At 40.0% G+C, this 995,781-nt stretch overlaps 2 protein-coding genes and 1 long non-coding RNA gene across 10 annotated transcripts in view; all 3 read left to right on the top strand.

Moving 5' to 3' along the window:
• The first annotated feature begins 135,788 nt into the window (after positions 1-135,788).
• GABRA5 (gamma-aminobutyric acid type A receptor subunit alpha5) lies at positions 135,789-224,915 on the top strand. 4 transcript variants are annotated; one of them, XM_073227108.1, is made up of 12 exons: positions 135,789-135,855; positions 136,061-136,495; positions 138,078-138,137; positions 138,509-138,667; positions 152,197-152,318; positions 154,148-154,215; positions 154,321-154,541; positions 187,708-187,790; positions 202,436-202,579; positions 205,080-205,232; positions 221,203-221,414; positions 223,643-224,915. In XM_073227108.1, exons 4-12 carry the CDS (start codon positions 138,582-138,584, stop codon positions 223,943-223,945), a joined length of 1,392 nt encoding a protein of 463 aa, XP_073083209.1. In that variant the 5' UTR covers positions 135,789-135,855; positions 136,061-136,495; positions 138,078-138,137; positions 138,509-138,581; the 3' UTR covers positions 223,946-224,915. The 4 variants fall into 4 exon arrangements, with proteins under 4 accessions (XP_073083209.1, XP_073083207.1, XP_073083208.1 ...); XM_073227107.1 differs by lacking the exons at positions 135,789-135,855; positions 136,061-136,495 and adding an exon at positions 136,533-136,793; XM_073227109.1 differs by lacking the exons at positions 135,789-135,855; positions 136,061-136,495 and adding an exon at positions 137,010-137,173.
• A 28,186-nt stretch (positions 224,916-253,101) lies between these two features.
• On the top strand, positions 253,102-855,977 carry GABRG3 (gamma-aminobutyric acid type A receptor subunit gamma3). Of its 3 annotated transcripts, none has more exons than XM_037016602.2 (10): positions 253,104-253,344; positions 258,392-258,540; positions 302,222-302,289; positions 602,637-602,857; positions 605,071-605,153; positions 807,564-807,701; positions 839,511-839,663; positions 843,024-843,220; positions 843,517-843,594; positions 848,063-855,977. In XM_037016602.2, exons 1-10 carry the CDS (start codon positions 253,292-253,294, stop codon positions 848,342-848,344), a joined length of 1,422 nt encoding a protein of 473 aa, XP_036872497.1. In that variant the 5' UTR covers positions 253,104-253,291; the 3' UTR covers positions 848,345-855,977. The 3 variants fall into 3 exon arrangements, with proteins under 3 accessions (XP_073083191.1, XP_036872497.1, XP_036872498.1); XM_037016603.2 differs by having other exon boundaries at positions 253,106-253,344; positions 843,517-843,576; XM_073227090.1 differs by lacking the exons at positions 839,511-839,663; positions 843,024-843,220; positions 843,517-843,594; positions 848,063-855,977 and adding an exon at positions 808,195-808,459 and having other exon boundaries at positions 253,102-253,344.
• A 136,456-nt stretch (positions 855,978-992,433) lies between these two features.
• LOC140847282 (uncharacterized) overlaps positions 992,434-995,781 on the top strand; it is a 13,353-nt gene continuing 10,005 nt past the window's right edge. The window contains exons 1-2 of one of the 3 annotated variants that reach the window (XR_012127123.1): positions 992,434-992,630; positions 994,085-994,175. This is a non-coding gene — a long non-coding RNA (uncharacterized lncRNA). Of the gene's footprint in view, positions 994,176-995,781 lie in introns of all 3 variants that reach the window. The other 2 variants (XR_012127122.1, XR_012127124.1) reach the window with 2 other exon arrangements.

The following is a 995,781-nucleotide window of genomic DNA, read 5'->3' on the forward strand; positions in this document are numbered from 1 at the left end:
GCCTCAGCGCCTTTTCCTCTTATACTTCTTTTTCATCGGTATTACGTACTCTAGTAAAGCAGTAGCACTTTAATTCTGCCTCGTAATATGTTTTCTGGGGAACCCAGGCTAAGTCATCAACTGGCAAATTAGTAAACATGTCACCTAGAATGTAGTCTTTTTATACATGAAGGCAAAATCAAAGAGAAACATTGTGGGTGAGTATACACTGGTGTAATCAAGATAAATGGGACGATAAAGCTCATCACTGTCGCTGCCTAGCTTGCACCTATATAAGCAAAGAAGACTGGACATGTGGAGCTGTCTCAGCTCCCCCAACACAGACAGCTATTGTGGAGAGTTGGATAAGCACTGAGCCCCAAGCACCCCTAGCCTTCCCCTCACTGTCTTGTCAGGATTCTTGAAACCAAGAATATTTACATACTTTACTAGATGGTACTAATGTAGTAGCTAGATCAGTAGGAAATTTACTGATTCAATTCTTACTCATATTTATTTTCTGCCGAAAGAGAAAAAGGCTCCAGGAATCCCACAGTGTGTAAATTTTCATGCCGGAAGTAAAAGGAGATGAATGCCACTTTGTTGATATTAAAGTGGTTGTAAACAGGCTAGAATAATATTTGGGAGCCCTTAAGGTAGGAAGAAAGAAGGGAAAAAGCTAGTGAAGAGCATCATGTGACCACCTTGCCTAGTCCGTGTTTGTGCCTTTTGGCTGGCCCAGATGCTTTTCACCAAGCTGCGTTTTGCTCGTCATAACTGATCAGACTTGTAGAGTATCAACTTGTCTTTTTAAACATTATGAAATTTCTGACAATATATTTTAAAACTGTTTAGAAAATAATCAATTTGAGGTACAACATATGAAGTGAAATGTATAGTTAGAAGAGTCTTGACAAATGTACAAACCATTGTACATTTCTATCACCCACCCAAATTCTCTCTCTACACTCTAACTTCCATGCCATTCCCGGTTAAAGATAAGGACTGACCTAAACTCTGTCATTACAGATTAGATTTGGGTTTTGTATTTTTTTTGCCTGTTCTAGTCTTCCATGTTAAGTGGAACTATGCAGTAGATGTTATTTTATGTCTGGCTTCTTTCCATCAGTATAATGTTTATGACACCTATCCAGGTTGTTGCAGACCCATCATTTGTTTCTTTTTACTGCTGAATGGTATTCCATTGTGTGGTTATTACACGATTTGTTTATCCATTCATCTGATGATGGACTTCTCTAGTTTGGGTTATTATAAATAAAAAGTCATGTATAGGTCTTTGTATAGACATATAGATTAACTTCTCTTGGGTAAATACCGAGGAGTGGAGTGGCTAAATCTTATGGTAAGTGTATGTTTAGCTTTATAAGGAACTTCAAAATATTTTCTAGAGTAATTGGAGGATTTTTACATTTCACCAGCAATGTATGAGAATTATAGCTGTTCATCCATTCTCTGTCCATCCTAATGGATGTATACTGGTATCTCACTGTGGTTTTAATTTGCATTTGCCTGACGATGTGTAAATATATAAGTATCTTTCATTTGCATATTGAACATTCATATCTTCATTCTAAATATATAAGGTTTTTACCATTTTTATATTACATTCTTAGTCTTTTTTATTGAACTGTAAGAGTTCTTTATATATTCCAGGTAAAAATCATTTGTCAGATATATGTAATGTGAATATTTCTACCAGTCTGTGCATTTGCTGTTACATTTCTTTGATAGTGTCCTTCAAATAAAGGAAAAATTGAAGTTCAATTTATTGCCTTTCTGTTTTATGGTTCAGACTTTAGTATTCTACCTAGGAAAGGTCTGCCTTAAAAAACTTAAGGTTTTCTCTGTATTTTCTTTAAGAAGTCAGCCTTGACATTTAGACTTGTGATACACATAGAGCTAATTTTTGTAGATGATATGAGTCAAGGGTTCTTTCTTCCATATGGATGTTCAATAGTGTGATGTGTTGAAAATACTAGCTTTTCTCTCACTGAGTTAAACTCACATTTTTGTTGAAAAGCAATTGATTGTATGTGTGTAAATGAATTTTTATACTCTATTTACTCTGTTTCATTGACCTATATGTGTGTCCTTTCACCAATTCCATGCTGTTTTGATTAATAGAGCTATAAAGTAAACATTGAAATCAGGTATCATACATAATTCATTCAACTTTGCTCTTCTTCTTCAAAATAGTTTTTGACTACTTGACATCTTTGTATTTTCATAGATATTTTAGAATGATCTTTTCAATTTCTATAAAGAAGGCTCAGGTGATTTTAATTTATACTACATAAAATATGTAGATGAATTTAGGGAAAATTGAGATCTTAACAAAGCTGAATCTTCCAATCTATGAAAACTCTATATATTATCTCTCCACTTATTTAGAACATCTTTAATTTTTTAAGAAATATTAGTAGTAGTAGCCCACATTTGAAATCAGAATCAAAGCATTGTGCAGCCATGTTCTGATGGAGGTTGGTATAAAGATGCCGTCAGGGCCTCAAAAGGTGAGGAGAGTGCCCAGGTATGGGGCTGCCCTGTGTGAGGGCCGAAGCCCCAGCAGGATAAGAAGGGCATCTGCAGAAAATGGGGCAGCCTGGGGTAGGGAGCTGGAGCCCAAGCACAGTATTAGGATGGTATCCCCACAGGTGGGCACACGCAAGGTGAGAAGAGAATGTGGGCATCCACATGCTTCCACCTGTCGCTGGAACTCAGAGCACGAGAAGAGTAAGGAAGTCTCCACATGTGGGACAGCACAAAATGGGGGTTCAGAACTGTGCGGGGAGAGTGTTGTGGCAGCAATGGGAGATGGGTTCCATAGCGAGGCATTGATAAAAGTAAATACATTAACAGTAATGGAAGCCAGGTATCTCTCTGTTTGCCATGTGAGTTACTGATACAAAAATAGGGGAATCTCTGTGGTGTGAGGTTGCACATGAAAGTATTAGCATAAACTAATTATTTGCAAAATATATAGATAAATACAAATACACACGTGTGTGTATATATCACAGTCATCAGCTTGACTTCTTATGTACAAATGGTTCATGGAAAAATTTATGAAGTACTTCAAACTTTTCTGTAAGTTTATGATGGCTTCAATTATTTTTTTGAACACTAAAGAGAAAAGTTGTCTATAGGTACCCCTATCAGATTAAGAAAATTGCTTTCCATTCCTATTTATGCAAAGTTTCACAGAGAATGGAGTAGAATTTTGTCAGAGGCTTTGTTGTTATTCTGTCTCGAGATAATCATACAGATTTTTCTCCTTCATTCTTTTAATGTGGTAAATCGCATTGATTTTCAAATGCTAAACAGTCTCTGCATTCCCAGGATAAGCATCACTTGGTCATGTTGCTTATATTTTTAACATATCAATGATGAATGTTTTAATATTTTTGTTAAGGAGTTCTGTGTCTATGTTCATGAGTGTTTCAGTTTATAATTGCTTTTTCTTGTCTGGTTTTAGTTTCAGTGCAAATGAGGCTACAACATGCTCCCTCTTCCTCCAAATTTTGAAAAATTTTTATAAGATTGCTATATTTTCTTTCTTAATAGTTTTCTAGAATGCATCAATGAAATCATATGCACTTGAAGGTTTCCTTAGTTTTTAAAAATGGATGTTATTTCTTTAACAGACATACAGCAATTTAGACTTCTATTTCTCCTGGTGACAGTTTTTCTAATTTATGTATTTTAAGAAATTTGTCCTTTTCACCTAAGTGGTCAGATTTATAACAAAATGCTTATAATATTCTATTATTATAATTTTCAAGTCCAGTAGTTGTAGTTATGCTTCCTCTTCCTTTCCTGATATTGGTGATTTGTGTCTTCTTGTTTCTCCTTGATGAGTCTCACTAGAGCTTTATTACTTTCAATCTTGTCAAATAATAGGCTTTGTGTTTCACTGATTTTTCTTTACCATTGGTCTGTCTTGTATTTTATTGATTTTTGCTTTTTCCCTAATCATTTCTTTCCTTTCTTTGGGTTTACTTTGCTCTTCTTTTTCTAGTTTCTGAAAATGAAAACTTAGATAATTGATTTTACATCTTCTTTTCTAATATGAGCTGTTAAAGCCATATATTTTTCAGCATAGTGGTGTTCCAAAAGTTTTAATGTTTTATTTTCATTTTTATTTCATGCATAGATTCTTTTCAATTTTCATTTGATTTTTTCTGTAACCATTGGGTGTTTACAGGTATGTTATTTAATTTACAAATATTGGGACTTTTCCAGATATCATCTGATTATTGATTTCTAATTTAATTCTCTTGTGATCAGAGAACATACTTTCTATGGTTTCTATGGTTTTGAAACATTCAGGATTGTTGTGTCTTTCTCATGAATTACCTTGCACAGTATTTGTACTGTCCCTCTTTAATACTGGTAACATTCCTCACCTGAAGTCGGCTTTGTTTTAGTTTAAAATAAGTACTCTAGCTTTGGAATGACTATTTCTCCTTTTATTTCGACCCACTTGTGTGCTTATAGCTAAAATTTGCTCCTTCTGGATTTCATTTACTCAGCCCATGCTTCTTTAGTAAATATGCCGCTCTCTGCCTTTTAACTGGATCATCTATATCAAAGTTATCCAATAAAATATAATGTAAGCCAAACAAAAAAGTGTTTTAATATCTAGTAATCAAATTAAAAAGTAAAAGGAAATAGGTGGAACTAATTTTGGTAATATTTTTTTTGTTTAATCCAGTACACTCAAAATATTGTATTTCAGCCAACAATCAATATAAAACAATTAATGAAATGTTTTTAAATACTAGGTATTTAAAATCTGGTGTTTTTGACACCTGAGAGCCCTTCATCCACCTAAGAGTATTTCAGGTGTTCTATAGCCACAAATGGCTGGTAGCTATCATTTTGGACAGTGTAAGTCTAAACTCTATAAAATGCGATTGTGAAACGGTTGAGTTCAAGTCTAATAGCGCTCTGTTTTCTATTTGCCCCATTTGTTCATTACCACTTTCCACCTTTCCTGCCTTTTAAAAACTCAATTATTTTTGAGCATTCAATTCTATCTTCACTGTAGGTTTATTAATTATACCTTTTTGTTTTCTTATTTAGAGTTTACAGCATTCATTTTCATGTAGCCAATCATCAAATGCTGTAATACCGGTGAATGTTTAATGCAAGAACCTTACCACGGTGCAATTCCACCACCCCCAAAGTGTGTGGTATTTTCCTATATTTTACTTTTCCAAACCTTATAGATATCACAACACATTGTTACTACTATAAATGTCTTTTAAGAGTTATTTTTAAAACAAAATAATTATTTTATATTTGCCTACATGTTTTGTTTCTAGCATTCTTTATTCCTTTGTTCAGATCTGCTTCCACATATCATTTTTCTTTTGCCTAAAGAACTTACTACATAACGCATTCTAGTGCATGCCTGCTAGTAACAAATTCTCTGAGCTTTTGTTTATCCGAACATCCTTAGTTTGTCTACGTTATCTTATCACTGAGATAAAAACGTTGTCTGCTTTCAGATCACTAGACCTTGTCTGAGAGTAATGATCATTTAATTTTTGGTTGGGACTACTTTGTTACCTACAAAATTCTAAATTCACAGTTTTGTTTTGTTTTGTTTTTAGCAGTTTAAAAATATACCATTGTTGTTTGGGCTTACATATTTCTTATGTACATAATATCTTTGTATACACCTTTTGATTGCTTTTAAGATGTTTTTCTTCTATCAATGTTATCAGAACTTTTGTTAGGTTCCTAGAGGTGTTATAATTTTGTTCATTCTTGGGACTCACTGAGCTTACAGATCTGTATATTTATAGCTTTCATCAAAGTTAGCTAATATTTAAAAAATATTTTTCCTCCTCTCCCTGTAACTCCAACTGCACATGTGCTTATCACTTTGGTATAGTCTCATAGATCACTGAAGCCCTTTATTTATTCAGTCTGTTTTGCCATTGTGCTTTAGTTTGGAAAACTTATATTGTTATTATATGTTTTATTTTTTATTTTATTTATAAATACTCTTCTTTTCTTCTGCAGTGTCTTTAATCTGCCTTTAGTCATGTCCAATGACACAATCATTTCAGAAATTTTATTTCAGCTTTCAGAGTTCTATTTGCTTCTGTTTTTATTATTCCATTTTTGTTGCTTTCATGTTCATTTTTCCTTTAAATGATCAAGCTAATTAGTAGTAATATTTTAACAATTTCTTATCTGCTTATTTAATCATCTCTTTCATTTCTAGGACTATTTTTAATAAGTTGTTCTTTTTTTCTAGTTATGTATCACATTTTCATGATTCTTAGGATATTAATATTTCTTGTTAGACACATTGTGAATTTTATGTTGCATTCTTGTTATCTTCTTTTAAAGAGTGCTGGGCGTTGTTCTGACAGTTAAGTTACCTGCTGATCATTTTGGCTTTCTCAAGAGTGGTTTAAAAGCTTTGTTCAAGGAAGTCTAAAATAGTCTTTAATCAAGGCTAGTTTGGGCATACTATTAAGGCATTACCTTTCTGGAATACCTGATAAATGTCCCAGGTATTCAACTATGACCTTTCATTCTGGCTGGTTATAACTTCAATAGTTCCCAGTCCTTGAAACCTTTGAAAATCATATAGATTATAGGTCTTTGCTAAGGTTTTATTTAGGCTTGTAGATTCTCAGCCTATGCATGTACAACTTGGCACTCTCTAACACATGTGAGAAGACCCAGAGGTCTGGAGCTCCTTCTTTGCATAGTGTGCTCCTTTCCCATTCTGTATCCTGCAAATATAAGTTGCTGCAGTGCTCAGAACTCCATTCTCTATCTTCTCAACCAGTGATCCTGCCATGCCCCGCTTGAGTTTCCTGTCACTACACTGTGTTCCCTAAAGGTCTCCAGGTGAAAAGCAAGGTCACTCAAAAGGATAAAAGTACTCTACTGCCTATTGTTTAATGTCTAAATTTAGTTGCTTCATATATTTTGGTCAGCTTTTCTAATTGTATATGGTGGGAGCTCAGACACATTTACTTCATTATTGCCAGAAGTCTTATGCTGATTTTGATTTTAGGAAAACAATAATTGGAAATAAAACCATCATTACTCTTAGGACAGGCCTAGTGGTCTGAAACAGCCAATGCTCTTATCTCAGTGATAAGAACACTTCACCCCATAACATTGTGTAGTTGGTTCAGTAAATACAAAATAAGTTTATTAGCAAAATAGGTTTATAAATCCTACCAGGTACATTTACACCTATGATAAAATCCCAATCAGAAATGCTATTTTAAAATTTTTGTTCCTGGAGCAGCAGCTCCTGAAGTGTCAATGGGAAGAGGGGGAAAAATGTGACAATACTGCAAAGGTAACCTGCTGTACTTTCTAATTAACTGAAAAAACAGAAAACAATATTTTCCCTGAAAAAAAACAAAATATATATTGCCAATGATAAAACAAACCATTTTTTAGCCAATAAACATTACAGTTTATCATTGCCCTCATTGACCTGGAACCTTTTACTACCTAGGATTACCAGAAGTATTCTACTTATACTAGAAATTCCAGGTGGAAAGATTATAAATTAGTGATGATATAATGTGCCTTTCTGAGATATTACTTTAGAGTATGACCTAACAATGGCCTTAAAACTTATCAAACATTTGTCTTTTTCAAAAGTACCATTAATGTCCTCATATGAATCACCTTCCTAACCTGGACTGTGTAACAAAGCTGACTGGATGTGGGACGGTGGCCACATATTCACTAGTATAAATTGGGTACATTGGGGATATAGGTAAAGTTAAGAACTGTTTTAATGTGTGAGACCAGAAAAAAAAACAGGAAATTGGTACAGTTTTAACTGTTCAGCATCAAAGCAGGATTCCATTTTGATTAAAAGTATAAACTAAAGCCACAGGTAAAAATATAAAAATATACAATGCATTATTTCAATACCTCTGGACTTTTGAGTAGTCCCTTTAGTTTCAAAGGAAAATCCTCTAGAATTTATTACCATATATATGTTAATATGTATTGTATATGTTATAATATATATTAAATATAAATACATACTGTGTTAATATATGTAAATTGTAAACATGATTTCAACATTGTTTACTATTATATAATAAAGATTAATAAATTGTGAAATTACAAAGAATATAGACTAAGTTATATTCTCAATATACATACATAAAATACATTTTATACAAAGAACATAAACTATGTTTTTCGGTTTCATAATTTATAACATTTTATTATATAATTGTATAGATGTTGAAATCCACAGATTATTTATAATTTAAACAAAATATGTATCTATATTCTCTAAATTTTTAATTAGGGGCAAGCCTGAGGGTGTTTTGTTTCAGACTTCTCTCTTCTCTTAACACTTAAGCATCCATTTAAGTGATTAATTTTTGAGAACTACCTTATCCTTGACATTCTTTCACCAAATATATCAAAGAATAATGTGAGCGGAAAACAGTTCTTGACTTGTAATATACAGGAATAACAAAGGCTGTGTAAGACCTCCAAGAGAGCATCTCCTTCCCTGAGATGAGAAGAGGAGACAGAAGCAGTGCAGGGTCAAACTGAGAAAGAGCTGGGGGCCCCTGTAGGGGAGCCTGAGCAATGGTACGCTACCAAGGGACACACAGGGAAGACTTACCCCATGGGCCCTGTACGAAGGACCTGGGAACTCCCAGACCTGTCCCGGAAGGCGGCCACTTATCTGCCTGGAAAAGTTACGGGCAGTGAGGGGGAAAGGAGGGATCTGCTTTCTTCAGCCGGATCAGCTGCATCTGACCTGCTGGGTACCAGGGTACCAAACATCACAGCCCTCCACACTTCTTCACTGTGTCCCTGACCATCAGTTGGATGAGATCACAAAGCCACAAAAATGCCCATGTTAAATAGTAGCCCCATTTGTCAGCTGAAGATTCAAGTACAATGCTCTGTGTAAATGATTAATAACATCAAGGAGAGAGACGTCAGTGGAGGACAGATCGTACTCCCCTTGCACAAAGGACTTCCACACTTGACATAGTAATGGGATGGGTATGGCCCCCAGATAACCAAATAGTTGTACATGTTATTAAATCTCATATTCTATGTAACTTGCTTTGATTCTTTAAGATTATATTTTTAGATTTACCACTTCTAAAAAATGTAGCCCCTGTGCATGTACATAAGCATGCACATATAATGTGTCATATCAAGGGCTATGTGCAACCTCACATTTACTAAATACTGACCAATTCCTTTCCAAATTGCTCTATCAATTTGCAACCACAATTACAGGGATCAGTTCTCTTTGATCTGTTTACTCACTAATTCACTGCTTTATGTGCTAAGAATGTCTACCTCTCTCCTTTCTTATGTTACAATTCACATTCCTTTTATTTTTCCTTATTCATAGGATTTTGCAACTAACACCACAAGCTTTTTTTAGAATATTTTATTCCAGTTAAAAACATGTACAGTATGGAGAATGGAATATTATTCAGCTATAATAAGAAAACAAATTCTACCATTTGCAACAACATGGATGGAGCTGGAGGGTATTATGCTCCGTGAAATAAGCCAGGAGGAGAAAGACAAGTATCAAATGATTTCACTCATATGTGGAGTATAAGAACAAAGCAAAACTGTAGGAGCAAACCAGCCGAGACTCACAGACTCCAAGAAGGGACAAGCAGTTACCAAAGGGAAGTGGGTGAGGAGAGGGGAAGGGAGGAAGGGAGAAGGGGATTGAGGGGCACTATGATTAACTCTCACAACATAGGTCTGTCTCTGGGAAGGCACAAAGACAATGAGCGACTCTATAGCATTTTACTACGCTGATGGACAGTGATTGCAGAGAGATGGGGGGGGACTTGATAATATGGGTGAATGTTGAAACCACAATGTTGCTCATGTGAAACCTTCATAAGATTGTGTATTAATGATACCTTAATTTAAAAAAAAATCCTGTACCCATTAGCAGTGAATCTCACCCCCATTACCCACTGGCTCCTCAAACCCCTCTCAGCCATGAGTTCACCCAGTATATTTTTTGAGTGACCATTGGAGGTTTATAGGAAAACCATTGACTATATACGAAACTTTGAAGTCCAGAACTTGGTGAATTTTTCTTTTAGTTCTAAACATTTTTACAATACTTTGATATTTTAAGCAAATATAACATCTGAAATGAGACATGTGCACTCTTTTTTCAATTGTTATATATCACATTCATTTAGCTCTGTTCATTGAATTGCCTTAAATTTTCAGAATAATGTTAAAGATCAGTAATAACTGTAGACTATTTCGTCAGCTCTCTTCATGGATTTCTTGGTAATTTGTTCACCACCAAATATAACACAGTAAATACATTAGTTCCTCATATTAAGACCAGATTTATATAATAAATGAAAGAATAGGTGTTATTTAACATACTAGGAAAGTGTTATTCAAATTTCACTATGGATTTTCCTTTTTTTATTAACTGTGGTGAATCTTGGATTTTATTTTTGATTATCACGTCATATAAAGATTATATGATTACCTTCACTGCCTTGTAAATTTACACATTTTTACATATTAAACCACAACACAATTTCATGTATCTGTGCCAGTTCATTGATTAAAAAATTAGATTATTGTCTTTACTTTTTACTTTTCTATCTTAAAATAGATACTGGACTGATATGTCATTTATATTCTTTGATTTCCAAATTAATTATTTATATTTTATTTTTATTAATTCTTTCTTGTATTCATGGCTTTCAGTATGCAACAGTATACTGTCACTGTCAATTTTATTTTATCTCTGACTAAAAATACTTTTCAAATTTCTGAGTGACATTTACTCTGCTTTCTGATTTAAATTTTTTAAAATTACAATATTATTATTATATACCATATTTTCTGCAGTGGAATCAGAAAATTTATTCAGTATTTTCCTGTTATTTCCAATTTACTAGTGGGTCACAATATATCAACAATTGTAATGTCTCAAAAGAGTTTAGAGAGGAGTTTGTAATGGTCATGAGTAGATTTATGTAACTGTTATCACAGTCAACACACACAAGAGATCCAGCACGAAGATCCAGTGGGTCACCCGTTTACAGCTACAGCCACTTCCTCCCCTCTCTGCAACCCCTAGAAACAATTCATCTGTTCCCATCTCTTTAATTTCAGGAGCATTATATAAATGGCATCAAACTGAGACAGGCTTTTTCTTCACTCAGCACAATGCATTGAGAGCAACCCAAATACATTCCTCTTCACTGCTGAGTAATATTTCAAGGTATGGATTACCACAGTTTTAATTATTTAATTACCACAGTTTTAATCATTTGCTTATTGAGGTGACATTTTGGTTTCTCCCAGTTTTTTGCTATGACAAATTAAGCTGCTGTGAGCATTCTTGAACAGATTTTATGTGGACATATGTTTTCATTTCTTAGTTATCAATGCCCAGGTGTGAAATTGCTAGATTGTAAGTATACGTTTAACTTTAAAAGAAACTGCCAAACTTCTTCTCAAAGTGGTGATACTTTGATATAGTTGGTCATATATTTTTTTAATCCACTCCACCCATCTCTTGTCTTTTAATTCATGTATTCAGATAATTGTATAGTTACTGTAATTATTGATCTGTTAGGGTTTACGTCTACCATTTATTTTTCTCTTATTCTGCCTGTTTTTGATTTCTCTGTTTTTCCTTTTCAAGTATTCTTGAGGGTTCTTGAACATTTTTTAGACTTCCATATTGATTTCTCTGTAATGTGTTTGGCATTATGCCTTTGCATAGCTTCCTTATTTGTTCTCTGGATATTACATTATGTATATCTAACTTATCAAAGATTACTGGTATTCAATTTATCAGTTCAAGTGAAATAGAGATAAGATTCACTTTTGTCCTTCAGTTTCTCTCGTTTATAATTATTTTCAGTTCTATGTATGTATCTCTTCATGCATTGCAGTGTAATTCTTGCCTCAACCACAAACACAATTTAGAAAACTCAGTTGGAGGAGGAACATCTGCCATATTTGCCTGCATTTTTGCTCTTTCCAATTTTTTTTTGTCACTTTCTAATGTCCATGGTTTCCTTTTTTAAAGAAAATTTCCTTTAGCCATTCTTTTAGAACAGATCTGCTGGTGACAAATTTTCTTAGTTTTCCTTCACCTGTGTTTGTCTTGATTTCCTCTTCATACCTTCAGGATATTTGCACCAGAAATAAAACTTAAAGTTGATAGCTCTTACAGCACTTGAAAAGTACTGCACCATTTAATTCTGGTGTTACCATTTTTAATGAGAAATCTGGGGTCATTTAAACTGTTTTTCTTCTGTGGTAATGTGCCATTTTTCTGAGTGCTATCAAATTTTTTATTTGTCTTTAGTTTTCAGTAGTCTATGATATATTTTTCCATGGATTTATTTGGGTTTATCCTATTTGGAATCTGAATTCATGAATCTATTGGTTAATGTGTATTACCAAATTTAGGGAAATTTCAGCCCTTATTTCTTTGAATATTTTTTAGCCCCACCACTTTCTCTCTCCTTCTAGGATTTTTGCTACCACGAATGCTATGTTTTTTGTTATCTTCCCACAGGTCCCTAAGGCAGTGTTCATTATTTTTTCTCTGTTTATTTTCTCTCTGTTGTTCAGATTGAGTCATTTCTATCTTCAGATGACTGCCTCTTTCCCCTTCTACCGCTGAGTCTTATTTTGGCCAATGCATTTTCAGTTCTAAAAGTTCCACTTAGTTTTTCTGTGTATCTTCTGTTTCTTTGCTGAGACTCTGTACTTTTCATACATTTCAAGTATGTTCATAATTTTTGCAAAGTGCTTTCATAATGACTGCTTTGAAATCTTTGTCAGATAATTCTACCAGCTCTGTCTTCTTAGTGCTGGCATTTACTTATTGTTCCTTGTTCTTGGTATGATGAGTTATTTTCTGTCAAGCCTGGACATTTTGTGTACAATGTTCCAGATGTCCGGATCTCATGGAACTCTTCGGTTCTCTCTGGCATCCTCCAATTCCACTCTGGGAGTGAGGGGGATGCTGCCTTGTTGCTGCAAGGCAGGGGAGGAAGTCCGCCCTATCCCTCCTATCACCACTGGCATCCAGGGCAGGAGGGACCCCCTCCTAGTGGAGGTAGGGTTCATGACTCCCAGGAGACCTGCACTGATTACACCTGAAAGGCAAGAGAAGGGTGACTCACTACCACTCCTCAAGTGGCTTCCAGTGACACTGCAGGGTGGTGGCCTTATTATCTGAGTCATGGTACAAGACCACCTCCACTAGGTCTCCTCTGGCACTGCTCTGTGGGGAGAGGAGATCGCCTCATCACTGCTGGGTGGAAGGGGGCACAAGCTCCCCACCTGGCCTCCAACGACACCAGAGAGGACAGGGAGCTTTTGTTACCATCTGGTAGGGGTGAAAGTCCTGCCTTCCCACTCAGCCTTCTCAGGCACCACCCTGTGGGAGCCCTGGGCCCCTCTCCCAGCCTGGACAAGGGTGCTGGTCCACATGCCTAGCCCTTAAGAGCAGGAGTGGATGGGGCCACAGTTTTCAGTGGTGCTTGACTGAAATAAAGACATTATTGTCTAAGTTTTCTGCCTTGTTATGCTACCCTTTGCTGGTCCTTTGGCTAGAAAGGGAAGATTTTTCTTGAAGTCCCTTTTGTTTTTTGTCTGTACTTGCTGGCATTTCCAGATAGCTGGGCTTTGCAGTGCTCAGTCTGAGGTACAGGAGACAAGAATAAGACCCAGTGACCCACTGCTGTGTCAGTCCTGAGTTCCCTAGACCATCTGCTTTTTACTATCTTTTAGTGTCTGACCCTTTGCTTTTAAAAATATGTAATATCTAGCATTTTGAGCAAAGGCAATATTTATTGAGAATTATTTCCATGTTCGTTTCTTTGTTGTATTTCTTGCATTCCTATTCTCCTTATTTAACTTTTCTCTTCTCAATTTCTTTCCTTTTTCATGAGATCCTATAAGTGGTAAGTTATTTCACTTCAAATTAATTGAAAGATTTTATTTTTTTCTTAATGTGGGGAATCATTATGCTAAATATATAATTTTAGGGTGCTAAAGATTTCAAAATTAAAATGAAGTTTTAGGCTCTGAAATATCAGAAATGAGACTGGTTTATAATGTTAAATATTAAATCTGACATTCCTTGTCTATTGTCTTACCAGCTAGTTTTTCTAATAGTAGTCTGATAATAGTAGCTCATTGTCTTCAGGCTTCATTTTTGTTTTTGTGAAAACTGATACCAATTTCATTGTTCTTTCTCTTTATGTCTTTCCATGACATTTTTTGAGGTTTTCCTATGTGGAATCTGCTCAGATTGAGAGAAATTGTGATGTTCTGCATATTCACCATGTAGAGTCTGGGCATGGATTTCTTTTCATCCTTACTTTTGTGAATATTCAATCTGAGAAGTTATGCATGCAAGAAGTTCTAGAAAACATAATCATTTATAATGTTCACCTTCTCACCCCACCCAACCCTCTTCTCTCTAAGATCTGTTTTGAATTCTTATGTTGGACATCAGGGTTCACATTAATAGTTTCTTAAAGTTAGCACTGTGAAACCCCCATGTTTTCCATCTCATTTTTCTCTCTGAGCTGAATTAGGAATAATTTTCTAGATCTAATATCTAGTTCATTAAATACTTGACTATAAAATTATATGTTTTACCTTTTGACCTGGTAGTCATTTAATAAGTAGTCACTGAACGAATCCATGTGTTGATAAGTTCCCATAGTTATCCATACATAGTCATCTCCCACTTTAGGTCAGTGACCTGTTCCTGATGTTTACATGTTTGGCTAGAACATCCTAACCTGGAGCCTCTTGTATTTTAAATGGGATGGATTATATTGTAGTACATATCCACCTCAAACTCCCTGTTCATTTCTTAACCATCTGTAACTGATAAACTCTCCTGTCAGGATGTAAAATGCTTATAACATTGCTTCCTTGCTCACCAAACAAGAATGGTTTTTAACTAAGAGCTGTTTTGCACTCACAACATGACTTCTCTCTCATGCCCACTCCTTTTTGATTTTTCAGAACATCTCCATGTGATTCTAGTATTCTGCCCCCTGTGATTGGAATGTCACTCAAGAATTTTACCACACATCTTGTTAAAAAACATACTGCATTTGGGAAATAAATATATATTTTCCCTATGTAAAAAGCAACCAAAAAGCATTCTTTTAAGAGATAAGCATGTTGACGCCTCTAGCTCCAGGCCAAAATCCCATGTGTGGACTTTCAGGCCACTACAAAGCTCTGCCTGAAAGGCCTCCCAAGAAAGCTGCCCAACCCATACCAGGCAGCGGGATGCCGTAACCAAGGACTCAGACCCCCTGGCCGACGTGCATTCCTGGACCAGGCACCTGTTTGAGGCCTCCCACTGGGGCCCTCAGTCCAGGCCTTTCCGAGGTACCTGCCCTTCTTACCAGGAGTGGGGGACCTTGAGGACGTTTTTCTGAACTCTGACTCAGAGCTCAGGACTTTTCCCTCCTAACCCTTCACCTCTCTCTCTTCCTGACCTCTGGGTACATAAAATGCTAGGAGCCTCTTGTTCAGGGCTCACTAGCGCTCACCCCCACGTTGGAGCTGGTCCACCTGGCCCCCGTCTGGCACTGCTATGAGAAAGACAGAGCCCGGGTAAGCTGACGTCTTCTCCAGGTCAGCTTCTTTCTCAGTCACTCACCCCAATCTGGGGGTCGAGGTTTGATGGTCACCTTCCCTGTGGCTTGTCTGGATCATCTACTCTAAAAACTACCAACCCAGCTCTCTCCAACTGTGCTTGGCTCCTGGCATACAGCCTATAAAGACAGGATACTGAAAACCAAGTGGCTTTTACTATGAAAATATTAGCTGTCAAGACATTAGACAAGGCATGCCATATTTAATATTCAATGTTATAAGTAAGTCTCGTTTCTGACATCTTGGGGACAACACCTTCTTTTCCATTTTGACACTTTCCTTCGGAAACATTTCAAGATTATTTAGTCACATGGTATGAACACTGTAAAAAAAAAAAGCTCTGTAAACACTGCCAATTATTTTTTCCCAAAGGTTTAACTGTTTCCTTCACATGAGCAGTGCATGACAGTGACCAGCACAGAACACCCACATAGATGTCAGTCTCACGCTCTAATCTGTGAGCATTTCATGGGTGAAAAATGGGAACTCAGGCTTTCTTTTTAATAAGAATTTTATTAAAGTAAAATGTTTTATAAATCTTGAGACATTTTAAATTTTTCTTAAATTATCTAGCTATGTTCTTCCCCTAGGAGAACACACACACACACACACACACACACACACACACACACACACACACACACTTTTTACTTTAAAACAGTTTTAGATTCACAGGAAAATTCTGTAAATTTCCATGTAAACCTGTACACAGTTTCCCTTATTATTAGCATCTTATAGTAAGTATATTTGTCACAATAAGTGAACCAATATCGGTACAGTGTATATATAAAGTCTATGCTTTACTCATATTTTCTTGGTTTTATCTAATGTCCTTTTATGACCAGAATCCCATTCAGAACACCACATTTTATTTAGTCATCATGTCTTCATGGACTGTTCTTGGTTTTAATGGTGGAGATTGTTATGCCTTGGAAAATCGACCTCTTTATCATCATGTAATCCCCCTCTTATCCTTGATAATTTCTCTTCTTCTAAAATCTACTTTGTCCAAAATTATTATAGCTGCTCTAGCTGATTTTGATGATTGTTACCACTTATACCAGTACCTAGTCCTGCTATAACAAATTACCACAAATTGGGTGTTTAAAACAACAGAAATCTATTCTCTCACAGTTCTGGAGGCCCCAGATCGGCAATTAAAGTGTTAGCCAAACCACGCTTACTCAGAAGTCTTGGGGGAAGAACCCTCCTGGCCTCTCCCCAGTGTCCCTTGATCTGTGGCTTCCTCGCTCCAATCTCTGCCCCCATCTTCACATGGCCTTCCTCTTGTGTGTCTCTGTGTCCTGTGTATTTGCATGTCTTTTTTTAGAAGGACACTAGTCTTAAGATTCAGGGCTCACCCTAATCTAGTATAGCCCCATCTTAAATACTTACATCAGCAAAGACTATATTTCCAAGCAGAAGCACATTCTGAGTTTCCATGGAGGCATGAGTTTGGGAGCACACCATTCAACACAGCACAGCATGTACATTTTCTCCTTTAACCTGTGACTCTATTTTTATAGTGGGTTTCTTATGGAAGCATATAGTTGAGTGTGGTTTTTTAAGTCCAGTCTGTTCATTTCTGTTGCTTAATTGGTATACAGGCACACATTGTTTTATTGTACTTCTCTTTATTACACTCCACAGATGCTGCATTTTTTCACAAATTGAAGCTTTGTGGGAACCATGCCTCAAGCAAATCTATTGGTGTCATTTTTCCAACAGCATTTGCTCACTTTGTGTTTCTATGTTACATTTTTGGGAATTCTCACAACATTTCTAAATTTTTCATTATCATATTTTTATGGTGATCTGTGGTCAGTGATCTTGATGTTACTATTATAATTGTTTTGGGGTGCCAAAAACCTCACACATGTTAGGCAGTGACCTTAATTGATAAATGTTGCACATGTTCTGACTGCTGTAGTAACCACCATTCCACTGTCTCTCCCTCTCTTCAGGGCTCCCTACTCCCTGAGACACAACACTATTGAAATCAGGCCAATGAGTAACCCTAAACTGGCCTCTAGGTGTTCAAGGAAAAAGAGCTGCATGTGTCTCACTTTAAACCATAAGTTAGAAATGATTCAGCTTCGTGAGGAAGGCACGTCAGCAGCCAAGATAAGCCAAAGGCGAGGTCTCTTGTGCCAAACAGTCAGCCAAGTTGTGAATGTAAAGGAAAAGTTCTTAGAGGAAATTAAAATTGTATACATCAACGATAAAAAAGCAAAACAGCCTTATTGCTGATATGGGAAAGTTTTAGTGGTCCGGAGAGAAGATCAACCCAGCCACAACATGCCCGCAAGCCAAAACCAGTCCAGAGCAAGGCCCCAAATCTCTTCAATTCTGTGAAAGCTGAGAGAGGCGCGGAAGCTGCAGGAGAAAAGTCCTGACACTCCCAGTAGTGGGTTCGTGAGGTTTAAGGAAAGAAGCCACCTCCATAATGTAAAAGTGCAAGGTGAGGCCGCAAGTGTTGGTTTGAAGCTACAGCAAGTTATCCAGAAGATCTAGCTAAGACCATTCATGTCTACACCGAACAACAGATTTTCAGTACATATGAAATGGCCTTCTGTTGGAAGAAAATGCCACCTAGGACTTGCACAGCTAAAGAGGTGAAGTCATTGTCTAGGTTCAATAGTTCAAAGCTTCAAGAGACATAATATTAACATATACTCCAAAATTAATATGCTTCAAAGTCATTATTGCTCCCTAAAGAGTGTTTATAAAAATCTATTTAACCAACTCTCTATGGTTAAATATACAATAATTTCTAATTTTCCCCTATAAATACAATTATGATATGTAGGGATATATCATATTCCTTGAAAATCATAGGTTTGAACTGTGCAGGCTAACTAATATATGAATATTTTAAGGTAAATGTATTGGAAAGTTTTTTGGAGATTTTCAACTATTTCAAAAAGCATGTTCTTTTCTCTAGTTTTCTTTATTATAAGAATACAGTGTATAGACTTCTGTCAAAAAAGATGTCAGAGTATCAAGGCAAGGCAGAAATCTCCTCCCGCATACACACCAGGGAAGTAACTGTAGCAAAAACGACTAATCCTGAAAACCACCTGAAGACAGCAGTACAGACCATCTATATCTGATGAAGAAAAGAAGACTGCACAGAGAAGGGTAATGTGGCAGAGACATGATTGGTTGATTGATTGGGACCCCAGTTCTTCCCACATCTCAGCCCGTAAGGGGGAGGGAGAGAAACAGAGCTGGGAGGGGATAAGCACTCAAGAACTCTGCACACCTGGCCCTGGAGATCTGCTCTGGGAACATGAGTCCATATTGCACTGGGCTTTGGTGATTAGTGGGGCCGCACACCAGGGAGAGTTGGAGCACCCTAAGAGGCTGAGACTCTTGCCACTTGTGAAGGACAGGCAAGCTCCTTCAGTCTCACTGGGAGCCAAAATAGAGGTGGCAGTTTGGAAGATTTAACAGAAGCAGGAAGGGTGCCAGAGAGAAAAGTGTTGGCTGGAGCACTCTCTGCAGGAGAAAGGGCAGGTGAATGAAGCTTCCCCAGACCTCCTTCAGCCCAAATGTTCAGGTGCATGGGGGAACCCCAAATGTTCCATCGTGAACACTGGCAGCTCAGCTTTGAAGTGTATCTTTGTGTACCAGCCTGCCTTGGCCCAGCAGTGGTCAGACTTTGCTGCCTGGCAGGTGGCGGGAGGCTTTCCCAGCTTCTCCAGCCCTCTCTGATCCCAAATGCAGAGGTACCTATGGGAGCCAGCTCCAAATGCTCCTTCCTCCTCACTGGCAGCCCAGCCACCTACCACAGTCCCTTGCATACTTATCCCACCCACCCTGTTGGCACAGCAGCATTGCTGTAGCTGCTGGGCAAGCAGGGTGGCCCCCACACAGTGATACCAGCAGAAGCACTGCTGCATGGCTCACAGAGGGCCTCTGCTGACAGAGATCAGCCACTGCCAGCAGACAAGAAGAAAGGCAGTCACACACAGAGCTCACCAACAACAACTGGATCTTCACAACAAAGTAGAGCCAGGCGATGGCGAGTAAAGAGAGTTCAGTTTCTGGGCTCCACAGGATGCCTTTCTCTTAAAGCCATTAATCTCTACATCAGGAAACACAGTGGATCTACTTGATACAAGGAAATAAACACAGAAACTGACTAAATGAGGAGGCGGACAAATATGTTTCAAAGAAAAGTACAGGATAAGACCAAAGAAAATTATAGGATAAACACCAGAAAGAGTGCTGAATTAAATGGATATCACCATTCTTTTTGATAAAGATTTCAAATTAATAGTCATAAATATGTTCATTAATCTATGGCAAAGTATAGACACTCTCAGGGAGGACTTCAACAAAGAGACAGAAGAGCTTAAGTAGAGGCACTCAGAGCTAAAGAATACAGTAACTGAAATGAAATCTACAAAGGAAGGAATGAATAATAGATGGCTGCAAATAAAGGAGACAATCATGAGATGGAAATTAGAGACAAGGAAAACAACAAAACCGAGGAACAAAGAGAAAAAGATCCCTATAAATGAAAAGATGCAGAGAGCTGTCTGAAATCTCCAAATGAAACAATATTTGTATGATAGGGGTAGCAGAAGGGTAAGAGAGAGACAAAGGAGGAGAAAGTCTCTTTGAAGAAAACTTCCCCAATCTAGGGAAGGAAAAAGACTTCCAGGTTCTGGAAGTGCAGAAAGCCCCTAATAAAATGAATCTAAGGAAGATAATACAAATACATAAAATAATTAAAATGACAAAGATTAAGGATAAGGAGAGGATACTGAAAGCTTTGAGAGACAAAAATTTCTCAAAAGGAAACTCCATCAGGCTATCATCAGATTTCTCAGCAGAAACTTTATAGGCCATAAGGGAGTGGCATGAAGTATTTAATGATTGAAACAGATGGACCTTCAACCAAGAATCCTCTATCTAGCAAGATTATCACTCAAGATTGAAGACGAGATTTAAAATTTCCTGGATAAAGGAAGCCTGAAGGAATTCACCACAACTAAACTGGCCTTACTGGATGTACTAAAAGGACCTCTGTAGACAGAAATATTCTTAAGCCTAAATATTTTTCATCAGTGAAAATAAACTCACAGCAAAGGCAGTACACTAATTACTAACTTAGCAAGTATGAAGTTGAAAAAAGAGAAGAGAAAAAAATCCCCCAAAGTAGTAAATCCAACCATATACAAAATCAGTCAAAGGATATACAAAAAATGCAGATTATGATATCTAATACATAAAGTGTGGAAGAAGAATAAGAATAAACAAGAAGTACTTTTAGACTGTGTTTGCAATAGAGTGAACATCAACTTAATATAGACTGTTATATGTTTAGGAAACCACAAGCTTAAAGCCTATAATACATACAAAAAACTTATTTTTAAAATCCAATGAAACATATAAGAAAGCCATCAAATCACAAAAGAAGAATGTAAAAGAAGAAGAAAGGATGAAAGAGGAACTACACAATCAGGAAATTGTTAATAAAATGGCAATTAGTACACACCTATCAACAACTACCTGATGCACTGATGAATATACATGTAGTAACAGGAGGATAAAGAGACAAGACTCATCTATGTGCTGCCTAAAAGAGACTCATTTCAGACCTAAAGACTTACATAGACTGAAAGTGAGGGGATAGAAAATGATATATCATGTAAACAATAGGAAGAAGAAACCAGTAGTGTCAGTACTTGTATCAGACAAAATAGACTTCAATACAAAGAAAAAAAAGAGACAAAGAAGGAAACCATATAATGATAAACAGGTCAGTCCAATAAGAGGATATTATAATCACAAATATCCATGTCTCCAACACAGGAGCACCTATGTAAAATGAATACTAACAGAACTGAAGGGAGAAACAGACAGAAACTCAATCATATTAGAAGACTTTAACACATCACTTTCATCAATGGACAGATCATCAGAGAGAAAATAAATAAGAAAACAGAGACACTTGAAAGCACACTAGATCACATGGACTTAATGGATCTATTCAGAACATTCCACCCAAAAGCAACAGGATACACATTTTTCTCAAAGGTATACAGAATGTTCTGCAGAAGAGATTATATGTTAGGTCACAAAGAGAGCCTCCATACTTAAAAAAGACTAAAAAAGCATCTTTTCAGATCACAATGATATGATATTAGAAATAAATTACACAAAAAAAAGAAAAAATCTCCAAAACACCTGGAGACTAAACAACATACTTCTAAATAATCAATGGATCAATGAACAAATCAAAGAATAAAGCAAACAATACATGGAGACAAATGAAAGCAAAAATGCAACAGTTGAAAATAGGTGGGATGCCACAAAAGAGGTTCTAAGAGGTATGGAAACATAAATACAGAAACAAAAAAAAGAAGAACAAATGAAACCAAAAGTTAATAGAAGGAAGCACATAATAAAGATCACAGCAGAAATACATAAAATAGAGAAGAATAAAACAATAGAAGAAAATCAATAAAACCAAGAGCTGCTTCTTTGAAAAGATAAATAAAATAGAAAAAGCCTCTAGCCAGACTTAATCAAGAAAAAAAGAGACAGGGCACAAATCAGCATAATAAGAAACAAAAGAAGAATAGTCACAACTGACAACACAGAAATGCAGAGAATTATTAGAGAGTACTATAAAAAGATATGCCAATAAATTGGACAACCTAGAATAAATCAACACATACTTAGAAAAGTTCAACCTTGCAAGACTAACCCAGGAAGAAGCAGAAAATATGAACAGACCAATTACCAGTAACAAGATTGAATAGGTAATCAAAAAACTTGCTAAAACAAAACTCCAGAACCATATGGCTTCACAACTGAATTCTACCAAATGTTTAAAAAAGAGTTAATATCCATCCTCCTTAAAGTATTCAAAAAAGTAGAAGAGGAGGGAACACTTCCACACTCATTCTATGAGGCCAGAATCACTCTAATACCAAAACCAGGCAAAGACACCACAAAAAAAGAAAATTATAAACCAATATCCTGATGAACATAAATGCAAAAATTCTCAACAAAATATTAGCAAACCAGATTAAAAAGTACATCAAAAAGATTATCCACCACTACCAGGTGGGATTTATTCTAGGGATGCAAGGATGGTACAACATTAGTAAATCAATCAATGGGATATACTACCTTAAGAACAACAAAAAGGATAAAAACATTACCATCTCAAGAGATGCTGAAAAAGCATTTGACAAAGTTCAACATCCATTCATAATAAAAGCTATCAACAAAATGGGTATAGAGGCAATGTATCCCAACATAATAAAGGTTGTATACAACAAACACACAGATATCATCATACTCAATGGCAAAAAGCTGAAATCTTTTCTGTAAGATCAGGAAAAAGACAAGGATGCCCACTCTCACCACTTTTATTCAACACTGTACTGGACGTCTTAGCCACGGCAATCAGACAGGATAAAGAGGTAAACTCATCCAAACTGGTAAAGGAGAGGAAAATTGTCACTGTTTGCAGATGACTTGATACTATATTTAGAAAATCATAAAGACTCCACCATAAAACGATTAGAACTAATAATTGGATTTGGCAAACTTTCAGGATACAAAATTAACACACATAAAACTGTTGTTTTCCTTATATACTAACAATGAACTAATGGAAAGAGAAATCAGGAAAACAATTGCATCAAAAAGAATAAAAAACCTAGACATAAACCTAACCAAGGAGGTGAAAGATCTGTACTCTGAAACTAACATACACTGATGAGGGAAATTAAAGAAGACACAAATAAATGGAAATCTATCCCATACTCATGGATAGGAAGAATTAATATTGTCAAAATGGCCATACTTCCCAAAGCAATTGGCAGTTTCGGTGCAATCCCTATCAAACTACCAATGGCATTTTTCAATGAACTACAGCAAATAATCACATAGAACCAAAAAAGGCCTCCAAAAGCCGAAGCAATCCTAAGATAGAAGAACAAAACTTGGGGGATATGATTTCAGGCTATACTACAAAGCTACAGTAATCAAACAATATGGTACTTGTACCAGGACAGACCCATCGATCCATGGAATAGAATAGAGAGTCCAGATATAAACCCACATATATATGGTCAATTAATAAATGACAAAGGAACCGTGAATATAAAATGGGTAATATCTCCTCAATAACTGATGCTGGGAAAACTGGATAGATGCATTCAAGAGAATAAAACTTGATTACTGTCCAACTCCATACAAAGTAAACTCAAAATGGATTAAATACCTAAATGTAAGACATGAAACCATAAAACTCTTAAAATATTGGCAAAAATATCTTAAACATAATCATGAGCAACATTTTTCTGGACACATATCCCTGGACAAGTGGGATTACATCAAACTAAAAAGTTTCTGTACAGCAAAGGACACCATCAACAGAACAAAAATGCAGCATACAGTATGGGAGAATAACCTGATAAGTGGTTAATATCCAAAACATATAAAGAGCTCATAGATCACAACACCAAAAAAAACATATAATCCAATTAAAATATGGGCAGAGGATCTGAATAGACATTTTTCCAATGAAGAAATACAGATGGCCAACAGACACATGAAAAGATTCTCCACATTTCTAATCATTAGGGTAATGCAAATCAAAGCAATGAAATACCACCTTACACCAGTCAGAATGGTCACTATCCAAAACACAAGAAATAAGAAGTGTTGGAAAGGATGTGGAGAATAGAGAATGTTCCTGTACCGTTGGTGGGACTGCAAATTGGTGCAGCTACCGTGGAAAGCAATACAGCGGTTCATCAAAAAACTAAGAATAGAAACACCATTCGACCCACTAATTCCACTTCTAAGAATTTACCCAAATAAAATAAAATCCTTGGTTTGAAAAGATATATGTATCCCTATGTTTAGCACCCCATCATTTACAATAGCCAAGATAAGGAAGCAGCCTAACTGTCCATCAATAGATGGATAAAGAAATAGTGGATAAAGAAAATGTGATACATATACACAATGGAAAATTATTCAGCCATAAAAAAGAAGAAAATCCTACCATTTGTGACAACATGGATGGACCTACAGGGTATTATGCTAAGTAAAATAAGCCAGGTGGAGAACGATAAATATAGTATGATTTCACTTATTTGTGGAGCCTATAAACAAAACAAAACAAAACAAAATGAACAAAAAACCAGTAGACTCATAGACAATGAGAAATGACTGGTGGTTACCATGGTGGAAGAGTTAGGGTGAGTGGATGGACATGGTGAAGGGGATAAAGGGGCACAAAAATTCTCAATCATAATATAAGTTGGGCATGGGGATGCTAGTAACAACATGAAGAATATAGTTATTGATCTGTAACATCTTCCTATGCTGACAGTAACTGAATTAGTCCAGGTGAGGATTTAATAATGTGGATAACTGTTGAATGACTGTGTTGTATACTTGAAACTAATGTAGATTGTATATCAACTATCCCTCAGTTTAAAAATATAATAAATAAAGAATACAGTGTATAATATATATAGCATACAAAATATGTGGTAATCCACTATTGACTTTATTGGTAAGGCTTCCAGTCAACAGTGAGATATTAGTAGTAAAGTTTTTGGGGAGTTAATAGCTACATGTGGATTTCCGACTGTGCAGCTGTCAGTGCCTCTAACCCCTGCATTGTTCAAAGGTCTTCTGTAGTTACTTCTAACACATCACTTTCCTCTCATCCTGAGGACAAAGTTTTAAAACTTGAATTGCCAGTCAAATGACATGCCTCTTGCTGAGGTTTCAAGAGAATACTGACTCTAAGCCCCAGAAAATAGCTAACTGTTTTTTTCTCTCTAGTGAGAAATGAATGCCTTTTGTTCATGTTTGATCCACAGCCATCACATTTTTTGTCAGTATATATATATTCCATAAATTGTTATAAGCAACATATGGACTTTAATCATAGGTTGATTCTTTATTTTTTTTTTTGCACTTTGAAAAATGCCATATTTATACTGTCTTGTGTACATTTTTTTAAATTTTTAATTTATTTATTTTTATTTCTTATTTTTTTGAAGAACATTATGTTTACTAGGCTCTCCCCTACCCCAAGTCCCCCATACAAACCCCATTACAGTCACTGACCATCAGCATAGTAAGATGTTGTAGAATCACTACTTGTCGCCTCTGTGCTGCAAAGCCCTCTCCTTTCCCCCACCACCCACATTATACATGCTAATCATAATATTCCCTTTCTTCTTCCCCTCTCTTATCCCTCCCTAACCTCCCATTCACCCCAGTCTCTTTCCCTTTGGTAACTGTTAGTCCATTCTTGGCTTCTGTGATTCTGCGGCTGTTTTGTTCCTTCAGTTTTTCTTTTGTTCTTATACCCAACAGATGAGTGAAATCATTTGGTATTTGTCTTTCTCTGCTTGGCTTATTTCACTGAACATAATAACCTCTAGCTCCATCCATGTTGTTGCAAATGGTAGGATTTCTTTTCTTCTTATGGCTGAATAATATTCCATTGTGTATATGTACACATCTTCTTTACCATTCATCTACTGATGGACACTTAGGTTGCTTCCATTTCTTGGCTATTTCAGATAGTGCTGCAATAAACATAGGGGTGCATCTGTCTTTTTCAAACTGGAGTGCTGCATCCTTAGGGTAAATTCCTAGAAGGAATCCTGGGTCAAATGGTAAGTCTATTTTGAGCATTTTGAGGAACCTCCATATTGCTTTCCACAATGGTTGAACTAATTTACATTCCCACCAGCAGTGTAGGAGGGTTCCCCTTTCTCCACAACCTCGCCAACCTTTGCTGTCATTTGTCTTTTGGATGGTGGCCATCCTTACTGGTGTGAGGTGATATGTCATTGAGGTTTTAATTTGCATTTCTCTGATAACTAGCGATGTGGAGCATCTTTTCATGTGTGTTTTGGCCATCTGAATTTCTTCTTTGGAGAACTGTCTGTTCAGCTCCTCTGCCCATTTTTTAATTGGATTATTTGCTTTTTGTTTGTTGAGGAGCACGAGCTCTTTATATATCTTGGATGTCAATTCTTTATTGGATCTGTCATTTATGAAAATATTCTCCCATACTATAGGGTACCTTTTTGTTCTGCTGATGGTGTTCTTTGCTGTACAGAAGCTTTTCAGCTTGATATAGTCCCACTTGTTCATTTTTGCTTTTGTTTTCCTTACCTGGGGAGATATATTCATGAAGAAGTCTCTAATGTTCACATCCAAGAGATTTTTGCCTATGTTTTTTTCTAAGAGTTTTATGGTTCAATTACTTACATTCAAGTCTTTGATCCATTTTGAATTTACTTTTGTGTATGGGGTTAGACAGTGAACCAGTTTCATTCTCTTACATGTAGCTGTCCAGTTCTGCCAGCACCATCTGTTGAAGAGACTGTCATTTCGCCATTGTATGTCCATGGCTCCTTTATTGAATATTAATTGACCATATATGTTTGGGTTAATGTCTGGAGTCTCTAATCTGTTCCAGTGGTTGGTGGCTCTGTTCTTGTGCCAGTACCAAATTGTCTTGATTACTATGGCATTGTAGTAGAGCTTGAAGTTGGGGAGTGAGATCCCCGCCACTTTATTCTTCTTTTTGAGGATTGCTTTGGCTATTCGGGGTCTTTGGTGTTTCCATATGAATTTTTGAACTATTTGTTCCAGTTCGTTGAAGAATGTTGTTGGTAATTTCATAGGGATTGCATCAAATCTGTATATTGCTTTGGGCAGGATGGCCATTTTGACTATATTAATTCTTCCTAGCCATGAGCATGGGATGAGTTTCCATTTGTTAGTGTCCTCTTAAACATCTCTTAAGAGTGTCTTATAGTTTTCAGGGTATAGGTCTTTCACTTCTTTGATTAGGTTTATTCCTAGGGATTTTATTCTTTTTGATGCAATTGTGAATGGAATTGTTTTCCTGATTTCTCTTTCTATTGGTTCATTGTTAGTGTATAGGAAAGCCACAGATTTCTGTGTGTTAATTTTGTATCCTGAAACTTTGCTCTATTCCAATATCAGTTGTGGTAGTTTTGGAGTGGATTCTTTAGGGTTTTTATGTACAATATCATGTCATCTGCAAATAATGACAGTTTAACTTCTTCTTTACCAATCTGGATTCCTTGTATTTCTTTGTTTTGTCTAATTGCTGTGGCTAGGACTTCCAGTACTATGTTAAATAACAGCGGGGAGAATGGGCATCCCTGTCTTGTTCCCGATCTCAGAGGAAAAGCTTTCAGCTTCTCGCTGTTAAGTATGATGTTGGCTGTGGGTTTATAGTATATGGCCTTTATTATGTTGAGATACGTGCCCTCTAAAACCATTTTGCTGAGAGTTTTTATCATGAATGGATGTTGAATTTTGTCAAATGCATTTTCAGCATCAATGGAGAAGATCATGGGGTTTTTGTCTTTCTTTTTGTTGATGTGGTGGTTGATGTAGATGGATTTTCGAATGTTGTACCATCCTTGCATCCCTGGGATGAATCCCACTTGGTCGTGGTGTATGATCCTTTTGATATATTTTTGAATTCAGTTTGCTAATATTTTATTGAGTATTTTTGCATCTACGTTCATCAGGGATATTGGTCTGTAATTTTCTTTATTGGTGGGGTCTTTGACTGGTTTTGGTATTAGGGTGATGTTGGCTTCATAGAATGAGCTTGGCAGTATTCCCTCCTCTTCTATTTTTTGGAAAACTTTAAGGAGAATGGGTATTATATCTTCTCCGTATGTCTGATAAAATTCCGAGGTAAATCCATCTGGCACGGGGGATTTTTTCCTGGGTAGTTTTTTTATTACCACTTCAATTTCTTTGCTGGTAATTGGTTTGTTTAGATTTTATGTGTCTTTCTTGGTCAGTCTTGGGAGGTTGTATTTTTCTAGGGAGTTGTCCGTTTCTTCTAGGTTTTCCAGCTTGTTAGCATATAGGTTTTCATATAGTCTCTAATAATTCTTTGTATTTCTGTTGGGTCCATCGTGATGTTTCCTTTCTCATTTCTGATTCTGTTGATGTGTGTTGATTCTCTTTTTCTCTTAATAAGTCTGATAAGATAAGGCTTATCTATTTTAGTTTTTTCTCAAAGAACCAGCTCTTGGTTTCATTGATTTTTTTCTATTGTTTTATTCTTCTCATTTTTATTTATTTCTTCTCTGATCTTTATTATGTCCCTCCTTCTGCTGACTTTAGGCCTCATTTGTTCTTCTTTTTCCAATTTTGATAAGTGTGACTTTAAACTATTCATTTGGGTTTGTTCTTCCTTCTTTAAATATTCCTGGATTGCTATATACTTTCCTCTTAAGACTGCTTTCGCTGCGTCCCACAGAAGTTGGGGCTTTTTGTTGTTGTTGTCATTTATTTCCATATATTGCTGGATCTCCATTTTAATTTGGTTGTTGATCCACTGACTATTTAGAAGCGTGTTGTTAAGTCTCCATGTGTTTGAGCCTTTTTGCTTTCTTGGTACAATTTATTTCTAGTTTTATACCTTTGTGGTCTGAAAAGTTGGTTGGTAGGATTTCAACCTTTTTGAATTTACTGAGGCTCTTTTTGTGGCCTAGTATGTGGTCTATTCTGGAGAATGTTCCATGTGCACTTGAGAAGAATCTGTATCCTGTTGCTTTTGGATGTAGAGTTCTGTAGATGTCTATTAGGTCCATCTGTTCTAGTGTGTTGTTCAGTGCCTCTGTGTCCTTACTTATTTTCTGTCTAGTGGATCTGTCCTTTGGAGTAAATGGTGTGTTTAAGTCTCCTAAAATGAATGCATTGCATTCTATTTCCTCCTTTAGTTCTGTTAGTATTTGTTTCACATATGCTGGTGCTCCTGTGTTGGGTGCATATATATTTATAATGGTTATATCCTCTTGCTGGACTGAGCCCTTTATCATTATGTAATGTCCTTCTTTATCTCTTGTTAGTTTCTTTGTTTTGAAGTCTATTTTGTCTGATACTAGTACTGCAACACCTGCTTTTTTCTCCCTATTGTTTGCATGAAATATCTTTTTCCATCCCTTGACTTTTAGTCTGTGCATGTCTTTGGGTTTGTGGTGAGTCTCTTGTAAGCAGCATAGAGATGGGTCTTGTTTTTTTATCCATTCAGTGACTCTATGTCTTTTGATTGGTGCATTCAGTCCATTTACATTTAGGGTGATTATTGATAGGTATGTACTTATTGCCATTTCAGGCTTTAGATTCGTGGTTATCAAAGGTTCCAGATTACTTTCCTTACTATCTAATAGTCTAACTTAACTCAGTATGCTGTTACAAACACAATCTGAAGGTTCTTTTCTATTTCTCCTCCTTTTTCTTCCTCCTTCATTCTTTATATATTAGGTATCAGATTCTATAGTTTTTCTCTATCCCTTGATTGGCTTTGGGGATTGTCAATTTAATTTTGCATTTGACTCCCAGTCAGCTGCTCCACCCTCCCTACCATGATTTTATTACCTCTGGTGACAGCTATCCAACCCTAGGAACACTTCCTCTATAGCAGTCCCTCCAAAATAGACTGCAGAGATGGTTTGTGGGAGGTAAACTCTCTCAGCTTTTGCTTATGTGGAAATTGTTTAATCCCTCCTTCAAATTTAAATGATAATCTCATCAGATAAAGTAATCTTGCTTCCAGGCCCTTCTGCTTCATGGCATTAAATACATCATGCCTCTCCCTTCTGGCCTGTAAGGTTTCTGTTGAGAAGTCTGATGTTAGCCTGATGGGCTTTCCTTTGTATGTGATCTTATTTCTGCCTCTGGCTGCTTTTAACAGTCCTCATCCTTGATCTTTCCCATTTTAATTACTATGTGTCTTGGTGTTGTCTTCCTTGGGTCCCTTGTGTAGGGGGATCTGTGGATCTCCATAGCCTGAGAGACTCTCTCCTTCCCCAGATTGGGGAAGTTTTCAGCAACCACCTCCTCAAAGATACTTTCTATTCCTTTTTCTCTCTTCTTCTTCTGGTATCCCTATAATGCGAATATTGTTCTGCTTGGATTGGTCACACAGTTCTCTCAGTATTCTTTCATTTTTAGATATCCTTTTTTCTCTCTGTGCCTCAGCTTCTTTGTATTCCTCTTCTCTAGTTTCTATTTCATTTATTGTCTCCTCCACCGTATCCAACCTGCTTTTAATACCCTCCATCGTGTTCTTTAACGATTGGATCTCTGACCTGAATTCTATCCTGAGTTCTTGGATGTCTTTCCGTACCTCCATTGGGATGTTGATGATTTTTATTTTGAACTCCCTTTCAGGAAGAGTCACGAGCTCCATATCATTTAAATCTTTCTCAGGAGTTGTATTAACAATTTTAGTCTGGACAAGGTTCCTTTGGCATTTCATGTTTGTATATGGCACCCTCTAGTGTCCAGAAGCTCTATCCTGGAGCTGCTCAGCCCCTGAAGCAATGTTGGGGGTGTCAGAGGAGCGGTACTGGGGGTAGGAAAGAGCTGTTCCCCACCTCCTGGCTGCTGTGCCTGTCTCCACTGCCTGAGCCAGTTGGCCCGGCACACAGGTATAAGTTTCTGTCCCAGAGCAGCCAGATATGGATCCCTGCTTTCCACAAACAGCCAGAATCCCAGTCTCCCCAGGAACTTTGCCTGTATTAACTTTCCAACCCAGTAGTCATGCGAGTCTCATGAAAGCACTATGAAATGTAGGTTTGTGCTGCCAGAGCAAATCTCTGGAGCTAGGTATTCAGCAGTCCCAAGCCTTCTACTCCCTCCCTGCTCCATTTGTCTTCCTCCCACTGGTGAGCTGGGGTGGGGGAGGGGCTCGGGTCCCGTGGAGCCACAGCTCTGCTACGTTACCCCATTTGCTGAGGTCTGCTCTTTTTTCCAGGTGTGTGCAGTCTGACCATCCTCTTTCCTGTTGCTCTCTCAGGATTAGTTGCACTAATTAAATTTTCTAATTGTATCCAGTTTTAGGAGGAAGCCTCTGTCTCTCCTCTCACGCCGCCACCTTTAATCTCAATATGTTGATTCTTTACTATTGCATTTATTATTTATTTTCTCTTTTGTTCATTTTTTATTGTTTATTATACACACATTTATGCATATGCTTATACTCTATTTATCCTTAATTTGTGAATTGCTATTCATTTGCTCATTTTTCTATTCATGTGCTTTTTATTAGCTGTAATAAATACATCTAATGTAATTTTTATTAGAATACAGCTGATATACAATATTATATTGGGTTTAGAATTACAACATACCGATTTCATAATTACATACATTACTAAATGCTTACTACAGTAAGTGTAGTTACTCCCTTCCATCATACCAAGCTATTACAATATTATTGGCTATATTCTCTATGCTGTAGTTCCATTCCTATGATTAATTTATTTTGTAACTTGAAGTTTGTACCTCTTTATCCCTTTCACATATTTCACTGATCCCCCTCACCCCTTCCCCTATGGTAACCAATAGTCCATTGTCAGTATTTGTGGGTCTATTTCTCTTTTTTGTTGTTGTTTTGTTTAGATTCCCCATATACATGAAATAATACAGTATTGTTAAGCATCTAGAATTGAATTGAATTTATGCATCATTTTGAGGACAAAAACCATTTTTATCTTGCCATCTATGAACATAACATGTTTCATGTTTATTTATTTGGGTCTGTCTTTATGCCTTTCAATAAAATTTAAATCATTTCTTCAAGATCTTCATATTTGCTTACTAAAAATATATTCATTTATACCTTTGTAAAAAGGTATTCCTGAGTACAAACCTGGTGGGGCTTTACGTTACTATAAATTATAGCTTTTCTTGAAAATAATAAATTGTTGCTGAGGAATTCTCTGCAACTAGGCTGTGTTTGATTACCTCTTTTGCTATTATTAATGTGTAGCTTTATATGTACCCAACAATTATGTATAAAAAATGAGTTTTAATTCTTTGTCTTATGTCTTTTAATCTTTCATTTTCTTCTACTATTTTAGTTCGCTGGCTAGGAACTCTAATATACTATTAAACACAAATGCTGAGAGCAGGTATTAATTTCTTAATGGGAATGTGTCTAATGATTCATTATTAATGGTAATGTTATTCGAGATGTATGATCCATTATCAAGTTTAGGAAGCTCTCCTATTACCAGATAGCTAATTTTTTTAATAAGCTAGTATTAAATTATACCAAATTTTATATCTGTTGAGGTAAAGATGTTACTTTTTTCATCAGTAAATTTTCATTGAGGTATAATTTACACAGTAAAATACCACATGGTGAATTTTACATTTTGAGTTCTAGCTTTCTTAGATTCTAGTAAAGAGTGGTATACTTTGTTCTGGCTAGTTTCAGTGGCTGTATTTGATGCTTTCAAGACTTGCTTCTAATGATGGGTCTAGGAGAGATTTTCTTCTAGGTCTTGTCTAGCCCTATTTCTAAGATGTTTTTCTGGGGTCTACTGAGTATTTCATGTATTTAAGGAGTTTCTCCACTTTGGATATTGGGAATTCGAATGATTCTTGGCTATGTGTGATCTCTGAGGACTGTTTGAGTAATCAGCCCTTTCTGCAAGTTTTTTTTTCTGACCATGAGGAGTTTTACTCTATGCGTGTGTAGAATGATGCTCAACAAGATACACATATCTCTGAAGCTCCTTCTCTGTGCGCCTGCCTTAGCTCTGAGACTCTTGTCTGCAAGTCACGGTAACCATAGCCTCTCAGAACTGACTCCCGCTCAACTCAGCAAGGCTGCCACGCTCTTCAGAGTACCCTTCCCTGCACCACATTTTGCAAATTACCTCCAACAGGAAACCTGGGAGATCATAGGGGTCATCACCTCATTTGCTTCACCTCTCTCAGGAATCTCAGCTGTGAACCCATCAAAGCCTCGATGTGGAATTTACAGACAAACTGCTCAGCTCAGCCGGGGCTACTGCTGTGTGGCAAATGCTTCCTCCGTTGTCCCCGTACACTCCTAGGTTGATACAGACCAGGCGATGTAGGCAGACTCTGACTGTTGGACTATGAAACACCCTACAGTTTTGTGACTAGTTTCCTAAAGCTCTTAAATATATGATCTAAGTAGAATTCTTATTTTCTGACCCTTTGGTGCAAAATTTACAGTTGGACAGGAAAAAAACAGATAAGAAGATTAGGATAACCATAAATATTTTTGCTTGAGCTCAACAACATATGTGTACAAACTTTCAAGTTAGGAGTAAGCAAACTCTCCTAGGATAAAATACACACCTCTAAGTTTGAGATCAGATATTCACTCAGTTCTTGCTATGGTTTGTCAGACACACCCAAGCCATGAATGGAGCTGAGGTTACTTCCTCAATGGCCCTGCACCCTGTTTAGGATAACTGCAAGTGTTCACATTCTAGGATCGTGGTGATGTCAGACTGGCAGAAGGATGGTATTAATAGATAAGGTGTGATCATAAATATATATCAGAATCTACCTGATGCTTTCCATTTTACTTAATGAGAAAAGCATCAGGTGACAGAGTACCTCGCTGTGCTCATCTTCATGGACAGTTACAAGGATCCTTGATAAACACAGGAGATCCTGCATTGTCTGCCTGGGGTCAAAAGGTGCACAAATTCTGGAAACACCTTCACAGTACTGGTGATGTCGTTGTTATTATTGCTGAACACAGATGATGCGAGAAGCACTGAACAGAAGCTTAAACAGAAACTTCCCTTGGAAATCTGAGCAAGTATTTTTAACCACCAACCACAGCTTTCATTTTCTAGCAATGTAATGTTAAATGCAAAAGCCAATATTAGATTTTGACTCATCTGATCCAAATAATATAACATCATATTAGACTTCATTTCTGCTTTCAGTAAAATTATATTGAATCGCATCTCAATGTATAGAAAATTCACCTTTATATTGTTTGATGTTGTACAACAGATACAAATATATTTGCAAAGCAAAAGATGAATTGCATTATATGTGAGGTTTTTGAAGGCAAACAAACTAACTTAGTACAAGCTCAGGATTTATTTAGATTTGCTCACTGGAAACTAAAACTAATTCTCTAAATATTCCACTTCAGTTCAAAGCTGCTCATTAACTATTCTGCTTACAGGGCTTAGTTAAGATCCTCTGAAGTTGGATTCCATCCTGGGGAAAGCTAGTTCAGTGATCACGTCCTATGAAACCTGGCACACCCTGGTTTCTCCACCTGTTGTTGCTTTTCACCCAGGGGCTGACCCTGGGCTGCTCTTACAATGACCCTCTTCTATTTGCAGTGCCTTTGGGTTTCCTGGCACTCTGATTTCTTCTTGTCTCTATTAATGGTTTCCAGAGTTGATTCTTCACTGCTGGAAGGGAATTAGAAAGTTTTTCTTTGTTACATCAAAAAAATATGTGCATTAATATATTTTATAAGTAACAATGTGTATATGGGCTCCACCGAATTACTTTTACTCTTAGTATGTGTGATTAAAACACTTGGTGACGCCTGGTCTACCGAACTCCATCCTGCACCCACATTCCCCGCACTTGCCATGACTGCTGCTCACCTACTGCACAGGCCCTCGATAGGCCACACAACCTTTTGGTTTTGATCACTATTGGCATCTTGTTGCTGGGCATGCTGTGTGTTGATAGCATTGTGCCAGGTGGTGAGCTGCCTTCTCAGGGAACAGGGAAGTCCCTGAGTGGTGAATTTCAGGGACAAATGAAGATGTGCATTGACACTTGTCACTCACTAGCAAAATTCAGCCAACACCATGGAAATGCCTTAGGGAGTGAGAACTGATACCAACGGCAGTGCCAGAAAGGGAAACATAGCTCTCAGCAAGTTAGAGGCCAGGATCCTTCAACAATCGGGCACTACTGTGGTCTGGAACTGCACCTAGAAATGTTAAAATTCTGCAAGCATAAACAATACAGATTAGGGAGAAAACTTCCTCTTACTTAGCATTTTCTGTTTTGTTTTCAAAGTAGTTCTATCAATGAATTGTACGGTAGGATGATATTGAAGAATGTTACTGTTTCTTTAATCTTTCACATATAATTATGTGTGAAAAAATAACAAGCAAACAGAAAAGACCATTTTTACTGAAAATAACATACATTCAATGTATCACACAAATAAGGAAATGGGTTACCACTGGATCCAAGCTTGTTGAAAATTGCTTGATTGTCTTTAAAATTACCTCAGTTTAACTGGTACAAATTGGGTGACTGTTATCCATCTTCCAAATCAATAAAAAGATATTTTAGCACCCAGACACATAAATCATTCAGTAAAATACTTTGTTTTGCCAGAAATATAATAACCTAGATTTCCACCATCAGCTTTGACTGACTAGCTTTCAGGAGACTAATCCTCCTATTTAGAACAAGCAGAAAAAAATGGATAAGCATAGAAATATATATGCTTATCCATGTCATATATACATTAGACAGCTATTAAGGTAGCCATCAATTAAGTGGCCAAAATTCTGGAATGAAAGCAAGTGCATTGAGGTGAATGTGATCTTCTATGTCATGTTTGTTCTGCTCCACCCATCAGCCTTTAAACATGCTTCAGCTGATTTCCAATTGCCACTGTGTGCATCTCAAAGCCTAATGAATTGTTTTATTCTGGAACCTCAAAATGCTGCTCTGAGCTGTGGCAGGTTATATACAGTGTAGGGAGGGTGTTATTGACACTGCCTCACTCCCAAAGCAGCCATTGGAGTTGGTATAAAAACACTCCAGATCTCTCAACTATTGGGTATGATAAATCTGAGAGATGTGTTTGTACATTCCATTTTCCAGACTTTCCTTGAAAGATTCAACCCCAACTGTCTAGTATGGTAACTGGCTTAATAACATTTATTAGTTGCTTTCTCTTCTCTGTATCACTTCCCCATGCCACTACCAGTGTCCCCTGCACCCCCTTATTCATTATTTTTTTCTAATATTTATTCCATGGCAGCCCAGCCTCTGTGCCTGATTCCATTAGAGTGATCTGCTCTTACTCTAACTGTTTGCAAGGAACTAACTAATTATCCTTTCTAGTGAAAGAAATGCCAAATAGAGCACTTGGAATATTAAATACACAATGTCAGGCAAGAAAACTTATCTATGGCACTATTATCTATTATGTTAGCCACAAGCCACATGTGTCTATTTACATTTAAATGTATTAAAAGTGAATAAAGTTAAAAATTACTTCCTCAGCCACAGTAGTCATATTTCAGGTGCTAAAAACAATATGTGGCTAGTATCTATAGTATCAGCATAGATACAAAGCATTTCCGTCTTCACAGGAAGTTCTGCTGGACAGTGCTGATCTAGAGTTTTGTATTTTAAAACACATGTCTGACAATCAAATTTAAAAGGTATATCAAGATCTAAACCGAATACAAAAGAAACAAAAATCTAACCGCAGTTATCCAGATATTGTTATTATCAGATGCAGACTTTTTTTATTAAGGTATTATTGATATACACTCTTATGAAGATTTCACATGAAAAACAATGTGCTTCCTACATTCACCCATATTACCCAATCCTCCCCCCATATCCCATTGCAGTCACTGTCCATCAGTGTAGTAAGATGTCACAGAGTCACTATTTGCCTTCTCTGTGGTACAGTCTTCCCCATGATCCCCCCCACACCACGTGTGCTAATCATAATACCCCTCAATCCCCTTCTCCCTCCCTCCCCACCCTTCCCCTTTGGTAACCGCTAGTCCCTTCTGCATCAGATGCAGACTTTTAACAAACCTTTTATTAATATGCTTAAGAAATAGATGACAGGATGGGGAAATACCTCAGACAATCAAAATCTATATAACAGAATAAAATGGAAAATTGTAGAACTAAAAAATATAATGACATATTAAAAATGGGTTCAAACAGCAAGTGAGATACAGCTGGAAAGAAGACTTGTTACCCGGAAGATATGACATTTGGAAATAACCAGTCTGAAGATGGAGAGGAAAAAGTAAGGGAAAAGCAGAAAAGAGAATAAAAGATATGTAACAACAATAAAAAAGGTGTAACATAATTATAATTGAAATCGTAGAAGAGGATAACAGATATACTGGTGTGGAAACAATATTTATAGAGAGAGTAGCTGTGACACTCTTAAAATAGGTTAAAAAAATTGACATTAAACCACAGATTCAAAAAAATTATGAAACCAAAGCAAGATAAATGAAAACACATGCACATCATAGTAAAACTTCTGAAAATCAGAAAGAAAAAAATGTTGAACACATGTCCAAAACTGTAAAAATTAATTCAAAAAAGCAACAATAAGACTGACAGAAGACTTTTCAATAGAAACAGGAAAACAAAGAAGACAATGAAATGTTATCTTTAAAGTGATGAAAGAAAATAGTTCCCTAAAAGGAATTCTATACTCATTAAAAACTTTCTTTACTTGTGAAGGAAAAATACAGATATATCAGACAAAAACATAGAGAAATTGTTACAGCACATTTGCACAAAGAGACATACTAAAAAGAGTGCTTCCAGCAGACAGATAGTTGCTGACAGGAACATTTATAGGAAGGAATGAAGAGCTGTATAAGTGATAAATACCTAAGAAAATATGAATTGACATTGAATGTATAAAATATACTACCTATATTAATAGTAACAGTAATTTGTGTTAAGAATATATGTAAAATTTAAACAAATGATAACAATAATTGTCTTGGAAATGAAAAATAATAATTCATGTTAGACACTAATAAAAGAGTACCTATTGTAATTTCTATGGTAATCAATGAAAGACTAGCATAGCTTAAAACCTATTAGATTACTATTTACATCAAAAATTTAGATTCTTAAGGATAAATGTAACAATATATACAAGATCAATATAAGGAAAACTATAAAAATACAACTCTGATGAAAGAAACCAAAGAAGATAAATGGGGAGAGATTCCATGTACATGAATAGAAAAAAACAATATAGCCAAGGGTCAGTTCTTCCCAACTGTATCTACAGTTTCAATGCAATCCCAATCAAAACTGCAGGACATTATTTTATATTTATTGAAATGACAGTTCTAAAGTTTATATAGAAAGGCAAAAAAACCTGAATAGTCACACAGTACAGAAGGAGAACAAAGAGAACTAATACTACCCAACTTCAAGACTTACTTTAAAGCTATAGGAGTCAACAAGGTGTGATATTGGCAAAAGAATGGGCAAACAGATCTATGCAGCAGAGTAGAGTGCAGAAATAGACTCACAGAAATCAACTGATCTTGGACAAAAGAGCAAAGGCAATTCAATGTAGAAAAGATAGGCTTTTCAACAAGTAATGCCAAAAACAACTGGGCAGTTACATGCAAAAAAAATACAAAGATTTTATACTCTTCGCAAAAATTCACACAAAATGGATCACAAAGTTAGTGTAAAATGCAAAACTTTAAAACTCCTAAGAGGTAAAATAGGACAAAATCTAGGCAACCTTGGGCTTAGTGTTTACTATTTAGCTATGATACAGAAAGCACAATCCATGAAAGAGAAAAGTTGTTGAATTGGACTGGATTCAAATTAAAAACTTGTTCCCTGAAAAATACACTACTAAGAAAATGAAAAGACAAGCCACAGACTGGTAAAACACATATCTGCTAAAGTACTGGTATCCAATTATACAAAGTACTCTTAAAATTCAACAATAAGAAAATGAGCAACCAGATTAAAAAATGAACAAAAGATCTGAACAGACAACTAACCAAAGAACATGTGCCATTGGCAAATAAGCATATGGAAAGATGCTCAACATCATATGCCATCAGAGAATTGATGACATTAATTAGCACAATGAGACACAACTAGATACCTATTAGAATGGCTAAAATACAAAACACTGACACCACCAAATGCTGACAAGGAAATGGATCAACAGGAATTCTCATTCACTGCTGGTTAGAATGCAGAATGGCATTCTAGGACATGTTGGGAGGCAGTTTGGTGGCTTCTTTCTAAACTAAACATCTACCAATCACTGTCCTTGCTATTTACTCAAATGAACTGAAGACTTAAATCCACATAAAAACCTGTACATGAATGTTTATAGTAGTTTTATCCATAATTGCCAAAACGTGAAAGCAGCCAGGATGTCCTTAAATAGGTGAATATATATACAGACTGTGATACATCAATACAATGGAAGATTATTCAGAGATAAAAAGGAAGATTTATAAAGCCACAAAAATACATGGAACAATCTTAAATATATATTAAGTGAAAGAAGCCAATCTGAAGAAGCCTGCATACTGTATGTTTCCAACTATATGACATTCTGGAAGACTGTGAAGGGGTATGTGGGGGGGACCTGGTGAAGAAGGGAGCCTAGTAAGCATAATGTTCTTCATGTAATTGTAGATTAATGATACCTAAATAAATAAATAAATAAATAAATAAAAATTTTTAAAAAAGGGGACAGAAGGTTAGAGGTTCCTGAAGGTTCAGGGGAGGGGAGGGATGAATAGGTGGAAAGCACGATTTTTACGGCAGTGAAACTCCTTTGTATGATACTGTTATGACAGATACATGTCATTGCCCATTTGTCAAAACTCATAGAATTTGTAACACCAAGAGTGAATTATAATGTAAACTATGGACTTTCGTTTATCATTAATAATGAAAATGGACCAGTATTGTGGGTCTACGTGTCATGGTTTCCAGGGTAAGAGGCCCTTTCACAAGTGGATATAGTAATAACTACATTAAACAGAGCTACGGTTGGTGCCTAGTCATTTTCATACTCTCATGCCTATAAATCAGCTGGCTAAAAATGGAGTTGTCACATTGGCTGGGGAATTGACCCATGTCATTATAAATAAGAGCACGAATAGGAATATGTCTCATTTCCAAATGATTCATCAGAGCATTTCTTTCTTATTTAAATTGAGGTATAACTGATATATAACATCAAATAATTCCACATGTACAGCATATATTTTTATACACTTTAAAATGATAACCACATAAGTCTGTTAAAAATCTATCACTATATATAGTTGCAAATTTTTTTCTTATAATGAGAACTTTTAAGATCTACTTTTTCAGCAACAGTCAAATATGCAATACAGTATTATTAACTATGCTGACCGGGCATTTTGTGTGCATTACATCTCCAGGACTTGTTTATTTCATAACTGGGAGTTTATACCTTTGACCTCTTTCACCCGTTTTGTCTACCGACCACACCCCTCTGGCAACCACTAATCTGTTCTCTGTATCTATGAGCTCTCTCTTTTTTAAACATTGCACATGTAAATGAGATCACACAGTATTTGTCTTTTTGTCTGACTTAATTCACTTAGCATCATTCCCCTTAGCATTATAAGCATTATATATACATATATATATATATATATATATATATATATATATATATATATATATATATAAAACCACATCTTTATCCATTCTGCTATTGATGAGCACTTAGGTTGTTTCCATATGTTGGCTTTGTAAACAATACTTCAATGAATGTAGAGATGCATGCGTCTTTTTAAATTTTCATTTTCTTTGGATAAATACCAAGAAATGGAATTAACACATCATATAGTAATTCTATTTTTAATTTCCTGAGGAAACTTCCCACTGTTTTCACAGTGCTGCATCAGTTTATTTCCCACCAAGAGTGCACAAGGGTACCCTCCTTTCCACATCCTCACCAACACTTGTTATTTCTTGTCTTTCTGATAATAGCCATTCTGACAGGTGTGAGGTGGTATCTCGTTGTGGTTTTGATTTGAATTTCCCTGATGATTAGTGATGTTGAGCACTTTTATGTAAGTTTTCACATACCTATGTGTCTTTCTTGGAAAAATGCCTATTTAGATCCTCTGTTCATTATTTTATTTGGAATGTTTGTTTGCTGTTGAGCTGTATGAATTCTTTACATATTTTGAGTATTAACCCCTTATCACCTATATGATTTGTAAATATTTTCTTCCATTCAGTAAACTGCCTTTTCATTTTGTTGATGATTTTCTTTGCTGTGCAAAAGCTTTATTTTGATATGGTCCCACTTGTTTTCTTTTGCCTTTATTGTCTTTGCCTTTGAAGTCACATCCAAAAAAATTATTGCCAAGACCAATGTCAAGGAACTTATTGCATTTGTTTTCTTCTAAGACTTTTATGGTGTCAGGTATTACATTCAGATCTTTAATCTACTTTGAATTAATTTATGTATACGTGTAAGATAGTATCCAGTTTCATTTGTTTACATGTGACTGTCCAGTTTCCCCAACACCATTTCTTGAAAAGATTGTCTTTCCCTAATGTATATTCTTGGCTGCTTTGTCATAAATTAAGTTAATTGACCATATATGCATGAGTTTATTTCTGGGCTCTCTGTTCTGTTCCATTCAATGGAACACATCTATTCTTAAGTCAATACCATACTGTTTTGATTACTTTAGCTTGATAATATAACTTGAAATCAGGAAGATTTGTTATTTCTCCAGCTTTGTTTTTTCTCAAGATTGATTTGGTTATTCAGTATCTTTTATGTTTCCATACACATTTTGGGATTGCTTTTTCTCTGTCTTTGAAAAACACCATTAGATTTTCAAATTGTCTTGGGTAGTATGGTTATTTTAACAATATTATTTCTTCTAATCAGCACTGAATATCTTTCCATTTACTTATGTTGTTTTCAATTTATATCATCAGTGTCTTATAATTTTCAGAGTATAGGTCTTTCACTACCTTGGTTACGCTCATTCCTAGGTATTTTATTATTTTTGATTCAATTGTAAATGGGATTGTTTTCTCAATTTCCCTTCCTGACAGATTTTTGTATATTGATATTGCATTCTGCAACTTAACTGAATTTATTTATTAGTTCTAACATTTTATTTTTTGGTGGAGACTTTAGGGTTTCCTATATATAATACCATTTTATCTGCAGATAGCGACAGTTTTACCCCTTCTTTTACAATTTGGGTGCCTGTTATTGATTTTTCTTTAGTTGCTCTGGCCAGGACTTCCAATACTATGTTGAATAAAGTTTGAGAGTGAGCATCCTTGTCTTATTCTTGAGGTAAAAGTTTCAGCTTTTCAGTTTGAACCATTTCTTGATACTCACATGTGCCAAATTTCAACTATCCACCAGGATCAGCATGAAACATGGCCAAAAAGCGTCATGAAAAATCAGGGTAATGATTTTTGATCAATAATAAGGGTCTTAGTCATCCCACCATTGTACCAGGGATGCAAGCCAGCTGGCCCAGAAGAGGTGGTAACTAAGGTCACCTAGACTGGTAAGACATGGCATGGAGGTGATGCATATCAATCATTGCTCTGGGAGTACTGCCTTGGTATGGGCTGTGGTTTGTGCCAGAAATCTCTTCTGGTAAGCTTCCCAAGAAATTACAAACTCAGAATCATCGAAATCAATCATGATTAGATAGCATGAACTTAATGTGAGAAGAAAATGGATCTTTGTGGTTTAAAGCATGCATTGGTTTTTTAAAGCATATACTGCTGGTACTAGACTTCCCTGTTTCTCAGATGCAGTGTTGGCTGCCAATTACTCAGACTTGCACCTTTTTTCCAGAACATGGCCCAGGTGCTGCCTCATACGGAAATTCCTGAGATGTCTCTCCCCCACAGGACAGTCCTCTGCTGAAGTCTTCCGATGCAGTTGTATAACTCTGCGGTTTCTAGACAGACAGCCGTTGTTTTATAATTGATTTACAGCGTGTTTATAGGATCAGATAGCAACTAGATGTCTCAAAAATGCTCTTTCTGTATTTTCTTTACCTCTCATATCCTACTTGTTAACCACTCTCACAAGTTTTTCCTGATGGAACTCCTTCAATAAGCCATTGGTGAAAAAATTCTTATCTTGGGAAGGATTTTGCTTCTGGGAACCCAACCAGAGGGAGATGGTGATAGAAATTATGACACTAATTACCTTTGGTGAAAGGAGAAGGCAGTGACTGGCACAGGGTGGAGTGAGTTTCTGAGATGGCTCTAATTTCTTTTTCCCAGTCTGAAGGGTGATTACATAGCTGTGTTTACTATGAATACTTACATTCTATAATTATAATTTATGCAAAAATCTATACAAACATATATAAATGTAAAAGGTTTCAAATGTGCATACCTTCTTACCTTACAATTCTGCTTTTAAGAATTTGTTATAAGGAAAGATTTAGATAAGTAAATAAAATTATATTTATACAATGAACAATAAAAGTGTTTATAGGTAAATCACTACTTCTACCAAGAATATTGACCAACTACTCTAGTTCAAGCTATAGTACTTAGAATCTGGATATATGGAAAGAAAAAAGGAAGGAAGAAATTGTTAGCTTTTTATATAGAAAAGCTTCAAGCATTAGCAAATAATGGGCCCAGAAGAAGATAGTCTTCACCTGGGATGTGGGTTGAGCTTGGAGGTTGGGGGTAGTTGGTAACTAGAGAAGTTTTAACTGTGAAGTTATGTTGTAACTGAATTTTTAAAGATAAACAAGAATTTATCAGATAATTAGTTTCCATTAAATATGTGTCTTCAAAAGTTTTGCTGAAAAATTTTGTTGTCAGAGCCTGCTTCTTTCTGAGAGGATGTCAGTAGAAAACTTTTAACCACACAAAATCATTAGAGATTTTATTTTTTCTCCAGGCAGTGTGCAGCAATCTAAAAGCATGATGATGAAAGTAATATATTTTATTATCCTAACTCTGTTACTGTATAGCTGTGTGATCTTGGGCAAGCCTAACCTTTCTGGGCTTCCTTTTCAAATACGTAAAGTGAGAATGTATGAAGTTCCTTCCAATTCTAAAACACTATTTTTAATATGCAGGCACTTAATCCTAGAATCAGACTCCCTATTAGAATTCAGTGAAAATTTTATTTAAAATTTTAGCAAAATAACATAAAATGTTTTAAGGTGATACAATTTATTATTGTTTTCTCATTTTCATTTATGCATTACAATAATTTGGGGAGATGTTTCAAATAGAACACATAAAGCAATGTAAGTCATAAGCTTATAATGACTACTAATACTTGTATTATTAGTGAGAAGTAGAAGTCTTTAATAGATAGATTGAAATGTCATGGACTCACCTCATTTCATAAACGGTGTAAAGTTTTCTGTGCTCCTTCACTGCATTCCTGAAAAAAAAGTAGGATAAAAAATAAGCTTCAAATTTATTGCTAAAATTTGAAATTCCTTCAAAAAGAAAATTCTTAAATTGTGTCTATCGGGGGAAATAAATCCACAAAATTTTTGGTGAAATTCAACAGATAATACTTTAAGAAATGTGTACACACTTAAAAAATACACATATTAGAATAAGCTTAGGCTCCAGCTCCTGCTCTGATAGTAGGTGGAATAGTTTCTGAACCATTGCTTAAATTTCAGTGAAGAAGGCAGATAACAAACAAGGAAAATATAGTTTCAAATTATAATATGTGCAGCAATAAAAATAAAACAAAGTAACACAATAGAAAAAGACTTAAAATAAGCCATATTAAATTGGATGGCAAGAAAAGCTTCTTTAAGGAAATGAATTTTTAATTGAAATCTAAATTATGGAAGGAGTTAACCATGAGATTTGTGGAAAATAGAAGCAATATTAAGTTCAAAGTTCCTAAAGTGAGAATGAGCCACATGTGTTTGGAAAAAAAGTCATCATCATACAATGGTAACAATAAGAAATCATAGTTACATATTGACTACTATGTACAAGGCACTGGATTTTACATGCTGAAAGAATTACTTAAAATGAAAATAACTGAAATAAACCAGTGGAAGTGAAATTCATAATTTAGAACAGTAAAACCATAACTGACAGTGAAAAACTATTTATCAGTGATGTGGAAGAAGGACAAAACCTGAGGCCTGGCCTTTAGTCTTTCTCCAATACCCATCACCAGCCTGCTTAGCTGGTCAGCAGAACAAGTTCATACACAAAGTTACTGGACATTTCAGAAGTATATACAGAATTAAGAAGAGAAAGCTAGTAGCATTTTCTACATGAAGTGAAAATATTTAAAAAGATGGAGAAGAAAAATAAAATAAGCAAAATAAATATCTCAAAGAGACAAATGGAGGGAAAAATGATAGAAATTACAAAATAAAACAGTAGTAAATGTTTCACTAAGTTTTAAAAGCTATGACAAAAATGTTATAAGCATACTTTGATTAAAAAATGAATTAAAATGATAACATTTTTGTGACCAACTTATGAAAAATAATGTTGCCAAGTATTCTTTTAAAAACACAAGTATTTTAACATATTCTAACAAATGCTATTAATTTTCATATGTCTACTTGAGCCTCAAGAAATTTCATGCACTTTAATCAAGTATTTACAAATGTAGGAATCTGTCCTTAGGAAATAACATATACTAATTTCTTCTTACAAAAATGGTTAGTTGCCAATTGCATTAGCTAAGTACTTTTGCAAGTAAAATACTGGAAACAGTATGAATGTCCAACAGTAAAGAAGTTATTAAATAAAATATGCTTAACAGCCTTAAAAAAAGAATATTAATCTGGCATAATATCTATTTGAATAATCTTTAATAACAGAAGAAAATGCTTATCCAAAAAAGACAAGTACCAAATTATTTCACTCATCTGTGGAGTATAAGAACAAATGAAAAACTAAAGGAACAAAACAGCAGCAGAATCACAGAACCCAAGAATGGACTAACAGTTACCAAAGGGAAAGGGACTGGGGAGGGTGGGTGGGAAGCGAGAGATAAGGGGGAAAAAAAAGGGACATTACTATTAGCAAACATAATGTAGGGGGGGGCACGGGGAGGGCTGTACAACACAGAGAAGACAAGTAGTGATTCTGTAGCATCTTACTATGCTGATGGACAGTGACTGTAATGGGGTATGTGGGGGGGACTTGGTGGTGGGGGGAGTCTAGTAAACATAATGTTCCTCATGTAATTGTAGATTAATGATACCAAAAAATAAATAAATAAAATAAAATAAAAATGCTTATAATATAATAGTGAATGACATAATACAAATCTTGCATTTGTGCATTTAGTACATAGATCAAAACTTAATGCACAACCCTGAGTGTTGGAATAATGAATTAATTTTTTATTTCCCTGTATTTGCATAAACCATATAACACATGCACACACCATTTCATAATAATGAAATTACTACAAATTATAAACTAAAAAAAGAATTTACTATGAGAAAATGTCTTTCAGAAATTTTTTAAACTCTCATGCCTTTTTGGCAAACAATTCAGAAAAATTAAAACACAAACATGTATGTTATACAATTATATCAAAAAATGAGTGTCAGATAATCAACAGTGATTAGGAAAAGAAAAAGCCTTGGTGACTGGTACAGAATTGCTCTTCAATAATGCAGTTTTTGATTCCTTGTCCAGCTTGATTTTACATTTTCTCCTGAGGCCCTGAAACTTTCTTAATCTTCTCTGTGATGAGAAACATTTTTTTTTCTTTTGCTAAGAAAAAATTCTTTAGAGTAAATGGATAGCAAATTGAATTTCTCTGCATATCGAAGCCCTTTTAATGCAATCGATTACAATGTTGTTGGAAGCTGCCATTGAAAGTTTAGCACAGCGAGTAATCCCTGCACTGCATGGAAAGCTACAGAATCAATCATGGTATGGAAATATTTGTTGCAAAATCAAACCAGACTTTATTGCCAGGGAAATTTCTATGACTGATCTGATGCCTATAAACTTTCTCACAACACATTTAATGGAAGCACGGTTGCTCTCCACCTTCACCTGTGAAAAGCAATCATCTCTCTATTTCCATCACCAGCTCTACTCCTTCTGCAGCCCCCTGCCTCTTTTAAAGTCTTTTTTATTTGTTATTTAAAAAATTAATTCACATCCAATACAGAAGTAGCTCATATGAATTTTTTTTTTGAGAGGGCATCTCTCATATTTATTGATCAAATGGTTCTTAACAACAATAAAATTCTGTATAGGGGAGTCAATGCTCAATGCACAATCATTAATCCATCTCAAGCCTAATTCTCATCAGTCTCCAATCTTCTGAAGCATAACAAACAAGTTCTTACATGCTGAACAAATTCTTACATAATGAACAAGTTCTTACATGGTGAACAGTACAAGGGCAGTCATCACAGAAACTTTCGGTTTTGATCACGCATTATGAACTATAAACAATCAGGTCAAATATGAATATTCGTTTGATTTTTATACTTGATTTATATGTGCATCCCACATTTCTCCCTTTATTATTATTATTATTTTTATTTTTAATAAAATGCTGAAGTGGTAGGTAGATGCAAGATTAAGGTAGAAAACATAGTTTAGTGTTGTAAGAGAACAATTGTAGATGATCAAGTGTGTGCCTGTAGACTATGTGTTAATCCAAGCTAGACAAGGGCATTAAAACATCCACGGATGCAGAAGATTTCTCTCAAAACAGGGGGGGTGAGGTTCTAAGCCTCACCACTTTTGATCCCCAATTTCTCACCTGATGGCCCCCCTGTGACTGTGCCTGTCTTAGGTTGTTCCTCCCTTGAGGAATCTTACCCATCTCTGGCTAACCAGTCATCTTCCAGGGCCATACAGGGAGATGTAAAGTTGGTAAGTGAGAGAAAAGCCATATTGTTTGAAAAGGTTAGCTTTTTACTTCTTTGCAGATTTATTCCCTGTGGCTTCTATGCCCAGCATTTGTCTTGAGGTATCTTTACCACTTGGAGGAATTATGATACTTGGTAAATTCGATATGAGGCATGAATTCTATTTAAGGGTTGTAATTAGAAAGGAAGAAGAAAAGCTATAGAGGTAGCAGATGGAAGAAAACATGGGAAGATTGATTATTTCTTTGACATATCTTCTTGTAGAGTAACTTAAGCATGTATAGGTTTAAAACTACTAACTAAATTGCACACACACATTAACATAAAAGGAATACAGTTACATAACCAAAGCAGATCTGTAATTACCAGCCATCTCCAGAGAAGCCAAGAAAACCATTTAGGCACCCTAGGCATTTGTGAAAATTTGTCTATGATATGATGGATATTGTCCAACTGTACATGAACAGTGTGAGAGAAACCAGACAAATTAAAGCAACCCATTCCTGGGAACTGTTCACATCCCATATGTTCTTTTAACTGTAGATAGTCTGTAGTCGTAAGATTTTGGAGTGCTATAACTTGCACTTCTCCTAATTCTTGGTTGAGTTCCAACAGTATAGATTCAGTCAAATTTGTTGTTTTACTGTATGCACAGGCCAGCTTAGATATCTCTTTCTTCATTCCAGTGGCAAGTCCAGGAACCGGTGGGATGGATACAGCTACAACTGCAGCATAGCATGGATCTTTGTTGAGGTTTTTTGATGATCATCTTCTGATATGAGTCTTCCAGAGAGTGCTGATGTTGGAAGTTCTTCTTCATATCATATCTTAGTTCATCTTCTGGGTAGCCAAATGAGGCTTTGATCCTCTGTATAAACACAAACAAACCCTTTGCCCACACTTTGATATGCCCTTTATACCATTGTGTAGAACTCATTGGAGGTCAGCACACAGGAACTGCTTTTTTTTTTAAGAGAAAGGATTATTATCAGAAAAGTGTACCTCCATAGCCAATCATCTGACACCCTTTAAATGATCAAAATTAAGGATATTTAAAACATGCATTAATCGTTGATTTACCATTAGTTTTATCCTATCAAGGAGTAATCCCCCTTTTCTTTTTTTTTTTAGTCTTTAATCTACACTTACATGAAGAATATTATGTTTACTAGGCTCTCCCCTATACCAGGTCCCCCCTATAAACCACTTTATAGTCACTGTCCATCAGCATAGCAAAATGTTGTAGAATCACTACTTGTCTTCTCTGTGTTGCACAGCCCTCCCCTTTCTCCCTTCCCACCCATGCATGCTAATCTTAATACCCGCTTTCTTCTTCCCCCCTTATCCCTCCCTACCCACCCATTCTCCCCAGTCCCTTTCCCTTTGGTACCTGTTAGTCCATTTTTGGGTTCTGTAATTCCGCTGCTGTTTTGTTCCTTCAGTTTTTCCTTTGTTCTTATACTCCTCAGATGAGTGAAATCATTTGGTATTTCTCTTTCTCCGCTTGGCTTATTTCACTGAGCATAATACCCTCCAGCTCCATCCATGTTGCTGCAAATGGTAGGATTTGCCCTCTTCTTATGGCTGAGTAGTATTCCATTGTGTATATGTACCACATCTTCTTTATCCATTCATCTACCGATGGACATTTAGGTTGCTTCCAATTCTTGGCTATTGTAAATAGTGCTGCAATAAACATAGGGGTGCATGTGTCTTTCTCAAACTTGATTGCTGCATTCTTAGGGTAAATTCCTAGGAGTGGAATTCCTGGGTCAAATGGTAAGTCTGTTTTGAGCATTTGATGTACCTCCATACTGCTTTCCACAATGGTTGATCTAATTTACATTCCCACCAGTAGCAGTATAGGAGGGTTCCCCTTTCTCCACAGCCTCGCCAACATTTGTTGTTGTTTGTCTTTTGGATGGCAGCCATCCTTACTGGTGTGAGGTGATATCTCACTGTAGTTTTAATTTGCATTTCTCTGATAATTAGCGATGTGGAGCATCTTTTCATGTGTCTGTTGGCCATCTGGATTTCTTTTTTGGAGAACTGTCTGTTCAGTTCCTCTGCCCATTTTTTAATTGGATTATTTGTTTTTTGTTTGTTGAGGCGTGTGAGCTCTTTATATAATTTGGATGTCAAGCCTTTATCAGATCTGTCATTTACAAATCTATTCTCCCATACTGTAGGGTTCCTTTTTGTTCTATTGATGGTGTCTGTTGCTGTACAGAAGCTTTTCAGCTTAATATAGTCCCACTTGTTCATTTTTGCTGTTGTTTTCCTTGCCCAGGGAGATATGTTCAAGAAGAGGTCACTAATGTTTATGTCTAAAGGTTTTTGCCTATGTTTTTTTCTAAGAGTTTTATGGTTTCATGACTTACATTCAGGTCTTTGATCCATTTTGAATTTACTTTTGTGTATGTGGTTAGACAAATTGTCCAGTTTCATTCTCCTACATGTAGCTGTCCAGTTTTGCCAGCACCATCTGTTGAAGAGACTGTCATTTCGCCATTGTATGTCCATGACTCCTTTATCAAATATTAATTGACCAATATGTTTGGGTTAATGTCTGGAGTCTCTAATCTGTTCCACTGGTCTGTGGCTCTGTTCTTGTGCCAGGACCAAATTGCCTTGATTACTATGGCTTTATTATAGAGCTTGAAGTTGGGGAGTGAGATCCCCCCTACTTTATTCTTCTATTTCAGGATTGCTTTGGCTATTTCGGGTCTTTGGTGTTTCCATATGAATTTTTGAATTATTTGCTCCAGTTAATTGAAGAATGTTGCTGGTAATTTGATAGGGATTGCATCAAATCTGTATATTGCTTTGGGCAGGATGGCCATTTTGACGATATTAATTCTTCCTAGCCATGAGCATGGGATGAGTTTCCATTTGTTAGTGTCCTCTTTAATTTCTCTTAAGAGTGACTTGTAGTTTTCAGGGTATAGGTCTTTCACTTCTTTGGTTAGGTTTATTCCCAGGTATTTTATTCTTCTTGATGCAATTGTGAATGGAATTGTTTTCCTGATTTCTCTTTCTATTGGTTCATTGTTAGTGTATAGGAAAGCTACAGATTTCTGTGTGTTAATTTTGTATCCTGAAACTTTGCTGTATTCCGATATCAGTTCTAGTAGTTTTGGAATGGAGTCTTTAGGGTTATCTATGTACAATATCATATCATCTGCAAATAGTGACAGTTTAACTTGTTCTTGTCCAATCTGGATTCCTTGTATTTCTTTGTTTTGTCTGATTGCCGTGGCTGGGACCTCTAGTACTATGTTAAATAACAGTGGGGAGAGTGGGCATCCCTGTCTAGTTCCCGATCTCAGAGGAAATGCTTTCAGCTTCTCGCTGTTCAGTATAATGTTGGCTGTGGGTTTATCTTACATGGCCTTTATTATGTTGAGGTACTTGCCCTCTATTCCCATTTTGCTGAGAGTTTTTATCATGAATGGATGTTGAATTTTGTCAAATGCTTTTTCAGCATCTATGGAGATGATCATGTGGTTTTTGTCTTTCTTTTTGTTGATGTGGTGGATGATGTTGATGGACTTTCAAATGTTGTACCATCCTTGCATCCATGGGATGAATCCCACTTGGTCATGGTGTATGATCCTTTTGATATGCTGTTGAATTCTGTTTGCTAATATTTTATTGAGTATTTTTGCATCTACATTCATCAGGGATATTGGTCTGTAATTTTCTTTTTTGGTGGGGTCTTTGCCTGGTTTTGGTATTAGGGTGATGTTGGCCTCATAGAATGAGTTTGGGAGTATTCCCTCCTCTTCTATTCTTTGGAAATCTTTAAGGAGAATGGGTATTATGTCTTCTCTGTGTGTCTGATAAAATTCCGAGGTAAATCCATCCCGTCCCGGGGTTTTGTTCTTGGGTAGTTTTTTGGTTACTGTTTCAATTTCTTTGCTCATAATTGGTTTGTTTAACTTTTTTGTTTCTTCCTTGGTCAGTCTTAGGAGGTTGCATTTTTCTAGGAAGTTGTCCTTTTCTTCTAGGTTTTCCAGCTTGTTGGCATATAGGTTTTCATAGTAGTCTTTAATAATTCTTTGTATTTCTGTGGAGTCTGTCATGATTTTTCCATTCTCATTTCTGATTCTGTTGATTTGTGTTGAATCTCTTTTTCTCTTAATAAGTAGGGCTAGAGGCTTATCTATTTTGTTTATTTTCTCAAAGAACCAGCTCTTGATTTTGTTGATTTTTGCTATTATTTTATTCTTCTCAATTTTGTTTATTTCTTCTCTAATCTTTATTATGTCCCTCCTTCTGCTGACCTTAGGCTTCATTTGTTCTTCTTTTTCCAACGTCGATAATTGTGATGTTAGACTATTCATTTGGGATTGGTCTTCCTTCTTTAAATATGCCTGGATTGCTATATACTTTCCTCTTCAAACTGCTTTTGCTGCATCTCAAGAAGTTGGGGCTTTGTGTTGTTGTTACTTGTTTCTATATATTCCTTGATCTCTATTTTGATTTGTTCATTGATCCATTGATTATTTAGAAGCATGTTGTTAAGCCTCTATGTGTTTGTGAGCCTTTTTGTTTTCTTTGTAGAATTTATTTCTAGTTTTATACCTTTTTGGTCTGAAAAATTGGTTGGTACAATTTCAAAATTTTGGAATTTACTGAGGCTCTTTTTGTGAGCTAGTATGTGGTCTATTCTGGAGAATGTTCCATGTGCACTTGAGAAGAATGTATATCCTGTTGCTTTTGGATGTAGAGTTCTATAGATGTCTATTAGGTCCATCTGTTCTATTATGTTGTTCAGTGCCTCTGTGTCCTTACTTATTTTCTGCCAGGTGGATCTGTCCTTTGGAGTAAATGGTGTGTTGAAGTCTCCTAAAATGAATGCATTGCAGTCTATTTCCCTCTTTAGTTCTGTTAGTATTTGTTTCACATATGCTGGTGCTCCTGCGTTGGGGGTATATATATATATTTAGAATGGTTATATCCTCTTGTTCGACTGAGCCCTTTATCATTATGTAGTGTCCTTCTTTATCTCTTGTTACTTTCTTTGTTTTGAAGTCTATTTTGTCTGACATTAGTACTGCAACCCCTGCTTTCTTCTCACTGTTGTTTGCCTGAAATGTGTTTTTCCATCCCTTGAATTTTAGTCTGTGCCTGTCTTTGGGCTTGAGGTGAGTTTCTTGTAAGCAGCATATAGATGAGTCCTGCTTTTTTATCCATTCTATTACTCTGTGTCTTTTGATTGGTGCATTAAGTCCATTTACATTTAGGGTGACTATTGAGAGATATGCACTTATTGCCATTGCAGGCTTTAGATTCATGGTTACCAAAGGTTCAAGGTTAGCCTCTTTAGTATCTTACTGCCTACCTTATCTCGCTTATTGAGCTGTTATATACACTGTCTGGAGATTCTTTTCTTCTTTCCCTTCTTATTCCTCCTCCTCCATTCTTCATATGTTGTGTGTTTTGTTCTGTGCTCTTTTTAGGAGTGCTCCCATCTAGAGCAGTTCCTGTAAGATGCCCTATAAAGGTGGTTTTTGGGAAGCAAATTCCCTCAGCTTTTGCTTGTCTGGGAATTGTTTAATCCTGCCATCATATTTAAATGTTAGTCGTGCTGGGTACAGTATCCTTGGTTCAAGGCCCTTCTGTTTCATTGCATTAAATATATCATGCCATTCTCTTCTGGCCTGTAGGGTTTCTGTTGAGAAGTCTGATGTTAGCCTGATGGGTTTTCCTTTATAGGTGACCTTTTTCTCTCTAGCTGCCTTTAAAATTCTTTCCTTGTCCTTGATCCTTGCCATTTTAATTATTATGTGTCTTGGTGTTTTCCTCCTTGGATCCTTTCTTTTGGGGGTTCTGTGTATTTCCGTGGTCTGTTCGATTATTTCCTCCCTCAGTTTGGGGATGTTTTCAGCAATTATTTCTTCAAAGAGACTTCTATCCCTTTTCCTCTCTCTTCTTCTTCTGGTACCCCTATAATACAGATATTGTTCCTTTTGGATTGGTCACATAGTTCTCTTAGTATTGTTTCATTCCTGGAGATCCTTTTATCTCTCTCTATGTCAGCTTCTATATGTTCTTGTTCTCTGGTTTCTATTCCTTCAATGGCCTCTTGCATCTTATCCATTCTGCTTATAAATCTTTCCAAGGTTTGTTTTATTTCTGTGATCTCCTTCCTGACATCTGTGATCTCCCTTCGGACTTCATCCCTTAGCTCTTGTATATTTCTCTGCATCTCCGTCAGCATGTTCATGATTTTTATTTTGAATTCTTTTTCAGGAAGACTGGTTGGGTCCGTCTCCTTCTCAGGTGTTGTCTCTGTGATCTTTGCCTGTAGTTTTGCCTTTTCATGGTTATGGAGATAGTTTGCAGAGCTGGTACTAGTAACAGCTGGAAGAGCTTTCCTTCTTGTTGGTTTGTGTGGCCTTCCTCTCCTGGGAGAATAGCGACCTCTAGTGGCTTGTGCTGGGCAGCTGTGCACAGACAGGGCTTCTGCTTCCTCCCAGGTTTGTTTGGAGTTTATTTCTGCTGTTGTTGTGGGCATGGCCTGGCTCGAGCCGCTGCTCCAAAATGGTGAAGCCCCGTTGGAGGGGGAGCGGCCGGGAGGCTATTTATCTCCGTAAGGGGCCTCTGTGCTCCCTGCTGCCCAGGGGGTTAGAGTGCCCAGAGATCCCCAGATTCCCTGCCTCTGGACTATGTGTCCTGTCCTGCCCCTTTAAGACTTCCAAAAAGCACTCTCCAAGCCAAAAGAACAACAGCAACAACAAAAGAAAAAAAAATTAAATAAATAATTTTTTTAAAAAAGAAAGAAAAACGCACGATTTTCTTTGTCCTCAGGCATCCACTCACCGGTCTTGCTTCCCTGTTTCCCTAGTTTTGGGGTCCTTGTCCCTTTAAGACTTCCAAAAAGCACTCAACAACAACAAAAAAATGGCTGCTCCCATTTCTTTGTTCTCCGGCGTCGGCCTCAGGCACCCGCTCACCAGTCCTGCCACCCTGTTTCCCTAGTATTCAGGACCCTACGCATGCACTGTGCCTGTGCTCTGGTCCGGATGGCTGGGGCTGGGTGTTCAGCAGTCCTGGGTTCTTTCTCCCTCCCTGCTGACTCCTCTCCACCCGCCGGGAGCTGGGGGGAGGGGCGCTCGGGTCCCACTGGGCTGGGGCTTGTATCTTACCCCCTTCACCAGGCACTGGGTTCTCGCAGGTGTGGATGTGGTCTGGATGTTGTCCTGTGTCCTCTGGTCTCTATTTTAGGAAGAGTTGTCTTTGTTATATTTTTGTAGATATATGTGGTTTTGGGAGGAGATTTCTGCTGCTCTACTCATGCCGCCATCTTGGCTCCAGCTCATATGAATTTTACAGTCAAAGAAAATTCTGGCATGCAAATGTGTGGCTTTACTTATTTAATTCAACTGAATTTCTCACCCCAAGCCCCAGCCGGCCAATAAGACTATTTGTATTGTCGATGTGATCCTCTCCGTCACTTCTACAGCTTTCTGTTCAGGATGTGATCACACTTGGTTCTGTGTAGGCTCCTTCCTTTCTCCCAGCTCCTGGGGTGGCCTGAGAGGGGCACAGGGGGTGGGGCGGGCAATGTACTGTCCCAGATCTGTGGGACACAGGACTCTGGGCCTGACACAGCAGTCTCCTTCCTTATGGGCTGGCGAAATGCTGCATCAAGAAGTGGTGGCTGGTGACAAAATGGCTCTTCCTCCACTTGCTTTCTTGATGACAGAAGCTGCGTATTCTGGGGTGTTCACATGTCCCTACCTCCAAAGGAGGTGGCCTTCTCTTTAGTGATCGGATCCTCTTGCCTTGCGGGTGGTTTAGGTCAAGGCTTATGACCAAGTTTCTGCTAATGTGACACATGGGAAGAACTTTTGCTGTCTTCTGCAAAACATTTGGCTCCAAATAAATACGACCCTTTCCTTATTCAGCTTTTTCTCTGAAACCCTGAAGTATAATATCTAATCCGTAAGACCATCCTACCTTCTGCAGATAGCTCCCAGTTGCTCCAGTCTAGACCGGTTATTTTCCATGCCTCTTGCAGAGCTGTGATCACAGCACCTCTGCCATTCCATTAGCAGGTTAGTTACAGTTACCTGAGTTTCAGGTTTCTTTTTCCTCGACTTACTCACCATTTTACAGAAGGACATGCTTGACTAAATTCCTCAAAATGGCATATGGAAGGTATGTCTGATAGGATAGTTTGGATTACCAGTGAAAAAATTTGTTTGAGGAAAAATTAGTTACTTCTAAAAAGTATGTAAATTGGGACCCCAGCACAGTCGCTCTGCAATCCTCTGTATTCCATCCAGCAAAGTACTATATGGAACCATAAATCACCCCCAGAATTTTCTTTTTCCAGCCCCTCCCTGCCACCAGCCCTAGGCAACCACTGATTGCCTCTTCCCAAATGTCATGTTAATTAAAACAAACCATATGGAGTCTTTTGGGTTTACTTTCTTTCATCTAGAAAAATTCACAAGAGATTCATCGGTTTTGTATGAATCAATACATTGTTCCTTTATATGGATGAGTAGCATTCCATTTTACAGGTTGCTTATCCATTCATCTGTTGAAGGACATCTGGGTTTTCTGCACCTTTGACAAGCACGAATAAAGCTGCTCTAAACATTCATATACAAGGTTTTGATATAATTTTTTGTTCCACTTGCATAAATACCCTTGGTTATATGGTAAATGTATTTAACTTTATGGTACCACCAAACTGCCTCCAAAGTGGCTGAATAACTCATCTTCCCAACCGTAATGTATGTATGAGAGATCCAGTTTCTCTGCATCCTCTCTAGGACTTGTTGTTTTCGGTTTTTATTCTTCAGTTTTAGCCAGTGTAGTAGGCATGTAGTATATCACATTGAAATTTAGTTTATATGTTCTAATAACTGATGATGTTGAGCATCTTTTCATGTGCTCATTGGCCATTCATATATTTTCTTTGATAAATTTTCTAATCAAATCATTTGCCCATTTTCAAAAATTGGGTTATCTGTTTTCGAATAACCCTTATATTATGGTTATATTCTGTATCTCATAAAGTCCTTTATCAAATACATGATGTAAAAATATTTGTTTTCAGTTTGTGGCTTGCCTTTATATTAATAGTGCTTTTCAAAGAATATAAATTTTTATTTTTGTTGAAGACCAATTTATTGTCCTTTTATGAATTGTTACCAGTTTTCCTTTCATGAATCATATGCTTAATGTCATGCCTAAAGTTTATTTTTCCAAGGCAGAACACAGATTCTCTCCTTCCTTCTTCTGGAAGTTTCATCATTTCATGTTTTACATTCAGATTCATGATCCATTTTGAATTAATTTTGTATAAGGTATGAAATATGTGTCAAGGTTCTTTTTTTGGCTATAGAGGTCCTATTGTTCAAGAACTATTTGTAGGAAATGCTATTCTTTCTCACTTCAATTGCTTTTGTACTTTGTTAAGTTAGTTGACCTGACTTGTATTGGTATATTTCTGGACTCTGTTCTTTGTCACTGTTGTGTGTTTAAACTTTCATGAGTTCCACACTCTTACACTGTGACTTTATTGTAAATCTTGAAATCAGGTAGTGTGAATAGTCCAAATTTGTTCTTTTTAAAAATTGTCTTGGCTATTCCACTTCCTTTGACTGTTCATACATTTTTTATTAGGCTTGTCAGTATCTACCAAAGCCCTGCTCAGATTGTGATTGGAACTACACTGCATCTGTAGATGAAATTAAGAATGACATTTTAGTAATATTGACTCTTCCAATCCACGAACATGATATATATCTCCATTTATTTAGGCATTCAAATATTTCTTTATTACTTCCATAAGTGTTTTCAATTTTGTGTACACAGATTCTCCACGTATTTTATTAGATATGTGCCTAAGTAATCTTTATGTATTGTAAATGGTACTTTTTATTTAAAAATCTAATTGTTATTTGCTACTGCATAGAAATAACACTGACTTTTGTGTATTGATTTAATTCTTGAGACCTTGATAAGCTCAGTTATTCCAGGAGGTTTTTTTCTTTTATTTTCTTGGTAGATTCTTCCAAGTTTTCTATACATTTCTAGACAATCAATATCACATGATTTATTTTTTTCATTTATAACATGTAAGCCTATTTTTTACTTATTGTACTGGTTAGGAGCTTCAGGACAATGTTGATTAGGAGTAGAGTGAAAGAATATTCATGCCATCTTTAAACTCTTCAGGGGTAGGCATTCATTCTTCCACCTCTAAGACTGATGTTAGTTGCAGGCCTTCTGTAGACATCCTTCATCACGTTAAGGAGCTGCCCTTCTATTCATAGAATTCGGATAGTTTTATATTTCTTTTTTGTTTGTTTAATTCGTATAAGATCTATATAACATAAAAGTCATCATTTCAACTACTTTAAAGTATACAATTCAATGGTTTTTAGCATTCTTACATTGTTGTATAACCGTCTCTCCTAGCTAATCCAGAATGCTCCCACATCCCCCAAATAAACCCACACTTCCTAGCTTGCTCCCCTCCCTCCCTGTGGCCACCATTCACCTATCTCCTATTTCTGTGGATTTGCCTATCCTGGACATTTCATATAAATGGAACCATATAGTATGTATTCTTTGAGTGTGTTTCCAGTTTCATTCACTCATTGTGCTATTTCCAAGATTCATCCTTATTGTAGTATGTATTAGGTCTTCATAGCTTTTTGTGGCTCAATAATATTCCATTTTAAAAATATGCTTACTTATTCATCAGTTGATGGGCATTTGGGCTGCTTCTACTCTTTGGCTATTATGAATAATTCTGCCACAAATATTCATATACATGTTTTTGAATGAACAAAAGTTTTCAGTTCTTTTGGATATATACCTGGGAGTGAAGTTGCTGGGTCATATGGTAACTATTTTTAACTTTTTGGGGTCTGCAAATATGAATACCTGTGGAGCAAAAAAAATGGTAATATTTGCAGGGGGTCCATGCTCCTGGGCTGGACATTGGTTTCTTCAGCAGTGAGGGCTGCCAGGGCCACCTGCAGAGTGGGTCACTGGGAACCATGGTCTCTTCATGCTGTGTGGCTGACATTTGCAGCCCCTGCCCTTATTCCTTATTCCCAGCTGTCTCTGTGCATCTCAGCTTTGCCAGTCTCTGGGTGGAGTGAAATTGAAGTGGGTCCTTCATGTAGTGCCCCAAAAGACTAGGAAAGGGGGTCGCTCACTCACTCTTCCTTCGTGGAAAGGGGAACTCTTTCTCGTGTGGGAGTCCCTCTCGGTGCTGAGCAACCCTGGCTGGGGGGTGGGATGATGCAGTAAAACAAAGCTCTTCCTCCTTTCTTCCCGGGTGGTTATTCCGTTTGTTGTTCCACTGCGTTACTGAAGTTTCTTAAGCAGACTCCAGGGATCTCCCAGAGCTGTTTCTGCTCATGCATAGCTAATTGTTGGTCTTTGGGAGAGGATGGAAGCTGAGGTCTCCTTGCTGCCATTTTGGTTTTGGTCAGTTGATTTTTGACAAAGATGCCAAGAGAATTTGTGAGGAAAGAGTCATCGGTTCACAAAATGGTGCTGGAACAAAGGGATACCACATGTAGAAGAATGAATTTGGACCACAACTGATACAGAAATTGACTCAAAATGAATTAAGCCTAAGTATAGGAGTTAAAAGTGTAAAACTCGTAGAAGGAAACATCGGTGTAAATATTTGAGACATTGGTTTAGACTAACGTTTCTTAAATCTCACACCAAAAGCAGCAGCTACTCAGCCCCCTGAGGCTTCCTCTCCTCACCCTGGCAGACCTGGGACCCCACAAGAGCAGCCAGTCCCAGCCTCTGCAGCTGTGTGAGTGCGGGACACCAGCCCAGCTCCAGCAGTGGGTCCCCATCAGTGTGGAGGCTGGCCCCTCCAACCGTGAACCTGCACAACTCTGGTGTGCCCATGGGGAGACAGCACAGCTGTAGGAGTACAACCAGCAGTCCCCCACCACAACTTTTGTTCCAGATCCAGCCCTCTCTTCTGTCGCTGACTGGTACCATGGGTGTCATCTGCAGTTAGTCCTTCCATCTGCATGTCCTCGGCCTGACTCTAGATGCTGGCCTCCAGTGCTGTGCACTCCTGGTGAGCCGCCGCAGCCACTGTGAATCACACCACAGCCAGGGGCTCCCAGAGCTGTCAGTGTGTGTGAGTCGACCCTGGCCTCTCCTGGCTGTCCTTGCCTTGCTGCTATGTATGTTTCTGCACCTGACCCTGGCCAGTACACAGGAAGCTGCAGTTGGCTCTACAGATGACTATGTGCAACCACTGGCACTGGCCACCACTGATGCCTTCCCTGGTCCCTAGACACTGGGTCTGGAGGTACTAAGGGGGACCGCAGTAGTTCTTGCAGCCACCGTGGACTCTTCAGAGCTGTAGGAAAACACCATACAGTTGTCAAGGCTGTGAACTTCAGAGGCCTGAGCCAAAAAGACATACAACTTTCCTGGACCTGGAATTGCCATGTGCCCCTGCACTTGGTGCCCTGCTCCGTCAGACACAGGGTCACAGCATGCTCCAGTGTACTCCCACTTGTAGGCGTAGGTCTTTCCTTACAAAAGTCAGCCCATAAGATCTAAAGCAGTGACTGCTTCTATGACAAATGCACAGGCACCTACACAAGGCTACAGGGAACATGATGAATCCGGGAAACATGACTCTGCCAAAGGAACACAGTTTATATCCATTAACTGACCCTGAAGAAATGGAGATCCAGGAATTGTCTGATAATGAGTTTAAAAGAATTGTTCTAAGATGCTCAGCTACAAGAGAATACAGAAAAACAATTTAATGATATCAGGAAAACAGTACAAGAACAAAATGAGAATTTCAACAAGAGACAGAAAACATGAAAAAAGAACTGAACAGATATTGGAGCTGAAGAATTCCATAGAAGGCTGTGCAAGCACACTTGACTAAGCAGAAGACAGAATCAATGAACTCAAAGGCATAGCAACTAAAATTATCCAGAAGAGCAAGAAGACAAAAACGAATGAAAAAGAATAAAGAAAGCCTTACAGGATTTATAGAACACCATTAAGGAAACAATGGATGCATCATTGGAGTCCAAGAAAGGGAACAGAGGGAAAAAGAGGTAGAAAGCTTATTTAAAGAGATAATGGCTGTGAACTTTCCAAACATGGGGGAGATTCGGACATCCAAGTTCATGAAACTGATAGGTCACCACCACATTTCAATCCAAAATGATCTTTTCAAAGACACATTGTACTAAAACTTACTAAAAACAAAGATAAAATCAGTAAGAGGGGAAAAAAAGGAATCTTTCATACAAGGGAAGTCCCATAAAGCTATTAGTGGATTTCTCAGTAGGGATCATGCAGGCCAGAGAGAATGGAATATGTGTTCTAAGTGCTAAAAGAAATTGCTAACCAAGAAACTTTATCCAGCAAAGTTCTCCTTCAGAAATGAAGGTGAGTTTAAAAACTTTCCCAAGCAACAAAAGCTGAGGGAATTCATCACCAGTAGACCTGCTTTACAGGAAATTCTGAAAGGATTTTTTTCAAGCTGAAGTGAAGATATACCAATTAATAACATGAAAACATATGAACACATACAACACACTGATAAAAGTAAATATATAGTCAGATTTAGAATTTTTTAATACTGTAATGTGGTGGGATGTTAACTTCATGCTAGCATAAAGCTTAATGGATGACAGTATTACAAATAGCTATAGGTGTGATCATCTGTTAATGGATACACAATACAAAACAGTAAGTTATGGCATCAAAAACATAAAATGTTGAAAGGGGATAGTAAAATAGTAGTTTGGTATACAATCAAAGTTAAGTTGTGACCAGCTTAAAATAGAATATTATATCTATCAAATGTTTCAAGTAAGACTCAGAATAACCACAAAACAAAAACATATAGTAAATACACTTGAGATAAAGACAAGAAAATCAAAGTAGATTTTCTACTACAATGGAAAATCATAAAGTCACAAAGAAGACAGCAAAAGAGGAAGAAAGGAACAAAGATACTATAAAACAGCCATAAAACAAGATGGCAACACTAACCTATCAATAATTACTTATTGTAAATTCTTCAGTGAAAAGAAGTAAAATGGCTGAATGGATAAAAAAAATGAGACCAAATTATATGCTATCTTGGAGAGACTCATTTCAGCTTCAAGGATACACATAGGCTCAGAAAGAAGGTACAGAAAAAGATAGTCCATGAAAATGGACACCAAAAGAGAACAGAGGTAGCCATCCTTATAAACACAAGACAGACTTTAACTCAAAAATGTCAACAGAAGACAAAGAAAGTAACCATTCAGCAATAAAGAGTTTAACTCATCAAGGAGATATAATAATCAGAAATGTATATGCACCCAGCCTTGGGGCACCTAAGCATATTAAATAAATACTAACATATCTGAAGAGAGAAATAGATAACAATATAATATTAGTAAGGGACTTCAATACTCCACTTTCAACAATAGATAGATTGGCCAGGCAGGAAATCAACAAGGAAATATTGGACTTGAACTATACTTTAGAACAAATAGACTTAACAAACGTAACAGCATTCTATCTAACAAGAGGAAAATACACATTTTTCTCAAGTACACACTGAACATTCTCCAGGGTCATATTATAGGTCATAAAACTAGTCTTAGCAAATCTAAAAACATTGAAATAACAGCAAGTATCTTTTCTGATACAGTGGTGTGAAACTGGAAGTCAACAATAGGAGGAAAACAGGAAAATTCACAAATATGTGGAAACTAAACAACACACTCCTGAATATCCAGTGGGTCAAAAATGAATATATTTCTAGAAACATACAATCTATCAAGTCTCAGTCATGAAGAACTAGAAATCTGAATAGACCAATAATGAGAAACGAGATTGAATCAGTAATCAAAAATCCCCTAACAAATTAAATTTCAGTACCAGATAGATTCATGGGTGAATTCTACCAAACATTTAAAGATTAATGCTTTTTTTCATAGTTGTGAGTAAAAACTAGTACATTTACTTTTTAATACTGAAATTATTAATTTTAAGAATCTGTCTGTCCATTATTTATTTGGCTTTTCTATGTGCACAACCACATTATTTCTTCCTCTGCATTGCTTATATATTTTCCCCTCCCACCTTATGCTAAGTCAGAACTTCCAATAGAGTGTTGAATAAACGTAGTGATAGTGTCTATCTTTGTCATATTCTCAAAGATGGATCATTTGGTAGGGGTATGCTTAATTCTATATGAAACTGGCATACTGTGTTATAAAGGCGATTATACAACTTTACATTCCTGACAGTAATATATGTGAGCTCCTCCACAATCTCCACTATACATGAAGTCCTCCACAATCTCACTGACACATGATACAGTCAGTGTTTTTAATATTAGCATTCTAATAGGTGTTCAGTGGTATCTCATTGTGTTTTTAATTTTTATTTCTTTAATAAGCTATAATGTTGAACATCTCTTCATGTGTTTATTTGTCAGCTGTATATCTTCTTTGGTGAAGTACTTGTTTAAATATTTTGCCCATTATTTTATTTAACTGTTTTCTTATTATTGAATTTTGGAAGATCTTTATATATTCTTGTTATAAGTCCTTTATAAGATATATACTTCAAAAAAATTTTTGCAATGTGTGGCTGCCTTTTAATTTTCTCAAAAGCATTTTTCAAAGAGAAACTTTTGGTTTTGATGAAATCCAATGTACCAAATATTTTTCTATTAGAGATCACACTTTTAGTGTCATATCTAAGACATCTTTGTTTGACCCAAAGTCACAATGAATTTTTTCTCCTTGTTTGCTTCTAGAAGTTTTATAGATTTAGGTTTCACATTTAGATCAGTGGTTCATTCTGAGTTAATTCTCATATACAACATGAAGTATGGATTCATGTTATTTGTTTTTGAATTTGGATATCCAATTGTTATGCAACATTTTTGAAAAGATAATCTTTCTGTACTGATTTGCCTTTGTGCTTTTAATAGGAATCATTTGTCCATATATGCATGTGTCTGTTTGTAGACTTTCTATCCTATTCCTTTGATGTATTTTTCTCTTGTTATACAAATAAAATATTGTCTTGCTTATGTGAGTTTATAATAAGTCTTGAACTCAAGTAATATTAGTCCTTTAACTTTTATCTTTTTCAGAATTACTGGCTTTGCATTCCACAGGAAATATAGTATTATTTTGTCAATTTCTACAATGGGCATGAAAATCTTTTTCATTGAGATGGCATTTAGCCTATAGACCAATTTTAGGAGTCTTCGCACCCATTTATTTAGTTCTTTTAGGATTTATTTAGTTTACAACAATATTTATAGTTTTCAGTATACCACTCATGTGTTTTGTCAGATTCATCCCTAATTTTATAGTTTTTGATACTATTTTAAAATTGAGTTTTATTTTATTAATTTCAATTAATTTAAATTTGTCATCATACAGAAATATAATTGATTATTGCACACTGATCATTCATCCTTCAACCTCACTAAACTCAATATGTTTAGTAGCTTTTTGTACATTCACATTGGTTTTCTACATAGATAATCCAATCCTGGTATCCATGTGATGATGGTTTCATTTCTTCCTTTCCAATCCTGATGCCTCACATTTCCTTTTTCATTCTCATTGAAACTTACTGGAACCTTCACTACAATATTGAACAGAAGTGGTAAGAGTGGATAACCTTGAATTTATCCTAATTTTAGGTAGCAAAATTCAACTTTCACCATAAAGTCTGATATGAACAGTAGCTTTTTGCTAGATGCCCCATTCCTAAAGGAGGCACTGCCCTTCAATGCTTTATTGTCTCGTTAAAATTTTTAGCATGACTGGATGTTGGATTTGTCTAACTACTTCTCCATTTATTGAGATAATCATATTGTTTTTCTCTTTGTATTTGTTAATGTGGTGATTTAAATTGATTGATTTAGAACACTAGTCAGCAAGCTATATCAGAAGGTCCAGCTGCCTGCTCTTTTAGGATGACAACCATAGCCATTCATTAATGTATCGTCCACAATTGCTTTCATGCTACAATGGAAAAGTTGAGTACTTTTGACAAAGTTTATATGGTCATAATCTAAAATATTTATTAGCTGGCCTTTTTTCTTTATTTTTTATTTTATTTTGTTATCATCAATCTACAATTACATGAAGAACATTACGTTTACTAGGGTCCCCCCTTCACCAAGTCCCCCAACAAACCCCATTGCAGTCACTGTCCATCAGCGTAGCAAGATGCTGTAAAATCACTACTTGTCTTCTCTGTGTTGCACAGTCCTCCCCGTGCCTCTCCCCCACATTATACATACTAATCGTAAGGCCCCCTTTTTTTTCTCTGCCTTTATCCCTCCCTTCCCTGCCATTCTCCTCACTCCCTTTCCCTTTGGTAACTGTTAGTCCATTCTTGGGTTCTGTTAATTCTGCTGCTGTTTCGTTCCTTCAGTTTTCCTTTGTTCTTATACTCCACATATGAGTGAAATCATTTGGTACTTGTCTTTCACCGCCTGGCTTATTTCACTGAGCATAATACCCTCTAGCTCCATCCATGTTGTCACAAATGCTAGGATTTGTTTTCTTCTAATGACTGAATAATATTCCATTGTGTATATGTACCACATCTTCCTTATTCATTCATCTACTGATGGACACTTAGGTTGCTTCCCTTTCTTGGCTATTGTAAACAGTGCTGTGATAAACATAGGGGTGCATATGTCTTTTTCAAACTGGGCTGCTGCATTCTTAGGATCAATTTCTAAAAGTGGAATTCCTGGGTCAAATGGTATTTTTATTTTGAGCTTTTTGAGGAACCTCCATACTGCTTTCCACAATGGTTGAACTAATTTACATTCCCACCAGCAGTGTAGGAGGGTTCCCCTTTCTCCACAACCTCGCCAACATTTGTTGTTGTTTGTCTTTTGGATGGTGGCGATCCTTACTGGTGTGAGGTGATATCTCATTGTGGTTTTAATTTGCATTTCTCTGATAACTAGCAATGTGGAGCATCTTTTCATGTTGGCCATCTAAATTTCTTCTTTAGAGAACTTTCTGTTCAGCTCCTCTGCCCATTTTTTAATTGGATTATTTGCTTTTTGTTTCTTGAGGTGCATGAGCACTTTATATATTTTGGATGTCAAGCCATTGTCAGATCTGTCATCTATGAATATATTCTCCCATACTGTAGGGTACATTTTTGTTCAATTGATGGTGTCCTTTGCTGTACAGAAGCTCTTCAGCTTGATGTAGTCCCACTTGTTCATTTTTGCTTTTCTTTCCCTTGCCCAGGGAGATATGTTCATGAAGAAGTCATTCATGTTTATGTCCAAGAGATTTTTGCCTATGTTTTATTCTAAGAGTTTTATGGTTCCATCACTTACATTCAGATCTATGATCCATTTTGAATTTACTTTTCTGTATGGAGTTAGACAGTGATCCATTTTCTTTCTCTTACATGTAGCTGTCCAGTTTTGCCAACACCATCTGTTGAAGAGGCTGTCATTTCCCCATTGTATGTCCCTGGCTCCTTTATCATTTATTAATTGACCATATATGTTTGGGTTAATGTCTGGGGTCTCTATTCTGTTCCACTGGTCTGTGGCTCTGTTCTTGTGCCAGTACCAAATTGTCTTGATTACTGTGGCTTTGTAGTAGAGCTTGAAGTTGGGGAGCAAGATCCCCACACACATACTTTATTCTTCCTTCTCAGGATTGCTTTGGCTATTCTGGGTCTTTGGTGGTTCCATATGAATTTTTGAATGATTTTTTTCCAGTTCATTGAAGAAGACTGTTGGTAATTTGATCGGAATTGCATCAAATCTGTATATTGCTTTGGGCAGGGTGGCCATTTTGACAATATTAATTCTTCTTAGCCAAGAGCATGGGATGAGTTGATGGATTTTCGAATGTTGTACCATTCTTGCATCCCTGGAATGAATCCCACTTGGTCATGGTGTACGATCCTTTTGATATATTTTTTAATTTGGTTTGCTATTATTTTGTTGAGTATTTTTGCATCTACGTTCATCAGGGATATTGGTCTGTAATTTTCTTTTTTGTTGGGGTCTTTGCCTGTTATAGTATTAGCGTGATGTTGGCTTCATAGAATGAGTTTGGGAGTATTCCCTCCTCTTCTATTTTTTGGAAAACTTTAAGGATAATGGGTATTCTGTCTTCTCTGTATGTATGATAAAATTCTGAGGTAAATCCATCTGGCCAGGGCGTTTTGTTCTTGGGTAGTTTTTTGATTACTGCTTCAATTTCTTTGCTCATAATTGGTTTGTTTAATTTTTGTATTTCTTCCTTGGTCAGTCTTGGAAGGTTGTATTTTTCTAGGAAGTTGTCCATTTCTTCTAGGTTTCCCAGCTTGTTAGCATATAGGTTTTCATAGTATTCTCTAATAATTCTTTATATTTCTGTGGGGTCCATCATGATATTTTCTTTCTCGTTTCTGATTCTGTTGATGTTTGTTGATTCTTTTTTTCTCTTAAAAAGTTTGGCTAGGGGTGTATCTATTTTGTTTATTTTCTCAAAGAACCAGCTCTTGGTTTCATTGATTTTTGTCTATTGTTTTATTCTTCTCAATTTTATTTATTTCTTCTCTGATCTTTGTTATGTCCCTCCTTCTGCTGACTTTAGGCCTCATTTGTTCTTCTTGTCCCAATTTCGATAATTGTGATGTTAGACTATTCATTTGGGATTCTTCTTCCTTCTTTAAGTATGCCTGGATTGCTATGTACTTTCCTCTTAAGACTGCTTTCACCTTGTCCCACAGAAGTTGGGGCTTTGTGTTGTTGTTGTCATTTGTTTCCATATATTGCTTGATCTCTACTTTAATTTGGTCATTGATCCATTGATTATTGAGGAGCATGTTGTTAAGCTTCCATCTGTTTGTGAGCCTTTTTGCTTTCTTTGTGCAATTTATTTCTAGTTTATGCCTTTGTGGTCTGAGAGGTTGGTTGGTAGAATTTCAATCTTTTTGAATTGACCAAGGTTCTTTTTGTGGCCTAGTATGTGGTCTATTTTGGAGAATGTTCCATGTGCACTTGAGAAGAATGTGCATCCTGTTGCTTTTGGATGTAGAGTTCTATAGATGTCTATTAGGTCCATCTGTTCTAGTGTGTTGTTCAGTGCCTCTGTGTCCTTACTTATTTTCTATGTGGTGAATCTGTCCTTTGGAGTGAGTGGTGTGTTGAAGTCTCCTAAAATAATTGCATTGCATTCAATTTCCTACTTTAATTTGGGTAGTATTTGTTTCACAATATGTTGGTGCTCCTGTGTTGGGTGCATATATATTTATAATGGTTATATCCTCTTTTGGGACTGACCCTTTTATCATTGTGTCATGCCCTTCCTTATCTCTTGTGAATTTCTTCGTTTTGAAGTCTATTTTGTCTGATACTAGTACTGCAACACCTGCTTTATTCTCCTTGTTGTTTTCATGAAATATCTTTTTCCATCCCTTGACTTTTAGTCTGTGCATGTCTTTGGATTTGAGGTGAGTCTCTTGTATACAGCATATAGATGGGTCTTGCTTTTTTATCCATTCTATTACTCTGTGTCTTTTGATTGGTGCATTCAGTCCATTTACATTTAGGGTGATTATCGATAGGTTTGTACTTATTGCCATTGCAGGCTTTAGATTTGTGGTTACCAAAGGTTCAAGGTTAGGTTCTTTATGATCTTACTAACTTAACTCACTTATTGAGCCATTATAAACACTCTCTGGTGATTCTTTATTTCTCTCCCTTCTTATTCCTCCTCCTCCATTCTTTATATCTTTGTTGTTTTATTCTGTGCTCTTTTGTGTTTCCTTTAACTGCTTTTGTGGGTTATTGATTTTATTTTTTGCCTTTAGTTAGTATTTGGTGGGTCTGCTTTCTTTGCTGTGTTTTTATTTTCTCCGGTGACATCTATTTAGTCTTAGGAGTGCTCCCATCTAGAGCAGTCCCTCTGAAATACCCTGTAGAGGTGGTTTGTGGGAGGCAAATTCCCTCAACTTTTGCTTGTCTGGGAATTGTTTAATCCCTCCTTCATATTTAAAAGATAATTGTGCTGGATACAGTATCCTTGGTTCAAGGCCCTTCTGTTTTATTGCATTAAATATATCATGCCATTCTCTTCTGGCCTGTAAGGTTTCTGTTGAGAAGTCTGATGATAGCCTGATGGGTTTTCCTTTGCAGGTGACCTTTTTTCTCTCTCTGGCTTCCTTTAATACTCTGTCCTTGTCCTTGATCTTTGCCATTTTAATAATTATATGTCTTGGTGTTGTCCTCTTTGGGTCCCTCTGTTGGGAGTTCTGTGTACTTCCATGGTCTGATTATTTCCTCCCCCAGTTTGGGGAAGTTTTCAACAATTATTTCTTCAAAGACACTTTCTACCCCTTTTTCTCTCTCTTCTTCTTCTGGTACCCCTGTAATACAGATATTGTTCCTTTTGGATTGGTCACACAGTTCTCTTAATATTGTTTCATTCATGGAGATCCTTTTATCTCTCTCTGCATCAGCCTCTCTGTGTTCCTGTTCTCTGATTTCTTTTCCATTAATGGCCTCTTGCACCTCATCCCATCTGCTCTTAAGTCCTTCTAGAGATCATTTCTTTTTTGTAATCTCCTTCTGGACTTCTTCCCTTAGCCCTTGCATATTTCTCTGAAGATCCATCAGCATGGTTATGACCTTTATTTTGAATTATTTTTCAGGAAGATTTGTTAGGTCAATCTCCTTCTTAGGGGTCATCTCTGTTATTTTGGTCTGGATCAAATTCTTCTGCCATTTCCTGGCGGTAGAGGTAGTTGTGGGGAGCTGGTGCATGTGTCAGCTGGGAACATCCCTTCTTGCTGGTTTGTGGGAGAACAGTGACCCCTAGCGGCTTGTGCTGGGCAGCTATGCGCAGATGGGGTGTCTGGTTCTTGCCCGACCTCTGTGGAAGAAGCTCTGCCTGGTTGCTGTGGGTGTGACCACTGCCGCTATGGCGGAATCCTGCTGGAGGGGGAATGGGCGGGAAGCTGTTCATCACCATGAGGGGCCTCCAAGCTGCACTGCCGCCCATGGGGGTGCCCGGAGTTGGAACCACATTTTTTTATTCCTAATTTTCTGTCTGACTTTTCTTTGTTTCAGTAGGAGCTTAAAGCCAGTCTCTGAGACCCTACCTTGACTAGAAGCAGCAGTTCCCTTATTGGATTACTGATCTCTAATCTTTCTTGCTTTTTAGTATATGCATTTCAATCATTCAATTTCTCTCCCAGTTACTGGGCTGATTGCGCTGCGGCACTTCCATCCAGCTGTGGAGTACCTGTTCCTTTAAATTTTTCAAAGGGCACTCCCTTTTCTTTTGTCCCAGGGGCGCCAACTGCATGGACTTGCTAGCAGATTTTGCTGTCCGGTTTCCCTAGTACCCAGCACTCCACGCACTGTGTGTCTGTGCTCCAGTGCAGATGACTAGGACTGGGTGTTCAGCAGTCCTGGGCTCCCTCTCCCTCCCCACTCTGACTCCTCTCCTCCCACTGGGAGCTGGGGTGGGGGGCACTCGGGTCTCGCCGGGCTGGGGCTTGTATCTTACCCCCTTCGCAAGGCACTGGGTTCTCACAGGTGTGGATGTAGCCTGCCTGTTGTCCTGTGTCTTCTGGTCTCTCTTTTAGGAATACTTGTATTTGTTGTGTTTTCACATATATATATAATTTTGGGAGAACATATTCACTGCTCTACTCGTGCCGCCATCTTTGCTCTTCCTATCATCTGGCCTTTTTAAGAAATAATTTCTTGATCTGTTATTTAGAATAATAGATCAACATTACATTTTGGGGACAAACTCTACTTTGTAATGATATATTATCCTCTTTATACATTGCTAAATATAATCTGCTGAAATTTAGTTCAGGGCACTTGCATCTTTATTAATGAGGGATATTGGTTTATAGTTTTCTTATAACATCCTTTCCTGGTTTTTGTATTATGATGAATCTGACCTTCATGAATAATTTGAGAAACATTCCCTGCACCTCAATTTCTGAAAGATTCTGTGGAAAATTTGTATTATTTCCTTCTTCAGTGGTTGATAAAACTCATCAGTGAACCCATCTGAACTTGGAATTTTCTTTTAGGGAATGTTTTTAACCACTAACCCTGTTTCTTTAGTAGATGTAGTGCCCTGCATATTATCCATCTCATCTTGAGTCAGCCTTATAAATGTACATATTTCAAAGGATTTAAAATGCCAAATTCTTTGGCATGAAGTTGTTCTTAGTAATATGTCCTTAACATCCTTTGATGCCCATAGGCTCTGCATTGTTAGTCCTTTGCCAGCTCCTCTTCAGATAGTTGTCTTGTCTTATCAACTCAGACAGCCTCCCGGCTCCTGCCTGGATCCCTTCTCTCCTGTGCCATAGCCTGCAAGCCCCGTGAGGGCACAGCCTGGGCAGTCACAGAGTTCATCTCCTTTGTTGCCTGTCCCTCATTCATTATCTGATTGCATTGTCTTAAAAGCCACCTTTTTTTATTCCTAATTTTCAGTCTGATTTTTCTTTGTTTCAGTTAGGAGGTTAAAGCCAGTTTCTGAGACCCTACCTTGACTAGAAGCAGAAGTTCCCTTATTAGATTACTGATCTTTAAACATTCTTGCTTTTTATTATATGCATTTCAGTGACTCAATTTCTCTATCAGCATAGCTTTAGCTACATATCACAAATTTGATACCTTTTATTTATATTATCATTTGGTCCATAATTTAAAGAATTCTGCTCATTTTTTATTTCCCCCATGTGTTGTTTAAAAGAATTGTCTTAATTCCCAACTGTGTAACTCTTTTGTAGTCCTTTGTGGGCAGAGGGAGGTGGGGACGGAGTGTTGCTATTTAATTTAATTCCAGTGTGGTTAAAAATATATATAAAAGGGGGGCGGAGCCAGGATGGCGGCATGAGTAGAGCAGTGGAAATCTCCTCCCAAAAACACATAGAGCTATGAAAATATAATAAAGAAAAATCTTCCTAAAATAGAGACCACAGGACACAGGACAACATCCAGACCACATCCACACCTGCAAGAACCCAGCGCCTTGCGAAGGGGGTAAGATACAAGCCCCGGCCCGGCGGGACCCGAGCGCCCCTCCCCCCGGCTCCCGGCGGGTGGAAAGAAACCGGAGCGGTTTTTTTTTTTGGCGAGCGCTTTTTGGAAGCCTTAAAGGGACGGGCCCCCGTTGCTAGGGAGACAGGGTGGCGGGACTGGTGAGCAGGTGCCTGGGACCGGCGCCTGAGTACAAAGAATATCCCACGTTTTTCCCTGCGGGACCGGTGGGCGGGTGACTGAGACCGGCACTTGAGGACAGAGGAAATCGCGCGTTTTTCCCCTTTTTTTTTCTCTTTTCTGCGAGTGCTTTTTGGAAGCCTAAAAGGGACAGGGACCCTGGTGCTAGGGAGGCAGGGCGGCGGGACTGGTGAGCGGGTGCCTGGGACCAGTGCCTGAGGACAAAGAATATCGAGCGTTCCTTCCCTGCGGGACCGGTGGGTGGGTGCTTTTTGGAAGCCTTGAAAGGACAGGGACCCTGGTGCTAGGGAGACAGGGCAGCAGGACCAGTGAGCGGGTGCCTGGGACCGGCACCTGAGGACAAAAAAAAGAAAAAAAAATCGCTTCTTTTTTCCTTTTTTTTTTTCCTTTTTCTTTCTTTCTGTTCCCTCTCTCATTGTTGCTGTTGTTGTTTTGGTTTGGAGAGTGCTTTTTGGAAGTCTTAAAGGGGCAGGACAGGTCACTTAGACCAGAGGCAGGGAATCTGGGGATCTCTGGGCACTCTAACCCCCTGGGCAGCAGGGAGCACAGAGACCCCTTATGGAGATAAATAGCCTCCTGGCCGTTCCCCCTCCAACAGGGCTCCACCATTTTGGAGGAACAGCCCCAGCCAGGCCAAGCCCACAGCAACAGCGGAGATAAACCCCAAAGCAACTGGGCAGGAAGCAGAAGCCCTGTTTGCGCACAGCTGCCCAGCACAAGCAACTAGAGGTCGCTATTCTCCCGGGAAAAGGCTACAAACCAACAAGAAGGGAAGCTCTTCCAGCAGTCACTTGTACCAGCTCTGCAAACTATCTCTATCACCATGAAAAGGCAAAACTACAGGCAGACAAAGATCACAGAGAAAACACCTGAGAAGGAGACAGACCTAACTAGTCCTCCTGAAAAAGAATTCAAAATAAAAATCATGAACATGCTGACAGAGATGCAGAGAAAAATGCAAGAGCAATGGGATGAGATGCAGAGAAAAATGCAAGGGCAGTGGGATGAGATGCAGAGAAAAATGCAAGAGCAATGGGATGAGATGCAGAGAAAAATGCAAGAGCAGTGGGGTGAAGTCCGGAAGGAGATCACAGATGTCAGGAAAGAGATCACAGAAGTGAAACAATCCCTGGAAGGACTTATAAGCAGAATGGATAAGATGCAAGAGGCCATTGAAGGAATAGAAGCCAGAGAACAGGAACGTATAGAAGCTGACATAGAGAGAGATAAAAGGATCTCCAGGAATGAAACAACACTAAGAGAAATATGTGACCAATACAAAAGGAATAACATTCGTATTATAGGGATACCAGAAGAGGAAGAAAGAGGAAAAGGGATAGAAAGTGTCTTTGAAGAAATAATTGCTGAAAACTTCCCCAAACTGGGGGAGGAAATAATCGAACAGACCATGGAATTACACAGAACCCCCAACAGAAAAGATCCAAGGAGGACAACACCAAGACACATAGTAATTAAAATGGCAAGGATCAAGGACAAGGAAAGAGTTTTAAAGGCAGCTAGAGAGAAAAAGGTCACCTATAAAGGAAAACCCATCAGGCTAACATCAGACTTCTCAACAGAAACCCTACAGGACAGAAGAGAATGGCATGATATACTTAATGCAATGAAACAGAAGGGCCTTGAACCAAGGATACTGTATCCAGCACGACTATCATTTAAATATGATGGTGGGATTAAACAATTCCCAGACAAGCAAAAGCTGAGGGAATTTGCTTCCCACAAACCACCTCTACAGGGCATCCTACAGGGACTGCTCTAGATGGGAGCACCCCTAAAAAGAGCACAGAACAAAACACACAACATATGAAGAATGGAGGAGGAGGAATAAGAAGGGAGAGAAGAAAAGAATCTCCAGACAGTGTATATAACAGCTCAATAAGCGAGCTAAGTTAGGCAGTAAAATACTAAAGAAGCTAACCTTGAACCTTTGGTAACCACGAATCTAAAGCCTGCAATGGCAATAAGTACATATCTCTCAATAGTCACCCTAAATGTAAATGGACTTTATGCACCAATCAAAAGACATAGAGTAATAGAATGGATAAAAAAGCAAGACCCATCTATATGCTGCTTACAAGAAACTCACCTTAAACCCAAAGATAAGCATAGACTAAAAGTCAAGGGATGGAAAAACATATTTCAGGCAAACAACAGTGAGAAGAAAGCAGGGGTTGCAGTACTAATATCAGACAAAATAGACTTCAAAACAAAGAAAGTAACAAGAGATAAAGAAGGCCACTACATAATGATAAAGGGCTCAGTCCAACAAGAGGATATAACCATTCTAAATATATATGCACCCAATACAGGAGCACCAGCATATGTGAAGCAAATACTAACAGAACTAAAGAGGGAAATAGACTGCAATGCATTCATTGTAGGAGACTTCAACACACCACTCACCCCAAAGGATAGATCCACCGGGCAGAAAATAAGTAAAGACACACAGGCACTGAACAACACACTACAAGAGATGGACCTAATAGACATCTATAGAACTCTACATCCAAAAGCAACAGGATATACATTCTTCTCAAGTGCACATGGAACATTCTCCAGAATAGACCACATACTAGCTCACAAAAAGAGCCTCAGTAAATTCCAAAATTTTGAAATTCTACCAACCAATTTTTCAGACCACAAAGGTATGAAAGTAGAAATAAATTCTACAAAGAAAACAAAAAGGCTCACAAACACATGGAGGCTTAACAACATGCTACTAAATAATCAATGGATCAATGAACAAATCAAAATAGAGATCAAGGAATATATAGAAACAAATGACAACAACAACACTAAGCCCCAACTTCTGTGGGATGCAGCGAAAGCAGTCTTAAGAGGAAAGTATATAGCAATCCAGGCACACTTGAAGAAGGAAGAACAATCCCAAATGAATAGTCTAACATCACAATTATTAAAACTGGAAAAAGAAGAACAAAGGAGGCCTAAAGTCAGCAGAAGGAGGGACATAATAAAGATCAGAGAAGAAATAAACAAAATTGAGAAGAATAAAACAATAGCAAAAATCAACGAAACCAAGAGCTGGTTCTTTGAGAAAATAAACAAAATAGATAAGCCTCTAGCCCAACTTATTAAGAGAAAAAGAGAGTCAACACAAATCAACATAATCAGAAATGAGAATGGAAAAATCACGACAGACTCCACAGAAATACAAAGAATTATTAAAGACTACTATGAAAACCTATATGCCAACAAGCTGGAAAACCTAGAAGAAATGGACAACTTCCTAGAAAAATACAACCTCCCAAGACTGACCAAGGAAGAAACACAAAAGTTAAACAAACCAATTACAAGCAAAGAAATTGAAACAGTAATCAAAAAACTACCCAAGAACAAAACACTGGGGCCGGACGGATTTACCTCGAAATTTTATCAGACACACAGAGAAGACATAATACCCATTCTCCTTAAAGTGTTCCACAAAATAGAAGAAGAGGGAATACCCCCAAACTCATTCTATGAGGCCAACATCACCCTAATACCAAAATCAGGCAAAGACCCCACCAAAAAAGAAAATTACAGACCAATATCCCTGATGAATGTAGATGCAAAAATACTCAATAAAATATTAGCAAACAGAATTCAACAGTATATCAAAAGGATCATACACCATGACCAAGTGGGGTTCATCCCAGGGATGCAAGGATGGTACAACATTCGAAAATACATCAACATCATCCACCACATCAACAAAAAGAAAGACAAAAACCACATGATCATCTCCATAGATGCTGAAAAAGCATTTGACAAAATTCAACATCCATTCATGATAAAAACTCTCAGCAAAATGGGAATAGAGGGCAAGTACCTCAACATAATAAAGGCCATATATGATAAACCCACAGCCAGCATTGTACTGAACAGCGAGAAGCTGAAAGCATTTCCACTGAGATCGGGAACCAGACAGGGATGCCCACTCTCCCCACTGTTATTTAACATAGTACTGGAGGTCCTAGCCACGGCAATCAGACAAAACAAAGAAATACAAGGAATCCAGATTGGTAAAGAAGAAGTTAAACTGTCACTATTTGCAGATGATATGATACTGTACATAAAAAACCCTAAAGACTCCACTCCAAAACTACTAGAACTGATATCGGAATACAGCAAAGTTGCAGGATACAAAATTAACACACAGAAATCTGTAGCTTTCCTATACACTAACAACGAATCAATAGAAAGAGAAATCAGGAAAACAATTCCATTCACCATTGCATCAAAAAGAATAAAATACCTAGGAATAAACCTAACCAAAGAAGTGAAAGACTTATACTCTGAAAACTACAAGTCACTCTTAAGAGAAATTAAAGGGGACACTAACAAATGGAAACTCATCCCCTGCTCATGGCTAGGAAGAATTAATATCGTCAAAATGGCCATCCTGCCCAAAGCAATATACAGATTTGATGCAATCCCTCTCAAATTACCAGCAACATTCTTCAATGAATTGGAACAAATAATTCAAAAATTCATATGGAAACACCAAAGACCCCGAATAGCCAAAGCAATCCTGAAAAAGAAGAATAAAGTAGGGGGGATCTCACTCCCCAACTTCAAGCTCTACTACAAAGCCATAGTAATCAAGACAATTTGGTACTGGCACAAGAACAGAGCCACAGACCAGTGGAACAGATTAGAGACCCCAGAAATTAACACAAACATATATGGTCAATTAATATTTGATAAAGGAGCCATGGACATACAATGGCAAAATGACAGTCTCTTCAACAGATGGTGCTGGCAAAACTGGACAGCTACATGTAGGAGAATGAAACTGGACCATTGTCTAACTCCATATACAAAGGTAAACTCAAAATGGATCAAAGACCTGAATGTAAGTCATGAAACCATTAAACTCTTGGAAAAAAACATAGGCAAAAACCTCTTAGACATAAACATGAGTGATCTCTTCTTGAACATATCTCCCCAGGCAAGGAAAACAACAGCAAAAATGAGCAAGTGGGACTACATTAAGCTGAAAAGCTTCTGTACAGCGAAAGACACCATCAATAGAACAAAAAGGAACCCTACAGTATGGGAGAATATATTTGAAAATGACAGATCCGATAAAGGCTTGACGTCCAGAATATATAAAGAGCTCACACGCCTCAACAAACAAAAAACAAATAACCCAATTAAAAAATGGGCAGAGGAACTGAACAGACAGTTCTCCAAAAAAGAAATACAGATGGCCAAGAGACACATGAAAAGATGCTCCACATTGCTAATTATCAGAGAAATGCAAATTAAAACTACAATGAGGTATCACCTCACACCAGTAAGGATAGCTGCCATCCAAAAGACAAACAACAACAAATGTTGGCGAGGCTGTGAAGAAAGGGGAACCCTCCTACACTGCTGGTGGGAATGTAAATTAGTTCAACCATTGTGGAAAGCAGTATGGAGGTGCATCAAAATGCTCAAAACAGACCTACCATTTGACCCAGGAATTCCACTCCTAGAAATTTACCCTAAGAACGCAGCAATCAAGTTTGAGAAAGACAGATGCACTCCTATGTTTATCGCAGCACTATTTACAATAGCCAAGAATTGGAAGCAACCTAAATGTCCATCGGTAGATGAATGGATAAAGAAAATGTGGTACATATACACAATGGAATACTACTCAGCCATAAGAAGTGGAAAAATCCAACCATTTGCAGCAACATGGATGGAGCTGGAGAGTATTATGCTCAGTGAAATAGCCAAGCGGAGAAAGAGAAATACCAAATGATTTCACTCATCTGAGGAGTATAGGAACAAAGGAAAAACTGAAGGAACAAAACAGCAGCAGAATTACAGAACCCAAAAATGGACTAACAGGTACCAAAGGGAAAGGAACTGGGGAGGATGGGTGGGCAGGGAGGGATAAGGGGGGGGAAGAAGAAGGGGGGTATTAAGATTAGCATGCATGGGGGGAGGGAGAAAGGGGAGGGTGGGCTGCACAACACAGAGAGGACAAGTAGTGACTCTACAACATTTTGCTAAGCTGATGGACAGTAACCGTAATGTGGTTGTTAGGGGGGACCTGATATAGGGGAGAGCATAGTAAACATAGTATTCTTCATGTAAGTGTAGATTAAAAATTAAAAAAAAAAAAAAAAGAAAGAAAGAAAGAAAAGGGGGATTACTCCTTGACAGGATAAAACTATTGGTAAATCAAAGATCAACGCATGCTTTAAATATCCTTAATGTTGATCACTTAAAGGGTGTCAGATGATCAGCTATGGAGGTACTTTTTTCTGATAATATTCCTTTCTCTTAATTAAAAAAAAAAAAAAAAGCAGTTACTGTGTGCTGACCTCCAATGAGTTCTGCACAGTGGTATAGAGGGCATGTCAAAGTGTGGGCAAAGGGTCTGTTTGTTTCTATGCAGAAGATCAAGGCCTAGCTTGGATACCCAGAAAATGAACTAAGATACGATATGAGGAGGAGCTTCCGGCATCAGCACTCTCTGGAGGACTTGTGCCGGGGAATGATCATCAAAAAGCCTCCACAGGGATCCGGACGATGCTGCGGTTGTGGCTGCATCCAGCCCACCGTCTCCTGGACTTGACATAGGAATGAGGAGGTAGATGTCTAGGCTGGCATGTGCATACAGTGAGACAACGAATTTGACCGGATCTGTACTGTTGGAACTCAACCAGGAGTTGGGAGGGGTGCAAGTTGTAGCACTCCAAAATCTCATGACTATAGACTATCTATGGTTAAAAGAACATATGGGATGTGAACAAATCCCAGAAATGGGCTGCTTTAATTTGTCTGATGGTTCAAGTACAGTTGGACAATATCCATCATATCATAGATAAATTTTCACAAATGCCTAGGGTGCCTAAATGGTTTTCTTGGCTTCACTGGAGATGGATGGTAATTATAGATTTGCTTTGTTTATGTCACCGTATTCCTATTATGTTAATATGTGTGTGCAAATTAGTTAGTAGTTTAAAACCTATACATACGTAAGGTACTATACAAGAAGATATGTCAAAGAAATAATCAATCCTCCCATGTTTCCTTCATATGCTACATCTATAGCTTTTCTTCTTCCTTCCTAATTACAACCCTTAAATAGAATTCGTGCCTCATATCGAATTTACCGAGTATCATAATTCCTCCAGGTGGTAAAGATACCTCGAGACAAGTGCTGGGCATAGAAGCCACAAGGCATAAATCTGCAAAGAAGTAAAAAGCTAACCTTTGCAAACAATATGGCTTCTCTCTCACTTACCAACTTTACATTTCCCTGTATGGCCCCGGAAGATGACTGGTTAGCCAGACGGGTAAGATTCCTCAAGGGAGGAACAACCTAAGACAGGCACAGTCGCAGGGGGGCCATCAGGTGAGAATTTGGGGATCAACAGAGGTGAGGCTCAGAACCTCACCCCCCCTGCTTTGAGAGAAATCTTCTGCATCCGTGGATGTCTTGCTGCCCTTGTCTAGCTTGAATTAATACTTAGTCCATAGGCACACACCTGATCATCTGATCATCTACATTTGCCTTCTTACAGCACTAAACTATGTTTTCTACCTTTATCTTGCATCTACCTACCACTTCAGCATTTTATTAAAAATAAAAATAATAATAATAATAGGAGAAATGTGGGATCAACATATAAATCAAGTACAAAAATCAAACGAATATTCATATTTGACCTGATTGTTTATAGGTCATATTGCATGATCAAAACCGAAAGTTTCTGTGATGAATGCCCTTGTACTGTTCACCATGTAAGAATTTATTCACTATGTAAGAATTCGTTCACCATGTAAGAACTTGTTCGTTATGCTTCAGAAGATTGGAGACTGACGAGAATTAGGCTTGAGGTGGATTAATGATTGTACATTGAGCATTGACCCCCCTATACTGAATTTTATTGTTGTTAACAACCATTTGATCAATAAATATGAGAGATGCCCTCTCAAAAAAAATATATATATATATATATATATATATATTAAATACATGGTGCCAATTCTTGAAGTGTATGAATGTTTTCCTATCTCTTTCTATATGGTCAATTTCAGTAAGTATCCTATGTGTATCCAAAGAGAATGTATATTCTACAGTTGTTACAGGCAGTGTTCTGTATATGCGAGTCTGCTCGTTCTTCTTCAAATCTGATATATTCTTCCTGACTTTTCAGACTGCTTCTTCTGTCCGTTACTGTGCATTATGATGCAGTATATGATCAGCTGTCAGAAGTGCTCATTCTTTCTTTCAACAGCTACTTATTAGGTGTCTATTTGCACCCATTTGCTCATTTTCTTCAGGAAAAGATCCTGCTTGTTTTTGCCTTTGTGAAAACATCTGGTTGTGGGGTCACTGTGCAAGGGGCACAGGAGGACTGAGCGCGGGGCTGACTCTTTCATACATAGGACTCAGAGGTCTCCCAACCCCTGGCCCTTTCTCACTTACACCTTTAGTTAGGTCTGCTTCCTGGGAGTTTGGAATTTCTCTGAGCATTCCCTTGCCACTGCCCTCTCCCTGCGCCATCCACACAGTTGTTTCTTCTACTGTTTCATTATTCACACGTCTACATCAGTTTTATTTTGTCCACATTTTTTCTTTTTGACGCATGCCCAACTGTCTCTGTTAAACTCTTTTGGCTTCTGGAATTTAATAGCATAACTAACTATTTCACATAACAAGAAGACTTGAGTGAGTGCTCCAGCGTTGATTCACTGATATTTCTTGCATCTTCCCATCTGCCCGGGAGAAAGAAATATCAGGAGCTCAATCTCAGTCATTTTAAGTTTGAAATGCCTATTAAATATAAATGTTGAGGCCTGGAGAAAAATCTGAGATGGAGATGCGTAGTTGGAAGTGTTCCCCACAGTGAGTGCTGTCTGTGGATACACAAGTCCTGGTAAGAAAAGGCAGCACAGCATCGGGTAATTGAAGACAGTTTCATGGAAGGCACCAGCCTGGTGCCATCAGCCTTTAGGTACAGTTATAGCAGAAAACTGTTGTAGGAATACAGGAAGAGCAGTAGCAATGCCAGTGCTTGGACCCAAATTTGCCCCCTACACCTGTATTCCTAACTACTATGCTTGATACTACTCTGTCTGGTTTTTGTGGAAGTGCCCAGGGAATTCCTTTTTCAGAGTCATTTTATTGTAGTCACGTTGCAGCAGCTCCATAGTGATTGACTGTGTATTGGAAGGCTTTTTTGCTTACTTCAGGAGAAATGATTATGTTTCTTTCTAACACTGTGGCCCTTTGCTGTTAATTAGTTCTATGCACTTAAGAAGTATTTTAATTTATGCTGACACTTGAATTACCACAGTGTTATTTCAAAAGGTGACAGTAATTCAGAATTTTGAAGCATGGAAAGAGTCCAATAAAAACAAAGGCAGAAGCTAACAGAAGTAATATTTCAGCAGGTGGTGGCTTTCATTTAAGAAAGGTGACATAGTCTACTGATACATACCAATCCATAGACACGTCTGCGTAATGACACGGTGGGAAGTCTAGCCATATTTAGATATAGCAAAGTAAGAAGACACTGTTCATGTGAAATATTTAAATAAAATTGAAAGAGTGTAGTGTGAGATCACATACCCTCAGTCATTTTATAGTTTTTTTGTAGTGTTCACCACAGTCTGATTTGTATCAGAATTTTTTTTTTTTGCTTTCTCTATTCCAACATACTTTAGATTCCTTAGGAATATGTATCAGGAAAAAAATACAGGCCAATATTCCTGATGAGCATAGTTGCATAGATAGAATGGCCATTACTAAAAAGACAAGAGGTAACAAGTGTTGGAAAGGATGTGGAGAAATGGAAACCCTTGTGCACTGTTTGTGAGAATGTAAATTGGTGCAGCCATTGCAGAAAAGAGTACGGTGGATCCTCAAAAAATAAAAATAGAACTGCCATATGATCCAGCAAGCCCACTTCTGGGTATCTACCCACAGAAAATGAAAACAGGATCTTGAAGAGGTATCTGAACTCCTGTGTTATTCACAATAGCCAGATATGGAAATAACCAGTGTCCATCAATGTTTGAATGGATAAAGAAGATGTGGTAAATAGACAACAAAGTATTATTCAGCCATGAGAAAGAAGGCAATCTTACCATTTGCAACTACAGGAATGGATCTTGAAGGCATATGCTAAGTGAAACAAGTCAAAGACAAATACTGTATGACCTCATCTCTCTGTGGAATCTAAAAAAGTCATATTTATAGAAATGGAGCAAAGTGGTGGTTACCAGAGGCTGGGGTTGAGAGAAATGTGGAGATACTGGTCAAAGAGTACACACTTCCAGTTATAAAATTAAAAGTTCTGGGGATCTAATGTACAGCATGGTAATTATAGTTAATAGTACTGTACTAGATAGTTGAAATGTGCTAAGAGAGTAGATCTTAAATGTTCTGACCACAAAAAAAGAAATGGCAATTATGTGACTTGATGCAGGTATTAATTAATGCTAAGCTAGTAATCATTTTGCTGTACGTAAGTGTACCAGGCCAACATTTACACACCTTAAATTTACACAGTGTTCTATGTCTCAATAAGGCTGGGGGAAAAAAAAGAGAAAATGTATCAGGTCTTTCTTTGATTGATAAAATAATTTTATTGTGTTTAATAAAAATATCACAAATAGGTCGTAGGTATCATTCACCATGTTGTTTGTATAGCTGCACAATTTTTGTATTTTAGTCATCAGCAGCTTGCTTTCTTACAGAAATAGATATGATTCCAAATCTTTTGATATTCCTTTTTTTTTAACTTGCATAGCCTGATAAATCAAGGCAGCTGAATTTGGTTTAAGCTCAAGGCCATTTCTTCCAGGAATTAACTCTCTTTATGTGTACTTGAAATATCAAGCAAGCAACACCTGACATCATCCAAACCATGGAGATACATTTCGTCCAAGAAATTGTGGATGTCAATGAGACAGACAGCTACTCTCCCAAGTAACAACCTAGTTGGAAAACTGAGTGCAGGCTGACTTCATCCTGCAAAGGAGGCCCTTCGGCACCCTTGATCATGGTCTGTGCATCACGACAGATAACAGTGAAAACAGTAACCAGTTTCTTTCTTTTTCTCTATCATTCATCAACCCAAAGCTGCTTGTTTTTCTTTCCAAGGAAACTGAGTTTCACATTGATGTGACTGAAATTCCTCTGCAGGATTCCTCTGGGGTCCTTCATAAAATCTGGACGTTCCTTCAGAATGAGGTTGACATTTTGTGAGATGCCAAATCTCTGGCTGCTGAAAATCGTTGTCACTTGGACAGCAGATGGTGCAGTGAGAGACAATCACACTGTTTTTTAACCACCCCTTCCTTGATTGCTTGTTCTGAGCTTATCAATCATGTGCTCCCAAAGCATGCTGAATTTTCACATCGGACATATTGTTTCTGTCCTTCCCACCCCTTTATCCATTTACCTATTTATTTATCTATGATAAACTATTTCTGGTGTGTGTGTGCCTAAGCTACCAGATGTGGCTATCTCCTTTCCTTATTGCCAAAGATCTAGTCATCTCTAGATGGACTTGCATTCCTGTTGTTTAATACAGGTTAAGATGGCTATCAAAGGGTAGAGTGTGTGTGTGGAGACAGCAAACAGTGTGAAGTGCTATATTTTGAGAGAAAAAATATCTTCTACTTGCCTTTTGGGAGGCAAACCATGTCTATATCATGATATGTAAGTTTCCAGGATTCTTTCTATATGTGAAATCAATAAATACAAATATGAAAACACACATACTTTAAAAAATAGTATCGTGCAAATTTTTTATATGAGAATATATATGTAATGAAAACAAATGGATTTATTTATCAATAAAAGAGTATCTCTTCTAGTTTGGATTTGCTTAAAAATAGTTCTAAGGGAGGAGAGAATAAGTGGGTGATTGCAGAGATGTCACAAGAATGGCCATGGGCTGACAGACATTGAAGCTGGGTGATATGTAGCTGACTTCACATGTTTTGTGCTATTACCAAGATTACCATATACATATCTCTGTCCATATATTTAGCTATTTCTTTTTTGCATTTTTAAAACATATTATTGTAAAGCATAAACATGGGAAAATGCAAAAGCAAATATTTGTTCAACAATTTATCATAAAGCAAACATCCATCAAGAAATCATGGTAACATTGCTCTCTTGTTCAATGTGGCTTTAGCAATTGATATTGATCTTTTCTCAGAAACAGCTTTTAAAAAATTTTTTCTGCTTCCCATATTTGTTTTCTATTTCATTTATTTTTGCCTTATATTCATTACTGTCTTCATACTTGCTTTGCAGATACTGTGTTTTGTTTTGTTTTGTTTTGTTTTGTTCTTGAAGTGAAATCTTGGGACACCAAATGTAGACCATTTTCTTATCAAATAGAAACATTTACAGTTATAAATTTTCCTTTCAAAACTGTTTTATCTTCATCCTACAATTTTTGGTTCATTGTACTTTTATTATCATTCAGTTTAAAATCCTTTCTAACTTTTCTTTGCTATTTCTTTTATGACCTGTGGATTATATAGAAATGTGTGTTAATTTCCAATATTTGGGGGATGGGTGTTTCAGAAAGCTTTCAGCCATTAATTTCTAACTAGATTTAATGTGATCAGAGTACAAACTCTGTATGATTCAATTGTGTTTAATTACTGAGACTTGTTTAAGGTCCTGCACATGCTCTATTTTGGTGAAAATACCAGTGCACCTGCTTCTTTAATTGTATACATTTTGGCATTTTATATCTTTTTATTGGAGTGTTTATTAGTTATTGATATAATTGGATAGGTCTGCCATTTACTGTATTTCCCTTTTTTTTTTTTTTTTTTTTTTTTTTTTTACTGCTTGTTTTGTTCCCTGTTCTTCCTTTCCTGTGTTTTTCTGGATTAAATATATTTTAGAATTCCATTTTCTTGTATCTGTTGGTTTTTCAGCAAAACCTCTCTGCATTTTTTTAGCAAGCACTTGGAAAATTCAAATATCATTCTTAATTTTTCATAGTCCTTTTAGATTCAATATTGTATGATTTCACATAAAATGTAGAATCATTACAACATATGTCCATTTGTCACCTCCCGCATTGTTTATGCTACAATTGTCATATGTACTATATTTATAGAAATAGACCACAAAAATATTATAATATTGCTTTTAAATGGTCATTTGCATTTCAAAGAATTTAGAAATAAACAATAATCCTTTGCACTTACCCGTACATCTATCATTTCTGGTACTTTTTCTTTCCTGAAGACCTGAGTTCTGATCTCCACCATTTCTCTTTAGTTGAAGAAATTCTTACAGTGCAAATTATAGTAATGCTAAATGGTGTTTTTTAAAATTTGAAAATAACTTTATTTCACTTCATGAAATATGCTTTTGTTGAATATAAGATTAAATATAACTTTATTTCACTTCATGAAATATGCTTTTGTTGAATATAAGATTCTTGGCTCCCAGTCTATTTTCCTTTCAACTCTTTAAAGACTGTTTTTCTTCTTTCAACTCTTCAAAGAAGTCCTACTATCTTGTGGCTTCCATTATTTCTATGGAGAAGTCATAGTATTTCAAACCATTGTTCTCTTATGTGCTATATGTCATTTCTGTCTGGCTACCTTACACATTTTTCATGTTTGGTTTTCAATAGTTTAACGATAATGCACCCATGTTTTGTGTTCTTTGTAATCTTACCATTCTGAATTTTCAGAGATTCTCAAATATGTAAATTTATGTTTTCCAATTAGAGAAAATTTCAGCCATTATTTCTGCCAATTTTTTTTCAAACCCTCCACTTTCTACTGTGGTACTTCGATTACATATGTTAAATGTTTTGATATTGATGTTCATTTGAAACAGGTCCTGAAAGTTTGTTCCCGTCTTTTTGTTTTTTCTGTGTATTATCCAGATTGGATAAGTTCTACTGATCTGCCATCAAGTTGGCCAACTCTTGTTCTTCATTTTCATCTACATTCTGGAGTTCAGTGAATTTTAATTTTTAAAATCATATATATATATGTACACACACATATATATAATTCCTTCAGTTATCCAATTTTCATTTCAGTCTTTTTTCAGATTTTCTATTAATTTGATGTTATTTTCCTAACTTTTTACTCACTGTGAGCACATTTTACTTCATGCCCTTCAACTTAGTTATCAAAGCTGCTTTGAAATCCCTGTTTGCTAATTTCAACATCTGAGTCATTTTGCCATCCATCACCATTTATTGCTTTTTCTGATTTGAGAATGAGGTAGACTTTTCCATTTCTTTGTTGAGTAATTACAGATTATATCCTGGACTTTGTGAATTATATAATGTTAAAGACTCTGGGTTCTTTTATGTTCTGTCAAAGATTGTTGCTTTTGTTTGAGTCTGTAACTAACCTGAATGAGACTCAAATTACAAACTCTATTTTCCCTGTGGTGGGTAGCAATTTAAGTTGCAGCTAAGTTCTTTTACTCTTGGTGGGGCTGCTTAGAATCTGGTCATACATACTTAGTTCAGGGATAAGCAAGAAATTTAGACAAGGATTATATACAGAATTTAGAATTAATTTCCTTTGACTCTCTTATTTCTGAGATACTCCCCTCAATTTCCAGTGGTTGTGGTTATCTTGAAGTCTTCTTTTGATTCTTCAGGCCAGTAATATGCTGCTTTAGAGTTTTAGCTGTTCTACACGGTGTAAACTGAGACTGTCATCACACTACAAGTAAAAGGAAAGCAGGATGAATTACCCAATTCTCTTCTCTTATTTTAAGTACTCGTGACTCTCTGGTATCTGCCTTCTTTATTTAATTCTACAATGGCTTTATTTCCTTTAGATTTTATGAAGAGTTTATAGTTATATATTCTGTGAGAGCTTTGGTATAATAGGAACTACCTGGCGGTTATAAGAATTGGAATTGTCCAAAACAGCTCATCTGAGCCCCTCTCCAGAAAGCCCTCCTACCCTTTCATAGTTAATACCATTATCCTTCTTTTTATTTTGTCTTGTACATACTTATTTAGGCATATGAGCAAGTAATCTTTCAGACTGCTAGAAATTGCTGAATAAAGGACATAAACATTCCAAATTTTGACAAATACTCCTAGATAAACTTCTAACAAATCTTCTCCAATTTTCATTTCTATTAAAATGCATGAGAATGCCAATTTCCTTATGTCCTTTTCAAACTTTGATGATACTCATCTTTTTTTAAATTAAGATATTGTTGATATACAATCTTATGAAGATTTCACATGAACAACTTTGTGGTTTCAACATTCACCCATATTATCAAGTCCCCTCCCACACACCATAACAGTCACTATCCATCAGCATAGTAAGATGCTATAGAATCATTCCTTGTCTTCTCCATGCTATATGGCTTCCTGGTGACCTACCTATACTATGTGTGCTTATAATGCTCCTTAATACACTTCTCCCGCCCTCCCCACCCACCCTTCCCAACCCCTCCCCTTTGGTAATCGCTAGTCCCTTCTTGGAGTCTGCGAGTCTGCTGCTGTTTTGTTCCTTCTGTTTTGCTTTGTTGTTATGCTCCACAAATGACTGAAATCATTTGGTACTTGTCTTTCTCCACCAGGCTTATTTCACTGAGCATAATACCCTCCAGCTCCATCCATGTTGTTGCAAACGTTAGGATTTTTTTTTCTTTTTATGGCTAAATAATATTCTATTGTGTATATGTACCACCTCTTCTTTATCCACTCATATACTGATGGACACTTGGGTTGCTTCCTTATCTTGGCTACTGTAAATAGTGCTGCAATAAACATAGGGGTGTATATGTCTTTTTGAATTAGTGATCCTGTTTTTTTTTTGATAAATTCTTAGGAGTGGAATTCCTGGGTCAAATGGTATTTCTATTTTTAGTTTTTTGAGGAACCTCCATGTTGCTTTCCCCAATGGCTGAACTAATTTACATTCCCACCAACAGGGTAGGAGGTTTGACCTTTAGGCAGAATGGCCATTTTGACAATATTAATTCTTCTTATCCACAAGCACAGGATGTATTTCCATTTACTGGTGTCCCCTTTAATTTCTCTCATGAGTATCTTGTAGTTTTCAGGGTATAGGTCTTTCATCTCCTAAGTATTTTAATCTTTTGATGCAATTGTAAATGGAATTGTTTTCCTGGTTTCTCTTTCTGCTAGTTCATCATTAGTATATTCGAATGTCACAGATTTCTGTGTATTAATTTTGTATCCTGCAACTTTGCTGAATTCAGTTATTAGTTCTAGAAGTTTTTGGAGAGTATTCTTTAGGGCTTTTTATGTACAATATCATGTCATCTGCAAACAGTGACACTTTAAATTCTTCATTACCAATCTGGATACCTTTTACTTCTTTGTGTTGTCTGATTGCTGTGGCTAGAACCTCCAGAACTATGTTGAATAAAAGCAGGGAGAATGGGCATCCTTGTCTTGTTCCCAATCTTTCAGCTTTTTGCTGTTTAAGTATGATGTTGGCTGTGGGTTTGTTGTATATGGCCTTTACTATGTTGAAATACTTGCCCTCTATACCCATTTTGTTGAGACTTTTATCATAAATGGATGTTGAGTTTTGTCAAGTGCTTTTGCAGCATCTGTAGAGGTGATCATGTGATTTTGTCCTTCTATTTGCTGATGTGATATATGATATTGATTGATTTTTTTAATAATGTACCATCCTGGCATTCCTTGAGTAAATCCCACTTGATCATCATGGATGATCTTTTTGATGTATTTCTGAATTTGATTCGCTAAGATATTTCATTGAGGATTTTTTCACCTAAGTCCATCCAGGATATTGGTCTGTAATTTTTTTTTTGTGGTGCCTTTTCTGGTTTTGGTATTAGAGTGATGCTGGCCTCATAAAATAAGTTTGGAAGTATTCCTTCCTCATTTACATTTTGGAAAACTTTAAGGAGGATGGGTATTAGGTCTTCACTAAATGTTTGATAAAATTCAGCGGTGAAGCCTTCTGGTCCAGGGATTTTGTTCTTGGGTAGTTTTTTGATTACCAATTCAATTTAGTTGCTGGTAAATAGTCTGTTCAGATTTTCTGTTTCTTTCTGGGTTAGTCTTGGAAGTTTGTATTTTTCTAAAAAGTTGTCCATTTCCTCTAGGTTATATAATTTGTTAACATATAATTTTTCATAGTATTCTCTAATAATTATTTGTATTTCAGTGGTATCCATTGTGATTTTTCCTTTTTCATTTCTGATTCTGTTTATGTGTATAAACTCTTTTTTTCTTGATAAGTCTGACTACAGGTTTATCTATTTTGTTTATTTTCTCAAAGAACCAGTTCCTGGTTTCATTGATTATTTCTATTGTTTCATACTTCTCAATTTTATTTATTTCTTCTCTGATCTTTATTATGTCCCTCCTTCTACTGACTATGGGCCTCATTTATTCTTTTCCTAGTTTCATTGATTGTAAGTTTAGACTGCTCATTTGGGATTGTTCTTCTTTCTTGAGATGAGCCTGTATTGCAATATACTTTCCCCTTAGAACTGCCTTTGCTGCATCCCAAAGGTTTTGGGGTGCTGAGTTGTTTTCATTTGTCTCCATATATTGCTTGATCTTTGTTTTTATTTGGTCATTGACCCACTGATTATTTAGAAGCATGTTATTAAGCCTCCATGTGTTTGTAGGCTCTTTTGTTTTCTTTGCATAATTTATTTCTAGTTTCATACCTTTGTGATCTGAGAAGCTCATTGGTACAATTTCAATACTTCTGAATTTACTGAGGCTCTTTATGTGACCTAGTATGTGATATATTCTTGAAAATGTTCCATGTGCACATGAGAAGAATGTGTATCTTGCTGCTTTGGGGTAGAGTGTTCTGTAGATGTCTGTTAGGTCCATCTGTTCTAATGTTTGTTCAGTGCCTCTGTCTCCTTACTTATTTTCTGTCTGGTTGATCTGTCCTTTGGAGTGATTGGTATGTTGAAGTCTCCTAAAATAAATGCATTGCAATGTATTTCCCCCTTTAATTCTGTTAATATTTGTTTCACATATTTAGGTGCTCCTGTATTGGGTGCATATGCGTTTATAATAGTTATATCCTCTTGTTGGACTGACCCCTTTATCATTATGTAATGTCTTTCTTTGTCTCTTCTTACTTTCTTTGTTTTGAAGTCTATTTTGTCTGATGTAAGTTCTGCTACTCCTGCTTTTTTCTCCCTATTATTTGCATGGAGTATCTTTTTCCATTCCTTCACTTTTAGTCTGTGTATGTCTTTTGGTCTGAAATGAGTTTCTTAGAGGAAGCGTATAGATGGTTCTTTTTTTTTTATCCGTTCAGTACCTCCATGTCTTTTGATTGATGCATTCAGACCATTTACATTTAGGGTGATTATCAATATATATGTACTTATTGCTATTGCAGGCTTTAGATTTGTGGTTACCAAAAGTTCAGTGGAAGCTTCCTTACTGTCTAATACTCTAACTTAACTCACTTATTATGCTATTTCAAATACAACCTAAAGGGTTTTTTTTCTCCCTTTTTCTTCTTCTTCCTCCTCCACTCTTTATATATGAGGTGTCAAATCCTGTACTCTTTGTGTATCCCTTGACTGACTTTGGTGGTAGTTGCTTTAATTTTGCATTTGTTTAGTTAAAAAATTGGTCTACTTCCTTTACTATGGCTTTATTTTCTCTGGTGACAGCTATTTAGCCTTAGAAGCATTTCTATCTAGAGCTGTCCCTTTAAAATACACTGTAGAGATGGTTAGTGGGATGCAAATTCCCTCAACTTTTACTTATGTGAAAGTTCTTGAATCCCTGCTTCAAATTTAAATCATAATCTTTCTGAGTAGAATATTCTTGGTTGAAGGCCTTTCTGTTTCATTGCATTAATTATACCATGCCACTCCCCTCTGGTTTGTAAGGTTTCTGCTGAGAAGTCTGATGACAGCCTGATGGGCTTTCCTTTACATGTGATCTTTTTTATATCTCTAGCTGCCTTTAGAACTCTGTCCTTGTCCTTGATCTTTGACATTTTAATTATTATATGTCTAAGTGTTGTCTTCCTAGGATCCCTTGTGTTGGGAGATCTGTGCACTTCCATGGCCTGACAGACTATTTCCTTCTCCAGATTGTGGACATTTTCAGCAATTATTTCCTCCAAAATATTTTCTTTTTCTTTCTCTTCTTCTTCTGGTACCCCTACAATGCAAATATTATTCCATTTGGATTGTTTGCACATTTCTCTTATTATTCTTTCATTCCTAGAGATCTGTTTTTTATCTCTTTGTCTCAGCTTCTTTGTTTTCCTGTTCTCTAAGTTCTATTCCATTTATTCTCTCCTCTAACTCATCTATTCTACTTTTAAATCCCTCCATTGTATTTTTCATTTCAGATACTCTATTTTTTGAAGTTTCTGTTTCTTTCTTGAAGTCCTCCCTGAGATCTTGAATATTTTTCTGTATCTCCATAAGCATGTTTATGACTTTTACTTTGAAATCCTTATCAAGAAGATTGGTGATTTCAGTTTCACTTAGCCCTCTTTCTGGTGTCTTCTGCCTTGTTTTTGTCTGTACAAAATTTTTTGCCATTTCATTTTTCTATTGATTCCTGTTGAATAATAACTTTGTGTACATGGTGTCCTCTAGTGCCCAGCAGTTCTACTCTCTGGAGCTGCCAAGCACCTGTAGCTCTGGCTGGGTTCACAGCTGAACAGAACTGAGACTGGTCTAGAAGACAAAGATCTTTCCTGTTTCCCGGCTGTAGTGCCTGCCTCCACTGCCAGGTCCAGTGGGTTATGCACTCAGGGAGAAGCCTCTGAATTATGCCCTTGTAACTGCCATAGGTGGGGCCACCCTCCAGATGACCTGGTGTGATGGTAGGGGTAGCAGGTTTGTGGAACTGGTACTTGAGGAAGAAATGGCAGGCTGCGTTTTGCTGTGGGGTGCCTTGGGGATGCACTGTCAACCAGGTGCCTGGAGCATCTGAAGCTCCTAAGAGTTCCCAACCTGCTGGTGTGAGTATGCCAGGCTCATTTTGTCCACTTGCCCTTTCTCCTGAGCAGTGAACTCTGTGTAATCTTTGCTCCTTTAGCACCTCTCTCATTGTTAGGAAATCTTTCAAAGTGCATGCCTTTCGTTTATCCTGGATGGGCCAGTTGTGCATACCTGTTCTCCACAAGTGGCTGGAATTTCAGTGTCTCTGAGTATTCTGCCTATCTTTGCTTTCCAACCCCACTAATCTTCAGAGCACATGTAATGTGGGTTCATGCTCCAATAGCAGATAGATCTCCAGGGCTGGGTGTTTAGCAGTCCTGGGCTTCTATTCCCTCCCATCTGGGAGGGAGGCTTGGGTTCCACCATTGGCAGCTTTACTACTTTAACCTTTTCTGTGGAGTCTCTTTTCCCCAGATGTAGGCAATCTGTTCTGCATTCTCAGGTATCTCTTTCAGGATTATTTGTATTTTCTATATTTTTGTGTTATATATGGTTTTGGGAGAAGGTTTCTGCCTCACTTCTCATGTTGCCATCTTTTTCCCTTCTACCTGTATCCTTCTTATCCCAGGATAATATATACCATACCATAATTATTATTATGATAATAATCTTTCTGGTTTTACAACTCTAAATAGTAGTTTTGCCTATATTTGATCTTTAATTGTTGCCTTGTATATTTTGTGTCTGGTTACTTTCACTCAGAATTAGTTTTGTATTTTATCACAATTGTTGCATATATACATATTTTTATAGGTATGTAATAGTCCAATTTACAAATATCCCACAAGTTTATGTGCATATTTCAGATGAACGAATATTATTTTTTCAGTTCTTGACTATTTCTAATAAAGTTGCCAAGAAGATCATTATACATTTCCTTGTACACATGTATATTTAATTTTGATGGGGTATATGTCTGGAACAAGTGTTTCTGAGTTACAGTGTATGCACAAGTTTAACTTTTGTAGATCATACCAACCACTTTTCCAAAGTGCCTATACTGATATTCACTTCCTTCAAAAATATATAAAAGGCTTTGTAGCCTTGCCAACAATGGGTATTATCAATATTTTTAATTTTAGCCATTGAGGTAGGTATGTAATGTTATTTTATTGTGGTTTCACTTTTCATTTACCTCTTAATGAGGTTGAGTATCTTTTTAAATGTTTGTTATTTGTTTGGATGTTTTCTTTTGTGAGGTGTCTCTTTAAATATATTTCTATTATTTTCTGTTAAATTATCATTTTTTCATTCAAAATCAAAATAAAAAGGAATTTTTTATGTTTTGGATGCAAGACTTCTGTTGGTTATGTTTTCAAATATTTTCCCCTACTCTGTGGTGTGCCTTTTCCTCTCTTACTGATACCTTTTAATAAACAGTTCCACTGAATATTTTGCAAATCAAATTTCCAGGCTTTTTCTTTGGATTTGAGGATTCTTTCTTTACCTAAAGTCTGAAGATATCCTTCTTTGTTATTTTATAGAACATTGCTTCTCAGTAGGACCAAATCTGTCTACCATTGTTGTTGGTATTGTTGATGGTCACAACTCGGAGCCTCCTTCTAGCTTCTGCTGGGTAGAGACTAGGCATGCTGTTGACTGCCCTAAAGTGTAAGAGTCACCCCCACAATAAGGAATGATCCAGTCCAAAGAGCTGAGGTTTACAAACCATGTTCCAGAGCTCTTCTTCAGCTTTCCATATTTAGATCTCCAATTCACCTGGAAATGATTTTCATATTGTATGATTTAATTTCATTTTTATATGGTTATACAATTATCCCACCACAAGTAATTTTTAAACTATCATCTTTTACAAAACGTTACTTTCTGTTAAAAATTGAGAGACTATACCTAAATGGGCCATTTATGGGGTGTTAACTTTATCCCATATGCTTATTTTTTATTCCTTGACTAAATACCACACTATCTTAATTTTCATAGCTTTATAATAATGTTTACTATCTGATAGAGTGAGTCCTATCTGAATCTTTTTTCTCACTATTAAAATTTGGTTTATTTATTTTAAGCCATTCTTTTTAACTTTTACATGAATCAGATTATAAACATACACAATGTTATTTTACCTTTCCCACTTAATACTTTAAGTTGAGATAGTCCATCAAGTAGATATACCTAATTTATTTAATCATATTCATGTAGTTAATATGTAGGTAGTATCTAAGGATTTTTTTACTATTATGAATAATGTTATAATGAATATATTTTTTTCCTTCCTGCATTTCTCCCAAATTTTAAACAGGGAACTATGTTTTATCTAGTTTTTCCAAAATATTTTATTGTTATAAAACACATAAAATAGAAAATGTATTATCTTAACCATTTTTAAGTGCACAATTCAGTGGTTTTAAGTATATTCATATTGTTGTGCAACCATCACCACCATTCATCTCCAGAAGTATTTTTATCTTGCAAAACTGTAATCCTCTACCAATTGAACAATAACTCCCCATTCCCCTCACTGCCTATCACCTGGCAACCACAATTCTCCTGCCTGCTTCTGTGATTTTGATTGCTCTAAGAATCTCATGTAAGTATAATCAACAGGACTCATCTTTTTGTGAAGAGCTTATTTCACTCAGAATACTGTCCTCAAGATTCATCCATGTTGTAGCAAATGTCAGGATTTACTTCCTTATTAAACTAAATATTATTTGGTTGGCTATAAAGATCACATTTTGCTTACCCATTTATCAGCTGATGGACACTTAAGTTGCTTCTCAGTTTTACTACTATGAATAATATTGTGATGTACATAGTTGTACAAATATCAGCAAAAGGATTGGTTAGGGTTATTTAGGTGGCCATTTCTAGAAATAGATATCTCTCCCACCATTCTTTACTCTCTTTCTCACTCCATTTAGGATTTCAGTTTCTTGACCCTAAGTTTATTCAAATATATCAATGCATAATAGAGGTCTCTTATGTGAGGTCATTTTCTATGGAAAATTCTTATTGTAAGAAAAATCTTGACCTTTACTAAAATTCTGAAAGATATTTAGTTAATTTACAATGACATTTATTCTAGAATATTTATATGAAAAGGATTTCCATTTCCAATATTTGCTTTAAAATTAGTCAAAATCCTATTAACACACTAAAATACTCAATATTTTTATTGTATTCCTTTTTTAATTTTCAATGAAGATGGTGTCTTTTAAAGTTGTGCCAAATAAAATTTAATTTAGTAAAAATTTAGTTTCATGGACTAACATGACCTTTGTGGGTTCCCAATATTAATAGCAGTATATTACACTTAGGCAAAACAATACTCTTCTTTCTTCTAAATCCAGTGGCTAAGCCTGGAAACTTGGCCACTGGAGCCAATAGCTCTACCACTCTTTATTCTTTGTAGTGATTATTTCTATGTCATTGTTAACTAAAGCAACTTAAAATGCCTATCCTGCCTCAATCCTTTTCTTTTTATCTCCTTTAGCTTTGCTGTTAATACTGTACTATTTGTACCTTTTTGTGTGCTATTTTATCCTGTGGTTATTTGACCCACCTTTTCATTAGTTAATTCAGCTATGCACAATAGCCTTTCATTTAACAATATGTTTGTATGTGTGAACAATGTCCATGTTTCTTCATGAAAATGGCAATATTGCTAATAGCTGCCAGTTGCTGAATGCTTTTATGGGTGTGCCATATTTTTTAGAACCTTACAAATACACCTGCTTAACTGAGAAAGAAAATATGTTTTGGAAATGTAAAATAATTTCTTTGTTTCTGAAACCTTTGTGAAAATTTTTATTTCAATAGAGGTAAGACTACACTGCACAACTTTTGGACAACACAATTTTAAACAGAAAAATCAGGCTGTGGATTAGGCTAAAATAATTTTTTTCTAAAATAGAATTAAAGCAAATATGAGGTCCAAAACTATTCCCAGGAAACAAAGATCGGCACTCTGCTTGAGATGGGACAGTGTTGGCCTTGGAAGGTTGGGCACCACCGGGATGGTGCTCTGTCACAGCAAACCCTCTGGCAACACGACGTGGGGAAAGGCCTTCCACGCTCCATTACCCCTTCCTGCATGACTTTTTGCTGCTCCCCTGACTTCCCCCTGAAAACTGAATCTGAGAAGGTAGATATTAGAATTGCAAAGACTCTCGGCTGAGAAATGCATCTTACTCACCTCACCAGCTTTACAACCTGAGGCCATGCAAGGACTCTTTCCAGAGTGTATCACTTCTATCTGACCATTCCTCAATAATAATTTGATAACAATTTAATTTTCACAGAAGTGTAATGCCTCGAAGGGCAGAAAAGAACCATTTTCAGCATGTGACTTTTGTACAGAATGAGGGCAACTAATTTTCTTGCTGTATTATATATTTTGTTCAAAAATAACAAGGTCTAGGTTTTTATCTTCAATTTACTGCTCATTGTGCATAAAAGAAGGAAATGTTTTCTTTTGCTGTGAGACGGACAATGATTTTGTTCATTTATGTTATACTTTTTCATCTACCAGGTCAGCAAATGCACATTAAAATTGACTATTACCAAAAGGCATGCATTTACAATTTTATGGAAGGCACTATACTTTTTAGCAGAGAACTCTGTGGCTTCTACACAATTATAGTTTCATATAATTCTTTCAATAATAAGTAAATGAGCGGCTAGTGTTTTGAGGAAACATCGAGGTGTAGCCTCTTGGAGGCAGGAGGAGCACTGAGTTGACAGGACTGCAACCACCTTGTCACATGACTCTGGTGCCTACCAAGCAACCAACCTCTGCCTACATATGGTTAGAGTTTAAAAAGTCAAGGGTTACCAATACTACAATTTTTAAAACACAGGTTCATATCAATGAGCTGATGTAGAATTTTGAGAGGGATTGGATTACACCTCTGGTCACAGACATTGAGATCCAGCACCAGCTTATTTCCATAAAGAGATATAATTAAATAGGGTGATCTATGAGAAATTTTAGAGACTCCTGCCCCATTAAGACCATTTAAAAGCACTTCCAGCCAGAAAACATAAAACTGCACAAACACACGTGTAGTTCTCAAATTTGGTGTTTCACAAAAAACTGTCCTTTACAGTCAAACTTACACTTCAAATCTTAAAAGAAAAAGCTAGACTTTATCTGATGTTTATACCTGCCATGAGTGCACTTAAATCCTCCCAAGTACCTAATGATGAATATAATTAATCCTATCTAACAAAGGGAATAAGACAATCTGAAGATGGTAGCCCCACCTGCCCCAGGGCACGTACCCATCACTGGCTTTCATGTTCTTCCCCTCTGTGCTACATCCTACTTCACCCCCTTGTCCCTATGGCAGGTCCAGGCTCTGAAACCTAAGTGTCCTAGGTTTTGATCACAAATTTGGGGCACTGGGAAAGTGATGGGATCTGAGAAGGAAACAGCAACCAGTCTGGTAGGGGTAGATGCTGATCATGAATCAGTTGGGTGCACAAACACAAGAACAGCCATTGTACGAGGATCATGATCTGCCCAGACTTCCTAAGCCAAAATTTTTAGCAAGTCTATTCTTCACTACTTTTTCTTTTGATGACTTCATAGTTACCTTAATTTTTAAATATAATTGCAAAAGCCACTAGAAAATTCAGTAGCAACGTTGACTTCCAATGCCAATTCCTGAACTGTGTTGGGTGTGTCCTGAAAAGAATTCAACTGGAGTAGGCCTGTATACACGTGTAAGAATACTCTTCAGAAGCACAAGTGTGGCAGTCTAATATTTTTAAATGTTCATATAGATGTATAATCACAAGAGAGAAAAGTGCACAGATCATAAGTGTACAGGATGATAACATCACAAAATGAAAATTGCCCTGTAACCACCATCCAGACAAAGAAATTAAGCACTGGCAGCATGCAGAGGTCCCCACAAGCCTCTCCCTCCTCCCCAGGGGAAACCACCACGGGGGCTTCTCAAACTGGATATTGCAATCGCCCATGTCTGAATTTTATATGAATGGGATAACACAATAAATACCGTTTTGTGTATGTTGTTACATGAAGCAATCATATATTGCATTGCTATATGGTATTTGATTGTATGAATATACCACAATTTATTTATTCAACCTGTTATGGGTGGATATTTGTTTTCAGATTTTATTTATTATGAATAATGCTTTTAGGAACATTCTTGTACCTATTTCTTGGTGTTCAGATGCGCTCATTTGTATTGAATATACATCTTGTATTGAAAGTATTAGGTCATAGAATATACGGATCTTCAATTTTGGTAGGTAAGGTCAAGCAGTTCTCCAAAGTAGTTACATTAGTTTTCATTCCAATTAGTATACGAGTTCCAACTGACGCACGTCCTTGTCAGTGCTTGGGATCGGCACTCTTTTTAACTTAAACCGTTCTCAGGCTATAGAAGGTTTTATTACTGAATTTCATGTGTATCCCCTAGTGACCAGTGACACAGGATCTTACCAGATCTTTACTGCCCATTTGTAGTCCATCTATGGTGAATTACCTGTTTAAGCTTGCTGATTTTTTCTGTTAAGTTTTAGAAATCCTTTTTGTATTTTCAGTATAAAGCCTTGAATCACTGAACTTATTGCAAATACTTTTTCCCACCTTTGGCTTTTGATAAATAAAGGTTTTCAATTTTGATGTAATTCAATTTATCTTTTCCTTTGTGCCTTTATTGAAGATTCACCTGGAATTAACTTTTGTACTCGATGTGAATTTCTTTCAATATGAGAGTCAAATTGAACCAGCACCACTTAAAATCTGAACCACAGTGTCCCTTCACTGTATACCAAGTGGCTGTGTATCTCTGTTCCCATTTGTCTGTTTTTCTGTCCTTGTGTCATACCATATTATTTAAATTACCATACCTTCAGGGGTTCTGGTTCAAGATGATAATGTAGGAAAGTCCTGAATCACCTCCTCCCAGAGACGCACCCAATCTACAGCTATATAAGGAACAATTTCCTGAAAAAAAAATCCGTAAACACAGCAGCCTCTTCCCATCAGGCAAGTGGGTGGGAACCCACAGTGACAGCTGGGGCATCCTGCCCACAGTCCTGAGGGAACTCGCCACCCAGAGCTTCTCCCAGAGGAGTGAAGGATTCATGTCCCACGTTGGGTACAACAGCTTTTAAGATCAGCATCTGAGAGACAAAATATCTGGCTCTGAAGACAAAAGAGGGCCATGCCCATGAGAGCCATGAGGCTGTGGTGAACTGAGCAACGGCCAGCAAAGGGCCCAAAGCACCCAGACTGCATGTGAAAAAGACTCATTTGCTAATTGAAAGCAGATGGTCTGGGAGCAGGAGTCTTCTGAGGTACTTTTCAGGGTGTGAAGCTGGTGTGCACCATCTTCCTGCATTCCCTTTGCCTTACTAAAGCTGGCCAATGCATCTCTATTTTTAATTCCCTTCACTTTTTTTTTTCATTTTCTGTTTCCTCTTTCCTTTTTTCCCTACCTTTGCACTCCCCGCCCCCACCCCACCTCCTTCCAGCCAGTGGGAGGCAGGCAATGCAGAGGCTCTCCCTCTACTGAGCTCCAGAGCACCGGGATCTCCCAAGCGGAGCTTCCACACCATCTGGTGCCCTGAGGTTTGTGTCTGGGGATCCAGATTTTGTGGCTGCCACCCAAAGCAGGCCCCTTGATCACCCGGTCTGGAGGCTGGAATGGTCTCTGGCTCTGGGTCCCAGGGGACTGCAACAATCAGGCACAGTTCTTCACAGACTCCCGACCCCAGGGCACTGCAGGAATAGCAGACTGAAGCGAATCCCGGTCATTCTGAGAAAGGGGCAGACTTCCAGTCTGGCACACTTAAAGGGGCCCCTGGAGGTCTGGTGGAAGCAGTCTTTCCTCTCTCCTTCTGCCTTGCCCCAGCTAACCAATGTCTTCCAGAAAGATGCTTATGCCCTCACCTGATGCCCTGACTGTTTTGGTTGCTGCCAGGAGGCGTCTTTACAGTGCCTGACTATGGTGACCAGTGGGGTTTATCCTCACAAGTCCCACAGGACTGTAATCAGTGGAGAAAGACTTCTTAAACACCCACCTCCCCCAGGGAACAGCAAGAGGCAACGCATCCAGGAGTTTAGTCTTTCTCTGAAAGAGGCCTATTAGCTAATCGCCCTGGCTGCTGCCTCAGGGGCAGGCTTCTAATTAGCCACGCATCTAAGGGCTGACTGTGACCTTCCCGAGACGTTGGAGAGCAGGCATTATCTTTGCCTGCTATGCTTCAGAAAGCCAGCATCTCTTGGAGAGGACCTCTTACACAGTCTGGTACCCCAGTGTTTGATTCTGGAGGCCCTTTTTTTGCAGCTGCCGTCTAGGAGATTCCCCTTACTGCCTGGTTTTAGTGGCCAGTGGGTTTGCATTGCTGGGTCCCGTGACGCTGTAACCATCAGAGGGAGAGTTCTTGGCAGGCTACCATCCCCAGGACGCTGCACAGACTACAGACTGAAACATACCCCTGGTCTTTTTGTGAAAGAAGTCTACTTGCCAGTCTTAGAACGTCGGCCTTAGGGGCAAACGTCAGGTTCAGCACACATCTAGAGACTATGAGGATGTGTGTCAGGGAAAATAGGCAGGGGGATGTCACATTTGCACTCTGCCTCACTACAGCTCAGTGACATGTCCAAGAAAACAGCTTATGCGCTCACAGGAAGCCCTGATTTTTGTGACTGCTGCTCAGGGCACCTGCAGATCACTTGGCTCTGCGGTCCACCGGGGCTTCACTTGTGCTCCACATGACCGCTGCGTACAATGTCATAAGAAATACATGTTTGGTCATTCAGATAATGAAATATATATTTCCCAGCTGTTCCTAAAGTTCCTAAAGACACTGTGGAGTCTTAAAGCTGAACTGGGTGTCTTGTCATGTTAATGAGAGACTTTTGGACCCCACCCAAGGGAAGAAGCTGGAGGTTGAACCAGCCAATAGCCAATAATTTAGTCAGTCATGACTGTGTAGTGAAGCCCTCACAAAACCCCTGAGAAGAGCTTGTTGCTCTCTGCTCTCTTGGAGCCTGCTTCACAGTCTGAGAGCTTCTATGCTTGGGAGCCAGAGCACTCCCATGTGCTATGGAGCCAGGCCCCAAGGTCCAGGAGGAGAGAAGCTCCTGTATTTGGGACCTTGCTCTGTGTCTCTCTTCATCTGACTGTTAACTTGTATCCTTTGTGGTATCTTTTATTAAACTGGTAAACATAAGTGTTCTCCTGAGTTCTGTGAGCTGTTCTACAAATTAATTGAACCCAAGGGGGGCTCATTGGAACCTCCTATTTGTAGCCAGTAGGTCAGAAGCACAGGTTAATTGCCCAAGGCTTGTGACTGGCATCTAGTGTGGGGGGTAGAGGGCAGTCTTGTAAGACAGAGCCCTTAACCTGGGGAATCTGGCATTATCTCCATGCAGATACCATCAGAATTGAGTTGATTTCTCCAACACCCTGCTGATGTTCAAGAATTGTTTGGTGTTATGTGTGGGAGGACCCTCTTCCACATACTCACACACATTGGAATTGGGTCCAGGAACTTGAACAGAGTTATACTACTATTACTGCTGTGCACAATACTATTGTTGTTTAATATATATATATATATAGTGTGTGTGTGTGTGTGTGTGTGTGTTTAAGAAAAGAACACATAGGAACTCTGTGTGTGTGTGTGTGTGCATTTTTTTAAAAAGGTACTGCCTGAGCATCCAATTTGCAATCAGTCTGAATTTAGGGACTGACTGAGATTCTGTCCTTTGGGATGCTAGCAGGTCTTGGTGCATCCTCAGCTACTGGGAACGACTAAAAATAAAAACAGGCTGCTGGGACAATCACAAAGGTTTGAGAGACAACCGAGAGCTAGGGCAAAGTTTACCAATAAGGTTCATCTCCCACATAAGACCAGCCCTTCGGAACTGGGAGAAGTGGACCTAATGCATATACAAATACTGAGATTCAAGCAAAATGAAGAAAAAAAGGAAAATGTAATAAAATGAAAGAACAAGATAAAATCCCAGAGGAAAAGTAACCTTAATGAAACAGTGATAAGTAATTTACCTAATAGAGTTCAAAGTTGGTCTAAAGTTGCTCACTAAACTAAGGGGAAGAATGGATGAACACAGTGAGGACCTAAACAAAGATGTATGAAACATAAACAAGTTCCGAACAGAAGTCACAGCACTCAAGAATACAATACCTGAACTGAAAAATACAGTCGAGGGGTTCAACATTAGACTACATGAGGCAGAAGAAAAGATAAGTGGTGGACACATAGCAGAGAAACTAACCCAAACAGACAAGAAAAAAACTTTAAAAATGTGAAGATAACTTAAAGGACTTATAATAAAATATCAAGCAAACTAACACACAATATAGAAGTTTCAGAAGGAGAATCCAGAGAAAGGAACATAAAACTAATTTGAAGGAATAATGGCTGAAAACTCCCCTAACCTGGGGAAATAAACATACATCATGAACTAGGAAACTCAGAGAGTCCCAGATAAGCTGAACCCAAAAAGACCCATGCCAAACCATAGTATAATTCGGATGTCCAAAGTTAAAGACAAGGAGAAGATTTTAAAAGCAGTAAAGAAAAAACAATGGACAGATACAAGGGAAACAAGAAAAATATTTTATATATGAGGGAAGTCCTATAATACTACCAGGAACCTTTTCAGCAGAAACTGCAGGCCATAGAGAATGGCATAATATAATCAAAGTGCTAAAAGAAAAAAGGAAAAACATTTCAACCAAGAATATACTACACAGAGGAGTTATCATTCAGAATTGAAGGAGAGGTTGAGAATTTTCCAGACAAGGAAAAGCTAAAGAAGTTAATCATCACTAAACCAGCCTTCCAAGAAATGTTAAAGGGGCTTCTTTAAGCTGAAAATAAAAGATAGCACAGGTAAGTTTATAGTAAAGGTAATGGTTTAATCAATTATAATACTAGTGTAAAGGTTAAAAGACAAATGTAGTAAAAATAACTGTAACTGCAATAATTACTTAAGGTATATGCAAGCTAGCAAGATGTAAAATGTGACAACAAAAACACTCAACATGGGGGGAGGGTCAAAATAGGATTTTAGAATGTGTTCAAACTTAAGTCAATATAAACTTAAAATAGACTGTTATAAATATAAGTTGTTATACGTAAGCTTCATGGTTACCACCAAGGAAAAATCTATAGTAGATGAACAAAAGATGAAGAGAGAGAAATCTAACATACCTCTAAAAACATTCATCAAACCACAAAGGAGGAAACAAGAGAGGAAGAAATGGAAAGAGGAACTATAAAACAGCCTGAAAACAATGAAAAAAATGACAGTAAGTACATATCTATCAACAATTACTTTGTATGTAAGTGGACTAAATTATCCAATCAGAGGACATAGAGTGTCTGAACAGATTTTAAAACAGGTATCCTCTATATGCTGCCTACAAGAGACTCACTTAAGATGAAAGGGCCTACACATATTGAAAATGAGGGGTTGGAAAAAGATATTCCATGCAAACAGAAACCAAGAGAACACTCAGATAGCTTTACTTATACAAGACAAAATAGACTTTAAAACCAAGAATATAACAAGACACACAGAAGAACATTACATAATGACAAAGGAATAAATCCTGCAAGAGATTATAACAATTGTAAATATATATGTAGTCAACACAGAAGCACTTAAATATATAAAGTAAATATTAAAAGATATAAAGAGAGAAATTGATAGTAACAGAATACTATTAGGGGATTTAACACCCCACTTACAACAATGGATAGATCATCCAAAAGATAATCATTAAAGAAATAGCAGCTTTGAAAGACACAAGCTTAACAGATATATACAGAACATTCCATCCAAAAGCAACAATATACATTATTTTCAAGTGCACACAGGACATTCTCCAGGATAGATTATATCTTAGGCTTAAAAAAAAGTCTTAATAAATTTAAGGAAACAAAAAATTGTATCAAACATCTTTTCTGACCACAGTGGTATAAAACGAGAAATTAGTTGCAGGAAAAATATAATAAATATGTGAAAAATAAACAACTTGCTACTGGAAGATCACTGGGTGGACAAAGAAATAAAAGGTGAAGCCCAAAATACATCAAGACACATGAAAATGGAAATAAAACATACCAAAATGTATGGAGTGCAGCAAAATCAATTCTAACTGGGAAATTAATAGTGATAATACCCACCTCAGGAAACAAGAAAAAAATATCAAATAACATAACTTTACACATCAAGAAATTAGAAAAAGAATACCAAAGGAAACACAAGTTAGTAGAAGGAAAGAAATAACAAAGATCAAAGTAGAAATCAATAAAATAGAGACTAAAATGACAGCATATGAGAGCAGAAATAAATGAAATAGAAACTAAAAAGACAACAGAAAAGTCAATGAAACCAGGAGTTGTAAATTTGAAAAGAAACAAAATGAACACTTAACAAGGCTGACCAAGAAAAAAAAAGAGACCTCAAATAAATAATATCAGAAATGAAAGAGGAAACTGATACAACAGAAATACAAAGGATCATAAGAGATTATTATGAACAATTGTATGCTAAGAAATTGGACAACCTAGAAGAAATAAATTCCTAGAAACATGCAGCCTCCCAAGACTGAATCATGAAGAAACAGAAAATCTGAATAGACCATTTATTAGTAAGGAGATTGAATCAATAATTTAAAAACTCTACAAACAAAATCCTAGGACTAAACAGCTTCATGGGTGAATTCTACTAAATATGGAAAAAGAAAAAAATTAATACCAATACTTCTCAAACCTTACCAAATAAAGAAAAAGAGGAAACTTCCAAACTTATTTTATGAGGCCAGCATTATCCTGATACTCTAATCAAACAAAGATACCACAAAAAAAGGAAAGTGACAGGCCAATATCCCTAATGAATATAGATCTAAAATTCCTCAACAAAATGTCAGCATAATGAATTCAACAATACCTTAAAAGGATCATAGACCATAATCAAATGTGATTTATTCCAGGAATTCCAGGATGGTTCAACATCCACAAATCAATGTGATAGAGCACATTAACAAAATGAAGGATAAAAATCATATTATCACTTCAATAGATGCAGAGAAAGTATTTGACAAAATTTAACATCCATTTATGACACAAAATTTCAACAATGGGGGTATAGAGGAAACCTTCCTCAACATAATAAGTTTCATATATGAGCCCACAACTCACATAATATTCAATGGTTTAAAGCTCTAAGATAAAGACAAGAAACAGATGCCACTCTTGCCATTTTTATTCAACATAATATTGGAAATCCTAGGCAGGGCAATTAGGCAGGAAAAAGAAATAAAGGGAATCCAAATTGTAAGGGAAAAAGTAAAACTATTACTATTTGGAGATGACAATATACTATATGAAGAAAATCCTAAGAACTCCATGAAATATCTGGTAGAGCTAATAAGTGAATTCAGAAAAGTTGCAGTATACAAAATAAATATGCAACTTCTGTACACTAATAATAAACTACCAGAAAGAGAAAAAAAGGAAATAATCACATTTACAGTCACATAAAAATGAATGAAATACCCAAGAATAAATTTAATGAAGGAGGTGAAAGACATGTACACTGAAAAGTATAAAACATTGATGAAAGTTTAATTGCAGACACAAAATAACTGGAAGGTTATTCCATGCTCATGAGTTGGAGAATTAATATTACTAAAATGTCCATACCACACAAAGCTATCTATAGATTCAATGCAATCCCTATCAAAATTACAATAGCATATTTCACAAAACTATAACAAACAATTCTAATATTTGTATGGAACCATAAGACTCCAAATAGCCAAAGCAATCTTGAGAAAGAAGAACAAAACTGGAGGCATCATGCCCCCTGGTTTCAAACTATATTGCAAAACTATAGTAATCAAAACAGAATGGTATTGTCGTAAAAAGAAAAAGCAGGTAACAGAACAGGGAGTCAAGAAATAAAACCACACATATGTGGTTAATTCATTTATAACAAAGCAACTAAGGGAAAGGATAGTCTTTTCAATAAATGGGGTTGGGAGACCTGGACAGTAACATGCAAAAGAATGAACCTGTAACACCACTTAGAGTATTCACAAAAATTAACTCAGATATATTAAAGCCCTAAATGTAAGACCTAAAAGCATGAAACTCCTAGAAGAAAACACGTGTTAACTCCTTAACATGAGTCTTGGGGATGATTTTTTTGGATTTTATGCCAAAAACAAAGGCAACGAAAGTAGAAATAAACAAGACTATATCAAACTTAAAAGAAAAGAAACCATCAACAAAATTAAAAGGCAACCTATAGAATGGAAGAAAACATTTGCAAATCATATATCTGGTAAGGGGCTAATATCCTTAAATATATATATATATTTTCTATTTATAACTATTTAATATATATATATAAACACATAACTCAATAAAATAACAAAAAAAAAGAACCTCAAACAATCACTTAAAAAATAAAAAGAGGATCTGAATAGATATTTTCCCAAAGAAGACATACAAATGTCCAACAGGTACATGAAGACATGTTCAACATCATTAATAATCAGAGAAATGCAAATCAAAACCCAATGAAATATCACCTCACACCTGTTAGAATAGGTATTATTGAACAGAATAGAGATAAGTCTTGCTGAGGATGTGAAGAAATGGGAACTCTTGTGCACCGTTGGTGGGAATGTAAGTTGGTGTAGCCAGTATGGAAAAGAGTATGGGGTTTCCTCAAATAATTAAAAATAGAACTACTGGGGCGGAGCCAGGATGGCGGCATGAGTAGAGCAGTGGAAATCTTCTCCCAAAAACACATAGAGCTATGAAAATATAACAAAGAAAAATCTTCCTAAAATAGAGACCACAGGACAACATCCAGACCACATCCACACCTGCAAGAACCCAGCGCCTTGCGAAGGGGGTAAGATACAAGCCGCGGACAGGCGGGACGCGAGCGCCCCTCCCCCCAGCTCCCGGCGGGTGGAAAGAAACTGGAGCGGTTTTTTTTTTGGTGAGTGCTTTTTGGAAGCCTAAAAGGGACAGGGACCCCGGTGCTGGGGAGGCAGGGCAGCGGGACTGGTGAGCGGGTGCCTGGGACCGGCACCTGAGGACAAAGAATATCCCGCGTTTTTCCCTGTGGGACCAGTGGGCGGGTGCCTGAGACCGGCACCTGAGGACAGAGGAAATCGCGTGTTTTTCCCTTTTTTCTCTCTTTTTGGCGAGTGCTTTTTGGAAGTCTTAAAGGGACAGGGACCCCAGTGCTAGGGAGGCAGGGCGGCGGGACTGGTGAGTGGGTGCCTGGGACCAGCGCCTGACGACAAAGAATATCGAGCGTTCTCTCCCTGTGGGACCAGTGGGTGGGTGCTTTTTGGAAGCCTTGAAAGGACAGACAGGGACCCTGGTGCTAGAGAGACAGGGCGGCAGGACCAGTGAGTGGGTGCCTGGGACCGGCACCTGAGGACAAAAAAAAAAAAAAAATCGCGTGTTTTTTCCTTTTTTTTTCTTTCTGTTCCCTCTCTCATTGTTGCTGTTGTTGTTTTGGTTTGGAGGGTGCTTTTTGGAAGTCTTAAAGGGGCAGGACAGGTCACTTAGACCAGAGGCAGGGAATCTGGGGATGTCTGGGCACTCTAACCCCCTGGGCAGCAGGGAGCACAGAGGCCCCTTACGGAGATAAATAGCCTCCCGGCCACTCCCCCTCCAGAGGGGCTCCACCATTTTGGAGGAACAGCCCCAGCCAGGCCAAGCCCACAGTAACAGCGGAGATAAACCCCATAGCAACTGGGCAGGAAGCAGAAGCCCTGTCTGTGCACAGCTGCCCAGCACAAGCCACTAGAGGTCGCTATTCTCCCAGGAGAAGGCCACAAAACAACAAGAAGGGAAGCTCTTCCAGCGGTCACTGTACCAGCTCTGCAAACTATCTCTATCACCATGAAAAGGCAAAACTACAGGCAGACAAAGATCACAGACACAACAACTGAGAGGGAGACAGACTTACCTAGTCCTCCTGAAAAAGAATTCAAAATAAAAAACATGAACATGCTGACAGAGATGCAGAGAAAAATGCAAGAGCAATGGGATGAGATGCAGAGAAAAATGCAAGAGCAGTGGGATGAGATGCAGAGAAAAATGCAAGAGCAGTGGGATGAAGTCCGGAAGGAGATCACAGATGTCAGGAAGGAGATCACAGAAGTGAAACAATCCCTGGAAGGATTTATAAGCAGAATGGATAACATGCAAGAGGCCAATGAAGGAATAGAAGCCAGAGAACAGGAATGTATAGAAGCTGACATAGAGAGAGATAAAAGGATCTCCAGGAATGAAACAATACTAAGAGAACTATGTGACCAAGCCAAAAGGAATAATATTCGTATTATAGGGATACCAGAAGAAGAAAAAAGAGGAAAAGGGATAGAAAGTCTCTTTGAAGAAACAATTGCTGAAAACTTCCCCAAAATGGGGGAGGGAATAATAGAACAGACCATGGAATTACACAGAACCCCCAACAGAAAGGATCCAAGGAGGACAACACCAAGACACATAGTAATTAAAATGGCAAGGATCAAGGACAAGGAAAGAGTTTTAAAGGCAGCTAGAGAGAAAAAGGTCACCTATAAAGGAAAACCCATCAGGCTAACATCAGACTTCTCAACAGAAACCCTACAGGACAGAAGAGAATGGCATGATATACTTAATGCAATGAAACAGAAGGGCCTTGAACCAAGGATACTGTATCCAGCACGACTATCATTTAAATATGATGGTGGGATTAAACAATTCCCAGACAAGCAAAAGCTGACGGAATTTGCTTCCCACAAACCACCTCTACAGGGCATCCTACGGGGACTGCTCTAGATGGGAGCACCCCTAAAAAGAGCACAGAACAAAACACACTACATATGAAGAATGGAGGAGGAGGAATAAGAAGGGAGAGAAGAAAAGAATCTCCAGACAGTGTATATAACAGCTCAATAAGCGAGCTAAGTTAGGAAGTAAGATACTAAAGAAGCTAACCTTGAACCTTTGGTAACCACGAATCTAAAGCCTGCAATGGCAATAAGTACATACCTCTCAATAGTCACCCTAAATGTAAATGGACTTAATGCACCAATCAAAAGACATAGAGTAATAGAATGGATAAAAAAGCAAGACCCATCTATATGCTGCTTACAAGAAACTCACCTTAAACCCAAAGATAAGCATAGACTAAAAGTCAAGGGATGGAAAAACATATTTCAGGCAAACAACAGTGAGAAGAAAGCAGGGGTTGCAGTACTAATATCAGACAAAATAGACTTCAAAACAAAGAAAGTAACAAGAGATAAAGAAGGATACTACATAATGATAAAGGGCTCAGTCCAACAAGAGGATATAACCATTATAAATATATATGCACCCAACACAGGAGCACCAGCATATGTGAAGCAAATACTAACAGAACTAAAGAGGGAAATAGACTGCAATGCATTCATTGTAGGAGACTTCAACACACCACTCACCCCAAAGGATAGATCTACCGGGCAGAAAATAAGTAAAGACACACAGGCACTGAACAACACACTAGAAGAGATGGACCTAATAGACATCTATAGAACTCTACATCCAAAAGCAACAGGATATACATTCTTCTCAAGTGCACATGGAACATTCTCCAGAATAGACCACATACTAGCTCACAAAAAGAGCCTCAGTAAATTCCAAAATATTGAAATTCTACCAACCAATTTTTAGAACCACAAAGGTATGAAAGTAGAAATAAATTCTACAAAGAAAACAAAAAGGCTCACAAACACATGGAGGCTTAACAACATGCTACTAAATAATCAATGGATCAATGAACAAATCAAAATAGAGATCAAGGAATATATAGAAACAAATGACAACAACAACACTAAGCCCCAACTTCTGTGGGATGCAGCGAAAGCAGTCTTAAGAGGAAAGTATATAGCAATCCAGGCACACTTGAAGAAGGAAGAACAATCCCAAATGAATAGTCTAACATCACAATTATTAAAACTGGAAAAAGAAGAACAAATGAGGCCTAAAGTCAGCAGAAGGAGGGACATAATAAAGATCAGAGAAGAAATAAACAAAATTGAGAAGAATAAAACAATAGCAAAAATCAACGAAACCAAGAGCTGGTTCTTCGAGAAAATAAACAAAATAGATAAGCCTCTAGCCCAACTTATTAAGAGAAAAAGAGAGTCAACACAAATCAACATAATCAGAAATGAGAATGGAAAAATCAAGTCTGACTCCACAGAAATACAAAGAATTATTAAAGACTACTATGAAAACCTATATGCCAACAAGCTGGAAAACCTAGAAGAAATGGACAACTTCCTAGAAAAATACAACCTTCCAAGACTGACCAAGGAAGAAACACAAAAGTTAAACAAACCAATTACGAGCAAAGAAATTGAAACAGTAATCAAAAAATTACCCAAGAACAAAACCCCGGGGCAGGATGGATTTACCTCAGAATTTTATCAGACACACAGAGAAGACATAATACCCATTCTCCTTAAAGTGTTCCACAAAATAGAAGAAAAGGGAATACTCCCAAACTCATTCTATGAGGCCAACATCACCCTACTACCAAAATCAGGCAAAGACCCCACCAAAAAAGAAAATTACAGACCAATATCCCTGATGAATGTAGATGCAAAAATACTCAATAAAATATTAGCAAACAGAGTTCAACAGTATATCAAAAGGATCATACACCATGACCAAGTGGGGTTCATCCCGGGGATGCAAGGATGGTACAACATTCAAAAATCCATCAACATCATCCACCACATCAACAAAAAGAAAGACAAAAACCACATGATCATCTCCATAGATCCTGAAAAAGCATTTGACAAAATTCAACATCAATTCATGATAAAAACTCTCAGCAAAATGGGAATAGAGGGCAAGTACCTCAACATAATAAAGGCCATATATGATAAACCCACAGCCAGCATTATACTGAACAGTGAGAAGCTGAAAGCATTTTCTCTGAGATCGGGAACCAGACAGGGATGCCCACTCTCCTCACTGTTATTTAACATAGTACTGGAGGTCCTAGCCATGGCAATCAGACAAAACAAAGAAATACAAGGAATCCAGATTGGTAAAGAAGAAGTTAAACTGTCACTATTTGCAGATGATATGATATTGTACATAGAAAACCCTAAAGACTCCACTCCAAAAATACTAGAACTGATATTGGAATACAGCAAAGTTGCAGGATACAAAATAACACACAGAAATCTGTGGCTTTCCTATACACTAACAATGAATCAATAGAAAGAGAAATCAGGAAAACAGTTCCATTCACCATTGCATCAAAAAGAATAAAATACCTAGGAATAAACCTAACCAAAGAAGTGAAAGACTTATACTCTGAAAACTACAAGTCACTCTTAAGAGAAATTAAAGGGGGCACTAATAAATGGAAACTCATCCCATGCTCATGGCTAGGAAGAATTAATATCGTCAAAATGGCCATCCTGCCCAAAGCAATATACAGATTTGATGCAATCCCTCTCAAATTACCAGCAACATTCTTCAATGAATTGGAACAAATAATTCAAAATTTCATATGGAAACACCAAAGACCCCGAATAGCCAAAGCAATCCTGAAAAAGAAGAATAAAGTAGGGGGGATCTCACTCCCCAACTTCAAGCTCTACTACAAAGCCATAGTAATCAAGACAATTTGGTACTGGCACAAGAACAGAGCCACAGACCAGTGGAACAGATTAGAGACCCCAGAAATTAACACAAACATATACGGTCAATTAATATTTGATAAAGGAGCCATGGACATACAATGGCAAAAACAGTCTCTTCAACAGATGGTGCTGGCAAAACTGGACAGCTACATGTAGGAGAATGAAACTGGACCATTGTCTACCCCCATATACAAAGGTAAACTCAAAATGGATCAAAGACCTGAATGTAAGTCATGAAACCATTAAACTCTTGGAAAAAAACATAGGCAAAAACCTCTTAGACATAAACATGAGTGACCTCTTCTTGAACGTATCTCCCCGGGCAAGGAAAACAACAGCAAAAATGAGCAAGTGGGACTACATTAAGCTGAAAAGCTTCTGTACAGCAAAAGACACCATCAATAGAACAAAAAGGAACCCTACAGTATGGGAGAATATATTTGAAAATGACAGATCCGATAAAGGCTTGACGTCCAGAATATATAAAGAGCTCACACGCCTCAACAAACAAAAAACAAATAACCCAATTAAAAAATGGGCAGAGGAACTGAACAGACAGTTCTCCAAAAAAGAAATACAGATGGCCAAGAGACACATGAAAAGATGCTCCACATCGCTAATTATCAGAGAAATGCAAATTAAAACTACAATGAGGTATCACCTCACACCAGTAAGGATAGCTGCCATCCAAAAGGCAAACAACAACAAATGTTGGCAAGGCTGTGGAGAAAGGGGAACCCTCCTACACTGCTGGTGGGAATGTAAATTAGTTCAACCATTGTGGAAAGCAGTATGGAGGTGCATCAAAATGCTCAAAACAGACCTACCATTTGACCCAGGAATTCCACTCCTAGGAATTTACCCTAAGAACGCAGCAATCAAGTTTGAGAAAGACAGATGCACCCCTATGTTTATCGCAGCACTATTTACAATAGCCAAGAATTGGAAGCAACCTAAATGTCCATCGGTAGATGAATGGATAAAGAAGATGTGGTACATATACACAATGGAATACTACTCAGCCATAAGAAGTGGAAAAATCCAACCATTTGCAGCAACATGGATGGAGCTGGAGAGTATTATGCTCAGTGAAATAAGCCAAGTGGAGAAAGAGAATTGCCAAATGATTTCACTCATCTGAGGAGTATAGGAACAAAGGAAAAACTGAAGGAACAAAACAGCAGCGGAATTACAGAACCCAAAAATGGACTAACAGGTACCAAAGGGAAAGGAACTGGGGAGGATGGGTGGGCAGGGAGGGATAGAGGGGGGAAGAAGAAGGGGGTATTAAGATTAGCATGCATGGGGGAGAGGGAGAAAGGGGAGGGTGGGCTGCACAACACAGAGAGGACAAGTAGTGACTCTACAACATTTTGCTAAGCTGATGGACAGTAACCGTAATGTGGTTGTTAGGGGGGACCTGATAAGGGGGAGAGCATAGTAAACATAGTATTCTTCATGTAAGTGTAGATTAAAAATTAAAAAAAAAAAAAGAAAGAAAGAAAGAAAAGGGGGATTACTCCTTGACAGGATAAAACTATTGGTAAATCAAAGATCAATGCATGCTTTAAATACCCTTAATGTTGATCACTTAAAGGGTGTCAGATGATCAGCTATGGAGGTACTTTTTTCTGATAATATTCCTTTCTCTTAATTAAAAAAAAAAAAAAAAAAGCAGTTATTGTGTGCTGACCTCCAATGAGTTCTGCACAGTGGTATAGAGGGCATGTCAAAGTGTGGGCAAACGGTCTGTTTGTTTCTATGCAGAAGATCAAGGCCTAGCTTGGATACCCAGAAAATGAACTAAGATACGATATGAGGAGGAGCTTCCGGCATCAGCACTCTCTGGGGGACTTGTGCCGGGGGATGATCATCAAAAAGCCTCCACAGGTATCCGGACGATGCTGCGGTTGTGGCTGCATCCAGCCCACCGTCTCCTGGACTTGCCACAGGAATGAGGAGGGAGATGTCTAGGCTGGCATGTGCATACAGTGAGACAACGAATTTGACCGGATCTGTACTGTTGGAACTCAACCAGGAGTTGGGAGGGGTGCAAGTTGTAGCACTCCAAAATCTCATGACTATAGACTATCTATGGTTAAAAGAACATATGGGATGTGAACAGATCCCAGAAATGGGCTGCTTTAATTTGTCTGATGGTTCAAGTACAGTTGGACAATATCCATCATATCATAGATAAATTTTCACAAATGCCTAGGGTGCCTAAATGGTTTTCTTGGCTTCACTGTAGATGGATGGTAATTATAGATTTGCTTTGTTTATGTCACCGTATTCCTATTATGTTAATATGTGTGTGCAAATTAGTTAGTAGTTTAAAACCTATACATACTTAAGGTACTCTACAAGATATGTCAAAGAAATAATCAATCCTCCCATGTTTCCTTCATATGCTACATCTATAGCTTTTCTCCTTCCTTCCTAATTACAACCCTTAAATAGAATTCGTGCCTCATATCGAATTTACCGAGTATCATAATTCCTCCAGGTGGTAAAGATACCTCGAGACAAGTGCTGGGCATAGAAGCCACAGGGCATAAATCTGCAAAGAAGTAAAAAGCTAACCTTTGCAAACAATATGGCTTCTCTCTCACTTACCAACTTTACATTTCCCTGTATGGCCCTGGAAGATGACTGGTTAGCCAGAGACGGGTAAGATTCCTCAAGGGAGGAACAACCTAAGACAGGCACAGTCGCAGGGGGGCCATCAGGTGAGAATTTGGGGATCAACAGAGGTGAGGCTCAGAAACTCACCCCCCCTGCTTTGAGAGAAATCCTCTGCATCCGTGGATGTCTTGCTGCCCTTGTCTAGCCTGGATTAATACTTGGTCCATAGGCACACACCTGATCATCTGATCATCTACATTTGCCCTCTTACAGCACTAAACTATGTTTTCTACCTTTATCTTGCATCTATCTACCACTTCAGCATTTTATTAAAAATAAAAATAATAATAATAATAGGAGAAATGTGGGATCAACATATAAATCAAGTACAAAAATCAAACGAATATTCATATTTGACCTGATTGTTTATAGGTCATAATGCATGATCAAAACCGAAAGTTTCTGTGATGAATGCCCTTGTACTGTTCACCATGTAAGAATTTATTCACTATGTAAGAATTCGTTCACCATGTAAGAACTTGTTCGTTATGCTTCAGAAGATTGGAGACTGACGAGAATTAGGCTTGAGATGGATTAATGATTGTACATTGAGCGTTGACCCCTCCTATACTGAATTTTATTGTTGTTAACAACCATTTGATCAATAAATATGAGAGATGCCCTCTCAAAAAAAAAATAAAATAAAATAAAATAAAATAATAAAATAAAAAAATAAAAATAAAAAAAATAAAAATAATAATAATAATAATAATAATAATAATAAAGGGAGAAATGTGGGATCCACATATAAATCAAGTATAAAATTCAAACGAATATTCATATTTGACCTGATTGTTTATAGTTCATAATGCGTGATCAAAACCGAAAGTTTCTGTAATGAATGCCCTTGTACTGTTCACCATGTAGGAACTTATTCACTATGTAAGAATTTGTTCACCATGTAAGAACTTGTTCGTTATGCTTCAGAAGATTGGAGACTGATGAGAATTAGGCTTGAGATGGATTAATGATTGTGCATTGAGCATTGACCGCCCTATACAGAATTTTATTGTTGTTAACAACCATTTGATCAATAAATATGAGAGATGCCCTCTCAAAAAAAAAAACAAAAAACCATAATGAGATACCATTCCACACTCACTAGGATAGCTCTTTAATAACAAGTGTTGATGAAGATATAGAGAGATTGAAGCCCTCATATACTGCTGGTGGATTGTAAAATGGTGCAGCCACTTTGGAAAACAGTCTGGCTGTTCCTCAGAAAGTTAAACATAAAGTGCCATATGACCCAGTAATTCCACTCTGAGGTAGGTAGTCAAAAGAAATGGAAACATATGTCCACACAAACCTTGTACACAAATGTTTACAGCAGCATTATTCATAATAGCCAAGTGGGGAAATAACCCAAATGTCCATCAACTGATGAATGGATAAATAAAATATGGCCTCTCTATACAATGGAATATTATTCAGTCATAAAAAGGAATGAAGTGTGGATATGTGCTACCACATGAACTTGGAAAAATTAGGCTAAGTAAAATAGTCCAGTCATCTTTTATCTCATATTGCTTGATTCCATTTATATGAAATGTCTAGAATAAGAAAATCTATGGAGACAGAGAGTAGACTAGAGGTCAGCTAGGACAACCCCTAGGTGGGATTTGGGAGTAAATGAGAAGCTGAAAGCTATGGAGCTTTTGTGGGGGGTGATGAAAATGTTCTAAATTCGATTGTGATGATGGTTTCACAGCTCTGTAAAGATACCAAAGACCATTGACTTGTACGCCTTAAATTAATGAATTGTGTGTGAATTATACCTTTAAAAAATAAGTTCTCTGAGCAGAGAAAATGCCTGTGTTTTTAGCAGGAAATTAATCAGGCAGAGAAGCAAGGCTTCTTTAATCTAAGTATTTTAAGAAGCTTCACCCAGTTAAGTCTCCATACCAGGAAAATATTCTCCAAGCAGCCTTTATGCCAAATGTGTTTCATTTCACACTTAGTAACTTTTCGTAAAGCACGTTTCTTTAATTTGAATTTATTTTCACAATAAATTTTAACAAAAACACACACACACACACACAAAAAGCAGTTACTGTGTGCTGACCTCCAATGAGTTCTGCACAGTGGTATACAGGGCAAGTCAAAGTGTGGGCAAAGGGTCTGTTTGTTTCTATGCAGAAGATCAAGGCCTAGCTTGGATACCCAGAAAATGAACTAAGATATGATATGAGGAGGAGCTTCCGGCATCAGCACTCTCTGGGGGACTTGTGCCGGGGGATGATCATCAAAAAGCCTCCACAGGTATCCGGACGATGCTGCGGTTGTGGCTGCATCCAGCCCACCGTCTCCTGGACTTGACATAGGAATGAGGAGGGAGATGTCTAGGCTGGCATGTGCATACAGTGAGACAACGAATTTGACCGGATCTGTACTGTTGGAACTCAACCAGGAGTTGGGAAGGGTGCAAGTTGTAGCACTCCAAAATCTCATGACTATAGACTATCTATGGTTAAAAGAACATATGGGATGTGAACAGATCCCAGAAATGGGCTGCTTTAATTTGTCTGATGGTTCAAGTACAGTTGGACAATATCCATCATATCATAGATAAATTTTCACAAATGCCTAGGGTGCCTAAATGGTTTTCTTGGCTTCACTGGAGATGGATGGTAATTATAGATTTGCTTTGTTTATGTCACCGTATTCCTATTATGTTAATATGTGTGTGCAAATTAGTTAGTAGTTTAAAACTTATACATACTTAAGGTACTCTACAAGAAGATATGTCAAAGAAATAATCAATCCTCCCATGTTTCCTTCATATGCTACATCTATAGCTTTTCTCCTTCCTTCCTAATTACAACCCTTAAATAGAATTCATGCCTCATATCGAATTTACCGAGTATCATAATTCCTCCAGGTGGTAAAGATACCTCGAGACAAGTGCTGGGCATAGAAGCCACAGGGCATAAATCTGCAAAGAAGTAAAAAGCTAACGTTTGCAAACAATATGGCTTCTCTCTCACTTACCAACTTTACATTTCCCTGTATGGCCCCGGAAGATGACTGGTTAGCCAGAGACGGGTAAGATTCCTCAAGGGAGGAACAACCTAAGACAGGCACAGTCGCAGGGGGGCCATCAGGTGAGAATTTGGGGATCAACAGAGGTGAGGCTCAGAACCTCACCCCCCCTGCTTTGAGAGAAATCCTCTGCATCCGTGGATGTCTTGCTGCCCTTGTCTAGCCTGGATTAATACTTGGTCCATAGGCAAACACCTGATCATCTGATCATCTACATTTGCCCTCTTACAGCACTAAACTATGTTTTCTACCTTTATCTTGCATCTATCTACCACTTCAGCATTTTATTAAAAATAAAAATAATAATAATAATAGGAGAAATGTGGGATCAACATATAAATCAAGTACAAAAATCAAACAAATATTCATATTTGACCTGATTGTTTATAGGTCATAATGCATGATCAAAACCGAAAGTTTCCGTGATGAATGCCCTTGTACTGTTCACCATGTAAGAATTTATTCACTATGTAAGAATTCGTTCACCATGTCAGAACTTGTTCGTTATGCTTCAGAAGATTGGAGACTGACGAGAATTAGGCTTTAGATGGATTAATGATTGTACATTGAGCGTTGACCCCTACTATACTGAATTTTATTGTTGTTAACAACCATTTGATCAATAAATATGAGAGATGCCCTCTCAAAAAAAAAATAGAACTACTATGATCCATCAATTCCATTTCTGGGTATTTATCCAAAGAAAATGAAAACACTAACTCCCTAGGATAGCTGCACCACTATATTCATTGCAAGGAATGTAGTTTTGTTCACCATTAACAACTAAAAGGAGAAAAATTACTGTAATCATCTCAATACATGAAGAAGAAAAATTTAACCCCATTAGTATATTACATATATAGTATATATCATGGTAAGGAAAATACAACCCAACAAATAGGCAAAATCTATGAGCAGACACTTCACACAAAAGGAAAAATGAATGGTGAAAAAAATATATGAAAATAGTCTAAACCCCATTATTAATTTGGGAAATGCAAAGCAAGACATTATACAACATCAGTTTGGGCTAATCATTTTGGCAAGGTTAAATTGTCAGACAAAATCAAGTATTGGTAAGGATATAGAGCAACAATGATTTTTAGTCAATATTGGTGGCAATGGAAGTATTCACAATCACTGTGGAAAATGACTGTACATTTGAACATGAAAATGAAATATAATTCAACCAATCTGCTTCTAGTACATGTTCATCTTCCCAAACTGTAGTCTGTGGGCCCTTGGAGTTCCCTGAGACACTTTAAAGGGGTCCAAGAAGTTAAAAATTTTTGTGTAATTGTAATAAAGCATTACTTTCCTCTCTTACAGTGTTGACATTTGCACTAATAGAACAAAAGCAGTGTTTGGCAAAATTTCTATTTCTTACAACTGTCCTCATAATTATTGTATTGTTCATCAGAACATTTTCATAGTTAAAAAAAGTAGTCTTACTTATGCATATCCTTGATGAAGCCACAAATGAAAATAAATTTACTAAATCTTAACCTCTTTAAATATTCTATGTGACAAATGGTGAAGGGCTCCCAGAACACTTCTAGTGCATACCAATAAAAGATGGGTGCTTTAAGAAAAGAAAATAACTTGTAAAATTATTTTATTTATAATCTGAACCAGCCACTTGGTTCATGGAATATCAGTTTTACTGAATAAACAACTGATGAACAAACAGTAGTTATTCAGAGTTGTGTATTTAATGGACATTCTCTTGAAAATGAGTAGAGGGAATTCCTGTGACTACAAGGAAAATAATTGAGGGTATTCATTACCAATGATAAAATTCAAGATTTTAAGTAATATTAGAACTTTGGAAGTAGTTACCACTGTGAGATTGATAGTTCCCAATTTGTAAAAGATATGTCTAATGAGATCGGTGGGGATATGAATGTGATTTTCTTCTTTGGCTATAGTATAATGAAGTGTTAACAAGGAAGATATGAATAAGCAAAAATCTAATAGTTTTCAAGTGACCAGTGTTACAAAATCATACATGGTTAAAAATCCATTCAAAGAGCCAGATAGATTCACAGATTTTTAAAAATCTTAAAGTAATTATACATTCTCAGTAAGTTGTAAAAGTAATACAGAGAGGTCCTATTTAGATTACCTTCAGCTTCAAAGGTACTCTGTAGCATAAATATAGTACAAATCAAAACCAGGAACTCTACAGACATTATTCAGATTTATCACATTTTACATGCACTTTTCTGTGTGTGTGTGTGTATGTAGTTCAGTGAAATTTCTTCACAAGTATGTACTTTCGTAATCACACAATAATCAAGATGCAGAGCCATTCTATCACCTCAAAGTAGGCCTTTATCCTACGATTTTATAGTTGTATTTATAGTTGTATTTCTTCATTCCTGCTTCCCCACCACATGAAAGTCCACTGACAAGAATCAATCTGTTCTTCGTTTGTCATTTTGAGCATTTTCTATAAATAAAAATGCTGGAGAGAGGAGCCAAAATGGTGGCATGAATAGGGCAGCAGAAATCTCTTCCCAAAACCATATATATATTTGAAAATGCAACAAATACAACTATTCCTAAAAGAGATACAAGAAGATACAGGACAACAGCCAGGTTACATCTACATCTGCGGAAACCCAGTGCCTCATGAAGGGGGTAAGACACAAGCCACGGCCCAGCAGGACCCGAGCATGCCCCCCACCACAGCTCCCTGGCAGGAAGACAGGAGTTGGAGTGGAGAGGGAGTGGGCACCCAGGACTGCTAAATACTCAGCCCTAGTCATCCATACTGGGAGTGCAGACACGCGGTGTGTGGTATGCAGCATATTAGAGAAACTGAACAGTAAAACCTGTGAGTGGTCCCTGTAGCCGGTGCCGCTGGGACAAAAGAAAAGTGAGTGCTTTTTGAAAGTGTTAAAGGGACAGGAGCCTCACAGCTGGACAGAAGTGTCCCAGCACACTCAACTCAGCAGCTGGGAATCCCGGGGAACTCTGGGTGCCCTAACTCCCTGTGCAGCAGAAGCTCTGAGGCTCCTCACAGTGATAAACAGCCTCCCACCTGTTCCCCCCCTGGTGCAGCCCCACCATAGCATAGCAGCAGCCTGAGATGGGCCATGCCCACAGCAGCCATGCAAGGACTCATCCGCAGCCAGCTGGGCTAGACTCAGAGGCCCCCTCAGCGTACAGCTGCCCAGCACAAGCCACAAGGCGTCGCCATTCTGTCAGGAGAGGAAGGCGACGAGCAAGCGGGAAGAGACATTGTTCACCCAGCTGATACACATGCCAACAGCCCACGACTACCTCTATCACCATGAAAAGGCAGAAGAATTTGATCCAGAGAAGAATCACACAGATATCCCCTGATATGGAACCTGGGGAGATAGATTTAACCAATCTTCTTGAAAAAGAATTCAAAATAAAGGTCATAACCATGCTGATGGAGCTGCAAAGAAAAATGCAAGAGCTAACGGATAAACTTGGGAAGGAGAATACAGAAATAAACAATCTCTGAAAGGACTTAAAAGAAGACTGGATGAGGTGCAAGAGGTCAATAATGGAATAGAAATCAGAGAACAGGAATGCAGAGAAACTGATGGAAAGAGAGATAAAAGGATCTCCAGGAATGAAAGAATATTAAGAGAACTATGTGACCAATCCAAATGGAACAATATCTGAATTATAGGGTTAAAAGAAGAAGAAGAGAGAGAGAAAAGGATAAAAAGTGTATTTGAAGAAATAATTGCTGAAAACTTCCCCAAACTGGGGAGGAAATAGTCACTCAGACCACGGAAGCACACAGAACTCCCAACAGAAGGGACCCAAGGAGGACAACACCAAGACACATAATAATTAAAATGCCAAAGATCAAGGACAAGGATAGAGTAATAAAGGCAGCCAGAGAGAGGAAAAAGGTCACTTGCAAAGGAAAACCCATCAGGCTATCATCAGACTTCTCAACAGAAACCTTACAGGCTAGAAGAGAATGGCATGATATATTTAATGCAATGAAACAGAAGGGCCTTGAATGAAAAATACTGTATCTGGCACGATTATCATTTAAATATGAAGGAGGGATTAAACAATTTCCAGGAAATCAAAAGTTGAGGGAATTTGCCTCCCACAAACCACCTCTACAGGGTATTTTAGAGGGACAAGTCTAGATGGAAGCACTCCTAAGGCTAAATAGATGTCACCAGAGAAAATAAAAGCACAGCAAAAAAGCAGACCCATCAAATACTAACTAAAGGCAAAAGATAAAATCAACTACCCACAAAAGCTGTCAAAGGAAACATAAAGGAACACAAAACAAAACATCTAACATATGAAGAATGGAGGAGGAGGAATAAGAAGGGAGAGAAATAAAGAATCTTCTGACTGTGTTTATAATACCTCAATAAGTGAGTTAAGTTAGACAGTAAGATAGTAAAGAAGCTAACCTTGAACCTTTGGTAACCGTGAACCTAAAGCCTGCAATGGCAATAAGTACATATCTTTCAATAATCACCCTAAAAGTAAATGGACCAATCAAAAGACACAGAGTAATAGAATGGATAAAAAATCAAGACCCATCTATATGCTGCTTACAAGAGACTCACCTCAAACCCAAAGACATGCACAGACTAAAAGTCAAGGGATGGAAAAAGATATTTCATGCAAACAAGAAGAAAAAAGCAGGTGTTGCAGTACTACTATCAGACAAAATAGACTTCGAAACGAAGAAATTCACAAGAGATAAAGAACATTATATAATGATACAGAGGTCAGTTCAACAAGAGGATATAACCATTATAAATATATATGCACCCAACACAGGAGCACCAACATATTGTGAAACAAATACTACCCAAATTAAAGTAGGAAATTGAATGCAATGCAATTATTTTAGGAGACTTCAACACACCACTCACTCCAAAGGACAGATCCACCAGACAGAAAATAAGTAAGGACACAGAGGCACTGAACAACACACTAGAACAGATGGACCTAATAGACATCTAGACATCTATAGAACTCTACATCCAAAAGCAACAGGATGCACATTCTTCTCAAGTGCACATGGAACATTCTCCAAAATAGACCACATACTAGGCCACAAAAAGAACTTCAGTAAATTCAAAAAGATTGAAATTCTACCAAACAACCTCTCAGACCACAAAGGCATAAACTAGAAATAAATTGCACAAAGAAAGCAAAAAGGCTCACAAACAGATGGAGGCTTAACAACATTCTCCTAAATAATCAATGGATCAATGACCAAATCAAAATAAAGATCAAGAAATATATGGAAACAAATGACAACCACAACACAAAGCCCCAACTTCTGTGGGATGCAGCAAAAGCAGTTTGAAGAGGAAAGTATATAGCAATCCAGGCATATTTAAAGAAGGAAGAACAATCCCAAATGAAAAGTCTAAAGACACAACTATTGAAATTGGAAAAAGAAGAACAAATGAGGCCAAAGTCAGCAGAAGGAAGCAAATAATAAAAATCAGAGAAGAAATAAATAAAATTGAGAAGAATAAAACAATAGAAAAAAATCAATGAAACCAAGAGCTGGTTCTTTGAGAAAATAAACAAAAAAGAAAAGCCTCTAGCCAAACTTGTTAAAGGAAAAAGAGAATCAACACACATCAACAGCATCAGAAATGAGAAAGAAAAAATCATGACAGACCCCACAGAAATACAAAGAATTATTAGAGATTACTATGAAAACCTATATGCTGGAAAACCTAGAAGAAATGGACAACTTTCTAGAAAAATACAACCTTCCAATACTGACCAAGGAAGAAACAGAAAATCTAAACAGAACAATTATTAGCAATGAAATTGAAGCAGTAATCAAAAAACAATCCAAGAGCAAAACGCCGGTCCAGATGGATTTACTGTGGAATTTTATCAGACATATAGAGAAGACATTATACCAAATCTCCCTAAAGTTTTCCAAAAAAATAAAATAGGAGGGAATACTCCCAAACTCATTTTATGAAGCCAATATCACCCTAATACCATAACAGGCAAAGACCCCAACAAAAAGAAAATTACAGACCAATATCCCTGATGAACATAGATGCAAAAATACTCAACAAAATATTAGCAAACCAAATCCAAAAATATATCAAAGGGATCATACACCATGACCAAGTGGGATTCATCCCAGGAATGCAAGGATGGTACAACATTCAAAAATCCATCAACATCATCCACCACATCAACAAAAAGGACAAAAACCACATGATCATCTCCATAGATGCTGAAAAAGCATTCGACATTGAAAAATTCAACATCCATTCATGATAAAAACTCTCAACAAAATGGGCAGAGAGGGCAAGTACCTCAACATAATAAAGGCCATATATGATAAACCTACAGCCAACATCATACTGAACAGTGAGAAGCTGAAAGCTTATCCTCTGCGATTGGGAAGAAGACAGGGATGCCCACTCTTCCCACTGTTATTCAACATAGTACTGGAGATCCTAGCCACGGCAATCAGACAAAACAAAGACGTTCAAGGAATCCAGATTCATAAAGAAGAAGTTAAACTGTCACTATTTGCAGATGACATGACATTGTATATAAAAAAAAACCCTAAAGACTGCACTCCAAAACTACATGAGCTAATATCGGAATTCAGCAAAGTTGCAGGATACAAAATCAATACACAGAAATCCCTGACTTTCCTATACACTAACAATGAATTAATAGAAAGAGAAATCAGGAAAACAATTCCATTCACAGTTGCATCAAAAAGAATAAAATACCTGGAAATAAACCTAACCAAGGAAGTGAAAGACCTATACCTTGAAAACTACAAGAAACTCTTAAGAGAAATTAAAGAGGACACTAACAAATGGAAACTCATCCCATGCTCTTGGCTAGGAAGAATTAATATCATCAAAATGGCCATCCTGCCCAAAGCAATATACAGATTTGATGCAATACCTATCAAATTACCAGCAACATTCTTCAACAAACTGGAACAAATAGTTCAAAAATTCATATGGAAGCACTAAAGACCCCGAATAGCCAAAGCAATCCTGAGAAGGAAGAGTAAAGTGTATGTGGGGGATCTCACTCCCCAACTTCAAGCTCTACTACAAAGCCACAGTAATCAAGACAATTGGTACTGGCACAAGAACAGAGCTACAGACCAGTGGAACAGAATAGAGACTCCAGACATTAACCCAAACATATATGGTCAATTAATATACGATAAAGGAGCCATGAACATACAATGGGGAAATAACAGCCTCTTCAACAGTTGGTGTTAAAAACTGGACAGCTACATGAAAGAGAATGAAACTGTATCATTGTCTAACCCCATACACAAAAGTAAATTCTAAATGAATCAAAGACCTGAATGTAAGTCATGAAACCATAAAACTCTTAGAAAAAAACATAGGCAACAATCTCTTGGACATAAACATGAGTGACTTCTTCATAAACATATCTCCCTGGGCAAGGGAAAGAAAAGCAAAAATGAACAAGTGGGACTACATCAAGCTGAAGAGCTTCTGAACAGCAAAGGACACCATCAATTGAACAAAAAAGGTACCCTACAGTATGGGAGAATATATTCATAGATGACAGATCTGACAAAGGCTTGACATCCAAAATATAGAGAGCTCATGTACCTCAACAAACAAAAAGCAAATAATCCAATTAAAATGGGCAGAGGAGCTGAAAAAACAGTTTACCAAAGAAGAAATTCAGATGGCCAACAGACACATGAAAAGATGCTCCACATCGCTTGTCATCAGAGAAATGCCAATTAAAACCACAATGAGATATCACCTCACACGAGTAAGGATCGCCACTATCCAAAAGACAAATAAAAACAAATGTTGGTGCAGTGGTGGAGAAAGGGGAACCCTCCTACACTGCTGGTGGGAATGTAAATTAGTTCAACTGTTGTGGAAAGCAGTATGGAGGTTCCTCAAAAAGCTCAAAATAGAAATACCATTTTACCCAAGAATTCCATTTCTAGTAATTTACCCTAAGAATGCAGCAGCCCAGTTTGAAAAAGACAGATGCACGCCTATGTTTATTGCAGCACTATATACAGTAGCCAAGAAATGGAAGCAACCAAAGTGTCCATCAGTAGATGAATGGATCAAGAAGATGTCATACATATCCTCAATGGAATATTATTCAACTATAAGAAGAAAACAAATCCTACCATTTGCAACAACATGGATGGAGCTAGAGGGTATTATGCTCAGTGAAATAAGCCAGGTGGAGAAAGACAAGTACCAAATGATTTCACTCATATGTGGAGTAGAAGAACAAAGAAAAAACTGAAGGAACAAAACAGCAGCAGAATCACAGAACCCAAGAATGAACTAACAGTTACCAAAGGGAAAGGAACTGGGGAGGATGGGTGGGAAGGGAGGGATAAGGTGAGGGGAAAGGAAGGGGGCATTATGATCAGCATGTATAATGTGGGAGGGGCACAGGGAGGGCTGTGCAACACAGAGAAGACAAGTAGTAATTCTACAGCATCTTACTATGCTGATTGACAGTGACTGTAATGCAGGTTGTGGGGGGCAATTGGTGAAGGGGGGAACCTAGTAAGCATAATGTTCCTCATGTAATTGTAGATTAATGATACCAAAAAAAATTTCTTTTAATGCTGGAAACCAATGATAGATAGAAAATATTCTAATCAGTTTCAGATACATTATGTACGGAAAAATAGAGAGAATTACCACAGACATCTTCCTAGGAACAATGAAAGCCAGAAGACAGTAGAATAAGAGATTTAAAGCAAATAGAAAAACAAATCAGTGAAAAATTGCATACCAAGCAAGAATATCTTTCAATAGTGAAAATGAAAGAAAATCCTTTTTTCAAATAAATGTTTGTAGAATTCATCACAGCTGACCCATGCTGTATGAAACATTAAAGGAATTTCTTCACACAAAATGAAAATGATACTCAAAGGAACATTTCTCTCATTCAAAAATGTATTTAAAAGATACGTGAGGGATCATGGTCGAGCAGCAAGTGCCAAGAATCTGTCTCTTCCAAGACAAGTATTTTATTTTTCACTGTTAGTAATGTCTACCCATTCTCCCATGGTAGACATGCAAGCTCACATTCCTGGAGTGAAGTACATGAGCCAAAGTGGACAATAGGGCCTGGTTTTCCTTAGTATTTGTTCTGATTTCTGATTGTTGCTTCTTGTCACAGAAATGCATACACAGAGGGGGCCACAATTGTTGGTACCACCAGTGGTTAAAGCAGTTTCCCAGGGATTTAAAAAGATATTCACTTTTTTTCCCTCATTTTTCCCTTTTTCCCCTTTTGGATCCAGATATTTAATAATTGGGGCATCCAAAGCAAGTATCTATACAGGGAGAATTAGAAAGCCACCATACATATCCAGAGAAATATATGAGACTTAAAAAGACCTGAGAAGAAGTCCTTCCTATATTTATCACTTAGATTGATTCCCACTGTTATTCCAACAGGGAAGGGTGTTCCTGGCCTGGGGAAAGTCCCTTATGAATCTGGTGAAATCACAGTAAGTCAAAGGAAATGGGAATGTTGGGAGAAAGGCTTTTATTTCTTCAAGTTGCTAGCCAGGCTTCCGTCCATCTCCTCCGGTCACAGTGGGTGCTACCCCTCCTCACCCCTTCCTGGAAGAACTCCATGGGCAGGTCCTTGGTGACTGGCAGACACCAGACCAATTAGTTACCAGGAACAGAGGGGAGAAGAAAATGGCCATTTTTACTCCAACTGTTGCCCTGGATCTACTGGGAGGCTCTGAAATATCCATTGGTATGTAAATGTACTAAGGCTAGGTGGGAGATTCTGGAAATTCTGCCATTTGCCCCACACCCAGCAATCTATAACATTAAAAAAACAAAAACCAGCGGAATGTGAAGAATTGGAATTCCAGAGTTACCACATTATAAGACTGAAATGTCTGGTTTTCAAAATAAAACTTGAAAGGCATACAAGGAAACAAGAAAGCAAAGGCTATTCAAACAAAAAAATAATAATAATTGACAGAAAATATCTCTGAGGAAGTCCACAGGACAGAAATACCAGAAAAACACTTTAAAATAACTGTCTTAAAATTGCTCAAAGAGCTAAAGAAAAACTTGGACAAAGTCAGGAGAACAGTGCAATGTATACCCAAAGTGGAAATACCAACACAGTGATAGAGAACATAGAAAGGAGCCACAGCGATGTTCTGGGGTGGAAAAATACAATATCTGATATGAAAAATTTAATAGAGAAATTAAAAGGCAGATTTAAGTAGAAAGACTAAAGAACTAGAAAATTTGAGGTAGGACAATTGAAATTATTGTGTCTAAGGAAAAAGGAAAAAGATTTAAGTAAGTGAATAAAGCCTAAGGGTCTTATGGGGCTCTTTTAAGTGGACCAACACAGGTATTGTGGGAGGTCTAGAAGAAGAGGCAGAAACAGAGGCAGAGAGATTATTGCAAGGAATAATTGCCAAAAACTCCCAAAATTTGATGTGGGATATGAATCTACAAACCCAAGAATCTCATCAACTCAAAGGAACATAAGCCCAAAAACACTCACCTCAAGAAAAATTACAATCACTGTAAGGCAAAGACAAAGCAGGAAGTTTGAAAGTATCAAGAGAGAAGCTGCTCATCATAGACAAGAGGTCCTCAATAATCTTATTATTATCAGCATATTTCTCCTCAGAAACCTTGGGGGCCAGAAGGCAGTAGGTTCATATATTCAAATTGCCTAAATAATTGTAAAGGAAGATTTTTTTCGGGGAAACCTGTTCAAAAATGAGGAGAAATGAAAACATTCCCAGATAAAATCTGAGGAAGTTTGATGTGAATAAACCAGCTCTGTAGGAGAGCTAAAAATTAATCTTTCAATTAAAATTAAATGATACAGGACAGTAATTCAAAGTCACAGGAAGAAATAAAGATCTCTATCCATTGAATGTAAATTTGTGGTTAATTACAAAAGAAAATAGCATTCTGATTTTGGCTTATAAGTCCATTTCTTATTTTCTACATGATTTTAAAGAAAAATAGGAAGGGTTTGGGGGCATACAATGTATAAAGATGTAATTTGTGACATCAAAAACTGAAAAAAGGTGAGAACTGTTCTGTATAAGAACAGAGCTTTTGTGTTCTATTAAAGTTAAGTTAAATTCAAATTAGTGTGTTTTACTTTTAGGATGTTAAATGTAATCACCATGGTAACCACAGAGAACATAGCTAGCTATAAAAGACACAAAAGGGAATGAGGACGGAATTACAATATTTCACTACAGAAGAATCAATAAAACACAAAGGAGACAATAATGCATCAAACAAAGGAGAAAATGCTATATGACATGTAGAAAACAAATATCAACATGACAGAAATAAATTTCTCTTTTGCAGTTATAACTTTTCCTATGTAAATTAATTAAACTCTCTAGTCAAAAGATACAGATTGGTAGAATGGATAAAAAACATAATCCAACTATATGCTGTCTATAAGAGACTCATTTTAGATTCAAAGACACAAATAGGTTGGAAAGGAAAGGATGTAAAAAATATTTCATAAAAATAGAAACAGAAAGAAGCTGGGTAGCTATATTAACATTAGAAAGAATAAACTCTAAAATGAAAAAAGTTATAAGTTATGGGGATATTATGTATTAATGAAAAGTTAAATACAAGAAGATATAACAATTATAAACATTTATGTAACTAAGACCAGACCCTCAAAATATATGAAGATAAAATGACAGCACTGCAGTGAGAAACAGGCAGTTTTTTAAATAACAACTGGAGATTTCAATACTCACTTTCAGTAACGAATAAAGCAACTAGAAAAAGATAAGCAAGGAAATAAATGACTTAAACAACACAATAAATCACAATATCTCTAAAAGTTATGGGATGCAATGCTAAGACGGGAATTGATAGCTTTAAACATTTATTTTAAAAAATAAGAAAAATCACAAATCAACAAACTAACTTTATAGATTAAGAGACTTGAAGAACAAACTACACAAAGCTAGCAGAAAAAAAAGGAAACAGTGAATATTAGAGCAGAGATAAATGAAATAGTGAATGGAAAAACCATAAAGAAAATCAACACAGCCAAAAGTTGGTTCTTCAGAAAGATCAACAAATTTGACAAACTTTTAGCTAGGTGGACTTGAAAAAAAGAAAGAGAAAGGCTCGAATTACTAAAATCAGAAATGAAATAGGAACATTACTACCAATTCTATGGAAATAAAAATGATTACAAGAGGGTACTATAAGCTAGTGTATGCCAGCAACTTAGACAATTTAAATGAAATGGACAAATTTCTAGAAACACAAAAGCTACCAAAATTGAAACATGAAGAAATAGAAAATTTGAATAGATCTATAACTAGTAAGGAGACTGAATCAGTAATCAAACACTTCTCAAAAGAAAAGCTCAAGATCAGACGACTACTCTGGGGAATTCTAACATACACTTAAAGAAGAGTTAACAACAGTCCTTTTCAAAATATTCCGAAGGATTGAAGAGGAAGGAAAACTTCCTAACTCATTCTATGGGGTCGATTTTACCTTAATATCAAAACCAGTTAAAATCTCTAAGAGAAAATAAACTATAGATCAATATCCCTTACGAACATTGAGGCAAAAATCCTCAACAACATATTAACAAACCAAATTCAGCTGCATATATTCCATAACCAAGTTGGTTTTATTTTTTCCTGGAATGTAAGGATGGTTCACCATATGAAAATCAATCAGTATAGTTCACCAAATTATCAGAATGAGTAAAACAAAACAAAAACAAAACCCTATTAACCACCTAAATTGATGTAGAAAAAATATTTGATAAAACCCAACACCTTTTCATGAAAAAAAAAAACACTCAACAAATTAGGAATAGAAGGAAACATCTCAAGTAATCATGGCCATATATGAAAAAACTATAGTTACCATCATATTTGATGAAAAACCAAAACTTTTCCTCTAAGATTAGAAACAAGACAACCATTTTGCCATTTTTGCTAACATAGTATTGGGTATTACAGCCAGAGAAATTAAAATAAATAAATAAATAAAAAGCAAAGAAATGAAAAGGAAGAAGTAAAATGATCTCTGTTCACAGATGATGTGATCTTATATGTAGATTCCAAAAAAATATGACTCACTAACAAATTCAGCAAAGTTTCAAGATATAAAAAACACATAAAAACCAGTTGCATTTCTATACACTAACAAAGGACTGCCTGAAAAGGAAATTAAAAATTTTTTAATTTACAATAGCAGCACAAATAATAAAATATTTCAGAATTAGTCAAGGCTGTGAAAAACTTGTACAATGACAACTAAAAATATTGCTGAAATAAAAAGAAGACTTAAACAAATAAAATAAACATTCCATGTTCAATGATTGGAAAACTTAATATTGCTAGGATATCAATCTTCCCAAAGGGATCTATAGATTTAATGCAATCCATATCAAAATCCCAATGACATTTTCTTGCAGAAATTTAAAAAACACTTCTCAAATTCACATGAATCGCAGAGAACCCTGAATATCTAAAATTGTCTTGAAAAACAACAGCATATTGGAGGACTCATACTTAATAGTTTGTAAACTTATTACAAAGCTACAGTGATCAAAATAATGTGGTACTGGCAAAAAGGCAGATTAAAAAGTCCAGAAATAAATCCTTACATATGTGGTTAAATGACTTACTAACGGGTGCTAAGACCATTCAATGAGGGAAAGAATGGTCTTTTTCAACAAATGGTACTAGGGAAACTGGACATTCACATGCAAAAGAATTAAGTGAACCCTTACCTAACATCGTATACAAAAATAAAGTCAACACAAGTCAAAGATATAACTGTAAGAGTTAAAAGTATAAAATTTTTAGAAGAAAACATAAGGGGGAGCTTCATGACATGAATTTGAATTTGGAAAAATTACTTGGATATGACACCAAAAGGACAGGTGACAAAAGAAAAACAGATAAATTGGACTTCATCAAAATAAAAAAATTTGTGCATCAAAGGACATAACAGAGTAGAATGGTGACCCACAAAATACTTTCAATCATATATCTGATAAGGAATTGATATCCAAAATACATAAAAACTCCTATAACTCCAAAACAGCATCCAAAAAAAAACAAAACGTATTTCAGGAAAAGCTCCTGAACAGACATTTCTTGAAAGAAGATATATAAATGGCTGATAAACACTTGATATGATGCTCAATATCACTGAACATTAGGGAAATGCAAATCAAAACAAAAAGAAGATATCACTTCAAACCCATTAGAGTGGCAATCATAAAATACAAGTACTGTTCAGGATGTGGAGGAGTTGGAATTCTTGCTGTTAGGAATGTAGCATGGTGTAGCCACTATGGAAAACAATGGGACAGTTTCCCAAAAAATTAAACATATAATTACCTATGATTCAGCAATTCTACTGCTGTATAAATACAAAGAAAAAAAATTGAAAGCAGGGGCTTGAACAGATATGTGTACACCAATGTTCACAGCAACATTATTCACAACAGTCAAAAAGTGGAAACAACTCTAGTGTCCATGGACACATGAATGGATAAACAAATTGTGGTATATCCATACAACAGAATATTATTCTGGCTTAAAAAAGGAATGAAGTACTAATATATGCTACAACATATATGAATCTCAAAAATATGCTAAGTAAAATAGGCAAGACACAAAGGGATAATTATTATGTGATTTCGCTCATATGAGGTACTTATATAACAATCAAATTCACAAGTAATAGAAAGTAGAGCAGTTGTTACAGAAGCTGGGAGTAGGGGGAAAAAGAATGGTGAGTATAATTATTAATAACTATAGAATTTTAGTTGCGGATAATGAAAAAGTTCTGGAAATGAATAGTGGCAATGGTTGCACAACAATGTGAATGAATTTAATGTCACTTAAACAGGGTTAAATGTAAATTTTATATTCTGTATATTTTGCCATAATTTAAAACAAATTGACTTTTAAAGTAAAAGATAATTGACTAATTAACCTGTGTAGAAGTAATATGTGTGACAACAGCAAATAGGAGAAGAAACAAAATAAAAGTATATTGTTGTAGGATTCATATACTATACGTGCAATGGTATGTTAAAGGTAGGCTATAATTTAAAGATGTCTATTTAAACCCAGAGCAATTAGTAAAAACAAAATGAATATAACAAGCCAATAATAGAAAATGGGATCAGATAAAAATCGTAAATCTTTTTAAAAACCTCAGATGCTTCTATTTTCCCGGTAACATAGGTGAAGGTGGGCAGGCTAAGTGTAAAGAAGGAATAGATTGTGTTCCTCTAAGGACTCCGTGCTCAGCATAAGCGCGGTGGGGGTGGGATGAGAAGCTGGGAATGTATGTCCACAATTGTTAAATCTGCTTTTTATTTTTTCTCTTTAGGTCAAAGCCAGAAATCTGGAGTGTTTATTCATTCATTTACTTACTTATCCATTTATTTATGTGAAATATTCTGGTTTTTAAATGTCTCTTTTTTAAAATAATGTTGGGTAATTAAAACATGTCTGTAGTCTACATGTACCTTTCAGATGACTAAATGAGAGCTCTTATTTAAATAAGGTAAAATAAAAAGAATGGTAGATTAAAATTATACAGTGTACTTTCTGTGAATGGAGCACTTGGTACTTAGTGTGCTCTGTACCCTTCTACTTTTGTTCCTGTTTTTTCTTTTGCCTTTTCTGTTATTTTCTGTCCAAGTTCTTTTTCAGAGTCCAAACAATTGCCATTTTTTCCTAGGAATTTTCCTTCTTCTCAAGCTTTCTGTTTCCATAACAACGAAGACCATCTTCCATCATGTTTCTTTCTGGGCAAAGGACTAAAATCTGCTTTGAATTCATGAGAATACCGAGTTTATCATTCCATTAATGAAGTAAATCAAGCATTTATTAAATTCCTATCATGGGCTAGCCCTGTGATGTTCTTACATGCTTTTTGCCTAGATTTGCATCTTCCAACACATTTTCTCTATATAGTTGCCAGGATGAATCTTTTTAGTCATGTTTTTCCCAGATCAGCATAACTATTCAATAGCTATTTCTCAATTGCAGGAGAAAGTTACCTCCTGAGCTCCACATTTTCTGACTTCTGCCTGGCCTCAGTGTACCTGTCTCAGCTTACCCCTTCCTGTCTTTACTTTGTACTTGATTCTTCATTAATACAAAAGTTCACAGAGTTCCATGAAAATGCCTTACTCTGCACAAGTGGGCTCTTAACTTAGAACATCCTCCATTCAGCTTCCTGCCCAAACTCTGCTTCCTCATGGCAATACTCATCTCAAAACTGAAAATTCATGGTTTCATCATCTCTACTACACCCATCGACCCACACAGAGCTCCCCAGTCTGCCTCTGTCCTGGGTGTTCTCCAGGCAAGGGCTCCACCCGTTGTCCAGCTTCTCCAAGTTCAGCTATTTTAGGCTTTCACACTGCAAAGTAAATTCTTATTGAGATTGGTCCAAAACTGAGGTTATATGGAACAGGGGTGCCCTCTACTGCTTTCCAAAACCATAACTACTTTGTTTTAAGTCATTCAATAAAAGAGAACAATGTTAATGGAACAAATAGGCATACAGCTGATAGACCATTGTTTCTCAGGGGAAACACTGAATTCCATATTAAAATAAACATTATTAAAATGATAATAAATATTCTCCTAAAATGTGAGTTTCTATAAGATTATGATATGTCTTACTATTTTATTATTCCCTCAGGGCCATCAGACCAAGTCTTTGTTATATGTTCATAAGTATTAAGAGAAGACTCTGGGTTACCATTTCATCATAGAGAAGAGGTAAATATTTAAGCCACATGCTTAAAAAAAATTTAAAAATTAGATCTTGCTTAAGATAATTTCCATATGTTTAATACTTTGCACTGAAACTGATAGGCAACTTACCAAAAACATGGAAACTTCAAAAATAATTCATCAAAAGGACATAAATTAACTTACAGTTGATATTTCATTCACTATTTGTCAATAATAAACACCTTGAAAAGGTATAATTGTTGAAAATTAATGTCCATGAATTTCACTAATCCAAAAGTAATCCCTAATTTATCTACACTGCTTTTTGCAAAGATTACTGAATGACTTTGATAATCTGTAGAGCTTTAAATTCACTAGTTATTTGAAATCTGATTTGCCTTATGCTGTTTAATCTTAAGAGAAGATTAGCTGTCACTGGTATCTTTAAACCTAGAATTCTCACACCTACTTGGTGAAAATTATATTAAGTTGATTATAAAATTATATTGATTCTAGTTATTTTCAATTTAATGATTTGACAGTTAATGAACCTCATCTTAGTGACTGAGAAATTGGAAAACAAAGAAATGCATGTGTTCAATTGATCCAATTTAGAACCAGAAAAGCCTTGTAAATGAGCATCTTATCTAATTATATTTCATACAGAACCTGTAGAATTTAACACTGTGGTTAAATGTATAATCAGAGTAACACTTCTTGTGCATATTTGCAATGTTTCTTTTTTTTTTATGTCCTGGTCCTGAAATACATTTACAATTTATTATTTTCAGAAAATTCCAGAATTTTGGAATGTGCAAAAGTATCAGAGGTAGCTTAGATTTGGAGTACATAACATTAGACCTAACTGAAGAATAGTGATGTCGCACTCTGAAAAAGTAGATTCTTCCTGGATGAAAGTTAGAAATTTGCCTTTTCTCAAAATTGTTCTATTAAAAGTAACTATAAACAATGCAGTGCCACAAAAGATTTGAAATAATAAAAATCTCATCATGTTCTTGGTTGGTGGCTTTACTTTAAATCTTGACCATTTCTCCCTGTGCATTTCTTCTGAGGAAAAAGAGCTGCAATCTTAAAATTAGGGCATGTGCTTGATTTTGCGTCCATCTTGCAGGCGCCGCTGGAAGGGGCCCTGTTTTTTCGTCCAGTCATTACCAGTGCCACACTCACCTCTCAGGTTCTGCTTCACGGAGACCGACACAATCCTGGTAACCACACCCCACGTGTGCATGGGTGCGGGAGGCAGGGAGTGCAATGCGCCGGTGTCCCGGTCCCCATTTGGTCCTTGAAAGATCAACACCGCGGTTTCTTGTCAAGAAATGGGGCTTCAGAAAACCTCCAAATGTATACCGCAATTAGGTAAGGCATAATTTTATTCTAGTCTTATCCTATTTTCTTCTTTTTCACCTGTAGCAATGAATTACAAATAAAAAGGAGCCACTCGAGATAGTTTTCTTTCTACAAAGAACAGGAGATGCGGATCTAGAGGTCTGTGTTGAGGACCGAAAAAGGACAGAGGCCAGGTTAGGAAGGTGGTCGGCGCTGGCCTTGGACGAGGAAAGCTCTGGGAGCGAGGCCTCTGGCCGTTGCCGGCAGGCCTTTCCTTTCCATTTCTGCTCTAAGGGAGAGGATCCGCGGTTGTTGCAGGAGGCACCGAATGCACTCTCCCTCCAGAAACTTCAGCAGGAACAAGACCCATCCCAAACCAGGCCAGGCCAGCCCTGCGCCCTCCCCCTCGGCTGAGCCGGCCCGAGGGCGCATCTGGTGAGAGTCTGGCGGCCTCTACCGGAGCGCCTCTGCAGAGGCACGTTCCTCCAGCCCAGGGACGGCATGTGGCGCTTCGGAGAGGTGAGAGCGAGCGCGCGAGTGCGCTGGGGGCGCGGGGCATCTGCAGCGGGGCAGCGCGCGGCCTCGGGGCGGCGCAGAGCGGAGCCGCGGGGAGGCGGCGGCACGCGGGCCCGGTGCGCTCGGCCCCGGCACACTGGGCAAGTTCGCGCCGGCAGCATGCGGCCGTAACGCCGCACCGGCCTCCGCGCCTGCCAGCCGGCGAGCGCAGGCGGTGGAGCAGGCGGCGGCGGCGGCGGTGGCGGAGGAGGAGGAGGATGTACCGTCGCCGACGGCTAGACGCCCCGGGCCAGCGCGCAGGGTGAGCCCCGGGGGCGCCCGGCCGGGCAGCGGGGCGAGGAGATGCGGGCTGGGGTGGGAAGACCGGCGGCCCCGCTCCGCCCGCACCCCTCCCCTCGGGGCGCCCCAGCCGCGTGCTGCATGGCCGGGAAGGCGAGGTGGCGAGCCGGCGGGCCGCCCCGGGCGGCGGCGGGCGTAAACTTTCCCCCGGCGCCTGCAGGGACACCGCCGCGAGGGAGGCGGGCGCGTCCGGAGCGGTGCAGCCCTGCCGGCCGGGGCCGAGCGCTCACGGCCCGCCGGCAGGAACTGGGGCGGCACGGCCACCGCAGGGCCGAGCTCGCCCACCTGGAGGGCCGGCCGGCCCCGGGCTCTGAGGCTCGCGGCGTCCCGGGCAGCGTGCAGGTGCGCGCGGGCTCCGCGGGGCTGGCGGAGGCCGGGGGACTCGGAGCCGCCGCGGCACCGCTCGACCCCCGCCGCGGAGGCAGGCGCTTCCCCGCGGGCCGCTCCGCTCGGACCCGAGGCAGGGGCTGGCGAGGGCTGGGGGCCGGGAACGAGCCGGGGGGCGAGGGGCGGGGGTCGCGGACGGAGGCGCGGGGCGCGCCGCTGCGGACCGGACGGGAGGCCGATCCTGCCCAGCAGCCGGAGCCCGGGCGGCAGAGGCTGCGGCGCCGCACCGCCGCCCCCGCGCCCACTTGCGACCGTGATACCCCGGTCGGGGGACCGTGGGAGGGTAGCCTGTCTCTGGGGGTCGTGGTTGGGGGCCGAGAGCAGCAAGAGGCGCCGCCGGGTTTTACGCATGCAGCGCCGCGTGCTCGCCGCCCCGACTCCGGCCCGGGTCAGGCGACAAACCCCAGGGCGCAGCCAGGCGACCACCGCATGGTACTCTGCCCATCTTGATACGAGGGCCCTGGCTTTCTGAGGTCGAAATGCCTGCTGTGTGTTTTCGTGATCCCGAAGTTTGCATGGGGTCTCCTTCGGAAAATGTTGCTTTTGAACACGCGGTGCTATTGAATCCTGTAGATCAATTTACGTTATGCGCATATTGAGAAATATGTCCCTTCACTAAGGTTAGTTGCAGAGCCCAGAGACTGTGCCTTCCTGGCTTCAAATGCATTAATTAGGGCACAGCCCAGAGCTGAGGGACTTCCCCAAATGCAGTGATTATGAAGTTATTTAGTATGGGGACTGGATGCCCAGAAAGCGGCAACCCTCACTTGTGAGCAGTTCTTACATGATCGTGCTCTTGTAGAAGACTTGTTTCTGAAATGTGCCTTTTTTTCTCCTCTTTCCACATACTTTCTCTTAGCACCTTGCAGAACAAGGAGTAGCTTGCTGGCTTTGAACGTGTGGCAGGTATTTCAGAAAGGTAAAATTCTTCCACTTGTGGATTTGATAGATGCAAAATAGTTACTCAGATAACTTTATTTATTCTAATAATAGGACTAATGGGTCATTTGATAATATGCTGAAAAGTAAAACAATACTTGAGACGTGGAAAAAATAAGTTAGGAGAATGATTCTGCACTCTGAGCAAAAGTGAAAATTAAGACATTGTAACTTCTTTGCCCCAACTTAATGCAGCGGATACAGATAATACAGAATGTAGAGCTGTGCCCAGGAAGGAGAGTGGGTTCCTTGCCTTATAAATCGTTCAGTTTAGCAGTGTGATTTGGCTCCAGGAACTGTGACAGAGAGACATTCCTATTTACATGCTTTTCCCCTTTGTGTGCCTTTCAGCTTCAAGATCAAGTTGGAGAAAAGAACAGTTATTTTTCCTTATTCGTCTGCTTCAATATTATTCTTATTGGGAATGGACAATGGAATGTTCTCTAGCTTTATCATGATCAAGCACCTCCTTTTCTTTTGTATTTCCATGAACTTAGCCAGTCACTTTGGGTAAGTTATCACCGATGCTTTTTTTTACACTGTTTGGGGCACAAGTGCCTTTTGGAATCTATGCTAAGCAGTACACCGGCAAGCCCTTGATGGTCACCTTTGCATCCCTCCCCACTTCAATTTGTTATCAATAAACAAAAGAATACTGGCCTACGCTTTCTTCCTGAGCAAGGCTGTTGCACTGCGGGGTCCCTGAAGTGAGTCGGAGAGAAGAAGCAGATTATGTGTTCAAAAAGGGAGGCAGAAGATAGTTTCAGAGTCAGCTGGGTTTCCTTTTACTCAGGGTAAAACAAGATTCAGAAGTTCACATGTATAAAGAACACTTATGGCTTGTTAGACAAGACGGCATTCAACATTTTGACTGCTCTCCTTGGTTCCGTTATGTGAAGGAATTTGTATTTAAAACCGAGCCTACACTATGTAGCTTTAACAAGCACTCGCGGTGGTCCTGGCCTGAGCCAAAGGCCGTGAACTGTAGGCATCTGAATGCAGACACCGGTACTTGAAACTACAGGAGGTTCAGCCAAACACCCCTGGGGGTCTGGTGTCTTCAATTCCTTCAAGCTCCTCCCACCTGGTCTTTAGTGTCAGTATACTGATTCTAATCATTCCTCATCCAACTCGTGATAACCAACATTCCTGATAAATGTTCTTAGGAGGTAGTGATGTTTCTCCTCTCCCCATGCCTTCCCGAAAGTGTTATGGCTAATCAAAGGGATTATAACTTGAAAGTGATGTAGAATAATTAAGAAATTAAATTTCAGGACAAAAGTTTGCCAAGTACCTGTTCTGCAAAAATTGACCCCAGAGGCTACACAGTACACTGTATGCTTGGGTGAATCATGGAGGGGCCTTGAGAATACATTGGTTCTAGGCAGCCGGGAGAGACCACTTCTGTCTGGCAACTACAGAGGATCCTCCCAGATTCACAACATCCTCTCTTTGTCCTCTGCACTTCTTCTGCTCTTTGACCTTCCCAGGTCTGTACAGTGGAGGAAACTGAGAAACAGAGAGACTTGTAACTGCCCTCAGGTGCTGTGGCTGGTCAGTAATGGCACTGGGACTGTGGTCCAGGTTGGTCAGGGGCAGGCCTATCCTCAGTACCCCGGGAGGAGCACCGTGTCCATGCAGCAGTCCTTTGAGCCATTCCGAGCATTCCTTAGGGACAGAGCTTTTGTCGTGGTACTGGCCCTACTCATCTTGCATGGACACCTCCCCTTCTATGCCTTCACTCATCTCCTTTCTAAGGTCTCCCCCAGCTGTTAAATCCTATAGACCATGATATTCCCAGTGTTTCTCTGAAAAATGTGTATATAAGTGAAATCATACACAATATTCAAATTCCCAAGTGAATGCGTTAGGTCGATAGTTTGTTTACTGATATCCTGCAAATATTTGGCAATATTTCAGAGGTGAGGAATATGCTAGGATTGGGAACATGTATTGTCTTTTTATGATTTGGTCAAATATATTATTGTGAATTTGCATTCTATAGGTATGAGATTATTACACTCCTGGTGGATGCAAAGAAATATGAAGTGATGCGGCATATGGAATTTAGCCAGTAGAAGAAGCTATATTTAATTCTCATTTAATTTGGTGGCTTTTTCAGAGCAATTTCAAAATAGAGAGATAATTGTTAGTTTCTAGGAACTAACACTGAACAAGTGGTAGAATACTCTTCAACCTCCCTAGAGAATTAGCTGTTGGAGAAATTTTTTTTGGATGTAAGGGCAATAGTCCATTCTAAAACAATGTTTATTAGTAAACTGTAGAAAATATGTGAGGCATAGAATAGTATGTACATAAAAAAAGGAAAATATCCTTGATCCCACCACAGAGAAAAAAATTGTATCTTGGTGGGTTTTCTTCCCCTTGCTTCCCTGCATATTTTTATGGTTGGGAATCATACTGCACCTTCAGTTTGTTCTGTTCTTTTCTCATGCCTAATACTTTGTTATTACAAATGCTTTAAAATGTATGATTTGAAAATCGATGAGTATTTTTACAGTGTATGAAAGCTTCATCATCAGCTCCTTCCCTAATTTGGCATGCTTACATTGTTTCTGATTGTGCTGTTACAAATTTTCCTGCATTGAGCATATTGGGCTTACAACTGTTTCAAGTATTTGAGATCATTCCTGTTGGAAGATATTCCTATAAGTGGAATTTTACATCGGGCACTCTGAGTGCTTTTAACTCTTGACCCTGCATGTCCAGTTGCTTTCAATGAAGCAGGGTCTCCACTGCAGTGAGAAGCCAGGTTTCACACACCCTGACTGGCAGGGTGTAGTTTTCAGCAAGCACAAAGGACACCTGGCCATCTGGGAGTACACGTCTCCATTGATTTCCCTTCTTATACAAGGCTTCTCTCCCTTGCTTATTACTCTAAACATGCTTAAGAATAATTTTGTTAAAATGTAAAGAAAGTGCCATAATACTTACTTGACTTAAAATTTTTGACAAAATAATAGCTATCACCTTATTAAGCACCCATTGTTATGTGTTTGAGCTAAGTCCTAGGAGGAACCCGTGGGCTACTGTCCTTAGCTTGTCTCACAGTCAGGAAAAGTGGGAGTGATGGAGAGCTGACAGTTCACCACGCCAGTAACAGAGTGCTGCCTCTTGGCTGTCCCTGGGCTCTCTCTTTAACCACACAGAGTTTGCTGGGCAGGTCTAAGTTGGACCAGTCTATAGAGGAAGGGGCAGGATTCTTTAATGCTTTGCATTGCGGTGGAGAAAGTTTTCTGCCCTAAGAGTAGGTGGTGAGCAGGAGAAACACCAGAGGCCTGAGTTTGTACGTTTGGAGACAAGGGAAATGCTGACAACTGCAAATGCATAAAAGAAGCCAGACCACTGGGGAAAGGGGAGGGAGGGCTACAGAAAACTGTTCAGCGAGCAGAAGAAAAAGCAAGTGCAAGCTTTTGTGGATGTGCAGTGCTATAGGCAGTGTTTGTGAAGAGCGCGGCTTCAGCAATCAGGACGTTTATAAATGTGATAAGTAAAATACTATTTGGTGAAAGTATAAGATAACTAATGTGAAATGACTTTGAAAATATATGAGTATTGTTTCTTCTCTTTCTCCCAATTTGATCAGAGTCATCAGCAGCTCATTTTCAATAGCTTTTGTAATTTTTCTATTAGGTTCAAGTTATATAACAGCATGAGTCAAGGGTATGACAGAATGAACAGAGGCCTTATTTGACAGTCAGCTTATTTGATGTCATGTTTGGAGAAGATATTGTATTATTTGAGGCATTATAGCTATTTTAGTGAGACCTGTAAACAAAAGTACGTGGTATAGAAAAAGTAGCACAGAAAAATATTTCAAATGATGGAATGTGAAAATACATAATATTACTTTTAAACTGGGATTAATTTACCATCATTTGAAAAAATATACTTTACCAAACTTGACTGACCAGTGATAATTAAAAATTTGAGTATTATGAACTCAATAATATGTTAAAATCTGATTCCACCCATTTACTTTTATTAAGTATATTTTAGAGGTTTATCTATTGGAAATGAAATGCATTCGTATTTTATTATATGGGAGCTACAATTCAAATAGACTTTGGGAAAGAATATTTTATAATCAGCAAAAAGCAGATTCTTTTTGGAATGTGAACAGATAAGGTTATTCTTTATCTGACTAAATGAGTGTGCTAACCTGGACCTTTGGTTTCTTGAAGAGCTTTTTCAGACATGTTCTCAAGGATGGTTCTCTTCTTTTAACCAGAGCAGAAAGTACATTCTCTCTGAATCATTCAAGTCCTCACAGTGTCTTTTTAAATGACAAGTTCTCTCTTGTGATTACCCAGATAAGACGTTCCTCTTGCGCTACAGCTGCAGGTTCATGAGGCCCCGGACAGACGGTCATTGTAACAATGATAAAAACACACGGCAGAGCCACAGAAGCAGTTAGGCACACACAGGCAGCGGGGCTTCTAAGTGGAGGCTGTAGAGGTGGCCAGAGATCAGAAAGGTAGCACTCACACAGAGCAAAAATTTTAGATGGCCAAGTCCTTGCTACAGAATAATGCCCGGCAATTATTTTTAAAGTAGCAAAAGAAAAAATACAAATTACACACTTTACAAAGGAAACTTTTAGCATATTCCCAATGCCAGTAGGCAGTGAGCTAAGCAAAGCTTAGGACAGTCAGACAGGGCTGACCCAGCCAACACAGTCGGGTGATCAGCTCCAACATGAGTCACCAGTTTGGTTCAAGGGGAGAAGGAGAATGTGAGCTTTTGGATTTTTAGAAAGGAACAATTGCATAACATGCATGTTTTAATTGATGGGAAATTTCAGAGGAAAATATTAGAGTCAAAAGTGAAAAGAAATCTTATACTCTGGTGGTAGCAATAGTAACGATCAGTGTTTATATGGGTGCATCTCCTTTGTTTCAGAAAGTATTTTCAAAATACATAGTTTTTAATTTCCCCCAAACCCGCTCTTGTAAGTGAAAAGATTTTAGGCTGTAGAGTAAGGAGAAATGTGCAGAACTTTAATGACTGCTAAGTGGCAGAATCCGAATCCGTCTCAGGGCTCAGGTCAGGACGAGCGCTCTCCCCTGCAGGACCATCTCCAGGATGTCCTCATATTTAAGATGCAGTGAAAATAAAAGAACCCGGGCAGGGTATATGCCCGGGACAAAAAGAATGCCCTCCTCTAGAACTCAACACCACTCTATTGACAGTGGGCCTACCACAGCCTGAAGAAAATCCAACACAATATGCATATTTTTTATTTATTTTTATTTAATGATTTAATTTAAAATCAAAAGACAACCCTAAAAATAAATGAAACCCAGGACCAGACCATTTTCAGTTTTAACACCAACAACAAAAACGGGGCCATCGCTGCCCATTCAGCTGGGTCCCTGACTCGGGACCCTGGTGACTGTCCCAGGAGGGCCTTGTTGTTGCTCCAGGGGGGCCTTGGCCCTGCGGGGCCTGTGTGGCTGCACACCTGCTGTGTGCCATCTGATTTCCTCACCTCAGAGCGGAGTTAACACTGGGTCCTATTTCACAGGGCTGATGTGAAGGCTAAATTGCCCCGTGTACATTAAATGCTAAAATAAGGCCAGGGAGGAAGGAGGTGCTAAGTACAGGCTGGCTGTCCTTCCGGTGCTGTGACCAGGAGACACCTGAGGTGGTTTACTAGACCTGTGCGGTGGGCACAGCCCAGTCCATAGTGATCCCTCTGGCCAAGTGTTCCTTGCCATGTAAGGTAGCCCGTTCTCAGGGTCAGGCTCTGCGGACCCTCCCTGAGGGCGTTGCCCTGCTGCTTCACCAGCATTTACTGGCTCCATACTGCGAGCCAGGAAGTGTCCTGGTGCTGAGATGCGCAGTAGGCAGAGCAGAGCCTGCCTCCAAGAGGGTGCGTTCTGCTGGGCAGAGAACACGCACGTCAGGTGGGTCACGTCGGTTATGAAGAATAATTCAGAACAGGAGGCCGTGAGTGTGCTGCTCATGCAGAATGTTCAACAGGCTAGAGGAGAAGCAGGGACAGGGTTTGCTTGCATATTAGGGACACCGAGGAGGCTAGGGTGAGGAAGAGGAGGACTGGTAGGAGGCACAATCCCAGAGGCAGTGGGGTGGGGAATGGGCACCTCATAGGCCATGCTCAGGAAGGGCAGCTGGCTGTTATTTTATAGGTCGAAGAGAGCCTTGGAGTGGTTCTAGGTAGGAGCAGTTAGGATCCAACTGAGATGTGACAGTAGTGTGACTTAAAATTGAAAGCCTACTTTGGCTACTGAGTGGAGAATAGAATCTATGTTGCGGGTTACATATAGGAAAGGGCAGTGAGGGCAGTTACAAGGTGAATGTAGTGACCCAGGAGAGGGACTGCTTTGTTCAGCAGGCTTTGTAGACGGGTTGATCTGGGCTTGGAAGAAGAGGGAGGCAAGGATGACCTCCCCTCCAACCCAGGCTCGACCTGAAAACATGGTGGGTTTAATTGCCTTTCAGTGAGTTGGAAAAGACACTAGGAGAAGTTGTGGAGAAAACCTGGAGTGCAGTTCTGGACATGTTAAGCCCTGCCTGTGAGATGCTTGTTAGGTATCCAAGTAGCCAGGCAGGCCATTGGACATACAGTTCCAGAGGTCAGGGAGAGATTGGGGCTGGGGGCGTGAACTTGAGAGTCCTCCATGGCTGGGAGATACTGAAAGCCATTGGACTGGATGAGGTCATTTAGATGTTGAATGTAGGCAAAAAGAGGTCCCTGGGCTGTGCCCGGTGTTTTTATTCACTGGAATAAAACATTCCAGTGTTTTAGGTCAGGAATGTAAGAGGGGGAATGAGTGAGACTGAGAAGAGGAGGCCAGTGAAGAGAAGAACAGAGGTGTCCTGGGGCCAGGTGGAGAAAGCACTGTCAGAGGGTAGCCACGGTCAGAGGAGGACTGAGACTTGGCGATCGGATAGCGCCAAGTGGAGTGGTTTCCAGAAAAGAGGTCTCATTTGGATGCAGGTGGTAAAATCACACCTGGAGTGGGTGCAAGAAAAGGAGGAGAGGCAGTAGAGGTTTCTAGTGCAGACGACTCTTCAGTGCATTGGCTAGAGGAGAGGCGAAACCCGGAACAATGACTAGTAGGGAATATAGGCTGAATGAAAGACTCTTTAAAGACCTGATGTGTTGCGGACAATGGGTCTGCTGATGGGAATGATAGGGATGGAGGGAAAACTACGTATGTCAGACTCCAGGATGCTTCACGTGCTGCATGATCACATACACAGGCACCCAGTGGTCTGGGGAGAGAGAAGGGGGCTGAGTCCAGGGAAGCAGGTAGAGTCAGATGATGGGAGGGGTGGCCAGTGAGATGGGCGATGGTTTTACTTTGTAGCTGGTAGGATTCTAAGTGACGAGAGTGAAGAGGCTACAGGAAAGGTAGTGAGCAGGAGTAGACCTGAGTACTATTTAGGGAGCTGACGAGTGGGGCTGGGAGCACTTACGATGTGAGGCCCAAGGGCGTGGGAGCAATCTAAGTAAGAGTTCTGCCATAATGTTTCATGGCCTTGAATTCATCCACCTAAATCACTTGTCAAGTCCATGTTTTCTACAATAAGACATGACAACTCTTATTTGGAAACTTGGGACTGGCTTTCAATGTCTAGCTAGTGTCTACCGTTTTTTGTCTTTTATATAGTTGTGTGTGTTTTTTTTTTAACATAGTTAGCTAAAGTGGTGTGCAATGGAAATTTGAGGAAAACCTCACAAAATGTTCCTTTTAGAGGTACTTACTTAGTAAGCCTAGAGTACCAAGCAAGGAAACTGAAGATACATTTCTGAGAAGTAATTAAATATTGGGGAAAAAGTCAGAATGAAATGCAATTTAGAAAGACAGATAAGCTGCCACTTAAAAGCAATCCAGTTCGGTTCCTAAAGTAAGCTCACATTACAGTATAGGTCTGCGCTCCATTATTGATCCCATTTTATGTAATGAAAAATGGTCGTCAACATAAACAGAGGCAACACCACAAAGCATTGTGTCCCACGTTGCCTGCAATGGCCCCATTTGTGGTACAATATTCAAAAATTTTTTCTTTCCTAGAAACAATGACATAATTATTGAGCTTATATCCTTTAAAATACTGAAAGAAGGAAATATCCAGGCATCACTTAGTAAAATGAAGCACCTTTAAAGATGAATCTACAGCATATTATTATTATTAGCAATTATTAGCATATCATATTAGCATATAATATTAATTGCTAACTATTGTTAGCAATTATAATACTGATAGGTAAGAAGATAAAGTTACGCTGGAGTAAAATTCTTTCTGGTTCCTCAAAAGAAAGATACATTTAAATTGGACTAATACTACAGCCCCTTGCCCACTCCCCTTTCAGAGTGATGTGTGGATCCCACAGCAGGGGGAATTGGCCCTCCTGTGCAGGCGGACTGATTTTGGAGAGAGCCTCCTTGGGTGACCCTTTACCCACCTCTGTCAGCACTGCCATTGCCTCTACCGTGTCCATCAACCACAAGGTGCCATGGGGCTTCAAGGAAGAAAAGCGCCCCTGCTTAAACACTCAGGCTCCTGCCCCCTTCAGGACAGATCCTAGGAATGCAGCATGGCACATGGAGTCCTGTGTGGTCCGATGTGTGCCATCTCTGCCCCTGAGCACGTTACTCTTCTCACCACCTGCACACATTTCCTTTCTCAGGGTCATGCCCACACACCCTTCCACACCCTTCTTTGGCTTGAGATGCTTGAAAGCTCAGGTTGGTTTTCCCCTCCCGTCTCTCTCCTTTGGGTCTCTGTAAGGTCTTGCATAGATTGCATAGATGCATAATTCCTGCTCCTACCATGTTCCTTGGAATCCTCTGTGAACATGGTTGATTATTCTAGAGTATAGTCATATTCTTCAGGTTGGGGATGCTGTCTGTCATCTTCATAGCTCCAGTAACTCACCACAAGACCAGGTAGATACATTTCTTGAACTGCACTGTTGAAATAAGCATTAAGCCCAATCATACGGCCTCTCCAAAAGCCTAGTAGAGGAAAGATGCTCTGAGTTCATTTAGAGTCACTCTGGCAGTTGGCTTATGGTGCAGTCTTTCTGTTTTCAAGCTAGACAGGCCCAGAGCAGTTATGCTCCACTGTGACTGCATGTGAGGTTCACTTGGGGACCTTATAAAGATACCTGTGCCTGTTCCCCCTGGATCAATTGAAAGCCAGGTCTAGGGCCCAGAATCTGAAAAAGGCTAATACCAGAATTCCAGAAGCAAGTGCCTTGAAGAGGCCTGAAGTAAGACAAGGACAGGTGGGAAATGTGCAATTGCAGTTTACCTTTTCTAAGAGACTATCTCCCCAGATTGGGGAAGTTTTCAGCAACTACCTCCTCAAAGACACTTTCTATCCCTTTCTGCTTCTCTTCTTCTTCTGGTATCCCTATAATGCAAATATTGTTCCGCTTGGATTGGTCACACAGTTCTCTCAATATTCTTTCATTCTTAGAGATCCTTTTTTCTCTCTGTGCCTCAGCTTCTTTGTGTTCCTCTTCTCTAGTTTCTATTTCATTTATTGTCTCCTCCACCATATCCAACCTGCTTTTAATACCCTCCATTGTGCTCTTCAACAATTGGATCTCCGACCTGAATTCATTCCTGAGTTCTTGGATGCCTTTCTGTACCTCCATTAGCATGTTGATGATTTTTATTTTGAACTCCCTTTCAGGAAGAGTTATGAGGTCCATATCATTTAAATCTTTCTCGGGAGTTGTATTAACAATTTTACTCTGGACGAGGTTCCTTTGGCTTTTCATATTTGTATATTGCGCCCTCTAGTGTCCAGAAGCTCTATTCTGGAGCTACTCAGCCCCTGAAGCAATGTCGGGGGTTGCAGGGGAGCAGTACTGGTGCCTGGGGGGAGGAAAGAGCTGTTTCCCACCTCCCGGCTGCTGTGCCTGTCTCCAGTGGGCTGAGCACACAGGTATAAGCTTTTGTCCCAGAGCAGCTGGATATGGATCCCTGCTTTCCACCAGGGGCCGGAATCCCAGTCTCACCAGGAACTCTGCCTGTATTAACTTTCCAACCCAGTAGTCATGCGAGTCTCATGAAAACACCATGAAATGTAGGTTTGTGCTCCCAGAGCAGATCTCTGGAGCTAGGTATTCAGCATCCCCAGGCCTTCCACTCCCTACCTGCTCCGTTTGTCTTCCTCCCGCTGGTGAGCTGGGGTGGGGGAGGGGCTCGGGTCCCGGGAGCCACAGCTCTGGTATGTTACCCTGTTAGCTGAGGTCTGCTCTTTTCTCCAGGTGTGTGCAGTCTGAGCCATCCTCTTTCCTGTTGCTCTCTCAGAATTAGTTGTGCCAACTATATGTTCTAATTGTATCCAGTTTTAGGAGGAAGCCTCTGTCTCTCCTCTCATGCTGGCATCTTTGATCCTTCACAGTTTACCTTTTCTAAAGACATTCATGTTTACTTTTCTTTAACACTGTGTGGCAAAAGAATCCTGTCAGTGGACCAAATTCCATGGACTGCTTGTTCTCCTCCAGCTCATCCAAAGTCTCTGAATGACCCGGAACTTCAAGTCTGGCAGAATATCATTTCATAGCTTCCTAAGAATCCCTTCTACCCTCTGAGCATTGCGGCTGTCCTGTTGTACCCGCCCATGTCTGTGCCCCTTTCACTACCATCACCTTTCTTTCTTATGCTGAAAATTGGGGTTCAGTGACCTCATTTCCTTACTTTTCAAGCTTAAAGTCATTGGGAAAGAGTTCAAGCTTGGAGATCAACTCCTTGTGCCTTTTGTATGGACCAATACTTGGCCAAAGAAATATGAAAAATGTTTTAACAAGGATGGTTGGGTCCACATTTCCTTTATGATCCCTTTTTTGAAATCTCAGTAATCTGAAAATGTTGGAACTGTTCACATGGACTAAATGTGACATGTTTTTTGTAGACAACTGGCATAAAATATGAGGAAACAGTTCATATTTTGAGAGAACCTAGTTAATTATTCCTCACTAATACTGAAAGGAAAGTCACCAAAATTTTCAAGTGTTTGTTATGTCTAAGACTATTGTCAGTAATAATAGATCTAGTCTCAGCTCACAAAAATCTGTCCCTCCAGAGTGGGGTGTTTAGCTTACGCTGGAAGCAGTCCTGCACTCACATTTGACCTGAGGATCAGCAGAGCTCCTTTGTTATACTCAATACAGTTAAGGAAAACTGAGATGGAATGTTGGTGCGCTTGAGCCTGCCTTCTGAACCTAAATGGAGGGATTGTTCAAGGGGAAGAAGGATCTCAAGTTTCCACTGGAGGCCTCCTATATGTAACTCTGTGCATTATATATCACATGGAAGGCACAGCCCAGCTCTTTCATATTATTTTGTTTTCCAGGTACTTTAAACTAACCAGAATGGAACAAATTTAGAAGCAGTCTTTATAGATTTTTGCACTTGAGAGAGACCCTAGTAAGTTCATCACACATCTGTGAAATTCTCCTGGATCAGGCATATTATTAGCTACCTATGATACGGGAAGGGCCTTCCTCCCCATGGCTGTGAAAATAGTGCATTTCATGACCACATGCTGCACATGAATCATTTTTTAGGATAATCTCAAATCATCAGTAAATACAGAGAAGAAAAAATCAGGGCAAGTCCACAGCCATGACTTCTATCATAAATAGGCCCACAAATAACTACAAGAAGCAGCTATGGAGAACAGAAAAGATAGTGAAATTCATCCAAAGACTATGTAATTTTGTGTAAGTGGGTATAGATATTTTTAAACACCCCCTCCCCACCTTTTAAAAAAAATGTTGGCCAAGAAATGGAAGATGAGCTTTGGAATTCTTGAGCATAGCATCCTATTGCATGGCTGTCAGAAATGATTTGGGTATTTGTGAAGTGGATTTCAGAGCCAAATAGAATATTTCTCTGAAACTGTGGTGGAATGGTGCTCAGAGTGCCAAGGGAAGCAGCACGTATGACTGGTCACGGTGAGGCATAGTGTTGGGGATGTCTCGGATGGTCGATGACGTAGTGTAGTCTTTGTGTTCTAGCAGCCAGGGCTGTTTGGATCACATGTAATGTAAGAATATTTTCACAACACATGGTGAAATAGCTGAGAAATATGTATTCAAAACATGAAGATATGTTTTTTCTTTTTTTCTGATTTACAGTGATGTTATTTTTTTTAATCTTTAGTTTTTTATTGAGATATCATGGATATAAATCATCCTTTGAGTTTAAGGCGTATAACATGTTAATTTGATACTTTTTATATGTTGCAATGTGATTACCACTGTAGCATAGCTAACACTTCCCTCATGATACATAATTATCATTTCTTTTTTGTGGTGAGAACATTTAAGAACTAGTCTCTTAGCAATTTGAAGCTTACTGTAATCATGCTGTACATTAGATGCCCAGAACTTATTTGTCTTATAACTGAAGTTTGTACCTTTTGACCAACATCTCCCTATTTCTCAAAACTTTAGTCACTGGTAACCACCATTCTATTCTCTGTTTCCACAAGGTTGTCTTTTTTATATTATACATATAAGTGATATGCATTTTCTACTAGTGTGTATGCTTTCCCATCTATTCTAAGTTAGAGCCAGCAAGGACCTTCCAAGAATTGGACCGTTGGATAACAGCCTAAAATGAAATATGGAAACATATTGATAGCAAACCTATTGATAATGTGAACACCGTAAGTGGACAGTGACGCCAGATTTAGTTTGACCAATTTACTCAACTGTGCAAGTGCAAAATATCACTGTTTCTTTCTCTCATAACCCCAGAGGGCAATGTTAAGGCCTTTCTTCCTGGAATACAGTCTGCAAGGTCAGGGGGGCATCATTCCAATGTGTGAAGTGACAATGCATGTCAGAGAAAGGGAATGTAGTATTTTAAATACTAAGTCACAGAGTAAAAAATTCTGTCTATGGGTTCTATAGGAATAGGACTGAATTTTAGCTTAAGAGTTTCAACTATATGCAGCTTAATGGTGATATGATAATTAGATCAAAAGAACTTTATACTCTTTCATTCAAAATAGCTTCAGGAATAGCTTTAGGCCAGTAAAGAATCGATTGTTTAGAGGCGGTCAATAAAAATGACCAACTTTCAAGAACTGGGTGGGGAAGGGAAACATCGATTCTGCCCTGAGCACCGTATGCTAATGGTTGGTCCCAGCTCTCACTTCAGCTGATTCATGGAAGAGAAAGTGGCTTGAGCAGAACAAGGGTCCCAAAGCCAGGCTCTGCAGGACATCCCAGGAATCACCCGTTGTACCAAGTGCCAAGGGTGCTGACTTCTCGGCACCAGCCTGGCTTTCAGCTGTGTAAGCTGTGTGAGTTCCCCATGGAGCCAAACCAAATATGTAGGTCAAGTTCTTGATTATTCCAAGCATCTTGCTATTTGCAACATCTGAAAACAGCTGTGGAAACCTGAGGCAGGCTCCATGCTCTCCTTATATGTGACTGTCTTCTAGACTGGTGACTTTCTTTCCCTCGCAAGTAACTCTTTGTCAGTTTGCCAGATCTGCTCAGGACAGTTTCTCATTGTCATCTGCTCTATCTCTATAAAGTTTTGGGACCTAACTTTACTTTTCAGCTTGCATAAATTTAAAATATCCCCTCCACACCAATCGTCCATTACAGACTTTTGAAAAATATGAAGACTCAGTTTTTCTGTGTTACCCAAACCTCTGAAATCCCCTCCAAGTGTATTAGGCTGTACTAGTCCATGCGCAGTAGCTAATTTGTTTTAAAAATGGCTACAATCTTGACATAAAAGGCTTTTCAAAATCAGGGAGGGATGGATTTTAAGCATCATGTTAAGCTGATGGACTGCCATCCCAGAGCCAGCACCCTTTCTGGACATTCCATAATTAAGATTTATTTACTTATCTATGCAAAACAAAAACCTAAGTAGTAGAGATCAGTCTCAGATGGCCCCCCTCCAAGACAAATTACCATATTATTCCTTGTTTTCTATGTTTTGAGAAGCATTTGTAGGCAATAACTAACACACATGTGAACTCTTTTGTTCTCTGTTAAAAAGCTTTTCACAGATGCCAACCAGTTCAGCAAAAGACGAGACCAATGACAACATCACGATATTTACCAGGATCTTGGATGGGCTCTTGGATGGCTATGACAACAGACTGAGGCCTGGGCTTGGAGGTGAGTGGGTTCCCCTTGGCCCCGTCCCACCAGGCCCCCAAAAAGCTGAAGCTCAGCCTAAAGTTCATGTCTTCTGTGACTGAGACAACTCAAAAAGCTTCCCTGCCAGGAGTTTGAACTTATCATTGTTGCCAAGGCTCCTGAATCCTTTTTTATCATTTTCCAGATGCCACAAGCTGGGAGAAATGGTCTCCTTGCAAAATCCTTTTTCTCCAGATAATCCTAATGTCCATTCTGGTTCACTTAAGAGGGAACCAATTCTTAGGTGACTGAAGTTGAGATTGCCCTGTGTTAAGGAATTATTTATGATCTTACTTGCTTATCTATGGAAGCCCTTTTCAGAAATCCATTGCTCAGTGCAATTGTTCTTTACACCTTTATATATGTTTAATTTCTTTCACTAGGGTCATAATTATAGTACATTCTTTGATCCTATGGAAGTCGATAAAAATAAGTGAATAGCAAAGTGTGCTTTCAGGGCACAATTGGCACAGCTTAATTTTGTGCTGAGATTTGTGTGCCTTTCCAGCATCTGTGATGCCCTTGGCTGTAGCTGATTGTGGTGCACTTGAGCTTGCTCCATTAGGTAAGTTAGAGACCCTCCAGCAACTACCTTCTCCCAGGAAAAAGCTAACTTCTCCATTATTTCCATGTTTAACAGGGTAATCCCCTTAAAGGATGAATTGCCATTCTCAGCAAGAGAAGCCCAAATAGGCCCCTTGACACCCTGTTACTCCACCTCTGAGTTAACGTCCTTGGGCTTCTGTGTCCAGCAGCCCCCCGCCCCTTTGAGCAAACCCACGGGAATCAAAGCCTGTTGCGCTCCAATGAGCTGTGGTCACGTGGCATCCTCATGCACCCCTCACGTGTTAGTCCTGTGGGGCGGGGCTCGAGAATCCCACAGAGAGACACCTGCTCGGGCTCATCTCAGTGGGGACACAGGCACTGAGAAGCCAGGCACCACACAGACCTGTGTCCGAGTACCGTGCTCACGTGTGCTTCCACACAGCGAGGTGCAGGGGAGACAAGCCTTGGGAGCTCTGACTCGTGAGGACACCCTCCGGAGGTGTGGGGTTACTTCTGGTGGCGGTAGCACACTCCGCATACGGTCCTCACACGCGACTCCAGGGGCTACAGGGTCCTGGTAGTGCCCAGGGAGCACACACATTTCACTCCAATATTGACTACTTTTATCACTTTATGTATTTTCCATTCTTTCACTGAAATAGTTGTCTTCCATAGTAAAAATTTCTAACATTTCAAAATGCCATATGAGGCAAAGTGGGTCTTCCTTCTCAACCTGTCCCTGCCACAGGCCACACTGTGGACATTTTGTATACATCCTTTCCCCAGGGACTGCCCAGGACTAATGTTTTCACTGCAGATGCTCCAAGTCTCACCCCCTCATCTGAATTGTCCAGCCCCTTTAAAAGCCGCTCTTTATAGGAGAGCAGAACTGTGCATGTGAGGCTGGAAACATTGTTCCAGCTTCACCCAGGAGGACACTGAAGCTCAGGTGTGTGTGAACAGCACCCCAAGTCCCACAGCCAGGACTCGGCGGCCCCTCTGCCCATGAGTGTTCCTCACAGCGGGGGAAGGACAGTGAGAACCAAGCGCCTTTCTTCCCACCGTGAGCGCTTGTTTCGTGCTGCCGCTGGGAGCGCCCCGGTGCATCTGGTGCCTGTTCAGTCCTCCACATTTCACAAACACATTTTAAAAGCCCTCTGCCTGCCAGGAGTGAAACTGCTTTCTAGAGTAAAGACCCAGATAGGCTGCAGGGGCGGCCGTCAGTGAGCGCTGTGCCCACCCGGGACCCCTGTGTGTTGCAGAGCGCATCACCCAGGTGAGGACGGACATCTATGTCACCAGCTTCGGCCCAGTGTCCGACACGGAAATGGTAGGTCCAGGCGCGGCCGGAGGCTCTGGGTGGGTATGCACCGCGAGGGCCCCGCCTCGGGCTTCCCCTACTGAGACGGGCCTTGGTTGCCTTCCTTTGCATTAGGAATACACCATAGATGTGTTTTTCCGGCAAAGCTGGAAAGATGAAAGGCTCCGCTTTAAAGGGCCCATGCAGCGCCTGCCTCTCAACAACCTGCTTGCCAGCAAAATCTGGACTCCGGACACATTCTTCCACAACGGGAAGAAATCCATTGCCCACAACATGACCACGCCCAACAAGCTGCTGAGGCTGGAGGACGACGGCACCCTGCTCTACACCATGCGGTGAGCGGGGCGCGGGGGTGCGCAGGGCCGGGGGCGGCGGTGGGGCCCGGGGCGCGGGGCCCCCGCGGACACGGCGCTGCCCCTGCAGCCTGATGGGCTTGCTGATTGCTCCGGGTATGTATTTTGTACCTTTAAACTTGCCCAGGCCGATATCCATGTGATTATTTTCCTAGGCTGCAGTTAGGTCCTAGTATTTGTTACCTATGCTCGTTTATTTGGTTCAAGGTCAAGAGCATCATTGGAATACCAACCCAGATAATATACGTGAGGGAGATTTATTTTTAAAAAATCTGAGGAGAACCCTTTTTGTGTGGCAATTGTGAAACCCCACTGAAGTTTTAAAAGCCATTTACTTCTCTATGGTTTGGTAATATTCCAATGCTGAGGTTAAATTTTAGTGTTTCAGAGTTAAAAGGATTATTAGTCATTTCTTCCTTCTGAATTATTCATTGCGTCTGAGTAAATCAATAAATTGACTGGCAAGAAAGGCTTCTTGGTAGCTTTTCAATTTCCATGCTGGGCCTAAATATTCTTCGAGAAAGATGTTTTTAAATGAAAGAAAAAGCACTGAAGCCGAGTTTTAAAAAAAAAGCACATGCCTTTGTGTAGGTGTTAGTGGAATTTCTCTATCATATAATTCTCTGTAATATATATATTTAAAAGTAATCATAGGAAAATAGCATCAATACTGCCATCTTCAGAGGCTGCAGGTCCTGACATGTGCCCAGAGGAACACTTGGACGCATTGGGTCCCAAACCTATTTGACCACAGGACTAGCTTTTCCTTTTTTTTTTACTTTTTTATTTTTTTATTTTTATTTTGGTATCATTAATCTACAATTACATTAAGGACATTATGTTTACTAGGCTCCCCCCTTCACCAAGTCCCCCCCACATCCCCATTCACAGTCACTGTCCATCAAAATAGTAAGATGCTGTAAAATCCCTACTTGTCACCAAGTTCACAGTCACTGTCCTTCAACATAGTAAGATGCTGTAAAATCACTACTTGTCCTCTCTGTGTTGCACAGCCCTCCCTGTGCCTCCCCCAACACTATACATGTTAATCATAATGCCCCCTTTCTTTTTTCCCGCCCTTATCCCTCCCTTCCCACCCGTCCTCCCCAGTCCCTTTCCCTTTGGTAACTGTTAGTCCATTCTTGGGGTCTGTGCTTCTGCTGCTGTTTTGTTCCTTCAGTTTTCTTTTGTTCTTATACTCCACATAAGAGTGAAATCATTTGGTACTTGTCTTTCTCCACCTGGCTTATTTCACTGAGCATAATACCCTGTAGCTCCATCCATGTTGTTGTGAATGGTAGGATTTGTTTTTTTCTTATGGCTGAATAATATTCCATTGTGTATATGTAGCACATCTTCTTTATCCATTCAGCTACTGATGGACATTTAAGTTGCTTCCATATCTTGGCTATTGTAAATAGTGCAGCGATAAACATAGGGGTGCATCTGTCTTTTTCAAACTTGAGTGCTGCATTCCTTTCTTTTCTTTTTTTTTTTTTTATTGAAGGGTAGTTGACACACAGTATTACATTAGTTTCAGGTGTACAACATGGTGATTCAACATTTATATACATGATAATTCTAGCTACCAGCTATCACCATACAAAGTTGTTAAATATTTTGACTATATTCCTTATGCTATACATTACATCCCGGTTACTTATTTATTTTACAATTGGAAGTCTGTACTTTTTTTTTTGAGAGGGCATCTCTTATATTTATTGATCAAATGGTTGTTGACAACAATAAAATTCTGTATAGGGGAGTCAATGCTCAATGCACAATCATTAGTCCACCCCAAGCCTAATTTTCATCAGTCTCCAATCTTCTAAAGCATAGCGAGCAAGTTCTTACATGGAGAACAAATTCTTACATAGTGAATAAGTTACATGGTCAACAGTACAAGGGCAGTCATCACAGAAACTTTCGGTTTTGCTCATGCATTATGAACTATAAACAATCAGTTCAAATATGAATATTTGTTTGATTTTTATACTTGATTTATATGTGGATACCACATTTCTCTCTTTATTATTATTATTTTTAATAAAATGCTGAAGTGGTAGGTAGATGCAAGATAAAGGTAGAAAACATAGTTTAGTGTTGTAAGAGAGCAAATGTAGATGATCAGGTGTGTGCCTGTAGACTATATGTTAAACCAAGCTAGACAAGGGCAATAAAACATCCACGGATGCAGAAGTTTTCTCTCAGAACAGGGGGGGTGAGGTTCTAAGCCTCACCTCTTTTGATCCCCAATTTCTCACCTGATGGCCCCCCTGCGACTGTGCCTGTCTTAGGTTGTTCCTCCCTTGAGGAATCTTACCCGTCTCTGGCTAACCAGTCATCTTCCGGAGCCATACAGGGAAATGTAAAGTTGGTGAGAGAGAAGCCTTATTGGTTGAAAAGGTTAGCTTTTTACTTCTTTGCATATTTATGCCCTGTGGCTTCTATGCCTAGCATTTGTCTTGAGGTATCTTTACCACTTGAAAGAATTATGATACTCGGTAAATTCTATATGAGGCATGAATTCTATTTAAGGGTTGTAATTAGGAAGGAAGAAGAAAAGCTATAGAAGTAGCAGGGGGAAGAAAACATGGGAAGATTGATTATTTCTTTGACGTATCTTCTTGTAGAGTAACTTCAGCATGTATAGGTTTTAAACTACTAATTAAATTGCACACACACATTAACATAATAGGAGTACAATTACATAACCAAAGCAGACCTATAATTACTGGCCATCTCCAGTGAAACCAAGAAAACCAGTTAGGCACCTTAGGCATTTGTGAAAACTTATCTATGATATGGTGGATATTGTCCAACTGAACTTGAACAGTCTGAGAGAAATCAGACAAATTAAAGCAACCCATTCCTGGGAACTGTTCACATCCCATATGTTCTTTTAACCATAGATAGTCTGTAGTCGTAAGATTTTGGAGCGCTACAATTTGCACTTCTCCTAATTCTTGGTTGAGTTCCAACAGTATAGATCCAGTCAAATTTGTTGTTTTACTGTATGCACAGGCCAGCTTAGATATCTCCTTCTTCATTCCCATGGCAAGTCCAGGAACCGGTGGGATGAGTGCATCTAAAGCTATAGCAGCGCGTGGATCTTTGTTGGGGTTTTTTGATGATCATCTTCTGGCATGAGTCTGCCAGAGAGTGCTGATGTTGGAAGTTCTTTTTCATATCATATCTTAGTTCATTTTCTGGGTTGCCAAATTAGGCTTTGATCCTCTGTATAAACACAAACAGACCCTTTGCCTACACTTTTATATGCCCTTTATACCATTGTGTAGAACTCATTGGAGGTCACCACACAGGAACTGCTTTTTTTTTTGTTATCATTAATCTACACTTATATGATGAATATTATTATGTTTACTAGGCTCTCCCCTATACCAGGTCCCCCCTATAAACCCCTTTACAGTCACTGTCCATCAGCATAGCAAAATGTTGTAGAATCACTACTTGTCTTCTCTGTGTTGTACAGCCCTCCCCTTTCTCCCATCCCCCCATGCATGCTAATCTTAATACCCCCTTCTTCTCCCCCTCCTTATCCCTCCCTACCCACCCATCCTCCCCAGTCCCTTTCCCTTTGGTACCTGTTAGTCCATTCTTGAGTTCTGTGATTCTGCTGCTGTTTTGTTCCTTCAGTTTTTCCTTTGTTCTTATACTCCACAGATGAGTGAAATCATTTGGTATTTCTCTTTCTTCGCTTGGCTTATTTCACTGAGCATAATACCCTCCAGCTCCATCCATGTTGCTGCAAATGGTAGGATTTGCCCTTTTCTTATCTCTGAGTAGTATTCCATTGTGTATATGTACCACATCTTCTTTATCCATTCATCTATCGATGGACATTTAGGTTGCTTCCAATTCTTGTTGCTTTTCCTTTTAACAGCCCAGCAAGGACTCTGATCAGTGAGCCTGTCGTCCCCCCCTGGCATCTTGATCCACTCCTGGCTCTTGCCTTTGCCCTGCATTGAACTTGAACATGTTTCACTCATAGACGGAGACATGAATTGTGAATATAAGATCAGTGCTCCAGGGCGGCTCCTTTTCCATACAGAAAAGTATCTTGAAAAGCGAAGACATAATCCCAAAGGTTGAAAATTAGTCCTTGGTCCTCATTCTGCAGAAAAGGAAGGCTGTGTAGTGAATCCAGGTGCATCTTGTGCAACCTTGAGAGCAGAGAGGAGGAGTGGGGACAAGTCCCAGGTCCTGGAAGGTGCTGGGGGGCCCCACGGGGTTGGGACGAATGACCGGGTGTCATTATTGTGGGGACACTGTGTGAGCCTGCTGTGCACCTGTGTGCTGTTCACAGAACAGAAATGCTCCCAGGCCACACAGGCGGTTGTCCTTGAGTCACATCTGGTTCCTCTCACCGAGGGACCGTAGTTAGACCCACTGCCTGAGTCAGTGAGATGCTTTAATTTGGGTGCATGATAACTTCAAAAAGATGGCGATGTAGGCCCCTTGTTTAGAAGGGGAAAAGAAGCAGCAGATGGGCCTCTTTCTGAGTGTCTGTGTTAGGCAACTTCACACACAAAATCCTTCAGTCCTCAGACAGCCCTGTCCACGAGGTCACACCGTTTCCATTAACCAACAAAGAGAGCAACTCTCAGAGATGTTTGATAATCAGTCCAAGGTCACAAACCTCATGAGAAGGGCAGCAGGAATTGGAATTCAGGTCTAAGGAATTTCCCTGTTTAATGTACCACATTTGAAAATTGGAGGCATGCAGTGTTATGAGACGTATGATGGCCTTCTTATCCACGTCAGTGTCGCGCCCAGAAGGAGGATGGTGAGACCCAGAGCTGCTTACCAGCAATAAGTTGTCCTTGCTTATGCCGAGGACATCTGCTCGTGAATTGCAAAGCTGATAATGAGTTTTCTTTTTTTCATTCATAAACAGTATTTGGAAAATGGAAATAGTTCCACTTGAAAGTGTTATGAATGTTCATATAGTAAGGCTGTGATTTGATAGCATTTTACCTGTTGATTTAGCAAGGGCAGAGAAGCGGCAGTAGGAATTACAGGTGGTAGGACTAATCACACAGCCAGTAGTGTCCTGGTGCCCTCTTGCCGTCCTTGAACATTCCAGTGGTGCCGCCTTTCTGTTTAGCAAGGGTTCCCTTCAGTCAAGCCTTGTAAAGCCAGTGATGTAGTTGATCCAGCCATCCCATGTGATGTCCATTCAAAAGAAATAACTAGGAATATGGACTGAGTTTTATGCACAAGTGTTTCCATGATCATGTTGCTTGTGATGCTGAACATCAAAAGCGATACAAACATTCTGTACATTTTTCAACTAAAATCATACTTCAAAATTTTTATTCAGACTTCAGACCTAATTAGAAAGATGGAACATGAAAGTGCACAACAAATTACGGTACATGTGATACACTTTTAATCTGACACAAATGTGTAGAATCTCTGGAAGAGTACTGTTACCAATTTCTTAAAAGTAACTCCATGGAGGTGATTGCACACAGAAAGGATTTATTATGTAACATCCCCATCGTGCTCCAGAGATCATTCAAAGGTACACATAGTTCAGAAAGATGGAATTCTTTAAATAGGGGACTCCAAAGAAGCCAGGAGCACATAACCCACCGATGGCATTTGCTTCCAAAATGTCTGCCGAACAGTTTTAGGTGATTGCCTGGAGGTAACCTACAGTTTTGGTTCTGAAGAACTGTCTACCACCGACGGTCATCTGATACAAAGATAAGAAGCACCAGCTGCTCAGGATAAGCCTGTGGACAGAAACAAACCTTCCCTGTTGGACCCTCAAGGGTGGGGCACTGAGAGAGTATTGAACACTTTCTCTGAGGACAGTCTTTCAGCAAATAGGATCACATATTTTACAGAACTGTTTCCACAGTTATGCTTCAGACATTAGGCAGGAGGCTTCCAACCATAGGCAGCTTCCCTCCAAGGAAACCTCATGGCAGCAGGTTCTCAGGCCTTCCTGTGAGGCTTGGCGTGAGAAGAGGAGCAGGCCCGGAGTCTGACGCTGGCCTGTCTGGGACCAAATGCATCATCCTTCTGGCCAACTTTGCTAGCTGTTTTCCTGGCTAGAATTTGTGGTTGTTGTCATGTAGCAGTGGGTCTTGAAGCTATTCCACCATAGGCCTTGGAGTACAGGTTGACCACCTCTCCTAGGGAGTATGCCAAGTCTGATGATAGATTTTCTTTTTTAATGATGATATGAGCTGGAACAATGAGCCCCTTTCATTTTCCTTTCTCCAAAACCCTCTCATACTCCAGCCCTTCTGGGAAGGAACAGTGAGGACCACCAAGGGGCATGTTCCCCCCAGTTGTTGGGCCCCTGGCAGAAAAGCAAATGCCCCTGAGTTTCTCATGCAGGAAACCACAACAGGCAAGACAGAACTTAGCAGAAGACAGTTCTGCCTGCCTCAGAACGGCTGCTGTTGGAGGAATGCTGTTGCACCCCGACCAACCGGCCTGCGCCTGTGTGGCGGAGAGACCGGCCGGCCTCTGTAGAGGGCTGATGATTGCTTCTTGTGGAAGTGGTGTGCTGCTCCCAGAGCCCAGGAGAGCCATGTATTGTATGTTTGTTACTGGGCATTCTCTTATACACGATTTGTGTTCCCCTGTGCTATTTTGGAGAAAGGCGTATTTTTTTACAACTTTTATAAATGTCTTTATTACACATTTTAAAACACTTCTCTAAATGCATTATGGAAGAGTTTTACAACCATTCCTTGAATTAACACTCTTGTCAAAGTACCAGGACCTTCATACAATCATCATTAATACATGTTTTTAAACACTAATCTTAAATGCATTTAAGGATGACAAACATGTCCCTTCTCTTAAAAAAACAAAACATGGTTCTTTTCCTACAGGTGGGTATAGATGTTTTAAATTTTGTTGTTACAGTTAGTTTTAAACACTGTACATGCATCATGGAAGACCCAGCAGACCCATTCCCAGAGGTAACACCCTTCTCAAAAGTTTCCTGCATGTACAGAACTCATAAGCACCGTTACTACACGTGTTTTTATCACTTCTTTTAAGGGAAAGGCATTTTTATGATTATTCAAATTCCATTTCGATTTTCATCATTAGTGGGAAGCATAGCTTTGAGTTGTGGGAATACGATGGAGTGAAGAAAGCATAGGCTCGATTCCTGATTATATCATTTAGTTGGCCCGAGTCCTTGCTTATTTTACTTTAGTCGCTTCGAGCCACTCTTTGTTATCATTGCTGTTTTTCATTTCTTTCCTTCCAATGCATAAATCTGCAGGCTCTGAGAATTGCTCACCTTGAAAATTCAGAGTATGTTCGGTTATTTCTTCAATGGCCACTGGGAGGCAGCACAGCCACACTTTTGCATGGTGATTGGGGGCCCCATTCCTTTAGTGTTAATAACTCACTTAAAGGAAATGATACGTATGTTAAACGTTTGATTTGTGGGTTAAATATTTGAAGGAAATTATACATATATAACTAGAAGTTTTTAAATAGGCACATATGTGTATGTGTGTATATACATATACAAACATCTACATCTATATTTGTATCTATACACACACAATAGTATCTAGTTAAAAATGTCTTTCATGACAGCTACAGACATTGACTAAATCTTGCAATATTTAAGGTTATTTTAATGACAGAATTAAAATATGATAAAAAGAATTTGTAAAACAAAGAAAATCACCAAGTATGGACTACAGTTTTGATAACACACAGACCAAAGAGAATCAATGTTGGTAAATTGGTATGAATCATGTACATGTGTCTGTGTGTGTAGACACACATGTGTATGTCTGTGTGTGCCCACACCTACTGTCCTGTCATTTTTGAGTGATCTTATTCTCTGAAAACTATCCTGTAAGTAGCTTTATAATTTAAAACATATTGAAAGTGTTTTCCCCTGTTATTAAATATTTTTCTGAAACTTCATGATCTGCCACATTCTATCATGTGGATATCCTGTCATTGTAAGTCTCTAAGAACAATTCATGACATTTCCACTTCTTCCCCTGTGATAAACAACATTCTCATGAAAGCACATACGATTATATCCTTTGGACAAATTCCAGGAATTCACTAAAACATAAGGCTTGGGATGCATATTTCCAAGTTCTCTAAAAAACTGTAGGAACAGTGGGAGAAGAGATCATTTGTATTCCTTCCTGTCTGACACCATATATGTGAAACTGAAGATGGAGTGCCAACCCATTTGCAACCTGAGATGTGATGAGCAAGCAGTGTTTAACAGTTTCTTATTCCAGGATTTCTAGTAACATCAGCTTTTCTTCTTTCTCTGTGGGTAATGAGTCTTACAGACCAATGTATGCACTGACCTGACTGCGAATGACCTTTGTTTGTAATCTGGGGCCACGGGAGGGCTTGCACACTGTCCCTCTTACCTCTGTCTCCCCGTCAGGTGCGCACCTCCACACCCCCTCAGCTCCCTCAATCACTGAAAACCGAAACCTCTCCGGGATGTCTTCCCAGGGTCCCCTGCTCCCCGTCAGCCTGCTGCCCCCTGACTCAGCTCCGGCTCCTCTGCTTTGCAGCACCCTGAGCAACCTTCGTCAGAGCATTTGCAATGCTGCATTTGATTTCCAGTTGAACTCTGGGGAAAAGGATCACGTGTAGAACATGCTTGACTCCGGGTAACTCTGTACATCCCGTGTAACCCCAGAGCCTGGCCCCTGGGCGGGCCCTTGAGAGAAACTGACTGCACATCTGCACAGGAAGGAGTCAATGACAGTGGCATGAAAGAGACTACCTTTCCTTAATCATGGCTATTTCACTTCTTAGACGTTAGTTTGAGGGACTGAGAAGGGAGACCTAGAGATTTCTCCTTCACAGACATTCGCGGTGCTTAGGTTTCTGCCAGTTTTATAAAGATTCATGTTTATGTTTGGCCAACAAATTGTACTTGTGCAGTACAAATTAGGACATTTTAATACATATTCCTTGCATATTTAGTTTAAAACATGACTGTAGTTATCCTGTATCAATTCAGTCTAGTCAGTCCATTTTGGACTAGCAGGCATGCATTTCATGAAGAACTACCTCATCCTTTTGAAATGGGTCCTCCTCAGCATGTTTCTGTCCCCTGAGGTCCTGGCCCCTCAAGGCTGTCAGACGCACTCTGTCCTAGTGAGAAAGAAGACAGGCTTCCCTTTTGAGGCATGGACCTTCTTGGAAATAAGCCACCTACAAGCGAAGGGCCACACCTCCTACAAGGTTTCCAGAATCTCTAAGGGCCTCTCCTCAGAGGGGTGGGTAGGAGGCCCTTGGTAGAAAGTTCCAGGTGATGGCTGACTAAGGTCTCAGCCCCAGGTGCCAAGTTCCAGCCTCACAGAGGTAGAGTCGAGGCTTCAGTAATGTCTGAATCAAAAGAACCACTTGAGCTGGTCTGCCAATTACTTCTCAAGTTGTAAATGGCCTTTACTCTGTGTCAGGTGCTTCAGGAATAAAAACTCATAACACCCTAAGAATTTGACATCAACATTATACCCATTCATAGATGACAAATTAGACTGTCACTAAAGCCCAAATGCCTAAACACACCTGCTTATACCTAATTTAATATAATGTCGAAAAAAACAGAATAGGGAACTATGAACTTTATTTGTCCACCTCCACCAGGTGGCGCCATGCCTGCTCAGGATAAAGAAAGTTCACGAGGTGTCTGATACTTTACAGGTCCTAGTAAAGCCCTGGTGTCACTCAAAGACTTGCGGGGAAAGTAAACTGCTGCATTTCTGGAACCTGTTTCCATGCTCAGAGTCAAGAAGTATGTCCTTAGCCCCACACCCTCCCCAGCATGCAACCAGCCTGCACCAACCACCAAGCTATTGGGTCACCAGAACACTGACTTAAACTCAAGGGGCTGCTAAAAATGTCCTCCCCTCCCTTCTCCTGGAAAAAAAATTAATAACCAGCTATCATAATATGAACTAAGGTTATGGTGCTTTGGCTTGTGAACTTGGTTGTCTCAGCTCATGCATACTGTCTCTATGCTTTGAGTCTGAGACGATCCATGAATAGCGGCCAAGTTCCTTAGGTAGTGAGCAATTCAGAGGGGCCAATGTCTTGGTGATGTGGCCCCTGCAGTGAGGATTTCTGTATTTACTCTGAGAATAATTAGGACTTTGCCTGATGCTTATGGAGAAAGAAAAAGTGACAGGGTCCTTGACACTTAAAATATCCTCCAAGTGGCCTGGCGTCACGAGTTTTTTATTTTCTATGTTATCTGTACTGCCCAGAACAGTAGCCACTAGATACATATGGCATGTTAAAAAGTGAAATAAAATAAAAATTCAACTCTTCAGTAATAGTAACCATATATCAAGAGGTCAATGGCTAGAAGTGAAGAATGACTTCAGTGTTGGACAGCACAGATACTGGACGAGTGTCATCCCGGAAAGGTCATTGGGAATCCTGCCTGATTTGACAGAAGCAGAAACATTCCTTAGGGGGTGTGTTTTCCCGTTGACCTTGATGAGAGCTGTGCACACGGTACATACGCCAGCAGTAGTCAGCTGCTTTCCCCTGCATCACATATGAAGGAGGGGTGACAGAGGGTGCCAGGAATCCTTGGACTTCAATAACATTTCTAAATAGTTTGAGGAAAGTGAAGATATTTATGCTACAAGCTTTTACTTATATATCTACTTTCCAGTTTTAATGACATAGAATTGATGTGTAAAGCTGTATAAGTTTTAAGGTATATAAGTGTGTTGATTTGATACATTTATATATTGCAAAATGGTTACCAACATAGCATTAGCTAACACCTCTATCATAGCACATAAATAATCATTTCTCTTTTTTGTGTGAAAATATTTAAAATCTATTCTCTTAGCTACTTTCAAGTATATAACAGTACCATTAACTCTAGTCACCATGTTGTACATTAGATTCCTAGCACTTACTCATCATATAACTAGAGGTTTGTAGCCTTTGACCAACATTTCCCTATTTCCCCCAACCCCAGCCCCTGGCACCCACCACTTTTCTCTGTATTTTATCAGTTTAGCTCTTGTAGATTCCACATTTAAGTGGTATCATATAGTATTTGTCCTTCTTTGTCTGATTTATTTCATTTAGCATAATATCCTTGAAGTTTATCTATGTAATCACAAATGGCAAGATGTCTTTCTTATGGCTAAATTATATGTGTGTGTGTGTATTTTTTACTTATTAATCACATCTTCATCCATTCGTCCATGTATTAGCCATGAACATGGGGGTGCAGATACCTCTCTGAGATCCTAGCTTCATTTCCTTTGGATATACACTGAGAAGTAGGATTGCTGGATCATACGGTAGCTCTATTTTAATTTTATTGAGGGATCTTCATACTGTTTTCCATGGTGGCTGAAACAATTTATATTCCTACCAACATTGCACATGGGTTCCTTTTTCTTCACATCCTTATCAATGCTTTTTATCTCTTGTCTTTTCTATGATAGTCATTCTAAGAGGTGTGAGGTGACAGCCCATTGTGGTTGTGATTTGCGTCTCCCTGATGATTAGTGATGTGGAGCACCTTTTCATGTGCCTCTTATCCATTTGCACGTCTTCTTTGGAAAAATGTCTTATATGTTCCTCTGCATATTTTAAAACTTGGATTGTCTAGTTTTTGCTGTTGAGTAGTGTGTGTTCTTAATATATTCTGGAAATTAACCTCCTACCACTTATATGAGTTACAAGTATTTTCTCCCATTCCATAGGTTGCCTTTTAGTATAGATTATTGTTTCTTTTGATGTGCAGAAGCTTTTAGGTGATACAGTCCTACCTGTTACTTTTGTTTTTATTGCTTGTGCTTTTGCTGTCATATCCAAAAATACAGTTGCCAAAGTCTGCTATCAAGGAACTGTTCACGTACGCTTTCTTCTACCAGCTTTTTGGGTTCAGGAGGTAGGTTTAAATCTTTAATCCATTACTAGTAAATTTTTGTGAGTGTTAGAAGATAGGGATCCAATTTCATTCTTCTGCATGTGGTTATCCAATTTTCTCAACACCACTGAAGAGATTTTCTGGGTAAGTATACTTGATTCTCCGGTCAAATATTAATTGATTATATATCCTAGAGTTTATTTCTGAACTCTTGATACTGTTTCATTGGTCTATATGTTTACTTTTGAGTCAATACCATAACTGCTTTGATTACTACAGCTTGATAGTATAGTTGAAATCTGGAGCTTTGTCTTTCTTGGGATTGTTTTGCCTACTTGGGGGTCTTTTGTCATTTCATATGAATTTTAGAAGTTTTTTTTCTATTTCTGTGAAAATGCCATTAGAATTCTAACTGGGATTGCACTGAATCTGTAGGTGGCTTTGGGTAATATGGACACCTGTAACAATATTGATTCTTCTAATCCATGAATGAGGGTTATTTTTCCATTTCTTTGCATTTTTTCATTCAATTTCCTTCATCAAAGTCATGTAATTTTCAGTGTATAGGTCTTTCACCTCCTTGCTTAAATCTGTTCCTATGTATTTTCTTGTTTTATGCTATTGTTAATGGGATTATTTTATTTTATTTTCAGGTGTTTCACTGTCAGTATATAGAAACACAACTGATTTCTGTATGTTGACACTGTATTCTGCAACTTTCCTGAATTTATTGATTCGTTTTAACAGTTTTTTTGTCTGAACGTTTAGGATTTTCCCCATATGAGATCATTTCATCTGCAAACAAAGATAATTTTACTTCTTTTTTCCTTATTTGGCTGACTTTAATTTCTTTTTCTTGACTGATTGCTCTGGCTAGTGCACCAGTGCTATGTTGGGTAGGAGTGGTGAGAGTGATCCCTGCTATCATGTTTCTGATCTTAGAGGAAAAGCTTATAAACATTGACCACTGAGTATGCTACCTTTGGGTTTGTCACATGGCCTTTATTATGTTATGTTCCTTCTATACCGAATTTGTTGAGTATTTTTATCATGAAAGGATGCTGTATTTTTTCAAATGCTTTTACTGCATCTATTGAGGTGATCATATGATTTTTATCTTTCATTTTATTAGTATGGTGCATCATATTATGGATTTATATATGTTATTATTTGTATCCCAGGAATAAATCCTGCTTGATCATGGTGTATTATCCTTTTAATATGCTCTTTAATTCCTTCTGCAAATATTTTGTTGTAAATTTTTGCATCTGTGTTCGAAAGAGATATTAGTCTGCAGTTTTCTTTTACTGTCATTATAAGCCTTCATAGGGTAATATTGGTCTTGTAAAATGATTTTGAGAGTTTTTCCTCTTTATTTTATTGGAAAAGTTTGAGAAAAAGTAGTGTTAATTCTTCTTTAAACCTTTGGTAGACTTCACCAGTGAAACCATCATGTCCTGAGATATTTTTTTGCAGGGTGGGGGACATTGATACTGATTCAGTCTCATTACTTCTTCTCAGATTTTTTATTTCTTCCTGATTCAGGCTTAGTAGATTGTATGTTCATAGGAATTTATCCATTTCTTTTAGGTTTCCAGTTTTTTGCCAGGTAATTATTTGCAGTATCTCTTACAATCCTTTGTATTTCTTTGGTAGCAGTTGTAATATCTCTTTCATTTGTTTTTATTTGAGTCCTCTGTTTATTAGTCTTAGCAAAGATTTGCTGATTTTATTTATCTTTTCAAAACCTGGCTGTTCATCTTTTTACCATTTTCTATTGTTTTTCAAGTCTGTCTCTCTTTTTTATTCTACTCTGATCTTTGTTTTTTCTGTCCTGCAAACTTTGGATTTAGTTCTTCTTTTCATACTTCCTTGAGTTGCAAAGCTAAGTTGTTTATTTGAGCTCTTTTTTTCTTAATGGTGGCATTTATATGTAAATTTTCTTCTTAGAACTACTTTTGCAGCATCCCATAGGTTTTGATGTGTTCTGTTTCTGTTTTCATTTGTCTCAAGGTGTTTTTTTATTTCCCTTTTGATTTTTTCTTTGACTCATTAGTTGTTCAGGCGTGTGTTGGTTCATTTCCACATATTTGTGCATTTTCCACTTTTATTCCTGCTAATGTTTCTAGTTTCATACCACTGGGGTCAGAAAAGGTAGCTGGTATGATTTCAATCTTCTTAAATTTGGTCAGACTTTTTTGTGACCTATCATATCTATCTGGAAGAATATACTGTGTGCACTTGAGAAGAATGTGTCTCCTTCTGGAGTGTTGTATACATGTCTGAAGGTCCACTTGGTCTGACATATGGCTCCAGTGCAATGTTTCCTCATTGGTTTTCTGGTTAGATGATCTAGCCATTGTGGAAAGTGGGGTATTGAAGTCCTGTACTTTTATGATATTGCCTATTTCTCCCTTCAGATCTGTTAATATTTTCTTAGTATATTTAGATGCTCCAATGTTGGGTACATTTATGTTTAAGATTGTTGTATCTTTTTGATGAATTAACTTCTTAATCATTAGATAATTACTTTCTTTGCCTCTTGTTGCAGTTTTTGGCTTAAAATCAATTTTGTCTGTTGTAAGTATAGCTATCCCTACTCTCTTTTGGTGTCCATTTGCATGGACTGTCCTCTTTCATCCCCTCACTTTGAGCCTGTGTGTGTCCTTACAGCTGATGTGAGTCTCTTGTAATAACTAGTAACATGAAAACATACAAAGTATATAACACACTAGGAAAAGTAAGCATAGTCAGACTCAGATTAATATAATATTGTACTGTGGTGGGTCAACCACATAACCAAGAATAAAGGTTAGAAGTCAAAGGTATTAAAAATAACTATACCTACAATAATTTCTTAATGGATACCCAACATAAAGGTAAATTGTATATGATTTCACTTATTTGTGAAATCTAAAAACAAAACAAAACAAATTTACAAAATAGCAGTAGACTTACAGACACTGAGACACTTCTCCATGGGGAAGGGGCTGGGGTGGGCAGGTGGGGAGAGTGTGAGGGATAAAGGGGTACAAAAGTTCTCAATCATAATATATTTTGGTCATGGGAATGGTAGTAGAGTGTGGAGAATATGGCCAATGAGTCTGTAACATCTTCCTATGTCGACAGTAATTGTACTAGTGGGGGTGAGGATTTAATAATACAGGTAACTTCTGAACCACTGTGTTGTATACTTGAAACCAATAGAAGATTGCATGTCAACTATACTTGAAGAATAAAAACAAATAAAAGGGAGAAAAAAAAGGTAGAATTTTCATATACAGTTGAGAGTAAATTACTTCCAGCATAAAATAGATTGTGATAGTTACACATATGTAAACCTCATGTGAATATCCTCAATTCCCAAAGAAAGGCAGGAAGAAAGGAACAAGGGAACTACAAAACAGCAAGAAAGCAGTTACTAAGGTGGCATTAGTAAGTCTATACCTGTCAATAATTACTCTAAATGCAAAAGGATTAAATTCTCCAATTAAAAGATACAGAGTGGCTGAATCTTTTTTCATTTTTCTTGTTTCAATTTGAAGAACTCCTTTTGGCATTTCTTGAAAGGCAGGGCTAGTTGTGATGAAGTTCCTCGGGTTTTGTTTGTTAGGAAAAGTCTATGTTCCCTACATTTCTGAAGGTCAACTTTGCCAACTTCTTCGTTGGCAGATTTTTTTCCCTCAGTACTTTAATATATCATCCATTCTCTCTTAGCCTGCAAGGACTTTGCTAAAAAATTCTGCTGATGGCCTCATTGAGGTTACCTTATATCAGAAAAGTTTTTTCTCTTGCTGCTTTTAAAATTCTCTCTTTGTCTTTGATATTAGAGAGTTTTGGAATAATTTATCTTAGAGAAGATCATTTTGGATTGAAGTTTGGGAATGGACTATTAGTTTCATGAACTTGGATGTCCAGATATCTCCCAAGCTCTGGGAAGTTCTCAGGCAGTAACTCTTCAAATAAGCTTTCTATGACCTTCTCCTTCTCTTTCCTTCTGGGACTCTGAGGATGGTACATTATTTTCTCTTGGTGGTATCCTAGGCATCCCCCTAGGCTGTCCACATTCCTTTTTACTCTTTCCTCTTTATGTTTCTCTGACTGGATACTTTCATTGGTCTGTCTTTGAGTTCGCTGATACTCTCTTCTGCTTGGTCAAGTCAGCTGTTGAAGCTCTCTATTGAATTCACCAGCACACTCATTGTACTCTTCAGCTCCAAAGTTTGTTTAGTTCTTTTTTTCCCTGTATCTTTGTTAATCTCATTATGATCTTGTACTGCTGATATTGTTAAATTATTTACCTGTGTTCTCTTGTAGCTCTCAGAACATCTTTAGAACAATTATTTTCAATTCTTTGTTGGGTGATTCCTGGATCTCCGTTTCTTTGGGGCCAGTTACTGGAGGTTTACTCTGCTGCTGATCCTATGGCCTTGAAGGGGTGCCTGCACATTTGAAGGATCAACCCTTACAGACATTGTGGAGGGCTTCTGGAAGGGAATTCTTTCATCTGGTGGTGGGAGCACACGGGACCATGGCATTACTCTGGGTCTGGTGGTGTAGGATGCCAAATGCAAGGGCATGTGGTGGCCCGGAGTCTGGGGGTCATGGTGTTTGTTCAGCTCAGCTCAGGGGTCCAAAACATCAGTAACTGTATGGTCCTTGGTAAGCACTTCTGGGGATCCACAGTGGCCCTCAGGAGTATCTCCAGGGTTTGTGGCTAGGAACCAAGGCAGGCAGTGGTGGTTGCCAGAGCTGGTGGTGTACACACAGTTGGCTGCAGGAGTCGGCTGCAAGAGTCAGCTGCAGTAGCCTGTGACGTGGCAGAGGCTGGTTGCAGACACACATAGTGGTGGGGGCCAAGGCCAGCAGCAAGGGCTGGGGCCACCTGTCTGTTTGCATACCCATGGTTACTGTGTTACACCATGTGTACACGGCAGTGGGGCTGGTGCACAGCTGGAGGGGCTAGCTGCAGGTGAATGCAGTGGTGCAGGCCAGTGACAGATGATCCCACAAGCAATCGTGGGACCATGGTCCTCTCGGGGCTCTCCTGTGGCTGCATGGTCCCCCCTGGGTGTTTTCACTACATTGGAGGCCAGTGATGGACATAAGGCTGGCAGTGTACAAGCACAGCTGGAAGGGCTAGCCTCAAATGCATGCACGGAGTTGTGGGTATCCAGGCTTGTACTCTTGCAGCCACAGAAACTGGCTATTGGTGCAGCTTCTGGATTCTGGCAGGGACAAAGGAGGGAGGGAGGGAGTGGGGAAGGACTCAGGAAGCTGTTGTTGGTGAATGTGAATAGCTGTGGGCATCAGTTGCTGAAATCTGCAGGAGTTCCACAGCGGCTGTGCTGGCCTTTGGTTTCTTCACTGGTAAAATCTGCTGGGTTTGTCTACAGAGCAGGTGGCTGCGCGTACTGCTGCTCCCACTGCATGGCTGCTACTGGAAGCCCTGTGTTTCTTCCTGGTTCCTAGTCATCTCTGTGCATCTCAGCTCTGCCAGCCTGGATGGGGGTGACTGAGCGGGAACCTTCCGGGAGGCTGGTCACTCACCCTGCCCTTCTTTTCCTTATAAGGGGCCCTTGGTCTATCTGAGGAGTTTCTTCCTGGCCCTGAGCAACGCCAGCTTGGGGGATGGCATTATGCAGGAAAATGAAGCTGTCTTTCTTCCTTTTTGTGTGTGTGATTATTCTCAGGGTTTTCCCACTGTGTTGCAAAGTTTTCTTAGGTGAACTCCAGATATCTAACAGAGATGTTTTAATTTGTGGTTAGCTTATTGTTGATCTTTATGGTGGGACAGAAGCTGGGTTCTCCTATGTTGCATTTTGGTGATGTCACTCCCCTACAATCTTTTAATCAGAGTGATTTTTTTAAAAAGCATTTAAAAAGTATGAATAAGCTATAAATATTTTAATATATACCCAATAAGAAAATAATAAACATTGCTAAACTAATTTTTGTTATTGAGCTTATTTTTTTCCAGTGGAATCTAATTTTTTCCCTAATGCTTCAGGCAATATTAATAAGGTCAATAAACACTCATTATAAACGTAGGAAAGGTTATTTTCCATTAGCTCTAAGATGCAGAGAAGGAAAAGACCATGGGAGAGAATAATAAGAGGGGCTGTTTAGGCTGAGGGTGGCCAGGAATGGCTTCTCTAAGTTGCTTTGTAACTGCGGCTGGAAGGGCGAGGCAGCATCAGCCTAGGTAGGAAAAGGGGTGTGAGTGGGTTCCCTGAGTTTAGCATTTTTAAGGAGACAAGCAAAGGCTGATGTAAGGAATGAAGTGCATCCAAATATGTTGGGGCCTCTATTGTGATTCAAGCTTAGGAATCTGCTGTCTTGTGAAAAAAAAATATGGGTTGAAGAAATGAGGCTTCCAAGTAGAATCAAATTGCAGCTTGGGGATTATTGGCGTATCCAGGCAGGAGATGAAGACAGCTCTGCCAGGGGCAGAAGCCACGGAAATGGAAAACAAGGACAAAGTAATTTTGGTGGTAGAACTGACAGAACTTGCTGATAGAATTGAAATAGAGTGATGGGTGAGAAGTGTCAAAAGTGATTCCCAGACCTGTCTTGCAAAAGTTGTGCTGTTCCCCAAGATAATGATTTGAAAGAATGAATGAACGGGAACACTGGAAGGGTGCCACGCTTTCCTGAGAGGGTCAGAGAAGGGTTGAATTCTGCTCTAAACCCTTGAGGTTGTGCAGTCTCTGAGACTGTAAATGAAGCTATCTAGTGCAGACAGAAATGCAGTCAAACTGGGTGTTTTATGTTTGCCTCTCAGCCAGTTACTGTACCCTTTCTCTGGGTGCTGAGCAGCACCGACCAGCCTCCAGGCGGCAGATGATGGGTGCCCTGGAGCTCGTGCTTGAGGGGACAGCAGGCCATGTGCGCCCTTCCTGGCTGGGCTCTGAGAGGCATACACCCTCCTGTGCTCACCTGCCTCCTATGTGCCCCCAGCCCCTGAGCACACAGCCTATGCTCTGCCTCACCTAGACAACTGAAAACTTCAGATGTTTCTGGAGGATGTATTCCTCTTCCCTCCGTGCTGTATTTCTCTGTGTGTGGCCTTGGGGAAGTACCCTTCCTGAGGATGTCAGTGCGGGAGTGTCAGGGCAGTGTACGAGCTGTGCGTGTGTGTGTGTGTGTGTGTGTGTGTGTGTGTGTGTGTGGAGGGTGACATGGAGGAAGGGATAGGTTCTGACCTCCTGACTGAAAGTGTGTCATCAAGTGGGGAGAGGGCTGTCCTGGCTGATCACTCTGCATGTTAATTTAAATGACTAAGCAGTGACCCTGGGGGCTGACCCATCTGCCAGTCTGACTGCCTCCCACCCTTCCTTGGCTCAGCCCTTCACTTAACCCTCATTTTCTCTTCACTTACTCCATCCCTTCATCAGTTTAGAGTTACTTGCAAACCGTGCATCAGACATCACCCATGGAAGCTGGATGTCATGAAGATAGAGGCCAGTGTATCTGGGAATACAACAGTGAATATGGGGCAGGGGTGGGGGCCTGGCTGTGTGGCTGGCATGGGGAGTAGGGTGGGTTCACAGAAGTGCCGTGTGAGCTCAGCCTTGGGGAGGTGCAGCAGTTAGCATTAGGGCTGCGAGGGTAGAAAGACCCAGATGTGTAAAATTGTGGAAGAGAAGTCAGAATGAAATAGTGTAAAAAGTACGTGCTGCAGCAGGAGATAAGACTTAAAGGTGGACAAGGACAGACTGAGAGCTAATTATTCCCTTTGGGCCCCTGGGAAATCTCCCAGCCAGGAACAGAATCTCTCCTGGCCACCCGCATGGGCCGCACCTCTCCTTTCCTCCTCATCTGTCCCTGGGGTGGTGGGACCCGCTGTTCCCTCTCACAGGGAGGAAGTCACCAGGTCACAGGCACGTCACAGCCACCAGGTGAGGAAGTCCTGCTGCACGCAGCGGAGCGGCAGAGGCCTGGGCCTGCGTCTCAGGGGTCCCCAGGCGCAGCAGCTACAGCATTCGCTTGGGAAAAATATCAGAATGAAAACCTTCTGGGAGGGATCTGTGTTTCCGCCTAACAGCTGCGGTCCTTTCTGTGTACATATGGACTGCTTGGGGAGAGCCTAGCCATGTGTCCGGAACATAAACCTTGTCCTTTACAGGCTGGGCGTGCTTCCGGCTCTGACACCTTACCAGGTGACACTACGTCAGTCTCTGTGCCCATCTGTGAGGTCAGAATATCAGGAGCCATCTCCTGGGGCAGAGGGAGCTGGTGCCCACGGGGCTTCTGGCACAGTGCTCTCTCTCAGGAAGCCCTCACCCGGGAGGCCCTCACACAGGGCCCACAGGAGGTGCTTTTACCTGCAGCCCAGTTTACACATGACAACATGTGGCTTCTCACAGCTTCAGGCTGTGGCACTTTCTTTGTTGCATGAATATAGAAGCTGGTCCATGGTGATGGAGGATGTTCTCCTAATCAAACATACTTCCCCTTCATTGTCCTTCACCTTAACCTCTGGCCTGGTCCCTGGGGCCTGGACCCTCTCTCTGAAAGTGTCCATCCTTCTTCAAGCCTGAGTTTTCCTGCGCTCTCCACTCACACAGCTGCTGCCTTTTCTCCCACGAGGAACAGTGTGACCCTGTCGTTTGTAGCCACTTGAGGTGTGTTGGGTATTTTCCCACAAGGAGGGAGGGCATAGATTCCGCCCTATTTTGTAGGTGCTTGAATTGAGATATGCTAACTTCTCAAAGCACATGGAATTAAAACCATAACCAGGGCCAGTAGGGCCGGTTCGTCAAGTGTTCTATCTTCTAGTAGTCTCACTTGGCCTCTTCTTCAAAAGCCCATCTGTTTCCATGGACAGTCAAGCCCTGACTGCATGCTCTGGGGCCCTGGCCCTGGGTTCCCAGTGGGCCACAGGATGCCTCCTCCTGCACAGCCTGCCGAGGTCTGAAATTCAGCCCAGAGTTCTCAAATAGTGGCTGGTTTTGTTATCCAGTTGGCTTCTTTCCTTGTCTACTGCACAGCACTGGCACTTCCTTTCCAACCCCCCAGCTACCGAGGGTCATCCATCACTCACATCCTGCCTGTACCCGCCACCCCACCTGACCTCTCGCCTGGAGGGCTGCCGTGGCCACACGGGGACCCCTTGCTCTCAATGCCTCTCTCCTGTTACTCGTTTCTGTACACAGAGGACAGCTTTAAAATGTTGTCCAAATTTCCCTTACGAGGGATGCATCACTCGTTAACTAATGCGCACGTTCCTGGTTTGAGGCAAACTTGTGTGCAGGTGCTTGGACCTTCTGCTCAGGTTGAATCCTAAGTCCCTCACTCATTGTGTGGCATGTCTCCTCCATACCTTTGTTTCTTCATTTGTAAAATGGATGTAAGATCAGTACCTGTGCGCTGTAACTGTTATAAATAGAAGTGAAAAGAAGCTTTCTACAGTCCATCCCAGGGAGGTGCCCCTTTAGCCAAGATCAGCAGGGCCGGTCAGGGCATCTGGGAAGCAGCAGCAGGCCTCCCTCAGGCCTCCATACCCAGGAAGGAGGGGCCCCTTCTTGTCTCCCTTTCATTGCACGTTTTTCCTCCCAGGTTGTCAGTTCACATTGTCCCCGCCCTTCAGGCGTTCCCTGGCCTTGAGTTGTTCTGCAACCCAGCACTCCTGACCTCTCCCCCACCCTGGATCACACAGGGCAGAAAGACTCTGGCATACACTTCCTTTTCATGGACTCCGAGGTGTCTCTGAGTATATGTTAACATGGCCCCGAGAGAACCAGAAATTTCTTGGAGCTTTGCAAAAGATCTCACAAAAGGCACATGAAATGAGACAGTATTTCTCATGAATTCATTAGTCTTCACCTCCTTTTAATGTCACTCTCCAGCGTACAACTCAACTAGTTCAGGGGGATGTCCTCCTTGTGTGCATTACTCTCTACACCGTCATTTGTCAGGTCAGAAGCATGGCGGGGGAGTTGCTTCAGGTAGGATGCTAATGGCCTGGATTTTGTTACCGGCTGAATTATGCCCCCAAATTTGTATGTCTAAGTCCAACTCCCAGTACCTCAGAATGTGACTGTATTTGGAGATAGGTCCTTTAGAGAAGTAATTCAGTTAAAAGGAGGCCCTTAGGGTGGGCCCCATTATGCCTGGGGTCCTTGTAAGAAGAGATCTGGACACGGGCAGAGCTGGAGGCAAGACCGTGTGAGGACACGGGAGAAGGCAGCTGACTCTGAGCCAAGGAGAGAGGCTCGGGAGACACCGACTCTGCCAGCACCCCGACCTCGGGCTTCTGGCCCCAGATCTGTCAGAAAATTCATTTCTGCTGTTTAAGCCACCCAGGCTATGGAACTTTGTTTTGGCAGGCGGAGTAACACAAATACCCTAAGAAAGAGTATAGTGCTGGGCAAGCAGCTCTAAGCGGCCACGGTGACTGTGTTGGCTCCGCATTCACAGTGCCTGTCTATTTCTCTACCAGCTTGACAGAAGTACAGTGGGTGCATTGATACAATTTTAAGTATCATAAATCATATGTCTTTTATGTCTCCTACTGGTAAGGAAAGTGGAACTTGGTTCCTCTTGTCACGTTCCCTGTTTATGCCCAATTCCTGTTCTACGAGCATCTGGTTCTTTGCTGCACGAACTTGCACAGTGCAGTCCCACTAACGCCACTTACAGGGCGCCCACTGCATCCTGGGAACATGGCCGACCCACAGAGGGGGTTGTGGTATGTGTTTTCTCATGCCGTTTTCTAGAGATGAAGCACCTTTTGTAAGTTGATGATCCTTGGGCACTGGTAGTCATTTTTTTGGAGGGGGCGTATCATTAATATAAAATCACATGAGCAATATTGTGGTTACTAGATTTCCCCCATTATCAAGTCCCCACCACATACCCCAGTACATTCACTGTCTGTCAGCATAGTAAGATGCTATAGTCGCTACTTGTCTTCTCTGGGGCACTGGTAGTCTTGATCGCGCTAATTTAAATGATACTGAGAAAAACCTGAAACCTCCTCTGATTTCACAGTACTGGCCTTCATTTTTACCTATATTGTTAAAATCTGGAACAAAAACTAAAAGTCAGAGCTCTCTCAGTCTCTGCAGATGAGCTCTGGTGTGTGCTGGGGTGCCCTTCAGTGCTTAGTCAGGTGACACAACTTTGCCAGAGCTTTCACTTCCTGCTGGTGCAGTACCTGTAGGTCAGCTGGAAATGAGACTTAGGGTCTTGGGTCTTTTCTGGGTATGCACCCATTCCTGGAAATGCACATGTCCTAGATTCTCTGCAATATGTGGGAGCTCATCATCCTTATTTACCTAAGGATGTCTTTCCCCTTACTGGGCTTTTCTGTCTGTCTGTTGCTTGCCCCAGATATGTATCTATTGTCCCTGTGACTGCAGTGAATACATTTATATTTAAATGTTTTCAAAAAAGGCTCCCTAGGAGGATACGTCAGCCCCAGAAACCTTTGAATTGGTTGCAACAAAGGCAAACCCTTGAAGCAATCCTGTATGGACCCACCGTACAGATCAAAACAAGCATCTAACATTCTGCTCCTGTTACCAGCCACCTGCACCAGGAATGTGGGCTGCCATTTAAAGGCCACTGCAGAGCTGGGTAGAGGGGCTGACAACAGAGTATGTTAAAATGCCACAGAACTTGCTTAGCAAAATTCAGATTTTTTTCCTTCATTAAGCATTCTCCTGGCTGTTGTAAGATTTTTTAGAATCTGGAGTTCTAAAAAACAGTTGATACTGACAGTTTTTGCCAGCTTATACATCGCTGTCATGGGTGTTCCCTGATCCACCACTTGTGCTGATGTCACCTTTACTTCTTCCCTAGCATTTTTAAAGCATCTACTGTGTATCAGGCATTGTACCGCATATTTATATTCAGAACTTAAGGATAAGCCTTACAATCCCCTTGAGAGACAGGTTTAGACTCAGGAATGTTGAGTAACAGCAAGTATGTGGAGCTGAAGCTGGATCGGTCTGGTTCCCCTGTCGCTTCCATTTGCTTTCTCCTGCACCATGGCATCGATTACCTCACACTTTATGGCTAAAGCTATGTTTGAATTTGATTTTGATAAGGGAACTTCTCTGCATATTTGTGATATTCCTTTTCTGCAGCGTGTTGTTGTGGTTCAGGCTTGTGTTTTTTTTCCTGCATTTGATCTATTAAGAAGGTTTATATTGGGGCATGTGGGTACACATTAAAAAATTAAACACAGTATTTTTATTCTCACGTCAAACATTACAATTCCTTCCTGAGAAACATGAGTATTAAGAAAAGGAACAACCTTGTAATGAAATAGATCAATAAAGTTCATGTGCCTTCTGATAAGAAATGCTAGCTTTACAAAATTAATACATATATGCTAGTTTTCCCAACATAAACAAGAATTGCTGACATCTTTTTTAATAGCTGAAAAGGAATCAGAATCCTAGTAAATAGTGAAAAGTTTAGAGAGAATTTTTATCCCAGTATAATTCTGATGGTTGACTTCATGTACATCCTTGTTATATAGTAGTGTACAAAATGAACCAATTAGTCTTAGACTGACTTATGATATATGTAACTCAAGCTTGAAGTATGTTGTAAAATTGGTTCCATTGTTAAAAAGAAGATATTCATTTTGTTATGGTTCTATTGTTAAAAAGAAGATATTCATTATGTTATGTCAATAACAGATTTTTTTTGAAAGCCCGGGACTCTGCAACTGTGTAAACTGAAACGTTAATCATTTTAGTATAGTCTTATCTGAACTTTCAGATAATGCCTAAGTTCTGCTTTTTACAAGGTATCCCTTCATTGAATTTATTGAAGCAGGTCATTGCACACTTTATTTTTCTAGTTCTCCATTGGTTATTCCCCATTCCTAAACCTCAGCAACCCCTGCTGGGCCTGGCATCTCTTCTTTATCACAGGCTAAACCCCCACTTTAGATGTGGGTAAAGCCAGGGCTAGTACTCAGATAAAGATCCCTTAGAGGTCAGCTAACCAAGATAACCACAATTTCCAGGTCCTGAAAGATACTAGGCCTGCAGTTCTGGTCTGGATCAAACACAGTTGTAGTAGATCTGCAATTACCACTGAAGAGACCAATGTGCACGTTACCTTTAGTGACAAGTAGGGGGATCGATGAGGCTGACAGTGACCTTTGGTTTCCAACAAACAGCATTCCCAATTTGACAATGTCTGGATTTTAAAATTTTTTATATAGTTGACTGAGCTTTAGAATATACTTTTCCTCAAAACATTACTATAAATTGTAGTTAGATTCCCAGGAAAATTGGCAGTGAGTGCCTAATTGACAGTGTGCGTGGTACATCATGCTAGTGATTATGAAAAGACAAAGTCATTCATGCACTCTTCTATTCCATGAACAAGTTTGTAGTCCTTTGTGAGTACAGGAAGAAAGCTTCAGTAAGGAAGGGTTTGACATTAGGCCAGGCTCACAGGGAAATTTCTAAAGGAGAAGCAGGGCTATCTGTATTCCTAACAATGGTAATTTGTATGTGTGTGTGTGTGTGTGTGTGTGTGTGTGTACTAAAAAAAAGGGCCAATTCTCTGTAAGTGAATACATAAATAAACCTATCTTCATTTGCCAGTCTAGAGGTGAGTCAAATATAGGAAAAATAGGCATATCATCATCAGAGCTGGGCTTTCTTTCAAAAATGCACTTACAGCACAAAAATATTCCTATGCATGGTGCCTAAGAATGTGACTCAACCATTGAGAAAGGAGAATTCTCCATCAGTATCACTACTGGAACATGGAAGGATCCCTTCAGAGCCCCATACAAGTGGGAATAAGCCAGAGGCAGCACAGTGAGGCCACAGTGCAATAAATATGTTCCCTACAGCAATGCCAGGTGAACAGCACCGGTTTTACTCCATCTGCAAACCCTGCAGCCTTTCAAATGGGCACAACAGTGGTAAGTAGGAAGTTATCTTCATTAAGCATTTGTTTGATCTTTATAAGGACTCATAGGACTAGAAAAGTATCACGACCAAATTAGGCCTTATTTCTTTCCCATAGCATCAATCATTAAATGCTATGTTAATATTAAGTTTCAGGAGTCCCCAAATAAATTTAACTTCAAGAGTTCCCAAAATAAACTCTCAGTCAAGCCACTGTAGTATCTTTACAGGGAGATTATGTTTCCACTGAATGAATCTTGCGAAAACATGGTGCACAGTGTAATAGCTGACCAAACCAGAATACTGCATGAGACATCTATTTCATTATCAAAATCTGAATTTTTACTGAAGTAGACACTTTGTGAACTACTTATAAATTGGATAATATTGCCAGTTTTCTTTACCTTTGTGAAAATGATTTCAAAATATGCATAAGGCTGTTATTCAGCACACTAACAAACAACTGACCATTTGATTAGTAATATTACTTTTTTTTTTTAAGGAAACCATTGTATTAGTTTCCTGTTGCTGCTGTAACAAATTACTACCGACTTGATGGCTTAAAACTACACAAATTTATTATCTCACTGCTCTGGAGAGCAGAAGTCTGATGAAACAGGTCTTACCAGGCTAAAATCAAGCTGTTGGCAGGATTGTGTCTCTTCCGGATTCTCTAGGAGAGATTCTGTTTCTTAGCTTTCTCCAGCTTTTGGGGTCTGACTCATTCCTTGGCTTATGGCCCTGAATCTGCCCTTCCCATCATCACTGCTTCCAACATCGCATCTCTGACTCTGACACTCCTGTCTCCTTCCCATATGTAGCCTTGTGATTACCATGGGTCCACCCAGATGATCCAGGTAATCTTTTCAGCCTAATCTTTTTAGCCTAATCTCATCTGAAAAGTTTCTTTTGCCTCATTAGTTAACACATAGATAGGAAGGTTTAGCATGTAAATAACTTTGAGGGGTCATTATTTTGCCTACCAAAACCTGTGTTCTAGTCCCCTTCAATTCAAGTCTGTCCCACATGCAAAATATATTAGCCCCATCCTAATATCTCCAAAAGTCTCAACTCATTACAGCATCAAATTTAAGTCTATAATCTCAACTTAATCTTATCAGCTCAAAAGCTCCAAATCTCATCAACTGAATTATTTAAATCAGCTATGCATGAGGATCTGGGTATGATCCACCCTGAGGCACAAGTCCTCTCCATTTGTGAATTTGTGGAACTCAGTGACAAGCCATCTGCTTCCCAAATACAATGGTGGAAGAGACATGTGAAATTGGTTATAGATGTTCCCATTTGAAAGGGGAGAAAACGGCAGGAAAAAAGGAAGCATTGTTCCTTCCCTCTGTCCCATTAAGTCAAAATTGTCAGGTTCTGCTGGTATAAAATTCGGAACAATCTTGTAGGTCTCCTATGTATGTCTCAATAATTCACACAACTAGACAAGAGGCTCCTCCATCAGTCTTTCACGGACAACCTAATGTCTGTCCTGGTTTTTGCTTCCATGACTGAGGGGACTCGAGTCACACACCTAACCTCCTCACATGTCATCTGTGTGGCTGAACACTCTGACCTTTTGACACTTTGGAGGAACTAGCAAAAGGTGTTCAGCTGCACCCTTGGCTTTCCCTTAAGAGCATGCTTTTCTGACAGTGAATTTCCTAATTATAGCATCTTTTGCAACCTGGGTAAATGGAGAATTTCCCAAAACATCAAGTGCTGGTCCCTTTTTTGATGGCAGTCCTTCCTCAATCTAGCTCTTTCTTCTTACATTTTATTATAAACAGGAAGAAAACAAGCTACAACTTCATCACTTTGCTTGGAAATCTCTTAGCATCTAAGTATCCAATGTCATTTATTCTGGCTGCTCTAACAAATTCACACAAACTTGATGGCTTAAAGCAACACTCATTTATTCTCTTACATTTTTGGAGGTCATGAGTCTGAAATCAGTGTCATTGGGGCAAAATCAAGGTATTGACAGGGCTGTCCTCTTTGTACAGGCTCTGTGGAGGAACCCTCTTACTCTCTCTTTCCTGTTGCCAGGTCTGCATGCCTTGCATTGTTTGACACAGGGCAACTTCCTACATCTTCAAAGGCAGCAGGATAGCATCTTCAAAGTTCTTTCAGTTTTCATCACATCAATCTTCATTCTCCTATGTGTGATCTCTGTTTGCCTCCCTCTTCTAAGGATCCTCATGAGTGCATTTAGTGCCCACTGGGACAATCTCCCCATCTCAAGACCCTTAACTTGATCATATCTGCAAAGACCCTTTTACCTGACAGGCAGAGTTTACAGCTTCCAGGCATTAGGACCTGATGACTTTGGGACCATTATTTAGCCTTCCACAATTGTTTACAAGTTCTGCTTTCCACATAATTGTAGATATAATTCAGCTAAGCTTTCTGTTGCTATATAACAAGGATCTCCTTTCCTCCAGTTTCTAATAACATATTCCTCATTTCCCTCTAAGCCCTCACCAGCAGAGCCTTTAATGTCCATATTTCTACCAATAGTATGTTTATGACTCTACAATGTATGTTTTCTCTACCGTCCTGCTCATTTCCTTGCAAGGACTCACTACAGAATCATTAACACCCTGTTAACATCCATTAACAGTCTGTTCAAGGCAGTCTAGGCTTTTTCTATTATGAATCTTAAAATTCTTCCAGCCTCTGCCCACTGCCCAATTCCAAAGTCATTTTCCCATCTTAGGGATTTGCTACAGTAACCCCCATGTCAAGTACCAAATTTTTAAAATTATTTTTTTACAGATGTTGTAACAAGTTATGGCAAATTTATTGGCTAAAACATAACCAGTTTACTGTCTGACAGTTCTGCAGGTCAGAAGTCCAAAAAAGGTATTACATGGCTAAAATCAGTCTGTGGGCAGGATTGCATTCCTTCATTCCTTCTGGATTCTCTCCGGGAGAAACCATTCCTTGCGTCTTCCAGCTTCCAGAGGCCACCGTCACCCCTGGGTTTAAGGCCACATTATTCTGACCTCTGCCTCTGACATCACATCGCCTTCTCTGACTGATATTCCTGCTTCCCTCTCAGGACTGTGATTAAACGGGGCCCACTGGGATAATCCAGGATAGCCTCCTCTATCTCAGGAACCTTAACTTAGTCATGTCTGCAAAGCCCTTGTGCTACTTCAGATAACATATTCAGGTTTGGGGGCTTGGGGAATTAGGACCTGGACATCTTTGCAAGAACATTTTTCTTCCTAACACCACCACACCTGCACTGTTTTTGCAGTGTTTCCATGTAAATCCAGGAGGCTCAGATCTGAAGAGAATATTGGGTAGAAATATTGAGACCAACCTTCCTTTCACACTTATCAACTATTTTTTTCAAAGAATAAAATCAACTGTTATTACCTCTCTTTTTCAAATGGAAAGACTGGACCAGAGAGGTTAGAAAATTCACACGGTTAGTTAATGGCAAAGTTGCTCTAGTATTTGGCTGTTTTAACCATCTTAAAGTGCTCTCTATGGTGAGTTGCCCCTGGTCAAGCAGAGAGCTGCCTGGTGAGTTTAGGATCCCAAGCCCTCAAGTTGAATGATATAAACCCAAATTGAAGCAAATAGTTCAATTCACAAAATGCCCTTTTCCTGAATCTAAAATTGAGATGTTAAAAAATGGGACATTATCTTCCAATAAGTTAATGCTTGAATGTTTTAATAGAAATTAGAAATAAAACAGATACTCTGCCTTGGGAAAAAAAATGGTGCATTCTTGGATCTGTCAGTAAATCAGTGTAGTTTTTTCATAGGCACATTCCTTAAACTTTTGGACTTCATTTTCTTTGTCTGAAAAGAGAGAGTTTCTAAAAGGTGACCTCCTTTGAACTAGGAAAACCCACCATTCCGCAAAGTGCTATGATCCCAATTCTGTGTGAAGAAGGTTGGTTCCACATCAAGGCTTTCTACATTTCAGAGGCTCCATGAATGGAAGCTTCCCTCTTATCTTAAGAGGTTTTTTTTTAGTATTATAAAAAGCATAGGCCACTTTTGACGTGTTCTCTTACTTAGGCTGAAACATATGCTATGGGGGGTCTTTTTGAATAATACATTCATTCCTTAGAAGAGAGACATTATCATTAGATGAAGTATGTTTCTTCAGTGCTTGGAATTCCAATTCTAAGGAGATCTATTAAAATGGGGAGAAATCTGTGAGGCTCTCATGATAGCATTTGTAGGTCTGGTAATTGTGGAATTACTTTATTTTGTGTTTTTTACTGGAATTATGTTTTCTTTAAAAGATTCTTTTGAGATCCAGCTAAATTCTGTCCTCCTGTCTCTGTGCACCCTCCCTAAATGTCCCCGTCCCCACTATATGATGAAAGAAGACTCCTTGGTGTACATTCTTCGGCATCTTTAAATGTCAGTAAAGTGGTTTTCAAAAGGTAACTAGTCCTCAGGGTCAAACAGACAGAATAGAGCAGGACATGAGATACTTTCTTTAATAAGAGCTGAGACCATCAGACAGAAAGAAAGGCTTCTCATCCTTATAAATACATGGTGTTGGCCAAGAAAGGAGGAAGACATGGGGAAAAGGAGAAAAAGACAGGAGTGGGCCGTGTGCCCAGCGTGGGAGATCCGGTTTCCATGAGTGGGTCTCTGACAAGTAGGGGCAAACAACAGAAATGCCAGGGGACAGAGCCTCCATTGGCCATGGGGCTTAAAACAAAGTACCAGCACAGAGTGAGGGGGAGGAGGGGCTGACCACCTTGTCAGGAGCTCAGCCAGTAGCTCTGGCTTCAAGACAGCCTCCAGAGCAGGTAAACAGGGAAGTGCTTCCTGGGGCAGCAGCCCAGTGACGTGAGCACCAGACACAGCAGTGTGCAGGGAGAAGAGCCCCCATGGAGGATCATCTCCATAGCACCCCAATGTTGGGTTGGAGCCGATAACGCTGTTGAAAGCTGGTGTGCTGGCTGACATGTGCAGTGCTTGTGGCTGAGCTAAGACAGCTAGGATCACCAAAGGCCCCTGCACCCCACCTTTTGCTGCTACCATAGATGGAGCCAGTGTTTTCCTTACATTTACCTCCCTAAACAGAGGCATGACCAGCACCGAGACTGATGCTTCCAACTGGACATGTTCTCCTCTAAGCTTCTATAGCACTCCTTTTTTATATGCTTATGTTCATAGTTATTGCTTTGGACCTGGCATTATAGCTTTATATACATTTCCTATTCCCCTACTAAAAATTCCTTTCTTCAGGAAATTCTAGACTTTCTGAGTTTGATGTGATTTTATTCTCTGGAACATATTTGACTTATTTAAGTTCTCTATCCCACTATTTCTTTACTTAAAAAAAGTCTTAAGTTTACTAACAGCCAGATAACATATTATTTTCCTTTGTGTTAGCTAAATGCCGTCCTCATGGGCTGTGTTTTTTAAACCTAATTTTCTTATTTCTAATAAGTAAATATTCATTTACCTTACCCATTTCATAATCTCTAATAATAGTCCTTTTACATAAATTATGGAGATCTATCTACACATCCCACATACATATACATAATACACATATATTATATATATATATACACACACACAAACATATACATACATACATAATATGCAGACATCTACATACTAGAACTAAATATTTCACCTTTCAGTGTAATAGTTATGTAGATTTTAATGTGGAAAATATCCCACTCTAATGTTAGGTATATATACAAGGCTGAATTTTATATACTAAGAACAAAAAGAAAATACAGGTACATGTAGGAAAATATCTTGACAAAATGTACCAAGTGAAATTATAAGTGAAATGAAATGTATTTGTGGTTTTCTCTTTTACAGTTTTCTGTATTTCCTAATATCCTTCTGTGAACATTTGTGGCATGTCATTTTAAATGTCATTGCCCTGCATGAGTGTGAGACTTCTGTGGTGTTCCCGTCTATGTGCTCTCACACTCTTTGAAAATCACTCCATCCTTGGGGAGAGGTCCCTCAAAGCAACAGGGCACAGGATTTCTTCCTTTGATGGGCACAGATCTTCCTGGCACTGATATATATTTTAGTTTCATTTAGAGAATATACACATCAGCTACTCCCATCTGCAATCATCAGGTGTGAATTATGTGCCAAATTTAACAGCAAAAGGTTAATCTATTTTAACAGAGGGAAATAGTAAAGGCAAAAATGAATGATTCTACATTTTGATCCTCACTGTGGCACATAAGCAAGATCCAGATTCAGTATTAACAGGAAAGGAACATAAGAGCTAATATCATGTTGAATTATTATTTGTCTAAAAGTAGAATGATAACATCTGCTTAGGTGAATGTTTTATATTTTGATTTCATTTTATGCATTTTCATTTTCTTTTAAATAATAGAATAAGAAACTAATAAACTGAAGATTAACTCATTAATGAAATTTAGATTCACTACCTAATTAGTAACTCCTGGAGAGAAATAAAAGCACCACAGTGTGGCGACTTTGGAAATGCACAGAAGCCATTATCACTTGACGTGTGGTGGGTGTGCCTGTCGGGAGCCACTGCAGTGAGAGGGGCCAGACGCCTGGGCTCAGATCACAGCTTCAGGACTCAGGAGCTCTGCTTTACTGTCCTGATCCTTTAATATCCAGGCATCACTTTCCTACCTTGTAAACTGGGATGTTAGTAGCAACAAATCTCACTGTGCTTTTCTGAGTAGATGTGGTAATGCAGGTAAAGGGCACTATGACAGTGCCTGGCATAGACATGGCAGCTATTATGACCATTGCTGTTGTAGTCATTGGTGGCAGTGGTAGTGGATGGTGGTATTATTTGGAAGACTAGGTTTGGATTAAAAACAATAATTAAGTTGTACCAGAAGATTTCTATTGTAATAGACTTCATCTATTCTGCTTTCATGACATCAGGCCAGTACACAACAACTATAGCCAGCTTCAGGTGAAAATTTGGTTTGGGCATTTATTCCACATTTATATTTTTTGAGCTTATAGACTGTTTTAGAAAATACATATATCTTCAGCTTTGTCAGGGCAAGGTTTTAGATTACTCTGGCTAAAGGATGGGAAACAAAGAATATGTTATTTTTAAGGGCATCTCGAATTGCTTTACAAATGGTAATGTATGTATGGACACACACAGCAAGCCACAGAACTCCTGAGTAGATTTGATTTAAGCCTTATTCTAAATGATATTCATCCTCAGTGCAAACCTATATAATTTTCTTGGAGAGTTTAGACAATTGCATCAAAGACAGTAATTAAAATAATGAGTGAAGTACTTAATATGCCTTTATGCAACATAATGGTTGCTCAATAAATAGCTAGAATGTAGTGAATCACTTAAAGGTCTTCATCTCTTATTTTCCAGCTTGACCATCTCTGCAGAGTGCCCAATGCAACTAGAGGACTTCCCGATGGACGCCCATGCATGCCCTCTGAAATTTGGCAGCTGTAAGTTATTTTCACAAGTAAGAACCAAGGACATACTTTCGGGGTTATTTCCACATTAATTCAGCAGGATTTAGGTTCTGTATAAGAATAAGCATGACAAGACTGGAGAATGCTGCGGGGTACATACACCCTTGTCCTTGCAGACTAGTTGCGAGTAGAGGCATGCACCATTTAGAATGTGCTCCTGGGGAAGTGTTCCCCCAGACCTTCACCTGGTAAGTCTTTCTTGTTCTCACTTCTCACACTGCAGTTCACCTGTCCCCCACAGGGACCTTGACGACCCAGTTCCCAGCACACAGCAGGTAGCTTTTCCATTGCATGGTAGGCATTGCTGTCTTAACTCATGTCTGCAATGTTCCACAAGAGCAATGATATTGTCATGCTCACTCTCACTGCTCACCCTTTACACAGATTAGGATATATGTGTTGCTTGGACAAATAAACTATTCATTAGGTGCACACTCTTCTAAGTCTAGTAGAAATTCCTGGATTCCAGCCATTCCAGACAGAGTAGAATGTTGACACTGGCCTGCAGCCTCATCCTTACTTTGAAATATTTGGAGTCAGAGTTGGGACCAATCAACTATTTCTTTCCTTCTTTATACTATCCATTTGTGCTCATGCATGTGAAGTTTACATTTTTGAAGCAGAAGAATGTGTTCTTGAGATTGAGTAGCAGAATATTCCATTGTCTGGTTGCTCCATAGTGTATCTATTCACCTACTAAAGGACACCTTGGTTGCTTCCAAGTTTTGGCAACTTGAATAAAGCTGCTATAAACATCTATGGGCAGGCTTTTGTGTGAACATAAGTTTTTGCCTTTTTTGGTTAAATATCAAGGAGCACACTGTTGAATCACATCGTATGAATATGTTTAGTTTTGTAAGAAATGGACAAACTATCTCCCAAAGCGGCTCTTCTGTGTTGCATTCCCACCAACAAAGAATGAGGGTCCCTGTTGCTCCACATCTTCACCAGCATTTGGTGTTATCAGTGTTCTGGAATTTAGCTATTCTGATAGTTATGTAGTGGTATCTTGTTTTAGTTTACAATACCCTTATGATATATGATGCTGCACATCTTCTCATATGGTTTTGATCTGTAAAACTTCTTTGGTGAAGTGTCTGTTCAGGGCTTTTGACCATTTTTAATTGGGTTGTTCATTTTATTATGATTTAGTTTAAGAGTTCTTTGTATATTTTTTCATACCAGTTCTTTATCAGATATGAGTGTGGCAAAGACTTTCTTCAAGTCTATAGGTTATCTTCTCATTCAGTTGGCAGTGTATTTCACAGAGCAGAAGTATTTAGTTTTAATGAAGTCTAGCTTATCAGTGATTTCTTTCATGGATCATGTTTCTGGTGTTGTATGTAAAATGTCATAGCCAAATCCCAAGGTTATCTAAATTTTCTCCTGTTATTTTCTAGGAGTTTTATAGTCTTGCTTTTAACATTTAGGTCTGTGATCCATTTGAGTTAATTTTTGTGAGGAGTGTAAGGTCTGTGTCTAGATTCATGTTTTTTCTCCATGTGGATACCTACTTGTTCCAGCACCATGTTTTGAAAAGACTATCTTTTATGCACTGTATTGCCTTTGCTTCTTTGTCAAAAGTCAGTTGACTTTATTTGTGTGGGTCTTTCTTGGACTCTCTGTTCTGTGCCACTGATCTGTCTTTGTATTGTTTTGCCTATATCTCACTGCCTTGAGTACTGTAGCTTGATAGTGTATCTTAAAGGTGGTCAGTGTAAGTTCTTTGACTTTGACTTTGTTTTTCTCCTTCAATATTGTCTTGTTATTCATGGTCTCTTGCCTTTCCACATAAACTTTAGAATTGGTTTGTCAATATCCACAAAATAACTTCCTGGAATTTTTATTGGTATTGCACTGAATCTATATATCAAGTAAGGAAAAACTGACATTTTGACAGCATTTAGTTTTCTTGTTCATGAACATGGAATAGCTCTCCATTTGTTTGGCTCTCCTTTGACTTTTGTCAGAGTTTTGTAGTTTTCCTTATATAGAACTTATACATATTTCATTAGATTTTTACCTAAGTACTTCATTTTGGGTGATTCTAATGTAAATTTTATTGTGTATTTTATTTCAAATTCTACCTGTTTACTACCGGTATTTAAAAAGTGATTGACATTTGTATATTAACCTTCTATCCTGCAGACTTGCTATAATTGCTTATTATTTCCAAGAGTTTTTTATTAATTCTTTTGAATTTTTTACATAGACAACCAATATAACTATTAATGCATTAGTGCTTAAATCTGGTATTTTATTTTATTATTCTGTTTTCTGTTCTCTGTGTTTCTCATTTCTCTCTTTTCTTTTACTGCCTCCCTGTGGGTTAGCCGGACAATAATTATGATTCCATCTTGATTTATTTATACTATTTTTTGTATATGGATTTTCCTCCCCTTGTGATAGGATTATGTCCTGATAAACACATCATAAACTGAAAATATTGTAAATTGAAAATACATTTAATACATCTAACTTACTAAACATCATAGACTAACCTAGCCTATCTTAAATGTGCTCAGGACACTTACATTACCCTTCAGTTGGGCAAAAACCTGTTGTAATAAAATGTTTAATATATCATGTAATTGATTGAATACTGTACTGAAAGTGAAAAACAGAATAGTTATGTGGGTACAGAATGATTTTTAAGTTTACTGATTCTTTCCTTTCTCCCCTGCTCCACCCCACCCTGTTTATGAACTTATACATTAAGATGTTTATTATGGTTATTGTATTTTTCAGTGCTCTGAAGGTAAATTGTGTGTATTGACTGGGTCATGGTGTGCCCAGATATTTCAACAAACATTATTTTGGGGGTGTCCGTGAGGTTGTTTTGGAATAAGATTTGCATCTAAATTAGAAGACTGGGTAAAGCAGATTGTCTTCTGTAATGTAGGTGGGCCTCATTCAGTCAGTTGAAGTTCTGAATAGAATAAAAAGGCTGACCTTCCCGTGAGTGAGAGGAAGCTCCTCTTGCCTGACTGTCTTGAGCAGGAACATTGGTCTTTTCCTGCCTTTGGATTCAAAATGAAATATCCCCTCCTCTTGGGCATTCAGGCAGCCAGTTCTCAGATTGGCACTACAGCTTCTCCTGCATCTTCAGCTTTCTCACTGAAGATCATGGGACTTCTCGGCCTTCTGCAGGAGCCAACTCCTTATTAATAAATTACATGTATTATATATATACATATATATGGTCTCCTATTGGTTCCATTTCTCTGGAAAACACTGACTAATATAGATATTGGTTCTGGGAACATTTTCTGTCTTGATAGGCTGACCTTTTGTTGATCCTTTGGCTAGAGAGAGCACAGGTTTCTGTTGTTGTCACTGTTTTTTTCCCATGCCCATTGGTAGTCCCAGACTGCTAGTTTTGTCTTCTCCAAGCCCGGGATTTAGAAAGCAAGAAGAAAGCCAGAGACCCCCACCCTGGGTCATCCCTGGGGCCCCAACATCCTACGGCCTGTTTCTGCCATCTTCATTCTACTTTTCAGACTCGTCCTATATTTATTTTGTATGTAATATCCAGGGTTTCTAGTTGAATTTAGTGGGAAGAATAAGGAAAACACATCTCCATTTTCCTGGAAGGAGAAGTCCTCCACATGTGTTCTTATTACTATTTGTGCTACATGGAGTTTGTTGGGCCTCTTGCATCTCTAACTTTATGCCTTTCACCAAATTTGGGGCATTTTGACCATTGTTCATTCTAACATTTTTCTGTTCTATCCTCTCTTCTCCATTTGGAGTTCTAATTATATGTATTGTAACTTCCAATATAATACTTTAGATCCTTAGAGGTCTATTTTTAAATGTGTTTTCCCTCCTTATTCTTTATATTGGATCATTTCTATTGCTCTGTCTTCAAATTCACTGACTCTCTGTCATTTCCAGTCAGTCATTAAGCTTGGACAGTAAAGCTTTTATTTAGTATATTTGTCCATTTTAGGATTTGTATTTGGTCCTTTTAAAGAGTTTCTTTTAAATAGGCTCTGCCAAGAATTTACTCTTAATTTTTTCAATTCAATAAATGTTCATTACAGAACATTACATTTTTTATTTTACACTCTTAAGTTTAGTCATAATTGCTGCTTTAAAGTCCTTGTGTACTAAATCCAGGGTATGAATCTTCTCAGGGTCACTCTGCATTGATTGTGTTTTCTCTTGACTGTGGGTAAGTTTTTCCTATTTCTTTTACTTTAGTAATTTTAAATTATTCCTTGGCTATTCAGTGTTATATTGCACAGACTCTGGATTATGTTAAATTTAGTGTTATTTATTTACTTTTAGTCAGATAACGTAACTAAAGGAAAACTGCAAATTCTATCTTTCCTGCAGTCCAGCAGCAACTGAAATGTCCTGTGTTTCTTTTCCCTTGGCTGGGCTGTAGGACTGTGATCCATGTTGTGTAATGTAGGGGTGAGTTAGATATCTGGATTTTTAACTAGAAAGCCATTCCCCTCCTCCAAGTACCACTCTTTACAGTTTCCACCTGTATTTGTTCACTCTCCAGGGCTTCAGGGAGTTTTTTTTATATCATGTCCAGAGTTAGTAGTTGTTTCCTAGTAACATTCCTGGAAGGGGAATTCTTTTGATCCCAGGGGTTTCCTTTCATTTTCCTTCTAATCATTCCAGCAAGAGTTTTGGAATTAGGAGATGTTAAGTATGTGTAATAAGCCAACAGTTAGGTTGGATGGACATAATTCATTTTTTTTTAGACTATGATCTTCAAATACCATGGAGAGATAAAACATTTATTTGGGGAAAGCACTATGAATGGAAAGGGACTTTGTCCAGGACTTTTTAAAATCATTTGCTGCCATGAGGGGCCTGTGCACATCAGTACATGCACAAAACCTTCAAAAGACCCCGAGGGCATCTCATTTGGGAATCACTGATTCATTTCCCTGATGGAAAATGAACTATTCATGTCCCCAAGAGGAAAATGAGTTGTATAACTTAAAATTATACCCCTCTTTGTATAGGAAAATTATGCTGTTGATTTGATCAAAGGCTAAACACTGGAAGTGAAATTGCTATTTTTTTATCATTTAAATAAGTTCAAGTTAATATGATATTCAGATTTAATCACAATGGTTTTCAGGGCAGGCAGCACAAAAGCAATTTTTGATAAAGGGATATAAGTGACTCTCTAATCCTTCTTCACTAAATTATCTCTTATTCAACAACCAACCCACTGCAGTTAAATCTTGTTCACATTCAGAGCTAAAATATGCATCTGATAGGATCTCATCACTTCTACATTCAATCAAATCAAATAAGATCAATTAATGTATGTACACATATATTTCTTAAACCCAGTAGAGAGCATAAACCAATATGAACATTTCTTGAACTCAGTAGAGATTTGAACTGTCATACCAAATTTCTTTTTATCTGCCTAATATTTTAAATATTGGTTTGATTTAGATGTTGATCATTTCTTTATATTTGCTGTTATTGTCCTTGCTATTATACACAAAACAATTAGAAGGATTTTCTTCATATATCATGTTTATATACAGTTGACCAACAGCTAGAAAACTGCACAAACATTGCCTTTCTTCAGCTTATATGGTTTCAGCTCAGGACATAATAATTCTAAGAGAAGAAATGTTATTCAATTAAGTGTTTTTCTTACTTGTCTTTCATCTTTTGGATTTACTAATAATAGCTGCTAAGCCAAGTAGTTCACTTATACAGCGGGCATCTGAGCACACAGAGGCTAGATGTGATAATATAATGAGTTTCAAATTATCCAATCCAACAGTACTCTGCTATTAGGAGACAAAGGAATGCAAATAGGTGTCATTATTCTAATGAGCCACATGGTTTGGCTTCTCTAATGCAGAACTGAATTAACAGACTGGTTCTGTTACTGCTATCTCTGCTCTCAAGAATTCAAACAAATGTTGAAATTAGCCCTAGTTTATAGACTGATGTTTCCTAGTCCATAAGGAAATTCCTGAAAGATAATGGCATGGTTTACATTTAGAAGCAAGTGCTTAAACAAATCAAGGCTATTTAGAAACGGAAAAAAGAACTTAATTTTTTTTGTTCATTTTATTTGTGGAGTGATGCATTAAATAGTAAGTTAAGTCATGACACAACATCTGGATCATGAAAGTGTAGACTAAATTAAGTATGGCTGCCTCTTTGGTAAACATCTAGTGGAGAGAATTTCAGAGAATCAGGGTGCTTCTCATTGTAGTGAGCTACTAGTTCATTCAATGACACAGGCTTATGTCTCTGCTCCTGCATTTGTCATGCCCAGCATGTCATGACTCAGCATGCGCGGGAGTGATCTAGAGCACAGGGCTCAGAGTGCCTCATGTGCGTCGGATGCAGTCTGTGAGGAATCACGAACACATTGAAGGTTTATGTGTTGTGTTTGAGCTTAGGTACATTATAACCTTGATATTACTTAGCAGATGCATGGGGAGTGTTCTGCATTCTGCTAGGTGCAGAGAGCGATGCAGAAGCATCAGTGGTGCTCTGCTCCCAAGGAGTTGATGGTGGACACATTAAATGATTGGGTTTGATACCCTTGTGTGGTGAAGCCACTTGAGATTCACAGATAGGGATGCTCATCTTGGGGGTGGTATTTTGAACCGAACCCGGAAGGGTCTGAAGAGAAGGGTAACGGAAATAAGGGCAAAGCCAACATGACTGGGGATCAGGTAGTGGAAGTGTTAAGCACCTCCTTTAGGGAAGTGACAAGATGGTATTACAACCCAAACAGGAAGGGCCTTAAGTATGAAAGTGTAAACCAGGCGGCAGGGCGGGCGATGTCAGTAGAACAAGGGGATGTGCCGACCTCACTGTGAAACGGAGGTGACATCGGGCTGGGGCCTGCACTGGGAGTGATGCGAGCTGTGAGCAGGGCTGTGGCCAGATGTGACAGCTGGGCATGTAGGATTGAAGAGCAACATGAGGGAAAGGTGGCATCATGATTTTAAGACTAGGTGACCTGAGAAATACTGCTTTCCATAAGGAGATTAGAGGTAATTGGAAGGAACTGCTGATCTGAAGGTAACAAAGCTGGAAGTTTTAGGAGGGGTGGGAGGCTGTGTCAAGGGATTTCCTCAGAACACTTCTGGTTTTTGCCCTGCTTCTTAGTCCTCTTCACAAAGGGAGGGTCCTTCCTGCTGGGTGGGGGGCAGCCCTGTGTCTTCCCTGATTCCGTCCCATTTAAGTCAATGCACACAGAGGGCGCCGGCTCAGACTCTGTCGGACCAGCCAGGGCAACGACCCCCACTGTGATTTTACAGACCTGACTGTGGGGAAGAGATGGACCATTTGACTAGCAAACCCCCACCTTGCAGTGCAGCTTTACTGGGAACAGGGCAGCAGGGTGACCTGTTCATCTCCGTTGCGGAGAGCTGCACTTACCTCTTAGTTGACACTGGGCAAGGAAGAAGGTGTGGTAAACCCCCCGTAGGTCTAGTGTTCACCTGCTGAATTGAAAGCAGGGATATTGCCCAATATCCCTGTATTACCCAATTACCCAGTAGGCCATTGCAGATCATAGATCTACATACATTTGCATTCTACAAAGTCTCTAATCTACATTATATAACTGATATGTCAGGTGCCGACTTGGCTTGCAGTTCAGGGGACTGAGGCTCAGGGAGGTTTTGAGTCCTGCAGAAGATCGCGCAGATGATGGGGGTGGTTGTCTGAGGCCCACCCTTCATTTTAGAGGAGACAGGGAGGCTGAGGACATGGGTGTCAGAGAACTCAGATCCTGCACGTTTTCAAATCACCCAAATTCTGATTACTGGTTACAACCTAATCTGTGTTTCTGCTAATGTCATAAGCAATGAAAGCACAAAGTAAAACAGATTTTCTGACTGGTTATTGGCAGTTCCTGGGTGTGCACACAGCCTGTCAGATAAGGCTAGCCAACAGGCCTCACACATTGGATTTATTTTTGACCAACAGTAGGAAAGTAATTTAAGTAGAAGGATCTTTTCCTAAGACTGAATTTGACACCAAGCAAAAATACTTCTCAACATATAGTTACCTTCCTTGTAGCTACTATTTATTAAGCACCTCTGTGTGGCAGGCATATACTAAATACTTGACACTGATGAATACACTTTGTCCTTACAGTGCCCCTAGGAGATGGGTGTTATTTCCCTTCTTTGATAGGTGAAGGAAAAAAAGGCTTAGATTGTGTGTATATCGTTGGCTCAAGGTCAGAGTCAGGCCACCATATTGCTCATAGTTAGGCAAAATCTCATTGCTTCTGCAAGGCCTTGTAAGTGAGGGGTTGATAGTGCCATCCCCACCTTCTGTTCATGATTTGCAATGCTAGCCAAGGACATACAGAAAGTGTCAACCCAAGGGAAGGAGCTGCTCAGAAAGAGGTGATGAATTTCCAAGTCAATTGTGAATGAAAACATTTCAAACCTTGCCTGGCTCCACTGATGTATGGTCAGCAGGAGCCGAGCATTATGTTTCTGGAGCTCTAAATCATGACAAATGATAGCACAACAAACCTGATTGCCTCCTTTACTGGTGTCCCTGGCCAAGAGATTAAATGCCACATAACTGACACAAAGAGAAGAATTTAATGTTGCTAAATGCCTGAGCTGAAACACATGAGCAGTCATTTATTACCACCCTTAGTTTGAGGAGGACTCAGCAATGTGAACTGACATGCTGGGAGGCCCTGCTGCCTCTTGGTGGTGTTGTTATGAATGTCATTAACATTATTAATACCAGTAGGTCATTTAATTCTTACAGTTTGAAAAGTAAGATCTGTTAATATTAGTATGCATTGTAGGTGACATTAATATGTCACTCTGTGATTTCAGGTAACTTTTATCTAGTTAAAAATAATTTTTTATTTGGTCCTTATTGTAAGTTAAGCATTATTACACACACACACACACACACACACACACAGACACACACACACACCAACAATAGAGGAGGAGGCTTGGAAGACTCATGTCCAGCAAGTGTCCCAGGGCAGAGACAGCCCCCTGCCATGCGGTGATCAGTGCAGCATGGACGCCCTGCACAGGCCCTTTGGCCTCAGAGCCCGAGGAGAGCCATCTGAGACTGGGCCGTTTTCTGTCCCACCATGGAAACTGGTGCCCAGCCCTGCTGCTGAGAGTGCAGGCAGGTTGGGGTCCATGCTTCCACAGGCCGGTCGCATCTCCACACCCTGGGTGCCTCCCTTTTGCATCCTCACCACCCCCTGCCTCCCCCTGTCTCCTCACCACCTCAGTCCTCCCCTGCACCCTCACCACCTCCTGCTTCCACTGCACCCTCACCACCCCCTGCCTCCCCCTGCACCCTCACCACCTCACTCCTCCCCCTGCACCCTCACCACCGCCTGCCTCTCCCTGTACCCTCACCACCTCAGTCCTCCCCCTGCGGCCTCCTCCCTCACCTGGCCTCCCTCTAGTCTATCAGAGGATGCATCTGCATCTACACTTCCCCGCCGCCTGCAGAGTGTTTCAGGTCCTGATGTCCTCCCTCCCCTGCATCTCTTCTGTCCCATATCCCCTCTTTCTTGAGCAGATTTGACACTGACAGGACAGCCCCATGGGGAGCAGTGTTTCCCATCCTCTGTTTAGACACATGCCTGTGTGCCCAGGTGGCCCTCACTCTCAGAACTGAGCTCCGTTGCTAAGACCTATTGCCCCGAAATTTGAGCTCCTTTATGAGCTTCAGGATTCATGTTCCCCAACCTACTTACATGTTCCAAGGGTTGCAGGGGGCCCTTTACCTTTCTTGGCCAAGGGTCAGACCCACAGCTCCCTGTGCATTAGTCAGTGGGATGGGGGTGTTCATGGGGTACCTGCAGCCCGCCTGACAGCAGAGGTGCCATTGGGGGGCTGCCTGTACAGTGCAGCAGTCCTCCCCACTGAGGCTGGGGGCTGGGGGCTGGGGGAAGGTGCAGCACGGTGCCAAGAACAGCAGCAGTGGAAGCTGCCTGAGCCAGTCTGGCGACAGCCCGGGGAGCCAGGGGCTGCTGCCTTATCACCACCTACTGTCTGCCCCACACTTGTAGCCCAGCCAGAACCCAGAAGGCTGCTCGGCTCAAGTCCGTGTCTAAGTGTCATGGCCCTTCAATGTTCCGGAGTCTTACAACATTTACATAATAGGAAGAAGATAGAAATCTCACTGACATTTATGTGGAACTCAGAGGACCATCAGCATCTCAGTGTATGCCCAGTGGTGCGTATGCACAGCATTTAGAAAGCAGCTCACCAAGGTGGAGGGCGTAATCAGTGCCCATGTCTTCATCGTCCCCGGGAAAGAAAGGAAATTACAGCAGAATGCATCATGTCAGGAGCACGCCATGCTGTCCATATGAAAAATACCCATCTGTGTTACCTAGGGCTTGGCAAGAATAACCACTCAACATCCACCTGCAACCTGAGTTCAGTGTGGCATCCATGGTGTCTCATCAGTTGCTGTAATCGGGTCTTACTGTATTACACCTATTTCATATCTTACTAATATGAAGATAACTATCAGAATCATATTACTAACTATCATAGTCCTACCCCACCTTCCCTTGAGCAACCTTCTGATAAGGGAGCTTCTCATATGGCCTTTGCTCAGGGACAGGGTGCTCTGGGCATTGGAAAAGAGTGCTGAGGGGGAGGACATCTAGCAAGAGATAGAAAATGATTCTGTATCGAAAGACAGTTCAGTGTAGAAGACTATTTTGTGTTACCCTCAGCCTGTCAATAGTGATGCTGTCAGCTAGGAATGCCTGGGGCACTATCCTGACCCTATCACCTGGCATAAATTACAATCAGAAAAGCCTGTAGTCAGACACCTACACTACAGCATCCTAAATACACAAAGGACATGTCATATCCGTGATTAAAAAGATACACTAACATAAGATATCATGTCTCCCCAATCTATGATCTGTAGATCTGATTCACTTCCAACATAAATCAGAGTATTTTTAAAGAAGCCTCATAAGCTGATTCTACCATGTATATGGAGGAGCAGAGGCCAAAGAACAGCCAGGGCCTCCTGAAGAAGAAAAGGGCAACCCTCACCCCTCTAGCTTCTAGTGTCTTCTAAAGTCTGTGCAGTTAAGATGGGGTAGGTCAAAACCCAGACAAAAAGCAGGAGCAGAGCAGGGAACCCTGCAGAGGGACAACGGGTGCTTGGAGGAGACTTCCCTTGGCAGAGCAGGCCCTACAAGTGCGTGGGCGAGAGGGGTGGCCTGGTGGTTTCACTGGGAACACAGAAGACCCATGAAGAAAGTGCGGTTGGATAGGTATATGCGAGAATATACACCGAAGTCAGCTCTCGGGCATCAGGGTCTTGCAGTCAAGGACGCACTTTCCGGCTTTGCTCTCGTACGGGCCGGGTACCAAGACCTCGGAACAGGGAGAGCCTTTTGAAGTAAGATGGGCAAAGGTGAAAAAGCTGATAAACTTGATTAATTAATGATAAGGTTGACTTATTATTGATAAAATTGACTGTTTGATTAAGGTTTATAAAAAAACTTATGAACATAGCAATAATCACAAACTTTAAGGTATTTGCCACACATAGAACAGAAAGTGTGTGTATGAGAATATATAAATAAAACATGAATCAAATGGGTAAAAACCATGACTAGATCTCACAAAGAGAAAGCAAGCCAAGCCACAAAAATACTTTGTTTAGTGACAGCTGCCCAGAAAGTAAAACCACAAAAGCCAATGGCGCAATGATTATCATAAAATTCAAGATGCCGCCTTGTGGGGAGAGGGTGAGCTTTTAGTGAGTCACGCACAGAGGTCCTTGGAGATTCCGGCGTTTTCCTCTGTGTGAAGCTCAGTGCTTGCTATGTACATGCTTGTTTTATTGTTTGCCAACTGTTATGGACACTTGCTCATAAAGCAAGAATAAGACAGTGATGTGCATTAGCCGAGAAACCTCTGCCCTTTTAGGAGCACTCCAGATCATTCAGAGACCGTTCCTCTGCCTTCTGCCTGTCAAGATCTCTGACCTAAGGCATAGGTTTGCTTGTAAGACCTACAGGAATGATGCTCATGGGCTCCTCTGCAGCACAGTGGGCCAGCTCGGCCTGGTGGGGGGAGAGCTCAGCTCTGCCAGCTTACTTAGGATGCCGTCCCTGCCAGCCACAGATGTGCGTAGTTCGTCCCCATCTTCTGAGACAGCTGCAGCTGTCTCAGTTCTGAGGCTGCAGGCTGCTGCTCAGTGTGGAGTTAGGGTCCTGCTCTGCTTATGTAGCTGGGAGCACAGCCTGTAGCCTGCTTGGGAGGTACTGGAAGGCTGCGTGTGGCATCTGTGTGGATTTCCCGACTAGACTGTAGGGCAGGCATGCCGGTTTCCCTTCAGGGGCCTCAAGAGACACCTGGGACAGATGTGCCCGTCGGTTCTCTAAAGCAGCTGTTCATATGGAACTGCTCTTGCTGGGGGCCAGATTGCACTAGTCCCGTGGCCCCTCAGGAGACACGGGCGGCAGCCTGTGACAGCGCATCCCCCGTACCCTCCCACCAGCGGCCAGTGCTGGGGTGGCTCTGCTGTTCCTTCCTTCCTTACCTTCCCAGACTCTGGACCCTGCAGCACCCTGGGGCCCTGGGGCGGCATGTCCACCCTTTTCCCTTTCCCACCTGCATGCACTGCACAGGTGACCTCACAGCCCACGCTTCACTTGACATCCGTACGCAGGCCACTCAAGAAGTAATGTCCCCATCCAGAGTCAGCCCCGTGAACCTCCCACTGGTATAACCAGCAGGCTGCTCACCTCCCACGGGGATCCCCTCCATAGGCCTCTCACCTCTGACACATCTGCACCCACACCGCTGCTCTTTAAGCAGAAGCCAGGGCCTTCTAGAATCTTCCCCATCCTAGTAAGTGCCAGTGACCATCTGGATGTTTGACCTGGCCTTCTCCTTCCTCTCATGGCTGACATCCAATTCCTTAGCTGATTAGATGACCCCCTGCTTTAAAATGAATCCCAGATTTCTCCTTTTTCTCCAACTACCATGTAGTCTCTCAGCTCAGCCAAACAGAACTTTTTACAACATACATTAGAATACGTCACTTTTTTTTTGCTTAAACCCCCCAGTGTGTTCCTGGCTAGGTCAGAGTAAAAGTCAAAGACCTTAAAATAATGTTAGGACCGTTTTATCTGGCATTTTATTATTAAGCTGCCTGCATGGCTTCCCTCAGGCATCGCAGGCAGGCTCATGCCTCAGGACCTTTGCACCTGCCACGACCTTTCCTGGGTGCTGTTCCTCTGGCAGCAGTGTGGCCAGCATCTGCACATCCCTGGAGTTGCCCCAGACTACCCCACTTAAAACTGTGCCTCTTCCTTCTCCATAGCTTGTGTTTCTCCACAACACCTACTACTCCCTCCCCATTTATATGTTTTATGTGTATTTGTCTCCCTCCTCTGAGAGTCCTCTTTCTGTTCTCCATCTTTTTGTTGCTGCTGTGACAAGTCATCGCAAGCTTCGCAGTTTTAAGCAGCACACTGATAATGACTCTTATTTTGGTAATCTTTTTACAATATGTACATATATCAAGTCATCATGTTGTAGCCTTAAACTTACACTATGTTACGTGTCAATTACATGCCAATAAAATGGAAAAAAATTAAAAATAAAACAGTGCCTTTACCTTACAGAGGTCAGAGTACAGTGGGTGTGTTGACTTCTCTGCTGTGGGTCTCACAAGGCCAGAGCCAGCGTTGGCAGGGCTGAATTCCTTTCTGGAGGCTCTAGGGGTGAACCCAGTTCCCGCTTCATTCCCGTTGCCGGCAGGATGCGGTGCTTTGTGGCCATAGGAAGGGTGGAGGGCTCTGTTCCCTGCCAGCTGTCCCCTGGGAGGGGCTGGTGGGCGGGGTGCCTCTGCCTTTCAGAGGCTGCCCACACACCTGGGCTCGCCTCCCTTCCCCACCTTCAAAGGAGTCCTTTCCTCCTGCCTCACATCTCCCTGATCTGTGTCTCTGACTGGCTCCAGCTGGAGAAAGGTCTCTGTTTTTAAGGGCTCAAGTGATTATACTGGGCCCACTGGGATAATACAGGATAATCTCCTGATTTTAAGGCCTGTAGCCTTAACTCCATGTGCACAGTGCCTTTTGCCATGTAAGGTGACATTCACAGGTGTGCCATCACCAGGGGGTGAAGGTCCTGCCTGTCATGTCACACTCCTACCAGGACAGTGTGGGACAACAGGACAATAAGTGCTGGTTGCAAAGTGGGAACTTAACTGTAGCTGATGTGATCAGACACGGCTCCTAGTACTGTGTGCATTATGTCGTTACGGAGCTCATGTCCTGGACAGCAGCCCTAAGAAGCAGGTGCTGTCGCCACCCCACTCCACAGCTGGAGGAACTGAGTGAGCATAGGGACTCAGTGCTCCATGATGAAAATACATTCTAGGAAGCCGCAGGCCTTGGTTTTCTGAGCACTTGACCTTTAGAAATGAGAAGGACCTGAACCGTGGTGCTGTCTGCCCTGGCCTGACCGCCCTATGCATTCTTCAGTTCACTGAGTGTTGACTTCCTAATTCTCTCACCTCTCTTGCTACTTTTATTAACATCTCTGGTTGTGCCAGGCTGCAAACAACTCAATGCTTACACCCCTTTTTGTCCCCCGCCCCCTGTGTAGATGCATACCCAAACTCTGAAGTTGTCTATGTCTGGACCAACGGTACCACCAAGTCAGTGGTGGTGGCAGAAGATGGCTCCAGGCTAAACCAGTACCACCTGATGGGACAGACAGTGGGCACCGAGAACATCAGCACCAGCACAGGTGAGACCCCGAGGGCAGAACACACTGGCCTGGGGGAGCCCCGTGCTCTGACTGCAAGCTGAGGGGAAGGCCACCTGAGCACACCCTGTCCCATCCACCTGAGTGCCCCTTGGCAATCTGGGGCCTGGCTGCTGTGCATACGGAGGCACCAGCTGCAGTGGCGGATGGCATTAAGGACCACGTGAGGCATTAATCTGAGGTGCATTTGCCCCAGTGATCTCTGGCCCTTCCCAGAGGCAGCGTGGACCTGTTTATATAATACAGATCCTGCCCTGAGCACTGAGACACTCAGGCACAGCCTGCGGGAAAGGTACATGGCCTCCAGCAAATACTCCCATTTGCTTGCTCCCCTACCTTCCGCTTTGAGGATTTCAGAGATTTCCCTGGGGTTGAATTTTGGAAAGCACAACCAAGCAGCCTGTAAATAGCTGAGACCTTACCAAGAAGAAAGCAGGTGCTCTCCCTCCCACTCGCTCAGCGCTGGTCTGAGCCCCATGGGGTGGTACGAGCCTGCCTTCCTCTGATACAAATTGGGTAGGGTGTCCAAAGGTACAGAATGATCTGCTTCCCGCACCTGTAAAGTGTGTGGTGAGATGGCCACTGGAGGTCCAGCTCTAGCAGTCACAGGCAGGAGGCCTGGCTGCGAGTGGGTGAGGGGCTCCCCTGGCCTCCAGAGGCCCCCTGTGGCAGAGGAGAAAAGCCTCATAGAGATACAGTGATCCCTCATTCCAGCATGAGTTCTAACCCCCAAAAGACACCCTGGTCAGCATCACCACCACCACGAAGGGCTGGCAAGAAGCACAGGGAGATTGAGTGCATACCTCCCCTGTGTACAGACGCCCATGCGGGCCCTCCGGCCAAGTGCTGGGCATCCTGGGGAGAGGGAGAGCCTGATAGCACTGGAGGCTGGCAGCTTCCCTGGGTGGTTATAATGTTCCAGGGAAAGGAGGGGGAAGCAGCCTGATTTCATGGAAGACATCTGGGATGAAGACTAGCAATGCTGTCGCAGGGGCTCCGTGTGGAATGGCTTCACACAGTTCCATCACAGTTTACAAGCAGGGCTTCTGCTCCTGTTTGCATTCCTAAAAGATGGTCTTTTTACAAATATTATCTGATATCCCTGCTCTCAACTCAAAAATTAAACAGAATGAAAAAGAGCAACAAAAGAATTATCAGTAGGAAACTAATTTCAGACCCTCCTGCAAAGAAATCGATGAAGTTTCCCCTCTTCTCAAGATCAAGGAGAGGCAAAGTCGGATCATGAGGTGCTACAGGCCTTGCCGCTAAGCATCCCTTGGCCTCTGTCCCTCTTTCCTCCTGCACTGTGGAAGCCTGCTCAGCCCCCTCACCTGCCCTCACCTGCCCTGGGACCATGCAGAGAGTGAAGCCTGCCACTGCCACTGTGTCTTTAGGCACAGTTGAGCGTTTTGGTCTCTTATCTGTAAGAGGGCAGATTTTGTCACATGATATCTTAATAGTTCCCTCAGTCTCTGACACATGGTGCGCTGTGAGAAGAGGCACGGAAGGACACAGCCACGGCCAGCCTTGCTGAGCTCTAGGCTTCTGTTCCAATAGCAAGCACCCCAGCTGTGTTACCAGCTTCCGACATCCCACTGCAGAGCACCCTCTGAACACAACCCGAGTTCGGCTTTCATGGAGGCCCCAACCCTGTCTCTCTGGTCACAGTTCCACCTGTCCTCCTGGCCACATCATCTACCACTTGCAGTTCAGCCAAAGAATTCTTGTCCTCAGATCAGCTCAATTCTGCACCTTCCCCACCTCCCCAGGGAGATTTCCATCACTCCGTGTGTAGCAGTGGAGACTCCCTGCAAACAGCCGTCCCGCGTCCTCCACCCACAGCTGTCCTCTCTCCTTACCAGTTCACCATCAAGGCAGCGTCATTCTGAGCAACGAATGGGAGGTCCCCGCCAGCCTCCCACACAGCCATGCAGATCCAGAGCAGCCACGGGGACATGGCTGAGGAGACGTCCCTGGTCTCCCTGGCAGGTAGCGGGAGGAGCTGCAGGGACCTGGCCCCCTGAGGCTGTGGTTCCTCAGCCGGTCCTGGCCATCAAGCCTGGCACCGCTGGGGGAGTGCTTCCCCGGGGCTCCTGCCAGCCTTCCCCGGCTCGGAAAGAGGAAGAAAATCTTCCACCCACAACAGCGCTTGGCAATGTCCTGAGTCTGTCTGGAGAGGCTAAATACTGAAATCCTGATGGAAGTAGCAGTGAGGGGCGAGTGGAGAGTGGCACAGATTGTGAATGGGGATTAGGAAAGCACACAAATCTGCTTTTGCCCAGGAAAAGCATCGGCTAGAGGCTGGGGCTCAAAAAGACTTTTGTATAAAATGACCATTCAGAAACCCACTCATCCTCACCCAAACAATACAAATAAATACTTGAACATGGGAAGGCAGAGATAAGGTGACTACAGGGACCCCTCTGATCCAGGGGCTTTAGGATTTTTGGCGGCTGCTCTGCATTAATATGCCTCTTTGCAGGTGAATACACAATCATGACGGCCCATTTCCATCTGAAGAGGAAGATCGGGTACTTCGTCATCCAGACCTACCTTCCTTGCATAATGACCGTGATCTTGTCGCAGGTGTCCTTTTGGCTGAACCGAGAGTCGGTCCCAGCCAGGACTGTGTTTGGTGAGTGTCCTCAAGCCAATCCCGCCCGCGTGCTGTTGTTCTGTGACTGCTTCTAGCCACCCTAGACAACAGCCTCTAACCTCCAGGGCTGCCAGTCTGTTCTGTGGCCTGGAAAACGAGTGGACCAATAGGGAAGATGCCGTGGTTAAGGAATAGGATTTTGGATTGCTCCCTGAACAACGGTTTAGAGGATGACGCATGGTCAGCTCGAACATAGCTTTCATTTTAAAAAGTCTTTTGCTGGTTAGCCTTCTTTTTGAGGTTTGAAATTGCCAGCAATCTGTCTTATGTGAGCTTGGGCTACAATTCATTTCTCCCAAAGTACCACTTTGTATGTTACCAAGGAGTTTTCTTCGAAATGTGCATGCCACTTTAAAAATGAACCTTCAAGTGGCAGTCAGGAATGATATGTGCTATGATAGTAACCAACTATATATATATATCACAGTGTGTATATGATACACACACATATATGATAAGAATTTAAAATAACATCATTTGTCATCCCCAGAACATAAATTAAGATTAGTGAGATCTAGTTCAGGAAGTACCTTGCACAGCAGACACAGTCGTGCATTTGACTTTTACCTGGAAGCTGTTTTCTCAAATTCCAGTAGTGATACTAAAGGAAGTTTTGCATGTCAGTTGTGGTAATGGATGCTCATGTCTTTCTGAAAAGTATGCTTCATGCCTCAGCTCTTACTACTGAACTTCCCTTGCAAAGAAAGAAACCATGACCTGCATTTTGTGATAACACTACTGTCGTCTCTAGGAAGCCCTGGGGAGGTGGAGGGATGGAGATTCCAAGTGAGTGGCCCTTAGGACCATCTCTCTACATCCAGCCACATGGATAGCCAGCTTCATGTAGTTTCAAGAGTGCTTCAGGGAAGTGTGGAGGTTGGCTCATGGCCAGGCAGTGCTACCCCAGCTCTTTGGGGTAGAAAACAATCTAGTTTGGAAAATGAAGCATATTATAGCTTTTTCCTCTTAGAGATTCCCAAGGCACATTAGGATGTTAACAGACATAAGGAGATGCAAAAGTCATGCCTAGCACACTTCCCCCCAGTACAATGAATAGCTGGATTTCTAAGAAAAATTTAAAATGCCTACCAATTTCTCATTAAGCATTAATTTCATTTGTCTCACTAGAGGGTCTCAGCTCTAGTCAAGTTCACTCTGGATTCAGTGAGACCAAACAATGACAACAGAACATTGTGGGTAAAAGGCCTTATACCCAGCTTTATTCTCATGATGACAGGTCGAGCACTAGAATCACATCCACATCTGGCAAGTTTGCAATCTGTCTCAGTCTCTTTCTCTGGGAAGAACACTGGGTGGAGCACTTTATATAGTAACACAATAATGTCTCATTTCCAGCATGTGTGTGAGCATGGGCCTATACAGTAGGTCGATTACATCATCAGGTAGGTCAGGGTCAGGTGAGCATTCTGGCCATAGGAACTTCCATTTTCCCTACACTCTGCTGCTCCAGGAGTCTCACCTTGCAGTCTACATGCCCTCAGTCTTCTGCAATGGTCTCTGTGCCAGAAAGCTGGAGGATTGTAACCAGATTCCACAAAAGCTACAACAACATACATATAACAACAAAAATTACAATAATAATAGTCATCCTCAAGCCTGAGGAAATTCATTGCCACCAAGTGTTCATTCCAGCTGTATTCAAACCAATTCTACTCAGAGGAGCTCATGACTCGTACTTTCCACAGGAAGCCAGCAGCGAAATTGGTAGGGAGCTACATGTACACCCAGTAAGCAGACATGCTGGCACTTCTTGGTAGGTTGTGTGCCCAATCCACAAAGACATTAGTGGAGATAAACCTCAAGGGTGATAAGACACATGTTTTAATGACACCATGTCAGGGTCCAGGGGTTGCCTTTGAGGTTTTGGGGCAACGCGAAGAACAAAGAAGGCAGCAGGAGTCACTGTGAAGGGTGCTCAAACAGGCCACTTTATTCTGCACAGAGCTGTACTTCTTATACTGCTGTACTGCTAATCATCGTTACAGAAGTGTTTTAAGATGGTGTGTGCATGTGGCCTTCATAGCCAGGCATCTGGCCTTCAAGGCCCTTATCTAGCTCCTTTCCCATGGGTACAACAGGTTTCTCAAGGCCAGACATATCTAGGGTGAAGCAGTGGGCAGCTGTTCTCATAGAACAGTAAGGGAAGTGGGGAGGGCTACCCTACATCCCACTCTTTTCTATAGCACAGCAGCCATCTACTTCTTTCTTGCACACAAAGCAGAGCCTTGTGCCTACAGTCTACAGAAATAATAGAAAGAAGAGCAACAGACAAGGAGGCCGCATGCCTGATGGCCTCTATAGCTAGGGACCACCGCCAAGTGGGACTAAGTTGTGACCACCAAGCAGACAGGGGGCCTTGGGATAAAACTTGTATTTGAGACACTTCATCATCCACTTCCTGGAGCAAAGCTTGTATTTGCTGCTGGTGGTCTGGGGTATAAACACAGCAGTCAACGTGCAGTGAAGCACAGGTGCCCCCTTGTGCAGCTGTGAGTATATCCAGAGCCATTCTGTTTGGTAAAGTCACCTTTTGCATTTGGGTGACTTCGTCTAGCAATAGGGCTAGCGAGGATCTTGTTACATTCAAGGCATGAACAACATGCTGTGCCAGGGCTTCTATTTGTAATTCTACATCTATAGGGCCGGCTCCTGGAAGGAAGATAGCCAGGGGGTAAAACCACCATGCCATTCATTTGGGATGATGCCAACGGGAATATGCAGCATTCTAATTATGTGTGGGACGCGGCAAGGTTTGCAATATCTGTCCTGATATGTAGGGGTGGCTCCACGTACAACAGCCTGTCTAATTTGCAGGGAGACAGGACTAGCCATATTCTCCACATATTTAAATGTTTTCTCCCGGCAGGGGGTCAGTTGGCACAATGCCCAGATGGGTGTGACTGTCCCACCAGCACTTAGGGGTGCGATTAATAATGACATTTGCACACAGTCCTCTGGGTAACCAGCCCACTATGCGACTGGGTATGGAAACCTGCTGTTCAATGCACAGTGGAGCTATAGTTTGCAAGGTTACATGTATATTAGACATCTGTCCTCCCTCAGTATACACGGTACCCTCCTCAGGCAGAGTGTGTGCTAATTGCCGGATCAACTGCTCAGTTGCGCGCCGTTCTGTATCACCGCGATTCTTTGCTTGTAGGCATTCCCACGCAGACAGGTTGGCTGGAGCAATTTTCTGAGGCAGTCCAGCAGTGATTTCTGTAGGCAGTTCCATACACATCCAGCAGTGGGAGGCATTATGTACCTGGGCAAAAGTATGGGCCCATGCCACCATACTATTGCTGTCTGTCAACCTGGGCAGAAAGACAGGGCAGACAAAGACACCATCAATGGCAAGTCCTGGTTCTCTGGGAGGATGCAGGCGACCTTGTCGTCTTATGACAAAACAGTGGCTGCCAGGAGTGGTTTCCCTGGTCTGTGATATCAGACCACAGCACCCAAGGACACTGGCAGAGCATCAGGTTCAGCCTTTAACCGAAATTGTGGTATTGGCCACACCCACTGAAGTTCCTGCCAGTATGACTGTTGCCCTCTCTGGCAAGGAGGCAGTCAGTTCAAAAGGCCACTTTCCTGTCCATGGGGTAACTTGTAACCCAAGGGTCAGCCTCTTCCTCCATACCTCACACAAGGCGACTTACAGACGTCCTTCAAACACTAAGGTCTACAGCCGTGTTCATTCTTTGGTACAGCCCGGTGACGTGGGGCAGGAAGGAGCAATGTTTTCTTTCTAGCAACTGTGGCTTCAACTCACTGGGGACTTGCATGTGGACGAGGTACCAACAATTTCTTTACGGAACTTTCCCTAGTTTTCCTTGCTCGCTCATTCAGCAAGCGTACTGCTACAGGTAAGTGCTTCACTCACTGTGTCCATTTTAAATGTTTCAGTCCCTCTGAAACATGGGTACCGACAACAAGGTGGGCAAAAGTGAGCACACTGAGAACATGCTTGCACCGCTTGTTCTGCGCCAGCAAACACCAGCGGAATGTGCCATTTCTGGGCAACTTTACACGTGGTTCTAGGGCCTCCATGCTCTAGTTTTTTATGCAACCATGGCCCCATGTTCATAGGGGGCTTTCTGGAGCACACAAGCCCTGGCCAGGGCATCAGTCACATCATTCCCAGGGCTTAATGCTGGGCGATGTCCTGACACGTGGTATATCAGGGCACCTTCTTTTAACCCATGGGTCCAGAGGTCCTTCCACATCATGTGTCCCAACTGTGTGCAATGGCAGATTTACTAGTCCTGTGCTGTCCACTGAGGCAGTGAGGCCCCGAAACACAGCCCAGCTGTCAGTGCAAACGGTTATTTGACCTGATCCTCTAGTTAAAACAAGCCACATGGCCTGTAATTCAGCCCATTGACTCGATTGCCCTACCCCCGACTCATACCAGAACTCTTCCTGTAAGGGCTGAATGGCAACGGCCACCCGTGTCGGTGGGTGGCCCTTTGCGGATACCAGGCCTCCGCTGGTGGTCTCTGTCCCCTCCTTATAGGGGCTTACTGTTGGCGCTTCCATGCTCGGTAAGGTGGGTGTGGGTTCAACCGCAAAAGTTAATGGTCTCAGGACTTGTAATTCCTGTGAGAGAGGGCTTTTGGAGAATCTAGCCCGTTGTTCTAAGTAGGCTCCCCATTTGGTCAGGGTGGGTGTCTGGGCAACCCCAGTCCAGGGAGCTGTAGTCCAGGCTCACACCCACCCCCTCAATTGGGAGGGCAGTAACCACCTGTACTGCTTGCATTCTGGTGATTCCTTCAGTAGCCAGTAAGGCAGCATACACTGCTGCCAGCTCTTTTTCCAACAGAGAATAGCGAGTCTCAGCTCTCTTCCATAACTGAGACCAAAATCCTGTTGGGACTTTGTGGGCACCATGTTTCTGGCATAATCACCACCCATACCCATCCGTGCTGGCAGACACCATCAGCAGGAACAGTATGGAGGGGTCAGTGACTCACCGTGTCTGGGCCTGAGCCACTGCTCTTTTTGTCTCAGTAAAAGCCTTTTTTATCTCTGGCATGCAGTCCCATGTTTCCCCTTGCTTTATAAGGCAGTGCAGTGGCTTGGCTAAGTGAGGGATAAACCTTCTCCAATATCCCAGCTGGCCTACGTATGTTTGTATCTGTTTAACAGTGTCTGGATGGGGGTATTGTTGTGTTCTATCAACCACTGCTTCAGGTAACACTTTTGTCTTACCCAACCAGACAACACCCAAGAACTTGACAGAATAACCAGGTCCCTGCACCTTGTTTTCATTGATGGCCTATCCCCCCCACCCCGGGAGGGCCTGGTGCAAACTGCGAGCCGCAGCTTCTAGATCTGGGAGAGAATCGGAAGTCAGCATTATATCATCTATATAATGGAACACTTGAACTGAGGGTGGATGGAACCAGGTAGCCAGGTCACTAGCCACCAAGATGTGACACAAAATAGGACTGTGCAAGTATCCTTGTGGGAGGACAGTGAATGTCTACTGCCAGCCTTCCCACATGTAGGCAAACTGATCCTGGCTTTCCGTTGCAATGTCAGTGGAAAAGAAGGCATTAGCCAGATCCAGCACACAGTGATAAGCCCCCAGAGTCACAGTCAGTTTAGCCCTCAGATCAGTAATGTTCGGTGCTGCAATGTGCAGTGGGGGAGTCACTTTATTTAGTTCTTGATAGTCTATTGTCATTCTCCAAGTGCCATCAGGCTTCCTCACAGGCCACACTGGTGAATTAAAAGGGCTGTGTGCTGGGAGGATGATGTGTGTTTCCTCCAACTGCAGAATGTTATGGCTGATTTCCTCCTGTCCACCAGGCAGCTGGTATTGTTTAATGTTCACTATGCGGGTGGCTTTGGCAACATTAAAGGTATGCGGTGGAGATAACCTCGCCGCACTGTTTTCACAACACACACAGGCAACCGAAAGTCTCCCAGAGTCGTTTGCATTGTTAGACTGTGCAGCACACCCACCCCTAGAATGTATTCTGCTATTGGAGATACATCAACCGCATACTGATGTGGGGGCAGGCGCCCAATTCTCACAGTCAGAGTCACTCGCCCCACCTGTACTGTGTGCCCACCATACCCCTGTATGACTGCAGACGGGTCCCGGAATCTATCCGGGTGGTGATGGAGGAGGGTGGAGGCAGCACCCATATCCACCAGCGCCAACACCCTGTTTATATTCTGTGGGGACCAGGGAACGGCAAGTTCAACAAATGGCCTCTGGTCTTACGGTGTCCCAGTATACTGGGTACCTCGGCCCCACCCCTAGTCTCGGAGGAAGCCGGTCAGTGCGTTCCGCGCGGGTTTCTGGTCTGCCACAGTGCTCACCCTCATCTGCTTCAGGGCAGTGGGCAATAGCGTTGGTCTGGACGCAACTGCTTCTATAGCCTCATCAAGACCTCTAAAGGCTATCCATCAAGCTTCTCACAAGCCACTCCAGCAACCAGAAGGTCAGTCCACACCTGTTTGCAGCTCACTTTCAGCGGTCCTACTGTGGCCGTCCCCGGTGCCGTTCTCACCGTGGCTGTTTTATGTTTTTTTTCTTTTGTGCTGCTTCACTGAGGTAGCTCTCGCTTTGGTCACTTGAGGTCGCTTTACTTCTACGTCTCCCAAGCGAGCTCATGCTGACACTTCACATTTTGGGCAGTCAGTGTATGGCGCTAGCAATGCAGCGACAGTTCCAAAGGTACCTGCGGGATTATTGGTTAGAACAAGATCTTTCATACAAGACATTACTAGTTCTTCATCTGGACTGCGATAGTGGGGAGCAAACATCGTCTACCTCGTATCCATTTCACGGAGCACGTGCACCAACTTCAGATACGTGTTCCACTTTGTTAACATGTTCCGGCATGTCTGCTGGGGTATCCCACACCCCCTTCGCTGAAGCCATCAACCAGTTAATCAGGGTTTTATTGCCAGCGTGTGGGTTTGTGCATCTAGTGCCCTGCAACACACGCCGTATAGAGGACACAGCTGTTATGCTGTTGAGTTTTAACACCGCAGAGGGTGAGAGCTCAGTATTCCCAGCGACCTCGTCCCATAGCCGCAACAGCCAGGCAGGCACAGATTCCCCCAAATGTCGCTTACACTGTTTGGCCAAATCCCGCAATTCCATGGCTGTATATGTCGTGTATGTCATTCGCTGGGTAGCTGTTCTGGGGGCCACTCCACTGCCCCCCACACCTGTGGATTCTTGCACCTCCACGTGCTGACACACAGCAGGGAGAGCATGCAAAACCACTAGTGCTGTGCTGCTCGTGGGGCTTTCTGCCTGCAATGACGGGCAGTACTCACCGATTCCCTTAACATATGGTGGGCAGCCACCAGCTGTTGCTCTAAATCCCCCTCATTCCATTGGAGACTCTGCACTTGCTGCTGCAAGTCTGCAGTTTCACGAGCAGCATGGTGGATGACCGTCAGGGACATCCATGCCACTCGCCCAGCTGACTTTAGTGGGCTTGAGGGACTAGGGACTCTAGCGTTTCCAGTGCTGTCCGTATAGCCTCTGGGGTCAGCTGTATGGACTCCCAGTCCTGTGGCACTGCCCATGACGTCAAGTACGCTGCTACCAGATACCAAATAGAGGCTGGGGACCACATCTCCTTCCACTCACCCCTCCATGCCCAGGGGAGCCGAAGGACTGTTGCTCTTGCGACCACCTACCTCATTCTGCCCACAGCACCAAGTGTTAGGGTCTGGGGGTTGCCTTTGAGGTTTTGGGGCAATGCGAGGAGCAAAGAAGACAGTGGGAGTCATGGAGGGTGCTCAAACAGGCCACTTTATTCTGCACACAGTTGTACTTCTACTGCTATATTGCTAATTCATGGTTACATAAGTGTTTTAAGATGTGCATGCGTGTGGCCTTCATGGCCAGGCATCTGGCCTTCAAGGCCCTTATCTAGCTCCTTTCCCATGGGTACAACAGGTTTCTCAAGGCCAGACATCTGGGGTGAAGCAGTGGGCAGTTGTCCTCATAGAACAGTAGGGGAAGGGGACTGGGCCTTCCCTACACACCAGCATGGGCAGATCTTGTCCATCAGGTAGGATGCATGCAAGAGAGTAATTCTATGATAGGACTGTGACAGAAAGGGCACCCCTTCTGGGTCTAGTATACCAAACGTCTACCCTGCTTCTTGTGGGGATTACCGAGGGATCTGTATTGTCTTGCCAATGGGTTTCTGCCCCAAACAAGTTCACTATGGACTCAGTGAGACTGAAAAAATGGCAGTGGAATATTCTTGGGGTAAAAGGATTTATACCCAACTTTATTTCCATGGTGGCAGGTCAATCACTAGAATCCCATCCACTCAGAGCAAGTCTGCATTCAGCAAGCCGGTCTCTGCCTTTGGGCCTCACTGCCCCTGCAGCCATCAGTCTCTGTCCTCGGTGCAGCCACCACTCCAGTCTCTGCTCTCCTGCAGCCTTGCAGCCCTGCAGCCATGCAACAGTCCAGACCACTGTACATAAAGTCAGTAACAACATATTGCCCACACGTGTAGTGAGCAAGCCAACCAGGGCCAGGTGAGAATCCTGGCCATAGGAGCCTTCAACTGTCTCTACACTTCACTGCTCCAGGATTCTTGCCTCTTAATCTATGTGCCCTCAGTCTTCTGCAATGGTCCCTGTGCGAGAAAGCTGGAACATTGTAACCAAATTCCACAATAACAACAGAGGCTGTGACAATATACAAATAACAAAAATTACAAGAAATTCTAATAACCCTCATGCCTGAGGAGATCCATTGCCACCAAGTGGTCATCGTGGGTGTAGTCAAACCAGCTCTACTCAAAGGAGTTAACCAGAAGGGCCATGGGTGGGCCTTACAATGCCCACCTTCTCCAGCCTCTCCAGCAGAAAGTCTGCCAGACACACAAGGTGAACCTGCTGCTTTGTCTCTTGCTTCTGCTTTGTCCTCAGTGGCCAGAACCATTGCTCTGGTCTCAGTTGTTGCCACAGCTCCAGTAAGATTCTGTTTGATTTTCCATCCAGTTTCTCTCTGTCTGCTCCTGCTTTTATCAAATCAGCCCACATTTGGGTCCTCATGACCTTTGCATGGCCCTTTAAATTCTTCCCTTGAGAAGCAGACCGTATTTAGTCTTGTGCTTTCATTGCTGGAGCCTGAGTATGGGAGTGGAGTATGGAGTGCTCCAGGACCAGGGGAGGGGTCTGCATCTCTCCAGGAGGAATGCATGGCTGCCAAGTCTTTATTTTCTTTCTGGCTTTCCACCAGCTTTCACCTGGGTGGGGTTTGGACCAAGGAGGGACTGATGCCTCCAGCACCTCCACCTGTTCATCAACCCTGGCTCCTCCCTCATTTCTGGGGCTGATGGCACCACTACATCCTTCACCTGCCCCACGGTACCTCACAGCCTGCACTTCCTTGCTGCCTTCCCTTAGGCTACCATGACATTCTTTACCATTTCCACAGCACCTTGCAGTAACGCCATTTCAGGCACCAAAAATTTTGTTTACCTCTTCTAAGGCACCTCACAGCCACGTTCTCATGCTGCCTCTTCTCATGCTTTCTGCAGGAGGACATCCCTCTTCCTTACAGCCTTTCTCAGTAGTGTGAGAGAACCCACAGTTCCTGCCACCTCACGGGCACTCACGTTTCTCTCAGGAATTCTCTATTTTGCTGAGGGCCAACTTAAGTGCCTCAGGTGTTGTCTCCACCTCCTCCCAGTCCTGGGGTGGAGCGCAGTCCTCTAGAAGGCAAGCCACGTCAGACCACATGTCGATCGGGGGACACTCGAAGTCTCCCCATCCATAGGGGCCGCCCGCTGAAGCACCCCTCCCGTGAGGGCAGCCTATTGCATTCTTCAGTCTACAATGAATTCTGATGTTGCCAATTGTCCTGCCAGTGGATTTCATCCCCAAACAAGTTCACTATGAATTCACTGGGCCTGAAAAAATGACAATGGAATGTTCTTGGGGTGAAAGCATTTCCAACTTTATTTCCATGATGGCAGGTCAATCACTAGAATCCCATCCACTCAGAGCAAGTCTGCATGCAGCAAGCCAGTATTTTCCTCTGGGCCTCTCTGCCCCCTCCATCCATCTTAGTCTCTGTCCTCAGCACTGCCGGCACTCCCATCTCTGCTCTCCTGCAGCTGTGCAACAGTCCAGAGCACTGGGCAGAGCTCTTTATATAGAGTCAGTAACAATGTATTGCCCACATATGTGTAGTGAGCAAGCCGACCAGGGCCAGGTGAGATCCTGGCCATAGAAACCTTCACTTTTTCCACATATGTATAATGCTACTGGAGGTGCATGCACTGGCCATAAAGATAAAATAAAACTCCCTGGTAAGATGCTTCTACCTTCTGGACGTTTGGGGTACACTACTGTGAGCTTTGGGGGCCATTCTGCTATTATTCCAGGAATATCCAGGAGGCCAGCTTCCAGTCCTTGCCCCCAAGGCACCAGAAGGGCCAGCCATTGTGGGTCCATGTGTCAAAACATCCAAGGCCATGTCCCCTGAATGGAGTCTCCAGGGTTTATTGCAGTTGGTGCTGGCAGCAAGATATTATTCTGGTGGCCAAATCCCAGCTTCAACAATTGCTCCTTGCTTTGTACTTGTAACTATACAGGAGAGGCAGCAGTGAGTGTTACCATGTCTACTGGCTCAGTGTCCCCTTCTGGGGATTCTCATTCAAATGCCTTAGCACTGTCCAAAGGAGACAGACGATCCCCATGGATTATTAGTGTCTGACTTCAGGCCAGACTTTAACAGCCTTTGTACCTCTCTATCATGTCTGCACCAGTAGGATTATATGGTACGTGAAACTTCCACTTTATCCTAACTGCTGCGTCTATTCTTGCAGTGCATGTCCAGTAAAATGGGTGCCTTGATAACTCTCAGTTACCTGTGGTCACCCATAGGCTTCAAAGAGATGCTTTAGGCCTCTTTTGGTCATTTGCTGCTCTGTACAACATGCAGGAAAAGGAAACAGAAGTCCAGTAGCTGTGTCCACATAAGTTATGACATACTGATACCCTTCTGATATGAGCAGACGCCCGATATAGTCTATCTGCCACATGACGAGGGGTATTGGCCCCTTGGCTGTCATCCCAGGTTGCTGTGGGACTCAGTGTAAGTCCCTTTTAGAGCACACAGTGCGCTGCTGCTGGGCTCTGTTGGCTTTTTCAAAGGTCAAAGGCAGGCCCCACTGATGGGCTACAGCCCATATTGTCTTCTGCCAGGCATGCAACAAACGTTGATGTAACCATTAGGCCACATCAGAACCAGGCTCTCCTTCTAGCCAGAGCACCTGGGCCAATTCATCTGCTTCATTTCTTGGGAATGCCAGTAGCAAATGGCCTCTGCTCTTTTCTAGTTGTGACCAAAGTCCAATAGATTGGTGAGTTCATCCAAACTGCTGCCAGGGCCCCCAGCCATAAACATCTTCGTTCACATGGACATCCAGCTCACGGGACCTTGATGGGTCTATCACACTCAAGCCCTGCAATGCCTTGACTGCCCATTTTGCAGTGACAAAACCAGATGCACATACTCCAGTCCCACCTGACACCCCTTCATATCAAAATGGTATAAGGGCTTCAGAATTTGTGTCAAGTGCAGGATAAACATTCTCCAGTAGAGTAAAAGATCCCAAAACTCTTGAAATGGTGTTACAGTTATCTATAAGAGAATCAGAAATAAGCATGCCATCATATACAGTATTAGATGCCTTATTCCCAACAGGATTTGAGCTTGTTTCATTCTGGCCCTTGTATCCATGTATAACAGTGGGGGACCCAGAAAACCACTCAGGTGTGCCATAAATCAGTAAGTACTTAGCTCCTGTATCTACCAGAGTCAAGACCCATTGTATGTTCACTGGGGGCCAATTTATTGATATTTTGTTAGGGTCCAGAAATTCGTGGATTTCTCAAGAGAACAAAGCACACAGGCACGGAGATGTAAGTACAAGCAAAGTCTTTATTCAGCCAGCTAGCTGGGGCCGACAGCACTTCCCCTGACACACAGGCCGGGTCAGAGCAGTCAACCCCTAGGCAACTTTAGGTATTGCTTATATAGGATTTTCACAGCCGTTACACCGAAGCCCGCACATTTCTACAACCAGTAATTTTAAAGCACATTCTATATTGTAACCAATGAGAAACACTGTAGCCTTTTTAGGGAACATGTCAGTTGCCTGACAGCTTCAATTGTTACCTCTTGCTTACCCAAGCATGTCTACTTGACTTATCACGGATCACACCCCCAGGCTGTTGCCCACTTCTAGTTATCTAACTTAAAGCAGGTGCATTTCTAAGCTTAGCCTCTGGTAGTTTATACAAAAACTGGGTGGCCCTGTTCTAGGCAGTCAGGTTAAGTGTTATTAGTCCTTTTTCCTGACTCTGGATGCTCTCTGCCCTCCTTTACAATTTCAACATGTGGCCTCTGTTCCCCACCTGGTCCCCCAAGGCAAGTACCTCAACCCTCCCCTCATTCAAACTATATTGCCCAATTGTTTTCCTGTGTGGATTCAGGTGAGGTCGGCTCACTCTCCAGTAGGAAGTTTTGCAGACACAGGCCAGACTTTTGGTTCTGTCTCCAGCCTCTGCTTTTTGGTCCTCAGTGGCTGAAATTGCTGTTCTAGCTTCAGTTGTTGCTGCAGCTCCAGTAACATTTTATTTGACTTCTCATCCAGATTCTTTATCTGCTCCTGCCCCTATCGAATCAACCCACATCTGGGTCTTCATGACCTTCACAGGGCCCTCTAAACCCTTCCTATCAGTAGTAGACTGCACTCCCTTCTATGCCTACATTGCTTCAGCCTCCCTCGGATCTGGCACAGTATGGGTAACCTCATTTATGGGTTGCCCTAAGCAAGGGGCAAGAATGACCACTAAGAGCCCAAAGAAGGATGAGGGATCCATTTGTAGCACCGTATCCCTCATCCCCACAGTAAACAGCTTCTCATACAGGCCATAATTTGATGGGTTGTAAATGGCATTTTTCATGCCCAACTCCCTGTTGAAGCTTGGCATATACCTGCCACCTAGCAGGGAAGATGCTAAGTCACCCTGCTTGGGCTATCTAGTGTAAAGTGCAGCCATTACCCACTCGAGAAGTGAATGATTTCCTGGGTCTGGTGTGCATTCTTCAGTCACTGCCACAAGGCAGGATGAGTTGTCAGGGAAGCCAATTTCCCATCTCTGATTCTGACAGGAGGATGCTCTCCACCCCTACATCCTAAAGGTGCAGAAGCCAGGTTGATATGGACTCCGAGCATTTCTGCTGAACAAGGACCCCAAATCCACCAGCTCTGCCTGTGTATAGGGGCAGAGCATAGAGTGCTCCATGACCAGGGGAGGGGGCTGCACCTCTCCTGGAGGAACCCACTGTTGTTGCGTCTTTATTTTCTTGAGTAAAACAGGCAGGATTTCAAGAGAAGAGGGGTCGTTGCCTCCGGCATCACCGGCACCTCCTCATTCTTCTCCAACATACCCCCACCACTTCTGGGGCCTATGGCAAGTTTCTTGCCACTCCACGGAGCATCTCCAGCCCTGTCCTTTCCCTCCTGCAGAGCACCTCACGGCTCACATTCTCGCGCTGCCTGTTGTGCTTCCTGCAATAGTACAGCCTTCTCCTTCATGGCCCTTACCTCTTCCATAGCACCTTGCAACATCTCCATCTCAATCTTCGACAAATATCATGCCTTGTCCACAGCACCTTGCAGCTGGCATTCTCGTGCTGCCTCCTCTCGTGTTTCTCACAAGAGCCTGTCTTTGTCTGCTCCTGCCTTCTCCACGGCACCTCACAGCTCACTTTCTCACACTGTCTCCTCTCGTACATCTCGCGGGAGCAGGCCTTCTCATCCATAGCTTCTTTTAACACTGTGAGAAGAAGCCAACTAATGGCTCCTGCTGTCACATGGGCACTTGTTCCTCCAAGGATCTCCTGATATCCTGGAGGGCATCTATCACTGCCTCAGGCGTCACCTCCACCTTCCCCCAGCCCCAGGGAGGGGCCCACTCCCCTAGGAAGAAAGCACCTCAGTCCATACACCCAACTGGGGGATACCTAGATGTCTATCTCCTCCTCCATAGGGTGTTCCTGCAGCATTTCCCAACGTTTAAGGGTAGGCCTCTGAAGAACCCCTCCCACGAGGACAGCTTACTCCATTTTTTTTCTGGTCTGTTGTGAACCCTGCTGTCTATGTTAACTGTCTTGCCGGAAGGTTTCAGCTCTAGGCAAGTTCGCTCTGGATTTGGTGAGATGGAATAGTGACAACAGCATGTTGCGAGTAAAAGGTCTTATACCAAGTTTTATTCTCATGATGGCAGGTTGAGCACTAGAATCATGTCCGCATCTGGAAAGTCTGCAATCTGTCTCTGTCTCTGCCTCTTGGCAAAGCACTGGGCTTTTCATATAGTAACACCCACAATAATGTCTCATTGCCACCACATGTGTAAGCACGCGCTTACACAGTAGGCCAATTGCATCATCAAGGAGATCCTGGCCTTGGGAACTTCCATTTTGCTACACCATTCATGACACCATGTTCCCTGAGTGCATATGAATACCTGTGAAGGATGACACTGGGGGAAAGCTGAGCTGCTATGACCACCCGTGCATTTTCTTTTGGTGCTGCTTTGGTTCGGGGCCTGATGTAACAAAGTACTGTGCACTGGGCGGCTTAAGCAACAGAAATGAATCACCCTTCTGGAGGATGCCAGTCAAAACTCAAGGTGCCTTCTGAGGCTGGGAGGTCAGGCTCTGTTCTGGGTCCCTCCCCTAGCTTCCAGCAGCTGCCTGGCTTGAGGAGGCATACCTCATCCCTACGTGGTGTTCTCCCTTTGTGCGTGTCTATGACACCATTCATAGTAGATCAGGGCCTGCCTAACAACCTTATTTTAATTTGGTTTTTCTGATAGAGACTGTATTTCCAAGTAAGGTCACAGGTTTGGACTTCAACATATCAGTTGGAGTGGGGGCAGAAATTCAGCCCATAACAGGTGCACCACACCCACACCCGTGCCCACAGGCACACCGAAAACTGTGGCAGGAAGGGGGCAGGGAGCCTGCAGCAGCTATGTGGGTTGTAAGGGTCCAGTGGAGCTGGCCTTGAGTATACATTCTTATTTGCCAGCTGTTGAATTTGGGCACATTGCTAACTATTTTTAAATCTTTAGGGTCCTCGCCTGCAAAATGGGGTTAATGACACTGGTCCAAAATGTAGCTTAGGTCAGAGCCTGGCGCTGAGTAGTGGCTCATGATCTGCAGGTCCTTGACTAATATTCCCCTCCAAGGACCCAGCCTTGCTGTACGGTCACTGTGGAGTAGCCCCAGAAACCAAGGCAGAGAGCCACAGGCACCTTGCACATGGGTCTTGATGAGACAGCAGTGCTTCCTGGAGGGAGTGAAGTGCCGCTACCTGGCTCAGAGAAGGTGCTTTGGAGCCCTGCGGCTCCTGGAAGTCTGTGATCTGGGTTACCCCTTGTGAAAGCAAGTCTGTCACACCAGTTTGCCTTGAGCCTGATACAAAGTGCACAGTGAATCTTTGTGAAGCATTTCACTAGATGCTCATGAATGTTCTTGCCCTTTCTCAGGTAGGTGTTGCCCCAGTACCACAGAGAAACACTCCTCACGTTAAGCCTCTTTGCTGAGCACCATCTGTTTGCTTGGCTTGGTTTGGGACTGTGGGGACACGGGGTATGTGTACGAGTCAGACCCAAGCACCTGCCCTTCTCAGTTTGTGTTCGGGAGGAAGGAGACCATCCACATGATGATAAACTAAGCAATGTTTTAAATGCTGTGAATGTGTCAGGTGCTATCCACAGACAGGGAGGCCTGGGCTGGGGGCACCATGACCACCAGTTCCCTTCCTGTCTTTGTCCGCCGTGTTCAGAGCATTGCGCTGACACCTGCTGTGTTCTCCACCCCCCTCCCCCTCCCTGCCGACCACAGGGGTGACCACGGTGCTGACCATGACAACCCTCAGCATCAGTGCCCGGAACTCTCTGCCCAAAGTGGCCTACGCCACAGCCATGGACTGGTTCATTGCCGTGTGCTACGCCTTCGTGTTCTCCGCGCTCATCGAGTTCGCCACGGTCAACTATTTCACAAAGAGAGGCTGGGCCTGGGATGGTAAGAAAGCCTCGGAAGCAGCCAAGGTCAAGGTATGGACTTCATTTTTCTTCTTCCCCAGAGAAAACATGCCTGGTTCTGTGTTCAATTATAAGACAAGTGTTTTTTCTCCTCCCCAACTCTCCCCTCAACCCCCCAAACATGGTCCCTGCCCTTACATTCACAGGCTTACTTATAACAGCTCCTGTTCCATGTTGAATAGCCAGCTTCATTCAGGCAAAAGTCTGATGTCCTCGGGAATGGCTCGGGCCTGTTTACACTCAGGCCTGTTATTTTGCTGCTTGTTCAGGCACTGCTTGTCCAGTTTTGAACTGTACAGGCCATTCTCCCATTTGCTGTTTTTGCCACTTTACCATGTAGTATATATTCTGCAAAGGGGCTTTAAGCATGTGACTTATTGGAGGCAGCAAAACGAACCCAAGTCCACTGATGAGGTGATCTGGCTCACTTAAATGATGCACGTGAGTTACTGTGGAAAGATTTACTCTGTTCAAAGCAATTAATTGTTGATTATTTAGAGGGTGACTGGTGTCCAACTCTAAGGAATATTTGAAAAGAAAAGGTTGCACAGAATTCCAAGCTGAACCACGTCCTTGGGGAGACGAGACTACCACACATGGGGGGAGACATAAAGCAGCATATGATAAACTGCTAATCACTCTGTGCCTGAAACAAATAAGCAAATCCTTTGCTCTGAGAGAAAAGTAGGGCAGAGTCATCAGGGTAACTTGAAAGTAAAACTTAGTCTGCGCTTTGGAAACCTGTCATGAGGGGAGTCCCAGGCGGTGTTGTGGGACGCTGGAATGATGCGTCCTGACTTCCCAGCCAGGGCCACAAACTTACAAGTATCAGCAGCCCAGGAGGTCAGCGTTGTCTCCTCGGTGGCCCCATGCTTGCTCTTCGCGCTTAACACTGCTGTTTCCTTTCCTGTGAGAAGCCAGACATTCTCCCTTGACCTGGCCCGTCAGTCTTCCCGCTTCTGAACTCCACAGCCCCTGCCCGTGCCCAGGTCCTCTCTCCATGTCCCCTCCATGGAAGACCCACTTTCAAGTCCAGCTCCCCTGGTCGGAGGAAGGCCTAGTTGGGCCCATTCTGGGCCCTCTCAGGGGAGAAGGGAGCAGAGGGGAGCATCTTCACAAGTAGGCGCCTTGGGAGTGGGTTTGTTTTGGGGGATGGGGCTAGGGGAACAGGTGTGTGCTGACCACAATGGACAATTGGTGGGGACCTGGGAAAATGTGCAGTGGCAGGGTGTCCTCAGACTGCGGCTTCTTAACTGAAGCATCTGGACTTGATCATGAAGACAGAAGGAGCCATGAAAGATGTCTGCAGGGGGAGGAATGTGAATGGACTCTGGGGAGAGGGGGCTTCCCAACACCCAGCGCTGTGTTGCTAGAAGGTAAATATTTGCTACGGGCCTTGTTCTTGGATGGGTGTGTGTGACAGTGGACTGGAAATAGGTAAGTCTAAAGTGGGAGAGCACATGGGAGCCTGCTGCAGGGACTGAGGCTGCCAGGCTCATTTCTGTGTGTCTGGAGGGAAGAGGAAGCCCAGAGGTGAACAGAGAGCCCTAGATATTGTGGGACAGGCACACCAGCATTGTCAGACACAAGGACGCATTCAGCCCCACTGTTGCTAACACTTGCCACAGATCTGGAGGGACACCTGGAAGAAGAGAAAGGGGTGAAGGTAACCGGGATTCTCTGACCCCAGATTATTGCTGATCTTCTAGAACAAGCAACATACTTCATTAGGCCATGTGGAACCCCAAGACTGTGTGTTATTCTCCAGAAGGCTGTGATGCTGGGCATGAATATCATAATCTAGAGTTCAATATTTATTTACTGCTTGATTCTTTTGGAGCACAATTTGTGAACTGCACAAATATTAAGGCATATTTGCTGGGTTTTGATAAATATGTCCACCTGCGTATCCCAAATCCTGATCAAGGCAGAAACATCACCAGCACTCCAGAAAGCTCACCATGCCACTTTCCATTCACTAAAGCCCCTTCCGGTCCCCACCTCAACAAAGGTAACCACAGTTCTGACTTTTTTCCACCATATATTATTTGTCTGATCTAGAATTTCATATATAAGACTGGCCATTTGGGGTCACAGGCTTAAAAGTCTGTGGAGGACTGCTCTCTACCAGAGCTAAGCTCGTGTTTATCTCTCTTTGAGAGAAAAATCTTGAAATTTTTAGAAGTGAACTGACCATGCCTGCAAATGGCATGCCCTTACATTCTTACTATATTTTTCAGAAAAAAGAGCGGGAACTTATACTAAATAAGTCAACAAATGCTTATACTACTGGGAAGATGACCCACACCCCCAACATCCCAAAGGAGCAGATTCCGGCGGGGACCTCAAATGCATCTTCAGTCTCGGTGAAACCTTCCGAAGAGAAGACTTCTGAAACCAAAAAGACTTATAACAGCATCAGCAAAATTGACAAAATGTCACGAATTGTATTCCCAGTCTTGTTTGGCACTTTTAACTTAGTTTACTGGGCAACATATTTGAATAGGGAGCCGGTGATTAAAGGGGCTGCCTCTCCAAAATAACCCGCCTGTTGCATTCCCAAACTCCCAGAGCCATACTTCCAACAGAATGGTATCCAGGAGAGGTTGATCTTGGAGGAACTTTCCATATTTGGGCACTATCTTTCAGGAAATTTTGCATGTTTAATAATGTGTACAATAATATTGCCTTGATGTTTCTATATATATAACGTCAGATGTTTCAAAGATGTCACATTGATAAATAAAGCAAACAACTTTTAGAAAAACAGGAGACAATGGCTCTGACACTCAGATGCTCAGTATCTTACATTGATAGTTTACAATCAAGATAAGTATATTTTTAACTGTTCCAAGTGTTACCTAACAATGTTTTTTATACTTCAAATGTCATTTCATACAAATTTTCCCAGCAAATAAATATTTTAGGAAATGCTCCATGATTATTACTTGACCAGCTCTCGCAAGAAACAAAGATCACAAGGAACACATTTTTCATTAAAAAGGAAACAGTGGGCATTTATGTACAAAACTAATTGCTTTTGATAATTCTTACTGTTCTGAAACTAGAAAGTACTGCATGATCTTACACTGAGCTAGAATAGGTAAATATTTATGCAGACAAATTTAATAACAGAAATATGTGGTAAGCTAGTCAAAATACTTCCCTAAGGAAAAATTTAACCACTTAAAAAACCTTTTTTTTGGTGGGGGGAGAAAGAAACTTTTATCTGTCCCTTTAACTCCTCCCTCTTAACTGCATAATGACCAAGATAAAGAAGGAAACATTAAAACCAACAGTGGTGTAATGAAGTCTCAGCATTTGGTCTGTGTGTTCATTGTCTGAAACATTGACCACTTCTCGCTGCAGTCAGCGTGTAGTGCTTCAGTGGTGAGAAATTGTAATTGACTTACTTTCCATTTTATTTCCTTGTATGTATGTCACGGTTGACTTATTGCTTTGTTAGCTTTTGTATATGAGCCTTAAATGTTCATTAAAAAATAAAAAAGATAATTGATCTTGTGGATAAATATCATTTCTTGAAAAAAATTGTATTTTGGTGGACTCATTTCCTAAAAATGACAGAAAGGAAATCCATCATGAAATTGCTTGCAGAAAAGCCTGTCTTGGTGACTCACCTCTGCTCCAATCTTCCTATAGTAGCACATAGAGAAGAAGCTGATTTCACCCACAGTGTAGGCACAGAGGTAAACCTAAAGATCTTTCCCATCACATACATCTCCTTGGTGCCGTGCCCCGTGGCTCTCTACTTGATGGAGATCCACCTCAGGGTATTCCCAAGGTGGGCGCGTGCTATGGACAAGGGGACTGCTCCTTCCTTGATCCATGTGTTCCTTTTGCTCTTTGTAAACAGTGATTCAAAATACTGCATTTGGACCAGCTACGTACTGCTGGAGGCAGTGTCCAGGAACATGTATGAAAACAACAGTTTTTGCTTTCTCTGTGGCTCTCTTGGACTTGTAAAAGGGGGGGCTCTGACAGTTAGCAAGTGGTACCAAAATTAAGCCTGCCTAAACTGACTACTTAATGATACAAAATTCTTTCAAACCCATACACCTCACTTGTATTTGATAGATACAGATGCAGCCAGGGCCATGGACGCACTTACAGGAAGATACTCAGCAGGTATCTTTCATCTTGAATAACCATGTAAATGCCCATAACATCCACTCACCTAAAACTCCAAGTATTTATCTTGAAAAAACTTTTCTTAGAATTCAAGGTCATCATCATATTTTATCAGAGTAGTATGAAAGAGTCACAGAACTACTACTACATGCTTCAAAAAGGTACCCATTTTTTGGCATCCCTGCTTATTAAATATGCAGATTCCATTGCCCCTTCTATGTCTAGTTTCAGGAACTCACAAATAAAAAAGTAAAGGTCAACAAAAAGGGTACTTTCTAGTCTTCACACAAGAAACATTTCTCTATTATAAAGGTGTTATATTTGTAAAATAATGTGTGCGCTTCCTATTACTCCACAGCATAAAAAGCTGCCAAAACTAACCCAAGGCTCAGTATGAAGCGTCTGTTACCATATACTGTTTGGCTACATTCACTGTTAGATAGTCTTTATAGTTTATCTTTGCATTGTACTGTGGAGAAAAATACACTCTAAGTTAGGTCTAAATGGTTACACAAACTAATACTCACTTTAATTAAGCATCTCGATCCTAACAAAATGATGTCTTCCATACCAAATTGCAATAATTTTCTTGGCAAGTTCTAGCCTTTATAACAGGGAACCCTCGGAGCTCTGCTGGATGAATTCCAGTTCAAAGACAGGCCTTCTCCATTTACATGCTGTTCAAGCTTAGATCTAATGAATATTTAGTGAAAAACATCACACTAGTTTTCTGCTCTCTGATTTTGTATTGTAGAATTTCAGTGTTTGTTATTTTTAATGAGGATATAATAGAGTATCACCTTGGAAAAATGTAATACAAGAAATTGATTTTTTTTCAAAATAATTATAAATTACAGTGCCCTACTTTTAATACAAGGGTATTTAAATGTATCTCTTGACATCACCATAAATAGAAAGATAGAATATTCTAAGAAGACCCTCAAGAATCTGTGGGTCTACCTAGGGCAGGCTTTGGCTAAAATTGACCTAAATTCTTGTATACAATAACTGGGTTCAAATGCTTCTAGAGTAACTACCAAAGTTAAAATGGTACAGAAAACACTCCCTTGTGCAAAATTGATAAAGAGGTTGTAAATCTTCCAAGCTATTTATTATGCTAATGATTAGAAATAGTGTTCTACATTTCCTGTGGGACAAACTATGGGAAATAGGTACAGAAAATGAGAAATCTCTATTTTACAAATAGGGATGTTGACACCCAAGGAGGCTAATCCATCGGCTGAATCATATCATGCATTAGGAGAAAATGTAGGCATTGATTTCAGTTCTCATAATTTTCAACTCTAGGTTCAAACACCATGCAATTACTTCCAGATGGTAGTTGATTTAGAGTAAAAATGTAACCTAAAATGTAAAATCTTGCTTCATGCCCTGGTTGAATGATGGTCTATTAAGAATGCCCTAGAGAATTCTTTCTCTCTTTTTTGCACTGAAAACATGATCTTTAAATCTGTTCTTTCTTTTATAAAAATTCTGTGCTCTGTGGTCTTAGAAACTCCTCTTGATAGAGTGGCTCTGTTAGGGTGGCACTCTGTGTCCCCCTAGGCTGCCTGAAAGAGAGAGACGGAGGGATGCAGGAAGGGCAGACGCAGAGGGGGGAATGCAGGGAGCAAGAATGCACAGAGGGAGGGGAGGGAAGAAGGAAGGGAAGAGACAGAAGCACTGACTGACGGGAGCCAAGTTTGTGGATATGATTGCTTCCCCCAGAACACCTAGGTACATGATTATGGTTACTGCACTGGGTGGAGCCTACCTCAAGGGGAAAGTGAAACCACAATGACATGGAATCATTAATCAACAATAGCCTCCATTGTAAAATCTAATTTCAAATAAAAAAGACCCTTTTTTAAAGAAAATTGGAAATACCCTAGTTCTCTTGGTGAAAACAGTATTTTAAATACTTACAAATTAGTCTTAATGTCTTTTTTACAATACTAGCACATCTGGGACAATCAATGCCATGAGGAAACATGGTGAGTATTTGAATATGAATTACCATGATCATTGCAATTACTTGCCAGGTTTGCACGATGTAAGGTAATGCTTTTGAAGTATGCAAAAAGGTTCATTTCGTCAAAGATTTGCATGATTATCTGTTTGTCACTATCATTTTCAATAGACTCTCTCAACCCTTCACTCAGATTCCCCGTCGCTTATTTTGAAATGATCCTGAGTTCTTTATGGAAACTCATAATTCAAAAATATTTACTATTTAATATTTCCCTCATATAAAAGTCTTAAGAAATCAGTTTCTTTACCTTTTCTGAGTTCAAATTGAAGGATAAATGAAACCAAATATCAGATACTATATTTTATAATGTATGACCTTAGAAAGGAAAATTGCAAATGAGCTCTAATTGATTTAATATATTAATTTAAGCCCAATTTATTCTATATTTTTCATGTCATTTCTACTGTTTCCTAGCAGCTGACACTATTCCAAGCCAGTGACATGTGCTCAATGAATGTGAACTGATGGGGAGAATGCATACTTGAAAGTGGGTAGACATGATGTCATGAAATCTTTTTGGGTAGGGGTAGTTGTAGCCCACACAAAGAAAATATTTCCTTAAGAGTTTTTAATATAAAAATTTCAAAGTTGTACAAACCTATCTGAATTTGACCTAATAACACTGGCAACACCCCCCCCCCCCCCACATGGTGACGACTAGCTTGGACTGAGTAAGGTTGCCCTTTAGGTAGAGGCAAACATATGACTTACTGTCTAGAGGTGGGACTTCCACATGTTGGAGTGGATACCTCAATAAATTCTCTCCCCCAAAATAGTAATGACAATATTGGCAAGATTATCAAAAGTAACCATTTCAGTACTCTGGACATTTAACCAAAGATACAAGAAAGTAATCATGTTTATTGAAGAAATGAACCTTAGAGCAGTGAGGCCTGTGACATTCTAACTTGGGGATTCTCCATCTCCCCACGGGCCCCTTGCCGGGATACCATGAAGATCGGCGTCCCTGCTGCCACTAGGGGGCGCTGGCTTGATCTGAAATGCCACAAAAAGCTCTGTTTCCGGGGCTTTGCTACTATTTGACCTGTCTCAGAGCTCCGTGGAAAAGCTTTATTGCCAGGATGTTGTTGATAACAATGGAAATCAGTAGCAGGGAAGGTAAACATTATAGTTTCCTTAAGACTGTAATATAAGCTGGGGTAAGAAGGAGCCCAGCCAGAAATTTAACAGGAAGAGCTGAGGAATCACATGTTAATGGTGCACTATAAAAAGGTCTGGTATGTTCCTGGGGATGTGGAAGGCCGTGTGCCTGTTCAGGGATGGGTGGACGGCCAAGAAGGAGCCAAGAGAGCTGTGCTGATCCAGAAATGGCACGTAGGAAACTGGGACTAAAAACTAAACAAGAATTACAACAGAGACGTCACATTACAGAGATTCAGACACTACAGAACTCACTGAGGAAAGTGACTGGACAAAAATCACATCTAATCCCCAATAACAGAAAGTACTGCAACGACAAATACTAGGGAGTGGGGAGAGGTGACCGAAAGGGCAAACCGGGACCGACTCTATTTTGTTCTGTGCCCTCCCTTGCTTTTGCACCGGACTCGGCTCCCTGGTAGTCTTTGGGGATCACAAATTCTGGGCATAACATTTGGGGCTCATCCGGGATCCCCAAGACCCCGAGGGACCCCGACCCGGAGAGCCTGACTGGCCTCAGTAGGGATCTGTTTGTTCCCTGCCTCTTTTGTGTGTCCGCTTCTGGTCCCGTTTTTTTTGTTGTTGTTTGTTTGTTTTTTTTTGAGTGAGCTCATTTCTGGAATTCTGGTAGTGCCCGGCGCAGTTTAAGTGGACACACTGGAAGACCGCGGGCCGGAGGATTCGGAAAACTTTCGGATCCTCCCTTCTGGAGGGACGTGGAGGCGGGTCGCGCCCTCCAGTCGGCGTGAGGCTGTCGTCTAGCTTTTGGTTTTGCTTCCACGGAATGGGAAGACTGTTTTCAGGGCCCTCTGTTTGTCCGTTTGTCTGTTTTATTTTGTGGACTAACTGGACGGACATTATGGGACAGGCTCAGACTGCCCCTCTAAGTATTATGATTGATCATTTTAAAGATGTCAGGGGAAGAGCCAACAACCTCAGTGTGGAAGTCCGGAAGGGTCGGTGGCAGATTTTTTGTTCTAGCGAGCTGGATGAACTGAGTGATTAGGGGAGTCGAGGTTTGAATCCCCTCCCTGAGCCCAGAGTAACGCTTAGAGTGGAGGGGACCCCTGTTGACTTCCTTGTCGACACAGGAGTGCAGCATTTGGTTCTCCACACCCCAAAAGGAAAACTAGCCAGCAAGAAGTCCTGGGTACAAGGGGCAACTGGTATGAGCCAGTATTCATGGACTACCGGAAGAAATGTAGATTTGGGACCGGGCCGGGTATCCCACTCCTTTATGGTGATACCAGAACGCCCCCACCCGCTGTTGGGACAGGACTTACTGACAAAGATTGGAGCTCAGATAACTTTCAGACAAGGGGGGCCTCAGGTCACTGATGGCAAGGGCCACCCTATCCAGGTCCTGACCATGAAACTAGAAGATGAATACTGCCTCCACCAGAAAGTGCTCCTGAGAGAGGATAACATAGACAGATGGCTAAAGAATTCCCCACAGTTTGGGCAGAGACAGAAGGGATAGGACTAGCCACTCACAGGACCCCGGTCCTGGTAGAGCTCAAGCCAGGAGAAGGTCTGGTAAGGATCAGGCAGTACCCCATGTCTCAGGAAGCCCGGAAAGGAATCCAGCCACACATCCAGAGACTACGAAGCCTAGGAGTACTAGTTCCCTGCCAGTGTGCCTGGAACACCCCCTACTACCAGTCAAAAAGCCTCACATGAATGACTATCCACCAGTACAGGACCTCCAGGAAGTAAACAAGAGAATCATGGACATACACCCAACTGTTCCCAACCCATATACTACCTTGAGCTCCTTGGCACCCTCCAGAGTTTGGTATACTGTACTAGATTTAAAGGACACCTTCAGTCTGCCGCTGGCACCCCTAAGCCAACCCTTGTTCGCCTGTGAGTGGCATGATCCGGAGGAGGGCTATAGTGGGCAGCTCACCTGGACACGGCTGCCTCAGGGGTACAAAAATTCACCCACCATCTTTGACGAAGCGCTACATGAGGACCTAGGTGAGTACAGAAGGGAGCACCCTGGCCTCACCTTCCTACAGTATGTAGATGATATCCTGATTGCTACCGACATGGCCAAAGACTGTGAGCGGGGGACCCAGGACCTGCTGACAACCCTGGGGGCCTTAGGGTACTGGGCATCCATGAAGAAAGCTCAGATATGCAGGGAGAGGGTAAGTTACCTGGGATACATCCTGGAGGGCAGACAGCAGCGGTTATGAGATGCCAGAAAACAAACTGTCCTGAAAATTCCTATTCCCACCTCCCAAAGGGAAGTAAGAGAATTCCTAGGATCAGCCGGCTACTGCCGCCTCTGGGTTCTGGGTTTTGCTGAGATCGCCAGACCCCTATATGAGGCTACCAAAGAGGGGAAAGCTTTTAAATGGACTGGAAAGGAAGAAACTGCCTTTAATCAGTTAAAAAGTGCCCTCCTAGATGCCCCAGCCCTGGGCCTGCCAGATATTATGAAGCCCTTCCACCTCTTTGTAGACTAACACAAGGGAACAGCGAAAGGGGTTCTAACTCAAACCCTAGGCCCCTGGAGCCACCCGAAAGTTTATTTGTCCAAGAAGCTGAACCCAGTGGCTGCTGGCTGGCCACCATCCCTGAAAATTATTGTGGCGACTGCACTCCTAATCAAGGATGCTGACAAACTGACCCTAGGGACAGGAGATCTGGATCACAACCCCACACGCCATTGACGGGGTCCTGAAACAGCCTCTTGATAGATGGATGAGCAACACACGTATGACTCATTACCAGAGCCTGCTACTCAACCTTCCACTAGTGCGGTTTCACTCCAGTGCAGCCCTCAATCCTGCGACCCTACTGCCCAACTCCAACCTAGGTGCTCCACTACATGACTGCAGGGATCCTGGAGCAAGTACACGGATTCTGGATGGACCAAACCGACCGGCCCCTCCCCCAATGCTGAAGCTACTTGGTTCACTGATGGCAGCACCTTGTGCAGGACGGACACAGGTATGAGGATGCAGTGGAGGTCACTGAAGCAGACACCGTGTGGATGGGGGCTCTACCCTTCACTAGGCTGCACTCAATCTCAGAGCAAGATATGGAGCACACAAAAACAATCCTTAAATCTCACACAGACCTATCAACAGAGGGCAGAAGACAACTGGCACAGGGGACTTAACTACAACCTCTGATCAAATGTTAACTGAACATTAAGTTACTGTAATGAATGAACAACTTATAGGAAGTTTATTATTGTAAAATACAACCTCTGCACCTCTGGCAATCTGGAAGACCACAAGTATGCCCAAGCCTGTGTCCTCTCAGAAGCAGAGCTCGTAGCCCTCACCAAGGCGCTGAGACTAGGAGCTGGAAAACGGCTCAACATCTACACAGATAGCCATTATGCGTTTGCCATGGCTCATGTTCATGGGGCAATCTACCAGGAGAGGGGGTTACTGACGGCAGAGGGACCGACTATGAAAAATAAGCAGGAGATACTTAACCTGCTCATGAACTTATGGCTTCCTGCCAAGTTGGTCATTATCCACTACCAAGTGCACCAGAAAGCTGATGACCCAGTAGCAAGAGGTAACAGAAAGGCTGACCAGGCAGCCAAAGCAGTAGCCATGACTTCAGTCCCCACCGTGGCCGTACAACTACCAGACCCGGGAGACCCAGTTTTACCAGCCCAGCCCAAATACTCCCAGGAGGAGTTGCAGTGGATCAAGAGACTCCCCATGGCCCAGGAGATAAAGGGATGGTGGTATACACCTGACAAAGAGCTCATGCTGCATGCTGCCAGACCGGCTCAGAGTCTCAGTATTAGAACACATGCACCGGTTTACCCACATGGGAGCCCAAAAATTAAAAGACTTAATCCGACATGCCGGAATTAAGGTTCACCAACAGGACACCAAAATAAAACAGGTTGTATCTGTCTGCAAGACCTCTCATCTCACAAACGCGAGAGATACATCCAATGAAAAAGGAACCAGGCTCAGGGGCACCAAACCGGGAGCCCAATGGGAAGTCAACTTCACTGAAGTTAAACCAGGAAAGTATGGTTATAAATATCTTTTAGTATTTATAGACACGTTCTCTGGCTGGGTCGAGGCATACCCAACCAAGTGCAAAATGGTTCAGACAGTGGCCAAGAAACTTCTAGAAGTCATCTTACCCAGGTATGGTTTTCCTGCCATGATAGGATCAGAGAATGGACCAGCTTTCATCTCACAGGTAACACAGGCAGTAGCCAAGGCTATTGGGGCAGGTTGGAAATTACATTTTGCTTATAGGCTCCAGAGCTCAGGACAGGTAGAAAGGATGAATAGAACCCTAAAAGAGACCCTTACCAAATTAACCATAGAGACTGGTGAGGACTGGGTAGCTCTCCTGCCATACGCCCTTTATTGGGTGAGAAACACTCCTTACACCCTGGGTTTTATTCCCTACAAGATCATGTTTGGCAGGCCACCCCCTATCATTCCCAACCTTAAAGCTGAACTTCTTGCTGAATTTGAAAACCAAGAACTGTTTTTTTCCTTGAGAGGGCTTCAGAAGGCTCACAAGGACATTTGGCCACGGCTCCGTGCCATCTACGAAGCTGGCATAACCCCAGCACCTCATCAGTACAGGCCAGGGGACTGCGTCTACATCAAAAGGCACCGCCAAGAGACCTTTGAGCCATGCGGAAGGGACCCTACATCGTGGTACTGACAACCCCCACCACTCTCAAAGTAGACAGCATCGCCACCTGGGTCCATCACACCCACGTTTGGCCAGCCAACCCTTCCACAATCCAGAAAAACTTTGTCACCCAATGGACCATCAATCGGGACCAAGGCAACCCGCTCAAGCTCAGGCTATGGCGCACTCAACCCACCTGATGTTAGTAACTGTTAGTTCTACTTGTCACTGCTCATGCTGCCAAGAGTTCCCACACCCCCTTGAACATTATGTGGCAAATCATAGACACCAGCTCTGGGATAATCCTTAGTCAGATTTCCCAGACCCACCCCAGAGATACCTGGTTTCCGGAACTCACATTTAACCTACTAAGACTCTTCCAACTTGAATGCCCAGGACCCTGCCTCAGACCTAAGCCCTTTAACCCCAAAATCCTCCCGCCACACTTTTACATCTGCTCTGAACCTTCTCGGACGTCAGGGGACCCCTGTGGATCAGCAGATTATTTCTGTGCCTCCTGGTCCTGTGTCTCAACTGGACACATCTGGTGGACACCCCCAAAATCCGGTAATCTAATCGCCGCCAGGCGGCCGCCTGCACTGCCTTACAGCTCGAGTCCCTGTTACCCCTTAAGTATCTCTTTCATAGACCAGGGGAAAAAAGGCAATGTCATGGGAAACTGGCAAGACTTGGGGAATTCATTTCTACGAAAAAGTTAGACTCAGAGCCCGAGACCCAGGTGGGCTTTTTACTATCCGAATGCAAGTAGACCCCTTATCCTACAGTCCTCCATGGGGGTAGAAGCCAACCAGGTGCTAGCTCCCTGGCCTACCCCTGCCCAGGCGAACCCACCCAGTAACACCCAGGTCCCTGCCTCATGGCCCCATGCATCCCCTGCCCCTACCGGAGCTACTGCCCCAGGCTGCGACTTACCAGCTGATACAGACCCCCTGTGGAGCATAGTTGTTGGAGCACACTGTGTTCTGAACACTTCCAGGCCTGAGCTGATCAAGTCCTGTTGGCTCTGTCTAGATGTCTGGCCACCATATTATGAATGTTTTGCCATCAAAGGCAATTATACAGCAGCCTCCAATCCCAGCTCCTGCAGGTGGCAGCAGGCTACTGCAAAGCTAACCCTCCAGGCAGTAAGTGGACAAGGCACTTGCATAGGCCACATGCCCCCTGGGCAGTCACACCTCGGTAATGAAACCCCAATGGTCCCCAGAGAGACAGTGTATCTGCTTCCCCCCAAAAATGCATGGTGGGCCTGTTCCAGTGGCCTCACTCCCTGCGTGCACACCCAAGTTCTTAACTCCCCAAAAGAAGGCTTGTGCATACTCGTGCAGTTGATCCCCAAACTAGCATACCATTCGGGAGAAGAAATACTTAACAGGTTAGACTCTGCTAACCCCCGAAGTAAAAGAGAGCCTATTGCAACCTTAACCCTAGCTGCACTCTTAGGACTGGGGTTAGTGGGGGCAGGGACCGGAATATCCTTACTCGTCATCTAGGAAAAAAAAACTATGGAATCCTAAGGGCAGCCATTGACCTAGACATAGAAAAAATTGAAAAATCAATTTCTCATTTACAGGAATCCCTTACTTCCTTGTCAGAAGTAGTGCTCCAAAAGAGAAGGGGGTTAGACTTATTATTCATGCAGCAAGGAGGACTATGTGCAGCCCTAGGGGAAGAATGTTGCTTCTATGTTGAACACTTGGGGGTCATAAAAGAATCTACAGCCCTCATAAGGGAAGGGCTGCAGAAACTAAAGTCAGAAAGAGAGCAATCTCTGTCCTGGTACGAGTTTCTGTTCAACTGGTCTCCCTGGTTGACTACCCTCATCTCGGCCCTAGCCGGACCCCTCTCCATCCTACTTCTGTTACTAACCCTCGGGCCCTGTATCATCAACAGGCTGGTCCAATTTGTCAGAGACCGCATGGGGGCCTTCCAACTAATGGTCCTCCGTGCTCACTACAAGCCCCTAGTAAGCCAAATAGCAACGCAGCCGGTCCCATGATTGGGCCCATAAGCAACATGAGAAGGGGGGATTCAAAGAGCAAACCGGGACCGACTCCATTTTGTTCTGTGCCCTCCCTTTTGAGAAAGTATGTCCCCGACCCAGGCCCCTTCCCTCTGGAACCACGCCTGGCAACCTGCGCAACAGGGCCCTGACCCTTCCCCAGCCAATCGGTTAAAGCCATGACCATCACCCGGCCAACTGCCCCTAGACCCCTATAAAACCTTTGTTCTTTTGAAACGCACTCTCTCTCCGGCATCTCGCTGCTGCGTCGGTGCGGATAGGAGAATGAGCTCGAGCTAGCTCCAATAAAGGCTCTTTGCTTTTGCACCGGAATCGGCTCCCTGGCAGTCCTTGGGGATCACGAATTCTGGGCATAACAGTGACCAGATTTCAAAGGTAATAGAATATGTGTCTAGTACATCCAGTTTCCATAAATACTAGCAGATACACCAAGAAACAGGAAAGTACAGCTTATATACAGCAAACAAAGCAATCAAAAGAAACTGCCCCTGAGGGTGCCCAGATTTCAGTTTAGTAGGTAGGCTTTACATCAAGTTTCATAAATATGTTCAAAGAACTAAAGGAAACCATGCTTAAAGAATTAAAGAAAAGTAGGACAACCATGCCTCACCAAGTGGATAATAGCAATAAAGTGAGAAATCATTGTTCAAAAGAACCAAATAGGAATTCTGTATTTAAAAATTACAGTAACTGAAATGAAAAATTCACTAAGGGGTCTCAACATCAGATTCGAGCAGGCAGAAGGAGGGAGCAGCAAACCTGAGAATAAGTCAACAGTCAACAGGGATTATTCTGGCCGAAGAACAGAAAGAACAGCATGAGGATAATAAACAGAGCCTGAACTACCTGTGGAACACCATCAGATGGACCGATGGATGCATGACAGGAATCCCAGAGATAAAGAAAAACAGTTGAAGAAAAGATGATCAAAACTTCCTAGAGTTTATTAAAACATTCATATACACATCAAAGAGTTCAACTAACTATAAGCATAGTACACTTAAAGAGATTCACACCTGGACACATTATAATCAAGCTGCTGAAAGCCAAAGACATGGAAAGCATCTTGAAAGAAATGAGAAAAGAGACTCTTCATATACAAGGGATCTTTAACAGGATTAACAGCTGACTTCTCAGCAGAAACCACAGAGGCCAGAAGGCAGGCAGTGGGAAGACATATTCCAAGTGCTGAAAGGAATGAGAAAAAAATACCACTCTATCAACCAAAATTCCTACATCAAGCAAAATTATCATTCAAAAAAGCAGGTGAAATAAAAGCACCCCCCCTAGTAATTAAAAATGGAGTGAATTAATCTAGAGCAGACCTACTCTACAAAAAATATCAAAGGTTATATTTTAGGTTGGAAATCAATGACATTAGGTGTTAACTTGAATCCACACAAAGAAAGGAAGGAGACCCCCTTTCCTTTGTGTAAAATAAATTACATAGATAAATATAATAGAAAATATAAATATACTTTAACTCTTTTCTTCTCAATTATTTAAAAATGTAATTACATGAAGTAATAATTATAAATTATACTGTGGAGTTTATAAGCAGTAATTTGTAGGATAGTAATATCACAATGAGGGGAGGACAGGGCACTATATTGGAACATTTCTATATACTATTGAAACTAAATTAAGAATAATCTGACCTATATTGTTTTAAGCAAGACACATATTTAATCTCCAGAGCAACCACTAAGAAAATAAGTAAAAGAAAAAATAGTTAATAATCCAAGAAAGGAATTAAAATGGTGCACTACAAAACAAACTCAAGAGAAGGCAGAAAAGGACTAACTCGGTGACAAAGAAGATATAAGAAAACAAATGGCAAAACAGGAGCTGTAAATTGAATCATATCAGTAATTACATTAAAAGTAAAGTATTTAATACTGCAGTAAAAAGACAGGCTGTCAGAATGGACTTTTTAAAAAAGGATCCAACTATATGCTGTTAATAAAAGACAGGTTTTAGGTTCAAAGACATAAATAGGTGGAAAGTAAAAGGATAGATATGATATTCAATGCATACATGCAGTAACCAAAAGACCACTGGAATGGTCATAGCAATATCAGAATAAAATAATAACTAATACAAAAAAATGTGACCAGAGACAAAGAGGGGCATTTTATAATGATAGTCAATTTATCAGGAATATATAATAATTAAAAAAAAAAATATATATATATATATACACACAACTAACAACAGAGTCCCACAATCTATGAAGCAAAAATTGGCAGAAATGAAGGGAGAAATAGTTCAGCAATAATATCTGAAAACATCCATGATCCACTCTTGATAACTGACAGAACAGCCAGACAGAAAAATAGCAAGAAAGACAATACAATGGAGGCATCTTCAGGTTAATAAAGGTTGAGATTTTTGATGCCAAATGATATCCACTCAAGAAAATTCTAGGAAATGGAAGAAGATCCTAGGAAGAAGTTCTGATGTGAAAAAAAAAAAAGTGAGCCAAAATGTAGTAAAGAGGTTGATAAATTTAACCTTGCACTGAACACACAAAACAATTTTTAAATTGCCTAATCTGTGAGAACAAAATAAAAGATAAGAATATAGTCTGGACAATTATGGCATGTCATGGAACAGGAAGAGGGTGCCTGATTAGAGTTTGAATATTCTATGTATTTACGTTATTTTTGATTAAGTTAAGATTTTATTATCTTTAATTCTGCCAAGCCTCAGGAAACCTTCATTAAAAGAACTGATGGTGAGCATTTAAGATATTTAATTCTGGATCTAAAAGGAAAAACATGGGAATAAGGATAGAAGAATAGTGCACAAATGTTAAAAACTGTAACAAAGCAGAAAATAAAACTAAAAAATGAGAGGAAGAAGGAGAGAGAAAGGGGAAAATAGAACTAGTTCATTGATATTGTAGAGATAATAGGTAAAAGTCAGAGTAGGGCATGCAATACAGCCAAACTGAAGAGTAAAAAGTTAAATTGAATTAAAAGCACTAGAATAAAAACAAGAAACTCCTTGCATTCCAAAAATGAAATCCAAAAACAGCAAAGGAGACACACAACATAGCGGGAGTTGACACCTGGTGCCAAAGCGGTCTGACTGTAAAGATGAAGGGCTTACCTCTCCTATCAAAAGGATAATATTTTCAAATAGGCTTATAAAGCAGAACTTAGAGGAAAAACATGCAAACCTAGGGATCCAAAAAGTCTATACATGAAAATATCAGGAAAGACATAGTACCAGGCAAATGAAAATAAGAAAGCAGGGTTTGAAATCCTGACATCAGGCAAGGTAGCATTCGGGCATAAAATGATTTAACATGATAATCCACAGTTAAAAGCAAAAATACAAGAGAATACCTAGGAATACACCAAAAAGTAATGCATCATTCATACAAAGCAGGAACTGTAGGAGATGAAAGGAGACAGAGATATAAATACATAAATATCAGAAACATTAACCACCCAATACTAGGACAAAGTAAGGAAACACAAAAAGTAAATAAAGATGAAAAAAACTAACCAGCATAATGAGGTAGGTCTTATGGATGTGTACTGAACATTAAATGTTCAAAAATGAGAATATGCTTTCTACTCCAAAACATATGGAGCAGCTGCAAAATAAATCACATATTACATTACTTACTGATATTAAAGAGTACCTGTACATTTATAAAGTAGAAAATGTCATAAATAACACTGTGATCATTAAAATAAATTTCTAAAACATCTCTTCCAACTGGAAATTTAACAATTATTTTATGAAATAATATAAGAATAAAAGGGAGATCCAAAAATTGACCAAATTTCTAAAACTTAAATGTAATTTAACTTTACACATAAAATCGATGGTATACATTTAAGACATATCAGAAGAAAATTCATATTGTTAAACAACTATTTCATTAAAAATGGAAGAACACAAAAAAATTAATTAAATTCCCACTCAAAAAGCTAGAAGTAGAACAATGAAATAAACCAAAAGAAAGTACAAGGTAAGTAAAATAAAGATAAGAACAGAATTTTATTATGTAGAGCATACAGAAACAGTAGATCTAACCAATGAATCAGAACTCCATGATGATAAGGAAAACAAAATGTACAAACCACTCAAGAAGAAAAGGAGAACAGACACAAAATAATAAATGATATTATTTATACAGAGAAAAACAAAAGTAATAAAAGACTACTTTGGACATCTTTATTCAAAAAAATGGAAATAGATGAAATGGACAATTTCTTTGGGGAAATAAAACTTACTGGACGACCCATTTTCCATGGAAGGAAAAAGACAACTGCATCAAAAGCTTCTACACACACACACACACACACACACACACACACACACACACACACACACACCAAATGTCTTCACAGGTGATTTTCCATTAAATTTTTAAAAAGCATATGACCGCAAGGCAAACAAATTGTTCTAAAACAGAAAATGAAGGAAAATTTCCAAGTCCATTTTCAGGGATGTAAAAATGGTGCAATATTAGGAAATCCAGTGGTGCAATTCACTGTATTAATCATCTATGGAGAAAAATCATTTTATTTTCTCCACGGAAGCTACAAAATGCTGAGCAATTTCAAAACAATTCCTGATGTTAAAAACAAACCCTCAAAAATAGTTCTTTATTGGTATCTCCTTTCTTCCCCTGTCTGTCTCTCTGTCTGTCTGTCTCTCTCCTATTAAAAGACCCTAGAGACTTTTCCACAGTGATTTGGAATAAGAAATTTCCTCCACTCTTTATCATCATACAAAAAGTATTAGCTACTGCCATCAGACAAACAGAAACTATTAGAGGCATAAAATCTGAGAACAATGATGTATTTCTATCTCTATATGCAGATAATGTGATGGAAAAACTGTAAAACACTGGAGAATCAATGTTAAAATTAACTCCAGTATTCTGAGAATTCAGGAAACAAGCAGGACATAAAAATAATACAAAGTAACAGAAATGTTGGTATGCAAGAATAATAACCAATTAGATCACTATGGTAGAGAAAATACCATTTATAATAGAAATTTTAAAAAACAAAATTTTTACAAATAAATTTAACAAGGAATATGAGACTCCTATATGAAGTACTCATGGACAAGAGGAAAAAAAATATCCCTTACTATTGTTTAGGACAGTTCAACATTCAGCATCATAAACATCATTCAATTCTCCCTAAGCTAATTTATCTATTTAATAGAATTCCCAATAGAACATGAAAAGATTGTTTTCTGGAGCCATGTAAATTGAGAATACACTTAATTTGAAAAAATAAATATGTGAGAATACATGAAAATTCTGAACAAGAAGAGTAAGAGGTAATGCTAGCTCAAACAGATGTTAAAACGTAGTACTGTAATTTCTTTGTATGGTGACAGATGGTAAGTGTCCTTATCATGGGGAGCATCTCTTAGTGTATATTGGTGAATCACGATGTTGTACATTTGAAAACTACATAATATTGTATAACAGCTATACTTCAATAAAAACTATGCTACAAAGTCTCTATAATTTAAATGGGGATGCTAGCACATTAGTAGTAAAAAGCCACTGGAATTGAATAAAAATTTCAAAACAGATACAGGTGCACATAGAAATTTTGTATATGATAATGGTGGTATTTCAAATCAGCGGGGCAAAGTTGAATTTTAGAGTAAGTAACGTGGAGATATCTGGATAGCTATTTAGGAAATACTAAAATTGCACCCAAACATCACATAGAATATACTGCACATGGGTCAGAGATAAAAATGAAAAAAAAATGAGATCATATAAGCACCAGAATAAATCATGTGTGAATTCTTTTATAACATAGGTGTAAGAGAAAAGTTACAAACTATATTCAAATAGAGATGCAATGAAATATTGACAAATTTGATGAGAAACATTTTTTTAATTTGCATGTTGAGGAAAATACAAGCAAAATCAAATGAAAAATGACAAGTGGGGAGAAATTATTTTCAACATATACTTCAGAAAAATAGCTGTACAGTATACAAATATAAATTCTTAAAATTTGAGGACAATATATGAAGAAATCTTACAGAAAAATGTGCAGAGGGTATGATGAGATAATTTCATAAAATACAAAATGGCCATAAATATTTTTTTTGGTATTAATCTACAATTACATGAAGAACATTATGTTTACTAGGCTCCCCACTTCACCAAGTCCCCCCGACAAACCCCTTCACAGTCACTATCCATCTGTGTAGTAAGATGCTATAAAATCACTACTTGTCTTGTCTGTGTTGCACAGCCCTCCCCGTGCCCCCCAGGTACTTTACATGCTAATAGTAATGCCCTCTTTCTTTTTCCCCACCCTTATCCCTCCCTTCCCTCCCGTCCTCCCCAGTCCCTTTCCCTTTGGTAACTATTAGTCCATTCTTGGGTTCTGTGATTCTGCTGCTGTTTTGTTCCTTCAGTTTTCCTTTGTTCTTATACTCCACATATGAGTGAAATCTTTTGGTACTCGTTTTTCTCCACCTGGCATATTTCACTGAGCATAATACCCTCTAGCTCCATCCATGTTGTTGTGAATGGTAGGATCTCTTTTTTTTCTTATGGCTGAGTAATATTCCATTGTGTATATGTACCACATCTTCTTTATCCATTCATCTACTGATGGACACTTAGGTTGCTTCAATTTCTTGGCTACTGTAAATAGTGCAGCGATAAACATAGGACTGCATCTGTCTTTTTCAAACTGGAGTGCTGCATTCTTAGGGTAAATTCCTAGAAGTGGAATTCCTGGGTCAAATGGTATTTCTGTTTTGAGCATTCTGAGGAACCTCCGTACTGCTTTCCACAATGGCTGAACCAATTTACATTCCCAGCAGCAGTGTAGGAGGGTTCCCCTTTCTCCACAACCTCGCCAACATTTGTTGTTGTTTGTCTTTTCGATGATGGCGATCCTTACTGGTGTGAGGTGATATCTCATTGTGGTTTTAATTTGCATTTCTCTGATGATTAGCGATGTGGAGCATCTTTTCATGTGCCTGTTGGCCATCTGGATTTCTTCTTTAGAGAACTGTCTAACTGTCTATTCAGTTCCTCTGCCCATTTTTTAATTGGATTATTTGTTTTTTGTTTGTTGAGGCATGTGAGCTCTTTACATATTTTGGATCTCAATCCTTTATCGAATCTGTCATTTATGAATGTGTTCTCCCATATTTTTCTCATACCTTTTTGTTCTATTGATGGTGTCCTTTGCTGTACAGAAGCTTTTTAGGTTGATATAGTCCCACTTGTTCATTTTTGCCTTTGTTTCCCTTGCCCGGGGAGATAGGTTCATGAAGAAGTCACTCATGTTTATGTCCATGAGATTTTTGCCTATGTTTTTTCTAAGAGTTTTATGGTTTCATGACTTACATTCAGGTCTTTGATCCATTTGGAGTTTACTTTTGTGTATGGGGTTAGACAGTGATCCAGTTTGATTCTCTTACATGTAGCTGTCCAGTTTTGCCAGCACCATCTGTTGAAGAGACTGTCATTTCCCCATTGTATGTCCATGGCTCCTTTATCATATATTAATTGGCCATATACGTTTGGGTTAATGTCTGGAGTCTATTCTGTTCCACTGTTCTGTGGCTCTGTTCTTGTGCCAGTACCAAATTGTCTTGATTACTGTGGCTTTGTAGTAGAGCTTGAAGTTGGTGAGCGAGATTCCCCCCCCACTTTATTCTTCCTTCTCAGGATTGCTTTGGCTATTCAGGGTCGTTGACGGTTCCATATGAATTTTTGAACTATTTGTTCCAGTTCATAGAAGAATGCTGTTGGTAATTTGATGGGGATTGCATTGAATCTGTATATTGCTTTGGGCAGGATGGCCATTTTGACGATATTAACTCTTCCTAGCCAGGAGCATGGGATGAGTTTCCATTTGTTAGTGACCTCTTCAATTTCTCTTAAGAGTGTCTTGTAGTTTTCAGGGTATAGGTCTTTCACTTCCTTGGTTAGTTTTATTCCTAGGTATTTTATTCTTTTTGATGCTATTGTGAATGGAATTGTCTTCCTGATTTCTCTTTCTATTAGTTCATTGTTAGTGTATAGAAAAGCTACAGATTTCTGTGTGTTAATTTTGTATCCTGCAACTTTGCTGAATTCCAATATTAGTTCTAGTAGTTTTGCAGTGGAGTCATTAGGGTTTTTTATGTACAATATCATGTCATCTGCAAATAGTGACAGTTTGAGTTCTTCTTTACCAATCTGGATTCCTTGTATTTCTTTCTTTTGTCTGATGGCCGTGGCTAGGATCTCAAGTACCACGTTGAATAACAGTGGGGAGAGTGGGCATCACTGTCTTATTCCCAATCTCAGAGGAAAAGGTTTCAGCCTCTCGCTATTCAGTATGATGTTAGCTGTGGGTTTATCATATATGTCCTTTATTATGTTGAGGTACTTGCCCTCTATGCCCATTTGTTGAGAGTTTCTATCATGAATGGATATTGAATTTTGTTGATGATTTTTCAGCATCTATGAGGATGATCATGTGGTTTTTGTCCTTCTTTTTGTTGATGTGGTGGATGATGTTGATGGATTTTCGAATGTTGTACCATCCTTGCATCCCTGGGATGAATCCCACTTGGTCATGGTGTACGATCCTTTTGATGTATTTTTGAGTTCAGTTTGCTAATATTTTGTTGAGTATTTTTGCATCTACGTTCATCAGTGATATTGGTCTGTAGGTTTCTTTTTTGGTGGGTTCTTTGCCTGGTTTTGATATTAGGGTAATGATGGCTTCATAGAATGAGTTTGGGAGTAATCCCTCCTCTTTTATTTTTTGGAAAACTTTGAGGAGAATGGGTGTTATGTCTTCTCTGTATGTCTCATAAAATTCCGAGATAAATCCATCTGGCCCAGGGGTTTTGTTCTTTGGTAGTTTTTTGATTACCTATTCAATTTTGTTGCTGGTAATTGGTTTGTTTAGATTTTCTGTTTCTTTCTGGGTCAGTCTTGGAAGGTTGTATTTGTCCCTGCAGTTGTCCATTTCTCCTAGGTTTTCCAGCTTGTTAGCATATAGGTTTTCATAGTAGTCTCTAATAATTCTTTGTATTTCTGTGTGGTCCGTCATGACTTTTCCTTACTCGTTTCAGATCCTGTTGATGTGTGCTGACTCTCTTTTTCTCTTAATAAGTCTGGCTGGAGGGTTATCTATTTTGTTTATTTTCTCGAAGAACCAACTCTTGGTTTCATTGATTTTTTCTATTGTTTTATTCTTCTCAATTTTATTTATTTCTTCTCTGATCTTTGTTATGTCCCTCCATCTGCTGACCTTAGTCCTCATTTTTTCTTCTTTTTCCAATTTCGATAATTGTGACATTAGACTATTCATTTGGGGTTGTTCTTCCTTCTTTAAATATGCCTGGTTTGCTATATATACTTTCCTCTTAAGACTGCTTTCGCTGCGCCCCACAGAAGTTGGAGCTTTGTGTTGTTGTTGTCTTTTGTTTCCATATATTGCTGGATCTCCATTTTAATTTGGTCATTGATCTATTGATTATTTAGGAGCGTGTTGTTAAGCCTCCATGTGTTTGTGAGCCTTTTTGCTTTCTTTGTACAATTTATTTCTAGTTTTATACCTTTGTGGTCTGAAAAGTTGGTTGGTAGGATTTCAATCTTTTGGAATTTACTGAGGTTCATTTTGTGGCCTAGTATATGGTCTATTCTGGAGAATGTTCCATGTGCACTTGAGAAGAATGTGTATCCTGTTGCTTTTAGATGTAGAGTTCTATAGGTGTCTATTAGGTCCATCTGTTCTAGTGCATTGTTCAATGCCTCTGTGTCCTTACTTATTTTCTGTCTGGTGGATCTGTCTTTTGGAGTGAGCGGTGTGTTAAAGTCTCCCAAAATGAATGCATTGCATTCTATTTCCTCCTTTAATTCTGTTAGTACTTGTTTCACATATATTGGTTCTCCTGTATTGGGTGCATATATGTTTATAATAGTTATATCCTCTTGTTGGACTTAGCCCTTTATCATTATGTAATGTCCTTCTTAATCTCTTGTTACTTTCTTTGTTTTGAAGTCTATTTTGTCTGATACTAGTGCTGCAACCCCTCCTTTCTTCTCTCTGTTGTTTGCATGAAATATCTTTTTCCATCCCTTGACTTTTAATCTGTGCATGTCTTTGGGTTTGAGGTGAGTCTCTTGTAAACAGCATATAGATGGGTCTTGCTTTTTATCCATTCTATTACTCTGTGTCTTCTGATTGGTGCATTCAATCCATTTACATTTAGGGTGATTATTGAAAGATATGTACTTATTGCCATTGTAGGCTTTAGATTTGTGGTTACCAAAGGTTCAAGGTTAGCTTGTTTACTACTTTACTGTCTGACCTCACTCGCTTATTGAGCTATTATAAACACAGTCTGATGATTATTTCTTTCCCTTCTTTTTCTTCCTCCTCCATTCTTCATATGTTGGTTATTTTGTTCTGTGCTCTTTTTAGGAGTGCTCCGATCTAGAGTAGTCCCTCTAAGATACCCTGTAGAGGTGGTTTGTGGGAGGCAAACTCCCTCAACTTTTGCTTGTCTGGGAATTGTTTAATCCCTCCATCATATTTAAATGATAATCATGTTGGATACAGTATCCTTGGTTCAAGGCCCTTCTGTTTCATCGCATTAAATATATCATGCCATTCTCTTCTGGCCTGTAAGGTTTCTGTTGAGAATTCTGATTATAGCCTGATGGGTTTTCCTTTGTAGGTGAGCTTTTTCCTCTCTCTGGCTGCCTTTAATACTCTGTCCTTTTCCTTGATCTTTGCTATTTTAATTATGTGTCTTGGTGTTGTCCTCTTTGGGTCCCATCTTTCGTAGTCTGAGCAACTATTTCCTCCCCCTGTTTGGGGAAGTTCTCAGTAATTATTTCTTCAAAGACACTTTCTATCCCTTTTTCTCTCTCTTCTTCCTCTGGTACCCCTATTATGTGGATATTGTTCCTTTTGGATTGGTCACACAGTTCTCTTAATATTGTTTCATTCCTGGATATCCTTTTATCTCTCTCTGCATCAGCTTCTATGTGTTCCTGTTCTCTGGTTTCTATTCCATCAATGGCCTCTTGCATCTTATCCATTCTGCTTATAAATCCTTCCAGAGTTTGTTTCATTTCTGTAATCTCCCTCTGGACGTCTGTAATCTCCCTCTGGACTTCATCCCTTAGCTCTTGCATATTTCTCTGCAACTCTGTCAGCATGTTTATGATTTTTATTTTGATTTCTTTTTCAGGGAGACTGGTTAGGTCTGCCTCTGCAGATCCTTTCTCAGGTGTTATTTGAACTATCTTGGACTGGACCAAGGTTTTTTGCCTTTTCATGGTGATTGCAGTGGCTGTAGGCAGGTTGTGGGTATGTCAGCTGGGAGAAAAAAGTCCTTTTCTGCTTGCTGGATGCCTTGCCCTTCTCTGCTGCCTGTGATGGTTACCCGCACTCCTGGAGCAGCCACCGGGTTACTCCCCTAAGCTGCTGTGGGCAGGGCGTTCATCAGAGCAGCGCGGAGCCCTGGGGGGAGTGGCAGGCATGCCAGGTGCGCTCCTCCATGCTAGCGGCGACCCTGCCGAGCAGCTCTGTGCCAGAAGTGGCCTTTGGGTCTGGCCCAGGTGGCTGTGCCTTGGGCTGGGATTCTGGTAGGGTGCTGGGAGCACGCCTGCCCCCTCTGGCTCCACTGCAGGTACGCACAGGCATCTACTGGGCTTCTCTGGCTCCATTCTCGCCGGTGTGCATGAGCCGCTCCCTCATGCTGCTGTGGGCTCGCACAAGCCTCTCCTGGTCTCCTCTGGTGCCGTTGTTGCACGGATCTGCTCTCGGTCCCTTCCAGTGCCGCCATCCCCGGCATGTGCTGCCACTCTCCAGCTACTGGGCCAGTGTGTCGGGGTCTGTGCCAGTTGGAGGAACGACTAGCAGGCTGCTTAGTGCCGTGAGGGGCTTCAGAGCTGCACTGCCTCACTGGGGTTAGGGTGCCTAAGTTTCCCCGGTATTCCCAGCTGCTGGGACAACTTCATCCATCTATGGGGTCCCTGTCACTTTAAGACTTGCAGAAAGCACTCTCTTTTCTTTTGTCTCAGGGGCACCAGTTGCGGGGACCTGCCCACAGGTTTTGCTTTTCCGTTTCTCTAATATCCAGCACCCCATGCACCTCGTGTCTGCGTCTGGGTGCTGATTTCTAGATCTCGTTGTTTAGCAGTCCTGAGCTTTTACTCCCTCTCCGTTCCTACTCCTTTCTTTCTGCCGGGTTTTGGGGTGGGGGAGAGTTCAGGTCCCGCCTGGCCGCGGCTTGTATCTTAACCCCTTTGTGTGATGCTGAGTTCTCGCAGATGTAGATGTATCCTGACTGTTGTACTGCATCCACTCGTGTCTCTTTTAGGAATAGTTGTATTTATTGTATTTTCATAAATATGTATGTTTTGGGGAGAAGATTTCCTCTGAACTACTCATGCTGCCATCTTCCTGTGATCCATAAACATTTTTAAATGTTCACTTTTACTGATAACAAGAAAATTGCAAAATAGAACTATGCTGAGATATCATTTCTCACCTCTTAGTTGAAGACATTTGAAAATGCACTCAATCGACAAAACTAAGGAGAAACATAGTTTTGATAGTTGGAATGAAAAAATGAAGGTAATTTCCCCAAGGGAAGGAGATGTGACCACTGACTAAACTACATGGGCACGATTTGATCTAAAATCTTACATTTAGGAATTACTCTGAAGACAAGTCTCCAAAAGTATGAAAATACATATGCTACAGGTATATGATCTACATTATACACAGTTGCAAAATGTTGGAAACCACTAAAACACCACCCAAAAAGTAGATTGTCTTAAAAATTACAGTATTTACATGCAGAGCAATATGTACCTATGTAAAAAGAATGAGTAAGAGTGGGTGTAGTGATTAATTGATATAGAGTGATTTCCAAGATACATTATTGAACTCACATAAGCAACATCCAAATGTTATATATTCCATGCAATATAAAAATATGAAGAAATGTATGTGAGGATATAGCTATTCATCTATTTATTTTTGTAAAATTAGACAAAGGTAGAGCAAAAATCCATGAAACGGGTCATACATGTGTGGTCAGGAGCAAGTAGGAGGGGCAGCGCAGAGTGGCACTTGTCTGCGTATTCTTTATTCCTTTCTGTATAGTTTTTAGCTTTTGAAATCATGTTAATACTTTACATATTAAAAATAAATTTAAATCTGCCAAGGATGGGAAAAACCCTAAAGATGAATACAAATGGAAGGAAATGAATTCAACTCCAGACTGAATTAATAGTATAACCATATTGGAGACAAAACCCTAAAACCAAATAGCTTTTGAATGCAATATTTTGACTATCTTATTGTATTCTTAATTTAGGAGAATAAAAAGGTCTGAAAAGAAATGCTGAACTCAACCTAGAACTCTGCTTTCATTGTAGTATGATTTTGGTAATTCAGTGTAACCATACCTTGCCTTCATTGTGGGGTTGAGCAAATTAATAAATACATTAATTTTATTGAGAATTGGGAGTCTTTCTTCTAAAGCTTTCAGAAGAAAACATAGTCAGTTACATTTATGATGTCTGGGTAGGCAATGATTTGTTAAACAGGGCACAAAGCAATAATGCTCATAAAACACTATTCTGACATTGTAAAGGCAAACTTCACTGAAAGAAGGTATTCATCACACACATTGAAGGGCTCATATTTAAAATAATTAATGAGCTTCTACAAACAAAAAGACGGCAGGATAGTTTTAAAATGGGCCAAAGAGTTGAATGACACTTCATAAAAGAAGATACTACAATGGCTAGTAGGAATTTGAACAGAGCTCAATGAAATTAAAATCAGAAGAAAATATCAGAATGACTACACATGAACGACACGGCAGCATTTCACTGAGGCCATGTAAGGAACTCACACATAGTCAATGAGTGGTAAGTACAACCACTTTCAAAATATTTATTAATATTTATTATTACTAAATATATGCCTTCCCTGTGGTCTAAAAAATTACATTTTTAGTCATAGAATCAAGATAAAATGAACATATATACCTAACAGACATGCACAAATATGTTCATGCCGGCAAATAATGTGTTGTATATTAGTATTTTGAATACCACAGTCACAACCATGTGCCACAATAAAAAATAAACAGCTCTGTGCAGCAACATCGATACATCTCACAAACATACTGAATATAAGCAACCAGGTGTTTTGAACATGCTACACGATTCTGAATTTCAAGAACAGGCAAAACCAGTGTAACTGTGAGAGAATACAGAGTGTGGTTACCTATCTTAGAAAAGGGCCCAGCAACTGGGAGGAAGCACCTGGAAAAGATTCTCTCTCTCCTAATCTGGGTGATAGACACGTGTGGTATGTACCATGGAGGCATACTTACAAGGGCAGTGTGTCGTATGTGCATGATTTCTGTATAATATTTAAGTTGACAGAAAGGTCTTTTTTTAAAAAGAACAACTGTGAAACACAAGATAGAAGTGTAATTTTGAGAGTCGGGTGAGCTGGTGCGGACTCAGCTCCACATCTCGCTCTGCTCCTCGCCGCCTGCAGGAGGTGAAGCGAGGCGGTTTAGGGAGGAGTCCTGAGGCAGTTCTCGGAGAAGCCGCAGGAGGATCCCTAGCCAAGGCTGCCGCCCCGGCCGCCGTCCTCGGGCTCCTGGCCGCCTCCTGCAGCGCAGCAGGTCGACTGCACGCCGCGCCGACAGGCCGTCTTCCTAGGCAGCCTTGAGTGTGGACTTGATACCACACAACAGGCCAACAGCCGCCTCGGAGGAGGATGTAACGTATTCACAGAAATGCATGTGCTTCGGTGGGGTGGATGGATCCCAACCCTTACCTGTCACGTTACGTTTTATTTCCCTTTCTTTCCCTGCGAACTTGGGGAATTGGAATGCAAATCTTGCGCGCCCAAGTGGAAAGCGGGGCTCGACACCGAAAAGGGGGTCGGAACGCAGGGCTAGCACTGCGCATGCTCTGCAAGGCTTCCCTCCCTCTCTCCCCTCTCTTTCGCTCTCTCTCCCCTTCCCTCTCTCTCTCTTTCGCTCTCCTCTCTCTCTCTCTCTCTCTCTCCCCTTCCCTCTCTCTTTCGCGCTCTCTCTCTCTCCCCTCCACCCTTTCCACTCTGCCCCTCCCCTTCCCTCCTCCCTCCCTCCTCCTCGAAGGTCAAACTGAGGTAAATCAAAGCATGATCGCCAGTCCCTTAAAGATTATAGATTCTTGATCTTGCATTTTGCTATCACACTTGGGCCAGAAAGATTGTTTTGACCTTTGGATTTCCCTTCCTATCAACTCATTTACCTTAAAAGAAAGAAAAGAGAAAAAGAAAGAGCGAAATAAGGAAAACAAGTGTTCTCAGACTGCACCATGGGAGGGGGGCTTTCCAAAGTAAAATGATCAGATCTTCTAACATGAGCCACCAAGTTTAATAAGTGGAGCAAAGCACTCCAAATGCCAGAAAATATCATGTTGCATTCATTCATAATAATAGCACACTGAACATATGCAAGAAAGAAAAAGAATAAACAACACAAGGATGTAAAAAGAACATCACATTTTCTTTCCCACTAGTTGAGTTGTAAAAACTTCATGGGATACTTCTCATTATACTGATAACTTACAAAAACATTCAAGTATGGGTCTACTTTTATTGTAAACAATTTGTAAGCACTTGTACTCGTGCTCAAATAATAATGAATGCAGCAGAGTGTAAAACTTTGCTCAAAGAAGCGAAGAAGTGTGTGCTGAGCTCCTCATCTTAGAGGCGGTATGGCATAGCTATTGAGACTGAGAGGTTGGAGCAGTTTTAATCTCTAGTTCTCAACCTCCTAGCCGGGTGATTTTAGGGAAATGCCTTAACTTCTCTGTGCTCTTTCTCCATCTTTGAAATAGAAATAATGTGAGAGTTGGAATGAGTTGATCTTATATAGAGCCTTCATTCACATCAGCCTTGGGCTCCTACTATGTTACTTAATGATGTCTGATGGTTATTATGTTACTTACCGATGTCTAATGGTTAATGTCTAAGTTCCTATTACTGTGTTAAAAATTCAGGCACAGAGGATTGTTTCTTTTTACTTGCAGTCTTCTCATAGCACACTAAAAATACTTTGTAGAAGTCTGACATATTTCTATAAGCAATTAACAAATGATAACTCATTAGCAAAGGAATTTTTAAGGTGCTCAATTGTGTGCTACAGAAAATTAGAGATTAGGGCTCATATTCCCCTGAAGCTTGAAGAAGTGTTAAAGGTGTTGGAGATGGCAGAATGCAGGAATCTTGGGAGTCTTAAGAGACAAGGCCTGAGTGGGGTCTGTGCCTTCAAGGAGAGCTATGGAAAGCAGAGGCAGATGCCTGCGGGAGCCCCGGGAGGCGGGAGCTCAACACCGGGAGGGGGTGAGCTCAAGGCCACACAGAGGCAGGAAGACCGCAGGGAAGCAACAGCTGCATTGTTGAAACACAATGCTATCATCACCAACTTCGCTCCACTCCACTTCATGACCCAGAAATAAGGGGGAGAGCACCAGACTGCTTTCAATTTACTCTTCTGTTTTATGAGCAAAGCTACTTGACAATATTAGAGTTAATCACACCCTTTCATAATTCTATGAATAGCAGTTCAAAATATAAAATACCGTCTGATAACTATTTATTTTGCAATATAAAAGCAAACTTTTTAGTGGATTTTGTCTAAGCTATGCTAACATTGTGTAATTCTTATCTGGGAAAAGACTAGCTTTCTGAGTGATTATTAGAGATGAAAACGGAAATGCAATTTCCAGTCTTGGAGTATGAAAACACATTGAATGAAGTGCTCTTCACGGTTCGGTCGAAAGGAACTTCCCGCAGTTTTTGATTTAGGGTCTTTCTCTTTCCTACCTTTGACATTCCTTTTCGCCATTGCTGACCACTGGTGTGTGCTAGGCTCTCTTTTCCATTGGAAAGACACACATCAGGGGTGCTTTCTTCCAAACATTCCCCAGTAAGCCGCTTTTCCACACGGAATCTCAGTAGTGCCCAGGAGGAGTTCGGGGGACTTGGAAGCACTTGCTGTCTCCGCACGGCGGGACTGCTGCAGGCAAACACCCCCCGGCTATGGCGCACTTAGGGGAGGGCGCGCGGAGCGGGGCCGGCGGCAGGAGTTCAGGCGGGGCCGGAGAACCACTGCGTCGTGGTGAAATGTCAGGGTGATCGCACCCCGTCGGAGCCGGGGCTCGCTCTCCACGACGAGGCGCCGGTCCCGGGCCCCTCCCGGGCTCCGCGCGGGGTCCCCCAGCCTCCCCGCCTCCGCCGGGCCCCGCCCTTCCCTGGCCTCAAACTCCGAGTCCATTCAAGCCTCGCTTCCTTCGCCTCGCGCGTTGTCAAGCGTGTAATTGGGGAAACTCCTCCCCGCCGGGACCGCATCGGAGGCGCCGCTGGAGGCACGGCCGCCTGGCTGCCCCCACCTCCGAGCGCGGCGGCCGCACCCCGCGCCGAGACCACCGCCCCGCACCGGCACCGGCACCGGCACCGGCACCGGCGCGCGGCTGCAGGCGGGGCGGGCTCGCCGCGCGGGGCGGGCTGCTGCGGGCCGGGGACCGCCACGCGGACCGGGGCCGGGCGGGGGCGGCGCGCCGCGGAGTGGGGTCCCGCGAGCGCTCCGAGCAGCGCGCGCACAACGCCGGCCGTCGGGGGCGCGGCCGGCCGCCCCAGCCCGCACCTGTCCGGCCCGGCGGCCCCGAGCCCGGCCCGCGCCGCAGTCCGCGGCATCGCAGGGCTCGCGGGGAGGAGAGCGAGACCGCCGAGGCGAGGCCGGCGCGCCGGGGAGCCTCACCTGGCCGGCCGGAGGCCGGACCCGCGCCCCGGGCTCCGCCGCACCATGGCCCGGAAGCTGCTGCTGCTCCTCTGCCTGTTCTCGGGCTTGCACGCGCGGTGAGTGGCGCGCGGGCCCGTAGCTCCGGCGGCTCCGAGCCGGGCGGGAGGGCGGCGGGGGCGCTGTCTGTGGCCGGAGTCCCCCGCGCCCCGCCGTCGGCTGGGCTGCGGCTCGGCCCGCCCGGGCGGCGGGAGGAGAAGGCCGGGCAGCCGGCCCTCACCTCACCTGTCCTGTCCTGGCTCCCCCTGCGCACGGCCATCCGCCAGGCTGGGCGGCGGCAGCCTTCCCTGCAGAAGGGAATGTGGGGACTCAGACTAATGGGCTCTTCTCCTGACGCTTTTAGGATCTGGTGGTTTTAGGGGGTTTTGAAACCAGTAACCTAAGGGACTGGTGGTGTCTCCCTCCTTATTACCCCTTACCCTGTCCCCAAGTATTCCAGGGGCTTTCACACACGCATGGACTAACATTATGCGTCATTACCATCTGTCTGAAATTTCCCCGGACCCAGGAGTCATGGTTTTCTAGCTGCCCAGTTGAGCTTAGAACATCCAGGTTGGAGGCAGGTGGAGGAAGACTGGGGCAAGATGGGCAACCGAGAGCCCTGCTTCTCAGGAAGGCTTCCCTTCCCAGGTCCTGCCAATACACACGAACACTACACACATGCACCTCTTCTAGTGAGCCACTTTTCACACACAGGAACACATGCACACCTACCCCCATAAAGCAAGCATGTTGAGATGGATAATAAGGCTTCTGCCTGGTACTTGGAAGAAATTATCATCCCATAAATATCTTTAACCTTCCTCCCACAACACCAACCAGTTCATGAGCTCTTGGAAATAGTCCAGGAAGGGATGACGATAACTCATAAGCATGGAAGGTCGGTGGGATCAGAAGGGTTAAACTCTGTTACTGTAAATGGAATGGGATATTCTGGGTTTGGTCTCTTTAATTCTGTCTCCCAGGCCAGACCTCTGGTCCTGAGCCTGCAGACTGCCCTGAGCTTTGGAAATTCGAGCAGCTTCCTCAACTCCCACCCCAAGAACTTTCGGGTACCTCTGTCCTACAAACACTCTTGTTTTTTGACACTTTTCTGTGGGGATCTGGGTAGAGAGAAAGAGACTGTTCCTCTAGGCTGTATGCCCTGCAGGTGTCAGCAGGTAGTGCTAGGAGGTCTTGCATTTTCATTTATACTTGTGAAGTGGGGAGGCACATTAACAAGTCCTACTAGTTGGAAGGGGCCCCCAGTTCTCATTTCCTTCCCATCGTTGATGGGGGTGTTTGGCCTGGAGGAAGGAAGCCCTGGTCCTCCCCTCCACACTACTTGTCTGTGTGGTGGAGTTGAGTGTGAGAGGTAGGTGGTGTGCCAGGGACAGCTGATTCCACTGGTGACTCACAGGCGCCTCTCTCAGCCAGGCACAGTCTCCTTCTGCCTTTCAACTTAAGTTTTTTTTTTTCCTGTCTAAGGAGAGAGCCGGGCTGGGAGGGGTTGGCAGGGCAAGCACTGCTTTCTGAGGTTGACTCTGCCTGCATGTATCTCTGCTCTCAGGCAGAGAGACCAGCAGACAGCACCATGTAGAGGTCTGAAGTCGTATTACCTAGCTCTGAAGTCACAAGTACATGACCTTTCTATTGTCACCAGCTGGATAAGGTGACCTGCCATTCAGGGTTAGACAATCAACTATTTATGTCTATAGATGTTTAACATGCTAGAAGGAATACAACCTATTTCCCTTGTTACTTTACATGCTTAACAGGAAGGTACCCGAGTATCTAACTTGAAGCAGTCAGATTTCTAGGGATTCCCACATACACATGCAGTTTCTTGAGAGTCTTCATTCTTCCATTTCACCACGGCAGATGTAAATGATTTTAATATGCTGTATCTGGGTTGGTTCCCTGGTCTTCAGAAAAGAGGTTGCACGTCAGCTGGAATAAATCCAAATTTTCAACTGATTTTATGGCCATATGGTTCTCTCTCCTTTGAAAGTGGCTTTGCTCTTTGAATGGGTTTTACAGACATGTAAAATAATGGTATGTCCAGAGTCATCTTTCAAAAGTGTTATCAATGCTGAGAGAGTTCTCATTTGCACTCTGGAGTACCTTCCTGGTGCTGAAGACCCTGGGAAAATGTCCTGACAGTTGTGCTCTGTGGTGGTGGCCTGGCAAGTCTGTGAAGAGAAAAGCACCCCACTCTGACACCCATAATGAGCTTAGTAAGCATTACAATGCACCAAGTTGCACCCAGACCCTGGCGATACCTTGCAGGTGCTTTACTGTTTTCTGAGGTTTAACAGCTCTTCTTAATGTTTAAAAATACTTCAGACTTTGTCTGTGTCCTTCTGGCTGAAGGGAGGGTATAAGACATGAAAATAACATCTGAGAGTTGAGCAGTTGTTTGCAGATGACAGTACATCGCTGATTTGTTTTTAAGGAACAGCTAATGGCAGTGATGGTGTTTAGGATCTAACAGTTCTGATAACAGAACAGTCATAAAGATGATATATAACCTGCTTACAATTTGGAAAAAAACAGAACATTTTTGTTTTAGTCACATTCTAGTGAATCCCCCGAGATGAGATTTGGTTTTCATCAAAGGAAGGATTTTCCTGCGGGGCGAGTGGTCTGGCACAACACTGTGAGCTTCTATTTCATTCTCTGGGGCCAAGAGCATCTGCCACGCTCTGCCCGCTGCCCAACTCAACCCAGCCGCGGAGCTGCAGTCCTGCTTTACCTCCAGAGGGAGTGGGAGAGAAAGCTGTTTCCTTTCCTTTCTCGTCTCTCCACCTCTCACCCACCCTGGCCCCCTAAGGAAGCTTATGCAATTTCAAGAAATCCCTCTCATGACCAGTAGAGGGAGAATTAGGCTCATTGGAATACCTGTTATTGAAGAAGCTCAAAGTATTTTTCAGAAACTAAGTCTGTGTACACAGAGAACTTATGAAGATTTAGGCGGTTAGGCATTGTGCTCTGCCTCTGTACCTGTGACCATTGGGGCAATAGAAAACAACAGAGTGTGGAGGGCATGGTCTGGTCTGTGCTGGCGAGCTGTCTTGGGGAGTGGGGAAGAAGGAAAGGGAAAAGGAGATGAGAGGGAAGGAAAGAAGACAGCAGAGGGAGCAGGAAAGCACTGTGGTCAAGTAGGAAAGTTCCTCGAATGTTGTATGTGATTCTGCTGCCGCCAAATGCTGTTGCTCTGGAATTAAATGCCAGGTCCTGTGGGCAATAGCTGGCTCCCAGCTGTCCATGTCCTGCAGAAACTAATTTTTTTTTGGTAACATGATAAAATTAATATCCATATAAGATAAAATATCCTATGGTGACATTTTAAATTACATAGTGTTATTTGTAAAAATTCAGTTTTACAAATAATGAAATGCAGCATACCACTTTGTGAATATGTGTCCCCAATTGTGTAAGTTCCTATTGACAGTGATTGTTCAGTGTGAATAAAAATCCATGGCAGTTTGTAGTTTCCATGGATGATTTATTTTAACCTCTAGCCATTACTTTAACCTTCTAGCCAAACCTTCTATTTCTTCTATTCAAGAAATAGAATTACAGTTTAGGAGCAGCCTAGGAAAACTTTATGGGAAGTCAATCTGTGAGACATATGCCTTATATTCATTATCAAAATTTCATATACATGTGTATATTCATCCAGACCTAGATTATCTCACATGTTCTAGTTTATGTTAAGACTAGTTAATACTCATAAAAAAATCATAAGTATAATAGATGATATATACATATAGTTATATATTATCTATTCTAAATATGTAATCATGTCATATTACGTATTACATATTATATATAATATGTACATGATTTAAACAAAGTAGAGATAATAAATTTTAAGAATTTTATTCTTTTCCTTTATTTCATGTTCATTACAGATAATTTAGACAATTCCAAAAATTAAAGAAATTTATGTCCTAAAGTATGGCTACCCTGAGATAGTGTTAAAATTGTGGCTTCTGTCTGGGAAGCTAAGCAAAAATGAGCTCATACCCAGTCAGGATAAGTAAACCTCAGTGCAGTTTTCTATTCTATATTTTGTTGTCTTCTGTGAAGAGAAAAGTCATTAAGGTATGCACCATGACCAGCTGTAAGAACATAAATTTGTGTGTGTTTGTATTACAAGTTTCTCACCCTGGTAAATGGCATCCCCTTGGAAATGCTGCTTTAAGGTAGGAGATGCTCCTCTTTTCAAGCCCAAGTGGCTGTTGTTCAGAGGGCCTCACTCAGCTAATAAAACTAGCCTGTCATTTTGAGGTCTCTTCCAAGTATTTTGAGGTCTCTTCCAAGTACTCCTGTCTGTGTGTATCACCCAGGAGAGGTGGCGGTCACGTTCATCCCGGTTCAGAGATGCGTAGGTGCTCATTTGGACCCATTTATTAAGGGGCCAAATGATGAAGACACATTAGAAGGATTTCAGTGTTTTGATGTGTCTGTATTAGCCAGCTCTGTAAAACATGAATCAGTTTGGGTTGTAGGAGTTCATGTAAAATGGCCAGAGGTTGTTCACCGACCAACATCGCTGCTCTTTGTCGCTCCACATGAGTGCTGGCCAAGCCGACTACCTCATAAAGTCCCCAGGTCTGTATAGACCAAAGATTCCAGGCTCCATGAGCAGCACAGAAATCAGACTCAACTCTTTCAGTGGGTGCCTTTCTGCAAGCTATTCTCACCTCCAACTAAAATGAGGTCTTGGCAGTGGGGGGTGGAAACAGCATGAGAAAGTCACCTTCTCAGAAACATCCGGAAGCTTTGTGCTCTGACCTTCGGAGATTCTCAAGGCCGAACAGAGGAAGGTTGACTGCCTGCTGATTGCTTTTCAGTGTCTAGTGAATGTGCATGTGAAATCCTCATGTGACATTTAATTAAAATATCCTCCTCTGTTAATAGGAGTGGCATTCTTCCTATTGAATTCTTACTAATTTTTCTACTTCGTGTTTTATTTTTTAATTTTAGAAGTAATCCACTGGTTGGGTCAAGGGTACTGGGTACTTCCTACCCATTTCAGTGGTGCTTGGGTGAGTCAAGCTTAAGACACTTGGAGCCATTGCTACTACTTACACTTCACACTTTGTGCCGTAATTACAGGTCCAGAAAGGTGGAAGAGGACGAATATGAAGATTCATCATCAAACCAGAAGTGGGTCTTGGCTCCTAAATCCCAAGATACTGATGTGACTTTGATTCTCAACAAGTTGTTAAGAGAATATGATAAAAAACTGAGGCCGGATATTGGAAGTGAGTGTTGACGTTTGTTATTTCAATAGAAAATACAGTGTGATGAAGTCTTTTTAAACTTTTTATTTTAAATAAGTACAAATTTGCAGAAAGTTGTATAGAAGTAGAATCACACAATTCATTATATATAGGATGATATCAAAACCAGAAAATTGGCATTAGTACAATGTGTGTTCCTGGTTCCATATCGCTCTATCACGTGTAGGTTTGTGCAATGCTTGCTGCAGTCAAGATACAAAACTGTTTCATAAAGGTTCCCTGCTTGCTACTCCTTTGTAGTCACACCCTCCTTTCTCCTCCAAAATTCTTAACCCCTGTCAACCACTAATTTGTTCCCCATTTCTGTATTATTGTCATTTTGAGAATGTCACATACATGTGGTCATTCATATGTGACCTTTTGAGATTGGCTTGTCTTCCCTTAGCAAATTATTTTGGGATCCATTCAAATTTTTGTGTGTATAAATAGTCTTTTCTAATCTAATTGCTGAGAAATCTAATGGATTGACCACAGTTTGTTTATCCATTCGCCTACTGAAGAACATTTTGTTTTTTTTTCTCTAGTTAATGCCTATTAAAGAAAAAGGACTATCTATGTTTGTATTCAGTTTTTTGCATGGTCTTAAGATTTTATTCTTTGGGATCGATACCCAGGCGTATGATTGCTAGGTCATATGATGAATGTTTGTTTTGGTTTTTTAAGAAACTGTCAAACTCATTTCTGAAGTTTCTGTAGCATTTTCCATTCCCCCTAGCAATTTATGAAAGGTGCAGTTTCTCTCTGCCTTTGCCAGGAATTGGTATTGTCACTATTTTTCATTTTAGCTGCTCTAATAGGTGTATATCAAATAGGTTGATATTTCTCTTTCCCTTTGTTCTTTGTGGCCTTTGTTTGCATTTCCCTAATTGTTAGTGATACTGAACATATTTTTATGTGCTTACTTGCCAAAAGTATATCTTTATTGAAATGTCTCTTCATATTAGTTGTACCTTTAAAAACTGGACTATTTTGTTTAATTTTATTTTTCTGTTGCTTTATTAAGAGTTCTCTATATATTCTAGATACAATTCCTTTGCCAGATTTAGTTCCTAAATTTTTTTCTTTCAATATGTAACTTGTCTTTTCATCCTCTTAAGATCTTCTGCAGAGGAAAAATTTTTAATATTGATGAAGTCCAATTTATTGGTTTTTAATCTTTTCTGGAACATGCTTTGGAGTAATGTATAAGAACTCTTCATGAAGCCCTAGTTCCTGAAGATTTTCTCCTTTTTTTCTAAAAGTTTTGTAATTTTATGTTTTGCAGTTAATTCATTATCTGTTTGGGGTTAATTTTCATATGAAATGAAGGTGTGAGGTCTAGAGCTCAGTTCTGTTTTTTTTTCCCCTATGGATATCCAGTTACTTTATCACCATTTCCTAAAGACTATTCTTCCTCTGCTCAACTGCATGTGCACATTTGTCAAAAATCAGTTGACTCGACTGGCATGGACTGTTTCTGGGTTCTCTGTTTTATCTATGTGTCTATCACTGTGTCAACACCTACAGTTGTGAACACTCTAGCTATATAATAAGCCTTGAAATTGGAGAATAATTCAATCTTTTTATTCCTCTTTTCCAAAATTATTCTAATTTGTAATCCATTTGTTTTCCAGATGATGTTTAGAATTATCTATATCTTTAAAAATTCTTGTGTTAAATTTTTATATCAATTTGGGAAGGATGACATCTTTACTATGTTGAATAGTCTATTTCATGAACCTGATGTGTCTTTCCCCTTATTTAGATCTTTAATTTTGTACATCCAGTGGTTTATAGCATGCAATTATTTTAGTATACAAGTCTGTATATGTTTTGTAATATTTACAGCTAAGTAGTTCATGTTTTTGGAGTTATTGTAAATGTAGTATATGTTAAAATTCCTTTTTCCCTTTGTTCATTACTAGTATATAGAAACACAGTTGCTTATTGTAAGTTGATGTGTCCTCTGACTTGCTGAACTCACTGATTTCAGGATGTTTTGTTAAGTTCTTTTTGTTTTTCCATGTGCATCATGTCATCTGTTAATCAGAGTTTTATTTCTTGCTTTTCAATCTTTATGTCTTTTACTAATCTTTTCTTGCCTTATTGAAATGGCTGGAACTTCCAACAGTACGTTGAAGAGCAATAGTACAAGTGAGCATCTTGCCTTGTTTCAAATCTTAGAGGAAAAACATTTAGTCTTTAACCATTAAGTGTAATCTTAACAATAGGTATTTTGTACGTATTCTTTACCAAGTTGAGAAAGTTCCCTTTATTTCTGGTTTCCTGAGAGAATGTTTTTCTTATCATTAATGGGTATTCAATTTTGCCAAATGCTTTTTCTGCATCAATTGATATGATGATTACATGATTTTTTTTAGCCAGCTAATATGGTAGATTAAGTTGATTGCTTTTCAAATATTAAACCAGACTTGCATCTCCAGAATAAACCCCACTCAGTAATCATGTGTGATATTCTATTTCAAAAACTTTTTTTTATATACTGCTGAATTCTACTTTCTAATTTTCATTAAGGATGTTTGCATTTATATTTGTGAGGGACAGTGGTCTATAATTGATTTTTTTTAAACAGTTTTCATTTTATTTTGGTATCACGTAATACTAGTTTCATAAAATGAGTTAGGAAGTGCTCCCTCATCTATTTTCTGGAGAAGAATTTGTAAGAATTTGTGTTAACTCTTTTTAAATATTTCATAGAATTCTTCAGTGATATGCTCAACTTAAAGAGATTTCTGTTTTTTTTAAAATAATTACAAATTCATTTCCTTAATAGTTATAAATGTCTTCAAATTTTCAATTTAATGTTAGGTGAGTTGTGAGAGCTTGTATTGTTCCAGAATTGGTCCTTTTATTTTAATTTATTAAATTTATGTGTGTAGAATTGCTCATGATATCCTTTTAGGATCTGTAGGACCTAAACTAATATCCTCTGCTTCATTCCGATACGGGTAGTTTATGTCATCTTTCTTTTTTCTTTGTCATCTTGCTAGAGTTTTGATGTATTGACCTTTTTGAGGAGCCAGCTTTTTGTTTCGTTGTTTTTCCCTAATGCTTTTTTGTTTCAATTTCACTAATGTGCTTTTTTCTTTTCTATTTATTTTCTTCTGCTTTCTTCTGGGTTGCCTTGGTTCTTCTTAGGTAGCACTTAAGTTCTTGAGTTGAGATGATTTTTTTCTTTTCTTATGTAAACATTTAGTGCCCTATATTGCCATCTCTTTACTACTTTAGTTTCATCTTACGGATTTTGATATGTTGTATTTTCATTTTCATTCTAGTCAATGTATTTTTTATTTCCCTTGAGATTTTTTTCCTTAAGTCATGGATTATTTAGATGTGTTTTAGTTTCTTAGTGTTTGGAATTTTTCCTTTTATCTGCTACTGATTTCTAGTTTGATTCCATTAAGATCAGAGATCAAACTCTGTATGAGTTCAGTTATTTTAAATTTGTCAATATTTGGTTTATAACTCAGGATATGGTCTATTTTGGTGAATGTTCATGGGTACTTGAGGAAGTACTTGAAAAGAATGTGTATTATGCTGCTGTTGGGCAGATTAGATTCTGTTGTTTGATGGCATGTTGAGAGCTTCTATATCTTTGCTGATTATCTATCTTGTTTTTCTATCAGTTATTTTGATACATTAACAATTGATAAATTAAAAAACAGATCCTGATCCAAGCCCAAACAAGAGCGGTATGTTTGGCCAGGGGAGAAATGCATGCAATTCCTGGTACAGGCCTGCACCATATTTACAGTAACAGGGAGAGAACCTAGGGATTGCAACAGACACATTTTTCATAGGAAATGGCTTGTTTCCTCTTCTTCATGGAGCTGACTTTCATTTAAGTCCAGCAGCATGACAAACCTTACAGTACCAGCCACCTTTCCCTCTACTTTTCTATGGGGCTCAAGTCTCCAAATGATCTGCCACAGGAAATAGAACTACACTGGTTCCAAAAGGCACAGAATTTCAAAATCCTCGTGAAGTAGCGAGCAGGAAGTTTGGAGATCAGTGCCTGTCCGGTGCAGTGTAGAAGCACGCGTCCTCGTTGTGTCCCACTTGCCTCTTCCATACAGTGAACGAGAGGAGCCAAAGTACTCTTGAACTTCCTGCCAGCTTAAGATATTTAGTCTGTAAGCAACACATCTAAATCAGTGTTACACAAAGTTCATAAATTCAGTTGTGACCAGTTTTCCCCTTATGATTATATAAAAAGTCTTTGCAATGTGAAGAACATGCAGCAATTCTGCATTTGTATAGAAGAGAAGATTGAGATCACTAATTTCCTCATTAATTGTCAGACACTGTGCTAGACCTTAGAGCAAAAATAAGTAAGACTCCACACATTCACCTCGTGAAGTAGAAGACTAGACATGCATTGAATGAGGGTGAGCACAGCTTTCAACCCAGTCCTCCCTGACTATAGCTAGATCGCTCAGCCATTGCACGATTTATAGAGAATGCAAGGTAAGCGTATGGCCAAGCAGGGCCCTCCTCTTCCATTTACACAGCACTGCACCACGGGGAAGGGGCTATACTAAGGCTTTGTCATGTGCATCAGGTAAGCAGAATTTACCATTCTAAAGATTTTATTTTTCCATTGTGCACATAAGGAATTGTGGATTTTCTAAGTAAAACAGCATAAGACACACTAAGAAAGAAATGCTTCTTTTTTAGAAGGCATCTCTTCTAAAACCTCATGTCATTTGGTTCTCAAAAGTTATACTATAATGGGGGATACTCCTCTTGATTTCCTGACTTGAAAAGTTCTCCATGGCCCTTGATGTGACAGAGCGACCGGATGAGAGTCCTTGGGGTTGGGGGGCCTCTCAGGGCTCCTCTTTCTGTCTCACTTACACACTAAATAATGTCCGAGTGGCAGAATCCAGCAGTTCACTGACATTCAGTCAGAGCAACTTCCCAGGAACAGCTCTCCTGGTAAAACATACTGGATTAGACACCATTTTCTCTCATGGTTTAGAAAGGCTCTGCTTTAAAGGATAATTTCTTACAAAAATCTGAATTTCTTTTTCTCACATAGACTATTTCATTATAATTATCGTGCTTCCTCATCAAGGCACTATCCAACTTATATTTATATAACATAGTGCTGTACATGGACTATCATTAGTTCATTGTAATTATCAGTTTATGTGCTCACCTCCCATATCATTACCTCCCTCCCCCACCAGCATGCTCACACATACCGAGCATTCACTCTGCACCAAGATCTGGGTATGGACAGGTGAGCAACAACAGGGGCACAGTCTGCGCTTGGGTTCTTCTGATGGAGAGGGGAAAGGGATCTCCAAATAGCAGTTAGGAATTCATATTGGTATTCCCACTTTGGAGTAAGCAAACTTGTTAAAGGCACTCCTTGCCTAAATTCCTTGAAAACTCTTTTCATGTAGGATGAAGTCTAAGCCCCTCAAAGTGACGTAAAGAGCTCAGTCACTCTGACCTTTGTCTACTTCTCTGTTTTCATTTCCTGACACTGCACATCATGTGTTATACCCTCGGGGACACCGATCCTCCTATTTTCCTCTTCTGGATCCTTGCTTTTGTGGTTCTCTCATTCTAGCTTGCAGTTTTCCTAACCCCTTTCACCCATGTCTGCACTGAGCTCATTCCAGCCCCAGCGTTACTCCCTACAAGAAGCCTTCTTCCATGACCTGCATCCCTCTCACCTCCCTTTCTAGGTGGATCAACTGCCCCTCCCCTGAATGTCTTCTAGCATCTGTTTCTCACCTTTGGAATGGTAATGGTACATTTTGAAGGACTGTATTGAAGATGACTTGATGTGGTGTCACCATGAAACAGTTTCTGCAATATATGTGTATACTTTCCACAGTTCTGTAGCTGAGAATTAAACTTTTTCCCACAGGACACAGTCCCCCAGTTCCTAACTATAGATGCTTCAGTTTATATTGGCATCTCCAAACATACATAGCCCAACCACATCCACGAAGATTCAACATCAGGAAATAAATTAAATGGCTCATCACTGTTTTTGTCAACAAAAAATAGATGGTAAAGAACAGATTCATTTATGTTGCATAGAAGTAACATAGCCACATAGAATCCTCTAATTAGTTTTTATAATACAAACTGTGATCATTATGTTTTAAAAATACTATTTCCTCAGCTGTTATTTCTCCTCAACTAACTTCTGAATTGTGGTTGTATCTGTTTTAGTTCTCCATCCTGTATTATCCATCATTTGAAGTAGTACTTCAGCTGTGTCCTTTACTAGTTCAGGGTTATGCAGGGTGTCATTTATCTCGGGAACAGATCTTGTCATGTGGGCTCAACAAGGCTGGAGGAGGATAAACCTTTTAATAAGAGAATTGTGAAAATAAAGGGAAATGTCCTGAGTGAATTTCTCTCCCTTTAGAGTTTCAAGAAACTTGATCCACTCTCCTGAAAATAAATTATTACAGAATAGAAATTCCCTGTCCATAATCTGGATGGTCTAGGCCAAATGTAATCTGTGGTGGGAAACATAGGTTATGTGTTGGCTTTTAAAGGTAAATGAACGTTGAGGGAATGTGCAATACATAGAAATGACCCATAGCTCATTTAATTTAGGCAGAACATCTGAATAATCTTCTCTTGGCTGTGACCATGGCTAGAGGAACTAATTTTCTATTCTTTTCCCTCTGGTATTTGCATATGTGGATTCTTTTACAGTCTTTTTTAAAGTTCATATTTCCAGTTTAGTTAAAACTTCTAAATGTGGAATGACAACCAGCCAGTATGAGAGGAAGCTGGTTGCATGGGTGAAGAGGTGAGCTGTAACTCCATGATAGATTCAGACACCCCAGCCTCTTCCACAGTGGTGGGTGCCCATGCGCCCCACCTGACTCAGAGCACTGGAGGAGAGGCCAGGCTTGCCAGAGCTGGACATGGCAGTAGTCAGGCACTGACTCAGAAGTGCTGAGTGACCGGACAGTTCCCCGCTGGATCTACACGAGGAACTGCTGCTCATTCCAGGGTAAGGCTCCTGGATGAAGAAGAGGAAAGAGAAAATGACTGGACAGTGGGACTGTGACCTCAAATAGGTCGGGAGTTAGTTTTGTTGCAGACAATATATATTAAAACCACTAAAAGAAATAATAAGTGGGCCTTAAAGTATAATGTGTAAAGCAAGGCTTATTATGCCTCTCTTTAACATCTTTCAATGAAAAAATTATAAGCATAATTACTCTTTCCATGAAGTAAAAAATGAATGCTGAAAGATGGTTGGTCATTTATGTGACATCTCTGAGAGGCCTGATCAGCCAGTGGAAAGTGGGAGAAAGCCCCCAAGTATTTCTGAGCCGGTTTCTGGTGTGTGTGAGTCGGGCAGCTTCTGCTATGCCCTGCCACAGGGTTTTGAGATTGGGTCACGGTATTTGAGAGAGTTTTGCAATGTGTGAAGGGCTGTACAAAGAATAGAATGTATCATTAAGATAAAATAGTTTATAATGGATATATACAGTTGTCCCTCATCCTGATGGTTTCAGTATTTTAAGAAAAAATAAGGGACAAAGTTTTAGTTCAAAGGACTGAAGTATGAATGATGAAGTGTAGGTGCTTGTATGTCAGAGGAAGAGGCAGTTGGAGGGGGAGGGTATGTGATATTTTGGAGACCCAAAAATGTAGCAAACTAGATGGATCACAATCTAACTGCTTTAGCTGGGCACTGAATTCCAGGCAACCCCTCTAACTCAAGTCAAGCCATCTTTTTCTTTCTTAATGCACTTCAGGTGACCATCTCAACTATAATTTAGATCAGCCTAAACACTGTAGCCTACTATACAGACAGGTGAATTGTCATTTCCCAGCAATTACTATATATCCAGAAAATAATTCAAATGTATTCATTCTACTCAGAACAGATGTAGGAGGAGAGGAAACAGACATTCTTAATTGCTGTGCTTGAAGTAAAAGCTCTTACTGTAGACCTAGTTAACAGATTCTCTCACAAAGTTAATTCAAATGCATAAGGGAGGTGGAGAACAAATTTTTCTGGAGAAATTATACGTGTCATTACTGTGAGAGACTACTTAGGCATTCAGAGGACACGGGGCTAAGACCATACTTTGGTTGAGCACGCAGTAGTAGGTGGCCCTTCCCCCCATCTCCCCCACCATTTTGGGCAGTGCTGCTTTCTGCACACATGCCTTTGCACTTGGGATTTCACTGTGGCACTTCTCACCTAAGGCAGAATTATGTGTAAGGCAAGGCTGTACTAGAGTCTATGCATGCAGTTCAGCTCATTTGACTTTTGACCAGGCTGGTTTTTCCTTGTGAGGAACACATAATGAAGTCTTGATGTATAAACATTTTATTTTTTTCCTGTATGTAATTTGATGAATCACTCAGCTTATATGTCCCAAGGAATAATCTAATGACTGGACTTGATTTGAATATTCAGTTTAGTTTGTAGAACAACAAATGGTTTGTTTCTTATGTTTATTCAGTTTACTCCTGCAGAAATTCAGCAAAATAGTTGCATGTGGATTAAAAAGTGTTTGAGTGATGAGAAAAGATCTGGTCTCTAATAATGGGTTTTCCTGCCAGATACCAGCAGATTCAGTGACAGAGAGAAACAATCTCAGTGACAAGAGGTTTCCATCTTTAGATGGAAAAAGTAAAACTATATCCAAAGCCTGTTATAAGAATTAGATTCTAACACCTGGCCTGTTGAGAGAGGACATAAAGTGTCAGGTTCCGTGGTGTTCCCAGACCCACATGCTGTCTTGGCTGCTGTTTCAGTTTGGCTTATGCATAGCAGAATAGAGCCCTCAGACAGCTCCACTTTCATAAAAGCTTTGTCTTATGCTGAGATTTCTATTCAGCTGTCGGCATTTCATCAGTCTGTAATTAGCATCCTGATCCAAAATATCTTACAGATCTTTTTATAAAGTGTGCCCATACTGATTAGCTTGTTATCCTCGTAATTCACATTTGAGGGACAAATGCAGATGTAAAAATCATACTTTTTTTAGAATATGATTTGAAGCGATTCTAAAGGAAACCCATTTAATAGTTCACAAACTTGGCTTAGCATCTGAATTGCCTGGACAACTCTTAAAAGTATAGAGATCAGGTCCAACCCCAAGACCTACAAAATCAGAAGATTAATTATTTTTGTTGTCTAATTCACTGATTTCCTCTTGGATCTGCATTATTACTATACTTCTGCTTAATTTGGGTTTAGTTTGCTCTATTTTTAGTTGCTTAAAATGGAAGGTTATGTCATTGATTTGAGACCTTATTTTCTAATTTTCAAATTTAGTGCTCTGAATTTCCTCTTAAGTATTACTATAGTGACAACCCACAGATTTCAGCATTTTTATTTCATTTATATTCAGTAAAAAATGCATACTAACTTCTTTTTGGTTTCTTTGACCTACGTGTAGTGTTCATTCAGATATGTGGTATTCATCTTCCAAATATTTGAAATTATTTCAGGTATCTCCTGTTAATGATTTCTAATTTAATTCCACTGTGGTCAATGGACATACTTTTTATAACTTGAGACCTTTTAAATATGTCGAGATTTTAACACCCAAAATACAATCTATATTGGTGTGCACTTGAAATAATTTGCATTCTACTATTGTTAGGTGGAGTGTTCTACAAATTAGATCAGTTGGGTGAAGTTGGTTCAAATTTTTGCAGAAGTCTATTTGCTGATTTTTTAAAACTAATTTTTATCAATTATTGAGAGTGGGTTATTGAGGTCTCTGACAATAACTGGATCTTTCCATTCTTTGTAGTTCTATCACTGTTGAATCATGGATTTTGAAATACTGTTTATTAGGTGTAAAATAATCTAGAATTTTTATGTCCTCTTGATTATTTGACTACTTTATCATTAGAAAAGGAGTATTTTTTTACCTGACAATGTTGTTTGCTGTGAAATCTACTTTGATATGAAATAGAAAACTCAGCTTTCTTTTGACTAGTGTTGGTATGGTATAGTTCTTTCACATACTTTTATTTTTAACATATTTTGTTAGTAGGTTTCAAGTGTGTTTCTTATAAGCACCATTTGGTCTTCTTTTTTTAAAACCAAGTCTAAAAATCTCTGTATTTTTACTGGAGTCATTAGATCATTTACATTTAATGTAGTTAATGATGTGCTTATATTTAAGTCTGTCATCTCTTTACTGGTGTCTATAGTTCTGTCTCTTTGTTGTTCCCTGTCCTTTCTTTTTATAATTCCATTTTATTTCTTTTATTTTCTTATTAGTCATAACCATTTATTTTGCTAATTTAGTGGTTTTGTTAGTACACATCTTTTAACTTAACACAGTCTACCTCCACATGATATTATACTACCTCACATGTAGCATAAAAACATTGCAATAGTATATTTCTATCTTCTTCTCAGACTTATGTTGAGTTGTGGTCATTCATTTCACTTAAACATGTTATCAACCCTATTATTTGTTATTTGTTGTATTTAAATAGACAATTTTATATATATATATATTTCACTAATTTCATTACCATACTTGGTGTTTTTCCCTCCTTTGTGTAGATCCGTATTTCCATTTTTTTGACATTTTCTTTCTACTTGCAAGACTTCCTGTAACTTTTCTTTTAGTTTAATCTGTCAGTGATGAGTTCCTTCAGCATTTGTATACCTGAAAATATTTTTAGTTTACTTTATTTTTTAAACATCCTTGTTGAGATATAACTCATACAAACAAAATGCATCCAGAGTGTACAATTTGGTGGTTTTTATATTTTCACAAAGTTGTGCAGCCATGATTTAAGTTTAGAATATTTCATCACCTTAAAAAAATAAGTATCTATTAGCAGTCACTTCCCGTTGTTCCTGCCTCCCCACTTTGAACCCCTACTTTGAGTCAGCCACTAATCATTTATATCTCTATAGATTTATCTATTTTGGAATTTGCATATAAATAGAATCATGGCATATTTGGACTTTTGTGACTGGCTTCTCTTACATAGCATAATGTGTTTTTATTTTATTATTTTTATTTTGGTATCATTAATCTACAATTACATGAGGAATATTATGTTTACTAGACTCCCCCCATCACCAACTCCCCACCACATGCCCCATTACAGTCTCTGTCCATCAGTGTAGTAGGATGCTATAGAGTCAATACTTGTCTTCTCTGTGTTGTACAGCCCTCCCCATGCCCCCCTCTCATTACATAGCATAGTTTTTAAAGTTCATTTATATGATAGTGTTATTACTATTGCATCTTTCAATTGCTGAATAATATTCTTTTGTATGGCTATATCATATGTTGTTCATCCCTTCATCAATTAATAATAACAATACTCAATAAGGCCTTTTGATTGTTTTTTACTTTTGGCTGGTGTGAGTAATGCTGCTGTGAACATGTGTGTATTTTATGTGGACATATATTTTTCATTTCTCTTAGACACAAAGAAATGGAATTGCTGGGTGATTAGTTTTTTGACCAATTGTTAATGTAGAAGTGTGTTATTTTCCACATACTTGTAAATTTACCAAATTTATTTCTATTATTGGTTTCTAATATAATTTCATTATGGTTGGAGAACATACATTGTATGATTTCAGGTCTTTTACATTTATCTTGTTCTTTGGTATACCAAGTGCTGTGTGCTCTAGAATGTTCTATGTGCACTTAAGAAAAATGTGTATTCTCCTGTTTTGGGGAAGAGAGTTCTACAGAAGTCTGTTAAGTTGTGTCATTTTATAGTGTTCTATAAATAGAGAACTAAAGTTTTCAACAATGTTATATTGAATTATCTTTAACTTCTTTCAATAATGTCAGTGTTTTTCTTTATGTAACTTTCAGCTGTATCAATACTGTGTTTGCCAGCATATTGACTTTTTATCATTACAAATATTCCTATTTATTATACTAGCATTTTAAAATTTAAAGTGCATTTTGTCTAATATTACTACAGCTATTTCAATATATTTTTAAAATTTTTTATTAAGGTATGATTGACATACACTCTTATGAAGGTTTCACATGAAAAAACAATGTGGTTACTACATTTATCATATTTTCAATTCCCCACCCATACCCCAATGCAGTCACTGTCCATTAGTGCAGAAAGATGCCACAGATCCACTATGTCCCTTCTCTGTGCTACACTGTTCTCCCCATGATCCCCCACACCACATGTACTAAACATAATACTCCTCAATCCCCTTCTCCCTCCCTTCCCACCTGCCCTCTCACACCCCTCCCCTTTGGTAACCACTAGTTCATTCTTGGAGTCTCTGAGTCTGCTGCCATTTTGTTCCTTCAGTTTTGCTTCATTGTTATACTCCACAAATGAGGGAAATCATTTGGCATTTGTCTTTCTTCACCTGGCTTATTTCACTGAGCATGATGTCCTCCAGCTCCATCCATGTTTTTGCAAATGGTAGGATTTGTTTCTTTATTATGGCCGAATAGTATTCCACTGTGTATACGTACCACATTGTCTTTATCCATTCATATACTGATGGACACTTAGGTTGCTTCCATATCTTGGCTATTGTAAAAAGTGCTGTGATAAACATAGGGGTGCATCTGTCTTTTTGAATCTGAGAAGTTGTATTCTTTGGGTAAATTCCAAGGAGTGGGATTCCCAGGTCAAATGGTATTTCTATTTTGACTTTATTGAGGAACCTCCATATTGCTTTCCACAATGGCTGAACTAGTTTACATTCCCACCAGCAGTGTAGGACGGTTCCTCTTTCTCCACATCCTGATCAGCATTTGTTGTTCTTAGTCTTTTTGATGCTGGCCATCCTTACTGGTGTGAGGTGATATCTCATTGTGGTTTTAATTTGCATTTCCCTGATGATTAGTGATGTGGAGCATCTTTTCATGTATCTGTTGGCCATCTGAATTTCTTCTTTGGAGAACTGTCTCTTCATATCCTCTGCCTATTTGTTAATCGGATTATTTGCTTTTTGGGTGTTGAGGTGTGTAACTTCTTTATATATTTTGGATGTAAACCCCTTGTCAGATATGTCATTTACAAATATATTCTCCCATACTGTAGGATGCCTTTTTGTTCTGTTGATGGTGTCCTTTGCCATACAGAAACTTTTTAGTTTGATGTAGTCCCAGGAGTTCATTTTTGCTTTTGTTTCCCTTTCTCGAGGAGATGCATTCAGGAAGAAGTTGCTCATGCTTATATTCAGGAGATGTTTGCCTATGTTGTCTTCTAAGAGTTTTATGGTTTCATGACTTATATTCAAGTCTTTAATCCATTTTGAGTTTACTTCTGTGTATGGGGTTAAACAATAATCCAGTTTCATTTTCTTGCATGTAGCTGTCCAGTTTTGCCAACACCAGCTGTTGAAGAGGCTGTCATTTCCCCATTGTATATCCATGGGTCCTTTATTGTATATTAATTGACCATATATGGTTGGGTTTATATCAGGGCTCTCTATTCTGTTCCACATTGGTCTATGGGCCTGTTCTTGTGCCATTACCAAATTGTCTTAATTACTGTGGCTTTGTAGTAAAGCTTGAAGATGGGGAGCGCAATGCCCAAAGCTTTATTCTTCCTTCTCAGAATTGTTTTGGCTATTCGAGGTCTTTTGTGGTTCCATATGAATTTTAGAATGATTTTCTCTAGTTCATTGAAGAATGCTGTTGGTATTTTGATAGGAATTGCATTGAATCTATAGATTGTTTTAGGCAGGATGGCCATTTTGACAATATTTATTGTTCCTACCCATGAGCATGGGATGAGTTTCCATTTATTGGTATCTTCTTTAATTTATCTTAAGAGTGTCTTGTAGTTTTCAGGGTATAGGTCTTTCACTTCCTTGGTTAGGTTTATTCCTAGTGTTTTATTCTTTTTGATGCAACTGTGAATGGAATTGTTTTCCTGATTTCTCTCTTTGCTACTTCATTGTTAGTGTATAGAAATGCCACAGATTTCTGTGTATTAATTTTGTATCCTGCAACTTTGCTGAATTGAGATATTAGATCTAGTAGTTTTGGAGTGGATTCTTTAGGGTTTTTTATGTTCAGTATCATGTCATTTGCAAACAGCGACAGTTTAACTTCTTCCTTGCCAATCTGGATGCCTTTTATTTCTTTGTGTTGTCTAATTGCCATGGCTAGGACCTCCAGTACTGTGTTGAATAGAAGTGGAAAAAGTGGGCATCCTTGTCTTGTTCCTAATCTTAAAGGTAAAGCTTTCAGCTTCTTGCTGTTAACTATGATGTTGGCTGTGGGTTTGTCATATATGGCCTTTATTATGTTGAGGTACTTGCCCTCTATACCCATTTTGTTGAGAGTTTCTATCATGAATGGATATTCAATTTTGTCACATGCTTTTTCAGCCTCTATGGAGAAGATCATGTGGTTTTTGTCCTTTTTGTTGATGTGGTGGATGATGTTGATGGATTTTCAAATGTTGTACCATCCTTGCATGCCAGGAATAAATCCTATTTGATCATGATGGATGATCTTTTTGATGTATTTTTGAATTCGATTTGCTAATATTTTGTTGAGTATTTTTGCATGTACGTTCATCAGGGATATTGGTTTGTAATTTTCTTTTTTTGTGGTGTCCTTGCCTGGTTTTGGTATTAGAGTGATACTGGCCTCATAGAATGAGTTTGGAAGTACTCCCTCTTCTTCTACTCTTTGGAAAACTTTAAGGAGGATGGGTATTAGGTCTTCACTAAATGTTTGATAAAATTCAGTGGTGAAGCCATCTGGTCCAGGAGTTTGTTTTTACGTAGGTTTTTGATTACCAGTTTGATTTCATTGCTGGTAATTGGTCTGTTCAGATTTTCTGTTTCTTCCTTGGTCAGCCTTGGAAGGTTGTATTTTTCTAGAAAGTTGTCCATTTCTTCTAGGTTATCCAGTTAGAATATAATTTTTCATAGTATTCTCTAATAATTCTTTATATTTCTGTGGTGTCTGTAGTGATTTTACCTTTCTCATTTCTGATTCTGTTTATGTGTGTAGACTCTCTTTTTTTCTTGATAAGTCTAGCTAGGGGTTTATCTATTTCATTTTTTTCTTTGAAGAACCAGCTCTTGCTTTCATTGATTCTTTCTATTGTTTTATTCTTCTTGATTTTATTTATTTCTGCTCTAATCTTTATTATGTCCTTCCTTCTACTGAGTTTGGGCCTCATTTGTTCTTCTTTTTCTAGTTTCATTAATTGTGAGTTTAGACTGCTTATATGGGATTGTTCTTCTTTCCTGAGGTAGGCCTGTATTGCAGTATACTTTCCTCTTAGCACGGCCTTGGCTGCGTCCCACAGATTTTGCGGTGTTGAATTATTGTTGTCATTTGTCTCCATATATTGCTTGAACTCTGTTTTTATTTGGTCATTGATCCATTGGTTATTTAGGAGCATGTTGTGAAGACTCCTTTTGTTTATGGGCTTTTTCATTTTCTTTTGCATAATTTATTTCTAGTTTTGTACCTTTGTGGTTTGAGAAAATGGTTGGTACAATTTCAATCTTTTTGAATTTACTGAGGCTCTTTTTGTGGCCTTGTATATGATCTATTCTTTGAAACGTTCCATGTGCACTTGAGAAGAATGTGTATTCTGTTGCTTTTGGGTGCAGAGTTCTGTAGATGTCAGTTAGGTCCATCTGTTCTAATGTGTTGTTCAGTGCTTCTGTGTCCTTACTTATTTTCTTTCTGGTTGATCTGCGCTTCAGAGTGAGTGAAGTGTTGAAGTCTCCTAGAATGAATGCATTGCATTCTATTTCCCTCTTTAATTCTGTTAGTATTTGTTTCACATATGTGGGTGCTCCTGTGTTCGGAGCATAGATATTTATAATGGTTATATCTTCTACATGGATTGACCCCTTTATCATTATGTAATGTCCTTCTTTGTCTCTTATTACTTTCTTTGTTTTGAAGTCTATTTTGTCTGATACAAGTACTGCAACTCCTGCTTTTTTCTCTCTATTAGTTGCATGAAATATCTTTTTCCATCCCTTCACTTTTAGTCTGTGTATGTCTTTGGGTTTAAAGTGAGTCTCTTGTAGGCAGCATATAGATGGGTCTTGTTTTTTTATCCATTCAGTGGCTCTATGTCTTTTGATTGGTGCATTCAGTCCATTTACATTTAGGGTGATTATTGATAGGTATGTACTTATTCCCATTGCAGACTTTACATCTGTGCTTATCGAAGGTTCAGGGTTAACTTCCTTACTATCTAAGAGTCTAACTTGACTCACTTAATATGCTATTACAAACACAATCTAAGGGTTCTTTTTTCTTTTTCTCCTCCTTTTTCTTCCTCCTCCATTCTTTATATATTAGGTATCATATTCTGTACTCTTTGTCTATCCCTTGATTGACTTTGGGGATAGTTAATCTAATTTTGCATTTGCTTAGTACTTAGCTGTTCTACTTTCTTTACTGTGATTTTATTACCTCTGGTGACAACTATTAAACCTTAGAAACACTTCCATATATAACATTCCCTCCAAAATAGACTGTAGAGATGGTTTGTGGGAGGTAAATTCTCTCAGCTTTTGCTTATCTGGGTATTCTTTAATCCCTACATCAAATTTAAATGATAATCTTACCATATAAAGTAATCTTGGTTCCAGGCCTTTTGCTTCATTATGTTAAACACATCATGCCTCTCCCTTCTGACCTGTAAGGTTTCTACTAAGCAGTCTGATGTTAGCCTGATGTGCTTTCCTTTGTATGTGATCTTATTTCTTTCTCTGGCTACTTTTAACAGTCTGTCCTTATCCTTGATCTTTTCCATTTTAATTACTATGTGTCTTAGTGTTATATTCCTTGGGTCCCTTGTTTTGGGAGATCTGTGGATCTCCATGGCCTGAGAGACTCTCTCCTTCCCCAGATTGGGAAAGTTTTCAGCAATTACCTCCTCAAAGACACTTTCTATCCCTTTCTCTTTCTCTCTTCTTCTGGTACCCCTATAATGCGAATATTGTTCCATTTGGATTTGTCACAGAGTTCTCTCAATATTCTTTCATTCTTAGAGATCCTTTTATTCTCTCTGTGCCTCAGCTTCTTTGTATTCCTCTTCTCTAGTTTCTATTTCATTTATTCTCTCCTCCACCGTATCCCATCTGCTTTTCATACCCTCAATTGTCCTCTTCAAAGATTGAATCTCCGACTGGAATTCATTCCTGAGTCCTTGAACATCTTTTCATACCTCCATTAGCATGTTAATGATTTTTATTTTGAACTCCCTTTCAGGAATAGTTATGAGTTACATGTCATCTTTCTCAGGGGTTATATTAATTTTACTCTGTACCAGGTTCCTTTGGCATTTCATATTTGTGTATAGCGCCCTCTAGTGTCCAGAAGCTCTACTCTCTGGAGCTGCTCAGCCTCTGAAGCAATGTCAGGGGTCACATGGGAGTGGTATTGGTGCCTAAGGGGTGTGGGGAAAGAGCTGTTTCCTGCTTCCTGGCTGCTATTCCTGTCTCCACTGCCTGAACCAGTGGGCCAAGCACACAGGTATAAGCTTTTGTCCCAGAACAGCCAGATATGGATCCCTGCTTTCCACAAGTGCCTGGAATCTCAGTCTCTCCAGGAATTCTGCCTGTCGTAGCTTTCCAACCCTGTAATCACGAGAGTATCATGAAAGCACCATGAAATGTAGGTTTGTGCTCCCTGAGCAAATTCCCAGAGTTAGGTATTCAGCAGTCCCAGGCCTCCACTCCCTCCCTGCTCCGTTTCTCTTCCTCCCACAAGTGAGCTGGGTTGGGGGAAGGGCTTGGGTCCCGCCTGGCCGCAGCTTTGGTACGTTACCCTGTTCCATGAGGTCTGCTCTTTTCTTCAGGTGTGTGTAGTCTGGTACAGCCCTCTTCCCTGTTGCTCTGTCAGGATTAGTTGTATTAATTATATTTTCATATTATATGCAGTTTTAGGAGGAAGCCTCACCTCTCACACCACCATCTTTCAGCTATTTCAATCTTTTATGGTTATTTGCATCATGCATACTTTCACATATTTTTGATGTTCAACTATTTGTATTTTGAACCTAGAATATGTATTCTAAACACAACAGTGTTGAAACTTGTTTTTTATAACCATTTGGATTGTTTTCTTTAATCATTTTCCATTTAATTATATTATTAATATGATTAGATCTACATCTGACATTTAGATTTTTGCTTTCTATGTTGTAAGTCTTTTTTGGTTTCTCTGATCTTCTTTTACTACTTTTTTCTATTAAGCAGACTTATCCTGGTGTAACATTTTAGTTTCTTTAATTATTTTTTAAAAGTTTTTTTTTTAAAGAGTGCTTTTAGGTTTACAACAAAATTGAAGTAGGGTACAGAGATTTTTCTATATACTACTGTCCCTCTGCACATGCATAGCCTTGTCCATTATCAGCATCACCACAAGGTGGTACATTGTTCCAAAGATATACCTACATTGATGCGTCACCATCCCACAAAGTCCGTGGCTTGACTTAGGGTTCATTCTTGGCGCTGTACATTCTATGGGTTGGACAAATTTATAATGACATGTATTCATCTTATAATACCATATAGATATTTTCACCACCTTTAAGGTTCTCCATACTATGCTTATTCATCTCCCTCCCCAGCCTTGGCAACCAATAATCTCTTTACTGTCTCTATAGTTTTGCCTTTCCTAGAAAGTCACATAGTTGGAAATGTCAGTATGGAGCATTTTCAGATTGGCTTCTTAAACTTAGAAATATGCAATTTTGTTTCCTCCATGTCTATTCATGGCTTAATAGCTCATTGCTTTTTTATGCTGAATAATATTCAGTTGTCTGGATGTACTACAGTTTATCCATTAACCTACAGAAAGACATCTTGGTTGCCTTCAAGTTTTGGTAATTATTAATAAAGTGGCTATAAATATCTCTGTGCAGGTTTTTGTTTGGATAATGATTTTTAATTGTGTTTTTGTAATTTTCTTAGTATTTTGCATCTTTTTCAAAATTTTTGCTGTGCTTAACAATATGTACCTTAGATTATACTAACTTAATTTGAATTAAATACAGAGCTTTACTGGCTACATTCAGTCTCCTGTTTTTATGTTTTTATATGTATTATATCTATACATTATAAGTCCAATAATTTGTTCTTGTAATTATTATTTTATGTAATTATATGTATTTTAAATTATATTAACCATTTAAATGCTATACTTATCTGTCATTTCTGATTCTTATCATTTCTTCCTGTGGGTTAAAGTTGTTACTGGGGTTCAACACCAGCTGCGTTCTTACCATCCTTTTGGATTATATTGTTAAACATATTACTTGTCTTTTTGTTATTGTTAAATATGTTTTATTAAATATATTTGTCAACAAAGATAAAAATTGTTACATATATTTCGTTATTTTAAAATATATTGCTTGTTGTAGGCCTAACTGTACAATTAAATACATACTGTATTTTGCAATTTCTTCTTAAATTAGTTAAGGAAAAGAAGATGATATATGTAATTATGCTGCCTTTTATTATTGCTTACATGATTATCTTTATCTGGGTTCTTTGTATTTGAATTACTATCTGGGATCATTTGCTTTCTGCCTGAAGAACTTCCATAGTTTTTCTTATAATGCAAGTCTCTTACTAAGAAATTCTCTCAGTTTTTATCTGGGAATATCTTTATTTTGCCTTTATTTGGAAAGGTAGTTTTTTATATTTAGCACTTTGAATGTGTCATCCTATTGCTTTCTGTCCCCCGTTGTTTCTTATGAGGAGTCACTTTTTAATCTAATTTAGCTTCCCTTGATGTGATGAGTTATTTTTCTGTCTTCATTTTCAAGATGATAACAGATTATAACAAGATTATAACATAACAGTCCTACTGTCTTCATCTTCGGGTTTCAATATTTTGACTATGATGTGTAGATTTGGATTTCATGTTTTTCTTACTTGCAGTTAAATTTCTTAGATGTGTAGATTAATGTTTCTCATCTACTTTCAGAAAATTTTAGAAAGTTTATTTCTTCGAATATATTGTCTCCCTCTTTTTTTTCTTATCTTATTATTCCCACCATGCGTATACTGATATATTCAATGGTATCCATCATTTCTCTGAATCTGTTAATTAATTATCTTTCTTTTCTTTAGATTCCATTGTCTCTATTGATTTATCCTCAAGTTTGGTGATGCTTTATCTTCCCAGCTTAAATCTGCTGTTGAGTCTCTCCAGTGTATTTCTTATTTTGGTTATATTTTTCATTTTGGAATTTCCATTTGGTTCTTTGTTTTCATTTCTATCTCTTTATTGATATCCTCTATTCATGAGAGTTTGTTATCACACCTTCCTTTAATTCTTTAGATACAGTTTTCTTGAGTTCTTTGAACATATTTAATTTATAATAGACTTTTTGAAGTCTCTGTTAAGTCCAACACCTGAAACCTCCAATGAGCAGTTTGTTTTGCCCACTTTTTCCCTCCCTGTGTATTGGTCACAGTTTCCTGTTTATTTGTCTCATAATTTTTTTTTTGAAAAGTTGACACTTTAGATAATATATTGTAGCAACTCTGCATAACAGTCCCACATCATTCAGACCGTGGTATGTTTTTGTTGTGCCTCATCCTTTGTTTATGTGCTTAGTGACTTACCTGTACTCACTCTGAGAAGTCTGTTTCCCTAAGAGTAGGTGACTTCTGATGTCCCTGCTCAGATTTTTCCCCTTATTTTCATCTTTTAGCTTAGCTACCCAGTGATTGCTTCTTGGTTAGGTCAGCAGACTTACTTATTGGCCAATGGTTGTCTTTAAGTCCCCTTAGTCAGATTTTTTATCAACGGGTATCTGTGTGACTAGGAGGCTGCTATCATAGTTGAGGAATTGTACATATTACCCCATGTTCAGCTAGGGATTAGTAGCTTGTATTAACCCTCCTTCCCGGCCCCTCCAATCACTACTGAAATATTGCAGCCTATGTCTTAAGACAGTCTTCCAAACTTGCAGCTTATGCAAATGGTTTTATGTAAAGCCTGATTTTCTTGGGAATTGCCCCAGGTCAGAGCGGTTTCTTTTTCAGCCACTGTTTGGTCAGTGGTTGTGTTTAAGCCCTTGTGCTAGTGAGGCTTTGAGTCTTTATTGATGTATTGGTTTTTATGGCTTAAGAAATGTTTTCAGTATACTTCATATCTTGCTCTGATTGCTCCTGAGTGGATATAGTGTAGGGCATATGCACAGAATTTCTGAAAACTAGGGTTGACTGTGGTTCCAGGAATGCTCCTTGTAGATGTCTTTCTCTGGTTTTCTCTGTTAAACTCCTGCTTGCTCTGCTATTGTGCTTTTTGTTACCAGTGTCATAAAGCTAAGTGCACCCTCTTAATTACTCCCCACCATCTTCATTGTTTTCAACAATAGCCTTAGGTATGGAATTCTTCATACTGTGTGCCAAATAATCACCTTCCTAATGCAGATCTGCAGAGTACTTCATACTTAGGCCTTCTGGGAAGAGGCTCTGTGCCACTGAATAGTGTTGGACACTGGTAGAGCAGTCCATATGTTTCCCGAGTGACAGCTCAGCTGCACATGCGCTGTGGGGGTGGGTATTGTTAACACTGGTCTACTTGTCTTGTTCTTTTCGTAATGAGACCTCCACCTTGCAAATGAACAAGGCATAAAAACTTGGAGTAAGTTTCCTCCTCTGCAAGGAAGACCTCAATGGAGAAAGGGAACTTAAGCCCTCTAGACCATGCCTGCCTGAACTGGAACTTCTGAAAAATAAGGCTGGGAAGAGTGAGAAACACTGGTGAAATGCCCCTCCCAGGTTGAAACCATACCCTCAGACGCAGAGCCTGCAGGAGTGGAAACCTCTGCTTTCTTGGTCAAACTCACCCAGGGTAGAATAGAGGTTTTATAAAATGGATCTGTGGGTGGGGAACAGGGAGCATTTTGTGGCCAAATGCCATAAACTCTCACTATTCTCACTGATACATAATAGATTTTCTTAAAGAAGTGTTTCTTCATTTGCTGTATGCCTTTAGGACAATTTCCAGGGACTTTAAATTCTTTTCTTTTTTAGTTTTACTGAAATATAATTGACGAATAAAATTAGGATATTTAAAGTATCATGATGCTTTGGTGTATGTATACATTATGAAAGGATTCCTCCCATCTAGTTAAAATAAATCATCTTATGTATATGAGAATATACATATATAAGGACATTTAAGTTCTGTTGTCTTAGAAAATGTCAAATTTATAATACAGTGTTATCAACTGTAGTCACCATGTTATACATTAACATATTAAATGGCTGTTTTATTTCGGAGTGGGTTTATTGATCTCATTCTGCTACTCTGAAATTCCTCTCAGGTCTTCGTTTTTGATGTAGGATTCTGGGTTAACAGACATTTTTGTTTATTTGTTTATTCTCTTGCAGTACTTAAAAGGCACTGCTCCTGTGCCTTGACTTCTGAGAAGGAATGTTCTGATAAAGAATATGCTGTCATACTTCACTTGGTTCCTTTGTATTTCATGTTTTTTCCCCCTGTAGATTCTCTTTAGATTATCATCTGCCTGTGGCATGTTTCTTATGCTTGAGACCCCTTGAGCTTCTTGGATTTGAAGATTTTACTTTTCATTAAATTTGAACATTTTAGCTCTAATTTCTTCAAGAATGTGTTTTTTTCTGGTTCCCCCAACTTTTTTCTCTTCTTCAAGGACCCTAATTACACATATTTTAGGCTGCATGAAGTTGTTCCACAACTTAATGATGCTTTTTCCATTAAATTTTTCTTTTTCATAAGTTTAAGTTTGGGTAGTTTCTATTGCCGTACCTTCAAGTTCACTATTTATTTCTACCTCCATGTCTAATATGTACCATTAATCTTTTCCTGTGTTTTTGCCTCAGGTATCATAGTCTTCACCTCTTGAAGTTTGATTTGTCTCATTTATATTTTCTATGTCTACTTAACTTTTGAACATCTCTGCTTTTTTGAATACAGGTAATACCTGTTTTAATACCCTTGCTTCTAACTGTAACATTTATGTCAGTCTAGGTCAGTTTCTATTGTGTAGCCGTTAGATTGTGCTTTCCAGCTTCTTTACATGCCTGTTCATCTCTGTTACCACTTCAGAAATTGTGAATTTTACCTTGTTGACTGCTGGATATTTTTGTATTCCTATAAATATTCTTGAGTGTCATTCTGGGGTGAAGTTAAGTTACTGAGAAACAATTTGATCCTTTGAATCTTGCTTTCTTTTTCTGTTAGGCAGATTTGAAGTGCTCTGGCAGGTTCTAGGGCTAATTATTCTCCACTTTTGAGTCAAAACTTTGCTGAATGCTCTATCACATCTCCATGAGTTTATAAATTTTCCACTCCGGATTCTGAGCACAGGCAGTGGTTCCAGTCCCATGGGAGCACAGGGAACCATTCTCGGACCCTTATGGGTGCTCCTACGCTGGCCTCTGGTAGTTCCTTCACACACACAGACTGGTAAGTGCTCTGTGGGATACCAAAGGGGGGGGCCTCTGCAGAGCTTCACGAGTCTCTCTGCACAGTCTTCCCTCTTCTGAGCTGTGCTCTCTGAACTCGTTCCTGGGTCTCCTGAGACCCCCAGCTTCAGCTCCTTAAGTCAGGGAATCCACGGAGCCCCACTCAAGGGCGCCTTCCCACGGGCCTTAGCCTGGAGACCCAAGGGGGCAAGCAGGGCAGCCGAAAGCCTGGCACAGCCTGACTCCAGTCTCAGTGTCCGTGTCCCTCCTTCCTGAGGCCCAGGGTTTTGAACAGCATTGTTTCATATATTTTCTCTGATTTCTGTCTGTTTCAAATGAGAAAGTAAGTGCAGTTCCTCGTGCTCCATGTTGGGTAGAAGAAGTGTCCACCTTCCTGGCAGAGTTTAATGCTACAAGCCTATTACTTCTATTCTTTCTCTGCAGGTTAACATTTGTGGATCTCAGATTTCTTCTAGCACTTGATTTGAGGAGCTACTGCTTAATTTGGGAGTAACAAGAGGTTTTGTTTGCTTCTTTTGGCCACTTTCTTACTGGAATACCACTTATGAACACACATTTGTCACATGGCAGGGATGTGCAGTCGTTAACAGTTACACACGTACTGATTCTATATCCACCACACTGTATTCACAAGCTGGTCTCTAGGAGGCTGTGGGAAGAATGTAATATGCCCAAACCCCAGTGGGCTGTTTTCTCTGAGGCAGTCCCTGAATCTGGATAAATCAGTTGGCCCTACCTGGCTTAGAATAGCCGGAGAAAGGGCTTTATCTTGAAGGGAGGTGCCCATATCCAGCTTTTTAGACTCTGGTCAGTGCAAAGTGAACTCTGTAGGGAATGTTTGGGTGGCATCAGCTAGGGGCAAATATTGTATGATAATTATTGTGTGTGAGGGGGTTATTTTACTGTTTATATTAGAAGTCACTCATTTTTACCTGCATCAACCAAAACAATGAAAAAGCTTAAACTTGAAAAATATTCTACTAGTAAACCCAATATTCCTCTAATAATGAGTTTAAAAAAATAATCTGTATTTTACTCACATTTTGGAAACGTTCCTGCAACGACATCAACTTGAGCCATACCATAAATACAATTTGTTGAAGGCTGCCGCCTGAACTCACATCCTGAGGATGCACTATCATGTTTTCTGTGAGGGCTCCTTGGCCCACAGGGAGGTTTTCCAGTGTCGTCCCAGGGCAGAGTCTATGTAGTGTCTGAATCCATCTACATGTCCCTGGCTTTAGGTCAGTCATCACAGATAACTGCCTCTTTAAGCAGAGCATTCTGATTTCATAAACTTCTTTAGACATTTTCATAAGATTAAGGCAGTATTTATTTAAATTATTGAACATTTTCCCTCAGCATTTAAGTTATTAAATATCTTAATGAATTAATCATCTGTGTTGGGTGTAACATTTCATTTTTTCCTTTCATTATTATGTTTATTTTCAAGTCAAAAAGATATTGTATTATAAAAATTATGGGATGCATGAAATAGTATAAAAATAAAAAATAACAGCAACTTGTTACCCACCTATCCAGAAGTCATCATGTGAATATTTTGGCATACTTCTTTCAAACTTCTATTAAAATTTTAAATATAGTGAAATTACAGAACTAAATAGTCTCCCATTTCCCACATAACATTATATAATTGCTGTTTGAGTGTCATGAAATATTTTAAAACTATAATTTGATTGTTTTGTATTTCTAAGTTCATTATGATAAGCAACACTGATGCATCATTTTTATCCATAATTGACATTGCTATAAAATTAACCACACTGAGTTTTAGTGGCTTAAAACTGGTTATTGTGTAATTTGGCAATATGAGCTGGAGTCAGCTGGAATGGCCTTAGTGGAAGGGTAGGCTAGAGGCTGGTGGGTGCCCAGTGGCCTCACTGACCTGCCTCATTGATCAGATGTGTTGATTAGAACGGCTGGGATACTTGGGCCTCTCTCTCCATGTGGTCAGTCTCTCCACATGGCTTCTCTTCCTCAAGGTGCCTAGTCTGGGCTTGTTTACAAAGTATCAATTGGAGTTCAGATAGCATAGAATCTGGTCATGTACAGAAGTCCCAGGGCATCACTTCTGTGATGTTAGTCTGAGTAAGTCATAAAGCTAACTTGGATCGAGTGACTTTACTCTTGCTGGTAGAGTTTGGCCATTTTCAATCTCCTATGACACCTTTTGCCTAACTTTAATTTGTTAGAGAACTACTTGGCCAAAAGATACAAACTTTGCAGAAAAGGTGCCTTGATTTATATCTCCAGTAGCAGGGCATGGGATTGAGTGACCATCTCCAAAAACTTTTCATTGTTCCAGTCCTAGATCAGTTTTGAGCATCATTAGAAAGAAAGATGATAAGAAGAGATAACTTTAATTGGTGTCCTAAGTAGTCTTGACTCCTATCTGGACAAGTGCTTTGGGTTTTATTGATAGGTATATGTTTTCCAAAAGTAAAATCTTGGAAAAAGTTTTATCAATAAATCTTATTCACTGCCCATCTTATCTATCTGGAGAACAATATAAACTATCAATAAACATTTCACAGATACCACTATATATGACACAGGTAGTAAATTGAAATTAGCCTCAATGTTCCCAGGGTATGGGGCATTTAAAAGTATTTCAGCTAAATAATTATTTTATATGCATTAAGATGTAACAGAAAAAATTCATCTCAAGAGTCAGTGTTGAAAATGCATAAATATGTATTAACCTACTCAAATATATTAAAACATGGACCCAGAATATTTAGCGTTAGTGTATTTATTATCCTAGAAGGTTAACATGAACCTAAATGGTTAAAATGAGTGACTAACTCTAATTGTTTCAAATTGTGAATATTTGGTTTGCACTTTAGGTGAATGTGTATATGCCCTTAATTTTAATTCCAAAATTGTGATGAACAATTGTTCTTCCAAATATGGAAACTCTTGAGTGATAATCACTCAGGTTCGGTACAGAGTAGAATCTGGGGTACAGTGGCCTGGACTGTGCTCTGATGGGTGCTGACAGGCCTGCATTGCCTCCATAAATAGAATTACTTAATCTGGCTCTTGCGTTCAATTCGCAAATTCCTTACCAGAACATTGGCTGCTGTTGGCATCTTTAAAAAAAAATAATCTCCTTTCACCACTTTCTACCAACCCTTGAAAAGAGGCACACATATTTTTTTTTTATGTTGGAAGGAAAGGAAAGGGGATAAAATTAATGTGATAAATGGCACCAGCAGACAGCCTCTCGCTTACTTTCAGAGGTCACCAGGAGCTGACACTTCTACGTCTATGGTCTGTGGCTTGGGAGAAGCCCAGCTTGTGTGCCTTCTCAACAGCACCTGCCTGCAGGCTGAGTCAGAGGAAAATTCAGAATATTCTCCCATTTGTTAGTACAGCTGCAGCCTGGTGGAGTAGAGAACATTCCCCAAGTAAAAAGTCAGGAGAGGGTGCAGAGGAGGGGCAGGGTGGGAGAATGGAGCAAAGGGGAAGCCTCCCCTGAGCAGTACCGACTTGGCTTGGATTCTGCCCCTGGTTCTGTCTGGAGAGGGCTTTGTCAACAGCTTTCTCTCCAGCTGCCTTGGGCATCTGCAGAAGATCCTCAGATGCAGGTTGGGCCGACAGGGCCTCCTCTAGGTGGGCATAAAGAACCCCAGGTTTATAGAGCTTGAGTACTGATAGCAACCTCTGGAATGATCCATCAGTATCAGAATAGGGTGGATTGATCTTTGGAGTCTTTTTACTTTTCCTCTCAGTTTGTCCTGATTTCCCATTACCAAGCTGGTTATACAAGTTGGAAAGTGCTAATCCTACCAGCATATTTGTATTTTATCAGTGACACATGAAGACTGGAAAAAAGGTTAGCTTTTATAAATATATACATCCATACACACATATCTGCAAAGGTATAGGTAAGTAAGAAAACAAAAAAAAAGCTCTGACGAGGTAAGGAAGAACTTTGAGGAAGACGGGAATGTCACCAAATGTTCTTCAACCTTTAATATGTATTCACTTGCTTAGGGTTTACTTGGTGAGCTTACTGCCAGACCATAATTGTATTATAAATGCTCAATAAATGCCAGCTAGTATTGGTCTTACAGTTAAGAAAGTCCTCAATCTTAAGGCAGAGCCTTTTGAGGTCCAGTGTTCCAAACATAGCATCATCTATTCAAAGTTGGAGCTAGATTAGAATGGGCAGCCAGGAAGGGTTGGATATATTCCTGTAAACACATACATGCTCCAGCACAGAACTGACCATTTTTCCAAAGATGTAAAGCATTCCTAGGGTTGATGTCATATATTTCTCCAGCCAACATCTAACTCTGGAAGACTAACAATGCTTAATATGTTGCATGCTTAGGCTGATGCATTGCATACCTAAGCTGATGTATTACATGCCTAGGCTGATATGTTATATACCTAGGCTGATATGTTACATTCCTTGCCTGATATGTTGGATACATAGGCTAACATATTGCATACCTTGGCTGATACCTTATATACCTAGGCTGATATTGCATAGCTAGGCTGATATATTATATACCTTGGCTGATATACTGCTCAGCTAGAACCACCACATCCCGCACATACACACCTACCCAGGAACCTGTCCTCTCTCTAATGCCTTACTCTGAGAGCTTCTTCATCATGGAATGTCCAGACCACGAGGATAGAGAGGGCCCCACCTTCAGCAATTAGAGTAAGCAACTAGTTAAATATTCTAGAAACATTAACTTTACTTTTTCCTTTTACCTAGAACAGATGAGGCATCTTCACTGTGGTTAAAATAATATCTTCAGACATTCTTAAACTGAAAGGAGATCTAGGGTACCATCCGTTTAGATTTTGGGAAGTAGAAGACTTTTATTAAATTAGTTTGGTGAGCTCTAGCTCTAGAAGCATCTCCCTACCTCCTTCAGCCTTCTCTCCATGCCTTTGTATTCACATTGGCCCATTTCGTCCTCCTCTCTTTTCTTGCCTCTGTCCCCCTCTTTTTAACAACACAGCTATGCCCCGAACTCCTTGTCATGATCCAGGACCAACTCAATTTTAAAACATTTAATCTCCAATACATTTCCTAGTCTGCAATCCCAAACGTTGGTCCTGGATGTAACTCAAAGCTGCTTATACACTGAAGTTCCTATTCTTATTTTAAATTCTGACCATAATGTCTACAGTTTTCAATTCTCCTACTCTCTTAGGTCTTTGAAAAATGTTCTTTGTCTTTGCTGCATTCTGTAGAACTTTGACACTTGTGTCTCCGTTTGCCTCCATCGCATGCCTTCTCCTCCTGTCTACCCCCTTCTGGCATCTCCTCCTTCCCCACCACCCACTGCTGGCTCTTCAGTAAGTTATCTTTCATGCTCTTCTATTTTTTTATACAGTCATCTTTCATTAGATAGTAGCATCCACATTTGTGGCTTCAGCCACCTTCCCCATGTATTAATATATATTTCCCCAAATCTGCAACTTCAGTCTTGACCACTTTATTACTCAGATCTACATTTGTAATTTACTTCTGGATATTTGAGGTGCATGGCTATTCTGTCAGACTCTTCAAACTTCGCATATGCAGAAGCTTTAAAAATAAGTCCCAACTGGCGTGGCACTCACCCATCTTACTATTGCCATTTTACTGTTTTCTGTATATCTTGCAGCTTTTCTGTACCTCTTTTCTCTCGTTGCAATCTTTGATTTTCATTAATTTATTTTTTTGTTGTGACATTATGATTCCCTCTGTTTATATTCTACAAGGTATTTTCTTTGTGGTTGCCATTGCAATTATATGAACATCTTAAGTTTATAACTACCTATGTTAAATTGATAACAACTTAACCTCAATTACATATAAGAACTGTACTTTTTCGTGTCTCTGTGCCCCCTGAAACCTTTATGTTATTGATGACATAAATTACTTTTTTATATTGTATATCCATTAAATAAATTTAGTGTTACATTTTACTGTTTTTTAATCCTATATCATATATAAAAGTGATTTATGTACCTATAGTGCTGTAAGATTCTGTATTTGTCTGTGTATCTTTACTAGATAGTTGCATGTTTGTTATATTGTTTTTTGTTGCTATTTATTGTCCTTTCACTTCAACTTGAAGGACTCCCTTCAGCATTTCTTGCAGGATGGGTCTAGTGGTGATGAACTCCCTCAGCTTTTGTTTACCTGGGAAAGTCTTGATTTCTCCTTCATTTTTGAAGGGAAATTATGCCACATAGAGTATTCTTGGTTGGCAGTTTTTTTCTTTCAGCCCTTTGCGTATGTCATCCTATTGCTGTCTACCCTTCAAAGTTTCTGCTGATAAATCCAGTGATGATCTAGTAGGAGCCCCCATATATGTGATGAGTCACTTTTTCTAAGTTTTTAAGATTCTCTCTTTGTGATTTGTGACAGTGTGATTATGATGTGTCTGTGTAGATTGTTCAGATTTATCCTATTTGGAGTTTCTTGAGCTTCTTAAAATTGTTCATTTCTCTCCTCCAAGGGGGGGCATTTTGAGCCATGATTTCTTCAAATAGGCTCTCTGCCTTTTTCTCTCTTTCTTCCCTTTCTGGAACTCTTATATGCATCTGTTGTTTGCATTGATATTTATCATAAATTCCACTATGGATATAATGCTATCAAACAGTATCACATGCTACAGAAAAATCTCTCATTGAAAGGATTCATTAAGTGAGTCAGTGTGCTAAACTTGTCTTGTTTTAAGAAATTGCCACAGCCACCCCAACCTTTAGCAGCCATCACCCTGATCAGTCAGCAGCCATCAACCTCGAGGCAAGACCCTCCACCAACAGAAACAATAGGACTTACTGAAGCTCAGATGATGGTTGGCATACTTCAGCAATAAAGTATTTTTAAATTGTGGTGTGTACATTTTTTTAGACATAATGCTACTGCACATTTAATAGATTAGAGTTTAGTGTAAATATATTTTATATGCACTGAGTCATTTCACTTTCTTTATTGTAATACTTGCTTTATTGTGATGGTCTGGAGTGTGCCTTTAGTCCCCAGCCTGGTGTCTCCTTCCTTCCAGTGCTTTAATTCAGGCAAGACAGAAACCAGTCTCTTGGGTAGTCAGAATGTTGTCTGTATGCTCCACTCTTCTCTCTCCCTTCCCAGGGAGAAGTTGAGAACTAGTTTTCTCTCAGTGTCAGAGGCAGAGGTATGTGTGTACCATAAATTTTTCTACTGGGCTTCCATGTGGTTGGTTTCCAGCACACCTAGGATGCAGGAACCTCTTCACCGTTTTTCTGATTTCTCATGAAGTCAGTTGGTCCATGTAAGTTAGGTTCTCTGTAGGAGAAGGAGGAGCAGGGCCTTCCTATTATGTCATCCTTGTGATATCACCAATGTTAATGCATTTTAAAGTTCAATGAGAACTGTCGCATACTAGGCCTCCCATACCATTCTCAATCTTTTTATTGTTTAGGGGTGTAATGCAGTAAGCTTTTCAAATCTGCTATGGACTGAAAACTCTTGGCAAATGCAGTTTGATATTCCCAGTCAGACAGTAGAAAGGAGAAGATACTATCATAAAGGAAGCTTTTAAACATTATCTCTCTCATTATAGCTAATAGAGTTCATGGTTGGAGGAAAACTTACTTCAAACACTCACTTTATAGATGGAGAAAGTGAGCCCCAGGAAATTTGAATTACTTTCACAATGCCATATGGTTACTTCAGAGTCAAATTTGCAAGATGATGAGACTGCAGATGCCTTTCTCAATTCTCTTTCAAGAGATAGAAGTTTAGATGTGAGCTTCTAAGATTCTACCCATTGGAACTCTGAAGGATTTGTGGTTCTGAACTTTAATACTAGTGCTCTTTTCATTTTTTGTTTTGATACAGGCTCAATATTATTTTAGAATAAAGAGAATGTGACAGCAACAAATGCAGGCAGATACAATAGTGGGGTTTCTTTGTTTCTCTTCTTTTTTTTAGTGTATTTTTTAATTGAAGTCTAGTTGATATACCATGCTGTATTGGTTTCAAATATATAACACAGTAATTCAGTAGTTATAGACATTATTAAATCCTCACTCCAACTAGTGCATTTACCATTTGTTAACATAGAAAGGTTCCAGAACCATTGGCTGTATTCTCCGTGCTGCAGTTCCATCCCTGTGACCAACTTATATTATGATTGAGATTTTTGTGTCTACTTACCCCCTCACTCACCCCATTCACCAATCCCAAACCCTCCCCCATGGTAGCTACCTGTCACTTCTCAGTGTCTATGAGTCTACTGCTATTTTATCCATTTTATTTTGTTTTGTTTTTAAATTCCACATATAAGTGAAATCAAATGTATTTGTCTTTCTCCACCTGGCTTATTTCACTTAGCATAATACCCACTAGGCCCATTCATGTTGTTGCAAATGGTATGATTTCTTTCTTTTTTATGGCTGAATAACATTCCACAGTGTATATGCACTGGATCTTCTTTATCCATTCATCTATTGATGGACATTTTGGTTGCTTCCATATCTTGACTATTGTAAATAATTCAGCAATAAAGATAGGGGTGATATATCTTTTTGAATCAGAGATTTTGTTCTCTTCAGGTAAATTCCTAGAAGTGGAGTTAATAGTTCATATGGTATTTATATTTTTAGTTTTTTGAGGAGCCTACATACTGTTTTCCATAGTGGTTGGGCCAATTTATATTCCCACCAAGGTAGGATGGTTCCCTTTTTTCCACATCCTCAACAACACTTATTATTTCTTGTCTTTTGGATAGTGGCCATTCTAACTGCTGTGAGGTGATGTCTTACTGTGGTTTTGATTTGCATTTCTCTGATGTGTAGAATCTTTTCATGTACCTGTTTGCCATATGTATTTCTTCTTTGGGAAAATGTCTTTTTAGGTTCTCTGCCCATTTTTTAATCAGTTTATTTGTTTTTTTTATGTTGAGGCATATGAATTCTTTGTATATTTTGGATATCAATCCCTTATGGGATAAGTTACTTGTGAATATATTCTCCCATACTGTAGGCTGCCTTTTTGTTTTTTTGATGGTGTCCTTTGTTCTACAGAATCCTTTTAGTTTGATGTAACCCCACTTGTTTATTTTTGCTTTTGTTTCCCTTGCCCAGGGAGACATGTCCAGAAAAAAATTGCTCATGCTTATGTTCAAGAGATTTTTGCCTATGTTTTCTTCTAAGACTTTTATGGTTTTATGTCTAATATTTAGGTCTTTAATCCATTTTGAGTTTACTTTTGTGTATGGGTTAGACAGTAATCTAGTTTCATTCTCTTGCATGTAGTTGTCTAATTTACCCAAGTTTTTTTACTGACGAGGCTGTCTTTTCCCCATTGTATATTGGTGGCTCCTTTATCATATATTAATTGGCCATGTATGTGTGGGTTTATATATAGGCTCTTTATTCTTGTCCATTGATTTATGGGTCTATTTTTGTGCCAATACCATACTATTTTGATTACTGTAGCTGTGTCATATACCTTGAAGTCAGGGTGCATAATACTCCCAAGCTTTATTCTTCTTTCTCAAGATTGTTTTGTCTATTTGGGGCCTTCTGTGGTGCCATATAAATTTTAGGATTGTGTTTAGTTCATTGAAAAATGTGTTTGGTATTTTGATAGGGATTGCATTAAATCTATAAGTTACTTTAGTCAAGGTGGCCATTTTGACAATATTAATTCTTCCTATCTATGAGCATGGGATAATTTCCATTTATTTGTGTCTTCTTTAATTTCTCTCATGAGTGTCTTATACTTTTGAGAGTACAGGTCTTTCACCTCCTTGGTTAAGTTTATTCGTAGGTGTTTTATTGTGTTCGATATAATTGTAAATAGAATTATGTTCCTGAATTTCTCTTTCTACTAGTTCATTGTTAGTATAGGAATGCAACAGATTTCTGTATTATTGGTTTTGTATCTGCATCTTTGCTGAATCCAGTTATTAGTTCTAGTATTTTTTTTTGGTGTCGTCTTTAGGGTTTTCTGTTTTTATATTTTTTTTGTAATGTGAATTATCAAGCTGTCAGCTTTAGTAATGATTTTACTATAAGTATATATAAATACAGAATCTCATTGTTTACATTCTTCCATACTACTTCTCAGGTGTGGTACTGGTCTGAGGTGGTGACAACTTTATCTTGGTGTTTGTAAACTGTTGGCCCACTTACAAATACATACTTAAAAGATGATTGGGAAAGAAGTGAAGGTTTAGAGTTGACATCCATAGTGCTGGGATTGGTAGAGATGTGATTAGCTGTAAATTCTATAATTAGATGTCATAACCCAGTTAACTGGACAAATAGGAGTTGAAATGAGACTCAGTATATTTACTGCATCATCTCAATACTCTAATACTCAGCTATGTCAGACATTTTATCATGGACCTAGGTATTGGCAAAACTAATATTAACCAGGTTTGCCCATTCTCTGTACCTCTTACCCAAAACCCTGCAGCTACCCACTTCCCATAACCTAGTATTTTTCAAACTGGATTAAAGCATTTAAAAACATATCTCCATTGAGTTGATGTAGATGGACTTAATATAAACCTCAAAGACAGAGTATTTACATTTTAAGATGAGTCTGGAAAGATTATTTGCAATGATGATGATGATAAACTCTCACTAAAGTCATTGTTCCCTAGAATCCCTTTGAGACTCATTACCAAAGTTAAAACTGGTAAACTGAGGATGGAACCCTGGGATTTTGCTCCAGTGAGGCTGCAGAATCATGGATAAGGATCGTGAATTAGTTCTATTATCAGTTCATCTTACACTTAGCAGGACTGAGGTACAGAGATGTTAAGAAACTTTTCCGGATTATAGAACTGGTGAGTGGCAGAGCCAGTGTTTGCAGCCAGGCAGCATGTTCCATGGACTGTGTCGCCTCGTTTAGCACTTATGCTCAGTGTTCCCTGGGGTCTCCATACCTCATTCCTGTTGCTGCCGGCTGGGGGCAGCTCATTAGGGAGTGCCTTCTGTGGATGGCTGTCTTCACCTGGATCTTTCCTCACTCCTTTGTCTCTCTTCCTGTCACCACTCAAAGGCTCTATAGCCCAGGTATTCTAACCTGTGTTTTTGTCATTATCCATTTCTTGGCTTGTTTATGAATGAATATAAATAGTTTCATTTGTTCTCCCCATGCCATTTCCAGATTTTTCCTCTCCCACGAGTTAGTATAATTTCTGTTTGCAACAGATGCCTGTTTTCAGGAGTAACCTTGTGTTAAATGATCTCTTTATCAGCTCTTTACCCTTATGATTACTTGGGTCAGCCTGCAGTCATCATCTAGCTCCAGAAGACACTTAAATTTTTTCCTTATGGCCATTGCTGTTTGCAGTCTCATGTGAACATTGAACATGTAAAGTCCAAGTTAATATGGAACTTAAAACGACAATTTTCAGTAATCATTGTTGTGCAATATTTAGTGGTGCTCACTGTGTGCCAGAAACTGTGGCAGAAGCTGTGTGAAGGGATGAAGGTGAATCACATGTAGACCCTCCTCTCCAAGACTCTGTTCTTATTGGGGATGTTAAGGGATGCTTATGACCTAAATCTAGGAAGTGACCTAAAAATAGGGAGATTCAGAAAAAGCTATACATCATTTCTTCTTAGTTACTACATGTGAAATAAATTTACCTTAAACACCCCAAACACTTATTCAAAATTTGTATGAGACTATTTTTTGTAAGACATATCAATCAAATAACTCAAGAAAGACCAAATGACTATTAGCACTGGTCCTTGTGGCCTTTGAGACCGGCCACGTCAGTGTGCTGGGCGTTTTGTGTGTATCTACAGCCTCATCCCTGCCGGGATGGATTCCTGCTCTCCCATGTCCCCAGAGAAGTGACACAGGCCGACCCCCATGAATCTACATTGCACTAAGAATAGCCCCTTTGTTGTCTACTATATTTTTCTCTTACCTCCATTTTTTCTAAAGTGAACTATGCCATCATAATCTTATGGATTTAGAGAGAAACTTCTGGAGATTTTTCAGAGACCAGTTTGACACACTTTCCATTTCATTGGGAAAGTTAGGAGAAAATGTGGAGTTGGATCAGCCAATGACTTCCTTTTTATGAGAGAAGCTCAGACCCGACCCTAGTTTGAGGGTCATGACCCAGAGACAGAAAAGTAACCCTGAAACTTAGTCAGGCAGAAAAATTAAAAATGTTTGTTAAGATTTAAATGCCATCAGTAAACAGTAAACTGGTAGCAGATTACATAGAAATATTTTCATTACCTGTTTTATTCAAGGTTGGCATTTTAGATTCATGCTAGGAAATACCCATTTATGACGTCTAAATGGGATCCTCTAGCAGAGAACTCCTTGGACATTTTGGGGGAAAAAACTGGTTTATTTTTATTTTCACAAGAGGTGAAAGAGAAAAAAGTTTATTTAACAGGAAACTTATTCACATTTACATATGGTTTTGGATGACAAGTCTCAAAGAGATTGATATCAGGAATTTTATTTCACTAAGATATAATTTATTTACTTTTTACCATGACAGGATACTTGAACCTGCACACCTCCAGGCTCTAAGCATCTGGAGGTCAGATGTCAGCCACAGTCCCCTATTGCCATTAGCAGGCAGACCCTTTTCCTGTATGCTTGTTTTAGGGTGAGGCAGCCCATGGTAGGGTGGAGAGCAACAACCAAAAAGTTGTCTGCCTTGGTTTTGTGACAGAGGCAAGTAAAGGCGCAGTCTGTGTAATTCCCCTTTTGGCCACATAAATCTTTCAAGAGAATAAGTGTTATAGGTCCCTATCAGGGCTTACCCAGTCAGTGCATCTTTGCTGTGCTCACTTAACCTGCACAATTATGAGTTCATGATTCTTCTGGACATCCTGATTCTGAATTTTTAGGAAGTAATAGCATCCAAATAGGTAAGGTAGAATTCAAATGAAGAAGTGAAAAGGAATTCATATTTGGACTAAGTGTATAGGACCCAGTTCTAACAGTCTTAATTTATACTCTTTCAATACAATTTTCTCTCTTTGACTCAGAAAACTACCATCCCCTCTCTCTTCATTCCTGACTTTTCTACCTCTGTGTAACTCTTCATCCTCTTGCCAACAGAGATTAATCATCCATTTTGTTGTGATAAAATACATATACTATGAAATAGATTGCCATAACTACTTTTAAGTGTACAGTTCAGTGGCATAACCTATATTCACATTGTCTTACAACCATCACTACCATCCATATCCAGAACTCTTTTTTATCTTGCAGAATTGAAACAGCCACCCCCATTCACCCCTCCCCCAGCCCACTAATCTACTACTGTATGAATTTTACTAGTCTAGGTACCTCATGTCCTTGGAATAGTAAAGCATCTACCCCTTGTGACACACTTATTTCACTTAGTATAATATCCTCAGGTTCCATCCATGTTGATATGTGTCAGCGTATTATGGGTGTGTATAAATATGTGTATATTAAAATTACATGCATATATGTGTATGTATGATTGTAATTTCTGTATGTTGTGATGTTTCAATGTCTTAAAAACCCTTTCTGGCTAGGAAGACACCGCCCTTCCCAGGATTAGTCAGTTCTTAGAGGCAGCAAAGGGCCAGCCAAGAATACGCCTTTGCCATGCGAACTGACCTGTCCAGAGCCATGACTCCTCTGTCTGGCCCCAAGCCCCAGGAGGCAATATTCTTCTGTCTTAGCCATCCCAGGGCCGGGCACCAGGCCACTAGAGATCACCCCTGTAGCCCAAAGCCCACAGGAATTATTCAAACTAGCCAATCCTAGCTGTTTACCAGGCCTGCTGTGCCTCTTAAGAAACCCCAGTTAAGGTCACAGCCTAACTGCCCCCCCACCATCACCACCATCTTGCCCTGTCTTCTTCCTCCTGACCAGCCTGATGTCTTTTCCACGTGGTCCTGTATGGCATCCTTCCTGCATCTAGGACCTGTGAGTATAATAAACTTTGTTTTTCTGCACCTCTTCTCTTGTGGACACACCTGACTAACCATCAGATAAAAGAATGCAAAACGGTCAGAAACCCCTTCCTTTCTAAAACTGAACAATACTCCACTTGTATATACTACATTTGGTTTACCCACTTATCCCTTATCCCTTCCTGAGTATGAGGGTTGCTTCTGCCTTTTGTTTATTGTGAATGATGCTGCTATGAACATGGGTGTACAAATAAATGTTTGAGTCCTTGCTATTAATTCCTTTAGGTAAATTCCCAGGAGTGGGATTGCTGGGTTATATGGTAATTCTATATTTAACTTATTGATGAACCGCCATACTTTTCAATTCACCATAGAAGCTGCATCATTTTGCATTCCCACCAGCAGTGTGCAAGGGTTCCAATTTTCCATTCTTGCAACATTTTTAACTTTCTGCTTTGTTGTAGTAGTAGCCATTATAATGGGAGTGAAATAGTATTTCATTATAGTTTTATTTTCATTTCCCTGGGGACAAATGATGTTGAGCATCTTTTCATGTGCTTATTGGTTATTTGTTTATGTTTTTTGGAGAAATGTCTAAGTACTTTGGTCATTTTAAAATCAGATTGTTTGCTTATTTGTTGTTGAGTTGTAGGAGTTATTTTTTATATTTTGTATATTGTCCACTTATCAGACATATGATTTGCAAATGTTTTTTCAGATTCCATGGATTGCCTTTCCATTTTGTTGATTGTGTCTTTTGATGCAAAGAAATTTATAATTTTGGTATAGTCCAATTCATTGATTTTTTTCTTTTGTTGCCCATGCTTTTGGTGTTATATCCACGAAATTATTGCCGAATCAGATATCATGAAACTTTCCTCTTTGTTTTCTTCCAAGAATGTTGTAATTTCAGGTCTTAATTTTAAGTCTTTGACCCTTTTTGAGTTAATTGTATATCATGTAAGGTAAGGGTCCAATTCCATTCTTTTGCATGTGGATATCCTGTTTGCCCAGCATCCTTTGTTGAAAAGACTGTCCTTTTCCCCATTGAATGGTCTTGGCACCCTAGTGACATCATTTGTCAGGGCTTAATCTCGAATCATTGAATTATAAATTTGAGCTGCCTGTCTCCTATTTACTTCCTGAGCCACTTTCCTAAATTCTCCTTTTACTTTAGCATGATGCTGATTAAAAGAGAATTTGCTTAAAACAGTTAATTTTCCCCTAGGTTTTGTGTGCACATGCATGTGTGTATATGTTTATTCCAAACTCTTATCTCTTAACACCTTCACTGCAATTGTGCTCACCACTCATTTGGCGCTTCCCACTTCAGGTTGTTAAGGCTTTATGTCTGTAAGCCCTTTTCATTTAATGAGAGTAAAAGCTCTGGAGGCCTCAAGTCTAATAAATATGTGAAACAACCAGAAAAGTCTCTTGCAAACAGTAGGTCCTCAGTCGTCTAACTTGACAAGTGTTTGGAGACCGAACACTTGCTAAATCCAATTAAGTTGAAGAAAGATGCTACTTGCTATTCCTAGTAGTTAGCAAAGCTCAATCTTATTGAAGAATAATCCTTTTATAAATGTAAGCACTTTATGCATAGTACATAGAAATGTGTTGGTCTGTTTTTCAAAATGCCAAAAGCTCTTTGAAGTTCATGTGACTCGGTAGTACTGACAGATGTTACAGTAGATGCCTCAAATTCATGATCATTGTCTTCATTTTCATGGGGGTGTGGGAAACATAGCTTAGGCTGCAGACTGCTGGATGCACAAGATGACAAGACGCTGTGAGCTCAGGAGTGCCACTCACTCAGTTCCAAAAGTAGAGTGCAGAAGTCCATTTCTGAATGATTTAGGTATTTCGCCAAACTGAAAGAAGCTCACTGAGATAATTGCAGATACAAACACTCTTGTTTCCATAGAAACAACCCCTTTTATGTGTAATGATTCAGGCGTCTTGATCATGTTCCTCTTGGGCAGAAATGTTCTGAGATTGGTACTGTCCTCCTCTCATTGTTGCTGAGAGCTGCAGAAAGGGAGCCTCCTTTCTTTTAGTGGACGCAGGCCCCTGATTCGGGGGTCAGCTGTCTGAGCAACCTCATTACTGGTCTCTGCCAAGGAAAGAGAAACTGGTTTTCTTTAAGGCAAAATGAGCCAATTTGATGTCTGATGCACAATGTTAGATATTATAATTTCTCAGTATATACATTTTATGACCTTATAATTGAAACCATAATTCCTTCACTTACTAAAGTGCTATTCTTTTTTGAGTTGTAGAATTTTAATTTTGTGATATGTGTGTATATTTCCTTAAGTTATAACAACAATGTCTCTTTAAGTCTTAAAAATAACAATAAATCAATATTGCTTATTCTTTGGTGTACATGCTCTCCAGACATTTGCAAGGGTAGATAGGTGGCCAGGTTATGGATAAGTAATCTGCACTGTCCCTGAGCTACTCATCACTGGGCTTTGGCTTCATAGAAAACTTTGATATTAAGTAACTTAGGCAATGTCTTATATTTTATCTTTTTATATTTTCTTTACCATACGATTAGCTTAACAAATATTAGATTATCTTTATAGTCATCTATGATTTTCAACTTGCAGTATATAAATGTCCTGTTTTTCTAGACTTATTAAATGCATGTAAGAATTTCTCTTCCTTTGAGAATTTTTTTTTTATTAAGGTATCATTGATATGCAATCTTATGCTCAGGCTTCACATGAGCAACATTGTGGTTACTATATTCTCTCCTGTTATCAAGTCCCCACCACGCACCATTTCAGTCACTGTCCATCAGCATAGTAAGATGCTGTAGAGTCACTACTTGCCTTCCTTCCCTGTGTCTCCCTCTATTATGTGTGCTAATTATAATGCCCCTTAATCCCCTTCTCCCTCCCTTCCCCACCCACCCTCCCCAACCCCTTTCCCTTTGGTAACCACTAGTCTATTCTTGGTTTCTGTGAGTCTGCTATTGTTTTGTTCCTTCAGTATTTGCTTTGTTGTTATACTCTACAGATGAGTGAAATTATTTGGTACTTGTCCTTCTCCACCTGGCTTATTTCACCCATGTCGTTGCAAATGGTTGTTTCTTCTTATGGCTGAATAGTATTCCATTGTGTATATGTAACACATCTTTATCCTTTTGTCTACTGGAGGACACCTAGGTTGCTTCCATGTTTTGGCTATTGTAAATAGTGCTGCAATAAACATAGGGGTGCATATGTCTTTTTGAATCTGTGATCCTGTTTAGTTAGGATAAATTCCTAGGAGTGGAATTCCTGGGTCAAATGGTATTTCTCTTTTTAGTTTTTCGAGGAACCTCCATATTGCTTTCCACAATGGTTGAACTAATTTATATTCCTGCCAGCAGTGCAGGAGACTTCCCCTTTCTCCACATCCTCTCTGACATTTGTTGTTTCTTGTCTTTTGGATGTTGGCCATCCTAACTGGTTTGAGTTGATATTGCATTGTGGTTTTAATTTGCATTTCCCTAATGATTAGTGATATGGAGCATCCTTTCATGTGCTTGTTGGCCATCTGAATTTCTTCTTTGGAGAAGTGTCTGTCCAGATCCTCTGCCCATTTTTAATTGGGTTATTTGCTTTTTGGGTGTTGAGGCGTGAGAGTTTCTTTATATATTTTGGATATCAACCCCTTATGGGATATGTCATTTCTGAACATATTCTCCCATACTGTAGGATGCCTTTTTTATTTTATTTTTTTTCTGATGGTGTCTTTGCTGTACAGAAGCTTTTCAGTTTGATGTAGTACCACTTGTTCATTTTTGCTTTTGTTTCCCTTCCCAAGCAGATATGTTCATGAAAAAGTTGCTCATGTTTATTATATTCAAGAGATTTCTGCCTATGTTTTCTTCTAAGAGATTTATGGTTTCATGACTTACATTCAGGTCTTTGATCCATTTCGAGTTTACCTTTATGTATGGAGTTAGACAGTAATCCAGTTTCATTCTCTTACATGTAGCTGTCCAGTTTTGCCAACACCAGTTGTTGAAGAGGCTGTCCTTTCTCCATTGTATATCCATGGTTCCTTTATCATATATTAATTGGCCATATATGTGTGGGTTTATATCTGGGCTGTCTATTCTGTTCCATTGATCTATGGGTCTGTTCTTGCGCTAGTACCAAATTGTTTTCATTACTGTGGCTTTGTAGTAGAGTTAGAAGTTGGGGAGCATAATTCCCTTCACTTTATTCTTCCTTCTAAGGATTGTTTGGGATCTTTCATGATTCCATATGAACTTCAGAATTGTTTGTTCTAGTTCGTTGAAAAATGCTATCAGTATTTTGATAGTAATTGCATTGAATCTGTAGATTGCTTTAGGCAGGATGACCATTTTGACAATATTAATCTTCCTACCCAAGAGGAGGGGATGTATTTCCATTTACTAGTGTCCTCTTTAATTTCTCTCAAGAGTGTCTTGTAGTTTTCAGGGTATAGGTCTTTCACTTATTCCTAGGAATTTTATTCTTTTTGATGCAATTGTGAATGTAACTGTTTTCCTTATTTCTCTTTCTGGTAGTTCACCATTAGTATATAGGAAAGCAACAGATTTCTGTGTATTAATTTTGTATCCTACAACTTTGCTCAACTCAGATAGTAGTTCTAGTAGTTTTGGAGTAGATTCCTCAGGGTTTTTTATGTACAATATCATGTCATCTGCAAACGGTGACAGTTTAACTTCTTCTCTACCAATCTGGATGCCTTGTATTTCTTTGTTTTGTCTGATTGCCATGGCTAGGACCTCCAAGTACTATGTTGAGTAAAAGTGGGGAGAATGGATATCTCTGTCTTATTCCCGATCTTAGAGGAAAAGCTTTCAGCTTCTCGCTGTTAAGTATGATGTTGGCTGTGGGTTTATCATATATGGCCTTTATTATGTTGAGGTACTTGCCCTCTATACCCATTTTATTGAGAGTTTTTATCATGAATGGTTGTTGAATTTTGTCAAATGCCTTTTAAGCATTATGGAAATGATCATGTGGTTTTTGTCCTCCTTTTTGTTTATGTGGTGGATGATGTTGATGAACTTTAAAATGTTGTACCATCCTTGCATCCCTGGAATGAATCCCACTTGATCATGATGGATGATCTTTTTGATGTATTTTTTAATTCTTTTTGCTAATATTTTGTTGAGCCTTTTTGCGTCTATGTCCATCAGACTTATTGGTCTGTAATTTTCTTTTTTTGTGGTATCTTTTTTTGGTTTTGGTGTTAGAGTGATGCTGGCCTTATAGAATGAATTTGGAAGTATTCCCTCCTCTTCTGCTTTTTGGAAAACTTTAAGGAGGATTGGTGTTAGGTCTCTAAATGTTTGATAAAATTCAGCAGTGAAGTCATTTTGTCTGTGAGTTCTGTTCTTGGGTAGTTTTTTGATTACTGATACAATTTCATCGCTGATAATTGGTCTGCACTGATTTTCTGTTTCTTCCTTGGTCAGTCTTGGAAGGTTGTATTTTTCTAGAAAGTTGTCCATTTCTTCTAGGTTATCCAATTTTTTAACATATAATTTTTTGTAGTATTCTCTCATAATTCTTTGTATTTCTGTGATGTCTGTAGTGATTTTTCCTTTCTTATTTCTGATTGTGTTTATGTGTGTAGACTCTCTTTTTCTCTTGATAAGTATGGCTAGAGGCTTACTTTTTTGTTAATATTCTCAAAGAACCACCTCTTGGTTTTGTTAATTCTTTCTATTGTTTTATTCTTCTCAATTTTATTTATTTATTCTCTGATCTTTATTATGTCCCTCCTTGTACTGACTGTGCTTCATTTGTTCTTCTTTTTCCAGTTTTATTTATTGTGACTTTAGACTCTTCATTTGGGATTGTTCTTCCTTCTTAAAATAGGCCTGGATTGCTATGTACTTTCCTCTTAGAACTGCCTTCACTGCTTCCCACGGAAGTTGGGGCCTTGCGCTGTTGTTTTCACTTGTCTCTGTATATTGCTTGATCTCTGTTTTAATTTGGTCATTGATCCATTGACTATTTAGGAGCATGTTGTTAAGTCTCCATGTGTTTCTGAGCTTTTTGTTTGCTTTGTACAATTAATTTCTAGTTTCATACCTTTGTGATCTGAGAAGTTAGTTGGTACAGTTTCAATATTCCTTTGAGAATTTTAAAGAGAAAGATGAGCAAGGTTTGAGTCGAAGGTACAAAACAAGTCCCAAAGAAAACCCACAGCTTTCCAACAAATCCTTAAGATGTTAATGCATGAGTTAAAGGAAGTTGAATAGTCTTTCTGTTGGTCTTTCCTGAGCAAAATATTAACACACATGTATTTTTTTCTCCACAGTAAAACCAACTGTAATTGATGTTGACATCTATGTTAACAGCATTGGTCCCGTGTCATCAATAAACATGGTAAGAACCTATTTTCTTTTGTGATCTCTTGGTCTTTGCGTCAGTTTGTTGCAACATTATTGTTGTGGGTTTCTGGTTGAGATTTATCATGCAGATTTAAAATTCAGTATTGACTTATTAAATCTGTACCATTTATTGGTAGTTTAAATGTTGAAAAGTGGGGTAAAAACGAAGAAGTAGTACTTATGACATGAGCAGTGAGATGCTGCTGTATGATTAAAAGTATCTCATGCCCACCATCTCCACACATGTATTTACCATCTGGGAATTTTAAGGTGCGATTATTTGCAGTTATGTATTCATTCGTTCTATCTGAGCTCATTCATATTAAGGATGAATGTAAGTGACAGTTTTCTGACTTCTAGTTCATTTTTTTCAACAACTGAGAGACTTGCCTTTTGTTGCATCTCAGGAGAGGTTATAAAATTACCCAGCTTATACTTCTGTCTTCAGTTTGAACTTTGAGAGTAAATAAATTGCCCTTTTAATTTTTTTTAACAAGAATGTATAGGATCAAGTATTTTATTTCCCTGATTTGGGTATTTTCACAGACTTATAAGCATCAGAAACTCCAGAAGTAACTGTTTGCAATGTAAAGGAAGGCCTGCCCTGTATAAAGTGCTTAGCTGCTAGGAAAGTGTTGGAGTGTTAGAATATGTTAGTGTAAAAGTGCTATGTGTGCCTCCTCAAGGGAATGAGTAAAATTATTCCAAGATCAAACCCTTGCACGTGTAGACCCAGGACAGCAGGGACTCTTGTACGCTGGCAGACAGCTCTGTGCTTTATTGCTGCGCATTGGCCCCTGGATTTGGGGTAAGGTTGAGGGGTAGGGTGTGCATTGCCAAAATGCTGATTTAAATGCTCTCCTTTTGTTGCAGTGTCTGTGGATGGAAATAACCTTCCAGAATTAGTAGCAAAATTATTTCTTTTCATTGCCAGATATTAAAATTGTTCATCCTTTCTCTGATAAGATAAAGGTTCCATGTAGGGGTAAAATTATATTTATGGGTGACTCACTTTAAAAAATGCCCCACGCCTTCCATAGGCTGGAGGTGGAGACTAGCAAAGAGGTGAAGTGAATAAAAGTGAACCAGTGGGCTGCACATTGTGACAGGTAAATTGTGAAGGTAACATTCCCTTTCCCTGATAAACCACTATTCAGATGACTGCATAGAGTAATCGCTTCCTTGTTTATTTGTATCTTATTCTGGAGTTTTATTTTCTAACTCTAAAAAAGAAGTGCCTCCATAGATATATAGTTACAACACTCTTTTAGGAGCAGATGCTTGCATTTATGTATGGAGGGATTTTCATGAACTCCTATAACTTTGAGATCTTTGTGTCCACGATTGAGCTTTGCTATTGGAATTGATAGAAAGTCCTGACTAAAAATCACAGGCTGCAGAGGAGGAAGCTAAGAGACAGCCACCCACAGGGTGATAAGGACTTGCCGGTGGCAGGCATCCCCCCTACCCCCTTGTGAAAGCTAGCAGCAATTGAAATGGATTTCTCTGGTGAGGTCTTCTCAATCTGAAACGGGTTTGATCGGCAGGAGTCTGCCAGCGTGGGACAGCGTGGGAGGGTACATCGCAAAAGGCAGGTTGATAGGGCGTGTGACCCGACTGGGGAACAAGACTGACATGAGACTGACATGCTGTTTGAATGCCACAGGGGAGGGTGCGGCTGCCGGGGCCTAAGGCCTGGAAGATGACGTGTCTGGCTGCATCCATCAGTGGACTCCAGATGCACCTTGGCATTTGGGAGCTGTGCAGCCTGACTTTGATCTGATGTGGGTGCAGGGTCAGATTTCATGAGATTAGTTCAAATACAGTAAGAGCTCTAGTGAGACTCATTTCCTTCCTTTAACAGAAAAATGAAAACAAAATACGTAACACAGAGCTGGCATTATGATTTAAGATCGTTATTTGAAATCATTACCTCTAACCCCTTCATCGAGGGGTAAGGTATGATCTCAGTCAAAATGGTCTGAGGCAATGGAAGACGTCCCTTACCTGAGAAAAATCCATGAGCCTCAGTTTCATGTGTGTCCTGAGGCGTATGCAGCACATTATTAATGCTAGGTCTTTAACCGCTAGGATTGAGTAGGAAGCTTTTCCAATTAAGCCCTTATTTTAAAAAATGCCCTGAGTATCTTGAAAATTCATTTGGTCCAATTGTTTTTCTTCCTAGGCTATATCTCCACTGCAGTGTACTTGTAAATGTTGGTTATCTTTATTTTGTGAAACGACAGCAGCTATCTAGGCAACCGTGGGCAACTGAATGATAGGAGATGCGTTGTTCTGGAAATAGAGGCATATTTATTGTCTATTCTCAGCAGAGCTGGCCATCTAGGCTGTTCCCATATCTGATTCCAACTTAACTGGGCTAAGCAAAGCATAGATGTAGGCAGGGCTTTCTTAAAAAATATATCTAGGTCTACATAAACTCACCTATATTTAAATACTTAATTCTTAAGTTCTCTAGGGTGAATTTCTCTATCTCCGTGTTTTCAGCGAACTTTTGACATTCAACTGCTGAGTGTCATGCACTGTGCTGATGCTGGTGGGTCAAAGGTGAATGAAGGCCCATTTCCTGCTCTGAGAGTTGCTGGTCCAGATCCATAAACAAACCAACGGTAGAGGGGCCAGAACAAAGACAGATTCAATGCCCAGCAACCCAGCAGAGGGAATATCCAGCAGTCCCAAGGGAGACTTCAGAAACCTCATGAGGCAGGGGCTTCCAAGTTGCTATTTTTCAGAAGGTTCCCCTAACCCCAGTGCCCCCACATGCACTGGCCACGTCAGGCACCAGTCAGTGAACCTACGCTGACACACATCATCATGTGCTTAAGCCCAAAGTTTTTGTGTATGCACTATTACACTGTCATGCAGAAGAGTTTCACTGCCCTAAATGTGCTCTCTGAGCAGCTGCTTCATAAAGGATGAGTATTTTTAACCTTTGCACTCTGAACACTTTGCTTAGAAGTCAAAGTGATATAAAAGGGCTTCTTCTCACATTGCTGAATACATTACATCCACCCTGGGAAACCAACCGCAATTTCAAAAGGATGTAAAGTTCTTCAAAGGGGACCTCATGAAAAATAAAAGCAATTTAAAAGAAGAGCTGACGGTGTAAGCGAGGATTGGGGATTGAGTCAGCAATAATAGTAATAAAAAGAATATGAGGGAGACCAAAATAATCAAAGAGTATATTATGGAAACAATGCACAATCTAGAGATGTGTGAGGATTTCAGGATGTAAATTTTTGTTGGGGTTTTGACCATAAAGCTAAAGCCTGATAAAGTTTTGACTCTTTTCCCAAATACTCATTTAGCAGTCAAGGAGGGAGAGAAAACAACAACTTCCCCCTCCTCTCCCTCTGACTTTTTCTGCTTCTTTTACTGATATTATTAATACTGAATATCCAGTTTCAGACATTCTCCCTGATAAATGAAAATGAAGTTGCATTTCAATATATTACTTAACAGGTTTATTTTCATTGTCTTGTTTACCTAGTTGTTGAGGAGCTTGGAAGTGGTTGAGATGGGTTGAGGAGAATCCCTCTTTTTTTATAAAGCTTTAATCACATCTTCTGTCTTTGCTGTTACAACCTGTCTAAATGTGCAGAAATCCTCATAGAAATTGCTCATAGTTTGTTTCAGGACCATGGCAACGCCATACAGGAGAGCTTATAAGTTTTATTTTTGAGACTGTTCACTGTAAGCAGCCTTTTAGGAAAGGAACAAAGAACACTAGTGCTTTGATATTGATTCTGTGCTCTTGATCTAATCTCCTTTGATCTTCACAAGATCATGGTGGGGAAGATATTGCCCTTTCCCAGTTATTTATGATGAGTCTGCTAAGGCTCACGGAGATGGGACCACAGAGCGACTGTTGCGCCTGTGACCCACTGCATTCCTGCTGTCAGTGTAAGGATGCAGTGGGGGCGTCTGTGGGGTTACAGATTTAACTTGGAACTTGAGGTGGAAAAGGCTGAGGGTAATTCTAGTGCGAGGATCATTTTCCTTTTTGAGAAAAAACATTAAATTAATAGACTTTAGTTTCTAGAGCAGTTAATTTTTTTCCCCAGCTTTGTAGAGATATAGTGGACATAGAACATTGTGTAAGCTTCAGGTGTGCAGCATGTTGATTGGATAGGCATACTGGATGTATATGGTGAGATGATCACCACAATGCGGTTAGTCAACACCTACATCACCCCACATTGTGACCTTTTAATTTTTTTGTGGTGAGAACTTTGAAGACCTACTCTCTTAGCAACTTTCAAATGTATAGTACAATGTTTCCTATAATCACCATGCAGTAGATTAGGCCCCCAGAACTTACTAAAGGAAGTGTGCACCCTTTGACCAGCATCTCTCCATCCCGCAGCCTGGAAACCACCACTTTACTCTCTTTTTCTATGGTTTCAGATTTTCAGATTCCACAAGTACGATTATGCGGTATTTGTCTTTCTCTGTCACATATCATACACCATAATTTTAAATTTGTAGAAAAATTGGGCAGATATCACAGAGAGTTGCCATATACCTACACACACACACACACACACACACACACACACTTTCTCATGTTATAAACATCTTGCATTAGAGTGGTAAGTGTTACAATTAGTGAATGAGTATTGATACACTATTATGAACTAAAGTCCGTAGTTCACATTAGGGCTGCCCTTTGGTGGTATACATTCTGTGGCTTTTTCACAAATGTATGATCACATGTATCCACTAGGGTTGTATCATTTGGAGTATTTTTCACTGCCCTAAAAATCCTCTATGCTCTACCTATTCATCCTTACCTTCTAAGCCCTGTAACTACTGATGTTTTGATCTTTTTACTCTCTCTGTAGTTTTGCCTTTTTCAGAAAGTCAACCCTGTAGCATGTAGCCTTTTAAGACTGGCTTCTTTTCCTGTTTTTAAAGATCTGCTACTAAGTCATCTGAGGAAATCCAGGACATGCAGTGGTTGAGTCACTGTGACGTGACTAATAGTGGTTGTGACTGTAAGCTACCCACAGTTAAGGGGGTGGCTGTGTGGTCTGTGGGACAGGTTAAACATCACCAGAAGCGTGGGCCGATCAGCCTCGCAGTGGTGTCTGTGAACTTCAACCCTGCTTCTCTTGCTTTTGGCTGATGTTTTAAGAGGTAAAGTCAAGCCCAAGAGGGGAGGTAGGGAAATTCCACTCCAAAAAAGGTCCAGCATACTGGAGGATGCCCGTGATTCCTTCATAAACTTCTCTGAAGGCATCTAAGCTCAGAAAAGGCCAAAGGCAAAGAGGGCTGCAGCACATGGTGCCACACTCATTTTGGTTTTCTTTATATTTATCCTGCTTAAGTTGCGTGATGGCATTTGCATCTGTCATTTGATAGAGGCTCTTGAAAAATGTTCTCATTGGTTTTTGAAAAATGTCCATTTTTAAAAAATGCTACTGCACTGTTCTCTCTCTCGTTTCACATTCTAGGACTCCAGTCTAATGGATGCTGAGCGTTTCTCCCACATCACATTTGCCCCTTATGCTGTGGTCTTCTTTCTGTCTCCCCACTTTCTGTGCTTCTGTTCAGCAAGAACCTTCCAACTTACTGTTCAGCACAGATTCCCTCCTCACCTGTGTCTAGTGACCTGCCAAAGCCATCTGTTGAGTCCCTAATTTTAGTTGCTCTTTTTTTTTTATTTCTAAAATTCTAATTGGATGGTTTCTAATAGATGTCAGTCCTCTGAAATCCTCCATCCTGTGATCTATTTCCTGGAACACATCAGTCATTCAGCGTGGCTGGTAGCTGCAGTGTCTGGCCATCCATGCTGCCATTCCTATTGCCTGTGCTGGTGGCTTGGCCGTGTTTTTCTGGTATGCCTGGTGATTTTGATTGCGTACTGAAATTTGCAGAGGCTTCAGGACGTGCTCCTTGTCACACATCCGGAGGTCAGCCGGGGCTGGCTGTCATCTCCTGAGGCTCAGCTGGGCCCTGGTTTGGTCCCCCACCACCCCAGGCTTGAGGATGGCGCCCCGGGAGTCCCAGCCAAGGGCATGGAATGCTAACCAGTGGCACTCCAAAAAGGTTGCTCTAATGGTTTTGTTTCTGGCACCATAAAATGGATGAATCTTCTGCTTTTACTTTTAAGTCATTTTTATAACTGCTTTTTAACCTCTTCTCTATGCAGCTTAGTCAGTCAGTGCACTGAGGGAAAACCAGCATTTGGCTCACTCCCCCCCCACCATCCGTTTTCCCTGAAGTTTCGGCTCTTCCGGTAAGGGCCCCTGAGCTGCACCACGCTCCCGGTTTGCCCCCAGCTCTTCATGCTTCCCAGGCTGTCTCCCCGCCTGGCTTCTCCATGCCCTGCACCACCCCTCCAGGAGAGATCTGCTGGGCAGGAGGGGGCGTGTGGGCAGGGTGGTCGGCCGTGGTGAGCCCACCTCCTCAGTTTTGGGCTCCTTTGAATAGACTCTTTAAATGTGCATTTTATCTAGCTTTTCTGTTTGTTCTTAGTGAGAGTGTTGGTCCATGACAAGCTATCCCATCATAGCCATGCATCTTTGGTTTGAGATTTTAAGTTTAGATGTTTTGATAGCTAATAGTAAGGAAGTAATTTGGGCCAAGAGTACAGCCCTAATGAAGCTTTACTGTGGGATTCTTGCCCCTGCTTTAGGACTGTCTCCAAATGCTTTCAGATTAGTGAAGAGGAGGGAGTCCGCCAGAGGCCACTGTGTCCAGGGTTTACCTATAAATGACTCTGAGGGAAACTAAAGGAAGTGAATGATGTATTTCTTTTAGCAATGCCAGCCTTGGACAAATACAGTGCTTGTCTGTTACTGAGTGTCTAATAGGATGGTCTTATGTGTAGTTTTACTATTCTTTTAAGAAATGAAAAATAACACTTTTACACATAAATCTTGTGTGTTTGAGATTTGCTTCATCACTAGACAGAAAGCCCTTTCCAAGCTAACATCAGTAGAAACAATGATTATATCTAAAATATATATATTATTAAGTAAATCAATAAAGTACAATTGGAAGAGCCATACAGTATAAATGAGAATGATTTCTGAAACTTAAAAATGTATCGATCCCCAAGAGTGAAAAAGAAGATGACATGTAAAGGCTTTTTAAGCCTGAGATCCACGAGCCCCAGTCTAAAAGCAGGTGACTCGGAGTCTCTGAGGCCAACACCTGCAGTCGTTTTGATCCCCCTGCAGTTCAGTGCAGAGGCCCCGATAAGGTTTTGTAAAATGAGTGAGTGAATAAAATTTGTATCCTCTGCCTCTTCACATACACACCTGTTCGTATATATTTCTGTGTGAGCACATACATATCCTGCACACCCACATACTTTGCCGTGTCTTTAGGTCACAGTTTCAGTAGTTAACAGATCCACTTTACTCTCTAATAATATTATACCTAACAGCTTTTCAGTGCTTCCATAGTTGCAAGAATTTAACCCAGACAGTGAATCTCTGCAGGTGGTTAACATCATCTCCCAGGCTCTTGGCTAATGGAGCTGAGGTTTAGGACACTTAGGTCACATCTCAAAGGCCCGTCCATGTGCGAGATGATAGACCACCACTCACACTTTACAAGTAAAAGGGAATCAGTATGAGCTGTGCCAAGAGGCATGTTGTAAATGTAAAGCCAATGTATTTCAAACTTGTACAGCATGTCTTCTTTTCTTTGTCTTCCTGTGTCTTGGAACTTTCCACCATTTTTATTCAAAATGTCACTAGACATGCTGCTGGGTAAGATGGGACTTTCATATCCATTGTGTGAATGCATGTGAACTTTTCAGCGAGTTAAGAATACTGAGATATCTGTGATAATAATAAAGCATCTGTTCTTTTTTAACAATGATTTTGCACAGTAATCCTCCAACTGTATGAATAGCTTTTTATTTTTCTTTTCATCTTAAAGTTTTCCATTTCGGTTGGATATTTCACAACTGATATCCCTCATTCTTTACAATATGGACTACATTATGTACCTTGGAATAAAGAGCGGCTTCTTTATGTTGCATATAAAAGCCATTTTCTGAAGGAGTATTAGATCGGGTCATCGTGTTAGAGGGTCTGAAGGAAGTCTCCCTGTGTGTGGCCGTGGTGAGACCCCACAGCCTCTCACAGGCCCAGCTGGCCGGGAGACAGGGAGCCATTTACAGTCTGCTTCACTCTGCTGTGTACCTGGGGTGGGTTTGAGGCGTGGAAGGACAGCTGTGTCATGCTGTGTGTCTCTACACATAGAGAGGTGCCATTTCTGCCTCCTAAGGGTGGTTGGTCTCATGCATCTTTCCAAGAAATCCCGCTGGGAGCACTGGGAAGCACCGTGGTGGGGGCTGGAGAGATTGAGTTAGGGAGAAAAGTTAGGGTCATTGTCGAAGTCCATGGTGAGAAGTGGTGAGTCCTGGGCCAGAAGAGCGGTGTTGGGGCTAGAGGTGGGTATGCATTTGAGAAATAGAACATCCCAGATGTGGCGATGACTGCGTGGAGGCTTTAAGGAATGGGAAAAGTCAATGGCACAGAATAAAAATCCCATAAATATTCTGAGCACCTGCTCTTGTCAAATGCTGAGGACAAAGGGTGACAAGAACAGATAAGACTATGGTGTTTATACAACTTCAATTCCTGGGGCATAAAACACTGAACACATATGAACACTATTATTTCAGTTTGTGGCCAAATCCAGGAAGAATTTAAACATGTGGTTGGGACCACACAGGGTTTCCTTTCATGAGTGTGGAGGGAGCTTAGATATGAGAGCTCAGCATGCCAGCTCAGGGGGGGGCTTTGGTGAGGTGTTTGGACTTTATTAGAGGTTCAGGAGGAAACCTATGAAAGATACCAAACAGGTGAATTATGTATCTCACCTTTCAAAAAGAATGCTGGACTGCAAAGGTCTGAAAGGCCATCCATACCCCAGTTCCCTGCCTGGTTCCCTGGAGGCAGCTGATGGCATTAGCAGATCCTGTCCGTGAGGCCTGTCACAGCTTGGACTGTGTTCTCCCTTTCCCCAGCAAGCTCAAATTTGTACTTGGAGATTTTCCCCCAGTATATTAGAATGTGGCATTATTGGGAAATAGAGTTCCTGCAGGTGTAATAAGATAAGTTAAAATGATGTCATGGTGGAGTAGGGTGGGCCCTAATCCAGTAAAACTGCTGTCCTTATAAAAAGGCAAAATCTGGAGACAGACACACACACAAGGAGAATACCTTGTGTGTGTAGAGGAAGGTGAAGATCTACAAGCCGAAGATGGCCAGCAGGCACCCCGAAGCCAGGGGAGGCCGGGGATGGACTCTGCCTGATGGCCCTCGGACGGCACGAGCCCTGTTGGCATCTTGATGTTGGGTTCCAGCCTCCAGAGCTGTGACACAATACATTTCCGCGGTGTGAGTCACCCGGTCTTTGATGCTTCACCATGGCATCTCTAGCGAACCAGCATGAGGCTCGTCCCATATTTTGCAAGTTCTGGTCATTCATAAGAGTTTGTCCCTTCCCGTGTGACACACTGACTTGCTGCTGGCCAAGGAGTTCACCCACCACCCTCCCCCCTCTCTCAGGACCCAGTGTCACAGCAGGGCTGCCTGACAGGTCCGTGGGGTGGCTGTAGCATCCCTCTGTACAGCTGCCCTCCTTGTTAGGTCTGTTTCATACTGTGTCCTTGTCCCAGAAAGTCTGATGAGTCCGGGGTCAACATTCCACGGGAGACCACCCACACAGAGTAAGTGGAGGTGGGATTGCACCTGGCTGGGGCACAAGGCGCAACCCCAGGCTGAGAGAGATTCAGCTGGAGGGAGAATATCAGTCTCCCCATAGGTGCACCCAGTGTGTCAGCCCCTCCTGACCAGTAGACCCAACTTCATGTTGTGAGAGAGACCAGCAGGTGCATGAACCCCAAGTCAGGGTGAGCTCCCTGCATCACAGAAGCCCCGTGGCTGTGGTGGCCGGGCCCCTCCACATGGTTGTTCACCTGCCTTCAGCTCCATCTCCCCCTTGGGACTCAGAGTCCCAGGGGCATGGATGTGTGTTTCTCCCAGCCCCGACGTGACGCAGATGCATGACTCAGAGCAGACTGCAGCCAGTGAGTGGGCGGGGTGCACGATGGAGGAAGGGATGAAGCAGTCTGGGAAGCAGCTTAACCACATGGGGAGTGGGTGCAGTATTTAAGCATGTGGATTTCAGAGGGTGGGACCTGCAGCACTTTCACTAACAAATTTGGACAATGCCAGGCAGAGAACACTAAATGCCTGTGTTGACAGGAAGTGCACACTTTTATCCTGGGAACTTATGTTTGAGAGGCCCAGAGCCATAGGCTGCTTTCTCATCTCTGTGCTTCTCACAGTAGCTACTACCAGGATGATGCTGGGCATGTGTGTGTGAATACATGTGTGTATTTACAAACAGATAGGTATGTATGGGCCTAGCCTTGTGAACGAGTTGGAAGGAATCAGTTGCACCCACAATAGAGAAGAGAGTGAGAAGAAATGGGTGGGTTCATCTGGGGTTCTGTCCAGATGCCATTCAAGTCAGTTCAAACTACAGTTGGCCCTTGACGAACAGGAGGTTAGGGATGCTGACATCTGCACAGTCAAAAATCCAATCTGTGGATAACTTTTTAAATTTATTTTTATTTTTATTTTGGTGTCATTAATCTACAATTACATGAAGAACATTATGTTTACTAGGCTCCACCCTTCACCAAGTCCCCCCCACATACCCCTTCACAGTCACTGTCCATCAACATAGTAAGATGCTGTAAAATCACTACTTGTCTTCTCTGTGTTGCACAGCGCTCCCTGTGCCCCCCACACTATACATGCTAATCGTAATGCCCACTTTCTTTTTTCCCGCCCTTATCCCTCCCTTCCCACCCATCCTCCCCAGTCCCTTTCCCTTTGGTAACTGTTAGTCCATTCTAGGGTTCTGTGCTTCTGCTGCTGTTTTGTTCCTTCAGTTTTCTTTTGTTCTTATACTACACATATGAGTGAAATCATTTGGTAATTGTCTTTCTCCACCTGGCTTATTTCACTGAGCATAATACCCTCTAGCTCCATCCATGTTGTTGCAAATGGTAGGCTTTCTTTTCTTCTTATGGCTGAATAGTATTCCATTGTGTATATGTACCACATCTTCTTTATCCATTCATCTGCTGATGGACATTTAGGTTGCTTCCCTATCTTGGCTATTGTAAATAGTGCAGCGATAAACATAGGGGTGCATCTGTCTTTTTCAAACTGGAGTGCTGCAATCTTAGGGTAAATTCCTAGAAGTGGAATTCCTGGGTCAAATGGTATTTCTATTTTGAGCATTTTGAGGAACCTCCATACTGCTTTCCACAATGGTTGAACTAATTTACATTCCCACCAGCAGCGTAGGAGGGTTCCCCTTTCTCCACAACCTCGCCAACATTTGTTGTTGTTTGTCTTTTGGATGGTAGCCATCCTTACTCGTGTGAGATGATATCTCATTGTGTTTTTAATTTGCATTTCTCTGATGACAAGCGATATGGAGCATCTTTTCATGTGTCTGTTGGCCATCTGAATTTCTTCTTTAGAGAACTGTCTATTCAGCTCGTCTGCCCATTTTTTAATTGGGTTATTTGCTTTTTGATTGTTGAGGTGTGTGAGCTCTTTATATATTTTGGACATCAAGCCTTTATTGGATCTGTCATTTATGAATATATTCTCCCATACTGTAGGATACCTTTTTGTTCTATTGATGGCGTCCTTTGCTGTACAGAAGCTTTTCAGCTTGATATAGTCCCATTTGTTCATTTTTGCTTTTGTTTCCCTTGCCCAGGGAGATATGCTCAAGAAGAGGTCACTCATGTTTATGTCTAAGATTTTTGCCTATGTTTTTTTCTGAGAGTTTTATGGTTTCATGACTTACATTCACGTCTTTGATCCATTTCAAATTTACTTTTGTCTATGGGGTTAGACAGTGATCCAGTTTCATTCTCTTACATGTAGCTGTCCAGTTTTGCCAGCACCATCTGTTGAAGAGACTGTCATTTTCCCATTGTATGTCCATGGCCCCTTTATCGAATATTAGTTGACCGTATATGTTTGGGTGAATGTCTGGAGTCTCTATTCTGTTCCACTGGTCTGTGGCGCTGTTGTGCCAGTACCAAATTCTCTTGATTACTGTGGCTTTGTAGTAGAGCTTGAAGTTGGGGAGCGAGATCCCCCCCACTTCATTCTTCCTTCTCAGGATTGCTTTGGCTATTCGGGGTCTTTGGCGGTTCCATATGAATTTTTGAACTCTTTGTTCCAGTTCATTGAAGACTGCTGTTGATAATTTGATAGGATTGCATCAAATCTGTATATTGCTTTGGGCAGGATGGCCATTTTGACAATATTAATTCTTCCTAGCCAGGAGGATGGGATGAGTTTCCATTTGTTAGTGACCTCTTTAATTTCTCTTAAGAGTGTCTTGTAGTTTTCAGGGTATAGGTCTTTCACTTCCTTGGTTAGGTTTATTCCTAGGTATTTTATTCTTTCTGATGCAATTGTGAATGGAATTTTTTTCCTGATTTCTCTTTCTATTAGTTCATTGTTAGTGTATAGGAAAGCCACAGATTTCTGTGTGTTAATTTTGTATCCTGCAACTTTGCTGAATTCCGATATTAGTTCTAGTAATTTTGGTGTGGAGTCTTTAGGGTTTTTTATGTACAATATCATGTCATCTGCAAATAGTGACAGTTTGACTTCTTCTTTACCAATCTGGATTCCTTGTATTTCCTTGTTTTGTCTGATTGCCATGGCTAGGACCTCCAGTACAATGTTGAATAACAGTGGGGAGAGTGGTCATCCCTGTCTTGTTCCCGATCTTAGAGGAAAAGCTTTCAGCTTCTCGCTATTAAGTATGATGTTAGCTGTGGTTTTATCATATATGGCCTTTATTATGTTGAGGTACTTGCCCTCTATGCCCATTTTGTTGAGAGTTTTTATCATGAATGGATGTTGAATTTTGTCACATGCTTTTTCAGCCTCTATGGAGATAATCATGTGGTTTTTGTCCTTCTTTTTGTTGATGTGGTGGATGATGTTGATGGATTTTCGAATGTTGTACCATCCTTGCATCCCTGGTATGAATACCACTTGGTCATGGTGTATGATCCTCTTGATGTATTTTTGAATTTGGTTTGCTAATATTTTGTTGAGTATTTTTGCATCTATGTTTATCAGGGATATTGGTCTGTAGTTTTCTTTTTTGGTGGGATCTTTGCCTGGTTTTGGTATTAGGGTGATGTTGGCTTCATAGAATGAGTTTGGGCCATGGATAACTTTTGACTCCAAAAATACTTAATTACTAGTAGCCTTCTGTTGACCAGAAGGCTTAGTGATAACGTAACATACTTTTTGTGTTATATGTACTATATGCTCTATTCTTTTAATAAAGTAAGATAAAGAAAATGATTTTCCAAATTCTGGCAAATCTCCACAATTTTTCCAACATATTTATTGAAAAAATTTCATGTATAAGTAAAAACCACACAGTTTAAACCCATGTAGCTCAAGGGGCACCCGCGTAGAATGATTTAGGTTTCTGGAAAAGATGCCAGAATTCAAAACCATGTCAGTTAAAAGCCATTTCCCTAAAGCCACAGTGCTATAACTGGGGATCATTTCCCTACCAAAGCGTCTGATGCTCCAACAACTTCTTTTCCATGAAAATGAACACAACCATTATTTCAAATCAACTGTCATGGCAGTGCTTATGCTGTGCAGCCGTCAATTTCCTGAAGTGCCCAGGGAGCACCCGGTGTATGTCAGGGTGCCTCTCTCCACCACGGTGTTCTATACCAGGGGCTCAGTGCTCCCCAAACTAGACATCCACTTGTAGCAAAGGAGTGTGATGAGGAAAGGTTATGGACCCTTATGAGACCCTCTTCTGGGCAGCCCTGGTCCCAGTGCAATGTGCTCATTACTGGCGGGCATGGTGCGATGCCATTGTGCCCCTCTTCCTTGGAGCTGACTGCCCTCGACCCTCCAGCTTCTGCCAGTCCCTGAGGTAGAGTGGGCAGCATAGCCTGGACAGCAGAAGTTGCATGAAACCTGCTTGTAACTTTCCCCCTTTGGGAAGGACCCCTGTGCCTCCCCCAGTCAGGGGTGTAAGTGATGCTGAGGAGCCATTCGGGTGTGCTCCAGATTTCACTCTCCAGAGGGCAGAGCAGAGGTATACAGGGGGCAGAAATGTCAGAGCTATGTCTAGAGGAAGGGGGAAAGGTACACTAGTTTATCTTCCTTATTCAGGAAGAATGAGGAGATGAGCAAGAGAGGTGGCCTTTGGAGAAGATGCCAGACTTCCCTCTGTGCTCCCAGGACCGGCTGTCCATGGAGAAAGCCTTGTTCATGTGGAGGCATCAGTGATTCCCTCCCTCCCGTGCAGCCCTGCTGCCACAGCCTCTGGGGCCCCCTTTCTCCAAGCCCTTAGTCCTTGTCCAGCCTTGCCCCAGCAGAGGGTCCTCGCAGGCTCAGCCTCCTCCTGCCCTGACTGCTCTCCTCTGCCCCCTTCGAGCTTTGCTCCCTTAGCTATTTTGTTTATTTGCATCTCTAACATTTTGTGCTCTCTATTCAGGCTCACTTCATGTTTTGCCTGAGCTACTTTATAGTCTCCTAATTGGCTTTACTGTGTGAAACATCCTGTCTCTCCCATACGGCCCTCACTCAGCTGCCCTGGCTGTCTTCCTGGAGGTGGGTCTCAGTTCACTGCTCCTCTGCTCAGGAAGAACCACCTTGTGTGGGTCCCAGGTGCCTGCAGAGGAAGCGTCCTAAGCCTGCCCCAAAGGTTTTCCATGACTTGCCTCCAGCCACATCCTGCCCCCCTATATGCCTGCTCTCAGAAATGGGATGCCTGGGGCATGCTGACGCCCCAGATTCCCTTTCCTGTCCCACGCCTCTGCTCACCCTACTGCTCTCCTGGAATGACAACCCAGTTTTTATTTCTATGAAGATTACATTCACTTTTGAGAGCTCACATCAATGTCTTCCCACACTCCAGAAGACACCCACCAAAGGGAAGCGCCACCAGCATTCAGCTGATCCCTTTCTTTAGCTACTGTTGCAAGAAAACAGTAGCAACAAAGTGCTCAGTTGTGTCACCCATGTCATCCATCTCCACGTTCCATACAGTGTATATGACATGTTATATGTATATGCTACATGTAAAGGGCTTCCGGAGGTCAGGGCCCAGAAACTGCACTTTCTGTGTGTCCTGCTGTGATTTCCCACAGTTTTGTGCACACACAGGAGGATCAGTAAGAGTCTACAGTTTTGTGAAAAGTGTAATAAACATTAAGAGTTAATTCTACTCTGAAATCAAAGAGAAGTTGTTTATTTTAAATGCACGTGTCCTACTCTTCACCAGTCCTGATTCTAGGATCCTGAGGAAGTTTGCCAATGTGAACACAAAGCCAATATCAATGATATTTGATAAATTATGGAAGGTAAGACAGCTGCACGACGATGGGTAAAAATTGCCATGCTTTTCCAAAAGGAGAGAAAGCTTAATAAAGGACATCAAAGTTTGGTGACTTGCTGACGTTTCTCAGGTCATTTCTGCAGCTGCTCTGTAATGGATGGATGAGGACGTGGTGGTCTCCAGGGGCCAGCGTGGTCTCTCCAATTATCCCCTTTTGGGAATGAAAATACTTAGTAGGAGCTGAACCACAAGGCATATTATAGACCCATGGGATTCTTGAGTTGAATACAGAGGGAGGCACAGGAGGGCGGGTGACCCTCGACTTTAAGCAAGGCCCGCTGTTTAATTGTGCATTTTGTCTGTCAGAAAGGCATAGATTTTTTCTTTTGTCAACTATTTACAGCCTTTTGCCAGGCAGAGCCATGTTTCTGAGGCCTTTTTTGAAATAATCACCAGACCTCGTAGGCGTGCAGGGGTGCCGGCTGACCTTCGCACACACCTCGTGGGGGGCTGCCGTTCGTGAGGACATTGGTGGTCTAAGGACGCTGCCATCGAGGCCTAAACCTCCCCTGTAACCGCAGTGTGGAGGCCCCTACACCTGTGTAGCCACTCACCAAGGGAACCCGCTTGTTGTTCCGTCCCCCCGGGAAGTCCTTCCTCCTTCGGACGCCGTCCTAGCTTTCCCGGCTGTCCTCCCTTTGTCCGGCTCGGCTTCCCTCCCCGTGCCTCCACCACGCCTCTGCCTGGCGCTGTGGCTGCCCACTGGCCGTGGCCCTGCCCCTGGGTCGGCTTGCCCCACACGGCTGCACAGTACGGCACAGCCTGTCGGGACGAGGTGCGGGTCTGGACCGGGGTGCCGCCGACCCACTGCCGCTCGCTGCGTACGCCACCGCCGGGCTCCGGAGACACACCCTAGTCTGCCCGAACTGCACTGCCCCCTGTTTCTCTGACCACCAGTGCGAAATTCCGTGAGAGGACAGAACGGGAACAAGACAAATGCTGGGACAGGCAGGTTGCACGCTCGCCCTGGCTGGGCAGGGCCTGCTGCTCCTGGGTCATGGGGTGGGAGGGTGTTCGCGGGAACCAGGTGCTGGGGACATTGCTGGGAGAGGACACGTGTACACAGGAACCTCTCTGGCCTCTCCCAAAGCTGACGTCTTGTGATTTTATGAGGCTATGGCACAAAGAGGACATTTGATTTTATCATACAGAAGTTCTTTTAAAATTTCCTACCAACAACTCATTTTGTCAATGAATTGAAATCACTCGCCTTTTGTTTCTAGACTTCCTAATGTGCCCCATCCTTCTCCTTCATATACCCAAGTCTAAAGGTACACGTGTCCTTGGAGCTCTGCAAGGAAGTGAAAATGAATTGGAGTTATCAAAGAAAGCAGGAAAACACTGTTTTCCTGGTTTTTTTTGGCTTCAAAGTTAACAAGTTACAGATTTCGAGAAAGACATTCAAATGAGGAAAGCAAATAAGCTTTAAGCATTTGTAGGGAACTTACATGAGATAAAGAAGTGACCCTATGAATTCTTTCTCCTAATATTGTCCAACCTTCTCTGAATAACTGTCCCGATGAAACTGTCCATCAAGACCCCGTCTCTGTGAGGAGCTGACCTTTCTGTGACGTGCCCTGGTGTGTGAAAACTCTTCCATCGTCCAATATTCAAGCAGCGTTTTTGGTAATATCTACTAAAAATCTCTATCTCTAGCAGTGTTTGATGGACTAAAAGCTGCTGAAGACAGAGAACTTCACATGCTATACACCATACACATTGCTCTTTATTGAAATAAATCTGTAATTTGAGTATTTTAGTGAGTTGTCTTTTTAAATCTAAGCTGCAGAGGTGATTTCTGACTCCTTCCTAAGCCTTGTGCGGCTCTGGTAAGTACCCTTCAGTTAGCAAGTTCCTAACTTGTCCGTCCAGACTCGCCCTTCTTGGTTTCCATGCAGGACCAGGTCTGTGTGTGAGGACACAGCATGCTGGTGGGCCCCTCTGTGTCCCCCGCCCACATGTGCTGGTGGGAGACCTCATTATGCATTGATTTTCACCAGGACTAGAGCCTCAGCAGAGCAGTGCTACATCCCCCCTTGTTTCCTAAATTCTCACACAGAACCCCTATAGATAAAATGGGTGAAAGTCTGCACTTCTCTGGTGCAGCAGGAGGAGGGCGCTGGAGCCGAGCTGCTTGGCTCCTTCCCGCCATCTCCCGCAGCCTGTGGAGTGCAGTCTGAAAACCCCCGACCTAGGAGGCTGTAGCCCCTTCCCCCCCACCGCTGCTCTCAAGGTCAGCCACTTCCTCTACCATCCTCCCTTGCCATGGTGGCTGCATCCCCTTCCAGAACGGGCAGTGTGAGCCAAACAGCCCTTAGCTGGGAATTTTCAGGGAAGCCCCATTGCTCCTCTTGGGTGGCTGTGTGACTCTGGCTGGCTCACCTTCCCTGGGTACCGCCCTGGTACCTCTCCCTGCCCTCCACTATGCCCAACACACGCCGAGTCCGGCTGGCTGGCACCGCAGGAGACTCCCCAGCTTGGGTCCCAGCCACTCCTCACAGCCACCCGTTCAAATCCTCTTAGTAGTTCCCTCTGCATCTGGGCTCCACCCCAAGCCCCTTGCTGTGGATGTCAGCCTCTCTACAAGGGACTTGGGACTCTGTCCCTTGTCTGGTGCCATTGACTCCAGCGGTAATGCTCAGCTCCTCTTTGTCTGTATAATTCTTACTGTCCTGTCTCTCCTGAGAAGTCTTCTGCCATCACACAGCTGGGCAGGGGCCTCTCCCCGGTGTGGCCACAAAGCCCTGTCCAGATGTGCGTTAGACACTTAGAAGATATCATTGTCGACTTTCTCTAGGTAGGTCTGGGTGTTGTATTCAGTCACAAGCCATTAAAGATGGGGGTCCTGCATTTGTGCCGCAGCCCCTGGTTCAGTGACTGTCCTTTAGCAAATGCTGAATAATTATCTTTTGTCCCAACTGATCCGACTGTCTTGTGTGTGCGCCTTCCACTGCCTGGAAGCTCCTTCTGCTTGACAGAAATATTTCCATCTTTCTAGTCCCCCTAATACTGACCACCTCTTCAGTAAAGTTTTCTGTAGCAAAACTCTGGCAGAACTGTTGATTGAATTGATTTTGGTAAGACCCTTTGTTCTACAACTCCGAAAACTCCACATTTATTTTCCTGTTGTTTGGTTGTAAACTTCATCAAGTTAAGACTGTGCAGTTCAGTATGGGCTAGTCATCTGCTGCTGTGTAACTTAGCATCTTGGCACTCAGCATCTTAAAATGGCCCATTTCTTGCCGTCAGAAGCCTGGGCAGGTGTGGCTGGCCTCCGCTCCAAGGTCTCACAGGCTACAGGTGCAGCTGGGTCTGCAGACTCCCCAGGGGCTCTCAGTCCGCTTCCAGCCACTCACCTGGCCATCAGCAGGACTCCGTTCTGCACTGAGGGTGTCCGTTCCTTGCTGCCCTTTCCCAGAGCCTCCCCCAGTTCCTGCCACACAGGTCTCACCAGGGGACAGACAGACAGCTAGAAAGAAAGAAGGAGGGAAAAGAGAGTAGAGGGGGCATAAAAGGCAATATTTTATAATAAATCTGGAAGTGACACCCCATTACTCTGCCTTATTCTGTTTGTCAGGAGCCTGTCACTAGGTCCAACTCACAGGAAAGTGGAGGTGGGAGTGGGTTTCCTCCCAGGCTGGAACACCAGGGTGCGGAGATTTTTGGGAGATGTTTTAGAAGCTAATGGCCACACACCAGCTCTGTGCCAGTCACTGTGATAGGAGCAAAGCTAGACATGCTCTCTAAAGTCAAGGTGATAAAGCCTAGGAGATGTGGTGGTTATTAATTCACACAGTAATCACATGGATTATTATACGAACTGAGAATGAGTTATTTAAGAAATGGAATGAGCAGCTTTGAAGCAGTGTTTTAACGGAGCTTGGTCTAGGTCAGAGATCACTGGAGTGTTCCTTGAGGTACTCATGAGAGCTGAAGGGAAGAGCTGAAGTTAACTAGAGCGGGTGGGGTTGGTGGGAGGCTTGCGGTTGGCATTAGGGCATCCTGAGCAGGAGGGAGACGCAGGTGCAAGGCTCTCACGCGAAGTGCTGCATGGCACACCCCAGACACCCAGAGCGGACGGAGCCCCCAGCTCTGAGCAGAGGAGCAGACTTCAGAGTGTCGGTCCCTCATTGGTTTGCACACAGCCTGATAGTGTCTCCCTACCCATTTCCCTTCTGGGGTCACCTAGCGTTTACTGTTAGATAAACTGCTTAGAATGAATGAAATGATATATGCTTTGGCAACAATCAATTTAAACAGCTTTCGGCTAGAGCACAAAGCCATAAATCTGTTGAAATTGCTGGGTATCAAGGGATGTCAGCAGTCACCTTACTTTACCCTATCAAAAGCAGATGTACATTCAGTAAAGGAGAAAGAGAAAGGAACTAGCATCTGCGTTCCCAATCCCTGCTAAACCATCTGTCCATAGTATCTCATTTAGTCCTCACAGAGACTCATGAAGTCAGTGTTTCCAGAATCTTCGCAGAGACAGGGAACCAAATGCAAGTGGCCGGTGGCCCACGGCCCGTGCCCAGGTGTGCGTTCTACAGAGTGACCTCCTCTTCACTTCGAGCAAAACTAAGTCCCCACCAACGGTCCAATTAGTTCTCAGTGCACAGGGGAACCTTGGCTAACTTTGGATCAGAGCTTCCGCCTCTTCCTCTGCAAATGATGATGGTAAGTATGTTTTCTGTGTCAGCGCAGGTAGTGTGTGTTAGCTTGACTTGAGCACTGTAGAGAGTTTAGATTTCAGAATGATGACAGGTAGGAGGGTACAGGCAGGAGGGCCCCAAGTCCTTGTATATCTCTTAAAATGATCTCTTTTTCCTCAGCGTCTCTCTAGCTCATTCCTGTATATTCCAGCACTGCAAAAAGAGCCGTGAGACTTCCTTTCTGTGTTTCAAATAGCTGTGCATTACGTGTGGTTGGTCTCCTGCGTCTTCATGCACGCCCTACTGCTTCTGTCTTTGGTTGGGAGCTCTGCCTTACAGGAGAAAGCTGATCCTTCAAACTTCTTTTGCTCTTTAATATAGTGACAGGAAATTCTTTGGACTCTAATTTCAGAGTCATCTCATGTTCATGTTGCATTGCTCTTGAATATGAAAGGTATGTTTTTTGGAGGTCTGAAAGTAGGCACATGCTTTTAAATATGATTCCCGTCAGGGATGGAAGAGAACATTTACCACACTTTGTCTTCCAGCTTCTTCTTGTGGAGATAGAATATAATCAGGCACGTCTGCAGCTCAAGAGCACTTAGAATAACATGGGCAGAATCATATCCAAATTCAGCTTTTATTGTGTCAACTTGTATGTCTTTCTTTTTCCATATAGTTTATTATTTAAAACCTCCTCTTTAGTACTCTGAGCTGGTGAAAGATGACACAGGGTAATGTCTGTAATGGGATCACATGGTATCAGTTGCTTACTCCAGCCTGTTGCATAATTTATGATGCTTCCTTTCCAGCGATAAACCACCACAGATTCATATTGGGCACCTTAGTTGACTGTGCTTTGAAGGAACTTTCTGGTCAAGTTCTAGTGAGACTTTGTAGTCTTGTGGTTCTTACATCACCAGCATTGTTGAGGACTGAAAAGTCTAGGCATGCAGTTTTATGCGAAGGATACATATCACCCTCACAGATCATCATTATCTGCAGACTCACTAAAGAAGAATGAAGTCGGCACCTCCATTGCTGTAATTCTTAGGCACTGGCTAGCATCTTGACGAACAAAGATGTGCCCAAAGGCTAGCTTAGAGGGACCCCTGAGATCATTTCATGATTACTTAAATTGGATAGGTGTTTATGATTCTCTGTTCCCATTTGTCTGTTGCATGTGAAAAAGTTCAGGTGAAAGTCAAAGGCAGTTCCATTTGTATTGACATTCCATTTATTGGATATGAAAAAGGAAATTTTCAATACTTGAGACATAATTCGTAATGCACAGTTTAAACATTTTCAGATTTATACATTGCATGCAACCTTAAAAAACTTCTTTAGCTACTGAGATTCATGGCGAAGCTCTGTTTTAAAAGAAACAAGCTGGACTGTAATATAGAATTTGCTCTCCAGCTGCTACCAACTTCATGATCCAGGAGAGACAGGGTGAATCTATTTATGGCGTAAAAATTGAGTCAAGATGGATTACCTCAGTCTAGGAGACAACGTTTAATTGTACACTTTATCTTTATTTGGGTCTATTATGTTTTAATCAGAGATCATTTTGCTAAATGTTTTGAACCTGGATAAGAATTTACTTTGTGGAACAACTGAATTACAGGAAATGAGAGAATCAGGTGATCAGCGACCCAAGCAGATAAATTGAGAATAGCTTATTTATATTTAATAAAGTGATAATGCAGCTGGTGAGGGAGGCTCAAGGCAACACCCTAAAGGGGGACAGTGGGAAAGGGGATCCAGCCCGGAAGGAGGCTCTGGCAAGGGGCCCTGCCAGGGACAGGGCAGGGGCCTAACACTGCATCCAAGGGCTGTATCCCCACTATCCTGGAAGTGGGGTTTATGCCTCTCATGTGCTCATTACTTTGCTGGGGGCCTGGAGGTCCAGGCTCTCCCCTCCTGAGGGGAACCATCCGTATGGTTTCTGGGTCAGCTTACCCTCTGATACGGAGCCGTCTGGACCAGTCAGACATCAGAATCTCTGAGGAAACACTTGTAAACTCCAGGTGCCAGGTCCACAGCCGAACTCATGAGCAGACGTCTAGACAGGGACATGTTTAGAAGGGCCACAGGGAGTTGATCTCATCATGGGGCAGAGCCCTCTGGGAATGTGTCCTGGGACAGAGCAGTTCCCAGGCTTAGGGACCCTGAGCAGGGCCAGCCCCTCAGGGGACTGTGGGCTCATGGAGAGGGTCCCGCTTCTCTCTGCCCCTCCGCCAATCCCCAGGGGTAGGACACATGAGGATATCAGTTGTGTGAGGAAAACATGCCGGGTTACTCTCCTGAGAGGGCCTTCATTAATAACACAGAATCATAAAGTTGTAGTGTCTGTCAGCTCCGAGAGTCGGCATTATAATTCTCCTTTACAGAGAATGATAATGATGTCGTCCTCTTAAATGACCATCTGAATGTCTCCTTAAATTTAAACGCACTCAGAGAGGTGGAGTGTGAAATGCTGTCACTGTGGCATGACTTGTGTGCTCAGCCAGCACATGGCTCCCGAGCTCAAAGTCCTCCAGCCACGTGAGGCTCAAAGCCTGGGGCTGGCCTGGAACACTGGGTTCTGTCCCTCAAGTGCCCACCTTCTCTGACTGTTTCCCTCTGCTCTGCCCTAACTAGGCACACCCCACCTTGGGGGGGGTCCTTCCACCCTCCTGCCTGGCTTTGATCCCCTATGTATGTACAAGATTTGTGTGGTCACTTCCTGAAGATCCCTGATGGAGCGGCCCCATCACAGGAAGTCTTCCCTGAACCTCATCTCCCTCTGTTTTTATTTTACTTGAAGACACTTGGGATTCTTCTGGTAAAGCCAGTCCCTGACTGTCCCCCATGAGCCCCAAGGCTGCTGCCTGCTCTGTTCACCACACCTGGGCTCTGTATGTGGTGTGTCCTTTGGGTGCGCAGCCTATTGAAGGAAGTAGTACTCAGATGCTAGAGAAAGGGCACAGCTTTGAGAGGTCAGAGACTGAGGAGAGGCGCTAAGCTGCCCTTGGCAGGGGGCTGCCTGAGGGAGTGTCCCGCACAGGCACATGGGGTGCCGCATGGGCTTCGTGCTGTGGTGTCACTGTCTTCGTTTTTAATAATTTTTGACCACAGAGCCCCACAGTTTTATTTTGCACAGGGCCCCACAAATTATAGAGGCAACCCAGCTTCTGGTGAATCTGACTTTCAAGTAGTGCCTTGTTTCACGTGATGTGGTTACACAGCCTGTAACCCTACAAATTTAAAGTGTATCACCTATGCAGTCTATTACACAATCACAGAATTTCAAAGTCTTTTGGCAGAATGTGCCTGCTTTCACTATTCACACCATTTTTATTAATGTCTTCCAATTTTTAATCTTACAGTTTCTAACTTAGCAGCTCATTTCCTTCCCAGGAGCCTTACTGGTCATTCACCGTGGGGCTGAATGAGTTGGGGGCCGGCTGTAATAATAGGCCCACACGCCTGGTTGTTTGGGATACCTGCACAGTGCGCTGCAGAGACCGGAGATGAGACCGAGCATCAGTCATGGGATAAGACAAATCTGAGCCCAAATTCTAACTCCCAAGTATTGAATATCATGCTCTCATTTCTCATATTTGAGAAGTGGGCACAATAAAACATTTATCAAATAAATTTAGAATTTTACCAGGTATTGCATGTAAATATGTATATTTAGTTCAACAACTAATAGTTACTTTCTAAAAGCAAAGTGAATAAAAGGGATGTGTGAAATGTGCAAATTGCTAGAACATGAGAAAAGCAGGCTACATGGGAGTTTTAGTTGGGAAGATGTGGGACAGTGGGAGGGGATGAAAGGCAGGAGGCTAGGAGCGACTGCCTGCAGCCCCGTGACACCAAGCCCCTTGTGTGCCCTCCCTGAACCTCCATTTTATATTTGTGAGACTGTTATATTTGGATCGATTGTGGGTTAATGAGATAATTACACCAAGTGCTTGTGATGATCTCTGACGTGTTGCATAAGACCTGTTATAAGTGAGTTCCTCTCCCTGTTCTGAGATGAGCTTAGTCAAAAGGGAGATGAAGCCTGAGTCTTTCTGCAGTGGAAGAAGGTTTAAGGGTAATTTGTGGTACATCCCTTTGTTCTAATACCTGTGTATATGCAGATTCTTAAGTGGGGTTTAGTCTCTGTGATGGGCATGGACTCAAATAGCATCCCATTTTGCTTGGATGACACATGAAGAAGTTAGCTTTAGAAAAAAGAACAGTATTTTGTTTCCTGTATGAAAGAATTCATTTGCATTGGATGGCTTTTTTGTCCTTATGCTCTTGCACCTGAAACTCTGTCTCAGCCCTTAGATCTGTGGTGGTGACTTCACCCGGTGCTCCACCTCTGGGGCAGGTCAGGCTCAGCCATAGTATAAGTCCCACAGGCTCCAGCCATCGCCAGAGGGCTCTGTCCACCTGGGCTCTGATAGCTCCCTGCTTCCTCCCCTCCTGCTGGGAAGGATATGCCTTCTATCCTCTTGCTGCTGTTCTTAGGAAAAGGAGCCATCTAAGGGTGGATCTTAAGAGGATGTTTGTGTTTTACTAGCAGAGGAACTATTACTAGCCCAGGAGAACAAGATCTCCTCAGAGAAGTAAATAATGTGGTTGCTGCTGAGTTAAAACTAAGATTCAGACTTCCTGGAGTTGGTTATTTTCATGTGTTTTATTTCCAAAGTGATGACAATACATCATTTTTATAAGGTCTTTCTACTTAATTGTAATGTTTTAACTAATTGTTCATTTTAAAAATTCTAAGCTAATAATTTTTAACGATAGTGAAATTGTGATCTATAATAAAAATATTACTACTAGCTAATGAATTATGTATTACTGTATTACTAATAGCTGTACACAAGTAGTTTGCTTACAATGTAGTGTTTAATATAGTGGTACTACTCTTCTAAATTTGGCAGTTTGCTAATTAATCTGAGAAAGCTAGGAGATTTGTCCACTGTGTTGGATAAAATAAAAATGATTCAAATATTGTTATATTTCTAGTTTCAGCTGTGGATCAACTCTGCATATAAGTACTGCACAAAGTCCAGGTGTAACTAGATGCATTTAGGCAATAGGATTTTTATACCCTTATTTTATATCCATAGTGCATTTTTAAGTAGCTGTCCCCTAATTCTATGGGCTTGTATCCCAAAGCCAAGAAATCTAGAGGTAAGCTACAATTGTTGAGTCTACCAACTTTGATTATTTTAGGTAATGATTAGACTTGTGACCCCAGTTGCTAGGCTTCCTTGTTATTTTAGAACTTCAGAAGAAATCTTTTTATATTAGTCAGGGTTCCCCAGAGAAAAAGAACAAATAGGACATATATGCAGGTATATAGGAAGAGATTTATTCTGGAAGATTGGGTCCCATGATTATGGAGGCTGATGAGTCCGCTGATCTGCTGTCTGCCCACAGGAGGCTCAGGAAAGCTGCTGGCTGAGAACCAGGGGCTCTGATGTCCAAGGGCAGGAGGGGATGGGTGCCCCAGGCCCAGGCGTGGGAAGCAATTCTCCCTTCCTCTGCTTTTTTGTTCTATTCAGGCCCTCAGTGAGTTGGGCTGTGCCCACCCACATTGTTGGGGTCTGTCTTCTGTACTCTGTCTATAGATTCCATGCTAACCTCTTCCTGAAACACCCTCACTGATACCCAGAAACTGCTTCACAAGCTATCCAGGCATCCCTTGGCCCAGCCAGGGGGACATGCAAAAATAAACTATCACAGCATTTTATTGATTTTATTTTTTATTGAGACCATGTCCTCCAAAAGTATGTATGCCAGTGTCTGTCCAAAGTACACATTGTAATGAATTGGCCATTATTTTTATAATAAATTACGAAAAATGCTGTTCTCTTGAACATTGTCACTCTTTTTCCTTTGCTGACATAAGTGAATGTCACGTCTGGTAGGAATGACGGTTCATTCCCCTGTCCATCCCTCGGTAAACTCCTGGGCTGGACCCGTCTTGCTCTTTGTCTCCTGAGATGCTGAGTACATTGACCACAGCACTTCTCGCTGCCCTGTTGGAAGCTTTTCCCTCCCTTGCCTCACATGGAGACCGTCCACGAGGAAGGACTCAGCCCTCAGGCCTGTAGCCTCCCTGAGTGGCACCCTAGGGAGGGACAAAATCTTGGCATTCTCTCAGCCATACTTGGAGCATAAAGCCTGGTTAATCACAGAAACCCCAAGTGTGCGGCTTGCCATTCCCCTGGTGACCCCTTCAGAAGCTGCCCCAGTGTCCACACAGCAGACCACTTCCCTTTTCCTGCTTCCAGGACAGGAGAGATCTGATATCAACAAACAAAAATGAGTGGGCAGAAAGATTGAGTAAACACATTAGCCAATAATTAGAAGTTATCTAATGTACAGCTTTGCAAATAGTTTGTAAAGTCTAGAAAAAACAATTTGTGGAAAAGATCAGTCGTAAAATTTGGACCCAAGTGGAGGACAAATAACATCAGGAAAAACTGTAAAAGTTGTCAAGGCATTTCCTCCAAGCGAGATGTAATTCATGTTGTTCGGATTTTCTGAGAATCAATATTTCCAAAACTATAAAACTTGACTTGGCATTTTGAACACCCTCCTGATGATAAAATGTTTATTTTGTGGCACTCTCATGACCCTAATCCAGAAAGCTAGTGAGGAGAACAGAACACTGGAGATCAGTTACACGTAATGAATGTAGGCCAGTCTCAGGGCAAAGGGCAAAGGGCAAGGCTAGCAGAGGAACTCTGTATCACAGTGAAAGGGTCTTCCACGGACCCCGGGGAGTTCTTGACCGGTTGTGAGGTGGTTCTGCATCAAAGCAAGAGGCCAGCTGTGCAAACACCGCAGCTGCAGGACCAAGAAGGAAATGCTCCCAAGCTTGGAGATCAGCCACAAAGACCCAAGTGATAAATACTGTTCCCTTTTCACGGGGACCCTGCGACAGACCCCTGGTAGGCTGTTGGCCTTAAAGCAGGAATATCAAACCTTGGCATGAGACTGGGCAAGGTTCCGTAATTTCTAGCCCATGGGCCAGATGGGGCCAGAACCTGTTTTTGTTTTTTTTTTAACACCCTCTCTGCTAAGAAAACTACATTTTTAAAGGATTGTAAAAAAGCAGTAGCAACACTGTCCCCCCACCCCCACCCCAGACAAAAGAAAAATGTATGATGGCAACACTAGGTCCTGCAAAGCCTAAAATTTTTGTTCTTTGGTTCCTTATAGAAAATAAGTTTGCCAGTGTCCATTCTAGAAGCATTGCTACCTTATTGCCTTTATAATACAACATTTTTGGGGATGTTAAGTTCAATCAGTACAAAGAATAACATGAACTGTTAATTTGAACTGTAAGCTATGTAACTATATATATTATATTTCATATAATTACAATTATACTATATGTTAACATATTACATACAATATACATATTACCTATGGAACTATATATGTAACTATTTAACTCTTATCTATTAACTGTATAACTTGGGAAAACTTGTTCTAAAATTCTTTGCTAATGACTTGATATATATTTAGGAAATCAAAAGGAGACAGTGGAAAATTTAGATAATAATAGAGAATATTAAAGGTTTGAGAACAAAGATAGAAGTGTTCTCAAAAGTCAGTAATGAAGAAAAAAATGCCATCACCCCAGAAGTACTGGGAAAAAACATTTTAAAAAATGGACAAGAGCAGAATTGCAAATAGGAAATAAAGATACAAAACAATTATTAAGTTAGTAATCAAAGAAATCATTTAACAAATAGACATTGAGTGCCTTCTTTAGGTCAGGGATTGTATTAGGTTCTGAGATCAAAATGAAGAAAAATTCACCCTTCATATTGGTAAACATGTTATCAAAGGTGACAGCACAGGGCGGGAGGGCTGTGGGAAGAGGTGAGACGCGTCGCCCAGGTTGGTGGAAGAATAAAGCTGGTGGATGTGGAGAGCAACTTGAGAGCCCCCACCTGGAAGTACCCATTGTCACTTCTGCTGGCACGTCACACACAGGCTGAGCAGGAATCCCTGAGCCCCACCACAGTGCTATCCACTGCAAACAGAAACCACCGACCTGGTAAGACAGGAGAGGTGGTTGAGTTATTTTCATTGTACTTGTCATATTTAATCTGCAATAAATGAAACTCAATTGTGCACTGAATTTTCAAGGGTTGTTCTAGCACATTATTCTGGATTCCTTCACTGACCCCCCCTAAAACTGAAAACTCTGATATAGAAAAAGCAACAGCAGGTGACCCACTTACTGTGTATACAGGTGTTCAAACCTTCCTCAGAAAAATGCATCATAACAATGTTGTCCATTTCTCTCTTTATCCAGGCTGTGTACTCTTCCTTGCTTATTTCAAAAGGCTGAGGGTCTAGAGGAGGCAGTAGTCTCCAGTACCCACTGTCCACAGAGAAAAATAAAACCAGCAGCAAGTGGCAGAAGCCCACAGCCCAGGCCCCGTCTGGAGGCGTTCAGCGCTCGATTCCGTTTTATTTGGTTGTCAGTTTGTGGGTTGGTGTTCCTCCCCAGGGCAGTCCTTCCGTCCTACCTGAGAGCACATGGACACAAGCTGGTCTAGAAGAAACTCTTCAGCTTCCTGTGCCCCACAGTTGCTGAGAAGCTCAGTGAAGACATTTTTTGAGTGGGTCCTGTGCATAAGCCAGGTCAGGAGACATTAGACACATGGATTTCATAGGATTAAACCATTTCTACCCTTGTAGTTCAGTAAAAAATGTTTTTAAAAATAATCCAATTAATTAGAAGGCTTCAACCCCGGTTGATATTTATGCTTTTGGTTTTTTAGGAGCAAATAGTATATGACAAATAACTAGAATATCTGAGATTTATTAAAACAAAAAATTCCAGAGGATGTGTCACGGAATCATTTAATGCTTGCTCAGTTTTCTGTGCCTTACACATCTACAAGGTTGTACACTCCTGGAGGATGCATCTGTGCCGCTTACAAACACAGGCGGGAGAGGGGGCTGGTGACGGAGGAAGTGACTCTAGGTCTCCGTCTTTACCCTCAGCGTTCCCTTTGTGAATGCCCTTCATGCTGCTTCCATGTCAAATGTGCTGTTTTAAAGGACTTTCACTATGTACTGATTCTCTGGAAACTTACTCTAGTGGTTGGTAGGTGTAAGACGGTGTAAAGATATTTGTCATATCTAACCACAGAAAAGTCAAATTTACATGCCTAGAAGTAGTCCCTGCATAAATAAATAAAAGAAGAAGTTTCCTCGTATGTGCAGAATGAAAGTCATTCCATCCACCTTCCATTGCAAAGCCAGGAGAGTCTGTGCTGTGCATGGACAGCCAAGCTTGTTGCACACATGAGAGCAGTCATATCAGCTGGGAAACTGTTCATTTACTCATGCTCATCGTGAATCTTAGAGACATTTCCCGAATCTGAAAAGGCTGATTTTTACGAACAGTTGGATGGGGAGGCCAAGGACTTCTATTGCAGATTGTGCTAATCTGTTCCATCTGCAAAGACAGCCTTTGAATTTAAAGTCCTATCATATTGAATTCCCATGATGACTCATAATGATAAGACATCAGGCCACACATCTTAAATATGCCAGAAAAAAAACAGAGAAGATGCTGATTTCTCCCAGGAAGTCCAGGTATCCAGGTTTACCCTGCATCTGAGGATGGAGCAGATTGCGACAGGAGTCCACCTAACTCAGCTCAGGGGAATTCCAAATGGAAGTGTTACTGATTAATTGTGGATAAGGGTAAAGATCTTTTGCATATGCTTTTCATTTTAAGCTTTAGACACAAACTTTAAGGTGAAAAACTCAGCAAAGGTCTGAATCATTTGCTTTCTCAGTTTGACAGGTTCTTAGAAACCTACTGAAAAGGAAGTGAGCTGTTATGCTCACCCAGAAATCACAGTATCTGAATTTGGGAAATTAATTTATGAATCCCAAACTTTCTAGTTACAAATCCTGTTTCTGCTATTTGTTTTGATCTGTTGCTATCTGTCAAAGAAGTGCTTTTTAAAAAATCAAATTGCCATAATGGTAACTAAGAGCCACCATCTCATAAATTATCAGAGTAACCATAAAGAGGTGCTATCTGAATGTATCCTTGTAGTTCTTAAGACTAATTTTTGTGTTAGAACCCAGTATATTCATTGGCTTGATCAAAATTGATAACTGGTTAGTACTAAGTCTATAACTATGCCATTTCTTATAAAATGAAATTGCTTTTTAATTGCTTTTGTATTGCTGCAATATGTATTTTCTTTTTTCTTCCCAGGTTTATTGAGATAGAATTGACACATAACATTGTGTAAGTTTAGGTGTACAATGGATTGATTGTATACATTCATAAACTGCGAAATGATTACCACCATAGCACTACTTGCCACCTTTATCCCATCACATAATTACCATTCAATGTATTTTCCAAAAGCTCTTAGGCCATATGCAACCATTTTCACCAATAAAACTATTTGTGAAACCTACACAAGAATTTTGGATCCTGTGGCCACTATTAAAATAGTTGTAGACCTTGATTTGTCAGTTAGGAAACACTAAGCTGTTGTAACAAGAGACTCCAAGTAATTCAGTGATTTGAAGAGCATAGACATTTCTCAGTGATACCAGGAAACAGACCGACGGTGGGTGTTGTCATTTCCAACATACAACTGCAAAGCCTAGAGGGCACCCCTCTTCTCTCCACGTATCGCCTTGGGCATAGGTCTGTCCCTGGGCTGCAGCCAGCTAGAGTGGGGAGGGGGGCGGTCTATGAAACAGGTTGGTATCTGAGTGATATCTGCCTGCAATTCCGCTATTACAGAACATCGGCAGATGGGTTTTGGTGGACAAATAGCAGTCTCCACCATTATTGGTTTAGTTTATAGGCTGAATGCAAGTTACAGAAATAATATGTTGACTTGCAACTTCTAAGCTGCTATTGATAACTGGATTAACTTCAACAGTTATCCCAATTCAAAAATACAGTTCGATAAGTAATGGAGTCAAGAATGTATTTCCAAATTAAGTCTTTATCACTTGATTTTCATCACTTTGTTTTGTAACAATTTCTAAACCCAGACTTGTAGTGTTTCTTTCACTGTCCGCACTCAAGATGGCATTGCCCCGCTGTGCAGGGACAGTGCACAGGGTGATTTGCCTGGCAGGAGTGAGTACTGTTCATTTCTCCTTGGCAATGTGCACCGCGGTTCTGAGAGATATAAAGCTGTGTTGATGTGAATATGTCTGAGTATTTTCAGTACACCTGGATCTGTTTTAAAAAGTGATACTGATAGGGGGTATCTAAAATAAACCCCACCTTCTCTTTGGCTCCACTGAATAAATTAACTTGAATAGTTTTTTTCATGACCAGTCCTGAAGAGAAGGCTACAGTCAGTCAGTACTTGGATACCAACTGCATTCTTCAATTACCCTGTCAAAAAACCTGAATAAGTTCAGCAAATACCCTTTTCATTCTAACTTAGATGTCCGAGTGAGGAGATATTGTATTCTGACACTTTAGTCTTGAGGTGATGTGAAAGTAAATTATGCAAAGTAAGATGATTTGCAAGCATAGCTCACCCCCTGCTGATAATGCCCTGGGATCGCTGTACAAGGGTGCAGTTAGAGTATTCAACCAGCAGGTGGCACCACAGAGAACATAACTGTGCCAATCACCAGGGTTGTGCAAAGGTTTGCTCCTTGCAAAGTATCTGTATTTCAGAGCAGCAAAATGTGGTCATTTCTAGTACTTCTGTGTGGTCAAAGCTTACTGGAGAAAGAACAGTGTTCCCCCTTCTAGTTTTTTCCCTAAAATATGATGGATGTACAGAAATTGTCATAATAAGTACAACCTTTTATCAGTGTTTTAAAATTAAATGCTAGAATATTGGCAATGCATTGTGTTATAAGCCAAGAGATGAAGACCAGTGCACACTACACAATTTTTAAGTATATACTTTAATTTACATGACATTAAGGGGAATTTAAAGTCCAGTAATTTATTTAAATTTCCGGTTTCATACCACTTGTGGTCATGGACTTTCACAAGAAGAGACCCTAAGCCTATTTGAACCTTCTTCAGACATAAACCCTCTTTCATTCGCCTCCCTAAGGCGTGGAGTGGTTACTTATTGGAACACATCCCATGATCCATCAGTGTTTCTTCACTGGCTGACAGGTTTCCTGGGCAGGGCTGAAGAGCCTTTTGCATGTTCTGCAAAGTCATGGCATGCTGCTACAGGAGAAGTCTCTTTGGCATACAGCTGGCAGCCCTGCAGGCTCTCTGAACTAACAGGCTGTGTCATCACCACATGTTGCAAAGCAGTCCCTACTCACAAGGACACAACTCAGCTTCAGAAGTTCCCTGAGATTTCCAGAAAGTCAATAGATGTGTGCATTAACGAGCAAAGCGATTCAAGTTGCTCTATGGAATTACTCTGTGCTAATTGTCAGGCAGGGTGGGGATGATACAGAGAGCCCTCCTGCTGAGTGCCTGCCCAAAGGGAGCCTTTGTTGCATGAGAAGGGGGCGGGGCCTGTGCTAAGGAGAATCACCCGCACCGGGTGGCAGGGTGCAGGACACAGTACCTTCCTTCCTTTGCCAGCTTCACTCTGCCAATCTCATTGATCACGTTGTGTTTTTGAAAACAGATTGACCTGATAGCCCCAAAGCTCCCTCCTCTCTATAAAGGGACTGATACCTCAGGTCTGCTTTTTATATTTCTCTCTTCAGCCCTTCTGTCTCCTAGCAGTTCTGACTATTGTTCCATTGTTTCACCTGTGTGTGGTCCTAAGAGGGCTGAGAGTTTCTAGGTAAACCACTAAATGCCATTAAATATTCTGTAGTTAATGAGGCAATGGGCAATGCCTCAGTACAATTCAAATGAATGAAGGCATAAATAAAGCATTTCGACTTTAATAGATGAGGTCATGAAACAGTAGGACTATATTAGGAATGCCATTCTAGGAACTTGTTACTGCTCTCTTGTGTTTAATGTATTTTTTTTATTAATTTTATTTTGGTATCATTAATCTACAATTACATGAAGGACATTATGTTTACTAGGTTCTCCACTTCACCAAGTCCCCCCCACATACCCATTCACAGTCACTGGCCATCAACATAGTAAGATGCTGTAAAATCACTACTGGTCTTCTCTGTGTTGCGCAGCGCTCCCCGTGCCCCCCCACACTATACATGCTAATCGTAATGCCCACTTTCTTTTTTCCTGCCCATATCCCTCCCTTCCCACCCATCCTCCCCAGTCCCTTTCCCTTTGGTAACTGTTAGTCCATTCTAGGGTTCTGTGCTTCTGCTCCTGTTTTGTTCCTTCAGTTTTCTTTTGTTCTTATACTCCACATATGAGTGAAATCATTTGGTAATTGTCTTTCTCCGCCTGGCTTATTTCACTGAGCATAATACCCTCTAGCTCCATCCATGTTGTTGCAAATGGTAGGCTTTCTTTTCTTCTTATGGCTGAATAATATTCCATTGTGTATATGTACCACATCTTCTTTATCCATTCATCTGCTGATGGACATTTAGGTTGCTTCCCTATCTTGGCTATTGTAAATAGTGCAGCGATAAACATAGGGGTGCATCTGTCTTTTTCAAACTGGAGTGCTGCAATCTTAGGGTAAATTCCTAGAAGTGGAATTCCTGGGTCAAATGGTATTTCTATTTTGAGCATTTTGAGGAACCTCCATACTGCTTTACACAATGGTTGAACTAATTTACATTCCCACCAGCAGCGTAGGAGGGTTCCCCTTTCTCCACAACCTCGCCAACATTTGTTGTTGTTTGTCTTTTGGATGGTAGCCATCCTTACTCGTGTGAGATGATATCTCATTGTGTTTTTAATTTGCATTTCTCTGATGACAAGCGATATGGAGCATCTTTTCATGTGTCTGTTGGCCATCTGAATTTCTTCTTTAGAGAACTGTCTATTCAGCTCATCTGCCCATTTTTTAATTGGATTATTTGCTTTTTGATTGTTGAGGTGTGTGAGCTCCTTATATATTTTGGACGTCAAGCCTTTATTGGATCTGTCATTTATGAATATATTCTCCCATACTGTAGGATACCTTTTTGTTCTATTGAAGGTGTCCTTTGCTGTACAGAAGCTTTTCAGCTTGATATAGTCCCATTTGTTCATTTTTGCTTTTGTTTCCCTTGCCCAGGGAGATATGCTCAAGAAGAGGTCACTCATGTTTATGTCTAAGAGATTTTTGCCTATGTTTTTTTCTAAGAGTTTTATGGTTTCATGACTTACATTCAAGTCTTTGATCCATTTCAAATTTACTTTTGTGTATGGGGTTAGACAGTGATCCAGTTTCATTCTCTTACATGTAGCTGTCCAGTTTTGCCAGCACCATCTGTTGAAGAGACTGTCATTTCCCCATTGTATGTCCATGGCCCCTTTATCGATATTAGTTGACCATATATGTTTGGGTTAATGTTTGGAGTCTCTATTCTGTTCTATTGGTCTGTGGCTCTGTTCTTGTGCCAGTACCAAATTGTCTTGATTACTGTGGCTTTGTAGTAGAGCTTGAAGTTGGGGAGCGAGATCCCCCCCACTTCATTCTTCCTTCTCAGGATTGCTTTAGCTATTCAGGGTCTTTGGTGTTTCCATATGAATTTTTGAACTATTTGTTCCAGTTCATTGAAGAATGCTGTTGGTAGTTTGATAGGGATTGCATCAAATCTGTATATTGCTTTGGGCAGGATGGCCATTTTGACAATATTAATTCTTCCTAGACAGGAGAATGGGGTGAGTTTCCATTTGTTAGTGACCTCTTTAATTTCTCTTAAGATTGTCTTATAGTTTTCAGAGTTATAGGTCTTTCACTTCCTTGGTTAGGCTTATTCCTAGGTATTTTATTCTTTTTGATGCTATTGTGAATGGAATTATCTTCCTGATTTTTCTTTCTATTAGTTTGTTGTTAGTGTATAGGAAAGCCATAGATTTCTGTGTGTTAATTTTGTATCCTGCAACTTTGCTGAATTCTGATATTAGCTCTAGTAGTTTCATAGTGGAGTCTTTAGGATATTTTATGTACAATATAATGTCATCTGCAAATAGTGACAGTTTAACTTCTTCTTTACCAATCTGAATTCCTTGTATTTCTTTGTTTTGTTTAATTGCTGTGGCTAGAACCTCCAGTACTATGTTGAATAACAGTGGGGAGAGTGGTCATCCCTGTCTTGTTCCCGATCTCAGAGGAAAAGCTTTCAGCTTCTCGCTTTTCAGTATGATGTTGGCTGTGTGTTTATCATATATGGCCTTTATTATGTTGAGGTACTTGCCCTCTATACCCATTTTGTTGAGAGTTTTTATCATGAATGGATGTTGAATTTTGTCGAATGCTTTTTCAGCATCTATGGAGATGATCATGTGGTTTTTGTCCTTCTTTTTGTTGATGTGGTGGATGATGATGGATTTTCTAATGTTGTACCATCCTTGCATCCCTGGGATGAATCCCACTTGGTCGTGGTGTATGATCCTTTTGATGTATTTTTGAATTCGGTTTGCTAATATTTTGTTGAGTATTTTTGCATCTACGTTCATCTGGGATATTGGTCTGTAGTTTTCTGTTTTGGTGGAACCTTTGCCTGGTTTTGGTATTAGGGTGATGTTGGCTTCATAGAATGAGTTTGGAGTATTCCCTCCTCTTCTATTTTTTGGAACACTTTAAGGAGAATGGGTATTATGCCTTCTCTGTATGTCTGATAAAATTCTGAAGTAAATCCATCTGGCCCTGGGGTTTTGTTCTTTGGTAGTTTTTTGATTACTGCTTCAATTCTGTTGCTGGTAATTGGTCTGTTTAGATTTTCTGTTTCTTTCTGGGTCAGTCTTGTAAGGTTGTATTTTTCTAGGAAGTTTTCCATTTCTCCTGGGTTTCCCAGCTTGTTAGCATATAGGTTTTCATAGTACTCTCTAATAATTCTTTGTATTTCTGTGGGGTCCATCATGATTTTTCCTTTCACGTTTCTGATTCTGTTGATGTGTGGTGACTCTCTTTTCCTCTTAATAAGTCTGGCTAGAGGCTTATCTATTTTGTTTATTTTCTCGAAGAACCAGCTCTTGGTTTCATTGATTTTTGCTATTGTTTTATTCTCAATTTTATTTATTTCTTCTCTGATCTTTATTATGTCCCTCCTTCTGCTGACCTTAGGCCTCATTTTTTCTTCTTTTTCCAATTTCGATAATTGTGACATTATACTATTCATTTGGGGTTTTTCTTCCTTCTTTAAATATGCCTGGATTGCTATATACTTTCCTCTTAAGATTGCTTTTCCTGTATCCCACAGTAGTTGGGGCTTCGTGTTGTTGTTGTCGTTTGTCTCCATATATTGCTGGATCTCCATTTTAATTTGGTCATTGATCCATTGATTATTTAAGAGCGTGTTGTTAAGCCTCCATGTGTTTGTGAGCCTTTTTGCTTTGTACAATTTATTTCTAGTTTTATGCCTTTGTGGTCTGAAAAGTTGGTTGGTAGGATTTCAATCTTTTGGAATTTACTGAGGCTCTTTTTGTGGCCTAGTATATGGTCTATTCTGGAGAATGTTCCATGTGCACTTGAGAAGAATGTGTATCCTGTTGCTTTTGGATGTAGAGTTCTATAGATGTCTATTAGGTCCATGTGTTCTAGTGTGTTGTTCAGTGCCTCTGTGTCCTTACTTATTTTCTGTCTGGTGGATCTGTCCTTTGGAGTGAGTGCTGTGTTGAAGTCTCCCAAAATGAATGCACTGCATTCTATTTCTTCCTTTAATTCTGTTAGTATTTGTTTCACATATGTTGGTGCTCCTGTATTGGGTGCATATATATTTATAATGGTTATACCTCTTGTTGGACTGAGTCCTTTATCATTATGTAATGTTCTTCTCTATCTTTTGTTACCTTCTTTATTTTGAAGTCTATTTTGTCTGATACTAGTATTGCAACACCTGCTTTTTTCTCTCTGTTGTTTGCATGAAATATCTTTTTCCAACCCTTTACTTTAAGTCTGTGCATGTCTTTGGGTTTGAGATGAGTCTCTTGGAAGCAGCATATGGATGGGTCTTGCTTTTTTATCCATTCTATTACTCTGTATCTTTTGATTGGTACATTCAGTCCATTTACACTTAGGGTGATTATTGAAAGGTATGTACTTATTACCATTGCAGGCTTTAAGTTTGTGGTTACCAAAGTTTCAAGGTTAGCTGCTTTACTATCTTACTGTCTAACTTAACTCACTTATTGAGCTATTATAAACATGGTTTAATGATTCTTTATTTCTCTACTTTCTTATTCCTCCTCCTCCCTTCTTCATATGTTGGGTGTTTTGTTCTGTGCTCTTTTTAGGAGTGCTCCCATCTAGAGCAGTCCCTGTAAGATGCCCTGTAGAGGTGGTTTGTGGGAGGCAAATTCTCTCAACTTTTGCTTGTCTGGGAATTGTTTAATCCCTCCATACTTAAATGATAATCGTGCTGGATACAGTATTCTTGGTTTGAGGCCCTTCTGGTTCATTGCATTTAGTATATCATGCCATTCTCTTCTGGTCTGTAAGGTTTCTGTTGAAAAGTCTGATGATAGCCTGATGAGTTTTACTTTGTAGGTGACCTTTTTTTTCTCTCTGGCTGCTTTTAATACTTTGTCCTTGTCTTTGATCTTTGTCATTTTAATTATTACGTGTCTTTGTGTTGCCCTCCTTGGATCCCTTGTCATGGGAGTTCTGTGTACCTCTGTGGTCTGATAGGCCATTTCCTCCCCTAGTTTAGGGAAATTTTCAGCCATTGTTTCTTCAAAGACACTTTCTATCCCTTTTTCCTCTCTCTTCTTCTTCTGGTACCCCTATAATGCGGATATTTTTCCTCTTGGATTGGTCACAGAGTTCTCTTAAAATTCTTTCATTCCTGGAGATCCTTTTATCTCTCTCTGCGTCACCTTCTATGCATTCCTGTTCTCTGTTTTCTAGTCTATTAATGGTCTCTTGCATCTCGTCCTTTCTGCTTTGAAGTCCTTCCAGAGATTGTTTTATTTCTGTATTCTCCCTCCTTAGTTCTTGCATATTTCTCTGCAAGGCCATCAGCATGGTTATGACTTTTATTTTGAATTATTTTTCAGGAAGACTGGTTAAATCTGTCTCCCCAGGTTCCTTCCCAGGGGAAGATGTGGAAGATGTTGAAGCTGTCTGGGTTAGTCTCATCTGTATCAAATTTTTTTGCCTTTTCATGTTGATAGGTGCAGTGGTATGCTATTGACACGTCTGTCAGCTGGGAGAGCCTAGACTTTTTCCAATTGTTCCTGGCCTTTCTTTAATGGGACAACTGCTACCTCTAGTGGCTTGTGTTGGCTAATTGTGTGTAGACTGGGTCTCTGTATCTTTCCCGGCCGGTATGCAGGAAGCTCCCTTGCTGTGGGTGTGGCAAACCTCAGGCTGCTGCTCTCCCATGGCGGGGCCCTGGAGGGGTAATGGACCAGGGCCTGTTTGGCTGTTTACCTCCGTGAGGGGTCTCAGAGCTGTTGCCCAGGGGGTTAGTGCACCCGGAGTTCCCTGGAATTTCCAGCTGCTGGACTGTGACCCGGGATGCTTCCGTCCAGCAGTGGGGTTCCTGTCCCTTTAAGACTTTCAAAAAGCACTCACTTTTCTTTGTCACAGGGGCGCCGGCTTCGGGACCCACCCAAAGGTCTTACTGTCCTGTTTCCCTGGTTTCCAGCGCCTCACGCATGCACTGTGTGTCTGTGCTCTGGTGCGGATGGCTAGGGCTGGGTGTTTAGCTGTCGTGGGCTCCCTCTCCCTCCCTGCTCCGACTCCTGTCCTCCTGCCAGGAGCTGGGGTGAGGGGCCTCGGGTCCCGCTGGGCTGCGGCTTGTATCTTACCCCTTTCACCAGGTGCTTGGTTCTCGCAGGTGTGGATGTAGTCTGGCTGTTGTCCTGTGTCTTCTGGTCTCTCTTTTAGGGATAGTTGTTATTTGTTGTATTTTCAAAAATAGATATGTTTTTGGGAGGAGATTCCCACTGTCCCACTCATGCTGCCATCTTGGCTTCGCCTTGTGTTTAATATATTTTCCCAATAAAGGTACGTGATATACGGACAAGTGTGTCTTTACTTGCAAGAAATGAACATCTTTATGGAGATGTTATGGGTATTTTTAATGATGATGGGAACGTTCACCTAACATATGTTCTTATATTGCTGGCTCAATGAAGTCCTTATTTTCCTGGGTCCCTCAAAGACCCCCTGAGGGCTTAACCATAGCAAAATGCCACACAGTATGGCCTCATACTATATACTGGATCGAGTGGATTCTGCATTTGGGCCATCTAACTAATGACACTTTTTGATGAGTCTGTAATAACAAACATATGATAACAAAATGATGTTCCATGCAGGAAGCTACTCGTTTTTTGTTGTTAAAATTAAACCTTAGAATTTACTGTTCGTTCAACTAGAAAACACATTGTTCAGCTGCCTTAAAACCTCTTTAGATTGTGATCACAGCTCCCCCAAATTTAATCCATGTGCTTATTAGTCATGTTCTTACACGCCAGTCTCACAGGCTGGTAGAGATCTATGATCAGCACCGGTTTCAAAGAAAATGCTCAGACTGATTTATGGAATGAGTCTTCCATCTTCTATCTTCCTGCCTTTGCCTCTGAACAATTTTATTTTTTTGAAGTGAAAAAAAAATGTGTTTCCCTTGACAACTGAAGCTCCAGCTCTGACCCCAGCTTAGTCGATAACCTCGAGTAAATTGCATTCCAGCAGCAAGTCTGTTTTTAAAAGGTAACTTGGACCTGGTGGAAGCCTCAGAATCAATGCTCCTCCCTGAGTAGAAAATATCCCTGAAATATCACCTGCCCTGTACTTTCGTATTTTTAATAGTAGGTGCTTCCACATCGGAACAATTCAAATTACTAAAAAATTCCCTTCGTGACACTGTAGTCTGTCTCCTTTTTGTATCTGTCTACTCAACTTGTATTTTACCTTCTTGAGCACTGCAGAATAATTCTGACCTATCATCCACAGGCTGTCTTGTAACATTTGAAAGCAGTAGTCATATTCTGGGTGTCCCTGGCCCACAGGCACATATGTAGCTTCCTCAGATCCTCATCATATGGTTAAGTTTGCAACCTGACCACCTGGCTGCCTTGTCTGGACGTGTGTGAGTTTGTCTCAGGGTTCAGATCCTTAGGATGAGCTTCTGCACAGAGAGAGCTGATCAGTGCAAAGTTACTAGAGAAGAAAGATGGCTGGGCTGTGCTGACACTTTTGTGTGCATGTTCATGTGGGTGCCAATGACTGAACCCACCACTTTTTAAAAAATTAATGTATCATTGATATATAGTCTTATGATGATTTCAAATACACAACACAGTGGTTCAACATTCACCCATATTATCGGGTCCTCAGCCCTCCATTGCAGTCACTGTCTGTCAACGTAGTAAGATGTTATAGTCATTAACTGTATACTCCGTGATGTACTACCGTCCCTGTGACCTATCTTTGTGACTGGGAATCATAGCGCCCCTTAATCCCCTTCTCCTTCCCGCCCCCCCTTGGTGACCATCAGTCCCTTCTCGGTGTCTGCCAGTCTGCTGCTCTTTTGTTCATTCCATTTTGCTTTGTTGTTATATTCCACAAATGAGGGAAATCATTTGGCACTTGTCTTTCTCCGCCTGGCTTATTTCACTGAGCATTATACCCTCTAGATCCATCCATGTTGTTGCAAGTGACAAGATTTCTTTTCATTTTATGGCTGAATAATATTCTATTGTGTATATGTATCACATCACCTTTATCCATTCATCTGTTGATGGACCCTTAGGTTGCTTCATGTCTTGGCTATTGCAAATAGTGCTGCGATAAACAGAGGGGTGCATATGTCTTTTTGAATAAGGGATTTTGATTTCTTTAGGTAAATTCCTAGGAGTGGAATTCCCAGGTCAAATGGTATTCCTGTTTTTAGTTTTTTGAAGAACCTCCACATTGCTTCCCGCAACATGAACACACCACTTTTAAAAGACTTCAGTCTTTAGCTTGAGAGCAGGATTAGATATTTTGTCTAAATTTGAATAAATAGCTTAATATGATATTTTATACTCAGGTGTAGGTCCCATGAGGACCATATGTATTCAGTTAATATTTGGTAGTAATTCTTAATTAATATTTATTGAAGTGAAGAGGGCTTTTTAAAGTAAAACTAAACCCTAAAAGGGAAACCTGACAACTTATATTTAGGGGGAGGAGTTATTTTATTTGTGAAATAAGTGGATGTAGCTGAAATATGTCTGAGGCTCCTTTCAGCTCTTGTATTTACTGATGAATTACACATAAATAGTATTAATATTTTAGTCTCCTGAGAAGTCATATTTTGCACTGCAAAATGTAAACAGCAGGTGGCGCATTACGCTCTTTTCTTCCCTAGTTGGGGGGCAGGCTCAGAGGATGACACATAGAGTTTTAGTTGCTCCCTTGCCCAGGCCTGGGTAACCAGTCACAAGACAAAGGCAAAGCTGGACTGCGGCAAAAGTGGAAACTTAAAAAAAGGTTCATGTTTAGATATTGTCGATGTCTTTGTCACAGTGATGACAACATATAAATGTCTTAAGGTATTTTTTTTCAGGTGGGAAGTCCAAAACTCAGGTGTCAGTGGAAAAGCTTGTGCAGTGTTTCAGAAATCAGTGAACAAGCCGAAGTGAGGCTGCCTGGCAGCCCAGTATTCTTGCTTTCCTTTCAGTGAGCACGGAGTTGACCCCTTGTCGATGGAGAGCCCCCACATCTGACCTTGTGAAATCAGGCTCATGGAGGCAGGGAAATGTGCTGACTGGACTGACTGCCTTTCCTGCTCACCTCCTTCCCCAAACTCTTTCCCCTTATGTTCTCTTTCTCGCCAAGGAACATAATTTCAGGGTTGATGTGGAACCCACAGATCCTGGTCCTCAACTTGTAAGAATAGAAATAGGTTAGCATAAGCATAGCCATCTTAAAGGCCTAGAAGCCATTTTCTGAGTATGTGACTTAGAAAGAAAAACTGGAACTGGGTAAGGCCTTGAAAAACAAGCTAATCATGAACACCAGATGGTGGGCAGCTGTGGCCTTTAGTCAGCTAACCTTGGTCAGCTAATCCTACATACCAAGCTTATCGTGCAGAACCTCCCTGACAATTGAGGAGTGGTCTTATCTTGCTCCTGCCTAACCCCAGGATGTATGTCTTGCAAGAATAATGTGCAGCTGTGGAAAATTACTATGAATTAAGTGTTTTGAAAATGCTATATAAACCCTTGGCTTTGAGTGCTTGGGGTCCTTGTTGAGACCCGCTGCATTGGGCTGACATTGGACCCCAGCTAGCTGGCTGAATAAAGACTTTGCTTGAATTTACATCTCTATGCCTGTGTAGTTTGTTCTTTGGAGAGGCCTCGGAAGCCCGGACCCTAACAAACTGCTGTCTGGGGACAAAAGGCCATTGACAGGTAAGAGCACCTGTCTGACCCTCATCAGAGAAATGGCCAGCTAAGCTACTGCCTTTGGAGAGGCATAGATCAGTTTACAGTATTTACTTCAAGATGCAAGTGATGCTTTGGGTTTGGGGAGAGAAAAATGAGACGGATGGATGCACGGGATTAGTAAGCTGAGGCAGCCTTTTCTTACCCTTGAAGGACACGAATCCTGCCCTTGTCAGGAGCCCTGGCCGCACTGCCTTTCCAAGGAAAAGAGGGCTTCATTTCTAGCCTCCTCCTACTTTGGTGGGACAGTCTTGGTGACCAGCTGGCCCAGGGACTCCTGGGGTGAGTCAGGACCTGAGTAGGCAGTGCCCTTGGGCCCCAGACTTTCGGAAAGGATGCCAAATGAAAGAGGGCATTGACGCCTAGTTACTGTGATTATCCTCGGTCTGCTGCTCTTTTCACCTTTGTGAGTGGTTCAAAGCGCTGGCGTCGGTTCCTTAAAGGGTGAGATGGAACATGGGGCTAGCGGGCCTCCTTTTACCCTTCTCACCAGAGCCTCGAAGCAGTTCCAGGAATCACCACCTCTGCATGCTGCGTCTTAGAGTGTTGGCAGGAGCATGTGAATCTCTAACCACAAGCGACTGGTTTTGGATGGCGCATTAAAAAAATCAGTCCTCATTCTCACCTTCTCTTTATGTCAGTCATAAGAGTTTATCAAGTAGTATTTCTCCTTTCAATCAGTGCAAAATTGAGAAACTCATTTTAATCAGATTAACCAGTAAACTTGATTCCTTCAAAAGAGTTACCAGTAGCAGAAGGCTGAAGTAGTGATTTCTGCCGAGAAGGCCCAGTGGCCACACCGTGTGGGTAGGTCCCCCGCGGTCTCCTCGCAGCACCTGGTGCTCCCTGTGCTTCACACTGACCGGAACCTGTGCTTCACAGCACAGCCCACTCCCTCCCCTGCTTGGGGCGAGAGGCCCCTTCCCTCTTTACCTCGCTCTTAGCTTAGTGAATGGCTTAACGGATGGAGGGATCAGTGCCACTCAGCGACCGAATGGAGGCATGGATTTGATTCTTCTTTATAGTTCATACAACAGAATTCTTAAGTGGGTCTTTGCGGTTAGTCTCTGGGCTGGAGCATTTGGCTAACACTGCGTGGGAATTGGATTTATCAAAAACCTTTTCCTAGCCCTGTATCTCTATTTCTGAAAACTTGAAATGATAGGAGGTTGTTTCATGATGATAGAAAGGGTTGGAGGTGGAGCTCCAGGAATGTGTGAGCTTTCCTTGGGCTGATCAGTCATGTTGACTAGTGGTAGGGATGTGGGGCACCAGTTTCTCCTTTCTTGGATGTGTTAAAGCCATTGGGTAGAACAGATGGTCTATTACCCTTATTTGTGACATTCCATGGGTTGGGACTTGCAGTTTTACAAGGAATTTGGGAGTCAATGCAAATTACTTTTGTGTGCTTTTTGTTGTTCGGATAACAGATGTGTGGGGTAAGAGTTTTATCTCCAGAGAAGGAACAAGAGAAGCAGACAAAGCAAAAGTGAGCCGTCTGCTGAGAGGCGACCAGGCAGCCACTGGGGCCACAGCGTGGCCTAGTGCCTCACAGCACTCTGCATGCTTCTTTCTGAGAAACAATAGGAAAATAACCCAAGCAGACTTTCAGCTTTTATCTCCACTGGAACCCTCGGTAGGGAATTTAACTAGACAGTTATAGCATTGTGCAGAATTTTCTTTTCACATAGACAAAACCCTGGTCAATTTGGACATGTCAGCTTGGATTTATACTTCTAAAGGGAAAAGCACTTCTGCAGGAAGGTGGTGTTTACTTCCTATGTACATTCTCAGAAAATGACTGTATTTTCATGATCCTACTTCTAAAAGGTTGTTCAATGATAGCTGAGATAAAGGAACTGAAGTGGCACTGGCTGTCGGCAAGGATTGAAAATTAGGTTTCTGGAAAAGTCCTTTGGTCATTTATATTCATGGTATTTCAGACTTTCCTGAAATTTCCTTTTTTTTTTGGTAAACCTTGCAAGCTAACAGTTTGTACCATGAGTCTATTTTTTCCATCCTTTGCTGCATATTGTTGTGATGCTTGAAGTTGTGATGGCCTATTGCTCTGTCTGTGGCTTTTACGGATACCCTGTTACTCAAACTTTGCTGCCAAGTAGTCTGAAACACCAGTGGGCTCAAACCCTGTACAACAAAAAACACCTCACTAACATTTTAGAACAATTGGGCCACATATTGATGGGACATGTTTTATGCTACAATTCACATATTCCTGGAAGAAAAAGAGGGATAGGTACCATCAAATGGGAAGCATTTGTAGGTGGTCTCCGGGTCACTTTTAACACTCAGAAAAGACTAGCGTCCACACTTACACAAAAGCACTTCAATTTCTTAACCAATTTTAAAATAATTTTTAGTCTGAAATCCACTTGACTTGAAGCAGTTGTCTTCCTTAAATGGTTTTTCTTAAACAACTACACTGTGTGTTTTCCTAAAGCATTAAAAAACTTCGTGATTCACTATCTGTTGAAAAGGTGTATCTTTTTCTTTTCTGCTAGTCTTTTTTAACTAAAATTCACTGATCTTCAGTGTTTGTGAAATTGAATTTCAAATGCAGAATACTTGACTTATTTAAAGCTAAATTTTGTTCATGATTCAGTTATAGATTGTCTTTGTAATGAATTTTTTACAACAAAAAGCAGCATTTCTATCTGTGTGGAAATGCACAATGGAACAAATCCTTATCCAAAAAGAAAAAAAGGAGAAAGACCTTGTACCCTCAGGGCACGTTTTGCTCTGGGTGGGCCAACCATCCCGGACAGAGCTGCAGCCATGGGGCTGGGGGGCCAGAGGCCACATCTGGATCACTTTACCCGGATTCCCACTCCAATTCATCTTCGAAAATAACATCATTCTCATTTGTATGCTTCCATAATCATCCCTCTCCTGATTTTATTCTGTTTAGTTCTTCATTCTAAGTTCTAGGAGTGAAGAAATTCATAATATTTATTTTAAATATCGCCTAACTAAACTTCTGTTGTGCGCTGGACTGCTGGGGAGCAGCATGTCAAGGACGAGGGCGATGAAGTAAAAAAGTCATGAACAAACATGCAAACGTCTTCAGTGTGAGCATGACTTTGCCGGGGGTGGGGACTAACGGCACTGCTAGCTTCTCCCAGGGAAAGGGAAAGCACTGATACACCCACAAATGAATATTCCTAGATTTTCAATTCCATACACACATCAAAAAACATCACGACCCAGCCGCCGTCCTCTCTACAGGTCAGGCGCCTGGTGGTGTGTGTGCGCTGTGCTCTGGTCCTGCCGTCGGGAAGGTCTGCAGTTTAGTGAGGACAGAACATGTTTTGGGGTTGGATAGGCCGGATTCGTCCAGTTAAAAGCGACAAAGAAGGCCAGGAGGCATTTCAGCTGCCTGCAGCCTCCTGACATCTCACTGCTGTGTTTTACTCCAAGGCTGGCTGAGGCAGGGGTGAATTAGGTAACATTTTCCTATGTTGCCATTCCTATGTGCCTCTCCCTGTCCACTTGAGGCGCTTGTTTTTCTCTTACTTTTCTTATGGAGGTTACCATTGTGTTTCTGGCTTAGAGCACATGGCTGCCTTTTTCTAGAGAACATCCCTTGGCTAAATGGAGGCTTCCTGGGAGGTTTTATGCCACCTTCCCTAGGATAGCCAGTGACTGACAGCTGATGCAAGAGGCTAGGCCTTTGGCGGCAGGTGGATATGGCCCAGAACACCCTGTGCGGCCAGCTCGCCTCCAGCTGAGACCTCGTTGCTTTTTCCTCCCCCTGTGTTCCTGCTCCTCTGAGCACTCTCCACTCTGTCTCCCAAAGGTGAAAAAATGACTGAGAGGAGGCATTTGATCTGTGGATCAAATCATTTTGCTTCTGTTCCTGTTCTTGCAAGCTTGCAGTCCTGTGCCCCGAATGTCCCAGAAGCAGCTAAGTGGATGTAGCCTGCCCTTGAGCCATGGGTCTGCTCACAAACCCTTGAGCAGCAAGATGATTTTTAACCATGTGTAATACTTCTGCATTTATGTACTTGTGATTTTTCCAAGGTTTAGTGTTGATTTGGGATGAGACACTGGTTCTAGACTTTCATGGTGCAAGGAGGGGTCCTTATAGTCAGAGACAGGCTGCCTCTCACCATATGTAGCTGGGTCGCTGTGGAAAACCTCTGTGGATCTCCTGTCTCGATGCATCCATACAGTAAGTGAGTTTCCTTTAAAAGCTCTAAAATATCATGTACATCTACAGTTCTGTGTATCAGTTGTTTCTGTCAGAGAGACTGGTGCAGAAATCAACACTGTACACACACAAACATCTCTTCCCTCTCACTCACCTCAGTGCACGTATGTGTCTGAATGTGTTTGCACAGGAATACATGAGGAGAAGGCTGGCAGGGAGCAGACTGCAATATCAGCTGTAGTTATTCTGAGAGGGAGGATTATGGATGATTGAAATGTCCTTCTGCACACTTTACCGAGTCTTCCAAATGTGAACACTATCTGAATGCCTCACAGTTGCAATTGAGAAAAACAGCTCTTATTTAGAAGTAATACTCACCTCAGCATTTTGTTTAAGACATAGACCAACATTACACACGCGCAAAAATGAAACACCTCGGTAATCCAGACGCCCCGAGGGACTGGGATCAGGGAGTTGGCTGCGTGCCCTTGGGCCTGGGCTTCCCTCCAGGGCTCCTCTGTCCGCTGGACAGAAACTCCTTTTCAAACAACCTCAGCTGTTTCTGGTCACCCTGGCAATTCCCTCACTTGCAGGTCTTCCAAGCTGCATTTCCCGGAAGAAGCAGGAAGAGAAGCAAGTCAGAATTTTGTTAAGTGTGTTGGGGAACCGAGAAGGCCTGGAAGCAGAGGGCAGGTATGTGGGCGCCCTAGGGAGAAATGGTCCCCGCGCTGAGGAGGCAAGAGGTGCCCAGGTCCCATTCATACCACTTCCTCTGCAAAAAAAAAAAAAAGAGAGAGAGACCTTTTTTCAACATCTTAATGCAGTAAACTTTGTGTTTTCAGTGCCAATATATAAAAAGACAGAAAATCAGTTTGGGCTGTGCTTCCCACTGATAAGATATCACTGCACTTGGTGTGGTGTGGGGGCTATTCTGGAGCAGTAGCAAGTCACGATGACCGTTGCAATCTGGGAGTGTCTGTTTCCCATCATTGAGAGGGACCTGCCCACACAGGACCTGCCTCCCTGTCAAATTTCCCTCCCTCCTCTGTTCTGTCAGACTGCATCCTACAGTGTGAGTGACAACCAATTTTAAAGGGAAGTCTTGTGAGTACTTAAGTTCCATGTCAACAAAATCTCTTCCCTTGCCTCTTTGGGAATGGACTTCCTTGTTACGGACAGACTGGAGGTTTTTGTTTAATTCATATCTGTGTCCTTTCTTGTCTTAAAGATCAGAATAGTGAATTTGATAGGATTTTCAAGACTGACAGTAACTGGTGTAAATGAAGGGGCTGGAACGTGTTTGTGGTGGATTCTGAGCAAGCTGTGGCCCTGCAGACGTCTCAGGGAACCAGAACTGGAGTGACCTGGTAGGATGTGTTTATTTAGTAAATAGGAATCTTTGAAATGAGGCACTGAAGCAAATGTCTCGATGATAAATGGCCACATGTCACTCTGAGTTTAGAGAAGGAGAGCTACCCAGTTAACCTTCTTTGTGTTCAAACACAGTGGCTCAGTCTCCTCTCTGGCTGGCTGAAGCCACTCCCTCCGCAGAGTCCCTCTCCTCACGACCTCCTGGGCACTGGGAGAACTGCTTGGCTGCTGGGTTCTGATTTTTCTTATGTCTAAGTAACTTGAAAGATGTCTCATCTCACATTCAATGTCTGTGTTGTTTTTCAAAATCTGGGCTCCCTCATCTCCTAGGCAACCATTTGGAGCAGAGATAATCCAGTAGGAGGTCTCCCGTGTGTGTCTGTCACAGCCCCTAGTCCCAGCAAACAGGATCTTGATATGGTCATTTCAGTATTTGAGCCCTCTGGGTTGCTGCCAATACCTAGTGGCAGTTAGTGACCCTGCATGGGGGCTTATAGGCCCCTCCCCTCTTTCCCCTTAGTCCAGTCGGCTTGGACAGAGCTGTGGGAAGGTGAGGAGGAAGGAGGTGCCGGACTAATCAGACAGCTAGTGATCTCCACTCGTCTTTGCTGGTGAAAGCGTCCGGGACGCTGCAAACCGGAGTGCTCTTGATTAGCCAAGCCTGCTTCCCGGTCCTGGTTTGGTGCTGTAGCTTGATAAGTCTGTGACTTTCAGTATCGTGTCCAAAAACATGATTGCTCTTCAATGACTAGGCAGTCGGCAACCTTTGGGAATGCCAGGACACACATTGGATGTTGCTAGTCTCCTCTTCTGGGTTTACAATGGCAAGAGTGGGTTTTTCCACTCTCACTGATCAAGCAATACCCACTCTAAGTATACTGAAGACCTGTTTTCTAGGGATGCCAACATTGTTGTGTTTTCAGTCAGATTTGGATATTTACTCTGAATTTTGATTGTTAAAATGTTACCTTCTTAAAGTGTATCTTAGAGCTTGAGCATTTTATTTATGAGTTCTGGGACAAATTTTTCCGTGAAGAGCGATTACTTTTCCTCTTTCATAGTTGTGGGAATAAGGAAAAATAGCCTTGACATCTCTCAGGCTGTACCAAGTCATGTGAACGAAACTTTGTAGAGTTTTCTCTGCACACTGGCCAGCAGAGGTCGAGCAGCATCTTTGCCGTGACAGAGGAGGAAGCCCCTGGCCCTGGCTCTGCCTTCTGGAGGTTCTGCCTTGCCCAAAATGATTCACTGCCTCAAGTATGGTGGGCAGGGGCAGTTTCCTTCTGCCTATTGTTGGCCACGTTAAAGACATAGGAAATAGTAAACTTGGTTTAATGACGTAACGTCACCTAATGGTTTATGAAGTACTGAGTCACCAGGTTTGACTGAGCATTCTTAATGCAGTTTTGTTGCTCAATTATTTTAAATTTCACATCATAAGCAGTGAATTTGACCATCCCTGAAGTCCTCAAACTTCTAGATTTTCTTTCTTTTACCATTTATTTCTGTTTTAGCACAAACCAGTATTTGACTGAGCTCACTTCTTTCTTCTAATACCTTGTCAAGTAGTTAGCAATGGCTGTGTAATTATATTACCAAAAACTGAGTGACTTAGAACAATGCATATTTATTATTTCACATATGCTGAGGAATAATAGTCCAGGCATGACTTGGCTGGCCCCTTTGTTCGGCTGAGATCAAGGTGTTGGCCAAGGCTGGTTCTCATCTGATGGCTTGGCTGAGGAAGGCCCCACTTGCAAGCTCCTGGGGTTATTGCTCACATGCAGTTTCCTGTGGGCTGGTGAACTGAAGGCCCCAGTTTGTTACTGACTGTGGCCAGAGCCTGTTCTTAGTCCCTGCAACAAAGGGGCTGTCCCACATGGCTTCATCAGAGCCAGCCAGAGAGAGTGAGTGCACTAGGGAGATGGGCGTTACAATCATAATCACAGGAGGGACATCTAGTCGCTGTATGCTATTGATTAGACGCAAGATGCTATTGCCCATACTCAGGTACAAAGGATTACATGGAGCTTGAGGATTAGGAGGTGGGTATGATTTCAGGCCAGCCTAGAGCTTTTATTGAAAATCTATAGCATCCACATTTTAAAACAAAATTTGAGTCAATTATGATTGTCCTTATCGCACATGTAAGAAATTGGAGTTCAGATCAATTAGTAACCTGACAGTAAGTGGTGCAGCAAGGGTTCAAAATGAGTATTTCGTGTAACACACTGTGTACATGTGTATGTGTGTGTCTGTGCATGCACATGAGCAAGTATGTGCGTGTGTGTAGGGAATAAATGGAAGGACAGGTAGAAAATGAGTGAAAGGAAGCGAAGCTGAAAAAATAAGTTGGGGTTGGTTTGTAAAGAGCTCAGTGTCTCACTGCGGCTTTATTCTGAAGAACTCTTCAACTTGTTAGAATAGTCATGGTTATCCTTAAAAGCTTGCGTTTTAAAGTTAATGGTAGAAAAAGATAATTCTTACTGATACCAACGTGTGAATCTTAAGTAGTCAAGTTCTAGTTCACTATAAACATGATTTTTAAAACAATTTTCAAAACTCTGGTTACTCTTTTGCAAGACTGGTTGGTAGAAAAAGTGAGTTATGTAATTCATCCTCAGCCTCGTGCAAAAACGAAGGCAGCTCACAGGAAATGACAGCTTAGGAAAGCCTTAGGGAACTCTTACTGTGGTGTTTTTATATGTGATCCATTCTGTCCTCTGAGTAATTCATTGAATCTGAAGGAGCCAAACAATTCCAAACACAGAAGGCAGGCTGGAAGTGATGTTCAGAGTTACATGATTTAGAATATTTTTAAGTCACATGATAAGAAAATGTGTAATCATTGCTATGCAAAGAATTTATTAATCATTTTGTTGAGGAAGAGTTTAATTTTCTTTGGGAGAGCCAGGTTGGCTTCCTGGGGAGGTGAAACTGTACTGGAAGGATAAGCTCTTGTCTCTCAAACAATGAGAGAAACAAGGAATTCTAGTTCAGGGGAGCCACAGCTGAACGTCCTGATGCCAGAAACTGTCTGTCAGGTGCGTGCATGTCTCTTAAGGATGAGATGAGACTCGGAGTGGAGGTTCTTTGAGTATTTCTTTAGTGTGAATGTCACGGAGTTACTTTTATTTTTGAGGGCTTCCTCACAGTCTGGAGCTTGCTAGTGCGGCGGCACGCCTTGCAGACCCTGAACTCTGTTCCGTCTGCCTTGGTCTCACAGGAGTGCTGGCACCATGTACTTTGTTTCTGTTGATTCCGAGGATCAGAACTGGATTGGGTCTTACAGAGCATGTCGCCCGGCCCACTGTGGGAGGCTGAATGTGGTTCCACAAAAGATACCCACATCAAATCCCTATGAATGTTGCCTTTTTTGTAAAAAACGGCCTTTGCTGATGGGATTAAATTAACAGTCCTGAGATGAGATCATCTCAGATTATCTGGGCTGAGGGAGGTAATCCAATGAGAGGTGTCCTTATAAAGGAGGCAGAGGGAGAATCGGGACAGACAGGAAAAGGAAGACACAGGACAGAAGACGGTGTGGAGACAGAAGCAGAGACCGGAGTGATGTGGCCATGAGCCATGGAATATGGCAGTCCCCAGAGCTGGAAAAGGCAAAGGACCCTCCCTTAGAGCCTCTGGGGAGAGTGAGGCCCTGCCAGTAGCTGGACTTCAGACCTCTAACCCCCAGAACTATCAGAGAAAAAATCCTGTTGCTTTAATCCACAAAATTTGCAGCATTTTGTTATGGCAGCCACGGGAAGGCTCCCTATTAACAAATGAAAAAATCAATTTCAGAGAATTCGGGTGACCTGCCCTGACCCCAGGCCTCCCTCCAGTTAGCCCATACATAGCCCTCAGAGTTGGATTCTGTAATTCTGCCGCAGTTTCACATCTGCGCTGTATGTCTTCCTCTGCCATTTTCCAGAATAGACCATCCAGTGAGGCTGAGCAGGGGGCAGTCTTGGCAAGACAATGCATGGATGTTAGCGGGGCAGCAGCATCTGGAGAGAGAGTTTCCTGAGAGCACTCGGCATTTCCAACCACGTCGGGCAGCCGCTGTGTTGCAGCCCTGTGTGTGGCATACATTTCATCAGCTGTGCATCTCCAGCTTGCTGGCATCTCTCTGTCTTATAAGGGCTTTCTTCTTATGAGAATAGAACTCAAAGCCCCACATGCACCCAAGGGCCCATGTAGCCAACACTGGTATGTGAGATTCGTTCCAGCCCTGCTACAATTTCCAGAGCAGCTGGATTCTCATACTCTCATTATTTTTTTCTATTCTGTTCTATTCTGGGATGCATTAATTTTAGAAATGCCAAGACAAATGGGACTAATTTGCAAATGCCCCTTACAGCTTAATTGATTGTTTCCTGCACTGACCTTTGTGGGAAAATGGCAGGCAGCAGGAGAATGAGCATCCTCCTAGTGCCCTCCATGCGCTTTCTTCCCTGTAGCCCTGTCAACTTCCAGAATACTTTCAGGACATTGAGTAAAGACGAAAGAAAACATTTCCTGAGATGGCCAGTGACTTCCTGGGCTTTGTAATGGTTGGGTGATTTCTTCCCTGACTTAGCTGCAGATCCCTCTGGAAATCAAAGGAAAGGCTTTTCTCTCTTGTCCTAAGCAGTACCTAAGGCTGAAGCCGGTGAGGACAGGAGACGGGAGGGTTGCGAGTGGAGCCCTCTGCAGGACAGTTTTGAGTTTTACCACCTCCCAGCCATCACTCATGCAGTGAGTCCGGCAGCACTGGCTATGCCTTGGGCCCCACAGGCTGGCCAAGCCCCCCTCAGTTCGGTTTGTAGGTCAGGTCACATCAGATGCCTAAACATGAGTCAGGTTAATATTTCCTCAGGGCACTCAGGGATGCTGAACACACAGAATGTGGGTTTTCCTTGTGTGATGGTTAATTTTACAAGTCAACTTAAATGAGCCGCAGGGTACTCAGATAGTGAGTCAGACATTTTTCTAGGTGTGTCTGTGAGCATGTTTTTGAATGAGGTTAATATTTAAATCAGTGGACTAAGTAAAGCAGATTGTTCTGCTGTGGGTGGGCCTCACCCAGTCAGTTGAAGGCTTGAATAGAACATGAAGCCTGACCCTCCCTGGTGTAAGAGACAGCTCTTCCTGCCTTCAGACTCTGGGTTCGGGCTGAAACATTGAGTCCGGCTGCCTTGAGCCGACCAGCCTAGGATGAGACTGGGTGGTTCCCAGGCCTTCAGACCCCGTCTGGAGCAGTGGTGCTGGCTCCCCTGGGCCTCCGCCCTGCAGATCTTGGGACATTCTAGCCTTCATGATCCCATGAGCCAATTCCTTATAATAAGCCTCACCATGTGTCCATCCTATTGGTTCTGTTTCTCCAGAGAACCTGAATACCACGCCTTGTTTCATCTTCTCATTTGGGGCTTTGACCATTTATTTACTCTTCTCACAATTTCTCTAACTTGGGGAAACCAAGTTCTTAGCTCTTCTCTATGCTGTGGAAAATCCATATTTATGGGATGAAAAGTATGCTTTAACTGTAACACATTAGAAATCATAACACATTAAGAAACCTGGGGAAGTAAAACAAAACTTCAGTAAGGAAACTGGAACACCAGCCACGCACAGAATACTGGTTACCAAAGGCCGAGTGCCTCCGCTGGAGAATTTAACAGCACACGTCATGGGCCATTGCCCGGGGTCTTCTCTGTAAACTGGGAATAATAGTAGTTTCTCCCTGAGATGAAGGACGCCATGTTGAAGTGTCTTTGGCATGTTGGCCTTATTACAGATTCAATTAACATCAGGTGATCAAATAAAGAGGCCTGTAACAGGTTACGTAGTGTCCCCCCAAGTTCATTTTTTCCCTAGAAACTCAGAATGTGGCTATATTTGGAACTAGGGCTGTCACAGATGCAATTAGCTAAGCTGAGGTCAGACTAGAGTAACAGCGTGGGCCCTGAATCCAGGAGGACTGGTGTCCTTGCTAGAAAAGGAGAGACACATAGATAGAGACTCACAGTGACAATGCCATGTGATGATGGAGGCAGAGATTGAATGATGTGTCTGCAAGCTAAGTAATGCCAAGGACTGCTGGCAACACCAAAAAGCTGAGAAAGACGTGGAACAATTCTCCCCTGGAGCCTTCAGAAAGAGCCTGGCCCAGCCCACACCTGGATTTCAGGCTGTAGGCAAGATCAGGTGTAGCACAGCCATGGCACTTGGGGGATAAGTATGGTGCCCAATGAGGATATTCATGAGTGTCCCTAACAATAAACTTGTAGTTGCTAAAAGAAAATGCAAAAGTAAAGGGTAGAGAGGCAACAAGAAATCACCAAGAAATGGCACAAAGACATTGTCTACAAAATTGAAGAACTGTTGGAAGCTAGAATTATACTTTAAAAAATTAAGTGCAATTTAAGGTAAAGTGGGAGCAGGGAGCACAGGTGTTTGGACAGACAGGTTTCATTATGATTTAAGGACGAAAGCTGTAATAGAGTAACTCCAAAGATGCTGTGTAAGGTGTGTGTGTGTGGTGAGTGGTGAGATTTCACTGGTAGATGGATTTAAATCTTGGCTCGCCTCACAGTTAATCAAGTGCCTGGCATAAAAGGAGACAAAATGGAAAGACAGCTGTTTGCTGAAGAGGCCTTGTGGAAGTCTGGCAGCAAACTTGGTTATCTTAGCCAGTGGGGCCAGGTCCAGGGCTTGCTATTTAAAAAGGTTATTAAAAACTAACACTTCCCCATCACCTTAAATTTAATGCAAGGTAAATTGAACATATAGCCTCCAACACAGTCCTCAAACAGCATCCCCAAGAACTGGTTCATGCCAGCCTCAGACACAGTGTCATCAAGACCTTTAATGACAAAAGACAGGTTGATGGAGAATTAGATAAAAATCAGCTCTCACTTTCTAAGCTCTTTCTTCTCTTGATCATATTCCTGGCAGAATGTATCCTCCCAGAATAATTCCGTGTTCATTTTCCACATGCAGAGGTTGATTTTTTTCAAGGGGCTGGCTTCTAGCTAAGGATAATCTCTAGGATCAGGTAAAATGTAAGGAGATATGTCAGCATCTCCTAGGAGTCAAGTGTATTTGGAAGACAGTAACCTCTATAGAAAAGATACATCCTCTCTGGGGTCATTCCAACGTTCCCACAGCTACAGGAAAGCCATTTAGAGAGTGCATTTTTAAAGTTCAAAAGACACTTTGAAGAATTGCTTCTAAGTATTGGGCATAGTTATGTGTCCACGTAACTCTCTGTTGTCCACATACATCTAAAGTGACTTTTCAGTCCTTGCAATGAGAGGTGAGGTCTCTTTCCTGATCCCTTACCTCAGACCTAGTCTGGGAAGCTAGAGTGCTTGTGTTTCCACTTACTTGCATGGAACCCTTCCCGGTCACCATGGAAACCAGGCATGCTACCCTACTGGCAGATGAGAGACCTCATGGAGCAGAGAAGGCTGTCCTAGCTGATGGCACCCACATGAGTGAGCTCAGCCCAAATTAGCTAAGCTTGGCCCACATCTGCAGGACCACCCAGGTGACCTATAGACTCATGACCAATAATAAGTGGTGGTTGTTTTATGTCACTAAGTGTTGGGTGTAGCAGAACCTAACAGGTACAGGTGCTAATCCTGATGAACAATTTACAGATTAGAAGCTGAGACACAGAAGAATGCTAGGTACATAGTTATAGAACCAGGGTTTACTTATTCTGATGTTTGGTTGAGGGCGTTTCCTACTTGATCAGGCTGCTTTGGGTTGGGAAACTGATGAATTGTAGCAAACTTTCTGGTAGAGTTGGTGGTTTCTTTAACTATTGCACCTTTATAAAAAATTACATTTTACATTCATTAAGTATTAACTCATTTATTAATTCAAAAATAAAAGTACACCCATGCACGAGCCCTCTTCACCCCCAACAGCTGCACCTTATATGGACCCTCAGAGCACGTGTGTTCCACAGGGAGCTGGTCCCGAACAGATGTAGGAATGCACTGTGGGAAGTGCTCCGTGGCTCTGTGAACCAGGAGGGAAGGAAAGGGTTGTTAAATGCTGCGTGAGTGGGCAAGACGTCCTCTCCTGTTAGGCTACCAACAGCACATGTTTCCCAGAGTGAGTGTCTAATAGCCTGTAACTGAGCCCATCTGCTATGGCCAACCCTGCTCGATGGGGGAAATATGCTTGGAATGTTCATGGCTTGACTGCATGAGTATTAAATAGATTTTTAATATTAAGAAGGTCCTTGGAGCTATATTTGCTGGCATAAAAGATCCCTCCAGTGGCTGTTAACTGGGCACATTTTACTGAATTGAATTTTAATCCTTGGTGAGAGTGCTCTTGGGAACCCAGCAAGTGCTTAAGTTATAGTTTTTATCTGAACACATCCTGGTGATGTTTTCATTGTGAGGCAAGGCAAACAGTCACACCACATGTCCAGTAAAATATCTGGCTGCCATCATGAGAAGCTCTGTCTCTCTCTCTGATTCTGACGATTCCATGTGTCCAGGTCTGATCACCTGCTGCATTGTTCTCCCCTGGGATGGAAGAAGCAACCCTGTTTGCCCCTCACAATGGCAGATGGTATCAGACATGGGCAGAGTTTGAAAAAATATGTCACAGGGCATTTGGCTTCTGATCTGGCAACCTGCACAATTCTCAAATGAAGTCAAAGGCTCTCTTCTGCTCTTAGTCAAAGGAAATGAAGGTGCAGGTATAATGAGAGGGAGGAAAGAACCTACATGCCTTGAAGGTATGACCTTCCATTTATTTGGGAGAATGCATAAGGTTGTGTGACATTCATTAGGATTCTTAACAGAACTTCCAAAATAATAAACAAAAACCTTTATAGGCAGGGTTTCGGATCAGAAATGTTCTATCAAGAGGAATCAAGAGGAATGGGTGCATCACATTAGATGGAACCTAATTCAAAAATCTCTAATGCAAGGGCTCAACCTGCTTCTGATGTCCACAGAAAAAGCCTGTTATAGAGAACTAAAGGTCAGGGGAAAAACCACAGAGTCTTGGAGTAGTTGGCAGAAAATATGATTTATGTGGAAAGGATAAAAAAAGCTTATTTAGCTTACAAACGAAAGGATGAGAAATAACTCTCAGAAACCATGAGATGCCTTGAAATTCCCCTGCAATAAAAGCCACTGTAGGCCCCTGGCTCAGGGCATGAAGAGCAGCTCAGGGAGAAGCAGGAATTCCGGGGAGCTCGGCGGAGCTCCGTTCCCCTGCAGCGCCTGCGCAGCCACTCCGTTCCATGCACCTCAGTTACCAGATCGCCACTGAGTACCCTGGCTCCCTGCACCTCCCATAGGTGTGCTCAGTGCTACAGGTTTTCTCCTTTACCATTCTATGCTTTTAAAAAGCTTTTATTTATGCATGTAGTATAAATTAGGTTTTGTCACTGTACTTTATAATATAAGGAAACAACCAAACTATCCTAAACTATATAAAATATAATTTTTCATGTTTTTAATGGCAACTCACAAGCTGGGCTTGTTAGCATAACATAAATGAAGCAGGGAAAAATAAAGACAGTCTTCATTACTAAAATAGTGCTTGCAGGCAAGCAAGCTAACTCCCATTAACAAAGGCTAAGATAATTTTTCCTGAATTTTATTCACAAAGGAAGCCACACAACTACATAAAAAACACACTAGTCATCTGAACTGATGGCAAAATTTGAATTGCTGAAAAAAAAAAAAGGAAGCATTGATTATTTTTCAAGAGAGTTGCATCACCTCTAAACACATACAGTTAAATGCAGAAGCTGAACAACATAGGCTCAGTAACAGTGAGTCTCTCCCCAGCACATGTCAAAGTTTACATATGGGTTCCTTCCAAATGGTGTCACAAAGTCTAGGCCCTGTCTGCAATATAATTTTACCACATATGTGGAGAATGGGTGCTTTAAAGTTCTATGGAGTTCAAGTAAAATGTTTGCTTTCTAGACTTCTTTTTCATTGTATTTACTGAACAAGCCTTGTTTCTTTTTTACATAATGTGAAGATAAACTGCTAACCTTTCTCTGTGTACACCATCACAGATCCGTTTACTCATAACTTGTACGTTACACCATCCACAGCAAAAAGAATGTGGAGGGAGCCTGTTTTGGTCTCTGGGCTGGGAGGCAATGGAGAGATTCAGCTTCTGTCCCCAAGCCCCCTTTTTCTTGTCTAACCTCAACCACTCGCTCATACGCTGCACTCCAGCTGAAAACCTGCCCAGATAACCCACTCTCACTGAGAATGCCCATCCATTCAGCCCAGGCCCAGACTCTGTCTTCCCTGGAGTCTTTCCCAGTCACCCCAGATGTCTCCAAATTCCTGCAGCCCTCTGTGTATCTCTTAGACCTTGCCTTGCAACTTTTTTTTTCTTAATTTCCTGTACACATTTCTCATGCTCTAGATGGGATGAAATTCAGGGAAGGACCCCAAATGTCTGTGTTTCCTCCACCTCTGGCAGGATGCAGAATGGGAAGCGGTGTCTGGTCTGCCCTGGCCCTGGCTAGGACACTGTCATATAACAGGTGCTACCTCGGTTTTTAACTCAAGGACATTTTGCAGTGAGAAAAATTAGGAGACACATAGAAGACAGGGTCATTGTACAGCAGCAAAGGTGAGTGAACACAGGGCGTTTGAGTTAGCCTGGGGCTGGTGGTGCCAGGGTCAGGAAGGCTGCCAGAAAGCTTATGGAGTACCCAATAAAATTCATTGGTCAGTCAGTTAATTGTGTTTCTTTTAGATCAAAAAATCCTCAGTTTTACGGAGCAGACACTAAGCTCGTTTCTCCTGGACTCAACGAGCGAGCATATCCGTCGCCTGTGGAACTTCGGAGCCCTTGCATCTCTGAGGGCCGCCCTCCCGGAAACGCTGCTTTTTATCGCTTCCTGACAGCATAGGATGGACATAAAAAGTGGTTCTTGTTTTAATGTTGGTGTTTTCTAATTGTTTGACACTTGCTGCCTATTTAGCAGAATCTGGGACTTTTGCATTAATTGAAGTGCCTCTAATCTCAGCAATTCATAGAAGTGATTTAGGTCAGAATTTGTTGAGACTACTTCAAGGTTAAATGCTGCACACTTAGTAGGCATATTTTTGAATGAGCACAGGATGAGCTGCATAAGAGGGCAAATGGGTATTTTATTTCTAGGGTGATTTGATTGGTCAGTATCACACAATCCAGAGAACCCCAAAGCAAGAGTTGGAGATGAACATAGTTCAACTCCTGGGATGCCTTGTCTCGAGGCTGTAATTTTATTATCTGTAAATATTTCCCACCAATTTCAAGGCTTATTTGGTTCTAAAAGCAATAGATTTCCTTTTATGCAAAGTTAGTATGTTTGCCCTAGCCAATTTAACTGATGCAAAGTATTCTATTGTATGGATGCATGGTCTATTTTTTAACCAGTATGTTATTAATAATGTCCATAGTCTTCTGTAATCAGTTATAAAGAAGTATATTTATACATTCACCCTTACATACATATGGGAATATTTCTGTAGGATACATACCTGGAGATGCAGTTGCTGTTTGCAAGGCCTATGCACTTAAATTTGTATAGTTACTGCCAAGTTTTATTGAAAAATTTTTAATATGTACTTACATTACTACCATCAGCAGAGAAACTTTCTTCTTCCATCTCACAAAAATTGGCTATTAATGTTTTAACTCACATTGTTAATCTAATCATTACTGGAGGGCTGTGAGTGTTTCTCCTGCTCTTCTCTTCTCCAAGGAAAGAATTCAATCAAGAGACAGACTTAGGACAACTTTAAACAGCAGGAGTTTGTTAAGCAAAGCAGAAGTAAACTCTCAAGAAAGGTGGAGAGTGGGCTGCCTGGACACCAGAAGCAGCATTGCTATTAGGGCTAAGTTGGCTTTTATTTTTTTATAAAGTTGGCAGGAAGTCCTACCCTACATTTGACTGACAGGTTGATTGACAGCTCTAGATTATAACTTTTTTCTCTGCACAGGCACTTTACCCATATGTAGCCAAGAGAAGCCCACGGTTGTTGGGGCACCAGGGGTGGGGGGTGCAAAACCACAGTGTTAATTTTGATGCTGGGGTTCTTGTTCACGGAGCTGAAGAATGAACTTCACAAACACTCAAAGTAGGAGAGCAAGGGAGAGACTTTTATTTAGAGATGAAGTGAGAGGACAGAGCTCCTGGCTCACGCCAGGAGGGGATAAGAGAGTCCGTGATTTTGCACTGTCTAGGGGTTTTATGACATGATAAAGGGCTAGGGGGTGTGGACCTGTTAAGTGGTCCTAGAATGTTCATCCTTGAGGAAACATTAAGTTTCTTTTCTCATCAGTCTTCCAGATAATTTTGCAAAATTAATATAAGATATTTACTGCAGATTTCTTTCCCAGAATAACAGCTTTTCAGTCTGGGAGTATATCAATCATCAATCAAGACTGCCTGCCCTGCCTTTAAGGTGGGCTGAGTTATTGTCTGTTTGCTAAAGAGTTTAAAAGGCAATTTAAGATAGAATCTTTCTTGCTTTTATTATGTTGTTTATGACCGGGCTTGCTTGCCATTATTAATTGCCCAGTTGCAAATCACCTGATCAGGTCTAAAGGAGGAAAAACAGCACAGAGGCCTGAGCCTTTTAGCATGCTGAAGTGAATCTTATGTATAATTACAAATGATTAGCATAATAAAAAATATGGGCTACTTTCCTTTATTTGGAGAATATTAACTGATCTGCACTGAAGAATGACTCTAGAGCTTGATGTTTAACCTGGAGTTTTGGTAGGGGGTTTCTTGCATATTGTTAAATTGCTCTGACTTGATAATTGACTTGACAAGATAATTATCTTGCCTTGCCTTTTCCCGGGGCCCTACTCTGTCTAAACCCACGGTCCCTGTCTCAATTTGATTTAGATGTTATTTTAATGAGGTGGGGTTACTTTCAGACAAGGTCTTGGGACCTCGCACATGCCCTGGGATCAGGGAAGCCCCTGTGGTCCCGGACCTCCTGAGAAGCTGGGTGTCCTGGACTCTGAAACTGGGAACTAATGGGGCTTAGGGTTGGGCAGGGAGGGGTCCTCCTTGGTCATAGGTGGGCCCCTTTCTCCAGCTTATGTCTAGCTGCCTTCTCTAACATGATGATTATTAACTTCTTTTCAAATTATCTATGATAGAAATGAGTGAGGTACACATATGTGGGCTTTAGCAGCAAGCTTCAGTTAATATAAAAATATAATAAAAATTTGTTAGTTTAATTTATGCCTGGCATATTGTTTTAACATATAGACAGACCCTCCTATGATGTGCAAACTTTACAATTTACTCCTGTTCTAAATCCAAAATTAAAATTCAGGCTATTTGAATATATCCTGCTTTTTACAGGGAGGATAGTGACTCATGCCCTTTAATAGTCACAAACAATGTAAACATTTCACTGAAGAGCCTGAAACCAACTGGAATAGATATTAACAATGGCAGAATACAAACTAACAACTTGCTGTTCCCCAGTTTCTTCATCCTCCATGCACTTTTAAAAAATTTATTTTATTGTGCTAAGACCACTTAATGTGAGATCTACCCTCTTAACACAATTTTAAGTGCTCAAAACACTATTGCTGAGGTTAAACAGTACCTGTAATTACAGTACCTGTAATTTTCAAAAACTGAACTGCTGGGAGTTTGGGCAATTTCTTTTCTTCCATAAAGATCATGGAGGTGGGGAATGGGGTGAATGAATGACTGTGGGTCTGTACACATCTGTCACCACTCCAAGCGCCACTATGTAATGTTCCCTGGGGAAAGGAGGCAGAGGAGGGGGCCGCCTGCAGTGGACTGCCCCTCCAGTAAGCAGCCTGTGCCAGGCAGGGAGGGTGGGCTGAGGCAGTGTGGGCCCTGGCATACGGACTGATCACCGGAACGCATGAACCTACCCGGCTCTGGACCCTGCTTTTGTCCTTTGAAAATGAGGCAATAAATATTACCCAGCCCACCTTACTGTATTTACTGAAAATTCAAGGAATATTATGCATGAGAGCATGTTGCAAATTGGAAAGTCCTATACAATGAAAGGGTGTTAGAACTGTAATAAAGTTTAACTTTGGAAGATAATTTAACAAAACCTATTGTAGTGTAAGTGCCTAATATTAAGCATTTTGATTGCAGTAGGAATGCCTGACCTTTAGCCGAGGCCTCCATCTATAAGACATCCATCCCGAGTAAACATACTGCCAGCTGTGGGCCAAAGCTGCCAGCACAGAAACCAGATGGGGGCCCGGCTGCCCCACCCAGCATGTTCCCCTCCTAGAAGGCCCTGGTTGGGCTGGATAACTGACAGCTTGAGTGGCCCCTGCTTGCCCCTTTCCACACCCTAATCGCTACTCTTTAAATTCGCCAAGAAAGAATAATTCCCTGAAACCCTGGGCACCACCCCTCCACCCCAGGGAAGGCGGAGCCGGCGGCCGGGGCTCGCTCTCTGCCTGAGACCTCGCTGGGGTACCCTGTGCTGCGGGACCTCCAGGAAATGCAGTAACCCTTGTTTCCTCAAAGTGCCCTGCTGGTGGTTGCTGAGGGGCATCCTGTCACCATAACAGAGCCACGCGGCCCGTCCAGCCTCAGGCCCTGCTCCGGTCAGGGAAATGCCTGCGGGGCCGCCTGGGTGAGCTTCCCAGGCTTTCCCAGCTGATGGCCTCACTGTAGACAGGCTGAGAGCGACAAGTTTCCTTCTGTTATATTTCAGTACAATGCAAAACACAATATTTTGTATGATGTCTATCTTTTCAAATCGATTGAGACTTAATTTGTGGCCTAACATAAGATTTATCCTGGGAATTGTCCCATGTGCACTTGAGAAGAATATATATGCCGCTGTTGCTGGGGAAAGTGTTCAGCTTATGTCTGCTAGATCTAGTTGGTTTATTGTGTTAAGTCCTCTGTTTCAGTACTTATCTTTTGTCTGGTTATTTTATCCATTATTATGAAGGGGTATTGACGTTTCCAACTATAATTATATAACTCTATTTCTTTCTTTAATTTTTTCAGTTTTTGTTTCATTTGTTTTTGATGGTCTGTCATTAGGTGCAAAAATAATTATAATTGCTATTTCTGTACTGAACTTTTTATTAATACATAACGTCCTTTTTTGTCTCTTGTAAACTTTTTTGATTTAAAGTCTGTGCAATCTAGTATAGCCACTTCTACTCTCTTTTTCTTACTGTTTGCATGGAATATCTTTTCCATCATTTCACCTTCATCGATTTATGTCTTTGGATTTAAAGTGAGTCTCATAAACAGCATATAGTTGGGTCATGTATTTTTATCCATTCTGCTAATCTTTGTCTTTTAATTAGATAGTTTAGTCCATTTGCATCTAAAGTAAGTATTGATAAGGAGGGACTTATTTCTGTCATTTTGCTACTTGTTTATGTGCTTCATAGCTCTTTTGTCCCTCATTTTTTGCATTGCTGTATTCTTTTATGTTTAGTTGGTTTTTTGTGAAATGTTTAAATTCCTTTCTCATTTACTTTTGTGTATATTTTATAGCTATTTTCTATGTAGTTACCATGGTGATTACATTTAACATCCTAAAGTTATAACACTGTAATATGAATTTATATCAGTTTAATTTCAATAACATACAAAACTCTTCTCCTTCACAGCCCTGTGCCCACCCTTTTAGGGTATTGATTTTTTTAAAATCACCTCTTTATACACAATGTTCCCCAAAATACAAACTATGAATTATTTTAAAGGTATTAGTTTATTTAAAAAAACTTCTTTCATGATGAGTGTAGTTAGCCTCTGTAACCATGCAAAGTTATTACAATATGATTGACTATATTCCCTTTTCTGTACTTGTATACAGCATCTCTGGGGAATTATTTATCTTCTAATTGGGATTTTCTACCTCTTCTAACTGGAAGTTTGTACCTCTTTATCCTCTTCACCTATTTCCCCTTCCCAATGGCAACCACCAGTTTGTTCTCTGTATTTATAAGTCTGTTTCTATTTTGTTTTGCAAATTCCGTCTGTAAGTAAAATCATATGATGTTTGTCTTTGTCTGACTTATCTCACTTAGCATAATACTCTCTGGGTCCATCCATGCTCTCATGAATATAAGATTTCATTATTTATTATGGCTGAATAATATTCTATTATATATATAAACCACATCTCTTTTTATGCATTCACTTATTGATGGACACTTAGGTTGCTTCCATACCTTGGCTATTGTAATAATGCTGTGGTAATCATAAGGTTGCATATATCTTTTCAAGTTAGTGTTTTTGTTTTCTTTAGTTAAATACCCAAAAGTGGAATTACTGGATCATATATCTATTTCAAAGTTTCTGAGGAACTTACAAACTGTTTTTTTTAGTAGTGGCAGCAATTTACATTCCCACTAATAGTGCATCCTCACCAAATCTTGTTATTTCTTGTCTTGTTGATATTAGCCATTCTGATTGTGTAAGGTGCTATCTCACTGTGGTTTTGACTTGCATTTCCCTGATGATTAGTGATTTTGAGCATCTTTACATATGTCTGCTGTCCATCTGTGTCTTCTTTGGATAAATGTTTATTCAGTTTCTCTGCCCATTTTTAAATCAAATTGTTTTTTTTTTTTGCTGTTGAGATGCATGAGAGAGATGTATCTTTATATATTTTGGATATTAGCCCCTCATCAGATATATTGTTTGCAAATATCTTCTCCCATTCAGTAGGTTGCCTTTTTTGTTTTGTTGATGACTTTCTTTGCTGTAAACAAGCTTATTAGTTTGTTGTAGTCCCACTTGTTTATTTTTGCTTTTGTTTCCTTTTCCTCTGTAGACATATCCAGAAAAGAGGTACTAATCTTGATGTTCAAGAATTTACTGCTTATGTTTTTCTTCTAGGAGTTTTATGGTTTCAGGTATTATATTTAAGTCTTAATCCATTTTGAGTTAATTTTTGTTTATTGTAGAAGACAGTAATGCAGTTTCATTCTTTTGCATGGAACTATCCAGTTTTCTCAACACCATTTATTGATGAGACTGTCTTTTACCCCATTATATATCTGTCTCCTTTATTGTAGATGAATTTGCCATGTAAGTGGGAGTTTATTTCCAGGGTCTCTGATCTGATCCTTCAATCTATCTATATATTTTTGTGCCAGTGCCATACTGTTTTGATTACTGTAGCTTTGTGGTATAGTTTGAAACCAGGATGTGTGATTCCTTCAGCTTTGTTCTTCTGTCTTGAGTTTACTTTTTCTGTGTTGCTGGAGTAGCAAAAGTGGGCATCCTTGATCTTAGTGGGTTCCTGATCTTAAGGGGAAAGCTTCCAGTTTTTTTTGTCATTGAGTATGATGTTACCTGTGGGTTTCTCATATATACCTTTTATAATTTTGAGGAAATTCTCTTCTGTTTCTAGTTAACTGAGTGTTTTTTAATCATAAAAAGCTACTGCATTTTATCAGTTTCTTTTGCTGCATAAATTGATATGACCATAGAGGATTTTTCTTTATTCTATTAATGTGATATATTAATTTTTGTATGTTGAACTTTTGTTGGATTCCCCTGAGGAAGGCGCCGCCCCAAATCACTCACCAAAGACGTTTCTTGATGCAACAAGCAAGAGGAATTTATTCAGAAGCCAACTAGCTGGGGTCCAAGTCAGCCCGATGCAGCGGGTCTCAACGAGGACCCAGAGCACACAAAGCCAGAAGGTTTTATAGCATTTTCAAAAGGGGTAAAATTTTCCATAATCACAATACAGGGTTTTTTTCTATAGGCTCATAAATCTTTTGCTGGCGCCACATCCTGGGGTCTGGTTAGATGAGATCACCTTCGGAATGTCTAGGGTGGTTCTAGCAAGATAAGCTAGGCGTGTATGATTAACTGATTTACGGTTGGCTAACTAAGGGTCACTACAATTGACACAGGCTGACTAACTTGTTTTTCAAGATTCTAATGATTTTCCTTCTTCTAGGTTAGGGGGTGGTATTTAAGCCTTAAAATGGCTGTACTTATGCTAACTTTTGATTTTTCAGATCCTACACTTTCATTGCATTCCTGTCATAAACCCCCCTTTGTCTTGATGTATAATCCCCTTAATATGCTACTACATTTGTTTGCTAATATTTTGTTAAAGATTTTTGCATATATATTCATAAGAGTTCTGTAGTTTACATTTCTTGTGATATCTTTGTCTGGCTTTGTAATGATGACCTTACAGAATGAGTTAGGAAGCATTCCTCCTCTTTTATTTTCTGTGAAACTTTGAAAAAGATTTGTGTTTATTCTTTTTTGAATATTGGCAGGATCACAGAAGAAGCCATCTGATCTTTGATGGAAGGTTTTGATTGCTGATTTAAACCTCTTTACTTACTACGGGCCTATTCAGATTTTCTATTTTCTTTATTAATCAGTTCTCTATACCAGTCATTTAGGGAAACCCCTGTCATTGTCAAAACAAACAAACACAACTTCTTGGAAACAAAGTCCTCTCTGCTCTTGTGGAACCAGGTACCCACAAGGATACAGACTGAGAGGGAGGGTCAGCCTCGATAAGCTGAAATGTCACAGTGTTCTCCCACCTTGTTCAGGGGACTTTCTTCCGCCTTACTGTTTGCTTTGGTGCTGTAAACCTTTCATGGGCTCTGAAAGTTCTGCAAGGTTGATTCTGACAATTTTTGCCATATTTTTCTGTATTTCTTAGGAAGGTACACCGTTAGGGTCCCTCCTCTACCATTTTTGCTAATTTCACTGCTATTAAATAAACTTTCAATACATAGTCACTGCCTTTTCAAACCTTAGTTCTTTTAGTCTGGAGTTTTAAGCATGTTCATCATTTTGCCACCTTACATGGGCCCTCTGCTGAAAGCACCCTGCTGCACCCATTCACCCCTGGCTTCAGTGTCTGGGCCAGGATACATCAGGATTGAGGCATACTAACTAGGCATTTCGTCTTCTTCACCAGCTTTTCCTTCTTTCCTGACTGGAGGGAGAAATCTTTAATTTAGGGGAGATGGTCCCTCGGATTTAAGTCCTGTGCAGATTGTTACTTGAGTGTGCAGGTTCTCAGTGATGTGCAAGTACGGCAGGGAATGTCTTTCCCTTTTGATTTCTCTGCTGTCGTATTTTTACAAGGTCCTGGTCCTGGAGCATCCGTGTCTGTCTCTTCTGCCTTCCCCTGCCACTCGCTGAGACCTCGTTCTCTCCTGGTGTGCTGGCCCTTGACAGTTGTTCCTGAGCCATAGTCACCGTGTAAGGATCCATAACCCTCCCATTTCATGTTTTTTTCTTGTTTTCATCAGCAACCAACAGATGTTCTGGAGGTTCAGGGTAGTGCTTCCCAGCCCACATGGTTGGTTGGACTCAATCTCTAATAATGTTGTACTGGTGAAAACAATGACAGTTCTGTTGTTTTAAAGAAGGTGCACTCCTTTGCATTAAAGTTGAATTAACCTATTTTTCATAATTGAAAGTAACTTTTAAGATAATCTTTCAGTGTCTTCATTTTACAAATTAGTGAATAGGTTTCACAGAAGTCCTTTTTCCCCTTGAGGAGAAAGTCTCCTTCCCCTTGAGGAGAGCGTGCTCCTGCTGCACCTCACAACTGCCGCTGTTTCATCTAGACAGTCCTTCATGGCTGTTCTCTAAGCCTGATCTGGTGACTGGATTTTGATTCCTATGTGGTGCGGTTTAAAGGGAACTAAGAAGGTATCTCCTCTTCTCATGTTTTCATTGCATCTTTCCTTGTCCTGGAAATCCTACCATGATTCATGTCTCTAGACCTGCACTGGCTGGTGTGAATGAGGGTCTGTGTGCAGGAGGGGTAGCTAATCCAGAGCCTCATGCCTGAGCTGAGGGCCCTGGAACTTCGGGCAGGAAGCAGGGATGGAAGGGCTGTGCAAGTGAAAGGGCAGCGCAGCAGAGCCGGTGAGCCAGAGGCAGAGGAGCAGCAGTGAGTGGGGGATGCTCAGCAAGGCTGGTGCAGCTCTGCATCTCAGTTTCCCCGTCTGTGCAGTAGGAGTCCTGATAATAGGAAGGAAGAAGGAGAAAAATGTGCAGAGCACTTAGGACAGTACACTAAGTGCTCTGAGAGTCAGCTGTTGCCACTTCGTCGTTACTGTTTGTAAACACATGTTAAGCACCAGGGCTGCAGGTGGATTTAGGGGCTGTGCTTTTCAGTGTGCACAGGGTTGAGTCCTGTGCACTTTCTCTTCATCTTTACTGTTAACTGTTCTATTGGACATATGCTGATGCCCAGGATGTTTTTATGAAAAGAAAGATCATTATTATTATTATTATTATTTTAATTTTAGAAAGATATAAGGCTGGACAATTTTGACAACAATGCTTGGGCACTCAAAATAAAACCCTAATACTTGATATTATAGAGACTCAAAAAGTCACAGAATGACCTACAAAGCCCTACAGAAGAAGTTGCAGATGGTGTCAACTTTATTGCACCTTTTAAATGTTGAGGCCTCTTCACTGTGTGAATGTATTCATTAATCATGTCTTAGTTCGTGTGGGGAGGTACAGAAGATAGTGGTTCAAAGTAGTGTCAGATAACCTGGTTCCAAGGCCAACTGCATGGGATCTCCAGGAAGTAAAAATCATGTCAACCCTACGCCTCCTTATTTTAAAAATCAGGATAATACATTCCTCCTACACTGTTCTAGAACTAAAATTGGTTTTATGCATGCAAATCATGTAGCAAAGTGCTTTGTACATGGTACACATAGATAATTAGCAGTAATGACTGCAAATATTTACTCAGTGTAGGAAACAGACCTTTGTTGAGCTGGTTGCTTCCATGTGCCCTCCCCTGGTTCTGAGCCAAGGACTCAGGCGCTCATCCTTCCCATTTTATAGTGAGAACTCAGACCATCAATTAATTACTCAGAGACTGCAAGGGTCACTGTATTTTCTTTGTCCTTCCTTTGGAAACCAGGGCTTAAAGAGCCTGAGATCATTGCCCAATGCATTTCAGAGATGTAGGATTCCACAGAAGGGCTGTCAGACTACAGGTCTTCACAGCACTAGACTCTTGAAAAGTTGTCTGCCCTGATATTTGCAACTTGCTTAGTCCAGAAAGCAGTGTCTTCAATCTCAACCAAGGCAAACAGACAACGGGGTTGTGGCCATATAGGATTGCCCTTTCTGGGTTCTAGATAAAGCCTGTGGCCCTGGGGAGAGGATGCGGTTCTAGGGACACAGGGCACCTAGGTACAGTATAATGATGAACAGGGAAAGTCAGATACCTTCTTATCATGATGGAACAGCACCTAAGAATATTGCTATCCCCTGTGTCTACATTCTAAAAGTAACTTTTAAAATTCCTTCATGAAGACTTTTTCCTGATCACTAAAGTAATAAAATAAACGTTGACTGTTGAAATTTGAAAACACAGAAAGGCACAGGGGAGAAGAAACCCATCCTAAATGTCACCATTTACATTTATGTGCATAGTTTTCCAAATATATACACATGGCAATGCATATGCTTTCTACACAACGCACTCCACGAGTACCTGGGTGATTCTCCTGCACACAGCTCCTCATAGTTCATGAGTCAAGGCTACAGCATCTCCACAGGACCTTAAGACAGTCTCCTTGCAGGGAACCTTTTCAAATGAACAGTGCAGTACTAGGTCACCTGCCACACTGATGTCTTCTTTTGTCTATTTTTTTAAAAAATGAAATGTCCATGAACACATTGTGCCAGGAACAGGACTGAGCTTGTTTGTTGCCCATCATACCAGTAGTGCCTGACTCAGGTCTCTGTCAGCAACGGTGTTGAATGAGGGCATTACTATGATTGTTTTGGCCAATGTGCATGAATTTTATGGAACTTCATAGCACTGTAAGAACTGGTTTTATATATACACACATATACACATCTCTCGGCCTCCATCTTCCATTACATACTTAGCGATGTGCTCGAGTATGGTTTCTTGACTGGGAATCCCTTCCTTCTGGAATCACCTGCGGTCTCTCATTACAGTTTGCAAAACTACCCCAGTGTTCATGCAGCCAAATTCACGCTAACCACTTGTCAGCAGAGAGCGGGGCCAAAGCATGGGGAGGACAAGTGCCATCTATTCCCCATTCCTTCACTGAATTTAGGTTTTCCCCTTGGGATGCTGTGTTCTGTGCTCTGTGGAGCTAGTGTTTGGGAATTAGCCTTCTTAGAGAGTCCTCCAGGGCTTGCTCTGAGGAGAGAAGCCTTATCTGCCTTCACCTCTGCCCTTTGGCATGAGGGCAGCCCTTCCTTAACTGGAGCCAGAAAGCGCAGGCATATCCCAGCTGTCTCTGCTCCCTTTCCCCTCTTTGCATGGCTCCAGCCTTCAGACATAGACACCCCGTTCCTCCCACCTTCTGAGCTGACTCCTCCTGGCTTTGGAATTTTCCAGGGGGCCTGTCTTCCTCTGTGCTTGCAGCTTCTCTTTCATTTCCAGTGGTTTGGCTTCACCTGGGTCACACATCTGATGAACAGCCACCATATGGTCAGCCTGGCAGGCTGTGGGTTCTGGCATGCAAAAATACTCCAATCAATCGTGTACCATTCCTAGCAAAATGTAGACAATCAATTCATGGTAAATCATGACAGATTGTTCTTTCACAGAGTCACAGTAGATGCCATCACACAAAGCAGGATTCTAGTTGCCGTGTGTTTTCTCCTCGTGTTTGTCATTCAGTTTAATAAATATTGAGCATCACTGTGTAGAGGCCCTGGGCTTGTTGTTGCCCAGGATACTGAGGTTGGTCAGAGAAAGTTTGCACCCTCAGGAATATCTAGTCTGGTGAGTGGCTAAAATGCACACACAAACATCTGGCGAACCAGATGAGGCAGGGTGCCTCTGTTGTATTTTGGAGATCAGAAAAAATTGGATCTTACAGCAGAGAAGGTGGATTGATTATTCACCTTTGTTCATGCCTGCAGTTCTTGGATCTGTGAACTTTTAAAGCACAGCTGCAGGGCAGCAGGCTTACCTATGTTAAGACAAGAATCTCTAGTCAAGAATAGGCAACTTAAGACAAAGCATGAAATTGGAACCAGTTTTTACCTTAAATTATCAGGAGCTTTGTGCACACATTTCACTTGTATATTATCTTAGAAGAACAAATAACCGTAAAATACTAATTTCTCTTTATAAATTTATTTTTCAAACCTGGAACCACTTTCCAAATAATCAGGACATTTGAACTGGGTCAGAAAAAGGACAAGGTTTAGGTCTTGTCCACGTCCTTTTAGGGTTTGTTTTTGTCTTTCTATTGCTATGTCCTGTCCAAGTCTAAATTAACATTGTGTGAACTGCATGCTGACGTGTCCTTTGCATCAGCCCCATGTAAGAGATTCTGAGCTCCAGCGAGCAATTCCGTGGACACTCTGGCCTGCTGGCTGGCTCATAAGACATGTGAGTGAGGGAGGAAGCTGTGCAGGAGGCCCGGATGAGGGGCGCACGTGGTTTGAGGCAAGGCATGTGGGCCAGTGGGAGCCTGGGCCCAGGGGGCTTAGGAAGAGGGACCCATTTACCTGAGGGTCAGCCACAAGGGAAGAAAGGATTAGGGCGAAAGGACATCTTCCCTGCAGACACAGCTCGCTTCAGTCACAATTTTTCCTGAGGCATACAACACTTTATCTAGTTCTTTTTACCTTTCTTTCCCTCCCTCCCTTCTTCCCCTCCCAAATCTTCCTTTCAGGACCTCAGCCTTAATTGTATTCTCTAAATTATGAGAGCCTCCTGGAGCCGGGATGAATAACCAGAGCAGTTTTGCCTCCTGCCCTCCGCACGCCGTGCGCACCAGAGGACGTTCGGCAAGGATTCAAGACCTTGTTGGCGCGTGTGTGGGGGTGGCTGCTGACACTGGGAGAGCAGAGGCTGGGCACGCTGCTAGTGCCGCACGATGAGCAGGACAGCCCCCCTCCCCACAAGTATATAATTATTTGGTCCAAATGTCAGCAATGTCATGATTTTGAGAAACTCTGCCAGTCTTTTTTTTTTTTTTTAAATATATAACAACAATAGTACACAGCAGTAGTAGTATAACTGCTTTCGGGTTCCCAGACCCGATTCCAAGGTGTGTGGGGGGAGCAGGTCTTCCCACACACAACACCAAGCAATTCTCCAATACCAACAGAGTGTCCAAGAACTCAACCCAATTCTGAGGCTCTCTGCCTGGAGACAGCGCCAGACTCCCTAGACTCCCCAGACCTTCCAGACTCTCCGTCCTGAGACTGCCCTCCAGGCCCTGTTCCAGATGTGGTCGGAAGCCCCAGGCAGTTACCCGTGCTTCTGACCTACCAGCTACAGATTGCAGGTTCCCACCACCTCCCCCTTAGGCTTTCACAGAACTCAGGAAAACACTTAACGTTTACCAGGTTAATAAAGGACACCATAAAGGATATGAGTTAACAGCCACATGAAGAGATACACAGGGCAAGATCCCAGATAAAGGAGCTGCTGTCCTTGTGGAGCTGGGGGCCTGGCTCCCTGGCACGTGGATGCTTTCTGGTTCCCCAGGCGCAGAAGCCCTCCCCAGTAGAGAAGCAGGATCCAGGGGAGCGGTACTTTCCTCGCAGAGGGTTTGTGAGGGCTTCACTGCAGAGTCATGAGTGACTGAATTACTGGCCATTGGCTGAGTCAGCCTCCACTGCCTCCCTCGGGTGGGGTCCACAGTGTCTCATTAACATGGCAAGACACCCATTTCACCTTTAAGGCTGCACTGTCTTTAGGAACTGTGGATGAAGACCAGATGTACCTGGGAAATATGGATTTGGTCATCTGAATGACCAAACATGTATTTCTTATGACTCATTATATTGCATGTGCCCTAGAAAATAAAGGATATCATTATATTCCAAGATTGTTCATATTATTAGCTAAAAATTCTATCTTTCTTAACTGTGTTTTTGTTTTTGATTAGAGATATTGTAAGAAAAGATAGTTGGGTAGAATTTAAAAACCTAAACTGTATGATCTTACTTTTATATGGAATCCAGAAAAAAAAAATGACAAAAACTGAACTCATAGATACAAAGAACAAATTGGTGGTTGCCAAAGGTGGGGGATAGGGGAAATAGGTAAAGGTAAAGATACAGACTTCCAGTTATAAAATAAATAAATTCTGTGGATGTAATGTACAGCATGGTGACTATAGTTAAACTGCACTGCGTATTTGAAAGTTGCTGAGAGAATAGATCTTAAAAGTTCTCATCATAAGAAAAAAAAATTGTAACTATGTGAAGTGATGGAGGTCAACTGAACTTATTGTGGTGATTACTTCACAATATATACATATATCAAATCATTACGTTATACACCTGAAACGAAAATATTGTTATATGCAAATTTTATCTCAGTAAAATTTGTTTAATAAAACAGGAGCAAACAAGAGGTGCTACAACAGAATCCCAAGTGCATCCGACTGCTCCTTGGCCCACGTACACTTCTGCATGGAATGCCAGGAGATTGAGGGGCCTCATGTGAGGTGCTTCTTTAAGTCCTAGCTCCTTGCAGCAATGCTTGCTGGAGTTCACCCCCACTGTGCACGATACCCTCATTAACACATTCCCCTTCCAGACTATCCTCTGGTTATTTTTCACTGAATACATTATGAATACCTTTTCCTGTCAATACACAAAGATAACATTGTCTTCGTTTTGATGACCTCATGGTATTTTATTGCACAGGTACACCAGGATGTAATCAGACAATCTCTCTGTTGTTTTCAATTTAGGTTCTTCCAGTTATTCACGATTAAAAACAGTACAGCAGTGAGCAATTATACAAACTCTTTGCACATGTCTCTGGTCATTTCTTTAGAGTAAGTTGCCCTAACAGTGAATCATCTGGAAAAAAGAAACCCCATTTACAATAACATTGAAACAAAACACAACAAAACAGTAACACTGAAGTCCTGGGTAACAAGCAAATAGGGGTAGTCCTGAATAGTTGGAGCTATCACAATTTCAGTATTTTGAATTTTATAAATATGCTCTGATCAGACAAAAAGAGGAGATTCAGCCTTAAAAAATCACCTAAGGCTAATATCACATGGCCTGACTCAGAAAATATCCTTTCTTAAGAACCAGACTGTCTCGAACATTAGAAAGAGGAATCACTTTGTTAGTATTTAAATAGGAATTTTGACATTGAGATTATTTTTAAATAATTAGAGCCCTTTCCTATCCTGTTTCCAAGGTTCAGGACTGAAAGCTCCCCAGGTCAAATAGGACAAGTAAACTCTACTCATTAAATTAAAAATTCTTATAAAATTCAGATATGGTAAATTTCCAAATGGAAAATGACAAAAAGAAATGACCAAAAAGAAACACTCAGAGTACCAGACAAATGTTTAAAACTATCAGAGAGACTAATAGTTCTAGTCAAAATGGAGCAGCCCAGTTGCCTTCAGGTCCTTCCCTTTAGGACTAAAAATCCCTGAATGTAACACAGCAAATGAGTGTAGGAAGACAGAAAGGCAGAAAGAAGGAGGAAAATCCCCTCAGGACTTTACAACTTAAGGAATGTGAGTTAGTCCCAGTGCCATGACATGATATCCAGAATGCCACGGGTATTATTACAACTCACTTGTGGTGCAACCAAAAAGGAAAGTCACAACTTGCATGGGAAGAGAGGGTGACCAATGCCAACAGAAAGATAAATAAGATGTTGTAATTATCCAATAAAATATGTAGTATGTAGGGGAAATGCTGAGACCATTTATTTAAAAAGTGGAGGAGATAAAAACTCCTAAATGGATTAAGTTCTCTCTACTTTACTCAAAGTGATAACATGTCAATACCAGTAGCCTGTAGAGTGCATTAAATACCACACTGGTTTGCTGGGGCTGCCATAACTGAGTACCACAGATTTGCAGGCTTACACAGTGGAAATTCATTTTATTATGGTTTTGGAGGCAAGAAGTTCAAAATCAACATGTCTGCAGGGTTGGCCTCTCCTGAGGCTTCTCTCCTCGGCTTTTAGATGTCCATCTATTCCGTGTCTTCATACTGTCTTCCCTCTCTGCGGGTCTGTGTCCTAATCTCCTTTCCTTATAAGGACATATTGTATTAGTGCCCAGTCTAATGACCTCCTATGAACTTAATTATCTTTGAATTAATTAATATTTAAAGACCTTATCTCCAAATACAGTCACATTCTGAGGTACTGAGGGTTAACATTCAACATATGAGCTTTGAGGGACACAAATCAGCCCATGACAGTTATATATGCGTATTGTAATGCATATAACCTAGAGCAAACAGAAAGAAAACCACACAGTGATATGCTGAACAAACAAACAAAATATGTAAATAAAATAAGAAGGAATCCTTTACAATGTTCAAGAAGCCCTAGAGAGATGCGGAAAGAGGAACAGCAGAAACAGGAAAAATAAGAGCCAGAGAAGACCCACCAATTGCCATTATCAGGAATGAAGTGAGGTGTGTCACTATAGATACCACGGCCATGAAGGGGGAGCAAGAAGTGAAGACTATAATCAATTTTAAACTTATAAATTTGATATTCTTAAAGTTGGAGTAAATGGACCTTTAAAAAAGTTACCAAAAATATTAACAACTACCAAAAAAAAAAGATTAAATACAGAACCTGAATATAATCTTATAACAATTAAGGAACTGAATTAGTAACAAGAAACTCCCAAAAAAGAAATATGGAGTTCCATGTGGTTTTACGGAGAATCTTACCAAATAGTTAAAGAATAATACCAATTTTACACAACTTCTTTCAGAAAATATGAAAAGGGAGAACACTCCTCATCTCCTTTTATGAAGCTAGTGTTACCTGACACCAAAGGTACATAAAGATAGGACAAAAAAGAAAAACTAAAGATTGGTTTCTTTCCCAGAGGCAGAAGTCTTCAATATATATTAGCAAATTAAGCCCAAGAAAGTATAAAAGAATTATACACCATGACCAAGTGAGATTGATACAAGTATGGAAGGCTGGCTCAACTTTCAAATCAATCAGTGCAATCCACCAAGTCAAGAGGCTAAAGAAAAAAAATCATATCATATATTGTAGCTGTTTCCTAAGAAAATGCCAAACTGCATGATCATATAATTTGATGCAGAAAATGTATTTGACAAAATCTAATACCTAGTCTTGGTAAAAAAAAAAAACTCTCAGCAAACTAGGAATCAAAGGAAAATTCTTCAACTTGATATAAAACATCTACAAAGTTCAAACAAAAAACCTATAGGTACTGTCATACTTAACTGTGGAAGATTGAAAATCAGGAACAAGGCAAGGATGTGCTTTCATTATTCTTATTCAACATAGTACTGGAAGTCCTAGCCACTGCAATACGGTAAGAATAAGAAATAAAGGGCATGTAGATTGGAAAGGTTATCAGATTTACAGGTAACTTGATTGTCTATGTAAAAGTCACATGGGATTTAAAAAATAAACCTAGAACTAAGGTCCTAGGGTGAAAGATTATCAAAAGATGTGCTCACATTTGTATATAACAACAAAGAACGTATGGAAGTCGGAATTAAAACACAATACTATTTATAATTGCTCCAAAAAATTTAAATACTTAGTTATAAATCTAACAAAACTTGTATAGCTTCTATTTGCTAAAATTTACAAAACACTGATGAAATAAATCAGAGAAGCTCTAATAAAATGGAGAAATATTTTGTTCCTAGATTGAAACACTTAAGGAAATAAAGACATCAGTTTTTTTCAACTTGATCTGTATGTTTAATATGATTCCTATTAAAATGCCATCAAGGTTTTTTGGTGTATGCAGACCATCTTATCTAAAAATTTCTGTGGAATGACAAAGGATCTAGAAAAGCTGAAACAATCCTGAGAAAGAAGAATAAGTTTGGAGGAATTAGTTGACTTAATGTGAATACTTTTTATATAGCTACAGTAGTAAAGACAGTTTTGTGTGGCAAAGGAGTAGACATGTAACTAAATGAACAGAGTGGGGAGACCAGAAATACACCTAGAAATTTATGCTCAACTTATTTTTTACAAAGTTGGGCTTCTATAGGCAAACGGACAAACAAACAAACAAAAACCCACAGAAATTTAACATTAACTTCACATGTTATGTAAAACATTAACTCAAAATAAAATGTAAAACTGTAAACTTCTATTTTCAAAATGGAGAAATCCTCAGGATCTGGGGCTAGTCAAAATAATTCTTAGACTTGGCCCAGGTTTATAAAAGGAAAAATTGATAAGCTGGACCTCATTAGAATTAAGGCCCTACCAAATACCTTTTTAAGAGGATGAAATGATAACTTATCAACTGAGAGAAAATATTTGCAAACCATACCTTCAACAAAAATGACTAGTATCTAAAACATATAAAAGAATCTCAAAACTTAACAGAAAAGATCAGACAATCCAATTGAAATATGGGCAAAAACATGAAGAGACATTTCACCAAAGAATATATACAGATGGCAAATAAAAGATTACCATTAGCCACTTGGGAAATACAAATTAAAACCACAGAAAGACTACTACAAACCTATCAGAATGACTCGAACAAAAGAACAGTGTTAATAATGCCAAATGCTGGCAAGAATGTGGAGAATCCAGAATGCTTGTATGTTGCTGGTGGGTATGTAAAATGGAGCAGCTAACCTGGAAAACAGTTTGGCATTTTCTTAGGAAACAGCTACAATTTATCCTATTCATTGCATAGTGAAAATGCCCAACAGAAATGAAAACATATCTGCAGGAGAACTTGTGTATACCTGTTCATAGCAGGTTTACGTGGAATAGCACAAATTCAGAAATAACCAAATGGTTCTCAGGGGGTGAGAATTTTTAAACAATCTGTTGTACAGTCCTACTGTGGAATACTACTCAGCTGTGAAAAGGAATGGCCTTTTGATACACAGAACAATTTGGATGGTTCTCAAGAGAATTATGCTGTGTGAAAGGAACTTCATAAAGTTACATACTGTATGATTGCAATATATATAACATTTTCTAAATGACAAAATTATACCAACAGAGACCAGATTAGTGGTTGTCAGGTCCTAGGGGGTAGGAGAAGGCCAAAGGAAGGTGACTGGATATAAGAGTTGCATGAGGTTGTGTTGGAGCAGCTCTGTGTCTTTACTGTAGTGGAGGTGACATGAACCTACTCTTATGATATGACTGCACAGAACGAAATACACACACACACACACACACACACACACACACACACACACACACACAGCATTCAGGCAAAACTGGTGAAATCTGAAGAGTCAGTGAATCCTGATTGTGAATTTGTATTGTACTTTTGCAAGATGTTATCATTGGGGGATACCAAGTGAAGGGTACATGAGATCTGTCTGCATTATTTCTTAAAATTGCATGTGAACCTACAATGAGCACAAAAGGAAAGCTAGAACATACCAAAGAGAGCATGCTTTTTGCATGTAAGTATGAATATGGCTGTGTTAAGAACAATTTGGTTGTAATTATATCCAGCAAAGATTGGGGTGTCCATGACTTCTGGTCCGTGTTTATAATGTGAGCACCTGCACAACCTTGCTTCAGGCAGGCCACTCACATGTGAGTGAGGCCCTCCTAGTGCCAGAGGGCTCCCAGCGTGGGCATGTACCTCCTGAGCTCTGCTTTGAAAGGGCCACATGTCCAGTTCAATACATTGGCTGCCATTGATGTTGGAAGCTTATGGGGCAGTAATTCATTTTAATCTTAAAAATATTAAACCCTGAAAACTGCCATTTTCCACACAGTTTTGGAAATGAGTGTCTTTGGTTTTTGTTATGACTTGCCTCTTTATTCTTAGTGATTTGGTTTTTGAGGATTTTAGAGTAACTAGAATTTCCACTGAGGAGTTGAAAACTCAAACATGTCTCTAAAAAATTATTTGGAGGCATATTCTGTGTCCTAGAAGGTGTTCAGATAAATGCCAGAGTTCATAAGAGTAACAGCAGATGATGATAATAGGCATTCTAGGAAAGGGGATTTCACATGGTGGGGGTCATTGTTCTTCAAAGTCCATTTGGCCAATTTATTTGAATCTTTGGCTGAAAACTCTTCAATTGAATGACAATGAACTAGTTACTTCTGGGTTGTGATGATATGGATTGAATTACAGAATCATAATCACATTAACTAATGTGGTTACATTCTCCCAATAAAAAGTACTGATAAGGAACACATTTTAATACTCATTCAATTTAGAATGTATAATTGCTAATATCCCAGACTTCTCAATATAAATACACAATCAGGGTGCATGTTGTATCTTTTCCTCCACAGTCCTCCCAAGAGTACTGCTTATATTAAAAATTAACCATGTCTCAAATACTGAAAATCCCAGGAAGTACAAATGAAAATGCCCCTGATAGAAATAATACAGCACAATTTCTAGTTAATATTTTCTGGATTGTTATCTTCTTAAAAGCTTAAAACCTTGACTATGCCAAGCATTCAGATTTATTAATTATGAAATAGGTATTAGTCATTGTATAAGAAAACCACTCATCTCACACTACTACCATATTCACACCCCTTCTGACACTAGATATTTTGGGGTTTCCCATGTACCAAGCAATTCTGCAACACCAGCTGGGTGTCCTACAATTTAAGTCAATCCTGAGACTATCTACCCAGAGACAGCATCATACTCCACGGGTTCAGAGGTCAGTCCAGCAAGACTGTGTCCACTTCAAATGCCAATTGAAAGTTCTGAGTTACCACCTATAAATCAGAGTTCCCTTTCTTGGGTTGGGTAATTTGTTAGAATGGCTCTCAGAAAGCAGAGAAACACTTAAGTTTACTGGTTCATTATAAAGGATACAGATGAATAACCAGCTGAAGAAATACATGGGGGAGGGTTCTATGTACAGGAATTTCTGTCCCTGTAGAATTGGGGTGCACTACTCTTCTGGCTCAGGGATATGCACACCAACCGGGAAGCTCTCCGAACCCATTTTGGTGGTGTTTTTATGGAGGTTTAAATTAATTATATAGGCATGGTCAATTATTAATTCTGTTTCCCTCTCCCCTTCCTGGAAGACTGGGGCATGGATGGAGCTGAAAATTCCAAGCTTCTAATCATGGCTTGGTCTTTCTGGTGAGCAGCCTTTAATCTGTAGCTATCAGATACCTACTAAGAGTTGCCTTATTAGAACAAAATATACTCCAAGGGATTTAGGATCTCTGTCTGGCTAAAGAACAAATATTAGAACAGAAGATTCTTTTAATGCTTTCATCACTTAGGAAATTACAAAGGTTTTAGGAGCCCTGTGCTGGGAACACAGGGGCAGAGACTGATGCATTTATTTTCCATTATTTTAAAGTCATATTCACAATCTTCCTTTTCAATTATTGTGAAAGGTTTAACAGGTGTTTATTTGTGCATGTGATCATTATATATGATATATTGAGACACTGCTCAACCTTCCCAGGAGAGTCCAGACCCACTGGAGGCCTTACTCTGTCTGACATGTCAATCGATACCCACATTTACCCTGCACTGAAAAGTCACTCTGATTGAATGTCCTTTCCTTTAGGTGTTAGTAAAGTCACATTACCTCTGTTCAGTGCTTAAAGTTAAACTCTTTGCTGTCAAAGCCACACGTCAAAGACCTCCATACTCAGGCATATGTAAAGTAGGAGCCGGGTGGCTACTGGGCAGCCCGCAGCAGGGCCCACCTGGAATATACAGGGCCGAACCTGCAGCGGGCGGGTCAGAAGCATCAGGACCGGTTCATAAATAACCAAGTGTGGGTAGGCAGCCTGACAAAAGTGAAAAGAATTGCTTCCCCTTTCCCTTTACATCTTTCTTTATTTGCTCTTGTAAGTTACAGCATTTTCCGTATCTGTTGTAATAAGCAACAACATAAGGATTTATTAGAAACAAACTCTTCCCTTGTTCTCTCCCACCCACCTGAGGTGACCACATCAATAGTGTGGGGTGTGTCCACCCACAGTTTTCTCCTGGTATTCAAATAAATGCATTTGAATATAGAATATGCACCTTTTAAATTACTGCCTTTTAAGTGGTCTTTTGACATACTGCTTTCTCATAATGAGGCATTCTTTAATGGTTCGTGGGAAAATAAATAAGCACTTGTTTTAATGAACAAAAGGCTAGCTAGGCCAGAGCCCTCTGGAATTGTGTCACTCCATGTGTGGAAGGTACCAAATTCAGCCACATACAAGTCACAGAGAACACAGCGTTCCTTGATTCATGGTGTTTGGGGAAGGAAAAACCTACTCTTAATGAAATGTGAAGTCACATGAAAAACAACCCTTGTTAACTCCAATTTATAGAATGCCCAGCTATTCTACCTCAAAACGAAAATTTTGGTAATTTTCTTTCTATGTATCTTGCTTTCTTTTGACCCATGGCACTTGACTGCATGAATAATACAAGCAAGGGTAGACTAATTTAAATTGGCTGAGCCCTCTGGCTTTTCAGAGGCTCTTACAGGGTCACAAGTATGGCTCAAAAATGGCCAAGGCATGCTGGCTTTTGAGTATGATTTGTGTGCTGGTCACTCAGTCTCAGGAGGTGTGAATTTTAGGAGTTATTTTTTCTCTGCCTCATAATGCTTTAACTGGCTAGTCTGGCTACATAGGAACAAAAGCTCGAGATCACCTCAGTTGAATGGGAAATGAAAAACCCAAGTAACTGGAATCACACGTGAAGAGAAAGTTGCTGTAACAAATAAGAGTATTTCCTTCCAGTGTTACCTATTTCTAACTATATGCAGTTAAAAATTTTAAAGGTAGAATTCCGAGAACCAAAGGAAACAAATAGAAAATTTCATATTAAATGACAAATTAAACCCTAATAGATCAATAATGACTTTGAATATAAATGATTAAGATAGTCAATCAAAAAACAGAACAGGTGAAGTGGATTAAAAATTAAAAATACAGAAGTTAAATGATTGAATTATATGGTGCCTGAAAGAAGCTTCCTTCAAATTCAATTATATTAGTTGGTTGAAAGTAAAAGAATGCACAAAGTCATACCATATAAATATAAAATTACAATTTGAAAAAAAGGGAGGTATGTTAATATCTGATGAAGTAGACTTCAGAACAAGAAACTATTAGAGATAAAGGATATTCTGGGATGCTAAGAGGATCAAGTCACCAGGAAGATGTAAAGATCCTAGATATGTGCGCATTGTGCAATACAGCTTCGAAGTACATGAAATAAAGCTGGTGAAACTGAAAGGAGAAATATCTAAGTCCACAGTTATACTTAAGAAGTATGTACACTTTGAAAGTATATGCTTTGGGAAGTATATGGTAAATCTAATCAACACAGTCAACCAACAGGATTTAATTGACATGCATTGAACACTCCACCCAACAACCACAGAATACACATTTTTTTTTGAGTGCTCATAGAGCATTTACTGGGCTGCAAAGCAAGCCTCAACAGATTAAAAGCATACAGAGTTTATTCTATGACCATAATGCAGTCCAACTAAAAACAATAACAGGAAGACAAGAAAAAATCTCCAGGTGAATGGAAATAAAAACTTCTAATTAATTTGTGTGTCAAAAAAATTTAAATAAAAAATAATACAAAAATAATAATAATACACAGAACTGAATAAAAATGAAAACACATAACAGAATACATGAGAGAAAGCTAAAGCAGTGCTGAGAGGGAAATTGATAGCAAGAGATGCTTAAACTGGAAATGAGGAAAAATTTCAAGTCAGTAATCTAAATGCCTGCTACAAGAAACTAGGAAAGGAAAAGCAAAATAAAGCCAAAGCAAACAGAAGGAAGATAACAGTAATGATAAGAACAGAAATCAATGAAAATGAAAATAAGAAGCAATAGAGAAAATCAAGGAAACAAAAAGCTTGATCTTCAAAAACAAAACCGTAAAATTGATAAGCAAGAATGACAAAATAAGAAGAAAGACGATGCAAATCACTGTTATTAAGAATGGCATGGGAGAGATCACTGCAGATCCTGCAGGGATGCAAAAGGTTATAAGGAAATACTGTGAAGAAGTTTATGCTCACAAATTCAACAACTTTAAGAAATGGACCAATCCTTTGAAATCTACAAACTGTCAAAACTCAACCAGGTTTAAATAGACAATCTGAATAATCCTACAGCCACTATGGAAATTTAACTTCTAGTTCTAAAGCCCCCCCAAAAACAAATCTCCTTGTATAGATGTTTTCAGTGAATCTGAACACAATCTCTTCAAGTTCATACAGTCTCTTCCAGAAAAAAAATTAGGGTCATATTACCTCCAATTTGTATGCTATTTAAAAAATAAGTTTTAATTTTAGAATAGTTTAAGATTTACAGGAAAGTCATAAAGGTAGTACAGTGAGTTCCCATAATATCCCACACCTCATTCCCACTATCGTTAACATCATACATCGGTGTGGTACATTTGTCACAAGTAATGAGCCAATATCAACACATTATTATTAACAGAAGTCCACACTTTATTTATATTTCCTAATAGAGTATATAGGACAATGAGTTTTAGGTCATTTTTCTGTTCCAGGATCCAATTCAGGATATCACATAATATTTATCTGTCATGTGTGTGTGTGTGTGTGTGTGTGTGTGTGTGTATGCTTTCTTACTTTATGGCACTACAAGGTGCTCCCCATCCCAGCCCTGGAATCAGCCGTTTCTCCAAGAGTTACTTATAGCTGTTTCCACCGTCACTCGTAATCCAGAGTTGCCTTGGCATCGAGGGTGTATATAGGAAATTTGGAGTGTTCTGTACTTTTATGACATAATCTCAGTTTTCAGTGGGCCTGTGTCTTCAGGGCTGTGGGCTCCACAGGTGTTTCTGTCCCTATTCTAATGGTATAGATTTACCCCCTACCCTATTACCCCATGGAATAAAGTTTCAGAATTCTGCTCTTTCAAAGTCATTTCCCCTGGAGAGGAGGCCTTTGCTACAGAGAAGGCATTATGAATGTTTCACAATAATTACCCCTCCCCTCCCCCTTCCAGGACCGTGAGGAGATCTATTTTGGATCCACAGCATAAGATTCCAAGGATTCTGATCAATTCCAGTGTGGTGGTGGGCAGGGTGAGGGGAGACAGGGATTTTCATACCAATAAGTAGTTCTCTGAAACTAGCTGAGTTTCCTGCAAATCAACTCAATTCTGACACAGTCTACCGGGAGATAACAGACAGCATCAGACTGGACAGGGTAAGGGCTCAGTGTCACGCGTCTGCCTGCTCCCCTACCTCAAATGCCAATCACAAGTCCAGGTTGTCACCTGTGTTCTCACAGACTAGCTATAAATCAGGTGTCCAATGACTGCTTCTCTGGGTGCAATTAATTAACTAGAGCAGCCAACACGACTCAGAGAAACATTTTATTTGCTAGATGACCAGTTTAATATAAAGGATACAACTCAGGTATAGCCATATGGAGAGACACATAGGTCAAGGTGTGGGAAAAGGGCATGAGGCTTCCAGGCCCTCTTCTGAGCACATCTCACTGCATCTCACTGCATCTCCACATATTCACCAAACCTTGTCCTTTAGGGTTTTTATGGAGGTTTCATTACTTGGGCATGACTGATCAAATCATTGGCCATTAGCACTTTATTCACAGTCCAGCCCCTCTCCCCTCCCTAGAGGTGGGAGGGGGGGGTGGACTGAAAGCTCCAGCCCTCCAATCACAGGCTTGGTCCACCTGGCCACCAGCCCCCATCATGTGGGGGTCCAAACATCACCTCATTAACATAACAAGAGACACCTTTATTGCTTTCATCGCTTGGGAAATTCCAAGGGTTTTAGGAGCACTGTACTAGAAATGGGGATGAAGAACAAATATATATTTCTTATTATAAACTACAGTATTACAGAATGTGGTGGGGTTCTTGAGGGGACATCCAGGAAAGCATGGGTTGTCCCTTATCGTGGGGCTCACACCGTCTTCTCACTGCCATGCCGGCCTACGCTCATCCTCCTGTGAGTCAGCCTTTCATTGTTCCCACCATTTCATGTCTCCTGTGGCTTCTGCCTCACGCAGCCAATCTCCATTGCTTCTCTACAAGAATGTGCCCACCTCCCTAGATTTTGGGCTGACAGTTTGCCCTATCAACTTAGTTTTCTAATGGTTCCAAGAAAGGTTGTTGCTTTTCAGTTTGTCCAGTTTTTTCTCATCATAAGCAGGAGTGACAACATCCCCTCTTTCTGTATATGCAGGAACTGAATCCAGATGTCCTATTTAAAGAAAAAAACTTCCCACCTAGCCCTATATCTTGAGCATCTTCTATGTCATTAATTATTTTTAGAAAACACAAGTTTATGTTGTTTTCATTTCCATCGTATGGATGCAGTACTCCAGCTAATCAGTTAGTCAGCTAAGCCCTTATGAGTAGTTAACTAGTTGCTCATTCAATGCCTTGTGATTTATTTGGGAGCTTTTTGTCTGTTGCATTTTATTTAGACAGTAATCATTTTCAGCATGGAAACTCTGCCCTTCAAATCTAGGAATAAAGTTTTGAAATATTCCTTTGATAATTTCCTCTAGCACATTTTCTCTGGTCTTTTTCAAATTCCTGTTGTTCAGGTAACTTCTGTTGGGATCCTCTGTTTTGCATATATTTTCTCTACTGTTTTTCATCTCTTTATTTTTCTAATCTTTGGTCATAGATTTCATCAACTTCTTTTATTCCTCTTTCTATTTGGAGTATCTCCTCCCACCTCCCATAGTTCTTTTCTGTTTTCTGAATATTTCCTTTTGTCTCCTGGATGCAGGAATTCTTTTTATCTCTCTGAGGTTGGTCTGTAATGACAGTGTATTGTATGTTATTTATCTGTGCATTGTTTCTGCTCCCTTCAAGTTACTTTTTCTTCTTATTTGATTTCTGTTAAGTCAAGTTTTTATGTTAGTTTTTTTTATGTCTACAGTGATCCTTCCTTGGGTTGAGGTTGTTCTCAGTTCTGTCCCTGCTGCAACAAAGAATTGAAAGGCAGAGACACAATGGCAAAGCAAAATGAAAGTTTTATTTGAATGCACTCCAAGGGAGGAGCCGGCTAGACTCGAGGTAGACACAGGCCCAGAACTTTCTGCGAGGGTCTATTTATCCTGACCAAGTGGGAGGCACTTCTCTGATTGACAGGGTGAGGCCATTTGATTGACAGCTCTAGTTAAACACCCATTCCTCTTGGTGTACATGTGTTTTCCCGAAGTGCTAACAGCAAAGCCCATGGTTGGGGAGGGGGTGGGTGGGAAGCAAAAACCACAATTTTATTTTAATGAGATTATGCTAAGGTGTGGTTTGGGCAGTTCTTAGTTTTGTTTGATTGCACCCATCTTGGGACTTGTTGGGACCAGTTTAGCCTGGTCCCAATAGGCAAAAAAGTTCACTCCCTGCAAAACCTTTGTTCTCTTCACGTGGGACCCTCTATCTGGGCAGCGTTTGGGCACTTTTTCTTCCTCGAACCTTGTCTTCCTCTTCCCCCGCTGCTCATGTATAACTGTCTACCTAACAGATCCAAGATACTTCACTGTTAGAATATAGGTAGTGAGTGTTTAGGAGATTAACCACAATCCAGTGTGTTTATCTAATGTGGTACAGGTGGGAATAAGGTTAGGGGATATTTTTGGCTGTGATCCGGGGAGGGATTGATGCCTAGGGAGGAGACATATTTTTAAGTTTTAAGACCTGGTCAGAGGATTCATACACAGATGGGCTAGACAAGCATAATCTTAATACATTTCTGGCAGAGGCATGTGCCTGTAGCTCCTTAACTGATCCATCCTTTAAGCCTTAAACCTAGGGATTCCTTCTTCCTCCCTTTAGAAACAGGTCTTTTCAGGTATTCGCTTCCAAGAGAGACCAGTTTCATCAAAAGTAAAAATCTGATTTAGAACATCACCTTCTACATGAATGAAATATGGTTGGCAGCAGCAGGGAATATGATGCACGATAAAGATAAACTTTTTTCTTACCAACTATTTAATTGCCTGGATACCCTGAGGTGCAGTTTGTACAGAAAAGGCTAGATAAATGCTTAGTGCTTTTCCTTTTTTATTTACCAGTTTGGAAGATGCTAGGCACCAGCTCATTATTTTGCAAAGATGACCAATAAATTTAAAAAATACCTCTTCAAAGGCATCGGATAAACACACTTGATTATTTTCAATCCATTGCACATATTCTTCCTGAAATTCAAATTGTCTTATCTTTAGCCCGTGGGAATATATTGACATTTCCCCCTAACTCCTTTGGGTATACATTCAATAGTCTTAATACATTCTTTGTATTCTGTTATAACAAGATATTCTAAGCTTATTGTGTATGCTACTGCCTCAAACTTAGACTGACCCAATCCCAGTTTCCTGACTTAATTCTTCATTTCTTTATTCTGCAACATATAACAGTCCCAACATGTCAATACCGACACTAAGAAGTGCTTTTTTTAAGGGTTCCTTCCTGCATTCTCCCTAAAAAATAAGTTTTGATTTAAAAAATACTGTCATGAAAGCAGCTGAGTGAGCATGAATAAATATTCTGCTATAAGTTTCCAGCACAGTTTTAGTTTGTGAATAAAGATAATGATTTAAATTGAAAGCAGGAGATAAAGCTGACTAGATAACATAAGGTAGGTTTATTGAAGAAGAAAGGGAATATTTACCCAAAATGATTATTCTGTTTGCCCATGGAAATGTACTCTCCCACTGAAGTCTCAGGTGTAATTAGCATTTGCAGGCTTTGTTATAAGAAATTTATTATCATTATTACATAGACTAAATCTCTAAACAAATATCACTGGTCCTTTGAATTCTGAAAATATTAATTTTTATTGTATTTGTTAGATGTTGATAACTTCCTTAATGTTAAAATTTGACCTTTATTTTCATCTTACCACAGCCAGGACATACTTTAAAAAAGAAATAAATAGAAATACTAAGCTACCTCTCACTCTGTGTGTGTGTGTGTGTGTGTGTGTGTGTGTTTTGTAAGTGGCCTGTGTGTGTGTGTGTGTGTGTGTGTGTGTGTTTTGTAAGTGGCCTGTGCTTTTTCAGTAATGGTGGCTGTTAGGGTTTAATTGCTAAGAAATCTCATAGGACCCAAAATGCCCACACCCTCAAAGCTATGGTTTATTGCAGGAAAAGGATTCAGTATAGTTGCAGCATTAAAGCGAAGGTATACATTGCCAGGAAAACGGCCCCTGCGTACAGCGAGGCCAGGGGGCTGTACGGAAACGCTTGCTCTCGCAGACCAGGAATCACCAGCACACGCACAGAAGTCCTCGGGTCCAGATGCCCGAAGTAAATAAAGCCTTGGCCAGAATATCAGATTCTGTTGGTCGCATGGGCACATTCCTGCCATAAAACCAACTCCAACAGCAGGTGCTTCTGGTGTCCTCAGCCTTAGAGGGGGCGATTCTGCAATCTTACTGTTAGCAATGAACAGTGTTGAGAAGGTGGTGCAAACCCTCCCTCCCCCAGACTCGTGGATCTGCGCTTACAGTCAACACTGTCAATTACGTTTCATGCCGTGACTAGGTGTCAGTCCCACACAAGGACATTTCTTATTTCAGTACAATAGCTCAGCCTAATTCCAGGCCTGCTGGAATCAATCCTCACAGTATACCCTTGAATTTAATAATATTCCAGTATATTTGCTAAATGAACATTTACTTTTAGTATTTCCAAAACTCAGGAATTTATAAACGGAGTAAAACTTCCCAAGTTCCTAATTTCCAAATCAAGGCAGTCACATATAAATTTCGAAAATGGGACTTGATAGTGATCTGTCCTTCTTCATTTTACTTCTTACAGAAGACAATAAAAGCCTTATCAAATGACAAACTAAAACAGTTTAGTACTGAGCTTGATGTCCTTTGTTCAAGAAAAAAAGCCGATGGGTGGGAGAGCACAGCACCTCACAGGCTGTGGAGCATCTTCCCGCGGGTTTTGGGGGGCAGCGTGAGGCTTCGGAGCATCAGGGGAGGCCCCCTGGACACGAGGCCTGATCAGCTGGGAGGCCGGGGCGTGCCTCCTACCGCGGGCAAGTCCATTTTCCAGGGTACGGGGAGCTGGCCGAAGCTGCACTGGGGGGGCCTGTGACTGGCGCTCGGTTCCCTGACAGCATTTGTGTCCCATTCATGCAGGGAGACGTAGGCTTAGATTTACGGTGTGGGCCAGGCCGTGGGGCAGCCTCCATTTTATGGGTCCTGATATGCGAATTAACTAATTAACTTTTATCAGCCTCTTCAATTTGTCTGCTCATGGTTTTTTCCCCCTACATACGTGCCTGGGGTATGTAATACTCTTTTTACTCTATTTTGAGTTCCATAATAGCAAAAAAAAAAAAAAAAAAAAAACAACCTACAAATATTTCCTGTCTACCTATTTTATCTAAGGCACAATCCTATGGTTAGAGAAGGATTCTAGTAAAATAAAGTTAATACTACTACTCCTACAACTATTAGGGATGCTGTTCCTGCAAAAATGAAAAGGGGGAGGAGGGGAAATGTAGCTACCACTTATATGAAAAGCTCTTCTAAATACTTACACATACTAACCTATTTAATCCTGAGGTAGGTGATGTTATTGTCTTGATTTTTCAGATAAACAAGGGAGAAGGAAGTTAAGCAAAAGCTCAAGGTCACAAAGCAAATAATGTATGGACACAGAATTTAAACCAAGACAGTTTAGGTGTAGAGCGCAGTCCTTGTTTCATTACCTGAACTTCCCGTGTTTTCTGAATCTCCTTCCATTGAAGTGTTTCCCTTGAAGCTCTGCTCTCCCTGAAATTCTCACCTATCCCGCAACATGTATAATCGGTTTCCTTCTCTGTAACTTCTGCCTGCTTCTGACCTCAGGAATGACTGAGAGTAAGCCTACTTCTAACTAGCCCTTTGGCTAATAGAAAAATAATGTTAATAATAACAATGATAATACTAATCATTAATGCTTTCTAAGTGCTTCTGTGTACTATACTTTTTTCTAAGCTGTATAAATGTGTTAACATGTTTTTCTTTATGAACACACTCTTGAATGGGTGCTGGTACTCTGATCTTCATTTTACAAATAAGAAAATGTAAGTATCAAGAGGCAAATAGCTTCAAATATAGGCATAGGAACCCAATTTGAACCTTCATAGTCTGTCTTTTGTGTCTGTGTTTATAACCAGCATGGAGGAAGAAAAAGGGCCCCTGTCTGGTCTGAAAATTAAACTGACAAAGGCAGATTAACAGGGGAAAAGTGTATAAATTTATTGAATACAAGTTTTACATAACACAGAGACTCCATAAGGCACTGAAGGTCTGTAGAGATGGTTAAATCTGGCCACTGTTACGTGAGGTTCGATGGGCGGTGGGAAGTCGTGGGGAGATGACAGGACACAGAGGCAGGGGCAGAGGGCAGTGGGCGAGGAGAACTCAGCAAGGCCTGTTCGTTCCGATCCCACTCTGTGTCCCTTCGTTTTTGGAGAGAAGGACACTCCTTTGCTCCTGGTATTCCATCTCTTGCATGAAGATTTTATGATCTGCTCCAGGGGAAGATCAGAAAGCCCTTCTTGCACCTGCCATTTCTCAAACCCCTTCAGCTTGAAATACTGAATATCACCAGGTGCGGTAATTTGGAGCAGTGTGTCCTAAACACCATCACTGGCATGCTATAATCTTCTTCTACTAGTTTGAATACTTCTTTTTTCCAAACTATTTCTCATGGTTTCTCTCTAGTTCACAGATTATTCAGGGAGTCAATCCATAATGCAGTCATTCTGTCAACATTTATGGTAACCCATGTACCAGATACCATGCCACCATGCTCGATGACTCCTCTAAATGGGCTCTAGTTGGTGATTCTTGTCAAAATTGAACATGGTTCTCCAAGGCCTGGCATTGAGGTGGAATAAACTGCTGGTAACATGGCTCACGTGTATGTATATTATAGGGTAAACACAGTTACATTGATGGCATTAACTAATATGGTGTTTCTTTTAATTTGCGAAGAATAGTCATGTAGTCCAAAATATAATCCTTTTCCACTTCTGGTGCCATATGTATCCCATTTCATTTGTGTGTAGTTTCTGCTCTTCAACCTAAATTAACAGTTTTCAATTTAATCCTTACAATGTGTTAATCATCAGAGTTGGTGTTTCATTTTAACCCTTTGAGTCTTTTTTTCTTCTTTTTTCTATTTTCCAGCTCATTTGCTTTCCTTTCAACATTACCTACCTCGTACAGTTGCTTTTTCTTTCACGTCATTCATGGATTTGGGATCCAGACCCTCCGTTTAGTTTTAAGTTACTAATTCTGACACTGTAGAAGAACAGCACAAGGGCTGGCACCTGACGTGTGCCAGGGTAGCATTTGTCCATTAAAATATCATTCACACATTCATTTAACATAGGATTACCATGCATCCAGCTCTGTTCTAAATGCCATTTGGTGAGTTACCCGATTCCCAAAGATGTGCCTCTGAAGTTCATTGATTGTGTCATTGTCGAGGCCGTACTGGTCTGGTCTTTATAAAGCTGGTCACATAAAACTTTACCAAATGTGGTAGTAAAATCCAGGGTTATGCCTCTGATTCATTAATGAAGAAGTGAAGTAAAACAAAGCAAAACATAACAGCAAACAAACAAACTTGCAGTGTGTGGGCTGGGACAGCCCCCAGGTGCCACCTGTTCCTCTGAGCGCTTCGGACTCTCAGTCTAGGGAACTTCATAATTTGGGCAAATATTGAAGTCAGGTTAAATGGAAAATAACAGATGCTATAAGTGAGTTGTCCATGGCGAATTGTGTCCTTTCGGTGTGATTTGTTCATTTTGCCTAATGTATTAGTTATGTACTGCTATGTAACCAGTGAGCACAGACTAGTGACAAAACAGCACACGTTTTTTTCTCATGGTTTCTGTAGGTCAGGAGTCTGGACATGGCTTAACTTGGTCCTCCATTTAGGGCCTAATGAGGCTGCAATCAAACATCATCTGGCTGTGGCCTGTTCCTGAGAACACGCAGGGTGATCACAGGAATTCATATCCTTGTGGCTGTAGAACTAGAGCCCTGTATTCTTGTAGAATGTCCACTGTAGGCTGCCTACAGCTCATAGAGAAGCCACCACCAGCTCCTGGAGACCAGCCTGGGGGCACCGTAGACCCTGAGACCCTGCAGCTGCGGTGCCCAGGCCTTCCCTGAGTGGTTCCCCACTCCATCCACCAACAAGGAGAGTCCTGGAGGGAGTCGCTACCGAGGCAGAACCTTCTATAATATCACAGGATCTCCGGAGGGACAGCTCATCCTCTCACCGTGTGTCCTTGGTTGGAAGCAAGTCACAAGTCCTGTTCACACTCAAGAAGAGGGGCTTAAACAAAGGTGTGGACACCAGGAGGTGGGGATCATGGTGGGACTATGAGTCTGTCTGTGGCACATAATATTTAAATGATTAAATTCATTGCTACTACTTAAATGTTGGGAAATAATGCATTAAACTCCAGGTATTTCTAAGTTTTAAGAAGCCTTATATCAGGTATGTTTTTATGTGTCAAGTATCCATGTGACCTAGAAATAACAACTCCCTTTGAGCAGGTCCTTTCAAAGGGAGGAATTCCTTTATTCACAGTCTCACAGTCCCTTTAATGACAGTCCCCTATCCTCTCTGTTGTGTTTTGCTCTTTATCATTGTGGTTGCACAGTTTTTCTCACATCTAGGCACTTCAGTTACTTGTGCAACCTGCTGGCCTCTGTTGGCATTGAGTTTTTATAAACTCCTGGTCTAAGTGTGATGTCACTTCTCTCCTTTCCTTAGGGTTGCATGAAGTCTTTGCTCTCCCTGCTGGTGGAATTCCGGCCACCACTTTGTGCCAAAGACTAGTGTTTCATGACATTCTCTGGCCACTGAAAAGCCATTTCTAATAATTGATGGGCTTTGTTCTTGTCAGCGGTGCTCCTTGACAGGGCTCCCCATATCAAGGGTGCTGGTTGTCACTGTCAGCTAAAACTCCTTTGGCTGAGGCCAACTCCTGCAGCCACATCTTGCTGTTACCACAGTGTTGACTTGTTGCAAACTTCCTAAAATCTGTAACTTCTTTGCATGTGTCTCACACAGTATAGATATTCACTTGGTCAAAGGTAGCCTGCTGTTAAAGCTTCATTGTCGTAAAAATGTCAGCTATGCTCTTCAGTTGTCAGTACCTGAATACTCTTGGAAGTGTCACTCATTTTTTAATTTTTTAATTGGTTTTCACTCAAGTTCAGGTCAAACCTATCACTCAGTAAGATAAGGTCATCCCCAGCTTGGAATTCAAAGAATGCGCTGCTTTGGGAAGAACGGTCATTCAATTTAGGGTTGCATGGCACCTTAATGAAATCTGTAGGTGGCACCATTCTTACAGGCAACAGGAGGGTGGCATTCTTACAGAGTATCTATGGTTCTGTTACCCTTAACCTTCAAACCTCAGCTCCATGATGGCAGCTATGTAAGAAATCAAATACCTACCTATTCTGGAAGCTGGTGAACTTTCTCTCCAGTGAAATGGAGCTTGCACATTTGCTTGTTCTTTGAAGCTGAACTGAGATAGTCATGATGGCTTTAAAGCAGATGTTCATAGACTACAGATGCCTTTGCCCATGGAGAGTACTCAGATTTGTATCTCGCAGCTTCAAGGGAATCAGAATCTTAACAAATGGCCTGATGCCCATCCTGGTTCCATCATCTGTAATGTCCCTTTGAGCAGCTGGTAGCTAAGATTTTCCATCAATAGTTTTATAGCTCCTGAGTGATTCTGGGGTCGTGTTGCTGACGTGACTGAGAGAGACTGTAGTGAAGGTGCACATGGGACCATGCAGATCGCCACCACAGCAGTCCTGGGCACTGCCTGAAATACTGTGCTACATATCACAGTACTGTGCTACACACACTGTGCTACATATGACTTAAGTTGTCACAAGGCTAGAAAATAAGTGTGCAGTCTGATTGTACTACAGTATTATATATGATCCTAAAATGCACAGTGTATGCTTCTGCTTTGGCTAAATAATATAAATACAAAGATTTATGTGCCAGACACTGTACTAAGTGCTTCATATGTAGTACTCCATATGGTTATCAGAAAAACCCTATAAAATAAGACACATTATTATCATCTTATTTCACAGATAAAGGAACCAAGGCACAGAAAAGTGATGTCACTGGTTCAAAGTCCCACAGCAAAGGCGCTCAAACCCAGCCCCTGCAATGTTAACCAAATATTCTGTAAATTATGGAGAGTATATATAGGAAACAAGAAAAGCAAAGCCAGGACAGCAGCATTTCAGAGAAACCCCTCTCGTACAGCATAAAGTCACCACCAGCCTGTGCCTGGAGAATGCGGCTGTGCTGCACACGAGGCTGGTCTGGCCCATGGCCCTGCACAAGTATCTCAATAGGCCTTGCTGTTAAACGTGGTTGTTTAGCAATAGACCCACAGTCAAACAAAGTAGATAATAAAGCAGTATACCCTCTGTACTTAATTAGTTTTGCTCACTTTCCTTTTATAATTCATTTTGAAATTTGGAAAATATGTATGTTTATCATCAAAAGCAAGCTGCAGAATTGTTCCAGGAACATCAAGGTGGCCCCAGACGCCAGTCTAGTGCACCTCTGTAAGATGCTGCACGCAGGTGGCCTGCCTCATGGTGATGCCTGGAGCTTGGGGCAGTTCCCTTTCCTGCTTCCAACCTTATTTTAAGAACCATTTTAACCTCACATGTTGATTTTGCCTAATAGGGTCATCTGTGAAATCTCCCTTTTTCTTTCTTTGTCAGTGAAGCTTTTATTGAGGATTGGCAAATGGTAATGAATACAATAAGTGTGCTAATGAGTAAATGAAAAAGAATTGATGACTTTATCCTCTTAGATACGAGATATCTTTCTGGTGGTTGGACAGCTTGGCACATTTTTTTCTTTGTCATAGCCTACAGTGAGACAACAGACATTTATCAAAGCACCACCCTTGTAGTATCTTGAATGATTAGTACACTGGGAGAAATAAATATAACTTATATCCAACCCCTGTGCTCAAACAGCTTAGTGTCTAACTGGGGAGAAATATAGCCACAAAAATGATAACTGAGAGTTTGAAGCTACATAGAACAGGACCCAAAAGAGTGAGCATCGGCAAGGGGAGCTGAGGTCGGTGTGGGGTGGCTGAGGTCACTGAAGGGGTTAGAGGAGGTGGCCTCTGACCCACTTCTGGAAGGAGCCATCCATCCATCCATCCATCCATCCATCCTGAGCATGCTGGAAACCCACCTGACCAGATCTTTCCTGCTGACTGATGTAGAACTGCCTGGGAAGCTTGCATTTTAGTGGATGAATTAAAATCAAGATTGATAAAGGCAGACAACTGGAGTTTTTGGAGGGAGGCAGTGACGAGACCAAACCTTAAAGTAGTCTGACTCAATAAGATATCGTGGAATGGCCTGTGTTTCTATCTTTGTAGGGTCTGGAAATAAATTGCAAAGTCAATAATTTCTACTGAGATAGGGACACTTTTGGATGTTGTAAAACCGTGGTTTTACCTGCTAAACACTACTTGTAGAATGGGATCATTGAAACAGCTGTGGCAAGAAATCCTATTTAAATTGTTGTGTGTCTAGTTCACCATCACTTGATCTCCTGGGATCCTCATGGCAGTCTTGTGAGGCCTTATACCCACTTTATAGGTGAGGAAATGGCATTGCGAGGGCAGATGGGATGGAACCAAAGCCCAGGGGAAACATTTTCTGGCTGCTCTACGTCCAAGCTGAGCATGGCTGAGCCACCCTGTCTCTTATCCTGTGGAGCAGCACCATTTTTCAATGTGGGCAGGACAGACGGCCTTGCTAGATGAGACCAGGGACGGAGGCAGGGCGAGGCCCCGGTGATCAGGCCGTGAACGTGAGTTGGGTCCTGCTGCGCCTGATTAATTATCATGCGCTTGGTTGGTCTGTCTCTCATTGCACAGAAACTGCTCCCAGAGACACGGGCTGGGCTAGCCATCTGGGGTGAGTACACACCTCATTTGGATGATAGCTCCAGTAAGGGAGGAGGGGTGTGGAGGGGGCACAGAATCTCTTGTGGGGCCACCCCTGGGTGCTCTCAGTGAATTCAGCTTTCAGCATGAGCTGCCCATTCAGGGTGGCCTGCCGGGAGTTCTCTCTGCACTTATAAAATCCCGGAGGAGCCGTTCTGGTTCCTTTGAGAGAAGAAAATTTTTGAAAGCTGGCCCTGCCTTTTCTTTTTCAGCAGAGAAAAAGACTACCTGTTTGATGACTTATAATTACATCTGCACTTTAATTATAGCTACAGCTTTCTAAAAATTCCAATTCCTTCCAACCTGAGTCTTAAGGCTTGCTGACTGGTCGTTGTGGGCCTGTTTTTCCCCAAATGCTCATCAGACATTGGCTTTTAATGATGGCAGCCAGTTGCATTTCCAAAACATCTTCATTTAATGATAATAGCTTTTTTCATCCCAAAGAAATTCAGTGTGAGGATATGCCAAAGGACTTTTTTTTTTGAGGGAAAAAAAGGTGGGTGAAATCTGTTACTGATAGATTCAGCAGCCACTTTTGTGCAATAAAAAGTAATTCAAAAATAGGTAAAGAAATAGTCTTGCTAGCTGGGGTGCTGTGTTCTTGTGACGGAGATTGTCTCTCAAAGTAAAATGTGGTGACAGGCAGCAGTCCCTGCATCTACTGCCTGGCTGGGTTGTGTGGATTGTATGCAAGTGTCCCAGAGTCTGTTCACGACCAGTGGACACACTAATGCAACACTGGACCCGACTTTTTCACGGAATGCCCCTTCACAGAATTGAGGGCCGATAATAAGATGTGTTTGTTAGAAGCACCAAAGTGGCATGTTTCAGCAGGAAGGAACTCCCCTATGTTAAGCTGCAGAGTGATTAGGGTCAGTTATCACTGAGCAGAATCTCTTGTTCTTCCAGCAACCATCTGCTCAAACCAAGACCAGTAAGTAGCACGTTGAGAGAACAGGGATTCTTGTTTTCCACTCTATTACATGCTGTACATGCATTATCTTACCAGATCCTCACAATTATCCTACAGCCAAGTACTATTTTCTTGTTTACAGATGTGCACACAGGGACTTGAAGGGCTAGGCAGCAGTCTCACTGTATTTCTGGATCTCTGCCTTCTTATCACCTTCAGGATTGCACTTCCTGATGTGCTTGGGCGTGGCCACCTGCTAGGGGAGGTCATGGATTTTTCCAAAGAAGTGATGAGCTTGGACTGGCTGGTGGGAGGCCCAAGCGGGTGAGTGTTCTTGTCCCACGCCATGGGGCGGTCATCCCTGTGAGTGAAGTGAGTCCACAGTGAGGGTGCCACAGCCCTGCACCCTGCTTTGGACAACGCAGAGCAAGTGAGAAATGCCTGTTTTTCTGGGCCATCAAAATTGTGGGATTGTCTTTTGCAATAATTTAATTATTTAGCTCATTATGATGGATTCTGAAATTGGAACTAGGAATGAATGACATAATAACAAAAAGCTAACGTATGCAACGTTGGTTTTGGGGTCGAGAATGGGTTGCAAGGGAGCCATATTCCAGGACTGATGGCACCTTGATCTGTGTTACACAGTGATGTGACATTCAGTCTTGATAGGCAACAATCTGGAAAGTCAGGTACTACAGACCTTGTGGCTAGGGAAGAGATTGGAAAACAGATTGTCAGTGGTACATGTTGCTCGGTGTTGATTGCACTTGATAAGGCATTAAAAGAAAAGGATGGTCCCCCAAAACAAGTGATTTGTTTTCAAGCAGAATTTAAGGCACTACAGAGTCCACAAATTCAGGGACTTAATCTGTGTGAAAAGGCAATTATTTCTCAATTCCAAACTCTACAAGATAAAATCTAGAAGTTTCTTGATCAGCAAAGTCTGATTACAATAGACCAGGGTCAAGCACCCAGTCAGGAGTGTGCCATTGTACTCACCGTCAAAACAGGCACCCAGTAAACCCTTCCAGCTGGACATGAAGGCTCAGAGAAACAGCTGATCATGTGGTCTTCCCACCGGTAAGCGCCTGCAGCAGAAAGAGGAAATGACAGAGAAAATGAGGAGGCTGAAGGCAGCAGAGAGGAAGTGAGGAAACAGGACACACTGCCCAGTGTTTCTGCAGAGAGACCTGCCCATGGGCTCAGCTGTTGGCATTGTAGTGCAAGATGCCTACTGGATTTCAGGAGAGTCATAAACACATGCAACCTGGATTTAGCTTCTGTGAGTGTTGCAATTTAAAATGACCCATTAAACATCTACCAGCAAGACTAAGAACTATCAGTCCCCAAGAAGGCATGTTCTCCAGTGCCCACTTCCCAAGGGCCCAGGAAGGATAATAGAAAAGGTAGCTGTCTCCCACCTCTCAGGACAGAGCCAAGGCCACATGGGACAATGGACTGGGGAGACCTTGTCAGGATGGCAGGGACCCTTTCTAGATTTGGTGCTACTCGTGATCTTGGCCCAGACCAGTTACTGCCATCTTCCCACGTTTCCTGCAGTTGCCCAGCGGTTGGGATATAGAGGCAGGTTAACTTGTCGCTTTAGTGCTAAGTCTCTGGATTGAGAAGCTGCATCTGGGACTTGGCAGAGAGACTGCTGCAGATCACACAGAAATGCTGGAGCGCTGAGCTGGATGCCATGAGCAGGAAGCCTGTGGGCGTCTCCCGTGCTGGGGACATGAGTGTTTTCCTGCAGGAAGGTGAGTAAGCCAAACACCATGACTAGAGTGCCTTTCATAAAATACTGTTGCACTCTGCCTTCTCCATACATGCGGGGTTCTATTTCCTAAACCATGCAGTTGCATTGGGCCAGGGGACTAGTACAGACCAAGACTGATCTCACTTCCACGTTCTTTCATCAGTTGTAGACTCCTTAGCACTCACTTTTTCTCTGCCCTGGGAAGCAACACTCAGGTTGATGGCTGTTCCAACAGACTGCGAGCCACAGGGAGCCTTGGGTAGCCAGAGACACCTGGGTGGTTGGGAGCCACTGAGATGGGGCCCCTGGCCCACCTCTGGACAGTGATCCTGGACCAAGGATAACTCCTGTATGCATGGTCTTCTTGCAAACTGCATGTCCTGTGTGGAATTCATAGCTTCTTCCATAAATTCTAATCTTCACATTTTAAGATGGAGTGCGAATTTCAAGATACCGGTAAACAAAGTGCCAGACCCCAATTCTTTCTCTTGTCTGGCCAACCTGAGCTTAAGCAGTGCTTGTTCAGTGACACCATCACTGAATGTTTCCCTAAGTCCTCAGCTTAGTGGTCAAAGAAACAGCCATTCTTTCTTTCTTTCTTTCTTTTTGTTTTTTAACTCGTGTTTCATGCGTGTTTGCCCTTGGCAGATTCAGACAGCTTGCAGCTCTCATGAGGAGTTGACACCCTCAGCTGGTGGGCAGCTGAGGGGAGGCAGTGAGCACGGAGGAGCTGGGCCGCCCCATCCTGAGAGCAGGTCAGGTAGAGGCCAGTTCAGGAGTGTATCTTGTGGATAAGAGATTATGAAATGAAAAGCAACAGTGTGACCTGCCTGGATGTGAAAAGCAGTGATATTAACACACATCTAATGACAGAGGTGGAGACGCCTCTTTTATCCTTGAAAATCCGATTTATTACAATTAATTGTGTGTTATCCATGTCCAGTGAAGGAGACTGAACTGGCTACAACTGTCAACAGAACAGCCATGCATCTCATTATTTTCATGAAGTAAATTTGACATTTTTAATTGATTTTGAGTTTTGTATTTCATTTTAAAATCGAATTTACAGTTGTGTGAGAATTAACAGATACAGAATGTATATCTACTTTTAAGTTCCCATATATTTAAGCAAAATTAAAACTAAAATAATTTAAGTCAGTATGGGACGTTTGAAAAAATTTTTCTCGTGATTGGGTTTGGGGGGCTTTCCTTTTTACTTGTGTCAAAAAATACATAAAATTTGTCATTCTATTTTAAGTGTCATTAAGTCCATTCAAATTGTGCTACCATTACTACTGTTTATCCAAAGAAATTTTTCATGTTCTAAACTGAAATTCTGGATCCATTAAACAGTCATTTCCCATTTCCAGCACCCCCCACCCTCCAAACCTTGGTAGCCACCATTCTACTTTCTGTCTCCATGAATTTGATTACTCCAGGTATCTCATGTAAGAGGAATTATACAGTCTTTGTTATTTTGTGTCTGGCTTATTTCATGTAGCATAATGTCTTCAAGGTTCTTTCATGGAGCATGTGTCAGCATTTCCTTCCTTCTTAAGGCTGAATAACACTCCATTGTGTGGCTCAACGGCATTTGTTTACCTAAGCATCTGTCCGTGGATGCTTGGGGGGTGTCTCACCTTTGGCTATTGTGAATAATGCTGCTATGATCATGTGTGCACAGATGTCTGTCCCGGGTCCTGCTTTCAATTCTTTTGGGTTATACCCAGAAGTGGAATTGCCAGATCATAAGATAATTCTATTTTTATTTTTTTTGAGCAGCCACCATGCTGTTTTCCATAGCAGCTGTACGATTTTACATTCTCATCAGCAGTGCACTAACATTGTAATTTCTCCCCATCCTCACCAACAACTTGCTATTTTCCATTTAAAATAATTTTATTTTTATAATAGCCATCTGAAGTAGTGTGTCATTGTGGTTTTGATTTGCAGTTCCCTGATGATTAGTTAAACATGTTTACACATGCTTATTGGCCATTTTTATATCTTCAAGAAATATCTACTCATGTTCTTTGCCCACTTTTTAATCATATTTGTTTTTTAGTTGTTGAATTCCAGTTCTTTATATATTCTGGATATTAACCCCTTATCAAGTATATGATTTCTAAATCTTTTCTTCCATTCTGTAGGTTGCCTTTTCACTCTGTGGAGTTGACATTTATAATTTTTATGCATTCTAATTTACCTATTTTTTTCTTTTAATACCTGGGCTCTTGTGTAATATCCAAGAAATCATTGCCAAATCCAATACCATGAAGCTTTTCCTCTGTGTTTTCTTCTCAGAGTTTTTAGTTTTAGCTCATAGATTTAGGTCTTGAATAAATTTTGAGTTTATTTTTGTATATAGGTCTAACTTCATTCTTTTGCATATTGAATATCTTTTGCAAGTGATATCCAGTTTTCCCAGTATTGATTGAAAAGACTGTCCTTTTCCTTATTTTAATAGTCTTAATGCCCTTGTTGAAAACCATCTGACAATATATGTAATAGTTTATTTCTGGACACTCTTTTCTATTCTTTTGGTTTGTATGTTTGTCTTTATACCAGTGCTGCACATTTTGATTACTGTAATTTATGGTAAATTTTTAAATTAGGAAGTTTAATATCTCCAACTTTGTTCTTCTCAATGTATTTTTGCCTATATGGGGTTTTTGGAAATTCAATGTGAATTAGAGGACTTTTTTTCGATTTCTACAAAAGAAATGGTTGGGAATTTGATAGATTGACTCTGTAAATCACTTTAAATAGTGTTGACAACTTAGCAATATTGTCTTTTGATCCATAAACAGAATGTTTTTCCATTTATGGATGTCTTCTTTAATTTCTTTCAGTCACATTTTGTAGTTTTCAGTGTACAAGTTTGGTTAAGTCCTGAGTATTTTATTATTTTTGATACTATTGTAAATGGGTTTGTTTTCTTAATTTCCTTTTTGGATTTTCATTGCTGCTGTATAGAAACACAACTAATTTGGGGGTATTGATTTTGTATCCTATAACTTTGCCAAATTCAGTTACAGTTCTAATAGTCCTTTTTTATGGAATCTTTAATCTACATATAAGATCATTTTGTCTGCAAACATTTTAATTTTTTTCAAATTTGATTGTCTTTTAGTTTTTTTTCTTCCCTAATTGCTCAGGCTAGGATTGCCAGTCCTAGACTGAACAGAAGTGGTAAAGTGGGCATCCTTGACTTGTTCCTGATCTTAGAGAAAACACTTTCAGTCATTCATTGTTGTGTATGATGCTGGCTAGGGGCCATTTTTTATATATGGCCTTTATTATGCTGCAGTTATTTCCATCTATTCCTACACTGTTGAGTGCTTTTGTGATGAACAAATATTGAATTTTGTCCAATGCTTTTTCTACATCCATTTGTTTTCCCTTGAATCAATGTAATACATTACATTAATTTTCATATGTTAAACTATTCTTGCTGTCTAGGAATAAATCCCACTTGGTCCTGATCTATAATTCTTTTAAATGTATTGTTGAATTCTGTTTGATAACATTTCACTGAAGATTTTGTATTGGTATTTATAGGGAAGATTGGTCTATGCTTTTCTTGTAATGTCTTTGGTTTTAGTATCAGAGAATGTTGGTCTCATAGAATAAATTTGGAAGAATTCCCTTCTTTTCAGTTTTTGGAAGAGATGGGAATTCTCCACCAAATGTTTGGTAGAATTTACTAGTGAAGCAATCTGATCCTGAGACTTTCTTCATTGGGAGACTTTCGATTGCCTTTTCAGTCTCCTTTCTAATTATAGATCATGTCAGATTTTCTATTCATTATTCAGTTTTGATGATGCCAGGTTCTTGTTTGCACGAGTCGAAGAATGAACTTAGCAAACAGTCAAGGTAGGAGAGCCAGGGAGATTTTAATGAGAGATACAGTGAGAGGACAGACAGAGCTCCTGGCTTGTGCCAGGAGGGTACAAGAGAGCCGTGGTGGTGCGTTGTGTAGGGGTTTTAAAGAAAGTTGAGGATATTTGGGAACTGGATAAAAGGCTTAGGGGTGTGGACTTGTTAAGTGGTCCCTCGAGCATTTAGAATTAACTTAACATAAGGAATTTTCTGCCTTGATTTCTCTCTGGGATACTGGCATCTTGGCGTGGAGCCTATCAAAAGGCCACCTGCCAGCTCCCAAGGTGGGCTGAGGTATTGTCTGTTTGCTAAAGAGTAAGTTGATAATCTTCTTAAACTTCCTGGGTGTTAAAATGCAGTCTTATCTTTAAGGTGGAATCCTTCCTGCCTTTTACTATGTTTTTTACAGCCAGGTCTGCATGCTAAATTAGTTGTCCAGTTTGCAAAATCACCTCATCAGATCTGAAGGAGGAAAGACAGCACATAGGCCTGGGCCTTTTAGCATGCTAAGGTGAATCTTACACATGATTATAAATGACTAGCATAATAAAAACATGTCTATTCTTCTTTATCTGGGGAATATTAACGGATCTCACTGAAGAATAACTCTAGAACTTAACGTTTAACACAGAGTTTCGTAGGGGGTTTCCTTGCAATCAGTTACATTGCTCTGACTGCAAATATCCTGCCTTGCTTTTTCCGGAGGCCCTCACCCTATTCTGTCTAAGTCCATGGTCCTTGTCTCATTGGTAGGTTATATTTCTAGGAATTATTGCATTTCATTTAGGTTTTCCAATTTGTTGGTGTACAATTTTTCATAGCCCTTTCTTAGAAATCTTTTTATTTTAGTAAAATGGGTTACAATGTCTCCTCTTTCATTTTTTATTTAGTTATTTGAGTTTTCGTCAGTTTTGTTAATCTTTTAGAAGAATCAACTCCTAGTTTTGTTGATTTTCTTTATTGTTTTTCTATTCATTATTCCATTTATCTCCACTCTTATGTTTATTTCCTTCCTTCTGCTAGCTTTGGGTTTAGTTTGTTCTTATTTTTCTTCCTTGAAGTGTGGATTTGAAATCTCCTTTTTTAAAGTAAGCATTTACAGCTCTAAATTTTCCTCTTATCCTAGCTTTTACTGCATTCTGGAATTTTTCATATGTGATATTTTCATTTTCATTAGTCTCAAGATATTTTCAAATTTCCTTTGTGATTTCCTCTTTGACCCACTAGCTGTTGATGCATTGTTTAATTTTCAGAAATTTGTGAATTTTCCAGTTTTCCTTCTGCTTTCGATTTCTAGTTTTATTGCAGTTGCTGAGATTTCTTCCCCAAATGACAGAGAACAAAAAAGTGAGTATGGCCATGCTTTATTTAAACTTTACATAAAACTGGTTTTCTGTTAGGAAATGCTATCCCTTCCATATGGTTGTGAGAAATTAAAGTATTTTAAAATAATGGATTCATTTTTTTAGTATATGTCCTGGCTTAATGCTTACAAATTCTCAGGCTCTCCACTGCAAAACTCTTTTTCTCATTGATCATTCATTATTCATGGAAATTCCACGCTTAGTCTCGGAGTCATGGGGTGACTTCCTGCAGACACTACACAAAGGGCTTTGGGGGCAGCCCAGGAATGGCTTAAGTCTCAGTTCTGAGCTGTGAATTTTCTTCTTCCTCTCTATTCTTTCCCACCTTACAACAGACTCCTAATGAAATGCTTTCATGTTGACAAAGGCTAGTTGTTCTGCTTAAAAGCATATAATTTGCTTTTTGAAATCCAAATCCAAATCTTTCTAGAAGAGCTTTTTATTAGTTCTTATGGCAGTGGACTTTTTCTCAATTAGGCAATTACTGGTGAGTTATTTGAGTTTGTCACTTCAACTGTAAAGTTGGATAGCAAGTTGTTATAAGCTGCAGATCACAATTGGGCTGTTAACCTGAACATGCTAAGTGATTTTTGTTAACAAATATCTAGGTTCATTTTTTCATACACATTTATCAGATTTCACTTTTCCACAAGATCCATATACCTCAGCAGCTTAAAAAGTTCTCACAAAATACCAAACATTTGGACTTTTTTGAGTTACTTGCATTTTTAACATTTAATTGCAGAAAAACAAATTTCTTTAAATCAAATTACAAAATCAAATTACTCATGAACCAAAGGAGTTATTATATTTTTTCCTGATTCTCAAGGCCTTCCTATAATAAAATACTTTGCTATTTACCTCCCACACGTAAGGAAAGCCAGTTTCATATCTCTGAGCTTGTCTGTGGACATCACAAAGAATTGTCTTACATTCGTTCCTTCTTTCCTTAAGGAATTGCTAGTGTAGGAAATGGCCTTGCCGATACCATGATGACTGGCCTGAGAGCAGAGTTGAAGATACACGTCATCAACTTAAACATATATGTAAATTAACTATGTAGGTGCCGCGTGCTAAGCACAGTTTTGTCCAAGATAGGCAGCAGCCCTTGTCCTTGAAGTACATCAGTTAGCTGCCACTCCCTTTCCTGGGTGTATTGAAAGGGCATTCCCCTCTCTAGTTCTCTGCCAGGGGAACCCCTAAAGCAACCTTTGTTAGCACCGTCCTTCTGCTCAAGACCACTACCACAGTGATTGTCTGCCCAGCTCAAAGTTAGCCTCTTGTGCCTGCAGTGTGACTCCCCTTCTCTCCCATCCACCATCCACGCACTCTCCGTCCCATCTGCTGAAGCTTCTGTAGTCACCACACTAGCCTCTGGACTTTTCCCATCTGTGCCTGGATTGCCTTTTCACACCCCTCCCAGTTGTGCTCCACAGGTACAAACTGTCCTGCTTCTAGAGCCCTCTCTTTTTATTTACTTTTTATTTTTAATTGAAGTGTCCTTGATATACAATCTTATATTAGTTTCAAGTATATAACAGAGTGGTTCAGCATCTCCCCATATTGTTAAATCCTCACCCACCACTAGTACAGCTACTATCTGTCAACATAAGAAGATGTTTACAGAATCACTGGCTATGTTTGCCATTGAGAATTGGGGATGTACTACCATCCCGGTGACCAGCCTACATCATGACTGAGAATTTTTGTGCTCCTTTATCCCTCTCAACCTCCCTACCCATCTACCCCAAACCCTCCCCTATGGCAGCCATCAGTCACTTCTCAGTGTCTATAAGTCTACTGCTGTTTTGTTCTGATTTGCTTTGTCTTGTTCCACAAGTAAATGAAATCATCTAGTACTTGTCTTTCTCCACCTGGCTTATTTCACTGAGCATAATACCCTCTAAGTCCACCCGTGTTGTTGCAAATGGCAGGGTTTCTTTTCTTTTTGTGGCTAAATAATCGTAATATAATATAATACTGGTAATATACCACTGTGTATATGTACCATATCTTCTTTATCCATTCATCTATTGATGGACACTTAGGTTACTTCCATGTCTACGCTATTGTAAATAGTACTGTGATAAACACAGGGGTGCATGTCTTTTTGAATCAGGGATTTTTTTTTGATAGATTCCTAGGAGTGGAATAGTATTTCTGTTTTTAGGTTTTTGAGGAACCTCCATACTGCTTTCCACAGTGGCTACACCAATTGACATTCCTACCGACAGTGTAAGAGGGTTCCCCTTTCTCCACATCTTTGCCATCACTTGTTAATTTCTTGTCTTTTGGATGTTGGCCATTCTAAATTGTGTGAGGTGATATCTCATTGTGGTTTTTGATTGGCATTTCCCTAATGATTAACAATGTGGAGCATCTTTTCATGTGCCTGTTGGCCATCTGTATTTCTTGAAGAAAAGTCTGTTCAAGTCCTCTGCCCATTTTTTAATTGGGTTATTTGTTTTTTGGTGTTGATGTGTATGTGTTTTTTTATATATTTTGGATTTCAACCCCTTACTGGAGAAATCATTAAAAAATATATTCTCCTATATTGTAGGTTGACTTTTGTTCTGCTGATGGTGTCCTTTGCTCTACAGAAGCTTTTTAGTTTGATGTAGTCCCACTTGTTCATTTTTTATTTTGTTTCCCTTTCCTGAGGAGATGTGTTTAGGAAAACAAGTGTTCATACTTACATTCAAGAGATTTTTGCCTATATTTCCTTCTAAGACTTTTATGCTTTCGTGTCTTACATTCAGGTCTTTGAGCCATTTCAAGTTTACTCTGATTTTATTTTCTGTACTTTGCTAGTTGTCTATTTTGTTGTGTGTTTCAAGGTTCTGGTTCCCTGATTTTTTGACTGCCACTTATATTTGATATTGAGGCACTAAAATGTTCATTAATGTGTGTGTGTGTGCAGGTTGGGTGGGATGCATGAACAAGAGAAGTTTCCTACAGGGTTATTGGGAAGTCTTCTATATTTTTCTGTTGAGGCTGACAATTGTCAGCAGTTGCTCATTGATTTTTTTTTTTTTTGTTTGTTACTCTAGCTTGTGATTATCAACCCGGAAAAGTAGGCTCATGTGTCCTGCCTTGCTTGAGGTGATGTGGGTTGCAGTAGTAGCAACTCAAAGCTTAGCTTCTGGCATTTGACATTCTTAGCCTTTAGGATTGTGGGAAAATAGCCTTGGGATCCTGGGAGCCTTGCTGTTTCTATAAGAAGCTCTATCCCCTATAAGTCCCAGCTGCCATAACCTTGAGAATTATCCCTAGCCAATCTCTAGTTAATTGCTCTGATCTGAAGTGACAGTAAAACATCCATCTTCATAAAGGGAGCAAAATAATTAGAGTGCAGACCAAATCCTAGGTTAAACTCTAAGGTTCCAGAAAGACTGGAGGGACTGTCTTCCCAGACACTTATCTTTCAAGACAGAATGAGCCACACATAAACAAAATCAGAAATGAGAAAGGAAAAATCACTACAGACACCACAGAAATACAAAAAATTAGAGAATACTGTGAAAAATTATATGCTAACAAATTGGATAACCTATAAGAAATGGACAACTTCCTAGAAAAATACAACCTTCCAAGACTGATCCAGGAAGAAACAGAAAATCTGAACAGACCAACTACCAGCAATGAAACTGGATCGATAATCAAAAAATTACCTAAGAACAAAAGCCTGGACCAGATGGCTTCACTGTTAAATTTTATCAAACATTTAGTGAAGACCTAATACCCAACCTCCTTAAAGTTTTCCAAAAAGTAGAAGAGGATAGAATTCTTCCAAACTCATTCTATGAGGCCAGCATCACTCTAATACCAAAACCAAACAAAGACACTACAAAAACAGGCCAATAAGCCTAATGGACATAAATGTAGGAAGACTCAATGAAATATTAGCAAACCAAATTCAAAAATACATAAAAAGATTGTCCATCGTGATCAAGGTGGATTAATTCCAAGGATGCAAGGATGCTACAATATTAAAAAATCCATCAACATAATAAACTACATCAACAAAAACGACAAAAATCTCAAGATCATCTCAATAAATGCTGAAAAAGCATTTGACAAAATTCAACATTCATTCATAGTAAAAACTCCAAACAAAATGGGCATAGAGGGCAAGTGCCTCAACATAATAAAGGCCATATATGATAAACCCACAGCTAACATACTGAACAGCGAGAGGCTGAAAGCTTTTCCTCTGAGATCAGGAACAAGACAGGGATGCTCACTCTCCCCACTGTTATTCAACGTGGTACTGGAGGTCCTAGCCACAGCAATCAGACAAAACAAAGAAATACAAGGAATCCAGATTGATAAAGAAGAAGTCAAACTGTCATTATTTGCAGATGACATGATATTGTACATAAAAAACCCTAAAGACTCCACTGCAAAACTACTAGAACTAATATCGGAATTCAGCGAAGTTGCAGGATACAAAATTAACACACAGAAATCTGTGGCTTTCCTATACACTAACAATGAACTAATAGAAAGAGAAATCAGGAAAACAATTCCATTCACAATTGCATCAAAAAGAATAAAATACTTAGGAATAACCTTACCAAGGAAGTGAAAGACCTATACCCTGAAAACTATAAGATGCTCTTAAAAGAAATTAAAGAGGACACTAACAAATGGAAACTCATCCCATGCTCTTGGCTAGGAAGAATTAATATCGTCAAAATGGCCATCCTGCCCAAAGCAACATACAGATTTGATGCAATCCCTGTCAAATTACCAACAACATTCTTCAATGAACTAGAACAAATAGTTCAAAAATTCATCTGGAACCACCAAAGACCCCGAATAGCCAAAGCAATCCTGAGAAGGAAGAATAAGGTAGGTGGGCGGGGGGGGATCTCGCTCTCCAACTTCAAGCTGTGCTACAGAGTCACAGTAATCAAGACAATTTGGTACTGGCACAAGAACAGAGCCACAGACCAGTGGAACAGAATAGAGACCCCAGGTATTAACCCAAACATACATGGCCAATTAATATACGATAAAGGAGCCATGGACATACAATGGGGAAATGACAGTCTCTTCAACAGATGGTGCTGGCAAAACTGGACAGCTACATGTAAGAGAATGAAACTGGATCACTGTCTAACCCCATATACAAAAGTAAATTTGAAATGGATCAAAGAACTGAATGTAAGTCATGAAACCATAAAACTCTTAGATAAAAACAGGCAAAAATCTCTTGGAAATAAACATGAGTGACTTCTTCATGAACATATCTCCCCAGGCAAGGGAAACAAAAGCAAAAATAAACAAGTGGGACTATATCAAGTTGAAAAGCTTCTGTACAGCAAAGGACACCATCAATAGAACAAAAATGTACCCTACAGTATGGGAGAATATATTCATAAATGACAGATCTGATAAAGGGTTGACATCCAAAAGATATAAAGACCTCATGCACCTCAATAAACAAAAAGCAAATAATCCAACTAAAAAATAGGCAGAGGATTTGAACAGACACTTCTCCCAAGAAGAACTTCAGATGGTCAACAGGCGCATGAAAAGATGCTCCACATCACTAATCATCAGGGAAATGCAAATTAAAACCACAATGAGATATCACCTCACACCAGTCAGGATGGCCAGCATCAAAAAGACTAAGAATGAATGTTGGTGAGGTTGTGGAGAAAGGGGAACCCTCCTACAGTGCTGGTGGGAATGTAAATTAGTTCAACCATTGTGGAAAGCAGTATGGAGGTTCCTCAAAAAGCTCAAAATAGAAATACCATTTGACCCCGGAATTCCACTCCTAGGAATTTACCCTAAGAATGCAGCACTCCAGTTTGAAAAAGTCAGATGCACCCCTATGTTTATCGCAGCACTATTTACAATAGCCAAGAAATGGAAGCAACCTAAGTGTCCATCAGTAGATGAATGGATCCAGAAGATGTGGTATATATACACAATGGAATATTATTCAGCCATAAGAAGAGGGCAAATCCTACCATTTGCAGCAACATGGATGGAGCTAGAGTGTATTATGCTCAGTGAAATAATTCAGGCAGAGAAAGACAAGTACCAAATGATTTCACTCATATGTGGAGCATAAGAACAAAGAAAAACTCAAGGAACAAAACAGCAGCAGAATCACAGAACCCAAGAATGGACTAATGGTTACCAAAGGGAAAGGGACTCGGGAGGACGGGTGGGAAGGGAGGGATAAGGGTGGGGAAAAAGAAAGGGGGCCTTACGATTAGCATGTATTGTGTGTGGGGGCATAGGGAGGGATGTGCAACACAGAGAAGACAAGTAGTGAGTCTACAGCATCTTACTATGCTGATGGACAGTGACTGTAATGGGGTTTGTGAGGGGGCACTTGGTGAAGGAGGGAGTCTAATAACCATAATGTTCTTCATGCAATTGTAGATTAATGATAATAAAATGAATAAAAAAAAGAGAGAGAGAAATGAGCCTTGGAATTATCTCTAGGGCCATCAGCCTCCTGGAGAGATTTTGTTGACATATCAAAGGTTGGAGTTAGGGTTCAGAACCATTACTTTTCCAAAGAGATCTAGGACAAGCCAGGGACAGCTGCTTCTTTCCCTTTCATTGATAGAGTTTCTTGTCCATCACCTATGAGGTGTCCACATAGGACAACTGACTTGGCTTTCATCATGTCACATACTTATTATTTAATGTGAAGTATTTAAGAAACAATATCCTCTGATATGGACAACATGTGTGCACATGGATGATACAAATAATAAAGATAAAAAACCCAAAAATGCTACCAGAGAATGAATCCATTTTGCTCTTTTTAAGACCTGTTTTCACCAGTCCACTGCTTTTCATGAGCTTACGTTTACTCTGCTTGCTGATCAGTCATCTCACATTCCTCTCCTTACTTTCTGTCTTCATGTATTTGAAATATATTAAATATTTTGTTGTATTGGATATTTTAATCCTGTTACTTTTCCTCTTTCATGTGTTTCTGAGAAAAGAAGTGAAAAAGTTTTTATACCTCCACCTGGATTTTAAAACTAAAGTTGAATTCCTTCCATAAAATACATATAATTTTGCTATTTTTCCTTTGATAATTTATTCCTTTACTATATTTTGCACTGATAAATATTCTGTTTTGAGAAAAAAGTCACATCGTGGACACTGCAAATGCTTGTACTGTACATGATTTATTCCTTCTTGACCAAATCTTATGGCTAAATAATCCATGTTTTGATAAGCTGGTTTCCTTGCATACCTATCTGTTTATTCTTTCTATATGTTCACAACTGCTGAGAAGGGTTATTATTATTATTATTATTATTATTATTATTATTATTATTATTATTTTAGGAAGGAAGCAGCAGGAGAGCCTCCAGTTCAAATCTTCCCTAAAGATTAGCTGAGTCTAGTGCATGTTTATCAATTATTTTCACAGGTTGGGATCCATTTTACTTATCAAATTTTACTTATAAATAATTAAGTTAATTAATTGGACTTAATAGAAAAGGACATTAAATCATCTATTTTTAATTTGTTCTAAGAACTAAAGAAACCATAGCTATAGAATTAAAAGGAAATAAGAAAGATATCTCACCAAATGGTGAGTGTAAAAAAGGAGATACTATTTATTTCAAAAAATGAATCAAAACCAAGTTCTAGAGTTGAAAAATACTATGACTGAGATAAAGAATTCACTGGAGACATTCAACATCAGATTAACAGAACAAAGTACCAGTGAACATGAAAAATGGTCAATTGAGATTATTCAGTCTGAGGAACAGAATATTTTAAAAGTGTAGAAAAATGAGTAGATTCCCAGAGACTTGTGTCTCACTCTTTCTCTGTATAAGAATGTACATAATGGGAGTCCCAGATGGGGAAGGTGGAGGGGGGAGGAAGAATATATGAAAAATTAATGGTCAAAAATACCCCAAATTTGATGAAAACAGTTAATCTACATATCCTAGCTCAGTAAACTCTGCATAGGAAAAATCAGAAGTCTATACCAGACACAATCAATCCAACTAAAGCCGAAGAGAAATAAGCTTGAAAACAACAAATAGAAGAAAATCATCATGTACAAATGATCTTCAGTAAGCTTGTCAGTTAATTTCTCCTCAGAAACCATGGTCCAAAAATAGTGGAAAAATATATACAGGGTGCTAAAGAAAAAGACCATCACCCAAGAATTGTATATTCAACAAAATTATCCTTCAGAAATGAAGGAGAAATTCAGACATTCCCAGATAAAAATTGGGAGAATGCATAATTAGCTGATCTGCCTGTAAAAAATACTGAAGGGAGTCCTTCAGGAATAAATGAAAAAAGCAACACTAAAGAATAATTGAAATTACATGGTGAAATAAAGAACACTGGTAAAGGTCACTAAATGGGTAAATTCAAAAATATGTATAAATGTATTTTTGTTTGTGATACCTTTCTCCTATCTAAATTAAAAGGTAACTGTGTAAAGCAATAATTACATGTCCATGTTGATAGATAATCTAAAAATATGCAATTTGTATGACAATAATAGTACAAAGAAGGGGGGAGAATGGAGCTATTACAGAGGCATAGTTTTTGTATGTTATTAAGTTAGTATTGATATAACTATATGATTATAAATTAAGATGTTAATTATTATCTTCAGGACAGTGGTCAAGAAAATAAAAATGCAATAAAAATGCAATAAAAGAAAGGACAGGGTAATTTAAATGGTACACTAGAAAATATCAATTAAACACAAAAGAAGAGAGTAATGTAAGAATAGAGGGACAACAAAGACATAACATACATATATTTAAAAATAGCACCATGACACACACAAACCCTATTTTATCAGTATTTTTATTGAATGGTTTAATCACCCCAATCAAAGGCAAAGACTAGCAGAATGGATTGAAAATATAATCCAAATATATGCTGTCTATAAGAGACATAGGTTAGATTTAAAGACACAAGTAGATTGTAAGTGAAAGGATAGAATTAATATATACTATGTGAGCAGTAATAAGAGAGCTAGACTGGCTATATTATCAGACAAAATAGACTTCCAGACAAAAACAATTATTACAGGCCAAAAAAGGACATTTTGTAATGATAAAAGGATTGATTCACCATAAAGACATAGTAATTATAAGCATATGTGGACCTAGCAAGAGAGCCTCAAATATATGAAGTAAAAACTGACAGAATTGAAGGGAGAAATAGGCAACTCAACAATAATGGCTGGAGCCTTCAGGACCTTACTTTCAGTAATGGATTGATCAACTAGACAGAAGAGAACAAGAAAAGAGAAGCTTAGAGTGTTACAAACCAACTAGATCTGTTGGATGCCTATAGGACACAGCAATAGCAGAATACACATTCTCCTCAAGTGCACATGGACCCTACTCCTTTATTCTCCAAGAAAAAAAGCCCTGTATCAGGGCTTTAAGCAATTTCAATACATTTAAAAGATGTGAAATTTTACCAGGTATTTTCCTTATTCATAATAGAATGGAATTGGAAATCAGTAACAGAAAGAAATTTCAGGAATTCACATATGTGGTAACAAAACATTATATCCTAGATAGGAAGTGGGTCAAATAAGAAGTCATGAGGGAATTAGAAAATACTACGAGATGAGCACCAGAAACACGATGTTCCGGATGTTATGAGAGGTGCCAGCAGTCCGAGAGGGAGTGGGCAGTTGCAAATGCCTATTTTGAACATAAAACTATGTCAACTAGATAACCTCCCACCTGAAGGAATTCTAAAAAAGAGCAATATGACCACAGAGAAGGAAAAGAAAGAGCATGATAATGATAACATCAGAAATTAATGATAAAGGGAGTATAATAACAATAGAGAGAATTAATAAAACCAATAATATGTTCTTGTGAAGATCAACAAAATTGACAAACACTACATTGGACAAAATAAGGGAGAGAAGATGCAAATTACTGAATTAAGGAGTGAAAGAGGGGACTGTACTCTTGACCTTACTAGAAAAAAAAGGGGGGGTTATAAAGGAATGCTATGAACAATTACATTTCAGTGAATTCAATAACCTAGACACAATAGACCAGGTCCTAGAAAGACAGATTATCTCAGCTGATTCAAGTTACACACAAGTTAGAATGGCTATTATTAAAAAAAAAAAAAGATAATGAGTATTGGCAAGGATGTGGAGAAACAGGAATCCTTGCTTCTGCTATGAAAAACAGTGTGGAAATACCTCAAAAAATGAAAAATAGAATACCATATGGTCTAACAGCTAGGAATCTCAAAGGGTTATCTGCACTCTGTGTTTATAGCAGTGTTATTCACAATCGCATTATTTGAAAACAATCCTAATGTTCCATAGATGAATGAATAGATAAGGAAAGTGTGGTATATACATACACTGAAATACTATTCAGCTTTTAAAAAGAAAGAAATTCTACCGTTTGTGATTACATGGATGGACCAGTAAGACATTATACTAAGTGAAGTAAGACACAGGACACACACTCCATGATTCCACTTATATGAGGTATCTAAAATAGTCAAACTCATAGAAGCAGAGGCATAATAGTGGTTGACAAGGGATGGCGGAAGGGAAAATGAGTTGTTCAATAGATACAAAGTTATAGTTATACAAGATGAGTAAGTTTTAGACATCTTCTGTACAGCATGGAACCTATGATTAACAATATTATGTGGTGCACTTAAAAACTTAAGAGGGTAGATCTCATTCTGAGTGTTCTTACCAAAAAAAAAAGCAAAGGGACATGAAAATATTTTGGAGGTGATGGGTATGTTTTTTAGCTTGTGGTAATGGTACCATGGGTATGTGCATGTGTACAAACTCATCAAAATACACGTATTAAATATGTAAAACTTTTTATATATTAGGTGTTTCTCAGTAAACTTTTTCAAAAGTAAAATCTGAATATACCTGCTATATGTAGAGATATAATTAGTAATCAAAAGCCTTCCCATCAAGAAAAGTGTAGCCCTGGATTGCTGCAATTTAGTAGTACATTGTACCAAACCTTCAAAAAACTTTACACCATTCTTTCAAAAGCTCTTCAAATAATTGAAGAAAGGGAATGCTTCCAAACTCATTCTATGAAAACAATATTATCTTCATACCAAACCAGACAGAACCTCACAAGATCATGAAAAGTACAGATCAATATCCCTTTTGAATATCTATGCAAAGATCCTTAAAGATATAGTAGCAAAGAGATTCGAGTAGCATATAGATTTGGTTAAACACAAATGACCAGGTAGGATTTATCCTAAGAATGTAAAGATAATTCAATATATACAAAAATAATTCAATGTAGTATTCCATATTTGTATATAGACAACAATCACATGATCATCTCAGTAGATGCAGAAAAAGCACTTGACAAAAATCAAGTATTTTTTCCTGATAGAAATACCCAACAAACTACAATAGAAAGTGTCTTGTTCAGCTTGATAAAGACAATCTATAAATTATTGTTTCTTCTATCATTAATGATAAAAGATTGAAAGCTTCTGCACTAAGGGCAGGAAAAACACAAGAACGTCCAATCTCACCATTTCTATTCAGCATTGCCCTGGAGGTTCTACCCAAAGCAATTAGGCGTCTGTTAATAATAAAAATAATAAAAGACACCTTATTGGAAAGAAAGAAGCAAAACTATCTCTATTCCAGATGGTATGTTCTTACATATAGAAAACTGAAAGAATCTACAAAAAAACTATGAGAACTTCTAAGTTCAGCAAAGTCACAGGATGCAAGATCAATATGCAAAAATCAATTGAGTTTTACATGTTCGTGATGAATAATCTGAAATTTAAGAAAATAGTTCCATTTACAACAGTATCAAAATTAATAAAATACATAGGAACAATTTTGACAAAATAAATGCAAGACCTGCATTCTGTGAACTCCAAGGCATTGCTGATAGAAATTAAAAATTAAATAAATAGAAAGACAAGTCATGTTCATGGACTGGGTGACAACATTGTTATGACAATGTCCCTTAATTGATCTACAGATTCACTCTAAGTCCACTCTAGCTGATGTTAATGTAGCCATTTCTACCTTCTTTTGATTGACTTTGCGCGATATATCTTTTCCATCCCTTTTAAACTTATGTTTTTGAACTGTTTTATATGACATATAATTGGTTCATCAGTCTTTGTTGTTTAGTTGATCTCTTTAGACCATGTACACTTCATGTAGTGATTAATATGTGAAGGCTTAAGTCTGCCATTTTGTATTTCATTTTGTTTTCTGCCTTTCTGTAGCTTATTTGAACATGTTTAGGATTCCATTTTGACTTATCTATAGTGCATATGTGTATTGCTTTTAGCATGTATTCAGTGGTTGCTCTAAGTCTTACATTATATATGCATAACTTATCACTGCTTACTGGTGTCTTAATTTTACCAGTTTAAGTGAAGTGTAGACACCATACCTCTTTTATAACCTTTGTCTTTCCCCAGTTTATAATAAAATTGTCTTTATATTTCCTCTATATACATTCAGAGTTATACCAGTGTTATAATTTTTGTATCCATTATCAAACATAATTTCAAAAACTAAAGTGGAAAAAGAAAATCTGTTGTTTTTCCGTATTTTTGTTGACTGTGTACTTGCTTCTGCCCTACTGTCCTAAGATTTCTTCTCTTATTCTTTCTGTTTAGAGATTTTCCTTTAGCCATTCTTTTAGGGCAGGTCTGCTGATAACAAATTTTCTTAGCTTTTCTTTATCTAAGAATATCCTGGTTACCTCTTCATTCTTGGTCATTTTTGCTGAATACAGGTTTGTATTGTTCATTGATTCATCATTTTAAAAATGCATGCCACTTAGGTCTGACCCCCATGGTTTCTAATGAGAAATACACTGTCACTCAAGTTTATTTCTCCATATTAAGTATTATTTTTCTTTCAGTCTTTTCATACTGTTTTTATCCTTAGTTTTCAGAAATTGTACTATGATTTGTCTTAGTTTGCATTTCCTTGCATTTATTCTACTTTTGGTTTGCTCAGTTTCTCTATCTACAGGTTTATGTCTTCTGATTAACAGAAATTTTCAGCCAGTATTTGAAAAATACATTTTCATCCCCACTATCCTTCTTTTTTGCTTCCTGGAGTCCAGTGCCATGAATCCTAGCTCTTTTGTGATAGTTCTACAGATGTCTGAAAATCCTATAGTTTTTTTTTTTCCTCAGCCCATTTTCTCTTTGTTTTTCAGGTTGCATAATTTCTGTTGTTCTATATTCATATACTTGATTCTTTTCTCTGTCTCTTCCATTCTGTTGAACCCATTAATGTTTTTTAAAAAAATTTTAGTCCTTTTATTTCAAGTTCTAAGACTTTCAGTTGGGTTTTCTTTAATCTTCTAGTGAGACTTTCATGGCCTTAAAATTTTTCATTCATCTTAAGTATATTCATAATTGCTTAATGGGGCATTTTTATGATGATACTTTTATCTGACAAAAAATTATCTTTGTCAGATAATTTTAACATTTCTGCCTTCTCAGTTTCAGCATCTATTGATTGTCTTTTTTCACTCAGTTTGAGATCTTCCTGGTTATTGGTTTGATGAGTGTATTTTAGTTAAAACCTGGACAATTCAGTTATGTCAACAATTGTGTGCCTTAAGTAAACTTTTTGTTTTAGTTGCCTGTCTTGGGCATTGTTGCTCCAGCAGAGGCGCCTCATCACGTCCGGTGGTGGAAGTGCATAGTCCCTACCCCATATGTGTTGACCCCAGAAGGCTGCATCTCCTACTTACTCCTGGGGAGGGCTGGGAGCTCTGGCTCCCCCCTTGACCTCCAGCTGCCGCCTCAGTGGCTAGAGGTGGAGGAGTGCCCATTCCCCATGTGGCCTCCGATCATCCCATTGCGAGGGAGGCATCATCAACCAATGGGAATGAAAGACTCCTTTCTCCCTATTCAGGCTTCTTTACACCAACCTTAATTGAGGGTTGAGGCATCTTATCACAGCCTGACACGGGTGGATGTCAAGGCTTCCTGCTATTTTTGTTGGCAGGGATGAGGCCATGCACATAGTTTTATCTGTTGTATTTGACTAACATACCATGATTATTGGTAAAAGGTATTCTATCTTGCTAGGCTGGAAGGAGCAGGCCTTTGTAATGTTTTTAATGTTTCTGAGTTGCTGGCTTCTGCAGCCCCAAGTCTGGGCTTTATGAGACAAAAAAACACTGCAGGGAACACTCCATCAGCTGTGGTGGGTCCTGATGCCCTGAGGATCTTCCTTCTCTGTACTTTTCTCAGCCCTCTTAGGTTTGTTTTACATATAATATCCAGGGATTTTAGCTGCACCTGGTGAGAGAAATACGGATAAGTACATCTCTTGCATCTTCCCAGAAGCTGAGGTGCTGAAATGTACTTTTTTTCCCCTCAGCACAGTCTTTTTTAATTCAAGAGAACATTTGATTCGAGTACAAAGTGAATTTGTTTTCCTGCCTTTACTCTAAGTGACCAGAAGTTAGATTTTTGAGCAAGGGTAGGACTATAGAGACTTAGAACTGTGGCTTATGGATAAAATTAAAAGTCGTAAAGTGTTTTCCTTTCGTTACAGGTTTGAGTAGTTTGTCCATTAGAGAAGACCACACTTGAGAAGTAATTTCATCCCACAGTCTTCCTACCTGCCTCTTGTCCATGTGTAGAATGACATTCTTTTCCAAATGCAGAAGCTACAGGAAATGATGAAGGCAGCCTTCCTCATTCCCCCTCCAACAGAGAAAGAACTGTATTTCTGACGTGGCACCAAAACATATCTTATTGGCATACTTATTTTCACTTGTGTTTTGGGAATACTGCATTATAAAAGAAAAATAATAATTTTAATAATAATATATGCTTCTGTTGTACTTCAGAAATATAAGTACAATTCAATTAGTTCTATTTACTGAATGCTAGGAGCAGAAGATGGAAAATTTTATGTATGGAGAAGAAAAATATTACAAACACTTTTCAAAAATTATGGTTTTCAAAATTTTGTAGTTTACCTACTAAAATTTTTATTCTAATGTGACTTTTCCCCATGATTACTAACATATGAAATACAAGTTTTTCAAGATTTGAACACAAGGCCATAAACTGACTGAAGAGGATCCAGCCCTAGTTTTTCACTTGATAACACAGTGTGTTAAAAATAATGGAAAAGAATTCCTTTGGGCTGATCTGGAACATTCTGGTGCATAACAGCTCCTACGCACCTGTTGTCTATACCTCTAGAGTTTCATGTAATTTTTTTTTTTGGTATCATTAATCTACAATTGCATGAAGAACATGATGTTTACTAGGCTCCCGCCTTCACCAAGTCCCCCCAACAAACGCCATGACAGTCACTGTCCATCAGGGTAGGAAGATGCTGTAGAATCACTACTTGTAGTCTCTGTGTTGCGCAGCCCTCCCTGTGCCCCCCCCCCACACACATTAAACATGCTAATCGTAACGCCCCCTTTCTTTTTCCCCACCCTTAATCCTCCCTTCCCACCTGTCCTCCCCAGTCCCTTTCCCTTTGGTAACTGTTACTCCATTCTTGGATTCTGTGATTCTGCTGCTGTTTTGTTCCTTCAGTTTTTTTTTTTTTTTTTGATCTTATATACTCCACAGATGAGTGAAATCATTTGGTACTTGTCTTTCTCCACCTGGCTTATTTCACTGAGCATAATACCCTCTAGCTCCATCCATGTTGTTGCAAATGGTAGGATTTGTTTTCTTCTTATGGCTGAATAATATTCCATTCTGTATATGTACCACATCTTCTTTATCCATTCATCTACTGATGGACACTTGGGTTGCTTCCATTTCTTGGCTATTGTAAATAGTGCTGTAATAAACATAGGGGTGCATCTGTCTTTTCAAACTGGGCTGCTGCATTCTTAGGGTAAATTCCAAGAAGTGGAATTCCTGGGTCAAATGGTATATCTATCGTGAGCATTTTGAGGAACCTCCATACTGCTTTCCACAACGGTTGAACTAATTTACTTTTCCACCAGCAGTGTAGGAGGGTTCCCCTTTCTCCCTAACCTCGCCAACATTTGTTGTTGTTTGTCTTTTGGATGGTGACGATCCTTACTGGTGTGAGGTGATATCTCATTGTGGTTTTAATTTGCATTTCTCTGATGACAAGCAATGTGGAGCATCTTTTTATGTGTCTGTTGGCCATCTGAATTTCTTTTGGAGAACTGTCTGTTCAGCTCCTCTGCCCATATTTAAATTGGATTATTTGCTTTTTGTTTGTTGAAGTGTGTGAGCTCTTTATATATTTTGGATGTCAACTCTTTATTGGATCTGTCATTTATGAATATATTCTCCCATACTGTAAGACAACTTTTTGTTCTATTGATGGTGTCCTTTGCTGTGCAGAAGCTTTTCAGCTTGATATAGTCCCACTTGTTCATTTTTGCTTTTGTTTCCCTTGCCTGGGGAGATATGTTCATGAAGAAGTCGCTCATGTTTATGTCTAAGAAATTTTTGCCTATGTTTTTTTCTAAGAGTTTTATGGTTTCATGACTTACATTCAGGTCTTTGATCCATTTTGAATTTACTTTTGTGTGTGGGGTTAGACAGTGATCCAGTTTCATTCTCTTACATGTAGCTGTCCAGTTTTGCCAGCACCATCTGTTGAAGAGACTGTCATTTCCCCATTGTATGTCCATGGCTCCTTTATCGTATATTAATTGGCCATGTATGTTTGGGTTAATGTTTGGAGTCTCTATTCTGTTCCACTGGTCTGTGGCTCTGTTCTTGTGCCAGTACCAAATTGTCTTGATTACTGTGGCTTTGTAGGAGAGCTTGAAGTTGGGGAGCGAGATCCCCCCCACTTTATTATTCCTTCCCAGGATTGCGTTGGCTATTCAGGGTCTTTGGTGATTCCATATGAATTTTTAAACTATTTGTTCCAGTTCGTTGAAGAATGCTGTTGGTAATTTGATAGGGATTGCATCGAATCTGTATATTGCTTTGGGCAGGATGGCCATTTTGACAATATTAATTCTTCCTAGCCAAGAGCATCGGATGAGTTTCCATTTGTTAGTATCCTCTTTAATTTCTCTTAAGAGTGTCTTATAGTTTTCAGGGTATAGGTCTTTCACTTCCTTGGTTAGGTTTATTCCTAGGTATTTTATTCTTTTTGATGCTATTGTGAATGGAATTGTTTTCCTGATTTCTCTTACTGTTAGTTCACTGTTAGTGTATAGGAAAGCCACAGATTTCTGTGTGTTAATTTTGTATCCTGCAACTTTGCTGAATTCCAATATTAGATCTAGTAATTTTGGTGTGGAGTCTTAGGGTTTTTTATGTACAATATCATGTCATCTGCAAATAGTGACAGTTTAACTTCTTCTTTACCAATCTGGATTCCTTGTATTTCTTTGTTTTGTCTAATTGCCGTGGCTAGGACCTCCAGTACTATGTTGAATAACAGTGGGGAGAGTGGGCATCCCTGTCTTGTTCCCGATCTGAGAGGAAAAGCTTTCAGCTTCTCTCTGTTCAGCATGATGTTGGCTGTGGGTTTATCATATATGGCCTTTGTTATGTTGAGGTACGTGCTCTCTATACCCATTTTGTTGAGAGTTTTTGTCATGAATGGGTGTTGAATTTTGTCAAATGCTTTTTCAGCATCTGTGGAGATGTTCATGTGGTTTATGTCCTTCTTTTTGTTGATGTGGTGGATGATGTTGATGGACTTTTGAATGTTGTACCATCCTTGCATCCCTGGGATGAATCCCATTTGGTCATGGTGTATGATCCTTTTGATGTATTTTTGAATTCAGTTTGCTAATATTTTGTTGAGTATTTTTGCATCTATGTTCATCAGGGATATTGGTCTGTAGTTTTCTTTTTTGGTGGGGTCTTTGCCTGGTTTTGGTATTAGGGTGATGTTGGCTTCATGGAATGAGTTTGGGAGTATTCCCTCCTCCTCTCTTTTTTGGAAAACTTTAAGGAGAATGGGTATTATATCTTCTCTGTATGTCTGATAAGATTCCAAGGTAAATCCATCTGGCCCAGGGATTTTGTTCTTGGGTAGTTTTTTGTTTACTGCTTCAATTTCATGCTGGTAATTGGTCTGTTTAGATTTTCTGTTTCTTCCTCGGTCAGTCTTGGAAGGTTGTATTTTTCTAGGAAGTTGTCCATTTCTTCTAGGTTCCCCAGCTTGTGAGCATATAGGTTTTCATAGTAGTCTCTCATAATTCTTTGTATTTCTGTGGGGTTCGTCATGATTGTTTCTTTCTCATTTCTGATTCTGTTAATGTGTGTTGACTCTCTTTTTCTCTTAATAAGTCTGGCTAGAGGCTTATCTATTTTGTTTTTTTTCTCAAAGAACCAGCTCTTGGTTTCATTGATTTCTTCTATTGTTTTATTCTTCTCCATTTTATTTATTTCTTCTCTGTTCTTTATTATGTTCCTCCTTCTGCTGACCTTAGGCCTCATTTGTTCTTCTTTTTCCAATTTTGATAATTGTGACGTTATACTATTCATTTGGGGTTTTTCTTCCTTCTGTAAATATTCCTGGATTGCTATATACTTTCCTCTTAAGACTGCTTTTGCTGTGTCCCACAGAAGTTGGGGCTTTGTGTTGTTGTTGTCCTTTGTTTCCATATATTCCTAGATCTCCATTTTAATTTGGTCGTTGATCCATTGATTATTTAGGAGCATGTTGTTAAGCCTCCATGTGTTTGTGAGCCTTTTTGCTTTCTTGGTACAATTTATTTCTAGTTTTATACCTTTGTGGTCTGAAAAGTTGGTTGGTAGGATTTCAGTCTTTTTTAATTTACCGAGGCTCTTTTTGTGGCCCAGTATATGGTCTATTCTGGAGAATGTTCCATGTGCGCTGAGAAGAGTGTGTATCCTGTTGCTTTTGGGTGTAGAGTTCTATAGATGTCTATCAGGTGCATCTGTTCTAGTGTGGTTCAGTGCCTCTGTGTCCTTACTTATTTTCTGTCTGGTGGATCTGTCCTTTGGAGTGAGTGGTGTGTTGAAGTCTCCTAAAATATTGCCTTGCATTCTATTTCCTCCTTTAATTCTGTTAGTATTTGTTTCATATATGCTGGTGCTCCTGTATTGGGTGCATATATATTTATAATGATTATATCCCCTTCTTGAACTGAGCCCTTTATCATTATGTAATGTCCTTCTTTATCTCTTGTTACTTCCTTTGTTTCAAAGTCTATTTTGTCTGATACTAGTACTGCAACACCTGCTTTTTCTCCCTGTTGTTTGCATGAAATATCTTTTTTCATCCCTTGATTTTTAGTCTGTCATGTCTTTGGGTTTGAGGTGAGTCTCTTGTAAGCAGCATATAGATGGGTCTTGCTTTTTTATCAATTGTATTACTTTGTCTTTTGATTGGTGCATTCAGTCCATTTACATTTAGGGTGATTATTGAAAGATATGTACTTAATGCCATTGTAGGCTTTAGATTCGTGGTTACCAGAGGTTCAAGGTCACCTTCTTTAGTATCTTACTGTCTAACTTAACTTGGTTATTGAGCTATTATAAACACTGTCTGGTGATTATTTATTTCTCTCCCTTCTTATTCCTTCTCCTCCATTCGTCATATGTTGGATGTTTTGTTCTGCACTCTTTTGTGTTTCCTTTTACTGCTTTTTTGGGTAGTTCATTTTATGTTTTTCCTTTAGATAGTATTTGGTTGGTCTGCTTTCTTTGCTGTGATTTTATTTTCTCTGGTGACATCTATTTAGCCTTATCTCTCCCCCTTCGTGTGATGCTGAGTTCTTGCAGATGTAGATTTAGCCTGGCTGTTGTACTTTATCCACAGGTGTCTCCTTTAGGAATAGTTGTATTTGTTGTATTTTCATAAATATATTTGTTTTGGGGAGGAGATTTCTGCTGAACTACTTTGCCATCTTGGCTTCCCTCTCTCATGTATTTTTATTATGACTTGAACTTTGAAAGCACTTGAGATACTCCTGTGTTCACATACATCCTGAACTTGGGTGGTGGGCAGACAAACCTGGGCTCAAATTCTAGTGTGGCCTTTACTGCCTTAATAACACTTGGGTAAATTATTAATCGTATCACATTTCTCTTTCCTTACTTATAAACTGGGGATAATAATAACATTACCAGCCTTATAATAGTAATAGTTCTTACACAGACATATTCCAGTATCTTGTGCATATGTGCACATCACTATGATTATTGCTGTTGTGCGATAGCACAGCATACAAGGCAGAATATTTAAGACTGTGTGTGCGGTGTCAGAGTTTCTCCTGTCTCGTCATGGCTTCACTGATTTCCTGTGCACAGATTCCTCTCACTGAATACCAACCGTATGTGCTTCCTACATCTGCATTCACCCAAACTCATGAAATCCCCACCACTTTGTTAAAAAAAGTGGGTGGAGCCACTTAGCTCACTCATCTCACAAGTACTTACCCTCTTAGCTCACAAGTACTTACTGAGCATCTACTTTGGGCAGGGAGGCTTTGGCCCAGGTTATAGAGCAGTGAACCAGACTCATAGCCTCTCTGGGGCTTTCCCTCTGCCCTTTTGGGTCAGGTGAGGTTTGCAGGCGGGCAGGAGCTTCTGATATGCAGGAGGAATGGGGAAAATATTTGTGGACAGTAAGACTTGGGTTAAAAGCCCATATGGAAGATGGTGCAGTTAGTGTTAAGATAAATACATGAGCACAGAGAGATAGGAGGAGAAGAAAATATACTTAACACCATGGATTAGGCACTGAATTCAGCTCTGCAGCAGTGGGAGAAGAGCCCTCACAGGATCAGTAGGTTTCAAGTTCCTGTCATTTGGTGCTGAGCATGCATTTAATCAGAGCCCAGCAACTACCATATTCGGAAACCCAGGAAGAAATAATTCTGTTAAAGGCTTTTTATTTCCTTTCATTTCATGCTCTCTTCAATGTGATTTTTCATTTTTACATTCGAATTATTTCTACAAATTCTATTTCAATGTGCTTCATATTAAGCATTTCATCTAATTACAGCAATAACAAAAAGGAATTATGTTACTCTTATCTATTTCCACAAGGATTCTGAGTGTGATATTTTATTTTATCCTAGCCATGGACTGCGCTGAATTCTCTTTAAGTAATACACCAGAGGTTACAATGAACCACTATTTATACATTAAAAATTTAATAACAAGTAAATGGCATTCTTGTCAGATATGAAAACAAAAGTAAAATAAAACCTCCATGATTTTCCCGATAAACCACGTCACTTGCGGAGTATCTCCCTTATTCAACTGCTAATATTGCACTAATATTTTTTCATGTGTAGAAATACCACGTGAATATTATTTTATTTTGATAATGATTTTTCATTTCCCTCTTGTTTGAAAGACATCATTCCTGTATTCCACATGTCCCTTCTCCACACGTACTGCCCCCCTGTTGCCACAAAAATGCTTCACTTCATTATAACAGGTCATAGTGATTAAGTCACGTGAAGTCTTCCCTCCAAACGTCTCTCTTTGCTCATGCACCTACCAAGGACTTAGTCTTTTATATTTTTCCCTTTTCCACCGCCACATTCTTCTCCTACCACCTCCTCCTCCTTCATCTTCACCTTAAAATTTGCATCCACTGATGGAATTTAACTTTCATACCTGGAAGAAAACATAATACTGGAAGACTTAAAAAAGAAAAAAAAATAGTTGTCTCATACTCCACCTACCTGAGTCCTCTTTCCATTCTTTAAGGAATCCCTTCTGTTGCTTAGTAATTTGCTAATATGAAAACGACTAGATTCATCATAGTAAGACAATACTTACTTATACTGATAGACCTGTTGGAGAATATTACAATTTAATTTTCTTTTACTATCTGCCCTCCCCTGCGTGCATTCCACCCCTCATCTTCCCAAAGTATTACAAAACAAAATTTAATCAAATATACATTCCTTGCTTCCAATGTTTGAATCATGTGATTACTGAATTCTGAAGAATGCCCTAATGTGACTTACTTACATTTCTTGGGAGGAGGGGTATAAATTCTGTTTCACCAGGAGGTAATTGCTTCCCATTAAAAAGAATTAATGTCTTCTATCCTAGAATTGCAGTGTTTTATTAGCAACTCTGATAGAACTATAGAATCATCTTGATAGGCTTGAATGCTTTAGAAAGCCCGCAGTGGGAATAGCCTCTGATTGTTCTCTCTTCATCTGCTCATGGCTATAGACATGGACCCCTGCACAGTCACTTACACAGCCTTCTCTTTTCTATGTTGACAGCTTCATCTCTACATCGGATCTTCCCAGTCTTGGTCATTCTATTCTCTTATTTTGGTGGAGCACATTCTCCAGGAACTTCCTGAGGAATGTTGCATGGAAGTAACTTTTTCGAAACCTTGAATATCTGAAAACATCTTTACCTTCCCTCTCCTGGGTTGGGAGTAATTCCCTCTCTTTGTGCAAGCACTGTTCCTTTGCCAGCTAGGTCAGTGGATGAATTCTTTCCGAACTTTTATGTATGCTCATTTGATTGTGGCTGCTTCTTGCCCCAGCCCCTTTGCTCCCAGCCACAACCAGGAAGTTTCCTATCCCCTCATATTCTGGAATTTTATGATGATGTGGTTTAAATATAAGTATAACCTATTTTCTTTTTTCATTATGCCAGGCGCTAGGCAAATCTTAACTATCTGAAAGGTCAAGTCCTTTGATTATGAAAACAACTTTTGTATCATTTCTTTGATAAATTCTTTCTTCTCTGCTATCACCTTTCTCTCTCTTTAAAAATGTTTTTATTAAGGTATTACTGATATACACTCTTATGAAGGTTTCACATGAAAAAACAATGTGGTTACTACATTTACCAATATTATCAAGTCCCCACCCACACCCCATTGCAGTTGCTGTCCATCAGTGTAGTAAGATTCCACAGATTCACTATTTGCCTTCTCTATGCTACACTATTTGCCCCATGACCCCTCACACCTTGTGTACTAAACATAACACCACTCAATCCCCTTCTCCCTCCCTCCCCACCTGCCCTCCCACACCCCTCCCCTTTATTAACTGCTAGTCCTTTCTTGGAGTCTGTGAGTCTGCTACTGTTTTGTTCCTTCAGTTTTGCTTCATTGTTATACTCCACAAATGAGAGACATCATTTGGTACTTGTCTTTCCCCATCTGGCTTATTTCACTGAGCATAATATCCTCCAGCTCCAGCCATGTTGTTGCAAATGGTAGAATTTGTTTCTTTCTTATGGCCGAATAGTATTCCATTGTGTATATGTACCACATCTTTATCCATTCATCTATTGATGGACACTTAGGTTGCTTCCATATCTTGGCTATTGTATATAGTGTTGTGATAAACATAGGAGTGCATATGTCTTTTGAATCTGAGAACTTGCATTCTTTGGGTAAATTCCAAGGAGTGGGATTCCTGGGTCAAATGGTATTTCTCTTTTTAGTTTTTTGAGGAACCTCCATATTGCTTTCCACAATGCTTGAATGAGTTTACATTCCCACCAGCAGTGTAGGAGGGTTCCCTTTTCTCTGAATCCTCACCAGCATTTGTTGTTCTTACTCTTTTCAATGGTGACCATCCTTACTGGTGTGAGGTGATATCTCATTGTGGTTTTAATTTGCATTTCCCTGATTAATGATGTGGAGCATCTTTTCATGTGTCTGTTGGCCATCTGAATTTCTTCTTTGGAGAATTTTCTCTTCATATCCTCCGCTCATTTTTTTAATCAGGTTATTTGCTTTTTGGGTGTTGAGGCATGTGAGTTCTTTATATATTTTGGATGTTAACCCCTTGTCGGATATGTCATTTACAAATATATTTTCCCATACTGTAGGATGCCTTTTTGTTGTGTTGAAGGTGTCCTTTGCCATATAGAAACTTTTTGGTTTGTTGTAGTCCCATGAGTTTATCTTTGATTTTGTTTCCCTTGCTTGAGGAGATGCATTCAGGAAGAAGTTGCTCATGTTTATATTCAGGAGATTTTTGCCTATGTTTTTTTCTAAGAGTTTTATGGTTTCATGACTTACATTCAGGTCTTTGATTCATTTTGAGTTTACTTTTGTGTGTGGGGTTAAACAATAATCTAGTTTCATTCTCTAGCATGTAGCTGTCCATTTTTCCCAACACCAGTTGTTGAAGAGGCTGTCATTTCCCCATTGTATGTCCATGGCTCCTTTATCGTGTATTAATTGACCATATATGCTTGGGTTTATAGCTGGGCTCATTAGTCTGTTCCATTGGTCTATTGTTCTGTTCTTGTGCCAGTAGCAAATTGTCTTGATTACTGTGGCTTTGTAGTAGAGCTTTAAGTTGGGGAGCATAATCCCCCCAGCTTTTTTCTTCCTTCTCAGGATTGCTTTGGCTATTTGGAGTTTTTTGTGGTTCCATATGAATTTTAGAATGATTTGCTCTAGTTCAGTGAAGAATGCTTTTGGTATTTTGATAGTAATTGCATTGAATCTGTAGATTGCTTTAGGAAGGATAGCTATTTTGACAATATTAATTCTTCCTATCCATGAGCACGGGATGTGTTTCCATTTATTGGTATCTTCTTTAATTTCTCTCATGGGTGTCTTGTAGTTTTCAGAGTATAGGTCTTTCATTTCCTTGGTTAGGTTTATTCCTAGGTATTTTATTCTTGTTGATGCAATTGGAAATGGAATTGTTTTCCTGATCTCTCTTACTGCTAGTTCATCGGTAGTCTATAGGAATGCAACAGATTTCTGTGTGTTAATTTGTATCCTGCAACTTTGCTGAATTCAAATATTAGATCTAGTAGTTTTGGAGTGGTTTCTTAAGGGTTTTTTATGTACAATATCATGTTATCTGCAAATAGTGACAGCTTGACTTCTTCTTTACCAATCTGGATTCCTTGTATTCCTTTGTGTTGTCTGATTGCCATGGCTAGGACCTCCAGAACTATGTTGAATAGAAGTGGAGAGAGTCGGCCTCCTTGTCTTGTTCCCAATCTTAAAGGAAAGGCTTTCAGCTTCATGCTGTTAAGTATGATGTTGGGTGTGGGTTTTTCATATATGGCCTTTATTATGTTGAGGTAGTTGCCCTCTATACCCATTTTGTTGAAAGTTTTTATCATGAATGGATGTTGAAGTTTGTCAAATACTTTTTCAGCATCTATGGAAATGATCATGTAATTTTTGTCCTCCTTTTGGTTTATGTGGTGGATGATGTTGATGGATTTTCTAATACTGTACCATCCTTGCATCCCTGGAATAAATCCTACTTGATCATGGTGGGTGATTTTTTCGATATATATTTGAATTTGGTTTGCTAATATATTTTTAAGTATTTTTGTTCTTAAATACTATGTTCATCAGGGATATTGGTCTGCTCCTAATTTTTTTTCCTGTGTGGTGTCTTTGCCTTGTTTGGGTATTAGAGTGCTGCTGGCCTCATAGAGGGAATCCCTTGTCTTCTACTTTGTGCAAAACTTTAAGGAGAATGGGTATTAGGTCTTCACTGAATGTTTGATAAAATTCAGTGGTGAAACCACCTGGTCCAGGTGTTTTGTTCTTAGGTAGTTTTTTGATTACCAGTTCAATTTCTTTGTTGATAATTGGTCTGTTCAGATTTTCTGTTTCTTCCTGGGTCAGCCTTGGAAGGTTGTATTTTTCTAGAAAGTTGTCCATTTCTTCTAGGTTATCCAGTTTGTTAGCAAATAATTGTCCATAGTAGTCTCTAATAATCCTTTGTATTTCTGTGGTGTCCGTAGTGATTTTTCCTTTTTCATTTCTGATTCTGTTTATGTGTGTAGACTCTCTTTTTCTTGATAAGTTCTGGCTAGGGGGTTATCTATTTTGTTTATTTTCTTGAAGAACCAACTCTTGCTTTCATTGATTCTTTCTATTGTTTTTTTCTTATCGATTTTGTTTTTATCTGCTCTAATCTTTATAATGTCCCTCCGTCTATGGGCCTCATTTGTTCTTCTTTTTCTAGTTTAATTCATTGTGAGTTTAGACGGTTCATTTGGTAATTTTCTTCTTTCCTGAGGTAGGCCTGTATTACAATATACTCTCCTATTTTCAAAGCCTTTGCTGTGTCCCACATATTTTGCAATGTTGAATTACTGTTGTCATTTGTCTCCATATATTGCTTGATCTCTGTTTTTTTTTTTTTAATCCATCTCAAGCCTAATTCTCGTCAGTCTCCAATCTTCTGAAGCATAACGAACAAGTTCTTACATGGTGAACGAATTTTTACATAGTGATTAAATTCTTACATGGTGAACAGTACAAGGGCAGTCATCACAGAAACTTTCGGTTTTGATCATGCAATATGACCTATAAACAATCAGGTCAAATATGAATATTCGTTTGATTTTTGTACTTGATTTATATGTTGATCCCACATTTCTCCTATTATTATTATTATTTTTATTTTTAATAAAATGCTGAAGTGGTAGGTAGATGCAAGATAAAGGTAGAAAACATAGTTTAGTGCTGTAAGAAGGCAAATGTAGATGATCAGATGATCAGGTGTGTGCCTATGGACTAAGTATTAATCCAGGCTAGACAAGGGCAGCAAGACATCCACGGATGCAGAAGATTTCTCTCAAAGCAGGGGGGGTGAGGTTCTGAGCCTCACCTCTGTTGATCCCCAAATTCTCACCTGATGGCCCCCCTGCGACTGTGCCTGTCTTAGGTTGTTCCTCCCTTGAGGAATCTTACCCGTCTCTGGCTAACCAGTCATCTTCCGGGGCCATACAGGGAAATGTAAAGTTGGTGAGAGAGAAGCCATATTGTTTGCAAAGGTTAGCTTTTTACTTCTTTGCACATTTATGCCCTGTGGCTTCTATGCCCAGCACTTGTCTCGAGGTATCTTTACCACCTGGAGGAATTATGATACTAGGTAAATTCGATATGAGGCACGAATTCTATTTAAGGGTTGTAATTAGGAAGGAAGAAGAAAAGCTATAGATGTAGCATATGAAGGAAACTTGGGAGGATTGATTATTTCTTTGACATATCTTCTTGTATAGTACCTTAAGTATGTATAGGTTTTAAACTACTAACTAATTTGCACACACATATTAACATAATAGGAATACGGTGACATAAACAAAGCAAATCTATAATTACCATCCATCTCCAGTGAAGCCAAGAAAACCATTTAGGCACCCTAGGCATTTGTGAAAATTTATCTATGATATGATGGATATTGTCCAACTGTACTTGAACCATCAGACGAATTAAAGCAGCCCATTTCTGGGATCTGTTCACATCCCATATGTTCTTTTAACCATAGATAGTCTATAGTCATGAGATTTTGGAGTGCTACAACTTGCACCCCTCCCAACTCCTGGTTGAGTTCCAACAGTACAGATCCGGTCAAATTCGTTGTCTCACTGTATGCACATGCCAGCCTAGACATCTCCCTCCTCATTCTTATGGCAAGTCCAGGAGACGGTGGGCTGGATGCAGCCACAACCGCAGCATCGTCCGGATCTCTGTGGAGGCTTTTTGATGATCATCCTCCTGCACAAGTCCTCCAAAGAGTGCTGATGCCGGAAGCTCCTCCTCATATCGTATCTTAGTTCATTTTCTGGGTATCCAAGCTAGGCCTTGATCTTCTGCATAGAAACAAACAGACCCTTTGCCCACACTTTGACATGCCCTCTATACCACTGTGCAGAACTCGTTGGAGGTCAGCACACAATAACTGCTTTTTTTTTTTTTTTTTAAATTAAGAGAAAGGAATATTATCAGAAAAGAGTACCTCCATAGCTGATCATCTGACACCCTTTAAGTGATCAACATTAAGGATATTTAAAGCATGCGTTGATCTTTGATTTACCAATAGTTTTATCCTGTTAAGGAGTAATCCCCCTTTTCTTTCATTCTTTCTTTCTTTTTTTTTTTTTTTTAATTTTTAATCTACACTTACATGAAGAATACTATGTTTACTATGCTCTCCCCTATATCAGGTCCCCCCTAACAACCACATTACGGTTACTGTCCATCAGCTTAGCAAAATGTTGTAGAGTCACTACTTGTCCTCTCTGTGATGTGCAGCCCACCCTCCCCTTGCTCCCTCCCCCCCATGCATGCTAATCTTAATACCCCCCTTCTTCATCCCCCCCCTTATCCCTCCCTGCCCACCCATCCTCCCCAGTTCCTTTCCCTTTGGTACCTGTTAGTCCATTTTTGGGTTCTGTAATTCCACTGCTGTTTTGTTCCTTCAGTTTTTCCTTTGTTCCTATACTCCTCAGATGAGTGAAATCATTTGGTATTTCTCTTTCTCCGCTTGGCTTATTTCACTGAGCATAATACTCTCCAGCTCCATCCATGTTGCTGCAAATGGTTGGATTTTTCCACTTCTTATGGCTGAGTAGTATTCCATTGTGTATATGTACCACATCTTCTTTATCCATTCATCTACCGATGGACATTTAGGTTGCTTCCAATTCTTGGCTATTGTAAATAGTGCTGCGATAAACATAGGGGTGCATCTGTCTTTCTCAAACTTGATTGCTGCGTTCTTAGGGTAAATTCCTAGGAGTGGAATTCCTTGGTCAAATGGTAGGTCTGTTTTGAGCATTTTGATGAATGTCCATACTGCTTTCCACAATGGTTGAACTAATTTACATTCCCACCAGCAGTGTAGGAGGGTTCCCCTTTCTCCACAGCCTCGCCAACATTTGTTGTTGTTTGTCTTTTGGATGGCAGCTATCCTTACTGGTGTGAGGTGATACCTCATTGTAGTTTTAATTTGCATTTCTCTGATAATTAGCGATGTGGAGCATCTTTTCATGTGTCTCTTGGCCATCTGTATTTCTTTTTTGGAGAACTGTCTGTTCAGTTCCTCTGCCCATTTTTTAATTGGGTTATTTGTTTTTTGTTTGTTGAGGCGTGTGAGCTCTTTATATATTCTGGACGTCAAGCCTTTATCGGATCTGTCATTTTCAAATATATTCTCCCATACTGTAGGGTTCCTTTTTGGTCTATTGATGGTGTCTTTCGCTGTACAGAAGCTTTTCAGCTTAATGTAGTCCCACTTGCTCATTTTTGCTGTTGTTTTCCTTGCCCGGGGAGATATGTTCAAGAAGAGATCACTCATGTTTATGTCTAAGAGGTTTTTGCCTATGTTTTTTTCCAAGAGTTTAATGGTTTCATGCCTTACATTCAGGTCTTTGATCCATTTTGAGTTTACCTTTGTATATGGGATTAGACAATGGTCCAGTTTCATTCTCCTACATGTAGCTGTCCAGTTTTGGCAGCACCATCTGTTGAAGAGACGGTCATTTTGCCATTGTATGTCCATGGCTCCTTTATCAAATATTAATTGACCATATATGTTTGGGTTAATTTCTGGGGTCTCTAATCTGTTCCACTGGTCTGTGGCTCTGTTCTTGTGCCAGTACCAAATTGTCTTGATTACTATGGCTTTGTAGTAGAGCTTGAAGTTGGGGAGTGAGATCCCCCTACTTTATTCTTCTTTTTCAGGATTGCTTTGGCTATTCGGGGTCTTTGGTGTTTCCATATGAATTTTTGAATTATTTGTTCCAATTCATTGAAGAATGTTGCTGGTAATTTGAGAGGGATTGCATCAAATCTGTATATTGCTTTGGGCAGGATGGCCATTTTGACGATATTAATTCTTCCTAGCCATGAGCATGGGATGATTTTCCATTTATTAGTGTCCCCTTTAATTTCTCTTAAGAGTGACTTGTAGTTTTCAGAGTATAAGTCTTTCACTTCTTTGGTTAGGTTTATTCCTAGGTATTTTATTCTTTTTGATGCAATGGTGAATGGAATTGTTTTCCTGATTTCTCTTTCTATTGATTCGTTGTTAGTGTATAGGAAAGCTGCAGATTTCTGTGTGTTAATTTTGTATCCTGCAACTTTGCTGTATTCCGATATCAGTTCTAGTAGTTTTGGAGTGGAGTCTTTAGGGTTTTTTATGTACAGTATCATATCATCTGCAAATAGTGACAGTTAAACTTCTTCTTTACCAATCTGGATTCCTTGTATTTCTTTGTTTTGTCTGATTGCCGTGGCTAGGACCTCCAGTACTATGTTAAATAACAGTGGGGAGAGTGGGCATCCCTGTCTGGTTCCCGATCTAAGTGGAAATGCTTTCAGTTTCTCGTTGTTCAGTATAATGCTGGCTGTGGGTTTATCATATATGGCCTTTATTATGTTGAGGTACTTGCCCTCTATTCCCATTTTGCTGAGAGTTTTTATCATGAATGGATGTTGAATTTTGTCAAATGCTTTTTCAGCATCTATGGAGATGATCATGTGGTTTTTGTCTTTCTTTTTGTTGATGTGGTGGATGATGTTGATGGATTTTCGAATGTTGTACCATCCTTGCATCCCTGGGATGAACCCCCTTGGTCATGGTGTATGATCCTTTTGATATACTGTTGAATTCTGTTTGCTAATATTTTATTGAGTATTTTTGCATCTACATTCATCAGGGATATTGGTCTGTAATTTTCTTTTTTGGTGGGGTCTTTTCCTGGGTTTGGTATTAGGGTGATGTTGGCTTCATAGAATGAGTTTGGGAGTATTCCCTCTTCTTCTATTTTGTGGAACACTTTAAGGAGAATGGGTATTATGTCTTCTCTGTGTGTCTGATAAAATTCCGAGGTAAATCCGTCCGGCCCCGGGGTTTTGTTCCTGGGTAGTTTTTTGATTACTGTTTCAATTTCTTTGCTTGTAATTGGTTTGTTTAACTTTTGTGTTTCTTCCTTGGTCAGTCTTGGGAGGTTGTATTTTTCTAGGAAGTTGTCCATTTCTTCTAGGTTTTCCAGCTTGTTGGCATATAGGTTTTCATAGTAGTCTTTAATAATTCTTTGTATTTCTTTGGAGTCTGTCGTGATTTTTCCATTCTCATTTCTGATTATGTTGATTTGTGTTGACTCTCTTTTTCTCTTAATAAGTTGGGCTAGAGGCTTATCTATTTTGTTTATTTTCTCAAAGAACCAGCTCTTGGTTTCGTTGATTTTTGCTATTGTTTTATTCTTCTCAATTTTGTTTATTTCTTCTCTGATCTTTATTATGTCCCTCCTTCTGCTGACTTTAGGCCTCATTTGTTCTTCTTTTTCCAGTTTTAATAATTGTGATGTTAGACTATTCATTTGGGATTGTTCTTCCTTCTTCAAGTGTGCCTGGATTGCTATATACTTTCCTCTTAAGACTGCTTTCGCTGCATCCCACAGAAGTTGGGGCTTAGTGTTGTTGTTGTCATTTGTTTCTATATATTCCTTGATCTCTATTTTGATTTGTTCATTGATCCATTGATTATTTAGTAGCATGTTGTTAAGCCTCCATGTGTTTGTGAGCCTTTTTGTTTTCTTTGTAGAATTTATTTCTACTTTCATACCTTTGTGGTCTGAAAAATTGGTTGGTAGAATTTCGATATTTCGGAATTTACTGAGGCTCTTTTTGTGAGCTAGTATGTGGTCTATTCTGGAGAATGTTCCATGTGCACTTGAGAAGAATGTATATCCTGTTGCTTTTGGATGTAAAGTTCTATAGATGTCTATTAGTTCCATCTGTTCTAGTGTGTTGTTCAGTGCCTGTGTGTCTTTACTTATTTTCTGCCTAGTGGATCTATCCTTTGGGGTGAGTGGTGTGTTGAAGTCTCCTACAATGAATGCATTGCAGTCTATTTCCCTCTTTAGTTCTGTTAGTATTTGCTTCACATATGCTGGTGCTCCTGTATTGGGTGCATATATATTTAGAATGGTTATATCCTCTTGTTGGACTGAGCCCTTTATCATTATGTAGTGGCCTTCTTTATCTCTTGTTACTTTCTTTGTTTTGAAGTCTATTTTGTCTGATATTAGTACTGCAACCCCTGCTTTCTTCTCACTGTTGTTTGCCTGAAATATGTTTTTCCATCCCTTGACTTTTAGTCTATGCTTATCTTTGGGTTTAAGGTGAGTTTCTTGTAAGCAGCATATAGATGGGTCTTGCTTTTTTATCCATTCTATTACTCTATGTCTTTTGATTGGTGCATTAAGTCCATTTACATTTAGGGTGACTATTGAAAGATATGTACTTATTGCCATTGCAGGCTTTAGATTCGTGGTTACCAAAGGTTCAAGGTTAGCTTCTTTAGTATCTTACTGCCTAACTTAGCTCGCTTATTGAGCTTTTATATACACTGTCTGGAGATTCTTTTCTTCTCTCCCTTCTTATTCCTCCTCCTCCATTCTTCATATGTTGTGTGTTTTGTTCTGTGCTCTTTTTAGGGGTGCTCCCATCTAGAGCAGTCCCTGTAGGATGCCCTGTAGAGGTGGTTTGTGGGAAGCAAATTCCCTCAGCTTTTGCTTGTCTGGGAATTGTTTGATCCCACCATCATATTTAAATGATAGTCGTGCTGGATACAGTATCCTTGGTTCAAGGCCCTTCTGTTTCATTGCATTAAGTATATCATGCCATTCTCTTCTGGCCTGTAGGGTTTCTGTCGAGAAGTCTGATGTTAGCCTGATTGGTTTTCCTTTATAGGTGACCTTTTTCTCTCTAGCTGCCTTTAAAACTCTTTCCTTGTCCTTGATCCTTGCCATTTTAATTATTATGTGTCTTGGTGTTGTCCTCCTTGGATCCTTTCTGTTGGGGGTTCTGTATAATTCCATGGTCTGTTCGATTATTTCCTCCCCCAGTTTGGGGAAGTTTTCAGCAATTATTTCTTCAAAGACACTTTCTATCCCTTTTCCTCTTTCTTCCTCTTCTGGTATCCCTATAATACGAATGTTTTTCCTTTTGTATTGGTCACATATTTCTCTTAGTGTTGTTTCATTCCTGGAGATCCTTTTATCTCTCTCTATGTCAGCTTCTATACGTTCCTGTTCTCTGGCTTCTATTCCTTCAATGGCCTCTTGCATCTTATCCATTCTGCTTATAAATCCTTCCAGGGATTGTTTCACTTCTGTGATCTCTTTCCGGACATCTGTGATCTCCTTCCGGACTTCATCCCACTGCTCTTGCATTTTTCTCTGCATCTCATCCCACTGCTCTTGCATTTTTCTCTGCATCTCATCCCATTGCTCTTGCATTTTTCTCTGCATCTCTGTCAGCATGTTCATGATTTTTATTTTGAATTCTTTTTCAGGAGGACTAGTTAGGTCTGTCTCCTCAGGTGTTGTCCCTGTGATCTTTGTCTGCCTGTAGTTTTGCCTTTTCATGGTGATAGAGATAGTTTGCAGAGCTGGTACAAGTGACCGCTGGAAGAGCTTCCCTTCTTGTTGGTTTGTGGCCTTTTCCTGGGAGAATAGCGACCTCTAGTTGCTTGTGCTGGGCAGCTGTGCGCAGACAGGGCTTCTGCTTCCTGCCCAGTTGCTTTGGGGTTTATCTCTGCTGTTGCTGTGGGCTTGGCCTGGCTGGGGCTGTTCCTCCAAAATGGTGGAGCCCCTTTGGAGGGGGAGCGGCCGGGAGGCTATTTATCTCCGTAAGGGGCCTCTGTGCTCCCTGCTGCCCAGGGGGTTAGAGTGCCCAGAGATCCCCAGATTCCCTGCCTCTGGTCTAAGTGAGCTGTCCTGCCCCTTTAAGACTTCCAAAAAGCACTCTCCAAACCAAAACAACAACAGCAACAATGAGAGAGGGAACAGAAAGAAAGAAAAAAAAAAAAAAAAGGAAAAAACAAGCGATTTTTTTTTTTTTTTTTTGTCTTCAGGTGCCGGTCCCAGGCACCCGCTAACTGGTCCTGCTGCCCTGTCTCCCTAGCACCAGGGTCCCTGTCCTTTCAAGGCTTCCAAAAAGCACCCACCCACCGGTCCCACAGGGAAGGAACGCTCGATATTCTTTGTCCTCAGGCACTGGTCCCAGGTACCCGCTCACCAGTCCTGCCCCCCTGCCTCCCTAGCACCGGGGTCCCTGTCCCTTCAAGGCTTCCAAAAAGCACTCGCCAAAAAGAGAGAAAAAAAGGGGAAAAACGCGCGATTTCTTCCGTCCTCAGGTGCCGGTCTCAGGCACCCACCCACCGGTCCCACAGGGAAAAACGCGGGATAGTCTTTGTCCTCCGGCGCCGTTCCCAGGCACCTGCTCACCGGTCCCGCCACCCTGCCTCCCCAGCAACGGAGGCCCGTCCCTCTAAGGCTTCCAAAAAGCGCTCGCCAAAAAAAAAAAAACCGCTCCGGTTTCTCTCCACCCGCCGGGAGCCGGGGGGAGGGGCGCTCGGGTCCCACCGGGCCGGGGCTTGTATCTTACCCCCTTCGCAAGGCGCTGGGTTCTTGCAGGTGTGGATGTGGTCTGGATGTTGTCCTGTGTCCTGTGGTCTCTATTTTAGGACGATTTTTCTTTGTTATATTTTCATAGCTCTATGTGTTTTTGGGAGGAGATTTCCACTGCTCTACTCACGCCGCCATCCTGGCTCCGCCTCTGATCTCTGTTTTTATTGGTCATTGATCCATTGGTTATTTAGGAGCATGTTGTGAAGCCTCCATGTGTTTGTGGGATTTTTCATTTTCTCTGCATAATTTATTTCTAGTTTCATACCTTTGTGGCCTGAGAAACTGGTTGGTACAATTTCAATCTTTTTGAATTTACCAATGGTCTTTTTGTGGCCCAGTATATCATCTATTCTTGAAAATGTTCTATGTGCACTTGAGAAGAATGTGTATTCTGCTGCTTTTGGGTGTAGAGTTCTGTAGATGTCTGTTAGGTCCAACTGTTCTAATGCATTGTTCAGTGTCCCTATGTGCTTACTTGTTTTCTGTCTCATTGATCTGTCCTTTGGATTGAGTGTTAAGGTCTCCTAGAATGAATGCATTGCATTCTATTTCCCTCTTTAATTCAGTTAGTATTTGTTTCACATATGTAGGTGCTCCTGTGTTGGATGCATAGATATTTATAATGGTTATATATTCTTAATGGACTGACCCCTTTCTCATTATGTAATGTCCGTCTTTATCTTTTGTGACTTTCTTGTTTTAAAGTCTATTTTGTCTGATACAAGTTCTGCAACTCCTGTTTTTTTCTCCCTATTAGTTGCATGAAATATCTTTTCCATCCCTTCACTTTTAGTCTGTGTATGTCTTTGGGTTTGAGGTAAGTCTCTTGTAAGCAGCATATAGATGGGTCTTGTTTTTTTTATTCATTCAGTGACTCTATGTCTTTTGATTGGTACATTCAGATCATTTATATTTAGGGTGATTATCGATACATATGTATTTATTGCCATGTGTAGTCTTTAGATTCATGGTTACCAAAAGTTCAAGGTTAACTTCCTTACTATCTAAAAGTCTGACTTAACTCACTTAGTATGCTATTGCAAACACAATCTAAAGGTTCTTTTTTTCTCCTCCTTTTTCTTCCTCCTCCATTCTTTATATATTAGGTATCATATACTATACTCTTTGTGTATCCGTTGGTTAACTTTGGGGGTAGTTGATTTAATTTTGCATTTACATAGTAATTAACTGTTCTACTTTCTTTACTGGGGTTTTATTACCTCTGGTGCAAGCTTTAAACCTTAGGGACATTTCCATCTGTAGCAGTCCCTCCAAAATAAACTTTAGAGACGGTTTGTGGGAGGTAAATTCTCTCAGCTTTTGCTTATCTGGAAATTGTTTAATCCCTCCTTCAAATTTAAATGATAATCTTGCCAGATAAAGTATTCTTGGTTAGAGGCCCTTCTGCTTCATTGCATTAAGTATATCATGCCACTCCTTTCTGGCCTGTAAGGTTTCTGCTTTGAAGTCTGATGATAGCCTGATGGGCTTTCCTTTGTATGTGATCTTATTTCTGTCTCTGGCTGCTTTTAATAGTCTGTCCTTATCCTTGATTTTTGTCATTTTAATTATTATATGTCTTGGTGTTGTGCTCCTTAAATCCCTTATATTGGAGATCTGTGCACCACCATGGCCTGAGAGACTATCTCCTTCCCCAGATTGGGAATGTTTTTAGCAATTACCTCCTCAAAGACACTTTCTATCCCTTTTTCTCTCTCTTCTTCTTCTGGTACACCTGTAATATGAATATTGTTCCATTTGGATTGTTCACACAGGTTAGTCTTAATATTCTTTCATTCTTAGAGATCCTTTCTTCTCTATATGCCTCAGCTTTGTATTCCTCTTCTCTAGTTTCCTATTTCATTTATCATCTCCTCCACCACATCTAATCTGCTTTTAAAGCCTTCCATTGTATGTTTCATTTCTGATACGGTGTTCCATTGTTATTGGATCTTTGACCAGAATTCATTCCTGAGTACTTGAATAGTTTTCTGTACCTCCATGAGCATGTTTATGATTTTTATTTTGAAATCTCTTTCAGGAAGATTCATGAAGTTGATTTCATTTGACTCTTTCTGTGCTGTATTTATAATTGTGTTCTGAACCAAGTTCCTTTAATGTTTCATATTTGTATGTTGTGCCCTCTAGTGTCCAGAAGCTCTACTCTCTGGAGGTGCTCAGCTCCTGGAGTAATGTTGTGTATCGCTGGGGAGCGGTGTTGGTGCCTGGGGGTGGGGAGGAAATAGCTGTTTCCTGCTTCCTGGCTGCTATGCCTGTCTCCACTGACAGAACTGTGTACTGAGCACACAGGTATAATCTTCTATGCTTTGCGTTTGTAGCTGTTGTAAGTGGGGTTTCCCTCTGGTTGGCCTGACGCCAGGGCTGGGTTTGCTGATTTGTCAGCCAGGTGTGGGCTGTCTGGGAGGAAAGCACAACAGGCTGTGTATCACGGAGGGGGGGCCTTATTACTTATTAGCCAGCCAGGGGGCTTGAGCACCTGAAATCGTGGAAGTTCCCAAACTGCTGGGCAGAGTGCACGCAGACAATTTTGTCTACCTGTCCTTTCTCCTGAGCAGTAATCTCTTTGCAGTCATTTCCCCTTTAGTAGCCCTCTTGCTGTTAGGACGTCTCTCAGATTGCCAGCCTTTCTTTTGTCCCAGAGCAGCCAGATATGAATCCCTGCTAACCACAATTGATTATATTTCAGTCTCTTTAGGTATTCTGCCTGTCTTAGCTTTCCAACCTCCCTAATCATGGGAGCACAATGTAATGTAGGTTTGTGCTCTCAGCGCAGATCTCCAGAGCTAGGTGTTCAGCAGCCCCAGGCCTCCACTCCCTCCCTGCTTCGTTTCTCTTCCTTCTGCCACTGAGCTGGGGTGGGGGAGGGGCTCGGGTCCCACAGGGCCACGGCTTTGGTATGTTACCCTGTTCTTTGAAGTTTATTCTTTTCTCCAGGTGTATGTAGTCTGACGCAGCCCTACCTGTTGCTCTTTCAGGATTAGTTGTATTAATTATATTTTCATATTCTATGTGGTTTTAGGAGGAAGCCTCCTCTTGCCTCTCACGCTGCCATCTTTAATCATCCCTTACCTTTCTCTTTTATACTGTAATTATATGTTATAATTATTTTATTTATACTATTTTCATATTGTATATTTTTCTTTTTGTATTAGATTTTAGGAAATTCCTTCAAATTTACCCTCTGTCTAGCTACTCATATTTTTTTAATTTTGAAAAAATCTTTGTTCTTGGAATATTCCTTTTTTACAGCATCCTCTATTATTTTTGGTGACTATCCTCTCTTCTCTCTCTGAGGACATTAACCATGATTTTTTTGAAGTTTTCTTCTGGTCCCACATTGTTTTGTTACCTCTAGTACTTTTTCTTTCTATTCATTTTGGAGAATACTTTTCATAATAAAGCAGTTTTTCAATTGCTACTCATTAATATTGAGAAATGAAACACACATCTAATTGGAACCTCTCTGCAGGCCTCAGTTTGGAGTGCATACTGGAAACTTGGGGGTGGTGCTGCTTGTTAGTATTTCCAGGTCTTTTTACTTTGGCTTGTTAATTTCACAAGATGGAAGTTGTTCTTATTGTTGTTGATTTAGTCTGTTGCTTGGGAAGTTACAAACCTGTAGACAAAATGCTAGGAGCCCATCGTTGTGTGCTCTGTTATTTCTGTGTCACTGAATCTCAGGTCTCTCTGATTCACCCTCCAAAAATCAGGAACCTCCCTCTATTGGAATGGAGAGAGATAATGCCAGCTCTGTGGCTTCGGAGTCTGGAGTTCTAATTCCTCCTATTTTAGACCCATTGCAAGTTCCTGCCTAGAGATATGTGGAACTTCCAACTGTGCACATGCTTTAGGGTTCTCCTGATCAAGAATTGTGACAGTCTGAGTAACAAGTTGACCTACTACAGTTTCACAAGTGCTGGCAGTAGACAGGCAATACCTGGGTCTGATACAAAGGACTGTATTACTCTGGGCACCACAGACATGAATTTCTATACCAGGTATCTGGAAGAAAGGTAAAATGTCCCACAGTATGAAATATCTGATTGCTCCATCATGATTAGATTTGGGTTGAATATTTTTTGGCAATAATATCTCATTGGTAAAATAATTTTAAATAAACATTAAATGTTTCATATTACATTTATTGCTGTTGAGAAATGGAGTCTTTGTGTGCTTTTTTTTCTTTTCCTGTTTTTTTAAAATTAATGTATCATTGATATGCAACCTTATGAAGGCTTCACATATAACATTGTGGTTACTACATTCACCCACTTTTTGAGTCCCCCCCAACACCTCATATCGAATTCCATCACACCTCATTGCAGTCACTGTCCATCAGCATAGTAAGATGGATAGAGTCACTACTTGCCTTCTGTGTGCTGTACTGCCTTCCCCGTGACTCCCCTACATTATGTGTGCTAGTCATAATACCCCTTAATCCCTTTCTCCCTCTTTCCCCACTCCCCCTCCCCACCCCCTTTCTCTTTGGTAACTGTTAGTCCCTTCTTGGAGTCTGTGAGTCTGCTGCTGTTTTGTTCCTTCAGTTTTGCTTTGTTGTTATACTCCACAAATGAGGGAAATAATTTGGTACCTGTCATTCTCTGCCTGACTTATTTCACTGAGCATTATACCCTCCATGTCCATCCATGTTGTTGCAAATGGTAGGATTTATTTTCTTCTTATGGCTGAATAATATTCCATTGTGTATATGTACCACACCTTCTTTATCCATTCATCTATTAATGGACGCTTAGGTTGCTTCCATATCTTGGCTATTGTAAATAGTGCTGCAGTAAACATAGGGGTGCCTATGTTTTCTTATATCTGTGATCTTGTTTTATTTGGGTAAATTCCTCAGAGTAGAATTCTTGGGTCAAATGGTATTTCTATTTTTAGTTTTTTGAGGAACCTCCATATTGCTTTCCACAGTGGTTGAACTAATTTACATTCCCACCAACAGTGTAGGAGGGTTCCCCTGAGAAGGGGAGTCTTTGTATCATAATGAGCATGCACTTATTAGCTCCCAACAAAATTAGAAAGTTATAGTGACACATGTGGACTTCTTCCTCTGAAGAGAAAGTGATGTCTCTCATGTCAAGCAGTGTTGCTTTCGAAGTGTTTAGAAATTCAGCTTGAAAGCAGATCAGTAATAAGTTTGGGTCAGAATTTTCTTCAAACTGTTTTTATAAATCTTTTCCAAGAGATCCAGGGTGGCAAACATGCTTCTAAGTATTTTTATTTTTAACATTTGGAAAAAAAACAAATTTTGACATAACAGAAATTAATGGTGGTTGAGGTAAGTCATTTGTGGCTATTTAAATTCTCATGTGAGATCATTTTCTTTCCCTTTTTGTCTGATATGGGGCAAGGACCGTATGAGTGATGGTATGTTTGCCTACAACCAGACTTTCAGTGTTGGGACACCCCTGCAAGGTGATGTAGTCGGCATTCTGACTTACCCCACCGACTCTCTGCAGAGAACTGGTTCCCACTGAGTGAGGTGACATCCATTAGCGGGGTCATCCTTGGTTCCTGACATGGCATCACATCTTTGGCCACTGAAATACTAGAAAATTCTTTGAGTTAAATTTCCCTTCTATTTCCACATAACAGTCTTATTTCTAGTTCTTCTAAGTCTTTATTTATCTTAAAACTCATCAAATATTTGAAGACGGCTATGTATTCTCAGAACTTTCTTCCCTAGATTAAATATCTGAAGCTTGTCTTCCATTCCCTGGATATTTCCTCTAAGTGTGTACTTCCTGCTCTCTTTTTTCTTAAAATGTGTGTTCTAATCCTCCCTTCCTCCATCTGTCTCAGTTCTTTCCTCAGACAGTAGTTCTGTTCACCATGTATGTACCAGGGATGGGGACACCAAGGTGACTGCTTGTCTGCAGGGAGCTCACAAATCAGCGGGGAGCAAGGGCCAGACCAGCAGACAGTGGTCACTGTCAAAGGGCCAGACCAGCGGACAGTGGTCTCTGTCAAAGGGCCAGACGAGCAGACAGTGGTCACTGTCAAAGGGCCAGACCAGCAGACAGTGGTCACTGTCAAAGGGCCAGACCAGCGGACAGTGGTCTCTGTCAAAGGGCCAGACCAGCGGACAGTGATCACTGTCAGAGGGCCAGACCAGCGGACAGTGGTCACTATCAGAGGGCCAGACCAGTGGACAGTGATCACTGTCAAAGGGCCAGACCAGCGGACAGTAGTCTCTGTCAAAGGACCAGACCAGCAGACAGTGGTCACTATCAGAGGGCCAGACCAGTGGACAATGGTCACAATCAAAGGTGGAGTTGGCTGCCTGCCCCAGAGGAGAGAAAGTAGCTCAGTTTCGGATGAATGGCAGTTTTCTAGAGAGGAGTGAATATTGCTTGAATTCTGGATGGTGGAACTGCAAGAAGATACATAAAGATACAAAGCAGAGAAATGTAAGGTCCCAGGAGTGTGGGATGGGGAGGTGGGCAGGCAGCAGTTGCACAGAAGGCCTTTGAAAGCTTTCTTGGGGATTTGAATTATGTCTGGGCAATGCAAAGCTTCCAGAATGAGTTTCACGCCAGAGAGTAGTAACAGGAAAACATGCACCAAAAGGAGGTCTGATAGGAAATGCATTCAAATATCCATATATAACCTAAAGCACTTCCTCAGCTACTATTCAGAGATACCAAGAGGAAAAAGTAGTAGAACTATATTCTTTCTCCTTTCCTCTGAACACCTTAGTTCATCTTAGAGCACCAGAGCTCTTAAGAATATAAAAACCTAAGTGTCCTAATGTGTCCAACACCTTGTTCTTTGGGTTTTAGAGCCATTTGTTATTTTGAATTGAAGAGAAAAGTCATTTCTGTGTCCTTCTCCCTGGCATGAGGACTCTTTGGAGAACCCTCTGGGTCAGGAAAAATCCTTCCGGGAGTCTCTGCCCGTTCTCCTGGCCTGGCCCAGGTGGGGAGAGCCCTCTGCAGGGATGGTGCGCCTCAGCTGCTCCTTCCCCTGTCGGGGTAGCCAGGCCTGTTAGGCTCCAGCACCCTGTGAGGCCCTGACACTGGGCTGGCAGAGCCAACAGCTCCTGCTCTTCCCTGGGGAATAAAGATACTCAACATACTGTTATAAATAGATAACTTAAATAAAATGCCAGCAGAGGAGAAGCCCATTACCCTGCACGGTGAGAGGCTCACGTTTTATGCAGGCCGTGCTGGTTCAGCAAAGACAGTGTCCCCCGGTTCTTAGCTTATTTCCTCATGAGGTTAATAGGATAAGTCTTCCATTCTGAAACTTTCCCCTGTGTCACCGCAGGGAAATTTAAGCTACAGCCACTCTTTTTACTGAAACTACAAGTGATTGGAGCCTCATTCTTCCTGGGTTTCACTGTGCAGCTCAGTGTGAACTGGACCGACATTGCTCGGCTCCTCTGAGCAAGCACACACTTCCCTAAAGCACACCTCCTTCTCTCCGGTTCTCGGGTAGGGCAGGGCAGGGCTGTCCCCTCGTCAGCTCTGTGTCCCTGGCTCCTGCAGAGCGCAAGGCCGACCTCCGTGCTTCTGGCCTGCTGGTCTTGGCTGCAGCGAGCCTGTCTTCAAGGCCATGGCACCCCGCTGTCAGGGTGAACCTGGGTTCTTTTCCTCCTCCTCACGCCTTCTCTATCCAGGTTGTATAGAGCCTGCTCGCACTGGTGAGGTTGGGTCTTCTTTGCTCAGTCTACCGATTCAATTGTTTTCTCATCTGGGGACACTCTCGCAGATACACCCAGAAATAATGTTTTTACCAGCCATCTGAGCATCCCAGTGCCCAGTCAAGTTGACACATAAAATCAACCATCCCACCTCCCTAACAGGCGGTCACCCCACATATATCTGGGAAACACATGATGACGAAGCAGCCTCCCCTTTGAAAGCAGAACACGCAGCCATCCTCTGTTTCCATGTGATTCCTCTAGTGGAGGTTCATGCAGAGGAATCAGCCTCAGCCTGTGGGGGGATCTGTACAAGCAGGACCTTATGTGCATGGAGGGTTCAAGTCTTACTGCCCTGTGTTGACATGTCTGAGAGCACACAGGGTGTGCTGAGGGCCAGGGAAGCAGTGGTGGGCAAAACAGACGTGGGGGCCCTGGTCCTCGGGGAGCACAGGGAAGAGCCGAAGAGAGCCATTCATCTCGCACCCACAGAAGGAATATTTACAGATGTTGGTAAGTGTCATCGGATGTACAGTGGGAGCATGTGTCTGATCAGGAAAGAGCAGACTTTGCTGGATGGTTGCTGGATGTGGAGGGGAGGAAGGACATGGTAGCAGAAGGACGGCACGATGAGGATGGCGGGAGGCAGCCTGGCCCGGCGGAGCTGACCCAGGGCCAGGGAGTCTGAGGAGGAGGATGGAGAGGGGCATGTTGATGGGCGGCCGGGAGGCAGTGGGCTCGGGCAGCTCACCCAGGGCTGTTAGGTGCTGACAGCTCTGAAAAGTCATTGGAGCAGAGGATGTGGTGGTGGGAACGTGATCAAATGGCCAAATCATTTCACCTGTGGAACCTGCACAAGAAGAGCTGTGACTGGTAACCAATAAAAGCATGTGCTCCCACCCACGGAGTTATTTCATCCTCCTTTGATAACAGCTGGAGGCTCTACCTCATGACCTCATCTAACCCTAATTTACCTTTCAAAGACCCCCACCAAATATCACCCCACTGGAGATTAGGATTTCACCGTATGAATTCTGGGGGACAACAAACTCTCGGTCCATAATACATCCCCTCCAAGACCATCGAGGAAAAGGCCAGTTAGGACAATAACAGTAACGGCCAACCCTGATATAGAACTTCCTATCTGCCTGGGACTCTCCTAGGTGCTTTTCAAATATAAACCATTTATCTTCACAGCAATACCTTAAAAAAAAGAAATGAAATAAAAGGTCAACAACCCTCTGTGAAAGGAACTTAGCAAAATTACTTTGCTTCAGTTTGTCTGAGTGGGATATTGGCCAGCCGCACACCCAGCGCCCCTGCCTCCAGCTCCACCCACCCTTTCTCTTCCTGGGTCTCAAGCCAGGTCTTGTTTCAACAGTTCCCATTCTTAACCAGCGCTTTCCTTGCAGGGGTCACTTTGGTGGGAGAGCCCTGCCAATGTCCCCACTACATCTCGCCCCCATACTTATGTCTCTTTTGCTTACCAGTGCGTCTGTGTGGATTTCAGTAAAGCCCAGTAAATATTTGTGGAAGAAATGCATGTTATTTTGGTCTAGAAATTTGCCATGGCTGAGTGTATTTCTGCCAGAAGGGTCTTGGAATCATACTTTCTGCTCAAACCTCTCGCACATAAGCATATTCCTAGACACTCATTAAGGTCAAACAGTGCTCCTAATTCTACCTCTTGGAATTACACAGAACAACTAAAACCCTTTGCTCATCAAGGCCTTTCTGATATTGGAGAACGTAATTCTCATTACCAATAAGTCTTCCATTTTCAAGGTTAAAAATCCTTTGTTCTGCTAGTGAGATTCCTTTCATTAGCCTAATTGGACCTAATGTTTTTATCTCATTCCTCAGAATATTTACCTCTCCAGATTTGTACTAGAAATCCTCTGGTTCAGTGGTGAACTTGTAAAAATATGTTTCCCAACCATGAATTGACTCCAGATCTAAGTCAATTCAGTGCCCAATGCTGGGCCACCCAAGCTGCCCTTGGTAGAGTAAGACTTCTATTCATGCAGTAAAAGGTTGTAATAGCATTATCTTTTGCCAGCTTAAAATTTGTTTACAGCCTAAACTTGAGGCATTTTCTCAAATGATTCCTGCTAAATGACTTCTCCTTGTTCAGTTCTTACGTATTTTTTTACTTTTATCCCTTTAAAATTTCTTTTCAGTTTAAATTGATTACAATAACCTGGCAAGAATATTTGGGGTATGAATTTTCTCTAAGATACACATCTCACTTCATAGAATGCTCAACCCAGCAACTCAAGATGTCATGATGTGTCCTATGTCTTCACCCATATTTTCAAATCTTTTTCCTGCTGGAAATCAGGTTCTTGGATAATATTAACTTTTAACCTCTAAGCATGGCTCTTCAATCCTCTTCAAACCTGCTGCACTTCTTAGTCACCACATTTCTGCCCTGACCGGAGTGCCAGTATCCACAGAGGCCTGCAGAAAGCCAAGGCGCCTGGGGTGTCTGTGGCGCTCCTTGGAGCTGCCAGCTCCCAGCTCCACCACACAAGGCCTTGACGTTGTTTGCCATGACTTTTTTTTTTTTTTTTGTGATTCCATCTTAGCTCCTAGTGATTAAAGTATACTTTCTAACAGTTTAACAAGTGCCCGGTAATTATTTATTCTTACCTTTGAGGAGAAATTGTTAGATTTACCAGTCTGTTCTAAACCTACCATTTCTCTCTTATGGAAATCATATCAGCATGTGCCAGCTTCCACTATTTTTATAATCACTGCATTCTTCGCACTTCCAGGGGTTTGTAGTTACAGCTACATTGGAAGTAATTCTCCTGAATCTGAGATTTCAAGCTTAATTGTAATGACTAAATGCCACCTTCCCCGGTTCCAGCCTCCTGGAAGTCCCTTTTTGTGCTTCCTTTCCCTGCCATTGCTCCCCTCGGATCTCTCATTATTTCTCAAGCTTGCTGGAGAGCACCATCTCGTTCTAAATCCCTCTCCTCCTAGTACTCCCCATTGCTTTCCTGGTGTCCACTTAGCAGTAACATTTATTGCTATCTTCAACTTCCATTTTTATATCCAAGCACGTTTTAAGCCCTGGCGATCCCACTTACCCGGTCGCTGTACCCTTCCCTCCTTTTAAACTCTGGGGTCCAATTCAACCTAATTGTCACATCTTCTTACCTGGGGCATTCTGAATGCCTCCCACACTTTGCCCGTTGCCTCTCATCCCATATGCCTCAGCAGTTTGCTGAAGCACAGATTTTATCTTGGTATTTTCCGTTTCAGAGCTTTCAAAGGCTCTCCATGTCCTATGGAATCCAGCCTCACTTTTTTCAAAGCCCCTTCGTTGTCAAAGCGCGTCAAGTCCATGTGGAAATCTTCGTTCTATTATCCACTTTGTATTCCTTAGTGTCAGTTAGATGGTAGTTTATGACTAGACTCAGTTATGGCCTTATTTCTGCTACTGTCAATCTCCTGGTCCACCTTGTTTATTGCTTCCATCCAGAAAGCAAGGCTGTGCTGGGAGAGTTCACAGGACAAATGCGGCAAGGACCTTGGGTTCAGACTCAGCCCAGACAGCCCCCCGAAATGCATTTTCCTCAACAGACTGGAAATTATCTACTATCAAATGTTAGTAGGGTTGTAAAGAGTAGCTGATGCCCCTATATGATAAACACTTACTGCATCTGGTTTAGGAGACTGAGTGTAACTTAATTCCAGTAAACCTCACTGAAAAGTATTTCATTTGAAAGAAGAGATGGTTGGTTGTATTAATTAGTTCTATTAACAGGCTTTAGGAAATATTAATTTCATTTATTCAGCTCTTCCATGGGAGCAAAGTCTCTCCTTATCAAAATTTCCCTAGATCTTATGTCTTAAGGCTCATTTGGAAACAGTGTCATAAGACTAAAGAACAAGGCTTTGCAATCAGACAGACTTGGGTTTTGAGGCTCTGCTTAGCCACCTACTTACTGGCTCTGTGACCCAAGGGAAGTTATTCACAGTTAGTTACAGGAGGCTGGTTACCACACTCTCTCAGCACACTGCCTAGTAGAATTATTATAAATAAATGGAATCCTAAATATGGTCTAAGAAAGGTGAAGCAGAACCCAGCACTATCACTTCCTACTTTAGTGAACATGAGCCAGTCGCTGGACCCCTCTCACCTGCACTTTTCTCATGTGGAAGTATAAGGATCAAATGAAATCATACATGTAAATAAAGCAGCATGCTCAAACATATTTGGCTCTCAACAAATGTTAGTAATACATTATTGTGAGTAATAATTAAGTGGAACAATATACATGATGTCCCTAGCAGAGGTGGCATGTAATAAACACTAATCAATGATACACGTTAGTCATCATTGTCATTTTTCTCAGCATTCTATCATTTCCAGTTGCCAATCATTTCTCTTGATTGAAAAGGTATAGATAATATTTGAATAGCATTAAACTGAGGAAGGTGTGAATCCAGGACTGGTTAGAGACAGGTAATTTTTTTCAGCTATTTCCAGGGCTGGAATTGTATCAGATATGTTAATATTCTGGATTTTGGCTTTATTTCACTGACTGTGTGTGTATGATGTTCCTTAGGTTTACTATTGGAGACTAGAGAATATTTTTTCCCTGTGATGACTCTCTTACCAGATGAACCCTCTGCCATCTTTTAGGAAACAGGTGAAGAGTTGTGAGAAATGGTTAGAGAGCTTCCTGGGGATTTCAGGGAGCAATAAGACAAGTTGAGGGCTTCTAAGACCACTGTCCTGAGGGAAATACCATGTACAAGGACATTTTTTAAAAGTTTTTAGAGTTTTCTGAAGGTCTGAACAATCCCTCTCTGTCCCTATTATCTTACTGCATCAGTGCACCTTCCCTTCCTTCTCCCAATCTCTCTCCTTTCCTCTATATGTATTTTTATTCTTATACTTTTTTCTGTGATATTTATTTTTGTTTTCCTTTTGATGAGGAATTTTCCTCTTTGGAGACATAGGAAAAGATATTTTAGCCTGAAAATAATGTTTTGGCTATGTAGGTGTTTCTATGTGAGGTTATATATGATTTTAAATAAATATTATGTGTAATATGTATTATGTATCCTCTTTATGAGTACGTTGCTACAACATGAAAGGCTACTAGAGGTCAGAAACTGTCACAGGTGCTGTATCAATCATTTTCTAGTCTGACAATGACCCTTCAAATGCCAGAATTTCTGTTCAGGTTTTTCATGAATTTCAGATAAGATTTAGAAAGATTATTATTTGGGGAGCACAAGACTAAGGTGACAGAGACCAGCTTCACCCAATGACGGCTAAGTGTAAACCTTCTCATACCGAGGGGTCCTGAAGCGTAGCTGGGAGACAGGAAACCCCAGTGTTGGCATAAGGCTTCCATGTTCCATGAAGCATCAGTTTATGTTAAAATGTACATCAGTAGGGTAGACTGCTGACTTTTTAATGAAGGTAACTACAAATTCATCAGAAAAGCAATACTTTTGTGTTATTTTCATGAAGTTTTCAAGCTTTTTATTTTGAAATAATCACAAAAATTCAAATAATTATTTGAAAAATAAACACAGATTTACTTTGGAATAGTTACAGGGAATTGTAAAGGCAGTATCGGGGGCTCCCATGTACCCCTTGCCCAGACCCTCCTGTGTTATGTCTTAGGTAACTGTAGCCCAGTGCCCAAACCCAGAGATGGACATCTGCATAATGTGTGGCTGTACTTCAGTGTCACTTTATCACATGTTGATTTCTGTAATTGCCACCCCAGTTGGAACTATCCCATCATGCAAAGGTCTCCCTCTTCCTGCCCCTGTGTAATCACCCCCACCATCCCTAGCCCCTAGCAGTTCCTACTCTGTTTCCTGTCTCTATACTTTTCTTCTTTTTGAGAATGTTTTATCAGTGGAATCATACTGTATGTGACCCTATGAGATTGGCTTTTTCTTCACTCAGTACAGCGTTATTCAGAACCAGTGGGGTCAGTCAATAGTTCATTCCTATTGATGAGTACTGCTGAGTGACGTTCTGTGGTATGGATATACCCCAGCTTGGTAACCGTCCCTTACTTAGAGAAGTCTTAGTTGTCTCCAGTTTTTGGCTATTACAAATGAAGCAATTATGAACATGAGTGTATTAACATACTAGGGTTTCCATAACAAAGTACCACATACTAGGTGTCTTCAATCACAGGAATTTATTTTCTTGCCATTTTTGAGGCAGGAAGTTCCCTATCAAGGTGCAGTGAGCGTTGGTGTCTGGTGAGGCCTCTCTGCCCGGCTTGCAGGAGGCCACCTGCGTGCTGTGAGCTCCTGTGGCCTTTCCCCTGTGGGCGCTGGGAGGCGGGAGGAAGGAGAGTGCGAGAGAGAGGAGGGCGTGCTCCCGCGTCTCTTCCTGTTCTTGTAAGGATACCAGTCCTCCCAGGTTGGAGATCGTGACCTATTTAACCCAAATTACCTCAAAGCTTTACCTCAAATATAGCCACATTGCAGGTTAGGAGTTCAGCTTATAAGTTTGGCAGCGGGAAGCAGGGGGCACAATTCAGTCCATAACAATTAGGGCACAGATTTTTTGTGGCCGTAACTTCTCATTTCTCTGAGATGAATGCCCAGGAGTGTGCAATTGCTGGGTTGTATGCAAGTGCATGTTCAGTTTTTTAAGAAAATGGCAAATTGGTTTCCAGAGTTATCCTACCTGTGTACACGTCCACAGGCAAGGTATGAGAGATACCGTTTATCCACATCCTTATCAGCATTTGTCACTACTTGTATTTCAGCTCTTCTCACCTGTGTGCGGTGACAGCTCACCTCGGGCTTTGCTTGCACGTCCCTTGTGGCTCGTGATGCTGGACATCTTTTCATGTGCTTGTTTGCCATCCGAATGGCCCCTGTGGCGAAGTCTCTCTCTCTCTCTCTCTATATATATATATATGTGTGTGTGTGTGTGTGTGTGTGTGTGTGTGTGTGTGTGTGTGTATACACTGTCACTCGGCATTTCAAAGAGGAAAACAGGCATCTCCAGGACGCCGAGTGACAGTGCTGGGGGCACTTCTGCCTTTAGCATGCCACCCTCTCAGCATGGCCAGCCTCCTGCTTCTGCTGGGGATGGACGTCCTGCCTGGTGGACGGGTGCAGGATTATGGTGTTGTCCTGATCAGAAGGTCTTTCTTTCCACTAGGTAAAGGGATGGAAGTGTTATTTTTCAGAGTCGTTTCGCAGCAGTTGAACTCCACATGACTCCTAAGACCTTGGTAGGTAGCAAACTGAAAAGGAGAGAAGTGAAGTGCCTCGCCCCACAGGCAGAAGCCAAGTCAGCACAGGAGCACAGATTGCCAGGCCTCTGACATTTAGGGGGAAAGTGCCAACTTGTTGAATCATGTTTTCCTGCTTGTGAGTAATCTGTGAGTCATGACGTTTGGAAGTAAAATGAATTAAAAGCTCTTCAGTGGTTACCTTCCTTCGGGTATGCAATCTTCAACCTCACACAGATATGGCAGCAGTAATAATTCAGAAGCACCTCACATAAATTAACAGAGCATTCTAATTTTCAAGTATTGTTTTTAAAAGTTGTATCTCTGCTATGTTGCTTCATATTACATATGTGAATATTGCATAAGAGTGAGTTCAATGACCATTTATATTATACTATATATAAATACATATATTTATATTATTTATATGGTATATATAGCATGTTATACTAACTGGGATTCTTTTTTCTTTCCTGCCATCAGCATATCGATTATTATTTTTTAAAAATTACTTATTATAAAGAGACCTATATTCCGGTTTGCTAGTGGTGTATTTTACTCCAGAAATATGGAAACTGATTCTGTGCTATTCTTCTCTCCCCTCCAGCCGACCCTAAGCATCAAGAGGGCAGATACTCTGTCCCATTTGCTCTTCTGTTTCCAGTACCCAGAGGAATGTCTTGTTCACAGCATAGGGCTCACTGAGAATGGTGATAACATTTTAAATTCTTGTTTTCTACAGAATTAATAGATTCATCAATTACACAAAAGAAGATAAGACATGACTAAACAGAAGTATAGACAACCCAGGACAAATTAACAGGATAGAAAGGGAAAAACTGTCCCAAACATAAGTTTAAAACATAAATGGATAAAAATCTCCATGTAGAAGAAAACAATTTAGATTGAAAAAAAAAACAAATATAAGTATTTCCTATTTAAGATTGATACAAAAGTGTCAGGGGGAAGCAAAAGTGGAAAATAGAAGGATAAAAAAATATAGCACGGTAAATATTAATGAAAGAAAGCCAACATCTATATTAATTGTAGATAAAATGGATTTTGAGAGTAAAAAAAGCAAGACTTTTTCAGGTTTTTCACATCTTTTTCTCTCCTCCCCTCCTATCATGTAAATATTGCCTATATTTTAATTAAGGTGCATTATGGATATGTTTTATCTTTTCCTTTAGTCTTGGCCATTTTTAAGACAAGAAAGTATAAAATGAGGCTTTTCTTTACTGTTTGGGCATACATCTTACGAGGCAACTCCTGGATTTCATGTCTACCTTTTCTAAGTACTTATCTAGGTATCACATCCAAATGTTCCCACCCGTCTAGGTATGTCATCCAACTGCTGTTGTCTGCCTGGGTCTTACTGTGCCCACCTTCTGAGTCTTGAACTTGACTAAGAATCATGTCTTATGACCTCTTATTTGAGAATTTAGCTATATACAAAATTTTAAACCCTAAATTACTTTAAAAAAATATGAAAATACTACTCAAATATCTTCTCATAGCCAATATGATGTCATTTTGATTTATTTCCTTGTATGTGCTCCATTTTTTTCTGTAGGAAAATGTCTGCTTCCCTCCCTTGACTTTCGCCTGACTGCTGCATTTGCAGCACTTCAACACCAGATGTGTGTGGGTTATCCCCCACATCAAGCATTTCTGCAATACAATCTGGGTTCTCTGCAGTGTAACTCAATTCTGACACTATCTACCTGCAAAAAGCGTCAGATCCTACGATAAGGGCTCAGTCCCACAAGACTGCCCCGCCTGCTTTCAGATGTCAATCATGATGGTAGATGTTCAGGTTCCACACCTTCTGTGTGGTATGGCTATAAATTGGTGGTTCCCGTGACTTTTTCACCCTTTGGATTTGATTTTCTTTTCTCGAATAGCTCACAGAACTCAGGGAAGCACTGACTTATTTTTACTAGTTTATTGAGGAACATCATGAAGGATACAGATGAATAGCCAGATGAAGAGAGACGTAGAGCAAGGTCTGGGACAGTTGGGAGCTTCTGTCCCCAAGGGTTAGGGTGCTCCACAACCTGGAAGCTCTCTGAACCCCACACTATCAGGAGTTTTTATGGAGGCTTCCTCACAGAGGCATGGTTAATTATTAATGCCACTTGGAGCCCCTCTTCCCTCTGGAAAAGGAGGGAAGGGCTGAAAGACCCGAACATCTCTTCACGACTCGCTCTTTCTGGTGACCAGCCCCAACCCGGGAGCCCATCCAGAGTCGCCTCATTAGAGTAAATACATCCTATCCCCCAGGAACCTCCAAGGGATTTAGGAGCTCTTGGTCCAGAGCTGGGGTCAAAGAACAAATATCAGACCAAACGAAGCACCTAGTGATCTTGCTCTTATAATTTAGGAATTTTCAAGGGTTTGGGGAGCTCTGTCTGTGTAGGGAACTGGCATCAAAGACTAAATATTAGAACAAAAGATTCTCCTAGCACCCCTAGGGAGGTACAAGGGTTTTGGAAGCCTTGTATCAGGAACCCAGGGCAGACACCAATATGTGTGTATCTTATTATTTCATACACTGGAAGCTTTTAGAATTTTCCTTTCTCATGTCTAAAATTTATCTAGGTGTGGATTTTACCTGAAATATTCTCTTTGAAATTCCATAGGCCATTTCAACCTGAGATTTCTTTAAAATTATTGAAATTCCTTATTGCCATTCTTTCTTTACATATTTCTCCTAACCCATTTTATCTTTGTCTCTTTCCAGGATTCCTATTATCTAGATGATAACACTTCAGCCTGTGTTTTGCATATATTTTAACTTGTCTCTTATATGATGTGCGGCTTTGCCCTACTTTATCCATTTGCTTTTGTGCAATCTAGTCTTTAAGTTTTATTGAGTTGTTCCTCAGCAATATTCATGTAGTTACTCATTCCTCTTAATGCATTATTTATTTTATACATTTCATATCAAATATTGCCAATATATTTCCTTAGGTTTTAGTATGTTTATCAGGCCAATACAAATTTTTTAATTCATTTGTTCTAATATGTCTGCTTCTTGTAGACTCTGTAGTCCTAAATAATCTTATTTTGGCCTTTTAAGTAATACTTCCCTATGTGTGTGCATGACTTCATCAAGCAATTTCTGTGCAAAAGGCCGTATCCCATTATTTGACAACGACAAAGTGTTCACAGGGGTGTGGAGTTTGCAGGATGAACCTTAAGACAGAGAACCTAGGCCCCAGAAAACCACCCATCAATCATTTAAAAAAAAATTTTGGTATCATTAATCTACAATTACATGAAGAACATTATGATTACTAGGCTCCCCCCTTCACCAAGTCCCCCCATCATACCCCTTCACAGTCACTGTCCATCAGCGTAGTAAGATGCTGTAAAATCACTACTTGTCTTCTCTGTGTTGCACAGACCTCCCCGTGTCCCCCCCACACTATACATGCTAATCGTAATGCCCCCATTCTTTTTCCCCGCCCTTGTTCCTCCCTTTCCACCCATCCTCCCCAGTCCTTTTCCCTTTGGTAACTATTAGTCCATTCTTGCGTTCTGTGATTCTGCTGCTGTTTTGTTCCTTCAGTTTTCCTTTGTTCTTATACTCCACATATGAGTGAAATCATTTGGTACTTGTCTTTCTCCACCTGGCTTATTTTACTGATCATAATACACTCTAGCTCCATCCATGTTGTTGCAAATGGTAGGATCTGTTTTTTTCTTATAGCTGAGTAATATTCTATTGTGTATATATATGTACCACATCTTCTTTATCCATTCATCTATTGATGGACACTTAGGTTGCTTCCATTTCTTGGCTATTGTAAATAGTGCAGTGATAAACATAGGGTTGCATCTGTCTTTTTCAAACTGGGCTGCTTCATTCTTAGGGTAAATTCCTAGAAGTGGAATTCCAATCAATCATTCTTTACCTGATAAAATAGTTTAGATCTCCTTTTTTTCTTCTTTGGAAAGAAACTATAGGATTGCAGTTCATTCACCCTCCTGGTTTTGTTATGGTTTGGGGTGGGGAACATGCCTTGTCAGTCAGTCACCATCTGTTTTTCTCTTTCTGATGACAGAGGACACCTGGGCCAAAGTCCAGGTCGCCTCGGGTGTGGTCAGCACAGATGTCTCAGTCAATGATGAGACACAGCAAACTCCTACGACTCAATCCTTGACTATTACTCTTCCACAACTAAATTGGCCTTTCTTCCCCCAGCCTATACCGCCATCCACACAACTCAGTTCAGTACCAGGGTTTCTCAAAGTTGGCAGAGTATTTCACCGCCTTTACTCCTCTGCTTTCCCAGCGAAGAACTTTATCAGGAACCACGGTGCTGGATTAGTGCATTGGTAGGACTGCCGAAACTGATGTCTAATCCACAGTTTGTGGTCTTGATTTCCAAAAATCAGTACTGATTCCTCTTTTGACTATGATAAATTTATGTATTGGCTGGTCCTTGCACCATAAATAACTATGTATTTGGACAAAATATATGAAACAATTGTTTTCTGATGTTGGGTAATGGAAGGCACAGGATCATGCTTTTGAGGAGAACAAAGGGAGAGGAGGTAAGCTCATTCTCACCTGGCTTTCTTCCTGGAGTTACTTTCCAGTCCATGGTGTAGGAAGATAAAGCCCAAGCAGAGTATGTTGGTCTCACTGAGCTGATAAGATAGAGATCAGAGCTCTGTGATGCTGAGGTGGCTGGAAGATGCAAGGCAAATATCAGAGAACAGGGAGCTTTGCAGAAAAGGAGATTCAGAAAATTAAGTAGGGTCCCTTTGATCAAATAATAAGCTGTGCCTGTATGAAGTAGGCTTGTCAGACCTCAGAGGTAACAATTACTGGAAATCTCTGAACTGAATGGCAGTTTTGGAAATTATACAAGGCTTAGAGACATTGGCATTTACACCAATGATGTCACACAGCAAACTCCTACAACTTACTCCTTGACTATTACTCTTCCACAATTAATTGGCCCTTCTTTCACAAGCCTATACCACCATCCACACAACTCAGTTCAGTGCCAGGGTTTCTCAAAGCTGTCAGAGTAGAGAGACGCCAGACATGCAGTTGAAACTCAAGGAAGCCAATGCTTTAGGAATTGGGTGAGTGTGACTGTGCAGTAAGACATCTAAGTCTAGACCTACACCCCAGAATTTTAAAATAAATTTCAAAATGATCAGGCTGATCCACAAATAAGTTAACTGCCAGAACAAAATTCAATGCCCCTTTGAAGGATGACAAAAATCTAGACATGAGACAGTATAGCATCCAATGTCCATAATATAATTAAAAATTACCAAATATTCAAAGAAGCAGGAAAGTGTGGCTGTATCCAGGAGAAAAATTCAGTTACCAATGAAAAGGTTCAGAAATAATAATAATGGTGGAAATAGGAACAAGGATATAAAAAGAGATATTGTAAAGGATTAAAGGAAAGCATGGAGATAATGAAAGAAGAGATGGGGAATCTTAAAAGAAAATGAAAGCTGTGAAGAGAATAAAATGAAAATTCTGGAACTAAAAAGGATAAGGATAGCCTCTAAAATTTAAAAAAATTAATATCTGCCCTTAACAGGATATTTAATTTTGCATTTATTGCAGAAGAAGAGATTAGTGAACTTGAAGACAAGATAATAGAAATTAAGCTGGACTACTGGAAGAAAAAAGGTAAGAGAATGAGCAACCTGCTCAGTGACCTGTGAGACAATGTGAAGTGCTCTCAAGTATGTATAATAGCAGCCCCAAAGAAGAAGAGAGAAAGAAATTGATATTTGAAGAAATCTGAAGAATGAGTGAAAGAAGGTTTTCCAAATTTAGTGAAAAATTTAAATCCACGGAATAAAGAAACTAAACCAACCCTATGCAAAATATTGACATCTAGGAAAAACATAATCAAATTGCTGACACAAAAGATAAAGAAAAAAATTTTAAAGCAACCAGAGGGAAAATGGCACATTATGCAGAGAATAATGTTGATCAAAATATGCTGACTTCTCATCTGAAATAATGCAAACCCTCCACCAAAAGCAAACAATTAAAAACCCAGAAGAAAATCAGTGGAATAATATCTTTAAATTATTGATGGAGGGAGAAATATAGAAAATTCTATGTCCAAGGAAGATACCCTTCAGAAATGAAAGTGAAAAAAAGATATGATATTGTTAATGAATGAGAGAATTCACCACCAGCAGAGGGGTACTACCAGAAACTTAAAGAAATTTCTTCAAGCTGAAGAAACATATCAAATGGAAACTGTAGTCTACTAAAGAATTGAAGATCTCAGATAAGTGTAAATATGTAAGCAAATTTAAGAGACTTTTTCTCATGTCATTATTTCCTTAAAAGACAATTGGCCACTTAAAGGGAAAATAATAACAACATATAGTCAAGTCTATAACATATATGGAAAAAACATCTGCAAAGGAGAAAAGAGAGTAATTGAAGTATATATATATATATTCTTTTAAGTTTCTTATATCATATGATATGTAAATAATATAATGTTAATTACAATAGACATTGATAAATAAAAGGTACATATTGTAAGCCATAGAGCCACTACTAAAAATAGCACAGAGGTATAGCTTAAATGCAAAGGGAGTGCAACATAACACTAAAAAATGCTTAGTTGATTCAAAATAAGATAGAGAACAAAATACACAGAACAAAGAATGGATGGAACAGACAGAAAACAAATAGCAAGACAGAGGACAAACTGAAACATGCCAACGATCACATCAAGTGTAAATGGACCAAAGATTCCAATTAATGACCCAATACATCCATTTTTCAGTGGCAGTATTAGTGCTCTTGATTTATTTTGAAATCATGACTGTAGAATCATGTAAAGAATGTGATGAATAAGATATGTGCAGGAAATAGGATCTCATTTGTATTTTGTTGGCATATTTTTTTGCTAATTCTCCTAAATGAGTGTTTAAAATGGGAAGGCTGATATAAAAAAATGTGCCAATTATCACTATATTATTTATGCATTCTGCAAATAGATTTTGAATCTCTCAACTCAAGCAATTTTCAAATTGAAAATATGTAATTACTACTTTCAAGTCTGTCCCTTCCAGATTGGGCTTTAGCTCCTGCTTTGTAGCTGACTCAGACTGCTCACGAAGGACGTAGCAGGAAAGCAGGCTCCGGGCATGGTCTGGTGCTGGGGGGAGGGGGAAGGGGATGGGCAGAGAGGCCCAGCACCTCAGAGCACAGATGCACGGGCTGCACTCTTCCGCACTGCCTGTGGTTTTGGTATTGGGACCAGATGATCCAGTGTTTCTCCTGAAAATATAGTCCATACTTTAGTAGGACTGGTAAAACACTGGTGTTTTAGAATCCAAAATCCAAATTCAGGAAATCAGTTACAGTTTTTAGACTCCACATTAAGTTTTAAATCATGAAACTACTTTATGTAAGTATGTCTGTTAGTATTAAATGAAAATTGTTTTTCTTTCCCTTGGCCTACCAATATAACAGCTAGAAATAAAGGAACAGTTCTGTACTAGATGTCCTCATTGAGTCATTGCTCCTGGTGGAAGCTCCTAAAGGCCCCTGCCATGCCATTGCTTGTCTCCTCAAATGCATCTTTGTGTATGTTTCTCTGTGCATGAGTGTATTTATGTGTGTGTGTATGTGCATGTATGTTGTGTGTGTGTAGTATCCAGAAAGAAAGGAGAGAGAGAAAAGGTTTCCCCTCTCTTGCCACCTGGCACAATTTTTGTTTGTTTCTGTCTAGTGTTTGTGTACCTTCTTAGATATGCTACATTATGTTTGAGCCCAACCAAGATCCATGTGTTTGGTGCCTACTTGTGTCAGGCACTGTGGTTTGGGATGCAAATACAAATAGGATGACTTTAGCTTCAGGGTGCCCCAAACAGAAGCATTTGTAAGCAGAGAAAAAATTGTAGTGTGACAGGACTGGGACAGTGTGGACAGGTGTGTGGGAGAAAGTGTTGGCACTGAAAGTGAAGCCTTACTGGGGCCTAGGGGGCTGCCCTCTGAAATTGTGGGTGGTCCAGTCATTTTCTCAGCATGATGGCTTTCTTGGCTATAGAGTTTCTCTGGGGATTGTCAGGACTAGGTTCTGCATATGGCCCCTCACTCCTCTTTCCTCCTTTGAACCCCATGGCTCAGAACCATGCTATGCATGACTTAGATTGTTTATCCCTGGATCTTCATTCTGCACTTTTATGTATTGAAGTCCTCTCTGACACTTCCCTTACCATTTCCGTAGAACTGCTCTGGACCTCCCTGGCTCTGAGCCCCAGCAGCACAGGCAGATCTGGACATTCACTTCTTCACAGTCACCTCATTTAGTGAATGCATGTGGCAGGCACGCTCCTGCAGCTCCAAACCTCAGTGACCAGAAACACTGATTGAATCCTGTCAAGTTAAGTATGACTACAGGCCCTGCTGCCCAGTTTAGCCCCGTCATTACTGGGTAGGAACTGTCCTCCCATCCAAAGACCCAGGGAAGTCACAGGCTCATTCCTCTTGGGCAAACTGTGGTCTCAGGATTAACTGGTGAGACTGGGAACTCTGGGCAAAGCATCCAGCCCCACTGTGGACACCGTGCAGACAAGGGCTCTGTCAGGCCTCCAGCAGCAGTTTGTACCCATTGTCATCTGGGTGGCGTGTATCCCACTCATCCATCTGTAAACGTTCTTAAAGAAATGCTCCTGCTTGCAAGCCTCACTCCAGAATTAGGAGAGCAAAACCCCATCAACCGGTTAGACTCATCTCTTGTGACAAAGGCATCGAATGCTCCATTCTAAAGTCTGTAATCATTTGCTAGCTCTAAAGTTGGTATGTCAGGGCTTTCTTCTTGTTGCATTTTAACTACCTACTTCATTTGGAAATGTTCTGGATGCCGTCCTCTTTATTGATGCCGGGAAATGTTGTATGCAGTTAGGGTCCCATTAACGGTTCATCAGGGAATTAATTGTCTGTGTTCTAGCAATGCTGAGAAGATACCCCAAATGCAAACGCCCATTGTATCTGCTCCTTCAGCTCGCAGTTCCCAGCCTTCTGGATACTGGTTGGTGTGGTTTCATGAGGAGGGTGAAGGAGGCAGGTGGAGGGGGAGGGAAATTAGTACGGAAATTGTCATAGTACAAATTCCTTGCTTCAAATACTTTATTGTTACTTGTAGTTAACTATAAATGTGTGTATTTCCCCTCATAATAATATATTAAGAAAATTTTATTATTAAGTGTTAAAATACACACATCAGAGACAATGGTATAATGAAACACAAATGCCCATCATCTGATTCAATAATTATCAAGATTTCCCTACATTTTTTGTTATTTTGATGGTGAAATATTTTAATTTTAAACCAAAGACTCATTTTGCCCAAACAGATTTGAGAGCTCATCGCTAAAAAATAGACTTTTAAAACCTAACAATAATGTTATTTTATTACCAACAGCCTTCCCAGTGCTTCTCTGGTGTCCTGTCATGGCCAGCCCACCTGCAGAGGTATTTGTGCAGCTTCCTTGTTTAATGCCGTATCCACCTCCCGGCTCCCTCCCTTGGAGATGCTGTGGCTGTTGACTGTCCTTTATTCTCCAGCAGAAACGCCATCTGCATTTTCCTGCGGCTTTGATTTGTTGAGGAATTCAGCCGCTCTTATTCTCTTGGTGCCATTGATCTTGCACTATTACTACATTTTCTGCTTCACATGCATTGCAGCACATCAAGACCCATTTCTCCCTTCAGTACAGAGCTGCCTTTCCTCAGTGAGAGCTGCTGGTCGCCCGGAGGCCCTCTGCACGCGGACGCGAGGACAGACACCGAGCTCTTCCTCCTTAACTACCGGTTTGCAGTGTGGGCGGCGCCTCGGCGGCCGCTGGGGGCGGTTCTTTCTTTCCCTTTGCCTCTACTTCCTCACCCCCTTCTTTTTCTCATCTTATTAATATCATTATAAACTCACATCCTTATATATTCGATGCATTTTAATCAGGTAGAGTTGCTGCTCTTTTTGAGTCTCTGGGTGGAAGCCCCTGAAAGCTGGCTTCTGTGAGTTTTGACATGATCTTAGGTGTCATGCGATGCCCCAGGATCTCTTTTTACATTTATTTCCCAAGCCCTGGAGCTTTGCCTCCACTCAGTGGGGAATGGCATTTGGAAAACACTCTCCACCACCTCTGAGGGGGCATCGCTTTTAGGTTGCCATAGTCTCTAGAATCTTCCATTGTTCAGAGCTAGGAAGTACGTAGGGTTTAAAGCAAGCAGGTGTGACCAAAGGCTAGCCCTGCATTGATGGACTTTACAGTGGGCCTTCCCCTGGGGTGGCAGATTTTGCTGTTCCATCTCTCTGAGGTCTGCTTGCTCCACACGCCTCCCACCCAGGGGAGCTTTCTGTCTCTCCCACTCAGGGCTCTGCTCTCCTCAAGGCACATCCTGCTTCCACAGCTTCTCCTATGTTCGGACCGTCACAGAGCTCCCTGGTGCTGGGCGACCTCCACACTCCTCTGCCGCTGCATGCTCTCTGATCACTGCAGGGTGGGGCCTGCAAGGACTTCCCCAGTTTTGCCATCATTTGCTGACCCGTCGCCCTGATCGCTACCTGGGGCCAGACCCTCTATTTCGGGAGATGAGTGCTGGTGGGCCGGCTGCAGGGCCTCCAGGGCCCCTTGAATTGTCCAGCATCACAATGCCCTGATGCTAATTTCATTTCACCTACTAGTCTGGCCATACTGTTTTAAAGATGTTTTCTGGGGTTTTCCATATATTATCCCCATTGACCTGTTTGGGTTGCATTGAGAATTTGGGGAAATCCAGAAACTATGCAGCCACCCTGATTCTGCTGCCCAGTAATGGTTTAAATTAATGTTGGTCTAGGATTAGATATGCCCTGGACATACGCCTCTCATGGAGACCTTACAGGCATGTTCCCAGTGGAGAAGATCAAAAAAGTAAATGCCAGAAAGCACTGCAAATGGACTGTTGGTGGGTCAGACATCCCTGAGGATCATCCTAAAGAAGGGAAGTCTTTATTCTATTTCCCTCACAATACATCTCGACCTTTGTACTAAGAATAATTCAGTTGCGCTGTAAACATTTCTAGTTCACCTCTAACAGCTGGTCACAATGAAAGAAGGCGCCATTGTCTCTTGCTCTAAACACACCTGCAGAGTGGCCTGTCAGAGGAGCCTGGGGCAGCGGGCAAATCCCGCGTCAGAGAGGGCTTAGAGAGTCAGCGCCCAGCAACCTTGTGTCAAAAAGGTGTGGTACACACAGCTGGTATTAAGGAAACTTATTCTGCCCTGTGTAATAGGTATGCTAAAAAAAATAGCAACAAGCAAAAATACATCCTGTAGCTCAAATTTGACTGCTAAAGAAAATTAAACCTGTTCCTTCTTTTTTAACTTTGAGAGACCAACACAGACTTCAGTGTGCCAATGCAATATACAAGTGTATAATAATAATAATACATATAATAATGCATTTCTTGAAGAAAGAGCCAGGAGTCAGCATTTCCTAAGATAACTCAACCACCTAGCTCTTTGATAACTGTACTCTTAACAATTCAGGTCCACCTCGTTCTAAATCTGTGCTCCCAAGGAACATTGCTTTAAAATGAGCATAGCAGGGGCTGTAGTGCTTATTAACACCATAAAGCTACTGTGAGCCTGAGAAAGTTAATAATATTTATTCCTTAACCACTCATTTATGAACCAGTGTTCAATAAATAGCTTGGCGTTGTTCTAGGTCGTGCTGGTTATACCAGAGGACCTTACAAGGACCTGCTTTCAAGGAGACAAGAGTGTCAATAGATCATTGTATAGGCAGACCTCAGAGATACTATAGGTTTGCCTTCAGACCACCATAATACACTGAATATTACAATGAAGTGAGTCAAATGAATTTTTTGGTTTCTCAGTGAATATACAAGTTATATATACTATACTGTAGTCTATTAAGAGTGAATAACATTACATTTTAGAAAACATACTTAACTAAAAAATACTTTATTGCTAAAAAATGCTAACCATCATCTGTGCTTTCAGCGAGTCCTAATCTTTTTGCTGGTGGAGGTCTTGCCTGCTGTTGATGGCTGCTGACTGATTAGGGTGCTGGTTGCTGAAGGCTGGGGTAACTGTGGAAATTTAAAATAAGACAACAGTGAAGGTTGCTGCATCAGTTGACTCCCTTTCATGAGTGATCTGTGTAGCATGTGACGCTGTTTGAGAGCATTTTACCCACAGAACTTTTTTCAAAATTGGAGTCAGTCTCCCTGCTTTATCACCTATGTGTATGCAATATTCTAAATCCTTTGTTGTCACTTCAACAGTCTTCACAGCATCTTCAGCAGGAGTAGAGTTCATCTCAAGAAACTACTTCCTTTGCTCATTCATAAGAAGCAATTTCTCATCCATTCAAATTTTATCATGAGAGGGCAGCAATTCAGTCATACCTGCAGGCCCCGCTTCTAATTCCCGTTCTCTTTCTGTTTCCACATCTGCAGTTACTTCCTTCATGCAGGTCTTGAACCCCTCCAGGTCATCCATGAGGGTTGGAATCAGCTTCTTCCAAACTCCTGTTCAAGTTGATATTTTGACCTCTTTCTGTGAGTCATGGATGTTCTTAAGGGCACTTGGAGTGTCAAATCCTTACCAGAAGTTTTCAATTTACTTTACCCAGATACATCTATGAAATCACTACGTATGGCAGCTGTAGCCTTATAAAATGTATTTCACAAATAATAAGACTTGACAGTAGAAATTACCCCTTGATCCACGGGCTGCAGAAAGAATGTTGTGTTGGCAGGCATGAAAGCAATCTCATTAAATATCTTCCTAAGAGCCCTTGCGTAACTAGGTGCATGTCAATGAGTGGTAATATTTTGCATCTTTTTTTCTGAGCTGTAGGTTTCAACAGTGGGCTTAAAATATTCAGTAAACCATGTTGTAACAGATGTGCTGTCATCCAGACTTTGTTGTTCCACTTAGCACAGGCAGAGTGGGTTTAGCATAAGTCTTAAAGGCTGTGGTCAACGAACATTGGCTTTAACTTAAAGCTACTGTTTGAATTAACCCCTAACAAGTGAGCCAGGCTGTCCTTTGAAGATTTGAAGCCAGGCATTGACTTCTCCTCTCTGACTATGAAAATCCTAAATAGCATTTCTTCCAATGTAAGGCTGTTTCATCTACACTGAAAAATGTGTTTAGTGCAGAGCCACCTTTGTGAATTACCTTACCTAGATCTCCTGGATAACTTTCTGCAGCTTCTACACCAGCATTTGCTGCTTCACCTGCACTTTTATGTTACAGAGATGGCTTCTTTCCTCAAACCTCATGACCCAACCTCTGCTAGCTTCCAACTTTTCCTCTGCAGCTTCCTCACCTCTTTGAGCCTTCACAGAACTGAAGAGGGTTAGAGCCTTGCTCTGGATTGGGCTTTGGCTTAAGGGAATGTTGTGGCTGGTTTGATCTTCTATCCACACAACTAAAACTTCCTCCATTTCAAGGTTGTTTTGCTTTCTTATCACTCATGTGTTCACTGGAGTAACCCTTCTAATTTCCTTCAATAACTTTTCCTGTGTATTCAAACTTGGCTGTGTGGTACAAGAGTCCAAATTTCAGCCCATCTCAGCTTTCAACATGCCTTCTTCACTAAGCTTAATCATTTCTGGGTTTTGATTTAAAGTGAGAGACACACAAGTCTTCCTTTCCCTTGAACACTTCGAGGTCATTATAGGTTATTAATTGGTGTAATTTCGATATTGTTGTGTCTCAGGGAGTAGGGAGGCCCAAGAAGAGGGAGGGAGATGAGGGGAGGGCCATTCAGTGGAGCAGTAGGAACACACCCAACATTTATCAATTAAGTTCACTGACATATGGATATGGTTCATGGCACCCTAAAACAGTCACAATAGTAACATCAGAGATCACTGATCACACACAGATCACCACAACAAACACAGTAATAATGAAATGGTTTGAAATATTCCAACAGTTAGCAAAATGTGGTGCAGAGACATGAAGTGACCAAATGCTGTGGGAACAAAGGGCACCAATAAACTTGCTTGATGAAAGTTGCCACAAATGTTCAATTTGTGAAAGACACAGGATCTGCAAAGTGCAATAAGATGAGGTTGGCCTATACTGCAGTGTGGCGAGTAGAGCAGGTACAGGGTATGAGAACTGTCAGTAAAAGCAAGTGATCTTTGTACTAAAAATGGTTCAGTTGTTACTTTAAACATTTCTAGTTCTTTTCTAGTGTTAAAGAATAAACTGAGACACATTAAAATTTTCAAGAGTCTATTTGAGCAAAGATTGATTTGAATAAGGCAGCGCCCAACCTGCAGTGAGGAGGGGGCTCCACCGACGGGGGCTCGGGGCAGGTTTCACAGAGCAGATGTGGAAGCAAAAGGAAAACATAGTTTGCTTGGCTGAAGCTTAAGCACTTCCCTTCTTTGGGAAAGCCTAGCTGACTGTGCATGATCAGTTGTCCTTCAGTTCAGTTTTCTGAGATACCAGTGCATTCATAGGAATTGACTCTGGTTTGGGTTTCAGTTTGTTTACATAGGCTACCAAGGCATTAGAACCACTTGGTCTAATGACATCCTTGTTTAATTACTTTAGCACTAGTGATTAATTCTACTTTAGAAAGTCAGGAAAGCTTTCCAGAGGAGGTCCTAGAGGGTCCGAGTCTGGGAACCTGCACTGTGGGAGTTGAAGGAGTTGAGAATGTCTGGCCAGTTTATGTCAAGTTATCCTTGTGGGCTTCTCCACTGGAAGGAGGGCCTCAGAAATGCTGGGGGTGAGATGCTGAACTTAAAGCCTGATTTTAAATAAAATGACGAAGAGCATCAGTGGCAGCACCCACATTATGACTTGGATTAATGGAATATTTTGTGAAAAGAGTTGATGGTTTGGCTTGTGTGTGTCTCACCTACCTGTGTCTTATTTCAGTGGGATGCTCCTCAACTGATCCAACGTGCATTCCAATTTCTTTAAAAAATCTGGCAGGGCTGCTAGGAGGAATAGCTTTAAAAAAAACATGGAAAATAGTGCTTGGCATCTCACAGATGCTCCACAAGTGGTACGAGTATTACTGACTCATTTAATACTTGCTCTCGGTTAAAAAGTGCAACTCATACTTTAAGTCAGAAATTGTGAAATTCCTCTTTAGAAATTGTGCCAGAATCAGAAGTACTACTTATTTTTAAATGAAAATATCATCAATGAAATGCCGTGATTTGCCACTTCAAGACATGTTTAATTTTGTAATCTAGTGATGCAGGATTGTCAGGCTTTCCTCCCAAATCAGATGGTAGAAATATCTCATGCCTGGTCCCATGCCCCATGCTATGCAGTGTCACCTTACACCCTTTATCTGTGCCCCAAATAATAGTGCATTAGCCACATTCAAAACAAAATGCATTGCGCTTTCTCTACTTCTGTAGTTAATGGTGTCTTCAGTTTTGTAATTACTTATTTTCAGTCTACTGATTTCTCTGTATAACAAATTCCTCTGATTTTTCTGATGAAGTCCTCATGGCTTTGTGCTTAGTCTACGTCTAAGAAATGTTATCATTTTTCCCCTGCTATAGTATGAAAACTTTGAGCAAGGACTACCCAACCAGCAGTTTACAGTTTCAAAATGTGCAGAATTCATTCATTCCCAAAATGCAAAAAAAAACACAAAACACCCTAAGGTTCCATTGCCCTGTCAGTGACCCATTTATCTTGTGTCTTCAGATTTTGACATCTGTTCTTTATTCTTTTCATGGTATGAATTTCAAACATTATTGTAAGTGGAGGCCAGAAGAAACACTGGGTGTTTGTTAAAAGAAACAATATAATGATTTAAGGTGGGGGAGGGGAGATTCCCTCTCAGATTTACATGCCTCAGCACTGCATGTGGGTTCATCCCATCCCCAAATTGTTTTCTTGGTTCACAGTAAGTTCATCACCTCTTAGATGTATCTGAAGGCAGCTCTGAAGGGCCCGAGGGGGCCTGGCTCCCAGGGCATTATGAATGCTGGTCATTCGTGCAGCAGTAAACCATAGACCCCAGCACTCCAAAGCAAGGAATTCTGGTCATATTCAGATCATAAGGTCTTAGTTAAGGTATTTCTGGACTTTTTCTCTTACTATGCTATACCAGGATGCTTAGCAATCTGGCCCATCCAGTCCTGCACATAAGAAAGCATAGTGAATTCTCCAAACTACCAAATGCCAAATAACTATAATAAGCAGTTGAACTTAACTGAAAAATGCATGTGACCCGTACTGAGCATAAGTAACAAGTAGAAAGCAACACAGCTGAATGTAGACACAGATATTGGAATAACATGGTGAAGCCGTTAAAATGCAAACTCCGAGACACCCTTGCACAGTAGCGCTGGGGGTGGTCCCTTGCTACATGTACTGTCAACAGTATTTCTCACTGATTGTTAGACTGCAGGCTCTATGCTGGAATGCAGCTGGTGCCTGGGAAGCAGGGGCCTGGAATGTAAGTAATTCACTCCCACTAGTCTTTGCTGGCTTATTGTTTAGGTACATATTTATTGAAGACTACAGATTATAACATGGCATGGACCTAAGAAATTATATGGAAATACTCAGAACTTTGGGTAGTCAAATCCATACAGTACAGGTTTTGCAAGGCTACACAGTCTATATTGTACTTACTGGGCTGTAGTGAGAGAATGCACTGGGGAATCTGAGTGACTGTGCTCTGAATCTGGATCCACCATCAGAGCTTCCTGACCTACACTGTGTGGATACTCCGGGCTTCCTTTCCTGGGCTGTACAGTGGAGGTAACAATTCTCACTTCCTAGTGTGGTCCTGAGAGTTGTATGAGACGGCATGAGGAGGGCACTTCGCTGAAAGACTGGTATAGAGAAAAGAGCTTCCCATACAGCCACAATGAAAGAGCTTTGTGCTGAGGTCAAGTGGCTCCATTATGCATCCAGTTGTGCATGGCAGGATTTGTAACTGCTAGAAGTCAGGAGTGATCCTGCTGGGGGCCAGGCAGTGTGGAAGCACAACAGTCTAATTAACAGGATGTCCACTTTAGCGAAATGAGCCACTGCTGCTACACGCAGCTAATGGGCAACTAATGTTTACAGGAAACCTCCAAAAGCGATCCTTTAATAACTCAGGATGTAGTCTTAGGGTGATGTCAAGGTAAATAGAGCAAAAAACAAAAAGAAAATAAAGCTTCCACTTTTATGACTTATTTTTAGTTTTCAACAAAGAATGATCAATTCATCTTAAAAGAGCCTTAGGTGGTGGATTTCTTTTAATGTTTGATTTCTACTTTGTGAAGTATTGTATCACAGATGGCGAGTTCATTTTGTTTTGTTTTGTTGTAATTTTTTTCCTACTGACAGGCAGTGAAATGATCAGCTGGAGTTTTAAGTGGATGACAAACGTGCTTCATTTTCATTCTAATATGCATCGGATCCTGTTGCTGTATTTCTGAATAAGATATAAAAAAAGTTATCTTGCTGTCCCTCCAGGGCCATAGAAAGACTGGAAGGGGGAACACAAACAAAACATTAGGCTTGGCTTTGCAGCTCAAATTCAGCTCCTGGCCATGAGATGATAGTGAAAACACAGGCATGAAGCCTATAGGCTGCCCAAGGTAGGAGAGCACAGGACAGGAGTGAGCAGCAATGGAAAGCCAACAGCTGACATCCTGACTCCCCGATTTTATCCAATACGCTGCACATTTAGTTAATAGAAGTGCAGGGAGGTTAGGAGGTGACCTAAATGGCAGACTGCCTTTTTCTCCAGTTTTATTGAAATATAACTGACATACAATATTGTATTAGTTTTAGGTATACATGATGATTCCATATATACTACACTATGTATATAAATGATCACCACAATAAGTTTAGTTTACATCTATTACCTCCTATGGCTGCATTTTTTCTTGTGATGACAACTTTTAAGATCTACTGTCCTAGAAACTTTCAAATATATAATTGTGTTACTAACTATAGTCCCCATGCTGTGCATTACATCCCTGGGACTTATTATTGTTATAACTGCAAATGTGTATCTTTTGACCACCTTCACCCAATTTTCCCACCCTGCCAATTCCCCCCCTGGTAACCACAGATCTGTTCTCCATGTCTGTAAGTTTGTTTTTTTTTTTTTTAGATCCCACATATAAATAAGATCATACAGTCTGACTGACTTCACTTAGCAGTGAACGTTCATGCAATTTATCCATGTTGTCACAAATGGCAGGATTCCCTTTTTTTATTCTTTTTTATTTTGGTATCATTAATCTACAATTACATGAAGAACATTATGTTTAGTAGGCTCCCCCCTTCACCAAGTCCCCCCCACATACCCCTTCACAGTCACTGTCCATCTGCATAGTAAAATGCTCTATAATAACTACTTGTCTTCTCTGTGTTGCACAGACCTCCCCATGCCCCCCATGCACTGTACATGCTAATCATAATGCCCCCTTTCTTTTCCCTGCCCTTATCCCTCCCTTCCCACCCATCCTCCCCAGTCCCTTTCACGTTGGTAACTGTTAGTCCATTCTTGGGTTCTGTGATTCTACTGCTGTTTTGTTCCTTCAGTTTTCCTTTGTTCTTATACTCCACATATGAGTGAAATCATTTGGTACTTGTCTTTCTCTGCCTGGCTTATTTCACTGAGCATAATACCCTCTAGCTCCACCCATGTATGTTGCGAATGGTAGGATATATTTTTTTATGGCTGAGTAATATTCCATTGGTATATGTACCACATCTTCTTTATCCATTCATCTACTGATGGACATTTAGGTTGCTTCCATTTCTTGGCTATTATAAATAGTGCAGTGATAAACATAGGGGTGCATCTGTCTTTTTCAAACTGGAGTGCTGCATTCTTAGGGTAAATTCTTAGGAGTGGAATTCCTGGGTCAAATGGTATTTCTATTTTGAGCATTCTGAGGAAACTCCACACTGCTTTCCACAATGATTGAACTAATTTACATTACCCCCAGCAGTGTAGGAGGGTTTCCATTTCTCCACAACCTTGCCAACATTTGTTGTTGTTTGTCTTTTCGATGATGGCGATCCTTACTGGTGTGAGGTGATATCTCATTGTGGTTTTAATTTGCATTTCTCTGATGATTAGCGATGTGGAGCATCTTTTCATGTGCCCGTTGGCTTCTGGATTTCTTCTTTAAAGAACTGTCTATCCAGCTCCTCTGCCCATTTTTAATTGGATTATTTGCTTTTTGTTTGTTGAGGTGTGTGAGCTATTTATATATTTTGGATGTCAACACTTTATTGGATCTGTCATTTATGAATATATTCTCACATGCTGTAGGATACCTTTTGTTCTATTTATGGTGGCCTTTGCTGTACAGAAGCTTTTTAGCTTGATATAGTCCCACTTGTTCATTTTTGCCTTTGTTTCCCTTGTCTGGGGAGATATGTTTGTGAAGAAGTCACTCATGTTTATGTCCATGAGATTTTTGCCTATGTGTTTTTCTAAGAGTTTTATGGTTTCATGACTTACATTCAGGTCTTTGATCCATTTGGAGTTTACCTATGTGTATGGGGTTAGACAGTGATCCAGTTTCATTCACTTACATGTAGCTGTCCAGTTTTGCCAGAACCATCTGTTGAAGAGACTGTTATTTCCCCATTGTATGTCCGTGGCTCCTTTATCGTATATTAATTGGCCATATATGTTTGGGTTAATGTGTGGAGTCTCTATTCTGTTCCACTGGTCTGTGGCTTTGTTCTTGTGCCAGTACCAAATTGTCTTGATTACTGTGGCTTTGTAGTCGAACTTGAAGTTGGGGAGCAAGATCCCCCCCCACTTTATTCTTCCTTCTCAGGATTGCTTTGGCTATTCGGGGTCTTTGGTGGTTCCATATGAATTTTTGAACTATTTGTTCCAGTTCATTGAAGAATGCTGTTGGTAATTTGATAGGGATTGCATCAAATCTGTATATTGCTTTGGGCAGGATGGCCATTTTGATGATATTAATTCTTCCCAGCCAGGAGCATAGGATGAGTTTCCATTTGTTAGTGACCTCTTTAATTTCTCTTAAGAGTATCTTGTCATTTTCAGGGTATAGGTCTTTCACTTCCTTGGTTAGGTTTATTCCTAGGTATTTTATTCTTTTTGATCCTATTGTGAATGGAATTGTTTTCCTGATTTCTCTTTCTATTAGTTCATTGTTAGTGTATAGGAAAGCTACAGATTTCTGTGTGTTAATTTTGTATCCTGCAACTTTGCTGAATTCTGATATTGGTTCTAGTAGTTTTGCAGTGGAGTCTTTAGGGTTTTTTATGTACAATATCATGTCATCTGCAAATAGTGACAGTTTAACTTCTTCTTTACCCATCTGGATTCCTTGTATTTCTTTGTTTTGTCTGATTGCCATGGCTAGGACCTTGAGTACTATGTTGAATAACAGTGGGGAGAGTGAGCATCCCTGTCTTTTTCCTGATCTCGGAGGTAAAGCTTTCAGCCTCTCACTGTTCAATATGATGTTAGCTGTGGGTTTATCATATATGGCCTTTATTATGCTGAGATACTTGCCCTCTGTGCCCATTTTTTTGGGAGTTTTTATCATGAATGGATATGAATTTTGTTGAATGCTTTTTCAGCATCAATGGAGATGATCATGTGGTTTTTGTCTTTATTTTTGTTGATGTGGTGGATGATGTTGATGGATTTTCGAATGTTGTACCATCCTTGCATCCCTGGGATGAATCCCACTTGGTCATGGTGTATGATCCTCTTGATGTAGTTTTGAATTCAGTTTGCTAATATTTTGTTGAGTATTTTTGCTTCTACATTCATTAGGGTTATTGGTCTGTAGTTTTCTTTTTTGGTGGGGTTTTTGCCTGGTTTTGGTATTAGGGTGATGTTGGCTTCATAGAATGAGTTTTGGAGTAATCCCTCCTCTTCTATTTTTTTGAAAACTTTAAGGAGAATGGGTATTATGTCTTCTTTGTATGTCTGATAAAATTCCAAGGTAAATCCATCTGTCCCAGGGGTTTTGTTCTTGGGTAGTTTTTTTATTACTGATTCAATTTAGTTGCTGGTAATTGGTGTGTTTAGATTTTGTGTTTCGTTCTGGGTCAGTCTTGGAAGGTGTATTTTCCTAGGAAGTTGTCCATTTCTCCTAGGTTTTCCAGGTTGTTAGCATATAGGTTTTCATAGTATTCTCTAATAATTGTTTGTATTTCTGTTGGGTCTGTCATGATTTTTCCTTTCTCATTTCTGATTCTGTTGATGTGTGTTGACTCTCTTTTTCTCTTAATAAATCTGGCTAGAGGCTTATCTATTTTGTTTATTTTCTTGAAGAACCAGCTCTTGGTTTCGTTGATTTTTTTCTATTGTTTTATTCTTCTCAATTTTATTTATTTTTTTCTGATCTTAATTATGTCCCTCTGTCTGCTGACCTTATTTGTTCTTTTTCCAATTTTGATAATTGTGACATTATACTATTCATTTGGGGTTTTTCTTCCTTCTTTAAATATGCCTGGATTGCTATATACTTTCCTCTTAAGACTGCTTTGCGTGTCCCGCAGAAGTTGGGGCTTTGTGTTGTTGTTGTCATTTGTTTCCATATATTGCTGGATCTCCATTTTAATTTGGTCATTGATCCATTGATTATTTAGGAGCATGTTGTTAAGCCTCCATGTGTTTGTGAGCCTTTTTGCTTTGTACAATTTATTTCTAGTTTTATGCCTTTGTGGTCTGAAAAGTTGGCTGGTAGGATTTCAATCTTTTGGAATTTACTGAGGCTCTTTTTGTGGCCCAGTATGTTGTCTATTCTGGAGAATGTTCCATGTGCACTTGAGAAGAATGTGTATCCTGTTGCTTTTGGATGTAGAGTTCTATAGATGTCTATTAGGTCCATCTGTTCTAGTGTGTTGTTTAGTGCCTCTGTGTCCTTACTTATTTTCTGTCTGGTGGATCTGTCCTTTGGAGTGAGTGGTGTCTTAAAGTCTCCCAAAATGAATGCATTGCATTCTATTTCCTCCTTTAATTCTGTTAGTATTTCTTTCACATATAGTGGTGCTCCTGTATTGGGTGCATATATGTTTATAATGGTTATATCCTCTTGTTGGACTGAGCCCTTTATCATTATGTAATGCCCTTCTTTATCTCTTGTTACTTTCTTTGTGTTGAAGTCTATTTTGTCTGATACTAGTACTGCAGCACCTGCTTTTTTCTCCCTATTGTTTGCATGAAGTATCTTTTTCCTTCCCTTGAATTTTAATCTGTGCATGTCTTTGGGTTTGAGGAGAGTCTCTTGCAAGCAGCATTTAGATGGGTCTTGCTTTTTTATCCATTCTATTACTCTGTGTCTTTTGATTGGTGCATCCAGTCCGTTTACATTTAGGGTGATTATTGAAAGACAAGTACTTTTTGCCATTGCAGGCTTTAGATTCGTGGTTACCAAAGGTTCAAGGTTAGCTTGTTTACTACCTCAGTGTCTAACTTAACTTGCTTATCGAGCTGTTATAAACACAGTCTGATAATTATTTCTCTCCCTTCTTATTCCTGCTCCTCCATTCTTCATATGTTGGGTATTTTGTTCTGTGCTCTTTTTAGGAGTGCTCTCATCTAGAGCAGTCCCTCTAAGATACCCTGTAGAGGTGGTTTGTGGGAGGCAAATTCCCTCAACTTTTGCTTGTCTGGGAATTGTTTAATCCCTCCTTCATATTTAAATGATAATTGTGCTGGATACAGTATCCTTGGTTCAATGCCCTTCTGTTTCATTGCATTAAATATATCATGCCATTTTCTTCTGACCTGTAAAGTTTCTGTTAAGAAGTCTGATGACAGCCTGATGGATTTTCCTTTGTAGGTGAGCTTTTTTCTGTCTCTGGCTGCCTTTAATACTCTGTCCTTTTCCTTGATCTTTGCTATTTTAATTATTATGTGTCTTGGTGTTGTCCTCTTTGGGTCCCATCTCTCGTAGTCTGAGCAACTATTTCCTCCCCTTGTTTGGGGAAGTTCTCAGTAATTATTTCTTCAAAGACACTTTCCCTTTTTCTCTCTCTTCTTCCTCTGGTACCCCTATTATGTGGATATTGTTCCTTTTGGATTGGTCACACAGTTCTCTTAATGTTGTTTCATTCCTGGAGATCCTTTTATCTCTCCCTGCGTCACCTTCTATGTGTTCCTGTTCTCTGGTTTCTATTCCATCAATGGCCTCTTGCATCTTATCCATTCTGCTTATAAATCCTTCCAGAGTTTATTTCACTTCTGTGATCTCCCTCTGGACATCTGTGATCTCCCTCCAGACTTCATCCCTTAGCTCTTGCATATTTCTCTGCAGCTCTGTCAGCATGTTTATGATTTTTATTTTGAATTCTTTTTTGGGGAAACTGGTTAGGTCTGTCTGTGAAGATCCTCTCTCAGGTATTGTCTGAACTATCTTGGACTGGACTAAATTTTTTGCCTTTCATGTTGATGGTGGTGGCTGTAGGCAGGTTGTGGGTGTGTCAGCTGGGAGAAGAACGTCCTTTCCTGCTTGCTGGATGCCTTGCCCTTCTCCGCTTCCTGTGTCAGTTACCCGCACTCCTGGAGCAGCCACCAGGTTAGCGCTGTAAGCTGCTGGGGCGGGATCTCCATCAGAGCAGCACGGAGCCCTGCGGGTAGTGGCAGGCATGCCAGGTGCACTCCTCCATGATAGCAGCACCCCTGTCAGGCAGCTGTATGCCAGCAGCGGCCTTTGGGTCTGGCCCAGGCAGCTGTGCATTGGGCTGGGATTCCGGTCGGCTGCTGGGAGCATGCCCACTCCCTCTGGCTCCGCTGCAGGTGTGCGCGGGACTTTCCCGCACAGGCCTTTACTGGGCTCCTCTGGTTCCACTGCTGCCGGGGCGTGCGAGCCGCACCCAGGCTGTTCGGCTGCCCCCACTGTGGGCTTGCGCAAGCCTCTTCTGGTCCCCTCCTGTGCCGTTGGTGCACACGACCCGCTCCCAGCCCCTTCCGACAGTGCCACCACTGGCAAGCGCTGCCACTCTCCTGCTACTGGGCCAGTGTGTTGGGGTCCGCGCCATTTGGAGGAACGACTGGCAGGCTGCTTAGTGCCATGAGGGGCTTCAGAGCTGCGCTGCCTCCCTGGGGTTTCGAGTGCCTAAGGTTCCCCGGGATTCCCAGCTGCTGACTAAGTGTGCCAGGACAACTTCGTCCATCTATGGGGTCCCTGTCTCTTTAAGGCTTGCAGAAAGCACTCGGTTTTCTTTTGTCTCAGGTCTGCCAGTTGCAGGCACCTGCCCACAGGTTTTGATTTTCCATTTCTCTAATATCCAGCACCCCATTCACCTTGTGTCTGCACTACAGGTGTGAATTTCTAGAGCTGGTTGTTTAGCTGTCCTGGGCTTTCACTCCCTCCCTGTTCCAACTCCTTTCTTCCCGCCGGGTTCTGGGGTGGGGGAGCGTTCCAGTCCCACCTGGCCACGGCTTGTATCTTACCCCCTTCGTGTGATGCTGAGTTTTCACAGATGTAGATGTATCCTGGCTGTTGTACTGCATCCACTGGTGTCTCTTTTAGGAATAGTTGTATTTTTTGTATTTTCATAAATATATATGTTTTGGGGAGGAGCTTTTGTCTGAACTACTCACACTGCCATCTTCCCGTGATCCTTCAGGATTCCCTTTTATCAAAGCTGATTTATATTCCATTGTGTATATATGTGTATTTAGATATTGATATATATTTATATTTATACCACCTTTTCTTTATCCATTCATCCATGGACATTTAGATTCTTTCTATATCTTGGCTATTATGAGTAATGCTGCAAGGACTACAGGAATGTAGATATCTCTTCAAGATAGTGGTTTTGTTTCCACTGGGTGTATACCCAGAAGTGGAGCTGCTGGATCATATGGTAGCTCTGTTGCAGATTTCTTGAGATCCTCCATACTGTTTTCCATGGAGGCTGCACCAGTTTACACTCCCACCAGCAGGGCACCAAAGTTCCTTTTACCCTTAAAAAGCTGCCGAAGTATGTTTTATTTGACTATTGAAGCCTGCATTATTTTCTTCTTTGATTTATTTTAAAAAATAAATGTTTGCTTTCCAGAAACAATGTGTGAATATATGCTTCCAATTGAAAAATAAGAGTTTAATGTAGAGGGATTTTCTCACCTGCCATTCACTACATAAACCTGCTTGTGTCTCTAGGAGGAAGCTGAGTTAAAAGTTTGAATGTTTATCACTGAGACATTTTTAATGTATGTTTGATATGTGCACTTTTTACATATATTTGCACACCTGTTTCTTTACAGTGTTCTCTGAGGGATTGTCTTACTGGTGGTTACTCATTCACCTTATTATTTAGTAATTGCTTCCTCTTTGCCAGGTTCTTTGCTGATTGCTGAAATGTATCATTCCTGTCATGGAGCTTACACTCCACTGGAGACAGATTTTTTTTTTAAGAAGTAATGGAAGGAATTGTTCAAAATTGGTACTAATTAATGTTGAAGTTTTGATAAAATTCTCCAGTGCATCCATCTGGGTCTGAAGATTTGTTTTGAGGGAGCTTTTAAGTTATGAATCCAGTTTATTTATGGTTATAGAATGATTCAGGTTGTCTAATCTAAGTAGAATTTTGGCAGTTTGTGGATTTTGAGGAATTGGTCCATTTCTTCTTAATTGCCAAATTTATGAGTTTAATATTTTTCATGGTCTCCATAGTATCTTCTGAGTGGCTGCGAGGTATCCTCTCTTTCACTCCTGACTGTGTTGATTTGTCTTCTATTTTTCTTTTTCATTCTTGCTAGAGGCTTATCACTTTTATTAACTTGAAGAATCAGCTTTTTGTTTCTTAGACTTTTCTCTATTTGTTTTCCTGTTTTCAGTTTCATTTGATTTCTATTTTTGTCTTTATTATTCCCTTCATTTCACTTCATTTATTTTGCTCCTCTTTTCCAAGTGTTTTGAGCTAGTAATTTCGATTATTGGTTTGAGACCTTTCCTCTTTTTTAACATAAGCATTCAGTACTTAAATTTCTCTCAAAGCACTGCTTTAGCTGCATCCCACATAGTTTGATATATTGTGTTTTCACTTTCATTCAACCCTATGCATTAAAAATATCTTTGATATATCCTCTTCACCTATAAATTGTTTAGAAGTTTGTTGTTTAATATCTACATGAATCAAGATTTTCCTGTTGTCTTTCTCCTTTTTATTACTACTGTTATTTCTCTGTGGTCAGAGAATAAACTCTGGATGTTTCCAATTCTTTACATTTTTTGAGGTTTATTTTATGGCCTGAGATATAGTCTGTCTTGGTAAATGCTTCAGAGGTGTTGGATTAAAAACGTGCACTTTGCTGTTTTGGGGTGTTTTCCATATATTTGAGTTAGATTCTGTTTGTAAATTGAGTAGTCAGGTATTCTGTGTCCCTGATGACTTTAGGTCTGGTAGTTCTGTCAGTAGCTTGGATGGGAGTTTTGAAGTCCCCAGGAATAGCTGTGAATTTGTGTATTTCTCCTTCAGATCTGTCAGTTTTTGCTTCATGTACTTTGATGCTCTTAACATGTTGTTTGGAACATACTTAATTTTCATAATATATTACACATAACATATTATTATGCTCTCTGATAGGATTATCTTTTTATCATTATTTAATGCCCTTTATGCCACTAGTAATTTTCTTTTCTCTGAAGTCTACTTCATCAGATATTAATGTAGATACTCCTGCTTTTTCTTAAAGTCAGTGTTTTCATGATATATTGTTTTCCATATTTGACTTCCATCCTACCTACATTGTTGAATTTATAGTGAATTCTTGTAGACAACATATAGTTGGATCACTTTTTTAATGATTTTTGTTGATTTCTGTATTATAATGTTTGTGCACAAACCATTTACATTTAAAATAATTATCGATCTATTAGAAGATATTAGCATTTAAGTCTGCCATTGTAATAATTGTTTTCTCTTTTTTCATTTTTTTCTATTGAATTCTTTTGCTTCTGTTTACTTGTCTTCATTTGGGTTACTTGAATGTATTTTATGATTCCATCCTGATTTACTTATAATGTTTTTGGTTATGTTGTTTTATATAGTTCTCTACATGGTCACCCACAAAATTGTAATATGTATACTTAAGTTATCATGTATCAGTGTTTTTCCACATTGAGTGAAGTATAGAAACACTACTTCCATTTCATATTCTACACTTTCCTTATTTTTTAGATATAATTGTCTGAGGGATTTCCTGTACATACTTGGGCACCACATCAGAAATTATTTAAGAAACTTATGACAAGAAGGATTGTCAAATATATTTCAATTCCTATTTTTACCAGTTCTCATGCTCTTCTTTCTTTTTTGAAGATCTATCATTTTCTTTCTGTTTAGAGAACTTTCTGCAGCCATTCTTTAAGGGAGATTTGCTAGTAACAAATTTGCTGAACTTTTCTTTGTTGGAGAGTATTTTTATCTATCCTCATCTTATATAGAGGTATTTTCACTGGATGTATAGAACTGTTGTAATTGAAAGTTTTTTTCTTTCAGCCATTGAAACATGTTGTGAAATTCTCTTTAGCATCTACAGTGTCAGATGAGAAATGTGTTGTCATTTGCAGTGATGTTTCACTGTGGAGATGTAAGATGTCATTTCTCTCTGGCTACTTACAATATTTTTTCCTTATCTTCATTTTCATTAGTTTTATAATAATGTTATCTGGGTATGGATTTATTTGACTTTATTTTATTTGGGGTCTGCTCAGCCTCTTTAATCTGTAGGCTACATCTTTCAGCAAATTTTGGAAGTTTTCAGCCATTGTTTCTTCCAATACTTTTTCAATACACTGTCTATTTTCTCCTGAAACTGTGGTGATATGAGTACTAACACCTTTGTAATTGACATATAGTTCCCTGAGATCTGTTCTTTTTTTATTTTCATTCTATATTGTCTCTTTTGTTTACTTTGGGTAATTTTTTTCCCCCTCTGTCTTCAGTGATATATAGTCCATCTCTGTCATTCTATTTTGAGCCCATTCAATGACTTTTTAAAATTTTGTATTATATTTCACTCTGATTTCCACTTGGTTCTTTGCTGAGCTTTTCTGTTTTTTGTTTTTTGTTTTTAAACTTCTTTCAAGAGAACTTACCATTGCTTGAAGCATTTTTATGATAGCTACTTTAAAATCCTTGTCAAATAATCACAACATCGGATTTATTTCTGTGTTTACATCTGTTGATCATGTTCTCTCATCTTGTGATTTTTCTTATTCTTGTTATGATAGGTAACTTTCTGTCATAGACTGGAAATTTCGGATATTGCATCATGAAACTTGGGATCCTATTTAATCTAGGCGTCTCCCTGTGGAGGCATAGTGCAGAGGCAGCTGGGTGTGCATGCTTCACTTTCCTATGGCCCCAACACTACCTGGTGACAGCAGAGCGCTGCCACCCTCAGCCTCAATGGTGGGTGGGGCTCATCCCTCTTCTGGCCCTGTGCACGCCATCCTGCTCAGCCCTTCTGTCTGATTTCCCTCTGCCTGTGAACAGCACCCCATTCTCCACACCTGTTTTAAAGGCCCTTAACATCTGAGCTTTGCCAAAGCCTTGTGGCCTCTCCTCAGGCCCGAGCCTTCCTGCCCTGCTGCCCCTCCACCAGGCCCCATGTGCTCTGCCCGACTGCTTACCTCTTCTTCAGGAAGCTTCCACTCTGGTGTGAGAATGTGCAGGAGTGACCCCTTTTCCAGAGGAGGGGTCGGAAAACATAGAGGGCCAGATAATAATGCTTCAGGCTTCATGGGCCCAGGTCTCTGCCACCCCTGCTCACCTGTGCCGCTGTGAAAGCAGCCATGGGGCACATGTAAGTGGTGGGCATGGCTGTGTCTTAATGAAACTTCATTTACAGAACAGCCCTCGGGGGTAGACATGACCTAAGGGCCCTAGTGTGCTACCTTTTGGCCAAATCCATCATTCCCCACAGAAGTCTGTACTTGGGGGCTTCAACTTAGCTTTATTTTAAATTTTTTATTAATGTTGTCTACATTCCCTAGTCCTTTTAGCCATCTCAAGCTTTTTAGCTCATCTATACTTTATGAAGTACAGAGAACAGCACCCCCGACATGCTGTGTAGATACCAGACATCTTTACACATCTCCCCTGCAATAATCCCCACTACCACGTGAATATAAAGTGGAGGAGAAACAGAGCAGAATATTTGTCTTTAGCCCTGGTCTGCTGCTTGTATAACAGCATCTGCTCTGATTTATAAAGAAGAGATTAAAAAGAAACTGTTACCTGTTGAGGACCTGTTGGATCTCCAGCGGTGTGCTGGGTCCTCTGGACACATAGCCGCAGAGCGTGGCTGCTGTCCCCTGACTGTGGGCAGGTCAGGGAGAGGGACACACAGGGAGCCTGCAGAGTTGGGCATAGTGAGGGCGGCCAGCAGAACTCAACACAGGATGTCACTGGAGCACAGGGACGAGCATCTACCAGCTGATGTGGGTGAGAGAGGGAGAGAGGAACACAGAAGAAGAAAGAGAGAATAAGAGGAGAAGAGACAGAGAGGGAGGAGTTTAGGCCAAGCAAAAAGATCAGTTGTTTTGAGCAACCAGTAGATGGTCACCTGCCCAAGGGCAGTGCACCATAGTGTTTTTAAATCCTAAGAACTGCGTGGTCTTGACAGTTTTGGTCTATATAAGTAACTTAGAATCGAGGCCAGAAAGCCCAGGTCAAGGCTAACTCTTAGGATAAGGACTAGGTTCAGCCAACTTCCATGGACCACATGCCAGAGGGATTCCCTTCTGCGGACTGGGCATCACACCAAGGAGACCGGAGACTGGCCAGTCCTGCCCAGGAGAGCCTCTTTCTGAAGACCACCTGAGCAGGGCCGGCTGAGCCCCAGGAAGGAGGTGGAATTGACATGAATGTTGACAGGTAGTTAAAGCAGGAGAAGGGAATCCTCCTTCTCTCCTGAGCCCCCCAAAACATCTGTAATTCCTTCTGAACTTTCCTCTCCAATTGCAGGTCACATGGATGCCAATCTGGGAATGCTAAAAAAATGAGTTTAGTAAGAAAAGTATTGATGAATACACTTCCCCCTATGTGGGAGACACAGCTTTCTGGTGCCGATAATGCTCAGGGGCACATCTCTGCTTCCTCCCAGCCAGGGGCTCCTTTAGCTCCAGGCTGCCTGCAGTCTTGTGCAGTCCTTCCCCATCCCACGCACACACGTGCACACACAGACACATGCAAATCTAAATGGATGCAGAATTGCACTTCCAGTGAACCATCAACTATGAGGGATGCCATTCCTATTTCCTGTGATAACAAATAAGCAGAATAGGGACTATTACGCTTAATGCTTGTTCTTAGAGAATATGATAGCAGGAGACCATGGTTCAGTTTGAAACTTTAAATATTGACATTTTAGAAGTCAAATGCCAGCAGAGTGGGAGAGTGGCATTCCCATAGCTTGGAAAGGGACACCCCATGCAGGGTCCACAGACATACCCCAGGGACACAGGGAACAGCTGTGGGGACAGTGCTGGCCTGAGCTTTTGCTTGAGGGGGGTCATTCTTCAGAGCAGACCAGAAGGCCAGGTTCCTAGGAATATATTCCCCATTTTTCTCCCATACCAATCTCTCCAAATTCCTTAGAAGATCCACAGTTAACATGCTTCCTTGATCACTATTTCCCCATGTATCAGAAATTAGAGGTAAAGAAGGGTTGAAGAAATACCACAGGCCATCTCTCTGCACCTATCAAGGAATGGACTTTTGTTACTGTTGGAGCCAGGGGAAGAAAAAGACATGGAAGGAAGTGAGCCAGTGAGGGAGCGTCAGGTCCAGCTCACCTACTTGGGGACTGTGTATCCACGCGGATCTGCCCATGAGCCCTTGGGGAGGACTGGATGTTGCATCCGACGTGCCCTCAGTACTAGCAGAAGCCCTATTCCTGTGTATGCAGTCCCCGTCTCCCTAAAGTCTTCCTTTCTTCAGGTCTGTGCAACACAGAGCCTGCCACTGGAACCAAGCAGGCGCCCCTTGTGCACAGAACAACAGGGCCTGGCCCGTGCGTGTGAGCACTGTCCCTGAGCTACATGCACAGAATCACAGGACCGGCCCGTGTGTGTGAGCACTGTCCCTGAGCTACATGCACAGAATCACAGGACTCGGCCCATGCATGTGAGCATTGTCCCTGAGCTACATGCGCAGAATCACAAGACTCGGCCCGTGCATGTGAGCATTGTCCCTGAGCTACATGCGCAGAATCACAGGGCCCGGCCCGTGCGTGTGAGCACTGTCCGTGAGCTACATGCACAGAATCACAGGACTCGGCCCGTGCGTGTGAGCACTGTCCCTGAGCTGCATGCACAGAATCACAGGGCCCGGCTAGTGTGTGTGAGCACTGTCCCTGAGCTACATGCACAGAATCACAGGACTCGGCCCGTGCGTGTGAGCACTGTCCCTGAGCTACATGCACAGAATCACAGGACCCAGCTAGTGCGTGTGAGCACTGTCCCTGAGCTACATGCACAGAATCACAGGACCCGGACTGTCCCTGAGCTACATGCACAGAATCACAGGGCCCGGCCCGTGCGTGTGAGCACTGTCCCTGAGCTAGAAGCACAGAATCACAGGACCCGGCTAGTGCGTGTGAGCACTGTCCCTGAGCTACATGCACAGAATCACAGGACCCGGCTAGTGCATGTGAGCACTGTCCCTGAGCTGCATGCACAGAATCACAGGACTCGGCCCGTGTGTGTGAGCACTGTCCCTGAGCTACATGCACAGAATCACAGGGCCCGGCTAGTGTGTGTGAGCACTGTCCCTGAGCTACATGCACAGAATCACAGGACTTGGCTAGTGTGTGTGAGCACTGTCCCTGAGCTACATGCACAGAATCACAGGACCGGCCTGTGCGTGTGAGCACTGTCCCTGAGCTGCACGCACAGAATCACAGGACCTGGCCCGTGAGCACTGTCCCTGAGCTACATGCACAGAATCACAGGACCTGGCCCGTGCGTGTGAGCACTGTCCCTGAGCTGCATGCACAGAATCACAGGACCCGGCCCGTGCGTGTGAGCACTGTCCCTGAGCTACATGCACAGAATCACAGGACCCGGCCAGTGCGTGTGAGCACTGTCCCTGAGCTACGTGCACAGAATCACAGGGCCCGGCCCGTGCATGTGAGCACTGACCCTGAGCTACATACACAGAATCACAGGGCCCAGCCCGTGCGTGTGAGCACTGTCCCTGAGCTGCATGCACAGAATCATAGGACCCGGCTAGTGCGTGTGAGCACTGTCCCTGAGCTACATGGATGCATTTTTGGGGAGCACTCTTTCTAAAAATTTCTAAAATGCGTTTGCAATTTTGCCTTCTCAAAGACAATTCATGGTGTGTAAATTGCTCCATGGTCCTTGAACAGCAGGCCGGTGGGGCTGGCGGTGACCTGCAGGGCTGTCTGCCAGGCCAGAGTGCCATCACGTCTTGTGTCTTTTTATCATTCCCTCCTCCGCACTTTTTTTTTTGTATTTTTAAAGTTTAATACAATATAGTAAAAAGTAGAAATTTTAAAGTAATTTACAATAAAATACTATACAATTCAACCTATAAAATCTTGGCACAACTATAATGAACCACACTGAAGTTAAATACTTGTACATACATACAAAAAAAAGCTTGGATACAAAAAGCAGTTTTTCATTTAAATAAATATTGCCAACATATTCTCTTTCTTCCTGACATTCTCTAATAAGTGTTGAATAAGTATTTTGTATAGCAACATGAGCAGTGTTGCTGACATTTCTGATAATTTTTTTGGGGGGGGAGAAACCCATTTATTTCTTTTTTTTTGAGAGGGCATCTCTCATATTTATTGATCAAATGGTTGTTAACAACAATAAAATTCTGTATTGGGGAGTCAATGCACAATCATTAATCAACCCCAAGCCTAATTCTCAACAGTCTCCAATCTTCTGAAGCATAACAAACAAGTTCTTACATGGTGAACAAATTCTTACATAGTGAATAAGTTCTTACATGGTGAACAGTGCAAGGGCAGTCATCACAGAAACTTTCAGTTTTGATCACACATTATGAACTATAAACAATCAGGTCAAATATGAATATTCATTTGATTTTTATACTTGATTTATATGTGAATCCCACATTTCTCCCTTATTATTATTATTATTTTTAATAAAATGCTGAAGTGGTAGGTAGATGCAAGATAAATGTAGAAAACATAGTTTAGTCCTGTAAGAGGGCAAATGTAGATGATCAGGTGTGTGTCTATAGACTAAGTATTAATCCAAGCTAGACAAGGGCAACAAAACATCCACAGATGCAGAAGATTTCTCTCAAAACAGGGGGGTGAGGTTCTAAGCCTCACCTCTGCTGATCCCCAATTTCTCACCTGATGGCCCCCCTGCAACTGTGCCTGTCTTAGGTTGTTCCTCCCTTGAGGAATCTTACCCGTCTCTGGCTAACCAGTCATCTTCCGGGGCCATACAGGGAAATGTAAAGTTGGTAAGTGAGAGAGAAGCAATATTGTTTGAAAAGGTTAGCTTTTTACTTCTTTGCAGATTTATGCCCTGTGGCTTCTATGCCCAGCATTTGTCTTGAGGTATCTTTACCACTTGGAAGAATTATGATACTCAGTAATTTCGATATGAGGCACGATTCTACTTAAGGGTTGTAATTCGGAAGGAAGAAGAAAAGCTATAGAAGTAGCAGACGGAAGAAAACATGGGAACATCGATTATTTCTTTGACATATCTTCTTGTAGTGTAACATAAGCATGTATTGTATAGGTTTTAAACTACTAATTAAATTGCATACACACATTAACATAATAGGAATACAGCTACATAACCAAAGCAGACCTACAATTATCAGCCATCTCCAGTGAAACCAAGAAAACCAGTTAGGTACCCTAGGCATTTGTGAAAACTTATCAATGATATGATGGATATTGTCTAACTGAAATTGAATAGTTTGTGAAAAATCAGACAAATTAAAACAACACATTCCTGGGAACTGTTCACATCCCATATGTTCTTTTAACAGTAGATAGGTTATAGTCCCAAGATTTTGGAGCACTGCAACTTGCACTTCTCCTAATTCTTGGTTGAGTTCCGACAGTATAGATCCAGTCAAATTTGTTGTTTTACTGTATGCACAGGCCAGCTTAGATATCTCCTTCTTCATTCCAATGGCAAGTCTAGGAACCGGTGGGATGAATGCAGCTACAACTGCAACAGCGCCAAGATCTTTGTTGAAGTTTTTTGATGATCATCTTCTGGAATGACTTTTCCAGAGAATGTTGATGTTGGAAGTTCTTCTTCATATTGTATCTTAATTCGTTTTCTGGGTAGGCAAATTAGGCTTTGATCCTCTCTGTAAACACAAACAAACCCTTTGCCCACACTTTGATATGCCCTTTATACCATTGTGAAGAACTTATTGGAGATCACCACACAGGAACTGCTTTTTTTTTTTTTTTAAGAGAAAGGAATATTATCAGAAAAATATATTTCTATAGCTGATCATCTGACACCTTTAAATGATCAAAATTAAGGATATTTAAAGCATGCATTAATCATTGATTTATAGTTAGTTTTATCCTATCAGCCTCCTCCCCACTCTTGACGCTGTCATAACGTTTGATGCTGTTGGCACTGTTGTCTCCTGTGATTCCCTCTGTTTCTAATTAGTGTTTCTAAACTTCTGGCAGCTTGAAACTCAGAAAACAAATCTTGAAGTAAATTAGAACTTGAGCAACTTAAGTTTGTGGAAGGTCTGGCTTAGATCCAGCTCCTTAGAGGTCTATGCGGGCTGACTTGTCCCTGATGGATATGATGGTAAGAGCTGCCTTTGCTGAGGTCTTTCTTCAGGTGGTCTCCACACAGACCCATGGTAGGGCCCTCCCAAGTCCTTCAAGGGAGGAACTGTTAGGAAGCCATTCTTGCAAAGGAGGAAACTGGGGCTCAGTGCACCCGAGAGAGGCCCGAGGTTTCCCAGGAGTGAATCTGCCTCTGGGTTCCTTGCTTTTACCACATGATAACTAGATCAGAGAAGCAGTGCCATGATTCATTTATTAGCACCTACAAAAAAATTAGTATAAAAACCAGACACTTCAACCATAGCTAGGAAGTCATTTACCATGTCATAAAAAGCACTTGTAATGTAAGAGAGAAATACTGCTCAGGAAACAAATAATGCATGAAATATAGAGCCTTCCTTTCCTAAAAATAAGCACACCTCACAGGGTTTAGATACTCCTAAACTAGAATACAAGTGTTTTTTTAAAAATGTATCCTCTTATCGTGTAGTCATTCTGAATTAAGTCTGAAGGTTGTTGCTCTGTAGCTGTATACAGATCATTAGAAAAATGACTACAACATATGCAGAAATGTTTCTCCTCTTATCATTGTGTTGAGCATACAATTTAAAAAGATGACTCTTTTGAGACTAGAAAGCACGGTTAAGTATGCTAAGGCCTCTGTGGTGAGTGGTAGAAGCCAGACACGTTAACCGCGCCTTCTGCCGAGCCTCTCCTGCCTGCCCACCCAGACAGAATGTGCCTTCATGCTTGTCTGAAGGGCTTACCATATACCCAGGAACTTGCATGAGTTACCTCATTAAACATACATAACAACCCTATGGTGTTGGCTTTTCTGTTTTCCCATTCTCAAAATCAAGAGAAGTCAGTCTTGAAGAGTTTGATGAGCTTGTGCACAGTTACACTAGTGGTAAGCGCAAAGCAGGGACCAGCCCTAAGCTGTGACTTCCAAGCTCCGCTCCTGCCACTGATGGCTGAGCAAGCATTGGTCACTTACCTGCTGAATCTACAGCTGAGTGTGGTCTGTGCTCAGACCTTCTGCCCTGGACTTGGTGTGCATGACCACCAGCCGACTCGCAAGAAGCTAAGCCGCATTTACTGCTGCAGATCACTCAGGCTCTGTGCGATCTGGGAGGCTGATTTCTCAGTGCTGAAGGTGCGCTTCTGATTGGCTCAAAAATTTCCTTACGTCTGGGTTCTTGGTTGCTTTTGACAAATAGGACAGAAGGTTGCGGGGGCTGGACCCAAGGGATCAAAGGAAAATGGGTCTGTAAAATGCAGTTTTTCCCAAGCTAATGTCAAGTCTAGAGAAAATAAGCCCCCTCTGTACACCTGGCTTCCAAGGCCCTAGAGAGAAAGGAGTAATGACAGAAGCAGCAGCTGTCTGCGCGCCCAGTGGGAAGGAAAGTGTCACAGTTACGGATACCAGCTGAGCACTTCTGTGTTGTTCAGCTCAGTGTTTCAGCTGGATTATCAAATGTTTGATTAGCAGATATCCGAAATTATGGGTCAGTTCCCTCAGCCTTCACTTCCTTGTAAGTGAGCATAAATGATTTGTTAAACTACTGGCTTTGTTTATGGAAGATCCACCAGATATCTGGGAAGAGATAAATACCAGAACCCGAGTTATGGGATGAGTTTCTTCTTATCTGGGGCATATTTATACCAGTATTCATTTTCAGGTGTTATTTTCTGCTATCATAATGAGAATTTTAAAGAATATCCTCACACCCATTCTTTAAAATCGTGATAAAACATGCATAAAACTTACCATTTAATCATTTTAAAGTGTGTGGTTCAGTAGTGTTCAGTACCTTCACACTGTTGTACAACCATCACCACCATCCATCCCTAGAATATTTTCATCTCCCACACTAGAACTCTGTGCACATTAAGCACTAACTCCCCATTGCCCCCTTTCTCCAGCCTCTGGCGACCACCATCCTACTTTCTATCTCTATACATTTGACTATCCAGGTACCTCATAGAAGTGGAGTCATACAGGATTTGTCCATTTGTAATTTTTTTTTAGCATAATGCCCTCCAATTTCATCCATGTTATAGCATGTGTCAGAATTTCCTTCTTTTTTAAGGCTGAATAGTACTCCATTTTATGTATAAACCACACTTTGTTTATCCATTCTTCCTTCAATACCTCATGCCCATTTTAATTCATTTTTTTGATCCTTTATGATTTTATTACTCTCTTTACTTCATTGTAATCCAGTATTACATACAAAAAAATATTTTAGGCTGAATGTCTGATGAGGTTATATGTTTCACTTGAAGATTTGACTAGGAAATCAATATGGAGGAGGCTTCTGACTATTCAGCAAAGGGAAGGGGATTCCTCTAAGGATGCCTGGCCATCATTACTAAGAGGCTTCATGTAATTTTAGCTTATTTTCCTGGGGTAAATATTCCTGGTTATGAACAAGACTTCTTAAAGAAAATCAATCCCATAAAGTGCTATTTCCAAAGATCAAACCCTGAGCATCTTTTAAAATTGTATCTCAATCTTGTAATGTTTCACAGCACTGCATACCTTTAACCTTGATCAGTTCAAGCAGCAAACCCTGTACTTGTGATGTAAGCTGTGTGGGGAGGCAGAGGCATGTAGAGGCGTCTGTTTGCTTACTTTTAATGTAGGAATGGAAGACAGTTTCAACCAAAGTGGAATCCCAAAGTGTCCACAGTTTATTGAGTGCTTATAGATGGCTTACTAAGGAAATAATCTGTTACTGGCCATTTATTTGGTGAGCTGTAAGCAGTTTTTTTTAGCAGTTAAAAGCATGGGAATCACTAACTTATGTGTTTGATTCAATCTAGCACTTGCAGAGAAATAACCCAACCTCTCAGAGCAAGCATATCTCCCGTGGGCTGAATGTAAAAGATCACCCTGTAAGGTTTCTGTGAAGATTGAGTGCATTGTTATTGTTTGTAAAACAAATGGAATATGCTAGTAATCTAGTAATAGTAGTCATAGTAGGCAATACTATCAATTGTGGGGTGTGAAATGATAATAGATTAAAAAACATTCCAATTAAATGAGATGCATGTTCAGAACTACTTAACTAGATGACCATCACCACCCAGGTGAAGGCGCCCATACCATGCAGACACTTTGGAAGACAGTCAGGTGGTTTCTTACAAAACTATGTACTCTTACCACACAGTCCAGCAGTTGTGCTCCTTGGCATTTCTCCAAAGGATTTAAAAACATATCCACACAAAATATGCACACAGATATTTATAGCAGCTTTTTATTCAGAGTTGCCAAACTTGGAAAGAACCAAGATGGATAAATCACTGTGGTTCATTCAGACAATGGAATATGATTCAAGTGCAAACAGAAATGAGCTCTCAAGCCATAAAAACACATGGAAAAACCTTAAATACATGAAACTAAGCCAATCTGAAAAGGCTACATAATGTAGAATTCCAGCTACATGACATGCTAGAAAAGGCAGAACTAAGGAGAAAGCAGAAAGATCAGTGGTTGCCAGGGATTGGGGAGGGTAGGAAGGAATTAGTAGTTGGAACACAGTGGATTTTTAGGGCAGTGAAACTATTCTGTATGATACTGTGTTGGTGAATACAGATCATAATACATTTGTCCAGACCTACAGAATGGAGAACTCCAAGAGTGAACACCCTCCGGTGACCTACAGGCTCTGGGTGATTATGATGCATCAATGTAGATTCTTTACTTATAATAAGTTTACCACTGTGGTGGGGGATCTTGATAAACAGGGGAGCCTATGCACATATGGGGTGGAGGTCTATGGGATTCTTTGTACCCTCCTCTAAATTTAATGTGAACCTTAAACTGCTCTAAAAATAATAAAAGCTTAATTAAAAAAAATCATATATTTTCTACGTAAATGAACTAGAAGATTAAACACAGGCTCTTTAGCCTTTAAACCAGCTTCATTTATTCCAAACTTTCCCAAACGGATGTAATATTGAATCCAATTGAGACACACCCACATTTCTGATGGGAGACACCTGTCTTGTTTCATCAAATAGCCTTCAAAAACCCTGGTCACTGGCATTGAGACTGCACTGTGGGTGCATGAAGGGCTTGCGCAGGCTGCATGGGTAAGCTGAGATGCCCCCACCTCTCTGCTGAGAAAGGATGGGTTGGTCGGTAAGAGAGCTTCAGTGTGAGGAAAGAGCTCTCTCGACCTGCTGCCTCTTCTAAAAGCAAAGAAAAACAAAACGAAGAGTCCTGATGCTGTGGTCAGATAACAGAATGAGTTGTACTTGGCCATCGCTATACTAATTTCATCATTGATATCTTGTGGAAATATATGCATGCATTGACAGGATGGCTGGTCTCCAATTTGTGTTTCGCATTTCTTTTTATTTACTACTTTTTTTTTGTCCTAGATAAGTCTTCCAGTCTCCTAGTTCTTGTTCACTCTATGTCAAATTTATCTGGTGCAAATTAAAACTCCTTTAAAATGAAGCAGCCAGCATTTTTAGGTAACCCCTGGCAGGGAAAGTCTGAGAATCTCGAAGGAGGTGGATGGGTCAGCAAGGTCACTCAGCAGGCGCTTCAGGGCTCTGCGTGTGCCCCCGGTGGCCTTGGAGCTCCTGGCTTCTCCTTCCTTCTCTGGCTCGTCGTTGGGCACTCTCGCTGACTTTGCTGCTCTGGCAGGTGTGCAGCAGCTCCCTAGGCGACCTTGGCCTGTCCTGACATGACTCAGGACATTAGGAATGTGAATGAGCCTCCTCCAGAGGGGCTGCAGGAATCTCCGAGGGAGGGGATGCATGTAGCCTGGGGCAGAGGCCTGCTCTGTCGGCTTCCAGTACTCTTTGTCCACTCCTGCCTGAAGCCTAGTAAAGGGGAGTCCTCACACTTCTGTGCTGTTTCCTAATAGGGCTGAGAGGGAGCAGGAAGCAAGGGCTCTCCCCGTGCAGCTCAGTCTTTCCAATAAAACTTTTCTGTGCTTCCCAGCAGTTTAAATTCTGCAAGCTTTGGCCAAGTCTAATCTAATCAAGTCCTAAATCTAATCTAGCAGCTTTGTCTAACCTCCTCCCACGTGTGGAAAGGATCTTAGAACCATTCGGTATTATTACCTGGCAGAGGCTCAGTTCATCTCTCCTTACCGGATCCTGTGTCCTTAAGCACATCTGAAAAACCTGTATGGGGAGACATGAAGTCCACTTCTTGGGCAAGAATCACAAAGACCAAGAGTGTTATTCTGAGCCACTGGGTCAGGAGGGTGGACATGCAATGACTGACTGGCCCATGATGGATGAGTGTGGGCAGTGACGCTCTGCGAGGACATGTGGCCTGTGGTTTTTCTAGTCCTGGGGATGAATCCTGCTGCACCGTGTCCTCTCTCTTCTGGGCCCCCTTCTGGGTGCTGATGAATATCTGCATGTCGTTATCTAGGATTAGTGGTGCAAATTAAAAATACTTTATATGTGCATGTTTTTTCCTGAGCTGAGTTTACTGGCCCCAGAGAAGACGAAAGTGTGTCCTTGGTTCATTTACATGCTGCTGAATGAACTGAGGGAATTGACTGGGATAAACCTGTGCTGAATCAAGATTATCTGAGGAGCTCCACTTTACTGATGTTCTAATGTGGCATTTGCTCATTTGCAGTGTGTTACAAATAAGACCAGCAGAGGCAGGCTGACTGTCCTGTGAATGACCAAGCTAGGGGAGGTGGAGACTGGGCTGCGAAGTATCACAGACCAGAAATGGGTGCAGACCCTGCACACCCAGGCTGGAGACACATATGAGGCTATGAAGTTGGTGGTGACTAGCTGCACAAAGATGAACTTTACCTAGATTTGAAGGAAAAAAGGGAGGCCTACAACAAGCAGAAACCTTTGAAAATGGTGAGACTGCCCTCTCAGCTCTGCCACCTGGGAGCACAGGGATTCTTCTGTAGAGCAACCAGAGCCCAAGGAGTGGGCATTCAACAACACATGCTCAACAATTGCTTGTGTGCAGTCCCAGAGGCAACAGCTACTTTGTTACTGAGAATCGTCTATCCCCATACTCACCTCCATCAGTGTGTTTTCAAGGAGAATCCACTGCACATTTCCCAAACCTCTCCTGAGAATCAATTGTTAGGCAAAGACACTCAACAGGACTTGGAGCTGGGCTCACACTGTGACTGATACATTTCCTATTCCTGCAGGTGTGACCTGCCAAGTTTTAAAGTTGCCATTATGTTTGATGAGTTCATTTCAGTGGAGGGCTGCTTGAGCATCTACTATGGCCATTTGTAATAGGGCTGGTGGGCTAAAAGTGTGGCCCCAGCTGCCATGGCGGGGTACATGTGACATCCAGGAAAGGCAGCACAGCCTCTTCTCATCCCCGGGGTACACGGGTCTGAGACTGCTGTGCGGCTGAGTAACCCTGTGGTCCCTAGAGGCTTCCTTCTACCTTGGAAACCCGTGGAAGGGCCTTCCTGGCCCCATCCCAGGCTCCGGAAATGAAAGGCTCTGCCCAGGCCAGCAGGAGCCTCCAGAATTCTGACCACACTGGTGGTTAATCACTCCTGCCTGCCTCATGCGGTGCTTATGCATATGGAAATTTGTTGTAAACTGTAAAGTATCACAGTGATTACACTCTCACTCCAATCTGACAATCACAGTGTCAGACACTGAGGGATATGATTTGACCTCAAGGCCAGCACATACAGCATCAGGAGGGATCGACAGGGAGTCCGTACAGGCCAGACCCTGGCCAGGGCATCTGCAGGGGCCACCTCCCAGAGGCAGAGCCTTCCTGTGTCTTCCCAAGGTGGATGCTGAGGCAAGAACGCTGACTGGCAGGGACAGAATGGGGGAGGAGGATGTAGCCCAGGGCATTCTGAAGTGACCTGCACTTGGAAAGTCACCATTCCTCTGGACTTCCGGAGGCTCTCTGTCTCCCCGCTGTCCTGGACATGCACAGTTATACCCCAACTTCTTCCTCATGACAACAAGGGGAAGGTTTTTTCCTTTGTGCTGTTAGGTTCTGTAAGTGGGGCCCCGCATATTGAACTGACAGAAGATGGGTTAACAGAGGAAAGATTTATTTCATATTTTACGGCAGGTCTCACAAAAACAAAACAGAAAACCCAAAGAGATAGTCAGTCCTGGAGCCTTATGCAGCATTTTCACAAAGGGCAATAAATTTTGGAGAATTTACAAGACCAGTGAAAAGGGTTTGATCTTCTGGGGTTTGGTAAATCGTGAGAAAGTAAATATACGGGGAAACTACTGGAAGATAAGGGTTATTTAGTAACATTCGTGTGTGCAGGCCCAAGTCGGTGCTGACTTCGCCCTTTCTTCACAGTCATAGAACTTCCCTGGGAGAGGACTTACAGCGGCCCTCATTTCTCAGTTTCTGCTCCTACTCAGATAAGGGAAGTGCTGAGAAAGTTTCTTTCTGTATCTACTGACTGTCAGTGGCTGTCAGCTCAAAATAACCCATAGTCAAAGTGGTATAATTGTGGTAGCCCGTTCTCATCCCCTTCACATATGGGTGATGGACATTCACGTCCCAGGGCGCCTGCTCCCCATGTTTCAGGCCCCTCGGTGTCACCTCTGAGTGTCTGTCAGACTCTGTTGGATGTGGCAGCCCTGCCCAGACATCTCGACTCTGTCCAGTGCTCCAGGCTTTGAGGGTGACTTTCATGTCTTATCCCTACCTTCAGTGCAAATCTCATAGAAAGGAACGAGGTCTAATGCAGGACTCAGAAATCAGACATCACTGGTTTAAACTGTTGGGACTGATGCTAATGGCTTCCAAACGAGCCTCCATTCCCTGGCACTCTCTCAGTTTACCACATCCTGCTCTGACCTGGGCCTCCTGCTTTGGCTACAGCCTGCACCAACCCCTAACCCCTCCCCTGAGATTCTGAAATCCATGCTGGGGTTGTCCCTTCACCTGCTTTTAATTTCCTAGATTTTAAGTTGCTTCAGGGACCCTAGGAGCTCAAGGGGCTCCTGTGCTGTATTTTTTTCTACTTTAAGTGGACAGCATGACTGGACCCTTGGGGAGCAGCCAGCACATCTGGCCTCAGGACGGGCCTTGGGGTCTGTCAGTGAGTGAGAAGGTTAATCGTTCAGCCAGCCCACAGTATTGCCCCAAGGATAGACACAGGGCCCAATTTGGGCAAAACCCCTTTCCCAGTATTAGTCGTATAAGCGCTGGATGAGGAAGCTCCTTCCCCTTCTGGTGTCTGAGCTGCAGAGCTGCAGTACACCCACACGCACCTCCAGGGCAGGCGGTGGGGCAGAGCGGGGAGGGAGCAAATTACACTGGCACTCACGTCTGTGGATTTCTCGGCCCTGGAGGCCTGCATGTTGAATCCCCAAGTTGCTCACCCCATCTTCCATCTTTCTGGCCTCTGCCTAGCAGGCCAGCAGCACCCCAACTCTGCAGACTGCACCCCCCCAAGCTTTTACTAGGGTTGAATGGGAAGCATCAAAAGATAACAGTGTGGCAGAAACTTAATGCCTGTTCCCTTCTTGCTTTGTTTAAAAACATCTCCCTATGATTAATATAATTTACATAAAACAGATTTTCAGAAGTGAAGTTATTGGCCCAAGTCTGTTTGGCGTGACGTGTACAGCTGTCCCCCAAAGCACCGTTCCAGGCTGTATGCCCGCCGACAGCCGAGGAGTGTGGTCATTTCACTACACAGCAAGGATGCTTGTTGTCGCCCTTGATCCATAATAAGAAATCACACCCCAGGAATTCAGCTGAATCTTTGAAATTAACATTTTATATGTGAGGCATTATTTAATCTTTCAGTCAATTGAACCTGGGTTTATTTTTCTTTTCTTTATTTTTTCCCTTTCACCCAACAAATATTGAGGTGCATCTGCTGAGCCACATTCAGGGAAGAACACTGCTTAGGTTTACAGGATCAGTTAAGGGGAATCACACTATGCTCTTAGTAGATGAGGCCTTTTATATGAAGTAGATGACTAAAGTCATATAAGATAATTGAAGGAGTTTTATCTCCTCATGCGGTTCTTGTCCGTCCTTCAGTGATCTGTGTTATTAGACACTTGCTGTGCTCTCAGAAAGCTCTGCAGAGGGAGGCCTCCTTCTCTTCCCAAGAAGTCTGACGACAGTCAGTTCCTGGTGCAGTATATGTTTATGTTGCTGTACTTCACACCTTTCAGTCACAAAATCAATGACCACACAGTTTGAAAAACAGTAGAGGAAATTATGAAACCAAACCAAAAAGCAATATAAAGCAAGGTTAAGGCAGAGTGACTGAGTGAATGCTAATAGTTAACTGAAAGCATACAGAAGAGGAACCTTTGTAAGTGATGCTCTTACAAGGTGGCTTCTTAGAGGGTCCTAGAGGATGCAGAGAGCCCCACCCGTGTGTACAGTCAGGCTGGAGGGGCTCCCAGGCATCATTCATCAAATCTTTGATCCTCATTACTTTCCAGATGCCTCTGTAATGTTTACCTTATTATAGGCAAGTAGGTGTTTCCTAGAATATCTGAATGGACCTTCCTAATTGCTCCTGTGTCTCTGGATACATGTAACATAAAATGATGCTTCTCATTACTTCCCTGCTACAAAAAATTTGAGGTCAGCAATTTGACCTCGCCTATTAAGATGGCAAATAAAGATGATGGAAATCCTCCTGCCTAAAGCAATCGACAGATTCAAAACAATCCCGATCAAAATATCAACAGCATTCATCAACGAACTGGAACAAATAATTCTAAAATTCATATGGAACCACAAAAGACCCCGAATAGCCAAAGCAATCCTGAGAAGGAAGAATAAAGTGGGGAGGATCTTGCTTCCCAACTTCAAGCTGTACTACACAGCCACAATAATCAAGACAATCTGGTACAGGCACAAGAACAAACCCATAAACCAGTGGAACAAACAGAGAGTCCAAATATTAACCCAAGCATATGTGGCCAGTTAATATATGATAAGGGAGCCATGGACATACAATGGGGAAATGACAGCCTCTTCAATAGCTGGTGTTGGGAAAACTGGACAGCTACATGCAACAGAATGGAACTGGATTACTGTCTAACTCCATACACAAAAGTAAACTTGAAATGGATCAAAGACCTGAATATAAGTCATGAAACCATAGAACTCTTAGAAGAAAACATAGGCAAAACTTTCTTGAATATAAACATGAGCAACTTCTTCCTGAACATATCTCTCCAGGCAAGGGAAACAAAAGCAAAAATGAACAAGTGGGACTATATCAAACTAAAAAACTTCTGTACAGCAAAGGACACCATCAGTAGAACAAAAAGGCATCGTAAGGTATGAGAGAATGTATTCATAAATGACATATCCAATAAGGGGTTGACATCCAAAATATATAAAGAGCTCACATACATCAACAAACAAAAAGCAAATAATCCAATTAAAAATGGTCAGAGGAGCTGAACAGACAGTTCTCCAAAGAAGAAATTCAGATGCCAACAGACACATGAAAAGATGCTCCACATCACTAGTAATCAGAGAAATGCAAATTCAAACCATAATGAGATATCACCTCACACCAGTAAGGATGGCTACCATCCAAAAGACAAACAACAACAAATGTTGGCAAGGTTGTGGAGAAACAGGTGCCCTCCTACACTCCTGGTGGGAATGTAAACTAGTTCAACCATTGTGGAAAGCAATATGGAAATTCCTCAAAAAGCTCAAAATAGAAATACCATTTGACCCAGGCATCCATCCCACTTCCAGGAATTTACCCTAAGAATGCAGCAGCCTAGTTTGAAAAAGACAAATGCACCCCTATGTTTATTGCAGCACTCTTTCCAATAGCCAAGAAATGGAAGCAACCTAAGTGTCCATCAGTAGATGAATGGATAAAGAAGATGTGGTACATATCCACAATGGAATATTATTCAGCCATAAGTGAAGGGTCCCCACCAGTAAGATGGCAAACTTCCAGCTTCTCTTCGGGGTCCTCAGTTCCCGCCGGCGCCACCTGAAGCCCAATCACCTCTCGCCTCCCTCCCAATCCCAGCACCTAGCCAACAGCCACCAGCCCCGTAGAAGTGACACCTCAATCAATTCATGCCCCTTCCTATATAACCCAGCACCTTTCCCTAATAAAGCGGAACTCTCCGGTGAATTGCTCCTATGTGTCGCTCCTTTCCTTTCATTGGTGCCGAAACCCGGGAGACGGGACAACCCAACTGGGCCCTGTCTTCCTCCCCGATACCAGCAGCAGCTTGCCCTCGTCCTCTTTTTCCGGCGCTGGCTCATCACACTCACCACTCCTCTCTGGCCTTTAGGTAAGTTTTCCTCCCGGAGTGGGCCACTCTTCCCCGAGCTATCGCAGTGCCATTGACCGTGATTGTCCGGCAAGGCCCTGACGCTCGGGGACGAGGAGGGAACTCTCCCCGCCTCAGGCCTTCACGGCTGCGGCGGACCCTCAGGCCCTTCCTCCAACAGGCATAAATCCCCGCCTCAAGCCTTTATGGCTGCGGCGGACGCTCAGGCCCCTCCTCCGACAGTCATAAACGCATTCACCGTCCCTTCCATCAGTGCTGAAACTTTTTAAGCAAAATTTCCCCAGGGTGGGCCACTCTTCTCCGAGCTATCACAGTGCCATTGACCGTGATCGTCCGGCAAGGCCCTGACGCTCGGGGACGAGGAGGGAACTCTCCCCACCTCAGGACTTCACGGCTGCGGCGGACCCTCAGGCCCCTCCTCCAACAGCCATAAATCCCCGCCTCAGGCCTTCATGGCGGCAGACTCTCAGGCACCCCCCTCCAACAGCCATAAATGAGGTGACTCCTTTGCGGATGAGAACGCTCCCTTTCCCCCACCCTCCTCCTTCTGCTCCATCCGCCGAAAACTCCTAGCGCTAGGTACCTCGAGACTCTGGCACTCTGCCTTCTTAGGGAAGTCTGGGTGACGACCCACACTTCCTAAGAAATTCCGACTCGTATACGAGTTTCCGCAGACCACCAAGGATCATCGGGGACGCCCTTTGTCTCCTTGCGGTCTGCTTCCAGTCCGAGGATCTCCGTTCGTCTTCCCCTGTTTGTCTCCTTCTCTGTCCTTTAGCCATGGGAGCCTCCTCATCCCTCCCTGAAAGTTCACCTCTTGAATACCTGCTTAAGCATCTGGCTACCCTCTCCCTGACGCCTGATATAAAACCAAAACTTGTCCATAAATATTGCTCCCAAGATTGGCCGACATACCCCCTAGACAATAACAACCAATGGCCCGCAGGGGGAACTCTTGATCCTAACATCACTCGCAATCTTTTTAACTACTGCCAGCACCTGAAAAAATGGAAGGAGATTCCCTATATCAAAACTTTCCGCCTCCTCCTCCCCCCGCCTCCTCCCAAGTTCTCCTAGCTTGCAAGCCGCCCTCCCCGCAGAAGCCTCCCGTTCACTCCCTTCCCCTTCTTCTCCTACAACAGCCCTTCTCCCTTCCTCCCCCACCATCTCCTTCCCCATCTCACCTCCTCTGCCTTCGTCCCCCGCAGATTAAGCTTGAGCCTTTCAGCCTCCCCTTTAACTAGGTCCCGGGGGCCTCCTCCATCTTTGCCCTCATCACCTATTTCTCCCCTGTTGGGGACCACCTTTGTCTTCTCACATGTTTGTAGGGAGAATGAGAAAGCACCTTCCCCCATGTCTGAACACAGCATGGGAAAGCACAAGCTAGAGAACAACCGGTGCAGTCCTTGGAAGTTATCTGTCCACAAAAACATATCTTGTCCTCGAAGACGAGCCAAGACTCCTCACTCTGAAAATAGGGAGACCTTGATGATGTGTAGAAACACCGCGCCTGCTTCTAGCTATGCCCTTCCCCCACTTGCCGATGTGGCAGGAATAGAGAACAACGCATTCCATAAGCAATTAACTGGAGCCCTGCTGTAGCTCAGTTAGTAGAGCATGGGACTCTTAACCTCAGAGTCATGAGTTCAAGCCCAACTAAAGCAGCAGAGGCAAGCAGCTGGGCTGCAGGCTGGCAACACGTGGGTCTGATTCTATCTTCATTTTCTTTGCCCCCGTTCCACACTTCAAGACCTGCTTAAATAGGCACAGCTAGACCATGTCATTCCCCCACAGACTGAGCCAGAACCCTTCAGTCCCCCTCAGACTTAGTCCCAAGAACCTCCCAAAATTATCGCCCCCCTCCTAGAGGTAGCAGGATCCAAAGGTATTTAAGAGATTTAGCCCAACTAGAGAAATGCCTAAGTTCCTTTTCCACTGATCCCACGACATACATCAGGGAGTTTCAATAGACCCTCCAGTCTTACAGCCTCACGCGTCATGACATTTTCATGCTCCTGGCCAATACTCTCCTCCCTGAAGAGCATAGACGAGTTTGGGACTTCGCCCAAACGCACGCTACCGAAACCCACAGGAATGACCCCACCTATCCCCCTAGCCCCACTGCTGTCCCCGAACAAGACCCACACTGGAATTATAACACTGCCGTAGGTCTCCGCTCTCGAGATATTTTTGCCTCCTGCTTAATAGCAGGTCTGAAAAAGGCAGCTCGTAAAGTAGTCAATTTTCAAAAGCTCCAAGACATAATTCAAAAGAGAGACGAAACCCCCTCCGAGTTCTTAGACAGACTCACTCAAGCCCTATTACACTATACCAGCCTGGACCCAGAAACACCTGAAGGAAGACAGGTCCTTATGACATACTTCCTAGCTCAAAGCTACCCCAACATTAAAGCTAAACTCAAAAAGTTAGAACAGGGCCCCACTACCCCACAGACTGAGATCCTAACAGTGGCCTTTAAAGTCTTTCATAACCGGGAGGAGGAGAAAGAACGCTGTAAACAAAAGGCTAATCAGGCCAATTTCCAGATGTTGGCCCAGCTGATAAAACCACAATCTGGGCGCCCCTCTACAAACAAGCCCCCCCCAGGAGCTTGTTTCAAGTGCAGAAAAGAGGGACATTGGTCAAGGGTGTGCCCCTCCCCCAGATCTCCTACCACCCCATGCCCCAGATGCCACAAAAAGGGCCACTGGGGGTCTGATTGCCCAACCACCCGAAGGGGAGGCTGGATGAACAACCCCCATCCTAAGCCTGCCGTAGTGGGGCTGGCAGAAGAAGATTGACGGGGCCCAGGGGCTTCTTGCCCGACCATTTCCATCACCAAATAGGAGCCCAGGGTTACTTTAACAGTAGACGGTCGCCCCATCTCCTTCCTCCTAGACACAGGAGCCACCTTCTCAGTCTTGCGAGAATACCGGAGCCCCACCACGCCAGCCATTACTCCTATAGTCGGGGTAGGAAGTAAACAGATTTTCCCATTAAACCCCCCCCTTTTATGCACAATCCAAGACAATCCCATACCTTTCTCCCACTCCTTCCTGGTTATGCCCCAGTGTCCCATCCCTTTACTAGGACGAGACATCCTTTCCCTCCTCCACGTTTCCATAACTATATCCACTCCCACAGCCCCCAGTACTCCCTTTCTGATGGCCCTCATAGCTGACGACCCCCCTCTACCCAATGAAATCTCCGGTTCTGCCCTCATACACCCTATAAATCCCAATGTTTGGGACATTACAAGCCCCTCCATGGCCCTATGTCCCCCTGCCTCTATCAAATTATGTGACCCCTCTCAGTATATCTGTCAGGCCCAATACCCCCTAACCACTTCAGCCCTCATAGGCCTCCAACCCATCATTCAAGATCTCTTAAACAAAAATTACCTCAGACCCACTCAGTCCCCATTTAATACCCCCATATTAGCTGTTAAAAAAACCAACGGATCTTTCCGCCTTGTCCAAGACCTTCGCCTCATCAACATAGCCATTGTCCCTATCCATCCCTTAGTTCTAAATCCATACAGCCTCAGCATCCCACTTCTCAGTCCTAGATCTCAAGGACCCATTTTTCTATTCCTCTAGACCCCTGCTCCCAAGAATTTTTCATCTTCACCTGGACGGACCCATACACAAGACATTCTGAACAACTCACTTGGACAGTTTTGCCACAAAGCTTCCGAGATAGTCCCCATATTTTTAGACAGGTCCTAGCTCAGGAACTCAAACAGTTTCATCATGATCACTCCAAGTCCACCTTATTACAATACATGGACAATCTTCTACTCTGCAGTCTCTCATGGGAACAGTCTCAACTTGACACTGCCTCCCTACTTAACCCTCTAGCTTCCAGAAGTTACCAAGTATCCCCCGTCAAAGCTCAAATCTCTTCCCCTCCTGTCACTTACCTCAGATTCCTTCTGTTTCAACAAAGAAAGTCCATTACCTTAGACAGAAAATGGCTCCTCTCTGACCTGCCCATTCCCAAAACCAAGACAGAAATCCTTTCCTTTCTAGGCCTGACTAGATATTTTAGAGCGTAGATCCCTAACTTCTCCCTGCTCCCTGTTGGCAAGACCCCTATACGACCTCAGCAAGAGCCCCTCCCAAAAAACCATTATCCTCCTCACCCCGACACTCCTTCATTAAGCTCCGTCAAGCCCTTGTGGAAGCCCCAGCTCTCCATCTTCCTGATTTGTCAAAGCCCTTCTCATTATACATTCATGAGAGGTCCAGTCAAGCTCTAGGAGTCCTAGGCCAATATTATTGCCCATCCTTTGCCCCAGTAGCTTATCTCTCCAAGCAATTAGACCCCACAGTTCAGGGATGGGCCCCCTGCCTATGAGCATTAGCCGCTAGACAGGTCTTGCAGAAGGCAGCTCATAAACTGACATTCAGAGCGCCCCTTACCATTCTGTCCCCACATCACCTAAAAGATCTCTTAACCTACAAAAGATTACAGACTCTCCCTCCCTCCAGACTCCTGACCTTACTGTCCATTTTCCTCCAAAATCCCGTTCACATCCTTTGCCATCCATACCCGAATCATGACTTTTTCCTCCTTTACTGCACTCTCGCTTTTTTTTCTCATTCGTATTGTCTTCCCGACCACCCCAGCCTCCTTTGTATGGCGATTCAAAGTCAGACAGACTTACACACAGCATCAAACAAAAGTTACTGCCCTCATTGCCACACCAGACTGCCCTCTAAAAAGCTGCTCTGAGCCTTTATACCTCCACTTTCCTCCCTCCACCGAAGTGTTCACTAGCAGCTACCCTTATTCTCCCTACCTCGGCTTCCTCTATGACCAAAAACAAGCCTATTGCAGGCGATGGCCAGACACCTACAGGAGATGTCCCTACTGGTCTTGTGCAATTCACTACATGAGTAACTTCCAGTACCCACAGTATTACTCCTCAAACCGTTTCATGAAATATCCCAATGGCTCATTCTCCTTATCAATCTCAGATCCCTGGGACTTTCGATGAGCTGCCAGAGTCACAGCCTCAGTTTTCTACCGGGGGGTCCTCGACCCCCCACGGTACCCTTCATATCTCTCGAAAGTATGTTCCCTCTCATTCCCAGGTCTCTCAAGTTGCATCAGATAGCAGACATTCCGAAAAAGTCATTATCCAAACTCTTGACGGTGCCTCTTCATCTTTTTATCCCCACCCCTCTTCCCATTTCTCCTACTCTTCATTACAGCTCATTTAGGACACCACCATCTTTCTCAACCACACCCTTAACACCGCCAATTGTTTCTTGTGTGCATCACTACAGCGCCCAATGCTGGCCACCGTACCCCTTAATATTTCCAACTACTCCTTCCATGCAGAAAGACAACCCCTCTGCCCCCTGGCAGACATACCCCTATGGGAACCAGAATACGCAGATAATCTCACCATCCACCACTGTGTAAGCTGAACTCCACCCCCCTCCAGTGCACTTATCTACACCCCTACCTTTTACGCAACTGGGACACTTCTTTTAGTGTACTGGCCTTTTCAACTCAGTGCCTCTCAACTCCGATACACCCTGCGTTCTTGTCACCCTAATCCCACAGTTTACACTTTACAGCATAGCAGAATTTCTTGAGCTCCAACCTCCCTTGCCCTCGTGCACAAAAAGAGCTGCTTTCCTTCCCATCATGGTCAGTAGCTCTTTGATCACCTCAGCCATTGAGGCAGGGTTTTCGGGAGAAACCTTAGGTTACTCTCTATGGGCAGCTAGAGATCTCACACCAAACTTGAGGGAGCCCTGACATCCACTGCCGATTGTCTAGCCTCTCTCCAAAGACAGGTCACTTCGCTAGCTAAAGTCACCCTTCAAAACCGGTGGGCCCTAGATCTGTTTACAGCCGCGAAGGGCGGCACCTGCGTCTTCCTCCGGGAAGAGTGCTGCTATTACATCAACGAATCCGGCATTGTAGAAACTGATATCGCCAAACTCACTGACCTTGCCTCCAGCCTCCACTCTACTTCCAATTCCAACCCATTCTCTTCAATACTAACAAACCCCCTCCTCACCTAGCTCTGGCCCATTGCAGGCCCCATAATAATCATTCTTCTCGCCTGTCTCTTCTTACCCTGTATAATAAAGTTCATCAAATCCCAAGTCGGAAAAATCTCTAATCAAGCTTTCCACCAGTTTTTACTCAGGAACTACCAGCTTCTAGCCACAGAAGATCCCTCACCCTCATGTGACCTCCTCACCACACGCTGAGATGGACCCCTCTCTCTACTGGAAACTGTTCCTGGGAACAATAGCCACAGACGCCTGGCTCCTGACACCCATATCCTCTTGGCCAACCTATGGTTACAGGGAACCTTCATTGATTTCCAAACTTGAAGAAGTCCACATCTACTCATCCTTACTGTGGAGAGTCCTATCAACCCTTTCCTCCCAGTCCTCAAGCCCTCACTCCCTTCTCCGCCCCTGTTCAGCAGGAAGCAGCCAGAGAGAAAGCAACGTCCACAACCCCATAGAGGAGAAAGGGGAGAATGAAGGGTCCCCACCAGTAATATGGCAAACTTCCGGCTTCTCTTCGGGGTCCTCAGTTCCTGCCGGTGCCACATGAAGCCCAACCACCTGTCGCCCCCCTCCCAATCCCAGCACCTAGCCAACAGCCACCAGCCCCTTAGAAGTGACACCTCAATCAATTCATGCCCCTTCCTATATAACCCAGCACCTTTCTCTAATAAAGCGGAACTCTCCGGTGAATTGTGGAACTCTCCGGTGAATTGCTGCTATGTGTCGCTCCTTTCCTTTTAATAAGAAGAAAACAAATCCTATCATTTGCAACAACATGGGTGGAGCTAGAGGGATTATGCTCAGTGAAATAAACCAGGTGGAGAAAGACAAGTACCAAATGATTTCACTCATCTGTGGGATATAAGAACAAAGAAAAAACTGAAGGAACCAAACAGCAGTAGAATCGCAGAACCCAAGAATGGACTAATAGTTACCAAAGGGAAAGAGACTGGGGAGGATGGGTGGGAAGGGAGGGAGAAGGGGAATAAAGGACATTATGATTAGCACAAGTAATATAGTTGAGGGGGCACGGGGAAGGCAGTATATCACAAGAAGACAAGTAGTGACTCTGTAGCATCTTACTGTGCTGATGGACAGTGACTGTAATGGGGTTTGTAGTGGGGACTTGATATTGGGGGGAATCTAGTAACCACAATGTTGCTCAGGTAATTGCATATTAATGATACCAAAAAAAAATAAAGATGATGGGGATCCTGTTTTATATCTTGTTTTTTGAGTAAAGCCATGCACTAGGCGTTTTTATGATTGCCCCCAAAGGGTTAGATGATTGAAGTCCATTTAGCCTGAGGATAGCAGGCATTTTTGGTTTTTGTGTGCTGGATCTGTATTCTTTCTATAAAGCTCTTTTTAATATATTCTTTCTGCCTTTCAATGCAAATTTCCCTAAAGTTCTGATCTGAACCCTTCCCTCTCTTCCCTCCTCATTCCCTTCCTGGGGAAGCTCCTTGGGGAAGTTAATCCTAAAACTCTTCAACAGAAAAATCCCTGTTTTCCACATTTTGAGTACTACCCTGGGTGGAATCAAACCCCCACCTCCTTCAGTGTTGAGAGTCAGTAGTGGGAGAGGTCTGAGCCAGGCTTAAAGATGGCCCCATTGCTTCCTGGAGATTTCAAGCAGGGTGCTCCCAAATGTAGAATGGGGGTAATAGATTATGCCTGCAGGGATGTTTCAGTATTATATGCAAGGTGCTTAGAAGGACACCTGAGAGGTAATCCATGCCAAATAAGTATTAGCTGTGAGTACATTGATATGTTGATTCCTGTGAGACCCACCTTGAATTTTATGCTGTAACTTCAGGCAAAATATCCAAAAGCAAATTCCTCCAAATTCCTCCAAGGGGAATTAGTGGAAGATAAGGATTTTAGCAATCGGGTCCTGCTTGTGTACAGTCCGGGTGCATATTGCAGGAGCTCTCAGTGTAAACAATGATCTAGGAATTAGAGGTATCAAATGACAACTCAATTCCTGAAAGGCGCGAGCTTTCCAACCCTGAACACGTACAAGATCTTAGGCCCTTGAGGAGTGTTTGCAGTGAATTCTTGCATTTAATTAGATGTCTTCCATGATCACTTACAAGTCAGACTAACTGCAGCCTTAGTGGCAGTGATGCTACTGGGAGCTGCAGGCGGAAGCTGGGCCCTTAACAGTGGTTTTGCTCTCCTGGAATAGTCCCGGCCCCAGGGCAGACTGTCTCACTTTAGACTCCTTGCCACATTTGGGCATCCAGAGCCCCAGTGGAATTAACGACAGTACCCTTCCCAGTTTAGGAGATCCTTCCACATCTTTAAATACATATTATTTATGTATCTGTATGTGTATGTATGTATTTACACATAAATACGCCCATACACACACTGAATTGATAGCTAGATAGATACAAAAAGATACCTAGATAAATCATCTGAGGCCGGCCACTGCAGCCCTGGGGCCATGCAGCTCTGCCCTGAAGGACAATGCTCAGTCTAATCCAGGGAGTGGCTGTCCCCCAAATCCACTTGGCCCACTTCCTTAGTGCAGGGCCTGTTGATTGCTTTCATTTCATTTCTTTTTCACGCAGAACACTCCTATATACAATAGTTTCTATGTTTATAACCACTTTCTTTGAATTCCCAGAACCTATCTAGGTTTAAAAGTGGGTGTTTCTTAAAACTTTAAATCTGTTTAATCTTTATTATCAAAATCCCTGCTGGAGCTGGAGCCAGACATCCACGACGGGGTACATATCGGTCAGAGCTCAGAGTGCCCCACCTTCCCACTGCTGGTCTCCATTTTCCAGCCCAGGGTGAATGGCGAATGTTAAATGTATACCAGGCTGAGAGAAGGGGTTCACCGTGTTTGTGTCTCTACTTTGCCAGCACCTAGAGAAGACAGACAGAAAACTCTCACTTCAGCCAAGCTGTTAAATTCAAAGCTGGATGCAGTTTAAGTGCAGAATCATTTTCTTAGAAACCCTGAACTATTGAGTCATGTTACCCCACCTTAACAGCTGCGTAGGAAGTCATAGAGAACCCCAATAGTGCGTAACTTTACCTGACCCTAAGGATCCCTAAGAAGTGGGGCTCACTGTGGCCTGACTTTTCTCTCACCAAGACTGGCTGATGCAGCTTCCTGGGCCAGCATCATGCTGTGTTACAGCCCAGAGTGACACCACGCAAGGACATGGCTTCCCTCCAGGCTCGGTTTCCTTGCTGGACTGTGTGTGGACTGGACATCACCAGTTGTTACGGCATTGCCTTTCTCTGCCCTCACGAAGAACCACCACAAACTGATTTGTGGTTAGAATGTATTCTTTTTTCTATTCCAGCTTTACTGAGATATAACTGACATAACATTGTGTAAATGTAAGGTGTACAATGTGTTGATTTGATTGCCGCTGTTGGGAAGTAAAGGACTTGCAGGGAAGTCAGATACAGTGAGACGAGAGACCAAGTCAAGAAAGCAAAGAAAGCTTCACTACCCTCTGCAGAGAGTCACAGAGCGGGCCTGCCTGAGGTGAGACAGGCCCGGATGCTCATTCTGAGGCTTCTTTTCTGTGGCTTTGGCAGGGCAGAGAGGGCCTTGATTGACAGCTGTCAGCTCTCTAGGCTTGTTCTAATTGGTGAAATGGGGACAGGGGCTGTGCTGTGCCTGTGCCTTTGATGTTCCTTATCTGGGGGGACCCTGGACATTTCCTGGGTCACTCTTGGATCCTGTGGCTTCATCTGATTAACTCTCTGAGTCATTTTTGACTTTCTGGTTCTATTTGATCAACTCCCTGAGTCATCTTTGGGGGGCCCTTTCTCCTTTCCATCCCGCTCATTTCTGTCTTTCTGCCTAACACCACCACAGCATTAGTTAACATCTCCATCATGCCACATAATTACCACATCTTTTTTGTGGTGAGAACATTTAAAATCTACTCTTTTCACAACATATAAGTACGTAATACAACATTATTAACTATAATCATGCTGTACATTAGGTCCCCAGAATCTAATCTTGTACTGGAAATGTGTACCCTTTGACCAGCATTTCCCCATTTCCCTCACCCCATATCCCCTGGTAACCACCACTCTTTTATCTGTTACTAATGATGAGAATATATTCTATTTCCAAGGTATTTAAGATGGAAAGGAAAAGTTAAGAAGTAACAGACTAGATTATTTCTAAATCCCTGCAAGTGTAACCTTTGCTCATTCTGTGAATTTAGGAGTGACTCCAGTGGATTGTGTGTATCATTGTAGCAGTGCTATTCGTGAACTTTATGAGCCCCTTGTCCATTCACAAAGCAGAGCACTTCACAGTGGCCTACATAGGAAGCATTGTCCTGTCTGACCATACGCCGTTCCCTTCCCACAGAGGAGCAGAGCATCATCTTTCAGTATCCGGACGTGGCCAGCTGCCCTTGGCATGAACTGGCATCGGCTGCAGAGGGCAATTCTGCTCACTGGGAACACTGACCCCGCTCCTCCCCTTTGACAAAGACTAATGCTCTCTGTTTCTTCCTCCAGGGAACAGTACCAGCACATTTATCTAGGCTTTCATAATCAAATGTTTTATTCTACCTAACTCTGTTATGATTTTGTTGTCTTAAAATGATCACAATTTGGCTTACAGGCTTTTATACTTCTTATTTGAAACAAAAGGTCTCTGACAGCCCCCTCCTGCTGTCCTTCCATGCCCATGACTTACTGCAGGGCGCTCCGGCTCCCAGGCGGCTGTCCTGCAGGTCACAGTCACAGCGCGCCTGGGAAGGGTAAGCAGGGGGTACTGAACATGGACTCCGGGCAAGTCCCTCTCGCCTGCTGGTGGTCCAGCCTTTCCCCACTGCCCAGCTCTTCAATCTCAGACTTTATTTCTTAAGTCTGAGTATGTTTGCTTGTAGACGAAGATTCTTTGCTAAATAATCTGTTTTTTATTCCTTTCCGAGAAGAATAATCTAAATCAGAACGTTGGGCTTGCAGGCGGTCAAGATCCCCTGCAGCCTTGCAAACTGTGTCCCCCACAAAGGGACGATGACCAGAGTGTGGAGACACATTTCCATCTGACTCACTGCTGGCTTCCGGGCCCAGCGGCCCAGAAACGCTGTGCTGGACTGAACAGCCTGTCGGGTAAAATGTGTCTGGAGTTACTAATGCAGTCTAATAGGCGGGCTGTCCTGCCCTGCAGATCAGAGAAGCTCTCTGTCAGGAGGCAGCACTGCGGGTGACCAGGGGCTTGCAGGACAGGATGTGGGGTGCTGTGGGTGGAGAAGCAGGTCCCCTAGAGAGCTCCGTGTGTCTGGAATGTCCGAGGGTGGAGGAGGAGCCCGGAGGAGGGCCCCCAAGGCTCAGGGCTCGTGACTACTCCGTGGCCTACGTGGTGCGCCACTTGTGTGCGTGCATTTTCACTAGAAGTAGTGAGCAGGCAGGCACAGGTACAGAGAAGGCCACTTAGATGGGCTGCTAGGAATGTGCTGATGGGCTGAGCGCATTCGGACCCTAGAAAATCTGGCAAGACACTTGAAGACCCAAGCAGAGAGAGGCCTAAGCTGACAGCTGGGCCTGAGCTGACAGAGGTGCGGACAGAGTACCAGGGGTGGGGATGCGTGGGAAGCTCGCCTCTGGGTGCACTGAAGACCCGTTACTCCAACATCTGGGGCTTTGAGGAGCAGGGTTCTGGGGAGCCACGGCCGAGGCAGACGGACAACGTGAACTTGCACTCAGGGTGAACATTGTCGTGGCTGCAGTGAGTCCGCGCTCAGCCCCTGGTGGAAGTGCACCTGCAGTGCCCAGCCTCCAGGGTAGCCCAGGTCACAGGGAATCGCGGCTGCAGGGAACTTCGTTCTATTTTTAGTTAATGTATTCTGCCAGCGGAAGGTCTCAGGGTCACGGTGTGGCAGGGTACCATGCCTTTCCTTACAAGTGATCCTCTACAAAGCATGTTTTCTTTATGATCTTAATAGATCACATGAAACTGGAGGCTTTCTTTTTGCTCATGATTAGGAATGAAAACTTTATTATTGGGTATATATTTTTATAATTTTCAGTGTTCAAATGGATTAGTTAAAAGGTAATATTTATAGAGTTTTCACAGATAAAACATCTTAGTACTACTTAAATATCCATTGTTACACAGGGCTCTGAACTTGCTGTCCATCGAGTCAAATCTATTGAATGAATATGAGACGCGTCATGATAGTAATTGCCTGAACTTGGAACTATATATAAAACTTACTAGGTTTTGCACTATTCTGTTTAATTCCATATTTTTTGGCCATCTTCCACCTGTCAGCATGCCACTCTACCCCTGGAGGGAGGGTATGTGCCCAGAGTCTGGAAGGGGTTGGTCACTTCTTTCTCCATACCTTCTGTCTTAGATGTTACTCCCCTATTACTCTTTAAATAGATGTGTTTCCTAGGAATGCTTGTTCTACAAGCGGCTTTCATAAGTTATGTGTTTTTATGGTTTGCACATGACCATTTGCTGTTGCATTTTGATGAGATTTCCTCTGCCTCATTTCAGTCTTTGACATTGAAGAGAAGAATGTCTCCAGCTCTCTGGAAAACTGCCATTTGAAAATGGGTAACACTTCTACTGAGGTCTTCTTGTTCACTTATTTTTATTTCTGGTATTAAGGTGTTAAATAACTTAGCACTCAAATTTTGAAGCATCCTAAAAATATATTTTACAACTTAAAGACCTGAACCTACTATGTTGCTGTGGCCTGTCATTAACAGCTGGTTGCAAATTGCCACACAGGAGGCAGCAGATTAGCCAAAACCTGGGTCACTACTTTGGTCCTTTGACTGGGAATTTAGTTTTAAAACTGTATTTTAAGTGATTGGACCAAATTAAAAAAATTTTTGTTTTGGTATCATTAATATCAAGTCACATGAGCAACATTGTGGTTACTTAATTCCCCACATTATCAAGTCCTCACCACATACCCCGTTGCAGTCACTGTCCATCAGTGTATAAGAGGCTACAGAGTCACTATTTGTCCTCTCTGTGTTGTACTGCCATCCCTGTGTCCCCCCGCTACATTATGTATGCTAATCATAATACCCCTTATTCCCCTTCTCCCTCCCTTCCAACCCATCCTCTCCAGTCCCTTTCCTTTTGGTAACTGTTAGTCCATTCTTGGGTTCTGTGAGTCTGTGGCTGTTTTGTTCCTTCAGTTTTTCCTTTGTTTTTATATTTCACAGATGAGTGAAATCATTTGATATTTGTCTTTCTTCGCCTGGCTTATTTCACTGAGCATAATACCCTCTAGCTCCATCCATGTTGTTGCAAATGGTAGGATTTGTTTTCTTCTTATGGCTGAATAATATTCTATTGTGAATATGTACCACATCTTTTTTATCTGTTCATCTATTGATGGACACTTAGGTTGCTTCCATTTCTTGGCTATTGGAAATAGTGCTGTGATAAACATAGGGGTGCATACCTCTTTTTGAAACTGGGATCATATTCTTAGGATAAATTCCTAGGAGTGGAATTCCTGGGTCAAATGTATTTCTATTTTGTGATTGGACCAAATTTAAAACATTAAAACAGCTGGGTATATGCACACTTCCTACTAAATATTAAAGGGAATTCAAGAAAATGAACCTTTAATAAATACACTTAACATTCTATGCCAAATATAAATACCCAACAATCAAACCCATGTTTCCATGTTACATACACACTAGTGCTATATGAGTAAACTAAAAGCATTTCAAGTTACCTTTATATTTTAGATATTTTTCCAAACAGCTGCATTTTAAAAAATCCTGTGTGAAAAAAATAATCCTGTGTGTTCCATGCTATATACTCTACAGTGCAAAATAATTACAGTTAAACTAATGATAACTAGTCTCAAAAAAAAGGAAAAGAAGAAAAGACAACCAGAATCATATCAGGCCTCAGACAGTACCCCTTCTATAACTTTGTAGGCCACTTGAGCACTATTTTTTTTTATTTTAAATTCAGAACATTCCTTGAGGTTCATCTGCTAAAGGTGTTCTGTCATGGGAAGGGGGAAGGGGACTTTAGAGGCAGGAGAAGAGGAGGGTTTGGTCTAATTTCAAGACTGCAGACTTTAAGGAAATGAGTTGTCAATATTGTATGTATTCATGAATGTCAGGTGAAAACCCAAATTTGGCGACTCTGCTTTTTTTTTTTTTTTAAATATCTTTGGAGAGCAAAAGGCAGGAACTGGTCAAGGTTGCATTCCTAGAATGCCTAACAATACTCTGGCTGTTGAAGTGAAACTAGAGATTTGAGCTTGTTGTCATTTTCTTTTTTATTAACTCATTTTCTTGGTATGATAACACTTCCCTGTTTTGCTTGCTAGGCAGAGGATGTCTAAATTGCACTGATTCTTCCATGGTTATATGAAGGAAAGAATGATCCAATTATCTAAACTTTGCAAAACATATTAAAATATATTTTTTAACTTAACATGGATTCTTTCTACTTCATCAAGTGATTTAAATAATAGATGGGAAAGCTGTAATGCTACTCTTGTTTATGTGAAATTCATAAGAATTTCTCATATAAAAATCGACTTTTATGCTAGTACATAATAAAGCTGATTGCACAATAAATTGTCTTAGACCTCTTACAATTCAAGTAAAAATAAGTTTTTAATATATGAAAGTGATCTATAAAAAGACAATTTTAAGTTAATTTTCTCAGGGAAAATGGAAACATCAGATACTTTATGATAATAATTGTGCTGTGTTAAATGGAGTAAAATCTAATTTCATTGCAGGAAAGTCTGTCACAATTCAGTCTGACTCTGAGCTTGAAAATGGTGTTCAGCCACCTGGAGTGTGAATTGAGGACAGATTCTTCAAACTTAAAATAATTCAATAAAATAATAAAAAGAATCTGATTTATATGAAATTCAAGAGGTGCTTAAAGCAACCTCTTTTCTTCACGCCTCTGACCTGACATGCAATAGACGTGAGTGTGGTCCAAACAGCTGCCATTTAATTTGGGTCTACCTGGAGCCTCCTTCGTACCTCATTCAAGAACCAGGGTTTTCTTGTACAGGAAGCACATGGCCACTCACTGGCTGTGATCATGGACCTTGGTGGGCTATGGGTAGGGGATAAAAAGACGGCACGGCCGTGTGGTGGAGCAACGACAAGACCCAGAGGGCACCAGCAGTGACTCCCTGCTCTGAGCGTAAACTGAGGCAGCTCGTCTCCTGCCAGGCCACGTTCTAAGTGCTGAGGCTGCAGAAGATATCCCCCCAAATTCTATTTATGATCATTCAACCTTGACTTGGGGGCAGGAGGCAAGGAAAAATATATGAAAAAGAAAAGGCCATTATTCTCTTCTCTTTGGTGAATATATTTGACACATAATACATTATGTGTCCAAATCACTTTCTATAATAAACATTTTCAATGGAAAAATGATACAATGCATTAATATTCTTTCCCCAGGAAGATACAATAGTTAGGTCCATGGTATGATGCATCACAACATGATGCAAAGGAGGGCCATTAGGAGGCTGGGACAGCCACCACATTTCCTACCTCATCCGGGGGGCAGTTCTTACTTCAGTGGAAATGCAAGGGCCCTAGAGGATGTGAATGTGGGGTTTGCAGAAATTGTTTTCCAAAGGGATCACCTATCAAAATATCAAGTACTATCTCTAGTGCTAAATAAGAACCAAGCTGCCTGTTCTCTCCTTGACTTTTTATCTTAATCGGAATTAGCATAGAACTGATAAATATCTCCTCTCTGTCCAGTTCTTTTGCCACATACAATCCATATCCATATAAGAAAGAGAAATTGGTGGGTTTTTTTTTTCTAAACCAATCCCCAGGAAGACAAAATCCCCACCCACACCTTAGCTTTCCACATGCCTGTTGAAAGAAATAAGTCTAAATTGAACTCTGATTTATAAGGATAAGAACATAATCTCACAAATATACTGATTCCTGTGGGGTAAATGCCAGAGTGACTGAGAGCAAACCCAGTAATCACCAGAGGCATCTAAGAAAACCTGCAGATCTGCTGGGCCCTGGGGTGGTCCATTCATGTCTCAAAGGCAGGCTCTGTCTGCTGTGCAAAAGCAAGTGTAAAAACTAGACCTGTTTCTACAGCAACATTTTGCAAAGATTTAGGGGGCATTATATTTTATTTCTTTGAACAAATGTGAAAAGTTTAAATTAGAATTTAAGTTGTGTGCAGGTTTCTAAGGTTAAAACAAAAAAACTTCAAAAACACCTGGATCTTCCAGTGGAAGCCTCTTAGAATAACAACAACTAGACTCCTCAGGGGTAGGAAGGCCACTTTCTCTGCCATTGCCTGAGGACAGAGGGGGCTGTGTCCTCCCCCAACTGAATAGTCTGAAAATACAGCTGTTTAGAGAGTACCTCCCATCATAGCAGGGCTCTTTAAATTTTTTCTTTTTAAGCATTGATATACAATCTTAAATTGGTTTCAAATGTACAACACAGTGGTTCAACAGTTACCCATGTTATTAAATCCTCACCCCCTCTCATGCAGTTACTGTCAATGTAGACGGATGTTACAGAATCACTGACTATATCCTTCATGCTGTCCTACCATCCCTGTGACCAACATATTGTGATTGTGAATTATTGTGCCCCTTTATCTCCCTTACCTTCTCCTCTGACCCACCTGAACCCCTCCCCCTTGGGAAGGACTAGTCACTTCTCAGTGTCTGTGAGTCTACTGCTGATTGGTTCCTTTTGTTTTGCTCTATTTTTATTCTCCACAAATAAGTGAAATCATATGCTATTTCTCTTTCTCCGCCTGGCTTATTTCACTGAGCATAATACCCTCTAGCTCCATCCATGTTGTTGCGAATGGTAGGATTTCTTTTCCTTTTATGGCTAAATAATATTCCATTATGTATATGTACCACATCATTATCCAGTCATCTATTAATGGACACTTAGATTGCTTCCATATATTGGCTATTGGAAATAGTGTGGTAATAAACATTGGGGTCCATATATCTTTTTTGAATCTGAGATTTTGTTTTCTTTGGGTAAATTGCTAGAAGTGGAATTACTGGGTCAAATGGTATTTCTATTTTTAGGTTTTGAGGAACCTCCTTACTGCTTTCCACAATGGCTATACCAGCTGACCTCCCTACCAACAGTATAGAAAGGTTCTCATTTACCTACATCCTTTCCAACATTTGTTATTTCTTTTCTTTTGGATAGTGGCCATTCTAACTGGTGTGAGGTGATATCTCATTATGGTTTTGATTTACATTTCCTTGATAATTAATGATGTGGAGCATCTTTTCACATGCCTGTTGACCATTTGTCTTTCTCCTTGGAGAAATTTCTGTTCAGGTTGTCCACCCATTTTTTAATCTGGTTGTCCACTTTTTGGGTGTTGAGTGCATGTGTTCTTTATGTATTTGGATGTTAACCTCTTATCAGATGAGTCTTTTACAAATATTTTCTCCCATACTATAGGATGCCTTTTTGTTCTATTGATAGAGTTCTTTGCTATACAGAAGGTTTTTAATTCAATGTAGTCCCACTTGTTCATTTTTTATTTTGTTTCCCTTGTCCGAGGAGATGTGTCCAGGAAAAATTTGTTCATACTTCTGTTCAAGAGATTTTTGCCTGTTTTCTTCTAAGAGTTTTATGGTTTCATATCTTATATTCAGGTCTTTGATCCATTTCAAGTTTATTTTTGTGTACAGAGTTAGACAGTAATCCATTTTCATTCTCTTACATGTAGCTGTCCAGTTTCGACAACACCAGTTGTTGAAGAGGCTGTCGTGTCCCCATTGTATTTTCATAGCATCTTTATCATATATTAATTTGCCATGTATGTGTGAGTTTATATGTGGACTCTCTATTCTGTTCTTTTGATTTATGAATCTGTCCTCTTGATTTACAGGTCTCTTCCAAATTGTTCTGATTACTGTGGCTTTGTAATAGAGCTTGAATTTAGGGAGTGTAGTCCTCCCAGCTTTATTCTTCCTTCTAAGGATTGCTTTGGCTATTTGGGATCTTTTGTGGTTCCATATGAATTTTAGAACTATTTGTTCTAGTTTGTTGAAGAATTCTATTGGTGCTTTGATAGGGATTGCATTGAATCTGTAAATTGCTTTGGACAGAATGGCGATTTTGACAATATTAATTCTGCATATCCATGAGAATGGGATAGATTTCCATTTATTGATATCTTTAATTTTTCTTATGAGTGTCTTACAGTTTACAGAGTATAGGTCTTTAACCTCCTTAGTTAGGTTTATTCCTAGGTATTTTATTCTTTTTGATGCAATTGTAAATGGAGTTGTTTTCCTGATTTCTCTTTCTGGTAATTCATTATTAGTATATAAGAATGCAACAGATTTTTGGGTATTAATTTTGTATCCTGCAACTTTTCTGAATCATTTAATAGTTCTAATAGTTTTTTGGTGGAGTCTTTAGAATTCTATGTACAATATCATGTCATCTGCAAATAGTGACAGTTTAACATCTTCCTTATCAATTTGGATGTCTTTTATCTCTGTTTTGTCTAATTTTCATGGCTAGGACCTCCAGTACTATGTTGAATAAAAGTGGTGAGAGTGGGCATCCTTCTTTTGTTCATGATCTTAGAGGAAAAGCTTCTCACCTTTAAGTATGATGTTGAGTGTGTGTTTGTCATATATGGCCTTTGCTTTGTTGATGTATGCACCTTCTAAACCCATTTTGTTGAGAATTTTCATCATGAATGGATGGTGAATTTTGCTAAATCCTTTTATCAGCATCTGTTGAGATGATCATGTGGTTTTTATCCTTTTTTGTTAATGTGGTGTATGATATTGACTGAATTATAAATATTGCACTGTCCTTGAATCCCTGGAATAAATCCCACTTGGTCATGATGAATGATCTTTTTGATGTATTTTTTAATTCAGTTTGCTAATACATATATATATATATATTAGTTTGCTAATATATATATATATTTTGGTATCTTTAATGTATAATTACATGAGGAACATTATGTTTACTGGACTCCCCCCTTCATCAAGTCACCCCCACATACCACATTAGTCACTGTCCATCAGTGTAGTAAGGTGCTGTAAAATCACTACTTGTCTTCTCTGTGTTGCACAACCCTCCCCATGCCCCCCCTACATTATACATGTTAATCATAAGGACCCCTTTCTTCTCCCCCTACTTCTGCCACCCTTCCCACCCATCCTCCCCAGTCCCTTTCCCTTTTGTAACTGTTAGTCCATTCTTAGGTTCTGTGATTCTGCTGCTGTTTTCTTCCTTCAGTTTTTCCTTTGTTCTTATACTCCACATATGAGTGAAATCATTTGGTACTTGTCTTTCTCTGCCTGGCTTATTTCACTGAGCATAATACCCTTTAGCTCCATCCATGTTGTTGCAAATGGTAGGATTTGTTTTCTTCTTATGGCTGAATATTTGTTATGTCTATGTACCACATCTTCTTTATCCATTCATCTACTGATGGACACTTAGGTTACTTCCATTTCTTGGCTGTTGTAAATAGTGCTGCAATAAACATAGGGGTGCATTTGTCTTTTTCAAACTAGGCTGCTGCATTCTTAGGGTAAATTCCTGGAAGAGGGATGGATGCCTAGGTCAAATGGTATTTCTATTTTGAGCCTTTTGAGGAACCTCCATACTGCTTTCCACAATGGTTGAACTAATTTACATTCCCACCAGCAGTTCCCGTTTCTCCACAACCTCGCCAAAATTTGTTGTTTGTCTTTTGAATGGTGGTGATCCTTACTGGTGTGAGGTAATATCTCATTGTGGTTTTAATTTGCATTTCTCTGATGACTAGTGATGTGGAGCATCTTTTCCTGTGTCCGTTGGCCATCTGAATTTCTTCTTTGGAGAACTGTCTGTTCAGTTCCTCTGCCCATTTATTATTGGCTTATTTGCTTTTTGTTTGTTGAGGTACGTGAGCTCTTTATATATTTTGGATGTCAAGCCTTTATTGGATCTGTCATTTATGAATATATTCTCCCATACTGTAGGATGCCTTTTTGTTCTATTGATGGTGTCCTTTGCTGTATGGAGGCTTTCAGCTTGATATAGTCCCACTTGTTCATTTTTACTTTTGTTTCCCTTGCCCGGGGGGGATATGTTCATGAAGAAGTTGCTCATGTTTATGTCCAAGAGCCTATTTTTTTCCTAAGAGTTCTATGTTTTCATGCCTTACATTCAGGTCTTTGATCCATTTCAAATTTACTTTTGTGTATGGGGTTAGACAATGATCCAGTTTCATTCTCTTGTAGCTGTCTCTATATGTAGCTGTCCAGTTTTGCCAACACCAGCTGTTGAAGAGGCTGTCATTTACCCACTGTATTCCATGGCTCCTTTTTCATTTATTAATTGACCATATATGTTTGGGTTAATGTTTGGAGTCTCTATTCTGTTCCACTGGTCTGTGGCTCTGTTCTTGTGCCAGTACCAAATTGTCTTGATTACTGTGGCTTTGTAGTAGAGCTTGAAGTTGGGGAGCGAGACCCCCCCCCACTTTATTCTTCCATCTCAGGATTCCTTTGGCTATTCGGGGTCTTTGGTGGTTCCATATGAATTTTAGAACTATTTGTTTCAGTTCGTTGAAGAATGCTGTTGGTAATTTAGTAAGGATTGCATTGAATCTGTAGATTGCTTTGGGCAGGATGGCCATTTTGACGATATTAATTTTTCCTAGCTAAGAGCATGGGATGAGTTTCCATTTGTTAGTGTCCCCTTTAATTTCCCTTAGGAGTGTCTTGTAGTTTTTGGGGTATAGGTCTTTTACTTCCTTGGTTAGGTTTATTCCTAGGTATTTTATTCTTTTTGATGCTATTGTGAATGGAATTGTTTTCCTGATTTCTCTTTCTATTAGTTCATTGTTAGTGTATAGGAAAGCCTCAGATTTCTTTTTATTAATTTTGTATCCCGTAACTTTGCTAAATTCCTATATTAGTTCTAGTAGTTTTGGAGTGGAGTCTTTAGGGTTTTTTATGTACAATATCATGGCATCTGCAAATAGTGACAGTTTGACTTCTTCTTTACCCATCTGGATTCCTTGTATTTCTTTGTTTTGTCTGATTGCCGTGGCTAGGACCTCCAGTACTATGTTGAATAACAGTGGGAAGAGTGGGCATCCCTGTCTTGTTCCCGATCTTAGAGGAAAAGCTTTCAGCTTCTCACTTTTCAGTATGATGTTGGCTGTGGGTTTATCTTATATAGTCTTTATTATGTTGAGGTACTTGCCCTCTATACCCATTTTGTTGAGAGTTTTTATCATGAATGGATGTTGAATTTTGTCAAATGCTTTTTCAGCATCTATGGATGTGATCATGTGATTTTTGTCCTTCTTTTTTTTATGTGGTGGATGATGTGTATAGATTTTTGAATGTTGTACCATCCTTGCTTCCCTGAGATGAATCCCTCTTGGTCATGGTGTATGATCATCTTGATGTATTTTTGAATTCGGTTTGCTAATATTTTATTGAGGATTTTGCATCTATGCTCATTAGGGATATTAGTCTGTAATTTTCTTTTTCGGTGGGGTCTTTGCCTGGTTTTGGTTGTAGGATGATGCTGGTTTCATAGAATGAGTGTGGAAGTATTCCCTCCTCTTCTGTTTTTTGGAAAACTTTAAGGAGAATGAGTATTATGTCTTCTCTGTATGCCTGATAAAAGTCCACAGTAAATCCATCTGGCCCAGGAGTTTTGCTCTAGGGTAGTTTTTTGATTACCACTTCAGTTTAGTTGCTGGTAATTAGTCTGTTTAGATTTTCTGTTTCTTTCTTGGTCAGTCTTGGAAGATTATAATTTTCTAGGAAGTTGTCCATTTCTTCTAGGTTTTCCAGCTTGTTAGCATATCGTTTCTTGTAGTATTCTTTAATAATTCTTTGTATTTCTGTGGGGTCTGTCGTGATTTTTCCTTTCTCATTTCTCATTCTATTGATGTGTGTAGATTCTCTTTTTCTTTTAATAAGTCTGGCTAGGGACTTATCTATTTTGTTTATTTTCTCAAAGAACCAGCTCTTGGTTTCATTGATTTTTTTCTGTTGTTTTATTCTTCTCAATTTTATTTATTTCTTCTCTGATCTTTATTATGTCACTCCTTCTGCTGACTTTAGGCCTCATTTGTTCTTCTTTTTCAAATTTCAATAATTGTGACATTAGACTATTCATTTGGGACTGTTCTTCCTTCTTTAAATATGCCTGGATTGCTATACACTTTCCTCTTAAAACTGCTTTCACTGCGTCCCACAAAAGTTGGGGCTTTGTGTTGTTGTTGTCATTTGTCTCCATATATTGCTGGATCTCTATTTTGATTTGGTCGTTGACCCATTGATTATTTAGGAGCATGTTGTTAAGCCTCCATGTGTTTGTGAGCCTTTTTGCTTTCTTTGTACAATTTATTTCTAGTTTTATACCTTTGTGGTCTGAGAAGTTGGTTAGTAGAACTTCAATGTTTTTGAATTTACTGAGGCTCTTTTTGTGGCCCATTTTGAGAATGTTCCTTGTGCCCTTGAGAAGAATGTGTATTCTGTTGCTTTTGGGTGTAGCGTTCTATAGACGTCTATTATGTCCATCTGTTCTAGTGTGTTGTTCAGTGCCTCTGTGTACTTACTTATTTTCTGTCTTGTGGATCTGTCCTTTGGAGTGAGTGGTGTGTTGAAGTCTCCTAAAATGAATGCATTGCATTCTGTTTCCTCCTTTAGTTCTGTTAGTATTTGTTTCACATATGCTGGTGCTCCTGTGTTGGGTGCATATATATTTATAATGGTTATATCATCTTGTTGGACTGAGCCCTTTATCATTATGTAATGTTCTTCTTTATCTCTTGTTACTTTCTTTGTTTTGACGTCTATTTTGTCTGATACTAGTACTGCAACCCCTGCTTTTTTCTCCCTGTTGTTTGCATGAAATATCTTTTTCCATCCCTTGACTTTTAGTCTGTGCATGTTTTGGGGTTTGAGGTGAGTCTCTTGTAAGCAGCATTTAGATGGGTCTTGCTTTTTTATCCATTCAATTACTTTGTGTCTTTTGATTGGTGCATTCAGTTCATTTACATTTAGGGTGATTATTGAAAGATACGTACTTACTGCCATTGCAGGCTTTAGGTTCATGGTTACCAGTTTCAAGGTTAGCTTTTTTAGTATCTTACTAACTTAACTCGCTTATTGAGCTATTATAAACACAGTTAGATGAATCTTTATTTCTCTCCCTTCTTATTCCTCCTCCTCCATTCTTTATATGTTAGGTGTTTTATTTTGTGCTCTTTTGTGTTTCCTTTGACTGCTTTTATGGGTAGTTGATTTTATTTCTTGCCTTTTGTTAGGATTTGATTGTTCTGCTTTCTTTGCTGTGATTTTTTTTTTTCTGGTTACATCTATTTGGCCTTAGGAGTGCTTCCATTTTGAGCAGTCCCTCTGAAATGCCCTGTAGAGCTAGTTTGTTTGAGCCAAAGTCCCTCAACTTTTGCTTATCTGGGAATTGTTTAATCCCTCCTTTATATTTAAATGATAATCTTGCTGGATACAGTATTCTTCATTCAAGGCCCTTCTGTTTCATTGCCTTAAATATATCATGCCATTCTCTTCTGGCCTGTGAGGTTTCTGTTGAGAAGTCTGATGATAGCCTGATGGGTTTTCCTTTGTAGGTGACCTTTTTTCTCTCTCTGGCTGCCTTTATTACTGTGTCCTCATCCTTGATATTTGCCATTTTAATTATTATACATCTTGGTGTTGTCCTCCTTGGGTTTCTTGTGTTAGGAGTTCTGTTTGCTTCCGTGGTTTGAGCGACTATTTTCTCCCCCTCTTTGGGGAAGTTTTCAGCAATTATTTCTTCAAATATACTTTCTATCCCTTTTTCTCTCTTCTTCTTCTCCTCATACTCCTATTAAGTGAATATTATTCCATGTGGATTGGTCATACAATTCTCTTAATATTGTTTCATTCCTGGAGATCCTTTTATCTCTCTGTGTCAGCTTCTATGCGTTCCTGTTCTCTGATTTCTATTCCATTAACGGCCTCTTGCATCCCGTACATTGTGCTTTTAAGTCCTTCCAGAGATTGTTTTATTTCTGTATTCTCCCTCCTTAGCTCTTGCATTTTTTTCTGCAGCTCCATCAGCATGGTTATGACCTCTATTTTAAATTATTTTTTTGGAAGATTGGTTAAATCAGTCTCCCCAGGTTCCCTCTCAGGGGAGGATGTTTGTGTGATTCTTGTCGGTATCAAATTCTTCTGCTTTTTCATGGCGATAGAGATAGTTGTGGGCAGTTGGCATGTGTGTTAGCTGGGAGAAAAAGTCCCTTCCTGCTTGCTCATTGTGTTTCTCTCCTGGGAGAACAGCAACCCCTAGTGGCTTGTGCTGGGCATCTGTGTGCAGACTGGGTCTCTCATTCTTGCCCAGGCCACTGTGGAGTGGGCTCTGCATGGCTGCTCTGGGTGTGGCCAGTCTTAGGCTGCTGCTCTGCTATGGCAGGGCTGTGCCGGAGGGGGAATGTGTGGGACACTGTTTATCACTGTGAGGGGTCTGAGCTGTGCTGCTGCCCAGGGGGTTAGCGTGCCCGGAGTTTCCCGGGATTCCAGCTGCTCTGCTGAGTGTGCTGGGATGCTTCTGTCCAGGTGTGAGACTCCTGTCCCCTTTAGACTGTCAAAAAGCACTCGCTTTTCATTTGTCCCAGGGGTGCCAGCTGTGGGAACCCGTTTGCAGGTTTTACTGTTCCGTTTCCCTAGTATCCTGCACACCACGCACTGTGTGTCTGCGCTCCCGGTGAGCATGACTAGGGATGGGTGTTTAGCAGTCCTGGGCTCCAACTACCTCCCCACTCCGATGCCTCTCCTCCTGTCAGGGGGCTGGGGTAGGTGGTGCTTGGGTCCCGCTGGGTCACAGCTTGTATCTTACCCCCTTCATGAGGCTCTGGGTTCTCACAGGTGTGGATGTAGACTGGCTGTTGTCTTGAATCTTCTGGTTTCTTTTAGGAATGGTTGTATTTGTTGTATTTTCAAAAATATGTATGGTTTTGGAAGGAGATTTCCACTGCCCTACTCACGCCACCATCTTGGCTCCACCCCCTCCCTAGGAATCAATTTAACCAAGGAAATGAAACACTTGTACACTGAAAACTATAAGACATGTGTGAAAGGAATTGAAGAAGACATAAATTAATTGAAAGATAGTCTGTGTTCATGGATTAGAAGTACTTCATTCCTTTTGTAAGATGAATAATAGTCCATTGTATAAATATACCACATTTTGTGAATCCATTCAACGGTTGATGGGCATTTGAGTTGCTTCTATTCTTTATTATAAATAGAAGTGCCGTGAACGTTTATGTACAATTATTTGGTTGGATACCTGTTTTGAATTCTTTTGGATTTATTCCTAGGAGATGAATTGCTTGACAGTATGGCAACTCTTTAACTTATTTAGGAGCTGCCAAACTCTCTCCTGCAAAGGCTACAATATTTTACATTCCCACTAACCAATGTATGAAGTTTCCACCTTGTCCATATCATCATCAAGACTTGTTATTTTTTATTAAAAATTATATATATAGGCATCCTAGTGGGTGTGAGGTGGTATCTCACTGTGGTTTTGATTGATGAATGGATAAAGAAAATATATGTATTAATATTAATGGAAAATTAATAATAGGATGTTACTCAGCCATAAAAGAAAAAGGTATCTTGTCATTTATGATAACATGGTGTCTCACCTGAGTGATTTCCCCCCAGGCAAATTCACTCCAGATTCAGTCATACCAATGGGACATTGGGGGCAAAAGAATTTATGCCAAGCTTTATTGTCACACATGCAGGTTGAGTGCTGGAATCAGGTCTGCCCCTGGCAGTCTGAAAACTGTCTCCATCTCTGCCTCTAGGCACTGGGCAGAGCTTATCATATGTAAAATAACACTGACAATAATGACTTATTGCCAATGGGTGTGTAAGCACTACTGTAGCATTAAGCCAATTATATCATCAAGTGGATTAGGGTCAGGTAAGAATTGTGGCCATAGGAACTTCCATTTTCCCTACACTCCACCCCTCCAGGATTCCTGACTCACAATCTGTGCACCCTCAGTCTTCCATGATGGTCCCTGTGCAAGAAAGCTGGAGCATTATAACCAGATTCCACAATGGCAATAGAGGAGAGCATACAGATAACAATAAAAATTATGATACAGATAAGAGCAAAAATTATAATACTCCTAAAGCCTGAGGAGGCCAATAGCCACCGAGTTGTCATTCCAGCTGTATTCAAACCAGTTCCACTCAGGTGAGTTCATGACTTACACTTTGCACAGGAGAGATCACTCTTCTGCAATGTTCCCTGTGTGAGAAAGCTGGAAACTTGTAACAACAAAAATTATAGTAATAGTCATCCTCAAGTAAGAAGAGATGATTGCCACCAAGTGGTCATTCCAGCTGTATTCAAGCCAGTCCCAGTTCATGATCTGTACTTTCTATGGGAGGCCAGTAGCAGTACTGATAGGGAGCTCTGTGCATAGCAGCAAGTAGCCTTGCTAGGGTGTGTGCCCAATCCACAAAGAAGTGAGAGATGAACCTTAAGGGTGGTAAGACACATTTTAATGACACCAGCATAGGCAAATCCTGTCCTTCAGGTTGGATGCATGCAGGAGAGTGGTCCTGTGTTAGGACAGTGGCAGGAATGGATTCTTATCATGGTGTCTCATACCAGACCTTCACCCATCTCCCTGTGGGAGTTAAAGATGGGTCCGTATGTAGGGCTATGGGAGGCACATGCACTGGCCATAATGATAAAATGCTGCTGTAAGATGCTCTTACCTTCTGGCCATTTTGGGTACACTATCTTGATCTTTAGGAACCACTCTGCTGTTACTCCAGGAATACACACAGAAGGCCAGTTTCTAGGCCTTTTCCCCAAGGTGCCTGAAGGGCCAACCATCACTGGTCCGTGTGTCGAAATGTCCAAGGCCATGTCCATTCAACAGAGTCTCTGGGGTTTAGTGCAATAGGTGCTGGCAGCAAAATGTTCTGCTGACCAAATCCCAGCTTCAATAATTCCTTCTTGGTTTGCACATGCAATTGTATAGGGGAGCAACAATGCATATTAGTATATTTGTGGGGCTCAACGTCCCATTCTGGGGATTCTCATTCAAATGCCATAGCACTGTCCATAAGTGGACTGACCATCTCCATAGACTATTGGTGTCTGAATTCAGTCCAGATTTTAACAAATCACTGTACCTCTCTATCATACCTGCCCCAGTACGATTATATAGTATTTGAAACTTCCACTTATATTCCTAAATGCTGCACCCATTCTTGTAGTGCATGTCTAGTAAAGCGGGTGCCTTGATCACTTTTGATTACCTGCAATCGGCCATAGGCTGCAAAGAGATGCTTCTCCAGTTCCTGGAGGGTTTCTCCAATTTTTTTATGCCCTTCTGGAAATTCATATTGTTTGATATTAGTCACCTGCCAAGGAACAGGCAAAGGCATGAGCAGGTGCTAGCATGTCCCCTCAGAGCTGCCTTCACCACTTCAACATAAAATGAAACAGGGAAAAGCACAGATGGAGTGGCCCGGAGCTCTCCTCAAACACCCTCTTTCCACCCTTCCCCAATTTGGCCAAAGTCCCCAAACTCTGCAAGTGAATAACCCAAATTGGAAACCGTCCTATAGTGTAACAGTTTCATTGTACAAAGGAGCAGTCAGGTTAAAGAGAAATTATGCATCAGGCACTTGTTAAAAATAATGAGAGATTTTGTTCAAGATTGTGGCAATAGGGGAGAGAGACTAAATGCAAATCTACATACGACAGGGGCAAGTGGGGATGGCAAGTTAGGAATTCTAATCACAGGTGGGGATAAGGGACTTGATCAAATACCAGGTGATTAGATAGAAAGAGTGAGGGAATTCTTGCTAACCTGACTTGGTAGAATTCTTGCTAAAAGTAACAAGAGAGGCACAGAAGGCTAAGGGAGAGGTCTGGTGAAGAAGAGGGTTTGGAGGAGCTTGACTGAAGTTTGGTCAAAGAGGGAGACTTTGTCACTTGTACTAACCTAAAATGACTTACATTAGTGTTACTTCCCTCAGAGTCCATAAACTCTCTGAAGAACTGTACTAAAGATTTAGAAAAGAGGAAGGTGGAGGGGAGGCATGTAAGAAGTAGAGTTTATGTTCCCTTAATGTGAATTGCATGCAAACAGGAACACAGGATTTTAGGAGATTTGAAATACACAAAGAAAGTGCAGAGTAGAGTCCTGTTTACCCAATTTTTGAGATTTACTCCCATCATGGGATACCCTTGAAACACAGATTTCAAAGCTGATGGCCCCTGTATCACCCTGCAGAGCAGTAAATGAATGCAAGGGGAAAAAAAGGATGCATGTGGGTAATTTATTTATATTTGGTTTTGTTTTGTTTTAAAATTCAATTTTATTTTTTATTTAAAAAATGGATGGGGTACCTAAGGCAAGGGTTTGACTGATTGTTATCTAAGACGTTTGCTGCAAAAAAACACCACAAAAAAACCCCACTTTCCAGTGCTGACAAGCTAACCTTCCCAGTAAACCTCCCACATGAGGGAGGTTGATCGATTCCCTGGCCTTCCTTCTCCTATCCCCACCGCCCTATACATTTTTCTCCTTCCCAATTACTGTGTATTTGTCTTTGGAAATTGTCTGCAGTTCACCAAATGCTCCGCAAAGTGAATGATGTTTGAAAGGTGGTCAGATTTTTTATGTATTTCAGGTTTCTCATGGAGACCTGCTGGGGGGGTCATATTCTGGACACGTCTCCTCCCATATTTTTGAACACAGGGTTTCGAAAACCTGGAACATGAAGAACATTGTTGTGTTTGCTAATAACACAGCTAGCCATCTCTCCTCTTGATGTGAAAAGATAAACAGAATGATTAGCAGCAGACTATTAGGATTAGTTTAAAAGCAATTAATCTGCCTTCCTCTCTTCCTGCGCGCTTCCATAATGCCTCAGAGCTGTGCTTTCTTTTCAAAGCAGAACTCAGAGGTCAGGAATTAGGGTTCTAGCATTTGGCAGATTACTTCTATTAACAGGCAGTTGGTTGATAAGAGACAAAGGGCGTGAAAGGCCATTGTAAGTAGGAGAAATTTAAGACAAAGTTGAGCTCAGAGGCTTAATGTTTCTGTTACAATAGGTAGGCACAATCTGCCTGGCACCTGCTTTTCTCCTTGGTTCAATCTTTTCACAGAACTGCAAGGATTTAAATGTTTTAAGTTATTGGACTCTCCAGGTTAAAATTTTTATTTTATTTTATTTTTTACTAACAATTCAAGAAACCGAGTTCCTTCACGAACAGTTACCACTCTACCGTAGTGTCCAGGCAGCCCTCCAGGATTTACCACTGTTCTGTGGCTTTTACATGTTCTGCATTTGGAATGGTATTTACATGCCTTTCTGTCTCCCTGCAATCTGGTCAGTAATTTGCAAAAGTCACACCATATTCTACGTAAACTAACTAAAAAATAAAAATCATTGAGTCTCAGTCACTGTGCCCACATATTACTGTTGGTGAAAATCAACTAGTTAATTTAATGTGTTTGAATTGAAATGTCCATAAGGAAATGTATAGAACTCCCTCCCCCATTTCATTATGTAATTACAACATTTATTAAAAAAAAGGAGATAAATGGTTTTAAATCAAATAATTATTTCAGAGCTTCCTGAAATGTTAATGGCTGTTTTTGCCGATTCTCTAATGCACAGTTCTGGGGTCCTCTGGGAGCCTCAGAGGCCAGCAAGCACCCACAGGGATACTCTGTTTCTCTCCTACTTGTCTTCTCTTGCGAGTGATTATTACAAATGGGAGAATGAAAGAAGTGCCTTTGTAAAGGTTATCTGTCCTTATGGGTTTTTCTATCATGTCTTTCCATTAAAATTATAAACCCAGTGAGAGCTGACACTGGATCAATATTTGTGTTGTTTAACAGATTTTAGTACAACTAGTTTCTAAGCATGTTGGAGGCACTCAATAAATACTTATTTGATGGGATGATTACTGAATTTAATGGTCTTTCTAGGCTATTACAAAAGAGATCTAAACTGACATAATTCATGAAAGTTAATGATACACGCAGATGGAATTGATCTATGAAATAAATGGGAAGTCAGCAGAGGCAGGGACATTGCTGACAATTTTCTAATTACAGGACTGAGTATAAAATAGAAGACATAGAAATCATATCTTTTATTAATAAAAATTTTGCTTAAGTGGAACAATTTCCTAATCTGCCTCAATATATTGATTTTACAGGTTATCTACAAAAGTTTTCTCAGATATCTTCAAACCTAAATGGTAGTCTTTAGTCACTCATAAACCTCTTTTATATAAAAATTTTCATCTTTCTAAGCTTTCACAGTGGTTATCTAAAATTTCTTCACATTATAAAGTAGTACTATTTGTATGCTTGGACTTTCAGCTAATTATCTTATAATAAGTTACCATATCCTTATTATAATATTAATAATAGTTATGTAGCCAATGTTAAATTCAATCATTTAACATTGATGCTTTAAAACCTTTATGAAAACTCCTAATGAATTAGTGCTATCAATTACTTAATAACTTTTCTGAAATTTAAACTTCAGAATGGCAGCTCATATAAAACCATTGGGACCTCCTACTTGCTCTATGACTTTGTCATCATAGCCTTATTTCTGAGCCTGCTACATTATGTTACATATAAGAGCATTCTATACTTTTACAAAGTGAATAAACAACGCTAGTATTAGATCTTGTTAGAAAAGTGGTGAAAGCAGAGAGCAGAGCCCTTAGAAGAAAGAGCAGGGCCAGTGTACATGCAGGTGTTGATAAAGCCTTGATCAAGAAGCTGGGAAGAAGATAATGGAGCTTGTTTCCTGACTAGGTAAGATACCGCGTTTCTGCAGGGGATGATTTCCATCCATGATGAGTTGCATTATTTGTGGAAGTTACTTCATAATTAGTTAATACAGTAAAAATCTTATACCATTTCAAAAAATGTGTACAAAAATAATTGTTTTTGCTTCCCTCTGAGTTATGATTTATAATATTCCTGATTATATTCCTACTATTTAAAAAGTAAATAAGAGTTTTAATTAAATTTTATAGACAAAGAACAATTAAGTACCTATTTAAAGACATTGAGATAAGTCTAAGCTTAGGTAACATATTTTCAAATAGAGCCCTGGAATTTTGAATTTTTCTTTTAGGTCTGATGAATGACTTTTGTGGAGACTTAAGCATAGTAATATTTTCTGTTATGATAAAATAGCATGTAAAGTGCTTATTTCAGTGCTGCATGGAATATGGTTAGGAGACATTCATATACCATTATAAATGCCCAGGAGAGTGGTGTTTGTTGCTTTTAATTCATTTATTATAGTCCTTGAAACTTCCCATCAACTACAATCGTGTATGAAATCCTGATAAGTGCTGAAATGCTCTTCCTGAAGTTGGGGCAAGACTAAACCCCTTTCTTTTCCATCAATCCCTGCCACCCTTCCTACCATCCCAGGGGGCCCTCAGGCCACTCCTAATATCCCCAGCATCCACAGGGAGTAGAGTGTGAGAAGAGCGGTTCTAATGCACACTAAGATCATTGGATCAGTTGTCCTGGAGAGGCAAACATGAATTATGCTTCTTAAAGTCTTTCAAAATCAAAGACTTCATGTATATTATAGGATAGCTGAGGTCACAACAGCTCATTTCTTAGGATGTTTTTGTGTCAGAAGATAGAGTGTGAGTGAACCGGGAAATCTATTACCTATAATGAGACCGGTCTCGTTTGCTTCCTCCTGTATGCTGACCACCTTAATTTATCAAGTTTAGACATTGGGCAACACTCGCCAGCAATGCTAAAGAAAGTAGTAAATGATTTATGGCAATGATGGCCTTATTTCCATCCCAGTTTTGGATGAAAGACTATGACAACTTTTTAGGAAGTATACTATTTCTATCCTGTGAGTGTCACACCCCCTAGAGCAGCAGGTGGAACTTTGTGGCACCCAGCACATGCACCCACTCCCTGGGTGTTTGGTGACAGGACTGTGTTGTAATTGAGAATGTTTGGATGCTGCATCTAAAATGTAAATTTTTAAATCTCCTTTTAGATGATCTCATTCACGCACGATTTGACTCTAGTTACACTGACTGCTGTCTGAGTGCATAGTTAGCCCTTCATGAGCATTCTAATTTCCTTTGAACATCTGTCTTTTCTAAGGTGATTTATCAAGGCAAGCCAGATTTCTTCTTTTGATATGTCCCTTCCTTTAAAGTGAATGGCATAACCAATTCTGAATTTTTAAAAAAATTTTTCTTCGTAAAGTGTCCACTTTTGACAAGCACTTAAACTAGATTCACTATTACCTGAGCAACCCTGTGTATCAGTTAGGAATTGAGTTTGACTAGTAGTGACAGTAACTCAACACCAAATGGCTTAACCATACAAGGGATTATTCTCCCAGAAGGAGTCTGGAGGCACACAGTTCCCAGCTGATCCGGCAGCTGCAGAGAATCGTCAGGACCTCTGCTCCACCTGCGTTGCTTCCATCCTTTAGGTAAATGGTCATAGTTGGCATGTAAGGCAGCAGGCTGTGAGAATGAATTTGGAAGTCCTACATAACACAGTAGTTTTCGCTAAAACTCAGGGGCTGGAGGATGTTGCTTTTGAAGCTGGATACTGTTCTCAGGGTCCTCTTGTAGGGACAGGAAGGGACAGGGATCAACGGGACACAGCCATACTATGACATCAATTGCTTTGGACTTAGAATAGTTATTTTTTAGGTCTTTGAGTATTTGTGATTAAGATAGGTTGTCTCTACCTAAATTACTAAATAACTAGGGACAATTCAGTTTGGTCTTTTTACAAACCTTAATTTACATAGACATTAAAATTTACTCATATTACATTGTTTTAAAAAAAATGAGCTCTAAATCTCATTTCCTTTGAAAGGTTTTGTTGCTAGTAATTATCAATATCAGGACAAAGACACTTTAACAGTTCAATGTATTTATCAAACCAATGCTCAAATTGCTTTGTATTCAGTTGAAACTGAAAGTTGGTATATGTTAGGTCCTGATTAGGTAGCACAAGATTAATAGCAATTGCAGTCCAGGCCGGCATTTGTTAAGGACCATAGAAAGACCCCCAACAGAAAAATGCATAGATGACAAGTATTTAATTTGGTGTGATTTGCTGCTTGATAACCATCAGATTAATCTCAATAATTAAAAATGAACGATCCTATTTTACATGTCTCTCAGACATTTTGGCTCATAAATATTAGTTAGATTGTAAATACTATTTGAGAAGAATGAATGAGTTGAGGCACTTAAGATTGATTTTTAATTGATTAACAGGTATATTCCTATTTCTTCACAACATCCATAAAGTACAAGAGATGTTACAACTGCATGAATCCAAGGATAGATGAGAGGAATAATGAGAATCATCATAAGTTATGGTGAGCTATAGCATTTTGAACTCTGCTAGAGATCACAGACTTCATGTCAATTTCAAAGATGTGTTTGGGATTCCCACCAGATACTCTTCCCCTCAAGATAAAAGAGTATTCATAATCAGTTCTCCTCTTATAATGGCCTCCAGTCAGGGTAGACCTGAATCCTTCCTTCTTCCCACACGAAGCCTCCCCTTGCCTCTCCTGATTTTGCACCTGCCAAATGCAAGTGATAATGACCAACTCCCATAATGCCGTAACAAGTTCCAAAGAAAAAACAGCCTTTGCCTCTTCTCTTTTGGGTGGTCTTGTTTATTTACACAATATTAATGATGGTGGCATTAGAAGTGCTTCCTTCTTGCATCTGAATGAAAAGCATGCTCGCCTGTCAAGTGTTCATTTTTAATTGATGGAGGCTGTTGGCACGGAGAGACCGGAGGCAGATTAACTAGAATATCTTCTGCGATTGGTTGGGTGCACATGTGGCTGGTTAGTTGTTCTTAAGTTGGAAGCAGGGGCAAAAATTAGGGAAACCAGCAGTTATTGACAAAGTTGAGAATATTTTGGACCAGTTACTACAGATTGTGATACGGCTTCCCTGGCTGGTTGCTACAAAGGTGGCTCAGATTATGCTGTTTTTATACATGCTCTGGACATTGTCTGTTTGCATAGTCAGTCTGTTAGTACCAATTCAACATCAGTTAACACTAAGGCTTGACAGCCATCCTTTTGAATATCATGACAGGATATTTTCAGGAACAAAAGATCTCCAATGATGTTTTTTATTAGTGAATGGAGGCTTTCAGAATCTTGCTTGCATGCATGTTCCTAGGCCACACATATTGTAAAAACTTGTCAAATAGATTTCAGTAAGTATACACACTAAGTTTAAGTACATCCATGTTTAGGAACATGGAATCAATCCTATGAATAAAGATAATTCAAATAAACAGTGGAATTTTTCAGAAAAACCAGATCGCAGCATGCAGCGTTTATTTGTTGTTTCTATCTGTTTACTTCTTTTGGCTTTGTTGAATCTGAAAGTGGTAGACAGGAGCTAAAGCAATTGGAGAGAACAGCATTTAAAATACTGATATGGAAAGTGTGAGTGCTGGGTCTGGTACCATGGAGAAATTCAAAGGAAATAGAAGAAACAAGCTCTTCATCTGCTTGGAGATTAGGAGCAGGTAAATATGAAGACATTTAAGAGGCAAAGTTGAAAAATAACACCCTTTATCCACCAAGAGTTTTTTTATGCACGAGGGGGCCGGGCTGGTCCCAGGGCTTGGGAAACTGGAAATGAAAGGGAGATGGTCTCTGAGCTGTAGGGGCTCCTGGTTGTTCAGGTAGAACAAATGTGTTAACATATTCACTATAATCCACATTTAGCATCTAGCAAGGTGTGAGCAGAGGCCGTAGGAGACTGCAAAGGAATGATGAGAAGACCAGACAAGACTTCTTGGGTCGGCTTGGATATAGGAGGGATTGCTCAAGGAGCCCTGAGATTCTGGGCACTTAGCTCGCTGAGCCCCTCCCAGAATGTCCCAACTACTGTGGCACTTACTGTCCTCTCTCCCGCAACTGTCCTCTCTAGCCTCAACCTAGGTGTCATGTGTACTCTGTGTGACGCTTAGCATGCAGTGTATGTATTGAATAGCTGGGATATTTTTGAACTACAGTGTCATTTGAATACAATTCTCTTCTTGTCAGTCTTCCAATATTTACATTTAATGCTCTAATAATTTTTATTCTCAAAGTCACTTTTTTTATACCAGCAACACTGTGTGTGTGTGTGTCCTTAAAACTTCCATGGGCTCCTTGCACCCAGGGAGAAGTAGTGGGAGGTTGCTAATGGTGTTCCCTTCCTTCCATACATGATCGTGGGTATGAGATGATAAAGCAGGACCCTCCTCAGTCTTGTGGGGTGCCAAGAGACACCTCAACACTCTGACACAGGAGCCCACAAAGGAGGGCCGTCATCCCGCTTTGTGGTCAGGGAGAAAGTGGGGGCCACAGTGTGGAGGTGAGGTCTGGCCCCAGCCTAGAATTGTCGCACTTTGGGCCAGGTGGCATGTGCCACTCAGAGAGAGCACATGAAAAGAAGCGTATGAAGCAGCCCATTCATTTGGAAATGGCATCTTTTTCAAGGGGCTTGTTGGGAAAGACCTCATGGGAAAGTGTGGGTTAAATAACATTGAAATTAATGCAACCCAATTGTCTAGCACTTAATTAACTCTCAATGAATGATATTATTTATATGTGAAAAATACACTGACTTTAAATTATTGAGAGTCATTTAGGTAAAAATTAGATTTTCCTAAAAGCTGTTAAAATAGAGTGAAAAAGTTTGGCATCTTTGTCTTCATAGTGTGTCTGTCTCCTTTGCTGCCTTAACCTTTGGGTTCTAAAGCCACTGCTCAGCCCTGCAGCCCTGCACACAGTCTTGTTAATCATCAAAAGGAATTTTGCTCACAGCTTAAGACTGATGCAAACAAACAGCACCTTACCTGAAATTTGCCTCCCTTCAGGAGATAAGGAAGTATGGATAAAAATGATACCTGGATTGTCAAGGATTTATAGGAACCTCATGGCCAGAATGAAATGACTGGAGCCACCTCACCCGGGGGGGCAAGGAGTTTCACAGCTCTCCTCAGACCCTTGCTGATACCCAGCTGTCTGAGGTTGACCGTCGCCTCCTTCTCCCCACCCTTAGCATAAAAGAAGCCTGAAATTGACCATGTTAGGTTGGTTCTTTAGAACATTAGTCAGCCATCTGCTCTGTCTGCTGGCTTTCCCAATGAAGTCACTTTCCTTGCCCCAACATTTTGTCTCTCAACTCATTGGATGTTGTGTGGCAGGTGACACAAACTCGGACTTGAAAACAGCATCTTCCAAAGACTGCCACAACATGCCTTGAATATACAAAACTCCGGTGCAGCATGGATGCAGTGTCTCTCTGATTTTTTTTCTCCTGTAAAATAAATATGTCAGTGTCAACATATTTAAGAAAGGTTAATTCCAAGATCATATGGCATACTCTTTATGTGGAGAAATGAATTAGAGGAGATGGATGTAACTGAATCATGCAATCATTTTGTGAATAATTACTTACCACATATGTACTTGTTCCATTTACAAACAGATCCGTGTGCAAAGGTGGACAGACACATAGGAGAAGGTAGTTGTCATTCTCTAAAAGTTAGGCATCATTTGTTTGGTTGTAAGTGTAGAAGCCAATAATATTTAAAAAATTCCCTATCGAACTTCTCTTTTAAGGAAACTACCTAGCAAAGCTTTCTTAGCTTTTTTATTTTTAAATTGGCTTTAAGCAATAATAAATTTGGGAAAATGTCCTAATTAAGGCATAACTCTGGCTCAAAGCACTAGAATTCCGAACGTAACATCATTAGTTGACTTGAATTAAAATAATGACAGGCCTAATTAGATAAATATTGTGGTTATCATGATTTGATTATTAAGCAGCAATTTGCTAAGACCTGCCATGAAAGAATAATTCTTCTGGTTTTATAATATTGGTAGGCAGCACAGCAGTGTGATTTGAATATAAGATGATGTTAAGTAGCGCTGTGATTTTCAAACCTTGCTTCTGCTTTTGGGGTTGCATTTTGCATGTGTGTCCTCCTGTGCACATAAATATATATACATGCATAATCAGGTCTTTTAAATGATCTCCTATATGCCTTTCTCCTCATGAGCCCTGCAGCCTGTGCCCAGTAAAACCCTCCACTGCCCACCTCTAATCTTCAGTGTTACTTCTCCTGTCACCTCCGTCAGCCATACATTCCCACTGTTGCCCTCGGGCACATGTCAGGCTACCACCATTGATTGCATTTTCTCACTCCCAACCTCCAAGAGCCACAATCTATATGACTTGACCTGGTGTGGAGTCAGCTTTACTATTCTAGTAACATTTCCAGATGCCATCTGATGCTGAAAACTGCTGAATTTCATTCTTATTCTGAGAAATCTTCTTAAAATACCACCCCAACACTGTCATGAAAGAAAAAAGTTGTCTATTTTAAGAGGAAAGACTCTGCAAACTAGCATGGCTACATGTAAGAAGATGGTCACTAACAGACTGAAATATGGACATAAGAAAAGACAGGAGTGACTATACCATTTGTATGCTTTTCTATTTTTAGTCCCATTAACGTGCAGACCAGTTCTCCCTGTATTTGGAAAAGCCATTACCAGCCGCCCCTTATTTTCTCTTGGTCACTGTCATTGAAGTCCTGTAGAGAGGTGTCCGTCTCCCTTTGGCTTCCCTCACCAGGCAAAGCTGCTCCTCCAAATACCCCTTCAATCTGCCGTTTCCCTCCGGGACTGCCTGTCATGTGATTGGAGCTACACTGACACTGTGCAGCGACTGTGTTATTCCTCATCCCATGGATGTCCGATGGCAAGGCAGAGAACTAAAGTGTAATTCCAGAAAACAGCACACATATCCAAGGAAGAAAACATGATTATTTCCCAACATCCAGTATGGGTCCAAGTTAAACTTTGTTTCAGCTTCTGTACTGAGCTGTATGGCCACGTTAAGGGCCTGACGTATGGTTCCAGTCACATTGTCGGTACTGAGAACATCTAAAATATTCAAATCAGTGGTCTGTAGAGTGTTTGATGATCCCTATAATGACAGAGAGTTTTAATCAAGAAGGAAGAAAAAATAATGAGGACGTTTCTGTAAATCTTGGCATTTGAAATGCCATGGGAACCTCGGGGGCCCTGCGTCTCAGTCACAAAGGAGCACATCACTGAAAAATTGAAGCTGCATGACTTCGAGGACGGGCTGAGAAACCTGGGTTCTGGGCGGCATGTGGAGAGAGGGACGTGTACTTTGCCTGCAAGGAACGACGACACAGAATTCAGCTGAACAGCCGAAATAACTAGAGTCAACCCACAGAGAAGAATATTTGGGACGTGGTCAATGTGAAGTGGGTTGTAAAAGTGACAGTGACCTCCAAGTCTTCAAGGAGACACGTTTGGGGAGAAGGTCAGGAGAGATGCTTGAACCTGAATGTTCTGGACTGCAGGCAACACCTGTCACCGTTAAGATTCATCAGTGATGTGTGATGCTCCTCAAGGTTCCTTTTCCATGTGGTCAGAAACAGACCCAAGGACCAAACCAGAAGAGCCGCCACACAAAAGCAGGGCTGAGGGGCTTGGGTCGGCCATGTGTCACTCACCCAGCAGGGAGGAAGCCCCCAGATTTCCGCTGCAAACCCTGCCATGTGCACCTGCTCAGGACTTCACCGAACTCATCCAAGACCGTCCTGCCAGGCCACAGCATCACAGTGCATCCAGCTCCCTGCATCCACGTTAGCACCTCCTGCCCACTCAGCCTGGCTCTGCAAACATTACTGCTGTCAGAGGTTTCCTACCAGGGAGCAAGACATACCCTCTGAGTGAGTGCCTGTTAGTGTGAATTGGATGTGGAGCCAGGGACTCAGTACACTGAGCAAATGTTCTCAGCAGATAATGAAGAAGCTGCAATATCTGATTTGTAGGGGGCAGCAGCCAGATGGCAGAGCAGCTCATGACAGCAGAGATGTGATGCATTTATTTTTTTCAGATGGCACAATAACCACTTTTCATCTTGTTCCCCACAGCCAGAGGAAAGTGCAATTCGGTATTCTGTGGGACCACAGAATCTCACATGAAACCATCTCTTGGCAGGGATGAAAGACAGAGTACCTTCTGAGACTTTACAAAGAGCACAAGTGTCCTGTTAAGTGACCAGATGTACCTCCTGAGCATCCACTTCATAAGGCTCTACGTACATGTACACAGTTGGAAACATGGAGATGGCATGTGTGCCATGTTTCAGGGCACTTAGGAGTGGATAAGGTAGCACAAGGAAGACAGTGGGGTGCAACATGCCCAGGGGTGGGCATGTGGATATAATGGCAAGGCACTTTCTTACACTGCACTTTCTTGAAATCTTAAGATGAGTCAAGTTTCAGTACCAGATGTGAAGGTAAAGCATAAGGGTGCAGCTTGCTTTGACTGCCAAGGAAGGTTGATTTGGGTGTACCCACCCCCACACAGGTTCTCTGGGGGTGTGGGGTGTACCTAGACACCTGTAGGCTAGTGGTGGTCTTGCCAGACATTTCTGCTGAGAGGTGCTCACAGACACCGAAGCCCAGCTTATTAATCCTGCACAGCTCTGATGGCTCAGTCAAATGCACAGATTTGGCCTGCATGTCTGATCTTCCCCACCTTCACCCAGGCCTTAAACCTAAGCAGAACTGAGTCTGCTGCTCATCCTGCCTGGCACCATCTTCCCCCAGGTCTTTCTGGATCCTGCCTCCCTTCTCCCTTCCTCAGAGAGGCCTTTCCTGACTACCCCTCCTCCCAGAGGCACCGTCCTGGTCATAGTACTCAGCACCACCGGACACGCCCCAGGCACTCCTTGCGGTCCCTGTGCTCATAGAATGCAGTAGGAGCCGCTGCACCCAGGCCCTGGCTGTGGGCAGAGTGGGGGAAGGGGCGCACCACGAGTGAGTACCGGTATTCATTACTGGGTGATTTTAAGGGCATTACATGACTGATCTTCCCAGCCCGTTGAACCCAAGCTGCACGACCTTTTCCCAGGCACTGAGGGAGACCTGCACAAAGAGAGAAAAGCTTCATTTAGCAAGACATCCAGAACTAAGTTTCCACCTAATTCTATTTAGAGCATCAAAACAATGACACTTCTGTACTCTGTAGAAGCCGAGTAGATTGAGTGTTGAGAGACAAGGAGGAGCTGGGGTCCTCAGATCTGACCCTCAAATCAGAGCCGTGGGTATGCTGGAGTCCCTGGGAGGGGGACAGGTGGCCTGGCACAGGCTGCCCTGGGCAGGGGGTGTCACCACAGCACACCCACTTCTCTCACCTTCTGCCCTCTCCAGCCTACCCCCCACCCACAGCTTCCTGACCTCCATTGCCTGGTTAGCCACCTCAGAGCTGTGGAAGAGGTGTTGGGGGGACACAGGACATCTCTTGGCACACCCAGCCGCACTCCCCATCTTGCTCCAGGAAGGAGTTCCAGTCCACTTTTCCCCCAAAGCTGCAGTCTACTTCCTACCTTACAGCCTTAGCTGTGATCACCTTCAGACCCCTGCTGTCCAGTCCCAGAGCAGTGGTCACAGGAAGCCACTGGCATTTAGATTAGTGAGAAGTAAACTTAAAAACCCACTCCCTCAGTGGCACTCGCCACATGTGAAGGGCTAAACAATCACGCATTATGTGAGCATCTCTCACTGCAGGAAGTTCTGCTCTGGACGGTGCCCATGAGAAGAGCTAAACAGGGCACCACCTCTTCTCAGTCCACAGAGTCATAAGGAAGCACAGGTTCAAAGACTGTGCAGCCTGCAGAGGAAGTGAAGAGAAGCTGCCAAGCACCCCCGGTGCCGGGGATCTTGCTTCCCTTTCTTGAGCTTGGAGAGAACTGAACCTCTGGGCATACTTTGCAAACCAGAGGTCACCTGCCAGCTGCTCTTTCCTGCCCGCCTTCACAGCGCCACTCACTGTTTTGGGGGAGAGAGCTCTGAAGTGAGCTGACAAGCCCTGCCTGTTGTCTAACATTTTCTACCACCAGCACTCTAGTTACTGGAAAGGTAAACTCACCATGAATCTCCTTTTGCAGTTTTCAAGTGCCCAAGTGTCAGGAAGCCCTGCTCTAGACAGTGCTGTGTTCCTGACTTCCAAGGAGACGATCTGTGAGGGTCTCCTCAGACAGGTTAAAGAAGTGGAGGGCTCCTTCAAGACCGTGCCACACCCCCGCTCCCATCCTCCTCGAAGCAAGGAGAAAAACAAGGGAAACTTGGAAAACATGGGATATCTGTAGAGTAAAATCTTTTTATGCGTTTCTTAGCATGCTTTCTTTCATTGGTGGTTTGATTTACAAAATGCTCTTCTAAATGAATATAAATAGTAGCGTTTTAACTTGAAACAAAATACTACAATGTTTTGTAAAGGGATCCTAATAAAATACTAAATATGGTAGAGTAAGCTCTGAGATCATTTGCAAGGGCTTTTGTCCTTAACGAGCACTTGTGTGAGAGTGTGATTTATTCTCAGTGTGGACCCCCTTCCCCTAGTTTCCAAAAAGAGGTGATTCTGTAGAGGGGGGGCGTCTGGTCCAGGATGACCCAGGAGGGAGACCCAGGCTCAGACGACAAGCGGAGTGGGGCACACTTGGCTGCAGGCTTTTCCTTGCTGTGTCCCTGCCACACCTGCCCTCAGCAGGTGCTGCCTCTGCCCTCCTGGCCTGGCTCCTTGTCGCTGATAGGTAGGGCTGTCCTGCACGCCTGCTTGGTGCATGCCAGCTCGGTGCACGCCCTTGAAAGCCAGGGGGATGCAGGGCTTGGATGGTTGATGCCTGTGAATCCTGCACAGACGAGCCTCCTGCAAACGGTGCACGCTGAGACCAGTAAAGGCTGAAGTGCGACCTGTGGCTTCCCTGCCCTTCCCCTGGCCTGTCGCCATGATGTGATGCCCCTGTGTGTCCAGTCAGGAGTATGAGGCAGTCAGTGGGGACCAGAGTGGCTGCTGTGGCATCCTCGTTGGTCTCCACGCATGGCCCTCAAGTTCCCTAGACCCACGGGTCAGACCCGGCGGCAACAGGCCCTCAGACCGGGGCCCCCACCCACGTTGATTCAGAAGGAGATGGATTGCCTGGTTTCCCCGGGTTCTCACCAGCCCCAGATGGTAAGCTGGCTGGTCACTCTGTGTCAACACCGTGTCCCACTCCAAATAGGGTGTCCTGTCCTACACACTGGCCCCAGGCAATGAGCCTGTGTCCTGTAGGTACTGAGCTCCACACAGATGAGATCAGCCTGGTCAGCGAGGACTTACCTGCCCTGCCCCTCGTCCTGCCAGGGGAAAACGGCACTGTCTGCCTCATGGGTAAGCCTGTTGGGCCTCTGTGGAATCTGCACAGCTTCCCTAAACCCCCAAAGACTCTGTGCAACAGTGGAAATTAAAGACGTTGGCAGGACCATGTGGGGCAGGTTCTCCCAGATGTGGAAATTTGATGCTGGGGGAGATGGCCCTACCCACTAGCAGGCCGGGCAGAGAAAACATTCAATCTGGGTGAGATTTCTGAGACAATGCAGCCCCACAGCCTGTTGGGTAAAGAAATGCAGGATTTGAACAGCCCAGGTCTGGAGGATTTGGTTGTAAAGAACATCAATAGCGCCCCCCTCTCCCTCGGTGCAGTGTTCCCCACCCTGCTGGCCCATATGTCACATTCTAGTCTTTAAGAATCTGACTGGGAGAAATCTCTCGGGTGAAGCTCACTTGAGGGTTCCCTGTGCCTCTGTGCACTCATTCCTTTTGCTGTCAGTTATACAATGACTTTAACAGGCTCTTCATGTATGGATAAGACTTAACTGAGTGGGTGGCGGTGGGCCTCCTGCTCTCATGCTGCACTGTGTTCTCCACATCAGCCCTTGCAGGCCTTGAGAGGGGTTCCGCCAGCGCCCCGTGCAGGCTCAGGGTGGAGCCTCCCAGCCACGGGGCCTGTAGCTGCACAGCACCCTTTCTCTCAAATGGGCTCTGAAGGCACCAAAACATACTTGGTTACTTTTTGTGGGTTGTTAGTGAGTGTGAACGGCAGAATGATGCCTCTCTCATTCCACCCAATGTGTCCATGTGTCAGTCTCCACAACCTGCCAATGTTATGTTGAAAGTCAAAAGGACTTTGCAGATTTAATGAAGTTAAGGGCCTCGAGATGAGGAGCTGACCCCAGGTTACCCGGATGGGCCCACGTCGTCATGAGGTCCTTATCCGAGGAGGGCAGGAAGGTCAGAAGCATGGAGGTTGCAGTGATGCCAGGCCAGGCGTGAGGAATGCGGGCACCCCTGCAGGCTGGAAAAAGCAGGAACCAGGCTCTCTCCTGGGTCTTCCAAAAGGAACACAGCCCTGCAGACCCATTTTAAATTACTGACCTTCAAAACATGATAATAAATCTGAGCTGTTTTAAGCCAAATTCATGTCAATTTGTTGAAGCAGCAATAAGAAACTAATACAGTAAACCAGTGCTTTTTCTAGATTGGCTCTTTATACAAAATTGTAATTTCAATTGGCCAGATTATAATGTTTTCAAGGATTTTTTTCCCCTGCAGAATATTTAGAATAGTATGTGAAACCCTAAGGTCACATATACAGATGTCCTATACATCTGTATATGCAATTAGGCTCAAAACATTAACCAGTTTTCTACTGAGGGATTTCTTGTTTTAGGTAATGAGGTAATACGATCTCATAGTTCAAAAGAAAGAAGTTATTGTTAACTATTTAAATATCAGGTTTGCACTGTGTATCCCACACAAGCTGTTTTCAAAAGCGCTATTGAACTTGACTCAGTAATTACATGGGCCTTCAGTGGCCAGTTCCTGGAGAAAAATTGTGAAGGGAATATTTGATTTCTGAGGGCATCCTGAGAATAGGAGGTAATCCAAAGGACATGTGTTGAATTTAGGTATAAACACTATTAAACATAGAAATATACTACACTGATGGACAGTGACTGCATTGGGGTATGGGTGGGGACTTGATAATATGTGTAAATCTAGTAACCACATTGTTTTTTCAGTGAAACCTTCATAAGAGTGTATATCAATAATACCTTAATAAAAAATAAAAAAAATAAATATATGCCTTGTTTCAGTGTCATAGTAATTGTAATAACTAGTGAAAATCTTAATGAGAGTATGACTTACTAAACTGAGATATAATTGACATCTAACATCATGTAAGCTTAAAGTATATGTGTTGATTGGATACATTTACGTATTACAGTTTGATTACCACTGTAATCTTAGCTAACATCTCTGGCACATCACATAATTCACATTTCTGTGTGTGTGTGTGTGTGTGTGTGTGTGAGAGAGAGAGAGAGAGAGAAAGAGAGAGAGATGAGGACAATTATACAGTGTTTTTAATACAGTGTTGCTGACTTTCTATGCTGTGCATTAGGTCTCCAGGATTTATTTATATACTAGTTGTAAGTTCGTACTCTTTGACCAACATCTCCCCAGTTGCCCTACCGCTTAGCCCCTGGTAAACACCATTCTACTCTGTTTCTGTGACTTTGTGTTTTTTAGATTCCACATATAAATGAAATCATAAAGTGTTTGTCGTTGACTCATTTCACTCAGCATAATGGTCCAAACAGATTGTCTCAAATGGCAGGATTTCCATCTTCTCATGGCTAAATAACATTCTATTTTATATCATTGTATATATATTGCATCTTCTTTATTCATTCATCCGTTGACCCAAAGGAAATGAAAACAGGATATTGAAAATATATCTGTATTGATGTTTACTGCAGCATTGTTCAGAATAGCTAAGACATGGAAACAAGCTAAGTGTCTGTTGAAGTATGGCCTTGAAAAGTGTCTGTGTCGTCCCCCTCTGCTACACTCCCCTGGGTCTCTGTGTCCAGAGCCAGAGAAACAGCTTCTTTATAACTCGGAGGGACCCCGCAGTCATAGACAAGTTCCCAGATCCTTTGCCCTGGGGGAGGCAGCGCGCCCTGCTGGCCACCTTGGGGAGCGCCAGGCCCTTGCAGTGTGGCTGTCCCTGGCTGGGGCTGGTGGCTCTGAAGGATACCAGGCTCTTTTCTTTAGCATCCCCGAAGGTCTCAGGCCTGGAGGAGGTTTTGGCTCTCTCACAGCTTCCATTCTCTCCAGCCCTGTGGTGTGGCTTTGATGCTCCTTCCTATTCTCCTCTATTTTGCTTTTTTTTTTTTTTGAGGGTCCTTCCTTCTCTATTCCAAGGTGTCCTTGGATACTGTGAACACAGCAGGCAGCTTTCTGTAGAGCCTTGTTTTTTCTATTTGTTATAGTCAGTTAACTTTTCAGTCCCCCAGTGTCCCCAAACCTTGGGAATCTGTATATCACACCAGAAAGACTCCTTTCTTTCCTTTTATGAGTTCTAAAACAGCATGGGGCCGCCCTTCACATTCCCAGCCTCACAAAGCCTGCCATTGGTAGAGAAATTCAGGGACTCTCCTGCTTTCTGGGAGTTAAGTTGTCAGCAAGGCCCTGTCCTTGAGCAGGCTGGGAACTACATAGCCCTTTCCCACTCCTGTTTCCATGACAGTGAGGAGTGAAATACACATTCACAATAAGGAAGACAAGAGAAGGTGGGTCTGTACTGTGAGTGTCGGAGGCCTGAAGTCCATAACATGGTGTGAAGAACTGGGCAGCCACCAGCGCCACTGAGAATCAAGATGGCACATCTCCAGAAGAAGGAAGTAGTTCGAAGCAGGTGATTTAAACCAATATAGGAACCAGTGACCGTCATAGGGCCGTATTGGGAAAGTTGATTTTTATACACTGGAGTATGAAATTGGCAAATCAATTCATATTTCGGTGGCAGAACAGTACCTAGGGAGCTGGAATTAACCACCAGGACGAGAAGGATTGAAAGCATTACCCACCCCCACTCCCACCCCCACTTGCCTTGGCCCAGGGAAGATGCTGTTCAGTGGGTGACAAGGGCAGGGCGCTGTTGCTCCCCATCACATATGCTGCTTTTACTCTTCTATTTTTTCATATATATGTATTTAATTAAACAGGTACATCAAAGGAATATAATGAGATGTATTTGTTGTTTACCAAGCTGACATTTAGTTGACAGGGACTTAGAAGTAGACACTACCATTTCCTTTCCTTTCATTTTAATATAAGTATTTCATGGAATATTTCCATCTGCAAAGAGGATCTTGCTAAATTATTGAAAAAAGTTATTTCACTGTAATAAGGCATACTATTAAATTTTCACATTTTATTTAAATAAAAAAGGCTTCATTCTGTGAGTGACTACCTTTTAAGGTCCACTTTTTTATTCTCTTAAAATTCTGTATTGAAGGTTGAAGCCAATAATATAATATCTTCCCTTATTTTTTCTTGTGGATTGCTAGGTCCCACCTGTACCACATCTTATGCCCAAAGTCTCTTTATTAAGTGGCTTTACTCTTTATTGCTTTCTCCTTCCTTTCCAATAGATCCCTGAGCAAAATGTCCCTCTCACCTTTCTTTTCCCTGGGTAAATAGCAAATCAGAATTTATTTTTCAGACCACCTATGCAGACAGCCATTGTCTCTCAAATTCTTTCCTTTCCAAACTTCCTACATAGAGTAGAGGCAATGATTGTTTTTTTAATTCCATAATTGTTTATCCTCCTAAAGCAACAACAAGAGACCCATGTGTCTTTTAAGGGAGGGAAAATACCATGTGTGCCAGGTGAGAAGGCTGAGCATCTCAGTTTGAAGGGACCCTTCGGTTAGTTGTCATCTGTGTTTGCTTCTGCACTCGAAAGAGGTACCTGGGGAAAGCTGGTGGGGTCTTCTGCCCATGCTGCTGGGTTTCTCTAAACAGCCATCACCATAAGGCAGGCTTGTAAGAAGGCTACTTTCAAAGCAAGAGTGCGACAGTGTGTGTCCCTCCATAATGAGCCTCAGTGAATCCTTCTCCACGTCCTCTGTGAAAGGAATGACTTCTGTTAGGACTTCTCCTCACCAGGGAGGTGACTGCCGGTTAATCCCTTCTCTTCTAGCTCCGTCGTCTGCATTCAGCACCCGCCTGGGCTCTGAGGAAGTTTACAAGCTTTACTCACATGTGTGTCCTTCTTCATTATCTGAGCTGGGACAAATGCCTTTACCTGAGTTAACTCTCCTCTTCAGCAGTTGGGAACTTTCTGGGGATGCATGAGTAGAACCAAAAGACAGTTCAATGACTTACTAACAAATCAATTTAATAAACTTTCTTCTTTAAAATTAGCAAATAATTTTGAGAAAATAGGGTCCACTAAATTATATATCTTCTCTCCATCTCTTCATTCCACCTACTGACATTTTCTACACAGAAGAAACATGTATTTATTTTTTCAAAAAATCAAATAGTTTTGAGAAATAGATTCCATGTAATTATATGTCTTTTCTCTCTTCACATTCTCAGTGCTCTTTTCTACCCAAAAGGAACACTTTTCCTCAGTTGTTGTATCATTTAGGCACAAGTAGTAACTACTAGTTTCGGATCAACTGGGCTCTCATTCCCATCATAGCCAAGGACATATTAAGTGAATTCCTCTTTGGAAATGAAGGCACCAGAGCCCACTTACCTCAAAACTCAGGGCTATCACAGATAGCGCAGAATGCCAGGGTCACATCGGTGGCAAGAACCAGGCTGACAGTGGCCATCAACTCCCTTGGAAGGGCATCGATGAGCGACATGCCACTTGGGCTCACACAGTGAGATGGAGGTGGTTTAAATGCACCACTGAGATGCAGTGTTAGCACCAGAATCTTGCTTGCCTGAGTTTAGTGATGTGATGGATGGATCTCAACCCCAGTGGTCTACCACCCGTAAGCTGTACTGAGTCCCAAGAAAGTCAACCTGAAATGTGTGCTTCTGTTTTGCCCAAGTCACCAAGCCCAAATGTTCAGTGAGGACTCAGCCTGACAGTGATGCTGTGACTGATACTTAGGTATTTCCCCATGTTAAGGGATTTGAGCCTGTCAAACACTTTCAAACAAGCACATGAAACCTGTTGTGAGCCATTTTAGGAGCAGATGAGAACATCTGATGCACAGATGGAAACCAAAATATTTAAAACATTCATTTTTGTTCCAGCTATCTGTGGGAGCCATTTTTGTTGTAAATTTGTAAACTAAAAATTCTATGGCAAGGATTCATTTCTGCCAAGTCTGTGGGGTCCAGTTGTCATACCTTAAATATTTATGAATTCTTTTTGTATGTTGGGTCATGCCCCTTGCTGTGCCAGTGAACACAGTCCCCAAGTTGAGTGGACAAACACTGAATAGACTATTACTTAATAAATTACAATGGTAACAAGTGACAGAAAAGAGAAACACAGGATTCTCTGAGAATCCATACCCTTGTTCAGTGGAGAGTCAGGAAAGGTCCTTGGGCAAGTAATATTTGAGCTGATAGCTGAGAGGTGGACACTCCACTGTCGGGCAAGGAAGGGTCCCAGAGGAGGAGCAGCAGTTCATGTGGAGGTGTAACAGCAGAGGAAGGATGTAGAAGTCTGGAAAAATGTAAAGACAGCAACTTCTGAAGAACCTGAGAAAGGCCAGCAAGCTCAGTGGTCAGAGAGTAAGGAGTGAGCACCTGAGACATAATGGGAGTGAAAGGTGTCAGTATCCATGAAGACAGCCGAGGCAATGGAGCCCTCCAGGAGTGTAGGCTTCCTGCCAAGAGCAAAGGGAACCACTGGAGGTGTTAGGTGGGGGTGTTCCCTGAGTGAACATGCATGGTAAAGGCATTGCTCTGGCACTGACTAGGAGGACATGTCAGAGAGCAGAAGTGAGCAGTGTCCTTCGGAGTGAATGCCCTTTACCCTCTACGTGCATGGCAGGTGTGTCCTCCCAGTCTGGGCTCGCCTCTCATGTTCCTCACAGTGCCTTTGGAAGAGCAGGTGTTTTCGGTTTTGATGAAAATCCACTTTATCCATTTTTTTCCTTTCTTGGATCATGCTTTTTTTATCATGTTTTATCTAAAAATTCATCACCAAATCCAAGGTCATTCCCAGATTAAACACCACTTGATCATGCTGTGTTTTCTTTTTTATTTATCATTGGAGTCAATATGCTAAAAATGTGTTTTAAATGTTTACATATATTTCCATCAAGAATATTGCTGGGTAATTTTATTTTCTTCTAAATTTTGTGTCTAGTTTTGATATCAAGGTAATCCTGGCCTCTTATAATGAATTGGAAAGTATTCCTTCCTTTGCAGTTTTCTGGAAGCTATGTATATATAATTGGTGAAAAACCAGTTCTATAGACATGGTTTTATTTCTTGCTTAACATGTTGAGTAGATTCACCAGTGAAGCCATCTGGACCTGGAGTTTTTTACAAGAAGGGTTTAATTAACAATTTATTTTAAAAATAGACATAGGGATATTTGGATTAACTATTCATTGAAATTTGGCAGTTTGTCTCTTTTCTGAAATTTGTCCATTTCATCTCAGATTTCAATTTATTTGCACAAAGTTGTAATCTTTCTTACTTTCTTTTTAACATAAATAGAACCTGTGATGATGTCCTCTTCCTCATTTTTGGTACAGTTAATCTGTGTTATCTTATTTTCTGGTTAGTTAGACCATGTTTGTCAATTTTATTGATCTCCAAGAACCGCTTTTAGTTTAACTGATTTTCTGTGTTGTTTCTCTGTTTTTTCATTTCATTGATTAGCACCATGAACTTTATATTTCCTTTTTTCTTTTTTGGTGGGGTGAGGATGTTAATTTCCTATTCCTTTACCAGTTTCTTAAGGTGGAGCTGAGATGATTGATGTGAGAGATCTCTCTCCTAATATCACCTTTAGTACAATAAAGTTAGGGCAATAAAATAAATAAATTTAGTGATGTAAGTAATAAAAACCAGTTCTGCTCTAGATGTATCTCACATGTTTTGCTATATCATGATTTCATTTTTATTTATTCCATGCATTTTCTCCCTGTGCCATTCTCTCTTGTAGTACTCTGTCCTGGACTGGCTAAGTCTAGGTGGCCCCGGAAACTGAGCTTCAGCTCCTCCACTCAGTGTTTTCCTTTGTTGCCCTGAGGCTGGGAACCTCTAAGGCAGGAAGCCAGGATAACAACAGGACTCATCTTTCTGACCCCTTCACTCAGGGAGTCATTCTCTGATGCTCGGTGTTCTGCCAACTCTGGAAGCAAAGAAGTATCTTTATTGCTGCTCTGTTTTAGCATTCATGGTCTCTCAACTGAACTACTGTCATGTCTGTTCCTTCCACCCAAAAATTAACCAGTCTTTCTCCCTATGCCAGAGCAGCTTCCCCCACCCAGGATTCTTCGATGGTCTCCTCCATGACTTCAGTGTAAAATCTAAACATTTTTCATTTGGAGCCAAGACATTTCTTGACCTTCCTACTGGCCTGCTGCATCCGGGTCCCCCCTCAGGCTCCCCTGCCCTGCACACCACTGCCTGGTCCAACTACTCTCAGCTATTTATATAATTGGTATAGCCCTGCTCCCTTGCACATGCTGCTGTTTTCCTGCAACAACCTCTGTTTCTAGGTCTCACTAGAAAACCCCTATTATTCCAAGCATAGGCCTCAAGTTCTGTCCTTCAATAAGCACCACCTCTAGCCTGCTGACTAGGATGTTCTCCCACATACGCTTCTGCTGCATTTTGTGTGACCTCTTTCCCAGCAGGCATGATATTTTAACTGAAATTCTGCACATCTACCTCACTGAAAGTCTCTAAAGCTCTTAAAGGCAGGGCTCTGCCATTCATTGTTCACCTTTTGGGTCCTAGGCCTTGCACAGTCCTGACACTAACAGGTGGTAGATATGCTTATAGACCTAAAGAATATTACAGCATGAAATCAGCCTGGGAATGAACCATCGTAAGACATCGCTGAACATCTGGGTACTGGTAATGAGCAATATTTTTATTAATATATATCTATTCTAAAGATGCATGTCTATTATAAGTATCTTGGGAAATATATTAGTAATACTAATATTAGCTACAATATTAACTGTAACCCTAAGGGCAAAGGAAAATTGTCTTTAAACATTTAAATTTGAATATTTCTATTATTAGCTCTTTTATACTGGAAGATTCTTACTACCTCAGATTCATAGAAATTCAAAAGCCATTACCTGAAAGGAAGCTATAGTAGGAAAGGACAATGAGTATTTCAGATAAAATCCAAAATAGAAGTGGTGTAGAACAATATTAAAAAGAATGATAATAAAAATGACTGCACCCACTCTTAGGAAATAAGTCAGTTTTCTCTCTGTTAATATTATGAATGATATGCATTTGGGCTCAAGATTTAGAAATGTCTCTGTTACAAGAGAGAAAGGCTATGAAAAGGATGTATCAGTGTATCAGATGCCTAGTAATTGAATTGTGTCTATAAACACAAGCACTGGTGCAGACGTGGGTGTGGCCATCCTAGTTTTGTTTTGCAAAGCCTATGGCATTTGGTCATGGAGCCCTGCTTGCTCAACACAAAAATAATAGCCAGGTAGATTGAGAGGAAAAATGCCATTTATAGATGATGTGGCTGAATTCACTATCCAATACCAAAACATGTAAGGGGAATGAATTAACTCACCTCTTCTGGGGATGCGGGTGGCCAGGAGCCTTCCCAGGAAAAAACAGAAAAAGGAATTCAAGGGGTGAGCTCAAGATCCTGGGTGGTAGGGATGTTTTTTTGTTGTTGTTCTTTTATTATAATTTTACATACCGTGACTCCCGAGATAAAGCCTGAGCAGACAGAGGATGTCCTGACCTACAGGAGTTTAGCTCTCTGCCCTCCTTCCACGCCGGTGAGATCTGCCAGACACCAGGCTGTAGACGAGAGAACAGGGGAGAAAGGCACTTTTATATGTTAGCATTCTGCCCACTGATGTTGCCTGTCTTGATGTCTGCACCCAGTCCTGCAGCCTGGCTGGGAAAGCCTTTGAGATGGGTTTGGGTCTTCTGCTAGAAACACCTTCTTGTGTGTGTCTCATTACCATCACTTGTGCTTCCATATGCTCCATAGTTTGCATGGGTTTCCTACTGGGAGCTGGGCTATGCCATGTGCCAGTGCTGGAGATGGAGGTAAATGAGACCCAGGTCTAACCCTCAGGGGTGCTGCAACGCACAGGGTTAGGTGGGAGGTGTAGTGGAAGCTAGCTGTTGACTATGTAACCAAGCATCAGTTACAAACATTGTAAGAAAATAAAACACCCTCTGTAATGCTCTGCTAGTCACTGTGCATCAGAGTGGGTGTGTGTAGGCACCTGGGGGCCCATCTGCATGCTGCACCTTCACAGGGTGTGATGCAGCGAGCTGCCACATCTCAGAAGATCAAGAGCAACGAGAGGGCATGTGTGCAGGCTCCAGGGAAGTCCCGAGGAATAAGATGCATGTAAGCTTTGCCAATAAAGCCTGCCTTTTACCTCACATTAGCCAGCTTTGAATTTTCCAGCTAACCTTAATGGATCTGGTTCAGTTTACATAAGGATCCCTTGTGTGTAGTATCAAAGACCTCTGCAAAGAGATGTATCTATGATTTACCCACTCTAAGCTCTTCAAAAGAGTCTTTTTTTTGAAAGTCTGGCTGCTGATTCAGGGCTGAATCATGTGCCCCAAGACGGGAGGAGGAAACCCGTGAGGGCAGGTGTGCCCATGGTGTGACATCCCAGCCACCAGCATGATGGCAGATGGGCAGTGGGGGTGGGGGGCCATGCTTCAGTGTCATTCAGAAGAAAGGGTGCATCAAAAGAAGACTACACATTTTCTTTTTTGCCCTTAGGAAAGTGGAAGAAACTGGCCACTTGGTGATCCCAAATCAGGACAAATACAGTTTTAGACCTTGAAATTAATGATGAGCCCATAGTAAAGTGTTTTCAACGAAGTATTTAGCTGAGACATACTCTGTCTCACTGGTTGAGGGACTTTTTCTGTAAAGCACCAGATAGTAGATGTATTAGGCCGACAGGTCAGATGGCCTCTTGCAAAAGCAGCCACACAGCACATGCCACTACATGGGTGTGGCTGTGCTCCGATAAAACTTTATTTTCAAAAATGGGTGTTGGGATAGATTTAGTTCAGGGGCCATAGTTTGCTGACTATTAGTCCATCTGAGAATTAGTGTTACATTTGCATATAACATTTTAAATATCCAAAAATAACAAGATTTTTAGTATCTTAAATATTTTGTTGAGATAGATCTTGGTAACTAGTACTAGTGAGTCACTGAACCTTTGTGAATTAATGGTTTTTTATGAACAATGTCCAGGAAAGGCCATCTCCCTGTTGGGATACCTGCTTCAGATCACACCAACCACACCAACCAAACCTTATCTCCCTGGGATTCTTTTAATTTCTAATAGTTGGCAGTGCTTGTCACTCCTCACCTGCCTGCTGAGACATCAGGGACAGTGTATCTTCTCACAAAGCGCCAGGCAAATAATCTGTTGTCCTCAGTGTGTGGCCAGGTTTTGGTACCCCTTTTCTAGGACAAACAGGAAAACCCTGAACATTTAAATTAAGTCATCAATAGAAATGCAGTAATAGAACACTGATTTCTATGTCTGCAGGACTGTGATATCATTTAGTAGTGAGAGCAAATGATAATGAGCACAAAGATCTCAGAGGAAGTAAAGGGCCCTGAGACTGGAATGGTCGGAGACAGCAAGTTGGGCGATAAAGGACCCGCGGCAAGCTTCTGTCCACCCATGTCATGGTCTCTGCAATTGCAAATGATGCCGATAATTCTGCTGGATTTCAGGTCTTGCAGAAATAAGTAAGTTCACCCAAATGTGAGCAAACACAGGCTATTGATTGAGAGGTTGCTAGAGCAAAGGAGTCAACCACCATAATTGCATTGGGCAGACTCAAAATCAGGCCGTGGGGTATGAGAGACCTGTGTAGTGGAAAAAGAGAAGGATTCAGGTGTGTCCTGATTGAAGGTTGGCACAGGGAAGCTAAAGGTGCACTAATTAAGGTCGAGCATCCTATGTGATTGGTTTGGGGGGCATATTTGGTTTTCTCTGGTTGGTCCTGAGTTAAAAGTATAGGCAAAAATAAAGGAAGTTGGGAGCCATCCACCAAGTTCTGACCATTCTCAGCCAGTGACCGCCTAAGTTGAGTTAGCTTCCTAGGTTGTTGGCTGCATAGGTTGTGATGTGGACGTCTCTTGCCATATGTGGTCTGGCCATTGTGTGTCTGTAAGTTCAGTGTTTCAGATTGGGCTATTGCATGGATTAAACAAGACGCCCTCAAGCACCCAGTGTAGCACCTCACCACAGTAAAGCTTCAGTTGACCATAATCTTACTTTTGAGTATTAAGAGACAAGGTGGGGCTTAATTAGCAAGAGAGTTGAATATGGAAATGATGAAAATTATGTTTTAAGAATTTTTTTGTGCAGTACAATGTAGAACTGATTTAAGGGAACTAGAGTGGCATGATTCAGGCTTGCATTCCTCTTGGGTGTAGCATCTCAGTACAGGAAATCCCTGCTCTACACACTGGATTAAAGTGTAAGAAAAATCTTTTGACAAAGCAAAAAGAAAGCATGCCCCGAATTCACACTGTGAAACACATATTTTATACATCCCCACGCAGTAGTCATTCCATGGCACTGAGGTCACGTGTTTTACTAGGGTTGTACTGATGCTTTGTTATGTACCATTTTTTACCCCAGCTAAAATAAAAACAGAAATACGTTTGATTAACTGGCTACATTGGAGAAGTTTGTGGTTTCTTTAGAATAAAGAGAAGGAAGAAAAAATCTTGGCAGCTACTAAGATGCTCAAGAAAAGGAAAGCCAGGGTGAGTGAGTGTCTGAGACCAAGGACTGAGGTCATCGACTTTAGCAGGAAAGGATGCCCCTCCTTTGACGAGGGCTGGGGAGGACAGCAGGTCCGGGTTCCAGGTTCAGAGCAGCAGGGCAGTTCTTTGAGAAGAAGGCGGAGTAAAGGAGATGCTTACAGAAGAGGATGTCTGTGAGTGATGACAGAAAGTATGACAAGTTATTGCTTGTTTTCTTTGAAGCCTTCCTGCCCTTATTTACTTTGTTCATTGTTTTTATCTGCATAGGGAAGGTATTTTTACTTTTCTTCGTATGTTTTTTATCTGGTTTTGGCATTAGATAATGCATGATGGACATTTGAATATAAACTAGTTCATATTATAAAGTTATGGAAGACAGAGATTGTAATTAGTAACCATAAATTCCTTGATGACTTTTAAGAATAGTCCTAGCACCTATCTGGAGGATATTGATAGCATAATTAGTGGAATCCATATAAAAATATTCATAGACTTTTATTGTTCTAAGACATATAAACTCATAATTATGTAAGAATCTATTGATAAACAGACATTGGTTTCTATAATTTATTTATCCCCTTTCTCTGCTTTTTCTCCTTATTTTCTGCTTCACAACACTAGTTACAAAGATTACAAAACTTCCATTTTAACTCCTATAATTTTGTATAATTGCCATCCAAATTTACTATTGTTAAACAATAAAGTAGAAGTATAAAGGCAATCAAGCCATTTTTTAAACTTTTTATTTTGAGATGATTATAGATTAAGAGGAAATCACAAAAATAGTTCAGAAAGGCCTGGGTTTCCAATTACTCCATTTCACCCAGAGTGAGCACCATGTGTAATCTGAGGACAATACCAAGGCCAGAACACTGACATGGGTGCAATCCACAGACCTCATTCACGCTTCACCTAATTCTGTGTGCACTCATGTATGTATCTGCACAGGGTTCCAAGCAGTTTTGTTACATTTGTACAAGCCTGTAACTACCACCACTACCTCCACAGTGAACATGCGGGGCTCTTATCACCAAGATCTTGGAAGACCACTCCTCCTCAGTAGCCTCAACCATCTCCTCCCCCACCCATAAACCCTGGACACTACTAACTGGAGAACTTCCTGTTCTGCAAGGATGTTTTAGGATGGGATCACTTTCTCTTGTGCTTTCTTCTAATAGTTTGATAGTTTTTCATTTTTGCTTTCAAATCTATGATCAACTTGTAATGGATTTTTGTATAAAGTCTGAAACTTTGCTTTAGCTTTATTTTTTCTTCCTGTGGACGTCCGAGTATTCCAGAACTATAAACTGAAATTCTCTTTGATATTCTTATCCTTCCTTGAATTGACTGCTTTTGCACTTTTGTATGTAATCAATTGGCCATACGTTTTGGGGGTTTATTTGAGCATTCTCTGTTCTGTTCCCTGTATATTTATTTCTATTCTTCTGCCAGTACCACACTATCTTGAGCACTGTAGTTGTACAGTAAGTCACAAAATTAGATAGGATGATTCCTCCCACTATTCGTTTTAAAAGTACTTTATCTATTCATTGTTTATTTGCCTTTCCATATGAATTTAGAATAAGCTTTTCTATAGGTATATAATTTTTATGTAGAAATTCTATTAAACTTACAGATCAAAATGAAGAAAATTAGCATCTCAAAATACAAAGCTTGCAATCCATGAATGTTGTATGACTCTCCATTTATTCAGCTCTTTGATTTCTTTTGTCAGTGTTTTGTGATTTTCAGCCTACAAGTCCTGTATCGGTATTATTAGATTTATACCTATGTATTTAATTTTTAGTGATCATAAATTGTAATGTGTTTTTTAATTTACAATGCTTTCTTCAAATAAATTCTCTTGGTCGAGGTATATAATTCTTTCATATATTGCTGGACTTCCCTTGCGAATATTTTGTTGAGGATTATTGCTTTTATGATCATGAAGGATACTGGTATTTTTTCTTTTCTTGGTATGCTTTGTCTGGTTTTGGCATTAGATAATACATGATTTGGAAAGTGTTCCACACTCTTCCATTATCTGGAATATCTTGGGTAGAATTGATTTTAGTTCTTTGAGTATTTGGTAGATTTCCCACTGAAACCATATAGTCTTGGAGGTTTTTTTCTTCAGGAGTCCTTAAACTTCAGGAGTCTAAAATAGTTGTAAGGTTATTTACATTATCCATTTCATTTTAGTTGATTTTTAGTATTTTGTACATGCAAAGTAAATGGTCCATTTATCTAATCTGTTGAATTTATGTATGTAGAGCTGTTTATAGTAGGTCCTTATTATCCCCTTAGTATCTGCAATGTCTGTTATGGTATTGCTTGTTTCACTCCTGACAGTGATAATATGGGACTTCCTTCCCTTCTTAGTCAGTCTTCCTGGAACTTTGTCAGCTTGGTTGATCTTGTCACAGGACTATTTTTTTTTTCATTGATGTTTCTTTTTAATTCCATTGATTTCTGCTCTTACTTTTATCTTCTGTTATCTTTGAGAATATTTTGCTAATTGTTCAAATTTCTTAAGGTGAAAGCTTTTATTATTGATGAGACCTTTATTCTTTTTTAATGTAAAGATTTCATGCTATAAATTTTAGCCTCAGCATTTATTTAGCTGCATCCTACAAATTTTGATGTTTTACTGTTTTCATTTATTTGAATGTATATTTGATTTCTCTTGTGACCTCTTCTCTGATCCATGGATTATTTAAAAGTGTGTTTTATAATTTCCAAATGATTGGAGACTTTCCTGTTACCTTTCTATAGTTGAATTTTACTTTGAATCCATTGTATTCAGAGCACAAACTCTGTGTGCCTTCAAATATTTTTAATTTATTGAGGTTTTTTTTGTAATTCAGGATATAATTCATATAGGTGAATGTTCAAAGGCTGCTTGAAAACAATATGTATTTTGTGTATGGTAATGGGAAGTCCTCTGAAGGCCAGTTCAATCCTTTTGGTTGATGGTATTGTTTAGTCCTTTTATATCCATGATCATTTTTTGACAAGTTGTCCTATCAACATTGAGAGAGGTACTGAAGTCTTTAATTATAGCAGTGGATGTGTTTCCAGTTTCATAAGTTTTTGCTTCATGTATTTTGAATTTAAATTGTAGTTTGCATATACATTTAGATTGTTATGTCTTCTTGGTAAGCTGACCATTTTGTCATTAAGTAATATTTTTTCCCTTGGTAATTTTCTTTGTTTTATCTTTTGTTTTCTTTTGATTAATGTTTGCATGATATATCTTGAAAATACTGTGTCTTTTTCTTATGGTTTTCTTGTTTCTGATGAGAAATCTGTCATTCAAATCATTGTTTTCCATTTTTAAAGTCCATTTCTCTAATATATTCTTTCAATATTCTTCTTTCCTTGATTTGAAGGAGTTTGATTATAATGTGTTCTGGTATGCATTATTTTGGATTTACTCTATTTGAAATTTACTCAGTTTCTTTAATCAGTAGATTAATGTCTTTTGTCTAATTTAGGAAGTTTGATTTTTTATTTGTTTAAATAATTTTTCTCCCCTGTTCTCTTTCTTCTTTCCTTTCCTGACTCTAATGACACTAGTGTCACATCTATTGTTATGGTACCACATGTCCCCAAGACCCTGTTCATATTTTTTTCCAATGTATTCTTTCTTTTGTTCAGAGTGGGTAATTTCTGGTGATCTATTTTCATGTTTACTGATTCCTTACACTGTTATCTCCATTCTATTAAGCTCAACCAATGAGATTTTTATATCATTTATCTTATTTTTAGTTTTTAAATTTCCATTTGGTTCTCCTTTCATCATTTATTTATTGTTTTGTGATTTTCTGGAGTTTTTTTATTTTTATTTTTTTTCACCATGTTCTTAATTGCTTACAAAAGCATTTTAATGATGGTTGCCACCAAAATTCTTGTCAGATAAGTCCAACATCTTGGTTTCTGTTCATTGTCTTTTCCTATTCAAGTTGAAATGTTCCTGGTTTTTGGTATAATGAGTAATTTTCAATTTTATCTGGTTATTAATAATATTATTGTATTTTAGATCTTCTTTTCTATCAGCCTTCCACTGAAACCAGGCTGTCAGGCACAAGGAGCACCAAGTCCTTACTGCCAGGCAGGGATGGAGATGCAAGCTTCACACTCATCCCGACACCCTGGTGGAGAGGGGTGTTTGGTTGCCACTGGGTAACCTCTTTGGGTGCCTCTTTGGTGCCTTCTGATGGCTCATTCGGGGAATGGAGGGGCTCTTTGTGTGGCCGAGTTGCAGGGGAAGCCCAGGCTGCCCGAGTACCACTGATGTCCGTCCTGCGGGGGAGGCAGAGGCTCCTCCTCTTGCTGGTAAGAATGGGAGTCCAGGATTCTCACTTGTCCTCTGCTGGCTCTTTGGAGAGGTTGAGGCACTTTGTTGTTACCAGACACTTGTTGATAAGGCTAGGTGCATGGCATGAAACTCTAATGGAGCAGGATGTATTTTATCAAAAAGGTTTCTATCTTGCTAGTCTCCACCTTCCTGATTTTCTCCCAAAAGAGAACAGGCTTTTCTTGGATGCTGTTGTCTGTGCTCCTTGGCACTTCCAGGGTATAGGCTTTTCAGCATCTGGTTTGAGATGTATGAGACAAAAAGGAGACGCAGGCAATTGACTTGTTAGTTCTTGAGTCATGGGGTCCTTAGCTGATCTGCCTTCTCCTCCCTGCCTTTCAGAGCATTATGTACATATGTCCAGGGTTTTTTTTTTATCAGTATCCAATAGAACAGATTAAAAAATAAGTCTCTAAGTCTGTCAGAACTCGAAGTTCTCAATGAAAGTATTTTTACAGTATCAGAAAATCAGTAGACAAACTAAACAGTGTATAGGAATAGATGCACAAGTATTCTGTTCCTTTCTGTTAACATAAAAAATGGCCAGTCACCTTATTCAATGTCATGGACTACCAAAACATATATTTAAGAGCAAATTTATGACCTGCTTCTATGAGAATGAAAGTTGTTTGCAAAAATATATAATTTCATCAAAAAATTCCCCAAATATTTGTCAAGTGATTCTTGAGATTCAAGTAATGAAAAACAAAACAAAAAAATAATTGTGGCCAATTTTGCTTATCTAAAGCAAATGATACATAAGAAAAATAAATAAAAGTGTTGTGTATGTATTTAAGGACAGCGTGATACTCTCAGTGTATGACGTCTCTCTCTCTCCATCTTTGTTAGTCTGTCTCATGCGTACATACACACTCACACGTGCACACACACACACACACACACACACACACACACACACACACACACACAGCATGTAGTGACAGAGGAAGCAGTGCCCTCATTCTCTCTCTTGTTGGGAGAGTCGAACCCAAAACAGCAGCAAGAGAAAAACACCGCGGGCACTTGGGGAAGTCTGAGAAACCCTCACGCGCTCAAGATAATCAAGATTTTCCTGGTGTTTCCATGGAGACGAAATATAACTCATCACAAGCTTACCAACTCCAGATAATTTGACTAGTGATCTGCAAAAAGGACTGTTGCTTCCTTCCTCTACTTTGCTACAGCCCATAATGATGAAAGCAAAAACCACCTGCATTTTTCAGTTCTAATAGCTTTTGAGAAGAGAGACTGCTCAGGAAAGAAATCATTTTATTATGGAAGTCGTATATGTGTCTCTTTCATAGGTCACTTTTTGACATGTTGAAAGCAGAGATTACATTTGGTTGATGAGGAGTCTCAGGACTTTGTTCTAACATATGTATTCAATCCTTTCATTTGCCCTGACAACTTACTTTTTCACTGAGTATAATATGAAGTGTTTCCACTAATCCATGAAGAACTATGAGTTGTAGTTACCTTGGAGATTTTGTTTTGCGAAAATGGCAGAAGGAATCAATCTGTTCCACCTACCCAGCTCTCCAGATGTATATTTAATTCAAGAATGTTGGAGACTGAAGTTTTCCTGTAATCTGGTCGCTATAGTATGCTGAGCCTGCAGGTGCACCCTGTGGGTGTTACAAGTAGCATGGTGTGCAAGGGGAAAGTAGACGGCAGACTTTCTAGCCGATGACTAAAACATAATGAAAAGTCATTTACCTTCCCTGAACCTCACTGTTAGTCCAGAAAAATGTGCTAAATTTTCCTGACAAAAATATTGTTAGAGTCTATTGAATTTTTAAGTATCTGAAATTCTACATCATGATATGAATTCTCAAAGACATTCAACTTAAAAATTAGAATAGAAAAATTTTTATTATTACTAAGTGAGAAATGCCAGACATTTAATGACATATGCTATAAGAGATGTAGCTTATTCCCTTCCTCCCTCCAGTGAGCTGGGGTGGGGGCAGTGCTAGGGTCCCGCCGGTCGCGGCTTTTTTACTTGACCCTTTTCCGTGCGATGCTCACTCCTCCCAGATGTAGACTGGCTGGTGCACTACTTCCGGTCACTCTTTTAGGAGTAGTTGTATTTGCTGTATTTTAAAAATATATGTGGTTTTGGGAAGAGATTTCCGCCACAGCTGTCACGCCGCCGTCTTTTTTCGACCTACTGATGTAGATTACTCATTAGCATAAGCTATTAATATGATGACAGAGCGATGTAGTCAGGGACATGAGCAGACATTCAGGTTTTTTGTCGTAGTCTTATTTCTAGCTATTTATCTTATCTATGTAGCTATCCTTTTCTATTAATTTATTCATCACAGTTTTTCAATCCACAGTGATAAATTCCATCACATTATTAAAAACATTAAATAGTGAACGAATTTTTCTTGAAGCATTGATGCAATTACTAAACTGAACAATCTCTCTCTATCACTGCATGCATACATGGCCTTTAAGTATGTTTTATGGTCTGCTTCTGGCTCCAGACCAAAGCTCGCAGACAGCAGAAAAGGCATCTTACTCACCTCATCCTACTCAATGCATGTTACCTGGCACATGGTAGGATATTGATAAATGAATAAATTAATTTGGGAACTTACTTGGCTTAGAAATAATCCATTTTAAAAATAAGTGGTCATAAGAGATCACTGAACCCAAAACTAATCTCCTACTTTACCCACTAGGTAAAAGTGCAAATAAAATGGGCTTTGCATGCAACTTTCATTCACTCATCAATCATTTTCTAAAATTTTCCCTCGACTCGAACTGACATGTCCACCTCATATGCAGAGCAATGTTTTTCTTGCCTTAGGATATACAATGACAAGTGAACTAATCCCTCCTCCCAGCCATGAAGCCAGTGATGGTTCAGCCCAGTTGAATCTCCTGATGTCTGGACCATTTTCTTCTGTGGGACTGGCTGGCTTGACCTTTCTCCTCCCCATTTGGAAAGCTTCAAACAGCTTCATATTCCTCCTGCAATGGTCAATGTAGGGCCATGTTCCCTGAGGCTGCCCGGTGAGGTAGGGGTGGAGACAAAGGGAAATCTGGTAAGAATGGAGAGAGAGCAGCAGTGGGTGAAGGCAGCTGTGTGACTGTGGAGAGATGAGCAGTGTTTGGATCAGACCTTCCCAATCGTTAGAAGAACCTGTAGACATGACTTTACATAGAAATGGTAGTGTGTATTTTCAGTGTTTAGAAAAACAGACAAGGAACATCAATAATTCAAAGAGTCCGCAGAACTTGAATAATTTCAGAAAAGAACTTCCTGAATGACTACTCATAAATATAAACTTTCACATCAAGTATTAGAAATATTGAAAGGAGTTCCTTGGTAAAGAACAGAAACATGTTCTGATATATTTTGATCCGTGGCCCCAGGATTCACGTAAGGGGGAGTCTTTCCTTTTGAGGCTCATCCTAACTGACAGCACCTTGATTACCCCTCCTCATCTTTTCCCTGGGTACATAGTTCCTGGCCTGAAAGCTGCTATGCGCTCTCCAATCGGATTCTTCCTCGGTGTCGCTCCAAACTCAGCATGTCATATGCAGCTAAAAAGACCAGTGGCTCTACAGCAGGGCACCCCTTAGCATCATATTCTGCTGCTGTGGTGGCGGGTCCTACAAAATCAATTAAATCTTGTAGGTTGGTGGTATTGTTCAGTTATTCTCTATCTTCCTCATTTGTCTGCCTAGTAGTTCTAACAGTATTTGAGAGTGAGGTGTTGAAACCCCCAACCACAATTATTTGTCTACTTACGCTGTTAGCCTTTTTGTTGCATGTATTTTTCAGCTTTGCTCTTTCTTGCACTGTATTGGTGGATTGATTTGTTTTTTTCATCATTAGGGGTTTCTTTGTTCCTGATCATTATCTTTGCACTGAAATCTATGATTTCATGATTAAGGAATGCTTCCCTGTAAATCTCTCTGATTCGCAGAGATAGGAAGCCCTGTTCGTCACTTCTCAGGAAGGTTTGTGTTTCTACCCCATGCTTGGTGAGGCCGCAGGCCACGTTGTGCTGAGGTGTTGAGTCAGGTGCCGTCGGTGTGATGCTGAGGCCAGAAGAGAGGAGGAAGAGAAAAGTAGATCTCACAGAGTAACTGGTGGTACTGCCATCCACACCCATGTATTTTCACCCGGGAGATAAGTGCACAGAAGGGAGAGTAACCTAACGGGACATTCTTCCTAGTGATGACAGTTCAAGTCCTGGCCTCGTGTGGCCTGAAGAGATGGGCCGAGTGAGCAAACGAAGGGGTTCCCAGGCTAGCTCTTCCATTTAGCTTTCCCTCAGGATGTCTCTGGTAGTCATACTCATAAAAAAATCTAAAAGCTTTGGTGCAAAAACCTTGGGTAAGGTTGATTTCATTGAGCTGAACAATAAGAAAACAAACAGATCTCTTATAAATCAGGAACTTAAATTAAGCTTGACTTTTAGATCTGTGGGTTTAATTTAATGAATACATGATTGTTCAGTTTAGTAACTGCATGTCTTTGCATCAGTGCTTCAAGAAAAATTTGCTCAGTATTTAATGTTTTTAATAATGTGATGGAATTTGCCACTCTGTGGATCGAAAAACTGTGATAAATAAATTAAAAGAAAAGGATAAAGAACTGAATTACCTAAAGTGTATATTGAAAAAAGTTATTAGGAGAAAAAGAGAGTTAACTTTTATTCTCATGAAATTTTTTTTTTAAGTTACTGCCACCAAAATATAAATATATGATAAAATTTGAACCAATAAAATCCATTTTTCATAGTATTTATAAGCACTTTGTGGTGAGGAGTTTCACTTTTAATCCTGAAGTTAAAAAATAATAATTTTTAACACTAATGGATTATATTGCACCATCTATCATAAACAAACAGCTTTTACGTTGTTCTGTCAGTAACTTAACACAAAGACAGTTCCTGTAAGGAAATTCATACTATGGAAATTTGAGAATTCAAGTGACTTCTTTCTGCAAGTAAGAAAGTATTTTAGTTTTGCCTCTGAAATACACTGATTCATGACAAGTCATCTTTGTTGGTAGATTTATTATATTAAGAATGAATGAAAGTCTTTGGTTGTTATGTACAGGAAATAATTGCAAAAATATGTTTTCAGTAAGAATAGAATTATTGGTTCAGCACAATTAGACAAAAGGACTTGGTCAGCAAGGTTATGTCTGGGTCAAAGTTATATCTGAATATGCAGAAGCACGGTTTGGGGGTTACGATGAGCACGAGGTGGGGGGCAAAGATCATGAAGCTGGTGCGGGTAGCAGTGACTGTGATTGTGAGGTACACGCTCAAAGTAAGGAGTTTACCTAATCTTTTAATAGATTTGAGTCTAGAATATATATTATAAAAGTCTGAGTCATATGGGGCACCAGAGGAAGTATCTGAGTTGTTTTCAGTCTGAGGATTTATGTTATCAGATGGGCTGCTCAGCGAAGTTGTTAGATATCTTACCCCCACTGAATGTCCAGTTCCAGTTAGATGTGAACAAATATGAGCTTTCAGGTGCATTAAAGTCACATTAAAAATTATTTACTCCTTCCTGTGAAATTATTTATCAACTCTTTTATCACTTTGGGAACAATCTTAACTATTTTGGTTTGATAAAGAGACTTCATAACTTTTTATTTACTTCCTTCTGAAGTTGAACATCAGTGACATTAATATTCCCAAATCAGATCCTTATTTTATTCTGTTTCCGGTAGGTATCACGAGGAGCAGCTGTTCAGTGTTAACAACTTCTCTGTCATTCATTGAGTGTTACACTTACCAACAGACTTTGGCCATTACCCGCTATTTACTCCTTGCCTTTTGTAAGTGGTGGAAAAAAGGATCATTTAAAAAATTTCTGACCTTTCTCAACCATGTCAAGAATATTTTAAAAGGCTTCTAGTTAAACAATGTTTTTGATAAACAATTGTATTTTACACTATAAAAAATGAAAAGCTAATCGACTTTGGTAGGATCTCACTTCTTTAATAGCCCTCATCTTCTTGCCAAGGATCAGCCGCATTCATGAATTTGGTGTGTATTCTTTCAATTACTACGTTTTTACTTCTATTAACTGGCTATATTGTCTGATATATCTGTAGTATTGCTTGGTGTGTCTTCAGTACCACAAATGGTATGATAGTCCATGAGGTCTTTTAACTTGCAGCTATTGCACTGAACCTTGTGTTTTTGTAAGCTAGCCATGTTGCAACATGTAGGTCTCCATTCATCAACTGATGTGCAGTATTCTATTGTTTGCCTGAATAACAGTTCAATTAGGGAGTCTTAAACTCCATTTTCAGGATTAAAATAATGCGGCAGAGAATTATCTCATCCATGTTCCCATTCTCTTTTGACAGAATTTCTAGAAAATTCAAATAAGTGTACATTATGAAAGGTTATTATTCAGGAAACATAAAGGACTTCTGTAAATCAAATAGAGAAACAAAAGGATAACACAAAATAGAAATATAGGCCAAGGTCATGGACAGGGGCTCTGGAGTAGAGGTAACACACATGCATCTCCTTGCTCTGTCAGCTAAGAGGGTCTAGAAGAATGACACCCCAGCAGGAACAAATGTAACTAGAACCCAGGTATTGGTTTCTAATACCAGTTTCCAATAATGCTCAAAACTGGCACTTCTTGGAGAAATGTCTGATTCTGGGTAAGAAATATGAGTCTGGAGTACCGTGTAATGTCAAAAAACAAGGTTCTAAAACACACACACACATTTATGGAGGTATATCAAAAATGCACATGAGCCAACCAAAAGGGCTCTTCCAGCCAGAGCTGTAAGACTTTGAGCCAAAAATTCATTAAATTGAAGTGGGTTATAAACCACAGTATAACATAAATATACATGACACCATACTGATATAAGTGAAAGAGAATAAATAGACAAATGTGGAGAAGGGGCAAGATTTCATTACATGAAAATTCCAAATAATTTCTGTAGATACTCCCTGCCATGGAGGTAGAGCTCAACCCCCTTCCCCCAATTTGAATATGAGATGGGCTTAATGATTTTCTTCCAAAAAGTAGAATAAGGGAAAAGGGTGAAAAAGGTAAGTAACTTCACAGTGGAGAAACCTGACAAACCTGTCCTCATACAAGCAAACCAAGGTCAACATCAGCAGTGCTGAGGCACATTGGTCGCATGTGCCCTTGACAAAATATTGAGCATAGCACTATACTTCTATGGTCCTCCTCCCAAAAACCATAGCCCGAGTCTACTCTTAGAGAAACACCCAGACAAATCACAATTCAAGGACATTCTACACAATTCCTAACTAGCGTTCCTCAGAACTCTCTCGCGGTTGTAAAAGCAGACAGTTGAGCTGCCGCCAAAGGAACCTATGGAGACGTGAAGGCCAAACGCGATGTGACGCCCAGGGTGGGATCCTGGGATTAAAAAGGAATTTTAGGTGAAAACTAAGGAAATACGAATAAAACATGGACTTCAGTTCACAGTAATGTATCACTATTGGTCCGTTAGAATGTAATAAATATACCATATTCATCAAGATGGTGATAACAGGAAAAAATGGATGAAATAACTACACTACATTTGCAGCTTTTCTGTAATTCTAAAACTGTCCTTAATTTAAAAATTATTAAGAAAATAAGTAATAAAACATGAAAAATACATTTACAATTTATTGCATTATGTTATGGATTATAGGTGCCCCTACCACAACAAAAGTCCCCTTATTTTCTAATAACACTCGCAGTAATTATAGAAAGAACAATATTCACACAGGTTATTCACATAGGTTAATAATATTCACATAGGTTTCAGAATATATGTATATATACTGTATTCATTACCAACTGTTTGTACTAAAATTCCCAAGATATTTGGCAACCTTCTATAACTGATTAATCTGATTACTGTAAAATTAGACATAGCCCAACCCATACATAGTAGATCCGTGATTAATGGCTTTGGATTCCAGGATACATATAGTTTTCCATGTAAGTTTAGATATCATTTATATTTTTAGAATGTTATCAACTTTATTGTAGGTTATTGTGAATCTTAATACTTTGTACATGAATATTCTGTGATATGCCTGGATGATATATTAACCTTGCCTTTGTGCTCAATATCATTCATTAAAACCATTTCTTTCTATAATCTCTACCCATATAACTGAATCCCAGTGGAATCCATCAACAAGGAAGCAGCTGGATTTATTTTACATTATTATTTTATTTTTTGGCATAAAATTATATAAATTTATTGACTCAGTTCTGGAGTATAAATATTCAAAATCAAGATGTTAACAGTGCTGTGCTCCCTCTAAAACACTTAATGAAGAATCTTTCTTTGCTTCTTGAAGCCCTATTTTTTCCTGGCCGTTTTTGGCATGCCGTGGTTTACAGGTGCCTTGTCCCAATCTCAGCCAGTGTCATCACATGCAGATGTGCTTATTCTAGGACACTGGTTTCCATTTCACTTTAAGATGAAAAACTGAATTATGCAGTCCATTCCAGAAATTTCCTGTTCAATGAAAACATTCTACAGAAAATGAGCATCTTGTATTATTCCAAATTTTGTCAAAATCATTGAATTCCTTTAAGGTGAATTGAAGAACGAAAAATGTATGTTTGAGGGCAGAGTTGAAATTGTGACCTCACTTTATCACACACACATACAGATCTTTACACTTTGGGATAACCCTCCGGAAAAGAGAAAGCTTCGTGCTCTTCCTTGTGCATTGTCCTCTCTTTGTATGTGTAGTAAGTCCGGCTATGGATTCCATGTGTGTGTGTGTGTGTGTCTGTGAGAGAGAGAGAGGTATGGTGGTGCCTCCTCACATAACCAACACTTCAAATGTCTTCAAGGCATTTGCACACTGATTTCAGGGCAGGTTGTCTGACCCTAATTGTTTGCTAGATAATCCATATCAATTAGCTGAAATATAGACTGTATCCTGGTATGCAGGGATGGGAGAAAAGCAAGTTTCTACACACTGCTGCTATTGCTACTAGGATACAGGCTATTTCTATAACAACAGCAAACAAGTGCTCTCAGACAAAGGACAAAGGGAAAAGAAATCAGGGCTGTTTCCATAGCAACAGAGAGATCTGCTGTGGGTGGATTATACTTTTCTTTACCTAATAATATTGATATTAGTCATTAATAATTTTATAGAGGTATGGAAACTCTGACCCTGAACTAATGGCTTAAAACATAAGATATGGAAACCACATTCGCTGAGAATGTCACTTAGGTCCAGAGGTGATGCTGTGACACTTAAGAAAATAAGGGATTACTGACTGCTGCTAATGTTGCCAGATTTTCGCTGCAAAATTAAAGGAAACCTCTCTTAATCTATTTGCACCAAAAATCTGTCAGGGGGATGGGTACAAGATGTAGAATAAATAGACATTAGAGTGGTGATTGAAACGAACTAGACTTAGGATGTGTGAAGGGAATCTGAATAGAATTGTATGACATCACATTACAAAGATCTGATAAAACTAGAAATGCATAATCAATGCAGCAACCTGAATGTCTCAGTGAGAGTGAGTGCTGCAGGGAAAGGAGAGAGAGTAATCAGGGGACCAGATGGGAGAGCTGGAAAGGCATTTTAGGATTATGCAGGCTCCATTTGCTTATGAAGTATTAAAAGGCATTCATCCATGCATGTATTTATTTAGCCTCTACTATGGGCCAGATACTATTTTGAGTACTTGGAGTATATCAGTAATTTAAACATAAAATAATCCCTTCTTTGTGGAACTACATTCTCAAAAGTAAAGACAATAAAAACAATTGTGTGTGTACGTGTATGACAAGTGCTTTAAATGACCGTAAAATGAGGAGGATAGTGGTGTGCGGGTGGGGCTGCAGTTCGAGATCATCAGGCTGGCGTCAGTGGGTAGACGGCACCTGAGGGAGTTAGCCACGAGGTATCTTAAAAGAGAACACCCCAGCAATAAAGAGGGGGACTGTCTCGACGATATCACATGCCTGGAAACCGGCAGGTCAGGACCAGGACTCAGTGCCCCACCTAAATGTGGGGCAGACAGCAGAGGTTTTCAATGAGATTTCATTATGTTGTCTTCTTCTTCATTACTTAATGTTAGAATCACCCTCCAGCTTGAGTTGGGTAGGTACAAGGATGCCAATACCTTTCTACTCCTCTCACTTTTCCTCTTTTAAAATATTACTACGAGTCATTGGGTTTAGAACCATGTTGGACTTTAGCTTCTGATAATGGTGAATAAAAAAGATCTTAACAATTAAGCCAGTAAAAATAACCACAAAACTGAACAAAATATAAGCATTTTGCCTGAAGCCCAGGAGATCTAGCATTGTGGCTGTGAAACCTTTCTGAAGAAAGATGCAAATAATGAAAATTCACAGTGGGTAGCCAGGCAGTTAGTGCTACGTTACCTTAGAAGCAACTGCATTTTGGAAGAGGCTGTTGACAAGCTGAGACTTTGAGTGGAAATTCTAGTTATCTCTGCAGGAACTGGGGACAAATATTGAAGTCCAGGGTCCTCCAAGAGGGAGTTCTGGTAAAACCTGCAAACTTTGGATTGCAACTCCCAAAATCAGTAGACAAAGAGTAAACGTGGAATAGAAAAAGACCCACTGTGAATCCAGCTCCTAAATGGGAAAAATGTAAGTATTGAGAAGGAACAAATACAGCTTTTATTATTTGCAGATATTTAGGAAAGCAGATGGGTCTTCTGGAATGGTGCAGTGAGGAGCTCAGCAGGCCTTCTCCCTGGCAAAACAATCATTTAACTAGAGAAAATTATAAACACACACACACAATTTAATGACTCTAGAGCTTATCCTGTGTACATACAGCAAATTAAGAGCCATGCATTTCATAAGTATACTAAATATCACTAAGAACAGCAAACATCTGTGGCATTTGGGCCACCCCTGCTTTTTTATCACCCCCACTTCCAGCAGCATCTTATGGAAGCTCTAACCCAGGCACTGGACTCTGGGCTGGTGCAGCTAATAAGACAGGTTTCTCCCTCTTCCCACAGGTCCCAATCTAAGGCTATTGTGTCATTCTGAGATGGAGTGTCAGTCCCGTCAGGCAGAACTGCAAAGATCTCTTAACTATATGACCTACCTCCAGCCTGGGAAGAACCTCTATGCTCTGGGGCCAAGCAGTGCCTTCTGCTTCTCCCAGTGTGAATCTGCTCTATAACTTGACACTTGGAGAAGCGTTGACCCTGGTCTTGACTAGACTTGTCCTTATTGGAGTGGGACATTTACCCAGAGGTGAGCAGTAGCAGGAGTTATTGGGGCCCCCAGTATTCTTGGCTTGCATGCCTGAAGTAGAGCTCTGCCCCATGGGGAAGACAGGGGCTGAATGAAGGAGCTTCTGCCCTCTCACCTGCACCTCCTTGAATAGAGCTTGTACACCATGGGGCTGAGGGTGGTGATAATGAGACCCACATGTAAGAAATACTTATGAACATTCCTCAGACTATAAGCAAGTGACTCGAGACAGTAATTTAAATGCACATGGAGAAAACAAAGGCACCAATAAGGGTAATAAATCATTATAAAAATGTAATTGATTTAAAAAGCAATTGTGTAAACCAATTATATATATGCATATATATAAACAATTATATATAGTTATGTATATATTACACATAAACAATTATGTACATCATTACTTAATAATAACACAGAAAGTGAGTGAGAATACAATACAACTATTGGAGAAAGATTATTGATAGCAGACCCACTTGAATCCACTGGAAAAATATAAGGAGTCAGAAATGATAAATAAGATGGTTACTATAACAAACTCTCTCCATATGTTTATGTTATAAATATCAATTCATATTTATAATAAAATATGAATATATACTTGTTCTTTCAGTGGTGAAAATATTTAAGATTATCTAAAATAAGAAACAGCACTTTGTTGAATTTTTAACATATGTAAATATCATACGTGTAACAGTAACAGCATAAATAATGGAGATGGAACTATATAGGAGTAAAGTTTCTATATTTCATAAGTTTCTATATTTTTGTATTTCATAAGTTGAAATCTATTTTAATAAGATGTACATTGTAAACCCAGGAACAACTAAGAATATATTTTTTAAATACAATTACAAATCCTTATAGAAAATCAAATGTTATATTAGAAAGCATCCACTTACTACAAAAGAAATAAGTAAACAATGAACAAATGAATAAAAGACATGAATGGTATAAAAAACAGGCAAATGTCAGATGTAACTCCAACCCTATCAATAACATTACATGTGAATGAACTAACAATTTGATTAAAGGCAGAGATTGTCAGGTTGTATAAAAAAAAAGACTCCACCTACTATATGCTGTCCATGAAAACACACTTTAGATTTAGGGATGCAAATAGGTTGAAAGAAAAAGAATGGAGAAAAGGTATACCATGCAAACAAACAATAATAGGGAGCTGAAGTGACTCTACTAATATCTGAAAAAATTGGCTTTAAGAAAAACAAATGTTATAAAATCCAATAGAATCTATCTTTTCAAAATAATGTGTAAATTTTTCATGGTTCTTGGTCATAAGGTCAATATTACAAAATAAAGTGTCTTTCTATACCCGCAAAAAATCAGCTAAAATTAAAATTTTAATAAAGATAAAAGTTATAAGTTCCTGTTTTGGTTAGATAGGATAAACATACTTTACTCTTTCTTTCCTACTCATAAAAGCATAAAATGTGGACAGGATGCCTAGAGAAGAACTCATATGCTTCAACACCCCAAAAACAAATAACCTGATTGAAAAATGGGTGGAGGACCTGAACAGACACTTCTCCAAAGAAGAAATACAGATGGCCTACATGCACATGAAAAGGTGCTAATCATCAAGGAAATGCAAATAAAAACCACAATGAGATATCACCTTACATCAGTTAGGATAACCACTTTCCAAAAGACAAAAACAATAAATGCTGGTGAGGATGCAGAGAAAGGGGAACCTTCCTACACTGTTGGTGGGAATGTCAATTGGTTCAACTGCTATGAAAAGCAATACAGAGGTATTTCAAAAAACTAAAAATAGAAATACAATTAGACCCAATAATTCCACTCCTAGGAACAATCACCAAGATACTGAAGCAACCTAAGTGTCCATCAGTAGATGAATGGATAAAGAAGATGTGGTATGTATACTCAATGGAATATTATTCAACTATAAGAAGAAAAAAATCCTACCATTTGAAACAACATGGATGGAGTTAGATGGTATTATGCTAAGTGAAATAAGTCATGCTGAGAAGGACAAATAATAAATGATCTCACTCATCTGTGGACTATGAAAAAAAGTGAAACAGAAGGAACAATAAGTAAAAAACAGTAGACTCAAAGACACCAGGAAGGGATTAGTGGTTACCAAAGGGGAAGACGGGGGGAAGGTGGGTGGACAAGGAGAAGGGGATTAAGAGGCACTAAAATTCACAATCACAACATAGGTAGGTCCTGGGATGGTAGTACAGCATGGGAAATACAATTTTTAATGACTCTATTAACATCTTACTACATTGATAGATGGTGATCTCAATGGAGGGGGTGAGGTCTTGAATCACTGTTTTGTGTATGTGAAACCATCATAAGATTGTATATCTGTGATACTTTAATAAAAAAAGAATGTCTGGAGAAACTTTTGAAGGCACTGCAAATTCAATAATAGCAGGTGTATTGGGGAAGACCACCAAAGTTTAAAGGAACACCAGTTGGCCAAGGAGTTTGCAATTGTTTTTCCTCCTGGATCTCCTGACCTGAATTCAACACAGGTTGAAATCTTGAAGTCAGCACTGCTCTGCAGACAATGAGTTTTCTAAAACGAGACCTCTAGTTTGACTTCAGGAGTTGAAAGAAAACTCCTAATTCTTAGAGAGGGTAAAAATCTCCCATTCTCACATACTTGAGTCCCCAAGAAATCTCATTTAGGTCATGGCTGTGGCAGTTTCCACAACACAAAAGAACAAAAATTTAGAGAGGAGGACTTGCTCCCGATTTGGTGGAGCTGCATCCGGTTTCTTTCCCTCCCTGTCATCCCTTCACTTGGGCGAGGACACGTCAGTGTGTGATAGGGAATGGTATCTAGAGCCCCATGTTTCTGGCTATGGATCCATAAAAGAATCCAGAGAAATCAAAAGTACTGGGTAAAATGCGGAATGAGACATGGTCATGAAAATGACCCCATAAAATTTGTTTATATATAATCCCAGGACTTATTTTGACCTGTTCATGCATGAATCTGGTCATAATTAGCATATCGAAGACTTGGAGAACTAGTCTGACTAATTGATAGACCACTACCCTGGGTCCCAGCACATGTGGAATAGATCTGAAGAACACAGAAAGCAGCTTGGAACTTGCAGCCTGAAATATGTCAGTTACCTGCCAGAAACAGAAACACCAACTTTTTCTGTAGAATTTAAGAAAGACCCAGAGTCCCATAACATAAAATTTGATATATGTAGAACACAATCCATAATTGCATCGCTCATAAAGAACCATGAAAGTTTCAACTCCTACAAGGAAAGGCAATCAACAGACTCTGATGTAAATATGAAATAGGTGTTGGAATGATCTTACTCTTCCTGAAACATTTTTAAAAAAACAATAGTGATTACTCTTTTAACAAATGTTAAACTAAAAGTTATCATCAAAAAGAAGGGAAAGAGAAGAAACACCTGGAAGATTAGAACTAAGAAATAGAATAACCACCACCAAAGGTGGTGGGGTGGGATCCATGAAAGAATCGAGAGGACCCATAAAAGATCCATAAAAGAATACCAATTGAGGGTATTATGCTCAGTGAATAAGTCAGTATTTCAGTAGCTGAATGGAGATGACATGATCAAGTTAGTGAGCTTTCATGTAGATCAGTAGAAATTATCCAATATTAACAACTGAGTGAAAAATACTGTAGAAAGAAGAACAGAGGTAGAAGGACCTATGGGAAAATAATAAAATCTAAATTTTAGTTAGTCAAGAAGTAGATAGTGTAATGTCAATAATTCCTGAAAACTTCCCAACTTTAGCAAGTGATAGAAAGTTGAAGATTTAACAACTGAGAAAACCTTAGCAGAGTAACCCCAAAGAAATCCATCCACAGACATACCAATAACAAACTGCTAAATACTAAAGACAGATACAAAAATTTGAAAAAAGCCAGGTAAAAGTGACCTACTATTAACTACAGGGGAAAAATGATTCAATGAAAGTGAGTTTCTTATCAAAAATCATGGAGGCCAGAACAAAGGTGCATGGCAAGTTTCAACTGTTGAAAGAAAAGAATTGTCAACCTAGAATTCAGTGAAAATAGACTTCAGAAAAAAATAAGGATTCTTTGAGGAAGGAAATTTAGGAATTCGTTGCCAGTAGACCTGCTCTTTACAAAAATTACTTAAAGAATCTGCTCAAATGGAAAGGGAATTATGCCAGAAGGAATCTTGGGACATCAGGAGTGAAGGAAGAGCAACAGTTTAAAACATCTGAAATTACTTGACGTATCCTCTCAAACTATAAAACAGTTAAACTAGAAATGAGCATTAGGAAGTAGTGTAGATAAAAGGAAAATATCCAAATCTGTGGAACTTAAACAACATACCTTTAAATATTCCCTGACCAAATGGAAATCTCAAGGGAAATTAGAAAAGGTTTTAACTGAGTAAACAAAAATGCAACATACAAAATCTGTGAGAGTCATCTAAAACAATGCTTAGAGGAAAATTTATAATATTTAATGTTTATACATTTACCCTTGAACATGGGGTTCACACAGACGAAAATGCACATATAACTTTTGACTTCCCAAAAACTTAACTACAAATAGCCTACTTTTGACTGAAAGACTTACCAATAACATAAACAGTTGATTAATATATATATTGTATGTTATATAGTATATTCTTACAATAAAATAAGCTAGAGAAAAGAAACCATTCTTAACAAAATTGTAAGGAACAGAAAATAATTTACAGTACTATACACTATTTATTAAAAAATGTCTGCATATAAGTGGAATCATGCATTTCAAACTTGGGTTGTTCAACATTATTAGAAAAGAAAATAAGGCCTCAATCATTAACCTAACCTTCCATTTTAAGAACTGGAAACAAGGGGCAAAACAAACCCCAATAAAGCCAAATACAGGATAAAACAAAGCAAAAGTAATCAATGAGGTTGGATACCAAAACTAGAAGAAATCAATAAAGCCAAAAGTTAATTCTTTGAAAATATTCATAAATTCATAAACTTTTAGCCAGACCAATGAAATAAAAATGAGAAGATGCAAATTACCAATATCAGGATTGAAATGAAATGGAAACTATAAGGGTTCTCAGGATAATAAGTATTAGAAACAACTATGGGTGTAAACTCAACAACATTGATGTAATGGAACTATCAAAACCTACCCAAGACAAAACAGATAACCATAATGATCTTATAACTATTACAGGAATTGGAAAAATGCAAAAAAAAAAAAATGCATATTATTAAAAATAAAAATAATAATAATAATAGGAGAAATGTGGGATCAACATATAAATCAAGTACAAAAATCAAATGAATATTCATATTTGACCTGATGGTTTATAGGTCATATTGCATGATCAAAACCGAAAGTTTCTGTGATGAATGCCCTTGTACTGTTCACCATGTAAGAATTTATTCACTCTGTAAGAATTCGTTCACCATGTAAGAACTTGTTCGTTATGCTTCAGAAGATTGGAGACTGACGAGAATTAGGCTTGAGATGGATTAATGATTGTACATTGAGCATTGACCCCCCTATACTGAATTTTATTGTTGTTAACAACCATTTGATCAATAAATATGAGAGATGCCCTCTCAAAAAAAAAAAAAAAAAATGCATATATATGAAAAAGAAATTTCCAGCCCCAAATGTTTTCACTGTTGAATTTTACCAAACATTTAAAGCAGAAAAGACACCAATTCTATATAACTTCTTCCAGAAAACTGAGGTAAATGAACATATCCCAAACCACTTTATGAGATTAGTGTTAATCTGACACCAAAACCTGACAAGAAACTGCAGGCTATGTTTCATGGCTATGTATGCAAAAATACTCACTGAAATATTAGCAAATTGATCCCAGCAATATATGAAAACAACAGATAAAACACCAAGTCGAATTTACATTAGGAACACACTGCAAACTAGGATAGAGGGGAACTTTCTCAACTCAGAATGTACTGTCTAGGAAAAATCTATAGCTGAGATCATGCCCAATTGTGAGATTGAATTCTTTCCCCTTAAACTTAGGAACAAGTTTTCAGTACTCCTATTCAACATCACAGTACAACTTCTAGTCAATACAAAAGACAAGAAAAAAATAACAAGTGTATAAATCTGAGTGAAAGAAATGAGATGTACTAATGGCAGAACAAAAAATTGTCTACATAAAAACCACAAGGAAATTGCAGAAAGTCTCCAATAACTAAGAAGTGATGTTATAAAATGACAGGAGACCAACATGAATCAAGTATATTTCTGTATGCCATAAGTGTACATTGTAAAACAGAGAAGTTTAAAAACACCACTTAAAATAACTCCAAAAAATAAAATACTTACAAAAAGAAAATACGTACAGTATCAGTTTATATAAAACTAAAAATGCTGACAAAAGAAATCAAATAGGACATAAAGAAGTGAAAAGTCATGTTGTGTTCATGTAATGGAAGGTTCAAATAGTAGACATGTAAATTCTCCACAAAGTGATATGTATGATTTAATGAAAAATCAATTTGAATCCCATAAGAACTTTTATGTATGTGGACAAATGATTCTACAATCTATTTTGGAAGGCAGAGGAACTTGTCTATCAAGATGACTCTGAAAAAGAAAGGTAAAGTTTTAATAATCATGTGGCCCAATTTTTTTTTTTGAGAGGGCATCTCTCATATTTATTGATCAAATAGTTGTTAACAACAATAAAATTCAGTATAGGGGGGTCAACGCTCAATGTACAATCATTAATCCATCTCAAGCCGAATTCTCGTCAGTCTCCAATCTTCTGAAGCATAACAAACAAGTTCTTACATGGTGAACGAATTCTTACATAGTGAATAAATTCTTACATGGTGAACAATACAAGGGCATTCATCACAGAAACTTTCGGTTTTGATCATGCATTATGACCTATAAACAATCAGGTCAAATATGAATATTCGTTTGATTTTTGTACTTGATTTATATGTTGATCCCACATTTCTCCTATTATTATTATTTTCATTTTTAATAAAACGCTGAAGTGGTAGGTAGATGCAAGATAAAGGTAGAAAACATAGTTTAGTGCTGTAAGAAGGCAAATGTAGATGATCAGATGATCAGGTGTGTGCCTATGGACCAAGTATTAATCCAGGCTAGACAAGGGCAGTAAGACATACACGGATGCAGAAGATTTCTCTCAAAGCAGGTGGGGTGAGGTTCTGAGCCTCACATCTGTTGATCCCCAAATTCTCACCTGATGGCCCCCCTGCGACTGTGCCTGTCTTAGGTTGTTCCTCCCTTGAGGAATCTTACCCGTCTCTGGCTAACCAGTCATCTTCCGGGACCATACAGGGAAATGTAAAGTTGGTAAGTGAGAGAGAAGCCATATTGTTTGCAAAGGTTAGCTTTTTACTTCTTTGCAGATTTATGCCCTGTGGCTTCTATGCCCAGCACTTGTCTCGAGGTATCTTTACCACCTGGAGGAATTATGATACTTGGTAAATTCGATATGAGGCACGAATTCTATTTAAGGGTTGTAATTAGGAAGGAAGAAGAAAAGCTATAGATGTAGCATATGAAGGAAACATGGGAGGATTGATTATTTCTTTGACATATCTTCTTGTATAATACCTTAAGTATGTATAGGTTTTAAACTACTAACTAATTTGCACACACATATTAACATAATAGGAATACGGTGACATAAACAAAGCAAATCTATAATTACCATCCATCTCCAGTGAAGCCAAGAAAACCATTTAGGCACCCTAGGCATTTGTGAAAATTTGTCGATGATATGATGGATATTGTCCAACTGTACTTGAACCATCAGACAAATTAAAGCAGCCCATTTCTGGGATCTGTTCACATCCCATATGTTCTTTTAACCATAGATAGTCTATAGTCATGAGATTTTGGAGTGCTACAACTTGCACCCCTCCCAACTCCTGGTTGAGTTCCAACAGTACAGATCCGGTCAAATTCGTTGTCCAACTGTATGCACATGCCAGCCTAGACATCTCCCTCCTCATTCCAATGGCAAGTCCAGGAGATGGTGGGCTGGATGCAGCCACAACCGCAGCATCGTCCGGATCCCTGTGGAGGCTTTTTGATGATCATCCTCCTTCACAAGTCCTCCAGAGAGTGCTGATGCCGGAAGCTCCTCCTCATATCGTATCTTAGTTCATTTTCTGGGTATCCAAGCTAGGCCTTGATCTTCTGCAAAGAAACAAACAGACTCTTTGCCCACACTTTGACATGCCCTCTATACCACTGTGGAGAACTCACTGGAGGTCAGCACACAGTAACTGCTTTTTTTTTTTTTTTAATTAAGAGAAAGGAATATTATCAGAAAAGAGTACCTCCATAGCTGATCATCTGACACCCTTTAAGTGATCAACATTAAGGATATTTAAAGCATGCATTGATCTTTGATTTACCAATAGTTTTATCCTGTTAAGGAGTAATCCCCCTTTTCTTTCTTTCTTTCTTTCTTTCTTTCTTTTTTTTTTTTTAATTTTAAATCTACACTTACATGAAGAATACTATGTTTACTATGCTCTCCCCTATATCAGGTCCCCCCTAACAACCACATTACGGTTACTGTCCATCAGCTTAGCAAAATGTTGTAGAGTCACTACTTGTCCTCTCTGTGTTGTGCAGCCCACCCTCCCTTTCTCCCTCCCCCCCGATGCATGCTAATCTTAATACCCCCCTTCTTCTTCCCCCCCCATCCCTCCCTGCCCACCCATCCTCCCCAGTTCCTTTCCCTTTGGTACCTGTTAGTCCATTTTTGGGTTCTGTAATTCCACTGCTGTTTTGTTCCTTCAGTTTTTCCTTTGTTCCTATACTCCTCAGATGAGTGAAATCATTTGGTATTTCTCTTTCTCAGCTTGGCTTATTTCACTGTGCATAATACTCTCCAGCTCCATCCATGTTGCTGCAAATGGTTGGATTTTTCCACTTCTTATGGCTGAGTAGTATTCCATTGTGTATATGTACCACATCTTCTTTATCCATTCATCTACCGATGGACACTTAGGTTGCTTCCAATTCTTGGCTATTGTAAATAGTGCTGTGATAAACATAGGAGTGCATCTGTCTTTCTCAAACTTGATTGCTGCATTCTTAGGGTAAATTCCTAGGAGTGGAATTCCTGGGTCAAATGGTAGGTCTGTTTTGAGCATTTTGATGCACCTCCATACTGCTTTCCACAATGGTTGAACTAATTTACATTCCCACCAGCAGTGTAGGAGGGTTTCCCTTTCTCCACAGCCTTGCCAATATTTGTTGTTGTTTGTCTTTTGGATGGCAGCTATCCTTACTTGTGTGAGGTGATACTTCATTGTAGTTTTAATTTGCATTTCTCTGATAATTAGCGATGTGGGGAATCTTTTCATGTGTCTCTTGGCCATCTGTATTTCTTTTTTGGAGAACTGTCTGTTCAGTTCCTCTGCCCATTTTTTAATTGGGTTATTTGTTTTTTGTTTGTTGAGGCGTGTGAGCTCTTTATATATTCTGGACGTCAAGCCTTTATCGGATCTGTCATTTTCAAATATATTCTCCCATACTGTAGGGTTCCTTTTTGTTCTATTGATGGTGTCTTTTGCTGTACAGAAGCTTTTCAGCTTAATGTAGTCCCACTTGCTCATTTTTGCTGTTGTTTTCCTTGCCCGGGGAGATATGTTCAAGAAGAGATCACTCATGTTTATGTCTAAGAGGTTTTTGTCTATGTTTTTTTCCAAGAGTTTAATGGTTTCATGACTTACATTCAGGTCTTTGATCCATTTTGAGTTTACCTTTGTATATGGGGGTAGACAATGGTCCAGTTTCATTCTCCTACATGTAGCTGTCCAGTTTTGCCAGCACCATCTGTTGAAGAGACTGTCATTTTGCCATTGTATGTCCATGGCTCCTTTATCAAATATTAATTGACCATATATGTTTGGGTTAATTTCTGGAGTCTCTAATCTGTTCCACTGGTCTGTGGCTCTGTTCTTGTGCCAGTACCAAATTGTCTTGATTACTATGGCTTTGTAGTAGAGCTTGAAGTTGGGGAGTGAGATCCCCCCTACTTTATTCTTCTTTTTCAGGATTGCTTTGGCTATTCGGGGTCTTTGGTGTTTCCATGTGAATTTTTGAATTATTTGTTCCAATTCATTGAAGAATGTTGCTGGTAATTTGAGAGGGATTGCATCAAATCTGTATATTGCTTTGGGCAGGATGGCCATTTTGACGATATTAATTCTTCCTAGCCATGAGCATGGGATGAGTTTCCATTTATTAGTGTCCCCTTTAATTTCTCTTAAGAGTGACTTGTAGTTTTCAGGGTATAAGTCTTTCACTTCTTTGGTTAGGTTTATTCCTAGGTATTTTATTCTTTTTGATGCAATGGTGAATGGAATTGTTTTCCTGATTTCTCTTTCTATTGATTCGTTGTTAGTGTATAGGAAAGCTACAGATTTCTGTGTGTTAATTTTGCATCCTGCAACTTTGCTGTATTCCAATATCAGTTCTAGTAATTTTGGAGTGGAGTCTTTAGGGTTTTTTATGTACAGTATCATATCATCTGCAAATAGTGACAGTTTAACTTCTTCTTTACCAATCTGGATTCCTTGTATTTCTTTGTTTTGTATGATTGCCGTGGCTAGGACCTCCAGTACTATGTTAAATAACAGTGGGGAGAGTGGGCATCCCTGTCTGGTTCCCGATCTCAGAGGAAATGCTTTCAGCTTCTCGCTGTTCAGTATAATGCTGGCTGTGGGTTTATCATATATGGCCTTTATTATGTTGAGGTACTTGCCCTCTATTCCCATTTTGCTGAGAGTTTTTATCATGAATGGATGTTGAATTTTGTCAAATGCTTTTTCAGCATCTATGGAGATGATCATGTGGTTTTTGTCTTTCTTTTTGTTGATGTGGTGGATGATGTTGATGGATTTTCGAATGTTGTACCATCCTTGCATCCCTGGGATGAACCCCACTTGGTCATGGTGTATGATCCTTTTGATATACTGTTGAATTCTGTTTGCTAATATTTTATTGAGTATTTTTGCATCTACATTCATCAGGGATATTGGTCTGTAATTTTCTTTTTTGGTGGGGTCTTTGCCTGGTTTTGGTATTAGGGTGATGTTGGCCTCATAGAATGAGTTTGGGAGTATTCCCTCTTCTTCTATTTTGTGGAACACTTTAAGGAGAATGGGTATTATGTCTTCTCTGTGTGTCTGATAAAATTCCGAGGTAAATCCGTCCGGCCCCGGGGTTTTGTTCTTGGGTAGTTTTTTGATTACTGTTTCAATTTCTTTGCTTGTAATTGGTTTGTTTAACTTTTGTGTTTCTTCCTTGGTCAGTCTTGGGAGGTTGTATTTTTCTAGGAAGTTGTCCATTTCTTCTAGGTTTTCCAGCTTGTTGGCATATAGGTTTTCAAAGTAGTCTTTAATAATTCTTTGTATTTCTGTGGAGTCTGTCGTGATTTTTCCATTCTCATTTCTGATTATGTTGATTTGTGTTGACTCTCTTTTTCTCTTAATAAGTTGCACTAGAGGCTTATCTATTTTGTTTATTTTCTCAAAGAACCAGCTCTTGGTTTCGTTGATTTTTGCTATTGTTTTATTCTTCTCAATTTTGTTTATTTCTTCTTTGATCTTTATTATGTCCCTCCTTCTGCTGACTTTAGGCCTCATTTGTTCTTCTTTTTCCAGTTTTAATAATTGTGATGTTAGACTATTCATTTGGGATTGTTCTTCCTTCTTCAAGTGTGCCTGGATTGCTATATACTTTCCTCTTAAGACTGCTTTCTCTGCATCCCACAGAAGTTGGGGCTTAGTGTTGTTGTTGTCATTTGTTTCTATATATTCCTTGATCTCTATTTTGATTTGTTCATTGATCCATTGATTATTTAGTAGCATGTTGTTAAGCCTCCATGTGTTTGTGAGCCTTTTTGTTTTCTTTGTAGAATTTATTTCTACTTTCATACCTTTGTGGTCTGAAAAATTGGTTGGTAGAATTTCAATATTTTGGAATTTACTGAGGCTCTTTTTGTGAGCTAGTATGTGGTCTATTCTGGAGAATGTTCCATGTGCACTTGAGAAGAATGTATATCCTGTTGCTTTTGGATGTAGAGTTCTATAGATGTCTATTAGGTCCATCTGTTCTAGTGTGTTGTTCAGTGCCTGTGTGTCTTTACTTATTTTCTGCCCGGTGGATCTATCCTTTGGGGTGAGTGGTGTGTTGAAGTCTCCTACAATGAATGCATTGCAGTCTATTTCCCTCTTTAGTTCTGTTAGTGTTTGCTTCACATATGCTGGTGCTCCTGTATTGGGTGCATATATATTTAGAATGGTTATATCCTCTTGTTGGACTGAGCCCTTTATCATTATGTAGTATCCTTCTTTATCTCTTGTTACTTTCTTTGTTTTGAAGTCTATTTTGTCTGATATTAGTACTGCAACCCCTGCTTTCTTCTCACTGTTGTTTGCCTGAAATATGTTTTTCCATCCCTTGACTTTTAGTCTATGCTTATCTTTGGGTTTGAGATGAGTTTCTTGTAAGCAGCATATAGATGGGTCTTGGTTTTTTATCCATTCTATTACTCTATGTCTTTTGATTGGTGCATTACGTCCATTTACATTTAGGGTGACTGTTGAGAGATATGTGCTTATTGCCATTGCAGGCTTTAGATTCGTGGTTACCAAAGGTTCAAGGTTAGCTTCTTTAGTATCTTACTGCCTAACTTAGCTCGCTTATTGAGCTTTTATATACACTGTCTGGAGATTCTTTTCTTCTCTCCCTTCTTATTCCTCCTCCTCCATTCTTCATATGTTGTGTGTTTTGTTCTGTGCTCTTTTTAGGGGTGCTCCCATCTAGAGCAGTCCCTGTAGGATGCCCTGTAGAGGTGGTTTGTGGGAAGCAAATTCCTTCAGCTTTTGCTTGTCTAGGAATTGTTTAATCCCGCCATCATATTTAAATGGTAGTCGTGCTGGATACAGTGTCCTTGGTTCAAGGCCCTTTTGTTTCATTGCATTAAGTATATCATGCCATTCTCTTCTGGCCTGTAGGGTTTCTGTCGAGAAGTCTGATGTTAGCCTGATGGGTTTTCCTTTATAGGTGACCTTTTTCTCTCTAGCTGCCTTAAAACTCTTTCCTTGTCCTTGATCCTTGCCATTTTAATTACTATGTGTCTTGGTGTTGTCCTCCTTGGATCCTTTCTGTTGGGGGTTCTGTGTAATTCCATGGTCTGTTCGATTATTTCCTCCCCCAGTTTGGGGAAGTTTTCAGCAATTATTTCTTCAAAGAGGCTTTCTATTCGTTTTCCTCTTTCTTCCTCTTCTGGTATCCCTATAATACGAATATTATTCCTTTTGTATTGGTCACATATTTCTCTTAGTGTTGTTTCATTCCTGGAGATCCTTTTATCTCTCTCTATGTCAGCTTCTATACGTTCCTGTTCTCTGGCTTCTATTCCTTCAATGGCCTCTTGCATGTTATCCATTCTGCTTATAAATCCTTCCAGGGATTGTTTCACTTCTGTGATCTCCTTCCTGACATCTGTGATCTCCTTCCGGACTTCATCCTACTGCTCTTGCATTTTTCTCTGCATCTCATCCCACTGCTCTTGCATTTTTCTCTGCATCTCATCCCATTGCTCTTGCATTTTTCTCTGCATCTCTGTCAGCATGTTCATGATTTTTATTTTGAATTCTTTTTCAGGAGGACTAGGTAGGTCTGCCTCCCTCTCAGGTGTTGTCTCTGTGATCTTTGTCTGCCTGTAGTTTTGCCTTTTCATGGTGATAGAGATAGTTTGCAGAGCTGGTACAAGTGACCGCTGGAAGAGCTTCCCTTCTTGTTGGTTTGTGGCCTTTTCCTGGGAGAATAGCGACCTCTAGTGGCTTGTGCTGGGCAGCTGTGTGCAGACAGGGCTTCTGCTTCCTGCCCAGTTGCTTTGGGCTTGGCCTGGCTGGGGCTGTTCCTCCAAAATGGTGGAGCCCCGTTGGAGGGGGAGCGGCTGGGAGGCTATTTATCTCCGTAAGTGGCCTCTGTGCTCCCTGCTGCCCAGGGGGTTAGAGTGCCCAGAGATCCTCAGATTCCCTGCTTCTGTCTAAGTGACCTGTCCTGCCCCTTTAAGACTTCCAAAAAGCACTCTCCAAACCAAAACAACAACAACAATGAGAGAGGGAATAGAAAGGAAAAAAAAAAGGAAAAAACACGCGATTTTTTTTTTTTTTTTTGTCCCCAGGTGCCGGTCCCAGGCACCCGCTCACTGGTCCTGCTGCCTTGTCTCCCTAGCACCAGGGTCCCTGTCCTTTCAAGGCTTCCAAAAAGCACCCACCCACCGGTCCCGCAGGGAAGGAATGCTCGATATTCTTTGTCCTCAGGCACTGGTCCCAGGCACCCGCTCACCAGTCCCGCCGCCCTGCCTCCCTAGCACCAGGGTCCCTGTCCCTTTAAGGCTTCCAAAAAGCACTCGCCAAAAAGAGAGAAAAAAAGGGGAAAAACACGCAATTTCCTCCGTCCTCAAGTGCCGGTCTCAGGTACCCGCCCCCCAGTCCCGCAGGGAAAAACGTGGGATATTCTTTGTCCTCAGGCGCTGGTCCCAGGCACCCGCTCACCAGTCCCGCCACCCTGCCTCCCTAGCACCGGGGTCCCTGTCCCTTTAAGGCTTCCAAAAAGCACTCGCCAAAAAAAAACCGCACCAGTTTCTTTCCACTTGCCGGGAGCCGGGGGGAGGGGCGCTCGGGTCCCGCCAGGCCGGGGCTTGTATCTTACCCCCTTTGCAAGGCGCTGGGTTCTTGCATGTGTGGATGTGGTCTGGATGTTGTCCTGTGTCCTGTGGTCTCTATTTTAGGAAGATTTTTCTTTGGTATATTTTCATAGCTCTATGTGTTTTTGGGAGGAGATTTCCACTGCTCTACTCACGCCGCCATCCTGGCTCCGCCCCCCCATGTGGCCCAATTTTAAGGCTTACCTCAATGCTATGTCATCAGTACAGTGTGGTAATGGTGAATGTCAGAGGAAGGGATCAAAGGGACAGAATAGAGTCCACATACACATGGCTAGCTGATTTTTGTTGAAAGAAGGAACTTGGTGATGAAAGGATAATGGCATTGGAACAATTAGATACTCACATACAAAAAATGAACCTTGACAAATACTTTACACATAAAAGAACTCAAAGTGGGTCACAAATCTTCATGTGAAACAAAATCTATAAAACTGCTTAGAGATAATAAAGGAGGAGATATGCATGACCCAGGGGCGGGAGATGCGTTGTTAAACATGGCACCAAAAGTATGTGCAATGAAGAACATAAGAACCGACAGACAGCCTGGGATAGAGTATTTGCAAGTCACCCATCTGACAAAGGACATATATTCATATATTTAAAAATTCTTCAAACTCAGAGTAAGAAAAAGAATCCTATATAAAAATGGGTAAAAGACACAAACAGTATTGGTTGTTATGTGAGGTATAGGTCAAATTTTCTTCTCACATGGGGCCTGCAGTTACCCCAATACTGCTGACTGAGAGGACTGTTTTCCTTTCTGCTTGCAATGCCAATCTTCTCATTAACCTAATGTGTGTATGTGCTTGGTATTTATTCTCGACTCTCAGATCTATTCCATGGACTGGGTAGGGTACTCTTGCACAGATACCAATTTCCAATGAAATCTATAGTCTATATGTAGTCTATACAAGTGTATATATAATTTGACTTCTGAAGGCTTTCAATATCTACTCCTCTTTTTCTTGTTCAAATTACTTCACTTGACTTCCTTGAAAACATCCAAATTCTGAGTTTTGTAGTTGTAGCATTCCATATTCTTAAATATTACCTATGATGAGTTCTTTTTTAATGTTTCTCTTTGGGGAATTTACCAAAAGAAAAAAAAACACTAATTCAAAAAGACATATGAACCTTTTGTTTATCACAACATTATTTACAATACCAAGATGCAAAAGCGACCTATGTGTCCATCAGTAGATGAATGGATAAAGAGGATGTGGTACATATACACAATGGAATATTACTCATCCATAAAAAAGAATGAAACTTTCTATTTGCAGCGATGTGGATGGACCTAGAGGGCATTGTGATAGGTGAAATAAGCCAGACAGAGATAAATACAATGTGAATTTACTTACACATGGAATCTGAACAAAACAAATGACTAAACAAAGCACAAATAGGCTCATAAACACAGAGAATGGACTGGTGATTGCCACGGGGAGAGAAGTGGACGAAATAGATGAAGAGGGAAGAAAACGAAAAAGAAAGTAATTCTCTAATGTTCCCTTCCCTGTATATTTTGTAAATTACATTCACTTACTCTGCTTTATAACTCATTACTATTTTCAGAAAAAAAAACTGTGAAAATGGTTCAGCTGTCTTCTAGTTGGAAAGAATGTATATCTCTTTATTGGATAGGAAATTGAGAAAGTTCTGAAATCTACCTCATAAGGTTTTGGGCAGATTTAAATAAATACTGTTTGTCAAATGATTATAATGCCTGCACAATAATAATGAGTGCACAATAAATGTGAACTATTTACTGATACTTTAAAATGTCTGATTATAATCCAATTATCTTACTTTATGTTTTTAATTTATGTGTATTTTTCATGTGAGAAGAAATTCCCCCAAATGACAAAGAATTTAGTTCACTGTAGGATGCGGATTGTCCAGCATGACATCTGATTTCCATGCAGGCTACAGCTCTTAAACAAGAAGGGCTGTTTTACAAAGTGATGCTTTGTATCTCTACTAGTTTGTATGAGAAAATGGTGAATTTCAAACTACTCCTCTTTGTTTCATCCCAGTTTCCAAATTAAAAGCCCTTCTTAATAAATATTTGTGAGGAATCTGAAATTTTTAACTAGAGGAACATTAACATGTTCTTGTGATGTCACGAACTTCTTATCTCTTTAGGAAAACCCTTTATCCCTGAGCTGATCAAGTTTGCATTCTCTTGGCTTATTTATTTTAATCTTTCTAGGTCACAGATTCTAAGCTCTGTGGTTTGGAGCCTTTCTCCATTTTTATAATTGTTTTCCAGGTCCTTTCTCATACACTGTATCCCCCCTTCCTTTCAGTAAGCTCCAGCTCATATTCTTACCACATGTCCATTCCTTCAGCCCCACACGGAAACCTGGCATCTACCCTCTTTGCAGTGGCAACCCATCCCGAGGGTGTGATGTCTTCTACAAAGTCAAAGTGTCCCACCTACTGCAGTCCTACCGTGGGGATTGCTGTCTAATTTGCAAGTGATGTAAACAGTTTCTCCCCTGGATGAGTAGCTCAGGGTAACACATTGTGTTTGCCAGTTTGAGTGGTAGTCTCATAGGACTCAATCCTGGGAGTCTGCTGTTGTCATTTTCTGTGTCGGCTGCCATTTATCTGAGATTCTTCTTCGTTAACCCAGACTCAGCCAGACTTCCTTCAGAGATGCATTGTGCTCATTGAGAGGCCCCATGAGCACAAAGCTATTTAGAGACCTGGCAAGGCTAAGCACCTGCTATGTTCTGTCTAAATATTTAAAAGGAACACTTCAGTCTGAAGATAGAATGTGATTTGGCAATGAACTTCAGCCAGGAATGGTTACAGACTGTGACCAACTTCCCACTGGGATCAGCCATACAGCAAAGCATTTTGTATGAACTTAACTCATTTTCTCATGGAAAGGTCAAACATTTGTCAGCTAAAAAAAGAATGATCGAGAAGTCTCCTCATTAAATTACAGATAAGGCATTTTTCCTGATTTAGCAACTATAAGCAAGAAAGGAATCAAATGTTCTCACCACAAAAAATAAATGGTAATTATGTGACAGGATGGAGATGTTAACTAAAGCTGGGGTGGCGATCATTTGCAGTATATAAGTGTACCGAATTAACACGCTGTGCCCCTTAAACCTGTACAATGAATATGTTAATCATCTCACAGTAAAGCTAGGGGAAAAGGCTTCCCACACCTTTTGCTCAGGCAATTTGAATATAGCCCTGTTTATATATCTTGCCATACATCTAACACCAACTGTGTTAAAAAAAAATTATGAGAACTGGAATCCTGACTTTTATGATTGCTGGCAACAGAAAGAGGCCAAGATAGTTCTTTAAGGGAAAAAAACAAATAACACAAAATAAAAATGGTGCCTATGTAAGCACTGGTACAGCTTCCTTTTCAAAGCATTACTATACCACTTAACATTCTAAAATTCTCGTGATTCTCTTGTGGGTTGTGGCGAGCACTTCTAAGCAATGCCTAACAGGAAAGTATCTCATCATTCTGGAAGGAAACTCACAGCAGGTATGTCTGGAGACCTGTCTTTGTAAATATTAAAATATGACCCAGAACAGAATTATAATTGTGCTTCTCCATGCACAAGAAAGCCAAATTATTATTTTTTTCACCTTTCACTGTTACCTTTATAGGGCTTTGTGTAAAGCAATGTCCCAAAGGGGAGATTTATTTCTTTAAACTTAGCTTTGTACTTAAGGCCTCCTAGGTTGACACATGCACTTTGCTGGAAAGAAGGTGAAAAATGTTGAGTCCTACTTCCTTCCTGAGCAGCTATCTTGGAAATACAATGTGGATTCTTTAAATAAATGATGAGATCTCAGTAGCTAAAAAGACTTCCTCTCATATGGGCCAGAAGTTCCTGCTCATCCCTCAGGGTGCTGATGCCCTGGGAATGCTGCACATTGTCAAGTCAGATCGTGACTCAATTTATTTCATATACTATACCTGGAGGGATTTCAAATCTCCATAATTCATCCTCTTCATGATGTGTTTGCATTTGGGTGTATGAAGGCAGCTCGCTGGAGTGGGAGCTGGCATCAGAACTCACACCTCCTGTTCCTGCCCACTCTCCCCAAGCCTGGACATCCGAAGGCGAGCTTCTCACTATTACAGTCCTGAGGAAAACATCTCAAACCAACCTGGGCTCCAGCAAAGCTCAGTCACTGATTGGGTGGATGACTCCCAGGTCCCTCTGAAACATGGATGTTAATGCTCGTAAACATTCAGCTAAGTGAGGACATGTTAATTATTTAGAACATGGACCGTGTCCTAGCAACTGGTAATGAGTGTCAGTCACTTTATACAGAGGATGGAGCAGGCATTCTTCTGCCGCAGGTAGCTTGGTGCTGAGGTGTGCCATCACCACCGCAGAGACCCTGGAGGTGGCCTTACTTGCCAGCAGGAACACCAGACACATGCACTGGGATGTGCTCACAGCCCCACCAAGATCTCAGGCCTCTCTCTGTATCTCCTGTTCGTAACTTTATACAACACGGAGCCTCCTAATGGGGCTATATATTTAAAAGGTCAGTTCAGGGACCTAATTAGTTCTGGAAGGTTGTAGTCTTTGTGATCCTTGGCACGTAGGGTGCCCACCCCCAAGTCCCCTGCACGTGTCGGAACTCTCCTGATGTCAGTGGATACTAACGTCACTTTCTGCATCTGGGAGTTTCCCCTGTCTGGATGAGAGCACTTGCAGGGATGTTCATGGATGTTTAAGGGAATGGGAATGTGCGGTGTCCAGCGCTCTGCTTAGAAAGAAGAAAATGTGACTAACAGTTGCCACTGATATTTAACTTCCTAGAAGTCATATTTCCTTATAAATAATAATATAATAAAGGGTTTTATGAAAAAAGATATTCTAGGAAAGTGGTGGACAATTTTTCTAGAAAAAATTCATGTGCTCTGTTAACCAAGTCATCTTATGTTAAGAAAAGAAGGCTTCTTATACAACATATGAAACCCAGAAACTCAAAGTGTGAATCTGTCACAACTTAAATAGTTAAAAAATAAAGTCTTCCTAGGCCCACTCTGACTCTCCTGAAGGTCGAGGCAAGTTCAAGGGGCTCTGTAGTTGTCTCTGAAATGTCCTGCCTCCAGTCCCGCAGGCATTAATAGTGAAGGGCGAACACTACAAGTTAGGTGCTTGCAAACAGCAAATTTAGGGGCTTAGCAGGTTGCCTTAGAACCTGGGCCAAGCATCCAGACCATCAACATCCACCCTGGTGTTGTTAAGGTATCTCCACAAAGGTGTCCATATCAGTGGGAAAGCACATAGTTTGCATTACTTTTAAAAATGGACGGAAAACCTGCATGCTAAATTGCAAAGCACTAGTGAATTAGAGATCAACTCATGGGCATTGTAATATATATATCCGTATATGTATGTGTGTGCATACATGTAATAAGCTTTAAAGTAGTTCTTTGAATTTGGACTACATGAAGATGACAAATGGGCTAATGCCTTGAGTGCAAACTTTGTATCTCAGGGTGCAATTCAAAACTACATAAATAATTATTTTCCCAATTTGCATGGAGAACCTTTGGCATGAAGAAGTTTTAAAACACACCCACTTTTCACCACCCATAAATTGTGGGAAAGATTTGAATCCAGTCTGCCTGGTCATAGGCTGTGCTTCCATCAGGACACACTGGGAGAGGAAGCCGAAGGAGAGCTGGGGGCAGTTGCTTTGCTCGTGTTCAGGAACAACATGAGAAGATGAGGCTAATAAGTTATGTGCATGGCCAGACCCCAGCCATGATGCTCTGCTGGGTTTTTTTTGTGTTCATGATCATGAAATGGCTTCGGATGATGCCAAACTTTTAGAAACCTGGGTATAGGGAAGCAGCTTTGAGAAGTACCTCCTGCACTTTCAAATTTCACTGTGTTTCCAGGGTCAGTGGGATCCCGGGGAAACTCCCACTTACAGAATCCAGAAGACATTCAGTACTTCTTTTGAGGACTAGAGTCACTAAACTGATAATTATTAATGCTTATTTCTTGTATTATTGATAATGGAGCAAAATAAAACTTGTAAGGTATTTTTGAAATTTCAGAGATAAGAGTTCCTGATAGGTATCTAGTCATCGGGGGATGATAAATGGAAACTATTTCTATATCATTCCCTCTTAATTTAGGTGTACAAAATGCCAAATATAGTCTCTTTATTGGGATACCTGTGTTTTCTTCCAGTGAGGATATGTTTATGATTTTCCCTCATGGCTGTAGTTCTTTCAGCCCTATTTCTACCATAATGCCAACTACCTCAACAATGGATTCCACTGCAATGACATTTTCATCATTTGAATCTGATCTCCTTCTGAAAACTAAATAGCAATTTTTGAATAATGGAAGTCTGTATTCCATTTTCAAATGGGAATAATAATGATACATTTCTAGTCCATGCAGAAATTCCAAACAGTTTTCCCAAATACCAACAGAGCACTCTTACACACCTATATGACAAGCCAACAAGGGTGTCTGGGTACTGTACTGAAGTTCATTATAATTTTCTTCTACACTGAAAAAAACATGTTATAATTCAAATAAATAGAGAAATAATATTAAAAGGTAATAAAGATACTATCTAAAATTGGACCCCATTTTGCAATGGGTTTGAAGAAGTGAAAATCAGAAACCATGAGGGGCTAAACCCTCTGAGAAAGAGAGGGGGAATGATAAACTCATGTAACGTCTGACGTGTGAGCCTATCAGTCAGCTTGCTTTGTGACAAACCATCCCAAGTCTAGTAGGTTTTTATTACTCCTTATGATTCTTGGATTGGCTGGGCAAGTTGTCTGATCTAAGCTGGCCAGGACGGGGCTTCCTAGTCAAGGATGGTATCACCCACCTGTCCAGGTGTTGGCTTGGCGTGAGCTGGGGCTGTGAGCATGTCTGGCCATTCGTCTTGTTTTCGGCATGCTGGCCTAGTCTCGTTCATGTGGTGCTGGTTGCAGGGTCCCCAAGAGCAGCAAGACGGGCCAGCCCCCACACTCAAGCTCTTTCTGTGTCTCTGCTGCTGTCCCATTTACTGTCAAGTCACGTGGCCAAGTCCAGCATCACGGTGGGAAGGGCTAGCCAAGCCCTTGGACAAAGTAGGGGGAATTCTTAAGGCTGTTTTTGAAAATAACTTACCACAGTAGGCTGCATCCTTTCACCCAGGACCACCTGCCGCTTTAAAGTTTGGCTGATGTGCACACAGACATTCAATATAGCAGGTTTTCCACTAGGTAGTAAATTTGGATAAGACTGTGAACTCTTATAGTGGATATTCAGACAGTTGAGAGTACTAGGATAGGTGCCTTTCTAAAAGGAAAACCTACAAGTGGCAGAAACTGTGTTTAAAAACGAATGCTATGAATGCCTTTGGACAACTTTATGTATTACCTTCGACACTTTCAACTCCTTTTCTTAAGGCATTTTACCTCAGTGTGGTGTAATGTTCTCTCGTCTTCATTTGGTCTCTGCATTAGTTTGCTAGGATTGCCACAACGAAGCACAACAAACTAAGCGGCTTGAACAGCAGGAATGTGTTTTCTCACACTCCGCAGGCTGGAAGTCAAAGCCCAGGGGTGTCAGCTGGGTTGTTTTCTCCTGAGGCCTCTGCTTCTCCCTAGGTCCTCCTTCAGTCCTCCCTCTGTGTGAGTCCTAACCTCTGCTTCTTAAAATGACATCAGGCGTATTAGATAAGGGCCCACCCAGATGGCCTCCTTTTAACACCTCTTGAAAGGCCCTGTCTCCAAGTACAGTCACATTCTGAGGTTCTGGGAGTTACAACTTCAGCATACAAATTTGGGAGGGACACAGTTCAGCCTGTAAGAGTCTCCTTGAGTTTTCCACAGGCACCTTTGCACACACCTCTGGGACGGGCACCTGCCTGGTTAGAAAGAAACCAGGACCATGAATTTTTCCCTCTGAATGAGTGAGCAGTCACATCAAAGACACAGACTTCAACAGTATGGCCGAAGCAGAAACAAGGGCCGCTGTGGTCTCCGGCCATCCAGAGATGGGAGCACAGACACAGGAAGGTCTGCTGGCCAAAGGGGGCCCGTTGGCTGGGCACAGAGAAGAGTGGGGTCCTGTGAGCCTGATGTACCCCGGGGCTCCGGGAGGAGACACTCAGTGGGTGCTCGGGGGTGCTGGCCAGGCACTGCCCTGTTGTTCGAGCCACCTTATGGATAGGGGGGGAGACAGGGTGCTTTCTCTAGTTGGGGGACAGAGTTGGTACCTCTGGGATGAACATAGAGGGCTCAGACATTCAGGGGCTGCATTCCCGGACACAAGTCAGCACCTCTCACCTACAAGCACATGCAGACAGGAAATCACTCTCTTCCACTATGTGAGTGGCATTAGCAACCAGCTCAGACTGCAGAATTATAGTCATGTTTAATGAGCAGCTTTATAATTAAGGCTCAGGACCTTCATTAGTTGGTGGGGCACTCTGGTGGCCAAGAGAGAGCCTTTCAACAAAGCTGCTTTCTCAGTGGGGGGCGGGAGTGTTGTGCCACAGACAGGCATCATGGGACCATACGGCAGTTCTTCATGCTGAAGATGCACATAATTGGAGATATTCTGATTAAAGAAGCAAGGCATTGACTTAAGGAGACAAAAGTGATGAGCGGCACTCCAAGGAGGAGCAGGTGATAGCCACATGTGTGAGCTAAGGATTCAGGCCTCAGGAAAATGGGAGACAGGGAGCTGATATGATGAGAAGAAGGAAGGAAGGTGATAAGGGGGCTTCAAAGCTTGGGGACAGCACAGGCTGGTTGGAGGAAGGGAGGCGTGTGCAAGACTGGTGTGCACAGTGTGGAATAAGACAGCTATGATTTGGGGCTTGTTTACAAGCAAACAGAGGGTAAATGTGGTTATAAAGCAAGGAGCCTTGAGTAGCATGCAAAGGAGTTTAAACCTAATTCTGTAGACTTCAAGTAGCCGACAGATTTTTGATCAGCAGTGGTTGTTGGAGAATATAACATGCAATGGAATGCTCTAAAATGTTTAATCTGAAAAGAATAGTCATGTAGCTGCATAACATGGAAGAACAGCTGCTGGAGGGGGATGAGGACAAGTGGCCGACCAGGGGAGCCTGCTGCCCACAGAGCGCGCTTCCCACCACTCTCACGCCTCTGCCGGCCTTCCGTCCGCGCCCCACCCTCCCCTGGCACTCTGCACCCCACAGGCCGCCTTCCCATGTCCCTGGTAGGTGGACTTCTGCTGGGTGCACCAAGATGAGGCACTCAGAGAGAGGGACAGGAAGAGGGTGAGCCCAGGCCGGCCATTCCCCTCCAGTTCTCTCAGCTTCTAGCGCCATGTCCAGCAGCAGCCGGGCTTCTTCCTGACCCTTGCTCATCCTGGACTGGGCCCACTGGGAGTCCACCAGTGACTCCCGGCTCAGGTCCATGGGTACCGCATGGTTGCTGGGTCCTCTCAGTTTTCCTTGCAGCTTGCAGAATTAAGCTTCAGAGGCTAGCGTGGTCTCCAGGAGAAAATAGTGGAGGCCGCTGTAAAGCCTCATTTCCCAGAATTGAGGAAATGACATATGTATATGTGTGTGTGTGTGTTTATATATGTATATTATATAAAAAATACATACATATATATATATGCATATATATAAATACATATATATATAAATGTGTGTTATGTGTATATGTATATATAATTTCTATTATTCACCCATTCCTGATAAGGAAAAAATAAAAATGATTTTATTCTAATCATCACTCCATAGTATACATTTTTAGATAAGATGTTTGAACAAACTTTAATTGGCATGAATCTGTGATTACCATTTTACAAAGAAAACTGCCAGTGACTTCCTTTACTAATGTATTTGTGCATTGCGTACCAGGTGTCGTGCCAACATGCTCTGACCCCCGGGAGTATGTGTGTCCTGCAGCCCCCAATCTCCAAGTGCCTGACCTTTATTAATCGATTATTCTTGCACTCAGTCCTTTTCTTTGGTAAAGGAAAGGAGAAAACTGTTAGGAAGTACTCTTCTTATTTCTTAGAAGTTACATATATCATTAAGAAGGATAATTTTTCTTCTGTTTTGTCAAAATGCTCCACATTCTGCAGTAATTCATGGCCTATTTAGGAATCATTAAACTCTCTATTATTAAAACAAATTATGAACATAGGCTCTCCACAAGCACAATGGTTTAAATTGGGGAGGGGGGTTCTCTGCATTTTTCACCTGTTACATTTATTAGTATTTCTGACACAATTTTACAACTATTTATAAATTATATAAAATGTTAATTTTTAGATAGACATTATAAGAATGAATTTTTTTCCTCTGCAGAAAGGGAAGATGATTAATGCTGTTACAAAGAAAGTTTATGAGAGACATAAAAATATTTCTCTTTGGGTGGGAAGTGTTTCTCCAACATTTAGTCAAATGTAGACACAATAAAGCAAGCACACTATACACAGCTACACTGCACTCTCCTGAGTTAGAGCTGATGGCAGGGCTTCAGAATAAAGCAAGCATATCCCAGACCCAGCCACCCCATCCCACGGCATCCTGCTCTGCTCCCCTCCCTTCCAGGGAAACAGCTTGGAGTGGGGACAGGAGGTCCCGCCTCACCCTGCAAACGGCAGCCTCACGGTTGGTATCTGAACATGTGATGGAGAATCTGACCATATAAGAGTTCGTTCCAGTGGCAGGAGATCAAACGTGAAGAAGTCATTCATCCTGTCTTTATTGAAAAAGTAAGATACAGAAATGAATGATATGGAAATTACTTTCAACGGTGAAGGCTAACTCTAAACTGGGATACAGATATAGAATATGTTAGAGTCGGAAGGTCCTTACATTTAATCTAGCCCAACCCTACCCTTTTATAGATGGGAAAACTGAGGCCAGGGAAGGTGAAACAACTTCAGGCAGTTTGTGAACAGGGCGAATGTGGAGAGGGGTCTTGTGCACTGGCTTTTCTTTCACATGTCACAGTGGATCTACATCTGACAACTAGATTTTAGCTGCTGCAGCCACTCTCAGTCACATTCAGGGAAGCAGATTTTGTCTGAATAATTTAGAACAAGTGTTACTTAGCAGCAGGGTGACTTGAAAGTTACTCAACCTCTGAGGTGTCAGTTTACCCTCAGGAAGAAAAGGTCATTGTTGTCGCTGCCTCAGTGATCAGTGCCTGGTAGGTGCAGAAGCATCTGAGCCTTATAGGCATGACCTTAGTTAACTCACCAATTTCAGATCTGCATTTTAAAACAATATATTGTGAAGGAACATATCTGTGCATTAATGGGTATGGAAAGCACAGAGATACAGAGACAAAGGGCAAAGAGGATGGTCGTATCTGCAGGAGACTTTTTATTTTGCTATTTTAGCACAACACCACTTGGAAATTTTTGTTCGGACTTCTAGAATTCAATTAATTTTGACACAAGTAACTTTGGTAAAATTTTTCAAGTTTTCTCAGCTTCAGTATCCATGAGGAATTTTGGGATTTAAAACTAAACTAGATGATTTTAGGGTTTTTCCAAAATATACCTGGGGCCTTGACAGAGAATTTCCTTTATCCATCACATTGATGGGCCTTGGCCTTGCTTAGGAGAACGTTGTCATCCTTCTCTCCTCAGTCCTTTACATGATACACCAGTGCTAAGGGAGAGAAGGATGTAATATGCACGGGTACTGCTATGTTTAGAGTGTGTTCCCTGAAAATACTCTGTTACACAGTCAGGTGGCGTCATCATTGCTAAGACTCAGTCCTGTCATCCAGGAGGTAAGGGGACGGAGCTGTCCCTGCCTTGTCAGGGATGCTTTTGGCCTTGCTGCCCCTCTTGCCTGGAGCTCTCTTGCTCCTCTGTCTGTGTGGCTCCCCTGCTCCTAACCCGTACCTTGGTTCTAAGTCTCCTGCTCAGTGAGGAGCACAGCCCTCAGCCCTGCGCCCACGCCCCTCTCCATCTCCCCCACACTACCAGTTGCGGCAGGCTGGGCTTAACCATCTGACGAACTGCTCTGGGAGTTTTGCACACACAGTACATATCCAGCATGAATCGGCAGGGGCTCTGCTCCACATGGGCTCTCAGGGCCTGGGAAGGGGGCGCTTGAATCCCCCCAGGCTCTTCAAGCCACCCTCCGAGATATGACATACCCAACTCTGTTCACATTTCACTTTGTCACAAATGGGGTGGCCATGCACAACCCCTCAGTGGGGCTGCGGGTACAATTCTTCCGTGTGCCCACCGGGAGGAATGCTGCAATATTTGGCAAAGAGTGCCAATAACAATCATGATCTTAGTTGCCAAATATTTTGTCAGTTTCTCCTTTATCAGGGAAGATATGCCCTCCTTTCTACAATTAAAGTGACCCAAAAGGTCCACTTAGTACCAGCCCCAATGTCAAGTTTATATATGGGCGCTGGCCTCCACATCAAGTCTGCACATGGCTTTCCTTGTTCCAATGAACTCCAAACTAAAAAAAAAAGCTAACTAAAGGACCATCACATATGTGGTATATCTACAAGGATGACGAGGGGCCAGGATAGTCCCACCCAACCCGCTGGTCTGCAGCAGGTCTGAAACCCCACTGGGCAGATCCTGAGTGGGCTCTGTTTCCTGGGAGGAGATACCTTCTGTGGTTAAGCTCTGATTCTGCTTGCAGGGTAGGGATCCCAAGGACTCCTCCTCGGGCTCTTGACTGCATTGTCTCAGAATTTATCCCTTTCCCATTAACTTTTCTGGCCATGGGTAAGTGGGCAATGTAGAATAAACCTCCTTTGGGGTCCAATCAGCTTTCCAGACCTTGTTCTGTCCATTATAGATAGGAATGCAAAAGTACATCTAAGTCACAGAGAGTCAGATTTTTCTTCCTGACTTGGGGTTCCTTTGGCTATAGAATGCTCTAAAACCTAGACAGGTTCTTACCTACGGGGCCAATTTCACATGTACACAGCCACATGCATGCTTTTGTTGTGCAGTTCTGAGGTCCCCTGTGTGCCTATGCCTTTCTGCATGTGCTGTTGTCCCCCACTCCTCAGCTGTCACTCTCTCACCCTTACTCTTAAATCAAGGTCAGGTACCTTGGTCCCATCAGCCTACAAGGGAAGAATCACACACTACTCTCTTATCCTGGCTCCACATTTGCACAATTAAGGATATTACAGAGTGACAACCTCATACATTTAGAGATTTTTAGCAATAGGTCTGATTCTTTCTGCAAAGCCGAGTTTCACATGGCTCTTGGCACCTAAAGCATTTTTGGGTTTTGTCATTTATTGCTGGGGTGAGAAGCATTTGCCTCTTCCAGCCCTGCAAGAACTGTGTTTGCTCGATCTTTCCTTTCCTCTTTCATAACTGCTTTCAAACTGGTCGATCATCTTCTAAGATGATCTCTTCCTTGTGCTCACTTACCAAGCACAGTCAATAGCAGGCAACACTTTCTAATTAATGTTTCTTTTTCCTAAGTCTGCCCACAGAGCTGTGTTCTCATTAGAAGTTTGCCTTGTTGCGAATGCCAACCTTGCAAACGGACGGTCCCCCATGCGTGACGCGAGCCACATTGCTCCTGGCTTCTGTCCAACACCTACGACCCCTCTTCACTCCTGAGCCAACACTGCCCAGTTCAGTTTTGTTTCAGCAGTCATTTTTTCACTTCGCTGTTTTTGTTTTTACTGCACTGATTTTCTTTTTATTGAGACTTAATTGACGTATAACACTCTATTATATTCAGGTGTACTACATGATAAATTCATTTATGTTTATATTGTGAAACAATCACCACAATAAGTCTAGTTATCATCCATCACCCCACATAGTTACAAATATTTTTTCTTGTAATGAAAACTTTTAAGATTTACTCTCTTCACAACTTTCAGTTATACAATAAAATATTATTAACTCTGATCTCCATACTGTGTTTTACATCCCCAGGACTTAACTCATCTTATAACTGGAAATTAATACATTTTGACCACTGTCACCTATTTCACCCACCCCAAACCCTTGCCCCTGGAATCCACCAATCTGTTCTCTGTATCTATGAGTTTAATTTGCTTTGCTTTTTAGATTCCATACATAAGTGAGGTTATATGGTATTTGTCTTTCTCTGACTTATTTCACTTGTTTCCACATTCTATGAAACCCATTTTTTTAGACTATAGGATCATTGACATTAATTTTTTATTAAGGTATCATTGATATACAATCTTATGAAGGTTTCACATAAGCAACCTTGTGATCATAACATTCATCCACATTATCAAGTCCCCCCCAACACACACACCATTGCAATCACTGTCCATCAGCATAGTAAGAAGCTATAGAGTCATTACTTGTCTCCTCCGTGCTGTACTGCCTTCCCTGCGAGCCACCTATATTATGTGTGCTAATCACAATGCCCCTTAATCCCCTTCTCCCTTCCTCCCACCCACCCTCTCCAACTCCTTCCCTTTGGTTGGAAACCAGTCAGTATATGCTAGGTTATGTGGCAGAGAGTAACGTACACACACACACACATGCTTTCTCTAAGTTTCTCTCTGTCTCTCTCTTGCTCTCACTTGGGTTCTGGGGTTACAGTCTGGCAGTGAGAAATGTGCACAAGTTCTACAATGCGATAAGGAGGCAGAGGCTATTCCCCAGAGGCAAGTTTCTGCAGACACAGGGGCAGAGGGGAAAATGGAGCAGGACCTTCTGGATGCTGAGATTTCATCCATCTCTGAAGCTCCCACGATAATGTGCCCCCAGCGACTGTGTCCTTGGCATTTGCTTCCCCTCCCAGCTGCTCAAATGTTTGTGCAAAACTCAGATTCACTGTAGATCATTCTTCTCACATTGAATACTTGGATATCTTTTGACTTTTTCCAGCTAGACTCCTAACTGATAGATCTACCCTATTTTCCTGATTGGCATTAAGTGACCATCAAGCAAGCTATGTCTTTTCACCTTAATTGTTTAATCCTCTGACTAGATTCTAAGCTCCATGAGGACGGATTTTTCTTGTCCGCGCAGTGCTGGGTCTTTCAGGCTTTGTAGGACTTGGCACACTCAGTGCAGCAAAGAGAGAGTGAATAAATGGATCAGTTAATAAAAGGAAGAACCTGGTCTGTTGGACTAAGTCCTCAGACTTAGTTATAAGTCTCAGTGGAAAGAATGAACATGGAATTTGTTGAGAATTACTGAGCTTATACTCTTTAAAAGAAAGTAATTTATAATATCTAACATGTAAAGGAAACTATGAAATATATGGAAGCCTCTGACAGTCCGCCTGCAGACCCTCCTTGCCCCTGGGACCTGATGATACTCCTCTGGACTGCGCTTCGGGGAAGGGCCTCCGAGGTGGCCCGACCTCCAGACATTTCTCTGGGCCTCACAGTAAAGTCTCATCTGTGCTGTGAGCGCTCGAATCGCTTCCGATTATGTGATCTGAGCCCTGTCCACCTCGTGTGGGGATAAGCATTTGGCTTGATGGCTATCAGCTCTATAGTTCTTTGTTACTGCTTGTTTCTTTCTTTTTGACTGAGGTTGTATTGTTGGAAAGGCACTTAAGTGAAAATGGTAATTAGTATTATATAAGCTAATACTTAATGGATCACTTGTGCCATGCCAGACACTAAGGATTTTTCATTTAGTCATTTCCTTTCTCCTTTATGATCCCTCTACGAGGTGGGCACTACCATTTTACCCATTTTACAGATTAGAGAATGAAGGCTTCAATAGATCATATAAAATGTCAATGCTTAGATTTGTGAATGCAGGAGGATCTGAATTACATTCTACTATCTCTTGTCCCTTTATACACTTCATATGTTTATTACACTTTAAGATTTAAAAAGCATTTTCACATACTTCACACTATTAAACAATAATATTGGTTATCATTTGTTGAAAGTTCATTGTGTGGATCCAGTCACTATATTAAGCACTAACAGAAAGGGACCTGGGAAGTAAGAATGTAAACACGGAGGAAAACCAAACTTTTATAAAGAAAATTCACTAATAGGAACCCCTCAACCTCTCCTTCTGCTTTGTTGCAGGAATACCAAATTGACATATTCTTTGCTCAGACATGGACAGACAGCCGCCTTCGGTTCAACAGCACAATGAAAATACTCACTCTAAACAGCAACATGGTGGGGTTAATATGGATTCCAGATACAATCTTCCGCAACTCCAAAACTGCAGAGGCTCACTGGATCACCACCCCCAATCAGCTCCTCCGAATTTGGAATGATGGGAAAATCCTGTATACTTTAAGGTAAGATGCTGAGGGATCTTTAATCACTGATGTTTGATATCAGAGCCATAATTTAGATCATCACAGGGATGGGCTCTATTTTCATGTCTAAGTTTTATTATTTCTCATGTTTTATGCTTCAGCATCCCCAAAAAAGTGTGTTCTAATGTCATGTGTGTATAAATAAAGGTATACAAATAATCTGCAATGAATATAAACTCATTCCTTCATCAGACTGTTTCTGCTGCAAGTGCATTGTGGAAAGTATCTTTAATATATTTAACCTATGAGTTCACTCAGCTAGGAAAAAAAGATATCTCGGTGTACTCATTAACAAGTGTAACTATAGCCAGATTTGAGGCCACAGAAGATATTCCCCAGTGCATCCCTAATGAAAGTGGCAGCTGACATTAATGAGTCCTCCCGGGGGCTGGGCAGTCCTCATAGAAACACAGCAAGGTGAAAGAAACATGCTTGAAAGAAGTGAATTGAGTTTCCTCCCCAAAGTCCCCATTGGGAGCTGGGGTTATGAGAGTCTGAACCTGCATCCTGACCCCAAGCGTCTGTCCGCTGGGTGGTCTGAGTCTGACCGAGCACAGGGTTTCAGCACACCACAGTGATGCCCTGTACCCCGGGCCAGCTCTCCGGCTCGTCCAGCATCAGGACCGTGACAGTGCCCTGTGGGCGCTGCCTTCCCCACTCACTGTGCACGGCCTCTCAGCAGGGCTGGACGCGCCCGCCCTGGTCTAGCAGGTGCTCACCACCTTCACCGCACCATGGACTCCTTCCTAAGCTTTCTGCCCTGCTCTTGTTTTTGTATTTGTATTTGAATTTTTTAATTGAACTACAGTTGGTATTGTATATGTCTACGTGTATATATCCTATTCAGATCTATGCAATTCATGTGTACGACATAGTGTCCAACAATTATATACATTATGAAATGCTCAACATGATAAAGGTGGTCACCATCTGTCAACATAACGAGAGATCCCAGTATCCCCGACTAAACCGCCCCGTTCTTGATGCCGCCTCTTGCCTCTGCTCCCTCTCTCTGCCTTGGGACTTCCTCGTCACTTGCTCTCCGCTTGTGCTGGCTTAGCTCATCCGTTCCTACAGCTCTGAAAGCCACATCCATGCTGAGGATCCCCACATACCTACTTCAAACACTGACGTCTAGTAAACTTAGACTCCAGATTCTTGGCCACCTGTCTGCGTGCTATCTCCTTCTGCAGATCTTAAAGACATTTCAAATTCAACATGCCTTGGGGGAAGGCAAGCTCCCCAGGTCCCCTCATCCACGCCCCTGCGTCCTCTTGGCCCACTGAACCCCGCCACCTCCTGTGCTCCTCTTCCCTCACCCCGTGTCCAGCATCATGAGCTCCTCATTGCAGATGAGTTTTGATCTGAAGAGAAATCTGTAATTCATCATGTATTCATAGCATAAATAAAGGTACAGATTAAAATTGAAATAAATAGAAGAGAAATTTTAAAGTTTCAGAGACATAAAGACATAATAACTTTGGCAGGCTGGGAACACCACACACACACACACAAAAAAAAAGACACAACAGGGGACTAACTCTATTGATAAATTACATTTAGAGGCCTGGAGTTTTAACAGTTTTCTCATCAGTCTTACAGGAATATGAATGAGACTGTGAAATGAAATGAGCCTCAGCAAACCAGAACAGAGACGTGGCCCATCCTGAGATCCTTTACAAACACTCTGACCCCAGGGCTGTCCGCTCTGCAAGGACACAGTGCACACATTTAGTGCAGCCGCCACCTGCCTAACAAATGGGGGGGTTGTCTAAGTAGGAAGCCCTCTTGAGAACGCATTTACTTTACCTATTCAGACAAATACACCACTTTCAAAGTGGATGAAGGATTTAATTCAGTCAAACAGATGGAAAACAAAGATGATTAAAACAACAGTCTTTGTTTATCTCCTCTCTAATTCAGCTTGAATGTCTTGACACAGTATGGAACTTTACTAACTCAAATCCTCTGTGCTACCAATAGTTAAAAAAGAACAAAACAACACAACAACAAAACAACCAAACAACCAAATGGTATCCCTGAATGCTTGGTGCCACTGCCAAAGGTGGGTTACATGTGCTTCTGCCACGGTGTCCTGTACTGTGGTAATACGGCTGTCCCCTAGCCTTGCCCTTGGGCTTCTCTGGGTGGTGGCTGGCTGACCTCAGGAGTAACCCTTGGCTCTCTCACAGGCTCACCATAAATGCAGAGTGCCAGCTGCAGCTGCACAACTTCCCGATGGATGAGCACTCCTGCCCGCTGATTTTTTCTAGCTGTGAGTACTAAATCTGGGTGTGAACACTGTGTAAAGGAATGTCTAGCCATGCTGGTTTCTGGCAAATGGTCATGTGATTGATTGCAGCATCACTGTACAACTGGAAAAAATGGACAGTGGTTTTGGTATTGGGCACCTGGATGTTTTCGCTCTATACTTCATTACATAGGACCTGTGTCACAAGAGAGGTGTTTCTGGTAAAGATGTGAGCAATTTAACAGTATTAAGAGATTCAGAAATTGATGAGGAGTTGACTTAGCAAAGATCCTTATGCTAATGAACTGTGCATATTACTTGGAAATATACAAAATGAATTGATGATATTTTGGGGCTTAGTACCATCTTCAGGCAAGTTGTTTTGTCTTCTAAATAGAAAGATACAAATGTTTATTTAAATATGTTTGTATCTGTTATCACTGCAGTCTGTAGCATGTCAGTTTCCACAGTATATTGTCTTCTAATGTTTTACTCATGATTGATAATATAGCTAACACGTAATCATTTACAAATTCTTAAAAACAATATATAATGCATGCAAGGATACATACAGAAAGAAATATCAAATTTATTTTATTTATCAAATAAAATTTTAAATAAGCATCAGTATGGAAATGTATCTGTATAATTTATGAAGTTCATTTTAAGTGTGTTGAACATAAATACTTAAGTATGACTCATAAGAACTTAATTAACTTTATTGGCTTTCTATAAAATTGCAAATGAAGCATCACAAACAAATATGAAAACTCATGCAGAAGGTTCTGTGGCTTTCTTCAGTGGACATCATAGTGAAAGAAAAATGATATAAGGAATGAACACACTTTACTGAGTTCATGTCCAGTTAAAAGAAAAATTAGAAAGTAAAATTTCACTGATCATCTAGATGAAGTAAAAATATTATTTTGTAGAAATTAGTTTAATTAGCTCAATACCAACTTAAAATAATATATCCCCCAAACCATTATATTTGTTGATAAAACAAATTTTCAGTGTGCCCAGCAAGTGAATGGCTAATATCTATGAATATCTGGTAAGTCTGCCTATGAATTAATGTGGACCTGCTCTTCTATTTAATTATTTTTAAAACTTTAATATTTGTGGAACCATTTGAATTGTCTAGTCATTTGTGAGTCACTTTGTTTTGCATGTATGTATATACATGGTCTGATATACTATTAATTCATTTATTAAGTTTGTAATTTCAATGGTTATTTATCAATAGTAGATATTCTATTTTGTTGTTTTTTCTAGATTCTTACCCAATTTTAACAGCTTCTTATTTCTTCATCAAATTTTCAATGTCTCCTATTTATTTTATTTATTACCAAACATTCTAGTATCTTTGTAGGAGTGATTTGTATAAATTGTTCTTTCATTTTACTACATCTCAAGGTAATTCACTTAATTTTCTATTCAATAATTAGTTAACTTGAGCTTAAGTGTCCTGGAGACTTTTATATGGGGTTTCCTTGAGGCTTATACTTAAGGCAGTTTCTTCTAGAGAGGGTGTCTCTATCATTTTACATTAAAGTTAAAACCTGGGTTTCTGGTGAATTCTAGCTGCATGTCTTTGTGATTTCAGGTTGTGTGGTTTCAAATTCTTAGGAGGAACATTTTATGCTGTATTTTTCTTAACCCCAGCCAAAGATGGACAGGGAATCTCTTTATAGAAAGAATTTTTCTTGAGTCCACAAGCTGAGGTTTTCTCCCTTTCCTGTGGAAGCAACTCAATTGTCCATCAAAAGATGAATGGATAAGCAAAATGTAGTATATATATATATATATGCAATTGGATATTATTCAAACATTTTAAAAAGGAAAGAAATTCTTTCATATGCTAAAACATGAATGAAACATTTTGCTAAATGTAATAAGCCAGTCACAAAAAGATGAATGCTATATGATTCCTCTTATGAGGTGCTTAGAGCAGTCAGACAATATATAGGAATATATTTGCTAGGGTCTGGGGTGGAGGAAATGGGGACTTATTTTATGATGGATATGGAGTTTGACTTTTGCAAGATAAAAGGCATTGTGGAGATGGGCAATGGTGATGATTGCACAACATTAATGTACTTAATAACACTGAACTGTATACTTAAAGATCATTATAAGGGCATATTTCATGTTATGTATATCTTACAATAATAAAAAAAGTACAGTGATTGAAATAAAACATTGATTAGAAGGGCTCTGTAGCATATTTGAGCATTAAAAAGAAAGAATCAGCACACTTAAATATAGACCAGATGTTATTATACAATCCACAGAGCAAAAAGATAAATGAATGAAGAGAAATGAACAGAGACTTGTAGGATATCACTAAAGTTACTGATATGTCCATAAGGGTAATTTTTTCTGGATGTGTCTCCTCAGGCAAGGGAAAGTAAAGCAAAAATAAACAAGTGGGATTATATCAAGCTTAAAGTCTTTTGCACAGTAAAAGAAATAACAAAATGAAAAGGCCACCTACTAAATAAGAGAATATATTTGCAAATACTGTATCTAATAAGAGGCTAGTATCCAAAACATATTTAAAAAACATAAAAATCAGCACACATTGAAAAAAAAACAAATTTTAATTCAATAAAAAATGAGCAGAGGACCTGAGTAGACATTTTCCCAAATAAGACACATAGATGGCTAACAGATACATGAAAATATGCTCAGCACCACTAATCATCAGGGAAATGCAAATCAAAACCACGGGGAGATATCACCTCACAACAGTAAGAATGGTGAGTATCAGAATGGTTTAGTATCAAATACCAAGTGCTGGTGAAGATGTGGTGAAAACAAATTTTCATACACCATTGGTGGGAATGTAAATTGGTATGGTCACTATGGAAAGGAGAATGGACGTTTCTTAAAAAACTAAAAATATAGGTAGACTGCTAGATAGTAAAGAAGTTGCCCTTCAACCTTCAGTAACCATGAATCCAAAGCCTGCAATGGCAATAAGTACATATCTATCAGTATAATGTCCTAAATGTAAATGGACTGAATGCACCAATTAAAAGACATAGAGTTACAGAATAGACAAAAAAGCAAGACACATCTATATGCTGCCTACAAGAGACTCATGTCAAACCCAAAGACATACACAGACTAAAAGTGAAAGGATTGAAAAAGATATTTCATGCAAACAATAGGGAGAAAAAATCAGGAGTTGCAGTACTTGTATCAGACAAAATAGACTTCAAAACAAAGAAAGTCACAAGAGACAAGGACATTACATAATGATAAAGGGGTCAATCCAACAAGGGGGTATAACCAGTATAAATATCTATGCACCCTGCACAGGAGCACCTACATATGTGAAACAAATACTAACAGAATTAAAGGGGAAAATAGAATGCAATGTATTCATTTCAGGAGACTTTAACACTCCATTCACTCCAAAGGACATATCAACCAGACAGAAAGTAAGTAAGGAGACAGAGGCACTGAACAACAAATTAGAACAGGTGGACCTAACAGACATCTACAGAACACTCCACCCAGAAGCAGCAGGATACACATTCTTCACGAGTGACATGGAACATTTTCCAGAATAGACCACATACTGGGCCACAAAAAGACCCTCAACAAATTAAAAAAGATTGAAATTTTACCAACCAACTTCTCACATCACAAAGGTATGAAATTAGAAATAAGTTGTACAAAGAAAATATAAAGGCACACAAACACATGAAGGCTTAACAACATGCTCCTAAATAATCAATGGATCAATGACCAAATTAAAACAGAGATCAAGCAATATATGGAGACAAATGAAAACAACAGCACAATGCCCCAACTTTTGTGGGACACAGTGAAGGCAGTTCTAAGAGGAAAGTATATAGCAATCCAGGCCTATTTAAAGAAGGAAGAACAATCCCAAATGAACAGTCTAAATTCACAATTATTGAAACTGGAAAAAAAAAAGAACAAATGTGGCCCAAAGTTAGTAGAAGAAAGGAAATAATAAAGATCAGAGAAGAATAAAACAATAGAAATAATTAATGAAACCAAGAGAGCTCGTTCTTTGAGAAAATAAACAAAATAGATAACTCCCTAGCCAGACTTATAAAGAAAAAAATAGAATCTACACACATAAACAGAATCAGAAATGAGAAAGGAAAAAATCACTATGGACACCACAGAAATACAAAGAATTATTAGAGAATACTGTGAAAAATTATATAGTAACTAATTAGATAACCTAGAAGAAATGGACAACTTCCATTCACAATCACATCAAAAGGAATAAAATACCTAGGATTAAATCTAACCAAGGAAGTGAAAGACCTATACCCTGAAAATTACAAGCCACTCTTAGGAGAAATTAAAGAGCACACTAAAAAATGCAAATTCATCCCATGCTCTTGGGTAGATAGAATTAATATTGTCAAAATGGCCATACTGACTAAACCAATATACAGATTCAATGCAGTCCCTATCAAAATACCGACAGCATTCTTAAATGAACTGGAACAAACAGTTCTAAAATTCATATGGAACCAGAAAAGATCCCGTATAGCCAAAGCAATCTTGAGAAGGAAGAATAAAGCAAGGGGGATTATGGTCCCTGGCTTCAAGCTGTATTACCAAGCCACAGTAATCAAGACAATTTGGTACTGGCATTAGAACAGATCCATAGACCAGTGGAACAGACTAGAGTCCAGGTATTAATCCAAGCATATGTGGTTAGTTAATATACGATAAAGGAGCCATGGATATACAATGGGAAAATCACAGTCTCTTCAACAACTGGTGTTGGCAAAACTGGACAACATGTAAGAGAATGAAACTGGATTACTGTCTAACTCCATACACTAAAGTAAACTCAAAATGGATCAAAGACATTAATGTAAGTCATAAAACCATAAAATTCTTGGAAGAAACATAGGCAAAACTCTCTTGAATATAAATATGAGCAACTTTTTCATGAACATATCTCCCCGGTCAAGGGAAACAAATGAACAAGTGGGACTATATCAAACTAAAAAGGTTCTGTACAGCAAAGCTCACCATCAGTAGAACAAAAAAGGCATCCTTACTGTATGGGAAAATATATTTATAAATGACATATCCAATAAGGGGCTGACATCCAAAATATATAAAGAGCTTACATGCCCCAACAACCAAATAGCAAAATCTGATTAAAAAATGGGCAGAGGAACTGAAAAGACACTTCTCCAAAGAAGAAATTCAGATGGCCAGCAGGCACATGCAAAGATGCTTCATATAGCTAATCATCAGAGAAATGCAAATTAAAACCACAATGAGATATTGCCTCACACCAGTTAGGATGGCCAACATCCAAAAGACAAACAACAAATGCTGGTGAGGATGCAGAGAAAGGGGAACCCTCCTACACTCTTGGTAGAATGTAAATTAGTTCAACCACTGTGGAAAGCAATATGGAGTTTCCTCAAAAAACTAAAAAAAACTAAAAATAGAAATACCATTTGACCCAGGAATTCCACTCTTAGGAATTTACCCTAAGACTATAGGATCCCAGTTTCAAAAAGACATATGCACCTGTATGTTTATCGCAGCACTATTTCCAATAGCTAAGAAATGGAAGCAACTGAAGTGTCCATCAGTAAATGAATGGATAAAGAAGAGGTGGTACATATACACAATGGAATATTATTCTGCCAGAAGAAGAAAACAAATCCTACCATTTGCAAACATGGATGGAACTAGAGGGTATTATGCTCAGTGAAATAAGCCAGGTGGAGAAAGACAAATACCATATGATATCACGCATCTGTGGAATGTAAGAACCAAGCAAAAACTGAAGGAAAAATACAGCCACAGACTCACAGAACCCAAGAATGGACTAACAGTTACCAAAGGGAAAGGGACTGGGACTGGGGAGGGTGAGTGTTAAGCGAAGGATAAGGAAATTAAGGGTCATTATGATTAGCACACATAATGTAGGGGAGAACGTGAAAGGAAGTATAGCACAGAGAAGACAAGTAGTGGCTCTATAGTATCTTACTATGCTGATGGACAGTGATTGTAATGGGATATGTAGTGGGTACTTGATAATGGATGGAATGTAGTAACTTCAATGTTGCTCATGTGATTGTGTATCAGTGGTATGTTAGTAAAAAAAAAAAAAACTGAAAATAGAAATGCTATATGGCCCCAAAATTCCCTTTGTGGAAATTTCCCTAAAGAAAATAAAACCACTAATTTAAAAAGATATATGCACTCCTATGTTTAACACAGAATTATTTACAAAAGTCAAGATATGGAAGTAACCTAACTATCAATGGATAAGTAGATAAAGAAGAGGTGATAGATATATGTAATGGAATATTACTCAGCCAAAGAAAGAATCAAATCATTGTGTTTGTGACATGGATTAACCTAGAGGATATTATGATGAGTCAAATAAGTTAGAAAAACAAATACCATATGATTTCATTTATATTTGCAATCTAAAAAGCAAAACAAATGAACAAAAAACCAAACAAAATAGAAATAGACTTGCAGACACAGAGAACTATTGGCTGTCAAAGGGGAGATTGGGAGGGAGATGGGTGAAATAGGTGAAGGGGATAAAGAGGTACAAACTTCCAATCATAAAATAAATTAGTCCCAGGGGTAAAATACAGCATAGGGAATATGGTCAACAATATTATATCTTTTTATGTTGACATATTGTAACTATACTTTATCATGGTATCTAGTAATGTATGTAATTGCTAATCACTGCATTGTACACCTGAAACCCATATTGTACATCAACTATATTTCAATTAAAAACATTTTTTTTAATTCAGTGCCTGGGAGAATTGGTAAGAGACCATGATTCTACTTTATGCTGTCCATAATAGACAAACTTTCTATTCAAAAACGAATTATTGAAAGTTAAAGGATAAAATTACACACACACACACACACACACAGACACACACACACTTATACATTTACATATACACACACATATTTATTTATTTACATATAAATATATGTACATATATAAGTAAACCAAAAGAGAGTTGGAGTTGTTATATTAAGATCATACAAAATATGCTTTTAAAAATTATTAGAGAAAGACATTTTATAATCATAAAATATGTCAACACATTGAGAAATCAAGACAATAATAAACATATATGCACCTAATAATAGAGTAGCAAAAACATAAAGCAAAAACTGACAGACTTGAAGGGAAAAATAGACAATTCAGCAATAACAGCTAGTTTCTTCCATATCCCACTTTCAAAATTTGGTAGAAAATATATAAACAGAAAGTCTACTAGGAAACAGAAGACTTGAACAATACTTCAGAACAACTAGATCTTGCCAACGTGTGTAGAGCACTCTGCTGAACAGCAAAATACCCATTTTTCTCAAGTACACATGAGACATTTTGCAGGATAAGCCAAATGTTAGGCCATCAAACAAGTCAATATTTAAAAAGATTGAAATAAGATTACAGTGTACAAGATCAATATACAAAACTCATTTGTATTTCTATAAACTAGAAATGAAAAACCTGAAAATGAAATTAAGGAAACAATTACATTTACAATAATATCAAAAAGAATACAATATTTAAGAGTGAATTTGACAAGAATAAGTGTGAGATATGTGCACTTTAAATTACAAATACAGTGATGAAAGATGAAGGACCTAAATGAATGGAAAGGCATCCTGTGTTCATGGACTGAGACTTAATGTTGTTAATATGGTAGTACTCTCCAAAGTTAACTACAGACTCAGTGCAATACCTACCAAAACCTTAGCTCACTTTTTCCCCAGAAATTGGCTGTTGATCCTAAAATGTATGTGGGAATTCAAGAAATTCAGAATAGCGAAAGCAATCTTGAAAGAAGAATAAATTTCAAAAAAATATAAACTCTTCTGACTTTAAAACTTTCCACTAAGCTATAAAAATCAAGACAGTGTGTTGTGCAGCTGTGAAGATAGACAGACATATAGATCAATGTAATAGAAAAAATGTCTAGAAACAAACCATACATTTATGGTCAACTTATTTTTGACAGAAGTGTCAAAGTAACTCAATGGAAAAGAATTGTTTTTATCAGCAAATGGTGCTGTGACAACTATATTGAGTAGTCATACTCAAAAGAATGAAGTTAGACCTCTATTTTATACTATGTACAAATGTCAACTCAAAGTGGATGAAAGACATATATGTAAAGGCTATAGTATAAAAATTTTTGTTGATAATATGTGTACATCTTGGCAACTTTGAATTAGCCTAGTTTCTTATATATGACACCAGAACAACACAAGCAATTAAAAAAAATAGATAAACTGGGTATCATCAATATGAAAAGTTTTTATGCTTCAAAGAATGCCATCAAAGGAAAAAATTGCAGACCACCGAATGGGAGAAAATATTTGCAATTCATATTTATGCTGAGTTTAGTTTCCAGGATATTTGAAGAATCTTACAACCAACAAGAAGAAGAAAAATAACCCAATTTAAAAAAATAGACAAAGAACATTTCTCCAACAAAGATATACAAATGGTGAAGAGGCATATGAGAAATCTTCAACATAATTAATAATGGTGAATGCAAATAAAAATAACAATCAGATACCATTTCATACCCACTAGAGTACCTATAATTTTTTAAAAAGAGGCAATAACAAATGTTGGCAAGGATGTGGAGAAATGGGTACATTCATAAATTGCTGGATGGCATCCTGGAGTAGAAAAATAATTTTAGGGGAAAACTGATGAAATCTGAAAAAAGTAGTATGGACATTAGCTAATCATAATTATCAATATTTGTTCATTAATTGTGACAAATGTACCATATTAATGGAAGATATTAATTGTAGTATCTTTGTAATTTTTCTGTAAATGTAAGCCTATTTGAAATTTAAAACTTTATTTTTAAAAACATAGAAGTATGAATAATTGAACTGAGCAGTATCTTAAGCCCGATTCACATCCAAGATTGGCTCAAGTTGCTGATAAATAAATATATATATATGGACTAAGTAAAACAATCAGGTGAAAAACTCCAGATTAAAACCCCACAACTCTCCATTCACTTCAGGGAAACAGTCATCTGTGTTACTATGTGGGAATATCTGGAGATCCAGCTTTGACATCTCAGTGATAATGAACTTATGAAGTGATTCTTACATTTTGGGCTCATATATCGCCTTGACTCTGAACAAAGCTGTGGTCCTTCATTCACACACAGACACTTTCACATTGTATTTTGCATTTATCAGCTACATAATCTCTAGTCCAGAGTTTTGGACTGTTACACTTGTTTTGTAGATGAGAGGTCAGAAACATATGCTGCCAGTGCTCTAGGGTAAGGGGAGACAGTATTAGAAATGCGATCCTCTGACTTCTGGAATCCAGAAGTCTTCTACTGGATCCAGCCAGCTCTATTGATTCTGCCTCCAAAATATGTCTCTGAATTTATTTACTGCTTACTGTTTCCACCTGTTGGGTTTTCTGCTCCTACTATTATCTTTTCTAGTCCATTATATGCTTATATCCTGGCATTGACTTACCAAAATATGTATCTTTCTAAGTCAATCCTGTGCTTATAGTTATTCAGAAATTCTGTCCCCTGGTGATTAGCATCAAGCTTGAATGCTTTACCATAGTTCCTAAGACTCCTTCCTGCTTTTCCTACTTCATTTCTTTCTGCTCTGTGTCTTGAAAGTTCATACCTTACTATTTATTTTGTGGATGGTTTTCTCTTTTTCATTCAGAGTGTAGCTCTACACCACACTGGCCTATATCTTTCATATTTTCATTTTATCACTCGAACTATAAACTAAGGAAAGCCTCAATAGTCTGTGTATAGATCAATTAAATCACAAATATCTACTAATTATGTATTTTAGTCATGGAATTTTAATTGCATGTTCCCTACTAAAAACAGTTTAGTTCCCTACTAAAAACAATTTTTAGTTACATGACATAATGATATTCCAGAAGCAGAAGAACAGCACATAAGAAAGGAGTAAAATATACTCAAAATGAATAGAATGCAGGACTCTAAAGAGGGTTATGATCATCATGATAACATTATCATCTCCATGTTCCTCTGTGGACACTTGATGGGAAATAGTGTTCGCTAGCTCTTCCAGCACACCATGAGCCCCTCACCCAGGAGAGCAGCTGTAAGGCTGGGGGGGACTGAACAATGCCAGTTGAGGGCACCTTTATCCAATTTCATGGAGATACACTATCTGTTGTTTTGCCAGGAATTTGTTTACCTACTCAATAACAGTTACTGCACATGTACCAAATGGCCTTCGAGTCCACCAGTCCAGTTTCCATGAGCTCCTGACCGCTGATACGCTCTGCTTCCTTCTGAAGTTGAGATCTGAAACCTCTTCCCGTATCTCTTTTAATATGTGGAAACATCTTATCTTATCATGAGGGATATTGCTTTCTACTCCTGCTTTATGGATTATTTGTAAATTGCTCTGATGAAGATAAACTGAAAAGCTTTTTTAAGACCCACAGAAATAGTCATTTTTAAACATCCTTCAGTATTATTTTCCCCATTCTGATATAATATGACAAAAAGTTCATATATGAGAGAAAGTTTTCTGTTTCTATATTTCCTTATCTAGAGCTTACACTAACTCCCAAAAACTTTTATTCTGTACAAATGCTAATATTTACTCTTGGCCCTTCTCAGTACTGCACCACAATCTCCCATGCCATGGAATGGGTCTGCAAATACAAATGACCAAAAGAGCCACATAGAACATTTCAGTGAATGACTCTGGCAGCCATCAGTATTGTTTCCCTCGTAAGTGTACAACCAGAAGCATGACCACATGCTGGCTGGTAGTTAACAGAAGCCATATTCACTTTCAAGTTCCAGGGTATAACAGGGCACGGTGGAGACTGCAGCAAACTGTATAGTATCTGTGACGCAGCTGCTTCTCACTCTCAGCTGAATCTTACATTGGTGGAACACAGGAAAGGTTTTGCCAGATATTGTGACTTTTCTATCAGGGTACCTGAATTTTATATAAAAGCTTCCAGTATTTTTAAAGTTGATGGCAAACTCACATGCAATTAAATATCTAATTAAAACATTTTGAAGGTTAAGACTATACTGGTGGAATAACATACATCCATAAGCTGGACTCAATCTCTCTATTAGTCTTTTGTTTAACTTTTCTTCCAAATTGTACAAGTGTTTCCTCTGAGTAGCATAATGGTCTTTTCATTTCTATAAGTCTTCATCTTCAGATTAACACTTTTTGCTCTTCTTTAACTACATATGTTTCTCTTAGATCAGCGCTTTGCAATAGAAACATAATGCAGATATAATGTTAAATATTTCAAATATTCTAGGAGTAACATTTAAAAAAGTTAAAGGAAACATGAAAATAATTTACTATTATATTTTATTTAATACAGTCTATCCAAACTGTTATCATTTAAGCATGTAAACAACATGAAAAATTACTGAGCTGTTTTAATAAGTTAACATGGGAGAGTTTCAAGACCTTCAAGATCAAGTGTGTATTTTTATGCTGATGGCACATTTTAATTTGGAGTAACCACATTTCAAGAGCTCAGTAGCCTGCCCATAACTCATGGCCAACTGTTGTTGGAAAGCATGGTGTTAGGCTCTTCCAGGGTTTTCAAGCAGTTATTCATATCCTTTAAAACTATGTTTCATTTAATATCAGTAAGTTCTTAATTCCTTTCCCCAAATTTTGCTCCCTGTTTAGGGAGCTTTCTCAAGTACCTAGGAACTTTACCCAAGGAGGTAAAAGACCTATATGTTTTAAACTACAAGATATTAATGAAAGAAATTGAAAGATATTCTCTGCTTATAGTTTGGAAGAATTAATACTAAAATGTCCATGCTACCCAAAGCAATCTACAGATTCAGTGCACTCCCTATCAAGATTTCAGTGAGGGACGGTACCATCTGCACCCGTGCTCAGTAGTTGAGTTTTCTCTCTTCTCGGTAGCAGGGCAGGCTGAGCAGGAATGGAAGGCTGCACTTGACCTCATCACTATCAGGCTCCAGCAGCATCTGGTTGGCCATGCATAGGTACAAACAAAACAGAAAGTTTTATTTTTAGGAGCCACTAACACCTTGTTTCTTCCTGTGTGTGTGTGGCATTCGGAGCACAGCCAAGTGTGTTCCATTCTAAACCCTCACTGGTGTGACTTGGAGAGGGACAAAGTACTCTTGACTCATCCAAGTGTTTCATAAGTGGTGTGTCTTCTTAAAATAAGCTGAGTCAAAATGGCCTATTCCCTGCCTGCTGTCCAAGCACATTAATGAGACAAGCCTTATACCAGGTGCAGCATCTTGTAGGGAGGGCGCCTTTCCATCTCTTTTGCTTTGATAGGGAAGAAGCCACATACCTCTGTGAAGGTCCATTCTCTCTTTTGAGGAGTGAATCACTGAATAACAGAAGCTGTGAAATGCCAGCAGTGGCCCTGAGTTCTCTGAAGCACATGCTTAGGTGTGAGATTTCCACAAGGAAATAAAATCTGTAGATTGCTTTGGGTTGTATGGACATTTTAATATGAATTTTTCCAAACCATAAGCAGAGAATATCATTCCATTTATTTGTGTCATCTTCAATTTCTTTGGTTAATGTCTCATAGTTTAAAACATATAGGTCTTTCACTACCTTGGTTAATTTGTTCCTAGGTACTTAGGAAAGCACTGTATCTGAGGGGAGAGCAATGGTTAACTTACGTGTCAACCTGTCTGGGCCATGGGATGCCCAGAGAACTAGTAAACGTTGTTTCTGGGTGTGTCTGTGAAGTATCTCTGGAAGAGTCGGCATTTGATTCAGACACTGAGTGAAGCAGGTCATCCTCGCTGCTGTGAGCAGGCATCATCCAATCTGCCGAGGGCTCAAGTAGAACAAAAAGGTGGTGGAAGGAGGATTTGCTCTCTTTTCCTAAAATGGAGATCCATCTTTTCCTGTCTTCAGGAATCAATGTTCCTTGTTTTTAGGTCTTTGGACTCAGACCAGGACTTACACTGTCACCTCCCAATTCTTGGGCTGACTGAATTATACCACCAGCTTTCGTGGGTCTTCAGCTAGAAGAGACAGTTCACGGGACTCCTTGGCGTCCATAACTGCATGAACCAATTCCTATAATAAATTATATGTTACTATAAAAAAATTAAAAACGAAGTAATCTAAATCTAACGAAGACACACATCTAAATCTAACCTAGACCTGTACCTATTTCTATATCCACATCTGTGTCTATTATCTATATTGTCTATACCTATATTTATATCGTCTATATCTATATCTATTCTATTGATTCTGCTCCTCTGGAGAACCCAAATACAGGAAGGACATTACCACCCACTCCGCCTACCAGGCATCAGGAGCACAAGGTCCCATATGCCCTAGCCCACCTACACTGCTGGTGGGTATGTAAATCAGTTCAACCATCTCCTCAAAAACTAAAAAGAGAAATACCATTTGACCCAAGAATTCCACACCTAGGAATTTACCCAAAGAAAACAATATCCCAGATTCAAAAAGACATATGCACCCCTATGTTTATTGCAGCACTACTTACAAAGCCAAGATGGAAGCAACCTAAGTGTCCATCAGTAGATGGATGGATAAAGAAGAGATGGTACATACACACAATGGAATACTATTCAGCCATAAAAAGAAAACAAATCCTACCATTTGCAACAACATGGATGAAGCTAGAGGGTATTATGCTCAGTGAAATAAGCCAAGTGGAGAAACATAAGTACCAAATAATTTCCCTCATTTGTAGAGTATAACAACGAATCAAAACTGAAGGTCCACTTGAATCCACCTGCTTTGCATGCAGCTAGGGGAGTTTTTTGTCATGTTTGGGAGACACAGTGGAGGCCAGCAGTCTAGACTTGTGAGTAAGAATTAAGGGCGCCCCCTGGGAGCCAGATTTCCCATCAGGGACCACATCAGGCAGACCTGTGCAGTGGGTTAAGGTGGACCTTGCTCTCCTTTCTCTGCCTGCCCCATACTCCTCAACGTGCTTTAATATATACAACCCAGTGAATTTGGAGATAACCTATCACCACCATCAAGGCTATAAACATATTCATCACCTCCCAAAGTTCCCTACTGCTCCCCTTATTATTACTTTGTTAAATTTTATGGTAACAACACTGAACAGATCTACCCTTTAAGCAAATTTTAAGCATTTATTATAGTATTAGCTGTAAGCACCATGCTATTTAGTGGATCCCCACACTGTATTTATTTTGCATAACTGAAAATTTCTACCCTTTGACCATCACCTCCCATTTTCCCCTACCCCCAAAGCCCAAAGAAGCCACCAATTTAATGTCCGCTATGTTTTTGACTCTTAGATTCCACATATAAGTGCAATCATGCAGCATTTGTCTTTCTGTTTCTGGCTTATTTCGCTTAGCATAATGCTTTCAAAGTTCATCTGCATTGTTGCAAATGGTAGGATTTCCTTCTTTTTAAGGTTGAATAATATTCTGGGGTGTGTGTGTGTGTGTGTGTGTGTGTGATATCTTCTTTATTTGTTCATCCTTTGATGGACAGTTAGGTTGTTTCCATGTCTTGGTTATTATGAATAATGCTGCAATGAACATGGTGGATGCAGGTATCTTTTCAATATTGTGGTATCATTTCCTTTAAATAAATACCCAGAAGTGAAATTACTGGATTGTATGATACTTCTTTCTTTAATTATTTCAGGAATCTCCAAATTGTTCTCCTTAGTGGCTATACCAATATAATTTTTTTATTAAGGTATCATTGATATACAATCTTATGAATGTAGTGGTTACTACATTCACCCATATTATCAAGTACCCCCCGCACACACTCCACCACCATCACTGTCCATCAGTGTAGTAAGATGCCACTGTCTTGTATTCTCTGTGCTACACTGTCTTCCCCATGATCCCTCCCAACACCCCATGTGTACCAATCATAATACCACTCGATCCCCTTCTCCCTCCCTTTCCACCTGCCCTCTCCCAACCCTCCCCTTTGGTAACCACTAGTCCTTTCTTGGAGTCTTGAGTCTATTGCTGTTTTGTTCCTTCAGTTTTGATTCGTTGTTATACTCTACAAATGAGGGAAATTATTTGGTACTTATGTTTCTCCACTTGGCTTATTTCACTGAGCATAATACCCTCTAGCTTCATCCATGTTGTTGCAAATGGTAGGATTTGTTTTCTTTTTATGGCTGAATAGTATTCCATTGTGTGTATGTACCATCTCTTCTTTATCCATCCATCTACTGATGGACACTTAGGTTGCTTCCATCTTGGCTTTGTAAGTAGTGCTGCAATAAACATAGGGGTGCATATGTCTTTTTGAATCTGGGATATTGTTTTCTTTGGGTAAATTCCTAGGTGTGGAATTCTTGGGTCAAATGGTATTTCTCTTTTTAGTTTTTGAGGAGATGGTTGAACTGATTTACATACCCACCAGCAGTGTAGGTGGGCTCCCCTTTCTCCACATCTTCACCAGCATTTGTTGTTCCTTGTCTTTTTGATGTTGGCAATCATAACTGGTGTGAGGTGATATCTCATTGTGGTTTTAATTTGCATTTCCCTGAAAATTAGCGATGTGGAGCATCTTTTCTTGTGCCTGTTGGCCATATGAATTTCTTCTTTGGTGAAGTGTCTGTTCATTTTTAATCTGGTTATTGGCTGTCATTTCCTCATTGTGTATCTATGACTCCTTTATCATATATTAATTGACCACATATGCTTGTGTTTATGTCTGGGCTCTCTATTCTGTTCCATTGATCCATGGGTCTGTTCTGGTGCATATTTTGTCCCATTTGTTTATTTTCTCAAAGAGAAATCTAACCCAGCTCCTGCCTTCATTGATTCTTTCTGTAATTGCTGTTTTTTTTCATTTATAATTTATTCTCTTCCATTTTATTTATTTCTGCTCTGATCTTTATTATGTCTTTTCTTCTGCTGACTTTGGACCTCATTTGTACTTCTTTTCCTTTTTCCATTCATAGTGAGTTTAGACTGTTCATTTGGGATTGTTCTTCTTTCCTGAGGTAGGCCTGTATTGCAGTATACTTCCCTCTTACCATGGCCTTTGCTGTGTCCTACAGATTTTGCATTGTTGAGTAATTGTTTTCATTTTTCTCCATATACTGCTTGATGTTTGTTTTTATTTGGTCATTGACCCATTCATTTCTTACTTAAGAGCATGTTGTTAAGCCTCCATGTTTGTGAGCCTTTTTGTTTTCTTTGCATAATTTATTTCTAGTTTCATACCTTGTGATCTCAGAGGCTTGTTGGTACAATTTCCTTCTGAATTTACAGAGGCTCTTTTTGTGGCCTAATATATGATCTATTCTTGAAAATATTCCATGTGCACTTGAGAAGAATGTGTATCCTACTGATTTTGGGTGTGGTGTTCTGTAGATGTCTGTTAGGTCCATCTGTTCTAATGTGTTGTTCAGTGCCTCTGTGTCCTTATTTATTTTTTGTCTGGTTGATCTGTCCTTTGGAGTGGAGTGTTGAAGTCTCCTAAAATGAATCCATTGAATTTTATTTCCCCCTTTAATTCTGTTAGTATTTGTTTCACATATGTAGGTGCTCCTGTGTTGGGTGCATAGATATTTATACTGGTTATATCTTCTTGTTGGACTGACCCCCTTATCATTATGTAATGTCCTTCTTTGTCTCTTGTTACTTTCTTTGTTTTGAAGTCTATCTTGTCTGATACCAGTACTGCAATACCTGCTTTTTTCTCCCTATTTGCATGAAATATCTTTTTCCATCCCTTTACTTTTAGTCTGTGTATGTCTTTGGGTTTGAAGTGAGTCTCTTGTAGACAGTATATAGATGGGTCTTTCTTTTTCTATCTATTCTGTAACTCCCATGTCTTTTAATTGGTACATTCAGTCCATTTACATTTACAGTGATTATCAATAGATATGTACTTATGGCCATTGCAGGCTTTAGACTCATGGTTACTAAGGGTTCTAGGGCAGCTTCTTTATTATCTAACTGTCTAATTTAATTCATTTTTTACACTATTTTAAACACAATCTAAAGGTTCTTGTTTGTCTCCCTTCTTTTTCTTCCTCCTCCACTCTTTATATTTTAGGTGTCATACTCTGACTCTTTATGTATTCCTTTACTGACTTTGTGGGTAATTGATTTACTTTTGCATTTGCTAAGTAATTAATTGGTCTAATCCCTTTACTGTGGTTTTATTTTCTCTAGTGACAGCTGTTTATCCTTACAAGCACTTCCATCTGTAGCAGTCTCTTTAAAATGCACTGTAGAGGTGCTTTCTGGGAGGTAAATTCCCTCAAATTTTGCTTATCTGGAAATTGTTTAATATCTCTTTCAGATGTAAATGGAAATGTTTCTGGGTGGAGTATTCTTGATTTGAGGTCCTTCTGTTACATTGTATTAAATATATAATGCCACTTCCTTCTTTCCTGTAAGATTTCTGCTGGGAAGTCTGCTGAGAGCCTGATGGGTTTTCCTTTGTAGGTGATCTTTTTTTCTGTCTCTGGCTGCTTTTAATACTCTCTATTTGTCATTGATCTTTGTCCTTTTTATTATTATATGTCTTGCTGTTTTCTTCCTAGGGTCCTTTGTGTTGGGAGATCTGTGCACCTCCATGGCCAGATTGGGGAAGTTTTCAGCAATTATTTCCTCAATGACACTTTCTATAACTTTTTCTCTCTTCTTCTTCTGGTAACCGTATAATGTGAATAATGTTCCATTTGATTTGGTCACACAGTTCTCTCAATATTATTTCATTCCTGGAGATCCTTTTTTCTCTCTATGCCTTGGCCTCTTTGTATTCCTCTTCTCTAATTTCTGTTTCATTTACCATCTCCTCTACCTCATCTAATCTGCTTTTGAATCCCTCCATTGTATGTTTCATTTTGGATACTGTATTTTTCAAAGTTTCTCTCTCTCTGTTGAAGTCCCTGAGGTCTTGAGTGCTTTTCTGCAGCTCTGTGAGCATGTTTATTATTTTTATTTTGAAATCTTTTTCAGGAATATTGGTGATTTCAGTTTCACTTTGTCTTCTTTCAGGTGTTTGTGGGATTTTTGTTTATACCAGTTTTTTTTTGCCTTTTCATGTTTGTAATGAATAATATGGAATAATAATTTTTGTGTAGGCAGCACCCTCCAGTGCTGAGAACCTCCACTCTCTGGAGCAATGGTGTGGGTCATAGGTGTGCAGCACCAGTGCCTACTGGGAGGAAAGAGCTCTTTCCTGTTTCCCTGCCACAGTGCCTGCCTCCACTGCCAGGGCCAGCTGGAAGAGCATGCAGGAAGGAGTCTCTTTGTTACACTCTATAGCTGCCATAGGCAAGACTGCCCTCTGGTTGGCCCCGCACAATGGCAGGGGCAGCTGGTTTGCAAACCAATGTCATGGTATGAAGGAGCGGTGGGATGTGTATCTCAACGGTGCACCTCCGTGTGTGTTGCCAGCCAGTGGGATGAAGCATGTGAACCTTCTGAATGTTCTCAGCCTGCTGGGCTGAGTGTGTCCTTTCTCTTGAGCAGCAAGCTCTCTGTAATCCTTGCCCCTTTAGCAGCTGTTGGGAAGTTTTTCAGAGTGCCCACCTTTATTTTGTCCCAGAGTGACCAGTTGTGGGTACCTGTTCTCCACCAGTGGTTGGAATCTCAGCCTCCCCCAGTATTCTGCCTGTCTTTGCTTTCCAACCCCTCTAATCTCCAGAGCACCATGTAATGTAGGTTTGTGCTCCCAGAGCAGATCTCTATGGCTGGATGTTAAGGAGTCTTAGGCTTCTACCCCCTCCCTGCTCCATTTCTCTTCTTCCCACCAGTGAGCTGGGGTGGAGGGAGGGTCTGGGTCCTGCTGAATCGTGGCTTGGCTACTTTATCCTTTTCTGTGAGGTCTTCTCTTTTCCCCAGATGTAGGCAGTCTTTCACAGTCTCCTTTCTGGTCACTCTTTCTGGATTAGTTGTATTTGCTGTATTTTCATATTATACGTGGTTTGGGGAGAAGGTTTCTGTCTCACTTCTCACGCTGCCATATTTAAGCCTATCATGGCTGTACCAATTTACATTCCCAAGAAGAGTGCACCAGGGTTCCCTTTTCTCCACATCCTCACCAACACTTGTCATCTCATGTCTTTTTGATCTTGACCATTCTAACAAGCTGAGGAGATATATTTCATTATGGTTTTGATTTGCATTTCCCTGATGAGTGGTGATGTTGAGGACCTTTTTATGTACTTGTTAGCTGTGTGTGTGTGTGTGTGTGTGTATATATGTATGTATGTATGTATGTATGTATGATTTTTAAATGTCTGTTTAGGTCCTTTGACATTTTCAAATCAGGATTTTTTTCTATTATGTTGTGAGTTCTTCATATACTTTGGATATTAACATCTCATCAGATAGGTGGTTTGTTAACATTTTCTCCCATTGAGTATGTTGCTTCCCACCTTGTTGATTGTTTCCTTTGCTGTGCAGTAGTTTTTGTTAGCGCTGGTCCCACTACAGCTAGATGCCCTGTTATGGTGGATCAAACATCCAACAGCAGTGGAGGGAGGGAGGACAATGCAATAAAGGAAGGTCAGAGAGGTGTTGGAGAAGAGGATGTCTCAGCATCTCTCAGATTTTATCACATAGCAGCAAGACCCCTCATCTTGCCATTGAAAGGTAATGCAGGTTGGGGTGCTGTGTTCAAGGCTGGGTCACATGGAGAGGAGTGTGATTTGACCCTTTTGCACCAGAGGGTACACAGATACTGTCTGCACATCCTGAACACCAAGTTCCTGAAATCAGGCAAATTAGAAATGTCACTGGGTCTGAAGTTAAACAGAACTGGTCCTCTCCTACTGTCACCACTTCTTACTGTGTAGGTTTGCATATTGGTTAACTTCTCTGAGACTTAGTTTTCTAATCTGTGAAATGAGAATAATAACAATACTCACCTTACCTGTCTGTGAGGTTAAATGAAATGACAGAATCTCTATACAATGGGAAGTGCCTGTCCAGGACTCCTGAGCAATCAGGAGGGACTCATTTAATTGTCATTATTGTGAATAATCCTGTGGCTACAGAGTGTTAGGAGAGCGGAGTCGGAGCGGGAGGCTCCAAGGACATGAAGCAGATCTTCCTGGGCTGGAATCCCAGCCTCCTGCTCACACACGACAGATGCCAGGGAACTTTCTTCACCCTTTAAACACCCCCCCCCTTTCTGCAAGGTGGGAATGGCAGTGAATTACAAAATGGAAGGAAGTACAGGCACAGCCGTTAGAGATTCTTAGTTGATTTAGCCAAGAACATAGATGTTGATGGGAGTGGGGTAGCAAAACACATGTGAAAGATATTTACAGATTTTCACTTTTCCTGTTGGAGTCCCTAGGGACACACAGCTCTGGTGGATACACCTTGCATAAGGAAGGTCTTTTAGGGAAGAGAAAACAGCCACAACCTCACGAGCTATTATCCTTTCATACTGGGCTTAACTTCACCAATTTGGAAGAACTATCCACCAATTTATACTCTTCTGTGTTAGGGTTGCCTGCAGACACTGACTTCTGTGACTGTGTTAAAAAAACAAAACAAAAACAAAAACCAGGGGTATGGTGAAAAATCTCTTTTCCCTAAACCTTATCAATGGCATTCTCACTGAAATAGCCCCGGTCAAAGAAGTATTTTAAGGATTTAGGGACATCCAGTTTTCAACCTAAAAACAAAAACAAATGCACATTTTTGTCAGCTGATGGGAAGTCCTACTAGTGCTTATGATTTCCTCCAGTTCTCTTCTGGTGAAGGTCAACACATACCCCTAGTGATCTATGGTACAACTTCCCTGAACTGCCTACCATGGGGGAAATGTCAGAATGCTGAGTGTGCTGTCTACCAAGACCTCCTCCTCCACTCCACTGTGCCATCATCCCCCACATCAACACTGACCCCACATCCAGCTGGTGTGAGCACCACGATGCCCAGAGCATGCACCTTATCCCACTCATAGGTTGGGTTGGGGGGGCTTGAGGCTAATGGTAAACATGGAGCTCAGTGCTGGAATAGGGAAATTCTCAGTTTGCCCCCACACTTATGCAGGTCGTTTAGTATGTGCCAGGTGCCCTTCTGACCACTTAAAATCATCAGCCCATTTGACCCTTACAGTGACCTGAGGAGGCCCTGTTTTTCTCAGTGCCTTTCACAGTGGTGGAAACCCAGCATGGAGCAGTGAGGTTTTCTGCCATATTCCTCAGGGAGCAAGACTGAGTGGGTTTGAGCCAAGCAGAATAGCTATTGAGTCTGTGCTCTTAGTTTTTATTGTCATTGTTATTTTAATTGTTATTGGAACAGGACTGTTGGAGCAGAAAGAGATTCTCAGGTCACAAGATATGAAATGTATTTTGCTGTGACATGGCTCTGCATCAATAAACCATTCAAAGCAAAAATTTAAAAAAGAAACATAGTGCTCTTTATCTTTGACACTTGTGTCAGCTGTAACCATATTGGAGCTGGAGAAATTATTAGGGAAATGTCACTGCTGTTGCAGTGATGTATGAAATGTCTGAGAACATTGGCTGATTTTCAGAGTTTTAAAAGGCAATGCTCCATTCTCCCAAGGTAATTAATCTGGAAGAGGAGTAAAGGCCAGTTAGTAAATAACAGTGTCAGTACATCTTGGTCCCACCGCTGCTCAGCTACAGCAATCTGGAGGGATCATCTGGTTCTCCCTCTGGGCTAGCGCCATGCCCACCACCAAGCAGTAGCAGCCTCTCTGCTGTGCAGGTGTTTCCTGTCAGTGTGCAGGAAAGTGCATTTGATCCCCATTCCCACCTGCCATACCCCTTTCACAGATGAGAAAACTGAGTCTTAGAGGGAGAATTGCATGTGTAGGTCCCACAGTGAGTGAATGTTAGGCTGCTCTCTGCTCTTGCTCCTCCAAGTCCAGGATTTTCTCTACTACACCTACATTTATCTGGGAAGTTACTAGCTAAAGGAAACCAATGTCAAGGCAAATGACTCCTCGTTGGGCATTGTACTTGTAAGATCGCCAGTGATGAACTTAAAAGGAGTGTCTGGGAAATGTGCTTTGCTGTCACTTTAACAGCATGAAAAGACAAAGATAAGAAAGCTGTAAACCACATAATTTCCCCTGCTGGGCCAATGAAGCCATAAATGTAATTGGGAAGAAAGTCTATCTGTGCATTTTTGGTTATAAATTGCTCTTTCTTGACACTTACTCAATATTTCTTTTTAAAAGTTTGTCCTTGTTGATTAGAGAGCATGTTTTCTGTAGGCTACTAAATACCTGTTCACAGTAGGTACTTACTAGATATTCTGTAGGTGGCTGCCTAAGGTAAACCGTTTTTATTAACAGCTCAAAATCATGCAGCCCATATAGTGCCTCATTTGGGGAATTGCCATTTGATTAAGTAGGTAATTAGCTCATAATGAGAACATACGCTATTCCTATTCAAAGATGTTGTCTGTCAACAGATTCTGAAATCTCATCTCAGAGAAAAGGACACACAGCAAATCTCTGAATTTCTGCTCAGTTTTGCTGGGAATGTAAACTGCTCCAAAATATAAAATCTATTAAAGAAACAGCTTATGGCTAAAGGAGAGTATCCATGGAAAAGACAAACTGGAAGCAGAACCCTCCCAAGCCTGCATTGGGAGCTTGTGGGAGAAGGTGGGGTGGCAGTTTACCAAATGGTGAAGAAGTGTTTCTGGCTGATCTGGGGCAGGGCTGGTTTGAGGTGGCTTCTAAGCAGGAAACATCTGGCCGCAATCCTGGTGGGTAAACATCTTGGCTGGAATTTTCAAGCAAGAAACAACCTTCTGGGTGCAGGTGATCTCCCTGGTAGGAAGGTCCACCAAGGGAGTCAGGGCTTTAGGAGGTGCTAAATTGCTGGGGGGTGTAAGGCCTGAGGTATGTGGTGTCTATGTCAGGAGCTTCTTGATACTTATGGGGTGCAGGTAGATCAAAGCATACAGACAGGTGCATGTAGGGAGTCAAGGGATCAGTCGCTGCTCCCTGAGTGGCTAGCATGGGCTCTGGGTGCACAGGGTCCCTCTTGAGGGGACTGTGGTGAGATGGGAAGTGAGCTGGAGGAGGGGAGCTGCAAACTCACAAAGGGACCTCATGCTCTGGGCGTGTAGCCATATGGCAGGAGGACAAAAAGGCCAAGAGCAGCACACGAACTAGGAAAGGAAGCCCCATCCTTTCCCAGTGTCCATCCTACGCCTCTGATGATACCTCTTAATATTATGCCAGCTGTAAAGGAGACCTGTTGACAGGGCCCATCTGTATTATCACAGAGCAGGTAATACAGCATGAATATAGAACTGAAAGGCAATACATCTGCAAACACAAATAACTATCAAATGCATATATTTTAGGTATATTTTGAATTTCTATATGAATTCCCTTTCCTCTATTATTTTCATTCTTTAAACTTCACCAATATCCAGATTTAACATCTGTTCTCCATTGATTCAACTAAACAATCTACCTAAACAGAAATTCTGAATTATTCTTCTTTAAAATTCTTTAAAAGTTATTCATCATTCATAAATACACTAAAAATTTATTTATCCACCAAAAAAAAAGGAACGGATGAAAAGAAAGTAGGTGAGAGAGAGATTTGGAATTAGAAGTTCATTCTTGATTGATGGACTACCTTCTGTGCTCTTAGACACATTTCCTTTCCTTGGATGACCAAAAATTAGAGAAAATGAGAAAACTATCCATTTTCATCTGTTTTATTGGAGCCATACCAGCCAGGCAGAGGCCATGGATTTGAGGATGATGCATAACCTTTGAGCTTGAATAAAAGGGAAAACAGTTGTAGAGGAAGGGGAGCACCTCGTTCCAGAGCTATATAAACGTGTGGTGTGTCTCCTGAGAACCTGAGATTGAGAGGATCTCAGGCCGTCATCTTACGACCACTCTGATCTGTTCTGAGGTGCCTGGACGTGTGGAGCATCATTTCTATAATCAGTCTGGCAGGTTTATCCCCACAGAACACACATGCTTGCATTTGCATGCTTGGAGTAACAGAAACATGGGCCAGACTCTGATTTAAATAAGGAATTTCCTTAATAACCTTCATACCTTAGCAGTGTGAAGTGATTTATTTTTATTCTTATAGATCAGATACAGACTATGAATGTCAAAGAAAATACATTTTGCTATTTAGTATGTATCTGTAGAGCTCATTCTATTATTAGTCTTTCAAAAGAATTTTCATTTAGAAAGTGAAAAGTTGGTATTGAACAGAACTGAATATCTGAAAGGTTTTCTCAATTTAGCTAAATTAAATACCGTTAACCTTTGAAATGCTATGTAATTTTTATTATAACATTTTGATTACTATATCAAATTCTATAAACATTTAAGACATTTCAAGACACAAGGTGCTTCCTTTGATCATAGGTTTATGAAGTAATTTGAAAATTACCAATTTTTAACACATTGTTTTTGACTTAAATTTTGAGTCTTATTTCTGCCATTTAATAGCTGCATAAATTTCTGCATAGATAATTTAGGATAGAGATAGAGGTGTAGGAGTTTCTAACTATATAGTAGACATATATTTCAGTTCTTTTTGTTTTACCTCATGGATTTTGATGTTCTCTTATTAGATACATGCACGTCTCGGATTGTTTGTCTTCATAGAGAATCCACACCTCCATCAGTGTGTGATGCCACTTTTCCCCCTTGATTAACTTCCGTGTTCTGATGTCAGCTTTGTCTGAAACTGATATAGCTCTTCTTTCTTCTGATTAATGTTAGTATATCTTTCCCCATTCTTTAGTATTAACCTGTCTGAATCTTTTTTTTTAAAGTGGGTTTCTTGCACACAATATGGGTTTGTTTTGTTTTGAAAATCCATTCACTCTGACAACCTTTGTTTTTATTTGAGGTACTTAGAGCCTTTGAATTTAAAGTGACCATTAATATAGCTGGATTAATATTTACTGTGTTTATATATTTTTTCTATTCATTACACTTGTTTTTTGGTTTCCCTCTCCCTTTTGCTGCTTTCCTGGTTTTAACTGAACATTTGATGTGATTATTATGTGATTCTATTGAACTCTTTTAGCTTAATTATACTTTTTTCTAAAAGGTTTAATTGGTGCCTTGAAGTGCACAATTTATATCTTTAAGAAATCTAAATCTGCTTTCAAATGATATGATATTTCTTCCCATGTGGCACAGATTCCTAACTAGAGAACCCATCCCCCACCTTTTGGGTCATTATGACATTGTGTTCCTTATTTCACTCATCTGTGTTCTAGAGCTACACTGTTACTATTTTTGTGATAAACAGCTATATTTTGCTTCAATTAAAAATAAGAAAAATAAGTTAAGTATTTTATTTCTCTTTATTTTTTCTCTAATACTTCTTTATTTATGTTGAATAAAGTTTCTGACATATCATTATTCTTCTGTCTGATGAACATATTTTAACATCTCTTGCAGGGAAGTCTGTAGCTGACAAATTCCCTTTGTTTTTGTTTGTATGGGAAAGTATTCAATTTCTTTCACTTCTGAAGGATAATTTGTCTAGATATTGGATTCTAGGTTGATGTTTTATTGCTTCTTTCACCACTTTGAATGTTTCAATCCATTCTCTTACTTGCATGGTTTCTTTAAAAAAAAAACTTCATTATTAGGTACATAGCAACATTGAGAGAGAGGTACAGAGATTTACCGTATATCTCCTGCCCCCACACATACACAGGCTCCACCATTATCAACAACCCCCACTGGAGTGGTGCATTTCCAGAATGTAATATAGTTGGAATTATACAGTATTTAGCCTTTTCAGATTGTTTTTTTTTTTCACTTGTTAATATGCATTTAAGATTCCTCCATTTTTTTTATGGTCTGATAACTCATTTTGTTTTAGCACTGCACATATTTCATTGTCTAGATGTACCACAGTTTATCCGAAGGATATCTTAGTTGTTTCCAAATTTCAGCAATTATGAATAAAGCTGCTATAAGAATCTGTGTGCGGGTTTTGTGTGGACATGTTTTCTACTACTCTGGGTAAATACCAAGGAGCATGACTGCTGGATTATAAAGTTACAGTATGTTTAGTTTTATAAGAAACTGTTAAACAATCTCCCAAAGCAGCTATGCCAACATGATTTCTGTTAAATGCACTGGAATTCTTGTCCTTGTTTCTCTACTGTTTGGGTTTATAAGCCCCTTACTCCTGCTACCACACTCTTGGCTTTTTCCAAAATTTACAATTTGTCTTTGGTTTTCTGTAGTTTAATATGATGTGTCTAGGTGATGAGGATTTTTTTAGTTTTTATTTTTTATTCCTGCTTGGTGTTCTGTGTGCCTCCTGGATATATGGTTTGGTGTCCACCAATTTTGGAAAGTTCTTAACCAAATATTTTATTATTTCATATAGTTCTCCTCCTCTTTTTTTCCTCTTTTAGGTATTTCAATTATGTATATGTTACACCTCTTGTAATTGGGATGTTATGTTCTTCTATTACTTTTTTTCATTTGCTATAGCAGTTTCTATTGACCTATTTTCAGTCTCATTGATGATTTCCTTGTCTGTGCTAAGTCTACTGATGGGCCCTTCAAAGACATTCTTCATTTCTGTTTCAGTGCTTTTTTGTTTATAACAATTCGTTTTCATTCTTTCTTAGTGTTTTCAGGTTTCTGCTTGTATAACCCAAGTGTTCTTCCATGTTGTCTGCTTTTTCCATTAGAACCTTCAGCATGTAATCATAGTTATTTGACATTTTTTGTCTGATTAGTCCAATATCTGTGACATCTGTGAGAGTGATTCTATTGAAGGCTTTGTCTCTCCAGACTGTTTTTTTATTTTTGTTGCTTTTTGGCATCTTTATAAGTTTTTTGGAAAGCCAGGCAAGTTATACTGGCTACCAGGTATAAGTAAATAGGCCATTAGTATAAGAATTTATGTTATCCTGGCAAGGAGTTAGGCTGTGTGTCATGTTTACTGTAGCCTTAGGTGCCAAGTCTCAAAATCCCTCCAACGTCATTGTGTTTGTCTTCCCTCTTGACTTGGGCTCCGGGGTATACTTCCTCAGAGAACAAAATTTCCTCTGACATTTCAGGAGGCAGGAAATTACTACTATCATGGGAAATCAGGAAAGAGCTGACATTTTAAGTTATTAAAATTAGGATTTAACAGGCAGTCATAGCGCCAAGAGATTTGGAAGGAATGAAAATGGTGGCCAGACCCAGGGCCTCATTCACAGTTCATGGTGGAAAAGAGAGAAATACCTAGAATAGAAGATTGGGCTAGGAGAGCTCAGCTGTTTTCTGAGAGCAAAATATTAAGAGCTTTTGAATTAAAAAATGACAGATCACTGAATGTGCTGGAGAAAGATGGATGTGTGACAATGTAGGGAAGCGGGAGAGAGATGGAGTGCAGACACGGACCAGTTACATAGTTGCCATACGGTCATTATAGTGAGAGTAAAAAGGGTAGAATGTGCCAGGACTGGCAAGGATTAGCGAGCCATAGGGTGTGTAGTTAAGGGAGACAAAGGAATCAAATGACTGTAGCATTTGGAGTTTGTGTGATTGGAGCATGAGATAGGTTGCTGGAAACCAAATAATAATTATAAAATAACATTTAAAATGGAATTGGACCCATCAGAGGAGAACTGAGTACTCCAGCTGAATTCGCTCTAGCTTTCTGGGTTGTTACAATTAGTGGGGCTTGAACATAAATGAAGGTGGACTTCACGGTAGCTGGAGAACAAAGCGAAATACTGCAGCAGTCTCTCTTGAAAAGGGCATCATGTGGTCTCTTCAGAATAGACACACGTCTACTAAGTTTAAAATCGAAATAGAATTTACTTAACTCAAATATAGAGAACAATAATGACAAAGGATGAAGACCTCAGCTTCGACTCCCTCCGCGACATCACAAGCACTGTTGACGTCAGCTTCCACTCTGAGCCTGGCCCTGAACCAGCTTTAGAAATGGGTCCACCTTTTTCTCCTTGCAAACCTTCCTCAGGGCATTTCTTTATTGTTTGGCTAGAATAACAAAACCTTGCCTGTTTCCTGGGCCTGGTGAAAAGTTTTCCACAATTGACAATTTGTCTGATTTTTACAGAATAGAATGGAAAGAACTTTAGAACTTGTGTTTTCCGGGAAACACGCATTCAGGGGACTGGTTGAACTGCATGCTTTCTCCCAGAAATACGTTTTTCAGGCTCCCCACTGGGCTGCAGACTGTGCTTATCCTTCTGTTCATACCTGACAGTGTCCTGTACTGCCCCACTTTTTCTCCTTTAGTGACAATAACAAAAAGCACTTCCCATCAGTATTTATTTTTGACAACTTAAACAATGGCCAAAGGCTGATGTGTTGAGGTTGCAGTTTTCCCCTTTGCACACAGAATAAACTCTATTTGGAGATATCTCCACTTTTGTCGCCCATTTCTTCTCTCCTAATCACTTACCCAACCATCATTTTAGCCATCCGTTTTTATCTCCTGATACGTTAAAGACATTTTTTTGAAGTTTCAAGCTTGAAGGCATCTTATAGATAGTCTCACCCAAGACTTTCCTTCTATTCATTAGGAACCAAGGCCGTAGAGATACCCTGTGCTTTTCACAGGCACACAGCTGGCCGGCTGTGGGTCCAGAGTGGGAAATGGCCCCGTGCTCTTCCCACTACCTAGTGTTGGGAGGAATGATAAGAGGAAACAGTTCAAAGTCAATTCAGCAATCTGAAGCTGTCTTTTTGAAAACTGATAAGCTCTAAATCAGTAAAACTAGAAATGTTCAATTGATATGAAGTGGATATGAGGACATGCATGGCGTGATCCTCTTTGGAGGGAGTTGCAGTACAATAACAGGTAGGCAAATAAGTCCAACATGAGAAAGAAGTTACTGATTGCTTACCAAATGAATCATAGAAACCCCGTCACTCCTTATGTTCAGGGACCCTGGAGGGGCCTCGGTTAGCTCAGTGCATCCGCACCACCAGGGCCAGAACTCAGAGACAGCCTGGGGACAAGCCGGCAGAGGAAGGAGAGATGGGGGTTGGGGGGAGGCTGCAGAAGCCGGCGGGGAAAGGGAAGGAGCCCCGGGCCTGGCAGACAGACTGGGCTGGCTTGGCACGAGGGCTGAGGGGGTCCGGGCTGTGTGGCTTTGGGTAGTCACAGACTTTGTCCACTGGACATTCCCTTGCAGATAAAACATACAGGTCCAAACAAGCCAGTCTCTTTTTCTGTCATCTTAAATGCTTTTACATCTGTATGGCACATGGGGACTCTGCCAAACCACTCGGCCATTTAATCTCCATTTCCCTGTCAATCATCACTTTGTACATCAAGACAGACAGTGAGAGCCAGAGCATCGGGAGAGCCCACTCTGCCCGCACACCCCTCAGAGGTGGGGGTTGGGGAGTTTTCCTAATGTCTCTTTTTCATTTCCTGAAACTAAGAATAATGACCTGGAAATAACACGGGACATAAATACAAGGTGAACCAGTAGGTTGATAGCCTTACAATCAGGACTAAAATATTAGGGAATGGAATTCTAAAGATTAGAATATGAGTGGCCACGAGCATACTTTGGGCCAGAAGCTGTCCAGTGCCAACCTGTGAGACAGGTGCCCACACCAGTGCCCGCTGCCCAGGGAAGCAACTTGCTCAATTCCACGGGCTACAGGATAGGGTCGGGACTCAGCCTTAATCATCATAGTTGAGCTTGAGAGTCAAGGCCAAACAGTGTTCTCCCTGCCTTCTCCATGCCCCACACTTGACACAGAAGCAGAGGGTGATGTGGTGGAAGTCACAGGATCCAACAGTAACTCACGCTTGCTTGGTAAGTAACTGACACCTATGTTATTTCATTCAGTTTTGCTACTGTTGACAAAGAGGGTGTAGCAGTCTGGCAGTTGTGTCCACTGGGCATTTCAAGTGTAACCCCTACAGACCATACCAAGTACGTCCCTTCCCATTCTTTCTCCACTCATTAAATAAAAACCCTGACCTTGCAGACCTCAGAGCTGTCCTTGATTTCTTGACCCGGTCACTGAGCCCTCTAAGCAGCTTTGCAGCTTCCACCGGGCCTGGGGCCATCTCTGTGTGGGCACAGGCTGATGCCTCCTGCTGCCACCTGGGCGCTTACACTTCATCTCATCAGATGGTCTGCTGTGTCCTTGCAGTCACTCTCTCCCTCACTTAGAGTTAAGCCAAGTCCTTACCATGTTCCCAAGTCTCCCCTCCCTCCTGCCCAGACACTACTGGTTCCTCCAGAGGCTCAGCCAGCCACCCCGGACACCTGTATCCACCACATGTGAGGCATACCTGCCTCAGAGCCCTGCACCAGCTCTTCTCTCAGACCAGAAGCCTCTCCCCCTACATATATACATAGTTTTCTCTCACCATCTCTAGGTCTTGGTGTAAAGTTCAGCATATTCAGGAAGCCTTCCCAGACTCTCCTATATGTATAAAAATGCCCGTCCCTGCCCTCAGATTCTGCCTTATTTCCTCCAAGACACCATGCATGCTCTCGTTCCTGTGCTCACTGCCTCTCCTGCTCAGTGAGCACATAAGCACAGGGTTTGCTCTGCCCTGTTCTGCAGGACAGTGCCTGGCACGGTAAGGGTTCAAAGTGCTTTTGCAAGAAGAGAGGAAGAAAGGGTTAATGAGGTAACTGCAGTCAGATCGCTTTGTCTCCAGTCCAAGCTTGCACTGATAAACTGGATGGCCTTGGGCAGTTACTGTCTCTTCCTAAGTGTTAGTTTCATAGTCTGAAAAATTACGGTAATAATAGGAGGATGAAGTTAGACAACCTGTGTAGAATGGTGAGTCTTAGCTCTTGGCGACAAGAAAGCTGATAGCAGGTGCAAATTATTATTTGTGTATTTATTCACAATGGGAGAAATGTAGGCCCCTGCCTACCTCCTTCTTGGAAGATCAGGATGGAACTCAGGGGAGTGCAATTGTCACTGTGACCTTCAGTCTTTTCTGGGACATCCTTAGATATGCATCCTGAAGGAAATGCATATCAAAATCACCATGATATATCACCTCACACCCACTAGGGTGGCTATAACACAAAAGACATCATAACAAGTGTTAGCTCTGATGTGGAGAATTAGGACCCTTGCACACTGCTGGTGGGAATAGAAAATGGTGTGTTTGCTTTGGCAAAAAATTTGGGAGTTCCTCAAACAGTTAAACATAGTTACCATATAATCCATTATTTCCATTCTTAGGAATATACTCATGAGAAATGAAAAATATATTTTCACACAAAATCTTTCTCATGAATTATCAGAGCAGCATTATCCATAACATATGAAAAGTGTAAAAAACACTAATGTCCACCAACTGAGGAATAGATAAAAAGAAGTGGTATAGCCACACAATGGAATATTATTTGGCAATGAAAAAGAATGAAATGCCACGGTATGCTACAATACGTATTAACCTTGAAAACATTTTACTAAGTGAAAGAAATCAGACACAAAAAGATAAATATTTGTACAATTGTACTTATGATTCTACTTATGAAATATCTACCTTAGGCAAATTCATTGAAACAAAAAGTATAATAGTGGATGCTAGGGGCCAGGGTATGGAGAAATGAGGAGTAATAGCTAAAAGATATAGATAGGATTTCTTGTTGGAGTGATGAAAATATTCTGGAATTAGATATTAGTAATCAACACATTGGTGATCAATTTGTGAATATACTAAATACCACCAAATTGTCCACTTTTAAACAATGAACTTTGTGGTATGAGACTTAAAGTTTGATACTTGGTGTTAAAAAAAAGAATACAGGTGATTTAGAAAACATTAACCATAATAAATTTTACATTTATATGAATTATATTTCATCTTTGATTTCTTTGACAATTAATTTTAAAAAATGTTCCTACCTGGGGGATAGGAAAGACTTGAGGGGTGACAGGGTGCAGGAGGGAATTCTCAGCCTGCCACCAAAGGGAACCTCCCAGGAACTCTATTTATGATTTGCCTTCCAATTAGGGACTCTAGAAATAAATTTCCCACTGTGCTTCACCATTTAGTTATTCATTCCTCTGATATTTAATGAGGACCTACTATGAGGCAGGGTATCTTTTTTTTTTATCATTGATATACAATCTTTTGCCCAGGAGGCAGGGTATCTTAAAGGAGCTGGTGTGCCCCTCAATTTCTCTTGTTTCAGACTAAATTCCACCTTTTTTTCAACATCTACATGTGGAATCATATTGCAAAGGAAAATCAGATCCACAAAAGTTGCCACAATACACCCAAGAAACCTTAGAGCAGGGTTATGTTCATTCACTGAGGAATCCTAATTCTTAGACTTTATCTCAGAGAAACAAAGGATCATTGTTAAGGAAAAGCATGTCCATCACAGCATTTGTCAAATTAGTAGAGTTTAACCAATCCAAATATTCAATAATCTGAGATCAGTTAAGTAAACACTGGTGTGTCCTTGTAAGAATAGGCTGCACACTGCACACAATGCTGAGGATTTGTACTCCCTGACACAGAAGGACTTTCCTAATATAAAGTTGACTGATAAGTGTAGTTAGTCCACAGTAGGGGTCCTATAACCACAAGGATGTCTTTGATCTATACAATTAAGTGTGAATGTAAGTGTAAGACAGTATTGATTGCAGAATCTACATGGATATGTGGTTGCTCATTATAAAATCCTATCAAATTTTAAGTACATTTGGAATTTTGGGAACATTATAAAAATAAATTTTCCTTGAAAGTGGGACATTTTCTAGTTTTTTAGACTTCAAAGGGATTCTGCAGAGATGTACTCCAATATAAATATCACCCTTGCAGTCAAGAGTGCCTTCACTGTGTTTAACCTCCATTCTATCTTCTCAAATACTGAGCAGAGATTCGCCCATCATGTGGATCCTTCCCATTATGCCTATGAACCTATTCCTAGGAACTTGAACCTCTTAAGATCCATTGAGTTTCAGTGGGATTTGCATTAGCAGCCTTGAACATCAAACATGTAAATTAACTTAGCATAAGATACAAAACTCCCAGTCCATGGGCACACTAGTACAACAAAAATTATTGAAGTCTTAAAAAATAATTGAAGTCTCCAAGAAACCTTTATTGATGGGGGTTATCTCTGTTTGTTAGGGTCTAGAACTCTGGGGTTTCCCAGAGAACAAGACACGCGGACACGGAGATGAAAATCTAAGCAAAGTCTTTATTCAGCCAGCAAGCTGGGGTCGACAGCACCTCTCCTGACACGCAGGCCGAGTCTGAGCTGCTGACCCCAAAGCAACTTTGGGTATTGATTATATAGGATCTTCACAGCAGTTACATCAAAGCCCACGCATTTCTACAACTAATAGGTTTAAAACACACTCTATATTGTAACCAATGGGAAACATTGTAACCTTTTTAGGGAACGCGCCAGTTGCCTGCCCCTGCCCGCTTCAATTGTTATCTCTTGCTTACTCAAGCATGTCTATGTGACTTATCACGGGTTACATCCCCAGGCGTTCCCTGGCTGTTGCCCACTTCTAGTTATCTAACTTAGGGTAGGCGCATTTCTCAGAAGCCTCGTGTAATTTACACAAAGAAATACTGGGTGGCTCTCACTCTAGGCAGTCAGGTTAAGTGTCATTAGTTCTTTTTCCTGACTTGATGCTCTCTGCACTCCGTTACACTGTTAATATTCACTTATTAGAAATTAAAACTGAAGCATCATAGTATGTGCACTTAATATTCATTTGAAAATAAAAAAACATAAGTAAAATATTTCTATATTATCCCAAACAAAAGAATTTAGTGAAAATTCAGTCACAGTTTTTACATTTTTGCAAATCTCTCTAAGGTCTGGTTTAGTGGAAGCTAGCTGATTTTCAAATCTATTTCTGCATGCAAACTTTTGTGATCCATATTTTTGATTGAAGAAAATCCAGTCTGGGACAGAACTGCAGTTCAGAAATAGGCAAGTGTTTTATTAGACTTTTCAGGTAATCATGGCTATTCCTTAATATCACATAAAATTCAATAAGCAGTCATTTCTTAGAATTTTACAATGTGGAACCTGATATAATATTGATGCCAGGGTTCTTGTTTGCAGAGCTGAAGAATGAGCTTCACAGTCAAGGTAGGAGAGCAAGGTACAGGCTTTTATTTAGAGATACAGTGAAAGGACACAGCTCCCGGCTCACGCCAGGAGGGGACAAGAGAGCCCGTAGTGGTGTGTTGTCTAGGGGGTTTTATAGGCAGCTGAGGATTTTTCGAGAATGTGAGAAAGAGTTTAGGGGTGTGGACTTGTTAAGTGGTCCTTGAATATTAAAAATTAACTTAACATAAGGAATTTCCTGCCTTGATTTCTCTCTGGGACTCCGGCGCCTTGGTCTGGGAGCACATCAAATGGCTGCCTGCCCAGCCCCCAAGGTGGGCTGAGGTATTGTCTACTTGCTAAAGAATCTTGCTTCTTGAACTTCCTGGGTGTTAAAATGCAATCTTATCTGCAAGATGGAATTCTTCCTGCCTTTTACCATGCTGTCTACAGCTGGGTCTGCATGCTAAGTTAGTTGCTCAGTTTGCAGAATTACCTAGTCAGATCTGAAGGAGGAAAGACAGCACATAGGCCTGGGCCTTTCAGTATGTTAAAGTGAATCTTACACATGGTTACAAATGATTAGCGTAACAAAACATGTGCTGCTCTTCTTTATCTGGGGAACATTAACTGATCTCACTGAAGAATGATTCTAGAGCTTAATGTTTAACATAGAATTTTAGCAGGGGGGTTTCCTTGCATGTAGTTACATTGCTCTGACTGCAAATATCCCGCCCTACCCCCTCCGGAGGCCCTCACCCTGCTCTGACTACATCTGTGGTCCCTGTCTCAATATCACTGAACTATTCACACTCTGTTACTTACAGTCCATTGGTCTATCTTGTACTTTGAAGATATCTTTTACTCACGTATGATTTTGTAACATCATGCATTGGTTCATTAGAAAATACTGGTTTACAGAGTTTGCAAATGATCCAAATGTTGACACATCACAAAGATCACATCTGTTAATATTCTCCCCAACCTCATTAGAGCAATATTTAAGTATTGGGAAGCTATCAAGTTCAAGTTTACCAAAATTCTAATGTACACTTGAAATCTCATTTCAGTATTGGCAACAAATACTATTAATTATTCTCCTAATAGTAATGGACTTTTTCATTCATTTTCAAGAAAATGTCTACCAAACATCCAAGTCTGAAAATATAATTTGTCTTCCTGTTGTTCTTACAAGTACAAATGCTGTTTCATGAGAACCGCTTTGTGCTTCAGCACCCGGGAGTTAAAGCTGATTATTGGTGAATATTGTAGTTTCATTCTAAATCCTTCCTGGGAGTCATTTTATTGAAAATGATGTCCTTCCCACTCTAGGCAATGTTGTTCTGGTGCAAATCAACCCCAGTGAAGGTGGGAAAGGACTCATGGAGAGAAGGACTGGTGATTGGTAGCAAGCAAACAGTAAATCCTGAGGACGAGGTGAGAAGTGACACGTGCCTCCCCCGAAGGAAGCTGTGCCCTGAGCCCACAGGTCTGCCCAAAGCCCTTTACTCTGTTGTTCTGGAGAGTTTTACTGCCGTCCCAAAAGGGAAATGTTGTCAAGCACAGAACACATTATAAATGAGATGCTAGATGAATATTTAAAGAATACGAAGATTAAATACTGCATATAAAAATTATTTGTTTCATATTCAAATACATAGTATCAAAATCCTACTATAGGTGAAACTTTGAACAGTCAAAAACCAAGGATTTTATTTTTCTCCTAAAAGCACCCAGAAGCGTAGCAGGCCCTGGTTGCTGTGTACTCTGGGAGCTAGCTGGTGTGTGTGCCCCAAACCCCATGAAGGGCTGGCTGTCAGCCCAGTTTGCAGTTACGCAGTGTGAAGGGCCGCTTCTCCTTGGGGTTCTGCTCACAGGGTCTGGCCGCCCCCGCTTTCCCAGGTCCACGAACCGCAGCGACACCTCCTGGTGGGGGGTGTGCACTGCAGGCGCATATTATGGACGCTGACACTGAGGGTGATGCAGCAGAGAGGGACGCTGGGCAGGTGTCCTCTGTGTCCCCCATTCCATCCAAGGCCTCTGGGAGCCTCTTGACCATACCAACCCACTTCAGGAAGGTGCCCAGGACAGCATGAGCTGTGTGCAATGGCCAGAGGCAACAAATGCCTGTCTCCCTGTGACATCTGCTCCCGTACAGTCGGAAACTGCTTTGCTTAAAATGTGATATGATTATAAATAAAATATATTCACTTTTATTGCTATACCTCACTCTCAGCCATTTTTTTTGCAGTATGTGCAATTTTAAATAGCTTTTAATATTTTCCACCATAGCGTGTAATTAAATCTTAATTTAATGAGAAGAGATATATTTATTTAATTCCTTATTTTTACAAGTAACCACATTAAATAAAAACAAAAGCTAGGATAAACAATACAATTACATATCAGCCAGGACATTATAAACTCTAGTTTGAAGCTAAGGAAAGAAACATTTGCTATCTATCCCCTTGGTTAAAAACCTGATAAAAAATAAAATAAAAGGGAAAGTGTCTTTATGGCTAGATGTACTCTGTATAAGCATCTCCTACACATTTTTTGTAAACCTTTTTATGAAATTGCATATGCAAATGACATGCGGTATTTTCCAAAAGTTTAATAGACAATTTCTTCTATTTCTGCTCATGTTTATATTATGTTGCCATCCAAACCTTTCCTTTTCACAAGACAATAATAAGCAGAGACGTATGTAGGCCTGGGAAGCCATTCCAGGATTATCTGCATACCTTTCTAAAACTTTCCAGCTCTCTGATATAGTTCCAGTAAAAATATTTTCATATATGTTTTTCTTCCTCTATTTTTTTTTTGAGAGGGCATCTCTCATATTTATTGATCATATGGTTGTTAACAACAATAAAATTCTGTATAGGGGACTCAATGCACAATCATTAATCAACCCCAAGCCTAATTCTCAACAGTCTCCAATCTTCTGAAGCATAACAAACAAGTTCTTAGATGGTGAACAAGTTCTTACACAGTGAATAAGTTCTTACATGGTGAACAGTGCAAGGGCAGTCATCACAGAAACTTTTAGTTTTGATCACACATCATGAACTTTAAACAATCAGGTCAAATATGATTATTTGTTTGATTTTTATACTTGATTTATATGTGAATCCCACATTTCTCCCTTATAATTATTACTATTATTATTATTTTTTTAATAAAATGCTGAAGTGGTAGGTAGATGCAAGATAAAGGTAAAAAACATAGTTTAGTGCTGTAAGAGGGCAAATGTAGATAATCAGGTGTGTGCCTATAGACTAAGTATTAATCCAAGCTAGACAAGGGCACCATAACATCCACGGACGCAGAAGATTTCTCTCAAAACAGGGGGGGGGGTGAGGTTCTAAGCCTCACCTCTGCTGATCCCCAATTTCTCACCTGATGGTCCCCCTGTGACTGTGCCTGTATTAGGTTGTTCCTCCCTTGAGGAATCTTACCCGTCTCTGGCTAACCAGTCATCTTCCGGGGCCATACAGGGAAATGTAAAGTTGGTAAGTGAGAGAGAAGTAATATTGTTTGACAAGGTTAGCTTTTTACTTCTTTGCATATTTATGCCCTGTGGCTTCTATGCCCAGCATTTGTCTTGAGGAATCTTTACCACTTGGAAGAATTATGATACTCGGTAATTTTGATATGAGGCACGAATTCTACTTAAGGGTTGTAATTAGGATGGAAGAAGAAAAGCTATAGAAGTAGCAGACGGAAGAAAACATGAGAAGATTGATTATTTCTTTGACATATCTTCTTGTAGTGTAACATAAGCATGTATAGGTTTTAAACTACTAATTAAATTTTATACACACATTAACATAATAGGAATACAGCTACATAACCAAAGCATAAATTGTGTGCACACATTAACATAATAGGAATACAGCTACATAACCAAAGCAGACCTACAATTACCAGCCATATCCAGTGAAACCAAGAAAACCAGTTAGGCACCCTAGGCATTTGTGAAAGCTTATCAATGATATGATGGATATTGTCTAACTGAATTTGAATAGTGAAAAAAATAAGACAAATTAAAACAATACATTCCTGGGAACTGTTCACATCCCATATGTTCTTTTAACAGTAGATAGTCTATAGTTGCAAGATTTTGGGGCACTGCAACTTGCACTCTCCTAATTCTTGGTTGAGTTCCAACAGTATAGATCCAGTCAAATTTGTTGTTTTACTGTATGGAAAGGCCAGCTTAGATATCTCCTTCATTCCAATGACAAGTCCAGGAACTGGTGGGATGAACGGAGCTACAACTGCAACAGCGCCAGGATCTTTGTTGAAGTTTTTTGATGATCATCTTCTGGAATGACTCTTCCAGAAGATGTTGATGTTGGAAGTTCTTCTTCATATCATATCTTAATTCGTTTTCCGGGGAGCCAAATTAGGCTTTGATCCTCTGTATAAACACAAATAAACCCTTTGCCCACTCTTTCATATGCCCTTTATACTATTGTGAAGAACTTATTGGAGATCACCACACAGGAACTGTTTTTTTTTTAAGAGAAAGGAATATTATCAGAAAAATGTACTTACACAGCTGATCATCTGACACCCTTTAAATGGTCAAAATGAAGGATATTTAAAGCATGCATTAATTGGTGATTTGCAGTTGGTTTTATTCTATCAGCGAGTAATTCTATTACTCTGTGTCTTTTGATTGGTGCATTCAGTCCATTTACATTTATGGTGACTATTGAAAGATATGTACTTATTGCCATTGCAGGCTTTAGATTCATGGTTACCAAAAGTTCAAGATTAGCCTCTTTAGTATCTTACTGCCTAACTTAGCTCACTTATTGAGCTGTTATATACACTGTCTGGAGATTCTTTTCTTCTCTCCCTTCTTATTCCTCCTCCATTCTTTGTATGTTGGTTGTTTTATTCTGTGCTCTTTCGTGTTTCCTTTAACTGCTTTAAGTGGGTAGTTGATTTTATTTTTTTGCCTTTAGTTAGTATTTGGTTGGTCTGCTTTCTTTGCTGTGATTTTATTTTCTCTGGTGACATCTGTTTAGTTTTAGGAGTGCTCCCATCTAGAACAGTCCCTCTAAAATACCCTGTAGAGGTGGTTTGTGGGAGGCAAATTCCCTCAACTTTTGCTTGTCTGGGAATTGTTTAATCCCTCCATCATATTTAAATAATTGTGCTGGATACAGTATCCTTGGTTCAAGGCCCTTCTGTTTCATTGCATTAAATATATCATGCCATTCTCTTCTGGCTTGTAAGGTTTCTGTTGAGAAGTCTGATAATAGCCTGATGGGTTTTCCTTTATAGGTGACCTTTTTCTCTCTAGCTGCCTTTAAAACTCTTTCCTTGTCCTTGATCTTTGCCATTTTAATTATTATGTGTCTTGGTGTTGTCCTTCTTGGGTCCTTTCTGTTGGGAGTTCTGTGTATTTCCGTGGTCTATTCGATTATTTCCTCACCCAGTTTGGAGAAGTTTTCAGCAATTATTTCTTCAATGACACTTTCTATCCCTTTTGCTCTCTCTTCTTCTTCTGGTACCCCTGTAATACGGATATTGTTCCATTTGGATTGGTCAGACTGTTCTCTTAATATTGTTTCATTCCTGGAGATCCTTTTATCTCTCTCTATGTCAGCTTCTATGCATTCCTGTTCTCTGGTTTCTATTCCATCAATAGCCTCTTGCATCTTACCCATTCTGCTCATAAATCCTTCCAGAGTTTGTTTCACTTCTGCAGTCTCCTTCTAGGCATCTGAAATCTCCCTCCAGACTTCATCCCTTAGCTGTTGTATATTTCTGTGCATCTCGTCAGCATGTTTATGATTTTTATTTTGAATTCTTTTTCAGGAAGACTGGTTAGGTCTGTCTCCTTCCCAGGTGTTGACTGTCATCTTTGTCTGCCTGTAATTTTGCCTTTTCATGGTGATAGAGATAGTTTGCAGAACTGGCACGAGTGACGGCTGGAAGAGCTTTCCTTCTTGTTGGTTTGTGGCCTTCCTCTCCTGGGAGAATAGCGACCTCTAGTGGTTTGTGCTGGGCAGCTGCATGCAGACAGAGCTCATGATTCCTGCCTGGCTGCTATGGAGCTTATCTCCGCTGTTGCTGTGGGCATGGCTTGCCTTGGGCTGCTGCTCTGATATGGTGGAGCCGTGTTGGAGGGGGAGCAGCTGGGAGTCTATTTATCTCCTTGAGGGGCCTCCGTGCTCCCTGTTGCCCTGGGGATTAGAGTGCCCAGAGTTCCCCCCATTCCCTGCTGCTGGACTAAGTGTCCCAGGACGCTTCTGTTTGGTTTTGGGATCCCTGTCCCTTTAAGACTTCCAAAAAGCACTCAGGGGGAAAAAAATAAATAATAATAATTAAAAAAAAAAAGCCACTCACTTTACTTTGTCCCTGGGTGCTGGCCTCAGGGACCCACTCACAGCTCTTGCTGTCCTGTTTCCCTAATATCCAGGACCCCACGCATGCACTGTCTGCCCTCTGGTGCAGATGGCTGGGGCTGGGTGTTCAGCAGTCCTGGGCTCCTTCTCCCTCCAGCTCAGACCCCTCTCCTCCCACCGAGAGCTGGGGTGAGGGGCTCTCGGTTCCCACTGGGCTGGGGTTTGTATCTTACCCCCTTCGCAAGGCACTGGGTTCTTGCAGGTGTGGATGTGGTCTGGATGTTGTCCTGGGTCCTCTGGTCTCTATTCTAGGAAGAGTTGTCTTTGTTATATTTTCATATATATATGTGGTTTTGGGAGGAGATTTCCGCTGCTCTACTTACATCACCATCTTGGCTCCTGTTTTGTTTTTTTTAATAAGTTTATTTACTTTGTTTCTCACTTCACCACATAGTTTTGAGTGCTGACTACACACAGTGGACTCTGTGCGAGGGTCTCAGGGTGGAGGGAACCTGCCTCGCTGCCTATAGGAGCTGGAACCGAGAGCACTTGCAGATCATGCCAGCTATGCATCGCGTGTGCCATGCGAGGGGAGCAATTGCTCAGGGGCCCACCCAGCACTTGTAACCTGACCTGAGGAGGTGACATCCTGGGTGCTGGTGGGCAGGACGGGCATGTTTCTCTAATGACTGCTGTTGGAGAGGTGAAGACAGACTTAGATCCAGGCCCTTTGCTATTCCACAGACAGCCTTGCTGTTAGCCCTGTCCTGCCCAGAAGGTTCAGTTCCAAGAAAGAACAGATGGTAGGACCTGAGGACGGTTGTCCAGGGGCACATGATGCACATGATGCTGGCCTGTGTCTCAGAGCCCAAAGCAAAAGGATCCTGCCTTCCTTCGTCTGGAGGCGAAACTACTCTGGGCTCAGAGCCTGTAAGTATTTTACAAGGAAATGCCGTTCTCAGAATGTGTGCTTGCTTCCATGAAAATGCACCAAAGGAGATTTTACTAACATGAAACACCAGTGGAGAGTGATTCCTCAGACATGAGCTGTGGTTGTCTGAGAACCTGGGGGCACCGACCCTTCCAGGCATGTGACCTGGACAAGGACTCTCCCGTCTGCCCATGAATGTGTCTGCTGGTCATATGCACGCCTCCTGCCAGTTCACCACCCCCCCTGCAGTTACTCTGTAAGCCCTGCGAAGGACAGCCCCTTTCTGCCAAAACCAGATTCTCCTGCTACAAAGATGACCACAGACAGGCCAAGGTCACCATGATGATGTTAAACTCCCATCTGTTTCTGAAAGGAGGAGGCCACAGTTTTTGACTTCTGGAGGAGCATGTTGGATGCTTCCTCTCTCTGTGTGAAATGGTCTGTTGAAGCCAGACTGGGCTGTGTGGCCACTCTGGAGTCCAGTTAATGCGTCCAGCGCTGAGCTCTGCGTCTCCTTAGCAGTGTGAGCTTGGGCAGTTTGCTCTGGAACTAGCTAGATGTCTTAGTGTCTGGCAGCTTGGAAAGAGAGTTGTAAATAACTTATCTCAGTGGTACTATGCAAGAATGAAATAGTCACCCGATGTAAACAACACACCACTGTACTTGGCAAAGAACAGCCCTCAGCACCCTTACACTGTCTGGGTCTTACATAGCAGCCTCTCCCAGACTAGATGGATGTGTAGGAGAACAGCCTTCTCCTCATTGACAAAGGCCCTGGAGCCTTTGAATCCAGGCTCTGTGGGGAATATATGACACTCAGGAGCTAACAGGTCCAGCACAATACCTGGATGTGGCAGGATCTAGTGTGGCACTCAAGGATACCTGCCCCAGCAAACCTCACCTTCTCCTGAGACAGCCAATTTTTGAATCTTGGATGTTGAAATCTGTTTACCCAAATGGTACCCCAGAGCTGAGCAAAGCCAGTGCAATGTCGTAGGATTCTGAACTGACCAGTTTTCAGGATGATGGCAATGCACTGAGATGGGGGACTGGATGGGTTCTTTCCCAAGACACCACCCTATTCTGGAGGTGGGAGTGGACACAGCGTTACTTCCCTGGACAAACTTCCATGACACTGGATTGAAGCTGGTTTTGCCCTCAGGAAGTCCCTTGGCAGGAGTAGGTCTCTTTTCACTGAAGAGTCTGCAGTAGGGGTTGGGGGACTCCCAGGACTGGGCACAAGCACACCAGCCTTTATAATGAGGGTGAGTGGTCAGCAGATTACGAGTATGAGACGGCAGGCAGCTTTTCAGGGCTAATCTGTTCTTGTGTAAATGTTACTTGTTTTCTGTTACATCTTTGAATCCAGCTTTCAGGTAGAAACAGACTAACAGAAGATGATGTGTCATTTAAGTCACTTGGCAAGATTTCCCATTCAATTTATAATATCCACATTTCCAAAATGAACGTTATCCCATATCTTAAATATTAGGTCTTGCACAGCTAATTGGTGTTCTATAACCCCTTTGAGGATAATCCAATAACCCCCATTTTATTTGTTTTTGAGAAAAGACTATGTTTAAAAATTAAAATATCCATGTATATTTTACACACACACACACACACACACTCACACCTCATTTTCCTGGCTCTGGACTCACTGTATTTAATGATGATAGCCATAGACATTAACCGTCTAAAATCGATTTGCTGTTTGTTCATGTTCAGTTAGTGCTGCATTGGATGATCTTCCGAGCTATTGAATATTTTTCAAGAACTCAAAGTGGTTCAATTAAATGTATATACAGAATTTTAAAAGCAAATGCACAAAAGTGGCAAAATGACACTTTCTACTATCATCTTCTGTTTTGCTCTGTATCAGAAGGAAGCTGGTTTCACTTTAATGACAGAATTAGGCTAAAATGTAAGAATCTAGGTAGGCTCCACCAAGAGAGTCTTTGCACATGGCAAGTGCCCCCACAGGATTCATCTATGAAGTTTAGCCATAGAATTAAAGAGGGTGTTGAAGTTTGAAAATGTGTGTGAAAATGTTCTTTGGAAGAAGTCAAGAGCAAAAATAAACACGTTGTGACCATACAATTCTGCCAAAGTAGAAGGTTTCAAATAACTGGATTTCCTCTACAAAACTAAAACTGAATGATGCCTATTTCAGTTGTTATCATTTCTTGTGGTTTTTATTTTTTAGTATGTATTAAGAGCTCTTTGATGTGGTATTTGTATCCAGTATTTTAAAACAGGAAAAGCAGACGTATGGTGTAAATGTTCCCCTTTTTGTGTTTCACCATATAACAGGAAATGGATACTTTACCATAAGGATGTTGCTCTTTGTGCCTTGACAGTCAGATGGATGCCTTTTACTTAATGTCAGCATCACATTCTGCTCTAGGTTATTGTCACTGCCTCCTCGTAGCTGGGGCTTACAAGCTCATCTCAGATGTTAGAGCCAGATTACAGTATTTCAAATGAGCATCTCTCCCAACAATGGCACATTCACAATTGCTGAACTGCCAAACAGAACTTCAGGATTTCCATGCTCTGGAAAGTGCATAAGAGTCAAAAAAGTAATTACATTGGTGTGCAGCTCCTTATGAAAATAATGGCATTGTGTATGGCTACACGTTATAGAAATATTTGCAACAACTTCACATTTAAGGGCTTATAAACTGGTACATAGTTCATTAAAAATTTGTGTCCTTTTTAGTTTTTTATCATCTTTCCTGCCTCCCAAAGTCTTTGACAGAAGGTAGAAGATCCATTCTACATCTCCATACTTCTGACTTTTCTCACAAACACTGCCAAAGGACATTTTGTTAAAAGGGGTCTCCTCTCCTTCTTGCAAAATGAAATCAGGAGGTTTTTTTTGTTTTTTTGTTTTTTTAGTTTCTCATGATAAAACTTTGATATGATTTCTATATAATGAGAAGTGAAAAATGTGGAGGAAGGCTGGTCCCATCTGCCGGGAAGCCCTCCCAGTAGGACTGCAGGTCCAGCTGGGCACAGGACCTCACCAAAATCTTAAAACTACAGTGCAGAGAAAATAAAGGGAACTTATTCAGATCAAAAGTAGAAGCAAAACAGACATGGTACAGCTAGAGGGACAGAAAACTAGTGAGACTTAGTTCCCTGAAAACAAACAGACCTGGGGAGTCCTGTGCAGAAGGTGGTCGGAAGTGCTGCCTGAAGTCACTCCCTTGAGGAAGTGTGGAGGCAGGGTTTGGAGGAGGAAACAACTGACTCATGGTGAGTTTGCCACTGGGAGCTGTGGGGCTGTGAGAGCCCCATGACAGAGGTCCAGAGTTGAAGCAATGTGGCCAAGTCTTTGTGTCCCTGGATCAGTGGCAAGTCATTGGCCATGGGTGCCCTGAACAGGGGGCACAGCCTGGGCATGGCAGCCCCTACAGCTGAGGGTGATTCTCAGTGAAAGATGCAGCTATGGACTCACTTTCGCAGGAGCTGGAGATTGGGTTCATCCACCCTGAAGAAGGATCTGGGATGAAGCAGCAAGATGTCTACTATGGAAACAGAGGGAGACGATGTTGAAGACACAGGTGGATTCACTCACTCAGCACAACCTTGTGAAGAGCTGATCACAATCCCACTGGGGTTCCCAGCATGGAGAAATGGGAGAGCATGGCTGACCTCATGGCCTAGCATTCCAGTGAAGGGGGCAAACCATCAGCAATCTGGCAAGAAGAAAATCAGCTTACAAAAATTAAGATTGAAGGGAAAAATCAGTACTATAATGAAAATTAGGTAATGACTGGTGTTGAGGTGTGAGGCTTGGTGACTAGGGAAGTCTTCTTTGAGGTGGTGACCAATGAGCTGACCTGGGGAATGAGAAAGGCCTCCCTGAAGACCTGGGGATGAGCATTCCAGGTGTGGGGCTGGACAAGGTGGAGATCACTGGACTCAGGACCTTTGCCCCAGGGCTTGGGTGACTTTAAGGGAGAAAAACCCACCAACCAAGCTGAAGTCTGTCTAAGCTGGTAGACTTAGATTCTTGCCAAGCACTGTAGGTCTTTGAGATTAGACAGGTCTGTGGGAGAAGGATGGACACTCATAGGTCTTGCTCATCCTCTGCTCCCAGGACCTATTCCTGTTTGCCTGTCAGCTAATTCATAGGGGAGTGACAGCTGGGGAAGCCATGCTTCCTTATGAAGCTGGTGGTCTGATCAGAGGAGCCAACCAAGCCAGACAGATGGCCCAAGATGGCCAGCACCCTTATAGGGTCCCCTTGGGCATGCCTCTTTCTGGATGCTGTAGGAGGTCTTTGAAAAGGACGGCAAACATTTAGGATGCAGATGAGGATGGTGCTTTGAAGAAGCTGTAGGATAAAAGCAGAGATACCCAAACTAGGAGAGAAGTAGGTCATGGCACCTACTTTAGAGATGTAGGGACAAAAAACCAGGCTGGGATAGGAAACCCAAGGTTGGTCATTGTTGAAGCAATGATGTAACAAGATGGGTCATGTTCTCCTTCTGGAGTTTGTTTGGGTCTGAGAGTTATGGAGAAGGACTGGAAACTTGCAGTAGTTCTCATGGGCATTTTTCTAACTGGTAAGAGCCTCAGCAGGGATGCTGTGAAGGCTGGCCCTTGATGAGTGAGGCGAGGAAGAAGGTAAGGGAGCCAAAACGGCCAACCAGGGACATAGGGGATGGAGAAGGAGGGATCCAAAGGCAACATGCACACAGGAAGTTTAGCGACATGTGCTTCTACTTTTCTCTCCCCTCCACGACTTAGTCCTGATTTTGAGCAGGTCTGAAGACTCGAGTCAGTTCTGGCAGAGGTCCTGAGCCCATGTTCATCTACTTCTTAGGGTACGACCACCTTCAGTTCAGCAGACACTGCAGCAGGAGCTGGGAGGTGAAGCTGCAGAAGGCACCCAGCTGGCCTCTCTTCACTGCAGCAAAACACCTCTCTTTCCTGGGACATGTTAGTTGAGCTTGGTGTTAACTTGCAGCACAGAAAAAAAAAAGCACTTTTATTTAAGTTAAAAGAAAGGAGTGTATTGAGGAATAGCAGAGGAATTGCAGTTTGGGAGATGCAAGCTGTAGCGAATCATAGACACGTCTGAAGGGACAAAGGGAAAGTCAGCTTTTGTTAGGTTTTAGGAGGAAATTTGAGGAGGGTTAATTTGAACAAATGTTCAGTGGAGAAAAATGAAGTTGGGGCAGTTTCTCATTGGCTGCAAGTGGTGATTGATGTGCTCATTGTTGGTGGGGCATGAAAGGATCCTCCTTCCTCTTCTTAAAGTAGGAGATTAAAGTCTTATGTGAAAATCCTCCCTTGTGGAAGTGATTCTTACCTTCCTCCGTCTCGCTGGGTAGGCTGGCCCTGCAGGGCCTCCCCGCCTCCCTGCGGATGAGTTCTCCTTGTTTATTCGCACAGGGGCCACGCAGTGGGAACTGTTTCCTGTGAGGACGATCATGTTCTCAGGGGAAGCAGTCCTCTTTTTCTGCCTTACTCCAAGATCCATCGATGAAGCACCTGCACCCTCCGTTTCTCTACTGCTTCCCCCACCTTGAGGGTTGGGAGCATTTTCTCCTCTTCTGCCATTTGTGCACCTAACCACTCTCATTCAATGACAGTATGTGAATTATCACTAATCCTTCCTAAAGATATCAGCGCTTAAAAGGCTCTGACCTCTAAATGGAAAGAGCTGTGACATTTCAGATGTGAGCAAAGAAAGAAAAGAATGGAGAGAACCAATAAGGTTCCGTGGCGCTTCTCATCTGGCCGTCCTGGTGCGCAGCCTGCCTGCCAGGGCCCTTCCACTTGGGTGCGGGAATGTGGGGTCTAATGGGCACGGATATTGGGTCTAACTGCCCAAATTTGATCTTCTTTAGAAGATCAAGGAAATAACATTTGTGTCAAAAAGGGGAAGGGGAGTGACAGAATAGGCCAACCTAAGCACAAGATACCATTTTGGGAACGTGTAATTGTGCATGAAGATCCATGTTCACAGTGATCCCAGCTAACATTCTGAAATTGTATTTTTGTCATTAAGTTTTGTATTATAGAAAGCTCTTTCTGATTTTATATATTTCAAAAAAAACTCTATTAATTGCTTCCAATTAAAGAGATCCATTTTTGTCTCTACAATTGAATTTGCATGGTAGTCACATGGCTGGGTAATTATACTCAGGCACTGTGTGGAGCTGTCCCTTTGGGCATTAATTCACTCTCATGGGACAGGTTGTGCCCTTACATGTCCTGAGGTGGCCACAGCTTGAATCTGAGCTGTGATGAAGATGGTGATGCTTGCTGCCTGGACAGCAGGTGCTCCGGTCACAGGAGGGAAAGGATTTATTCTTGAGGACCCAGCACTTGCGGCACCTTGTGATATGGCTGTAAATGGAAATACTGTTCCAATATCATCTGGAAAGGTGGGGCTCACTTATAATAAGAAGGCTACACACGCTGGTGAAGACATGGAGAAAGGGGAACCCTCCTACACTGCTGGTGGGAATGTAAGCTAGTTCAGCAATTGTGGAAAGCAGTATGAAGGTTCCTCAATAAACTAAAAATAGAAATATCATTTGACCCAGGAATTCCACTCCTACGAATTTACCCTAAGAATGCAGGAGCTCAGTTTGAAAAAGACATGTGCACCCCTGTGTTTATTGCAGCACTATTTCCAATAGCCAAGAAATGGAAGCAACCTAAGTGTCCATCAGTAGATGAATGGATGAAGAAAAGATGGTACATATCCACAATAGAATACTATTCAGCCATAAGAAGAAAACAAGTCCTACCATTTGCAACAACATGGGTGGAACTAGAGGGTATTATGCTCAGTGAAATAAGCCAGGCGGAGAAAGACAAGTACCAAATGATTTCACTCATCTGTGGAGCATAAGAACAAAGCAAAAACGGAAGGAACAAAACAGCAGCAGAATTACAGAACCCAAGAGTGGACTAATAGTTACCAAAGGGGAAGGGACTGGGGAGGATGCGTGGGAAGGGAGGGATAAGGGGAACAAGAGGCATTACGATCAGCATACATAACATAGCAGGGAGCACAGGGCAAGCAGTACAGCACAGAGAATACAAGTAGTGATTCTATAGCATCTTACTACACTGGTGGACAGTGACTGTAATGGGGTATGTGGTGGGGACTTGATAATGGGGGGAATCTAGTAACCACAGTGTTGCTCATGTGATTGTATAGTAATGATAACAGAGTAAAAGAAAAGAATGCTACACACATCCCCTTCCATGAGTAGGTGAAGCTGCAGTTTCCACTACCCTGGGCACAGCTTCCTTCCTAATTCCTAGAGAGCTATGCAGGGGAGGAGAGCAGGACATTTCTGAGAATGATTTTGTATCAGCTTTCCTGGAGTACAATTGGCTTAGAACAAATTATTTAGAAATCACATAAAACTGGGCTATGTCATGACCACCAAGCACATTTCCAGAGTGTTTCCCATCTACTTAAGGTACTCGTGGCAGAGCACACAAGCAGCATAAAGCTGCCAGGCCAGTGCAGGGAAATGTGGGCATTATCCTATGGAACACTGCTACAGATTTCATCAGTGGCATCACTTGCTTTTGACTTTTTATTCTGAGTTAAGTTCAGGATTACATGAAAGTAAGAAAAATAGGTTTTGTATATCCTTCACTCACATTCCCCAAATGTTGAAGTCTTACCACATTCATTTAATTAGTTTTCTCTCTTTCTACTCACACACATGCACACTCACACTTTTTTTTTGAGGGATTTTTTTTGTTTGTTTTTTCTGGCCCAGTTGAGAGCAAGTTACAGACATTTGGATTTATTTACCCCTAAATACCTTAACATGTATTTCCTAAAAGCCAGGATATTTTTAAAATGTAGACTGAATACATTTATAAATATTGGAGAATTGCACTGTTATGATAGCATTATCTAATCTACAAACCTCATTTAAATTTCACTAGTCCTAATAATGAGAACTATACAGAACACACAAACATACACAGATATTAACCCTCCCTCTTCATAGCCCAAGATTGCAAATCTGGGATCATAAGCTGTATTTTGCTGTTCTTTCTTTTTAGAATCCTTTAATCTCGGCTGGTTCTTCAGTCTGTCTAAGACTGGCATTGGTGCTGTGGACCCGTTAGTTCATAGAGCATCCCCCCATTAGGGTCTCTGTGACGTTGCTTCATGATTAGAGCCGGATTGTGTGATTTTGGCAGGAGCACCTCAAGGAGACTGTGGCGGGGCCTCCTATCAGGCTCCTGATGCCCTTTGGCCCTGACTGGCGATGCTGGTGTTGATCACATGTTAAGGCACGTTGCCAAACTTCCTCACTATGAAGTTATTATTTCTCTCTCTGTAATTAAGTATTCCTAGGAAGGCTGTCTTCAAGACATTCCTGGGAGGACGGAATGATCCCTCTTATTAAAAAGAAAGAATCAGGGGATGAGAGGCTGTGTGACTTGTCCAAGTCACATGATCTGCTGGGGATGCAGATTCAGATCTCATGCCCAAGTTTAAACTCTCTTCACACTATGAGGAGAGAAAGAGTCACAAGATGAAAAAAGACAAGTATTTTTGTATTGATTTATAAGGTTTGTTGTTATTAATTACACTTTCTAAAAAGGTAGGGTTTGAGTTTTTGTGGGTATAAATGGAAGAAGGGTCCCCTTGGGGGTTTTGTTTGAAAGTATCAAGGCTTTTGTGGAATATGAAGAGAAAAGGAAAACAGAAGAAAACAGAAGCATGCAATGATCTCCTTCCTTTCTGCCGTCCATGGAAAGAGGGACATAGAGCTCCTTTCACATTCAGGTACACTTGGCTTAGTAGAATTGGCTAAACACAACCATACAAACACTAGAATGAGACCCACAGCTTAAATAAAGACATGCAGTCCTTTAAAAGGAGGAGGGTGATCACTCATAGAGCACAGAAGAGGAAATGGGTGTGGGCCCAGGGGTGTGTGATGGGGCCACCATTGTGCAGCCAACTAGGCCGCAGTGGGCCTAGCGTCTGTGATTTCAGACATCCAGCTGTCTATTCCTTTCCTACCACTTGTAGAAAAATCTTTGGAGTAGAATAAAAATGTATTCCCTAAAATTCCAGGGAAAGAAAAGAAAAAAGAAGAAATCCCACTGTCTTTGCTTTGCATGACTGATCTCAACTTCATTTGGCATCAATCTTGGTTCTTGGCGTTGCCGATTAAAAACACGCCCCCCTGGGCATCAAGCTGTCTTGCTCTGCCTTCGCACATTGCCTTGCAAGGACACCCCCAGTCTTTCCCAGCTCTTCTCCCGGCCTTGCTCTCTAGGCTCAAGTGTGTCTGTGCACATTCCGGGTCGAGCGACCAAGGCCGTGTCCTCCTGGTGATAAGGGGAGCCGTGGTCTTCACTCACAACCTGGTGCACAAGGTTTTTGCTCATCTCTGCAGCAATGACCCCTTTCGTGCCTTATCAGAGGCTCCTCCCGCATGGCTACTGATCCTGGATTCTATTCTCTTCCCAATTAGAACTTGGTCCCTTGCCCGACTGATTTGGCCTTCACTGTTTCATGTGCCCTCCATCTGTGCAAATCCACACTTGCAGCAGTCACTGCCAATCTATGGATTCCTCTGCCTCCAGCCCCTCTGGCTGGCCACTGTTCCCTAACCTCCTTGTCCCCTGCTGCCTTGGGTGGCAGGGACCCAAAGGAACTGAGGAAGATGCCAGTGTATCCTTCCAGTCTACTTGTCTTGAGCCTCTTCATGTTCCTGGCTTTGCTCATGGCCCCCTCACAGGTTGGGGTCCTCTGCTTTGAGTCCCCTTACCTACATGGGGTCTTCTCCTTCATCTGGGGTTTAATGCTACCTCCCTCATCCACAAGGACTCTATCTTCCTGCAGTGGAAGATGCTGGCCGGACTTCTTCTCTAGGATAACATAGCCCTTAACATATCCTGATGACAAAAGGCATAACAAGAGAAGCCAGCCGAGTAATAAGGTATGTGGTACCCTAAGGACAAAAGAATAGCTCCCTTGTTCCGAACAATTAAGTAAATCTTGGTGAGGGTGGAAAGCAAGAATATTATTTTTTTGTTACTAAAAAGTATTTTATATTGCTTGCAGCTCTCTTTTTACACAGTGCCGTGCCCACTGCACGGAGAAAGAGAGATGAGGGAGAGGGATGGAGAGTGAATGGGAGAGACAAAAGAGAGACAGACAGCAGACAGATTCTTTCCCCCGAAAGAATAAGAAAGAGGGAGAATGCAAAGGAGGGAAAGAATTGGGAAGAAGCTACACTTTCAAGTAACCTTTGAAATGCTTCAAGTATCTGTAAATACTATGGCAAAATTGAATCATTTTATAAACAACAGATGTGGCGACTTTCCTAAACTGTTTGTGCCTTATCGATCATTTAAGTTTTAATCACCTAATCACACATTAATAGTGGTATCTACTTGGTGCCATGCTGTCCTCACCAATTAGCCTTCATGAGATGCTCCAGCTTTCTCTGTTTGCCAGGCAAAGATGCAGGATAAGGAAAACAAGATCACTATAATAATGGGATGTTTTCATAGAATGCGTGGAAGGAGATCAGGGTAAACTCATCCCTTAGATGGCTCGCTCTTCCCTGTCTCTCTCTTTTCTCAACACACCGCCCCTTTTTCCCTGCCCTCCATCTCACTGGGGTTCTGCCTGGCTCAGGATTCCATTACCTGCCCAGGTCCTGGCATGGCCAGGAATGGGGTAGGGAAAGCTTTAGGAAGGAAGGACTCTTTCTTTTCTTCATGTACTTTCCACAGTGGAGTAAAGTCAGAGTCCAGCAGCTTAGATCATAGTGTGAGTTTCAAGGAATGGAGGCACGGACACTTTGGCCAACTCTCATCTAGGTTTAAAACTCATTCCTAAGACTTATCACCAGGAACCTGATGGTCATGAGGCTGAAGTGCACGGACACACACACACAATATGCGAGGGTAGTCATCAAAAATGTTGCCATATAGTAGATCTAGGTATGAGGAATATGGAAAAGCACGAGATTGCTATTGTCTCTTTCAGGGAACAATTATATTTCAATAAGCTTACTGCTGCATAATACAAATAATGATGATCCTGCTAATAGTAATAATAATTCTCCCTGACATGTATGGTGTCACTGCTGCTGTCCCTGTCATCGTCACTGCTGTCTGGCGGTGTCCATTGAACTCTCACAACATGGCATGTAGTCAGTTTTGCTACCACTACTTCCAATGTTTACAAGTTGCAGAAGCTCAGGGATACAGAGGACCCACGTGAGGTCACGCAGGGCTGAAGTCAGGTGCACTCCCAGCTGGTGCGTGCCCCTCAATTTCTGAAAATGGTGACATAGAAACACTAGAAAAGGAGCAAGTGTATCTGCTCAGAAGTCTTGGAGTCATTGTAGTTGAGTAAATGGAGATCTGCAGGAAGTGTTAGGAGTTTTCTGGGTGGAAAGGTGACAGGGGACAAAAAGGGAGGAAGGGCCATTGACAAAGGCCAGCACGACAGAAAGGCTTGACATTTAGTGAACTAAGTTCTCTGTTGATGAAGCTCAAAGTTGAATAAGCCCACCATCTTGTAATGACGGGCGAGTAGGAAAGGGACAGATAATGAATTGTCAACATGTTCTAAGACTTGACTTTAATTCACCCTTTTATTATTTAATTATCTTAAAAGGTTTTGTATGTTTGTTTGTAATCCTCTCTAGCATTTTTGTTTTTTAATTGTATTTTACATAATATTATCGCATAATACTAAAAATGTGCTTATATTGATGTTATATTGATAAATCAAGGTATTTCTAAATTTTATAAAGCCTCTGAAGTCATTTTACTTGGCATCAGTTAGCATTACACCATTGATGTATAGCATGCCAGTTAGCATGAAGTTTTAATGTGTTCAGCAAGATAATCTAATGGTGAAAGAATACAAAAACAAGGAGATACCCTAGGCCAGGTGTCATTTATAAGACCTTTCAATTAATGGGTATTAGAAGCATAAGTAGGAAAATTTCCCAACCCAAAAGCTCTATTGGGGTGATGACTGAACAGTCATGTAGATGATGTCAGTATAAATAGTACTGTCTAAATGCAAAGCGATGAAGGTATTTTGCCTAAAAATTGTATGAGATGCTAGGAATAGTTCTTCTGTATATAGATCCTCCAATTATGAAATTACGGTATATAAGAAAAGCTTTTTTCTTTTCTTTCTTTTTTTTTTAGAAGATAGTAACACTGATAACAAATATTTAGAATGTATTGTCCTTCAGGCATTGTTCTAAATAGCTACATCTACAAACTCAGATTCAACAGGACTCTGAAGAATGACTCCATTTTTAGACTGTAACCCACTGTTGGAGTATAACAACAAAGCAAAACTGAATGAACAAAACAGCAGCAGACTCACAGACTGCAAAAAGGGACTAGTGGTTACCAAAGGGGAGGAGTGTGGAAGGGTGGGTGGGGAGGGAGGGAGAAGGGGATTGAGGGGTATCATGATTGGCGCACATGGTGTGTGTGGGGTCACAGGGAAGACAGAGTAGCACAGAGAAGACAAGTAGTGACTCTGTGGTATCTTACTACACTGAGGGAGATCTTTTTTCTTATATAAGACATGGATATTGACAAAATCTCCCTGATCTTCTTTTTTCATCATGTTGAGACTAACTGTGCATGTTCCCTCTGCCCAACTTACACTTCAGATACACACATGAGGCCCATCATTTCCAACTTGGAAGCACAATAAGATGGGTGCTGATTGCGTACTCCTTTGGCACATCCTCGTCAACTAAACCTTCAGTTCTTGAGAAAGAAGCCATTTTAATATATGCCTTTAATGGAATTCACCAGCAACTTCACTGAGAACAACATATTTAAGTGGAAGTAAATATTGAATAGTCACTTATCATCTGAGGCCCTTAGTTTCCACATCTATTAAATGAAGTCTTTTCCTGGGTGATCTTGAAGTATCATTCAGCTTTGACAATGTGAAACAGTTTCAATCAAAATGGAACTGCAGAATACAAAATAGAAACTCTCACACATGTGCCCTTAGAAAAACAAAACTTAAAAGACTGAGGGGCTGATTTCCCATAAATGCCTTAATTACAGGAAACTGACAATATTGGAATTTTCCTAAATGATAGAGAGTTGGTCAGGGTTACTTCATATCAACCTTGGGAATTTTTGCTTATAATTTCCACATACATGAACAAAAAACTAACTCAGGTTGGGTTGGTCTTGCAAAATAAACTAAATTGAACTTTGTTTGCTTATCTGAACTGGTTTTATCTGCTCAGGGAATTTTCAAAGCTGTAGCCTGTTTTGTTTTGTTTTTTTTCTAACAGACTCTATCTCTGGACTCTCCTCTCTTTACATTCCCTTCCCAAACCCTCAAGGAACTCACCTATAGCCTGCTACACTTTGCAAGTCCTGAATTGCAATTCTTCTGATATTTCTGAATAAAATAATATTTTTGACAATTTTGAGCTTGTTTCAGTTTACCTCTTTAAGGTGGCATTTCTTGGTGTCAGAAGTGGGATGCAAAGGCAATGCCTCTTGAAGAACAATGATCCTTGGGATCAAACCAGATACCTGTACTGAGCCCCTTGTGCTCATCACTTCTATGAGTCACTGTCTACTTTGGTTTGCTATGTCTCCACTTGGATCCTGAGCTCCCTCCCTTTGGCTGAGCTCTCCTACTTTATTTGGGATCTGTTTAAAGGTTTCATCCTTTCTGGTGAGTGCTCATTTTTTTTTAATTGGAAGTACACTCAAATTTTGGTATAAGTTCTATGGAATTCTTGAGTACAAAAAAATATTAAATACCATTGATGGGTATGAGTCAAGCAGATAAATTCTACTAGACAGTCACTTTCTCCTTATGAGAGACTTTGGTTGCTGGAGGAAAAGACTCCCATGAAAGGATAAGTTGGTCATAGACAAGCCATATTAGCACTATGTCACTTGCTGACTACAAAACAATTTCCATGCAACAAGAGACACCTGGTCATTGGTTGGACAACTAGAACAAAGGCTGTCTGCCAGGAAAACACAATGACAGCAACCACACAACTCCCATTCCTTAAAGTAAACCCATTAGGCTATTCAGGTATGTTTCTTTTGCTCTTCAGAATACCTCTGAGCTGTAGGATTCCAATCATCTAAAAGCTCTAGGGGTGGCCTTTCTTCAAAGATGCTGATGTTATATTAAAAAATTATGATCTTTCTTCATGCACATTTTTAACTAAATGGACCAGCCTTACTAAAGACAATTTAGAACTCCAATGGCAATTATGCAGAACTTTCAGTCTCCCCAAACTTGTTTTTCTCCAGACTAAAAGACTGTAGCAATAGAATGAAACTATCTGACGGGATAGCTATTTTAAATGGTACCTAGAAGCTTCTAAATGTATTCAGGATTCTAAAATTGCCTCTTTATGAAACACTATTTCTCAGTTAATTGAATCAAATAAACAATTGAAAGATAAAAAAGCATCTGTGGCTTCTTCTCGGCAGCACCAGCTGAGGTTTCACTAATGCCATTGTTCCACCTCCTCTGTACCTACCTACGTTTAACCTCTTCTAACCCACTTCCTTTACATGAACTCTCCTTCTCAAATGCTGAAACCTTACCAGCTGAGCCTGATAAAATTCTCTGTTAAAATTAGGGCTTCTGAGGATCCTAATAATCATTAATTTCTTATGTCTCATAGACTAAAGCTGAACTTAGAGCTTTAGTAAAAGATTTTCCCAAGGTAACTGAGGATCCACTAGATTTGCCAAAGTATTCAACATTGCAATTAAAACTTGGCTTCTTCAGTTAGTCCACATGCTTGTTGGAGTAGGTAAAACCTAGCATCAGATGAAAACTGCTAACTGGGGAAGCTCCAAGCAATCTTGAGAATTCCAAGTAAGTCAACCACAAGCTCCTTTATGTGAACAAGTGTGTACGAGAGCCAGAAGGCTGCATCTGGCCATCTCGAGGACTTTCTCTGAACCAGTAGGCTGGAACCAAATTCTGGCATTTACCCAAAAGCCTGCCGAATCTTTTCATGGGTACTATAGCAGACTCCAAATTATTTTCAAAGAAATTTCTGGACTCCCTATAGATATTTAATCTACCAGGGTGGCATTTGATTTAATGTTTATAAACAGTTTAATCAGAGACTTCTCTCTGTTAGTCAAGAGAACCTGCATAGAATGGGAAACAATGCCCACCCTTGTCCTGTCATTCTAACTATTCAGTTAGTCCATGCCTTAGAAGATGATTCTAAAAGAAGGGCACAATTAAATACGTTAGGGAAACCTATTCTCCAGATGGGGGGTTAATAGAGCTACTCTACTGGTGCTTGACTCCACTACAATTAAACAGCCCCTTCCTCAGAGTAATACATTCATTCAAATAATGGGAGTCTCAAGTAGACCACAACATGTCCTCAGCTCTAAATCTATACTCTTTTGCTTGGGACCTTTGCAAAATAAATATCCATTTCTCTTCAGTGAATTGGCTCCTGTCCTCTTATTAGGATAAGATTTCCTTAAAAAGAATACTGTGCTGCCATTTCTTTCTCTCAAAAGGGAGAACTAACTCTTTAATTGCCTGAACTTAAACCCCTTGAATCTAATCCTCAGGAAAATTCAAATTCAAATTCTTTTCTTTCACATATATTTTACAAAGAGGACATCAAACTTTAAACTCATTCCTATTATTAGATTTAGTGTCCCATACTCCATGGGCAAAATCCTCCATAGACATAGGCAGAATTCAGTGTCCCCCTATTAAGATCCGAATTGATCCCTCAAAACCTTTCCCCAGAATTAATCAGTACCCTATAAACACAGAAGCTTTACAGGGCATAATACATATTATAGAAGACTGTAAAGCACAGGGACTTATTATCCCTTATGCCAATCCTGTAGTACCCTATATTACCCGATTGTTGAGGATAATGATTTGTCAAAGATCTCTGAGCAATAAATAACAATATTATTCCTCACCATCTGTTATTCCCAGTTGAATATGTTATTAGCACCCAGCCCTACTGAATGCAAAGTTTTCACCATTATCAATTTATGTAGTGCATTTTTTTAGTATTCCAGCTGATCAGACTAGCCAATACCTTTATGCCTTTACCTGGAACAGATAACAATATACCTGGACATATGCACCAGGACTTTCCTGAAAATCCTTACTTCTAACAAATTTTGAAAGCTGATCTAGATAATATAAAATTTTCTGGAGGCTCCACATTATCACGATATGTAGATGATTTACTTCTCTGATCACCCTCCCAAACTTCCTCAGAAGGAGACATTATTTACTCTGAGCTACTAAGAAACACAGGGTCTCAGAGGAAGTGTTGCAAGTCATTTAAACTAAAGTTCAATATTTGGGATGTTTAATCTCAGAACAAGGATTACACCTAGATCCTGATAGTCTTATGGCATCTTTAGCTTCCCCAAACCTAATAGTAAATGCTGAACAGTGCTTTCTGGGGTAGCTGGTTACTGTCACAGTTGGACTCTAAACTTCTTTTTAATGTCCCTCTATGTCATATTATATGTCTTACCTGTATGTCTTACTAAAAACCACTAAACCTGACCCCCTTATCTTGGAAAACTAAGATGACCTAAAACCCTGAAGGAAAAAAATTCACCTAGCCTTAGACTTTCAAATTATAGTCACCGTTTTTTTACTGTTTATATATGGTTACCAAAAAACATGGGGACTGCCACTGACGTGTAGGTTGCTACAGCCAACATCTATGTCCTATGGCCCGAGATCACCCCTCTGCTTCAGGGCAGTCTGTGCTTCTGCCCTTCCAGTCTAAGCTGCTGAAGATGTAGTCATAGGATCCTCTTTGACCATCTTTGTACCATACAGTCTTCATGGCATCTGCAAAGCTCTCTCGAACTCCACCTCCCAGCAACTCTCAGCCAGCTGCCTGACTCCTTGTGAAATCCCCTTGCTCGTGCCTCTCACATCACTCGTGCTCATTGTAACGGTCTCAGCCCTGCTACACGCTTTCTTCTTCCATGGACAAGAACCCCATGACTGAATTTGAAGGATCACTTATTAACACTTTGTGTTAATAAGAAACCTCCTTGGCAAATGTTGATTTCTCATGGTTTACTGATGGCTCTTACTTGAAAAATGAAAATGGTAAATACTCTGCTGGACATACAATACCAAATCCTTTTGAAGTCATTGAGGCTGCACCCTTACCTTTGGCCTCTTCAGCTCAACAAACCACATTATATGCTCTTACCTGAGCATGTCTTATAGTTAAAGGTAAAACTGCAAGCATCTATGCTGATAGTCAATATGCCTTTGGAGTAGCCCATGATTTTGGAATGTTATGGAAACAGTGAGATTCCCTTACTTCCACTGCAGACAAGATAAAAAATGGCCCTTCCATCCGAAATTTATTAGATGCTATACCCCTGCCAGCAACTCTAGGTATTATTAAAGTCCCTGGGCAATCTAAGTATGAGACAGAAGCCAAAGGAAACCACTTTACTGATGTCTGTGCAAAAAACACTGCTTTTACGGGATCCATAGACAAAGCCTTTGTCATTATCCAGAAACATAGGTGATGACTTAAGAGAATTAACCAGGGAAATACAATTGGCCCCTGAAAAGGAGATCTAAACGCCATTGGTATCAAAAAGAACAGAAACTTTGTCTTAAACCTGGTAACAAACTTGTTCATTAGAAAATCTAAAATTTCCATTATTAAATACCAAAATGAATTAATAAATGAGAAAGACTAATATGACTAATAAAATAACATTCATGAATCAATATTAATAGAGAAACATTAGCAAGGCTGCAAAAAGTGCTTCTTTTGCTGGTTCCATTTGCCCTAAATTTAACCCAGTGAAACCTATCCATACTTGCCCTGGACATTTTCATTTACCCAGTGGACCATTCAAGGTTTGGAAAGTGGATTTCATACAACTGTCTCTTATGGATATAAATATGTTCTAGTAATGGTTTTCATGTTTTCACATTAAATTGATGCTTTCCCATCTTGACAGGTGGTTACCTCTTCTGCAGCTAAAAATTCTATTAGAAAATATTATTCCCACTTAAAGAGCCTTACTTGAAATTCATAGCGATTAGGGAACCACTTTACTGGTCAAATACTTCAACAAGTCTATGCTGTCTGGCCAGTTCTACAGGACTTTGATTGTGCTTATTATCCTGTTTTCCGGACTAGTTGAACTGTATGGAATTATTAAGACGCAGATAGATTAGTTGGATCCTCCAGATACCATGACCAAATGCATTACCGTTGTCTCTTCTAAATTTTAGATCCACTCCCTTTGGATACATATACTTTAACCTTCTGAAATAATTACAGGATGATCGATGCACTTAATTCCTGCATCTTTTCACCCAACTAATAAAGGGAAATTTACTTCATTTTGTAAAGGCCCAATCAAGTACATAGAAAATAGTCATGCTCTGGTAGAACAATCTTTCCACAATGTGCTTCCGGGAGATGAAGCATCAACCATCACACCTTATGGCCCAGAGAGTTCATCTAGTGACAAAGGCATCAAGACCCCTGCCAGATGTTATTAACTAAATCCCTGTGCAGCCAGACTCCAAGGAGTAGTCTTTAAGGCATAGGATTTCCCTCTAAAGAAAGCCACCAAACACGGAAGGACCTACTCCAACTGGTGATCTCAAATTGAATTTCCAGGGACTGAGATAGACAACGTCTGAGTTGATGGCTTACCCAAGACATCCAGATCAGACCTTTGTAACTCTCCTTATCTTCTCTCTATTTTCGTTCTATGTTTAGTTAAATCGTATCAATCATTAGTTCCCTAGTTTTCCTACCATCCTTTACTTTAACACAGCCTTTTAGCACCATCTTAGAAAAGCTTTCTGATTCTGCTTAACTTACTAATTGTTGGATTTGTGCCAGTGCAGATAATACTAGTAATGAACCTGAATTGGTGGTCTGCCCACTATCTTTAGAAAAATGGTAAAACCTGTCTGGTAAATATGTAGGATTTTCCTTTGATCAATTTGAAACCACACAGGCCCTTCCTTCCAGAAGACTGGCAACAAATATTACGGCTCTCCATTGGGTGACCCCACTCATAAAGGGATACCCCCTCACTCATGTCTGGACTTCTACCCAAAATCTTCATGTTTCAAAAACAATGATGGGATTCACAAAACTCTGGATTATCTCCCTCTAAATATTTGTAGCTAGACTATTTCATATGACCCAAATGAGCATAAATTCACTGTTGAAATCCAAAAGGCTATATAATCTCCTCCATTAATGTATGTTTATGGTGGGGCAATGAAAACTGCAATAATACTAGAAAATGGGGAGCTGCTACGCTTTCACTCAATGGTACTTTGCTGGAAATTGACCAAAAATCTGGTGAATGGTGGAAGATTAATTAAATTTAGTTTTTCCTTAAAGATCTTCCAGAACTCGCACCAAAAGCTTAGTTACACTAGGTCAGCTCACTTGTTACTTCAGATCCACAGAAATTTAGGGTGCTCACGTAACCATTCCCATAATGCTAGTGAACCAGATTATCACTAATGCTATATAAATGATTATATTTCTGATCATGAGATCCCCTCTTTCATTGCAGGGAAAAGAATCTTGGGAAAGAGACCCAGCTATGCATTATTCTTAGAAAACATTGGGTATTTCTGTTTTTAGGGAAGAAATATAATCTATATTTTCCTTTAATTGGAAGGGATATTACAGGATCTCTGCCTTCACCCCTGATGACAAAATTAGAAAAACTCTTTCCTTTTGTATGACTTGAGTGGTTTTGTCTGCTAGGGGAATTCTCAAAGCTGGTCTCTATTACTTGTTTTATTTTAACACACTCTGATGGAATTCTCTTCTTTACATTCTGTGCCAATAAATATAGCCTCCCCCAAACCCTCAACAAACTCACCTGTAGCTTGCTGTCCTGAATTGCAATTCCTCTGCTATTCCAATATAAACTCATCTCTGATCATTTAGCTTGCCTCAGTGTATCAACAACCATGAGGACTGCAGAAGGCATTTAGCAGAGCTTAGAGAGAATTTGAGGAGAACAATGCTATGTCTAGGTTGCCAGGAAAGAATTGCTAACCAGATGGCCAGCTAGCCATTTATCTTGCACAAACAATAGCCCAAAGTAAATATTTTGCAGCTTTCCTTTGCTATGTTTTTGCTGTCAACATTCAGACAATCTGAAGATGCCAGTGTCCTACTTGTTTGGATAATCCCCAGATTGTTTGGCAAAGCATTTTTGTCACTCCACTTGGGAGCTGAGTTACAGAGTCTGGGGCCACCTATTGTGCTTGGCCCAGCAGACTGCAGATATTGTGACATGGACCTGCTTTTCCTTGAAATCTCACGAGGCCACTTCAGAAGAGGAACTGTCAGTCTGCCCCCACCCCCTTTAGCTGCTGCTGCTTGTTTAAAGCAATCACCTGGTCTTTTCCATATTAGTTACATTTCAATGGCATAGGCCCACAGTGAACTTTAATTCTTTAGAAAATATAAGAATGGCACAATGAAATGGGCAGTCTGGCACATTATTTTCATGCTGTATTTAATATTGTAAATATCTGGGTTTCTCATGCATGTAGATACTACCAGTGGCTTCTAGGAAGGTATTAGTTGTTATTCCAGCAGTGGCCAGAAGTGGGTGCACATCCATGTGTGTGTTATCAGCACTGACGAACTTGTCTTTATCTCTGCACTACACAGCACTTCCACTGTTCCTCTGTCTACCTTCTCAATCATGAGGTCAAGACAATGGAAAAAAAACAATCACACAAGAAACTGTTTCTGCCATTGAGTTCTGAGGTGAGTCAGGTGCCCTAATTTATCTATGCAAATTACATAATCATTCCATATTAACCAGTTTTTGTGGCCAGTGCACTACTAAATTACACTGTCTGAAACATAATATTTTGTGAGAAAAGATATACTACTTAGACCATATACTTTGACATGTTTGCCCAATGGCTAGTTTAATGATTAACCATTGATAGAATATGTCAAAAAATTCTCTGCCTCTTTTTTTCCCTCAAACAATGAACATTTTTGGAATGTATTACAAATATGTCTGCAATTCTCCAGTTGTGAATTAAGCACAAATCTCTTTAAGCCTGAGTAGGAAGATGCAAGTAAATTCATTGAAGAAGTTCCTGATGGCTTCCTACAAAAGGAAGAGAATTTACAAAGAGGAGTCTGCTCTGTTAGAAGGAAAATCTGACCCTCTCATTACTAGTTGTCTCTTTCTTTGCAGTTTGTGGTAATGATGTTGGTGATAACTACTTAGTAATGCAAAGCACAGTATTAAAGCACCATTTCCAGTTAACGTTAAATGATTTCCATCTCTGTTAATGATTGAGTGCCAGAAGCAAGCTGTAAATGCAATTTGTGTCTATGGATTTCAACTCTCTTTTGTTCCAACAAACCTATGTATATGTGAGAAGAAAGAAAAAGAATTAGAAAGAGACAATCTATTTCTCTAAATCTTGGTTCCATAAAGCTAATTATAATGAATATATCACTTCACAAATATTAATATTTTACTTCATTATATTAGCAAATAATGCTATCAAGGTATTATTTTGTTATCTTAAAATAATAGAACATAAATGTGATGGGGAACATGCAGTTTAATATTGTTAATTCATTTTGATTGGTTAAGAGCAAAAGAATATTCTGGATCATTTTTTCTTTAAAGAGCAAAAAATAGTAATAGACTGTAATGTGTGCCTTAATGGCTTTTAAGTACACACTGTTCAGTTTTATTTTAATTGACTTAGGATATAGTTACTCTTTATTAAGTTAATAAAAACCTAAAATATTACACAAAATTATATTCAAATATTAACCCTGCATCAAGCTTCTATCTGTGCACATTTTATGAGATGTATGTCATTGTTATTAGGCTTGTTCTTATTTCAAAATAAAACAATGGCTAAAATATCAGAATCTTAGGGGCAGATTTTCTGATAATATTTTTACATACTTTTTCTCTCAGTTTTATTATTAAAACCTAGTTTGGTCAACAACACACTTTATTTGTTAAGAATGAGTTCCTTCCTGCAGTCCTAAGAGTTGCTTCTTAGTCTACTTCTTAGAAGTTAAGTCCACTACTAGATGTGAAAAGCTACCATCATTGGGCCATTCACACATTCCAGCTCAAAAGCTGCCTCCTTGAATCTTTAAGTCTGAATCCTTCAGACCCAGTTCCCCTCCTTTCAGCCCACCAGCACTCACTGTACCCAGACCTTTCCAGGTTGGCAGCTGTTTTACCTTGACTGGTCCTTACTGAAACTCAGAGGTCATTGTGGACATCAGGTCTGTGGCTTTAAGCAAGATATTTTCCCAGCTGGGTTCAATATTCCCCATCTATAAAATGCTAGTGACTAACCTGGCCTAACTTACACTGACTGTATAAGTGAAGCACAGGTAAAATACAGAAGGGTGAGTTGAACTACATAAATTACAGCCTGGGATTTCAGATGTGTGACTTCTGATTCTTGATCAGGAAAATTTGCTTAATCTAAGTGTCCCTATGAAATGAAGAACTCAGACTATATGCTGCTAAAATATAATTTTCAAAAAATTAAAAAGCTGACTTTTTCAATATAAAATGAGCACATGCCAAACATACCAATCAACTTCTTAATAAATGAGGAAGTCAGTAGATGTCAATACCAGTTAAAAGAGCATTTAAAGAAGACCTAGGTATTTATAAGAAATGTGATAAAAAGAAATGTTAATAAAATGATTTTAGACACAAAATAAGGACATTTCTATAGGGAAATAATCCATAATCTTTAGTGTTATATTTTCTACCAAACAGAAGTTCCTTGAGTCTCTAATGGACAGAAATGTACAAGTTAATAAGTAGCATCACTGACTGCGACATTGATTAGTTTAATCAATAGTCTTAAAGTTCATTGAAAGAACTCTTTCAACTCTGAAATGCTTTGAATCAATATTAATAATGATATTAGTGGATTTAATGATTTAAGTAATTCACAATAACCTAAAAAATTGCTTAGAAAATGTGAGCCTTTCAACTGCTGGCATTTACTTAGCATTTGTTTTTGTTAATCCTCAGTATTACAGGAAAATAACTTTTCTGTAACATAATAATAACTTTCATGAATTTATGATCAAACACAGACAATGTTATTTATAAGCATCCCGAGGACAATGCACATATCAGTAGCAGAGAGCCTTCATTTGCTCCCTGTCACAGTCAGGTCAGCCGGTTTCTTTCAGTTTTTTTGGAATACAACCAGGTGCTGGCCATAATCCAGTATAATATTGATATGCTGCTATCTAATATCTTTTTCACATTTCTTTATTTTGTTATTTATTTACTCATCTCAGAGGAGATGCTCAAGACTTCTTGAATTCTTTGGATTTCATAAACAGCATTCAAATTGTTTTTGTCAAAATTAATTCAACCTGGTGCATCCTACCATGTTCTATTTGCATTTTGGAATTTAGGAATCCATCTGATATTTTATCTATTTTGAAGTTTGTTCCTGTTACTCATAAACAAATACTTTGCCCATTCAAACTACTTGTAATGTCTATGTGCTTCTGGAGTGTCAGGGGGGAGGTACTCAGAAGCAGAACCTGGGCCAAGTACTGACTGCAAGCAGGGCATTTGGGAGGAGACCTCAAGAAGTGCAGGCTGGGGATGCAAAGGTGAAAGCCCCCAGCTAAAGGTGTGCGTGGGGCAGGTTACCACCGTGGGTGCCTGGGATGGAGTGCACCTGAGCGTTCTCCTGACTCGGGGTAACGAAGCTGGGGTTTACCTTCCGACGCCATTAATCTCTGGGCAAGGGGCTGTCATTTGCAGGGGGAGGAAGCCTTCCAACAGATAGTTGTGGTGCTGCATGTACACAAGTTCTGGAGCTCTGGGTGCCGAAAGGGTCAATGCCATCCACTTAGGTATGTCACTAAAAGCGCCTTGGGTGTGTGTGGCCTTTGTAAAGCTTAACTGTGGAGTCTTCAAAGTAATATCTAGTATTGGCCTATCATGTCTGATTCAACCAAATTTTAGTTGGCCTTTATCCAGTTCTGAAATCCTTTTTGATATTGTTGTGCCAGGATGAGGTGCAGAGGATTCAAATAGCAATTAAATGGTCATTAATCTCAACAGGTATAAGGAGTTAGGAAAGGGACCTTGGAAACAATTTAATGCATCCTTTAACTTTGTAAATGATTAACTTGCCCCAAAATACCCAGCTGGTGAGTGGTGAGCTCTTGTGCCACACATGAAATCCCTTCCAGCAAAGAGGAACTGTTCTGTCTGAAACCATAATATTATCACAGGCTCCAGGAAAAAAATTGCAAGATGGGAAAATTGTCTGGTGTTCTTCTGCTTCCCTTTAAACAACTGACAATCTCTTCTTTACCAACATTCCCCCAAACACTGTCTCCTCAGCAACTCACGGGGGCTACGTGAGGCCCAAATATGGAGTGGTTGCATTTGTTCAGTTCTCCTGGACCAGCTGTTAGACAACGAGGACTCTGATGTCTATCAGAAGTGACCAGTGGTGACTAACAGATAATCAGGCATTGGTGAGAATAAGGCTACCCAGTGAGATATACCTTACTAGTGAACTAAATGTTGGCTGTGGTAAGTGAGGATATTTTTATTATAATTCTGTGATTCAGGCATGGATTCTGAAATTTCATAGTTTTGTAATTACGTAACTGACCTAATATATCATGTGAGTTTAAGACTCAAGTGTGGTTCTTTCTGATGCATGTTTTGACTCTGTAGTTTTTCTGTGCAATGACTTGACTATTGATTTATTTAAGGCACGATAAATGGTCAGAGTACTAATGTTTAATCTATGGCAGCAATTTCACTTACTTTATAAAAAGAACTTAATATCACTGGAAAACTATCAGATCATACAAATCTCTTATTTTCTGGAGTTGGAATGTGAACTCCAAGTTACCTGTGAACAGACTGGAGAGATGACTATGAGATGAAAAGAGGGAACTGCATGAAGCAGGTCTTACTGAGTGCCATCCACAGAAAGAACAAGCCATTCTGTGCGCACCGTTTGCTTTGCACCCTGTGTTTGCGTGTGTGAATGTGTTTCTGTGTGTGTGAATGTGTTCCTGTGCATGTCTGTGTTCTTTACCACGTGTTTCTAGAGAGCCCCACCGCCACTCCGAGGAGGCCGAGAACCTGAGGAACTCGATCCTTCTTGGTCGCCCAAAGCCAAAGGTCACTGATCCTCCTTCACTCCTGCACTTTTTTTTCTGCCTCTGTGCTTTTAATTGAGCAGTTTACATTCTATGTGGCTTCATTTTTTCTCCTCTTCTTCATTTTTTTCTATTTTTCAGTGGTTTCTCTTGAGTTTGCAATATACACTTAAAATTAATTTGGGTCCACTTTCAAATAACACTATTCTACTTCCCAGGTGGTGCAGGTACCTTGGAGTATTTCTAATTCCTCTTTCACTTTTCCTTTGTCCCTTATACCTTTGCTGTCAGCCACTTCCCTGATCCATAAGCTACAACCACCAAATTCATTACTGTTATTATTATTTTGAACAAATGGTTATTTGTTGGATCAATTAAGAATAAGAAAAATAAAATATTTTGTTTTGCCTCCATTTATTACTTCTCTAATGTTCTTCCTTGCTTTATGTAGATCTGACTTTCTGACCTATACAAATTTCCTTCTTTCTGAAGAAACTTCTTTTAACAGTTCTTGCAAGACCTAACAGTTCTACCAATCCTACTGATGAAGAATTCCCTTAATTGTTGTTGGTGTCATAAGTCTTTATTGTTGTCGCTTTTGAGGATTAGTTTTTTTGGATACATAATTCTCAGTTGATGATTTTCTTCTCTCAAAACTTTGTGTAGCTCACTCCACTCTCTTCGTGCTTCCATGGTTTATGAAGAGAAGTCCAATGTCATTCTTACCCCTGCTCCTCTACATGTAAGGGGTCCTGACCCGGCTTCTTTAGAGATATTCTTTTTGTCTTTGGTTTTCTGAGGCTCAAATATAATAAACATTTGTGTAGTTTTTTAATTTATCCTTCTCAGTGTTCTCTGAGATTTGTGGTTTGGGATATATCATCAATTTTGGGAAATTCTCAGTTATTATTTCTTCAAATATATCTTCTGTTTCTTTCTTTCTTCTCCTGGTTGTCCCACGGTGTGCATGTTACACTTCTGTAATTGTGCCATGGTTCTTGGATATTCCCTTCTGCCCTGTTCATTCTGTTCTTCTTTATTTGAATTTCTGCTTCTGAAGTTTATATTAACGTGTTTCAACCTCCCTGTTTCCTTGGTGGTGTGCAGTCTATTAAAGAGCCTGTCAAAGTATTCCTACTACGCATTAGATACTCTTCTAGTCACTAGAAATACATCAGTAAATACGATAGATAAAAATGCCTATATTCTTGCCATGTTTATAACATATTTCTATTTAAAAAAACAATAAACAGACTTGTGAAATATATGGCATGCCTTATGGAGACAAGATGTATGGTAAAAATAAGTTAGTGAAAGTATATAGAGATGCCAGTGAGGGGAGGGTAGTTCTTTCAAGTAGAGCAGTGACAGCTATGTTGATTTAAGTGACAAGACCGTTCAGGACAGAGGAAAAAATAAGTGTAAAGTTCCTAAGACAGAGAATATTTAGACTATTCAAGGAGAAGCTGGAGGCCATGATATGGCTTTCACTTGAGTAGGATGGGAGCCATAGGAGAGTTTAAAGAAAGATACGTTATTTGATTCATGTTTTTTAAGGTTTGCTCTGGCTGTTGTATAGAAAATAAATGGGAAGAGAACAAAGGTACATATAGGAATACCAAGAGATGGCAAGAGATGGTGGTAGCTTAGACTAGTGTGTATCAGAAGAAATGATAAGATGTGATTGATTCTGAATATATGTCAAGAGTATACAGAACACTATTTGATGAGGGATTGAGTATGAGGCATGAGAAAAGAGACACATCACAGGTGAACCACATTGTCATATACAGAAGTGTGGACCACTCTGGAAGGAATGAGTTTGGGTGGAAAGATTAGGGGCCAATCTAGACCTCTGTTTGGGGAATATAAATAAAGATTAAATAAAGCTTGAGATGTCTGGCAGACATCTGAAAATACTGAAAAATTGGATATATCAATCCTTATTTCAGTGGAGAGATCTAAATATAAATGTGGAATCACAAAGTTGGAATGTTGAAGACTTTTAACTCGAAATCACATAGGATGCAAATAAAGGGAGAAATCATCTGAAGACTGATGCATATAACATGCCTGCATTAAGGGTTTTGAGAGATGAGGAGAAAGCAGCCTAGTAGGCTGAGAAGTGCTCTGTGAGATGTGCTGATGCCCGTGGTGGCAACAGACTTGACCATGGTCAGACTGGACCAAGGTTAATGTGTTTAATCTCTTTCATAACCAAAGCATAATTATTTTCATCTGAGTGCAGTTACCTTAATTTTGGGATTTCACCATTACCCTCCTGAAGATAAAAGTCTGCTTTGTCTTTTGATTCCATTACCCAAGGCCGCCTTTCCACCTGTTTAATCCAGTTCACCAGCCGGGCAGTGTGTATCTTGGCAGAGCCCTGTCACACATCTCTGTGATATCTCCATGGAAACTGGAAGATTGCAAGTCCAGAATATAACTTGAGGCTACTCACTTATCCCTTAGTTTTCCCATCTAAAGGGAACATTGATCTCGCTGCTCAAAGCAATTCTGATTTATACTTGTTTCCTAGCTATCAGTCCAGCTTAGTATTTGTTCAATTTTAAATTTTTTTCAATAAAATACAGTGTTAAATGAAGTATCTCCAGCCACCTGTTATTTGTGTCAAGCAAAGCAGGGCCCTGGGTTATCTAGTTCATATGAGAGAAAGACACCTATCTGAAGGAGAAATGACTCTTACCTTATAACATCCCACTAAATGTGAAGCATTATACAAATGTGTATGTCCTTCTCTTCACTATTTATTTTGCTTAAAACTTTGATTATGTAGTTGGGCAAAATTGATATCCCTTTTAAATAAGTGCTTACAAGTTTGAAAGTAAAGTAACTTTTATAAAACAAAGTATATGATAATTATACGGTTCCATGTTTTATTTGCATAATGTTACCAAGCAGAACGGTGAACTCAGCAATGGAATGCTGGCTGAGGCCAAATGACTGATTTTGTATCGATTATTCAGTTGATTCTCTTTAGGATCCAGCAATACTTTAGGACTTCATAATAGACTTTCCACTTTCTTCTGCTATTTTTTAACCTTAATTAATTGTAATCTGCTCAAAATTGAACTGGGTTTAATTTTGCTTAACAAAAATGCAAACATATGAATTAAATTACGTGTATACACTTAATGGCTACTATATGTCTAAAGAGCAAGACCTGAAGTCCAATCACTTTAGCTACAGAAAACACCCAGGACAAAGTAAGTCATTACAAGCAGCACAGAAGATGGCTCAGCCTTCCAGAATCTGTAGCTTCTCTTGATTAAATGCAAATCAAGTGTCCCTGAGAATGATTCTCAGAAAAGCATTAAAATCTAGCGTAATTTTAGAAAATGAGAATCAAGGATTGCATTAAACAAGATGATTCCAGCCATGATATCACAAAACCCACCTGCTGTCTGTAAAGCCAGAGTAAAATATCCTTTTAATAAAAGGATTTTTGGAAATCAGTAAGAACAAACACAGGTGAAAAGTGAAATATGCACATTTATGGGGAATGAGGGGTTTGCATTAATTTAATTGCTAGAATAATTCATGTTTTAAATGAATTATGAATATTCAGAGAATAGAGAACCCATAAAAAATACCATGCCCTGATGATTGGTCATGATTAATTAGTGTTCTGTGCCTTAGTTCATCAACACAATTGTGAATTACATATTAATGTTAAATGTGCAGAAGCGGAGAGTAGAGAAATCTTGTTGATAAAAGATACAAATGCCTTTAATTTTTTAAACCCTTGGTCTGCACCAAATTCTGCACTAGAAACTTTCTATACATGGTATCTGACCCTAATATTATCTTTCCAACATGGGTTTATTTTGTTCATTTTTATATTACTATATTAGATTATCTTAATTAAGCTTTTTTTATTTATATATATATTTTGTAAAAAATTTTATTGTATTATATATCTTGATTGAAGTATAACTGGCATACAAAAGTGCATAAAATGTACAGATCTTAGATATTTCATGTATTGTATGTTTTGACATTTTTATGTATTTGACACCTGTATCTGTGTGATCACCATCCAAAAAATGGCTTAGAATATTTCTCTTACCCAAAAATTATTCCTCCTGTCCCTTTATGTATTAGGCATTTTTTTTCCTGATCCTTTAACATCTTGGGATCTTGCTGACACTGGAACAGACCGACCCTCACAGGGTCAGTTAATTCTTGGGGATAGCAAATCAACCACTCCAGAGTCCATTTCCCCAACCACTCCTTCCAGGAACTCTCCCACTCAGCACCACTATCCACCTGCTCTAACTACCCAGGCCAGGAAGTCTCTCAGGACCTATTTTTCTTCATTTATTTTTTCTTCCTGGTGTTTTTAGAGTAAATCATTTTTATTGAACTATCTTTAAGTTTGCTGATTCTTCTGCCAGTTCAAATCTACTACTGAGTGCCTCTTACAAATTTTTTGTTTCTCTTTTGTCATTTCAAACTCAGAATTTCTGTTTGGTTCATTTTTATCATTTCATTATATGTTTGTGTGGTGAATCATTATCATTGTATTTTCCTTTAATTCTGTAAAAGCCATTTCCTTTAATTCTTTGAATAGATATATAGTATCTTGGTAGCTTTTGCCTACTTGTCCAGTATCTGGACCTCCTCAAAGAGTTTCTATTAATTTTTCTTCCTACGTTTGGGTCACAGTTTCCAGTTTTTTAATGTCCCATGATATTTTTTTGAAACATGGACATATTTGACGATATATTATAGCAATTATGTATTCTGATGTCGCCAGGACTTGTTCTTGCAGTTTTTTACTTGTTTAGTGACTTACCTGGACTAATTTTGTGGTATCTGTTACTCTCAAAGGAAGGGCCTCTTTTTTTTTTCTTTTTTCTGTTTTTTCTTTCTTTTTATTTTTAAATGTGGTTTTGTTAAGTATTTTCAGTGGATCAGCACAACTTAATGGTGACAATTCATTAGTCAGAGATTGTGTTTGAACACCTTGAGTGAGTTGGTTTTCCACTCTTGGCGGTCAGATTTTTAAAGCTGATGGACCTGACAAGTCTGCCTTACTGTCAGCCAGGGGCTTGCAGACCCAAAGTCCTCTCCAGTCGATTCTGCGCGTGGGTGCCAGATAAGAGAGATCTTAACAGGGCTCTCTTTGGCTGTCTCTTTCCCTGGATCTATGTGTTATACATCTGTTTGGTCTGCTTTCATTTTACTGTCTTCAACTAATGTCACAGCAATGTTAGTCTTAATGATTGTTACCACTGAGATCTCTGTTGCTTGGACAATGTCTCTCAGATTTTTCCATGGGATTTGGGGATTTTTAATAGGATTTTCCCATGCTCTGTTCCAAATAATGTCAGCCTTGTCTGGCAGTGCTACGGAGCTGCCAGTTCTCATGGAATGCTCCACTGTACATGTCACAGAGCTCGGGGTGGGTGGAGACAGTCCCCGCCTAAAATGACTTGGTGCCCACTGTTTATATCTAGTTCAATGGCTTTCCTGCAATAAATCCTTTTCAATGTGTGTGTGTGTGTCTTTCAGCAATTATTTAGGGACTTTAAATTGTATTTTTTAAATCTTTGCCAATTTTATCATTGCTTTTTTGGAGAAGGTTAACCAAGCTCCTCACACAAACTCCATAGATTACTTGTGTTTCCTCTTGAATTTCAGAAAAATAGAATCATACAGTGTGCACTTCTGTGTGTGTGTGTGACTTCTTTTGACAGTTTTAAAAATTCTTCCATATTATTGCTTGTATCAGTTATTTCTCTATTTTCTAGTTTTTTAAATTGATAATTAATTTTGCCTTCACACATAAACTACGGAAGTATATATAGAGTACCTATGTATCCTTTACCCAGCATCTGTAGTAAATACAATATATTAACTCAACTACAAATTTCATTTGGAATGTTTTTAAATACACTGCATGTGTGTTTGTGTGTCTATGAAAATTTATCGTGTGGATAGATTCATGTAACCTCTGCTATAAACAGAATGCAGAACTATTCTATTGCTTAAAATAAATAATCTATCATTTTATATTTATATCACCTGCCCAAATCTAATCAGTCACAACCACTGATGTATTATAATTTATCATTTCAGGAATGCTATCTAACTACAGAGGATATAAACTTTTTGAGGCTGTCTTTATTCCTTCAGAATAATGCCATTCAAATTGCTGCATGTAGCAATAGTTTCTTCCTTTTGTTCCTTATGTACTCTTTGTATGAATTAAGTATAGTTTGTATCCATGTGCCTACTAAAGGGCATTTAGGTTATTTCCCATTTTTAGCTATAGCAAAGAAAGCTGCTATGAAAATTTGCGCAAAAGGTTTTGTGTGAACATAAGTTTTCATTTTTGTAAGATAAATAATCAGGTGTAAGATGGCTAAGTAATACATATGAAAAATGAATATTTAATTTTGTAAGAAACTACCAAAATGGTTTGTAGACTGCCTGTATCATTCTACGTTCTCATCAGTAATAGAAAATACCCAGTTGCTCTGTATACTTCGCAGCATTGGTTTTGCCAGGAATGTTTTAGTTGTGCTTTAACTTGAATTTACCTAATGGCTCATAATGTTGAATATATTTGCAGTGTGTGTTGCTGTCCATATATCTCTTTCAGTGAAGTGTTTGCCCCTTTCTAATTATATTGTTTTCTTATTATTGAGTTCAGAAAGTTCTTTATATATTTTGAACAGAAGTCATTTCTTAAATATGTTCTACAAATATCTTCTCCCAACCTATAGCTTACATTTTTCTTCTGTTAACAGGGTATTTCACAGAGTTGAAAATTTTAATTTGGATGAAATTCGATCTACCACTTTTTTCTTAATTTTGTGTAAATCTAAGAACTCTTCAGTTAATCCTAGATCATGAAGAATTTTCTTATGTTTCTTTCCAAAAATATTATGATTTTGTCTTACATTTATATGTATGGTCCATTTTGTTATTTGCATTATATTTGGTGCAAAGTTTAGATTAAAGTTCAGTTTCTCATATGTTGTTTTAACATAATGTGCTGAAAAGACTATCAGTTCTCTACTGAGTGACTTTTGCATCTTTGTCAAATATTAGTTGGCTATACTTGTGTGAGTCTGTGTCTGGACTATTTTGTTTCATTAATCTATGAGTTTATCCCTAGGTTAATTCCACACTACACATACCATTGTATCTATATATTAAGTCTTTAAATTAGGTAATGTGAGTACTCCAACTTTATTCTTCTTTTTCAAAATTGATTTAACCAATTCTAGTTCCTTTCCCTGTACATACAAGGTTTTGAAATAGCTCTTCTATATCTACAAAAGATTATCTTGGGATTTTGATAGTAATTGTATAGTGTCAGTGGCTACTTCAAGAATTACAGTGTGTACATTTACCTTATCATGGTCTACCAATTGCAACATTTTACCAGTTCAGGTGGACTGTAGAATCTTTACAGGCACTTAAGTTCCTTTACCTACCCCTCTGCCTTTTATGATATAATTGTTTCACATATTTCCACCATAAACATCGAGAAGTACATTAGATGGTGTTCTTATGTTTAATTCAATCATCAAACATAATTCTTAAAAACTCTAGAGAAGAATAGTATAAGAGCTCAGATATTTACTATTTCCATCACCTTTTCTTAATTCTTGATATTCTCTATTTCCTTCTGCTGTCATTTCTTTCTGTCTGAATTACTTTTTAGCAATTCCTTTAGAGGGATATGATAGTAATAAGTTCTCTTAGTTTTCCTTTATCTAAGAATGCCATTTTCACCGTCATTCCTGAAGGGTATTTTTCCTGCATTTAGCACTTAGAATTCTGAGTTAACAGTTTTATTTCAGCATGTGTTAAGTTTGTGCCACTTCCTTTTGACCTCCATGATTTCTGACAAAAAAAAAATCTGCTATCACCTGAAAAGTCGCTCTCTTCGGAGTAACTCCTCAGGTCTCTCCGGATGCTTTCAAGATATTGTTATTTCCCTTTCGAAAAAAATGTGCAGAGGTTTGACTATGTTGTGTCTGGTTGTGAGTTTCATTGGGTTTATATCTTGGGGCTTTTCTCAATTTCTTGAATTTGTAGGTTTATATATCTTTTGCCAAATCTGGAAGTTTTCACCCATTATTTCTTCTTTTTTTCCACACCACACTTGTCCTTCTTTCCTACTGGGACTTCCATAACACAGATTTTAGTTCTTTTGTTCACAGGTCCCTGAGGCACTGTTTCTGTTCTTATAGTTGATTTTTTTCATGTTCAGATTGGAAGGTTTCAATACTTCTAACTTCAAATCCATTGATTCTTTCTTCCATCATATCCATTTGGCTTTTGAGCCCATCTGTTGAATGTTTTATTTGCTACTGCATTTTTCAGAGCTAAAATTTTAATTTGGTTATTTTGTTTATCATTTATTTGTTTTCTGAACTTTCTATTTTCCCATGTATTTAAAAAGTGTTCTCAATTATTTGCTGAAGCATTTTTTGAGCACTGCTTTAAAATCCTTGTCAGGTAAGTCCATCATATATGTTTTCTTATTGAAGACTGCTGATTGTGTTTTATCATTCCAGTTGTGATTCTTCTGTTTCTGATATGATGAGAATTTTAGGTTTTTTTAATTTAATTTAATTTAATTTAATTTTTATTTTGTTATCATTAATCTACAATTACATGAAGAACATTATGTTTACTAGGCTCTCCCCTTCACCAAGTCCCCCCCACAAACCTCATTACAGTTACTGTCCATCAGCGTAGTAAGATGCCGTAGAATCACTACTTGTCTTCTCTGTGTTGCACAGCCCTCCCCGTGCCCCCCCCCCACAGTATACATGCTAATCGTAATGCCCCCTTTCTTTCTACCTGCCCTTATCCCTCCCTTCCCACCCATCCTCCCCAGTCCCTTTCCCTTTGGTAACTGTTAGTCCATTCTTGGGTTCTGTGATTCTGCTGCTGTTTTGTTCCTTCAGTTTTTCTTTGTTCTTATACTCCACATATGAGTGAAATCAGATGCACCCCTATGTTTATCGCAGCACTATTTACAATAGCCAAGAATTGGAAGCAACCTAAGTGTCCATCAGTAGATGAATGGATAAAGAAGATGTGGTACATATACACAATGGAATATTATTCAGCCATAAGAAGAAAACAAATCCTACCATTTGCAACAACATGGATGGAGCTAGAGGGTATTATGCTCAGTGAAATAAGCCAGGCGGAAAAAGACAAGTACCAAATGATTTCACTCAGATGAGAAATTTTAGATTTTATCCTGGACATTTTGAATATGAAATTGAGACCTCTGCATCTATTTAAATGTATCCTTTTAGCAAAAAAATAGATGAATTCGTTTCCAGATGTACATCCTGGCTCACATTTATAGGTTGTCATTTGAATGTTAATTTTATTTTCAAAGCATATTCAGCACTATGCTGGGCTCCTCTACTTTGTACTGTCCAGAGGCCATTTGTAATCAGATATTCCACATTCTAGTTAATTTCTTAAAGATTTTTCTCTGTTAATTCTATTTGGTTTCATTCATGCACCATGTGGATGTGTACCCATGGCTGAACACACAGATACAAGATTTTTTTTTCCAGCTTTCTCATCCTTAGGAAGAAGAGGTGGGAAGCCTACTCTGTAGTTTACTTAGTGCCTGGTGGGGAGGGCTCTGTCTCCCAGCCTCACAGACCCCTGTAGGGGGTGGAATGAGCACTACCTCTACTCATGATAGTGCAGAGTTGGTGGACTTCACTCCATATCATGATCCCTGCAGTACCTGCTGGGGAAGGTAGAGTGCATGACTCCTTTTGTGGAGTTTGCCTGGAGCAGGGCAGGTATCATCCACAGGTTTCCATCTTGCCAGGCCACCCTGCTCCTTACCTTTTGAGTAGGGATAGTGGGTTCTATTTGTGTGTGTCTGTGCACAGGTGGACAGGTGTGTGTCTGTGTGCACATGGACATGTGTGTGCATGTGTGTGTGTGTGTCACTGGCATTTTCAAGTCGCAGACTGTTCCATTTCCAAGCCCAGTGTATATAAGAGACAAAAAATACAAATCCCAGGAAACTCACTGTGTATTCTGTTTATCTCTACCTTTCAGTGTCTTCTGATAGCTGCTTTATACATATTTTCCAGAGTTTTGAGTTGTGATCACCCCCAGGACTAGGGTGGAACATGCTTATTCTATCTTGTCTGGATTAATTTTTTGATGAGTATTTATTCTATTGTATGACTATGTCAAAATTTGTTTTCCCTACCTTTGTAAATGGACATTTGAGTTGTTTGCATTTTGTTTTTATGGTTAGGAAAAGGCTGTTACAAGCATTCTTTTTGAACATGTATTTTCATTTATCTTAGATAAATGGAAGTACTAAGTTAGAGAACATGTATTTTTATTTGGGTAAGAACAATCAAAGAATGCTGGGTAATGATTTTTTTCATTAAGTTTTTGAGTTTCAACTTAGGTTAGAGAAAGTAACAGTAGTTTTAATAAGACAGTGGTACTTTTAGTACAAAATGGCTGACTGTGCATAATATTTACTTTTCCTCCATTCCATGATCCCACCAACATTATAGTAAACATATAAAAATATCCATCACAAGAAGAATCCAAGAAGGTTTTCATTATTAGAAAAAGCTATTGAAGAATACATGGAAAATATAGTCAGTGGGATAGTATAGAAGAGTCTACATAGATGAACTATGCTGACATCCAATAATAAGGATAATATTCTATTTAATGTTAAAAAGTGTCTCAATAGTATTCAGCTCAGATTGATTACATTATGGTAACCTTTATAGAAAGTGAAAAAACAAACTCTATAAAAAAGGAAATCTAGGAAACACTTAATACCAATATAATCATTCCACTTGGGGTATGCAAGTGGGTGGGTTTGGGGAGATTGTCTAGTCAGATGCAGGTTGTTTTTGAAGTCTTAAATTTTACTTTAGTTGGTAGTTTCTCAGGAGCTTATTATGCTGTTAAAAATATCTCATTAGACAAATGAAGAAAGGGAAACTAAATGGACGAATGATAAATGTACATCATGAAACAAAGGATCATGATTCATTCAAATATGTGCACCTGAGATCCAAGAGAGAAAGAATAAAGGAAGGCAGGAAGGAAAGGAAAAGGGGGGAAAGAAGGAAGGAAGCAATAAGTAGTAAACACAGATGTGACTGTGTTAAATGTGATTCAAACAGTGTTGAGAGATCTGAAGCACAGGCCAGACTAAGTGGAGCCATGAGCCAGGTCTCAAGGAGGCCTCAGCCCTCCTCAGGAGGCTGTGCAGAAGCGGGACTGGCCTTAGAGTGTTCAGGGGAAATGAAGCACTCTGGGTTGCTGCGATCATACTGCAATCTGAGATGGTTGCTGTGGTGTCTTGACATTCCATATAATGCTATGAAATCATGTCTGTAAATAAAGTATCTGTAGTGAAAGTGTGCTCAATAAGAGTGGAGTCCTGACAGAGTCATTGGACAGCACAGCAGCTGGCTATCAGGGATTCAAGAAAACAGAGATAAGGCACAAAATATAAAACTTTAGAATAATCAATCATCTCAGAGAAACTTGAGAGGCTGTTATGTTCCTAAAGCAATAATAGATACTACATAAAAAGAGAAGGAAGCAGATTCCTGGAAAATTAAATATGTGAATGCTAAACTTTCAAGAATTAAAATTCATTAAAAGGACAGCAGTAATAACACTGCAATCTGGCAAATGAAACAGAATAATTATTATAGAATATGGAGAAAAAAAGTAACACCAATGAAAGTGCTAGCTGAAGAATATAGAAACTAATAGTACAGAGAGAGAGAGAGTTGGACGAGAGAGAAAAGGACAGTAGGAGAGGGAGAGAGAAGGTAGAGGGAAGGAGAAATACAATTAGGAGGGAAAGAATAGTTTTAAAGCAAAAACCTAGAAGAAATTGTTATTGAGTCACAATCTTCATAAGTAGCTACAGAGTGCCTCTCCATCCTCCCTTACGGACAGTACACAATGATGACATTTATAAAATCCAAGAAGAAAAAAACATTTTGTGCATTTCACAGGGAAGTAAGTGAACAAGGATTGTTCATGTTGCATTAACCTTAGTCATCTAGATAATATAAAGACCATTTCCTTCTGGACTGTAAAGTTCCTGCTGGTAAGTCCACTCACAGTCCTACTGGGGAGTCCTGTATGTGATGAATTGCTTTTTTTTGGCTGCTTTCAAGATCCTCCCTTTGTACTTGCTTTCAACTCACCTATTATGGTTCTCAGTTCTGAAATTTTTATTTCATTTGTTTTATGATTTCTATCTCAGTTTATATTGTCATTTTGTTTATATACCATGACCATGATTTCCATTAATTCTTAGTCCTTTAGTTCTTTGAGCATATTTAAAAGAGCTGTTTTAAAGTATTTAATAAGCCAAATGTGTTTCCTCTGTAGATTTTTTTCTGGAGATTTATTTTATTCCTTTAAATGTGCCATGTTTTTCTGTCTCTTTATATGTTTTATAATCTTTTCAAAGCTGATAATTTTTTTAAAAGTCACCTGTTCCATATTTACACACTGGTGTGGAAGATCTTTACTAATTAGCAGGCTTCTGAACCTTGAGATTAGTCCAGGGTGAGGGCTTAAGGTCATCTCGGATATTCTATGAGTATATGTCCCATCTGGGTCTCCGTATGTGTGTGTGTGTGTGTGTGTGTGTGTGTGTGTCTATTACCCACAGGTTTTTCTGACTGCTTTTAAAGGACTTAATTTCCTCTAAAAAATATCTCATCCAAGTTTCTTCTAGGGAAATCATCTATTGGCAACAGGCATCCACGTGTCTACAGTCTCCTTGCAATTTTCACAAACCACTGTGTCTGCCACTGCCTTCCTTGGCTTTCAGCCTGAGATCCATGCTATGCTAGCATTTATTCTGATTTGAAGTCAGATGAAACAAATACCAGACCCTTCGTAGCTCAAGGCAGGTCAGAACATTTGAAATAATTTCCACTGTGTTCTTTCTAGTCCAAGGAGGGGAACCAGGGATTAGACTTCTTCACACCCACATCACACCAGACTAGTAAAGGGGTGGACAGAGGTGAGAAAAATGCCACTAAATTGATTCTTGATGCTTATGCATTTTTTAGATCACCTGAACTCTGAATGATAAAGCAAACCACTATGGTTCTTGTTAATATGAGTTGTCCTGGTGGAATAGAGGGATTAAAGATGGCAGTGTGAGAGGAGAGACACAGGCTTCCTCCTGAAACCGTATACAATTAGAAAATATAGTTTGTGTAACTAATCCTTAGAGAGCAACAGGAAAGAGGATGGCGCCAGACTGCACACACCTGGAGAAAAGAGCAGACCTCACTGAATGGGGTAACATACCAGAGCTGTGGCTCTGCGGGACTCAAGTCCCTCCCCCACCCCAGCTCACTGGCAGGAGGAAGAGAAACGGAGCAGGGAGGGAGTGGAAGGCTTGGGACTGCTGAATACCTAGCTCCAGAGATCTGCTCTGGGAGCACAAACCTACATTTCATGGTGCTTTCATCATACTCTTATGATTAAGGGGTTGGAAAGCTGGGACAGGCGGAGTTCCTGGGGAGACTGGGATTCTGGCCACTTGTGGAAAGCAGGGATCCATATCTGGATGCCCTGGGCCAAAAGCTTATATCTGTGTGCTCAGCCCAGTGGTTCAGGCAGTGGAGACATGTATAGCAGCCAGGAAGCAGGAAACAGCTCTTCCCCCCCACCCCACCCCCCGGGCAACAATACCACTCCACTGCAACCCCGACATTGCTTCAGGGGCTGAGCAGCTCCACAGTAGAGCTTCTGGAAACAAGAGGGAGCCATATACATATATGAAACACCAAAGGAACCTGGTCCAGAGTAAAATTAATATAACTCCAGAGAAAGATTTAAATGACATGGACCTTGGGACTCTTCCTGAAAGGGAGTTCAAAATAAAAATCATCAACATGCTAATGGAGGTATGGAAAGACATCTCCAAGAACTCAGGAATAAATTCAGGTCAGAGATCCAATCATTGAAGGGCACAATGGAGGGTATTAAAAGCAGGTTGGATGTGGTGGAGGAGATGATAAATGAAATAGAAACTAGAGAAGAGGAATACAAAGAAGCTGAGGCACAGAGAGAAAAAAAGGATCTCTGAGAATGAAAGAACATTGAGAGAACTGTGTGACCAATTCAAATGGAACAATATTCGCATTATAGGGATACCAGAAGAAGAAGAGAGAGAAAGGGATAGAAAGTGTCTTTGAGGAGGTAGTTGCTGAAAAATTCCCCAATCTGGGGAAGGAGATAGTCTCCCAGGCCATGGAGATCCACAGATTCCCAACACAAGGGACCCAAGGATGACAACAACAAGGCAATTAAAATGGAAAAGATCAAGGATAAGGACAGACTGTTAAAAGCAGCCAGAGACAGAAATAAGATCACATACAAAGGAAAGCCCATCAGGCTAACATCAGACTTCTCGGCAGAAACCTTACAGGCCAGAAGGGAGTGGCATGATGTATTTAATGCCATGAAGCAGAAGAGCCTGGAACCAAGATTACTTTATCCAGCAAGATTATCATTTAAATTTGAAGGAAGGATTAAACAATTTCCAGATAAGCAAAAGCTGAGAGAATTTACCTCCCACAAACCATCTCTACAGTCTATTTTGGAGGGACTGCTATAGATGGAAGTGTTCCTAAGGTTTAATAGCTGTCACCAGAGGTACTAAAACCACAGTAAAGAAAGTAGAAGACCTAATTACTAAGCAAAGGCAAAATTAAATTAACTATCCCCAAAGTCAATCAAGGGATAGACAAAGAATATAGAATATGATACCTAACATATAAAGAATGGAGAGGAAGAAAAAGGAGGAGAAAAAGAGAGAACCTTTAGAGTGTGTTTGCAATACAGGCCTACCTGTACGGCAAAGGACATCATCAACAAAACAAAACAGCATATTAAGTTAGACAGCATCTAAGTTAGACTCTTAGATAGTAAGGAAATTAACCTTGAACCACAAATCTAAAGAACCACAAATGGCAATAAGTATATACCTATCGATAATCACCCTAAGTGTAAATGGACTGAATGCACTAATCAAAAGACATGGAGTCACTGAATATATAAAAATACAAGACCCATCTATATGCTGCCTACAAGAGACTCACTTTAAATCCAAGACATACACAGACTAAAAGTGAAGGGATGGAAAAAGATATTTCATGCAACTAACAGAGAAAAAAGCAGGAGTTGCAATACTTGTATCAGACAAAATAGACTTCAAAGCACAGAAAGTAACAAGAGACAAAGAAGAACATTACATAATGATAAAGGGGTCACTCCAACAAGAAGATATAACCACTATAAATATCTATGCTCCTAACACAGGAGCACCCACATATGTAAAACAAATACTAACAGAAGTAAAAGGGGAAATAGAATGCAATGCATTCATTCTAGAAGACTTCAATATCCACTCACTCTGAAGGACAGATCAACCAGACATAAGATAAATAAGGAGACAGAGGCACTGAACAACACACTAGAACAGATGGACCTAACAGACATCTACAGAACTCTACACCCAAAAGCAACAGAATACATGTTCTTAAGTGCACCTGGAACACTTTCAAGAATAGATCACATACTAGGGCACAAAAAGAGACTCAGTAAATTCAAAAAGATTGAAATTGTACCAACCAGTTTCTCAGACCACAAAGGTATGAAACTAGAAATGAATTACACAAAGAAAATGAAAATCCCACAAACACATGGAGGCTTCACAGCATGCTCCTAAATAACCAATGTATTAATGACCAAACAGAAAAAGAGATTAAGCAATACATGGAGACAAATGACAACAATAATTCAACACCGCAAAATCTGTGGGACGCAGCCAAGGCTGTGGTAAGAGGAAAGTATATTGCAATACAGGCCTACCTGTACGGCAAAGGACATCATCAACAAAACAAAAAGGCATCGTACAGTATGGGAGAATATATTTGTAAATGACATATCTGACAAGGGGTTAACATCCAAAATATATAAAGAAATTACACACCTCAACACCCAAAACCCAAATAACCCGACTAACAAATGGGCAGAGGATATGAAGAGACAGTTCTCCAAAGAAGAAATTCAGATGGCCAACAGACACATGAAAAGATGCTCCACATCACTAATCATTAGGAAAATTCAAATTAAAACCACAATGAGATATCACCTCACGCCAGTAAGGATGGCCAGCATTGAAAAGACCAAGAACAACAAATGTTGGTGAGAATGCGGAGAAAGGGGAACTACACTGCTGGTGGGAATGTAAGCTAGTTCAACCATTGTGGAAAGCAATATGGAGGTTCCTCAAAAAACTAAAAATAGAAATACCATTTGTCCCCGGAATCCCACTAAAGAATACAACCTCTTAGATTCAAAAAGACATATGCACCCCTATGTTCATCACAGAACTTTTTACAATAGCCAAGATATGGAAGCAACCTAAGTGTCCATCTGTAGATGAATGGATAAAGAAGATGTGGTACATATATACAGTGGAATACTAGTAAGCCATAAGAAAGAAACAAATCCTACCATTTGCATGGAAGAAAGAAACAAATCCTACCAACAACATGGATGGAGCCAGAGGACATTATGCTCAGTGAAATAAGCCAGGTGAAGAAAGACAAATGCCAAATGATTTCCCTTATTTGTGGAGTATAACAATGAAGCAAAACTGAAGGAACAAAATGGCAGCAGACTCAAGAGACTCCAAGAATGAACTAATGGTTACCAAAGGGAAGGGGTGTGGGAGGGCGGGTGGGGAGGGAGGGAGAAGGGGACTGAGGGGTATTATGTTTAGTACACATGGTGTGGGGGGTCACGGGGAGAACAGTGTATCACAGAGAAAGGACATAGTGGATCTCTGGCAATTTGCTGCACTGATGGACAGTGACTGCGTTGGGGTATGGTGGGGACTTGATAATATGGGTAAATGTAGTAACCACATTGTTTTTTTATGTGAAACCTTCATAAGAGTGTATATCAATGATACCTTAATAAAAAATTTTTAAAAAGTATTAGTTGTCCTGTAGAAATTTGATTTGACTTCATGAGGAGCAGATTATAAACTGTATACAGCTTGTAATTTGTAATATACAAATTAAGAATGAATAAACCAAAAAATAAAGTTTGGTACTTTTTTTTCTCCTGAGAAGCACTAGGTTTCAAACTGTTGACATGTGTCTTGCCAATGAGTTTCAGCCCCGGGCAAGTTCGCTATGGATTCAGTGTGACCAAAGAAATTGACAGCAAAATGTTCTTGTGGTGAAAGGGTTATACCCAATTTAATTCCTAGGTGGCAGGTCAGTCACTAGAATCCCATTCATTCACAGCAAGACTGCATGCAGCAAGCCGGTCTCTGCCTTTGGGCCCCTGTGTCTGCACAGCCATCCTCTGGGCCTCTGTCCTCAGTGCTGCCACCACTCCAGCCTCTGCTCTTCTCTCCTGCAGTCTTGCAGCCCTGCCACCGTGTCACATGCAGAGCACTGGGCAGAGCTCTTTATATAGAGTCAACAGCCATGTACTGCCCACAGGTGTGCAGTGAGCTAGTCACCCAGGGCCAGGTAAGAATCCTGGCTACAGGAACTCTCATTTTATCCACACTCCACCCCTCCAGGATTCTCTCCTCTCAATCTTTGTGCCCTTAGTCCTCTGCAATGGTCCTGTGCAAGGAAGCTCAAACATTGTTCTCCAGCCTCTCCAGCAAAAAGTCTTCCAGACACACAGGCCGGACTCGTGGCTCTGTCTCTGGCCTCTGCCTCTTTAGTCTTAATGGCTTTAACTACTGCTCTGGTTTCAGCTGTTGCCGTATCTCCAGTAAGATCCTATTTGGCTTCCTGTCTAATTTTCTTCCATCTACTCCTGCCCATATCAAATCAACCCACTTCTGGGTCCTCGTGACCCTCATGAGGCCCCTCAAATTCCTCCTGTGAGTAACAGGTCTTATTTCTTTCCGGGTTCTCATTGCTTCAGCCACTGTACATGTCAGCCCACATTTTGTAATCGCTGCCTCAAGGTGGGCTGCACTGTCTGGGAAGACAGCTTTCCCATCTCTGATCCTGACAGAACAATTCCATCCACCCCTAAGTCCCACAGCCCCCAGCTTAGCCTGAGCATAGGGGCGTACTGTAGAGTGCTCCACGACCTGGGTAGGGGGCTGCTCCTCTCCTTGGGGAACTTTCAGTCGCTGGGTCTTTATTTTCTTTACAACCACTGGACATGCTTTCAATACAGGAGGGGCCAGTGCCTCCGGCACCACCCCTTCATCCTTCCCCAGCTCCTCCATTTCCGGGGCTGATGGCACCTCTCTCTCTCCCCTCCCCTGAGTGCCTCCTCTGCTACAACCTTTATCTTTTCTACTGTGCCTCGCAGCAATGCTACCTCTGTCTTCAGAAGGTCTCTTTCCTTGAGCTCAATGCTTTGCAGCTGATGTTCTTGTGCCGCCTCCGCCTGTGCTTCCCTCGGGAGTTTGTCTTTTCCCTTGATGACCTCTATGTCCTTCACAGCACCTGGCAGTGCTGATGTCTCATCTCCAATGGCACTGTGCTGCTGGTGCTCTCGTGCTGCCTCCTCACCTATCAAGGCCATCACCTTCCTCAAGGAATCCACAGAGGTTTGGAGCTCGAGTTCTCATGCCGCCTCCTCCCTCATTAATGCATTTCCCTCCTCAGGGCATCCACTGAAGTTTGCAGCTCACGTTCTCATGCCACCATTTCTTGGATCTCCTCTGTAGACCTTTATAAGACTGTGAGAAGCAGCCAACCCACAGTCCCCACTGCCTCACTTGCACTCTGTTTCTCAAAGGATCTGCTTACTATACCAAGAGCCACCCCTACTGCCTCAGGTGTCGCCTCCACTTGCCTCCAGTTCTGGGGTGGGGCCCTGTGCTCTGGAAGGCAAGCCACCTTAGACCACATACCCAATGGGGACAATCCACAGTCCCCCCATTCACAAGGGCAGCCCGCTGAAGCACCCCTCCCATAAGGGTAGCCTGTCTTTTTCCTTGGTCAACAGTGAACCCTGCCGACTTTTGCCAATTGCCTTGCCAGTGGGTTTCAGCCCCTGGCAAGTTTGCTATGGATTCAATGTGACCAAAGAAATTGACAGTAAAACGTTCTTGGGATGAAAGGGTTATACTCAACTTAATTTCTAGGTGGCAGGTCAGTCACTAGAATCCCATTCACTCAGAGCAAGTCTGCATGCAACAAGCCAGTCTCTGCCTCTGGGTGCCTCTGTCTGCTCAGCCATCCTCTGGGCGTCTCTGCACAGCCATCCCACACAGCCGTCCTCCGGGCCTGTCTGCACAGTTGTCCCGCACAGTTGGCCTCTGGGCCTCTGTCTTCGGCGCTGCCACCACTCCAGCCTCTGCTCTGCTCTCCTGTAGCCTTGCAGCCCTGCCACCATGTTACATGCAGAGTGCTGGGCGGAGCTCTTTATATAGATTCAACAGCATGTATTGCTCACAGGTGTGCAGTGAGCTAGTGAACCAGGGCCAGGTGAGATCCTGGCCACAGGACCTCTCATTTTATCCACAACATGATTTTACTTCTTTTAGTGTAATATGAATTCTTTAGATTAGTATTTAGCATCATGACACATTCAGGTGTCCAATAAATACACAGTACCTAAAACACAAATATGTAAAATCATCCAAGTGTCTGATAAATACACAGTACCTAAAACACAAATACAGTCCATGGACTGGCTGAAGGGGGGCATCTTCCTTCTCAAGGCCCCAGGCTGGCACCCCTCCTTGGTGACCCTGGGGCACATGTTGTCTGCACTGCTGTCTGTACTTATCTCTGTTGGTGTCTCACAGTGAGTCAATCAGAAATAGAGGTCCACTCTATCTTCTGCCTTCTAGCTAAGCTAAGAAGGAGAGTTACAGAAATCCTCTGTCAGGCCTTCTGGGTCTGTCTGGGGGTTTTCTCACCACTTCTAGAAAGTCTATGGTTTCTGACCACAGGCTGTTACCAGAAATCCCTGAGGTAGCAAATGGAACCTAGCACAGGCTGGGGACCACATGCTCACACAACTTGGTAATGGAGGAAAATGGCCTTTGTTTCCATGCCCACAGAAATTCTTTGTTTAAAATGTGCTGAAAAGTCTGAGCCCATTCATTTGGAAATGTTGTCATTAACCATGAAGCTAGACCAGAATGATCTCAGGGAAGGACCAGGCAATGGGCAGGACACTGTCCACTTTTTCACTCCACATAACAATAGAGGGGGGATGAGAATAATGCATTGAAATCTGGTGTCAACAGTCAGCCCCCAGTCCTACTGTATATGCTGTAACATGCATCATTATTTTTTTTATTTCTTTAAAAGTAACTTTTTTATTTTAGGACGATTTAGATTTAAAGAAGTTGGAATCTTGTGAAAACGGTACAGAGTCCCCACCCATTCAATCCCTTCTATCCCCATTATTAACACTGTACATTTAGCAACTAATACACTTAACATACTAATATGGATATGTTATGATTAACTGACATCCACACTGGACCGGGAGGTCCTTAGTGTTTTCCTCACCTACTTCCCTTTTTCTGTTCTAGGAGTCTGTCTACAATGCCACATATTGCATTTAGTTGTCCTGTTTCCCTAGGCTTCTGTTGGCTGTGTCAGTTTTTTACTTTCATTGTTTTTGATGACCTTGACATTTTGAGGGAATATTGTTCAAGTATTTTTTAGAATGCCCCTCAACTGGAAAGAGTTATACACTGTTTGTTATTTCTCACAATTAGGCTGGGGTTATGGGTTTCTGAGAGGAAGCCCACAGGGGCGAAGTGCGGTTTCCATCACATGGTACCGCCAGCATGACTTTCCACGCTGATGTGAACCTTGATCCTATGTCCAAGGTGGCGCTCCTCACTGTGGGTAGGTTTCTCTGCTATAAAGTTACTTTCCTCCTTTCATACGGTACTGTGCCCTCTTCGGAAGGAAGTCACCACGTGCAGCTCACGAATATAGAATATGGAGTTAAGCTATATTTCCCTGAAAGAAAAGTAATAATTGCTAACATATAATTCTAGTATAATGTTATTATATAGAATTTTTCTTTTATATTGTTAAGAATTCGAAAAATAAAAGATTTTCTTTTACTTTTACTTATTCCTACTCCAGTGCTCTTTTCTTTTCACTTTGTGAATTCAGATTTCTGACCTCTATCACCTTCTTTAGGGTCTTTACTCTCATCCCAGTGCAAACTGCCTTTAAGATCCGTACAAGCCTGCTACGACTGAATGAGAACTGGCTGTGTCAGTAGCCACCACCAACAAATACAAGAGGAATGGTGTCACCATATTTATTTTCTGATTATCTGATACACATCAATCAAAAAGCTGTATAAAAGTGAATATGCTCCCTTCAGTAGCCTGGGCAAATGAGGAGGGCCCTAATTTGTATCATTTTAGGTGTCTGAGAATGAGCAGAGAGGTGATTTTAGGAAAGACATGTATTGTAAGGATGACTTCTGAGTTGTTTGGTTAACCCCAAGGCATCAGATTTAATGTAAAGATGTCCAGAATTAGTTTTCATGTTAGTATATTAGTACATTTGGGCAAAATGTATCCACATCCCCAAAATACACTTCATGTCTCCACAGGAATATTAAAAGGAGGGTGATGTGAAGACCAACAGTCATGAGCATTTTCGGTGCTAACCCTGGATAAGAACTGGTGCACCAGATGCAATCAAAAGGTGCCTGTAGTGGGAGTGGTAGAGGCAGGGTCTTCTTCAGGAGGGGACTCACAAAGCTGAGCCTATCCACTGATCCACTAGGGAAGTGACAGCCTGGGCAGGGAATGAGATATGGTGATGGCTACATGCTGCTTCCCAAGCATCTGAACCTTTTCTCCATGTTGTCAACATGCCGTCACATGTGCAGTCCAAATATATCAAATGCTTTTATACAGAACAAAACAACTTGCTCAGAACAATAACAGAAAAAGACTCAGTTGTGATGGAAACTTCTCTTAGAAAGCTATCCTTTATTATTATTTCTCATATAATAAGAGAGTGAAAATGATTCTAATGATATTCAGTCCTTAAATAGACTCCATCGTAATAGTATATATCCTGAATAATGTGTTTCAAATGTGATAAAAATACAGATTCCCTTTAATCATATGTTTTAGGATTGTAGCCAGATGTATTTGTTTTATTTCTTTATATTTTTTAAGAAAACTATTGTATAAGTCCATGGGTAGTTTTATGTCTGTGGAGAATATACCATAGTACCTCGTAAATCAGTGGGTGTTCTGAGTTACGTTACTTTCCTTTGGCAGGACATCACCCGTTTCCCTAGGTCTGATCATTATAAGAATGACCCAATGAAAATGATGTCATCAGGGAATAAAATCAAGTTGTGTTAACTGAACTTCACATTTAGTAAATTTAAGACTGCTTTACTTGTTTTTTGGCTTCTTGACTTAATTATCTCCATTAAAAACATCAGCAGAGATGAGATAACTACAAATCTGTTAGGCAATGAAGATCCCCAAGAAAGAACCACCCTGGGAATTTCCAGTGTAAGTCAGTTATGAACATGGATAACTTGGAGTCACCAACCATCACATGTGCCTTTTGTCATTTATCTTGTTTCTTTATCCAAATTAAAGAGAAGCTTGAGAAGAAAAAGTCCCATTTACTCAGATGAAGATAACTATATGAATCTAACATTGAATAATAGTGATGTCTTCCTTAAAACTTTCTCTGAGACTTGGCAGTTTTTCTTGGAAACATCTATGCTTACTTTAAATATGTGATATATTTTCTAAGGGAAATGAAATGATTTATTTTCTCTCAATGTACTTGGTAGAATACATTCAGTCTGTGAGGCATAGAAACCTTGCATAAAGAATCATGCTTTTATTCAGAGGGATATGCTAAATGAGAAAAAAAGAGAGGCAGAAAGGGGAGACAAAAAGAAGTCAGGAAATCAAGAACTGCCAAGAGAAAAAGAGAATGACACAGTTTTTCCCTGTCCCTGCCTCCAATCTTAGTCGAAGTGATAGGAAGCTCAGAACCAAATAGCAGTGACAACAGAATGGGAGTTGATCAAGCTACTTTTTATGTATTTGGGGCTATGTGTGCTTGTTCTTCACACTGAAAACTAAAACTATCTTTTTATTTTTAATGGAAAGACACCCTAATTTATTTATGTGTTTATTTCATCCATATAATGGGCATTCCAAAGGAAGTATATAAAAGAGTATCTTAGTTGTAATGTTTATCAAAGACATCTTAAGTAATATATCCAATTTGAATGGAGTATGAACATAGAATTAGTGTACAAGAATGTATATTAGTTTATATGTCTGCATCAATATACTTTCATTCTATGGACAGTGGTCATCTAAGTGACACTGTAATTCACATTTTTTAATTTTGTTATCATTAATCTACAATTGAATGAAGAACATCATGTTTACTAGGGTCTCCCCTTCACCAAGACCCCCCCACACCCCTTCATAGTCACTGTCCATCAGCGTAGTAAGATGTTCTGGAATCACTACTTGTCTTCTCTGTGTTGCACAGCCCTCCCCATTCCCCCCACCACATTATACATGCTAATCATAATGCCCCCTTTCCTCTTCCCCACCCTTATCCCCCACTTCCTTCCCATTCTCCCCAGTCCATTTCCCCTTGGTAACAGTTAGTCCATTCTTAGGTTCTATGATTCTGCTGCTGTTTTGTTCCTTTGGTTTTTCTTTGTTCTTATACTCCACATATGAGTGAAATCATTTGGTATTTGTCTTTCATCGCTTGGCTTATTTCACTGAGGATAATACCCTCTAGCTCCATCCATGTTGTCGCAAATTGTAGGATTTGTTTTCTTCTTATGGCTGAACAATATTCCATTGTGTATATGTACCACATCTTCTTATCCATTCGTGTACTGATGGACACTTAGGTTGCTTCCATTTCTTGGCTATTGGAAATAGTGCTGCAATAAACATAGGGGTACACCTGTCTTTTTCAAACTAGGCTGCTGCATTCTTAGGGTAAATTCCTAGAAGTGGAATTCCTGGGTCAAATGGTATGTCTATTTTGAGCATTTTGAGGAACCTCCATGCTGCTTTCCACAATGGTTGAACTAATTTACATTCCCACCAGCAGTGTAGGAGGGTTCCCCTTTCTCCACAACCTCGCCGACATTTGTTGTTGTTTGTCATTTTCGATGGTAGCCATCCTTACTGGTGTGAAGTGATGTCTCATTGTGGTTTTAATTTTCATTTCTCTGATAATTAGCAATGTGGAGCATCTTTTCGTGTGTCTGTTGGCCATCTGAATTTCTTTTTTGGATAACTGTCTGTTCAGTTCCTCTGCCCATTTTTTAATTGTATTTTTTGTTTTTTGTTTGTTGAGCTGTGTGAGCTCTTTATATATTTTGGACATCAAGCCTTTATCGGTTCTGTCATTTACAAATATATTCTCCCATACTGTAGGGTACCTTTTTGTTTTATTGATGGTGTCTTTCGCTGTACAGAAGCTTTTCAGCTTAATATAGTCCCACTTGTTCATTTTTGCTTTAGATTTCCTTGCCCAGGGAGATATGTTCAAGAAGAGGTCACTCATGTTTTTGTCTAAGAGATTTTTGCCTATGTTTTTTTCTGAGAATTTTATGGTTTCATGACTTAAATTCAGGTCTTTGATTCATTTCGAATTTACATTTGTGTATGGGGTTAGACAATGGTCCAATTTCATTCTCTTACATGTAGCTGTCCAGTTTTGCCAGCACCATCTGTTGAAGAGACTCATTTCCCCATTGTATGTCCATGGCTCCTTTATCAAATATTAATTGACCATATATGTTTGGGTTAATGTGTGGAGTCTCTAATCTGTTCCACTGGTCTGTGGCTTTGTTCTTGTGCCAGTACCAAATTGTCTTGATTACTATGGCTTTGTAATAGAGCTTGAAGTTGGGGAGTGAGATCCCCCCTACTTTATTCTTCTTTCTCAGGATTGCTTTGGCTATTTAGGGTCTTTGTTGTTTCCATGTGATTTTTTGAACTATTTGTTCCATTTCATTGAACAATGTTGCTGGTAATTTCATATGGATTACATCAAATCTGTATATTGCTTTGGGCAGGATGGCCATTTTGACAATATTAATTCTTCCTAGCCAAGAGCATGGGATGAGTTTCCATTTGTTAGTGTCCCCTTTAATTTCTTTTAAGAGTGTCTTGTAGTTTTCAGGGTATAGGTCTTTCACTTCTTTGGTTAGGTTTATTCCTACATATTTTATTCTTTTTGATACAATTGTGAATGGAGTTGTTTTCCTGATTTCTCTTTATATTGGTTCATTGTTAGTGTATAGGAAAGCCACAGATTTCTGTGTTTTAATTTTGTATTCTGCAACTTTGCTGTAGTCCGATATCAGTTCTAGTAGTTTTGGACTGGAGTCTTTAGGGTTTTTTATGTACAATATCATGTCATCTGCAAATAGTGACAGTTTAACTTCTTCTTTACCAATCTGGATTCCTTGTATGTCTTTGTTTTGTCCAATTGCCATGGCTAGGACCTCCAGTACTATGTTAAGTAACAGTGGGAAGAGTGGGCATCCCTGTCTTGTTCATGATCTCAGAGGAAAAGCTTTCAGCTTCTCGCTGTTCAGTATGATGTTAGCCGCCATCTTGGCTCCCTGTAATTCACATTTTACATTAAATACCTACCACATGCCTCATGCTGAAAATGGAATACATTCTCTGTCCTCCAGAAATTTACATTTCAGTCAAAGAGTAGAAGGAGCATGAAAAAAATAGCAAAAGCATTCATGACTTCAACTTCCAAAGATTTTTATGTTGCATATATTAGCAGAATTGCATTTTTAATTTGATTAAAAGAACTTGATCAGGATTTTCTTGAAGTGGCTAAAAGATTTTTGATTGATATGCCCCAAGTTGCCATCAGTTCTCTCAGCATGCATGCCCACCAAGCCATGCCATGACATATCTCTGACATTAGTTACTAGAACTTAATTGCTTGCATTTGCTTTGATAACAAGACTTGCCAAAAAAGCCAAATTAATTCTCCTCGAGCAAGGTTTCTAATTTCATTAAATGTAAAGTGATCACCCATGATTTGCTGGTACCATTGCAGGTTTGATTTTCTTCTAGTGAGTTGCTTGCTTTGTATTATTTGACTTTTATGTACTATCTACTCAGATGGTCTCCACTGTCTCAGTCATTCCTGAGCAGCCAGTGAGCACACAGTGGGTGCATTATCTGTGTTTGACTCTAAGAACCATGTTTAATACACAAGGAAAGTGCATATGAACTGCTCCTCTGTAATTTTTCCCTGAATTCAACAGCAGGACTTTCTCACGCTTCTGGGAAATGGAGCCAATCACACAAATTTGGGTGCTGAAGATACACATAGTGTTTACAAAAGCTATGTAGAATAAAGATGCCCACCTCCATCTTAGAGATGTCAATGGCTTAAGAAATGGACAGGTTTTAAAGGAAATGCTGTCTGGAAAAGTAAGTTGGCATCGAGAACTTGCATCACAGCAATCATGTCAAGTCAGTGAGAATGTAACATGGAGGCTGCAATGCTGTGCAGCACCTTGTCCCAGGCAGCCAACACCATTGCCATACGGTGTTTCTGCCTGAATCTGTGGGTTCTCTCGAATTGAGGGAGGGCATGAGAGAGACCAAACAACTAACCTCCTGAGGGAAAGGCTAATGTTTAAATACACATTTTAGGTTTGTAACTATCTGTGGATATTTTTTTGTCAGTGAAAAATAAAGGTAATAGGGTTCCACACATAAAATGCCCTAAATAATTGTTATAACTGATTTGTCTTGCTGTAACTACATTGCGTTTACAAGGAATACTGTTTGACAAAACCTATTTAGTTCTGGAAGGATTTGCATTATTGTATTGCATTATTTATCAAACAATAACAAACAGAACAAAACTAATAAACTGTCAAATTAGAAGAATTATAAATTAATCTGGGAAAGTATTATTTTCTGCATACATGATTATCATTATCAAAAATTAAACACAGACCAACTTAGATTTATTGAAATATAAAAATAAAAAAGATACAGGAAAAACTGTTTAGGCTTGAGAATATATTGCTGCACTAGATTGAAATTTTACTGAACTCCATGTTCTTTTAACCAATCTTCTGGAGCTTGCCAGTTGATAAGTTTTACTGAAAACATTTAAGTTTCCATTGTTTGACCTAACATTCACTTGATAATCCAGATTTTAGGTTCACTTTCACTAGCTTTAATTGTATCATATGAAGCAGAAAAGCAAAAACCTAAAGAAGAAAATTGAATTATTAATATTGGTACCTAATTATGTAATGCTTTCTTTGGTTTTCTCAACTAAGAAATGAGCTATGTGCAGGAAATTGGATTTTCTGAAGGATGTTAGAAATACAAATACACCCACACATGAATGGCTCAACCATTTAGGAAAACTAAGCTTAAATATGCACCTCTCTATGATCTGGTAATTCCAACCTGGCATATAGATAAGAGAAATAAGTGCAAAATGTCTACCAAGAATGGTCAAGAATATTCACTGTAGCTTGGTTCCTAAAAGCCCCAAATGCCCATCAACAGAAGAGTGGACAAACTGTGGTACCTTCATATAATGTAATACTCCACAGCAGTAAAACAAAGAATGAACAACACCACGGAACTCTCACACATTAAGAAGCCAGAGAGAAAAAAATTAGATTATTCTAATTATGTTAAGTTTAAGAACAGGAGAAAGTAACGTATGACAATAAAGTCAGCATTCACTAGAACTATCTGCTAGATACCACACAATTTTGATTCCAGATAAGGTTCTTATTTCAATAAAAATGTGTGACACATCAAATAACTAGGATTTTCCTGTCTGTCTTCCATCCCAATACAAATATTTAAAATTTTTGTTGTTAACATTTCAAAAAGCTAACCACAGGATTGACTTCTCTAACATTTTATATCATGTAGGAGTTATACAAAATTTTCTTTATGTTAAGGGACTAATTTGCTAAATTCGTCTCTTCTCAGGTGCCTGATCTATGTTGTGGTTATCAAAAAATAACTTGCAAATATCCTGAGGTAAAAGCCGCATTTCCATCCACGCATAGAGCTCCTATACAGAGGCATTTGTTGTGATAACTGTTTCTTAAAATCCTCAGCAATGTCTTTTTAAGTGCAGCATTACTTACTGACAAAGGAATACACTTACATTTGTTGCCAAATGGTGCTCCAGATATTACATCAGTCATTTTTACAGAAGCAGAAAGAAAAAGTTTCCCAAAACAGTATGGGACAATTGTATTTTCTGTGAGGACCACTCTTTTTTTTTTAATTGAAGTATCATTAATATATAATCTTACATTGGTTTCAAATATACAATAGAGTAGTTCAAAAGTTACCCATATTGTTAAATTCTCACCCCCTTTAGTGGGGTTATCAACACAGAAAGATGTTACAGAATCACTGACTATATTCTCCATGCTTTACTACTGTCCCCAATACCAACTTCCATTGTGATTATGAGTTATTGTGCCATTTTATCCCCCTCACTCTCTCCCCCTCCTGTCCCAATCCCTCCCCCTTGGTAATAACCACTAGTCACTTCTCTACTACTCTTTTATTCCTTCTGTTTTGCTTTGTCTTTATATTTCACAAATTAGTGAAATCATACAGTACTTGTCTTCCTCTGCCTGGCTTATTTCACTGAGCATAATACCAAATAGATCCATCCATGCTGTTACAAATGGCAGGATTTCTTTTCTTTTCATGGCTGAATAATATTCTATGCTGTATATGTACATAATGTACTTTACCATGTATATATGTACTCTACCCATTCATCTATTGATGGACATTTAGGTTGCTTCCATATGTTGGCTATTGCAAGTAGTGTAGTGATAAACAGGGGTGCATACATCATTTTGAATCAGGGATATTTTTTTCTTTGGTAAATTCCTGGAAGTTGAATTACTGGATCAAATGGTATTTCTATTTTTACTTTTTTGAGGAACCTCCATACTGCTTTCCATAGCAGTTCCCCCAATTTACATTCCCAACAACAGTGTAGGAGGTTTCCCATTTCTCCACATCCTCACCAACATTGGTTATTTCTGATCTTTTGAATAGTGGCCATTCTAACTGCTTTGAGGTGATATCTCATTGTGGCTTGATTTGCATTTCCCTGATGATTAGCAATGTGGAGCATCTTTTTCTATGCCTGTTGGCTGTTTGTATTTCTTCTTTGGAGACATATTCAGGTCCTCTGCTTATTTTTTAAATCAGGTTATTTGTTTTTTGGGTGTTGAGGTATTTGAGTTCTTTATATACTTTGGATGTTAACCTCTTGTCAGATATGTCATTTATGAGTATATTCTCCCATACTGTAGGATGCCTTTTTGTTCTGCTGATGGTGTCCTCTGCTGTACAGAAGCTTCTCAGTTTGATGCAGTCACATTTGTTCACTTTTGCTTTTGTTTCCCTTGTCCAAGGAGATGTGTTCAGGAAAAAGTTGCTCATGTTTATATTCCAGAACTTTTTGCCTATGTTTTCTTCTATGAGTTTTACGGTTTCATGACTTACATTCAGGTCTTTGATCCATTTCAAGTTTACTTCTCTGCATGGGGTTAGACAGTAATCCAGTTTTATTCTCTTACATGTTGCTGTCCAGTTTTGCCAAGACCATTTGTTGAAGAGGCTGTCATTTCCTCATCGTATATTTATGGTTCCTTTATCATATATTAATTGGCCATATATGTGTGGGTCTATATCTGAGCTCTATTCTGTTCCATTGATCTATACGTTTGTTCTTGTGCCAGTACCAAATTGTTTTGATTACTGTGGCATTGTAGTAGAGCTTGAAGTTAGGGAGCATGATCCCCCCCAGCTTTATTCTTCCTTCTCAGGATTGCTTTGGCTATTCAGGGTCTTTTGTGGTTCCATATGAATTTATGAATTATTCTGTTCTAGTTTGCTGAAAAATACTGTGGGTATTTTGATAGGGATTGCATTGAATCTGTAGATTGCTTTAGGCAGTATGGCCATTGTGAAAATATTAATTCTTCCTATCCATAAGCACAGGATGTACTTCCATTTTTTGGTGTCATCCTTAATTTCTCCCATGAGTGTCTTATAGTTTTCAGAGTATAGGTCTTTTACCTCCTTAGTTAGGTTTATTCCTAGGTATTTGATTCTTTTTGATGCAATTGTGAATGGAATTGTTTTCCTGATTTCTCTTTCTACTAGTTCATCGTTAGTATATAGGAATGCAACAGATTTCTGTGTATTAATTTTGTATCCCACAACTTTGCTGAATTCAGATATTAGATCTAGATCTAGTAGTTTTTGGGTGGATTCTCTAGGGATTTTTATATACAATATCATGTCATCTGCAAACAGTAACAGTTTTACATCTTCCTTACCAATTAGGATGCCTTTTATTTCTTTGTGTTGTCTTATTGCTGTTGCTAGGACCTCCAGTACTAGGTTGAATAAAAGTGGGAAGAGTGGGCATCCTGGTCTTGTTCCCGATCTTAGAGGAAAAGCTTTCAGCTTCTCACTGTTAAGTATGATGTTAGCTGTGGGTTTGTCATATATGACCTTTATTATGTTGAGGTACTTGCCCTCTACACCCATCTTGTTGAGGATTTTTATCATGAATGGATGGTGAATTTAGTAAAATACGTTTTCAGCATCTATGGAGATGATCATGTGGTTTTTGTCCTTTTTGCTGATGTGGTGGATGATGTTGATGGATTTTCGAATGTGGTACCATCCTTGCATCCCTGGGATGAATCCCACTTGATCATGATGGATGATTTTTTTTATGAAGTTTTGAATTCGGTTTGCAAATATTTTGTTGAGTATTTTTGCATCTATGTTCGTCAGAGATAGTGGTCTGTAATTTTCTTTTTTTTGTGGGGTCTTTTTCTGGTTTTGGTAGTGAAGTGATGCTGGCCTCATACAATGAGTTTAGAGGTATTCCCTCTTCTACTTTTGGGAAAACTTTAAGCCAGATGTGTATTAGGTCTTCTCTAAATGTTTGATAAAATTCAGTGAAGCCATCTGGTCCAGGGGTTTTGTTCTTAGGTAGTTTTCTTTGTTTTTTTTTTTGTTTATTTTATTATTTTTTATTTTTTAAAGTTTTGGTATGGTTAATGTACAATTACTTGGACAACATTATGGTTACTAGACTTCCCCTATTATCAAGTCCCCCCCGCATACCCCATTATAGTCACTATCCATCAGCGTAGTAAGATGCTATAGAATCATTACTTGTCTTCTCTGTATATACTGCCTTTCCCATGTACCCTCCCCACTACATTATGTGTGCTAATTATAATGCCCCTTTCTCCCCCTTATCTCTCCCCACCCACCCTCCCCAGCCCCTTTCCCTTTGGTAACTGTTAGTCCATTCTTGGCTTCTTTGATTCTGCTGCTGCTTTGTTCCTTCAGTTTTTTCTTGTTCTTATACTCCACAGATGACTGAAATCATTTGGTACTTGTCTTTCTCCACCTGGCTTATTTCACTGAGCATAATACCCTCCAGCTACATCCATGTTGTTGCAAATGGAAGGATTTGTTTTCTTCTTATGGCTGAATAGTATTCCTTGTGTGTATGTATGACATCTTCTTTATCCATTCATCTACTGATGGACACTTAGGTTGCTTCCAATTCTTGGCTATTGTAAATAGTGCTGCGATAAATATAGGGGTGCATATGTCTTTTTCAAACTGGGCTCCTGCATCCTTAGGTAGTTTTTTGATTACCAGTTCAGTGTCATTGCTGGTAATTGGTCTGCTGAGATCTTCTGTTTCTTCCTGGGTCAGTCTTAGAAGGTTGTATTTTTCTAGAAAGTTGTTTCATCTAGGTTATCCATGTTATTTGTTAGCATGTAGTTTTTCATAATGTTCTCTAATGATTCTTTGTATTTCCATGGTATCTGTTGTGATTTTTTCTTTCTCAGTTCTGATTCTGTTTATGTGTGTACACTTTCTGTTTTTCTTGATACGTCTGCCTAGGGCTATATCAATGTTGTTTATTTTCTCAAAGAACCTGCACCTGGTTTCATTGATTATTTCTAGTGCTTTATTCTTCTCAATTTTATTTTTTTTAATGCTCTAATCTTTATTATATCCCTCCTTCTACTGACTTTGGGCCTCATTTGTTCTTCCTTTTCTAGTTTCATTAATTGTGAGATTCGGTTGTTCATTTGGGATTGTTCTTCTTCCTTGAGGTAGGCCTATATTGCTATATATCTTCGTCTTAAAACAGCCTTCACTGTATACCACAGGTTCTGAGCTGTAAAGTTGTTTTTTTCATTTGTCTCCATATATTGCTTGATCTCTGTTTTAATTTGGTCATTGATCCACCGATTATTTAGGAGCACATTGTAAAGCCTCCATGCATTTGTGGGATTTTTTATTTTCTTTGCATAATTTATTTCCTAGACTTTTGGCCTGAGAGGCTGGTTGGCACAATTTCAATCTTTTTTGAATTTACTGGGGCTCTTTTTGTGACCTAGTATGTGATACTCTGGAAACCATTCCATATTCACTTGAGAAGAATGTGTATCCTGCTGCTTCTGGATGGAGAGTTCTGTGGATGTCTGTCAGGCCCATCACTTCTAAGGCATTGTTCAGTGCCTCTGTCTCCTTACTTATTTTCTGTCTGGTTGATCTGTCCTTTGGTGTGAGTGGTGTGTTCAAATCTCCTAGAATGAATGCATTGCGCTCTTTCCCCCTTTAATTATTTTAGTGTTTGTTTCACATTTATAGGTGTTCCTTTATTGGGTGCATAGATATTTATACAGGTTATATCTTCTCTGAGTATGTTTTTTTAAATGATTAAAAATACTTGTTGAAGGATATCATGCATAAAGGGACACACTGATGAATTTTCACTTATATATTTACCTGTGTGACCACCACTCAGATCAACATATAAAACCCTTCCAGCATCCCAGAAGGCTCATATGTGCCCTTTCTAGTAAAAAACCACACCTTTACATATCAAACAGAGGTAACTGGGATTCTGAATTCAATCTCCATTGATTATTTTTACTGCATTTTGAGTTACTACTAATTTTATCACTTTGTAAGTAACCTTCTCTGGTATATTCATCCATCATCATTTTTCTACATGACTCATCCAAGTATATACAAATAATTCATTCTTTTTTATTGCTGTATACTATTCCAGTGTATAATTATATCATTATATTTTAATTCATTATATTCTTGATATATGATTGGATTATTTCCAGTTTATGGATATTACCAATAAAACTGTAACACATTCTTGAATATATCTTTTTCTTTATAAATGCATTCATTTCTGTTGGACACATACCTAGGAGTTAGGGGTCTCTGTCTCTGAGAAGATCGGATAGAAAGGTAGCTCTGCTAATACTTTGACTTCAGCCCAGGGAGACCTATGTGATTTTTGACCTAAAGAACTGTAAAATAATTAATTTCCATGATTGTATTAGACTTACAGTTTTGACTTATCTATCTGTATCTTTCACCCTAAAGTGAGTCTCTTATAGACAATCAGTTGTTGAGTCATGTTATTGTTTCTCTTTAATCCATTCTGTCAATCTCTGTATTTTACTTTGTATTGTTTAGTGGATTTATCTTAATGTAATTGCTGATAAGATAGGATTTATGACTGGCATTTTCTATTTACTTCCTGTATGTCTAATGTCTTTTTTGTTCCTCTGTTTCTCCATGACTACCATCTTTTGTATCAAGTATGCATTTTTTAGTGTACCACTTTAATTTCTTCCTTTTCTGCATTTTTTAAAAGTTATGCTTTTAATGTTTTCCCTGGAGATTATAATTAACATCTTAATTTAAGACAAATTGTCACAATTTAATACTAACTTAGTTTTAATAGTTTACAGAAATTTTGCTTTAAAGTTTCTGTAAATATATCTCCTTTCTCTCCCCCATCATTAGTATCATATGAATTGTCTTTATGAATCATAAGTCCATAAATACAGTTTAATAACTCGACTTATGCAGTTGTATTTAAAATCATATGTATGTGGAAGGCTTTTGTACAAATACATTAATACTATTTTCACATTTGCCAAGTAGTTACATTTACCATGGCTCTTTATTAGTTTATGTGGATTATTTGCTTATCTTTTCATTTCAGCCTGAAGGCCCTTTAAAATTTCTTGTGCAGCAGGTATCCTAATGATCAATCCTCTCAATTTTTTAAATCTGGGAATGCCTTAATTAGTCCTTAATTTTTGAAGGATGGTTCTACTCAGCATAGAATTCTTGGTTCAAAATCTGTTTCCTATGCTAATGTCAAATGTGGCATCCTACTGCCTTTGACTACCATTAATTCTCATAAGAAATGAGCTTTTATTTGTCTTGATTATCCCTTTACAGAATGAGATGTTTTTCTCTTGTTAAGATTATCCCTTTGTCATTGTCGTTTGTCATTTTGACTATGATGTGTTTAGGGTTAGAACCCATTCAGTGCATTGTACTTAGAATTTGTTGAGTTTCTTGAACATGTGGTTTAATGATTTTTGGGGAGTAAGAGGAAATATTTTCTCAATGTATTACTTGTCCCTTTCTCTCTCCCCTTTCCTGGGCCACCGTTATGCGCATGTCTACAGATGTGACAGCATCTAATAGTCTCAGAGGCTCTGTTTGTTTTTCTTCACTTTCTTTTTCTGGTTCCTCAGACTTGATCATCTCAACTGAGCTTGTTTTCACCAGCTCTAAACCACTTTTGAGCTCCTTTTGTATACTAGTTTTTAACTGAGGTATAATTGACATACAATATTATATTGGTTTCAGGTGTACAACATAGTGATTCAACAATTTTAGACATTTTAACATGCTTACCATGGTAAGTGTAGTTACCATCTGTCACCACACAGTTATTACAATATTATTGGCTATTTCCCTGTGCTATTTTTTTCATCCCATGACTTATTTATTTACAACTGGAATTTTGTACCTTTTGATCCCCTTCACCTATTTCACCCATCCACCTGCCCCCCCTCTTCTGGCAACCACCAGTTTGTTCTCTGTAGTTATGAGTCTATTTCTTTAATTTGTTTGTTCATTTGCTCTGTTTTCTTGATTCCACATATAAATAAAGTCATGTTGTATTTGTCTTTCTCTTCCTGGCTTATTTCACTTACATAATACCCTGTAAGTTCATCCTCCTATGTTGTTTTAAATGCAAGACTTCATTTTTTCACAGCTGAGTAACAGTCCATCATATATATATACCACAAATTCTTTATCCATTTATCTATTGATGGACACTTAGGTTGTTTTCACATCTTGGTTATTGTAAATAATGCTGCAATAAACATAGAGATGCATTTTTGCCTCCCCCCAAAAAACAAAAACACTAATTCAAAAAGGTAAATGCACTCCTTTTTTGTATATGTTTTTTAATTTTGTTATTGTACTTTTCAATCCCAGAATGTCTATTAGGTTCTTTTATATAATTTCTATCTCTTTGCAGTTATTCTGTATTTGGTGTAACTTAAGGACTTGTAGATATTGATAAGCTTATTCTAAAATTTAGATGAAAAAGGAAAGGAGCAATAATATGTAAACAACACTGGAAAAGAAGAACAAAGTTTAAAAATTTATATTACCAAAAAGCTACAGCAATCAACAGTGTTATTATCAGAAGTATAAATATGTAGACCTATGGAACAGAGTTGAGAGTCTAGAAATAAACCCACATTAGCCTGTCTACTGAATTTTGACAAAAGTGCTAGAGAAAGGATAATCTTTTCAACAAAGTGCTGGAAAAATTGGACTTCCATAAGAAAAAAATGAACCTTGACACACACATAACATTTTCCACAAAAAGTAACTAAAATGGTTCATTGACATAAATATAAAATAAAAAACTTGAGAAAATATGGGAGAAATTTCATCTCATTTGGTGTTAGCCAAAAATATCTATTAGATATATCAAAAGCATGACCTATAAAATAAATGATAAGTTGGACTTACTAAATTTAAACTACTTTGCTCTGCAATTAGATACTATTAAGAGAATGGAAAACTCAAGCTACAGAGAGAAAATATTTGCAAATTGTATTTGAAGAAGGGGTTGATATCCAGAATATATGAAGAACATTCAAAAGTCAACAATAAGAAAACAACCCAATAATATAGGTAAAATATTTAAATAAACACATCACCAAAAAAAGGTATATGATGACAAATATGCCTGTGAAAAGATGTTTAGCATCATTAATCATTAGAGAACTGAAATTAAAACCACAATGAGCTATGGATATATACCTCTCAAAATGTCTTTGAAAAATGGCATACCAAGGGCTGGTGAGGATGTGGAGCAACCAGAACTCTTCTGCATTTACTGTTGGAAGCAAGATGGTAAACTTCTTTGGAAAATGTTTTATTGGTTTACATAAAGTTGCACATACACCTACCATGTTATTGTCAGCATTTCCACTTCTAGGAAATGGAAAAAAAACACACTTACACACACAGCCAATACATGAAAAGTTATAACTGCTTTATCCATAATTGCCAAAATTGGAAGACAACGAAGATTTGTTTAGTTAATTGGTAAACAACTTGCTACACATCCATATAATGAGGTACTACTCAGGCATTTTTTTAAAAGGATAAGCTTTGTTGCATGTAACAAGATAAACAAGTCTTAAAGTGAAGGAAGTCAGACTTAAAGGCTCCATATTGTATGATAACATTTACATTACTCTGGGAAAGGCAAAAATAGGAGGAAAGAGACTGATGGTGGCCTGGGGTTAGGAGTAGGGGAAAATATTGTTAATAAGGAGGTGGCATGGGGAAATCTGGGGAGTGGTGGAAGTATGGTGGTGGACACAAGTCTGTGCACTTATAAAATTCAATAGAAATGTCCTCCAGAAACTGCAAACTTTTACTATACATAAGTTTTTAAAAATCAGCAGCATATGGATGGAAAGATGAAATTCCTACTCTGACAAATGGATCTGACTGCATTACGTGGGCAACACACGACAGCACTGAGGAGGGTGGGAGGGAGAACAGCTGTCCCAGGGGCAGTGCTTGCTGTGATCCGGGAAGGCTGAAGACTATCTGCAATTTAAATTTCAACTGTCATGTTTATTTCCTTAGCCTCTGTAATTCCACTACTGGCCTATAAGGAAATAATGACTACTGTTAAATGCTTTAACTATTTGTTATTATTTGTTATGATGTAATTTCTCAATATTTTCTGATTTACCATGCCCAAGTCCTCTACACATCTTCCAGGCAACATTGGTCATCATGAGGCCCGTCCTGTGTGGCGCATCTCATTTTGATCTCTCCTGTAACCTTCCTCTTATTCCATTCATATTGGCTCTTTCACGTACACATGGTGCCCCTGCCACGTGGGGACCATATTTCCCTCTGACTTTTCTGTGCTCCTTGCCCCTCGTTGTTTCTCTGCCTCCGTCTGTGCATATCCTTCCCAGGCCTGCCCCATACTCTCCTCCAACCTCCTAATTAAGTTGACAGTGATTCACATGTAACCCATGTGAATAGACTATTTTTTATGAACAGGTATTTGTTCTTGCTATTTGCAGTATCATTCTAATCCTCATCTCAGCATCAAAGTTTCTTCCTTTTCTGAAATGTTACTGTGTTATTTATAAATGCAAGTCATAGCTTTCTGTATCTATACCATTTATAAATGCAAGTTGAAGCCATTTATGGAAAAGATTGAGACTGACCTTTGCAGGAAATGATGTTTCTGGATGGCAAGACCTTACATAGTACCTGATATTTAGGATGATTTTTTTTTTATTTAAAGTGTGGGTCTGTAGAGACATCTGTTTTACATTTTTGGAAAGTGGAAATGAAGGGATAGGTAAATTTTTATTACCATTCTCTGACCATACTCATTACACTGATTTATTTTCTTTCTCATATGATGTGTCACATTTTCAAATTTATAAATACTTATTGGGAAATAGCCACTATGAATATATGTATTCATGTGTGCTTGTGTGCAAATTATGGTATGAGTTGTGAAAGAAATATTCATTTATATCATCCTTTTTTTAAAAAAAGGAATTTGATCTGGAAATCATGAATACTTACTGATTTCCTGCCAGTGTGCTTTAGAAGAAATGTGTAAGACACAGCTCACTAATTCAAAGAAGTTTTGCTATTTATTTGGGAAGATGACTCATAAATACACCCCAATCATAGCACAAAGGAAGGTATTATATAATTAAATAATATTTGAGTTTAGTAAATGGCTTGCTGAGAGGATAGTATGGACCCTACTGTTAGAACACAGTAGTCCTTGAATTACAGATAAAAATCCACATCTTCAGAGGTGCATAAGAAAGGCAGTTCAAGCAGGGGATGTAGTAAAAGTAAAGCACCGCGGTGGGCTTAGAATGCAAGGGTGGGGCACCTTCGCCACCTGACAGCAGGATAGGAACTTGTTTTCTACATTATGAGAAGAACCTTCGCATCATCAGGGCAGTAGTTTTATGAGTTTTAGTTTTAACTTTGAACACATAGAATGGCGGGCCTCTCATCTACAAATCTACATAAAAATAGAAGAATTGGTTAAAAAGCTAGAAAAAGAAATAGTTTTTGCTTAGCTAAAATTTGTTTATTGCCTAAAATTTTACAAAGTTAATTTAGTTATCATAGGCTTTCTACTGTAGACTTCCTCCAGGTCCACTAAGAAACTGTTGAGAAGACCCTACAAATAAGACTGAATGATTAAACCAAAAATGGACAAATAAACGGATGTCAATTCTATTCACTGAAACAGGAGGGAAAAAGCCGTCTAGTTGCTGTATACACGTGAACAACCACTCTCTCTGCAGGGATTCAAACCTGTGCTTAAGATGCTGAATAACAGTTTCCAATCTTGCAGCTAATCAATATTCAAGTACCTTATTTAATTACATAGCAACCATTTCTTTGTAATCCCTTTGCTCTCCCAAGACATCACTAGTAACCTGTGTTAGAACCATAGTGCATTTTCAATTAATAAATCAAAAGGCAGTAGCTTAAGCTTTGACATTTGTAGGAACCTTTGACTTGGAAGTGTTTTTTTTTTCCTAAAGATAATCTCCCTTATTCTTGATCTCAGGACCCTTGGCGGAGGAAGCACAGTATTTTATTTTAGATTCAACTTAAGGCATTATCTGTACTTGCTATTTGAATGACTGACTCTGAGTGTTTGGTCCATTTTGTTAAAATGTCTTCAATTTTCTGCCTTCAGACTATTAAAGTTATTTCCTCTGAGTGATGACAGTAGACCCAGTCTTCACATAAAGACAGATAAGGTCAGACCAGCATCAGAAATTAAATATCCCCTTTTTACTAACATACTCTTTGGTACTAAGGCAAAGGACAGAAGCATATGGACCTGCTTCTGGTTGACACTTAAGCATTGTTACATATTTATATATAATAGTCTGTACAGTTAATTAAAACCTGTGTCTGTTGCATGCTTATTTTAAATTTTATTTTTATTCCATATTTTCACAGTTACAAATACATTTTAAATCATTCAACACTTTGTTATTAAATAATTTTTGCAGTAAATATCTGTTTCTCAGATGATATTTTCCCTTCTCTACTAAAACAAGATATTGAAGGTTTTACCATTTATTTCTCCTCTTGACAACTGGTAGTTGTTAGAATACTAAAATGGATAGTTGTCATAGTTTAGAAATCCTTTCAGATCCTTCTTCCTTAAACTGTATTATGAAAATAAATTTATTTAGGGTTTTTCCAACAAGGTTTTTGACAAGATGTCTTACATTTGTATTTATTTTGTCATGATTTTGCAAAGTATTCTACAGTTATTAGGAATTTTCACATTAATCTCTGTACTTGCAAATGCTGTGTTAAAGTAACTAAAATGCTGCCTTTCTTACCCATTGCTGAGATATTATTTGATTTTTGCATAATAACAATTTTTTACTAACTAAATAGCAACTTTTTACTTTATTTTCTTTCATTAACATGTTTTTTACTTTTTTTAAAATGATAATTAGGAAAGCTTGATTTTCATAGAACCAAAGCATGTAAGACAAATCCAGGATTTTAAATGGATCTATACCATTATAACTCCATTGTTCCTCATCATTAGGTAGGAATACACACATTTTGTGTTCTTTCAAAGCAGTTACATATGGAGTGTTCCAAGCTAGAGATGAGCTTATCAGACCAAAGAAATCAGCTGGCTCAAAAGAAATTTTTCTAAATTTCATTAGTACATTCATTTTGCTTCAGTCTATAGTTGGTTGAAAGTGTGTCTTGTATACAGTAAGCAGAGAAGATGGATTTGATTTCAAGGCTATCTAACTCAACTACAGAATTCATAACTAGAGAAAAGATGGTCCTTTTTTCTTTAGTCTCTGTCATTAGCGGTGCATCACTGGGAAAACCATGGTGCCCAAAGAGAAATTAAAGATTTTCTTTCTCCTGATTTTCAAACTCTTCCAAACAGGACTGATCATTTACAGAATATTTTTTGGTGATTTTATTATGGCAATGAAACACCAACGTCCAAACCTGCAGGTTTACATATTCCCTTACCAACTCCCAAACTCAGATGTTATGGCTCCGTCTCAGAAGTTCCACCCTGCCAGGCCCATGTCAGATCCCCAGCAGGGGGCTGTTGAAAGGGGAAATTACCTGAAGGGAATTTTTGGCTGAAAGAGCTGTCAGCTGTTGACAAATTGTTGGATATAAAAAAAAAAATTAAATGGACAATGTAGACACTTGTCAGCTACTTGATAGCATCAAAAATTTTGGCCCACCTGGCCATTTGAACTGACTCACTGACCTTTCCCTGTTCTGGAGAAAGGAGGCTGACAGGTGTCATCTGCTCTCTGGGAAATAGCTGTGCAAGAGACAGTAGAAGAGCCTGTGCACATCAGAAGCCCTGTGCCGGGACTGTGGGGGATAGAAAGGCCTTATCATCATCAGCCGTCTCTGCTGTCCCCAAGGCTCTGACCCATTTCCTCCTCTCCAGACACAGCTGTTCACCTTGGGCCGATCTAACTTGATGACCCCCCTCTTCTCTCTGCCTCCTTGTTACCATAGGGTTTTCATCCATTCCTTCGGAATACTTCTATCCACCTTAGTGTTTTTTTTTTACTAAAGTGTCATTAATATACAATCTTATATTGGTTTCAAATGTACATCACAGTGGTTCAACAGTCCCCCTGATCAACTTATATTGTGATAGTGAATTATTGTGCCCCTTTATCGCCGCCCCCCCGGACCTCCACTGCACCCACCCCAACCCCTCCCCCTTGGTAGCCACCAGTCACTTCTCAGTGTCTAGAGTCCTTCTGTTTTGCTTTCTTTTTATATTTCACAAATACATCTTTGTGTTGTTTTGTTTTAATTAACCTGTCTTATCTTCTCAGAGGCTAATAGAATCAGATGAATACTGCTGACAGTGTATTTTTTTAAATGAGTTATCAAACAGTCTTTGCAGAGCAGTTTATAATTTTTAAGACACATTAAAGTCTTACTCCTATGTACTATGGAGGTAGAGTTTATTTATCTAGCTTGAAATTTGTGGCTTTTGAACAGGTATCAACTTGTTTTCAGATGAACAACAAACATGAACAAAATTCTTGGATTCACTATGTTGTTATAATAAAACACATAGATCTAATTCCATTCATAAGATGAAATGAAATAATTTGTAGATGCTCCCTTTTCATTCATGCTAGAAAAGGGTATTCTATAAACTTCCAAAGCTGTTTTTCCAGCCCTGTAAGCATGATCAACTTCTTTAACTTTGTCCAAATGACCTGCCTGCTGTCTGTTTAGTCCTGTATAGTAGTAGCCGAGTCACCTCCCATGGATTCCTGTTGGCTTCCCGGCAGCTACAAACACTGTGGTGAAGCCTAATGGGACATTTCATTCCGCTTTCTCTACTGCCTTCCAGGACACTGGTCTTTTAACCATTTTGGCCCTGTGTACGGCACTGCCATTGATCCTGGAGCCTTTTGAATCTGCTTTCTAAAGCACAGATTCTTTTTGGGGGATTCCCTCCTCCTACAAGAAATCCATTGACAGAATTTGAGAGGATCTTTCAGCTCAGATGGAAAAAGAATTTATCTTTATTTGTATTGACTTGTTTTTTATTGGAATATAGCTGATATACAGCATTATTTTGGTATCAGATGTACAACATAGTGACTTGATAATTATGTACATTACTAAATGCTCTCTATGGTAAGTGTAGTTACCTTGTTCCCATACCAAGATGTTATAATATTATCAGTTAAATTCTCTGTGCGCCATTTCTATGACTAATTTATTTTATAATTTGAAGTTTGTACTCTTTATCCCCTTCACATCTTCCACCCATCTCCTCCACTCCCCTCCCCTATAGTAATCAACAGTCTGTTGTCAGTGTTTATGAGTCTATTTATTTTTCGTTGGTTTTTTTTATTTCTTAGATTCCATGTATAAGTGACATCATATGCTATTTGTCTCTGTCTGACTTATTTCACTTAGCATGATACCTCTAGGTCCAAACTTAATCTTTTTGAATTTGGACTGAAGGCACAAGCTATAGTAGTTCACTAATAAAAACTATAGATACTCTGACGTCACATTACACTGACTGCAGGAATCTCACAGTGGTGTTTCCACTCCTCCTGCATCAAAATTGCTATAGATATTGGGTTCACTGCTAGATCTTGTTATTTAATTTATTACTAGATAAGCACAAATATTACTAGATTGGAGTCTTTACTATATTATCAATTACATCAATATGATTGGTTTCTTTAATAACCATGTTATTTTATTTTAGTCCTTTAAAAACCAGGGTCTGAAGGAACCCAAGGCACAAGCAAGGTTGAGCACTTCATCCCTAGAACATACAATCAGTCCTTGCATTTTTTTTGGTTCTATCCACGGCAATGGAAATGTGAACTGTCATGCTGTAGAGTCACATGTAACCTCTTTCTTTCAGTTCACAGATAATTATATGGATACTTAAATTTCTTCCATTCTTGCAGACCTCCCACCCCTCACCTCATGACATCCTAATCTTATTTCAGATTATTTTGTAAGTAATGCTAGATCCACATCTTGCCCTTCATCATTGCTCCAGTGGCCATGTCAGTACTGCTCAGCTGGACCATAGATTAACTGTGTTCTGGAAGAAATCATACAATGTCATGATTCATAAATATCAATGTGAAGAAGCACTAAATATGAAATGTACAAATATTGTCCATTATTATGCACTCATAAATGACCAATAAGTAAGGGATAATTGCTTATTAAGTTAAAGAAAATAATCCTATCTTTTGCACAGTTTTATTCATTCTCTTGAATAAGCTCTCAACATATCTGTGTCTGCTTTATCTCAGAAAATTGGCCATAAGCTGAGAAGGAAGAATTTTGACACTGTCATGGATTTTTAAAAATAACCAGTAATCTTGTCATTATACTGGCAATTTTATTCTAAAATAGTAGTACCTATAAAAGGCAATGCTTCTGGGAGAAGAAAAAATATGCAGTGGTGGAATTTCAGACATTAATTTAAGTACTTACTATTGAAATAATAATATTAAAGCTACTTTCTCTTCCAACCTATTTATACCATCTAACCAAAGAAAAATTGGATATTTGATGGGATTTATGAATGTGGTAGTGATGGACACATGATTCAGATAAATCTCTGTCAAGATAAACTAAAAAAAATAATTGCTTGAATACTTTGGGATCTCTAAGAGGACAGTGATGACTTAAGGGACCAAGTTCAGGGAAAGGAAAAACCCAGAAAGATGGTCATTTGGAGCTAGTCTTCTGCTATGGACACCAGCAGTTTTTGAGGAAGCGCCTGAGAAGGTCAGGAGCAAAGGGCCCCTTCCGATGATCTCATGAATCTAAAGACAAATGAGTTTAAGCCCAGCAAGGGGTCAGCCTGAAAGACACTGTCTATTTTGGGTATGGGGGTCCCAAAACAATATATCCAAGGAGTCAGTATAAACTAAAATAGTCTGTTCCTTCCAGATTCTGAAGCCCAGCATCAAATCCTGTCAATCCTAAAATCAGATTAAGTGGATCCAGAATAGTTGTGCTTCTAGATGTTTTCCAGGATCAAATGTAAACCCTCTGAAGTGCTCTTGTCTCAAGTCTCAACTTATGTTTATGAATTTTCATGTTGAAAGTCAGAGTTAACAAGAAGTAAACAGGCATAGAAGGAGACAATAAATAGTAAACTGTAAGAAAAGGAAAATAAAAACTAGATTCAGCAGGGATTTTAGATAATGCAATTCTCAGACTGCCAAAGAACTCTCCCTGTAATTTTGGAGAAATTAAAATACAAGATACATAATTTCAACAGTGAACAAAAAATAATGAGAAAAAGTAAATTCTAAAAGAGAAAAAGTGTATCATAACTAAAATTTAAGAGCTCTGAGGAGAGAATTGGTCAACTAGAAGATAGGTCATCATAAAACAACCAAAATTAAATCTTGAAAAACTAAAGGATGGAAAGTACATCAATAGTAGTAGAGACAAAGTGGTGCAATGAAACAGCCAAACATATGCATGATCAGAGTCCTAACAAAGGAAGAGAGAAAAATGGAACAGAAGCAGTTGTTGAAGTAATAAGAACTAAGACATTTTTCAAGCCTGATGAAACATATTAAATCAGGAATTCAAAAACCATATAAATGCCAATCAGGATGAATAATAAAGTGATTAAAAAAACAGTTAAACACATTGAAGTAATCAGCTGAAAATCAGCCAAAACAGAAAAGTCTTAAAAAAAACACTCATTTTCTTCAAGGTAAAATCTTTAGATTGTGAGCTAAATTCCCAAGTGTGAAGATAGAATTCAGAAGACAGTGGAGTAAACTCCTTAAAATACTTTTAAAAAATAACTGACATCAGGGTCTTATGCTTCAGAGGTCCCTCTGCTTTGGAGAACCTTCCTCAAAAACTTGTAGGTCCCTCTGTGGTGCTTGGGATGGTCAGGCGGGCAGTGCATCCAGACAGAGCACCTCCAGTACAGACTAGGTCCTGCATGGATCTCAGTTGCTGGAGACGCCTATCTTAAAATTGTCTAATTCCCCCTTCGGTGGCTACGACAACTGGGGGTGATCAGTTGGTTTGGCAACCTGAACTCAGCTCACACACATCTGTCCCCTGTCCTTTGGGGGCTTTGGACCCCCTGTTCTACATACTAGGTCAATCAAATTACCATGTAGTTCTGCACCTTATACCTAAGGGATCATCCAGGATCCAGTGGCAAGGTCTGGTGCTGGGAGGGCACCTGGTCAGTAGACTCCTCCTGTACACTGACATGAGGTTTGGCCAGAAGGATGGTGCTAATGTGCTGCTGTTTGTTGACTCTCACTCATGTTGGACACAAGAAGAATTAAGAGATGTGCATTATTGACAGGCATGGACTTGGGGCCCATCTGTGTTCTGACCACAGTGCCACCACCACTCTACGCCAGCCAGTGGGAGCAGGGGAGCAGTAAGCCTTCTCCACTGTGCACCCACTGCCATTGGGCCCTGGGCTGCCACCTCACTCTGTGCTACAGGACAGTCAGTCATCCAGGGGTGCCACAGCCATCTTCTCTGAGGGTCCTCAAGAGTGTTGCTCAGCAAAGGCAACCAGATCATGCCATCAGTGTCCTCGCATGATTCTGATTGACAAGGTGACATTGTGCTCTTGCATCGTTCTCAGCCTTGCTAAATGAGCGCTGCTCATCCTTTGTGTTAATGGCTCAGCCCTCCCATCCTTCCTGCTGGAAATGCTCAGAGGTGTGGTCCACATCAAGGTGGGTCACATTCTAGGAATGTAGTTATTATGACCTAACAAATTGGAGAATGTGTTGTTGTTCTGTGCTTATGCTATAATATTCCAAATAGTAAATTCGTATGACCTGAATGTGAATTATCATTTTTTTTTTGCATACTACCATTGAGACTTGAGTTTGTAATCATCATAAATGAAAAAAATACACACCTCTGAAAGTAATATTTAGAATCTAGTGTGTAGGAGCAGCTCAATGAATGTACCAGAATCATGAGTAATGATGTAACTAAAAACAAGTCAACGGTGTTAGAGAACTGCAAGAGGCGAGAAGATACATCCTGTTTCTATCCAAACAAGGTTCCAAGAGCCAGGGCACTGTGGGTAGTTACAGTGCTCCTACACCTTTCTTCTGGTGGGAAATATGAAATTAATTAAGAATTACAAATTTGACAGTAAGGAACTGAGAAAGATGTTCCCTGGACTTGAACAGGAAAGTAGGTGCCTGAACACTTGAAAGAACTTTTGAGTACATGATCCGACAATGAACAAGTCTTGAGTTAGCAAATAGTTAAATAGTGGTATACCAATGCAGTTTCTTAGTTTTGTCAATGTACCATAGCAATGTGAGATTAACAGTAGGGGAAAATGAGTGAAAGGTATATGGGTACTCTCTGTTTTATATTTAAAACTCTTCTGTAAATCTAAAATTATTCTAAAGTAAATGTTTATTAAAAAATCAGAGGCTGGTATATTTGGATTGAGTTGCTAGACCAGTGGTTCTGTAAATATAATAAGCATCAGAAACACAACAGAAGCTTATTCAATGCTCATTCCAGGGCCCTAGTTCCAGAGATTCTAAAAGTTCTGAACTGGGCCTTGGAAACTGTATTTTAACAAGAAACACCAAGTGAGTTTGAAACTAGTGAGATTTATAAATAATAATAATACAGTTGAGTACATTCCTACAAATTAATGAATCACAGTGATCACAAGCTATTCGAATACTGAGTTACGATTAGAAAACAAGTCTTCAAATCCCTTAGGAGAGCCACAGACAGTTTCTTCATAGTTCTGAAATGATTATAAACATTAAAGGTCTTCTGCATTCTACTAGCAGTATTGAAGGGAAGACTGGTACAAAAGAGCCTGGTCCCAGCGCGGGCAAGAAGGTAGGAGCGAAGCACGGACGTCTGTGGGGGCCGCAGTGCCCGGCGCGTCCTGAGCAGTCCTGGGAATGCCAGCATTTAGCATCCTACTTCAGGACGGCTGCAGAGGACATTGTTCCTCATCAGAGCCCCTGCTGAGCTCTCGTTACTCTCTGACTTACGGTTGTCATAAAGGCTGTTTAACGCCACAAAGTATAAGATAAATACTCAAATCAGACAGGAAAATGGAATCATGGCCTTCTTTCCTGATTCTCTGGGTCATACCTTGAGACCTCGGGTCATGTAGTGATTTTTTTCTCATGGTCAAACTTTAAGATATTTTAAATTTCCACAAGTCACCCTCACAACATACAGCATTTCAGAAACAACTCTTAAAATATTAAGACAATTAAATGACTTTCCCCACAACAGCAACTTCTCTGGGTCTGCCTCCCAATAGACCGTTTCTCTCTGCGTCGCTGGGCGAGCTTGACTCCCTTTCTTCAAATGTATTTCTTCCTTGGCTTCCACATTAGCTTTTTGCCCGTCCCCCAGCAAGCCCACAGCGCGAGTGTCTCTGTAGCGCTCCGACTCCTGGAGCAGCTGCTGTCCCTGTCCGAGGTCTCGTCTCTTAGTGTGAACACTGGTGCAGGGCCAACACCAGGTTTTCAGTCACTCCATATTGATGAGTTCCATTTGCTTTCCTCCTACCCAGACCTCCATCTCCACTGTAGACCCAATTCTTCCCACTATCACCACCGGATGCCCTATCAGTGCTTCAAAATCAACATGCTGCACACCTCACTCATTATCACCCAACAGTCCCTCACCCCCTATTCCAAACTGCTCCTTCTGTTTCTCATTGCAGTGAGGATGTTACCTGCACCTTTGCCCTGGTCATTATCAGAGCTTGGATTTTATAGTTTCTTTCCTCTCCTGCAACCATAGTAAAGTTTGAGCTGAGAGTATTTGTACACAGAAAACTTCGTAAACTTAGAGTGACAGCAAAGGCCATGGAAAACCTGGAAGACAAAACTTTTTGCCTTTATAGATACTGTCTAGGGACAATCTAACCTAATGCATTTGGTGTTACATTTTGCCATTTAATTTTGTAGAACATTGCTGAATAACATTTGTTCATCTAACTTTTAATTTATTTATGAGAAAAGCATTACATAAACATATCAAAAGTTTCAGGCACCATATTAGGAAGTGGGCTTAAAAATGCCTGTTCCCTGCTCTCAAGGAGACAAATCGAACCATCAGAAATTAAACTGCAGAGGTGCTCTCTGGTCCACCCTAGAGGGCTTTGCAGGTAGTAGGAGGCATATACCTTTCATTTCAGGCTGGTCTCTGCTTGGCTATTGACTAATATCACTGCTTGAACTAGAATATAGCCTTTGGCAAAACTTTTACAATTTTAAAGACTCTTTTGATGGTGAGCCCCAACACAATTACACTCAGTTATATGAAAGGCAGAGCATTTTAAAAATTCTCAGTTCTGAATAAGAGAAGGCTTCCAGGCAGGATAACATGGAGGGATGGGGGAACAGAGGGAAAAGGGGACGGGGGGGACACTTTGGGACAGGGTAACAGCAAAGTGGAGCTCTAGGGGCAGCTTGTGCATGGCAAATGGGGTGGGGTGGCCAGGTTTCATGGGCTCTCTGTGGAGTTCTCTGTAGGGGCTCTCCCTAGCTGTCAGTTAGATGGCCCTGGGCAAATAGGCCTCATCGTAGTGACTCTGAGTGTGAGATCCTGATAAGGGAGATGCTTGGGGTGTGGACTTCAGTCAGCTGCTCAGGAAAGGGAACTGACCAGCCTCTAGCCAGGACCTCAAAACTGAGTCAAGGCAGCATTAAAAAAAAACAAAACTGTATTATAAGCAAATGATTTGTTAACCTAAGTTTTGCCATCCTCATCTTAGATTACCTCTACAAGTTCCAACATTGTGTGAGTTTTTCAACATTTACAACTGTGTCCTTGACTTAGTTCCCTTAGTAACGTGACAAGCACATGCCCTTTTATGAAAGGTCGTCATGGTTTGAAGGCCATCTACCAGTGTCTTCTGCTGCCAGGATCCCTCCTTGCCAAGTCTTGTCGGCACGGTTTCATCTTCCTCCTCGATTCTGAAATACAGTGAACTCAGGGACGGCAGCGACGATCCCCGGCTGATCGTGCGATCTTTGCTGAGCAGTGTCTGCCACCAAGTCTGTAGACTCAGCATCTGTGTTTCAAGGCTCCAGACTGTTTGCTGTCTCCCGATTTCCATCCTAAATGTGAACACGCCAACCAGACCCCCACGTCGCCTTCGCCCGGCTTCCACAGAGAGTGAGCAAAGATGGGCCTGAGAAAAACTCACTGTGGACCGCCGTCTGGACCGTCTTGTTTGATTCGGCTATTTCTGTATCTAGCCACTGCTCTGAATCAAGTTCTGTCTTAGAATGCAAAATCTCCTTCATTAATAAATTGATAATTTAGAGAGGACTGCATCTAGGACCCTACACCAGGTGAAGCCAGCAACTCTCGGTATAAAATCTTGAGCACTAAAAGTCATCTGCCTGTCCTCAAGCCACCCCACCCCATTAGCTTTTATGTTTTTGTAGCACATCTTTAATCAGTGGAGAATAGGGTGTTTAATTTTGAGAACAGTGAACAAGAGAGTCTCCACTCCAAACAAATCCTAAAAGGCAGCATGTATTTTCCTAAGGGAAAAAGCGGAACCCTCAGCCTCTCCTCTATCCTGCTCTTATTACCAGAGCACAGCCTCTTTCCTTAGGTGAGTCAGGGGCTTTCAGTTTTATCTGGCAGATCTGGAGCTCGGAGAGGTCATGAATCCAACCCAGAGGGTGCCAAACCGAGGCATTAGAGGCCCAGCCCCCCCAGCTACGTGCTCTCCGAACCAGGCTGTCTCATCACACTGTGCCGACTCATCAAACTGCCAATTACAGAAGTAGAATCGCAAACGCCGGAGTCCTGGAAACATACGGCATAGGAAGAAGGCTCCATCTCACAGGAGGGGGAGCAGAGAACGGACAGCGATCTGTCCGTGCGGCAGAAGGGAACAAGGGACCACAAAAAGGAGGGGCCGGACACGCCTGGTGGCAGGCGAGCTGGACCTGGGGAGGGAGGGTCTTAGGGCGCCAGACACTGGGTTGATAGCAACAGTTAAAAGGAGGGATTATCCCCCCATCCCATATTTTGAACTGATTATAGATTTCAAAATTTTACGTAAATTCCCACAGAGCCCTCCCCACACTTGTGCCAATGGTGACCTTTTATATAACTGTAGTAAAATAACAAACCAGAATATTGACAGTGAAACAATATTGGTCAGTAGGGTTCAGACCTTATTCAGTGTTCATTTGTGTGTGTTTTTATAGTCTATGCAGTTTGATCAAAAACAACAGGTATGTGTGGCCCCCACCACAATCAAGATACAAAAACTTTTCTTACTTCAAAGGGACTCCCTCCTGCCACTGATTTATATCTGCATGACAAATCACCACCTGTCTTCTCCAGCCCTACCCCCTGGTCATGAAAAATCTGTCTCAGCTTCCATATTCTTGTCATTTTGAGGAGGCTATATGAATTTTATTATATAGGATGTAGCCTATAGATTAATTTGGGAAAATTGACCCCTTTGCTATATTGGATCTCTAATCCATCAATACAATATTTCTCTTAATCTCTTTATGGTTTCTTTCATTTCTTTCATCAGATTCACCTTTTCTCACTAAGCATAGGCTGTCAAGTAAATCAATAGTTTGTTCCCTTTTATGACCGAGTAGTATTCCATTGCACAAATGTACCAGATTTCATGTAGTCATTCACTGATTGAAGGGCATCTGAGTTGTTTCAGTATTTTTGCTGTCATAAATAAAGCTGCTGTAAACAATTAGCATGAACATTTGGGCAAAGATTTTTTTTTAAATTTTGGTATCATTAATCTACAATTACATGAGGAACATTATGTTTACTAGACCCCCCCTTCACCAAGTCCCCCCCACATGCCCCCTTAGTCACTGTCCATCAGCATAGCAAGATGCTGTAAAATCACTACTTGTCTTCTCTGTTTGCACAGTTGGGCAAAGATTTTCATGTAAACATAGTTTTTATTTCTCTGCTACAGATTCCCATGGATGTGATTGCTGGAACATATGGTAAATTCAGGTTTACTATTTTTTAACAACTTTATTGAGATCTCATTCACATACCTCACCTATTTAAAAATGTACAATTCAATGATTTTTAGCATATTTACAGATTTGTACAATCATCACACAGCCAGTTATAAACGGTTTCATCATTTTACAAAGAAACTCTATACCCTTCATCTATCACTGTTTATCCCAATACGCCACCCTCCCTCAGCAACCACTATGCTATTTTATGCCTCTCTAGATTCACTTGTTTTGGACTTTCATGTGAATGCAATCATATAGTATCTGGACAATCACATAGTATTCTGTGTCTGGCTTCTTTCAGTTAGCATAACATTTTAAGTTATATCCAAGTTATAACATGCATCAGTAATCTGTTCCTTTTTATAACTGAGTAATATTCTATTGTATGGATATTCCAACTTTGTTTATCCATTCATCTGTTGGATAATTTTCACCTATTATGAATAATGCCAACAAATACATTTGTGTACACATTTCCTATGAACATCTGTTTTCATTTCTCTTGGGTATGTACTTGGGAGTGAAATGAGTGAGTCAAATGGTTATTCTGTGTTTAGTCATTTGAGGAACTATCAAACTGTTTTCCAAAGCAGCTGTATCATACTACACTCCTGCCAGTGGGACGTGAGATTGCTGATATCTTCACATCCTTGTCAACACTTATTACCTAACTTTTTTATTCTAGCCATCCTAGTGTGAAGTGATGTACCATTGTGGTTTTGGTTTGCATTTTATTTTTTATCATTCTTATTGGCCTTTTATATATCTTTCTTGGAGATAAATTCATATTTTTTTGCCCAATTTTAATTGGAGTATTTGTTTTATGCTTTTGTACATACATATGTATATATTACTGAGTCATAAGAATTCTCTACATATTCTAGGCACGGGTCCCTTATAATACAATCATATGTAATATTTGTAAATATTTTATCTCATTCTATGAGTTGCCATTGTACTATCTTGGTGTTTGAGTCACAATTATTTTTTCAAATGATTTTGGTGTGGTTCCATTTGTTTCTGTTGTATTTTCTTAACCAATAAAATGGCTGGTTTCTAAGAATCTAAGTATCTAAGAATCCTTGCCAAATCCAAGATCATAAAGATTTTTCCTTATGATTTATTTTAACAGTCTTATAGTTTTAGTTCTTTGATCTGTTTGAGTTAATATTTGTATATGGTGTAAGGTAAGGGTCCCACTTCATTCTTTTGCTTGTGGCTGTCCTATTGTCTCAGCACCATTTGTTGAAAAGCTCATATTTACTTTTAAAAAAGAACTTCCAAACAATTTTCCAGAGTGTCCAGACCATTTTAGGTTCAGGAGAGATCCAGGTTCTCTGTACCCTGGCTAGCATTTGTTAATATCACTATTTTTATTTTGGCATATCTAATAGGTATGGAGTAATATCTCATCATTGCTTAAATTTGCATTATCATGATGGCAAATGATGTTGAATATCTTTTCATATATTTATTTACAACATGTATCTCTTCTCTGGTGAAATGTCTCTTTACATCTTTTGCCATATTCCAAATGGATTTTTTTTTGCCAGATATCTGGATATATTGCAAAAGTTTTTCCTGCTCTGCAGCTTTTTTTTCATCCTGTTTATAGGGTTCTTCATGCAGCAAGATGTTTATTTTGATGAAACCTAATTATCATTTTTTTTCTTCTTTGGATCTTGCTTTTGGTATTTACACTTGTATCTTATGTCCTTGACAAACTCATGTGTTCTAGTAAAGATTTTTTTTTGCAGATTCCTTGGGATTTTGTACATAGCCAGTAGTAATTTTTCTTTCTTCCTTTCCAACCTGCATGCCTTTTATTTCCTTTTTTACCTTCTTGCACTGGGTAGAATTTCCAATACTGTATTGAATCAGAGTGGTGAAAAGGGATATCCTTGCCTTGTTCCTGATATTAGGGAAAGAACTTAGTCATTTACCAGTTAGTCTTTTCTTAAATTTATTAGATCCAATTTTATTTCTTTATTTTTTCACATTTCAAAGTCATTCACATGATTAGAAATTCTAAAGATGCAAAAGAAAAGACCATGAAGGCTCCTTTCCTTCCTATCTGTCAACCACCTGGTTTCCTCATAAGCAACAGTGTTGGATTTTTCATGAGCAAACATGCACATGTTTTACACATATACTAACACTATGTTCTGCCCTCTACCATCTTTTCTCTGCATAGAGTAGTTCACTGTATATACTATAATAAGTGTTATCTCTGTATAATTTAAATTGGATCTCTCTTATGAATGGGGTTGATTATGTTTTCTGATATTTTAAGAGATGTGTATTTCCTTGCCTATGGAGTGATCATATGCTTTGTACATTTTTTTCTGCATTTTGAATCTTTTTTCTTATTGACCAGTAGGAACTTTTGTGTACTGGGGAATTGACCCTTCCTTTGTGATAAGAGTTGCAAACATTTTTTCCCAGTTTGTTGGCTTTGTTAATGTTGGTTTGTCATGTTGTAGAACCTTTTATTTATTTTTTTCTTTTTGGTCTTGGTAAATGTAGGGTATCATTGACATACAATCTTATGAAGGTTTCACATGAGCAACATTGTGGTTAGAGTGTACACCCATATTATCAAGTCCCCCACCACACACCATTGCAGGCATTGGTCCATCAGTGTAGTAAGATGCTATAGAGTCACTACTTGTATTCTCTGTGCCCTCCCCATGCCACCCCCCCATATTGTGTGTGCTAATCAGAATGTCCCTGAGTCCCATTCGCCCTCTGTTCCACTGACTCTCACTACTCCCTTCCCTTTGGTAACCACTACTCCCTTCTTAGAGTCTGTGAGTCTGCTGCTGTTTTGTTCTTTCAGTTTTGCTTTGTTGTTATACTCCACAAATGAGTGAAATCATTTTGTACTTGTCTTTCTCCATCTGGCTTCTTTCACTGAGCATAATATACTCTAGCTCCATCCATGTTGTTCCAAAAGGTAGGATTTGTTTTCTTTTTTATGGCTGAATAATATTCCATTGTGTATATGTTCCATATCTTCTTGATCCATTCATCTACTGACAGACACTTAGGTTGCTTCCATATCTTGGCTGTTGTAAATAGTGCTGTAATTAACATAGGGGCACATATGTCTTTTGGAATCAGGGATCTTGTTTCCTTGGGTAAACTCCTAGGAGTGGAATTACTGGCTCAAATTGTACTTCTATTTTTAGTTTTTTGAGGAACCTACATACTGCTTTCCACAATGGTTGAACTAGCTTACATTCCCACCAGCAGTGTAGGAGGGTTCCCTTCTCTGCACCCTCACCAGCATTTGTTGTTCCTTGTCTTTTGGATGTTGGCCATCCTAACTGGTATGAGATGATACCTCATTGTGGTTTTAATTTATATTTCCCTGGTAATTAGCAATGTGGAGCATCTTTTCATGTGCCCTTTGGCCATCTGAATTTCTTCTTTGGAGAGGTGTCTGTTCACATACCCCACTAATTTTTTAATCGGGTTATTTGCTTTTTGGGGGTTGAGGCATGTGAACTCTTTATATATTTTGGATGTTAACTCCTTGTCAGATATGTCATTTACAAATATATTTTCCCATACTGTAGAATGTCTTTTTGTTCTGCTGATAGTGTCCTTTGCTGTACAAAGCTTTTTAGTTTGACGTAGTCACGTTTGTTTATTCTTGCTTTTTTTCCCCTTGCCCAAGCAGATGTATTCAGAAAAAAGTTGCTCATGTTTATATTCAAGAGATTTTTGCCTGTGTTTTCTTGTAAGAGTTTTATGGTTTCATGACCTACATCCAGGTATTTGACCCATTTCAAGCTTACTTTCATATATGGAGTTAGACAGTAACCCAGTTTCATTCTCTTACAAGTAGCTGTCCAGTTTGGCCAACAGCAGTTGTTAAAGAGGCTGCCATTTGCCCATTGTATATTCATGGCTCCTTTTTCATATATTACTTGGCCATCTGTGGTTTTACATCTGGGTTCTCTAGTCTTTTCCATTGATCTATGGGTCTGTCCTTGTGCCAGTAACAAATGGTTTTGATTACTGTGGCTTTGTAGTAAAGCTTGAAGTCAGAGAGCATAAGATCCCCAGCTTACTCTTCCTTCTAGGGATTGCTTTGGCTATTTGGGGTCTTTTGTAGTTCCATATGAATTCTGGAACTATTTATTTATTCTAGATTTTTGAAGAATGCTGTTGGTATTTTGATAAGGATTGCATTAAATCTGTAGATTGCTATAGGAAGCATGGCCATTTTGACAATATTAATTCTTTCTATCCATAAGCATGAGATGTATTTCCATTTATTGGTGTCTTCTTTAATTTCTCACATGAGTGTCTTGCAATTTTCAGAGTATAGGTCTTTCACCTCCATGGTTAGGTTTATTCCTAGGTGTTTGATTCTTTTTGATGCAATTGTGAATGGAATTGTTTTCCTGATTTCTCTTTCTGCTAGTTAATTGTTAATATATAAGAATGCAACAGATTTCTGTGTATTAATTTTGTATCCTGCAACTTTGCTGAATTCAGTTATTAGTTCTAGTAGATTTGGGATGGATTCTTTATGGTTTTTTATGTACAGTATCATGTCATCTGCAAACAGTGACAGGTTAATTCTTCCTTGCCAATCTGGATGCCTTTTGTTTCTTTATGTTGTATGATTGCCATGGCAAGGACCTCCAGTCCTATGTTGAATAAAAGTGGGGAGAGTAGGCATCCTCATCTTGTTCCCAATCTTAGAGGAAATGCTTTCAGCTTTTTTCTTTTAAGTGTGATGTTGGCTGTGGATTTGTTGTCTATGGCCTTTATTATATTGAGGTACTTTCCCTTTATGCACATTTTGTTGAGAGATTTTATCATGAGTGGATGTTGAATTTAGTCAAATGCTTTATCAGCATCTATGGAGGTGATCATATGATATTTGTCCTTCTCTTTGTTGAAGTGGTGGATGATTTTGATGGAGTTTCGAATATTGTACCATCCTTGCATCCCTGGAATAAATCCCACTTGACCATGATGGATGATGTTCTTGATGTAGTTTTGAATTTGGTTTGCTAATACTTTGTTGAGTATTTTTGCATCTATGTTTATCGGGATGTTGTCTTGTAATTTTCTTTTTTTGTGGGGTCTTTGGCTCATTTTGGTATTAGAGTTATGCTGGCCTCATAGAATGAGTTTGGAAGTATTCCCTCATCTTCTACTCTTTGGAAAACTTTGAAGAAGATAAGTATAAGATCTTCTCTAAATGTTTGAAAAAATTCAGTGGTGAAGCCATCTGGTTCAGGAATTTTGTTCTTAGGTAGTTTTTTGATAACCAATTCAATTTCATTGATGCTAATTGGTCTGTAGATTTTCTGTTTCTCCCTGGGTCGGTCTTGGAAGGTTGTATTTTTCTAGAAAGTTGTCCATTTCTTCTCTGTTATCCTATTTGTTAGCATATAATTTTTCATAGTATTTTCTAAGAATTATTTATTTTTCCATGGCATCCATAGTGGTTTTTCCTTTCTCAGTATTGATTCTGTTTATGTGTATAGACTCTCTTATTTTCCTGATAAGTCTGGTTAGGGGTTAATCTATTTTGTTTATTTTCTCAAAGAACCAGCTCCTGCTTTCATTGATTCTTTCTTGTTTTATTCTTCTCCATTTTATTTATTTCTGCTCTGATCTTTATTATGTCCTCCTTCTACTGACTTTGAGCTTCATTTGTTCTTTTTCTAGTTTCATTCATTGTGAGTTTATGCTGTTTACTTGGGATTGTTGTTCTTTCTTGAAGTAAGCCTATATTGCAATGTTCTTTCCTCTTAGAACTGCCTTCACTGCATCCCACAGGTTTGGAGGTGTTGAGTTGTTGTTTTTCTTTGTCTCCATATACAGCTTGATCTCTGTTTTTATTTGGAGATTGATTCATTGATTATTTAGAGCATGTTGTTAAGCTTCCATGTGTTTGTGGGCTTTTTTGTTTTCTTTGCATGATTTATTTCTAGTTTTATACCTTTGTGATCTGAGAGGTTGGTTGGCACAATTTCAATCTTTTTTAATTTACTGAGGCTCTTTTTGTTGCCTAGTATGTGAACTATTCTGGAAAATGTTCCATGTACACTTGAGAAGAGTGTGTATCCTGCTGCTTTAGGGTGGAATGTTCTGTAGACGTCTGTTAGGTCTATCTGTTCTAATGCGTTATTCAGTGAATTCTGTCTTCTTACTTTTTTTCTGTCTGGTTGATCTGTCCTTTGGAGTGAGTGATGTGTTGAAGTCTCCTAAAATGAGTGCATTGTATTCTATTTCCCCCTTTAATTCTGTCAGTATTTCTTTCACATATGTAGGTGCTCCTATATTGGGTGCATAGATATTTATAATGGTTATATCCTCTTGTTGGACTGACCCCCTTTATCAATATGTAATGTACTTTGTCTCTTGTTAAATTCTTTGTTTTGAAGTCTATTTTGTCTGATACTAGTACTGCAGCTCCTGCTTTTTTTCTCCTTTTCATTTCATGAAATATCTTTCCCTATACCTTCTCTTTTGTTCTGTGTATGTCATTGGGTTTGAAATGAGTCTCTTGTAGGCAGCATATAGATGGGTCTTTTTTTTGTATCCATTCTGTAACTCTATGTCTTTTTATTGGTGCATTCAGTCCATTTACATCTAGGGTGATTATCAATAGAAATGTACTTATTGCCGTTGCAGGCCTTATGTTCATGGTTACCAAAGGTTCAAGGGCAGCTTCTTTACTATCTAACAGTCTACCTTAACTCACTTATTACCCTATTTTAAACACAATGTAAAAGTTTTTTTCTCCCTCCTTTTCCTTCCTCCTTCACTCTTTATATATTAGGTGTCATATTCTGTACTCTTTGTGTATCCCTTGACTGACTTTGTGAGTAGTTGACTTACTTTTGCATTTGCTTAGTAATTAATTGGTCTAATTCCTTTACTGTGGTTTCATTTTCTCTAGTGACAGCTATTTAGCCTTAGGTGAACTTCCATCTAAAGCAATCCCTTATAAAATACACTGTAGAGATGGTTTGTGGGAGTTAAATTCCTTCAACTTTTGCTTATCTTGAAATAGTTTAATTCCTGCTTCAAATTTAAATGATAATTTTGCCAGATAGGGTATTCTTGGTTTGAGGCCCTTCTGTTTCATTACATTAAATACATCATGCCACTCCCTACTAGCCTGTAAGATTTCTGCTGAGAAGTCTGCTGATAGTCTGATGGGCTTTTGTTTATGTGTGATCTTTTATCTCACTCTGACTGGTTTTAACACTCTCCTTTTCCTCAATCTTTGCCATTTTAATTATTATATGTCTTGGTGTTGTCTTCCTTGGGTCCCTTGTGTTGCGAACTCTGCACTTCCATGGTCTGAGAGAGTATTTCCTTCCCCAGATTGGGAGTTTCAGCAATTATTTCCTTAAAGAGACTTTTAATCCCTTTTTCTCTCTTCTTCTTCTTCTGGTATTCCTATAATGCAAATATTGTTCTGTTTGCATTGGTCGTACAGTTCTCTCAATATTTTTTCATTCCTAGAGACCCTTTTTTGTCTCTGTGCCTCAGCTTCTTTCTTTTCCTGTTCTCTAATTTCTATTTTATTTACTGTCTCCTCTACCTCATCTATTCTACTTTTAAATCTCTGAATTTCAGATACTGTCTTTTCAAAGTTTCTCTTTCTTGAAGTCCTGAGATCTTGTATATTTTTCTGTAGCTCCATGAGCATGTTTATGATTTTTATTTTGAAATCTTTATGAAGAAGTTTGGTGTTTCAGTTTCTCTGAACCCTCCTTCTGGTGTTTGCTAAAGTTTTTTTTGTACAAATTTTTTTTTGCCATTTCATATTTCTGGTAATTTCTATGGTATAATAACTTTGTGTATTCAGTGCCCTCTAGTGCCCAGAAACTCTACTCTCACAAGCTGCCCAGCACCTGGAGCAATGGCGGGGCTCACAGGAAAGTGGTACCAGTGACTGCTGGGAGGAAATAGCTCTTTCCTGCTTCCCAGCTGCAATGCCTCCACCCACTGCCAGGTGTAGTGGGCTGAGCACACACGAAAGAGCCTCTGCATTATATCCCTGCAGCTGCCATAGGCAGGGCTGCCCTCCTGCTGGCCTGGCATGATGACAGGAGGAAGGAATGGCAGGCTGCATATCACAGTGGGGGTTCTCAGGACTGCGTTGCCAGGCAGGGGGTTGGAGCACATGAAGTTCTTGAAAGTTCCCAAACTGCTGGGATGATTTTGTCCCCCTGTCCTTTCTCCTGAGCAGCAGGCTCTGTGTAATCCTTTCCCCTTCAGCACCCCTCTTACTGTTGGGAAGTCTTTCAAAGTGCCTGCCTTTCTTTTGTCCCAGAGCAGCCTGTTGTGGGTACCTGTTCTCCTCAGGCAACTGGAATCTCAGTCTCTCTGAGTATTCCACCTGGCTTTACTTTCCAACCCCTCTTTTCTCCAGAGCACAATGCAATGTGGGTTCATGCTCCTGGAGCAGATCTCCAGGGCTGGGTGTTTAGCAGTCCTGGGCTTCTACTCCCTCCCTGCTCCATTTCTCTTCCCTCCATCTGTGAGCTGTGGCTGGGGGATGGCTTGGGTCCCACTGGAACATAGCTTTGCTACTTTGCTCTTTTCTGTGAGGTCTTCTCTTTTCCCCAGATGTAGGTAGTCTGTAGTAGTCTTCAAGTTGTTCTTTCAGGATTAGTTGTATTTGCTGTATTTTCCTGTTGTATGTAGGTTTGGGAGGAGGTTTCTGCCTCTCTTCTCATGCTGCCATCTCTTTTCTACCACTTAGTCTTTTACCATGAAGTATGATGTCAGAGACAGGATTTCATAGATGGTCTTTATCAAGTTGAGGATGTTTTTCACTCTTCCTACTTTTATAGAATTTCTATCATAAATGTATATTAATATAATAATAACTGATATGATCATGTGATTTTCTTCTTTAGCCTGCTGATGTGGTACATTACATTGATAGATTTTAAAGTGTTGAACTAGAATAAAGCCAACTTCACAATGCTTTATAGTATGTTTTTATAAATTACTGATTTCAATTTACTATTTTTAAAAATTGTTGCAAAATACAGCATGAAATTTACCACCTAACCTTTTTTAAGAGTGGAGTTCAGTGGCATAAAGTACAGTCACATTGTTGAGCAACAGAGCTCCACTCTGTTCATCTTGAGAAATTAAAACTGTTTACCCTATGAACAACTCCCCATCACCCCCTACCATGGCAACCAACTTTCTGTGTGCCATCTTTATGAATTTGACTACTTTAGATATCTCATGTAAGTATAATCAGACAGTATAATCAGACAGTGTTTATCTTTTGGTTGCTAGCTTATTTCACTTAGCATTATGTCCTCAAGATTGATATATGATATTACACGTGTCTGAACTCCCTTCCTTTTAAAGACAGAATAATATTCCATTGTATGGATATACCACATTTTGTTTATCCATCCATCAATGGACAATTGGACACCTTTTGACTATTATGAATAATGTTGCTGTGGACATGGGTGTACAAATATCTCCATAATATTCCCCTGTCAATTTTGGGGGGTATATTTCAGAAGTGGAATTGCTATATCACAAAGTAATTCAATTTTTAATTTTCTGAGGAATTGCTATCCTGGTTTCTATAGTGTCTGCACCATTTTACATTCTCACCAATAGTACATAAGTGTTTCAGTTTCTCCACATCCTTGCTATTATTTTTAAATCACTTTTGCATCTCGGTCCTTAAGAATTTTTGTTACATTTTTCTTTCCTTTTTCTTACGTTTTTTGATATATAGGTGGTATTGGCCTCATAAAATCATCTGGGATTTGTACCACCTTATATATTTTCTGAAGCATATTACATAGAGTTGATATTCATACTTGGTAAATTCTCCATTAAAGCCATTATGGAATGGAGCTTTCTTTTCTAGAGGCTTTGAAAATTATGGGTTTAAGTTCTGTAATCGTTATTCAGTAGTTACTCAACTAGTATGCAGATTACCTATTTTACATGGTGGGCTTCTGAAAGTTCCTCTCTTGTAAATCTGAGTTACTGTCTAGTATCCTTTTATTTCTACATTTATTATTTTTTGTAGGATAGGTTTGTTGGTGGCCTACTATCTTAGTTTTAGTTTCTTGGGAAATGTTTTAATTCCTCCTCAATTTTTCAAGGATATTGTTGCTTCCTTAGGCATTATTTTCTTCAGCTTTTTTGACACATTTATAACAGCTGGCTAAAAGTATTTTTCTTCTGAGATCACTATCTGGACTCCATTACAGATAATTTCCATTGACTTTTGTTTTCCTGTATGTATATATTACTTTGTTTATGTTTTTACATTTCTTAAATTTTTTGTAATTTAATGTAGTAACTCTGGATATTAGATTCACCCCCTCCAAGTGCTTCTGCAGCTGTTTATTTGGTTAATGAATTTCCTAGAGTAATTCCATAAAGTATGTATCATTTGTCATGTACAGCCCATGAAGTCTCTGCTCAGTTAACCTGGCTGTCAGTTATTCGTTGGATGTTGATCTCCTTACCTTGAACCAATAAATATCCTAGCATTCATTGCAGCCCTTTGCATATGAGTGTGCATGTGTGTTTTCTGTATGTGTATTATGGAATACTTTCAGTGCTTCAGCAGACAGTTTACAACTCTGCCTCGACCTTTGCTCCTGCTTTCACAGGGCGTCCAGGTCAGCCAGAGATGAGGAATTAGGATCCTTCCAGGTATGCCCTGCCATGCCCACAGTCCTGCACATGAGGATGTTTTTTAGTCCCCAGGAAAATATGCCAGAGCTTTTCAAAGCACTATATGAATATCTTATTCTCCACATTTTTATTTTAAAGCTTCTTGCTTGCTTCAACTGTTACCACTGCCTCAGGCATCTGGGATGTTAAACAGCAGTGGCTAATAATTTTGGAGACTTTATGTATGTGGTTTTCTTGACTGAGCTTGCCAGTAAGGCCAAAGAAATACAAGCCCTGTGAATAGGGGTCATCTATAGAATTGCCAGACACGTTAAATAGGCCAGGAAATTTCCTGGAGTTCCTAACCCATTCTGCCCCCTCTATTGGTTGTAAGATACTGTTTTTCACAGTTACCATGGTTCCAAGGCTACCTGATTTCAGTCAAAACAACCATAGAGATCAGAAGTGTGGGATGAGAACTGGACAAGTTAAAATTCACATTGTGTTGCCAAGACGAAGCTATTTTTTATTACTGCTTCAATTTCGTTGCTGGTAATTGGTCTGTTTAGATTTTTTGTTTCTTTCTGGGTCAGTCTTGGGAGGTTGCATTTTCTAGGAAGTTGTCCATTTCTCCTAGCTTTTCCAGCTTGTTAGCATATAGATTTTCATAGTATTCTCTAATAATTCTTTGTATTTCTGTGGGTCCATCGTGATTTTTCCTTTCTCGTTTCTGATTCTGTTGATGTGTGTTGATTCTCTTTTTCTCTTAATAAGTCTGGCTAGAGGCTTATCTATTTTGTTTATGTTCTCAAAGAACCAGCTCTTGGTTTCATTGATTTTTTTCTATTGTTTTATTCTTCTCAATTTTATTTATTTCTTCTCTGATCTTTATTATGTCCCTCCTTCTGCTGACCTTAGGCCTCATTTGTTCTTCTTTTTCCAATTTCAATAATTGTGACATTAGACTATTCATGTGGGATTGTTCTTCCTTCTTGAAATATGCCTGGAGTGCTATATACTTTCCTCTTAAGACTGCTTTCGCTGCATCCCACAGAAGTTGGGACTTTGTGTTGTTTTTGTCATTTGTTTCCATGTATTGCTGGATCTCCATTTTAATTTGGTCATTGATCCATTGATTATTTAGGAGCGTGTTGTTAAGCCTCCATGTGTTTGTGAGCCTTTTTGCTTTCTTGGTACAATTTATTTCTAGTTTTATACCTTTGTGGTCTGAAAAGTTGGTTGGTAGAATTTCAATCTTTTGGAATTTACTGAGGCTCATTTTGTGGTGTAGTATGTGGTCTATTCTGGAGAATGTTCCATGTGCACTTGAGAAAAATGTGTATCCTGTTGCTTTTGGATGTATAGTTCTGTACATGTCTATTAGGTCCATCTGTTCTAGTGTGTTGTTCAGTGCCTCTGTGTCCTTACTTATTTTCTGTTTGGGGATCTATCCTTTGGGATGAGTGGTGTGTTGAAGTCTCCTAAAATGAATGCATTGCATTCTATTTCCTCCTTTAATTCTGTTAGTATTTGTTTCATATATGCTTGTGCTCCTGTATTGGGTGAATACATATTTATAATGGTTATATCCTCTTGTTGGACTGAACCCTTTATCATTATGTAATGTCCTTCTTTATCACTTGTTACTTTCTTTGTTTTGAAGTCTATTTTGTCTGATACTAGTACTGCGACACGTGCTTTTTTCTCCCTGTTGTTTGCATGAAATATCTTTTTCCATCCCTTGACTTTTAATCTGTGCATGTCTTTGGGTTTGAGGTGAGTCTCTTGTAAGCAGCATATAGATGGGTCTTGCTTTTTTATCCAGTCTATTACTCTGTGTCTTTTGATTGGTGCATTCAGTCCATTTATATGTAGGGTGATTATTGAAAGATATGTACTTATTGCCATTGCAGGCTTTAACTTTGTCATTACCAAAGGTTCAAGGTTAGCTTCTTTACTATCTTACTGTCTAACTTAACTTGCTTATTGAGCTATTATAAACACTGTCTGATGATTCTTTATTTCTCTCCCTTCTTATTCCTCCTTCTCCATTCTTCATATGTTGGGTGTTTAGTTCTGTGCTCTTTTTAGGAGTGCTCCCATCTAGAGCAGTCCCTCTAAAATGCCCTGTAGAGGTGGTTTGTGGGAGGCAAATTCCCTCAACTTTTGCTTGTCTGGGAACTGTTTAATCCCTCCTTCATATTTAAATGATAATCGTGCTGGATACAGTATCCTTGGTTCAAGGCCCTTGTGTTTCATTGCGTTAAATATATCATGCCATTCTCTTCTGGCCTGTAAGGTTTCTGTTGAGAAGTCTGATGATAGCTTGATGGGTTTTCCTTTGTAGGTGACCTTTTTTTCTCTGTCTGGCTGCCTTTAATACTCTGTCCTTGTCCTTGATCTTTGCCTTTTTAATTATTATGTGTCTTGGTGTTGTCCTCTTTGGGTCCCTTCTGTTGGGAGTTCTGTGTGCTTCCATGGTCTGAGCAACTATTTCCTCCCCCAGTTTGGGGAAGTTTTCAGCAATTATTTCTCTGAAGATACTTTCTATCCCTTTTTCTCTCTCTTCTTCTTCTGGTACCCCTATAATGTGGATATTATTCCTTTTGGATTGGTCACACAGTTCTCTTAATATTGTTTCATTTCTGGAGATCCTTTTATCTCTCTCTGCATTAGCTTCTATGTGTTCCTTCTCTCTGGTTTCTATTCCATTAATGGCCTCTTGCATCCTGTCCATTCTGCTTTTAAGTCCTTCCAGAGATTGTTTTATTTCTGTAGTCTCCCTCTGTACTTGTTCCTTTAGCTCTTGCATATTTCTCTGCAGATCCATCAGCATGTCTATGATTTTTATTTTGAATTCTGTTTCAAGGAGACTGGTTAGGTCTATCTCTGCAGATCCTCTCTCAGTGTTTGTCTCAACTATTTTGGACTGGACTCAATTTTTCTGCCTTTTCATGGTGATAGCAGTGGCTATAGGCAGGTTGTGGGTGTGTCAACTGGAAGAAGAATGTCCTTTCCTGCTTGCTGGATGGTTGCCCTTCTATGCTGCCTGTGTCAGTTACCCACACTCCTGGAACAGCCACTGGGTTAGTCCCCTAAGCTGCTGTGTGTGGGGTCTCCATCAGAGCAGTGCAGAGCCCTGTGGGGAGTGGCAGGCATGCTGGGTGTGCTCCTCTGCAATAGCAGCGCCCCTGCTGGGCAGCTGTGTGGTGGCAGTGACCTTTGGGTCTGGCCCAGGTGGCTATAAATTGGGCTGGGATTCTGGTCAGCTGCTGGGACTATGGCTGCACCTGGGCTGCTCCTCTGCTGCCACCACCGGCTCCCACAGGCCATTCCCTGGCCCCTCTGGCACCACCGCTGCTGGTATGCACAGGCCGCTCCTGGGCCACTTGGGCACCACTGCGGCGGGCTCGCACAGGCCACTCTCAGTCTCCTCTGGCGCTGCTGGCACGAGAGGGCCACTCACAAGCCCTTCTGGTGCTGCCGCCCCCAGCATGCGCTGCTGCTCTCCCACTACTGGGCTGGTGTGTCACGGTCTGTGCCAGTTGGGGGAACAACTGTCAGGCTGCTTAGTGCCATGAGGGGCTTCAGAGCTGCACTGCCACCCAGGGAGTTAGGGCACCTAATGTTCCCTGGAATTCCCAGCTGCTGGCTAAGTGTGCCAGGATGACTTCGTCCAGCCGTGGGGTCTCTGTCTCTTTAAGACTTGCAAAAAGCACTCACTTTTCTTGTGTCTCAGGGGCGCCGGTTGTGGGGACCTGCCTGCAGGTTTTGCTTTTCCGTTTCTCTAATATCCAGCACCCCGTGCACCATGTATCTGCACTCTGGTATTGGATTTCTAGAGCTGGTTGTTAGCAGTCCTGGGCTTTCACTCCCTCCTCATTCTGACTCCTTTCTTCCCACCAGGATCTGGGGTTGGGGGACATTCGGGTCCTGCCTGGCCGCTGCTTGTATCTTACCACGTTCATGTGATGTTGAGTTCTCACAGATGTAGATGTATTCTGGCTGTAGTACGGTATCCACTGGTGTCTCTTTTAGGAATAGTTGTATTTATTGTATTTTCATAAATATATATGGTTTTGGGATGAGATTTCTACTGAACTACTCATGCCGCCATCTTGGCTCTGCCCTCAGATTCAGCTACTTTTCTTAAATAAACACTGCCTAGATTTTTGCAAACCTTTGGTTAATTTTTAGAGTTTGAAAGTTTTAATATTGTTCTTTTTGGCCAATACTCCTATTGTTTTTATGAATGGACAGCTTTTTGGTGTTCTTTACTCAGCTGTTGCTTCCCCATCCCTTTATTTTTAACCTATCTGAGACTTTATACTTAAATTGGATTTCTTTTGAAAACATATAGTTAGGTCTTATGTGTGTTTGTAATCCAATAAGAAGTCTGCCTTTTAACTGGTATGTTTAGAATGTTTATGTTTAAAATGACGATTTATATCAGTTGATAAATATCTACCATTTTAAAACAGTGTTTAATTCATTGCATTTGCTATTTTGTTCCTTTTTAACCTCTTTTTAAGCTTCTGTAATTTTAATCATTTTATATGATTATTTTTTCTTAGCATATCATTTGTACTTGTTTTTAAATTTTTTTTAAATTTATTTTTTATTTATTTATTTTTTAAATCTTTGTTATCATTAATCTACAATTACATGAAGAACATTATGTCTACTAGGCTCTCCCCTACCCAAAGTGCCCCCCACAAACCCCATTACAGTCACTGTCCATCAGAGTAGTAAGATGTTGTAGAATCACTATTTGTCTTCTCTGTGTTGCGGAGCCCTCCCCTTTCTCCCACCCCCCACATTATACATGCTAATCATAATACCCCCATTCTTCTTCCCTGCCCTTATCCCTCCCTACCCTCCCATTCTCCCCAGACTCTTTCCCTTTGGTAACTGTTAGTCCATTCTTGAGTTCTGTAATTCTGCTGCTGTTTTGTTCCTTCAGTTTTTCTTTTCTTCTTATACTCCACAGATGAGTGAAATCATTTGTATTTGTCTTTCTCTGCTTGGCTTATTTCACTGATCATAAAACCCTCCAGCTCCATCCATGTTCTTGCAAATGGTAGGATTTGTTTTCTTCTTATGGCTGAATAATATTCCATTGGGTATATGTACCACATCTTTTTTATCCATTCATCTACTGATGAACACTTAGGTTGCATCCATTTATTGACTATTGTAAATAGTGCTGCGATAAACATAGGGGTGCACCTGTCTTTTTCAAACTAGAGTGCTGCATCCTTAGGGTAAATTCCTAGAAGTGAAATTCCTGGGTCAAATGGTAAGTCTTATTTTGAGCATTTTGAGGAACCTCCATATTGCTTTCCACAATGGTTGAACTAATTTACATTTCCACCAGCAGTGTAGGAGGGTTCCCCTTTCTCCACAACCTCGCCAACATTTGTTGTTGTTTGTCTTTTGGATGATAGCCATCCTTACTGGTGTGAGGTGATATCGCATTGTGGTTTTAATTTGCATTTCTCTGATAACTAGCAATGTGGAGCATCTTTTCATGTGCCTGTTTGCCATCTGGATTTCATCTTTAGAGAACTGTCAAATCAGCTCCTCTGCCCATTTTTTAATTGGATTATTTGCTTTTTGTTTGTTGAGGTGCATGAGCTCTTTATATATTTTGGATGTCAAGCCTTTATCGGATCTGTCATTTATGAATATATTCTCCCATACTGTAGGGTACCTTTTTGTTCTATTGATGGTGTCCTTTGCTGTACAGAATCTTTTCAGCTTGATATAGTCCCACTTGTTCATTTTTGCTTTTGTTTTCCTTGCCTGGGAGATATATTCATGAAGAAGTTGCTAATGTTTATGTCCAAGAGATTTTTGCTTATGTTTTTTTCTAAGAGTTTTATGGTTTCATGACTTACATTCAGGTCTTTGATCCATTTTGAATTTACTTTTGTGTATGGGGTTAGATAGTGATCCAGTTTCATTCTCTTACATGTAGCTGTCCAGTTTTGCCAGCACCATCTGTTGAAGAGACTGTCATTTCGCCATTGTATGTCCATGGCTCCTTTATCAAATATTAATTGACCATATATGTTAGGGTTAATGACTGGAGTCTCTAATCTGTTCCACTGGTCTTTGGCTCTGTTCTTGTGCCAGTACTAAATTGTCTTGATTACTATGGCTTTGTAGTAGAGCTTGAAGTTGGGGAGTGAGATCTCCCCCACTTTTTTCTTCTTTCTCATGATTGCTTTCGTGATTCGGGGTCTTTGGTGTTTCCTTATAAATTTTTGAACTATTTGTTCCAGTTCGTTGAAGAATGTTGTTGGTAATTTGATAGGGATTGCATCAAATCTGTATATTGCTTTAGGCAGGATGGCCATTTTGACTATATTAATTCTTCTAAGCCAAGAGCATGGGATGAGTTTCCATTTATTAGTGTCCTCTTTAATTTCTCTTAAGAGTGTCCTATAGTTTTCAGGGTATAGGTCTTTCACTTCTTTGGTCAGGTTTATTCCTAGGTATTTTATTCTTTTTAATGCAATTGTGAATGGAATTGCTTTCCTGATTTCTCTTTCTACTGGCTCATTGTTAGTGTATAGGAAAGCCACAGATTTCTGTGTGTTAATTTTGTATCCTTCAACTTTGCTGTACTCTAATATTAGTTCTAGTAGTTTTGGAGTGCAGTCTTTGGGGTTTTTCATGTACAATATCATGTCATCTGCAAATAGTGATAGTTTAACTTCTTCTTTACCAATCTGGATTCCTTGTATTTCTTTGTTTTGTCTAATTGCCATGGTAGGACCTCCAGTACTATGTTGAATAACAGTGGGGAGAGTGGGTATCCCTGTCTATTTCCCGATCTCAGAGGAAATGCTTTTAGCTTCTCGCTGTTCAGTATGATGTTGGTTGTGGCCTTTATCATATATGGCCTTTATTATGTTAAGGTACTTGCCCTCTATACCCATTTTGCTGAGAGTTTTTATCATGAATTTATGTTGAATTTTGTCGAATGCTTTTTCTGCATCTATGGAGATAATCATGTGGTTTTTGTCCCCCTTTTTATTGATGTGGTGGATGATGTTGATGGATTTTCGAATGTTGTACCATCCTTGCATCCCTGGGATGAATCCCACTTGGTCATTTTATATGATCCTTTTGATATATTTTTGAATTCAGTTTGCTAGTATTTTATTGAGTATTTTTGCATCTACATTCATCAGGTATATTGGTCTGTAATTTTCTTTTTTGTTGGGGTCTTTGCCTGGTTTTGGTATTAGGGTGATGTTGGCTTCAAAGAATGAGTTTGGGAGTATTCCCTCCTCTTCAATTTTTTGGAAAACTTTAAGGAGAATGGGTATTAGATCTTCTCTGTATGTCTGATAAAATTCCAAGGTAAATCCATCTGGCCCAGGGTTTTTTTTTTCTTGAGTAGTTTTTTGATTACCACTTCAATTTCTTTGCTGGTAATTGGTTTATTTAGATTTTGTGTTTCTTCCTTGGTCAGTCTTGGAAGGTTCTATTTTTCTAGGAAGTTGTCCATTACTTCTAGGTTTTCTAGCTTCTTAGCATATAGGTTCATAGTAGTCTCTAATAATTGTTTATATTTCTGTTAGGTCTGTTGTGATGTTTCTTTTCTCATTTCTGATTCTGATGATGTGTGTTGATTCTCTTTTTCTCTTAGTAAGTCTGACTGGAGGCTTATCTATTTTGTTTATTTTCTCAAAGAACCAGCTCTTGGTTTCATTGATTTTTTCTATTGTTTTATTCTTCTCAATTTTGTTTATTTCTTCTCTGATCTTTATTATGTCCCTCCTTCTGCTGACTTTAGGCCTCATTTGTTCTTCTTTTTCCAATTTCAATAATTGTGACATTAGACTATTCATGTGGGATTGTTCTTCCTTCTTTAAATATGCCTAGATTGCTATAAACTTTCCTCTTAAGACTGCTTTCGTTGCGTCCCACAGATGTTGGGGTTTGTGTTGTTGTTGTCATTTATTTCCGTATATTGCTGGATCTCCATTTTAATTTGGTCATTGATCCATTGACTATTTAGAAGCATGTTGTTAAGCCTCCATGTGTTTGTGAGCCTTTTTGCTTTCTTGGTACAATTTATTTCTAGTTTTATACTTTTGTGGTCTGAAAATTTGGTTGGTAAGATTTCAATCTTTTGGAATTTACTGAGGCTCTTTTTGTGGCATAGTATGTGGTCTATTCTGGAGAATGTTCCACGTGCACCTGAGAAGAATGTGTATCCTGTTGCTTTTGGGTGTAGAGTTCCATAGATGTCTGTTAGGTCCATCTGTTCTAGTGTGTTGTTCAGTGCCTCTGTGTCCTTACTTATTTTCTGTCTGGTGGATCTGTCCTTTGGAGTGAATGGTGTGTTGAAGTCTCCTAAAATGAATGCATTGCATTCTATTTCCTCCTTTAATTCTGTTAGTATTTGTTTCAGATATGCTGATGCTCCTGTGTTGGGTGCATATACATTAATAATTGTTATATCCTCTTGTTGGACTGAGCCCTTTATCATTATGTAATGTCTTTCTTTATCTCTTGTTACTTTCTTTGTTTTGAAGTCTATTTTGTCTGATACTAGTACTGCAACACCTGCTTTTTTCTCCCTATTGTTTGCATGAAATATTTTTTTCCATCCCTTGACTTTTAGTCTGTGCATGTCTTTGTGTTTGAGGTGCATCTCTTGTAAGCAGCATATAGATGGGTCTTGTTTTTTTATCCATTCAGTGACTCTATGTCTTTTGATTGGTGCATTCAGTCCATTTACGTTTAGGGTGATTATTAATAGGTATGTACTTATTGCTATTTCAGGCTTTAGATTCATGGTTACCTAAGGTTCCCGGTTACTTTCCTTACTAACTACGTTTCTAACTTATCTCACTTAGTATGCTGGTACAAACACAATCTAAAGGTTCTTTTCTATTTCTCCTCATTTTTCTTCCTCCTTCATTCTTTATATATTAGGTATCAAATTCTGTACTCTTTCACTATCCCTTGATTGACTTTAGGAATAGTCAATTTAATTTTGCATTTGCCTCGCAATCAGCTGCTCCACTCTCCCTACCATGATTTTACTACCTCTGGTGACAGCTATCCCACCTTAGGAACACTTCCACCTATAGCAGTCCCTCCAAAATAGACTGCAGAGATGGTTTGTGGGAGGTAAACTCTCTCAGCTTTTGCTTATCGGGAAATTGTTTAATCCCTCCTTCAAATTTAAATGATAATCTCACCAGATAAAGTAATCTTGGTTCTAGGCCCTTCTGCTTCATGGGATTAAATACATCATGCCACTCCCTTCTGGCCTGTAAGGTTTCTGCTGAGAAGTCTGATGTTAGTCTTATGGGCTTTCCTTTATATGTGATCTTATTTATGCCTCTGGCTGCTTTTAACAGTCTGTCCTGAGCCTTGATCTTTCCCATTTTAATTACTATGTGTCTTGGTGTCATCTTCCTTGGGTCCCTTGTGTTGGGGGATCTGTGGATCTCCATGGCCTGAGAGACTATCTCCTTCCCCAGATTGGGGAAGTTTTTAGCAACTACCTCCTCAAAGACACTTTCTATCCCTTTCTGTCTCTCTTCTTCTTCTGGTATCCCTATAATGCAAATATTGTCCCGCTTGGGTTGGGTTGGTCACACAGTTCTCTCAATATTCTTTCATTTTTAGAGATCCTATTTTCTCTCTGTGCCTCAGCTTCTTTGTATTCCTCTTCTCTAGTTTCTATTTCATTTATTGTCTCCTCCACTGTATCCAACCTGCTTTTAATACCCTCCATCGTGTTCTTTAATGATTGGATCTCTCACCCGAATTCATTCCTGAGTTTCTTGGATGTCTTTCCATACCTCCATTAGGATGTTGATGATTTTTATTTTGAACTCCCTTTCCGGAAGAGTCACGAGGTCCATATCATTTAAATCTTTCTTGGGAGTTGTATTAACAATTTTACTCGGGACAAGTTTCCTTTGGCGTTTCATGTTTGTATATTGCTCCCTCTAGTGTCCAGAAGCTCTATTCTGGAGCTGCTGAGCCCCTGAAGCAATGTCAGGGGTTGCAGGGGAGCAGTACTGGTGCCTGGTGGGAGGAAAGAGCTGTTCCCTGCCTCCTGGCTGCCGTGCCTGTCTCCACTGCCTGAGCCAGTGGGCCCGTCACACAGGTATAAGTTTTTGTCCCAGAGCAGCCATATATGGATCCCTGCTTTCCTCAAGCAGCCAGAATCCCAGTCTCCCCAGGAACTCTGCCTGTATTATCTTTCCAACCCAGTAGTCATGCAAGTCTCATGAAAGCACCGTGAAATGTAGGTTTGTGCTCCCAGAGCAGATCTCTGGAGCTAGGTATTCAGCAGTCCCAAGCCTTCCACTCCCACCCTGCTTCGTTTGTCTTCCTCCCTCCAGTGAGCTGGGGTGGGGGATGGGCTCGTGTCCATGGAACCACAGCTCTGGTACGTTACCCTGTTTGCTGAGGTCTGCTCTTTTCTCCAAGTGTGTGCAGTCTACGCTGTCCTCTTTCCTGTTGCTCTCTCAGGATTAGTTGCACCAATTAAATTTTCTAATTGTATCCAGTTTTAGGAGGAAGCGTCTGTCTCTCCTCTCACACTGCCATCTTTAATCCTGTCCTGTTTTTTCAATTTTTAAGCAGTTGCCATAGCAGTTATAATAGGCATGTTAAATGACTTAAGTTCACCTTCAAATAATTCTATACCTCCTAACATGCAGTGCAGGTATCTTTTAATAGAGTATTCACAATTCTTTCCTCTGTTCCTTGTGTCATTGATGTCTAATTATCAAATACCTTATTACTATTATTGCTTTAAATAGCTGTCTTTCAGATCAATTCAGAATAAGAATAAGAAAGTAAAAGAATAAGAATATTTAAAGATTTTATTTTACCTTAATCTGTTCTTTTTCCAATGCTTTTTCTTTCTTTATGCAGATTTAATTTCATTTTTCTCCTGCTTGAGGTATATCTTTTAACATTTCTTCCTGGGCAGGTCTGCAGGCATTATTTTCCTAAAGTTTTGCTTGTCTAGAAATCCATTTCTCCTTCAATTCTCTGACACGAAAATTTTGACTAAAATTTTAAAGTTTGAGATAATTATAGATTCACATGCAGTTGTAAGAAGTAACTCAAAGAGATACTATGTACCTTTTACCCAGTTCCCCCTGTGATAGCATCTTACAAAAGTATAGGACGACACCAAACCAAGACAGTGGCACTGGTACAGTCAAGATACATAACATTTTCTTCCAAAGAAACATCCTTCATGTTGCCCTTTTATAGCAGTAATTCCCTTCCCTCCTATGCTTAAACCCTGACAACCCCAATTTATTCTCTGTTTCTGTAATTTTATTAATTCAAGGTTATATAGATGGTATCACACAGCATATAACCTTTTTAGATTGTTTTTTCTGATATTTATCCAGGTTGTTGCATAACTGTCTTTAGTAATAAAGCAATTTCTATTGTGTTATTCTTTCACATGATATTATACAAAGAATTAGTAGGCTCATGAATTTGAGGGGGGTAGGAAAAATGAGAAGGGGAAATAAGGTGTTCTTTGAAACTCTCATACATTTGCACCTGGAAGAGAAAAGAATGGGTTTTTAGGTATTTTGTTAAACATTCTAAGGTAGAGAGATCCTACAGTGATGTATACTTGTGTCAGCTTTTATTTCTCCTCAAGCACCAACTCATTTAAGGCCTAGGAATTTGTGCAATAAATCATTTATTTGAAGGAAAAGACAAATATTATGACTTCTCTTAAGGAAGTAAAATTAAGGTGTCTTTTTTTTCATTATTTATTATTCCAAATTTAATCTTGCATGTCCAGTTACAAATGATGTATTTGCTTTTTGAAAAAAATCTCACAGTAGGATAATCATTCTTTATTTCCTGTTTATTGCAAGTCACTGTGAAAATGAATATAATTACTTGCAAAGTTATTTTTAATGTTTTATTTAAATTTGTTTTGCATTATTCCTTTCAAGTCAAAGCAACCAAAGTGAAAAGGTGCATCAGTCCCTTGAGAACCAAGCAAAATGAGGCAATAAATGGATTATAAATCATAACATCCATTTTAGCAATGTTTAGAAAAAAAGTAATGCAGGTAGTAATTTACATGTGCAGGAGATTTGTGTTTACAATTATTCATATTTCAACTATTGTCAGTTAAGTAATTACAACAAATCTGCCATATCAGCATATGTTAATCCTACACACCTTAAAGTTGTTACTAATTAAGGCAAAAAATATAAGGGAAGGCCTTGACTGAAGTTAATAAAGGCAGTTGGGGGACAGCCAACTTGTCACAATTTAAAAATGTTATAGACAGATTTACAATTAATATGAGGAATGCACACCTTATGGGAAACAAAAAAATTTTTTTAAGAAGAAAAGCACCTCACACCAGTTAGGAAGGCCAACATAGAAAAGACTAGGAATAACAAATGCTGGCAAGGATGCGGAGAAAGGGGAACCCTCCTACACTGCTGGTGGGAATGTAAACTAGTTCAACCATTGTGGAAAGCAGTATGGAGATTCCTCAAAAAACTAAAAATAGAAATACCATTTGACCCAGGAATTTCACTCCTAGGAATTTACCCTAAGAATACAGGATCCCAGTTTCAAAAACACATATGCACCCCTATATTTATCACAGCACTATTTTCAATAGCCAAGATATGCAAGCAACCTAAGTGTCCATCAGTAGATGAATGGCTAAAGAAGATGTGGTACATATACACAATGGAATATTATTCAGCCATAAGAAGAAAACAAATCCTACCATTTGCAACATGGATGGAGCTGGAAGATATTAAGCTCAGTGAAATAAGTGAGGCAGAGAAAGACAAGTACCAAATGATTTCCCTCATTTGTAGAATATAACAATGAAGCAAAACTGAAGGAACAAAATAGCAGCAGACTCACAGACTCCAAGAAGGGGCTAGTGGTTACCAAAGGGGAGGGTTGGGGGAGGGTGGATGGGAAAGGAGGGAGAAGGGATTGTGGGGTATCATGATTGGTGCATGTGGTGTGTGTGGGGTCACGAGGAAGACAGTGTAGCTCAGAGAAGACAAATAGGGACTCTATGGCATCTTATTACACTGATGGACAGTGACTGCAATGGTGTATGGGGGGGACTTGATAATAAGGGTGAATGTAGTAAACACATTTTTCTTGTAACACCTTCATTAGAGTGTATATCAATGATACCTTAATAAAAAAAGAAAAGCAATTAACATGTGTGTGCTAACATCAGAAATTAGCTCTCACCTGTGCTTAATGTAGCACAAGGAAATCCCTATCGTCACGTGTGGCTGGGGCTTAAATTACATTTGAGTAGATAATTTAAATACTCGCTTTCATATTTAATTGGGCCCTCATCTTAAAAAAATACATTCAGGTCAGTGTGTATAAGTTGTGGTTGAGTTTAAGATGGAGAACTGTAGTCAAGAATGTGAGTCCCAGCTGCTGAAGCTTGCTGACAGAATAAAATTATTTCTTCATCCAGTGCTATAATTTTGCATTTATGCCTAACTGAAGATGTCCCATTTTCATCTTTCCCACAACTATATTTTGGGGTGAAAAGAAAGAACGAGATGCCAATTTTTGCATATTCCTACTTTTCTCCCTAATATTTTCAGTTAATTAATGTTCTTGTTTAAAAGAACTAATTTGAATAAAATCTCCACAAGGCATCTTTTAGGAGTCTGATTTATTCTAGGAAACTAAATACACACAGATAAAATGTGCAAGGTGGATTCCTTTAGAAATATTAATGCTCAGGATCTTTCTTATCACTAATTATAAAAGAATGGTAGTTATTTCAGCACTTAGCAGAATTCAGTGACTCAAATACTGTGTAACCTATACTGAACGAAATTTTTATCCTCAAGCAACTTAAAGTTTATGGAATAGGTGTAAGCAATAATTTAAAACACAAATAAATGAAATGTTCCATTTCTACCTCTTCTCTCCCCTTGGGATAAGTTGATGAGCTTACTTCCCGAAGTCCTCACATCTCCATTCCTGGATGTTTCTTTAATCACCCAATCCTTTCTCCCATCCTTCAGTGCACTCTCAGACCAGACCCCTCTGTGGAGGGACAACTCACTCTTCATTCTAATAAGAAATGGGTTTCTGAAGACCTCTCAGGGGCGTTTCATCTGAAATCACTTCCTCTAGTCTCCGAGGTCCAGAACTGCCCAGGACTCCATTACTGTGATGCTCTGAGAGGCAGAATCCTGCCACTTACTTTAAGCAAAAACATTCAGAGATGGGGAATTCAGAGGAAATCTAGGGACTGCAGAAGAGTCATCAGGAAGAAGGAAAAGTATCCATTTCATCCAATTCATTCCTTGAATCCGCTGACTTCATAGCATCTCTTGCCTGGATGGCTGTGACCCCGCACCTCGAAACAACACTCCTGTCCAGAGTCACTGGCCGCCTCAGAGACTTTGAGCGCCTGCTGTCCACAAGGGCTCCAACGTTCTTGAGCTCAAATTCCTTGGCTTTCGAATGATTTTCCTGACTTGTTTCTTAGGCGCTTGGGTATCCTCTCCAGCTGAACTCTTCCCTCCTTGCTCTTTGGAAATAGGTATCAAAGTCTAAAATAACAGCAATTCCCTTTCTAAGACTTTAAATAATAAGAAGTATGTATAGTTGAAATTTCTCACTGCGGAGTCATTTTAGAAATGACTTCAATGTGCCATAAAGATGATTTAATAGCTGAAGCACGTAGTGGGATCGTCCACAGCAGCAGCACTCACCTGAAGGCGACGGCGCTCTCCCAGAGGATGTGTGGAAACGTCTGCAGAGGTTTTTGATTGTCACTACTTGTGCAGGGGGTTGCTGTTCTCATCTAGTGCGTAGAGGCCAGGGATGCTGCTAAGTATCCTAAAATTGAGATTTATGGACCCATCAGAAAACTTAGAGGACATTGTCCTCCTTGAGGAGACACCGAGCCCCCTGAACAAAACTACTTCTGCCATATAATTTCAATGATCATTAGTGGCCTGATGGCTCCCAAATATCCTCCTTGTGCCCCTGCTTGTGTTTCTCTCTCCAGTTCCAGGGCTTGGGCTGGCTGGCATGGGTAGTGTTTCATCTCTGAAAGTCACCTCCTGTGTCTTTACTCAAGACCCCGTCCTTCAGTTCCACAGGCTCACTGAGCCCCATGGGGCTTCTTCTCCTTTCTTTACTGTCCTCTAGTCACATTTCATCTGTCATCAATAACCACAACGTCATTCGCAGGCCATCCTGAAGCAAATGTTCAGAAATGGTCAGAAGGCTGATGATAGCCTAACACTGGGTCACAGGGCCTGCGTCAGTCACCTCCCTTTATCTCAGTATGCATGCATTTTATCACCTCTCATCATCACAAGAACAGTGAGGACAGTGCAGTAAAATACTTTGAAAGAGAGAGAACCTACATTCATATAACTTTTATTATAAGTACCTTGTCATAATTATTTCTATTTTATAATTACCTCTATAATTATAGGATTGTTATAATTGTTCTACTTTATTATCAGTTATTGCTGTTAAGCTCTTACTGTGCCTATAATTCATAATTTATTATATTTATGTCATAATTAATTCATAAATCATTATGAATTAAAACTTTATCATAGGTGTGTATGTATAGGAAAACACAAAATATATATAGGGTTTGGTACTACCTATGGCTTCAGGCGTCCCAAGGGGTCTTGGAATCTTATCCTCCCCCCAGATAAGGGAGGACGGTTGCCAGCAGAGTCACTAGCTAGAGATACTCTTGAAGGGAAAGGCCTTGAATAGCTGGGGAGAAAATGAGGTGTGGTGGCACCGACTGTTCGTAATTCCTAGGAAAAGCCTCTGCACCTCATTGCGCTACTGGCACCTGCCTTCCCCCAGGTGTGGTATCGTCCCTTCCTCCCAGGTGATACGTCACCTTCTGACGGAGGTGCTTGCACAAGTCAGTCACAGGGCCTCTGCGCAGCAGTGACAAAGAGCCGTGACACTTGGCCCGTGTGAGTTTGAACCCTGCCTCTAGCCTTTCTTCTTCTTCTCATATGCAAAATGGGATAATAAAGAGCCTGCTTTGTGGGTGCGATGGCAGAACTAAGTGCAGTGCCTGGCCCCTGGGCGTCAGCACCCTTGGCCCCGCCTGAAGTCAAAGGGCACAGTGCCAATGCCTTGGCAAGACAAACTAGGCCCTTGATGCTGGGAGAGAAGGCTTAGCACATCAAACAACCCCTAAGTAATTTCAGTGGTCTGACCCCAACTGGAGACTACGATTGTGGGAAAAAGTAACTTTCTTTGCTACAGAGCTTTGCATACTCACAGCACAAGTGGGAGAAGCAGACAGTCCCCTTTGGGTGTGCCGGGAGGGACCAGGCGGTCAGGGCCCCTCCGAGCCCACTGTAGCTCCCAGGAGAGGCACTGCCAGGCTAGGTGGCAGAGCTGGAAGACAATGTTGCCGTTGCGTTGGTCCGCTAAATTCTAGAGGCGGAGAAATGAAACGGGAGGAGCCGCCTCCTGGAACCACACAACACAAATTGCAGCAATCTTTAAACTTAAGTTTTATTGCACTATCAATTTTAAAATTGTTAAAAAATGTTAAAAAAAATCAAACCATTTATATCAGAGTCAGCAGGCATGGATGTCAGTGCTCAGGGAGTGGTTGCCATGACAACTCGGGGCTTTTCCCGAAGCTGGGCTCCAGCTCAGACCCAGTGGGCTGTTGCCTGAGACATGAGTGTCACACGCACAGTTCAGACTCTGAACGCAGATACTGCACCGTCATAACACACGTACCTCGTTACATCCTCATCCACCAGCTCATCGATATGGTGAGTCTTCCTCTTTGGAAATGGACAATGGCTCAATCACACTGACTTGTCTCCTGCCTAAACGTGAGGTGCCTCTGCACCGGCCTCTTTGCCCCCGTGGCTGAGCGTGCCCTGAGTGCCGTCCTGATGCCCGACTGACCCCCCGCTTTCCAGTTCTCCCCACAGCATCACCGTGCTTTCTGCCTCACACCACCCGGCCTTTGCCTTTCAACCCTTTCACCTTTGCTTCTCATTTTGGTTTTTCTGTCTGTACCTTATTCCCTTCAGGCTTTCTCATTTGTCTAGTTTTCTCCTTTCCTATTAAGCTGATGAACAGTAAGGAATAAATGGTTCGATGTGTTTTCTGCTCCAGCCCTTCACCCTCCCTGCCTGGCCCAAAATTATTTGCACTTATAGAGGGGCCTCACAGATCGCTGTCACCGAGGAATGGAATGTCTAGGCGCATCTTTGTGGGCAGGGTAGCAAAACAAGTAGGAGAGTTAGAGTTTCAGTAACTTCTCTGTAGCAAATTATGAATAGTATCTAGACAACCTTGTCTGGTTCACTTTACATGAGATTGGTTGCATTATTATTTGTACTAAAGGGAAAAAATACAGCTTTAAAGTAAGAAGCAACAGTTGGCAGGTAGTCGGCAAGACTTCATACCGTACCACACCTGTGTGGCGGAGGCGGGCTTGGATCACACGTGTTTAGAATTGCAACATGTCAAATTGTTTTTCTGACAAATAGGCTGGAAACTTGCTGACAAAAATTTGTAGGATAGACTTGAAGAACAAAGTTTCTTTTATGTATTTACAACACCCCAAAAGTCATACATTTTAAGTGATTGATTTTTTTTTTTAATTATTGAAGATAACTTTTTTTCCAGTTGATGTCAACATTAGGATGTTGCCACCCAGAAGATAATAGCTGAGGCTGTCAAGACTATCACGTGCAGTTTTCTGCCCTTGAAAACTTTCATTTTCAGGAAAGAAATAATACTGCCACTTCAATGCAGTACTTCTATAGACAGTGGACACTTCCCTGTGAATCCCTTTTCTGTTAGAATAGTCCTTCTCTCAACATCTGTCTTCATCTGATAGCCTTTCTACTAGATTACTCAGGTGAAGTGAAAAGATAGGATTTTTAAAAATTAAATGGTAAGATAAATCTCACTTTAAAAAATGGAAAAAGAATAAAATGTGCTGTTAAAAGTAGTGTCAAATAAAGACATAAAGGAAGAAATCATATGTGCAACAATTGAATATGCTGAGGATCTTGTTGATGTTTGATCCCCTTCTTATTCTCTCTGCTCATTCAGACAAATTAGGAAACCCTCTTTGTTCCACTTTAATTAAAAAAAATTACTTACTATGGAGCAGCAAAGAGAAGTCTGTGTCCCATCTCTCCTGAGCCATTAGGAAGGACACACTCTGCCTACGGTGGCCGCCCAGTGGACAAGCAGAGGGACACTGCTCACTGTTCATCACTACAGAGCTGACCGTCAACCCCAGGCACAGTGATTCCATTCTCAGAGTGCTTGGGAAAGAAGGACCACACATTAAGTAGGCTCTGAGGACCTAGAAGTAAATCCCAGACAGGAAAAAGTAGTCACTATTTCCAACCATTAGACAGTCTCTACCCTATTCAAAAACATTCTGGAAGAGAAATATTTTTCATATGTGGACCTTTGTGATTGACATCTTTCGCTTAACATGATTTTTCAAGATTTATTCATGTAGGAGCGTATATTAGTATTTCATTTTTATTCCAAATAATATCCCTATCCCATTGTGTGGACTTTGCACATGTTATATATAGACATTAGAGTTCTTCTTTTTGGCTACTATAAACATACTGCTATTAACATTCATGTACGTTTTCATCTCCCTCTTGTATATACTCAGGAGTGGAGGTCCTAATCATATAGTTACTGTATGTTTGAGGAACTGCAGGCTGTTTTCCAATGCAGCTGCACCGTCTTACGTTCTCATCAGCAGTGGATGAGGATCCAATTCCTCCACAGCCTCCCCAACACTTGTCATTATCTGTCTTTTTTATAATAGCTAGTCTGCTGGGTGTGAACTGGTTGGTATCTCCTTATAGATTTGATGTGCACTTTTCTGGTGGCCAAGGATGTTGAGCATTTTTTCATGTGCTTATTGTTTCTTTGTATATCTTCTTTGGAGAAAGGTCTATTCAGCTCTATTGCCCCTTTTTAAATTGGGTTATTTGTCCTTTTATTTCTGAGTTGTAAGATATGGAAGAGAAAATTTATCCAAAGTTTAGCCCAAACATCATACTCCAGAAGAGTCAGACATCCATGTACATCAGCCAAATATCCACAATATTGAGCATTCTGAGGACACTGAAATCCTTGTCTTGTCTACACTACTCCCACTCAGTGGCCTTTCTTGGCTGTATCTTCTCTCTTTTGAAGCAAAAAATGCCAATAATGAAATCAATAATGTAACAGGACTCAGGAGACTTTTAAAGGGAAAAAAGTGTATGTTCTGCCCTGTTTTGGGCATCTCTCAAGATTATCCTTAGGCTGTCTCACTGGAGGGACACATGCAGTGGGAAGCAGGTGACACACGTGGCTGCGGGTCACTATGGGAAAGAATACAGATTAAAAGCAAGAGGAAAACTCATATGCCTTGGTGGAACCCTAAGAGATCACTGGGTCCTCTACCCTGGGCCGTAGAGAGAGGGCTTTCTCTGTAGCAGCAAATTTCAGGGGTGTGGCTGAAATGTCTCTGCTCAGGGAAACCCATTTGAATCCAGGGGTTCAGAGCTTCTACAAAGGGCAAGTCGTGTGGACACATCCTGCTACGTGGCCAGCCATGATTATTGAAACCCCAGAACCCAATAATGAAGTGAGGTGTACATCATCAATTCTGATGTTTGCACAAAACAGTCCTAACAAGCTGCTATGGCATAGCTCATTGCTCCAAAAAATCATCTGCATTATCATAAAAAGCCTCCAAAGAACCACAGTTTCAGGGCTTGCAAAGAATACTCAGTTTCCTTGGAGAATTACAACAGCCTTCCGTGGAGATGCACAAATACTGCCAATCAGGCCTGCTGTGTGAGCTCAGTCCTTATGCTGTGAGCTCAGTCCTTATGCTGCTGTTATCATGGTATGACTGATTTTGAAATCAGTTAACAAGAGCTCCTGCATGCAGGAGAAAGAGCATTGTGCGGTCTCTGATGTCAGATCTGGACTCTAAACTTTATCAGCTGAGACTTTGAGTAAGTTCTTCAGTATATTTACACCTCAGTTTTCTTATCTGCACAATGGGTTAATAATAGCTAGCATGTGGAGTTGTTAAATGTTAAGTGAAATATTAATGTTAACGCATGTGAAATATTCATAAATGTGGCACATGATTTGCACCAAATAAATGTTAAGAGTGCTAAACCAACTACGCTAACATATTCTACTGCAGTAAAGGAGCCACCTTGCTCAAAGTAAAGTCTGACCTTTGCTCCCAGCTCCTGCAAGGTAATCTCCAAACCCTCAAAATGTCCTGCTTGATAAGAATGTCTTTGTTTACCTGGGGGCCTTAAGCCAACCACATAATCTATGCTAACCATAAGACTTATGGTGGGGCTTCTGGGTCACACTGGATGGTCTATGCTAATAATGTGATTTACAACCGGGGTCTTGGTCTAGATGCTTGGCAAATTACATTTACACTCAACCATGTCTCTGTGACAAAACTCTAGTAAAATCTGTGCACATCCAGGCTTGGGTGAGCTCCCTGGGCTGGTGATATTCCATGCATATTGCCACACATCATTGCTGAGAGAGGTAAACACTTCTTGCACAAGTCCGCTGTGGGAGGACACCAGGAAGCTCCCTGCTTGTCAGCTCTGGGCCCTGCCCTCTATGCAGCTCACCTTGGCTTGTTTAGTCTGTTTCTCTTTGCTGTAATAAACTGTAACCACAAGTAGAATGTCTTCGCTGAGTTCAGGTAGTTCTATAAAACTGTGGACCCGAGGAGGTTGCTGGGACTCAAACTTGTAGCTGCAGTGAGTGGACACTCCCCATACCTTATAGTTTCATAAAGCCTAAAAACTGTTTATTATTGTCTGAGCAACTTAAATTTGTTCCCAAGTCAGTACAAAGTACGATTTGAAATGATCTTATTTTCTCCCCTCGAAGAATGTAAATTTGGTTGTATGATTGGTATGAAAGTTTAGGCCTGAAATGACTATTTTTAGTAATTTAAATATAACTCTGCTCCCAATTTTCTTCTTTTATTCAATGTTTGAAACTGATTTGCTGAGCAAATAAGGACACGGCTCACTTCTTTAGATGAGCTTGGCTGAACAGTGGAGAAGCTAACAGATCTGTGATAAGTAACTCTCATTCTGGCCGCAGCCATGGGGAGGGATATTATAAAATAATCACCCTTTACCACAGGCTGAGTTTGTGGCCATTTGAAGACCGAATTAAAAACACTGATTAACCCAGAGACTCCTCTTCTAGAGTAAGAACTTTAGAATTTCTACAAAATACTAGGGACAATGAGCTATGATCCAAAATGGAGAATCCATCACCGAATTCATCCTTCTTACCAAAAAAAAGTAGCTGTCATTGAAAATGAGAGTTGGAAACAAAGAAAAGCCATCTCTTTTGACCCTGTATACCTGTAAGTGTGATTGACTTGGTTTGCCCATACAAATAGGCAGGAGGAGAAGGAAAAAGAAATATTTCAGCACTTATAAGAAGTAGCCTTTCAGGAGCCTGTGTCTGAATCGAGGACTTACGCTGGCACAGTCCTAGGGAAACTGAATCATATCCTCTTACCCAAGATTACGAGGAGCAAGACACAAAATGAACTATATCTTGATCTTGAAAAGAGAGGCTTCCTTGAGGACTCCCTCCCCGGCTGTTCTCTGGGTGTGGCTTTCACTACTCACGCTTTTGGTCCCATAGATTTCCAGGGCCATCTGGAATCAGGCCTGTCGTATCAGCATTAGAAGCATCATGTTCTCTGAGAAACTGAGTGACAACCAAATGTCTGATGTTTGGACTCCATCAGCAGAGAAAACAAAATTCTATTATTTCAACACTCTCTACTTTGGGAAATGATCCAAGCATGTGATATTAAATAATTTTTTCTATATAAAATTTATGATGGTGTTATACAATATCATTTTGTAATTGTGCTTCATAGCAATTGCATTTTAATCTCTTAATGTGTCAAGTGCCATAATTTTAAATGCCTCGTCTTAATCCCTGCAAATTTAAGTACCCTCTCCTTCTTTATGCAATCTTACCTGATCTCTACATAATAATGTGAGGTGTGTATTTTCCAACCCATGTTGCAGAAAAGGACCTTAAAGTGTAATAAGATGAACAATAGGCAGGAGAGTATGGTGGCCAAGAGTTCGCTCTCCATCTGTGTTCAAGCCCTACCTTCCCTATGCAGCTCACATATGTCACTTTGGTAAGACTGTTTCCTCATTTATCAATTGAGGGTAACTCCACTACTTTTTCATAGGGCTCTGATGTAGTTTAAATAAAACACAACATATAACCAGCTTCACATAGGCCTGACACAGAGGAAGTACATAATAATGTTTATATTATTTTCATTGTTATTATTCCTAGGTATAGGATAAGTGACTGGGCCTGGATCTTATCTAACGAATGCATTTACAAGATTGGGATTCAAATCCTCACTACATGTTCACTTCTCATTTCATTATTTGTTTGAAAAAGAAAACAAGTCTTTGCATGAACAAATTGGGACCAAGTGCAGTGACTCAGTAGTTGATTAAATGTATTTATTTTCTTTCAAAAGGTGGAAGAGAAATTTGATTGTACTCATTTGCTTTTGATTCCTTCCTTTCCTAATCTTTATATACAAATGTATGCCTGAATATTTCATAAATCAAGGTATATCCACCCATCTCTTGGAGTGGCTAGTTACATTTAACTTCTCTGAAATTTAAAAGACTTTTGCAAATAAACCCTTAAAATGTGAGTTCTAGGTTGTAGAGTAGGTATTTCTACTGAATATTTCATAAATCAAGGTATATCCATCCATCTCTTGGAGTGGCTGGTTACATTTAACTTCTCTGAAATTTAAAAGATTTGTGCAAATAAACCCTTAAAATGTGAGTTCTAGGTTGTAGAGTAGGGCTTCAATTTGAAAACCACCACCATGGGGATGTGACATAGAAGCGCGCTCACACTAAGTATGAAAACGTACCTAAGGTGTATGAGTAAGTATACTGCTGTATAATTCATACCTGGGATATGTAGCCAAGGGTTATTTTCACCCTGGAAGTATTATTTCCTCGTCTGGAACAATTTGACAAAATGTAAACCGAGGCTTAGCTTCCATCTGTTTTCACAGGAATGAGTAATTAAGGGAACAAAGGAGCAGGGAGGGACTTTAACAGGAGACCATGCATTCTCACGCCTGTCGATGTTGTGATTTCAGGTCTTTTGAATAAGCAAACAAAGAAACAAGCAAAGAATCTGAAACTGAAGAAAAAATAAGATCCATTTAAATTTTGTGTCTATTCATCAATGGATTTCCTAAAACCAAAGTGACTACATGCACACGTTTTGTCTACAACTCTCAGTGTTTATAATTCAGGGAGGAAAACTGAATGTGAATCTGTGAAGCTAAACTTTTTGCAAAGTTCAGAAAAAATTTTCTTGGGCACACACAAAAAACAGCCCATTGTACTGTTTCATTCTCAAACTTAGAAATCAATCTAAAATGACAGATCTTGACTCTCCTAATGTATTTAGTTTGATTATTTAGAAATTGAAATCTGTAAGTGAGCACTGTTTGTTCACAGTAACATTTTCAAAATAAAACTAAACAGGATTTGGAGGTAAATCATTCATATCATCATATTACTGAGAAGTGGAAGGGATAAGGATCACCCTGTCTAACCTTTTCATTTTCTAGATGAAGATGATGTATCCATGTTTGACTCTGGGTTGCTGACACAGTAGTGAATCCTGCAAGTAAGGCTTGGATTTGGGCTCAGGTTTCCTATATCCTAATGGCTAACTTAAAAATAACAACCTTAATGAGACAGAATTCATAAAGCATAAGTTTTCTTCTTTTAAAGTATATAATTACATGGAGTTTTAAGTGTATTTACAGAATTGTACAACTGTTACCACTATCTACTTTTAGAATATTTCACCACCCAAAAACAAACCCTGTACATATTAACAGTCATTTCCCATTTTTTCTTCCCCTCAGCTCCTGGCACCACTTTCTGTACTTGGATTTCCCTATTCTGGATATTTTGTATAAATGGATGATATAATATGTGGTGTTTTGTGACTGGCTTCTTTCACTTAGAATCATGTTTCCATGGTTTGTCTGTATTGAAGTATATGTATTAGTACTGCATTCCTTTTGGATGCCAACTAATATTCCATTATGTTGATTTGCCATGATTTTATGATCCATTCTTTGGTTGATAAACATTTGCATTGTTTCCACTATTTGGTTATTATGAATAATTATGCTGTAAACATTCATGTACACATTTTGACTTTTGTTTCAATATTCTTGAGCATATACTTAGGAGTGGAATTGCTGGTTCATATGGTAATGCCTTGTTCACATTTTTAGTAAGTACCATTTTTCCACAGAGACTTCACCATTTTACAATCACACCAGCAATGTAGAAGTGTTCCAATTTCTCCACATTCTCACCAACACTTTGTGCATCATTTTTAGTTTTAGCTATCCTAATGTGTGTGAAAGTGATATTTCACAGAGATTTGATTTCTATTTTCTCTCACAAGTAATGATGTTGAACACCTTTTTTCAAGTCTTATTGGCCATTCGTACATCTTCTTTACAAATATGTCTTACTCAATTCTTCTGCCTATTTTTCAATTGGTTTATCTCTTTATTGTTGAATTACAAGATTTCTTTAAATCATATTATATGCTGTGCAAATATTTTCTTGCATTCTGTGGATTGTCTTTTCACTTATTTTATGATATCCCTTGGAACACAAAAATTGTAAATTTTTATTAAATGTAGTTACTCTTTTTTGTTCTTTTGTTGCTTGTGTCTTTGGTATAATATCTAAGAAAACATTCATTGCCTAATGAAGGTCATGATGTTTTATTTCATGAGTTTTCTTCTAAGACTTCTATATTAGCTCTGACATCTGTGGTGAGAGGAAGGAATCTAACTTTATTCTTTGCATGTTGACCAATTTCTAGTTGCCCAAAATGAATTGTCTTGGCACCCTTATCAAAATTAACTGCATATATATAATGGTTTATTGCTGGACTCTCAGTTTCATTTGATCGGTCCACATGTCTATCCTTATGAGAGTGCCACTGATCTTTGTATAAGTTTTGAAACAATTGTGAGTCCTCCAACTTTGCTCTTTTTCAAGATTGTTTTGGCTATTCTGAGTCCTTTGAATTTCTATATGAATTTTTGGATCAAGTTGTCAATCTCTGAAAAATGTCATCTTGCAGTTTTTAAAAAATGGCATTGTTTTATAATTTTCCTTTCATATTGTTCATTTCTAGTAAAAAGAAAAAATTAATTTTTGTATATTTTTCCTGCAAACTACAACCTTGCTAAACTTCTTAATTACATCTAATAGTTTTTCTGTAGATTCTTGATGGTTCTATATATTTTATATCATGTTATCTGTAAATGGAAATAGTTTTACTTCTTCCTTTTAATATGAATGCCTTATTGCATTTTCTTGCATAATTTCTTATGTAGAATCTCCCACTTAATTTTGAATAGAAGGGGTGAAATCAAACATCTTTGTCTTATTCCTAAAGTGAAAGTATTCAGTTCTTCATCATTTAACATGCTTATAGATTTTTTTATATCCTTTATCATATTGAGAAAGGTACTTTCTATTCCTTGTTTTGTTGACTGCTTTTATCATGAAAGGATATTTATTTTGCTGTTTTTTTCTGAATCTTTTGAGACTATCTGTGTTATTTTTGTCCTTTATTCCATTAATGTGTATTATACTGATTGATTTTCATATACTAAACTAACCTTGCATTCCTGCCCTCATCTGAAATATTTTCTTATTCCCTTGTGATATTTTTTGACCTTTTCATTCCTTAGGAGTGTGTTTAATTTCCAAGTATTTGTGAACTCCCAAGTTTGTTCTTGTTACTGATTTCTAATTTCATTCCATTATGGCTGAGGAACATACTTTGGATGGTATCAGTAATGTTTAATTTAATGAGGTTTTTTTTTCCTAGTCTATGGCTCATCCTGAAAACATTCCAGGTGTACTTAAGGAGAACATGTAATCTGTTATGGTTTGGTGAAGATTTCCACAGATGTCTATTAGTTAAATTAACATTAACTTAGAATAGTTCACATTAATACTGACCTAACTTCAATAGTGTATAAATGCTTTATAACAATATAGCTCCTTTCCTTCACTCCACCTTTGTACTATTAATTATATACAAATTATTATCTATACATTATTAACCCATCAACAAGTGTATCTAATTACTGATTTATGTAGTTGTCTTAAATTAAATAGAAGTAACAAACAAATTGTGCTTATGTTGTCTTTTATATTTATTTACAATATATATTTACAAATGTAGTTAATTTCTTTGGACTTCTTTATTCTTTTGTGTGGATTCAGGTTATTGCCTAATGTTCTTTCATTTTCTGGGATGGGCTGAGTGAATCCGAGTCAGATGCCTAATCTCTTCAAAGAGCCTTCTGTGTGACTAATCATTCTACCTTTTGATCCTTAGAAGAAACAAAGTTAAGGCAGTCACAGTGTAACACTGGGGGAGGAAGGGTAAAATCCTGGGGCAAAATACCTTTGAAACCGAAATCAGTCAAAGGGAGAAATAAGTGGGAGAAACCCGTTTATTTCTTATAAGCAGTTCACTTCTACTCTCCTGTATCTCTCTGACAACCCAGCTGCAGAGGAGGCCCCATCCAACCTCTCCTGTCCAGCTATGCCCTGGCTCAGCCTTGTAATTACCTATCGGTATGGAGATGCACTAAGGCCAGGCAAGAGATTCTGGAAATACCTTGCAATTTTACCCACAACCAGTTAACAGCATCGCCAGCTCTCTGTTCTTACTGAGCTCCCAGCATTTGTCCAAGTCAGTTCTCACTGGATCCTTGCAAGGCTTTGGTTAATTTCCAGAGCTCTCAAAAGGTTGATTTTGATTTATGCTCTCTTACAACTACTCAATTTCTGTCACTTTTCTTGCTTTTATGGAGGAGTGACTTTGCAGAGGTCCTCACTCTGTCAATCTGGAAGTGTTTTCTTTGTGGTGGCTGTTTTTAAATCAAATTAATTAATTAGCTTTTCAAAATGATCTTATTAATTATTTTAACAGTCCAATTCAACAGATGCTGTGAAGCCCTCCTTGGCTTTGGGGGTACCACTGCATGTGTTTAGGTATAGCTCATATGGCAAAAATGTGCTCTATCACCATTAAAAGTGGCTGCTGAATTTAAAAAGGCAGGGAGTGCTGAAATCCTCAAGTGTGCTCTGTTCAGCAGGTGCTGATTCAGAACTTTCTGGGGAATAGTGCTCATAAATCAATGACCAAATTTTTAAATGCCATGAGAAAGGTAAATTTCAAGTTGTCCTTGTGCTTTCAATATAAGCAATAATAAGCTAAGATTAATAATTTTCTACAAACTGTTTATTTTGTCCCAAATATTTAGGCAACACAATTCTTATAGGACTTTACCTGAGTGTTTTTATTCATCAGCTATTCATGTCAGTGCAACTACATGCAGCCTTCAATCTGACCCAGGAAATATATTTGTATAGCAAATTACAGGCAGTTGATTTTTGGCTTGACTAAAGCTTTTTGATAAACATGAAAATTGCTAGTGTAACACTGTAGTTCAAACACATTGTAAGCAGTCCAGAATAATACATGGTATATTTATGTGAATGTTGATAGTGAATTCATTTAGAATGCTTTGAATTTGTGTTTGTGTTTGTGGCTATGAAAAAGATCGAGACAGCACTATGGATAATCATTTTGTCAAATAAAACTAAGAAATAACTTCTTTTCAGTAATAGAATTTAAGCACAGAGCTAAAGAAACATTCAAATAACACAGAATGATTTGTAGTATAGCATAGAGACAGATAGATATGGACAGATGATAGAGATAGAAAGATAGACGGAGGTAGATGTAGATGATAGGTAGATAGATAGGTAGGTAAATAGATAGAGATAGAATAGATAGTACAGTATAAACAGTATCTGTGATGTGGGTCACATATTGTCATCCTTTGTCACCTTTATTGCACCTGTGGTGCAATGATGGATTTTAAAAAATATCTGTCTTTTACATGGAATAGTTCATGAGAAATAATTAGACACTTGTATTATATATATGTAACTGGCAAATTCAGAATAGAGAAATAACCTTATTCATACTGAATACCTCTTAAAATCAAAACAAATTATAGTCTATACTATAGTTTAAACCAACTAAAGTGTAAGTCTACAGAAATAGGATTCTACAGAAATAGCAACTGCATCAGAGGCAGTGTTGCTTGTCATTGAGGACAGTGGACACGAGGCAGAGCAATGGGAAGACTCCAGGGGAGGCCCAGAGTGGATGGCAACTCCTCACCATGGGCCTCCGTTTGGAAGGCCTCCCTTTGAGGTCTAATGGTTTATTGCTGGACTCTCAGTTCTATGTCATCGGTCCACATGTCTATCCTTATGAGAGTGCCACTGATCTTTGTATAAGTTTTGAAACAATTGTGAGTCTTCCAACTTTGTTCTTTTTCAAGATTGTTTTGGTTATTCTGAGTCCTTTGAATTTCCATATGAATTTTTGGATCAAGTTGTCAATCTCTGGAAAATGTCATCTTGGAGTTCTTAAAAAATGAATGTTTTCTTAGATATTATACCAAAGACACAAGCAAGAAAAGAACAAAAAAGAGTAACTACATTTAATCAAAATTTTCTATTTTTGTGCTCCAAGGGATATCATAAAATAGGTGAAAAGACAATCCACAGAATGCAAGAAAATATTTTTCTAATGAAGGTTATGATGTTTTATTTCATGAGTTTTCTTCTAAGACTTCTATATTAGCTCTGACATCTATGGTGAGAGAAGGAATCTAACTTTTTTCTTTGCATGTTGACCAATTTCTAGTTGCCCAATATGAATTGTCTTGGCACCCTTATCAAAACTAACTGCATATATATAATAGTAATTGAGGTCTAATAGGTGGACAGAAATCTCCTTGCCTCCTGCCTTACAGATCCCTCTTTAGGGAATATCTGGAGTCCACATCAGGGTTTGTTGTGTGCATGTATTTGAGCTTTTTCCTGTCCTCATGTCTTTTTATGCCTCACTGGTTACCCAGCCACAGGAACCCTGATATCCTTGCTCTAATATGCCAAGCTTTTAACTCTAATTATGTTCCAGTTAAAAAGTGGAATGCAATTAAAATTTCATATTGAATTTTTGGTGGAAACATTTTATTTATTATCTGAAGAAGTAGATTAGGATTCTGATTTAGAACAGAATAAAATGGCTATTTTGCAAATCTTTTCCTATTTCACCTCACCTCTACTTCCCACCTGACTTACCAGTGAGTGGAGGCATTTTCTTCCACCCATCCCCTCGTTCTGCAAATATTTGTAGAGTACCTACTATGTCCAGGCCTTCAACAATATCTTGAAAAGAAGTGGAAAAACACAGACCCAGTGGAGCTGCCCGTGTCATCACACCAGAGCAGCTGGAGGACAGCCCTGCCTATGGCAGCTACGGGGGCATAACTCAGAGGTTCTTTCCTGCATAGTCAGCCCACTGGACCTGGCAGTAAAGGCAGGCACTACAGCTGGGAAGCAGAAAGGAGCTCTTTCCTCCAACAGGTGCCAGTGCCATGCATCTGCAAACCTCACCACTACTCCAGGCACTGGGCAGCTCCAGAGAGTAGAGCTTCTGGACACTAGAGGGCCAGCCTACATGGCAGCCCTTGAAACTTTGGTAACCAAGAATCCAAAGCCTGCAGTGGCAATAAGTACATACCTATCAATAATCACCCTAAATAAAAATGGATGGAATGCACCAATCAAAAGACATAGAGTTACAGAATGGAGGAAAAACAAAGACCCATCTATATGCTGCCTACAAGAGACTCACTTCAAACCCAAAGACATACACAGACTAAAAGTGAAGGAATGAAAAAGATATTTCATGCAACTAATAGGGAGAAAAAAGCAGGTGTTGCAGTACTTGTATCAGACAAAATAGACTTGAAAAAAAAGAAAGTCACAAGAGACAAAGAAGGACATTGCATAATGATAAAAGGGGTCAGTCCAACAAGAGCATATAAACACTGTAAATATCTATGCACCCAATGTAGAAGCACCGAAATATGTGAAACAAATACAAATATAACCATTGTAAATATCTATGCACCCAATATAGGAGCCCCTATATATGTGAAACAAATACAAATGGAGAAATAGAATGTGATGCATTCATTTTAGGAGACTTTAATACACCACTCATGCCAAAAGACAGATCAACCAGTCAGAAAGTAAGTAAGGAGACAGAGGCATTGAACAGCACATTAGAACAGATGGACCTAACAGACATCTACAGAACTCTCCACCCAAAAGCAGCCAGATACACATTCTCCTCAAGTGTACATGGAACATTTTCCAGAAGAGATCACATACTAGGCCACAAAAGGAGCCTCAGTAAATTCAAAAAGCTTGAAATTGCAAAAACCAGCTTCTCAGACCACAAATATTTGAAACTAAAAATAAATTATTCAAAGAAAACAAAAATGGCCACAAGTACATGGAGATCTTAAAAACTTGCTCCTAAATAATTAATGGTTCAATATCCAAATAAAAACAGAGATCAAGCTGTATATAGAGACAAATGAAAACAACAACTCAACACCCCAAAACCTGTGGGATGCACCGGAAGGCAGTTCTAAGAGGAAACTATATTGCAATAAGTCAATAAAGAAGAACAATCCCAAATGAACAGTCTAAGCTCACAATTAATGAAACTATAAAAAGAAGAACAAATGAGGCCCAAAGTCAATAGAAGGAGGGACATAATAAAGATCAGAGCAGAAATAAATAAAACTGAGAAAATGAAACAATAGAATCACTTAAATCAGGAGCTGGTTCTTTGAGAACATTAACAAAATAGATAACCCCCTAGTTATACTTATCAAGAAAATATGAGAGTCTACACACATAAACAGAATCAGAAATGAGAATGGAAAAGTCAGTAAGGACACCACAGAAATACAATGAATTATTAGGGAATACTATGAAAAATTTTATATAACAAATTAGGTAACTTAGAAAAAATAGGACAACTTTCTAGAAAAATACAACCTTCCAAGACTGACCCAGGAAGAAACAGAAAATCTCAACAAACCCATTCTTAGCAAGGAAATTGAGTTGGTAATCAAAAACATACCTAAGAACAAAACCCCTGGACCAGATGGCTACAGCACTGAATACTATCAAACATTTAGTGAAGACCTAATACCCAACCTCCTTAAAGTTTTCCAAAAAGTAGAAGAGGAGGGAATACTTCCAAATGCATTCTATGAGGCCAGTATAACTCTAATATCAAAACAAGACACCACAAAAAAGGAAAATTACAGACTAATATCCCTGATGAACATAGATGCAAAAATATTCAATAAAATATTAGCATACCGAATTCAAAACTAAAACAAGATCATCCATCAAGATCAAATGGGATTTATTCAAGAGCTGCAAGGATCATAAAATATTTGAAAATCCATCAACGTCATCCACCACATCAACAAAAAGGTCAAAAACCACATGGTCATCTCCATAGATATCAAAAAATCATTTGACAAAATTCAACAGCCATTCATGATAAAAACTCTCAACAAATGGGTGTAGAGGGCAAGTACCTCAACATAATAAAAGCCATGTATGAAAAACCCACAGCCAACATCATACTGAACAGCAAAAAGCTAAAAGCTCTTCCTCTAAGATTGGGAACAAGACAAGGATGCCCACTCTCCCCACTTTAATTCAACGTAGTACTGAACGTCCTAGCCACAGCAATCAGACAACACAGAGAAATAAAAGGCATCCAGACTGGTAAGGAAAAAGTTAAACTGTCACTGCAGATGACATGATGTTGTACATAAAAAAAACCCTGAAGAATCCACTCCAAAACTACTAGAACTAATAACTGAATTCAGCAAAGTTGCAAGATACAAAATTAATACACTGAAATCTGTTGCATTCGTATATACTAACGATGAACTAGCAGAAAGAGAAATCCCATATATATAAGTAAGAGCAGCATTTTATCAATAAGTCTTTCCCCAATTTATTTCACTTAGCATAATGTCCTCAGGGTTGACTCAAATTGCTGCAAATGGCTGGATCATCTACTTTTTTGAGGCTGAGTAGTATCACAAAAATATCTCATCACATCTTGGCTCTTGGGACTAATGCCACAAGGAACAGGAATGGCAGATCTTTCTTCAATATATTGATTTTCATTTCTTTTGATCATATACTCAGACATGAGACGTTAGGGGTTTTTTTTTTGGTAGGAGTTTCCATACTGTTTTCCAGAGTGGCTTTACCAATGTACATTCTCACCAACACCAAGTGTTCCCTTTTCTCTTCATCTTTATCAGCATTTTGTACTTATTGCCTTTTTGATAATAGTCATTCTAACAGGTATGAGGTGATATCTCTTGTGGTTTCGATTTGCACTTCCCAGGCTTTGAACACCTTTTCATGTCCTTATTGACCATTTGTATATCTTCTTTGGAAAAATGTATATTCAAGCCCTTTGTCCATATTTTAGCCAGATTGCTTGGGTTGTATTTGTTTTTTCTATTGAGTCATATGAGTGCCTTATGTATTTTGGATATTAACCCCTTATCTGGTACAAGGTTTGCAAATATTTTCTCCCATTCTATAGGTTACTGTTTCTTTTGCAGTACAGAAAATTTTGGGTTTAATGTAGTCCTACTTGTTGATTTTTGCTTTTACTTCTGGTACTTTTGGTGTCATATCCAAAAAACCATTGCCAAGACCCACATGAAGCAGCTTTCCCACTGTATTCTCTTCTAGGAGTTTTATGGCTTTGGGTCTTGTATTTAAGTCCTTAATCAATTTCACATTAATTTTGTTTATGGTGTAAGGGTCCAATTTCATTATTTTGCACATGGATAACTAATTTTCCTACCACCATTTATTGAAGAGACTATCCTTTTCCCATTGAGTATTCTTGGATCCCTTGTTAATTATTAGTTCACAGTATATGTGTGGTTGTACATCTGGGCTCTTTGTTCCATTCCAATGGTCTATGAATCTGTGTTCTAGTACCATACTGTTTGATTACTATAGATATGTAATGTATTTTGAAATTGAGAAATGTGGTGTCCTCAACTTTGTTCTTTTTCAAGATGAAATTTGATGGCATTGCAGTGACTCAGTAGATGGCTTTGGAATAGTATGGGCATTTTAACTATTCCAATGCATTAACATGGCTATCTTTCCATTTATTTGTGTTTTCTTCAATTTCTTCCATCAATGTATTGTAATTTTCAGTGTATAGATCTCTCAGTTCCTTGGTTAAATTTATTCCTAAGTATTTATTGTTTTTGATGTTATTATAAATGAGATTTCCTTTATTTCCAGATAGTTCATTGTTAGTCTAAAGAAAAGTAACTGATTTTTGTATGTTGATTTTGTTTCCTAAAACTTTACTGAATTTGTTTATTAGCTCTAATGGAGTTTTTTTTTTTTGGGTAGTTTTTAGAATTTCTATATATAAAGTCCTATCATCAGCAGAGACAATTTTATTTGTACATTTCTGATTTGGATACCCTTTACTACTTTTTCTTGACTAATTGTTCTAACTAAGACCTTACAGTACTATTTTGAATAGGAGTGGTGAGAGTGGACTCCTTTGTTTTGTTCCTGGTCTTAGAGGAAAAGCTTTCGACCTTTCACCATTGAGTACAATGTGATGTTAGCTGTTGCTTTGTCATAAATGGCTTTTTTATGTTGAGATATATTCCTTCTATACCCAATTTGTTGAGCATTTTTATTGGTAGGATGCTGTACTTTGTTAGGTGCTTTTTCTACATCTATTAAGATGATCATATGATTTTTGTCTTTATTCTATGAATATGAAATATCACATATATGGATAAATTGAACCATCCTTGCACTTCAGGTATAAAAGCTCACTTAATCATGGTGTATGATCCTTTTGAAGTGCTATTCAGTTAAGTTTGCTAGTACTTACTTGACAGTTTTTGCATCCTTACTTACCAGGGATTTGGGCCTATAGTTTTGTTTTCTTGTAGTATCCTTTTCTGGCTTTGATATTTGTGACAATGCTGGCCTCATAAAATGTGTTTAGAGATATTCTTTCCTCTTCAATGTTTGTGAAGGATTGGTGTTAATTCTTCTTTAAATGTTTGATAGAATTAACCCATGAAACCATTTGGTCCTGAGATTTATTTGTAGGGAGGTTTTTGGTTACTGATTCAATATCCTTACTTTTCATTAGTCTCTTCAGATTATTTTGTTTCTTCATGATTCAATCCTGGTAAATTGTATGCTTCTAGGGATTATCCATTTCTTCTAGGTTGTACTATTTGCTGGCAAATAGTTATTCAAATAGTCTCTTATGATCCTTTGTATTGCTGTGATATAGCTTCAATATCTTCTCATTATTTATAATTTTATTTCTTTGAGTCTCCTCTTCTTGGTAAGTCTAGCTAAAGTTTTCTCAAATTTGTTTATTTTTTGAAAAATGAACAACTCAATTTCATTGCTGTTTACTAGTAATTTTTAATCTTGATGTCATTTACTTCTTTGATGTTTGCTCTCTACTCTTCTGCTAACTTTGGGCTTACTTCATTCGTTTTCTAATTCCTTGAGTTGAATTTATGTTTTCTGTTTTTGTTTTTGTTTTTGTTCTCTTTTTAGGAGAGCCAGGGTAGAGGCTTTTATTTAGAGATGCAGTGAGAAAATAGAGCTCCTGGCTCATGCCAGGAAGGGACAAGAGAGCCCCTATGTTGTTTTTTAACATCAATTTGTTAATGTATATATTTATTACTACAAATTTTCTCTTAGCACTTAATTTTGTAGCATGTATAGGTTTTAGTGTGTTGTGTTTCCATTTGTTTGTTTTAAGGCTTTTAAAAATTCCCCTTTTGGTTTCTTCTTTATCCTACTGTTTTTTCAGTAGTATGTTGTTTAATTCCCACATATTCATGAGTTTTTGAGTTATCTTCTTATAATTGATTTCTATTTTCATACCATGTGTGTGGAAAAGATGCTTGGTATGATTCAATCATCTTGCATCTACTAAGACTTGCTTTGTAACAGAGCATATGATTTATCCCAGAGAATGTTTTGTGTGCACTTGAGAAGAATGTATATTCTGTTGCTGTACATGGAATGTTCTACATATGCCTGTTAGGCCCATTTGATTGAATATGTAGCTTCTGTCCAATGTTTCCTTATTTATTCTTTGTCTGGAGAATAAATCTATTTGCTGTTTAAAGTAATATTTTGAATTTCTCTGCTATTATTATATTGTCATCTATTATTCTTTTCATATTTGTTAGTATTTGTGAAAAACATATATGTTCCAATGTTGGGTACATAAATATTTACAGTAGTTATATCTTCTTCATGAATCAACACCTTTGTCATTATATAAAGACCTTTGTGTCTTGTTACAGTTTTTGATTGAAGTCTGTTTTATGTAAGTATAGCAATCCCTGTCTCTGTTGATTTCCATTTGCATGGAATATCTTTCACCATAACTTCACTTTGAGCCTATGTACATTATTGAAGTTAAAGTGAGTCTCTTGAAGGCAATAGACCATTGGAACTTCCCATCCAGTCACTCCATACCTTGTGATTGGAGAATTTAATCTATTTATATTTAAAGTAATTATTTTTATATAGGTGAGGACTACCTATTACCATCTCATTAGTCTTCTAGCTATTTCATCATACCTTTATTTCATTCTTCTTCTCTTGTTATCTTCCTTGGTAATTGATGATATTCTGTAGGGATATACTTTGATCCCCTTCTCTGATACGTGTCTACCATAGGTTTTGTGGTTACTCTGAAGCTTATTGAAAAACATTTTATGGGCATAACAATCTGTTTTAGCCTGATAACTTCTATCACATACAAAATTTCTAGTTTTTTATTCTCTCCCATCACATTTCGATTTACATCTTTTTATATTGTTTACCTATTGACAAACTATTGTTGCTATAGCTGTTCTTAATATTCTGTCCTTTAACTTTTATGCCAGAGTTAAAGTGGCTAAAACACTACCATATTACAGAATTGGAGTAATCTGACTATATACTTAATCTTACCAGTGTAAGTGTTGTTTCATTTCAGCTTGCAAAACTCCTTTCAGCATTTCTTTTCAGACAGTTCTAGTGGTGATTAAGTCTCCAGCTTTTGTTTGGGAAAGTTCTGATTGAACTTTGCCAGTTAAAGTGTTCTTGATCAGCAGAGATTTTTTTTCATTCAGCACTTTGTATATATCACCCTCACTCTTCTTGCCTTCAAAGTTTCTGCTGAGAAATCTATTGATAATCTTATTGGGATTCTTTTGTATGATAGAATTTTTATTCCCTTGGTGCTTTTAAAATTCTCTCTTTGTCTTTGATTTTAGACACTTCATTATAATGTATCTTGGAGAAAATCCTTTTGGATTGAAACTTTGGCCTTACCAGTTAGCTTAATGAACTTGGATATACAAGTCATTCCCTAGGTCTGGGAAGTTCTTGGACATTATTGCTTTAAATAAGTTTCTACTTCATTTCCCCTCTCTTCTGGGACTCCAATGATCCATGATTTCTTTTAATGTATCCCATAATAATTCATTCCTTTTGTTTACATTTTTTCTCCTCTGACTAGATAATTTCAAATGATGTGTCTTCAAGTTCATTGATTCTTTCTCCTTCTTGGTCCAGTCTGTTGTTGAAGATTTCTAATGAATTCTTCAGTTTAATCACTGTATTCTTCAGCTTAGAAATTCCTTTTTGGTTATTTTTTATATTTTACATTTTTTTGCTGAACTTTGTATTTTGTTCTTGTATTGTTTTCATGATTACCTAAAATTGTTTATCTGTATTCTCTTGTAGCTTTCTGAGCATCTTTAGAACCATAATTTCCTTTTTTGAAATATGTTTTACATATAACATTGCATCACTACTATTTTCATTCTTTGTCAGGCAACTCAGGAATCTCCACTTATGGGAGTCAGTTGCTGGAAATCTACTGTCATCCTTTGGTGATGTCATATGTCCGTGAATCCTCATAGTTCCCATAGCCTTGAGTAGGTGTATCTGTACATTTGAAAAAGTAGTCACCTCACCCAGACTTTATGGATTGACTTCAGTAAGGAAAGACCTTCATTTGCAAGTAAGGGCATGCTGGAGCAGCCTGTAACCCTGGGTATAGTGGTGCAGGATGTCACAAGTGGGGGAATATGACCGCTCTGGGTCCAGAGGGCTTGATGTCTTAATGGTTGAGGCTGCAGGGTTCCTTCCACATCATCAACAACTATGTGATATTTAGCAAATGTGAGGCCTCTGGGATCCTCAATGGCACCTTCAGGTCCAGGGTCTAGGGGCCAGGGCAGGCAGTGTTGGAAGCCAGAGTTGGTTTTATTCATACATTCAGCTATGGAAGCCAGAAACATATACCTGTATAGTGGTAGGGACCAGCTATAGACACATACAAAGTGCTAAGGACCAGGGCCAGCAGCAAGGACTGGGGTCAACTGCAGTGCACCAGCAACTGTGGGGAGCCTGGCTATTCACCTGCATTCCTGTGGCTGCAAGGCCTCATCACATGTGCATACACAGCAATAGGGACCGATGATGGGGGTTGGGCCAGAAGGATACAGGTGCACAGCTGGAGGGGTTAGCCTCAAGTGTGCACGTGGTGGTGGGGGTCGGCCATAGGGGTCTAAGCTGTCATTGTACCCTCCTGCAGCTGCAGAATCCCAGACCAGCTGCGGAGGAGATCCTGGACTCAAGCAAGGGAGAGGAAGGCAGGAAGGAGCAGGAGGAACTCTGGCAGCTGGCATATACAAACATGAAAACCTTTCGGCCAAAAACTGGTAAAATAGCACAGCACTGAGGCTGTGGAAAGTATAGGTTTCTTCAGTGGCAAAAAAAGCTGGGGTTAAAGGAAAGTTTTTATGTTGCCTCTTGTCAACAGAAGCTGAATTCCATGCCCTGTTTCAATTCAAAGCACAGATACCTCTTGTAAGCCTAAATGAAAGAAAAGATTAGGGTTGTTGATCTGTTTGTTTGGTTTTTTTTTAATCATGAATATGAAGAAAAAGCAAAAATATGGTAGGTTCTTGTAATTTGTTTCTATCATTTATTTTAATGATCCATATTACATGACTTATGAAATATTGCTACAATTTTCTTTTTCAAAGGAATAGACTACTTTGGAACATTTATACAATGCCAATTTCCTGTACCCACAGTAGAGTTAAATCTTTAAAAATGGAATATATTATATCATCCTAAATTTATCATGGTAAGTTATGGATGCTTGGAAGCCATATGGCAGGTATCTCATTGTTCTGCTCTAGATTTTGCAGGTAAAGCACAGAGTAGACTATGAGGTTTTGTTTCTTTATGCTTGGCATGGACAGCAGTCCTAGAAAAATGCCACCTAACCTGTGTTCCTGAACTTCCAATTACAAATCAGTCAAATTCCCAACGCATGCTCCCAAGATAAGTGCAGTGATCAATCAATTCTCTTCTCTTCTCCTGATGTCACAGAACTATTTCCTAAATAACTGCCTTCATCTTCATTTATTCTGCTGGAACCAAAACCTGACCTAGAAAATCTTGGGTGTCCCACACCACCCTGAGCGCAGGTCAGATCAGGGAAGACCTAAGCCAACGGGGACTGCATGGGCCTCCCTCCCTTGTGTTTCCTTCTCTGTGCCTGTGACCTCCTGGGAGGAAACAGCCAAGCCCACACATTCTAATGTGGTGCTTCCTGTAGGATGTACAGAGAGTTGTTACCCTTTTTAAAAAGTTTGTGATCAGGTTTGGAAATCACTGAATTAAATATATTTTAACAAATTTACCACTTTGGAATTACTCATACCAATCAAGAATTTCAAAGTGAGAGCATGAAATACATCATTCCCCCAAACTATTTTTCCACATTCCAATATTTTAAAGTGGATGGGATTATACTAGGGGAAATCTTGGGCCAAAGGGTGAGGTCAGTACAGTTAACCAGACCCAGGAAAACCCATTGCATGTTGATTGTTGCCTCCATAGTGCTTCCAGGAGGGAGGGATGGCTCCTCTTCCAGTCTTGAAGGAAGTCACAGCTGATGTAACAGGCCGGACTGTCAATCTTAGCCACTTCTTCCCGTACTTCACCCCACAAAGCACAGGTTCAGCTGAGTCCACTTTCTGTGTTTTCAGAGCTTCCTTCCCCCCCCCCCCCATTACTCTGGGGTTCTTTTTTTTTATTATTAAAGTATACTTGGGATGCAATTGTGTATTGATTTCAAGTATACAACAAAGTGGTTCAACAATTACCCATATTATTAAATCCTCATCCCACTAGTGGCATTACTATTCTTGTAACATACACAAGATTTTATAGAATCATAGGCTATATTCCCCATGCTGTACTACCACACCTGTGCCCAACTTACATTATTATTGAGAATTTTTGTGCCCCTTTTCCTCCTTACCCTTACCACCCACCCACCCCTTCCCCATGGTAACCATCAGTCACTTCTCAGTGTCTATGAATCTAAAGCTATTTTGTTCATTTTCTTTATTTTATTCATAAATAAGTGAAATCATATGGCATTTGTCTCCTCCTACCTGGCTTCTTTCACTTAGCATAACACCCTCTAGATACATCCATGTTGTCACAAATGACAGGATTTTTTCTTTTTTATGGCCAAGTAATATTCCATTGTATGTATGTACCACCTCTTCGTCGTCATCCATTCATCTATTGATTAACACTTTGGTTGCTTGCATATGTTGGCTATTGTAAATAATGCAGCATTAAACCCAGGAATGCATATATTTTTTAAATCAGGAATTTTGTTTTCTTCAGGTAAATTCCTAGAAGTGGGATTACTGAGTCTAATGGCATTTCTATTTTCAGTGGTTGCATCAATTTACATTCCCACCAACAGTGTAGGAGGGTTCCCTTCTCACCATATCCTCACCAACATTTGTCATTTCTTGTCTTTTGGATAGTGCCCATTTTGACTGGTGTGACATGATATTGTCATTGTGGTTTTGATTGGCAATTCTCTGATGATTAGTGATCTGGGGCATCTTTTTATGTGCCTGTTGGCCATCTGTATTTCTTCTCTGGAGAAATATCTGCTCAAGTTGTCCACCAATTTTTTAAACTATTTGTTTTTGGTTTTGTTTTTGATATTGAGGCATAGAGTTTTTTTCTGTATTTTGGATCTTAACTCCTTATTCCATAAATCATTTATGAATACACTCCTCCATGCTGTATATTGCCTTTTGTTCTGTTAATGGTGTCCTTTACAGTATGAAAGCTTTTTAGTTTGATATAATCCCACTTATTCATTGTTGATTTTATTTTGCTTGTGCAGAGATGTGTGTTCAAAGATAATTGCTTCTGTTTATGTTCAAGAGATTTTTGCCTATCTTTTCATCTAAGAATTTTATGGTTTCATGTCTTACATTTAGGTCTTTCATCTATTTTGAGTTTACTTTTGTGTATGGATTAGACAGTAATCCAGTTTCATTCTTTAACATGTAGCTGTCCAGTTTTGCCAACACCAATTGTTGAAGAGGATGTCTTTTCCCCATTGTATATTCATGGCTCCTTTATCATATATTAATTGACCATATGTGTGTGGATTTTTTCCTGGGATCTCTATTCTGTTCCATTGATCTATGTGTCTGTTCTTGTCCTAATACCATACTGTTTTGATTACTGCAGATTTGTTGGAAAGCTGAAGTAAGGGAGAATAATAAACCCACTTTTGTTCTTTTTCAGGATACCTTTTGCTTTTCAGCGTCTTTTGTAGTTCCATAGGATTACTCGCAGTAGTTCATTGTTGGTATTTTGATAGGGATTGCATTGAATCTGTAAATTGCTTTGGGCAGGATGGCCATTTTGACAATATTAATTCTTCCTATCCATGAGCATGGGGTAGATTTCCATTTACTGTCTTTTTTAAATTCTCTCATAACTGTCTTATAGTTATCAGAGTAAAGGACTTTCTCTTCCTTAGGTAGGTTTATTTCTAGGTATTTTATTCTTTTTCATGAAATTGTAAATGGAAATGTTTTCCTGATTTCTGTTTCTGCCAGTTCATTGTCAGTATATAAGAATGCAGCAGATTTCTGTGTATTAATTTTGTATCCTACTACTTTGCTGAGTCCAGTTATTAGTTCTAATTGTTTTTTGGTGGAGTCTTTAGAGTTTTCTATAACATCATTTCATCTGCAAAATATTGACAGTTTTACTTCTCCCTTACCAATTTGGATGATTTTTCTTTCTTTACCTTATCTGATTGCCATGGCACATTGAATATAAATGATGAGAGTGGACGTCTTTGTCTTGTTCCTGATTTTTAAGGAAAAGCTTTCAGGTTTTTTTTGCCATTATGATATTAGTTATCATTTTGTCATATTATTTAATTAATTATGCTGAGGTATGTTCACTCTATAACCATTTTATTGAAAGTTTTTATCATGAAGGATGTTGTTTTGTCAATTGCTTTTTAAGCATCTATTGAGGTGATCATATGATTTTTATCCTTTTGTTATTATTTTTAATGTGGTGGTATCACATTGATTTACAAATATTGTACCATACTTGCATCCCTGGAATAAATCCCACTTGGTCATGATGGATGATCCTTTTGATGTATTTTTGAATTTGGTTTCCTAATATTTTGTTGAGGATTTTAACATCTATGTTCATCAAGGATATTAGACTATAATTTTCTTTTTGTGTTGTCTTTGTCTGGTTTTGGTTTTAGAGTGATGCTGACCTCATAGAATTAGTTTGGAAGTATTCCTTACTCTTCTATGTTTTGAAGTATTTTAAGAAGATTGGGTCTTAGCTCTTCCTTAAATGTTTGGTAGAATTCAGCTTTGAAGACATCTGGTCCCTACCTTTTGACTTTTAAAAGTTTTTTTATTCCAGTTCAGTGTTGTTACTCATAATTTGCCTGTTCAGATTTTTTGCTTCTTCCTGGGTCAGTCTTGGATGGTTGTACTTTTCTGGTAATATGTCCAATTCCTCTAAGTTGTCCAATTTATTGGCATATAATTTTTCATAGAATTCTCTAATTATTCATTGTATTTTTATGGTATTCTAACTATTCCTATTTGGTTTCTGATTTTGTTTATTTATGTCTTCTCTCTTTTTATCTGGCTAGGGGTTTGTCTACTTTGATTATCTTCTCAAGGAACCAGCTCTTGGTTTCATTGATTTTTTTCCTATTCTTTCATTCTTCTCTATTTTATTTATTGCTGCTCTGATCTTCATTATATCCCTCCTTCTACTAACTTTGGGTTTCATTTGTTCTTCTTTCTCTGGTTTCTTTTGTTGTGAGTTTACACTGTTTATTTGGGATGATTCTTGTTTCTTGAGGTAGTCTTGTATTACCATGTACTTCCCTCTTACTACCACTCTTCTGGCATCCCGGATGCCAGAAAATCCCATCAACAAATTTTGAACTGTTTTATTTTTTTTCATTTGTGTCCATGTATTGCTTGATTTCCACTTTGATTTGTTCATTGATCCATTGATTATTTAGAAACATGTTGTTTAGCCTCTATGTGCTTGTGAAGTTTTTTTGTTTTCTTCTTATAATTTATTCCTAGTTTCATGCCATTGTTATCTCAGGAGTTGCTTGAAACAATTTCAATCTTTTTTTATTTACTGAGGCTCTTCTTGTGGGTTAGTATATGTGTTCTATTCTGGAGAAAATTCCATGTGTACTTGAGAAAAATGTGTATCCTACAGAATGTTCTGTAGATATCTGATAACCCATCTAATCTAATGTGTTTTTCAGTACCTCTTTTTCCTTATTTATTTTCTGTTTGGGTGATCTATCCATTGGTGTGAGTGGTGTGTTAATGTCCCCTAATATGACTGAGTTGCAGTCTATTTCTCCCTTTAGTTCCATTAGTATTTGTTTGACTTATTCAGGAGCTCCTATGTTGGGTGAATAGATATTGATAAAGATTATATCCTTTTGTTGGACTGACCCCTTTATCATTATGTAATGTCCTTCTTTGCCTCTTGTTATGTTCTTTGTTTTGTAGTCTGTTTTGTCTGATACAAGTACTGCTACTCCTTCTATTTTCTCCCTATTATTTTCATGAGAAATCCTTTTCTACCCCTTCCTTTTCAGTCTATATACGTCTTTGGGTCTGAAATGTGTCTCTTGTAGGCAGCATGTAGATGGGTCTTGCTTCTTTGTCTGTCTGCGACCTGGTCTTCCGATTGGTGCATCAGTCCATTTACACTTAAGACAGTTATTGATAGGTATGTACTTATTGCCATTTTATCAATTGTTTTTCTGTATTTTTTCTGTAGATCCTCTCTGACCCTTTCTTCCTCTCTTGTTATTTGATAGTTTTCTTTAGTGTTGTGATTGGATTTCTGTTTTAATATTTTTGTGCATTTGTTATAGACTTTAGCCTCCTTGTTACCATAAGGTTCATAGATAGTTTCCTAAATATATAGTAGTCCATATTTGGTTACTCTATTTCGAACACAGTCTAAAAGTACCTAATTTTTTTCTTCTTCCTCCTCCACACTTTATGTATTAAATGTCATAATCTGCATTTTTTGTCTATCCCTTGACTGACTTTGTGTATAGTTTATTTTACTACTTTTCTTTCTTTGTTTTTTAATTTCATACTTGCTTAGTAAATAATTGATCTACTACTTTTAGTGTGGGTTTGCTTTCACTGATGAAAAATATTTAGGCTTAAGAATATTTACATCTGTATAAGTCCCTTTAACCTATCCTGTAAGGCCACTTCAGTGGTAGTGAATTCTTTCAGCTTTCATTTATCTGGGAACCTTTCAATCTCTCCTTCAATTCTGAATGATAACTTTGCTGGGTAGAGGATTTTTGGTTGAACGTCCTTTTGTTTCAGTACATTAAATATTTCAAGCTACTCCCTTCTGGCCTATAATGTTTCTGCTGAGAAGTTTGCTGATAGTCTGGTAATTTTCTCTTATGAGTAATTTTTGCCTCTCCCTAGCTGCTTTCAATACCCTCTCTTTATCCTTAATCTTTGTCATTTTAATTACTATATGTCTTAGTTTTGTCTTTCTGGGGTTCCTTTTTTTAGAGGCTTTCTGAACTTCTAGGATCTGGGTATCTATTGCCTTCTTCAGATTAAGGAAGTTTTCAGCAATTATTTCTTCAAAAAGACTTTCTACTCATTTGTCTCTCCTCTCCTTCTAGAACCCCTGTCCTGTGAATAATCTTTTGTTGGGAGTTGTCACACAGCTCTTTTAGCATGTTCCCATTCCTAGAGATTCTTTTTGCTCTGTGTTCCTCAGCATCATTGTTTTTCTGTCCCCTAATTCCCATTTCATTGATTATCTTCCTTTACTTGCAGCAATCTATTATTCATTCTTTCCACTGTATATTTCATTTCAGGTACTGTATTTTTCAGCTCTGAGTGGCCCTTCATCAATTCTTCTATCTCTTTGTTGAAGTTCTCCCTGAGATCATCAATACTTTTCTGTGGATCAATAAATATATTTATGACTGTTACTTTGAAATCTTTATCAAGAAGATTGATGGTCTCCATTTCATTTAGTACTCTTTCAGATGTCTTATTCTGCACTTCTGTTTGGGACATATTTCTTTGCCTCCCAATTTTTTCTGAATTTCTGCGTTTCTTCCTTTGTGTTAGATAAATCCACTATGTCTTGTCATCTAGAGTGTAATGGATTTATGAAGAAGGAATCATATGTTACCAAGAAGCTCAAGACTCTTTACTCTCCAGTGCCTGGTTCTCCTTTGTGGTGGAACCACAGTTGCTGTAGGTGAGCTGTGGGTGGGCCATTCTGCCTGCCATGGCTGATTTCAGTCTGCTGCTTGTCTCAGATGGCCCTTTGTGAGCAGAGTAGTGGTGGTTCTGATGGATCATTGTGGGTGGGGACACCCTCTCACTGCCCTGCAGCAATGGTGGCACTGCTGGGCTGATGGAGTCGGTAGGGCAGGTGCACAGGGGAGTGTGGTACAGGGCTGGGCACCAGCAAGGAGGAAGGAGCACTTGGAGCTGGCTCCCTCTGGCACCTCCCCAGTTGGGCTGAGAGAGGACTGGGAAAGCTGGGAAAACCTCCCTTTGTCTGCCAGGCAGTAAAGTCTGACCTGCTGGGGCTGAGCAATCTGGGTGGGTGGGCAGGTGTGCAGGGAAGTGCCTTAGGGCTAAGCTGCCTGCGAGGAGCATGGAGCATTTCAGGCTCCCACAAACAATCAATCAGTTGGGCTGAGGGAGGGCTGGGGGAGTGTCCACCTGCCTTTTCTTCTTCAGAGAGAGCTCCATCCAATCCTTGTCCCTCTGGCTCCATTCTCACTGCTGGTAAATCTTTCAAACTTCCGCCCCTATGTGGGGTCTCAGTGGGACTTATGAAGCATGCCTGTCATCCACAAATCACAGGAGCCTCAGCCTCCCAGAGTACTCCAACTCTCTCTGGTGTCCAGCCCTATCAATCACCAAAACCTGATACAATGTGGACTCATGTCCCCAAAGCAGATCTCTAGGCCCAGGTGTGCAGAGTTCCAAAATCCTTAGCCCCTCCCTGTGTGTTCATTCCTCTTGCTCATGCTGTGTGTTCAGAAAGGGAAAGGGCTTGAGTTCTGCTTGATCATGGCTCTGCCACTTTACCCTTCTCTGTGTGGTCTTCCCTTCTTCACCATCTACACCATCAGGTGTAGATGGCCTGTTTTTCAGTCTCCAGGTCATTTTCAGGGTTAGTTTTATTTTCTGTAATTGCTTCCTTCATGTGGATGTTTGTGGTATGAGGTTTCTCCTTGCCTTCCTACTCTGCCATCATTTTCCCCCTCAACTCCCCCTTTTCTCATAGTGGTTTATATTCATCATTATCCTGTTAATACACCAGAACAGATATTCTCTATGACCACAGCCTAAGAATAGTGGACAATGAATGGGGAGTCCTGAATAGGTAATGGCTGAAATATGGACCAAATCAGCACTGGAGCACATGCCTACTTTGTGCACAAAAGAAAATGCCATAGCTAAGGTTTTCCACATAGCAAAACCACTGGGAAGAGGAGTCCATTAGGGGAAGCCAACACACATTTATCCTAATTAAGGTGTCTAATCAATCCACTTGGACACACTTACCACCCCAGAAGCTAGACTAAACAGGTAATTCTCTTACGCAGAATGCACTTTGGAAGCCAATTGAGTTAGTTCTTCCACATACTCAGCTTTGGGTTCTAGTTTTCATTCTCCTATGAGGAGTTCCAGCATCATTTTTTCAACTTGTTTTTCCACAACATGGCCCATTTATATGGGAAAGTTAAACTGATAAGGCTATAAATCCTGACAGCATTTTTATGTCTCAGAGAAATGGAGGAAAATATTCCATAAATGCAATAATTTTTTTCCAACTGGTAGGCGTAGCATGAAGTCAGATGGGTCAGCTTATCAAGGCAAATAGGAGCTGTCAAACATCAAAGGCATGAACACATTTCTCTCCAAAAAAACTGCTACCAGAATGGACACCACTCTGTGAGCTGGCCAGAGCCTGGCCCCCCGTTAATAGTCTGTTATGGGCTGAATTTTTTCCACCCAAAATTCATATGTTGGAGTCCTAACCACCAGTACCTTACAATGTGATTGCATTTAAAGATGTAGCCTTTAAAGAGGTGACTAAGGTAAAAGGAGGTCATTAGGTGAACCCTAATACAATATGACTGATGTCCTTATAAAAAGAGGAGATTATGACACAGATACTCACAGAGGGATGACCATGTGAGGACACAGGGAGAAAGTGGCCATCTGCAAGCTGAGGTGCAAGGCATCAGAGGAAACAACCCTGTTTCCACCTTGACTTCAGACTTCCAGGCTCCAGAAATTAAGATGATATATTAATTTCTGTTGTTTGAGCCACCCAGTCTGTTGCTCTAGCACAAAGTGCAGCCAAGCAATCTCATGTGAAGTCCTTTCTGCAGAGCATCTGATAGAGTGAGTCCATCACACAACACCCTGGGTCCTCTCAGCTTTAGTTTTTATTCTTTGCCATAGTTGGTAATCTTGCATATGTTATGTAAGATTGCTCATGCTTCCACTTTCAAATGACATCTCCCCAGAAAATTTAGAATAAAAACAAAAGCATTCTGCAATAATGTATTTCACTTATTTGTTTCTCAAAGTGCTATGAAATTAGAACAAGGAAAGCGTTAGTAATAACCATAAAATCTTAGTTATGAAATCAGAGAACTTTTTCAACTAAGCTGGCATCTGTAAAAATTTAAGATTAGTTTTTTTCCTATTTCTGACACATTTTAAAAAGCCAGGTATTTGGTGGAAGAGAGTGGGTGAGTGCCCAGTTCTTCCTAGTCACCTAATTCAGATGACATATTAGGCTGTGGTGAGTAATGCTTGTACCACATATTTCATCACATATGTTGTTAAATTATCCCTAAGGATCTCATATTTTAATGCAGTGTAAGTATAATTATACTTTAATTTTAATTGTTTATTGTTAACATAGAAGTGCAATGTATTTTTGTTTATTGACCTTGCACTTGTGACTTTGCTAAATTGATATATAATTTCAAATAGGTTTTTATTTTTGTAGATTTGTTGATATTTTCTACCTGCAAGATCGTGTTTTCTATATTATTTTCCACTTTGAATGCTTTTTATTTCTTCTGCTTGTCTGACTGCTCCTACTAGAATGTCCAGTACCATACTGGGTAGGAGAGTGAAGTCTTTCTGTTGTTCCAGATCTTATAAACAAAGTTGTCCACTTCCACTGTTAAGTATAATGTTAGCTTTCATTTTTAATAGATGTCCTTTAATAAATTGAAGGAATCCCTTCTAGTCAAATTTCCTGGGAGGTTTTATCACAAATTCATTTCTGATAAATATGTTCCTTTATCATGAATTGGTCTTGAATTTTATCAAATGTCATCTATTGAAATTATCATAGTTTTTTATTCTATTACTATGCTTCATTGATCTTCATATGTGACAGTAATTTTGTATTTCTAGAATGAACTCGGTCATAATATATTATCTTTTATATAATTGCTAGATTCAAATACCTAACATTTTGTTGAAGTGTTCATATCAAATTTCTTTTCTGAAAATATCTTTAGTTTTGGTATCAAGGCTGTGAAGTTAAAGCTGGCCTCAGAATGAGTTAGGAATAATTGATTTTTCATATTATCTTGTGAATTTGCTGTTCTTTTTCTAAATTCTTAAGAAATTAGATAAACTTTGTCAATCATGTTTTTCAGATCTTACTACTCTGTGAAATTTTGTCTACTTATAAGCTTATTAGTCACTTATTAGTCATGACTCTCTAGAGAAGAATAACTAATAAACCATCACAAGATATGTTGACATCTTCCAAAATGATTGAGAATTTCTTCATTTCTACATCTGGTTTTGTCCATTGAGGTTTTGAACATTGTAAGACTATATTTGATTTATACCAATTTAGAATGGTTATACTTCTCTAAAATTGAAATTTTACCACTTTTAAGTGTTTCTCATGTTATCTTGAAGTCTATATATTCTAATGCTAACATGGCTATACATGTTTTATTTTGGTTAATAGTTTCATGATATGTTATTCCTACTATTCCTTGATTTCCAACTTTCTGTATTCCTGTTTTAGATATGTTTGTTGAAAATAGTATATAGTTGACTTTCAGACTTTCTTAAAGTCCAATCTTATTGTATTTTAAATGTGACTACCAAGTGTGATGTGACGTCAAATTGTGGTTATGATTTAAGGTTTCTTTCTAGCCAGTGATGTTGACCATGTTTTTATATTTCAATCGGCCATTTGTATATCTTCTTGGGAAAGATTTTATTCAAATCTGTTGTCGGTATTAGGTTAGCTAGTATATTGCTGATGACACTTTCATCTTATTTCCTAAGGGATATTGGGATGGAGTTTCTTGTCTCATAATATGCTGTCTGGGCTCAGTGTCCAGGTGATACTGCCTCATCATGAGTTAGGAAGCATTTTCTCTCTTCCGTTTTGTGGAAGAGTTCCGAAAGGATTGATTTTCAGTCATTTTTAATGTTTGGTAGAATTTGCCGGTAAATCTATATGGATCTCTAATTTTCTTCAAGGAAAGCTTTAAAATGCTAACTCAACTTAATGTTGAAATATTTTTTAAAATACTAGTTGAATTCAATGCTCTATCTTTCCAGTAAGTTCTCTAAATAATCTAATTTACTGACATACAGTTATTCCCTAATACTCCCTTTTATTACTAAGTTCAGCAGCAATGTTCCTTCTTTCATACTCAATTTTAGTAATTTGCATCTTCTTTGTTTTATTTTTATTTTTTTGGAAAGTCAATATGAAGGTTTGTCAACTTTGTTGGCTTTTATAAGGAGCCCATTTTTTATTTTTTAATTTATTTTTTCTGTTTTTTATTTCACTAATGTATGCTATAATCTTTAATTACCTTACTTCTGCTTTTTTAGGTGTAATTCATTCTTATTTTTCCAGTATCTTAGGTGAGATGTTGTTCATTTTGTATTTCTTCTTTTTTTCTAGTATGGGTGTTTACTGCTATAAATTTCCCTCTAAGCATCGCTTTAGTTGCATCCTGTAAGCTTTGCTGTGTTATTCATTATTTTTCATTCATCTTTAATTTAATTCCAGTGTGATATAGAAATGTTATTATTATTTTACATAGTGATAAAATCATAACATAATACATAATAATATGAGAAAAAAATAATCAAATATTATTTCTATATACCTCTGTTTCTCCTCCCTTTTAGTGCAATTATCATTGTATATAATATCTGACATTTAATTAACTTTTGGATATTGTATGTAAAATACATTAAGATAATATTAGTTCACAGATACAGTCCATTCTTCAGAGTCAGTTAAATTTGCTTCTGGCAGGTATGTGGGGTCATGAGATGCTTTGCAGGTGGTCTTCAGTTCCCATGAGGGCTCCGATCTTTTAACCACACTTACTCAGGGTTGAATTAGAGTCCCTGTCTATGGGATTTTGCCTGATACTCCACACTTCCTTTGTCTCCTTTCCTACCTAATCCCCTTTTCCTACTCCTTACTGGGTTTTCCAGAGTACACTTCTCCTGGGGGGCTTGTTTACTTGTGTCTTTCATATTTTCTGATTGTGAATGAATATCTGCTTAATCTTTTCCTGTGCCATTTTGAGAGCCCAAAGACTTCAGAGATTTTTTTTTTAATTCTGGCATTCATTGGACAAAACAAAGTTGGGAATACTTTAGCCCTCTTCAATTTTTCTAACCTAATGTAGATTCACATATGCTGCTTTGTGACAGGCTAAATAAATGACTTAATGCAGGTAAACCACTTACTGAGGCACTTTGTATATTTAAGAAGTCCATAAATGGTATTGTTGTCATTATAATCATTGTTATCATTAACATTACTAGTTATCGAGTAATGTTGAGAACACCACCCAGAGAGAACAATGACTCAGAAAAGACTCTCCTGAAACTTAAATTATTTTTTCTCTCAGTGCATAATAAATAATCACACACTTAGTGGATAATTATACTTAAGTATTGCCAGGGTTCTGTAGGTCAGATATCTGGCATGGCGTGGTTTGGTTATGTTCTGAAGTCAAGGAGTCAGCCAAGTACATGCTTATCTAGAGATTGTGGTCCTTTTCCAAGATGATTCCTGTTGATTATTTTGGGGTTGTAGGATCAAAAGTCTTATTTTCTTGCTATATATGCTGCTCTTAAGTTCACAGCCCCCCTCAATATCAAAGCCAGGGACAGAGAACCTCCCTTGTGTCAACACCCCCTCACATTTGTAATGCTTCTCTTGTCTCTGATCAGTCAAAAATAGTCTGTACTCATATGATTAGGTTAAGGCCACACTATAATCTCCCTATTTTAAGGTCACCTGATAAGCAATATTAATCGTTTTTCCATGTAAAGTGTCCTCATGATGGGAGTTAACACTTGACCCTAAGATCGTGGGGTCCATCTTAGAATTCTACGACACCTCTCTTGGCAGGCTAAAACAAGTAGCACCCATAGAACATCTTTAAAAATCACATCCAATAATAAAACTAAGGAAATAAACCCATCTTGTCCCACAGAATGCTTATTTTTAGCTCTCTCTGCACATTTTCTAACTGAGCCCCAGTACAGGTCCACTGATTCCCTGGGATTCCCTGGGTCTTTCTCTTCCCAAGAGGGTGGTATTAGCAGCAGCTGAGCTCACCTATCCAACAGGATCAGCAAGAATACACAGATCTTCACCTTGTAGCTCTCTTAAAGCACAGAGAAACTACACAAATGGGATTACAAAGGCCCTTAGTAGGACTGAACTCATTCCAAGTGAAGTTCCTGGGCAGGTAAGCAGTTAACTAATTCATAAATGATCTAAAATCATCTGAGATCCACTGAGGTCATGATACTTTATTTACTTATTTACTTACTTACTTAATCTGTTTATTCCTTCACAACTGCCATGAAAGTGGAAAAGTTTCAAAGCTTTCACACCTGTGTCAAACCAAAAATGCATTTTCTAAGGGCTTAAATCCAAGCTTATTTATCTCTCTTTTCCCTCCACAGCGCCGAGGGACTGGTCTGGCACTGAGTTGGCCTGTAGTTACCTCTCAGTTCAGTGAGCAGGTGGGTTTGGTGTTCCTCGGCTGCACACCAGCCACACCACTGTTCTCCCTGCGGTGGGCCTTCATACGGAACACCTCAGGCACCTGCTCCTTCTCCCCTAAGGCTGCAGTGTCACTTACTCTCCTTCTAAGACACAACAAAAAGGCCCCTGGGGAAATCTCTTTTACTTAGAAGTGGGCACACTTATCTCTACATCTGGCCAAGCTAACAGCTAAGTGCATCAATTTGAGGAGGAATCCCATTCTTCAGAGAGATTTGCCCTCCAAGATAGAAATCTGTAGTATGGTCAGGGCATGAGTTGGTTTTCTCAAGGTGTAACAGCTGGTGCTTCATGGGTGTTAGTCCGTAGTACTCGAGTGTATCTCTAGCCCCTACGAAGCCAGGGGCAGGCTTCATCATGTTGAATCATCATGAAGTCCACAGAATCCCCAGGAAGGGACTAAAACATCTACTCTGTTGGAATGGCACAGGGACTTGGTGGGTTAGTTATTCCAGGAATAATGTGCTGACTGATAAGGGGAGGATTTCAACAGTTTAGAGGCTGGTTGGACCATGCCAGTTCATACTTGTGGAATATCAGTCTTAGACATGAGAAAGGAGAACGTTAATAGCAGCTATTCTTCCGGTATGCTTGATGCCTTTTGTTTATGTCACTTCCCCCCTCACCATCCCGTAGCTTCCATATCTGGCTGGGCATCTCCTTCTTTGTTTTATCTTGAAGAATGTTAATTTTTCTATAGTAAGCACTTAAGAAGTGTTCATTGGTTCTCAGCTATAAGCTGTCCAGAAAAAATACAATGATTTCCAGGCAAAATAAAGTGCTCTAGACAAGAGAGAACACTGGGGATAGAGTCTGGGGGCCACACAAGAGACCATCAGCCTTCTTCATATCACAAAAGACACTGATAATCCCTGTGCGTAAGGGGCCGCCTCATCATGCACACACTTCATAGATGCCCCATCTCCTCCTGTACCCAGGCTGCCACTTCCCCATGGTCTCATGTGCTCTGCATAAGAGGTGTCCCTAGACTCAAAGCCTATCTCTTACCACCTGCTGTTCCTACTGGACTGATTTTCCTAGCAACTTCCTAAACACCCTTTGAATGCTCCTCTTGGTGGCCATTGGTCTGCTGGACTGAACACATGTGGTTTGCGCAGATGAAAGATGGGTAAAATGTGAATGCATGACCCTTGAACACATCATGAATGCAATAATGTCATGTAAGCCACATGTGACTTGTAAGTTCATATAACTGTTCCATGTTGATGTTGTAGGGAGGAATGTGGGACACAGGTAAAATGGCACCAACAAAACAATCACATCATGATCCTAGTGTGAACGGCACATTCTCCTTGTTCTCATCACGTCTTCTTTTGACAGCCCATGGTGCTGGATTTGAATATTTAACTAGAATATGTAATGCTTTGAGATTTGGGCATGTGGGTTGTGTGTGTATGTGTGTGTGTTAAATCTTACTCCAGTCCTGACTATCTTACTTTTCAACAGAGTAACAGTGCATTTCATGGGTATCTAACAGCACTTGGCTGATTTTTTTTTTTCAGTTAGTATAGCTGAGACCTGGGCATATTCAAACCTCACAGGATATTCCCCATTGCTAAAACATGGTGTGTATTTAGTCCAGCATTTGAAATATAGCATAAAAACCAATGTTCCATTGAGTTGTCCTTGAGGGGCTCCCAGGAGTAGCCAGAGAGGTGGCCTCCTCCTGTGCAGACCCTCCCAGGATGTGGGAGTCAGTGCTGTCTCCCAGGGGTGGTGACACAATGAGAGGGGTTAGAGCCCTCTCTTCCAGTGCAGTCAGAAATAACCTGATCCAGCGAAATGTTTCTGTCATTGATTGGTATCTTTGTCTGTGCAAGTTGCTTAAAAAATTATCATAGTCTAGGTGGCCTAAACAACAGAATTTCTTTCTCTCACAATTCAGGAAGCTAAGAGGTCCAAAATCAGTACTGACTACTTCAGCTTCTGGTGAGGGCTGTCTCCCTGGCTTACAGATGGTCCTTCTGACTGTCCTCACACAGCAGAGAAGGACTGCAAGCTGTCTGGTGTCTCTTCTCATAGGGGCATTAATCCCATGGTGAGGACCTCACCCACATGACCTCATCTAAGCCTATTATCTCCCAAAGAGCCCATATCCAAATAAAACCACAGTTGGGGTTAGAGCTTCAGCATACAAGTGTGAGGACACTGTCGAGTCCACAGCGGTTAGTGTGGGTCCATGATCTGCAGTCTCACTCTATTACTGTAAAATGCCCATTGTATTTGCTAAAACTGTGCTATGATCTAAATATCTGTGTTACCCCAAATTTGTATGTTGGATCTTAACTCCCAAAGCTAACGGTATTAGGGGTGAAGTCTTTGGGAAGTGGTCGAGTCACGAGAATGGAGCCCTCCTAGAGGGAATCAGTGTGTCCCGGGAGAGGCTCCCGAAGTGCCTGTGGCCAACCATGTGAGGTCCAGACCATGTGAGGTCCCGGGGATGAGGTGCTGGCTCTGAGCCAAGAGGGGGCTCTGTCCAGAGACCAGCATGCTGTCATCCTGATCCTGTTTGCTACAGACTAAGACAGCAACCATAGCAAGCACCACAAATTGAGTAGCTCAAAACGCGAAAATATATTGTCTCACAGTTCCGGAAGCTGGAAGTCCCAGATGAAGGCACTGACACGCAGTCCTTTGTCAGGGCCTCTGCCCTTGGCTATCAGATGGCCGTCTTCTCCCCGTGTCTCTTCGTTCTGGCTTCCTTCTATCTATGCTTTCTGTCCAAATTTCCCCCTCTTTATAAGGATACCAGGACCCACCCTAATGACATTGTTCTAACTTGATGACCTCTGTAAAGATCCTACTTCCAAATGAGGTCACATTCACAGATGCTGGGGACTGGGACTGCAACATAGGAATGTTGGATAAAACGATTCAATCCATAACACTCATGATACCCACACTTCATTTTTACAGCAAATACATGATGATGTCCCTTACTTTCCTAAAATAAAATCTGTACATAATATAATCTGCTTACAGACAAATTTACCAAAAAAAAAAAAAAGACTAGCATATTGCTTTATCCTGTCAAGGAAAAAGGAAACTAAAATAATTTAAAGTAAAATAATAGGTATTTCATTTTGCAAACATTTGGCATGGCTTCATGAGAAGAGACATTTCTGTATACCTGGGACTGAAAAGCTAGGCACAAACACAGTGACTGCCCTGGTGACTCAGACACCAAAAGCGACTTTTACTTAGTAATATGGCGTGTCAAAATGGTTATTTCAAAAATTTCAAAACAGGCTGAAATAAAGTCTTCCCTCTGTTTATGCATCACCTGTATTTCTAAAAAGATCAGTGTATATTACCACTATGCAAGCAAAAAGTTTAATGTATTAATGTATTGATTAAACAGTCTAAGACAAGTGGATTTGGTTTTTTTTCCCAAAACCTGCCTGTGCCTGTGAGCATGTAAAGTCACACAGGAGGGTACAGTTGTATTCGGCACTGAAGAATGTCCAACAAGCCTTCTCCCACCTGGTAAGTAAAAGTGGCGCCCCCGGTACCGTGACAACAGTACATTTCCAAACATCTCCTTGAAGTGCCCTGGGGACCACCATGTATGGCCTGGAATAAAGTCCAGAACGTTGGGCCTACTGGGTCCTATTTGAAAGTTTGCTGGAGCACACTGAATTAACTTATTTTTCCTGGTGTTAAAGTCATTGCGATCACTAACCTCTTGTCACTGTTATTGTTATGGCTTTAGAGGGGAGTAATACTTGAAACAGTAAACTCAGTCTGTTCATCAGGGCTCAACTCTGATTTTTATTCCAGTTGTTGCAGAAAGTGGTGTCCAAACCTCTGTTTGGAGCTGGCTTTCATCTTGTGGTTTGGTTATTCCAAGGAATCACCAAGTTGTCTTGGAGTTTCTGGCATGATGTATGTGTGTGAGTGTGGTGTGCATGTGTGTGTGTGTGAGCAGGTGAATGTGTGTATATGTGTGTGAGTGTGGTGTGTGTTTATGAGTGTATCTGTATATGTGTATGTGTATGCATGTGAGTGTGGAGTATATATAAGTGTATGTATATGTGACAGTGTTTATGTGTTTTTGTTTGTATGAATCTAGCATTGAGTGTGTATTTGTGAATGTGATGTCTGTGCATGCATATGAATATGTGTGAGTGTGTAGTGTGTGTGCCTGTATACAAGTGGACCTCAGGGGTGTGTCATGCCCTGTCTGCTGAGACTGTTACAGTCGTGCTTCTCTCAGCCTGCAGGTCCCTGTCACACTCCTGGAGGTGTCAAGGAAGTGCATTGTTAAAAGGACCTCCATACCTAGAATCCAGTCCCGATGGGAGTGGGCACTGTGCTTCCAGACAGTAGCCAAGGCTGTTAGGAATTCTGGGGGCCAGCGAGCTCCCTGTGCCTCTGACAGGCACAGCAGATCCCTTCTTCAAACCTAACAAGCACAGATGACAACCCCCCTCTGCCTCAGGGTGATACAGTGCATCAGGGTGATAGAGATGAATCAGACACACATCCCCAGCCTCATAAAATGTCAAAGCCTACGAAGGAAGACACTAAAATATTAAATTCATTTGACAAAGTCCATAATGCAGAGATGCCCAGAACGCCACAGCAGTAGAGAGGACAGAAGGACTAATCCCGTGCGTAGGGGTAAGGGAAGGCCTTGGGAAGAAAGCTTCCATTCTAAGCAGAGAAAAATCACAGGCAGAACAAGAATCACAAGGGACCAGTGCACACTGCAGCCTCACACCTACCTGGGGCACCCCCCATGAAGGGTGTGGCCCTTGGATCAGGTGGAATGTGCGTGGGGGAGACTGCACTAGGCTGGGATGATCCCACTTACCAGGGACCTTTTTGCTGCGGGACATGAGTTGCTGAAGGTTTTTAATGAGAGAAATGATGTAATTAGATTTTTAGGGAAAAAAAATCATTCCTGAAACTGCATGGCTGAAGGATTCAAGCAGGGAGGAGTTACATGATTATAGAGAAAAACTGGGAGGCAGCTGCAGTCCAGTGGAGTCCTGGGGGAGTCTGAACACAGGCAAGAGCAGCAGGGTTGGGCAGACGGGGACAGACTCAACACAGACTGCTCTTCCTGGTGATTCAGTAAAGGACAATGGGCGATGACTGATAGCTTTTGCCTGCATGTCTGGGGAAATTTTAACACTTTACCCAAGTGAAGAGATAATGAGAAGAAATGGGAACTTATTATAAAAAAAGAATGAATTTGGTTTCAGACACATTGAAATAGGAATGGAGATGTACAGTGCAGATCTGACCTGGAATCCTGGAGAAGGGGGCTAGCGTACAGATTGGAAGGCATTGGCTCATGGGAAGCAGAAGACAGTAGCAGGGAATGTGGAAGACCATAGAGGGTCTTAATTTTACATGAATCTCATTTTCATTTGAATACCAGTTATGACATAATTATTCACATAATTATGGCTGAAAAATATAGCCTGAGTACACTTTCATATCACTAGGATTTGATGATACCATCTTATATGCTTCAAAACACCCTGACTGAAATCAATTTGTTCAGCCTTGGTGAGTGAACACTATACAATCCCTGTCAGGGAAAGAAACACTAAGGGGAGATGTTGGTGTAAAGTCCACTGATGTGTCCCAATGTGTAGATTCCATATGGCAGATATTCAGGAAACATTGGTTGGTTGAAATTATTGTCCTCAAAGAGCCTGCACAACTTCAGAAAAATGCAAGACTGTACACAGGTGTGCCGTGCCTACCACACACACACATACACATGTATACATGCATGGACACACACATAGTTGAGAAATTATTAGACAACAAACACAAATTCTCTAAAAGTAGCTGCTATCAGGTATGGTCTAAGTCAGGGGTTTTCCAAACTGTTTCCTTTGTAGTTCCTTCAGACAGATTTAGGAAATCCCTGAATGATAAACTTCAGTACATTTGTTTAATACTAATCTTTGAAGAGCCTCTAATGTGTTGATCATTTCCAAAAAGGGAGGAAAGTGTGTGCAGTGCCCAAAATGATCTGTGCCAGGCACACTGTCTTCCTTTTTTGTGCCAGTCCCTCATCCTCACCCTGATCTTGCCCTGCAGCAAGTGTCACCAGTAAGTGAAGGAAAGGAATGCTCTGGGAGTTGTTGTCTTTCAAACAAAGCTCTGCCTCTGCACATCTGGACTGGAATACTGAGCCCCCTGGGTGCCTCAAGCCCAGGCAGGGCCGCCCTCTTCCACATGTGGACACCTCTCCAGCAATACTGTTAAGTCTGAGACTCAGGAAGGCTACAGGAGCTCACAGAACTCAATCATCGACAATCCAGCTCTGAAGATTTCCTTCTCGCCTTACCCTGTCTGGGACAAGCCTTTATATTGGATGTCACGGGCCCATAGACAGAGCTGCCATGCTAACAGGCCAAACTCAGAAGGTAGACGAAAAATCCTGCAAAAGCTCAGTTGGGATGTACTTTTGTTTATACAGCTCCAGCGTATCTATCTTTAATAATGAAAACTAATCTTTAAAAAAATTCAATTTTGTTAAGTTGAATGGTAAATTCCATGAAAATAAGAAAATGTAGAACATTTACACTTGCTGTTAGATGAGGAAGGACATAGTTTTAAGATGCCTACTTTTGTGCAAGGGGATTCAGATAATCTGTTTTAAAATAGTGAAAAACAAAATAGGAACTAGGTAATGGCTGTGTGGGTCCCCCTCTAGGAGAATGAGTCTGTTTGTGTGAGTTGTGCCCTGCCCTGTGGCAGGCTGTCAGATGGGTCATGACAACGAAGGCTGACTCCGAGTGTCTAAACACCAGCACAGTGAGTCTGCTGTTGCATGGTGTTCAGTGTGAAAGACTTTAATGTCCTAAGTGCTTGCCAGACTCAATAGAAAGTGAGGTGCTCTCCAGAAGGTGCTGGTGACTCTAGTTGTGTACTTAGTCTGTAGCTGTACATAGTCAGTCTTAAAATACCCAAAACATTTGAAACATGATTTTTCAAATTCACCCTGCTACTGGGCATTTTGTGCTAGAGATAGCCTGAATGGATGTCTGGTTCATAAATGGAGGTTCTGGAAAAATTCTGCCTCTTTCATGAGAACATAGCTATTTTTCTGGCAGACATACACATTTGGGGGTGGATTTTCATAGGCTTGGTAAAAACATATCTTTTGTAACTTCCTCTCCTGCTGTCATTCCTTTCATTTTTAATCCATGCATATGCTGCCTAAAAATATGAAAATACATAAGTTATTCATGTACCCAAGAGTAGATAGAACATTGCCATGTAATCATATCAGTAACCTTTGAAATCTAACAAAATCCCTCAAATCATTTTAAATGCACGATGACAATGATCTTATCTCTTATTTCCCTGAAACTCTGTACCCTTTGACCAACATGTCCTCATTTCTTTCACCCTGCCACCCCTGGTAACTACAATTGTACTGTTCCCATGAGTTCAATTTTTCTTTTAAGATTCCACCTATGAGTGATATCATACAGTATTTGTCTTTCCCTGTCAGGTTTATTTCACTTAGCATATGTCCTCTAATTCATGCATATTGTCAAAAATGGCAGGATTTCCTTCTTTCTCATAGTTGAATAATACTCAGTGTGTGTGTGTGTGTGTGTGTGTATACATATATAGATATATATGTGTCAAGCATTGATGAGTGCACAGTATAAAATCCGTGTCAGGGAAAGAAGTACTAAGAGAGGGAGAAATCTCTGGTAGGTCTACTGATGTGTCCAATATGTGTAGATTCCATGTATATGTGTGTGTATATATATATATATGTATGTATGCATAAAATCCATATTTTATATACATATATTTCCATATATATGGGAATTTCACATTTATATTTCACATCCACTCATTGACGGATACTGAAGTTTTTTCCATGTCTTGGCTATTGTAAATAATGGGGGCAGTGAACATGGGGTGCAGGTATTTCCTAAGATCCTGATTTCACTTCCTTTGACAATGTCCAAAAGTGGGGTTGCTGGATCATATAGTCCATATCACTTTCCACAGTGGTGATACCAATCTACACTGTCAACAACAGTGTACATCCTTGCCAACACTTGTTATTTCTTGTTTTCTTGATGATCGCCGTTCTGTCAGGTGTGAGGCGGCCTCTCACTGTGTTTTTGCTTTGCATCTCCTTGACGATCAATTATGTTGAACATCTTTTCATGTACCTGTTGGCCATGTGGATGTCTTAAGCTTTCCTATGCTTCCTTTGTCCTGCATCTCCACTTGCTCCTATTTTTTCCTCTTCCTAGACTTTCTCTCTGTTTCTTGGGTAAGACTGTGTACTTCCCTCCATGGTCCTTTCTTAAGGCTCAAGAGTTCTGCCATCTATTCAGAGTTTATATTGGATGCCACGGGTCCACAGACAGAGCTGCCATGCTAACAGGCCAACTCAGAAGGTAGAGAAAAAATCCTGCAAAAGCTCAGTTGGGGATGTACTTTTGTTTATACAGCTCCAGCGTATCTATCTTTAAAATAAGGGTCAAGTATAACCTTACTCTTTTCATGTGGTATGACATGGACATAAACATGTGATCTATGATCTGCCCTGGCCCTGCACATACGTGGTAAAAAATGAGGCTGCCTCATAAATGGCAGCATGCCTTACCTAGATAACTGCAAGGCTTTCCTAGGAATTTTTATAGTAGGTAACAAAATCTGGACAAGCTGAGTAGTATATTTTTAATGACTTTGATTCTAAATTGAAGGACCTGGTGGAAGAGTGACTGATCACACTAGTGATATTTGTGTTAATATTTCTCAAGCAGAGGGACTGTCATGGTCCAAAATCCCAGGCTCCTTGTGGATCAGTAATGCTGCCACCATGCATACTCTCACTGCTGCAGACATAGTCATGTCTCTTTCACACTGGGACAGTGCAGGAAGGTGTAACCCGCAGGTCAGACTATGGTTGGCTACAGGGAACATTCAGCCACAGTGGCAGAGAGGCTGTTGTATTACAGTCTGAACTGCATCCCATCCTTTCATCCATGTGTTTCAGTGCTTAGCAATTCATCTTTGTCCACAGTTGGAAAAGTGCTCATTTTTGACTTTTGCAAAACAGCTTTCATATCAACATACATATCTGTTGACAAAGTGGAAATTGCAATCAGTAACCCCTGTAGGAAGCAATAATGAGTTCATCCAATTCTGTATGAAATCTTGTATAAACCACAGTACCTGGATGTTAGATGGTCATCATCAATCTTTTCTTTCTCCCTTCAGGTGGTTAGCTCTAAGTGCATTATCACTGACTTCATTCCCGGGCATCGCAGCATCTTAGCTCAGCTCTGTATACATTATCTATCATCATTTTAATAAACCTCTGCCTGAGGCCTGAAACTGTCTAAAGAGAAAAAGGCTTTTCAATGAAGCTCTTCTCTCCTATCAGAATCTTTAATTTTATGGTTTAATGAGGTGATATATCTCTAATATACATGGTTATCGCCATTATCTGGGCTGGCAGATAGAGCTGAACAACAGCCCAAGGAAGAAAACCAGTGTGAACAGCTAAGGACGTTCTTCAGTCCTCACACCTCTTGTCCTTTGGTCTTCTACTAGCTGTACATGTGTATATGAGTGTATGCGGTTGTGTGCATGTGGTGTTATGTCTGTGTGAGGTGTGTATGTAAGATATGTACAAGTGCATGCATGTAGTATGTGAGTGTGTGTGTGCATGAGAAAGAGAGCCTAGTCTGAAGGTGGTACATCTCCCGATTCCAGACTATCATGAAACAAAGCTTCCAGGCTCCTGGGATACGGGCCTTTCTCATGAGTATTTATTGGGCGCAGCCTGGTAGAGGAAGCACAGCAAGGGCCAGTGACAAGGTATTTTTCCCCTTACAGTGAACTTCCAGGGAAGTCCCCCAAACCCTGCTCCATGACACTTACCTCTCATTACCCCACTGCATCTCAGTTTCTGTCTGTATTAGTCAAGGCTCTCCAGGGAAACAGAACCAACACATGGAAGCCGAGTCGTCCCCCAGTCTGCCACCTGCAAGCCAGAGACCCCGGGGTGCCGCCGGTGTGATTCAGTCTGAGTCCAAATGCCTGAGAACCAGGGGAGCCAATTGTGTGAATCCCAGTCAGAGGGCAGGAGATGAGCTGAGCAGTCCCAGCACAACAGTGAGGCGGGAAAAAGGGCTGAATTACTCCTTCCTCTGCTTTTTTTTCTGTTCCAGCCTTCAGTGATTAGGATCGCGCCCACCCATGTGGAGGAGGGCCGTCTAATTTACTAAATCCCCTAATTCAAATGATACTGACCTGGAAACACCCTCACAGACGCACCCAGACACAATGTTTCGTCAGCTTTCTGGGCCTCCCCCAACCCAGTCACGTTGACACAGACAGTCAGCCATCCCGAGGCCACTCCTTGTCCACATTGTCCCCCTCTACATCTCTATAAACCACAACTAATTTCCAAAAAAGGTTATAACAGAACATAATGCCACCTAACATGATAGAACTGTTCTACATACAACCAAAAACATACTAGAAGAGGAAGTAAGTCTTCGGGTGATGTTTACTCTTCTCCTTAGTATTCTACAACTTAACTATGTAACTTGTTAATGTAAAGTTAACAATACTCAAATACCAAGATATAAAGGTAATACATCTCATGTTACATAAGGGGATAAGAGAGAGAAAGAAGATTTTATATACACATACAAACATATTTATAACAAGATTGGGAAGAATGCTCATGACAATTACAGTCCTCATTTCTATAACTGGCCATGTGTTCATAGCTGAAGAACTACCTTCTTTGACTGCGGATTCCCTTCGCCTTCAGCAAGAACCTCAGCGGGTCATCGCTCCTCACCTGATGGGGTGACCCAGCCTTCATTTCTGCAGGTTGTAGTTGTCCATTGACTTTAACCACAGGCCATGATAATACCAAGCGCTGTCCTAAGGGATCTCCTGTATCCCAGACATACTCTCCCTTCCCTCTACTGTGGAATAGTATTATCCAATTTTTCCTTGGCGCTCAGTATCAATCACCCCAGCCAATGTGTTCACTCCCTTCTTGGCCTATTGATTCAGAGGCATGAGGAGCCCAGAGTGGCCAGGTGGATGTCCTGACTTCCAGTTCAATGGGATCATTGGTGTGTCTTCTGGTGGGAGTATCCCTCCTTTTGAAACTAAGACCTTTAGACATGGGAACAGGAGACAAATACTTTGCTAGTGGGTCACTGGCAGTAATAAGGAGTGGTGCCTCTCCCATTTCTATCACTTGATTCCTGAACCTTATAAATTCTGGCTGTCAGAGCAATAGCACCATATACTGGACAGTGATTCAGACCATATACAGCCTTCTAAAGAACTTTGTCTCTGCCCAGCAAGATATTGCCACCTACCGCACTTCATCTGAGTCTTCAGAAGGCCATTCTGTCATTCTATCAAGCCAGCTGCTTTAGGATGGTGGGGAACATATAAGGCCAGTGGATTCCAGGAGCCTGGGGCATGCTGTCACACTTCTTTTGCTAGCACATCTGAGCACTGATGAGCGAGCTCACCTTGAGGCACCCAGAGTGTTCACATGACCCAGGACAAGTCTACTGGAAGGTAGCAGTTAAAGGAATGTCTCTCCTATCCTTCAAATGTAACTAAATGACTCATAGTATTACACCGCCCCATCCTAGTGAATCAACTGACATTTGTGTTATCTTCATTACAATTTGGGGGAAAACACCACACGACCACTTAGTAACAGTAGTTTTTGACTGGTGACATGTTTCTGTCTATCCTCTTCTCACCCTGATTGAAAGCAGTTGAAATTAATTTATTTTAATATATCCTTAGTTACTGGAAACGCAATCCTCTTTCCTTGAAATTGTACCCATTCATTTGTGCGTTGGGGCCTGCGAGCTGTTCCCCAGCTGCCTCTGCAAGCTCACTCTCATCATCTGGCTGAGAAGCGATCGGTGCTTTGTGGTCTCTTTACGTCAGAGATTGGGTGGCAACAAAGTGCGCCTCTAGAGGAGTCTCTGTAGACCAAGCAGGGTCACCCCTCCATATGCTTCTGACAAAGACTAATCAAAAGGAATGTAACTCAGGTTTACTTTCTAAAGGTTATTTTTTATGTGAGCTAAAAATAATTAGCCAAGTTGCTGCTTATAACCTACAACAGAGGGTGCAATGGAGTCTAGGCTGTCCGAGTTTTCCGAGGAGGGCCTGGTCCCCAAGGCACTCGGCATGCAAGAGTGACTCTGCAGGGAGATGCCCCGAGGTGACATTCCCGAGACCTTGTTCTCTTTCTCCTGGGTCTGGCATGTTTCCATCCCTCACCCCTGGTCCCAGTGTCCCATACTCATCCTCTCCTTGCTCAGTTCGACCCTGTCCTTTCCTGTAAGACTTGTCTTCCTTCTCTGCCACTTTCCAAACATACATACCCTTCCCAGCACACATTCATAAATAAAAAAAGCTGGTTTTTCTTTGCTCTGTCTCAACAATTTTTGGATGTGATATGTGATGGCTATTGGAAACGTTTCAGTGCGACAATGTGAGAGGATTATTCTCTTTCTGTGAGCAGGTGGTGAGCAAGGAGCCCTCACGGTTCCCACAGGGCAGTGGCTTATTCTCCTTTTGCCCCAGATCCATCCTCATGGCTGCTGTGAGGTCCTGGAGCATCAGTGTGCGAGCATGTGACCTGTGGGCCACAGACAGCCAGTACACCTCATGCGACACAGGGGACAAACTGCAAGTTTTCCAAAACAAAAGGAAAAACCTTTTCACAGGTGTTGTCACCCAAAATATGTCATTCTTCATGAAAGGAAACTGGAAAACAAATTACAATTGGCATAATGAAAATAGAACAATCAGAGGGGTGATTTGAACATGGAACTCTGGACACTGGCACTTTTATGGATACCAGCTTCCTTGAAACTAAAATTAAATTCCTCACACTGATATATATTCTTTTGTTCCAATTTTCAGTTTTTCTCTCTCATAGCTTGCTTTTGAGTGTAATTTTTCATTATTATGGAAGAGGAAAATTTGCCTTGTTTCTACATTTATAGCCTATTGGTTGTTTCCATTTTTGGGGAGGAAGGAAAGTAGACCATCATTGTCTGAATCATGAGGGGCCTAAAATTTTATAGATGAGGATTCATCCTTTGGAATTGGATCATGTTGCTATTATTGTAATTACTCAGAGGCCATACCTCTGAAGTCACAGCTGCATCCAAGAAGAACTAGTTTCTAGTTTTTCTTATTGTGCTTTTAGGCAGGAAAAAAAAAACATTTCAAGGCAGACTACAGACATTTTTGTGATAAGCTGCATGCTGCGACAGCTCAAACATCTAAAGGAAAAGTCATTCCACGTCTCCTTGTGGTCTCATATCCCTGTGCTTCATACATTTTGCCTCTCATCAGAGAGAATTTGCAAGTTGCTCTTGAAAACGTACAAACATATCTACATACACACATATTCTTTTGTGTTTTTATCTAAGACAACTCATACTCAACATACCATCTGGATCTTACATTTTATAAAGTTCTATGGGCACACTTCCAATCCAGTGCATATTGCACTCATTGTTTTTAATGGCTGCGTTGTAATCAAGAATAGAGACGGAGCATAATTCCTTCCATCATTCAAGTTTAAAAATAGCATGGCAATAAACATTTGTGTGTGTCTATTTTGTTATTTTATTACTATTTTTTTCCTGGCACAGCATTTCCATCAAATAAATTTGCAAGTCAAATTTATGAATGTTTACTGTTTTAACAAATAGTGCCACATTTCATTCCATGATGTTGCATTAATTAATAGTACATAAGTAGCATCTTTTCACCACTTTTTTCATTATTGGATGTTACGGTATCCATTTTAATGAATTACTTTCTTAAAAAAAAACACATATTGCCTATTTCTTGAGAAAATCAAATCTCAGAAGTTAGTCCATTTCATTTGTATTTCCCTAACTCTCGGTGAGTTGGATCATCTCCTGCCATGTTTATTGGTCAGTTGCTGCTCCCCCAGCCATTTCTCCTAATTCTTTCTCCTTAATTATCTGTCCTTTGCTTTGCTGCCTTTCTTTTCTTTCTGAAGCATACCAAGCCCTTGTTCATAGCCTTGATGCTGGTGCCCTTCTGCAGCACCTTCCTCACCTCCTTTAGGTGTCTTATCAGAGAGAATTTTCTGATTATCCTATGTCCCAAGCCTGCCTGTCACACCCAATCCCCTCGCCCTCCTTTTCTCTCTCTAAACTTACTTCCATCTGCTTGTTGTCTCACTCCCCAGAGAAGATAAGCCCAGGAAAGAGGGGCATGAGCACATTTGCTGGTGTTTATGCAGCACTTAGAGTGGTGCCATGTGCATAACGAAATGAAAACAAAGAGCAGAAACAACCAATAAGCCAAAGCTCTGAGTTTGGAAGAAAACTAAATAAAAGAGACAAACTGCAACAGCTTTGATACAGAAAAATGAAACAAAGACATCTAAATTATGAAAATACAGAAATTATACTTATTTTAAAGCCATGAAAGAAATAGGAGAAATTTAGAACAATATATTGAAAACTGGAGGAATTATTTGTGATTTCCTAGCAAAGAATAGTGTCCAAAATTGATCCAAGAATTAGAAAACAGTAGGACCAATAACTAAAGAAAAATGAATCAAGTGGCTCATAAAGAGCTACTATTTTTAAAGTATGAAAAAGAAGTCAGTCACAAAGATGAACATACTAAGCACAGCTGCCCCTTGAACAACATGGGTTTGTTTGAACTACATGGGTCCACTTATAAGTGAATTTTTTTTCAATAAATATATTTGAAAACTTTTTGGAGATTTGCAACAATTTGAGAAAACATTTTCTTTTCTATAGCTTACTTTGTAGTAAGAAGAGAGTATGTAATACATACAACTTACAAATATATGTTCATCAACTCTGTGTTATCAACAATAGGCTAATAGACAGTAAGTATTCAAGGAATCAAAAGTTATACCTGATTTTCAACTATGAGAGGGTTCAGTGACCTTAACCCCCATGTTGTTCAAAGGCCAACTATAATTCCTTTCACCTAAAGGACAAAGCCAAGGGAAACCAATCAGTGGTGTCAGAAGTCAGGCTGTTGGTTACAATTCCAACAAGCGAACAATTAATACAGGAGACAGAGGCATCCCTGGGATTTTGTTCTACAAAAGCAGCTCAATGGGGTTAGAGAAAAAGAAAGGGGGCATTACAATTAGCATGTATAATGTGGAAGGGGTACGGGGCAGGCTCTAGAACACAGAGAAGACAAGTAGTGATTTTACAGCATCTTACTACGCTGATGGACAGTCACTGTGAAGGGGTATGTGGAGGGGACTTGGTGAAGGGGGGAGCCTAGTAAACATAATGTTCTTCATGTAATTGTAGATTAATGATACCAAAATAAATTTTTAAAAAAAATCTGTTTCTCACTTTTCTGGCAGCTGGAATTTCAAGATCAAGGTGGTATCAAATTCCTGTTCAGTGAGGGCCCTCTTCCTGGTCTGCAGACCTTGCTGTGTCTTCCTGTGGTGAAGACAGAGATCATCTCTCTTGTGTCTCTTTTTAAAGAGGTGTCAACCCCAACATGAGGGCTCCCCTTTTGTGTCCTTCTTGACTTACATAACTCCCAAAGTTTCCGCCTCCAGATACCAATGCGCTGGGGGTCAGAACTTCAACATCTGAACTCAAGGTGGGGGGACACAAGCATTCTGTCCATAAAATATAGTTGTGTTCAGTCCTCAGTACCATCAGAAGGTAGGACTCCTGACCACATTCTTTGCATTTCATGATTAAGAGCCTGAGATCTTCAAAGCCTTTTTCTTAATGGGATCAAAGTCTTCGCATGTGTAAATGGCCTTCCGAGTCCAGAGCTTAGGACGGCTGGTACTGCTGACTTTGTCATGCTCATCTATTTTTATCTTGATAATCCTTTTTGGGCTTCTTTTTTATTAGCTAAATATGGGCTTTAGTTTGAACACCGTCTGAACATGTTTATTTTTTAATAGATAAAAGTGCATGAAACTCCATGAACCAGTTGCCCAATGTCAACTTTTTGCTATTTTGACTCTGGTGCCCCTCCCATATTTGTTAAAGAATATACTTTAGGTAAATTTAGACTCAAATGGATTCTCTTATAAATACTTTACTAGGTGCCTCTAACAGCCATGCCCTTCTACTGATCCGAGGTGTCACAGTCACACAAACAGGTTCACGCTGACCCCTTAGTGTTGTAGTGGGAGGCTCCACACATGGTCAGTTTCTCCATGTTCGTCTTCTACTGCCAGCTTGTTCAAATCAGGGACCATCAAGGTCTACCATCAATGTGTGTCTTCCACACATTGCATTCGGTTGATAGTTCTCTTAAGGTTTTTTTAATCAATAAATGTAAGCCATAGGCCATTTTGCCTGGCAGGTTTCCACAAATCCTAGGTTTGTCTGGTCATAGTCTCACAGTGACATGTATTCCTCAGATTTCCAGCAAACTGGTAGGTGGCACCACAGCCTTAGGTTTTACCTCTTTTGGAAAAACTCCACAGGCAGTCCTGTGCAATTGTGATTGCATCCCAGAGAGAGGAACATGATGTCTGGTTGTCCCACTTTAGTGAAGCCAAGACAGAGTCCCAGATCCAGGAGGGGCTGCCAAGGGTCATTATTACTTATATCATTCCTCCTGCATTGGTGAGGTGTGGTTTGTCTGCAGAAAAGAACTTTCCCCGATCAATATTTATTTAGCCTGAAATTCAGTCTATAAAGAACAGTGAGGAAAAATGCATTTTATCCTTTTACTTGCCAATTTTCAGCATCTTCCAGTCCTTTCTCCTATTAGGAGAGAGACTTGGTGTCTTTTTTACAAACAATTTATGGTCCATTTTTATTGCTGTTTAGTCATAGATTTTTACTATTGGATTTTGGGTCTTATCTTTTCTCATTTTATATATGTCATTCTTTGTTAGTGTAATTATCACTTTTCCTGTGATATGTTACCTATATTTTCCCCAATTTGTCATTTGTCATTTTTACTCTTCTTAACCTTTGCATTGTTGATTTTTAAATAATCTTTTTCATGATGCCAATTCTATAAATATATTTTTAATTGCTTCTAGATTTTGAGTCATTGTTAGGAAAGTTTTCCTAAACCCAAAGTTGTAAAGGAATTCACTCACAAATCCCTTATCTTAGACTTCTGTAGTTTGTCTATTTCCTGTCCCCACATCTGGATCCCTCACCCATTTGGAAATTATTCTGGTCTAAGTATAGATTTTCCTACATGGCTTCCACAATTCATAAATTCCTTTGTCGTCTTCCTAGTTTTAAGTTGCTTTCTAAAACATATAGTATGCCCCAGATAATTTTCACCTTCCTGTTCTCTTGGGCATGCATAAATGCAAAATTGTGTTACTGTTGTCTTTCTAGTATTTAGTAATCTATGAAAAACTAGTCCCTCTCATTGCACTTCTGGTCAAATAATGATGCCGGTGATGGTGGCTAATGGCAGGGATGAATAGGAAAAGAATTTACAGGAAGAGAATTCAATAGCTAAGTGAGGTACTGAAATTTTTCTCCCCACTTCATCCTGTCTCTGAAATCCTAACTACCATTGTTCTTTCAAGTTACTGTATGCATTATTAGAAGATGAAGGTTAATTTAAATGTAAGTATGTTTTATAGAAAATGTTGCATATAGATGTATTAACATTAGTATTGAGTCCTTTGTGGAAGGGAGGAAACAAAAGGAGTCCCTGTAAATTAGAAATAAGGATGCAAGGTTTGCAAAAGGAGGCCAGATAGACTGGAGCGGAAAAAAGGCTTTGAGTGTGTGTAGACCTGGGTCTGTTCAGCAACCTCATCCAAGATGGGGTGCGTAGCACTGAGGAAGCTGTTTGACATTTTCAATGCTCAAGTCAGTCTAGAACAGGATAATATTAAATGGAACATGTAGGTAAAAATTCCTATGAAACCTACTGGTGCTAATAAATAGATCATTTGTTAGTTATTGTTATTATAATTGAGGTCTTCACTGACCACTCTTCCACAAAAGCAGTGAAAATACTGACCAGGCAACCATTTCAGAATATTAATTAACCAAAGTCACAGAGAAGAGTAAAAATTACCCATCCAAGAGAAACTTCTAAACCTCAGATTGAAAATGGAGCCTGTGCATGTCAACCAGGGCCTGTTCCCATTCTCTCTGCCTCCCAATCAGCCCAGTGGCCTGGTAGCTATGCAAGGCCTGCAGGCTCACAGTAAATGGGGAGGACTGGCTTCTTTGGTGCTCTGTCAAGAACTCTATCCTAAGAACACCATCAAAATTTTATCAAAACTAGGAGCACTTGAAAAATCTCACTGTCAAGCTGTTATACCTATTTGACTTGACTTAGAGCTCAGCTCAGCTATTTTTTAAAAAAGCAGTATCCCTTGGGCATCATAGAAAAAAATATATTATTCTGGCAATGTTACATGTGTCTAAGGTTGTGATAGCAGGTGGTTCAAACAAGAGCCAAGCCAAAGGAAAAAAAAAATTTAAGAGCATGACCTGGAGAAGTAGAGAGTCACAGAGAACTTTGGAAAACTCCAGTGAGTTTCTGAAGGTCTTTAAGAACATTGTACACATGTGCAGAGCTGTGTGCTTGCCCAGGAATGACCTGAAGAGGAAACGGTCCAATCATTCACCTCTGACCTTGAGGACCTGTGCAGGCTGGAAATTAAGGCTAAGACTGTCTTATAAACTATGTGAAGTTTGAATTCATGCCTTCACACACAGACCGCCTTGGCAAGGTTAGGAAAAAATATAGGCAAGGCATTTAAGAAAATATTCCAACTGATCATCGACTGACCACTAAATCATAATGAACCAAAGGTGAATCCTAGGAGACCAGGCTTAAAAAAATAAAAACAAAAACAAAAACAAATGAGCAGAGAACTTAGTGGCTGTACATATAAGAAACACAGATTCACAGGATTAGTCCAGGAGAGTCACTAAGAAAATGAGCAGCAAGAAGAAGAAGAACAACAAAACCAAACACCTCAAAACATCAGTGAACCGTGGAGTGGAGGGAAGGTTCCAATGCTGGACTTGTTACAAGACATTATTGAAAATGTCTAGCTTCCAACAAAAATTATAAAGCCTGCAGAGACACAGAAATAAAAGCCATCAGTAGAAGTCACTCTTGTAGAACCTCAGGCGTTGGGTGCACTAGACACAGAATTTAAGCTGTTTTAAATAAATTCAAAGAACTAGAGTAAACCATGTGCAAATAATTAAAAAGGAAAGTGTGACAGGTCTCATAAATTGAGAATATCAGTGAAAAGATAGAGAAATTATTAGAAAGAATCCAATAAAAATTCTTCAGTTGAAAAGTACAAGAGCTGAAATAAAAATTCACAAACCACAGCAACAGATTTGAGCAGACAGAAAAAAGGGTCAGCAGACTTGAAGAGCAACTAGAGATTATGCAATGGAAATGAAAAATGAATGGAGAAAAATGTGTAGAAAGTCATGTGCCTGTGGCACCTCATTAAGATTACCGATGTATACTTACTGGGAATCCCAGAGCTGAAAAAGCAGAGAAACAGGGACAAAATTATTTGAAAAACTAATGGCCAAAAAATTCACCAAAAATAATTAATCTGTATATCTAAGAAGCTCAACAAACTGCAATGAACTAAAAGAAAACCATACTTACACACACCATAGTGAAATTGACAAATGTCAAAGACAGAAAAATTTAAAGCAGAAAGAGAAAAACAATAGATCCCTTAAAAGCGAGTTTTAATTTTTTTAATAGCAGATTTTTCATCAGCAACCTTGGTGGATAGAAGGTATTAAATGACATCTTCAAAATGTTGAAGGAAAAAGGCTGTTAACCAATAATTCTATAATAGCAAAGCTCTCCTTCAAACATGAAGGAGAGAGAATCAAAAAACAAGTCAAAGAATGACAGAAAGTATTCATAAAACATATATCTGATAAAGGGCTTGTACCCAAAATACGCAAATAACTTGAAACTCAACAATATGGAAACAAATAACCAAGTATAAAAAATGAGAAAAAGATCTGAACAGACACTTCACTAAAGAAGATACACATATGGCCAATATGCCCATGAAAAGATTCAGTGTCAGTCACTAGGGAAATGCAAATTAAAACACTAACATACTGCTGCACATCCACTATTACAATTAAAAAACAGACCCTAGCAAATGTTGGAGGGGATGTGGAGAAACTGGAACCCTCATTCATTGCTGGTAGGATCTTAAAGTGTAGCCACTTTGAAAACACTGGCATTTCCTCAAAAAATTTGAGTGTAGAGTTATCCTATGACAACAGTTCCACTCCTAGGTATATACCCTAAAGAACTAGAAACTTATGTCAACACAAAATCTCACACACAAACGTTCATGCAGCATTATTCTTAATAGTGTAAAAGTGGACTCAACCAAACTGTCTACCAATTGATGACTGGTTAAACCAACTATGGTGTGTTCGTATAGTGGAGTGTTACTGGGCAATAAATAGGAATGAGGCACTGACATGTGCTACAATATGAGTGAAACTTGAACACATTATACTAAATGAAGGAAGTCAGTTCAAAATATAACATGTAGGATTCCATTTATATGAAACGTCCAGAATAGGCAAATATATAGACAAGATATATTAGTGGGTGGATGAGGCAGGGTGAGGCAAGTGATGTGTTTGATGAGGGGGGTGGGGAGTGAGTGCTAATGGAGCTGGACTTTCATTCTGGGTGAAGAAATATTCTAAAAGTTATGGTGGCAGCTACACCTCAGAGAATATAGTAAAACCACTGAACTATGCATGTGAAATGTGTGAGTTTTACGTATGTAAATTATATCTCATAAATCTGTTTAACAAAACAATGTTATAGCATAAAGTGCTTTTTTAAATTATGACACTCTAATGGGAAGATAAAGTACAAAGAACAGTGGCTAATGGCAATTAAAATGTTTGGTTGATAGAAATGCTGGAGCTGAGCCTTAGTGCCTTGATATCAACATTGTCAAGTCAGGGAGAGCAGGTGTCCCTGCCATGCTGACAGTGGCACAGAGCGATCCACGATCAGAAAGCAGGTGGCACCCCTTTCATCTATGTTAGTCTTTGAGTGAAAGAGTCAAGCTAGCAATGATAGGTAGAACGGGAAATAACCAAGAAGCCATATTTTCTTTAAGGGTTTTGCAAACTGATCTTTGCAATGTTCAGTTAATTAATTAATTAATGCATTAATGCATTGCTTTTTATATGTATGAGGGTGGTACATACATTTCCTCCTAACAGATTCCTCCTGCCTTCAGCGTCTATGTGACTAAGGAAGGGCTAATAAAACCAGTGCTGTCATGCGTTGGGGGACAACATGCTCTTGGGGAGTAGGGGGCATGACCTGTGGGGCAGGCCTGCTGCAGAGCTTGGAGACAGGAGCGTGACACAGAAAGCCAGTGTGCAAAGTCAGCCCTCCGACCAGGACAGAGAGCTCTAGCCTGGAATTAATGGTGCTGCCCCAAGCACTGTTCAGAAGTGGAGATCCAGGAGTAGAGAAGCAGGCACTGGGCGGATCTCTGGCTCAGGCTCAGGTAGCCCCCAGCGCCCTGGTAACAGTACCAGCAGGAGGGGGGCATGACACCGATCCAGGACACTGGCTCTGGGCAGGTTATGGCAGCATGCGCAAGAGCATCTTGCTTACTGGGATAATTACCAAGATGAGCACTGGTCTCTGTAAAAGGTAAAGTTCACTGATGATACCTGGAAACTGATGCCGGAAGCAGGACTGAGAGGCAGTGCCCTCCGGCATCCTGCGGTCTCGGTGGATATGCCATTCTGGGGAAGGGTGGAAGGTGTGACGGGTGTGGACCAGGTACGCAGACCGACCTAGGTATCCAGGATCTAGGGACACTCTGACAGCAGCTCTACCCTTTGAAGGTTCCCTACAGCCAAACGGTGAGGTGGTGGCCCTCCCAGGTGGAGGAAATGAAGACAATAGCTCTTTACCCGCCGTGTCCTCACAGACCACAGCCAGGCTAATGGCTGGAAAGACTTTGCCGATTACGAAGCCCTGCCGCAGGAGCTCTCTGGGTTGCTAATTCATTTTTAGATTTTCTGTGGCTTTGAGGAAATTTTTCAGAACAGATATGGCAAAATTTTAGCATTTGTTAAATGATCGAAATTATAATTTTGATATAAGTACCTTATAAAGCTACATCTTCAAGTGTAAATATTTGTTCTGTGTTTTTAGATGGCTACCCCAAAGAAGAAATGATTTACAGATGGAGAAAAAATTCAGTTGAGGCGGCTGATCAGAAATCCTGGCGGCTCTACCAGTTTGACTTCATGGGCCTCAGAAACACCACGGAAATTGTAACAACATCTGCAGGTAGGAATTAACTTGAGAGGTATAGCTCTCAAAATCTGACCTTTCACTTTTAGCATAGAATTCCTTCATGTGTCCATTTTAACTAATTATATTAGGGCAACCATGATGCTTCAGTGGTGTCTGAGGCAAAACAACTGGTTCAAACGTGAAAATTACTTTAAACACTTTAATTATGATGGGAAAAAGATTATTAGAATTGCCACATATGTATTTTTCAAATACCCAATGAGATTTTATTTTGTTTAATTTTTAATTTGTATTTATTTTTATTTTGTTGAGGTACATACATCCAAATGCACAAATCTTAGCGTACAGCTCCATGGAGTTTGACATGTATATACACTCATGTAGCTACCACCAAGGTGAGGATATCAAACATTCTCATTAATTTCCCCTTTTTATTGTTCATTCTCCTAAACCCTCCTCTGCTCCAACCACAGACTGTTTTCATTGTTTATGAGTCTCTTTCTGTTTTGTTTGTTTTGTTTTTTAGATACCACACATAAGTGAAGCCATATGGTATTTGTCTTTCTCTGTCTGAATTATTGCACTGAGCATAATACCCTCTAGGTCCATCCGTGTTGCCACAAATGGCAAAATTTCATTTGTTTTTATGACTGAAGATTATTGCATTGTATATATGGAATTGCCTTATATTTTGAATCAAGACTATGTTTCAACATGTGTATAAACCTAACCTGGACTCCCCACTACTGACCATATTTATATGAACCAATTTTACTTATGGTAAGAGTTCTACAACTTTCCACATACATAAGAATCAAATATTATTGAGAACCCACAAATAAAAGAATTTGGCGTGAAATATCCTTTGAGTTTTAATTCCTAGCTTCTTCCTTTCCTTCACTCTAAACTTAACCTTTGAATTTATTTTGCAGTATTTCGAGCACAATAATTATCCATCGATTTTATTTTATTAAGTGACCATTCTATGCATATTATAAAGCATGTAATTGGATGAAAAGAAATGTTTTACCTAACAATGTATAAATTATTTAAATGAACTCTGAAGGAACCATGAAGAAAAATATTTTAGGAAAGCTTTTTCCCATTATGAGTCATCTACATTAAAAATGTAATTCTGCTCCCTGAAGGGTTAGCATGCACTAACAGATCTTTCATATGTGAGGCAGCCCAAAGGAGAATAACCACAAACCTGGGAGAGTTGTACTAGCATTTCAGTGCCAAATGTCCATACTGCTTTTTCTTTCCTGGGATGCTAAGGGAAAGGAAATGCAAAGTTGAACACAACTGGCCCAGAGGTTGTGAAGTAAGAAAATGCCAGCAGTGAAAGTAGCACATGGAGAGAGAACTATGGGGTGGGGGGAATAGTCCAGCAATTACTGAGCTAGTTGTTACTGTGGGTAAAAAAAAATATAGAAAACATTCATTGGCAACAATGAGGGGCATTCATCCTCACTAGAAAAACACAGCAGACATGAGAGAGTAATGAACAAACCAGGAACTTACCCATCGGCCTAACAAATACATATCATCTTACACTACACTGTGTGGAAGACAGAAGTGATATTTAGGACAGTCCTTTATGAATGAAAAATGACAGTTTCCCTGAAATTCTTTGTCCATTTTTGGCCAAGTCCACCTTTCCGTGATGTCAAGGAATGTTATCGGCATTGCTAGAAATATTGTTCCATCTGCTGCTCTTATCTGGCTTCTCCTATTTTTACATGAAACTTCACATCATGTTGAATCTTATAAATCACCATTTCTCCCTTAGAAAATAAGCAAAAACCATATTCCAAAATAAGTTACATTTTAACAAAAATCAAACTCACTTGCTTCCAACAAATCAGATGCTATTTGAACAGGAGTGAGATGTAACCGATGGGCTGTCACTGGTGACCGTCCCATGGACCCGCAGTGGTCCCACTCCCCCCACGCCTGCCTGCAGAGGCCCAGCATGCTCTAGGCCCCATGTCCCAGTGGGAAGTTCTTGAGCAGTCATTGCGATCTCTCTTCTGCACACTCCCTCAGCTCCTGTTCCCCTTTTTCTTGCACAAAACCCAACCCTAGTTAAACCCAGCCTTCTATCCACTCTGCACTGTACCTATGCGACATTATGGGGCAAAAAAAAAAAAAGTAGAACCATACAACCACCATCACTGGTCTCATTTGAAGTCGTTGGCCATGAAATTCAAGTGGGCTTGAAGGTTATCAGACCATACTGCACAGTCCAATGCTTCTCAACCCATTATCCTTTATCACCTCCCCTAGGAGTCTTTCTAAACACTTTTTCTTACTCATCTCCCTTTGAAATGTTTATCCCAGAGGTATGCTTGTATATATTTTCATATATGATGGCCTTTTGGAGGGCTACACATAGAGAATATCTAGGATTTTTCACCTTCCCCTGGAAATCAAATGTTCACCTGCTCAGGAATATTACCTTCATGACAGTGCACACTCCAGTCTGTTTACTGTCCCACTCCCGCTCTTCCAGGGGGTTGGGTCCTATTTTGTTTGTGATCTCAGCCTCTGAAAGCTCCACCCTCTTCCGTGTGTTCAGCTGGTAATGCTGCTCCCCACTATCCCAGGTGCTGGCTCCCCGCTGCCACGGCTCCCCGACGGGGCTGCACACGGACGCTCGCGGCTTATCCTTATGCACTGTTTCCCCTCCTCCGCATAGCACATCTCCCTCTCGCTTACACCGCATATTTTCACTCTCTATTGGATCAGTACTACGATAAACGTAAAGATAAGCTGCTATTTCACTTATCTTTAAAAAAAAAGTTTCATCAATTCTCCAGCAGGCAACAAATGACACATGCAAACTGGGTAATTAAGAAGTTAATGAAGGGAAGACTTCACAAGATTATTTACAATCTTGCTGGCAGGGCTTTAGACACACTGCAATAAAGCACTGTAGTGGGCAGCTTAAAGGCCCCCAAAGATGCCCACATTCTAATGCTCAGAACCTAGGAGACTAACACAGGCGTATTGGATGGTATTATTAGTCCACAAAACACCACTCTGGGCATTCAATTTCTGTGAAATAATATTGTTTTTTGGATTTAGAAGACATGTTGAGTATTTAAGTGTCATAGTTGAGGACAAAATGCCAAAAGTAGTCCCACTTAATCAACATATTAGTCAATAATTAAGACTATTCTTGGATAAATATTGAATATTTATATTTGCCCTTCACTTCTACTCTGATAAAGAAAAAAACTAGTTGCATTCCACCACAGAGAAGTTTGAAGCTTTATTTCTCATTTAAAATTTTATTATGGAGACTAATAATTTTCTTTAAGTAAATAAATTTATATTTAGCAATAATATGGCCTATAAGAAAATCAGAATGGGTCCAGGTTTACACTTTGTAAAACTTTTACAACTATAGTCAGCCTTTTGTATAATTATACTTCTAAGGAAAACATCCTTTGGATGATAAAGAATTCCAAGTCATATGTTCATTAATTAATAATCTTTACATGCAGTATTAGTCATTGATGGGCATTCATCACATTAACACTATATTCACAGCAGGCAGTTGTTGATCATTGGCAGAATCTAGATTATGTGAACCAGGAAACTGATTCATCAGTGTTTACAAAATATATAAGGTAAGAAGTAAAAATAACCCTTTTGGTGTTTATTTGGCAATCACATTCTTATACTATGTCTCCATGTATGAAAACAAAAGCAAAAACAAAAAAACTTGTTCCTACAGGAGTTTTTCTACAGATATAAAGTATTTGGTTTTCATACTCTTAAGATCAACTCAGTTCAGGTGAGTTTCCTGTTATTCAGTATATTTCCTTACACCATTCTTAGCTTCACATTGTCTCTGTAAGATCCTCAGAGAGGCTTTATGAATATCATTTTCAGTTTGGGTAGCTCTAACCAGATACCCTGCTTCTTAATTAAAGGAATTCAGGGTAGCATACTCCTGTTTTAACTCAAGGTTAATGGGACTCATGTCCATATCTAATGGGTCTGGAAAAGAGGTAACATGAGCCCCTTAGTACCGTAAGACAGATTCATGACACGTGTCCAATTCTGCTTTGTAGATAAGCTCTTCATAATCCTTTGGAATTAAATAAAACATTTTTATTTTAGCCATTCATTTATTCCTTTATCCATGGTCCAATTTGCATAGAAAAAAACTTTGGTCACAATTAAGCTTGCAGGAAAGGCAACAGGGATACAGGAGAATATTTCCCATATATAACCATGCAGCATTGCCATGGACTCAAGAAAAAGTGAGATGGGAGAGTGGTGACTGGAGCTCATGAAGACGAGAAGTCACGCTGTGCCCGCACATTGCGCTGTGTTGTTCCACGCGTGTGTTTCTAGCCACATCCATTATGAATTTAGGAGTCACTGTTAAGGCTGTTTAGTGAATATTCATGAAATACAATTGTTTACTAAGTGTGACTGGCACTTCACCATGTGGAGAGTCATCCACAGTATTCAGATGGACTTTTATAGGATCTTTCTTAGATGAATGTCCTTTTATGGACAAATTTTATTCCTTGTTTTCAATCTCCTAACTCAAAAGGAGATGGCAATAATATGTACTTACATAACCCCTTTCTTCCAAGAAGATTAAAGCATTTGGAGAATCATCTAACTGAGTGTCAAAAATCATTGTGATAACCCCTTTCTTCCAAGAAGATTAAAGCATTTGGAGAATCATCTAACTGAGTGTCAAAAATCATTGTGAAGTCTGAAGAGGATGGATGTTATTGTGCCATGTTTCTAAGCATATATAAATAATTCCACTATGGAACTTATTTGTGAAATGGAACAACACTGAAAAACCTCAGAATCATAAGACCAGGTGTCCAGCTTGCAGGTGTGCTGCCAACACCAGGTGCTTTGAGGTGGGCGTCTTCATTGCTGCCTCATGTCACAGAACCTGTGTGGGCTCTGTCCCCCCTCTACCCAGGGTCCTTTGGTCATGTACCTGAACAGCCACTTTTATTTGAGTGGTCCTACTTTTCTCTGTTGGGATAACAGGAATATTAAAATATTGTTTACATCACTCTGAGACTTTGATTTAATATAATGAATACATTCATTAATATTCTTAAAGGCTGCTCAAGAGCATAAGTGATGATACTAGTTTCCAGGGCTACCATAACAGTACCACAGACTGATGGGTAAACAACAGAAATTTATTGTCTCACAGTTCTGGAGGTAGGAAGTCCAAAATCAAGTTATCACAGGCTGGTGGTGCCTTTTGAGGGCTGTGAGGGAAAGATTTGTCCCTGAATGCTCTCCTTTGCTTGTAGATGGCACTCTCTCTGAGTCTTCACATCATCTTCTCTCTGCGTGTTACTGCCTCTGGGTCCGAAGTTCCCCATTTGTGTAAGGACACCAGTCAAACTGTATGAGGCTCTGCCGCGTACTTCAGTTAGACCTCATCTTAACTGATTACACCTACATGACCATACTTCCTAATAAGCCTGCATTCCAAAGTACTGGGTGTTAGGACTTCACCCAGTCCACTTGGAAGAGGTCACTGATCCTGAAGGCCACTAGGGAATCCCAGTACGAAAAATGTGCTTGTTACAAAGAGAACATTTCACTTCCAAGTTCAATTAATCCTCACAGTGTGTGATACTTTCTAGGTTACTGCTGTGGGTTGAATTGTGTCCCCCAAAAGTGGGTCTAAAATAAATATCCATTAGTCTCTACTGATATAAATAAGTGATTGAATAAATAAGAAAATATGGACAAATGCCCCATGCATAGTAGTTCCAAGTAATTTATGTATGTAGATATTATTCCCTCAAGGAAGTGGACACTGACTCCTACTCCTCAAATGTGGGCTACACATAGTGACTTCTTTCTGAAGAGTACAGTATGGAAAAAAGGGAAAAAATAGTTTCACAGAGCAGATGTCTTGAGAGACACTCTATCAGACAATGAGGTCAAGATCAACGCCAATAAGTCATACAATGTTGGTATTTGTACCCTTCATATGATGTGATGAAAAGGACTCTCCACCTCTACTGTCTGCCTCCCAGAATCACATAACCCCTCATGACCTCGAATATGAGGAAAACATCGAACAAATCACAACTGAGGGATGTTCTACAAAATGCCTTACTCCTCCAAGCTGTCAAGGTCATCCCAAACAAGTGAAGCCTGAGAAACTGTCACATCCACTCAAAGTCAATATTTTATCCTGACTAAGATGCTGGAACAGTAAAAAGACATTAGGCAAAAAATAAAGAAATCTGAAAAAAATATGGATTTTAGTTACTAATAATGTATCAGTATTAGCTCACTAATTGTAACAAATGGGCCATACCAATGTAATACATTATTAATATTTTCCTTGGGTTGGAGCTACAGTAAGGTTCCATTATTACAGGCCCTAGGGACTAGAGTCCCAGAGAGAAATGAACTCTATGCTCTAGATATTTTCTGAATCCTGAAACTGAAGAGAAATAGGTTAAGAAGGCAAGAAAAAGCCTCTAAGAAGCAGAATAGAGCCTAAGAGTCCATCAGTGTTGGGAAAACAAAAATGATACTTGAAGAGGAGCCCAGGAGGAGAGGCCTTGGTGAACATACCACGCTCTGTTAGAGTCCCTGGAGGGCCATCCCTAGAACAAGTGTGAGATGGGCAAGAAAAATCTGGTCAAACTATAGCTCAAGCATGAGTTACCCCCGTCTCCAGTTCTGTTAAAATGATTAGCCCCACATTTATAGACCAAAAAGAAAATGATGAACTTTCTTTGAAAGATAATAATCTTCATAAAAATTTTCATACCACATGTGTTTTGTTGCCAAATGAACAAAACCCAAAGGAAAAATAATAGGGGATAGACACAGACACCTAGGTATTAAGATATTGGAGTTAACCAACAAAGACTTTAGTAAGGGAGTAACTAATATTTTTTAAAGAACAGAGGAAAAGAGAAATTAACAAATGAAAATACAAAATGTAGATAAATTAGTAACAAATATTAATATAATTTATTAATGATACAAATTTATTAGCAAACAATAAAACAAATTTCACCAGATAATAGGAGTTAGTAAAAAGAAAAGCATTCAAATGGAAATTTTAAATGAAAATTCAAGAATTTTAATTAAAAACATGAAAGAGAAATTCAATAATAAATTACTAGAGGAAAAATATGACCAGTTAACTATAATACAGATCAATATAAAATATCAAAACTGAAGAGAAAAAGGAAAATAATGAAAGAGTTAAGAGTGTAATAAATATGTGGGATAGGATATAAAGTTTTAATATTCATAAAGAAAAAAATTAAAAACTAACTGTTGTTGGAATCCCAGAAATGTCAACCATAGAAAATGGGTTAGAAACAATATGTATAGAAATAATGGCTTTAAATTATGCTAGATAGATGAAAACATGGAATCACACACTCAGGAATACTTGAGAATTCCAAAGGATGAATAGTATAAAGGAAAACACTGAATCATTAAAGGCCAAAGCAAAGGCAGAAAGTATGACTTTAAGCATCTAGAGAAAAAAAAAAAACACATTTCCATCAAAGGAGCAAAAGTAACACATACATCTGACTTTTCCCCAGAAATCTTAGTGACTAAAAGATGATGTAATTCAAAGTGTGAGAAGAAAGGGTATTTTATATACAACAAAACAGCCAATAAAAATACAGATAACATAATGATGTTTTTAGGCTCAGGGAAGAGAGGGAGAGGGATTGCATTTGTGATCTCTATAGCAAGCTGTGATCTCTGTAGCAAGCTGCTGCTATCTTCTTTAAGATACTTGCATGCTAAGCCATTTCCTTACCATATCGGGGCTACCCACAAGGTTCATTTCAACCTAAGTCCAGTTATCTAAAATCACTTGGGCAGAACACACAGCATTTCTTTGTCCCGAATGTCCAGGCATCTAAGAAAGCTTGTGAAAAAGAACCAGCAATGTAAGCTGGACTTACACAACTGCATGGTTACAGTATGTTCGGAGCACGTTCAAAAGTGGCTTTGTAGGAGAGGCAGCCCTAGCAAAGGCTTCTGCCTTCAAAGTAGGAGATCAAGTCAGAAGCCTGGGGCCCAAAATTAACTGCATGAATAGCTTTTCCCCTGATGTCTGTTTCATTACAAAGCCCAAAATAGGCCCCAGAAGAGAATAAAGTTATAGTCAAAGTAACCATGAAAAAGAGCTGCTCTTCCATGACTACAGCAAAGGCCACACAGTTTGATGTAGATGTTTGATCTTTCTGAAGTTTATTAGAGCCTTAGGCTTAACAGCTTCTGTAATTCTCCAAACTCCCCCACTCAAAGTTATTCTCTATGTGAAGTTTTATATGTCCAACAGGTAGCTCTTGCTCCAGCTGATACTTTAAAATATTTTCTCCAACAGCGCCCATGGCAAAGAGTGAGCACAAAGGTCAGGAGCCCTGGAATCAGACTGGTCTGAATGCAGTAACACCACTTTTCTGCCCTCTGACCTTGGGCAACGGCTGTGACTCACCCATGCATCTCTCTCATAAATGAGAAGGAGATTGCCTTCTCCTCTACATGGCTCTTGTGAATTTAAATGAACTAACATATGTACATGCGTAATTGCCATCCATATATATAAATGGTATCTATTATTATTGTCTTAGTGTACTTCCTGTGAAGGAGAATGATGAGATTCACACATTGGCTTTATTTAATAAATGTCCACTAAATCAGCTGTTAGCACTTTATTCAATGAAACATGTTTTAACAGGGCATTGTAGTGAGATTCATATCTTGAATGCAAATAGGAATGTATATTTGAAATAGCTCCCGTAGGAGAAACTCTAAAAGAGGTTTCTTCTTGTCTTTTTGTCATATTTGTCTGAATGCAATCTGGGTAATATATCAGTCTGGGTTTTAGAGTCAGTATTTTAAAAATAGCGACAGTATCTTTGTTCATAAGATTGAGTGAAAAATCATTCAAACCCACTGTGAGTCATCCTCCTTCTCTAATTGAGAGAGAAAATGTGGAAAAATTGCTGCTTGGTTGAATGAACTGCTCATCCACTATGAAAATTGAAATTCTATGATACAAATCACATCTGGCTAAGTCTGTTCTTTTAAAAATCAGATTTAATTAATTATTCCTTAAAGACAAAATTATCTTTCCATAGGACCTGAACAAATTATAGCTCTTAGTATATGATGACAGTGTAATTCATACACACACCATTTTATGGTTTTCATTTGCTTCTTGCCTTGTACTCTGAAAAAGGTGGAACATGTGCCGATATCTTTATTAATGGATGAAGGACTGAATCTCAGGAAGATCGTGTGTGTGGCCCAGATCAACACAGCTGATACATGCTATAGCTGATGTTAGACCCTCTCCCTGTGAGGCCGGTAGCTTTTCCATGACATCACTTCTACAACAAGTTAACTTTCCTTCCTGTAGCTAACTCTTAGTTTTCAGAATAGTTTACTTCTCTGGGCAAGTATTGGGTTAAACTTCATTGTTTGGTATATTCTCTGGCATGGATGATATATATCTTTTTTTCATTATGGAATTTTATTACTGCTTCCAATAATTTGATCAGAAGAGTTTTAAATCTGTACACTGATATAAGAGGATATGATAGTTTAAAATTATCTGTAAAATACTTACATTAGTATTGAAATTTAGAACTCTGGCAAGGAATGCTCTATTATATTGCCAGGTTTAAGATGCTGCTAACATCTTATTATTTTATATGCTTCTTTATGCTACTACAACCCTTTAAGGTAGTTATGCTATTGTCCCCATAATGCAACTGGAAAGCCTGAGTCTTAAAAATATCCTTGTTCATGAAAACCAATGGCAAGCCATCCTGGCATAGCCTCAAGGTAGTTATTAAGTGTTCCTACTGAATGCGTCATTCTAGAAAGTGCTACGGGGGCTCTGCTTAGGACAAGTCAAATAACTCTCCCAGCCCTGTGCTAATGCCACCTGGAGTACTTGTTCTGGTCTACATCCTAGTAAGCACTGCATACCCCACTCCTTCCCATTCTCTCCCACTCCAACCTGCTTAGCTTTCATCATCCCTACTTCTTAAGCTTTAAGATCTTTCAGTCAGGAAGCCATTTTTAGGAATCCCTCAAAAACTAGGCTAAGTAGGACAGCTATTTACTTCCACAGTGTCCTAACCTTGTCCCAAGGTAGCACTTACCACACTGCACTGTATTATGATTGGAAGCAAACAGCAAATGTGAGATACAATTGATAACAAGAACTCTGGAGCCATCCTGCCTGGGTTTAAATTCCAGGCTTATACTTACAAGTTGTGTCATCTTGAATGGTTATCTCTGAGCCTCAGTTTTCTCTGTAAAATGGGGAGGACAGTACTAGTGTCTGCCTCATAAATAAGGATCTTGCAAGGATTAAAGGATCTTGAAAAATTCAGTAATAATAGCTCAGCATTAATTTAACGTGTGTCTTCCAATGAATTAACCAGTTGTATCCCACAGATCTAACAAAGTAGTTACCTCAAAGAACATACTTGGTAGACGAATGTTTGGAAAACAACCATTTGTTTAACAAACAAATGGAAAAGACAAATATTCCACTTCATAAACACTTAGTTTGTCATCTTAGTACATTAAGGTGATGTGGTAGAAAAGAAAATATGTTAAAATTTTAGTAGTATGCTTCATGTCTTACTTATAGTTTCATGATTTAAAATTAATTAATAAGGGCCATTTTAATCTACTTAGCACTTTAAAGATAATACTGACTTTGTGTATGGATACAAATACCTGAGCTGAAATTTGTGAAAGGAACAGAGCAGATAAATTTATTTAGTTATTTGATATGAATGTTTATAGACTAGCACAAGCACATGGTTTATCACAATTTCATTTTCTATGAAAACCCTGGATACTTTCATCAGGATTTATATTTAAGATGTCCACATTGCTTATGGCATGAGACCTATTAGAAGACTGACTGCCTAAGTAGGGAATTAATTCCTTAATTATGAATCCCCAAAGGGGTCAGGAGCTCAAGTTGTTAATGTCCATCCAGAAGATACATGTCCAACACACCTGAGGATTTGGGTCTGGCTTCCTTTTTTGTGGTTAAATTAACATAGTCTGGAACTGCAAGCCCGGTTGCCAAGATAACTAAATGTTTGCCAGCCGGAGCCAGCCCTCTGTTAAATGGGGAGATGTCATCAGCACAGCAGCATATCAATCAGATGACCTGGGTGGCCCTCCTCTTTGTCCAGTGACACTTCTTACCCGTCCTATTTCTGCTGGTTGTCACTGAACAGGCACATCAGTGCAGAAAGTACTTCCTTACAAATGCCAGCATTCCCTGGAAAATAACCTGCCTTTTGCATGCTGCTCCTGTCACTGTGCACAGCACATCTCACTGAGAGGGGAATGAGAATGCCTGCCCCACCTTCCCAGCTCAACCCCTAACACCCCCCTCTCGATCTCTTCATTGGCCCTTGCCTCGTTCCTGCGCTGGCCTCCCGGCCACTGAGAAGCCTGAGGTCAGAGTCAAGCTCCTTGGGGTTTGCTGTCCACCTTCCCCTTTTCATGTGCTCTAAAACAAGAGACTCATTTAAATATCAGAACACTGTACAATTGCAGCAGTATTTCTGTTGGGGGCGTTGTGTATTTTCCTCGGTTCTTGTCCCCGCCGCAACGAAGAATTGAAGGGCAGAGACATAGTAGTGAAGCAGAGTAAAGGTTTTATTTAAAGTTACTTAAAGAGAGAAAAAGTACAGGCCACCTAAGCAAGGAGAGACAGCCTGAAAGGTCAGAGAGAGAAAGTTTAAGATTAAAAGGTGGTGCACTTGGAAAGTGCGGGTGACCTCAGAGAGAGGAGCACCTCAAAAGGTTGGGAGTTCCCCCTTTTAAGGGTGTTTTTCAGGTATATGACAAAGGGCTGGGGGTGTGGACTTGTCAAGTGGTATCAGTCCTCCAGGTAATTCTGTAAAGTTAGCTTAACACAAGAAATGTACTGCTCTTGTTCTCTCCCAGGATAGCAGCTTCCTGGTTTGGGAGCTTATCAGTTAAGACTGCCCTTCCTCCAAAGTGGGCTGAATTATTGTCTGTTTGCTAAAGAATGTGTTAAGAGTCTTACTTCTTATCTTTCTGGGTTTTTTAAAAATGCAATTTTAGCTTTAAAATGCAATCTTCCTGTCTTTATTGATTATGTTGTTTATAGGTGGACCTGCATGCTATATTAGTTGCCCAGGTTGCAAATTACTTGATTAGAACTGAAGGAGAAAAAACAGCATATAGGTAGGTTAAAAAAATAAGCTGGGCCTGCATGATTAGCACAATAAAGACATGGGCTATGCTGAGGTATCCTCCTTTATCTGGGGAATATTCCAACATTCCAGGCCAAGTTACTCTTGGCTTTTTGAGCTTTAACTGATTAACTAATTAATGCTGGGTCCTTTTTTAGTGGGCTTTCCTGGCCTTATTCTTTTTCCATTCCACTCATATCTACTTTCCTGCCTAACATTTCAATAGTTTTCCACCTACCTGGCCCTTGGCATAGCCCCCTCACATCCTCTTTGCCCTGCTTTGCTGCTGGTCCAGGTGGGTAGTCCATGGGGGGCCAGCCCCACTCTGCTCTGGGGTCACATTAGCATCGAGTCACAGATGACATGGGTCACTCTTCTTAGAGTTCATACAAACTGTTAGTCAACCTGCTTACTCTTCCTAGGGAAGCAAAGAACATAATTCAAGAAGCCACACAGTGAGGAAAAGCTTGCACTGAAGTAATAACTCCAAGGACACTCTGGTAATACCCTGTGTTCTTATTTCAAATGTTAGGTAGTTTCCACACCTCTTAACTTTCTCCTCCCTTATCCTTTGTGAGTCCAGGGAGAGGAAATCCCAGGGCAAAATACCTCTAAAACTGAAATCAGTCAAAAGGACAAATAAAGTTTAAAACCCATTTATTGCATACAAACTGCAGTCTGGGGCCATCTCTTTCTTTCCTGCTCAGGCAGAAGCAAGCAAGACCTCCCCCTAACCTCTCAGGTTCAGATAAGTCCTGGTCCCCCAGGTAACTACCCACTGATATGGAGGTGAAATTCTCTCCATCCCTGAGGAATGTTTATTGACATGCACATGCACTAAAACTATACTTCTCTCCATCCCTGAACGACTGTTGACAGGCAGATGCACTAAAACCAGGTGAGATATTCTGGAATTATTATAATTTTACCCACAGGCCACCGCCTCAGAAATCCCACCTTACAGTCTACTCATTCCCCCTCTTCCGCAATGGTCCCTGGGAAAGAAAACTGGAGCATTGTGACCAGACTAATGACATAACAATAGCAACAGCAATAAAATCATGACAATCCTCAAGCCAGAGATTCAATCTATGCAGATTAAGTAAATGTGCTTTACAGCACAATCTCTCTCTAAGCACAAAATGTGTTTAATACACTGACACACTATTATTGTCACTTGCTACACTTGTTTGCTTATTCCTAACTACCATGCTAGATTACTCGCAAAACTTTTACCAATCATTAGACAAAGTCAAGCCTCTCTTTAAGCACTTTTTCTTGACAATAGCAATAAAACCATGATAATCCTTAAGCCAGAAGATTCAACTAGGTTCAAAGTCCTATGCAGGTTAAGTCCAAAGCTCATCCATTCCAGCCATTACATGGCAGCTGCAGTCAGGAGGCACATTCAGGCTACAAAAACTGTAGAAGAAAGTAATCGTGATCTTTGGAGGCCACTGTGCTGTTATTCAAGGAATACACAGGAGACCAGCCTTCAGTCCTTTACTCCACCATGCCAGGACCAGCCATCGCTTGTCCATGTGTTGAAATATCCAGGGCCACATCCATTTAACAGTATCTAATTTCCACTGTATTCCTAATTGCTGTACCCATCTTTGCAACGCATGTCCAGTAAAGTGGGTGATTTGATTGCTCTCAGTCACCAGTGACCAGCCATAGGCTGCAAAGAGATGCTTTAGGCCCCTCTTGGTGGTTTGCTGATCTTCACGACGTAGCCATATCCACACAAGTCATGGCATACCAATATCCTTTTGGTATGGTCAGAGGCCCAGTGTAGTCTGCCTGAGGAGGGCTATCGGCCCCCTTACTATTGTCCCATGGTGCTGCAGGACTCAGTGTAAGTCCCCCTGAGAGCACCTGAGGCCTTTCTTCCAGGTTCGGCTGAATTCTTCAAAGGTCAGTGGCAAGCACCACCGGTGGGCTACAGCCCACATTGTCTTTTGCCCCATGTGCAACAAATGCTGATACAGCCATTGGGCCACATTAGAGGCAGGCTTTCCTTCTAGCCAACACACCTGAGCCAATGTGTCTGCTTCATTATTCCCTGGGGATGCCAAAGGAAGATTGCCAATCACATGATATACAGTAGGTGTCTGTGTTACACCATTCCATGACCTTTGGGTCCAGTCTTGCACTCACCCCATGAGGGGATAGGTGATTATTATCTTTGTCAGAGCTGTTCTGGTGATGGGCTCCATAGCCAGCAAGGCATGGTACACAGCAGCCAGTTGTTTCTCTATCAAGGAGAACCAGACCTCTGCTCCTTTCGATGGTTGTGACCAGGCTCTGGCTGGCAGCAGGAACAGCAGCAATGGCAGCAGCAGCAACCTTAAGCTGAGGCCATGGGTCAGGGTCACACAGCCAACAGCAGTGGTGGCATCTCCATGACCATATGAGTGTAGACAAACGCCCCTTGGCATGAGTGCAATTTCTCCCCATCATCTTTAGGGGCAGCCCTCTCAAAGGTCACACCCATTATGACAGATTTCAGGTTCAGAGATCCTGCCCACTACTTCCAGATGTAACTCTGGGGAACAGAAATCCGGGGGCAAAATATCTCTAAAACCGGAATCAGTCAAAGGGAGAAATAAAGTTTAAAACCCGTTTATTGCTTACAAACTGCAGTTCAGGGCTGTCTCTTTCTTTTCTGCTCCAGTCGAAGTATACCAGGACCTCCTCCTAACTTCTCAAGTTCAGACAAGCCCTCTATTGCTCAGGTAATTACCCAATGATATGGAGATGAAATTGTCTCCATCCCTGAGGAATGCCTATTGATATGCAAATGCACTAAAGCCATACTCTCTCCACCCCTGAATGCCTGTTGATATGGAGATGCATTAAAGCCAGGCAAGATATTCTGAAAATATTGCAGTTTTACCCACACCCCTTATATCAATTCACCATTGCTACCTTATTTATGAACTTTTTAGTAATATCTCATATAACTTGTGTAATGTGTTTATCAAAACCTTGCTATCAAACCATGTTGGGGTGATTATTGATTCTTTATACCAAAAGCCTTTGCCTTATCAATAAATAAAGCTCTAGAGGTTTGGACTTTACCCAGAATTGCAGTGTCATGAATTGCCCATTTTGTCCGGATTATTTATAATGAACTAGAACAAAGTATCTTTTTCAGAAAGTAGCTAGCAAGCCCATAGTTTTAATGAGGACTTAAAGATATGGACTTAGCTAAGTATTCATCATAGCTCCCCATATAGGTCTTAAATGAAAGGATAGGTTGCATTTTGAGAGATTTTTATTTCTTCTGTAAGAAAGTCACAGATAAAATTAATAAAAAGAAGATACTTTGATCTTAAGTCTCACTTCAAAAGGCTGAGGATGGTGTGAACTTAAGGACTGGATCCTACCACATCACAAAGTGGTTAAGCCTTTAGCCCAAGGTGAGCGTGCTGATGGTGTCGTGGTTAGTAGGGTGAGAGGTAAGTCTGGAGTACTTAGTCCAGATCCTTAGTACAAAGATGTCCCTTCCCAGTCCCTTCCCAGCACAGGGCTTCTTTTTTTTAATTCCATTTTTATTATACCAAAGGCCAGAGTGTTTTCTAGGGAATGAATCTTTGAAGTAACATGTGGATTCAATAGAATGACATTGTTTGTAAAGAAATTTGTTTTGCTGAAGTAGAACAGCTATTTGTTTAAAACAGATATTTATATTATCCTTTGTATTGATGAAAGAACCCCTGGCAGTAATGCATCTGTGCGTTTACTTTTGCCTAAGGGTTGGCCTTCGGCAACATACCTATTTGAAGTGTTTGTTATCAAGGAAATTCTGTGTCTTCAATTCACAAACTGTCCAATGGCCCCAAAGAAAAAGGGTAATTTGTATTGAATAAAAAGACTGTGAAAGAATTCATTGTTTTGAACAAGGAAAAAATGCTTATAATGAGACATTAGGGTAAAATAACTGTATTCTCCTTCTATTTACCCTTTATGATCCTTTATGTGTTTGTTGGAGGTATGCAACCAAATATAACAAAACCTTAATGGTGGTTTTATTCTCATCTCTGGATAATGTTTTCCTTTGCTTCTTAAATTATTTGTTCATATTCCCCAAGTTTTAAAATGCTATCTTTAAAAACTTAAAAATCACAGAAAAATATATAAATGAATAAATCTCCATCCTCCACCAATTGTAAATAATCTTAGGAAATACAGTTAGAATTTTTTAATGGAAGACATACTCTTTTTCATACAATAGGTTTGTTGTCATATTTAAAAAAACACCTCTAACATGGACAAAAGTATAAAGATGATTTAAAAAAGAACACATCTCTTATTAAACACCAGAGTTAATATTAGGTAGATGTCTTCCAAAAATGTATTCAGTGAATCCACACAGATTACTAGACCAGTCTACATTTATAAAAATTTTATATTATCATATTATCAACGCTATTTTCAAAATTAAAAAATGTATTTAAATTTCAATTTAATATAGAAATTAATTTTCTATTAAATATATTTAATTTTATTGTATTAGAAGAAGAAATTAAAAAGAAAATAGGCAAAGTAAAACTTCAAATAAATGTCTTTTCATGAAAAAATATATTATTTTCTAAAAGGTTCCTCTAAATTAAGAGAAACATTTCTTTAAAGTTTCAGTGTCAGACTGTTGGCTATCTGCTCTGATTTTAGGTAGACTCAGCAGGCTATGACAGACAGGTGATGTCAGTACCCTTCAGCCAGAGATCAGAAACACACCTACCATCAAGCTGGGGTGCTCCTTGTTGCAGCAAAAGGGAGCCTGCACTGCAGCAACCGTGGGCACCTCAGCCAGAGGGAGAGAAAGGAATTGTTACAGGTGTTAGGAGGAAGGTGTGAGGGAGTGGGGCTTGGCTCCGATTCTGGATGCCACCACATGCTTGCGTGGGAACGTCAGCCCAACACAAGCCCTGGCCAGTATTACCAGACCGGTTCCAGATGCCACAGACTGCTCTTCTCTGTCTCAGACACACTGTCATTCTAAGACGTCCTCTCTTTACTATCCCACATGGCTACTTACTGCTTACATTGTGATGTTTTACATTGTCAGATTCTACACATTTCAAATTATCTTCTTGAATGATATCTTCCAAAGCTGTTTTGCATCAGCTCTCTCCTGAATGACGAGTCCGATGATGACCAAGCTTCCTCACGTAAGGTTCCCTTCCTCCCTTAGTTCTTAATTTGAGCCAATAGTTAACTGAATGGATTTTATTTTTAAATTATTTCTTTCATGAAGGACCCATAAGTACGGTCATGTTTCTTTCATGTTTAAGAATGTCTGCCCATGCAATTTTTCTTTAATTGTATCTAGGCTGATTCACAGTTTCTTTCCCTTTGAACTTTGTAGACATTGTTCTCTTGTCTTCCAGCCTTGACTGTTGTTTCGGAGAAATCTAAGGCCTAGGTTTCTAATGCTTTCCCCTTGGAAGCATATACCATATCAGAAAGATGGCATTTTTTACAGTTTTCATGGGGACAATTGTGAATTTCCACTACTCCATCCATATGGCTTGTCTACTGACCCATATGACAAGTATCACTTTTTTGATATATGGCTGGGCTTAGTCTAGCCTTTGATTATAATTTTGGAAAATTATATCTGCAATCAAACAAACTTGGTCAGTTATAAGGGTACTAAATAAAATGTTTCCATCATCCCAAGATAACAAACTTCATTTGGCTTGAGGCATATTTTTCTCATATTTATAATTATACATTATGACAATTGTTAGAATTTTCATGGTTTAATTTGGTACAAAGATGTAAGGCTAATTCTAGAATATTGAAAATGCAGATTTGATAAAGTGGTTGCTTGTTTCCATTCTAAGCACTGTTTGATCTCAGAAAATTCCCCAGGAGTCTCAGGAAATAAGATATAATAGTCCACAGGGGAGACTGGTTTTCTAATGCGCATTTTTCCATTCATATCCTCTATTATTGAAACAATAGCTCTAAGTCTAGAGACATATTACTGACTATAAACAATCTAGTCTTTGGTGAAAGGCACACTCATATTAAAAAAAGGTTCAACTCCAATTAGTCTTACATTTGTTTTCAAAAACCAACTCTTTTTAATATAAAAATGTTGTTTCACTGTAAATGTTTATTTCCATGTAAGAAGCAGTAAGGCTTCTGAGAATATTTGATAAGCAGTGAGCATTAGCATCAGTTAAGGTTATAACCTTTACTGAAGAAATTAGATACAAACTATGAATTCTACTCTGTCCTCATTCTCAAAAACACCAAAGGTGGCAGGTATTGTCTACAACATCAGCTTACTCCAAAAACACAGCTGACATGTGCTGACAGCTTCCTTCTGTTAGGTCCTATTCTGAGAGTTTACATAATTAATTTAATCTTCCCAACTACTGTGAGATATAGATACCATTATTATTCCCATTTCATAGGTAAGGAAAATGAGGCACAAAGAGATGAACTACCTGCCTGAAATCCAGGCAAGATAGTTTCTGTGGCTGTACTCTTAAAATCATGCTATGCTAATATGATTTACAAAATAAGAGTTCTGATGATGGATGAATAATTATATCAGTCATTCTGATAAATACAGAGAACAAAACTATTGCCTATGAGTCTGCAAAGTACATCAGAAGGTTGGCAAGGCTGAGAATATGATCAGAGAATAAGGAAGGCAGGGGAAGACTGGAGTCCCCAGCAGTTCCTACCAAGACTATCTTTTTCTTAATCTACTCATCCATTTGGCGAGCAGCAATTGGATTTTCATTCATTTTTTGGCTGATATATTTAGTAATCATCTGCTATGAGTAATGTCTCTTGCTAGGCATTGGGAATAAAACAGTGAATAAAGGAAGCACAGGCCCAGCTCTGTTGGAGTTTACAGGCACATAGGGAAGATGTACATTAATAAATAGTGTCACAGAGAAGTATGAAGTTGTAACTGTGGTAAGTGGAGAACACATGGGCACAATCTTCTGTAAGCAAACCTGGGGAGCCTGACCTCACTCCAGTAGCCAGGAATGTGACCTTTGAACTAAGACCTGAAGGACAAAGCGGTACTCACCAGGTGAAGAGCTGCATTTGACATGGGAGAGAAGGTAGCTCTGGGCATTTGAGCTGTTAGAAGGAGAATAAGGGGATCCTGCCACTGAAAGAGGCCCATTGTCTGGAATGCACAGAGTGGGAAGCACAGAAGATGGACGAAGTTGGAGAAGCAAGCATAGTTCTCTCATAGGAGACATATCCGTTACATATCAGCTGACTTGAGCTGGTCATAGAGTAACTAGGAAAACAGTAGATGGAGTTGAATGTAGGGAATTGGTTAGACAAGTGATTGAAGGACAGAAAAGACAAATAGGGGATAGTGAGACAACCCAGAGACTGGTAAGAACAGAAGATGCTACACCCAGCCCCAGGTCAGTAGGACAAAGGAAGGCACAATCAAGTAGCTTCACAGAAACTAGAGGACACCATGTCCCTGTGACACAGCCCAAGGCAGACCGAAAGAGGGAGAGATACCCTAGTTTCTCCCATTCTCCACTCTGTCACCTGCATTTCTTACTGGTAACCATTTAGGCAGTTGCCCAGTAGCAGGGGAAATGGTCATAGTTGTTGGCCTCTATGAGGCACAGCTCAGAGCAGACGGATAAATCTGTGGACAGAGGCCCAGGGCCAGCACAGACATAACATAAAATGTGTTTTAAATAAAGGAGCTCCTTAATTCCCTCTCCCTAAAATCTGCTTTTTCTGGAAGCGTCTTCTATGTTAAGTCCCATCTGTCAATTTAAAATCCTAAAAATATGCCCAGCCTACTCTATGATCTCACATATTTTTATTTTAGGATACATTCACAAGTTAAAGTAGTGGAGTGCCAGATCTATGGAGTTCATTACCAAAGTTGGATTATACACATTAATAATGTCACAAGTGTCTCTAATTTTTGGTCATTTGCAGGCATCATTGGTATTTGCTATAAAAAAATTAATCCCTAATTAAAAAAATAGTAAGGGAGAATAAAAAGGTAAGAGATGACCTTAGGTTTAGCCTGGAGAAGCTTTGTGATTAAAGCAAGAACCAACTCCTATTTCTAAATGTTGAAAGGAGTTCTGGAAGCAGATTAGCAGGTTTGTCCCTAAAGAGGGATGACATCAATCACAATGATGTGCCCGGAACAGAGATTCTCTTTTCCAAAGCAAGTCCTACAAATCTCCCTGAAAGACTGCCTGCACACAGTTATGGACTGATCACGAGGCTTGTCCTTGAGGGCTGGTTTTTAGAGTCCCCAGATCAGTCATTTCAAAGCCATTTCAAACCCTTACAGATGTAATGAGTTCTATCCCAGAAAAGGGTCGTTCTTCTGCAATCTATTTAGATCAGGCTTCCTAACTGACAGTTCATCTTTGACACTCAATTTGAAGGGATTCCATCAGCTGTGAAAAACCCCAAAGCCTTGGGATTCAACATTTGAACCAATACTAAACAAAGTAGAATATGCTTATGAAACATCCCAGCTCAACACTCCTCATCTACATTCTACAGGCATTTAGAGCTTTACCCAAGTTCTATCTTAATGGGTAGTATGAAAGCACCTTTGAACACCTGGGGATGAGAAACTAGGAGCTTTAATCTTAGTTATCTTTCATCTACTCTAATGAAGTCATCTATGAGTAAGGGAATAGAGTGTGATAGTGCACTGAGAAAACGCCGACTTTCAGAGGATGACACTTGTTTAATTGCCCACAAGCCTTGCCTACCCATGCTGAAGCACTCCAAGACAGTGACGTTAGAGGACCTGTCCTTATGGCCCAGTAACAAGGTGGGGAGGCAAGGGACAGGGAACATAATCACCAGCAAGAGGGCTCTAAAACAGGGGCCAAACTCGAGGTAGGGAGAGCATGTGACTTGTATTTAATCAAAGTCAGATGGTTTGGGTAAGTGAGGCTTATCAAATTAGGTACAACGTCTAATTCAGAATCACTGATAATTTTCACTAAGTTCATTTTCTTTCAACATTTACATCCCATATCATTTTTATTCCATCATAAATAATTCTAATTTACATTTCGATTTATTCTATGACCAATATGGTGCTTTTTAATTACTCTTTTTCTTTTAAGTTAATCAATTGAAATGCAGTTGGAAGAAATAATACAGAGATCCCTGTATTCTTTACCCAGTTGTCCCAATGGTAATCTATTGAAAGAAAAGTGTGTCACAGATCGGTAATACAGTCAGGATGTAAAACGTTTCCATGACCACAGGAATCTTTCATGCTGCCCCTTGGCAGCCCTGCTCATTTCTCTCCCACCTTCGCTGCCCCCTTAGGCCTCGGTAACTACTAACCTGCTCTCCAGTTCCATCCTGTCATTCAAGGAATGCTGTATGAATGAATCACACAAATGGGATGTTTTGGCTTTTCTTTTTCCACTCAATTCTATAGACTCATCCAAGTTATTGAGTGTACAGTGTTATTGCTCAGTAGTTTCTTTAACTATTAACACTTGAAGGGAATCTAGACGTTTTTATTTTTGGCTATTACAAATAAAGCTGCTGTAAGCATAGGTGTACAAGTCCTTGTGTGAGCATCAGCTTCCTTTTCTCCGGCATGAATGCCCAGGAGTGCGATTGCCAAGTTATATGGATGGCAGGTACATGTTTAGTTTTCTTCTTAAAGAAACTACCAGACCGTTTTCTACAGATCTTTTGTTACAGTCCCACAGATCCCTAAGACTTTGTTTACTTTTCTTCAATATTTGTTGTCCAGATTGGATAAATTCTCGTTTTATCGTCCAATTTACTAATTCTTTCTTCTGCCCCCTCCATTCTGCTGTCAAGCCCACCCACTAAGATTTTCCTTTTAGCTGTGGGTTTCAGCTCAGAATTTTCCATTTGGTTCTTCTTTATACCTCTACTTCTTTCCTGAGAATTTCTACTTTTCATTTCTCTCTATTATGTTCATAATTGCTCATTTAATCATTTTTATGATGGCTGACAAATAATTCAAACATCTCTGCCAGTTTGGTATTCGCATCTATTGATTGTCTTTTTTGGTTTGAGATCTTCCTTGTTTTTGGAATAAGTGATTTTCAGTTGAAATATAAACATGGGCATGACATTATGAGACTGGATCTCATTTGAATATGTTTTAGCTGACTTCCTGTGATCTTTCCGGCAGTTATAGAGCGATTTCACCTCATTACTGCTAAGTGAAGCTGTGAGTACCATTTCTGCTTGGACTCTACTGACACCTGAGAGGAGGGAGCTTTTTGTTACTCTGTCTGCAGTAACCTCACTGCCTCATCACCGCTGAGTAGGAGCAGAAGTCCAGGTTCCCCATGGTCCACATTGTCACCACATGGGTGGGAGAGTTTCTTACCACTCTGAAGGCATAACAGTCCTGACTCTCTGCTTGATGTTCTCTGTCACTACTAGAGTGGAGGGGTAGCGGTGGGGCCGTCTCCTCACAGCCCGGCGAGCCTGGAAGTTGAGGGAACCAGTCAGCCTGTTGGAATGAGTGAGGGCGGGTCCTCAGTGTTTTCTTTGGTGTTTGGGCAGATTGTAAAGAGAACCAGACAGCTCACCGTTGTATTTTTCCTTGGGTCCTTACATCCCCAGCTTCTCTGTCTTCTTACCACTCTTCCAAGTTTTCTTGTATTTTCTTTCCATACAATTTCCAAGATATTTAGTTGCATTTAATGGGAAGAAGAGAAAAAAGTACATCAGCTACATCTTTCCAGAGGCAGAAGTCTCCAATTCATAAATGTATTTTTTAAAGAGTTTGCTTTACTTCAAAATATGTGGAAATATTCTAGACATCTTTCTATTGTTGATTTTTAATTTAATTTAACAATAGAACTCGACTTTTGTGTATATCCTCACCTAGCCAAAAAATCAGAGATTTCTCCAAGAAGCCTTGATTCCCTTCGTTGGGGAATAGTATTACGCTCCAAGAAGATATGGTTGCTGGGTTGGCTCATTGCTAGAGGGATATCATTGCTTCTAGATCCTCTCCACAGATAGAGCAAAGAAATATATGTATGTACAATAACCTGTGAATGCACGCACACACACACACACACACACACACACACACACACACACCCCATATGTATAGATATACATATAAAATCTATTGTATATAATGTATATTCCCTCCATGAATATCTATATTAAGCTAAATGTGTCCATATTTTAATGTCTATAATATTGTATCATATGTAATCAAGCAAGGAAGGATATAAAGTACTTAGGTTGTACATATTAGATGTACAACGTAAGTACTTTATATATATATAAAAGAAAAAAAGAAACAAAGAAAAATGCAGCAAACAGAAAAGGATTACAAAGATAGTAATATATAAATATATATATATATATATGTATACACACACACACACAGAGAATGTGTATGTAGAAAACAAAACTGTTGATGAAAAAAATCAAATTTGGGGGGAATGCTATTTATTATAAATGGAACTGAATTTTTAAACTTGAAATTCCAACTCTTTACTGCTGGTATTTGGAAAGCAGTTAATTTCATATATAGATATGGTACCATGTGACCTTGCTAACCTTACTTATTCTAGGATGATTATTTGTGTACTCTTCACAGACATCATGTTGTATGTAAATTAAGAGATATTATTTCTTCCTTGCCAATCTGTGTATTTTTTATCTCTTTTTCTTGTTTTATTGACCTAGCTTGAACTTTCTAGAGAATTGGCCTCTTTTCATTATATAATATCTCTCTTTATCCCACATAATCTCCTCATTTTAAAGTCTGTCTTGTCTGAAATTAATATAGCTACTCCAGCTTCCTTTTAGTTAGTATAAGCATTATATGTTTTTTCCATCCCTTTATTCTACCTATCTGAGTCTATATTTAAAGTAGCTCTTTTGGAGGCAACATATAGTCGGTGTCACTTGTGTTTTCTTTTTTATTTTCTTCAATCTATTCTTGCAATCTGTCTTTTAACTAGTGTGGTTAAACCATTCACATTTAAAGTAATTATTGATAAAGTTAGATTGAAATCTACTATCTTTGTAATCCTTTTCTGTTTGCTGCATTTTTCTTTGTTTCTTTTTTACCTTCTTTGGCTCCAATTGAGCAGCTTATATTAGTTCATTTTATTTCTAGCCATAGATTTTACAGTCTACTTCCTTGAATCTCTATTCCTGTTGACCATGCAGTTTTCCCCTTAGGTGAGACAGGAAGGCTGGAGCAGGCTGGAACAGGGATAGCCTCATTTGGGGTTAGGTTTCAGAATTGTCCCCTGGTAGAGTCCTTTCTCCCTGGAGTTCAGGCCTTTGTTAGGCAGAAGATCTGGGAAGGTTTTCTGATAGGTGTGCTGTCTGTTCTACTAGGGACACTTCGAGAACTTTCTCAAAGCCTCCTCACAAGAACTTAGTGAGTACTTGGAGGAAAAACCTGCAGATATCCTGGTGCCCCTCATGTCCGCAGCTCTGAGGGTCTCTCATTCTCATGCCGCTGTACACTCAGCCTCAAGAAATCTGTTAAAAATTGGTGTTTTTGTGTTTCTACTAGCTTATGGCATCCAGCAACTTCCTCTCTCAGTAAGGAAATCCTGTGTTCTCTATCTCTCTGGATATGTCTTATTCTGGGATGGTGGTTTACCATATAACCTCATTTCTCTGGCAGGTCAAAAAACGTTGATTTTCAGTTTGTATGTCTCTTTCTTGTAAAGACAAGAGTAACAACTACCCAGTTCTTTACATTTTGGAGCGGAAACCAAAAATTCATGCTGTCCCATCCATGCTCCTGATTCTTCATCTGATTAAGAACAAATAAGAACAAATGGGAGATGGCATAGCTAATAAAAATTGAATGCCAAAAATGCAAAAAAAAGCTACAGGTTAAGAATGCAATCAAATGGATCATTATGTATGTACTATATAGGGGTACATATAAAAAAAGATATCCTATTTACACTTAAAATATTGAATTGCATTTTATTTTTCAGAAATTAGTGACCTGTATAAGATAATTATTCTGAAGATTCCTCTAGTACTCCATTTTCAGACATTTATCTTAACTCATTAACCTTGTACAGAATTAATAACATCAAATTTCCAAGCTTCTTGTTCTAAAAGTTACCCATTACTTCATGATTAAACATGCTTATGAACATGAAGTAAAAACTGATTTTAATAAAATCATTTCATATTCCTTTTGTAAAATATGTGATACTTATACATTTTTATTTCAGTCATCATGAACATTGAATGATAAAAATATGGGTATGAACTCAACTGTTCATTTAAATAGAAATGCATATGATTCTCCCTTTAAAAAAATGACATAAATGAGAGAGTAGAGATATTTTAACACATATTGCCCTCTGGAAATAATGGAATGAAAAAAAAAAGGGGGAGGAAACATCTAAGGTAGGAAGCAACCACAAACCTGCCAACACCAGAAAGAAAAGAAGTTGTAGTGAAATGGTGATAAAATTAAAACAAAACACCAAAAACACATGTAAATATCTGTAATTATTTTGTAATGTATTTTTTGTTGTTATTAAGTTTTGTTTTTCTTTTTTTTTTAACTTTCTTTTTTAGATTTTATCAAATGTACAACACAGTGGCTCAACAGTCCCCTTCGACTCCCCCCTTTGTAAGGTATTTTTACAAAAATAGGATCCTCCAGAAACTTCTGACTTGGCCCGATGCTGAGTTAGACCAAGTAATTATCTTTACCAGTGTCTTGTATATTTTCATATGTTGTAATGTTACCAATTAGTATCCATTTGTTTCAACTTGAAAAACTTCTTTCATTATTTCTTGCAAAGCAGGTATAGTGATGATGAACTCCCTCGAATTTTATTTAGGAAAGACTACCTTGTCTTTATTTCTGTAGGACAATTTTTTGGGTAAAGTTTTTTTTTCCTTCCACACTTTGGATGTATCATCCCACTTGCTCCTGGTCTACAGGGTTTCTGCTGAGAAATATGCTGATAGCCTTATGGAGGTTTCCTTCCATGAGAGAACTTTTTTTTCTCTTGCTGCTTTGTCTTTATATTAGTCAATTTTATTATAATGTATTTTGGAAAACATTATTTTAGATTGAAATTTGGAGTTTACCTATTAGCTTCATGTTATTGTATGTCTAAATCTTTCTCCAGATTTAGGAATTTCTAGGCCATAAAAAAATTTTATGCCCCCATTTGCCTCTCCTCACCTTCTGGAACTCCATAATTTACATTTTTTCTATTAATTATATCCTGTTGCTCACATACATTTTCCTCACTCCTTTTTATTCTTTTTCCTTTATTCTCCTTTGAATGGATACTTTCAAAGGTCCTGCTCTTCACATATTCTTTCTTCTGCTTGATCAAGTTTGATGTTGATGCTCTCTCTGTTGCTTTTTTCTTTTTCATTTCATTAATTTTATTTTTCAGCTCCAGAATTTCTGTTTGGTTCGTTTTTGTAATTTTTGTTACAAGTATCTCTTTGTTTAACTTCTTAGTTTTTGTGTCTTATTTTTCTGATTTCCTTGAATTGTCTTTTCTTGTAGATTACTGAGCTTCTTAGAAATAGCTTTTTGAGTTCATTACTGGGTAAACCATAAATATCTATGTTTGGGGTTGGTTCCAGGAAAATTACTATGTCTCTTTTGGGGGGTTATGTTTCTTGGATTTTTTATATTCCTTGAAGTCTCGCATTGTTGTCTTCATACCTGAAGTAGCAGTCACTTCCATATGCCTTTTACCAAACACATAGTGGGTGTGACTCCTCATGGTTCCCTTGGCATATGGGGCTGGTGACAAAACCAGAGCCAAACAGGTCTGAAGCTGAGTCCTCAGAGAAACAGAGCTGTTTGCAGGTCTTTAGCTAAGACCACAGTTGATGTGTCAGCCACCTGGATATGGGGCTGTTTTCTTAGAATAGCTCTCTTCATTCATGGACTGCACCAGGGTTTCACAAACTCCACCTGGGCCCCACAGCTCCCACAAAGGCAGTTTTATCCATGAATGGATGCCAAATTAATGTTGTTGATGGGGGAATATGTTTGAATGACATAGTATTTGGCCACCTTGTTGATGTCACTCTCCCTTCATTTCCCATTTCTATGTAACAAATTACCACAAATTTAGTGGCTTAAAACAAAACATACATTTATAATTCATCATTTGTGTGATTAAGAGCATGGGTGTGACTTAGCTGGGTCCTTTGTTCAAGTTCTCACAAGGCTGCAATTGAAATATTTGCTGAGTCTCATTTTCACCTGAAGGCTTGCCTGGAGAATGTATGTCTAAACTCATTAGGCTGTTGGCAGAATTCATTATTTTTGGCTGTAGAGCTAATGGTGGCTCACTTCTTTAAGATGAGAAGGAGAACCTCTCTTCAGAAAAAGATCCAGTACTTCTTTTATGGTTTTTCATCTAATTAAGTCAGGCCCACCTAAAATAATCTTTCTTTGGATTAACTTGAAATCAACAGATCTGCAAAATCCATTCACCTTTGCCATATGAAGTAACCTAATCAATGAAGTGACAGGTTATGTTCTCTTGGTTAAAACCAATCACAGTTTCTGCTCACACTCCAAATGAGAGAATTATGTGAGCAAGTGAATGACTAATTGGGGGTCATTTTAGGATGTGCCTGACAATTTAATGATTGAGATAGTGTGATAATTGTGCAAGAATTGGCATGCAGAAACAGATGAATTCACCTATGGACACATGAGGTGGTTCTCCAGATGACTTGTAGTGGCAATAAATAATACTGTGACAAATGATCAAGGAATTTAAAACACTTAATTTGAAGAAGAAGCCACTGCATATAAAAATAAAAGCAAAACTCACACAAAAAAATAGTACATTGATCTTACATTAGAGAACAGATTCTCAAGGATGACACTAACAGCACAACAGTAAAATAAAAGATTGATAAAATGTATTTAAAATGAGCACCTTTTCATGAGATGTCAAGAAGAAAATAAAAGACAAGTCTTCCAGGGCAAACTTGGATAAGATGGAGATTAAGCTTTTATTGTTCTGAGCCTTGCTTACTAATCACCAGGTCTCACTCGCTTTTGAGGGGCATTAACTTGAGATATTTTGAAAGGAGACTACAGGTGGGTACTCTGTGAGGGGGAGCGAAGACATGGCCACCAGAAGGAGGAGAACTCTGGGGAAATAACAGCAATGTTTAAAGGATATTCAAAGGAAGAATTGGTGACTGCAGTGAACAAACAAATGAGGGTGTCTATGACATGGAGTGAATAAGGATTTATAGTATATTCTCTGGGAACAATATTGGGGTAAATTATGGAGATGTGACTAGTCTTTACCCTTGAAGAAACTTTCTGTATCTTATTAATCTTTGTACTTCCAAACTTCATGGAAAATACTATTAGCCCAATAAATTTCTATTTCATAAATATGTATTGACTGTCTACTGTGTGCCATTGTGCCATTGTGCTAAACATTGAACTACACATGTTCTTCTAAAAAGTCTTCAATATTTCATATATCTTTCTTTACATTTGCTCAGGAAAAATAAATGGATCACAAAAATAGCAATTGGTAAAGGGCAACTTGTTCTCTTAACTCCACTAGGCCCAAAGATGACTTTTATACCTTGATGGATCAAAGAGAAGCTTTGCATTCCTTCCATAGCTGTTTCTATTCCATGTTCCCCCTGGGAAGCAGGTGTCAGACACATTCCAGGGTGGACTGCGGAGTCCTCTATGGATTCCAGATCCTTGTTATCTGCCTTAAGAGTCAACTGGAAACCCATGTATCTCTGGTTTGAAAGGAGCTGATAACAGAAAGTCAAAAATATTTCAGTCTAGTTTGTGGGTTGCATTAGGAAATGTGCACGTTGATCAGGATGCATGGGTGAGACACCACAGAGAAGAAAGGAAGGTCTCCAAGAAGCAGGCGCCAGGAGCTGAGACCACACCCACACTGTTGGTGGCTGGGTCCATGGGAGTGAACGTTTACATACTAGTGGTTATATGAACACTTGCAGAGCAGGAGCAGAGAGAAGGAACAATTTTTTTCTTTCAGTTAAGAGTCCTACAACTAATGGCAAATGTAATCTAGACACACTTGTCCTGTCTGAGAAACTTTTCAGCCAAATGTTTTCAGATTTAGGGAACGGTGTTTGCCTCCTGTGAGGATATGTTTTACCTCAGGCCTAGACAAGCAAGTTAGGTGTGTACAGAAACATGTGATGCACCTGGCCTCTCCCTTCCAATTTAGGATGTGTGGCACATTGGCTAAGTGGCAGTCTTCCTGTATGGGGCATAGAACCTACAGTTCCTCCTGCCACTGCTTCTCTAGGTAGTTGTACCCTGCAAAAGCTGGGAAACAAGAACCATGGAGCACTCTGGAACCACTTCTTCTGTTGAGTTACAGAATCATGTTTCAGAGGGTAGTGGAAGCTCATCTCACTCACACACCTGACCACGGGAGACGTAGCAGACCTCTGAGTCAGGCAAAGGGGGTTGCTGAGCCCAGGTATGGAGGCCTGTTCACCTCGGGTTGGTGAAAAGCAGGTGGATTTATCCAAATGGATTGTGCATCTGTTTGGAACTGTCTTTCTGTTTATCTTACTCAGGAACCTAAAATGGTGGTTGAAAAAATTACTCAACTCTCTGAAAATTCTTTGAGGCTGTATTCATAACTGCTAGGGTGATTTATTATGTTTTGTTTTTCTATCTAATATTTGTTTCTGCTTGCTTTTTAATTGAAATTTTATGTAAAAAATTAATAGGCACTTCAATATCACACATAATTCAATAATACTTTCCCAGGAAATGATGTAGTGTAGCATTCATTTTACTTAGGAAAATAATTTTTTGTTCTTTGATTACTTCAGGTTAATCATGCTGACTCCTTTATGGTGAAATGCCAATTTGCTTAAAATTTTTAATGTTTCTTTGGAAATGATCTCAAAATTGATGTTTCTTTCAACCATACTGAATATTGCTACAAGAGCACACTGCATCCTGAAAAAAAATATTCTGGTTTATTGAAGGGCATAATTTTCATATGGCTCAATCTAGTCTCCCTGTCAATCTTTTTAGGTAAAAATAGGACTTTCAGGATAATTTTTTCATCAAACAAATATTGGTTGCTTATTATTAAATAACACTGGTAAACACAAGAGACATATTCTGTAACCCAACTAGTTTATTGGTTTGAAGGAAGATATTACATTAGTATTTATAGGTGAATTAATTACAGTTGTTGGGAGGAGGACAGGGGTGAGTGGGGACTCTCTGGATGCAGAGGATAGGAAAAGAAGAGCATCCTCCACAGAAGTGAAGAGGTTCAGCTGCCTAAGGGGAGATCATGCCGTATCTGAGGACCTGGGAGACCCAATGCCTAGAGTACAAAGACTACAGGGCAAGGGGTGTTTATGCAGAAGTCTGTAGACCATAATAAAGGTGTGACAACTGTATAAGGGTAGCAAGGTGCTGGTGAAGGAGTATAAGAAGAGGGTGTAATGACATTTGTGTTTTAACAAGACTATTTTGGTGGTAGGATGTAGACTGGTCTAAAGTGGAGAAGGACTGGTGGTTAAGAGACAAGCTGGGGGCCTCAGCAGAAGAAGGTGTTTGGACTTGGTGGGGAAAGGAATTGAAGAAGGGTAAAGGAGTCATAAATGGCTTCTGGGTCTCCACCTTGAATAAGTGAGAGGACTTAATAAAGAGCAGATGGGGAAGACAGCTCAGGTCTGGACATGGTGAACTTCAGATGCCAGAAGGGTGAATCCAGCAGGCTAGAGGGTGGAGGTCAAAAGGGAGAAGGGGTAGAGACATGATATCAGTGGGAGGTTGCCTACGAAAGGCATGATTAGAGATGACTTTGGAATAAAGTGTACAATGTATTAAGTATGCACCCTCTTCCAATCCCCCAGGGAGTCTTATGGAATCTCTTGTCACATCTGTATTGCTCCCTATTCTGTATGGTGTGGCTTTACTTTAGGAAGATGGAGCAAAATGTCATAAAGTGATTTCCTGTTTGTTTTCTGGGTTGGCACAGTCTAAGTGCCAGAATCATGAGAGGATAAGATAAATATAAAAATATTAAATAAAACATAAAGTACAAGGTCCATGCTTATAGCTAAGATCCATGATATAAAAATAGAAATACAAAATTGTTACACAAGTATATGTATGAAAGTTTATGTAAGCTCTGTTACTGTTGAAAAAACAGAATGACAATGGAACTGCTTGAGGGTTGAGTTTGTTATGTTACCCTTGATTTTAAGCATGCAAAATACAGATTAACTCAAGCAATAAAAGCTCATTGAGTAATTGCCTGTCATGGAACTGACTATGTCTGTCTCCTCCATCAATTAATATGTTTGTTTTTGTGTATTTTACAATACCAGAAAAATGTATTGCACAGCCATGAATACTATAAAAATTAGGTTTAAGAGCACCAGCATTTTCATCCTTTTCCCAATTTGATATTATTGTAGCATGTATATTTTTATCCAAGTTATTCATTTAACAAAATAAGTTATAAATTATTTCCCTGAATTATTTTTAGCCCAAGAAAGTTGTTTTAATTTTGACAATTTTTCATTACAGGTGATTATGTTGTCATGACTATATATTTTGAATTGAGTAGAAGAATGGGATACTTCACTATTCAAACATATATTCCCTGTATACTGACTGTGGTTTTATCTTGGGTGTCATTTTGGATCAAAAAAGATGCTACACCAGCAAGAACAGCATTAGGTAAGTTTCAAAACGACTGTCCCACCATTTTGTTTTAATACAGAAGTATAAAATACTCTCAATGAAAGGGACTCAGCTCAAATATAATTGATCTAATTTGAGGGCTACTTTCGATTGTTTTAAGTAGCCATTTAGATTGTTCTTTCTCATTGTATGTGTGCCACTTAAAGTGGTGTTAAAGATTAAGAATAAACCAATTGCATTATCTGATACTAGCTCTAAGGATGATGTCATCATACAAACATAGCCACATCGGGACAGTGCCACACTTGAAAATCTCATTATATCAGTGTAAGTAAAAAGAACTTACCGTATACCTTTGAGGACTAAAGACACAATATTGGTAAAATAGTGTCTCAATAAAAGAAGTTTTGTTTGTCTATGTTTATGACATTCTGCAACTGTACCAGTAAACAAGAAAATGATCATTCTTTTTTGCTATAATCTACACACTAAAGCTCAAAATCTTTTCATAAAGTTTCCTCTGGTCTCTTAAATCCTGTTAATAAAACATTAAATTTCAGTGATTTTTAGAATTGTGCAACATGTTTTATATGAGTTTTTCTTTATGATAAGAATTTTGCCCAACTTTCAATATTTGATTTCTGAAGCTAGGTAATGTCTGAATGTTAAAGGTTGTTTTCCTCAAAAAATTTCTTTCAGAAAAGAAGGAGATGCCTCAATTTAAAAAGCTTTGCAAATTCTCTCACACTATACTGTGCTTTTTCTGTGTTTTTTTATTCTGTTTGTTTGTTCAATTACAAAGTACTACTTGAGCAAGATAGATTAGCTTGTAATAACCTTTATTTGTATTAATTTTACATGCTTTAGAAAAATACATGATAAAATTAGTAAAACAGTTGGCAAAGGAATAACACAAATTTTGTATCTATTCTTAAGGTTATTACCTCACAATTATAAATATTGGGTGTCATAATGAGAATGGCTTTAAAGATCAGTTTCAAAACAGTATAATATGCAGTTATGTTTGCACAACTCAAGACTACAGAAGTCCTAACAAAGAGTAGCCAGTGTATCCTTGACAGGCACACTAGAAATATGTCTGTCATCTAAACTAAACATACAATGCTGACAGACTATAGATTTACAATTCAAGAGGGGATAAATGTCATTAACACCAGGATATTTAGCTGAGACACCAGAAGTGCTATGCCTAAGAATAAAGGGGTTCTCTAGACCTCTAAACCCCTTAAAACAAGTTATGACATGATCAAGGAGAGCCATCAGTAAAGTAATTGCCTTAAGAAAGCACTCAACAGGCTTTTTAAAATGATAACATAGTCCATGCTCTTTAAAAATTATCACCCACAATATTGAGTACAATACTATAATAAGTTATTAGACATTCTAAGAAACAGGAAAATGATCTATGATCAAGAAAAAGGAAATGAGTCAATATAAAAAGACAACTCTGATGTTGAATCAACAGACATGAGTTTAAAGCAGCTGTAATAACGATGTTCAAGGACTTAAAGGAATGTATAATCTTATGAATGAACAGATGGATAATCTCAGCACATGAAGTATATTAAAAAGGAAATTATAAAATGAAATGCATAATAGCTGAATTGAGCAATTCATTAAATGGATTTAAGAGCAGATTTAAGATGGCAGAATAAAGGTCATGTATAATTGAAGACCATTACTTAAAATTTATCTAATTTGAAGAAAGGGAAAAAAGATTTAAAAGAATGAACACAGCCTCAGCGATTTGTGGGACAATATGAAGGTGTACAACAACTGTAACTATTCAAAATGAGAAGAGAAAAACAATGAGGTAAAGTATTTTGAAGAAAGGAGTTTAAAAATCTCCAAATATAGTGAAAAGTACCTACCAACAGGTTTTGTAGATAAAACACGGTCACCACATTTTTGTAAAAGTTCAACTGGATATTTATTACAAAAGCTTTTATTTCCCCAAAAAATACACCTTCCATCAGCATAAGGTTTTCAAGTTTACACAGCATTTTGATTGAGGTGTCACAGCTACCCCACCTACAGTAAGGGGAGCCTGGCCTTCTGTTTTCACTGTGCTGGTTAAAGAAACCAATTCAAAGACAGGTGACTTCACATGACCAAATACTGAGAAAGCCCAGAGCAATGCTGAGGGCTTTGACTTCCAAGTCAACATCCTTTACACATAGATAGCTAAGCTGTCCACTCCATGCCATTAGACTCATTCTCCAACTGGCCCTGGGTGACTACTCTGAGCAGGTACAAGAAGGCACTATTAAGAGCTGTGATATCCACTCACTCATCTGTCTTGTCTACCCAATCCCTTGAGTTGTATCACTAGGCAGATATATTTTATAGTATTCCTATTGAACCACTGAGTGTTAAAGGTAGTGAGTATTAAAGTCTATGTTCCTGAGATTCTGTGGTCCATGTCACTGGCCTGCTTAGCCAGCAGCTCCAGCAAGTTCTGATTTCCAGGAGCTCATCTAGAGGAGCATCAACTCATTCCACATACTAATCACCCAGTCGTTTCTCTCTTCTTCGTGTCTAGTAGCCTTCATTCCTTTATTCATATGTCTTTCATTTTAAACCATCCATTGCATGTATGTCTTTCTCCTAAGTCTTTTCTACAGTGCTTGATTAAATCTTTAGTGTTGATCCACATATATGAAATAGTCAAAGTCAGACCAACAGTATTATTAGTTAATTAATTAATCACTAAAATGCTTAAAATGTGCTAGGCACAGTGGTTGGTGACAGGCAAGCAAAGATGAGCAAGACAGAGATTTGCTTTTAAAGATCAATCTATTTAGGGAGCAGACATGTAAACACTGCAAAGTCATAAGCAATTCACTGTGATAATACAAAAAATGAGGTACATACAAGGTACAGAGATGGTACAGATATGCAATGTATCAATTCAGCCTGAGGTGCTGCAGGCAAAGTCACCTCAGAAAGAGTGTGCTTCAGCTGGGTCTTGAAGAAAGGTGCGAGTTTACAAATTGCACAGAGAAAGAGAAGTAAGAAAGGAAATGGTTTATCTGGGCAGAAGAAAATTATGAGATGTGTGTGGAACAGACAGAACATAAAGGGGATTTGCAAACTCTATCTTCATTAAAAACGTTTAAAAGGCAAATGTCAAACAATAGGAAAATTACTGAATATATTGAATGGTATTGACTTAATTCAGTCATTTTAATGTTTTGTGAAAACCACGAAAAAATTTTATGGAAATGTTGCTTAAAAGTTGTATAGACATTAAAATTGAAAGTATTGTTACAGTGATGCAATGTCAAGAAGCATTTACAAGAAAGTCAAACATTGTGCTGTAGTGAAGGGACCCCATGCGACTCCTTATCCAGCCTGACGCCTGTCCCCCTGCAGGCATCACCACAGTGCTGACCATGACCACGCTCAGCACCATAGCCAGGAAGTCCTTGCCCCGTGTGTCCTACGTGACTGCCATGGACCTCTTCGTGACGGTGTGCTTTTTATTTGTCTTTGCTGCTCTGATGGAGTATGCCACCCTCAACTACTATTCAAGTTGTAGAAAACCAACTACCACTAAGAAGAAAACATCGGTGAGTTCCAGCAGCAAAGATTTTCAGGGAAGTTTGTAGAAGATAGTTTAAGATCAATAATCTTTATTCCTAAGGATCTTATACAACATGAATGAAAATAGTTAATTCAAAAAGACTTTTAAAAAACAAGACAAGTGTTCTGAAGATACGAATGTGACCCTCAAGCACCTTTTTGGCTTCACCAATCATTGACATGGGTTGATGTGACCAGCCCTTGGAGATTGTTCTTGACTTGGGTGATCTGTGATGCAAATTTCCAAAGCAGTTTCCTAATTTTTTTTTCTGCTTTCTTGTAGTTACTACACCCAGATTCCTCAAGATGGATTCATGAGCGAATAAGCCTACAAGCCCCCTCTGTATGTATAGCATTGCAGGTGCCAACATTTCTGAGAACTCTTGCTAAACTAAGATTGACATATTTGTTATTGTGTATGTATGCATGGACAGAACAATGATTAATGCATGTACTGCCTTCAAAAATGTTTTTACTTTTTTTAAATTTCCAACTTAGAAAATTTGGAAAATAAAAGGACATAATTAATCACACTCCTACTAAGGGATTAACATATAACATACATATTTCTGTTTTGTAATTCAAAAAAAAGTTATGAGTAAGTTTCTGTGTCATAAATATTATCTCATAGGATCATTTTAGTTATTGTATCATATGTTCATGATTGATACACAGACAATCTTGGTTGGGCACTGAGCTAATCCACATCTTTTCACTTTTATGTGTTCTCTTATCACCAGTTTTCCATACACCTGTGATTGTTTACTTAGTATAAATTCCTAAAAGCAGAGAGGTTGGATCAAAGGGGTTGCATGGTCCTTGCCAAATCATATTCTCTCAGCTCCACTGGCAGTGTGGGGTGCCCACCCCACAGAACTCTCCCTGCAGAGTTTGATAGCCAAATAGGAAATGGCCCCTGTGACCTGTTTCCACTGGCATTTATTTGATTGTCTATGAAGTATAATATTTTCCTCTTGTCTATTTTTATTTTCATTTCTGTTTTCATGATTTGCTTCTATTTTAACTTTTATAAAAGATTTCTATACAACTTGCAAAACATTTTTTTAAGAGTAGCAATCTGCCACTTTTTTGTTATACATTATATATATGGTATTTTGTATAATAAGTGAAATTTATATATCCAGACATAGAATATATTGGGGGTATTAATCTGTTTTGTTATGTAGTTTTTATTCCAGCTTTAATTGGCAACATTGTTACTGTCATTTCTTACACCTTTTTTCCACATGCATTGTTTTAAGTCTCCTGTTCTCAAAGCCATTGATCTGTCCTTCTGTGGTCTCTGTCTTTTGTGTCCTGCTTGGGAAGCCCTCCACCCCACCCCACCCCACCCCACCCTCAGAATGACATAATGCCACTCACTTTGTTTTGAGTGCTTCCTCTGTGTGACCCTCTGTTCCAAGTGCTTTCATGAGTCAGTTCAGTCGATTGTCACAACAACCCATTCTACATATGAGGAAACTGGGGTTTGGAGAAATTAAGCTCTATAAATACTGATCAAGGATTGACAATTTTAAAAATTGTCATGTTTAATTATTAATGTATGTGAATTTTTAGTATATGGCTTGAGGTAAGAATCTATTGAAAAATTAACAAATGTACCTTTAAGTCACTGATGTGAACTACCCTTTTATTAACAATTTTTATATATAATTACTTGTATTCCTTTATACATATCAATTTGCTAATTACACTGGATGTTTTATGTCTACCCATACACCATAGGCGGCTTTCTAACTGCTAATTAGTCACTTATATTTAGTGCATTCCAGCATGTTTTCCTAAGGAGACTGGGTGGTTATCCTTACTCTGCAAGTGCTTATCATTTATCATTGTAGTTCTGACAGAAGGTAAATGGTGAAGCCACTTACACAGCCATGGGAAGCCCCAGTGAACAGACTGATTCTGCCAGCAAATGCTTCCAAATAGCCACAGACTGAAAAGTAATGGAAGGGGTGGGAATTGAGGGTGCTGAATCCAGAGACGTGTCAGAACAAATAACCTGAGGCCCAGGGAGCACTCACCCACACAGCCAGGTGGCTGGGAGTGGAGAAAGAAATACTGACATCTTGGGAATAGAAGTGAAACTGCCAATAGACTACTGTAACATAGAGAAAAAAGAAATTTCAACAAAGCTAAAATAAACTTTTTTTAAGAGGGAAAGTGTAATGACCTTTCAGAAAGTACATAAAAAAACAATTCACAGAGAGAAAGGGCTCCAGGGCAGAAGCCAGTCAGATCTCCAGCAGAGACCAGAGGACAGCGAGAGAAAGGGATGCTTGTCAACGTCTTCAACTCTGCTCTGAAAGGTCCACAGTGTTAGCTCAGGGGCCATATCTGCAACGAGGGAAAGCAGAGATGAAGAGCCTGCCAGCAGGAAAGGGCAGGGTTCGCTAACTAAGCATCCCGTGCATGTTGTTGTAACCATGAGCATTCAGTTCTGCTGCCGCCGAGCTCCGCCAGTACACCACGAGACAGATGTTGAGTAGAGGAAGAGCTGTATTCCACCAGCTGGCAGGTTGGAAGACGGGAGGATTATTGTCCTAAAGACCCATCTTAATTCAGGGCTGATTCCAAGCTCCTTCCATGCTGGGGAAAGGATCCGGGTGCCGGCAAGGGTCAGAGAAGGGTCGGGAAACTCCTCGTCTGTGGTCAGATGATTCCGGCCAGTATACATCTGGTTATGATGTTCCTACAAATCCTGGACAGAACAGTCATTATTTTTGTACCTATGCTCTTATCTCCTCAAGGAGGCAAACCTCTGGCAAGGGGTTTGCAGAAATCTCAAGCTTAAGCAAAATTCTTTTTGATGATTAACAAACCTGACTTCAGGGCTGCAAGGCTGAGCAGGGACCCTTTTCTTTTTGGCCAAAGGTTAGATCAACAAAGGAGACAAATACAGTATGGAGGGAGAGATGCCAAGCTTTTTCTACCTGTTACACTTTAGGGCAAGTTGTGCAAAGACCTTAGACCTGAGTTTCCTAAGACCTCAGCTTCCTAAGCTCTAACATGAAAGGTTAATCTATTTCAAGTGTTCGATAGTACCTACCTCCCAGGAAGCACCGTGGTTTCAGGGAAGGCACGGGGCTGCAGTATACACATAGGCAAATCAGGAGCGAGTTAGGGACTGAAAATGACTTTGGAGACTCATTAATTAAAATTCCCGTTTTGAGCACGGTTTGAAATCTTCATGACAAATGAGAGGGATGCATTTAAAGAAGAACATCTTCCTTGAGATCTCGAGATCTCTAGTGAGAGGCTCCCACTCCTGCAGAGCTTTCTGAAGCCCATTGTGATCTGTGTCTTCCTCTGGGCCTGTTTGCCTGTAACAGCCGGCCATCTCCTCCGTGTGGCGCTACACAAGGAGAGGGTTGAAGAAATGAAAGGATGACTGTCTGGCTGAACACTGTCAAAACACTCATGCAATTATCAAATAAAGGCAGATTTTTCCAAATGGAGCTTGTCAAAAATATGCAGATTCCTCAGATGCACTAGAGGAAATAGGAATCTGCTTTTTTCTACAGATACCCCTGGTGATTTTATACCTGCTCAGGTTTAAGAACCATTTACCTAGAGGAGACATGTCTACATTACAGCCTAAGGGAGAGGAAGCCTTTTATTTCTGCCCATTGTCCAGAATTGTGCAGGAAGGTAGACAGCTGCCCCATGATGCCACCAGCTGGCCAGAGGCATGTGTAGAGCTGGCAGTGCTTAGGGAGCATCTCACCTCCCACACAAACTTCCCAATTAAAAAGATGCCCCCAAAGGCTACTGGGAGCTCCACATTTCTACCTGCTTCTCTCTGACTTAAGACTCCACTCAGCTATGAACAGACACAATCCAACTGACAGAAATAGAAGAAAAGGGGTGCCACGATTCCTTGTAATAGCAGTTTTTGGTAAAAATATAAGGGATTCTCATGTTGCTTTCTAATGAATTCTGAAAAGCTGCTCCCAGCACTGGGCAAAGGTTCAGCCAGCCAACCACTTCAGCCCCCACCATTCCCTGAAGTCCCCCAGCTCAGGCAGCACAAATAAAACTGAATCAGAAAGTCAGGGATGATTTTTAGTTCACTTACATTATTCAGTCAAATTCAGAGAACTGTCTTAATAGATTTCAGTGTAATACATAGTTCACAGTTATCTGGGAGAACCGAACAGCACCTGAAGAATTGTTTATTTGAAGCCACTTCTCACTATTGAAAATGAGGATTCCATTCATTTATAAGTTGTCTCATCTCCTTCATCTGCTCCACATTCTCTCCATGTCATGGGGAGACCTTGGGAAGTAGAAAATAAAATAGTGTCTTGTACACTTATTTGGCTGTGTGTCTTCAGGTGACAAGCAGTGTCCAGCTGCCAAACACTGAAAGCTCATTTTTCCCTGAATTATATATAACAAGAAAATTCTCTCTTCATTCCTATACACCGTATTTTTCTGTTTACTAATCAGAAAAAAATTGATCTCTCCAAATTTAAACATATGTACTATTTAACACAAGTTATAGGTTTATATTTACTCCAAATCAACAGAAAAGTAGGCAGAATGGGGACTTGAAATGGCTAATACATATTTGAAAATATGTTCAGCCTCCCACACCAATAAACTAATAAATACATGTTTTGAAAACTGTACCGTACTTTCCCTCACATTAGATTTGCCAAGATTGAGCTGGCGGATTGAATGGTGGGCATTCGCATGGTAGTGCCCTCTTACCTGCAGGACAGGTGTAACATGCGCCTGCCACTTGATTCACCTCAAGCTGTCCCCACTGCATCTCATGATGATTTTTGTATTGTTGCTTGCAGAACTATTCTCTCCTTGACATGAGACCACCACCACCTGCAATGCTCACTTTAAACAATTCCGTGTACTGGCAGGAATTTGAAGATACCTGTGTTTATGAGTGTCTGGATGGCAAAGACTGTCAGAGCTTCTTCTGCTGCTATGAAGAATGCAAATCGGGATCCTGGAGGAAGGGGCGTATTCACATAGACATCTTGGAGCTGGACTCGTACTCCCGGGTCTTTTTCCCTACATCTTTCCTGCTCTTCAACTTGGTCTATTGGGTCGGATACCTGTATCTCTAAATGCCACTCGTGGTGATGAGTAAAGAGCACTCGTTCCCCTCTTTCTCTTCCACCCTCCCCAGACTGGTAGAAGCCAATTGGAGTAGCAAGAAAGGACACTGTTCGGGATAAATGAAGTTATCCTTACCTCTGAGTTGTGCAGAGGTGTGTGGCAACTACTTCTGTTAATGTATTTCACAAACACACATGTATGAGAGCACACCCATCCACCTACATGCACACACACACACACACACACACACACACACAAAGTTAATTGAGTTTTAAAATGTTATTCTTGCTAATCCCTTACTGAATCTGTAGCTTGGTGATGTTTATGAATATGTTTTGGACAGCAGAGGAACTGACAATTACCCCCTCAAGGAAATGTGTAAAACTCGCAAGCAGATACCTGAGAAGCTCTTCTGTCTGTCCTTGGCAGCCCTCAGTGGCACTAATGCCCATGTATGTGCAGTCATTGCGGCCAGGACACACTCATCCTGATCCGAGCTCCGTACCCCAGGGCAGTTTGAGTTGCAGTGAGTTTCCACCCCATTTCCTCCCTGTGGCATATTTTGCTCTGGCACCATCATCATTAGCGAGCGTTCCTGTACCTAATAGCCTCACCCGAGGCTGGGGAGGGTGCACATGAAACATCCACAAGTTTCCAGTTAAGGAAAAAATACGGTTTTTAAAAATCTCATGTTGCTGAAGTCAATGATGTTGACGTTCTCTGAGCTTCAGAAAGTTATTACTTTATTCCAAACTATTGAAAGTCAGAAGTATTTGAATTTTCGGTTCTTGGACTAGTTAAGCTTGAGTTCAAATCTTACCCTGAGAGTTGTGTTTCACTAGACCAAGGGACACTGCCAGAGTATGTGTCTTGTTTATGTTATGATATGATAGGTTCATCCATTATCTTCATCTTGCAAAGAAAGGTACTCAGCATTCACAAGACCTTGTCTTGAAAATGTGTTCTAGAGCATGAAAGAAATGTAGATAGGATTTTAAAAGTTTCTTAGTGAATATTAACTTTGAAGACAAATCAACTTTAGATGCAAAAAATAATCAGACTATCATCAATAAGGTATTTTGAGCAAAAATTATTTTATACTTTGAAATATAGATATGTAGCAAAATCCTAGAGGAAAAGTAATCCCCTGAAATTATTACTCTTTTGATATTTTTATAGCACAAAGCCTACTTGCTTCTTGATGTTAGTTCTTTGTTATACATGGATGCTGGGATGTACTTCACAAGACTCTTCAGAAGCTTCCCACCACTGATAGGAAAAAAAAGTCCTACAGTTCGTTAATAATGCTTTGCAGTATAAAAATCTGGGTACTAAAATTTGGGTACCAGAATCTCTATGCTTCTCATCTTTCTAACCCAGAAAACTGAATTAATTTTATTGGAAACCATAACATTTTGTTTTAATTACCTATTGTAACTATTATTACTCAGAAAAAAAGGTAAAATGATGTGCAAAGTATATAAAAGTGCTAATTTTCCACATTTTACTGGATGCAGACCAGACACAGAAGGGGATGGGAGTCGGGGAGGCCAGAAAAGCTGAAGTTGGATGAGCCTGTTTATTTTTAGGGACATCATTACGTATGAACTAATTGCAAATATACTGATACCTGATCACCCAGTTTTCAAGCAGTGCGTCTAAATACTGTGAGACATTCGAACCCATTGCTTTTCTTCCTGTCAACTCCCTGCATTTTGATTTGATAGCTGCTATATCGGCTCATTAGCTTCTGTTTAGCAAATCCAATTCAAAACATCAAATAACAGTAAATATTTGTGGGTAAACAGGTTGAACCTGTTGTCCTAAATGAAATCTCTGCTCTGTTGGAGAATCTCTCCCACTAGCAGCTTTGTCTTGGCCCTCATGCACAAACCACCCTCCCACCAACTGCAGAGATGGTCTCCAGGAACCCTCAGCAAAGGAACCCCACCGCCTCCCAACAGGGCCAGAGCACCCCGGGAAGGCTGGTCTTCTTCAAACACAATTTCCAACTGTATGGATTTATGATTTCTAACAATGTAAAGAATTTCAACCTGTTACATCTCAAAAGATGTTCTGTAGGAAACTGAATTTTCTAGTGAAATTCTTCTTAGGAGGAAAATAACATAAGAGCATTTTTGTAACAGATTTGGTCCAATTTTACCTTAATTTTTTTTTTACTGATGCCTCTTATTTCAAAACCACTCAATATCTGGGCATCATTGGTAACTGTCATGAAATTATACATACAGGACGTGTACATCAATAACCTCTGTTTTCTGAACACAACCGTTCTCTTCTCCCTGACCTCAGTCATCCTGCTGATCTAAACACACTAGTTCCTGGTTCCTTTTCTGTGAAGGAGAACCTTCATCTCAAGAGAGTCTAACAGAATCTCATTCAGCATAAAACAGATTCCTGCACACAGAGCAACCCACCCCCTACAGGGTCTGACTACAGAGAATAAAACCCGAGAACACAGCGCTGCCCACCCCCCTGCCGGCTTGCCAGCGCACATTCTCCTTACCAGTCTCAGCTCCTGAGACAAGCTTTTTCAGTGCACAGTGTGGGGGAGTGGGGTGCACCTCACACAGGTGCAGCGCTCAGGGGCATGTTTGGTAGTGTGTTTGAGTTTACTCTTCGGAGGAAGGAAGAGGAGGGGTAGAGGGAGAGTGTGAGGGAAACGCACCCCTCTTGAATGGAAGGATACTCCAGTAGGCTTGGCTGGTAGGGTATGTGTGGAGCACATGGGTGTGAGACTGTTCTGCGCAGACCCTGTACCCTTACAGCAACACCCAGTTTGCTTTGCATGTAGAGTTGGGGAGTATTTTGTGGTTGTGTGGCAGCTGGCACGACAGTTGTCTGAGTGACCTGCGTCCAAAGGTGCTGGTGTGCTCCTCAGTTGCCAAAGTACTCTAAATTGAGGAGATGACAGTTCTGCATTTTTAAAAGATTTTCTAATTTCTGACCACTGTGGATCATACTTACAACTGTGATTGTCTCTCTTTAAAGCTGTATCCAGGCTAAGAGGAAAGAGAAGAAAAGGCATTTATGGAATTAAAGCAAAATGCCTCTTCATAGACTAGAAAGTTTCTGTTTATACAGTCTCAACACACTGACTAGAACACAGACTTTCAGTTACTGGAAAGAGAGAGACGGTATTACTATAAATTTTTGGGCCCAGCCAATACTGCCCCCAAAATACCCAACATATGCCTTAAAACAACACATAAAGTTCAAATCATACATATCTTATAGATCTTCCATTTCCTGTGATCACCTGTATTTCATACCAGGTTTTACTTATCTTTTATGAATGGATGGAGACAGGATTTCATTTCTTCACATGCCAAACAGTCTTATCACTAATCGTATACCAAATCAGAAAAGAACACAATTTTTGTGGATTCTTCAATTAAGGAAATGCTTATCCTTGATGGCAAAGCATTTTCAGGCTACATAAGGGAAATTGGGGCCAATCTGCAAGTCAGTGACACAGTGCTTGTAATGGGATGTGAAAGCCCTTTCGCCTGGCCATAGCTTGCCGCAGTAGAAGTGTTTAGGCATATTTTCTGCTGCTCTGCAAAGGAGGGTAATTGATAACCCCATTTATCATTGATGAATACTTGCCACAATTAGTAAGCAACGGGGCACTCTTTATCTAAAGGGCTAGAAAACACTAACAAAACCTCTTTTTCCTTGATCATTTTTATCTTGACTGATAGCAACTGAAAACTTCCTGTGATTTTCTTTGCAAACTTGAGGTCTTCAACCATTATACTTGTCACTATATCAGATCAATGCTCTTGAGACACAAGCATTTTTAATTCCTTCCATGATTTTGCAACTGCCTGAGTGCTTTTTCTGAGAGTTTATGAACTATATACATATGAAATTCCATCCTTAATTTCTGAAAAAAAGTTTGTGAAGGATGGGATAAACAACTGGGATGTAAATATATATAGAAATGTTTTACTATCAGTCTTGGGCTTCAGAACATTATCTTTCTAAAACTATCAAAAAGGTGTCTGGAAATAAGGGGGGAAGAACCAGATTGTGAATACATTGCAAATGAGAAATTCACAATTTTGTGTTGCGCCCCCTACAAATTGCCCAAAATTGAGGAAACGTGTAATCTGCAGTTATTTTTTTTTGAAATTTGCCATGAGGAAACATTCAGGTTCGCATGATTTAGCAGTGCCTCCATGTTGTATATCACATCCAAAGAACCAAAAAGAGGCATTTCAGGTGAAATGACAGACCCCTTGTATTTCTTGTCAACTCACATTTTACTATAAAATTAGATTTCTAACATTATAAGGAGAGAACATATGTGTTGTATCCTATTGAGATAACAGGATAACAACTCAGCAATTCGTATCTCTGAAAGAATAAAAGCTTGGGTTCTTTTTTAATGTAGTTTTGAAGGCTGGACACTAGGGTGTTTCCACTCCTCCTTGTAAAATTCCTTCTGATAACATGTTAACAATTCCACAATATAAGCCTGGTCTAGTTCTATCAAAGTCAAAAGGGAGAATGTTTCCTTCTTTATCTTTTCAAAATGTCCTCTAGTTAAATGATGCTTTGATTTTTAATGTTGTCAATAAATTATACTAAGCCTCTTATTATTCAGCTCACATAAAAACCAAATTTTAGACCAATTTAAATCAGTGCTAAAAAGTTAGTTGAACAGTTATTTAAAAGTTTTTAGTGTTTCGAGTTAGCCAATTAGGTTTTTTCAGGTTATATCATATAGGTACATGAGCTAGGAAATAATTAAAAAGGCAGAGCACACAGCTGTGCATACACACGCATGCACACACACAGGCACACACATCATTTGGATATAGCATTCAGGTAAATGAGGGAAATGCAAATTGCTTATCTTGAATTATTCAGATAATCACTTATTTTCACCACTTCATTTTTTGAATTTGTAAACACAAGGTAAGGGTTTCCCAGCCCAGTGGGCTGGCTCTACAACAAGAGGGTAGTAATGGTTCCTGCAAGGAAAGAGGGTCCTCTGTATTCACAGTGTAAACTGAATAGTCTGGAAAGAACATTGCAGATTAATTGCCAATAATGAAATCCCCTAGACAGAGAGGGTAGCTGCTACATTTCCTTCTTTTCTAGTTATTCAGGGTTCCTTCTTTGTTTTTGCCCTCTAACCATTTTTTTCACAAAAGGATTAAAGTTCCCATTTTCCATTAAAAAGTAGAAGTCCTAAGACACTGTCAGACTGATTTTCAGGAACAAATGATGAGTGCTTTGATTTGGTTAGCATTTGTTACAAGAGGTTTTTATCATACACTGTTCATGTTTATGACAGGAAGGATTCCGGGGGGTCACTTTCGGCCGTGAGGAAAGGCCCCCTCCAGGCACAGAGCAGCACTTCAGTCCCTGTGCTGGAAGATCAGACCACCCCATGCCCTGTCCACCCATCTCAGTCCCAGCCAAGCCATCCACCAGTCGGCTAGCTGCACCCACTCACTGCGTCCATGTGCTGGGTAGTGAAGGGTGGCTCTAGAAGCCATAGACAGATAAAAAAGAAAAAATAATGCTTTTTAAAGTGACTTTCAATGTCATTAGGAGATAAAAGTCCACACATCTTGCTGACCAAATTTTCAAATTGTCAGCCGGATATGATCATAGGATTTTAGGAGAAATAAATTACGCCACATCACCAGCACCATTATCACCATCTATATCTGTTTTCGTACTAGTACTTAATTATTGATTCAACACAAAGGTTTAATGTTTTTTCCCAAACCACGACAAAAATTACAACTGAAGGAGAAAATGGAAAAGTTTCATTTTGCCTTAAATATTAAATACACAAATCACAGCTCAAAATTTTGGAGACCTAAAACATTTCCCAAACTGCTCTTTATCTCACCAGTGCTGCTTGTCTAACCTGACTCAGTCAGAACCTGGAATTACTCCTTAGGAGGCCACCTCGCCACCTAATTTTTGTTTGTTAGTTTGCGGGATTTTTTGTTTTGCTTTGATTTTACCTTACTTTTTTTTAATTTTATTCCTCTTCATGAAGATAAGAACTCTTTTCCCTAAAATGAAGGCATCTCTGGACACCACAGATTTTGTTACCCTTCTTAATACACAATTTGAGTCTAGGCTTTAATTCCCCCTTTTATCTCGGGGTTTTTACTTTTGGATAGAAATAGGTACAGGCAAAATATATGGATGAAATCTGCAGTGTTTACTATATTGTATCTGTTTAGAATAACTTAAAACATGTTGAAAGACACTTTCATTCATTATTGACCTTCAGAATGACTAATTTTGTGCTAGTGAATAATGTTTACATGCATAGGTTTGTACAATCACATGACATGTACTTTACAAGGAACTCTGGGACTGAGAGAGGTTCATTCCTCGCATGTGCATTTTCTATGGAAAATTCTAGGAAAGTAACAATGTTTGTGGATTGGGCCTGGGTTGTTTGTGAGGAGCAAGGGGGTCATCTTGTGTTTATATGCAGTGATGTGTATTTGTGTATGTGTGTACAGTGGTAAAACTGGAACAACTTACTAACGTGTGTACTACTCTACTCACCACTTCAAATGTAGTTAAAATAGAAAGGAGCACAGTTTCTTAGTGATAGCATATTAGATTACTAAGTGTTCAGAAAAAGAGAGAGAGAGAGGAACTGACAATCTTTCTATTTCTTGGACATGTGAGACCGCATTCCTTCTTTTAAAAAAAAAGTTTAATACAGGATTAGAAGCTGGCCTGGGGCCAACAAGCCTGCTCCGACCGAGAGCTCCTGCTCATCATCTCGCTTGGGCGCACATCTGAGCGATTCTTCCGTCATTAGTGCGCAGTCAGTTTTATCAGAATAAGCTGAAAGTAGTTCTCAAGATGCAGGCAGCAAAGAGCCATCCCCGCACTTGTCTGGGATGCGGCTCTCACACGCATGGGGTCTAGTGGGAACCGTGTGACGCGTGGGAATCAGCCCCAGGGCGCCGACCGCACTCTCTTCTTGAAGCTGCGTGAAAAGTAAAACCGTCCGGGGCTCTGGGAGATGCCGCAGGCAGAAGGGGAGGGCAGCGGGGGCCTGCTCTCTGCCGCGGCGGACTCCCTCCCGCCCGTGAGGCCACGGGTGGGAGGAAGGAGGAGGCAGTCCACAACCTGGGAGTATCTTGGAGTCAGTCGAAGTGCACAGTGTAGAAGTGCTCGGGGATCCGCGCTGCTCACGTGTGTGCGCGCACCCTCTCCAGGCCAGAGCGGCAGGGCAGGGTCCCCGCCCTCACCAAGTGGCCTCCAACAGCCCCCGTTCCCCTGTCCTCCCGCAAGGCCTGGACACCTGGAGGCCGGTTTGGGGGCCGTGCAGGCTGGTCCCCGCTGTCCTGAGAAGGTTCTGAGGTCTGGCTGTCCTCAGCCCCTGGAGGACGTGACTCCCCGCCAGCCGTGCAGCCCAGCTCGTGGTGTCCTGGTGAAACGAGGGCGCGTGCGCCCGACGTGCCTTGGCGACACGGGCACCGCCCTGCTTCGCCGTCCTGTCCCCGCGCACCCTCCAGGCGGTCCTGTGCCTGGGCCGGCTGGGCCTAGGGGCTGGGCAGCCCTCTGTATTTGTATTTGGATTCCTACGTTTGTACTTCTAATTCAAATAAATGCACATGTTGTCAGAAATACTTGAGCCAGGAATGGACATCTTTCTGGTCTGGGGCGGCTGCCCAGGAGGCTGGGAGGAGGCGGTGGCTGGGGCCAGGTCAGGGGTGCGGGCCTGCACATGGGCTCTGCCCGCCAGAGCCTGCAGGACGCTAGCTGCCCTGCTCTGAGGCTCAGCTCCCTGGCCGGCCCAGCCCAGAGGCAAAGTCTGCAGGGGGTGGGGGCAAAGGGATTCAGTGTCCTCTCCTGCAGAAAGATTACAAGTGGACTGTGCCCAGGGACGTGCCTTCCTCCTCCACTCCTGCTGGAGCCGGTGAACAGAGACAGCCCCCACCTCACCCCACCCCCCACCCCCAGACCCAGCTGGGAAGAGCAGGAGACCCTGCTGCAGCACAGCCAAGGTAGGTCCCAACCTGCGGGGCCTCATCTGCCGCTCCGGAGTGGAATGAATAAGTGTGGACAAGGTTCTGGATACCTGTCCCTACACCACACACACATGGGGAGTTCTGCCCGCCCCCAGAGCCGGACAGCGACTGTGGGAAGGCGCTGTGGCTGCACACCAAAGGCACGCCTTCACAAGCACAAAACACAGACCTACTGCCACTGCCAGCACCACAGGCAGACAGAAAGTTTTTATACTCTGGTCAGTTTTTAACTGAGCACATGTTACTTAAAATGAAGAACTCCAGGTCCTCTGGCTTACTTAAGCCTTTGACTATCCAGTCCCAGTCTTCCTGATGTTGGGAGTGGTGAGGGGGAGCGATGGGGGCAGGGGAATATGACAGACACACTTCTTACCACTTCTGCCCATAGTTCTCACAAGGCCTCCAAACCTGACACTGGATCTTTAGACATCAACTGGACATCTCAGAAGCATCTAATTTGGTGTTTTCAGCAATTACTTCCTATATTCAATCCATGCTTGAATGCCCATGAACATTTCATGCTCATTAATCTCTCCCTCTTACTAGAACTGCCAAGTTTCCTGGCCTATGACCAAAGCCACAGGCCTCTTCAGAAATAAATGATAACAGCTGTCCTGTATGGGGACTGACTATGTGTTGAGCACTCCACACACACACTGAATCATCCAGGCCCTCCAGCACCCTGTGAAGGAGGCCCTGTTTTTGTCACCATTTTACTGACAAAAAAAGCTAAAGCTTGGGTTAAAATAACTTACCCAATATTGTAGATCTAGAAAAATGCAGAGAAAGGATTTAAGTGCCAGAAATATGAGTTCAGCACTTCAAAACTCCTATGCTTAGCAGCTACACTTAAAAACCTTGATATTACAGAGGGAACTTTTGAGACAGTTCTTCTACTATGACAAAAATTTACTTTCTAATTAATTTACACACACCTTTTGTTTAGAGAGCATATCTTTCAAAGGGGCATTTAAAAAATGTGCTAGAACGGCACATTGAATCAGCTGTGTTTAGCAGGAATTCACAGAAATTAGTAACAGCTACTCTCAACTAAAAAATTAATGTATAGATTGTTCACTGTCTCGATTACCTGACTTGTAAATTAAGAACAGAGTTCATGCCCAGGCCCTGAATGTTCTTGTTGCAGAGCTGTCATTCTAGGTAAAGGAGAGATTTCACAGCATTGGATTTGGAGTGACATGTTTGCACCTCCTGCCCCATGCCAAACCAGCTTTTCTTTCCTGAAAACTATTCAGTGACTTTCCCTGGGTCAGTAACCTCCAAAGGGATGATCTTCTCATTGCCTCAGGCTGGAAGCAAAGACAGCCCAGAAGGAGCACCTCAGAACCTGGTCCCCAGAGAAGCAACGGATACACTAGAGCGGCTGCAGCTTGCTGAGTGCTTGCATGGGAAAGAGCCCAGGAAACCTGCCTGGAAGCTATTTTAAGGGTATTAGAGCCAGAAAGGACCAAGTATAAAGCTGGGCTGGCTGCGTTTATACGTGAAAGGATTAAACATCACTAGCAATTTGTTTTAAAGGCTAATGATGAACTATTCAAGTAAAATGACTCCTGAAACCCGATTTCACAGTGACCTTCAAGCCAAAGAAATTGAGATGCCAACACTTCCCTGATATACCACAGAAGAAAAAGCCCGAGTTTGTGGGAGATGGAAATGTTGGGGTGGGTCCATCGTATGCAACTAATCCGTCTGCCATCTTAACCACAAGCAGGAACTCTCAGTGGAACCCCCTCACCTAGAGACTGAGAAAGACATCAGTGAGGGAGCCCTGGCATTCGGTTAAGCTCAGTGGAAGCTGCAGGTGACGACAGGAGACACCACCGTGGACCTGGGTACGTGGTTTCAGTGGGAATTATCAAATCTTGGAGTGACATAGCTGGCTGGCATGATTTAGCCTTCAGAGCAGTGGGCCCCATGACCATAATGAGCCCTAGGAATGGAGGAGAAATCCGAGCATTTCAATCCACACGCATCAGACACAGTGGTTACTTGACCCCACAGTTGTAGGAATGATACAGATGCAATGTCTGTGAAAGTGCCACTTGATGTGTATAACCAGGGAGGTACTACAACAGGCTGGCAAAAGATCATGGTGACATTATAGGGGTTCATGGACTCTGATGCAGCCCCCAAGGTGAAGCCATTTCACAGTTTCAGAGCCTCTCTGTGGGTCAAGAGGCAGGTCCTTTTGAGAGGAATCCTGCACCATGGCTACCAGTATACACAGGCGATTCTTCCCCCAGCCTTTCTCAGAGGAAGGGAGCTGTTCACCAGGGTGACTGTGTCCAGAGGAAAGGTAAATAATCAATATTTCTAGACTGAATGGCTATGAATTTTTTAATTCCCTGGGGACGCAAAATGACACTGCAGTCCAAGGTCAGATGGGGCTATGCAAGTGAGGGCATAAGCGGTCTCTTTCCCCTGGTCCTTCCTCCAGAGATCCAGAAAATGACTGGATTTCACCTGCAAGGGCTGGTAATACACTCAGACTCCTCCAGGAGCATAGAGGACTAACATGATAGAAGGAGACTTACTTTAAATCTGGTGAAATCTTCATACATTTATTCTAAGAAAACCAAGAGACAGCGGTTTTAAAAAAGGAAAAAGTGTTCTACTTGCAAAGACGTTTACTAATGAAGTCCATCTTGACAAATGAAACATGCAATGGTACTTGAGGCAAATAAAACCAAATTATTAAAGTAAGCTGCTTATATTTGTTCATATAGCAAAAACATTTTCTATCATGATTAGGACAATATCCAAAAAGGGTATCACATATCTTCAAACACTGGTAATGCCAAAGTCAGGGATAAACACATTCTTGTTAAATCAATAACAGAAAACTCATGCTTTTATATGTTTGAAACACTTAAAGTAGGAGTTAAAGTGCCTTTCTTTTTCTTCTTGTCTGTGGTACACATGATATTCTGCCATGATGGAGGGCAGGCTGCCCGTTTGCTTCCATCTTTGCACCTGACCCAGGATGAGGGTCAAGTGCAAGCTGGCCTAACTGTCCCAGTATGCCAGAATAGTAAGTCCAAAATAATGTCACGTCCCTGAGGAAATTCCAGGCTCTTTCTACCTAAAACTTAAAAGATGCCGGAAAGATAATTCAATCTATCCTCATTTAATTGCACATGTGTCAGTTGGAAAAGCCAGACAGACTTGAAAGAATGAGTCTTTCCAGAGAATGATTGGGGATTATTGTAAAATGAATCAGGTTATGATGTTATTCACAGAGACTGTTCCAGATGTGACAAATTTTCTAGAGCAAGTGAACAAAGGCCCTGGCAACTAGTGTGCAGCTACTGACCCAGCAAATGCTTTGATTTTAGTCCCGAATAATAGAGACAATTTTAAAAATTATTGCCTTTTAATTGCAAGGCCAGTAATACACTTTCACTCTTATCCTGGAACTATGTAAAATTGTGAACTTTCTGTCATAATATCCAGCCCAGAGAGACCTTAATCATCTTGATATTTCAAAGGACTTAAAATTACTTAGACCTTTGGAGTTTCAGAATTAAAAGTGCAATACATGCTTTATTCAGTAAGACAAACTCATTCCAGAGTCTGATAAATTCTGGGAAAGCCCAGAATCATGCCACACAAGTGTCTCTCCTAGGGGCCAAGTGACCCTGAGCATGTCTAGGTGGCTCCTCTACATGTAGAGACAAATTGTCCCATCTTCAATCATCCACAGTGAAGAAAAAGGTACATTGTTAATCTCTTTGGATTTTGGAAGCAATACATATAAGATGTAAGTATAATGCTTTGACACATTTATTGTATAGCCCATAAAGCTGCAAATTTGGAGTAGGACTGCCAGCAAGAGAAGTATTTGAAGCAGGCCCTGGCTAGATACAGGCTGAAATGGGAAGTGGGCCTTATGACTTAGCAGAGCCAATGGTACTTAAAATATCTGTGTCAAATAGGAATGCTGTATGGAGTCTCGGCCAGGCTGTAACAGGTTGGATTTGGAGTCTCTGGCAGTGGACACCTTGAATTCTGAAGCAAAGACTTGTGCCCTTTTGTTGACAACCACTTTCCATTCCAGTGGCAGATCGTGGCGTGAGAGTGAGCCTGTAGAGATGTAATATATGACTGTGGGTTGCCAAGAAAGATATGTAGCCAAATATATTCATCATGAATGGAGATGCTGTATATGACACCAGCTTGAGGAGCGGTAGAAAGCATAAGCGATTTGCATGAGCAAGGAGATTTGCATCAAGACCATATGTAAAATACCGTGACAGCAAAGATGGAGTACATGCAAGGGCTGGATGAAATAGACGTTTGATCACCAAAATTGATCTGCCACTGAGTACCCACCTGCCACCAGCAGAGGCCAACTCTATGCCTCTGATGTGTCATCATTCTTTGGGGACACTAGTCATCTGCCTGGCAGGTTAAGTACATTGAATGCCTTGCATCCTAGAGCTGGCAGTGAGTGGTTCTTCCTCTTTGGAACAGAAGTATTTCAGATGCAAATTTACCTTTCTTTTCAGCAAGGCTATTCACACATTCACCACCTTATTCATCGCCATGGCAGCCCACACATCACCTCTGCATTTCAGACCAATTCAACTGGCCAGAACTTAAGATGTTCTCATAGCTTTCATAATGATCTAGAAATGAGTGCTTTTACTGGTGGTGAATGTTTAAACAGTAATGGCGTAATAGTATGACATAATCAATGGCATACAAACACACCCACAAGTCTCCAGTGAGATCAGTCACATTTTCTAATAATGCTGCTATAATCTACTGAGGACCTATGGAATAGAAATAAAAGGCAAACAAAATTAGTAGCAGAGCTGTTCATGTGTCAACAGACTAATGACAAAGAGAGCTGCCAGTTTTCTGGACCCTTAATCTGACCAGTCCTTCTCATCTTCCTGTGTATGCCATGCAAGGCTTGAATAAGCCGTAAATCTCCTCACCATATAAACCCAGTATGGAGCAGAAAAACCACTAGAATTGGGTGAACATGGGGTCAGCAGCTAACTACATGGACCTGACTTAAGGAGAAGCAGCTTTTGGCATTTTAAAAGCAAGATGCAAATAGTACAGACCACCTGGAGACAGAAAGTGAAATTTTAAAAGCATTTACCTCCTACACATTTTTCCCCAGGGGGGGAAATAATTGAATAAACCAAACAAGTGAGAAAAATTCAAGGCTGAGGAGAATAATTTTCCATAAAAGGAAAGCCTCTTTAAAGACAGAAAATTAAAAAGCCAGTCATCTCCAATCCAATGTCACCTGCCATCATAAAGCCTATTTTGCCTAATTCTCATTTCCAAACCTTGGCTGCTGACAGGCATAATACCTGGGGCTCCTGCTAAAGTTAGCTTCCTAAATGACCCCTCTGGGGGTTCTGATTTATGAAATAGGACCCAATATTCAAAATGCACATCTGTACAACTTATATGTAAAATTGGGAGGGAATGTAGAGGTGGAAACTGGAGGGAGGTGTGGTGTCTGAGTGGACCTCCTTAGTAGCTCCTTTGAATGGAAGGAGGTGCAAATCCACAAATTAAATAGGTATATATCTGTGGCTGAGAAGGTTTTTGAAATTAGATTGAGGTAACAAGTCTTTGGAATCAGTACAGTCCCAGAAATAAGCACTCTGTGCTGGGCCACTGGATGCTTATACAACAAATAAACTCTGAAATCTCAGTCGCTTCATATAAGAGCTTCCCCGTGTAGCAGTCTGAGTAGACCTGCTAAGGGATTCAGCTCCACCCACCCCACAGATTCATGTTCCTGCTCCAGCCTGGCTTTACCCTTCTTTTCCACTTGTCCGGTGGGTGGGAAAGAGAGAGAGAGTCCCCAGGTGGAAGCTGTTGATGGCCGGGCTAAAAAGCCATCCTCAATAGATTATAGCAGCATTATTAGAAAATGTGACTGATCTAACTGGAGAGTTGTGGGTGTGTTTGTATGCCATTGATTATATCATACTATTCTGGGACTGTACTGATTGCAAAACTTGTTACTTCAATTTAACTTCAAAAACCTTCTCAGCCACAGTCCATCACCCAGAGCCAAGGAGCACGGCCACTCCTAACAGACTGTGCAGGAGGCTGGGACACGTCCAGCTGCATGCCCAGGAAGAAGAGAAGGAACATGCCTGTGTGTGGGTGAGAATCTCTGCCATACAGGTGAACAGAAATAACAGTGGGGGGTGACCCCTGCAGTTCGAATATCGGAAAGCCCTGTAGCTGACCAACAAACGCAGCACTGGATTCTCTGCTGGCCAGCCCCTGCCATAGCCCTTGGGTTCTTTTTAGCCCATCCCTGACCTACTGAAATAAATCTGCATTTGTTACCTTAACATTTGAAAGACACTGACTGTTCTTGCTGACTCAAAGTTGTCTACAAATAGTTTAATCTTAGGGTAACTTTAAAGGTCAGTGGAAATGAGAAGACTCCAATTCAATTAAAATTTGCCAGACATGTGTGTGGAGGCACATACCACCTCAAATTTAACAGCAATTAAAATAATTATTTCATATGTGGCAGAAGGGCACAGTTCCAAAATTCAGATATATTGATTTCAGTACTTCTATAGTTCTGAGTCCTAAGAATTATCTTTAAAATGATATAAGATCACAAGAATATATAAACATCAGATTTCATACAAGACAATCCTATTTATAGATACTTGAGACTGTGTTAGATAAAATACAGATCAAATATCAGTACTTCAGTCACCTGAAAAGCCCAAGTGACAGCTGTTATTCTGATAGTCAATAGAGCAAAATCCCAGGGTTGCTCAAAGGCTTGAGCACCTGTGAGTACAGATGCACTCTGCTTTCACTCATGTATCAAGTTCTGCCAGGCGGACATTGGCAGTACTGAAGATCTGCATTATCTCTTTAGGTAATATCCCTCCCATGTGTCAAATGATGAGCTCGCTGACACACTTGCTTTCTCCAGTACAAGGCAGAGCACGGAGGCTCTGCACAAGGAGTGGGGCGGCAGTCCTCCCAGAAGATGACAGAAAGCTGTCCCGGCACTACAAAAACCTTCCCCAAAGAAGGTTGTTTCTGTCTTATTTTTAAAGTGTACTCCAAATACGTCCTCTAGCAAAAACAAAATTTCACTATTTTGGATATTGTAATTATCCCTTAAAAAACAAATATGGTAGAGAGAAGTCTCATGTTGGCAATACCTATGTAGGTACAACAGGTAATAAGCATTTTCAACCTTATTACCCATTTTAATATGGTCATTCTTATAATTCTCATTGCTGCCTTTTCTACTTATTTGTGAACCCCAGGAAAGTAAACACATGAGGAGGAAAAGAATGGAAATCTACATCAGAAATGAAGCCAGAAAGACTAACAGACACACACCATAACCCACAACCATGGGGGTCAGGTCCTCAGTAAAGCAGAGGGCTTAGATTCAGGGACCCCACATAGGCCTCCACACTCTGAAAGAACACTGAGCAAGACCCCACTGTGTACGTGCTGACCTGCCTTATTATGAGTGTAGACTGGTCACTCATACGTGGGTGCTGCATTAGCAGCAAGAAGCAGATTCACTGATCCCAGTTCAGACCTTATAGATGCCGCATACAAGGAGACACATGCCCCTTTGAATCGTTTTCCCTTAAATCATGGTTCAGTGTTATTTCAGATGGATGGTGGGGAGGGATTTCCAAAAGAATGATTTTATAATGAATATCACACATTGGTGAAATTTTAGGTCCACTCTGCACAGATAGGAAATTAGGATTTCTTTAATGAACCAGTAAGCATGAAGATATTAGATATGCAATATTTAAAATCAAAAAATGATTCTAAGGGTTGAGAGTTTTGTACTTTCCAAACTGTGCTTTGTCAAGTCCTTTGAGTGGACAAGCATCAGGGGGTCATGCCAGCTGGTCACCTCAGCCAGAGTTTCTGAGAAGGCTTTACACAGCAGGCTACTTTTCAGGTGGGAAAACTGAAGAAAAAAAATTAAAGTTTGACAACCATTTATGCTTTTTGAGCATCATTTTCCATCTAATGCTGTCCCTCAATCTACCAATGTGACAAATGCAGATGGTAACAGGTGATACCATGGATGAAACAGGGTAATGTGTGCTGGATCTCTGGAACATGATTTTATTGCTATCTGTGTAAGATAAATTTTAGCTGAAATAAACAGGCTAAGAAAGGCAACAAAGGGCCAGGTAGTTTATTTGAATGCCACCCCCGGGTGATGTTCCATGGTCTGGCTATCACAGGCTGGGGAAGTCACACCTGGTTGGGGAGGTGGGGGAGCTTATAAGGGGTTAGGAGGGGGAGGAGTGGGCAAGCTATCCTAGGGGGCGTGGAGAGGTATGATTAGCTAAAAGTGATGTAATAGACAACTAGAAACTTTCTTTCCTTCCAAGAGGGAGGAGGCTGCCATCCGGGTCTTAGTTGGCACATCAGAAGGATGGAATTCAGGAAGAGCTGTCCCCTTTCCATATAAGGCACGGACCTTGGGGTCTGATCTCTCTGTTCTGTTTGCATGTCCTTGTTTTTCCTTCCTCCAGCCTAACAATCTGTATCTTAGTTCCTGTTGTTATTGCACTGTAACCAATGTCTGGTTACAGTGCTCTGGCTTTCTCTCCCAGAGGCTGTTATGGAAGATGGAGGGCACATAGATTGTGAGTCAAGAGTTCTAGGGGGTGGATTGTGGAGTAAACTTCAGAATTTCCAGAATCTCCCATCTAGCCCTAGTCCATTTACATATCAATAGGTATTTACTGCTCTAGCCTTTCATCACCTCTAGGGCAAGCGTTGGAGAAACAGCGGCCATTCTCTCCTCCCCTCCATTCCTGGTATGTAATTGGTCTGGCATCTGCCAGTGACCAAGGACCCACCAATGGAGCTCCTCCCAGAAGGGGCAGGCAGGAACTGGAGAGCATGCCAAGGGGGCAGAGCGCAAGCAACGGCAGAGGACATGGGCGGGGTCAAGCCTGGCCGGCAAATCCCAACAAGCTGTGAGCAATGAAAACAGTTTCTCCTGACCTACCCTTTCCCTTGACTTATTTTAGTTTCACCAGTTTCATAGGGGATTCATACTGGGCTGGGAACACCTTTGCCCCCAGAGCTACAGGGGGCATATACCTGAGGCTTTTGCTACCATAGACTGTTCTAAAATGTTCATTTTATTTCCTTTCTAGATTTAAAAGTTGGCTGGAGCAAACTAAGATACTGGGTAAGAATACCAGCCACAGAATTCAGAAATTCTGCATTCATTCACTCACTGAGATATCCTACAGAGTTGTCTTATAAAAGAAAATACACATATCCTCTAGGCTTCGGAACAAGTGCCTTCTTTCTTTTTGCATTCAACTAGTCTCAGTGGTAGAATTCAAACACTGAGGAAACCTGAGAACTGCACAAGAGCTCTGGGCATGGAGTGACTCCATCCAAGCCCCTGCACTAGGAGACTTGACCAAAACACTAGTTTCACTTCTATTTAAGGCCGTGTCCCTGGGATGACCCCAGACCCACTCAAAATGTCTGCGTGAGAAAGCTCAGTGCTGCCAGGATTCGATTCAGCAAAATTTGTTTGTGCCTGTCAAAACCTGGTAATAACCAGATGGACCCCAGTACCCCTTACAGCAGTTACTTTAGAAAGCTTGATTGAAAATTCTTCCTCTGCCCTTTAAGGTGTAAATTTCTACCACCCAGAGCAGTCTCAGGGACCTGAGGCTTTTTGATATGCAAACATTCAGGGTGACTGTCCTCTTGGTCCCGGCTGGCGGCTGGCGAGGAAGGATGTGGGCTTGACTTAGGGGAGCTTCTTGCCTAGCCCGCACCGCGGCCTCCTGTCATAAAGGTGTGAGAAGTTCGTTCCTCTCTCAGACTGAAGTAGGGTGGGCACTTGGGACAAGGATTAGCTTTCCTCCCTACGATGAAAATGCTTTAACATAAACAGTAAGAACAGGAGAGATTCCATCTGAAGGGTAAGATTCCATTTTGAAAACCAAGAAATTAGGAAACAAGATTCCTAACATATTCTTTGGTAAACAGACAATAACTCAACCCATCTTGGGGGCAGGGTAGGCAGTCTTGATTAATATGTTCCCAGAGGGAAGCTGCTATCTGAGAGGAATCTAACCAATTTCTGGTGTTAAGTTAATTTTGCAGAATTACCTGAAGGACTGATAATAGAAGAGAGGAGACATAATGTGTCCCACCAGAAGTAAGCATCTTGAGACCACTTTACAGGTCTATGCCCCCTGGCCCTTTGTCACATTCCTGAGAATCCTTCAAAGACAGACTCCCCAGCCCTTTAGTGAGCCTCTTCTCTGAGGTTGCCCTCACTTTCCTTTCTTTAACTGTGTACTTTTAAATAAAGCTTTCTCATTGCTCAACTTAACTGCATTTTGTCTCTGTGCTCTTCCAGTAGTAAGCGTCTTTGTTTCTTTGCTATTGCATTCTATTCCCAAGTCTTCCCTTTGTCTCTGCTTTATTCCTGATAAGTAGGGAGGAGCTGCTGAGAGCTCTGATTTGGGCCTGCAAGTTTCCGTCACCCAGACGGACCTGCAGCTGCGCCATCTGCCCTTTGCAGCCTGCCTGAAAATCTCTGTCATTGGGAAGTTCTCAGGACATAATCTCACTCCATCCCATGCTCTGTGGCTCCCCTAAATCCCGGGGTGGTAGGGACCAGTCCCCGTGGCATGCAGATCCAAGTGGACACGGGAAACCAAGTGACCCTGGCTTTAGGAATTGGCAAGGGGGACGTGCCCCAGCGGAGGAGTTCAGCCCGCAGATGTGTGCTGAATGAGTAGGTCTCAATGTCGTGCATGGTGAACTTGAAGAAGGAAAGTTCCATGGCTGGCCTAGGCCTGTTTATGTTGAGATTAGGGTTCAAACTTACTGCCTGTGGTTCCAAACTATAAAATAGATAAATCGAGGAGAAAAACTTATATTTGTATTTGTGAAGATGGAGGTTATGGCACTTAAAACACTCGTCCAGGTTTCCTGTGGAGAGCTAGCCCCACTCACTGGGGCATTTAAATACCACTGGATCCAGGAAAAATAAAAATGAGCACTGATATTCATACATCACTTTTGAGGTGCATTTTTATGCAAATCCATTAGACCTGTTTTATTCATATCATCCCTTAGTATCTTTTAATTTGGATGCTTAAAGATCAAAGCTGCCATCCTAGACAGTGACAGAAATGACTCCTAGCAACAGATCTCCTAAAACCAGCTTGTGCGACTTAAATCGAGGGCCAAGGTGGCTGTGTGGGAGCCACCCTGGCACCACAGCCGTCCCACGTCAGAGAGCTGTCCTTTTACCTCCAAGACTCTATTCACAGAGACAAACTAGACAATGGAAGAATCTCGGAGCCCCCCTAGAAAACAGGTGCTGTGCTTTGCCAGTAAGTACAGAGGGGACACAGCCCACTCCACACTCCAGGGCTGTGCAGGTTGGCCCCAGGCCTGTGGGAACGTGATCAGGAGAGGCTTCAGGCTGACGGCAGAGACGATCTGCTCTTTGGGAGCAAGGCCAGGGACCCTCAATACAAGAACAGGCCTGGCGCATTGCAGGTAGATGAAGTCATGGAGGCTAGGATATCTGATCAGTACACCCCCTTTCTTCCCCATGACTCCATGTGCTGCTTGTGGAAGCAGGCCCCAAGGCTGAGGGGCATTGTTTTCTAATGAAACGGAGAATGTTCTTTTCCAAAACTGTCAACAAGGTACCCTTTACCAATACATGCACAGAAGTCACAGATAGGCTATTTTTTAAAAAACATGGAGTCTTTCAGATGAAAGCTTAGGGAAAATAAAAGTGGACAGAAAATTTTCATTTTCTTAATTTTATTCACAGATTCATTCTCTCCCTGTCTCCCTCCAGTCTACCTCTCCTCTCTCTCTCAGTCTCTTTCTGTGTCTCCCCCCTTGTCCCTCTCTCTTGCCCATCACCCTGCACTTGGCACCCTTTGCCCTTAGCACACACAGGGACGAGCCACTGACTCTGGTGCAGGTGAGGCAGCCGCAGCTTTGGTGGCTGCTTAGGAAGAATCCCCAAGATATCCTCAGAAATAGTTCATGCAGAGGAGGCAAGGGGCTGTGGGTACATGGGCTCCTGTCCTGTCTTTTGAGCAGAGTTTGGCTTGCCAAATCCCATTGAACCTTGGACATGTCTGAGCTTGGGAAGAGGAAGTCCTTTTATGTTCTAGATTTTTCATCAAAGCAAGCTAGCAACCATTTGTCAGGTTTGTCTCAGGTCCCACACATTCCTTATAAATGTCTGGCCTGCAGTATGTGGTCAATGACAATTTGCTATTATGCTGATGATTAGGATGATTATTTCCCCTTTATCCTCTAATTAATTCTGTTCCCTTCAATCACTTATCAGTCAACAAATATTGCTCTGTGAGCCTCATTCCTTCTGATCCTCAGCATAACAGGATTTCACTCTGCTGCGATCCTGGTCCTTCACAGGGCATCTGACAGCCACTCAAGAGGTGCTGGTGTCGGTGCTGTGGCAGTCACTGTTTAGAAGGAGCAGTAGGATGCCTTTTTGTGTTATGAGGATGAAGCAGAGCTTCATTTACACATGAATCCCTTTGAGAAAAATTTGCAAGTTTATGAAGAATATAGGTTTTTATTAGTATTTGCCATGAGGCAAATTTAATATGCTTGGCAATTACTGGGGACACCAAGGGGTATTAGCTCAATGTAGAGTTCATCACATAAATCTCAGAAGATGATAAACTTTTAAAACAATTACTTTTATTACTCCATTTTCATAAAGTCCACATCTTTAGGGAGAGGATAGTAAAACCGAAAAAGGACAAACAGAATCAACTACGCCACAATAAATATTTCCACTATGTTGTGTCTAAAGATAAACTTGCCTTTGCCTCCAGCCATTAGCAGATGAAATGTGTACTGAATGCTCAGACCAATGTGATTCCTCTCTCAACACTCCCCTGGTGGCCTTAACTTCACCTCCAGTGGCTCAAAGACAAGGGAAAGTCTTAACTACCATCCCTACCCTATGATAGGAGAGGTGAGGACATCTTGTAAACTGTTCATAATCATTCAAGATAGGATATTGACATTTTAGCCCAGTTATTTGAACTTTTAGGCCAACACTTTCTTTTTCCTGATTTTGTTTTTAGTTTGCTTTAGCGTCAAGTATCTAGAAACGTCTTTAATTCTTCAGTTCACATATACCATGATACCATTCAGTTCAGGTCAGTCCAACTCTGTCCTGAGAATATGAATACAAAAATTGAGACAAGTGAAACTTGGCTGCCAGCTTGTGAACTTAACGAATATCAGCGCTGTCTGCTGTCCTCCAGTCCGGGGAGAGTTCACTAGAATCTGCACAGGATCTGCAAATGCCCTGGGAATTCACAATTCCTGGCCGCTTCTAAGCTGAGTGGACTTTGCCTCAACACCAGATTCCACTGACGGTTCATCTCCCAGGAATATTCTTTTTCTTTTGAAACCTATTCTCTTTTCTCTGAAGTCCTTAAAAAGCATGCAGGCAGGGCTCTTGGGTATGTGATAGATTTTACTGAAGATGTGGACCAAGAAAGGTGTTTATATCAGAGTAACTCAACTACCTGAAGTTAAGTATTAGCTATGCTTAGCTGTCAACTCCTTTTACTACCCAGCACCAAAGCGTCTCACCACTCACATCTCTGCGCAGATCGCAGCCCAGGCCTTGCTGCTCAGCCCTCACTCTACCTCGTTCCTGTCCCAGATGCCTGCTTTGTTTGTTCAGATGGTTCTAGCCTTGGTTCACCTTTTGGTCTTTATCTGATCTGATGCACTCCTCATGGCCCCATCCTCTATTTTTTTACTTGTGAGTTGTTATGGCCCATCTCACTGTCTATTGAGATGCTTAACTGAACAGTGCTGATTAGAATGTAAGTTTTCTCTTTAGTGACAGGTTGTGCACAAGGCCGCAGAGAAACAGTAATGATCAATTCAAGGCTGCAGGCAGACAGGATGACCAAGAGGGCTTGATGGAGGGGAGGACACCTGAGAGATGAAAGGGGCTTGAAGGATGAGCTGATGCCTCGAGATGTCGGGAAGGGAAGGCACCCCAGGGCAGAGAACAGGCATCAGGCCACAGGCATGAAGCCACTGGACAGGAGCAGAAAGCCGCTGCCAGTGTATCGTTAGTCTCAGCCAGAAGAGGATGTTGGGAGGGAAGGCTGAGTCCGGAGGAGGAAAGACCTTTCAGCATCCATCCTAAGAGGGATGGGCTTTATTTTATGAGCAAAGAAATGTGCCTTTTGGAAAGATCACTTTGATTATAATATAGAGAAATTACTGGCAGAAGATGAGCATGCCTGAAGGTGGCAGATTTATTTCAGCTGCAGAATTGGTTCAGAGAAGCCATGTGGGCTTTGCCTTAAGATGATGGCAGAGGATGAGGAGAGAAGCACAGGCTGGAGAAGCAGCTGGATGGTGGAGTGAGTTACTTTATGGGAGAGATGGCCTGGGGAGCCCATCTTCTCCATAGTGCATCAGCTGACCCCTTTGTGAGGGAAGGAAGCTTCTAGCGCCTCTTCCCACCTTTTCTTGCCACTAGAAGTTCTTTCTTAGCACTGACTTGGGCTCAGGATTAAGAAGCAGAGGCAGGTTCAAGTGAAGAATTTTCACCGAAAAGGTCTTCCAGTTGCTCTACCATATTTCACAGAGAAAAGATTCACGGTCGGCTTTTCTGACTGACGCTTTCCTGAAAGACTTGCTTAGGTGTGAGAGAACGTGGAAATTCTGCCTAAGCCTTGAAGTAAAGTTTTATTTTCATAATAATCTAACATTTGTGACTAACCCTCAATATCCACCCTGAAAATCTATTAGTAGGTCACCTCTCAGCCCCAGCTGTGTCTCCCCAAGAAGCTGCCCAGAAGACCCCACAAGATTAGTCTCAGGTGTGACTCTCCTCCTGATATGATACTCAGACTTCCTCAGAAAATTTAGGCAAGCAGAGGCTTGTTAAATGACATAGGATGAAGGACAGCTGATTCTTTCACTTTCTGAAAGTAGACAATGTCACAACCAATTTTGTCAGGCCATTTCTGTCGTAGATGCTGAACTCTGTCCTGCCACAAAATATATGACATTCACGTGTAGAGGACCATCCAAAATATTTCATAAGAAAGGAAGCAATGACACTGCAGACTATTATAAGTATACCATATATGCCACTACTAAAGCAAACATTTGTGCAGAGTTTAATTTCTGCCCAGAAGTATCCATCAATTCACCCATTTAAAAAATATGATTCACATTTAAGGAATACTTACTATGTACTAAATAATAGTGAACAAAATTAAAATGTCTGCCTGTACATATCGCAGATGGAAGATAAGTCAGTTGCTCCTCAACCCTATGAGGTAAATGCCTATTACAGTCGTCATTCTAAGATGAGGAATCTGAGCCACAAACCATCAAAGCTTGCCCAAGGCCACATGGATTGTAAGGATAGTGAAGGAGTCATTTTCTAACTATAAACATGTTTTATTAGCATGTGATTGATGCTGGAAACTATATGTGCTATCAAAAAAAGCCATCTTTTCATGTGGAATACTAAATAACTACAATAAATATAATTTTAAAAAGTAATTTTACTTGATTTAAGATGGGCCCAAGACCTTAACAGATACCTCAACAAAGAAGACGTGCAAGAAATGGCAACTAAGCAAAGCAAAAGATGCTCCAAATCATATGTTCCAGGGAAATGCAAATTAAAATAATGAGATACCACTATACACTTATTAGAATGGCTAAAATCCAAAATGTTGACCACACCAAATGCTTGTGAGGATATGGAGCAATAGGAATTCTCACTCATTGCTGGAGGGAATGCAATAGTACAGACACTTTGGAAGATATTTTGCTGATTTCTTACAAAACTAGACATACTCTTAACATACTGTCCAGCAATTGTACTCCTTGGCATTTACCCAGATTTACCCAAGAAGCTGAAAACTTGCATCCACATAAAACCAGCACATGGATGTTTATAGCAGCTTTATTCACAATTGCCTAAAGTTAGAGCAATCAAGATGTTCTTTAGTAGGTGAATGTATAAATAAACTATGGCATATCCAGGCAATGGAATATTATTCAGTGCTAAGAGGAAATGAGCTTTTAAGCCATGAAAAGATATGGAAGAAACTCAAGTGCATATTACTGTGTAAAAGAATCTTACCTAAAAAGGTTACATACTGTATGATTTCAACTATACGACATTCTGGAAAAGGCAAAATTGTGGGGGCAGTAAAAGATCAGGGGTTGGCAGGGAAGTGAGGGAGATGAACAGGCAGAAGACTTTCAGGGCAGTGAAGACACTATGTGTGATATTATAATGATGGATATATGTCATTACACCTTTGTCTAAACCCATAGAATGTACACCAAGAGTGAACCCTAAGGTAAATTATGGATTCTGGGTGATTATGATGTGTCAGAGGAGGTTCATCTTTGGTTTAAAAAAAAGTACCACTCTAGTGAATGATGTTGATACCTGAAGAGTCTGTGCACGTGTTGGTTCAAGGAGTATATGGGGAAATCTCTGTACCTTCCTCTCAATTTTGTTACAAACCTAAAACTGTTCTAAAAAATATCATCTTTTAAAAATAGTATATGTTTCATGAACTCAATTTTATTAACATTAAAAAGTTAAACTTTTCTCTGTTGGGAATTGCCTTCATCCGCAAGTAACAAAGAACTAACTACAGTGGATAAAGCAAATAGCTGTCTTATTTTTCACACATAACAAGGTTTCTGGAGGTTGGGACTCCAGGGTTGCTACAGCAGCTTCCAAATGATTTGGGGGACCCAAGCTTCTACTCTATTCCATGGTATTCCACTCATATTCTATTCCATGGGTAGCTTTTATCTGCATGTATTTTACCACATTCTCAACCACTTTACCTTCACATTCTAGGCAAGAGGAAAGAAAACATAAACAAAACAACCTCTTGTCAACTGAATCTGCCACCTTGAAAAGAGTTTTCCCAGAAGTCTAACTATAGCATGTCTTTGCATCTCATCAGTCAGAGCCACATCACATGGTCACCACTAGCTGGGCATGTTACTACCCAAAACACAGCTGGGAATTTATCCATTATGAGATAAGAAGAGAAGGTAGGCAGCAGCAGAACTCTCCCACTGTGTTCCACATGCTCATCTTGGGCGTTCTTGGTCCTCTGCATTTTTAAATGAAATTTAGCAAATTTCCACAAAAGAAAAATGCTGGGATATTTATCATTATTGTATCAACTTTATAGATCTCAAGGGGCATTGGTATCTTTACAGTATTGAATTTGCAGTCAAAAAACATAATTTGTTTCTATACTTAGCTATTTAATATCATTCAGTAGGCTGTTGTAGATTTCATATATATATATATCATATATATATTTATCAATCATACTGAATTGGATTTATTCCTAGCTATGTAAGATTTTTAGTGCTATAGTGGGTGGGACTAAGTATTTAAAAGTTTTGCTGCCAGTGTATGGAAATATATTTCACTTTTTCATTGATGTTAAATCCAGTGATATGGCTAAGTCGATTTAGATATGCTAACACTTGGCTTTTGGATTCAAATTTCTATGGAAACCAGAGTGTCTTTGGTAAATAATGAAAACTTTATTTCTTCCTCAACAGTACTTTATTTTCTTGTCCTATTGCACTATCCTTTCTTATAATGTTCTTGTCATATTATAATACCAAGTTTATGCTGGCCTCATAAAACTAGTTGAGAAGTAATTCTATTATCTAGTGGAGTTTGAGAATAATTGGGATTATTTATTTCTTAGATACTTGCAAATATTTCAGTAGTGAAGACTTGTGGGACAGGAGTTCACTTTGTGAAGAGGATTTTAGTTATCCATTCAACTTCCATTGTTTTGTTATTTAATGGAGTAGAACTATTTAGGCTTTCTATTCTGTGTCATGACATTTTTGGTAAGTTTTTTTTCATGAAATTTATAAATTAAGTGGACATTTTCAAGTATATTGTCAAATATTGTTTTGTCTCTTCTAGTTGCTTTGCCTTCCCATGTAAATTTTAGAATTGGCTTGCCTGTAAGTATAAAAAAACCTACAACATGGAATTTGATTGGGATTGCTTTGAGTCTATAGAACAAATTAGGGAAAATCAATGTTTTAACAATATCAAGTCACCTACTCATAAATACAATATAGCTCTCCATTCATTTGGATGTTTGATATTTTTCATCTGTGTTTTATACTTTACAATAATGATATTGTAAATTAAATTAAAATTTTTCATTTCTTGCCTAACAGCCCTGAAACTTGCACTTAGTTCAAGGAGCTCTTTTGGTCAATACTTTGGTATTACCTATATAGACAAATAATACATCTGTGAATAGAGATATTTTTATTTCTTCTTTTTCAACTTTTATTCCTTTTGGTTTTTTTTTTGCTTGTCTTGTTGAACTGGTTAGAACTTCCATACAGATGTTGAGTAGGAGTGTGAGAAAGGACAATTTGCCTTGCTCTGGATCTTAAAGGAAAGCATTCAGACTCATTATTTAGTGTTATGTTAGTTGTAGGATTGTTGTTGTTTTGGTGAGATGTGTCTGTTAGGTTAAGGGGTTCCCTTTCTATTCCTACCTTGCCAAGAGTTTTAAAATCATGAATACATATTAAATTTTCTTGCATGCTTTTTCTGCATCTTTCAATTCATTATGGTTTTTCCCTTCTTTAGTTTGTTGATGTGGTGAACTGCATTCATTGGATTTGAAATGTTGAATCAATCTTATTCCTGGAAAGATCCCCACTTGGGCATGTTGTGCTATCTTATCTGGACATGATTTTTTAGTGTTTTGTTGAAGATTGCATCTGTATTCTGAAGGATATTGGATTACTGTTTTCTTTTACAGTGATGTCATTGTACAGTTGTGGTATATAGGCAATACTAACCTGCATAATTGATACCTTTCCCTGTTCTGAAGTCGGCTTTGTTAAATTAGTATTGCCACTCCAGCTTTCTTTAGGTTCATGTTTGAATTGTATTTATTTCTCTCTACCTTTATTTTGAACTTATCTATGTCTTAAAATTTAAAGTGAATTTTTTATAGAAAGCATATAGTTGAATTTTGCTTTTATATCCAATCTCAAAATCTGTTTGTCAAGCAATATGTTCAGAACATTCATATTTAATGTGATTATTGAGATAGATTTAAAAACAACCATCTTAATAAGGATTTATATTAGCTTCATATTTTCTTTGTCTAGTTAAAAAAATTTTTTGCCTATGGCACTCAACATCAATTTTTATGATTCCATTTTTTATTCCATATTGAATGACAATTTGTTAATTTTTACATAATAGTTACTCTCAGGTTTACAATATACATCTTTTATCAGAATCTAACCTAAAATATTACACCAATTCCCATGTAATTTAAGGAACTTATCACAGCATATTCTAAATGTTCCTCTATAATCTTTTGTTTTATTTTTGCCATACATTGTGCTTTTACATATGCCATAAACACACAATGCATTGACACTATTTTTGTTTTAGATCGTTTTTTAGATCAATTAAAAGTAAAAGGATAATTTCAACTTTAATATTTCCTTTCCAGTGCTCTTCACTTATTTGTGTAGATTTAAGTTTTAGTCTGATATCCTATCTTTTCTGTCTGAAAATTTTCCCTTAATTTCTCAGAGAATAAATCTGCTATCAATTAAATCTTTCAATTTTTGTTTGTCAGAAAGTCTTATTTCTCCTTCATTGCTGAAAGATACTTTTGTGGCATATAGAATTCTGGATTAACAGCTTTTATTTTCAACCCTTTTAAGTAGTCACTCTATTGTCTTTTGGTTTGCATAATTATCAATAAGAAGTCTCCTATATTATTTCCATTACTCCTCTCTAGGTAATGTATCCAAGAATCACGTATTACATAACTTTTCAAACTTATGTCTTTAACTCAACATAACACCTTTGAGTTTCACCTGGATTGTTGCATATATTAATAGTCTATTCCTTTTTATTTATGAATAGTATTCTTTTCTACAAATATATCCCAGTCTGTTTACCCATCCAATCACTTAAAGACATTTGGATTGTTTCCAGTTTTCAACTCTTACAAATTAAGCTGCTATGAATATTCATGTGCAGGTTTTGTGTGAACATAAGTTTTCATTTCTCTACCCAGGAATAGGATTTCTTGACTATATGATGTTTGTATTTTAATTTATAACAAACCAACAAACTATTTTCCAGAGTGACTGTGCCAGTTTGCATTCTCACCAGCAACTTATTAAAGTCCATACATTGCCTCCCAGTTAGTACAGTCTTTTTTATTTAGCCTTCTAATAGATGATGTATGGTTGTTTCTCATTGTGATTTTAATTTGCATTTCCATAATGGCTAATGTTATTTAACAGCTGTTTGTGTGCTTGTTTGCCATAATTATATCCTCTGTGGTGAAATATCTATTCAAGTACTCTGCCCATTTTTTAAATTGGGTTGTTTGTTTTCATATGGTTGATATTTAAGAGTTTTTTAAATATATTTTGCCTACATATATTTTGTAGGATATATGATAAGCAAATATTTCCTTCCAGCGAGTGGCTCAGATTTTCATTCTTTTAACAATGTTTAACAAAGTGGAGAAATTTTAGCTTTGGTACAGTCCAATTTATCAAATTTTTTCTCTTATGGATCATGGTTTTGGTGTGATATCTGTGAAATCTTTGTACAAATTATATATAATATTTTTCAAGGATGTAGAGTTTTCTACATTTACATCTTTGATCCATTTTCATTTGATTTTCTACATGGTGCAAGGTATAGATTAAAGTTTACATGTTTTTGCATATGAATATCTAACTATTCCAAAAACATGTTGAATCCATTGTACCATGGTGTCTATTGTTTTATTGAAATGTCTGAGGTAATTCTTATTGTTGATCCTTTGGAGGTAAATGTTTCTGGGATTTGGGGCTGTTTTACCATTGATGTCTGTTGCTTAGTTTTTACCAGTTTAATGAACACATGCTTTGGTGTGGTTTTCTTTGTATTTATCCCAGTTGGTTTTCTTGGACATTTTGAATCTAGGGCTTGATGCTTTTTTTTTCAATTTTGAAAACCCTTAGCCAGGATTTCTTCAATTTTTTTTTTCACATCCTTTGCTACTCTACTGCTGGGCCTTCAATTGCATAAAATTTGGATCTTTGCCTTTTGTTCACTAGGTTTCTTATGCTTTTTTCTCTATATCTCATAGTTGAAAATTTTCTTCTTTGTGCTTCAGTGTGACCATTTTCTCTTGACCCATCTTCCATTTGTCTAATTATTTCTTCTGATGTTTTTAATATTCTGTTAAAAACACATGTTCTTAATTTTGGCTTTACAAATACTATTTTATTCTTCTTCATAAATTGTAGTTCTCTGTTAAAATTTCCTTCCTGTCATCTATATTATTGGTATTGATAATTAAAATTTCTTTAAAATTTGTGTCTAATAACTTTGATATCTACATCACCTATGGGTCTATTCTATTATCTGTTTTGTCATCCTGTCCTGCTTCTTGGCATCCCTGTTAAATTTCAGACTCAGGGGCAGAAATTCTGCATGAAGCATTATAGGGAATCTGGATAACATCATTCCAAGAAAGGATGCACCCTATCATTTGGCAAGTAGCTGCTGTAGGACAGAACTCAACTTAATCAGGCATGACCTACCTGATTCATGACCCAGGCCATGTTTCAAGCTTTTTAATGTTTGGTATACATTTGTGCTATTCTCACTTCTAAAGTGTAAAGGGTTCCATGTGGAATCCCTAGGTGCTCATCAGGGCACCATCTCCTTAGAGGATTCTAAACCCTATGTTACTTTCCCCACCATCATGAGACTACTGGAATCTCCACTCAGCTTTTAATCTTATTTCTCCTTTGTTTTGGACTTTTACCCTGTGAAGCTTAAAAATCAACAAATGCCTTTACAGAAATCCTAGCAGAAAATATAATGCCTATTTCTTTGAGGGGACCTTCTGTATATGACTTTAGTTACCATGCCCAGTTGCTCAGCAAATCCTAACTATAAGGCTTGGTCTCCACACCCCCACACAATTATCAACATGTATTGGCTTCTTTCCTTCTCTAAACAACGTTTTATGCTTGTCTCATATTCTTGCCCTGTGCACATGTCCCAAGAGGAGAAGTGGTGTCTATAATGTCTGTCATTTCAACAAGCTTTTCTTCTCCCTGGAATCCTGGGACCTCTATTCTGGCTGCCTCAGCCTCTTTCTGATGCCATCAAATAAATGCTTTAGTTCTTATTTCTTTTTATGCATTGTTAAATTCAATCTACTAGAATTTCTTGAGGAATTTTTTGCATTTTTGTTCATAACAGATGTTAATCCTTTATCATAATGCCTTTATCTTGTTTTGGTACATTCATCAGGCCCGGGTTGCAAAGCTAGAACCAAGGGTGACTTGACTTTAACTATCACAGTAGTAAGTTAAATTTAGGGTCCTCTTCAAGAGAAGACCTAGTATAACCAGGGTAGGACTGGGTCTGATACTTGGGTGTCAAGCCATCCCAGCTTCATAGAAGAGGAAGCCAAGGTGTCAGGTTTGAACTGAGGTTAAATTTATGTTTTACTCAAAAACAGAATCCATTTTGCAAGACCTGGTAGGCACGTGTTTGATTGTTCTACCATGAATACTATATAGTTGTACAGTTGAATTGACTCAACAGCTACTTATTGAAACTTCATTGTTGATTCCTCAAATCCACCACTTCAAAAATTGACTTCTGAAAACATACTTCTGATATTGCCACTGTTGTTTTCATTAATCCTCTTCATCTAAAATATTATACCTGTTTTCCTACTCTTGTTTTGAAGCTTTCCCATCATGATAACAAAAGTTTTAATCCCCATGTAACCCCATTTTTTGTGGATTAAATTCCAATCAAACTAAACATCACCCATTTTTATATGGCTCTCATCTCCCCACATGAATATATTCATTTATATTGTTTCCCAAGCCTGTCAGCCTTTCTTCACCCTCAATCTAGACATGCCCAATTTATCCATACTTCAAGTCTCTACTTACAGGTCATGACCAATGTAGAATTTTTCCAGCATGAATAATCTCCCCCAACTAAATTACTAGAATAATCATACACGTCCTACAGAAATTAGCACTTTCAGCAATACATTATAATCACCTAGCCATGTCCTGTCAGAGCATCTCTCAGATTTGGAGGGCAGATGGTAGGCTGAGACTCAGGATCTTCCCACTGCAAATTATTTTAGGTTCATTACCAGCATTATTGCTCCTACAACCAAATATTTTAGAAATAAAGCAAAGGCAGTACCTGGATTGACTTTCTAAGGACAGGGTGTGTGCTGGACATGGAGTACTAAAGCCTAATTTGGGGTTGTCCAGCAGGCTCCAGTCCACCTGGGACTCAACCTTCTTACCCTCTCTCCAGGCCAGAGACGGGTTAGGCAAGTAGTCTGTTAGACACAAGCTATAATTGATGCCATTAAAGTGACTTCCTTTGCCCCTTTTCCTTCTTTATTGGTGAAGAAATACTGAACCAAAGGATCAAGCCCTGCAGAGACTGGAACTTCCACAGGAGGGCAAGTCTCTGTGATGAGGAAGTGAGCAAAACAGGACTCACAGGGTGCCATTTACAGTGCTGGGCATTCCAGAATGAAGAGCCCATGTTTGATTCACCATTGTATATCTAAAATCATCTAGCTTAATGCTAACTATGTTCAATAAACATGCAAAATGGACACAATGTCCATTCATAATACAAGGAAATATTTAAAATATTCGTCTCTACTAAAGTGTGCTTGAAAGACATCATATGTCAATTATTATGGAAAACAAAGTATGTTAGCAGTAAATCATATATTCCATTTGCTCTTTCTGCCATAACTGTGTACATTTCTCCTGGCTTAGGGCAGCGCACCATTGCTGATCTGATGTTCAGAGCATCCCTGTTATATAAACGTGCTGTTGACGCAATGTTCTTGAGCTATAATTAAGCTGGCATGGGCAGGGAGCATCTTGTCCTTTGGTTCATTCTGGCAGCCAGGGAATTCTGAAGTTCAAAGCCTTGCTTAGTAGTCTCCCACTCCTTTTTCTCCCCTCCCTCCCTTTCATTAAAGTTCTGAAAGCAGAGGAGAGAAAATGAAAAGAATCTCACCCAAGGAGACCGTCTGAAAATCGTAATAAAGACTCATTTTGTGCCTCAGTCTTCACATTATCTGTAGAAATATCTTTTTATCTCCTGCACAGTCTTCTTATTTTCTGTTAATTTCTCATGGGAAGACCAGACTGGCAGTACAGGTTTACAGATAAAATTGAGAATTCCTGCAGTAAATTTCTCAGCACTCATGAAACTGATTTTACCAGTATCTAAAAATGCAGTGGCTATGTCTGAACTTGACTCAGTGCAAGTACAGCCAGGAAACCTGTGCCAGGGGGCCTCACACCTAGGACAGGTGAGCAAGAAGGGACCGAATGGTTCAAGTCCACCTATTGTTTGCCAGACAAATCATCTTGGATTCTGGCTTAACCCTTCTGAGTTCTGTTTCCTCGTAGGTAAAATAGATATGATAGAGGATTTTCAGGGTTTTATGAGACCATACATAAGAGAGCATAAAGCTGTTTGCTCATGACATGAAATTACTGACATTGCTCTAGTCTCTTTCTTTATCATGCACAGGCCCCTGTCCCTGTGTCTCAGAGATGCCACCACCAGGGCATCCCAAGGAAGGGCACCAGTAGAATCGAGAGTGCAAGTTGGGGCCCTCCACACTCTCTCTACAGGACCCTGCTATGCTCCACCCTAGCCCCTGCCCTGCATGGAACTGCTTTCCCAGAGGGTCTGAGTTTGTGGTGCTGGGAGGACCCTATAGTCTCCTTACATATATATAGAAACATGACTTATATATCTGGGACAGTGCATGTGTGCTGACGTGTTCAAACCGAGCTTCTAAGGTGAAAATCAGAGAAATAATCTAATTTTTCCCTCCCAGAATTGAGACCATTTTCCTGTCAGTATGCTGTCAGCCAGCACACAACACTCTGCCAACTCTCAGCAATTTCCAATTGTCAGAAAGGAGAACGTGGCGAGATGGGGTTCTTCTGTGGCTCCTTCAGTTCACTCAGCCACATGCAAGCAGGGTATTCAGAATTCAGCATGGAGAGAAGTAATAAATTAAACTATACACATATATCACTTTATAAGGAAAACTGTATTTTATGGAGAAAAGTTCAAGTCCAGCTACAGCATCTGTGTATATTAGTAATTCAATAAATACTCATTAAAAAAAATAACACCTACTATGTGACAATATTAGGAATAAAAACTCCACCATAGAGTGGGGAAAACCAATCTGTGTTGGATAAAACTGATCCCTAGATCATGATCTCTTAACCTCATCACTATTGCCATTCTTCTTGTACAGGGCTATTCTCTGCACTGTCGGATGCCTAGCAGAATCCCTGGTTTCTACCTACTAGATGTTAATAGCACCCTCTGCCAATTTTAACAACCAAAATGTCTCCAGACATTGCCAAAATGTCCCTGGGAAAGGGCAAACCCCCTTCCTACCCTCCCACCATTGAGAACATACCCTAGTCCCAGACTTATGGGATTCATGTCTTCCACACTCTGAGTCCAGAAACACCCTATTGTTATCAATAGCTTACTGAACTGGGCCTTCCCCATGGCCATTGCTCTATTCTTCCTCAATTTATTTATTTATTATTGAGGTGAAACTGGTTTAGAACATTATATGTTTCAGGTGTACAACATTGTAGTTCAATATCTATATTCATTACAAAGTGGTCATCTCCAAAAGTCTAATGACCATCCATCACCATACATGTGACACCCTTTGCCCATTCCACTCCCAAACCCCTACCTTCTGGTAGGTACCAATCAGTTCTTTGTATACTTGAGTTTTGTTTTGTTTTGTTGTTTGTTTGTTTTTAGATTCCATATATGACTGAAATGATACTGTTTTCGTCTTTCTCTTTTGGGCTTATTTCACTTAACATAATACCCTCAAGTTGCATCTATGTTGTCACAAATGGAAAGATTTCATTCTTTTTTATGATTGGGTAAGTAGTCTGTTGTGTATATGTACAATATCTTCTTTAGCCATTCATCAATGATGGACATTTAGGTTGTTCCAGTATCTTGGCTATTGTAAATAATGCTGCTGTGTACATCAAGTTACATATGTCTTTCTGAATTGCTGTTTTTTTATTATTTGGATAAATACCCAGAGGTGGAATAGCTAAGTCATATGGTATTTCATAACTTTTTGAGGAATATCTATACTGTCTTCCATAGTGCCTGCACCAATTCACACTCCTACCAACAGTGTAATGTGGGTCCCTTTTTTCCACATCTTCACCAATGCTTGTTATTTTTTTCTCTTTTGGATAAAAGCCATTCTAATAGGTGGGAGTTGACATCTCATCATTTTTGGTTTGTTTTGTTGTTGTTGTTAAGTTGTAGGAGTTCTTTGTCTACTTTGGAAATTAACTCCCTGTTGCACATGTGATTTGCAAATATCTTCTTCCATTCAGTAGACTGCCTTTTCATTTTGATGATGGTCTCCTTTGTTGTAAAGAAGCCTTTTAGTTTGATGCAGTCCCATTTGTTTATTTTCACTTTTGTTTCCCTTGACTTTGGAGTCAGATCCACAAAATCATCACTAACCAGTATTAATTAAAGAGATTACCACCTATGTTTTCTTCTAGGAATTTTATGGTTTCAGGTCTCACATTCAAGTCATTAATCTCTTAAATTAATTTTTGTGTATGGTATAAGACAGTAGTCTAGTTTCATTCTTTTTCATGTGGCTGTAGAGTTTCCCACCACAATTTATTGAAGAGACTCTCTTTATTCCTTTGTATGTTTGTGGCTCCTTTGTTGCAAATTAATTGTTCATATACACATACCTTTATGTTTGGGCTCTTGATTCTGTTCATTGTAGGTGTGCTGTTCTTAAGTCAATGCCATACAGTTTTGACTACTGTAGCTTTGTAATATAGTGTGTTTGGAGTTCAGAGAATATGATACTGCCAGGTTTGTTCTCAAGATTGCTTTGGATCTTTCATGGTTTCATACAAAGTTTTGAATTATTTGTTCTCATTCTGTGAAACATACCTTTGGAATTTTGATAGAGATTGCACTTAATCTGTAGATTGCTTTAGGTAATATAAACATATTAACAATATTGATTCTTCCAATCCATGAACACTGTATAGCTTTACATTTATTTGTGTTTTCTTCAGTTTCCTTGAACTGTCTTAGAGTTTTCAGTGTATAGAACTTTCACCTCCTTGGTTAAATTTTTTCTAGGGATTTCATTCTTTTTGATGCAACTGTAAATCAGATTGCTTTCTTAATTTCTAGTTTGATAGATCATTATTAGTGTATAGGAATGCCACTGATTTCTATAGATTGATTTTGCATCTGTCAACTTTACTAAATTCATTTACTAGTTCTAACTAGTTTTTTGGTGGAATCTTTAGGGTTTTCTCTGTGAAGTATCATTTCATCTGCAAATAGTGATGTTTTTACTTCTTCCTTTCCAATTTAGATGCCTTTTATTTCTTTGTAGAGCCTAATTTCTGTAACTCGGGTTTACAATACTCTGTTGAATAAAAGTGGCAAGAATGAGCATTCTTGTCCTGTTCCTAATCTTAGTAAAGGAAGAGCTTTCAGCTTTTCACCATTATGATGTTGGTTGTGGGTTTATCATATATACCTTCATTATGTTTAGTTATGTTCTCTCTATTTCCACTTTGTTGAGTTTTTATCATTAATTAATATTCAATCATGTCAAATGCTTCTTATGTATCTTGAGATGATTATATAATTATTTTCCTTCATTTTGTTCATGTGTATCACAATGATTGATTTGCAGATGCTGAAGCATCCTTGCATCCCTGGAATAAATCCCACTTGGTCATCCTTGTAATGTTGTTGAATTTGGTTTGCTCATATTTTATTGAGTGTTTTTTCATCTATATTCACTAAGGATATTATCCTGTATTTTCTTTTATAGTAGTGTACTTGTCTGGTTTGATAACAATACAGTGTGGTCTCATTAAATCAGCATGTAAGCATTCCCTTCTATTCAGTTTATTGAAAGAGTTTGAGAAAAACAGGTATTAAATATTCTTTGAATGTTTGGTAGAATTCATCACAAAGCAATCACTTCAAACAACCATGCTTTAATAAACTTCCTTTTCCATTGCTTGAAGATAACCTACACATAGCAAAGATGTTTCAAGACATTGACCTATTAAAATGCATGAGAGCTTTTTAATAAAAGCTATATTGCAGTATAATTGACAAAAAATAAATGGCACATATTTAAAATGTATAATTGAATGGAAATGTAAGTTAAAACCACAATGAGTTATCACCTCACACCAGTTAGGATGGCCAGCATCAAAAAGACAAGAAACAACAAATAGTGGTGAGGATGCAGAGAAAGGGGAACCCTCCTACACTGCTGGTGGGAATGTAAACTAGTTCAACCACTGTGGAAAGCAATATGGAGGTTCCTCAAAAAACTAAAAATAGAAATGCCATTTGACCCAAGAATTCAACTCCTAGGAATTTACCCTAAGAAAACAAGTTCTCAGATTCACAAAGACATATGCACCCCTATTTTTTTTATTGCAGGACTACTTACAATAGCCAAGAAATGGAAGCAATCTAAGTGTTCATTAGTAGATGAGTGGATAAAGAAGATGTGATACATATACACAATGGAATATTATTCAGCCATAAGAAGAAAACAAATCATACCATTTGCAAGAACATGGATGGAGCTAGAGGGTATTATGCTCAGTGAAATAAGCCAGGTGGGGAAAGACAAGTACCAAATGATTTCCCTCATTTGTGGAGTATAACAATGCAGTGAAACTGAAGGAACAAAACAGTAGCAGACTCACAGACTCCAAGAAACAACCAGCTGTTACCAAAGGGGAGGGTGGGTGGGGAGGGAGGGAAAAGGGAATTGAAGGGTATTATGATTAGTGCACATGGTGTGGGGGGGGTCACGAGAAAGACAGTGTAGCACAGAGAAGACAAGTAGTGACTCTGCGGCATCTTACTACACTGAAGGACAGTGACTGCAGTGGGGTATGGGGGGGACTTGATGATATGGGTGAATGTAGTAACCACAATGTTTTTCATGTGAAACCTCCATAAGAGTGTATATCAATGATACCTTTACAATAAATAAATAAAATGTATAATTGAATAGGCTTTCATACATGCATACACATGCCATCAGCACAGTCAAGATAAGGGAATCAATCCATCATTCCTAGAAGTTTCCCCCTGTCCATCCCCAGACCTCTCGTCTTCAGTCAACCACTGTTCTTTTTCTCACTATAGATTAGTTTCCATTTTCTAGTTTGATGCAAATGGAATAATATAGAATGTATTACTTTTTGTTTAACTTGTTTTACTGAGATAAAGATTCATCCTTATTGTATGCATCAATAGTTTCATTTCCTAAACTGTATTTCAAAGAGCAAACATTTTTAATTTCTATGAAATTCCATTCATCATTTTTACTTCTATGAGTTATGCTTGTGATATCATACGTGAGAACTCTTTCCCTAACCCAATAAGGTAGATTTTCTCCTGTTTTCTTCAAAGGTGGCTTTGCATTTTGCATTTAGATGTGCTCCATTTTGAGTTAATTTTTACATAGATTGTGAGGTATAGTTTGAGGTTTCTTTTTTTTTGTTTGCATATGTATGTCCAATGTTCCAAATTTGTGGAAAAAAGCTATTGTTTCTCCCTTGAATTGCCTTTCAATATTTACAAAAAAACATTTGTGAGGATCTCCTGAATTTTATTCCATTCCACTGATCTATGTATGAGTTTTCCAGTCCATGAACATGTTATGGCTATTTAGTTATTAAGCTCTTTGATTTCTGCAGTCTTCAGCATATACATGCTTTGTTAGATTTATGCAGAAGTATTTTTTGGAGCTATTATACATGGAAGTTTTTTAACTTTAGGTTTTAAATTACTTTGGTGAACTTACTTTTTGATTCTAGAAATAAATGCCATCACCTGCCCATCTACCACATTCTTCCTGAATACTCTTTGAATCCTGTCTCTAGTTCATTGTGATGTCTTCCTCCTTTGAGTCTCAAGAATATTTAGTGTGTGTGTGTGTTTGTGTACAGATACATATATGTCCTTTTCTGCTGTTTTACTCTGTAGTTAAAATACATACCTTCTGAAAGCAGACTGTATCTTGAACTTTTTAATCTCCCACAAAGGCTAACACTGTAGGCCCTCAATAAATACTTGTGATTATTTGTTAATGCCATGGAAAATCATTTGAAAGCTGTCAGATAGAAAGATGGGTACATTTTAATACATTTCTCAATCTGTGCTTCTCTCCTCCAGCCCTTACATCCTATATACCCTCACAAACTCTGAAAGTTGAAATTTGAGGGCAACGAAGAAGCTAAAAAAGGGGGGATTTTGAGCCCTTCCTGATAAATGATGTGTATGCATCTGTTCTCCTTAGTCTGCCAGAGCTGTTGCTGAAGAATTCGAAGCACGGGAAACAGAGAGTGACTGGGCAGAATGTTACAGGAGATCAAGAGTCCTGTGCAGAAAGATAAAACTAATCTGAAGACACTGGTGTAAACCATAAATTTGGGCAATACGGCCAATGAGAACACAGAAATTAAAAGGGATTAACACACTTAGTTAGCCAAAAAAGAACGCTAATGAAAAAGGGGCAGGTTTCGTTTCTGTCCATGAAAATGATTCTCTGATATCTCTGTTAAAGCACATTTGGCAACAAGCCTTTTATTGTCAAATGTGCCCTTCCTGGTTAACTTTACATCTCTCACCACTAGAAAAAAGTAGCTGCACTATTACTACTCTACTGCCAGGTTCTTCCCAACACATTTGTTTGAAATACTACACAGCTGCTTGTTTCTGAGTTCCCAGTCACAAGTAATCCTGCCTATATCATTTCTCACAATGCTGTATCACCCACCCTTCTGCCCCTGAGCATCGGCCTCTAACTGCTCCCAAAGGTTCTCTGTGCTTCACTGGTGATGACCACAAAAGCAAGAAAATTGAATCATTTGTTTTCTATTCATGTTGAGTTTTCTGTTTTTCCAACCATGTTTTTGTTTTTTTCTGAAGTCTTTCTATCAGAATCACTTTATTCCAAGAATGGGATCTCATTCAAAGTTGGCCAAACCCTGCCTTCCACAGACACCCATTGTTGAAAACAGGCAGGGGGCCTGCGGTTGAATGAAAAGAGCAGTCCTTTCAGGCAAAGGATGTCTGTCCCTCATCTGTCCTGGCATAAGACTGACCTGGGCAGCCTAAATTTACTACATCAGGGGAGACATGAGAGGACATTGATCAGAAGTGCCTGTTGACATCACTATTTTTCTGTTCAAGGAGATTTTTAGTATTCTTTGTGATTTTCTGTATAGAGAACTATGTCGTCTGCAAACAGAGGCTTCTTTTGTCCCTGCCGGTCTGCCTTTTCTTCCTTGTCCTCACTGTATTAGACTAGCTAGGATTTCTAGGACAATATTAAGTAGAAATGGTGGGAGCAGATGCTTTTGCCTTGTTCCTGATCACTGGGAGAAAACATTTGTTCCTTTACCATTAGTAGAACAGCTGGGTTTTTGTTGCGGATTTATCAGGATATTGTTTTGTTTTGCCCTCTAAGTTTAAAGGTTTCCCCTCTATTTCCAGCTTACCAACAATTTTCTTTATTATACATAGATGTCAAAATTGTCAAATACCTGTTCAGCATCAAGTAATATGATTTTGTGGCTTTCCTTCTTGGATCCAATAATATTATGGATTGCATGGACTGCTTTCCCAATACTGAATCAGCCTTGCATTCTTGAAACTATGGGCCTTGGTAGGCTATTTTGGTGTAGATGTTTGTGCTTATGTTTGTGAGGGATATTAAACTACATTGTTCCTTTACTATCTTTCTCTAATTTTTGATATTAGACATAAAAAGAATTGGGAACTGTTTTCTTTTCCATTTCCTAGAAGATACATGTAGGATTTCTGTTATTTATTCTTGAAATATTAAGTAGAACTCACTGATAAACCTGCATGGACCTGGGATTGTCTTTTACAGAAGTTCTTTAATTATGAATTAAATTTATTAACTAGACAGGTTATTAATATTTTTGTGAGTGAGTTTTTGGTAACATGGGGCTTTGAAGGAATCTATACGTTTCATCAAAATTATCAGCTATATGCACATGGAGTTGTTTTAGCGTTTCCTTATTGTCCTTGCTGTCTATCAGCATACTTACTGGCTGTGGGCATTGTAGTGATGTTCGTACTGATACTGGTAACTGCTATCTTCTCTCATTTTTCTTTATTGTATTCTTTTTTTTTTAAGGTTTGTCAATTTTTATCGATCTGTTTTTTAAAAACCTGCTTTTAAAGATTTTAAATATTTTTTATATTTCAAGTTCATAGATTTCTGTTTTATTTCCATTATTCTTTTCTTCTGCTTGCTTTGCGCTTTTGTTTTTTTTTCTTTTTTTTAAAATTAAAGTATCATTGATATACAATATTATGAAGGTTTCACATGAGCAGCATTGTGGTTTCAACATTCACCCATAGTATCAAGTCATCACCCTGCCATCGCAGTCACTGTCAGTGTAGTAAGATGCTATAGAGTCATGACTTGTCTTCTGCATGCTGTACTGCCTTCCCTGGGACCTACCTCTATTGTGTGTTCTTTTTCTTAAGGTAAACTTTGTTGTTTTGAGAACTTCCTGCTCTATCAAAACAAGAATTTAATGCTGTTAAGTTCTGCCTAAACACTATGTTAGTTTCATTCCACCAGGGTTAATATGTCATATTTTGTGTTTCATCTAATTCAAAAATGGTTTGAATTTCCTTTAAGTCTTCTCCTTTGACTATGAATTTTTTAAATGTGTTATTAAACTTTAGAGTACTGGTGAATTCCCCAGATTTCTTTCTGCTATCCGTATCTATTTTATTCCATTATGGTCACAAAACATTCTTCATAGAATTTCATTTATATTAAATTTATTTGTTTTATGACCTAGAATATGTCAATATGAAATGTGTTTTATGAACTTTAAAAAGGAATATGCATTCTGCTGTTGTTGACTGGAATTTTCTATAATTGTTAATTAGATTCAGTTGATTGATGGAATCATTCAGTTTCTACAGGTTCACAGAATTTCTAATTCCTCTTCTGACTACTGAATGAAGAGTATTGAAGTCTCCAATTATAATTGTGGGTTTATCTATTTCTACTTTCATTTCTGCTTCATGTTTGTTGGTCTTCTGTTGTTGGGTGTTACACATTTTGAATTGTTATATCTTCTTGGTCATTTACCATTTTTATCACTATATAATGACTTCCTTTACCCCTGGCAATTTTCCTTTCTCTGAAATTCATTTTATCTTAATTCATTTAGGTAATTTAGATATTATTGCTGAGATCATTATGGGAATAAAGGAATCAGTTTGTCTGTATTTTAATTTTGCAAATAAGATTTGCTGTGGTTTTATACCCTTTTTAGTGATCCACATAAATCAATACGCTAAGAGAATGTCAGGACCGGTCTAAAGCAAAAATGCAACACTGAAATTTTTTACAGTATTCAGTCACTTCTGTTAAAAAGTTAATGGACATTCACTTTGTTTGACAAATCTTACCCACAAGTGCTTTGACATTCTGCAAATACACGTTAATGTATAATGACACAGATTTAAATTCCTAAGGGAATAAAATGAAAATGAATCAAAATGTTAGAGTCCATATTACATTTCTCATTAACCCTACTCTTCAATTCTCATGTTAGGTCTCATTCTCATAAACCTGTACTTGTTTCCACTGCTTAGTAAATGCTAAAAAATTACTCAATATATGTTTTATTCAAATGTGACTAAATTTTTATCTTTCTTGAACCTGCCTGCTCAGGTCATACCCTTAGTCCTTGAGACATCAGCCTGCAGTGTGTATATGTCAGAGAGGAGAAGGAGAGGGTCTCATACCTTTCCCCAACAACCTGTGCACTGAGCATTTTTACTGCATGATTGCTCTACCTTGCACAAAAGAACTCTGTCTCAGGGTCCCTGCTCTATTCGTGTCACCTCTGTAGCTGCATCACCAGACACAGCAGCCTTGCATGCCCTATTCCATGGCACTAAGCCCTAAGAATGGTTAGTGCTAAAGGTGTGCCCTGTTGTGGCTAAGTGGGGTAAATGATGCTCTCTTTCAGCAAAATAATGTTATCTAACAATTATTATCTTATATATGCTCCTACCATATATGTCAAATTATTTTAAGCACACAGATTATCTCATTAGATCCTTGTAATAATCTCTTGAGCTGTTTTATTTTAGCCCCCTTCTGCAGATAAGGAAACTGAGGCACAGATAGGTTAAACAGCCAACTGTGGTAGTAGTCCCTGCCCAGGATAATGCACAGAGCAGCTAGCCCAAGCCCAAGAAGGCAGCAGGGGCTCCAAAAGCGAGTGCTAGAATTCCCAGGCAGCTGATACAAATTCATCTGCCTGGGCATTTTCTATTTGACAATTGAGGCTTTGTTCCAAGCAAGCTTCTTTTACTGACTCCCTCTCCTCTTGTGTTTATGGAAAACTTGTTTCTTTGCCCTGCCCTGCAAATAGGCTTGTGTCAATTCCTCTCCACAATTTTATAATAATAAGTGAGCTATATGAGACACTGTTCTCCTCACAAAGCCCCCCAGGAGCTTCCGTATCACATCACCAGCACATTCTTCACAGGGAACCCCCAGCCTCGTTGACAGGTGCCCCACTTCCCCTAACGGCTGTGACCTGCTTTCCTTCCACCTCCCTCCCTCGCCCACCGCAGCAGCAGCAGCAGCTGTCCCCTGACACTACACCCATTCTCGGGTTTTCTCGGATGCCCCCTTTTCTTGAGGTCTTTCCAAGTTCAAAACTGGAGCCACCAAACTCTTTCTTGCTTATCATTTCCGTGACTCTGTGGCTGAGCTCAGCACATAAAGAGCAGCAGGTGCTCAGTCAATATCTGTCCTGTGACAGCTGCACCCCAGGACACCGACGCTGACAGTGGGCAGTTAGCTTCATCCCAGATGCGCCTGCGCCACCGTTTCAGCACACCTAGGCCTCTGATCTCAGCCACACCACATCACAGGGGCTGACCGGCGTGCATCCCTGCAGGCTTCCTTTCGCCAAGCCGGACGGTTCCTCCAAGATTCAGAAACCAGGTCTGTTCCTTGCCCTAGTAAACCTCTTCCTCCTCATTTGTTCTGATTCCAAATCCTAATGATTTTTTGGACCTTAGATTATTATTTTAGTAATTCCACACAATGGAATAATTTTTTGCTCTAAATTGTATCCCAAATACCCAGAATGTTTATGAAGAAAGTTCTAGCACTGGGAAGGGAATCACTGTTCCCATGAGTGAAAACAAAATAAAGGCTTTTTTAGTTCTTCAAGTAATATTGAGTTATGCAAAACTGCTCTATTTTAAAGACTAAGTGATCATTTTGTAGAAATTATAAGAACACATTTGAAATCAGAAGAAATGGCACATTTAGGAAGCAAGGTGGATGCACTAACAGACAATCATGTTCTAGGGAGCTCCCCTGTGCCCCATCTACTGCAGCTTGTAGAGTAATTGCTGCGTGTTAATGTGGACAACATCCACAGAAAACACTTGGAGAAACTGTCTAGTAATACAAATAAAATGACCCGGACTGATAGAGGAAGTGACGTGGCACACTCGGCCTCACTCCCTGTCTGTTTTTCAGCCCCTTGGTGTCTCATAGTTTATTGAGTGCAGGAAAATTTTCACTTTACCAACCTCCCAAGAGGCAAAAAGACAAATGCCTGGCCACTGATACATTAATTGGCAAGGTTGCTGCACTTCAGTGGCCCAAATGCCTCTGCTCACCACCAGGGCAACTTGCTCCCGCACTGTCCTCTTTGGAAGGCCAGGTTAGCCACCAGAATGGTGAGCATGGGATCAGAGAAACGAAGGAGAAGTTTTGGGGATCCCCTGTCCATCCATGGCCAAGTGGGAGCTGCCCCAGTGCTGCCCCAAAAAGGGTTTGGAGGTGTCTGTGTGCAGAATGTACGAGGAAGCGGTGGTGGTTGAGGGGCTGCCTGGGCATGCACCATCTGTTGGGCATTTGTCAGGCCTGATCACAGTCCCTCACTTTCTTAAATGCACAGAACATTTCTCTTAATGCTTAATACAACCGTTTAATAGAACTGTTTAGCACTATTTTCTGGATTAACATCATATTCCAATCCCAGTTCACTGGCATTAAACATCTGTCACCTCCATTGGGGTTTGGGTTACTGAAAGTTTCAGTCCCACAAGGCAATGTTGAAAGGAGGGGTCTGTGCAGAAGATATCAAACAGTCAGATACACACACAGAGAAAGACTGTTGGGGGACACGGAGTGAGGGGTGATGGCTGCCACACGAGCCCTCAGAAGTTGCCCGAGGACCAAAAGAGGCACTTCACGGCTTTTGTTTAATTTGTTTGCTAATTTTCCCTGCATCTCACAACCAACTTTGCGAATTCCAAAGGTACTGTCAATTCCCTAACTGATTTGTCAGCACATGAATAGGATGTGCTCATATGACATGTCTTCTCAAACTCATGCATTATTTATTCAATAGGTTCTCAGTTTGACCTACTGACATGTCAACAGAACTGTTCACAAACTAACAAAATAGAATATTGCTACAGAGCTTATTTTCTTCTAAGCCAAACAGTTATTACAACATCTTTTTCACATGCTTGGATCCCTTAATTAGAAATTCTGAATACGACATTAATCAATGAGTGATTTAATTAATGATTTGCTGATATTTGCATATGGCTTACAAACCTTAGCATAAAAGTACATGTGGATGTGTGGATGTATATGTATACATATTTATCCAATAATATCCATATATCTTTCTTAAGATAATAAATCACACAATGCCTATCAATCATTATGCAGCAGATTTTGGTTCTTACTCTAATATTTAATGTAAATATTTTTACCATTTTCAAAGGCTGGAAAAACAATGACCAAATTCATTGTTGTCAATTTTAGTTATACTAAATATAAATATATATATGGTTTACATTTTTTTGTCATGATTCATTATTCTGTAACAATTTTTTTTTAGTATCATTAATCTACAATTACAGAAAGAACATTATGTTTACTAGGTTCCCCCCTTCACCAAGTCCCCCCCATTATACCCCTTCACAGTCACTGTCGATCTGCGCAGTAAGATGCTGTAAAATCACTACTTGTCTTCTCTGAGTTGCGCAGCCCTCCTCATGCCCCCCACGCACTGTACGTGCTAATTGCAATGCCCTCTTTCTTTTTCCCTGCCCTTATCCCTCCCTTCCCACCCATCGCCCCAGTCCCTTTCCCTTTGGTAACTATTAGTCCATTCTTGGGTTCTGTGATTCTGCTGCTGTTTTGTTCCTTCAGTTTTCCTTTGTTCTTATACTCCTCATATGAGTGAAATTATTTGGTACTTGTCCTTCTCCACTTGGCTTATTTCACTGAGCATAATACCCTCTAGCTCCATCCATGTTGGTGCAAATGGTAGGATCTGTTTTCTTCTTATGGCTGAAGAATATTCTATTGTGTATATGTACCACATCTTCTTTATCCAGTCATCTACTGATGGACACTTAGGTTGCTTCCATTTCTTGGCTATTATAAACAGTGCAGTGATAAACATAGGGGTGCATCTGTCTTTTTCAAACTGGAGTGCTGCATCCTTAGGGTAAATTCCTAGAAGTGGAATTCCTGGGTCAAATGGTATTTCTATTTTGAGCATTTAGAGGAACCTCCATACTGCTTTCCACAATGGTTGAACTAATTTAAATTCCCACCAGCAGTGTAGGAGGGTTCCCCTTTCTCCACAACCTCGCCAACATTTGTTGTTGTTTGTCTTTTGGATGGTAGGCATCCTTACTGGTGTGAGATGATATCTCATTGTGGTTTTAATTTGCATTTCTCTGATGACAGCGATGTGGAGCATCTTTTCATGTGTCTGTTGGTCATCTGAATTTCTTCTTCAGAGAACTGTCTATTCAGCTCCTCTGCCCATTTTTCAATTGGATTATTTGCTTTTTGTTTGTTGAAGTGTGTGAGCCCTTTATATATTTTGGATGTCAACCCTTTATCGGGTCTGCCATTTACAAATATATTCTCCCATATTGTAGGATACCTTTTTGTTCTATTGACGGTGTCCTTTGCTATACAGAAGCTTTTCAGCTCAGCTTGATATAGTCCCATTTGTTCATTTTTTATTTTGTTTCCCTTGCCTGGGGAGATATGTTCAAGAAGAGGTCACTCATGTTTATGTCCATGAGATTTTTCCCTATGTTTTTTTCTTAGAGTTTTATGGTTTCATGACTTACATTCAGGTCTTTGATCCATTTGGAGTTTACTTTTGTGTGTGGGGTTAGACAGTGATCCAGTTTCATTCTCTTACATGTAGCTGTCCAGTTTTGACAGCACCATCTGTTGAAGAGACTTTCATTTCCCCATTGTATGTCCATGGCTCCTTTATCATATATTAATTGGCCATATATGTTTGGGTTAATGTCTGGAGTCTATTCTGTTCCACTGTTCTGTGGCTCTGTTCTTGTGCCAGTACCAAATTGTCTTGATTACTGTGGCTTTGTAGTAGAGCTTGAAGTTGGGGAGCGAGATTCCCCCCCACTTTATTCTTCCTTCTCAGGATTGCTTTGGCTATTCAGGGTCGTTGACGGTTCCATATGAATTTTTGAACTATTCCAGTTCATTGAAGAATGTTTTTGGTAATTTGATAGGGATTGCATCAAATCTGTATATTGCTTTGGGCAGGATGGCCATTTTGACGATATTAATTCTTCCTAGCCAGGAGCATGGGATGAGTTTCCATTTGTTAGTGACCTCTTTAATTTCTCTTAAGAGTGTCTTGTAGTTTTCAGGGTATAGGTTTTTCACTTCCTTGGTTAGGTTTATTCCTAGGTATTTTATTCTTTTAGATGCTATTGTGAATGGAATTGTTTTCCTGATTTCTCTTTCCATTAGTTCATTGTTAGTGTATAGGAAAGCTACAGCTTTCTGTGTGTTAATTTTGTATCCTGCAACTTTGCTGAATTCTGATATTAGTTCTAGGAGTTTTGCAGTGGAGTCTTTTGGGTTTTTTATGTACAATATCAGGTCATCTGCAAATAGTGACAGTTTAACTTCTTCTTCCTTGTATTTCTTTGTTTTGTCTGATTGCTGTTGCTAGGATCTCCAGTACCACGTTGAATAACAGTGGGGAGAGTGGGCATCCCTGTCTTGTTCCCGATCTCAGAGGAAAAGCTTTCAGCCTCTCGCTGTTCAGTATGATGTTAGCTGTGGGTTTATCAGGTATGGCCTTTATTATGTTGAGGTACTTGCCCTCTATGCCCATTTTGTTGAGAGTTTTTATCATGAACGGATGTTGAATTTTGTCACATGCTTTTTCAGCATCTATGGAGATGATCATGTGGTTTTTGTCCTTCTTTTTGTTGATGTGGTGGATGATGTTGATGGACTTTCGAATGTTGTACCATCCTTGCATCCCTGGGATGAATCCCACTTGGTCATGGTGTATGATCCTCTTGATGTATTTTTGAATTCGGTTTGGTAATATTTTGTTGCGTATTTTTGCATCTACATTCATCAGGGATATTGGTCTGTAGTTTTCTTTTTGGTGGGGTCTTTGCCTGGTTTTGGTATTAGGGTGATGTTGGCTTCATAGAATGAGTTTGGGAGTATTAACTCCTCTTCTACTTTTTGGAAAACTTTAAGGAGAATGGGTGTTATGTCTTCTCTGTATGTTTGATAAAGTTCCAGGGTAAATCCGTCTGGCCTGGGGGTTTTGTTCTTGGGTAGTTTTTTCATTACCGATTCAATTTCGTTGCTGGTAATTGGTCTGTTTAGATTTTCTGTTCCTTTCTGGGTCAATCTTGGAAGGTTGTGTTTTTCTAAGATGCTGTCCATTTCTCCTAGATTTTCCAGCTTGTTAGCATATAGGTTTTCATAGTATTCTCTAATAATTCTTTGTATTTCTGTGGGGTCCGTCGAGATTTTTCCTTTTTCATTTCTGATTCTGTTGATGTGTGTTGATTCTCTTTTTCTCTTAAGTTTGGCAAGAGGCTTATCTATTTTGTTTATTTTCTTGAAGAACCAGCTCTTGGTTTCATTGATTTTTTCTTTTGTTTTATTCTTCTCAATTTTATTTATTTCTTCTCTGATCTTTATTATGTCCCTCTGTCTGCTGACCTTAGGCCTAATTTGTTCTTCTTTTTCCAATTTCGATAATTGTGACATTAGACCATTCATTTGGGATTGTTCTTCCTTCTTTAAATATGCCTGGATTGCTATATACTTTCTTCTTAAGACTGCTTTTGCTGTGTCCCACAGAAGTTGGGGCTTTGTGTTATTGTTGTCATTTGTTTCCATATATTGCTGGATCTCCATTTTAATTTGGTCGTTGATCCAACCTCCATGTATTGTTGTTAAGCCTCCATGTGTTTGTGAGCCTTTTTGCTTTCTTGGTACAATTTATTTCTAGTTTTATACCTTTGTGGTCTGAAAAGTTGGTTGGTATGATTTCAATCTTCTGGAATTTACTGAGGCTCTTTTTGTGGCATAGCATGTGCTCTATTCTGGAGAATATTCCATGTGCACTTGAGAAGAATGTGTATCCTGTTGCTTTTGGATGTAGAGTTCTATAGATGTCTATTAGTCCATCTGTTCTATCATGTCGTTCAGTGCCTCTGTGTCTTTACTTATTTTCTCTCTGGTGGATGTGTCCTTTGGGGTGAGTGGTGTGTTAAAGTCTCCCAAAATGAATGCATTGCATTTTATTTCCTCCTTTAATTCCGTTAGTATTTGTTTCACATATATTGGTGCTCCTGTATTGGGTACATATATGTTTATAGTGGTTATATCCTCTTGTTGGACTGAACCCTTTATCATTATGTAATGTCCTTCTTTATCTCTTGTTACTTTCTTTATTTTGAAGTCTATTTTGTCTGATACTAGTATTGCAACACCTGCTTTTTTCTCTCTGTTGCAATATATTTCTCCAACCCTTGACTTTTAATCTGTGCATGTCTTTGGGTTTGAGGTGAGTCTCTTGTAAGCAGCATATATATGGGTCTTGCTTTTTTATCCATTCTTTTACTCTGTGTCTTTTGATTGGTGCATTCAGTCCATTTACATTTAGGGTGATTATTGAAAGATATGTACTTATTGCCGTTGCAGGCTTTAGATTTGTGGTTACCAGAGGCTCAAGGTTAGCTTGTTTACTACCTTACTGTCTGACCTCACTTGCTTATTGAGCTGTTATAAACACAGTCTGATGATTATTTCTTTCCCTTCTTTTTCCTCCTCCTCCATTCTTCATATGTTGGGTGTTTTGTTCTGTGCTCTTTTTAGGAGTGCTCCCATCTAGAGCAGTCCCCCTAAGATACCCTGTAGAGGTGGTTTGTGGGAGGTAAATTCCCTCAACTTTTGCTTGTCTGGGAATTGTTTAATCCCTCATTCCTATTTAAATGATAATCGTGCTGGACACAGTATCCTTGGTTCAAGGTCCTTCTGTTTCCTTGCATTAAATATATCATACCATTCTCTTCTGGCCTGTAAGGTTTCTGTTGAGAAGTCTGATGATAGCCTGATGGGTTTTCCTTTGTAGGTGAGCTTTTTATTCTCTCTGGCCACCTTTAATACTCTGCCCCTGTACTTGATCTTTGCCATTTTAATTATTATGTGTCTTGGTGTTGACCTCTTCGGATCCCGTCTCTCGGGAGTTCTGTATGCCTCCATAGTCTGAGCAACTATTTCCTCCCCCAGTTTGGGGAAGTTCTCAGCAATTATTTCTTCAAAGACACTTTCTATACCTTTTTCTCTCTCTTCTTCCTCTGGTACCCCTATAATGCGGATATTGTTCCTTTTGGATTGGTCACACAGTTCTCTTAATATTGTTTCATTTCTGGAGATCCTTTTATCTCTCTCTGCATCAGCTTCTATGCGTTCCTGTTCTCTGGTTTCTGTTTCATCAATGGCCTCTTGCATTTTATCCATTCTGCTTATAAATCCTTCCAGAGTTTGTTTCACTTCTGTAATCTACCTACAGATATCTGTGATCTACCTCCGGATGTCTGTAATCTCCCTCTGGACTTCATCCCCTTAGGTCTTGCATATTTCTCTGCAGCTCTGTCAGCATGTTTATGATTTTTATTTTGAATTCTTTTTCAGGGAGACTGGTTAGGTCTGCCTCTGCAGATCCTTTCTCAGGTGTAACTATCTTGGACTGGACCAGATTTTTGTGCCTTTTCATGGTGATAGCAGTGGCTATAGGCAGGTTGTGGGTGTGTCAGCTGGGAGAAGAAAGTCCTTTCCTGCTTGCTGGATGCCTTGCCATTCTCCCCTGCCTGTGATAGCTACCTGCACTCCTGGAGCAGCCACCAGGTTACTCTCCTAAGCTGCTGTGGGCAGGGTGTCCGTCAGAGCAGCGTGGAGCCCTGCGGGGAGTGGCAGGCATGCCAGGTGAACTCTTACATGCTAGCTGCGACCCTGCTGGGCAGCTGTGTAGCAGCAGCAGCCTTTGGGTCTGGCCCGGGTGGCTGTGCGTTGGGCTGGGATTCCGATCTGCTCCTGGGAGCACACCTGCTCCCTCTGGCTCCACTGCAGGTGTGTGTGGGGCTCTTCCATGCAGGCTTCTACTTGGCTCTGGCTTCACTGCCACCGGTGCCTGAGAGCCGCACCCGGCCTGTTCGGTTGTGCTACTATGGGCTAGCACAAGCCTCTCCTGTGGCGCACCCATCTGCTCTCGGTTCCTTCCAGCGCTTCTGCCCCCAGCACGCGCTCCCACTCTCCTGCTACTGGGCCCATGTGTCGGGGTCCGCGCCAGTTAGAGGAATGACTGGCAGGCTGCCTAGTCCTGTGAGGGGCTTCAGAGCTTCCCTGCCTCCATTTAGGGCACCTAAGTTTCCCCGGTATTCCCAGCTGCCGGGAAAACTTCATCCAGCTATGGGGTCCCTGTCTCTTTAAGACTTGCAGAAAGCACTCACTTTTCTTTTGTCTCAGGGGCACTGGTTGCTGGGACCTGCCCACAGGTTTTGCTTTTCTGTTTCTCTAATATCCAGCACCCCATGCACCTTGTGTCTGTGTGCAGATTTCTAGAGCTGGTTGTTTAGCAGTCCTGGGCATTCACTCCCTCTCCTTTCCAACTCCTTTCTTCCCGCCGAGTTTTGGGGTGGGGGAGCATTCGGGTCCTGCCTGGCCGCGGCTGGTATCTTACCCCCTTCGTGTGATGCTGAGTTCTCGCAGATGTAGATGTATCCTGGCTATTGTACTGCATCCACTGGTGTCTCTTTTAGGAATAGTTGTATTTATTGTATTTTCATAAATATATATGTTTTGGGGAGGAGATTTCCTCTGAACTACTCATGCTGCCATCTTCCTGTGAGCCTCTATATGGTTTACATTTTGGTTAATGAATGGTGATATGAAGTATTCTCAAGGAAAAATTTGTCTGAACATGACTTTACTCTACAGGATGCATTTAGATCACAGTTACTGTGTAAGATACAGCCATCTTTGTTTCTTTTTAGTTGAGCTGGATTTAGCATAATTAATGCTATTGGCCTAACATTAAGCATCATAAAAAACCAATGAAGAGGTTTAACTTACCAAAATACACCTCTGCAATTGAAAGATTAATATATGGGTTTTGTGGGCAGACATCCTAGGCTACTCTACTCAGGGCTACCAGCCCTCCTCCTGAGCCATAGGAAAGACTTACAGCCTAGGATTCCCAAGCTGTCCTGAAACTTCCTGTTTCTGAGCCCATGATGCATAGCAGGAGTCACCTCTGCCCTCAGATGTTGGGAGCAGTAATGATATTTGACAGGGAATGGCCTGCTATTCCCCAAAGCGTTTCCTCATTATTCTCAGCAGAGAGATTTCTGAGCTTGCATACTTTTGACCACTGAAACATGAACAGGAGTGATGCCTATCTCTGGCCCATAAATACCTCCCACGTACTATCCCACATTTCCCTCCCCATGCAGAAGCCATCAGTCCCTAGGAGAAGACAGCCCACAGGCAGGGAGGATGAGTGTCAGAACTCACTGGCTCATCACTCACTGAATGAACCATCTAAGCAAGAAGGAAGCCCCTATCATGTTAGGCCTCTGAGGCTTGGGGATTTAGAGCAGTAAGAGAGGTTAGCATTGCCCACATCATACCAGGGCTCCACTCCACTCACTGGGACACGGTTTACAGGGAAACCAATCTCTGACATCTCCCCAATTTTTTTTCACTCCCCAGCTTGGGGTAGCTTCATTCATTTGTGATGGGGTAGGTGGGAGGTTGTGGTGAGGACAGGTTTAGTTCTCCCAGAATTCATCTACTCTGAAATCTCACCTTGATCCCACAAGCATACAGACTGTGGTGTATTTGTTGCTTGCCCCAGTCTGACAATTATTCTTAGGGTTAAATGGCAACTTGAAATCCCAGAACTTGAATCATGGGGAGAACAGACTGTCCAGCCCACTGACCAGGACAACCACATAGAGGAATCCCCACAAACACTCTTAGAAGGAGTCTGGGCAGCACAGCACAGAACTGCTAAAATCCCCTGGTCATGGAACCAGAGGCACAGGAATGTGATCTCACTTTCCCAAAGTTGCAATGATTGCATGATTTCAGTCCTCAAAACTGCCTAAAGCAGGGGCATAATCCTCCTTATTGCCAGGTGATGTCAGTGACAGTGTAACGATGTGTGGTTCATGTAGGTTCAAACACTGTCTCAATGTGATCCTTCGACCTCTGAAAGTTTTCTGACCCTCCTTATCTCTAGAGTTATTTCAGGTCCTGATGCAACTTTTGCCACTGGGGAGTCTTCCCTGAGGGCACAGTGACGTGCAGTTAGGCTGATACCTCTGGCTGGCCCTGAGGACAGGTGGTGTGGGCTCTCTCCAGGCTGTGACTGGACAGTGCACTGCAGCCCTGGGGCCGGGAGCATGGAGCTCACCCACACACCCAGCAGGTGCCCAACGACGGCCTCCCTGACACCGGTGAGATCTTGCTCTCTCTTTTCCATCTCCCTGAATTTCTGGAAACTAAAGGGGAGCTGACCTGTCACATGGCCGTGAGGTAATGGGGACATCTGGGGCCACTGATACCTTCTGAAATGAAAGGTGGACAAGGCACTCATGCAACCTTCTCCTGGGTTCAGTTTCCTCCCTGTAAGACCCTTCCTCTTTTAAAAAATCTCTTCTCTATTTATTAAACATGGGCTATTTTTCTAGCTGAGGTAGAAACAGGTTATAATAGATTGGATCTGTTTCCAAATTCATGTGTATGTATTTATGTAAATACATATTTTTAATTATTTAATTTTTTCTGCTTTCATTCAAATCATGTGGTGAAACCTCAAACCTGAGAGTTAATTTGCATTTCTTGTGCCCTCTGGAGTTGAAGCCCCTCTTTGACTCCAGGTTCAAATGAGGGCTATCATTGGAGGAAAAGAGAATGTGGTTAATGGCTCAAATTGTGTAGGGTCCACCTAAGTATTAGGGAACCAGGACTAATGGATAAAAGTTACTGTCCTTTCTAATTGAGAGTTTTGGTTAGTTTTGCAACTTGCTTTTCCTGACTACATGGGAAAAAATGATATTTTTGCATTACTTTCATCTAGAGAAAGGATAATCTCCCATCTTCTATGTACCTTTTATTCTCATTTGCATAGACTAAAAACACAACAATACCTGGTCAGGCTCCTAGAGGTTAATTAAGGAAAAACAGTATATTGTTTTGGTTATAGGGAGAAAGAAAAGTGTACAAAGTATTATTTTTGTGTATTCAGGGGAAAGCATATTGATTACATTGCCTTAGATATGAAAAGGCATGGATCATGCCCGCACTGGCCCTGGGCCTTACTTGTAGGCAGACCCAGCCATCGCGGGTACAATTCTGATGGGGTGATAATGACAGCACTAGCAGCTGGCAGATGCTGTCCTGGCAGGGAACATGCACATGAGGACAGCAGCCCTTAACCACAGTGAGTGTGTCTCCCCAGTGTACCCTGGCAGTTTGTTCAGGGTAGGATTGAAGGGAAGCCAAGAAACAGGCTGATCCAAAAAGAAAAAAAGAAGCATTAAAGACTAAGTATACTTGGGTATTCACAGAAGTTCTTTTCTTAAGAAAAAATCAGGAGGCCAGCTGCATTATTCATGAATGATCTGAAAGGCTTATCACAATTGGGTTGTCACTCTGCTGATGTAACTCCCAACACACAGCACAATGAAACACACACATACACATGCTCAGTAAAGGTGGAGTAGAGCCTAAAATGGCTCTTCCGCTAAAGGGAAAGGTAAAAAATCGCCATGGCACAGAACATGCTGTCACTTCTATCTGCAATTCTCCTCCTCCCTTCTTCCCATCGCTCTTTGCCAACAGGCCATCTTTTAATCTTCAGTATTTGAAGTTGAGCCTCTGTTCATCATAAGGGGCCTTGAAATCTACAGTGGTCAGATTAATTCTGATGTTTCACTGATTTGCAGTGGTCCCATCCTTATATGAATTATTCCTAATGCTTTGCTCATCTGTAAGAGAAAAATGTTACTTTCCTGCTTCAAAAAGTAGTAAAGCATATAATGAATCATAAAAGAAAATTGGTAATATCAATATAAGCTAATATTTAAGATTCAGATTTATAAATACCATTTAATAAGGGCACTGAATGTCTTTAAATCCCATCAGAGTAGACAATTGATTAATTTTTCATATCTAAGGGTGAAAGTTTGGATGTTAATAGGAAGAATAAATAATGAGTCTTCTGTCTTTGCTAGTTTCCTCTATAAAATGTTGGGGGTGATCCAACTAGCTCACTCTGCAGTCACATTCCATTCAGGGAAGTCACACCTCACCTCATTTGTAATTGATCTGAAATATGTTGCTGAAATCAGCTGGGTTTATTTAAGGATGTGTTAATTTCCATTCAATCAATTAAAAACAAGGATATTTTCAAAATATAATATATATAATGCATTGCTACCTGTGATGACAAGGTATTTTAAAATGAAAAAGTTGCAAATCTAGTTAAGATATAGGATATATCATATATAACATATACACACATAATATATTCTGATCTTATATCACATTCAATAAGTCACATGCTAGGACATGACATTTGTTACAACGTCCTTGAAGAGAAAAAAAATTTAATTTTAATAAAATCTAGTTTATTATTTAATTTTTCCTTTATGTTTTATGCTTTGATATTTCTTATTTTAAAAATATTGCCTATTCCAAGGTTACAAATATTTTCTCCCAGGAGTTTTATCATTTTGGCTTATATTCAGGTATATAAGGAATTTAGAAATCATACCTATGTAGGGTGTGAAGTATGTGTCAGCATTCCTTTCTCCCCCTCAAAGGGTTATCCAATTACCCCAGCACCATTCGAGTTTTTCCTAGTTTCAGTGAATTTTCTTGGTACATTTTTAAAAAATCAGTTGAACGTGCATATGTGGGTTTATTTCTGGACTCTGCTTTTCTCCACTGAGCCACATGTCCGGCCTTGTGATGATACACACTATAGCTCTTAGAAGTTTTCTAATCAGTTGGTATAAGCTGTCCAACAGTTGTTACTGTTTTTAATTAGCTTTGGTTATTCTGAGACTTTTGCATTTCCATATAAATTGTAGAAACACTTTTAAATTTCTAAAGCTAAAGCTGTTTAGGATGTGGGAGAACCTGACAACTTAAAAGACTATTGAGTCTTTCAATCCATAACATGGCAGATTGTCCATTTATTTAGTGTTTTTTAAACTTCTCTTGGCAATTCTGTAATTATCAAGAAAAAGGTCTTTCACATCTTTTGTTAAATTTATTTCAAAACATCTCCTTTGACAAAATTTTTTATTGAAGAATAATTGACAAACAATATTGTATTTGTTTCTGGTACACAACAGAGTGATTTGATATTTATATACATTACAGAATGGTCACAACAATAAATCTACTTACCATCTGTTACTATACAAATCTCCTACAATATTGTTGACTCTATCTACCATGCTGTACATTAGATCCTCATGTCTTATTTATTTTATATTGTACTCTTAATCCCTTTTACCTATTTGTCCATCCCTCCTACCCTCTCCAGTCTGGCAACCAACAGTTACTTCTCTGTATTCATGTATCTATTTCTGTATTACTTGTTTTGATTTTTAGAATCCACATTTAAGTGAAAGCATATGATATTTGCCTTTTTCTGTCATACTTACTCATTTAGCATAATACCAACTAAGTCTATCCATGTTGTCACTGATGGCAAGATCTCATTCCTTTTTATGGCTGAGTAATATTCCATTGTATATATGTACTACCTTTTCTTTATCCATTTATCTACAGGTGACACTTAAGTTGCTTCCATATATTGGCAATTGTAAGTAATGCTATGATGAACATTGGGGTATATATGTCTTTTCAAGTAAGTGTTTTCATTTTATTTGGATAAATACCTAAAAATGAAATTGCTGGGTTGTATGATAGTTGTATTTCTAATTTTTAAGGAAACTCCATAGTGTTTTCTCTAGTGGCTGTACCAGTTTATATTCCCATCACCACTGCATGGGGTTCTCTTTTTTCCACATCCCAGCCAACACTTATTATTTCCTGACTTTTGGTGTTAGCCATTCTGGCAAGTGTGAGATGATATCTCATTGTGGTTTTGATTTGCATTTACCTCATTGCTATTAATGTTGAGCATCTTTTCATGTGCTTTATGGCCATTTGTATGGCTTCTTTGGGAAAATGTCTATTCAAGTCCACTGCCCATTTTTTGTTGTTGATATTGAGTTGTATGGGTTCTTTGCATATACTGGATGTTCACCCCTTATTGAATATACTGTTTGCAAATATCTTCTCCCATTTGGTAGGTTGCCTTTTGTTGTGTTGATGGATCCTTTGCTATGCAAAACTTTTTAAATTTGATATAGTTCCATTTGTTTATTTTTACTTTTGTTGTCCTTGCCTGAGAAAGGTCCAAAAAAGATGTATCACTATGGTCAGTTTCAAACAGCTTACTGCCTATTTTTCTTCCAGGGATTTTATGGTTTGAAGTTTTACATTAAAGTCTTTAATCTATTTTCAGTTTATTTTTACATATACAATAAGAAAGTGGTCCAGCTTCATTTTTTTGCATGTAGCTGTCTGGTTTTCCTAGCATCATTTGTTCAAGATATGGCCTTTTTCCCAATGTATAGTCTTGCCTCATTAGTCATAGATTAACTTGCCATACAAGCATGAATTTGTTTCTGGGCTCAGTATTCTGTTCCATTAATTATGTGTCTCTGTTGTGCGAGTACCATGCTGTTTTAATTACTACAGATTTGAAGTGTTGTTTGAAACTCTGGAAGCATGATTCATCCGTTTTGTTCTTTCTTAAGATTGCTTTGGCTATTTGGGATCTTTTGCTGTTCCATAGAAATTTTAGGATTCTGTGTTCTAATTCTGTTAAAAATGTCATTAGTATTTTGGTGGTGACTGCATTGAATATGTAGGTTGTCCTAATAGTATGGATTATCTTAACAATATTAAGTTTTCCAATCTATGAGCATGCTGTAGATTGACATTTATTTGTGTCTTCTTCAATTTCTTTCATCAGTGTCTTACAGTTTCAGAGTACAGGTCTTTCAGTTCTTTGGTTAAATTAATTATAAGGTGTTTTTTTTTTTTTGCATTTGTAAATGGGATTGTTTTCTTAACTTCTCTTTCTCATACTTGCTTATGAGTATATGGAAATGCAACAAGTTTCTGTATACTGATTTTGTTTCCTGCAATTTTATTGAATTTATTTATTAGTTCTAATATTTTTTAGTGATTTTCAAGGTTTTCTATATAAAGTGTTATGTCATCTGCTAAATAGCAACAATTTTACTTCTCCATCTCCAGTTTGGATGCTTTTATATTGCTTTCTCCAGGCATGTCTGTGAGTCATTAGGGACATCATAATCAAATCCATAATGAGATATCAGTTTATACCTACTAGAATGGCTATTGTCTATTTAAAAAATGGAAAACATCAAGTATTAGTAAAGATGTGAAGAAAATTGGAACCCTTTGTGCATTGCTAATGGGAATGTAAAATGGTAGTGCAGCCACTATGGAAAATGATTTGATGGTTCCTATGAAAGTTAAACAAAGTATTACCAAAATACCCATCAATCCCACTACTAGATATATACCCAGAAGAATTGAAAACAGGGACTCAAATAGATATTTTTATGTCATTGTTCACTGCAGCATTATTTGCAATAACCAAACTAGTAACAATCTAAGTACCCACCAACAGATAAATGGATAAACAAAATCCAGTATGTCCATACAACAGAATTCAGCAATCAAAATAAATGAAGTTTAGACAAATACAACAAATTGGTGAAACTTGAAAACACCATGCTAAGTGAAATAAGTCCAACACAGAAGGCCAAATATTGTATGAGATTCCACTTATATAAGATCTCTAGAATAGGTAAATTCATAAGAGACAGTAGAATAGAGGTTATCAGGGGCTGGATGAGAGAAATATGGAGAGTTGTTGCTTAATGGTTACAGAGTTTCTGTTGGTGATGATGAAAGTTTGGGTGACAGATTGTGGTGATGGTTATACAGCATTGTGAATGCATTTAACACTACTGAATTCCACACTTAAAAATAGCTAAAATGCTAAACATCATGTTATTTATATTCTAACCACAATAAATAAATTAATCATGGCTTTAGCAAATAGAGACAAGACAGTTCTACTTATTGTTCGAACTTTATTCCTTTTAATGCTTGCCCTATTTCAAAACCAAGCACTGTAACACAATATTGAACAGAAATGGTGATAGCAAGAATCCATTCCTTTATCTCCATCCCATGGGTGGGTAAGTGTTGATATCCCAGCATAAAGTATGATGTCAGATTTTTTATGGATACTCTATATCCTGATTATGAAGTTTCCATCTATTCCTAGTTTGCTTATGCTTTTGTCACAAATGGGTGCTAACTTCTTTTCAAATGCTCTTACCGTATCATTATAGTTGGTCTTAGGGTTCTTTTCCATTTTTCCTTAATGCAGCAAATTATAGCAATGGAAATCTAAATGTTCTGAATATTGAACAAATCTGGTATTCCTGGGAATCACCCCACTTGGTCATGATGTGTTATCCATTTGAAATGTTACTGGTTTCAATATCCTATTATTTTATTAACTAATTCTGTGTTTATGTTCATGAAGGATCTTTAAAATTTTAATTTTCATAATGTCTTTTTCATCCTTTGGGGCAAGGTTACTCTGGACTCATAAAATAAGTTAGGAAATATTTCTTCACCTGTATTTTCTGAAAATACTTGTATATAATTAATATTATTTCTTCTCTTAATGTTTGATAGAATTCACTAGTGAAAGTCTCTGAGCCCGGAGTATGCTTAGTGGGGAGATTTTGATGACTTCAAATTCTTTAATAGTACAGAGCTAATCATATTCTCTCTGACATCTGGTATTCATTCTGTTAAGTGGTATTTATAAAGCAAGTTGCCCGTTTCATCTAAGTTTTCAAATATGTTGCCATAAAATTGTTTATAATATATACTTATCATATTTTATGTTGTTATGATCTCTTTTACTTCTGATATTGATGATTTGTATTTCTATTTTTCATTATCTGTCTGCCTAGGGATCAATCAATTTGTTTTTGTTTTAAGTAAATCAGTTTTGGGTTTTTTTCTTTTCTCTGCTGTTCATTTCCTAATTCATAGAGTTTGTGCTTCTCTCTTTTTTTATTTTCTACCTGTTCAGGTGTATTGCACTCTTTTTCTTCCAGGTTCCCAAGGTGGAACCTGGGATCATTGTTTTCATACCTTTCTTCTTTTCCAATAAAAGCATTTAAAGTTGTAAATTTCCCTGTAAACTCTGTTTTAGAATATCAACAGACTTTGATATGTTGTATTTTAATTACCACTCAGTTTAAAGTACTGTGTGATGTAAATTATTTTATAATTTATTTGGACCTTTCTTAAATATGTTATTGTTCCCAATTTCTGATTTAATTTCACTGTAATCAGAGAAGTTATTGTGCATGATTTCAATTCTCTAACTTTATCAAATCTATTTGGTGAATGTACCATGTGCATTTGGGGAGAAAGTATATTCTACTGGATAAGGGCTCAGTATTTTTATAAATAACAAATCAATCAAAGGAGTTGACTGTGTTGTTCATAACCATATTTTTATTGATGTATTGGTCTATTGATTCTATAAATTGCTTAAAGAATGTGGTAGAATCTCTACTATGAATTTGGGATGGTGAATTTCTCCTTTCATGTTTATCAATTTTTCTTTATGGATTTTGAAACTGTGAATAAGTGAAAGCACATTTATATTTGTTATATTTACTTGACAAATTGACCCTTTTATCAGTATAAAAATGTCCTTAACTTCCCTTGGTAATACTCCTTGTCTCAGGGTCTATTTGATCTGATTTTATATCACCATGCTTAATTTCTTATGCTTTTTGTTTGCTTGATACAGCTTTTGTCTACGTATTAAAATATAAAATAATGGATGGGTTGGAAGCAAATAGAATTATGATAGGAATGGTTTTGGGGTAAATAGTACTGAGCCAGAAGATAAAATTTACTGAGAATAAATGGGAACCATTATTGCCAAAATAATGCAGAACAAGAGATGCAAAACTGGAGGCTTCTAGGAAGGAGGGAGGATATTAATTCAAAAGAAGCAGTAAAGAGCAACAAGGACACTTATGCCCCTATGGCCCAGGGATCACAGACATATGGAGGACGATCGGCCTCCATTTGATTGGCACTATGTCCCTCTGTGACAAAGACCAGCAAGGACGAAGGGCAGAATGGACCCGCCGTCTATGCCTAGAGGCCAGATGTGACTCGTGATCACACATATTTGAGGGAATCCTCTTGGCTTCTGCTGAGAAGGGAGGGAATGGTGGAGACCCCAATCTTACCTCTTTCAGCATTTAGCTCTGTCTATCATGCTTTCTTGTAGGGTTATTTGTTCAGTTTTTGTGTTTCTCATTAGTTTGAGAAGTTTCTTAAAAGAAGGCATTATTTCTATGTTTGCTCATGACCATATTCTTCTCCCAACCTCAGTGTCACACAAAGGAGACATGCGATACTGGCTGGAAATACATCGGATGAGTGCTGGAATCTACTTGGAAGTGATTTGGCGATTTGGATCCACTGTCTTCAGTGTTGTGATTGGACCTATACTTTTACTTCTGAGAATCTATCCTAAAAAATGCTAAATTATTTAATATTACTAGAACATCACTTTAAAATGCATATAACCATTTAAAATCCTCCCAAAGGTAAGATGATTTAATAAATTATGACACAGGCACAAAATAGACTATGATGTAGTTAGGAAAATGTTGTTTAACATTCATAGTCATGTGTAATTTCCTTATAATGCTGTTTAAAATATAATTTTGTAATGCTAAGCTAATAAAAGAAAATTACAAGAAAGTAGAATATACATGTAAAAATAATAGGAAATATTAGCAGACTATTTGAATGTGTGACTCAAAAAAACTATGAAAATTTTCATTTTCTTTATTAAACTCCACACATTTTCTATTTCTTCATCCCTTACTTTATTTCATAATCAGAAAGGATAAACTTGGATGAAGGAAGGATGTGGAGAATCACTATTCTGGGAAACATAAACAGAACTTTTATCTCCTTTTCGTGTCCAGAATCCCCTGTTAGCCCCCAAGCAGAAGCATCAACATTTACTCCCTTGATAGCTCTTTTTTTAAAGTAGCTATTATAACACATTTAGGCATAGAGTTATCAGGAAAAGCACTTTATGAGTGTTTAGAGAGCTGTAATCTCACTTTGTTAATCTTTCCTTTTCTCAATTTCTTTGTTGCCTCATCTTTTCCTTCAATCTTTCACTGACTTCTGTTTCATTGACCTCACAGATCCCCACCCTGCAGCAAAGTCAAAGCCGGATGATAGATGCCACCATCCAAGCACATGCCGTGCTGGGCCAGCCTAGATAATGCAAAGGGGAGACCAGAGCCCACAAGGTTCTCAGACATCAGACAGTCTCTCGACGGGGTCAGGAGGGATGTCAGACAGACCATGGGCTCGTTCTCTGCCCCAGCCTCCACTAAGTGACTGACTGAGCCCCTTCCTGCTCAGCCTTTCTGAGGCATCGATTCTCTGCAGGGAACACTTTATATCCAGGTAAGTAGTCACGTAGTAATGATGAGGATATTGCACAGTTCTAGAGATAATGCCTTCAAGTAAACAAAAAACAATCACTGCTGGTATCAGTGCCCTCTCCTGAACTGGCAGCTCTGAGCAAGAGGGATTCTCAGTTCCTGGACCTAATTTCCTCCTCCCTCAACGATTCAGGTCCATCCCCTGTCACCACAAAGCTGCCCCTGATTCCCCCGTGCTCCTTGCTCTCACATTCTTTCCCACGTCTTTGGCTCACTGCATACTCCCCTTTCCTGCAGTGGTAAGCAGTGTGACACATGATGCTGGCTTCCCCAGGTGGACAGGAAAGGCTGTTTTTGCCCACAAAGGCACCCCAGGGATGTACTAAGAAGTTCATACTTCAGTCTCTTTACCCAAATGTCCCTACCTTCAACCTAAGGGCCTGCTCCTTCCCACTACTGCCTTTAACAGAAGAGGCTGTCTGACCATTCTGCTTGGGCCTGAGTCTATCACATCTCCTCTGGCTGCACAGAATACAGGGGTCCTTTAAGGACTCCATAGTGGTTTCCATAGCTCTGCAGGCGCCTGCAGGCAAATGTTCCACTCCTAAGCTTGCCCTTTATTTTTATAAGCTCGCTGGAACTAAATAAACAAGTATCCCATGACTCTGTACCCTCCCTCATCATGAAGCTGCCACGTGCCCGAGATCTCTCACCTGCCCCAGTCTGGCCCTCCTCCAGCACCACACACGGGTCACCAACATTGCCTTTTCCCCACCAAAGAGTTCCCCACCTCATTTCTCACATGTGAAATCCAATTCTGGAATTCCATTTCAGAGTCTGTTTCTGGGACCACTCACGGTCCCGATCACTGTGGGAGTCAGAGTCCTGGTGAGGAACAGGAGGGACTCTCAAAGTGCCCGAGCACGGTCGGTTAGGTAGAGGAGCAACTCACAGAGGCTCAGGCAGGGTTAATGGGCCAACAGGAGATGGTAAGGCTGAGGGATGCCCATGGATACCAACTCAGAAACAATGACCGTGTTGTTGTGGAGGGACAAAAAGAGAGGATCTGGTTGCCAGAGCCAGTGGGAGCTGGAGCCCTGAGAAGGCTATCTGGCAGGAGCTGTGTGCATAGACGAATGCAGTCAGTGCCAGCCCCCATCAGGCAGGATCAGATCAGGTCAGCCTGACATCTCTGTCTGCCAAACCTGTTTCCTGCTGGTGTCCCCAGTTGACTGAACCCAAGCTAAATCCAGAAGGCAAGGAAGCCCAATGATGCAGCCTGACTGTCAGCCAGCCAGTGCACATAGCAGGGCACAGAGGGCAGAGAATGGATCTAATGGGGCAGACCGAATAATCTGCACCTGTGTACAGAGAAAGACTGAAAAGTACTTAGGGATTCTCACTACCATGGCTAAAGTTGAATGCACATCCCTCTGGCCTACATTTCATGGGTCACAACCTAGTCACATTCCTTCTCAAGGGAAGCTCTGAAATCCAGTCTCACATGCCTGGATGCAAAGACTCCAGTGAAAGAGTAGCCAGTCTTTGCTACAATCATTTATACATTCTCTACTCCAGAGCTTAAGTGCAAGAGAAAGGGGAGAAGAGGTGAGGGTTAAAGGGGGAACTCTCCCTGGAGATCACAAGGCAGGCAAAAGGCAGGTGGGCCATCCCTTCCCCCCTTGTTGCCGCGATGAAGACATGCTAACTGCACCAACCAGAGCAACATGCAATCGAGCTTCCTGGGAGTCTTTAAATATTGACAAAGAAAATCTACACACCGCACACAAAGTCAAATGTATTTTCAATGAGAGATCCCATAAATTCAAAAAAAAGATAGTCAGATCCCTAGAGTATAATCAGAAAAGAAGCAACAATCCTGAGAATCCCCAGAAGAGGTTTTCAAGGCTGGTGTGAGGACGAGACCTCTTGTCTCCTGTCACCAGCTTCAGCATCACCCCATGGAAGAGCTGAGACAGTTGGAAGCAGGGACACACAGCTTCATCCACAGGGCATCCGGCTTCACTGCGGGCTCCTTATATTTCACATTACAGGCCAACCTTATGTTTTATATTACAGTATAGGAAGAACGCTGTGGAATCTGATGTGAGAATTAGAATGTCAGTTGCATGTCAAAATGTAAGTGATTCAATGCCAGATCTTTTAATGTCAAGCATAATCACATACATATGCCTGAAGATATCCCCCAAAGGAAATGGAAATAGCATTTGTAACAATCCTGACTGAGGCAAGAAAATCTAATCAGCAAAGGCATCTTGAGTTTAAGAGAGTGAAACTTGAGCAAGGCTACTTGCTTCTGTAAAAATGTCAGTCCCAGGGAAATTGATGGGATGAACCTCTGGTTTTCTCCAGTGGTTTCCCCAGCTTACAGCAGTGGAAGGGGTGCTTCTGAAAGCAGGATACAGTCCACCTGTGCCTCGTGAGCATGCGAGGAGGCTCAGCAGGATGAGGCGGGAGCAGGCATAGGGCATAAGCCAAGACCCAAGGATGGTATATTTTTAGTCATTCTCTGCTGGTCTTCCTAAGCCAAGAGATGACACTTTGCCTCTATCAGGAAAACATTGAAAAGAAATAGACATAGCTGTACCTGTGTTCTACAAAGATGCTTAAAGGCATCTAAGGTCCATGTCTGGTTCCACAGAAGACGAGTGGCAAGGGCTGAGGATCACCGGAAACAGAAGAGGCGAGCGGCGAATCACAGCCAAGGAGAAGCCACCAGGTGAGCAGGAACAGGGTGAGTGTGGGGGGAGGAGGGCAGAAGAGTGACTGAGGAAGTCCGTCAGAGAGTCTGAGGGACAAGGCCAGCACAAGGAGAAGAGCAGTCTTCCCCAACAAAGGCAGGTGGGAGGTGCGGGTCTGGGGTGCGGTGGCTGCTGGCTGCTGCTGGGGCAAGTAGGGCAGCTGACACCCACTCATACATGAGCAGTCAATGCACACATTTTCATCAGGGATGACAGATGGAGTTCAATATATGTTTATAGTAGAGAAGAAATGTCTATGGTTGGTGATAGAAAACAAGGTGTCTAGAAAGCTTTGAGATAAGATATGCAGGTTTTAAGAATGTGTCGTGTTCTAATGCTGAATATCTGAGCAATACACTAAGTCTAGAGTGACACGCTATATGGCATAGATGGCAGTTTCCAATTGTTCCTTTCTTTTCATGAGCTGGACAGGTGTCCCACTGAATAGTTGACCGTACCCACACTTTCATGAATGAAGCACCTAGACCTGTGTCTGTTTCCCCTATAGGGCCACCTCTAAGAAGCTGAACTGTTTATCTCCCTTTAGGGAAACAAGTTTAAGGAGCACATATCAAACTTCCTGAGAACATTCTAGGCACTCTCAGATAGGTGCACTAAACCCCTCTCCCACTGACTTTGCAAAATCTTTCAACAATGTAGCCAGTGTCTTGAGGGTTGTTACTGAAGACTGGAACAAATTCTTTAGATTCAGAACAGTTTAAAAAATATTCCTCCGCCCCTGCTGAGGATCAAGGAGTTTAACTGGTTTCACTCAGAATCTCAAAATAACCACTGTTGTGAATTGCATATGCTCACATACTTTCAGCAGCTGGCACTGAATTGACAAGCAACTCCCTGGGGACAGTGTGGCTAGTTGGTCACATAGAAGTTGAGTCAGAAGGCCCCACATGGGCTATTTCTGTAAAGAGGAGCCGATTTATAAATAAAAGAAATGAACCTTGCAATCAACATTCATGTCCGGAATTTGAAACTTGGATTTTTTTAAGTATCCCAGCAAAGTAATTTTCAGAAGATGAAAACCTGTTTCAGATGTAAGGACAATATTGCCTTTGAAAGTAATAAAAGCACATGAACTAATGGCCACTCCATGTGAATTTACTGTTGTCATCCATTGCATAGCAGAGCAGTGAGGAATTCAAAGGAACCAGGTGACCTTAAACTGGTGTGAACATTAAGGGTTTGCATAATTTGAAATCTAGGAAAGTGTTGTGAGGTGTACCTGGACAAACGACCCACATTTGACGCTGCCACTGTACATGTTCAATTGGTCTTGGGAAGGAGTGTCTTAGGGCACAGCCTCGGCGTGTAAATGACAAATCACCTCCTGTCAGCCTGTCTCCGCTCTGTCTCACCAACTGGCCTGCTGCACCAGACCAGTCTTCTCTAATCTAGAAGCAGCACAACACCTCAAATGACGGGACAGCCTGTGTTTTGTAACATACAGCCTCGTCCACTCAGGATTAAGCTCTCTAAATAAAACTGTATGAGGGAAGCTATGAACAATGTCTTACAGGAAAGTTTTGTTTTGCTTTGTCTTATTTCTGTGCTGGCCTTGAGCACCCCTTTGCTTTTTGGCAACTGTACTCCTATTTTTCTCTTGGAAAAGAAATGCTCCCTCACTCCAGCCCAGGTACCCAAGCCTGTAGATGGAACTAGTTCTCGGTGGTCATGTGACCCAGCAGAGCCAATGGGTGCAAAGACAAGTATTCCATGCCTTCTGGCTGAAAGCAAAGAAGGAATTCTGTACCACACTTCTCTATCAAAGTGGCCAGCACACAAAAGAGTGACCGCACCAACGGCTGGTGAGGAAGGAGCAGGCTCATTCCCACACTGCAGGTGGAAATGTGAAATGTTACAGCCTCTGGAAGGCAGGTTTTCTTTAAAAAGTAAATATTCAATGATCTTGAAGGATTGCCACTTGGTGCATTTTAGCAGAAGGGAAAGTTAATTCAGAAGCTCTATAGCAGAGGTACCCTTTCACTGCTTTTGTTATATAAATTATTTCAGCAAACTTTGGCATTCCAGTTGGTCAGATTATGGACCTTTGTTTCAATTTAATTTTCTTTTTCTCCAGAGAATCTTGAATCAGTATTGTCAGGGTTAGGAGCCTCCCCCTCAGCAAAGGTTACCTCGTCGGGTTTAAGGATCTTGGGTTTGTGCTTGGCTTCCATCTATGACAGGGAGGGGCCGTGGTCAACAGGCTCACCCTTTTTCTGGGCCAGTGAGCAGCAGCACTGAGCAAAGCACAGGCACAGTGACTAGGGGATTTGCAACTGAGGGAGCAGGTGAGCACCAAAGCCTCCCCCACCCACTTGTCATCACTTCCTGGGCCCCGACTGCCACGGACGTGGAGCCGGAGTCCCGTGGGGATCAGGAGAGCATGGGCAGTAGCGGCGAGTGAGCAGGAGCCCAGGGGAAGGCAAGAGCACCACTCTTGTCTAAACAATGACTGTTGGGCCATGGGTGCATGCTTAGCTCCTTGCAGGGCAGTGGCCCCCTTCCCCAGCAAGCCCCACCAAGGGCCATCCCTGGTCCCGTCCCCAGGATGCACAGTCACAAACCGCAGCCGTAGGGCTGCCTCGAGCAGGCAGTGGTGGCCACCAGAGAAATGCAGTGACCTGAGAGTGCATCTCGACCCTTGGAAGTGGGGCTGGAGTGATAACCAGTTAGGGTTTTTGCTGTCTTCACAGGTGGGCAGAGACCCCTTGCCACACACAGGCTGAATCTGAAGGTCACACGGGTAGAGCGATGAATGGCTCTCATCTAGGGGATAAGAGCATTTGGGAGTAGGAAGCGGTAACATCTGGGACAGAGACAGTGCAGGGCCATGCAAGCCAAACTACAAGCCCACTAGCAACTGGCGTGTCCACCCAGGTGGCCTTCGCTGCACCATGGAGCTAGGTAATGGCCAAGGAGAAGTTAGAGTTGACAGAGCACCCTCCGTGGTGTTGGGCCATCCTGTTGGTTATGCCAGTGGTTCTGATGAGCTCCTCTTCACCCAATGGAGAGAGCAGGATTCCCACCCTGGGTTATGGGGATGCCAAACACATGACACCTGACAGCCTGACAGGACAGTGAGATTGGCATCAGCTTCTATCACAGGTGCTCACAGCTTCAGGGAGAAGGACACTGCACACCATGCAGGGACACACAGGACCAGCACTCAGGAACAGAGGGAGTCACTGGGACTGCGGGAGGCAGGCTTTGAGAGGTGACCCTCGTTCCCACTCAAGGACCTGATCGGTTTGTTTGAATGACTCTCTTGTCTGGCAGGGAACTGGGGAGGGCCTGCACCTGGTCCCTGTGATAAAGAGCACTGTTTCAGCAGGAGACCTTATCCATGGGAACCAAGTGGGGTGGACACTTTCAGCTCAGCCATTCCAGGCTCTCCCAGCATTGCCAGATGTCAAGGCAGCACATAGTGCTGATTTTAGGCTTCACCATGCTTATAGCTTCCAGGTATAATTATAGTTTTAGCTGCATTCAAAAAGGAATTTGGAATCGTTTTTACCAAGTTCTATTTGAAGTTCTGTGGAATTTAGGAAAAAGCCAATCTTTCAAGCTGTTGCTACAATGCATAAAACCAATATCCTTGCAGAATGTCCGTATTTCATCAGCATATCATCGAACAGGGATAATTAGTCTCTGATTCACTGTACAGCACAAGCACTAGGGGTCAATGGAGCAGTCATGAACCAGACATTCAGCCCATTTCGTTACCCTTGCTTGGAGAGCAGAGGGTCAAAGCTATTAGGCCCATCTTTCTGCTGGAGGCCTCGGGAGGATCTCCAACCCAATGACCAGGACCCAACCTATTATACGGCCTTCCCCCTAGCTCTGCCCACTCCCCAATAAAGGATAGAAGCTTCTAGCCCAGACGGTAGGACAATGGTGATTACAGATGGCAACAGTGTGGCCCAGAGCAAGCGAGCAAAATAATGTTCTTATCAAGCACTGAATTTTTAATATTACTCAAAGATAAGCTTCTTCCCCTAGAACAAATAAGACAACACCGACCATCTCGTGCATGCATCATGCCCACGTCTCCACTCTGAAACCAGACAGAGTGCAAATCACACAGAGCATTTTCCTCTCCGGTTCGGGGAGTGCCAAGCCCCCACCTGTAATGTTCTTAGCTCTAAACTCATACCCTTTTTATTCTGCTGTGCAAAAGTGGAGCATTAATCAGTCAGGTAAAAGAGAGTCCCACTGCTGCTTTTAATGTCAATTCCCCTTGAAGCAAAATATGGGCCTTTGTGGAATGACAGTTAAAAATAATGGTAAGGAAAACCTGGTTCCCGGAAGTCAGCACTCTGCTTTCAGCAAATGATCAAAAGAAGGAAATTCGATATTTCTTTCCCAATGGCAACCACAGAAGATTCTATTAAAAGATCTTGGGAAGGATTATTACCATACAGGTGGAGTAGCTACTAGGTGCCATGAGAATGGAGAATAATCTAGTGGGCTAACAGTGCAGAAAGGCAGTTTGACCCTGCAGCATGTGCCCCAGGGCCTCACCAGGAGTCTCCTGATGCCCTTGAGAGGAGCAGCTCTGAGCCGCCTCAAGGAAAGACTTAACCTGGGAGAGATGCTTTTCTGACAGCTCATATTTACAATAGTCTTTTAAATTACAGTGTATAAAATGAAGGTTGTATGCACATGTATTTCCATTATAAAGGCAGCAAAAGACCAGCTTGGAAGTACATGATGTAATCTGCCTGTCTCTTATAAAACAGTTCTTAATTTACACATTTCCTACCCATTGCAATCTGTCATTTATGTAACTCATAGCTTCTTCATACCAAGAAGACTGCCTGTGGCATCACGGACTGGACAGACGTCCTGGCCATCTGGCCCAGGGTGAGAAATGCTATCAGCTGGTTGCCAACCTCAAGCAGCAGTCCTGAAGTTCCCTTCTTCCTGACTCCCTTCTTTTTTTCTACAAGGACTAGTTGAGAACCTACTACATGCCCTAGGGGGTACTGTCACAGTAGGAGCTGCATTCCTGTGCACAATCTGTTACAGGGTCACGCATGTGCTCACAAGAACCCCAAACAGGAGCTGGGCTGGCCAAAGGGAGCCTGGGAGGGTCAACCAGGAGTCCTGACATGTGGCCTCACACAGGGTGGTCTCAGCAGAGTGTCCAGTGCACTGTCAGATAGGAGTAAAGAAGTGCCCACTGTGAGTGGGAAGGCTTCCATGTCACCTCCTCGCAGGGCATGCACATGGAATCATGTCCTAAGGGGTCTGACCTTCGTGGAGTGTGCTAAGCATGGGGACTTCTACGGTGAGCTGAGCAGCACCGCCCCTGCCCAGAGACTGGCCACCATTTATCAAGGGCACTGATGTAATAACTCACTCTCTTGCCTGGAAGTTCAGCAAGGTGTCACTGAAGGGGGCTCAGACCTCTAGGCATGAGCAATGAAGAAAACAATCAGGTAGAAGAGGCCTGAGCTTCAGTAAGTGCAAAGGCCCTGTGATGGGATGCATGTGACAAGACAAAACCAGGTTTAAACAGCTGTGAGCCTGCAGCACGGACTAGAGTTGGAGCTGATGTGGGTGTGAGTGAGGACTGGCAGGATGGGTGGCACAGCCTGGTGAGCCACCCTTCGCAGGTGAAGCAACGGGAGACCATGGAAGGCTCATAACAAGAAGGGGGAGGGGAGTATATGAACTTGGATGTTCGCAGTACCTGGCGGTGGTGTGCTCAGCAGTTGGAGGTCTGGAGGAGAGCGCTCCAGGCTGGGCAGCCAAAAGGGCATTGCAGGAAACCCCTCAGGAATGCTGTCCCTACATCTCTACTGCGTGTGTGGAGAAGAGGTGGTCTGGACCAGGTGTGGGGAAGCAGCTCGGTGACTGACTGCCGCACCATCCCGGGGGCCAGTGCTGAGCAGGGCATGGAGGAGGGGGAGGAAGAGATGGGGGATGAGGGAAGAAGACAGCGGGCAGGAAGGAGAAGGATGGAGGGGAGTGGCTGTGTGCGGGAAGACCACAGTCTCTGTGCAGGTGGTTTGCACTTGGATGCCCGCAGGCCGTCACCTGTGCAGAGGTGGGATGGGCACGCGGTGAGTGAACTGGTCTAGGGAGCAAGGCTGGAAGGGAAGAGGACCCAGAGAGGACTCGCCTGGAAGGCTACACCCCTTCAAGGAAGAAGACAGGAAGTACCAGCCAGAGACAGGGAAGGCTGGTGAGCACTGTGTCATGCAAGTGGAGGGATGAGAGTATTTCCCAAACAGACTAGAAGAGAGCAGTGACCTGTTGTGCAGGGTGGTTGTGATTGTACAAATAAAATAAAGCTTTAAAAACGCTCTGTGTGTGTACCGATGCCCACCGCAGCCAGAGGGAGGGAGCACCCATGTCCTTCCATAGGTGAAGGGATACATCTGTTACTATTATTCAGCCTTAAGAAAGGAAGGGAATCTGACACATGCCACAGCATCGATGAGCCTTGAGGACATCGTGCTGAGTGAAATGAGCCGGTCACAGAAGGACACGCACTGGATGGTTCCACTTCTGTGCAGCACTTAGACTCATCAGACCCAAAGAGACAGAAAGTAAGTGGTGGGTGTGAGGGGTTGGGGAAGGAGAGAACGGAAGGTTAGTGTTTAACGAGGACAAAGTGTCAATTGGGGAAGATGAAAAAATTCTAGAGAGGAGTGCGGTGATGTTGCACAACGATGTGAATGCATTTAATGCCACTGAACTGTACACCTCAATATAGTTAAATGCTCAATTTTATGTTATGTGTAGTTTATCACAATAAAAAACTAAAGATAAAACGTCCTTTGGACTTGCAAACAAGGAGGACACTGGCGACCATTGGGAGAGCTGATCTGATGAAGGGGTTGTATCAAAACCTGCCTGGAAGCGGACTTTTGGGAGCTGGTGTCACTGATACCAGCAATTCTTTGGAGACCTCTTTCCCTGGGGTGGGCACGGGCAGCTGGCCAAGGGTGGTGTGGACTGTGAGTGGGGTTTGCCTCGTCAGACAGGCTTGAGCCCATGGCAGCCTCCAGGGACAGGATCCCAGTGGGGCTGGGAGGCAGGCCCAGGGAGGGGCGGACGGAGGACGCTCACAAGCAGGGCAGAGGGGGGCTGCCTGTAGCAGGAAGAGAAGGAGGTTCCAATCCAAGATCCTACCTCCCTGAAGCTCGTCAACTGCTTAGAGCCAGGAAGTGAGAGGAGGGACAGGGTGCCGGAGAACGGAAGAGAGCGGAGGGGAGCTGAGCTCTGGCTCTGGAGACCAGACAGAGGGCAGAAGTGGGGAAAATGGTGCAGCAGGCTGCAGAGAGGACTTACATCACATTTGCGACCCCAGAACCACCCTGGCATGGGTGCTTGCCTTCTCCTCCTCCTCCGGCAGGCCAGGCTGCTCAGGCCAGGTACAGGGAGCACACCTTTGGGGCTGAACCTCGCCAGATGGGTGTCCTTGTTTCTTACAGACATATGAGAAAGGGATTGATTTATCCTAGTGCCTTTAAACAAGGACTTGTGAACTGGCTCCTATTCCCATGAGTTTAAGTAGTACAGATGGTCTCAAATACATTTTTCATCTTTTGGAACAGTACAAAGAGATATCCTTTGAAATGTATGGTATCCATAGCTGTCAGGGTCTTAGGCACTGGCTGCTTCAGACCCAGGTCCTCCTTTGTCTTGGGGTTGGCCATGGCCGAGGCAGGGCTGGGCTGAGTTCCCTGACCCCTCATTCTGGGTTGGTAGGAAGGATACCATCTTGTCCGCAGTGCTTTTGCATCATTTGGTGATTGAACCATCCTCATTTCTTTCCTGTTGCAAGACAAGAGGTGAGAATATCCACAGAAGTTGGTTAAGAAGGTAAAAGGCAGCTTATTTCTAAAACTAACCAAAGATGTTATCAGTACTGGGTCCATATCATCCTTACGTTATGCATATACAAAGTTGTCTTCATGCAATTGACCATCTCCAAAATTTGCTGGGTACAAGGAACTTGTGAATGGACATAGCACGAGAACTTTCTTGAGCCACTTCAGCCCTAGTTCCTTTGAACTCAGAGTAAGCCATTGATCTGGCACTTGGAGTATATCCTGGTCTTTATGATTGGTCAGCTGTCCACTGTATGTAATGTCCAGGAGGTAAACTGAAGTCTGAGATTGGCTAGAGTTGGATAGGTAAAGACAGGGCTCTGAAGAAAAATGTTCTGAATTCAACTCCTGGGTCCATCATAACTAGTCCAGTGACACTGGACCATTCATGCCAATTCTCTGGCCCTGGTTCCCTCACAGGTAGCTTGAGAACACATCGGTACCCACCAAACAGTCCGGGGATGGGTAAATGCCAACATACTTAACTAGGGTCCCAGCAGACTCAGTGAATGTCAGCTACTCCTCACAAGATCAGGACTTCTGTGTGTGCCTACATTGCCTGGAACAAAGGGTGTCTACTAGCTATTTGTGACAATGGTTATACCATTCTCTTGTTTGGGAGGGAAAGGGAGATTTCTTTACCTTTCTCAAATGCCTGTGGTTTTAGGATCTTTTCCCTGAGCTCTGGAATGAGTCTGCTACATTCAGTGTGATTGGGGTGAAAATGACAGGCATGCTCCCCTAGTCCGTGAAGACCTGCATGCTGTGGCCCAGCTTGCCCTGAGCCTGCACCCAGCTGGGTTTTCCTGAAATAGGAAGAAGACACCAATATTGAGAATATTAATAGCTTTAAGTTTTAGTCTCTAAACCTTTATTGAAAGAACTGAACTCTTTATGGACTGTCAAATGTAAACCTGTATGTTTTGGAGAAGTATTTTCTGTTTCTGTGAGATGTATCATGCTTGTCTGTTGTTCCCAAGCCCAGAGGGCATGAGGCCACTTCAATCTTCAGCTTTTACTGAATGCTATAAAAAAAAATGTTACTTTTCCCAAAAATTATTCTGTAAATTTAATGTGCTACCAATAAAAATTCCAATTGGATTTCTTGAGAAATTGAAAACACACCAGAACTATGTAGGATAATAAATATCCATGCAAAGCCAAGTAAACTTGGAAAATACAATTGCAAAGAATATAAGTAAAATATTATGATGTTAATTTTTCAATATTGAACCATTTCTGTTTTGAATTCCACGTATTTATGAATCTGTACATTTTTTTCAAAGCTTTCATGTCAGGTTCAAAAAGAAACCTTTTGCATAATAATATTAATGCCGGGAAGCATTTCAGATCCTCCTGAGGAGCAGGTTTACTTGTCTTAGAAAAGGAGCTTTGTAGCTTTGAGCCCAGTAGACAAGTGGAATAAAAACACAACATTACTATTTTAAACGTGAAAAAACAGGCGGCAACCCCTCCCACACACTATGCTCAATTTTGAAATGCCATACAATTAATCCTCATGAGGTGTTTTATGACACTGGCGAAGATTTCACAAAAGACCTCCAGAGAATATTTTTCAGAGCCAGAGTTCTGAAATCAGTGTCTGGATAAAAGCCCTACGGCCTAAGACCATACCTCTCTCCTGAGAGAATCAGCATGAAAACAACAAAAAGAATCCCACACATTTCTTTTTCTCCACACAGAAATTTTTTTAGATGTGTATACAGAATGGATGCCCCTGGTGTGCGTGTGCAGAGGAATGGATATCACTCCTCTTGTTATTCATTTGCATTGCATCCCTCCGATCACACGCCAAGGGGAACCAGCAGAGTTGGCAGCAGAGGGAACCAGAGTGAGGAGGGCACAGGGACTCACCCAGCACCGGCTCAGCCCTCTCCCCTGTTAGTCTGAGCCACTCAGGAAGGAATTAATCCACCAGTTACAGGCATTCCTTGGGAACTTTGTGTGTCCCACACCTTAAGGGAAACAAATAAATGTCAAACTTAGTTCCTGGTCTAGAGAGCTGGACCTTAAAAATAAAGTGACACTTGCCACACCTGGTGGAAGATGGTGTCTGCTGTATCGCATGGACTCTGATCTAGGGAGGGCCTAAGAGCATCGTCATGGTTCCAGATTTGACTGAACATTAGAAACACTAGAATCACCTTTTTAAAAATGCTGATTTCTAAGACCCAGCCTAGAGATATAGAATCCCAGAGTATGTATGATGGGGCTTTGTAGTCTTGTAACATACAAAAATGTCTAGGTCTCAATAAAAACCACTCAACATACCTAAAACCAGGAAGATATCACACCAAATGACAAAAGGCAATCAATTATTGCCAACCCTAAGATGACAGAGATGTTAGAATTATCTGACAAATGAAAAAGGCAGAGCCATAAAAATGCTTCAACAAATAATCACAAACATGTTTGAAACAAATGAAAAAATAGAAAGCCTCAGCAAAGAAAGAAAAGTTATAAAGAGGAACTAAATAAAAATTTTATAACTGAAAAACACAGTAATCAAAATAAATAGTTTGTTCAACAACAGAAGGGAGTGGGCAGAGGAAAGAATCTGTCAATCTGAAAACAGAACAATAGAACTACCCAAATAACACAGAGAAAATAGAAGAAAAATGAACAGAGCGTCCGGAAGCTACAGAAGTGACCACAGGAGAAGATCTAAGGTGTCATTGGAATCCTTCTGTACTGTCTTTCAGGGTGGGAACTGTGGTCCCCATGTGGTATCCATGGGTACTGTGTATATAGGGTTGAGTTCATCTCTAGCTGGCAGAGGAGGAACGTCCTGGCTTCCCAAATGAGGAGCCTCATTACAGTCTCTGAGGGTGGAAGTCCAAGCTGCTCATGATGCCTTTGTTGGTGGGGTTGCAGTAGAACTGTAGATGTTCTGTGGTGTTTGACAGAAGTGGCATATTTATTGCCCAAACTTTTTTTCTGTCTTGCTAGGCTGCCCTTTTCTTGGTCTTCAGGCTAGAGAAAGCAGGCTTTTCTTGGGGCTTTTTAGTCAGTGTTCATTGGTGTTTCTGTGTCCCCAGCTTCTCCAGGATCTAGTCTGGGATATATGAGATAAAAAGGAGACGCAGAGACCTCAGTCTTTCTGAGTTCCAAGGTCCCTGGCTGCTCTGTCCTCTTCTCTTGACCTTTCAGAGGTAACAGCAGGAATATGGAAAAGAACCTCTACTCCATTTTCTTGGAGGTAGAACTTAAAATATTTTTTCCATCCCACTGAGATTCTTAATTCACCTCAATAAGTGGTTTCACTTATGTCAGAAACACACTAGGTCATTTTACCTAATTCTGAACACAAATATATCTTCTTCTAATAAAGAAATCAATTAAAAAATTTTTATTAAGGTATCACTGATATACACTCTTATAAAGGTTTCACATGAAAAACATTGTGGTTATTACATTCACCAATATTATTGAGTCCCCCCATCCTCCATTGCAGTCACTGTCCATCAGTGTACTAAGATGCCACATAGTCACTACTTGTCTTCTCTGTAGACACTGTCTCCCCTGTGAACTCTACCTCATACCATGTGTACTAATCATAATACCTCTCAGTCCCCTTCTCCCTCCCTCCCCACACCTCCCCTTTGGTAACTGCTAGTCCATTCTTGGAGTCCATGAGTCTGCTGCTTTTTTTCCTTCAGTTTTGCTTCATTGTTATACTCCACAAATGAGGGAAATCATTTGGCACTTGTCTTTCTCCATCTGGCTTATTTCACTGAGGATAATATCCTCCAGCACCATCCATGTTGTTGCAAATGGTAGATTTGTTTTCTTCTTATGGCTGAATAATACTTCATTGTGTATATGTACCACATCTTCCTTATCCATTCATCTACTGATGGACACTTACGTTGCTCCCATATCTTGGCTATTTTAAATAGTGCTGCAATAAACATGCATATCTCTTTTTGATCTTTTTTCCTTTGGGTAAATTCTTAGGAGTGAAATTTCTGGGTCAAATAGCATTTCTATTTTTAGTTTTTTGAGGAACCTCCATATTGCTTGCAACAATGGTTGAACTAATTTACATTCTCACCAGCAGTGTAGGAGGGTTCCCCTTTATCCATACCCTCACCAGCATTTGTTGTTCCTTGTCTTTTCTATGTTGGCCATCCCAACCAGTGTGAGGTGATATCTCATTCTGGTTTTAATTTGTATTGCCCTGATAATTAATGATGAGGAGCATCTTTTCATGTGCCTGTTGGCCATCTGTATTTCTTCTTTGGAGAAGTTTCTGTTTATATCCTCTGCCCATTTTTTAATTGGGTTATTGCTTTTTGGGTGTTGAGGCATGTGAGTTCTTTATATATTTTGGATGATAACTGCTTGTCAGATATGCCATTTACAAATATATTTTCCCATACTGGAGGATGTCTTTGTTCATACTGTAGGATGGCTTTTTGTTTGCTGTACAGAAGCTTTGTAGTTTGACGTAGTCCAATTTGTTCATTTTTGCTTTTGTTTCCCTTGCCTGAAGAGATGTGTTCAGAAAAAAGTTGCTGATGTTTATATTCAAGAGAATTTTGCCTATGTTTTCTTCTAAGAAATTTATGGTATCATGACTTAAACTCAGTTCTTTGATCCATCTCGAGTTTACTTTTGTGAATGGAGTAAGACAATAAACCAATTCATTCTCTTACATGTAGCTGTCCAGTTTTGCCAACTAAAATGTTGAAGAGGCTGTTGTTTCCACATTGTATGTCCATGGCTCCTTTATTGTATATTAATTGGCCATATATGCTGGGGTTTGTACCTGGGCTCTCTATTTTGTTCCATTGATCTATAGGTCTTTTTTTTGTGCCAGTACAAAACTGTCTTGATTACTGTGGCTTTGTAGTAGAGCTTGAGGTTGGGGAACATAATCCCTCCAGCTTTATTCTTCCTTCTCAGGATTGCTTTTGATATTCAGGGTCTTTCATGGTTCCATGTGAATTTTAGAACTATTTACTCTAGTATGTTGAAGGATGCTGTTGGTATTTTGGTAGGGATTGCATTGAATCTGTACATTGCTTTAGGCAGGATGATCATTTTGACAATATTAATTCTTCCTATCCACGAACAAGGGATGTATTTACACATATTGGTGTCCTCTTTAATTTCTCTTAAGACTGTCTTGTGGTTTTCAGGGTATAGGTCTTTCACTTCCTTGGTTAGATTTATTCATAGATATTTTATTCTTTTTTAATGGAATTGTGAATGGAATTGTTTTCCTGATTTCTCTTTCTGCTAGTTCATCATTAGTGTATAGGAATGCAACAGAGTTCTGTGTATTGATTTTGTATCCTGGAACTTTGCTGAATTCACATATTAGTTCTAGTAGTTTTGGAGTGGATTCTTTAGGGTTTTTTTTTTTTTTTTTTTTTTGAGAGGGCATCTCTCATATTTATTGATCAAATGGTTGTTAACAACAATAAAATTCAGTATAGGGGGGTCAACGCTCAATGTACAATCATTAATCCATCTCAAGCCTAATTCTCGTCAGTCTCCAATCTTCTGAAGCATAACGAACAAGTTCTTACATGGTGAACGAATTCTTACATAGTGAATAAATTCTTACATGGTGAACAGTACAAGGGCAGTCATCACAGAAACTTTCGGTTTTGATCATGCAATATGACCTATAAACAATCAGGTCAAATATGAATATTCGTTTGATTTTTGTGCTTGATCTATATGTTGATCCCACATTTCTCCTACTATTATTATTATTTTTATTTTTAATAAAATGCTGAAGTGGTAGGTAGATGCAAGATAAGGGTAGAAAACATAGTTTAGTGCTGTAAGAAGGCAAATGTAGATGATCAGATGATCAGGTGTGTGCCTATGGACTAAGTATTAATCCAGGCTAGACAAGGGCAGCAAGACATCCACGGATGCAGAAGATTTCTCTCAAAGCAGGGGGGGTGAGGTTCTGAGCCTCACCTCTGTTGATCCCCAAATTCTCACCTGATGGCCCCCCTGCGACTGTGCCTGTCTTAGGTTGTTCCTCCCTTGAGGAATCTTACCCGTCTCTGGCTAACCAGTCATCTTCCGGGGCCATACAGGGAAATGTAAAGTTGGTAAGTGAGAGAGAAGCCATATTGTTTGCAAAGGTTAGCTTTTTACTTCTTTGCAGATTTATGCCCTGTGGCTTCTATGCCCAGCACTTGTCTCGAGGTATCTTTACCACCTGGAGGAATTATGATACTCGGTAAATTCGATATGAGGCACGAATTCTATTTAAGGGTTGTAATTAGGAAGGAAGAAGAAAAGCTATAGATGTAGCATACGAAGGAAGCTTGGGAGGATTGATTATTTCTTTGACATATCTTCTTGTATAGTACCTTAAGTATGTATAGGTTTTAAACTACTAACTAATTTGCACACATATATTAACATAATAGGAATACGGTGACATAAACAAAGCAAATCTATAATTACCATCCATCTCCAGTGAAGCCAAGAAAACCATTTAGGCACCCTAGGCATTTGTGAAAATTTATCTATGATATGATGGATATTGTCCAACTGTACTTGAACCATCAGACAAATTAAAGCAGCCCATTTCTGGGATCTGTTCACATCCCATATGTTCTTTTAACCATAGATAGTCTATAGTCATGAGATTTTGGAGTGCTACAACTTGCACCCCTCCCAACTCCTGGTTGAGTTCCAACAGTACAGATCCGGTCAAATTCGTTGTCTCACTGTATGCACATGCCAGCCTAGACATCTCCCTCCTCATTCTTATGGCAAGTCCAGGAGATGGTGGGCTGGATGCAGCCACAACCGCAGCATCGTCTGGATCCCTGTGGAGGCTTTTTGATGATCATCCCCCGGCACAAGTCCTCCAGAGAGTGCTGATGCCGGAAGCTCCTCCTCATATCGTATCTTAGTTCATTTTCTGGGTATCCAAGCTAGGCCTTGATCTCCTGCATAGAAACAAACAGACCCTTTGCCCACACTTTGACATGCCCTCTATACCACTGTGCAGAACTCATTGGAGGTCAGCACACAGTAACTGCTTTTTTTTTTTTTTTTTTTTAAATTAAGAGAAAGGAATATTATCAGAAAAGAGTACCTCCATAGCTGATCATCTGACACCCTTTAAGTGATCAACATTAAGGATATTTAAAGCATGCATTGATCTTTGATTTACCAATAGTTTTATCCTGTTAAGGAGTAATCCCCCTTTTCCTTCTTTCTTTCTTTCTTTTTTTTTTTTTTTTTTTTTTAAATTTTTAATCTACACTTACATGAAGAATACTATGTTTACTATGCTCTCCCCTATATCAGGTCCCCCCTAACAACCACATTATGGTTACTGTCCATCAGCTTAGCAAAATGTTGTAGAGTCACTATTTGTCCTCTCTGTGTTGTGCAGCCCACCCTCCCCTTGCTCCCTCCTCCCCATGCATGCTAATCTTAATAACCCCCTTTTTCTTCCCTCCCCTTATCCCTCCCTGCCCACCCATCCTCCCCAGTTCCTTTCCCTTTGGTACCTGTTAGTCCATTTTTAGGTTCTGTAATTCCACTGCTGTTTTGTTCCTTCAGTTTTTCCTTTGTTCCTATACTCCTCAGATGAGTGACATCATTTGGTATTTCTCTTTCTCCGCTTGGCTTATTTCACTGAGCATAATACTCTCCAGCTCCATCCATGTTGCTGCAAATGGTTGGATTTTTCCACTTCTTATGGCTGAGTAGTATTCCATTGTGTATATGTACCACATCTTCTTTATCCATTCATCTACCGATGGACATTTAGGTTGCTTCCAATTCTTGGCTATTGTAAATAGTGCTGCGATAAACATAGGGGTGCATCTGTCTTTCTCAAACTTGATTGCTGCGTTCTTAGGGTAAATTCCTAGGAGTGGGATTCCTGGGTCAAAAGGTAGGTCTGTTTTGAGCATTTTGATGAACCTCCAAACTGCTTTCCACAATGGTTGAACTAATTTACATTCCCACCAGCAGTGTAGGAGGGTTCCCCTTTCTCCACAGCCTCGCCAACATTTGTTGTTGTTTGTCTTTTGGATGGCAGCTATCCTTACTGGTGTGAGGTGATACCTCATTGTAGTTTTAATTTGCATTTCTCTGATAATTAGCGATGTGGAGCATCTTTTCATGTGTCTCTTGGCCATCTGTATTTCTTTTTTGGAGAACTGTCTGTTCAGTTCCTCTGCCCATTTTTTAATTGGGTTATTTGTTTTTTGTTTGTTGAGGCGTGTGAGCTCTTTATATATTCTGGACGTCAAGCCTTTATCGGATCTGTCATTTTCAAATATATTCTCCCATACTGTAGGGTTCCTTTTTGTTCTATTGATGGTGTCTTTCGCTGTACAGAAGCTTTTCAGCTTAATGTAGTCCCACTTGCTCATTTTTGCTGTTGTTTTCCTTGCCCGGGGAGATATGTTCAAGAAGAGATCACTCATGTTTATGTCTAAGAGGTTTTTGCCTATGTTTTTTTCCAAGAGTTTAATGGTTTCATGCCTTACATTCAGGTCTTTGATCCATTTTGAGTTTACCTTTGTATATGGGGTTAGACAATGGTCCAGTTTCATTCTCCTACATGTAGCTGTCCAGTTTTGCCAGCACCATCTGTTGAAGAGACTGTCATTTTGCCATTGTATGTCCATGGCTCCTTTATCAAATATTAATTGACCATATATGTTTGGGTTAATTTCTGGGGTCTCTAATCTGTTCCACTGGTCTGTGGCTCTGTTCTTGTGCCAGTACCAAATTGTCTTGATTACTATGGCTTTGTAGTAGAGCTTGAAGTTGGGGAGTGAGATCCCCCCTACTTTATTCTTCTTTTTCAGGATTGCTTTGGCTATTCGGGGTCTTTGGTGTTTCCATATGAATTTTTGAATTATTTGTTCCAATTCATTGAAGAATGTTGCTGGTAATTTGAGAGGGATTGCATCAAATCTGTATATTGCTTTGGGCAGGATGGCCATTTTGACGATATTAATTCTTCCTAGCCATGAGCATGGGATGAGTTTCCATTTATTAGTGTCCCCTTTAATTTCTCTTAAGAGTGACTTGTAGTTTTCAGAGTATAAGTCTTTCACTTCCTTGGTTAGGTTTATTCCTAGGTATTTTATTCTTTTTGATGCAATGGTGAATGGAATTGTTTTCCTGATTTCTCTTTCTATTGATTCGTTGTTAGTGTATAGGAAAGCTACAGATTTCTGTGTGTTAATTTTGTATCCTGCAACTTTGCTGTATTCCGATATCAGTTCTAGTAGTTTTGGAGTGGAGTCTTTAGGGTTTTTTATGTACAGTATCATATCATCTGCAAATAGTGACAGTTTAACTTCTTCTTTACCAATCTGGATTCCTTGTATTTCTTTGTTTTGTCTGATTGCCGTGGCTAGGACCTCCAGTACTATGTTAAATAACAGTGGGGAGAGTGGGCATCCCTGTCTGGTTCCCGATCTCAGTGGAAATGCTTTCAGCTTCTCGCTGTTCAGTATAATGCTGGCTGTGGGTTTATCATATATGGCCTTTATTATGTTGAGGTACTTGCCCTCTATTCCCATTTTGCTGAGAGTTTTTATCATGAATGGATGTTGAATTTTGTCAAATGCTTTTTCAGCATCTATGGAGATGATCATGTGGTTTTTGTCTTTCTTTTTGTTGATGTGGTGGATGATGTTGATGGATTTTCGAATGTTGTACCATCCTTGCATCCCTGGGATGAACCCCACTTGGTCATGGTGTATGATCCTTTTGATATACTGTTGAATTCTGTTTGCTAATATTTTATTGAGTATTTTTGCATCTACATTCATCAGGGATATTGGTCTGTAATTTTCTTTTTTGGTGGGGTCTTTTCCTGGTTTTGGTATTAGGGTGATGTTGGCTTCATAGAATGAGTTTGGGAGTATTCCCTCTTCTTCTATTTTGTGGAACACTTTAAGGAGAATGGGTATTATGTCTTCTCTGTGTGTCTGATAAAATTCCGAGGTAAATCCGTCCGGCCCCGGGGTTTTGTTCTTGGGTAGTTTTTTGATTACTGTTTCAATTTCTTTGCTTGTAATTGGTTTGTTTAACTTTTGTGTTTCTTCCTTGGTCAGTCTTGGGAGGTTGTATTTTTCTAGGAAGTTGTCCATTTCTTCTAGGTTTTCCAGCTTGTTGGCATATAGGTTTTCATAGTAGTCTTTAATAATTCTTTGTATTTCTGTGGAGTCTGTCGTGATTTTTCCATTCTCATTTCTGATTATGTTGATTTGTGTTGACTCTCTTTTTCTCTTAATAAGTTGGGCTAGAGGCTTATCTATTTTGTTTATTTTCTCAAAGAACCAGCTCTTGGTTTCGTTGATTTTTGCTATTGTTTTATTCTTCTCAATTTTGTTTATTTCTTCTCTGATCTTTATTATGTCCCTCCTTCTGCTGACTTTAGGCCTCATTTGTTCTTCTTTTTCCAGTTTTAATAATTGTGATGTTAGACTATTCATTTGGGATTGTTCTTCCTTCTTCAAGTGTGCCTGGATTGCTATATACTTTCCTCTTAAGACTGCTTTCGCTGCATCCCACAGAAGTTGGGGCTTAGTGTTGTTGTTGTCATTTGTTTCTATATATTCCTTGATCTCTATTTTGATTTGTTCATTGATCCATTGATTATTTAGTAGCATGTTGTTAAGCCTCCATGTGTTTGTGAGCCTTTTTGTTTTCTTTGTAGAATTTATTTCTACTTTCATACCTTTGTGGTCTGAAAAATTGGTTGGTAGAATTTCAATATTGTGGAATTTACTGAGGCTCTTTTTGTGAGCTAGTATGTGGTCTATTCTGGAGAATGTTCCATGTGCACTTGAGAAGAATGTATATCCTGTTGCTTTTGGATGTAGAGTTCTATAGATGTCTATTAGGTCCATCTGTTCTAGTGTGTTGTTCAGTGCCTGTGTGTCTTTACTTATTTTCTGCCCGGTGGATCTATCCTTTGGGGTGAGTGGTGTGTTGAAGTCTCCTACAATGAATGCATTGCAGTCTATTTCCCTCTTTAGTTCTGTTAGTATTTGCTTCACATATGCTGGTGCTCCTGTATTAGGTGCATATATATTTAGAATGGTTATATCCTCTTGTTGGACTGAGCCCTTTATCATTATGTAGTGGCCTTCTTTATCTCTTGTTACTTTCTTTGTTTTGAAGTCTATTTTGTCTGATATTAGTACTGCAACCCCTGCTTTCTTCTCACTGTTGTTTGCCTGAAATATGTTTTTCCATCCCTTGACTTTTAGTCTATGCTTATCTTTGGGTTTAAGGTGAGTTTCTTGTAAGCAGCATATAGATGGGTCTTGCTTTTTTATCCATTCTATTACTCTATGTCTTTTGATTGGTGCATTAAGTCCATTTACATTTAGGGTGACTATTGAAAGATATGTACTTATTGCCATTGCAGGCTTTAGATTCGTGGTTACCAAAGGTTCAAGGTTAGCTTCTTTAGTATCTTACTGCCTAACTTAGCTCGCTTATTGAGCTGTTATATACACTGTCTGGAGATTCTTTTCTTCTCTCCCTTCTTATTCCTCCTCCTCCCTTCTTCATATGTTGTGTGTTTTGTTCTGTGCTCTTTTTAGGGGTTCTCCCATCTAGAGCAGTCCCTGTAGGATGCCCTGTAGAGGTGGTTTGTGGGAAGCAAATTCCCTCAGCTTTTGCTTGTCTGGGAATTGTTTGATCCCACCATCATATTTAAATGATAGTCGTGCTGGATACAGTATCCTTGGTTCAAGGCCCTTCTGTTTCATTGCATTAAGTATATCATGCCATTCTCTTCTGGCCTGTAGGGTTTCTGTTGAGAAGTCTGATGTTAGCCTGATTGGTTTTCCTTTATAGGTGACCTTTTTCTCTCTAGCTGCCTTTAAAACTCTTTCCTTGTCCTTGATCCTTGCCATTTTAATTATTATGTGTCTTGGTGTTGTCCTCCTTGGATCCTTTCTGTTGGGGGTTCTGTATAATTCCATGGTCTGTTCGATTATTTCCTCCCCCAGTTTGGGTAAGTTTTCAGCAATTATTTCTTCAAAGACACTTTCTATCCCTTTTCCTCTTTCTTCCTCTTCTGGTATCCCTATAATACGAATGTTTTTCCTTTTGTATTGGTCACATATTTCTCTTAGTGTTGTTTCATTCCTGGAGATCCTTTTATCTCTCTCTATGTCAGCTTCTATACGTTCCTGTTCTCTGGCTTCTATTCCTTCAATGGCCTCTTGCATCTTATCCATTCTGCTTATAAATCCTTCCAGGGATTGTTTCACTTCTGTGATCTCTTTCCTGACATCTGTGATCTCCTTCCGGACTTCATCCCACTGCTCTTGCATTTTTCTCTGCATCTCATCCCACTGCTCTTGCATTTTTCTCTGCATCTCATCCCATTGCTCTTGCATTTTTTTCTGCATCTCTGTCAGCATGTTCATGATTTTTATTTTGAATTCTTTTTCAGGAGGACTAGTTAGGTCTGTCTCCTTCTCAGGTGTTGTCTCTGTGATCTTTGTCTGCCTGTAGTTTTGCCTTTTCATGGTGATAGGGATAGTTTGCAGAGCTGGTACAAGTGACCGCTGGAAGAGCTTCCCTTCTTGTTGGTTTGTGGCCTTTTCCTGGGAGAATAGCGACCTCTAGTGGCTTGTGCGGGGCAGCTGTGCGCAGACAGGGCTTCTGCTTCCTGCCCAGTTGCTTTGGGGTTTATCTCCGCTGTTGCTGTGGGCTTGGCCTGGCTGGGGCTGTTCCTCCAAAATGGTGGAGCCCCGTTGGATGGGGAGCGGCCAGGAGGCTATTTATCTCCGTAAGGGGCCTCTGTGCTCCCTGCTGCCCAGGGGGTTAGAGTGCCCAGAGATCCCCAGATTCCCTGCCTCTGGTCTAAGTGACCTGTCCTGCCCCTTTAAGACTTCCAAAAAGCACTCTCCAAACCAAAACAACAAGCAACAATGAGAGAGGGAACAGAGAGAATGGGAGAAAAAAAAAAAAAAAAAGGAAAAAGCAAGCGATTTTTTTTTTTTTTTTTTTTTTTTGTCCTCAGGTGCCGGTCCCAGGCACTCGCTCTCTGGTCCTGCTGCCCTGTCTCCCTAGCACCAGGTTCCCTGTCCTTTCAAGGCTTCCAAAAAGCATCCACCCACCGGTCCCGCAGGGAAGGAACGCTCGATATTCTTTGTCCTCAGGCACTGGTCCCAGACACCCGCTCACCAGTCCCGCCGCCCTGCCTCCCTAGCACCGGGGTCCCTGTCCCTTCAAGGCTTCCAAAACGCACTCGCTAAAAAGAGAGAAAAAAAGGGGAAAAACGCGCGATTTCTTCCGTCCTCAGGTGCCGGTCTCAGGCACCCACCCACCGGTCCCACAGGGAAAAACGCAGGATATTCTTTGTCCTCAGGTGCCGGTCCCAGGCACCCGCTCACCAGTCCCGCCGCCCTGCCTCCCTAGCACCGGGGTCTCTGTCCCTTTTAGGCTTCCAAAAAGCACTCGCAGAAAAAAGAAAAAAAAAGGGGAAAAACGCGCGATTTCCTCTGTCCTCAAGTGCCGGTCTCAGGCACCCGTCCACCGGTCCCGCAGGGAAAAACGTGGGATATTCTTTGTCCTCAGGCGCCGGTCCCAGGCACCCGCTCACCAGTTCCGCCACCCTGCCTCCCTAGCACTGGGGTCCCCGTCCCTTCAAGGCTTCCAAAAAGCGCTCGCCAAAAAGAGAAAAAAAAAAAAAAAAAGGGGAAAAACGCGCGACCTCCTCCGTCCTCAGGCACCGGTCTCAGGCACCCGCCCGCTGGTCCCGCAGGGAGAAACGCGGGGTGTTCTTTGTCCTCCAGCGCTGTTCCCAGGCACCTGCTCACCGGTCCCGCCGCCCTGCCTCCCCAGCAACGGGGGCCCGTCCCTCTAAGGCTTCCAAAAAGCGCTCGCCAAAAAAAAAAAAAAAAACCGCTCCGGTTTCTCTCCACCCGCCGGGAGCCGCGGGGAGGGGCGCTCGGGTCCCGCCGGGCCGGGGCTTGTATCTTACCCCCTTCGCAAGGCGCTGGTTCCTTGCAGGTGTGGATGTGGTCTGGATGTTGTCCTGTGTCCTGTGGTCTCTATTTTAGGAAGATTTTTCTTTGTTATATTTTCATAGCTCTATGTGTTTTTGGGAGGAGATTTCCACTGCTCTACTCACACCGCCATCCTGGCTCCGCCCCCTCTTTAGGGTTTTTTATGTACAATATCATGTCATCTGCAAACAGTGACAGTTTGACTTCTTCCTTACCAAATGCAAATGCCTTCTATTTCTTTGTGTTGTCTGATTGCCATGGCTAGGACCTCCAGTACTATGTTGAATAAAAGCAGGGAGAGTGGGCATCCTTGTCTTGTTCCTGATCTTAGAGGAAAAGCTTTCAGCTTCTCACTGTTAAGTATATGGTATTGGCTGTGGGTTTGTCATATATGGCCTTAATTATGTTGAGGTACTTGCCCTCTATACCCATTTTGTTGAGAGTTTTTATCACGAATGAATATTGAATTTTGTCAAATTCTTTTCAAACATCTGTGGAGATGATCATGTGGTTTTTGTCCTTTTTATTGATGTGGTGGGTAATATTGATGAATTTTTGAATACTGCACCATCTTTGCCTCTCTCAAATGAATCCTACTTGATCATGATGGATGATTTTTTTATGTATTTTTTAATTTGGTTTGCTAATATTTTGTTGAGTATTTTTGCATCTATGTTCATCAGTGATATTGGGTGTAATTTTCTCTTTTTGTAGTGTCTTTGCCTGGTTTTTGTATTAGAGTGACTCTGGCCTCATAGAATGAGTTTGGAAGTATTCCCTCCTCTTCTACTTTTCAGAAAACTTAAAGGAGGATGGGTATTTGGTCTTCACTAAACGTTTGATAAAATTCAGCAGTTAAGCCATCTGGTGCGGGAGTTTTGTTCTTAGGTAGTTTTTTTATTACCGTTCAATTTCATTGCTGGTAATTGGTCTGTTGAGATTTTCTGTTTCTTCCTGGTTGAATCTTGGAAGGTTGTATTTTTCTATAAAGTTATCCATTTCTTCTAGTTTATCCAATTTGTTAGCATACAATTTTTGTAGTATTCTCTAATAATTGTTTGTATTTCTATAGTGTCCGCAGTGACTTTTCCTTTCTCATTTCTGATTCTGTTTATATGTGTAGATTCTCTTTTTTTCTTGATAAGTCTAGCTATGGGTTTATATATTTTGTTAATTTTCTCAGGGAATCAACTCCTGCTTTGATTCTTTCTACTGTTTTATTCTTCATTTTATTTAATTATGCTCTGATCTTTTTTATGTCCCTCCATCTACTGACTTTGGACAACATTTGTTCCTTTTCTCGTTTCATTAATTGTGAATTTAGACTGTTCATTTGGGACTGTTCTTTCCTGATGTAGGCCTGTATTCTTCCCTCCTAGCACAGCCTTTGCTGTATCCCTCATATTTTGCAGTGTTGAGTTATTGTTGTCATTTGTCTCCATATATTGCTTGATGTGTTTTTATTTGGTCATTGATCCATTGATTATTTAGGAGCATGTTATTAAGCCTCCATGTATTTGTGGGCTTTTTTGTTTTATTTGCATAATTTATTTCTACATTCATACCTTTGTGGTCTGAGAGGCTGATTGATATAATTTCAATCCTTCTGAATTTTCTGAGGCTCTTTTTGTGGCCTAGTGTATGATCTATTCTTGAAAATGTTCCATGTGCACTTGAGAAGAATGTGTATCCTGTTGCTTTTGGGTGGAATGTTCTATAGATGTCTTTTAGGTCCATCTATTCTAATGTGTTGTTCAGTGCCTCTGTCTCCTTACTTATTTTCTGTCTTGTTGATCTATCCTTTGGAGTGAATGGTGTGTTGAAGTCTCCTAAAATGAATGCATTGCATTCTGGTTCCCCCTTTAATTCTATTTTTGTTTCCCATATATAGGTGCTCCTGTATTGGGTGCATAGATATTTATAAAGGTTATAGCCTCTTCTTGGACTGACCACTTTATCATTATGTAATGTCCTTATTTGTCTCTTGTCATGTTCTTTGTTTTGGAGTCTTTTTTGTCTGATACAAGTACTGCAACTCCTGCTTTTTTCTCCCTACTACTTGCATGAAATATCTTTTCCATCCTTCAGTTTTAGTCTGTGTATGTCTTTGAGTTTGAAGTGTAGGCAGCATATAGATGGGTCCTTTTTTTTATCCATTCAGTGACTCTATGTCTTTTGATTGGTGCATTCAGACCTTTTACATTTAGGGTGATTATCGATAGGTGTGTACTTATTGCCATTGCAGGCTTTAGATTCATGGTTACCAAAGGTTCAAGGGTCACTTCCTTACTGTCTAACAGTCCAATTTAACTCACTTAGTATGTTATTACAAACACATTCTTAATTTTCTTTTTTTTTCCTTGTTTTTCTTCCTCCTCCACTCTTTATATGTTAGGTGTCATATTCTGTACTCTTTGTGTATCTCTTGATTGACTTTGTGGGTAGCTGACTTAATTTTGCATTTGGTTAGTGTTTAGTTGGTCTACTTCCTTCGATATGGTTTTATTTTCTCTGGTGACAGCTGTTTAGTTCTAGGCACACTGGCATTTAGAGCAGTCCCTTTAAAATACACTGTAGAGATGGTTTGTGAAAGATAAATTCTGTCAGATTTTTCTTATCTGAAAATTGTTCAATCCCTTTTCCAAATTTAAGTGATAATTTTGCAGGTAGCATGTTCTTGGTTAGAGGTCCTTCTATTTCATTGCACTGAATATGTCATGCCACTCCATTCTGTCCTGTAAGTTTTTCTGTTGAGAAGTTGGTTGATATCCTGATAGGTTTTCTTTTGTATGTGATCTTTTTTCTCTCTCTGGCTGCTTTTAATAGTCTGTCCTTATTTTTTATCTTTGCCATATTAATTATTATATGTCTTGGTGCTGTCTTCCTTGGGTCCCTTGTTTTGGGAGATCTGTTCACCTCCATGGCCTGAGAGACTATTTCCTTCCCCAGATTGGGGAAGTTTTCAGCAATTACCTTCTCAAAAACACTTTCTATCCCTTTTTCTCTCTCTTCTTCTTCTGGTACCCCTATAACATGAATACTATTCTGTTTGTATTAGTCACACAGTTGTTTCAATATTATTTCATTCCTAAAGATCCTTTTTTCTCTCTGTGCCTCAGCTTCTTTGTGTTCCTGTTCTCTAACTTTTATTTAATTTACCATCTCCTCTACTTCATCTAATCTGCTTTTAAATCCCTCCATTTTATGTTTCAGTATTTGTATCTCATTCTTGAATTCCTCTCTGAGGTCTTTAATATTTTTCTGTAACTCCATGAGCATGCTTATGATTTTTATTTTGAAATCTCTTTCAGGAAGATTGGTAAATTCAGTTCCACTTTATCTTTTTCTGGTGTTTGTGGGATTTTGAACCAGGTTCCTTTGATGTTTCATATTTGTAGGTGGTGCTCTCTTGTGCCCAGTTGCTCCACTCTCTGGAGCTGCTCATCCCCTAGAGCAATGGTGGGTCCTGCAGGAAAGCTTCCCTAGTGCTTGCTTAGAGGAAAGAGATCTTTCCTGCTTCCTAGCTGCAGTGCCTGCCTCCACTGCCTGGACCAAGTGTGACAAACACACAGGGAGGAGCCTCTATTCCATGCACTGTGTCTCCTACAGCAGGGCTGCCATCTGGCTGGCCTGCTGCAATGGCATGGGCAGCCAGTTTCCAAGCCAGTGTCAGCTGAGAGGAAGGAACAGCAGGCTGCATATCATTGTTGGGGGTGGGGGGGCCTCGTAGCTGCATTGCCAGCTAACGGGATGGAGCACCTGAAGCTCCTGAATGTTCCCAACCTGCTGGACTGAGTGTGACAGGACAATTTTGTCTGCCTGTCTTTTCTGCCTAGCAGCAAGCTCTGTGCAATCCTTGCCCCCTTAGCTGCCCTCTCGCTGTTATGAAGTCTCTCAGAGTGCCCGCCTTTCTTTTGTTCCAGAGTGGCTGGTTGTGGGTACCTCTTCTTCACAAATGTTTAGAGTCTCAGTCTCTCCAGATATTCTGCCTGTCTTAGCTTTGCAACCCCACTAATCTCCAGAGCACCATGTAATATATGTTAATGCTCCCAGAGCAGATCTCAAGGGCTGGGTGTTCAATAGTATTAGGCCTCCATCCCTTCCCTGCCCCATTTCTCTTCCTCTCACCAGTGAGCTGAGGTGGGGGAAGGGCCTGGGTCCCACCTCCCGGCTTTGGTACCTTACCCTTTTCCTTGAGGTCTACTCTGTTCTCCAGGTGTAGGCAGTCTGACACAGCCTTATTTCCTATTGCTCTTTCAATATTAGTTGTATTTGCTCTATTTTCAAAGTATATGTGGTTTTGGGAGGAGGTTTCTTTCTCACATCTCTTGCCACCATCTTTAATCTTCAAGGAAGTCAATTTGTATATTATGTACACCTTCTTTGAAATACTGTCCTTAGGGGAAGCTGAAGGATATAACTTTTCCCACCCTCTGAAAACTACTACCCTTAGGGGTCCCCATTCCTTTCAAAAGTCAAGGCTGAATTTATTAGAACAAGCAATGAATTGTACCTATCTGAGCAGCACTAAGAAGAGAATCTCATAATTCTTGGGTTACATATCCCAAGTAGGAGAAAATTCTGTGTCATATTAATTTCCTTAGAACTTAAATCAGTACACCATATTAGGGCAACCAATATTTAATAATCAATGTTTTTCTGGCTTTTCATTCTAACTTTCTGGTCTGAAGAACTTTACATGTACCATGACCTCACCCAGGTTCATGGGCCTGTCAGGATAGGTCTTCTACCCTAACCATTGGATAGAGAACGTAGTTGAATTTCAGATACTAAGAGCTATTTGACCTCATAGTAACACAGAGAGGAGTCCAGACTGGAATACATTTTTTTTCAATAGTTCAGTGTTCTTTCAACATTCATTTCCCTCTGTACATGGCTTCAAGTTGAACCAATATCCTTCTCAGAAGTCCATGTACATTAGTGGTTCTAAACTGGGGAAACTGTGCCCCTATTGTATATCTGGTGTCACAGTGGGAACATGCTTCTGGCATCTAGTGGATAGAGGCCAGAGATGCTACTAACATTCCACAACACCAAGGACAGCACCCACTACAAAGAAGTACCAGATCCAAAGTGGCAGAAGTATCAAGATTGAGAAGCTCTGATATACATAAATCTCCAGGAACCCATTTATGAGGATCACTCCCTAATACATGTTACTCATTACCTACCATCAACATTTCTTAAATTGACCTTTTTGGAACACTGGTTCTCAACAGTTTGGGAAACCCTGCAAAATATGTTACCCCTCTTGCAGACTTACAATTCTCTTGAGTAATAAAGAATGTACAGGTTCTATAAATCTTTAGAAATATTTTTATTTGTTTAACACATCATTTCCCTAAATAATGTGTCCATCAAAATCTCTCTATTCCCCCTATTGCTCTGTGTAACTCAAATTAGCATCTAAGTGACCTTAAGGCAGTGTTTCAATTTAAGATTTCTAAAAATAATGGCTGAGATCAGTATTTAACTATCTTTAAATTCTTTTTTCATTTTAACACCTTTAGGAACAAGACAAGTACTACAAAAGGATCAAATCATCCAATATAGAAAGTCTATTAACCTTAACTTCAAATTTAAATTAAAGTGCTATTGAAAAGGAAAAAAAACCTCTCAATGTCTCTGATATTATTTTTTGTCTTAAAAAAAATGTATTTAGCCCACCATACTATCCTAAGAAAGGTAGCATTTGAGCATGTCCTCTTGATTCTACCATAAATAGCTCGTGCCTCATAAACTAGCAGAGTATGAAAATCTCTAAGTAAAACTCTATTCATGTGCTTATTTTAAAAATGATTTCTAATGTAATACTGCCCCAGCACTATCCAAAGAATTAAGAGAAATTTGAAATCATGCACAATTCTAGGATCCAAAGAAACATTCTCTATTCTTAAAGAACTTCATGTGTATACATAAGGGGCAGAGCAGTTTTACATTAATAGTATCTGATTATGTCTACTGTTCTAAGATCTATATTTCAAAGCTAAACAATTTGTTACTAACATCTTTTTGGAGTCAATTAATTGCTACAAATCCTTAATCGCCTTTTTAATGTCTACATAGTATCCCAATGAATGTGTAAACCTAAACTCTTAATGTTGAATATTGTTTCACACTATTCACTATTTCAATGTTTCTGTTAACACCTTGTTTAATTCATTTTTTAAATTACAACAGTTTTATCCAGGAGTCAATTTCTTACTGGCTCACAATATAAAGTTTTATATTCTGATATGTATTTTTAGATAAAAATTAGACAAATTCATAACCCACCAATGTGTACTAAAATTTTCTCACACCATTGCCAATATTGGATTATGCCAATGCTATTTAATTCTTGTCATTCTGATGGTTAAAAACTAGTATCCAATTGCTTTTATTTGCCTTTGTCTGATTGTGAATTACTGAATATTGTCATAGACAATCATTATAAAGTCTCTGATGATACCTGAAATAGACAAGGCAGCAGTAAATATGTAGCCAGTTCTTATTAATTATTCAGTAACTCATTCTGATTTTTCCCATAGAGAAAAGCATGATGATAAGGATTTTCTTCCATGTGTAAATTTTGGTTAATGAGAAAAAGAGTCATAGATGAAATGAATCATGGACACTTTGATTCAAATCCTCCAGTAGACAAATAAGGCAATGAGGTACAATGAGGCCCAGTGAATCATGTAAGCCACCAACTGTGACATACCCAGCACTGTCTTGACTATTCTACAGAGGTCCTCAGTGTGAGCGAGTTCACGTCTAAACAGGAAGTTCCTATCCTCACCTCCAAAGACTGACCATGTCTATGGACAGCACATTGGGTGCACTGCATGCCACAAGCTTCAGGGAACGATTTAGCAATGTTCTGAAGACTGATTTTTTTTTTTGCCTATTCTGAATGGCCCAGGGTTAAAAATTAAATTTTTATGGACAAAGTCGACTGTCATTTTTATGATATTGATTTTGTGATACAGAAGTATATCAAAAACATTATAATATAATTTTTATAAATTTGAGCAATCACACTTTAAAAGTTTGTCATTATACTGTAGGAAAATCATTGTTTGGCTCCTGAATCACTATACTAAGCATTTATGATACCAAACAGACATTTACTTTAAACTCATAAAATACCACAAAATTTTTTATCTCAAGAAGAATATAATGTACAAAATATTTCAGTAACATGTTTTCTGGAAGGGACAATCTATACAAAATTAGTACTAGTACCTTGGGCACATTTCAAGACAAATTTACATTCAACTACTAAAAAAGCAAATATTTTGACATGCTCCACCTACACAAACTTATAAGAAACTTCCTTTTTAAGATAGTATTTAAAAATATGTTATTTTAAAGTTGAATCATTGAAAATAAAATACATTTTGAATAACAATCTTTTTCTTGATTATGTTTAGGTCAAAAATGAGTTGTTATAGATATTATGGAACATGACCTTGATGGTTGTTTTCTTTGTGAAATCTGATATAGCAAAATTGATGTTCTGCTTTTAATTCATTCTAAGAAGATGGGAATAATTACCAGACAGGATTTTGTAGACTCATGGCATAAAGTTAATTAAGTAACAAAATTAAACAAATAAATTTATTATATGCCAAGAGTACTAGCAAACTAAACAATTGTAAAACAAATTAGAATTATACTATATATAATCTCCATTATTCTGCCTTTATTTATTCTTAAATTTTTAAATTTAAAATGTACATAATTGCAAACCTGTGAGTGGTCAAAATAATCCTGACTGCCTGAAGTAAAAGTTCTCCACACATCCTCCAAAAACTACACATATTAACAAAGAGAATATGTGACACCATTTCAACCTCATCTTCAGCATGAGTTGAAAATAAAGAGCAGTACTTTTAGATTACCTAAGAAAAAAAATTAACACTCAGCAGAGCTTCCTGGTACTATTCCTACACCTTTTATGCATATTTGAAATTATATTTGAATAAAAAACAAACAAAACATAAAAAAAGATTTGGCAAACATATGTCAAGCTAATGGAAACAGAAAGCATGGGTTGTGAACATGAAAGAAGTGGAAGTGAAATATAAGACAGAGACATTGGCTATAGAAAGAAAATGACCCTTTTTAAGGTTAAAAGCTATAATTCACAGTATAATAATCATGAATTTTCATGCACCAAGCAACACAGCTGCCACACGAAGCCAAAACTGTAAGAGATGCAGAGACAGACACAGGATAACAGTACAGTTCAACATACCACTCTCAGAAGACATAAGACATAAGTAAAATTTTGTATCAAATTTTACATCTTGATACCAGAAAGTATATCCCCTTAAATGTATATGACATTCTTCCAAATTACTGACATATTGTAGGAGCCAGAAAACTTTTCCACAAAGGACCACAGAGTAAATAGTCTAGGCTTCACAGGCCACAGAATGTTTCAGTCCTGCTGCAGCCACACAAAAGCAGCCAAATGAAGGTCACTGATTTCTAATGAAATTTAATTCATGAACACTGAAATTTGAATTTCACATGATTTTCACAAATCATGAAACACTGTCCTTTTTAAATTGAAAAAAACACACACACTTTTTTCAATTATTTAAAAATGTATAGACAGTGAGCTGGATTTGGCATGAAATCTATAGTTTTGCTGACCCCTAACATATTAAGCAACAAAGAATCATCAAGTTTTCTAAAGTAGAAATTTCACAAACAACTCTACTCTCTAAGTACAGCACAACAAAACTAGAAATTAACAACAAATTTTAAAGGGGTCATCATGCAGAAAGTAAGAAAAAATAATTAAACAAAATTTTGGGGAAAGCAGTAATACAAACCAAAACTACAAAATTTCTTTAAAAATAATGATTAAAACACTAATATCAGACTCTGTGGAATAAATTTAAAGCATTGGTTAGAGGACTGTTCATTGCCTAAGTACTTGTATCAGTAAAAAAATGAAACTAAGTAAAAACTCCCCCACTCAAAAAAATCTAGAAAAAGAACAGCAAAATAGTGCAAAAGAAAATACAAAGAATATAATAAAAATAAAGACTGAAACTAATGAGCCAGAGAATGTGAAACATGTCTAATTATTAAATTAAAATCATATTTTTTCAAAAATTAATAAAGGGAAAGAAGCCACTTGATATTGATATTTTAATTAAAAAACAAAGAAAATAATAAGTACATAATGTAAGAAACAAAAAGGTGGAAATAGGGGGCGGAGCCAACATGGTGGCGTGAGTAGGACAGTGGGAATCTCCTCCCAAAAACATATATTTTTGAAAATACAACAAATACAACTAATCCTAAAAGAGAGATCAGAAGACACAGGACAACAGCCAGACTACATCCACACGTGCAAGAGCCCAGCGCCTGGTGAAAGGGGTAAGATACAACCCCCAGCCCGGAGGGACCCAAGCACACATCCCCACAGCTCCCAGTGGGAGGGAAAGGGAGCCCAGGATTGCTAAACACCCAGCCCTAGCCATCCGCACCAGAGCGCAGACACAGTGCATGTGTGGAGGGCTGGAAACTAGGGAAATAGGGCAGCAAGACCTCTGAGCGGGTTCCGAAGCTGATGCCCCTGTGACAAAGAAAAGTGAGTGGTTTTTGAAAGTCTTAAAGGGACAGGGACATAACAGCTGGATGGATACAACACAGGTCACAGCCCAGTGGCTGGAAATTACAGGGAAAATTGGATGCACTAACCCCCAGGGCAACAGCTCTGAGACCCCTCATGGAGGTAAACAGTCAAACAGCCCCCCTGTCCATTACCCCTCTGGAGCACTTCCTCCATACCCACCAGGCAAGACACAAAGACCCAGTGTACACGCAATTACCCAACACAAGCCAATAGGGGTCTCAGTTGTCCCAGTAAAGAAAGGCCAGTAGCAAGTGAAAAGTTTGGCCCTCCCAGCTGACAGTCAATAGCACCTATCAACATGAAAAGGCAAAAAAATATGATCCAGACAAGACTAACCCAGACAGCTTCGGCATCTGCTACATCTTCCCCTGAGAAGGAACCTGGGGAGATAGATTTAACCAGTCTTCCTGAAAAAGAATTCAAAACAAAAGTCATAACCATGCTGATGCACTTGCAGAGAAATATGCAAGAACTAAGGAAGGAGAATACAGAAATAAAACAAGCTCTGGAAGGACTTCAAAACAGAATGGACCAGATGCAAGAGACCATTAATGGACTATAAAACAGAGAACAGGAACACAGAGAAGCTGATGCAGAAAGAGATAAAAGGATCTCCAGGAATGAAAGAATTCTAAGAGAGCTGAGTGACCAATCGAAAAGGAACAATATTCGCACTATAGGGGTACCAGAAGAAAAAGAGAGAGAAAAAGGGATAGAAAGTGTCTTTGAAGAAATAATTGCTGAAAACTTCCCCAAACTAGGGGAACAAATGGCCTCTCAGATGACAGAGGTACACAGAACTCCCATGACAAGGGATCCAAGCAGGTCAACACCAAGACACATAATAATTAAAATGGCAAAGATCAAAGACAAGGACAAAGTATTAAAGGCAGACAGAGAGAAAAAAAGGTTACCTACAAAGGAAAACCCATCAGGCTTTCATCAGACTTCTCAACAGAAACCCTACAGGCCAGAAGAGAATGGCATGATATACTTAATGCAATGAACAGAAGGGCCTCGAAGCAAGACTACTGTATCTAGCACAAATATCATTTAAATATGAAGGAGGGATTAAACAATTCCCAGACAAGCAAAAGTTGAGGGAATTTGCCTCCCACAAACCACCTCTACAGGGCATCCTTCAGGGACTGCTCTAGATGGGAGCACTCCTAAAAAGAGCACAGAACAAAACACACAACATATGAAGAATGGAGGAGGAGGAATAAGAAGAGAGAGAAATAAAGAATCATCAGACCATGTTTATAATAGCTCAACAAGCGAGTTAAGTTAGACAGTAAGATAGTAAAGAAGCTAACCCTGAACCTTTGGTAACCACATACTTAAAGCCTGCAATGGCAATAAGTTCATACCTCTCAATAATCACCCTAAATGTAAATGGACTGAATGCACCAATCAAAAGACACAGAGTAACAGAATGGATAAAAAAGCAAGATCCATCCATATGCTGCTTACAAGAGACTCACCTCAAACCCAAAGACAGGCACAGACAAAGTCAAGGGATGGAAAAAGATATTTCATGCAAACAACAGAGAGAAGAAAGCAGGTATTGCAATTCTGGTATCAGACAAAACAGACTTCAAAATGAAGAAAGTAACAAAAGACAAAGAAGGACATTACATAATGATAAAGGGCTCAGTCCAACAAGATGATATAACCATTATAAATATATATGCACCCAATGCAGGAGCACCAACATACCTGAAACAAATACTAACAGAACTAAAGGAGGAAATAGAATGCAATGCATTCATTCTGGGAGACTTCAACACACCACTCACTCCAAAGGACAGATCCACCAGACAGAAAATAAGTAAAAGGACACAGAGGCACTGAACAACACACTAGAACAGATGGACCTAATAGACATCTACAGAACTCTTCATCCAAAAGCAACAGGATACACATTTTTCTCAAGTGCACATGGAACATTCTCCAGAATAGACCACATTCTAGGCCACAAAAAGAGCCTCAGTAAATTCCAAAAGATTGAAATCCTACCAACCAACTTTTCAGACAACAAAGGCATAAAACTAGAAATAAACTGTACAAAGAAAGCAAAAAGGCTCACAAACACATGGAGGCTTAACAACATGCTCCTAAATAATCAATGGATCAATGACCAAATCAAAATGAAGATTAAGCAATATATGGAAACAAACGACAACAACAACACTAAGCCCCAACTACTGTGGGACACAGCAAGAGCAGTCTTAAGAGGAAAGTATACAGCAATCCAGGCATATTTAAAAAAGGAAGAACAATCCCAAATAAATGGTCTAATGCCACAATTATCGAAATTGAAAAAAGAAGAAAAAATGAGGCCTAAGGTCAGCAGAAGGAGGGACATAATAAAGATCAGAGAAGAAATAAATAAAATTGAGAAGAATAAAACAATAGGAAAAATCAATGAAACCAAGAGCTGGTTCTTCGAGAAAATAAACAAAATAGATAAGCCTCTAGCCAGACTTATTAAGAGGAAAAGAGAGTCAACACAAATCAACAGTATCAGAAACGAGAAAGGAAAAATCACAACAGACCCCACAGAAATACAAAGAATTATTAGTGAGTACTATGAAAACCTATATGTTAACAAGCTGGGAAACCTAGGAGAAAAGGACACCTTCCTAGAAAAATGCAACCTTCCAAGACTGACCCAGAAAGAAACAGAAAAATCTAAGCAGACCAATTACCAGCAACGAAATTGAAGCGGTAATCAAAAAACTACCAAAGAACAAAACCCCCGGGCCAGATGGATTCACCTCAGAATTTTATGAGACATACAGGGAAGACATAATACCCATTCTCCTTAAAGGTTTCCAAAAAATAGAAGAGGAGGGGAAACTCCCAAACTCATTCTAAGAAGCTAACATCACCCTAATACCAAAACCAGGCAAAGACCCCACCAAAAAAGAAAACTACAGACCAATATCCCTGATGAACATAGATGCAAAAATACTCAACAAAATATTAGCAAACCGAATTCAAACATACATCAAAAGGATTATACACCATGACCAAGTGGGATTCATCCCAGGGATGCAAGGATGGTACAACATTCGAAAGTCCATCAACATCATCCACCACATCAACAAAAATAAAGACAAAAACAACATGATCATCTCCATAGATGCTGAAAAAGCATTTGACAATGCTCAACATCCATTCATGATAAAAACTCTCAGCAAAATGGGAATAGAGGGCAAGTACCTCAACATAATAAAGGCCATCTATGATAAACCCACAGCCAACATTATGTTGAATAGCGAGAAGCTGAAAGCTTTTCCTCTGAGATCGGGAACTAGACAGGGTTGCCCACTCTCCCCACTGTTATTTAACATAGTACTGGAGGTCCTAGCCACGGCAATTAGACAAAACAAATAAATACAAGGAATCCAGGTTGGTAAAGAAGAAGTTAAACTGTCACTATTTGCAGATGACATGATACTATACATAACAAACCCTAAAGACTCCATCCCAAAACTATTAGAACTGATATTGGAATACAGCAAAGTTGCAGGATACAAAATCAACACACAGAAATCTGTGGCTTTCCTATACACTAACAATGAACCAACAGAAAGAGAAATCAGGAAAACAACTCAATTCACAATTGCATCAAAAAGAATAAAATACCTAGGAATAAACCTAACCAAAGAAGTGAAAGACTTATACTCTGAAAACTACAAGTCACTCTTAAGAGAAATTAAAGGGGACACTAACAGATGGAAACTCACCCATGCTTGTGGCTAGGAAGAATTAATATCGTCAAAATGGCCATCCTGCCCAAAGCAATATACAGATTTGATGCAATCCCTATGAAACTACCAGCAACATTCTTCAATGAACTGGAACAAATAATTCAAAAATTCATATGGAAACATCAAAGACCCCGAATAGCCAAAGAAATCCTGGGAAAGAAGAATAAAGTAGGGGGGATCTCACTCCCCAACTTCAAGCTCTACTACAAAGCCATAGTAATCAAGACAATTTGGTACTGGCAAAAGAACAGAGCCACAGACCACTGAAACAGACTAGAGAATCCAGACATTAACCCAGACATACATGGTCAATTAATATTTGATAAAGGAGCCATGGACATACAATAGTGAAATGACAGTCTCTTCAACAGATGGTGCTGGCAAAACTGGACAGCTACACGTAGGAGAATGAACTGGACCATTGTCTAACCCCATATACAAGAGTAAACTCAAAATGGATCAAAGTCCTGAATGAAAGTCATGAAACCATTAAACTCTTGGAAAAAAACATAGGCAAAAACCTCTTAGACATAAACATGAGTGACCTATTCTTGAACATGTTTCCCCAGGCAAGGAAAACAACAGCAAAAATGAACAAGTGGGACTATATTAAGCTGAAAAGCTTCTGTACAGCGAAAGACACCATCAATAGAACAAAAAGGAACCCTACAGTATGGGAGAATATATTTGAAAATGACAGATCTGATAAAGGCTTGACATCTAGAATATATAAAGAGCTCACATGCCTCAACAAACAAAAAACAAATAACCCAATTAAAAAATGGGCAGAGGAACTGAACAGACAGTTCTCTAAAAAAGAAATACAGATGGCCAACAGACACATGAAAAGATGCTCCACATCGCTAATTATCAGATAAATGCAAATTAAAACTACAATGAGGTATCACCTCACACCAGTAAGGGTGGCTGCCATCCAAAAGACAAACAAAAACAAATGTTGGCGAGGCTGTGGAGAAAGGGGAACCCTCCTACACTGCTGGTGGGAATGTAAATTAGTTCAACCATTGTGGAAAGCAGTATGGAGGTACATCAAAATGCTCAAAGCAGACTTACCATTTGACCCAGGAATTCCACTCCTAGGAATTTACCCTAAGAACGCAGCAATCAAGTTTGAGAAAGACAGATGCACCCCTATGTTTATCGCAGCACTATTTACAATAGCCAAGAATTGGAAGCAACCTAAATGTCCATCGATAGATGAATGGATAAAGAAGATGTGGTACATATACACAATGGAATACTACTCAGCCATAAGAAAAGGGCAAATCCTACCATTTGCAGCAACATGGATGGAGCTGGAGGGTATTATGCTCAGCAAAATAAGCCAAGCGGAGAAAGAGAAATGCCAAATGATTTCACTCATCTGTGGAGTATAAGAACAAAGGAAAAACTGAAGGAACAAAACAGCAGCAGAATCACAGAACTCAAGAATGGACTAACAGGTACCAAAGGGAAATGGTCTGGGGAGGATGGGTGGGTAGGGAGGGATAAGGGGTGGGAGAAGAAGGGGGTTATTAAGATTAGCATGCAATGGGGGGGAGAAAGGGGAGGGTTGCACAACACAGAGAAGACAAGTAGTGACTCTACAACATTTTGCTATGCTGATGGACAGTGACTGTAAAGGGGTTTATAGGGAGGACCTGGTTATACAGAGGATCAAAGCCTAAGTTGGCTACCCCGAAAATGAACTAAGATACAATATGAAAAAGAACTTCCAACATCAGCACTCTCTGGAAGACTCATGCCAGAAGATGATCATCAAAAAACCCCAACAAAGATCCATGCACTGCTACAGGTGTAGATGCACTCATCCCACCGGTTCCTGGACTTGCCATGGGAATGAAGAAGGAGATATCTAAGCTGGCCTGTGCATACAGTAAAACAACAAATTTGACTGGATCTATACTGTTGGAACTCAACCAAGAATTAGGAGAAGTGCAAATTGTAGCGCTCCAAAATCTTACAACTGCACACTATTTACTGTTAAAAGAACATATGGGATGTGAACAGTCCATAGGAATGGGCTGTTTTAATTTGTCTAATTTATCTCAGACTGTTCAAGTTCAGTTGGACAATACCCACCATATCATAGATAAGTTTTCACAAATGCCTAAGGTGCCTAACTGGTTTTCTTGGTTTCACTGGAGATGGCTGGTAATTATAGGTATGCTTTGGTTAGGTAACTGTACTCCTATTATGTTAATGTGTGTGCATAATTTAATTAGCAGTTTAAAACTTATACATGCTTATGTAACTCTACAAGAAGATATGTCAAAGAAATAATCAATCTTCCCATGTTTTCTTCCACGTGCTACTTCTATAGCTTTTCTTCTTCCTTCCTAACTACAACCCTTAAATAGAATTCGTGCCTCATATCGAATTTACTGTGTATCATAACTCTTCCAAGTGGTAAAGATACCTCAAGACAAATGCTGGGTATAGAAGCCACAGGGCATAAATATGCAAAGAAGTAAAAAACTAATCTTTTCAAACAATAAGGCTTCTCTCTCACTTACCAACTTTACATTTCCCTGTATGGCCCCAGAAGATGACTGGTTAGCCAGAGATGGGTAAGATTCCTCAATGGAGGAACAACTTAAGACAGGCACAATTGCAGGGGGGCCATCAGGTGAGAACTTGAGGATCAACAGAGGTGAGGCTTAGAACCTCTCCCCCGCTGTTCTGAGAGAAATCTGCTGCATCCGTGGATGTTGTATTGCCCTTGTCTAGCTTGGGTTAACACATAGTCTACAGGCACACACCTGATCATCTACATTTGATCTCTTACAACACTAAACTATGTTTTCTACCTTTATCTTGCATCTACCTACCACTTCAGCATTTTATTAAAAATAATAATAATAAAGAGAAAAATGTGGTATCCACATATAAATCAAGTATAAAAATCAAACAAATATTCATATTTGGACTGATTGTTTATAGTTCATAATACATGATCAAAACCGAAAGTTTCCGTGATGACTGCCCTTGTACTGTTCACCATGTAAGAACTTATTCACTATGTAAGAATTTGTTCTCCACGTAAGAACTTGTTCGTTATGCTTCAGAAGACTGGAGACTGATGAAAATTAGGTTTGGGGTGGATTAAAGATTGTGCATTGAGCATTGACTCCCCTATACAGAATTTTATTGTTGTTAACAACCATTTGATCAATAAATAGGAGAGATGCCCTCACACACACAAAAAAAAAGGTACACACTTCAATTGTAAAATAAATAAGTAACCGGGATGTAATATATAGCATAAAGAATATAGTCAAAATATTGTAACAACTTGGTATGGTGATAGCTGGTACCTAGTATTATCATGTATATAAATGTTGAATCACTGTGTTGTACACCTGAAACTAATGTAATACTGTGTGTCAACTACCCTTCAATAAAAATAATTATCTACAAAAAAAAGGTGGAAATAACCATTGACACACAAAAAAATTTTAATCATAAATACTTTGTAGATCACTTTACACACACATTTGGAACCTAAATGAAATGAATAATTCATGTAAGTTAGAAAAATTAACTTATTAAAATTGACCCCATAAGCAATAGGAATCTTAAATGCACCAGTTTCTAGAGAAGACAAGAGAAAACTACTCCCAAAATGCACTAGGCTTATATTATTTCACAAGGCAATTATATTACACTTTCAAAAACCACTGGTCCCAATGGTATATAAAATTTTCTAGAAAACAGTTAATGAAAAAAAATTCCCAGTTAAAGCAAGTATAACATTGATCATTATCATTTTAAACATAGTATGCTAAAAAGTTAGAAAACAATATCATTATGACTATCTACAAAAAAATGGAACACTACACTGAGAAAATAATAGACCATTGGACCAAGTGGATTTGAATGCAGAATATAAGATTGTTTCAATAATCAGAAATTCATTAATACAACAGGTGATATTAATAGAACTAAAGAGAAAACCATATGATTATCTCCATACATGCAGAAAAAGTCTCTGACAAAACATAATACCAATCACTAATAAAAATACTAGAAAAAAAAGGATTTATGCATACTTTATGAAGCTGGCACCTTGTTTAATTGTGAAACACAGGGGCATTTCCAATAAGATCAGAAGCACAGCAAGGGCACCTGATAGCATCATTACTATTGAACACAGTACTAGGTGTGTTAACCAATGCAATTAAATAAGAAAAAATCCAATTTAAAATGTAATAATTGAAAAAGAAATAAAATGATCTCTATTTGCAGAAAACTTGAGAGTACTGCTATAAACTCTAGAAAATTAATGATAAAATTAGCTCAAGCAATAAAGTAATTTATCAAAGAAAAGGTAAAACTACCCTGAGATATAATTTCTCACCTGTCAGATAGGCAAAATTAGAAAAAATACACCTACAAGCATGTAGTACCTGTAATACATGGCTGAAATGTAAATCCCCTTTTGTACAGGAATTTGGTAAAATCTAACACATGCTTCACTTCCCCCATTACCACCACATCTCCGGTATAGTTGATTAGAGATGACAAAGCTTCAAGATACAGACTCTTTCTCAAGAGATGCACAAAAAAGAACCCTGAAGCTGAGAGGTAAAGGAAGAGAAAAAGGGCAACTAGAATATGAAATATCTGGTGCTAAAAGCAACCCAAATCCTAATCTGATTAACCTGTTTCCTCATCCCTCAATACCTATTACCCAATACAACAGGTCTGCCTTTCAACAAAAAATAAAGATATGCTGAAAGCCCAGAATATAAAAACAAAAACACAGTCTTAAGAGCTGAAGCAGTCATCAGAAATAGTAATTTATCACACAGATGCTGAAATTATCAGACAAGGAATCTAAAATAACTATGATTCATATGTTAAAAGCTCTCATGAAAAAAGCAGAGAGCATGCGAGGTCAGATGAGCAGTGTCAGCAGCAAGATGGGAAGTTACAAAGAGAATTGAAATGGAAAGCTAGAAATCAAAAACACAGTAAAAGAAATGAAGAAATCCTTTGATGAGCTCATCAGCAGATTTGACACAGCCATGGAGAGGATTGGTGAGCTTGAAGATAGGTCAACAGGAGACAATGAGAAAAAGAGAATAAAAAATGAAACAGAACATCCAAGAACAGTGGGACAGTATCAGAAGGTGTAACAAAAGGTGTAAACAATTTCAAAAGTAATTGGATTACCAGAGAAGGAAAAATGGATTGCAAGGAATATTTGTGACAGTGCAAGAAATGTATCAAAATTAATAACAGACAACACTATGCATGATCAACACCCAAAAACTGTATCAGTCATATCATATACAAACTGCAGAAAACCAAAGACTAAGAAAACATCTTGAAGGAACACCCTACCTGCAGAGGAAGAATAAGAACTAAAGCGAACTTACTAACCCTGCAGCAAGATGAAAATGAAATAAAATCTTTACAGTCAAAAAAAAAAAAGCTGGCCTGCATAGAGTATAAATGCAAATTCAGTTAAATTATCATTAAAAAATAAAGAAAATAAAGATTTCTCAGAAACTTGGATCTTCATAAAAAATGAGTGTTGAGAATATCATAAAGGAAGATAAAATAAAATCTATTACTTTTCTGATTCTTAATCTAAAGGACAATACTAATAACAATATGTAGCATGATTATAGCCTCTGGGTAAGGGGAATGAATGACAATACTGTCAGAAGGGACAAGAGAAAGGAACCTGGACTATACATGACCTTATCTGAAATTGGATTTACATTATTTTAAAATTTATATTGTAAAACTCAGGGCAATCACTTACACTTTAAAAATAAATAAATATTTACCATATACCAAGGGAGGCAATATGAAAGGACTCAGTGTTTAGATAAAAATAGGGCAGAAAAAGAGGAAAAATGAAATGAAAAGGCAAATGCAATGCATCAAACACATTTAGAAAGACAGTATTTTAATACAATTATAATAGCAACCACTTTAAATGGGAATGGTTTAAAAACATCATTTGTCTTAACATCACTAAAAAGACAGAAATGAATAGATTGAAAAAATTTTTTTAAAAAGATCCAACTATATACTGCCCAAAGAAATAGGTTCAAAGTTAAGGAAAAAGGGAAGATGCACTGGGCTAACACTAATCTAAAAAAATGCAGTAGGTATATTAAATCTGGATAAAGTGGACTTCCGAAAGGCAAAGAATATCAGAGATAAAGAGCAACATATAATGATGGGGTCAGTTTTCTAAGACAATGATCCTGTATGTTTATGCATCCAACAAAAGAGCGTTAAAATACAAAAGGCAAAAAATGATTGGTCTGAAAGGAGCAGTGGACAAATCTATTTGTATTTGGGAACTTCAACACCACTCTCAATGACTGACAGAGCAGGCAGAGAATCAGCAAGGATATGGATGCAGGAGCAACACGGTCACCCTGATCTAATTCGCATTTATAAAGCACTCCTCCTGGCCATAGCGGGGTACACATTCTTCTCGAACAGACATGGAGTGTTCAGCATGATTGACCACATCTGGGCCACAAAATACGCTTAAAAAATCTTAAAGAAGAGAGATTATACAAAGTATATTCTCAGGCCATAACAGAACTAAACTAGATATTACTAGCAGAAAGATATCTCAACAACCCTCAAATATTTAGAAATTAAAGGACCAACTTCGAAGTAACACATAGTTTAATTAAAAAATTTTTTAAGTTTTTCAAATAAATGAAAATGAAATAAACTCATCAAAATTTATGGGATGCAAAACAGTATTTAGAGGGAAAAGAAAGTCTAAAACCAATCATCTAAATTTGAACCTCAGGAAGCTAAGGAAATATGAACAAATTAAACCTAAGGCAAGTAGAAGAAAAGACATAATAAAAATTAGAACATGTATCAGTGAAACTGAAAACAACAGAGAAAATCAATCAAATCAAAGGTGGGTCTTTGAAGATACCAATAAATTTAATAAACGTTTAGCTGGGCTAACCAGGAAAAAGAGGAGATAGAAATTACTATCATTAGAAATGAAAAAGGGATTCACTGTTGATTCAGTGGACATTAAAATGATAATAAGGGAGTTAAATGATTGACTCTGTGTTCACAGATTAATGCAATGTTCATAAAGCCAATAAAATAGACCAATTGTTTGAAATACACGAGTTGTCAAAACTCAAGCAGAAATGGATAATATGAAAAACCGTATAACTATTAACTATATTTTAGTAGTTAAAATCTTTCCAGAAAGAAATAACTAGGTTCAGATGGCTTTACTGGTGAGCTTTAACCAAATATTAAAGAAGGAATGGTACTAATTTCCCATAATCTCTAACCGAAAATAGAAGACAGATCAAGTTGCCTAATAACTTTTTGAAGAGTGCATTATCCTAATGGCAAAACCAGATAAAGTTGTTTCAAAAAAGAGAAACACAGGCCAACTCTAATGAACAGAGACACAAAAATTATTAACGCAATATTAGCAAATCAATAAATATATAAAAATCAATAAATATATCACATCGCAACCAAACAATGTTCATTCCAGGCACATAGATGTGTTCTTAATGTGAAAGTCAGTGTTAACTCATGTTATCAAACTGGATTAAAAATGGTATAATCATAATAAATCCACGAAAAGCATTCAACAATTGAACATCTATCAATAAACTATGAATGGGAGGAAATTTCCTTAACATAGTGAAAGTGTTTACAAAAAAACCTATAGCTAATATCATTCTCATTGACAAAAAAAAAATTTGACTGTTTTTAAAATTTGGAACTAAAAATGTAGTGACATAAAACAGGTAAACAGCTAATAAAATGTGAACAGGATCCACATACACATAACTAAAACCCTGGTGAGGGCATCAAAGAAGATCTACACAGAAAACAGATATTCCATGCTTAAAAGACACTATATTAAGATGTCAGTTCCCCCTGTTTGATCTACTGATTCAGCCCAATCTCTGTCTAAATCCCCACATGCTCTTTGTTTTGTGGATATCCAAAAACTGATTCTAACGTATATGGGAAAACAAAGGACTCGGAAAAGAAGAATAAAGTTGAAAGATTGGCAGGATCAACACTTATAAAAAGCTGCAGTAACCAAGACAGTGCAGAACTGGGGAAAGAACAGACAGGCAGATCAGCTGAGCACAATAGAAAACTTAGTAGATTCACACAGTCACCTGATTTTTGACAGAGGTGCACAGGAAACACATTAAAGAACCGTCTTTTCAGCAAATGCTGCTTGCACAATTGAATGTCCTTTGCAAAAAGATGAGCTTAAACGCTGACCTAACATGTTACACAAAATTTACTAAAAATGGATGTAGATTTAAATAGAAAATTAAAAACTATAAAAATTCTAGAAGCAAACAGGAGAAACTTTATGTGACTTCAGTTTCTTTTTTTTTTTCTGATATGATTGATACACAATCTTAGGAAATGCTTGACATGAGCAACATTATGGTTACTACATTCACCCATATTATCAAATCCCACCCCACACCCCACTGCAGTCACTGCCCACCGGCATAGTAAGTATGCACAGTAATGTGTTGTCTTTTCTGTGCTACACTGCCTTCCCCATGATGTCCCTACATTATGTGTACTAATCATGATGCCTCTTAATCCCCTTCTACCTCACTCCCCACTCACCGTCCCCCACCCCCTACCCTTTGGTAACCGCTAGTCACTTCTAGGAGTCTGTGAGTCTCCTGCTGTTTTGTTCCTTCAGTTTTGCTTTATTTTACTCCACAAATGAGGGAAATCATTTGTACTTGCCCTTTTCCGCCTGGCTAATCTCACTAAGCATAATACCCTCTAGCTCAACCCATGTTGTTGCAAATGGTAGGATTTGTTTTCTTCTCATGGCTGAATAATATTCCATTGTGTATATGTACCACATCTTCTTTATCCATTCATCTACTGATGGACACTTAGGATGCTTCCATTTCTTGGCTATTGTAAATAGTGCTGTGATAGACGTAAGGGTGCATATGTCTTTTTGAATCTGGGATCCTGCATTCTTAGGGTAAATTCCAAGGAGTGGAATTCCTGGGTCAAATGATATTTCTACTTTTGATTTTTTGAGGAACCTCCATACTGCTTTTCACAATGGTTGAACTAATTTACATTCCCACCAGCAGTGTAGGAGGGTTCCCCTTTCTCCGCACCCTCGCCAGCATTTGTTGTTGTTTGTCTTCTGGATGTTGGCCATCCTAACTGGTGTGAGGTGGTATCTCATTGTTGTTTTAATTTGCATTTCTCTGATGGTTAGCAATGTGGAGCATCTATTCATGAGCCTGTTGGCCATCTGAACTTCATCTTGGAGAAGTGTCTGTTCAGATCCTCTGCCCATTTTTAATCGGATTCTTTGCTTTTGTTTGTTGAGGCACATGAGCTCTTTATGTATTTTGGATGCCAACCCCTTATTGGGTGTGTCATTTATGAATATATTCTCCTATACTATAGGATGCCTTTTTTGTTCTACTGATGGTGTCCCTTGCTTTACAGAATATTTTGAGTTTGATGTAGTCCCACTTGTTCATTTTTGCTTTTGTTTCCCTTGCCCAGGGAGATATGCTCATAGAAAAGTTGCTCATGTTTATATTCAAGAGTTTTTCCTATGTTTTCTTCTAAGAGTTTGATGGTTTCATTACTTACATTCAGGTCTTTGATCCATTTAGTTTACTTTTCTGTATGGAGTAAGACAGTAATCCAGTTTCATTCTCTTATATGTAGCTGTCCAGTTTTGCCAACATCAGCTGTTAAAGAGGCTGTCATTTCCCCATTGTATGTCCATGCTACTTTATCGTATATTAATTGACCATATATGCTTGGGTTAATATCTGGACTCCCTATTCTGTTCCACTGGTCTATGGGTCTGTTCTTGTGCTAGGACTAAATTGTCTTGATTACTGTGGCTTTGTAGTAGAGCTTGAAGTTTGGAAATGAGATCCCCCTGCTTTATTCTTCATTCTCAGGATTGATTTTCCTATTCAGGGTCTTTTGTGGTTTCATATAAGTTTCAGAACTATTTGTTCCAGTTCATTGAAGAATGCTGTTGGTGTTCTGATAGGGATTGCTTTGAATCTGTAGATTGCTTTAGGCAGGATGGCCATTTAAACAATATTAATTCTTCCTATACAAGAACATGGGATAAATTTCCATTTGTTAGTGTCCTCTTTAATTTCTCTCAAGAGTATCTTGTAGATTTCAGGGTTAATTTCTCTCAAGAGTATCTTGTAGATCTCAGGGTATAGATCTTTCACTTCCTTGGTTAGGTTTATTCCTAGGTATTTTATTCTTTTTTATGCAATTGTGAATGGAATTGTTTTTCCTATGTTTTCTTCTAAGAATTTTATGCTTTCATGACTTACATTCTGGTTTTTATCCATTTTGGGTTTATTTTTGTACATGGAATTGGACAATAATCCAGTTTTATTCTCTTACATGTGGCTCTCCAGTTCTGCCAACACCATTTTTTGAAGAGGCTTTCATTTCCCTATTGTATATCCATGACTTCTTAATCATTTAGTAATTGGCCATATATGTGTGGGTCTATATCTGGGCTCTCTATTTGTTCCATTGATCTATGGGTCTTTTCTTGTGCCCATACAAAATTGTCTTGATTACTATGGCTTTGTAGTAGAGCTTGAAGTTGGGGAACATAGTCCCTTCAGCTTTATTCTTCCTTCTCAGGATTGCTTTGGCTATTTGGGGTCTTTGGTGGTTCCATATGATTTTTAGAACTATTTGTTCTAGTTTGTTTAAGAATGTTGTTGGTATTTTGACAGGAGTTGCAGTGAATCTGTAAATTGCATTGGGCAAGATGGCCATTTTGACAATATTAATTACTCCCATCCATGAGCATGGAATGCATTTCCATTTATTGGTGTCTTCTTTAAGTTCTCTCTTCAGTGTCTTACAGTTTTCAGGATATAGGTCTTTCACCTCCTTGGTTAGGTTTATTCCTATGTATTTTACTCTTTTTGATATAATTGTGAGTGAAATTGTTTTCCTGAGTTCTCTTTCTGCTAGTTCATCTTTAGTATGTAGGAATGCAACAGATTTCTGTGTCTTAATTTTGTATCCTGCAATGTTGCTGAATTCAGTTATTAGTTCTACTAGTTGTGGCATGGATTCTTTAGGGTTTTTTATGTACAATATCATGTCATCTGCAAACAGTCATAGTTAAACTTCTTCCTTACCAATCTGGCTGTCTTTTATTCCTTTGTGTTGTCTGATTCCCATGGCTAGGACTTCCAGTACTATGCTGAATAAAAGCAGAGAGGGTGGGCATCCTTGTCTTGTTTCTGATCTTACAGGAAGAGCTTTCACTTTTCACTATTAAGTATTATGTTGGCTGTGGGTTTCTCATATATGGCCTTTATTATGTTGAGATACTTGCCGTCTATACCCAGCTTGTTGAATTTTTATAATGAATGGATATTAAGTTTTGTAAAAGGTTTTTCAGTATCTATTAAGATGATCATATGATTTTTGTTCTTCTCTTTGTTGATGTGGTGTATGATTTTGATGGATTTTTAAATACTGTACCATCCTTGCATCCCTGAAATAAATCCCACTTGATCATGATGGATGATCATGTTGATGTATTTGTGAATTTGGTTTCCTAATATTTTGTTGGGTACTTTTGCATCTATGTTCATCAGAGACATTGGTCTGTAGTTTTCTTTTTTTGTGGTGTCATTGCCTGGTTTTGGTATTAGAGTGATCCTGGCCTCATAGAATGAGTATGGAAGTATTCCCTCCTCTTCTACTTTTTGGAAAACTTTGAGGAGGATGGGTATTAGGTCTTCTCAAAATGTTTGATAAAATTCAGCAGTGAAGCCATCTGGTACAGGCATTTTGTTCTTAGGTAGTTTTTTGATTATCCATTCAATTTCATTGCTGATAATGGGTCTGTTGAGATTTTGCTTCTTTGTGGGTCAGTCTTGGAAGGTTGTATTTTTCTGGAAAGTTGTCTGTTTCTTCTAGGTTATTCAGTTTGTTACCATATAATTTTTTTCATGGTATTCTCCAATAATTCTTTGTATTTCTATGGTGTCTGTAGTGGTTTTTCCTTTCTTATTTCTTATTCTCTTTATGTATGGACACTCTCTTTTTTTCCTGATAAGTTTGGCTGAGGGTTTATTTATTATGTTTGTTTTCTTGAAGAATCAGCTCCTAGTTTCATTGGTTCTGTCTACTGTATTATTCTCCTTGATTTTATTTATTTCTGCTCTGATCTTTATTATGTCCTTCCTTTTACTGACTTTGGGCTCCATTTGTTCTTCTTTTACTAGTTTCATTAATTGAGTGTTTAGACTGTTCATTTGGAAATGTTATTCTTTCTTGAGGTAAGCCTGTATAACAATATACTTACCTATTAGCACGGCCTTTGGTGGATCCCACAGATTTTTTGGTGTTGAATTACTGTTGTCATTTGTCTCTGAATAGTACTTGCTGCCTGTTTTTGTTTGGTTGTTGACCCATTGGTTATTTAGGAGCATGTTGTTAAGCCTCTTTGTGTTTGTGGGCTTTTTTGTTTTCTTTGTATACTTTATTTCTAGTTTCATATCTGTGTGGTCTGAGAGTCTGGTTGGTACAATTTCAACCCTTCTCAATTAACTGAGGCTCATTTTATGGCCTAGTATGTGATCTATTCTGGAAAATGTTCCTTGTGCACTTTAGAAGAATGTGTATTCTGCTGATTTTGGGTGGAATGTTCTGTAGATGTCTGTTAGGTCCATCTGTTCTAATGTGCTGTTCAGTGCCTCTGTCTCCTTACTTATTTTCTGTCTGGTTGATCTGTCCTTTGGAGTGAGTGTTGTGTTGAAGTCTCCTAAAATGAATGCATTGTATTCTATTTCCCCTTTTAATTCTGTTAGCATTTGTTTTCATTTATGTAGGTGCTTCTATGTTGGGTGCATAGATATTTATAATGGTTATATCCTCTTGTTAGACTGACCATTTTATCATTATGTACTGTCCTTCTTTGTCTCTGGTAACTTTCTTTGTTTTGAAGTCTATTTTGTCTGATATCAGTACTGCAACTCCTGCTTTTTTCTCCCTATTAGTTGCATGAAATATCTTTTTCCATCCCTTCACTTTTAGTCTGTGTATGTCTTTGAGTTTGAAGTGAGACTCTTGTAGCAGCATATAGATGGGTCTTACTTTTTTATTCATTCAGTGACTCTATGGCTTTTTATTGGTGCATTTAGTCCATTTACATTTATGGTGATTATCAACAGATATGTACTTATTGCCATTTCAGGCTTTGGATTCGTGGATACCAAATGCTCAAGGGAAGCTTCTTTAATATCTAACAGTCTAACTTAACTCAGTACACTATTTTAAACACAATCTAAAGGTTCCTTTTTTCTCCCTCCTTTTTCTTCCTCCTCTAATCTTTATATATTAGGTGTCATATTCTGTAATCTTTGTGTATCCTTTGATTGACATTGTGGGTAATTGATTTACTTTGGTTCTGCTTAGTAATTAATTGGTCTAATTCCTGTACTGTCTTTTAATTTTCTCTAGTGACAGCTATTTAGCCTTAGGAGCACTTCCATCTATAAAAGTCCCTTTATAATACACTGTAGAGATGGTTTGTGGGAGGTAAATTCCCTTAACTTTTGCTTATCTGGAAATTGTTTAATCCCTCCTTCAAATGTAAATGATAATCTTGCAGGTAGAATATTCTTGATTTGAGGCCTTTCTGTTACATTGCACTGAATATATTATGCCCTTCCCTTCTTTCATGTAAGATTTCTGCTGAGAAGTCTGCCTGGGCTTTCCTTTATATGTGATCTTTTTTCTCCCTCTGGCTGCTTTTAATACTCTGTCTTTTTCCTTGATCTTTGCTGTTTTAATTATTATATGTCTTGGTGTTATCTTCTTAGGGTCCCTTGTGTTGGGAGATATGTGCACTTCCATGACCTGAGAGACTATTTCCTTCTCTAGACTGGGGAATTTTTCAGCAATGATCTCCTCAAAGAGCCTTTCTATCCCTTTTTCTCTCTCTTCTTCTTCTGGTACCCCTATCATGAGAATATTGTTCCATTTGGATTGTTTGCACATTTCTCTTATTATTCTATCATTCCTCGAGATCCTTTATTCTCTCTGTGCATCAGTTTCTTTGTATTCTTGTTCTCTAATTTCTGTTTCATTTACCATCTCCTCTACCTCAGCAAATCTGCTTTTAAATCCCTCCATTGTATGTTTCATTTCAGATACTTCATTTTTCAACACACATATCTCTTTCTTAGAGTCCTCCCTGAGGTCTTGAAGTATTTTCTCTGTTGTTCTGTGAGTATTTTTATGATTTTTATTTTACCATCTTTATCAAGAAGATGGTAATGTCAGTTTCAGTTAGCCTTCTTTCTGGTGTTTGAGGGATTTTGTTTGGTACAGGATTCTTTTGCCATATTTCATATTTCTAGTGATTACTATGGAATAATCTCTTTGTGTAGGTGGTGCCCTCTAGGGTCTAGAAGCTGTACTCTCTGGAGCTGCCCAGCCCCTGGAGCAATGGCAGCGGTTGAAGGTGCACTGCACTGGTGCCTGTTGGGAGGAAAGAGCTCTTTCCTGCTTCCTGGCTGCAGTGCTGCCTCCACTGCCAGGGCCAGTGGGCTGATCATGCAGGGAGAAGCCTGTATGCTATACCCCTGTAGCCTTTGTAGGTGGGGCTGCCCTCCAGCTGGCCTGGTGCAATACAGGGGCAGCACACTTGCAAACCACTGCTGGCCAGGAGGAAAAAGCAGCAGGCTGCATATTTCAGTGGGGGGCCTCAGTGCTGGATTGCCAGCAAGGGGTATGGAGCACCAGCAGCTCCTGAAATTTCTCAACCTGCTGGGCTGAGTGTGCTGGGATGATTTTGTCTCCCTGTCCCTTCTCCTGAGCAGCAATCTCTGTGTAATCCTTGCCTCTTTAGCAGCCCTCTCACTGTTAGGAAATCTCTCAGAGTGCCTGCCTTTCTTTTGTCCCAGAGTGGCCAGTTGTGGGTACCTCTTCTCTACATGTGGCTGGAATCTCAGTCTCTGAGTGTTCTGCTTGTCTTTGCTTTCCAAGCCCTCTAATCTCTAGAGCACCATGTAATGTGGGTTTGTGATTCTGAAGCAGATCTCCAGGGGTGGGTGTTTAGCAGTCCTAGGCTTCTACTTCCTACCCACTCCATTTCTCTTCCTCCTGCCTGTGAGCTGGAGTTGGGGAAGGCTTTGGTCCCCACCAGAGAGTGGCTTTGCTATTTTACCTTTTTCCATGATGTCTTCTCTTTTCTCCAGATGTAAGCCCTCTGTTGCCATCTTTTTTCCAGTCACCCTTTCAGGATTAGTTGTACTTGTTGTATATTTGTGTTATATGTGCTTTTGGGAGGTTTCTGCCTCACTCCTCACACACTGCCATCTTGTTTAATTCTCTGACTTTAGTTTTTGTGGTGATACTTTACACAGAACAATAAGGGAGATCTATGAAGAAAATGATCTAGAAAGGAAAATTTCATAAGTTGGGCTTTAATAAAATTTTTAAATTTTGATTTTTGAAAGACACGTATGATAGTGAAAAGGTAAACCACAGACAGGGAAGTAATATTTTCAAATCATATATCCTATTTCTATCCACAATATACAAAGAATTTTTAAAACTCAACTAAGATAACAAAAAGTCAATTAAAATCTGGGCAAAAGATCTGAGCTAACATCCCATCCAAGAAAATGTACAGGTGACAAACAACATATCCCATTATAAATATGTGAAGTGAAACAGCAGTGGACTGCTCCTACATATCTATAATAGTTAAAAATTAAAAACAAACTGGTAATAATACCAAATGCCAGTGAGGATATGAATCAAGAGTAGCCCCTTCGCATTGCTGGTGGGAATGCAAAATGTTACAGCTGCTTTTGAAGTACTTTAACAATTTCTTACAAACTAGAAAAAGATTTTATCATATAATCCAGAAATTACACCCCTGTGTATTTACCCAGTTGATTTTAGAGCTTAATGCCATACAAAAATCTGTGGACTAATGTTTATAGCAGCTTTATTTGCAATTGTCAAACCTAAAAGCTACCAAAACATCCTTCAATAGGTGAATGGATAAAAAACTGGCTTATGCATACAAAGGGAAGAATTGTATTCAGCAATTACTTGAAAAACTAGGAGTCCTTGCAATAAAAAATGCATGAATTTTAAATGCATATTGCTAAGTAAAACAAGTCAATCTACAAATGCTACATACTGTATGATAATATTTATATGTCATTTTGGAAACAGCAAACTTATAGAGACACAAAACAGATCAGTGATTGACAGTGGTTTGAGGAAGGGGAATGATTGAAAATGTAGTGTACAGAGTATTTTTAAGACTATGAAACTCTTTTGTATGGTGGTGTATTGTTGCACAGGTGATGACACCACTCATCTGTCAAAGTTAGAGCTTTATAGCACAAAGAGTAAACTTTTATGCATGCAAATTAAAACAAGGTCAACTAGATTGGCAGAGAATACCAGAATGAAATGTAGTCTGTAATGCAAGCATTTAAATCAACCTAAAATATATGACATAATCTCACCAAACAGGATGGGGAAGGAACTTCACAGTGGAGAAACATGACCAATATTGTCTCTTCCTGGTGATCATGTTCAGCATCTCAATGATAAGTCATGTTGCTAGTGTTTACCATTAATATGATGTGAGAATGGTGCTTTACCTCTCTGCCTTCTTCCTCAAAACCCATAACCTCCTTGTAATCCTGAAACAAGAAATAAGACAAAACCAAACTGAGAAATATTCTATAAAATACTTTTCTAATGCTCTTCAAAACTGTCAACATCTTCAAAAACAAGGAAAGTCTAAGGAACTATCACAGTCCAGTAGAGCCCAGGTAGATGTAGTGACTAAACATAATATGATACATTGAATGGCATCTTAGGAAAGGAAAAGATCATCAAGTAAGAACCAAGGGAATCCAAATAAAATATGGACTTCAATTAATAATAAAGTATCAACAGCCATGCATTAGCTGTGATAACTGTATCAAACTAATGTAAGGCATTAGCAATAGGAGAAACTAGGTGTAAGGTATAAAAGAACTCTCTGCAATAACTTTGCAACATTCTGCAAATCTTAAACTTTTCTAAAATAAAAAAAGTTTATTTAAAAAATAATGGTTAGACACTGCAGTAAATGTAAGGTTAGACAGACATATAAGGTATTATGGGAGTAAAGAAGAAAGGCACCTGACCCAGACTGCTTTAATTATCTCAAATAATTTTGGAAGTGAAATTTCAAACATGCATTCCCATAATAAATAATTGCTTTGTTAATTATTAGAATTTAAAATATTTTCTTTAAAGATACCAGTGGCTTCTACAAGGTAACTCTTTGCAACATCACAAATTGTTCCATGTCATACAAGTAGTCTAAAATGCATAATTCTTCATTTTTATTTTATAAATATTTTTACTGTGAAATATACATATAGAAAAGTAATGAAACAGGTGTAGGGTTCAGTGACTTTATCTCAAAGTAAGCCCCCTCTTTCCTGCCTCCTCACACCTCTGGCCCTTCTCTACAGGACTCCTCCAGGACATAAGGGGGTACACCCAGGCACATCTGCCTCCCTAGGCACTGAGCCACCGGTGCAGGTTTCCCAGGGCCAGTCCATCCAGCTGCAGCACCATTGCTTCTCTGCTGCTCATTTTTCATGTTCTACATTTCCCTGTTCCCTTCCATGTTTCAGTTATGTCCCCACTTCTGCTCTCCCCTCTGGCAAATTCAAGCAAACATTCCAATATCCACCCCCAACCCAAGCTCCCAAAATCAGTTAGTTGGTAATTTACTCAGTCCCCAAGCCCCAAGCCAGAAGGAGCAGGAGAGAGAAAGTGACCACCCATATTCTGGTAACCATATTCTAAGGATCTTAGTGGAATTTTTATTTAGTATATCTTAAAGGTTGGAAGTGTATATTTTTAACTTATAGAAATACCTTATGCTGTGAATAAGGAGGTACCATATTTGTGACCACCAATGAAATTAATTTGGGGAGTGGGGAGACCTATAGTTGAAATAGTGGGTCACTTGCTTATTCTCTGAAGGTCAGCAGTCCTGCCGCACACACAGTTCCTAACTCGGCACACGTTGCTCAAGCAATGATGGAAAGTGCAAGGTTCCTCGTGGAATTTTCAGTTTTCTCCCTCAGAGTAAAATTAACTTATTATTATATCACAAACCTTCAGAATTGCTATTTAGTATATCTAACAGCTGAACTTCAACTTTTAATTAAATGTGGTGTCTCCACCTTAACTACCAGGTGCAGGCATGAAGATACTGCAGGCTGACCTAGTTGCAATCAAACTGTATCTCATTTTATAGATTAAGAAAAAAAAACTCCAAAAGCTTTACTTCAAATAGTAAGCAAAATAAGAAACAAACAATACTATACATAATATCAGTACCTGAAAGGTAAGCGTTCACCACTATAGCATGAAGAACTATAGACGCTATTCTTTTGTTTGCACAACTGCCTGTTCCAGAAGCTAAAATCCCAGGAAGACCTCTAGGAAAGACTTGCCAACATAATGTTGTTAGAGAGATAGCTGTCCTTTAACTTACATGCAACATTCTCACTTTCATTCATTTGTTATTTATTTTAAAAGATATTTTTTGAAAATGTGTACTGTGTGAAGCACTATTAGGTGAATGAAGAGATACCAAAGAACCTTCTGACATGATCTCTGGACTCTAACAACACTGCAGGAAGCACATAATATGAGCAATGCAGTGGTAAGGCTGTATCACATACCACTGGTTTCTTTGGGAAACTCTAATTAAATATTTATTCCTTGTAACAAAAATTCTCAGCTTCTTGAAACTTCCCAAATGCTTCAAGGCATGTTCAAATACCAAGCACAAAATGCCAGGACTTCAGAAAACATCACTTTGATCGAATAACATTTCTGTCTCTAAAGCAAACTCTTTGGGATAAAAACCTTATTAATAGGTAAACTTGTTTTCTGTTTACATCTGTGGAATAATAGTTTAATTCTAAATTATTAAATTAATAGACACATGATAATCACCAAAGGAAACTATTCTGTTTCAAAGCAGCACTTCGTGACTTCCCAGTTAAACAAATAACTCTTGTTGAGCTGTGTCTCCCCTTTCAGCTAGGTTACTTTGGCAGGCATTTCAAATAAGCCCATGGAGGTTACTTGAAATCATTTAAAATACATAACTCAGGACCCCCATCTCCTGATTTATTCCTCGAGTCAAGGTCACATTATCCAGCTGTGACGAGAGGAAGGCAGCAATGACTCACAGAATGTGCTATTTTCCCTCCATGCATCAGAAGATAACCCATGGTGGAGGCCTTACCTGTCACCATCCTCCTGCTCCAGAAATTTCATCAAATATTTTCAAGCTCCAGAATGGGAATGTCTCTGGGTGATAAAATTAGCTAAAGCATGATCACCCAGGTTACAAAGAAAGGGGTTGGTGAAGATCATAAGAATCAGTTAAACCCACAACCCCTGTCCCCCAATTTGTCTGCAAAAAATGTTTAAGCAGAGACACAGTGAATAAGCTATTTTTCTTTTTTTTCTATTCCTTCACATGCAAACGTATAGCAAAATCCTTTTTATGCTAGTAGAAGTGAGGCAAGAGGGGAAAAAAGGGGGACTGTAGGTATACACATGTAATAACTGCTCTCTGTACATTACAATCACCTAGTCTTGAGTTGTAATGGCTATTGAATTACTTAAAAGGCTCTAATGCAAACACAGAGGAAATTTTTTACATAGTACCATTCAAGGACCTCCTACATGGCACAATTTCCTACTGCATTTGTAAAATTTCCAAAGAGGTATGCAGAAGCCATCACAAAGCCAATAAAAACATACCTCAGTTTAATTGTTTTAGTGCTGCAAGTGGCTTAGTTATTACCTGAGGTCCATTAACACTTCAACCTACGTTTATGGCTTCCTATGCTTTTCTTTGTTTCTTGCTTTCCATATAGAAAATTCTAATATTTTCCCCAGGGTCTATGCATAAACAGCAGTAAAGATGCAGTGGACAGAGTGGATAGTCCCACCGTGATGGTCATGTGATCATGAGTTTACACAGTTTTTTAATCGACAAAAGCAGAATTTCTCTGGTTTCAGACTTTAAGTAGACTATACCTGGAAAATACTTGTGAGACACCGTAATCACAAAAAGTAGCTTCTGAATAATTAGGCTTTGCTTTGACTACCAGAGATTTATTTGCCAGTTTACTTCTTTAGCAGTAGCAAAATTAAACCTGCAAAATATTTATCATGACCAGTTACCTATGAAAGTCCTGAGCTTTAAGTCTGGGATGAGAGTCCAGGAGACACAAGTAATTAACATGTTCCTCAGGGGGATGGAGAAAAGGAATAAGTAGAAAGAAAATGTAATTGCAGATCTGTTTTAGATGCAGTTTAAGTACAGTTCTGTTTTAAAAACAATTTCCCCTCTCCTGCCTTCCTTAGTACTGCAAGCAGAATAGTCCAGAAGCAGACACTTTACAGCCAGCAGTCTGCTAACAGAATAAAACACCAAAGGAAGTTTGGGGTCTGGGGAAAAATCATAAGCAATAAAGTTAATGCTGAACATACAAGGGATATTGAGCCCAGATGTATAGCATTCCTGGGCACAGGAATTACAAAGTGAGAAAGTGGCTAAAAACTGAGGTTTAACCAGTTGATTACAGAGAGTTATGACAAAATCAGATCAAAACCACCCTCTAAGTACACGATTCAGGACTCAGCAACCCCTCAAGGAAATGAGCCATCCTAGGAGGTGCTTCAGAGGTTAAAAACAGGAGAGTTCACACTCCCAGGAAGTGAAAAGACAGCACAGTCTGTATAAAGTAATAAAATGAGGCAAGTTGAAATGGTTTAAGTGTTCTAGATCAAAGATGGAAGCATAAAGGAGTTTTTCTCTTTCTTTTTCTGGAAATTCCTCAAAAGCAATAAGGAGAACAAAAAACAGAATCATAAAATTTAACTTCAAGGAAGGTGAAAATCCTGTAGACCACAAAACATGGTAGACGGGAGCCAGAGGCAAAGGCAGTCAGACAAAGCATGTGTGGAGGTAAGTGTTGGGGGATGTTTATGCAGCATTTGTCTCAACAATGAGGATCAGACACCAAAATCCATGTCTGTCCAACTGGGATAAGAGCGGCAGCTGCCAGCAAAACCTTTCCTGCCCCTCATTTGGTTCCAGAAAGCAGAAGAGAAGGTAAATGCTGAAGGTAAATGTCTACAGCATGGCTTTTTAGTAGCAGGGATAAAAAGAGACTCTAATCTAATCAGTATCATGGTTGTCAATTCTTACCAGCTGGGAGGAAATAGAGGGTATACAAACCACATACACAAACAAACAAACAAACAAAAAACCCTAAGTTATAAGGAAAGATTAGAAACATGGTAAATATGACAGAATCAAAATTGTGTTTATAATTGCAGTCACCCTCAATGAAAATAAAACATGAAGCACAGCAAACACTTAAAGACTTAATTCCAGTGAAATAAAACATGCATTTAATAATGAAATGAGGGAGGGAGGCCCTGTCCAGGAAAAACAAGAACCTACAAAAATCAGCTGTAAGACAGAGACCATTAAAGCTAGGACTTCAAACACAAGAATACTTTGAACAGAGAAGTGAAAAGGGAAGGAGATTCTTAAGTCTTAAGACTCCTTTAGCAGTTTGCCAGTGCTGGGTACACAAAATTGGAGTTTAGGGCCCGTTGAGAAATAAGAAGCTTTGTTAACAGCCTGAGGGTTATATCTTAGACTAGAGGAAACTAAACAAGCAAGCTCTACAAAGACAAAAACAGTCTAGAATCAACCAAACAATCAAAAGATCAAGGTAAATTTCCTGCCAAAAGATAAAAATACATCTTTTTCTGGAAAGATATTACTCTGAATGTCTGTAAGTTTTCACACACAAGTCCAAATACTCAATAAAAAAACCAGACAGCAATAAGGGTCAAGAGGAAAATACACAAAAGAAACAAATCTACATGTAATTCAGATATTAAAATTTTGGAATGCCACATGTAAGTGGATGATATGGCATTTGTCTTTCTCCACCTGGCTTAGTTCACTTAGCAGAATACCCTCTAAATCCATCCATGTTGTTGCACATGGCAGGATTTCTTTCTTTTTATGACTGAATAATATTCCATTGTGTATATGTACCACATCTTCTTCACCCATTCACCTACTGATGGTCATTTTGGTTGCTTCCATATCTTGGTTATTGTAAATAATGTGGCAGTAAACATAGGGGCATGTCTATCTTTTTGAGTAAGAGATTTTGTTTTCTTCAAGTAAGTTCCTAGAAGTAGAGTTACTAGGTTGTTTAGTATTTAAAAAAAAACAAAACAAAATGAACAAAACTCATAGTTTGTCTCATAGACACTAAGAAGTGACTGGTGGTTACCATGAGGGAGGGATTAAGGTGAGGGGATGAAATAGGTGAAGAGGATAAAGATGCAAAAAATCTCATTCATAATATAAATTAGTCATGGGATGGAAGTGCATCATAGAGAATATAGTCAATAGTTCTGTAACATCTGTCTATGTTGACAGATAGTAACTACATTGGGGTGATGATTGATATAATAATATAACTGTTGAATCACTATGTTGTATATTTGAAACCAACATAATATTGTGTATCAACTACAGTAAAAAATCAAGAAAGAATAAAATTTATGGACATAGATATTTAAATAGTTGTGACAAATATAGTTAAAAAAATAGAAAACAAAATGGAGATATTTTTAAAACCAGAAGATAGAAATTAATGAAAAAAATCAAATGGTAATTGAAAAATAAAATAACTGAATAAGAATTTAATCAAGACTTAAAATCAAACTAGACATACCTGAAAAGAGAATTGGTAAACAGGAGGAAAGTCAGCAGATATAGTCTAGGTTAAAACATAAAAGGGACAAAAGAAGAGGAAATAAATAAAAGAAAGAACAATGAAAATTTCTAACACAACTGTGGTGGTCTTCAAAGACAGGAAACATAATAGGGTGAAAAGCAATATTTTGAGTGATAATGGTCAAGACTTCTATTACCATCTATATAGCTTGCTCTACTGAAAAAACCCATAAAACTAGAAAAAATATACTAAGAAGAATGATCTCTAGATGTGATCCCATGATTGTCATGGTTCTCTGGGGACAGTTCCCTGAACCTAGGGCAAAAGCTGAAATCTAAGTCTGAGTATAGTCATGCTGAGTGGAGGATGCACAGATTCAGAATTCAAGGCATTTTCCAGACACAGCAGTGAGAGCAGGGAACTATGTTAGCGGTGGTAGAAGTTGGTAGTGTGTGAGGGGGTCCAAAATGAGTCTGTGGCTGAGAGCTGGCCAATACAAGACTCCCTGAGGTTCCCAGAGAGCAGTTGCTATAAGATTGAAAGAGAAAGATCAATACAAGAGGTCCAGTAGTGTGGGAGGATATTGGAGTTCTGGCCTAGCCTCAATGCAGTGACATTTTTAACATTTGATTAATATACCAGGCATCAAACTGTAACATCAGGATGTGTATGCCTTAGCGGTGAGGAACATGGTGTAAAGCAAGGACTGCTCTAGAGCCACCCTCTCAAAATGTAGAACCAAGTAGTGACAAGACCCACAAGACTAATTTGGTGGATGACTCCCATTGAGAAAGAGGGATTTGGGAAACATCCTGGTCTTTTGTAAGTTTCCCTTAAGACAGCATAAAGTGAAGCCAACAAAATGTCAAAGGAACCAGTCAGCAATTGAATGACCATCTAAATTAACAATTCATGTTTTTAAGAGGATGCTTAAAAAAAAACAGAGTTTCTACAATGTATCATTCAAAATTCCCAGATACAACTGAAAATTACTACAACTACAAAAAATGGGAAAATGTGGTCCATAGTCAAGAAAAAATACAGTCAGTAGAAATTTTCCATTTGTGGATTTAGCAGAAACAATATTTTAGATGAGTTATATGAATATTATAAAAAAATAAATATTTCTTAGTGAAAGTACTATAAGAAATAGCAAGAAAGAAGTATGAATTATGAAAAAGGACCCAGTGAATAGTGTACAACTAAAAAAAAGACAATACAGCTTTCTCTTGCTCTCTGAAAGTAAAGTGTTCCTATGAAACCCTTTGTAAGCCAAAATGGTGTAAAGCAAGAAGCAACTACCATTGAGTTATATGGAAATTTTTTTGAGCTTTCTGAGATCCAAAAAAATAATCTTTCTTAGGTTTCTTGGATACCTTAGGATACATCTTGCTAATGGACACATAAAATAAATTGAGATAAAACCCACATGGTGACAGACACAGCTCAAAGCTATGGTGGCCTGTTGCTGAGGTACTGAGTGTAGTGCCCAGGAAAGGAGTTTGGCAGGGCAACCCCTCTTGCTTGGTGTGTGTGCTGCCTCTGTAATGGCTCACTGAAAAATAATTGCTGAATGTTATTTTTGCTTTTTGCTTATTTTTGTAAAAGCAAAAATCCTCTTTGGATTTCTTGCAGCTAGTGAAACAGGTAATAATGTAGGTATTTCATAAAAGAAAAGTGACATAATGTGAAGTTTTAAAAAGCAGAAGATACGAGACTCCACCCAAAGATGGCAGCATGAATAGGGTGTTGGAAATCTCCTCCCAAAACCATATGTATTTTGAAATACAGCAAGTATAACTATTCCTAAAAGAGCGACCAGAAGATACAGTACACCAGCCAGGTGACATCTGCAAGAACCCAACATTTTGCAGAAAAGGGTAAGGTGCAGAGCCATGACCTGGCAGGACCCCAAGCACTCCCACCATCCCAGCTCACCAGCAGGAGGAAAAGAATCAGAGTGGGGAGGTGGTGGAAGCACAGGACTGCTAAATAACCAGCCTTAGTAACCTGCCCCAGGAGCACAGACACACATTGCATGGTGCTCTGGATATTAGAGGAGCAGAGAAGCAAAAGCAAAGACTAAGACTGTGAACAGGTTCCCACCACTGGCTGCCCTGGGACAAAAGAAAAGGAGGTGCTTTAAAAGTCTTAAAGGGACAAAGGTTTAACAGGTGGACAAAATCATCCTGGCACACTCAGCCCAGCAGGCTGGAAACTTTAAGGAATTTCAGGCATCCTATCTCCCTGGGGGGCAATGCCTAGGCCTCTCACAGTGATAAGCAGCCTGCCATTCCTTCTTACCCACCAACACCTGCAAGCAAACCAGCTGTCCCCACCATTGCTGCAGAACAGCCGGAGCACAGCCCCACCTACAGCAACCACACAGCTTAACACAGAGGCTTCTCCCTGCATGCAGCTAACTGGCCCAGACCCAGAGGCTGTTCCCTGAGCATGGTTAACTGGCACAGACGATGGACATGGGTGCACAGTCTGGGAAGCATGAAGGGGCTTTGTTCTCATGGCAGAACAAGTGCCGTTCACCTTCAAATCCCACCAGTGCCCTAGGCTATCCCGAGGGCCACCTCACACATGACAGTTTAGGGGATTAACCCAGAGGCTGTTCCTTGCGTGCAGTTGACCAGCATAGACAGAGGAGGCAGGTGTAGAGTCCAGAAGGCACACAGGGGCTCTGTTCTAGCAGCAGAACAAACGCTGCTTACCTGCAATCCCCACCAGAGCCCTAGGCCATCCCAAAGGTCACCACACCTGCAGTGGTTTAGGGGATTAGCCGAGAGGCTGCTCCCTGCATGCAGTTAACTGGCACAAACAGTAGAGATGGGCAAGGGGTTAACTGGCACAAACAGTGGAGACAGGCAAAGTGACAGGCAAGCAGGAGGGGACTTTGTTGTCTGAACTGACACATGTGCCACTCACTGGCAATGACTCCCATCACCAAGAAAAGGGAGAAGAACTCTGTTCAGTCCAAAATTCCTCAAACACCAGAAAGAGGGCTTGCTGAGACTGAAATCACCAGTATTCCTGAAAAAGAATTCAAAATAAAGGTCATAAACATGCTGATGGACCTGCAGAGAAATATGCAAGAGCTAAGGGATGAAGTCCGGAGGGAGATTACAGAAATGAAACAATCAATGGAAGGACATAAGAGCAGACTGGATGAGGTGCAAGAGACTGTTTATGGACTATAAATCAGAGAACAGGAATACAGAGAAGCTGAGGCAGAGAGAGATCAAAGGATCTCTAGGAAGGAAAGAACATTAAGAGAACTGTGTGACCAATCCAAATGGAACAATATTCACATAATAGGGGTACCAGAAGAAGAAGAGAGAGAAAAAGAGTTAAAAAAATGCTTTGAGAGGAACCCAAGATGGTGGCAAGAGTAGAGCAGTGGAAACCTCCTCCCAAAACCATATATATTTTTGAAAATATAACAAATGCAACTCTTCCTAAAAGAAAGACCAGAAGACACAGGACAACAGCCAGAATACATCCACACCTGCGAGAACACAGCACCTTGCAAAGGGGGTAAGATACAAGCCGCAGCCTGGTGGTACCTGAGCACCCCTCACCCCAGCTCCCAGCGGGAGGAGAGGAGTCGGAGCGGGGAGGGAGAGGGAGCCCAGGACTGCTAAATAACCAGCCATAGCCATCCGCACTGGAGCACAGACACAGTGCATGTGTGGGGTGCTGGAAACTAGGGAAACAGGACAGTAAGATCTGTGAATGGGTCCCCGCAGTTGGCGCCCCAGGGACAAAGAAAAGCGAGTGCTTTTTGAAAGTCTTAAAGGAACAGTGACCCCACAGATGGACGGAAGCATCCCAGGACACTTAGCCCAGCAGCTGGGAATCCCAGGGAACTCTGGCCACCCTAACTCTCTGGGCAGCAGCAGAGCTCGGAGGCCCCTCACAGAGATCAACAGCATCCCAGCTGTTTCCCCTACAATGCCACTCTGCCATATTGGAGCAGCAGCCTGAGGCAGGCCATGCCCATAGCAACTGCAGAGCTAAAACTCCATAGCAGCTGGACAAGAATCAGAAGCCCTGTCTGTGCACAGCTGCCCAGTATAAGCCACTAGAGGTCGCAGTTCTCCCAGGAGAGGAAGGACACAAACCAGCAAGCAGGGATGTTCTCCCAGCCATCACACATGCCAGCTCCACAAACTATCTCTATCACCATGAAAAGGCAGAAGAATTTGATACACACCAAAACCACAGATTCAACCCCTGAGATGGAGATAGACCTAACCAGTCTTCCTGAAAAAGAATTCAAAATAAAGGTCATAACCATGCTGATGGAGCTGCAGAGAAATATGCAAGAGCTAAGGGATGACGTCTGGAGGGAGATTACAGAAATGAAACACTATCTGGAAAGATTTATAAGTAGAATGGATAACATGTAAGAGGCCATTGATGGAATAGAAACCAGAGAACAGGAACGCATAGAAGCTGATGCAGAGAGAGATAAATGGATCTCCAGGAATGAAAGAATATTAAGAGAACCCTGTGACCAATACAAAAGGAACAATATCCACATTATAGGGGTACCAGAAGAAGAGGAGAAAGAAAAAGGGGTAGAAAGTGTATTTGAAGAAATAATTGCCGAAAACTTCCCCAAACTGGGGGAGGACAGAATCGCTCAGACCACGTAAGTACACAGAACTCCCAACAGGAGGGACCCAAGGAGGACAACACCAAGACATATAATAATTAAAATAGCAAAGACGAAGGACAAGGACAGAGTTTAAAAGGCAGCTAGAGAGAGGATAAAGGTCACCTACGAAGGAAAACCCATCAGGCTATCATCAGACTTCTCAACAGAAACATTACAGGCCAGAAGAGAATTGCATGATATTTTTAATGAAATGAAACAGAAGGGCCTTGAACCAAGAATACTGTATCCAGCATGATTATCATTTAAATATGAAGGAGGGATTAAACAATTCCCAGATAAGCAAAAGTTGAGGGAATTTGCCCCCCACAAACCACCTCTACAGGGTACTTTAGAGGGACTGTTCTAGACGGGAGCACTCCTAAGACTAAACAGATGTCACCAGAGAAAATAAAATCACAGCAAAGAAGGCAGACCAACAAAATACTAACTAAAGGCAAAAAATAAAATCAACTACCCACAAAAGCAGTTAAAGGAAACACAAAAGAGCACAGAATAAAACACCCAACATATAAAGAATGCAGGAAGAGTAATAAGAAGGGAGAGAAATAAATTATCACCAGACAGTGTTTATAACAGCTCAATAAGCGAGTTAAGTTAGACAGTAAGATACTAAAGAAGATATCCTTGAACCGTTGGTAACCATGAATCTAAAGCTTGCAATGGCAATAAGTACATATCTTTCAATAATCACCCTAAATGTAAATAGACTGAATGCACCAATCAAAAGACACAGAGTAATAGAATGGATAAAAAAGCAAGACCCATCTATATGCTGCTTACAAGAAACTCACCTCAAACCCAAAGACATGAACAGACTAAAAGTCAAGGGATGAAAGATATTTTATGAAAACAACAGGGAGAAAAAAGCAGGTGTTGCAGTACTAGTATCAGACAAAATAGACTTCAAAACAAAGAAAGTAACAAGAGATAAAGAAGGACATTACATAATGATAAAGGGCTGAGTCCAACAAGAGGATATAACTATTATAAATATATATGCACCCAAAACAGGAGCACCAGCATATGTGAAACAAATACTAACAGAACTAAAGAGGGAAATAGACTGCAATGCATTCATTTTAGGAGACTTCAACACACCACTCACCCAAAAGGACAGATCCACCGGACAGAAAATAATTAAGGACACAGAGGCACTGAACAACACAATAGAAAAGATAGACCTAATAGATATATAGAGAACTCTACATCCAAAAGCAATAGGATACACATTCTTCTCAAGAGCACATGGAACATTCTCCAGAATAGAATATACTAGGCCACAAAAAGAGCCTCAGTAAATTCCAAAAGATTGACATTCTACCAACCAACTTTTCAGACCACAAAGGCATAAAACTAGAAATAAATTGTACAAAGAAAAAAAAAGGCTCACAAACACATGGAGGCTTAACAGCATGCTGCTAAATAATCAATGGATCAATGAACAAATTAAAATAGAGATCAAGGAATATATGGAAACAAATGACAACACGAAGCCACAACTTCTGTGGGATGCAGCAAAAGCAGTCTTAAAAGGAAAATATATAGTAATCCAGGCATACTTAAAGAAGGAAGAACAATCCCAAATGAATAGTCTAACATCAAAATCATCAAAACAGGAAAAAGAACGACAAATGAGGTCTAAAGTCATCAGAAGACGGGACATAATAAAGATCAGAAAAGAAATAAACAGAATTGAGAAGAAAAAAAACAAAGGAAAAATCAATGAAACCAAGAGCTGGTTCTTTAAGAAAATAAACAAAATAGATAAGCCTCTAGCCAAACTTATTAAGAGAAAAAGAGAACCAACACACATCAACAGAATCAGAAATGAGAATGGAAAAATCATGATGGACCCCACAGAAATACAAAGAATTATTAGAGAATACTATGAAAACCTATATTCTAAAAAGCTGGAAAACCTAGAAGATATGGACAACTTCCTAGAAAAATAAAAACTTCCAAGACTGACCAAGGAAGAAACACAAAAGTTAAACAAACCAATTGTGAGCAAAGAAATTAAAGCAATAATCAAAAAACTACCCAAGAACAAAACCCCCGGACCAGATGGAATTACCTCGGAATTTTATCAGACATACAGAGAAGACATAATACCCATTCTCCTGAAAGTTTTCCAAAAAATAGAAGAGGAGGGAATACTCCCAAACTTATTCTATGAAGCCAACATCACCCTAATACTAAAACCAGGTAAAGACCCCACCAAAAAAGAAAATTACACACCAATATCCCTGATGAACCTAGATGCAAAAATACTCAATAAAATATTAGCAAACCAAATTCAAAAATATATCAAAAGGATCATATACCATGACCAAGTGGGATTCATCCCAGGGATGCAAGGATGGTACAACATTAAAAAACCCATCAACATCATCCACCACATAAGCAAAAAGAAGGACAAAAACCACATGATCATCTCCATAGATGCTGAAAAAGCATTTGACAAAATTCAACATCCATTCATGATAAAAACTCTCAGCAAAATGGGTATAGAGGGCAAGTACCTCAACATAATAAAGGCCATATATGATAAACAGCTAACACCATACTTAACAGCAAGAAGCTGAAAGCTTCTCCTCTGAGATGGGGAACAAGACAGGGATACCCACTCTCCCCACTGTTATTTAACATAGTACTGGAGGTCCTAGCCACAGCAATAGACAAAACAAAGAAATATAAGGAATCCAGATTGGTAAAGAAGAAGTTAAACTGTCACTATTTGCAGATGACATGATATTGTACATAAAAAACCCTAAAGACTCCACTACAAAACTACTAGAACCAATATCGGAATTCAGCAAAGTTTCACAATACAAAATTAACACACAGAAATCTGTAGCCTCCCTATACACTAACAATGAACCAATAGAAAGAGAAATCAGGAAAACAATTCCATTCACAATTGCATCAAAAAGAATAAAATATCTAAGAATAAACCTAACCAAAGAAGTGAAAGACCTATACCCTGAAAACTATAAAACACTCTTAAGAGAAATTAAAGAGAACACTTACAAATGCAAACTCATCCCATGCTCTTGGCTATGAAGAATTAATGTCATCAAAATGGCCATCCTGCCCAAAGCAATATACAGATTTGACGCACTCTCTATCAAATTACCAACAACATTCTTCAATGAACTGTAACAAAGAGTTCAAAGATTCATATGGAAACACCAAAGACCCTGAATAGGCAAAGCAATCCTGAGCAGGAAGAATAAAGTGGAGGGGATCTCACTCCCCAACTTCAAGCTCTACTACAAAGCCACAGTAATTAAGACAATGGGTACTGGCATAAGAACAGACCCACAGGCCAGTGGAACAGATTAGAGACTCCAGACATTAACCCAAGCATATATGGTCAATTAATATATGATAAAGGAGTCATGGACATACAATGGGGAAATGGCAGTCTCTTCAGCAGATGGTGCTCACAAAACTGGACAGTTACATGTAAGAGAATGAAACTGAATCACTGTCTAACCCCATACACAAAAGTAAATTCGAAATTGATCAAAGACCTGAATGTAAGTCATGAAACCATAAAACTCTTAGAAAAAAACATAGGCAAAAATCTCTTGGACATAAACATTAGTGACTTCCTCATGAACATATCTCCCTGGACAAGAAAACAAAAAAGCAAAAATGAACAAATGGGACTATATCAAGCTTAAAAGCTTCTGTACAGCAAAGGACACCATCAATAGAACAAAAAGATACCCTACAGTATGGGAGAATATATTTGTAAATGACAGATCTGATAATGGCTTGACTTCCAAAATATATAAAGAGCTCACGCACCTCAACAAACAAAAAGCAAATAATCCAGTTAAAAAATGGGCAGAGCTGCTGAAGAGACAGTTCTCCAAAGAAGAAATTCAGATGGCCAACAGGCACATGAAAAGATCCTCCACATCGCTAGTTATCAGAGAAATGCAAATTAAAACCACAGTGAGATATCTCCTCACACCAGTAAGGATGGCTACCATCCAAAAGACAAACAACAACAGATGTCAGCAAGGTTGTGGAGAAAGGGGAACCCTCCTACACTGCTGGTGGGAATGTAAATTAGTTCAACCATTGTGGAAAGCAGTATGGAGGTTCCTCAAAATGCTCAAAATAGACTTTCCATTTGACCCAGGAACTCCACTTCTAGGAATTTACCCTAAGAATGCAGCAGTCCAGTTTATAAAAGACTGATGCAACCCTATGTTTATTGCAGCACTGTTTACAATAGCCAAGAAATGGAAGCAACCTAAGTGTTCATCGATAAAGAAGATGTGGTACATATACACAATGGAATATTATTCATCCATAAGAAGAAAACAAATCCTACAATTTGCAACAACATGGATGGAGCTAGAGGGTATTGTCCTCAGTGAAATAAGCCAAGTGGAGAAAGACAAATACCAAATGATTTCACTCATCTGTGGAGTATAAGAACAAAGAAAAACTGAAGGAACAAAACATCAGCAGACTCACAGAATGCAAGAATGGAGTAACAGTTACCAAAGGGAAAGGGATTGGGGAGAATGGGAGGGTAGAGAGGGATAAGGGTGGGGAAGAATAAAGGGGATATTATGATTAGCATGTATAATGTGGGGGATGGGGAAAGGGGAGGGCTGTGCGACACAGTGAAGACAAGTAGTGATTCTACACCATCTTACTATGCCAATAGACCGTGACTGTAATGGGGTTTGTGTGTGGGGGGGGACTTGGTAAAGGGGAGAGCCTAGTAAACATAATGTTCTTCATGTATTTGTAGATTAATGATAACAAAATTTTTTAAAAAGTGCTTTGAAGAAATGATTGCTGAAAACTTCCCCAATCTGAGGAAGAAAACAGTCTCTCTGGCCATGGAAGCCCACAGATCTCCCAACAAAAGGGACCCAAGGAGGACAACAGCAAGACATATAATGATTTAAATGGCCAAGACCAAGGACAAGGACAGAGTATTAAAGGCAGCCAGAGAGAGAAAAAAGATCACCTACAAAGGAAAACCCATCAGGCTATCATCACACTTCTCAACAGAAACCTTACAGGCCAGAAGAGAATGTCATAATATATTCAACTCAATGAAACAAAAGGGCCTCAAACCAAGACTATTCTATCCAGTAATACTATCATTTAAATTTGAAGGAGGGATTAAACAATTCCCAGATAAGCAAAAGTTGAGGGAATTTACCTCCCACAAATTATCTGTACAGTATATTTTAAAGGGACTTCTATAGATGGAAGTAAGGCATAGGCTAAATAGCTGACACCAGAGAAAATAAAACCACAGCAAAGGAAGTAGACCAACTAAACACTAACTAATTGCAAAATAAAATCAGCTATCCACAAAGTCAGTCAAGGGAAAGACAAACAGTACAGAATAAAACACCTAACATATAAAGAGTGGAGGAGGAAGTAAAAGTATGGAGAGAAATAAAGAATCATCAGACTGTGTTTATAACAGCATAATAAGTGAGTTAAGTTAGAAGGTTAGATAGCAAAGAAGCTACCCTTGAACCTTTGGTAACCACATATCCAAAGCCTGCAATGGAAGTAAGTACATATCTATCAATAATAACCCTAAATGCAAATGGACAGAATTAACAATCAAAAGACATGGAGTTACAGAACAGATAAAAAAGCAAGACTCATCTATATGCTGCCTACAAGAGACTCACTCCAAACTCAAAGACATACACAGACTAAAAGTGACTGGATGGAAAAAGATATTTCAAGCAAACAATACAGAGAAAAAAGCAGATACTGCAGAGAAAATAGACTTCAAAACAAAGAAAGTAACAAGAGACATACAAGGACATTATATAATGATAAAGGGGTCAGTCAAACCAGAGGATATGACCATTATAAATATCTATGCACCCAACACCGACATATGTGAAACAAATACTAAGAGAATTAAAGAAGGAAATAAAATGCAATGCATTCATTTTAGGAGACTTCAATACACCACTTACTTCAAAGGACAGATCAACCAGACAGAAAGTGAGTAAGACACAGAGGCACCGAACAACACATTGGAACAGATGGACCTAACAGACATCCACAGAAGTCTACACCCAAAAGCAGCAGGATACATATTCTTCTCAAGTGCATATGGAACATTTTCCAGAACAGACCACATACTATGCCACAAAAAGAGCCTCAGTAAATTAAAAAATAATTGAAATTGTACCAACCAACTTCTCACATCACAAAGGTATAAAACTAGAAATAAATTGAACAAAGAAAACATATGAAGGCTTAACAATATGCTCCTAAATAATAAATGCATCAATGACCAAAACAGAGATCAAGCAATATATGGAGACAAAAACAACAGCACAAAGTTCCAAATTCTATGAGACACAGTGAAGACAGTTCTAAGAGGAAAGTATATAGCAATCCAAGCCTATTTAAAGAAGGAAGAACAATTTCAAATGAACAGTCTGAATTCACAATTAGCGAAACTGGAAAAAGAACAAATGAGGCCCAAAGTCAGTAGAAAGAGATACATAATAAAGATCAGAGAAGAAACAAACAAAATTGAGAAGAATAAAACAATAGAATGAATTAATGAAACCAAGAGCTGATTTTTTGAGAAAATAAACAGAAAAGATAAACCCCTTGTCAGACTTATTAAGAAAATAAGAGAATCTACATACATAAACAGAATCAGAAATGAGAAAGGAAAAATCATGACAGAACCCACAGAAATACAAAGAATTATTAGAGAATACTATGAAAAACTATATGCTAACAAACTGGATAACCTTGAAGAAATGGACAACTTTCTAGAAAAATACAACTTTTCAAGACTGACCCAGGAAGAAAAGAAAAACTGAACAGACCAATTACCAGCAATGAAATTGAATCAGTAATAAAAAAACTAACCAAGAACAAATGCTCTGGACCATATGGATTCACCACTGAATTTTATCAGACATTTAGGGAAGACATAGTACCCATTCTCCTTAACATTTTCCAAAAAATAGAAGAAGAGGGAATACTTCCAAACTCATTCCATGAACCCATCATCACTCTAATACCAAAACCAGGCAAAGACACAACAAAAAAGAAACTACAGACCAATATCCCTGATGAACATAGATGCAAATATACTCAACAAAATATTAGCAAACCAAATTCAAAAATATATCAAGAGGATCATACACCATGATCAAGTGGGATTATCTCAGGGAGGCAAGGATGGTACATTTGAAAATCCATCAACATAATCCACTACATCAATAAAAAGGACAAAATCACATGATCATCTCCATAGATGCTGAAAAAGAATTCGACAAAATTCAACATCCATTCATGATAAAAACTCTCAACAAAATGTGTATAGAGGGCAAGTACCTAAACATAACAAAGGCTACATATAAGAAACCCACAGCCAATATCATACTTAACAGGGAGAAGCTGAAAGCTTTTCCTCTATGATCGGGAAAAAGACAAGGATGCCCACTCTCCCCACTTTTATTCAACATAGTTCTGGAGGTCCTAGCCACAGCAATCAGACAACACAAAGAAATAAAAGGCATCCAGAATGGCAAGGAAGAAGTTAAACAGTCCCTGTTTGCAGATGATAGGATTTTGTACATTAAAAAACCCCAAAGAATCTACTCTAAAACTACTAGAACTAACATGTGAATTCAACAAAGTTCCAGGATACAAAATTAATACACAGAAATCTGTTGCATTCCAATACACTAATGATGAACTAGCAGAAAGAGAAATCAGGAAAACAATTACATTCATAATTGCATCAAAAAGAATAAAATACCTAGGAATAAACCTAACCAAAGAAGTGAAAGGCTACAAGACACTTTTGAGAGAAGTTAAAGAGGACCCTAATAAATGGAAATCCATCCCATGCTTTTGTGTAGGAAGAATTAATATTGTCAAAATGGCCATCCTGCCTAAAGCAATCTACAAATTCAATGCAATCCCTATCAAAATACTAACAGCATTCTTCAACAAACTGGAACAAATAGTTCTAAAATTCATATGGAACCATCAAAGACTATGAATAGCAAAAACAATCCTGAGAATGAAGAATAAAGCATGGGGGATTACACTTCCCAACTTCAAGCTCTACTGCAAAGCCGCAGTAATCAAGACAATTTGATACTGGTACAAGAACTGACCCATAGGCAACTGGAACAGAATAGAGATTCCAGATATTAACCCCAGCATATACAGTCAGTTAATATATGATTAAGGAACCATGGATATACAATGGAGAAATAACAGCCTCTTCAACAGCTGATGTTGGCAAAACTGGACAGCTATATGTAGGAGAATGAAACTGGATTACTGTCTAACTCAATACACCAAAGTAAACTTGAACTAGATCAAAGACTTGACTATAAGTCATGAAACCATAAAACTCTTAGAAGAAAACATAGGCAAAACTAACCTTGAACATAAACATGATGAGGACACCATCAGTAAAAAAAAAAAAAGGCATCCTACAGTATGGGAGAATATATTCATAAACGATATACCTGATAAGTGGTTGACATCCAAAATAAATAGAGAGCTCACATGCCTCAACAAACAAAAAGCAAATAATCCAATTAAAAAATGGGCAGAGGATCTTAACAGACACTTCTGCAAAGAAGAAATTCAGATGGCCAACAGACACATGAAAAGATGCTCCACATCGCTAATCATCAGAGAAATGCAAGTTAAAACCACAATGAGATATCACCTCACACCAGTTAGAATGGCCAATATCCAAAAGACAAATAACAACAAATGTCGGCAAGGTTGTGGAGAAAGGGGAACTCTTCTACACTGCTGGTGGGAATGTAAATTAGTTCAACCATTGTGGAAAGCAGTATGGAGGTTCCTCAAAATGCTCGAAATAGAAATACCATTTGACCCAGGAATCCTAATCCTAGGAATTTACCCTAAGAATGCAGCAGCTAAGTTTGAAAAATACATACGCACCCCTATGTTTATTGCAGCACTATTTACAATAGCCAAGAAATGGAAGCAACCTAAGTGTCCATCAGTAGATGAATGGCTAAGGAAGAGGTGGTACATATACACAATGAAATATTATTCAACCATAAGAAGAAAACAAATACTACCATCTATAACAACATGGATGGAGCCAGAGGGTATTATGTTCAGTGAAATAAGCCAAGCAGAGAAAGACAAATACCAAATAATTTCACTCTTTTGTGGAGTATAAGAACAAAAGAAAAACTGAAGGAACAAAACAGCAGCAGACTCAACAGAACCCAAGAATGAGCTAACAGTTAACAAAGGGAAAGGGACTGGGGTGGGAGGGAATGGTGGGAAGGGAGGGAGAAAGGGAATAAGGGGCATTACGATTAGTACACATAATGTAGGGGGGCGCAGGGAAGGCAGTACAGCACAGAGTAGACAAATAGTGGCTCCATAGCATCTTACTACATTGATGGACAGTGACTAAAATGGGGTATGTGGTGGTAACTTGATAATGGGGGGAATCTAGTAACCACAATGTTGCTCATATAATTGTATATTAATGATACCAAAATAAATAAATAGCAGAAGATACTTGTGTTTGAAATTTAAAAACACTCCATTGGATGGGCTTAAATGTAATTTCAAGATAGCAAGGAAAAGGGTTATAAATTTGAGACAGAGCAATAGAAATTATGCATTCAGAAGGAAAGGGATATAGGAAAGTATGAGTTGGTCCTAGGAATATATAAGACAGTAGAAACAGTATAGTGTAAATGGGATCCAAAAATGAAAAGAGAATGAAAATGTGTTTGAAAAATGTATTTGACAAAATAATGGTGACATTTTTCTAAATTTAATTTTTTTTAATTGACCTACACATTTAGGAAGACTAGTAATTCCCCGGCAGGATACATATAAACACAGTAAATCACACTTAGTGTGTGATTTAGTAAGTTAATGATACATGAAAGTCAAATTTCAAAAGAAATGAGAAAATATTGAAGTCACCAGAGAGAAAACACACCTTATGTTGAGGGAAGAATGTTGCATAGAATAGCTGTTAAAAATGAAAAAAAAATGGAGTCCAGAAAATAGTAGAATAACTTTCTTAAAGTGCTTTAAAAAAATAATCAACTCAGAATTCTATATCCACTTGAAATATCCTTTAGAAACAAGAAGAAAATGAATGTTTTCAGATAAATGGAAGTTGAGAGAATTCATCAAACAACATGCAGGACAAAAGATGTTCATGTTAGGCCACAAATTAGAAATGAACAAACGGAGAGAGAATAAGGCCAGTAAAGCCCAGAAAGGACTCACAGAGTCAATGAACTAAATCAGTTGAAGTTCCAAAGGCCAAGAGCAACTTGGAATGTCTAGAAATCCCTAGATAAAGAAAAGTATCTGAGCACAACCCATATCTTCATTGTATCAGTTAAGACCATGCCATTGTAAAATTTACTTTAGCCTGGTAAAAGGCCCAGCTTATTCTTTAATTTGACCTATATGCTGTTTTTATCTCTTCTTCCAGCCCCTAATCAAGTAACTTTGTAACCAAGGCAGGAAACAGATCTCAGAAGTGTAAATAAACCTGTATAGACAAAGAATGCCAAGTTCTGGACCAACATAGTTACCTATATAACCTTATTCCTAAGATAAAACTCCAAAGGAATAAGAGTATACATCATGCCTTATACTGAACCTTCACCCCAAAAGCCCTGTAACACCCCAGATCCTGAACCCTTAAGTGCATCTCCTCTCTGAGGTTGCCCACAGTTGCCTATTTTCAAGTGTGTCATTTTCTCTGCCCTACTTGAGATAAGTAGAGGGGCTGCTGAGATCTCTGATTTGGTCTTGCAAGTTCCCCTCACCTGGGTGACCTCAATGAACTGTAGCTGTACAATCATGCTCCTTAGTAGCCTGCCTTAAAATCTCTTTTCTTTGCCTTTAAAAAGTTCTCAGAACATAATCTCACTCCATCCAGTGCTCTGTGGCTCCCCCAATCCTGGGGTGGCAGGGACTTAGTTCAAACACCATGCAGATACAAGTCGACACTGGACTCCAAGTGACACTGGCTTTAGGAATTGGCAGGGAATGTGCCCTATGCCAAGCAGCAGTTCAATAAACTTCCCTTTCCTCCATTTTTCCTTCCTCTCTGTTTTATTCAGGTAAACCTGCCTTTGTCTGTCTTGACTTTAGCCCACTCCTCCCCTGGGGTATAATCAAAGAAACTGGTCTTTATCTGCCTTGACTCTAGCCCGCTCCTCCTTTGGAGTGTACTCAATTAAAACCTTAACTGTGCTTTGCTACTGTGTCTCTGCCCTTCAAATTGCAGCAGAGGCAAGAACTGAGGAAAATAAACTCAATCCCTTGCCCCCCAACACTAAAGACGGCTTTTCAGAGAGAAGGGAAAGTTGGATCTATAAGAAGAAATGAAACATAGTAGAAATGTTAAATAAGGAGTTAAATATAAAATGGCAGTTTTTTTCTTCTTGTAATTTTCTTAAAAGACAACTGACTATTGAAAACTAATCAATAGCATAATTAAAACATGTTTATAATAAATGTTGAAGGGAAAGCTATAGAAAAAACAGCACCAAGAACAGAAGAGGAAGAAGATACACGGGATTGCACTGTTTCAGAGCTGCTACCTAGTGAGACGGAGAGAGTGACATGTGACCTGGGTGGAAAAGACACAGAGAGCAGACAGTGGAGACTGTGCACTGTTGGTAAAGTAAGAAGAGATAGAAAGTATAAAGTTCTGGGTGCTGAGTAACATACAGCACAATATTGACTCTTATTTTACACTTTGATAAATTAAGGACAAAAATTATTAGTATACAAGAATCATTAGGAAAAAATAGTACAAGGATATATAGCTAAGAAGTCAAAAAATGAAGAAAAAGAAAGATTTGATTAACTGAAGGGAAGGTAAAAAAGAAGCAAAGAGGAACAAAATACAGACGGTAAATGGCAAATAAATAGCAAGGGAGCAGATTTAATCAGACGTATTGATAAATCCATCAAGTGCTGATGGAAGCAAAGGCTTGTTAGAAGGCAAGGAAGGCCACATAAGACAAAAAGTAAGGTCCAGTGACAGAATCTATAAGAAACTCACTTTAAATATGAGGATACATTGTAATTGAAAGAATGGAAAAAGTGTACCACATAATATACAAAGCATAATTAAGATTAAGATTAATATCAGAGTAGACTGTAAGATAAAGATATTTCCAAGAAATAAAAAATTGTTTTCTAATGCTAAAACGGATGTTTCATCTGGAAGTCCTAAGAATTCTAAATATGTATTCTACAGAATTCAAAAGTCATGAACTAAGGGGGAGACAGGCAACTCCACAGTTATCAATGGATGTCTCTATCTTAGTTATTGATAGAACAAGTAGAAAAATAAAACAATAAGCATCGACAACTTATGCAACACTATGCTGATCTGATTTATATTTACAGAACCATACAAACCGACTGTGTAACACACATTCTTTTCAAGTGTACAGGGAGCATTAAGCAGCACAGAATATCTGCTGGGACTTGAAAGACGTCACAGCGAACACGAGAGCTTGACGTCATATGGGATATGTTCTCTGGCCATGATTAGACCCCCAAAACAAGTAAGGTTTAAATTAGACAAGATTAAATTAAATAGGTAGTAATATCCCCAAACACTTGAAATTAAAACACATCACATACATATACGCATACATATACACACACACACACAGGTGTTTTGCACATGTATTTCCTAGTGGCTCTGCTTCTCTGATTGAACCCTGACTAATACACGACAGTTGAAAATTAATAGTTTAGGGTCTATATTAGAAAATAAGATGGGGTTTCTGTTGTCCTTGGGGGTGAGGCGGAGTTTGGTTTGCGCCAACACAGACTATTTCTGGGTCACATTACATACTGGCTGTGGCTTATTGAGGAGGTGCTCCTGACCCACATACTGCTTGTTCTGGGACCGAGGCTGAGGAAGCAGCCCCACTTGGGCAAAGTCATTCTCATGACAGGAAGATGAGGAAGGGAACTGAGCAGAGTTTTAGAATGTTCTTCAGGCAAGAGGGAGTATTTATTTGTGAACAATAATACAATTACCTCAATCTGGCAACTAGCAGTTTCTGAACTATAGTAAATGTTTAATAAACATTTGTGCTGAAAAATTCAAATGAGTGATTTTTTAAAATGTTACGAAGGATCCTTTCTTTCTGAAGACAGTTACACTATCTTTTTCTCTTTACTCCCATGGTAACTTTAAAGTGTGTTTTGTTTGAATTATATGTGCTATTTACTTGTCAATTTCACCCACTAGAGTTTATTTCTTGAGGAAAATAATTTGATCTTTTTCATCCTTGTCCCCACCCTTTGAAAACTGAAATCTCACTCTCATTCACCCATTGTAGATAGTTATTTTAATGTGTTTTTCTTAATTCTTGAAAAAGATGTAATGCACGTGTATTTTATGGAAAATAACATTTTAAAATCAGTAATCTCAGAATTAAACTTTGAGAAACTAGAAGAAAAGAGCAAATTAAATCTCAAGAACATAGAAGAAATGAAATAATAAAGAGTGAATTGAATAAAAATGAAAAATGACATGTAATAGAAAAATTTACAAATGTAAAAGACAGCTTTCTGAAAAGATTAATAAAATTGAAGAGCCTATAACAAGACTAATAAAAGAAACATTCATGCTGAACGTGTCTAAAACAAGGAATTTAATTTTCAAATTTATGTTTCCGTTCAGGTTCATATTTCAATTAATACCACTGTTATCCTCTGATTGCTCAAGTGTGGGGGTTACTCTGGATTCTTTTCATTTCCTTACATCCCACAGACAATTCACTGGTAAATTGGCCCCTTCTAGACACAAAACACATCAGAATCAGAATATTCTTTCCGCCTTTCCTGCCACAACCTTAGTGTAAGCCCGCATCAGGAGTCACCAGACTACTGCAGTGGCCTTCCTCATCCACCCTTGGCCCCCACACTGATTCTCCAGAGAACATCCAAAATAATGTTTCAGTTACATTAGTCAGACTTTGTAATACCGTATCAGGTGGTATAAACCTCAGCTCCAGGACAGCATAACACTGGCTGACTTGCCATTCCTCCAACGTACCAATCTCCATCCTTTCTCAACTTTTTGGCACTTGCTATTCTCTTTACATGGAATGCTTTCTCCCCAGATTTTGTTATGACTTGCTCATCAGTTCCCTGCTTAAATGTCACTGCTGTAAAGAGGTTTGATGTGACACTTATCTGTAGCTGGAAGGTCAAGTTCCCTAAAGGCAAGTGGATTTAGGCAAGTTTGTCTTCTTCATCACTGAATCCTCCAGACTCTTTAGCAGTACCCCGGACATGCAAATGTCTCAACAAATGAGTGAAGGGATGAATGAAAGAGGAGGGGTTCAGAACCCCAGACAAGGGAAGTGGGGATCATAAGAGGAAACAAAATTGTAATGCTAAGTGAGGAAATCAGAATAGAAATATATTATTTCTCAATACTGTTCATTCTAATAATGCAATGAATATGTAGCACAAATCATAAATTATTTAGGAAGTGAATAATGTAAAAGTCCTAATATTTTGGTAGATGTGTGCACATGCATAAATCTGGTGCTCATTTTTTGATCAAAAGTAAGAATCAGATGTATGAATTAGAAATATCATCAATTAAAGTAAAAAGCACAATCAAAATTCTTTATGCATTAAATAGAAGAGAAAGTATGATAGGATCCCACATAGAACCTTACTTTCTATCAAGAGAATGTAGCAAACATTAATATTAAAAATTACACAAAAAGAAAGCAGATGAGGATTGAATACCACTGGAGTATTTCATGGTATTATTTCTATGTCCCTTCTGTAATAAAGACAGTTAAGAATTGTATCCAATATGGGACATTCATTTCTTTCTCCATTAAAAATTTAACCTTAAGCTTCAACTCTACAAAAGATTCAACCTCACCACTGGTTCATTCTTCATCCAATATCAAGTGACTAGCTTCCTTTTTAACATTTATTTTTACATTAATAATTAAAAAACAAATTTAAATATAAATTACTCAAAATGGCCAAATAGGGTAAAAAGTATAACAAATATGAGTACCTGACCATAGAGTCTTCAATATGGCAAATGGAATTGAAGCCATGAAGACAATCCATAGTAATGAAACTATTTATAAGAATTCCTTGCTAGAGAAAGTGAATATACTTAGAGGGTCTTGAAGAATAACTTATCATCCAGAGTGTAAGTGTGAGTCTCCATCCACACTCCACAAGGGTGGCCTTGGTTTCACAACACAATGATGACAGCATAGATTTGCACTCAAGTACATCTTGTCAGAGAATATGATCATGAACCTGCTACGATTAGTAAATTTCAAAATCTTGGATGTGAAAAACCATATTTATAGAACTGTCCAAAAGGCAGACATACAATTACTCCTCTAACCAACTAAAACTTATCCTTAGGTTAGACTAGATCACAAGGGGGCCACATAGCCATTCCATATTGTTGGGAGCAAACCTGTGGGCCTTCAGGCAGGCTCAGTTACAAAAGCCTTAAGACAGCAGCAACCTTTTAGTGGGGGTCTCTCCTGTAAAGTCGGAAACAATGAATCCATCCACGCGTTAGAAACAAGTTTTCCCCTATTACCAAGAAACGCATGTAGCAAACTCCTAAGCTAGAACTAGTGGTTAGGTTACCTAGCAACATGTGCTTTTCTGTTCTTTCCACTGGCCTATTAATATTGCCAACATCTTGTTAATCAAGAAACACCCTCTGCCCCAGGGGAAAGCCCCACCCTTGAAACCTCCCTCCCAAGGGCCCCCACCCAAAAGATGGCGAACTCCCTGCTTCTCTTCCGGGTCCTCCCCTCCTGCCGGTGCCAGCCAAGGCCCAATCACCCCTCTACACCTTCCCGCAGGCGCCACCTAAGGCCCAATTACCTTCTGACCCACCCCTTCCTTGCTACCTGTATAAGTTGAGCCTGCAAACAATAAACTGTGTCAGCTTGATCAGACATCCTGTCTTGCTGTCCATTCTTTGTGTCCCTTGCCCCTTCATTCTCTCCTCCAGGTCGTCGACCCCCGTTGATAGTCCTGCAGGTCGGGACACCATATAATTTTGATCTCTTCAAACAACTACTTTTGCTGAAATATACCAAAGGAGAATTCGTAAGAAAGAGCTTGTGCCTCCTTTAAAAGTATTACTAGGGGGGACTGGACGCTGCATTATATTATCATTTCTCCCTGCCTAACTGTTGGAGGTGATTTGCTCTTGCCTCTAAACTAGAAATAATTCTGTCAGCGGTGAATTCTATAATTTATTTGGATTGTTTTATCACTTACTGCCAGATAATTTGAAGGCAAATTGAAAGCTCATTTCCAGTACTGATATAAAACTCTACAGCACTCAATTTACAGGTTTCACTCAAAAGTGGTCACCTTACTTTTCTTCACAACTTTTACCAAACTTCCTGGAGGCAATATATAGTTTTTAAAAGTTGATATAAAATACATACAGAGAAAACACTTCCTCTCAACTTTTTTTCACCTGTCTTTCCACAGGTAATCACTGATATGTTTTTCTGTTCCCCAGAATTTTCTAAGCAAATAAAAACACCATTTCATATTCTTCCTTTTTTACAGCAAAGGGTCACATATTACACATTTTGCTCTAGCTTGCTTTAATGCCACTTCCTGGACAACTTCTCATTTTCTTTATATCAGAAGATCCTCATTTCCTTTCCAACTCATGACATTTCATTTTATTCTGCAATTTATTATTCTACAATTTAACAAGTACCATATTGGTGGACATCTAGGTTGCTAACAATTGTTTGCTTTTACAAACAATGTTGCAATGTATAACTTTGTATTTCTATCTTTACAAATATCCTTATGTGTGTCAAAGGATAAATTTCTAGTAGGATTTCTGGGTCAAAGTATATAAGCATGTTAACTTTTGATTTATATTACTAAATTGCCCCCTGTAAATAATACATGAGAATGCTTATTTCTTTCTAAGTTGCTGAAAAGATTGTCATACATTAGGATTTGTAATGATATATTGTTAAAAATGGTATTTTAGTATAGTTTTTATTTATTGATTAATAGAGCTCTTTTACTTATACACCATTTATACTTCTTTAATTATCCTTTGATGAATTGCCCATTGAATTATTACCCATCTTATTGGTTTCAAGGAAATCTTTATATAGAAAAGATGTGACCACTTTGTAAGATAAATTGCAAGTATTTTTTCTCAGTTCATTGATTTTTTAAGAAGATGATGATCTTATTTTCTGCCCACTGTATTTTTGAGTTTTATGATGTAAAAAAAAAGTAGAATTATTTCATTTTATGGCTTCTGAATTAGAGTTGTTTTAATTAAATAGAAAAGACTATGAGGGCACTGCACCAGAAGGCACTGCACACAGGTTAAATACTGCTTTGAGGTTAGAAAGTGCATTTAAAATTTTAACTTTCACAAAGGATTTAGATATTGTTTTTCCAAAGCTGTGTATTTCTCTGATTACTTCCTGTATGTCAAATGCATTATTCCTCTGTATAAACCTCCTATTTACTTGTTACTGTTTCTTTTGTCTTTAATTATCATTCTTTTTCAGATGACCAAAATATTCAACATTACTTGTTGAATTTGTGTGACTTCTTTTGGCAACCAATTGATTTCTGATCTGCATATCGGTAATAATGAAAGTAAATCACTCTTCACTTCTTCAGTGTGCACTGAGTAATCTAAAGATGATGATCTCATGAGCTAAGCAAAATTGTCACTTTTTGAATGTGTCTTATTACAACACTGGAGTAACATTACTGCAGCAGCCCCTCCTGTGCTTATCTTCTGTGCACTCTGGCCCCGTGTCACATGACAGGATTTAGACACTCTACTTGTCCTGAAACAGCATATATCCAGTTGACAAAACTTACTTATTTTAATGCCAATCTCATTGGTCTTTGAGAGAACTTAGTGTCATATATATTAACTTACAGTGTTTAACAGCCTACTTGTTTTATTTGTATAAAATATTACAATCATAAGATCTTTACATGTTTATATTTGAGTTTCACTGTAACTCTAAATTCTCTATGGCAACCACATTCTCATGTTACCACATAATTTCTGTGATGATCTAATATCATTTAGCAAAAAAATACTGTATCATACTTATTTGAATATTTTTATTTAAAATGATGCTTTATTCTAACATTGATAATAGCAAGTTATATCTTCTTTGCCTAGGAAAACAAATATTTTCTATGATAACATTCAATTTAGGTTTACTCAAGAGTAGCATTTGGGAAACTAAATTTAAAAAGCAGGTTTAATAACACCATATAAAACTGTCTTATTTAATTTTTCATTATAAAATTATTACTGTACTTATCTTTTCATTCTTCCCATTTTTGTTTAGTCTTCCCCTTCTGCCATTCCACCCCATGGAATGCACACATGCATTATATGCCCCTACACACACGCACACACACATCCTACACACACATACCCTTTCTGCCATGGGGCATGGGCTATTTTTAAATCACTTAGTATTCGATGAAGGAAAGAAGAGAAGGTCAGAGGCATGGAAGGCCAAGTGACAGAGAGGCAGCAGGTGGAAAATATGCAATGGAAAGAGTGGGCAGTGTCTGAACAGCGATGGGGCTGTCGTGAGGCCTAACTCTGCTGACTGGGTTAACTGAATAAGATAAAATGGGAGTTCCAGGGTTTAAATAAGAGCATTATAAAGTACAACAGATAAAATTACTTCTTCATACACACTGAAAAGGAGAAGGGTGGGTACACACAAAGTTTTCTGTACTCTAATTACAATATTTCTGTAAGTCTGAAATTATAACCAGATGAAAAGTTAAAAGAAACAATGAAGAAACACATGGTTAGGGGTATAAAAAGACAAAATATGTCACAATTCCAAGAGTCAACAGAAAACAGAAAAAATGCCTCAGGGACTTGGGGAGTGGAGTTACCAGACATGGGCTTTAAAATGACTATGATGACAATATTGAAAGAACTTTAAAATATTCATATTTGAGCATGGAGCTATAAAAAGAATGAAATGTAAATTCTTAAAGTGAACAGTAATAATGACTAAATTGAGAACTAAACAGAATGGATGAGGGAATATCAGCAGGAAAAGAAAATGTCAGAATGCAGGTGGTCCAGACATAGGGGCAGGTGCACAGGGGTCCAGACAGGTGCGGCTGAGGGCAGGTGCATAGGTTTCAACACGTGAGAGGCTGAAGGGCAGGTGCATGGAGTGGGGGTGGGGGGTGGTTCTAGGAAGGTGAG

Source organism: Manis javanica, chromosome 18 (assembly GCF_040802235.1).
Source record: "Manis javanica isolate MJ-LG chromosome 18, MJ_LKY, whole genome shotgun sequence".
NCBI lineage: Eukaryota > Metazoa > Chordata > Mammalia > Pholidota > Manidae > Manis > Manis javanica.

Bases quoted from the DNA above. Each gene is read 5' to 3' on its own strand.
- GABRA5 (XM_073227106.1), top strand. From the start codon at position 136,750: ATGTACCGTCGCCGACGGCTAGACGCCCCGGGCCAGCGCGCAGG. The intron at 154,216-154,320 runs GTAGGTCCAGGC...CCTTTGCATTAG, and splicing joins CAGTGTCCGACACGGAAATG to GAATACACCATAGATGTGTT. The intron at 221,415-223,642 runs GTATGGACTTCA...TATATTTTTCAG, and splicing joins CGGAAGCAGCCAAGGTCAAG to AAAAAAGAGCGGGAACTTAT.
- GABRG3 (XM_037016602.2), top strand. From the start codon at position 253,292: ATGGCCCGGAAGCTGCTGCTGCTCCTCTGCCTGTTCTCGGGCTTGCAC. The intron at 258,541-302,221 runs GTGAGTGTTGAC...TTTTCTCCACAG, and splicing joins ACTGAGGCCGGATATTGGAA to TAAAACCAACTGTAATTGAT. The intron at 843,595-848,062 runs GTGCCAACATTT...TGTTGCTTGCAG, and splicing joins CTGTATGTATAGCATTGCAG to AACTATTCTCTCCTTGACAT.